General features: G+C 40.8%; 1 protein-coding gene across 1 annotated transcript; it reads right to left on the bottom strand.

Annotated features, from left to right (window-relative positions):
- Positions 1–312,677: 312,677 nt before the first annotated feature.
- LOC140211126 (metabotropic glutamate receptor 7-like) lies at positions 312,678–1,099,369 on the bottom strand. The gene is made up of 9 exons (XM_072280621.1): positions 1,099,079–1,099,369; positions 856,963–857,179; positions 715,613–715,748; positions 709,498–709,652; positions 648,499–648,636; positions 588,778–588,978; positions 564,915–565,054; positions 486,492–487,427; positions 312,678–312,932 (listed from the first exon to the last, which is right to left on the bottom strand). The coding sequence occupies exons 1-9, from the start codon at positions 1,099,352–1,099,354 to the stop codon at positions 312,678–312,680; spliced, it is 2,454 nt and encodes an 817-aa protein (XP_072136722.1). The 5' UTR covers positions 1,099,355–1,099,369.
- Positions 1,099,370–1,153,433: the final 54,064 nt, after the last annotated feature.

Raw genomic sequence — 1,153,433 nt, 5'->3', positions numbered from 1 at the left:
GGGAATACATTCAAGTTAAACTTGTGGTGCAACTCTTCAATTTCAAATTGATGTTAAATTATCCAGTTTACACCAAAGTTGTCATCAAATCACCTATCAGCCAAGACTTTAAATTAATATACCCTCACATCCATTCAAACTGCTTCTTCAATGATGGACCTTCTTGAAGTTGACTGTATTACAAAACTAGTATGAGCCCATACTGAAAGGAGTGAAGAATTTACTTGAGGTGGGGCAGGAAATGAAATGCAAAATTCATAATACAAATGTTTTTACTTTTTCATTGAATTTTTGAGGCATCATAAGTAGTTTTCTTGTATTTCATAAAATAATGATTTGTACTCTTTCTTATCTTGTTTCTTTGCATCTCAACAAATGTTGCCTGTACCTGCCTATAATATTTCAATATGAATTACCAATTATCCAATACTCAAACCAGCAAGAAGGACAGACAAACTCTAAATGTTAATTGCATGGAAAAGACTTTACTGGAAATTGATCCAAATAACTTCCACTGTAAGTTTCCTAATCTCTGCTTTCTACTGCATTGGAGACTTCTCACAAGCTTTTGTATCTGCAAAGAAAATTATTAAATTTACTTTGCTATTTTGAAGTACAAAAGGTATCTCAGGCGCAGTAAATTTGCCAACATCATTGGCTCCCCAAGGGCACGCTACACTCCTGTGCCTGTAAAAATTCTTCCTAATAGTCTACATGAAAGATTTTCACTCCCTCAGCACAGAAGATATGAGACTACCTAATAGAGAAACTACTCATGAAAGGAGATGCACAAAATATGGACAATCTTTGGGGTCTGGTTTTAAGTATAAATTACTCTATCATTTAAAAGTGGATTTTGGACAATCAGACTATTTTGTTTTCTTGATCCTAGAGCATGAGTGTTTGAAAATACCAAAAACAATTTCAATTCAACTAATGGGCATAAAAGATGGTATTTTTGCTGTTTGCTCCTTTTTGTATTATATGCAATAGCACATGTTTGAAATCAAAGTATTGTTGTGCTCTGGGGGGCTGGGGGGTTTGGTCGACACTCACTCCAGCATTCCTGGCGGCCTGCGCTATTTATTGTTATTGTTTGCCAAATGCACTTGTGGGATTATGGTGGGATGTTCAAGTTCATTTATTGTTACATTTTAGCTTGGGTTAGACACTTATTTGCTTATGTGTTTGTGAGTCACCCTGACTGTAACCGGGGTGTGTGTTAATCACCTTCCATGTCTGCATGGTGTGGGCACATAGTCAAGTGGTTAAGGCATTGGACTAGCGATCTGAAGGTCGTGAGTTCGAGCCCCAGCCGAGGTAGCGCGTTGCGTCCTTGAGCAAGGCACTTAAACACACAGTGCTCTGCGACGACACTGGTGCCAAGCTGTATCGGCCCTTGCCCTTCCCTTGGACAACATCGGTGTCGTGGAGAGGGGAGACTTGCAGCATGGGTAACTGCTGGTCTTCCATACAACCTTGCCCAGGCCGCCCTGGAGAGTGAAGACTTTCCAGGCGCAGATCCATGGTCTCGCAAGACTAACGGATGCCTTTATTTGACCGCATGGGACTGAGCAATTCTCTCCTCGGGTTATAGTGCCTGGTCCGTTATTGTGCTTATCGCAATAAAAACAGTAGTTGAGTTAAACGAGCTTTTCTCATCTGTCATCATGGACCAAATGCTTGCCACAGTATTCTTTTCCCTTTCTACTAGTAGTGGTGGTGGTGGCGGTGGCTGTACAATTGGTCAAGTCGAGTATAATGAACTCCCAAGGGTTATTCCCTTAATGGAAAATTCCTGTGCATGACTTTGTTTAACATAGAGAGTTACCACGTGGTCCTTGACAGATTGGAGTCAGAGTCCATGACATAGAACGCAAGACGGTTGGGGATCCTTCACTGCTGCAGCTTTCCTCTGCCTTCAATGTCATTGTGTGATCAACTTCCACCTGCTCCACCAGCAAAGTGTCGGTTGGGCCACTTTTTGTCTGCAAGCTCTCTTTTAACCTCACTGCCATGAGTGACCCTGCCAGGAGCTGAGCTCCAGAAGGCATCACTCACGGCACCTCAGGAACTCAGGAGTCTCTCCACCTCTCGACACGGTGATGATCCTCAGAGAAGATTTACTTCTGTCTCGATAGAAAATGGAGACACCACTGTCAACCACTTCACTTCTCCCCTAGGACTTCCTTAAACTGAAGATTTCTGGATTGTATTGCTTTCACTGCATTGCATTGACCTGCTCCGATATGGCAAGTAAACTTTGCAATCCAAGTTAGACCGAGAACAGTTTATGTAATATGTGCTGCTCTCCTCTTTGCTCTGCAAGACTGTACTTTGCCTGCCAACTCAGAAGTTGGCAATAATCTTCCAAATCGCATTAACTAACAAGTTGGTATCCTTATAGAAACATAGAAACATAGAAAATAGGTGCAGGAGTAGGCCATTCGGCCCTGCGAGCCTGCACCGCCATTTATTATGATTATGGCTGATCATCCAACTCAGAACCCCGCCCCAGCCTTCCCTCCATACCCCCTGCCCCCGTGGCCACAAGGGCCATATCTAACTCCCTCTTAAATATAGCCAATGAACTGGCCTCAACTGTTTCCTGTAGCAGAGAATTCCACAGATTCACCACTCTCTGTGTGAAGAAGTTTTTCCTAATCTCGGTCCTAAAAGGCTTCCCCTCTATCCTCAAACTGTAGCCCCTCGTTCTGGACTTCCCCAACATCGGGAACAATCTTCCTGCATCTAGCCTGTCCAATCCCTTTAGAATCTTATACGTTTCAATCAGATCCCCCCTCAATCTTCTAAATTCCAACGAGTACAAGCCCAGTTCATCCAGTCTTTCTTCATATGAAAGTCCTGCCATCCCAGGAATCAATCTGGTGAACCTTCTTTGTACTCCCTCTATGGCAAGGATGTCTTTCCTCAGATTAGGGGACCAAAACTGCACACAATACTCCAGGTGTGGTCTCACCAAGGCCTTGTACAACTGCAGTAGTACCTCCCTGCTCCTGTACTCGAATCCTCTCGCTATAAATGCCAGCATACCATTCGCCTTTTTCACCGCCTGCTGTACCTGCATGCCCACTTTCAATGACTGGTGTATAATGACACCCAGGTCTCGTTGCACCTCCCCTTTTCCTAATCGGCCACCATTCAGATAATAATCTGTTTTCCTGTTTTTGCCACCAAAGTGGATAACTTCACATTTATCCACATTAAATTGCATCTGCCATGAATTTTCCCACTCACCCAACCTATCCAAGTCACCCTGCATCCTCTTAGCATCCTCCTCACAGCTAACACTGCCACGCAGCTTCGTGTCATCCGCAAACTTGGAGATGCTGCATTTAATACCCTCATCCAAGTCATTAATATATATTGTAAACAACTTGGATCCCAGCACTGAGCCTTGCGGTACCCCACTAGTCACCGCCTGCCATTCTGAAAAGGTCCCGTTTATTCCCACTCTTTGCTTCCTGTCTGCTAACCAACTCTCCACCCACACCAATACCTTACCTCCAATACCGTGTGCTTTAAGTTTGCACACTAATCTCCTGTGTGGGACCTTGTCAAAAGCCTTCTGAAAATCCAAATATACCACATCCACTGGTTCTCCCCTATCCACTCTACTAGTTACATCCTCAAAAAATTCTATGAGATTCGTCAGACATAATTTTCCTTTCACAAATCCATGCTGACTTTGTCCGATCATTTCACCGCTTTCCAAATGTGCTGTTATCACATCCTTGATAACTGACTCCAGCAGTTTCCCCACCACCGACGTTAGGCTAACCAGTCTATAATTCCCCGGTTTCTCTCTCCCTCCTTTTTTAAAAAGTGGGGTTACATTAGCCACCCTCCAATCCTCAGGAACTAGTCCAGAATCTAACGAGTTTTGAAAAATTATCACTAATGCATCCACTATTTCTTGGGCTACTTCCTTAAGCACTCTGGGATGCAGACCATCTGGCCCTGGGGATTTATCTGCCTTCAATCCCTTCAATTTACCTAACACCACTTCCCTACTAACATGTATTTCGCTCAGTTCCTCCATCTCACTGAACCCTCTGTCCCCTACTATTTCTGGAAGATTATTTATGTCCTCCTTAGTGAAGACAGAACCAAAGTAATTATTTAATTGGTCTGCCATGTCCTTGCTCCCCATAATCAATTCATCTGTTTCTGTCTGCAGGGGACCTACATTTGTCTTTACCAGTCTTTTCCTTTTTACATATCTATAAAAGCTTTTACAGTCCGTTTTTATGTTCCCTGCCAATTTTCTCTCATAATCTTTTTTCCCCTTCCTAATTAAGCCCTTTGTCCTCCTCTGCTGAACTCTGAATTTCTCCCAGTCCTCAGATGAGCCACTTTCTCTGGCTAATTTGTATGCTTCTTCTTTGGAATTGATACTATCCCTAATTTCTCTTGTCAGCCACGGGTGCACTACCTTCCTTGATTTATTCTTTTGCCAAACTGGGATGAACAATTGTTGTAGTTCATCCATGCAACCTTTAAATGCTTGCCATTGCATATCCACCGTCAATCCTTTAAGTGTCATTTGCCTGTCTATCTTAGCTAATTCACGTCTCATACCTTCAAAGTTACCCCTCTTTAAGTTCAGAACCTTTGTTTCTGAATTAACTATGTCACTCTCCATCTTAATGAAGAATTCCACCATATTATGGTCACTCTTACCCAAGGGGCCTCTCAGGACAAGATTGCTAATTAACCCTTCCTCATTGCTCAAAACCCAGTCCAGAATAGCCTGCTCTCTAGTTGGTTCCTGGACATGTTGGTTCAAAAAACCATCCCGCATACATTCCAAGAAATCCTCTTCTTCAGCACCTTTACCAATTTGGTTCACCCAATCTACATGTAGATTGAAGTCACCCATTATAACTGCTGTTCCTTTATTGCACACATTTCTAATTTCCTGTTTAATACCATCTCCGACCTCACTACCACTGTTAGGTGGCCTGTACACAACTCCCACCAGCGTCTTCTGCCCCTTAGTGTTACGCAGCTCTACCCATATCGATTCCACATCTTCCCGGTTTATGTCCTTCCTTTCTATTGCATTAATCTCTTCTTTAACCAGCAACACCACCCCACCTCCCCTTCATTCATGTCTATCCCTCCTGAATATCGAATATCCCTGAACGTTGAGCTCCCATCCCTGGTCACCCTGGAGCCATGTCTCTGTGATCCCAACTATATCATAATCATTAATAACAATCTGCACTTTCAATTCATCCACCTTATTACGAATGCTCCTTGCATTGACACACAAAGCCTTCAGGCGCTCTTTTACAACTCTCTTAGCCCTTATACAATTATGCTGAAAAGTGGCCCTTTTTAATGCTTGCCCTGGATTTGTCGGCCTGCCACTTTTACTTTTCTCCATAGTACTTTTTGCTTCTACCCTCACTTTACACCCCTCTGTCTCTCTGCACTGTTTCCCATCCCCCTGTTGTGAACTAACCTCCTCACGCCTAGCCTCTTTAATTTGATTCCCACCCCCCAACCATTCTAGTTTAAAGTCACCTCAGTAGCCCCCACTATTTTGCCCAATTAAGGAACTCCACTTCTCCTCTGTAATTATGTTGCACATAACCAACTGTCTAATTATCATAGCAGAAACTTCTCTATTAAAAACCAGTGGACTGCATTTTCCATTTGGGAAGGTTTCCAAATGATTAATTGATCCATTGATTTCCAATGCATTTTTTGTTATTTTTGTTATTTTTAGTTAAGTTGTAATCCATTTGTATTAACCCTAACTATATATTGCAGAATGAAAGGCAATATGTGTACATTAAGCACTCACACACTGGGCATCAAAGATCAGAAAATGTACCCTACTGATTGATGAAACAAATAGTCATGTATTTATTTAAAGCCACCAATCTGCTCGTATTAGAGACTGAAACTGCATTTGTTTGCGATTTGCCTGAGCTAATCCAATACTTTAGAATCAGGTTTCATATCACTGACATATATTGTGAAATTAGTTGTTTTGCAACTGTACATCACGATACATAAAAACTGAAAGTTACAATAAGAAATATATATATATATATATATATATATATATATATAAACTATTAAATTAAATTAGTGCAGAAATAGTGAGTGTGTGTTTGTGTGTTGTTTCATTGTCTGCTCAGAAATCGGATGGTGGAGCAGAAGAAGCAGTTTCTAAGATGTTGAGTTTGTGTCTTCAGATTCCTGTACCTCCTCTATAATGGTCATTACTTTAGTGCAAAGAGAATATTCAAAGGGACCATCAAAAAATCAATTTATTGATTTGACATGAGGTGAGTTAGTGTTCCTATGCCAATAAGAGCCAGATTACTTCTTACATTTGTTCATTTTATCTGCAACTAAGATGATTGTGAGGGCAGAAATGAGAAAACAGGCTTTTTTTTATTATTGTAATGCAATTTCAGGAAGATATTTCTCAGTCAGAAAATTATTTCTGAAGTGTAATTGCTGCTGTGTAGACAAATGTGGGAGATAAGTTAGGGTGGAGCTTAGGAGACAATGGCGCCTAACGGCAACTCTTTTGCTTGCATCTTCGGAAACAGCTCTATTTCTATCTTTATTATCTCTATTTTTCCCTTTCAGGATTGTTTTCAAGACCCTGACCTGGAGTTGCCAACTGACTTTACTTCTTTGTGGGAATGGGACCCGCTCTCGGGGTCTCACGACCGGCCGTTACTTGATATACCAAGGATGCGGCCTAGAAGATTAGTACACCTTTGGAGTTTTGAGATTTCATGGCTCTGGAGGCAGGCAGACTCAAGATCAGTGTCCCTGCAGGAATTCAGTGTGTTGTGGGGGAATCGAAGATTGAAAGCAACAAGTTGGCTGCTGGCTGTGTGCCAAAAAGCCCGAGTTCTTTGGACACAGAGCTCAGAAAAAGCGACGCAACGGACTTCTAACATTGTAAATCAACGGGTTGTTTGTTATGTCTCCCCTTTAGTTGTGAAAGGGAGACACCTCTTTTTCCCTTATTAGGGAAAGAGAGAGAGAGAGAGCCTGTGGTATGTCCAGTTACCGGGTGAACAAGTAGTCTTCATGGTATTGCAAGTCTGTGTTTTTATTGATGCTTTGCTGCGCACTTGAATGATCCGTGGTGAGTGCTGATGCTTTTTATTCTCGTGTTGGGGAGGGGTGATCTGTTGCAACGGATGAGGAGAACCCAAACACAGGACACAGGCACGGAGATTGAGTTAGGATGCAGACGCAGGTGTGAGCGTCGAACAGCAAAGAGTAGGGAGTGCAGGAAAGCAGGAGGCAGGCAGAACTTATCTTGATACAGAGTGTAGAAAGGAAAGCGGCAGACAAAACTTTTCTTCGCACGGAGAGATGGAGTTACACAGGAAACCTCGGTGCTGAAGTAAAACTTAGAAAACTTATCGACACGGAGAGACTGAGATTCACAGGTAAACCTCGGAACTGGAGTAGAACTTAGAAAACGTATCTTGACACGGAGAGAATTAGTTTCACAGGTAAATCTCGGTTGTTATGTAACCAGCAACAATGAATATCAATCAAGACAGGTTATATAAAAACAACCAAACATTTATTAAACACGGATAAACGATAAGGAAAAAAAAAACAAACGAAAACTTTAACCGGAAGTTAACAGATATGCAGCCGTTCACCAACTCGCCACTCGGCTCTGGTTCTTAAAGCGTTAAATGCGAAAATGGTTCTTAAAGCGATATAGTCAGATATAGTTATTAAACCGATAACTTCAAATGTCCAACAGATTTATACGTTCAATTGGGAGAGACTTCTCTGGAGAAGGATTTCTTCACAGATGCACCTTTCCTGCTGGTTCTGTCCACAGGATTCACGATGCCAAAAATAACCAGTTTAAATCAACTGATCTTAAATTCATTTAGAGAGAGAGCACCTTTTTGCATGAACTCCTTGCTCTTTTTGGCAAGAGTTATCCTCGATGATTATCCTCGATGCAGGTAGCTACTCCTCCAACAAAGACTCAATAAGGTTATTAAACTGCCAAACAATGTCGACTTCTCTCAATCCTTCGGTCCTGTACTTCGATAAATTTTTCACTCTCCCTTCCACTGTTGGAATTGGGTAAGTCAACACATTTAGCAAAAATTTCCAGTAGAATAATACGGTACCTAGCAACAGAACACGCACTCGTTTGAAAAATGAAACTGCGTCACAGAAACAAACAAGCAACAGAAACGGAGATACAGCACATTCTACCTGGAAATCTACAAACTAAAAACCCCCTGCGTCACCTGGGTCGACCCTTATATAGTCACGGGGCACATGTCATCACATGACCTCACATCGGCGGGAAAATCACAATCAGGTGACCTCCAAAAGACCATTACATCATTCTCACAAAAAAAACACATCTCCTTGAGCATGTAACACCTCCCTCCAAAAAGAAAGAATTTTGGTCTCTTGAAGAACAAAATTTTAACAATTTATACAAAAAAATACAAAGGTATATAGAAACATAGAAACATAGAAAATAGGTGCAGGAGTAGGCCATTCAGCCCTGCGAGCCTGCACCGCCATTTATTATGATCATGGCTGATCATCCAACTCAGAACCCCGCCCCAGCCTTCCTTCCATACCCCTTAACCCCCGTAGCCACAAGGGCCATATCTAACTCCCTCTTAAATATAGCCAATGAACTGGCCTCAACTGTTTCCTGTGACAGAGAATTCCACAGATTCACCACTCTCTGTGTGAAGAAGTTTTTCCTAATCTCGGTCCTAAAAGGCTTCCCCTCTATTCTCAAACTGTGACCCCTCGTTCTGGACTTCCCCAACATCGGGAACAATCTTCCTGCATCTAGCCTGTCCAATCCCTTTAGGATCTTATACGTTTCAATCAGATCCCCCCTCAATCTTCTAAATTCCAATGAGTACAAGCCCAGTTCATCCAGTCTTTCTTCATATGAAAGTCCTGCCATCCCAGGAATCAATCTGGTGAACCTTCTCTGTACTCCCTCTATGGCAAGGATGTCTTTCCTCAGATTAGGGGACCAAAACTGCACACAATACTCCAGGTGTGGTCTCACCAAGGCCTTGTACAACTGCAGTAGTACCTCCCTGCTCCTGTACTCGAATCCTCTCGCTATAAATGCCAGCATACCATTCGCCTTTTTCACCGCCTGCTGTACCTGCATGCCCACTTTCAATGACTGGTGTATAATGACACCCAGGTCTCGTTGCACCTCCCCTTTTCCTAATCGGCCACCATTCAGATAATAATCTGTTTTCCTATTTTTGCTACCAAAGTGGATAACTTCACATTTATCCACATTAAATTGCATCTGCCATGAATTTGCCCACTCACCCAACCTATCCAAGTCACCCTGCATCCTCCTCACAGCTAACACTGCCACCCAGCTTCGTGTCATCCGCAAACTTGGAGATGCTGCATTTAATTCCCTCATCCAAGTCATTAATATATATTGTAAACAACTTGGGTCCCAGCACTGAGCCTTGCGGTACCCCACTAGTCACGGCCTGCCATTCTGAAAAGGTCCCGTTTATTCCCACTCTTTGCTTCCTGTCTGCAAACCAACTCTCCACCCACACCAATACCTTACCCGCAATACCGTGTGCTTTAAGTTTGCACACTAATCTCCTGTGTGGGACCTTGTCAAAAGCCTTCTGAAAATCCAAATATACCACATCCACTGGTTCTCCCCATCCACCCTACTAGTTACATCCTCAAAAAATTCTATGAGATTCGTCAGACATGATTTTCCTTTCACAAATCCATACTGACTTTGCCCAATCATTTCACCGCTTCCCAAATGTGCTGTTATCACATCCTTGATAACTGACTCCAGCAGTTTCCCCACCACCGACGTTAGGGTAACCGGTCTATAATTCCCCGGTATAGAATTTACAAAGTACACAATATATACAATCTTATCTTTCAGCCCTTTACAAACTACTGTACAATAGGAGTGTTACAAATGATAAAATATCACTCTTAAAAAAATAAATTTTCATTGTACATTTAACATCTAGACAATCAGCGATCACAATGTCTTTACCCTTAATATAAGTGATCAAAATATTGTACTCCTTTAACAGTAGACTCCAATTTAATAATCTTCTATTTTTGTTTATCATTTTACTCTAAAACACTAATGGATTGTGACCTGTATAAACTGTGAGTGGTTTATGAGTAGAACCAACATACACTTCAAAATGTTGCAAAGCTAAAACAAAAGATAAACATTCTTTTTCTATTGTTGAATAATTTCTTTGATGGGCATTACATTTCTTAGAAAAATGATCTATCGGGTGATCAACCTCATCACCATTATCTTTTTGAAGTAACACTGCTCCTGCAGCTTCATCACTAGCATCTACCGCTAATGAAAAGCGTTTTTCAAAGTCAGGAGATTTAAGTATGGGTTGACTACACATTATAGCTTTCAATTTATCAAATGCCTCCAGACAAGACTCTGTCCAAACAAATTTCTCACTTTTTCTTCAAGAGATTAGTTAATGGAAGAGCAATGTTTGCAAAATCTTTAAAAAATTTTCTGTAATATCCTACCATACCCAAGAATCTTCTGAGAGTTTTTCTACCAGTTGGAGTGGGTACTTCTAAAATTGCCTGAACTTTAGCTTGAACAGGAGCTAATTTTCCCCGACCCACAACATAACCAAGGTAAGTCACTGTGGCATGACCAAATTCACTTTTAACTAAGTTAATAGTTAAGTTAGCTTTTGAAAGTCTCTCAAATAATTTCTCCACTGCCGTAATATGTGCTTTCCATGTCTTATTCTCTATAACCAAATCATCAATATAGGCATCTGTATCTTTTATTCCCTGAATCACGCTATTAATCATCCTCTAAACAGTAGCTGGTGCATTCTTCATCCCAAATGGAAGAACATTATATTCATATAACCCAGATGGGGTTACAAATGCTGAAATCTCTATCACACCAATAACCTTTTAACAAATCAATTTTTGTAAGGAATTTGGCCTGTCCAACTTTATCCACACAATCATCTACCCTGGGGATTGGATACGCATCAGTTTTTGTCACAGCATTCACCTTTCTGTAATCTGTACAAAACCTAATACTATTGTCTGGCTTAGGCACCATAACACACGGTAAACTCCAATTCAAATTAGGATATCTAATAATATCATTCTCTAACATATACTTTATTTCTTGTTCAGCAAGTTCACATTTTTCCCTGTTCATTCGATATGGATGTTGTTTTATGGGTTTTGCATCTCCAAGATCTACATCATGCGTAGCTACTGTGGTTCTTCTAGAGACGCCTGGAAAATAAATCTCTATATTTAAAAATTAACTGTTTCATCTGCTCTCTCTTCTCTGACTGTAAATGAGCTAATTTTTCATCAATATTTTCCGGAATTTTTGAATTTGGTAACCTCGCTGAAATAATGTTGGGTTTAAAATGAGGTTCAGATGAATCCTCCAGTAAGTTTTCATCAAGATCAGACTCATTATTGACCACAACAGTCATAGTAGCATCTTCTCTCTCATAATACGGTTTTATCATATTTATGTGACACAGCTGTGTTGTCTTTCTTCGAACTGGGGTTAACCCATAATCCACATCATTTGCTTTAGATTTAATCTCATAAGGACAATGGAATTTTGCTTGTAATGGGTTCGTTTGCACTGGGAAAAGAACCAACACCTTATCTTCAGGCTAAAATGACCTCATCCTAGCTTCCTTATCATACCACGTCTTCATCTTCTCTTGAGCCAACTTTAAATTTTCCTTGGCCAAGCTACAAGCTTTGTACAATCTGTCTTTAAATTTCAAAACATAATCTAGCAAACTAGTGAGTACTTCTTTATTAATCCACTGTTCCTTCAACAAAGCCAAAGGTCCTCAAACTCTATGCCCAAATACAAGTTCAAAAGGACTAAAACCTAATGATTCCTGCACTGCCTATCTTACTGCAAAAAGTAGTAAATGTATACCTTCATCCCAGTCCTTTTCATTTTCCACACTATATGTCCTAATCATAGTTTTTAGTGTAGAATAAAATCTCTCCAAGGCTCCTTGTGATTCTGGATGATAGCCCGAGGCAATAATCTGTTTTGCGCCCAGTTTATAAACTATCTGCTGAAACAACCCAGCCATAAAATTACTACCTTGATCTGATTGTATTTCCTTAGGCAACCCAAAATAAGTAAAGAATTTTATAAGAGCCTTTGTCACAATTTTGGCTGTTATATTCGTAAGAGGTACTGCCTCTGGAAATCTAGACGCTTTGCACATAGCAGTTAATAAATATTGATGTCCAGTTTTAGTTTTTGGAAAAGGACCTACACAGTCTACAATGATTTTTGAGAACGACTCACCAAATACTGGAATTGGTTGCAGTGGGGCCACTGGAGTAACCTGATTAGGTTTACCAACAATTTGACACGTATGACACATTCTACAAAATGTTGCCACATCTTGTCTTAAACTAGGCCAATAAAAATGTTTAGAAACTTTGTTCATAGTTTTCTTTACCACTAAATGACCACCCAAAGGAATACTATGAGCCATAGTCAAAAGCTCATTTCGGTAAATTTGAGGAACTACTACCTGATGATTAACTTCCTCTTCCTCACTAGCAAGAATTGTAGGTGATCTCCACTTTCTCACTAATGCCCCTTTTTCAAAATAATATCCAATTGTTATTTTTTCAATTTCACTATCTGGAAGAGCTTGTTCTTTTAATTTAACTATCTCAGGATCTCTACCCTGCTCTGCTATCATCTCCTTCCGAGATAAAGACAAATCTTCCTGATCAGACTTACCATCAAAATCCTGTTCAAATAATGTGGCAAGAAAGTTTCTGATACATCCTCAAAATTCGAATCTTGATTTGAACTGTCAGGGGTGACAACCTCATCTTTTACTTCAGTCTTTTTAGCCATAGCTCTTGTTACAACACAGGAAGAATCTGTGGTTCCTCAGAATTTGAATTTAGTGTCAAATGCACTTCAGGAAAAACTTGTCCACCTGCTAAATCACTCCCTAACAAAAGAGAAACATCATTCACAGGTAAACTGGATTGTAGTCCTACTTTAACAACCCCTGTAACTAATCCTGACCTTAAATTTACTCTATGTAAATGTACTGGCATAAGGGCACTCCCTACTCCTCTTACATAATTTACTTCACCAATGTCAGACTCATCACTAAACCTTAGCACACTGTCTAACATTAGTGATTGTGAAGCTGCAGTATCTCTAAGTATCCTTATTGGTACTGCGTTGGCTCCTTCTTTCAAGGATACAAATCCTTCTGTTATAAGAGCCTCATATCCCTTCTTAACTTGGTCAGACTCTGACACATCTTCATTAATATTTCTAAACCATGTGGTTTTACAGGTTTTTCAGTATGCTGCACACAAGCATCTGGGACCACTTCTTTCTCTTTCTGTTTCAATCGGAAGCAACTAGCTATTACATGTCCAGGTTTCTTGTAATAATTACAAATAATACCAAAATGTCTTTCCTTCACATGTCTCCCTTCATCCTTACTTTTCTCACTAACTTCAGACTTAATGTCTGATTTACCTTGACTCTCTGTGCTAGTTTTCCTTTTAAAAATTTTACCTGGAGAAAATTTATTCTTGTGAATTAAAACATACTCATCAGCCAATTTAGCAATCTCCTGCAATGTAGCAGTGTCCCGTTCATTTAAGTATGTTCTCACTTCAACAGGAATGCTTCTTTTAAATTCCTCTTGCAAAATCAGCTCTTTTGATGTATTATACTCCCGATTCACATTTTTAGAGGAAACCCATCTCTCAAAACACACAGATTTCTCATAGGCAAATTCCACATAAGTTTTTTTCCACCGATTTCTTCAAACTTCTAAATCCTTCTCTATACGCTTCCGGAACCATCTCATATGCTTTTAATATTTGCTGCTTAACAATATCATAATCCAGTGCTTGCTCAGCATTTAAAGCTGTATAAACTTGTTGTGCCCTGCCTTTACACTTTGTAACATCACTGGCCATTGGTCTTTCGGCCACTTTAAACTCAGAGCAACTATTTTGAAATGTTGGAAATATGTGTCCACATCAGCTTCGTTAAATGGAGGAGCCAAAATAACCTCACGACTAGCAATAAACTGTTTCGAAGAACCAGAAGACTGACTCCCGGACTTTAATTTCTGCATCTCTAGCTCGAATTTCCTCTGGTTTTCAGCTTCTCTTTCTGCAAACTCCCTTTTTTTAAGGGCCTCTCTTTCTTCGAATTCTCTTATTTTATTAGCCTCTCTTTCCTCCATTTGCACTTTAAATCTTTCAAACTTTAACTGTTCAAGATGCAGCTGCATTTCCAGATGACTCATTGGAAACTTCTCTAACACCTCAGCATCAAACAATTCCAAATTAATATAATGTTCAGCAATTTTTCTTTGTATGAAAGCCTTGGTGGAATTTTTCATAATTCCTTTAATATCGAACTTCCTAGCAATCTCCAATACCTCAGGTTTTCTCGCATTCTCTAAAGATCCCAAGTCAGGCATCTTCAAAAACCCGTCAATATCCATTGTTGCCGAATACAACACACACACCAATCAAACCAAAAAAAAATCGGGTATCTCCCTTTTCCAAATCAAAATGGCAATTACCAGCACTTAATCTCAAAATCAGAACAGATCCTGGCCGAGCCCCCACAGTTTATGTTACGTAACCAGCAACAATGAATATCAATCGAGACAAGTTATATAAAAACAACCAAACATTTATTAAACACAGATAAAAAATAAAGAAAAAAAAAACGAACAAAAACTTTAACCGGAAGTTAACAGATATGCAGCTGTTCACCAACTCGCCACTCGGCTCTGGTTCTTAAAGCGTTAAATTGGAAAACAGTTCTTAAAGCGATACAGTCAGATATATTTCTTAAAGCGATAACTTCGAAAGTCCAACAGATTTACATGTTCAATTTGGAGAGACTTCTCTGGAGAAGGATTTCTTCACAGACACAACTTTCCTGCTGGTTCTGTCCACAGGATTCACGATGCCGAAAATAAACAGTTTAAATCAATGGAATTTAAACACCTTTAGAGAGAGAGCACCTTTTTGCATGAACTCTTTGCTCTTTTTGGCAAGAGTTATCCTCGATGCAGGTAGCTACTCCTCCAACGAAGACTCAATAAGGTCAATCCTTTATTAAACTGCCAAACGATGCCAACTTCTCTCGATCCTTCGGTTCTGTACTTCGATAAATTCTTCACTCACCCTTCCACTGTTGGAATTGGGTAAATCAACACATTTAGCAAAAATTTCCAGTCCAGTAACATGGTATCTCGCAACAGAACGTGCACTGCATTTTAAAAATGAAACTGTGTCACAAAAACAAACACGCAACTGAAACGGAGATACAGCATGTTCTACCTGGTGTGACGAGAATACACACAGATTAAGATGTTAGCTGGCCTGTGCTGGCACCAGTGGGATCAGCAGTTGGTCTGCCACCTGTCTTCAGGAGAAAGAGAGATATGGAAAACAATGGAGCAGCATTTGGAGATGTTAATTAAGGGACGGGAGAGTTTAACGGAAGGAGAGCTGTCAAGATCGGCTCCCCCTTTGAACCCTGAACTGTTTGAAGTGATGGACAGGCAATACCCCAGCAGGGGGATAAAAAGGGACAGGTTCGCTAAGGCAAGAGACACACGACACCACGAGGTAACGAGACCCTGGAAGCGGTTCGCCTCCCATAAGTCGGTGGGAAGTTTTGGAAGGGTGGTCGCGGGACCAAGCCATAGACGCACAGGGTGGAAAGGCACGATCAGCGGGAACCTGGTGTGTGTCCGCCCTTGCCCGGGTGCCAGGTTCACCACAGAGAAACGATCGTATCTGGAAACGGAGGGGTCACGGTCGGTGACCTCTGAAGACATCACAAAGGGCTCGCCCGAAAGCTGACTGCGAAGAATATCGAAGGTCTGTGTGGAAGCCGTTTGAATATTCATTCGTTTTGCTCTCTCTCTCCCTCCCCCCACTGTCCATCTCCCATGGCAGTGATTACCGCGAACTGAACTGAATTCCATTGAACTGAACTTTGCGTCACTTTGAAACTGGTCATTTACCCCTAGACGACGATAGAGCTTGATTGATCCTGTTATCCTAATTCTGTGTACATGTGTGTTTATCATTGCTGAACTGTTGCATTTATTATCCGTTTGATTAGAGTACTGTGTTGCTTGTTTCTTTAATAAAACTTTCTTAGTTCTAGTAATCCAGACTCCAACTGAGTGATCCATTTCTGCTGGTTTGGCAACCCAGTTACGGGGTACGTAACATAAGTGGGGTTCTCTTCCGCGATTTTGAATTGATTGGGTTAAAATTCCTGAAAGAAAGAAAAGACAAACAGCAGAAATGGAGGTTGAGGGATTTATAAAGGCACCGACCTTGGAGGCATTAGAGGATGCCAGGAAAGCGGAATTGGTAGCTGTGGCCAAACGGTTGAATCTTGCTAAGGGGAAGTGGACAATGAGGAGAGAGGAGATAGAGCTATCGTAGAGCACTATGTATCTAAACGTGTGTTTCCCCAAGGGGAGCTGGAGGTGGTGTCTATTGAAAAACCTGCTGGAGACACGGTACAGGTGCAGCTTGAAAAACTGAGACTCGAGCACGAGTTCCAGGTACGGCAGTTGGAGCGAGAAGAGAAAGAGAGGGACAGACAGTTGGAGAGAGAAGAGAAAGAGAGGCAATGGGAGCGAGAAGAGAGAGAGAGGCATTGGGAAAGGGAATTTGAGCTGGAGAAGTTAAAGATAAGGGCAGAGCAGGGGCTCGTGCCGAACCAAGGTGGAGGGTTCCGGGCAACCCAGGAGGTATTCTAGTTCCCCCATTTGATGATACCGACGTGGATCGGTACTTTCTCCATTTCGAAAAAGTTGCTACCAGTCAGGACTGGTCGAGGGATAAGTGGGCTGTTTTGCTTCAGAGTGTACTGAAAGGGAAAGCCCAACAAGCTTACTCAGTTTTGTCCACAGAAGATGCCCAGAGGTATGAGGTGGTGAAAGAGGCCATCCTCAGGATTTATGAGTTGGTCCCGGAGGCATACTGGCAGAGGTTCCGGAATGCGAGGAAGCAGTGGGACCGCACGTATTTAGAGTTTGCCCGTGAGATGCAGACATATTGTGAGCATTTGTGCGCCTCGAAGGGGGTAGAGGGGGATTATGACAGACTGCTACAGCTGATCCTGCCAGCGAAATGTTAATTACCACACAGGCAAAACCAGCGATCTGGCAACTAGTGGGTGCAAAGCCGGGGTTCTTATGCTGCACGTCTTGATGAAAGCCAGGTGTGTCGTCATCAAAGGAAATTAGGAGAAAAGGGGGGATTAATGACCGGAACCATGGCACAATCAAAGGGAATTAGGAGAAAATGGGGAATTAACGGTCGGGACTATGACATGATCATTGCTTTGCCGCTGCTTACGTATGGGAGGGGGAGCTGAGGGAGGGCTTTGGGGTTCTACATTTAACTGTCATTCATTCTTTGGGGCACTCCTATGTTTTCGTGGATGATTGTGAAGAGAAAGTATTTCAGGATGTATATTGTATACATTTCTCTGACATTAAATGTACCTTTGAAATCTTTGAAATGAATCTGATCAAGATCTCAAAAAGGAGTCTTCTGTGATTAACAGACAGGAATTTTCTCTCTTGTGTGTCTGACAGCGAGGTATTCGTGGGCTTTTGTTCAGCAGAAGATGGAGAGAGAAGATGCCAGAACAGAGAGATTGTAGACTGCAGGACAGAATGAACTTGGAATGTGGTCAGGAGTTGACATTGCCCAGGGGAAATCGATGGAGAACGAATGGACAGGAAAATCGTGAACTCTAGCAGGCACTTCAGACTGTTTCATTAAAATGGACCTTTTCCTTCTTGTTTTCTTTACTAACCCTATAGTCAAATAAAGAATTTCACTAGTTTGGTGGGGCTGGGGACTGCCTTCTCCTAGACTAATTCTGTCGGCCGAACCAAAGGTTTGCACTATTATCTTTCCAATGATGCCTTGAGTTCTTAACTTGTTAAGCAGCTTCATGTGCTGCATCTTGTCACAAGCCTTCTGAAAATCCAAGTACACAACATCCACCAATTCTTCTTTATCAATCCTGCTTGTTATTTGTTCAAAGAATTCCAATAGGTTTGTCAGGCAAGATCCTCCTTTAAGGAAACCATGCCAACTTCGGCCTATTTTATCATGTGACTCCAATACCACGAAACCACATCCTTAACATCCTTCCAACCACTGGCCACCTTCTCATCCTTTTGCCCATGTGTACCCTTAATTGCAGTCTGAATTTTTGAAATCACATTGATGAAATACTAAAATGCTAATGAACAAGAATTTGAAGTTGATTCCACAAGTCTATAAGGCATTTTTAAAAAATCATTCACTTGTAAGTGCATTTGAAAAACATCTCTCACCCATTCTGGAGAGGCGCCCTGCAGTGGTACACTCAGCGGGGATATTTTGGCAAAGACCAATCTTTGCATTATAAAAACAGAGGCACTCGATAACATTCTGATTTTCCTGAAACTTGAAAGCTGTCAAGTGAATATGCTCAGCAAAAGCAAAAAGTAAGATCACGAATATAAAATGGTACAGTCAGTACAGACCCTTCAACATGATGTTATGCTGACCTTGATCAAAAGAGCAGAATGCCATTTGCTATTAAATTAGATCGTTTAACTTGCTGACAGGAACGTTAATCTCCATTAGCATGGATATGGAAATGGGTACACCTTCTGCCCTCTTCCTTTTCTTCTTGTCAAGTAATGTAGCTGAGCCTCTTGCATCCACCCTCACCTGATTCACTGCTCAGTGAAAGTGTGGAGATGCATGCGTGAAGAGAGATTGGAGAAGGTGGGGAATGAAGGGAGAGTTGGGGTTTCTAGCTACCCTATGAAATGCAGATTAGAAACAACTGGCTTCATAAGTGTTCTGTGCTTAAGCTGTTGTAGAACACAAGACCCACCCACCATCACTATTTATTCAGTTTCCTCTTAAATCTGTCTCTGGTGTTTGGCAGCAGCAGAGTGGCACAACTCAAGCAGCCTCTGCCTCATGTTGACTTGGGTTCAACCCTGACCTCAGGTATTGCCCGTGTGGTCTTGTGCCCGTATTTATTTCCCTCATTTTCCAATAACTGACTGGTGTAAGTTGTACTGAGCATGTGGGTGAATGGTAGAATCTGGGGGTGGGTGAATTGATAAAAAAGTGGAGAGAAAAATTTGGGATTAGTGTGGGATTACTGTAAATGAGAGGTGAGTGGCCAGCATGGACTCTATAGCTTGACGAGTCTGTTTCTGCACCATGTGATTGTGCAACTCTATTTATCATAACTGCTCCATGAAAAGATAAAATCCATAGTCCAAATACTTTTGGGATGAAAAAGCTTTTGCTGAGATCCTGCCTGCATTTATTGATTGTCTGGTTATTTGTGAAATTATTTGAAATTATTTCTCATTATGTGAAAGAGACAATTCACCTGAAGGGGGCACTGGTGTTTGGAAATGTGTAAGATCTTCGGGCTTGTGCAGGGAGCTAGCCGGTGTCAGGCTCCAAGGTTTTTTAGACCATTTGAATTGGTTGATTATTGTTTAATGTGAATTGTTAATTATTTAGAGTTCCCTGTGTTTTTCCTCAAACAACTCGATCTTTATAATATGGTCTCCTGGTGCTTTCTGATTAAGCTAGTTCACTTTATTTCGATAGGCTTGGGGATTCCATGCAGGGTCTTAATTATAAGAATGTTACGTCTCGCGTTATCAGTCAGTCAAGCCACTGATGTTCTGTTGGAATTCCTATGAATACACGCTGGTCTCCATGTCCACATTGGAGACAGTCTTTCCTTCGCACTTGAGTTCCGACATTGCCAATGCCCATTATGATAGGAGAGGTATGTATAGGAGGTGTCAGTAGTTAACTATGGAGCACAGTTTCTGTGATGAGTGATTTAAGGGTAGCTCGTGAAAGCATAATTGCTGTAAGAATAAGACTCAATTCCACAATATTCAGTGTGGATTTTTTAACTGATATGAAATATTAGAGTAGACTGAAAGGAGGACACAGGACTAACAATAATGTTTGGCCTTAAAGCCTTTATTATGACGTCTGTGAGATCAGGCCAAGGTCAGACAACTATTAAGTCAATGTCAGGCTCAGGAACTACAATAATTGGAAGGTCAAATGATTTAGATTCAGATTCAGCTCAAATTATCACAAGTACATCACAACAAACAGTGAAATGCATGATTTATGTTAACAATCACCACCTCTAAGGATGTCACAAACAAGGGAAAATCTGCAGATGTTGGAAATCCAAGCAGCACACACAAAATGCTGAAGGAACTCAGCAGGCCAGGCAGCATCCATGGAAAAAGAGTGAACAGTCAATATTTCAGGCTGAGGCCTTTCGTCCGGATTAAGGAAAAAAGGTGAGAAGTCAGGGTAAGGTGAGGAGAAGGAAGGAAGAAACACAAGGTATTAAGTGACAGGTGAAACTGGGAGAGGGGGAGGGGTGAAATAAAGAGGTGGGTAGTTGACTGGTAAAAAGGATAAAGGGCCGGAGAAGGGAGAACCTGATCGAAGACACCAGAAGGCTATTGAAGAAAGGGAAGGGGGAGGTGATGGGCAAGTAAGGAGATAAGGTGAGAGAAGGAAATAGGAATGGGGAACAGTGAAGAAGATGGAGGGAGGACATTACTGGAAGTTCGAGGAATCAATGTCTATCCCATCAGTTTGGAGGCTGCCCAAATGGAATATAAGGTGCTGCTTCTCCAATCTGAGTGTGGTCTCATCATGGCAATAGAGGAGGCCATGGACTGACATGTCAGAATGAGAATGGGAAGTGGAGTTAAAATAGGTGGCCACTGGAAGATCTCACATTTTCTGGCAAACCCAATCTACGTCAAGTCTAACCAGTATACAAGAAGCCACACAAGAAGCACCAGACACAGTAGATGACCCCATCAGACTGACAGGTGAAAGGACTGTTTGGGGCCTTGAATGCTAGTGAGGGAGGAGGTGTAGAGGCATGCTTAAAACTTGTTCCGCTAGCAAGGATAAGTGTCAGGAGGGAGATAAGTGGGGAGGGACGAATGGACAAGGAAGTCATGTAGGGAGCGATCCCTGCAGTAAGCAGAAAATGGGAGACAAGGGAAAGATGTGCTTGGTGGTGGGATCCCATTGGACGTTGCAGAATTTTCAGAGAATTATGTGAAGGACACAGAGGCTGGTGGGGTGATAGCTGAGGACGAGGAACCCTATCTCTGGTGGGGTGGTGGGAGGATGGAGTAAGGGAGGAAGAGAAGACCCTTGCTTTGAAGAAGGAGGTCAGCTCCTTAGTTCTGGGATGAGAAACCTCATCCTGAGAGCAGATGTGGTGGAGAGGGAATTGAGAGAAAGGGATAGTATTTTAACAAGAAGAGGCTCCGCTTTAGGGCCCTCATCTAAGAAAGGATGTGCAAACATTGGACCACGTTTAGAGGAAGTTCACGAGCATGACTCTGAGAATGAAAGGGTTACCATATGAGGACCGTATGGCTCTGGGCTTGCGCTCACTGGAATTCAGAGGAATGAGAGGGCATCTCCCTGAAACCTATTGAATGTTGAAAGGCCAAGATGGAGTGGATGTTTCCAATGGTGGGGGAGTCTAGGGCCAGTAGGCACAGCCTCACAATGAAGGGATGTCCATTCAGAATGGAGTTGAGGAGAAATTTTTTTATCCAGATGGTGGGAAACTGTGGAATTTGTTGGCACAGATGGGTGTGGAGGCCAACTCATTATGTATATTTAAGGTAGAGTTTAATAGATTCTTGATTAGTCAGGGCATGAAGGGATATGTAGAGAATGCAGGAGATTGGACATGAGGGGGAAATGAATCTGCCATGATGAAATGGCAGAGCAGACTCCATGGGCCATTTAGCCTAATCCTGCCCCTATATCTTATGGTCTTATGGTCTAAGAGGTTTAAAGATCTTCCTTATGGAGCTAAGATTCAATGTAATATTGGAGGCAAAAGTGAAGATCATATTGTGAAGTTACTGGGTGAGGCTGCACCTGGGATATTGTGTTCACATCTTCTCTTGCTGCATAGAGAATGGAGTGCATGCAAGGTTCTCTATTTTGATTCTTAATGGATGGAGTATTTGTCTTGTAAGGAAAGCTGAAACAAAATGTGTGTTTACATATTCTGGTCAGTGGCACAAAACTTTTTTATACAGTAACTTTAATCATATCTCCTCTCTGTCTGAAATTCACTGCATTGGTTTTGCAGATTGGAGCAGGGTTTGGATTTCAGAAGAACAATAGAGCTCATCTAAATGCATGGTTCATTTAGCTCCACTTGTGTTCAATGACTTTTAGCCAAGTGTTTGAACATGGAGGACAAGCTAGATAGTGTTAGTTAACTGGCTCTGAGGTGAGTCCCTAGTTTGAATGTGAATGTCGGCTTATTTGATTCTCCATTGATTTTTTATTTTTTATTTTACCCGTTGGTGTTAAAAAGCAAAAAAAATATCAGGGATACCAAACAGATCAGGCAGCATCTATGGAGAAGGAAACAGATATTTCAGGTTAACAATAGAAAAGTGAGAAGATAGATGGCTTTGAAGGGTGGAGAGAATAAAGGAAGTGTGGAGATCAGGGATACTGTTACTTTCTGCGACATCTGAGAGGAGAAAAGAGTGTTGATTAGTCATAATCTGGAGGATGATAAATGAAGCAACAATGAATAATTCCAGCTGAGAAATAAAAGCCAACATTTTTGAACTGTGAAATAAAGGAACTGCAGAATGCTGTGCTTCAACCTTGCAGGTATCAACAACCCGAATTCAGTCCTAACATCTGATGCCAAATCTGCAGTCCCAGTGCCCATCATGCCAGAGATATGAGTTGCATGAGATAACTGAAAACATAGGAGAGAGAAAATAAAACAATACTGGAAATTTTCAAAGCAGCACACTAACATTTCTGAAATCAAAAGTAAGACAATAAACAATGGAAATACTCAGCAAACTAGACAGCACCTGTGGGGAAAGAACATAGTTAATGTTTCAGACTGATGATGTTTCACTAGAAAGTGAAATGCACTCCTGCCCATTAATCTCTTTCCTTGCCACCAACCAAGCTCCCAAGGATCAAATTTGTTTCACACCTGAAAGACTGATTATTTGAAGTTGTTGAAATGAGCATTAAGTTATGTGTGTTCTGGCATGCCTCATTGGTAGGTGAGTTGCAGTTCTTCCACATTACACTAAACTTTGCACCGGAAGCCAAAATGAAGAGACCAACTACTCCAAAAACTTCCGTATTTGTCTCTGCAACTTCTATCACCTTCATTAACTTATTCTTCCCTCCTCTTTTAATTTTCTGAAAGGACTTGCTTCCTCTGTGACAACCTGGTTTACGTTTCCATCTTCATACTGAAATTAAAAAGGTGCTGTCTGCTTGAACCCTAGGAAATCAGAGTTGTGTGAAGAGTTCAAAATTCAAAGTAAACTTATTATCAATGTATGTATATATTATCATATACTACATCAAAATTCATTTACTTACAGTCACTTACAGGAAAATAAGGAAATAAAATATAATATATGAAAAACTATATATAATCAAAGACTGACAAACAACTACAAAAGAAGACAAGTTGTGCAAATAAATACATAAACCATACTGAGAACACAAAAATGAGTGTGTAAGTAGTGGAATCTGTTTAGTGTTGAAGTGAGTGAAGTTATCCATGCTGATTCAGAAGCCTGATGGTTGTAGGGTAATAACTATTCCTGAGCCTGGTGATGGGTGACCTAATACCCCTGTACCTCCTGCCTGATGGTGGTGTTGAGAAGAGAGCATGGCTTAGCATAATATTAGATCATCTGGCAATGTGTGGCCCAAAGCCCTTTGGTCATTTATGAGACCTTTGTTGGAACTACAAGTCAGCCACAATTAATCACTGCCAACACACTCTTTTGAAGACTCTGGCTATGCTGTTTTAAGGATTGGTTCTATTTGTCTTCCACTGAAGTCTCGAAGAAAGTGACAACTGACTCACCAGGAGTTTTACAAATACAGAGTAAACAAATATTGCACACTCATCTGCAACATGGCAAGAATAATTGTGGTACAGCAGAAACAAATCTATGTCTTACACACTGCCAAACATCAATGGAAACATTTCATTGATAATGTACATATTTGAAGCCTTTGGATTCATTACAATATGTTTCTACCCTGGGATATGATAGTTTGCAAAGGCATTTATTACCATAATGCATTTTATCACTAAGCATACTTAGAAGATTAATGGAATGACCTCATTATGTACAGGAATGTATCTATCATTTATGAATAATACGTTTAAGAACTAAGCTCAAATTAATCTTCTAATGCACCTTAACTCATTACTTCACTGAGTGTAACATCTTAAAGTAATATAACCTGGAAGAGAAATTAAATGGAAAATATAAATTTTCAATAGAAATTTGACATGCTTCACCAGTGCTGCAGGGATATGTGAGGCATTTTTTTTGACGGGATTGAAAAATGGTCCAATTATTATCATTAATTTTTGCTTCAGGTTCAGTTCAAAAAAAGTAAAAAGATCAATAATTTATCACTCACTGCTCTCAAAACTATTGGAATCGTGGCTGCTGGGTCTGATTCTTCACCATATCAACTCTATTCACTGCCACACTGATAACATTTTGTATTTCAATTGCATTTAACTGATGAGTTTCGACCATGCACCTTTTAGCAAGGATTGCATGCATTTCCTAGGCTGTGGAGATAGCTCGGAAATAGACAGGGAATGAAAGGTACATAGAACATCGAACAGTACAGCACAGTACAGGCCATTCGGCCCACACTGTTGTTGCCATCCCTTAAACCCTGCCTCTCATATAACCGCCACCTTAAATTCCTCCATATACCTGTCTAGTAGTCTCTTAAACTTCACTAGTGTATCTGCCTCCACCACTGACTCAGGTAGTGCATTCCATGCACCAACCTCTCTCTGAGTAAAAGACCTTCCTTTAATATCCCCCTTGAACTTCCCACCCCTTACCTTAAATCCATGTCCTCTTGTATTCAGCAGTGGTGCCCTGGGGAAAAGGTGCTGGCTGTCCACTCTATCTATTCCTCTTAATATCTTGTATACCTCTATCACGTCTCCTCTCATCCTTCTTCTCTCCAAAGAGTAAAGCCCTATCTCCCTTATTCTCTGATCATAATATATACTCTCTAAACCAGGCAGCATCCTGGTAAAACTCCTCTGTACCTTTTCCAATGCTTCCACATCCTTCCTATAGTGAGGCGACCAGAACTAGACATAGTACTCCAAGTGTGGCCTAACCAGAATTTAATAGAGCTGCATCATTACCTCGCAACTCTTAAACTCTATCCCTCCACTTATGAATGCTAACACCCCATAAGCTTTCTTAACTACCCTATCTACCTGTGAGGCAACTTTCGGGGATCTGTGGACATGTACCCCCAGATCCCTCTGCTCCACTACACTACCAAGTATCCTGCCATTTACTTTGTACTCTGCCTTGGAGTTTGTCCTTCCAAAGTGTACCACCTCACACTTCTCTGGGTTGAACTCCATCTGCCACTTCTCAGCCCACTTCTGCATCCTATCAACGTCTCTCTGCAATCTACGACAATCCTTTACGCTATCCACAACACCACTAACCTTTGTGTTGTCTGCAAACTTGCCAACCCACCCTTCTACCCCCACATCCAGGTTGTTAATAAAAATCACGAAAAGTAGAGGTCCCAGAACAGATCCTTGTGGGACACCACTAGTCACAACCCTCCAATCCGAAAGTACTCCCTCCATCATGACACTCTGCCTTCTGCAGGCAAGCCAATTCTGAATCCACCTGGCCAAACTTCCCTGGATCCCATGCCTTCTGACTTTCTGAATAAGCCTACCGTGTGGAACCTTGTCAAATGCCTAACTAAAATCCATGTAGATCACATCCACTGCACTACCCTCATCTATATGCCTGGTCACCTCCTCAAAGAACTCTATCAGTCTTGTTAGACACGATCTGCCCTTCACAAAGCCATGCTGACTGTCCCTGATCAGACCATGATTCTCCACATGGCCATAAATCCTATCTCCAAGAATCTTTTCCAACAGCTTTCCCACCGCAGATGTAAGGCTCACTGGTCTATAATTACCCAGACTATCCCTACTACCTTCTTTTAACAAGGGAACAACTTTCGCCTCCTTCCAATCTTCTGGTACCATTCCTGTGGACGATGAGGACATAAAGATCCTAGCCAGAGGCTCAGCAGTCTCTTCCCCTGCCTCGTGGAGCAGCCTGGGGAATATTCCGTCAGGCCCCGGGGACTTATCCATCCTAATGAATTTTAACAACTCCAACACCTCCTCTCCCTTAATATCAACATGCTCCAGAACATCAAACTCACTAAGATTGTCCTCACCATCATCAAGGTAGGGTGGGAATGATGAGTGAGGTGCTTAGCCCCTGGAAGAATAAACTTGACTGAGTTAATATTAAATGTATTAAGGATCTCTCGAATTTTTGAATTATTTTCCACATTGCAACGATTCATAATGGAAAGCTTTTATATAGACACTGGACTACAGTAGGAAGTCAGACACTGGAAGGGAGGTGAGTTAAAGAGACATTAGACCCTCAGGTCAAGATTGTTTAGAGGGACTTTCCAGCAGGCATTGACAATTAAAGTATGGTGGATTCTTCTTGTAGGATAGAAGCAAGAAAACTCATTGAGCCCTGGGCCATTTCCCCTTGCACCTTCTGTTTCTTGAGCAGTGTTCCATCCTACCATTAATTTTAAACACAAAAGTCTCTGCAGATGCTGAAACCTTCTCTCCTCTCCTATTGGAGTCCATCTTCTTCAGCCCTTTACATTTCCACCCACCTGGCTTCACCTAGCACCTTCTAACTAGTCCCTTCCCTTCATCCATTTTTTTATTCTGGTGTTTTCCCCCATCCTTTCCAGTCACAAGGAAGGGTCTCAAACCAAAATGTTGACTGTTTATTCATTTCCATAAATGCTGCTTGACCTGCTGAGTACCTCCAGCATTTTATGTCACTTCAGTGCAGCGTCTCAACTTTCTGAAAAGGTTAAGGAGGTTTGACACATCACTGAATACTCTAACAAATTTCACTTGATGTACTATTGGAAGTATCCTGACTGGTTGCATTAGTGGATTAAACCCATAAACCCAGTGATTCTCATAGCTAACTGGACAATACCTCTTCACATCCTGTCACTTGTAAAAATGTCATCCCCTTCTCTCAGCTCCTTCGGCTCTGCCATATCTGCGCTTAGGGTAAGGATTTTTATTCCAGAACTAACGAGGTGTCTTTTTTCTTCAAAGGAAGGAGCTGCCCTTCCTCCATCATCAACCCTTCCCTCACCCGCATCTCTTCCATTTCACACACATCTGCTCTCACCCCATCCTCCCACAACCCTATCAGGGATAGGGTTCCTCTTGTCCTCTCCTACCACCCCACCTGCCTCTGCGTCCAGCACACAATTTTCTGAAACTTCCACCATCTCCAATGGGATCCCACCACCAAGCACACCTTTCTTCCCATGCCTCCTCCCCCACTAACTGCTTTCCACAGGGATCGCTGTCTATGCAACTCCCTTGTCCATTCATCCCTCCCCACTGATCTCCCTCCTGGCACTTATCCTTGCAGGTGGAACAAGTGCTACACCTGTTCCTACACCTCCTCCCTCACTACCATCCAGAGCCCTAAACAGTCCTTCTAGGTGAGGCGACACTTTACCTGTGAGTCTGTCTGGGTCATTTACTGTGTCTGGTGCTCCTGGTGTAGCTTCCTGTATGTTGGTGAGCCCTGATGTAGATTGAGACACCACTTCGCTGAGCATCTACGCTCCGCTGCCAGCAAAAGCGGGATTTCCCACCTGTTTTAATTCCTCTTCCCATTCCCACTCCAACATGTCTATCCTTGGCCTCCACCACTTTCATGATAAGGCCACACTCCTAGCCTCTGCATCCAACATATAACTCTCCATAACTTCTGCTATCTCCAACGGGATCTCACCATCAATCACATCTTTTCTTCCCAACCCCCTACTTTCTGCTTTGCATAAGGATCACTCCCTATGCGACTCCCTTGTCCACTTATCTCTCCCCACTAATCTCCCTCCTGGTACCTGACCTTGCAAGCAGAACAAGTGCCAAACCTGCCCCTACACCACCTCACTCCCTACCATTCACAGCCCCAAAGAGTCCTCGCAGGTGAGGTGATACTTCACCTGCGAGTCTGTTGGGGTCATCTACTGTACCTGGTGCTCCCGGTGTGGCTTCCTGTATATTGGTGAGACACAATGTAGATTGGGAGACCGCTATGCCGAGCACCTAATTCCATCCATCAGAAAAGGTGGGATCCCCTTGTAGCCAACCATTTTATACTTTATACTTTATACTTTATTGTCGCCAAACGATTGATGCTAAAACGTACAATCATCACAGCGATATTTGATTCTGCGCATCCCGCTCCCTGGATTACAAATATTAAATATTAAAAATTTAAATTATAATTCATAAATAGAAAATAGAAAAATGGAAGGTAAGGTAGTGCACAAAAACCGGAGGCAGTTCTGGATGTTTGGAGGGTACGGCCCAGATCTGGGTCAGGATCTTATCACAGTTGGAAAGAAGCTGTTCCCAAATCTGGCCGTACAAGTCTTCAAGCTCCTGAGCCTCCTCCCGGAGGGAAGAGGGACAAAAAGTGTGCTAGCTGGGTGGGTCGTGTCCTTGATTATCCTGGCAGCACTGCTCCAACAGCGTGCGGTGTAAAGTGAGTCCAAGGACGGGAGACTGGATTGTGTGATGTGTTGCGCCGTGTTCACGATCTTTTGCAGCTTCTTCCGGTCTTGGACAGTACAACTTCCATACCAGGTTAGCCCCTCAGATCCCCTTTAAGCATTTTCCCTTTTAAACATTATACTTTAAACCCATGTCCTCTAATTTTAGACACTTCAACTTTGGGAATTGGATATCGGCTATCTATCATATTTATGATTCTCATAATTTTCTATTACATTGCATTACCTATCACTTGCGTTGCTCCTTGGAAACAGATGCAGCTTTTCCAATCTGTCCTTACAACTCAAGTTCTCTGATTCAGGATCTGGGCCGTACCCTCCAAATATCCGGACCTGCATCTCGGTTTTTTTGCACTACCTTACTTCCCATTTTTCTACTTTCTATTTATGATTTATAATTTAAACTTTTAATATTTACTATCGAATTGTAATCCAGGGAGCAGGAAGCACAGAATCAAATATCGTTATGATGATTGTACATTCTAGTATCAATTGTTTGACAACAATAAAATATAATGTATAATTTTTCACTCAACATGTTGTTGCAATCCAGAATAAGAAGCCAGAGGAAGTGGAAACAGGAACAGTAACAATATTTTTGAGATATCTTGAAATATACTTGAACAAGTAAGGCATAGAAAGATATAGAATTAACACAGCAAAATAGGATTAATTTTGTTTGTATATTTGTTTGCAAGGACAAGGTGGGTCAAACAGACTGTTACTATACTGTACAACTCTACCATATACTTGCACTCAATTGCTTTGAAGCTTCTTTACATCCTCTTCAAAAGTCACAATTCTACTCTTTCTATTAGTGGAAATTTAGAATTATACACACTTGACTGATCCAAATCATTGATTTATTTGTGAACAGTTTGCGTCCATGTACTGAAACCTTTGGCACCCCACTTGCCATCATTGTCCAAAAGACCTATATATTCCTAGACAACAGGAATACCGACTTTATCCGCTCAGGGGATTTCCCATCCACTGCTACCTCACACCATCACCGACTTTATCCGCTCAGGGGATCTCCCACCAACTGCTACCAACCTTATAGATCCCACACCTCGCACTTCCCGTTTCTACCTCCTACCCAAGATCCACAAACCTGCCTGTCCTGGCAGACCTATTGTCTCAGCTTGCTCCTGCCCCACCGAACTCGTCTCTGCATACCTCGACACGGTTTTAACCCCCTTGTTCAATCCCTTCCTACCTATGTTCGTGACACTTCTCACGTTCTTAAACTTTTTGATAATTTTAAGTTCCCTGGCCCCCACCGCTTTATTTTCACCATGGATGTCCAGTCCCTATATACTTCCATCCCCCATCAGGAAGGTCTCAAAGCTCTACGCTTCTTTTTGGATTCCAGACCTAGTCAGTTCCCCCCTATGACCACTCTGCTCCGTCTAGCGGAATTAGTCCTTACTCTTAATAATTTCTGCTTTGGCTCCTCCCACTTCCTCCAAACTAAAGCTGTAGCTATGGGCACCCGTATGGGTCTTAGCTATGCCTGCTTTTTTGTTGGCTTTGTGGAACAATCTATGTTCCATGCCTATTCTGGTATCTGTCCCCCACTTTTCCTTCGCTACATCGATGACTGCATTGGCGCTGCTTCCTGCACGCATGCTGAGCTCGTTGACTTTATTAACTTTGCCTCCAACTTTCACCCTGCCCTCAAGTTTACCTGGTCCATTTCCGACACCTCCTTCCCCTTTCTAGATCTTTCTGTCTCTGTCTCTGGAGATAGCTTATCCACTGATGTCTACTGCAAGCCTACTGACTCTCACGGCTATCTGGACTATTCCTCTTCTCACCCTGTCTCTTGCAAAAACGCAATCCCCTTCTCGCAATTCCTCCGTCTTCGCCGCATCTGCTCTCAGGATGAGGCTTTTCATTCTAGGACGAGGGAGATGTCCTCCTTTTTTAAAGAAAGGGGCTTCCCTTCCTGCACTATCAACTCTGCTCTCAAACGCATCTCCCCCATTTCACTTACATCTGCTCTCACTCCATCCTCCTGCCACCCCACTAGGAAAAGGGTTCCCCTGGTCCTCACCTACCACCCCACCAGCCTCCGGGTCCAACATATTATTCTCCGTAACTTCTGCCACCTCCCACAGGATCCCACCACTAAGCACATCTTTTCCTCCCCGCCTCGCTCTGCTTTCCGCAGGGATCGCTCCTTACGCGACTCCCTTGTCCATTCATCCCCCCCATCCCTCCCCACTGATCTCCCTCCTGGCACTTATCCTTGTAAGCGGAACAAGTACTACACATGCCCTTACACTTCCTCCCTTACCACCATTCAGGACCCCAAACAGTCCTTCCAGCTGAGGAGACACTTCACCTGTGAGTCGGCTGGGGTGATATACTGCGTCCGGTGCTCCCGATGTGACCTTCTATATATTGGCGAGACCCGACGCAGACTGGGAGACCGCTTTGCTGAACATCTACGCTCTGTCCGCCAGAGAAAGCAGGATTTCCCAGTGGCCACACGTTTTGATTCCACATCCTATTCCCATTCTGACATGTCTATCCACGGCCTCCTCTACTGTAAAGATGAAGCTACACTCAGGTTGGAGGAACAACACCTTATATTCCGTCTGGGTAGCCTCCAACCTGATAGCATGAACATCAACTTCTCTAACTTCCGCTAATGCCCCACCTCCCCCTCGTACCCCATCTGATATTTATTTTCATTCACACATTCTTTCTCTCACCCTCCTTTTTCTCCCTCTGTCCCTCTGACTATACCCCTTGCCCATCCTCTGGGTTCCCCCCCGCCCCCGTTGTCTTTCTTCCCGGACCTCCTGTCCCATGATCCTCTCGTATCCCCTTTGCCAATCACCTGTCCAGCTCTTGGCTCCATCCCTCCCCCTCCTGTCTTCTCCTATCATTTTGGATCTCTCCCTCCCCCTCCAACTTTCAAATCCCTTACTCACTCTTCCTTCAGTTAGTCCTGACGAAGGGCCTCGGCCTGAAACGTCGACTGTACCTCTTCCTAGAGATGCTGCCTGGCCTGCTGCGTTCACCAGCAACTTTGATGTGTGTTGCTATATATTCCTAGTTGCTGTTACCAGTCCGCCAACCAAAGTCAACTAACCGAGTTATTGGAAGTAACAGAAGCAGGTGGGAAGTGGTGAAAGCAGGTATGCTGGCGTAGTTTAAGTAGACACATGAACAGGCAGATATTGGAGGGAGGTAGATCATATCCAGTTTAAATTGGTATATGAATGGTACAGATATCATCGGCCAAATGGTCTATTCTTGCTCCGTACTGTTCCATGTGATCATGTTATCCAGTATTAACCATTCGCCTTAATTGGCAGAGGGTACTGCTGTACTGTGGGATTAGGTTGTTATCCGGGATGTTTTACAGAGTTAGATTATTATGGATGACACCATCCAGGGATGAATTTCTAGGCAATGATGCTAATGATTTCAAATATACGAGTGGGGTGGAAGTTGTAATTCAATTGTGCTTCACTTCTACTGACACTCAATTCTTGGTCCTGCACTATTACCCCCAACAAGAAGAATTTTGAACAAAGACCGCAGGAATGAAATCAGGAAGTTAAAAATGAGGAATTCTCTCCCACAGATAGGCCTGGAATTGATGGGAGTTTGTTTGGTAAAAGAATTGGGGTTTGTTCAGGAGTGTAGGAGTGTAGAATTGAACCATTAACTCATTGAACAGTCTTGTTGTTGCAATGGTCTGTTTTTGTCCTGTTAATATGGCCTTTGCTGTAACTGAGACTGATATTTCCTAAATAATTAGATTATGAGAACACTCAGTCCTCTTTTATTGTCATTTGGAAATGCATACATGCATTAAGAAATGATATAATGTTTCTCCGGAGTGATATTACAGAAAAACAGGACAAACTGAAGACTAACACTGACAGAATCACATAATTATAACATATAGTTACAGCAGTGCAAAGCAATACCATAATTTGATGAAGAACAAACCATGGGCATGGTAAATAAAGTCTCAAAAGCCCCCGAGACGATTGACCCCCGAGTCCCCGATAGCGGTGGCAAGAGGGAGAAACTCCCTGCCATAAACCTCCAGGCACCATCAACTTGCCAATGCCTTGGAAGCAGCCGATCACAGCCAACACTGAGTCCATCCGTCAGAAAACTTCGAGCTTCTGACCAGCCTTCCAATACAGCCTCCCGAGCACCATCCTCTGCCGAGTGCCTTCGACCTCGCCCTGGCCACTGAAACACACAAAGGGGAGGATTTCGGGGCCTTCTGCTCCGGAGATTCCCGTTCCCACACAGTAGCAGCGACAGCAACGAGGGCATTTCAGAAGTTCCTCCAGATGTTCCTCTGTACTCCCACGTCTGTCTCCATCAAATCAGGATTGTGCACAGTTCCCTACTTGACAGATAACAGACATCACCACAGAAGTGGCTGCGCGCTCTGCCGTTGCGCCGCCATCTTCTCCTCCTCCATTAATTCACCCTCCTTTAAAAAAAATATGAAATACTTTAACTTAAAACTTTTAAGTCCACCTTCTTTTAATTTAGAAGAAGACTGAGTGTTCTTTGTCGGTGACCTATGCATGAGCAAGCCTGCTGGCAGTTGGGGAGATCAGCTAATTTCTCGGGCAATCCACAACGTGATCTTTTTAATTCCAAGTGGGACAACCTTCAGATTTATTTCATTCCACTTGGGCTTTGCTTCGGAGCAAATAAAAAGCTTCAAGTGCCAGGTCCAATTCCTCCGCTAGACCACAAGCACCTAGCTTTCTTCATAAAGCTGGATAACTTGACACTGCTAAAAGTTAATAGCAATATCTGATGTTCTCAAAATATCTAAGTGATATAAAATGTCTCCACATTTGCTCCACAGGGAATAATCAAAGTCCAAGCTTTCTTGTGTTATTTAAATGCTCTAAGTGCAATATTTGTCAATCAAAGCTTTACAGCAGTAGTACCAGAATGAAAAGCAAAGAATACAACACTTCATTAATCAGAGCTGCTTTCAGAAGAATGCAAATTTAGATCTCCCACCAACAATTTCATTTCACTATAATGTTATTCATTAAATTTTGTTATTCATTTTTGTTTGCAATCTACTGGAGAATTTTTGTTATTTTAAAAATTACGTTTGCTGAAACAAATGCATTCTGTGGCAATAATAAATGTTTTATAAACAAGTGTTCACATTTTGTATTTAATACTTCAGTAATATTGTAAATATATAGTTTAATTAAGCATTCTTTGTTGTTTACATAATTCATTAGGGAATATATATGAAAGTATGTGAATGGCATACATCATACACCTCCGTGTCATAAGGGTGTGCCTCATTTAAAGTAAAAGTGAAACTAAGAAGTTCACATTTTTCCTGGTCTCCCATGGTTTTCTTTTGATTAGTTTTGGAGTTCCAAAGTATACCAGCAGCAATGAGTAAGTTTTAAACAAAAACTCACAAAGGGCTTTATTGCAATAATAGGCTTTCTTTTGAAGTAGCGTCTGCACCCACACTTTGGCAGAAGGCTATGGACCCAGTGCTGCGAGGCACTCCAGGGACTCAGTATGACCTGGATGACATTAATGTTACCAGTAAGGATGACAAGGAACATCTCCAAAACTTCAAAAAAGAGTTAAAAAGGCTGGAAGATTATGGGCTCAGAGCATGACACAACAATTGTGAATTTGTTAATGCAAGCATCACTTACTATGGTTACACCATTGACGCACAAGTATTATACGAGCGTGCTGAGAAAATTCATAGATTGGTGGATGCCCCGAGGCAAAAGGATGTGTCACAGTTGTAGTCCATTTTAGGATCTGTCAATTACTATAACAGGTTCCTGACGAACCTGGCTATTGTGCTCCACCCCCTTGAACTCATTCCTACAGATCGGGAAGAAATGGCAATGGAGAAAACAGTGTCATGCACCTTTCCAAAAGACAGTGACTTCAGACACTGTATTCACACATTATGATCCACATCACCCAGTGAAGATTGCCTGTGATGCCTCACTTTATGAGTGATGGAAGTGAATGCCCATTAGCCTTTGCATAATGTTCCCTTACTGCTGCAGAGAAAATTTGCACACACATTGACAGAGAGGCCTTGAGTCTGGTTTGGGGAGTTAAACATTTCAGCCAGTACTTGTTTGCGACAAAGACAAACCTCATAGTCATAGTCATAGTCATAGCCATACTTAAATAGTAATAAAACCATAAATAATTAAATAGTAATATGTAACTTAAGCCAGGAAATATGTCCAGGACCAGCCTTTGGGCCTTGATGATCATTACTGATCATCAGCCACTAGTGTCCATCTTCAGTCCACAGAAGGGTGTTCCACTAACAGCAGCAGCATGAATGCCATGGTGAGCTCCATTTCTTGGAGGACACAATTACAAGATCAAATACAAGAGGATAATTAATCATAGAAATGTTTGATGGATTGTCCCATTTACCCTTGGAAAAGGAAATACTTGAACAATTTACAAAAGGGGACATCCCTCTTGACACATTCTCCCCAATGCCAATTATAAGTTTAAAGGATTTTGAAGCTATTGGTTTAAGCTCCAAACGGGACCATGTTGGCTTGACCTTTGAGAACATTGCATCCAATACAGCAAATATGGCAAGTAACCTTCCACTTTCAAAATGTGTTGTTAAAAGTTCCAAATTCCAAGTAAATTTAATATCAATGTGCATATATGTCACCATATTCTTCCCTGAGATTCATTTTCTTGTGGGCATTCACAGTAGAATAAAGAAATGCAATAGAATAAATGAAAAATTACACACAGACAATCAAACTATTTGCAAAAGAACACAATGTGCAAATATAAATATAGCAAATAATAATAAATACACAAGACTTACAGATCTTAGTAAGTGAAATATCTGAAATATGTTGAATTAAAAGAGGAAATTGAAAGACTATGGAACATGAACAGGTGATACATTGTCCTGATAGTAATATCTACAACTGGTATCATCCCAAATACACTACACAATGGCATTATACAATTAAAACTACACAGCAATATGTATGCAAATTTTTAGAAAGCCAAAATACTAAACACCACTAGAGAAGTCCAAAAGTTCCTAGCAATTGAGAAATTAGTATGATTGGCTCTGCTGCAACTTAGGTGTTGCCAGCTTGAGCTGAGAAAAAAAGTAACAATACACTGAGCAGCAGGATACAATACAATGGATGGATGAATGTGAAGCATAGAAGTACCTGGGGTTTCAATAGTGAAGAAAATAGATCACAGTGCGATAGAGGAAAACTTTTGACAGAACTTACATCAAGGCTGAAGAAAATCTGCCAAACAGAGCTAAAGAGTAAAAATATAACAAACCCAATAAACATATTTTGCTATACCCATTTTAACATATTGTTTTGGCATTGTATCTTGGTCTGAAACAGATCTGGAGATTTAACAAAGAAAAATAAGAACTGAAATGACAAATTTAAAAATAAACACTATTTACACTTGAACACGCTCTACCTAGGAGAGAGGAAGATGAATAACAAGTGCAAGTAATTTGCACACCAGTCAGATAAAACTTCTAAGGATATATTTTCATCAACAAGAACAGGATTCAGCGCTCCATGTGAGTATATGCAACTCAGAAAAGAGGAACACACCACTAAACTGAAATGAAAGCACAACCCAGAAAAATGAAGAAATTATCACTGCAGAAGAAAAAGTTAACCAAAGGAAGAGCATGACCCTCCATGGAAGACAACCCCATGATCTGGGCAGATCTAGATGTAGACAAAGAAGCATCAAATGCCTGGCTAAACAGTTGGAAACTTCTTTCCAGAAACAGAGGGGCTTCTTGTGGCAATGCAAGACCAGATGGTTAACACAAAAATGATCAAAAATACATAACAAAAGATCAACAAATACAATATTCTGCAATATTTCAAATACAAGATGATAAATGCAGAAAATACCAAGAGAAACCAGAAATAATCCAATGCATTACAGAAACCTGCAGCAGTTTAACTCAATCTGATTACTTACACATGCACAATCAAGTGGCAAACATCAGTCACCAAAACCCTGCTCTCAAATACAAATTCATAAAAAAAACATAACTTACTATAAATAAAGGACTGATCCAATTTTCGAGTTAGAATGCTACAAATTATTCTACAACCGACGCATTATTACAGAAAGAAGAATCCATAATAACTATTTGGATATAATATTACAGGATAATCAAGCAAGAACAACTTACTGAATAGATATAGCCATTCCAGACACACATAACATACAGAAATTAGTAAGTGAAAGACACCAAAAATATGCTGAATTAAAAGAGGAAGTTGAAAGACTATGGAACATGAACAGAGTATACATTGTCCGAAAAGTAGTAGCTACAACTGGTAGCACCCCAAAGTCACTACACAATAGTATTAAACAATTAGTCCTACACAGCAATATTTATGTAAATCCCCAGAAAGCTACAATAATTGTTACCACTAGAATAGTCCGAAAGTTCCAAATAATTGAGAAATGAGTGGCTGTCCATGGACCCCAGGTTTTTTTTTTTGCCAACTGGAGCTGAGGTATAAAAACAATACCCTTTCCTTTTAGAAATGGAGAGGCGTCTACAGAAAAGATTGATTCGGCTGCTGCTTGGAGATTGCCAGAGCATGCCTGGAGCTAGCGATGGGCTTGACAGTAAGCAAACCGCTAGTGGTGCACCGCTGAATAGGTGGGCAGGCACCAGTAAACCCTAAAAAGATACATCCTGCGTTCAAAGTAGGCCACCAACATCACACGCTGTGACTGATGCAGATGCTTCCCAGGGAAGCAGTCCACTTACAACTAGACCATTCAAGCAGTTAAGAGAAGAAAGACACAAAATGAAATGGTCATTAGTGTAAACACATTTGTAAAGCTTGTACAATATCGAGTAAGAGTACCTGAGACTGACATAATAGCATATAGGGACAAACTTCATCAACAGCTTAAAGCTCAATATTCCTCCATGCAAGTAAATGAAATACTGCCTGAACTTCTGACAGAAGGTAAAACACATCTCTTACCTACAGGAGAAGTTACAAAAGATCCATCAAAATATCATTGCATTACTTGTTAATTCTTTAACCAGAGGGTAGTGAACCTGTGGAATTCATTGACACAGCTGGCTGTGGAGGCCATGTTGTTGGGTATATTTAGAGTGGAAATTGATAGATTCTTGAAAATGGATCTAGTGCTTTCCAGGTGTATATGTTTGATGACAAACTCCACTATCATCCTGAGGGATAATGCCTAGCATGTCTAGTCCAGTAGTATATATAGTCAACTACCATTTTCCGTGCCCCCCCCCCCGGGTTAGTCCTCAACCAATCTGGTTTCCATTGTCTCACCTTGTTTATAAATTGTACTGCAGTTCTTACTTAGAGCCAGACCTTCAACTTTGTTGAAATTCTTATTCCCTAGTCTTATTCAATGACTTCCTTCACCAGGCAGTCCCAAGAACACAGTCATTCTGTACTGTCAAAGTCAATCCTGTGGTCATTGCATATGCATTGTTATGGTACTGCCGATTTCTCCTGGTAATCCAGATACACCTTCTAAGCTCCTTGATGTGTGTTTCTACCATGTGTCCCATCTGGCTTAAAAACGTTGCTCTGCATTCACAGGGAATCCTGTAAACACCAGCCATCCTGAGTCCCAGCTCACTTGTGACCCGCAGAAGCTGGAATTTGAGCTCCCTTATGGGTTTGTGGATGGTACTTATCCGGTATCTCTTCAAGATCCGCATGGCCCTTATGCCCCAAGTGCTTTGTCAGATACGTCGAAGACACCGTCATAGTGTGACCACATGGACTCCAGGCACTCCAACAATTCCACAACCATCTGAACAATATACATACAAACATTCAGGTTCCAATGGGGACAGCGAAGAATGGTCGCCTTCCGTTCTGTATATATGTGTATGTTTTTATATATATATATACACACATACCACTGGACTAGACATGCCTAGGCATCATCCTTGATGAAGATGGCAGAGTTTGTCATTAAAACATCAGTTAAAGTCGACACCTGGACCCAGCTGAAATCCAGAGAAGAGTTTATGCGTGATAGATTCTTCATTATTATCGCTGATATGTGTCATGGAATTTGTTAACTTAGCAGCAGCAGGTCATTGCAATATACAACATAAAAGAAGCATAAATAAATAAATAAATAGTAATAAATAAATAAATTGCACCATATGCATATTGAATAGATTAAAAATTGTGCAAAAGCAGAAATAACATATGTTAAAAAAAAATGAAGTGGTGTTCATGGGGTTGAATGTCCACTTAGGAATTGGATGTCAAAGAGAAGAAGCTGTTCGTGAATCGCTGAGTGTGTGCCTTCAGGCTTCTGTACCTCCTTCCTGATGGTAAAGGCGTCAAAGGATACAGGAGAAGAAGGTTCAAGAGGGATAATAAATCAACCATAGTGGAATATTGAAGCAGACTCAATGGACAAATGGCCTAATTCTGCTCCATTGTCTTATGGTTTTATGGCCATTCAGACCATTGAACCCATGCTGGCTCCAAGAAGAGCAAAATCATCAGCCCATCACTTCCCAACCCCTGAAGACATTCAGCTTATTTTCTTTCACAAGCCACCAACTTCCCCTTTTTGTGTCTTTTGACAACCCCTCGTAAATGAGGTTCATTGTTCTGGCTGCCAGAACTCTTCATCTTTCCATGGATGCACTGGTTCCATGTTTACTGAGAAGACGGTCCAGATATAAGAGAATTTTTGTCAGGCTTATCATATAAATGCAGAGTATAGAAGAGATTTTTAACCATTGTGTGTTTGGCTGCTGAGTGGAAGACTTCGTAGAAACAGTGAGTACTTCATGCAGATGGAATAAATGTTAGAATATGATGACCTTAGAATTTCTTTTATCTATTTAAGTTTGCCTTGGGGATTGGGGATGAATATATCTCCCATTTATTTCCATGGAAGCATCCTGTACTGAATATGACGAGAGTGAAGTTTACTTGATGAATGTGGCTCACTGACCATTCACATAAAAGCACATTCTTAAACATCAAGATAATTTGCTTCATTCGTGTTTTGCAAATGTTAATCTATTCACAGTATGGCTAAATGGTTCCCTCAAAAACCTCATTACTTATTGAGAACCAATCCAGTTCTCAATAAATCCATGTCTCAAAGTCCTGAATTGTTCCATTAACTACGAAATGAAATTTCCTCTCCTGTGCGCTGGGTTTCTGTGTGGTGACATCAGTGTTACCTAAAAAGAGCAGATTATGTGCAATGATGAATACCTGGGAGTGTGCCAGATGCAGAGAACTCAGCTTAAATTCATAATAACAGATATCCTGTAGTTAATCACAAACTGAACTCTTATTTGAGTACATTGGATAGATTCTGTCAAGGATAATGGATACCCGTGTATTATAATTTGTATTTCAGAATTTAGCAGCAGGTTTTAGACAATTTTCCATTTAAAAACTCTGTAAAATATAGTGCTAAGAAGCTGGATCAGAGCATCCAGTAAACGATTGACATCTTCAATCTATAGAAGTGACTGGAAAAAATGTCACTTGTCTGCATTACCTGAACCCAAGGTAAAATCATTTATATTTATGCTGCTTTACATATCAAGTTCTTTTTTTAAATAATTGAATGGTTTTACACTGTATAGTTTCTATCTTTTGAATGGCACGTGACCATGAGATCCCCATTTGAAGATCCTCCTTCTCCAAAAGAGTGTCAAAGGCTTGGACTGGCCAACCACAGTTTAATCCATAAAGTCTGCAAACTGATTGGCTTATGAATTTGACACATTCTCAATTACAAGCAAAAGAAATTCATTCAATCACATAAAACAATCATTAGCATGTAATGGAGACAGAAGGTTCTATGTTCTTCTATCATGGTACACACACCCAAGATAAACTGGAGAGGACAGGGAGCAAGGAAAAAGAATGTGAAGAGAGATGTAATGGGACAGAGAGCAGGGGGAGATAGGGAGGAAGATGAAGAGCAAGAAAACCAGTTAGAAAACTGGGAAGGAAAATCAGAGAGGAAAAAGTTAGAGAGCAGTGGAAAATGGGTGCTTGGATAATGAGACACACCTAGATGAGTTCCCCCAGAGGTTCCAACTGTCTGATTATAGTTATGTAGCTCCCCTGGTAAGCCTCAGGCTCGCTCAACTCACTGTCTAGGGAAAGCAGCCCTCGACCCGCCAAACTGGGTAATTACGTTTGTGTGGATGCTATGTGATTGTACCCCACCCTGCCAAAAAACAGACAAAACACCATATACGATTAATTGATTATAATTTATAGATATTACTGGAACTATATAATTAATAGAGATAAAATATAAAAGGAAAATAAGAGGAGACAAACTTATCAAAGTTCAATCTCTTCGTGCACAAACAGTTGGAGCTCTAGTAATGATTCTCTCTCCCCCATTCGATCCCCTCTGATCACTTCGACCCGCCGCCAGGGACCAACCATGTTGGTCGACCAGACACTCCACATGAGTCTGTCTTCATCTCTTCTCCTCGCCGAAGACCCTGGACCTCGCACTGCAGCTCGGGTCCGCCCCATCGGCCCGCTCACAACATCCCGTCTGCTCTCTCTCTCTCCATCGCGCCTCCTCCCCCAAAAACCCACTCATCACAATAACATACAGACACACTAGAAAGAATAACGTCTATCACGATTGGTTCATTTGCTCTCTTATTAATAATATAACCCAAACAAGCTGCTAGCGAGAGAACTTTCTCAGCAGTTGACATAACAAAGAAGCCATTTTATTTAGGCTACACAGTAATATAAAAGAAGAAACCCCTTACACTCTCCCCCCACCAAATAAAGTCATGTCCTTATGACTTCTAAATAACTTGCCAACCATTCCTGCAGACATAAAAACCCAATCCAAGTACAAACAGTGACATTGCTCCCCAAACAGTGGACCTTACGCCCGATCCCAAGGGCATTACATAGACCAACCTATCTGGAAGTTTCCTAATCCTCCGAGACCTCCGTATCCCCTCACCTAAACACCTAAGGCTCGGACACTACCGGGGATACCTCGGATCTGCTTGCCAACTCCTCCCTCAATCTCTCACTCATGCCCCCACTGCAACTCGGAGCCCCCTGTCCCATGTCCAGGGCCCCGCTTCTTTTCCTACTGGGTCCTGCAGTAACCCAGACTGCCCTCAGCTAGCCCTCCCCACTACACCTGACTCAGTGGGGGAAGGGCCAAAAGTCTCTTCCTCAATCAAGGGGAAGTTAGCGAAAGGCAGCATGTACCACACATCCAGCACATCATCCTTCGAATCCGTATTCTTCCTCATTTCCTCGATCGTTTGATTTTCTCGAAACTGAAGCACTTAGCCTGGGCTGCCTCTGCAGCCTCTTCAGCCTCCTGTAATCAAGACGTCAGCTTCTTCTCTCACTCCTCCAACTCTCAGCCCAGTCTCAGCGGTTCTGACCCACGCTTCATGTCCATCTCCATCTGGGACGCAATTATACCACCAGCTTCTTCTGATCTGTTCTGGATCCATCTCTTGAGCTTCTGCTGGTCCTTTCGAAGGTTTGTCATTGTTTCATCTGTCTGGATTAATTCATCAGTACATGACTGCAGTTTCGGCTCAGAATTCCGTTTCTCCATCTCCACTTTAACGAGCGTGAACTCCAAGTCTTCAATGGTTGTCCCGGGCTCCGGCACTAGCCTCACATCATCATCCCCCAAGGCGAATCCAAACTCTAGGTGATCATCTACATACGCCAAAACTCCAAACACCTCCACATCCCCCATGATCTTCCTCATGCCCAGCGGGAAGGTTGCAGGGCTCTGGATTTGCCCTATGGGCACCTTTTCGAATTGAAAGAATCCTAGGCAACCTATAACGGCTATCCTCTCCTCATCGGCCTCACTCATCGGGACCTGGTAACATCCACTCCTCAGATCCAGCACATTGAACCGCATCACACCACACAAAGAGACCATAGCGTCTTTGGCCCTCAGGGCCGTATTCTGGTCAATGACAGTACGCCTGTCAGAGTCCTATAATCCACACACACGCTGCCTACGTCTTCCACAGCTACAGGGTCCAATCGCCACGACCTCTCTCTCACCGAGGTGCCTTCAGTGGTCAACTCCCCTCCCTCGTGGTATTTCCGAGCGTCTACTAAGAGGGTCTCACCCTCAGATACTCCCCCCAGGCCGTTCCACAATTGGCTCTTGTTTAAATTTGGTACTAGCCCAAGGCTGCTACACATGTCATCACAAGCAGCTCGAAACGCAGGATGCCGAGACAATGCCCCTATGAACTCCAGGGTCACTAACCAATCATCGTCTTCTAGATAATTACTGGCACTTGTACCCCAAACCTTCAGTGCCCTCAATGTTGTCAAGGGTAAATGCTTCAGACACTGGTTGTAAAACGAACTGTACAACAACTTGACCTGCGCCCCGGTGTCGAGGATGGCTTTAGCATAGCTTCCATCTATCCGTAATGACACACTGGGGCGTGATCCCTCTAAGCCTTCAGGAATAGGGTTTTTTTCCTTTCGGAAATTCCTTGGTAGATTGCTGGGAACGTGCTCCCCCAGAGACCCCAAGCCATTCCCCCACCCGACCTCCACTAAGTTTCTCAACACCTCTCTGATCAGCCGAACAACTGAGGGAAGGGCTGATTCCTTCAAATGATCCCTCTGGCACTGCAAGCAATCTAGCTGCCCTCCTAGCCAGAGAAGTTACACTGAAAACTTTTCCCCCTCTTTCAGATAACTGGCAGCTGTCACTACGGTGTAATTGAACATGACAGTTCTAACCCCGTCAACAGCCCGCCTACTCAAACTTTCAACCAATCCCTATCGCTCTCCCTCAACTGAGCACTGTCACTCATCTAACAACTGAGAGACCCGCTCCGCCCAAGTCTCGCATGCTTCCGCCCCTTTAGGGGTGGAAAATATCCCAAAAGCCAGGTGTAGCCTGCCACATCTGGAACATTTATTCGCAGAAACTACCTCCGAATCAGACCACTCTTTCCTCTCTCTCCTTACAGTATGGACAGCCCCTAGTCCCACCACCAACTCATCAGTGCTAGTCTGCACTCACACAAAGACCTCACGCAACAGGCATGCAGCAATAACCAGCAAATGACCCACAGAGACACACATTGCTAACCGCAATCCCACAGAGACACAGCAGCGCCGATTTATCCCGGGGAATCATGCAGCACACCACTGAATCCAATTCCGGACGAGCCCCCAAATGTAGCCCCTGGTAAGCCTCAGGCTTGCTCAACTCGCTGTCTCAGGAAAGCAGCCCTCGGCCCCACCAAACTGGGTAATTAAGTTTGTGTGGATGCTGTGTGATTGTACCCCACCCCACCAAATTACAGACAAAACACCATATACGATTAATTGATTACAATTTATAGATATTACTGGAATTATATAATTAATAGAGATAAAATATAAAAGGAAAATAAAAGGCACAAAACTTATCAAAGTTCAATCTCTTCATGCACAAACAGTTGGAGCTCTAGTAATGATTCTCTGTCCCCCATTCGATCCCCTCTGACTACCTCGACCTGCCGCCAGGGACCGACCACGGTGGTCGACCAGACGCTCCACATGAGTCCGTCTTCATCTCCTCTCCTCGCCGAAGACCCTGGACCTCGGACTCCAGCTCGGGTCTGCCCTGTTGGCCCGCTCACAACATCCCCTCTGCTCTCTCTGTCTCCATCGTGGCTTCCCCAAAACCAGCGCATCACAATAGCTTACAGACACACTAGAAAGAATAAATCTATCACGATTGGTTCGTTCATTCTCTTATCAATAATATAACCCAAACAAGCTGCTAGCAAGAGAACTTTCTCAGTAGTTAACCTAACAAAGAAGCCATTTTAATTATAATGTAACAAAGAAGCCATTTTAATTAGCCTACACAGTAACATAAAAGAAGAAACCCCTTACAGTTAGAATCAATACTCTCCACACCATCCAAAGCCTTTGCGCATGATCACAATTTCATGAATAAATAACATTAGTTCAAGTTAGTTAAAGAGGATTAAAGCCAGTCTGCACCTTGCAAACAGGAGGATCTGTGAGTGGAACTAGGGGAGTAAATCTTTGCGAAGGTCACGAGGACTTTCTAGGAAATGTAGTTATGCATGGGAGAAATTGGACACAGGCTAGATGGAGAAGAGAAATAGTGTCCCTTCAACAGAGGGGCTTGAAAACCCTCCAAGTGCAAGTTAAAGTGGCAGAGAGAATAAACAATGAATGAAATTAGGATAGCACAAGTCCAATAGCAGGGAGAGGTCAGTAACAAACCTGGTCAGGGTCAAGGACAGGGAGTACAAACAGTATTCACATGTCTGCAGACATTTGAATATATATTCCCAGTTCTTGACCAGGTACTAAATGACCAGAAGCCTCACAACTTCTAATGCAATGCAAGCCCATCATTTACCTGTCAGTATTTTCTGTCAATCAAGCACTTATACTGCATGTTTATATGAAAGGGGAGTGATCTTTACATATGGAAAGAAGGGGAGAACATGAATGTACCGCAAGCAATGGGTTTCAACAAGGATTTTAAGGTAGGCATTCAAAAAAAATCCTTTGATAAAAGCGGTGAATTGATTAGAAACAAACTCCTTATACATGTAAATGCACATGGCAAAGAAGCAACTATACTGGTTGCAAGATGGTTTGCACAGTCACAGCAGCCACTCTGTCTCCAATCAACAATGAAATTTCTGGTCTATTTGGTCTTTCATATGACTGGAAAGCACTGCTGATCATAAATAACACTAAAACCTGCAAGTTTACCTTGCTTGTTAGTGGAATAACAAAGGTGCTGAGCAGTTACGGACTAACGTGGGGAGCGAGACCTTACTTCATGCTAATTACTGCTACCCGGGGAAGTGACTGTCAGAAGTGGTGTGCGAGAGTGCAAGAACACGGTAAGCACGCCGGTATTCAAGAGAGACTTAAAGTGGGACTCTGTAGGCCTGCGCTCCTGATGATTCTACTTGCTAATCGTTAGATCGCTAGAAAATAAACTTGATTACCTGCGTCTGCGTCTGAACCAGCAGGAGGTGAGAGATTGCTGCACACTTATCCTGTCAGAAGTGTGGCTCCAGGATACCAGGCTCAACCATCCAGCTAGAAATGCTGCAACTACTGGTAAGACCCATGGAGGAGGTTTGGATGTCTGCATCAAAAGGAACTGGGTATGAATGCCTAGGAAGGAATGCTTCACTGCTCACTGCAGATAGATTGTTTAATGGCTCTTTTCCTTACTGAAGGAGTTCACTGCCACTGTGATTATTGCTGTTTATATCCCACCCTGTGCTAGTGCTTGGGAAGCACTATGGCATTATGGCACTATGGCACCATAGTACTATAAGTGGCCTCAAACTCACTCACCCTGATGGTGTCTTCATTGTTGTTGGTAACTTCAATTATGCCACCTTAAAACAGGCCTACCAAAGTTGTACCAGCATGTGAGCTTCACAACCAGGGGAGAGAATATATTAGATCTGGTTTATACCAATATTCCTGGAGCCCACCAAGCTGCCCCCTACCCTCACCTCATATCTATTTTGCTAATCCCTGCATACAATCCATACTGGTTAAATGAGTCAAACCAGTTTAGAGGAAGACCAGGACCTGGCCAGAAGGTACCACCACAGCATTGCAAGACTGTTTCGAAAGCTCAGACTGGAGCTCATTCAAGGAAGTGGGTACCTATGACCTTCACGTCAACAGCGATGAATATGCAAGATCAGTAACTAGCTACATAGGAAAATGCATTGAAGATGTTACCATGGTTAATTCACTTTGTGATGTAGTGTGGAATAAGTCGCTCTGGCCGTTCTAGCAGAGCCACCCAGCAACTCCCAACAATCCGAATTTGTGATGAGGTGAGGTGAGTGCGTCCATCAGTCAGAGCTGACCATGGAAATTGTGCCCTACCTGTCTATGTATGCAAACCTGGGCTATACGATGTGGAGAGCAAGCTGTTGCCCATGTAGCAAGCTCCCCACTCTCCATGCATCTGATGACCACAAAGAAATAGCAGAGACCAATACATTTTGGTACTAACAGCATCATAGAAGTTACCGGTCTGTATTGAACTCGATGTAGGACTGCCTTAGGGGCTGCAGCTCCAGAATTTCCTTCTGGGTTTACTCCCAAAGCCTTCCCCATGAGTGGGTATAGCCACAAGGCAGCGGAAGTTAGCGATCAGAGTCTTCCTTCTCCCAGATGAGCAGCCAAGCACGGCTGACAAGCCCCATCTGCCTGAAAATCTAATGTAACCTCAACCTAATCAAGGGACAACTTATGATGACCAATTAACCTACTCTGGTTGTCACTGGACTGTGGGAGGAAATCAGAGCACCCGGAGAAAACCCATACATAATATACAATATATTAAATACTATATTACAGGAGCAAACCAGAAACCATGGCTGATTGCAGAGGCTCATGCACTGCATAAGAATCAGAATGCTGTCTTCAGACCAGGGGACAGGATGACTCTAAGGACAGCAAGAACCATGCTCTCCCATGCCATCAGGTGGGCAAAGCATCAGTACGTACAAAATATCCACAGACACTTTTGTGACACCAGGGACACATGGACAATGTGGTAAGGTATACAAACAATAACCAATTGCAAGCCCACCCTGTATGTCAACAACAGTGATGCCTCCTTTGCTGACAGGCTGAATGCCTTCTATGCATGACTTGGCATGTTGAAAGATGTGAGATAGAGGAAAACCTCCTCTTCCCCTGAAAAACAGGCACCTTGTCTGGCAGCAGCCAATCTGAGGAGGATCCTAGCCAGGGTAAACCCATGCAAAGCTGTGGGGTCAGACAACATACCTGGCTGGGTGCTAAGGGATTGTGGGGCTCAGCTAACAGAGGTCTTAATAGACATCTTTAATATCTCTTTGAAACATTCCACTGTCCCTGCAGGCTTCAAGGCAGCCACCATCATTCAGGTGCCCAAGAGAGTGACGGTAACTGGCCTGAACGATTACTGCCCAATGGCACTGACTTCAACAATCATGAAGTGCTTTGAGAGGCTGATAATGGATCAAGTAAAATCCCACCTTCCAGGTATATTGGACCCTTTCCAATTCGCCTACTGCTAAAACCAGTCCACTGATGATACCATAGCCTCGGCCCACCTGGAAAACAATACCTCATACTTCAGGATGTTGTTCATCGACATCAGCTCAGCATTTAACACATTCATTCTTTCTACACGGGCACAAATGATAGCATCCCGACTAGCTGCATCACTGGCTGGTATGGGAATGTAGAGAGTGGTGTGGACAGCCCAGCGCATCTGTAGTTGTAAACTTCCCATGATTCAGGATGTTTACGAAGACAGGTGTGAAAAAAGGGCCCAAAGGATCACTGGGGACCCGAGTCACCCCAACCACAATCTATTCCAGCTGCTACCATCTGGGAAACGGTTCCGCAGCATAAAAACCAGGACCAACAGGCTCCAAGACAGCTTCTTCCACCAGGTCATCCGACTGATAACTCACACTGATTTGAGTGTATTTCTATGTTACATTGACTGTTCTATTTATTATAAATTATTATGATTACTATGATTGTACATATGCATTTAGATGGAGATGTAACATAAAGATTTTTACTCCTCATGAATATGACGGATGTAAGAAATAAAGTTAATTCAATTCAATTCAGTTCCTCAGGGGCTGGTGGATAAACTGCCCTCATTGGAACCCAACACCCCGCTCTGTGACTGGACCATAGACTTCTTGATAGAAAGACCCCAGTCAGTCCAAGTTGGTAGCAACATCTCAAGCTGCATCATGCTGAGCACTGGTGCACCCCGCCCCCCCAGGGCTGCGTGCTCAGCCCATGGTTGTTCACACTGCTGACTCAGGACTGCACTGCAAGATCCAGCTCAAACCGTATCAACAAGTTCACTGATAATGCTAAAGTGTTGGCTTCATCAACAGCAATGATAAGTGGGCATACAGGAAGGAGGTAGAGAGCATTGTCAAATGGTGTGAGAACAGCAAAGCAAGTCTCAACATGAACAAGACAAAAAAGATGATTGCAAACTTCAGGAAGACACAGGTCAGCCACTGTCTATTGCACATCAATTGCTCTGCCATGGAGAGAGCAAAAAGCACAACTTTCATTGGTGTACACATAACAGATGACCAAACCTGGACCCACAGTACCTCTTTACTGGTTTAGAAGGCACAGCAGCATCTACATTTTCTGAGGAGGCTGAGGCATGCAAGGCTCCCCAGCCCAGCCCATTCTATTAACTTTCTATAGGAGCGCCTTTGAGAATGTCTGTCTGTCTGTGGTATGAATGCTGCAAGGCATCGGACTGCAAGACCCTACAGAAGAATGGCTGTGAGACGAATGAATACCCTGCCACCAACATGGTGTCATCACTGGAACAGTTTACTGTTCACTGTGCTGTGCACCACATGCACTTTGAAATATATTCTAGCAACTTATTTTTGGTAATATTTTGTTTTATGTGCTGTGCGTGATACCTGTTTTGTGGCTGCACCATGCTCCAGAGGATCGCTGTTTCATTTGGCTGTGTATATTTACAGTCAGATGACAATAAACTTGAACTTGAATAAGTAGATCCTTGATAATGAAGTTACTATTCCAATTAGTCAAATGACATGCAATGTTTCTACATTCTAGCAAAGGCTACTCTGGAGTGTTTTAAAGAGGAAACCCTGATAGCCCAAATATTCAAAGTCCCTTTTACTGAGCAATTATATTTAAATTCTTAACTAGCCTGTGCCTTGGGAGAGGTCACAATCAATGTTTGATGCATGCTGACTAAATTAGGAAATTATGGTTTTGAACATATCATCTTTTTTTTCAGTCACCAATCACCAGCATTCCCATCCACTCCTGCTATCCCTACCTATTCTGAGTTAACTCACTCCTTAAACTATTTGATTCTAGATGGTATCCAGATTAATTAAAAACTTCTTGCGGCAAATATGCTTGCTGGTAATTGTACAATTCTAGCCAATGGTCAGGTCATTGAATGGTTCATTTCATCAGTATAGCAGTAGAAAAAATGGCAATTGTCTATTTATTTGTACCATTGACAAAGAATAATTTGCCACTCTTAAGCCATCTAATTTCCAAAAATCTAGTAATAGTACAGATTGACACTCTTTTGAAACCCCACTCCTAAATTGGCAAACACTCTCCAAATAGATTTCACTGTAAACTGGCTAAGATCGCCACAGGGTAAAGACTTCCTCAGACAATGCACAAGTTCTCCGGGAAATGCACGGCAGAAATGCGGCAATTGATCAGAGAACATTTGAATGGCATTCAGCATAGGCATATTCCATTGCGGCAAGGAAAGGATGATAGGGTAAAAAATACCGTGGTGTACAAAAGTTGAAGAAAATCTAGTTGAGAAGAAGAGAAAAGTTTACAAAAGGTTCAAGAAACTAGGTACTGTTAGAACACTGGAAGATTACAAGGGTGCCAGGAAGGAGCTCAAGAATTAAATTAGGAGAGCTAGAAGGGGCCATGAGAAGGCCTTGATGAGCAGGATTAAGAAAAACTCCAAGGCATTCTACAAGTATGTGATGTGCAAGAGGGTGAGCTGTGTGAGACTAGGGCCAATCAGTTGCGATAGTGGAAATTTATGCGTGGAGCTGGAGAAGTTAGCGGAGGCACCTAATGAATATTTTGTTTCAGTATTCACCAGGGAAAAGGACCTTGGCAATTGTGGGGATGACTTACAGCGGACTGAAACACAAGTGTATTGACATTAAGAAAGAGGATATGCTGGAGCTGTTGAAAGGTATTAAGTTAGATAAGTCACCAGGACTGGATGAGATAAGACCCAGGTTACAGTGGGAAGCGAAAGAAGAGATTGCTGAGATTCTGGCAATGATCTTTGCATCATCAATAGGGACGGGAGAAGTGCTGGAGGATTGGAAAGTTGCAAATGTTGTTCCCTTCTTCAAGAAAGGCAGCAGAGGTAATCCAGGAAATTATAAACCAGTGTGTCTTACTTCAGTGGTAGGCAAGTTGTTGGAGAAGATCCTGAGAGGTAGGATTTATGAGTATTTGGAGAGACATAATCTGATTAGGGACAGTCAACATGGCTTTGTCAAGGGCAGGTGATGCCTTATGAGCCTAATTGAACTTTTTGAGGATGTTACAAAACAGTTTGATGAAGGTAGAGCAGAGGATGTAGTGTGTATGGATTTCAGTAAGGCACTTGATAAATATCCGCAAGCAAGGTTCATTCAGAAAGTAATGAGGAATGGGATCCAAGGAGACCTTGCTTTGTGGATCCAGAATTGGCTTGCCCACATAAGGCAGCGGATGGTTGTAGATGGGTCATATATATATACCAGGGACCCCTACTCTTTGTGACTTTTATAAATGATCTGGATGAGGAAGTAGAAGCATGGGTTAGTAAGTCTGCTGATGATACAAAGGTTGGGGGTGTGCAGATAGTCTGGAGGGTTGTCAGAGGTTACAGTGGAACATTGATAGGATGCAGAACTCGGCTGAGAAGTGGCAGATGGAATTTAACCCAGATAAATGTAAAGTGGTTCATTTCAGTATATAATATTAATGGTAAGATTTGTGGCAGTGTTTAGGATCAGCAAGATCTTGGGTCCATGTTCATAGGATACTCAAAGCTGCTGCGCAGGTTGACAATGTTGTTAAGAAGGTGTATGGTGTGATGGCCTTCATCAACCGTGGGATTGAGTTCAAGAGCCGTGAGAAAACGTTAAAGCTATTCCAGACCCTATTTAATCCCCACTTGGAGTACTGTGTTCAGTTCTGGTCACCTCACTACAGGATACTACAGAGAAAGCGCAGAGGAGATTTACAAGGATGTTACCTGGATTGGAGAGCATGCCTTATGAGAATAGGTTGAGTGAACTTGGCCTTTCCTCCTTGAGGCGACGGAGGATGAGAGGTGACCTGATAGAGGCGTATAAGATGATGAGGGACATTAATCATGTGGATAGTCAGAGGCTTTTTCCCAGGGCTGAAATGGCTATCATGAGGGGGCATAATTTTTAGTTGCTTGGAAGTAAGTACAGAGGGGATGTCAGAGGTATGTTTTTCACATTGAGAGTGGCGGGGGGGAGGGTCTTCCAGCAACAGTTGTAGAGACAGATACAATCATTTCTTTTACAAAACTCTTAGATAGCTACAAGGAGCTTAGAAAACTAGAGGGCTAAGCAGTAGGGAGTTGCTAGAGCAGGTTACATGGTCAGTACAACATTGTGGGCTGAAGAGCCTGTAATGTGCTGTAGATTTCTATGTTCTATGTTCTATTATTTATGTTCACCGTCAATGATGACTTTGCAATCTGTTGAACAAGATAATTGTGGATTGGAAAATTCCATAATGATAGATGACCTTGCCATGGATGAAGCACTATCATACTCCTTCCTTCTGCAAAAAGGAGGGTGAAACTCAGCTCACAAGTTTCAGCAGAGCCCAAGAAGACCTGGTCAAACAGACAAAAATTCCACATTGATAGCATAATTGCTTCAGAGGAAATGCTAAATCTCTAATTGCATTCTGATACTTCAATACCAAATGATCCAAGTTTAGATTATTTGTGATTTTGCATCTCAAGGATTTGTATCAGTTCAAACTGACTGTCAGTGCATTCCTTTTTAGGGAATGTACATTTCATGTTCATGTAGATGAAGAGCTTTCAAACTTAGCCTGTGTCTTTTTGGGATGCATCAGCTGTAAATTGATCATTAAGAGGCATCTGGCAGTGATGATGGTGCAGTGATTCAACTTTCTGACTAAAGCAGATTTCAGGTCCATAAGTTTGGGGTTACAAAGGGAATGGGGACTCATTATGAACTGTAACACTTTCTGACAAAATTAAACCTGATAAATGTCAGCCTGAACAATGAAGCAGAGGCAACGAAAAACTAAATTAGAGCACCACCGAGCTTCAAATACCTGCTATAAGTGTTATTTGGATTTGTGCCGGGGGCGGAGGGGAAGCTGAAGAATGAAAGGGTCAAGCCTTCTCTATTGTGAGCCTAGATCTGGCACAGATGGGTTCCATTTCTAAAGGTGTGAAGTGCTCACTGTAACAGATCTGCTGAGTACTTCACAGTGAAATAATTACCAGATGATTTTTATGCAAAGCCTGTCGCCAGTCTACAGCTGAATTTATTGTGCATTTTTGTATTTTTCCAGTGACTCATAAGCTTTGGTAGCTGAAGAGATTTGTGGACTCACATTTTTTTTCTACAACCCTGTTCACCATGGAAAAGAAAGTTATTGTAGGGCACAGCAATCAGTTGCACAATTTATTTGGCACTTGGTTTTCATAGACATGCTTGAACTCCAGGCCAGTGTCTATTTAGCTTGAAATTTACCTGGTATGACCCTACGTCAGGCAAGCAATGCTATGAAAGCCAAAGTGTGGAAGCATACCACAGCTAACTTATGAATGTTTCAATATTATCAGCAGCATCCAAAACAAATGGATGATTTTACTCATGGAAAGAGAATAGATTCACCAGCAAAACCTGATCAACCTGACTGGATCTATGACATATAGTAAAGAAATTTGGAGGTGGAGTGGAGTGATGATGGCACTAAACGGCATCTCCTTTGCCTGCATCTTCGGAAACAGCTCTATTTCCATCTTTAATATCTTTATTTTTCCCTTTCAGGGTTCTTTTGAAGACTCTGAGCTGGAGTTACACGCTGACTACAGTTCTTTGCGGGAATGGCACCCGCTCTCAGGGTTTCATAACCAGCCGTTGTTGTTCGGCACGCCAAGGGCTCAGCCTAAGATTCCGGCTCAGCTTTGGAGTCCTGGGGTCTTGGGGCTTTGGAGATGGGTGGATTGAAGATCAGTGTCACGGCAGGGGACCCGTATGTCGTTGGGGGAGTTGGAATATCTATGGCTGTGTGCCCAGATCTTTGGGTACAGAGCTCGATAAAAAGCGTCATAACAGACTTTTAACATCGTAAACCAGCAAATTGTTTGTTGTGTCTCCCTGTTCGCTGTGAAAACAGAGTCACCTCTTTCTCCCTTCTTAGGGAGAGGGAGAGCCTGTGGTATGTTGTATACTGGGTGAAACGCAAGATCTTTGGGGTAACTGGAAGTCTGTGTCTTTACTGTTTCTTTGCTCACGCTTGAGTACTCAGTGGTGGGTGCCGATGCTTTTTTGCCGGTGGGGGGAGGGGGGATTGTTGCTTGCTCACGTGCAGGATGGAAGGGAACTTGGGGGGACCTTGGGGTTCTAATATTTAACTGTCGTTCATTCTTTGGGGCACTCCTCTGTTTTCCTGGGTAGTTGCAAAGAAAAAGCATTTAAGGATCTGTATTGCATACATTTCTCTGACATTAAACGTACCTTTAAAACCTTTGAAATCAATCAAGAAAGTGCAGATGCTGGAAATATAAAATAGTCATAGAAATATACTGCATAGAAACAAGCTTTTTGGCTCACCAATTCCATGCCATCCTTTTTGCCCATCTATATTAATCTCATTTTGCCTACATTAGGACCATATCCTCCCATACTTCGCAGTTTAAGTGCCACCTAAATGTTGCGATTGCATCTGATCCCACAACCTCGTCTGGCAGGTATCAATCAAGCTCACCTCTTGTATCCTTTTAACACACCTTCCTCATGACTTAATCTCCTGCTTTCTTGTGTTGTACACAAAAGCAGAAAAAAATGCTACAATCAGCAGGTCGGGCAGCATCTGTGGAAGAAGGCAGAGTTAACTTTTCTGATTGTATGCACTTCATCAGAACTAGGAAAGGGAGAAGCAGAAGTTGCCATGAAGGTAGAGGGAGTGATGTATAGGAGAGAGGGAATATCTGTAGAGGGAGAGACAAGAGTTGCTTTGGGAATAAATAGTGCATGCAGGGTTAATGACAGCAGCTGGCATGTGTTAAAGGAATGTAAATTGTTATGAAAATCGAAGACATGAAATATGCTCGGTAGGAAGGAGCTCTGGCAAATATTTCTTACATCAGTGAGGCTTCACCTTAATTGTCATCAACTATTTACTAATCACACAGGTGATGTATTAAGTTACAGCTGTGGTACAAGTCATGGGCATGAAAGGAACAAAGCAAACTAACCTCGTCATTTTGCAGTTGAACTTAATTATTCAGTTTTAATACAGAACTAATTCAAAGTGAGTAGTACTAACACAAAAATCTGAGAGAAACTCAGCAGATCAAGTATTAACTGTGTCAAGAGAAATAGAGGTAACATTTCCAGCTGATGACCTTCATCAATAGAAGGACAAGTTAGAAACTAAAGAGATATTAAGTTGTAAAGAACAGGCAGGGTGTGGTGGGAGGTAGAGGACATAATGGGATGAGGGGATGAGGGTTACGGGGGTGTATGAACAGAGAATAAGAGACAAAAGGTGACGTTGTTGCCTGTGAGAGTTGCTGAGGCTACAGTTGATCTAGCTGGAGGAGTAAAATTAAGGAAGTAAGCAAAGACAGAAGAATTGGGGAGGGATATTTTGGAATAATGAAATATAATATACTGCAGTTGCTGAAAATCCAAAACTAAACACACCTTGAAGATCAGCTGGTGTCTGAAAAGAGCCAAAAAAAAAGCTGAGTTAACTTATGAGATGTTGTTCCTCAAGTGTACTTTGGTCTATGCTGGCCAAAGTCAGGGAGGTCATAGTGGAGCATTGAAGTGACAAGCAACTGAAACCTCAGTTTATGTAAAAATCAATCCCTGCACTGGACCTCTGCAAACTCAGATTCTGATTCAGAATTATTTATCACATGTAATTCAAAACACACAGTGAAATGTGTTGTTTGTGTTAATGAGCAACAGACACAAAGATGTGCTGGGGGAAGCCCACAAGTGTCACTACACATTATGATGCCAACATAGTAAGCCCAGCATGCTCAGCAGAATGCTACAGAACACAGCAAAACCGAATATACCAAGCAAGAAATCCACAACAGCAAATAAAGCCCATATACCAACGCACATGCACAGTCTTATAACCCCAGTACAGGCTGTCTTCTGTGACCTCCAGCATGTGGGCTCATGGATTCACAGATATTGTGCCTTTGACCTCCGTAAAAGACTCACAGAGATTCGCAGACTTGGAGCTCTGGCTATTGGGCCTCAAACTCTGGACCTCTGGTTGACCTTCAGGCTTCGATCTTTCACCTTAACCCAGGACTTACTGAAGAATGAGGACCACAGCTTCAGGCCTCATGCTCCAGACTTGCCAATGACAACAACCAGAACCTTGCCTCGAACTCCAGTCACACTGATTTGCATACCTATGTGGTCATTAGCCTTTATTTCTCCTGCCTGCATGGAAATCCAATCCTGAAATATGCTATTGACTCCTGGTCTGCTGGCTCAACATCTGACCACATCCATATCACTGACCTCTGAATCCAGGGCAAAGGCTTTGACTTCTCTGTAATCTAATTCTGCCACATTCCTGTCCCTAAACACTAACCTGATCGATAATTCCCCTTTTCTATCCCCAAAGCCATCCTTTTGAACATTAAAAAAACCTCAGGAGATCTCTGGACCTCTTCTATTCTTGTGAGTTTCCTGCAATCGATTCACAGAATAAAGTATTTTTTTGGGGCCACTCAGTTCATTTTGCCTATAGATTCATTAAACGTGCTTCAAGCTCTCCCCATATTTCCTTGTTACATTATCATTCCAATCGCACTTAGAATCATGGAGTCATCAAGAAGTACAGCTCAGAAACAAGCCCTTCAGCCCATCTAATCCATGCCAAAATCATTTAGACAGACTACTCCTACTGACCTGCACTGGGACCATAGCCCTCTATACCCTTACCATCCGTGTAACTAGCCAATCTTCTCTTAAACATTGAAATCGAGCTTGGCATGCACCACTTGTACTACCAACACATTCCACACTCTCACGACCCTCTGAGTGAAGAAGTTTCCCCTTGAGTTCCCCTAAACGTCTCAGCTTTCACCCTAACACATGACCTAGGATTGTAGTCCCACCCAACTTCAGTGGAAAAAGCCTGCTTGCATTTACCCTTCCTCTTTGCTCATAATTTTGTATACCTCTATCAAATGATAGAAATCGTATTTGTAAGTAGGACGCCATGTACATTTCTGATTTGATGGAGACAAATGTAAGAAGCACAGAGGAACATCTGGAGAAATTTCTGAAATGCCCGGTTCGCTGCTGCTGCTACTGTGCGATCGAGAATCTCCGGAGGGAAGGCCCCAAAATCCCTGGCTTTGCCTACTGCTGGCAACCGAGGCTGGGGCCGAAGTGTTTGGCAGAGATGGTGCTCGGTGCTCAGTGTCGGAGGGCTGGTCGGAGCTTGAAGTTTTCAGACGACTCAGAGTCGGACTGTGGTCGGGCATGGCAGGGAGAGTTTTCTTCCTTCTCCCGTCTGCGTGAGATGTGGGACTTTCGAGAGACTTTGAACTTTTTTACTGTGCCCATGGCCTGTTCTTCTTCAAGTTATGGTATTGTTGCACTGTTGTAACTATATGTTATAATTATGTGGTTTTTGTTAGTTTTTCAGTCTTGGTCTGTCCTGTGTTCCTGTGATATCACACCGGAGGAATATTGTATCATTTCTTAATGCATGCATTACTAAATGACAATAAAAGAGGACTGCGTGTCCTCATAATCTAATCTAAAAATCTCCTGTCAGTCTTTTACGTTCTAACAGTGTAGTGCTAACTTATTCAATCTTTTCTTATAACTCAGGTCCTCCGCTCCAGGCAACATCCTTGTAAATGTTCTCTTTACTCATTCAACCTTGTTTACATCATTTCTGTAAGTATATAACCAAAACTACAAACAATATTCCAAATTAGGCCTCATCAATATCTTATACAACTTCAACGCATCTCTAGTACTCAGTACATTGATTTATAAAGGCCAATATGCTAAAAGCATTTTTAATGACCCTATCCACCCTTGACACCACTTTCAATGAATGATGGACTTGTATTCCCAGATCCCTTTGCTTTACCACACTCCTCAGTACCCTATCATTCACTGGGTAAGACCTACCCTGGTTGGTCCGACTAAAGTAAAAACTTCACTCTTGTCAGCATTAAATTCCATCTGTCATTTTTCAGTCCATTTTTCCAACTGATGTAGATTTTTCTGCAAACCATGATAGCCCTCTTCACTGTCCACTACACCCCAATCTTGGTGTCATCCTCAAATACATCATAGAATATTTAATGCACAGAATGAGACCATTCCACTGATTTGCCTGCACCAGCTCTCTGTGGAGAAAATCCTTAGCTGCAACCCTTTTCCTACCTTCTCACTAATATCTCTTTACACAGTCATAGAAATCTGTCCTTGTGAAGGCCTCTACATCTGCAGCAAGTGTATTCCAGATTCCAGCCAGGTGCTGCTCTAAAGAACTCTGCCTCCAGTCATTCTTCATTCTCTTCTCCTTTACATTCTACCTGAGACAACGAGACCCCAGCTCCTTCACCAAAGGGATCAATCACCACTCTATCCAGACATTGAATTTTGCATACAGGTGGAGGATGAAATAGTTAGATCTAAAACTAGTGTATTATGCTTGAACAAGGGAGACTACAGTGGGATGAGGGAGGAGTTGGCTAATGTGGATTGGGAGCACAGGCTATTTGGTAGGACAGTTGAGGAACAGTGGAATACTTTCAAAGAGATTTTCCACAGGGCTCAACCAAAGTACATTCCAGTCAAAAGTAAGGACAGTAAGTGTGGGAGAGCCAGCTTTGGATAACTAAGGAAATAAAAGATAGTATCAAATTAAAAGTTCATGTGTACAAAATCGTAAAGAGTAGTGAGAGACTGGAGGATTGGAAAAACTTTAAAAAGCAACAACTAAACAAGAAATAAGGAAAGGGAAGATAGAGTATGAAAGTAAATTAGCACAAAATATAAAAACAGATAACAAAAGCTTGTATAAATATATAAAGTGAAAGAGGGTGGCTAAAGTTAACGTAGGTCCCTTGGAAGATGAGAAGGGGAAAACAATATTGAGTGATAAGGAAATAACTGAGGCACTGAACGACTATTTTGTGTCGGTCTTCACAGTGTCTAGTATGCCAAGGAATGATGTTATGGGCGAATTGGGAGGTGAGGACCTCGATAAAATGACTGTCACTAAAGAGATAGTGACGAGCAAACTAGAGGGCCTGAAGGTAGATAAGTCCCCTGGTCCTGATGGGATGCATCCCAGGGTGCTGAGGGAATTGGCGGAGTTTATAATAGATGCGTTGGTAATCATTTACCAAAACTCTCTAGACGCTGGGCAGGTCCCGGTAGATTGGAAGACAACAAATGGCATGCCACTTTTTAAAAAGGCTGTAGGCAAAAGACGGGCAACTATAGGCCAGTTAGCTTAACATCTGTAGTTGGGAAAATCCTTGAAGCTGTCATTAAGGAAGAAATAGTGAAACATTTAGAAAGAAGTGGTTCCATTGAACAGGTGCAGCATGGATTCAGAAAGGGCAGGTCCTGTTTGACAAGCTTACTGGAGTTCTTTGAGGACATAATGAGTGCAATGGATAGAGGGGAACAGGTGGATGTCATATACTTGGATTTCCAGAAGGCATTCAATAAGGTGCCTTACAAGAGACTTATAAATAAGATACAGATACATGGAGTCAGAGGAAGTGTATTGGCATAGATAGTGAATTGGTTAACCAATAGAAGACAGAGAGTTGGTATAAATGGGTGTTTCTCTGGTTGGCAGTCAGTAGTGAGTGGGGTGCAGCAGGGGTCGGTGCTGGGCCCGCAGCTGTTTACCATTTACATTGATGATTTCGAAGAGGGGACTGAGCGTAGCGTAGCAAAATTTGCTGATGACACTAAACTAAGTGGAAAAGCAATTGTACAGAGGATGTGGAGAGTCTACAGAGGGATATAGATAGGTTAAGTGAGTGGTCAGATAGAATACAACGTTGATAAATGTGAGATCATCCACTTTGGAAAGAATAATAGATGAGCAGATTATTATTTAAATAGTGAAAGATTGCAGCATGCTGTTGTGCAGAGGGACTTGGGAGTGCTTGTGCATGAATCGCAAAAAGTTGGCTTGCAGCTACAACAGGTTATTAAGAAGGCCAACGGAATGTTGGCCTTCATTGCTAGGGGGATTGAATTAAAGAGCAGGGAGGTCATGCTGCAACTATACAGGGTACTGGTGAGGCCACACCTGGAGTACTGTGTGCAGTTCTGGTCTCCATACTTGAGGAAGGATATGCTGGCTCTGGAAGCAGTGCAGAGGAGGTTCACCAGGTTGATTCCAGAGATAAAGGGGTTAACCCATGAGGACAGATTGAGTCGCCTGGGACTATACTCTCTGGAATGCAGAAGAATGAGTGGGGATCTTATAGAAACATACAAATTTTGAAAGTGATAGATAAGATAGAAGTAGGAAAGTTGTTTCCATTGGTAGGTGAGACTAGAACTAGGGGACATTGCCTCGAGATTCAGGGGAGAAAATTTAGGACAGAGATAAGGAGAAATTGTTTTTCCTAGAGAGTGGTGAATCTGTGGAATTCTCTACCCAGGGAAGCAGTTGAGGCTTCTTCACTAAATATATTTAAGATACAGTTAGATAGGTTTTTATATAGTAAGGGAATTAAGGGTTATGGGGAAAAGGCAGGTAGATGGAACTGAGTTTACGGACAGATCAGCCATGATCTTATTGAATGGCAGGGCAGGCTGGATGGGCCGCATGGCCTATTCCTGCTCCTATTTCTTATGTTCTTATGTTCTTATGACATATTTCTATCAGATTGCACTTCAATCTTCTCTTCTCTAACGAGAAGCGTTGTAAATTTCCCAATCCATCATTGTAATTGTAGTCACTCATCATGGAATCCATCCTCTCAACCCTCTCCAATACTTCAGCATCTTCTCTAGAATGAGACAAGAATTGAACACTAAAGGCCAGATCAGTATTTTATGAAGGCCCAGTTTGCCTTTTCTCCTTTTATATTCCATAGCTTTGTTGTTCGGAATTGTGCGTGCCTTATTAACTGTTTTCTTAACATCCCCTGCCACTTTTAATGATTCGTGCACCCATACCTCTAGGTCCTTCTTGTCTGCAGCCCTTTTAGAACTATATCTCTCATTCATTTCTTAAGGACAGATCACCAGATCTTTGTATTTCAGACTTATGAACTCAGTGTTCCAACAGATTAAGGCCATTCAGGGCCTACAATGTTCTTCGGAATGTGTTGTCTGCGAAGGGCACTTTCCATGGAGAGACGAGGGACACGTAGAGGCACCTGAACTCATTCTAGGGATCATACTGAACTACAACATTTTCTGCATAGGTATGCATATCAGTTTATCTTTAGAGTGGTAAATGACTATTGTGTGTCTGAGTGCTTGATGATATTTGCTAAAATATACATTATCATGAATGCACCTTCATTTCTCTGTCGCAATAGTTACATTAAATGGTGGAAAATGCAACTCTCTGTTGTGCCACATGTCATTAGCACTATCTCAACATCAATGAGTTGTATTTGATGAGTCTGAACGTGAGTGTATTGGTTGTGTAGGTGTGCTTTCATGTGTGAGTGTTGTGCGTGTGTGTGTGTGTGTGTGTGTGTGTGTGTGTGTGTGTGAGTGTTGTGCGTGCGTGTGTGTGCGTGTGTGTGTGTGTGTGTGCGTGTGTGTGTGTGTGTGTGTTTTGTATGTATGTTTGTATGTGTGTAGGGGTGTTTTGAAATAAGTGAGAAAGAGGAAATAAGTGGCAAGGTTGGTGTGTTAGAAAGAAAGAGTCTTTAGCAACGTTATGTTGCCATTCTTACTATGCCAATGCTTTGTTATCTTTTGACAAGATTGGTGAATCTACCCGAAATATGATTATTACCCTTGAGGTACGCCTGCATTGATTGCCAGTGAAAAAGAGTTGTTATTTCCCATTTGCACTGACTGTAGTCTCGTGATGAAAAAGCCAAGAATCCAGTTGCAGAAGAAGGTCAGAGGCAAGCCTTTGAAGCTTATTGACTAGTACAGAGGGGATAATGCTGTTGAACACTGGGCTGTAATCAATAAACATCAACCTGTTGTGAATTAACAAGGCAGAGTGGACAGCCAGCAAGATTGCATCCACTGCAGATCTGTTGTGTTGGTAGGTGAATTGTAGTGCGTCTTGGTCTTTGATTAGCTGAGAGCTCATTCTAGCAAAGACCATCTTCTCGAAGCACTTCATCACAGTAGATGTGAGTGTTACTATCCACTAGCCGTTGAGGCAGCTAACCCTACTCTTCTTTGAGTAGACGGGAAGCTTTGACAACAGCAGTGAGAGTCTGAAGATGTCTTTGAACACCCCAGGCAGCTGGTTAGCACCTGTTTTCAGTGCCCTGCCAGGTACACCTCGGGCCTAATGCAAGGGTTCATCCTCTTGAGAGATGTTCTGAGGTCGGCTTTTGAAACAGCTTTCACAGGGTGAACAAGTACTTTAAGGATTTGCACAGGTTTTATTCTCCATTTCTATGTGTACTTAACAGGTGTTGTTGAGCTCATCGGGAAGCGAGGCATCACATCCTTTCACGATGTTAGGTTTTGCAATATAGCAAATAATGGCCTGCAGATCCTGCTACAATTGACATTCATCCAACAACATCTCCAACTTCACTTGGAATTAATTTTCCATTTTTATGATAGTGTCTTGTAGGTCATATTTGAATTTCTAGAATTCTGATTCACTGTTCTTGAACACCACAGAGCTAGCCTTCAGTAGACAGTGAATCTCCTGGTTCATCCATAGCTTCTAATTTGGATATATCCAATATGTCCTCGAAGGCACACACTCATCCACATAGGTCATGATGAAGCTGAAGATGGCTGTGGCATGTTCATTCAGATCTAAAGATGAGTCCTTGAATATAGTCCTGTAAGTGCTCCTCCATCTTCCTTGACCAAACCTTCATGGTCCTCAACACTGGTGCTGCAATCCTCAAACTTTGCCTGTATGTCAGGAGCAGAATGACGTCCAGGTGATCAGACATGCCAACAAGTGGATGTAGGATGGCACGTTAAGTCTTCTGGATGGTGCTGTAACAATGGTCAAGTGTGCTGGCTCTTCTAGTTCCACAGATGACACGTTGGTGGTAGTTGGTCGGAGACTTCCTCAAGTTGACCTGGTTGAAGTTCTTGCAATGATTGAGAAGGTATCAGGGTGCATCACCTCATGACTGTTGATCATGATGTTCAGCTCCTCCGGTGCCAGCTTAACATTAACTAGGGGTGGAATGTCCATTGTAACCAGGACAACGATAGAAAACTCCCTTGGTAAATAGAATGGACGATATTTGACTGTCAAATGATTCAGGTCAAAAGAGCAGAGATGAGACAAAACCACTACACCAGGGAAACTGCACTCACTTTCTGGAAGGTCTGCAGTCTAGGGATTCTGATTTTAAAGATTGGTAGATTTTCTCCATGTCTTAAAACAATATTGCTTACTGAAGTACCTTCAATACTGTGTATTGAATTATTGAAGTACAGGTGTAGATTTCAGCTGTAGTATTTCTAAATGGGAATATTTGATTCTTCTCTTGGGAGTTGAATATTCATCATGCCTCCACTTTCTGGCACCACCTTGCAAATAAAATGATGGAAAGTTGGCTGGACCAAGGTAGAAGATCCAGTGTGCATCAGTGAATGAATTTCAGCTCCTGAACTACACAGAGTCAACTAGGTGTGGGGATTATAGAAAGCATAGGCCCATAACGTATTTCAATACATTCATACAATTCAAAAAAGTAAAAAGAAATGATTGTACAATAGGAATTTATTTGATGAAGAGATGAAAATACTTCATGAAAAATGCATGTATGGTCATGGCCTCTAGCTATTGGTTTAATTACAGTGGCTCTACATCTACTGACAGAAATGCTTAGACACATATTAGACAAGCAAAATGTCCAATAATATATTGCTGACTTCACTGTCTCTTTGTTTATCTTGATTGATTCCTAGGAACTTTCAACCAATCTGAAAATGCTTAGTGTCAGTGAGGAAAGTGATAGAGTGTTTCCTTTTGATTGCTTTGTGAAAAGTTTAAGCCTATTGATAAACTCATTTATTTCTTCATCTCCAGGGAGCATCTCTGAAAGACATTTCTTTTTGTAGAAATGGCTACATTTCCAAACAAAGAAAATTATTTTCAGCATTATATAAAATGATTTTGAAAGATAGCACAGAGGAACATTTGATAAACGTACCTGACAGGAGATTAGCAGAGATTCAAGCATTAACTAAGTCATTGGAGGTTCCACAGATACTGTCTTTACACAAAATAAACAGAAAAAAAATATAATAAACCCCATTTTTCAAAGAGTTCTGACATCTACAGTTCAGATTTTAAGATTAAAGTTAAAAGCCAAGGAATTAATAGCAAAATAAAACTTCAGATGCAAACTTGTCATAAAGATACCAATGGAAGATACAAAAGAGGATATTATTTACAAACTGGAAATGGCTTGGTTTGGGAAACCTTTTGCAGACTGTTTGGAGCTAATAGAGATATCCCTAGTGAACAAAACTTACCTGCCTCCATCTGTAGCCTAGTCTACAGAAGCATTTGTATAAGAATCTTTAGTTGCTGAGTGACAAGGATGAACATTGAACAACATCTGTGCAGATGTGGCCCACCAAACTGCAGGCCATATACTGAAAGACGGGATTAATGAAGGTAAATAGTTCATAGATTGACGATATTTAAAGGGGTTCCCCTCACCTTACCTGAGTTGAAATTAGGCTCCATTAAGAAAAAAAATATTTTTGAAGATATATTTTTTTAGTATTCATTCATAATGTTTACTATGTCCAATCCTGATTATTATCTCAACACTCTACCTTTGATAGGTCTCTAATCAATGCCTCCCTCAAATAATCTCCCTCATTATTTGCTCACCGACTTGCCCCCAAATTTTTCTATCTGAACACATTTAGTACTGCTCCCTCTACCCTCTGCAATGGCCTGAACAAACCCCTGCCTTCCCCCAGCCCTCAAATCTCACCAGCTTCCCCCGATCAATCCATAATCCCATGGAGGTCTACCATTAATCTGCACAATGCCATTTTTCCTTGTGAAATGAAAGGAGATACTTTGGCCCATCAAGTCTATGCCAGATCTCAAAAAAATTTCCATCAATCGCATTACCCCATTTATTTTTCTAACACCTATTCTCTCTCACCTGTCCGTCATACATCCCCTGCCCTGCCACTCCCAATTTTTCCTAAAGGCCCTTGCACTAGAGGCAACTTACAGTGAATAACCAACTGACCAATCAGCATGAATTTGAGATGGGAGAACCGGGAGGAAAGGCACCATGGTTATAGGCAGAACATGCACATTTTGAACAGACAGAATTGAAAGTCAAAATCAAATCCTAGTTCCTGGAGTGTGAGGCAGCTACACCGCCCACCACCAAAACTGTCTTATCTGACTTATTCAATAGTGGGTTCACCTACAATATATCAGGATCCCGGGAACTGTTTCTCTGTTGGTCATTTCATCTTACTGCTTGACAGGATGATTATTTTGGCTCTCAAGTCACGTCAAATTTATTGTCATGTGCACAAGTGTGGTGAAGTACAGCAACAAAGAAGAACATGCCTGCAGCTGCACAATATAGATTCAGACCACAGACAGAACACCAGGGGGCATAATTTTAAGGTGATTGGAGGAAAGTATAAGCGAATGTCAAGGTACAGTTTTTTACACACAGAATGGTGGAATGTTCTGCCAACGGTTGGTAGTAGATGCAGATACATTAGGGGCAATTAAGAAACTTAGGTAGAGATATAGATGATGAAAAATGAAGGCTTTGAAGGAAGGAAGAGTTATATTTAATTTAGAGTTGGTTAAAGGGTCACAAATTTCATAGGCTGAAGAGTCTGTACAGTGCTGTAATGTTGTACAATGGTTCAATGAATTGGTATGTTTTCAGAACCATTATATAACTGGATTTAAATTTGTAATAATTGCAGGCCACATAAGGATGCATTGCCCTTGGGAAGAATATGCCAGAGAATAGATGTCAGCTTGGGCACAGAAGCAGCAATATCAGGAGTGAGGTATATCATTTTACAAAGGACATTTATGAGAAAGTGGAGGATTGCAGTTAAGGGTGGGAGTGACACAGGCAACTAAAGTCTAATAAAACAGATCATGCCAGATAAATACATTCATTGGAAACTGATTTCAAAAGATAAACATCTTCATTAGAAGACAGAGTCCAAACCTGCAAGCACTAATACTCTGCTATGTGCCCACCAGTGAAGGATGTTAGCCCTTCAAGGCACACTCCCTGTGTTAGCTGGAATGCATTCTGATTGTCATGCAGGATACAGAAGCTGCTGTGGAGAAAGAGACCGCTCGCATCTTCCGTTAAAGGGATGGGCAGAAGACTCAGAGACCTGATAGAGGGGCAATCAGTGTGCCCTGGACTGGGGTCAGGATCGGGAGATTTACTAGCAAATGAAGAGCTGGGCGAAAGTGGCTATATGGAGTTTCCTCTAAGAAGCAGAACCCTCCCCCATGCAATGAAGGAATGCAGAACAAAAGTTCCTTCACTCCTCCGGATGTGTCGAGGAACCTGAACATTATTATCTGCACCTACAGGATGGAGATCCTTATAGAGAAGTATATATCATGTGGAGATTTGAGTTCTTTCAGTGAGAAAACACTTCTCAGTAAACACAGAGGTGTTATGGCAAGCCATCAAAGTGATTAAAGCAGGGATTCAGTTATTAATGTATCTGTATGGAAGGATGTGTATGGGTTTTTATGCATCATCTAGGCTCTTCTATCTGCCTAAGGCAAATAACAGAATCACATGATTAATCCTGTGGTGCTTTTCTCCAGCATCCGGTGGATAGCAAAATTCAAAAAGATAAGTAACTTTATTATCAAAGTACATATATATCATCATATACCACCCTGATGTTCATTTTTCTTGTGGGCATTCTTCACAAACTTTAAGAAATTAGAGGCACTGCAGTGCCTTCTTTGTTATGAAATTTACATGCTGGAGCTAGGACAGATCCTCAGAAGTAATAATGCCAAGGAATTTGAAGTTGCTGATCTTCTCCACCTCTGATCCCCTGATGAGGACTTGCTCATGGACCTCTGGTTTCTTCCATTTGTAGTCAATGATCAGTTCTTTGGTTTTGCTGGCATTGAGTGAGAGGTTATTGTAGTGGCATCATTCAACCAGATTTTCAGTCTCCTTACTATAGAGTATACTGATTCATCATCACCGTTGATTAAGTCAATGACAATGGTGTCATCAGCAAACTTAATACTGGCATTGAAGCCATGCTCAGCCTCAGAGTCATGAGTACAAATTGAGTAGAGCAGGCAGCTAATCATCCAGCCTACTGATGCACCTGTACTAATGATGGTTATGGACGAGGCATTTTTGCCAATCTGACAAACTGTGGTTCTTAAGTGAGGAAATCAAGGATTCACTTGCACAAGGAGGTATTGAGGCCTGGGTTTTGGAGCTTATTGATTAGCTTTGAGAGGATGATAGTATTGAGTGCACAGCTGTACCGAATGAAAAATATTCTGACGTACACATCTTACTGTCCAGATGGTCCAAGGGTGAGTGAAGAGGCAATGAAATGGCATCTGCTGTAGGCCTGTTGAGGTGTTAGGCAAATTGGAGCAAATCCAAGTCACTGCTCAGGCGGGAGTTGGTGTGGTTCATGACCAACCTGTCAAAGCACTTCAAGACTGTGGATGTAAATGCTATTGGATGATAGTCATTGAGAAAGGTTGCCACATTCTTCTTGGGCACTGATATAATTGAAGCTAGCTTGAAGCAAGTGGATATCCTATATTGCCAAGTAAGAGGTTAAAGATATTGATGAGGACTCCAGCCAGTTGACCAACACCGGTCTTTAGTCCTCAGCCAGATATATCGTCTGGGCCAAATGCTTGCTGTGGATTCACCCTCCTGAAGGATGCTCTCACATTGGCCTTAGAGACTGGAATCACAGGGTCGCTGGAGGCTGTGGGAATTCTTGAAGGTGCCTGCATGTTTTGTTGGTCAAAGTGGATATAAAAGGCATTAAGCTCATCTGGGAGTGAAACCTTGTCGTCACATAGGTCACTTGATTTTACTTTGTAGGAACTGATAGCATTCAAGCCCTACCACAACTGTCGAGCATCATTCGTGTTTCCAGTTTGGTTTGGAGTTGCTGCTTTGCATGTGAGGTGACTTGATCGCCAAAACTGAATGCCACTGATCTGGTTCTTAGCAGATTGAAAATCTCTTGGTTCATCCAGGACTTATAGTTGGGGAAGAGTTTAAATGATTTTGTGGGGACACACTTGTCCACTGACTTCATAAAGTGTGTGACAACTGCGACATATACGTTCAGATCCTCTGATGAGTCCTATAACATGGCACAGTCCATTGACTTGAAGCAGTCCCACAGCCGTTCTTCTGCCTCCCATGATCAGCTCCTTGTCGTCCTTACTTCTGGAACCTTGCTCTTTAGCCTCTGCCTATATGCATGCAAGAGGACAGCCAGATGATCAGATTCACAGAGGTGCAAACTAGGCATGGAACAGTAGGCATTCCTTATGATAGTACAGCAATGGGTGAGTGTGTTGGGCCACCTGGTGCTGCACGTGATATATTAATGATAATAATAAGATGTGAGGTATGTGGAGCAAGTATGAGAAGAGCAGGAGGATAAGACGTGACAGAATAGGACCAATCAAATGTGACAGTGTATGAAACCAGAGGGAATAGAAGAGGTACTTAATGAATACTTTGCTTCAGTATTCACTACGGAAAAGGATGTTGGTGATTGTAGGGATGACTTACAGCGGACAGAAAAGCTTGAGCATGTAGATATTAAGAAAGAGGATGTGCTGGAGCTTTTGGAAACCATCAAGTTGGTTAAGTCACTGGGTGAGATGTACCCCAGGCTACTGTGGGAGGCAAGGGAGGAGATTGCTGAGCCTCTGGCAATGATCTTTGCATCATCAATAGGATCGAGAGAGGTTCCGGAGGATTGGAGGGTTGCAGATGTTGTTCTCTTATTCAAGAAAGGGAGTAGAGATAGCCCAGGAAACTCTAGACCAGTGAGTCTTACTTCAGTGGTTGGTAAATTGATGTAGAAGATCCTGAGAGGCAGGATTTATGAACATTTGGAGATGCATAATATGATTAGGAATAGTCAGCCTGGTTTTGTCAAAGGCATGTCATGCCTTATAAGCCTGACTGAATTTTTTGAGGATGTGACTAAACACATTGATGAAGGTAGGGCAGTAGATGTAGTGTATATGGATTTCAGCAAGGCATTTGATAAGGTACCCCACGCAAAGCTTATTGAGAAAGTAAGGAGGCATGGGATCCAAGGGGACATTGCTTTGTGGATCCAGAATTGGCTTGCCCACAGAAGGCAAAGGGGTGGTTGTAGATGGGTCATATTCTGCACGGAAGATGGTCACCAGTGATGTGCCTCAGGGATCTGTTCTGGGACCCCTTCTCTTCATGATTTTTGCAAATAACCTGGATGAGGAAGTGAGGGGATGAGTTAGTAAATTTGCTGATGACACAAAGGTTAGGGGTGTTGTGGATAGTGTGGAGGGCTGTCAGAATTTACAGTGGGATGCAAAACTGGGCTGAGAAGTGGCAGATGGAGTTCAACCCAGATAGTGTGAGGTGGTTTAAATATGATGGAAGAATATAATATTAATGGTAAGACTCTTGGCAGTGTGGAGGATCAGAGGGATCTTGGGGTCCGAGTCCATAGGACACTCAAAGCTGCTATGCTGGTTGAGTCTGTGGTTAAGAAGGTATATGATGTATTGGCCTTCATCAATCGTGGAATTGAATTTTGGAGCTGAGAGATAATGTTGCAGCTATATAGGACCCTGATCAGACCCCACTTGGAGTACCCTGCTCGGTTCTGGGGGTCGCCACACTACAGGAAGGATGTGGAAATTATAGAAGAGGTGCAGAGGAGGTTTACAAAGACGTTGTCAGGATTGGGGAGGTTGCTTTATGAGAATAGGTTGAGTGAACTTGGCCTTTTCTCCTTGGAGCAATGGAAGATGAGACGTGACCTGATAGAGGTGTATAAGATGATGAGAGGCATTGATTGTGTGGATAGCCAGAGGCTTTTTCCCAGGGCTGAAATGGCTAACACAAGAGGGCAGTTTTAAGGTGCTTGGAAGCAGGTACAGAGGAGATGTCAGGGGTAAGTTTTTTACGCAGGAAGTGGTGAGTATGTGGAATGTGCTAGCGGCGACAGTGGTGGAGGCAGATATGATAGGGTCTTTTATGAGACTCCTGGATAGGTACATGGAACTTAGTAAAATACAGGACTATGGGTAACCCTAGGTAATTTCTAAAATAAGTAAATGTTCGGCACCGCACTGTGGGTCAAAGGGCCTGTATTGTGCTGTAGGTTTCTGAGGTTTTTATGTTTCTATATGTTGATTATAAGAAAGTGCAGATGCCAGAATTTGGAGGAACGAACAATCTTCTGAAGGAAATCTGCAAGTCAGGCAGGATCTGTGGAGGGAAATGGACTGTCAATGTTTCAAGTCAACACTATACACTCAGGCACAAGGCAACTAAATCAGTACGATACTTGTTAAGGTCAATATAAAGCATATGAAGAGATTCTGGCTTGTGGCTGGACTATGATCATATTTGGTGAAGGGAGTTAGGGAGGCAGGTGCATGGGGTGTGGAAGATTGGGGAGGGAGGAAGGAATGGAATGGGAAAATGAGGTTAGGATGGACAGTACTTATAAGCCTTGTAAAGGAAATTTGAGTTGGTAATGTTCATCTGCTTACGCAGATGATACCAGTAAACATTGGAGAGTACCGACTTTGCAAATCATATTCTAAGATCCCTCTCATTGCCACTCATCCCCCAGACAACATGCCAACCATAACATTACTCTTCAATCACTGAAGAATCTTCAAGATGAGGAAATATAGAAGAATTCTCTCTGAGTCATGCTGCAGCCCTTTTAAAAGCAACAAATGTCTCTGGAAGTCGTTGCTATTAAATGCCACCAACAGGAATGAGTACTGAAAATGGGTAAAGCAGCACAGTAATTAAGCTGCAAGATCAAGTCCCAGCATGGAAACAGTGGAGTTTAAAATCAAGAGATTACATTTTGTAAAATAAAAATTAAATCCCAGTAAAGTAACTAAAATCAGGTCAAGTATAGTCTCATAAACGAGTAAGAGGCAGAGAGCTGTTCTGTATTAATTCCTGCACAGGGGATGTGGAGATCATCCACAGCAGATCCATGGCCTCATTCTATCAGTGCTATAGACCCTGTTTGTGGCTGTTCGTGTCTGCAAAATCATTCCAGGCTGCCTTTGTGTCCTAGGAAGTTTGAGTCAATTGGCATATCGGTAAGGATTCATTTAATGCATCATGAATTCTACATGCAATACTTGGAACATTGAACACAAGATTGTACAGAACCTTCAGCACACAATGTTTTGCTGTCCTGTTAACTTACTCTAAGATCAATCTAGCCCTTTACTCCCACATAGCCCTCCATTTTTCTTTTATCCAAGTTTCTATCTAAGAATCACTTAAATGTCCCTTATGTATCCGACTTTACTACCTCACCTGGCAGTGGGTTAGTTGGTGGGTGGGTTAAGTCCTGGAGCCTGGAGGAACAGCTCCCAGGCCCTGGTTGGAGACAGTGTCCTTACAGGGAAAGAAGACCTGAGAGTCTGTCCAATATGACTGTTGATCAGATTGTAGAACTAATAAAGACAGGCTCAAGGTCTGACAAATGGCAGCCCCCATCGTTAGCACTGGTGACCCTCGGATGTACACTATAGCATTGTTAGGGGCCAGAATGCAATATATTAGTGGATGCAGGGGCAACAGTATTGAAAACTGACCTACCCTTGCCAACAACTGGAAAGGCTATTTATATTATGGATGTAGGGGGATAAACAGTGAACTCAGAAATAGGTGAATCACAGAAAATCAAAATCAACGAAGTGTAGCTTCCAGTGTATTTCTGAGCCTGTCCAAGTAACAAGGGTACTATCCTTGGAATAGACTGAGTGAAGGGGACAGGGACCGTTATGGACTTCGGAAAGGAAGAAATAACATGCACAAGTGAGTGGCAGCAAACAGCTAACAGAGTACCCAACTCAGCCAGCATAGCTGCAGATGCTTCAATCATCAGGGACTGAAGCCACCATGGTGTCTGTGGGTTAATTTGTCAGCAGTTCCTAGAGGTGTGGGCTAGACACAAGCAAGCTTGTGGTCACATGAAAATAAGCCCATTTAAGATAGAGGGGAATCTGCATAAAGCCCATAAGCAGTATCCCATAAAACAAGACGCACTGACAGCTGTCCAGAATATAATGACGGAACTAAAACACCAGGGGACACTGATAGAGACCTTGTCAACCACTAATACATCCACGTGTCCAGTAAAGTAACCAAGAAGATCTTATCAGATAACAATAGACTATATTACCCTCAATAAGACCGTAATGGGAAGGCATTCCATTACGGCCAGCCCTGCCACAATACGGGAAGGCTTTTCTTCAGAACATAAAATTTTCTTAGGCCTGGGCAATGCTAATGGATTTTGATGGCTCCCATTAGCACCCCAAGACCAATTTGCCTTCAGCCTGGGTAGGCAGCAGTATATGTGAATCAAGCTCCCCCAAGGATTCCACACTTGCCCAACAATTTTTCATAAGATCATGGCACAGACTGTAGGAAAGCTCAATTTAATGCCCCACCACTTGACCACCTTACAATATGTAGATCATTTACTAATTGCCTCGGAGGATGAAGCAGGTCATGTAGGGGTGATAGCAATACTGTGAGGCTGGGTTTTAAAATCAGGCTAAACAAGGCTCAGATAAGGAAACCATCTGTACAGTAATTAGGATACATGATTTTGCACCGGAGAAAGGACAAGTCAGGTGACAGACATTCGACGATCAGCTCCATACTCTGGCCACTCAATGTAAGGGGAGTGAGGAAGGTAATGGGTCTATTTGGTTGCTGCCATAATTTCACACTAGGGTTCTCATCACTCTAGTGGCTCCAATTCAGGCCTTAATCAAAGGTGGGAAGCACCCCTGCAATGGAAGTACAATGGGGGCAGATGAGGTAAAGGCTTTTAAAGATATCAAGAAAATCCTGGTCTTTGCATGTGCAACAGGGTTACCCGATGCAACTCGCCACTTTCACCATTACTGCAGCAATGCAGTGGTGGTGCAGGCCCACGGGATTACAAGAAGATCAGTGACATATTATTCAACAAAGCAGGCACCTGTTGTAGCAGGAATTCCCTGCTGTGTAGCAGCTTTAGACTGTGCAGAGTCAGCAGTGCGAGTGAGTAAATCCATTGCGATGATGGAACAACTCATAATAGACACACCACAAACCATCGTAGAGCTCCTGAACACAGGATGAGCCAGTTTGGAAATGATATGAAGAGCTGGAGGCCAAAGAGAAGGAGAAATGGAGAGGAGAGGGAACAAAGGAAGGATCACATGGGAGCTGGACTCATAGAGAGGCATGAGTCTCAGTAGCCCCACCAGGTACACTAGGTAGGTACTACTGAAGTTAGATCATTGGGCAGTGCCTCAGGGAAGGCACAGCATGATCATAATCCTCTGGTATATGTTTGTTTTGCCAGGAATCCTGATGAGATTGCAAGCAATCCCTAACCATATGCTGGGTCTGAGCCCTTACGAATTACTCACAGGGGAGGAATGGGCAGAAATATTGATAAATTCAGTCACCATTGTATCATTTGTGCCCAAAATTAATTTTAGGTGCCAGGTTCTATCGTCAAAAGGTTTTAAAATACTTGTGTTAATTGAATTCTCCCAAAGGTGTTTGGACCTTCAGAGGTGTCACACTAATTCCAGTGTGCCTCCACTATGGATCCCAAAGAAACCATTTGTCAACCCAAAGTATTGGTGTAAACAATGTCATTGAACTATTGAAATTGTATCGAATCTGTTGTGCATTTAATGTTTCAATAATATTTGAATAATATTATAAACACATTGTTTGATTAAGCATTCTTGCTCATTTAAATAATTAATTACGGTTTATACGCAAAAGTATGTGAATGGCACACATCATCATGATACCATGTCTTGTGTGCACCATGCTAAAGTAAAGAAACAAAACATGCATGTTCTCTTTGTTTCCCTGTGATTTTCTTTTAATTAGTTTTATGATTTGGAGTCACAAAACATTATAGTGGCGACGAGGGAGTTTCAAAGTAAATGAACCGAAGACAACTACCTCCCTGTTGAGATGCAGCGAGAAGTTCAATTTTTAAAAAAAGTACAGTGAGACTTTCAAGTTAAATAAAAGCCATAGAACAAGTTGAACAAAAATTGCAAATATGTCCTTCTTTGGAAAGGAAAGAGTTGTTCAAGTTAAAAAGAAAGGCAGAAAATGGGCAAATACAGAAGTTCATAAATAGAGAATACTGGGAGATAATAGTAATAAATTTTTGAAAAATCAGAAATGGATGACTATATCAGCATGATAGATGCATTAAATTGCACAACAGATAACTGAATTTTGTGTACTGACTAAATTGAACAGTATTTTGAAGCAAATGAAGTAGTGAATGAAAAGTGTGTGCCAGTGTTTCTATTGGGTTTAAAGGCATACAGTTCACTTAAAAGCTTAACTACCCCAATTAAACCAGCCAAAATTAGCTTTGTTGATATCATGAAAGTAATGCAAGAACATTTAGAACTGAGACCAGTGCTTTAGGTTTCACATGCAGAGTCAAGAGGAAGGGGAGTCCAGTTCGGCTTATGTGGCTGAATTGAAGAAGTTTAAGGGTTGTCAGTTCAGTGATTGCCTTAACACTGTGGAATCTTACAAGAAGACGTTCAAAAATGGCCCCTAACTGAAGCACAACTTACAATTAAAAGATTCAAACAACAGTTGTAATGCAGTAGCTGCATCAATGGAAACAACAGACAGACATGCAATTGAGTTGCAGTCAGGAACTAAAGTGAATGTAAACAAAAATGCAATGTCTAAAAAGAAACAATCCTGGCCAAACTAATTGTGTTAATGTTGTGGCAGTGGTTCACATACACCAGACTAATACAGGCTTAAAGGTGAAACTTGCAGAAAATGCATCAAATTAAGACACAAATAAGGAGCGTGTTGGACAAATAAATATAAATGGACTTCACAGGGAAGAGAAAAAGATAGAATGTCAAGTTGCATTTTCAAAAAGAGCACTAATCTGCATGCTGTTGATGAAAAAATTGATAATGATGGGAGTGACACAAGACTACATAACTTTGAGATTTAAATTAAAAACTAACAATACACAAGCAGTATGGCTTACACCAGAAATGAAGACCAAATTAATTAAAATGGAATTGGACACAGGCTTGGCTGTTTCAGTCATTCCACAAAACAAGTTTGAACCGCATTTCAGATACTAAACTGAAGCCTGTAGACATCCCGATAAGAACTTGTACTGGAGAAAAGTTAACTCATGTGGGAATGACATTTGCAGCAGTAATATACAGCAACCAACAAGCCACACTGGGCTTGTATGTGGTGAAAACAAGAGTGCCAGCATTGTGCGGATGTGATTGACGAGGACAATTACAACATGAATGGAGATCCATCCACCATTTGTATATCACAACCCCTGCAATAAAGTCAACTGAATGCAGATTAAGAAGGGTACCGGGTGATGCCACAGCAATATTCAGGGATGGAATTGGAAAACTCAAACATATCAAGAATAAGATAGTGTTATATGAAAATGCCACACTCAGGCTTTGCAAACTTATCCAGTTTTTTAATACTATCCGTGATAAAGTAAAGTAGTCAGTGAGTTAGATCACATGGTGATTGAAGTAATTCTTTCCAAGGCGGTGTGGAGTCAATGGGCAATGCCAGTGGTTCCAGCAGCCAAGAAGAATGGGGCTGTCAGGATCTGTGATAATTTTAAGGTGACTGTCAGCCCAGTACTGAATGCAGATCAATGCACTCTGCCCAGCATAGAGGATATTTTTGCAAATCTTTCAGGATGAAAACACTTCAGCAAAGTTGACTTAGCTGAGGCCTGCCTATAGATGGAGATAGAAGAGTCCAAAGTGTTTTTCACCAGAATCACTCACAAAGGGCTTTATCGCTATAATAGGCTTATCTTTAAAGTAGCATCTGACCTAAAGCTATGCACTAGGTGCTGCAGGGCTGCCCTGGCACTCTGTATTATATGGATGATACTATTGTTACTGGTAAAAATGACAGAGAACATCTCCAAAATCTCAAGGCAGTATTAAAATATTACAAGATTATGGGCTCAAAGCACAGTGCAACAAATGTGAATTCTTCAAACCAAATATCACTTAATGCATACAAGAAAATTTTCAAATGCTGGAGATCCAGAGCAAGACGTACAAAATGCTGGTGGAACTCACTCAGCAGGCCAGAGTAAATAGTCAACGATTCAGATTGAGACCATTCTTCAAAACTGTTTAACATATTCAGAATCACTTAATGTGATCACACCATTGGCACACAAGTGATCTGAGAACATTCAAGAGGTGAATGCCCCAAAAGAAAGGGTGAGTCACAGTCACGGTCCTCTTTAGGATTTGTCAATTAATATAACAGGTTCCTGTCAATCATATCTACTGTGTTGCAACCTTTAAACACATTACTACAGATGGGGAAGAAAAGGCAAAGGACAAAAAATGTGAGGGGGCCTTTTGAAATGTAAAGGAAATTGTGACATCAGACACTGTACTCACACACTACGATTCATATCATCCAGTGAAGCTTGCCTGTGACACCTTGCCTTATGGTATAAGTGCAGTCATATCACGAGTTATGAATCTGGAAGTGAATGCCCCATAGCCTTTGCATCATGTACCCTTACTGCTGCAGAGAAAAATTATGCACAGCTTAACGGCAAGTGGCTTGGGGTATAAAACATTTCGACTACTATTTGCATGGGAGAAAGTTTACCCTCATTGTTGATCGTCAACCACTAGTGCACGTTTTCATTCCACAGAAGTGTGTTCCCTAAATCAGCAATACAAATGCAGAAGCAATACAAAGGCAGAGATAGGCTCTTTTCCTTGGAGGACACAATTACAAAATCAAATTCAAGCCAACAACTAATCATGGAAATGCTGATGGTTTGTCTTCTTTACCCTTGGAAAAGGAAATACTTAAAAAAGATTATAAAAGAGGAAATTCCGCTTGATGTATTTTCCCTAATACAAATCAAAAGTCTTCCTCTTAGAGCAGAGATGATTCAAAGTGAAACAGAAAAGACCCCACACTGTCTTGGGTCTATGTGGCAACCCAAAATGGTTGCAACGTGCAGCAGAAATTCTAGTTCCCCCATTTTTACCGGCACTGGGATGAATTTTCCCTTGACGGTGGTTACCTTATGTGGGAATTGAGAGACGTTGTACTATCCAAGTTGGAAGCTAAAGTGCTGCAGGAGCTACATGCCGATCATCTAGGTAAGGTCAAAATCAAAACTTTGGCTCAAAGCTTTATCTGGTGGCCTGGGATGCATCAGCAGATCAAGTGCTTGCCATGTTACCAACATGTCCAGAAGAAGCCAAGAGCAGCACCTCTCCATCCCTGGGAATGGTCTGCATTGCCCCAGCAGAGGATTCATGTGGATTTTGTCGAACCATTTATGGGCACAAATTTCTTGGTAGTAGTGGCTGCAGCTACAAAGTGGCCAGAAGTGTTTCCAATAGCCTCCACTACAGCCTTGCACGCTGTTGATGTGATGAGAAGCCTCTTCACAAGCACTGTGGCCCCAGAACACAAAGTCAGTAATAATAGACCATGGTTTGTTGTGGAACAGTTTCTGTCATTCCTGAAAATAGAACATAGAACATACAAATTTACAGCACGTTACAGGCCTTTCAGCCCCCAATGTCGTGCCAACCATGTAACCTACTCTAGAAACTGCCTAGAATTTCCTTAGCACATAGCCCTCTATTTTTCTAAGCTCCATGTACTTATCTAAAAGGCTCTTAAAAGACCCTATTGTATCCACTTCCACTACCGCTGCCGGCAGTGCATCCCATGCACCACCACTCTCTGTGTGAAAAATTTACCCCCGGCACCCCCTCAGTACCTCATTCCAAACTCATTAAATCTATGACCCCTTGTGTTAGCCACTTCAGCCCTGGAAAACAGCCTCTGGTTATCCACATGATCAATGCCCCTCATCATCTTATACACCTCTATCAGGTCACCTCTCATCCTCCGTCGCTCCAAGCAGAGAAGACCAAGCTCATTCAATCTATTCTCGTAAGGTACTCCCTCCGATCCAGGCAACATCCTTGTAAATCTCCTCTGCACTCTCTCTATAGTAGCCACATCCTTCCTATAGTGAGGTGACCAGAACTGAATACAGTACTCCAAGGGGTCTGACCAAGGTCTTATATAACTGTAACATTACCTCACAGCTCTTGAACTCAACCCCACCGTTAATGAATGCCAACTCACCATACACCTTCCTAACAACACTGTCAACCTGCACAGCAGCTTTGAGTGTCCCATCGACATGGACCCCAAGATCTCTCAGATCCTCCACACTGCATGAATGGAATAAGGCATATTACATCTGCACTGTACCACCAAATGGCTTGGTGGAAAGGATTACAAGCTACAGTGATACTGAATCAGAAGCTTGCCAATTGCCTCCTTGCATATTATAATGCAGCACACTCCACAACCAACAAGTCACCAGCTATGCTATTATTGGTTTGTCCCTTGCACTTATGCTTGGATCACCTCAAAACCAGTCCCAAAAGGAGCATGCAGGACAAGCAGCTGTGACAAATTGAGGGTCCCTTAAACAAGAAGGTTTAACAATTCATTCTTAGACAAGCAGTCCTGGTACGGAACAGCGGAAGTGATCAAAACCAGGTGCTTGGCACTCCTTCACAGTGCAGATTGCGTCTGATGTCATCTGGAGATGACACATCGATCAGTTCAGGAAAGCTGAGTCAATTGTCAAAGAAGAAAGGAGACCAGAGCTGTCAGCAGCACTTGATGTAATGCCAGAGTCAACTCCTAAAACCACCACAGGGGAGGTCCCAGAACCTAACATTACTTCACCGTCACACGTTTCATCTGCCAAGTAGAGTGACCCCTCTTATCAAGAAAGATGTTATCCCACAAGAGTAAGAGCAGTGAAGAGGGCTGTGTATTTAATATTTCAGTAATATTTGTACAATATCATAAATGTATTGTTTGATACAGCATTCTTATTCATTTGAATAATTCATTACAGCTTATATGTAAAATTACATGAATGGCATACATCATCTTGCCGCCACGGTAGATGTGCTTGCTACACTTTAGTAAAGAAACAAACATACACATTCTCCCAGTCTACCCATATTTTTCTTTCTAATAATTCTATGTTTTGGAGTTACAAAAGATAAAAAAAATCACCTACTGTTTTCTTGGATCTTATTAAAATTAAGGATATTAAAATGTGATGCACCTTTGGGCTTGTGAACCTCTGTCGAGGATGTCTCCAGAATGATGCCTGCTTGTTGTGACGTAGAAAGGTTGCTATATCACCAGCTTCAGTGTCTTTCAGGTGACTTTGATCACAGTCGCAACAGCTCAATATGTTGGAACTCAATCCAATTGTAGGTGGGAATGACAGGTTAGAATTCCAAATGAGCATATACCATACAGAATAAATGGTTCCCTTTTTGGAAGCACAGGGCTATGAAGACTATACTTTCAATGCCTATCTTTTTTTCTTTGTAGGTGCCTTTCTGTCAAGTAACTAAGCAAGGGACATATAAACTACTAACGATAAAAACTGATGCTCGCTACCTTTCAGATTTGTGGATAGTTCATCTTGGCTTTGTACCATAGCACGTATCACAGAAGGGCTATCTACCACTGCTGATAATTTCCTTCTCATAGTTTTCCTGGGGTTCCCAAACCAGAATAGTATGCTGCAGAGAATGCACTTTAGACTGAACCTCTTCAGTCTGTTACAGTCTTCTAGTTAGTGCCCCTCACACCTGTTCTCTGAGTCCAGATGGACTCAAACCAGTCAAGCCTCATACAGCAGGACATATCTTGAAATCATTTAAATGTTTACTAAGACTGAACAGGTGCTAAAAGTGGAATATAATGAAAATAAATTCAGCACATAAATAACATAATATATTTCAAGAAATTACTGAGGAATATATATTCTATAACACACTACACATTAATACGTCCTTGCTGGAAGGGAGAAACAGTGCTTGTTTTGCTGTTCTTGCTTTGTCACTTGGTATATTTAGTTTTGTTGCACTTCGGGGTGTTCTGCTGAGCAGGATGGGCATGCTATGTTGATGTCAGAATGTGTGGCAACACTTGCTACCTGGCCCTAGCACTTCCGGGGAGTGTTGGTTGTTAACTCAAACAATGCATCTCACTGTATGTTTCGAGTACATGTGATAAGTATATCTGAATCTTCTCTTAGGGTTATGCCTATGTTGGTTTATCAGGATGATCCGTAATGATAAATTGTTTACAAAGGAAGCTTTGATATTCTGCTTACCTGTTTACTGCTGTTTATAAATAGTTTATATCATGGCTGAGTGGCATTGAACAATGCTATCATTAGCACTTAGCCAAACAATATGTAGGTGCAGGCATTATATTACAAATTCATTACCTTCTTCATAAATACCTATTTGGTTAATGAATGTTAATATCATGTTGAAAGAAGATCATTAGTGGAAGATTATCAATATTGAAGACAAATGCATTAAGCTGGCTCCAATCAACAAGCCTAAAGTAACTTTGGGCTATTAATACACTGTAGTTTCAATTCACCATTGTATTCCATTCTGTGTAACATTGTGTATGCAAAGCCAGCAAGAGTGAGATTCAAGCAGCTAATGGGATGATTCAATGGGGTTTATACATAAGGAAAGGTTTTACTCTGTCAATTGCTATATTGATATTTATTTGTTTATTTGTTTATTTGTTTCAGATCTGCAGAGACCAAAAATTAAAAACAAGAATTTCTTCTTGAAACATCATTTATTTCTTTGGTAACGATTTTTTTTACCAGACAACTAGAAGTCCATTGAACAGGCCACAAAATAGATTAACACAGTGAAATGTCATACCAAAATGTAATTAAAATTAACACAAATCATTATTGTATTGATTCTCTATATTGGTCTTCTTGGGTTAGAAATTTTATGATTTGCATTCCCATTTTAAAGGCAACTAAGTTTTCCGGGTTGATGCTTCCCTTTCCAAAACATTAGAGATGACCTCTTTCTTCAAAGTCAAGGTTTCCCTTCCTCCACCTTTGATGCTACCCTCACCTGTATCTCCTCCATTTCCCAGATATCTGCCCTCACTGCCTTAACAGGGATAGAGTTCCTCTGGACCTGCAAGCAGAAGTGTTACACCTGCCCATTCACATCTTCCCTCACCACCATTCAGGCTCCAAACAGTTCTTCTAGGTGAGGCAACACTTAACCTGTGAGTCTGTTGGGGTCATCTGTTGCATCCTGTGCTCCCGTTGCTACCTCCACTATATCATTGAGACCCGACGTAGAGGAGGAAGCACCTATTGGTAGATTGGGGGACCACTTTGGTGAGCACCTTCACTCCATCTGAAATAAGCAGGATCTCTTAGCAGCCACCATTTTAATTCCACTGCTCATTCCCATTTCGACATGTCAGTCAATGGCCTGCTTTAGTGCCACATGGATGCCACTATCAGTTTGGAGGAACAACTTCACATATTCCGACTGGGTAGCCTCCAATCTGACAGCATGAACATTGACTTCTATAACTTCCAAACATTTCCCCCACCTCTCCCACTTATCGTTTCCCATTCCCCACTTTTACACCTTTTCTTCTTCTCACACGCCTATCACCTCCTGCTGGTGCCCCTCCTCTTTCCCTTTCTCCCTTGGCCCACTCTCATGAACCAATTTATTTCTGTAATGATGACGATTTTATATGTTGGGGAGAAGAAAGGGATTGAATTTGCAGCAACACTATGTTGTACTTTGCTTTTGAAATCCAGAAAGCAGTGGTATTGGATTTCCCTGATGGAGTACACACGTTGCTATTGAGACCGTATGTGACATGCTCAGCCTCATCAGCATATATGTTTCATATTAATTTCAATAGACTAGTTATTTGTTCATTAAACTCAGTTTTTTTGCCGTTTTCTGCATTTCATATTCTATCATATCGGATGTACAGCATTTCAATCAACACAGTCTGACTTGTGAACTACATTTGGGTTTTAATGTGCAGCAAGATTAACAATCTAACCCAAGACGAAGCCAACACTAATAATCAGTCTGTTTTCTCACTCAGTGGTTTGAATTCTTATTCTACACATCACATCAAAAATATGTTTTGATTCTCCCAGGAGTAAGAAAGTGTAAACCTTTATGGATGCTTTAGCAAGCATTGTGATTATTCTCCAAAAAAAGTTTGCATTGATGTAGGTTGTTTAATCATGATAAAAGTCTCAAGCACCACTTAGGCAATACACGCTGAGCTAGGAAAGGAAAGATTATAAGGAGTGAGGTAAAGAGAGGGTTGGGATTACTCTAAATGGCACTTTAACTGTCAGGCTTCAGAAGCAGCATGGATAACTTTGCCCATCTCAACACTGAGCAACACACACAAAATGCTGGAGGAACTCAATCGGCCAAGCAGCATCTATGGAAAAATAAAGTGCCGTCCACATTAAATTTTGATATTTATACTGTGTGGCTTATTTTGTATATGGGTTGTTTGTCTGTTTTGGCGTGTAGTTTTTCATTGATTTTATAGTATTTCTTTGTTTCTTTAATAGATGGCAAGATGGCACCAGGGACAAACAGCAACGTTTTGCAGACAGCTTACAAAACTAGTAGATACTCCAGTAGATATGCTTCTTCTTCTGAACTGTGATCGTTGCAGTCCACGGACTGTAATTTATCTTTTAAGGGAGCACTTTTGAACTGACTAAATGATCTGGTGCTTTTGCATTCTCCTGGAGAATTCAGCATACTAAACTGTTGAGAGTGCAGGTACAGCTGGGGCGGCCATCACTGGGGGTGGATGCTGCATCGAGGCCTGACAGCAGAAGACGAACCCACGGTTGGCTCCATTACTTCATGCCAATTAAAGCACAGAGCGAGATTAAAATCATCGAGGACAACAGTGGAAACCTAACAGATGTTCAGTGATGTCTGCCCGCATTTGACCAGTATCCTTCCCTTCTCACTACTACTGTTGGGTGCAAGATGCAGGAGCCTTGAGTCTTATACAGCCAGATTTCGGAGTAATGGTTACCTTGCAGCCCTCGGGCTCCTGGACAGGCTTCACTTGCCTCAGTGCTAAACAGGCGCTGCAGCTGTGGACTCATTTTCGGGTACTCTGCCATTTATGTCCATGTGTTTCCATCTACTTTTTTTTATTATTTGTGCATTTTGTCCTGTTTTACAAATTGGATATGTGGCCATCCTGCTCTTGGTGTTTTTTGGTGAATTCAATTATGTTCTTTGTTCTTGTGTGTGTCTGCAAGAAGAATAATTTCAAGGTTGTATATGACACTTTCATAATAAATCTACTTTGAATTTTGAACTTTAAACTTAGAAATATAATACATTGATGCAATGAACTTAATAATGGAGGAGGAAGTATGTGCATAGTATAACTATTAGCCTAGCTCCCCTTACCTATTTTTGCACTTCAAATACTATATATTTCCATAGAATTCACTCAGGGACAGAAATGATTGCAAATTTAAGGAAGGTGTATATATATATATAAATCCTTCACCACCTCAAAAACTGTATTGTTGCTGACGTCCTTCTGAAATATAGTCACTGCTGAAATATAAAAAATAGCTAGAAGATTACGTTTGATATGTCTTTTAGATTACAGCTTTGTTAATGTAATCACAAGATTATTTCATACAAGCATGAAGTTGCTACTAAAATAACACGGTGACTGCCTCACTATTTATATGTGCTATATTTAATTATAGTTGCTGCCAGTGAGAAGCCTGCTCATTAAAATCAGGAACAACCTTTAAGTATGAGAGAGGATTTGAAATGTGCATTAAGATCAGATAAATGGATGAATAGGCACATAACAGATATTAAGATGACAGATGGATGTACAAAGATTTAACTGGAAATCAGCACAGCATGGGGAGCTGATGTGTTAAAAATAGGGGCCTAACTGGAGCAGGGAGCATGAAAGCGGTTTAAGAAATGCAACACAGACTTCGTCTACTTACATCCTTCTTCAGTTTTAACAAAGCTGTTACCAACCTGGGGGAATATACGCATCAGATCATATGTTAATGACGCAAATGCCTTATTTAATCACTTGGACCAAAAGTGTGAATATGGAAACGTGCTTCTTTTTACTGACCTTGGATAGAAGTAACAATAGAAACTACTAGAGCAGTCTGCAAACCCAAAGAATTACAATGCAAAGGGCGGTTCTTTCCACAAGTGCATCACCTGCATTAATTGCTCATGTATCTAGCATTCGAGAGCAAGAACACTTGAAATTAGGAGGAGTAAGTTATGAGACCCCCATGTCTGCTCAGGATTCAATATTTTCTTCTTGATCTCTTAGTTCCCAGTGGTGCTTAGGCCATTGATAGCCTCCCATCTCCATCACCCTTTGTTCTGAGCCAGTTTCTCGAGGGTGGACCAAGAGTGTCCCCATCGTCTAATTTCGGCCTCAACATCTCTCCTCCATGTCCACAGAATGACAGTTTGTACCTTTTCATCTCATTTGCTGTGATGGTGGATTTTGGTGCCTGCTAAACAGTTCTAAAATTCCAGGTACCCAAGGTAGATATGGAATTTGGCGACAAAAGAGTTGTTGGCTGTGCAAGATCTTGATGCTTGCCCTGCGCTGCGGCACCTGTTCATTCGGTGATGAGCCTCTTCTCACAAAACCAATAGTATGGTTGGAGTTCATCAATGATTCTGTAATCCATTTTATCCACTGGACAGGGGATTGGCCTATACAGTTGCTTTCAGTATAACATGGCAGATCTATGCTGGCTTCAATCCACCTTCTGTGCCAGTTCCCTACAATCCTCAATTGCTTGATCTTTTAAATATTTATTTGTCTCCACCTTAAATACATCCAATAATCTAGCAGAAAATTCCAGAGATTCACTAGCTTCTGGAGAAGAAATTTCTGTGCACCTCAGATTTAATTGACCACCCCCTTAATTTATAATTATGTCCTGTTTTTCATAGTTTTCTCATTAGTGAAAACATCTCAGTATTTACCCTGTCGAACTGACTTAGGCTCTTATATGTTTAAATAAAGATCACCCCTCATTCTTCGAAACTATGAGGAATACAGTCTCAAACTCTATAGCCTCCCTTGAATAGAACAAATGACTCTTGCAAGGAATCAGCCATATGAGTATACACTCCTGTTTCTTTTTCTGTAATGTTCAGTAATTCCCTTTGTAGATGTTCTGGTCAGCAGCTTTATAACAGGACAAGTGCATTTTATAAACAATGCAAATGCGATAGAATTACGATTTTGATTTTTCAAGAGATTAACTGGATCAATTTAGGACCAAGGTGCTGATTAATCCATCCACAGGCTTTACTCAAATTACACACACATGTACAGGTGGAAACCAGGTAATACTGTTTCCACTGAATGGTTTACCACCTCAAGCACATTCAAATGTCCCTCATCAATGGTAATTTGTAATGGATTTATATTTTAAGCAAATATATTATCTATAAACACAAAAAAATCAATGAATGCTTGCTCAGATTCAAGAGGTTTTTTTCTTTTTAATATTAGACTAGGTATTAAGAGCAAACCTAAAGCAGAAATTCAAGGAACAGCCAAGACAGCTGAAAGCTCTGACAAACATGCTTGCAGATTCACTGTCCGTATTGAGAGAGTTAAACTCAGCAGACTGGTTTTGTTCCTGTGCCACAGGACTAGAGAGGGCTTTTAGAATCTGTTTTGTTTCAAATTCCCCTTCAAATCATTCATGACTTGAATCCTATGTTCCACGTCTTCACATCTTAAGACATTGTCAGTTCAGAATACATGTCACTTTTGATCGGACCATCAGTAATCATACCGACCTCAGTGCCAATTTCAGGATGTCAATTTAATATGAGGCAGAAAATATTGTATTAATATATTAAGAGTTAGACTATCAAAAATTAGCATCATATCAAGTCAAGAGGTTTGTCCAGAAGGAGTGATAATTCACCTCCTGCTGAGCATCATGTGATATAACCCGGCAGCAGAGGGGAAGGCTTTAGACTTTGATATGAGGGAAAGTTAGGCTTCATAAAGCAGATAGCAGCTGTCTCAGGAGCAGTTCACAGGGGAGTTAGAAACAGTACACATTGAGCACTAAGAGACAGCAGGAGCCCAGGCTGTATAAGTTTATTTTATTACCACAATGGTCATTGGAATTTTGATGCTTGAGCTTTAACCATGATAAATTAAGTTTAATTAAGTTTAAAGAGTGTTTTTATTTCCTTATTTCCTTATGACATCAAAGGAGGTAAATCATCCCATCAAGTCTGTGCCACTTTCCAATCCCCAATTTTCTCTGCAATATATTCTCCCCACTTTCTCACCTACTCCACTACAGTCCTGCACTAGAGGCAATTTACAATTGGCAATTGGCTAACTAATCCCCCCAGCCTGCAAGCCTTAAGCACCTGGAAAGAAACCTGGACACCAAGGTAATCAGATGCTGGCTGAGTCAGGATGCGTAAACGCCAAGTGGACAACGCTGGAGGCTGCGATTGAGAAAGGATTTATGAAGTTACTGTTCTACCAGCAGAGCCACTGCACCACACTGAGAGTGTGAAAGTATTTTCTGAGCTTTAAAAAGATGAATGAGAAATGGTAACATTTTCTTTTCGAGTTACATGAGCCAGAATTAATGTGAAAAGTGCTTTAGGTGTTTGTTTGTAAGTACCCGAGATGCATTTTCTTACAGGCATTTACAAGAAAATGAAGAAATACAATAGAATTTATGCATAGACATGGGCTGACAAAAAGCAGTATGCAAAAGAAAATAAATCATGCAAAAAAAAAGTCCATTTTTATTTTTGATTTCCCGCATACTCAGTTCATTTTCACATCATTAGAGAATTTTAAAAATGTATTTGATGACTAGCAACTGGTCTAAAACAACCGAGATTTTTAAAAAAACCTTATACTTCTTAAAGTTTAGTTTTAACCAAGAATAATTTTGCCTCAAATAGTTCTGATTGATTCCAATTAGAATCATTGCTTATTTTTTTAACTGTTCTATTGGCTCCATAGACAGCTGTTTAAACTCACCTCTGCTTCAAAGGTCAAACCTCAAAACACATTGGAAGAGTCAAACATATAAATTTTGCTACAGTTATCAGAAAGAGATAATATCAATTGATGAAACCTATAGGTTTACACCAGAATAGGAGAAGTTTACTGATGGCAGTGTTTTGTACTTTGCAGGTAAGTAACCACAAGGAGATTCTTATGTGGCAAGTCTGTGTAGCTGAAAAAAACACAATAAATTAAAAATCATTTATTTAAGCATATATACTTAGTAACTCAGTAGTATAAATATTAAGAACATAATCTTTAGCAAATACTATGGTTAAAGATATAGTAATCAGGACTCTTTGTATAATATGTACCATGTGTCATGCATAAGCTAATATATAATTTGGGGATGTTACTTATTCAATGAACACAAGAGATAAAATAATTCTAGATGGGAGAGTAAAAGAAGGAATAGTATCAAGCACTCTATCAATAGGTGACAGATGTCATTGGGTCATGTGGTCCAACATGAAATCATTGTATCACCTGACACCATGAGGTGCGTGGGAAGCATAAGGAGGATCTAAGGAGCTAATTGTCTACAGGCAGAGGACATCTTTGAAGATGGATGCAGGCATTGAGGAAAAGGAGAAGTGCAGATGGGATCGGAAGTTCAGATAAATAATGAAATAACGACGTCATTGAACCCATTGCATGTATATACAAGTAAAATTACAGCTGATCGCATTTATAACACTTATTTGAGTCCCACTATACCCTGCTTGTTGTTGCAATTTATTGAGAAAGCTAATGGCAATTAAGTAAAAGCAGGAATTCAAATCAGCAGATGTCATGGTCCGGTCCATGAAGTCTGTATCCCGGTTCACGGTCCGGTCCATTGACCCTTGCTCCAGGTTTTCCTGTCTACCCTGTTTCTGTTCTTGTTGAGCTCTAATTGAGGCAGCTGATGCTCGTTGGGGCTGGCTGCATAAATACCTTCAGAGACCAGGGCGTGGCTGCTGGATTGTTCTTGTCTTTACTCCTTGTATCCCTTCCTCTGCCTCCTGTTTCCTCGCCTGAAGTTCTCGTCTCACCTTTCTTTGCCAGAAACCTTGCCTTGTCTTGCTGGTAACTCTTGCCTCATCTCACTTGCAGTCTTGCCCTGGAGCCACCCTGTACCTAGCTCCCTTCCTGTCCCTTGCCTCCATCGGATAAGCCAGGCTGTCTTGCTGTTACCTGCAGTTGGTTCTGTCCTTTACTGTTCAATGCCTCCGTCGGGTGGTGATCCGCGCCCTGCCCAGGTGAACCGTGCCCTGCCCAGGAGGAGCCTGCCTAGCCTCAAGCCTGAATACCTCCAGCCTCCTGCCTCCTGCCAAGCCTCGCCTCTAGCCTCTAGCCTCTAGCCTCAAGCCTGAAGACCTCCAGCCTCCTGCCTCCTGCCAAGCCTCGCCTCTAGCCTCAAGCCTCAAGCCTGAAGACTCCAGCCTCCTGCCTCCTCCCAAGCCTCACCTCTAGCCTCAAGCCTGAAGACTCCAGCCTCGTCCTGCCTGCCTGCCAAGCCTCGTCCTTGCCTAGTCCTGGGATCCAAGCCAGAGGTAAAACCCAGGTACTGGGTCCTTGTCCAGTCTCTGGCTCGGAGTCCAAGCCCGGGTTCCTAGCTCTCTTGTCCAGTCCTGTTCCGGGTTCCTGGTTTTCGTGTCCATGTCCTTGCCCTCAGCCTGTATCCTAGTCCTGTCCCTAGTACTTCAGTGTCTGGGTCTTGTACTTGGGTCATTCCTAGCCACATCCTTATGACAGCAGATCGGGTTTATTGTATTTGTAAATGGCTATACACCAAGAACGGGACTGCAAGTAGTCAGAAGCAATGAAGGAAAAGGATAATTTATCCTAACAGGCTGTATGACTATGAAGGATCTGCACATGCATTCTTTGGAGAGAGGATAAATTGTACCTGCCTTCTGCAGCAAGGACCAAAGGAGTGATTAAATCTGCCCAAAGCAAAAATAGAATGTTTTGCATAATCACTGCTCTAGAAACTTTTATATACAAAAATAATTTTAAAGAGATTTCTGAATGATTGGGGTCTCATCTGGGGAGGTATGACTTGTACCAAAACTGAACCTAAGGGCAACTAACATCCTTTCAGGCAGGTTTGCTAGAGCTGTTGGGGAGGGCTTATACGAAGTTAGCAAGGTGCGGGGAACCAAAGTGATAGGGCAGAGGATGGGGCAGTTGCTATACAAGTTGATGCAGTGTGTACTGAGACTGTGAGGATAGATAGGCAGATTATAGGGCAAAATTGCAGTCAGTGGGATGAGTTGGCATGTAACATGGGAGCAAAATCAAATGGTGAAGTATTCAGGACTGAAGGTGTAGTATACGGAACGCATGTCATATACAGAATAAGTTAGCCGATCTTGTGGCACAGTTAGAAATTGGCAGTGGGCATCTCTGAATCATGCTGAAAGAAGATTGTAGTTGGGAGCTTAACATCCAAGGATACACATTGCATTGAAAGAATAGTCATGTAGACAGAGGGGGTGGGGTGGCTTTGTTGGTGAAATTAAATCCTGAGAATGAGGAAACATAGGATGACAAGATGTAGAAACTTTGAGGGTAGAGTTAAGAAATTGCGAGGGTAAAAAGACCTCGATGGGATTTAGATACAGGACTATGGACAGTAGCCAGGATGTGGGAGATAAATTTCATGAGAAAAGCAATGCTACAATAGTCACGGGGATTTTCAATATGCAGGTCGATTGAGAAAATCAGGTTAATGCTGAATGTCAAGAGAGGGAATTTGTAGAATTCCTATGAGGTGGCTATGGTTGAACCCACTAAGAGAAAGACAATTCTGGATTGAGTGTTGTGCAAAAACCAGATTTGATTATGGAGCTAAAGGAAAAGAAATTTAAGGAGGCAATGATCATAATAATACAGAATTCACCCTGCAGTTTGAGAGGAAGAAGTCAGATGTATCAATTTTACAGTGGAGTAAAGTGAATTACAGAGGCATGAGAGAGGAGTTGGCCAAAGTTGATTGCAAGAGGAGACCAGCAGCAATATTGGCAGAACAGCAATGGCTGGAGTTTCTGGAGGCAATTAATAAAGTGCAGGAAAGATACATCCCAGAGATGAAGCAGCATTTTAAAGGGAGACCCGGCCACTGCGGGTGATAAGGGAAGTCAAAGACAGCATACAGGCAAAGAAAGGGCATATGATACAGCAAAAATTATTGGGAAGTTAGAGGGTTTTGCAGCTTTTAAAAACCAACAGAAGGTAACTTAAAAAAAGCCAAAGGAGTAAGCTGTAAGCTAGCCAAAAATTTTAAAGAGGATGCGAAAAGAGATTTCAGATATATAAAGAGTAAAGGAGATACGAGAGTGGATATTATACTACTAGAAAATGACGCTGGAGAAGTAGTAATGGGGGACACAGAAATGGCAGATAAGCTTAATAAATATTTTGTATCAGACCTTATTGTGGAAGATACTGGCAGTATGCCTGAAATTTGAGACTGTCGGAGGCAGAGGTGAGTGTAGTCAGTTACTAAGGAGAAGATGCTTGGGAAGCTGAAAGGTCTGAAAGTAGAAAAGTCAGTTGGACCAGATGAACTACACCTGGAGGTTCAGAAAGAGGTGGCTAATGAGATTGTGGATGCATGAGTACTGACCTTTCAAGAATCAATAGATCATGCGATGGTTATGGAAAACTGCAAACACCACTCTACACTTTAAGAAACAATGGAGACGGAATAAAGGAAAGTATAGACCAGCTAGTCTAACTTCAGTGTTTGGGAAGAAGTTGGAATCCATTATTAAGTTCAAGTTTTTCATTCAAATATGAATACAGCCAAATGAAACAGCTTACTCTGGAGCCAAGATGCAAATCAGAGTACCAACAGTCACACAGAGCACAAGGCAACTTAACACATATAAGACAACAATAAAACATAGTCACATAAAAAAATACACAGTATATAGGATGAGGTGTCGGAGTACTTGGAGGAGCATGATAAAGTAGGCCAAAGTCAACATCGTTTCGTTAAGGGGAAATGTTGCCTGAAAACCTGTTGGAATTCTTTGAAGATGTAACAGGCAGGACAGACAAAGGAGACTCATTGGATGTTGTTTATGTGAATTTTCAGAAGGCCTTTGACAGGGTGCCGTACATGAGGTTGCTTAACAAGATAAGAGCCCATAATATAATATAACTGTAGAGATACCAACATGGATAGAAGATTAGCTGACTGGCAGAAGACAAAGAGTCGAAATAAAGGGTGCCTATTATGGTTGGCTGCTGGGGACAAGTAGTGTTCTGCAGAGGTTGATATTGGTACCACTTCTTCTCATATTATATATCAATGATTTGGATGTCAGAATTGATGTCTTTATGGCCAAGTGTGCAGGTGATACACAGACAAGTGAAGGGGCAGGTAGTGTTGAGGTAGCAGGGTGCTTGCAGAAGGACTTGGACAGATTGGGAGAATAGGGAAAGAAGTGGAAGATTGAATATAGTGGAGGGAGGAAAGTGTATAGACATAGAATATGGTCTAATCAGGGAGAAAATTCAAGATTCCAAGGTACGAAGTGACTTGGAAGTCATCGTGCAAAATTCCTTGAAGGTTAATTTGCAGGCTGAGTCAGTGTTAAGGAAGGCAAATACAATGTAGGCATTCATTTTGAGAAGACAAGAATACAAAAGCAAGGATGTAACGCTAAAGCTTTATAAGGCATTGGTCAAACCAGACTTGAGTATTGTGAGCAGTTTTGGGCCCCATGTCTAAGAAAAGTTTTGCTGGCATTGGAGAGAGTCCAAAGGAGGTTCACAAGAATGATTCTAAGAATGAAAGGATTAACATATGAGGAGCATTTATGGTTATGGGTTTGTGCTCACTGGAGGTCAGAAGAACAAGGGGGGCTCTCATTGAAGCCTGTAAAATTTTGAAAGGCCCAGATAGAGTGGATGTTTCCTATAGTGGATGATGTTGTGATTTTAATATTTCATTAATATTTGAGTAATATTGTAAATATATAGTTTGATGAAACATTGCTTGTTTGTTTAAATAATTTAAATTCATTATGTTAAAGTATGTGTACGCATACGTCACAAAATTAAAACAAAATGAAGAGTACGCGAGTACTACCAGCTCTATGTTTTATCTACAAGTAGTTTTATGTTTTAGAGTTACAAAACATAACAGTGGTGACAAAATAGCTTTAAAGTTAATCCGAGGAGGAGAGAGAAAGATGTTTGAGTTTAGAAATATAACACAGCATGTGTTTTCTTCTTTGGAAGTACAGTGAGACATTCAAGTTTTTAAAAAAGTCAGAAAACGTTTGAAATTCATGGTTTCATAAACAGTGAGTATCAGGTGATAAGAATACTGAGAAATAAATAAAGAAAAAGTAGCTACATTGCAACACATAATAGGAATATATACAATGAGTGAATTGAGCAGTATTTTGAAGCAAATGAAATAGCCAATGCAAAACGAGTACCACTGTTAGTGAGTGTAATTTGTGGAAGTGTATAGAGTTACTTAGAAATTGGACTTTAATGACGCACTGAGAGATTGTTTAGTCTGCGAAGTCTTATTAAAAAGAACAGTTGAAATTGCTGTATCAATAGAAACAGTTACCAGAGTTTCAACTGAGTTGCAGTCAGGAATGAAAGTGAGCATGAACAAATTTGTAATGTCTACACAGAAAACATCCTGGCCAAACAAATTGTATTACTATTGAGGCAGAGGTTCGCATACACCAGACCAATGCAAATTTAAAGGCAAAACTTGCAGAAATTGCAACAAAGTAGGACACGTGCAAAGATCGTGTTGGGAAGACAAAACAAATGGACTGCACAGGGAAGAGAAAAGATAAAAAGTCAAGTGGCAGTTTCAAAAAGAGCACTAGCCTGCATGTTGTTGATGAAAATTCTGATAGTGACGAGAGTGACTCAGGACTGAGTAGCCTTGAGATTTAAAATGTGAAAACCAACAAGAGACAAGCAATATGCCTTGCATCAGAAGTGAGTGGCAAATTAATTAAAATGGAATTGGACACTGGTTCTGTTGACTCAGTCTTCCACAAAATAAGTTTGAATGGCATTTCAAAGATAGTGAACTGAAGCCTGCAGATATCCAACTAAGAACTTATACTGGAGAAAATATCATTCTTATGGGAATGACGCATGTAACAGTGAAGTACAACAACCAACAAGCCACATTGAGGTTGAACGTGGTAAAAGCAGGAAGGCTGCATTGTGGGGCAATGATTGGTAGAGACAACTAGAATTTGATTTGAGATCCATCTACTATTTGCATGCCATATCCCCTGCAAAAGCATCAACTGGATGCAAATTAAGAAAGGTACCGGATGATGTCACAGAAATGTTCAAGGATGCCATTAGAAAACTCAAACATATCAAAGGCAAAATAATATTAAATTAAAATGCCACAGCCAAGTTTTACAAAGCCTGTCTGATTTCTTATACCATCTGTAATAAAGTATTCAGTTTGCAACTATAGATTAGATAGAGATGGAAAGAATTATTTTCGAGGTTGAGAAGAGCCCATGGGAAACACGTGTGGTCCCAGTAGCAAAGAAGAATTGGTCTAACAGGATCTGTGGTGATTTTAAAGTCACCATCAACCCGGGAAAAATAGTAGATCAATACACTCTGCCCAGGATAGAAGATATCATTGCAAACCTTTCTGAAGGAAACACTTCAGCCAAGTGGACTTAGCTAATGCCTATTTACAGATCGAGATGGAAGAAGAGTCCAAAGTGTTTCTCAACATAAATAACTCACAAAAGGCTTTACTGCTACAATAGGCTTATCTTTGGATTAGCATCGGCACTTGCACTCTGGCAGAAAGCTACGGACCAGGTGCTACAAGGCCACTCGGGGATTCAGTGTTACCTGGATGACATCATTGTTATTAGTAAGGATGACAAGGTGACAATGAGAACTTCCAAAATTTCAAGACAGCATTAAAAAGATCAGAAGATTATGGACTCAGAGCATGACGTAAAATTTTTCAACCAAACTTTGCTTACTGTGGTCACACCATTGATACAGAAGGATGACAGAACTGTGCTGAGAAAATTCAAGCAGTGGTGGATGACCCAATCCCAAAGGACATGTCACAACTGTAAACACGAGGAATTCTGCAGATGCTGAAAATTCAAGCAACACACATCAAAGTTGTTGGTGAACGCAGCAGGCCAGGCAGCATCTCTAGGAAGAGGTACAGTCGACGTTTCGGGCTGAGAGGGTCTCGGCCCGAAACGTCCACTGTACCTCTTCCTAGAGATGCTGCCTGGCCTGCTGTGTTCACCAGCGACTTTGATGTGTGTTGTCACAACTGTAGTTATTTTTAGGAATTGTCAATTACTATAACAAGCTTTTGCTACAGATCAGAAAGAAATGACAATGTACAAAGTAATACTAAACGGTTTTCAAAAGAGTAAAGGAAATAGTGATGTTGGACATTGTACTGATGCATTATGAACAACATATCCAATGAAGCTTGCCTGTGACGCCTCATCTTATGGCATAGGTGCAATCATGTCACATGCAACACACACAAAATGCTGGAGGAACTCAACAGGCCAGGAGGCATGCATGGAAAAGAGCAAGCAGTTGACATTTCATGCTGAGACCCTTCATCAGGACAGATGAAGGGTTTCAGCCTGAAATGTTGACTGTTTGCTCTTTTCTATGGATGCTGCCTGGCCTGCTGAGCCCCTGCAGCATTCTGTGTGTGTTGCATTAGATTTCCAGCATCTGCAGATTTTCTCATGTTAGTCATGTCACACGTTATGAGTGATAACGGTGAATGCTCCATAGCCTCTGTATTATGTTGCTTTACAGCTGTAGAGAAAAAATTACATACAGATTGTCAGAGAAGCCATAAGTCTGGTTTGGGGTGTATAATATTTCAATCAATGCTTGTATGGGAGAGAGTTTACCTTTATTACTGATCATCAACAACTGATGTCCATTTTCAATCCACAGAAGGGAGTTCCACTAACAGCAGCAGCACAAATGCAGAAATGGGCTCTGTTCCTTGAAGGGCGCAATTGCCAGATTGAATTCAAGAGAACAACTAATCATGGAAATGCTGATGGTTTGTCCCATTTACCCATGGAAAAGGAAATGCCTTACAAATGAGAACACTCCTCTTGATACATTCTCCCTCATACAAATCAATGTTCTCTCTATTACAGCAGAGATGATGCAAAAAGAAGCCAGAAAAGGCCCCACGCTGTCGCAGGTCTACGTGGCCATCCAAAATGGCTGGAAATGTAAAGCAGAAATGCCAGTTGCTCCATTTTTACAAGCATCGGGATGAACTTGCCCATGATGGAGGTTGCCTTGTGTGGGGATTGAGAACTGTTATACTGGGAGCAAAGGTGCTTGAAGAACTACATGCCAGTTGTCGAGACACGGTTAAAATAAAAGCATTGGCTCAAGGCATTTTGGTGGCCTGGGATAGATGTGCAGATTGAGCAGCTTGCCATGCACTGTTCAGGATACCGACACATTCAGACGATGCCAGGAGCAGCACCCCTCAATCCCTTGGAATTGCCTGCATTGCCCTTGGCCCAGAATTCATATGGATTTTGCCGGGCACATCCATGAGCACAATTTTCCTGGTAGTAGTGGATGCAACTACAAAGCAGCCAGAAGCATTTCCAATAGCCTCCATTACTGCCTCGTACACTGTTGATGTGTTGAGATGTCTCTTCTGGTGTTCCAGAAGACTTAGTCAATGACAATAGACCATAGTTGTTGGGGAACAGTTTCAGTCCTTCGTGAAAATGAATGGAATAAGACATATTACATCTTCACCATAGCACTCAGCTACAAATGGCTTGGCAGAAAGGTTTGGTCAGAATCTAATGAACACACTGTGTGCAACATCACCAGAATTCACTACACCAACATTGAATCAGAACCGTGCCAACTTCCCCTTGCATATCACAATGCAACACACTCCACAACCAACAACTCATCAGCCATGCTGTTCCTGGGTTGTTCCTTGCACTCACACTTAGATCTCCTCAAACCCAATCTCAGAAAGAATATGCAGAACCATCAGCTGAGACAAACTGAGGTCTCCTCAAGCAAGGAGGTTCGATGTTTCACCTCTGGACAAGCAGGAGGTGATCAGAAGTGAGTACTTGCAAAGATTAAGGACAGAACTAGACCACTGCCCCACACTTTGGAGATTGCATCTGATGTCATTTAGAAAAGACACATCAATCAGTTGAAGAGAACAGAGTCAATTGTGAGAGAAGATCAGAGCTGCCAGAGTTAAAAAGTGTTTGGCAACAGGCTCCTGTCCCTTTAAGTGGCATCAAGTCAAATCAAGTTTAATTAACATGAAAAACCATAGATGGATACTGTCAAATGAGACAGCATTCCTCTTGGGCCCAGTTGCATAGTGTACATTCAAAATAACAAAAGAGAAAAAAGAGCACACACATCTTTATTCAAGAAAACACATATATAGTCCAAGTCCCTAAGTGACATGCAACTTGATGATACAGCTCCTGGCAATCCAGCTTGTCCTTCCACTAGTCGAACACTGGAGGGCAGCACTGACAGGAGAGGCCAGTACCGAACTGCGTACAGACTCCAGCATCCTCTTGCTTGGACTTCAGCAGCACAAACGCCCACTTGAGGTTTTGCCCTCTCTACAACCGAAGCCACGCTACTGCGTTGTCTCCTGCCTCACTACCAAAATAGAAACAAGCCTGTGGCATTTCACATTATCAATGTCCAACAGGGTCTTATGATTGCAAGAGAAACGTTCAAGACAGTCACTCACGGTTACACTGTCTGCTGCTTTCACGCACCAACTCCGATGTTTTAGAGTAGCAAGAAGCAGCACGATCTGCAGCCAGGTCACCTCCACCGAACACTCTCCGGCCCGTCTGTTGGCTTCTTCTCCCGGTTGACCACCAGCTTCTCCTCCTTCGACTCATGGACCAGCTTCATCTTCACCCGGCTGCCCATCAGCTTCGCCTTCTCTTGGTTGACTCCTGGTTTCTCCTTCTCCAGCTCATCCACCAGCTTCACCTTCTCTCAGTCAACTGCCGGCTTCTCCTTCTCTGATTCATCTACCAGCTTTTCCTTCACCCGCTCACCCGCCAGCTCTCCTTCTCTGACTCAGCCGCTGAATTCTTCTTCTCCCAGCCATCCACCAGCTTCTCCTTCTCCCACCCCGCAGGCTTCCACTTCTCCGACTCGGCCGCCTGGCCAGCAGCTCTGAACCACGAGCAGATCACTAATGCAGTAGACCTGTTGTACAGTACAGTCTTATGATCATAAAAATACCTTTTAAAAAGAAAAGTGCACCTTTTTGGCCCACAAGAGACCACTGCTTTCTGAAGTGCTGCCACCTTATCAGGGCATGGTGTTCTGATGAACCGATGGACCAATTAACCAGAATCCACTGCATTGTGAATCTTGGAATGCTATGGTATTGTAATGATATAAAGCTGTAATTACTAAACAAACCTCTTTTAATAAAGGAAAAAAAGAAAAAAAAGACATTACAGATCTCATAAATGTGTTGTATTAATTATGCATATGAATCTATAGACATTCATTTACATAATTACATAGCCGCACTGGAAACATAGACGGTACAGACAAATTCCTTTTATTAACTAAAAGTCAAATTATTGTATACACTGTTATTTCATCTTCAGAATACAAAGAATTATATAAAAAGAATGTTCACATTTTCCTTATAATTGTGGGAGAAAAAAGCAGTGCCATTCATAAACGGGATGTCCCTGAATGTAATCTCTCTGCACAATTAAGTGAATGGGACACTATAAAATTTCCACTCTCCAGATGGTAGAGTGATCACTGTCATCCCAGTTCAATGCCAGGTTAACCATGTCAGCTACGCACACTGGCTATTATCTACACTAGTGAGACATCCATAAGTGGGTTAATTAAATGAAGTTAGAGCCATAATGAAAAGATTTAATAAAATAAAACAATTGCTTGGGGAAATAAAAATGATTTTCGTAAAGGATCAAAAAGGATATCAGGTTTCTGGCTCCAGGACTTTTTTCTAAATGTTTCACTCTCCCACGCACATGTTTATATCAATGAATCAATTTCATCTGAATTTTGTAAATGTTTGTTGCCTGACAGACTCTTTGAGGTCTCAGAATAACTATGTTCTGGTCTGATTGCTATGGTCTTTATCAGCAATGAGACAAAGCAGATGTAACACTGGCCCTTATCCATTAAGGGTCACATTGCAGTTCAGCTGGAAAGTGAAGAATCTCATCACAATACTTGACTGAGCCACAGACACGTGAATAAGTGATCATAGCGTTAGTCGACACAGCCTGCAGCAGCAATTACTTAATCAAGTAATCAGCCATTGCATCTTAATCACAGATATAATTAATAGTTAATTGATTAAAAAAAATTACACTCCAAAGTCAATACACTGTTGGAGACATGACCTTTCTGTTAATCAGCAAGATACTCACATTGCATTGGATAACCCAGGCTTTCTGTATCAGTTAACACACACAAATTGCTGGAGGAGCCCAGCAGGCCAGGTAGCATCTATGAAAAAGAGTTGACAGTACATGTTTCAGGCTGAGACCCTTCATCAAAACTGGACTTTTCTGGCCTAGACCCTTCATCTGACTGATGTTGCCTGGCCTGCTGAGTTCATCCAGCAGTTTGTGTGTATTGCTTGGATTTCCAGCATCTACAGTTTTTCTCTTGTATCAGTTATGTTGTTTTGCCTATACTACAGTATATTGTGACTTCTCTTTGCATTGATTTCAAGTTGGAATTTTGATTATTTGAGTTTAACAGACACTGCTTTAAAATTTGTACAAACCTGTGTAGTTTTGGAAAATGATTTTATAACCTGACTTGAATAATGCATAATATTAACAGTAGAGAAAGAGACTATTTGACCTAATTCTCTATTTTATTAATATAGTGGATTCCAGTTAATTGTGCCATCGGTTAATCAGGGCAGCCACGTATTTGCAGCAACTCTTAAATTACAAAGGACAGTAAACAACTGCCAAACAGTTTCTAATTAGAGTCAGTTGCTTGCAGTTGTGCAGCTATTAGTGAACTGTTTTTAAATAACATCAGTTGCATGTATTTGTGTTCAAAAAGCAGAGATTTTTGCTACTGATAGTTGGCAAGAAATAAGCTGGAAGACAACTCAGAACCATTTTGCTCACTATAGTTTCAAGCATTCAGGATTGGAAATTCCAGAAAACACCAGTAGTGAAACAGACACAATTTCACTACTTCAACAAGTCAAGCACTATGAAGATTTTGAATGTTACAATGAAAATCAAGATTTGGAGGATGCAAGTATTGTATGAAGGCAGTCCATTATCTGCATTAGGTCTCTGTACTAATATTGTTTGTATACAGTCAATCAAAAGAACATGGTAGTGTACACTGGATGAATTCCTCCCACAATAATTATTAGGAACTAACATACAGTTTTATAGTTCTGTAGTTGTAATGTATTGTTCTATTTCTTTAAGGGCAATGGCTCGCCTTAACACTACGTATTGATCTGTTGTCTGTGCATGCACACTGCGCTCTCTCTCTCTCTCTCTCTTTTTCTTTCTCTCTCGCTGCAAGGTGAATACACCAGTTAAAGCCATCTCCTGCATGCACACATTTACTTTAATTGATATGTAGTTGCAATGACACAACAAATTGGTGATGAGTATGAATCTGAATGTCAAAATATTTCAGGGACTGCACTGACAGACATGGGATGAAGCAGCGAGAGTAGAGTTAAACAGTACAGAAGCTGTGGTGGACGCTAACAAAGGGATGCGTGAGTACGGCATAGTACACAGTGAAAAAAATGTAATGATGGCTTCAATCAGAAGGTTGATGAATTTGATAGTGCTAATGAAGGTCGGGTGTTGTGTATTGAAAGCGTAGAATTACATTGTAATGCGAACAATGTGGAGGACCAGAAGAAAGCCCCCATGCTTCTTAGCTCAAAGGGTGCCAGGACAAAGGGTCTCTTATGCAACCTGCTAACTCCTGAAAAGCCAGCAAGTAAGACATGCGATGAAATTCTTACAATTTTACAACATCATTTGAGCCCTAATACGTAGGCAATAGCTGAGAGATTTAGATTTTACAAAAAGAACCAGTCAAAGGATGAATGCATTTCTGAATACATTGCAGAAATGTGTAAACGTTTAAACTGCTGTGACTTTAGAGGTGGACTTTCTGATGCATGAAGGGATAGGCTTGTGTGTGGCTCAAAAGAGGTTACTGTCAGAAAGAGACCTAACCTTAGAGTGAGCATTGACCATTGCAATATTGTTAGAGACTGCAGCAAAGAATGCAGCAGAACTACAGAAAAAAAGATCCAGAGTGTGAACTGCACAAAATGTCCCTGAATGGTACAAAAAGTCAAAAATATTATCGATCTGGCAAATCCCCCCATGATGCAAATAACTATTGGTTCAAAGAAGAAGTTTACAAAAAGTGTCATAGGCAAGGTCACATAGAGAGAGTATGCGAGTCAGACAAAAAGCACAACCAAAGAGAAAACACAAACTGAGTGAAAAGTTTCAAACACAAAAACTAGCAAATGCATAAGGTGACTGAAGGTGAAACAGAGTCTGACAAAGGGGAGCGCTCATGCCTAGGGCTGCATAGCATTACTGAAGCAGATCACAATAAATGAGTCTGATGTAATACTGAAAATGTAGCTGGAAACAAGGTCAGTTTTGTCTATAATTCCAGAGGCTAACTACAACAGACTGTCTTTTTAAGATACCGTTAGAGAAGACCTCAGTAATGTTAAGGACCTACACAGGTGAAAAGGTGTCTCCCAAAGGCAAACTGAAGGAGAATGTGACATATGAAGGTCGAACACTACAGTTAGAGCTTTATGTATTCAAAGTGGAGGGCCAGCACTTTTCAGACGTGAATGGTTGAGGAAAATCCAACTAGACTGTCACTCAATCAAAACTCTCAGTGTGGCATTAACAGGCAATGCAAGCCCAAATGGTAGCACTAACCAGAGACACAGCCGCTCAATGCTAATCAGAAGGTGCTTGAGAAGGGAATAGATAAACAGATTGAAGCCAAAAGCAGTTTGGGATGCCAAAATATTCAAAATACACTCCCACAGGCACTGTTATACCTGTGGGAATAGCCATCTTCACCATGGCAAAGAGTACATATTGAGTTTGCTGGGCTATTCATGGATTCCATGTTTCTGATTGCTGTGGATGCTCATTCAAAGTGGCTGGAGGTTGTACCAATGAAGTCAACCACCTCAGACTGTGTCTTCCCTGACTACTACCTTTGCCAGAAATGGCTTACCAATGGTAAGTGACAACGGACCACAATACACATCAGAAGAATCCCGACTCTTCATGAAGAAGAATGACATCAGACATTTCAAAGTCATTTCCTCACCACCCAGCAACGAATGGGTTAGGTGAAAGGTTCATCCAAACATTCAGGAAGTCCATTAAAGTGATGGACAAGGAGAACATCTCTCTACAGCACAAGGCGGATTAATTCCTTTTTGAATCAGAGCTCTGTTCATGAGATGACAAATCAAACACCTGCAATGCTGTTTGTGAACAGGAATCTGAGATCTCACATAGACTTCCTGAAACCAGATCTACGGAGGGAAGTGCAGAATAAACAGTTCAACCAGTTGCCAAGTGAAGCAGCAAGGAGCTTCAAGATTGGACCTGTGATTACTGAGAAGACAAGTGGACACCCTTTATGATAGGTACAAGAACTAGACCACTGATGTACACAGTGGATGCTGGAGATCACATATGGAGACATCATGTGGACCAGATACTGAAAAACACACCTGAGTCAATTGCATCCAACAAGATGGACGCATTACAGCCACCGTACTTGCCTCTCAGTGATGACCATGTCGCTAACAGCAATGTGACGCTGGAAACTAAGAATGTTATCTTAGACAAGACACCTGCCCAACTTGATGCCACTCCACAGGTCCAGAGGCACTATCCTGAAAGAAACACCCAAAAGACTGAATCTTTACAACTGTGAAGTTAGTTATGGACTATTATTGTGAAAACATATTTATTTGAATATGGTTTATGAAAGAAAAATTGAATGTTTTGTAAAGATACAGTTTTATATTGCAATAATCTATAATGGGAGCAAGTGTAATAATGGATTTTTTTCTTTTACAGCAATGACTCCCCTTAGCATTACATATTGATCAGATGTCTTCGCATGAGTATTGATCTATTGTCTATGCATGCACATTGTTCTCTCTCTCTCTCTCTCACTGCAGTGTAAACAAGCCAGTTAAGGCCATCTCCCATTTGTGTGCTTTTATGTTGATTGACATGTAATTTCAAAGATGCAACAGTAACAGTGTTGGTAGTGTTCTAATTTGTTATGTATTTCATTCAAATATATTTTTTACCAGTTAAACAGTGGCCTTTTTCATACCTTTTAAAATATTTCCATGAAATTTTGGCTAACTGGGACAGCCACTTAATTGGGCCAAAATGGACTAGTCCTTATGTGCTCCAATGAACTGGAATCCATGGTTATATACCTTGACTCCTTTCTGTTAATTTCCCCTAAAATACTGTATATCATTACTGTTTGCTTTAAAAATGATAGTATTATCCACCCAAAACATTTTCTCTTTGTTCATTCTAATTGCTAGCATTGGAAATTGAAACATATCTAACAGATTACATCTCAGTTACCTCTTTTCTTTGTTCAATAACTTACTTAATTCTTCATTCATATATGATTCATACTCTGTATTAAGGTTGCTATTCTTTTCCACCTTCTCCAGTGCATCTATATGTTGTTTTTGTAACATGATGATCAGAGGTAAGCACAATTTTATAATGTAGTCCAACCAACATCCTAAATGCAGATTAACATACCTTCTCTCCCATTAATTATATTCCTTTATCAAGATGCATCATATTATATTAACCTACACTTTTTTTCCTATATACGTATCAGTTCAGCCACTGCTACCAGCATTGACTATATACCCACCCTACTAGTCCCCTGCCCCATCCTAAACAATCAGTTATCATTTTCAAATTTTAATATGGACTTTAATACGTTTCTGTAGAATGATAAATCAATCACACATCCAGAAAATAGCACATGGATTCAAAAAGCTCTGGGCAAATTCTCCATATACGCAAGAGAGACTACAGGTGCTGGAAAACCTGATCAACACACAAAAAAATGCTACAGGAACTCATCAGGTCAGACTGTATCTATGGATGGAATTAAATAGTTGATGTTCCAGGCCAAGATCCTTCATCAGGTCTCAGCCCAAAATATTGACTGGTTATTTTCCTCCATAGATGTGATCTGATATGGGAAACTTTGATCCCACACCACCAGGTTCAGGAACAGTTACTTCCACTCTGCTATCGGGCTTCTCAGCCAAAAGGGGATAACTTGACTCACTTCACTCATCGCAACACTGAGCTCTTCATGAGGGGTCTACAACTTATGTCCTCAATATCTACTGCTTAGTTATTCATTATTATAATCTTTTTTTCTCTTTTTGTTTGCCAGTTTGTTGTCTTTTGCATATTATTTATTTGTGTGTCCTTGTGTATGTTTTCATTGATTCTATTGTCCTTCTTGGTACTTATTGTGAATGCCCTCAAGAAAATCATTCTCAAAAAGGCCCAGGAGTGGCAGCTACTGAATCAGTTCAGATTAGCACTGTGTGGATGACTGCAAAACCAGTTCCATGCCGAAGCACCTCGATCAAATCGTGCAAATAGGAAAAAAAGAGTAACGAGAAGCACACGGAACATGAACTGAAGAGACCTCCAAAAGCAAATCCATGAAAGTGTATTCATCGCTGAGGTAATTAAACAACAAACCAGAGGGTTCCTCGATAAGGAGCCCAACAGCCGTGAGCCACACCACTGAGGCGACCGAAATAAGTCTCCTGCATCTTCCTCTGGCAGCAGAGCGAGGGAGACCAGTCAAGTACAGACAGTCAGCGCTGAATGCCCATAAGACCATATGACATAAAGGCAGACTTAGGCCATTCAATCTGTCAAGTCTACTCTGCCTTTTCATCATGGCTAATCCATTTCTTTCTTAACCCCATTCTGAATCAGAATCAGGTTTAACATCACCTGCAAATTTGTAAACTTAGTGCCAGTAGTACAATGCAAAACATGATAATATAGAAAAAAAGTAAAATAAATAAGTCAATTACAGTAAGTATCTATATGTATATTAAATGGCTAAATTAAAAGTAGTGCAAAAGTAGAAATAATATATAAAAAGGTGAGGTAGTGTTCATGGGTTCAATGTCCATTTAGGAATTGGATAGCAGAGGGGAAAAAGTTCTTCCTGAATCGCTGAGTGTGTACCTTCAGGCTTCTGTACCTCCTTCTTGATGAGAAGAGGGCATGTCCCGGGTGATGAGGATTCTTAATGATGGACGCCAACTTTCTGAGGGACCAATCCTTGAAGATGTCTTGGATACTATTGAAACTAGTACCCAAGACAGAGCTGACTATTTTAACAACTTTCGGTAGCTTCTTTTGATCCTGTACAGTAGCCCTTCATCCCCCCCACAACCAGACTCTGATACAGCCTGTCAGAATGCTCTCCACAGCATGGAGAGTTTTCAAGTGTTTTAGGCAACAAACCAAATCTCAGACTTCAAATGAAATATAGCCACTGTTTTGCCTTCTTCATAGCTGCATTGATATGTTGGGACCAGGTTAGATCCTCAGAGATCTTGACACCCAGGAACCTGAAATTGCTCACTCTTTCCACTTCTGATCCCTCTGTGAGGATTGGTTCATGTTCCCTTGTGTCATCCTTCCTGAAGTCCACAATCATCTATTTGGTCTTACTAACATTGAGTGCAAGGTTATTGCTGTGACACCACTCAACTAGCTGGTATATCTCACTCCTGTATGCCCGCAAGCCTCTATTTGAGATTCTGCCAATGGTTGCAATGTCAGCAACCTTATAGATGGTATTTGAGCTCTACCTAGCCAAACAATCATGTTTGCGGGTATAGAGGGAGTACAGCAGTGGGCAAAGCACACATCCCTGAGGTGTGCCAGTATTGATCGTCAGTGAGGAGGAGATATTATTACCAATCCACACAGATTGTGGTCTTCTGGTCAGAAAGTTAAGGATCCACTTGCAGAGGGAGGTACAGAGGCACAGGTTCTGTAGCTTATTGATCAGGACTGTGGAAATCATGTTGTTAAATGCTGAGCTATAGTCAGTGAACAGCATTCTTACATACAATAGGTGTTTGTTTTCTCCTACCATCTCCTCATAACCTTTCACACCCTGACAACTCAAGAACCTATCAACTTCCACCTAAGTGCATCCAGTGACCTGGTTTCCACGGCTGCCTATGGCAATGAATTCCACAGATTTACTGCCCTCTGGCAAAAGAAATTCCTCTTTATCTCGGTTCTAAATGGTTGACTTCCTATTTTGAGGCTGTTCCCTCTGGTCCTAACCTCCTCCACCAAAGAAAAGATCCTCTTCACATCCATTCTATCTCAGCCTTCCAACATTCAATAGGCGTCATTGAGATAATCTCTCGTTCTTTTACACTTCAGTGAGTACAAGCAGAGGGCTTTCAATTGCTGCTCATATTAGACCATAAGGCCATAAGACCATAAGACAAAGGAGCAGAAGTCAGCCATTCGGCCCATCACGTCTGCTCCGCCATTTTATCATGAGCTAATCCATTCTCCCATTTAGTCCCACTCCCCCGCTTTCTCACCATAACCTTTGATGCCCTGGCTACTCAGATACCTATCAATCTCTGCCTTAAATACATCCAATGACTTGGTTTCCACTGCTGCCCGTGGCAAAAAATTCCATAGATTCACCACCCTCTGACTAAAAAAATTTCTTCGATTTCTGTTCTGAATGGACGCCCTTCAATCCTTAAGTCATGCCCTCTCGTACTAGAATTCCCCATCATGGGAAACAACTTTGCCACATCCACTCCGTCCATGCCTTTCAACATTTGAAATGTTTCTATAACCTTTTTAATCTCAGAATCATTCTCGTGAACCTCCTTTGAACACTTTCCAATGTCAGAACATCCTTTCATAAATAAGGGGCCTAAAGCTGCTCACAATACTCCAAGTGTGGCCACAGTAACACATTGTTGCTTTTATATTCTAGTCCTCTCTAAATTAATGCTAACATTTCATTCAGCTTCCACACCACTGATTCAACCTGCAAGTTAACCGGTCAAGAATCGTACACGAGAATACCCAAATCAGTTCGCACATTGGATTCTTTAATTTTCTCCCTGTTAAAAAAATAGTCTATGTTTTTATTGTTTCTAACAAAGTACGCTTCCTGATACTGTCTTCCATTTGCCACCTCTTTGCCTATTCTTCAAATCTGTCTCAGTCTATCTGCAGCCCCCCACTTCCACAACACTACCAACCCCTCACCTATCTTTGTATTATCTGCAAACTTGGCCACAAGCCATTGATTCTGTCATCCAAATCAATGACATACAACATAAAAAGAAACGGTCCCAACACAAATCCTGGTGGAACACAATGTCACTGGCAGTCAATCTGAAAAGGATCCCTTTATTCCCACTCTTTGTCTCCTGACAATCAGCCAGTGCTCTATCCATGCTAATGTCCTTCCTGTAATACCATGGGTTCTTATCTTTTTTAGTAGCCTCATGTGTGGCACCTTGTCAAAGGCCTTCTGAAAATCCAAGTACACAATATCCTCCAATTCTGCTTTGCCTAACCTGCTTGTTAGTTCTTCAAAGAATTCCAACAGATTTGTCAGGTAAAATTTTTCCTTAAGGAAGCCATGCTAGTTTTGGCTTATTTGGTCATCTGCCCCCAGGTACCCTGAAACTACATCCTTAACAACTGCAACATCTTCCCAACCACTGAGGATAACCTAACTGGCCTATAATTTCCTTTATTCTGCTTCCCTCACATCTTGATGAGTGGAGTGACATCTGCAATTTTCCAGTCCTCCACAACCATGCCAAGATCTATTAATTCTTGAAAGATCATTACCAATGCCTCTATAATCTCTTCAGGTACCTCTATAAGAACACTAGGCTATAGTCCATCAGCACCAGGTGCCTTATCTGCCTTCAGACCTTTCAGTTTTTGAAGCACCATTCCCTGATAATCACAACTGTGCTCACTTTGCCCCCTTGGGACTCCAGAATTTCCACTGTATTACTAGTTTCTTCCACAGTGAAGACTGATGCAAAATACGTATACATTTCATCTGCTATTTCTTGGTTCCCTTTTACTGTCTCTCCAACAGAAATTTCTAGTAGCCCAATATCTATTGTCACCAACAAGAAAAAATCTGCAGGTGCTGGAAATCCAAGCAACACACGCAAATTGCTGGAGGAACTCAGCAGGTCAGGCAGCATCTATGAAAAAAAGTGCAGTCGAAGTTTCGAGCTGAAACCCTTTGGCAGGACTGGAGAAAAAATGCCAAGGAGTAGATTTAAAAGGTTGGTGGAGGGGAGAGAGAAATTCCAGGTGATAAGTGAATCTTGGACTGGGAGGGATGAAGTAAAGAGCTAGGAAGTTGATTGGTGAAAGAGACAGAAGGCCATGGAAGAAAGAAAAAGGGGTGAGGAGCACCAGAGAAAGGCGATGAGCGAGCAAGGAGATAAGGTGAGGGAAGAAAAAGGGGATGGGAAATGGTGAAGCGGGGTGGGGTGGGAGGCAATACTGCATGTTTGAGAAATTGATGTTCATGCCATCAGATTGGAGGCTACCGAAACAAAATATAAAGTGTTGTTCCTCCAACTAAGTGTGGCCTGATCGTGACAGTAGAGGAGGCCACAGATGGACATATTGGAATGGAAATGGGAAGTGGAATTAAAACAGGTGGGCGCTGGGAGATCCCACTTTTTCTGGTGGATGGAGAGTCGATGCAAGGCGGTCTCCCAATCTATGCCGGGGCTCACCAATATACAGGAGGCTACACCGGGAGCACCAGACACGGTAAATGACCCAGACAGACTCACAGGTAAAGTGTCGCCTTGCCTGGGAGGGCTGTTTAGGGCCCTGGATGGCAGTGAGGGAGGAGGTGTAGGAACAGGTGTAGCACTTGTTCCACCTGCAAGGATGAGTGCCAGGAGGGAGATCAGTGGGGAGGGATGAATGGACAAGGGAGTTGCATAGGCAGCGATCCCTGTGGAAACCAGCAAGTGGTGGGAGGGAGGGAAGGAAAGAAAGACGTGCTTGGTGGTGGGATCCCATTGGAGGTGGTGGAAGTTTCGGAGAATTATGTACTGGCTGCAGAGGCTGGTGGGGTGGTAGGTGAAGACAAGAGGAACTCTATCCCTGATAAGGTGGCGGGAGGTTGGAGAATGAGCAGACCTGTGTGAAATGGAAGAGATTCAGTTGAGGGCAACATTGATGGTGGAGGAAGGAAGTCCCCTTTCTTTGAAGAAGGAGGACAACTCCTTCCTTCTGGAATGAAAAGCCTCATCTTGAGAGAAGATATGGCTGAGACGAAGGAATTGAGAGAAGGAGATAGCATTTTTACAAGTAGCAGGGTGGGACGAGGTATAGTCCACGTAGCTGGGAGAATCCATGGGTTTGCAATAGACATTGGTAGTTAAGCTGTCTCCGGAGATAAAAGACAGTGAAATCGAGAAAGGGAAGGGAGGTGTTGCAAATGGACCAGGTGAATTTGAGGGCAGGGTGGAAGTTGCAGGCAAGAGAATGAAATTGACGAGTTCAGCACAAGCGCAGGAAGTAGCACCAATGCAGTCGTTGATCTAGCACAGGAAAAGTGCAAGACAGTCACCAGTGGGTAGACTTGGAGCATAAACTGTTCCACGTAGCCAACAAACGTGCAAGCATAGCTCGACCCATATGAGTGCCCATGGCTATACCTTTTGTTTGAAGGAAGTGGGAGGAGCTAAAGGAGAAATTATTTATAGTGAGGACAAATTTGCTACGTGGAGGTGAACTGGTTAGGTCTGGTGTCCAGAAAAAAAATGAAGAGATTTGAGGCCTTCCTGCTGGGGGACTGAGGTGTATAGGGACTGGACATCCATAGTAAAAATAAGATGATGGGGGCCAGGGAACCTGAAATCCTTGAAAAGGTCAAGAATGTGGGAGGTGTCACGGATGTAGGTAGGAAAGGGCTGTACCGGGGGGATAAAACAGAGTTGAGGTATGCTGATATGAGTGCAGTGGGCAGAAGCAAGCTGAAACAATGGGTCTACCTGGATAAGTGGGTTTCTGGATTTTGGGTAGGAGGTAGAAATGGGAGGTGCAGAGTGCGGGAGCTATGAGGTTGGTGACGGTGGATGGGAGATCCCCAAAATCATTAAGTTTGGTGGTGCTGTGGGAGACAATGGCCTGGTGTTTCTTAGTGGGGTCCTGTTTGAGGGGTAAGTAAGAGGAGGTGTCTAAGAGCTGATGCTGGGCCTCAGCAAGGTAGAGGTCAGTCTGCCAGACTACTACAGCACCCCACTTCTCTGTGGGTTTGATGGTGAGGTTCGGATTAGTGCAGAGGGAGTAGAGAGCTGAATGTTTGGATGGAGGGAGTGGAAAGCTGACTGTTTAGACGAAGGGAGAGGAGAGCCGAGCATTCGGAAGGACCTCCGGAAGGACCTCTCTTTTTATATATATATATATATATATGATAAACTTCTGATGTCATCTTTGATATATTGGCTAGTCTACCTTCATATTTCATTATTTCCCTCCTTATGGTTTTTTTGGTTGCCTTCGGTTAGTTTTTAAAAATTTTCCAATCCTCTAATTTCCCACTAATTTTTGCTCTTTTATATGCCCTCTCTTTTGCTTTTATGTTGGCATAAACTTCCCTTGTCAGCCTTGATTGCATCATCCTGCCTTTAGAATACCTTCTCTTCTTTGGGATGTATCTATCCTGCACCTTTCAAATTTCTTCCAGAAACTCCAGCTTTTGCTGCTTTGCCATCATCCCTGCTAGTGTTCCCTTCCAATCAAATTTAGCCAGCTTCCCTCTCATGCCTCTGTAACTGTCCATTAGTGGGGAAAGTGATTTTATTCCTTATCTACACTGCTTTTCCAAAAACTCATCAAACCTGTCTTTAGGATTTACTCCAGCAATTTCCCTACCATTGAATAGGGTTCCCCTGGTCCTCACCTACCAAATAGGGTTCCCCTGGTCCTCACCTACCACCCCACCAGCCTCCGGGTCCAACATATTATTCTCCGTAACTTCCGCCACCTCCAACGGGATCCCACCACTAAGCACATCTTTCCCTCCCACCCTCTTTCTGCATTCCACAGGGATCGCTCCCTACACAACTCCCTTGTCCATTCGTCCCCCCCATCCCTCCCCACTGATCTCCCTCCTGGCACTTATCCATGTAAGCGGAACAAGTGCTACACATGCCCTTACCACCATTCAGGGCCCCAAACAGTCCTTCCAGGTGAGGTAGCACTTCAACTGTGAGTTGACTGGGGTGATATACTGCGTCCGGTGCTCCCGATGTGGCCTTTTATATATTGGCGAGACCCGACGCAGACTGGGAGACCGCTTTGCTGAACATCTACGCTCTGTCCGCCAGAGATAGCAGGATCTCCCAGTGGCCACACGTTTTAATTCCACATCCCATTCCCATTCTGACATGTCTATCCACGGCCTTCTCTACTGTAAAGATGAAGCCACACTCAGGTTGGAGGAACAACACCTTATATTCCGTCTGGGTAGCCTCCAACCTGATGGCATGAACATCGACTTCTCTAGCTTCCACTAAGGCCCCACCTCCCCCTCGTACCCCATCTGTTACTTATTTTTATGCACACATTCTTTCTCTCACTCTCCTTTTTCTCCCTCTGTCCCTCTGAATATATCTCTTGCCCATCCTCTGGGTCCCCCCCCTTGTCTTTCTTCCCGGACCTCCTGTCCCATGATCCTCTCGTATCCCCTTTTGCCTATCACCTGTCCAGCTCTTGGCTCTATCCCTCCCCCTCCTGTCTTCTCCTATCATTTTGGATCTCCCCCTCCCCCTCCAACTTTCAAATCCCTTACTCACTCTTCCTTCAGTTAGTCCTGACGAAGGGTCTCGGCCTGAAACGTCGACTGTACCTTTTCCTATAGATGCTGCCTGGCCTGCTGCATTCACCAGTAACTTTGATGTGTGTTGCTTGAATTTCCAGCATCTGCAGAATTCCTGTTGTTCCCTACCATTGATGTAAGTTTCACTGGCCTATAGTACACTGCCTTAATTTTGCTGCCCTTCTTAAATGACATACAAGATTAGCTATCGTTCAGTCTTCAGCTGTGCCTATTAGAGTGCTGGGAATCACCTCTTTTGCTTTCCATCCAATCCAGGGATAGATTTCATCCAATCTTGTGTATTTATCCATTTTTCGGCATTAACGCTTCCACCTTCTCAAATGTGACATGCTCCAGATTATCTATGTATCTCCCCTGAACTTACTATTTCCCACATTCTTTTCCTTGGTGAATACAGATGAGAGCTATTCACCTTACCCACATCTCTTGGCTCCTCAGATTCCAACCACTTCTTCCCTACTGCCATCAAGTTTTTGAAGCAACCTGAATATATTGGACTATATTTCATTTTCTCCCTCTCTCAATCTTGCACTAGTGTCATCTTGAGAAAATCAGAAGATGCTGGAAATCCAAAGCAACACACACAAAATTCTGGAGGAACTCAGCAGGTCAGGCAGCATCTATTAAAAAGAGCAAACAGTCAACATCTCAGGCCGAAATGTCGAGTGTACTTTTTTCCATAGATACTGCCTCGCCTGCTGAGTTCCTCCAGCATTTGTGTGTGTTACAAAAGTTTTCAAGTGGCATTTTTCTACACAGTTTAAACAGAACATTGATCTGTTAACATTTTCCAAACAAAAAAAAATAATTCAAACAATGGGGTGACTTAAGTCAGACAAGGAGTACAGAGAATTCAAGAAATAAAAATAAGTGGTTGATTTGCTTGGTTTTTAAAATCTCATGGATTGCAAGAGTTGTGGATGGAGTTAGTGGGAAGCTGTGATGACAAAGTTTTCACCATGAGTGCAATAATTAGAAATATACAGGTCCTCCTCAATTCAAGCTTAAAGTTAAAAATAAATCTATTATCCACGTACACGTATGTTAACATATATTACTTTGTGACTCATTTTCCTGCAGGCAGTTTACAGAAAAACAAAGCAATACAATAGAACTTTTATGAAAAACTGCATAAAAAAGACTGACAAACAACCAATGTGCAAAACAAAATTACAGTAAATAAATAAAAACCCAAGACCATAAAAAGAGCAGAATTAGGACATTTGGCCCATCGAGTCTGCTCTGACATTTCATCATGGCTGATCCAATTTTCCTTCTCCCCATTTCCCTTCATGCCCTGACCAATCAAGAATCAATCAACCTCTGCCTTAAATATACATAAATGTTTGGCCTCCACAGCTGCCTGTGGCAACAAATTCCACAGATTCACCACTCTCTGGCTAAAGGAATTCCGCCTTGTCTCTGTTCTAAAAGGACACCCTTCTATTCTGAGGCTGTGTCTTATGGGGTCTTAGACTCTCCCACCATAGGAAACATCCTCTCCACAACCACTCTGTCAAGGCCTTTCACTATTCAATAGGTTTCAATAAAGTCACACCTCATTCTTCTGAATGCAGGCCCAGAGCCATTAAATGCTCTTCACGTGTCAAGCCATTCAAGCCTGGAATCATTTTTGTAAACCTCATTGAAAACTCTCCAGTTTCAGTGCATTCTTTTAAAAACTCACTCACAAAACTCTAAGTCAGGTCTCACCAATGCTTTATAAAGTTTCAACATTACGTCCTTGCTTTTATATTCTAGTCCTCTTGAAATGAATGCTAAGATTATATTTACCTTCCTCACCACAGAATCAAACTGCAAATCAATCTTTATGGAATCCTGCACAAGGACTCCCAAGTCCCTTTGTGTCTCAGTTTTTTTTTGTATTTTCTCTCTATTTATAAAACAGTCAACCCTTTCATTTCTTCCACCAAAGTGTATGACCATACACTTTCTGATAAAGTATTCCATCTGCCATTTCTTTGCCCATTCTACTAATCTGTCTAAATCCTTTTGTAGCTTCTCTATTCCTCAAAACTACCTACCCCTCCACTTATCTTCATATTGTTCACAAATATTTCATTGAATCCAGTAACTCCATCTTCCAAATCAATGACATATAACGTATAAAGAACTGGTCCCATCACAAACGCCTGTGGAATACCTGTAGACACCGGCAGCCAACCAGAAAAGGCTCCCTTTATCCGTTCTTTTTGCCCCCTGCCAATTAGCCATTGTCTTATTGATTCTAAAATCTTTCCTGTAATACCATAGGCTTGTAACTTGTTAAACAATCTCATGTGTAACACCTTGTCAAAGGCCTTCTGAAAATCCAAGTACACAACATCCGCCAATTTTCCTTTGCCCTATCCTGCCTGTTATTTATTCAAAGAATTCCAACAGATTTGTCAGGCAAGATGTTCCTTTAAGGAAACCATGATGACTTTGGCCTAAATGTTCATGTGTCCCCAAGTACCCTGAAACCACATCCTTAACTCCAACATCTTCCCAACCACTGAGTTCAACCTAACTGGCCTACAGTTTCCTTCATTCTACCTCCCTCACTTCTTGAGGAGTGGAGTGACATTTGCAATTTTCCAGTCCTCCGGAACCATGCCAGAAACTATTGATTCTTGAAAGATAATTACTAATGCCTCCACAATCTCTTCAGTTACCTCTTCAGCTACTTCAGTAGTCCATCAACACCAGGTTCCCTTAAGTACCTTCAGAGCTTTCTGTTCACTAAGCTCCATTCACTGGTATTCACAACTGCACTACTTCTACCTACAGACGCTCTTGAACTTCCAGTATACTACTAGTGTGTTCCACAGTGAAGACAGATGCAAAATACTTGTTCATTTCATCTGCCAGTTCCTTGTCAGACAAGATTTTCCCTTGAGGAAACGTGCTGAATATGGCCTATACTATCATGTGCCTCCAAGTATGCTGAGACCTCATCCTTAATAATCAACTCTGACATTTTTGCAACCACTGAGTTCAGAGTAACTGGACCATATTTTCCTTTCATCTGCTTCTCTTCTTTCTTGAAGAGTGGAGTGTCATTTGCAATTTTCCAGTCTTCCAGAACCATTCCTGCATCTAGTGATTCTTGAAAGATCATTACTATTGCCTCCACAATCTCCTCATTCACCACTTTCAGAACCCTGGGTTGTATGCCATCTGGTTTAGGTGACTCAGACATTTCAATTTGTCAAGAAACGTATCTCTAGTAATGGTAACTTCACAGTCTTCATGTTTGCTGACACCTGGAGCCTCCACCATACCGCTAGTGTCTTCCACAGTGACAGTAGATGTAAAATACTTATCAGTTCATCTGCCATTTCCTTGTCTTCATTACTACCTCTCCAGCATTGTTTTCCAGCAGTCTGATATCTAATCTCTTCTCTCTTTTACACTTTATGTATCTAAACAAACTCTTGGTATCTTCTTCAACATTATTTATTAGCTTAGTTTCATATTCTTCCTTTACCTTCTTAATAAAATTTTTAGCTGCCTTCTATTGGTTTTCAAATCTTCCCAGTCCTTTTACTTCCCACTAACTTTTGCTCTATTATATGCCTTCTCTTTTGCTTTTAATTTGATTTTGACTTCTCTTGTTAGCCATGATTGTGTCATCTTTCCTTTAAAATATTTCTTCTTCTTTGGAATGTATATAATTCTGAATTGCTTCCAGAAAGATCAGCCATTGCTGCTCTGCCATCATCCCTGTCAGTGTTCTTATCAAAACTATTCTGTCCAACTCCTCATATGCCTCTGTAATTCCCTTTACTCCACTGTAATACTGATACATCTGACTTTACCTTCTCCTTCTCAAATTTCAGGGTAAATTGAATCCCATTATGATCACTTTCTCCTCAGCGTTCGCATCCTTTGAGATTTCTAATCAATTCTGGTTCACTGCACAACACCTAATCTGGAATAGCTGATCCCCTAGTAGGCTCAAACATGAGCTGCTCTAAAAAAGCTATCTCATAGGCACTCTAGAAATCCCCACTCCTGAAATCTAGTATCAACCTGATTTTCCTAATCTACCAGCATATTGAAATCCTCCATGACTATTCTGACATTTCCCCTTTGTCCGGCATTTTTGATCTCCCATTGTAATTTGGAAGCCGCATCCATTTAACTTTGGTGGGGGGAGTCTACATACAATTCCCATTAGGGTCTTTGTACCCTTGCAGTTCCAATGATTCAACACCTTCTGACCCTATGTCACCTCTTTCTAGTGATTCGGTTTAATTTTTTACCAACAGAGCAACACCACCCCGTCTCCCTTCCTGCCTATCATTTTGATACAATGTGTATCCATAAGACCATAAGATAAAGGAGCAGAAATAGGCCATTCGGCCCATTGAGTCTGCTCCACCATTCAATCATGGGCAGATCTAATTCTTCCAGACACCCCACTCCCCTGCCTTCTTCCCATACCCTTTGATGTCCTAGCTAATCAAGAACCTATCTAACTCTGCCTTGAATGCACTCAATGACTTGGCCTCCACAGACGATTGTGGCAACAAATTCCACAGAATTATCGCCTTCTGAATAAAGTAATGTCTCCACAGCTCTGTTCTAAATGTACGTCCTGCAATCCTGAAGTCATGCCCTCTTGTCCTAGGCTCCCCTACCATGGGAAGTAACTTTGAAATATCTAATCTGTTCAGGTCTTTTAACATTCAGAATGTTTCTATGAGATCCCCCCTCAATCTCCAGAATACAGCCCAAGTGCTGACAGATATTCCTTATATGATAACCCTTTTATTCCTGGAATCATTCTCCTGAATCTCCTCTGAAACCGCTCCAATATTAGTATATCCTTTCTAAAATAAGGAGCTCAAAATTGCATTCAATACTCCAAGTGTGGTCTTACGGGTGCCTTATAAAGCCTCAACATCACATCCCTGCTCTTATATTCTATATCTCTGGAAAGGAATGCCAACATTACATTCGTCTTCTGCACCACCGACTCAATCTGGAGGTTAATCTTTAGGGTATCCTGCACTAGGACACGAAAGTCCCTGCATTTTGAATTCTCTCCCCACCTAAATAATATTCTGCCCGTTTATCTCTTCCACTGAAGTGCATGACCATACAATTTCCAACATTGTATTTCATTTGCTACTTCTTTCCCCATTCCCTCAAACTATCCAAATCTCTCCGTAGGATCTCTGTTTCCTCAACACTACCCGCTCCACCACCTATCTTTGTATCATCGGCATATTTAGCCACAAATGCATTAATCCCATATTCCAAATTATTGAAATACATCATAAAAAGCAGCGGTCCCAAAACCGACCCCTGTGGAACTCCACTGGTAACCGGCAGCCAGCCAGAATAGGATCCCTTTATTCCCACGCTTTGTTTTCTGCTGATCAGCCAATGCTCCACCCATGCTAGCAACTTCCCTGTAGTTCCATGGGCTCTTATCTTGCTAGGTAGCCTCATAGAACATAGAACATTACAGCACAGAAACAGGCCGTTTTAGCCCTTCTTGGCTGTGCCGAACCATTTTTCTGCCTAGTCTCATTGACCTGCACCTGGACCATATCCCTTCATACACCTCTCATCCATGTACCTGTCCAAGTTTTTCTTAAATGTTAAACATGAGCCCACATTTACCACTTCATCTGGCAGCTCATTCCACACTCCCACCACTCTCTGTGTGAAGAAGCACCCCCAAATGTTACCTTTAAACTTTTCCCCCTTCACCCTTAACCCATGTCTTCTGGTTTTTTTTCTCCCCTAGCCTCAGTGGAAAAAGCCTGCTCTCATTCACTCTATCTATACCCATCATAATTTTATATACCTCAATCAAATCTCCCCTCATTCTTCTACGCTCCAGGAAATAAAGTCCTAACTTATTCAACCTTTCTTTGTAACTAAGTTTCTCAAGTCCCAGCAACATCCTTGTAAACCTTCTCTGCACTCTTTCAAGATAATTAATATCCTTCCTGTAATTTGGTGACCAAAACTGTACACAATACTCCAAATTCGACCTCACCAATGCCTTATACAACCTCACCATAACATTCCAACTCTTATACTCAATACTTTGATTTATAAAGGCCAATGTACCAAAAGCTCTCTTTACGAACCTATCTACCTTTGACGCCACTTTTAGGGAATTTTGTATCTGTATTCCCAGATCCCTCTGTTCTACTGCACTCCTCAGTGCCCTACCATTTACCTTGCATGTTCTACCTTGGTTTGTCCTTCCAAAGTGCAATACCTCACACTTGTCTGTATTAAACTCCATCTGCCATTTTGTGGCACTTTGTCAAAGGCCTTCTGAAAATCCAAGTATACCACATCTACTGCATCTCTTTTGTCTACCCTGTTTGTAATTTTCTGAAAAATTGCAGTAGCCTTTCAGGAAACCGTGCTGGCTTTGGCCTATCTTGTCATGTACCTCCAGGTACTCCGTAATCTCATCCCTAACAGTCAATTCCAACAACTTTCCAACCACTGATGTTAGGCTATCAGGTCTGTGATTTCCTTCCTACTGCCTCCCACCCTTCTTAAATAGTGGAGTAACATTTACAATTTTCCAGTCATCCAGTACAATGCCAGAATCTATTGATTCTTGAAAGGTCATTGTTAATGTGTCCACAATCTCTCCAGTTACTTCCTTCAGAACCCAAGGATGCATTCTATCAGGTCCAGGAGATTTATCCACCCACAGACCATTAAGATTCTCGAGCACCTTCTCAGTCATAATTTTCACTGCACATACTTCACTTCCCTGTCACTCTTAATACCTGATATACTGCAGAAGTCTTCCACTGGGAATTCTGATGCAAAATACAAATTCACTTCCTCTGCCATCTCTGTGTCTCTCATTACAATATCTCTAGAGTCATTTTCTATTGGTCCTACATCTACTCTCAACATTCTTTTACCCTTTATATACTTAAAAAAGCTTTTGGTATCTTCTTTGATATCAGTTGCCAGCTTCCTTTCATAATTCATCTTTTCCTTCCTAACGACCTTCTTAGTTTCCTTCTGCAAGTTTTTAAAAGATTCCCAGTCCTCTATCTTCCCACTAGCTTTGGCTTCCTTGTATGCCCTCTCTTTTCCTTTTACTTTGGCTCTGACTTCACTTGTCAGTGATGATAGTATCCTTCTTCCATTCAAAAATTTCTTCTTATTTGAAATATATCTGTCTTGTACTTCCATCATTTTTTGCAGAAACTCCAGCCATTGCTGCTTTGTTGTCCTTCCTGCTAGTGTCCTTGTCCAGTCAACTTTGGCCAGTTCCTGTCTCATGCCACTGTAATTTCCTTTATTCCGCTGAAATACCAACACATTGGAAATCAGTTTCTGCTTCTCAAATTTCAAAGTGAACTCGATCATATAGTGATCACTGTTCCTTAACCTTAAACTCTCTTATCACCTCTGGATCATTGCACAACACCCAATCCAGCACAACCAATCCCCTAGTGGGCTCAACAATATGCTGTTGTAAAAAGCCATCCCTTAGACATTCTACAAATTCTCTCTCTTGAAGTCCAGTACTGGCCTGGTTTTCTCAATTCACTTTCATGTTAAAATCTCCAATGATTATCATGACTTTGCCCTTCTGACACTCTTTTTCTATCTCCTGCTGTAATTTGTAATCCACATCCCAGCTGCTGTTTGGAGGCCTGTATACAATGGCCATTAGGGTCTTTTTACGCTTGCCATTTCTTAACACAACCCATAGAGACTCTACACCTTCTGATCCTATGTCATCCCTTTCTAATGATTTAATATTACTTCTTATACACGGGACCACACCACGCCCACTGCCTACTAACTTTCCGATACACCATATATCCTTGGATGTTCAGCTCCCAATGTCAGCCATACTTCAGCCAAGTTTAAGAGATGGCCACAAAGTCATACTTGACAATCTGTAGCTGAATTTCAAGATCATCCATTTTATTTCTAATGCTGCATGCATTTGAATATAACACTTTCAGTCCAGTATTTGTTACTTTCTGTTTTAACTGCACCATGTTTCTATTGCCCTGTAAATCATTCCACTGGCTGTGATTATGCTTCATCTCCTGGGTGTCCTTTCTATCATCTTTGTTGCACGCTATCTTTGATTTATTTCTGTTTCCCCCTTCCTCAAACCTATCACTCTGGCTCCCATACCCCTGCCAAATTAGTTTAAACCCTCCCTAACAGCTCTATTAAACTTGCCTGCTAGGATATTGGACCCCTTTGGGTTCAGGTGTAACCCATCCTTTTTGTATAGGTCGTACCTCCCCCAGAAAAAGCCTTAGTGATCCTGGGCTCTGAAGCCCTGCCCCTGACACCAGTCCCTCAGCCACACATTAATACGCCTGATCATGCTATTCTTGTGCTCATTAGCACATGGCACAGGCAGCAATCCTGAGATTACTACCCTGGAGGTCCTGCTTTTCAGCTTCCTTTTCAACTCCTTGAATTCTCTCTTCAGGACCTCCTCCCTTTTTCTACCAATGTCATTGACACCAACGTGTACTAAGACTTCTGGCTGTTCACCCTCTCCCTTTAGAATACTCTGCACCTGATCCGAGACATCCTGTACCCTGGCAACTGGGAGGCAACACACCATGTGGGTATCTCTATTAGGCTGACCAAACCTCCTGTCTGTTCCCCTCACTATGGAATCCCCTATGAATACCACATTCCTCCTCTTCCTCTTTACCTTCTGCACCACAAAACCAGTCTCAGTGCTGGAGACCCGATCGCTGTGGTCATCGTTTGTCAGGTCAACTCCCCCCCCCCCCACCCCCAACAGCATCCAAATCAAGATAACGATTACTGAGGGGAATGGCCACAGGGTTGCTCTGTACTATCTGAGTTTTTCCCTTCCCTTTCCTGACAGTCTCCCACTTGTCTATCTCCTGCAGCCTCAGGGTGACTAACTACCTGTGGCTCCTATTTATCTCCTGCTCACTTTCCCTAATAAGCTGCAGGTCATCAAGCCTCAGCTCCAGATCCCTAACACACTGTCTCAGGAGCTGCATCTCGGTGCACCTGGCGTGGATGTGGCCATCTGGGAGGCTGGAAGATTCCCAGGACTCCCACATCTGACACCCAGAGCAAAGAACTAACTCTAGAGACATGTTCTCTACTCATCAAAAAATACAAGGAAAAAACAAAGTCCACTTACCCACTTACCTGACTGAAGCCCGAATAAGCCAAAGCCCTCCCACCTTGACTCAGATCCTCCATCAATGACCACTCCACGAGGCAGTGTCTTTCTTTTACGCCTGAAACTTCCCTGTTCACCAGCACATGATTGGTGCGTCAGTCATAGCCGAGTTCCCACGAAGCTTTTCCTTTTTAAACTTCGCTCCTGGACCTGTGCTCTGCCTCCTCCTTGGACATTAAGCTCACAACTATAATCTTCTTTCAGCCATGATTCAGTGATGCCTACAACATCATACCTGCCCATCTGCAACTGTGCTGCAAGTTCATCTAACTTATTCCGTACACTGCACACATTCAGATATAACAACTTTGATCCTGTTTTCCCCTTTTTCAATTTTGTCCATCTTTTACATTGCAACTCATCCTGTTGTCTGCAATTTTGCCCTATCACCAGCTTCTAATTGTGTCAGTTTGTAAACCATCTACCTCATTTACAGCACTCTTGTCTGCCTTTTCTCGATACTTCTTGAATTGAAATATAGGCAGCTTAGGACATTAATCACACCATGCTCAACTTTGTCTGAGGCCTTACCAACCTTTCAACTAACTTTTTTGACATTCTGGTTCCCATGCCCCTGCAAGTCCAGTTTAAACCTCACCATACAGCTTTAACAAACCTTTCCACTAGGATATTAGTGCCCTTCCAGTTCAGATGCAAACCGTCCCTTCTGTATAGGTCCTACCTTCTCTGGAAGAGAGCCCAATGATCCACGAATCTTATGCCCTCCCTCCTACATCAACTCCTTAGCCATGTGTTAAACAGTATAATCTTCCTAGCTCTGGCCTCACTACCCCATGGCACGGGTAGCAATCCTGAGATCACAGCCCTGGAGGTCTTGCCCTTTAACCTAACATCTAACTCCCTGAACTCCCTATACAGACCTTGTCACTCGTCGTACCCATGTCATAGGTATTGACATGGACCACGACTTCTGGCTATTCACCTTCCCACTTAAGAATGCTGAGGACTCGATTCCAGATATCTCAGGCCTTCGCACCCAGGATACAAAATACCATCCAGGAATCTCGTTCTTGCCCACAGAACCTCCTGTCCATTCCTCTAACTAACAAATCCCCTATCACCACAGCGTGCCTCTTCTCATGCCCTCCCCCCACCTTCCCTTCTGAGTTACAGAGGCAGACTCAGTGCCAGAGACCCGATCACCGTGACTTGTTTGGACAACCACCCCCCCCCCCGCCCCCCAACAGTATCCAAAGTGATATTCCTGTCATTGAGGGGGATGGGATCAGTGACTCCTTAACACCTTTCCCCTTCCTGACTGCCTGCCAGTTTCCTGTGTCCTGCACCTTGGGTGTAACTACCTCGCTATGTGTCTTAGCTATCACCCCCTCAACCTTCCAAATGATCCAGTGTGCCTCCCTTTCCAGCTCCAACTCCTTTAACTCAGATTGTTGGCTGCTGCAGCTGGATGCACTTTTTACATTTGTAGTTGTCAGGGATACTGGAGGTCTCGCTGCCTTCCTACATCCCAAAAGATGAGCATTCAACTATCCTGTCTGGCATCTCTACTGTCCTAGCTGAACAGATATAAAGAAGGGAAGGGAAAAAACCTAAGCTTGAGCTTTTCTTTTCTTTGCTTTCTCTGACTGAAGCCTCTCTTCACTGAAGCATCGAAGAGCTAAAGCCTCAAGATCACCACTCTTTTAACTCTGTCCATCTGACCACAGCCACTGCATTTGCCCCTGCCTTCCTTCAATTTGCTTATGGCTAATCAATCTCAAATGTCAATTGGGCACGGGTCAAAGCTCAATTTCATTGTAGTGACCCATTGCTGCCTTTTCTACTCTGGTAGAGGACCTGATTGAAATCCTCTCCACTCAAAACTTCCAATGTCCAGATTGATCTCTGGGAACATGAGTTGTAGAGCCCTTGGAAAGTGGGTCCGTAGTTTATGGAATAGATTCAGTGTTGAGGTGTATGAAGTTATCCATACTGGTCTGGGACCCTGATGGCTGTAGGGTAATAACGATTCCTAAACCCTGTGGTGTGGGACGTAGGCTCCTGTACCACCTTCTCAAAGAAAGTTGTGAGAAAATATCGTGGCCTGGGTGGTGAGGGTGCTTGATGATGGATGCTGTGTTCTTGTGTCAGCTCTTCTTGTAAGTGTGCTCAGAAGTTGAAACCCTTATTCCTGTGAATAGCTTGTTACTCAGATGGTTTGCAAATTGGAAAAACAGCCGTGAATCGACTTTCCACACTTCAGAAGATGCCTTCAGCCCTGCAGCAGCTGGCAAACCCATCTCACCACTCTCCCAAATGCTCAATCATATGTACAGACTGTGCAAAAGCAGGACATTCATAAACTGAGGAGGATATACTTCTAGAATGTACTGATACAATTCAGGTGGAATTAAATAAATGATAAAAAGGAACCTAAAATATTCCTAATTATATCTTTTTAATGGCAGTATATGTAATGCTTTTGAAAAGATAATCAGTTTTGCAAATGGTTGAGGTAGTCTTCTTCAATAAAATTATTTTTTCATTTAATTTTAATACATAGGGAAATTGCTTAATTGTAACGTGTTTAGAAATTCAAGCAGTTTTAGCAATGGGAAATGTTCAGAGATCCACTTTTTGTCAGTTTTATTAATCATAAAGGAATACCATTTATGGCTTCTACTTCAGACCAATTGCCTTAATAAAAACTGCCAGTCTGCTTCTCAAGATATGATAAAGCTGCATACTACACACTGCACTAATATGTTAAGAATTCTTTGATTCCAAATTTGTGGAGGTGCTTATAAAAACCTGAAGAGGTTCATTTCTTCATATCAGGTTTGTAAAGGTACAGTTAACTAAGGATCTGATAGATGCTTCCCCTCTAATACCAAAGAGAGCAACATCTAGCCACATTGGGACCAATTGATCACCAAAACAGCATGGTAATGCTTAGTTGCATGACCAGTGTTGTAGCTTGTTAACTGTCTGTCTAGGCAAGATTGTAAAACTCCAGACTGAAACAGTGCAAGGCTGTAATTATGAGATGGAAGGTCTTTATTCATGTCACTGATCTATAGAACACAGGAACTGTATGCACTTCTAGTTGCTTCATTACAGGAAGGTTTCGGAGGCTTTGGCGAGGGTACAGGTGAGGTTTACCAGGACTTTGCCTGGATTAGAAGGTGTAAGCTCTGAGGAAAGGTTAGACAAACTTGTGTTGTTTTCTGTGGAGCATCAGTGTCTGAGGGGAGAGCTGATGGAAGACTTCATAAAATTATGAGAGTCATTGATAAGGTAGGCAGAGTCTTTTTTATCCCAGGTCATAAACGTCACTTATGAGTGGACATGCATTTAAGGTGAGAGGGAGAAAGTTTAAAGACACGTGGGACAAGTTAGTTGCACAGAGTTAGGTGCCTGGAACAGGCTGCCAGGGGAAGTGCTGGTGGAAGTAGATATGAGAGAGGCATTTAAGAGACTTTTAGATAGTCACATAAGTACGTAGGACATGGAGGGATATGGGTCACAGAAACTAGATATTTATTTTAATTTGGTATCATGTTCGGCACTGACATTATGGGCCAAAGGGCTTGTTCCTGTGCTGTACTCTTCTATGTTCTAAAATAATGTTCATGCTGACCATTAAATACCCATCTACACTAACTGCATTTTGCCTTCCATGTATCTATCATCTCCTACCCCTGTACTCAGATTTTCCGCACATCTACTTACAGCTGGAATAACTAACTGTGGCCATTCTACCAGCCAGTAAGACAGAGGATGAAAGAGGTACTCATGCAATTAGAGGGGGAATATGTTACTCATTTGGTTAATTGGCCACCATAAATTGGCTTTCATCTGCAAATGAGCTGAAGAATCTGGAGGAAGTTAATGGAATGGTGGAGGATTGAAATGGGATGTGTCGTATTGGACTGCACTTGATTGGTGGCATACAAATCTACGTCAATAGTAAATACGTCCAATGTTCCTCTCCCTTTTGGGAGAGCAGATGCAACTAAGATTTCTCCTCTGGACCATTTTTGTTTTCTTAGTTTTGTATCATTATTTTTACTTTTAATTTATTTATGCTTGTAGTCTTGCATATACCCCAACTTTCCCTTTGCTCCACACCTTAAAGTCCTCTTTCCTGAATTTCTGAAAAGTTTGCTTCAATACTGTTTTTTTTTTACAGATATTGGTTGATTTATCAAGTTCTTCCAGAATTTTACAACTTCCCAAAGGGAGTCTTAGTTATACTTGGCCCTGGATTGAAAACTGCTTAAAAACCTTTTATAGGATTTGTTGCTCAATGTAACTTAATTCCAATGACCTTCATGCTTGAGTATGGTTCTTTTTAGGGTCTTTGATATAGCTTATACTTCACTGTTAGAAAGCAGAGTTGTGTAAAGGGTAGCACATTGCTTTACAGCACCAGAAGTCACCAACTGGGCTTCAATTTCCACCGCTGCCTGTAACCACTTTGCATTTTCTCCCCATGGCCATGTGGGTTTTCTCCAGGTGCTCCTGTTTTCTCCCAATTCCCAAAGACAATTCATGCTGGTACAGGCAATTCGTTTTACTGTATGTTTTGATGTTTCAATGTACATGTGACTAATAAAGCTAATTTTTATCTTTCTTTTCTATAATACTGAAGTAAAATAATTCTCTAATTGAGATTTATTTGTTCCAACTAGAGGACATGTAATTCAGATCAGAGAAAATGGCTTATACTGGCAATTTCCTCTTGAAGTCTTCTTATTTTTTAACTGCACAACTAGAGTTACAGCAGTAGGAGAGCCTGTGGATTCCTGATATGACCCTTTTCAATATATCCTCCACATATTCCGTGCGACACTAAGAAACTTGAAATTGACAAGAAACCTTTATTAAGAGATTTGCTTTGTATTCACTTGAGTGAATATTTTTCAATAGAATATTTTAATAAAAAGTCACCTGGCAGAAATATTTCAAATTTTAAAAATACTTTCATTCAAATGAGAACCAAGTGTGAGGTAAATCAGGATCAATCCTAGGGTTTGGATTATTGATGAGGAACGGTCTGTGTTAAAGATTCATTGATAGTTGAGATCTACGTAGATTCTCCCTTATTCTTTGTGCCCTGTAATTCAAATTTCCTGTAATGGGAATCCTATGAAATAATTCCTGACAGTTTTGTGGAGATATTCAGAGAAACCATAGTTGGTAAAATCAAAGGGATTCTCAGAGTCAATGTACAGGTAGTTTGATAGCACAATGTGTAACATAGCAGAGAAAATGCTAGGTGAGAGGGAAGTTAATCATGCTAGGGCAAAACCTTGGGTAGATTTCTATTTTGCCCCACCTAGACTGAAGTTAGAAGTAAATTTTGGGAACATTATGTAATGTGCTATCAATCCAAATTTCTGCTCCCCAAGAAGCAAATGGAAATGTGTCCCTCTACCACTTGCTATAAACTGTATAGTGATTCACACTGAGCCAATTTACATGTCTGCCATGGGATCAGTTTGAAATTAAACCACCTACTAATCCCCTGGTTATGATGCAGCAGAAAGCTTTTCCATTAACAGTGTGATGAATGTAAATCACCATATCAGTAAATTGTGCTGAGGTAATTCACACATTGTTTTAGAACTTCATTGTAATATTTCACGGCTGCCTCAAAAGGAGCTTCATAGGTTTGTGATGGGTAGACAGAATTAGTAGATTATCACAGAGATTCCACACAAAGTACCCACAAAACTGGGACTTGTCAGATGATTATCAAAGAGATGGCATTCGAAGAAATATTATCTGATCAATAAATAATGTAGGATGTTCATCGACAGGCTCAGCAAGAATTTTTAAGCAGTGAAATGCTTAATTTAGTAGCACTTCACTCAGTTTTATTTATTATTCACTTTGATTGCAAATGTTAAGCTTCATTACATAAATATCAAAGTCTTCACCATCCTGGCACTTGTTTCCTGGAAACGGTAGCTCGGTGGCTAGCTCGACAGTAGCATCAGAGGTAGGAGTTCACTCCCAGCGTCCTCTTACAGGAGATTGTAAGTCCTCCCTGTGGGTTTCCTCTGGGTGTTCCAATTTCCTCCCACAATCCAAAGATGTACTGATTAGTAGGTTAATTGGTCATTGTAAATTATCCTGAGATTAGGCTAGGGGTAAATTGGGGTGTTGATGGCGGTGCGGCTCGAAGGCCAGAAGGGCCTGTTCTGTGCTGTATCTGTCAATAAATAAAATAAATGCGGATATGTTTCAGTTTCAGCTTTGAAAGACAGCTAGCCACTGCATAACACATAGTTCATAACTACCATTTCCTAATATTCCCCTCATTCAACAATATATTTTGAGGTGTGATCAGAGAGTCATAGAACATTACAGCACAGAAACAGCTCCTTTGTCTCTGTTAGCCCATGGCAAACTATTATTCTGCAAAATCCCATTGATCTGCACCTCAACCATAGCCCTCCATACCCCTCCATTTATGTATCTATCCAAGTTCATCTTGTGTTGAATCTGAACCCACATCCACACTTCCACTGGCAGCTCATTCGACATTCTCACCACCCACTGTGTGAAGAAGTTCCCACTCATGTTTCTCTTAAACATTTCACCTTTCGCCCTTAACCCATGACCTCTAGTTCTAGTCTCACCCAACATCAGTGGAAAAAAGCCAGCTTGCGTTTACCCTATTTCATAACTTTATAATCCTTTATCAAGTCTCTCGATCATTTTCCCTTATTGTCTAAATCTAGTACTTTTTATTTACAGAACTTGGAAAATTAAAATAAATCATAATATTCACTCTGTGTAGTTAACTGTGTACTACTCCATGAAGATATGACATGATTAATAATTTTACTGCTTACTTTAAAATATAAATTACACAACAATCGTTCTTTAGAATTTAGTGCAACATTCAGTGAAAGAAACATTCTTCAGAGTTGGTGATTCTATTTTAAATGTTGTATTATTTGAGATATTTTTGGCAAAGCAAGAAGATGGTTCATTTCTCTTTACTGATACTCCTCAATTTGGTGGGAGTTTCAGTCATTATAGGTAATGTTACAGAAAGCGTAAGTCAGTACTGGTATCAGATTGTGTTAAAGAATCGTAAGTGTTAGCAGCACCAAAATGTGGCAGGAAATTGCTCAACCTATCATTATAGAATCAAAGACATATTAGAAAGAGAAAAAGAGAAAGTTTATGCTGTTTTCTAGCAGAGCAATACTACCAGTAATTTCCTCCAAAATTTCCCAATACCTCTGCAAATTGTCCTCCTCTGTGCCTTTCTAATTTCCGTTTGAATGTCGTGATTGACTCTAATTCCACCACCACCCTGAACTGCAGATCACAACAACTTTTCGTGTAAAAAAACATTTCCCATATCCTTCAGATATATTACGCTCAACTTTAAATCAAGGATTCATGGCCTTCAATCCTTCCTCTAAGAATACCTTTCCTCATCTTGCCCTAATCTGGTTGTATTCAATACCCCACTATCAAAACCCCTCTCAATTGTTTTTGCTCCTTGAGAAACAACTTCAGCACTTATAGTCTAACCTTGAAGATGACAGTTATACTGTATATATTCTATTTTCTGTTGTAGCATACTAACTTCACTAGAAATTTGATGAATTGGAATAACCTACTAGAAATAAATAGCCCAACTGATGCAATTCTTATTTGGGATGTGAAGGTTGGAAAGTCAAAGCAAATAGCAGACTGGTGGGAAGAGAAAATCATAAGATATTATATTCATGTCATTTTATGGATAACGATATATATAGTATAAAAAGAAATAAGGCTGTATTAGAAACTGATAATAGCTAGTCATCAGATATTAGTAGGGGAAACAAATAGAAATATATTTTAAAAGTTTCTTATCAATGAAGTTATATATAAATATTTGCATGTAATTGACACCAGCAGTCAATTTCATAGTGTGTAGTCCAAATATGCTGAGAGTCTCAATAAAGATTACAAAATAATAGAAAAAAGACTTACATCTAAATATGACACATCTCATTATTAGTCATACACTTCACTGCCAACAAAGTACCTTCCAACAGTCACTGCTCTAATATAGGAAACAAAGGAGCCAGTTGCATGCAGCAAATTTGTGATGATGATCACATAAACTGTTTTACTGTTGATGTTGAAGGGTTAACTATTGGGCAGGGAAGGTTTTGGAGTGAATCTGAGAATTTTGGTTCTCATCTTCAGACTCTATCACTGTAATTTATGCCAATTCCATTGACAATAGAAGCAAAACTGTCCAATGTGTATTGCAGCAAAATATAACTGAATCCACAATAGCTAATTGCACTGGGAATAAAGATGATCTACAAACCCATGTGCTTCCACTTTATTGTACCATCAAGTTATTTTGAAGTTCACAGTCTTCATTGCAATTTCAAGATGTATGCAGCACCTTCGCATCTACTCTGATTTGATGTGACAATGCAGGCTTCAATAAATGGGTCACAATTTTAGGAGAAGACTCATTCTTGGTGTAGAAAATTTTCCTCACATTTTTATTCCCAGGCCATTTAGGAACAACTAGGATCTCAGATTTTGTTATCTGTGGAAATTTCTGCAGAGTTGTTGAAGTGAAGTTCTCAACACTCACATTTTGATTAAGATGGTTTAAAATCTAGTCAGTGTGCTTGACTGTGAAGAAATTATGACTCCATACATTGCAACGTTATTCAGATCCATGCCTTTCACCCCACCTATTAGAGAAAGCTCTTCCAAGTTTTGTAATCTCTAAATGTTTCTAGCCAAACTGACATCTTTCACTTTGTACAAGCCTGTACTCCATTACACCTTCTTACATTAATGCTCACCTAATCCCACCATGGCTGTTTGGGCTATGTAAAATAAAATAATGAAATAAACCTTGAATATGAAAAGAAATGCTTATGAAATGAATAGATGAATATGGACCAATGTACATAAACGGGATTAACATGGAAAAATATCACAGTTGGCATGGATGAGGTTGACTGAAAGGATCCATTTCTGTGCTATCTTTCTATGTTTCTAATACCTGTCCAGCTCCTTTAGACAATTAAAGCTAATGTGGCAGGTCACTCTGATCCTGATTAGAGAGTTCATTGCCACCTTTTCTATGGGTTGATCTGTCCCAGAACCAAAACAAGTCCAACCCTCATCTGAAGGAGAAGAAAATCTGCTTCACACTGCTTCTCTCTTGAGATCCCAGCCCCAATCAGTGTTTGAGGGTATCTCAATAGTTAAAAGCTTTGTCTGCTACTCATGCAATTGGAGAAAAATATGAGCTATCAACATAAAATATTTATTCTATGACTTATTTTCCTAAAAAAAACTGAAATTGAAGCCTTATTGGGATAAATAAGAAAATTTCATCATAGAACTTTATCACTTTCCTTATTTTCAATGCCATAGCTCTATCATAGGTTTGCATAGTGGACAGATAAACTATAAATTACTTTCAAAGTAGAAAAGTGGGAGATGATTCATTTCATTAGGACTGAGATAGGGGTTGGTTATTATATGGAAGGTGAGACATTAAATTTGGCAGTGAAGCAAAAGAAATCTAGCACTGCAGATACATGATTTACTAAGGATGCAAATACAAGTTGATATGATGATCCGGTCAGTAAAAAATATTTCTTTTTTATTCCTAATGAAAAGAACATAAAAGCAAGGAACCAACATTGAATTCATACAGAACACTGCTTGTGTTGCGTTTGGAGCAGCACACGCAGAAGTGGACTCAATATTATTGCGGGGGCGGGGGGGGGGGATGTTGAAATTATGCAGAAAGTGTAACAAAGATTTGTGAATGTATTATCAGCACTGAGGGGCACACATGTCAACTCAATGAACACAGGAACAGCTGGTGAAGGTAGAAATGGAGAGATAACATAGCTGTAATAAGCTCCATTTTAATAATAGAGCAAGGGACTGAGTCACTTGCAGTTCATCTGGATGTAATAATGCGAGGTGCAATCAAACAAAACATGATTCAGTCACCAATATGCATTAATAGACTAGGCATTATTCCAGTATTGTGACTTTCTTTGCTTTAGTATGATGATTATAGCATGGTGTTCTTTAAAATCTTACCATGTAAAATTACGAGCTATCAAACCAGAACCTTGGTTAAATTTGGGATGGGCAGCAAGGGCTGGGGAAGAAAAAAAAATTACAAATTGCAGTCCAACAGCACACGTGCCGGCCAATGGTGTAGTGGCATCAGCACCAGACTTCGAGGTGGATCATCCCGGGTCTGAATCCAGCCGGCTTCTCGCACGCTTTCCTTCTATGCTGAGTTGAGTGTGGCACTAGCAACTCGACCTCTTAAAAAACAGGCAGATGCTAAAGAAATGGCAAACTAAAAATGCTGTCTGATGTGCCACAAAGCATGAAAAGGTACAACACAGCACATGTGGAAGTTGACAACAAGACTGGGTTTGAAATAAGACACTCTCGTAATTTTTTCATTCTACTGCTCACCCTAAAAGTTTACTCAAGCTTTAGACTAATGATGAGCAGCCCTGGATTCTACTTAATGCGATCAAGAGGATAAAATAAAGAGAATGACTTGAAAAAAGATAGACCTGCTATTGTTAGTTCATGATTCATCTTTATTAGGTCACCAAGATAAGGTCGGTCAGCCTGACACAAACCTTCCAATTTACCCTCTAAGCTGATGAACAGGTGAATTGAACAAAGGTGAATGTATTCATAGCAGAGTTGCATTCCAATTTTCACCAGTGTTCATACCTGATGGAGTTAACAGTACAGTGATTCTCAGGAGCTGACGTCTTCTCCGCCATTAACTGCGAGGGCGCAACTATTGTTGCCGGAATTTCCGATAGTGATGAAGAGGTGCACAGGAGCAAGATAGCTGAGCTGGTTCACTGCAGCAACAACCTTGCACTGAAAGTTGATTGTGGGCTTCAGGAAGGGGAAGTCGATGAAACACACACCAATCCTCATCGAGGGATCAGAAGTGGAAAGGGTGAGCAGTTTCAAGCTGCGAGGTGTCAGCATCACTGAGAATCTATCGTATTGACACAGTTACACAGAAAACATGATAGCGGCTATATTTCATTAGCAGTTTGAGGAGAACTGGTAGGTCACCAAAGACACTTGCAAAATTCTACCAGTGGAGTGCATTCTAACTGTGGTTGCATCACCATCCGGAATGCAGTGGCCACTGCACAGGAGCAGAAAAAGCTTCAGAAGCTCCATCATGGGGACCAGTCTCCCCAGCATCCAGGACACCTTCAAGACACGATGCCTCACAAAGGCAGCATCCATCATTAAGGACCCTCATAACCCAGCAAATGCCTTTGCCTCATTGCTACCATCAAGAAGGTACAAGAGCCTGAAGACACAAACTCAACATTTCAGGAACAGCTTCTTCCCCTCCACCATCAGATTTCTGAATGGACAACGAACCCTAAAACACTACCTCAGTATTTTTCCTCTCTTTTTTTCACTACTTATTTATTTAATTTCCTTTCTTATACACACATCTTAATGTAATTTATAGGTTTTATTATTATGTATTGCACTGTACAGCTGCAACTAAACAACAAATTTCATGACATCGGTCAATGGTTTTAAATCTGATTCTGATTCACATGGTGTTTCTTTATAAGGAGGAGATAATAAATAGGCAATAAATTGTAAACCGAGGTAAGATAAAATAGTAATGAGGCCACTTGTTGACTTAGTTGGACTAATGCCCTGCTTGTGTGTTTTTTTTTAAATCAATTTCTATGTAACCTGTCACGTTGGTGATGAATGGTTCAGACTTACTGAATTCCTACATGTTTTAAAACCAGCACAGTGATGCAACGAGAAGATCAACTGCCTCACAGCCTCAGTGCATTGGGTTCAATTTTGACCTCTGGCACTGTCTGTGTGGAGTTCCTTAAAATGCTAAAGATGTGAGAGTTGGTTGGTAAATTAACCACCATAAGGGTGTTGGTCTTGGATTGGCTGACCACAAAGTTCTAAACTCAAATGAAGACGTTAAGCCCTGTTGGATATACATAGCCAAAAGTCTCTCGCTAAAGGGAGACTTTACTGTAACTATCCTTCTCCGAAGATCAGTTCTCTTCCCCATTTATTCTCCACAGCGTGGTTAGCTGCCAATATCCACTAGTTAAGCAGTGGGTGCTTCCTCCCTATCAAGGAGAAGATACTTCCAGCTAACAAAGTAGTTTAAAACACAGTTCAATTATTTTCCCTGATACACATTTAAATCCAAAGCAACATTCTTAAAGCACATTCAAAACTCACAGAGGATTTATATCTTATAAACCATGTATAATTCCCAAAGGCTTTCCAAAACACAGGTACAATTCCTCTGAACAAAAAAAAAATATATCTATGATACAAGTGAAGGAATCAAAGCTGGAGGAATGGACTCTGGTTACCTCATCTTTTTATCATTCTCCTTGATGTTCTTTAACTATTCCAAATAAGCCTGAGCTGCTCTCTACATTTACACAGTTTCTTTTCCACTTGGGTGACTTCACACATATATGGTATTTCCTCATATACTCTTTTTACACAAATGGTTTAAAAGGTTTTTTGGAGATACAGAACCCAGCTACCCACAAGCTAACTTCCCTGAGTACATGGAACTCCCAACTTACTAAGAAATCAGTTATGCTAAATCATTTGTCTCCATTTGCTCTGCAAGCTTCCTTGAACTTAGCAACTTAGCCAATATTGTCTTATTTTGAAAAAAAAGCTGAATTACTTAACCCATTGTCTTACGCTGCACTCTTGAACAACAATAAACTAACATCCTACTTCTACAGGCGATGTATGTGCCATATACAAAGCTTGTTGCAAAGCTGCTCAATAGACTGTGCTTCATTTTAACTTTAAATTGATTACTGCTTACCATTTACATTTTATGAACTGAACACTGGCTCCTGTTTACAATCAGGAGCTAAACAAAGCATATAATTGGAAGTTTAACTTACACTGTTTGATGGTAGCTGTTATGTTTAGAAAGTCGAGCTTGGCAAAAACATAAGGTCTCCTGGCCCAGGAAGCAAATATCTATCGCACTCCACTCTCTCTAAGCGAAGATTTCTAACCCAGTTTCTTCCTAAGAATATCAGCTTCAAGATCAAGACTCAAACTAAGACTCCTCTTGGGAACATAGCTATCACTTCATCAACTGTTGCTGTAGGTTACCAATACTAGGAAGGATCTCTTCAATGCTAAAAGAACCCATTGAGCATGTCCCAAAGTATACTTTATACTTTTTTTTACTAGGGGCTTCTGTGTGATTTTCTCATTAGTGTACTTACTTCCTCAGTCTCAGCTGCACACACATCCAAAGCCTCAAAGCAATGTCACCATTATAATTTTCCATGAATGGCTGACAACGAAGCATCAATATCTACATTATCAGTCCTTACTAGTCCATCTTTCATATCTTCTTTTCCAATAACAGTTCTTGCCATTTACTTGATACAAGTTTGAATCATTGTCTCTGTTGCCATAGTTCATAAGGTCAGCTGGCAATGTCTTTCAATAAGCTGAAGACAGATCATTTCTTTCATGGGGTTTCTGCATCGCTTTTGTTGCGGTGCATGATTTTACTCAGATTTTCTGAAAAATATCTTGCAAATATGTTACTGATAGGGTACTGCTCTCTTCCTTTGCTTAAGGATAAGCAACCTCACATTTTAGAACAGTACAACATTAGAAAGTTTTGAGAACAACAGGCCATTCAGCCCAACAAAGCTTGCCAAATTCCTATTCACATAGTGTGTTGAAATAACTATCGAGTTTATATTTGAAAGTCTCTAAGTCTGAACTACACAACTAGGTAGCTTGTTCCATGTGTCCATAACTTGTTGTGTAAAGAAATGTTTCCTGATTTTAGTCTGAGATCTCCACTTATGGCCCCATGTTCTTGATGATGGATTAATTTTGAAGTAGCAGCTGGCATCCATCTTTCTTATACCCTTAATGATTTTGAACACCTCTTTTATGTCTCCTTCCATTCATGACTTGGCTAAAAAGATTTAATTCTTTCATCTTTCTTCATAGCTCATACTCCACAGACCTGGAATGAGACTAGCCGCCCTTTTCTGGGCTCTCTCCAGTGCCTTCGCATCCCTCACACAATATGGAGACCAAAATTGTACACAGTATTCAAGGTGTGGCCTCACAAATGGATTATACAGCTCAAGGAGAATGTCTCTTGACTTGAACTCCACTGAGTGCATTTTATAACCCAACATTCTATTAGTCTTCCTTATCACTTCTGTTTATTGTCTAGATGCTGATAGTGATGAGTCTACTAGGACGCCCAAATCCTTCTCATGCAGTTCGCTTTCTAATGCGAAACTCCCCCACTGTATATTTGTATCTAATTTTTCTACTTCCTATATGTAATACTTTATATTTATTTACATTAAATTTCATCTGCCATTTATCTGCCCATATCTGGATTTTATTTAGATCTAACTGTATTGATTCTGCTGCTTGAATGTTATCAGCCCATCCCGTTAATGTTGTGTCTTCAACAAACTTTACTAGCTTATTTGTTATGTACTTATCCAAATCATTAATGTAAATTAAAAACGGCAGCGGCCCCAGAACCGATTCCTCGGAACCCCACTTTTAACATCTAAGTGTGAAAATGATCCCCTCACCATGACTCATTGTTTTTGAGCCAATTCTGCACCCATTTGCAAACCTTACCCTGAATCCATACCTCCTGGTATGTGATTATTAACTTCTTGTGGGTACCTTGTGAAAGTCCAAGTAAATTATACCAACTAATCTTTTGTTATCATAAATTTTAGTTGCCTCTTCATAGAACTCCAGCATATTAATAAAACATGATTTCCCCTTTGTGAACCTATACTGGTCTTCTGCTATCATGCCTGTTCTTATCAGTTGCTTTTCAATCTTAATCTTTATCATTATTTCCATTATCTTGCCTGTGATACATGTTAAGCTTACAGGTCTGTAGTTACCTGGGTTAGTGCGGTCACCCTTCTTATATGCTGGGACAACGTTAGCCCATTTCCAGTCCTTAGGGATTTCACCAGTCTTAATGACTTTTGGAAAAATACATGTTAAGAGTTAAGGGGCTTAGTAGGAGATTGCAAACAAAATTTATAAAAGGAGGTGCCTCACTTGTCTGATTGTGTCAGATCAGTTATTCTCATAATGTATAGGGAAATGTTCTGACAATTTGATTGAGTTTATTCAAACACTTGTTGGTGAATATCAAGTCCTCCTAGAACATTCCTTGTGGCATCCATTATAAATCATTCTTTAAAACTGGACTTGTGTTTCTGCCTTAAGATACGCAACTTAGATTAAATAATTAAATTATTCCAACAGTCGTGTCCTCTATAACACTTAAAAAGTGTTTGATCCTCATATAGCAGCATGTTTGAACAACTTGTGTCATCAGAAATGTTCACCTTTTGAGTGAACCAAAGGATCACATCTATGCTACAGAGAGTGAGCATTGTGTAAGTGTGACTGTAAAGACAGCTTTACTCGAATATAGGTCGACCTTCACTGATCCGGCACCATTGGGACCTGAGGAGTGCCGGGTTAGTGAAAATGCCAAATTACAGAAGGATCACATTAAGCATAATCAGTGCCGGATTATCAAAGGAACCGGATTACAGGTAGCTGGATTAGTGAAGGTCGACCTGTATTATACTATTTTTAATTTTTTACTCTAATACTGTATATTTTTAAACCATTAAAAATGACTTAGGCCGAATCATTTTTTTTTTCTTTCTGTTGATGATAATACCATGTGTCACATGGTGTTACACAGAAATAACTGAAGGCTTGTCTGTGTATGTAACAATGTCTATTTAGGAGAAGTGTTATCTGTGTAACTCCAGAATTTAGCTCTATCAATAGTAACACACATCAAAGCTGCTGGTGAACGCAGCAGGCCAGGCAGCATCTGTAAGAAGAGGTGCAGTCGACGTTTCAGGCCGAGACCCTTCGTCAGGACTATTCATAATTGTTTAATTAAGGGTTGACAGGAAATCTGGGTAGATACAATAGTCTGTGAGACTAAAATCTCTAAAATGCTCTAAAATTATCAGTTTCACCTGACCAGGGAGGAAAACATTTTCATTTTATCTTAGCTTCTGTTTCAGTGTATCTTTCCATCTTGTCATCCTAGGCAAAAACCTGGATCAAGGGCTTCACTGAACCATTTATAACATAATCCTGAATTACAGAAAATTGTCATGTTACCATGACAGTTTACAATGGAGTGGAATAGTGGCCATAATTGGAGAAATAGAAACATATTTGTATTATATATGTTCATATACTTGTTGGCCACAAACAAAAAGTGCAATCAGATATCTGTCTAATGGAGAAATCCTCATTTAAAAATAGGGTTTTTCACAATGTTCTAGTCTACAATTTCAATATCATGTTCTCACGACAGTATCTGGGCTGAAATCTTTCAGTTTTGTTCAGGTGTTATTAATTGTTTCTGCAAGTGATTTTTTTTGCCATTCCATCTATCCATGGTCATTTCATCTGCTACGAAATCAGAGTAAATGTTTAAATGGACAAAGCAATCACTTTGTCAGAAGCAAGCATTAAGGGTTCCAGTGTATTAGTTTATATATAAGCAAGAGGTTAGGGCAAGTTAGTGATATTTAAATTAGAATCATCATTGCTTGCAGATCCCTTTAAACAAATATTATCTGAGTCATTAAGTCTTAGTGGTGTCCAAGCCAGATGAGACAATTTCCAGAGCAAAATCAAACTTCATCTGAGAAAAAGCAAATGGTAAGTAAGGCAGCACAGATCAGTTAGTGTCTTCTGATACAAACAAACAGTAAAATACTTGGCTAAACATCTAAGTCAAACAAATGCATGTCTAAGTCAATTCAAGTCACTTTTTATTGTCATTTCGACCATAACTGCTGGTACAGTACACAGTAAAAACGAGACAATGTTTTCCAGGACCATGGTGCTACTTGAAATAATACAAAAATTACACTGAACTATGAAAAACAACACAAAAGCTACAGTAGACTACAGACCTACCCAGGACTGCATAAAGTGCACAAAACAGTGCAGGCATTACAATAAATAATAAACAAGACAATAGGCACAGTAGAGGGTAGTAGGTTGGTGTCAGTCCACGCTCTGGTTATTGAGGAGTCTGTTGGCTTGGGGGAAGAATCTGTTACATAGTCTGTTCGTGAGAGCCTGAATGCTTCGGTGCCTTTTGCCAGATGGCAGGGGGGAGAAGAGTTTGTATGAGGGGTGCGTGGGGTCCTTCATAATGCTGTTTGCTCTACGGATGCAGCGTGTGGTGTAAATGTCTGTAATGGCAGGAAGACAGACCCCGATGATCTTCTCAGCTGACCTCACTATCCGCTGCAGGGTCTTGTGATCCAAGATGGTGCAATTTCTGAATCAGGCAGTGGTGCAGCTGCTCAGGATGCTCTCAATACAACCTCTGTAGAATGTGGTGAAGATGGCGGGTGGGTGATGAACTTCTCTCAGCCTTTGTAGAAAGTGGAGACGCTGCTGGGCTTTCTTTGCTATGGAGCTGGTGTGAGGGACAAGGTGAGATTCTCCACCAGGTGAACACCAAGAAATTTGGTGCTCCTAACAATCTCTATGGATGAGTCGTCGATGTTACCCTAAGTAACAAAACCAATGACACAAGATATTCGGTAACACTTCAAACTCAACAGGTTCTTCATTAAGTCTCCCCAAGTTACACAACTGCAAAACTAAACATTCAACAAATCTGGGAAGAGGTGCAGTCGACGTTTCAGGCCGAGATCCTTCGTCAGGACTAAATGAAGGAAGAGTGAGTAAGAGCCCTTACTCACTCTTCCTTCAGTTAGTCCTGACGAAGGGTCTCGGCCTGAAACGTCGACTGCACCTCTTCCTAGAGATGCTGCCTGGTCTGCTGCGTTCACCAGCAACTTTTATGTGTGTTGCTTGGATTTCCAGCGTCTGCAGAATTCCTGTTGTTTGCATTCAACAAATAGGTACTTAGTTAATTTTGTGCGTGGGCCTCCTATATCTCCAGCACTTTCCCAATGGTTCTTCAGCACTGGTTGTGACCTCAGTGTGAAATGACCCCTAGGAGACAAAGGAAAGAGTGTGAGTCTCTCACATGTGCTAGTGTTATAACCCTGTGGCACCCAGGACAGGAAGATGATGCTGTTGCACCCAAGTAACTAATGGGAAAGAGCTGCTGCATCCCTCAAATGTGCCAATCAAAAACTGGCACAGTAGAAGTGGCTTTTGCCAGCAAGTAAATTAATGCTTCACATTACATGGCATGGACTAGAAGGGCCAAGATGGCCTGTTTCCATGCTGTAATTGTTATATGGTTATATGGTTATTACACATAGCCAAACCTTACCTTCACCATTAGCTTCATATTTGTAACTGTAGGTTAGAAATCCTTTGGGTTTAACAGTGTCGCTTAAAGTAATTTTGAAAATATATTGGTTGATTAAGCATACTTCTTTGTTTGCATAATTCATACGTAATAGAATGTAAATAGCGTACATCATTACACCACCAGGTCATGTGTGCACTCCACACTAAAGTAAAACAAAACTAAACGTACAGGCATTATCCCCAGCTCTCTCATGTTTCTCTTTCAATTAGTTTTGAAGTTACAAAACATAACAGTGGCATCAAGTAAGTTTTGAAATGAACCTGAGATGACTATCTGCCTTTGAAAGTGCAGCACGTTCTTTCTTCACAAGGGGGATAGAGAGACCTTTGAATTTAGAAAAATAGCACAACACAACTGAGATGGAAAGGGGCTTGAGAGTACACGTGCAGAACACGGTAAAGGTTAACTTGCAGGTAGAGTCGGTAGTGAGGAAAGCAAATGCCATCTTAGCATTCATTTCAAGAGGTCTGGAATACAAGAGCAGAGTTGTAATGCTGAGGCTTTATAAGGTACTGGTGAGGTGTCACCTTGAGTATTGTGAACAGTTTTGGGCTCTCCATCTAAGAAACAATGTGCTGGCAGTGGAGAGGGTTTAGAGGTGGTTCGCAAGGGTGATTCCAGAAATGAAAGGGTTATCATACAAGGAACATTTGATGGCTCTGGGTCTGTACTCACTAGAATTTAGAAGGATGGGAGGGGGTTAGAATCTCATTGAAACCTTTCAAATATTGAAAGGCCCAGCCAGGGTAGTTGTGGAAAGGATGTTTCCCATGGTGGGGGAGTCTAGGCCAAGAGGGCACAGCGTCAGGACAGAGGAGCGTCCATTTAAAACAGAGCTGCAGAGAAAGCTCTTTAGCCAGAGGGTGGTGAATTTGTGGAATTTGTTGCCACAGGCAGTTGTAGAGGCCAGGTCATTGGATGTATTTAAGGCAAAGCTTGATAGGTTCTTGATTGGACACTACATCAGAGGTTACAGGGAAAAGGCTAGTGGGTGGGGCTAAAGAGATTGAATGGTGGAGCAGACTCGATGGGCCAAATGGCCTAATTCTGCTCCTACAGTGGCATGCAAAAGTTTGGGCACCCCTTGTCAAAATTTCTGTTACTATGAATAGCTAAGTGAGTCAAAGATGAACTGATTTCCAAAAAGCATAAAGATAAAGATGACAAATTTCTTTAATATTTTAACTTCAACAGTCCACAGGACTTGTTTCAAAAATGTATCAGGCTTGTTTAGATGTTCCTTTGAACCTTTTGAATAGAACTTTTTGGCCGCAATGAGCAAAGGTATGTTTGGAGAAAAAAAGGTGCAGAATTTCATGAAAAGAATCCCTCTCCAACTGTTAATCACAGGGCTAGATTGATCCTGCTTTGGGCTTGTGTTGCAACCAGTGGCACGGGGGAGTATTTACTGGTAGAGGGAAGAATGAATTCAATTAAATAAGCTGAAGATGAAAAGAGGATGGCTTCTACAATAGGATAATGAACCTAAACACGCCTAAAAATCCACAATGGATTACTTCAAGAGGCACAAGCTGAAAGTTTTGCCATGGCTCTCATAGTCCCCTGACCTAAACATCATCAAGAATCTGTGGGTAGACCTCAAAAGAGCAGTGCATGCAAGATGGCCTAAGAAGCTCACAGAACTAGAAGCCTTTTGCAAGGAAGAATGGGCAAAAATCCCCCAAACAAGAACTGGAAGATCTTAGCTGGTTACAAAAAGTGTTTACAAGCTGTGATACTTGCCAAAGGGAGTGTTACTAAGTACTGCCATGCAAGGTGCCCAAACTTTTGCTTCGGGCCCTTTTCCTTTTTTTCATTTTGAAACTGTAAAAGATGGAAATAAAAAAGTTTTCTTGCTTAAAATATTAAAGAAATGTGTCATCTTTAACTTTATGCCTTTTGGAAACCAGTTCATCTTTTACTCACTTAGCTATTCACAGTAACAGAAATTTTGACCAGGGCTGCCCAAACCTTTGCATGCCACTGTATGACTTATGTCCTTATGGTCCTATTTTTTTTAAATTTGGAAGCACAGTGAGACATTTGAGTTATAAAAAGGCAAAAAATGGATGAAATTTATGGGTTCATAAACAGTGAGTACCATGTGATAATAATAATAATAATAATAGTAATAATAACAATAAATGAAACAAAAGCAGAAATGGCTGGCCACATTGGAAAGATAGATGCCTTTGATTGCACCATTCAGAACTGGAATATATACTGTATACTGAGCAAATTGAGCAATATCTTGCAGCAATTGACATAGCCAATACAAAACGAGTGCCAGTGTTACTGAGTGTAATTGGTGGAAGAGCATACATACAGTTTGCTTAGATGTTTGACTGCTCCAGCCAAACCAGCTGAAATGAGCTTTGCCATATGAAAATAATGAAGGAACGTTTTGAACTGAAACCATTGCAAAATGCTTTAGTTTTCATAAGCAGAATCAAAAAGAATGCGAGTCCATTTCAATCTATGTGGCTGAATTGACTTTGTCAGCTCAATGATGGGCTTAATGATGCACTGAGAGATGGTTTATTTTGTGGAATCCCATAAGAAATCATTCAAAGCATCTCCAAAATGAAGCACAACTCATATTTAAAGGAGCAGTTGAAATCGTTGCATCAATGGAAACAACAGACAGAGATGCAAGTAAGTTGCAGTCAGGAATGAAAGTGAGCACTAACAAAATTGCAACATTTATACAAAAATCTGGCTGCCTGATCAACTTGTGCCAACATTGTGGCAGCACTCACATTCACCAGACTGATGCAGATTTAAAGACAGAACTTGCGGAAAATACAATTAAGTAGGATACATACAAAGAGCATGTGAGGAAGACAAAAATAAATGGACTGCACAGGAAAGAGAAAAAAATTAAAGTAACTTTGCAGTTTCAAATGGAATACTAATCTGCAGGCTTTTGAAGAAAAATCTGATAACAATGAGAGTGACACAGGACTAAAACTAACCTTGATATTTATAATGTGAAAACTAACAAGAGGCAAGCAATATGGTTAACAGCAGAAGAGAATGACAAATTAATTAAAATGAAATTCGATACTACCCCAACTGTTTAATTCATTTCACAAAATGTGTTTGAATGGCATTTCAAAGTTACTGAACTGAAGTCTGCGTGTATCCAACTAAGAACTTATACTGGAGAAAAGATAACAAAAGGGAATGACATTCATAACAGTGAAATACAACAACCAATTAGCTATATTGAGGTTGTATATGTTGAAAATTGTGGGGACAGGAGTAGCTGGCACAAGTACAACTTAATTGGAGATCTATCGACCGTATACTTACCACATCCCCTGCAGAAGAGTCAACTGAAAGTGAATTAAGAAAGTTACTGGATGATGCCATGGCAGTGTTCAAGGATGGCACTGGAAAGCTCAAACATATCATGGGTAAAACAGAGTTAATGAAAGTGCCCATCCAGTTACTTATACCATCTGTTTGATCTTACAAGAGGCAGGTGCTGTAGTTAGGAAACCGAGCTTAGCAAAAACATGAAGTCTCCCTGCTCAGGAAGTGAACAACCAGCGCATACGTTATCCACAAATGTAATGGAAAATGCTGGAATCACACAGCAGGTCAAGCAACAAATATAGAAGAAGAAACATTTAATGTTTATGGTCACAGAACATTTATCAGAAAACCTTTGTTTGAACGTCTGATAATGGCTCCCAGACCTGCACTGTTTCTCTTTCAACAGATGCTAGCTGATCTGCTGAGTGTTTCCAGCATTTCCTAGTTTTGTTTCAGATTTGCAGAATCTATATTTTTAAAAGTATTTCTTTTTACCATAAATTACCCTATGTGTGTGCTGAGTAGTGGAATCTGGAGCAAAATGTGAATTGTTGATTGTCATATGCACAAGTATGGTGAGGTACAGGTACAATGAAAGACAAAGTGGGAGGAATATGAAGGATTAACTAGGCTCATGTGGGTTTAATGTAGAGGGATGCATAATACTTGGTATGGACTTAGTAGACTGAATAACAAAGTTTCTATGCTGCATAACTCCATTAGTTTGGTGAATAACAAGACTGATTTGAGTCACTGATGAGAAATCAATGATGAAATTCAAAATCTGCAGGCTTGAATGTAGCCTGCAAATGCAAATAAAACTAATTATATTAATGCTAATGTGAATGAACATTCACTATTGGAGATTTCTCCCCAAAGATCTGACTTGTCTTCGGTCCGCAGTGAATGACCAGGAGTATATTGCAAAGGAAGATGAGAACCTGGCAATCTCTGGAAAATGGACACAGTGAAAAGCATATACTGCAAGTTTTTACATTGTGTTCATTTTCTAGAGATGGTAGAGGCTGAAAAGCTTCAGACATGGGCTTAGTTAAATAAATATGTGAACAAATTAAGTGGAAGAGATGAAATTATTCACCATCATTCTCTTTGTCATTCCTGGGGCAAGCTAAGTGTAATGATTTGCTTTCAGTTGCAGTGTAGACTAGTGATCTGATGCTTTAACAGAGCAAAATTTTAGCTTTAGTAGCACACACTGCAGTACAGTCAATCAATCCTATTATTAATTCTATTCGTTAACAGATGAGGTATAATCCTAACATACTTTAATATGTGTTATGTTAAGGCTTGTGAAGATACTGGCTAAAATGCACCTCCCTGAATAATGATATAACTTATGGATAATATTTTTCAGGCAATTTTTGTATTGTTACAGTATTTATATAGTTTTATATAAAGAGAAAAAAATAAAGAGATGAAAAAGACTTCGGTTTTTCAGGAAGTTATATTGCATACTCCTGGAACAAATTAATAGCATTATTCTCATTGGTTCAAGACCTTCTGATTGCCACACACCTTTATCAAACAATGAATGTAAACATACTCAATCTAACCTTGTGCTCACAGCCCCAAGATTGCTTTAACTTCTTGCAGCCCTGTTGGTCAAAACAAGCATGAAGGTTCCTCATCCTAGTCTGTTCCTTGAAGCAAACTAGTCTGCAAGCAGCATATAAGCCTCAAGTGGCAAATCCCAGAGCCCCGATCTCTGCCACATCTTGTTGCAGCCAAAGGTACGCCTAGCAACTAAATGTCTCCAATGCATGCAGGCACTTATGAAAAAGTTGAAAAGTATTATTATAAAACTAACAAAATGTAAGTATTTAACTTAATTTAATTGGTTCAAAGTAAGGACATTTAAATATGATGACTAATTTATCTTTTGGAACTAGGTCTGTACCAGTGGGTAGTACAAGAGTCAAACACAAAATGTGTGTAGCCCCACAGCTGGGTGGGAATAGGCTGCCAGACTCAGTGAAGAGGTGGAGAAGGAGGAGGAGGGAGAGGTTTGCAGAAGGGCGAAGGAAGAAAGAATAAGGGGTGACGAAGGAAAAGAAGGGAGAAGGAGGGTCATCAAGAAGTAAGGGGACCCAGAACAGGAGGGAGAAATGGAATCTCCCAGGCTCAGAGATGGATGGAGACCCTGATTTGGAGTGTGAGGAGGAGGATGAAGGAGAGTCGGAAGTGAGGTTAGAGGCAGAAAGAGACCTGGGGAAGCTAAGCCAGGGAGGCAACAGGTAGGGACTACGTGAAAAGAAAAATGACAACACCACCGCCCTGATCTCATGGCCTGTTGTTTTGGTAACTTGTCCGGTTGTAATGGAGTGTGATTTTCCTCCACCACCACCATTATCTCTGTCTAGTGACAGTTTTTACACAAGGTATTCTTTTCCTTTAACTTCTGTGTCTAGCGACTGGCATTTCATTAAGGAGTTATGAATTTTCATCAATCATAAAGCAAACCTCAGAACTCTCATGGGTTCATTCATTTCCCTGCTGCTTCCACTTAAATACAGAACTTACCAAAGAACGTCATCCAACATAATACAGAAGACATTTTAAGCCACTGGGACCAACTCCTAGGAAAAAGTTTTATTACATTTTGTACACTTGTACCCAACTCCATAGTGGTAATATACATTGAGATTGCCTTTTAATAAATTCCTTTTGCTTTGGCAGTAGTGCCAATCTTGCAGGCAAAATTCTTGGGTGTCAGGGTAATTTTCACAAAGCAAAACGTCATTTTAGTCCAGAGCTAATAAATGCCATATTAAAATGGGATATTAAAAGTTTTATTAATCATAAGGGAGAACCATGCAGTGATTGATTAAATTTCTATTGTACTTTATAATTTTGTAGATTTAATTTCAAGCAGGAGTTATGAACTTTTGAACATGAACTTAATAATGTATGTGCTTGTTCTTCTGCTGATTGCAGACATTTAGACAAATACAAAGTGATACTGTTTTCTAATAACATCTATAGAAAAACTAAAATTAGTAATGTTTGTATCAGTAATTCGAAGAATCTTATTAGCCACAGCCACAATAATTTTTCTTAATTCAATCACAAATGTTTATCTTAAGTCTGCTTTGCATAACACAGATATACTAATAAAATCTTATTTTTAACATCAGATATTATTCTACTGCTTATTTACTATGAAGAGCCTCTTAAATAAGTCTGAAAATCAGGAATCTGAGTATAAGAGACACAGTTTAAAAATATAAATATGCCTGTTACCAACACTTACTGCAGAATGTACTGGTGTAATATACAATATGTGGAACCTCAAATGCATTTTTTTCTGGTTTATCTAAACAGTCTTGATAGACTGCCTATCTCTAAAATTCTTCCAACTTTGTCACAATCAAGAGAGCATTCGGTTAAAGGCCACAATCCTTGAATTAATAATAACCTTGAAGTACCAATCATTATTAAACATTTTTACTTACACTACTTGATGAGTCTCAATGAAGCTCTTGCTGAACTACAGTTAAAAAATGATTGCAAAGTTATCCTTTCCTGAAATCTGTGTGTATTTTTCACCATCCATTATGTCTACTATCATTGCCTCTCCTAATATTTGATCAACATCCTATTTTTAATATTCATTCAAGGGATGTGGACTTCACAGGCTGACTGAGCAGTTTATCCAGTTGCCATTGAGAAGGTGGCGATGATCTGCCTTCTTGATCTGCTGCAGTCCTACAGGTGTAGGAATATCCACAATTTTTATATCTTTTTTTTTGTTTAGAGATACAGCACAGTAACAGGCCTTTCTGGTCTAATGACCAGAGGGGAGGGGAGGAGAAGATGGCGGTGTGACGCAGCGCGCGTGGCTGCTGCGAAATTATATCCGTATTTGTTAAGTAGGTACCATGCACAATCCTGATTTGATAGAGACAGATGTGAGAAGCACGGAGGAACACCTGGGGAAACTTCTGAAATGCCCACTTCGCTGCCGCTGCTACTGTGTGATCGAGAATCTCTGGACAGGAAGGCCCCAAATCCTTGGCTTTGCCTATTGCCTGTTGCCGGGGCCGGGGTCGAAGTGCTCTGCAGAGATGGTGCTCGGTTCTCGGTGTCGGAGGGCTAGTCGGAGGCTCGAAGTTTTCGGACAGATTCAAGAGTCGGCTGTGGTCAGGTGCTTCCAGGGTGCTGCATCAGCAAGTTTGTGGCGCTGGAGGTTCATGGCAGGGAGAGTTTTTCTTCCTTCTACCGTCTGAGGGAGATGATGGGACTTTCGAGAGACTTTGAGACTTTTTTTTTACCATGCCCATGGTCTGTTCTTTATCAAATTGCGGTTTTGCTTTGCACTGTTGTAACTATATGTTATAATTATGTGGTTTTTATCAGTTTTTCAGTCTTAGTTTGTCTTGTGTTTCTGTGATATAATTCTGGAGGAACATTGTATCATTTCTTAATGCATGCATTACTAAATAACAATAAAAGAGGACCGTGTGTCCTCATAATCTAATCTAATCTAATGAGCCTGCACTGCCTAATTGCACGTATGTGACCAATTAACCTACTAATCCGCACACCTTTGGAATATGAGGGAAAGCTGGAGCATCTGGAGGAAACTCATATGGTCCCAGGGAGAATGTCCAAACTCCTTACAGGCAGTAACAGAATTGAACCTGGGTCACTGGCATTATAGTGGAGCTATGCTAACCACTATGCTACCATGCCATCCAAGTGTTGTTAGAGAGGGTGGTTCCAGGATTTTGAAAGCAATGGTGAAGGAAGAGTTGTATACTTTCAGGTGAGGATGGTTTGTAGCATGGAGGACAAATTCCATGCGATGGTGTTCCCTGTTTTTGCTGCATCATGCGAATGATACAAACTGCTGCTAATGTGTATCAGTAGTGGAGTAAGTGAATCCTTGTGGATGAGGTCAAGTGGACTGCCATTTTCTGCATGCTGTCAAGGTACTTGAGTGTTGTTGAAATTGCTCATCCAGGCAAACGGACAGTATTCTAAACTGAACTTTGTAGGTGGTGGAAAACTTTGGGTTATTGGGGGCAATTTACTTACACAGTGTTCCCAGCTTCAGACATATTTTCTGTAGCCATACTGTGTTTGTGGTTAGTCCAGTTCTGCTCTGGTCAATGGTAATTCTCAAGCAGTTATGTTAACCCTCAGGATATTGACATAGGGGATTCAGTAACGTTAATCTTCAGGTTTTTGACTTGGGGGGATTCAGTAATGGTAACTCTCAGGATGTTAACAAGGGGGATTCAGGAATGTTAACCTTCACAAAGAGGGATTCTGTAATGATTATGTCAGGATACTGACAGAGGGAATTCAGTAATAGTTGCATCAGGATTTTGACAGAGGGTAATCATTATGTCAGGATATTAACAGAGGGGTTACAGTAAAGGTAACCCTCAAGATATTGACAGAAGGGGGTTTCAGTAATGGTATTATCAGGGGATGATAGCTAGATGTTCTCTTGTTGAGTAACATCATTACCTGCCACTTCTGTGATATGATTGTTGCTTGCCACGTTTAATATTTCAGAAATTATTTGGATGGAATATTCAAAATTCAAAGTTCAAAGCAAAATTTATTATCAGAGTACATACATGTCACCACATACAACCCTGGGATTCTTATTCTGCAGGCATACTTAGCAAATCTATGGAACAGTAACTGCAAGCAAGATCTATAAGCCGTAAACATCAAGAACTGTAAACAAGCTGCAAATGCAGATAATGAATAAATAACAATAAATAACAAGCATGGAATAACAAAATAAAGTGTCCTTAAATATGTAGTTATCTCATTTTGTTCAAGAGCCTGATAGCTGAGGGGTAGTAACTGTTCTTGAAGCTGGTGGTGCCAGTCCTGAAGCACCTGTGCCTTCTACCTGATGGCAGCAGTGAGAAAAGTGCACAGCCAGGATGGTGAGGATCTCTGATGGATGCTGCTTTTCTATGGCAATGTTTCATGAAGATGTGCTCAATGGTTGGGAGGGCTTTACCCATAGACTTACTGGGTCAAATCCACGACCTTTAGTAGGATTTTCTGCTAGAAGACATTGGTATTCTTATACCAGGCCAAAATGCAGCCAGTCAGCACACGTCCCACCACACATCTATAGATATTTGCCAAGGTTTTTGATATCATGCCATATCTCTGCAGACTCCCAAGGAAGTAGAGATGCTGTTGTGCTTTCTTTGTAATTATATTTATTTGATGGTCCAGGACAGGTTCTCTGAGATAGTGAAACCCAGGAATTTAAAGTTACTGACCCTCTCCACCTCTGATCCTCCGATGATTACTGGCTCACGGACCTCTGGTTTCCCTCTCCTGAAGTCTTATTGACATTGAGTGAGAGGTTGCTGTTATTACACCACTCAGTCAAATTTTCAATCTCCCTCCCGTATGTTGATTCATCACCACCATTTGATACGGCCTGCAACAGTTGTATCACCAGCAAACTTGCTTATGTCTTGGAGCTGTACTTAGCCACACAGTCACAGGTGTAAAGTGAATAGAGCAGGGGCTAAGTACATATCCCTGCTGTGTTGATGGAGATCGTGGAGGAGAAAATTTTGCCAATCCAAGCTGACTGGGATGTGCAAGTGAGGAAACCCAGCATAAATTTGGACAAGAAGGTCTTGAAGTTTACTGATTAGTTCTGAGGGGATGGTGGTGTTAAATGCCAAGCTGTAGTTGATAAAGTGCATCCTGATGCATGTATTTTTGCTGTCCAGATGCTCCAGGGTTGCGTGAAGAGTCAATGAGATAGCACCTGCTGTGGAACTATCACTTCAGAAAGTGAATTGGAGTGGATTCAAGTCGTCACTCAGACAGAAGTTGATATGCTTCAACACCAGCCTCTAAAAACACTTCATCACTGCGGATGTGAGTGCCACTGGGTGATAGTCATTTAGACGGCTTACCATGCTCTTCTTGGACACCGGTACGAATGAAGCCTGCTTGAAGCAGTTGGGTACTATACACTGCTGGAGCAAGAGGCTGAAGATATCTGTGAATACCCAGCCAGTTGGTCGGCACATGTTTTCAGTACTCAGCCACGTACTCCAGCTGAAATGGATGCTTTCCTTGGATTCAGTATCTTGAAGGCAGCCAGCACGTCATCTTCAGATACTGAGACCAAAGGATCTTCGGGAGACATGGGGGAGTGATGGTTCTTCCCTATTCTGGTGATCAAAGTGAACATAGAAAGCACTGAGCTCAATTGGAAGCGAAGCCCAGCTGTCTCCTATGTCGCAAGGTTTAACTTTGTAGGAAGTTATGACATTCAAACCCTGTCACAGCTGTCGAGCATCCCTCATTGATTCCAGTGTTGTTTCAGAATATCTGCTTTGCCTGAGAAAGGACTTTCTGAATGTAACGCTATGGGAAAGGTTTCATTGCTAATGTAATAGTTTCTCTGTGGCTGCAGTGTTTGGGTTATGACTAGTGATAATGGGGGTTTTAGAATGTGCGCTGGCCCATGAGGGGAGGTGCTTTTCTTTCTTATGTGCCTGAGAGAAGGGATTTTGCGGGCCTTGGACACAGATGGCAAGAGAAGATGCAAGAATAGGGAAGTCATAGACAGCGGGACTGAGCGGACTTGGAACGGGATCGGGAGTCAACGATGCCCAGGGGAAATCAAAGGAGAACAAACAGACGGGAAAGCAGTGAGCTCCAACATGAGCAACAGACTGTTTAATTAAAATGGGCCTTTTTTCTTTTTGTTTTCTTAACCAACCCTATAGTCAAATTAAGAATTATAAAGCTCAATTGTTTAATTGCATATTGTGTATTGCTTGTTATTTCGTGGTACTGATTTGTAACAGGGGAACACATCATGCAGTATCTACCCAAACAAGATTTCTCAAGAAGGGTCTCGGCCTGAAACGTCGACTGCACCTCTTCCTAGAGATGCTGCCTGGCCTGCTGCGTTCACCAGCAACTTTTATGTGTGTTGCTAAGATTTCTCAAGGCTGTCTCCTCCTAGATTAACGCGGCTAGCCGAAACTGAGGGTTGGAATTGTGGGGGTATCATTCGGGATTGATTTAGTTGTATACTGTGTGATTGCCCTGAGCATTGAACCCGTGGGTTGTGTATTTTAAGTCCGTGCTAGTATGGATGCTGCCGGGCTGGAGCACTGGTGTTCTTCCACTGGGGTTACTGGTAACTAACTCGTGCGTTTTGAATGGGGTAGATATTCATACTCCAGGTGAATTGTTAATTCACCCGTTAAGTACTGTTAAGATTGCAGGGCAAATGTTTGATAAAATGGTGGGCACAGACCTCGATTTACTGCAGACAAGCGCTGACATAACAGTAGCGGAGCGGGCTGAATCACAAGTTGAGTTTCCTGCACCTGGGGGTGGAGACTTCAAAGGAAGGGTTCTATAATTTCCGAGGAGTGAGGGGAAAGGAATGGTTGGATTTGGAACGTCCAGAGAAGAGTGAGAATTCGGAGGTAGTATCCACCCTTACCGCTCTGGCGAATTAATGGAAAAATGCCCAGATCCAAAGTCACAGATATGGTAGGCTCCACCTATTCTGTGGAATAACGCCCACCCTTAAAGGGGAAGAAGTGTATGAGACTTGGGCGGACCAGACCTCTCAGTTGTTAGATGAGTGGTAGTGCTCTGATGACGTAAAGCAGCAGTCCCCAACCACCAGGCCGCGGACCAGTACCGGGCCGCAAAGCATGTGCTACCGGGCCACAAGGAAACAATATGATTTGAGGATATGAAACAATATGAGTCAGCTGCACCTTTCCTCATTCCCTGTCACGCCCACTGTTGGAACTTGAACACACGTGAGGTCATTACCCATGCGTTCTCCATGTCAGCGCAGGAAGAAGATCAACTCCTCGAGCTTGCAAAAGACGGTGGACTGAAAAGTATGTTTGACATAACATCTCTGCTGGCCTTCTGGATCAAGTCAAGGCTAAATATCCTGAGATAGCCATGAAAGCACTGAAAATGTTCCTTCCATTTCCAACATCATATCTCTGCAAAGCGGGCTTTTCTGCAATGAGTGCAATGAAAACTAAATTGCGGAATAGACTGGACATAAGGAACCTCCTTCGAGTATCGCTGTCTCCCATCACCCCTCGATGGGACCGTCTTGTTGCAGTGAAACAAGCCCAGGCCTCCCACTGATTCAGCGATATTGGTGTGTTGCAATGATTTTATATGTTCATACGGGAAAAATATACGCTGTGTGTTTAATATTAAATTTGATAGATAAACCCTTTTAGAAACAAAATTGAGTGTATTAGCCACTTATAAGTGATTTAGTTGACTTATCACCTGTATTCCAGTCGTGATTAACACCTCCCCCCCACCTGTCGGCCGGTCCGCAAGAATATTGTCAATATTAAAACAGTCCGCGGTGCAAAAAAGGTTGGGGACATCTGATGTAAAGCGACAGAGATTGGTTAAGAGTTTGGGTGGGCGGGCTGCAGACGTGAGAGCCGTCAGGTCATGGTACCCCTAAAACTACGGGTGATTACACTGGAAAATGTCTTTGACATGACAGGAAGTACAATGGAGCTCATGGCAGGGTTTCAGAACATGCATCAGGAGTTGAGGGGAAGTTTTCTGCATACGTCTTTTGGCTAAAGACACAGCTAAATTGCTTGTGGTGCAGAGGGGCCATTCAAGAGGATGAGGTGGATCAGTTAAGAATGAAGCAGGTAGCAAAGGGCACCCAGTCCCAGGACTTGATCGCTTGGGGTCACCAACTGTCTCGTAAGACACATTCCCCTCCCTCATTTGTTGAACTGATGACAGAAGAACAAGAAGAGGAGAATGCATCGGAGGCGCGGGAGGCCTCTGTCAGGGTACAGTCCTCGGTCGTGATCCCCTGCAGTGAGGTAACCACGGATAGCCTGCCTCGGGGAGTGGTAAAGGAGTGGCAGAGTTGAGAACTGAGATGTCCTGGTTGTTATCAGCGAGTGTGACCTCTCCATATGATGGAGCTGATAGGGAGACAGATCTGCTAAGGGGACGAACAATGTGGAGGGCTGCTTTCAGCCGGTGTGACATGAGAAGGAGAGTGAGGCCCCGGGTACCTACGCAGAGAGAGTCATTGGGAAAACTTAGAGGAGACCCAGTGAGGGAACGGCATGGTGTCTTTGGGGCACATGTTCCCAGCAATATACCAAAGAGCCTCTGAAAGTGAAAGACACTATTCCTGAAGGCTTAGTAGAACCATGCTCCAGTGTATCACTACGGGTAGAGTGTATTTATGCTAAAGCCGTACTCGGCACCGGGTCGCAAGTCACATTGCTGTACCATTCGTTTTACAACCAGAATCTGATGCACTTACCATTGACACCATTCAGTGCACTGGAGATCTGGGGTCAAAGTGCGGCTGATTATCCATACAATGGTTACTTGACAGTGAAATTGGAGTTTTTGGAGGCTAATGTGGGAGTGGCTAAGGTCCTTGATACATTAGTGGTGGTTTGCCTGGATCTCACTGAGAAGGGCGGCGTTTCAAATCTGGTGGGGACCAACACCCCTCTTGTGAGGAGGCTCATGGAAGCCTGCAAGGAGAAGGCTGGGGAGAGCTTTCTGATAACATTGTCCGTGCACCTGGTGTTTCAAGCTGCTTTTGAGGTAGTGCGTGGCTGCATTGGGCCGGATACTGAATTTAGACGAGGGACTGTGTGGTTCACCCAGTCGTAGCCAATAGTGTTACAGCCTGGGGAAGTAGTGACAGTGATGGGAGCCACTAAATTTCCCGAAATGCCTGAGGGCGAGGCCCTCTTAGTGGATGCTCTGGAAGACCATGAGGGGGAGTCGGGATTTCCTGCTGGGGTACTGGTGAGGCTCAAACTGCCGAAGCCCTCGATTGTACAGGCGAGCAGGATGGTAGTGATTGTCAGGAACACTATGAAGAGGGAGGTCACCTTCAAGCGGGAGATGCCCCTGGTGCATTTGTTCCCAGTGACAGTAATGTCTGGGGTCCCTGCGAGACAAGCCAGGGAGAAACTATTGGAAAAGGGGGGAAAGTTGACTGCTGAGTCATTCAACTTCGAGGACTCACCGGTTCTTGCAAGTTGGAAGGGGAGGTTGGTAGAGAAGCTGTTGAAGCTGGAAGGTGTCTTCTCGACTGATGAGTTTGATGTCGGTTGTTCCAAGAGCACGTGTCACATTATCTGGGTGACTGAGGACATCCCATTTAGACTGGCCCCTGCAGAGGTGGAAGACATTCAGCAGCATTTGAAGGAAGCTGGGATCATCACCAAGTCCTGAAGCTCCTATGCGTCCCCCATAGTAGTAGCCCGAAAGAAGAATGGGAAGATACGGATGCTTGTGGACTATAGGACTCTGAACAGGCGCACTGTCTCTGACTAGTATACGGTCCCGAGGATCAAAGATGCACTGGCCTGTCTGAGTGGTGAGAAGTGTTTCAGCGCGCTGGACTTAAGAAGTGGATATTACCAGATCCCCATGAGTGAGGCTGACAAAGAGAAGACGCCATTTATATGTCCCCTGGGATTCTCCCAGTTCAAAAGGATGCCTCAGGGCATATTGGGAGCCCCTGCAACCTTCAAGCGGGTCATGGAGAAGATGGTGGGGGATATGAACTTGCTTGAGGTATTGGTGTATCTGAATGACCTCATAGTGTTTGGGTCCACCTTGGAAGAGCATGAAGTGAGGCTACTGAAGGTGCTGGGCCGCCTGAAAGCTGAAGAGTTAAAACTTTCCCTGGACAAGTGCCAGTTCTGCAAGACATCTGTTTGCTATTTTGGGTACATAGTCTCATGATATGGAGTAGCTACAGATCCGGCTAAGATAGAGGTGGTGCCCACCTGGCCAAGGCCCCAGACAGTGAGCGCTCTGCGGTCATTCCTTGAGTTCTGTGGTTACTGTCGGAGGTTCGCGAAGGACTACAGGAAAGTGAGTCACCCGTTGAATCAGTTCCTGTGTGGTTACTCTCCCTTGGGGAAGAAAGGTAGGGGGAGAAAAGGAGAGGAGGGTGAGAGTATCTTAGCCTGTCAGAGCCCTTTGGACTGAGATGGGATGCGAAATATCGCTGAAGGAGCTGCTGACCCAGGCGCCTGAGCTGGCTTTTGAGGACCCCTGATTGCCGTATGTACTGCATATAGATGCCAGCAGAGAGGACTCAGGGGGCATCCTGTATCAGGATTAGGACATCGGGTTGAAACCCATTGCGTATATCAGCCGGAGTCTGTCGCCCTCCGAGAAAAACTAAGCTACGCACAAGTTGGAGTTTGTGGCATTGAAATGGGCTGTGGTGGATAGCTGAGTGACTACCTCTATGGTGCCACGTTTGAGGTGAGGACGGACAACAATCACCTAACTTATGTCCTGACGTTGGCGAAATTAGGTGCCACAGGCCATCTGGTTGGCGGCGTTGTCTGTCTATGATTTTAGCCCGAAGTACTTGCCAGGAAGAAGGAACATTGATGCTGTTGCTTTGTCCCAATGTGCGCATGAGGGGCTGAAGAGGGACAAAGAGTGGGAGAGCATTCCTGCCCTGGGGGTGAAGGCCATGTGTCAGTTTGCCATCATGGTGAAGGTAGACGGAATGCAGGGACAGGATCTAGCAATAGATCAATTGGGAGCTTCCACAAGTTTATTGTAACCTGACTGCTCTGAAGACAAATCAATTGCCGGAATTGAGATCAGAGGAAGTGACAGCTGCTCAGCGAGACGACCTGAGCATCGGTACCATTTGGTCAGCGGTCAAAATGGGGGACATGGCTCAGGTGGAGAAGATGAAACACGCCATAGTGCCTCCTTTACTGAGAGAATGGCCCCATTTGGAGTTGCAGAATCAGATCCTATATCGGGTCACACCACCCCAGGACCAACCTCAGCATACACAGCTGGTTGGACCGGAGAAGTATTAGAGGATTGTGTTGAAGTCACTTCATGATGATTCTGGATATTTGGGGGTTGTAGAGACCTGTGGATTGCTCAGAGACCGATTTTACTGGCCCCGAATGAAATTGGAGGTCGAAGAATACTGCAAGTCGTGCATTCGATGTATACGGCGGAAGACGCTCCCTACACGGGCAGCTCCCTCGTCCCACTTGCAAAGTGTGGGACCACTGGACCTGGTGTGTATGGATTTCCTGTCAATAGAACCTGATGCCAGCAACATGGAGAATGTCTTAGTCATCACAGATCACTACACCAGATATGCGCAGGCTTTCCCTACCAAGGACCAGAGGGAATCTATGGTGGCCAAAGTGTTATGGGAGAAGTATTTTATTTATTTTCACCTCCCTAGGCAGATACATAGTGATCAGGGACAGGATTTCGAGAGCAGACTCGTCCATGAGTTACTGGGCATGCTTGGAGTCGAGAAGTCGCGGACCACTCCCTATTATCCGCAGGCTGAAGAGGTTTAATGGGGGCTTGCTCGACATGCTCAGGACCTTGGAGATCAGTAAGGAGACCAGGTGGAGTCAACATATTGGACATCTGGTTCACAGTTACAACTGTACCTGACATCAATCTACCGGGTACTCACCACACTATCTGATGTTTAGGTGTAAGGCCATTGACCTTTGTGTTGGGACTGATGAGGGCAACTTACCGCTGGAGACTTATCTAAAATATGTATCTGATATGAAAAGGGAGCTGAAAAGGGCTTATGAATTAGCTGGGGTTGCAGCTGCCAAACAGAATTAAGGAAATAAGAGGAGGTATGATTAAAAGGTGAGGTTCTCCCAGCTCCTGCTGGGAGACCAAGTCCTCATAAGGAACTTGGGGCTACTTGGGAAGTATAAGTTGGCTGACCACTGGGCGGGTACAACCTATGTGGTGGAAAGTCAGATGCCAAGCCTACCAGTTTTCTGGGTGAAACCGGAAGCTGGGAATGGGCCTGTCAAGATTCTCCATCGGAACCAGCTTCTGCCTCTGGGACGAGAGGTGCAGGTTGACCCAGAGCCCAACCTGGAGCCTACATCTAGTAAGAGGACTCTGCGGTGACTACAGGACCAACTGTTGGAGAGGTTAGGCTGGACCCCACCCCTGAGAGAGATACTGATTCGGAGGATGTGGACCTGGAGGTGTGGTATATGCTGCCTTTTACTAACTCCCCAATGATTGAGGAAGAGACTCCTGGCCCTTCTCCTGTTAAGTCAAGTGAAGTGGCGGGGTGTTATCTGTGAGCTGCCTGGGTTGCAGCGGGACCCTGCAAGGGATGAAGCAGGGCTTAGCCAAGACACAGAGGGGTCCGAGTTGCAGGTGGGCATGAGTGATAGTCTGGGGGAGGCTTTGCCAGGTAGACCGGAAGAATCCCCAGTAGTGTCGGAACATGAAGAGGTAGATGGAGTGGTACAGAGTTCTCACAGAATCAGGAGACTACCGGATAGGCTGGCCTATGTAGCACTGGGGGAACAGAGTGTGGTCCCTATGACTTTGGGGAGCTATGTCACTGTCTTTTTTCACCTGGTTTGGACTTTGTGTTTTGCAGGAAGGGTTGCCAAATTGTCTCAAAGTCATGAAGACATGACTAAATTTGTTGGGGTAAGAGTGTAACGGCCTGCGAAAGGGTTCACTGCTAGTGTAATGGTTTCTCTATAGCTGCAGTGTTTGGGTTATGACTAGAGATAATGGGGGCTTTGGAATGTGTGCTGGCCAATGAGAGGAGGTGTTTTTCTTTCTTTTGTGCCCAAGGGAAGGGATTTCCTGGGCTTTGGTTCGGGAGAAGATGGAGAGAGAAGATGCCAGAACAGGGAAGTCGTAGACTGCAGGACTGAACAAACTTGGAATGGGTTCAGGGGTTCATGTCATCCCGGGGAAATCGATGGAGAATGAACAGATGGAAAAACTGTGAGCTCCAGTGTGCACATTAGACTGTTTCATCAAAATACGCCTTTTTTTCTTTTTGTTTTCTTACTGACCCTATTGTCAAATTAAGAACTATAAAGCTCAATCATTTAACCTCATATTGTGTACTGTTTGTTATTTCGTGGTACTGATTTGTACCAGGGGAACACATGTCGCAGCATCCACACAAACAAGATTTCTCAAGTTTGGCCGGGCCGGAGGCTGTCTCCCCCTAGGTTAATACTGCTGGCCGAACCCGAGGGTTACACGAAGATCACACCTGCACTGCTCGTAGCATTCTTGATCTCCAGCCTTGAATGCATCTGATCAGGCTTGCAGCAGATTCTGGATTGTACTATTCATTGAAGGCTTCTGATTAGGGAAAACCCTGAATGATTTTGTTGGGACACAGTCATTCAGAGCAGTTTTGATAAAGTCTGTAATGACCTTGGTGTAGTTATTCAGGTCCTCAAATGAGTTCTTGGACCTAACCCATTCCTCCAACCCATGGTAATCCTATAACCATTTCTCTGCCTCACACAACCACCTCTTAGATGTATTGATCTCTGGAGCCTTGATCTTTCGGCTCTGTCCGTATGCAGGTAGTAGGAATACAGCTAAATGATCCAACTGGCCAAAATGCGGTCTTGGGAGAGAACAATAGGCGTTCCTTATCGTAGCGTAGTAGCAATCTAATGTGTTGGGGCCTCTGGTGACAAATGGGCAGGGTTTTCTTCAAACAAGCCTGGTTAAAGTAGCCAACTATAATTTTAAATGCATTGGGATGAGCTGTTTCTTGCTTATGTAAAACATTGTGCAGTCTCGCAAGTGCTTGCTTATAATCAGTCACTGGTGCTATGTAAACTGCAGACAGGATTACGAATGAGAACTCCCAAGGCAAACAGAATGGTCTACATTTAATCATCAGTTATTTTAAGTCAGGGTAACAAGAAGTCGACATAACCCCAACATTCATGCATGGACTAAGAAGCATACACTGCCGCCTCTTTCCTTACCGGAATTCACGGTTCAATCCATGCTGAAAATTGTAAACCCTTCTGGCCATAACACTGCGTTTGGTGTATTCACAATTAACCAAGATTCAATGCAACAAACAACCGAGACCCGACTCATCTATGTCTGATTCAACAACTTTGCCTTGAGATCATCAATCTTATTTTCCAGTGCCTGTACATCCGCTAACAAGATGCTGAGTAAGGGAGACTTCATCCCTCCATGCTTCACCCTGTTTTGAATTCCACCTCTCCTTCTGCATTTTCGGCCATGGTGTTGACCTTTAAAGGCACCGCACCTAACTGCTCCACATTTAACCATTGAACTTGAGGTCTGAAGATTATTGATGTAATTTCATAGTCCATTGTTGAGGAAATTTACATGCTGCAGACTGCAGCAAAAGTAGTTCAAATGAGTATATTTAAAAGGAAAACTGGTACAAATTCCTGCAGCCCACAGAGATTCACCAGTGTACACTTATACCATGATTAGAATATTCATTTCTTAGTCTGGCTTTGCCCCGTGTTTTTAGCTCATATCACTTTCTATGCCTCTGATAGATCCCAGTACTCGCTGGGTGACTTTTTGGCCACATTTCTCTTTGCTTCCACATTGACCTTCTCTTTTTATTTTATCAGTTATACATTTGCTTTGTTTCTTCTTGCAATTTGTTGCATTTAGCCTGGTTATCACACGATAATTTCATAGGATTGCATCACACAACTTTATCCCACTTTCATCATCATTAATACTGAAGCAACAGCTTCTTTGTTTTCTCCACGTTTCCCTCTTGCTGAAATGTACTTGGTCTATTTATGGAAAATGTCCTCCACAGAGATTACTCATTGATATGGTTCAATTTTGCTAAACAAATAGCAATTAACTCTTTTAAATTTACAGGTGTGCTTTAAACTTCTCATTTCCTTTCTTAATTATTTATCCAAATCCTATGTCAATATGATAACACTTGCCCAAATGATCCCCCTGCTGATATCTGATCTGCTTAGCCTACCTCCTTCCCCATTTGTAGCAATGGCTCCTTCGTAGTTGGAATAACAACATTTTGGCCAAGAAAGACAAAGGAAAAGGTCATTGACTTCAGGAGAACTCGTATCATTCACACCCTTCTTTACATCAGCGGCACAGCAGTGGAAACTGCGAGTAGCTGTAAACTCCCGGGAGTGCACATTTCTCACAAACTCTCAAGGTCCAAGAATGAAGCCTACATGATCTAGAAAGCTCAACAAAGTCTTTACTCTTTGAGAGGGCTGAAGAGAGGTGAACTTAGCGGATCTATACATCATAATTCTACAGATGCACAGTGGAGAGTGTCCTAACATGCTGCGTCACTGCAAGGTGTGGAAGTGCATTGTGGTGGACAGGAAGGCTATGGAACAGATAGTCAAAACTGCCCAACACATCACAGGCACCAGCCTATCTGCCACTAAGGACGTATATACAGGAAAGTGCCAGAAAATGGCCAGTAACATCACAAAGGATCCCACCACTCTGCTCATGGACTATTTGTTCCACTCCCTTCAGGGAGGAGGCTACATAGCGTCTACACCAGGACCACCAGAATCAAAACCAGTTATTTTCATCAGTAAGGTTAATGAAAACCTCCCCACTCACCCACTACCACTACTTTTTCATTTCCTGTCAGTCATCTGATATATGGACAATCCTGTGCCTAGACTCACTTTATGGATGTCCAATTAATCTAGGTATATAAGCTATCTTATGTATTTACATTTATTATGTATTTTTATTATTCTGTTCATTATCTGATTGTGCTTTTATGTGACATTTTATTAATTATTTTGTTCTCCTTTACACATATTTACTGGAAATGACTAAACAATCTTGAAGTTTGAATTCTAGAAATATTTCAGAAGGTCCTTTCTTTCCCTTCACTCTATACAAGACAACAAACATTTGCTTTCTGAATACTCTTGGATATGTCTTCTGGTTTTCGGACTGCAAATCATGAAAATCACCATGAAATTCCACTACTGCACCATTTTTTCAAAAGAAAATCACCTTTATTTGTTATTTCAATTCCTAATTCAAGTCAATTAAAATGTTGCCCACAATATAAGTTGAAAAGTTTTCTAACTTGTCCTGACAAGCCTGGGAATGCTTAGCCAGAGCAGATGCAGCATGGCAGGACAGGATTTAGAAAGGCTAAAAATTTCCATGAAGGATTTTGATATTTGAGACAGAATAACCAATGCCAAAGTCCACAAATCAACCAGATCATTGATGACAGGCAATTTGAAGAACTTCTAGTTGGACTGGAGAAATTACATAGAAGACATTTAAGGATGTTATTGAAAATTTTATTGGCAACTACAGAGCACCAAACTACATGTAACTGTTTGCCAACATGCTTTAACCATACAAAACCATGAAATGCAACATGTCACTAAAGATTCATATTCTGCATTCCCATTTAGAGTTCTTCCTGCAAATCTTGGTGCTGTCAGTGATGAGCATGATGAAAGGTTTCACCAGGACATTGCAGTCATGGAGAAACAGTATCAGGACAGCTGGAATCCATCAATTTTGCTGATTTTTGTTGAACATATAAGCAGGGCAAAAATCATCTACTAAACATTTTTATCTTAGTTGAACTATCGCAAAGCATCAGCACCATTATGCAATTAAGCACTTCATATTCAATAAAAGTTAATTTCTTGTTTCTCCAAATTCCTATGTGAAACAAGTAGTCTGCAATTATATTTGTGTTCAGCTTCAAATGGTCTATCATAAACAAGAAAATCTCTGAGGAAGCAACAGTTTTGAAAAACGTTGCTGCCTGCCTTTACCCAAACTACTAGTAACCTGTTAATATTACTCCATTGGATATCATTATAATTTCCCAAAAGGTTTGTACTTTCAAGTGCTGCTCAGTGTTCAGGAGCTTATAGAATAGAATCTCTGCATGATTATAAATAGCAAAGATCAAGTATGTTCATTCTGAACCACCTCTGTGTTACAACAGTTTAGCTAGTCCCATTTTCTCACTGCCTCTCTATACCATTCTTCACTTCAGTTGTGTGATCACACCCTTCTTGTTTCTCAATTCTAAGTGAAGCAATTCTGTCCTTGTCCTGTTAAGGTCATGCTCTTCGTCCAACATGATGATGTCTCCTCTGATAAGTGCTGTCAACCCAGTTACCTTTACTCATCCCCATTTTTCTTTCTTGGACACAGTAATTATGAACATTAGGTGCCCAATCCTCTGGTGTTTCAAACCACATTGCTGCATCAGTTTCTCATATGGCTATTTGTACTTGTAGCTAACCAAGTTAATTCAGCCTTGACTTTCAGTATCTAAGCTTTTCTTTGCATTATTTGTAGTTTTAGTCTACAAACCCCATTTCCAGAAAAGTTGGGATATTTTCCAAAGTGCAATAAAAACAAAAATATGTGATATGTTAATTCATGTGAACCTTCATTTAACTGACAAAAGTACAAATAAAAGATTTTCAATAGTTTTACTGACCAACTTAATTGTATTTTGTAAATATACACAAATTTAGAATTTGATGGCTGCAATACACTCAACAAAAGTTGGGACAGAGTTAAAATAAGATTGAAAAGTGCACAGAATATTCAAGTAACACCAGTTTGGAAGTCTCCACATTAAGCAGGCTAATTGATAGCAGGTGAGGTATCATGACTGGGTATAAAAGTAGCATCCATCAAAGGCTCAGTCTTTGCAAGTGAGGATGGGTTGTGGCTAACCCCTTTGTGCCAAAATTCGTGAGAGAATTGTTAGTCAGTTCAAATGGAACATTTCTCAATGCAAGATTGCAGAGAATTTAGGTCTTTCAACATCTACAGTAAATAATATTGTGAAAAGATTCAGAGAATTCAGAGCTATCTCAGTGCGTAAAGGGCAAGGTCGGAAACCACTGTTGAATGCGCATGATCTTTGAGCCCTCAGGCGGCACTGCCTAAGAAACCGTCATGCTACTGTGACAATTATAGCCACCTGGGCTCGGGAGTACTTTGGAAAACCATTGTCACTCAACACAGTCCGTCGCTGCATCCAGAAATGCAACTTGAAACTGTATTACGCTAGGAGGAAACCATACATCAACTCTATGCAGAAATGCCGGCGAGTTCTCTGGGCCCGAGTTCATCTCAGATCGACCAAAAGACTGTGGAACCATGTGCTGTGGTCAGATAAGTCCACATTTCAGCTAGTTTTCGGAAAAAACGGGTGCCGAGTTCTCCATGCCAAAGATGAAAACGACCATCCAGATTGTTATCAGCGAAAGGTGCAAAAGCCAGCATCTGTGATGGTATGGGGGTGCATCAGTGCCCACGGCATGGGTGAGTTGCATGTATGTGAAGGTACCATTGACTCTGAGGCATATATTAGGATTTTAGAGAGACATATGTTGCCATCAAGACGACGTCTCTTCCCGGGACATCCATGCTTATTTCAGCAGGACAATGCCAGACCACATTTTGCACAGGCTACAACAGCGTGACTTTGTGGACACAGAATGCGTGTGCTTGACCGGCCTGCTGCCAGTCCAGATCTATCTCCCATTGAAAATGTATGGCGCATCATGAAGAGGAGAGTCAGACAGCGGAGACCACAGACTGTTGAGCAGCCGAAGTCTTATATCAAGCAAGAATGGGCAAAATTTCCAATTGCAAATCTACTAAAATTAGTATCCTGAGTTCCAAAACAATTAAAAAGTGTTATTAAAAGGTGATGTAACACAATGGTAAACATGCCCCTGTCCCAACTTTTGTTGAGTGTGTTGCAGCTATCAAATTCTAAATTTGTGGATGTTTACAAAATACAATTAAGTTGGTCAGTAAAACTATTGAAAATCTTTTCTTTGTACTTCTGTCAGTTAAATAAAGGTTCACAGATTTTTGTTTTTATTGCATTTTGGAAAATATCCCAACTTTTCTGGAAATGGGGTTTGTACTTGGAGTTCTTGGTGTCTATAATAGTATGAGAAACATTATGTTGGGGGGTTGGGAATGGCAGGATCGTAATCCTAGAAAAAGGTTTCTATCAAAATGTTCTGTATTACAAAGCCATATCATCCGTACATGCACTAAGAAACATAAGTTTAAAACAATGTATCCCTATTTCCCATTCGATTAATTTAGGCTCTTTCTGAACATTGTAGTCATTAGTCCTCTTGAAGGATAATTTACACTTTTGAATAGGTGCCTTTTGCCCCCAAACTATTCCTAGTGTTCTGAAAAATCTAATGGCCTCTTTCCTGTACCAAATCAAAGGCACTAATCCTCCATACTTCTTTACTTCTACTCTGACTGACCTGTTGCTTGGGAATAAGCCAGAGATTGCAGCATTGGATAGCCTATTTTTTTAGCATCTTCCTTAGCTGACTGTAAAATCTTTATTCCCTGCCTGCATTGAGGGTACTCTAGTGTACCACAAGTTCTGACTCTATCCCATGTGGAATATTTTGCACCCTGTCTATGATGTCCTTCACCTAAGCACTAAGAAGGTAACACATCATTTGAAATTCTAAACGAGATTGTGGAAAAGCCTATATTATGCCCTGCTATGGAATTTCTGGTAATACTGGTAATTCTGTATGCTGTTTTTTCCTCTGTCTTTTCCCCACTGGTGCCCTTCTAAATTGTTATTCCTTGCACCTTACAATGCGCAGTACCAGAACATGTCCAAAGGATGCATTCCTTCCTGCCTCCTCTTTTACCAAGGCTCATTTATTTATTGTCTTGAACTCTCCCTGCTTGTGGAGTGAATGTTTCTTGGAACATCCAGGAAGCTCTCACACTCCCAGATGACCTGCAGTGAATCCTATGACCTCCTCAAGTCCAAAGATCTTGGGGTTGAGATCAAGCAGCTGAGTACACTTCCTACATAGGTCATGCTCCGGGACAGAAGAATTATTCTGAAGTTTGCGCGTGGCACTGGAGTTGTAAGCAACAGGTTTTGGCTGCTCATCCATGATCGAAAGCAAACCTCTAATCTGTCCTTTTGGTCAATCAATTAACTTTAATTGATGTCCCTGGACCATTACATAATTGAGCTGTAACTCAAAAGAGAAACAGTTGTCTTTGTTTCATCACCTGTGTTTCACAGTAAAATTTCCACTCTTCATGCTCCTTCAGACACTTAATATCCTTCATGCTATTTATCTTCAATTCTTCAATTTATTTATTCTGGTAATTAATTTATAAGTTATTTAAATGTCTAGTTATCATCTCCACTTAATTTAATATTTTGACTATTTATCTCAATTTTACTACAGGTTGACCTTCACTAATCCGACTTCGATAATCTGGCACTGATTACGCTTCATATGATCCTTCTGTAATTCGTCATTTTCACTAATCCAGCACTCCTCAGGTTCCAGTGGTGCTGGATTAGTGAAGGTCAACCTGTATTTTATTTTCAAAAGGTAATTTGGTCTAAATCTACAACTCTAGACAGGAAAAAAAAAATCACCACACTCATCGGTGAGTCAATACTGTCCAATTATATATTTTAGAGCATCTCTCTCCTGTGTCATTACTAGAGTCACAGCAGGGATGCAGGTCTTTTGGCCCAACTCAGTGATGCTGACCAACTTGCCCACCTGAAGGTTCTAATGTGCAAGATATTTGAAAACACAAATCTTATTTTTGCAGTATTTTTAAACTCCTGAAGTTAATATCTTCTTATCTTTTCCCTTATTATATGCGTTACATAATGACTCTTGAACAACATTTGCACTGCCTTTCGAAGCATTCTCAATCTTGCAATCATTTGCTAGGATTACATGGTCAACATGAGCATGAAGAAATTTCTCTGCAAATTCAACTCATTCATTCTGGCTTGCTGGGAAGTATCAATACAGTTTGTCATATAAGTTGTGATGCTTTCCCATGTTTTAATCATTTTTCCTTTATTCGTCCATTAAAATGGGTGGTATAAGATACAATTGTGTTCTTGGTTATTTATCAATCAATATTTCTGCTTTTGCCAAAGGAATGGTACCTGTCAGTGATTAATGGTGAAGCTCAATTGACCTTGTGTAGTCTGTTTCTTCAATACTTCTCACAAACTGACCTGGGGTTTCAGCTTTCCCATTTAAAGCTGGATCGTGAGGAGAAGTAAAGTGGTATTTTATCTCACTGTTGTTCATGAACCATTCAAACCGAAACAAGCTAAATCATGAACCATTATCTGGTGCGATCTCCTTTAGGGAATCTTTGTATAGCAGAAATATATTTTGCCTCCCCTATTGTTTGTTCCATGGTATGACATAGTCTTTCATGCTTCATCCCTAACACATCATACAACTGTTCATCAATAGAACGGCATGAGAGTGTTGCGGTTAGTGCCATGCTATTACAACTTCGGGTGTCGGAACTCGGAGTTCAATTACAGCGTCGGCTATAAGGAGTTTATACGTCCTCCCCGTGACTCTGTGGGTTTTCTCCAGGTGCTGAAGTTTCCTCCCATGGTCTGAAGATGTACCGGTTAGTGGGTTAATTAGTCATTGTAACTTGTCCTATGATTATTGACTATTGTTGCTTTCCACGGTTTGTGGTGCACTGGGCAGCAACCTTGCCGTTTTTTTTAGCACGATTGACATTCAACCCAGCACGAACGGAAAGTGTGCAAGGGGCCAACTAGATTCAAACCCAGAGCCACTCGCCTCGAAGTTCAGTGCAGATGCCACTACACCATCAGCCGGCTATCCTGTGATTAGGCTGCGGTTAAATAAGTGAGTTGATGGGTGGCGTGACTCATCAAGCTGGAAGGGTCTGTTCCACAAGAGATCTCCAAATAAATAAATACATACACAAACAAACAAACAAACAAATAAATAAATAGATAGATAGATGAATAAATACATAAATACTAAGAAGGTTTTTTTTCTTCTTTTACCATAACAAATGTGCACACACTGGAATGATTTTGTCAACCACTTCCACACCTTGACTGGAGTTTTATTTGAGTGCATTCCTTAGCCCGAACATATTGTAAATCTAGTGGCTCGATCCCCGATATCAGTAAGACCAATGATCCTCTGTATTGTTTATCCCTATGATGCCAAGTATTTTGCATGCAGCTCTTTCATAATTCTCTGATGTTTGCATGGAATAAAGACAAGGTTAATGGACTATCCAAATTGTTTAAACTTGAAATCAATTTGTGTCTGAGATCTGTTCATGAATCTGTCCTTTCACTTAGCATATATACTATTGCCTTAAAATACTCTGAGTACCTCTTACTATAGGGGAATCAATGTTGACAGCCTGCAGAATATACACTTTGAGTGTTTCTTGTGGTTACCCCTTGGGGTAGTCTCAATGAGGCTTCCTCCTTAGGATTTTGCTTAGATGCTCTGTGGAAAATGTCATTCCCCATCTCAAGGCAAAAATTGCCCACCTCTTTATCCTTAGAGGTGGTGTTGTGGGAATAGCAGCCTTTGGGTGTGAAAATGGTTCAACTGCTGCTTGTAGTTGTTTGTTGGTATAAGTGGTGTCCCAGCAATAAATTGTGAAAAGTTGCAACGCCAAGTATAATTGCCAGTCTCTATTTTGGGGTCTTTTTCACAGTAGCTTCCGGTGTCCACTGTCTATAATATGGGTGATCGTCACCTCAGCTCTGTAGGTAGAGGCAGGTTTTATCACTCATTTGATGCCTAAACACACAACAAACGACCTGCAGTTGAGACTTACAAAGGTCTGTTGATCCTGGTTATTGTGATATTATATCTTTTAATTGTTGGTGTTAATGCTAGCACATTTAAAAGCTGAAGTATTGAATCATTCCTAAAAGTGACCAGTTACAATAACATTTTGAGGTTTCTTGGGTCCAATGATCTCCTCACCTTTCTCTAATTCGCCATAGCTGTTTTCATCCAATCTAAATAAGTTACTTACTCTTGCACAGAAATGCATTTAGTCTTTAATCTACATTATGTTAGTTCAAACTCCAAAATACTTCCTTAATATTTTCTACTTCTGTGGCTGCTGTGCTGTAATAGTATCTTGACTGGAATTGGAATTGGAATTGACTTTATTACTTACATCTCTCATATACATGTGGAGTAAAAATCTTTACGTTACATCCCCGTCTAAATGTGCAATGTACAATTTAGAGTAATTTGTAATAAATTGTATGTACAACAAGACAGTCAATATTACATAGAAATACAATTGTATCAGTGTGAATTAATCAGTCTGATGGCCTGGTGGAAGAAGCTGCCCAGAGCCTGTTGGTGCTGGCTTTTATGCTGCGGTACCATTTCCCAGATGGTAGCAGCTGGAACAGTTTGTGGTCCCCAATGGTCCTTCAGGCCCCTTCTACATACGTGTCTTTGTAAAAGTCCTGAATAGTGGGAAGTTCACATCTACAGATGCACTAGGCTGTCTGCACCACTCTGCAGAGTCCTGCGATTGAGGGAAGTAATCTTCTCATACCAAGCAGTGAGGCAACTAGTTGGGTTGCTATCAATTGTGCCTCTGTAGAAAGTTCTTAGGATATGGGGGTCCATACCAAACTGCTTCAAAAGTCTGAGGTGAAAAATGTGCTGTTGTGCTTTTCTCACCACACAGTCAGTAAGTACAGACCGCGTGAGATCCTCAGTGATGTTTATACTGAGGAACTTAAAACTGTTCACCCTCTCAACCCCAGATCCATTGATGTCAAAAGGGGTTAGCCTGACTCCATTCTTCTTATAGTCCACAGCAATTCCTTTGTTTTTGCGATGTTGAGGGAGAGCTTGTTTTCTTGACACCACTATGTCAAGGTAATGACTTCTTCTCTGTAGGCTACCCCATTATTATTTGAGATTAGGCCAATCAATGCTGTTTTGTTAGCAAATTTAATTAGTAGATTGGAGATGTGGGTAGCAACACAGTCATGGGTATACAGAGAGTAAAGGAGGGGACTTAGGACACAGCCCTGAGGGACTACTGTGTTAAAGGTCAGAGGGGCAGAAGTGAGGGAGCCCACCCTTTTCACTTGCTGGCGATCTGACAGGAAGTCCAGGTTGCAGCTGCACAAGTCAGGGTGAAGGCCGAGGTTTCTGAGCCTCTTGTCGCACCTGAAGGGAATGATGGTGTTGAACACTGAATTGTAGTCCAAGAACAGCATTCTCACATAAGCATCCTTCTTCTTCAGATGTGTAAGGATGGTGTGTAGAGCTGCGGCTATTGTGTCATCTGTCGATCAGTTGTGTCGGTAGGCGAATTGTAGGGGTGAGTGGTAGCATGCTGCAGATGAGTCCTTGACCAGCCACTCAGAGTATGTGCTTATTATTGCGGTGAATGTGACAGGACACCGGCCATTCAGACATGTTACCTTGGACTTTTTGGGTACAGGGACAATGGTGGATGTTTTGAAGCAGGAGGGCACTCTACACTGGGAGAAGGAGAGATTAAAAATGTCTGTAAACACACCTGCTAGTTGTGCTGCGCAAATCCTGAGTACCCACCCAGGGATGCCGTTCGGTCCCACAGCCTTACGCCTGTCCACCCATTGGAAACACCTGCATACTTCAGCCTAAGAGATGACTAAGGTGTAGGTCACTTCAACGGCGCTCCTCGGGGGCTTAGTGTTGGTGACATTGAACCGAACATAATAAAGATTTAGCTCATCCGGGAGAGAGGCAGTGATGTTGGAAGTACTACTGCGTTAGTGTTGAAGTCTGCGATGGTGTTCAGACCTTGCCATAAGCTGCATGTGTTGTTGCTGGAGAATTGTGTATGGATCTTGTCCCTGTATTGTCATTTCACTGCCTTGCGCAGATCGTAGCTGCATTTCTTGAGTTTCTGTTGGTCACCAGCAGCGTAAGCTCTGTCTCACGCAATAAGCGCTGCTTGCACCGAATTATTGATCCAGGGCTTCTGCTTTGGATAGATTCTGACCAATTTTTGGGGGACAGCATCCCCGATACACTTCCAGACGAAGCTCATGATCCCTTCCATGAATTTGGAGACATCCTCTTCACAAAAGACATTCCAGTTGGTGTCGTCAAAGCAGTCCTGTAGCACGGAGGCTGATTGGATGGTCCAACAGTGGACAGGTTTAACTATGCTGCCTCTTGTTCCAGCTCTGCCTGTACCTAGGCAGCAGCAAGATGGAGGAGTGATCCCACTTTCCACACTTTGTAAGTGTTGCGGAAGGGCCAGTAGCAGTGGTCGAGTATGTTATCTCCCCGTGTGTTCACCTGGATGTGTTATTGCACAAATAATGCAGGACACCATGAAATTTCCCATCCACGATTGCTTGGCAGCTGACACTTTTACCTTAAACAGTGATTCGGTTTAGGAACACAACACCTTGTGGGTGTTAATAGTCAATTAACTTTGACTCACTATGTGACATTAGTCTGTGTATAAAGTATGGGATATATTGTCTTCTACCACGCAGCAACAAATGTTATTCATTATCTTTTTCTATTAATGATTACCTTATCATCTACATAACCTGATTTTCATACTGATAATAGGTACTACAACTATATACTGGATGTTGTCCAGTCACTATATAGTTCCTTTGTCCACACTCTAAACCAGCAGTTCCTAACCTTTTTATGCCATGGGCTAATTCCATTATGCAAGGGGACTGTGGACCAGTCCTCTAAACCCTTTTAAATTTGTTTGTGTCTCTTCTACTTGAGTATTCAATGCATCTCGTACTGGCCCAGATTTAAAGTGTACTTACAGTGACATGAATTTGTGCATGTATGAGCTTTTTCTCCCCTAATGCCTGTGTATGAGTCCTTAACTATCTCACCATAGCTCACAACAGGAATGTCGTTTTGGTGACTTCAACTTCCCCAAAGAGGAAGTTGTCTGGGATCTCCTTGGAGCTAGAGCAATAAATGGGACAGAAGAGGATTTCTTAAATAAGTATGTAGATAACTCTACAGAAGGTGGGGCCATACAGGACAGTGTTGAGAAATAAGCCTGACAAGATAATTAACCTTTCAGTGGGGGAAAATTTAGGGAACAGTGACCACAACTCTTTGACTCTTAAGATAGCTCTAGATAAGGATCTTGAAAGAGGGTGTCAGTTGGAACAGGATTGACTCCAAAACATTAATTACAAAAGTATTAGGCAGGAACTGGAGAGAGTCAATTGGGAACAGCAGTTTCTGGGCATGTTCACACATTACATGTTTAAAAGACAACTTACAGAGTACAAGGCAGGTGTATTTCAGTAAAAAGGGAGGATAACCATGACAAGATATGGGAATCTTAGATGTTGAGAGAGATGGTGAATTTAGTCAAGAAAAAAGGTGTATGTAAGCCTTGGGAAGCTAAAATGAAATGGAGCTCTTGAGGATTATACACAAACTAGAAAAGAACTCGAGTGGAATTAAGAGAGCCAGGAGGAACCATAAACGTTCTTGAAAAGTAGGATTAAAGGGAATCCCAAGAAATCCTGTACATAATCAGGAGAAAAATGATAACTAGAGAGAGAGTAGGGCCACTCAAGTATAAAGGAGAGAGTATGAATTTGGAAAGGGTGTATGTGGGTGAGAATCTAAATGAGTTTCTTGTATCAGTATGAGGTCCTGAAGTGTGAGTTCCGGGAACTAGGCAGAAGGCTGAAGAACAGGACCTCAAGGGTGACGTTCTCAGGACTGCTGCCAGTGCTACGTGACAGAGATGGTAAGAATTGGAGGAGATGGCAGTTGAATGCGTGGCTGAGGAGTTGGTGCAGGGAGCAGGGTTTTAGATTTTTAGATTATTGGGATCTCTTCTGGGGAAGGTGGGACCTGTACAGATTGGATGGCTTGCACCTGAACTCGAGGGGGAGCAATATCCTTGCAGGTAGGTTTGCTAGCATGGTTTGGGAGGGTATAAACTAATTTGTGAGGGGGATGGGACCCAGAGCGATAGAGCAGTGAAAGAAGTGCATGGAGTAAAGCCAGATATAACATACAGAGAGGCTTTGAGGAAGGAGAAGCAGAATAATTGGTGTAAAGACAATAAGGTAGAAGGGCTGAAATGTGTGTACCTCAATGCAAGAAGCATCAGGAACAAAGGTGATGAACTGAGAGCTTGGATACATACATGGAATTATGATGTAGTGGCCATTACAGAGACTTGGCTGGCACCAGGGCAGGAATGGATTCTCAATATTCCTGGATTTCCGTGCTTTAAAAGGGATAGAGAGGGTGGAAAAAAGAGGAGGAGGGGTGGCATTACTGGTCAGGGGTACTATTACAGCTACAGAAGGGGTGGGTAATGTAGCAGGATCCTCTTTTGAGTCAATATGGGTGGAAGTCAGGAACGGGAAGGGAGCAGTTACTCTACTAGGGGTATTCTATAGGCCCCCTGGTAGCAGCAGAGATACAGAGGAGCAGATTGGGAGGCAGATTTTGGAAAAGTGCAAAAATAGCAAGGTTGTTATCATGGGTGACTTTAACTTCCCTAATATTGATTGACACCTGATTAGTTCCAAGGGTTTAGATGGGGCAGAATTTGTTAAGTGTGTCCAGGATGGATTCCTGTCACAGTATGTGGACAGGCCGACCAGGGGGAATGCCATACTAGATCTAGTACTAGGTAATGAACCGGGTCAGGTCACAGATCTCTCAGTGGGTGAGCATCTGGGGGACAGTGACCACCGCTCCTTGGCCTTTATAATTATCATGGAAAAGAATAGAATCAAAGAGGACAGGAAAATTTTTAATTGGGAAAAAGCAAATTATGAGGCTATAAGGCTAGAACTTGCAGGTGTGAATTGGGATGATGTTTTTGCAGGGAAATGTACTATGGACTTGTGGTCGATGTTTAGAGATCTCTTGCAGGATGTAAGGGATAAATTTGTCCCAGTGAGGAAGGTAAAGAATGGTAGGGTGAAGGAACCATGGGTGACAAGTGAGGTGGAAAATCTAGTCAGGAGGAAGAAGGCAGCATACATGAGGTTTAGGAAGCAAGGATCAGATGGGTCTATTGAGGAATATAGGGAAGCAAGAAAGGAGCTGAAGAAGGGGCTGAGAAGAGCAAGAAGGGGGCATGAGAAGGCCTTGGCGAGTAGGGTAAAGGAAAACCCCAAGGCATTCTTCAATTATCTGAAGCAAAAAAGGATGACAGGAGTGAATGTAGGACCGATTAGCGATAAAGGTGGGAAGATGTGCCTGGAGGCTGTGGAAGTGAGCGAGGTCCTCAATGAATACTTCTCTTCGGTATTCACCAATGAGAGGGAACTTGATGATGGTGAGGACAATATGAGTGAGGTTGATGTTCTGGAGCATGCTGATATTAAGGGAGAGGAGGTGTTGGAGTTGTTAAAATACATTAGGACAGATAAGTTCTCGGGGCATGACGGAATATTCCCCAGGCTGCTCCACGAGGCGAGAGAAGAGATTGCTGAGCCTCTGGCTAGGATCTTTATGTCCTTGTTGTCCATGGGAATGGTACCGGAGGACTGGAGGGAGGCGAATGTTGTTCCCTTGTTCAAAAAAGGTATTAGGGATAGTCCAGGTAATTATAGACCAGTGAGCCTTACGTCTGTGGTGGGAAATCTGTTGGGAAAGATTCTTAGAGATAGGATCTATAGGCATTTAGAGAATCATGGTCTGATCAGGGACAATCAGCATGGCTTTGTGAAGGGCAGATCGTGTCTAACAAGCCTGATAAAGTTCTTTGAGGAGGTGACCAGGCATATAGATGAGGGTAGTGCAGTGGATGTGATCTATATGGATTTTAGTAAGGCATTTGACAAGGTTCCACACGGTAGGCTTATTCAGAAAGTTAGAAGGCATGGGATCCAGGGAAGTTTGACCAGGTGGATTCAGAATTGGCTTGCCTGCAGAAGGCAGATGGTGGTGATGGAGGGAGTACATTCAGATTGGAGGATTGTGACTAGTGGTGTCCCACAAGGATCTGTTCTGGGACCTCTACTTTTTGTGATTTTTATTAACGACCTGGATGTGGGGGTAGAAGGGTGGGTTGGCAAGTTTGCAGATGACACAAAGGTTGGTGGTGTTGCAGATAGTGTAGAGCATTGTCAAAGATTGCAGAGAGACATTGATAGGATGCAGAAGTGGGCTGAGAAGTGGCAGATGGAGTTCAACCCAGAGAAGTGTGAGGTGATACACTTTGAAAGGACAAACTCCAAGGCAGAGTACAAAGTAAATGGCAGGATACTTGGTAGTGTGGAGGAGCAGAGGGATCTGGGGGTACATGTCAACAGATCCCTGAAAGTTGCCTCACAGGTGGATAGGGTAGCTAAGAAAGCTTATGGGGTGTTAGCTTCCATAAGTCGAGGGATAGAGTTTAAGAGTCGTGATGTAATGATGCAGCTCTATAAAACTCTGGTTAGGCCACACTTGGAGTATTGTGTCCAGTTCTGGTCACCTCACTATAGGAAGGATGTGGAAGCATTGGAAAGGGTACAGAGGAGATTTACCAGGATGCTGCCTGGTTTAGAAAGTATGTATTTTGATCAGAGATTAAGGGAGCTAGGGCTTTATTCTTTGGAGAGAAGGAGGATGAGAGGAGACATGATAGAGGTGTACAAGATAATAAGAGGAATAGATAGAGTGGATAGCCAGCACCTCTTCCCCAGGGCACCACTGCTCAATACAAGAGGACATGGCTTTAAGGTAAGGGGTGGGAAGTTCAAGGGGGATATGAGAGGAAGGTTTTTTACTCAGAGAGTGGTTGGCGCGTGGAATGCACTGCCTGAGTCAGTGGTGGAGGCAGATACACTAGTGAAGTTTAAGAGACTACTAGACAGGTATATGGAGGAATCCAAGGTGGGGGCTTATATGGGAGGCAGGGTTTGAGGGTCGGCACAACATTGTGGGCTGAAAGGTCTGTAATGTGCTGTACTATTCTATGTTCTATGTTCAATGTATTTACCAATGACAAGGATATGAAGGATGGAGAGATTAACCTGGAAAGTCCTAATATGCTGAGTGTCTTAAAGAACATTAAAGTGGATAAGTCTTTGGAGCCTAATGGAATATACCTCAGGTTATTGAGAAAGGTAAGAAATAAATTGACCATGATCATTGTATCCTTTCTCGCTATAGGCGAGGTCCCTGAGGACGGGTGAGTTGTTAATGTTCCATTATCTGAAAAGAGAAATTGGGATAATCCTGGAAACTATATCCTTGTGAATCTCATGTTAGTGGTAGGGATAGGCTATATGATCACTTGGAAGTAGAGACAGTCATCATGAATTTGTGGAGGATAGGGCATCTTAATAAGTTTTATGAGGAAGTGATGTAGGTAGAGCTGTGGATGTTGTCTACATGAATTTTAACAAGTGTTTGGCAAGATCCCTCACAGGAGGCTCATCAGGAAGATTATGATGCATGGGATCCATGGTAACTTGGCCATTTGGATTCAGAACTGACTTACCCATAGAGATAAGTGGTTGATGGGACTTATCACACTGGAGGTACATGACTGGTGGTGTTCCAAAGGGATCCATATTGGGATTTCTGCTTATATGATTATATATAAATGACCTTAATAAAATAATAGTAGGTGAGCAGGTTGATAAATTCACAAACAACAAAAAGATTATCCTATCCACCGTGTATAGTATGGAGCAAGGAATCCCAGCTTGGAGTCCACAAACCCCTCAGTTAATGACAAGGCTCCATGGCATAACAAAGGTTTAGAACATCTGGTGTAGAGGCTTGCCAAAGGACACAGGGAATTAAGATCAGTTGCAGATATGGACAGATAAATGGGAAATGGCGTTTATCCCGGCCAACTGAAAAATGTTGCACTATAGCAGGTTATATACGATATATATGATAACAATGTACATTGTTATTGGCATGATCATTAACTGTGTTCATGTGCAGAGGGATTTGGACTCCAAGTCCATAGCTCTCTGAACAAGGCAATACAGGTTGGATTAGGCAGTAAAGAAGGCATATGACACGCTTACTTTTATTATTCTAGGCACCGAGTTCAAGAGCAGGGAAGTTATATTGCAGCTTTATAAAGCTCTGGTTGGGCCACATCTGGAGTATTGCATTCATTTCGGTTTCCCCATTATGAATAGGATGTGGAAGATCTGGAAAGTGTACAGAAGAGGTTTAACAGGGTGTTACCTGGATTAGAGGACATGTGCAATGAGGAGAGATTAAACAAACTTGGGTTCTTTTGTCTGTAGCAGAGGGGGCAGAGGGGAAATCTGATAGATGTATTTTTTTATTAACATTATAAGTGGCAAAGGCACACAGCTTGTATAACCATATATATATCCATATAACAATTACAGCATGGAAACAGGCCATCTCGGCCCTACTAGTCCGTGCTGAACTCTTACTCTCACCTAGTCCCACCGACCTGCACTCGGCCCATAACCCTCCATTCCTTTCCTGTCCACATATCTATCCAATTTAACTTTAAATGACAACACTTCAACCACTTCTGCTGGAAGCTCGTTCCACACAGCTACCACTCTCTGAGTGAAGAAGTTCCCCTCATGTTACCCCTAAACTTTTGCCCTTCAACTCTCAACTCTGTATCTTTCTCCCTAGCATTGAAATGCCTGATACTAGAGGGCATGAATTAAAGGTGAGATGGTGTAAGTTCAAAGGAGATGTGCAGGGCACAATTCTTTATAACACAGACTGGTACATGTCTGGTTTGTGCTGCCAGGGGTGGTTGGGGGTGGGGACCAATTACAACAGAGGATTTTAAAAGGCTGTTTGATAGTCATATATCAATGTACAGGGATTAGGCAATATGCTCATTGTGTAGACAGAAGGGATCAGTTTAGTCAGTCGTTTAACTACTAGTTTAATTAACTTGGCACCACATCATGGGCCGAAGGGCCTGTTCCTGTGCGGTACTCTTCTATGTACTATTGTTTCAGAGAGTTCTTGAATTTATTTGTGCTGCAAATGGTTTTTCTATCCATTCTCAAATCTCACAAGGATTTCTTCTTCCCAAATTTGGTCGTTGGCAATGTTGGCCTATCAAATCAGAAATGAGAAGTTGACCAAAAATTGTCAAGTTCTTGTTAGAGCATATTTTTGATTTTAACTTACATTAGACTGATGGATTTCTCTTAACTTTTACTATTTCTTTCTTTGTCACTCATATAGGGTATATGCTGTGTCATGTGCATTCCTTGCAAAGTTGATTTATCTCAAGGTTGTGAAATCTTTCATTCTGCTGTTTCTTTTCCAGAATTTTTTTTCTCTTTTTATTCCAGCATTGCTGAACAATCAATATTCAGTCTTACTGCATCTGTTCCGTTTTATATATAGCAATTTCGTGCCCTTGTTGCTAGTACCTAAAACACTTGCTATCTCTGAACTGATATACTGGACTTAATAATACCCATAGAAATGGAAGGTGGATTTCCCACCAGACCTGCACTTCACTTCCCTCATGTTCACATAAGCCAGACCCAGTGCAAGTGTTCCGGTAGTCTCTTCTGCTAATGCTCCATCTGCCATGTTTACACAAACTTTCTTAGGTTTTTGGAATCAAGTTCCCTCTCACAGTTCTTCTGACCCTTTGCTACAATGTCAGCAGAATATTGGCAAAGGTTTGTGAAATTACGTGAGGAGAGTCACAATTCTATCAGAAAGGTGCCCTTTAATAAGCAAGTGATGCATATTATGGTGCAATTAGTATCGACAAATATTTCAAGTAAGAGTTAGTTGCATATATCTGCAAGCTGTCCATGCCTTGATCACATAGAACATAGAACATCAGCACAGAACAAAACAGGCCCTTTAGCCCACAATGTTGCCACCCCAATGCACTCCATTTTTTTTATTCATGTACATTTAAGAATCTCTTAAATGTCCCTCATGTTTTTGGATCCACCAACACCCTGGCAGCACATTCTGTGCACTCCTCACTCTCTGACATTGCCCTAATAAATTCCTCCAGTCAGCTTCGAATTGGGTCCCTTCATATTAACATTTCAGTCCAGGGGAATAATCTCTGGCTGTCCAATCTACCTGTGCATCTTATCATCTTATACACCTCTATCTGTCAAAAGTGGCACTAGTGAGACACAGCAATGCTTTACAGGCAGCTAACAAAACTACTAACAATTCTACTAAATCTACTTCCTCTGGACTCTGTTCACTGCAATCTGCAGCTTGTAATTTTCTGCTGGGAGGTGAGCACATGAACCATTTGTACAGCCTGGCCTTTTTGTGGTATCATGAAATACTCAGAGAACTGGACTCTCGAGCATGCTGGTATGGCCATGACAGTCATTGCTGAAGAGGCTGGGCCCGGGCCTGAGCGGCAATAATGAACTGAAGTTTGACCCGTTTAAGCATCGAACCAGATTAAAAAGATCAAGACATCAAGGCCAAGGGAGGAGGATAAACTGCTGTTCAGCTCACTACTTCATGAACTTAATTTCAGGGACTTGGCAGTTCATGTTCCATGGATTGTTTATTTGATTTTTTAAATTTGTTTGCATAATTTGTTCTTTCTTTTTCGAACATTGGATGTATGACTTTGTGTTTTTTTGTGAATTCTAATTGTTTTTAAGCTACCTGTAAGAAAGTGTATCTCAAGAAGATGTATATGATGTACATACTTGGAAAATAAATGCATTTTGAACGTTGAATCAAGTTACCCTTCATCTTCCTTCACTCCAAACAGAATAGCCATGGTTTATTCAACCTGTCGTCATAAGACATGCTCTCTAATCCAGGCAGCATCCTGATAAATTTCCTTTGCACCCTCTCTAAAGCTTCCACATCTTTCCACTACTGAGGCCACCAGAATTGAACACGATACTCCAAATGTGGTCTAACCAGGGTTTTAGAGAGCTGCAAACTTACCTTGTGGCTTTTGAACCCAATTCACTGACTTACGGAGGCCAACACACCATACTCCTTCTTAAGAAGCTGATCATTTTCATGGCAACGTCAAGAGATCTATGGATGTGGATCCCAAGACCCCACAGTACCTCATACTATTAAGAATCCTGCCATTATATCCTGCCTTCAAGTTTGACTTCCCAATCCATATCACTTCACACTTCTCCAGGTTGAACTCCATCTGCCACTTCTCAGCTCAGTTTTGCATCCAATCAATATCTGTTGTAGTCTGCGACAATCTCTACCCTATCCACAAAATAACCAACCTTCATGTCATTCTCAAATTTATGAACATACACTTCCAATTCTTCATCCAAGTCATTTATTAAAAAAATCACAAAGAGCAGGGGTCCGAGATCAGATCCCTGTGAAGCACAACTAGGCACTGACCTCCAGGCAGAATACACGCCATCTACTATCACTTTCTGTCTTCAATGGGCAAACCAATTCTGAATCCATGCAACACACACAAAATGCTGGAGGAACTTAGCAGGCCTGGCAGCATCTATGGAAAAAAGTACAGTCAACGTTTTGGGCCTAAACTCTTGAATCCATGCAGTCAACTTTCCCTGGATCTCATGCCTCCTGACTTTCTGAGTGAGCCTACATGGGAAACACTGCCAAATGCCTTACTGAAATCCATATCATCACAGTTACTGCTCTGCCTTAATCAATTTATTTCATCACTTCCTTAAAGGAATTTAACAAGGCTCATGAGGCTAGACCTGCCCTTCACAAAGCCATGTTGACAATACTTATTTAGCCTATGCTTCTCTAAATTCTTGTATATTCTTTCTCTAGGTATCCTCTCCAATAGTTTGCCCACTACTGATATTAGTCTCACTGCTCTATAATTCCCAGGGTTATCCCTATTACCTTTCTTGAACAAAGGAATGACATTTGCCACTCTCTTATCTATACTCAAAAGCATTAACAATATTGACTTCCTGTTTCCTGCATCACACAAATAAATTGCTCACTTTCTACAGCCCTTTCTCTGTAATGTAACTGTAACATTATATACTGTTATTGTGCTTCCCTTCGTACTACCTCACTGTACATATGTTTGGGAATGATCTGTATGGATGGCATGCAAGTAAATTCTTTTTCACTGCATCTCAGTTCTTGTGATAAAATAATAATTTATTAATTATCAATTAAAACTTTTAAGTATCAGTTAGCAGTTGCTTCCCAGAACATATGCTGTCATGGCATAGCCTTTTTCCCAAGGGCAGAAACTTTTCAGTCATGCCTTTGCAAGGATGTTTCCAATCACACTGGCCATCAATATTTCTTGGCACATGTTGCAGATGGTTCCATCGTCTTTTGTTCTTGGTTTGTCTTATATGATTTTTATTTTCTCTTGTGGGAAATTATGTGGAACCAGGTACTGGCTTCTGTCAAGGTTTTTTCGGAGGAACACAGTAGAGTAAATATTCTGACCAACCAAACATCTACAGCACAAAAATACAATTAAAAAAAAACTACTTAGCTAGCCAATATGCTCCTGTACTCACAATTTCAGAAGCCATGGCTGTGCTGTAGGGAATTTTTAGAGAATGTGTCCCAAGGTACAGACCTGATCTGTGTAGAAGATTCTGATCTATCTTGAAAGTAGGAATCTTTATATTTTTTTTCTTTATTTGGAGATACAGCATAGTAACAGGCCCTTCTAGTCCAACAAGCCCACTCTGCCCAGTTACAACATGTGATCGTTAACATACTAACTTAAGCATCTTTGGAGTGTGGGAGGAAACTGAAGGAAACCCATGCAGTAACAGGGAGAACATATAGATTCCTTACAGACAACAAAGAGCATTGAACCTGAGTTGCTGGCACTGTAATAGGATTATGCTAACCACTACACTACTATGGTTTCCTTAGTGATGTGTAAGAGGAATCGAGGAGACTCTGATTGGATTTATTATAAGTGTTTGCTGATGTAAAAGCATCCTAATGAACACGCTGGTCCTCCCTATGCACTGAGCATTATGAAAAGTGCACTCTTCAACCAGCTTTCAGTGGCGTCAAATCTAAACCAAGCAGAAACTCTCAAAAATGACAGACTTTCAATAAATCATGCTTGGGAAAAGCAGCTAACTGTAGCCAGGTAAAGTAATTAAGGAGCTGCTGAAGAAAGCTTGCAGTAGGCATTCAAGTATTTCTCTGTGTCTACAGAGAAGAAAACCATTTGCTCCAGGCAAAATGCAAAGTTAATTATCACATACAAAGATAAATTGGAAAGTCCTGACTCTAATGATTTAACAATGGATATCTTCACTTGGTATCATCATAAAACTCCAAGCGTGATTCCTTAAAGATTATAGATTAGTTACATTTGTCACATGTACTATACATGGAATCATACAGTGAATTGATCTGTTTGCATCAAATCAATCACAGTCACAGCAAGGATTGTGCTGTGGGCAGCCTGCATTGTTGTCATGCTTCTGGCATCAACAGAGCGTGACCACAACTTACCAACCATGACTGTACATCTTTGGAATGTGGGAAGACACCAGAGTACCATGGCGTCACAGTGTGGACATGCAGAGTTCTTTACTGTCAGTGGTGGGTATCGAACCACAATCAGTGATCACTGGTGCTATAAAGCAACTGCACTAACTGCTACACAACCATGCCAACCTTACCATGGCTCCTGCTTAGAAGACTGAAAACCCTTGCTGAAAAAGTCTATCCGTGGAGCCAGGGACTGGATTTCAGCTTCTCAATGGCCATATCCTTTAAACTGTACTTTTCTTAAGAAAAAAACAATAAAGAAAACACGCTTCTTGATATGGCATACACTGATTAAGAAAAGTTAGTAGAAATTACATCAACATAGAAATTAAGTCCTTTCCACGACGGAAAGAACTTCACCATCCTGTATGATCAAGAAACATTATCCGAGCCTAGCACTGATACTGGTGTGAAGCAAGGCTGTGTCGTCATGCATGCAAGTTTTGGCATATTCTCCTCTATTCTGCTCAAGAAAACTTTTTGAGAGAATCAGACTGGTGCATTAATTAAGTCTACAATTGAAGGCAGCATGTTCAGCATGAGATGTTTTCAGATTCGAAGACATGTCAATCAGCCCACAATTTAGAATCTGCTCTTTACAGATCAAGTCATATTTTTTTGAACTCACTGGATTAGTTGCACATCATAATAGACAAGTTGTTTGATGCATATGCTGTTTGTCCATAGTGAACAGCAGTAAGGAAAAAGTTGTCATGGCACAGGCTCTCAACAACCTCTCAAGATCCACATCAGTAATGAAGCTCAGGGCATAGTGAATCATTCCTGCTATCTTGGCTTTACTTGAGCTTCATATAAAGTACAGCAAAACTCTTGTCATTTTTGGAAAAGGTGTTCATTTGTCTGGAATAAGCTGCTAATTGTCAATTGAAAGATTTACATGAATTGACCTTATTAATCTGTTCTGAACATTGTGGAAATCGGGTTCAGAGACTGAGTAATTTACTCTCAGAAATCCATGAATTTGAAGATATTTGGGACAAAATGATCAACGGTCATTAAGGGAACAATCCACACACAGTCAAGGACTCCAGGAAAACCATATGTCAAAGGCTGTACTCTATAATCAATTCAGTTACAACCTGAGATATGGGGGAAGATCCAAGTAGTGACATGGTCAGGAATTCACTACATCTGAGGGGAGTTTGCTCAATCACTCAAACAAAATGGTGGGTCAGTCCTGGTGCTGCCAAGAAGGAGGCAGTCCATATAACCTGGGCTGAGGTAGGCCAACTGGCTTGTCAGATGTGCTTCAGTCTCCATCTCACGAGTGGAGCTATGCCTATGGGCAAGGCTTACTGCTCACAGATTAGGCTTCTTGCTCGTAAGTGCAGATTGATCATCTTTTTCATGTCTCCTTCATTCTTGTTACTGTGTATGAAGTAGTATATGTGCACAATGAGGTTTCTCCAGAGTATTGGTTCAACTCCAAGATAAGACATCATTGTCCATTTCTTGAAATTTCCTGCCTCATGAAATGTTGAGTTTGGGTCGGTTCTCTATTTACATTGCCTATGGACTGATTAGTCAGCTCCAGATTTGAGTGATCAGAGAGATGCTTTATTAGGATTGGCTTCATGCACAGTTTGCCAATATTTGCATATCCAAACTTCTTAAATTTTTTGTTTAATATTTTGGGTTATCAGGATCATTGAATTTGAGTTTTGCAAGCCCTATCTTCTGATTAGTTCGGGCAGAATGAAGGAAAAGCAGGGTAAAGAAATCACATTTAGTGATCTCTAGGCCTCTTGATTGCTGCCTCTTGATAAGACAAAGCATAAGTGGGGAAATATTGAACAAATGTAAGAAGAGAATGCATTTATCCAATTGATTTTGTAAGGGGTTTCTTCTTTTATGTTACTGCATAGACTAATTAAAATGGCTTCTTTGTTATGTTATAATTGAAGTGGCTTCTTTGCTATGTTAACTGCTGAGAAAGTCCTCCCGCTAGCAGGTTGTTTGGATTATGTTATTGATAAGAGGATGAATGAACAAATTGGGATAGATGTTATTCTTTCTGTGTGTTTGTAAGTTATTGTGATGCGTGGGTTTTGGGGCAGAAGGCGAGAGAGAGAGAGTGAGGATGGACAAGGTGCTGTGAGTCGGCTAACGGGGTTAGACCCCAGAAAAGAGTCCGATGTCCAGGGTGTTTGGCGAGGAGAGGAGACGGAGACGGACTCCTGTGGAGCGTCTGGTCGACCACCAGTGTTGGTTCCAGGCAGCAGGTTGAGGTGGTCCGATGGGATCACAGGGTGAAGAAGGAGGGTCCCGAGCTCCAACTGTTTGTGCACGAAGAGATTGAACTTTGATAAGTGTGGCGCCTTTTATTTTCCATTTATATTTTATCTCTATTAATTATATAGTTCCAGTAATATCTATAAACTGTAATTCATTTAATCGTATCTGGTGTATTGTCTGTTATTTGGGCGAGGTGGGGTACATCACACAGCATCCACAGAAACTAATTACCCAGTTTGGCGGGGCCGAGGGCTGTTTCCCTAGATGACAGTGAGCTGAGTGACCCTGAGGCTTTCCAGGGGGGCTACAATTTTAATCTACATATTTAATCATACTCATCAAGCAATTTAAGGATTCCATGGAAGAGGAATTCTAGAGTGCAGTGAGGATGGTTTCTTAGAATTAGAGAACCGGCTAGTTTAGATTTGGTGTATGCAATGAGGTAGAACAAATGAGAAATCTTGTACTCATGATAGAGTACTCTTACTTGACTAGAAGAGGAAAGCTTCAGCAATAGTGAAGAATTTCGACATTAACAGAACATAGCAGCTAACCTGATAGGCACCACTTCCAAAAGCATTCACTCACTCCACCAACGAAGCACAGCAGAAGCAGACTGTACCACCTGAAGAATGTACTACATCAGCTTACCAAGTGTCCATAGACAGCAAGTTCCACACCTATGGACTGCCAGCTAGAAGGACAAGGGCAGCAAAAGCATAGGAGCACCATTACCTAGAGGCTGCCCTCATAGCCACACAACATCCTGACTTGTAAATATATATCACCCTTCTTTCACAGTTGCTGGGTCTTTCCCTGCCAATATCATGAGTATACCCATACCGCAAAGACTGCAGTGGAGCAATTAGAGCTGGGCAATTAAATGCTGCAGAGCCCACATCTCTTGGATGTTTTTTTTTTAAGTGAAGGATCCTCTAGGGACTAACACCACAATATAGAACACTGGGTACAGTTTCAGGCCAAACACATTGGATCAAAGCCAGGGCTGTCAGTTTAAATTAGGACAAATAGCAGTGATATGATGCAATGGATTAGATAATATACTAAAGGAAAGGTCAGGCGATGATGGTGGAAGATGTGAAACACTATGAGATGTTGCTCATGCAGCAGGCTCACCCTCTCCACAGAGCTGGTGAATTCAAAGGAATGGCAGAGCACCTAAAAGAACATAATTATAGGATAAGTGAGCAGTCTTTTAAAACAAAGGTGCAGACATGAATGATCACGGTAATGGGACAGGATTTAGGACTGGGTATCTACTGCTGCTCCTACTTTTTTGGATGTACGAAATAGAACACACTTCTATCAATGGTATCATCTAGTTGTGTCAGACCTCTCATGCCTTTGCTGACAGATTTAGTGCATTGGTCTTGTTATTCTGTCTCAAAATATACCTGAACTTAATGATAATACTGCTTACCATGCTGTTTCAATCTCACAAACCAGCTGGCTACATTGAAATATGGGCCAATTTGTGCATTTGGACTTGTATCAAGAGACAATGATTTCTATTACTTAGAAACAGCCAGTTTAATACCATAAACGCATGAGATTTTGCAGATGCTGGAAACTTTGAACGACGCACACAAAATGCTATCTCAATAAGTTGGGCAGCATTTTTAGAGGCCAATAAGCAGTCAGCCTTCCTGTTGACATTCATCTTGATGAAGGGTCTTGACCTGAAACATCAACTGTTTATTCTCCTCCATAGATGCTGCCTGACCTGTTGAGTTTCTCCAGAATTTTTAGTGTATTGCTCAGTCTACAACATATCTCTTGTTGAAATCCCTCCAGATGTCATCGTTGGTGGGCACTAAACTTGCTAATCCTATCTATACCAGTTACAATTGGATTATGTAGGAAGGAAACTTAACAAGGAATAAGACTTGTATTGTTATCTGCGAGACATCAGGTAAAACCTTCATTGGGTCTGACTTCCACCTGGTAGCTAATCGATTTAAGCTAATAGCTGGTATACGCTACTGGACTGGTGGCACTGCAGCTGTTTTGAAAAAAAATTAAAAAGTGCACGTTTTGTATTCGGGATAACATAGGGCACTTCAGGAAAGTTATTTCAGTGATTAGAACAAACAAGTCACTTGGATCAACTGATTGGTGTTTGTGTTCATGCTGCACATTAGTCACATCCCAGCCTTTTGCATCCGGCTCTATCAACCTTGGCTGTGGGTGCCACAGTAGCATAGCAGACAACATGATGCTATTAGAGCTGGGTCCATTGGAGTTCAGAGTTCAACTCTGACATCATCTGTAAGGAGACTGTACGTCCTCCCCTTGGAATGTGTGGGCATTTTCCAGGTGCTCTGCTTTCCTCCCACACACCAAAGACATACCAGTTAGCAGGTTAATTATTCATTTTAAATTGTTTTGTGATTAGGCTAGGGTTAAATTGGCGGATGGCAAGGCAGCATGGCTCAAGAGGCCAGAAGGGCCTATTACGCGCTGTGTCTCAATAAATAATAATATGCCTGTCCTAGTTCAACCCATGAGCTTTAATGTCAACAGATGATGCTTTTTGTTGCTGTTGTGCTAGAATTAATTTACTTACAGAAAGGCCAGTGAAAACTCAAAGCATTCAACAAAAACTCACAATTGAAGCTTTTCGTAAACAAGGGAAAATCTGCAGATGCTGGAAATCCAAGCATCACACACAAAATGCTGGAGGAACTCAGCTGGCCAGGCATTATCTATGGAAAAGAGTTCAGCCAACATTTTGGGCCGAGACCCTTTAGCAGGACTGGAGAAAAAAATCTGAGGGGTAGAGTTAAAAGCGTTTGTTTGAAGATCAGCACTTCTGGCATGGCTAATCAGTGATTTTCTGCAATCCTCCTGCCAGAGACTCTACAAGCATGAAAATCTGTACCAGTCCACCAAAAATGAAACTACAAAATTCTGAAATTGTATCCCTTCTATTTTGTTCATAATACATTCAAAGGAAAGGTATTAGTTTTTGTTTTGCCTACATCTATCATCTAGAAATTGTAGACTTTATCTCCACCGATTGCCCTCTGTGAGAATTTCCTTTTACTTATAGCTGAAGTCAGAGAAATTTGATTGCAATCCAAGAACCCTCTTAGCTCTACTCCTCTATTCCATTTCTATCAATTGCAATAGGTCTTGCAGACACATTATTTTGAATTAATATTATATCCTTGGATCTATACTCATGGTTTTTGCAGCTTTCAATCATTAATCATCATCTTGTACGACTGTGACATCTCAAGTCTGATACAAAACCTTTCCATAATGCATTCTGAACTCTGCAGTGCAAAAGTAAAAATATGAAATCTAATTGTTGTAACTGTGTTTTGTTGAAGTGTTTGTTTCACTTTATAACAAGGACTTGTATCACTGCCCATAATCTTCCAATATATGAATTTCACATTTTGTTTTGTCAAACACAAGTAAAGGCTCTTCCACATGAATTGTAAATCACAGTTTAGGGACAAGTAGTGGGATTGTGGGTTATCCTCTTTTTAGGACCCAGCCTGATTAATCACATTGAAATCTGGCAAGTCTGTTGCCTATAAGAATATAATGTGGAATGATTTGTTTAGTGGCAGACTAGTTTTGAACTGCAGAAGATGTGAGAACCTTGGCACAAGAGATTCTGTAGATGCTGGAAATTCAGAGCAACACACAAAGTGATCAGCAAGTCAGGCAGCATCTGTGGAGGGGAATAAGCATTTAAAGTTCAGGTCGAGACCCTTGCAAACACACTAAGCACATCTTCCCGTCCTCTCTTCTCTCCAATTTCTATAGGAATTGCTTTCTCATGACTTCTTTGCCACTCACCCCTCCCCACTGATGCCCCTCACTGCAATTGAAGCAAGAATACACCTGTCCCTTCATCGCCTCCCTCAACACCATTCAGGACCACAAACTGTCATTCCAGGTGAGGCAACACATCACTCATGTGCCTGTTGAGGGTCATCTGCTATATCCGGTGCCCCAAGTGTGGCCTTCCCTACATCAATATGATCCAATATAGATTGACCGGACAACTTCATCGAGCACCTTCACTCCATCTGCCACAACAATCAGGATTTCCCAGTGGCCACCCATTTTAACTTTACTTCCGATTCTCATTCCAACATGTCAGACCATGGCCTCCTCTGCTGCCATGAAGAGGCCACTCAGGTTGGAGGAGCAAAATCTCATATTCCATCTGGGTAGCTTCCAACCTGGCAGCATGAACATTGATCTCCCTACCTCTTCTCCTTTCCCTCTTTTCCAGTTCCCCATTCTGACTCCCCTCTTACTCCTTCCTTTCTATCCTGCCCATCACCTCTCTCTGGTGCCTTGCCCCCCTCCCTTTATCCTATAATCTACTTTCCTATTAGGTTCTTTTTTCTTCAATCCTTTACTTTTTCCACCTATCACCTTCCAGCGCTTCACTTCATTGCCTCTTTCCATCCAAGTACCTTCCCTCTCACCTGCCAGCCTGTATACCTACTCCTGCCTCCACTTTCTTACTTTGCTTCGTTCTCCCTTCCTTTCAAGTTCTGGTGAGGTGTCTCTGCGTGAAATGTCAACTGTTTATTCCCCCCGTAGATGCTGCCTGACCTGCTGAGTTCCTCCGTACTTCGTGTGTTGCGTGAGTTTATTGGCACTTTAAACGGAGAATCTTAACCTTAACCACTCCCACGAGAAGACCAAACTTGGCTGAGAGGTAAAAATGCTGACATTCTGAAATGGGAACCTAATGCACCTCAGCCCCATTCACCGTGGCAGTAACAGAGGCAAGTGCAATCATTTTTTAAAAAAGTGTTTGGATAAACACTTCAAGCATCATGACATAGGCTATGAAATGTGTGCTGGAAAATTCCATTAGTACAGATAGGTATTTAATGGCTGGTGCGGACATAGTGTCCTGATGCGTTTCCGTGCTGTGTGACTCCTCAACAAAGGCAGAGTAATCAGTCTTCTCTGTGGAAGCAGAACTGACATTGAACCAGTTTGAGAAGACTCTTTGTTGTCATTTTTAACAAGCTTTATTTATATTTTTAACATGCTTTGTTTGGTTTTCCAAGGCAACTTCGCAAAGAAGAATCCAAGATCCAAATTATAAGCAATACTATATTACAGCAATGCTACTGGGCCAGAAAGATAATTGCAATCTTTGATAAATCTTCACAATGAGTTAGCCTCCCTCATTTTTTTTGCATTTAAAACCCTCTGCGCTGTCTCCAAATCCCCCTTACTGAATTGAATGTGCTCACCCTGTACTGGGGTTGGGTTCAGTACCAACACACCTCTATCCACCTCACCTGTCCATAACAATAACCCTGTCCCACATAATAAATCTATCAAAATTGATCAACAAATCATTTTAAAGTTGCTCAAAAATATATTTTGCCTTCTATGCCATTTTGGAAAGCCTCAAATTCATCAAATAAAAATCTTGTTTTTCTTCTAAGTTGTAGCTATTTAGCAGCCCGAGAAATATAGAAACATAGAAAGCCTACAGCACAATACAGGCCCTTCAGCCCACAAAGCTGTGCCGAACATGTCCCTACCTTAGATCTACCTAGGCTTTACCCATAGCCCTCTATTTTTCTAAGCTCCATGTAGCCATCCAGGAGACTCTTAAAAGACCCTTTCGTTTCTGCCTCCACCACCGCTGCAGGCAGCCCATTCCACGCACTCACCATTCTCTGCATAAAAAACTTAATCCTGACCTCTCCTCTGTACCTACTTCCAAGCACAGTAAAACTATGCCTTTTCGTGCCAGCCATTTCAGCCCTGGGGAAAAGCCTCTGACTATCCACATGATCAATGCCTCTCATTAACTTGAGCACCTCTATCAGGTCACCTCTCATCCTCTGTCGCTCCAAGGAGAAAAGGCCGAGTTCTCTCAACCTATTCTCATAAGGCATACTCCCCAATCCAGGCAACATCCTTGTAATTCTCCTCTGCACCCTTTCTATGGTTTCCACATCCTTCCTGTAGTGAGGCGACCAGAATTGAGCACAGTATTTCAGGTGGGGTCTGACCAGGGTCCTATATAGTTGCAACATTACCTCACGGCTCTTAAACTCAATCCCACGATTGATGAAGGCCAATGCACGATATGCTTTCTTAACCACAGAGTCAACCTCAATGGCAGCTTTGAGTGTCCTATGGACTCGGACCTCTAAGATCTCTCTGATCTTCTACACTGCCAAGAGTCTTACCATTAATGCTATATTCTGCCATCATATTTGACCTACCAAAATGAACCACCTCATACTTATCTGGGTTAAACTCCATCTGCCACTTTTCAGCCCAGTTTTGCATCCTATCAATGTCCTGTTGTAACCTCTGACAGCCCTCCACACCATCCGTAACACCCCCAACCTTCGTGTCATCAGCAAATTTACTAACCCATCCCTCCATTTCCTCATCCAGATCATTTATAAAAATAACAAAGCCTCTCCTCTTGTAGGCTTATCTACATATTGTGCCAAGAAACTCTCCTGAACACACCTAACAAACTCTATCCCATCGAAACCCCTCACTCTCGGGAGATGTCAATCAATATTTGGGAAATTAAAATCTCCCACCACAACAACCCTGTTATTATTACTTCCTTTCCAGAATCTGTCTCCTTATCTGCTCCTCGATGTCCCTACTATTGGGTGGTCTATTAAAAAACACCCAGCAGAGTTATTGACCCCTTCCTATTCCTAACTTCCACCGACAGAGACTCTGTAGACAACTCCTCCATGTCTTCCTCCTTTTCTGCGGCAGTGACACTATCTCTGCTCAACAGTGCCATGCCCCCACCTCTCTTGCCTCACTCCCTGTCCTTTCTGAAACATCTAAATCCTGGCACTTGAAGTAGCCATTCCTGTCCCTGAGCCATCCAAATCTCTGTAACAGCCACAACATCATAGCTCTAAGTGCTAATCCACGCTCTAAGCTTATCCACTTTGTTCATAATACTCTTCACATTAAAATAAACTCATCTCAAACCATCGATTTGAGCGCATCCCTTCTCTATCACCTGCCTACCCTCCTTTTCGCACTGTCTCCAAGCTTTCTCTATTTGTGCACCAACCTCCCCTTCCTGTGTCACTTCAGTTCGGTTCCCACCCCCCCCCCCGGCAATTTTAGTTTAAACTCTCCCCAATAGCCTTAGCAAACCTTCCCTCCAGGATATTGGTCCCCCTGTGATTCAAGTTTAACTCATCCTTTTGTATAGGTCAAACCTGCCCCAGAAGATGTTGCAATAATCCAGAAATTTGAATCCCCACCCCTTGCTCCAATCCCTCAGCCACGCATTTATCCTCCACCTCATTCTATTCCTATGCTCACTGTCACGTGGTACAGACAGTAATCCCAAGATTACTACCTTTGAGGTCCTGCTTCGCAACATCTTTCCTAATTCCCTGTAGTCTGTTTTCAGAACCTCCTCTCTTTTCCTGCCTATGTTGTTGGTATCACTATGTACCACGAATCTGGCTGTTCTCCCTCCCATTTCAAGATATTGTGGATGCGATCAAAAACATCCTGGACCCTGGCACCTGGGAAGCAAACTACCATCCGTGCTTCTTTCTTGCATCCACAGAATCGCCTCTCTGACCCCCTAACTATAGAGTCCCCTATCACTGCTGCCATCCTCTTCCTTACCCTACCCTCTGAACCACAGGGCCAGACTCTGTGTCAGAGGTGCGACCACTGTTGCTTCCCCCAGGTAGGCCGTCCCCTCCAACAGTAATCAAACAGGAGTACTTATTGTTAATGGGGACAACCAATTGGGTACCTCCTAGCACCTGCTTCCTCCCCTTCCCTCTCCTGACTGTTACCCACTTCTCAGTCTCTTGTGGTCCCGGGGTAACTACCTGCCTATAGCTCCTCTGTATCACCTCCTCACTCTCCCTGACCAGACGAAGGTCATTGAGTTGCAGCTCCAGTTCCCAAACGCGGTCTCTAAGGATCTGCAGCTTGACACACCTGGTGCAGATGTGATGATCTGGGAGGACAGGAGTCTCCAGGACCTTCCACATTTGACACCGAGCACAGAAAAGCAGCCTCACACACATACCTTGTCTGTATTCTAAACAAATAACCTACCTGGCCTTAACCCTTTATCCCCTAAGCCCCGCTGAGTCAAAGCCTTCCTACTCTGTCTCCTGCTACTCTGATACCCGCTCTGTAAATCTGTCTTCTTTTTAAATTCTTCCCACTGTTCTCACTGGCCGACCTCCACACGCTTGTGCAGTCATACCCCGTTCAAACCGCTGAAGAAATGTAATGGATATATACACACAATAGACATTTTATATTAGGTACGCTTATACACCTTCTCATTAATGCAAATATCTAATCAGCCAATCATGTGGCTGTAACTTAATGCATAAAAGCATGTAGGCACGGTCAAGAGATTCAGTTGTTGTTCTGACCAAACAGCAGAATGAAGAAGAAATGTGATCTAAGTGACCTTGATCATGAAATGATTGTTAATGCCAGATGGGGTGGTTTGAGTATCTCCAAAATCACTGATCTCCTGGGTTTTTCATACACAATAGTCTTCAAAGTTTACAGAGAATGGTACAAGAAACAAAAGTATATCTAGTGAGCAGCAATTCGTGTTAACAGGAGAGATCAGAGGTGAACGACCAGACTGGTTCAAACTGACAGTAACTCAAATAACCATGCGCTACCACAGTAGTGTGCAGAAGAGCATCTCTGGACTGACTCACACATTTAACCTTGAAGTAGATGGACTACAGCAGCAGATGACCACACTACGTTCATCAGACGTACCCTATTAAAGTGGCCACTGAGTTACATTGATTTGTGATGGCAGAGTAAAATATTTAGAATGAAATAGTTGGCAATTAAGTTTCATTATCAAACAACTCATTTCTCTGACAAACCTTCATTTTATAAATTACAATAATATTAGAATCAGAATCAGGTTTAATATCAGTGCCATGCTGTAAAATGTGTTGCTTTGCTGCAGCAGTACAATGCAAGACATAAAGATTACTATATGTTGCACAAATAACTAATGCAAAAGAGGAATAATGAAGTAGCATTAATAGATCATTGAAAAATCTGATGGAAGCTTTTCTGAAAATGTTGAGTTTGAGTCTTCAAGCTCCTGTAGCTCTCCCTGATGGTAGCAATGAGAAGAGGGCAGATCCCAGATGGTGTCCATAATGATGGATACAGTCTTGAGTCACCAGCTCTTGAAGATGTTCTTCATAGTGGGAATTAATACTTAGATCACTTAAAGAATACGAGCATTCAACTAAGTCTTATGAGTCACAATGATCCTACATTTCACTTGCTGTTCTGGTTTGCTACTTGGTACTTTAAATCCAGTAACTCTCATCTTGTTCTCAGATCCATGTGATCATATAGGAAACATCCTCTCCACATCCACTCCGTCTACGCCCTTCAACATTCAATAGGTTTCAAAGAAATCCTCCTTCTTGCTTCTAAACCCCAGCAAGTACAGGCCCAGAGCCTTCAGGCATTCCTCATACATTAGCACTTTCATTCTCATGAACTACCTCCGGATTTCCACCATGTCAGCACATCATTTCTTAGATAAAGGGTCCAAAATTGCTCACTATATATTTGAAACATCCTGTGTCATTTGCCAACCTGTTACAAATTAATGGCACGAAACCACAGACAGTACACTGCATATGATTGAAGGAATTATATTTATGAATCTTAACTGAAGGGTTAGAAAAGAATAACAAAAAGAAAAGGGTCCATTCTAATTAAACAGTCAAATGGTCACAAGTTGGTGCTCATCTTGAACTTCTCTGTCACTCACGTGCTGGGCCCTTGGTCAACGTGAATGCACACACCACCTTCCGAGTGTCGCACTCAATCCATCCCGAACCAACAGGTCTCCCACCGATTGTATGCTATGACTGGTTCTCTCTTCATCTCATCTCAAACAAAAACCCCAAGCCCAACCTTATTGTCCCTCACCAGGAAAATCTTCCGCTAATTGGATGGCACACATTCCATATCATCCCTTATCTTCAACAATAACCCAAACAGGCTGAAAGCAGAACCAACTGCTCTTACAGAGCTGCTATATGAAATACCTACAGCATAACAGTAAAGATGTGAACCAGGGCATTACATATTCAATCTGCCAGTCCTTTGGCTATTCTCTTAATCTGTCTGTCCTGCAGACTTCTTGCTTCCTCAACACTACCTGCCCCTCTATTTTCTTGAGTTTGTCGTCTCTGAGTTCCAAACTAAGGTTGGTCCTCCTGTGGGAATTGTTCCTTGCCAAAGAAATTGTGTTTTATATGTTTTTGTACCAATTTTTCAGTTGGATCTCCAATTCCAACTGAACCAAGCAGACACAGGAGCATGGAATTCATTGCCCCTGACAATTCTCCATGTGGACCTCAGGAGCAACTCATTTCACATAGGTATTTCAATATTTTAATCTAGTCTTCTTGTTATCTCTTATTACTATGACAAAAGCGAGCTCTTCTACACACTGTTGAGGCTTTGGATACTATGGGAAATGTTTTAGAGTAAGTTCATTATTTATTTCTCTATACCTAGATGGCTGCTCTCCTGTTTTCAATTTTTAGACTAAGACCTTGAATCCATCAGCTTCTCAGTGATGATAATGAGTCTGAGAAGATGTTACTTTGCAGCTTTATTCCTTTGTCTCATGGAGGTCGAGTTTCCGTCCATTTTCCACAATTTAATTGGCACAGATGTCTTCTCTAAACATTTCCTGACTCATCATTTTGTGATCAGTCAATCAATGTCAGAGAACACTCTTCCAATTAAGTTGGCATTATTTTTATTGTCTGTATTCTCTTGGCATTCTGATTAAACATCAGGAACCAATAACTATCCTTAGGTGTGACTTCTTCAAACTGAAAACACTTCTAGCCTTCTATTACTCTTAACCCATTGCAAGCCATCTTCTGTTGTTCGTTTTCTCTCTCATCTTAACCTGTTGCTCATTAAAGTTGCCTTCCTTTCCCTATTGTGCTTTGTCAAGGTTTAGCTGCTAGTTACACAGTAGTGACTCTATTAAATCCATATAAGGGACATAGGCTAGTGTGTGTGTATATATGTAACCCCCCGGCCAGCCTCAGGGTCGCTCAGCTCGATGTCATCTAGGGAAACAGCCCTCGGCCCTGCCAAAATGGGTAATAGTTTGTGTGGATGCTGTGTGATGTACCCCACCCCACCCAAATAACAGGCAATACACCAGATACAATTAAATGATTTACAGTTTATAGATATTACTGGAACTATATAATTAAGAGACAATAAAATATAAAAGGAAAATAAAAGGCGCCACACTTATCAAAGTTCAATCTCTTCGTGCACAAACATTTGGAGCTCAGGACCCTTCTTCTTCACCCTGCAACCCCTCGGACCACCTCGACCGGCCGCCTGGGACCAACAACGGTGATCGACCAGATGCTCCACACGAGTCCGTCTCCGTCTCCTCTCCTCGCCGAACGCCCCGCTCGGGGTCTGACCCCGTTAGCAGACTCACAGCACCTGGTCCATCCTCTGTCTCTCTCTCCCACCTTCTGCCCCAAAACCCCCGTATACAATATCTTCAGATACACCAAAAACATAACAACTATTCCAATTGGTTTGTAACATCTTCTTATCACAGTCTAACCCAAAACAAGCTGCTAGCGCAAGAACTTTCTCAGCGTATAACATAACAAAGAAGCCATTTTAATTAGCCTACGCAGTAACACAAAAGACGAAACCCCCTAACATATATATATATATATATATATATATATATACATGCTTTCCACATCCACTCTGTCTATGCCATTCAATATTCAATAGGTTTCAAAGAAATTGTCCCTCATTCCTCTGAACTCCAATAGTATGCACCCAGAGCCTTCAAGCGTTCCTCATATATTAACCCTTTCATTCTCATGAACCTCCTCTGGATCTTCTCCAGTGCCAGCCCAACCTTTCTTAGATAAGGGGCCCAAAATTGCTTACTATATATTCAATCTGCCAGTTCTTTGCCTGATCTCTAAATCTGTCTGCAGACTCCTTGCTTCCTCAGCACCACCAGCCCCTCCACTTTCTTGGGTTAATGTCTTTACTGAGTTCCAAACTAGGGATGGTATTCCTGCAAGAGTTGTTCCTTGTCAAAGTAATTGTATTGTATTTGTTTTGCACCGATTTTTCAGTTGGAGCAACATACATATATCCACATTCAGATACTGTGTGACATGGAAGGGGACTGTGGATGGTGGTGTTCTCATGCCCTCTAGACAGTGCAGGTTGTGTTCTTAGTAAATGTTTTGGAATAGGTTTAGTGAGTTGTTATAATGATGTTACCTATTGCAGCCACGGTGAACCACTGCTGGATGTGGGGAGGATAAATGCTCAACATAATAATTCACTATTATTCTCACAGGGAGGGGAGAGCAAACTAAAGTTTGAAATATTGTCCTGGTTTAACTGCACGTGGACATGAGTTCCCTAAATGGCCTAGATCTCTAAATATTGAAAATAATTCATTTCTCATGAAACAGTAATTAGCTACAAGATTTACATATTATTTGCAAATCCCAGTGTTACAATCAGCTATTCATTGATACTTTATTCAATGTGCCTATATAAGTGAGAGAGTGACAAATTGCTGTTTTCTCCTCCTGACACTTACTCCATCCTGTCATGGTGAGTGTTTCACCATTCGCTTCAGCAAAAGGGAAATGGCTGTGAGGTGCTTGGGTAAGTGTTCAAAGAACCATGCTAGCATAAGGGTTAGTGTGATGCTATTGTAGCTTGGGCCATCAGAGCTTAGGGTTCAATTCTGGCACCCTCTGTTCTCCCCTGACCATGTGGATTTCCCTTGGATACTCTGGTTTCCTCCCACATTCCAAAGACGTACAGGATAGTAAGTTGTGGACATGCTATGTTGGTGCAGGAAGCATAGTAACACATGCAGTCGGCCTCCAGCACATCCTCAAACTGTGTTGGTCTTTGATGAAAATGATGCATTTCACGGTATGTTATGATGTACATATGACAAATAAGGCTACTGTTTCAGAATTATGCCACATTTTAATGTACTAAGTTCCTCTGCTTGTTCCCCCAACCCCTTTATATTGTACTGTCATCTACCAATATCTTCTTTGCTATTGTAAAGCCAGATCTGTTTCATTAGCATAGATTAAAAAAATAGTGGCACGAATCCATGTTACTGGAGAATGTACTACTTATCTTTCACCAGTCTGAGAAACCTCCGCCATGTTCACTGCTCTATTGCATTGTTGCATATCCAACCTTTTCTCCATGCTATCCATGCCTTTTTTTGTGCTTCACCTTGGACTTCTCAATAAAACATTTGAATTCTCTTAATTTTTGAATAGCTTTTTTAAAGTTTTATTTACTTGACTAGTTTTTGAAAGTCTCAGGATGTTCTGATAGTGTGAGAAATTGAAGTACTAATTCTGCCAATGTCAAGGATATGGTTAGATGATTGTCCTTTGTAGTATCAGGGCTTGTTCTGCCCCTGAAGCAATTTTATTATTTCACAGAGGGGATTCTGAAAGCCAGCTTCCTCTCACAAGCAGCCATTTTTTTTTGAAAAAAGAAATTCGATGCTTCATTCTGAGGTCAATGATAAGCATGGACTGATTGCAGCTGACAGTAAATTATAGGCCCTTCTGTAAAGAGTTCAAATGAAAATAGATGCAGTGCGATCTTCACTAAACATCTATACCCCTGGAACATCAAACAGCCATTCCTGCCCTTCTTATCATGAGTGTTGGAACAGATCCCTGCAAGACACCACTAGTCACTGACCTCCAGTCAGAATCTGTTCCATTCACTACCACCACCGGTGCAAGCCAATTCCAAATCCTCACTACCAACTTTATGTGGATCCCTTGCCTCATGACTTTCAGGATGAGGCTTCCACAGAGAACTTAGTCAAATGCCTTACTAAAACCTATATACACTGCATACACAGCTCTACCTTTGTCAATTTGTATTGTTAGGTACATGCAACCCTGGGGAAAGTACCGGTTACATGAACACAACACTGTAAAAGTATCAGCAGCAATAGAACACACCTGGAGTCTGTTTTTGATGTTAAAATCCACTATCTTTATTAGTAACTACTAAATATAGTAACTTAACCAGGTGATCAAAAGTTAGCAGTGTTATCCATATATAGGTGTATAGATAAAGTTCCCAAACTTATTCAAGCTCAGGTGGCTGGAGTTACAGTCTTACGATGGTATGTAAGAGAGTTCAGTTCAATCCTCAGGTTAATTAATGCGAGATATTTGTAATCCAAAGCCAAATGTTGTGAGAAGGCAATTACGTCAATATTCCACAGATTCCACAACAGCAATACAAAATAACAATAGCAGTTGGTTTTATCTTCGAAGTTGTTTCTCTCCACACGCGAAGTATCACCAACAGTAGCTTGTCGCAAAGGGGACCATCTTCAAGGGAACCACTACCCAGGCAAGGGTAGACACACCGGTAGATTCCACACAATTACACCAAACACACAACGTGATAGCTACTTATCCAGTTCCACAACATATGAAATAACTCCAACAGTGATTTGCCACAGGGGTGCCTCCTTCAGTGAACTATCACACCCAGACAAAGGGTAAACACACATGTGTATTCACAAAGGTCTCCCCTCACCAGAAAACCCACTCCTGTGGATTAACTATGTGACAATCACACTTTCGTATTCGAATGGAATCAAACTCACCCTTAGGGCTACTTGGAGAGAGTCCGAACAGTGACCCCTTTGTCGCTAGGTTTCTTCTGTTTCAAACCTTTCTCTCCCTTCCTCTCTGCAAACTTCTTCTAGTTGCAGTATTTTGTGAGAGTCCTTTATCAATACTCTGGATCGATCTCAACTCACCCCTTTTGGGCTACTGAAGGTTTAAACCAGTGACCCCACTTTCATTGATCAAAACCATCTTGACTCTGAGCATGTGTCCCTCTGTGTGTGTCTGTGAGAGGATCATCTGACCTTGCTTATTCAAAACAAGCCGCAAGAAACCATAAACATTCATTGTCCATCATATAACTCCAGCTGTCTCACCATTGTAACCAAGCAATTTTGTAGTCAGTAGAAATCCAACAGTGTCCAAAAGTCAGACTCATTCTCTCGGTGTTTTTTACACTCAGAGTTTGGTGGGTGCCTGGAATGCACAGCTTGGTGTGGTGGTAGAGGCAAATACGTTGAAGGCTTTTAGGAGATGCTTGGATAAGCACATGGATGTGAGGAAGATGGAGGGATGTGGACATTGTTTAGGTAGAAGGGATTAGATTCCGGGTGTTTGGTTTACTTTTTAGCTGGTTCGGTGCAACATTGTGGGCCAAATAGCCTGTTTCTGTGCTGTACTCTTCTATACCTCTCTTGAATAAAGGAACAACTTCTGCCATCCTCCATTCCTCTGGTACCAATCTTGTGGCCTGCGTGGATGTAACCATCATCTTCAACACCCCAGCATTCTCTTCCCTTGATACCATGCAAGTCAGGGGTATATCCTTTCTGGCTCCGGGAACTTGCCTATCCTAATATTCTTCTAAAGCTCCAACACTGCCCTTCCTTAACTTCAACACACTCTGGCACATTAGTCTGTCTACATTGAACCTCATCTTGGTTCCTTCTACTTGTGAACACTGAAGCAAATTATTTTCTTACCTCAACCAGCTCCAGGGACATGTATCCCCCTTTTTCCTCAGTGGTCCTACACTCATTCTAGTCATGCCCCTGTTCTTCACATTTGTAAAGAGCGCCTTGTGCTTTTCCTTACATCCACTCACCAAGTACCTTTCATGTTCCCTTCCAGCTCCCCTAAATCCTTTCTTAAACTCCTTTCTTGCTGCCTCATAACTCTCAAGAGTCCTGTCTGATTTTTGCTTCCTAAAGCTCAAGTGTCCTTCCTTCTTCCTCCTTCTGGACATGGGAACAGAATTAGGCCATTCAGCCCATCGAGCCTGCTCCACCATTCTATCATGGCTGATTTATTATCCCTCTTAACCTCATTCTCCTGCCTTCTCCCTGTAAACTCTGACTAACCAAGAACTTACCAACATCTGCTCTAAGTATACCCAATGGCTTAGGCTCCACAGATTGCAATAAATTCCACAGACACACCACTCTCTGGCTAAAGAAATTTCTCCTTATCTCTGTTCTAAGCAGACATCCCTTGATTCTAAGGCTGTACCCTTTGATCCTAACCTGAAATTCCTCCAATATCGGAGACATTCTCTCCACATCCACTCTCTCTATGCCTTTCAATATTCAATATGTTTCAATGAGATCCTGCCCTCATGGATGCTTTCAAGAAAGAATTAGAGCTCTTAAAGATAGTGGAGTCAAGGGATATGGTGAGAAGGCAAGAACCGGATACTGATTGTGGATGATCAGCCATGATCACAGTGAATGGCGGTGGTGGCTCGATGGGCCGAATGGCCTACTCCTGCACCTATTGACTATTGTCTATTGTCTATACTTCGAAACTCCAGCAGTGACAGGCCAGAACAATCAAACACTCCTCATATATTAACCTTCACCTGTGAGTTGGCTGGGGTGATATACTGCATCTGGTGCTCCCGATGCGGCCTTCTACATATTGGCAAGACCCAACGCAGACTGGGAGATCGGTTCGCTGAACACCTACGCTCTGTCCGCCAGAGAAAGCAGGATCTCCCAGTGGCCACACATTTCAATTCCACGTCCCATTCCCATTCTGACATGTCTATCCACAGCCTCCTCTACTGTAAAGATGAAGCCACACTCACGTTGCAGGAACAACACCTTATATTCCGTCCGGGTAGCCTCCAACCTGATGGCATGAACATTGACTCCTCTAACTTCCGTTAATGCCCCACCTCCCCCTTGTACCCCATCAGTTATTTATTTATATATATAATTTTTCTCTCTCTCCTTTTTCTCCCTCTGTCCCTCTCAGTATACCCCTTGCTCATCTGCCCATCCTCTAGGTTCCCCCCCCCCGTCTTTCTCCCTGGGCCTCCTGTCCCATGATCCTCTCATATCCCTTTTGCCGAACAACTGGCTCCATCCTTCCCCCTCCTGTCTTCGTCTATCATTTCAGATCTCCCCCTCCCCATCCCACTTTCAGATCTCTTACTAGTTCTTCTTTCAGTTAGACCCGAAACGTCGACTGTACCTATAGATGTTACCTGGCTTGCTGCGTTCACCAACAACTTTTATGTGTTTTGCTTGAAATTCCAGCATCTGCAGATTTCATCATGTTTGCCGTCATATATTAACCTGTTCATTCCTGGAAACACTCTCATGAACCTTCTCTGGTCCCTCTCCAATGCCAGCTCTTCTTTTCTTAGATAAGAGGCCCAAACCAGCTTACAATAATCCAAGTATAGTCTGACCAATGCCTTATAAAGCCTCACATTACTTTGTTGCTTTTATATTTTTGTTCTCTTTAAATGAATACTAACATTATATTTGTCTACCACCAATTCAGCTCCAAGTTAACCTTTAGTCCTAGGTCCCTTTGCACCTCTGATTTTTTTGAAATTTCTCCCCATTTAAAAAATAGTCTTCACCTTCATTTCTTCAACCAAAGCGCATGACCATCCACTTTCCTATACTATATTCCATCTGCCACTTATTTACCCATTCCCCTAATCTGTCTAGGTCCTTATGCAGACTTCCTACTTCCTCTAAACCAGGGGTCCCCAACCTTTCTCGTACTGCGGACCGGTTTCATATTGACAATATTCTTGCGGATCGGCCGACCGGTGGGGAGGGCTGGTAAGGTTGCCAACATACAAGAGTACCAGTCAAATACATTGGGTTTACCCCACGAAAGACTACTATGACCATGAAGCCTTGCGCGGGCACCAGTGCACATGTGTAACTTGCGCATGCGTTTACGTGCCGATTTCTTAAAAATTGTTTTTGCCGATTCTGTTGGCGGCGGCGGTGGGTGTTAATCACGACCAGAATATAGGTGATAAGTGGCTAATACACTCAATTTTGTTTCTAAAAGAGTTCATCTAATGAATTTAATATTAAACACACAGCGCATATTTTCCTCGCATGAATATAGCGATAAGACAATTATCAGGGCAGGACAAGGGAGCTTGAAGTGTTGAACGAACTTCCAGTAGAAGTGGTAGAGGCAGATTCGATATTATCATTTAAAGAAAAATTGGATGGGTATATGGACAGGAAAGGAATGGAGGGTTATGGGCTGAGTGCAGGTCAGTGGGACTAGGCAAGAGTAGCATTCGGCACGGACTAGAAGGGCCGAGATCGCCTGTTTCCATGCCGTAATTGTTACACGGTTATATAAGTCAATTATAATAGCATCATAACATTTTAAGTAACGTTTGGATATCAAACACACAGCGCATATTTTCCTCGTATGAACATATAAAATCATTGCAACGCACCAATATCACTGAACCAGTGGGAGCCCTGGGCTTGTTTTCCTGCAACAAGACGGTCCTATCGAGCGGTGACGGGAGACAGCGATACTCAAAGGGGGTTCCTTATGTCCAGTCTATTCAGCAATTTAGTTTTCGTTGCATTCATTGCAGAGATATGTTGGAAATGGAAGCAACGTTTTCGGTGCTTTCCTGACTATTTCAGGATATCGATCCGGAATGCCGGCAAAGATGTTATGTCAAACATACTTTTCAGCCCGCCGTCATTTGCAAGCTCGAGGAGTTGATCTCCTTCCTGCGCTGACATGGATGACGCACGGGTAATGACCTCGCGTGCATTCAAGCTCAACAGTGGGCGTGACAGGGAATGAGGAAAGGTGCGGCTGACTCCTATCACCAAATCATATCGTTTCCTCGCTGCCCAGTAGCGCATGCCTTGTGGCCCGGTACCGGTTCGCGGCCCGGTGGGTGGGGACCGCTGCTCTGAACTACCTGTCACACCACCTATCTTCATATTGTCCATCAGTTCTGTTATCCAAAAGAAGCCATGCTGACTTTGGCCTATTTTATCATGTCGCTCATGCAACCTAAAACCTCATCCTTAATAATGAGCTCCAGCATCTTGCCCGCCACTGGGACATTGAGGAACAGACAAACAGGCAGATTAAGGAAAAGTATAAAAACAATAGTGTTGTCATGGAGGACTTCAACTTCCCTAAAATAAACTGGAACCTTCTGAATGCAAGATATTTAGATGGGACAGAATTTGTTAGTTGCATCAAGGAGGGTTTCTTAAATCAGTATGTGGATAGTTCATGAAGAGCAGGGTTTATACTGGATCTGATGTGGATAGTAAATCCGGCTGGGTGACTGATCTTTCAGTGGATGAGCAGTTAGGAACAGTGACCACAGTTCCTTAAGTTTTAAGATCACTATTGGTAAATCTGGATCCTGTGCGAGACTATTAAATTGGAGCAGGGCAAATTACAAGAGACTTAGGCAGGAATAAAAAGGAGTTAATTGGGAACAGTTGTTTTTGGGCGTCCACATCTGAGGTGTGGAGGATGTTTAAAAAGCAACTGCACAGAGTACAGGTCAGCTACCTTGTGGTATGAAAGAATGACAAGGTTGGCAAGGTAAGAGAATCTTGGATGTTGAGATAAATGATGAATTTAGTCAAGAACAGAATAACTAAAGAGGGGATAGTACCTGGCAAGGATGAAGGTGGAAACATTTGCTTACTTTGTCACATGGTGTGAGCAGAATTATCTGCAGCTTAATGTGAAAAAGACTAAGGAGCTGGTGGTAGACCTGAGGAGGGCTAAGGTACCGGTGACCCCTGTTTCCATCCAGGGGGTCAGTGTGAACATGGTGGAGGATTACAAATACCTGGGGACATGAATTGACAATAAACTGGACTGGCCAAAGAACACTGAGGCTGTCTACAAGAAGGGTCAGAGCTGTCTCTATTTCCTGAGGAGACTGAGGCCCTTTAACATCTGCCAGACGATGCTGAGGATGTTCTGCGAGTCTGGGGTGGCCAGTGCTATCATGTTTGCTGTTGTGTGCTGGGGCAGCAGGCTGAGGATGGCAGACACCAACAGAATCAACAAACTCATTCGTAAGGCCAGTGATGTTGTGGGGATGGAACTGGACTCTCTCACGGTGGTGTCTGAAAAGAGGATGCTGTCTAAGTTGCATGCCATCTTGGTCAATGTCTCCCATCCACTACATAATGTACTGGGTGGGCACAGGAGTACATTCAGCCAGAGACTCATTCCACCGAGATGCAGCACTGAGCGTCATAGGAAGTCATTCCTGCCTGTGGCTATCAAACTTTACAACTCCTCCCTTGGAGGGTCAGACACCCTGAGCCAATATGCTGGTCCTGGACTTATTTCATAATTTACTGGCATAATTTACATATTACTACTTAACTATTTATGGTTCCATTACTATTTATTATTTATGGAGCAACTGTAACGAAAACCAATCTCCCCTGGGATTAATAAAGTATGACTATGACTATTTGAATGTGGAGGATGTAGCTGAGGTACATAATGAGTACTTACATCAGTACTTACCAAAGGGAAGGACGTGGAGGAAATGAAGATCATTTCTGAGCGTATTCATATGCAAGAACAGGGGTCACCAACCTTTCTTGCACTGCGGACTGGTTTAATATTGACAATATTCTTGCAGACTAGCCGACCCGGGGGGGGGAGGGTTGAAGGGTTGCCAACAAACAAAAGTAGCAGTCAAGTACGTTGTGTTTACCCCGAGAAAGACTACTATGACCATGAAACCTTGCGCGGGCACCTGTGTGCGCATGCGTGACTTGCTCATGCGTGTACGTGCCGATTTTTTCTACAAATCATTCTTGGCGATTCTGTTCGGAGGTGGCAGAGGTGTTAATCACGACCAGTATATAGGTGATAAGTAGCTAATACACTCAATATCGTTTCTAAAAGTGTTTATGTAATGAATTTAATATTAAACACACAGCGCATATTTTTCTCGCATGAATATAGTGATAAGTCAATTATCAGGGGAGGACAGGGGAGCTTGAAGTAAGTATTGAACGAACTTCCAGTAGAAATGGTAGAGGCAGGTTTGATATTATCATTTAAAGAAAAATTGAATAGGTATATGTACAGGAAAGGAATGGAGGGTTATGGGCTGAGTGCAGGTCAGTGGGACTAGGCGAGAGTAGCGTTTGGCATGGACTAGAAGGGCAGAGATGGCCTGTTTCCATGCTGTAATTGATATATGGTTATATAAGTCACTTATAAGTCAATAGCATCATAACATTTTAAGTAACGTTTCGATGTTAAATACACAGCACATATTTTTCCCATATGAACATATAAAATCATTGCAACATACCAATATCGCTGAATCAGTGGGAGCCCTGGGCTTGTTTTCCTGCAACAACATGGTCCTACCGAGGGGTGATGGGAGACAGCGATACCCGAAGGGGGTTCCTTATGTCCAGTCTATTCCGCAATTTAGTTTTTGTTGCATTCATTGCAGAGATACCTTGGAAATGGAAGCAACGTTTTCAGTGCTTTCATGGCTATCTCAGGATATTTAGCCTTGACTTTGATCCAGAATGCTGGCAGAGATTTTATATCAAACATACTTTTCAGCCCGCCGTCATTTGCAAGCTCGAGGAGTTGATCTCCTTTTCGCACTGACACGGATGACGCACGGGTAATGACCTCACGTGTGTTCAAGCTCAACAGTGGCCATGACAGGGAAAGAGGAAAGGTGCAGCTGACTCATATCGCCAAATCATATCGTTTCCTTGTGACCCGGTAGCACGTGCTTTGCGACCCGGCACCAGTCCACGGCCCGGTGGTTGGGGACCGCTGTGCTAGAACACTTCAAGGTAAAGGAGGAGGTAGTATTGGGTCTCTTAAGGAGCATTAAGGTGGATAATAGGATATACCTCAGGTTATTGAAGAGGTAAGAGAAGAGATTGCTGGGGCCATGACCAATTCCTCTGTATCCGCTCTAGCCACAGGAGAAGTCCCAGAGAGTTGTTAAGTAGCTCATGTTGTTCTATTATTCAAGAAGGGAACTAGTGATATTCTTGGAAACTATGGACCAGTAAGTCTCATACCAGTGGTAGAGAAGTTTCTTAAAGATAGGATTTATGATCATTTTGAAATCCAAGGCCAGATAAGGGAGAGACAGCAGGGCTTTGTGCAGGGAAGTCATGTCCTACTAACAACTTGAGTATCTTGATGAGCTGCCGAGGGTGATTAATGAAAGTAGAGCTGTGAATGTTGTCTATTAATGGAATTTAGTAAGACATTCAACAGAGTCCTTCATGAGAGGCTTAGCCAGAATATGAAGTTCAAATTTGAAAGTTCAATGTAGAATATATTATCAGAGTACATGCATGCCACCACATACAACCTTGAGATTCTTTTTCCTGCGGACATATTTAGCAAATCTATAGTAACTGTAAACAGGATCAATGAATAACAAACTGTGCTAATACAAATATAAAAAAGCAATAAATAACAAGTATGAAATAACTAGAAGCAAGCAGCTGAGAAGAAGGGAGTGAAGAAATTGGGTATAAAAAGTCTTTCTTTTTTAAACACTGCTCGGGGAGAAGGGTCTGATCTGCGCAGGTGTGTGATGTAGTGTGCCAAGGTTTAAAAACAGACCATCATGTACAGTGGGCAGCAGAGTGAGAGGGAGTCAGAGTGGGACGACTTTGGCTCAACAGGCTTCGGCGAGAACAGGCAGAGGCCAGGGTAGGTTCCGGTAAGTTTTTTGTTCAGATTGTTTTAGAGTAGAGAGAATGCCAGGCAGGATGTTGGAATGCTCCTCTTGCAGGATGTGGGAAGTCAGGGAGCCCTCTGGTGTCCCTGACAATGACACCTGCAAGAAGTGCATCCAGCTGCAGCTCCTAATAAACTGCGTTAGGGAACTGGAGGAGGAGCTGGATGACCTCCGGATCATTCGGGAAAATGAGGAGATTATAGATCGCAGCTACAGGGAGGTAGTTACACCAAAGGAGCAGAGCGCAGGAAATTGGGTCACTGTCAGGCGAGGGAAGGGGAAAGGGCAGGCAGAGCAGGGTTCCCCTGTGGCCATTCCCCTCAACAACAAGTATACCGCATTGGATACTGTTGGGGGGATGATTTACCTGGGACAAGCTGCAGCAGTCAGATCTCTGGCACTGAGTCTGGTTCTGCAGTGCAGAAGGGAGGGTGGAAAAAGAGGAGAGCGGTAGTGATATGGGACTCTATAGCTAGAGGTACAGATAGGAGGTTCTGTGGTCGTGACAGAGAACCCAGGTTGGTTTCTTGCCTCCTAGGTGCCAGGGTCAAGGATGTCTCTAATCGCTTGCATGACATTCTGAAGAGGGAGGGTGATCAGCCAGATGTCGTGGTGCACATCGGTACCAATGCCATAGCAAGGAAGAGTGAGGAGGTCCTGGAGAGTGAGTATAGAGAACTTAGTGGGAATTTGAAAAGAAGGACCTCGAGGGTGGTAATCTCAGGTTTGCTACCTGTGCTACGTGCCAGTGAGGGTAAGAATAGGATGCTCTGGAGGATGAACAAGTGGCTGAGGAACTGGTGTAGGGGGCAGGGTTTCAGGTTTCAGGATCATTGGGACCTCTTCTGGGGCAGGTGGGACCTGTACAAGTGAGACGGGTTACACTTGAACTACAAGGGGACCAATATCCTTTCAGAGAGGTTTGTTAGTGCTATTGGGGAGGTTTTAAACTAGATTTGCAGGGAGATGGGAACCAGAGTGCCAGAGCTGACAGTGTGGCTGGGGTGAAAATAAATGATGTTAAAAGTTCAAGCAAAGCCACAAATAGAAAGGTTGTGAGTGGTGGTAAAAATCTTCCGAGTTGTATATATTTCAATGCTAGAAGTATTGCGGGGAAGGCAGACGAGTTGAGGGCGTGGATTGACACGTGGAATTATGACATTATAGCAACTAGTGAAACTTGGCTACAAGAGGGGCAGGACTGGCAGCTTAATATTTCAGGGTTCCGATGTTTCAGATATGATAGAGGCAGAGAAGTGAAAGGTGGGGGGGGCGGGGGTAGCATTGCTTGTCAGGGAAAATGTTACAGCAGTGCTCAGGCAGGACAGATTAGAGGGCTTGTCTACTGAGTCCTTATGAGTGGAGCCGAGAAGCAGGAAAGGTATGGCTACATTAGTGGGCTTGTATTATAGATCACCCAATAGTCAGCGAGAATTGGAGGAGCAAATCTGCAGAGAGATAGCAGGCAACTGCAGGAAACATAAAGTTGTGGTGGTAGGGGAATTTAATTTTCTACATATTGATTGGGACTCCCATACTGTTAGGGGTCTAGATGGGTTAGAGTTTGTAAAATGTGTTCAGGAAAGTTTTTTAAATCAATATATAGAGGTACCGACTAGAGGGGATGAAATATTAGATCTCCTATTAGGAAACGAGTTAGGACAAGTGACGGAAGTGTGTGTAGGGGAGCACTTTGGTTCCAGTGATCGTAACACCATTAGTTCCAACTTGATCATGGTTAAAGGTAGATCTGGTCCTAGGGTTGAAGTTCTAAGCTGGAAGAAGGCCAAATTTGAAGAAATAAGAAAGGATCTAAAAAGCATGGATTGGGACAGGTTGTTCTCTGGCAAGGATGTGATCAGTAAGTGGGAGGCCTTCAAAAGAGAAATTTTAAGAGTGCAGAGCTTGTATGTTCCTGTCAGGATTAAAGGCAAAGTGAATAGGAATAAGGAACCTTGGTTCTCAAGGGATATTGCAACTCTGATAAAGAAGAAGAGAGAGTTGTATGACATGTATAGGAAACAGGTGGTAAATAAGGTGCTTGAGTATAAAAAGTGCAAGAAAATACTTAAGAAGGAAATCAGGAGGGCTAAAAGAAGACATGAGGTTGCCTTGGCAGTCAAAGTGAAGGATAATCCGAAGAGCTTTTACAGGTATATTAAGAGTAAAAGGATCGTAAGGGATAAAATTGGTCCTCTTGAAGATCAGAGTGGTCGACTATGTGCGGAACCAAAAGAAATGGGGTCCTGACGAAGGGTCTCGGCCCGAAATGTCGACTGTACCTCTTCTTAGAGATGCTGCCTGGCCTGCTGTGTTCACCAGCAACTTTGATGTGTGTTGCTTGAGATCTTAAATGGTTTTTTTGCGTCTGTTATTTACTAAGGAAACTGGCATGAAGTCTATGGAATTAAGGGAAACAAGTAGTGAGATCATGGAAACTGTACAGATTGAAAAGGAGGAGGTGCTTGCTGCCTTGAGGAAAATTAAAGTGGATAAATCCCTGGGACCTGACAGAGTGTTCCCTCAGACCTTGAAGGAGACTAATGTTGAAATTGCAGGGGCCCTGGCAGATATATTTAAAATGTCAGTGTTTACGGGTGAGGTGCCGGAGGATTGGAGAATGGCTCATGTTGTTCCGTTGTTTAAAAAAGGATTGAAAAGTAATCCGGGAAATTATAGGCCGGTAAGTTTGACATCAGTAGTGGATAAGTTATTGAAGGGAGTACTAAGAGACAGAATCTATAAACATTTGGATAGACAGGGACTTATTAGGGAGAGTCAACATGGCTTTGTGCGTGGTAGGTCATGCTTGACCAATCTATTGGAGTTTTTCAAGGAGGTTACCAGGAAAGTGGATGAAGGGAAGGCAGTGGATGTTGTCTACATGGACTTCAGTAAGGCCTTTGACAAGGTCTCGCATGGGACGTTAGTTAGAAAAATTCAGTCGCTAGGTATACATGGAGAGGTGGTAAATTGGATTAGACATTGGCTCAATGGCAGAAGCCAAAGAGTGGTAGTAGAAGATTACTTCTTAGAGTGGAGGCCTGTGACTAGTGGTGTGCCACAGGGATCAGTGCTGGGTCCACTGTTATTTGTCATCTATATCAATGATCTGGATGATAATGTGGTAAATTGGATCAGCAAATTTGCTGATGATACAAAATTGGAGGTGTAGTGGACAGTGAGGAAGGTTTTCAAAGCTTGCAGAGGGATTTGGAACAGCTGGAAAAATGGGCTGAAAAATGGCAGATGGAGTTTAATACCGACAAGTGTGAGGTATTGCACTTTGGAAGGACAAACCAAGGTAGAACATACAGGGTAAATGGTAAGGCACTGTGGAGTGCAGTAGAACAGAGGGATCTGGGAATACAGATACAAAATTCCCTAAAAGTGGCATCACAGGTAGATAGGGTCATAAAGAGAGCTTTTGGTACATTGGCCTTTATTAATCAAAGTATTGAGTATAAGAGCTGGCATGTTATGATGAGGTTGTATAAGGCATTGGTGAGGCCGAATCTGGAGTATTGTGTTCAGTTTTGGTCACCAAAATACAGGAAGGATATAAATAAGGTTGAAAGAGTGCAGAGAAGGTTTACAAGGATGTTGCCAGGACTTGAGAAACTCAGTTACAGAGAAAGGTTGAATAGGTTAGGACTTTATTCCCTGGAGCGTAGAAGAATGAGGGGAGATTTGATAGAGGTATATAAAATGATGATGGGTATAGATAGAGTGAATGCAAGCAGGCTTTTTCCACTGATGCAAGGGGAGAAAAAAACCAGAGGACGTGGGTTAAGGGTGAGGGGGGAAAAGTTTAAAGGGAACATTGGGGGGGGCTTCTTCACACAGAGAGTGGTGGAAGTGTGGAATGAGCTGCCAGACGAGGTGGTAAATGTGGGTTCTTTTTTAACATTTAAGAATAAATTGGACAGATACACGGATGGGAGGTGTATGAAGGGATATGGTCCGTGTGCAGGTCAGTGGGACTAGGCAGAAAATGGTTCGGCACAACCAAGAAGGGCCAAAAGGCCTGTTTCTGTGCTGTAGTTTTTCTATGGTTTCTATGGTTTCTAAGGTAAAGAATATTTAAAGTGAGACCATTGGTTGTGGGAACATCAGAAATAGAATGAGTGTAGTTATTTCCTTTTGTTCAAGCGATTGGTAGTTGACGGGTAGTAATTGTTCTTGAACCTGGTGGTGCAAGTCCTGAGGCACCTGTACCTTCTACCTGATGGCAGCAGCAAGAAAAGAGCATGGCCCGAGTTGTGAGGATCTTTGATGATGGGTGCTGCTTCTATATGACAAAGATTCATGTAGATATGCTCAGTGGTTGCGAAGGCTTTATCCCTGATGTACTGAGCCAAATCGACTACCTTTTGTAGGATTTTCTACTCAAAGGCATTGGTGTTCCCATAACAGGTAACAATGCAACCAATAGGCGCACCTTCCAACACACATCTATAGAAGTTTGTCAAGGTTTATGTGACATGCCGAACCTCCGCAGATTCCTGAGGAAGCAAAGATGATGTTGTGCTGTCTTTGCAATTATATTTATGTGATGGGTCCAGGCCAGGATCTCTGAGATAGTGATTCTCAGGAATTTAAGTTTACTGACTCTCACCATCTCCAATCCTCTGATGATTTTTCAAGTCTACAATTAGCTTCTTGGTCTTATTTACATTGAGCGAGAGATTGTTGTTTTTACCGCACTCAGCCATATTTTCAATCTCCCTCCTGTATGCTGATTTATCACCACCGTTGTTATGGCCCACAACAGTGGTATCATCAGCAGAAATGTATATGGTGTTGGAGCTCTACTTAGCCACTCAGTATTACGTGTAAAGCGAGTAGAGCAAGGAGTTAAGCACATCCCTGTGCTGCTCCTTTGCTGATGGAGATTGTGGAGAAGATGTTTTTGCCAATCCGAACTGAATGAGGCTTGCAAGTGAGGAAATCTGGTATCCAATTGCACAACGTGATGTAGAGGCTCAGGACTTGGAGTTTACTGACTAGTTTTGAGGGGGTGATGGTATTGAAAGCTGAGGTGTAATTGCTAAGGGGCATTTTGATGTATGCACCTTTGCTGTCCAGATGCTCCAGGGTTGTGTGAAGAGCCAATGAGAAGGCATCTGCTGTAGACTTCAGCAGGCAGATTGATGTATGGGATCTATGAATTGGCCAGTTGGATTCAGAACTTGCTTGCTCATGGAAGGCAGAGGGCAGTGGTAGAAGGCACTTACTCTGGAGGAAGGTCTGGAATAAGTGGTATTCCATAGGGAACTGTAACGGGACCTTTGATGTTTGTGATGTATATAGAGGACCTGGATTAAAATGTAAATGGGTAGATTAGTAAATTTGCAGATGGTATGAGGATTAGTGGTGTTGTGGATAGCATAGAAGACTGGTAAAGAATTCAATGAGATGTAGATCAGTTGTATATATGAGCGGAGCAATGGCAGATGGAGCTTAACCCAGCCAAATGTGAAGTGTTGCACTTGCTAGGTCAAATGCAAAGAGACAATACACTATTAAGGGGAAGATCCTCAACAGTGCTAATAAGCAGAGAGATCATGGAGTCCAAGTTCATAGCCACCTGAAAGTGGTTACTCAGTTTGACATGGTAGTTGATAAGGCATATGGCAAGTTGGCCTTTACTAATCAAGGCACTGAGCTCAAAAGTCAGGAAGTTATGTTGCATCTTTATAAAACTCTAATTAGGCTGCACCTGGGGTATTGCAAACAGTTCAGGTTGCCAGCATTATAAGAAGGAGAGGGTGCAGAAGAGTTATAACGGGTTGTTTTCTGGATTATAGGATATGTGCTATTAAGAAAGGCTGGACAAACTGTACTATTTTCTCTGGAGCAGTGCAGTCTGAGGAGAGATTTGATGAAGGTTTATAAGTTTATGAGTAGGTGAGGCATTGAGAAAGTAGGTGGGCAGTATCTTTTGCCAAGAATTAAACCAGTGATTGCAATATGGGTGTTTCTGCCCCTCCAAGGGGATGGTTACATATTTGGGGGGGGAGGGGCGTTAGTGGAAATAGAAGTATAGAAGTCGTGACGGGGTATTGAAGATTGCGGTAAGCAGCACTCTAACTTGAGGCGTGAGATATAACCAACCGTGTCAACTCACTGCAGTCGTCAGTATTCTCAGTTTGTGTTAATTTTTTATTTTAATTTAGCCCCATTAATGATGGATAAATATGTGTGCGTGTTCTCTATGAGTTTGAAGGCAGTGAAGCCTTGGATTAAATCCTGCTAAGAAACAGAAACTACAGAAAATGTGTCAGTACAATGTTACATACCTGGAGTATGGTTTTATTCTGATCCTGTCAGTTCAGCGATACCCCATGTGTCTCATTTGTAATACCATATTATCTAATGAAGCCATAAAAACATCATGATTGCAGGAACACTTCCATAAAAGGTACCCTGAAAAGGCTATTTATGGTATTACTCAGTTCCTGAAAATGAAAGAAACATTTGAAAAAATGTTGCACACTCAAGTCATTTGCCAAGAAAGCTAAAAATGACCTTGATAGTGGCCTCATTGCTTCTTATAACATTTCCAAAATGATAGCAAAGTGAAGAAAGTCTCATACAATTGGTGAAATATTAATAATACCTTCTGTACCAGAAGCACTTACCACTGTTCTCAAAATAGAGACCAGTATTTTAAAATCAATTCCCCTGACTGATAACTCTGTAGCTCATTGTATTGACAAAATGAGTGATGACATTGAGTATCAGCAATGCACAAAGTTACAAAAAACAGAATTTGGGATACAACTGGAAGAGTCAATTGTGAGAGACAACGAGGCATTGCTAATGGCATATGTAGTTTTCAAGTTTATGAAGAGATCCTCTTTTGTACAAAGTTAAAAGCAATTATCAAAGGAGAATCATTCTACAATGAGCTCAAAATATATATTGAGAATAAAAGTATTCTGATCAGGAACATGACTTCCTGTGCAACAGATGGAGCACCATTTATGACAGGTCACCATGCTGGTTTAGTGACATTTATGAATTAAAGCTCATTCATTAAATAGCAGAATATTTTGCCTGTTATGCCAAGATAACGATGAAGAATTTGAACGCTTACTTCTTCACACTGATGTGCATTGGCTGTCAAAAGGCTGCTGCTTTAAACATTTCTTTGATCTTTTCGTCATTGTGGTTAAATTCTTGCTCAAAGTTTACAAGAGTTTGGGCAGCAAGATTGAACTTTTAGGTGGTGATATGGCAGACATTGCCAGTCTGTATGACGCAATGAAAATTCTAAATACAAAACTGCAGGGTAAGAATTTCAATTTAAACCAGACAAAAAGTGCAATGTCCACTTTTATCAGAAAATTGGAAATATATAAGCAAAACATTGGAAGAATAACATTTTCATAGTTTCCTTGCATGGAAAGTATGGTACACTCTTTCATAGATGGTGATTTGCAAAAGTACTGATTATACCTGCAGTCAATGTAAAAGGATTTTCAGAATTGATTCAGAGATATGAGCAACCTGGAAATTGTGGACTGGGTTGTTTCTTCTGTGCAACTATATATCAATTAAATAAAAGCATGCACACAGTAGATGGCTTTAATTGATGTATTCACATTGCAGTGAGAGAGAGAGAGGGAGATCAATACACTTGCATAGACAATAGATCAATGCACATAGGTAAGTTATCAGTCAATAAGTAGTGCTAAGGGGAGTCATTGCTCTAAAAAAATTAGATCCATACATTATACTTCCTCCCCCATTAGCATAATGCAACATAAAACTGTTTGTGTACAAATCATTCAATTTCCATTTCACAACCCATGTTCCAAATAAACATGCTTTCATAATAACAGTCCAAAACGAACTTCATTAGTTTCAATTTTTTGGATAGAGCTCTGTTTCTTTCAGGATAGCCCCTCTTGTCCTGTGGAGTGGCATTAGGTCTGGCAGGTGACTTGTCAAAGACAACATCCTCAGTTGCGGTGTCATGTTGCTATCAATGACATGATCATCACTGAGAGGTACTGTAAGTCCAAAGTCTGTAAAAGTGTCCGTGTAGTTCGATGCAGTCAATTCAATTGTGTTCTTTGACTGAGCATCCAATATCTGATCCACATGTTATCTCCAGGTCTGATCTCCAAGAACCACTGTGTACATCAGTGGACCAGTTCTTGTAGCTTTCCTATCGAATGTCCACTTGTCTTCTTGGTAATCACGTGCTAGGATTTCCTGTCCAATCTCGAACCTCCTTGCTGATTCACTTGGCACTTGGTTGAACTGTTTATTCTGCACTGCCTTCTGTAGGTCTGGTTTCAGGAGGTCAATGCAAGATCTCAGATTCCTGCTCATGAACAACATTGCAGGTATTTGATTTGTCTTAGCATGAACAGAGTTATGATACACAAAACAGAAGTTGTCCAACTTGCTACAAAGAGAAATGTCATCCTTGTCATCACTTTAATAGACTTTATGAATGTTCGGATAAACTTTTCAGCTAATCCATTCATTGCTGAGTGGTGAGGAGCTGATTTGAAATGCCTGATGCCATTTTTCTGAGCGAATGGTCTGAATTCTTCTGATATGCATCGTGGTCCATTGTCAGTCACAATTTGGTCTGGTAAGACGTTTCTAATGATGATAGTCTTCAGACTGCAAGCAGTCTTTTCTGATATGGTTGATTTCATTGGTATGACCTCCAGCCACTTCAAGTAAGCATCCACAGCAACATGAATCCATGAATGGCCTGGCAAAGTCAACATGTATTCTTTGCCATGGTGAAGGCGGCTATTTCCATGTCTGCAACAGTACCTGTGGGGTGCACTTTGAACTTTTTTGCATCCTGAACAGCTTTTGGTCAAGTCTTCAATCTGTCTATCTATTTCTGGCCACCACACGTGGCTCCATGCAAGACTCTTCATCTTGACTGTACCCAGGTGTCCTTCTTGCAGATTCTCTACACTCTGCTGCACATTTTTGAGGGAACCACAACACAAGATCCACACATTAGCATTCTTTGATATACCGACAGTTGGTCCTGTCTGCAACAGTGCGTTCAATGAGTGCAGCACTCTAGCAATGTTTGGAAGAAAACAGTGGTCGTAGTTTACAATGCCCAAGTGTGATCTGAGTTATGACACATTTTCAGGTTTGGGCTCCTGCAACATTCTTTAATCGTCTCTTGTGACTTAAGTAAAGCATGCCAGTCAACATGTCCGCAGTATCAGATTTCATTCTGTAAGAACTCACATATCTCGCTCTTTGCATGCAGACCATACTCACTCAGCCTGGTAAGTACTTTACCGAGGGTCAATAGGTGCTCTTTATCATTCTTGCCAGTCATGATGATGTCATCAAGGTAACATAGTGTTCCTGGGATATCTTTGAGCACTTGGTCCATTGGTCTTTGCAAAATTGCTGGAGCTGATGCAATGCCAAAGACCAGATGATTATACTGGAACAGTCTCTTGTGAGTGTTGATTGTGAGGAAATTCCTGCTTGACTCTTCAGTCTCTATTTGCAGATAGGCTTGTGACAAGTCAACCTTTGAAAACCTCTCCCAGTTATAGATGAGAGCTACAGGGAGGTAGTCACACCTAGGCTGTCGGAAGCAGGTCGTTGGGTAACAGTCAGAGGGGGGAAAGCGAAGGTGAGCAGACAGGTCGTGCAGAGCACCCCTGTAGCCATTCCCCTGAATAATAAGTTTACCATCCTGGATACTGTTGGCGGGAACGACCGACCAGGTGTGAGCCACGGTGGCAGGGCCTCCAGCACTGAGTCTGACCCTGTGGTGCAGAAGGGTGGGACGGAGAAGAGGAGAGCTGTCGTCATTGGAGACTCTATGGTCAGGGGAGCAGACAGGAGACTTTGTGGACGTGAGAAGGACACCTGCGTGGTTTGTTGCCTCCCGGGTGCCAGGGTCCAGGATATCTCTGACCGGGTGCACGACATCCTGGTACGAGAGGGAAAGCAACCAGAAGTCGTGATACATGTTGGGACCAGCGACATAGGCAGGAAGAAGGATGAGGTCCTGAAGTATGAGTTTCCGGAATTAGGCAGAAGGCTGAAGAACAGGACCTCAAGGGTGGCGTTCTCAGGATTGCTGCCAGTGCTACGTGACAGTGATGGTAAGAATTGGAGGAGATGGCAGTTGAATGCGTGGCTGAGGAGTTGGTGCAGGGAGCAGGGTTTTAGATTTTTAGATCATTGGAATCTCTTCTGGGGAAGGTGGGACCTGTACAGATTGGATGGGTTGCACCTGAACTCGAGGGCGAGCAATATCCTTACAGGTAGGTTTGCTAGCATGGTTCAGGAGGGTTTAAACTAATTTGTGAGGGAGATGGGACCCAGAGCAATAGAGCAGTGAAAGAAGTGCATGGAGTAAAGCCAGATCTAACATACAGAGAGGCTTTGAGGAAAGAGAAGCAGAATAAACAGAGTAAAGACAGTAAGGTAGAAGGGCTGAAATGTGTGCACCTCAATGCAAAAAGCATCAGGAACAAAGGTGATGAACTGAGAGCTTGGATACATACATGGAATTATGATGTAGTGGCCATTACAGAGACTTGGCTGGCACCAGGGCAGGAATGGATTCTCAATATTCCTGGATTTCAGTGCTTTGAAAGGGAAAGAGAGGGTGGAAAAAGGGGAGGAGGGGTGGCATTACTGGTCAGGGATACTATTACAGCTACAGAAAGGGTAGATAATGTAGTAGGATCCTCTTTTGAGTCAATATGGGTGGAAGTCAGGAACAGGAAGGGAGCAGTTACTCTTCTGGGGGTATTCTATAGGCCCCCTGGTAGCAGCAGAGATACAGAGGAGCAGATTGGGAGGCAGATTTTGGAAAGGTGTAAAAATAGCAGGGTTGCTATCATGGGTGACTTTAACTTCCCTAATATTGATTGGCGCCTGATTAGTTCCAAGGGTTTAGATGGGGCAGAATTTGTTAAGTGTGTCCAGGATGGATTCCTCTCACAGTATGTGGACAGGCTGACCAGGGGGAATGCCATACTAGATCTAGTACTAGGTAATGAACCGGGTCAGGTCACAGATCTCTCAGTGGGTGAGCATCAGGGGGACAGTGACCACCGCTCTCTGGCCTTTATAATTATCATGGAAAAGGATAGAATCAAGAGAACAGGAAAATTTTTAATTGAGGAAAGGCAAATTATGAGGCTGTAAGGCTAGAACTTGCGGGTGTGAATTGGGATGATGTTTTTGCAGGGAAATGTACTATGGACATGTGGTTGATGTTTAGAGATCTCTTGCGGGATGTAAGGGATAAATTTGTCCCGGTGAGGAAGATAAAGAATGGTAGGGTGAAGGAACCATGGGTGACAAGTGAGGTGGAAAATCTAGTCAGGTGGAAGAAGGCAGCATACATGAGGTTTAGGAAGCAAGGATCAGATGGATCTATTGAGGAATATAGGGAAGCAAGAAAGGAACTTAAGAAGGGGCTGAGAAGAGCAAGAAGGGGGCATGAGAAGGCCTTGGGAAGTAGGGTAAAGGAAAACCCCAAGGCATTCTTCAATTATGTGAAGAAAAAAAAGATGACAGCAGTGAAGGTAGGACCAATTAGAGATAAAGGTGAGAAGATGTGTCTGGAGGCTGTGGAAGTGAGCGAGGTCCTCAATGAATACTTTTCTTCGGTATTCACCAATGAGAGGGAACTTGATGATGGTGAGGACAATATGAGTGAGGTTGATGTTCTGGAGCATGTTGATATTAAGGGAGAGGAGGTGTTGGAGTTGTTAAAATACATTAGGACAGATAAGTCCCCGGGGCGTGACGGAATATTCCCCAGGCTGCTCCACGAGGCGAGAGAAGAGATTGCTGAGCCTCTGGTTAGAATCTTTATGTCCTCGTTGTCAACGGGAGTGGTACCGGAGGATTGGAGGGAGGCGAATGTTGTTCCCTTGTTCAAAAAAGGTAGTAGAGATAGTCCGGGTAATTACAGACCAGTGAGCCTTATGTCTGTGGTGGGAAAGCTGTTGGAAAAGTTTCTTGGAGATAGGATCTATAGGCATTTAGAGAATCATGGTCTGATCAGGGACAGTCAGCATGGCTTTGTGAAGGGCAGATCATGTCTAACAAGCCTGATAGAGTTCTTTGAGGAGGTAACCAGGCATATAGATGAGGGTAGTGCAGTGGATGTGATCTATATGGATTTCAGTAAGGCATTTGACAAGGTTCCGCACGGTAAGCTTATTCAGAAAGTTAGAAGGCATGGGATCCAGGGAAGTTTGGCCAGGTGGATTCAGAATTGGCTTGCCTGCAGAAGGCAGAGGGTGGTGGTGGAGGAAGTACATTCAGATTGGAGGATTGTGACTAGTGGTGTCCTACACGGTTCTGCTCTGGGACCTCTACTTTTCGTGATTTTTATTAACGACCTGGATGTGGGGGTAGAAGGGTGCAGACGACACAAAGGTTGGTGGTGTTGTAGATAGTATAGAGGATTATCAAAGGTTGCAGACAGACATTGATAGGATACAGAAGTGGGCTGAGAAGTGGCAGATGGAGTTCAACCCGGAGAAGTGTGAGGTGGTACACTTTGGAAGGACAAACTCCAAGGCAGAGTACAAAGTAAATGGCAGGATACTTGGTAGTGTGGAGGAGCAGAGAGATCTCGGGGTACATGTCCACAGATCCCTGAAAGTTGTCTCACAGGTGGATAGGGTAGTTAAGAAAGCTTATGGAGTGTTAGCTTTCATAAGTCGATGGATAGAGTTTAAGAGTCGTGATGTAATGATGTAGCTCTATAAAACTCTGTTTAGGCCACACTTAGAGTACTGTGTCCAGTTCTGGTCACCTCACTATAGGAAGGATGTGGAAGCATTGGAAAGGATACAGAGGAGATTTACCAGGATGCTGCCTCGTTTAGAAAGTATGCATTATGATCAGAGATTAAGGGAGCTAGGGCTTTACTCTTTGGAGAGAAGGAGGATGAGGGGAGACATGATAGAGGTATACAAGATAATAAAAGGAATAGATAGAGTGGATAGCCAATGCCTCTTCCCCAGGGCACCACTGCTCAATACAAGAGGACATGGCTTTAAGGTAAGGGGTGGGAAGTTCAAGGGGGATATTAGAGGAAGATTTTTCACTCAGAGAGTGGTTGGCGCGTGGAATGCACTGCCTGAGTCAGTGGTGGAGGCAGATACACTAGTGAAGTTTAAGAGACTACTAGACAGGTATATGGAGGAATCTAAGGTGGGGGCTTATATGGGAGGCAGGGTTTGAGGGTCGGCACAACATTGTGGGCCAAAGGGCCTGTACTGTGCTGTAGTATTCTATGTTCTATGTTCTATGTACCTGCAAAAGATGCAAAATTGTTTTCTATTCATGGCAGGGGATATTACACAGTATGCAGCACCATGATGATGCTCTCTTTGAAATTCTCACATATGTAAATAGCTCTGGCCTTCCCTTTCTTAATCACTGGGCAATAGGCATCATCCAATCACTCCACTCAACCTTGGAGAGAATTCCAGACACCTCCAAGCTCTGAAGTTCAGGATGCAATTTAGGATGTAGTGCATAAGGCACTGGACATGCTTTATAGAATCTTAGTGTTGCAGCTACATTCAATTCAGATCTGGCCTTCATGCCTTTGAGTTTACCAATACTCTTTTCAAACACCTTCTCATCAGCATTAAGTAGCTGTGACAGTCTCTGGTTAGTGCTACCATTTGAGCTGCAGTTGCCTGTTGATGATTGAGAGCTTTGATTCTGTGCCAGTCTAGTTGGATTTTTCTCAACCATTCATGTTCAAAGAGAGCTGGCTCTTCACTTTTCAGCAGATAGAGCTCTAATTGCTGTGCTTGGCCTCCTTACATCGCATTCATTTTCAGTTTGACTTAGGGAGACACGTTTTCGCCTGTGTAAGTCTTTAGCATCACTGAGATCTTTTCTAATGGTAACTTTGAAAACAGTCTGTTGTAGCAGCCACTGAAATCATAGAGAAAGCTGACCCTGTATCCAGCTCCATTTTTAATTTTAGATCTATTGATTTTGTGATCTGCTTCAATTATTTTATGCAGTTCTAGACGTGACAGCTCACCTTTGTCAGAATCTGTGTTGTCTGATTCTGTTTCACATTCAGTCACTTTATGCATTTGCTTAGTTTTGTGTTTGAAATTTTTCACTTGGCTTGGTTTTTCTCTTCTGATGTTCTTTTAGTCTGTCTTGCACACTCTGTCCATATGACCTTGTCTGTGACACTTTCTGCAAACTTTTTCTTCGAAGCAGCATTCATTTGCATCATGGGAAGATTGCCACGTCAATAACATTTTTGGCTTTTTGCACCCTTCAGGGATATTTTGTGCATTTCACATTCTAGACTCTTTTTTTATAGTTCTGCTGTATCCTTTGCTGGAGGCTCTAATAATATTGCAATGGTCAATGCCCATTCTAAGGTTAGGTCTCCTTCTGACAGCAGCCTCTTTTGAGTGCATTGACTATACATGTCACTTACAAGCCTTCCCTTTAAAGCATCAGAAAGTCCATTTCTAAAGTCACAGTATTGGGAAAGTTTTCACAGTTCTACATAGTATTCAGAAATGCTTTCATCCTTTGACTGGTTCCTTTTGTAAAATCTAAATCTCTCAGCTATTACCAGTGGTTTAAGGCTCAAGTGATTTTGTAAATTTATAACAAATTCAATGAACATCTTGCTTGCTCGGTTTTCAGGATTTACTAAGTTCCATAAGAGACTATACGTTCTAGCATCCATTAAGCTAAGACGTGTGGAGACTTTCTATTCCTCATCCATGTCGTTCACCTTACAATACAGTTCAACATTCAATATATGACTCCCAGCCTTATTAGCACTATCAAATTTGTCAACTTTCCTGATTAAAGCCATCGTAATGTTACTTTCACTTTAACTTTGCTAGTTGTGAGTCTTTCACTGTGTAATATGCAGTTACTCATGCTTCCCTTTGTTAGTGTCTGACAATTTTCTCCATAGTGTTTTGCTATTTCCTCTCACTTTCATGTCCCACAATCATCCCATAACTGTCGGGGCAGTTGGTGATATTCTCCGACATTCAGAATCGTACTCATCACCAATTTGTTGTGTCTGTGCAACAACATATCAGTTAAGTAGAAGCACACATGTAGGAGATAGCTTTAACTGCTGTATTCACATTGCAGTGAGAGAGAGAGAGAGAGAGAGAGAGAGAGAGCGAGAGAGAGAGAGATCAATGCGCATATGTAGACAACAGATCAATAGTTAAAGACAGCGGAGTTTAGTTATGATGGCACTAAACGACAACCCCTTTGCTTGCATCTTCAGAAACAGCTGTATTTCAATCTTTAATGTCTCTATTTTTCCCTTTCAGGGTTCTTTTGAAGACCCTGACCTGGAGTTACATACTGACATTGATTCTTTGCAGGAATGGGACCCGCCTTCGGGGTTTCACAACTGACCTTTATTCAACATGCCAGGGATGCGGCCTAAGACGTTAACATGCTTTCAGAGACCTGGGATCTCATGGCTCTGGAGATGAATGGATCGAATGTCGGTATCCCAGCAGGAAATCGGTGTGTCATGGGACTCGGAAGATCTCTGGCTGTATACCCACAGACCCGAGATCTTTGGGCACAGAGCTCGGAAAATGCGACACAACGGACTTTTGATATCATAAACCAGTGAGTTGTTTGTTAAGCAACACACATAAAAATTGCTGGTGAATGCAGCAGGTCATGCAGCATCTATAGGAAGAGGTACAGTCAGCGTTTCGGGCCGAGGCCCCTCCGAAACGTCGACTGTACCTCTTCCTATAGATGCTGCCTGGCCTGCTGTGTTCACCAGCAATTTGGTATGTGTGTTGCTTGAAATTCCAGCATCTGCAGATTTCCTCGTGTTTGAGTTGTTTGTTATATCTCCCCTCTCGCTGTGACAAGGAGACATCTCTTTCTCCAGTATTAGCCTGAGAGAGAGCCTGTGATATGTCGAATACCAGGTGAACGAGTAGTCTCTGGGGTACTGCAAGTCGGTGTTTTGCTGCACACTTGAGTACTCGGTAGTGGGTGTCAACGCTTCTTTATGCTGGTGGGGGGAGGGGGATTGTTGCTTTGCTGCTGCTAACACGCTGGAGGGAGGGGAGCTGGGGGGACTTTGGGGTTCTAACATTTAACTGTTATTCATTCTTTAGGGGCACTTTTCTGTTTTCATAGATGGTTGGGAAGGAAAAGCATTTCGGAATGTATATTGTGTACATTTCTCTGACATTAAATGTACCTTTGAAACCTTTGAATGCGCATAGGTAAGCTAACAGTCCTTATGTAGTGCTAAGGGGAGTCATTGCTCTAAAAGAAATAGATCCATATATTATATGGGTAATTAACCCATTTATTTCCAAAGTGGAAGAACAGGAAGTGAGCTTTCATGAAGACATTATCAAAATTCAGAATGATGAAGAAGCAAAAATGCTTTTCAAAACTGTTGGATATTTAGGTACGTGGCTACACTGTAATACAAAGTTTTATGGTCAATGGAGAGGTGCCAAACTGCTCTTCATTGCATTTCTGTTATCCTACCTTGTTGAAAGAGACTTCAGTGCAGTGAACCACATATTCAGAAAAAACAGAAACCATTTGGACAATGTTATTCATAGGGCTTATGGCTTTTGATTTCACAAATTGAACCAGGTATTTCAACTCTTACTAAAAACCAGCAAGCTCAAGTATGACATTGACACTGAAGCTGCTGTACAGTGTAAGTTAGGTTTAAAGACAAATAAACATTTTAAGCAGAATCAATTTCTCATGTTACCATATGGTAGACATGTTTTTACACTATGGGGGCACCGGAAAGTATATTGTGCCTTAGAGGGGCGTTTTAAGTATGAAGGTGCTTTAGGACGGCATTGGGAAGTACTGGACTGTTGACGTATGCCTGAGATGTTGGAGCTCATACATGGAGACGTCATGTGGATCAGATACTGGATGCTCAACCAAAGAACACACCTGAATTGACTGCATCCAAGAAGACGGACCCAGTAACAGCCACCAGACTTACATCTCAGTTATGATCATGTCATGAACAGCAATGTGGCACCACAACCGAGGACTTTGTCTTTGGCAAGATACCTGCCAAACTTGAAGCTACCCCACAGGTCCAGAGGCGCTATCCTGAAAGTAACAAAGTGCCATCCAAAATACTGAATCTGTAGTATAATGAAGTCAGTTCTGGACCGTTATTTGAAAGCATGTTTATTTGGAACATGGTTTGTGAAAGGGAAATTGAATGTTTTGTACATAAACAGATTTATGTTGCATTAATCTAAAGGGGGAGGAAGTGTAATGTATGAATCCAATTCTTTTAGAGCAATGACACCACTTAGCACTATATAAGGACTGATAACTTACCTATGTACATTTATCTGTTGTCTACACATGCGTATTGATCTCTCTCGTCTTGCGCGCTGCAATGTGAATACACCAGTTAAAACCATCTCCATCATATGTACTTTTATTTAATTGATCTGTAGTTGCACAGACACAATAACCCAATCCAGAATTTTGAAGTTGTTCAAATCTGTAAATTGATTCTGAAAACCCTTCTTCAGTAACTGCAGGTGTAAGCAGTACTCTTGCAAATCACCGACTGTGAAACAGAGTGCCTTACTCTCCATGCAAGGAAACTGTGAAAATATTCTTGGCCCAATGTTTTGCTTCTATATTTCCAGTTTACTGATAAAAGTAGACACTGCACTTTTCGCCTGGATTAAAATGAATTTCTCATCCTGCAGTTTCATATTTAGAATGTTCATTTTGTCATACAGATTGGCTAGATATGCCATATCGCCACCTAATAGTTCAGTCTTGTTTCTCACGCTCTTGTCAAATTTCAGTAAAAATTCAAACACGGTGTTAAAAAGATCAAAGAAATGTTTTAAGCAGCTGCCTTTTGACAGCCAATACACTTCAGTGTGAAGAAGTAAACGTTCAAACTCTTCATCATTATTTTGGTATAACAGGTGAAATATTCTGCTGCTTGATGGATGAGCTTTAATTTTGTTGATAACAGACATTACAAGATTCATGCTTGAAGAAAGTCATTGGCTGAGGTTTTTGGCTGTGAGATGCTGTTGAATTACACAATGGATTGCAAAGTGACCTAGAATTTATTTTACCATAAATGTCACTAAACTAGCATGGCGACCTGTCATGTATGTTACTCAATCTGTTGCACAGGAAATCATGTTCCTCATCAGAATACCTTTGTCCTCAATATGCATTTTGAGCTCATCGTAGATTGATTCTCCATTGATATCTGTACAAAAGAGAATCTCTTCATAAACTTTTCCATTTTTGAAAAACTATACAAATGCCATTAGTAATGCTTCATTGTCTTGCACAATTGACTCATCCAATTGTATCCCAAATTCTGTTTTCTGTAGCTCTGTAGTTGATAACCAATGTCTTCACTTATTTTGTCAATATGCTGAGCTACAGAGATATTACTCAGAGGAATTGATTTTAAAATACTGATATCCATTTTGAGAACAGTGGTGGGCACTTCTGATGCAGCATTTATTATTAATCTTTAATCAATTGTATGATATTTTCCACACTTTGCTATCATTTTGCAAATGTTATAAGAAGCAATAAGACCACTATCAAGGTCATTTTTAGCTTTCTTGGCAAAGGATTCGAATGTGCAACATTCTTCAAATGCTTCTTTCATCTTCTGGAACTGAGTAATATCATACATTGCCTTTTCAGGCTGACTTTTATGGGAGTGTTACTGTAATCATGATGGTTTCATTAGACAGTACAGTACTGTAGTACAGTACAGTACAATACTACAAGTAAGACACATGGGGCATTGCTGATCTCAGGGGAACAGTATAAAGCCAAACTCCAGGTATATAACATTGTATTGACACACATTCTGTAGTTTCTGTTTCATAACAAGATTAGAATTCAAGGTTTCACTGTGTTCAGACTCATAGAGATTGCATCACACGTGTTTATCCATCATTAACGTAGCTAAATTAAGATACAATATTAATGCAAACTGAGAATGCCTATTGGATATTGATGACAGCAATGAGTTGACACAGCCGATCAGATCTTATGCCTCAAGTTATTGTGCTGCTTACCCCCTCACTCACCCAAAGAAACTTGAATACCCCCGCACCCCCATGGCTTCCAGTTCCTCTAGCACCCTCTTAAGACATGTATCCACCCCCTTGGGGAATGGTTCCCCCATCTTTGGGAGTTACTGCAGTAGACCTTCCATTATTTTACTGGTGATTCAGATTAGACTGATTCAGCAGTATTTAGCTAAAATTGAGTGACTTGTTTCTTGGACAGGATACAATTAGGCAATTTTCCAAGTCGCTTGATGGATGCCAGTATGTAGATGTACTTTGAAATACTTGGCTAGATGATTTTCTAGTTCTGGGGTCTTCATTACTGTAGCAGAGATTTTGACTGGTCCTCGGGTCTTTATTTCCAGTGCACTCTGTCATATCTATACATGAAATGGAGTTAATCTGGAGCCCTTTTCACTGACATTTGAAATCTCAGGAGCAGATGATCAACTTAATACTTCTGGTGGAAGTTTGTTGCAAGTATAATATCCCAGTCTTGTTGGCATGCTCATTTTGGGCCCCACTGTCCTTATGGCCTACCTTTTTCCCATATATTGTTTAATTGTCCATCACCATTGATTACTAGATGTGATCTGGATGTTTCACACCATTCTGCAGTCTTCTGCACTCCACATTGAACTAGAATTTATCACGTAGCGTGACTATGACAGTTGACTGAGAGATGTGTGTGGCCACAGTTCAATAAATGCTCAGAGGGTAATTGGAATAGCTTTGACAGCCTTGAAATTACACAGAAGCATAAACTATGTACAGAGTGCATCACCTCAGAAACTATAAGCCTTCTTCTTCGAAAGGCATATCTATGGCAAAATTTATGGATCCCACATAGGCCTTGTCAGCCACCTCAGAATCCAGAGAACAGGAGTGGAAATAAGTCATCCTTAACCCTGTTCAAAAAGAATCAGCTTTCACATTGCTGTTCGTTAGTAAGTTAGATCAACCGACAAAATATTTCAAATCCAAGAAAGTGTTGGACAAGATTTTTTAATGCTCATTTTCACATCAGTTTTAAGCAGGTCATAGCCATTCAATTTAATAGGCTTCAGTTATAACAACCTTGCAAGCATTTTCTTTAAAACTAAGAGAATTAGAAAAAAAACTGATATTATTCAGGAGGACTCTACTTGATCCCTCAAGGTTACTTGCCCTTCGTTGTGATCCTGGGTTATTATGACTGAATTCCACATTCTTCTATAGCAACGCACACAAAATGCTGGAGGAACTCAACAAGCCAGGCTGCATCTCTGGGAAACAGTACAATGGACATTTCAAGCCAAGACCCTTCATCAAGACTGGAGAAAGAAAGATGAGAAGCCAGATTAAGAAGTTGGGAGGGGGAGGGGAGGAAGAAACACAAGTAGATAGGTGAAACTGGGAGGGGAATAGGGGTGAAGGAAAGAGCTGGGAAGTTGATTGGTGAAAGAGATACAGGGCTGGAGAAGGGGGGATCTAATAGGAGAGGACAGAAAGCCATGAAAGATAATAAAGGGGGAAGAGTACCAAAAGGAGATGATGAGCAGGTAAGGAGGGAGATAAGGTGAGATAGGGAAATCGGAAAGGGAAATGAACTTTGGTTCACAGGAGTTCATTGATCTCAGATTTACAATTAATAACTCACTAAGCATCAAGTACCATTTGCGGAAGAGTGTTGTGGAATTCTTCTGTCCTTTGTGGAAAGAAGTGTTTCCTGACTGACTAATGTACTTCTACTGTGTCCTTAAATCATGACTCCAATGGAAATAATTATGTTTCTATTTGCTAGTGGTACTTTATATCACTCTTATTTCCCAGAATTTAAAAAAAACCTCATCCCTTTGCATAGTTTCACCTCCTGAAAACCAGATGTGCTCCAGTAAATCTATAACTGGACCCCAACATCTGTATATTCTTTCTAAGATATAGTTCTCACAGCACTCCGGCTGCAATGTAACCAGGCTTTGGTATCATTATAACATTATTCTAACCTTTTGAAATCCAGTCTTCTACATTTAGCAAAGGCCATTCAATTAACTTATGTACAATCTATCAGACTTTAAGCAAAGATCTTTGAAAATGGATACCCGGGTTCTGGCTTGGAAATACTCTTGTTCCAGTTTGGGTGACCATGCATTTACCAACATTGAAATTTTTTGGGCACAGTTATACTGATTTGGATAATCTGTTAGTGTCCCTATAATGGTCAGCTCCTACTTTCATTGTTTACATAGCTTTCTGTTTCTGTGTCATCTGCAAAACATATATGGAAACTTCTAACCCAACCTCTATATTTATAAATGTAATGAATAGTTAAAGACCCAACACGTATACAATGCTTCTTTATTTTCTTCTGTAAACATGAAGTGGTAAGCATAATTTTTTCATTCTAAAGGAGTGGTTTCCAAATTAGGATTAAAGTTAAAACATCTGCAGAGGTCTCTGTCCTTCATCTAATATCGCACCAGCACCATTATTATCTCCATTGCTGTTTATTCCTTGTGCTAATTTTTTGTATAAGACAGACTGTTTCAAAAGTACTTTCCATGAGATTTTTGGCATAGTAATGGCATTTTGGGATCTGAGCGATTTTCTTTTCTTTTGCACTAACTGTGGTTGATACCTGGAATTCCCTGCCAGAGAAGCTGTTGAAATTAGATACACTATGTTTAAGAGACTTTTAAACAAGCACAAAATTAGATAAAGTATTTAAAGATACAGTCTTAATGTGGGAAAATGGTTATTGTGTAGATAGGTAAAAATATAGGCTGATAGGCGGTTTCCCTGTTGTATTGACACAATAGGATGAGATGCTGAGGGTGGCTTTGTCTGCTGCTGTCAAATGTGGAACATTTCATAGCACTGTTTCAAGGAAAAACAGGAGTCTTGGACAACATCCGTCACCATCAGTATTTCTTGCTAAATTCTAGGTATACCGTTTCTCTCACTTGCTGAGTCTGGCATAATGCTAGTGAAGAATTGCAGAGTGGCATTACCCACAACTCACAAATTTATTCAAATTAAGTAAATTCAAACAACATATCATACAGTAGATGCAAGCATTATAAATAACATGCAATATAGCAAAAAAGTACAAAGTGTTATATGATATAAGTTACCACAGTATACAATGCACTGATGTGCCCATTGCATTTGAAATGTCTTTTTAGATTTAGCTTTTTATTGTAACTTAAATTGGAATGTACTGTTCTAGTCTCGAACTTTGACGCAGAAGCTGGCTCACTTTAGTACTCTTGTTTCTCTTTTCCATTTACACCTACAGAGGCGATGATCCCAATCTATAGCTCGCTTGCAAGTTCAAAATAAACTTACTACCAAAGTATATACAGGTATATGCTACTAAATATGACATTGAGATTCATTTTCTTGCATGCATTTCAGGAAAAAAAAACAAGTAAGTTTCCTAATTTGCCCCCAAGAATCCCTTTCATGAATTGGACTGATACACTTCATTATATTAGATCTTAAAGGTTGGCACAACATAATGGCTGAAGGGCCTGTTTTGTGCTGTAATGTTTTATGTTAATTTTGAATGTGTTATCTGTGGCCAGTGATCCCCATAACTTTACGAATGACTTGATTCAGTTAGCCCTCTTCATCAATTTTCCCAGGAAATATTTTGATGGGGAATAACTCTGAGCTTATCAATAGTTTCAAAGATTCCTGCTTCAGGAAATACTTACACTTGATGTAAAAATTCTGTGGACTATCACACTACGGGAAGCCTTGAAGGACACAAATTGTGTTCTTCAGTCTGCAGCCAGTTTTATTTAAAACAAACAATGATCTTAATATTCCTAAAGACATGCTGGTATCGAATACTTGGTCCATTTTATGTGTAAATGTGCCAATTGCCTTTAAATTTCACTTGCATGAACTTATTGATATTGGTTCACCTTAAGTGAAATGCATTCCAGTTGGCAATAAAAGTTTACTCCCAGTTGAATAAAGTGAATGAGTCATTTCTAAAACACTTACCTCCTGCCTACGGTAAACAAAGACCTTGCACAATTTACTTCCACTGCTGCTGATGATCTTGTCTTAATTTCTCTGTCACTACCAGATATCAATAATCAATTGCATGAAAATCAATGGAGGGGATGATTCTTTTTCAAGAATTTATATTTGTCAGTAATCTCCCAATTAATTCATTATTGCCAGTGTGGAATAAAGGTGATATTTTTTATCCGCCTTTCCCCATTTCTCATCTTGTATTTAATCCCCACAATGCAGGCTGAGCAATATGATGCTCAGTTATCCTCATTTTGAATTTAGGATCACAATAATTCATTGATTCTGTACTCGTTGAAGTTTAGAAGAATAAAGGGGAGGGGTGGGTGGGGGGAAGGTCTCAATAAAACCTATTAAATATTGGAAGGCCTCGATAGGGTAGATGTGGAGAGAATGTTTTCAGTCTAGGGCCAGAGGGCATAGGCTCAGAATACAAGAACATCCCTTTAGAACAGAGGTGAGGAGGAATTTCTTTAGCCAGAAGGTGATGGATATATGGAATTCATTTCCTGTGTCAGCTGCAGCGGCCAAGTCATAAGGAATATTTAAAATGGAGTTCGAAAGTTTCTTGATTAGTTAAGGCGTCAAGGGTTACGGGAAGAGGGAGGGAGAATAGGATTGAGTGGGAAAATAAGTTAACCGTGATCAAATGGTAGAGCGGACCCAGTGGGCTGAATAACCTAATATTGCTCTTATATCTAAGGTAGCATCAAATTTGCTAATGTGGATTACAGTTAATCGGGGCCAGCACATTTTGGCTCAATTAAGTGCCTCCTCCAAATAGCTGAGCTTTCACGGCAATAGTTAAAAAGGTATAAAAAAGACAAAACACCACTTAACTGAGTAGCAAATAATGTACTTAAATGAAATACAGTATAAATCAGAACACCGCCAATGTTATTTCAGTACTATAAAACTGTGTTGTATATGCTAATAGTTATCGATGGAGGAATTCATCTGGTTTATACTGCCATGTACAGGCTGTCTCCTCAGGAGAAAAGAATTTGGTGTAACCATTTGGGTTTCCTCTAGGTTCTCTGTTATCCTTCCATACTCCAAAGATATCGGGGTTAGTAAGTTACAGGTTTGTTACTATGGTACCAGAAGCATAGAAATAAATTGGCTGCCCCTAGCACATCCTTGGTAGTGCAAATAGCACAGTTCACTGTACGTTTCAATGTTTCATACATGTGACAAATAAAGCTTATCCTTAATTTGTATCAGGTGAGATTGCATAACCTGACAACTATGTTACACACAGAAGAGATTCTACAGATGCAGGAGATCTTGGGTAGCACACAAAATGCTGAAGAAATTCAGCATCTCATGGAGGAGAATAAACAGTTGAAGTTTTGGACCAAAATCTTATGTTCATTTCTATTACAATCAAATTGATATCAATTTTTCAGTTGCTTCACTTCGTGGTTGGTTTGCTCTATCAGCCAATATCTGAGCACCATACATGGATCAAACTGGGCTGCATAGAAGCTGATATTTTGATCCAAATGAGCAGATCCATTTGTCTGACAGTATAAAAAATATTCCCAATATATTTTACAAATAAACAATAATTATTAGGTCTCCATGTAGGCATATATCAGGGATTCTCAACCTTTTTAATGCCTTGGACCAATACCATTAACCAAGAGCTCTGAGGACGCCAAGTTGGGAAAGACTGGCAAAGAATAGGTAGAAAATTCAAAAATCTGAGGTACAAAGGAATTGGAGAGCCCTTGTGTAGGATTTGCTAAAGGTTAATTTGCAAGTTGAGTTGGTAGTAAGGAAGGCAAATGCAATGTTGGTATTAATTTTGAGGGGATCAGAATATAAAAGCAAAGGTGTAATGCTGAGCCTTGATAAGGCATTAGTCAGATTGGACTTGGACTATTGTAAACAATTTAGAACCTTGTGTAACCTTATCTAAGAAAAAGACGTGCTGGCATTGTAGAGGATCCAGAGGATGTTCACGAGAACGATTCTGGGAAAGAATGGGTTAACGTATGAGGAGTGTTTGATGGTTCTGCTCTGTCATCACTGGAGTTTAGAAGAATGAGGGGGGAATCTTATTAATATTGAATGGCCTAGATAGACTGGATGCGGAGATGATGTTTCCTATAGTAGAAGAATTTACAACCAGAGGGTACGGCATCAGAATGAACAAATGTCTATTTAAAACAAAGATGATGTCATGGTCCGGATCGGGGTCCCTTTAAATTTACCTTGTTTATGTTACGATCTGGACCGTTGATTCCCTGTCTTCCCATGTCCCTCGGCTTTGGTGATTAGAGGCAATTAACGCTCAGCTGAACCGGTAGTTTATAGTCTCCAGCTTTCAGCCGTTTGGCACGGGAGCGTCTGCAAAGTCACGACGTGCCAATGTCATCTGGCCGGAGCAAGCTTTGTCTCCGCCCAAAGCGAGTGCCGGTAATTCACCTTTCCTCACCGGAGCAACCCTGTCCAGTTACCTTGCCAAAGCAAGCCTGCAAAGTTTCCTCATCAAGGTGGGTCCGTCAGTTAACCTGCCGGAGAGAATCAAGAGCTGCTGTCTACTGTTCCTGGGCCGAGTCTAGAGCTCGGCACTACCCGACAGCATCGAAGTACCACGTCCTGGCTCCGACAGCATCCGAGTACCATGTCCTGGCCCCGGCGGCATCCGAGCACCAAGTCAAGTCCTGGTCCTGGCGGCATCTGAGTACTTACTCAAGTCCTGGCCCTGGCGGTCTGTGATTCCTGTCCTATCCCCCTGTCTGAATCCCTTCTCTGCCCCTCTCTCCTTTAGCCCTCGTCTGTAGCCCTCGCCTGCACCTCGGTCTAGTTCTATCGCTGGAGCTAGATAGGAATTGTGTTGTTCTTTGGTGTTTGTCTTGTCTTGTCCTCGCCTCCGTGGGGTAAGTCAGGCCGTCTTGCCGTTGCCCCGTGGGGGGGGGGGTGTGGTCTTGAGTCCCGGCCCTATGTCCCATACCCAAGGAGGGGTCCCGGCCCTGTGTTCTGTGTATGTGTCCATGGTTCCATGTATCTGCTCCCCGAGACCGAGGCTTTGTTTTCCATGTTCCTCCTCTCCCTAGCCCATGTCATGTCCTTGCCTGGTTCTGGGGTCCGAGCCCGAGGCAAGACCCAGGTACTGGGTCCTTGCCCAGTCTCTGGCTCGGAGTCCATACCCTCGCCTCTTCGTGTCTCCTCTAGTTCAGGGATCCAATTCCGAGTCCTAGCCCAAACCCCTAGTCTCAGCATAGTAGTAGTCCTGAGTCCTTGTCCAGTTCGCTACTCCTGCTCCTGCCTAGCTCTCCTGGTATCGAACAATAAACTAAATCTAAGTAACCTCACAAGATGTGTCTTGCATTTGGGTCCACCCTTGCTCCCAATGCCCCCGCCATTGTGACAGATGAGCAGGAATTTCTTTAGCTCATTGGCTTTGTCGGATAAATCGTTGAGTATTTCAAGTGGAGGTTGATAGGTTCTTGATTAGTAAGGGTATCAAATGCTATGGAGAGCATGGGTTTGAGAGGGATAGTAAATTAGCCATGATGAAATGATGGAGCAGACTCAATGGCCAAATTCTGCTCCTATGACTTATGTAGCTGTTGCTGCATTAAACTATTGGTTTGATTTACAAAATTCTTAATTTGCTATGTTTTCTTGAATTCACACTTTTTGTTATTGCATCTATCCTACTGTAAGTCTTTTCTGCCTTATTAATTCCTGTCATTATGCTATTAATCAAATTCCTCTTTTTTCCTAACTGACTTCGTGTCATAACCACCATGGTAGATGAGGTGTGCCATCTTTCCACATGAATCTCCAGTATTTTCCAAATAAAATTTGACAAAAAGTAGTTATTGATTGCCTATAAGCCTCAGGGGTACGTTTCCCCCTATTTTAGCCAGTTTAATCGAAGCTCAAAGTGCATTTATTACCAATATTACATACAACCTTGAGATCCATCTTCTTGCTGGTAGCCAATAGAAACACAATAATGTTCCCAAAAGATCGCAAAGTCAGAAAAAGGAAGAACAAATCATGCAAAGAATAAAAATACAAACAAACAATCCACGGGTCCAGAACCGCAGAGTCCTGAATAAGTTCACAGCCACAAAGCCAGTTCAGTGCTGAAGCCAGTCCAGGTATGGTTGCAGTTCATAGCCATAGGGCCGGGTGCCATGCTGAGGTGAGTGCTGATGGCTGCAGGCACAGCCGCGGAGTAAGTTCAGTGCTGAGGCAAGTAAATCCTCTCAGAGCAGTGAGCTGAACACTGGTCCATACTCCACCCTCAGCCTCAGTGTTTTAATCTTTTTAATCTGGTTTGGCACCTAAATTGGCCAAACATCGATTTGCTATCCACTTTCAGTCCTGAGTACTGCTGCTTAAACTCTGGCCTTCAAGTCTGCATACCCAAGTGTCCAGTTCGCTGAATATTTCAGGATACCGCAAGAACACCAGACTGCACAGACAGTTCAAAGCACACCTCTCAGCATTCCAATGATCATAGTCTCTATAAAGTATATTTAGTAGAATTCTTAGTAATTTCATTTGCAGCTAGCAAATGTCACCTTGTCTTTCCAGCACCATCTTCACAGTCACATTTAAAATAAATGGAGTCGCTTGATAACTTGCATCTCAATATGATAGTTAATTGGAAACAATATCAGGCAATTTCTAGGTCCTCACATCAGATTTAGACATTTCAAAAAACATTTTTGTTGATTTATTTTGTTTTTTTTTTAATCCATAAGTAGTTAATCTTGGTAATTTAATCACCCTTGTATTTATATTTTTTTCCAGGATGCATAATGGTATCTTTCATTGTTTCATTTATTCCAGTCTTGCTAACAGAACACTATATGATAAACACAAGAAAGTCTGCAGCTGTTGGAAATCCAAACCAACACACTCAAAATGCTGGAGCAACTCCACAGGTCAGGCAGTATCTACGGAAATGAACAAACAGTCGATGTTTCAGGTTGAGACCTTTCTTCGGTACACTATACTGCGCTGATAGAACAGTTGGTTGAGTTCAACCTCGTATGTTCTACATTTAACTTTTCCTCATGTAGTTTTCCAAGCACATACCGCAGTGTAATGGATAGTATTCTGTTGGTAGCCTTTTGTAATTTAGACACAATCCCTGGACACCTCGATTATGGGAAGGATTTCTGAAGCCCCTTATCATATCTCTCATAATTTTATACCTCAGTTATGACTTAACTTAACCACATCTGCTTTAGGGAAAACAGCTTTAGTCTCTCCAGTGTGTCCTCATAGCTTAAATGCTCCATTTTAGAGAATCGTCCTTTCAAACATTATCACATCTGTCCTACAATGTATTGACCGGAATGGCTTGCAGTTCTTCAGCTGAATTCTGATCAATATTTGACAAAGTTGGAGCATAACTTCCCTACTCATGTATTCTGTGACTAACTAATAATGAGTGTGTCCCATATACATTCTTAACTGCATTATTTATCTGTGTTCCCTCCTTCAAAGATCTTTGGAAATGAAAAACAACCCTCTTTGTTCTTTCATACTCCCTAGGACTTTAATTTTCACGGTCTCTTTCGTACTCCCAAAACACATCACCTAGCATTTATCAGAACTAAATTTGGTTGACCTTATCTCAGCCCATTTTTCCAACATATTGATATTACTCTCTAGTCTGATGTCCCTCTACACTGTTAACAACTTCACCAAGCTAGTCTGTACACAGCAGCTGTGTGGTGAAAAAGGCACAACAGTGTCTCTTTCACCTCAGACGGTTGAGGAAGTTTGGTATGGACTCCCAAATCCTAAGAACTTTCCACAGGGGCACAATTGAGAGCATCCTGACTGGCTGCATCACTGCCTGGTATGGGAACTGTACCATCCTGGATCACAGGACTCTGCAGAGAGTGGTGCGGACAGCCCACCGCATCTGTAGTTGTGAACTTCCCATGATTCAGGACATTTATAAAGACAAGTGTGTAAAAAGGGCCCGTAGGATCACTGGGGACCCGAGTCACCCCAACCACAATTTATTCCAGCTGCTACCATCTGGGAAACAGTACCGCTGCATAAAAATAAGGACCAATAGGCTCCGTGACAGCTTCTTCCACCAGGTTATCAGACTGATTAACTCACGCTGATTTGAGTGACTGCTACATTGACTTCTATTTATTATAAAATATTATAAATTACTGTGATTGCATATTGCACACTTAGACAAGTGTAACATAAAGATTTTTACTCCTCATGTATGTGCAGGCTCTAAGAAACAAAGTCAATTCAATTCAATTAGTGGAATTTGTTACCATAGACGCCAATGGAAAGCAAGTCATTGGGTATATTTGAAGTGGAGGTTGAACTTTCTTGATTAGATTGGATTAGATTAGATTAGATTCAACTTTATTGTCATCGTGCCGAGTACAGATACAAAGCCAATGAAATGCATTTAGCATCTGACCAGAAATGCAAAGAATAGTGTTATTTACAAAATAACTGCAAATAAAAAAGTGCTACAGCACACAAATATAAAAGTACTGAGACAGTACAATACGGATGCAATACTGCTTAGCACTGTGATGAGAGGTTCAGCAGTGTCACAGCCTCAGAGAAGAAGCTCTTCCTGTGCCTGCTGGTGTGGGAGTGGAGGCTCCTGTAGCGCCTACCGGATGGGAGGAGAGTAAAAAGTCCATGGTTAGGGTGAGATGCATCCTTGATAATGCTTTTCGCCCTGCCCAGGCAGCATTTATGGTAGATGTTCTCAATTGTGGGCAATTGGGTGCTGATAATCCACTGCGCAGTTTTCACTACACACTAGAGCGCTTTGCAGTCCGATACGGGGCAATTGCCATGCCATACTGAGATGCAGTTGGTGAGTATACTCTCAATGGTACAGCGGTAAAAGTCCGTCAGTATCCTGGGACAGAGGTGAGCTTTCTTCATGCTCCACATGATTAGTAAGAGGGTCAAAGGCTACAGGGAGAAGACAGAAGAATGGGGTTGAGAGAGATAATGAAGCAGACATGTTAGAATGGTGGAGCAGTCTTGATGAGCCAAATGGCCTAATTCTGCTCCTATGTCTTATGATTTTATGGTCTAAGCTTAACATCATATGCACACTTACTAACCTTGACATCTATATCCAAATCATTTGCTTTTATTTCAAACAGGAATGCATAAAACAACATGGACTCCTCTGTTGTTGCTGCAAAAAGCTAATTTTCAAGGCATTTCTGCCCTGACTCTGTATGACTATAATGATAAAGTTGAGCTTGGAACAATATTTGTCACAAGCATCCAATCACAAAAACAACTTTCTATCTGCACCCTCTGTCTCCTATTGCCAAGTCTGTTCTGCATTTATTTTCCAGCTTCTCCATGGGTCCTAACCTTTTGGACCGGACAGTCATGTGGGACTCTGTCGAAAGCTTCAGTGAAGTCCATGGAAACCACATCCATTGCACTGCCCTTGTCAACACACTTTGTTCTTCTTCACAAAATTAGTCAGTCAAGATATACCATGGACAAAGCCATAGTGTTTATCATGGGCTAGTTTCTGCTTTTCCAAGTAACTGTTGATCCTGTTTAGAAAGACTTTTGCTGTACCATAGTCATCTGGTTCCTCACCAATGGCCTTCCAAAATGGGAAAATCTCAGCCAGACCCCCAGTAATCCCTTCTCTTGAATTCCACCCATTCCCCTATAAATTTCATCCCTTTCTGAGGAATTATCCACCATCTATGCCCTTGAGATCCAGTGTTCCCTGTCCTTGTATCACTTTGCTTTCAGAAGCATAGCAGTCCTGAACTCTTATTATTTCTCCTCTGGATACTTCCAAGAGTGTAGATATAGGTTTACCTGTAAGAAGATGCCCCGATTTATCCACTGCCAGGTCTTGTCTAATTTTAGTGAAATTGGACTTTATCCCTACTCTATTCTCACTATCTTTACCATATTCACTTTGAAGCATGTAGAATTATGTCCAATTTCTCCAAAATGCTTCCCCACAGACACTCCATCCACCTGATCCTGGGTTTATTCCCCAAGACAAAATCCAGTAGTGTTTCTTCCTTTATTGGTTACTTACACACTATGTTAACAAGCTCTCATGGACACCTGAAAGATGTTGATCAGTCTGAGCCTTTTACACAGGCTTTTGCAGTTATTATTTGGGAGATTGAAGTTATCTAGTACCCTAGTACTATAAATCTATTTTTATCACATCTTTCTGGTATTTGTTCACATAAATCTGAGGCTTTATAAGATGTTGGTCAGAAAGGACTTGAGTATTGTGAGCAGTTTTATGCCCCATGTCTTAGAAAGCATGTGCTGGCATTGGAGAAGTTCCAGAGGAAGCCCGTGAGAATGATTCCAATAATGAAAGGGTTAATATATGAGGAGCATTTGATGTCTTTGGGCCTACACTCAATGGAGTTAAGAAAAATGAGGGGGTGATCTCATTGAAACCTATTGAATATTGAAGTCTGAGATGGAGTTGATGTGAAGAGGATATGGTGGGGGAGTCCAGGACTAGAGGGCTCAGCATCAAACCACAAGGATGTCCCTTTAGAACACAGATGAGGAGGAACTTTTTTAGCCAGAGTGTGGTGAATCTGTGGAATTCATTGTCACAGAATGTTGTGCAGGCCAAGTCATTGGGTATATTTAAAGAGGAGGTTAATAGTCCTTGATAAGTAAGGACATTGAAGGTTATGGGAAGAAGGCAGGAGCATGGGGCTGAGAAGGATAATCAGCCATGATGGAATGGCAGAGCAGATTTGATGTGCCGAACGTCCTAATTCTGCTTCTAAGACTTATGCGCTTGTATCTGTTCCTCTACCTCCTGTTGATTTTCATATTCTGCTCTTAATCTCTGCCCATTTAACTTCATTTGAAGGCTGTTTTATAATATCCTCTCTTAATACTGAAGACATGCATTACTTGACAAAGAGTGCGATGGCACTTTCTTTTACATCCCCTTCAGTCTAGTCTGTAAATTCAATTTCATAGGATACCCAACATTGCTATTCCTATCCATCCTTCAGCCATGTCTCATTTATAACAACAATATTGTGGTCCTGTGTGTTAGTTAAAGCTTTAAGTTCATCTAATCAGACGCCTTGCATTTAAATAGATGCAATTTAGCTTTGTATTCTACTCATTTACTCATTGTTCTGCTGATGGGATTTGATAACTTTTCTCCTCTGGGTGACTCCCCATCTGAATAAATACTCTGAGTTGTTTTCCCCAGACAATTCAGTTTAAACCCTTCCCTGTAGTACTAGCAAACCCTGCAGCTGGGATATTGGTCAGATTCTGATTTTAGTTGCAACCTATCCCTTTTACACAGTTACCACCTTCCCCTGAAATGGTTCCTATGACCCAAGAACCCAGAGCTTGCCTCACTTCACCATTCCTACAACCACACGTTAATTTGACCTATCCTTCTAATCCTATGCTTATACGCTTGTCACCTGAAGCAATCTAGAAATTACAGACTTAGAAGTCCTGATCTTTTAGTAAAATTACTTCAATGATCAAATTTTGTGGTTATCGGTAACTTCCATCTGGAAAATAATCTCTGAGCATTGTTAGGGTAGTAGGGACCTTTACTGATTTTAGCATGTTTTCCTGATCTAATGTTAACATTCTTCTCAATTCACAACTATCCTTAACCTTTGGGGAATACATGCTACAGTATTAGTTTTTTCACTACCCTCAAAATTTCTTTCCAATGTTGATTTTAAAAGCATTAATCATCAAACTATTCAATATAATTTATAATCTTAAAATAATCTTACTGTTTGTAAGAGGTACTGTACTTGTTTACTAAATTAAGTAATTTTGTAAATTTGTGATGGCTTTTCTATAACACAACATAGCTGCAGTCTAAAAATCCTCTGCAGCTTCATGAGGTCATTTGGCACCATTCCAGGTTGCTGCTGGTTGGACACAGTCAGAGCCCAGGGAAGTCCATTTGGAATCATCCCATCCAAAGCAAAAGCAAATACACTTCTTAAATGAAAACCCTGCATCAGAAGCAAAAGGGTGAACTTCTGATCTCAAAGCCAACTGAGGATTCCTCGATCTTACAGTTTTCGTCAATTGAGGGGGACTCTCCATCTCGCGTTATTCATATTTATTGTTTATTATTATTATCATTATTATTTTATTTTTGTTCTTTTGTTTTGGGGCTGAGAGCAAAAAATAGATCAGCCATGGTGGAATGATGGAGCAGACTCGATAGGCTAGATGACCAAATTCAGTTCCTGTATCTTATAGCTTTATGGTGTGACATTTGCACAACTTATCTTTTGCACACTGGTTGTCCACCCTGTTTGCACAACCCTCCATTGATTCTATTACCATTATTGTATATATTGAGTATGCCTGCAGGTAAATGAATCTCAGGGTTGTATATGGTGACACTTACAGTATGTACTTTGATAATAAATTTAATTTGAACTTTGAACTTTGCACAGCTATTCTTTTCTCCTAAACTTGTTTGGGATATGGTAAAGCTAATTAAAGGTCTCAGATCAACACAACCCAGAATTCATTTAAAAGTTTATTAAATTAATTAAACAATACAAATAAAATAATATAAATGCAAGCGCTACAAATAATATAACATAAAATCTTACAACAAACTACAAAAAATTATTTGATATAAAACACTACAAAATATCGTGCACTAAATGTGGCCTTTGTGTTTTAGCAACATCACACACTCATTTGACTGAAAATTAACTTCAACTCACATGTATTTCAGTCGGATTATGACTCTGAACATGACTCTCTCTAGAAATCACTTGAAAGAGCTTGTCCCCAGTCATACAGGTGATCACTCCTACCTGCAGTTTCTTTGCAAGTTGCCCAAGGACCTTCATTTTAAAACACACATCATACCCATGGCAATCTGGTTTCAATGCAAACCTCTTCCTTTCTATTGAAACATAGTACCAGAAATTCCTTTAAATTAATAAGTCCTTGTCACAGAAAAGCTTTGTTTTGGTGAAGTAAAGTTCCTACTCTAGTGAGCATTTGTCTGTTTGACAAATCTTTTGGAGAAAGCAGTTAAATGAGTTCTGAACTTGGATTAGTCATGTTGGAACCACTGAATGAATGACTCTTTATAGATTCTTCAAATCAGCATGCTTTTTTCAAGTTTCTTTGTTGCTCATGATATGCTAGGATAGGAACTCTGGTCGAATTTATTTGTGAAGTGAACAATTGTCTTTAGCTGCCTGATTGTCTTGCTGATTAAGTGTTTCCACAAAAGACTTCATAAATGTTTAATAGATTGTAATGTTTGTTGGGACATACTGAGGTTGTGAAAGAAGAAATGCAAATCTAATTGTTTTTTGGTAATGATTCAACATACTTATTTGATCACTTCACCATTTTGTTATCTGCAGTTGCAGTGTTACTTTCAGAATTCCAACTTTGTCTGCTCATTTTGTATTGAGGTAATATTGTCAAAAAAAACTCAACACACTAAGCAAATCCCGTACTTTTAGGCCTTGGGCTAATCTGATTATCTCAATCCTTATAATTTTTAAACTTAATTCCTCCATTAAAGCCAGTCTTGTCTTTGCTGCATGCTTATGTAATGCATGCTTTTATACATTCTATTTGTTACAGCTGCTTTTTGCTGTAACTGTTATTGTCATATCTATACACAACTCCTACAATTCTAAATTCTTTTCTATTTCTTAATTCCTCTTAGCTATTTCCATTTGTTACATACTCTAAGCTCCAATATTTCTTTTTACTTTAACAATTTTATCCTTACTTACTTTGCTTCTATCATTAGCTTCAGTAGGTCTTTTTAACCTGCTATACATGGTCCCAACTGTTCTGCACTTCATGTACTCTGCAGATGTAGGTGTTTCTCACATGTAATCCTTAGGGCTAGATTCTGACTGGATGAGAAATGTCACTGTTCCTGTGACAGCTATGTCTGTCAAAGTTCAAACACAATTTTTACTGTACCTTCATCACCGCTGGCTCATCCTACTCCCAAATATTAACTGCCCAGATGTTCAGGTCATATAATCATTCTGGCAAATAGCTTCTCGCAAAGCAGCAAACATATAAACAATATCTGTATGCATTAGAGTGCAGCTACTTAAACATTCGCTAATATCAACGCTTTTAATGTGTTGGCAGCAGTGCTGAAACTATTACCTAGACTAGACAAGGAAAGGTAAGATTATACTCTGCTTGTTTGTTGGAATCTTGAAGGACAAGGGGGAGTTTGATTATAACGTTACATTTTGAGAAAAGGAATATGGGGAAGATGTTTCCCTTGATGGAAAAACCTGGAACTAGGAAGTCAGTCCCTAAAAGTAAATGTTTTCCCATTGACAGGAGACTTCAGGAGGTTTTTTCTCTCTCTTTGGTGATGATGAGTCTATAGCATCCTCTCCCTCTCAGAGTAGTGGAGCAGAATCTGTGAATATTTTAAAGGTAGAAATGTATAGATATGTATAGGTAAGCAAGGTTTGTGGGGGTGAAAGGTACCATAACTAGACAGGAATACAGCCAGATCAGCTATGAAATCATTGAATGATAGAACATGCTTAGGTGGCCTGCTCTTGCTTCTAAAATCATTTGTTGGTACATCATCCTTTTATTTGTATTGAGTTCATCACAATAGAATAATACCAGAAAACACCTTTTGCATGAATAGAAAATTAATCCAAATGGTTTTATTTCTTGTGCTAATACATTCTTTGACAATAACACATCATTGTCCCAATTAACAAGTGACCATAAGAAAAAAAAATGTTTGAATGAAGGAATATTCCACAATATTGGCACATAAGCAGCAAGATTATTGTCAATACTTGTTACAAACAAACTGTAGAAAATGAACATGCTTTCATAGTCCTTTATCACACAGCTCCATAGGGGACATAACAAGACATGAACTGTTGACTAAACAGGGAATTCCAAGACCAATTAATAAGTGTGACTGCATTCAGGAAGCAACAGTGAAACAGAAGCAACAAAGATGCACCACGCAAAACTTCACAAACTATATTAGATGTTTTTTTTTCTCTTTGTCAAAAACTGCAGTCTGGAAGTACACTCAAAGACTTAATAGGCCCTGTGAGATCTCACTTGTTCATTGCAGTTTGTCCACAAGGAAAGATATATTGGTCTCAGCTCTGACTGATGCGTCAGGTCACGCAAATAACAATACAACAGTGGGTTGCAAGTCCAATGGTTGTTTGAAGAGAGTTGTTTGTCAAGGAGCTTATCAAACACTTGGGTCTTCCGTGTTCAATCTGAGGTAAAGCCTGGCTTACAGGCTCCTCCACCAGCAGGCAGTAGGGCATGTGGAGGCCTGTGCCAGATGAATGACCAGATGCCTGAAGAATTTGACCTCCTCTTCAGGTCAGTGCAGTTAAATTACAAGGTCATTGTAGCTCACGTATTTCTTTTTGGCTGCTGGGCCTACAAGGAAGTAATGGAAAAAAAAATTAGAGCTGGGACACGTATGCTGATTAGATAGCATTCATACTCAATAGCAATGACTCTGATTAATTACTGCAAAGAGCTTGTTGAAGTTTTGCAGATGATGAAATCTCAGCATCAGCGAACAAGAGATCAGTGTAGATAAAAACCTATGTTTATCAAAGTATTTTAAAAAATTGAATGCTGAGATTTCATGTTCAGAAATCCCATTCATCTTTTAAGCAAATATTTACCACAATGATCTCTTGCTTTATTGCGTTGTGAAAAATATTTTCAACATAATTTCATCACTGGGCTTAGATCTTAGTACTTAGGCCAAATGCATGCTCTGAATGCAGAGAAATTAGAGGCACTTCTATCATGTCGTTGCTTAGATCAGAGACAGCATGTCAACTCCAAGTCAGAACATCTTGACAAAACAAAATTCAATCAAACGGAAGAACGTTCAGGTACTGTACATTGACATGCATACCAGACAATGAGAGTTGGCAGATAGTTCACCTGTGGACTTGATTAAAACAAACTTCATCCATGGTATCATCCTGATCGCAAGGCTGATATCTTATTTGAATGTCCTTTCAACCCCATAAATGTTTGATCTTAAAAGACTGCTCACTGCCATCTCTAAAAATGTCATTCCATTTCTGAAATCTATTTGCATAAACCCCTAACTGTTCTGCTCCTGTTCCTCAAAGATTCTTTTTAACGTTCTTTTTGATTGGTTGCCTCACTAATCCTGAATCTCTTGAAGCATCTTTTAATATAAAATGTGAAGAGAATTAAAATAAATGCGAAGTGTTTATGACACAATTGTCCTGCTCTTGTCCCTAACTCATGTTCATTACAGTATGAATCAACGGTGAGCCATCCAGGTTCAGACTATTTTACTGGCCCCAGTTCCTTACACATTTGCATAACTTCCACCAAGGCTGAAAAATGATCCCATCAAAATGTGACCCATATTCTGCTAAAAGCAGTGGCACAATATATCCATAGCAGATAATTTTGTGATGCATACTCAGAACAATTATATCTATTTCTAGAACATAATTCATGCATGCCCTTGTGCTTTGTTTAATGTTGTTCTTTACTGCATGAACACCTTGCAAATATTTCTCACCAAAATGAACAATTCACAAGATGTGCAGTTCCATTGAACTAAGGAGGAATATCAGAGTAACACACACAAAATGTTGGTGGAACATATTAGGTCAGGCAGCATCTGTGGAGAGGAATAAACAAACATTGAAATTTAGGCTGAGGCCTTTCGCCAGGACCAGTCATCATTCATGAGTCCTGATGAAGGGTCTCAGCTTGAAATGTCGACTGTTTATTCCACTCTGTAGACGCTGCCTGACCTGCTGAGCTCCTCCAGTATTCTTGTGTCTTATTCTGGATTTCCAGCATCAGCAGAGTCTCTTGTGTTGAGGAATATCACATTCTTTGTTAGTGCAAATCATACTCATTTATTTTTCCTGCTGTTCAGTTCTCACAGTGCAGACTGAATGCACCTTTACGTAAAAGAGAACATTCAAACTGACATTGTATTTTATATTAAATAGAGTCCACAAAATCAAGCCTATTGTTCCAATGCAGATAAGTTCAAAGGCATGCCCTCACACTGTGCCAGCAACTAGCATGGTAGAGTCCAGTTAATTGGAAAGCCACTTTTATTTAGCATTAATTTTAAGAATGTTCCTGACTCTGTCTAAATTTAATTAGACTGTTAATCTCGGTTTGATAGAACTTAACCATTCTTCTGATTTAAAATATTTTCTATAACAAACAGCTTCCTGGATTATAAGCTAATGCACCATTTGTAGATTTTTGTCTCAATGGTGTTATAAAGACTTAAGACGATTTGAATACTTTATTGCTTCTCCCCTCTGCATGCACCGCTTCACAAGTCTGTCCCCCACACTCTCTTTTGAATAAAGCTCACAACTAACACAGGAGCAGACAAAATGAAACTGCATTATTTTTTCACACATGAAAGAACAGTCAGAAAACATGGGCATTTCCTGTGAAGATCAATTTGTTTCGTGACCAGCCTACAAAGTGGCTTGGGACACAAAATCAGTGCTGGTACACAGACTGTGAAGATGCTATCAGCGCCATGCAAATATATTTTACATATCCCATCTGGCCTTTTAACATTCTTTCAAATAGCTTCAAATACAGATTTCTGAACAGCTATATAAATTACAATTTCACTGACTGTATTTATTCTGTGGGTCTGAGACATTTCACACATTCTTCGCTAATTTGCAATTAAAAGTTTTCAAAGGATACATATTAAGATCCTACTTAAGTACTAATTGTATGCAATCCTCCAACTTAAGAGTGTTCCAATTTTTGCATCCTTTATGATCTTGATGCGGCCTGAGCACAAAATGTGGCATCTATTTAGGATGCAAAGAATGGGTGAAGCATGATTTTTTTTAGGCAAAAGCTGAAGTCAGCCAATCAAGGTGAAAAATGCCACTATAACTTTGTGGCATCTAAAAAGCTCTGACGTTGACTAAGTAACTTGCACACCCCCTCCCAGCTAGGTCAAGGTATCCTAAAAGGTTTAACTTCTGAGATAAGATGGGATCAGAAATTTACAGACTGGCACCAATAGGGAACCTTTTTGAATGGTTATGTTGCAGTTGTACAAGAAGTTGATGAGGCCACTCTTTGAGTATTGAGTACACTTTCGGTCACCCTTTTTATAGGAAGGGTGTCAATAAGCTGGAATGAGTGCAAAGAACAGGAGGTGGGACTTGAAATGAGAGATGTGTGGGTTTAAAAGAGGCAGGTCTTAGGACATTCTGGTGAACTATACCTCACAGGAGTTAGGACTTGAAATGGTTGTTAGTTAATATTTGCTTGGCTAATAAATCTATTTACAGAAACCAATGAAAAGTAGTTAAAGTCAAGTGGAATGGCCATGTTGGAGCAGCTTTTGGGATGTTGAGGAACAGATGTGCAGGCAAATTAGAGAAAGGTGTTAAAATAATAGGGTTGAAATAGTGAATAACTTCAACTTCTGTTATATGGCCTGGGACCTCATTAATGAAAGAGGTTTAGAGAGGAAAAAAAGTATTATGTGCTCCAGGATGGTGTCTTAAATTAATATGATGTAGATAGTCAACCAAGTGAGGTTGGTGTTTTGTAATGAGTCTGGCCAAGTCACTGACCTTTCCATGGAAGAACAGTTTGGAAGCAGTGACCACAACCTCTAAGTTTTATAATAGCTATATATAAGGCTTGGAAAGTCCTTGACAAGTAGGATTAAAGAAAATCCCAAGGCATTCTATTCATAAATTAGGTGAAAGAGGTGTAACTAGACACTGGGTAGGACCACTCAAGGATAAAGGAGCGAGGGCCATTTAACGATAAAGGAGGGAACATGTTCTCAGAGGCAGAGGGTGTGGATGAGGTCCAAAATTAGTACCTTGCTTCAGCATGTTAGGAGAAGGATATAGAGGATATGGAGATCATTGTGGATGCATGCTAATTTATTAGGGCATTTTGAGATAAGGGAAGTCTCTTAAAGAACAGTAAGGTGGATTCGTCCACAGGGTCTGAAGGGATATAACTCAGGTTATTGGGACAGGTAAGAGACGAGATTGCTGACAATATCTTCATGTCTTCTCCATCCACAGGCAAGGTCTTGCAGAGCTGGTGAGTAGCTATTATTGTTCCTTTATTCAAGAAGGTTAATAGGGATAATCCTGGAAACCATAGACTGTTCAGTGGTCGTAAAGTTACTGGAGGGATTTCTGGGATAGGATTTGTGAGTAATTGCAAAACTATGGTCTAACTTTGAAGAGTTTTGAGAATAAGGGGATTTGAAAGAAAAGTTATTTTACAGAGTGTGGTTGATATCTGGAACTCACTGCCAAAGGAGATAGTGGAATTTGATACACCCGTGTTCAGGCAGGGCATTGAATAGACAAGGCATTAATGCAGGCAGATAGCATTAGTGTAGATGCAAAATATTTGGTTAGAACATAGAACATAGAAATCTACAGTATATTACAGGCCCTTCGGCCCACAATGTTGTGCTGACCATGTAACCTACTCTAGAAACTGCCTAGAATTTCCCTACTGCATAGCCCTCTGTTTTTAAAAGCTCCATGTACCTCTCTAAGAGGCTCTTAAAGGACCCTATTGTAGCCACTTCCACCACCACAGCCGCCAGTGCATTCCACACACCCACCACTCTGTGTGAAAAACATACTCCTGACATCCCCTCGGTACCTATTTCTAAGCACCTTAAAACTATGCCCCCTCGTGTTAGCCATTTCAGCCCTGGGAAAAAGCCTCTGGCTGTCCACAAAATCAATGTCCCTCATCATCTTATACACCTCTATCAGATCACCTCTCATCCTCCGTTGCTCCAAGGAGAAAAGGCCAAGTTCACACAACCTATTCTCATAAGGTATACCCTCCAATCCAGGCAACATCCTTGTAAATTTCCTCTGTACTATCTCTATAAGACTTTTCTTATAACCTGAACAGTCATATTTGTCAAGCGATGTTGCAAAACCTTCATAGGTTACAAATGATATTCTCAAACATGATAGACTTCATAGCACTTCCTCTTATACACGTAGTGGGCTAAAAGGTATGTTTCTTTTTTATTGTATTACTGTACATGATATCTGTCAGAGAAGAACAATGATTCAGCGAAACTCCTTTAATCCACTGTGATAAGGAATTCAGTGATAATGAACTGGCAGATTTGTCATCTTATTGACATCCAAACACATTCTTAATTTACTTTAAAAAATGCAGTAGGATGGTAAATTTTCCAGTGAACCCGATAAGCTTAAAGGGAGTGCAGGAAACAGGATCCAGTTTCTGTACATCCTTTGAAAGCAGAACAAGAAAGATCACGTAATGAGCAAGATGGTAGCCACCGGAATTTTTGTATAAATGGACAGCAGATTATTAGAGATTTACTCTACTTCCTAAGCTTGATGTGCATTTGGTGAAGGGACTTTCACTGTAAATTCACAGACACACTGAATTCTTGGAAATTAATCCAGTTGAAATGGAAGAGGTAAAGGTACAAATAATGATGCATGGAAGCTGCTGAGTAACAAACTAGAAAAATCAGAAAATAGCTTTGACTTTCACAAATATTTTCAGTTACTCAGTGGGAAAGAAAATTTTCCTCATTCAGTCATCAGCTACCATTTTGCAATTTTCATCTGCACTAATCACACACAGTAGTTAAAATGAAGGCGAGAGAAGCCAATGAAGAGCAAGAAAACATTCTGAAAGTCGAATAAGGTAGACAATGCTAGAAATACATTACACATCAGACAGCATTAGTGGAGAGAGAACAAGTTAATGTTTTGGGTTTGCAACCATTCAAAATGTTCTCTCTGATGTGTTGGCAACACAAAAAATTATGGAGGAACTCAACAGGTCGGGCAGCATTCATAGAGAAAAATAAACTGTGAATAATTTAGATGAGACCCACCATCAGGCCTCAGGCCAAAATGTTGACTGTTGGCTTTCCTCCTTAGGTGCTGCCTGCCCCGCAGAGTTCCTTCAGCATTTTGTATCTGTTTATACAAACATCTGAAGTCCCTCTTGTCCCCTGAATTTTCTGTTTTTAATTTAAACAAAAACGTGATTCAACTGTTCCTGAAAGTAAACAGATCCCATCAGCCTGCTTGGCTACCAGGGAGAGATACCAACATGGATAGGAGAATCTAAGCATTATTCCCCTTGCCAAGTACAATTTAGATATCAGATATGCAGTATCTCCTCCCAAGTTTTTAAGATGTTATGTTAAAGTGAGTCCACACTCCGGTGACAGTATTTCAAACAGCTGCACAGGTGTTTTCTCCTTGTGTGCTGACTTGTATATACCTCTCAACCAACAGAGCTGACAGTACTTACGGTATATTAAGCCACTGTCACATCTTGCCTGCACATTGCAAAGGACATCTCATTAGCTCCGAGTCTTTAAGCCTACAGCATCTCAGACCTCCATGAATGCCGTGATATGTAGAAGTTTGCTGGTAGATCTAACCTCCAAATCCACTGCTGGTGTCCTTCAGTGAATCCAGCAGCAGAGTCCTGCATGCTAAAGAGAGTGTCTTCAACCATTTTGCAAATGGAACCTTAGTTTCACCTCAGTCACAGTAGTTCACAGGCAGTGACTCTTTCAACGGGACAGTCATTTGTTTAAAGTGATATTTTAGTATTTTAATGTATTATTAATTATTTCAATTCTTGTTTTCTTTTTCAGTCAGTAGATTTTAAAAGCCTGACTTAGAAGCATTTAAAAATTCTGCGAAGTCTTTCATAATGGCCAGCTATCAAAGGTCAACATGGTGATCTTGGGAGAGACCAAAATGGCATTCAACCCAAGGGACTATTTCATCATGTGGAGGCCTCTTCGACTCATGTGTAATCAGCTGATTTATCTCATGCGGAAGACACTAGCAGAGTGCCAGATATTTGAGAGTCAGGTGGCAGAGGTGAGTGTAGTTGCTATTAATAAGGAGAAGGTGCTTGGGAAGCCTAACTTCATTGATTGGAGAAACTGTTGGATCCATTGTTATGGATGATACTTAGGGGTATTTGGAGCAATATGATAAAGTAGGCCAAAGTCAGACTACTCTTTGAGGCAGGATACACACAGAAGAGTCAGTGATGTTGTTTACTTGGATTTTCAGAAGTCCTTTGACACAGTGCTACACATGAAGCTGCTTAAGAAGATAGGAGCCTATGGTATTACAGGAAAGATTCTAGCATGAATAGAAGATTGACTGACTGGTAGGAGGAAAAGTTTCAGAATAAAGGGGGCCTGTTCTGGTTGGCTACTGGTGACTAGTGGTGTTCTGCAGGAGTTGGTATTGGGACCACTTCTTTTCACATTGCATGTTAATGATTTGGATGATGGACTTCGTGGTCAAATTGTGGATGATACAAAGATAGGTGGAGGGGCAGATAGTGTTGAGGAAGAAGCGGTTCTGCAGAGGGACTTGGACAGATTGGGAGATTGGGCAAAGAATTGGCAGATGGAATAAAATGTAGGGAAGTATATGGTCATGTATTTTGACAGAAGGAATGAAAGCATAGACTATTTTTGAAATGGGAAGAAAATTCGAAAATCAGAGTTGCGAAAAGGGTTAGGAGTCTTTGTGAAGGGTTCCCTAAATGTTAACTTGCAGGTTGTGAGGAAGACAAATGTGATGTTAACATTCATCTTGAGAGGACTAGAATATAAGAGCAAGAATGTGATCCTGAGGCTTTATAAGACATTGGTCAGACTGCACTTGGAGTATTCTGAGCAGTTTGAGGCCCTCTATCTGAGAAACAATGTGCTGGCTTTAGAGAGAATCCAGAGGAGGTTCACAAGAGTGATCCCAGGAATGAAAGGGTTAACATATGAGGAGTGTTTGTTAGTTCTGGGCCTGTACTGCTTTGTGTTTAGGAGAATGAGTGGAGATCACATTGCAACCTCTAAAATATTGAAAGGTACGGATAAAGTGGAGTGTATCTATAATGCCGACCCTGAGGGCACAGCTTCAAAATTGAGGGACATCCATTTAGAACACTGATGAGTAAATATGTACTTCGCCAGAGGTTTGTGAATCTGAGGGTTCACTTCCACAGGTGGCTGTGGAGGCGATGTTATTGTGTAATTTTAAAGCGGAGGTTGATAAGCTTTTGGTTAGTCAGGGCATTAAAGAAGACCTCCAAGGAGTCAGAGGTCTGGCTCACCAGTGAGGTCAAGTCAGGCCCACCTGGCCAGTTCAAGGCCTGACTTTACCAGCATGGCATCCTCCCACGAATCCTTTGGCTAATGTCAATGGTAGAGGCTCTTGAAAGAAAGATCAATGGCTACCTTTGAAATGGCTGGGCCTCCCACGTAGCCTGAGCAGCATTGCTTTGTATGGGTAGAGAAATAAATAGCAGCTTCCCTTCAACAGCCCAAATGAGGGGTTCATGGTTTCCCACACAAGAGACTCACTGCTCTACAGAGATTCCAAGACCCCAAAGTCTCATCAGCAGGCATTGAGGTCTGGACAAGCAGGAGGACGAAGGCCCAGGATTCAGCGGATATGGCTGAGTCGTATCTGAGGCACAGAGATCTGGTAGGGACAGTGACGTCCGGTCATGCGGAGCTGGGCAGCTTCTATATAACGCACATCGACCTGCTTAGAGCAGGGACAGAAGCAAACTGGTCCAGGAAGAGGTGCAAGTAGCTGTTGAGGAAGTGTGTACCACCAGGATGGTAAGAATGGGGCATCAGGGAGCTTGGACAAGGTGGGAGGGTGCGCTGAAGCAGAATATCTCCTGGTCCAACTTCTGGCAGGCAGAACCCCAGCATATCAAGCGCATGATTGAGGCTGTGTATGAGGTCCTGTCCAGTCCAGTGAACATTTTGCTTGGGGCAAAAGTGAGGCACCATCATGTCCGCTCTGCCCTTGCAGAGGGACCCTGGAACACATGCTCAGCAGCTGCCCAAAACTGCTGAGAGAAAGCTGCTATCCCTGGCTACATGACAAGGTGCTGAAAGCACTGGTAGAAAGTATCTCCTCAGCCATTAACAACAGTAAGCGTCTCAACCAAACTAGAGAGCCCATTGCTTTTGTCAAAGCTGGAGACTAACCACAGCCTCAACCCAGATCCCCAGAATGCTTGCTCGCCACAACATCTGACTGGCACATAAAGCTGATCTTGGTAAGCAGTTAAAGTTCCCTGACTTCATCGCATCATCATTCCTGAGGCCTGACTTGGTCCTTCTGGCAGAAACCTCAGTCAGGTAGTCATGGTGGAACTGACAGTCACATGGGAAGACCGGATCGAGGAGCTGTTTGATCATCAGAAGGCCATATACCAGGAGCTAGTAGAGCCTTGCCAGGAAAGGGGGCTGGGGACATAATGTGAGCCTATCAAGGTTGAGTGTAAACATTTTGCTAGCTGCTCGCTCTGCAGAACCTACTCTCCCCTTAGCATTACAGGAGCTTCAAAGAGAAATACCGTCAGGACCATCACAGAGGCTTCAGAGCGTGCTTTCAGATGGCTATGGATCAAGAGGTGTGACCTGTGGACCAGTGCTGTTGGGACACAAGCCTTTGCCTGATTAGCTCTGGTTGTGTCACATGGGCGAAGGTGTCTGATGTTGAATAACCCAAAATACCAATTACATCACAGATGATGTGTCCCAGTGCATTCTAGAATGTATCTCAGCATTAAGAGTTGAGACAAAGTGCATTCTCATCAGGGCCCAATATAATTGTGGTAAGACATATTCTATCTTGTATATAAATCCTTCATGCAATAAGAACCATTATTCCATTGGTTTTCCCAATTCCTTGCTGTACTTGCACATAAGCTACTAATGACCTGAATACAGAGGGTGTTCAGCTGCCTGTAAATACAAGTGGTGCCACGGTAGCATAGTATGTAGCATAACACGATTACAGTGCCAGCAGCCCCGGTTCAATTCTGCTGCTGTTTGTAGAGAGGCTGCATGTTCTCCCTGTACCTGCTAGGTTTCTATTGGTTGCTCAGGTTTCCCCCCAATTCCAAAGACCTAGAAACATTGAAACATAGAAAATAGGTGCAGGAGTAGGCCATTTGGCCATTCAAGCCTGCACTGCCATTCAGTACGATCATGGCTGATCATCCAACTCAGAACCCTATACCTGCCTTCTCCCCATACCCCCGATCCCTTTAGCCACAAGGGCCTTATCTAACTCCCTCTTATATATAGCCAATGAACTGTCCTCAACTGTTTCCTGTGGCAGAGAATTCCACCGATTCACCACTCTCTGTGTGAAGAAGTTCTTCCTCATCTTGGTCCTAAAAGGCTTCCCCTTTATCCTTAAACTGTGACCCCTCGTTCTGGACTTCCCCAAAATCGGGAACAATCTTCCCGCATCTAGCCTGTCCAAACCCTTTAGAATTTTATACGTTTCAATCAGGTCCCCCCTCAATCTTCTAAATTGCAGAGAGTATAAGCCTAGTCGATCCAGTCTTTCATCATATGAAAGTCATGCCATCCCAGGAATCGATCTGGTGAACCTTCTTTGTACCCCCTCTATGGCAAGAATGTCTTTCCTCAGGTTAAGGGACCAAAACTGCACACAATACTCCAGGTGTGGTCTCACCAAGGCCTTGTACAACTGCAGCAGTACCTCCCTGCTCCTGTACTCGAATCCTCTTGCTATGAATGCCAGCATACCATTCGCCTTTTTCACCGCCTGCTGTACCTGCATGCCCACTTTCAATGACTGGTGTACAATGACACCCAGGTCTCGTTGCACCTCCGCTTTTCCTAATCGACCACCATTCAGGTAATAATCTGTTTTCCCGTTCTTGCCACCAAAGTGGATAACCTCACATTTATCCACATTAAATTGCATCTGCCATGAATTTGCCCACTCACCCAAACTACCTAAGTCACCCTGCATCCTCTTAGCATCCTCCTCACAGCTAACACTGCCGCCCAGCTTCGTATCATCCGCAAACTTGGAGATGCTGCATTTAATTCCCTCATCTAAGTCATTAATATATATTGTAAACAACTGGGGTCCCAGCACTGAGCCTTGCGGTATCCCACTAGTCACTGCTCGCCATTTTGAAAAGGTCCCATTTATTCCCACTCTTTTCTTCCTGTCTGCCAACCAATTCTCTATCCACATCAATACCTTACCCCAATACCGTGTGCTTTAAGTTTGCACACTAATCTCCTGTGTGGGACCTTGTCAAAAGCCTTTTGAAAATCCAAATATACCACATCAACTGGTTCTCCCCTATCCACTCTACTAGTTACATCCTCTAATATGAGTTAGTTGTTCAATTGGTCTGCATGGGTGTAATCAGGCTGCACAGGCTCATTGGACTGGTTACTATGCTGAATCTCTAAATAAAAACTAATACCACACAGTCTCTCACCATTTAGATTAGATTAGATTATGAGGACACTCAGTCCTCGTTATTTTGTCATTTAGAAATGCATCCATTAAAAAAATGATACAATGTTCCTCCAGGATGATATCACAAGAAACACAGGACAATCCAAGACTAAAACTGACAAAACCACATAATTATAATATATAGTTACAACAGTGCAGAGCAATACCGTTATTTGATAAAGAGCAGACTATGGGCTCAGTAAAAAAAAAGTCTCAAAGACCCGATAGCCTCATCATCTCACGCAGATGGCAGAAGGGAGGAATTCTTCCTGCCATGAACCTCCAAGCGCCGCAAACTTGCCGATGCAGCACCATTGGAAGCACCCGACCACAGTGGACTCTGAGTCTGTCCGAAAACTTCGAGCCTCCTACCAGCCCTCCAACACAGCCTCTCCAAGCACCATCCTTTGCCGAGAACTTCGACCCCACCCCAGCCGCCGAGCAACAAGCAAAGCCGAGGACTCAGGGCCTTCTCCTCCGGAGATTCTGGACCACACAATAGCAGCAGCAGCGAAGCAGACATTTCAGAAGTTTCTCCAGATTTTCCTCGGTGCTGTCACGTCCGTCTCCATCAAATCAGGATTGTGCACGGCACCCTACTTGACAAATAACAGACATCACCACTGGAGTGGCTGCTGCGAGCTGCGTCACACCACCATCTTCTCCCTCCCTCCGCCATTTAAAAATGTATATCCAGCTGACCGTTCTTCCACCAAAGTGGATTATCTCACAGTTTTGTGGAATATATTCCATTTACCATGTCGGCATCCATTCACATTGTCTGTCTAAATTTTCTTGAATCCTTTTGTGTCCTCATACAATTCACACTGCTCAGTATTATCAGCAAACCTATTTATACAGGGTCCTTTCAAAATAGATTTTGATTAGTGGGGGGTTCCTTACATTGATCCTTGGCCCACTAGTCCACTAGTCACAGTTCTTATCTTGGAAATGATCCATTTATTTCAACTCTTTCTTATCCATTAGTCAATCCTCAGGACATAGCAGTATATTATATACAATCATGTGTGCTCTAATCTTGCCTAATAATGTCTTAAGGTGCTTTATCAGTCCATCCAAAAATCCCAAACATCAACTGGTTTACCCATATCTATTCTGAAAAGTAGTCAAACATGATTCCCCCTTCACAAACCTACTTGACACTGCCCATTATTATGTTGAATGTTCTCTGTTGCCACTCCCTTAATATTTTAACATATTTTCTATTACTGATATCAAGCTGAGCAAGTTTCCTGATCTCTCTCTCACTTCCCCCCACTTCACATTTTATATTAGGATTGCATTTCTGTTGGAATCATAGTAGAGTGTATGGATTTTTTTGATGATGATCAGTATATTCACAATTTTTCTATTCATCTCTTTCCAACCCTTCTGATGAGGATCATGAGGCTTTGGGAATTTAATGGCTTTCAGTCCCATTATTTTCTCTGAATGATTTTTTGTTTTTCTACAAATGCAGTACCATTGTGAGACACTGCCACGGGCAAATTGACTGCATTGCTCTGTACATTAAAGCACTTTGACAGTGTTTGAATTGCTATAAAGAATTTAGAAGTTCATGAAATCATTAAAGGGTCTATATAAAAGTAAGTTATTCTGATATTTTTTATGTGTACTCTAAATGAAACAAGTGTCCATGTTGGGCCAGACTTGATGAGCTGATAGTTTATTTATCCTGTTAATGAGACCTGATAGTCCTTTGTGGAGCAGAGATGAGTATGTGATCAGGGTTACTCACATTTGCCACAGATATGGTCTGGAAATGTTTAGGAGTTTTTGAGAACGGTTGACATATGAAATTCAGTAGTAACACCGGTTATCACAGTAATGGCATCCTTTGTTTTAGCCACAACACCTTGGCTAAAGATGTAAAATTATATCAAACAATGTCTTTTATGCATGTACCAAAATACAATGTTTAACTAGTAAATATAAAATTTCTTCACATAGAATCTGAAAATAGTGTAAGGGGGACAGAGTTCGAGTGGGGAACTGAGTCTATGGCTCAAAAGATGTCAGTGAGTTGAAGCTGAGACAAGGTTGAGGGTTCTGTCAAGTATCTTTCTTTCTTGGTGCCCAGTTAGAGTAGTGTGAATGGAACCCAGGCCGGTGGTGTGATCTTCATGTCAGAGATCTGGGATGGGAGACCTAACGTCTGCCTGATTGCTGGAAGTGCATCTGGTGCAGCATCTTGCCTCTCGCATTAGTGAGCTGGAGCAGGAGCTGGATGACCTTCAGCTCATTCTGGAGAATAAGGAAGTGACAGATAAAGCTACAAGGAAGTAGGCATGCTTAAGTTGCAGGAGGTAGGTAGCTGAGTGACTGTGCCAGAGAGGGGAAGATTAGGATGATTTGGGAGAAAAATATATAGTTGAGGAATTAGTGCAGAGGGCAGGGATGCAGATTCATGGATCAGCGGAAAATCTTCTGGGTATGCAGACAAACAGTGAGGAAGAATAGGTAGTGGATTAGGCATAATTGCAATCAGTTGAGTGGTTTGAATTGTGTTTATTTTGATTCAATAAATAATCAGGATCAAGGGTAATGCACTTAGAGCATGGGTCAGTACATGGAACTACACTTTAGAGGCCATTATAGAGATTTGGCTATTAAAAGGGCAGGAATGGCTACTGTATGTTTTGGGGTTTAGATATTTAGAAGGGGACAGGGGAGGTAAGAGAGGTGGAGAAGTGACATTGCTAATCAGGGAGGTATCGCAGCTGCAGAAAGGAAGGACATCATGGGGCAATGTTCTACTGAGCTGGTGTGGGTGGAAGTCAGAAAAATGAAAGGAGCAATCACTCTGTTGGGAGTATTTTATGGAACCCCCAATAGCAACAGAGAAACCAGCTTGAACGACAGATTTTGGAAAAGTGGAAAAAGAACAGGGTACTTGTCATGGATTACTTCAGACTCTCTTATGTTGAATGGCACTTCCATAGTGCAAAAGGTTTAGATGGGGTGGAATTTATTAGATGTGTCCAGGAAGGATCCCTGGCTCCGTATGCAGACAGGCAACTGGATCTAGTACTAGGCAATGAACCTAGTCAGGTGAAAGATCTTTCAGTGGGTGAGCATCCGGGAGAGAGTGACTACAACTCGTTGATCTTTATTACGATCTTGGAAGGGAATAGGAGCAAATGGTATAGGGAAGTATTTAAATGGTGGTGGGCAAATTATGATGTTATTAGCCAGGAACTTGGGAGCATAAATTGAGAATAGATATACTCAGAGAAATGCACAATGCAAATGTGGAGTTTGCTTAGGTGAGCATTTGCAGTGGGTTTGGGATGGGTATGTTCCATTGAGACAGGGTTAGATTGATCTTAGTGTCGGTTAACATGTTGGTACAGTATCATAGCCTGAGGATCTTGTACTGCGCTGTAGTGTTCTAAAACAAATTGTTGGCGGTATTGACTATTTATCTGTGTTTCTACAACCTCGTTAAATAGAATAAACTCCTTACTCAAGGATCTGTCACTGAAATATTGTTGAGAACATTTCCCTTGCCATCATAATAAAACTATTCAGAGCAGTAGGTCATTTACTGCATCACAACCTTTATTCTTGTTTATTCATTCATGGGACATGAGTCTCTCTGACAGGCTAAGCATTTATTGCCCATTCCTGTTTGTCCTTGAGAAAGTAAGTTGCATTTTTAAACAAGCACATTGTGTGGAGTGAAGATACTCCTATTATGCTCGCCATCCAGGATGTCCCTCTTCTCATTATTACCATTAGGGAGGAGGTAGAGGAGTCTGAAGACCCACATTCAACATTACAGGAACTGCATCTTCCAATGCACCATCAGATTTCTGAATGGTCCAGAAACACTACTTTTTTTTTAGCACTACTTATTTACTTTACAATTTATTTGTGTGTTTGCCCTATACTGCTTGCAAAAATCAACAAATTTTATCTCCTGTAAGACAGTGAGAATAAACTTGATTCAGATTCTATTAGTTTCCAGTACTTTTAACCTGTTGGCGATGAAGGAATAATGATACATTTTCAAGATACAATGATGTCCAATATAGAGAGCAAACCAAAGACCTGCTTATTATTTCCTAGATGTTAGAAACCAGGTCTTGGAAGGTTTAGCGCTGGGATCTTGCACAACAGTCCTAATTCATTGTTTGTGGCAGTTCAGAGTAGTAGACAGGGTGCCAATAAAGCAGGCTGATTAATTCTAGATTATGTAAGTGTGACAACAGACCAAGTTATCAGATGATTGATGCCGATAAGAGAGATAAGAGAGAGACAAATGGGGGAAACATTCAAAATGCTAATAAGAGAGAGATGAGAGAAATTAGCGAAAAGAGACACCGTTCCAAGTATTGTCAGACCAGTTGCTTTGAACCTGAACTGTTTGAAGTTTGATGGACAGGCGATACCCCAGCAGGGGGATAAAAGGAACAGATTCGCTAAGGCAAGACACACCACGACACCACGAGATAACGAGACCCTGGAAGTGCGTTGTGCCCCCCCCCCCCCACAAGTTGGTGAAAGTTTTGGAGGTCTGGTTGCGGGACTGACCATAGACGCACAGGGTGGAAAGGTACGATCGGTGGGAACCTGGTGTGTGTGTCTGCCCTTGCCTGGGTGCAGGGTTCACCGCAGGGGAACGATTGTATCCGGAATGGAGGGGTCACAGTCAGTGACCTCAGAAGACATTACAAAGGGCTCGCCCGAAAGCTAACTGCGAGGAATATCAAAGGTCTGTTTGAATCCGATTTGAATATCATCATTCGCTCTCTCTCTCTCTCTCTCTCTCTCTTTCCCCCCAACAGCACAGCAGCGATTACTGCGAACTGAACTAAACGGAACTGAACTCTGCGTCACTTGAGACTGATCATTTTACCCCTAGACTGCGATAGAGCTTGATTGATCCTATTATCCTAGTTCTGTGTACATAGTGTGTTTTATCATTGCTAACCTGTGGCATTTATGTCCTTACTATTAGAGTACTGTGTTACTTATTTCTTTAATAAAACTTTCTTAGTTCCAGTAATCCAGACTCCAACTAAGTGGTCCATTTCTGTTGGTCTGGCAACCCAGTTACGGGGTACGTAACATAAGGCTTCTGGATTTTGGTTGCTATGGCAGATCGAATGTACATGAAAGTACGAAGCTGCAGAGCATTGTGGACTCTGCCTATTACATCATCGGCTCATCCCTCCCCACCACTGGTAGGATCTACAAGAGGTCCACCTCAAGAAGGCAACATCCATCATCAAAGGTACCTACCATCTAGGCTATGCCATCTCTTTGCATCTACCATAAAGCTGGAGGTACCTTAAGTACCACACCACCAGGTTCAAGAAAAGCTACTTCCCCTCAACCATTCAGTTCTTGAACCACCAGTAAAACCTTAATGACTACAGTCTAGCAACACTATGACCAATTTGATGACTATACACAGAAATTGATTTTATTCTATTTCCATTCTTTCTTGTAAAAATTGGGTATAACTTTAGGTTTAGTTTATGGTTTTCTTGTGAAGACAGTTTATAAAGTGCTAAGTGCCTGTGGTTATGCTGCTGCAAGCAGGTACTCTTATTGGTTTATATTTGTGACATGTACCAAGATACAGTGAAAAGCTTGTCAAGCATGTTTCTGCATATCAAATCATTACACAGTGAATTGAGTTAGAATAAGATTAAAAAAAAAACAATTACAATGCAGAATACCGTTTAAAAGCTACTGAAAGAGTGCAGTGCAGATTGTCTACACAATCACTAGTTCTTGAAGCCATAATAAGCTTGTTGCTAGATCGGTTAAGTTTCCATTCAGTTGTGATTTCAGGATATTGCTGATAGTGGAATCGACAATGTTGATACCATTGACTGTCTAAGGGAAGTGGTGGTTCTATTTCCTGTTGCTATGTTTGGCTTGGTCATTCCCTGGCATTTGTTTTATGTAACTTGTAATCTATCATGCCTGAATGTGATCATTGGCATGGATGGACTGCTTAATTAACTGAGTTATGATGCAATTGAAATTATCCTGTCATCATTGAACATTCCCACCTCTGCATGATGAAGTAGCTGAAGATGACTGAGCTAAGAATACTGCCCTGAGGAGACCTGGGATTGAGATGATTGTCAGTCAACTATCATAATAATCTACAATTATTATCAGGTATGGCTTTAAACTGTGCAGTTTTCTCTCTCTCATTTACCATGACTTCAGATTTACTCAGGATGTTTGAAACTGCACTCTGTGAAATGCTTTCTTCATGTCAAGGAAGTCTACTTCCCTTTGGAAAACAGTCCTGGTGCTTCTGTTAGTATTCACTTTGAAAGGAATAGTATATAAAAACAAGGAGGTACTGCTGAGGCTCTGTAAGGTATTGGTCAGACCCTACTTGGGTCCTGCTGAAGGGACTTGGCCCAAAGCATTGATTGTACTCTTTTCTATAGATGTTTCCTGGCCTGTTGAGTTCCTTTAGCATTTTGTGTGTGTTGCTTGGATTTCCATCAGCTGCAGATTTTCTCTTGTTTGTGATTGGAATATTATAAGTAGTTTTAGGCCCCTTATCAAAGAAGGGATGTGCTGGCACTGGATAGGGTCCAGAGGACATTCACGAGAATTATTCCAGAAATGAAAGGGTTAACATATGAGCAGCGTTTGATGGCTGTGGGCCAGTAAGTGCAAAGTTTTGAAGAATGAGGGGGATCTTAGTGAAACCTTTCAAATATTGAAAGGATTAGATAGAGTGGATGTGGAGAGGATGCTTCCTACAGTGGGGGAGTCCAGGACCAGAGACGCCACTTTAAAATATAAATTAAGATATATTACCTTAGCCAGAGGGCAGTGAATCTGTAAAATTTTTGCCACAGACAGATGTAAAGGCCCAGGTACTGGGTATATTTAAAATGGAGGTTGATATGTTTTTGATTAGTAGGATCATCAAAGGTTATGGGAAGAAGGCAGGAGAATGGGGTTGAGTGAGATAATATATCAGCTACGATGGAATGGTGAAGCAGACTGATAGGCCTATGGCCTAATTCTGCTCCTGTGTCTTATGATTTTATAGACCAAGGCTGTAATGTGGTCTTGAACCCAGTGATCACGACTGAACCAAAACTGATCGTCAATGTGTAGGTGTTATTTGACAACGCCATCCGTGACTTTCACTGATCAGTGGTATCTGCTGCATTTGGGTTGCATTATTATTAGATTTCTTCCACACTACGTTGAATTGATGCTTTCGTAAGAACAGCATAGTTAGGAGCACAGATAGTTCTGGAGCACAACTTTGCAATCCTATAGGCTGTATGATATAAGGGCTGATATAACTTTGGGAAGAATCCAGTAAATCTTGATATCACCAAGTGATTCATGATAGCAGGGATCTCAAGAAGATGCCAAAGTAGACCAACCATATTGTTGATTTGGTTGAAGATGGTTACAAGTACTTCAGTATTGTTATTAGCCATGACTGTATAAGATTCTATCATCATTGTGGAACATGTTCATTGAGTCATTGCTGTCCATTAGCCATGTTCTGTCCACCACCTGCCTTGAATGAATACGTTATGAGTGCAGAGCTTTGGCATGATTTGCATTTTGTAAGATAAATGTCTGCACCTGTAGTGTGGGAATCTCAATGGTCAAACAATCAATCTGTTGCTGTAGCTTCACCATACTAACAACTCACTCGGTCCCTTGGAATTATTGACCTCAATCAACATTTCAGGCAAAACTTATGTACTTACTCATAAATTCTCTTTTTGTTTCTGTTTATATTATTTTTGCAACAGTACAGAAGTAGAATTACCCCTTTCTTTACAGTAATAAGTGAGGTAAATAAAACGTTAGGTCACCAAATCACAAAATAGTTACAACCCGAATGGAGGTTTTATGTAAGTGATCCTGTTGGTTCCATTCCAGTCATACTCTCCATAAACCTCAGGATTTTTTTTTCTTCACTTTTAGACACATACCCTGAATTCATCTGAATGCTGCTGTTGAATCTACCACCCGTCCCATTCTTAAACTACTGACTAGGTTTTGAAAAGAAATGATAGCAAATGAACTTAAGTAAGGTTCTCAATATATTTTTCATTTTGGTCATGTTTTTCTACAACTACCAGAGGAAAAAAAATGACATATGGTCTACAACAGAAAAGAATAAACACTTGTCTGCTTTGAATCTTTAATAAATGTTGATGGCAGACAGGTTCCTGGTAACTGAAGGATGCAGTGAATGACTGACGGATCCAGGTGTTGATGGATGGCTGATATGAAGTGGTGACCATTTTATACATGACAGTTTAATTTATCTGTGTGGAATTCACTGAGGCATGAGATAAGGTGTAGGTTGACAAGAAGAAACAAAAATCAAATATTTGAGCCTCATTTAATTTCTGTTTAGTTGATGCTTATAACTTTCATTCTTTCTGTTTAATGTTTTTGGTCTCTCAGGTGCATCAACAGTAAAACATTAGTTACTCCTCCCTTCAACACCAGCTTTCTTCTTCCTTCCCCTGAAAGCACTTAACTCCTGTAGTGCCATCAATCTGCAAAGTTCTCTTTCAGTGTACACCCTAGGTGAGATTGCACAGCCAGCAAGAATGGTCTATTGGCCATTCAAATACAGGGAAAATCCCATGGAGAGTATTGTACTTGGTTACACACCAGGTGCAAAATTGACAGCAAGAAATTAGTTATTTCTCAGACCCAAAAGTGTTGAGAACTAGTCCACAATATGCAGAATTGCTTAACTATTATGACAAAATCTATTCGGTCCTTTGGGTTCATTCTCAAAAACATTTACAGATGTACCGTGGAGAGGATTCCGACAGCCTGCAAGACCGCCTGGCATGGAGGAGCTTCTGCATAGGATTGAAATCAGCTGCAGAGAGTTGTAAAGTTAATCAGCTCCATCATGGGTACTAGACTCCGTAGTATCCATGGCATCTTCAAGGAGCGGTGCCTCAGAAAGGTGGTATCTATTATGAAGGACCCCCACCACCCAGGACATGGCCCCTTCTCATTGTTACTGTCAGGAAGGAGGTACAGAAGCCAGAAGGCACACACTCAGTGATTCAGGAACTGCTTCTTCCCCTCTGCAATCTAATTTCTAAATGGGCATTGAACTCATGAAAACTACCTTACTTTTATTATTTCTGTTTTTGTACTACTATTCTTAATTGAACTATTTAGTATACTGTAATTCATGTTTTTCTATATTTATTTTGTATTGCATTGTATTGCTGCCACTAAGTTAACAAATGTCATGACATATGCCGGTGATATTAATCCTAATCCTGATTCTCATTCTTCTTCTGAGCTAGCACAGCAATCCTATCCATCCCATTCCCCTGAACCACTGCAACTTCTCTCTCTGATACCTTTAATTCTTTTAGAAAATAGGTGCAGGAGTAGGCCATTCGGCCCTTCGTGCCTGCACCGCCATTTATTATGATCATGGCTGATCATCCAACTCAGAACCCTGCACCAGCCTTCCATCCATACCCCCTGATCCCCGTAGTCACAAGGGCCATATCTAATTCCCTCTTAAATATAGCCAATGAACTGGCCTCAACTGTTTCCTGTGGCAGAGAATTCCACAGATTCACCACTCTCTGTGTGAAGAAGTTTTTCCTAATCTCAGTCCTAAAAGGCTTCCCCCTTATCCTCAAACTGTGACCCCTCGTTCTGGACTTCCCCAACATCGGGAACAATCTTCCTGCATCTAGCCTGTCCAATCCCTTTAGGATTTTATACGTTTCAATCAGATCCCCCCTCAATCTTCTAAATTCCAACAAGTACAAGCCTAGTTCAACCAGTCTTTCATCATATGAAAGTCCTGCCATCCCAGGAATCAATCTGGTGAACCTTCTTTGTACTCCCTCTATGGCAAGGATGTCTTTCCTCAGATTAGGGGACCAAAACTGCACACAATACTCCAGGTGTGGTCTCACCAAGGCCTTGTACAACTGCAGTAGTACCTCCCTGCTCCTGTACTCGAATCCTCTCGCTATAAATGCCAGCATACCATTCGCCTTTTTCACCACCTGCTGTACCTGCATGCCCACTTTCAATGACTTGTGTATAATGACACCCAGGTCTCGTTGCATCTCCCTTTTTCCTAATCGGCCACCATTCAGATAATAATCTGTTTTCCTATTTTTGCCACCAAAGTGGATAACTTCACATTTATCCACATTAAATTGCATCTGCCATGAATTTGCCCACTCACCCAACCTATCCAAGTCACTCTGCATCCTCTTAGCATCCTCCTCACAGCTAACACTGCCGCCCAGCTTCGTGTCATCCGCAAACTTGGAGATGCTGCATTTAATTCCCTCATCCAAGTCATTAATATATATTGTAAACAACTGGGGTCCCAGCACTGAGCCTTGCGGTACCCCACTAGTCACTGCCTGCCATTCTGAAAAGGTCCCGTTTATTCCCACTCTTTGCTTCCTGTCTGCTAACCAATTCTCTATTCACATCAATACCTTACCCCCAATACCGTGTGCTTTAAGTTTGCACACTAATCTCCTGTGTGGGACCTTGTCAAAAGCCTTTTGAAAATCCAAATATACCACATCCACTGGTTCTCCCCTATCCACTCTACTAGTTACATCCTCAAAAAATTCTATGAGATTCGTCAGACATGATTTTCCTTTCACAAATCCATGCTGACTTTGTCCGATGATTTCACCGCTTTCCAAATGTGCTGTTATCACATCTTTGATAACTGACCCCAGCAGTTTCCTCACCACCGACGTTAGGCTAACCGGTCTATAATTCCCCGGTTTCTCTCTCCCTCCTTTTTTAAAAAGTGGGGTTACATTAGCCACACTCCAATCCTCAGGAACTAGTCCAGAATCTAACAAGTTTTGAAAAATTATCACTAATGCATCCACTATTTCTTGGGCTACTTCCTTAAGCACTCTCGGATGCAGACCATCTGGCCCTGGGGATTTATCTGCCTTTAATCCCTTCAATTTACCTAACACCACTTCCCTACTAACATGTATTTCGCTCAGTTCCTCCATCTCACTGGACCCTCTGTCCCCTACTATTTCTGGAAGATTATTTATGTCCTCCTTAGTGAAGACAGAACCAAAGTAATTATTCAATTGGTCTGCCATGTCCTTGCTCCCCATAATCAATTCACCTGTTTCTGTCTGTAGGGGACCTACATTTGCCTTTACCAGTCTTTTCCTTTTTACATATCTATAAAAGCTTTTACAGTCAGTAAAAGGTATTTTGCCACTCACCAACTCAAAGGAGCAATTTATGGTCAGGGAATTACATACAAGCAGCTCTTTGAGATGTAAAAGGAAACTTCTGCTGTCTCAGAGAAAACATGATGTCTACCTGAGGTCAGGATCAAACCCAGGCAGCTGGAGGTGTGAGACGGCAGCACTATCTGCTGTGCTGATCCATTTATTGTGGCCTTATTATTGACTGTTGTCTTTAGGACTCTGTTTTGCCATACAATCTCCTGATAACATGCAAAAAAAAACCTGCTCCAACATTCAACTGCTGAGAGCTGAGCTAAATGACAAGATTATCAGTATGATATCAGTGAATATCTTTCCCAAATACCTTCTTTCCATGTGGATCCACTTCATTTCAACATCAGATTTGACAAAATGATAATAGGTTTATCATACCATTTTAGCATTTGTGTATGAATGGTTTAGTGCAATATTATTTCAAAGAGAAACAAGTGCAAAATAACTTGAGCTGTGTTCCATAAATGCAGGAGTGTAACTGGAAATTAAAATTCGATTCTTTAAATAGCGATCACAAGATGGATCTAGGAAAGATAGGCCAGTCTTTGAATTACTGTATTTTTGAAGTACCCTATAACTAAACATTAAATAACCATGTTTATTCTCTTTAGAGTCAAGAGAAAGGACAGATTTCAGAAACTTCCTTTACTTTTTGGGGTGCAGTACCTCACTGGGTGCTCTTCTCGCCAGTGGTGGGTACTAAGGATTTTTTTGGACCATAGGAGCCACATTCCCCCACTTTCTGGTCCCTCCAGCATTAGTGTGGGAACAGTTATTGTCTCTGTAGCAGCCTCCATTTCAAAGACCATTGACGTGACTGCTTAATTTCATTTTCCATATAAATTCCCAGAATACTTAACATCTAGAAATGTATTAAATTGAAATATTGTCACTAATTGGACCCAATTTAATGACATTTTCTGTTGTTATCTGTGAATGAACTGTATGGTTCCAGAAAACTACGAGGCATTGCCAGTCTGTGACTAATGATTGTAGCTGGCAAGACAAGGAGTGACTGTGTAGACAGAGATCTGATGTCTGATAAGATCTCCTTGAGTACAACAGAACTTAAAGTTTTTGAGTTGAAAAATAAACTAAAATCTGGAAGGTAAGCAGAATGCAGCCTTTATCCTCATTTCTTGCATTTGTTCCAATTCATCATCTTCACCCCGAGTAACATGCATGAAATCCAACAGCGCTGAGCTTCAAAAGGCAGCTAAAACAGTCAAATGACATCCTAGCCCTGCAGCCCTGGTGCTATCACAGTGCAATATAAAAAAAATCTGGCTAGTTGTTTGCCAGATGAAAATCCAGTCACATGAAGTGGATATTAGACTCCAACATTAAAAATTAATATAAGTTCTGTAAGGCAGCAGGACTTACTCCCCAGATACTCCAAACTTACAGCTGGGAGCTACTTTAGTTGTATGTTCAAAAAAAAGCACTCATTATCAATTAATCAAATTTAGTTCCTTCTTTCGATGAGCTGAAAAGATTTTGAAAATTGTCAGGTCAAAATTCCTATCCGTACCACACACGAGCTGGCATCCCACACTCATCATACAATCATCACCAAAATATTTTTGTAATGTTTATTGAGTTAGAATGAATATCGTGAACACCAGAGAAAAATATCTTTATTACAAAATGCAATTTCTTCAATAATTCAGTTATATACATGACCACCAACCTGTTCATGACTTACTTCATAAACTAAATCCTGAGACAAACTTTTAGTTAACTTGATGTTAAAAGAGAGAAGAAAGAAAATGGATTTCACTTATTAGGTGTTTCAAATGCTCTTGACCTCTGACTGAATCTGCCAGGGAGAAATGGTAGGGCAAACAGAACTACTCCTGTCAATATTCAGGGTCAAACCTGAAATTGGAAACCAACTCATGCATCCCACAGAAGATGAGGGCGATGATGGTGATGGAACACCGTGATAGATTTGATTATCTTTTTGAGATGTTCACTGGGATGAGAATTTGGTGAATCGGCGAGAATGAAAGTTCAAGATGGTGCTAGCAAAAAACATGATCTACGGTAACGTCCTGTAAGCAGTTCATGAAACTTTTGTTTCTTTTACTTATTCTTTTAAATATGATTCTATTATTAAGCTGCATGGGATTGGAACCTGTGACTTACGTTTTGATGGTGTGCTTTTGGGCCAATTGAGCGAACTGGTGCTTTGTCGTCTCCAAGGGCTTTCGGTGAGGTTGGAAGCAGAGGGCATGATCTGGTGGTCTGGAAGCAGTGTCTGAGCCCATATTCGACTCCATTGCTTCTCTCCAATTGAGAGAACGGAGTGCAGTCAGGTGTTTGGCGCCACTGCCAGTGTTTGACTGGTCTTGCTCTCCATCTTACTCGTTGCTGTCAGAGTAAAGTACAGGTGCCTTGTGTTCCATATTGAAAAGCAAGGCTTGTGGCTGTGGACTCACCTTGGGGACTTGAGGCTCATGTTGGATTCTGATTACTCTTTTTTGCTGCTTTTGAGCGGTTTGATCAGGGCGATTAGTGAAGATTGGGGCGCCTTGACCTAGACTGGCTCTGCGGCCTGTAGTCAGGTAGTAGTGTGCAGCTGAACTGAACTAAACTGAATACTCTTGGACTCCTGGTTTGATGTTGATATTCTATGGGTTATTCACTCGCTTTATACCATTTGCTCAATTTGTTCTTTTTTCGTATGTTGGGTGTTTGATGTTTTCTTTGAATGGGTTTGGTGGTGTTTCTTTGTTTCATGGCCGCCTGTGGGAGGACGAATCACAGAGCTGTATTCTGTATACATACTTTGATAATAAATATACTTTGAATATTTGAATGCAATTCTTCACAAGGATTTCTTCATCACCTTGAAAGTACTGAGGCTACTCCAGATAAGATCTTCATTGCACCGACTGTTATTCATCAGATGGCCACTAGGGAAAAGTGTGAATAGGGATGGACTAGGAATTTATGACCTGTTAATCCCAGGATTATTTACATTGGTTGCATGGCACAGAAATTGACCAGGAAAATTATTGCTGCCGACATCTTTATTTATTGCAAGATCCACCCAGTCTGATTTCATCTCCTTGTTTCACAATTAACTTTTGTTTCTTTCTCTCTAAGCATTTTGTTTGTTTCTCATCAATGGCATCATTTATATACAACACCTCGATGGTCAGCGTAGCTGTGTTGGGCTGAAAGAATTGCTTTGAAGCTGTATGACACCATTTTGGGTCAAGGAAGTAGATAAATGGGCTGTATTTGTGTTGATAGGGTTGGTAGCACTGACATTCATATCTCTGAGTTATTGAAAGGCTTCATGTTCAGTTTTTTCTTCCTATTTCTGCTCTTTTCAGTTGAGATACTACAGTAACATGCAGCATCAGGCAGGTTAACAACAAAAGATATTGGGCCATGGAGCTTATTGCCATTGTGTTTATCCCCATGTCCCATTCCATACTTGGAATAGCCTGGGAGAATGGCTTGAATGCTACCCAAGCCCTGCTCTGTGTACCAAAGTCATGGCAAAATTCAAAGGATTTTTAAAATGCCTGCACTCTGTGCTTAAAGTACTCTTTCACACCAAGATGAATACATGCTTTGTGCACAAAAACAGGCCTTTTGGCCCAAATCAGCCAGGCTGACCAATATACCTGTATAGGCTAGCCCTACTTTCTCACCTTTGACCCATGTCGCTCTAAACTTTTCCTATTCATATAACTCTCCAAATGTCTTTTACATGTTGCCATCTACCTTAACCACTTAAACTGACAGCTTGTTCTATGTACCAACTACTCTGTGTGTGGAAGAAGCTGCCCATTGGGGTCCTATTAAATCTCTCTCTTCTCATTGTATGTCTATGCCCTCTTGTTGTTGATTCCACAATCCTGTGAAAAAAGATGGAGTGCCCTCATGGCTATATGTACTCTCTATTCCTTGGAGCATAGGAGACTGAGGGTTGATCTAGCATGTCAAAATCATTCTTCACTATTCTGTTTACCTCAAACGCTACTTTCCAGAACACTCCTCAAGGCCATACCAATCACTGTGAATGTCCATCCCTGGTTTGACTTCCCAGAGTACAACACTTCACACTCATTTGAATTAAACTTCATTTGCCATTCCTCCGCCACTCTCCTAAATGAACGATATTCCACTACAATTCCAGGTAACCTTTTACAACTGTCAATGATACCAGTTATTTTAGTGTCATCTGCAAACCTACTGACTTTACTGTGATGGTATTGGGTTTGCTGTCCATGAAGTTCCTTCCTCATATGAAGATTTTATGCCGTATCCGATACAGGTGGCTACAGGCACCCTCACTAAAGGGAGGTGACACTGTAGCCACCTACCCTGCAAAGGCTAGATCACATCTATGTCTAACCTTCAGGATGAGCTTAGCTGCCAAAACCCACTATTTGAGTAAAGGAGGAGATACTGCCAGCTAATTGAGTAGTTTAAACAGTTCATTTAATTTTAATGATACACATTTAAATTTACATAAAATTCTTAAAAAACATTTAAAACTCAGAGGTTTTATATCTCGTAAAAAATTTCCAAATTACAAATGATTTTTAAACCACAAAGGATTTCCGAAACATTGGTACAATTCCTAAAATAAACTAAAAAGAATTGCCAATGAACAAGTTGCCCGTGAAAGAAATCAAAAGCAGAGGAAAGGATTCTAATCACCCCATTTTTCTGTCATTCTTGTTACTTTTCCTTGACCATTCCAAAGTGTACTACTCTCTTACACTTATATATATATTTTTGCCACTTGGTGACCACACACGTATATGCTACTCTTCCCAGATACCTTTTCACACAGATTGTCTAGAAGTTTCTGGCAACAGCAATCACACACACCCGAAAATAATACTGTGAAGGCTGATTTTGAGTACACAACTCTTCCAAATCTTGATAGATCAGCTATTTGATGTACTAAGTGATAGTATCAATCTGGGCTGCAAACTCTGATACAAGCAAATTAATATAACTCTATTGTCCTACACTGCATCTCTTGAGACATAAACCCCATGCTGTAGGCCAGCAGCCTATGCTCTATAGACTGTGCTCTTTGTTTGCAAAGCTGGCCTTGCAACCTCAGACTGATTCTTGCCTACAATTTACATTAAGAACTGAAGACTTTTTTGCTTATGACAAGAAGCTGAAAAAAGAATATTGGTTGGACATTTAACCTAAAAGCAATCTTTTGATCTCTTGAAATGCTGGACACTGGAATAGAAAGCTGAGGTTGATTCAAAGGCCCTGGACAGGGAATATCCATCACAATACCCTGCACATTCTTCTGCAGCCTGTTGATGTAGATTATAGACAATAATGGGCCCACCATCAATCCTAAGGCACATTACTCATCTCTGGCTTCTCATCTTAGAAACAACCTTCCACCATCACATTTTGCCTCCTACAATGAAGTTAATTCTTTATCCATTTAGTCAGCTACCTCTGGATTCCACGCAATCTAGCCCTCCCAAACATCCTAAAGTGCAGAACCTTAAGAAAGACCTTGATAAAGTCCATATAGAATACATCTACCACCTTGCGCGCATTAACCTTCTAGGACCCTTGTAGGAGCTATACATCTGTTGCCTATCCACATTGTATTCTGTGTTTATTATGGTAACTAGTCACATGAAAAGGGTGTGGTAAAAGTGAAGGGAATAAGTTACATCATCACACTTTGTTAATTGTAGTTTGTAGTACCTGGGGACTGGTGGATTTCCTAACTTTTGCTAAAACTCAATAATGCTCAGTCATACTCAACTTACTGTAAGGTACACTTTAGTTTGGTCACTACAACACTTCAAAAAAAAAAACTCAAATATATTTGCAAAACATTATTTCCCAAGAACGAAGTCATACTGACTCTGCCTAATCAGCCCTTGTCATTCCAAATGCATGTACGTACTATACATCTTATACAGCAGAATTCCCTCAAGTAACATTGCAATCACAGATATTAGGCTCAAAATCTATAATCCACAGGTTTTTCTTTGCATTCTTACTTGAAGGCGCAAGGCATAACATTAGCCACCATCCAGACTTCTGGCACCTCACCCAAATTAACAATGATGCAAATATCTTAGCAACAGCTACTGCATATTCTTCTCTAGTTTTACTCATTGAATTTGGACAAGTCTGTGAGGCACTGGAGATTTTTCTACCCTCATTTGGTCTTTGAAAGTCTTTATTCTCTCCCTAGTTACTCCTTTTCCCTTAATATACTTATAACATATCTTTGGATTCTTCTTCATCTTCCTTGCCAAGGGTACTTCATGGTTTTGTTTTGCCTAAGCAAATTCCTGCACCTTCTACACTCTTCCTTGGATTTTTGTGACCCCAGCTGCCTCTGCTTGACCTATGCCTCAATATCCTCGTCATCCAGGACTCCTTATTCCTGCCAGTTCTGCCCTTCACTCTAACAGCCTTGAACTCTCACTATCTCACTTTTAAATATCTTTCCACTTGCAAACAAGTCCCAGGGTGGTAACATCAAAATTTGCCTTGCTGCAATTCAGAAAGTCAACTTGTAAACCAGTTCTGTTCTTTTTCATACTTAATATAAAACTAACAATCCACCAAAGAAAGGAAGCTATTGACTCTACACGTTATCACAATCTGTATCTTGCTCAGATCATGGGAACTTTAAAAGATGGGAAATTTTATTATATACTTTTCACAATAATTGAATGAGTTGGACACCATTAATCCCATTTGCTTCTTGCACACAAAAGCTAGAATCGCTGGAAATGAGCTGAGCATTGATGGAGTGCCTTCTGCAGAACTCTGTCCCCTTCCACATCATTACAATGATATCCACTGAATAATATTGTAGCAGAGAAGGTAAACTGTATTGACATCACTAGTAGATAAACGTGAGGTTTTGTGCATGTTTTTGGGAACACTGAACAATTGTCCTCTCTGCCCTGATACAATTGTTATCTTACATCAAAATATAGGTATATTAAACTCAGGAAAAAGCTCAATATTCATGGGGCAAAGTATGATGAATGACTGCTGAGGATAAGTGATATCTCTTCCAGTTCATATTTTCTGCTTTCCTTGAGTGAGTCCTTTAGTATCCGTCTTCATCGGGATATAGTTACAAAGGTTCAAGACCCCAGCTGGGCTAAACCTAATGACAGTCCTCCTTTTAGCTCCATGTCCCACGCAGCATCTGGTGAAATGGACAGCTTGCCTATTAGATGGGCAGTACACAAGGAAGGCCCATCATAGTTGATAGATAGGAGGGCCATCATTGGGAAGGTGGTTGGGTGGCCAGCAATTGGTTGGGTTGGATAGATGGGCAAGGGGATAGAGGGAAATGGGCAACTGGAGCTTAGGGATGTGGCAGGGCTCATACTACTCTCATGCCTCCAATAGGCTTATTATGTGTAGAGCCATTAGCCCTCTTTTCCTGCTGGATTTCATCACATCGTACAGTGACAGTCCATTTACAATAGACCCACAATTAGACAACAAAATCCATCTTGCTTCAGGACAATTGATACCCTGATATCCATGCACTGGAGCAGTCTATTACATGGCAAATTGGATTGGAGTTCCTCATACTAAACCCTATAACTGCCCTAACCCGGTGATCTCTTGCCTGTTAAAGGAGGATAAACATCAACCCTTTTGCATTTACTTAATTGATTTGCTGTAAACTTGTTGTTCATAATCTATGATTTGTAACCTTACTGCTTATATACCTAAGAACAATAAATGTTCTGTTTTTCTACCGGATATAGGTGCTTCTTGTTAAAAAAATATTTTCTTAAACTGGCAAGCATTAAGGTGTAATATGCATTAATTCAGCTAAGCACCTCAAATAGTTGCCTGATTGTAGGAAGTTGACATCAAAAAGGGGTAGGTATTGAAGGCATTTGCAGGTGAAGGTAGAGATCAAATGCCAAATAAATTTATTAAGTTAATTTCAGAACATGGACCATTGACGGCCAGAAGTTTGGTCAGTGATGAGTAAAAGAGAAAGTTAAGGGAACAGAGTATTTCATAGGGTTGAGAGTTTACAGTGACAGGCAAACAAAGAACTTGGAACAATTTCAAACCAAGTAATAAAGGTTTTAAGTACAAAAGTCTTTATAAAAAAACTATAAAACAAAAGGAGAAGGCAATGAAAATTTGACAAGTTAACGGCAATAACTAGATAAAGTCAACAGCTGGGAGGAGGAAAAGGGTTTAGTCTATGAGCTTATGTGAAAATATATCTCATATACTGGGGAACATAGACCAAAGGTTCAACATAGATCAGAGGTGTGTTGTAACAGAGAAATATCTGGAAAATGCAGAAAAATATATTAGACATAACTGCATCAATTGTGATCAATTGAAGGACTGATTTGATGGAATTTTGTTTCACTGGCAGATCGTAAAATAAAAATTATAAAACAAATTGTCTGTTTCTTTTCGCAAACACCTGCTGTCGACGTGATCACTGTAACAAAACACATCAAATTTTTGGGCTGAGCAGGGTCACTTGAACTTTCAGTAAAATCAGTTTGATACCATAATTGTTCACTAAGAAACTTTCACATCAAAATTCCCACATTAAAGTTCAATTCTCACCATGGAAATTTTCATCTAATTTAATAAATCTGAGAGTATCAAAAAAGTTAGTGTTATTAAATGACACCATGGCACGCCAGCTACCACTCTAAATCTATCAAGCTCACAAATCAATTCCTTTTCCTAAATATTCTTTAGGAAAGGAAGCTGGTGTCTTTGGCCAATATGAGTTTTTGTTTGACTCCCAGTATACAACACTTCAGCAAGTTCAGTTCAGAGTAATTGAAGATGGGTAACAAATGTTGTCATGTTAATGACTGAAGAAAGGCCAATTAGTGAATTGATTTCCTGTAGCTTTTGTGTATTAAGTATTTTAATAAGACCGTATTTTTCACTATCATGTAATGCAGAATATGTAATCTGTGTGGTCTGAGTTGATGATTTTTTCTGTCGTTGGAGAATGACATATGATTCTGACATATGATGGAAGACACCATCTATTGTTGACAAGATTACCCTAGTGGTTGCAATGTGCATCTTGGTGCTACCATGTTAGGCAGATGTACGTGATTTTAATCTTTTGAAAGAAAGGTAGGGAATGGAATGGAAGAAAAAATACAGTAAAATATTTGCATCAATTATTTGCTTCATTATTGAATGTGATATATATTCAACCACTTGGTTGTGCTGATATATTACTTGCCTTGCTACACTTGGTGCATTTCGCATTAACCATCATTGCCCTTTACAGTAGGCAAAATTAGAAAAGGAAACCAAGAAGAGTTGTTCATCCTGGCCTCCCAAACCTACAACCTGTACCAGTAAGAAAGGAAACACTAGCACCTACAAACTTCCTCATAAAGTCACATAGCATTCCAACTGGAAACATCACCATCCCTTTGTTTATGCCGTATCAGTGTACAGCTGTCCAGGGAGGGGTACCACCACTGGTGAAGGACATGTCATGCCCATTCTGAGGAAGCTCACTTACCTTTCGTCCCCACTGGACACTCAGCTGTCACCTGCAGCTCCAAGTGGCTGTTTGCATGTAAAAGTGGCTCCACCCCGGTACCCCACTTCAGCAGACAAGCTAAACCAGGTGAGAGTGGCCGGCAGGCCTCCTAACTCAGTAAGATAGGGAAATGTCTGCCCTAGCATGTGAAGTCAACGCCAGTGGACCGGTTGGATGAGATCAACGGTGAGATTCAATAGCCAGGAAGGTGGTTCTGTAATGCTTCCTGGATAGTGAGGGGCATGACTAGGCATAGAAATATTCAAGGTCACCCACTGCAACTAATGAAGACTCCAGTTGTGAGAACCACTGGTAAAACTGGACCTAGACCTCTAATGTTGAGAGAGTGGAACTGCCATAGTGCAACAGCATTTCTCCTTTTATGAACTTCCCAAATAGGGTTCACTGTCGCTGTTGGACACAACGAATAATCAACCAATCATCTAAGTACTGAGAGTCCTCAACAAACAGCACCACAGGAGTGCCTCCACCACAAATACCACAGTGGTTAAGAAGCTAGCTGATACTGTGTTCTCAAGGGCACTTTGGTTTGAACAATAAATGCCAGTCTTGCTAGTAACATTCATATCACATAATAATTAAACAAAACAAAATAATTTTACTCATTAGTACAGTATTTTCATATTAACAATGATAATACGTCCATATCAATGCTAGAAAAGATGTGTCATATAGAATCACGAAAGCAAACAATAACAGTGACATAGATGCTACAGTTGTAGATGCAACATAGGTGAATCCCAGTGAAGGGGAGCATCTACAGAGCTTGAGATCTCGGGAGCCTTTGCTCATGGTCAGAAAGTGCCAGATTTAAAAAGTGAGCAGGGCTGTTGGGAATTTCTGCAGAGCTCAAGATCACTTGGAATATGAGGCACTTTGGCAAGGTTTTAGTGGAACAGCCATTGTGGGAGACGCTATTGTTGCAGTGGACAGAGTTAGAGTGGGGAACTAAGGTTTTGGCTCAAGAGGATTTAGTGAGAAGAGGATTTGGCAAGATTATCCCGGAGAAGTGTGTACCTCCTGCAAGATGTGTAAGAAAATGAGACACTTTCAGTCTCCCTGATTACTACATCTGTGAGAAGTGTTTCTGGGCTCAGTTCCTTGCAGACAGTGTTAGGGAGCTGGAGATGGATCACCATTAGCTCAATTAGATAAAGAGGAGGTGATAAATAAGAACTACAGGAAGGAATGGGGTGTCAGGGAGGGGTAGCATGTCTGGTGGGGGAACATGTCGTGTCCTTTTCAGGGTGGTTAGTCCACCTTTGGTCCCCACCTGGCACTCAGCTCTCACCTGTGGCTCCCCGTAGCTGTTTGCATGCGACAGCGGCCACACCCCAGGCAATGGCTTCAACAAGCCGGCTAAACCAGGTGAGGGTAGCCAACGGGTCTCAAGCCCTCGGTGAGATAGGGAGTTGTCTATCCCAGCATGTGAAGACAGACTCCAGCGGATTGAGTGGACGAGACCAATGGAAGTTCCAACGGTCAAGAAGGCGGTCTCTGCAAGAGTCGTGGAACGTGTAGAGCAGGACAAGACACAGAAGACGTCCTGGTCATCCACTGTGCCTAGTCCCATCTCCAGCCGTCTAGACTCTGTCTAGCCACTGGATCCAGATGGGAATTGGGAAGAGAGAGTGAGGCTGACGCTGCGCAACTCTCCCTCACTTAAATCCAAATCACGCGCTAGTCTCGACACCATCATAATGGTGTCGAGGTCTTCATCGACGTCAATGATGGACGAACAACCAACCACAGGAAGGTAGTCACACCTTAGCTCCAAGAGGCAGATAGCTCGGTGACAATCAGGAGAAAGAAAAAGAATGGGCAGATAGTTCAGAATACCCCTTTGTCTATTCCCCTCAATGAACAGTTAATCACTTTAGATACTGGTGGGGTAGGGGTGGAGGTGGAGGGGGTCAATATACCAGGAGAAAGCAGTAGCGACCAGATCTCGGGCACTGAGACCTGCTCTGTGACTAAGAAGGTAAGGGTGGAGAAGAGGAGATTGGTGGTGATAGGGGATTCAAACGTTAGAGGAGCAGGTAGGAGAGTCTATGGGTATGTATGAGACCCTAAGTGGAATGTTACCTCCCACATCAGAGACATCTCAGATCATGTCCACAGCCAGATGTTGTGGTACGTATCTGTACCAACAACATAGGTAGGAAAAGGGATGAAGTTCTGAAGAGAGAATGCAGTTGGTAAGGTAGGAAGCTGAAAAGAAGGACGTCATGGGAACTAATCACTGGATTATTGCCTGTGCCATGTGCCAGTGAGTTAAAGAATATGATGATATGACAGATGAATGCGTGGCTGAAAGATTGGTACAGAGTTTTTCGAGTTGTGAATCATTGGGATCTTTTCTGGCAAAGATATAACCAGTACTTGGGAGGGATCAATATTCCTCTGGTTAGGTTTGCTAGAGCTGTTGGGGAAGGTTTAAACCAACTTGACAGGAGGATGGGAACCAGAATGAAAGGTCAGAGTATAGGACAGTTGGTGTAAAGATAGATGCATTATAGAGACTGAGGAAGGATTGGCAGCAGGTAGAGCATAATTGCAATTATTTGGATGTTGAAATATGTCTATCTTAATACAAGAATTACCAGAAACAAGGGTGATGAACTTAGAGCATGGATTCAAATATGGAATTACAATGTTATGGCCATTACAGAGACTTAGCTGTTGCAAAGCATCCTGCATCCAAGGGTATGAATGATGGCAGGATGCTCTGGAGTTTAAATGTTTCAGAATGGACAGGGAGGGAGGTAAAAGAGATGGGGATGTGGCATTGCTAATCATGGTTAGTATCAGAGCTGTAGAAAAGGAGGACATCGTGAAGTGCTTGTCTACTAAATCAGTGTAGATAGATGTCAGAAACAGGGAGAAGGCAATCACTCTATTCAACAGACCCTGCAATAGCAACAAAGACAATGAAGACCAGATTGGGAGGCAAATTTTGGAAAGGTGCAAAATGAGCAATGTTGTTTCTGTGGGTGACTTCAATTTCCTGAATATTGGCACCTGCTTACTGCAAAAAAAAATAAAAATGGTGGGGTGGAACTTGTTAGGTGTGTCCAGAAAAAACTCCTGGCACAATATGTAAAAACCTGGCCAAGTGACAGAACTCCTGCTCTAAAACAGGGACGACAATTCAATTCTATGACCTTTGCTATAACCATGGACAGGGATAGGAATAGGCGGTATGGAGAAGTATTTAATTGAGGGAGAACAAACTAAACCGCTCTTAGGCAGGAACTTGAGTGCATAAATTGGGAACAGATTTCCTCAAGGAAATGCACAGTGGTAATAAGAAGGTTGTTTAGGGAGCACTTGAATGAGGTTCTGGATGTGTTAGTCCTGTTTGGACAGGAAATGATGGTAGGGTGAAGGAACCATATTTAACAAGAGCTCTGGAACATCTAGTCAGGAGGAAAAAAGAATCTTACTTAAGGTTTAGGAAATGAGAATTAGACAGGGCTCCAGAGGGCAATAAGGTAGCCAGAAAGTAGCTTAAGAATTGGCTTAGGAGAGCCATAAGGGACTTGATAAGGCCCTAGTGAGTAGGATTCAGGAAAAGACCAAGGCATTCTACCCATACATAAAGAACAGGAGGATGGCTATAGTGAGGGTAGGACAGATCAAGTATAAAAGAAGAAAGAATTAAGACCATAAGATATAGGAGAGGAATTGGGCCATTTGGCCCATTGAGACCACTCTGCCATTTCAATATGGATGATCCATTTTCCCTCTCAGCCTCAGTCTCCTGCCTTCTCCCCATATCCTTCATGCCCTGACCAATCAACAATCTATCAACCTCTGCCTTAAATCTATGTAAAGATTTGGACTCCACAGAATTTGTGCAACAAATTCCACAGATTCACCACTCTCCGGCTAAAAAAAAATCCTCCTCATCTCCTTTGTAAAAGAATGCCACTCTATTCTGAGGCTGTGTCCTCTGGTTCTAGACTCCACCACAACAGGAATCATCCTTCCCACATTCACTCCTTCAAGGCCTTTCACCATTCAGTAGGTTTCACTGAGGTCACCCCACCCCCCATTCTTCTGAATTCCAGTGAGTACAGGCATAGAGCCATAAAATGCTCTTCATATGACAAGATGCTCAATCCTGCATTTTCATGAACCTCCTTTGAACCCTCTCAGTGTTAGCCCATCCTATCTAAGATAAGGGGCCCAAACTGATCACACCAGTGAGGCCTCACCAGTGCTTTATGATCACTCGACATTATATCCTTGCTTTTATATTCTAGTTCAGGGGTCCCCAACCTTTTTTGCACTACGGACCGGTTTAAGATTGACAATATTCTTGCGGACCGGCCGACGGGCGGGGGTGGGGGGTGGGTAGGGTTGCCAACGGACAAGAGTATGTAGCAGTCAAATACATTGTGTTTACCCCGAGAAAGACTACAATGACCATGAAGCTTTGCGCGGGCACCAGTGCGCATGTGTGAACGTGCTGGTTTTTTTCTCTGCAAACCACTTTTGGCAATTCTGCTCAGAGTGGGGGGGGTGTTAATCACGACCCGAATATAGGTGATAAGTGGCTAATACACTCAATTTTGTTTCTAAAAGGGTTTGTCTGACGAATTTTATGTTAAACACACAGCGCATATTTTCCTCACATGAATATATTGATAAGTCAACTATCAGGGGAGCTTGATGTAAGTATTGAACGAACTTCCAGTCGAAGTGGTAGAGGCAGGTTCGATATTATCATTTAAAGAAAAATTGGATAGGTATATGGACAGGAAAGGAATGGAAGGTTATGGATCGAGTGCAGGTCGGTGGGACTAGGTGAGAGTAGCGTTCGGCACAGACTAGAAGGGCAGAGATGGCTTGTTTCCGTGCTGTAATTGCTATATGGTTATATAAGTCACTTAGAAGTCAATAACATCATAACATTTTAAGTAGCATTTGGATATTAAACACACAGCACATATTTTCCCCTTATGAACATATAAAATTATTGCAACACACCAATATCGCTGAATCAGTGGGAGCCCTGGGCTTGTTTTCCTGCAACAAGACGGTCCTATCGAGGGGTGAGGGGAGACAGCGATACTCGAAGGGGGTTCCTTACGTCCAGTCTCTTCTGCAATTTAGTTTTCATTGCATTCATTGCAGAAAACCTCGCTTTGCAGAGATATGTTGGAAATGGAAGCAACGTTTTCAGTGCTTTCGTGGCTATCTCAGGATATTTAGCCTTGACTTTGATCCGGAATGTCGGCAGAGATGTTATGTCAAACATACTTTTCAGTCCGCCGCACGCTGACATGGATGACGCGCGGGTAATGACCTCCCATGCGTAACAGCTCAATAGTAGGTGTGACAGGGAATGTGGAAAGGTTTCCTCGCGGCCCAGTAGCACATGCTTTGTGGCCCAGTTGCTGGGGACCGCTGTTCTAGTTCTCTTGAAATGAACGCTAACATCACATTTGCCTTCCACATCACCAACTCAACCTTCAAATTAACTTTTAGACGATCCCGCACAAGGACTCTCAAGTCTCTCCAATTAGAAAATAGTCAACCCTTTCAGTTCTTCTACCAACATGCATGACCATACACTTCCTGACATTGTATTCCATCTACCACTTCTTTTCCCATTCTCTTAATCTGTACAAGTCCTTCTGTAGCCTCTCTACTTCATCAAAACTAACTGCCCCTACACATATCTTCATATCATCCACAAACTTTGCAACAAAGTCATCAATTCCATCATCCAAATCCTTAACATAGAACATAAAAAGAAGTGGTACCAACATAGACCCCCGTGGAACACCACGAGTTACCAGCCAACCAGAAAAGGCCTCCGTCATTCCCACTCTTTTCCTCTTGCCAATCAGCTACTGCTTTATTCATGCTAGTATCTTTCCTGTAATACCATTTGCTATTGTCTTTGTAAGCAGCTCCATGTGTGGCACCTTGTCAAAAGCTTCTGAAAATCCAAGTACACAACATCCAACAATTCCCTTTCGTTTATCCTGTTTGTTATTTCTTCATAGAATTTCAATCAATTTGTCAGGCAAAATTATCTGTTAAGGAAACCATGCTGACAGTGGCCTATTTTATCATCTGCCTCCAAGTACTCCAAAGCCACATTAATAACAACCAACTCCAACATCTTCCCAACCACTGAGATCAGACTAACTGGCCTATAATTTCCCTTTTTCTGCCTCTCTCCCTTCTTGAAGTGTGGAGCGACATTTGCTATTTTGCAGTATTCCAGAATCTAGTGATTCTATTACTAATTACTATTACTATTACTAATGCCTCCACATTCTCTTCAGTCACCTCTTTCAGAACCCTGGTCCAGGTGACTTACCTACTGGCAGACCTTTCAGTTTCCCAAGAACCTTCTATGTAGTTATGGCAACTTCACCCACCTTTGACCCCTGACATTCTTGAACTTCCAAAATACTGCTAGTGTCTTCTAGAGTGAAGACTGATGCAAAATACTTATTCAGTTCATCCACTATTTCCTTGTCCCCATCATTTTCCAGTAATTTGTTATCTACTCTCGCTTCTCTTTTACACTTTATGTATCTGAAGAAACCTTTGGTATCCTCTTTAATATTATTGGCCAGCTTACTTTCATATACCATCTTTTCCTTCTTAATGGACAATTATTCAAAAATCATGGGGGATTTCAACACGTAGGTAGATTAAGAAAATTTGGGTGGTACTGAATCCCAAGAGAGGGAATTTGTAGAATGCCTACAAGATGGATTTTTAGAATAGCTTGTGGATGAGCCCACTAGGGGAACAGCAATTCTGCATTGGGTTTTATTATGAACTGACATAAATTTGATTGGGGAGCTTAAGGTAAAGGAACCCTTTGGAGGCAGTGATCATAATATTTTTTCACTGAGGAAGAAAAAGGGAAATTATATGCCAGTTAGCTGAATTACAGTGGTTGGAAATATGTTGGATTCTATTATTAAACATGAGGTTTCAGGGTACTGGATGGTACATGATAAAATAGGACAAAGTCAGCAGGGTTTTCTAAAAGGGAAATCTTTCCTAACATATCTGTTGGAATTCTTTGAGGAAATAACAAACAGGATAGACAAAGGAAAGTTGGCGGCTGTTGCTTATTTGGATTTTCTGGAGGCCTTTGACAACATGCCTCACATCAGGCTGCTTAAGATGATAAGAGCCCATGGTATTGCAGGGAAGATACTAGCATGGAAAAAACATTGGCTGATTGGCAGGAAGCAATGTATGGGAATAAATGTAGCCTTTTCTGGTTGTCTGCCGGTGACTAGTGGTGTGCCACATGGGTCAGTGTCAGGACCGCTTCTTTACACATTGTATGGCAATGATATCCATGAAGAAATGGATGGCTTTTTGGAAAATATTGCAGACAATATGAAGATAAGTGGAGGGGAAAGTTGTGTTGAGGAAGCAGGGTGTCTGCAGGATACCGTTGGAAAGATTGGGGGAATGGCAAATAAGTGGGAGGTGGAATATTATGTAGGGAAGTGCATGGTCATGCAATTCGGCAGAAGGAAATGGTGAGGACTATTTTCTAAATGGGGAGAAAATTCAAAAATCTAAGGTGCAAAGAGACTTGTGCAGGATTTCCTAAGATTCCAGAATGGAAGGCAGAGACTAGTGGGGTACCACAAGGCTTGGTGCTGGGACCACAGCTATTTACAATATACATTAATGATTTAGATGAAGGGATTAAAAGTAACATTAGCAAATTTGCAGATGACACAAAGCTGGGTGACAGTATGAAATGTGAGGAGATGTTATGAGAATACAGGGTGACTTGGACAGGTTGGGTGAGTGGGCAGATGCATGGCAGATGCAGTTTAATGTGGATAAATGTGAGGTTATCCACTTTGGTGGCAAGAACAGGAAGGCAGATTACTATTTGAATGGTGTCAAGTTAGGAAAAGGGGAAGTACAACGAGATCTGGGTGTCCTTGTTCATCAGTCACTGAAAGTAAGCATACAAGTACAGCAGGCAGTTAAGAAAGCTAATGGCACGTTGGCCTTCATAACAAGGGGAGTTGAGTACAGGAGCAAAGAGGTCCTTCTGCAGTTGTACAAGGCACTGGTGAGACCCCACCTGGAGTATTATGTGCAGTTTTGGTCTCCAAATTTGAGGAAGGACATTCTTGCTATGGAGGGAGTGCAGCATAGGTTCACAGGGTTAATTCCAGGGATGGTGGGAATGTCATATTTTGAAAGATTGGAGCGACTGGGCTTGTATACACTGGAATTTAGAAGGATGAGAGGGAATCTGATTGAAACATATAAGATTATTAAGGGATTGGACATGCTAGAGGCAGGAAACATGTTCCCACTGTTGGGGGAGTCCAGAACCAGAGGTCACAGTTTAAGAATAAGGGGGAGACCATTTAGAACGGAGTTGAGGAAAAACTTTTTCACACAGAGAGTTGTGGATCTGTGGAATGCTCTGCCTCAGAAGGCAGTGGAGGCCAATTCTCTGGATTCTTTCAAGAAAGAGTTAGATAGAGCTCTTAAAGATAGCAGAGTCAAGGGATATGGGAAGAAGGCAAGAACAGGGTACTGATTGCAGATGATCAGCCATGATCACAGTGAATGGTGGTGCTGGCTCGAAGGGCTGAATGGCCTACTCCTGCACCTATTGTCTATTGTCTATTATCTTACAGATTGAGTCAGGGTAAGGAAGGCAAATGCAATGTTAGCATTTATCTCAAAAGGACCAGAATACAAAAACAAGGATGTAATGCTGAGGCTTTATAAGGAACTGGTATATTGTGAGCAGTATTGGGCTCCTCACCTAAGAAAAGAAGTGCTGCCATTGGAGAGTGTCCTTAGGAGGTTCACGAGAGTGATCTCAGGAATGAAAGGATTCATACATGTGGAATGTTTGATGACTCTCAGTGTGTACTTGCTGGAGTTTAGAAGAACGAATGGGGATTTCATTTGAACCTATTGAATATTAAAAGGCCCAGATAGAGTGGATGAGGAGGATGTTTGCTATAGTGAGGGCATCTAGAATCTGACAGCAAAGCCTCAGACTTGACGAATGTCCATTTAGAACAGAGATGATTAATGATAGTTAGCATGTCTCCATGCGTGGTAGGTCATGTCTAACCAATCTTAATTTTTTTTTTAACCAGGAAAGTGGATGAAGGCAAGGCAGTATAGATGCTGTCCACATGGAATTTAGCATGGCATTTGACAAAGGTCCTGCATAGATGGTTTAGTCGCTCGGCATTAAAGATAAAGTAGTAAATTTCAACGTTTAAATGAAGTTTGGATAGGTACATGAATGGAAGGAATATGGGGGCTATGGTCCCAGTGCAGGTCAATGGGAGTAGGTAGTTTATTTGGTTTTGGCATTGACTAGATGGGCTGAAAGTCTTTTCCTGTGTTGTACTTCTTTATGACTATGAGTAAAAATTTATTTAGCCAAAGGGTGGTGAACTTTGGAATATATTGTTACAGACTTCTGTGGAGTTCAAAGTAAACACAAAATACTCTGCAGATGCTGGGGTCAAAGCAACACGCACAACATGCTGGAGGAACTCAGCAGGTCGGGCAGCATCCGTGGAAACGAACAGTCAACGTTTCGGGCCGAGACCCTTTTCATTCCGAAACGTTGACTGTTCATTTCCGCGGATGCTGCCCGACCTTGTGGAGTTCAAAACATTGGGTATATTTGAGGCAGTCGTTGATAAGCTCCTGATTAGTCAGGGTGTTAAAGGTTACAAGAAGAATGGCGTTGGGAGGGATAATAAATCGGACACGGTGGAATGGCAGAGGAGGTGCGATGGGCTGAACAGCCTCATTCTCCTCCTGTGTCTTATAGTCATGTGGTCTAATACAATGATTGGGTTTTCACTAGAGGGATGTTTGTACGAGTGAGGACAGCATGGAACAGGCTATTATGTTGTAATATGTTGACATTAAGAAAGGGGATGTGCTGGAACATTTGGAAACCACTGGGACAGATAATTCCCCCAGATCGGATGAAACATTCCACAGGTTACTATGGGAAATGAGGGAAGAAATTGCTGTGCATTTAGCGATGATCTTTATATCCTTACTGGTGACAGGAACAGTACCAGGGAGATAGGAGCATGGCAAATGTTATTCCTTTGTTCAAGAAAGACAATAGAGGTAATCCTGGGAATTACAGACTAGGTTTATGTCAGTGGTGAGGAAACTATTGAAGAGGATTCTCGAAGACAGGATTTACAAGCACTTGGAGGAGCATTGGCTGATTAGCTTATGACAGCAAGCTTTGTGAGGGGCAGGCCATGCCTTACAATTTTTTGGTAAAATGGCGGCATGTCCAGACACGGTGGCCTCTTGGAGGCAACTAGAGGTGATTTTGTCCTTAAATTGGCTTTTTCCTATGATTGCAAGACAATGGTGGACATTAAGACCTTCAAGTACTGCAGGTCCATCTCATCAGCAAGCTGCTCACCAGCGAAGGAACTGGAGGAGCTGGACTTTGTGCTCACTGTGTTACTGTCTGCTGCACGAAGGCATTGGAGTCAATGCGTGAAGGCGACGTGCAGTTTAACAATGAAGGACTGTCTTGGATGTTTCTCTTGTGTTCATGCGACCCTGTTAGACATTGATCATGTAAAATGCAGCAAGTCCGTTGACCTTGGTTATTGGCAGGACAGATGGCGAGCTATCTGCATGGCCTCAGTTGTAGCAAGGACCTTGCTGTGACCTTGCCTGTTGCTGTAGTCCAGGAACAGAAATGCCAGAGGCAGTGTAGAGCAGTGTCCATGCTGGGTTGGGGGTTGGCCCCTCGCATCAGTGCTGCCCTCTAGTGTTCAAAAAGTGGAATGACAAGCTGGATTGCATGTGGGCAAACATTTGGCTGTGGACTGATAAGAATCGATTTTTCTTGTTGATAACACCCATTCACCATCAATTTTTAGGATATGTTACTTGGTTTTGGTCTATATATATACTTATGCAAGGTTTATTGAGAAAGTAAGGAGACATGGGATCCAAGGGGACATTGCTTTGTGGATCCAGAACTGGCATGCCCACAGAAATCAAAGAGTGGTTGTAGACAGGTCATATTCTGCATCACGGTCGGTCACCAGTGGGGTGCCTCAGGGATCTGTTGTGGGAGCCTTCTCTTCATGATTTTTATAAATGACCTGGATGAGAAAGTGGAGGGATGGGTTAGTAAATTTACTGATGACACAAAGGTTGGAGGTGTTGTGGATAGTGTAGAGGGCTGTCAGAGGTTACAGCAGGTCATTGATAGGATGCAAAACTGGGCTGAGAAGTGGCAGATGGAGTTCAACACAGATAAGTGTGAGGTGGTTCATTTTGGTAGGTAAAATATGATGACAGAATATAGTATTAATGGTAAGACTCTCGGCAGTGTGGAGGATCAGAGGGATCTCAGGGTCCGAGTCCATTGGTTGACTCTGTGGTTAAGAAGGTATATGGTGTATTGGCCTTCATCAATCGTGGGATTGAGTTTAGGAACCGAGAGGTAATGTTGCAGCTATATCACAAGATCACAAGACAAATGAGCAGAAGTAGGCCATTCGGCCCATTGAGTCTGCTCCGCAGCTCCCCCATGAGCTAAACTATTCACCCATCTAGTTCCAATTTCCGGCTTTTTCCCCATATCCCTTGATACCCTGACTAATTAGATACCTGTCAATCTCCTCCTTAAACACCCTCAATGATCGGGCCTCCACAGTCATATGTGGCAACGAATTCCACAAATCCACAACCCTCTGGCTAAAAAAATTTCTCCTCATCTCTGTTTTAACTGGGTACCCTCTAATTCTAAGACTATGGCCTCTTGTCCTGGACTCACCCACCAAGGGAAACAACCTTTCCACATCTACTCTGTCCAACCCTTTCAACATTCGAAACGTTTCTATGAGATCCCCTCTCATTCTTCTATACTCTAATGAATACAATCCAAGAGCCGACAGACGCTCCTCATATGTTAGCCCCTGCATTCCAGGAATCATCCTCGTAAATCTTCTCTGAACTCTCTCCAACATCAGTATATCCTTTCTAAGATAGGGGCCCAAAACTGCACACAGTATTCTAAATGAGGTCTCACCAATGCCCCTCACTAATATCGGACCCTGGTCAGACCCCACTTGGAGTACTGTGCTCAGTTCTGGTCACCTCACTACAGGAAGGATGTGGAAACCATAGAAAGGGTGCAGAGGAGATTTACAAAGATGTTGCCTGGATTGGGGAGCATGCCTTATGAGGAGAGGTTGAGTGAACTCGGTCTTTTTTCTTTGGAGCGACGGAGGATGAGAGGTGACCTGATAGAGGTGTATAAGATGATGAGAGGCATTGATCATGTGGATAGTCAGAGGCTTTTTCCCAGGACTGAAATGGCTAGCACTAGAGGGCACAGGTTTAAGGTGCTTGGTAGGTACAGAGGAGATGTCAGGGGTAAGTATTTTTTTATATACACAGAGAGTGGTGAGTGCGTGGAATGAGCTGCTGGCGACATGGTGCTCAGAAAAATAGAAGGCTATGGGTAACCCTAGGTAATTTCTTAAGTAAAGACATGTTCGGCACAGCTTTGTGGGCCGAGGGGCCTGTATTGTTCTGTAGGATTTCTATGTTTCTATATATATTTTTTGTGTGACTGTATGTTTACTTGTTAAATAAAATGTGTGATATGTGCCGTGCCATTTCATTGTTTGTGCTGTGTGTTGCATCTTGCCCTAGAGGAACATTATTTTATTTGGCAGTATTCACAGGTATTCATGTGTGGTTGAATGATAATTAAACCTGAGTTTGAACAAGCCTGATTGACTTCCTAAAGGAGGTGACAAAATAAAGTGATGAGTGTTGACCAGTGCATGGAGTTTAGTTTATACAGATTTGAATAAGGAATTGGATAATGGTATCCTCATACAGAGGGTCAAGTGGCATGGGGTCCAGGGAAACCTGGCTACTTGGATTCAGTTCTAGTTGCCTCACTAGAGGAAGAAAGTGGGAGGTTTAGAAAAAGGTACAGAGGATACCAGGACGTTGCCTAAATTAGAGAGCATGTTTTATGAGGAATGTCAGAGCAAGCTAAGACTTTTCTGCATGGAGCGAAGGAGGATGAAATTCGACTTGATAGGTGTATAAAATGATGGGAGGTATTGAAAGAGTGGGCAGCCAGCACCTCTTTTCCCCAAAGTGGAAATAGCTGATATGATTGGGCATAATTTTACGTGATTAGGAGAAAGTATAAAAGCTAGAATTTTTACTCAGAGAGCGGTCATTACAGGGATAGTGCTCCCAGGTGTGGTGGTAAATGTAGACACTTTAGAAACATTTAACAGACTCCTAGTCAGGCGCATGGGGTGTCGGGGTGGGGTGGGGGGAATGGAGAGCAATAGGAGAAGTAAACATTTATTTTATCTTAGAGTAGGTTAAAATGTCAGTGCAATATCATGGGTTAAGGGACTTGTACAGTGTTGTACTTGTTATGTTCCATATATTGCAATTACTCTACATGCAGCCACTTGGGACAAGTGGCTAAGGTTACTCGTTGATGGTGCTAACCTCACTTTTGATAAAAATATTGCACTTTGCAGAAGGGATTTCCATGATCTGCCAATCCTGCATACAGAGGAAGTGCTCGAAAACTGGAAAATGTCAACTGCAATATCCCTGTTCAATGCCAGGGTAACTACAAGCCAGTCAGTTTAATTTCATTTGTGCTGAACCTCTTGGAAACTCTAATCAACAAAGGATCAATATGCAATTGGAGAAGCTTGAATAGATAAAAGAGGACCAGCATGAATCTGATAAAAGCAAATAGTACTTGATTCATGTGGTTGAATTTCTTGATGAGGGTATAGAGAAGGTTGTTGAAGGAATGAATGAGATGTTGTCAGTGTGGATTTTCAAGTATTAGACAAAATCCCACACAAGCCCTGAGACAGCAGAATTGAAATTCACAGAATTAAAGGATCAATAGCAGCATAGATTGCAAATTTATTTAGAGGTAGAAAGCAGGGAAAAGGAGTAAATGATTGCTTTTAAATCCAGAGCATGTTGGCAGGAGTGCTCGCTGGAATTTTGTGCTCAAAACATTGCTCTATACTAGGAGTCATTGCTTCATCTAAGATACACTCAAATATAGCCAGGATAAAATTTCCAGATCTACTGATGCATGAAACTTGAACGTTTAAATAATGCAGAAGATAGAACTAGACAGCAAAAAAAAATCACAAAGAAGTTACTGGAATGAGCTGAGATGGCAGTCCAAATATAATTCATGGATATGTGTAGAAACAGTAGGTCCTGGATAGATCTTGTATGTATATAACACCTAGAAAGCAGTATGGCCGATTGGGAGAGCCAAGTATAACTGATCTTGGGACACAAAAAGAGATATAAGGTATGAAAGCAAGTAAGTAATACTGACTTGTATAAACCACTGGCTCCGTCACTATTTAAGAGCTCCATCCAGTTCATGTCACTACATTTTAGCAAGAATGTTGTGATCCCAGAAACCGTGTAGGTAAAATATAATGTCATGCTTGCAGAGATGAGGGATTTTAGCTATAAAATTAGCCTAGAGAAAAACTAAGATTGTTCTCCAAGATAAAAATAATTCAAAAAAGGATAGGCAAAATGTTCAGACCTTGCTAGCAACAACCACAGGACTGAGGTACATGAGATCATGACTGATTTAGACTATTTAGAGAGAAGATACTTCTAATCACATAGTTCAAGGGCCATTTAAATAATTTGTCTGGAAGATAAAAAAAAAAGCAGGCATAAGAAAATACTTCCTTGAAACCTAGTATGATCTGCAAGTCAGTGCCGGCAAGGATGATGGCAATCCTTGCTTTCGAAAAGGGGGCTGGATGGGCACTTGAAAAATTACCACTTGAGGGTTGTGACTGAAGATTGGAAGGGATGGAACAAGCAGCTTGGCTGCCTTTGGAGCTGCCACATGCAAGCTGTCTACAAATTCATTGACCTGGCATTTAACACACAGCGTGAATCTGGCTTCTGCATTGCAAAAGTATAGTTCAATCGGTCACCCCTCAGCTTTCTTCAATCCAGAGAAAACAAACCCAGCCTATCCAATATCTCCCCACAACTAACTTACTCCAATCTAGACAATATTCTAGCAAATCACCTTTGCATTTTCTACGACATAACCACACCTTTCCTATACTGTGGGAATTTGAAATGCACAAAATATTCCATGTGCGGTATAGCCAGTGTTTTGTAAGTCTGCAATATAATATCCAACTCTTACATTTCATGCTTTAATCAATGAAGTCATGCAAGTTCAAAGTAAATTTATTATCAAAGTATCAATGTACAACCCTGAGATTTATTTTCTTGCAGGCATCCACAGCAGAACAGAAAAGCAATGGGATAAATGAAAAACTGTACACGAAGACTGACAAGCAACCAATGTGCAAAAGAAGGCAAATTGTTTAAATACAACAAAAAATCTTCATTTTGCTTAAGTGCCAGTGCTCAGTTCACCAGAGTAGTGGAGAAGGAATAAGCATGTAATATTCCTTCTTCGCTACTCTTTTAATCTAACCTTGTCTTATGTATTGGACCCCTAGGTCTCTCTGTTCATCAACATTCGTTGGTGTGCTACGATTTACATTTCATGTCCTACCTCTAACTTACTTCCCAACTTCTTGGGTTAAAGTTCCAACTGCTATTGGCCTGCCCAATATTCCTTCTGATCTATATCCTGTTGTAGTCTTAGACAATCTTTCTATGTCTACAACATCAATTTTATTGGCATCAAACTTATTTATTATACCTCCTGTAGTCACATCCGACTCATCAACAAATATCAAAGGTCCCATCACCAATCTATGCAATACACTGATTAGCCAGCTCACCTTGGATCCCATGTGCATTAACATTGTGCAATTATTTGAGTAAATGTTTTAAAGAATGTGTTGTTTGTATTTGTGGTAGTGTCTCACTAACAGGGGTTGATGTCTGCCACTTTGAAATGGATCATAAAGGGACAGGCCTTAAACATGGGATTTGTTTACAAGCATCATAAATGAGTGAAAAAAATAAGAAATGTGAAGACCGTGAATGAGGGCATTCCAAGGAAATTCAAGTGACTAAACGTATCTTCTTATTCATGTTGTAGAGTAATCTCAAAAGAAACAAACTGCACAGAATCCAAGCTGAAATGAAACATTACATACTTTATGAACCAGATCAAGGTATGATTTAATTCTTTTTACCAATAGGTTAGCAAAAGAACGAGGGCATTCTTGCTTGCTGTCACATCGTGGGGGGAAGATATGCGATAGAGTATGCCATCAAAAACAAACCACATTATGTTTTACTCATGTCCTTCCTTTAGCGAGTTTAATTTGGCAATAATGTGGAAGAGGAGCGGGGAATATGACAACAAGATTGAATGTGGTGTGTGAACATGTTGAGTATAAACCTATTATCCACAATCAATTAAAATGAAGCATGAACAAGTAGGCATACCGTAAACACAAGAGATTCTTCAGATGCTGGAAACCTAGAGTCACACACACAAAATACTGGAGGATCCCAGCAGGTCAGGCAGCAACTTTAGAAAAGAATAGAGTTGACGTTTTGGGCTAAGACCCTTCATCATGAGTCCTGATGAAGGGTCCAAGCTGAAATTTCAACTCTTTATTCCTTTCCACAGATGCTGCCTGATCTGCTAAGTTCTTCCAGCATTTTGTGTGAGTTACAAGTAGGCATACTTTACTGGATTAAGAGACATTAAATTAGTCTTGATTTGTCAGAACTTAGACAGAAATAGCAAAGTATAATTTTCTATTAGTTATATCTGATTTGATTTGCATGGATGACAGAAACAATCTCCCATATTTAAGTTATCTGAACACACAGATTTTTATATCAGGAGATAATTTGCGTAATATCATTGGTCATTATTTTTCCATGGATCAGAGCTATTATGTCAATATGTAATGTTTCTGAAATTAAACAATTACCATTGAAAATATAGCAGGTTTACAGTGATATATTTGATAGCTCATCACCCACTGTCAGCAAAGAAACAGCAATACAGCCAACTTCTGATAGTAAGGATGATAAATAAAAGATAGTGTGGATTTATTAAAGGAAAGACATGAGATTTTATGATCATATGCTTGTTAGTGATTGAAAGTTCTGCAGGTGACAAACTACACCTTGGTTTATCAGGCTTTTGATAAAATTGTTTATTCCCATCTCTTAAACCAAATGAAAGTCTTTGCAAAGAACAAGAATCAAATTGAATAGAAAGATGGCATTTCAAGGATAGTTACCTATGGTGAGTTAGCTTGCTGTTATAAATCAAAGACACATTAGCAGCAAAAATAAATCCAATAAACAGGTCACAGTGAAAAAGAACAGTAACAGGATGCAGAGCTGGGCTGAGGAGTGGCAGATGGAGTTCAACCTGGGAAAAATATGAAGTGATACATTTTAGAAGGTCAAATTTGAAGGCAGAATACAGGGTCACTAAGACGAAAGAGCTGATTGTGGTCTTCAGGAAGGGTAAGATGAAGGAACACATACCAATCCTCATAGAGGGATCAGAAGTGGAGAGAGTGAGCAGCTTCAAGTTCCTGGGTGTCAAGATCTCTGAGGATCTAACCTGGTCCCAACATATCGATGTAGTTATAAAGAACGCTCTGAGGATCTAACCTGGTCCCAACATATCGATGTAGTTATAAAGAACGCAAGACAGTGGTTATACTTTATTAGGAGTTTGAAGGGATTTGGCACGTCAACAATTACACTCAAAAACTTTTATAGTTGTACCATAGAGAGCATTCTGACAGGCTGCATCACTGTCTGGTATGGGCCGGTGGGGGAGGGGCGGTGGGTGCTACTGCACAGGACCAATAGAAGCTGCAGAGGCTGTAAGTTTAGTCAGCTACATCTTGGTTACTAGCCTACAAAGTATCCAAGGCATCTTCAAGGAGTGGTATCTCAGAAACGCAGCATCCATTATTAATGACCTCCAGCACCCAGGGCATGCCCTTTTCTCACTGTTACCATCAGGTAGGAGGTACAGAAACCTGAAGGCACACAGTTAGCGATTCAAGAACAGCTCCTTCCCCTCTGCCATCCGATTCCTAAATGGACATTGAATCTTTGGACACTACCTCACTTTTTAAAAAAATTATATATTATTTCTGTTTTTGCATATTTTAAAAAATCTATTCAATATATGTAATTGATTTGCTTGTTTATTTATTGTTATTTTTTCTCTGCTAGATTATGTATTGCATTGAACTGCTGCTGTTCAGTTAACAAATTTCACATTACATGCCAGTGATAATAAACCTACTTCTGATTTCTATCCTCCAATGAGAAGGCCTTAACGTTCTCTGCTTCTGTCTTGACAACAGACCTGACCTATTCACTTTTACAATCACCCTTTGTCTGGTGGAACTTGTCCTTACCATTAACAATTTCTCCTTCAGCTCCTGTCACTTTCTCCACATTCCATTTGTGCCTGCCTTTTCACTGGCTACATGGAACAGTCCATATTTCAAGTAGTGCTTGGTATTGCTCTCCAACTATTTCTGCCCTACATGGATTACTGCATTGGCGCTGCTTCATGCACCCATACTGATTTCATCAATTTTCTCAACTTTTCTTCCAACTTCCACCCTACCCTTAAATTCACTTGGTCATTTCTGACACCCTTCTTCCCTTTCTGATCTCTCTGTCTCCACCTGTGGAGACAAATTCTCTACAAATAACTTCTATTAAACCTATAGATTCCTGCAGCTATCTTGACTATACCTCTTCTCATCCAATCTCCTGTAAAAGTGCCATTCCCTTTTCTCAGTTCCTTCATCTCCACCACATCTGTTCCCAGGATGAGGTTTTCCTTTCTGGAATATCAGAGATGTCCTTCTCCTTCAAAGAACAGTGTTTTCCTTCCTCCACCATTGATGCTGCCCTTACTCACACCTCTTCTATTTCCTGGACACCCACACTCACCCCATCTCCCTGCCACCTTAACAGTTCTAGAGTTCCTCATGTTCTTAACTACCACCCCATAAGCCTCCACATTGAACACATCATTCTTTGCAACCTCCACTATCTTCAACAGCCTCCTTCCACCAAAATCATCTTTATGTCCCCCTCCCACTGCACTCTCTGCTTTCAACAGGGATGACTCCTCCATGATTCCCTTGTCCATTTATCCTTCACCGCTAATCTCCTTGCTAACACTTATCACTGCAAGTGGCAGAGGTGCTAGACCTACCCATTCATCTCCTCCCTCACTTCCATTCAGGGCCCCAAACTGTCCTTCCAGGTGAGGTAACACTTCTGCTGCGGATCTGTTGGGGTTGCCTACTGTACTTGGGACTACCAATGTGGGCTCCTCCACATCGGTGAGACTCAACATAAATTGGGGGACTGCTTTGTCAAGCATCTCCACACGATCCTCAAAACGTGGAATTTCCCGGTGGCCAACTACTTCAATTCCAATTCCCATTCCAACATGCTGGCCTACAACCTCCTTTTCTGCCACGATAAGGCACATAGTCCATCTAGGTAGCCTCTGACCTGATGGCGTGAACGTTAATTTCTCCTTCCGGTAATGTTCCCCTTCCCCCTTATTAATTTCTCCACTCCAGCCTCTTATCTTTTTTTTTCCTCAGCTGCATATCACCTCCCCTGGTGCCCCTCCTCCTTCCCTTTCTCCCATGATCCACTCTCCTCTCCAATCAGACTCCTTCTCCTGCCCTTTGCCTTCCCATCTATCATCTCCCAGCTTCTTTCTTCATCCCTCCTTCATCATCCACCTGGCTTCACTTAACACCTTCTAGCTTGCCCTCTTCCCCCCCCCCCCAACTTTTTTATTCTGGCATCTTCCCCCCCCCCCCCCCGTCTTACCTTTCTTTCCAGTCCTGATTAAGGGTTTCAGCCAGAAACAGTGACTGTTTACTCATTTCCATAAATGCTGCCTGACCCGCTGGGCTCCTCCAGTGTTTTGTGTTGCTGAGAGGTGACTGGAAAGAGGCGTGCAAGATGATAAGAAGTACAGATGGAGTGAAAAACCAGAAACTTTGGCTAATACAAGTAGGCATAATTTTAAGGTAATTGTTGGAAAGTATAAGGAAAATGACAGGCAAGTTTTTTACACAGAGAGTGCTAGGTTCATGGAGTGCCCTGTCAGCGGTGATAGTAGAGGCAGACAGATTAGGAACATTTAAGAAACTCATACATCGGTATGTGGATGATAGAAAAATGGATGGTTATTTATTTATTTAGAGATACAGTATGGAACAGCCTCTTCTAGACCAATGGCCACACTGCCCAGCAATTCACTTATTTAACCCTAGCCTAATCACAAGACAATTTACAATGACCATTTAACCTACTGACCCCACACGTTCATGGGAAGGATGTGCAAACTCCTTATAGGTGGTGTGGGAATTGAACTCTGACGCTCTGAGCTGTAATAGTTTCGCACTAACCACTGTGCTACCATGGAGGGAATGGTTAGACTGATCTTAGAATAGATTAAAAGGTCAACACAATATAGAGAGCCAAAGGGTCTGTATTGTGCTGTTATGCTCTATGTTCTAAATACTTTAAATGGCATAGTAAAGCAGGAACTCAGGGCCCAAACTGAATCCTGAGAAGTCTGAAGCTTCTCACACAAAATGTCTTCCAGCCATTGCTACTAAAGGGAACACTTATTCTTATGACTATTAGTAGCTAATATATATATATATATAGAGAGAGAGAGAGAGAGAGAGAGAGAGAGAGAGAGTAGGAAAATTAGATGTGAGCTATATGTGTAGCTTAACAGAAACTATAGAGATTCACTTTAGTCATGAAATAAATTGCGATTGTGATGTAGCATTGCAAAAGTCAAGGAAGGTAAATTGCAAGTTCTACTAGCGAATGGGGAAGACTCACTAACAGGACATTGCATTACAATGCAACAGTGTGAAACCAAACACAAACATAATGTCAAATTACATGATATCATCATCATTATGTGCCATGTTGTACGATGTGGGTGACCTTGGTCAGGATTGTTCTTAGCAATTTTTTCTGCAGAACTGGTTTGCCATTGCCTTCTTCTGAGCAGTGTCTTTACAAGATGGGTGACCCCAACCATTATCAATACTCTTCAGAGGTTGTCTGCCTGGAATCAGTGGTTGCTTACCCAGGGCTTGTGATATGCACCAGCTGCTCATACGACCATCCACAACCTGCTTCTGTGGCTTCACGTGACCCTGATCATGCTACACCTTGCCCAAGGGTGACATACAGGCTAGCAGAGGGAAGGAGCACCTTACACTTCCATTGATAGAGATGCATCTCCACCTTGCCATCCTATACATGGTATAACTATTTCATAAGGTACTTATAAAATCACTAAAGTGGTACTATGGAAAAAGAAATGTTTTTTAGATAGAATCAGATTTTTGGACTTAAGCAATTATTTCCATGGCTTTAAAAGTAAAACAGATTCCATGAATATTACACCTTTCATGTCTCTTTCAGAATCTTCAAGTGCCTTTCATTTTGCAAGAAATGTCTGGCAGCAAATTGTGGCATCCAGAAAAAGGCCTGTAATAGGGACTACAGAACAACACATGATATGCTGGAGGAAATCAGCAGGTGATGCAGCATCTATGGAGTGGAATGTGAAGTCAATATTTTGGGCCTTAGACCTTTCATCGAGACCTTAGGTAGGGTTCCAGCCAAGATTATTGACTGTTTATTCCCTTCCATAGAGGCTATCTGGCCTGCTGATTTCCTCCAGCATCTGCAAAATGACTGAATGTTAATGACCACGTAAACTGATCCTTCAGTAACATTTGCTGAGGGATAACTATTGACCAGATCACAAGGATAGTTCCACAGCTGCTCTTTCAAAAGGATGCCTTAAGAACTTTTAATGCTACCTGAAAGGAAAGACATGGCCTCGGCTTAGTCCCATTTATAGTTAACCCTGCATCAAAATTATTTTCAGAGCATTTCCCATTGCTGTATTTTGTACATTGTCCTTCTTCGGTTGCTCTTCAACATTGAGTTTGAGTTGGAGTTTCTACTCCACTTCTATGGGTTTTGAGTTGTCCGATGAGGATAATGTGGCACCTACAGACTTTGCAATAGGTAGAGCAGGAGCTATAAAGCAGAATAGATAGGTAGTCCCCTGTGTCGATGATCTGCTGCTCCATTGCAAAGTCTCCTGTATTCAATGGAAATTCAGAGAAACTCTCTGTTACTGCTCACCCCTCTGATCTCTTCATACTCTCATCTCCCCTCTCTTACTTCAACCACCCTCCCTCACTCACCCACCTACCCCCTCACTAGCCTTACCTATCACCTGCCAGCTTGCACACCTTACCCTCATGCTTCCTTCTTACTCTGGCTACTTCCCCCTTTGTTTTAGTCCCGATGAAGGGTTTTGGCTCAAAACACCGACATTTTATTCCCCTATATCGATGTTATCTGATGTAATGATTTCTTGCAGCATTTTGTATGTGTTGCTCAGATACCTTGTGTGGTGCCGCACTCCACCAAATGTTCACAAAACTTTGATGTAGGCATATACTCGAGGCTTTCAGTACTCTGTGAAGTGTTCCTTCATCATTGGGACCATGATTTTTTCACCCCTGTTTCTGTTGCTGTGACAGAGCTTACAGCATTATGTCTGCATTAGGAGTCCAGGGCTACCTAACAGGTTCTGATTTGTTTAGGTTGGGAGGGGACACTGAGATACATTCGCTTACTTTGCAAGCAGATACGGAGGATTTTGCTTAGACAGTGTTTGTTGTATTTCTTCAGTACTCTGAGATGTCTGCTGTAGGTAAGCACACAGGAAGGCTAAGGTTCCTGCTGCCCAGCAGACTGTGTTGTCCAGCTTTCAGTCAAAGACTCTTCACCTGAAGTTGCACTTAAGTATCTTCAACCTGACATATTAACTGATTTCTATTTCCACAGATGCTGCTTGATCAGCTGAGTCCTACAGGCACTTCTGTTTTTGTAGTATCTCCAGTTTTCCAGAAGGTCTGCTGGTGCATTGAAGGGAAAGGTGGTTCATTATTGGTGCCAGCCCTCACTAAAAGCTGGCTTCTGTGTGTATGGGAAACAGTCCACATTTTCAATGATTTCATTGTGACTCTTTGGATTACACTGGACAACAAAGATTTTGCTTCATGAATACTTTTGGGTGTATCTGCGCTTTGGGCTACAGATCATGAAAATCACCATGATATTTCACTATCACGCACCATGTTTTAACAATCACCTATATTTGTTATTTCCATTCATAATTCAAGTCAGATTAACTGATGCTAAGATTAAGGAAGGCAGTTTTGTTGGTCCACAAATCAAACGGGTCATCAATAACAGGCAATTCAGAGAACTTCTAGTGAGACAGGAGACAATTGCATGGATGTTGTTGAAAAGTTTCTTGGCAACTACAGAGTACTAAACTATGTGCAGCTGGTTAACAACATGCTTCAAGCATACAAAACCATGAAGCACAACGTGTCACTACAGATTAATATTCTGCATTCCCACTTAGATTTCTTCCCTGCAAACCTTGGTGCTGTCAGTGATAAGCATGGTGAAATTCTTCACCAGGAGATTGCAGTCACAGAGAGCAAATATCAGGGCAACTGGAATCCATCAATGTTGATTGATTATTGTTGGACGGTTAACCAAGAAGCCTCAGAGATTGAGTACAAATGAAAATCATCAACAAAACATTTTTAGCTTAGTTGAACTATTGCATAGCATCTGCATTGTTATGCCATTAAATGCAATATAATTAATAAAAGTTAATTTCTTGTTTCTCCAAATTCCTCTATGATGCAAGTAGTCTGAAATTATATTTGTGTTCAACTTCAAGTGGTCTGTCACAAACAAAAAATATCGTAAAAATATTGATGAAGCAACACTTTTTTAAAAAATGTTCAGTGTTATTAGAAAGCAACATTGTCAAAGTCAAGTTTATTGTAATATGGGAAAGTACATTTAAGTACAGGTGTGATGAGAAGCTTACTTCCAGTAGCATCATAGACACACAGCATCATTGTAAGGTAAAGATCAGGCGACATCTATTGAAGTAAATAAAATGTGGATGTTTGTGTAGGGATTGTGCAGATATTTGTTTGTTCTTCAAAGGGCTGAAGATCCTGTTTCCATGACATTATGACTCTCAAAGTCAGAGGTCCAGCAGAAAGTTGATGATGTAAAGAATGAATGGTAGCCAAAAATAAAATAGCAAGAGTTCCAGCAAATTATTGACAGTGATGATCCGAGTGGACTCTCCAGCAAAACCGTCTATGTCGCAAACACCCAAGGATTCACTCCACCTGGAGTTAAGAATAGATATCAGCTTATAAAGAGTAAACAGCAGTTATCATGTGCTCGAACGAACATTTTGAAGATCTCATTAATTGCTACATTGCCTTTGACATGCATGTTTTGATACCATCCCAGTGAAACCAGTTCACTGTTACTTCTGAGAAAGAAATTGAAAGATGTGTCCTGTAGTGGGGAAGTCGAAGACCAGAGGGTGCAGCTTCAGAATTGAGGGACATTCATTCAGAACAGGGATGAGGAAAAAAATTCTATAGCTGGAAGGAGATAAGTCTGTGGAATTCATTGCCACAGATGGCTGTGCAGGCCAAGTCATTGCCTATATCTAAGGCAGAGGTTAACAGGTTCTTGATTAGTCAGGGAGTCAAAGGTTATGGAGAGAAGATAGAAGAATGAGATTGAGAGGGATAATAAATCAGCCATGCTGGAATGGTGGAGCAAACTCAATGGCCTAATTCTGCTTGCATGCCTTATGGTTTTATGCAAAGGCTAGTTGTCAGCTCATAACCAACTTAGTCCAATGATTTAGTTGAAAACATGCGAGTGACAAGTCTTGGCCATAAATCTGCAGCATGACTACCCATGTCTGGGATGAGGAGGATGACTGGGGTCCTGAAACTGCTGTAATTGTGTTTGAATATGTAGACCTACTGCGCTATCCAATGCTAAAATCATTGACCTGTCACTGATCAAAATGGTACTCTGAATCTCGGAGTCTCTTTGTTGGGAATAGAGGGCAGCTCAGCAAAAAGTGGTGAAAGGAGAGCATAACTTCTCATCTCAGCCAATCAACCACACCCACTCACCCATCAAACTCATTCAGCCCCATCTATGACAGAGACTGCAGGCTCCATTTTGGCCCCATTAGTCACTGCAGAGCCCACAATAGTGGAATAACATCACACAGCCATTGCCCCAAGGGTCTGTCTAAAGAATGGGTTAAATTTAACACAGTAGTATGGACCTAAATCTATAGCTAAATAATGAGGATAAGCATACAACCCTTAAAAGTTTGTTTTCTGTAAGTTACAAAGTCACAAGTGAGTCATATTTGAATTCATAACTAATTCTCAAAATAATCATGTACATTATATGAAGTAAATAAATACAGGGCTAATTAGTTTTTATTGGAGACAATTAATAAGATTCCCATATATCATGAATAATAGATTGAGCAAGAATTCTCTTATTCTCGTTTTATCATCATGCTAACAGTCTGCCAAATTTATTTCTGATCTTAAAATGGCGTTACCAAATAGTAAAAGAAATTACATCTATGATGTGATACAAAAATCTTTGTTCCCAAACAGTAAATTATAATTACCAACTTCTTGTGATTATGGTTTCCAAATTTAATTCTGCAGTTGTTCAATGGAAATGATATTGTCTTGATATTATGATATGCTGGCTTGTAAATAAGAATTTGCTTCTCAGAGATTATCTCTCTTTCATATTTTAGCAGAGGCATTGAACCATTTGTTATCTGCCAAACTAGGAGATAAGGAACTTCAAATAATCCTTTTAAAAATTGAATACCTATGTCGTATAATGAGATTTTTGATGCCTGCAATGTTTGGAGCAATTCCTAGAGCTTTTAATCATGTGATCTTCCACCCAGTTAAACTGCCTTTTAATTCACTCTTTCAATGTATTTTGCAATAAGTGGAGCAGTTTAAATAAAAGGAAAAAAAATCAACTTTCTTTAATACCTTAAAGATGTTTACGCCTGCACTATGCATAGCGTAACCAGGATTTTGTATTAACCAGTATAAATGATCCTTTAAGACTGTTAACTGTTCCAGAATTTGGACCTGCACTATGCTGCATTTTTTACCATGTTACCATTTTTTAAACTTTTGGTCCTAAGCCTTTTACTGAGTTGCATTGCTTGATTGATTATAATAAAATTAAGCCATCAAAAGCAGATGCATGTCAACATTTTAAAAGCGATCACTTATTTCATAGTCTTGTTACAGTTGTAATTATATTAGACCATATGAGCAAAAGAAATAACAGCAGAATTAAGCCATTCGGCCCATCGAGTCTGCTCTGCCATTCCATCATGGCTTATTTATTATCCTTCTCAACCCTGTTTTCCTTCCCTCTCCCAATAACCTTTGACTCCCTGGTTAATCAAGAACCTATCGAACTCCACATTAAATATAACCAATGACCTGTCCTGCGCAGCCATCTGTGTCAATGAATTCTGCAGATGCACTACCCTCTGGCTAAATAAATATTTCCTCATCTTTGTTCTAAATGGATGTCCTCAATGCTGAGGCTGTGCCCTCTGGTCCTAGACCCCACCCCCATTATAGGTAACATCCTCTCCACATCCACTTCCTCCAGACCTTTCAGTATTTGATAGGTTGCAATGAGATCCTGCCCCCACCCCACACTGAACTCCAGTGAGAACAGATTCAAAGCTATCAACTGCTCCTCATATTTTAGCCTTTTCATTCCTGAGATCATTCTTGTGAACCTCCCCTGAAATGCCAGCATGTCTTTTCTTAGATAAGGGACACAAAACTGGTTACAATACTCCAAGTACGACCTGAGCAATGCCTTATAAAAACCTCAGCATTACATCCTTGCTTCTATATTCTAGTCCTCTCAAAATGAATGCTAACATTGTAATTGCCTTCCTGACCAGCAACTCTACCTGCAAGTTAAATTTTAGGATATCCTTCACAGCAACTCCCAAATCCCTCCGCACCTCTGAATTTTGAATTTTATCCCCACATTAAAAGTAGTCCATACCTTTATTCCTTCTGCCAAAGTGCATGACCATGCACTTCCCTGTACTATATTCCATCTGTCACTTCATTGCCCATTCCCCTAATCTGTTTAAGTTCTCCTGCTGACGACCCTGCTTCCTCAACACTACTTGGCCCTCCGCCTTGTAACATCCTCAAACTTGGCCACAAAGCCATCAATTCTTTTCATCCAAATCACAGACATACAACATGAGAAGAGGCAGTCCCAACACTGATCCCTAAGTCACTGACAGCCAACCAGAAAAGGCCCTCTTTATTCCCAATCTTTGCCTCCTATCAGTCAGCCAATCTTCTGTTCACGCTAGTACAGTTCCTGTAATACCATGGTCTGATATCATGTTAAGCAGCCTCATGTGCAGCATCTTGTCAAAGGCCTGTTGAAAATCCAAATGAACAACATCCACTGATGTTATTTCTCCTTTGTCTATCCTGTATGTTATTTCTCAAAGTATTCCCACAGGTCTGTCAGGCAAGGCTTCCCCTTTAAAAAAACCATACTGACTTTGTTTATTGTGTGCTTCCAAGTACCCTGAAACATCATCCTTAATAATAGACTCCAACATCTTACCAATAAATGAAGTCAGGCTAACTGATTTATAATTTCCTTTCTTCTCCCTCCCTCCCTTCTTAAAGAATGGAGTGATATTTGCAAATTTCCAGTCCTCAGGAACTATTCCAGAATCTAGTAATTCTTGGTCGGTTTTCTTTCTCTGGGAGGTGGGCGGGGGTATGTTTTTTTTCTCAGAAGGTGCTTTCGAATTTTTAGCCAACTTGTTGCTTGGTTACCATTTCTCAAGGTTTATGGCTTGGTTTTAACTCACATTTTAACCCTTCCTTTAAATAATGTTAAAAATGGACCGAACTATTAGTTTACTTAGTTTTGACATGAAAGGGATAAATCACCCTGTTAAACGTAATAAGATTTTTGCTTCTGTTAGGAAATTTAAGGTCCCTATTATTTTCTTACAAGAAACTTACATACGCAAATGTGATAATCCATGTTTTTATTAGCCGTTGGAACAGACTTTGTTTTCGTTCTTCTTTTCAGGCCATATCTAGAGGATAGAGGAGTTTCTATTCTTATAGATAATACGCCTTCCTTTGTCCAACATAAAGTAGTGTCTGATTCTAATGGACGTTTTGTTACAGTTTCAGGAAAATGACATAATAAATTAATAGTATTTGCCAATGTGTATGCCCCAAATGTAGATGATCCAGGATTCTCCGAGCGTTTTGTTTTTCATTTTTACCAGATCTGAAACTTTGTTCTTTGGTGATGGGAGGATATTTTAACTGTTGGCCAATTTTAGGTCGATCATCTTTTAAACCAGTGTCTCTTAATAAATCAGCTTTGTTTATTCAATCTTCTTTATTGAAGTGTGGCATTGTTGATCTTTGGTGCTTTTTACATCCTTTAGATAGGGTGTATTTGTTTTTTTCCCAAGTTCATCATACATATTCCAGGATTGATTTCTTTTATTGATAGTTAAATGATTTCATCAATTCGTTCCTGTGAATATGAAGAGATTGGTGTTTCAGATCATGCTCCTGTATTTCTATCTTTAAATCTCTCTGGTCTTCCTCAAACTAACAGATTTTGGTATTTCAACACAACTTTGTTATCTGATAAGGAATTTTTTAAATTACTAGAGAAGCATATTATTTTGTTTTTGAAGAGAATAAAAAGGAAAGGACTTCTAATCTTATTGTATGGGATACTTTTAAGGCCTATATTAGAGGATAATTTTTTTCTTATACTATCAGTGTTAAGAATAAAGCTAATAAAGAAAGAATTGAATTAGCCTATCAATTGAAACAATTAGATCAGAAATATGCTATAGCTTCAGTTCCTGTTTTATATAAAAGATGTGTTGAAGTTAAAACTAAATATGATCTTCTGTTAATATATCCAATTGAAACTCAACTTCTTAAAGATAAAACTCAATTTTACATTCACGGAGATAAATCAGGCAAAGTATTGGCCAACCAATTAAAAACTTCTGTAGTTAAACAACAAATTCAAGAAATTTGCAAAACTAATGTTGATAGAACAACTGATCACTCTGAAATAAATGATACCGTTAGAGAATTCTATTCTAAACTTTATAGTTCTGATTCCCCTAAAGATAATACTATAATGAATAATTTTTAGATCAATTAAATATTCCTGCACTTTCTGCAGATACTTGCAAACAGATGGATCAACCCATTTCTTATGAGGAAGTCGCCAAAGCTATACTTTCATTACACTCGGGGAAGGCTCCAGGTCCAGATGGATTTTCTGGAGAATTTTATAAGGCTTTTTCTTTATTAATTATACTGCAGTTACAATTAGTCTTTTTGGATTCTTTCAAATTGAGTAGTTTGCCTCAATCTTTTTATGAAGCTACTATTTCGCTTATCCTAAAAAAGAACAAGGACCCAACTGAATGTTCTTCATAAAGGTCAATTTCATTACTCAATGTTGATACTGAAATTCTTTCTAAAGTTCTGGCTTATAGGGTTGAAAATATTTTACCTTCTATTATTTCTGATGATCAGACAGGATTTATTAAAAACCAGCATTCCCGTTTTAATATACACCGTGTATTAAATGTTATTAACTCTCCTTCTCAGGAGATATCGGAATGTGTGATATCCTTAGATGCTGAGAAGACTTTCGATTGGGTTGAATGGAATTATTTATTTAAAACCTTAGAAAAAATTTAATTTCGGAACATATTTTACTCAATGGATTAAATTACTTTATCTATCTCCTTCTGCTAGGCTTCTTACTAATTTTCAAAATTCCAAACTATTTAAACTTAACCACAGAACTAGACAAGGCTGTTCGTTGAGTCCTTTGCTTTTTGATCTAGCTTTAGAACTCTTTGCCATTGCTTTTTAAGAATCTAATGATATCTGTGGTATTTTAAGGAGAGGTATCACCCACAAAATCTTGCTTTACACTCATCACATATTGCTTTTTATCGCTAATGTTGCGACCTCGCTACCTTGCATACTTTCTTTACTCTCCCGTTCTAGCCAGTTTTCAGGATATAAATTGAATCTACATAAGAGCGCATTATTTCCTTTAAATAATTTGGTATCAATTAATACTAATCTCCCTTTTAAAATTGTAAGGAATCAATTTACTTATTTGGGTGTAACAGTCATGGTTTAAAGAAAACTTTCTTACTTTACTGAACCATGTAAAAAGGATATCATTAAATTAGTCACAACATGCCTACAGTGTGTTGTGAGTGTTGCTTTGACCCCAGCATCTGCAGATTATTTTGTGTTTTCATTAAATTGGTCACCTTTTTCAATATCGTTGATTGGACAAATTAATTCTATTAAAATGAATATTCTACCTAAATTAATTTATCTTTTTCAAGCTTTGCCTGTTTTTATTCCTAGATCCTTTTTTGACTCTCTTGAACCTATTTTATCCTCCTATATATGGAAAAATAAACGTCCTTGTTTAAATAAAGTTCATATTCAAAAATCTAAAAAGTCTGGAGGTTTAGCCTTACCTAATCTTAGGTGTTATTACTGGGCAGTTAATATATGATATCTTGCATTTTGGCTATATTATATTAATCATGTAGACTGTCCGGTATGAGTTTCTTTAGAAGCTAACTCTGTAAATAAATTTTTTATTATTGCTCTTCTTGGATCCTCACTTCCTTTATTTGTAAGTAAACTAACTGATAATTTAATCTCTTACTAGCTCTTCCTTCAGTTAGTCCTGACGAAGGGTCTCGGCCCGAAACGTCGACTGTACCTCTTCCTAGAGATGCTGCCTGGCCTGCTGTGTTCACCAGCAACTTTGATGTGTATTGATAATTTAATAGTTAAACATACTGTGAGGATCTGGATACAATTTAGAAAACATTTTGGCCTGTTGAGATTTTCCCTTTCAAGTCCCACTTATTCTATTTTTTTAACCCTCCATGACTGATTTAGTTTTTAAAGAATGGGACAGGTTGGGTATTAAGTGCTTTTGGGATCTGTTTGTGGAGGAAATCTTTTTTCATTTGAGCAATTGTCAGCTAAATATAGCTTACCCAAAACTCACTTTTTTAGATATCTACAAATCAGAGACTTTCTAAGATCTCAATTATGCACACTTCCTATAAGCTCAGATAAGAACTTACTAAAGGTAATTTTTAATTTGCCACCTTTTCATAATGGTTCAATATCTAATATTTATGGTATGTTACTGGAGACAAGTAGCGTTCCTTTAGACAAAATTAAGAATCTCTGGGAACAAGATTTACAGACGTCAGTATCTGAGGAGACTTGGAATGAAATTTTTAAACTGGTTAATACTTAGTTCTCGCCATTCCCTTATACAATTTAAGGTGATACATAGTGTCCATATGACTAAAGATAAGCTTTCTCGTTTTTATTCAGCTATATCTCCCTGCTGTGACAGATGTAATAATGGAGAAGCTTCATTAATTCATATGTTTTGGACTTGTCCGAGTCCTGAAAAATATTGGAAGGAAGCTTTTTTAATCTTTTTCTTTACTTTTCAAAGTCAATTTTAAACCTAATCCTCTGACAGCCCTACCCGGTCTTGTTGCAGGACAAGATATCAAGCTGAATATATCTGGTTTATATATTTTGGCCTTTAGCTCTCTTATAGGTAGGAGGGCGCTTTTGTTTAAATGGAAAGATGTTTTTCCTCCTACTCATGCTCAATGGTTATGCGATGTTAAGTCGTGCTTAGAGTTAGAGAAGATTTATTGTTCAATCTCTGAATCTCGCCAAGACCTTCAAACATTGTGGGGACCTTTTCTGAATTATTTTCAAAACTTTCAAAACCTTCAATTTGTTGTTTAAATTCAGATGTTGCCTATTATTAATTTTTATTATATAAGAAGGTATTTTACCTTCTTTTCCCCTTAATAAACAGCTTGGGTCTTGGTAGGGGATTTTGTAATAAATTAATAAATTAGTATATTTCAATATCACTATTGATTAACTTACATGACTATGGGTTAATGAGATTGTTATTATGAATAGTTCTAATGTAATTGGTAGTTTTTTAAAATCCTTTTTGGCCTTTTATGTATTCGTGTATTCTGTATTCTTCTATGTAGAAACTAATAAAAATATTGGAAAGAAAGATCATTACTAATGCCGCCTTCAGATATCTCTTTCAGATCCATGACTTTTAGTCCATCTGTTCCCAGTGACTTTTCTACCTTCAGTTATTTCAGCTTCCCTAGCACTTTCTTCTTAGTAATAGCAAAGACAATTACATCTGCCCCCGGCACTCGCATTTCTAGAATTCTGCTAGTAACTTACATAACAAAGACTGATGCAAAATACTTATTAACTTCCTCGGCCACTTCTTTCCCCCAATTATTACCTCTCCAGCATCATTTTCCAGTGGTCCAATACTCACTTTCATCTCTCTTTTACTCTTTTTATATCTGAAAATACTTTTTGCAACCTCTTTTGTATTATTGTCTAGCTTCCCTTCATATTTCATCTTTTCTATTTATGTTTTTTTGTTGCCTTCTTTTGGTTTTTAGAAGTTTCCCAATTCCCTACCATCCCACTAAATTTTGCTATATTACACGTCCTCTCTTTGCATGTATGCTGTCTTTGACTTCCCTTGTCACCCACTTGCTCAGAATTGTCTCATCCTCCCTTTAGAATACTTCGTATTTGGGATGTATCTTCCCTGCACTTTTTGAATTTATCCCAGAAACACCAGCCATTGCTGTTCTGCCGTCTTCCCTGCTAATGTCCCTCCCAATCAACTTTGGCCATCTCCTCTCTCATGCATCTGTACTTCCCTTTATTCCACCATAATAATGATACATTTGAGTTTATCTTCTCCTCTTCCAACTGCAGTGTGAATTCTATAGAATTTTGTAATATATGATTACTGTCCCTTAAAGGTTCTATTACCTCATATTTCCTAACCAAATCTGGGTCATTACATAATACTTAATCAAGAATTGCCATTCCCTTGACAGACTCAACCACAAGCTGTTCTACACATCGTCTGTCTTGGGATCTGGCACCGACCAGATTTTCCATTTAAGTGTATATTGAAATCACCCATGATCATTGTAATATTGCTCTTTTGACATGTATTTTCTATCTCACGTTATAATTTGTAGCCCATATCCTGGCTACTGTTCAGAGCCCTGTGTATAACTCCCATCAGGGACTTTTTAACCTTGAAGTTTCCTAACTCTACCCACAAGGATTCGACATATTCTGATCCTATGTCATCTCTTTCTAAGGATTTGATTTCATTTTTTTTTTACAAACAGAGCCACCCCTCCTCCTGTGTATCCTTGTATGTTAAGCTCCCAACTAAGATCTTCTTTCAGTCATGACTCAGAGATACTTACAATGTCATATGAGCCAATCGCTAACTGTGCCACAAGATTATCTACCTTATTCCTTATATTGTATCAATTCAAATATAACACCATCAGTTCAGTATTTGTCACCCTTTTTGATTTTGATCCCCTATTGCACCACTTTAACCTATCCTATTGACTGCAATTTTGCCCTATTATCTGCCTGTCCTTCCTCATAGTGTCACTAACATTGCATCTACTTGTACATCAACTGCCCCATCATTCTGTTTCACATCTCCCTGCCAAATTAGTTTAATCCTTCCCCAACACCTCTATCAAACTTGCCTACAAAGATATTGGTCTCCCTTGGGTTCAAGTGTAACCTGTCATTTTTGGGCAGAACATGCTCTCTCCAGAAGAGGTCTCAATGAATTAGAAATATGAAATCCTGCCTGCTGCACCAATTCCACAGCCATGCATTCATCTGCCAAGTCATCTCCACACATTTTCACTGCAGGACCTCCTCCCTTTTCCTCTCTATGTCATCGGCACCAATATGTAGTATGATGTTCTCACTTTATAATGCCGTGGACCCAAAAGGAAACCTCCCTGATCCTGGCACCTGGGAGGCAACATACCATCCGGTTGTCTCTTAAACATGCACAGAATCTGCTTTCTGCTCCTCTAATTATCACTTGTGCATTCCTCTTTTCCCCCTTCCCTCTGAACCACAGAGCAAGACTCAATACCAGAGACTTGGACACTGCGGCTTCCCCTGGCAGGTCGTACCCCGCAACAGTCTTCAAAGTGATATACTTATTATTGAGCAAAATAGGCACAGGAGTACTCTCACCTGGCTGCCTATTCCTTTTCCCTCTCCTAACAGTCATCCAGGTACGCATCACCTGCAACTTTGAGGTGGCCTCATCTCTGTAGCTCTGTTATATTCTTATTTCCCGTATGAGCAAAAGGTCATCCAGCTGCAACTGCAGTTCTTTAACATGGTCTCTGAGGAGCTACAATTCAATGAACTTTGTGCAAACATAGTTATCGGGGAGACTGGAGGTGTCCCAATTTCTCACATCTCACACAAGCAACATACCACAATCTCTAGGTCCATTCTCAGAACACTAGCTATCTACTAAAAGAGAAAAAAAAAACTTACTAAAACCTTTCTTACTTACTAAGAAACTCTACCTGTGCATGCCCAAGCCTATTCTCGCTCAAGCCTGCTGAGTCAAAGCCAAACCACTCACACAATGGCTGCTCTACTTACACCTCCTTTCTTTTTTATTAGCCTCAAGTTCAGATATACCTTGGAAGTATTAATTTTAAATTGAATGTAGCCCTCTAAATAGTTTTACTTACATGATGACAAACCTAAGTTGTTTCTAAGACATGGCATTTAAATCAGTGTGACAAGTAGATAACAGTGAAAGATAGTTGGCATCATGTACATATACATTTAATGCATACCCAGCATCATTCACTTACAAACCAAGCTGATGGGCTTAGCAATTTAACAGAGAGGTGGTTTGAATAAAACAGAAATCAACTCATGCCATATAAAGAACATTCTGTGAGATTTGCAGCAAATTAGGTAGTTCATAAGCTGAAATATGGGATGATTTGAAAATGAACTTAAATTGAAGAAAGAAAATGAAATGATGTAACATTCGTTATTTTCATATTATGAAAAATCAATTTTACTTTGATGAAAGTAAATGATATTGGTCATTAGCAAATTTTATAGGCATCTAATTAATAAACAGAATCAATATTTTCTGCTTATCAGTTAGATGGCTTTATGTAACATGGACTACTGTTTGTTTTTATCTACGCGTTTACGTGAGACTTACAAAATTCTGGCTAGAGAGCCCAGAATTAGATGGAATAGTTTCAGGATAAGGATGAGCCACTTTGGACTGAGCCAAGAGAATTTTTTTCTTCTGCCAGATGATCATGGATAGTCAGTATACGAACTAACAAGTTCTGTACATTCAGAAGATCAAGGGTTTACAGTGAATGGTCAGGGGGGTTGGCAAGGTCTAGGACTGTCTTTGATCTTACTGAATGAGTAAATAGGTTTAAGGAGCCATGGTTTACTTCTAATGCGACCAGAGAAGTTCAGGTCCAAAAAACATGGAGATATACATTGGATCAAGGGGGTGTGGAAGCAGCAAGAGGTCATTATACACATTGCTACCAATAATGGGTAGTAAAAGTGACAAAGATCCTGTAAGTGAGTTCAGAGACTAAGGTGCTAAGTTAAACGACAGGAGCAGGAGTCCATGGTAGGACGTCAGGACTTCTCCCCATGCCATAGGCTAATAAGGCAAAAATAGGATAATAATGTGGTTTAACACATGTCTAAGCAGGTGGTGCAGGAGGGAGGGCTTCATATTTTTGGATCATAGAGCTCAGGACAGGTGCGATCTGTACAAATGGAATGGTTTGCACCTGAACTAAAGCGAGATCAATATCCTTGTGGGAGGTTTGCTAGTGGTTTAAACTAGGGATGCAGGGAGTGAGACAACCAGAATGGGAGGACAGCAAGTAAAGTGGCTGAATGTCTGCGGGGAAAGTATGTGTTCACACTATAAGCAGAGATGGAAACCAAAAGGTTGCGCATGGAAGGACTAATGCTCGGGGTGGTGTTTATTTCAATGCAAAGAGTATAATATGCAAGGCAAAAGAGTTTAAAGTACTGGTCCAAACATAGGATTATGATGTTTTTAGCCACTAGTAAGATTTGATTACAGGAGGAGCGGGACAGGCAACTCAATGTTCCAGGGTTCCTTTGTTTAAGACATGATAGAGGGAGAGGGATTAAAGAGTGAGGGATTAAAGCTGGAGTGATGACATTACCCATTAGGGAAAATGTCATGCAGTGCTCAGAGAAGATATATTGGAGGGCTCATCAACTGAGGCAATTTGGGAACTGAGGAGTTAAAAAAGGAATGACTATATTAAAGAGAATATATAATAGACCTCACAATAGTCATCAGGATTTAGAACAGTGAATTTTTAGAGAATTTCAGACAGTTGCAAGAAATATAAAGTTGAGATAGTAGTTGATTTTAACTTACCACATATTTATTGAGAGTCCCATACTGTAAAAGGGCTGAATGTCAAATGTGTTCAGGAAAGTTTCCTGAATTAATATATAGAGGTCTTAACAAGAGAGAGTGCAAAATTGCATCCCTTGTAGGGAATGAGACAGAGCAGGTGACTGAAGTGAGTGTAGGGGAACACCTAGGATCTAATAATTAAAATTCCTTTAGTTTCAATATAATTGTGGAGAAGGATAGGTCTAATCCTCCAGTTAAGATTGATTGGGTGAGAACAGAACTACAGCTCAAAGGTTTAGGGTGAAAAATGATACATTTAAAGGGCACCTGAAAGGGTGGTATTTCATTTAGAAGGTGGTGTGAGTGTGGAATGAGCTGCCAATGGAAGTGGGATGTACGAGTTCAATTGCAATATTTAAGAGAAGCTTAGATAGTTATGTAGATAAGAGAAGTATGGAGGACCATGGTCTGGGTGTAGGTGGATGGGATGAGGCAGAAAACCGGATCAGCATAGACTAGATGGGCCAAAAGCCCTTTTTCTGTGCTGTAGTGCTCTATGATTCTGTCACAGAATAAACTGATTTCTTGTATACCAGAGTCTTGTATATTGAGGCATCCAATGCAGAAACAGGCCCTTCAGTCCAACTTGTCCATGGTGACCAAGATGCATATCCCAACTAGTCCCATTTGCTTTTGTTTAGTCTATATCCTTCTAAAACTTTTCTATCCGTGTACTTATACCACCATGTTATAAAAGTTTGTTATCGTACCTGCCTCAACAAGTTCCTCTGATAGTTTATTCAATTTACGTACCACCATTTGTGTAAAAAAATGTTGCCCAGCTAGTTCTTATTAAATCCTTACCCTCTCATATTGAACCTGTACCGTCTCATTCTTAATTCTCCAACATCAGGAAAAAGACTGAGTAGATTCATTTTATCAATGCCCTTCATGATTTTATATAACTTTATTAGATCACCTCTCAGTCTCCTGCACTCCAAGGTAAAAACAGCCTACCCTGTCCAACCTCTTCCTATGACTCAGTTCCACAAGTTCACAGTTCCTGGTAACATCATTGTAAATCTTTTCTGCACTCTTTCCATTTCAGTTATATCTTTCCCATAGCATAACAATCAAAACTGAACACATTGCTCCAAATACAGCCTCACCAGTATCTTGTGCAACTGCAAAATAAATTCCCAACTTCTATGATGAATGCCCTGACTGGTGAAAGCCAGCATACCAAAAGCCTTCTTCACCATTCTGTCAACCTGTGACTCCAGTTTCAGGGAATCATATATGTACTTTTAGGCCTAGGTCCCTCTAATCTACAACACTCCACTTGACCCTACCACTTACTGTGAAAATCCAATATTGATTCAACTCTCTAAAATGCAACCTCACACTTATTTGAAGATACGATATTAAGATCAAGAAGATACAAGAGTTTGTGAAGCACTCTTATAAAAACAAAGCACCGATTGTTTACTGAAATGACCGACATTACTGAATCACAGGGCATTCTAAGATGGATCTAAGTTTTAACAAACCCATTCAACAGCTGACATCAAATAGAGAACTGTCAACTTTCTTTAGTCAAATCCTTGAATAAGGTACAAATATTTACAATACATTCAGCATCATTCAGCCATACACATGTATACCACCAAACAAAACAATATTCCTTCTGACCAAGGTACTCAGCACAGTACATATAACTCACACGCATAAACACATAAAGTAATATTGCCATGAGTATATTAACAAATCATAAGGTGCACTTACGACACAAGTTAAAAAGTGAATAATATAACACTACTGGCACTTCATGTGCGATGAGACCTGGGTGCTGGATTGCATGCTGGAAATCTGAAGTTGAAACAGAAAATGCTGGCAACTCTCTTTCGCTTTCCACAGATGTTGTCTGCTTGCTGAATGTCTCGAGCATTTTTTCTTTGTTTTCCTATGTTTTAATTCTCAATTGTACTCCAAGCAACTAATACTCAGTAAATATAATGATTTTTGGCTTAATTATATTGAACAAAACTCAATTTGTGTCATTGATACAGGTTAGTACAGATTGTTAGACATTACGGCTCATTAAAAACGCAATAGTTAATCAAGGTGGAATTCCCCTACAATGAATTCAATAGCTTTGAAAATGAAGATGATACTTGGTCCAGTGTTTAGAGACAAACTAAACTAAATACTAACGTTGCCCACATGTCTCATTTACTTACTGTTTGGATCTACATTTTCACACAACTCTGTTTTGGCTTCACCATTCGGCCTGTCTGAGGATTTGTGGGATAGTCGTGAAGACATCGTTGCTGCAGTAACCACTGCTTTAAAGCTACGCTTTCTCTTCTGAACGTTCTGCTCTGGGTGGAAGATAATGATGTAAACCTTCGGCATGTAGAGCATTCCTAAAGCTACCGAAGCACTTAGGTTCATGGAGATGGTGAGGGTGGTGGTCTGTATATACATCTGGAAAAGAAACAAAGGATTGGATGAAGATTGCTGCTTAATTTTTTAACCTGTTTTCCTATTTTTTTTCTCTAGAGATATAGAAAAAAACATCCAGCCCATTGAGTGTATGCCAACATCAGACTATAATATCATTTTAATCCCATACTTGTTTCCCTATTCCTACCTATTCTCCAACACATGCCTATCCACTGCTCCCAATTCACCTGTGACCCACCTACATAGGGATGATTGATAGTGGCTAATTAACCAATCCAATCAACACATCTTCAGAAAGTCATCAACAATGTCACCTAAAATCACTTTGATACTAAGCTAATGGCATCTTTATGAGATGGACTCATTTTCCAAAGGGCTAACACAAATATCCTCAAAGTCCATTTCTAATTACCGCAGAAAAAGACATTAACAATTGATGGGACAAAAATTTGCAATACCCAACATGAGGATTTACATATCAACCGTGAGATCACTGTGTACAGAAGGTTGTAATGTCTTGAAAGGACAGGAAACAGAGGCAATGTACTCAATGAGCAATATGGTGGAGGAATTCTTATGTGGAATGTTCCATTTTTACATTATAGCTAATTAATTATATTAAATTATTTGTTTTAAACTCATGCTGAAAAGTTTTGTGCTTTCTGAACTAGTTTTTGAACAATCAAGTTAATTCCTAATAAAAATCAAGATATTTGATTCACCTTTTCCAAATGGGTTATTTTTTAGAATAAATACATTACTCCATTAAATATTTACTATAAGTATTAACCCAACATCTGTTGAATTACTTTATAGTTGCTCACTGTGAGGTAATTCAAATAAAAGACTGCTTAAAGTCTTTCCCTCTTCCATTTTGGCCTGAGACGTTGACTGTTTATTTATTTCCATACGTATTTAGACCACCTAGACAACACAAACACCTAGGTCAGTATGCTGTTCATCGACTATTGCTCAGCACTTAATACCATCGTTCCCACAATCCTGATTGAGAAGTTGTTGAACCTGGGCCTCTGTAATTGGATCCTTGACTTCCTAACCGGAAGACCACAGTCTATGCGGCTTGGTGATAACATATCCTCTTCGCTGACGATCAACATTGGTGCACCTCAGGGGTGTGTGCTTAGCTCTACTATCTGTATACACAACTGTGTGGCTAGGCATAGCTCAAGTACCATCTACAAATTCGCTGAAGATACGACCATTGCTGGTAGAATCTCAGGTGGTGACCAGAGGGCGTACAGGAGTGAGATAGGTCAACTAGTGGAATGGTGCTGCAGCAACAACCTGGCACTCAACGTCAGTAAGACGAAAGAGCTGATTGTGGACTTCAGGAAGGGCAAGTCGAAGGAACACGTATAAATCCTCAAAGAGGGATCGGAAGTGGAGAGAGTGAGCAGCTTCAAGTTCCTGGGTGTCAAGATCTCTGAGGATCTAACCTGGTCCCAACATATTGAAGCAGTCATAAAGGAGGCAAGACAGCAGCCATACTTTATTAGTAGTTTGAAACGATTTGGCATGTCAACAAATACGCTCAAAAACTTCTATAGTTGTACTGTGGAGAGCATTCTGACAGGCTGCATCACTGTCTGGTATGGGGGGGCTACTGCACAGGACCGAAAGAAGCTGCAGAAGGTTGTAAATCTAGTCAGCATCATCTTGGGTGCTAGCCTAAACAGTACCCAGGACATCTTTAGGGAGTAGTGTCTCAGAAAGGCAGTGTCTTTCATTAAGGACCTCCAGCACCCAGAGCATGCATTTTTCTCACTGTTACCATCAGGTAGGAGATACAGAAGCCTGAAGGCACACACTCAGCGATTCAGGAACAGCTTCTTCCCCTCTGCCATCTGATTCCTGAATGGACTTTGAAGCTTTGGACACTACCTCACTTTTTTTAATATACAGTATTTCTGTTTTTGCACATTTTTTATAATCTATTTAATATACGTAATTGATTTACTTGTTTATTTATTATTATGTTTTTTCATTTATTATTATTATTATTTTTCTCTCTCTGCTAGATTATGTATTGCATTGAACTGCTGCTGCTAAGTTAACAAATTTCACATCACATGCCGGTGATAATAAACCTGATTCTGATTCTGAAGCTGAAAGAAACCATTATTTCTAAAACAAACATTGAAAAAAACTAAATCACTTACAAAATAATTCAGGAGATCAATGCAAATTGAAATAATTGAAAAATTGTGAATCACCCTAAGATATAAAACCAGAATTAATCTATTTGGCCCAATAATTCTGTTCTGCCATTCAAATATGGATGATTCTTTTCCCTTATTCTCCTGGCTCCACCTGCGTAATGATAAACATAGAAACATAGAAACATAGAAAATAGGTGCAGGAGTAGGCCATTCGGCCCTTCGAGCCTGCACCGCTATTTATTATGATCATGGCTGATCATCCAACTCAGAACCCCGCCCCAGCCTTCCGTCCATACCCCCTGATCCCCGTAGCCACAAGGGCCATATCTAACTCCCTCTTAAATATAGCCAATGAGCTGGCCTCAACTGTTTCCTGTGGCAGAGAATTCCACAGATTCACCACTCTCTGTGTGAAGAAGTTTTTCCTAATCTCGGTCCTAAAAGGCTTCCCCTTTATCCTCAAACTGTGGTCCCTTGTTATGGACTTCCCCAACATCGGGAACAATCTTCCTGCATCTGGTCTGCTCAATCCCTTTAGGATTTTATACGTTTCAATCAGATCCCCCCTCAATCTTCTAAATTCCAACAAGTACGAGCCCAGTTCATCCAGTCTTTCTTCATATGAAAGTCCTGCCATCCCAGGAATCAATCTGGTGAACCTTCTTTGTACTCCCTCTATGGCAAGGATGTCTTTCCTCAGATTAGGGGACCAAAACTGCACACAATATTCCAGGTGGTGTACCCTCTTACCAATCAAAAACTTATTTATCACTACCAAAAGTACACCCAATGACTTGGCCTCCACAGAGCCAGTGGCAACATATTCCAGACTCATCACTTTCTTGTGGAGGAAATTCCTCTTCATTGCTCTAAACATTCTTAAACTTGCTCTATTACCATTGCTCAGAGGTCCTCATTAGTACTTACATTCCGCTGCTACTCGCCGAGTTTTGTGATAGAGTATCACAAAAAGGTTTTGTGATAACCCTTTTGCTTTAATAGGATATTCATGTATTACCTGTTCCCTTTAATGTCTTCCCAAATGGATACTACTTAAGTTGAGCAGCAATTACCAATTTATTCCTAACTATTAATTCCCACTATATACTGTATGCATTTTAAAGTAACTGAATTTATCCATTCAACTTAGTAAGTAGAAGTTAATTGGCATTACCAAATCTGCTACTGGACTCCACGTAGGGTCCAGTGTTGGAGTGCAGCAGAGAAATTTTCAGCAGAGTCTGCACAGAAATCTCAGGAGTTCCACGTTTATGTGAGTGGCAAGGACGAAAAGGGTGGTTATTTACCGGCAGTTGGGTGCAAGCATAAGCATTGTCTAGGAGGTGCTCATCATAGGAAATAGGTGTCACTGACGACAGCAGCATTAATTGCCCACCCTGGTTTCTCTTAAAAAGACATTGATGATATTTGATGTTAATTTGCTACAGAAGTTGTGCTGGATGTACTTTTGGAATACAATTGAGTAGGATATTTGATGATTTCAACTCTCCAGCAAAGAGGCAGTGACAATAAGGCCAAATCAAGAAGACCATAAGAGAATAAAACACAGGAGCAGAATTAAGCTGTTCAGTCTATTGAGTTTATTCTGCCATTTTATCATGGCTGATTTATCATTTCTCTCAACCCCATTCTCCTGCCTTCTCCCCATAACATCTGAAGCCCTTACTAATCAAGAACTTATCAATCTCCACATTAAATATATTCAATGACCTAGCTTCCACAGCTATTTGTGGCAACTAATTCCACAGATTCACCATCCTCTCACTAAAGAAATTCTTCCTCGTCTCCCTTCTAAATGGACAGCTCTCTATTCTGCGGTTGCGCCCTCTGGTTCTAGACTCCCTTACTATAAGAAACGTCCTTTCCACATTCATTCTATCTAGCCTGTCAATATTCAATAGATTTTACTGAGATCTCCACTCATTTTTTTTCTAATCTCTGGTGAGTATAGGCTCATATGTTAACTCTTTCATTCCCAGGATCATTCTCATGAACCTCCTCTGGAGATTCTCCAATGCCAGCACATCCTTTCCTCAATAAGGGTCCAAAAACTGTTGTGCAGTCTAACCAATGCCTTACAAAGCCTCAGGAGAAGTATCAGCAAGGGTGCCCCCTATGCATTTGATACCTTTTCCCTCTTGTACTTGGTTTCAATGACTTTTGGACTGTTGATGAATTGCAATTCAGCACTGGGTGGATGGTTGAAATTTGGTGTCACTTCCTTCATCTGGAAAAGAGGATACTTTGATAATTCTGCTTGGAAGAAATGGAAAAATAGCACATGAGGATCATGCCACTATATGTTCAGCTACTGACCAGAACCATTAGATTCTGTTTATAAGACCATAAGACTATAAGATAAAGGAGCAGAAGTAGGCCATTCAGCCCATTGAGTCTGCTCTGCCATCCAATCATGGGTTGATCCAATTCTTCCAGTCATCCCCACTCCCCTGCTTTTACCCCATATCCTTTGATGCCCTGGCTAATCAAGAACCTATCTATCTCTGCCTTAAATACACCCAATGACTTGGCCTCCACAGCCACTCATTGCAACAAATTCCACAGATTTACCACACTCCACATCTTTAATTTCTCCACATCTCAGTTCAGAAAGGACATGCTTCAATCCTGAAGTTGTGCCCTTTTGTCTTCGAATCCCCTACCATGGGGAATAACTTTACCATATCTAATCTGTTCAGGCCTTTTAATATTCTGAATGTTTCTATGAGATCCCCACTCATTCTCCTGAGCTCCAGGGAATACAGCCTAAGAGCTGCCAGATGTTCCTCACATGATAACCTTTTCAATCCTAGAATTATTCTCGTATAGAATCATCCTCATTATGTACAGTAGCTAATGAGTTCTTGGTCAATATTGGCATTGCAGATATCAGTAGTGGGGGAATTTAGTAATTGTGATGCAATTGAAGACAAAAAGAAGTTGTTTGATTCTGCCTTATCAAAGGCTTTCATGTATCGCAAAAAAAAATCTTCTGAGGAATTTTAAATGGAGCTAATCAAGGCAAAAATCACTGAATAGCCCCGTGTCGTTTTACAATGGAGGAAAGTTTGCTGAGGAAACAGACAGTGGTTGGGGCATAGTACTGCGTGGAAAAACACCTGCAGTATTTTGCTGGGGCTGAGCTCAACAGCAACTCGCAATCACACACAGCCTTCCATTATCTTCTGGGTAACTCGAGTAATGATTTCCCACTGATCTTATTAACTTTACTGCTGGCCAGTACTGCGAATGAGTTCAAAACTTGAAAAGAACCAACTAAGTCAATTTCAATTTGTGATTTCCATCAATATGAAGTGTTCAGATATATATACGCACTGGATAATTACCAATATTGGGGCCTGTATATAATTCAATTGGACCTTGCCGAAGTCTATAGCATCCTTTACCAGTTTCCTGACTGACATTGGCAGATGTAAAGATCACTGATCAATATATTTAATGCAAGAGTAGGTATGCCATTTAGTGGACCAAAGTGAAGCAAGGTGTGATATATTATGTACCAAGTAGATTATGATCAACTCTGAATATACACTATGAATATTTTACATTTTAGTTAGCTTGAATATCTAAGGTAACCAACTTAACTTTTTTTATTACTTCCTGATCAAATCTGTGCCTAGATAAAGTTTGCTCTGAATTGTTAATACATCTTTTTTAAAAAATGCATGCCTAATAATAACAGACGAGCAAGGAGTTTTTCATTTAGAGATTGCAGCTCATTGCATTTCTAGAATGCCAACTGCACAATCTTTTCTGATTATTATTCGCTCCAAATCTCATTTAATGAGGTCCAGCTTTGAATGAATGACTAGTTAATCGGCTTTTGATGCTATTGGTTGATGAAGGGACATTTGTTGAGAAGATGTATTGCTCTTTAAGGACTGTAGTGGGATAATGTTCAACTGAACACTTTTGTTCAATATCGATGGTGCAGAGGAATAATAAGTATCTGTTGGCCAATTGCCTGTCTGTGATCCAGCTACAATACCCGACCATGCCAATGGGCCAGCACCAGTTGTAACTGATAAGTTTAAAGTTAGCCCAGCAGAAAGGTGCAGAAGGAATGGAGCACACTATCCTCCTGACTATCCCTGCTTCCATTCTTGTAGAACACAGTTTAAGTCAAAGTACAAATACCTGCTCAAACCTCCATAGAAAATATGAGGTAGTCAGGTTAATGGAGACGTATCACTATCTAGGGTAGAGGGGCCTCTGCACAGGATCAGAAAAAGCTGCAGAGGGTTGCAAACTGAACCATCTTCATCATGGACACTAGCCTCCCCAGCATCAAGGACATCTTCAAAAGGCCCAGGATGTGCTGTCTTCTTTTTACTGCAAGAGGAGAGTATAGGGGCCTGAAGACACACATTCAACTTTTTAGGATCAGCTTTTTCCCCTCCATCATCAGATTTCTGAACAGGCAATAAACCAACCCATTAAAACCTCCTCACTATTTTAAATCTCTTTTTGCACTACTTATCTCATTTAATTTTCTGTATACTGTATATTTCTTGTTGTGATTTATAGTATTTATATGTATTGCACTGTAATGCTGCCACAAAACAACAAATTTTGTGACATTTTGTATGTCAGTGATATTGAACCTGATTCTGAATTCTAAATTCTTCTGAATTCTGAAGGAACTACAAGCGATGGAATTGAATTGAATTGAATTGACTTGACTTTATTTCTTACATCCTCCATATAACAGAAAAGAGAAATTGCCTTAAAACTCAGAGAGCAGAGGCCATCAACTTTTTGCTGTTGATATTTCTGTAGCAGGCAATTCTTTTTTACGAGGCCGAGTTTCTAACTCGATGCCCAAGCCAGCACTGATGGAAAGCGTGCAAGAGAGCCGGCTGGATTCAAACTCGGGACCTTCTGCCCCAAAGTCCAGCGCTGATGCCACTACACCACCAGCCGGCACTCCTTCATATATGTAAGGGGGTTTCGTCTTTTATGTTACTGTGTAGCGAGCCGAGCGACCCCAAGGCTGGCTGAGGGGGCTACATATACATGAGGCGTAAAAATCTTTTATGCTGTGGTACAGTTTCCCGGATGGTAGCAGCTGGAACAGATTGTGGCTGGAGTGATCCTTTGGGCCCTCTTTCACACCTGTCTCTGTAAATGTCCTGAATCATGGGAAGTTCACAACTACAGATGCGCTGGGCTGTCTGCACCACTCTCAGCAGAGTCCTGCGATTAAGGCAGGTACAGTTCCCATCCCAGGCAGTGATGCAGCCAGTCAGGATGCTCTCAATTGTTCCCCTGTAGAAAGTTCTTAGGATCTGGGGGCCCATACCAAACTTCCTCAACCGTCTGTGGTGAAAGAGGCGCCGTTGTGCCATTTTCATCACACAGCTGGTTTGTACAGAATCTGGTACAACAAACAAAATGTTGGTCAGGCAGCATCTATGAAAGGAAATGGACAGGCAGAGTGGGGGAGGAAACACACACTTAATGTTTCAGGCCGAGGCACTTCATCAAATCCTTTCAGCAGTCCAGTTAGAACTCCTCGATCTGAAACGTCGACTGTTCATTTTTCTCCAAAGATACATTCTGACATATTGAGCTCTTCAAAATCTTTGTTTGCTGCATTCAGGTGAATAGTACGCAAATGAAAAAGTCTGGTATTAGCAGTGTCATCAGTAGACCTCACGGTCCTCAGTTATGGATTATCCATATGGATATGGATTATCTTTTGACTGACTTTTGCATATTGTTTTTTAAACCAAGGCAGTGCTGGAAGAGTTAATACGTAATGTGGTATTCAGGAATAACTACATTCCCACAGCCATCACGTTCTTGAACTAACCTCCAATCTCAGCAATGGAGCTCAGTTGCCCACATCTTGAACCTCTATCAATTTGTATCTGTCTTTTTCTGTACTAATATCACCATAGCCACCAGTTACTCTTTCCCACACTGCACCAAAATCTGTCAATCCCCGATCAGCATCGACAGCCATTCGAAGTTCCACCAATAAACAATCCCCCAGGAGAACATCATACCTGAGTCGAGTGATTGCACCTATTTCACACATTTTTTTCTTCACCATCTTGTACAATTTACATTTTCTGAGTTTGAAATATGCATGCATCTGAGCTGCTGCAAGCAAGCTTTTCACCGTACCTGTACTTTACTGTACCTGCGCACATGATATAAACTTAAATTGCTCCTATATTCTGAAATCAAGCACTGCACTTGTGCAAATGTTTAGTAAGGACCACAGGGCAGCAGGAAGTAAATCTGTCATTTAATACCTCAGAATCAGATCACCTGAAAGCTCAGTTCAACTTGCATTTCTACTTATTATGTAGTCATTGTCATTAGGCTTGGTGACAGGCAGCTGCAAACGAATAACGGAATTGGAGCTGGGAAGGAGAAATGGGATCATCAGACAGATTGTAGAGATTCTGACAAAAGCTAAACTGTTGACTTTGGTCTGGCTAATTTTATAAAACTGGAATAAAAGCATAGCATAAATATAATGATCACAAGATCACTCGATTGTTGTAAAAAGACATCTGGTTCACCAGCATCCTTCAGGGAAGAGAATCTTTCATTATTACCAGGCCTAATGACTCCTAACCTGCAACAATGTGGTTGGCTTCCAATTGCCCTCCAAAGCGGTCGAGCTTGTCATTCAGCCAGAGAGCAATTAAGGACAGATACCAAATGCTCAATTTCCCAGCAGCATCCAGCTGCTGTGTAAAAGAAAATTAAAGGTTCCCGCTGTGAATTCCAATCAGTCATTGCCTGACTCAACATTTAGCAACTTCAGATGTCTAGTGTGGGTGCTAGAAAGACTTTTATAAAATTAAATAGAGTTCTCAGATAAACATCTGCAATATATCATACTGGCAAATTAAAAGAGTTTAAGGTTTTTCATATCATGATGGTGACCATAGCAACAGTGCCACTTTTACTGTTAAAATGCATATCAAGGCTTATTGTGGCAGTGTGCACTGAAGGGACATCAAACAGCACATTAATTTCCAAATCACATTTTTTGATAGATTATTGTATTATTGCAATAGGAGCCCTTAGATTAAAATGGAACATTAATACACAATGACTTAGGAAATTGTAGACCATCATTTCAAGCACCCCGTTTGACTGGTGTAATGCACCAAAGACTGTTTTTGATTTTGGTCCCACTGATGCAAACTTCAACCACGACCATGACCTAACACATTGTGCATCCGCTTCCTTGCACACAGGGAATAATATCACTTGATATGGTCACATGATAATGTGTCACATTCTGATTTATAATTCACACTAGAGATTAGCCAGTCAAATTTAAGAGCTGGAGAAAATGACAAGGAAACAATCATGATCACATTTTGCTTTGTCCATGTATAGAGCTGCTCCATGTGATTGAGTTTCTAGGTCAATCTATCCCCACTCAAAACTTAGATGGGAAGGTGGTTTCACCACATATACAGAATCAATAATACTGAAGAAGATTGCTTACCCAATTGGTCTTTCATGGTTTCTGCATCACTGTCCCTTCCCACCACTCTCTTTCTACCTAAACCAGAATATCATTTATTCTTTCTTAGTGTGTTTTTCTATCCAGTGTCCCCTTAAAAAGTATCCATTTGACTGGTGTTCTTTGTGAGATGGATAAAATAATTTCTCCTAATTTCCCCTTCAGGTTATTCACAAATTACTAACATTTATTATCCCTGTTTGCCTGAAGAAATGTAATATCTGTGGAACGGCTAGCGGGAACAAGTCAAGGACAACGGACAAGTTGGTAACAAAATAAAGTCTCTGTTGTCAGCATGGGGTGGAAGAAATGGAGGCTGTCATTTTGTTATGACCACCATTTTGCAAACATTTTTTTGAACTAATCATTGCTGGATTAAGGTAATCGAAAGTGTACAGTACAATAATCTGCTAAATCAGAGATAATTTCCAATTAACTAATTAGTAGTAGGATGGTCTTTGATAAGGTAGAAGAGTCAATGCAGGCTTATAATGCAGGTTTGCTAGCATGGTTCGGGAAGGTTTAAACTAATTTGCGAGGGGGATGGGACCCAGAGCAATAGAGCAGTGAAAGAAGTGCATGGAGTAAAGCCAGATCTAACATACAGAGAGGCTTTGAGGAAAGAGAAGCAGAATAAACGGTGTAAAGACAGTAAGGTAGAAGGGCTGAAATGTGTGTACCTCAATGCAAGAAGCATTAGGAACAAAGGTGATGAACTGAGAGCTTGGATACATACATGGAATTATGATGTAGTGGCCATTATAGAGACTTGGCTGGCACCAGGGCAGGAATGGATTCTCAATATTCCTGGATTTCAGTGCTTTAAAAGGGATAGAGAGGGAGGAAAAAGGGGAGGAGGGGTGGCATTACTGGTCAGGGATACTATTACAGCTACAGAAAGGGTGGGTAATGTAGCAGGATCCTCTTTTGAGTCAATATGGGTGGAAGTCAGGAACAGGAAGGGAGCAGTTACTCTACTGGGGGTATTCTATAGGCCCCCTGGTAGCAGCAGGGATACAGAGGAGCAGATTGGGAGGCAGATTTTGGAAAGGTGCAAAAATAGCAGGGTTGTTATCATGGGTGACTTTAACTTCCCTAATGTTGATTGGCACCTGATTAGTTCCAAGGGTTTAGATGGGGCAGAATTTGTTAAGTGTGTCCAGGATGCATTCCTGTCACAGTATGTGGACAGGCCGACGGGGGAAATGCCATACTAGATCTAGTACTAGGTAATGAACCGGGTCAGGTCACAGATCTCTCAGTTGGTTAGCATCTGGGGGACAGTGACCACCACTCCCTGGCCTTCATAATTATCATGGAAAAGGATAGAATCAAAGAGGACAGGAAAATTTTTAATTGGGGAAAAGCAAATTATGAGGCTATAAGGCTAGAACTTGCGGGTGTGAATTGGGATGATGTTTTTGCAGGGAAATGTACTATGGACATGTGGTCGATGTTTAGAGATCTCTTGCAGGATGTAAGGGATAAATTTGTCCCAGTCAGGAAGATAAAGAATGGTAGGGTGAAGGAACCATGGGTGACAAGTGAGGTGGAAAATCTAGTCAGGTGGAAGAAGGCAGCATACATGAGGTTTAGGAAGCAAGGATCAGATGGGTCTATTGAGGAATATAGGGAAGCAAGAAAGGAGCTTAAGAAGGGGCTGAGAAGAGCAAGAAGGGGGCATGAGAAGGCCTTGGTGAGTAGGGTAAAGGAAAATCCCAAGGCATTTTGCAATTATGTGAAGAAAAAAAAGGTGACAGGAGTGAAGGTAGGACCGATTAGAGATAAAGGTGGGAAGATGTGCCTGGAGGCTGTGGAAGTGAGCGAGGTCCTCAATGAATACTTCTCTTCGGTATTCACCAATGAGAGGGAACAATGGTGAGGACAATATGAGTGAGGTTGATGTTCTGGAGCATGTTGATATTAAGGGAGAGGAGGTGTTGGAGTTGTTAAAATACATTAGGACAGATAAGTCCCTGGGGCATGACGGAATATTCCCCAGGCTGCTCCACGAGGCGAGAGAAGAGATTGCTGAGCCTCTGGCTAGGATCTTTATGTCCTCGTTGTCCACAGGAATGGTACCGGAGGATTGGAGGGAGGCGAATGTTTTTCGCTTGTTCAAAAAAGGTAGTAGGGATAGTCCGGATAATTATAGACCAGTGAGCCTTACGTCTGTGGTGGGAAAGCTGTTGGAAAAGATTCTTAGAGATAGGATCTATAGGCATTTAGAGAATCATGGTCTGATCAGGGACAGTCAACATGGCTTTGTGAAGGGCAGATCATGTCTAACAAGCCTGATAGAGTTCTTTGAGGAGGTGACCAGGCATATAGATGAGGGTAGTGCAGTGGATGTGATCTATATAGATTTTAGTAAGGCATTTGACAAGGCTCCACACGGTAGGCTTATTCAGAAAGTTAGAAGGCATGGGATCCAGGGAAGTTTGGCCAGGTGGATTCAGAATTGGCTTGCCTGCAGAAGGCAGAGGGTGGTGGTGAAGGGAGTACGTTCAGATTGGAGGATTGTGACTAGTGGTGTCCCACAAGGATCTGTTCTGGGACCTCTACTTTTTGTGGTTTTTATTAACGACCTGGATGTGGGGGTAGAAGGGTGGGCTGGAAAGTTTGCAGACGACACAAAGGTTGGTGGTGTTGTAGATAGTGTAGAGGATTGTCAAAGATTGCAGAGAGACATTGATAGGATGGAGAAGTGGGCTGAGAAGTGGCAGATGGAGTTCAACCCGGAGAAGTGTGAGGTGGTACATTTTGGAAGGACAAACTCCAAGGCAGAGTACAAAGTAAATGGCAGGATACTTGGTAGTGTGGAGGAGCAGAGGGATCTCGGGGTACATGTCCACAGATCTCTGAAAGATGCCTCACAGGTGGATAGGGTAGTTAAGAAAGCTTATGGGGTGTTAGCTTTCATAAGTCAAGGGATAGAATTTAAGAGTCGCAATGTAATGATGCAGCTCTATAAAACTCTGGTTAGGCTACACTTGGAGTACTGTGTCCAGTTTTGGTCACCTCACTATAGGAAGGATGTGGAAGCATTGGAAAGGATACAGAGGAGATTTACCAGGATGCTGCCTGGTTTAGGAAGTATGCATTATGTTCAGAGATTAAGGGAGCTAGGGCTTTACTCTTTGGAGAGAAGGAGGATGAGAGGAGACATGATAGAGGTGTACAAGATAATAAGAGGAATAGATAGAGTGGATAGCCAGTGCCTCTTCCCCAGGGCACCACTGCTCAATACAAGAGGACATGGCTTTAAGGTAAGGGGTGGGAAGTTCAAGGGGGATATTAGAGGAAGGTTTTTTACTCAGAGAGTGGTTGGTGCGTGGAATGCACTGCCTGAGTCAGTGGTGGAGGCAGATACACTAGTGAAGTTTAAGAGACTACTAGACAGGTATATGGAGGAATCTAAGGTGGGGGCTTATATGGGAGGCAGGGTTTGAGGGTCGGCACAACATTCTATGTTATAAGAAGAATAGTCTGTGCCCATGAACTGAAGTAAGCTGAGACCAGTATCTGAGCTGAACTGGCCATAACTGGTTTGAACGGTTGGAATCGGGGAGAAGCAAAGAAATAACATCACTGGCAAATCCTTACTTGGGCTAAGAATAATGAGTTAAATTATCTGTAGCCTTGGGCCAGAACCAATGGAAAGTGGACACAGGCTGACCAGTTAAGTCAGAATCAATGGAATCAAGGTATAATGGTTCAAAACTGATAGAAAAATAAGAATAGTAATGAAGGATTTTTATGTGCAGTGAGTGAGCACTTATCACAAGAAAGACCCCCATGTCAGGGCCAGAGAGAAGAAGGATCATTGTTTGGCCAACAGGAAATCCCCTACTTCAATCTTACAAGTTGGAGAAGTTAGAGCAAGGGTCTGGGTGAATATTAATACTGAAAGAACAACAGCATTCAATGACCTAAAGTATTGACCCTGTGTCAATCAGAACATGTTTACATGGAATATTTGCGTTGATACAATAAAGTGCGAGTTTGAATTAATCAAGATTTGAGTATTCATTTACCTAACCCGAGTTACTTAGCTGAAGTAAGGTCTTATGCCCACTACCAATATTTGTAGCATCCCTATCTTAAACAGCTCAGAGCAAGATGGTGCCTTTGTTCAGTCTTCAACTTGTCTGGGTCACAAGTGGCACAGAGGTGGACCAGAGAAGAACTTTATGTAGATGGGGAAAATAGTCTCACTCCTCCCTCTTCAACTTCAGAGAAGCCTTTAATGCGGAAGTACGCAAAGAAAATGCACTTTAACAATTGACTTACTTCCCACTGCTCAGCTTGGGAACAATACAGCAGCTGTGACCATAATTCGCTAAATGACCATTATCCTTAAATAACCTAGTAACACGTTGCCTCAGTTGGTCGGCAAAACCATTTTGCACATTTTTGTTCTCTCCAAATGAACCAGAAATCTGATTGTGAAATGATTGAGTTTAACTCCAAATACTTTCAATTTTTCTAGATGACAGTAAACTTCAAAACTTAGCATGAAAATCTAAAGGCTCATGTCAAGATTACTGGGTATTGGTATTGGTATTGGTTTATTACTGTCACATGTGTCAAGATAGAGTGGAAAGATTTTGTTTTATATGCATCGAGACAGATCATACCATACCGTTAAGTACTTACTTTGACATAGTAAAAAAAGACTGTGGTTCCCCTCATTTATCCTGTCAATAGACACATGTTTATAGGAATCCTCAACTGTTTATGCCTTGTGCTCAGATGTTACATCTAATCAGAATTTTGCTTTAGGGGGCCAGCATATGATTTTCCATAAATTTCCATAGAGCACAAAAATGCTTCATTTAATACGTCTGTAATTGTCGTGTAAAAAAGCTATACTATAAAACTTTGGCAACTGTGTATCCTGAGGGTGAGAACACGTCCAATGCATTGGTCACACATTCAGCTATTCTCTCAGTGCAGGTGTGTTAGTCTGAGGAGATGTGCAATCACAATATGTGTAATCTAGTAATTAACTTACATTAGGAATTAAGATGCCAGAAACAATTACCATAAGAAAATGTTCAGAAATATAACAAGGTAATAACAGAGTAATATATTTAAAATTTAGTGTTATCAGCAATGTATAATTTCCCCTTAAGTTTTGAGCAGCACACTGGAGCAATGGATATTTTTAAATCACATGTACTTTGTTCATCACACTGGTATTCAAATTATTTAATTGTCAAGGGAAATATGCAACCACCTGTGAAACTTTCTGAACACATGAATATTTTTAAAAAATTACGTAACTACATTGGCCTAGATTTGGCTATGAAAATAACAGTGTGACTGACAGCAATCATCCCATTTATATCATTATTACAAAGTACAATTTTAACAATACCCAAGTATTAATTAATGCCTCGCAACCTCTCAAGCACTGCAGATAAGCTTTATACAATGTCATCTCATGTCTCCGCTTTTCACTAAATTCACCAGTCTAATTGGTATTTCCAGTCCAGACCTGCACAGTCCACTATCAAGTGCCAATATGATTAACAGAACACATGTGGCACCCATGTCACATTATATGGGGCCCTGACCCCAGCACAGCCCTGATTATTTCCAATAGTTCGCTGCCGCCAAAGCACTTCTCACTCTTTAGCACTTGGAACATTTCAAAACCAACGGATGCTAAAGAAAACTCTATTCAAAGCTATTAAATTGTGAAGTTAGCTAAAGGCATGCTACAACTGTACATTATCTTAACAAATAAATGTAAAGTGAAATAAAGAAAAAAATCCTGGACATTTTTTGTGAAAGTCGGAGTCCCCTTTCACATGAATGGGATCACCACTTGCTAAGGTACAGAACACAACTTGCGGCAGTGCCCCCCTCAGCTCAGTGTATTTCAAAGCTGCACCAAGAGTTAAAGTCATAGAGAAATACAGCACAGAAACAGGCTCCCTAGCCCAACTTCTCCATGCCAATCAAAATGCCTATCTAAGCTTTTCTCTGTGTCTGTCCTTTATCCCTCTGAACATCTCCTATTTATGTTCCAGAACTGTCCAGGAGTCTTTTAATTGTGAAGTTAACCATGAGTCTAGCAAAATGGAGTAAGAGTCTAGGTGCTAATACTTCCGATTGCCAGCAGGTTACATGCTCCTGTGCTAAAGCGCACTGATGGAGATGTCACATATGCGATGAGTGGCAGTGGGTGGGCGGTTTCTGACAGAACTTCCATCTGCAATACAGCACAATCTGGCCTAGAGAACGTTTATTAGCAAGTTCATTTCTAATGAACAGTGAAGATTTTAGTTCATCACATATGGTACATCTGATGTCATTAGCCAACAGGTGTGCTTACCATTTGCAATTCCTTAACATTTATATTACTAAGAAAAGCTTCATCAGAAAGAAAAACTATGATTCACAACATCGTTAATAGCTAACATTTGAAATGACTGGAAGACTAACTTTAGGTTACTGCAGAGTGGGAAAGGCAGCTATTAATCCCAACTAATTTCAGTCTTGGGTTATGTTTTGTGTTAGAATGCCCACCAAATGCTGCTGGAAATGTCACATTGAAGATGATGTGGAGGTAATGAAGAAGGGAGAGATATGGAGAAGGAAAAGAGGGAAAGAGATATAAACAGAGAACTGTAAAAATATATTGAGCTGGTACTTAATCCTTAACACACTAATAAGTTAAAAGGAGCACAGGAGCAAAAGTCAAATAATGTATGTGGGAAAAGACTTTTATATTGTCTCCTACTTAATGACTCTATTTACATTTTTGAAATTAAATTATGTTTAAATATTTTGATTAACATGGAGAGTAAAAGAAAACAGATACACACTTTCATGGGTTTAGTTCAGCCTGCTATGATAAATGAGTGGCTAAGCAGAGCATCTCTGATCTACCTATATATGTATTAACATCATGTTTGTAGGAGGAAGTTCACTTCACTCTGCGTTGTCAGGACAAAGCTCTGTATCAATCATCACCTGCAGTGTCTGCAAGTCAAACAAATGACTGATGGATTACACAGCCAAGTTTCAGAAATAATGCAGTGACACTTGCTTCCTAGTCTTTTAAAATAAATTTTCTCTAAAACTGAAAGCAAAGAATGTAAGCTTGCTCCTGCAATATGCCTTAGCATACAGTACTGTGCAAAAGTCTTAGGCACCCGATGGTTTCAGATGGTATGGCCTCCATCGAGCCCTGGTCTCAATATCACTGAAGCTATCTGGGATTACCTGGACAGACAGAAGCAAACGAGATAGCCAAAGTTTACAGAAGAACTGTGGCAAGATCTGCAAGATGCTTGTCTTATAAAACTGCACGGCAATGAACCTAAGAGAATTGATGCAGTTTTATAGGCAAAGGGTGGTCACACCAAATATTGAATCAATTTACTTTTTTACTGTTCACTGCTCTTTATAGATTTCTTTTTGCTATTTATAAACTTTTCATTTCATTATTTTTGAAAGCATCTTCAATTTACAGTATTTTTTACATGAACCTAAGACTTTTACACGCTACTGTATGTTACTATGTGTCAGATGCTCTTTAGTGTTGTTGACGATATTATTGAAAACCTAACTCTGATCTTTGGGAGAAATATTTGGCATTTTCTTTTATTGTAAAAGCCATAGAAAACTGGCAAACTTTGTAAATATTCACTGTTGACTAGAATAAAAAGAAGCTGAAATGTTAAAGGAAGCTGCAAATTTCAGTAACAAAATCTCTAAGTATTTCCCCAGCTGGTTCCTAACCACCAGGTGAGAGCACCAAGAAATAAACAATTCATATAAATTGGATTTCCCATATTGGTTGGTTAACCTCTAAAATAATGTCACAGACAGTATTGTTCAGTGCTACTTCCAAATGAATCTTACCTTTAAGTGAAAAATGATACCACAACAGATCTGTCAGTAGGCTATCCGTAATACATTTCTAAGTAATCTGACTTCAATCAGTGGTAATTGGCCCTCAACAATGTTCCTGAAGCTGAACCCCTCCTGATTTATAGGAAATAAGGTCACTACCTTTGATATCCAATACCTGAGATCTACGTTAATTTGCCTCTCATCACTGATTATAATAATTACTTAGTAAGAGATAAGTATGTTTCTATTAGACTGACAGCTTCCCATCACATAATTACAGAAATTGCACAATATTAATTTTTTCACAGCAAGTATAGTGTAACAATAGAACTAGAAGTTTGGAAACTCAGTGTCTTAATTAAAATCAATACAATAGAAAAGACTTAAATTAATGCAGCATCTCCAGATGTTCTTAAGTGTTTTATGATCCATCACACCCTAACAAACTGTCCACAGTATTGTCACACAAGCAGCACTCTAACAGATAAATCTGATCATGAGGAAATCTGCAGATGCTGGAATTTTAAGCAACACACATAAAAATTGCTGGTGAACGCAGCAGGCCAGGCAGCATCTATAGGAAGAGATACAGTCGACGTTTCGGGCCGAGACCCTTCATCAGGACTAACAAAGGGTCCTGACAAATTCCTGATAAATTTGCAGAATCTCCAGTGTTTATAATAGATGATCTACATTGTTTGAACAAGAGACGTTGGCCATAGCAAGCAGACAAAGCAATACACACACAAGTGTTTGTATCCTCATCATTTTTTTTCCAGTCCTGATGAAGGGTCTCGGCCCAAAATGTCGACTGTACTCTTTTCCATAGATGTGACCTGGCCTGCTGAGATCCTCCAGCATTTTGTGTGCACTGCTTGGATTTCCAGTATCTGCATATTTTCTCTTGCTTGTGAAGCAGACAGAGAATGAGAGTGAGATTTCTTCTTAATTAGTGGTGCGGGATATTTTACATCTATTTCTGCAAATCTTGATTTTAACACCATATCCAGCAGTTATCACCTCGCATTACTCAGGACTGCCTGAACACCACATTAAATTGCCCTATACTCCATAAGTAAAGAGTCAAGAACAGGTCATTTTAACTCATAAGAAATTTATGCGGGTTATTTGGGAGTAAGCATAGATGCAGTGCACAGTTGACAGATTTTTGGAATGGTGGATAGAACTTTGTTTAAAAGTATGTTTACTTCAGTGACTTAATCAACAAGCTCTGTAAGATAACAGAAGCTCTGAAGTGGAAACAAACAGTTCTGTTGGGTGTGGATGAAGTGACAAATGGTTTAATTTTAATACTAAGACAAAAGCAACATCTTACACAGAGAATTCAGAATGAATAATGATACAACACACAGAATGCAATGACTTCAGGTATATTGCAACCGAACAGCACAGAGCTTCTAAACAAACATTTTTTTTATTAATGGCAACTAATGGCAGTGGTAAATAGAACAAGTGATTAATACTCATTGAATATATGCAATGAATGGATTAATGTGATTTGAAATGAATCTTTTCTTACAAACTCTCTGTAATTCTGCTGTTTAATATCTTACAAACCTTTCAATTGTTTATTTATCAAAATGGGGGCAGTGTGGTAGTATCACAGCTAGCTTAACACTATAGCAGTGTCAGCTGTAAGATCAGGGTTCAATTCTGCCGCTACCTGTAAGGAGATCGTATGTTCTCCCCATGACTGTGTGGGTTTCCTTGGAATGCTTGATTTTCCTCCCACATTCCAAAGACGTATGAGCTAGGGTTAGTAAAGGGCGTGCTATCTATGTTGGCAACAGAAGCATGGCAATACTTGTTGGCTGCACCCAGTACATCTCGGACTGCGTGTTGGTCACTGATGCAAAGAACACATTTTACTGTGTATTTCAATGTTTTGATGTACATGTGACAAATAAGCTTACTTAAAAAAAAATCAACCATCCTTTCCCTACTGTTGCAAATTCTAACATCCATCCTAACTTCATTGCTGTTCTGCATCAAAATTCACTTACATTTGTGACTGAGAACCTTATCTGCAATAAATCAGGCAATTGCCTTGGACGAATATGTTTTGTCCAGTTCTTTGTCCTAAGGTTGGACTTGACAGAAGCCCGGTCAGAGCTGTATCTGCTGCAGGTGGTGTGTGAGGAGAGCCTTGGAACTTCAGTCATTGGGGAAGAAATGAAACATCAGATTTACGGAGAGCTCCTATGAGCAGATTCATTTTAAACCACATTTATCCCTTTGTAGTATATACATAGTCAATGATTATTCACTTTACCACTATTAATACCTTGTTCTATTTGCCACTGCGATTAGTTGCAGAGGAGGAGGGCAACAGCCTGGCAGACCATGCAGTCAGGCAGTGAGTCTGGGTGGGAGACTTAAGGATAATGTATTTTACTTATCCACAAGCCTCCCAGTAATTACCTCTGAGGCCAGGTAATTACACCCTGGACACAATGTGGCTCCAATTTTCTTGTCCAATTTCTCATTTGGCATGACTTGATAGGTGAAAGTACTTTGCGTAAGATCAATTTTCAATTATGTTTTGCGGAATAAAGATGATGCTACGTAACCCCATTTCTAGACATTTTTCTGCTGGATATTGCAAACTGCACAAGTCAACTGAGGGAATGTGTGACCTAAAGGACCGCAGTTTAATAAAGAAGGGAAACATGTACTCAATCATCCTTCGATAGATGAAATCTGGTAAGATGAAATGTAATTCTGCCCCATCACAGGGTCATCAACTTGAAGCTAATCTCAACACCATGTATGTTCTTGGAATTGGGTAACATCCTTAACATATCACTGATTGCACACACTCTCAATGAGACACAGGGCTGACAGACCTGCACGTAAAACTGTTTGATTTTTGATGGAGAACCCAACAGCAAATCACCATAGGGCAACTCCCCAAAAAGAAATTAACTTGCTTGAAGAACGAAACAACACATTGTACATTAAAATGAGAAGGTTAGGGGTTTGAAGGAATACTAGAGAAAGAAAATCACAAACAAAATGCATCTCCATTTTGTTAAGAAGAAAGGTCCAAGAAACACAAAACAGTTAGATTAAAGATGCAATAATTTGCACTGACAGAAGAATTTTGGCCATGTTAGAATTGATCACTGGTTAAATAATTCTAGTGGGATTATTTTACATATGCATTCAAATGCTTTTGTTAAAGCTAATGCTTGGGAAGACTTTCAGAAGACAAAATTTCATTCCATTATGATATGAGTGATATGACTTTAAATAGAGCAGAATTTTTATTCAACAAGCACATTACAGTAATGATTAACCTGGATGGCTGCAGATATGGCAAGGAAAGGACACTATTTCAGTAAAAGACATACATCAGAAAGTTTTTGTGACATTTGAATTGAATATATATATACACATACATACATACATACATACATTCAGACACACACACACACACACACACACACACACACACACACACATTTGATTTGCTCATTAATTTGTGAATGGCAAAAACATTGTAACAGCTGGGTCAATGGTGGGAGCACAAGGTGAAGACTTTACCTCTATAAGTAGTGTGATAACAACAGCATAATTAGCAGTTAACCTGTATCACTGACTGGATTCTCCTACAGAAAAAACTGAAAATGCATCCGATTCCTGCATGGGTACTGGACTCCCTACCACTGAGGATATGTATAAAATGTAATGTCTCAGTTAAGGATCCCTACAGTCCGGCCATGTCTTCTTCTCATTGCTGCCTTCAGACAGGAGTTTAAAAAGCCTAAAGGCCTACATCTCAATGTTCAATCATTTCTTCCCCAGAACCATTAGATTCTTGGATCAATTTGAAAAACTTATATTCTAGCTCAGACTATATTTACTTTGCACAAATATTGCTATGTATATTTTGGTTTATTTTGTCATGTAAGTTATGTCTAATTTATAGTAATTGATGTCTGTAATATACTATACAGCTGCTGCAAAAAGCTTACTTTAATGGTATTTATACTTTTGGTATATACGCCCTTTAACAATAAAATTCAACATGAAGATTGGCCAACCTCAACCTCATGAATATCAATCAAATAGAAGGGGTGAAAACTTTCCTGACAACTGGATTGTCTCTTTTTACACGGTCTCAGCTGATCTACACCCTCCTGGGAAACAGTTACTAAAACAAACTTCCTGTAAATCCCTTGGAGTTGGACAGTAAGTCCACACCCATGCCATGCTCTACACTCACTACAACCATTGATCAGGAGGTACAGGTGCCTTAGATCACACACCACCAAGTCAAGAACAGTCAGTGCCATCATGAACCAGCTTGGATAATTTTATTCTCCTCATCTCTGAACTAATTCCACAACCTATAAACTCACCCAACCCTGTCTCTTGTAACAATGCCATTCTCAGTTCCTATTTCTTCGCTGCACCTGTACCCAGGATGAAGCTTTCCTTTCCAGGACATCAGAGATGTCCTCCTTCTTCAAAGAACAGGGTTTCTTTCCTCCACCATTGATGCTGCCCTCAACGGCATTTCCTCCATTTTCTGGACATCCGCTATCACGCTATCTTCTCTGTGGCTTAGCAGGGATAGAGTTCCTCCTGTCCTCACCTAGCACCCCATGAGCCTCTATATCCAGCACATTATTTTCTGCAACTTCAACCATCTTCAAAGGGATCCTACCACCAAATACATCTTTACTCCCCCCCCACCCCACCAACTCACCACTTTCTGCAGGGATCACTCCCTCTGTGTTTCCCTTGTCCATTCATCCCTCTTCATTAATGTCCCTCCTGGCACTTATCCCTACAAATGGCAAAAGTGTTACACCTGCACATTTTCCTCCTCCCTCACATCCATTCAGTGCCTGAAACAGTCCTTCTAGGTGAAGCAACACTTCATCTGTTAATCTGTTGGGGTTGTCTACCGTATCCAGTGCTCCCAATGTAGCCTCCTTTACATTAGTGAGACCTGACATAGATTGGGGACCGCTTTGTCGAGTACTTCAGCTCCAAATGCAAAAAGCAAAATTTCCCAGTGGCCAAACATTTCAATTCCTATCCTCATTCTACTTAGTCCATAGCCTCCATTTCTACTACGATAAGGCCACTCTCAGGCTGGAGGAGCAAGACCTAAAATTCCATTGAGGTCTTGCTCCAATTCGATGGTAGGAACAACAATTTCTCCGACTTCTGTAATTCTTTCCCTCCCTTTCCCTCTTCTTCATTTCACTACTCTGGCCTCTTGCCTCTTCTCCTCACCTGCCTATCATCTCCGCCTGTTGTCCCTTCTCCTTACCTTTCTCCCATGATCCACTCTCCTCTCTTATCAGATTCCTTCCTCTCTGGCCTTTGTCTTTTCCACTTATCACTTCTCAACTTCTTACTTCATATCCCCTGTCCCCCACCCACTTGGCTTTACCTATGACCTTCCATCTTGTCCTCCCTCCTTTCCTTCATCTTGTAAATCTGGCATTTCCCCCCTTCCTTTCCAGACCTGATGAAAGGTCGCAGTGCAAAACTTCACCTGTTTATTAATTCCCATAGATGCTACCTGACCTGCTGAGTTCCTCCACCATTTTGTGTGTGTTGCTCTGGATTTCCAGCTTCTGCAGAATCTCTTGTGCCTATAGACTCACTTTCAAGGAACCTATAAATCATGTTCTCAGTATTATTTATTTGTTAGTACAGTTTGTCGTCTTTTGACATCAGTTGTTAGTTTATGTATAGCTTTTTCATAAATTATGTTGCATTTCTTTATTTTCCTATAAACGCCTGCAAGAAAATGTATATCAAGGTAGTATATGGTGACATATATATGCTTTGATAATACATTTATTTTGATTTTAACCTTGAAGCTTAGGAGAGTCAATGGCACCTAACGACGACTCCTTTGCTTACATCTTCGAAACAGCTCTATTTCTATCTTTAATATCTCTATTTTCCCTTTCAGGGTTCCTTTGAAGACCCTGACCTGGAGTTACACATTGACTACGGTTCTTTGCGGGAATGGGACCTGCTCCCGGGGGTTTCACAACTAGCCATTATTTGACGTGCTAAGGGTGCGGCCTAAGAGCTTCACTTGCCTTTGAAGGTCCGAGACTTCATGGCTCTGGAGACAGGCAGATCAAAGATCAGTGTCACAGCAGGAGATCAGTGTGTCATGGGAGTTAGAATATCCTTGGCTGGGCACTCAGAAACCTGAGATCTTTGGGCACAGAGCTCGGGAAAAGTGACACAACGGACTTTTAACATCGTAAACCAGTGAGTTGTTTGTTATGTCTCCCCTCTCACTGTGAAACGGGGACACCTTTTTCTCCCATAATAGGGAGAGAGAGAATCAGTATGTTGAATACTGGGTGAATGAGTAGCCTTTGGAGTACTGCAAGTCTGTGTCTTTGCTGCATGCTTGAGTGCTCGGTGGTGAGTGCCAATGCTTTTTTTAGCTGGTGGGGGAGGGGGATCGTTGCTTGCTGCCACTTCCGCGCGGGAGGGAGGAGAGCTGGTGAGTACTTTGGGGTTCTAACATTTAACTGTCATTTATTCTTTGGGGGTGCTCCTCTGTTTTCATGGATAGTTGTGAAGAGAAAGCATTTCAGGATGTATATTTTATACATTTCTCTGACATTAAATGTACCTTTGAAATCTTTGAAATGAATCTGATCAAGATCTCAAAAGGAGTCTTCTGTGATTAACAGACAGGAATTGGGTCTCCCTCATGTTGACAGACTGTGACCTATGGGATAACTCAGGGGCAGGTGTCTGGCCAATGCTGTTCACCAGTTTTATCAACAATTTAGCTGAGGATCCAAAATGACCAAGTTCACGATGAAACCAAATCAGGGTGGGATTGTGACTTGGGAGGAAGGTGAAAAGAGTTCAAGGAGATAATGGACAAGCTAACTGAGTTGTGAGAACATGCCATGAAGAATATATGTGAAGAAATTGTGAAGGCATGTATTTTAGTGCAGGAAACAAATGTGGAATGATTTTAGAGTGACAGATTAGGAAAGGCAGATGTTCAAAGGGACCCAGATGTTCTAGTATACAAATCACTGAAAACTAATGTGTAGGGCTGACAAGTGAAAAGGAAGGTAGATGATATATTGGCTGTTGTTGTGAGAAGATTCAAATACAGAAATATCTTATTACAGTTATATGAGACTGCATTTGGAGTGCTCAGTTTTGGTCTCATTTAAAGTAGCACATACCTCCATTAAGGAAATATAACAAAGTTCCCCCTCCCACCCTCCTGTTTGATTATGGGATAATGGGAATGCCAAGAGATGGAAAAGTTTGAGCTGTGGTTTAAGGAATGAGTAACTTTGTTGAAGCTGGCAAAATTCTTACAGGGTTCAAATGTTTCCCTTGGCTGAAAAGTGCCTTGAGTCTTGGTAACAGAGAACACACTGGATGCAGCCATTGGATTAGATTTCAGTATGGATTGAACCGCAAACTCCAGTAAGGAAAAAGGCGGCAGTGTGTGATTTTTAGTCTAGTCCTTTTGGCGCTCAGACATGGGGGTTATGTCGACTTCTTGTTCTAGACTTACAGCACCTAACTATTAAATGTAGACCATTCTATTTGCCTCAGGATTTCTCGTCTGTGATCCTGACCGCAGTTTATATACCACCGAAGATTCAAAGGTTCAAAGGTTCATTTACTATCAAAGTATACAACTTTGAAATTCTTCATTCTACTTCTCCAGACAGCCATGAAACCAAGAAAGAAAAGAAAGGCAGCACGATCATCAACCCCAAAATCCCTCCTTCTTCCACAAAAAATGAACCCAAAAAAACTGGTATGTTGACCCCGAAATCTTCCTCCCCCACATACAAAGAAAGATCGGGTGAAAAGCACAGAATATAAAAAAAACATAAAAATGGTCCTCAGTCCAAGTCCACATCCAAAATGCAGAAAACCTGGGCAACATTCTCATTTTCTGTATCAGAGGGATCTCACCAGTGATGAAAGGCAGTCACCCCTCTCCAGCAGCAGAGCAATCTCACCAGCGATAAAAAGACTTCAATCGGCTAACAATGGAAGCTTTAATTGGTGAAATGGAGTCAAACATCAGCTCGCAGCCTTCTCATTATGAGGTTCCCGCATGCTGCCTCTGCCTCCCAGAATCCCCTTGGAGATTGCAGAGCACTGAAACATCCAAATGATTTCCAAACCTCAAATCACAGACTCCAGCAGTTCCAGAATCACATTCAAGATGAAAAACAAACATAAAAGAAGTGAAATATATCTTTCCATAATCTATCCAAAAGATGTCAAGGAACATTGGAGCAGGCGCCATCTTGACTGGAAGCCAATAAGCAAGCAACTGATTATAAGCAAACACTTGCAAAACTGTACAATGTCGCCTACAGGCAAGAAACAGCCCATCCTGACACATTTCAAATTATTGTCAATGACTTTAATCAGGCCTATTTGAAGAAATCCCTGCCCGATTATCACCAGCACGTAACTTGTTGCACTGAAGGTCCCAACACACTAGACCACTGCTACACAATGATAAGAAATGCCTATTGTTCCTTTCCAAGTGTACAATTTGGCAAATCAGACCATTTGGCTGTACTCCTACTACCTGCATACACAGAGAGCAAGGCTCCAGAGATCAAAACAACTAAGAGGTGGTCTTGGGAGTCAGAGGAATGGTTACAGATTGCCTTGAGTCACTGGACTGGCCTGTGTTCAAGCACTCATCTAAGGATCTAAATGACCACACCAGGGTCATAACAGACTTTATTAAAACAGCTTAAGTTGAGTGTATCCCCACAAAATTGTTCAGAGTTTATGCCAATCAGAAGCCCTCGATGAACCATGAAATCCGGAATTTGCTGAGGGTCAGATCAGAGGTATTCAAGTTTGGAAATCAAGAATGCTACAAGAGGTGCGGGTATGAACTCTGGAAAGTCATCTCACAGGTGAAGTGGAGATTCTGGATTGGACTGGAATCAACGAGGATGTCTGACAGCTGTGGCAGAGTTTGAGTGGCACAACCTCCGAAAAAAGTTAACTCTTGCGACATAGGGGAAAGCGGAGCTTCGCTTCCAGATGAGCTCAATGCCTTCTATGCTTGCATTGACCACCAGAATGGGGAGAAACCATCACACACCCCCATGTCTATCGATGATCCTTAGGTCTCGGTATCTGAAGATGACGTGCCAAGGAAAGCAACATGTCCAGATGGAGTATCTGGCTGAATATGGAAGACCTGTGCTGACCAACTGGCTGGTGTGCCCACGGATATTTTCATTGTCTCACTCCGGCAGTGTGTGGTACCCACCTGCCTCAAGTAGGCTTCAATCTCGTACCAGTGCCCAAGAAGAGCGTGGTAATCGGCACTATCACCCAGTGGCACTTACATCCACAGTGATGATGTGCTTTGAGAGGCTATTGTTGAAATATGTCAGCTCCTGTTTGAGTGGTGACTTAGATTTGCTCCAATTTGCCTACTGAAGCAACACGACCACAACAGATGCCATCTTATTGGCGCTTCACACAACCCTGGAACATCTGGACAGCAAAGATGCATACGTCAGGATGCTTTTTATCAATTACAACTCATCATTTAATACCATCGTCCACTCAAAACTAATTAGTAAACTCCAAGATCTGGGGCTCAATGCCCCCTTGTGCTATTGGGTCCTGAATTTCTTCTCTTGCAGATTTCAGACAGTTCAGATTGACAAAATCATGTCCTCCACAATTTCCATTAATACAGGAGCTCCAGAGGGATTTGTGGTTAGCCTCCTGCTCTACTTGCTTGACACCTATGACTGTGTGGCAAAGTACATCTCTAAAACCATACACAAGTTAGCTGACAGCACCACTGCCATATCAAAAGAGGTGATGAATCAGCATACAGGAGGGAGAATGGAAATTTGGCTGAAAACAGCATTGAGGGTTTAATTGGTACCACTGCCTGTAGGGAGTTTATACATTCTCCCCATGACCATGCAGGTTTCCTCTGGGTGTTTCAGTTTCCTCCCACATTTCAAAGACATCCGGGTTAGGGCTGGTATGGTGTGGGCTTGCTACGTTGATGCTGGAAGCATATCGACACCTGCAGGCTGCTCCCAGCACACCCTCAGACTGCACTCATCGTTGATGCAAACGACACAGTTCAATATATGTTTCGACGTTGCAATGTAGAAGTGACAAATAAATCTTTCATCTTAAAGCGGTGTTCGCTGAATATCTTTCTTGGACCACTCTACTTCTACTTCCACGTTCTGCCCCCAGATGTTGCCCATCTCTACTGAAGTGTCTCTGCAGAATGTGTTGTACTAACACATGGCCAGCATCCAGCCCTGGAGGAGATGGAAGATCATCTTTTTCTCCAATAATCACTTTAAACCCTATTAAGTATCACCAATTCCAGCCCAATTCAACCACTCTACAAGTCGACCATATTGATAGTAACCTTGACATTCTTTTTGAACCCCAGGTAGATTGTCAATTTTAAAATTATTTCCATCACAGTGATCACTTATGTCCCAGGCTTCACAAGCACCCCGTCAAGCCTGTACGTGCACTCTTTCTTCACCTGTTGTTCCAATGCTCGTCTGGAGAGAGGATCTTAATCTTCAGTCAAAGTCCTGCTCACCTATTGTCTTCCACTCCTTCCTACTTCCCCACTGTTTCCTTAAACAACTGACCTACAACAGGTTCCAGTCCAGTGATATTTTAATTTAAAATTTCTATCTCTATCCCTCCTGTCCGCATTCCTGTGACTCACTAAAAACTATGTCTGCTCCTCCTATACACATGTGCACCTAACTTAACTCATTAATGCTGTCTTGGTCTCAGATTGCAGAGTTCCCTCCTTAAAGTTTTCCACTAATTCACCCCTGTCCTCTTCTTCAGCAATCTTAAAGTAAAACTTCAGCCTTCTTTGGTACTGATTCATTTTTATCTGATTACCTCTTTACAGTGCCCAGGGAGATTTCCCTCAACATTAAGGGTGTTATGTAAACTCAAGCTGTTGCTGATGTTTTCCACACCATTTATTTCTATCTTTGCATCACCTCCCACAACCAATACCACTGCATTTCTTCTGCTGCTGAAATGCTTATCATTGATTGTCCTACTTTATTCCTTGCTGGCACCCCTCACAAATCACAACTGACCAGTTGCCCATTCCTTGTTCTGATCATTTTAGCCACTTTGATCCCTTGATTTCCAATATTACACTCTAAATTCACTTTCCAGTCCTGTTAAGGCTCCTGCCTCTGTAATCATCTATAATTTTACTTCCTATCCTTCAGGTCAGGTCCTTTAACGTTTCACAACCTATGCTCCAATATCAATGGCAAAGCCTTTCATCAACTTAATGTAAATGGTGCAGAAAAATCTTCATCCTCTTCCTCTGTAGTTATCTTTTAATTACATGTTAAAGGATAAGGAATAAATACCATACATCCTTTAACTATATGTAGGGAAGTGTATGGCCATGCATTTTGGTAGAATGAATAAAGGTATAGACTATTTTCTAAATGGGGAGAAAATTTAAAATCAGAGATAAAAAGGGAATTAAGAATCCTGGTTCAGGATTCGTTAAATATTAACTTTTAGGTAAGGAATCTAACGAGAATATAAAAGCAAGGACATGATGCTAAGGTTTTATAAGGCATTAGTCAGACTGCACTTGAGTATTGTGAACAGCATTGGCTCCTTATCTAAGAAGAGATGTGCTGTCACTGGAGAGGGTTCAGTGGAATTTTAAGAGAATGACCCTGGGAACAAAAGAGTTAATGCATGAGGAGCATTAGATGGCTCTGTGCCTGTACTCAGAAGAATAAGGGAAATCTCATTTAACCCTGTTGAATTTTGAAACGCCTAGATAGAGTGGATGTGGAGGAGATGTTTGCTGTAGTGGGGAAACTTAGGACCAGAGGGCACAGCATCAGAATAAAAAGAAATCGCTTTTGAACAGAGATGAGGAGGAATTTATTTAGTCAGAGGTTGGTGAATCTATGGAATTAATTGCCACAGACAGTTGTGGAGGCAAAGTCGTTGGGTATATTTAACGTGGAGGCTGATAAGTTCTTGATTAGTAAGGGCATCAAAGATAATGGGGAGAAGGCAAGAGAATGGGATTAAGAGGAGTAATAAATCAGCCTTGATGGTATGGCACAGCGGACTTGATTGGCCAAATATCCCAGTTCTGCTCCAATGTCTTACTCAAAACATATTAAAATTATAATTGTTGTATAATCATTGAGAGATGCAGCTTGAGCCATTGAGTCTGTACTGACCATCAGGTGCCCATTTTTACACTAACTGTCCCTGATACCATTTTATTTCATTCTTCCCACATTCCCATCAACCTACCTTCCCTCTCCCCAGGTTCTACCAGTCACCTACACACTTGGGCAACTTTCCATTTGCTAATTAACCGACTGAGTCGCATATTTTTGGGATGCAGTGGGAAACCACCACAGCCAAAGGAACCCACACATATTTACAGGAAGGACATGCAAATTCCACACAGACAGTACCGGAGGCCAGGACTCAACCTGGGTCACTGGAACTATGGGACAGCAGCTCTGCTATCTGTACAGCTATGCCCATCCTAAAGATACAACAAATTTATCAGTGACCTTCAAAGGGATGTTTCCTTGTAAGGTCTGCCCTACATTTGAATTACTGTCTCAGAAGCAATGATGACTCAAAATAACTAGAATAAACTGTAATAAGTTACAGTTAAGGCAAACAAGCACAAGAGCTTGCAGATGCTGTAATCTGAAGCAAGAAAGCAAAACTGATAGAGGAAATGAATGGGTCAGGCAGCATCTGCAGTGGGAAAGAAATAGGCAATATTTCAAATCGAGACCCTACATTAAGATTAAAAAAGATCACTATCTTTTTGACTGGCCTTTTGGTCACCTCTTCCAATTTGTCCCTGCCCAACTGTTTATTTGTCTCCTGCAGAAGTATATGTGTTCACTGCGATATTCCTCCCTGGTTCAGAGAAATGTTTTGGTTTCTCGGTGAGAAAGCTACTGCATATATAGTGATCTCAAAGACATTTGGTACTCTCTGTTTCATAACGAGTGTTGTGGGCACGTTACTTACATTGATGGGAATGTATTTAGATCTGGCAGAGGCCTGATGAATCATTTGGAATCCTTCTATGCAGTGAAAAGCAATGCAATATGAATAGACGCAAACACGAGGAAATCTACAGATGCTGGAATTTCAAGCAACACACATAAAAGTTGTTGGTGAACGCAACAGGCCAGGCAGCATCTCTAGGAAGAGGTACAGTCAACGTTTCAGGCCGAGACCCTTCATCAGGACTAACTGAAAGAAGGTTCACCAACAACTTTTATGTGTGTTGCAATATGAAAAGATATCAGTTCCTAACCCTCCCTCTTGGGATTCTAACCTCTGGACTCTAAACCAGAGGCCCAATTTGCCACCTCATGAATGATGGTTTGAACTTGAAATTCTTTCCATGTGAAGATCCAGAATGAAACCATTTTTGAGTCGAGCTGGGGATTGAAAGTTATTTTGTAAACATCAGTGAAAATGTTGATACCTTGACAGCCAAAGTGAAGGCAGCTTCTGACTTCATATTGCCAGAGTAACATCTTCAAATTATGGATTTAAAAAAAAAATATTAATTACAAAATTCTTTCTGATGTTCATTGAAGAAAGGGGAGGGGGCAGTGTACTTACATTTCATTTTAGGTTTTGCTGGCATTATTATTTTGTAGCTATTTGAAATGTGAAGGTCCATTGGGGAGGGTATATATGACCTGTCAATCAAACTCAGGTCTGTGTCGATGCCACTGAAGACATTATAGACATTATAATAGTATCAGTTATGCATTGTTTAGCTAACTCACATCAGTTCTTTGTAAATTTATTGCTTGCACATGATTTATGATGTGTAAATAATGAAATCGAGCACCAAAGAAGTATATGTATGTGTTTGGCTTTTCTAAGGGCATAAATAAGTCAAAACTCCATATTACTTCATGTCAAAAGTTGGACAATTATCAAACCCAAGCATGTAAAACTAATGGAAGTATACATGCCATTACAGAGAAATAGGTACACCCTACATGAATAATAATTTAAGTTCCAGCATTAAACCTCTGTTGCTTTCTCAAATGAAAGATATCTTACATTGTGAATGGGAAACTTCAACAAAATTATCAAAAGTATATTGCTTCTCTCTTTCACGATAAATTACTCTTTTGATGATACTATTGATAGAACATTCTTCAACCTGCCACATCGCATACTGCAACAGTTTATGCAAGTATGGGACTGCTTTACAATTTGTTACACCGTGTGAAAGGGGAAAAAAAAGGAAATTGCCTTTTTAAACTCACGGGGAGAATAGGCCATCAACTTTTTTTGTTGATGTTTCTGTAGCAGGCAATTTCCTTTTTACGAGGTCAAGTTGCTAGCTTGACACTCAATCCAGTACGAATGGAAACCATGCACGGGGAGCTGGCTGGGTTCAAACTTGGGAGCCTTTCCTCCGCAGTCCGGCGCTGATGCCAATACGCCACCAGCCGGCAACCATGTGAACGAGTGGCTGTCAATTGAGTTAGGATTCATGACATGTTTTGTGCTATGACTCTACAAGGTAAATATCACCCAGCTGCTCAGAAGGTCCACGTACATAAGTATTCATGTGGCCAATTAATTTCTGCCATTTATTTATTGTTGCAATCAATTCCTACAGTGAAACTTAATGATTGTCTCAAGAGCAGGAATTTTACTTCTGCTTCCCTAGTATGCCATTTGCCTGGACTGAATACAAATGGTGAACACTGCTGTTTTTAGAAAATTACAACATAATTCTGAACATCAAAGTGAAGGAACAGACTGTGATGCTTCATGTTCATTTAAATGACCAGTTATTAAGTTGACTCACTGGGGTTTAAAAAGAATATTGAAACTGCTTTAAAAATATGAATTGGGTGTATAATAAACACCAAAAATTTTGTTGCTTTAATAATTTGCATTAGTATTTCAAGAAAGGCAAAAATCTGTAGGTTAAATGCTCCCACAAGGAACATTTTATAGCCCCACCTTTCTAAAGCATCTGAGTGATCAAGATCCAAATTGCTATACTCACTTTTCACTTTTAACCCTATGTCAAGAGGTGGCTCTGTTTCTAAAAATCATAGTAAGATTGTGCGTGGTGATTTAGTCCTTTACTCTAGGAATGTTTACAAAATTTGTACAATAAAATATTACCTAAAGCCAAAGCTAGTGCATGAACGGTAACTGGCGGCAGTGAGCTCTGGCGTATGAGTGAGGGCAGCAGGCCTGGGAGGAAAGATCCTACAATCTCAGTGCTTTCCCACCAGGTTTTCCAGCCTCATTTCTGGTTCTGTGGAGACTAAATGATATACATTGATTGCCATGAGTAGTCAACAACTTCACTATGTTTGTGTTCTAAGACTGCTAAAAGTGTTAGAGCTTGGTCTAACGTGTGTAGCACCTACCAGCTTCCAACCATTGCACTAAAGCAACGACAAGCTGGACTTAATGTAGAGCTGAAGCTTCATTGCAAACATTCCATTCTATAGCTTTGGCAACCAAGTGCAACAGTGGAAAGAAAAATGTCAACAGAATTACTTCTTCATCCTAAGTTTAAACTGTTTGTCCTTTGGAGTCAGGCAACCAAACAATTTCCAAGCAGTCCCTGCATATGATTGATAATGTTTAGGCATGGACTTTTCTTTTTCTTTTAGGATATAAATATTCCAAAAGTCACCCACTACATGGTGCAGCAAGACCTAGAGCTTTTATACCTTTTATTTTTCTCAGTTAGCATTACATGGCATAAATGAACAAAGACGCCCTTCCTTGATGAGCCAGCTTGCTTTGCTGAGAGTTCTTGTATCAGCTGATCTGGAGGAGGACATTGTGTTTGCAAGTCTTGCCTGAGGATTGCTTTGTACAAACACCTCTAGGTTTTTTAAGTCACTGTCAATTTAAATAGTTTTCTCACAGCCAACCACTCATATGTCTGATCGCTTTATTGCGGATTGGGAAGCAGGGTCTGATAAAACATTGAGTCATAAGGCCAAATGAGTGTAGATTAACTATGAAGCACCCATCTGCATGAATCCCATTTCATTTTTCCCACGTTCTTGATAACTCCGTACTAGATATTACCGACAGAGCGAAGGCAATCTACAGTGGCTAATTAGCCAAACAGTCCACATGCCTTCGAGATGTGGGATGAAACGAGCACCCAGAGGAAACCCACAGGGATTATGTGCAACTGCATACATAGGAGCACCATTGGTCAGAACTGAACCCACAGCAGGAGAACTCTGAGGTGTCAACTGTATCAGCTACACCACAATACCACCACTAAACAGTTGTTTTTTTTAAATATCTCAGTTCTTGATTCAGATGCTTGCAGGTTTTATTCCAACTCCAAATTTAAGAGGAAACCTAGATTAAGACTCACAAAGCTGCACTGAGGATTGCATTACTATCAAGTGAAGCATTGAACCGGGCCTCTGTTTATTCACTATGTAGGTTTCCGCAAATAAAACAATGTGAGGCATTTTAGTTTAATGAAACCCATAACACATTTTATTGAACTCCAAAGCCTAAACACAAAAGTGCGCTCCAAATTCTTATGTCACCACATCAGACCAGCCTCTTAAAGCAAAGCCCTGACTCAATGTCAGTGGTTATGAATCATATACATTTCTCCCAGTTACGTTATCATACACAGGCCTCCCAGAATTCACTAAGATTGGCATTGTGAGCCCAGGTGAGCTGCCCGGCTTGAATCCTGTGTTCTATGGGTGGAGGAATGTCAGGTGCCCCTGGCTCATCCAGAGGTGTGTTGACATGTTCATGGTCATGTTGTGACACCAGAGGCATGGCAGCAGAATACTCCAAATCTTTGTGGGTCAGTTTAAGGCAATCTGCTGAAATACGTTCAGATTTACCTCTCTTGTCTGTGATAAAAGTCTTTTCTCCTCGTTCCAAAATGCAGAACAGGACATCAGGACATCGCAAGGGGGAGGGGGTCCTAAAGGGATGCTATTGTGCATCATGGTGGATGTAAACAAATGAGGGGGAACATAGGTCAACAGGAACTCAAGAGTGCTGTACGGATGACGGGAGATAGGAATAGTTGAAAAGAAACTGAATTTACTGAGAAGGGTGGAATGCCATTCAGGGGCCGACCAGGCAGTCGAGGCATTGGGAATGAAATCACCTGGGACTTGTAACGGCTGTGCATATACTAACTCTGCCACAGATGACTGCAAATCCTCTTTTGGAGCAGTTCTAAGCCCCAGCAGGACCCATGCGAGACAATCATGCCAACACTCATTGGTCAGAGACGCCTTCACAGCAGTCTTTAAGAAGCTGTGAAACCGCTCACATAGGCCAATGGTGAGTTGGGGACTGTGGTCAGAGGAAATATCAGGTGGGGGTACCAAACCGAGCAACCCAGGTGCTGATGAACACCCGAGCCACGTCTGCAGCCATCGTTGATGCTAAAGGGATGACCTCTAGCCAGCTGGTGGTAAAGTCCACCATAGTAAGAAGGTGCATGAACCTGTAGAAAGGGAGGAAGAGGACCAACAATGTCCACGTTCACATGGTTAAACCATCGCTCAAGGACCTCAAAAGTTGCCAATAGTGCCTGAACATGACTGTTAATTTTTGCTCGCTTGCACTCTACAAAAGCTGCAGTCCAATCACGCATGTCATTTCTGAGGTTGTGCCAAACAAACTTGAGTGAAACCAGTTTCTGTGAGACACTTCAGCCCAGATGCAAGAGGCCACGTATGGAGACAAAAACAGTCTGATCCCATTTTGCGGACACGATATGGCAAGTGTGACCAGTTGAGACATCTCATAGAAGAGAAACCGAAGCTCCCTTGAACTTAATGTCAGCCAAATGTAGGCCCATGACTGCTTTTGGGCAAGTATGGACCTCCGGATTAGTAGCTTGGTCAGCTGCCATGCCAATATAGGCATCCGTTAGTCTCATGAGATCATGGATTTGCGCCTTGGAAGGTTTCCAGGGTGCAGGCCTGGGCAAGGTTGTATGGAAGACCAGCAGTTGCCCATGCTGCAAGTCTCCACACCACTGATATTGTCCAAGGGAAGGGCACTAGGGTCGATACAGCTTAGCACTGGTGTCATCGCAGAGCAATGTGTGATTAAGTGCCTTGCTCAAGGACACAACACGCTGCCTCAGCTGAGGCTCGAACCAGCGAACTTCAGATCACTAGACCGACGCCTTAACCACTTGGCCACGCGCCAACATAGACAGCCCCTATATAGCTGGCCCTGAGAGGCAATTGGCCATGGAATTATTTTTCCCCTTGATATGCTGTATTATCAGTTAGGTGCTTGGATATGTCAGCCAGGTAGCATTGTTGCCGTAAAGGCCACGGGTCTGATATTTTGGCCTTTGTGTGCACGATGAGTTTGTGGTTAACAAATGCTGTGAAATGGCAACCCTCTAAAAGAAAAATGGCAGATGGCATGCTGTACTTTCTTTCAGTGGGCCGGAGCTGCTGGCTGAAGAAGGTAAGCAGCTACCCCATGCCTCTGACCAACTGTTCATGCACAGCATCCATAGCATAGTCTGAGGCATCAGTAGTAATGGCTATAGGCGTGTTGAGGAGTGGGTGAACTATTCGGGTCGATTTAAAGAGCTCATTTGGTATCACCTAGTGCCCTGACCAGACAAGCATGTGATTAGGGGTACCGCCTTTAAGCAAACTATACCATGGGAGCGTAAGTTCAGCAGCTCGAGGAATGAAGTGGTGATAGAAGTTTACCATACCTAAAAACTCCTGTAGTTCTTTAGTGGTGCGGAGAGTTGAAAAATCCATAATAGCATTTATAATAACAACTCACACTGGCATCTAGCAGGGTTAATAATCAACTCATGTTGGATTAAGCGCTCGAAAAGTGTGCAAAGATGAGATACTTGTTTGAATTTGTACATTGGTGACAAGTAGGTCATCTAGGTAAACAAGAAGAAAATCTAAGTCTTTAATACAGAGTCTGTCAACCATTAGAAAGTGTGCTGTATTTTTCAGTCCAAATGGCATGCGCAGAAACTCAAAAAGGCCAAACGGGGTTATCACAGCTGCTTTTGGAATGCCCTCTGAACACACTGGCACCTGATGGTAGCCCCTAACAGAATCGACTTTGGAAAAATTTAACTTTCTAGGAAACATGCCAAAAAGTCTTGGATGTGTGGGACCAGGTAACGATTGGGGGCAGTGGCCTCGTTTAGGCGTTGATAATCACCACATGGCGGAAACCTCCATCAGATTTAGGAACCATATGGAGGGGCAAAGCCCAGGTGCTACTCAATTAGCGCACAATGCCGAGTCTTTCCGTGTTGACAAACTTAGCCTTCATGGTTGCACACACATCCAAGTCTCCATAAGCTCCAAATGCCTAGCATCACCGAGACCGGGTAAAGGGAACAACTGTTGGTGAGCTCAGACTCCAATAGTCCAAAAGTCTGTAAAAAATGAGTTTTCAGTGATCAGTATTTATCGTGTTCAGGCGGGTGTTCAAGCAGACTCACCACCCCCGCAGTCGTAGATGTGCTGAGCGACATAACAACCGTATAATTTGGTGTCATCGGCAGTGATTTCTTGCATTGAGAACTGGGTCTCAGCTTGTCCAAACCAAGCAATTGCATTTTGCTTCCAAAATTCCCTAAGTTTCAAAGTGACTGTATTGGCTGACATGTTCAATTACTTTGGAAATGTCCTGGAACATTGGGATCACCAATGAGATATTTTGCAAATAAAATGATGGGAGATGCTTTATGTTTAATGAAACCCTTAACAGATTTTATGGAACTCCAAAACCTAAACACAAAAGTGTGCTTCAAATCCTTATGTAATCATGTCATCATATCAGGACAGCCTCTTAAAGCAAACCCACAACTCAATGTCAAAGGTTGTGAATTACATACATTTCTCCCAATTACATTACCCTACAACCAAACCATTGCTTTGACGGGAAATGAGAGAGGGTGTGTTAGCATCTCTTAGTGCCCTAACTAATATTTCTTTCTCTATTTGCATTCCTTTTCTACTTGCATTTAAGTTGTTTATAGGACATTCTGGTGCATAAAGTAGGCCGCTGAGTCTCCTACATTGCAACAGTAACCATATTTTAATCAGAAAGCACAAATTTAAGATCACAAGAATAGTAAGGGGAATGAAGTAACTGCTCAAGAGACTTAATATTTTTCAGTATTTGATTATTTCCATGAAGGTAGCAGTCACGTCTTGGCCATTTCTCATCAATCCGAAAATGTCACTAGGCAGTTTTTGTTGTTAGTCATTCCTACAGTTCCAATTTGTGCACCTGGGATGCATGGGTTAGTCATTCCCTATGCAGTTCTCGAATGTCCTAATGATTGAGCTTCCCACAAGACAAAATGACTTAATTTCCACAGTGCTTTATTGTAGCCGGTCTGTGGGATTTTCTGAAGTCATGTAGTACTGCACATAAATTCCAAAGTCTCTTCCTTTAATTTCAATAGATCAGCTTGATTTTTGTTTCTTAAGCTAAAGATAAGATTATTTTTATAATACAGTGAAATATATCGCTTGCATTAGGATGTGCTGGGACAGCCTACAAGTATCGCCATGCTTCTGGCACCAGTACAGCATGCCTACAACGTATTAACCCTAACCATACATCTTTGGAATGTGGGGGAAAACCAGAGGAAACCTATACAGTCACGGGACAACGTATAAACTCCTTACAGACAGCAGCGGGAATTGAACCCTGATCTTACAGTTGGCACCCATGTAAAATATTCCACTAACCACTACGCAACTGTGCAAACTCTCTCCTCAAAAAGTTCACTTAATCACTAAATATTCTACAGTCATTTTGCTTACCTAAGCTTGAATACTTCAATATGTTTTTGAAAGTTGCTCCACACATTATCTCTACTTCTAATTACTGTTTCAAATATCAAGCATATATGATCAAAAGAACCATATTATAAACTATAAAACATATCACACCAGACAATGCTTTTATCAGGTTTCAATTTTAATACACATTTTTAAAATGTTGCAACTGTGGTATTGCCAATGCCTATTAGGAGACTAGACTTCAAATCATCATCAGTCCCTTCATCAAAGCATCTGAGAAAATTGGTTTCACAAATCCAAACAAAGGTCCTTGAGCAATCTGCCCTAGAAACTACAGACCTCTTGCCATACCTGTGTAGTCACTCTCAATGAAGACAGATGTTGATAAAAAGAAATTTACATTGACTTCATTTTACCAGCAAAGTCTTTATTTGCCCGAGGAAGATGTTACACAGATCTAGACCTCAAGCCTAGCACAGAGCTTGTGATCCACGAGGTAGAAGTGATTTTGTCCTCCTAAATACTTCCAGACCTTAGAGTATCTACATTACCCACTAAGGTACTGGTGGAGATACCAAAAATGCTGTCTCCAAAACCTTCGACAGCCACTGGTAAGAGAAGTAATGTTAGTGTTCTTCTGTGGCAGTTAGTTCCAATGAGCTGGCCACATCAATTGCGTTCAGGAATCCTGGCACATAACCCCATAGCAACAATTTACAGGTGGATGATGGAAATATTCAAAGATATTTCAAAGCATCCTTGAAACAGTGTAATATCCCAAATAGCTCCTGGGAATCCGTAATCTGTAACTGGTCAAAATGGAATCAGAATCAGATTTATTTTCACTGGCATTTGTGATGAAATTAGTTGTTTTGCAGCAGCGTTACAGTGCAATACATTAAAATCACAATACAAGTTACAAATAAAACAAATACAAAATAAAAATCAATAAATAGTGCAAAGAGAGAGTAAAATAGTGAGATAGTGTTCACAGGTTCGTGAAACATTCAGAAATCCGATCGTGAAAGGGAAGAAGCTGTTCCTAAGAAATGCAATTTGGAATGACCTTTGAGAAACTCAAAAACATTTTTTTTTAAGAGCCCAGCATGAACGTTGGAAGAAGATACCACCTCCCAACCACCCTGTCAGGCATCTCCAATGCCACCCGGAGCAGAATCTGTAAGCTCCACATTGGCCCCATCAGCAGTATTGAACAAGAATGGTAGCTAGTCAGCTTTGACCTCTCAAATTAACGCAATGACTGCAAACAATCTGCTGGAGGGACAGTGGAATGAGCAGCATCTGTGGGAGGAAAGGAACAGTCAATGTTTCGGTCGAAACCCTGCATCAGGACTGAGAGAGGAGAGAGGAAATGGCCAGTATTAAGAGGCGAAGAGCAGAGTCAGATGCGATAGTGGGGGGAGGGATGGTTGTAAGATGACAAGTAAGTTGTGTCAGGAGGGGAGGGAAGTAGAATGGGGAGACAGTGGCAAGTGAATGACGGTAGACAAAGAGAGAGAGGGAAAAAAATGAGAGGCAGACCGAGGAAAATATGTGAGAGGAGTGTAAGGTTTGAACAAGGTGAAGGAAGGAGAAAAATAAGACCTGAAAGCTTTACCAGTGCTGAGCTCTGATAAGTAAAGGAGGTGATAACACTGGACAACAATTTTTTTCAGAAATGTTGCTTCCTCAGAGGTTTTTTTTTGTTTATGATAGACTGTTTGAAGATAAACACAACTATAATTTCAGACTACTTGTATCATGTAGGAATTTGGAAGAACAACTAATTAACTTTTATTGAATATGATGTGTTTAATTACATAATGGTGCTGATGCTTTGCAATAGTTCAACTAAGTTAAAAATATTTTGTTAATGATTTTCATTTGTACTCAGTGTCTGAGGCTTCTCACTTAAGTGTCCAACAATAATTCACCAGCATTGATGGATTCCAGTTGCCCTGGTATCTTTTCTCCATGACCACAATGTCATGGTGAAACCTTTCACCATGCTCGTCACTAACAGCACCAAGATTTGCAGGGAAGAAGTCTAAATGGGAATGCAGAAAATGAATCTTTAGTGACATGTTGCATTTCATGGTTTTATATGCTTGAAGCATGCTTTCAACCAGCTGCATGTAGTTTGGTGCTCTGTAGATACCGAGAAAAAATTCAACAACCTCCTTGAATGCCTTCCATGTGATTTTCTCTGGTCCAATCAGAAATCTTCAAATTGTCTGTCATTGATGACTTGTTTGATTTGTGGACCAACAAAAATGCTTTCCTTAATCATGGCATCAGTTATTCTGGGAAGCATCTGTCTTAAATATCAAATTCCTTCATAGAAATTTTTGTGCCTGGTGATAGCAAATTCTATCTTTACAGTCCTGAACCCAATAATTATTACTGAAACCTGTCCTGCCATGCAGCAACCATGCCACCTAAGCATGCTTGAACAAGATAGGAAACTTTCCAGCTTACATTTGTAGGCAACATTTTAATTGACTTGAATTATGAATTGAAATAATGAACATAAGTTTATTTAAAAAATGGTGCATGATAGGGAAATTTCATGGTGATTTTCATGATCAATGGCCCAAAATTTATAAGATACACCTAAAGGTATTCAGGAAGCAAAATCTTTGTTGTCCAGTGTAATTGGAACCCTGAGGGGAGAGTGGATGACAGATGGAACTACAGCTAATTAGTTTGGGCAGAAAACCTATGGGTGAACTGTGTGTGTGCTGGGTGAATGGGGGGAGGGATGGGTGATCAGGGTTCTGGAGGTGATGGGGAGTTATTGAGGGAAAGTGAGCAAAAATGGGAGGATGAGAAGATCAGAAGAAGGAGAGAAATAGAGGAGAGGTCTGGGTATGACTGAGGGAGAGAACTCCCCCCCCCCCAGAGGAAGGGTTACCTAAAATTGGAGAACTTGTTGTTTATATCACTCTATTGTAGCAGAATACTAATCTCTTTTGTCTCTATAATACAATAGGTACCCACCATGATCATAATTATTGATAAAGTAATTAGTTATGATTGCCAGAATAATTTTAATTCCCTTTCCACCTACAGAAATAAAAATTATTTAAATGCACCCTGAAACTAATTCACATTTTGCCGTTTCAAAAGATAAATATACAATAGGAACATAAAGTCATGAAATCGTGCATCAAGGATATAAATTCTTCAGCTAACTCTGTCCAGGTCCATCTTTACTCATTATTCACGTAGACGAAATGGCCAGAAAAGTGCGCCAGTGCCTCTAGTTTCTCAGAGCGCTAAGGAAATAGGGATATGTTCCCAATGAACCTCACTAATATTTACTACAGAAAACATCCCATCTGGATATGTCACAACTTGATATGGCAACTGCTCTGCCCAAGACTGCAAGAACCTGTAGAGAGTTGTGAACACAGTTTAATCCTGCCTATCTAGGACTAGGAGAGACAGTGAGAGGCAGGGAGAGGGTGAGAGAGATAGAGAGAGACAGTGAGTGAGAGTGAGAGAGAGAAAGAGAGAGAGAGAGAGTGAGAGAAAGAGTGAGAGAGTGAGTGAGTGAGTGAGAGAGTGCGTGAGAGAGAGTGAGAGTGAGAGAGAGAGAGTGAGCAAGAGAGAGAGAGGGAGGGAGGGAGAGAGAGAGAGAGCATTATATCATTTATTGCAGAGGTAATTATCCAGTTAAAATAGTAGCGACAACTTCAAAAATGCAGCAGCCCACACATTTTATCTCTATGCCTAGAGTTCTTAATCCATAGAAGGAGTATTTGAAAAATATCTTTTCACATTAAATTGAATAACCTTTATTCCAATAGTAACTGAACAATTTTTTATCAATTAAAGGTTAGATGTGGATCAGTATTAAAAAAGTCGAACAAAAAAAATTGCGGCATAAATTCATCAACTTGACAATCAAATTGAGGTAATCATGATAATTATAGTAATTACCATGCATTCTCACATCATCTCAGTTAAAATTGCATAAACATCTTTCTAGCTTCTAGTTGTTGGCTTTCAAATCTCCTATTTGAAAATTAAAACCATTGCTATTTACACAGCAAGGCTGAACCGACCACAACACAATTTTTTTAAAAGCAGCAGTATCATTTATACAGTATTTTATCACTTTTCCAAGCTTTTGCAACTGTAACCATTAAGCAAACAACCTGAACGAACTATTTTATTCTATTCATTGGTGCCTTTAAGATGGTAGTCACTCTTACTTAGTTGTGGTTCTATTTGGCCAAACTATTGATGCTCATGTTATTACCTATGGTGCAATCAAAATAGAAAGCAGCCCACCAATAGCTGATTTATAGCTGGGATCCACACAAGTTATTTTAAATCAGTTTCCATATCAAAAATTTCTGTCCTCAATTCTTCCATTTCCCCCAACCTCCATGATCCCAAGATAAACTGCATTTAAGAACACATTCAACTCACAAAGTTCAGTGCTTTATTTCCCAAAGGAATACAACATAAAGTGGTGTTAATATAAAAAGACACAAAACATTACTTTAATGATTCAACTGTCTGGCTGTCACTCATTTACAGCATAAAGGTTTGGATTTTCCTTTCATTGAAATATCTTCAGGGTATCTGATTTTCTCTTCCTTTGAAGATCTCTACCCAAGCCTAGTCAAAATTTTAGATTTTAACTTCACAACAATCTACCTCTAACCTTAATGAAATCTGGAAAATTGAAGAATTCATAAGAAGCTACAAAGATTGAACAAAAGACTTGGCTCAGAAGATTCCTGCCTTTGATCTTCTACGACTACTTTTTATCACCATAACTTTCATCAAATGCAATACCAATTAAAGATACTGACACTGGCTTATAAGTACTAGATTAAAAATTCTCCAGTGGATAAATGTGATTATCAATAAGAAACAAGATACTTTATCTGCTACACAAAAATTTCACAGTGATGTATTGGCCTGATACAGAATTATCTAGCTTAATGACCAGAATATAAAGTTGTAGTTGTTGTTCCACAGGAACATTAAGAAAAATGAAAAACAATTCTCCAATCAATATGATTTGCATTAAGAAATCCACATAGAACCATAGAACCATAGAAACTACAGCACAGAAACAGGCCTCTTGGCCCTTCTTGGCTGTGCCGAACCATTTTCTGCCTAGTCCCACTGACCTGCACACGGACCATATCCCTCCATACACCTCCCATCCATGTATCTGTCCAATTTATTCTTAAATGTTACAAAAGAACCCGCATTTACCACCTCGTCTGGCAGCTCATTCCATACTCCCACCACTCTCTGTGTGAAGAAGCCTCCCCTAATGTTCCCTTTAAACTTTTCCCTCCTCACCCTTAACCCATGTCCTCTGTTTTTTTTCTCCCCTTGCCTCAGTGGAAAAAGCCTGCTTGCCTTCACTCTATCTATACCCATCATAATTTTACATACCTCTATCAAATCTCCCCTCATTCTTCTACGCTCCAAGGAATAAAGTCCTAACCTATTCAACCTTTCTCTGTAACTGAGTTTCTCAAGTCCCGGCAACATCCTTGTAAACCTTCTCTGCACTCTTTCAACCTTATTTATATCCTTCCTGTAATTTGGTGACCAAAACTGAACACAATACTCCAGATTCGGCCTCACCAATGCCTTATATAACCTCATCATAACATTCCAGCTCTTATACTCAATACTTTGATTAATAAAGGCCAATGTACCAAAAGCTCTCTTTACGACCCTATCTACCTGTGACGCCACTTTTAGGGAATTTTGTATCTGTATTCCCAGATCCCTCTGTTCCACTGCACTCCTCAGTGCCTTACCATCAACCCTGTATGTTCTACGTTGGTTTGTCCTTCCAACGTGCAATACCTCACACTTGTCTGTATTAAACTCCATCTGCCATTTTTCAGCCCATTTTTCCAGATCTGCCCATTTTTCCAGATTTGCCCATTTTTCCAGATTTAATCACATCTGATTAAAAATCTCAAACTTACACCACAACTGCTTAAAAATTAAAAGAAGAGCCGATTTTTAAAGATAGCTTGTGTCCTATGATAAGATTTTGAAACCGATGAGGCAAGTTAAGAAGTTTGTGAAAAAAAAAAGAGATCTTTTTTAATAGTTGAGACGTTACGTACAAAAACAAGAGAAGTTTCCTAAAAGTCTGTAAATCATTTGCTAAGCCTCAGATTCTAGATCCAGGGACCACACTTTAGGCTGTTAAAAGTCTTACAGGGAGTCCAGAAGAGATATGCTGGTATTGTGCCAGGACTGGGAGTCCTTAGTTAAGTGAAGAAATCTGATCAGCTAGGATTGTTCTCTTTCCAGCAGGATTATATTCAGGGATGACTGAATATAATCAATGATTTTTATTAATGGCTTTTACATGACTAAATAGAGAGAAAATGTTTCAATCTTCCGTCCTTGGACTCACTTTACACCACACGCTGTCGGAGCAGTGCTGCCAGGATGATCAAGGACACGACCCACCCAGCCAACACAATTTTTGTCTCTTTTCCCTCCAGGAGAAGGCCCAGGAGCTTGAAGACTCGTACAGCCAGATTTGGGAACAGCTTCTTTCCAACTGTGATAAGACTGCTGAACTGATCCTGACCCAGACCTGGGCTGTACCCTCCAAATATTCGAAGCTGCCTCTCATTTTTTTTGCCCTACCTTACTTTCCATTTTTTCTATCTTCTATTTATGACTTATAATTTAAATTTTTAATATTTACTATTGATTTGTATTCCAGGGAGCGTGAAGCGCAGAATCAAATATCGCTGTGATGATTGTATGTTCTAGTATCAATTGTTTGGCGACAATAAAGTATAAAGTTTAAAGAAAATGTTTCAATTGGTGGAAGAATTGGTAACTCGAGGGCACAACCATGACAAATTTCAAGGAACAAAGATCAAGTGAGAAATTTTTTTGCAATGATACTAGTTATTGTGATTTGGAATGCAATGTGCCAAAGAAGGAAATCGATTCAACTGGAACTTTCACAACATAACTGAAGATCAGAATCAGATATAAAGGAAAAAGAATGGTAGAACTGTTGGAAAAGAACAGAAGAGTGGGACTAATTAGGATGCCTGTTTCAAATAGCTGGCATACACATTATAGGATGAAAGCCCCTCTCCACTTTCAAACTCTTGACAGAAGGTGACTATACATGCACAGAAACACAAGTTTCTGAAGGACTACACAATATGGCTACTTCACTTAATAAATGCCTAGGGAATACTTCACTGCCACTTCTGTATAAAGAATAAATCCATTTTGTCAGCTTAATTTCACATCTAATGTTTGGACTTAGTTTTGTAAAAGAATATTTACATTGAAAAGGAACATGGCGAGGTGATCTTTTAATCTAACTTTCATTTTCACATGGCATAGTATTCAGGAAAATGAAACAAATCAGAAATAAAAGCAGAAAATATTGGAAATATGTGGCAGATTTTAAATAGTCAGCATTATCTGCAGTTTAGATTTCCAGCACTTTTTGATTTTATTCCACCTAAAAATTGGGCTCATTTTTGTCAATCAGTTAAAATGATTTTTTTTCTTAAAAGTCACACAATTTTGAAAATGCTACATGGTCAGTACAGCTGAGCTGACAGACTTTGACAATAGCAGTATCTGTGAGGAGGTTAAACTCATTGTAAAGCATTCATTAGGTATTGAACTAATTGGTCTACATCCACATCAACACGCAAAGCAGCTAGCCATGACCTTCAATTGTACAAACTTGAGATGTTGGAATGACTAACGTGTCATTTTTACAGAAGTTTAAATAGGCTGCTTATCCTCACATGCCTTTCTGTTTTGCATTTTGTCAAAAGATGGACTGAAAATGCAACGCGATTTAGCAGTTTGCACTTCATATCAAGTGACAGCTTCAAGCTCTCCACATCAGATACAATTCCAGCAATGTTTTGATAGATTGTCTCAACTCCTTGTTCAGATTCACATTCCTTCTTACATTTACGCCTCACACTCCAAATGCGGCTATGGCCTCTCCAAAGCAGATGTCTGAGTTTATGGCAATCCACCTTCTTTTTAGGGAGTCTCTCACTGTTGAGGAGGACTTGCTCTCACTTCTGTTGGGGAAGTGGAAGAGGCCTGTGCACAAATTCTTTTAACCTGTGGTAACTATTAATTATTGTACATTAGTGGCTATGGAGTCAAAAGTGATTGGAGACCAGGTGAAGATAGAGTGTGTATGCACACACACACACACACACACAATGCTGGAGGAACTGAACGGGTCAGGCAGCATCTATGGAGGAAAATAAGTAGGGAATGTTTTGGGTTATGACTAGGACTGAAATGCCAACTGTTTATTTCCTTCTGTGGATGTTGCCTGAGCTGCTGAGTTACTCCAGCACATTGTGTGTCACACAAAATCCTCCTCTTATCTTCATCCTTGGCCTTTCTCCTTTGACCTCCCCTAATTCTTATCTCCTCCATGCTCTATTATGTTCAATTCGGTTCCAGATCAGTCCCTGTTGAGTGAATGCCTGTAGTGCAAAGTTGGCCTATTCTTCGAAGGCATTTGACAGACATAAGCTCTGTAGAATTAGGGATGTATTGGAATGAAGGTGCCAAGTGTTTAGATCAATGTGTGTGCTAAGTGATGAATCTTCCTGCTCCCACAAGGTGCATACACTTTCCTGATGTGGGAAATCACACAGCAATCCATGCATAAAGCAACATAAAACTGATATTGAGCAGCTTGGGCGGATGGCTGAAGATTTCCTTTGGATGATGGTCAGGAATTCTGGGCAAAAGAGTAGCCAGGTGGGTAATGTAGTGGCTGGGGCTCGGTGATCATCAATCAAGGAGTGAGAGAGCAGTGGTAGCCAGGAACAGTCTTCCACTAGACAGCATATGTACCTGGCAACTGGATAGTGGATGTGGTCAGGATTGAGTGGTGAGGGGTGGGAAAGAGTAGAATTGAAAGAGGGATTCGGAAGGAATAGTGGGGGTGGTAAGGAGGGGTAATAAAGCATGGAGGAGATTAGAATTAGGGAAGGTTAGAGGAGAAAGGCCAAGGAAGAAGATGAGAGCAGAATTCTGTGCGACATGCAATGTGCTAGAGTAACTCAGCAGCTTACGCAACATGCGCGGAGGGAAATAAACAGTAGGCATAGTCTTCTTTTCTTTCTTTTTAAATCTTTTTATTGAATAAGTATACAAAAAGGTAAGCCATATAGGCACTAATACACTGTTAGAATATAATAAAATTACAGAAGATATTAATATAGAAAAAAAAGTGATACAAACAATGTAATTTAAACATAACATACTAAGGTAACATAATAGTATACTAATTTTTATATATATATATCAATAGAGAAAAGGAAAAAAAAACCCACCGTGCAACTAACTAAAAGCAAAGCAAAGCAATGGGCTAACTTGGAACCAAGTAGAGTTAAAGAACTTAAAATCACGTCCTCAAACCCGACCTCCATTAAAAACAGTAAAAAAAACAAGAAGGGTATATAAATATGGAGCAAAAAAGAGAAGGGAAAAAAAATTACCTTAAATGAAAATATTGAATAAAAGATCTCTAGGTCTGTTCAAATTTAAGTGAGGAATCATAAAGATTGCTTCTAATTTTCTCCAAATGCAAGCATAATATCGTCTGAGAAAACCAAAAAAAGGTGGTTGGAGCATTAAGCTCTTTCCAATGTTGTAAGATACATCTTTTCGCCATTAAAGTAAGAAATGCAATCATTCTACACGCTGAAGGAGAAAGATTACTGGAAATTTTAGGTAGTCCAAAGATAGCAGTAATAGGATGGGGAGAGATATCTATATTCAATACCTTTGAGATAATATTAAAAATGTCTCTCCAAAATGTTTCCAGAGTAGGACAAGACCAAAACATATGAGTTAAAGAGGGTATCTGCCCCGGACATCTATCACAAAAAGGATTAATATGAGAATAAAATCGAGCTAATTTATCATTGGACATATGTGCTCTATGAACAACTTTAAATTGAATTAGGGAATGTTTAGCACAGATAGAGGTAGTATTGACTAATTGTAAAATCTGCCCCCAGTCATCCACAGAAATGATAGACCCCAATTCCTGTTCCCAATCTACCCTAATCTTATCAAATGGAGCTTTCCTAAGTTTCATAATAATATTATAAATCATAGCCGATGCACCTTTCTGACATGGATTAAGGTTAATTATAGTATCTAAAATGTATGTAGGAGGAAGCATTGGAAAAGAAGAAAGTATAGTACTTAGGAAATTTCTAATCTGTAGATATCTAAAAAAATGTATTCTTGATAAATTATATTTATTAGATAATTGTTCAAAAGACATAAGGGAACCATCTAAAAATAAATCCAAAAACCGTGAAATACCCTTAGTCTTCCAAATTTGAAAAGCACAGGCATAGTCTTAACCCAAATCACTCTCTATTTATTTTCCTTCATAGATGCTGCCTGTCCTGCTCAGTTCCTCCAGCATTGTTTGTGTGTGTGTATGTGTGTGTGTGTGTGTGTGTGTGTGTGTGTGTGTGTGTGTGTGTGTGTGTGTGTGTGTGTGTTTGTGTGTGTGTATACACACTCTATCTTCACCTGGTCTCCAATCACTTTTGATTCTATGGCCACTAATGTACAATAGTTAACAGTTACCACAGGTTAAAAGAATTTGTGCACAGGCCTCTTCCACTTCTCCAAACAGAAGTGAGAACAAGTCCTCCTCGACAGTGAGGGACTCCCTAAAAAGAAGACGAATTGCCATAAACTCAGACGTCTGCTTTGGAGAGGCCATAGCCGCATTTGGAGTATGAGGCGTAAATACAAAAAGGAATGAGAACCTGAACAAGGAATTGAGACAATCTATCAAAACATTGCGGGAATTGTATCTGATATGGAGAGCTTGAAGCTGTCACTTGATATGAAGTGGAAACTGTAAAATCAAGTTGCATTTTTAGTCCATCTTTTGACAAAATGCAAAACGGAAAGGCATGTGAGGATAAGCAGCCTATTTAAACTTCTGTAAAAATGACGTTAGTCATTCCAACATCTCCAGTTTGTACAATTGAAGGTAATGACTAGCTGCTTTGTATGTTGATGTGAATATAGACCAATCAGTTCAACACCTAATGAATGCTTTACAATTTCAATCTAATCTTCCAATCCTATATTGCCCATAATTCTCCATTTTTCTTTCATCCATATTCTCTAATCCAGGTTACATCACAATAAATCTCCTTTGCACCTTCCCTAAAGCTTTCAGATCCTTTCTATAATCAGGCAACCAGAAATATAAACAGTATGCCAAGCGTGGTCTAACAAGTTTTATGGAGCTGCAGCATTACCTCGTGACTCTTGAATTCAATCCTCCAACACTTCTTAACCAACTAGCGCGGCTACTTAGAGGAATCTATGGACTTTGACCTCAAGGCCCCTCTGTTGCTCCACACTGCTTAGAATCCTGCCACTAACCTTGCACTCTGCCTGAATTGAAGTCACTTATTCTAATATCCCAACATACTCATCAGCTTGGAATGGGGGCTCATTGACAAGCTTTTGATTTTAAGCATATTTCCAATTTTTTATCATCAGCAATCATAAGCTCTTTCCTGTCAATGGTTGTGAGTAGAATGAAATTGAGATTTTGGACTATAAGGAAGGACTTATTCCAAACATATTGCATGAGCTTGATAGGGCGGCACTGGGCTTGTGTGAAAGAAAAATAAGGCAGTGTGATAATACTGGGCCAGATGTCCTTCTGGTTCTAGTTACTAGCAAGTAAACAACCTGCTCACTGAAGCGTCTGTTTGTTCTAATGCTACAAAGGCCAAAGTGTCATGATTGTCCAAGTGACCCAAAAACTGAGTAAGGAATTTACAGTTCAGCAAGGGAAAGAATGCTCAAGACTCTTTGCACAGATGGTCTAGGATTATGTTCAGTATGGATTGTTATCACTTCCAATGATTAAAAAACACACACACACACTTCCTTTAAGCATGATTTTAATGCTTCAACTAATGAGAGTATGACAGAGTGAATATATCTTAAAACCATCCTTTACTACACTAGGCCAAAACTGAACAGAACATGATTTAAATTTCCTTTGAAGTCTACATAGTTAAATCTGTGTGGTCAGACTGAACTTTATTTTATAAAGCTTCATTCAGTCTCTGTCTATTGTATTGATATTTTGGCGACTTTCAAACACTTAGGTATCTTCACAACTAGTGCTGCTTTACCTTTACTATAGATATCCTACCGTGCCAGTTAAGCAGAATATCACGAGCACAGGTTTCAGTCTCCTGTTTATTATGTGGAGACTCATACTAGCATCCATCATGCTGTTCGTCTATTTCCAAGCAGCACTTGGTTTTGAGGAATTCTGGGATTCTGAGGCCCAAGTAGACACTGAAGAATGTTATCAGTATGGATTTTCTGTCCAACAGAACTACAATTATGTTCTCAAATATTTACAGCCAGTCATTCTCAAATGAACTGCAGTATAGTTGTTAAACCTTTTAAATTTTGATGGACCTTCAACTTGAAACAGCAAATCTCTACTCACAGATGTTGTCTGAGTTATTCAGAGTGTTTGATAGTATTTTCTATTTTTTTAATTTCAGATTTCAATATCAAAATCAAAGTCAAGTTTATAGTCACAGGGGCAAGCATATGCATGTATGGGTACAATAAAATCTTATTTGCAGCAGCATCACAGCCACATAGCATTAGAACTGATCTTTTATTCCGAGCTATGCCTTCTAGAACATAGAACATAGAATAGTACAGCACATTACAGGCCTTTCGGCCCACAATGTTGTGCCGACCCTCAAACCCTGCCTCCCATATAACCCCCCCACCTTAAGTTCCTCCATATACCTGTTTAGTAGTCTCTTAAACTTCACTAGTGTATCTGCCTCCACCACTGACTCAGGCAGTGCATTCCACACACCAACCACTCTCTGACTAAAAAACCTTCCTCTAATATCCTCCTTGAACTTCCCACCCCTTATCTTAAAGCCATGTCTTCTTGTATTGAGCAGTGGTGCCCTCGGGAAGAGGCGCTGGCTATCCACTCTATCTATTCCTCTTAATACCTTGTACACCTCTATCATGTCTCCTCTCATCCTCCTTCTCTCCAAAGAGTAAAGCCCTAGCTCCCTTAATCTCTGATCATAATCCATACTCTCTAAACCAGGCAAATTTCTGGTAAATCTCCTCTGTACCCTTTCCAATGCTTCCAGCATGTTGTGAGTGTTGCTTTGACCCCAGCATCTGCAGAGTATTTTGTGTTTACAATGCTTCCACATCGTTCCTATAGTGAGGCGACCAGAACTGGACACAGTACTCCAAGTGTGGCCTAACCAGAATTTTATAGAGCTGTATTATTACATCACGACTCTTAAACTCTATCCCTCGACTTATGAAAGCTAATACCACATGAGCTTTCTTAACTACCCTACCTACCTGTGAGGCAACTTTCAGTGATCTGTGGACATGTACCCCCAGATCCCTCTGCTCCTCCACACTACCAAGTATCCTGCCATTTACTTTGTACTCTGCCTTGGAGTTTGTCCTTCCAAAGTGTACCACCTCACACTTCTCCAGGTTGAACTCCATCTGCCACTTCTCAGCCCACTTCTGTATCCTATCAATATCTCTCTGCAATCTTCGACAATCCTCTACACTATCTACAACACTACCAACCTTTGTGTCCTCTGCATACTTGCCAATCCACCCTTCTACCCCCATATCCAGGTCGTTAATAAAAATCACAAAGAGATTCTAGGTCATGATTTGATCTAGAGGGAACATCTTCTCTACATCTAAGCTCCAGCTGAATTTGAATCAATAAGATCACTTCTCATTCCTCTGAACTCTCAGGTGTATAGACCAATTTGTCTTCATATGTCATCCCATTTATCTTATGAATCAGCTTAGCAAATTTCTCTGGACACACTCCAATAAACATTGAGCTCTCCTCAAATAAGGAGTCCAAAATTGATTGGCTGCATTCCATGTTGGTTTCAGAAGCACCTTGTACAATTGTAGGAAAACTTCCCTCCTGTTGAGTACTATCTCCTTTGCAATAAAGTCCAACATTCTATATGCTTTCCTGGCCTCTGTACCTTAGACTCACTTCCTGTGATTCTTGCGTGAGTGGAGATTTCTTTTGTCTGCAGCACTTTGTTGACTTTCTCCACGTTCTACTTTTCTGTTCTTCCCAGTAAAGTAGATAACATTTCCCCAAAGTATATTCTACAGTCTTTTTTTTTGCCACTCACTTTACCCATATTTATATATTTCAGCCCTAGTGTCCTTCTACACTGTTGTTTTCCCACCTTTCTTTGTACTTTCAACAAAATTGGTTACAATATTCTCAGTCCCTTCAACAATATGCTTAATTTTGATTATACACAATTGAGTCATTGTAGAACCATGAATATAGTGTCCTCAATTGAAAAAGTAAAAAAGTGATATGTTTCCAAACACTTTTCTTGAAATCAACTAATTCCTCTTTATCCACTTGCCCATTATATCAGGGGTCTCCAACCTTTTTCACACTGTGGACCGGTTTAATGTTGACAATATTCTTGCAGACTGGCCGACCGAGGGGTGGGGGCCTGTTCAAACATAGAAACATAGAAAATAGGTGCAGGAGTAGGCCGTTCGGCCCTTTGAACCTGCACCGCCATTCAGTATCATCATGGCTGATCATCCAACTCCGAACCCTGCACCAGCCTTCCCTCCATACCCCCTGATCCCTTTAGCCACAAGGGCCATATGAACTGGCCTCAACTGTTTCCTGTGGCAGAGAATTCCACAGATTCACCACTCTCTGTGTGAAGGAGTTTTTCCACATCTCGGTCCTAAAAGGCTTCCCCTTTATCCTCAAACTGTGACCCCTTGTTCTGGACTTCCCCAACATCGGGAACAATCTTCCTGTATCTAGCCTGTCCAATCCCTTTAGGATTTTATACGTTTCAATCAGATCCCCCCTCAATCTTCTAAATTCCAATGAGTATAAGCCTAGTTCATCCAGTCTTTCATCATATGAAAGTCCTGCCATCCCAGGAATCAATCTGGTGAACCTTCTTTGTACTCTCTCTATGGCAAGGATGTCTTTCCTCAGATTAGGGGACCAAAACTGCACACAATACTCCAGGTGTGGTCTCACCAAGGCCTTGTACAACTGCAGTAGTACCTCCCTGCTCCTGTACTCGAATCCTCTTGTTATAAATGCCAGCATACCATTCGCCTTTTTCACCGCCTGCTGTACCTGCATGCCCACTTTCAATGACTGGTGTATAATGACACCCTGGTCTCGTTGCACCTCCCCTTTTCCTAATCGGCCACCATTCAGATAATAATCTGTTTTCCTGTTTTTGCTACCAAAGTGGATAACTTCACATTTATCCACATTAAATTGCATCTGCCATGAATTTGCCCACTCACCCAACCTATCCAAGTCACCTTGCATCCTCTTAGCATCCTCCTCATAGCTAACACTGCCGCCCAGCTTCGTGTCATCCGCAAACTTGGAGATGCTGCATTTAATTCCCTCATCCAAGTCATTAATATATATTGTAAGCAACTGGGGTCCCAGCACTGAGCCTTGCGGTACCCCACTAGTCACTGCCTGCCATTCTGAAAAGGTCCCGTTTATTCCCACTCTTTGCTTCCTGTCTGCCAACTAACTCTCTATCCCCATCAATACCTTACCCCCAATACCGTGTGCTTTAAGTTTGCACACAAATCTCCTGTGTGGGACCTTGTCAAAAGCCTTTTGAAAATCCAAATATACCACATCCACTGGTTCTCCCCTATCCACTCTACTAGTTACATCCTCAAAAAATTCTATGAGACTCGTCAGACATGATTTTCCTTTCACAAATCCATGCTGACTTTGTCCGATGATATCACCGCTTTCTAAATGTGCTGTTATCACATCTTTGATAACTGACTCTAGCATTTTCCCCACCACCGATGTTAGGCTAACCGGTCTATAATTCCCTGGTTTCTCTCTCCCTCCTTTTTAAAAAAGTGGGGTTACATTAGCCACCCTCCAATCCTCAGAAACTAGTCCAGAATCTAAAGAGTTTTGAAAAATTATCACTAATGCATCCACTATTTCTTGGGCTACTTCCTTAAGCACTCTCGGATGCAAACCATCTGGCCCTGGGGATTTATCCGCCTTTAATCCCTTCAATTTACCTAACACCACTTCCCTACTAACATGTATTTCCCTCAGTTCTTCCATCTCACTGGACCCTCTGTCCCCTACTATTTCTGGAAGATTATTTATGTCCTCCTTAGTGAAGACAGAACCAAAGTAATTATTCAATTGGTCTGCTTGGTCAAGTAGTTCAACTCACCTCAACATGTCTATTACAGTTAAGGTTACCAACTTTCTCACTCCCAAATAAGGGACAAAAGTAGCAGTCAAATCCCGGGACACTTTACCCTGGGAAGGACTACCATGACCATGAAGCCTTGCGCAGGCACCTGTGTGCGCATGTGTGACCTGCGCATGTGATGTGCGCATGCGCGTACGTGCCGATTTTTTTCCCTACAAATCGGTTTCACATTCATCTTCCTGACTATACTGTACATACATTATTTCTACTTTATATAGGCTGTGTATTTATCATATCATTCCTGCTTTTACAATAGGTTAGTGTTACTTATTTTCGGTTTTATGTGTTATTTGGTATGATTTGGTAGGTTATTTTTTGGGTCTAGGAACGCTCAAAAATTTTTCCCATATAATTTAATGGTAATTGCTTCTTCACTTCACACCATTTCGGCACAGAAGGTTTCATAGGAATGCTCCAGCTTAGCGGGGGAAATACGGGACAAGGGCAGTCCCGTATGGGACAAACCAATTTAGCCCAATATACGGGATGTCCTGGCAAATACGGGGCAGTTGGCAACCCTGTGTTCAAGTTCAACAGTGCGTGACAGGGAACGAGGAAGGGTGCAGCTGACTCATATTGTTTCCTCACGGCCCAGTAGCACATGCTTTGCAGCCTGGTACCGGTCCGTAGTCCAGTGGTTGGGGACAACTGCACTAGATTTTTAACAAGTTGTATTAAATTTGCCAAAGTACATTTTTTTTTCATGAAACAACATTGATTGTGTTGATGGTGTTATGATTTTCTTCCACGAGAGCCACAGAGGCATACAACATGGAAATAGGCCCTTCCCTCCTCCTGGTCAATGCTCAACAAGATGCCCCATCCAAGCTAATCTTATTTGGCAGTTTGCCCCAGAACCCAACTAAACCTTTCCAATCCATGTACCAGTCCAACTATCTATTAAAAGCTGCTTTGTATTTGTCTCAACAACTTCCTTTGGCAGCTGATTCCACATAGTTACCATCCTTTGTGTAAAATAGTTGGCCCATGACATTGACTTAAACCTTTCTCCTTTTACCTTTAACATATGCCCTCTAGATTTTGATTCCTCAACTCTGGGGAAAAACACTGTGTGCACTCATGTTATCTATGCCCCTCAAAATTTTAAACACTTCTACAAGATCAGCTTTTAGACTTGTACATTCAAAGGAACAACATCCTGGCTTGTCCAACCTTTCCCTATAACTCAGTGCCTCAAGTCCTGTCAGTGACCTTGCAATGCTTTTCTGCACTTTTTACAGATTAATATCATTCTCCAAAGGTGAAAATACTGAATACAATACTCCAACTGCAACCTCACCAGTGCCCTTTATAACTACACCATGGCAACTCAACTTTTATACTTAATGCCCTGACTTATGAGAATCAGTATGGCACAAGCCTTCTTCACCATCCTGTCTACCTGAGACTCTACTTTTAATAAACCTGTGTATTTGTAAAGCAATATCAATCTACAACACTTCCCAGAGCCCTGCCATTCTCTCCTACCTAGATTTAATTTACCAAAATGCAACATCTCACGCATATCTGAATTACTCTCCATTTGCCATTCCTTAGCCCGCCCTTCTGAAAGTGAAGAATCACTTTTGTTCTTTTCTGATGCTTTGTGGCTTTACAAGAATGTTCACTACCTCAACTAGTGAATCCATTCCTCTACGAATACTATTTTAAGCACCTCAAAATGAAGTCTTTCTGGTCTAGAGCTTTTATTTTTATTTTTATTTTTAAACAGCAATGCCGCACATAGTAGACCCTTCTAGTCCTTCAAGCCACACCTCCCCAGCAACCCTTGATAAACCCGATTAACCCTAACCTAATCGCAGAGCAATTTACAATGACCAATTAACCTACTCTGTATGTCTTTGGACTGTGGGAGGAAACTGGAAGAGCCGGAGAAAATCCAGGCATTCCACAGGGAGAGCATATAGATTTCTTAATGAACTCTGGACTGCAGAATAGCCCAAGCTGTTATAGAGTCGCAGTAACCGCTACGCTACCGTGATGTCCAATTTGAGTTTTCTCAAATATTCTCATTTGCTTAGCAGTGCTGCTTCTTCCTTGGTTCTGATTATTTTAAGATTCCCTTGGTTTTATGTTGTCATTAAATTGTTTCTTGCATCTCCTAGCATGGTCAAAATCGCTGCCATTTCTTTACTGCCCAGTCTCATGCTCTGAAAGACTAGTATTTACATTAGCTGTTCTTTTATATATTTGTAGAAGTTATTTGTCTCCCTGTTTTATATTCTTGCAAAGCAAACTCTTCAAATCTATTTGATCCTTGTTAATTTCTTTACAGGAACCTTTGCTGATTTCTAAAACTTCCCTAAATCCTGGAATATCACTAGTAATATCATTAACACAACCCTGTGTGCTGTATTCTTTCAATTTGATAGTATCTTTAACTTTCTTAGTTAGCCAGTGATGGGTCATTTTCCTTTTCCTGTTTTTATTTCTCAATGGTATATATTTTCTCAAGCATTATGAAATATATCTTTAAATGTCCACCACTGCTTTTTCTAATTCATTTTCCCGGGTCTCTCTGACATTGTGCTTTTACTTAAATTTAATTTAGTTTAAACTTATTCAATTCTATCAATTTCCTCACTGATTCGTTTCTTTGGATTTTAGTTTTAAAGTGTGTTGCTTTACAACATCCCACTCACTGCGGAAAATTGTTTCAAAATTTGGGTAGATATTAACGTTCCTCCACTCTTGGATTCTCTCCCTAAACTTCTCCATCCATCTACTCTTTAAAGAGTTCCTTGAAATTGTCCTAAACTGATACTTAGCCCGATGTCATTTTCTCCAGGAAGTAACAAACATTTTTATTAAACGCACCTCCTAAATACAGGCTGTTGCTGTTAGAACACCAAACAACAGTCATCACAGAAACTTTATTACCCATTACTTTGTAAATCCACTTCTGTACCAGGATCATAGCTGAGACTTATTTATTGGACAAACATACTGAGGGACAGAAGTCAAAGTCAGAGTATTACTTTGAGATTAATTTCTTTGCAGCATTTACAGGAAAATAAAGAAATGCAATAGAATTTATGATGAACAAAGACTGACAAACAACCAATGTGTAAAGGAAGAATAATTGTGCAAATAAAACTAAATAATACTGGGAACATTAGAACTAAAAAGGGAAAGAGATTTGTCACTCACAGAATCATATAAACAATCCCAATTTACAATAGACCAGTGAAATGGCCTGCCCCTTGCTGAATCTGCTTACTTAGGGACTTTGATGTGCTTTTCTTTTGTTCAGTAAGGATGCACAGCTACAACTGGCAATTTTCCTGCTGCATGTCACTGGGTGAAGAGGTAATATTACTAAATAACACATATATAATGATCCCTCGGGACTGGCCGCTCCAATATTCTGATAAACAACTACCAAAAGCTCCACTAAGAGCCCATTTCTTTAAAAGCACCAGACAGGTCATAAACTAAAACTCAGACCACAGAAGCACTGGGACTTAAAGAGCCATTTCTGTTACTGACAAAGCTGTTCTAGTTTGCAGTCAGTGGGGATGCACCACCAATGACCAACACTTCAGCTTTAATAAAAGAGAAAATGATTGAAGATACTTGGTGGGTCCTCAGGGAAAGAAACAGAATTAACATTACAAATCAATCAACACAACTGCAAAGACATGTCCAGTGGAGAGTTAAATCATTCAAGCAGAAGAGCGGAGAGGAGGGAAGTGTGACAAATAGGGCTCACAGGCAAGGGACCTTGGTAGCTCTTGGGAGGCTGAACTTGCCAGCCCAGGCATTCTCTAAAAGGGGAATCATTCCCCCAAGTCATGACTTATACCGCACACATTCTCAGTGCCTTCATCCATACCCTAAGCTCCACTCTGGGTTCGGTGACTTACTACGTATTTTTCACCTCATGCGTCAGATTTCTACACACACGGTATTGGATTATTTGTCATCTATTCTGTAGCTGGTGTACATTAACAATGAGAAGATAACAAAGGAACACAGAAAAAAGTTGCAGGGATTTATACAGATGCAAAATCAAAAACCTCATGGGGTGACATTTATAGCAGGGGTCCCCAACATTTTTGCACCGCGGACTAGTTTAATGCTGACAAGCAACACACACAAAATACTGGTGGAATGCAGCAGGCCAGACAGCATCCATAGAAAGAAGCATAGTCGACATTTCGGGCTGAGACCCTGCGTCAGGACTAACTGAAAGAAGCGATAGTAAGAGATTTGAAAGCGGGAGGGGGAGGGGGAAATCCGAAATGATAGGAGAAGACAGGAGGGAGAGGAATAGAGCTAAAAGCTGAACAAGTGCTACACATGCCCTTACACTTCCTCCCTCACCACCATTCAGAGCCCCAGACAGTCCTTCCAGGTGAGGAAACACTTCACCTGTGAGTCGGCTGGGGTGATATACTGCGTCCGGTGCTCCTGGTGCGGCCTTCTATATATTGGTGAGACCCAACGCAGACTGGGAGACTGTTTCGCTGAACACCTACGCTCTGTCCACCGGAGAAAGTACTATCTCCCAGTGGCCACACATTTTAATCCCATTCCCATTCTGATATGTCTATCCATGGCCTCCTCTACTGTCAAGATGAAGCCGCACTCAGGTTGGAGGAACAACACCTTATATTCCGTCTGGGTAGCCTCCAACCTGATGGCATGAACACTGACTTCTCTAACTTCCGTTAATGCCCCTCCTCCCATTCTTACCCCATCTCTTACTTATTTATTCTCTCCCCCCCCCTTTTTTCCTCTCTCTCTTTTTCCCTCTCACAATAACTTCTTGCCTGCTCTCCATCCATCTTCTTCTGGTGCTCCCCTCCCCCTTTCTTTCTCCCTAGGCCTCCCGTCCCATGATCCTCTCCCTTCTCCAGCTTTGTATCCCTTTTGCCAATTAACTTTCCAGCTGTTAGCTCTATCCCTCCCCCTCCTGTCTTCTCCCATCATTTCGGATCTCCCCCTCCCTCTCCCACTTAATCTCTTACTATCTCTTCCTTCAGTTAGTCCTAACAAAGGGTCTCGGCCTGAAACGTCAACTGTGCTTCTTCCTATGGATGCTGTCTGGCCTGCTGTGTTCGACCAGCATTTTGTGTGTTTTGCTTGAATTTCCAGCATCGGCAGATTTCCTCGTGTTGGTGTTTTAATATTGACAATATACTTGTGGACCGGCCGACCGGTGGGGGGGGGGGGGGGGGGGAGGAGGGGTGGTGTTAGTCAACAGTGGGCGTGACAGGGGATGAGGAAAGGTGCAGCTGCCTCATATCATTCATATCGCCAAATCATATTGTTTCTTTGCAGCCTGGTAGCACATGCTTTGCGGCCCGATGGTTGGGGACCACTGATATACAGGATCAGAAGATATTTCGTTCTTATGAATTCTTCTGTTTTTATGTCCAGCCTTTGACGTTTTGGAATTTGTACTGGGGCTGCGTACCGATGACATTCATTATCTAGCACTGTGTTGGGAAGACACTGGGCCTGTGGCAATTAAAAGTGGTATGGATTTTCAGAGTAATGTAGGCTCCAACTACCTCATCCCAAGTCATTTAGTTACTGAGTTTCCCCTCAATGTTTTACAAGTGAGATAACAATCTAATGCTCCATTTGCTCCATGGTGCTCCATAGTAATACTCCTATTTTCTGGTAAGTATACAGAATCACACCCACTCCATAATTAACCAATACCATTAAAATCAAATTGACAGGACTTTTATTAAGCGGTAGCATGGTATCATTAGGGGCAGCACAGTAGTGAAGCCGGTGAGTGTAACACTGTTACAGTGCCAGTGACCCAAGTTCAATTCCACTGCTGTCTGTAAGGAATGTGTATGTTCTCCAAGTGAATGCTTGGGTTTCTTTCGGGTGTTCTGGTTCTCTCCCACAGTCCAAAGATGCCAGGGTTAGTAAGTGAATTTGTCACATGGGTGTGATTGGGTGGCACGGGTTCGGAAGGGCCTGTTACCATGCTGGCTCTAAATTTAAAAAAAATAAACCTCAGTTGCCATTTGCAGGACCTTGTCATGCACAAGTCAGTTGCCGTATTTCCCTACATGACAGTAGAAGTGTGGAATACTGTAGAATGTTCTGAATAACTGATTCTATCTTTTTTCATGGCTAATCATTAATATTAATACTGAAGACTTATCTGTGCAATAACCTAACTATTTTGGTTGAAACAATGAATCACATGTCAGTATTTTGCTTCTGGTCAAATTTAATTCCAAATTATTGTGTTATTCTCCTCCTACTGTTTGAGCTTAACAGGTCACGAAGTACGACTGATATTTATGGATTGAAATCTAACAATTGCAAGTGATAGTGAGAATGAAAAGTGTAATACTTCATTGCAATTTTAATACAAGCATTAACTTATTTATGATAAATTGGTTACCTTTGCAAAAAGGAAAGCAAAATGATACATAATAATCATTCACCCTTTGATACCATCAACTATTGTTGATCCTTTTTGCGTCTTGTGATGCATTCAGCGTCATTTTTGCCATTTCCACAGCATTTGACTGTTCACAAAGCCGAGTACAAGTTAGCTCAATGCTCAACCTAGCACGGATAGGAAGTGTACAAGGAGCCGATTGGACTTGAACTCGGGTCCACTTGCCTCGAAGTTCAGTGCTGATACCACTACACTACTGCCTGGCATCATCAACTATAATTCACGATTAAGCTTATTTACTTTAAATATAAAGACAATGAAATCAATTTTCTAAGCTGTTTAATTGGGGCTGCGAGGAATAATAGAAATTCTCAGCAATGTTACTGAAAATTACGGGTCAATCCACCCATTTTGAAATTATAATTAATCAAAGATTTTCAGTAAATTGTAAAGATATGTCTGCTATCTTATAAAAATTATCATAGGTTAAAGATATATCATCAGTAAAGTTAGAGCTTTAAGCAGAGTAACAGATACATACCGCTGGAGGAATTCAGTAAGTCAGGCTGAGTACAGGGCTACGGTAGGAAACTTTGTCACATGGTGTGAGCAGAATTATCTGCAGCTTAATGTGAAAAAGACTAAGGAGCTGGTGGTAGACCTGAGGAGAGCTAAGACCTGTTTCCACCCAGGGGTCAGTGTGGACATGGTGGAGGATGACAAATACCTGGGGATACGAATTAACAATAAACTGGACTGGTCAAAGAACACTGAGGCTGTCTACAAGAAGGGTCAGAGCCGTCTCTATTTCCTGAGGAGACTGAGGTCCTTTAACATCTGCCGGACGATGCTGAGGATGTTCTACGAGTCTGTGGTGGCCAGTCCTATCATGTTTGCCTTTGTGTGCTGGGGCAGCAGGCTGAGGGTAGCAGACACCAGCAGAATCAACAAAATCATTCGTAAGGCCAGTGATGCTGTGGGGATGGAACTGGACTCTCTCATGGTGGTGTCTGAAAAGAGGATGCTGTCCAAGTTGCATGCCATCTCGGTCAATGTCTCCCATACTACATATATATTGGTTGGGCACAGGAGTACATTCAGCCAGAGACTCATTCCACCGAGATGCAGCACAGAGCATCATAGGAAGTCATTCCTGCCTGTGGCCATCAAACTTTAAAACTCCTCCCTTGGTGGGTCAGACACCCTGAGCCGATAGGCTGGTCCTGGACTTATTTCATAATTTACTGGCATAATTTACATATTACTATTTAACTATTATGGTTCTATTACTATTTATTATTTATGGTGCAACTGTAACGAAAACCAATTCCCCCGGGATCAATAAAGTATGATTATGACTATGACTATGACTATCTATGGAAAGGAATCATCATTTCAAACCAAAACATCAGGTTCACTGAATACACAACAGTGGTTGGCCTCATCAACAATGATGATGTGACAGCATATAGAGAGGAGGTTGAAAGGCTGGTAGAATGGTGCAAGCACAACAACTTGAGTTTCAACATGGACAAGACCGAAGACGTGATTGTGGACTTTACGAATGTGAAGGCTAACCATTCCTCACTGCACAGAAACAGAGAGAGTTAGGAGCACCAAGTTCCTTTGAGTGTACGTAATGGACAATCTCACCTGGTCACCTGAACACCGCTTCTTTGGTCAAGAAAGCACAGCAGCATCTCCACTTCCTGAGGAAACTGAGGTGAGTGAGGCTCCAGCCCAACCCCCATTTAATATTTATAGCAGCATCATTGAGAACGTCCTGAGCAGCTGCATCCCATCTGGTATGGAAATTGCAAGGCATTTGACCACAGGTCCCTACAAAAGAATGTGTGGACTGCTGAGGAAATCATTGGAGGCTCACTTCCACCCATCAGAAATACCAATCCGGAGTGCTATGTACGCAAAGCCCTTAGCATTCTCAATAATCCCTCCCATCTGTCCAACGATCTCTTTGCCACCCTATTCTCATACTAGAGGTATTGTGGTATTAGGACATGAACTGTGAGGATGAGAAACAGCTTCTTCCCCCAGGCCTTGAACTACTTAACTCCTGGCAACCACTAGGGTCTCATCACAAATTAATAACATTCTACAGTACAGTATCTTTTAACTTCTGTCAGAAATTTATGATATGTTAATTTATTTGTGGTAATATTATTTTAGATGTTGTGTGTGTGAGTTATATGTACCATGTTGTGCACTTTGATCTGGAGGAACATTGTTTTTACATGTGTATGATTGAACAACAATAAACTGAGCTTGAGCTTGAACAAATAGTTGACATTGGGCTTTAAGCAGATTTCTTTTTTATGAAGACTCTTAATCAGTCTGTAATTTTAAACGTTAAAGCATTTCAAGACTTTTTGGCCAGTATTTACTGAATTTCTATCCTGTCATGTTTAATGTTCATTAAATTCAGCATTTCTTTTTGTAATCCAGTACACCAGTTTGGTCTATTCAAATAGAGTTGTCATACTAGCAGCTTATGACATTCACAGTGAACACAATATTGTCAAAACCCCTGGCACTGTGCTTATTATTCATCAGAATATTCTCGGAAGTTTAATAATGCAGCCCAGCACAAGTAAAGCAATATTTGTGGGCTGTCTCCAATCACCCTAAAATTAAGCTGCCTGGTATTAGTCATTTTCACCTGGGGAAAAAGTCTCTAGCTATCCACTTTATCTAGCCTCTTATCATCTAGTACACCTCTAAAAAGTCACCTCTCATATCCATCACTCCAAAGAGAAAAGCCTTAGCTTGCTCAACCTATCCTTAGAACACATACTCTCCAATCCAGGTACCATTTTAATAAGTCTCTTCCGCACCATCTCTAAAGCAGGAGGGATGAGAGCCGGTGACGTCCTGGGTACACGAGTCAGTACACAGGGTACAAGGCCTAATGCTCAGGGGTCTCATCATCAGCGAGCCTGGAGCTCAAGGCCTAGATTTCAGGGCCTTATTCATCATCATCAGTGACTCCTGGGTATACTTGGAAGACTGAAGACTAAAAGTTGATCAGAAGACAAGATCAAAGACTGAAAGGTGATGGTAAGTCCAGAAGTCTGGTCTGACAGCCAAAACTCTGAGCCTGTGAATTTCTGTGAGTCTGCTGGGGAAGCTGAAGGTGCAGTTCCTGTGAATCCGCAAGACCACTGCAGGCTGGGGGCTAAAGAAAACTGCCTGTCCTGGGATTAGAGAACAGCACATGTGCGTGGGTCGCTCTTTTGCCATATTTTCACACAAATTCTAGGGATATTTTTTATTCATGTCTCAGAATCAAGAATGGGTTAGAAAGCAGATGACATGATTAGTAAGTGATTAGATGCCAACAATGTTGGTAGTGTGGAGAACAGCAAAGAAGGTTGTCTAAGAACACAGCAAGCTCTAGATCAGGGGTCCCCAACCTTTTTTGCACTGCAGACCGGTTTAATATTGACAATACTCTTGCTGACTGGCCGACCTGGGGAGGGGGGGGCAGGGGGTGGGTAGGGTTGCCAACGGACAAGAGTAGCAGTCTAATACGTTGTGTTTACCCAGAGAAAGCCTACAATGACCGTGAAGCCTTGCGCAGGCACCAGTGCGCATGCGTGACCTGCCGATTTTTTTCCCCCTGCAAATACTTTTTAGCGATTCTGTTCAGTGGGGCGGGGGGTGTTAATCACGACTGGAATATAGGTGATAAGTGGCTAATACACTCAATTTCGTTTGTAAAAGGGTTTATCTAACGAATTTAATATTAAACACACAGCGCATATTTTCCTCGCATGAATATAGTGATAAGTCAATAATCAGGGGAGGACAGGGGAGCTTGAAGTAAGTGTTGAACGAACTTCCAGTAGAAGTGGCAGAAGCAGGTTCGAAATTATCATTTAAAGAAAAATTGAATAGGTATATGGACAGGAAAGGAATGGAGGGCTATGGGCTGAGTGCAGGTCGGTAGGACTAGGTGAGAATAGCGTTCGGCACGGACTAGAAGGGCCGAGATCGCCTGTTTCCGTGCTGTAATTGTTATATGGTTATATAAGTAAGTCAATAGCATCATAACATTTTACGTAAAGTTTGAATATTAAACACACAGCACATATGTTCCCCGTATGAACATATAAAATCATTGCAACACACCAATATCACTGAATCAGTGGGAGCCCTGGGCTTGGTTTCCTGCAGCCACACAGTCTTATCGAGGGGTGATGGGAGACAGTGATACTCGAAGGGGATTCCTTATGTCCAGTCTATTCCGCAATTTAGTTTTCGTCACATTCATTGCAGAAAACTCCGCTTCGCAGAAAAATGTTGGAAATGGAAGCAACCCTTTCAGTGCTTTCGTGGCTATCTCAGGATATTTAGCCTTGACTTTGATCCAGAATACCGACAGAGATGTTATGTCAAACATACTTTTCAGCCCGCCGCCATTTGCAAGCTCAAGAAGTTGATCTCCTTCCCGCACTGACATGGATAACGCGCGGGTAATGACCTCACATGCGTTCAAGATCAACAGTGGCTGTGATAGGGAAAGAGGAAAGGTGCAGCTGACTCATATCGCCAAATCACATCGTTTCCTCGCGGCCCGGTGGCACGTGCTTTGCAGCCCCGTACCGGTCCGCGGCCCGGTGGTTGGGGACCGCTGCTCTAGATCAACTGGGAAAGTGGCCAAATGAATGGCAGATGTGTTTTAACTCAGGCAAGTCTGAAATGATGCAATTTGGAAAATTAAACCAGGGCATGACATCCATAGTGAATGGCAGGCCCTAGGGAATATTGTTAAATGGAGGGACCTCAATACAGCAATATATTTCCTTGAAAGTGGAAACACTGATAGGGTGATGAAGAACATGTTTGGCATACTTACTTTCATTGTTTGGATACTGTAAAAGGCAGCTGGGATGTCTCATTAAGTCTTACAATGCATTGTTAAGACCACACTGGGAATATTGTGTGAGTTCTGATTGCCACGCTGTAGGAAGAAAGTAATTAAGATAGAAAGGATACAAAAAGCTTCACATGGATGATGGAGGCCTTGAGTTATAAGGAGAGGCTGGATAGTCTGGAACTTCGTTCCCTGGAATGAAGGAGGCTAAGAGGTGACCTTATATTGGATTAGAAATTAAAAAAACAAGGTCTTTTTCCCAGGATATGAGATTCTAAAACTGGAGAGCATAGACTTCAGATGAGAAAGGACAGATTTAAATGGGACCCAAGGAGAAAGATTTATTTTACATAGAGTGAGGTTAATATATTGAATGGTCTGCAAGAGGTACAGTAGTTTTCTTTTCTTCAGTATTCACTAAGGAGAAGGATATTGAATTGTGTAAGTTAAGGGAAACAGGTAGGGAAGTTATGGAAACTATGATGATTAAAGAAGAGGAAGTACTGGTGCTTTTAAGGAATATAAAGGTGGATAAGTCTCCAGGTCCTGACAGGATATTCCCTGGGACCTTGAGGGAAGTTAGTGTGGAAATAGTAGGGGCTCTGACAGAAATATTTCAAATGTCATTAGAAACGGGGGTGGTGCCGGAGGATTGGCATATTGCTTATGTTGTTCCATTGTTTAAAAAGGGTTCTAAGAGTAAACCTAGCAATTATCGGTCTGTGGATTTGACGTCAGTGGTGGGTAAATTGATGGAAAGTATTCTTAGAGATGATATATATAATTATCTGGATAGACAGGGTCTGATTAGGAACAGTCAACATGGATTTGTGCGTGGAAGGTCATGTTTGACAAATCTTATTTAATTTTTTTAAGGGGTTACGAGGAAAGTTGACGAGGGTAAAGTGGTGGATGTTGTCAATATGGACTTTAATAAGGCCTTTGAGAAGGTTCCACATGGGAAGTTAGTTAGGAAAGTTCAATTGTTAGGTATTAATATTGAAGTAGTAAAATGGATTTAGCAGTGGCTGGATGGGAGACGCCAGGGAGTGGTGGTGGATAACTGTGTGTCAGATTGGAGGCCAGTGACTATTGGTGTGCCTCAGGGATCTGTACTGGGTCCAATGTTGTTTGTCATATACGTTAATGATCTGGAAGATGGGGTGGTAAATTGGATGAATAAGTTTGCAGATGATACTAAGATAGGTAGAGTTGTGGACAATGAAGTATGTTTTCAAAGCTTGCAGAGAGATTTAGGCCAGTTAGAGGAGTGGGCTGAAAGATGGCAGAGGGAGTTTAATGCTGATAAATGTGAGGTGCTACATTTTGGTAGGACTAATCAAAATAGAACATACATGGTAAATGGTAGGGCATTGAAGAATGCAGTAGAACAGAGGGATCTAGCAATAATGGTGCATAGTTCTCTGAAGGTGGAATCTCATGTGGATAGGGTGGTGAAGGAAGTTTTTGGTATGCTGATCTTTATAAATCAGAGCATTGAGTATAGGAGTTGGGATGTAATGTTAAAATTGAACTAGGCATTGGTGAGGCCAAATTTGGAGTATTGTGTACAGTTCTGGTCACTGAATTATAGGAAAGATGTCAACAAAATAGAGAGAGTACAGGGAAGATTTACTAGAATGTTACCTGGGTTTCATCACCTAAGTTACAGAGAAAGGTTGAACAAGTTGGGTCTTTATTCTTTGGAACATAGAAGGTTGAGGGGGGGACTTGATAGAGGTATTTAAAATTATGAGGGGGATAGATAGAGTTGACATGGATAGGCTTTTTCCATTGAGAGCGGGGGAGATTCAAACAAGAGGACATGAGTTGAGAGTTAAAACAAAAGTTTAGAGGTAACATGAGGGGCAACTTCTTTACTCAGAGAGTGGTAGCTGTGTGTAACGAGCTTCCAGCAGAAGTGGTTGAGGCAGGTTCAATGTTGTTGTTTAAAGTTAAATTGGACAGCTATATGGACAGGAAAGGAATAGCGGGTTATGGGCTGAGTACAAGTCGGTGTGACTAGGCGAGAGTAAGAGTTCAGCATGGACTAGAAGGGCTGAGATGGCCTGTTTCCATGCTGTAATTCTTATAAGTTATATAGTTATAGAAGTAATACAATAACAACATTTAAAAGATAGTTGGTCAGACACATTGATAAGTAGGAAAGGTTTAGAGCAGGGGGTCCCAAACATCTTTATGCCATGGATCCCTATCACTAACCGAGCGGTCCATGGACCCTGGGGTGGGAACCCTCGGTTTAGAGGGTTATGGACAAATGCAGGCAAATGGCATTAGCTCAGTCAGGCAATTTGGTCAGAATGGACAAGCTAGACTGCTGAGCTTGTCTCAGTGTTGCATAAATTTATGACTAACCACACTGACGGAATTCATCCATGTTTGCTAATACTAAATAGGGATGCTTATTGTATTTTGTATGTGGAGGCGAAGTACCTCAGACAAACACTAGTATATTGTATCCAAACTGATGTAAATAAAATAGGCTGAAAATATTGGAAATAAACAGAATTTAGAGATAGACCTTAAACACATTAAGAAGCTGCCAGTCAAACATACTTACAATAAAATCCTTTGGATCTTGCACAAGGAATAAACAATTAGGTTCAGCTCCTGCACAATGGATCAGATATATCCATATACCAGTCCAAAGAAAACGGAGTCACTATTCTTAATTAACCCAATTTGTGTTCCCAACTATGGCCAAAGAGTCTATACCAAAAGACATGATCAAAGATTTGATAATGACTTGATAGAGGTGTACAAGACGATAAAGAGCCAACAACGTAGTGGCTGATCAAGTGGACAGCCAAAGACGTTCTCCCAGTGTGGAAATGGCTAACACAAAGGGGCTTAATTTTAAGGTGATTGGAAGAAAGTATGGGGGAGGATGTCAGAACTACGTTTTTTTATTACACAGAGAGTGGTGGCTGCATTGAACATCCTGCCTGGTAGAGGCAGGGATATTAAAGAAACTCTTGGATAGACAAATGGATGATAGAAAAATGTAGAGTTATCTAAGAGAGAGGATTAGATTGATTTTAGAGCAGGTTGAAAGGTTGGCACAACTTTGTGGGCTGAAGGGCCCATACTGTGCTGCAATGTTCAATGTACTATTGTAGTAACAGCTAGCTGATTGTTCAATAGAGAATTCTTGAGTAGCTAAAGAGTATGAGTCAGTTTGCATTGGACTTCTTTTCCTCGGGACTGCAGTGCAGAAGTACAAAGCATGCAGGAACTTAGATGGAGGTATATCTGACTTACCAGCTTGACCAAGATTACCACCAAGTGGTCACCATTTCCTCCCACAGACAACCTCCCAACACCAAGTCGGGGATTATTCATTGTTTTGGAAGCACCATCAGAGGACAGGGATATGCCCTAGGTTACCAGCAACAAGAATAATGCATCTTCCCCTCTACAAAGAATGCTGTGTTGACCCTTTTTAGCACTAATTCCCTTGCTTCTCTCATATATGGGAATGTAACAGAGTTCAAAGTGAGCAGCTGATACACTTTGCTTCATAATTATATTTTCACATCAGTTCAATATGTGAATTCATAGAATCAGAGTTGCAAACATAGACATGGCGCCTTTGGCCCAACACATTCATCCTGCACTTCTTGCACATCTATACTACTGCCACTTGTCTTCATCTAATCCTATTTTCATTCATTGGATCTTAAATGCCATCTTTTAATATTTATCAACTTTCTTTTGAAATTTTAATTTTGTTTCTAAATATCTATGATCATGAGAAAGATTAAGAGACAGTGAAAAAGTGAAAAGGATGTGGGCAGTGTGAGCTGTCACAAGAGCCACAGATCACTTCATAGACAAGAATCCAATTTCTGTTCTCTGTGCTTTGCTTCCTTCACTATCTATATCCCAACTCACTGAATGGCTGACGCAGTTGAATCGTGTTGGATTGATTGCTTGAATGTGGGAAGTGCACATATAGCCAATTGAGTGCAGTGAATTGATTGGGCTTCCTATACAGGAATGTCCTCTCTTTTGTTTGTGCTTTCTAGTATGCACGTTTTTTGCCTCAGTGTGTCTGGTTCAACGCTCCTACACTACAAGTTGCCCAGAGTGTATCGTGGCTAACATGACTCAGTGAAAAAGTTTAATCTTGCTTTTCTGTTGTCATTCTTGCTCTGCGCATACGTAACAGCAGTGACACCCACAGGCTGTTAGGGTGCATAATAGTCCGGACAGACGCTTACTATGAACTCCAGGTTTGGTCCAACATAATTCACTCAGATATTTTTGGAGAAGTTATCTCTACAGATAGTAAATATTCAGGATCCTGAAACAAATCTGCTTAACTCCCTGGTGGAGACTAGTCAACCCATTACAAGATCTTATTGGTGATATGTAGGATATTAGTGTTACAAGCATTAGCCCCATATATCATAGTCAAATGTATTATCATACTTTTGTATAAGATGAATGTGTTTATTGATTGTTTTGTACAAATTTAGGGCACCACATTGGGTAATGCTACTTTAACTGCTGCAAGAGTGTGTGACTGGAATAGCAAGCTCAGCAACAATGGGCGAAATTAGTCTTCTGAGTATATAATTTAAAACCAATTAAAGTATAATGCAATTAGAAATTAGCTGTCCATTTGCTTTCAAATCCACTTAAATGTTTAATGCCGTGAAAAAAATGAAAATGTGATTAAGCATTAATAAAGTTACCTTCCTGCAATCAGAATACTGACAAACAATTCATCTACACCACAGACAAAAATGATAAATATTCAAAAAATTATAAATCTTCAGTGCTACACTTGTTCGCTTAATTTCAAACCAACAAAGGTGGAATGATTTTGTAATTGTCTGTATATATTGCCTCAGCAACAATGAGAAGAGATTCATTTATCCCACATTCTTGGCTCGCAGCTGATGACAGGCATGATGAAGGGGTCTCAGGGAAAGGGGCAGATGGTGGGTTTGGAATATTGACGGAAATCAGGGCTGAATCATTGAACCCCCACAGAATTCTCATTTTCATGTGGATGAGACAACTCATTAGGGATGGTGCAGTGGCACAGCTAATAGGGACAGAATAAATTCTAGGCTGCACTGTGCAGCTATTGAAGAACAGAACACACTGATATCAATGGAGAACCTTGGCAGCCTTTCTTTCCCAAACCACCAGCAAAAGGTTCAGAGATAATGTTTTGCCCAATTCCATCCTTCTGCATTGTTACTGGGGTACAACGTTTACCTCATTCATATGTGCACGCAACACATGAACAAGTCCATCATGCCAATAAGACCATTCTGATCATCCATTGACACTAATCTCTCTTTATTCTTCCCCTAGTTTCTACCACTTTACCCAGCAGGGGTAAGTTATAGAGGCTACTTACCAATCCACACATCATTGGGATGTGTGAGGAACCTGAAAAAAAGCCTGAAGCTTGAGAAAAGGCAAACTGTATAATGACAATACCCAAGATCATGATAGAACCAGGTCAACGGAACTATGAGGTAGCAGCTCTACTAGCTATGATATTGCACCTTCCCTGCTTGTATCTATGACACACATCATCTTCATTAGCTTTTAAAACCTTCTCTAAATCCACCTTTTCTGTCACAAACTGAACTGCTTTTGCAATCTTGCCTCTAGCCCATGCTGCATGCCCAACTTTGTAGTATAATATTTGTGAGTGAGGAAGAATTTATAGACTGGTAATTCACTCTATAATTGTCACATATACTTGTTTTCCATGCCATGCATACAGATATAAGCACACAGAGGTAGCACAAAGGGAAAAACAAAAGCTGAACGTAGAATATATTGTAAATAATAAAGAAAAGAACAGTTGGCTCATCAAACCTATCGCACCAGCTTGTGGGTTCAGATATTACAATAAAGCACCTTGCCGGTGCAACGACATGAGTTACTTGATTTGCAGTAGCAAAACTTTAAATGTTGAGCTTTAGATCTACTAAATAGATAGACTATATCCCTAATTCTAACAACCTCAGTTTCCAGATTCTTTTAGGATAGTTTAACTTAAGCCTTAAATCCTTTCTTCTATAAACTGCATTTCATTGCAAAGAACACCAGAATAGACTACTTTGAGAAAATGTTATTTTCCATCTTTTTTTGTAATAGGTTTGTCTTGATCCTAGGTCACACAACATGGCTCTGTTGCTTCTGTTTTTGAACGTTACAAATTAGCTCCTATCTGGTTATCACAATGTGTTTATTGCGAGATTTACTGGGCACCATATCGTTAAGGCTATAGATATGTTACACAATAAATATACCAAAAGTATATCAAGTGGGAAAATCATGACTTCTGTTAATGTGTCATGCTGAGTAAATGCCAGCAGTATCAAACTGTAGCTCAATATTACAGTCAATGTCATCTTTAACCTCCCTTGTTGAACATCTCCCTACCAATATTGTTTAAAATTAATGTTAACTTCTTGCATGCTAGCTGCTGTTTGATTTAAAATGATTGAAAGCACTGAAAATTCACAATATAATCTGCACAGGGTCTAAATAACTTTTGACTTGATTTCAATCTTCAAGCAAACCAGTTGCCTCCAGGCACAAGTCCTTTGGTCACATTCGTCTTGGAGCAGAGCTTAAGTGGGAGAATCAACACAGGGAACAGAGTACAGGACAAACTGTGTGAGGACGGAGAAGATTTAGAGAACTCTCAGCAGAAGGCCGTGTCCATCTTACTGAAACTCAGTGATGAACAGTGTGCAAGGCTACTCTGTTTCAGCAAGGATAATCTGGTGTCCATTTCACCTGCAACTCCAAGCAAGAACTGCATTGTTAATGATGTCTAGGACTTAGTGCATCTATTATGCAACTAGGCAGCTTCTAGCTAGGATGAAGACATATGCGACATCATACACTTTGCCATCTGCTGTGGTTAGAAGTTTGCTGATGCCTTATTCTTTTACCCCCTGACAATATTTCAATTTTTGTTGATCAAAGAATATTATATGATGCAAATATTTGGCTTTGCAAAAAAGTCTGCAGGCATGCCCACGGCATAGTGAGTTATCCATTTCACTTTGGGGACTCCAGTAGGCAACTTGGAGATTCCTCTATGTAGGAGGGATAAAGCGAATCTCTGGTTTGCTAAAAATGGACAAAAAAATAGAACGGTACAATAGAGACCCTTTTAACCTACTCCAAAATCAATCTAACCCTTCCGTCACACATAGTATTCCATTTTACTTTCATCCTTGTACCTACTGAATCTCTCAAATGTCCCTAATCTCTACCAGCACCCCTACCATTCAATATACCTACCATTCTGTGTGTGAAAAAACTTAGCTCCTACATCCCACCTAAACCTTTCTCCAATCACCCTAAAATTAAGCTCCCTAGTATTAGTCATTTTCACCCAGGGAAAATGTCTCTAGCTGTCCACTTTATTTATCTAAGCCTCTTATCATCTTGTACACCTCTAAAAAGTCATCTCTCATCTCCATCACTTCAAAGAGAAAAGCCTTAGCTTGCTCAACCTATCCTCAAAACACATACTCTCCAATCCAGGTACCATCCTAATAAATCTCCTCTGCACCATCTCTAAAGCTCCCACAGCCTTCCTACAATGAAGCAACCAGAAATGAACACAATACCTTTTCATCTTTTTAAAATCAGAATCAGAATCTGGTTTATCATCACCAGCATGTGCCGTGAGATTTGTTAGGTTAGCAGCAGCAATTCAATGCAATACATAATATAGAAGAAAAAAGAGGAAAAATAAATAAGTAAATCAATTACAGTATATATTGAATATATTTAGAAATCATGCAAAAACAGAAATATTATATATTAAAAAAGTGAGGCAGTGTTCATGGGTTCAATGTCCATTTATGAATCAGATGGCAGATGGAAAGAAGCTAATCCTGAATCGCTGAGTGTCTGCCCATGGGGAACTTTGTCAAATGCATTACTTAAATTCATTAACATTATATTTGCTGTTCTACCTTCATCAATTTATTTAATCACTTCTTTGAAGAATTCAATCAGGCTCATGAGGCGTCCTACACAAAGCCATGCTGATTATCCCTCATCTGCCTATACTTCTCCAAATGCTCATATATCCAGTTTCTAAGAATTTTCTTCAGTTCTTTGTCCACCACTGACATAATATTCACAGGTCTATAATTCCCAGAGTTAAATGCATCAAATTTCTTGAACAAAGGAATAACCTTTGATACTCTCTAGTCTCCTAGTAATACTCCTGTGGTCAGTCTGGATGCAAAGATTATCACTAACAGCACGGTAATCTCCTTTCTCATTTCCCGCAGTAATCGGGTTGAATCCTATCTGGCCCTGGGCATTCTAATGTTTTTCAAATGTTCCAGCACATTCTCCTTCTCAATATGATCATGCTCTAGCACATTGGCCTGTTTTATCCTGTCCTCACTGTCATCCAGATCCTTTTTACTGATGAATACTGAAGTAAAGTATTCATTAAAGACCTCCTTACCTCTTCTGATAATAGGCTTGTGTAGAATATCTAGGGTTCTCCTCCATTCTACTCACTAAGGCTTTCTTTGTCACCTTCTAGCTCTCCTCAGTCTTCCTGACAGCAATGCGATGTCTTAGTGAACGCAAGGTGATCAGAATCAATAATTGATCTACCCTTGACCATGACAAGACAGGCGATTCACATTACCTGTGCAGGGCAGAGAGAAGTGAGCCTCAGGTACTTGAGACAGAGGGAGTGGAGGTGCCATCTCATGGTCCCAGGAAAAGGAGAAATAACATGGACAATTCTGGGACAATGAACAAATATGATCCACAGAACAGACAAAATGGCCCGGTGAAAGAGAGCAGCTCCAAACAAGGACAGGACATGGCACAATGTTTGTGAATCATGTCAGGGGTCCCAAAGGTTAAACACAGTCAAGAACTTTTAGAAGAACTGCAGCTTCCTGCAGACACACTAGAAAGGGGAGAGTAAGGTGAAAAAAGAGAATGATTGTGCGGATCATGGGAAAAAGAGAAAAAAGGTACACAAGTCATCAGAAATTGAAAATATACGGAAGGAAACTCATCATCATCATCATCATCATAAGGTGCCATGCCCAGTTTGAGCTTGGACTGCCATGGTCCACACACTCCTGTTTCGGGTCAAGTGGATCAATTCATTGGTATTCATTTCCAGTTCTCTGGCTGCTGTCTCCATCATCATTTGTCTTTCTTCCCTTCAATCTTTCCCATAATTACCGTGCATTCTAACTCCTCTTTCCCAATCACATGTCCAATGAAGTTACGTTGCCTTTTCATGATCTCATACATTATTTCTCTATTTGTGTTTGCTCTGTTCTTGACATCCTCGTTAGATATTTGTTTTGTCCATGAAGGAAACTACTGGAGCCAATTTAATAAGATTATATGGAGATGTGAAGGACCATTGTAACTGGCTTAAAATATTGAGGGACAGAGCAAACCAGCAGCAATATATTGCTGGTTTGAGAAAGTCAGAGAGAGAGTGAAGATAATCCTCCCTCAACTAAGTGACCAGGTCATTGTAAGGGAGCTATCCAAGAAGACAGCTTTCTGGTTTGCTCCCAGGTGGATAGGATCACAGGTGTTGCTTTTGAGAAATGTCACCAGTGTCTGTGTGCAGACCTGGTGAGGCAGTCAGTAGAAACACTGGAGTCAGATTAACCCGTATGGCTCACCTTCTTGTCGCCTTCACAGACAGAACAAGGCATCAAGTCCATCCAATGATAGTGTCATTACAGAGAATCTGAATGATAAACACCAGCATGCTGCTTCACACCTGATGAAAGTAGACCCGTGGATGAAAGAGAACGGAATGTGAATGAGAAGACACAGAAAGTCCGTGTCAACAAGTCACGAATAATGTGTTACAGTTTAATGATAATGGTACTTTGCAATGAAAACTGGTTCTGGAACGTAGATGGTTAGTTATATAGATCAGGATAGAAATATAATGGGAAATAGATGTGAAGGCATCTGAGCTACTCCGATGTTATCAAATTCCACAACCTTGATGGCAAGGCAGATTAAGAAAGAGAAGAAATTGCACACAACGTCGAAAGACAGCCACTCCAGCCTGGAAAGGGAGAGGACACAAATGTGCTCAGCCCTTTTAGGGGCTGGGCCAGCCATCAAAGGGACAGTCCAGGAGGGGTTGTCACTGGGGATGAGGTCCTTGCAGTCATTCCGACAAAGACCAACCCAAACCCTCCTGCAGATCGATTAAAGGGATTGAGAGACTTGTCAGATTATTCTGACAATCCTCTGTTATGGCACAGAACATGAACTGCTGCCTGTGAACCTAATACAATCACCCTGCCTACCCATTAACTACTGATAGCCACTGTTAAGTTTTAGCTATCAGATATTGAAGAGGTGAAGATAAAGATATGTATATTGCAATGGGACAGCAGGGAAGGAGACAATAAAGCTGCATTTAAAAGACTGGTTAATATTGAGAGGACAAAGTATTCAAGAAGAGGATGTGATCAACTTTCTGGAATATTTTATTGCCATCTCTGTTCAGTCTTGTGGATATCCAGTCAGGGATGATAGGGTAGATATAGGTGTATAGAGGGACATATTATGTTTGTATTTTTTTTTAGATTATGAGGACACGCGGTCCTCTTTTATTGTCATTTAGTAATGTATGCTTTAAAAAATGATACAATATTCCTCCGGTGTGATATCACAGAAGCACAGGACAGACCAAGACTGAAAAACTGACAAAAACCACATAATTATAACATATAGTTACAACAGTGCAAGCAATACCATAACTTGATGAAGAACAGGCCGTGGGCACGGTAAAAAAAGTTCAAAGTCTCTCGAAAGCCCCACATCTTACACAGACGGGAGAAGGAAGAAAACTCTCCTTGCCATGCCCGACCACAGCCCGACTCTGAGTCGTCCGAAAACTTCGAGCCTCCGACCAGCCCTCTGACACCAAGTACCGAGCACCATCTCCACTGAGCACTTCGACCCCAGCCCCCGGCCACCAGCAGCAGGCAAAGCTGAGGATTTTGGGGCTTTCCCTCCGGAGATTCTCGATCCCCAATAGCAAAGGCAGCAAACTGGGCATTTCAGAAGTTTCTCCAGATGTTCTTCCGTGCTTCTCACATCTGTCTCCATCAAATCAGAATTGTTCACGGCATCCTACTTACAAGTACGACATCATTTCACCAGAAAGCTGCACACGCTGCATCGCGTAGCCATCTTCTCCTCCCTCCCACTTTGGAAGGGATCCAAAGTGAAGGGGATTTTTGTTGCCCTACTTAATTAGATCCTCCTGAAAGTTTGGCCTTCCTGGTACAGACTTCTATCTAGGAGCCAAAAGGATGGTATGTTTGGGAGTATTCTGGACATATATATGGACATAGCAAATAATAATTCAAATGACAACCAGTTTTAAGTTTTTTATTATAAATTACAAGCAGTAAATTGAAGTTAAATGCACAGGCTGCCTCACAGGCTAAGAGATTTCATAAGCATCAGCCAAAATTAAGGTGATGGGGTTGGGTTAATTGGCCTGCAATCCATTCAATTATGGTTTTAAGTAAATTGTAAATAAGTACAGGGAAGTGTCCCAGTCAAATTATTTAAACATTGAGAGGTGTCTCCCACAGTAGAAGTGCAATTCAAAGGAAGCATTGTCAACCCGAAGTATAGAAGTAAACTATGTCATTGTAACTGTACTGAATCACATATTGTTATAAAAATGTGATGTACTTTGGGTTTATGAGCCTTTATCGAGAGTGTGTCCATCGGAAGGCATGCTTCTTGTGCTGAATAAAGACTTCTACATCATCAGCCTCAGTGTCTCTCCAGTGACTTTGATCAACATGACTGCTTGAACAACTTCTTTTGGTAGATTATAACATCAAGTATAACCAACATTTCGATGGCAAGCTCTGCCATCTTCCTCGGAGATGAGTCCTGGTTAAGTCTAGTGCAGTGGTATTGGTAAATCCTCACCAGTCAGGTTTCTGCTCTCCCACCTTGTTTACAATCAAATTCCAGTTCTTACTTCGAGTGAGACTTTCATTTTTGTTAAAATTCTTTTCCTCTAGCTTTATTTTAATGGCTTCCTTTACCAAGGGTTCCCCAAAGCCACTGGCGTGGCACAGCAGTTTTATGCCATCTAAGTCAATCCTATGGCCATTGCGAATTCAGTGTTTTGCTAGCACCAATTTCTCCGGGTAACCATTCGGGAGAGGTGGACCATGGGAGTATAACTACCACTGGACTAGAATTACACAGGCATCATCCTTGAAGAAGAAGGCTGAGTTTGTCATCATAATGTCAGTTCTAATCAATACCTGTATCCAATTAGAAGCCTGAGAAGAGTTTATTTATAAAGGGTGGATTGCTTGCTTGTTTCTTTACTTCCAGTAAAGTACTTTCTTTACCGGGTTGTTGGCTCAGAACTATTTCAGTGATCATAAGATCAGGGAGAAGACAAGCATCAATGCATATAATTATGTGCATTTTTATTCATCAGTAGAGTTAATTTTATTTTATATTTTGATGTATGAGAAATTATACATGCTGTTCGAGAGATTGACATGGAAGGCAAGAATGCAGATCAGTAAAAGTCTCACATATAAAGACATTTTGTAAGCATGATGCTTCAGTACTGTCACTGAATAATAATCAGAATCACAACCAGAATCAGAATCAGGTTTATTATTACTGGCATGTGACATGAAATTTGTTAACTTAGCAGCAGCAGTTCAGTGCAATACATAATCTAGCAGAGAGAAAAAACTAAAAATAACAAATAAACAAGTAAATCAATTAGAGTATTGAATAGATTAAAAAATGAAAAAAAAAACAGAAATACTACATATTTTAAAAAAGTGAGTTAGCGTCCAAAGATTCAATGTCCATTGAGGAATTGGAAGGCAGAGGGGAAGAAGCTGTTCCTGAATCGCTGAGTGTGTGCCTTTAGGTTTCTGTACCTCCTACCTGATGGTAACAGTGAGAAAAGGGCATGACCTGGCTGCTGGACGTCCTTAACAGTGGATACTGCCTTTCTGAGACACCACTCTCTAAAGATGTCCTGGGTACTTTGTAGGCTAGTATCCAAGATGGAGCTGACTAGATTTACAACCTTCTGCAGCTACTTCCGGCCCTGTGCGTAACCCCTCCATACCAGACAGTGATGCAGCCTGTCAGAATGCTCTCCACCATACAACTATAGAAGATTTTGAGTGCATTTGTTGACATGCCAAATCTCTTCAAACTCCTAATAAAGTATAGCCACTGTCTTGCCTTCTTCCTAACTATATCGATATGTTGGGACCAGGTTAAAGCCTCAGAGATCTTGACACCCAGGAACTTCAAGTTGCTCACTCTCTCCGCTTCTGATTCCTCTATGAGGATTGGTTTGTGTTCCTTCGTCTTACCCTTCCTGAAGTCCACAATCAGCTCTTTCATCTTACTGACGTTGAGTGCCAGGTTGTTGCTACGGCACCACTCCACTAGTTGGCATATCTCACTCTTGTATGCTCTCTCACCACCACCTGAGATTCCACCAACAATGGTTGTATCATCAGCAAATTTATAGATGGCACTTGGGCTATGCCTAGTCACACTGTCATATATATAGAGAGAGCAGAGCAGTGGGCTAAGCACACACCCATGAGGTGTGCCAGTGTTGATCGCCAGCGAGGAGGATATGTTATCACCAATCCGCACAGATTGTGGTCTTCCAGTTAGGAAGTCGAGGATCCAGTTACAGAGCGAGGTACAGAGGCCCTGGTTCTGCAACTTCTCAATCAGGATTGTGGGAATGATGGTATTAAATGCTGAGCTATAGTCGATGAACAGCATCCTGACGTAGGTGTTTAAGAGATATAAATATCCACTATTAAATATCAATGACCAAGTAGGGAAAAGCCTACCCCACATAGTAGATAAAGCCTAGTCCATAAAAAGCAAATCCCTACAGATTATTGAGCATACCTACAAGGAGCACTGCCACCAGAAAGCAGCATCCATCATCTAGGACCCTTGCAATCTAGGCCAGTCTCTTTTCTCGCTGCCGCTATCAGGTAGAAGATATAAATGCCTCAGGATTTGCCCCACCAAGTTCAAGAACAGTTACCACCCGTCAACTGTCAGTCTCTTGAATGAAAGAGGATCACATATAACTCTGGTATTCCCACAAGCAATGGTCTCATTTTAAGGTCTCCTTATCTTGCTATTTCACTCTCATTATTTTTTGCACAGTTTGTTGTTCATTAATCCTGTTTAAAGTTACTGTTCTATAGATTTGCTAAGTATGTTTGCAGGTAAAAAGAATCTCAGGGTTGTATGTGGTGACATGTATGTACACTGATAATAAATTTTACTTGGAAGTTTGAACGGATGTAATCTTGAACTGACTTCCAATCTGCTTGGGGAAGAATGTGGAGCATTGGTTGTTTGATGACTAAAAGCTTCTTCTGAATCTTATACCACACATCAGATGAGTTCAGTAAAACACCTCCTTTCAATGCAATTAATTTGAACTATGACTCTCCTTTGCACACCAGCTAGCTATTTTGCTTTTGGAGATGCAAAAGTCTATTTCTCTGAAATTCAGCAAGAGAGAATTAAGTTTTTCTTCCCCTTTCCACTGGATGACAGCACGAAGAATACCACAAAACACTCCATTAGGGTTGAATCAAATTTAAGGTTTTACAATTGCTCCAAAAATATACATTCCACAGGAACAAGCTGCTACCGCCACCCACATACCCAGTCTTATTGTATAGGAGATTGAGTCAGTTCAAGTCTATCAGGGGAATAAACAATTGGAACCTCATTATGGCTGTCAATTCCAAGCACCGTTCTGACCTTTAACATATCGACTGGGTGTGGGCAGGAAACCTTTACAAAGCTGTTCTCTTGCTTAATACTGCAATATTAACTACTTCAAATAAACACTTCCATTAGCTATGTAAACAGTAGATTAATTGACTTTATAAGGTAGCAGTCTGCTCACCCCTTTCATTCCTATATCATTCCACTGCAGTATCCTATTTCATTAAAAAGCCCTTTCAAATCTCATCCTTGAACTAGACAGATTGCCAAGTTTTGCCTCTTACTTTTTGTTTGTCTTCCTGTAGATCATAGCTCCCAAAAGTCAGTTTCTCCATTTTGAACAGTGGTGAAGTATTTGGAAGGAATTTTTCGGAAAGGTCAATCTGTTGGTGTTTGGGCAACGCTGACATGTCACTCTGAACATTCTTTCAGCTCAGTGAGGTAGTTTTTTAAATCTCAAGCTAAAATTTTAAGCTCTGATTTTAGATACAAAATGGCATTCCAGTAAGAGTGTGGAAAAACAATTAATTCAGACTGTGAAGCGGCTGCAGAACTGAGAGCACTTTCGCGTGTTTGTTGCTTAGCAAACACCATTGTAATGTTTTATGACTGGACATTCTGAGACCTGGAAGACATGTCTAAACATCCTTTAGACTGTAAGCCATTAATTCCCTCAGTGCATATATTTATTGCCTCTTTTAAAAGGCTGATGTTTCTATAACAACTCGAGCTCTTAAACCACTCCTCCGCCCGAGCTGTTTTCTCGCCCCTTCCACATGCCTCTGAAGTGTTCCTGCAGCTCTAAGTCATGAGCTGTCTGATCTCCTGCGTGTAAGCTGGCATTTGACATTTCTGGTTCAGGATGAGCAATTTTCTAACTTTATTTTCAAAGAACCTTCATGCTCATGTTCTCTTAAATACCAAAGCTGTACCTACATATCATTAGCCACTGCTGCACTTGCCTTGGCTTCTCTCCGTGCTTTTGTTACCAAAAACCTGATCCTTCCAATATCTTCCAGCATAGCCTCAAAGCTCCTGCCCTCTAATAACATTGACCAACATGCTGCTGCCTGTGTCTTGTCACATCATTTCCTTAATAACCTGCCATGGACTGCCCTATATTGTCTCACATTCACACTCAAGTTCAAACCCTTCTGTGCCTCCCACCCCCACCTTTATCTCTATAGCAGCTGCTAATGTCACAACTCTAGGAGAACACTGTGCTTATCCAGCACTTGCTTCTTCACTTAGCATTGGTTCTGAGCTTTGAACCATTTATTCCCCAAGCACTCTCTGATCTTCTCCACCTTGCTCTGATATAAGATGTGACTGAAAACTACCGGTTTGACAATCTTTTGTCACTTGGCCTTGTATCTATTGTTTGGCTCCTGCATTGTGTGTGAATTGTCTTGCAAAACAATTAGGCCATGCTCTTTTCTTGCTGCTGCCTTCAAGTAGAAGGTACAAGTGCCTCTGGACTCGCACCACCACGTTCAAGAACAGTTGCTACCCCTCAATTATCAGGCTCTTGAACAAAAACGGATAACTATACTTGCTTTACTTCTGGTGTTCCCATGACCGATGGTCTCACATTAACGACTCATTATCTGTTATTTCATGCTCATTATTTATTTCTATTTATTTATATTGCATTTGCACCGTTTGTTGTTCATTAACTCTGTTTACGGTTACTGTTCTATAGATTTACCAAGTATGCCCGCATGAAAAAGAATCTCAGGAAGTTGTTGAGGCAGGTATAGAAACATAGAAACATAGAAAATAGGTGCAGGAGTAGGCCATTCGGCCCTTCGAGCCTGCACCGCCATTTATTATGATCTTGGCTGATCATCCAACTCAGAACACCGCCCCAGCCTTCCCTCCATACCCCCTGACCCCTGTAGCCACAAGGGCCATATCTAACTCCCTCTTAAATATAGCCAATGAACTGGCCTCAACTGTTTCCTGTGGCAGAGAATTCCACAGATTCACCACTCTCAGAGTATAATAGTATCATTGAAGGAGTAGTTGGATAGGTACATGCAGTGGTGGGACTTAGAGCCAAATTAAGAAAAGTAGGACAAGCTAGGTCAACACCGTCATTGGCATGAATTGGTTAGGCTCAAAGGCTTGTAATCATGAGCTTTTGCTCTATGACGCGAATGAAAAATACTTGAAATACTCTGCACTTCAGTTAGCATCAATGGAAGGAGAAATTGTGCTGATGTTTCATGTTCAGGCAAAATCAAATGAAGGACCCTGCTGTGGTAATTTCTGTGTGATTTTTATCTCTTTTCAACTAACTTGTTTGTAGGCATTAAAAAAAAATGTACATTTAGATAGCTTTTTTCTAATCCTGAAAAAGTTAGAGTTGAGAAATTACTCTTCATGTATAGTCACTGTTGTTAGGTAGCATTTTGTGTTTACAGAGAGATGCAGTTCACAGTCTCCAAAGCAGAAAATAAGAGACAGCCTTTCCTGCTGGAGAAAAGAATGGCAATGAGGATAGCCAAAGGAGAAGGTCTGTCTTCTCTTTGAAAGGTGCAGTAAAATATCGTGTTGAGTAAGCAGGGCAAGTCTTGATTAAACTTAGCAATTCTGGCTGTGACAGAGGTATCTAATTTATAGGTCAGTCTGGATGGGCTTAATAAATGGTGATAGGGATGATTAGTACCTCAGAAGGTACTAATATCCTAGCGGAAACAACAGGAATTCTGCAGATGCTGGAAATTCAAGCAACACACATCAAAGTTGCTGGTGAACGCAGCAAGCCAGGCAGCATCTCTAGGAAGAGGTACAGTCTAGCGGGATTGTTTAATATAGCTGTTAGGGAGGGTTTAAACTAAGTTGGCAAGGGGAAGGAAACCAAGGTGTTAGGATCGAGGAAGAGGAAAATAGAAATAAGTCAAAAATACTGTGCAGCAAAGATGGTAAGAAGGACAGGCCGGTGAATATACAGGATAATTTGCTGCAAAATAGAAATATAGCACAAGTGGCAACAGGTACCGATCTAAATGTACTGTACTTAAATGCACGCAGCGTTAGAAATAAAGTGGATGACCTTGCTGCACAGCTGTAGGTTAAAAGGTATGACACCGAGTCATGGCTAAATGATGGATGTGATTGGGAGCTGAATATCCCAGGATACACAGTGTACAGGAAGGATAAGAAGGTAGGTAAAGGGGGTGACGTGGCTCTGATGGTAAGTAACGATATCAAATCAATAGAAAGAAGGGACATAGGATCAGAAGAGGTAGAATCCTTATGGGTAGAATTAAGAAATGGCAAGGGTAAAAAGACACTAATAGCAGTTATATACAGGCCTCCAAACAGCAGCCGGGATGTGGACTACAAGTTGCAGCTGGAAATAGAAAAAGTGTGTCAGAAGGACAATGTCAAGATAATTATGGTGGATTTTAATATGAAAGTGGATTGGGAAAGTCGGGAAGGTAATGGATCTCAGGAGAGGGAGTTTGTAGAATGCCTACAGGATGGCTTTTTGGAGCAGCTTGTCCAGAAGCCCACCAGGGGACCGGCTGTTTTGGATTGGGTGCTGTGTAACGAACCTGAGGCGATTAGGGAGCTGGAGGTAAAGGAACCCCTTGGAAGTAGTGATCATAATATGATTGAGTTCAGTTTCAAATTTGAAAAGGAGAAGCTGGTATCAGGTGTATCGATATTTCAGTGGAACAGGGGAAATTACAGTGGTATGAGAGAGGAACTGGCCCAAGTCAATTGGAAAAGTAAACTAAATGGAGGGACGGCAGAGCAGAATTGGATGAAGTTCCTACAAGAAATAAGGAAAATGCAGGAAAAATATATTCCAAGAAAAAAGAAAATCATGAATGGAAAAATGGCACAAATGTGGCTAACGAGAGAGGTTAAGGCAAAAATAAAAGCAAAAGAAATGGCGTACAAGGAAGCAAAAAATAGTGGGAAAAATGAGGACTGGAAGAAATTAAAAACTTACAGAAAGAAACTAAGAAAGTCATTAGGAAAGAAAAGATGAATTATGAAAGGAAGTTGGCGATTAACATAAAAAAGGATACTAAGAGTTTTTTTAAATATATGAAGAGTAAAAGAGTGACAAGGGTAGATATGGGTCTGATTGAAAATGATGCTGGAGTAATTATAATGGATAACAAAGAGATGGCGGAGGAACTGAATGAGTATTTTGCATCAGTCTTCACAGTGGAAGACGAGCAATATACCTGATAGCCAGAGGTATCAGGGAATAGAATTAGGTACAGTCAAGATAACTAGACAGAAAGTGCTTGGGAAGCTAAGTGGACTAAGAATAGATAAGTCTCCCGGCCCGGATGAGGTGCACCCAAGGGTTCTGAAGGAGGTGGCTTTGGAGATTGTGGAAGCACTGGAAATGATCTTCCAGGAATCAATAGCCTCTGGCATGGTTCCGGAGGACTGGAAGGTCGCAAATGTAGTTCCGCTATTTAAGAAAGGAAGAAGGCAGCAAAAAGAAAATTACAGACCTATTAGGTCATCGGTGGTTGGAAAGATATTGGAGTCAATCCTCAAGGACGAGGTTATGAAATACCTCGAGGTGCATGACAAGATAGGCCGAAGCCAGCATGGTTTCATGAAGGGGAGATCCTGCCTTACCAACTTATTGGAATTTTTTGAGGTAATCTCGAATAAGATTGACAAGGGAGAGGCTGTGGATGTTGTGTATTTGGATTTTCAAAAGGCCTTCGATAAGGTGCCGCATATGAGGCTGCTTAATAAGATGAGAGCCCATGGAATTACAGGAAAGATATTGAAATGGGTGGAGCATTGGCTGATAGGCAGAAAGCAAAGGGTGGGAATAAAGGGATCCTATTCTGATTGGTTGCCGGTTACTAGTGGTGTTCCGCAGGGGTTGGTGTTGGGGCCGCTTCTTTTTACGATGTATATCGATGATTTGGATGATGGATTAAATGGTTTTGTGGCTAAGTTTGTGGATGACACCAAGAAAGGTGGAGCAGTAGGAAATGTTGAAGAAACGGAAAGGTTGCAGAGAGACTTAGTCAGTTTAGGAGAATGGGCAAAGAAATGACAGATGAGATACAATGTTGACAAATGTACGGTTGTACATTTCAGAAGAAGAAATAATCGGGCAGAGTATTATTTAGATGGAGAGAAAATTCAAAAATCGGAAGTGCAAAGGGACTTGGGGGTTCTTGTGCAGGATACCCTAAAGGTTAACCACCAAGTTGGATTGGCGGTAAGGAAAGCGAATGCTATGTTGGCATTCATTTCAAGAGGAATAGTGTATAAGAGTAAGGAGGTGTTGATGAGGCTCTATGGGGCATTAGTGAGACCTCATTTGGAATACTGTGTGCAGTTTTGGGCCCCCTATCTTAGAAAGGATATACTGGTGTTGGAGAGAGTTCAGAGAAGATTTACGAGGATGATTCCTGGAATGCAGGGGCTAATATATGAGGAGTGTCTGTCGGCATTTGGATTGTATTCATTAGAGTATAGAAGAATGAGAGGGGATCTCATAGAAATGTTTCGAATGTTGAAAGGGTTGGACAGAGTAGATGTGGAAAGGTTTGTTTCCCTTGGTGGATGAGTCCAGGACAAGAGGCCATAGTCTTAGAATTAGAGGGTACCCAGTTAAAACAGAGACGAGGAGAAATTTTTTTAGCCAGAGGCTCGTGGATTTGTGGAATTCATTGCCACATATGGCTATGGAGGCCCCATCTTTGAGGGTGTTTAAGGAGGAGATTGACAGGTATCTAATTAGTCAGGGTATCAAGGGATATGGGGAAAAAGCCGGAAATTGGAACTAGATGGGTGAATAGTTTAGCTCATGGGGGAGCTGCGGAGCAGACTCGATGGGCCGAATGGCCTACTTCTGCTCCTTTGTCTTGTGATCTTGTGTGATCTTGTGATCTTGTGAATAGGCATGAGACATCCTTCTGGAGTTGAAGAGGTAACAGTTACTAATATAATCAAGAACCAATCTTCATGATGGCTGCTGGTGGAGGAAGATGCAGGAGTGTTGGGTCTTGAACAAGGTCTGATTGGCATGGTTTGTGGATTGGACTCATTTTAGAGGACTCTACAGTTCATGTTATATGTGAACTGCAGTCACCTGGACAAAAAAGACATGTACATTCAAATACAGCTCATAGTCTTCAGTTCAGCATTCAACACAATCATTCCTCAGAAACTGATTGGAAAGCTAAGCCTACTGGGCCTGAACACCTTCCTCTGCAACTGGATCCTAGACTTCCTGACTGGGAGACCTCAGTCAGTCTGGATCGGAAGCAGCATCTCCAACACCATCACACTGAGCACGGGGGCCCCCCAGAGCTGTGTGCTCAGTCCACTGCTGTTCACTCTGCTGACCCACGACCGTGCTGCAATACACAGCTCGAACCACATCATCGTTCGCCGATGACACGACCGTGGTGGGTTTCATCAGCAAGAACGATAAGTCAGCATACAGAGAGGAGGTGCAGTGGCTAACGGACTGATGCAGAGCCAACGACTTGTCTCTGAATGTGAACAACATAAAAGAGATGGTTGTTGACTTCAGGAGGAGACGGAGCGACCACTCTCCACTGAACATCGGCGACTACTCCGTAGAGATCGTTAAGAGCACCAAATTTCTTGGTGTTCACCTTGCGGAGAATCTCACCTAGTCCCTCAACACCAGCTACATAGCAAAGAAAGCCCAGCAGCATCTCTACTTTCTGCGAGGGCCGAGAAAAGTCCATCTCCCACCCCCCATCCTCACCACATTCTGCAGAGGTTGTATTGAGAGCACCTTCAGCTTACCCCATTGTGACTGAGATCAAGGAAGGTTCCTGACTGGTCATTTGTCACTTACCACATCAGAAGCATTTACACTTGGTCATCAATCAATCATCGGGAGAATTGTGTACCCAGAGTGTCAGTCCTTACAATAATGATTCTGAGTATCTGGAGTTTCTGTCTTCAGAAGTTTTCAAACCATTAACATGGATGTTTTTCTCCTGGCAAAGAAGTTTGCTTGGCTTGTGGATTATGATGAGCTTCTATTGTAATTATATAGTTCCTTTGTCTGCACTAAAAATACCGAAATAAACTATGTAATAATAACTTGTACTCAATAATCTACTGTTATTTTTGTGCTTAAAAATTTTTAAAATTAATGCAGTTTAAATTCAGGAGTATTCTAATAAAAAAGCATTTCAGAAAAGGTGTTGTAGCTGAATGCCAGTTTATATTGAAAAACAACCTGTTACATCTGCAACTCCAGTCTCTACGTAGCTCATTTCAAGTTGTAACAAAGGGATGCTGGGATCTTAAGTAAATGAAGTTCAGCCAAAATTCAGTCATGGTCTTACTAAATGGCAGAAAGTATTCAAAAACTTAATAGGTCTGTATCTGTTTCCAGGCACAGTACAGGACCAGAGCTCATTTGCTGACATTGAGTGAGAATATTGAAGGTTTCAGCTCTACTCCAGAGATGTGAGTACAACTGTCTAAGACTGTATTTTGTGCTGCTGGTGAGCACCGTTGGTGGTATTACCATATAGATGTATTAAATCAAGGCCTCTCTCAGGGAACTGCTAAAGATCACAAAATAGCATTCTGAAGGACAAGAGAGCAATGTCAATAAATATTCAACAATCAGCATGATTAAAATCTTCACTTGTTGTGGCAGATTTTCATATTTTCTCCTCCAATCTGTTTGCAAGTAACTAAAAAGGATTAAGAGTAAAAGGGTTGCAAGGAACAAAATTGGTCCACTGGAAGATTGGAGTGGTAATCTATGCGTGGAGCCAAAAGAGATGGGGGAGATCTTAAGTGGAATTTTTGCATCTGTATTTACTCGGGTGACGGACACATAAACTATAGAAGTGAGGCAAAGCAGCAGTGAGGTCATGGACCCTATAGAGATTACAGAGAGGGGGTGTTTGTGCTCTTGATACAAGTCAGAGTGGATAAATCTCCAAGGCTTTGGTGTTTCCTCGGACCCTGTGTGACCCAAGTGCAGAAATTGCAGGAGCCCTAGCAGAGATATTTAAATCATCCTTCGTGACAGGTGAGGGACTGGAAAATTGGAGGATAGCTAATGTTGTTCCGCTATTTAAGAAAGGCTCTAAAAATAAACCAAGAAATTATAGGCCAGTAAGCCTGATGTCAGCAGTTGGAAAGTTATTGGAAGGCATTCCAAGGGACTGGATATATGACTAATTAGATAGAGATGGACTGATTATGGTTAGTCAGCATGGCTTTATGCACGTGAGGACGTGTCTCACCAACCTTTTTCAAGGAAATTATCTGGAAAGTTGATGAAGGCAAGGCATTGGATATTGTCTACAAGGACTTTAGCAAGGCATTTGACAAGGTCCCAAATGAGAGGTTGGTCAAGAAGGTTCAGTTGCTTGGTGTTAAGGATGAGGTAATAAATTGGATTAGAGATTGGCTTTATGGGAGAAGCCAAAAAGTGACAGTAGATGGTTGACTCTCTGACTAAGTCTATGATTCGTGGAGTGCTGCAGGGATCAGTGCAGGGTCTGTTGTTGTTTATCATCTATATCAATGATCTGGATGATAATGTGGTTAACTGGATCAGCAAATTTGTGGGTGACACCAAGAATGGGAGTGTAGTGGTTTGTGAGTAAGATTATTAGAACTTGCGGCAGGGTCTGGACCAGCTGGAAAAATGGGTTGAAAAATGGTAGATGGGATTTAATACAGACGCGTGAGGCATTGCACTTTGGTAGTACCGTCCAGGATAGGTCTTACACAGTGAATGGTGGGACACTGAGGATGGCGGTACAACAAAGGGATCTGGGAATACATATCCATAATCCATTGAAAGTAGTGGCATAGGTAGGCAGGTTGCAAAGAAAGCTTTTGGCACATTTGCCTTCATAAATCAAAGTACTGAGTACAGGAGATGGGATGTTATGTTGAAATTGTATAAGACTTCGGTGAGGCATAATTTGGAGTATTGTGTGAAGCTTTGGTCACCTACCTACAGGAAAGATGTAATTAAATTTGAAAGAGTACAGAAAAAAATTACAGGGATGTTGCCAGAACTTGAGGATCTGAGTTATAAAGAAAGATTGAATAAATTAGGACATTATTCCTTGGAATGTAGAAGATTGAGGGGAGATTTGATAGAGGTGTACACAATTTTGAGCAGTATAGATAGGGTAAATACAAGCAAGCTTTTTCCGCTGAGGCTGCATTATAGGTTAAGGGTGGAAGGTGAAAAGTTTAATGGGTTCAAAGGGGCAAACTTCTTCACTCAGACAGTCCTGAGAGTGTGGACTGGGCTGCCAGCACAAGAGCTGCATGTGAACGTGACTTCAAAGTTTAAGAGAAGTTTGGATAAGTACATGGATAGTAGGGTTCTGGAGGGCTGTGGTCCCGGTGCAGGTCAATAGGAGTAGGTAGTTTAAATGGTTCAGCTCAAACTAGATGGGCCGAAGGGCCTGTTTCTCTGCTGTAATTTTCTGTGACTCTATGATTCCAAAAAGTGTATTTACATGGCTTGCTTTTAATCACGAAACTTGAAGATGTCCCAGGTGTTATATAAGCACAAATTCTCAAGTCAAAAATGAAATTCGACCTCCCTCAACTTTTGACTTTGAAGCAGTCTCTCAAGCATCTTTATATCACAGGACAAAATGTCACATTAGCCTTTAATATTTTGCCTGTTCTTTAATTTATTCAAAAAGGTTTTGGAATTTATAATCTGATGAAGCAAATGTACACAAACTATAAAATCCCTTTTCTCTGTTTGGATATTGGCTGGCCTAAAGTGTGCTTGAAACCAAACCTGAGACTGGATAGTCATTGCTTCTTATTTGGGTTTGTTCAACCAACACCAGCAGACATGGATTATGTTTCTTTTAACTTTAATCATGAGAATAATCTTTACTTATTTTGATTAATAAACTTGGTGAGTGGAATGTTGGGTGGAACCCAAGGATGTGAAAGGCAATAATTGAATGTAAGCTTGTTCTTTCATTTTACAGTTCCAGAATTTGAAAACAGTTTTTTCCGCTATCTGCAACCAGTTTGCAACTACTGCTGATTAATGTGCCATATTAATATAAAAATAGGAAGATTATATGCATCTAATGAATGTAAAATCTGGATTTTTGGCTTAAATGCAGTGGGAGACAGTAAAAATTCTTTATTCACCTTATGTTACAGTGTGTCATATCACTTCCTTTTTAACTACAGATACAAAGGCAACATTGCTTTATTTTGATTGACAGACATGTAAATTTGCTCTGGGGAATATCAACTCTATTTTGAGAGAACATGCCAATTTTCAATAAAATTAGTTCTTGGGAAGAAGTGCTAAACTATGAGATATGAAGTGAAAAAGAATAGGGAGAAGACTTAAGAGACTTTGTATTTGATGCATGCTGTATATGATTAATGGGGAAATTTCTAATTAACTTTCTGTCATTAATCTTCCACCTCATCAATAATGCTAAGATGCATCTGCTGATTAACCAGAATGAAATGCTAGCAATGACAAGCTGTAGTCTGTCAGGTCTGGAAGAAACAATGTGGCTCTAAAAGCAATCCACTGAGGTAGAACTATAGAATGAGTTTAGATTGTTATTTCTTGGTTTTGTAAGCTATGAGGTGTATTTTTTTTTGATCTCTTGTGGTTTGTTATTCCTGGAAGCCATCAATAAATTTTCAATATCACATGTTAATATTCTTTAAAAATATATCTTTGTACTTTGCCCTGGGGCTACACTTTATGAACAAACAGCTTTGAAAGAACTGAGCAAGGGCAATTTAATAGATATTCGACATCAGGTCAAGGATCTAATGTAACCACCCTTGCTGAGCTAGATAAAAGCAAATGTTATAAAATTGGTTATCCCTTGAAATGTCTGATTCTGTGAAATAATATTTAATTTATCCTTTTGAAGACTGACATGTGAATAATACATGGTGTTGAAGGATCCAAACCTAAAATAATTTTGTGTTTCAATAAGCTTCCATTGATCATTCATAAACATTGTGCAAAAGTTTACAGATTTTGTAAGATATGCATCAGTTCCATACGAGTTCCACAGGCAGTGAGGATGTACCCAGCGGAGGTATAATGAGCTCAGGTAGATTGAAAAGCCTTATGTTATAGAATAACTGAACCCTTATTGTATATGAACTGCTGCATTGCAACTCCTTTCCTTTCTAACCAGTATCTTAATAACTTAATCTGTATTCATCTATGCAAAAAAAGGACAGCTTTCAGTCATTGAACGATCCCCATGAGAACCAAATCATTCTGCCAAAACTTATTTTATGCTGGTTACTACCTGCTTTCAGATAGGATATATTCAGCTCTATCTTTTTCATTTACAATAATTTTATTATTAAGTATCTGAAGGTCTCTCTTTGAGATACCTTTAAAGCCATTTTCCCCATAGTTAATGAGCAGAATATGAATAACTGATACACTCATTTTAATTTCCAATGCATTTACCATTCTTAAAAGTTTTTTTTAATTGAGATAGGTCACTCTTCCTTAATAGTCCACATGTTTGATGATGGGCAATGAATGATAATGAGGATATAGAGATTAATATTAATATTGTAACACAATTGCTTTACACTACAGCAAAATGACTGTGCCAGGTTCAGAATTGGCGCCGCTAATTAGTAGAAATACAATTGAAAATCACGTCCCAAATCTGGGTAGATTAAAAGGTTAATTAGCCACTGTAAATTGTGCTTAATTTGTAGGTGAGCGTGAGGATTTATTTTTTTTTGCGGGAGGGAAGTTGATGCAAAAAATCAGGTTGAGTTTGGGTAAGATTAGTGTAAAAATAGGTGGTTAAAGGTTAACACAAGTTCCATGGAACAAAGGACTTCTTTCAGTGCTGTATGTCTCTATGGCTCTATAATCCATATAGGCACTGAGTGGGAGGAAGCAAACTCTAAATCGAACGGTTGCTGATTATTGCACCTGAAGATGTCCCTTTGGTTTTGTGATCTGGTAAGGAATGAGGGTGGTCATTGGAATTGGGAATTCATCTCTATTTCAGCCTCTGATATTAGTAACTAGTGTCATCAACTGAGATTGTCTTTTCACTATTAACCTTTCAAAAACATAAACACATAAGAAGAGAATGAACAGGTATCTTGGCCTTTGCTGCTGTTTAATATAATCATGGCTGATCTTTTATCGCAGTATCTTTTTTACCTTTTTTCCTGTAGGAACACTTACAACTTAATTCCAATAATATCTAAAAAGTTGCAGATCACCAATTTGAATATACTTAGCCACTGAGCCTCCACAGCTCTCTTGGAGAGATAATGTTAAAGATTCACAGATATTTTTGTGAAGATCCAATTCACCTCTGTCCTGAATAATTGGCACCTTTCTTGAGACTGCGAACTCTGGTCCTAGACACTCAAGCCAGGGCAAGTATTAACTCTGCATCTACCTTGTCAAGACCCATGAGAACTTTACAGATTTCAATTTGATCACCTCTTGTTCTTCTGTACTCCTGAATATGTAATCTAATCTGTTTATTAATATTTCGTAAACAGAACAGGTCCACCATGTCAGGAACCATTGTGGAACGCAAGTGCAGAAGAGGCCAACATGATGACAGTGATAACGCACCATCTTCATACCGGGAGCACCGGAGATAAGGATTGAGGTCACTAGGGTTATGAGGTAAGGTAACAACTTTATTAGTTATGCTGCTGTGTAATCTTCTTTGCAAGCTAGTGTCGTTACATTTGCTGTTTTCAACGAATGATAATTTTCCAGAATCTGTAGAAGCTTTGGGCTATACCAACTAGTCCATCTGCTGCTCCATAGCATCATCCTGCAAAACCCTAGGATGCAGGCCATTAGATCCTGTAGATTTATCCCCTATTAGGTTTTTAGATTTGCAATTGGTAATTCTGTCTGTTCCGCATTTAATCTAGATATGTGATCCTCAATTATTTCTAGATGACTTTGTTTCTTTTTCTGTCAGTATAAGAAGACATAAGACATAGGAGCAGAATTAGGTTATTCGGCCCATCAAGTCTTCCCCACCGTTCTATCATGGCTGATTTATTATCCCTCTCAACCCCATTTTGTTGCCTACTTCTTCTAACTTTGACACCCTGATTAATCAAGAACTTATCAGCCTCTGCCTTAAATAAACCCAATGGTTTGGCCTGCAAAGCAACCCGTGACAACGAATTCCACAGATTCAACACCCTCTGGCTAAAGAATATTTTCCTCAATTTGGAGTCTGTGCCCTATGGTCCTAGACTCCCTACTATAGGATACATTGTTTCCACAGCCACTTTAACTAGACTTTTCAATAAATTGCAATGAGATCCCCCCCTTATTCTTCTAAACTGCAGTGAGTACAGACCCAGAACCATCAAACACTCATCATATGTTAACCCTTTCATTCCTGGGATGATTCTTGTCTGGACTTTCTCCAATACCAGCACGCCTTTACATTTATAAGGGGCCCAAAACTGCCCGCAATGCTCAAAATGTAGTCAGACCAATGCCTTATAAAGCCTCAGCATTACATCCTTGCTTTTGTATTCCAGTCCTTTTGAAAAGAATGCTAACATTACATTTGCCTTGTTTAACACTGACTCAACCTGCAAGTTAATCTTGAGGGAATCCTGCAAGAGGACTCCCAAATTCCTCTGCACCTTGATTTTTGAATTTTCTCCCCATTTAGAAAAGAATTTACTTCCTTCTGCCAAAGTGCATGACAATGCAATTCCCTATATTATATTCCATTTTCCACTGCCTTGCTCATTCCACCAATCCGTCAAGCAATTCTGCAGAATCTCTGCTTCCTCAATACTATCTGACCCTCCACCTATCTTCATATCATCCACAAACTTGGTCATAATACTATAATTTCCAACATATAGATTATTGACATTAAAAGTGAAAAGGAGTGGCCCCAATGCCCACCCCTGCAGAATACCACTATTTACCGGCAGCCAACCAGAAAAGGCTCCCTTTATTACCATTCTTTGCCTCCTATCAGTCAGCCAATTTTCTATCCATGTTGTTAACTTTCCTGTAATACCATGGGCTCTTATCTTGTTAAACAGCCACATGTGTGTCAGCTTGTCAAAGGCCTACAGAAAATCTAAATAAACAACATCCCTTGACTCTCTTTTGTCTATCCTGGCTGTTATTTCCTCAAAGAATTCTAACAGATTAGTTAGGCAAGAATTCCCCTTTAGAAAACAGGCAACAATCCAGAGATTACGACCCTGGAGGTAAACTTTTTCAGCTCTTTGCCTAACTCCCTATGTTCTCCCTTCAGGACCTCCTCTCTTTTCTTACCTATGTCACTGGAACCAATATATAGCATGACTTCTGTCTGGTCTCCCTCTGTATTTAGAATGGCATGGATTGAATCTGAGACATCCATGACCCTGGCACCTGGGAGGCAACATATCATCTGGGTGTCTCTTAAATGTCCACAGAATCTGCTTTCTGCTCCTCTAATTATGGAATCACATTTCACTATTGCACTTCTCTTTCCCCACCATCTTCCCTACTGAGCCACAGAACCGGACTCAATGCCAGAGACCCAGTCACTGCGGCTACTCCTGGAAGGGCATCCCCACCAACAGAATCCAAAGATGCATACTTATTATTGAGGGGATCTGTGACAGTTGTACTCTGCACAGGCTGCCAATTCACTTTCCCTCTCCTGACAGCCACACAGGTACCTGCCTCCTGCAACTTAGGTGTGACTACCTCTCTGTAGCTCCTATCTATCACCTCCTCAGTTTCCCATATGAGCTGTAGGTCACGGAGCTGCAGCTCCAGTTCCTTAACACAGTTTCTAGGGAACTGCAGTTCAAAGCACTTCATGCAGATGTAGTTATAAAGGAGACTGGAAGTCTCCCAAATATCCCACATCTCACACAAGGAACATTCCACTCTCTCTGGATCCATTCTCAGCACACTAGCTATGTATTAACAGAGAGAGAAAAAAAAGGTTAATAGAAACTTTCTTACTTATCCACTTAGAACTGCTGCCTGTGCTTGCCCATGCCTGTTCTCATCCAAGCCTGTTGAGCCATTGCCAGACCACTCTAATACTGGCCCACTCACACAATAGCTGCTCCACTTACACCTCCTTTCTTTTTATTGGCCCCACACTGATTTTAGCCCACTGAAAGAAAGCTGAAAGGTCCAGAGCTCTTTTTAGACTTTGCACTGCGTCACTATCGAACGACCTCTACCGCCGATTTCAACCTGATGAAAGAAAGATGAAAGCTCCCAAGCTCTTTGTGCTGCATCATCAATGAATGACCTAATGATCCCTTGTTAAGAGTGGTAACTTAGTTTCTTTTGACTCACTATAAACTATGAATCACAGTTTCTTGGGATGGGTTTGTGAGTGCACAGACACATTTAAGGTTGTAGTCTCAGAAGAAATATAACCATTGATTTAGATGTGATTCAACTCCAGGCCCTGTAAGCCTAACCCACTGTGTCTCCAGATCTATTGTGACTAAGTGTTTTATAATTACCCCTTCAACAATTTTCAGTCGTCTCCTCAATGATCAGAAATTGTATACCAGTTATTGTAGCCACGTGTAGTATCACAGATGGAAATGTACCCATCCATCAGAATGACAGATGGATGCTCTGACAAATGGGTAACCTTCCATCTGCGCTCGTTATACACTTCAACTGTTCATTTTTGTTTTCAAATGATGAATCAAGACTGAAGTGACCATTAATCATACAACACTGGGAAGAGGGGAAAGAAAAATAAATGTCCCATTCCTCGTGAATACTGTGTGGTTACAGGATTGCAATGTTTTCAATGGATTGAATCAATAATCTCAAAGGAAGATTCCACTTCCATATATTTAGTGTGTGTATATCCTGTCGTAAGGAATTGGCTAGAAGTTGATTTTTCTTTTGGGATCTTCATGGGTCTATAACTTCCTTGAAGCTGCACTCAATCTTGCTGTGTAGTGAGATCCTCAACTCAAGCCTAAGATATGGCAGAGGAGCCAGGAGAACAGAGAATGGAATGGGTGGCATGTTAGCCAGCAAACCCCGCTGGGGTTTAATTCCCACCGCTGTAGGTTGTCTGTACGTTCTCTCAGCGGCCATGTGGGTCTCCTCCTTGAGCTCCAGTTTCCTTCCACGTGTACAGTCAGGATTAGTGAGCTGTGGCTCTGCCATGTTAGCTTTAGCAGTGTGACGGCACCTGAGGACTGCACAGCAAAATTCTCATTGATTTGCTTTGGCACAAATGATGCATCTCACTGTATGTTTTGATGCACATGTGACAAAAAATGTAATATTTATAATTTTTTATACATATTCAAAAACTTTGCTAACAATACTAATGCAGAATTTTGTGGTTAGCGTAATAAAACAAAATACCCACAAAACTGGCAGTGTCCAGAATGAAAATGCATGTCACAGTTATTTTCAAGAGGTAATATAAACATCAACATAAGATACATTGTTTTTAAATTAGAAGGCACTGGTGTTCAATGTCATTGGGAGGCCTTGAACACAAATTACTAAACATTAATATCCAGTTCCAACAAGCAATTCAAAAGGTAAATGGCATGTTAGCCAGTCAGGAAAGGGAAGAAGGGAAAACACACCAGTCCTCATTGAAGGGTCAGCAGTTTGAAGGAGTGAACAGCTTCGAGTTCCCGGATGTCAATATCTAGGCCCAACTCATTGATGCAATCATAAAGAAGGCATGCAAGTGGCTCTACTTCATTATGATTTGAGGAGATCTAGTATGTCACCTATGACCTTTGAAAATTTCTACAGGTGTACAGTGGAGAGCATTCTAATTGGTTGCATCACTGCCTAATATGCAGCGTCCAATGCACAGGATCACAAGAGGTCGCATAGAGTTGTAGACACAGCCAGATCCATCATGGCCACAATCCTCCCTATCAATGAGGACATCTTCAAAAGTTGGTGCCTCAAGTAGATGGCCTCATCCAAGATATGCCCTCTTCTCATTACTACCATCAAGGAGCCTAAAGGCCAATACTCAATTTTTTTAAAAAAACAGCTTCTTCCCCTCTGCCATCAGATTTCTGAATGGTCCATAAACCTGTGAACATTACCTCGTTATTAGTCTTTTGCACTGTTTGTTTATTTTATAACGTAGTAATGTTTATATCTTGCACTGTAGTACTGCCATAAAACAACAAATTTTGTGACACATTGGTGATAATGAACCTGATTCTGATCTTTGTGACAGAATTTCAGAACAAAGGTTCAGAGATTTTTCTCCAATTAAACAGAGCCCCAGTGAAACTACATCTGGAATTCTGTGTATAGGAGAAAAATATTTGGAATAGATGGAATGCAATAAAGGTTTACCAGATTGATTTTGAAATGGCTTGATTGACCAAAAGAAACTCTGCAGACCAGGAAACCCTTAGAGTTTAGCAGCATGAGAGTCAATTCAAATGAAAATTCAAAATAATGTAGGCCTTGATAGGGTGGACAGGAAGTTTGCACTTCCCCTGGTAGGAGAACGATCTCAAAATTTAGGGTCAACTGTCCACGACGGAGATGATAAGAAATTTCTCCAGGTAACAATGAACTCCTTGAAATTCACTGCTGAAGAAGATGATGGAGGCTCAGTTACTAAGTACATTTAAGTCAAAAGTTGATGGATTTTAGACACAATGCAAGTCAATGCTCAAGGAATTATTGCATAAAACTGACACTGAGGTGAAAGGTTACAGATAATCTATGTTTCCCTACAGCTATACAACAGTCTTTGATGCTCATTCGAGACTTAATGTTTAGCACCTTTGAGCACTTTGTACAACAAGCATCCCTCTAGTGTTATGTCCTTTTTTTTCTCCTTTTTGCTCACTTTATTTTCACACATGTCTGAGCTTATACGTTCTTGTTGATTTTATAGTTTTTTGAAAATTTTGTAAATAAAGCATTTTAAAAATAAGCCATGATCTTATTGAATGGTGAAGCAGGCACATATAGGTGAATGACCTTTTCCTGTCCTCTATTCATTATGTTGAAGTTTATTATATTATGAAAGGAATGGATAGAGTAGACAGACAATATATTTTTCAAGAGTTGAAATGTTTAATACCAGATGGCATGCATTTAAGGTGAGAGGGGATAATTTCAAAGGAGATATGAGGGGCAAGTTTTTTTTTACACAGAGAGTGGTGGGTGCCTGGAATGTGCTGGTGGAGACAGAAACATAGAGACTTTTAAGAACTGTTTAGACAGGGACATGAATGTAAGGAAAATGGAATGAAATGGGCATTGTGTAAGCAGAAGAGATTAGTTTAGTTAGCCATTTGATTACCAATATAATTGGTTTGGCACAACATTGTGGGCCAAAGGGCCCATTCCTGTGCCATATTGTTCCATGTTCTATGTTCTGTCAACACTATATCCATCAGAAAGAGGGGGCAAATGAGGAAGCAAGAGAAAATAGTGAGGAAAAATATAAGCAGAAAAAAACAAGAGCATGTTAAAGCACAGAGGAAGATTCTTTTTGACAGACATGTTCCAGGGCAACAACAAAGAAAATAAGCCGGTAACTGTTCACTAAATCCTACCATCATGCCTCCTTCTATCATTTGGAACTCCTTTCACTCACTCTGCAAAAGTGAATGGTTGTGGGTATCCAGCAAGAATACAAGATCCACGAGTCTGGCACTTAACAAAATGAACTACCATTCATTTGAGGGTGAGCACGAAAGACACTGATTGAGTCAGTGAACACAGATCTACAGGAGGCATGACCATCCAATTTGACACTTTTATGTAATGCTGGATTTGGAAATCATTTGTTGTTTTTCTTATAGTTTAACTTTCTTTATGCTTCCTTATATGTTTGTATAATCGTTTATCTGTAAATGTTCAGCAATTTGTAGTGTAACTGTTTCTGTACTTTTGTAGCTTCTTTGTCTGTAATCTAAGATGTCATGGCAGCATAAATCAAGACTGTTCTTGTTTTCTCACAGGCTGTTCTTATCAGAAAAGTCTACCCTATCTGTCCAGTTTAAACCCATTTTCAGCATAAAGATCTGTATCATATTCCTTCAGAATAGCCTTCCACCTGTTGCATAAGAATCAAGTTCTCTACGTTCCAGTTATTTCTCCCCCTTCCCCCTTCTCTCTTTTTCCCATTCACCATTCTGGCTTCCTTCTTACTTCTCTTCTCCTTAACTGTCCATCAACTCCAACTGGTGCCCTTCCTCCTTCTCTTTCTTCCATGGTTCACTCTCCTCTTCTATCAGATCCTTTCATCTTCAGCTTTTCCAAATATTATCTCCCTGCTTCTCACTCTCCCTTTCACCCCCACCTACCTACCTTCTCCCTCACCTGGTTTCAGCTATCACTTGCCAGCTTGTACTCCTTCTCATCCCCTACCTTCTTTTTCTGGCTGTTTCTTCTTTCCTTGCCCATCCTGATGAAGGCTCTTGGCCATAAACGCTGACTGTTTATTCCTCTCCGTAGATCCTATTTGACCTGCTGAGTTAATGCAACATTTTACGTTTGTTACCATGAGGCAGGATCATTGTTAACATCAACTGGTTACAGTTAGTCAGTTACCTGCTTCTATGTTACTTGCCAGAAATGTCAAGTAACTGTCATTTCTTTGTTAGGAACATCAAATAAAACAGCTTAACCACAAGATAAGCACCTCATTCTTGACTTACTCAGAACCATCTGGTCAAAATCATCTCCAGATCCAGCAGTACAGAGCTTCCTTCAGCTATAATTTATGACAGCAGTTCAGCATGTAGTTGTGGAATATTTTTAATCTAGCAGTTTAAAACTGATCGTGGTGGCAAGTCCAATGCTGTTCAATCCCAAGCAAACGTAAAGCCATTTGTTGGAAAACATTCCAAATTAAGAATCTTCAGGAGACAAAATGGATGCCAAGTCAAATAAGAAAGGCTGTTCATTGAGATGGATTTAGGAGATAACCTTTATATCAATACTACTCTTTTCATCAAAAATACTAAGAAATTCAAAACTAAAATAAATAAAAGGAAAATTTACAGCATCAAAACAGCATTCTTTTCACAGGTTTGTAACAATCGTACGTGTTTTACTTCAGAACAATGTTGTTCAGATATCTTGGTCAACGGACTGTCTTTCCAGATCCATTCCTAATTGATTATGATTCTGCTGGAACACAAATGTTCAAGTTCTGCAGAATTAGTAGAATGTTTTCTGGTATCCCTGCATGTGTTCCCATCAGGTTTTTCTCTTCAATGATGTAATGCCTATTCCACCATCTTGGGAAGCCTTCACCCATTGGGTTTTGGCCTACACCAACTCATTACTACCTCTGCCAAGTCTAACATCCATCTGATGTGGGCTACATCTTCATGATGCTTGTAAGTCTTAGTCACACCAGGTCTTTGGCACCTTTGTTGTAATAGTGTGTCTATTTTCTTTTCACCTCCTCCAGTTGTCCTCCTACACTGTTTTGCATCTCTGATTCTAGGATTTTACACGTTATCAACAGTTGGATTCCAGTCTCTCTGCCCACATGTCCCTGAATAGGTCTGCTTATCATCCCTTGACTTGGTGGTTTTGCGCGTGTCCATGATGATCAAACAGGGGCCAATTTTAATGATTTTAAACTCTTTTAGCAATTCCCTTCCTTTTATATTTGATGACTTCTTCATGGTGCACTATTTATATAAGCAAATTTCTATTCCACATTGTGCATAAAATCACCAGCTATTTTCTGGCATCTTGGTCATAGAATCAGAAAGGCAAACAGCAATGAAAATCTCCCTTCAGCTCATGGAGTTAGCACTAATCATCAACAACCTATTTTTATACTAAGTCTGCACTAAACCATTTTGTCTTCCTCATATTCACGTCTATTCCCCACAGCTTATACTACTTCTTAGTGCACAAGGAGCAATTCAGAATGGGAAAATTAACCTACCAATTGTTCATTTTTGGGATGTTGGAGAAACCAGAGAATTGGGAGTGAAACCCACAGATTCAAAGTATGAACAGACAGCATCAGAGATCAGGCTTGAACCTGGGCTGCTGGAGTTCTGAAACAGCTGCACCATCGCAGTGACAAAGCAAGTGAGAGAATATGGTGAGAGAGTATGAGTGAGGGAGTGAGAAAGCGAAAGACAGAGCAACTAAGGCATCATGTCAGAAATCCTAGACGTTAAGTGATGTGTTATGTTCAAATACTGTGTGTGATCCTTCCCAATCGAGATAGCACCTGAGAGAAAGCTATGTGATTCAGTTGAGAAAGGACACACTGGAACAAATAAAGACAGGCAAGCTGTTGGCTTTCTAAACAAATTACCTGTCTGGAGAATGCAGACAGGAGAGAAGAAACACCACTCTCTGTGACTTGCCAGAAGTTTAGATATTATAGTATCTCACAGAGAGAGAAGATTGTAGCTTGCTATAAAGCCTTGGGATGAGACCTCTAGAAAATGTGTTGGATGCATTCCAACCCAACTGTGGCCCAGCTAGAACTAAAATTAAATATCTTTACCCATACTTTACAAGCAAACTGTAACTAACAAATTGCCACAGGGTCTCTCAAAATCAGAGAGTTAAATGTGCCTTGAAGATTGGTCTGGTGGGAGAAATGAGTTTGAATTTGTGGGACATTGGTAGCAAGCTCTAGGGAAGGAAGAAGCTGTTCCAATGGGATTGGCTCCATCTGAACTACATTGAGACCAGGGTCCTGGTGAATTGGATAACTAGTGCTGTGGATAGAGCTTTAAATGAAATAGTCGAGGCATAGGTTCAACAACTTGGAAAAGTATGGTTAAACTAAAAGTGAGGGAGAGTGCAGGATAGGATACTGAAGTCTCCAGAATAAAGAATAAGACCTTCATTCAAAGATTCCTGGACAATAACTACAACATAGTTCCACTGGCAATGTGACAGGCATTGAAGAAAATATATATTTTCATGTTCAACTGGTTTGCCATCACATAATCTTTAACTAAAAGTGAGGATTCCAATCATGCTATTCAGAAATTTAAATCCACCAATACTATCACATGTCGCTAGATTATCAGTTCAAAAATCTCTACAATGTATAATTGAGTCTTCAGTAATGACAAGTAATGTTGTTGGGGAAAAGTCCGCATCACTCAGATACCTTATGTGATCCAATTATCTTATCTGATCTACCTTTTCAATGCAAGCAAGTTTAGATCCCTATCAACTGAGTTTTGCTATTGGCATTAATGAAATACAAGCACAATTATTAAAAGGTTATGGCCTGAATGTTGAAACTCTTATACTTATCCCTTGGTTAGCTGCATGTTGACTGCATCAAGGCTAGGTTCAAAAATACAGCATATTTTGAAGCACTTCAACAGTCGAATCAAGTGCATTAACACATTGTGCATAAGGACATACTGAAGTAGCAAAGAGATAAAACCCACAGAAAAACATCTTAAAGTTAAGGTGTTGGGCAACTGCAGCAATGAGAATGATGATGGGCAAGCAGAATTTGTTACCAGAATAGGTCTAGCAAGTTTGCAGAGAGGAGACAATGGCCAGGTCAATGTTGCAAAAGTTAAACCTGTAGGTTGAAGACCTGAATCAACAATGCAGCAGCAGAGGAGTTTATATAGAAGTATGTCTGGCAATAGGCCAACTTTGGAACTGAATGATAAAGGGCTGATATAATCAAACATGTGACAGTGGCTGGGAGCTGCAGCAGTGTGACAGCTTGTTAACTATTCTTTCTTGTCCTATTTCTTTTTCCACTATATCACACATAGAAGATATACAACAGACACCCACCCCACCCACCAGCTGGTAGATCCACTAAAATTTAAAACAAACTTATTATGATTCCAATTGAAATTTACGGAAGTTAATAAACTATCACATTCTACTACTCAATCAAGAATATAAACAATCTTAGACTGGTACGTTAGTAACATTAGTAGTGACTCTGAAACTGCTGGATTGCCAGAAAAAAATTTTCTGGCTGATAGTATTTTCAAGGGAAGGAAATCTTCTTTGGTAATGATAAAACTACATGTACTGCCAATTTTGTTACCTGACATCTAATATAGTCAAGCAAGCCACCCAGATGTATCAAATTGCTAAATAAAGTGTAAATAATAATTAAACCAGCTAGACAGTCTAGCATCGATCACAGCACAAAATGCCACAGAGGTTCTCAATCCAGCAGAGTTTTTCTCGTTAATCTCTCAAGGCTGCTCACACAGATCAATCATGCAACAACCTGACTGTCATACAAACAAAGCCACACATTTCAATCAGCACCCAGGACTTCTCCAGGGCTAGTGGTAGGATGTGCCCAGTTGCTGAGGCAGTAAAGTGATCATTAAATAGTCAGCAGAGTGACCACGAAAAACTTCAATACCAATTCCAAACCTCATGAAGTTATGTGATGACATATCAGTATTCTGCTCTTCCTCAAATGATGTATCAGTATTGTTCCCTGTTGAATACTTATTGGAACCACTGAAAGTATCAAGGGAAAAGAATGTGCTTTGTATGGGAATTTTATAACTAAGAGTGGTCCAACAACATCCATATAAACCTTACTGAGCTGTGGAGGATACAGCTGCCAATGGCAGATGCTGAAAGGATAGATCTATCTCATTTCATTCTCATTTATCTACTTGACACCGATGCATTTTTTTCCCCCCAGAAAATGCTGCCGACAACAATTTTGACGTTGTGGTTGCCTTCCAGGCTCTTTACACTAGAGAACACATCAACAAAGGAATATGAAAGCATTTTTCTCGGTCAAAACGCAAACCTAGAAATAATAGCTTCAATTTTACTACATTCTCTATTCTAGTAAGGGAATAGAAAGCAGTTCTTTCCTTTTCCCCATTCACCACCCACTCTCAACTCAATACTTGACTGAATTCTTTTGAAACTAACCTCCATCCAATTTTGGGAATTTCAAAGGATTGCTTTGAAGTTCCACTGGGACAGAAAGATAAGTCTCCTCTTGTAACTGTCTTAAAGCTCTTATAGGTTTGCTTATTGCCTATATAATTGACCTAATTCTAAAATAGAAGGTACACAATTGTCCAGCCTGGGAAGTTCATGTTCAGACACAAACCCTGAGCCTGGAAACACTGTGGATAATTTAAGATACATACTGTTTGTTTCTCAGGATGTAAAGTAAGAGATGTTCAAAACTAGCGCTGCATTCACAGAACTGCGGTATGAAATCCAACACACTACATCTACAGGTCCTATGAAAGTTGAGGGCATTGTGTTGATGCTTGGAGGCAGTACTGTAAGAATTCAGAATAGATAGAGTTCTGATAAGAACTAAGTGGGGCAGCATAGTAGTGTGGTGGTTACTACAACACTTTACAGTAACAGTGACTTGGGTTCAATTCCCACTGCTGTCTGAAAGGTGGCTGTACATTCTCACCATAAACATGTGGGTTTCTTCCAGGTGTTCCAGTTTCCTCCCACAGTTCAAAGATGTGTCAATCGGTTGGTTAATTAGTCATTGTAAACTGTCCCATGATTAGGCCAGGATTAAATCGGGCAATTGCTGGGCAGCATGGCTTTGAAAGGTCAGAAGGCCAACTCCGTGCTGTATGTCAATAAATAAATAAATAGATAGATAGATAGAAAAGTAAATAAACAAATAAATAAATAAGTGAACTTTTCCTGCTGCTGTGTCAGGAGCCATTTCAGAGACCTGTGGGTCCTACGCATGAGAAATTGCATGGAAATTGACCTAATTTCAAAATCTTCTAGCAATGAACACTCCTCCTTGAAAAAAAAGCCTGCACCTGTAATTAATCTTCAACTGGGATTTTTAGTTTGTTCAGTCGTAGGAAGTGGGCTTCAGAATCAAGATCAGCATTTGCTGCCCATCATTAATTACCTCTGCGATGGTACTGGTGAGCCACCTCTTTCAAGCTGTGCAATGAATGTGCCGTAGTTCCTGAGTGTTACTGGCTGAAGAGTTCAAGGAATTTGACCCATTGACAATGAATGAAAGATGACATATTTTCAAGTAACAGCAATGTGTAACTTGGAAGATAAATTGCAGAGGGTGGTATTCCTATATTCCTGTTGACTATATCAGTTCTAGAGGCATAACTCCTTGGAAAGTTTTTCTAGCAGATGTTAGCAAATCCAGATTTGAAATATCAATTTCAGTTTTGGTCACTTTGCTGTAGGAAAGATGCTATTTAGCTGGTACGAGTGCTGGGTTTCAACCAACTACACAACTTACTAACCCTAAGCTCTATGTCTTTGGATTGTGGGAGGAAAGCAGAAAACCCAGAGAAAACCCACGTCGTCACAGAGAGAACAAAAAGAAATCTTTACAGGCAGTGATAGGAATTGAACCCTGATTTCATGATTGCTGGGACTTTAAAGTTTTACACTAACCATTATCATGCCACCCCGTTAGAATAGTTATAATGAATGCAAACACATTTTTCTGAGGGGGGGGGTGGGATAGGCGGAAAGGGAGAGTGAGAGGGAGAGGGAGAAAGAGAATTTTATAGAAACCTATGGACAACCTTTTCACTCAGGGTGGTCTGTACATAGAATGAGCTCCTAGCGGAAATGATCGAGGCACTCTAAAAAATCTACTGAACAGGTACATGGATTGGAAAATTTTAGAGGGATATGGTCCAGAGCCATGCAAATGGAAATCTAGGTTGCCATGGTCAGTTGCAATGAAGGCCCTATTTTCATGCGGTACAACTCTGTGACTCTAAATGTAGATAAGATGCTACGGTGCATTGTATAATTTGTACATACTGAAAGCATGGTTTCTGGAAGCGAATATGTAGGTCTGGATGGTGCTATGTTTTCAGAGGTTTGCTGTAGCTACGGTGACCCAGGCGAGCCAGTCAGATTTATAACCAGCATCTTGTAGAGAGTGAAAGAATGAGGTGAATTGCTTTGCTGCAGGGTACATAGACTCTGCAGCCAGTGGCAAAGATGTGGATCATCAACATGCAGGCAGCCACATCTACCAAATACAGTAGCAAATCATTCTAAAATAATTATGTGAGAGCTAATACACAGAATATTTTCCGACCGACAATCGGAACAATAAAAAGCAAGTTTCAAGACAGAGGAGCCTATGAAGTTGCATTGACTAACGATGAACAATGATGCACCATTTATGCAATGCCATACACAATTTCAGAATGTCCCAAATCATACCACATGAATGTCCCACTTCATGACATACGTTTGAGATGCACATAATGTTGCAAAGCAGGGAAATTTATAAAGACCAGGAAATATAAATGAATGACTAGCTAGGCTGTCTGAGTGATGATTGTCAACAGCCAAATGGTGGTGGCCATGAAGTCAAAAAAAAATTAGCATCCTCCATGAAACGTACCATGGGATCTTCAGACAGCATAGTCACAGTTTAAAATCTTACCCAAAGGATATAATTACAAATGTACTACCCTTCTTAGTCCTCCAAGCGGATTAGCCTGTCATGGGAGTTGAAAGCTTACGTGCCTCGATGGCCCGGAGAGCTATGTTGGTTGGAGTCAGGGCCTTATGCTTTGGCTTTTGGTTGGGTTATCCATGCCAAACAGGTCAAATGGTAGAGGCCAGACTAAGAGTGGTTCACCACTCCTCCAGGTTCGGGGCTTCAGCTCAGGACTAACAACCCTGACTGGTCAAAAGAAATACTAACGGAAACTGCAATGAAGATTCCTATATCTGTGTGCGATGGTATGGATAAACGGAGATGGAGGACTTTCATTGCTGCCCTAAACGCCAGCGGCGTAACAGCAGTACGCAAGCAAGTACTTTCCTTAATACTGCTCTTCAGTCTGAAGAGAAGCAACATGCAGTAAGTATTTTAACGACAGTCTCCAGACTCAGTGAGGGTGATACTCACTGAGCCAAAACTGACACACATGACAGTCATCAGTTTTACTTACCTGTAATCAAAAAACAAATGCTGCAAATGAGACATTTGAAAAAAAACAGAAAATAGTATTTCCAGCACCATGTTGTTTAATTGTTCCAACTGCTTAACATTAATTGAAAGTACTTAATTAGATCTGGCTGGTCTCAAAGCATTCATACTACAGCGCTATTTAATTTTGATTAAAGAATTTGATTGCTGCAAAACTCATTCATTTCTCACACTAAATACTAAAACACCAATATCAGTAGATCTGGATGTCCCCTAATTATAAATACTTGAATAACTAATGTCAGTATAGTACATAAAACGGAGAAAGCCATTTTCCATTTGATTCAATACGAAAGGTAGTTTTAAAGCACGCATGCCCAGAATCTGTAGCAATGCCTGTGAGGGCTCATAAATATAGAGGTTCTAGCAGATTCCATCATGTAAGCTTTTCTAGGTCATCGCAGAAAGATTAAAAGGATTCACACATGATTAAGTATATTCAGTAATGATCCTGAATATGAACGTTTGAGAGGGATGTGCAAGGAATATACGAACAGTCAACAGGTTATTGATGATGATAACACATATTATATTTTACAGCTGCCTTCCATTAGAAACTAATTTTGCCTATTATTCCTTGGCACAGTCCAGATTTTCATCTAATTGAATAAATGACTTTAGCTAGCCAATTATTGTTCCTCCTAATGCATTACATTTAGAATGGATACTGACTGTGGAGACAGCTGGCTATATGTCATGGGATCATTTTCTCTCATCTATTAGCATTGCTGCTCATTCAACTTTCTCTAAACTTTCTCCCTTCTTATAATTGATTCTAATTAACTGCTTTACTACTTTCAGGTGACATTTGTGAATGTAAAATGTCAACATGGGATGATATAGCCTGTCTGTGATCTTCAATGTTTTAACACTAATAATACTCATTAAGGTCCTGGTTCTGCTTTTCACTGAGGGGTCTTAACAACACAGTAAAAAGCATTCAGTTACCATCATGTGAGTTCAAGAGATGATCATAAATCCCTATATCGTGATGACCACTTGCATGAACTGTATGTGCGTTTGTTTTAAAATAGAGCATCTATGCAGCAAAGCTCATCATTATTTTCTGCTCGAATTTGCCATGGATGATTGCCATAAGAGCTTTATTACTGGCAGTTGTCACAGCTGCATATCATCTCACAAGATACTCTGTCCTCACTGACTCAAAGTTCAAAATTTCAAAGTAAACGTATTACCAAACTATATATATGTCACTGTATACTGTACTACCTTGAGATTCATTCCCTTGCAGGCATTTACAATAGAATTTATGAAAAAACTATAATTAAGCAAAGACTGACAAACGGCCAATCTGTAAAAGAAGACAACTGGTGCACCTAACTTAAAAAAGTAATTCTGAGAACATGAGTTGTAGAGTCCTTGAAAGTGAGTCTATTCGTTATAGGGTCGGTTTGGTGTTGAAGTAAGTGACTTTATCCATGGGTTCAGGATGGTTGTAAGATATTAACTGTTCCTGAATCTGTTGGTGTGGGACCTAAGGCTCCGGTACCTGCTGCCCAGTGGTCGAGTATGGCCTGGATGATGGGGGTCCTTGACGACTGATGCTGCTTTCTTGTAGAGCACTGCTTGCAGATGTGCTCAATGGTGGGGAGGTCTTTACTTGTGATGGACTGGGCTGTGTCCATGAATTTTTGTAGACTTGTCCATTTCTGGGCATTGGTGTTTCCACACCAGGCCGTGGTGTATCCGTTCGGGATACTCTACACTGTGCCATCAAAAGAAGTTTGTCACAGTTTTAGATGAGATTCTGAATCTTTGCAAGGTTCCATGAAAGTAGAGGCACTGTTGTGTCTACTTTGTGATGGCATTTACTTGCTGGTTCCAGGGCAGATCCTCTGATATGCTTACTGAGCCCTCCCCACAACCAAACCTCATGAGGACTGGCTCAAGCCTAATGCATATCCCTCTTCGCTCATCTCAGAAACTGCACTGAAACACCCAAATGTTAAACGTCCTTAGAAATAAAAGGCTGCACACAGAATTGTTGAAAATACACAGATAGCTATTAAACAATCTTTCATTTCAGAGTAATATGGCAAATAAAATTTAAACAGAAAATATTTATGATAGCACCATTACATCTACCTGTACTAGAAATGCACCAATGCTGCTTGGATTACATTCCAAATCACGGAAACATTTTTCAAAGATGCCGGTCAGTTCTTTTGCTGTCTAAGTAAGATACTATGATCCTAGTGCCCATTTGGGGTAGAGATTCATTCCCCTCCACAGAGCATACACCATAAAATTAATGTTGAAATCATTTAACTTGCACCAGAATTGAATGAAATATTAAATGAATGTACTGCTTCAAAAAGAAAACAAATAATGGGTTCACTTTGGAAACAACGAAGCTTCGATGGGGAATGAAGCATTAAAAACTGTAAATATAATAATTGTATAAAATAATTGCTTTCTCTAACATTTATTGTGAAATACTTCAGTACATTAAACCATGAACACGGAGAATGAGTGATGAAGATACCACTACTCATCCCTCTATATCAAAGCAGGCTGACATAAAAGCTCAAGTGAAAGTGCTTGAACAAGGCATTACTGAATAATTAAATCTGCCTTGGGCAAATCCATTAGCAATCACAATGAAAAAAGAAGCAAAAAGAACAAGCCAAACCTTCCAGAATATAAAGATCATACTGATATTACATCATCAGATTAATTTTGTCATCTATACTATTAATAGATAGAAGGGTGATGGGCCTTGGAGCCAGATAGCAGAAGGGGGTTAACTGTCTAAACAATATTTTGTTGAAGGCATGTATTAATGTATTTAGTGGAAAGATTTCATGTAACTAGAACACTTAGTTCAAAACAAGATTCAAAACTCTGATAACTTCCAGACATTTTTAATTGATCACAGGCGAACAATAAGAAAGGATATTAGTAGATTTAGTTCCTATGCTATGCAAGGAATCAATTCAGTAAAGTGCCGTTGGATGTTATTCTCTATTAATAGCTCTTTATAAATGCTAATTTTTGTTATGTTTATTTGGAGCCCAATCACAAATAAACATTTTCATTTGTATGACAGCTTTCAGAATTCTTATTGCCATTTTACAAGAGATATTTTTGTTCTATTTTGAGAAGCAACCACTAATGCTTTGTTGATAGAAGTAACAACCAATCAGCACGTAACAGAAGCAATGAATGAATGAGAAGAGAGCCTGTCGAGGGAGAAATATTACCACAACAGCAAAATTACTCCTTACTCATCTCTGAATAGTGCTGTAGAGCCTATTGAGTCACCTACCCTGTCACAGAACTTTTAACATTTTCTCTAAAAGATTACACCTCCAAAATGTAGGCATCTCTTATAACTGAGCCTAAATATCAACTGAGATTATGCACTTAAATCCATGATGATTTTTCAATTCCTGACCATGATTTGTTGCTCAATCAAACTGCAGAAAGATGCTTGAATTGGAATTTAGTTTTTCTTAATGTACAATATAAGGAAAGAAAGTAAAAATAGCAAAATTAATATTTAGTTATTTGCAGCAATAGTTAAGAATTGAATGGTGTCATGAACTGTTAATCAATAATCACAAGATGCTATAACATGTTCACTCACGGGCTGGCACATTGAAGTAATTTCCAGAGCTGCTGCCTCACGGTGCCAAGGACACCTGGTGCTGTCTATGTGGAGTTTGCTCACACCTCTGTGACCACAAGGTTTTACGCAGGCTGTGGTGAGTGTGTGGAATGGGCTGCTGGCGACGGTGGTGGAGACAGATATGATAGGGTCTTTTAAGAGACTCCTGGATAGGTACATGGAGCTTAGAAAAATAGAGGGCTGTGGGTAGCCCCAGGTAATTTCTAAGGTAGGGACATGTTTGGCACAGCCTTGTGGGCCGAAGGGCCTGCATTGTGCTGTAGCTTTTCTATGTTTCTATCCCAAGGATGTGCAGGTCAGTAGGTCAATTTGTTTCCATAAATTGCAGCAAATGTATATGGGCGAGAGGTAGAATCTGAAGAGACTGATGACAGCATGGAGAGAATAACAGATGGGTTAATGTAGGATTAATATAAATGGGTGATAGATGACCAATTTGAGCTCAATAAGCTGAAGGAACTGTTTTGTGCTACATCACTCTGTGACTATGCCTCATGAATAATTCCAATATCGAATTACAATAAAAATAATCAAGACCACCGCCTTGCTGCTTGACCAGTTTAACATAGACTTTAGAGCCCACACTTGTTCTTATCTGATATCTAAACTGATATGTTGCTTTTGAAAGGCATCTGAGGACAGGAAAGGCCATGATGTAGGCAAATCCCAGAAATGCCTGGATCATATCAGGGGTTATATTGAAAAAGTATCTGGAACAACAGCTTAAATCCATCCACTTCTAGTTTTAAAAGAGAGAGGGTGAAAATGCAATTGCCATCAACTTGCAGACAGGCCATCTGATTAATCACAGTTCCTTTGTTTAAATTTGATGAGATCGCCTGACTTTATTTCAGCTATCACCAGCTTTAAAGGGCAAAGCAACAGTGATCACAGGAGACTCCATACCTACATGGCAGCAAGGTGGATAAATTGCGAGAAATTTTTGTTTTTAAAACACAACCCATTGCCTGGAAGGATCTGATGCATTTCTTTCAAGTCCACCAATCTTATTAATAAACCTTGATACTCATGCCCATAGCCTGACAATGCCACAGTCTCACAAGTGGACCCATATCAATAGCATCCAGTCTACCCACCCCCCATCCCAATTATCAGTGGTGTTGTAAAAGACACTGATTGTTGAACCACCTTCTTCCTGGTAGGTAGCTGTATATTTTAAGATTGACATTAATGGAAAAGAATGCTCTTAACTTTTGAAATATTTTGGTTTTATTAGTAGGAGGAAAGATGGGCACTGATAGTAATTATGCATCCAATGCACTACGATTATATTGGTAGTATTTACAATGAGCTGTTGCCTCAAAAAGCAACATTCATCATCAAAAATCCTCACCAGACAGGCCATGTTATATTTCTTCTAATGCATGAGGAAACTGGAGCACCTAGAGGAAGCACATGTGGTCAAAGCGAGAAAGTATTAATCGTACAAACAACAGCACAAACTGAACCCCAATTGCTGCCAATAGAGCAAAACTATGATCACTTTGTACAAAATGGATTTTTCTTGTTTCTTTTGTTCTGTGAGGATCATGTTTTTTTGATTTTTCTAGTGCTTCAATACCATACTGCCCTTATTGCTGGGGGAAAGCTCTGTTCAATACAGGTTGGAAATTCCATTGTATCCTGGATATTGGACTGCTTGTCTGGCGGAGCACAGTTTGTGCAGCTTCAGAGCTGTGTGTCAAATGTGGCTATAAACAGTACTAGAGCCCCACAGGGGACTGTATTCATTCCCCTCCTGTTTACTCTGTACACCTCGGACTTTAGGTACAACACTGAGCCATGTCATCTGCAGAAATTCTCTGATGACTCAGCACTAGTTAGGTGTATAAAGGGAGGGCAGGACGATGAATACAGGGCCCAGGTGGAGGACTTTGTCAAATGGTGCAGGCTGAATCATCTGCAGCTCAACATCAGTAAGACAAAGGAGATGGTGATGGACTTTAGGAAGACCATACCTGCACTGCTCCCTATTACTATTGATGGTGAGAATGTGGATGTGGTGAGGACCTACAAGTACCTGGGGGTGCACGTGGATGACAGACTTGAGTGGAGCCCCAACACAGAGGCTGTGTACAAGAAGGGCCAGAGTCGCCTCTACTTCCTGAGGAGACTGAGGTCCTTTGGAGTATAGCAGACCTCTCCTTCACACATTTTACCAGTCTGTTGTCACCAATACAATCATCTATGCAGTGGTGTGCTGGGGAAATAGCATTAACAATGGTAGTGCCAACAGGCTTAATAGACTGATTAGAAAGGCTGGCTCTATCATAGGAGTCAAACTGGACATAATGGAGACTGTGGTAGAACAAAGGACCCTCCGGAAAATCCTGGTGATTCTGGACAATGTTTCTCACCCCTTGCATGCCACCTTGACTGAACAGAGGAGCACCTTCAGTAGTAGACAAAGACAACTGCGCTGCTCCAAAGAGTGATATGTGAGGTCATTCTTACCCTTGGCCATTAGGGTCTATAATGAGTCAACCTATAGCCGGGGAAGTGATTTTGTAATCTTTGACTTGTAAGTATTCTACATCTTATTTTTAAGGTAACTTATTTTTATTCTATCTTATTTCTCTTCCAATATTTGTAAATCCGTGCACTTGAAATGCTACTGTGACACTGTTATTTCCTTTAGGATCAATAAAGTATCGATCTATCAATCTAATTGTATTCTCTCTTTTAAATAAAGTGCAATAATTCATGCTTTTCATGTAAACTATATATTTCTCTGATACTATTGTATGTTCCTATGATGCTGCTGCAATTAAGGTTTTCATTGTCCCCGCCCTTGCATACAAGTATTCTTGCATGTGACAATAAACTTGACTTTGGCTTTTGACTTTCACTTTATTTTTACAGAATCAACATCAGGTTTATTATCAACGGCATGTGTGGTGAAATTTGTTAACTGAGCAGAAGCAGTACAATACAATACATGATAATATAGCAGGAAAATAAATAAGTAACATTAAATATATATATGTTTGTACAAACTGTATATTAAATTGCTTAAAGTAGTGCAAAAACAGAAATAATATATAAAAAAGTGAGGTAGTATTCATGGGATGCCTTCTGATGATGTGAGTACTGTACCAAGACTGGAGGAATACTAGATTGCTTCAGAACTCCATTATTAACCAAATTTTCAAGCCGTGCCTCACTGAGTATCTCAATAAATAAAACAAAAACGCCATTGGGAGACAACTACAACAATTCAATGAGAAAGCAAACAAAGTGAACAGTTCTGCACAGGTTACATACTGGGAGCAACCCTCCCCACATCAGAAATTAGATCCAATGGATTTTCAAAATCATGATACAGCTTTCCAGACACTACAATCATGAGGAATTTTTATGGATTTTCAAGTAAAATAATCTTGGGTAAAATTCAATAATATAGGAAGTACTAAATCTCGTGATAAAATTAAATATGGAGTCATAGAAACACATAGCACAGAAACTGGCACTTCAGTCCTTTGAGTTTACTCCAACCATCAAGCACCCTATCCTATACTAATCCCATTTTATTCTGCCTACATAACCATTTACTGCCCATTCATTTCTACCACTCACTTATGCACCAAGGGCAAATAACAGTGCCAATTAACCCAGTCATATACAATATTTGAGATATGGAAGGAAACCCACACATTGAATGAACATACAGACTCCACACAACAATCGTGTGTTTAGGACTGAATCAAGGTTTCTGGATCAATGAGGCAGCAGCTCTAATTGCTGCCTCATTGTACTGTCAGGAATAGGTCTAAAGAGTCATAGAGTTTTTTGAGGTTTTAAGTTAAAATAGTGCTACTGTATATTTAATGAATTGAATTCCAGGTGGCATTAACCTAGATTCCAATTCTTTACAAATCTACATTTCAGAAACATTTTAAACTGAAGATTATTTTCCTTAATTAGAGTCATAAGAACCAATAGCTACTCCCTAGGAATTTCAATTATCTTCTGAATGTAATCATCAGCAATTTACAGTGATAAAGCAATTATGGTTTATGCTTCAGGTGCTGGGATTACGCACAATTTGCACATTTATACTGGGGAAAACCTGGATTGCTTTCAGCACTTCAATCAAGAGTACTTCCTGCCCATTTGGAGAAGTACAACAGTACAATTGGAGACTCTCTCAATTACTTGGCAGTACCAAATGAGACCACGGCAATTAAAATACCTTGCCAAAATTATGTTTTGCCGATGAAAAGAAATTCAGAAACGACAATGTGAAAACCATGTTCACATTGCATAGATAAAATCCCAATAGTTATAGTGTTTAAGCATTTAGTAGGCCAATGAATTTGATTGAACTATGACATAAAAAAAGTTTCATTTGGAAAATTATGCCTTCAAGGGCTTACGTTATTAATGGCCTTCCAAAGATGTTTACAATTCTAATGAGCTGCATAAGTCTTTGAGGCATTGTGCTAAGAATGCTTCTTGTTCTTTACTGAGAGATGAGATTTTGAGGTCATCTGTTATGCTCTTGCTTATTATGCCATATATTTTTCTGAACTGTCTATTGAAAATGGAGAGCTCATAGTTTGGCGGATGCTAATGTAGGAGGTGGCAGTCATTTATGACAGGTTAATAGCCACCCTACTTTGAATTATAAAGTGGCTTAGTAGGCAGCCAAAACCTTTCTTGCAGCAATGCACTAACCAAAGGAGATACCTGCAGGAGTTAGAGATCATTAAGCATTAAAGGTTAAAGATTAGCTTTATTTGTCAGATGTACATTGAAATATATGATGAAATGTGTTGTTTGTGTGAATGATGTGCTGGGATGGCTTGCAGGTGTTGCCATGCTTCTGACGCCAACATAGCATGCTCACAACATACCGCCCTTAAGAACATGTATGTCTTTAGAATCCTATACAGTCATAGGGAGAACATAAAAATTCCATACAGTCAGCAGTAGGAATTGAGCCACGAATGCAGATGCTGTAAGGCATCACACTAGACATTACGCTACAATGCTGCCCCTATTATGCTACATTGACACCCCAAAGAGCCTCAATTTAGATAGCATGGGAAAATCAACATAGGAGGTGGTCATTTGGCCTCTAGCACCTGGTCTGACATTCAGTCAATTCATAACCAATATTTTACCTCAGCAAAATTTTCTTACTCTATTTCGAAATCAATTGATATACAAACCTTACATAATTGTCAATGTGCTTTATATACGAACATTTTCTGTTCTTTGCATGCCTTAACTCCAGCCAAACTAATTCTAATTCTAGATTGTGAGCTAAGATCCTTTCCCTCTACTACTATATAGGTCAGTTAGCCCGATTTCAGTGGTTGCTAAGGTATTGGTGTCCGTATTAAGGATGAGAGGACCTTTTCTGGTTGACTGTTGGTGACTAGTGATATTTCACAGGGGTCAGTGTTGGGATCAATTCTTTTCACGTTATATATCAATTATTTAGATGACAGAATTGATGACTTTGTGGCTATGTTTCCGGATGATACGGAGATAGGTGCATAGGGTACATAGTGTTGAAGATGTAGGGAGTCTGCAGAAGGACCTAGTCAGATTAGAAGAATGGGCAAAAATAATGGCAGATGGAATAAAGTGCAAGAAAGTGTACAGTCATGCACTTTGGTAGAAAGAATAAAGGCACAGATTTTTTCAAAATGTGGAGAAAATTCAGAAATCTGAGTGGCAAAGTTCCTGTGATTCATTGTGCAGGTTTCCGTAAAGGTTAACTTGCAGGTTGAGTCAGTGGTAAAGACGACAAATGCAATGTTAGCATTCATTTCATGAGGATTAGAATATAAAAGCAAGTTATAATGCTGAGGCTTTATAAGGTATTGGTCAGACCGCACTTGGAGTATTGGACAAAGTTTAAGAGGCCATATTTAAGAAAGAATGTGCTGGACTTGGAGAGGATCTAGAGGAGGTTCACTAGAATGACCCCGAGAATGACAGGGTTAATGTAGGAAGAGTATTTGTTGTCTCTGGGCCTGCACTTGCTGGAGTTTAGAAGAATGTGTGGGAGCCCTATCGAATATTGAAAGGCCTAATTAGAGTGGATATGGAGAGGATGTATCCCATAGTGGGGGAGTCTCGGACCAGAGGAAACAATCTCAGAATAAAAAGTAAATTCCTTCAGAACAGAGATGAGGAAGAATTTCTTAAGCTAGAGGGTAGTGAATTGGTGGCATTCATTTGCACAGATGGCTGTGGAGACCAAGTCATTGGATAGATTTAAAGTGGAGGTCAATAGGTTTTTAATTAGTAAGGGTGTCAAAAAATTCCAGGGAAAAGGCAGGAGAATGGGGTATGAGAGGGATTACAAATCAGCCATGATGGAATGGCAGAGCAGTCAAGATAGGCCAAATAGTCTAATTCTGCTCCTATGCCTTACGGACTTATGATCTGCTGTTATCCTACTCATTGCTACCAAGCCTACCCATCCCACCTCATTTTTCATTTTGCTTCTCTCTTCTAATAGTACCTCGGAAGCTTTATCTCTCCACTTCGGTCACTATGTAACTACCCCACGCTGAAAGAATATAGTTCTATTTCATCAGTACTGATGCCAGTACTCCATGAAATGGAATCCATTTCTGCCATAACAATCATTTATTCATATGATCAACTCTGTAATCTTATTGACACTTTGTCAATGTGTGTGCATCTCAGATAGTAATCCAGAATTTGTAGGCTTTATTATTCTGCTGTTAAATTGGGCCCTAACAGAGAAAAGCATAGATTCCCTCCCCCCTCCACCTCCACCATTTTGAAAGAACCTCCTTCTTAGCCATATCAATATTGGTTCAGACATAGATCACAAAAACTAGCCCTTTCCCCGCTTCAGCCAAGGTGACCCAAGCATGGAGCAAGGAACACGCCCTTCAGGATTGATACACATGGTTACAAAGATACTGTTCTTTCATCTAACTGTACAGTTCTTATTCATTACAGCATTCCTTTTTACTCAGTATCATTGTGCTCTGTGTAGGTTATTCATCTTGTCCATTGACTCTCTCTCCCATCTACACAGGCAGATGGGACCTTGTAATTATTGAACAACTGTATGGGATAAGAAGCATCCAGAGCTACTTTCTGAATCCACAAATATGGAAGTACTCGAAAACCACTGATGTTCAGCACAAAGAACGTTGACAGCTGGCTAGCAAATGCTGCAGTTGAGGACCCCAACAAAGACAAAGGCTGGTCATGTCAGAAAATATCTCCAGTTTGGTGAACACCAGGATCAGATGTCCATGTCAGCAGGAGTCTGAGAGCTGGTATGCAAGACACCAAGTCCAGAGTTTGTGGCCTAGAGTTTGGGGTCCCATCATCAGCTAGCCCTGAGGACTGAAGCCTAAAGATAAATCGGAAGTCTGGAAGTCAAAAGCTCAATGGCTGAAGCCTGGGTTATGAGCCTGAAGTTCACTGGTGAAGTTGGAAGCCCATTGTCTGAAAGTCCACTGGAGGCTCAAAGGCCTTTCTGGTTTGTGCGTGTGTGTGTGTGTGTGTGTGTGTGTGTGTGTGTGTGTGTGTGTTTGTGCTTGTTTGTTTTCAGGGGCTTAATTTGCTTTTTTTTTGCTTCTCTTTAGTTGTGTTCTGTATTGTTCTGCCAAGTATTGTGGGCATGTTATATTGGCGCTGAAATGTGTGAAACACTTGCAGACTGTCCCCACCATGCTGGTTGTTAACGCAAATAACAATTTCGATGTACACGTGTTAAATAAGTGAATCTGAATCTGAATCAGAAACATGGTTTCACCTCCTGTTTCTCTTGACTGACCAAATATGCAGTACCAAATCTTGTGTTTGTGACTGCTCCTGGAATGTCGTGTCAATGCAGCAGTCCCCTTCTCCAATGCATCTCAGTGTCAAAATCTAAAAGTTCAGTTCATCAGCTCTGAGCAAACCCCCCACCCGCCCCAAACTGCAGACACACACTATTCACATAATTGCAATAGTTACATCCCACATACTTCAGCTACAATATCTTCCCTACTATGCCTATCTGAATTTAATTAATGGAATCAATTTAATTGATCATGTTTTTAAAAACATCATGTTGTGTTATTAGCGTTATCTGACTGAATTTAGTGAGCACTGTACATGATACCTTAGCAGAACCCACGGGTTTCTGTTTGCAGGTCTCGCACATAATGACTTGCTGGCAGGCTACATTTTGACATTGCGTGGCACCTGTTTACCACTGCAACTGAAACTCTGTAAGGTTAAGTAAACCTGACAAAAGCACAAATTAAACAAATATCTTAAATGATATCACCTTATTATTCAAGTTCACATTTTGTTACCACTATACTTAATGGCATTGTACACTTTACTACTACACACAGAGCTTCCATGTCAGAAACCTGCCTATTCAAGATGTATTCCAGATACCAGACTACAAAACTATTAGTGCAAACACAAGGAAATCTGCAGATGCTGGAATTTCAAGCAACACACACAAAATGCTGGTGGAACGGAGCAGATCAGGCAGCATCTATAGGAAGAGCTACAGTCGACGTTTCGGGCCGAGACCCAAGGGCGTTCCACCAGCATTTTGTGTGTGTTACAAAACTATTAGGTTATATTTTGGAAGCAGCAATATGACAACATAACCCATATGATTCTGACCACTCTCTGTGTTGGACATTTAAATTTTCCTGATACAAAACTGAAGAAATGAAGGGGAGTTATCCCTGGTGTTCTGTCTAATATAACTTAATCAAGGTTCTCTCTGGCTGGTCTTTTGGCTATTATAACTTAATCAAGGTTCGCTGGCTTTATTTCCTGATCAGTATGGAATTGATATTTGGGGATGCTATCTTTGTGCAAATTGGCTGTAGCAGTTTTCTTACATTGCAACATTTTGTATACCTCAAAAAGAATTACATTTATTGTAAAATGGTTTTGAACTGTCTGACCTTATGAAGCATGCTACAAAAAGTAATAGATAACACCCAGTCCATCCTGTGTAAAGCCAGTCCTACCATTGAGAACATCCACACTATTTGTTATTGCAGGAAAGAAGCATCTATCATCAGGGACCTGCACCACTGAGGACTTGCTATCTTCTCATTGCTGCCACCAGGAAGAAAGTATAGGGTCCTTAGGACTCACACCACCAGATTCAGGAACAGTTATTACCCTTCAACCATCAGGCTCTTAAACCAAAGAGGATAACTTCACTCAACTTCACGTTCCATTATTGAAATGCTCCCATGACCTATGGACTCACATTCATGGTCTCAATATTGAATGCTTATTTATTTATTATTCTTTCTTTAATTTTGTATTTGCACAGTGTTGAATGCCCACACTGGTGTGGTCTTTCATTGGTTATATTATTGTTATTATTATATTATGGATTTAATGAGTATCATTATCATCATCATCATCATGTGCCATGTCAGGTGATATGAACGATTATGGTCTCTCTCTCTCTATCTATGACCTTGATTGTTCCAGGCAAAGTTTATCTACAGAAGAGGTTTGCCATTGCCTTCTTCTGGGGAGAGTCTTTACAAGATGAGTGACCCCAGCCATTGTCAATACTGTTCAGAGATTGTCCTTCTGGCATCAGTGCCTGCATAACCAGGACTTACGATATGCACCTGCTGCTCATATAACCATCCATCTCCTACAGCCATGGCTTCATGTGACACTGATCAAGCGGGGGGTGGGGGGCTGATAAGCAGGTGCTACACATTGCCCAAAGATGAGGGAAAGAGCACATTACACCACCTTTGGTAGAGACATATCTCCACCCCATTCCCCTTTAAAAATTCAAAGTTCAAAGCAAATTTATTATCAAGTAGATATTCATGTCACCAGATACAACCCTGAGATTTGTTATCTTGTGGGCATACTGAATGAATCTATAAAGCAGTAACTATACAGAATCCGTTAAAGATCAACCAGAGTGCAGAAGGCAAGAAACTGTGCAAACGCAAATATAAATAAATTGCAATAAATAATGAGTACGTAAGATGAAGAGTCCTTGAAAGTGACTTCATGAGTTGTGGGAAAATTCCAATGATGGAGCAAGTGAAGTTAATCGCCTTTTGTTCAAGACTCTGATGGTTGAGGGGTAGTAACTGTTCTTGAACCTGGTGGTGTAAGTCCTATGGCTCTTGTACCTTCTACCCAATGGCAGCAGCAAAAAAGAGAGCATGACCTGGGTGGTGGAGATCCCTGTTGATTGATGCTGCTTTCCTATGGTAGTGTTTCATGTAGATGTGCCCAATGGTTGGGAGGCTTTACCCATGATGGATTGGGCAGAATCTATTCCCTTTTGTAGGATTTTCTGTCCAAAGGCATTAGTCATAGTCATAGTCATAGTCATACTTCATTGATCCCGGGGGAATTTGGTTTTCATTACAGTTGCACCATAGATAATTAAATAGTAATAAAACCATAAATAATTAAATAGTAACATGTAAATTATGCCAGGAAATAAGTCCAGGACCAGCCTATTGGCTCAGAGTGTCTGACCCTCCAAGAGAGGAGTTGTAAAGTTTGATGGCCACAGTCAGGAATGACTTCCTATGATGCTCTGTGTTGCATCTCGATGGAATGAGTCTCTGGCTGAATGTATTCCTGTGCCCAACCAGTACATTATGTAGTGGATGGGAGACATTGTCCAAGATGGCATGCAAATTGGACAGCATCCTCTTTTCAGACACCACCGTCAAAGAGTCCAGTTCCATCCCCACAACATCACTGGCCTTACGAATGAGTTTGTTGATTCTGTTGGTGTCTGCTACCCTCAGCCTGCTGCCCCAGCACACAACAGCAAACATGATCGCACTGGCCACCACAGACTCGTAGAACATCCTCAGCATTGTCCGACAGATGCTAAAGGACTTCAGTCTCCTCAGGAAATAGAGATGGCTCTGACCCTTCTTGTAGACAGCCTCCGTGTTCTTTGACCAGTCCAGTTTATTGTCAATTCGTATCCCCAGGTATTTGTAATCCTCCACCATGTCCACACTGACCCCCTGGATGGAAACAGGGGTCACCGGAACCTTAGCTCTCCTCAGGTCTACCGCCAGCTTCTTAGTCTTTTTTACATTAAGCTGCAGTTAATTCTGCTCGCACCATGTGACAAAGTTTCCTACTGTAGACCTGTACTCAGCCTCATCTCCCTTGCTGATGCATCCAACTATGGCAGAGTCATCAGAAAACTTCTGAAGATGACAAGACTCTGTGCAGTAGTTGAAGTCTGAGGTGTAAATGGTGAAGAGAAAGGGAGACAAGACAGTCCCCTGTGGAGCCCCAGTGCTGCTGATCACTCTGTCGGACACACAGTGTGGCAAGCACACGTACTGTGGTCTGCCAGTCAGGTAATCAAGAATCCATGACACCAGGAAAGCATCCACCTGCATTGCTATCAGCTTCTCCCCCAGCAGAGCAGGGCGGATGGTGTTGAATGCACTGGAGAAGTCAAAAAAACATGACACTCACAGTGCTCTCTGGCTTGTCCAGGTGCGCGGAGACACGGTTCAGCAGGTAGACAATGGCATCCTCAACTCCTAGTCGGGGCTGGTAGGCGAACTGGAGGGGATCTAAGTGTGGCTAAGTGTGAGGAGATTAGTGTTTCCATTGTGGGCTGTATTGCAGGCAGTCAATATACTCTCCACTACACAACTATAGAAGTTTGTCAGAGTTTTAGACATCATGCCAAACCTTTGCAAACTCCTAAGGAAGTAGATGCTTTCTTCATAATTGCACTTATGTACAGGGCCCAGAACAGGTCCTCTGAAACAGTAACACCTAAGAATTTAAAGTTCCTTACACTCTCTACCTCTGATCCTCCTATGAGGACTGCCTCATTGGTCTCTAGTTTTCCTCTCCTGAAGTCTATAATCAGTTCCTTGGTCTTGCTGACATTGAGTGGGAGGCTGTTGTTATGGCACCTCCCAGCTAGATTTCCATTGTCCTCCTATATGCTGATTCATCACCAACTTTGATTTTGCCTACGACAGTGAAGTTGTTAGAAGATGCTTCATAAGGGAAATGAGCCTGATAAACTCCAAGCACCTGAATAGTGTGAGCTGCAAACTGCTAACCATAGGTTGGCAATGGGCATTATACATTCAGTGGCTGCTTTATTAGGTACCTTCTCTTCTTAATAAAGTGGCTATTGAGTGTGTGTTTGTGGTCTTCTGCTGCTGTAGTCCAGTATTCAGAGATGCTCTTTTCCACACCACTGTTGAAATGTGTGGTTATCGGAGTTAATCTGCCTTCCTATCAGCTTGAACCAGCCTAGCCATTCTCCTCTGACCTCTCTCATTAAAAGGTATTTTTACCCACAGAACTTCCACTCAGTAGTAGTTTCATTTTTAGATTCCTGCACTATTCTCTGTAAACTCTAGACACTGTAGTGCATGAAAATACAAGGGGATAGAGAGTTTCTGAGATAATTAAACCACCCTAGTTGGCACCAACAATCATTCCAAAATCAAAGTCACTTAGATTACATTTCTTCCCCATTGAGATATTTGGTCCAAACAATAACTGAACCTCTTAACTATATCTGCAGGCTTTGTTGCCATGTGATTGACTGATTACATATTTACATTAAAAAGCAGCTGTACAGGTGTACCCAATAAAATGGCCAATGAGTATATACATGTCTCAAGTCTTCCATTAAATACTTGCTGCTCCCCTAATTTCATATAATCTGTGATAGTTATGAATATCTGAGCAACAAGGGAAGGAAAATACCATTCAGTTTTCTGTACATTAATAGCATTTATCCGGCTGGAGGTTCAGATGATAGCATAACATTTCATTAATTGAGTTAAAAGAAGAAAACCACTAATTTTGCGAGATTATTGCATTCTCAAACTTGCACACAATTGGCCCATTTGTCAATGAACCTTTGCCAGAAAGGACGTTTTTGTAGTTACTGAATGGTGACTTGTTTGAAGATGTAGATATAGATAACAATGCCAAGAGGAATTAGAGCTACAAAAAATACAATATGAGAAAGTGATTTTCTGACAAGACACCTTTGTGATTTTTTAGTGTTCTGCTGATGCAATAACAGCTTTGGTTATTATTGAAAAGATATAAAGATATATATTTGCAATGTAGAAAGCACCTGCATTCCTTCACCCTTGTGTATAGTTTATTTTGCTCGAGGACAATTCAAGACATTATATACTTTATGAAATTAGATCCGGTTTTTGATGCACATGAAGCTATTAAGCAAAGGCAATCAGGAAAAGCTAATAATTAAGGGCATGAGAAGATGCAAAGAATAGTCTGCACCAAACTCTATTTGATCTAAACCACTTAATAAATATAGACTGTGTGAACAGGTAATTGCAGTGAACTGTCTGGGCACAATATCAGCATTTAGAAAGGAATTAAAATCCCAATAACTGTGATTAACATGGTATGTTATGTTTAGAACGGAGACAGGAACAGACTATTTAACCTATTCATACCTGCTTGACTGTTCACTAAGAATCATAACTAATCTTTTACCTTAGAGCTATTTTCCTGTTCAACTAGCTTCCTCCCTTGATTCCCTTTAACATCCAAAAATCCATCAATACCTACTAGATACATTCAGTGACACTGCATCTTCACAGACATCTGGGATTGAGAATTACACAGGATGAACTCTGTCTTGGTGAAGACATTTTGTTATCTCAGTCCAGATTTGTCCACCCTTATTTGAGACGGTGTTTGCTGATTCAAAGTTCAAGGTAATTTTAGTAAAGTACATAAATGACACCATATACAACCTTGAGATTCATTCTCTTGCAGGCATACTCAATAAATCCATGATAGAATCAATGAAAGACCACACCAACTGGCGTTCAACCGGTGTGCAAAGGACAACCAACAGTGCAAATGCAACAAGAAAAGAAATAATAATAACAATAATAAAGCAATAAATATCAAGAACATGAGATGAAGAGTCCTTGAAAGTGAATCCATAGGTTATGGGGACATTTGAGTGATGCAGCAAGGGAAATTGAGTGAATTTATCTCCTTTGGTTCAAGAGCCTGATGGTTGGAGGGTAATAACTGTTCCTGAACCTCGTGGTGTGAATCCTGAGGCTACTTCACCACATTCCTGATGGCAGCTGCAAGAAGAGAGGATAACCTGGATGGTGGCCATCTCTGACAACGGATGCTGCTTTCCTGCAAAAATGCTTCATGTAGAAGTGCTCAGTGCTGGGGAGAGCTTTACCCCTGATGGACTGGGCTATGTTCACTACTTCTTGTATGATTTTCATTCCAGGGCATTGGTGTTTCAAGACAGGCCAGTCTGGGGAAATATCTTCCCTGTTTCTCCCCCTCCCCCCATCAGAATTTTGCATGATTCAAAAGTATTCTATTTGTTCATCACATCTTCTTCTAATGCTATTCAAGCTTGCACTGGGATCTGGAACAGCTGGAACAATTGGCTGAAAGTGGCAGATGGGATTTAATGCAGTCAAGTGTGAGGTGTTGCACTTTGGTAAGGCAAACCAGGGTAGGACTCACATGGTGAGCGGTAGGGCACTGAGAAGTGCGGTAGACCAGAAGGATCTGCAAATACAGACCCATAATTCCTTGAAAGTAGCATCACAGGTAGGTAGGGTTGTAATGAGAACTTTTGGCACATTGACTTTCATAAGTCAAAGCACTGAGTATAGGAGTTGGGATGTTATATTGAAGTCATATAAGATGTTGATAATGCCTAATATTGTGTGCAATTCTAGTCACTTACCTACAGGAAAGGTATCAATAAGATTGACAGAGTGTATAAAAATGTGCAAGGATGTTGATGAGACTTGAGGACCTGAGTTACAGGGAAAGGTTGAATGGGTTCAAACTTTCTTCCCTAGACTGTAACAAAATGAGTGGAAATTTGATAGAAGTATACAAAATTATGAGGGGTATATATAAGGTAAATGTAAGCAGAATTAATAAGAACATAAGAAATAGGAGCAGGAGTGGGCCATCCAGCGTGTCAAGCCTGTTCCACCATTCAATAAAATTATGGCTGACCTGGCCATGGACTCATCTCCACCTACCTGCCTTTTCCCCATAATTCTTAATTCTCCAACTTTGCAAAAATCTATCCAAATGGAATTTTTCCATTGAAGCTCAGTGAGACTAGGTTAAGGATGAAAGGTGGATGTTTAAGGGAAACATGAGGAGAAATGTTTTAATTCAGATGATGGAGAGAGTGTGGAATGAGCTACCAGTAGAAGCGGTGAATGTGGGTTCGATAACAAAATTTAAGAGAAATTTGAATAGGCACATTAATGGGAAGAGTATGAAAGGCTATGCTCCAGGTGCAGGTCAATGGGACTAGGCAGAATAATAATTTGGTATTGGCTAGATCGGCCAAAGGAACAGTTACTGTGCTATATTGTTCTATAATAACAAAATATACAAAAGCTCAATTTTCATTGGTATACTGTGTTTGTGCAGCATAAGCCTGGGGTAATAGATTGAGCTCTGGACATAATTTTACCTTAAGCTTCCAGCTGTGAAACAAATAGTCTAGTTTCTTAATCAAGGTAGGAGTACAGTCTCCAAAATTTAACTGTTGACAACATTCACTATCTAAAATAATCATTACAACAAAAGCATTAACACTAAGGGAATTGTGTCTAAATTATGTTAAATACAGTCAATTCCGATTGACTGGGACACATTGGGACCAGAACATTTTAGTCCAATTAAGCGACTGCACCAATTAGCCGAAGTTTCATGGAAATAATTCAAAATTTATAAAAAAAGACAAACTATCGTTTAACTGAGTAACAAATTGTGTATTAATATGAAATACAGAACAAATTAGAACACTACTAATCCTACCACATAGTTATAAAACTGGATATTAGTTCTTGATAGCTATTCATGAAAGAAATTATCTAGTGTATGATTCCAGGTTTAAACAGCTCGTCATATGAAGAGCGTTTGTTGGCTCTGGGTCTGTATTCACTGAAATTCAGAAGAACGAGGGGTGACCCAATCGAAAATGATCGAAAGGTGAAAGGCCTTGATAGAGTGGATGTGGAGAGGATGTTTCCTATAATAGGAGAGTCTAAGACCAGAGGACAGAGCCTCAGAATAGAGGTGAATCCATTTAGAATGATGAGGAGGATTTTTTTTTAGACAGAAAGCAGTGAATCTGTGGAATTCTTTGCCTCAGGCAGCTGTGGAGGCCAAGACTTTATGTATATTTAATCTAGAAGTTGATAGAGTTTTGATTTGTCTGGGCATAAAGAGATAATGGAGAAAAGGCAGGAGACTGAGGTTGAGAGGAAAATTAGATCAGCCATGATGAAATGGCAGAGCAGACTCAATGGGCCAAATGGCCTAATTCTGCTCCTATATCTTATGGTCTTATGGTATGCTGCTGTGTTCTTTTGATTGACTATAAATGAACAAAATCAGCGCAGATGTCTAGTGCAGATAATTGACTGCCTGCATGCAATGCTTTCAACTATTGCATCCTCCAAATATTCATTTTCATAGAAACATTCAAGATTATTGTTGATACCTTCAAATTCTTCATAGTTCTGAACTTGTTGAAGTTGTGAAATTGTTTCATTTTAATTCCTGACAACTTCAGCCTGAATGCTTGAAACCACAGTGAGCAAAACAATTGAATTGTCTTACCAACTATCAGTGTCACTGCTTTTGAGCATAAACACAAGCAAATGACACCCTTTAAAAACTGTTCACTCTAACAGTGCCTAACAACCACACAAGTGCACACGACTGACGTCACTTACAAACTGGCAACAGTCTCCTGTCCCAATTAAGTGGCATAATGTCACAAATAAACAAAGGGAATTCCAGTTATTTTCTTGATTAGCTTTTGTTTTTGAGAATGGTCCCAAATAAGTGGCTGGCCTGATTAACTGGCCTGAAATCCCATTACTACGAGTAAACAATGAACACTACTATGAAATTGTTAATTGCCTGATATAGAAAAGAACATTGACTACAATCTCCCAATTTTCATTTAAATTCAGGCATGTAAAGAATTCTTGAATATTAGAATAAAAGGGCAGAATAGTACTAAAGGGAGAGCAGTTGAGTCATTTTTGAAGCATAGATGGCCCACAAGAGCTGATATAGGGTGTGCTTTGAAATGTTTCTGTCCTTTAACATGATCCAGTTCAGACTATGTCTTCTGTGAACTGATAACTATGAACTGTAATCCAATGATGCTTCTGGTCAGGGGAGCTCAGGAAAAGTCACCCTTGGAAGATCCTCAATCTGGATTACCCCTCCCCCCCATATTCTCCCCAGCTCTATAATTTCCCTTCTTATCCCATCTGACCTCAACGGTGAGGAAAGGGGGACTGGGTCGTGACAACAGAGACTTATGGAGAAGAGGAGTTTGGTGGGTAATAAAATGGATGAGTTCACGGCGCTAGCCAGGCATCAGAGAACATTTTGGGAGTGCAGTGTTATGTGTTTTACTGGAACGGGGCTGCACAAGGACATACCCGATCAAACTTTTCCATGGACGGCTGTCAGACCGTTCAGGCTGACCAGAAGTGCACTGAGAGCGGTAAGCGTAAAGGAGTTGGGTGTTTACTGTTCTGGTTAACAACAGATGGTACATATTACGATCGCACTGACCCATTTTCCATGGGCCAACACGCAAATTCTGCGACTGAATTGTGAAGATCCAATTGTAATTTTTCTTACTGGAAGAAAACACACAAGGACTTCTCAAACATGAGGAAATCTGCAGATGCTGGAAATTCAAGCAGCACACACAAAATGCTGGTGAATGCAGCAGGTCAGGCAGCATCTATTGGAAGAGGTAGATTTGACGTTTCAGGCTGAAACCCTTTGTCAGGACTAACTGAAGGAGGAGATATTAAGAGATTTGGGAGAGGGAGGGGGAGATCCAAAATGATAGGAGAAGACAGGAGGGGGAGGAATGGAGCTAAGAGCTGGAATGTTGATTGGCAAAAGGGATACAAGGCTGGAGAAGGGAGAGGATCATGAGACAGGATGCCTAGGGAAAAAGAAAGGGGGAGGGGAGCCCAGAGGAAGATGGAGAGCAGGCAAGGAGTTATAGTGAGAGGGACAGAGGGAGAAAAGAGAGACAGAGAAAAAAAGGGAAAAAAATAATAAATAAATAAATAAGGGATGGGGTAAGAAGGGGAGGAGGGCCATTAACGGAAGTTAGAGAACTCAATGTTCATGCCATCAGGTTGGAGGCTACCCAGATGGAATATAAGGTGTTGTTCCTCCAACCTGAGTGTGGCTTCATCTTGACAGTAGAGGAGGCCGTGGATAAACATATCAGAATGGGAATGGGACGCGGAATTAAAATGTGTGGCCACTGGGAGATCCTGCTTTCTCTGGCGAACAGAGCGTAGGTGTTCAGCGAAACGGTCTCCCAGCCTGCGTTGGGTCTCGCAAATATATAGGACTTCTCAAAGAAAGCCTCGATTTCTCAAATATTTTTGGTTACTTTCACTTTATCTTTAGCACTACATATAGCAACAATTTAGCACCTTATAAATGGGAAAATGAACTTTATCAGCATAAGATTTGATACTTAGAAACATCTCAGGAGTGTCTTGCAGATGCTAATTTGTATATATCAAGAGAAAAGATAGAAATACCTCAACTCACTGAAGAGGTGGGAGGTAACTGTCCAGATTTTGACATCGAATTGATTGTTAATGGCACTCACTATAGTACACACAAGGTTCAGCAACTTCAAAGGATCCCCAAGCAAGCGGTTATATTCAAATACTTTCTAAGTTCAATTAAGATCCAAGTTCTAAGTAGAGGTTTTATGAGAACAATATTTTATTATTTGCCTCAGCATTCAAATAGGTCTAAAGTCCTTTATTTTCTGTATCTGTCTGAAAGATAAGAAGGGTAATTGTATTTTAAGCTTGTGACTCTTAATGAAAAATACTACATTATCATTCACTCTGGTATTAATTACCATAGCTTATATATTTGATTTTAAAATGAAAAGCAAATTTCTTAATGCGTTTTTCCCTTAACCTAGTATTTTTTTCTTCTTTTTGGACCTGATTTGCTACTAGATTAATTGATTTAAATGATACTTTATTTTACAGTTCCTCTGCTGTTTATTGTTCAGCCTTCAAGATGATTGATAAAGAAAAAGATGAGCCTAATCCTTTAGGCCTTCAATCATCTGTTCCCTATACACACATCTATTTACTTGTGATTTCAATGAATTAATAGAGTAAAATAGCTGAAGGCTAGGGGGCAAGCTGAACAAATAACAGACCCTCTGGTGTGGCAAAAGATGAATATTGACAGGACCCTCAACTTACATTGGGACCTCAAAATACACCTCAAGTGAACTTTGAAATCAAAGATTAGAGGTGGGGGTGGGTTTCCAAAGAAAAAAAACTGACACTACGAAACTTAATTCCTTCACTAAGAAGATGAACAAGATGGGTAGGGAAGAAGAGCGAAAGTGAAAAGGAGAGAGGATGGAAGACTGTGAGAAAAGGCAAAATGAAAGGAAGAACAAAATCAGAGAAGGAGGAGATAAAGGAAAGTGAGGGCATGAGGGAAGCACAGACAGTGACACAAAAACTGAGAAACAAATGGAACACAGCAAATACTACAGATAGGTTTCATTATAGGTTTTCTCTAAATAGGTGAGCTATTGGCATCTAGATTACAATTATCATTATAATTTGTGATAGAATCAACGCTAAAGAGGTAAAAGGCTGGGCAGCTTCCAGCTCTTTTACTAGAGTTGAATCCAATGGTTTCCAGAAACAAGTTCAGTTGCTAAGCAACCATTTGCTGGATTGTCTAAAGTGTCGTAATTTATGATACTTTATGTGCCATTGTGCAATACTTCTTTCAGATAAATGCACAGAATTTACATGACTGGACACCACATCTGAACCTCATTTGCTGAATGTCTATTACGCAGTATATTAAAGTATAATTATGATAGAACATAAAAAATTCAATAGTCAATTTCAATCATCCCAAATGGTTGGTGTGAGGAGCTTCCTTTCTGTTAGTATATACTGCAGGATCTCAGTGACTTTCTGTTTGTGAGTAGGTTCTTTATTGAATCCTTCCACGAGCTCAAAGAAAAATAATTTTCTTCCTCATTCTATTTTTTATTCACCAAACTTTCAAGAAAAATACAGCCTTTTAGAGAAAAAGAAGATGAGAGACAGTTCCTACTGAGAAGCATACTGCTTCTTTCTCTTTGACCAGGAGGCAAATGACTGTGGGAATTCATGAAGGAGGTTATGGCTGAAGAGAGAAAACAGTAAGCTCCTAAGTGAATAAGAGATTAAATAATGAAAAGAAATGAAGGCTTTGGTTAGAAAAGTGAAGATTAGAACAAGAGATGGAGAGGGAGTGGTATGTGGATGATGAAAAAGCATATGAATGATTGAGGAAAGATCCTTGACACATGTGGCTAAGCTAAGACAAGCTGAGCAAAGACAGGTGTAGATACTGTCTGCATCTCTGATGCACATCATTATCGGAGTGTTACTGACCAGAGTAGGAAATTGAGATGCCTATTCAGTCACAGAATCAAAGCCATAACACTTCTGTTGGGCCAGTCTTCATCGAAGGAAAGTTAGATTAAATACTCTGAACACTCTCCACATTGAATCTGGGCTACAAGCCAAAATCCTGTAGGGACTGAGGATAAGAATTCTGGAGAATGCTGCAAGTGGAAAGAATAATCTTCAGATGTCCATTTTGAGACTGTCCAGTGCAACATCTTCTTCCTCTACTCATGCACCCAGTCTTTCTTCCCTCTACCCAGCCTCTCCCTCTCTATGTTTGACACTGTTAAGCCCTACTCCACCTCTCCCACACCTTACTGCACCCAATCAACGTCTGACCTTCCATTATGTCATTCAGCCCCATCCCATCCAACCTTTCACTGTTCCTGCCTCTGTCTCCCCTTCTACATTCTCTCTCTGCCTTGCTGCACTCTATCCTGAACCCCAGACTTTCGCTCCCTATCCCATGCAGCTGCTTTCTTCCCTCAACATACCCAACTGGGTAACTGGTAATTGATCATTAATTGCTACATGTACCGAGATACAGGGAAAAGGTCTTGATCTGCATGCAATCCAAACAGACCATTTTACAATTCTATTACAAGGGATACAGAAATAACTGAATACAATATATAGTGTTACAGTAACAGAGAAAGTAATGCAGGCAGGCAATAAGATGCAAGGGCCATGGCATGGTAGATTGTGAGGGCAAGAGTTAGGCTTTATCATACAAGAAATCCAGCCAAGAGCGGGATAAAAGCTGATCTTGAGCTTGGTGCTGCATATTTTCAAGTTTTTGTATCATCTGCCCAATGGAAGGGGAGTGAAGGGAAAGGATCGAGGGCTTGCGGGATCATTGATTAAATTGGCTTTTTTCCTCAGCTAGGAAGAAGTGTAATCCATAGGGAGAAGGCTGGTTTTCATAATGGGATTGAGCTGTGTCCACAACTCTGTAATTTCTTGTGCTCTTGAGCAGAGCAGTTGCCAAACCAAGTTTTTCCTTCCCTGACTAAATGCTCCAGCTGACATCATCCCTACACTGGCTAACGTTGCTTTCATCTGTGCACAGCAGGGCTATACTATGGCTGCTCCTATGCTGTACTGTTCTATAAAGAAACTGCTTTTCATTAACAGCTTATTATTCTTTGCTTTGAGAACAGTTAGACATACTTCACCTGAATTAGCAGAAGTCAATAATGTATAAATATTTAAGGGCAAGCCAGATATATATATTTTGTTGTTACTCAAAATATATTATGAAAGGTTTTACTTATTGTTAGACTGCTAAAAATTGACTTTATTTTTTCTAGACGTAAACACAATATTGACAATTTCTGGGTCATTCAACATCACTGGAATATTTAGTAGGAACTTCCAGTCATCAGTCAGATGTGCAAAGTCAACATAATTTCAATATAATGGACTTTGGAGCAACATTTCTTCACACTATCATTTTTAGCCTTTCTGGGAACTTGGACCATGTTTTAATATAACCTTATAACAATTACAGCACGGAAACAGGCCACCTTGGCCCTTCTAGTCTATGCCGAACTCTTACTCTCACCTAGTCCCACCTACCTGCACTCAGCCCATAACCCTCCATTCCTTTCCTGTCCATATAGCTGTCCGATTTAACTTTAAACAACAACATCAAACCTTTCTCAGTGACAATGTTGTTTTAGCAGTATATGCAGATATGTCAGCTGATAGTTTACTGAGCAGTTGCTGTTCCATTGGCCTGTGCAGTCTGTGCAGCGTTTACCTCCATGACTACATGGGTTTCCCCTAGGTATTTGAATTTCCTTCCATGTCCCAAGGACATAGGGTAACTGACTTCTATAAAGTTGCCTCTAGTGTGTAGGTGAATGATAGAGCCTGGCAGAACCAATAGGAATGGGCAAGGATAAAATGAGCGGGAGAATGGGGTGAATGATCTATTTTTAAATTAGCAAGTTGTTACACAATGAATGCCTCAGAGGTCAGTGACCTAAACTTCTTAGAGTGTATATTAATGACCTAGAAACATCTTATTATAAAAGATTTCCAAATTACAGATGATTTCTAAAACACAAAGGATTTCTAAAACACAAGAACAATCTTACAACCTAAAAAGACATACCAATGAGCTACAGATGAACAAGCTGTCCATCACAGAAAACAAAGGCAGAGGAAAGGATTCTCATCACTCCATCTTTCTGTCATTCTTCTTATCGTTCCTTGACCATTCACAACATGCCTGATTGCTTTCTTACATTTTTCTTGCTACTTGGTAACGTCACACCGTGATATTTTTTTCAGATACATTTGCCGGGAAAATCACACAGATGATGTAAAAGCTGTGGGGTCAGAGATCCCAGACACCCAAAATTAATGCTGTATGGGCCGACTCAATGAGTATACAAATCTCCCAACTATTCATAGATCAGCTATTTGATGTGCTAAGTGATAGTATCTGTCTGGTCTGCAAGCTTCCTTGAACTAAATAACTTAGTCAATGTTGGCTGGTTTGATGCAGGCTCAATTAACATAACCCCATTGTCTTACACTGCATCTCTTGAGCAGACAGCTCATGCTGTTGCCCAGCAATCAGTGCTCTTATAGACTGTGCTGTTTATTTGAAAGGTAGTCATCTTAACTTTAGATTGATTATTGATTTCAATTTTCATTAACAACTGAAGATTGCTTTTTTGCTTACAACAAGAAGCTGACCAAAAATTGGGAGCTTAACTCACTCAAAAACTTCTCTTTGACCTCTAGAAGTGTCAGCTGCTGTGTTAGAAAGCCAGACTTGGTAAAAAGGCCTCCCAGGCCCTGGACAGTGAATATCCATCATAATTGCAAACATATTTGCTAATGCTTTGAGAACAGATAGGAAAGCAAGGTAGAAGAAGAATGCAAAATGCCTTCATGGGAATAAGGACGAGTAGACGAAATGGCAAAATATTGGTAGATGGAATATAACATGAGAAAATGTGAGGCTACTTACCTTGGTGGGAAGAATAGGAAAGCAAAATATGGGTTAAACGGAGCTAGATTACAGAATTCTACTTTATGTGGGAACTATATGTCCTTATTCACAAAGTACATAAAAAATAGAACGTGGGGACATCAACTAATTAAAAAGGCAAATAAAATGACAGTCTTCTTTGCTTTGGGGATTTAGTATAAAGAGAATAAACTTTTACTACAACTTAATAAGATTATTACGGGATTGGACACGCTGGAAGCAGGAAGTATGTTCCCACTGATGGGCAAGTCCAGAACCAAAGGCCACAGTTTAAGAATAAGGGGTAGGCCATTTAGAATGGAGTTGAGGAAAACCTTTTTCACCCAGAGAGTGGTGGATATATGGAATGCTTTGCCCCAGAGGTCAGTAGAGGCCAAGTCTCTGGATGCTTTCAAGAAAGAGATGAATAGAGCTCTTAAAGATAGCGGAATCAAAGGTTATGGGGATAAGGCAGGAACTGGATACTGATTGTGGATGATCAGCCATGATCACAGTGAATGGCGGTGCCTGCTCAAAGGGCCGAATGGCCTACTCCTGCACCTATTGTCTATTGTCTATTGTAAAAAGTATTTTTGAGACCATATCTGTAGTATCGGTCATAATTTTTGTATTTGTCAATAAGGTGTGATGCACATACAGTCGAGACAACTACAAGAAGATTCATGGGGTTGAATCTTGCTTTAGAGAGAGGGAATGCACATGCGGAATTCCTGAATGCACTGGGTTTGTACTCACTGAAGGATGGAAGAATCAATAGTGATTTTATTGAAAAATTTGATTCTGAGGGGGATGGGGCAGCTAAATCTGAAAGGATTTCCCTCGTTCCTGGTGAATCTAAAAGCAAGACCATGGATTCAGAATGTAAAGTCTTCCATTTAAGCTGGAAGACTTTCTTCCCTCGGACACTGATGATCATTGGAATACTTTTTCATCGAACAGCTGTGGAGATGGTCACTAAATATATTTGAAACCCTCATAGATTTTTAGCCTATCAGGGAATCAAGGGTTAAGGCAGAAAAATGGGCAAGATCAGATCAGTTCTCATGTTTTGAATGGAAAAGCACCCTAGAGTGTTCCTTTGGCTGATTCCTACTCATACTTCTTATATCTTTACAGGTCTCTTATAACAAACTTTATGTAATGTAATGGATAACCAAGGCAGGATTAAAGTAATCTGGATCTACAAAAAACAATAGCTGTTTACGGTATAATAGAAGCCCAACAATAGGGACAATGCTTCATATACAGTTTGTACTGTGTCCAACAGACAGGTTTACTTCCAGCAAAGAAGAAAAAAAGAACAAAATTATAACATTAATGGGTTGTCTATTATATTCACCTTCTTAAGAAATACAATTGATGCCATATGATCAAAAATGAAAAACCTTTATTTAAGTATGCTAAATTAAAGTAAACTTTCATTGTTAGACTGTGAGAGATCTAGAGTGAGAAGAGTTGCGTAGGTGTGATTCTGAATGAAGTAACCTGCAGTAAACCAAAATACATTTGGTTGTAAACAGAATGAGGGTGCTCGCTCTTAGCAGATTATACAGGCTAGGGCAAGGTTTCTTATGTAATGTAACCCACATCATCAGGCTAACTGAGAGTTGTACTGCTGTCTGAGCAATAAAGCTAGAACTTTTCCATTCTTCAAAAGAGAATAATCAGTCCATTGACTTGAAGCATACCAGCTGCAAGACTGCTGAGAATTACTGATGCCATCACCAATGAGCTAAGTAATAGCTGACAGTTAACATTAGTTTAAAGATTTAAAATGCAAAGTGGGTAGGTGTGTGCAAAGTTTGAGTCAGACAGTGAGCCAGTGATGAATCCATCATGGAATATGCTAAGAGTGATGGGGAATAAGCCAGGCGGAACTGCCTGAAAAGAAATGGTGATATTTACTAAACAAATAAAATCCAAGTATCATGACAGGGACCATGCCAAATTTTTCTCCCGTGAGAAAACTGAATGTTAAAAGGCATTAAATAAAGGTGCAGTAGATGAACACTTAAGACTGCAGACAAAGGAATTATAATATAATCAAATGTAAAATGATGCAGGGCACAGTCTCTGCCAACTTTATACAGCTACCTTTTGAAGGCTACTACTACATTTATTTTGGTTGATCTTTCCAACTGATATGAGCAGGTGCTAAAGACAGAAAAGTCTTCTCAAGATGTTTCCTGTAGACTCTTTCTTCCTGGCAATGGAAAGAGTTTCTTTCTGAGAATTTAACCAAATACCCTTCACCATCTTGGTTATTTGACTACAAACTGAGCTACCAGTTGTTCTGGGACTGGAGGCAGAAGACTTGCTGTGAGGCTTTCAGTGCCAGTATGCATCGAGGCTCCAGCAGAGCACCCAATAGAAACCGATGCTGTCACAGGGAAATCGTGCCAGCTCCACATGAACATCAAACAGGATCTGTGATGCAGCGTCTTCACCAGTTATGCCACTGTGCTGACTCAAATGACATTGGCATTTTGAAAAATGACAACGGTACATGAGACATGTTTTACACATACCACTGAAAAAAGGCTGTGGGATTCCAATCTGAAATGGAATAATAAAAATTTGCTTGTAAGAAGGATGAAGGCAATACACTTTTAGAGAAGGTAATGGATAACTTTGAAGGGCTTCTAAATATCATTGTCTACAATTCAATGCTGCTTGAAAAGATGCATTAAATTGATAGTGTGAGGCAAACCAATGAAGATTTTCTTCACAATTATGTAATGCAAAATTCCTTTTCTGAGGTATTTTAAAATTTTTAAATGAGGCCATCTTGATCAATTATTGAGAGTTTCTACTAACTGGGGATCTTCAAGGACCAATGTAAATATTCAGTTAGGATTTTTGGGAAGGATAGTAAAAAGGTTTTCAATGATTTCTATTATAAATTTATGGAGAAGCATAATTCTATGTGCCAATATTACTTGAAGATAGTTTTCATATTTTTTCAAACAAGTTATTACCTGTCATTTTAAATTGGGTCACTATGGGTCGTGGACTGACAATGTGACTCAAAGTGTTTTTTTCTTCTTTGAAAGCTTGTGTCTACTCAGAAATGCTATGCATGAGGAAAAAGTATGTCTTTTGTATTTTCATGTATTATTCTATTTCATGTCATTGATCCATACTTACAAGTAGAATGCTCTCTGTCAGTTGTGTTTGGGATTTAGAGTTCAATCTGACAGCAGGCAGGGTCAAGAATCCCTGATTATGGTCCAAATTTTAAAGGCACAGTAGTCAAATGGTTTACAGCAGGCTAAACTATCTGCTTGCAGGACCAGAGTTGGGGTATGGTGTAGACTTAATAATTGCAGAATGGACAAGATGATTCAAGCTACAATTGGAGTCAAGAAGTGGTGTGAATTAGTAGGCTTGTTGGGTGTTATTGTTCATTGATTGAAGAGGCTTCAGTTCAAATTAGATTGGTAGACTAATTTCAGTCCATAATCCCAATTGGTTGATTTCTTCAGTGGATGGATATTTGGCCAGAAAAAAAAAACTTGGCAATATGCAATAAGGTTTAGCAACTATTTGTGAGGTACAACACCTTTCAAAACAGATGTTCTCTGTTTCACAATTACCAGTACTAACAAAAATGGAAGCTTGGCTAACAAGATCCAGTCATAGCTTCCAAGTTCAAATTTCCAAATAATTCACTTAATGTAACCCAAACAGCATCCTTGAAGAGATATTGGGTGTCTTAAAGGGTTCTATATTACTTGAAAGAATGTGTATTTTTTCTATTTTGGAAGTTGTTTCCATGATTTTGTTTAATTGCCATTGTTGTTACAAGGGCTATTAAGTCATGATGAAGTTTTTGTCTCTCCTGTGGTTTTGATTAATATTTAACTTGGACCGAATGAATATTCATAAACTGTTTAAAGATATAATATGGTAGACAGAGACTGTTTATAGATGTGGAAAATTATCCACAATCTGGATTCCCCAGGTTTGCATCTTTACAATTGGATTACACTCAGCTCTACAATTTTCGGTCCCAACGATGGATTTAATTTGCTTTAAATTGGTTCAGTGATATGATTTTAAATAATGAAAGAAAATGCATAATATTTTTAATACATAAAACTTCTGACTAATTGAATCTGTCCAAAACAATAAATTTAAGGGGTTCGATATCTCACGATTTCTGATATGCATAGATACGATATAAGGACAAATCTATTCTATTAAGAGCCAAATCTCCTTACTATAGCCAAAGAATAAATAGCGGCCTGAAGCAATTGTTTTTGCAGTAAGTACAACAATAAAAACATGCTTTAGTAATTATTTTTTATTTATGTGTTCATTTTTGTTACCTGCTACTTCATATTGACATGGAATATTAACACAACTCGGTGACTTTAGGAACTTAGGAATAACAGACAACCAATGGAGCATGCAACTTCCAGGCAAGAAATTAAAAATATATATTTAGACACAGCTGTAAATCACTGCCTCATTGGTGCATCGAAGAAGCAGATTTTGTATACACTGTGTAGAACAGCAAAAACAATTTATGATTATAGAGCACCCACAATGTAACAAATGTCACAGCAAAAGAGTTTAACGCGAGTTCAAGCCGAGGAGGAAACATCAAGTTAGGTCACAGAGGCTAGATCAAAAGATGGATTTTTGTTAGCAACTTAAGAAAAGTGGAGATTCATTAAGGATATTCTGGAGTTAATCTCTTATTTTAAATACATTTGTGTTTCATCATCTTCAGGCCACAGTGACGAGGTTTCAGCGCAGGTCAGACACTTGTTTGAAAGGAGAACTTGCGGGCACTCAGGCTCATTCCAATGGCCCAATCAGCGGCAGGAGCAGGCTACAGTGATGAGGTTTCTTGCAAGTCAGCGATGCTTGTTTAAGGGAAGAGCTTTGCGGACGTTCAGGCTCATTCCAATGGCCTGATTAGCAGCAGGACCAGGCCACAGCGATGATGTTTCTCGCAGGTTGGCAATGCTTGTTTAAAAGTACAGATGGGCCATTGTTGGAAGCAGGCCAGTGGTGAGAGTAGGAGTGTCAGGCTTTGGCTCAAAGGAAGCTTTGGCTCGAAAGAAATGTTGGCTCTGGGTAAGCTTCCTTTTTTTCTCTCTCTTCCTGTACCTAGTGTACAAAATGGCTGTTGTGTGTTCTTCACGTTGGATGTTGGAGTCCTGGGAGACTCTAGGGTCTCCCAGGGAACTACATCTGTGTGAAATGCATCCAGCTGCAGCTCCTTGATCTGGATCAGCAGTTAGATAACCTTTGGCTTGTACGGGAGAGTGAGGAGATCATTGATCAGAGTTACATGGAAGTAGTCACCCCGAAGATGCAGGAGGTGAGTAGGTGGTTAACTGTCAGGAGAAAGGGAAGTATGAATAGGCAGTTAGCACAGAGCAGCCTTGTGGCTATTCCCCTCAATAATAAGTATACTGTTTTGGATACTGTTGTGGGGGATGACCTCCCAGGGAACGTCACAGAGACCGGGTTACTGGCACTGAGCATAGGTCTGTGCTGCAGAAGGGAAAGAGGGAGAAGAGAGAAGCGATAGTGATAGGGGATTCAATAGTTAGGGGAACAGATAGGAGATTCTGTGGACATAAACAGGACACCTTGATCAGAATCAGAATCAGGTTCATTATCACTGGCACGTGTCGTGAGATTTGTTAACTTAGTAGCAGCAATTCAATGCAATACATAATATAAAAGAAGAAAAAAATAAAATTAAAAATACTAATAAATAAATAAATTAGAGTATATGTATAATGAATAGATTAAAAATAGTGGAAACGTAAGTAATATTTATTTAAAAAGTGAGGTAGTGTTCGCGTAAATGTCCATTTACAAATTAGATGGCAGAGAGGAAGAAGCTGTTCGTGAATCGCTGAGTGTGAGCCTTCAGGATTTTGTATCTCTTTCCTGATGGGAACAGTGAGAAAATGGCATGTCCTAGGTACTGGGGGGTCCTTAATAATGGACGCTGCCTAACTGTGACGCCGCTCCTTAAAGACGTCCTGGGTACTTTGTAGGCTAGTACCCAAGATGGAGACGACTAAATTTACAACCCTCTGCAGCTTCTCTCAGTCCTGTGCAGTAGCCCCCCACCCCCATATCAGACAGTGATGCAGCCTGTCAGAATGCTCTCCATGGTACATCTATAGAAGTTTTTGAGTGTTTTTGTTGATGTACCAAATCGCTTCAAACTCCTAATGAAGTATAGTCACTGTCTTGCCTTCTTTATAGCTGCATTGATATGTTGGGATCAGGTTAGATCCTCAGAGATCTTGACAACCAGGAACTTGAAACTGCTCACTCTCTCCATTTGTGATCCCTCTATGAGGATTAGTCTGTGTTCCTTCATCTTAGCCTTCCTGAAGTCCACAATCAGTTCTTTCATCTTACTAAGATTGAGTGCTAGGTTGTTGCTGCAACACCACTCCACTAGTTGGCATATCTTGCTCCTGTCTGCCCTCATGTCTCCACCTGAGATTCTACCAACAATGGCTGTATCATCAGCAAATTTATAGATGGTATTTGAGCTATGCCTAGTCACACAGTCATGGGTATGTTGAGAGTAGAGCAGTGGGCTAAGTGCACAACTCTAAGATGCACCAGTGTTGGTCGTCAGCGAGGAGGAAATATTATCACCAATCCACAAAGATTGGGGTCTTCTGGTTCAGAAGTCAAGGACGGTATGTAACCTTCCAGGTGTCAGGGTCAGGGACATTTCAGATCGTGTCAATAACATTGGAGAGGGATGTGGAGCTGCCAGATGTCTTGGTACATATTGGTACCGATGACATAGGAAGGAAAAGCAACAGGGTTCTGAAAAGCAATGGGAAGTTAGAGAGCCAGATAAGAAGCTGAGGAACAGGACCTCCTAGGTAGCAATTTCTGGATTACTACATGTGCCACGCACCAGTGAGGATACGAACAGGATGATTTGGGAAATTAATGCATGGCTGAGAAGCTGGTGCAGGGGGCAGGGATTCAAGTTCTTGGATCATTGGGAGTTCTTCTGGGGGAGGTATGACCTGTTCAAAAGTGATGGGTTGCACCTGAAACCAAGGGGAACCAATACTCTCACGGGCAGGTTTGTTAGAGCTGTTGGGGAGGGTTTAAACTAATTTGGCAGGGTGAAGTGAACCAGAGTGAAGGGACTCAGGATAGGATGGTGGTAAAAAAGTAAGGACAGAGTGCAGTCAGACTGTCAGGAAGGGCAGGAAATGATAGGACAAACTTATAGCCAGCAGGGTGAGTATCAGTGCATTAGGAATGCAGAATCAAAAAGGATAGCGAATACAGTACACAAAGTGTTATATCTCAATGCACGGAATATAAGAAATAAGGTGGATGATCTTGTTGCTCTATTACAGATTGTCAGGTATAATGTTGCAGCCATCACTAATCATGCCTGAAGTATGGTTGTAGTAAGCAGCTAAATATCCAAAGTTACATGTTGTATCAGAGGGACAGGGAGGTAGGCAGAGGGTACAGCGTGGCTCTGCCAATAAAAAATGACATCAAATCAGTAGAAAGATGTGACATAGGATTAGAAGGCGTTGAATCCTTGTGGGTTGAGTTAAGAAACTGCAAGGGTAAAAGGACTCTGATGGTCTCCCAAAAGTAGTTAGGATGTGGACTACAGATTACAACAGGAAATAGAAAAAGCATGTCAAAAGGGCAATGTTAAGAGAGTCATGGGAGATTTCAACATGCAGGTTGATTGGGAAAATTAGGTTGGAAATGGATCTCAAGAGAGTGAGTTTGTTGAATGCTTACAAGATGACTCTTCAGAGCAGTTTGTCATTGAGCCTACGAGGGAATCAGCGATACTGGATTGGATATTATGAAATGAACTGCAAGTGATTAGGAAGTTTAAGGTAAGGGGATATTTAGGAGACAGTGATCACAATATGATTGAGTTCAACTTGAAATTTGATAGGGAGAAAGTAAAGTCTGATGTAGCAGTATTTCAATGGGGTAAAGGATATTACAGTGAGTCCTTGTGCAGAACAACCTAAAGGTCAGCTTGCGGGTAGACTCTGTGGTGAGGAAGGCAAATGCAATGTTGGCATTCATTTCAAGAGGTCTAGAATACAAGAGCAGGGATGTGATGTAGAGGCTTTATAAGACACTGGTGAGGCCTCATCTTGAGTATAGAAAAGTTCTGGGCTCCTCATCTAAGAAAAGATCTGCTGGAAATGGAGAAGGTTCAGAGGAAGTTCACAAGGATGCTTCAGGAATGAAAGGGTTATCAGACAAGGTGCGTTTGATAGCTCTGGGCCTGTATGCACTGGAATTTAGAAGGATGTGGGGGGATCTCAGTGACACTTTTGAATGTTGAAAGTGCTAGACAGAGTAGACGTGGAAAAGAAGTTTCCCATGACGGGGGTGTCTAGGACAAGAGGTCACAGCCTCAGGATAGAGAAGTATTCATTTAAAACAGAGATGCTGAGGAATTTCTTTAGCCAGAGGGTGGTGAATTTGTGGAATTTATTACCACAGGGAGTTGTGGAGGCCAGGTTGTTGCGTGCATTTAAGACAGAGCTTGATAGGTTCTTCACTTGACACAGCATCAAAGGTTATGGAGGGAGGACCAGGGAGTGAGGCTGAGGAGGGGAAAAAAAAGGATCAGCTATGACTAAATGGATGAGCATACTTGACAGGCCAAATGGCCGAATGCTGTTCGTTTGTCTTATGGACTTATGGTCTTATTTCAGATCAGGTATTATGATGGACTATTTTATGGAGCCATTTACAATAAAAAGTGCATGAATTAAATTCTTTCTGATTTGGGATGTGACTTGTAATAGTTCCAAGTGAATTGAGCTTGGATGTGAACGTTAAGTTGTTCTTTACGCAATGTTGGCATCAGCAGGCCCATCTTTGTTTTAGAGCCAAGGAATATTTGTCAGAGAAAATGGAGATGGTGTAATGCAGATGCTAGGAAAGGGGAGCCATGTTGTCAGCAGAACAGGGCTTCTCTTCTCTCCATCATAATCAAATTCAGTGCCATGTATTTGGGAGAAACTAACAGATTTACTGTTGTTACGTATATTGACCAAAGTTATGCATTTAAAAAGTATCATCTTCTTTATTTTGTTACTGGAGGTTATGATCTCTTCTCCCACAATGGGCTTTGCAATGTTTTTTGTCCAAGCTGCTTGGAGGGTCAAAGCCCCAATTCAGAGAATTCAGTTTTATTTAGTGAATGAGACAAGTAGTAACACAAAAGGTGCTAATTGTACCTGTGCTGTCCAATTGCTGACAAACCCCTGTTCTTTCCTCTGCTTCTAACATGTTCAGTTATTTATTCAATTCTTTTTTGAGCAAGCACCTTCATACATAGAAACATAGAAAATAGGCGCAGGAGTAGGCCATTCGGCCCTTCGAGCCTGCACCGCCATTCAGTATGATCATGGCTGATCATCCAACTCAGAACCCTGTACCTGCCTTCTCTCCATACCCCCTGATCCCTTTAGCCACAAGGGCCATATCTAACTCCCTCTTAAATATAGCCAATGAACTGGCCTCAACTGTTTCCTGTGGTAGAGAATTCCGCAGATTCACCACTCTGTGTGAAGAAGTTTTTCCTCATCTGGGTCCTAAAATGCTTCCCCTTTATCCTCAAACTATGACCCCTCATTCTGGACTTCCCCAACATTGGGAACAATCTTCCTACATCCAGCCTGTCCAATCTCTTTAGAATTTTATACGTTTCAATAAGATCCCCCTCCATCTGCAACAAGTAGGATTTCCCAGTAGTCAACTATTTTAATTCCAATCCCCATTCCTTTCTGACATATTGGTCTATACCCTCCTCTATTGCCACAATGAAACCACTCTCTGTTTGGAGGAGCAACACCTCATGTTTAGCTAGCCTCCACCTTGATGACATCAACAGTGATTTCTTTAACTTCTCACTTCTCTCTTCTTCCATTCCCCATTCTAGGTTCCCTCTTACCTCTTCCCGTCTCCTCATCTGCCCATCACCTACCTCTGGTACCCCTCCACATTCCTGTTCTCCTGTGGTCTATTTTCTCCTTCTATTCGGTTCCTTTTTCTTCAGCCCTTTACCACCTATCAACTCCTAGCTTCTCACTTCAATCTCCTATTTCCCCACACCGTCCACCTTCTCCTTCAACTGGCTTCACCTATCAGCTGCCAGCTTGTATTCCTTCTCACCCACACATCTGGATTCTTCCCCTTTCATTTTCAGTCCTGATGAAGGCCAAAACATTGACTTTTTATTCTTTTCCGTAGATGCTGCCAGGCCTCCTTAGTCATCTCTCCTTGATGCTGAACTTCCTATTTCTTTTAAAAGTCTTTTCTTACTTAGTCTATCAAAATCTCTTACAACAGTGAATTTTTCTCTCAGATATGTCTAACTTTCTTTGTTGTAGAAAGAAACCTAGTTTTTCCAACCTCTTCAGGTGAAAACAGAAGGACATAAACTGAGCTAAATAATGGTGCACTGCATTGCCAAATATATTGCTGTTCAGACATAATCTTAAAACAAATTATTCTCAAAGATGAATGTAAAATGGCTGATTGTGCAAAATGAAGGACTGAAGAGATTTCTCTTCACATCCTGATTAACATTCATCCCCCAAAACAATACAGTCCAAGAAAATGAAATCTGATCATTATTTTTTGGAGGACAACTCAGTGTGTGGATTGACTGCACAACCTCTGTCCAAAAAAAAAGCAGAGCTCCAAATGCTGCAAAGAGTTTGAAAAAGCTAAACAAATGGATGTTGTTGCAGTTTCCACATGCGTTGATCTATTTGCTTCCATTGCAAAACATCTTTGCATTTAGCTGCTAGGAAAGACCCAGCCACAGTGGTTTTCTAGATTTAGAAACACACTTGCATTTTAAGTGGAAGTGAAATGGAAAATTCAATTTTAAATACATGGCTATTTGATCCTTCTGATTTATGGACAAATCCAAACTAACTACCACAGAAACAGTTCACAGTTAAATAAAAGTGATAGAGGTATCACTGACATTGCCTAAAACCATGTAATCACTCACTGATGACCATTCCGAGTCACTGAGTTTGATACCTCAGCCTTGGTTGAGTCATGGACTGATGAGTTGCATTCTAGAGATGAGGTAAAACTGGCTGTTTTTGAAATTGAGGCAGCATTTAACCCAAAGTGGCATCAAGGCACCCTGGTTAAACTGAAGTCAATGGACATCAAGTGAGGCACTTGAAAGATTGGAATCATACCTCTCCCTAAAAGAAAATGGCTGTCAGCAATGGAGGTCAACAGTCTGGATCCAGAACATCAGTAGAGGAGATATTCAAGGCAAATCCTAGACCTATCACCTCTCAGGATGAGGCTTTTCATTCTAGGACGAGGGAGATGTCTTCCTTTTTTAAAGAAAGGGGCTTCCCTTCCTCCACTATCAACTCTGCTCTTAAACGCATCTCCCCCATTTCACGTACATCTGCTCTCACTCCATCCTCTCGCCACCCCACTAGGAATAGGGTTCCCCTGGTCCTCACCTACCACCCCACCAGCCTCCGGGTCCAACATATTATTCTCCGTAACTTCCGCCACCTCCAACGGGATCCCACCACTAAGCACATCTTTCCCTCCCCCCCCCTCTGCATTCCGCAGGGATCGCTCCCTACACAACTCCCTTGTCCATTCGTCCCCCCCATCCCTCCCCACTGATCTCCCTCCTGGCACTTATCCGTGTAAGCGGAACAAGTGCTACACATGCCCTTACACTTCCTCCCTTACCACCATTCAGGGCCCCAAACAGTCCTTCTAGGTGAGGCAACACTTCACCTGTGAGTCGACTGGGGTGATATACTGCGTCCGGTGCTCCCGATGTGGCCTTTTATGTATTGGCGAGACCCGACGCAGACTGGGAGACTGCTTTGCTGAACATCTACGCTCTGTCCGCCAGAGAAAGCAGGATCTCCCAGTGGCCACACATTTTAATTCCACATCCCATTCCCATTCTGACATGTCCATCCACGGCCTCCTCTACTGTAAAGATGAAGCCACACTCAGGTTGGAGGAACAACACCTTATATTCCGTCTGGGTAGCCTCCAACCTGATGGCATGAACATCGACTTCTCTAACTTCTGCTAAGGCCCCACCTCCCCCTTGTACCCCATCTGTTACTCATTTTTATGCACACATTCTTTCTCTCACTCTCCTTTTTCTCCCTCTGTCCCTCTGAATATACCTCTTGCCCATCCTCTGGGTACCCCCCCCCTTGTCTCTCTTCCCGGACCTCCTGTCCCATGATCCTCTCGTATCCCCTTTTGCCTATCACCTGTCCAGCTCTTGGCTCTATCCCTCCCCCTCCTGTCTTCTCCTATCATTTTGGATCTCCCCCTCCCCCTCCAACTTTCAAATTCCTTACTCACTCTTACTTCAGTTAGTCCTGACGAAGGGTCTCGGCCTGAAACGTCGACTGCACCTCTTCCTACAGATGCTGCCTGGCCTGCTGCGTTCACCAGCAACTTTGATGTGTGTTACCTTCATTATTGACCCTTCTTCCAACATAAGGTTAAGACTGGGGATGTTCGCTGTATAAAGTTTAATTCCATTTGCAGTTCCTCTGCAAATAAAGCAGCCAATACCTGAATACAGCAAGACTTAAACATTATTTAGGGATGTGCTCATAAGCAACAAGAGACATTCATAACAGCTCCAACAGAAGAAGGTCCAACCATGTACTCTTGCAATTTAATGGTGTTACCAACACCATATCAACCCTAAGAGTTACAACTGAGCAGAAACCCAACTTCATCTGCCACATCAATACTTTAGTATAAATACTGTAGCAGCAATGGCAGGTTAGAGGCTGGACTCTATCCTGCACTAAGTGACACACCACCTGACAGTCAGAAGTGTTTCTATAAGGTAATGAACAGAGACAGGATGAAACCTTCTCCACTTACTTGGATAAGACCATGAGATGATAAGACATAGGAGCAGAATTGGGCCATACAGTCCATCGAGTCTGCTCCACCATTCCATTATGGCAGATCCCTGATCTCACTCAACCCATACACCTGCCTTCTTGCCATATCCTTTGATGACCTGACCGATGAGGAAAAGGTCAACTTCCGCCTTAAATATACACATGGACTTGGCCTCCACCTCAGTCTATGGCAGAGTATTCCAGAGATTTCCTACTTTCTGGCTTAAAAAATTCCTCGTTACTTCTGTTCTAAAGGATTGCCCCTCAATTTTGAGGCTGTGCTGCCTTCTAGATCTGGATACCCCCACCACAGGAAACAACCTCTTCACATCCACCCTATCTGGTCCTTTCAACATTGGGTAAATTTCAATGAGTTCCCTTTGCATTTTTCAAAATTCCTGTGTGTACAGGCCCAAAGCTGTCAAGCGCTTCTCAAATGTAAAGCTCTTCATTCCCAGAATTATTGTCATGAAACTCCTCTGGACTCTCTCCAATGACAACACATCCTTTCTGAGATATGGGCCCAAAACTGTTGACAATACTCCAAGTGCAGCCTGACTAGTGTCATATAAAGCCTCAGCATTATCTCTTTGCTTTTATATTCTTTGAAACAAATGCCAACATTGTATTTGCCTTCTTTACCACAGACTCAACCTGTAAATTAACCTTCTGGGAGTCTTGCACAAGGACTCCTAAATCGCTCTGCACCTCTGATGTTTGAACCTTCTCCCCATTTAGATAATAATCTGCACTATTGTTCCTTTTACCAAAATGCATTATCATACATTTCTCAACAACATATTCCATCTGCCATATTTTTGCCCATTCTTCTAATTTGCCTAAGTCCTGCTGCAATCCTATTGCTTCCTCAGCACTACCTACCTCTCCAACTATCTTCCTATCATCTGCAAACTTTACTACAAAGCCATCAATTCCATTATCTAAATCATTGACAAACAATGTGAAAAGAAACGGTCCCAATATGACCACTAAGGAACACCACTAGTCACCAGCAGCCAACCAGAAAAGACCCCTTTTATTGCCATTCACTGTCTCCTGACTGTCACCCATTCCACTATCCATGCCAGTATCTTTTTCCCTTTAATGTCATAGGATTTTATCTTCTTAAGCAGCAACATGTGTAGTGCCTTATTAAGCACCTCCTAAAATCTAAGTAAGTGACATCCACTACCTCTCCTTTGACAACCCTGCTTGTAATTTCCTCGAAGAACTCTAACAAATTTGTCAGGCAAGATTTCCCTTTACAGAAACCGTACTGATTTTGACTTATTCTATTATTAGTCTCCAAGTACCTCAAAATCTCATCCATAATAATAGACACCAACACTTTCGCAACCACTGAAGTTAGGCTAACTGGCCTATAATTTCCTTTCTTTTGCTTTCCTCCCTTCTTAAAGAGTGGAGTGACATTTGCAATCTTCCAGTTCTCTGGGACCGTGCCAGAATCAAGTGATTCTTGAAAGATCGTGACCAATGCTTCCATTATCTCTTCAGCAACCTCTCTCAGGACTCTGGGATGTAGTCCATATGGCCCAGGTGACTTATCCACCTTAATACCTTTGAGTTTGCCTAGCAACTTTTCTTTTGTAATAGGAATGGCACTCACACCTGCTCTCTGACACTCACGGACCTCTAGCACACTGCCCGTCCTTGGACTCACTTTATACTGCACGCTGTCAGAGCAGTGCTGTCAGGATAATCAAGGACACAACCCACCCAGCCAACACACTTTTTGTCCTTCTTCCCTCTGGGAGAAGGCTCAGGAGCTTGAAGACTCGTACGGCCAGATTTGGGAACAGCTTCTTTCCAACTGTGATAAGACTGCTGAACAGATCCTGACCCGAATCTGGGCCATACCCTCCAAATATCCGGACCAGCATCTTGGTTTTTTTTCACTACCTAACTTTTCCTTTTCTATTTTCTATTTATGATTTATAATTTAAATTTTTATTATACTTACTATCGATTTGTACTCCAGGGAGTGCGAGGCGCAGAATCAAATATCGCAGTGATGATTGTACGCTCTGGTATCAATTGTTTGGCAACAATAAAGTAAAATAGTACCTCCCATAGCGAAAGCAGATGCAGAGTACCCATTAAGTTCACCTGCCATTTCTTTTTTCCCCCATTACTAACTCACCAGCATCATTTTCCAGTGGTCCTATATTAACTCTCACCTCCCTTTTACTCGTTATATAACTGAAAAAAAAATTGCACCAATTGCTCCGAAGAAGCTCAGCACCATTCAGGACAAAGAGCCTGCCAAACTGGCACCCCATCAACCACCTTAAACATTCATTTCCTCCCTCAATAGCCACGGTGTCTGCGATGTACACCATCTACAAAAACACAATAGTTACTCAAAGTGCTTTTCTGGCGGTTCATCCTAAACCCATGACATATGCACTCTAAAAGGTCACGGCAACAGGCACAAGAGAACACCACCAGGCCCAGTCTCTGGTCCTTCATTATCTCTTCTCCCGAACACTGGAGCTCCGGACTCAATAGTACTGTGGCATCACTTTCAGCTGAAAGCATGCAGCAGTTCAGAGAGGTAGCTCGCTGCTGACTTCACAAATTAAGGAAAGCTAGAAAATGCTGTCTTTGTCAAATTATCCAGTTTCCAAAATAACATATGAAACAAAGTCGCATAATTTTAAACAAATTCTACATCAGTCAGTATCCACTGATCACAGCAACTGCGGTATATTAATAGTGTACTCTAATTGTTTTACTGAAAAATAAAGCCTTGGCTTACCTGGGGATAAATCCTGTATCCACTTGCAAATTACCATTTATCTTTTGTTCACTCTAAGCATTTGCTTTAATTGAGAATACAAATCACCCGTTTAACAGGTTTTTAATAACATTTCATCATCTCTGACACACACTACAACAGATGTGTCATTAAATGTACAGTTATAATGCAGATACAAAGTCTTCTTCAGAATGCATCACACTCACAAGATATGAATAATAATTAACCAGAAACTGCAGCTCCTGAATTATTCTCTAATCGTGGTGCAGTACCCATGGGGGACATACTTTTATTTTAATTGCAACATACTCCAGGGAGTTATTGATTTGAGTTTTTATTACTGATCTTCCAACACTGCTGGCAGCCACCACTAGTTCATGCCATTTGCTTTGCTATTTTGCTAGAAAGAAATGACCTACATTTCTCTGAACAAGAACAAATTATTTCTAGATCTTCCCCTCTAAGTTGCAATAGAGGGGTCCCCCACTGAGACAATTTCACTGTTGGGGACGTTCAGGAGGATATCTTCCACAGGAAATAATGAAAGTCAGGACCCTGCTAATACACGATGTAGAGAAGCTCTATTTAAACTTTGCCCAGGTTTCAGATTTTCTGCAAGCATCTATCAATTTATTTTAAGCTTTCAATGCTGTTGCTCGCAAGACTGCAGGGTACCAGAGCGCAGATGCCAACAAGAAGAGGGCAAACAATTTATTATGTCGAGCGCTTTCAGATGTCAAACAGTGCTGTAACAAAGTAATGTTTTCATTTAGTTTAGTTCAATTAGTTAATTCCACTCACCCAGGACTTGGAGAACCGTTTGCAGGTTTTATACTTGTCCAGGAGTCAGTGCAATGTACACTTACTGGATTAAGTTATTTAAAATGAAGGGCAGCGCAGTGGTGTGGTTATTGAAGCTGCAATCTCACCATGCCAGAGGTCCAGGTTCAATGCTGATTCAGGTCCTGTCTGTGTGGAGTTTGGACTGTTTCCCTATGACTGCATGTGCTTCCCAAGGATATTCTGATTTCTTTCCAATCCCAATGACCAGTAGGTTGGTAGGTTAATTGGGCTCTGTAAATTGTCCCTGGTTTAGTTGAGCAGTTGGAGAATGTTGATTGCATTGTATGAAGGCAGTTCATTTTCTACACCAGGTGTCTGATTTAGCTCACTTACAGTCAATCAAAAGAACAGCAGCGTACACTGGATAAATTCCTCTACCAATAACTAGAATAATACACTGTTTTATAGTACTGTAGTAGTATTGGTAATGTTCTAATTTGTTCTTTATTTCATTTAAATACATAAATTGTTACTTAGTTAAATGGTAGTATGTCTTTTTTAATCCTTTTTAACTATTTCCGTGAAACTTCGGCTAATTAGGGCAGCCAACTTAATTGTGCAGAAATGTACTTGTCCCAATGTTCCCAATTAATCAGAATCCATTGAAAAAGGGGTCAACAGATGATGACAGGCTGTTTTCCTTGGCTGGAAACTCTAGAAAGCATGAGCGGAGTCTCAGGAGAAAGAGGCAGCCATTTAGGACAGAGATGACAGAGACATTTCCTTCATCAGAGGGGTACAAATGTTCAGGCAGTGAGTACATTTAAGTTTGACAGATGATTGGCATGGAAAAAGACAATATAGTGAACAGGGAACAGTATGCATAATGCTTTTGAATGATGGAACTGGATTGAAGTATTATATGGCTCTTTCTGCATTCATGTCTTTATTCTCTCCAGGCTGTTTCTGTTTACAACACAGCAAGCTTCAGATAGAAATAGCTTCAAATAAATCTGTAAGTGCTAATGTAATTAGTCCCTGGACTGTAAACAAAAGCTTTATTTTACAACAGTGAGTTGTTAATATCCAGAAAGTCAGCCTGAAAGCATTCTGTCACTGCTACATACTGGCTTCTTTCCCTCTACACACTCACTCCTTGTTCAAGGTCTCAACACATGCTCGTCATGCCCTTTGCCTCCACAGACACTGTTTGAGTCATGGAGATCTTCCAGCAGTTTGTATTTTTTCCCAGATTCCAGTGTCCACAGCCTCTTGTATCTGAAAGCATGGCAAAAATAACTATCTAAAGAGTACTTCCGACATTAATCGAAAAGGAATGAGCTTTATACTTGAATATGAATTTGCAATATGGCGGGAAGGACTAGGGAGGTGTGACTATTCAGAAAGCTCTTTCAAAGAGAAACCATGAAGCAAAGGACTACAAGGAAAATGTGAGTGTGCAGTTTTGCCACAGACCTGTTATTACATTAATTGGTGAAATATTCTTAGTTGCAGAATAACCAATACTTGTTCCAGAATCAGTGCTATACTCTCCTATTAATCTAATTTTGTTATTGCTCATCAAGATCGAGAACATGTGTGAAGGAAAACTGAAGACTATGCTTTTTAAGATAATCGTGATAAGAGAATGGAATTCATGTCTTTTTTAGGGGGATGGGGGTGATCCATGAATAATTAGTAAAATGTAAAACAGCATCTCAGATATATATCTGTGGGGTAACTCTGACTCTCACCTTCCTATCTACAAGGTGTTGACAAATTGCCACAGTAGACCTCCATCATTTCTCACAAATTTCTGTTCACTGTTTCAGCAGAGAGCTCACCCAGGCATTCAACTTGAGGAAAGGTGATTCCACCTCCTTTGCTTTCACTGAGGAACAGGTGGCTTTCAGGGCACTGGGATGTGCCAATGTTGCTGGATTCCAACAAGGGCAGATAGGAATTGGCTATTCTCATACCACACAGGCTTCCATTGCTGACCTGGACCTTCTGAGAAAGATTTCCACTGCTTCCATGAGCAACTTGTTGTGGGTTATCAACACATGCTCAATGACCTGATTCTGGGAAGCGGACACAAAGCACCGATGCTCAAGGAGACTTCATGGCTGAATATTCTCCACAGCCAGTGGAATACAATCTAATGGATGATGACGACTTTCTCCTTCCACAGTTCTCCATTTCAGCTGTCAGCAGCTCTAGAGTGCTATTACATTGAATGCCATGTAAGTATCAGAAGCAGTGTGGAAATACAGTGCCCGTCTTGGGAGTATGGTGTTGGATTTATGAGTGACAAGACCTGGCCAACATAGTTAACTAGGATCTCATTAATGGTGATGCTGGCCTGCAACGGGAAACTTACATTGGTTCACTTGTCTTTCCAGTGAATCTGGAGGAATTTGTGGAGACAGAATTCGTGATATCTTCCAAAGACAGCTATGGGTAAACCAGCTTTTGCATAACAGCATAAGTATCACTGTTGCCCTGTGGCTTATCGTTAGTTCATCGTACTTCCATTTCCTCAATCAATCAACAGTCGTGCTGGCTCAGTGCAGGCATTGGCAAAATTCAACGATGTCTGCTGTGGCTGAGAAGTTCCTCCCAATATATGGGATAGAATGTGGGCAGCGTCCATTATTAAGGACCTTCAGCCCCCAGGGCATGCCCTTTTCTCACTGTTACCATCAGGTAGGAGATACAGAAGCCTGAAGGCACACACTCAGTGATTCAGGAACAGCTTCTTCCCCTCTGCCATCTGATTCCTAAATAGATATTGAATCTTTTTGGACATTACCACACTTTTTTTTAATTACAGTATTTCTGTTTGCACATTTTAAAAAATATATTCAATATATGTAATTGATTTACTTGTTTTTTTTTACTTTATTTATTAGTATTGTTTTCTCTGCTAGATTATGTATTGCATTGAACTGCTGCTGCTAAGTTAACAAATTTTATGTCACATGCCAGTGATAATAAACCTGATTCTGATTGTGATTCTGAGAATCATTGCGTTCCAGACTCTTAATATGAATTTTTCACACTGTAGGACAGTACTGTATTGCTCAGACAACAGCAAATACCGGAGGCAAAGCAAAGAGACTCAAGAGAAATGGCATATTAATGCAGCCGTTAGCACATTACTTTACATCATTAGTGTTCACTGATTATGGTTCAATTCCTACTGCTGCCTATGAAGCGTCTGCACAGTTACCCCGTGACCATGGAGGTTTCCTCATGATGCTTCCATTTCCTCCCATATTCCAAAAGATGTATGGTTTGGGTGAGTGTGTTGTGGGTGTGTTATGTTGGAGCCAGAAGTGGGATAACGGCACTAGCAGAGGTGCATAACACTAGCAGGAATAACGGCAGAACAGCAATGACTGGAATTTCAGGTGCAATTTGGAAAGTACAGGCTCGATATATCCCAAAGGAAGAAATATTCCAAAAGGAAAATGAGAAAATTGTTGCTGACAAAGGAAGTCGAAGACAGCATAAAAGAAAAGGGAGGGCATATGAGGGGTGATTGATAAGTTCATGGCCTAAGGTAGAAGGAGTCAATTTTAGAAAACCTAGCACATTTATTTTTCAATATAGTTCCCTCCTACATTTACACACTTAGTCCAGTGGTCGTGGAGCATACGGATCTTGGACCTTCAGAAAGTGCCCACAGCAGGGGTGATTGATAAGTTCATGGCCTAAGGTGGAAGAAGATGAGTTATACAGCTCTCGTTAAATGGACGTGCAGTTCAACTCTTTGAGTGATTATGCAGAAAGTTTGAAGTTAATAACTCATCTGCTTCTACCTTAGGCCACAAACCTATCAATCACCCCTGATGAGTTACTAACTTCAAACTTTCTGTGTAATCACTCAAAGAGTTGAACTGCACGTGCATGTAATGAGAGCTGTATAACTCATCTTCTTCTACCGTAGGCCACAAACTTATCAATCACCCCCCGCTGTGGACACCTTTTGGAGATCCAAGATCCGTATGCTCCACGACCACTGGACTAAGTGTGTAAATGTAGGAGGGAACAATGCTGAAAGATAAATATACTAGGTTTTCTAAAGTTGACTCCTTCTACCTTAGGCCACAAACTTATCAATCACCCCTTGTATAATATAGCAAAAATCTGAGGGAAGTTAGAGAATTGGAAAGCTGTAAAAAAGCAATATAAAGCAACTAAAAAACCATAAAGAGAGAAAAAATGAAATACGAAGGACAGCTAGCCAATAAAATAAAAGAGGATACCAAAAGCTTTTTCAGATATATAAAGAATAAAAGAGGAGCAAGAATGGATATTGGAATACAGGAAAATGATGCTGGAGAAGTAGTAGTGCGGTACAAAGACATGGCAGATGAACTTAATGTAATTTGTATCAGTCTTCACTGTGGAAGACACTATCAGTATCTAATAAATTTAAGAGTGTCAGATGGCAGAAGTGAGTGTTGTTGCTATTACTAAGAAGAAGGTGCTTGAGAAGCTGAAAGGTCTGAAGATAGATAAGTCACTTTGTTCAGATAGATTACACCCCAGGATTCTGTACGAGGTGGCTAAAGAGATTGTGCAAGCATCATTAATGATCTTTCAAGGATCACCAAATTCTGGAATGTTTCCAGAGGACTGTAAAATCGCAAATGCCAATCCACTCTTCAAGAAGGCGGAGGCAAACGAAAGGAAATTATAGGTAGTTAACTTGACTTCAGTGGTTAGCTAGATGCTGAAGTCCATTACTAAGGATGAGGTTTCGGAGTACTCAGAGTCAGATGATATAATAGGCCAAAGTCAGCATGGTTTCTTTAAGGGGAAATCTTGTCTGATAAATCTGTTGGAATTATTTAAGGTCATAACAGGCAGGATAGACAAAGGAAAGTCAGCGGTTGTTGTTTACTTGGATTTTCAGAAGGTATTTGATAAGGTGCCACACATGAGGCTACTTAACAAACCAAGAGCCCATGATGTTACAGAAAAGAGACTAGCATGGATAGAAGACTGGCTGACTGGCAGGAGGCAGAGTTGGAATAAAAGGAGCCTTTTCTCATTGGCTGCAAGCTGCTAGTGGTGTTCTGCAGGGGTCAGTGTTGAGACAGCTTCATTTCATATTATATATCAGTGTTTTGAATGACTGAATTGATGGCTTTGTGGCCAAGTTAACAAAGCACTGAGGCTCCAGGAGGAATTACACAGATAGGGAGAGTGTGCAAAGTAATAACAAATAGAATGCAGAGTAGGGAAGTGTATGGTCATGCACTTTGGTAGAAGGACTATGGATGTAGAACTATTTTCTAAACATGGAGAAAATCAGAAGTGCAAAAGGACTTGGGAGTCCATGTGCAGTATTCCCTAAAGGTAACGTGCATGTTAAATCAATAGTAGCAAAGGCGAATGCAAAGTTAGCATTCATTTTGAGAGGACTAGAATATATACAAGCAAGGATGTGACTGAAGCTTTATAAGGCATTGGTCAGACCTCACTGAGAGAACTGTGAGTAGCTAAGGGCCTCTTATCTAAAAAGATCTGCTGGCATTGGAGAGGGTCCAGAGGAGGTTCACGAGAACGATTCCGGGAATGAGCGTTTAATGTGTGAAGAGCATTTGAAGGCCTTGGGCCTGCACTCATTGGAGTTTTGGAAAATGAGGAGGGTACCTCACTGAAACTTGTCCAATATTGAAAGGCCTAGTTAGAGTGGATGTGGAAAAGATAATTTCCTATAATGGGTGAGTCTAGGACCAGAGGGCAGAGCATCAGAATAGAGAGAACAGAGATGAGAAGGAATTTCTTTAGCGTGATAGAATGATGGAATGGCGGAGCAGACTTGATGGGCCAAATGTCATAATTCTGCTCCTATGTCTTATGTTTATAACACTTGCAGAGCTGCCCAGCACAATACGCGCTGATTTGATTTGATGAAAATGATGCATTTCACTGTATGTTTCGATGTATATATGACAAATAAAGCTAACCTTTATAAAAATTTTGAGGGAAAAGAGGCAGGCCAGAAAAATATCAATGCAGGTGCTGAGTGGAGCTAATGAGGGGGAAGGGTAGAAACCCCTGTGGAACACAACCAGACTCATCTCCCAGAAGAGGTAAGGAGAAAGCCATTGACTGCACAAGATAAGATTCCCTCAATGAGAGCCTGTGGAATCATAGTCCACTAATTAAAGAGATTCTCTCCAATCTTAAACATCTACATTGTGAAGGAGCAGAGACCAAATGGTGGATAACATGACAAATTCCCTAACCTATGTGCTGTCTGTCTTGCCTGCATTTATTGGCATTACTGGTAAAAAGCATGATGGATTTGTAGAGTAATACAGCAGTAAAACAGTCCTTTGGCCCAACACATGCATCCAAACAAGTTTCCCATTTAAGTGTAATGCCCTGGTAAAGATTTTACTGCTAATGTTGTAGGGTATTTCATATAATGGTTTTCTGTAGCAGCAGTGCGTTCTGCTGGTAGTATTTGGATAAGGGATGCTTAGGAATGTTGTGTCATCCAATCATGATGGTGGAACTGGGAGATGGCTCTAAAGAACGCTGGAGGAGCGGTTTTGTGATGGACACTGAGGTGGTTCGAGATCTTTTTCGGTGGGAGATGGAGAGAAAAGAAATTCGAGAGAACTAGTAGTAGGAATCTGGTGGGAGTGCCATTGTGTTCAATGGAGCCCAGGAGGGACAAGTCTACCGGGGATCGGTGAATAGGAGTTGGTGCCTTGAGTACATCGGACACAATGGCTTTTGGAAAATTTGAGCTCCAGCCTGTGCACATCTGACTGTCTAATTATTATGGGCCCTTTTGTTTTTATTTCTTTCTTTAATGACTGTGTGGTTAAGCAAACAATTCTTAAATATACTTTCTTTATAATTGTATGCAGTGTACGGTCTGTTGTTTCTTGCCAACGGGTGATTGAATGGGAGCAGTAAATTACATACAAAACCTGGGTTCAGCTGGGTGAGACATCCCAATCTTATGGGTTTGGCAGACCCAAGTCATATCTACCATAGACTTACAGAGTCTGGAAAAAGGTGATTTTCTGACTGCTAAGTCCAGTGGCTGTTAGCGAGGGGCTAACGAGCCGCATCTCTAGAGATGCCCAGTAAAAAGGGGTTTTGTAAACTAGTCTCATTTTCGCATGTTTGGCCCATGTCTCTCTTATTCATTTCTTAGTGTCTATGAAAAATTGCTATTGATCTGCCTCTGCTCCTGCTGCTGACAGTCTGTTCCATATATGTACGACCCTGTGGGTGAAGAAGTTAATTCTCAAATTGTTTTTAAATCTTCCCATCTGACTTTAAATCTATGCTTTCTAGCTTTTCATCCCCTTTCTCTTGAAAAGGGGAGTTAAAGGTTACTGGAGAAAGACATGTAGGTGGAGCTGAGTCCACAGCCACCGCAGCCAGGATCTTATTGAATGCAGAGCAAGCTTGATGGGCCAGATCGCTGAGTCCTGCTCCTATTTCTTATGTTCTTATGAAAAAGACTTGGTGCATTCACCCTATGTATGCCCCTCATGAATTTAAACATATCTAGAAACTCACCTCTTTGTCACCTATGCTCCAGCAGATAAAGTCTATAATAATTGCCAAACTGCTGACTTCTCCAGTCGTGGGCACGTGGCCAAGTGGTTAAAGCATTGGACTAGCGACCTGAAGGTCGTGAGTTCGAGCCCCAGCCGAGGGAATGTATTGTGTCCTTGAGCATTGCTCTGCGACGACACTGGTGCCAAGATGTATGCCAAGCTAATGCCTTTCCTTTGGACAACATTGGTGGCGTGGAGAGGGGAGACTTGCAGCATGGGCAACTGCTGGTCTTCCATACAACCTTGCCCCAGGCCTGCGCCCTGGAGAGTGAAGACTTTCCAGGCACAGATCCATGGTCTCGCAAGACTAACGGATGCCTTTACTTTGACCTCTCCAAAATCTGCTGACCAGTGACTCTCCAAGCCTATGCGTATACTTATTCCAGTGTTCCAGTACTCCTGCACTATCAAGCAATGAGATATCCCAACCTCATGGTTTTGGCGAGACCCAAGCATATCTATTCTATGATGAGTATCATAGAATGAGTGAGAACCCAGCAAGCAGCTCATTCGACCCTCAGTCTGAGACCTGGTTAAAGGGAAGTTGAAGGCTGTGAGGAATCTGAATTTTTCATTCATTTATGACAACAGCAAATAGATCTGATGGAGGAAAACAAGGCACTACTGTACCAAAATCAGCACAAAACTTCAAAATGTTGATACTGCATTAAACACATTGAAATTCAATGGCAATTCAATTATAAATAAATGAATCTGCACGGGAAATAGATGTGAAAGTAAATGATAGTTCCTCAATATTTTAGTGTTCATTTCATTCCTGTATTACAGTCATTGAATCAAAAAAGGCCATTCAAACCAATGTGCACCCTTCCATAATAATCTCATTGCCTAGCACTTGGTCTACAATCTTCTGGGATGGAATGGGAATTGTAAATGGTTTATTATTGTCCACGTACTGAGATGCAGTGAAACGATTGCCTTGCATACTGCTCGTGCAGATCAAATCATTATATAGTGTGTTGAGATAGAACAAGGTAAAACAATGATGCAGGATAAAATATATTGGCTACAGAGAAAGTGCCTTGCAGGTAAACAATCAGGTACAAGATCATAATGAGGTAAAGAGTCCATCATATTGTACCAGGGAAACTTATATATAGATAGACCTATAATAGTGGTGTAGAAGCTGTCTTTGAGCCTGGTGGTACGTGCTTTCAGGCTTTTTTATCTTCCGTCTGTTAGAAGAGGGGAGAAGAGAGAATGTCTGATATGGGTGGGGTCTTTGATTATGCTAGCTGAATTACTGAGCAAGCAAATTATGCATATTTTATTCCATCTCCATACAACTAACTTTATTTTTATATAATTCTTTATTCTTTATAATTATTGAATGTAGATTTGTCGCATGTCGCACTAACACACCACAGCAAATTCCTTAATACCTACATAAATCTGATCCTTAATCCTTGAGAAGTATATACAAATTCTGGAGAGAAGACCAGCTTCCATAATGTATTGAGCTGAGTACAAAATTCTTTGCAATTTCTTGTGGTCGCATGCATACCAAGCTATTATGCATCCAGGTAGGATTGTTTCTATGGTGCATTGATAAAAACTGATAAGGATTGATGGGGTCATGTCAAATTTTTTTAGCCTTCTGAAGAAGTAGAAGCATCACTGCACTCTCTCGGCTGAGGTTAGATCAGGACAAGCTACTGGTTTTGTTCAATCCTAGGAAATGAGCTCTAAACACTTGAAGTAGCAACATTGTTGAAGTAGATAGGAGCATGTGCACCTCCTCACTTCCTGAAGTCCACGATCGGCTCTTCTGTTCAACTGACACTAAAGGAAAAGCTCTTGTCATGACCTCATGTTACTAAGCTCCCTATCTCCTTCCTGAACTTCGACTGATTGTTATTTGATATTCAGCCCACTAAGGTGGTATCATCAGCAAACTTATAGAAGGAGTTAGGGCTAAATTTGTCCTTGTAGACTTAAGTGTAACCGGGAGTACAGTAGGGGACCAAGGACTCAAACTAAACTATACGTAAGCTATACAAATGTTTACTTCTTAAATGTTATCAGAGAACTGTTCAGTGCCTTCCAGGTACAGGTACGTATCACTATGTATGATTCAGAGGAAGTATGAGGGGGACCCTGAACAACTTTCCCCTCAAATCCCCTTTGAATCTCGTTCACTTAACTTGAAATCTATGCTGTCTTGCTTTATCTCCATCTGAGGTGAGGGGAAAAGTTTTCAGTAGTCTATGCTATTTGACAAGTGAATTTTATTCACCTCAATCATGTTTAAATCTCAAACATGTTCTATATTGTTTGCACCATCACAGAAAATGATTCCAAAATATACACCAAACGTGTTCTTGAGACAAGTGCGATGCATTTACAGGTCATTTCTACTTCAATACTCTTGATTGCACCAGGCACGACTGAGGTGATGTCCCTTTAGCTCAAAATTTTCAAGATGCTTTTCCTGTGGACATACATATTACTTTCAAGATTCATTATGACTATATAGACAAAGCAATATTTGAAAATAAAATTGTTCTGTGTACAACATTGATGTTTTCTCAATAGGTACATTTAATGTCAGAGAAATATATACACTATTTATCCTGAAATTCTTATTGAAAATATACCAAAATACTGAATTATTGCAGTTACTAAAGGTTATAATGTTATTAAACTCAAACATGGGCAATTTGTAAGTTAATGTTTGGCATTAGACACAGGACATGAAAAGAAACCAAAATTAGATGTTGGAAATCTGAAATAGAAATGAAGGCTCATTGACCTAAAAGGTTAACTCTATTGCTCTCTGCACAGCTGCCGCTTGAATGGCAGTGTGTCCAGCATGTTCCGTTGCTTTTCTCTGATGAAATTTTGTTCATTATTTTCAAAATGTTTCTGATCCTCGGTTGGTGAGAAACAATTAATTCTCCTTTATATTGTACCTTTCCTTTCAATGATCATTGATTGAAAATAACTTGTCAACACTGATCTTTTCTTTAGGGAGATATTTCTACTGTGTACCTTTGTTGTGAGAAGGGTGAAAGGTAGCATATGAGAGGGAGTTGATAAGAATAAAGGGAGAATAAATGGATTGGATTTAGATTAGTATAATGAGCGGTTAGTAGTCAATGTGGACTTGATGAGCCAAAGGAACTGTTTCTGTGTTGTCCCCCTCTGTGACACTAGGATGCTGTGTTTTAGATGGGAACCGCTAGGAAAGTTTTCAACCAGAATTGGGGTCACATTGAAACCACATTAGCAAAGAAGAAATTTCTTTCTCTAAATCATGTCAATGATGAAATGGTTGAGCTTAACCAAACCATCTGCTTTCACTTAATTTTCAAATTGCTCTTATAGGATATGAGCTGATATTTTCTTAATTATTAGTCCTTATCACTGGATTACGCAGCCCAGTAACATAAAGCACTATTTTTGAAGAAGACAGCAGAATCAGAGGAAAAATAACATTTAGGTCAATTTGCATATTTATAGTGCCTTTTATGTAGAAAATCACAATCCTCTAAAAAGATCTGAATTTATAATAGGAATGTTACTTACCTCCTACTTTACAACTAAAAATCACTGCTGTGTCCCCGACAGCTGCCTTTGCATATTTACTTATATAGTGATATGGGCAGTCAGGTGGGGTTTGGCTTTACTCCTGCCATTGCATTGAAATTATTTAAATATTGTTTAAATAAAGGAGCATGGCAAAATCTGAAGTAACCTAACCTTAACTTTAACCTGACCTATACAATAGCTTAAGTTATTTTTACAACAAATCTTGAAAGTGCATCTGTCAACTGGCATCTTAAAGACAGAAGTTCAATTAATGTGTAATCTTCACTTATACTTAGTGGCCACTTTATTAGCTAAACCTATACATCAATTCATAACTGCAAATATCTACTCAGCCAATTATGTGGCAGCAACTCAATGCATAAAAGCATGCAGGCAATGTCAAGAGGTTTAGTTGTTGTTCAAACCAAACATCAGAATGGGGAAGAAATGTAATTGAAGTGACCTTGACTGTGGATGGGATGGTTTGGTGGCAGATGGGTTGGTTTGAGTATCTCAGAAACTGCAGTTAGTAGGCCCTCCATTGATCAGGGTTGACCATGGATGTTGCATCCTAGTTGTCTATGCAAACTAGGGCAGTGTAATATGCAGAACAAGCTGCTTCCCATACAGCAGGCTCCCCCTCAGCATACAGCTGATAATTCCAAAGAAACAGCAGAGACCAGCAGTGTTGTAGGAGTTGCCAGTCAATGTTGAACTCATCGTAGAACTATCTTAGGGACTCTATCTCTGGATTCTTCCTGAAGGTTTACTCCCAAAGCCTTCCCCATGAGTGGGTATAGCCGCAAAGCAATAGAGGTTTGAAATTTGAATTTCCCTTCTCATTGATGAGCCGCTAAGCATGGATGATGAGCTCCATTTGCATGATGCGATAGTTTTAAGGCGCCCGTAACCCGCCTTTGTACCTTCTCTTGTCAGTAGAGACAGTTCCACCAGGCTTACTAATTAAACCACACGAGAAGGTCATGAGCTGGGTTGGTTGTCAGAGGCTACTTGAGATGCACACTACTGGGAGCATTAAATAGATTGTGGGAGCTTGCCCCCAGTGCTCCCCCAGAATATGACAGCCTTACAGACAAAAGTGCGAAAACACAGTACATCCAGCGAGAGAGAGGCAGTTCTGTGGACAAAATGCCTTGTTACTGAGTGAGGTCAGAGGAGAATAGCCAGGCTGGTTCAAGCTGACAGGAAGGTAACTGTAAATCAGGTAACCATGCATTACATCAGTGGTGTGCAGAAGATCATTGAAGTGGATGGGGTACAAAAGCATATGTCCATTAACAGACACTCAGTTGCTACATTACTCAGCACAGGACGTACGTAATACAGTGATCACTGAGAGTGTAGAGCTGCTAGTTCACCAAAGGCACAGTCCGTTACTTTTACATGTTGGAATTCTTTGGAGGATTTTCTTTCACACGCTTTAAGCTCTTTGCCTGACTTGCTGATTACTTCTAGAAGTTGCTCTTTGGCGCAATTACAGAGAAGGCTTCACTCTCCAAACCCCTCCTCACCCACTAAGGATTTCAAAGTTCACTGGGGCTGTAAGATATATAAATGTAATCCATTATCCTGGCCCTTGCAGATTAAGATCAGAGGTAAGCTGCAAAACATTTCCAGATATCTGGCAGATACAGCATCTATCTATCAATTATGTAAGAAAACTGAGTTGGGAGAATTTTCCATCTCAAAGGGATTTTGGCCACAAATCTGCAAATTCAAGCTCAAAGGAAAATCAGTTCAATAATTTCAGCCATCATCAGCATCTCTTAGTCAAGCTCTCATGTTGCCAACTGAGGAGAATCATCAGGGAGGAATGTGAATAAATTAAGGTATTTCACAGGACGTTTCAAGAGTTCTTTCCTACAACTGTTCTCAAACTGGGAAATCATAGAGAAAATGAAAATTAATGTTGTTTTAATGCAAATAAGTCTCATTCCTGGTCAGAAGAGAACACCAACAGAAAAATATAATGATGATACCTTAATGTTAAAATAACTAGAAATATCAATTCCTGGCATTTTAAATCCATGTTAACAATTGATATGCTATGATCATACCATTCAAATATATTTTCCTCCTTACATATGTTAATGATGCTTCCTCATATAAATAACCCCATTATTTCCAATAACCATGATGTTGTGAGTGTTTTATCTGCTGCACAGAATTAGAAGTAAAATTTGTATAAGTTGGAACTTTATTTATTTTGGTTAATGTTTTTCTTCCCTAACAAATCTCTCATGCTCCTCAGTCTCCTGGCTTCCCTCTGCTCTCTCTCTCTCAGTGTATCAGGAACATAGAACATTACAGCAAAGTACAGGACTTTCAGCTCACAGTATTGAACCAACCTTATAGCCTAATCTAAACCTTCTCTCCTACGTAGTCCTCCATTGTTCTATCATCCATGTGCCTATCTAAGAGTTTGTTAAATGTCCTTAATGTATCTGCCTCTATCATCACCCCCGGTAGGGCGTTCTACACACCTACCATTGTGTGTAAAGAACTTAACCTCTAATAATCTCCCCCATACTTTCCTCAAATCACCTTAAAATGATGCTTCCTGGTATTGCCTCTCAGTACCATCTGGTGTCCCCAAGTTATTTCCTCTGTACTTGAGTTCAAAGTTCACAGTAAATATATGTAAATGTCACCATGACCTAAGAATGAGATTCATTCTTAGTCCTCCCTTCTCCTCCTTCACCAAGACATTTTAAATTTATCCAACAAAACTTGGAAGCTACACGCACAAGGATTTTTTTATAATCTCAGCTCTCCATAAATGTGAGAGTACACAGGCTAACTCTCACAAGTCAGAGACTACACTAAGCATGAAGTTGCAAATTAAGAATCAGACCTATAGGAATATATTTATATCCTCTATTGTCTATTGAGAATAGAGAATATTCTTTCTTCTCACACTTTTCTAAAAAGTATTCGAGGATCGATTATATTATTATCAATCCCCACTTCTTGCCTAGTGTTAAAACCTGCGAATATGACGCTATTGCTATATCTGATCATGCGCCTCTGAGTTTGTCTTTTGAATTTGATGATGTCACTCTTGCCCGCCCACCTTGGCGCATGTCTCAGACATTATTGCAAAACTCTGATTTTGTCACTTTCATTGAAATCCAGATAAAGGAAATTTTTATTTTTAATGATATAGGGGGTATGTCTAAATTAGTTATATGGGATACATTTAAAGCATTTTTACGTGGTCACATTATTTCTTATTCAGATAAACTTAAAAAACAAACTAAAGCAGAATTAGACAGAATTTCAAAACAAATTAAAGATTTAGATACTATTTATGCAATTTCTCCCAATACTGATTTATTTAAACAAAGGGTGGAACTTCAATCACCTGTTATTAACTTATATACCTGTTATTAACTCATCCCATTGAAGGTTATTTGCTTAAGTTAAAGAGCCAATTTTATATGTCTGGAGATAAAAATAATAAACTGCTTGCATCTCAATTAAAAATGGCTGCAGCCAAAAGGCAAATCATGAAAATTCGTAGGAAAGATGGTACCTTAGTTCAGGAATATGAAGAAATTAATAAGGTTTTTCAAGATTTTTATGCTGAGCTATATAAATCTCAATGTCCATTAGACTCCTCTAAAATGAATGCTTTTTTTACGAAAGACTGTTTTCCCTAAAATCTCGGCTGAGGATCAAAAGATTCTCGATGCTCAAATTACTGAAGCCGAAATTCATAAAGCTATTTTTTCAGTGCAACCTGGTAAGTCCCCAGGACTTGATGGCTATCCTGTAGAATTTTATAAAAAATTTGGAAAGTTGCTCTCTCTGTCTATGTTGGAAATGTTTAAGGATTCTTTTGTGAAAGGTGACTTACCCTCTACTTTTTATGAGGCCTCTATTTCTTTAATTTTTAAAAAAGATAAAGATCCTACTGACTGTGCTTCATATAGACCTATTTCATTACTAAATGTTAACGCTAAGATTTTGTCAAACATAGTGGCCAATCGGTTGGAGAATATTTTGGGTAAAATTATTTGTAAAGATCAAACAGGCTTTATAAAGGGTCGCTATTCCTTTTCAAATGTTTGGAGACTACTTAACATTATATATTCATCCTCTTCTAAAATTCCACAATGCGTTGTATCTTTGGATGCTGAAAAAGCATTCGACCGAGTTGAATGGAAATATTTATTCAATGTTTTAGAGAAATTTGGCTTTGGTGTTAATTTTAATAATTGGATTAAAATGATATATAAAGGAATATATTTATATCATCCAGATATACAACACAGCCACAAAATCAAAATTCTGCTGTCTCTTTTCTGTTTGATCATTAACTAACATATTCTGGGCAATAGCAGAACATAGTCACAACAATCCTAAGACTTCACATTTTCGGCTTCTTTAAGTTCCTGAAAAGAAAACACTTTTCTCACTTCTCTGCATATAAACTTTGAAAGAGATAGGGTGAAGGTATGCATGTAGAAATGGGAGACTGTCTTTCAAGCAAAATATTCCTCACTGATGGAATTTATGAGGAAAGATACATTATTTACAAAGCCAAAAATCTGAATCAATGTGAATACTATGTACTGTAAATTAGAAGCTCATCAAAAGTCTAGGGAAACTATTATTGATGTGGCAATTATGAATGTAATGATCACCAAGTGATATTGTATTGATTGTCAAGTCAAATGCCACAAATCTTAAGAGTCCTTGCTTGTTTTTTATAATTCAGTCATTATGTTTTACAAAGTGGAGGAGATTGGGATCAAGGAGTTGTTTAATGTGATTTATGCAATATTGACAAGCAGTCTGTATAGAATTTCACTTTTGACATGTTAAAATTATATTTTTCATCCCTGATAATTAGGTGTGTTGGTAATACTGGTCTTCAAGGAGCTGATCTTGATCCCTAGGATCCTTATCCCCTTTGCTGTCAGTAAGCGTGATCTAAGATTTGGAACTAATGACAATGAAGAAACAGCAGTAGAATTCTGGGTCCTTTGTTGGTGCCACTTTGTTCTTCTAAATCAATGGAGTCCAGTATATAACTCAGGATCAAATTCTTGACTGCTCACTGATTTTTCCTGCAGGGAAAGGTCCAGCAACTCACCAGGCAGATGGACAAGAGCACGTTAATCATAATTTCCCAGCAATGGGGACAAACGGAGTCATAGTGGGAAGAAAGGGTAAGAATTCTCATGAAATGTTTATCCTACAGTAATAGCAGGAAGTCCTGTTGCCTTTGGAATTCAGCCTTGTGTCCATATTGGGAAAGGGAAGAATGTTTTCTGGAGCCATGATGCTTGTCTATCCCAGACCAATACTTTTGGGACATGCCACATGTTACGGTTATCTCTCTCCTTTCACCATAATGATGGTTAAGTGTAAGCAGGAGGTAAGACGTACATGCAAGGGACACTTCATTACATAAACCCTATACCCCTGCTCATTAATGCAAATATCTAATTGACCAATCATGTGGCAGCAACTCAATGCATTAAAGCATGTAGACATGGTCAAGAGGTTCAGTTGTCATTCAGAATAAACATCAGACTGGAAAAGAAATGTGACCTATTTGACTTTGATCATTAAATGATTTTTGGTGCCAGGTGAGGGAGGTTGACTATTTCAGAAACTGCTAAACACCAGGGATTTTCACACACAATGGTCTCTATAGTTTATAGAGAATGGTGTGAAAAACAAAAACAAAATAAAACACATCCTGTGAGCAACAGTTCTATGGGCAAAAATTGCCTTGTAATATGAGAGGTCAGAGGAGAATGGCCTGACTGAATCAAGCTGACGGAAAGGTGATAATAACTCAAATAACCATGTGTTACAACAGTGGTGTGTAGAAAAGCATCTCTGAACCTTGAAGTGGAAGGGCTACAACAGCAGAAGACCACAAAGGTACACTCAGAGACCACTTTATTAAGCACAGGAGATTCCTAATAATGTGGGCACTGACTGCATATAGACATTGGTCTTATTATGTGGATCACAAACAGTTTCTCTATAGGTGTCTGAAATGTTATGGCTTAAGCTGTCAGTTCAACAGTTGAGAGAATACAGAAAACACAAAAATAGGATCAATTGTCAAAATTCATTGCCTTTGGAAAAATTCAAGAGCAGATTCAAGGAATATACTTGAGGAAGAAATGGAAAAGTTTAAGCAGGGATCTCCAGACCATGAGCCTTGATAGCCAATGACATGTGCATATGTAAAAACAGCATATTTATTGCATGATCTCACACATTAATACACACACTTAGTTTTTACAACATACATACTAGAGCCTCTCTGTGTGGAAAACTGATAAAAGTAATAGTTACTATTTACATATTCTAAGCTAATTCAGAAGAATTGACATTTTCTCCTAGTTTTTGTTTCAAATGTGGAATATTGCAATGAGGTAAATCGAGGAAATTCCAAATCAAGCTGTTCATTCATTCACTAGCAATACCTCGAGGAGAGTACAAAATTCATGATGCTAAAATGCTATCTACCCAGCGCAATACATGCAGCAGAAAAAGACTCATAAGATAGTTTCAGGTCTATCTTTCAGGAGAGTGAAGTATATCTTTAAAAATATGGAAAATTCATACAAAGGCTAATTTTAAGATGAAATAATTGAAGTTCACTTGATTAATCTTAAGGAAATTTGAACAGTGGAATACATTGTAAACTATTTAAAGCTGTATATCTCAATATTTTCTCTTTTCACTAAAGATACATATCTTTCTTTCTTTTTCAATCTTTTTATTAATTTCAAAATATAGAAACAAAACATAGCAATAATACAGATAATATGAGATGTATTGTTACATTTAAAAAAAGAGTAATTGCAAAACCAAATAGTGGAAATTACCAAAACTCCCATACATGTAGAACTGATCACGGATAATATAAAGCAAAAAAAAAGGAAAAAGACAAAAAAAAGAAAAAAAAACCATCCCAAAAGAAAAAAAAACTAAACTAAACTAAAAGACTTGGGCAAAACTAACAACTTAAAAATGGAAAAGAAGAAAACCTCAGCGTCGACGCTTCCACTCCCCTCCAACAACAGTACAGAGAAATAAAACCAGTTTGGAAATGATCAAATTACATCAAATGAAAATGCTGAATAAATGGCCTCCAAATTTTTTCAAACTTAATAGAAGGGTCATAAACTGCACTTCTAATTTTCTCCAAATTCAGACACAGCATAGTTTGTGAAAACCAATGAAATACTGTAGGAGGGTTGATCTCTTTCCAATTCAACAAGATGGACCTTCTAGCTATTAAAGTAAGAAATGCAATCATCCTTCGTGATGAAGAGGTTAAATTATTTGAGTCTATCATTGGTAATCCAAAGATAGCAGTAATTGGATGAGGTTGTAAGTCTAGATTTAGGACCGTTGAAATAATATCAAAAATATCTTTCCAATATTTCTCCAACAAGGGACATGACCAAGACATGATCTTGATGTTGCTTTTAATTTTTTGTTGGCAAGTCTGTCATCATCTCCTCACACAACGTAATCAACAGAAGCAAGCTAATTTCAAACCAAAAATAAATGGACCCTGATTGCAGTTATATACAGAACTCTCAACAGTAGTTGGGAAGCAAATCACAGATTACAACGTGAAATATAAAAGGCGTGTCAAAAGGGCACACCTTTTATATTTCACGATATTATGATATCATGGGAGATTTCAACATGCAGGTCAATTGGGAAAATCAGGTTCTCAAGTTTGTTGACTGCCTACAAGATAGTTTTTTAAGGTGGATTGTTGTTCAGCTTACTAGGGGATCAGCTAGACTGGATTAGGTGCTATGTAATGCGGTGATTAGGGAGCCCTTAGGAGGAAGTGATCACAATATGATTGAATTCAACTTGAAATTTGATAGGGAGAAAGCAAAGTCTGACATAACAGTATTTCAATGGAGTAAAGTAAATTACAGTGATATGAAAGATGAGTTGGCCAAAGTAAATTGACAGCAGAGTAACAATAGCTTGAGTTGTTGGGAAAAATGAGGAAGGTGCAGGATAGATGTATTCCAAAAATGAAGATTCAACTGGCAAAATAGTACAACCGTGGCTGACAAAGGAAGTCAAAGCTAATGTAAAAGCAAAAGAGAGGGCATACAACAAGGCAAAAAATAGCCGGAAGATCAGGGATTGGGAAACCTACAGAGAGCACCTTAAAGAATCATCAGGAGGGAAAAGGAGAATTATGAAAGCAAGCTAGCAAACAATATCAACTGGATATTAAAAGCTCTTTCAACTATGTAAAAAATTAAAGAGAGATGAGAGTAGATATAGGACCACTAGAAAATGAGGTTGGAGAAATAATTAAGGTGGACAAGCAGACGGCAGATGAAATAAATGAGTATTTTGCATCAGTCTTTGCTGTGGAAGACAGTAACTGTGTGCCAGATGTTGAAGGGTGTGAGGGAAGAGAAGTGGGTGCAGTTACTATTACAAGGGAGAAGGTGCTCAAAAAGCTCAACGACCTAAGGGTACGTAAGTCAACTGGACCAGATGAGCTGCACCCTAGGGCTCTGAAAGGGATTGCGGTGGAGATTGTGGAGTGATTGGTAATGTTCTTTAAAAAATTACTGGAGTCTGGCGTAGTGCCAGAGGACTGGAAAATAGCAAATATCACTCCACTCTTTAAGAAAGGAGGAAGGCAGCAGAAAGAAAATTATAGACCACTTAGCCTGACCTTAGTGGTTGGAAAAATGTTGGAGTCAATTGTTAATGATGAGATTATGAAGCACTTGGTGACACTGGACAAAATATAACAAAGTCAGCATGGTTTCCTTAAGGGGAAATCTTTCCCGACAAACCTGATGGAATTCTTTGAGAAGATTACAAGTAGGACAGAGAAAGGGGATGCAGTGGATATTGTATAATTGGACTTTCAGAAGGACTTTGGTAAGGTGCCACACAAGAGGCTGTTTACCAAGTAACAGCACTTGGTATTACAAGAAAGTTACTGGCATGGTTAGAACTTTGGCTGATTGGTAGGAGGCAGTGAGTGGGAATAAAAGGATCCTCTTCTGGTTGGTTGCCAGTGACTAGTGGTGTTCCACAGGGGTCAGTGTTAGGGCTGCTTCTTTTTATGCTGTCTATCAATGATTTAGATGATGGAATAGATGGCTTTGTTGCCAAGTTTGCAGATGATATGAAGATTGGTAGAGGGACAGATCATGTTGAGGAAACAGGTAGGCTGCAGAAAGACTTGGGCAGATTAGGAGTATGGGCAAGAAAGTAGCAAATGAAATACAATGTTGGAAAATGCATGGTCATGCACTTTGGTAGAAAAAAATAAACATACAGACTACTTTCTAAATGGTAAGAAAATCCATAAATCTGAAATGCAAATGGATTAGGGAGTCCTTGTGCAAAACACCCTAAAGGTTAATGTGCAGATAAAGTCAGTGGTGAGGAAGGCAAATGCAATGTTAGCATTCACTTCAAGAAGTTTAGAATACAAGAGCAGGAATGTGATGCAGAGGTTTTATAAGACACTGGTGAGGCCTCACTTTGAGCATTGTGAATGGTTCTGGGCTCATCATCTGCTGGCATTGGAGAAGGTTCAGAGTAGGTTCACAAGGATGATTCTGGGAATGAAAGGGTTATCATACAAGGAACGTTTGATAGCTCTGGGTCTGTACTCCCTGGAATTTAGATGGATGAGGGAAATCTCATTGAAACCTTTCAAACATGGAAAGTCCTAGACAGAATAGATGCGGAAAGGAAGTTTCTATTCATGGGGGAGTCTTAGAGAAGAGGGTACAGCCCCAGGATTTAAAACAGAGCTTTGGAGTAATTTCTTTAGCCAGAGGATGGTGAATTTATGGATTTTGTTACCACAGGCAGCTGTGGAGGCCAGGTCATTTGGTGTATTTAAGGCAGGGATTGATAGGTTCTTGATCAAACAAGGCATCAAAGGTTCCAGGGAGAGGTTGGGGAGGAGGGCTGAGCAGGGGGGAAGAAAGAAGGATCAGCAATGATTGAATGGTGGAGCAGTCGCGATGGGCCAAAGGGCCAAATTCTGCTCCTATGTCAAATTGTCTTCTGGTCTAATTATATAGTTAATCATGGCTGCACTGTGAATGGCTAAGAACAAAGAAACAGCAGGCAAAATTCAGTATCTTCACACATCAATCAATTAGATCATGTCTCATCATATTTCACTTCAATTTTACCATCTTAGCTCAACTTCCCTTTGATATCTCGATATAACACAATGTGGCTATCTCAGTCTTGAATGCTCTGATTGTCCTCATATTTCTGAGCAGAAAAATTGAGACTTCTGGCCTGGGTCTGACAGTTACCTCTCAGTTTAGAGTCAGGGGCAATGTTTGAATTCTCATAGAGAGCTAGGGCTAGAAATCAGAGAGAATTTTTTGTTTCCCATTCTGCAATGAGAGTCTGCAAATTCTTAACCCCAAGGAGATGTGAGGCAATAAGCAAGCAAAAAAAAAACAAGGGTAGAATGAAGGGCAAGTTAATAATAACAGTTATTCACTGAGGAACAGAAATCAGGCCAAGCTATATTGATTTTCCAGGTTCATTACCAAGTTCATCTCTATTGTATCACAATTGGTACCTGTGTTTATCAAGTTCAATAATACCTAGTGCACCAAATGGCAACTAATACAACAAACATATCAAACTCAGTTTTTAATATATTCAAACAAAGACCAATGTGTTGCAACAACAACATTAAAAAAAAAAGTCCACTTACCTTTTCTGCTGATTTTGCAGTGCCAAAAAATATTGGAATAAAGGCAAGCCAAACTATACAGGTAGTGTACATAGTGAATCCAATAGGCTTAGCTTCATTGAAGTTCTCTGGGACGCCCCTTGTTTTGATGGCATAAACAGTACATGTCACCATTAGAAGAATACTGTATCCCAGGGAGCATATGATTTGCAAATCTGTAATGTCACATTTGAGGACACCTCTGGCAAGCTCAGGATTTAAGGTCTTCTGTTCATCGTAGTCTATAATTGTGTTTGGTGGGTCAACCCCAAACCAAATGAAAACTCCAAGGAGCTGGACTGAAATGAGACTAGATGTGATTGCCAGCTGAGAGGTTGGGCTAATGAGCCTGGGTGCTGTCACAGCCTTCTTCCCCTGCTCAAAGATGCGAAAAATCCGGTTCGTCTTAGTCAATAATGCAGCGTAGCTGATGCACATACCAAGGCCCAAGAAGATACGACGGAAGGAGCAGATTCCTGTGTTCGGTTTGGCTATCATCAGGAAGGTGATGATGTAACAAAGGAATATCCCAGTGAGGAGAACATAACTGAGCTCCCGGCCGGTGGCCCGCACGATGGGCGTGTCATTGTACCGTATAAAGGTGGCAATCACAAAAATCGTGGCGATAATCCCAAGCATAGCGAGAAAGACAGGGATAATGGCCCATGGTGAATGCCACTCGAGCTTGACAATTGGAATCTGGCTGCAGCCAGTCCGGTTTGCATTGGGCCTCATGTCATAGCTACACAGCGAGCATGTGAACTCATCTCTTTGATACTGATATCCATCGCAAAGCTCACAATGCCAGCAGCAGGACACGCCTTTCACCATTTTTTTGCGCTCTCCAGCTTTGCAAGGTAAACTGCAGACAGATGTAGGGGGCTGACGGCTGCCTCCAGCCCACCGCATGTCCTCCACCTGTGGAAAGAGAGAGAGGCAAGACACTTAGCACATACAATGAATGGGGAATCATGCTAGCTTCATATCTCTAGTGAAGGAGCCTAGTTGGTGAGACCATAATAGCCGTGTTTTGCCTAAAGTGATTTATGTTGAAGAGAAACTGTATGAATTCTCCTGTTAGATCAATTACAGCCCACAAATGTAAAGGTAGAGAGAGTCATGTTTCAGTTATATCAATTCAGGTTTTCAAGTGCATTTCTTCATTAACTCTGCATTTTCAACATATGTTCAAATCTGTTTCCCACCAACTTTTCCAGTACTGAACATGAGAATTTGATGCATCTGCACTCTCTGGAAAACCTCCAGCAATCCTATTATTGTGACAGATGAGAAACGCAGCGTATACAAAAAACTTCTAATCATTAGTATACTTCTCAAATGTTTCTTTGCACAATGAACCTGCTTCCAAGAAGCTCCTGCTAGCAGACCCTGCAAGCTCATTTTATCTAGAGGCAATCCCACTAACCCAACTGCAATCCAGCTGCTGAACCTATTCCATCGCCTGATTATGGTGAGGAAAAGAAACCTGTCATACTGCAGAGCAGAGAGGCTAAGAACATTGATGCAGTAGTGCAGAAAGGATAAAGGAATAGTATCGGTATTTGATAGGATAAGGTTTGTGTAGAGCTCCAATACCTCCAGGGACTAATCTGATCATAATGTCTTCCATCTTCAAATTCTGAACAATTCAACCCAAATTGTCCACTTAATCTGCTGCCTTTTGGCATAACTATTTAATCTGATTCTGATTCATCTTCCACCTCATATCCATTAAGGAATATCAATAATATTTTAAGCATCAAGAATATTTAAAGAAAATTATTGAGAATATACCCTTCTCATACCTGTTAAAAGATAATTGATTTAATCAATTAATTGACTTCTTTTTACTGTAAGCCTCCTATGTTAATTTAATTATTGAAGGGATAATATATCAATACTCTGAGCCATAGTTTTCACCTGTCTGAAATAATACAGCTTTACTGCCATCATTAGAATTGTTTGTGATATTATGTATTGCTTAATGATTTAACCTTTCTTCTACAATGTTGAAGAGTGGTGCAGGCTGATATTTTCTTGAAGTCCCACTGGTAGTTAAAGTTAAAAGTAAATTTGTTATCAAAGTACATACATGTTTCCTTATACTACCTTGAGATTAATTTTTCCTGTAGGCATTTATTGGAAAATAAAGAAATAATAGAATTTACAGAAAAATAAACATAAACTATGACCAACAAGCAACCACAGTGCAAAAGAAGATGAATTGTGCAAATAAAAAGAGAAAAAGTAAGACTAAGAACAGGAATTGTAAAGAGCTCATGAAAAAGTGTCATAAACACAAGAGATTCTGCAGATGCTGGAAATCCAGAGCAACACACAGAAAATGCTGAAGGAACTCAGCAGGTCAGGCAACATCTATGGAAATGAGCAAACAGTTGATATTTCAGGCTGAGATCCTTCATCAGGACTCATTAAGGGTCTCGGCCCGAAACATAGTCCGTTTACTCATTTCCATAGATACTGCCTGACCTGCTAAGTTGCTCCAGCATTTTGCGTGTGCTGCCACGAATATGAGTGTGTGTCATAAAATAGTTCAGAGTTGTGGTGAGTGAAGTTATCCATCCTGGTTGTAGAATAGTAACTGTTCCTGAACCTGATAGTGTGAAACTTAAGGCTTCTACATCTGTTGCCTGATGACAGTCACAAGAAGAGTATATGGTTTGGATAGTAGGGTTCTTTGATGTGTTGGGCACGTGGCCAAGTGGTTAAGGCGTTCATCTAGTAATCTGAAGGTTGCTAGTTCGAACCTCAGCTGTGGCAGCGTGTTTGGCACTTAACCACACATTGCTCTAGTGTCTGTGTGAGGAGTGGCGCCCCACATAGGCTTCCAATCTACGCCTTATAAGGCATGAAAATGCCCAGCACAGGCCTCTCATGAGTCTGAGTCCTGTCGATGTTCCCTTCTCTTCCCTTGATGATAGATGTGGCTTTCTTGTAACAGCGCTCTATGTAAATGTGCTCAGTGGTGGAGAGAACTTTGCCTGTGATGGACTGGGTTGTATCCACCATTTTCTGTAGACTTTTCCATTCCTGGGCATGGGTGTTTCCAAACCAGTCCATGATGCAACCAGATAGGATACTCTTCAATGTGCAACTATAGAAGTTTGTCAAAGTTTTTGGTCGCATGCCCAATCCACACAAAATTCTAAAAAGGTAGAGGCGCTGATGCACTTTCTTCATGATGGCGCTTACACGCTGGGCTCAGGACAGATCTTCTGATACGTTAACACCAAGAAATTTAAAACTACTGAGCCTCTCCAACTCTATTCCCATAATGAGGACTGGCTCATTGACCTCCAGCTTCTTCCCCCCCGGAGTCAATAGTCAGCTTTTTGATTTTACAATATTGAGTGAGAGGTTATTGTTGCACCGTTCGACCAAATTTTCAATCTCCCTCCCATATGCAAGTTGTCCGCACTGTTGATTCAGTCAACAACAGTGGTATTGTCAGCAGACTAAAATATGTGTGTTGGAGCTGTACTTAGCCACACAATAATAGGTATAAAGTGAGTAAAGCAAGGAACTATTCATACAGCATGGTGGTGTACCTGTGCTATTGGTGAGTGTGGAGGAGATTTTGTTGCCAATCTGTATTGACTGGGGTCTGCCAGTGAAGAAATAAAGGGTTCAGTTGCATGGAGAGATATTGAGGCACAACTCTTGGTGCTTAGGGATGAGTTTTGAGGGGATGATAGAGTTGAATGCAAAGCTGTAGTCAATGAAAAGCAACCTGATGTAAGCATCTTTATTTGTCCAGATGTTCCAGGGCTGAGTGAAAAGCCAATGAAATAGCACCCGCTGTTGACCTGTTGTAATGTTACACCAATTGGAATAGATCAGATCAATCCTCAGACAGGAGGTGACAGGCTTTAGGCTCAAGCTCTCAAAGCATTTAGTCATGGTGCATGTAAATGCCACAGGATGATGGTTATTGAAGCAGGTTACTATGTTCTTCTTGGGCACCGGCAACTTCCTTGAAGCAGATTGGTATTTTAGACTGTTGAAGCAAGTCTTTGAAGATGTTTGTAAGCACTCTAGCCAGTTAAATAGCACAGATCTTCATACTTGGCCATGTACTGCATCTGGGCCAGATGCCTTCTGTGGATTCACCCTCCTGAATAATGCTTTCACATGGACCTCTGAAACTGAGCTCCCTGGGTCATCAGGGACTGTGGGAGTTCATATAGGTGTCTCTATGTTCTGTCAGTCAAACTGAGAATAAAAGGAATTGAGCTCATCTAGGAGCTAAACCATTTCATCATTTTTGTTGCCTGTTTTTTCTTTGTACTAGGTGATGGCATTTAAGCCCTGCCACAGTTATCCAGCATTGCAAGGTGATTCAAGTTTTAGTCCAGAATTGCAGTTTGTTTGTGAGATGGCCTTCTGGAGGTCATTACTGGACTTGTACTTTCCTGGATCACCCGTTCTGAAAGCCATTGATCTAGCCCTCAGCAGATTTTGAATCTCTTGGTTTATCCACATTATATTTAATCCTCATCAAATCTTTCTCCTGTCAGTCGCCATTTTGGTACCTTTTGATGTGCTAAGTGAATTTTAGAATGCAGTTACAAACATTTTCTAAATGTCATTCTGAATGTACAGAAAGGGTGAAAACTTTGTCATTAATCTCCCAAACAGGCAAAGGTTTCAAGTAGCATAAATGTGAAATCAATGTCATAAAGAATGGGAGAGAAAGGATGAGTTGGAGGAAAACAACATTATTAATTTTATTAATTCTTTTTAATGTTTACTTTGCTTCTTGAGTTAATGTAGAGCAATAAATTGACCTGAATGGTTACTGGGAGAATGTTTGTGCTTCAGTATTAAACTTTGAAATTTCTTTCATAAGACTAACTACTATTTTACCTTCACCACCTCCCTTAAGACTCCTACGTGACTTGGTTTCAAAGTTTATTTGATAATCCTTCAGCGAAATAACTTGTATTATATAAATGCAGGTCTTAGTTGTAATGCAAGAACTAAAAACAAAATGGGTGAAGAGGCAATCTTTAATGTGACCCATAGACACACAATGAAATAACGTTGGTGAAATAGCCAATTTCATTGGAATGAATTTAATTTTACACGCAAAGTAGGCATGTTATACTCTTTATAGGAATTGCTTCGTGGCAAGTTCCTCCAATTGGCAGAAGCTTTAGCATAAATCAGGACATAAAACTAATAGGTTCTATAAAATTGATTTCAAATATAACATTTTGTCCAGCAGGTAAGCATGTTGTACAGATCTAGATCAATTTTATTATTTCTTTAAAAAGGTGTGTCAACGCTTAGTTTAGGTTTCGAGCTCCCAAAGGCTATTTAATGTCAATGTTAAAAATTGAATGTTATCCACTGATATTTTTTCCTGTGAGACTCCCTCCAGAGTTTGGGCAGTCACCTGTCCAATGCAAAACAAATAATTTGTAAAAGCAGATCAGAATCATTAAGAAATGGAAATTTCATCAATATGTTTGACTGGACAATGTAGCGCAGGATCTATAGGCAATTATGCATTAAAGATAATGTAGGCTGTGTACCAAGTTCCCTCCAATCAAAAAAAATAACACTTTTATTAAATCAGAAGGCCATAATGTCCAGGTTAACTTGGCAATTTGATTTGTAAGTTGATTACACAATGATATCTCATTTATTGCAAAGTGTCCCAAGATATTAAAGAAAATTTAATATCGAGACATGACAGGAAATATTTGGACAGATGGCCAAAAGCTTAGTGATAATTAGGAAACACATTTATTGCAAAATGAGTTTCTGTCAAACAGTTCAAAGGACCAGACTGATTTGTTGCATCATGTGGAATAACCTCAACTCAATCCAATTATGACACAGAGGAAGCTTCATTTGAAGATCAAAACAGGTTTTGCTCAATAACCTGGCATTCAAAGTATAAACTACTTCTGCCACTTGATGATAAGGTGAGAAAAAATGAGAAAAAATAATTGAAGTAAAAGAGGAATACAGCATTCCTCCGTTCTATCCTGCAGTTATTATACATGGATGATAATTATTTATTATACAATTACTTATAGAATACTAGCAACTGCACCTTGAAGAAACAAGATTGACAATGGAGGGGAACATCGACTCAGACCATGAGAGGCCTGCGTTGGGCATTTTCATGCCTTACAAGGCACAGATTAGAAGTCTGTGTGGGGTGCCACTCCTCGCACAGACACTGGAGAAATGTGTGGTTAAGTGCCTTGCTCAAGGATACAAACACGCTACCACAACTGAGGCTCGAATTAGCGACCTTCAGATCACTAGACGAACGCCTTAACCACTTGTCCACATGCCCAACACTAGCTAACACTAGTCTCCTGATTGACAATGTGGTGGTGGCATCCGTTAGTCTCACAAGACCATGGATCTGCGCCTGGAAAGTCTTGCTTCAGTCTGCGTTAGAGCAGCGTCTGTAGTGGCTGTAGAGTCCCACACGGGAGCGACAGTCTCGGCTGCAGTGACTGCACTTGAAGGCACTGTCCTCCAGTGTCGTCTCGGTGCTGTTTTTCCAACGAGTGCGCTTTTCTTCAGCAGCAAGCCTCAGCTTCTCTTCTCCTCTTTTTAGACCTCTGCGTAGTTCCAGCCTCCAGTGAGAGCGATCGCTTGCGATGTCCTCCCACCTCTCGACATTCATTTTCAGTGACTTCATGTCTCTCTTGCAAACGTCTTTGAAACGAAGATGGGGCTGCCCTTGTGCTCTCTTGCCGGAGGCCAGTTCCCCATACAGCAGGTCTTTCGGGATCCTCCCTTCTGACATGTGGTGTACGTGGCCCAGCCAGCGGGGATGGCGTTGTTGGAGAGAGGTGAAGAGGCTGGGTATCTGGGCGTGGGCCAGGACCTCATTGTTGGTGACTCGGTCAGTCCACGTGATGTCCAGGATGCGTCTCAGGCTGTGAAGGTGGAAGGTGTTGAGACACGGCTCTTGTCTGTAGTAGAGGCTCCAGGTCTAGCTGCGATAAAGCAGTGTGCTGAGGACGCAGGCCCTGTAGACTGCAACCTTGGTGTGCATCGTCAGCTTTCTGTTCTCCCAGACTCTCTTTGTCAGCCTGGTGAATGTTGAGGCTGTTTGTCTGATCCGTCTGTTGATCTCGGGGTCTAGGGAGAGGCTGTCTGTGATGGTGGAGCCAAGGTATGTAAACTCGTGAACTACCTCCAGCTCGTAGTTGTTGATGATAATGTCAGGGGGGTGCTCAACGCCTTGGCCCAACATGTTGGTTTTCTTCAGGTTGATGGTCAAGCTGAAGTCCTGGCAGGTTCTTGAGAAGCTGTCCATGGGGTGTTGCAGTTGCTCTTCAGAGTACTTTGCCAGTGCCGCATCGCCTGCAAACAACATGTCCCTGATGAGTACTTCATGAACCTTGGTTTTTCCCCTCAGCCGGGACAGACTGAACAGCCTCCCGTCCGATCTGGTGTGGAGGTAGACACCATCAGTTGATGTTCCAAAGGCGTGCTTCAGCATGACTGTGAAGAAGATGCTGAACAGGGTGGGGCAAGCACAAAGCCCTGCTTCACACCGCTGCGGATGTTGAAGGCCTCCGAAGAAGAGCCGTCGAACTGAACAACGCCCTTCCTGTCTGTGTGGAATGACTGAACTATCCTGAGGAGCCTCGGGGGACAACCAATCCCGGCAAGGATTTTGAACAGGCCGTCTCTGCTCACAAGGTCGAAGGCCTTCGTAAGGTCAATGAAAGTGACGTAGAGTGGTTGTCTTTGCTCTTTTGCCTTGGTTCCAAGATTGTCAAGCTGAGAAGTGGTAGTGGGGACAAGCTCCCACTACCTAAAAGTGCTCCTCACGGCATGCGCCTCAAATAGCCTCTGACAACTAAGTCCAACTCCTGGCCTTCTTGTGTGGCTTAGCCTCTAAACCCGGTGGAACTGTTTCTACTGACAGTAGAAGGAGTGAAGGCGGGTCCTGGTGCCTTAAAACCAGTGCTTCAGGTAGATGGAGCTCCTCAGCCTGGGAAGGCAGTCCATCTAAAAGAGCGAAACTTTGATTTCAAACCTCCGCTGTGTTGCAGCCATACCCACTGATGGGAAAGGCTCCGGGAGTAAACCCTGAGGACAAATCCAGAGCTGGAGTCCCTAAGGCAGTCCGATGTTGCCTTCAACCTCGTTCTGGCAGCTCCTGTGACAGCACTGGTGCCAAGCTGTATCGGCCCTTGCCCTTCCCTTGGACAGCATCGGTGTCGTGGAGAGGGGAGACTTGCAGCATGGGAACTGCAGGTCTTCCATACAACCTTGCCCAGGCCTACGCCCTGGAGAGGACACTCCAGCGTCACCTCACCGCGAAGGCACAACACAGAAAGCAGTAGTCTACAGGTTATAAGCCTGTGCTCGACTGGCGTAGAGCAAGGCGCCAGGGGTTGCTTTCGATGGAGGGAGAGGCCATTGCATCTCACTGGACAGCTACCGCCCACCTCAAGCTGGGCAGGCCCCAGCCAATTAGGTGCTGTGCCACCACAGTCCACCCGCTCCACTGGGTGTGTGGGGCTGAGGGATACAAGTAACCGGAACTGCGGACTGTAAACGCTGCACCAAGCACAACTAGATTGACAATGACTAGCTAACAAAAGTGTTGATCATCATTCCTTTGAATCCATGAGTAATATTCCAGCTATAGCTAATCCAAGCGAGATTATGAATTTATGCTTGTGAGTGTCTTGTGTATCCAAAATGATACTGAGTCATAGAGCAACACAACATGGATACAGGTCTCTTAGCGCAACCAGTCCATGTCAATCACAGTGTCCACCCAGTTAATCCCAACTTCTTGCTGCTGGACCATAACTATCTAAAGCCTGCATCTCCACATGCCTATCCAAAGACTTCTGCTGAGGCTGATATCCAAGCATTCTTCAAGAGGATGAACCAATGCAAAGCATCTATAACAGACATGGTAGATGGCCAAGTGTTAAAGGTCTGTGCGGATCAATAGGCTGGTTATTTAAGGTCATATTGAAACTCTCGCTTCTGTAGTCTAAAGATCCCACCTTCATTAAAAAGGCATCTATTGGACTGGCTGCCTATTGTACACTGCTGTTGTCAATGACACCTCTGCTGTTGGCAGAATATTAGATGGTAATGAGGAGCTGTACAGCAGTGAGATAGATTGGCTGGTTGAGTGTTGTCCCAACAACAATATTGCACTCAACATCAGCAAGGCCAAGGATTTGATTGTGAACTTCAGGAAGGGAAAGTCGGGAGAGCACAGACCAGTCGTCATCGAGTGGTCAGAGGTCGAAAGAGAAAGCAGCTTCAAGTTCCTGGGTATCAACGTCTCAGAGGACGTATCCTGGGCCCAACATATTGATGCAATTACTAAGAAGGCATGTCAGTGGCTATATTTCATTTGGAGTCTCAGGAGATTTGGTACAAAATCAAAGACTCTCATAGCTGTCTACAGATGTACCATGGAGAGCATCCTGACTGGTTGCATCACAACATGGTGTGGAGACTTCAAAGCACAGGATCAAAAGAGGCTTCAGTGGGTTGTAGACTCAGCAGGCTCCATCACAGGGATGAGCCTCCTCACCATCAACAGTATCATCAAAGGGTAGTTAAGCTCTCTTCTCATTGCTACAATTAGTGAGGAGGTACAAGGTCCTGAAGGTTTTAAGAACTGCTCAACATTTTAGGAATAACTTTTTCTCCTCCACCATCAGATTTCTGAAATATCCATACACCCATGAACACCACCTCAGTTCCCTGTTTCACTCTATTTAATTTTTGTTGTAATTTATGGTAATTTCTTTAATGTATCATGCATTGTTGTGCTGCCGTAAATCAACAAGTTTCATGACATGTATTGGTGATAATGAACTTGATTTTGATTCTGATGCCCAAGAGCATAGTGACTTGTCTCGTTGAAGAGTGTCTGGTGACACCTACATCAACCATAATGAAGTGCTATGAGAAGTTGGTTATGGCACAAATCAACTCCTTCCTCAGAGATGACCTGGATATGTTCCAATTTGCCTACTGCTAGAATAGGTCAACAGCAGGTGCTATTTCTCTTGGCCTGGATGATCTGAACAACAGCAACTCATAGGTCAGACGATCATTCATTGATTGCACCTCGCCATTCAATACTATCTTCAGATCCAAACTTAGTATCAAGCTTCTAGAACTGGAGCTACTTACCTTCCTCTATATGATTTCCTCATTCGCAGACCTTAAACACTTAGATTTAATATCAACACAGATGCACTACAAGCCCATGTGTTTATCCCCATGCTCTACTCTCTGCACTCACATGACCGTATGGCTAAGCACAGCTCCAATACTGCCTTCAATTTTGCTGATGACACTACAATTGCCGGATGAATCAGAGATGGTGATGAGTTAACTTAATGGAGTAAGATAGGACACTTCGTTGAGTGATGCTGCAAAAATTAGTGATGATTCAAAATTGGTGTATAAAACTGTCGTCATGATATGCTGGGTGTAGTACAAATGGGCATAGGTCTGCCAATTTTTAGTACTCGGTCACAGTGCGGGTTGGCATGGGTCTGTCAGTGCTTAACACAGCATCACAGTTTTGCTTGGCACAGATCACAGTGTTAGTGGGCACAGATCTATCGGTGTCATCAACTACAATTTTAAAGAGCTATTTCAAGGAGCTGATTCAAGCACAGTGTGCTATAAGTTTCTTAGAATTACCAACTCTGCCCTTAGCCTTCACCTCAGAGTTTCCTCTTGTCAGAGGCTGGTGTGTAAATAGGAACTTGATATGAAATGCAGTGGAGATTGGTTCTGATGAAAAGTTTTTTACCTGAAATGTCAACAGGTCTCTTTTTCCACAGACACTGCTTGACTGGCTTAATTTTACCAACATTTCTGTTCTCGTTTCAGAACCTAGCAACTTGGTTTTATTTGAATTCTGGTGGTCAATGGAATTGGGCAGGGAGGTTATAATCTGACTTGGGCAGTGAGGGCTTGGGGGTGCGAGAAATGTTTGCATTCTAAGAGACAGGTATGAACAACTTCCTAAAATATTGAAGTTTTTTGTACTTCTTTCTGAATAATATTGTCCTTACTGTTCACTAAATTCAATTTGAATTAAGAGCCATACTTACAGAACGGCAGAGCTTCTAACGGTTGGTAATAAAGTGCCTATAAAATGTATTCACCACCCTTCTGAGTTCTCATGTTTTATTGTTTTACAACATTGAATCACAAAGATTTAATTTGGCGTTTTTTTACACTGATCAGCAGAAAAGACTCTTTCATGTCCAAGTGAAAACAACGTGATCTAAATTAATTACAAATTTAAAAAACTAAATAATTGATTGCATAAGTATTCACCCCTTTAATATGGCTCACCAAATTAGCAATGCAGCATCCAATTTGTTTTAGAAGTCACATAATTAGTTAAGGTGTCCTAGCTATATACAAACCTGCGTGCAGTCAAGGTTTTTCAATTGATTGTAGTAAAAATACACCTGTCAGGAAGGTCCAAGTGCTGGTGAGTCAGTATCCTAGCAAAAACTACACTATGAAGATAAAAGAACACTCTAAGCAACTCTGTGAAAAGGTTATTGAAAAGCACAGTTCAGGAGATGGATACAAGAAAATTTCCAAGTCACTGAAAACTCCTTGGAGTACAGTTAAGTCAATTGTCAAGAAATGGAAAGAATATGGCACGGCTGTTAGTCTGCTTAGAGCAGGCCTTCCTCAAAAACGCAGTAATTGTGCAAGAAGGGGACTGGTGAGGGAGGCCACCAAGAGACCAAAGACAATTCTGGAGGAGTGACAAGCTTCAGTAGCTGTGATAGGAGAGACTGCGCATACAAAAACTGTTGCTTGGATCTTCACCAGTGGCAATTTTATGGGAGAGTGGCAAAGAGAAAGACACTGTTGAAAAAAACACAGATGAAATCTCAGCTGGAGTTTTTGGAGTTTGCCAGAAGGTATGTGGGAGACTCTGAAGTCAGCTGGAAGAAGGTTCTATGGTCTGATTGAACCAAAGTTGAGCTTTTTGTCCATTAGACTAGACGCTATGATTGGTGTAAGCCAAGCGCAGCACATCATCAAAAACTCACCATCCTTTTCGTGAAGCATGGTGGTGGCTGCATCATGCTGTGAGGATGCTTCAGTGAAGCTGGTCCTGGAAGGCATGTGAAGGTAGAGAGTAAAATGAATGCGGCGAAATACAGAGAAATCCTGGAAGAAACCTGATGCAGTCTGAAAGAGAACTGCAACATGGGAATGGCTAAGACAGAGTAGAATCCTCAGTCCAATTGAACATTTGTGGCTGGACTTGAAAGGGCTGTTCACTCACAATCCCTATGCAATCTGAAGAGCTTGACGAGTTTTGTAAAGAAGAATGAGGAAATATTGCAGTGTCCAACTATGCAAAGCTCATAGAGACCTATCCACACAGACTCAAGGCTGGAATTGCTACCAAAAATGCAGTTACTAAATAATGACTTGAAGGGGGTGAATAATTATGCAATCAATTAATTTGTGTTTAATAATTGTAATAAGGTTAAACCAATTTGTAGAAATTTGTTTTCACTTTGACATGAAGAATCTTTTCTGCTGATCAGTGTCAAAAAAGCTAATTTAAATCCATTGTGATTCAATGTTGTAAAACAATAAAACATGAAAACTTCCAAGGGGGATGAACACTTTTTATAGGGACTGTACTTCAGAAATGGGCAATTAGCAAATTCTGTATTATAATTTCCACTTTTTTTTCTCTCAATACTAGTTTTACCACACATCCATAGGAACAGAAGACAGTTTGCCCCCTTAACATGTGCCAGTGCTAGGACCTTCTCTCAACAGTGGAGGTTGTGTTAACCTTACCCACTAAAAAGATTCAAGGAGACTTCAATTTTATGTTTTCTCAAGATGCTGATAAATCTTAAACCACCATCTTTATTGCCACCTGTCAAAACTGTTGAAGTATTTGCAATAGTTTCTCTTCTTCAGGGATATCCAGAGATTTGATTTAGGAAAACCTCTGCAATACTGTGTACTCTAACGTTCTTGAGAAAAAGGAGAACTGTTTTGAGGTGCAGCATTTGTAGAAACTGCTTTCAGATTACGCAGAGCTGCAAATGGGATCCAAAGTATGGCAAAGTTGATTACTGTACTTGAGAAACAGTTTGATCAGTGGTTATTGTCAGACATTCTGTTACATATCTTTTGAAATTTGATTCAGAGTATACAGTTCAACCTTAAAAAACTGTAGCAGTTTTATATGAAACAGAAAACATATTGATCTCACTCTCTAGCCATAAGACTATCTGCCTTCATATAATTGAACTTTGCTTCCCAATGTCTCAAACAGTAGCAACAAGAATTTGAATTATCGGTTTGTTACACATCACAATAGTTAACATGCAACATTCTGTTCTCAGGTATGTTGGTCCAATATGAATGGTTCTAGTGAGAATGTGACATGTCTACCCAGAGGTAAGCATATTATTTGCATTGGTTAAAGGGTCATAGTACACCACATCTATCTTATGATATGTCTTCTCAATGGATTTCTGAGATCCAGCATCACATCTGCTGACTATCAATTGCACCGGTCAAATTACTGGTTGTTAACATGATTAAAAATTGCAATAGTGCAATTTAAATTCAACTCTCTGGATTGTCAGCCTAGAGCTCTGGATTGCTAGGGATACAAGAGAAGGCAGGTGCTGGAATCCAGAGCAACACACAAGATGCTGGAGGAAGTCAGGTCAGGCAGTATCTATGGTGGGAAATGTTCATGTCCCTCATAAATGCTGTCTAACCTAATGAATCCCTCCAGTATCTTGTGTTGTTCTGGATTACTAGTCAAGTTGCTTCATGCTTGAACCATCAACATAACCCTTAAGGTATTGTAAAATTAAAGAATGCTCATGGTAGGGAGCCTCTAAACTGCATCTTTATTTCCTGACATAATTCAGGTTTTTGCAGATAGAGACTTGTGAAACACTGCATTTAAATAGCACAAGAAAGCTTGTGTCATATTGAAGTTCTGATATTTGCAAGAATCAATTTGTATCATTCTGTGCCATGAGTGAGATTTGAGAAATGGCATTATATCCCAGCTGGGGAATAAGGGGAAAAAAAAACTCACATTGAGTGCTCAGACATAACTTGTGATGAATGAGTCTTTGAAGTTCACATAGGCCCAATGGAACTAGCATCACTTCATAGATGAACAACTTCATAGACATTTATCAACGGCTGGGATAAAACTGGATCATTAGGTTTCGAATCATAGAAGTGGGTTGGCATTTCAAGTGTTAATGAACCATGACTGAGTATAGCCAAGTTCAATGAATGCACATCTCCAGCAATATCTGCTAGTAAAAAAGAGAATGGATATGTTCTTTCAACATATGTCAATTTCATAATATCTTAAGGACTTAACCACCTTCATCTTGAAGGATTTTTTGCTGATGCGCTGATGTGGCGCATCAATCTATTTAAAAGAGTGATGATGCTGTCGCCGTCACTCTTTTCACTGTGGATATTGAGCATCTGATCCATCCAGAAGATGTTAACTGGCTTCATGATCTGGCTTTCTCTATAGATCCAATTTCATTCAACAACTTCAAAGTTTGGTTATAAGAAAAGAGGCAACTCATAGCTGACCTCAACAATTAAATTGCTTCTTTACGATCCTGCTCTCTCTATTGACCTCAGTATCCAGTTGAATAAATTAAGGAAACTAATGATACACAAATCAATTTTATACACAACTACAATGAAGTGATATCTATCTTTCTTCAACAACTCTTTTCTGTCACTTTTGTTCCTATTCTGAAGTTGGGAGGAAAATTCAATTTCATTTGACAAGAGATGCTTAAATTTTCACAGAAACACCAAGATTGCTTACAGACCCATTTCCAGTCATTCGCAAAGCAGTGTCATTGCACTTCAGCTGGAGCTAAGCAACCTGGAATGCAACACAATTTCTACAATTGCTTTGATTCAGAAAGTCCTAAACTGAATCAGAGAGCATATGTGTCTGTATTTCTTTTTGCCAGTATAAGCACCGGCATTCATTTTCATATTCATTCTCATATTCATTCTCATTCTCATACTCTCTCTCTATCTATCTATCTCTATCACCTTTCTTTCTTTTCAGTCCTGACAAAGGCTCTCAACTGAGTACTTTCCTCCACAGATGGTCCTTGACATGTTACGCTCCGCTGGCTTTTTGTGCTCCAAAAAAATCACTGGAGCTGCAATCCAGGTGAATATGAATTTATAACAGCCAGAGTTTAGAGACCAAGCCTCTAAACACCCCAGGGTGAAGGTAGCAGGAATAAGAAGACAGAGGTTAAAAATGAGGAAGATGAGCTTTAAAGGGAACCTAAGTATTAAGTTTTAATCCCCATACAGAGTGGTCAATATCTGGAATTGCTACCAGAGGTGATAGTGGAGTTACATACAATTACTACATTTAAGAGATATTTAGGGAAGGAGATACAGGAGCCCTATGTCCCATACCAGCAGGTTCAGGAACAGTTATTTTCCTTCAACCATCAGGTTCCTGAACCACCATGATTAACATTCACTCATCTCAACACTGAACTGATTCCACAACTTCTGGACTCACTTTCAATGACTTTACAACTCATGTCCTCAGTATTATTTATTTATTTGTTTATTATTTACGTTTGCACAGTTTGTCTTCTTTTGAACATCAGCTGTTTGCCTGTCTTTGTGTGTAGTTTTTCATTGATTCTATTGTTTTGTTTTAGTTCTGCTGGATATGTCCACAACAAAATGAATGTCAAGATAATATATGGTAATATATACAACTTTGACAATATAATTACTTTGAACTTTGAACATGGCCATGGTAGTTTGCATAGCTCATTTCTGTGCAGTACAACTCTTTAACAACTTTCCATGTCACAGCATAAGTCATCTTCGCAAAGTTTCTTCAGTATCAGATATAGGGTAAATAAAAAGCTTTAATCTGACTGCTTTAAATGATTACTAAAAAAGCACAATGTAATTCTGATATCCTTCCTCTTTAATCAGAACATCAAGTGAACTCAAACTGATGCCAAAACCTGGGACAATTTTATGAAAATGGAGCATTTTGTATCAATTCAATGGCAAATCTATCATGCATATCCTTTGCCTATTAAAATAAACCAGCGTGGAAATTTCTAATTACAAAATCAACCTTTGACAACATTTAGTTCTTGAGAGACAGCCAGTAGCATCTCAATTCAGAATTAATATCACTAATGACTCAGTGTGTATTCAGTATTCAAAAAATATGTGTTCAGTATTAAACATAAATTATTGCCACATCCCCCAACTTCCTGATAAAACTGCATAGCCACATGCTATCTCTTTTTTGACATTAATTTCACTACTAATTTCATTTCCTTGACGCAGTAATGTTTGTCTTGGAGGAAAAACTCGGAATGTAGAGCCAGCAATATATTTTTCATTGCATCGATGATGCTGAACTACTGCAGTTCATATATATATATAGTCAGTCCAGTAATCTGAAGGTCGCTAGTTCGAGCCTCAGCTGAGGCAGCGTGTTGTGCCCTTGAGCAAGGCACTTAACCACGCATTGCTCTGTGATGGCACCGGTGCCAAGCTGTATTGGCCCTAGTGCCCTAGTGCAGTTGTTAACTTAAAAGTGAATGATATATTATTAAATGCTTCTCTTTTAGAGTCACTGCCAAATGTCAGATTAAATGGTATCCAGTTGCCTGCTGGGACTACCACATGTATGATCCTTGTTTTAATTCATACTTTAACATGCAAAGCAATTGATCTGGTACTATTACTTCATAGTGCTGGAGATCGATCTTCAATCCTGACCTCTGGTGCTCTGTATGAGGAGTTTGTATGTTCTGCCTGAGTGAGCTTATTTCCTCTAGGTGCTCCGGTTTTATCCCACACCCCAAAGACACATCAACTGGGAGGTTACTTGACCACTGTAAACTACACAGTGTGTTTGCAGGTGAGTGGTCGAACCTGGGAAGAATTGATAACCAGGTAGACAGAACAGAATATAAGATTCATGTAGGATTAGCATAAGTGAGTTGTTTATGGCTCGCACAGAGTCAAAGTTCAAAGTTCAAAGTAAATTCATTATCAAAGTAGGTATATGTCTCTATGTACTACCCTAAGATTCATTTTCTTGCATGCATTCACAGTAGAACAAAGAAATATAATAGAATCAGCGAAAAACTACACACAAAGACTGACAAACAACCGATGTGCAAAAGAAGACAAACTGTGTAAATACAAAAAAAATCACAATAATAATAATAAGTAAATAAATAATACTGAGACCTTGAGTTGCAGAGTCCATGAAATGTTGTGGAATCAGTTCAGTGTTGAGGTGAGTATAGTCGTTCAAGCTGGTTCAAGAGCCTGATGGTTGAAGGGGTAATAACAATTCCCCACCAAGGTGGTAATGTCTGTTATCTGTCAAGTAGAGAACTGTGCACAATTCTGATTTGATGGAGACAGACGTGAGAGTATGGAGGAGCATCTGGAAAACTTCTGAAATGCCCATTTCGCTACTGCTGCTACTGTGTGGTAACTGGAATCTCTGGAGCAGAAGGCCCCGAAATCCTCGGCTTCGTGTGTTTCAGCGGCCGGGGCGAGGTCGAAGGCGCTTGGCAGAGGATGGCGCTCGGGAGGCTGTATCAGTGAGGCTGGTCGGAAGCTCGAAGTTTTCAGACAGATGGACTCAGTGTCGGCTGTGGTCGGCTGCTTCCAAGGCATTGGCAAATTGACGGTGTCTAGAGGTTTATGGCAGGGAGTTTCTCCCTTTTGCTGCCTACTATCCGGGACTCGGGAGTCGATCGACTCGGGGACTTTTGAGATTGTGGCGACCCACTTTCTAGCACACACGAACCGGCTCACGAAACAGCGCGTGCAGGCAGAGGGCCGGCCCCAAAAGGGGCGACAGGCCATCTTCACCAGCAGGGGGAAAATCCCGCGCGCGGAAAGGGTCTGGGAATATGCATTCCCCACAGCAGTCCCGCCCAGAGAGGGCGGGAACGAGAAGGATTTAAAGCAGGCTGTGAAGTTTGAATAAATCTCTTTCATCGCAACTCCAACTCACCAACTACGCGTGGTTATTTTAGCGCTGTGTGTAGCACACCGCTACAAGACTTTATTTACCGTGCCCATGGTTTGTTCTTCATCAAATTGTGCTATTGCTTTGCACTGCTGTCACTATATGTTATAATTATGTGGCTCTGTCAGTGGTAGTCTTTGGTTTGTCCTGTTTTCTGTGATATCACTCCAGAGAAACATTGTATCATTTCTTAATGCATGTATGCATTTCTAAATGACAATAAAAGAGGACTGAGTGTTCTCATCATCTTAAAAAAAATTCCTGAACTTGGTGCTGTGGGAACTAAGGCTCCTTTATCTCCTTCCTGATGGCAGCAGATGACCTAGGTGGTGGGGTCCTTGAAAATGGATGTTGCTTTCTTGTAACAGTGCTCATTGGAGATGTGCTCTATGGTGGGGATGCCTCTTCCTATGATGCCAGTATATCAGTGGGCAGAAGGGTCTGTTTCTGTGCTGGATTTTTCTATAACTCTGACTATTGGAATTTCTGATAGCCACCTGGAGCCCAGCAAACTATGGTCTTATGGTAAATTATATCTATTGAACTTTGGCCATTAAACAATAGTGTTTGCAGTGTCATGATATTGATATACTGTACAATGAAATTAAGCTCTCTTTACCATACTTAGCCAATTGCTTAATTGCCACATTTAAATTTATTTCCATGTTTTGTTGATATTCCAACCTGAATTCCATGGCATACAGAAACAGATATCACCAGAGTAATGTAATATCCCTATCATACCTCTATAATTCACCCGAGAATCAGAATCAGAATCAGGTTTCATAACACTGGCGTATGGTATGTCATGAAATTTTGCAGCAGCAGTACAGTGTAATACAGAATAATAAAACTATAAATAACAATAAAAATTAGGCATTAAAAATAATTAACTAAGTAGTGCAAAAAGTGTAGGGGGGGGGAATACAGAGGAAGTGTTCATGGGTTCATTACTCATGCAGAAATCTGATGGCGGAGGGGAAGAAGCTGCTCCTGAAATGGCTAACATGCAGTATTATGTTAGATAGCCAACCTTACATTTCAATGCAGATCCTTCCCTAACTACGCCCCCATTTTTGGAGTCAGTAATACCCACAGTGCGCCTAATTCCTTCAACTATCCTCATAATACATAATCTTACTCAGCTTCCTGTTAGGGATTCATTCTACGTTCCCAGTCTTTCAACTGCAATTGTTTGACTGTAGGGTAGTGATACTGCAGAAGGCACTGGATGCTCCCTGCTGTGACATGCTAACGTTGTTACGGTCACAAGACCACTGCTGTAGCAAAGTAGTGACATGAAAGTTGTTACTTTGCAACAGCAGTACAGTGCAAAGACATGAAAACTTATAACTTACAAAAATAGATAGAGCAAAAACAAAGGAGTAACAAAGTAGTATTCATCAGCCGTGACACTGTTTCTGAACTACCACAAGGAAATTTTTATAGACCTGGGCTGCTTTATCTGGACCATTAATCGCTAATGGAAGACCTGATGGTAGTTTATAAAATTAAAAGAGGTCTAGATAGAGGGATGTGAATCATGTGTAGGCAGCGGAGATTTAATTTAATTTGCCATCATGTTCACCATGGACTTTATAGACCAAATGTCTGGTCCTGGGCTGTACTGTTCAATGTTCAATATAAGGCAGCCACAAAGCAAATAAGAACAAGGCTGCATAGAGGTGAGGCAAATTAGAGGTGATCGAGATTAACCCTGTGTGAGTACTAACACCCTAGTGATTGACAGCTGGAAAAACTCCTGTGCTGAGCAGTTCCACACCACTGACAGAAACAAGGTAAATAGTGAAGCAGAGACTGCACCGTGTAGCACTGATACACATTTTCTCAGAAGGCAGAAATCAACAACAGATCAATCTGTGATCAGGCCTCCAGTCCCCTGACATTTGAAATCTGAGGTAGGCAGCCAAGTCAACGTGGATTTTTTTATATTCCCGTTTCAATTTTACTGCAATGTGCCCTAAGTTTCTTTGGTTATTTAACAAACGTCGCAAATTGAACCCAAGAATTCCTATTTATGTTGAAGGAGAAAATATGGTTTGTGTAACCCGGACATCATTTGATGCAAGACTGGACCTGGAAAAATTACAGAAGTAGTTAGGTGAACCACATCTGGAAATGGAACAGGCAGGGTTTTCCCCAGAAATGTTCTGCAGTACGGGTTTAATCACTTTGGTACATTAAACCAGGTACATAGGGATCCAACTTCTAGACTTATGCCTCTTCTGTAAAAGACAGAACCTTGCATGCTTTCTCATCCACTTTACCAACGTATGTATGAAAATATAATCCCAAATACAGACACAAGAGACTCTGCGGATGAAATAAATCTTCAACACACACAAAATTCTGGAGATTCTGGAGGAAATGAGCAGGTTGGGATGCATCTATGGAGGGGAAGAACAGTCAACGTTTTGGGCTCAGACTTTCCCAATACATCCTTTTTAGAATTCAGCCTCCTTCTTCATACTCTTCACATTCATCTTTTACATGTCCATTACATCTACAATTCCATCAATTGGCTTTTTCCTCCTGAAGTTCATTTACTACACCTCCAAGCTTTTTTGTCACCTTACCTGGACGTTATGCCTTGAACAGCAAAGACTAAAGAGAAAATCAGTGGTCCTAAGTTGGATCAACCTTCTGGAAAACACAACTATACACCTTCCTCTAGCCCACAAAAGACGTTCAGAACTGTTCACTGCTTCTAATTGTTGCTCAGATTATTACTTCCTCAATCAAGTGTTTTTGTCAGTGTGGCTCAATCCTCATTGTCCGATTTCCCACACCACCATCCTTTTTTCATCATATCATCTCTCTCATCTTCCACTCTATTAAAACCTTCCTTTTTCCCCCTTCCACTGTATTTTATTAAAGTGTTTTTTAAAATTTCTGTTCCCAGTTCTGATGAAAGGTTCTACAGCCTGAAATTGTTCTTCTTTCCTCTGATGCTCTCAAACCTGCCAATCATTTCAAACATTTTCTGTTTTATATTGTGTGCAATTATCCTGGATCAGTTAGCCATGACTATTAATACTCTTTCAAAAATGTTGGCTCTTTCAAACACCATTCTCTGAAAGAGAACAATAAAAAATTTCTTCATCATTCATCTCAAGTTTTGTCTTCTATCAGTAGCAATAAGCTATGCATCTCATTGCTGAATAGTCTGCCTTCTCTTCAGCCATTTATATATATCCTGCCCCACCAAACTTATTCCTGCATACCTCATCACTGTTTTATCCCCCCTGTTCAATCCCTTCCCACCTATATTTGTGACACTTCTCACACTCTGAATTTTTTCAATGATTTTAAATTCCCTGACCTCCACCGCTTTATTTTCACCATGGATGTCCAGTCCCTATATACTTCCATCCCCCACCAGGAAGGTCTCAAAACTCTCCGCTTCTTTTTGGATTCCAGACCTAACCAGTTCCCCTCTACCACTACTCTCCTCAGTCTAGCGGAACTCGTCCTTACTCTTAATAATTTCTCCTTTAGCTCCTCCCACTTCCTTCAAACTAAAGGTGTAGCCATGGGCACCCGTATGGGTCCCAGCTATGCCTGCCTTTCTGTTGTCTTTCTGGATCAATCTATGTTCCAAGCCTATACTGGTACCTGTCCCCCACTTTTCCTTCGCTACATCAACGATTGCATTGGCGCTACTTCCTGCACGCATGCTGAGCTCGTTGACTTCATTAACTTTGCCTCCAACTTTCACCCCGCCCTCAAGTTTACCTGGTCCATATCTGACACCTCCCTCCACTTTCTTGATCTCTGGAGACAGTTTATCTACTAATGTCTACTATAAGCCTACAAACTCTCACAGCTACCTGAACTATTCCTCTTCCAACCCTGTCTCTTGCAAAAATGTCATCCCCTTCACGAAATTCCTCCGTCAACGCTGCATCTGCTCTCAGGATGAGGCTTTTCATTTCAGGCCGAAGGAGATGTCCTCCTTTTTGAAAGAAAGGGGCTTCCCTTCCTCCACCATCAACTATGCTCTCAAACGCATCTCTCCCATTTCACGCACATCTGCTCTCATCCCATCCTCCTGCCACCCCACATTGGAATAGGGTTCCCTTGTACTCACCTACCACCCCACCAGTTTTGGGATCCGACATATAATTCTCCGTAACTTCTGCCACCTCCAACGGAATCCCACCACTAAGCACATCTTTCTCTCCCCTCCTTTCTGCTTTCCGCAGGTATTGTTCCCTACGCGACTCCCTTGTCCATTCGTCCCCCCGTCCCTTCCCACCGATCTCCCTCCCGGCACTTATCCTTGTAAGTGGAGCAAGTGCTACACATGCCCTTACACTTCCTCCCTCACCACCACTCAGGGCCCCAGACAGCCCTTCCAGATGAGGTGACACTTCACCTGTGAGTCGGCTGGGGTGATATACTGCGTCCGGTGCTCCCGATGTGGCCTTCTATATATTGGTGAGACCCAACGCAGGCTGGGAGACCATTTCACTGACCTACGCTCTGTCCACCACAGAAAGCAGGATCTCCCAGTGGCCACACATTTTAATTCCACGTCCCATTCCCATTCTGATATGTCTATCTACGGCCTCCTCTACTGTCAAGATGAAGCCACACTCAGGTTGGAGGAACAACACCTTATAAATCCATCTGGGTAGCCTCCAACCTGATGGCATGAACATTGACTTCTCTAACATCCGTTAATGCCCCTCCTCCACTTCATACCCCATCCTTTATTTATCTATTTATTTATTTATTTATTTTCCCTTTTTTTCTCTCTTTTTTCTATCTCTATCCCTCTCACTATAACTCCTTGCCCATCCTCTGGGCTTCCCCCCTCCCCCTTTCCTTCTCGCTAGGCCTCCTGTCGCATGATCCTCTCCCTTCTCGAGCCTCGTATCCCTTTTGTCAATCAACTGTCCAGCTCTTGGCTCCATCCCTCCCCCTCCTGTCTTCTCCTATCATTTCAGATCTTCCTCTCCCCCTCCCACTTTCAATTCTCTTACTAGCTCTTCTTTCAGTTCGTCCTGATGAAGGGTCTCGGCCCGAAACATCGACTGCACCTCTTTCTAGAGATGCTGCCTGGCCTGCTGCGTTCACCAGCAACTTTGATGTGTGTTGTTTATACGCTCATATTGTCTTGGTAAAGCAGACAACATTATCAAAGACCTCACCCACCCCAGATACACTCTCTCCTCCTTTCTCCAATCTGGCAGAAGATACAGAAACCTGAAAGGACATAAAATCTAGTGCAAGAACAGCTTCTATCCTATGGTTATAAGAACATTGAAGGGCCCTCTAGTAGAATAGGATGGACTCTTGCCCTCACAATCCATCTTGTTATGGCATTGCATCTCATCTGCCTGCAATGCTTTTTTTCTGTATCTGTAACACTTTATTCTCAATGTACTAATGTGATTAAATGGATTGTATGAATGGCATGCAAACCAAAGTTTTTCACTGTTATTTTGTAATATGTGACGATAACAATGCAATTCATAAGTCCTTGTCTTCCTTCGGTAGCAATCCCCAAGCTATTTTATTGCTCAATATCTGCCAACAAGATTTATGACAGCAATGATGCTGTCTACCACCAACACATCTTCCCAAGATAAAATCCTGCTACCCTTAGGGGGACAGGCTTACGCCTAACTCCAGGTCTGAATTGGTTAAGTCTCAGGAACAATGAAACTCTCTGAAATGTTTCAGTAAAATAGTTGTAGAATTGTATCGTACAATTTGGGTACTTTGGCTCAAAATATTGTGCCGACCAATATAAACTTGTTTCATGACCAATCTAACATTTCTCTCCTACACAGTCCATAACCTTTCATTTTCTTTCATTGATGTGCCTATCTAAGAGTATTTAAAATGACCCGAATGTATCACCCTCAAATACCAACGTAGCAGTGCTTTCCAGTCACCCACCACTCTAAGGAAAACTACCTTGGACATTTCCCTTAAACTTTCTTCTACGTACCATAATTGGATGTCCATTGCCATTGCCATCCTGGGATAAAGGTGCTGACTGTCCACTCTATCTATGCCTTTATAATCTTATATATTGTACCTCTATCAAGTCACCTCTCATCCTCTGTTACTCCAAAGAGAAAAGTCCTTACTTACCCAATGTTTCCTCATAAAACATCTTGATTAATCCAGGCAGCAACCTGGTAAATCTCCTCTGCACAATCTCTAAAACTTTCACATCCTTTCTGTAATGAGGCAACCAGAAATGAACTCAATAAGTGGAGTCTGACAACAGTTTTATAGAGCTGCAACATAACCTGTGGCTCATGAACGGAATTCGCTGACTTATGATGGCCAGCATCCCACATGACTTCTTAACAATGCTATCAACTTGCAAGGCAACTTAGAAGTATCAATGAACTTAGAGTCCAAGATCCCTCTGTTCCTCCATACTGCTAAGAAACTTTTCATTAACTCTCTACTCTGCCTTCACATTCAATCTTCTAAAGTGTATCACTTCACACTTTAAAAAACGCAAACACGAGGAAATCTGCAGATGCTGGAATTTCTCCTTTAATGCCCCACCTCCCCCTCATACCCCACCCATTATTTATTTATATACACACATTCTTTTTCTCTCTCTCCTTTTTCTCCCTCTGTCCTTCTCACTATACCCCTTGCCCAACCTTTGGGTTCCCCCCCTCCCCTTTTCTTTCTCCCTAGGCCTCTCGTCCTATGATCCTCTCATATCCCTTTTGCCAATCAACTGTCCAGCTCTTGGCTCCATTCCTCCCCCTCCTGTCTTCTCCTATCATTTCAGATCTCCCCTCCCCCTCCCACTTACAAATCTTTTACTAGCTCTTCTTTCAGTTAGTCCTGACGAAGGTTCTCGGCTCGAAACGTCGACTCTACCTCTTCCTAGAGATGCTGCCTGGCCTGTTGCTTTCACCAGCAACTTTTATGTGTGTCACTTCACACTTTTTTTGGGTTGAGCTCCATCTGCCACTTTTCTGCCCAACTGCATCCTTCCTTTATTCTGTTGTAACCTATGACGACTTTTTAAAATGCCTATGTATCATCTGCAAACTTTCTAATCCATTCCTCCACTTCTTGATCCTGGCTATTTATGAAAATCATAAAGAGCAGGGGGTCTCAGACAGATAATTGCTGAACACCATTAGTGACCTGCAGGCAGAATACAGTCCATCTACTTCCACCCTCTGCCTTCTGTGGGCAAGCCAATTCCAAATCAGTGCAGCCAGGTTTCCTTGGATCCCAAGCCTTATGGCATTTTGAAAGATCCTTACCAAGTGCCTTACTAAAATCCACCACATATGCCACTCTACCTCCATCGATCTGTTTTGCCGGCTCCCTAACAAAGCTGTATTAGGCTCATGAGGATTGACCTGTCTTTCACAAAGGCATGCTGGTTATTCCTGACTATGCTTCGCCAAATGTTCATAAATCTTGTCCCGAAGAATTCTCTCCAATAGTTTTCCCACCACTGATGTAAGAATCACTGGTTTATAATTCCTAGTAAAATCCTATTACTTTTCTTGAACGACAAAACAACATTTGCCATCCTCTTGTCTTCTGGTACCACTCTAGTGGCTAGGGAGGATGCAAAGTCCAAATTTAAACCCCCAACAATTTCTTCCCTCAATTCCTGTATTAACATTGGGCTGATACTGTCTGGCTCTGGAATTTATATATCTTAATATTTTTCAGAAGCTTCAACATGCTTTCTTAACTTGTTCTGCATTGATCTCACATTCATCAAAGTCCCTCTCCCTGGTGAACAATGAAGTATTTATAAAGGATTGTGTAGAACACCTTGGGGTTTTCCTAACTCCTACTTGTCAACGCCTTCTCATGTTGCCTTCTAGATTTCCTAAGTCTCTTATTAAGTTCCCTCCTTAGTACCTATAATTCTCAGAGCCCAGTCTGATTTTTTATTCCTAAACTTCTATACTTCCGTCTTCCTCTTTTGTCCTCTTAACTGAATGGTCCATCTTCTGTCAATCATAGGACCTTTAGCCTACCATCCTTTTCCTGTCTCAGTGAGACAATCTATCCAGAGCCCCGAAACAATCTTCACATTTCTACTTTGCATTTCCCTGAGAACATCTGTTCCCAATTTACACTCCCAGGTTCCTGCCTAATGCCATCATAATGCCCTCCCTCGATTAAATACTTTCCCATAACATCTGCTATAGTCATTGTCCACGGCTATGCAAAAGATCAGGGAGCTATGGTCCCTATCTCTGAAATGTAAACACATCAAGAGGTATATTACTTGACCAGTTCATTGCTCAATACTAGACCCTCTCTTCTAGTCCATATATTGTGTCAAGTATCCTTCCTGGAGATATCTAACAAAATCTACACTTTTTGCACTAAGAAGGTAGCAATCAATAGTAGGAAGTCAAAAACAGCTATGATAACAACACTGTTATTTTTGCATCTTTCCAAAATCTACCTTCTGATCTGTTCCTCGGTGTCCTGATGGCATTTTGGGGTGGTCTATAGAATACCCCCAAGAAAGTAATTGCTCTCTTCCTTTTTATGACTTCAACCCACATTGACTCAGCAGATGATCAGTATTTGCTGCAGTGATACTATCCTTCAGTAAAAATACCACTCCACCCTCACCTTTTACCTCCTTCCCTATCCCCTTTGAAACATTTAGACCCTAGAACATCAAGCAGCTTGTCCTGCATTTGCACCAGTCAATGTAAATGCCACAGGTGCATAAATTAGCTTAGTTCTTATTAAAATAGTTCCCTTGTTCATAGATATTTTAGTGTAATTGTCCATGTCCAACAATGGCCCAGCCTAAAATTTCCAATGGCATCACAGCCAGCCTATAAGCACTGACTGGCCAGAAAAGTCACAGCAGCTCCATTTGCTGTTTTTCAGTTGATTATCCATGCAGTGTTACACTTTATTTTGGATTCTTTGATCTTGGCTAAACACTACAAATGAAGAACTTTTCTAAGGTTTCGTAGAGGTGCAAATATTTAAATTCCACTCTGCTAATTTTGCCTACTATCAGTAGTGCATTGGGAACATTAAAGCTAGGTGAGTAAAGATGCTTACCCACATTTTCTGTATGATCTATAATGATGTCAAACAAAGCAAGGGTAGGAACAGTGGTAAGAAATTTATACTTGATTTTAACTACCAGACATGCAATGCACCTCAGAATTAAATTCTTTAACAGCCGGTAAAATGTACTCATGGGGAATCATGGAAAATAGTCTGTAAAGCAGGTACCTACAATCAGCAAAGTGTAAATAACCATTGTGTGAAAATCTAGAAGAGACTGTAGAAGCTGGAAAACTGAAGTACAAACCAAAATCATGGAAACAATGAACATGTCAGGTAGCATCTGTGGAATGAGAAACAAAGTCAATATTTTGAATGAAAGCCAATCGTGTGCAGGAACTTCTTTTCACAGATGTTGGTGAGTCTCTGGAATTTTCCACATCTCTCAGAAGGGGATGTTAAGAATTTCACGGCGCTTGACAAATGTAGGAAAAAGTGTTCACCCAATGACCAAAATTTATGTTGTAATTAATATCATAAACTGGAGTTAAAATCAGAAAATACCAGAAGCAGTCAACAGTCAGATAACATCTATAGAAAGAGGAACATAGTTAATGTTTGAAGTCAGAGATGTTTCACTTTGCCTCTCTTGCATTATTCAACCCCAGCAGTTAACAAGTGTTAATATTTTAAGTTAGTGACCCTTCAGTCTGCCTGTCTTGCATTATCTGCCCTCATAGTTTTGAAAGACACAAAAATACAGTGGTTTAAAAGAAAATTGGAATTGGTTTATTATTGTCACATGTACCAAGGTGGAGTGAAATATTTGTCTTACATACAGGTCACACAGATTAAATCATTACATAGGGCATGGCAAAGAGCAGAATGATTATAATAGCAGTGACTTGATCTGCAGGGAGCAGCTTGCAACGAGTTGCTATACTCCGCACTATCTTGCATCGGTCTTCTCTTCTTTTTAGTTTCCAAATACTGCCAATCTGTTATTTGGAGCAGATATAGTCCAGCTGCACCCTCCAGCCAGACCCATCAGTGATCATGGCTGACCTGCGTTGGCCTCATTTCCTCTTCTTTGCTTGTCCCTGCAGCCTCTTACTTCCCTGATGTCAACCAACACTATATGCCATCAATGAGCTACATAAACGACAGCTCAATCTAAGTAAAAGTAGATCTTGCTTTGAGTTATTAAATGATTCATAGACACTGCTAATTTAAAATTCTAACTACATCTAAGAAGACATTGAATTTTAATGTCCCAGTGATCAAATATAAACCAAATTTATGTGACATCGTATTCTACCCAATCTCAGTTACAAGACTGAGCAGTTTGCCTGTATTACGTTCATGCACTATCACTGGACTGAAAACTCGTAAGGGACAGGTTGAGATGTGCAATATAACTGAATGACAATATGAGAGACAGAGTTACGAAGCAAGGAAGTGGAATTAAATGGCTAGTGAAAATGGCTACCGATCAGAAAAACGCATCTATCTGTTGACCGTGAGAAAGAAGGTCAAAATACAGTCTTGCACACTAATCTCAAATTGAGTAAAAGGTTGTGATTTTTTTAATGTCTATGTTTGACCAAGAGCAAACTTTTCGTTATAAAATGCTCAAAACTGAAATTTCCCAGATGACCTATTTGATGTAATTATGGTTGTACAAGTTACAAAAATAAAACACAGATCTGTCAGATCTATTCATTTGCAATGGTTCCAAAGTAAATGGTGCTTCTTTTGTGACCCACATTTTATCATTACTGATTACTGATTTACAGATTACTGGAAAAGTCCATCGTAATCAAATCAGTCCAATTCTATAAGCAAATTAGATGAAAATTCTTAAGAGACTGCTGCTAAAAATTTATGCGCCCTGAAACAAGAATTTTTACTATCTCGCCTATAGGAATTGAAAGCAACACTTGAAAAGCATGAAGCAATTCTGTTTTATTGATCACATGAAATATCAAGTTAGCTTGAGTTATGTTCTTTTAAAAAGAAACAAAAGTACCTGAATAAATATAATGAGAAAACTGAATTTTATATCAAGCAGTCTTGATAAGCTTGTTACACTGTAGCCCAGTGATTTAATTATTCTGATAGAACCCATTAAAATATCTAAATGCAGACTAAATCCATTCCTAAAAGAGACCAGAAGCATTCTATTTTCATCAAGAAACAACAACAATAAGACAAGGCAGAATATCTTTGCTGTACTATGTCTTGTATATGTAATCAATAAAAAGGCCTAATGACATGTATTCAACATTGTGCACTGATAAAATAAAATTTAATACATTTATTATTCTATTTCGAATTTATGAGATAATGAAATGGGCTACAGAGAGGAGGTGGAAGAGCTCAAGGTCTATGGCAGGTTCTTCCTCAATGCCAACAAGACAAAGGAGATGGTTGTTGACTTCAAGAGAACTCACACCCCTCTTTACATTGATGGCATAGCTGTGGAAACTGCAAGTACATCTCACCCAACCACACCTGGGAGTGTGAATCTCATACAACCTCTCATGGCCCTAGAATACATCCTACACAATTCTGAAAGCTCACCAACACCTCTACTTTCCAAGGAGGCTGAAGAGAGCTCACCTACGCACATCTATACTCATGTCCTTCTGTAGATGCCCAGTAGAGAGCATCCTAACATGCTGCATCACCTCATGGTATGGAAACTGTGGCGGACAGGAGGCTCTACAACAGTTAGTCAAAACTGCCCAATGCATCACTGGCATCAGTCTATCTGCCATCATGGACATATACACAGAATGGTGCCAAAAAAGGGCAAATAACATCATGAAGGATCCCACCCACCCTCCTCATAGACAGTCTGACCCACTCTCATCAGGGTGGAGAGTATAGGGCATCCAAACCTGGATTACCAGAATCAAAAACAGTTACTTTCCCCAGGTAGTAAGGCTGATAAATACCGTCACCCACTATCCCACCCCCCCACACCCCTCAGCACCACTGCTTTATCATTTCCTATCTGAGTCACCTTATGTGCAGACAATCCTGTGCCTAACATCACTTTATGGGCATACAATTAATCTATGTATATAAGCTATCTTATGTATTTACATTTATTGTGTTTTATTTATTATTGTGTTCTTTATCTTATCATGTTTTTTGTGCTGCACCAGATCTGAAGTAACAATCATTTTGTTCTCTTTTACACTTGTGTACTGGAAATGATATTCAACAGGCTTGAATCTTGCATCTTGAAACGAAACTGACTCCACCAAAGAGAAATTAAAGACTGGTAGAATCTTTTTTTTAAATTGACTTTAGGATACTTTATTTTGTGAAAGCAGTGATTCTGAAGCTATCTAGATAAATCATCACCCAATATTACACCATTGCAATCATTTTGTGTTTTTCAGAATTGATTGTAACTGGTTTGAATCTCTTTTTACATATAAGCACACTAACTAATCCTGGGAGATTGCACAGAAATGTTGAGAGCAGGTTGATCTAATTTTTGCAGCTCACCTGAGCTTCTTAGCCATCAGCCAACAACAGCATTGAACTCAACATTTACTAAAGGGTAATTATTGGATTTGATAATAATCAATTATCATTAGTGCCTCAGTGGTAGTGTTGCTAACAATTATTAAACGACTCATCTGCATGTGACATGAGAACTGTCATCCGTTATGTCTAAAAATGGCTAATTATTCAGTGCTTGTAAGGGCTGGCTACTACTTTCAAAGAACAGTTTGAGATTATAAATTATGAAATCCAACACCTTATCCCAGATGTAACCGCCATTAACTCGTTGGGTCACAAAGAGGCTTGTGAGACTCCACACTTCATCCTCAAAATGACACAAGAATGCAAACCTGTCACAATGGCGGGGGGCATTGGGATCAAGGGTGGACCCAAATGCAAGACACATCTTGTGAGGTTACTTAGGTTTAGTTTATTGTACAATACCAGGAGAGCAAGACAGAAGCAGGAATAGCGAACAGGATAAGGACTCAGGGCTACAACTAGGCTGGGACCAAGAGTCTGGGCTTGGACTCGGAATCGGCTCCCAGAACTAGAAGAGACATGAAGAGGCTAGGGTATGGACTCTGAGCCCGAGACTGGGCAAGGACCCAGTACCTGGGTCTTGCCTCGGGCTCGGACCCCAGAACCAGGCATAGACATGACATGGGATAGGGAGAGGAGGAACATGGAACACAGAGCCTCGGTCTCAGGAGAGCAGGTACATGGAACCTTGGACACATACACAGAACAGAGAGCCGGGACCCCTCCTTGGGTACAGGACATAGGGCCGGGACTCACACACAGAACAGAGAGCCGGGACCCCTCCTTGGGTACAGGACATAGGGCCGGGATTCGCACACAGAACAGATAGCCGGGACGCCTCCTTGGGTACAGGACATAGGGCCGGGATTCGCACACAGAACAGATAGCCGGGACCCCTCCTTGGGTACAGGACATATGGCTGGGACTCATGACCCTCCGCGGGGCAACGGCAAGATGGCCTGACTTACCCCACGGAGGCGAGGACAAGGCAAGACAAGACCAACACGAATGAACATCAGACAGTACCTATCTAGCTCTGGTGATGGAACTAGACCGAAGTGCAGGCAGGGGCTGCAGACGAGGGCTAGAGGTGAGAGGGGCAGAGAAGGGTTTCAGACAAGGGGGTAGGACAGGAATCACAGATCGCCAGGGCCAGGACATGACTCAGAACTGGGAAGCCGCCAGGGCCAGGATTTGACATGGTGCTTGAACGCCGCCAGGGCCAGGACTTGACTTGGAACCTCCGGGTAGTGGCGAGCTCTTGATTCGGCCCGGGAACAGAAGACAGCGGTTCTTGATTCTCTCCGGTGGGTTAACTGACGGACCCAACTTGATGATGAAACTTTGCAGGCTCACGTCGGTGAGGTAACTGGACTGGATTGCTCCGGTGAGGAAAAGGCGAATTACCGGCACTCGCTTCGGCAGAGACTAGGCTTGCTCCGGCCAGATGACATTGGTGCGCCGTGACTTTGCAGACTTTGCAGACCCTCCCGCGCCGAACGGCTGAAAGCCGGAGACTATAAACTACCAGTTCAGCCGAGTGTTAATTGCCTCTAATCAGCAAAGTCGAGGGACACGGGAAAACAGGGAATCAACGGTCTGGATCGTAACATAAACAAGCTAAATTTAAAGGGACGCCAATCCGGACCATGACAAAATCACTCAGGCCTGCCCCATTATGCTGGCCTCAACTCTTCTTCTGTACCAGTTTCCCATCACTCAATTCCTCAATCTTTCATATATTTATCAATTACTGCTTCAAATATAAACATGAGAAAGTTTGCAGATGCTGAAAATCCAAAGCAATGCACGCAAAGTGCTGGAGGAACTCAACAGGTCAGGCAGCATCCATGGACATGAATGAACAGTCGACATTTCTGACCGAGACCTTCCTTCAGGACTTTAAATACATCAAATGGTCTGGCCTCCACCACCCTAGGGGACAGAGAATTCCAAGGATTTGCCACTCTGTGAAAGATTAAATTTTTATGTACTTCAGTATTAAATGACTGGCCCTTTATTTTATCGCTATATCCCCCTATTTGTGACTCCTTTACTGGTGAAAATATCTCAACATCTATCTTATCAAGCTTCCTTATGTTCTTATGTTTCAATAAAGTCACTCTTCATTCTTCTAAACCCCAAGGAATATTGGTCCAAATTCCCCAGCCTCTCTCAATAACTAGCCCGAATTCGCCCGAATTTATCTGCATTGCATATTTCAACAAAGTCATATTTGGAATTAAAGGAAAAGAACTAATCACTATCTCGAGCTCACAAAACTGATGTGTTCCTAGAGAGTGAATAGTAAGTTAAATTTTGTAACTCCAGTCTGATTGAAACGTGTTGTGAATATTTTGATACAGTGTATTTTTAAGAGCAGTGGGTGGTATGCTATTTGCTATAACAAGAAATTGATTTGTAAATTGGATGCATATATCCTCAAAGCATCAAAGTCTTTTAAGTGAAAATTATTCAATTGAATGTTTATAAGCCTGATTGTCCATACGTTAACCTGCAGTTCTTTTCTTATTTCTCCTGTGATCTAGGTGAAAAAAATTATGCAAAATGAAAGTTAGCACATCTTTTCCAATAATGATTACCATAAATCTACCATAGGATTTGATCCTTTCAAACAGTCCAACAAACTCTATATTAAAGTCAATAGAACCAGTTCTTGTCAATAAGGTATAATGTACTACGACCACTATGTGGAGCATGTCCTGCTATCGACCTGGGATGGATTTCTGGGGCCCAGGATTGGCTTTCATAAATTCATACTGCAGGTCAGAGTCTACATTGTGCCCTGAAGATGATGTGCTGCTAATTCCCTAAAAGGACGTTATCTTTTTGGGAAATTGGCAACACCTCGCCTTCCTCTACACATAACACCTCCTTCACTCTCAGGCATTGTTGGGAACAGTTGCCCCCAACAATATAATCTGCCCTGTTGATTAATTCATTTAATTTTAATGTTCCTCAAAAGCTACCACATTGCAGAAAGTTTCCTCAAAGCTACAGCATTTGTACAGTTTTGGTACGGTATTTTGGGTTGCATTTAAATAACAAAATCATTGACACTGCATCTGTAGTTGCGACACTTCCTAATTCCTAAAATTTATCCTTAGTACCAGATGATGACAGCAGAACTTCACGGTCAGGAGTGACATGCATGTCTCTGTTATTTTTACTTTGTTATCTCGATCTTTGTTATTTTAATAATGGATCTTCATCTGTGAACTTCTGGGAGAGAGCCAAGATATACCTTTGATCTGAAAGTTCACCCGTGGAACTTTAATTGTACTCTTTCACCACAGGCCTTTTGAAGACATTTCCAATCTAAGAATACTTCAGCGAAATTTGTAATTAATTAATGCATCACTGGAATTAGATTGGCACAATTAGCAAAGTTCTGCCTCACACCTTCGATGATCCAGGTTTTGGAGCTGTCTGTCCACAGTTTGCACGCTCCCTTTGTGACCACAACAATTTTCTCTGAGTACACTGATTTCCTCAAACAGCCCAAAACATGAGGGCTGGTAGGTTAATTGGTGCAGTGGAGAGTAGTGAAATGGCTCTGGAGCTCTGCAGTAGTGAACAAGGTCTTGTTACAGAGAGATTAAGGAGCACTCTGCAAGGTTGGTGTCAGTCAGGGATAGCTGGAAGTATCTCAAAGCGACCCAAACCACAAATTACATGCTGATATGAACTATAGCAAACCAAAGCCAGGTCAACAGCCGAGAAACTGTCCTATAAAACTCCAGGATGGAAGCTTGCAATTGTGCATTGAGGAGGAAGGGAGGACTGCACACATCTCATGTAGCACAGTGGGCACTAAAGGTTGATGACTCACATAGCACATAGGTACTGAAGCTTGACACAACAAATGGCTAACCCCACTATGTATATGCAAGGCATGAGGAATAGAGATGAAGATGGATAAGAAAGAATAATGGAAAGAATATTGAAAAGAATAATTGAAAATGGTTAGCACATCGCTTTCCACTGACATTTCATTCTGCCGCCTGTAAGGAGTTTGTAAATTTTCTCCATGACCAGGTGGGTTTGCTTCAGGTGCTCTGGTTTCCTTGCATATTCCAAAGTTGTACAGTTATGGTTAGTAAGTTGTGGACATATTATGATGGCACTGGAAGAGTGGTGTCTTCACAATTTGACTCCATTTGATGTAGAACAATGGATTTTACTGCATGTTTCAATGAATAAGTGACAACTAAAGTTAATCACAATCAAGAGAAAATCTGCAGATGCTGGAAATCTGAGCAACACACACAAAATGCTGGACGAACTCAGCAGGCCAGGCAGCATCTATGGAAAAAAGTACAGTTGACGTTTCAGGCCGTAGCCCTTAGGCAAGGCACGGGCTTGAATTCTGCTGAAGGCTTTCGGCCCGAAACGTCGACTGTACTTTTTTCCAAGTTAATATTTATCTTTATATAAATTTTGGATTGGCAGCATTCACTCCAAGATAAGTGGCTCTCCTGTTGATATCAATTTCAAGTAAAGAGCATTTGTTCATAAGGTGAACTTTGGAATCTATATGAATTCCTTGCATTTGCAGTTGGTCACTGTAAATTGTCTCTAATCTGAAGTTGTACAGTAGGATTATTGGAAATGTGGGGAGAATGGGTTTCAGGGAAAGTTAGGCAGGGAATGGGATTATTTTCTTATCTAGCATAGACTTGATGGGTGAAATGGCCTCCTATGTTCATGGCAATATATGGAAAATGTACTGTATGGATGACCATGCTTGTTGAGGGAGTTTTCTTTTGTAAACCATACCTAAGGCTTGCTCGCAAAGAAAATTGGGCTTCATACTGTGCCTCTCCCTAGCCTTGCTTTCGTGCCAAGATTGTGATTCATTGTTCTGAATTCTGTCTAACTGGTCACATCAGCACACTCCTTGGTATAACCATGTCCATTGCCATGCCTATTTGTATCTGTACGTGAAGGCTGTGATACTATATAGCAGGCTTCATCCTTGAACATTTTATTGTTATTCACTGAGCATCAAGTACTCCGTGCAGGAAAATAAAGGTGATTTATATATTGAGATAAGGTTCAGAATACATCCTGCTGTTATTTGATAATAGTTCACGCTGTACCAGAAGGAAATTAAAGCACATTCTGTTGATGCTGAAGGCAGTTTTTGGTTCAATACAGAAAAGGCTTCCTATACTATTCTTGATTAATACTTGTCAAGTCAAATAAAATCTATAACTTAGGAGTGGCAATGGGATAAAAGAAGCCTGAATTTAAGAGGGATTTACAGCAAGAACATACAAACAGTTTCCAGTACCGGAGGAGTCAGTAAATTAAAAGCATGAATTTTAGACAATCAACAAAATAATCAGAACTATGGAAAACATGTGTTTAAAAAACAAGCTGCTGTAGACCTGTACTGTGCTCCCTTAAAGCTACATGGAAGGAAATTCAGCTCTAATTATCAAAAAGAAACTGACAAATAATTGAAGAACACAATTGTTGCTATGGACAAAGAACTGAATGATTCTAACATCTCCTCATCATCCTCAACATGGATGCCCCCAGGGCTGGGTGCAGAGCCCACTGCTGTACAATCTGCTCACACATGACTACACAGCCAAACATCTGACTAAGCACATTGTCAAGTTTGCCAATGACCCAGAGGTGGTGTGGCTCATCACCAATTTCAATGAAATGGCCTACAGAGAGGAGGTGCATGACCTCAAAGGCTGGTGCCAGGCAAATAACCTCCTCGTCGATGTCAGCAAGACAATGGAGATGATAATCGACTTCAGGAGAACTCACACCACTTACACCCTCTTTACGTCAGTGTTACAGCAGTGGAAACTGCAAGCAGTTACAAACTTCTGGGAGTGCACATCTCGCAGAACCTCTCATGGTCCCAGACCGCATTCTACACAATCAGAAAAGCTTACCTACGCCTCTACATTCTGAGGAGGCCAAAGAGAGCTGGACTATGCACAACTACATTCACGTCAATCAACAGATGCGCAGTAAAGAGAATCCTTACAAGCTGCATCAATTCATCGGATGTAAACTGCACTGTGGCAGACAGGAAGGATCTACAATGGGTAATCAAAACCACCCAACCCATCACCGGCACCAATATATTTACCATCAAGGAGATATAGACAGAAAGGTGTTGGAAAAGGACAAGTAACATCGTAAGACCACTGTGGGTGTACCTACACCTCAGGGACTGCAGCAGTTCAAGAAGGCTGCTTATCTCCATCATTTCAAAGGCAACTTGGGGTGGGTAATAAATGCTGGATTACCTGGCGATGCCCACATCCCATAAATGAATAAATGAAAAAAAGGGTGTTAGAGCCCTGTTGAAGGGTCTCAGCCTGAAACATCAACTGTATTCTTTTCTATAGATGTTGCCTGGCCTGCTGGGTTCATCCAGCATACTTTGTGTGCATCTTGGATTTCCAGCATCTACAGATTTTCTCTTGATCATAAAGGATCTGTTATGTTTTGTAACTCCAGAAACTAATCAAATGAAAAACAAGGCAACCCAGGGGTAATGTGTGTATTTAATTTTACTTTAGTGCAGCACGCATATATGATGTGGTGGCATAATGACATATGCCATTCACAAAGTTTTACATATAACACATAATTAATTAATACTTAATCAAACAATATATTTACAACAATAATCAAATATTACTGAAGTATTAAACACACAGCATGCATCTGTTTATCTGTAAACTCTAATTCAACGTAGAATGCATCTAACTCAAATATATAATGTATTGCTCTCTGTTCTTATATATATTGTATACTGTATGTGAATGTGTATTTACTTGTGCACACAGACACACACACACACACACACACACACACACACACACACACACACACACACACACAGACACACACACACACACCCACACACATACATATATATACTACAAGAGACAACTAACACATAGAGATCCACAGTGTAAGAAATTTTAGATGATCCCATTCAGGCCTAAAACTTTAATCATTGTGGATGATTCCTTACTCTTGTGGGATAACTTCATTCCTGACAAAAGAAATTGTGGTGCTCGGCAAATGAGACTTGTGGCTATGAAACAGTCTCAGGTTCTGAGGCCTCCTCCATAGTGGTTGTAGGACTTGACTCCAGGGCTGCAGGAAGTGGTTCTGACATCTCTGGACACTTTCCAGGAATGGAGAGATAGTACTCTTGGCACCTTATAGACGTGTTGGCATCCCACGCAGGACATGGTGAGCTGTTTGATCTGCTGATCTAAACTCAGGCTACTTGACAAATCTTCCAGCTAATGCTTTTTGACCACACCTGGATGACCAGCATGTAGCTCCTCCAGCACTTTAGCTCTCAGCTTTAATGGTACAACAACTCTCAAACCCCAAATAAGGCAACACACATCTAGAGAAAGTTCATCTCAGCGCTGGTAAAAATGGAGGATCTGGAATGTCTACTGCATATTCCAGCCATTTTGGTTTGTCGTGTAGACCTGAGAAAGTGTGGGATATTTTGTGGTTTATCTCTTGATCATCACTGCTGTAATAGGAAACTTTCGATTTGCATTCGGGAGAATATGTCAAGAGGAGTATCCTCTTTTATAAATTTTTCATGTATTTCCTTGTCCAAGCATAAACAAAACAATCCAACAGCATTTCCACTTTAGCTGTTCTCTCGAATTTGATCTTGTAATTGTGTCCTACAAGAAACAGAGCCCATCTCTGCATTTATGCTGCTGCTTTTAGTGGAATACCCTCCGTGGTTTGAAAATGGACACTAGTGGTTGATGATCAGTAATGAGGGTAAACTCTTTCATATAAGTACTGGTAAAAACATTTTACACCCCAAACCAAATGCAAAGCCTCTCTGTCAATCTGTGAGGAATTTTTCTCTGCAGCAGTAAGGGAAAGTGATACAAAGGCAATGGGGCGTTCACATGTGACGTAACTGCACCTATATCATAAAGTGAGGCATCACTGGCAAGCCTCACTGAACAACGTGGATCATAATGTGTGAGTACAGTGTCTGACATAATCATTTATTTAATCTTTTAGAAAGCAACTTCACACTGTTTTGTCCATTGGCATTTCTTCCTGACCTGTAGCTATGAGTTCAAGGGTGGAGAACAGTAGCCAGGATTGGCAGGAAGCTGTTATAGCTATTAACAAATCCTAAGAAGATCTGGTACTGTGAATCATCTTTTGGCTTTGGGGCATCCATCACTGCTTGAACTTCCTCAGCACATTTGTGTAATCCTTGTGGGTCAATAGTGTGAACACAGTAAGTGATGCTTGGTTTAAAGAATTCACATTAGTGTTGTCTTCTGAGCCCATAATCTACTAATTTTGTTAACACTGCCTTGATATTTTAGAGGTGTTCTTGTCATTTTCACTAGTAACAATGAATGCCTGGGCAGCCTTGCAGCACTTGATCTATAGTTTTTTGCCAGAGTATAGGTGTAGATGCCACACCAAAAATAAGCCCATTATAGCAATACAGCCCTTTGTGAGTGTTTATTGTGATAAACACTCTGGACTCTTCTTCTATCTCCATCTATAGGTAGGCCTCAGCTAAGTCCACTTTGCTGAAGTGTTTCCCGCCAGGAAGGTTTGCAAAGATATCCTCTATCCTGGGAAGCGGATATTCATCTACTTTCATTACTGGGTTGATGGTGCCCTTAGAGTCACCAGAGATCCTGACAGACTTATTCTTCTTAGCTACTAGGACCACTGGCATTGCCCATGGAGGCCACTCCACCTTGGAAGGAATTCCTTCAACCTCCACATGATCCAGCTCATTGCCTACTTTATCAAGGATGCTATAAAGAACAGAATAGTCTTTGTAAAACTTCAGTGTGTCATTTTCATTTAATGCTATTTTACCCTTGATATGGTTGAGTTTCCCAATGCCATCCTTGAACACTGCCATGGCACTGTCTAGTACCTTTCTTAATTTGCTTTCAGTTAACTATTGCAGGGGATGTGGCATGCAAATGGTGGATGGATCTCTAAACAAGTTGCAGTTGTCTCTGCCAAACACAACCCCACAATTCTGGTCCTCCTGTTTTTACCACATACAAGCCCAATGTGACTTGTTGGTTGTTGTATTTTGCTGTTATGAATGTCATTCCCACATGAGTAATCTCTTTTCTAGTATAAGTTGGATATCTGCAGACTTCAGTTCAATATCTTTGAAATGCCATTCAAACTCAGTTTGTGTAATGACTTAAACAGCCAAGCCAGTATCCTATTCCACTTTAATTAATTTGCTGTTCACCTCTGGTGTAAGCCATATCTCTTGTCTCTTGATAGTTTTCACATTGTAAAGCTCAAGATGACTTAGTCCTGTGTCATTCTCATCAGTATTAGATTATTCATCTACAGTATGCAGTTTAGAAATATTCTTGAAACTGCAACTTGACTTCTGTCTTTATCTCTTTCCTGTGCAGTCCATTTATTTCTGACTGCTTGACATGCTCTTTGCTCTACTTTGTTGTATTTTCTGCAAGTTTCGTCTTTAAACCTGCAATAGTTTGGTGTATGTGAGCCACTCCCACAACGGTAACACAATTTGTTCATCTAGGCAGTTTTCTATTTAGACATTGAATTTTATCCACGCTCACTTTCATTCCTGAGTGCAACTCAATTGTGACTTTATCTGCTGCTTCCCCCATACAATAATTTCAACTGCTCTTTTAAATGCTAGTTGTGATTCAGTTAGGAGTTGTATTTGAATGTTTTCTTCTAAGATTACAGAAACTAAAGTATCTCTCAGTGCATAATTAAGCCTATTAATGAACTGACAATCTCTTTAAGTCTGTCACGTGCTATGAAATGAACTTTTCTTCCTTTTGATTCTGCTTATGAAACCTAAAGTGTTCTGCAATCAAGTCAATCCTCTCTCTTCTTTTCCAACAAAACTCTTGCTGTTCTAAATAGACGTCCCTTTATTCTGAGGCTGTGCCCTCTTGTCCTAGACGCCCCACTATAGAAAACATCCTCTCCATGTCCACTCTATCTAGGCTTTTCAATATTCAATATTTGTAATGAGATCCCCCCACCCCCCGCCATTCCTCTAAATTCCAGTACGTACAGGCCCAGAGCCATCAAATTTTCCTCATTAGTTAACCTTTTCATTCCTGGAATTATTATCATAAACCTCCTCTGGACCCTCTACAACGTAAGCACGTCTTTAATAAGGAGCCCAGAGCTGGTCACAATACTCCAAATGCGGTCTGACCAATGCCTTATACAACCTCAGCATTACATCTTGTTTTATGTACTAGTTCTGTTGAAATGAATGCTAATATTGCATTGGCCTTCCTTACCACTGATTCAACCTGCAAGTTAACCTTGAGGGAATCCTGCACAAGGACTCCCAATCACTGATTTTATAATTTTCTCCCCCTTAGAAAATAGTCTACACCTTTATTCCTTCTACCAATGTACATAGCCATGCAATTCCCTACATTGTATTCCACCTACCACTTCTTTGCCAATTCTCCCAATCTGTCTAGTTCGTTCTTAAAGACTTCCTGTGTCTTCAACACTACCCGCCCCTATCTTTGTATCATCCACAAACTGGCCACAAAGCAATCAATTCCACCATCCAGATCATTGGCATATAACATGAAAGGAAGTGGTCCCAACAACCACCCATGCAGAAAACTACTAGTCACTGGCAACCAACCAGAAAGGGTCCCCTTAATTCCCACTTTTTGCCTCCAGCCAGTCAGCCAATTTTCTGTCCAAGTTAGTAACATTCCTGTAGTATCATGGACTCTTTTCTTGTTACACAGCTTCATGTGCAGAATGTTGTTAAAGGCCCTCTGAAAATCCAATAACCCAACATCCACTGATCCTCCTTTGTCTATCTTGCTTGATAGTTCCTCAAGTAATTCCAACAGATCCGTCAGGCAAGATTTCCCCTTAAGGACACCTGGTACATAGCCCATCTGGTCCAGATGACTTATCTAACCATATCTTTTAGCTTTCCAGCCAACTTCTCCTTTGTAATAGCAACTATACTTACTTCTGCCCCGACACTCTCAAATTTCTGCATACTGCTAGTGTCTTCCATCATGAATACTGACACAAATTAGTTATTAAGTTCATCCACCATTGCTTTATTCTTCATTGCTACCTCTCCAGCATAATTTTCCAGTGGTTCAATATTCTGTCACTTCTTTTTTATTTTAGGTACCTCTTTTATATTATTGACTAGCTTAACTTCACATTTCATCTTTTCTCTTCTTGTTGTGTCGTGGTTGTTTTCTGTTGATTTTTAAAAGCTTCCCAGTCCTCAAATTTCCTGCTAGTTTTTGCAATATTATATGCTCTTTGTTTTGCTTTTATGTTGCCTTTGACTTCTCTTGTCAGCAACATTTGTGTTATCCTCCCCTTAGAATACTTCTTCAGAGTTGTGATGTATCTATCCTGCATGTTCCAAATTGCTCGCAGAAACTCTAGCCTTTGCTGTTCTGCCATCATCCCTGCTAGCGTCCCCTTCTAATCAACTTCGGCCAGCTCCTGTATCATGCATCTGTAATCCCCTTCATTCTACTGTCATACTGATACATTTGACTTTAGCTTTTCCCTCTCAAACTGCAATGTGAGTTCTACCATTCTATGATCACTGCCTCCGAAGGGTGTCTTTAGCCTTAGCTCCTAAATCAAGACTGGTTTGTTATACAATACCCTATCCATACTTGCCTTCCTACTAGTGGACTCAACTACAAGCTGCTCTAAAAATCCATCTCATAGGCATTCTACAAGTTCCATCTTCTGTGATCAGCACAAACAAGTTTTTCCCAGTCTGCATATTGAAATCCCCTATGATCATCGCAACATTGCCCTTAGTACATGCCATTTCTATTTCCTGTTTAGTTTGTAGTAGGCATCCTGGCTACTGTTCAGAGGTCTGTATATAATGCCCCATCAGGGTATTTTTCCCTTGCAGTTTCTTAACTCTACGCGCAACGATTCTACATCTTCTGATCCTATGTCACCCCTTTCTAAGGATTTGATTTCAATGTTTTTACCAACAGAGCCACTGCACCCTTTCTTCCTACCTGCTTGTCCTTTTGATACAATGTGTACCCTTGGATGTTAAGCTCCCGGTTATGATCTTGTTTCAGCCATGACTCAGTAATGTCCACAACATCATTCCTGCCAATTTCTAACTATGCTACAAGATCATCTACCTTATTCCATATACTGCATACATTCAAATATAACATCTTTGGTCCTATATTCATCACCTTTTATAATTTTGCTCCCATGGTACACTGTAATTCTTTCTACTGACTGAAATTTTGCCCTATCATCTTCCTGTCCTTCTTCTCAGTCTCACTACACATTGCACCTAGTCGTACGCCAACTGCCCCATCCTCAGCTCTATCACTTTGGTTCCTATTCCCCTGTCAAATTAATTTAAAGCCTTCCCAACAGTTCTAGCAATCCTGCCTACAAGCATATTGGTCTCCTTTGGATTTAGCTGTAACCCAATGATCAAAAATCCCTAGTGTGCAAAATTATAGGAGATTTTCTGCACAGCTAATCTTGTTTTTCTGTATGTAACTCCACCATAATTACTGTGTTAACCATGTTACATCTCCATCTAATTTACTCATTTTGTTTTACTAATTAGCATATCTGATTGGAGGAATCTTCTGACAACTCCATTTATGCTTTATGTTCATTGCTGTTTCTTATCTCCACCCAAATTAATTCTGCTTGATGTATTACACACAAAATACTGGAGGAACTCAGCAGGCAAGGCAGCATCTACGGGGAAGAGTAAACAGTCAACATTTTGGGCTGAGACCCTTCACCACGACTGGAAAAAGGGATGAGAAGTCAGAGTAAGAAGGTGGGGCAGGAGAGGAGCAAGTACAAGGTAGTAGGTGATAGGTGAAACTGGGAGGGGGAGGGGTGAAGAAAAGATCTGGGAAGTCGATTGGTGAAAGTGATAGAAGGCTGGGTAAGGGAGAAGCTGATAGGAGAGGGAAGAACACCATGGAAGAAAGGGAAGGGGGAGGAACACCAGAGGGAGGTAATAGGCAGATAAGTCGGTAAAGAAAATGGGAATGGGGTATGTGAAAGAGAAGGATTATTTCTTTTACATTTTCTGAGCTAATGTCCTTCCTCCCTACTAACTTCATTCCATTCATTGACAACAGGACTACTTTGCTTGTTTCTATTCTTGAAGTATTCTTGGAATATTTAAATCCCTGCCTTAGTCATTTCATAAGCATACCTCTGTAAAAGGTATTCACTCATACCCATTTTTTCAATTTCATCTTAATTGTCACAATGATATTTATACGTTCAGGGAAATAGTCTTCAGCTTTGAGTATTTATCTGCTTCACCTCCTCCTCATAGTTCCATGTCTTGCCTTTATTCAATTTTATAACCACAGATCCAAACAGCATGGAAACAAACCCATTAGCCAACAAGAGTTCACATCAAACATTATGTAACAGTAACACTATTCCCTGACATAACTCCCTCAGATTATCACTCACCTTCACAGCAGAAAAAAAATTTAAAGTACACGTACTAACATTTTTGAGATGTGGGAGAAAACGAGATCACCTATAGGAAATCCATGCAATCACAAGGAAAATGTCTAAATTCCTGTAGACAGTATTTGAGGTCAGAAATGAATGCAGTCTCTAGAACTGTGAAGCAGGAGCCTTACTAACTGCGACACCTTGTTCTAAAATAGAAAATCTCTTGACCTTAAACTATTCTGTACCAAATATTTCCATGCTATAAATGACTACTTTAACAAATTTCACTTTTCTCTCAAAATTCTCCTGGAGATTTTAAATTACTCTTTCCTCATCATCCATTCTTTTAACAATCAAAATATATTTCCATATTCCCTTAATCAGAATCTATCACCTTGAGAAACATATTTAAGTTCTCCTCATCTTTCTCTGCCACCACATTGACAGTTTCAATGTCTCATGTACCTTCACAATTAAACTTCCCTCCCCAATCTTATTGCTATCAAACACAGCTAAAGATTTAGCTTGGTTTCCTATTCCTGATCAACCACCTTCATCCAATATGAATAGGTCACATGAGGCAAGGACAAGGGTAAACATAATGGCCTTCCTTCTGTGGACAAACAGCTTAGTAGTACTCATTACTAAGACCCACACATGACTCATGGTCATTTGGGAATGTACTGCTGAATGTATTTGGAAACTGCACTGTGATGGACAGGAAGGCTCTCGAAGGGTTAGTCAAAATTGCCCAATGCATCACTGGCACCAGTCTACCCGCCCTGAAGGATGGACAGACGCAGCGCGCGCACATGTACACACACACACACACGCACACACACAGAAAGGTGCCGGGAATGGGCCAGTAACATCATAAATGATCCCTACCACCCTGCCCATGGACTGCTTGTCCCACTCCCATCAGGGAGGAAGCAATGTAGCATTCACACCAAAACCACCAGACTCAAAAACAGTCACTTTCCCCAAGTAAGACTGATCAACACCTCCACCCACTAATCCACACCTCCACATACCCCCAACAACTACTTTATCATTTCCTGAAGAATTGAGGCAATTTATTGTAGAATTTATTGGAAGCTTTGTAAATGGAACAAAGCCTTAGAAGTTTGACGAAAAAGAAACTGTTGGAAACGCACAACAGGTCAGGCAGCATCTGTGGAAAGAGAAACAGTTAACATTTCAGCCTGCCAGGTGAAGTGTCTCTGATGTGAAATGTTTCTCTTTTTACACATGCTTCCTGAGAGGCTGAGCCTCTTTGTTTTTATTTTTGGAATGAAAAATATATACAAACACTCCTGTGCCTTGTGAAATTTTCTCTGCATAAAATCTATTATGTTTTTATACTTATTGCTTTTTTTAATTGTGTTCTTTGTCTTATTTTTTTATGTTGCATCATATCTGAAGTAACGATTGTTCTGTTCTCCTTTACACTTGTGTACTGGAAATAATGTAAAACAATGTTGAATCTTCAATCTTTGTAGAGAATTAGAGCTGGCAGAACTGTATCCACAAGAGGGCCTATGTTAGTGTGGGTGAGGATAATGAGTTCAAGGAAAACCAAGATTGCTACCTGAACTAGGCAAAGTACAGGCCATACCAAGAACCCAGTGCTTGGCATATCCCTGTCTATATCATGCTAATCAAAATATTTCATAAAGTTTGTGAACATTCTTGTTCCACCACCATCACAAACTAGCAAGCAGTGTTTTCATAACTACGCACCCACAATGCTGGTGGAACTCAGCAGGACAGGCAGTATCTATGAAAAAGAGCACCGTCAACATTTCAGGTCGAGACCGAAGACCTGAAACGTCAGCTGTTCTCTTTTCCATAGATGCTGCCTGGCCTGCTGAGTTCCACCACTATTGTTTGTGTGTTGCTTGGATTTCCAGCATCTGCAGATTTTCTCTTGTTAATGTTTTCTTAGGTTGTCTTCATCTACAAATGGAATTCCATTTGTAGATGAAGACAACATGGACAAAGAAATGGCAGATGGAAAGTAATCTAGAAAAATATGTTGTGATGCATTTTAGGGGGTTTGATAGGATGCTGATAAAAACAATAACTGGGATATACAGTAACTAAGAAATATCATCCTGTCATGTTGCATTTTCTATAAGCTTCTATTCTCTCATTCCCATCTTTAGGGTATCAGCCCCGTCTGCTCAATCATCCTTCTGGGATAAAGTCTCTGTCCTGGAAATCAATCATCACTGGACTCCATTAACCACAAATGTTGTCACTCTTTTGGTAGGTATATCAAATATGTCCACAGTATTCCAGGTGTGAACCTACAAAAGGCCTTAATAACTGGAGCAAAACATAGTAAAATATTTACAATAAAACTAAAATCTTGCTTGCCTTCCTAACTGGAAAGAGTACAGAATGTCAAGGAATAATTTCAATAAATTGCCCTTAATTTAACATTGCATGCTAACAGATATGTTAACATTGTGAGCAATCATAAACACAAAAGATTCTGCAGCAGACAGAAGTTCAGGCCAACACATAAAATACTGGAGGATCTCAGCAGGTCAGACAGTATCCGTGGAAGGGAAAAAAGAACAAAAGAACAGGCAATGTTTTGGGCCGAGACCCTTTATCAGGATAACGTCTTGGCCCGAATCATCAACTATTTATTCCTATCCATAGATCCTCCCTGGCTTGCTGAGCTTCTCCAGTGTTTTGTGTGTTGCTAGTGAGCAACCTTCTAGAAGGAAATTAACAGTAGATGGTTTATTAATTGTAGACTCTATTCCAAAACCAAGATTCTTTAAATTACTATTGCTAGAGTGAAGGTCTTAATTTGCCCTCACTTTCTGAGACAATCTGATGTTTTTATATAATGTTAATATCTACAAATAACAAGGCACTATCAAAGCTTTTTTCCCCAGTCTCTTTCTTTCCTGCTCCACAAAATCTTTTGTTTAAAACCAAATTTGTTCCCTTTTCTTGGGTATGTGGGAAGGCAGAACTGTATTTTCCAAAATCCCAATTGTTTGGGAGAAATAAATGACCCTTATGAAAGTCAGTTCTTTAATATAACCCTGTATCCACCAAAGAACAAACCGCCTAGAACGGTAATTGATAGCCGCAAACACTAACTTAGCTTTATAATTGTCACATGCACCAAGGTACAACAGTGCATTCATTTAGTGCAAGGTAAAACAATAAAAGAATGCAGAATGAAGTGCTACAGTTACAGAGAAAGTATAAGGTCAAGGTCATAATGATGTAGATAGATTGAGGTTGAGAGTCCATCTTACTGTACTAAGATGTTATAGTCTCATAACGGAAGATATAAGTGGTCCTTCAGCTTGGTGGTGCATTCTTTCAGGCTTTTGTATCTTCTGCCCAATGGGAAGAAGGAGAAGAGAGAATTTCTGGGTTGATTGGGGGCATTTTGATAATATTGTCGGCTTTACCAAAGCAGTGAGAACTGTTGTTAGAGCTCATGAAAGAGTGCATACAATAGTGTAACAACATTACTTACTAGGTATAGCAAAGGATGAGTTTCTGGTTGTTTTGTCAAGGACATGTCCTTTGGTTCATTTATGTTAAATGAACAAATCTCTCTTCCCTAATCTATCAGAGACTGAAGTCTGTCCATAGAATCCCATTGTTAACCCAACTAGTCACTGAAGGAGTGGGGGCAGATAATGCATCTCCCACTCCATAAAGACGCTTAGGTAACACTGATGGAGTTGGCAAAAATTGCAATTAATGCAGATTGCAATTAAATTGTAGTCATGATTCTGCCTCAACCACTTGCTTTTCCAATTTGAAAAGGATGTTTACTATACAGTACTGTGAAATATAGGTACACAATAATTGAGCACCACCCACCCACTGCTGTTTAAAAAATACGGAGATGATTGCTTGTGTGGCGGTGCTAGATAAATCTCCCAGAAGTTTCCCTAAGGATGGGAAATATATGTAACACCCTGGTTAAGATTTTTACTGCTATGCTGTAGGTATTTAATTTTAGCAGTTCTGTAAGAGCAGTCTGTTCTGCTTTTAGCATGTTTGGGTCTGAGCAAAAGATAAGGGGCTATGTTGTTCAAATTAGGGATGTTGTGTCGGCTAATCAGGATGGTGGGATTGTGAGAAGGTTCTAGAGAACGCTGGGCGGAAAGGTTTTTGTGATGAATGCTGGTGTGGGTCAAGGTCTTTTTGGCAGGAGCTGGGAGAAGGCAGGAGGGATGATGGGTGAGGATGCTGACCCTGTTGCACAAGGTGCTTCATGTAGATGAATGGCTTCGAAGAGGAAGGGCCAGTACTCCCTTGGGGGAACCTGTTCGTTTGAGATGGCTTTTGAGCAACATTTGGAAGATGTTGTGTGCTTTCATGCAGACTGTGGGTCCAGCGCATGAGATAAAGACAACTTCGAGATGAGCTCCAACTGAAGTGCACATTTTGACTGAGTTAACTGTAATTGGCCTTTTTTGTTATTTTTTTCCTTTCTTTTTCCTACTAACTGTTCGATAAAGCTGAAATTTGTAAATATATTTTCTTTATAATTGCATGCAGTGTACCAGCTGTTATTTCTTAACAATAGCTAATTGCAAGGGGGTAGTACTTACACAGTATTCACACAGACCAGGCTTCGGATTGTCGAGACATCCCAACTTCTCAGTTTTGGTGGGACCCAAGTCATACCAACCCTAGACATATGGAGTTTGAGAAAGATGGTTTTCTCACCGCTGAGTCCAGTGGTTGTTAGTGAGGGGCCAACGGGCCACCTCTCTAGAAACACCCAGTAAAACGGCGTTGCATATAAATAGGAAATACTGGTTTTATTTCTAAACTGATGAGGTTCTTCTTTTAAAAATTCACTAAAGCTGAAATATCTGCATCAGTGAGTAATTGAGGAATATTTCAACTATATTTAATGCTTCCAGCTCAGACTATGTCCTCTTTGCCATTATAAATGGGTATTACATGTACTGCTATTGATTCTTCAGCTCCCTGAAGCTGCATATTGTAACATCATCTGTTCAAACTAGCATGGTTCAATTCTGGTAATTTATACTTATTGATATTTGAGAGGAATAAGATGATTATTGGTCAATATTAAAACCCATTCACTGACATTAATATCTGTGTGTATCTTTCTGCTAACTTTCTTTGAATAATATTTGAATCACCTATGTGAAGATTATGATGAGCAAAGTGTCAGCTGGAATGACTCCAAACCCGGCAAAGATGAATTAAACAATTATACCAGATTCTTATGACCCTCATGCTGTTTCAAATATGCACATGATCTTGATGCTCTCTATATTATAATCACACTCATCAATTTAATTCCCTTCCTCCAAGGTGTAATCACTTTAGAAGGTTTCATGCTGAGACCCACTCCAGAAGCACAGCTGTTGAGATCCGTTTCCACAGGAAGTCTGGTTACTGAGACAATTATTTGCTTCACAAGAACTGTGAAGGCAATATTGCATGATGAATCATCAGTCAATGTGAACTCACATCAACAGAAAATCAGGACCAGCACTAATGATTGGTGTAGTTCCTACGCTTGCTAATTGTTTTTTTGCTTTATGTCAATAGGGGTGAAATGGTTAATCATGAATTAGTTGAAGGAACGTAAATCAGGGTGCTAACATTGACTTTAAGAGCTTGCACTTAAACTTCTCTGTAGCTTTCAATCCGAATATAATGCAGTTTGTTTATTTCTGGTTTACCTGCTTCTCTTCATAATAATCTCCATTAACATCCCAAAGTTCTCAAGGAAAGAGTGCTTTTGGGGAAGGGCTAAAATTGTAAAATCATCTGTCCTGTGGACATCTGTAGGACAAAAAATAACTTCTTTTTTGAGTGAAAATATTCTTGGGTAAACTTCTTGATTACATCCTACTGTGGCTTAACTCTGACCTTAAATATCACCTCCATTTGTTCTGCTTGTGGAAGTGGTTGCCCTCTCTTGTTACCTGTCCTGGGTTATTTATGACCTGTGCATATGCTCAAAGAATGACTATGTGATTGAGGAAACATGGAGATCCTCATTCCATGAATAGATGTTACAGAGAAGATGAGAGCATTCAGAAAAGTTGGAGAAAAACTTGACTAAAACAAATTTAAAACTGCCATTATGAAACACCAAAGTAATAACACTCACTGTTGTGAGAAGATGGACATTCAATTAATTAGTTATGGTAGTCTATGCCTTGAGCATTTCGTAAGTGTGTACTGACAAATCTGATTAAGAGAAAACCTCCAGGGTTATTTTGTATTGGTGCAATTATCATGGATGATAACCATTTCTTTGACCCTAGGTTACAGTAAACTTTACATTACATTATCTCCTCAGCCAGCCTGTTTCTCAGAAATGCCAGCTCGCCATCTGTAACATGGAGAGTTGGATATTGTAACCTCAATGGACCTGTGGGAAAATTCAGCAGCTCAATTTTGCTGAAGAAAACATCTGGTAGCGCAACTTTAAATATGATAAATTGATAATTCTAGATTCTACTTGATACATTTCAATAGAAAATTGTGTAACTCCATCCATGAGTCATAGAGCCACAGAGCACCTTAGTACAGAAATAGGCCTTTTGAGCTGAACTGTTATTCTGCCTAGTCCCATCGACCCACAGCTAGACCACAACCCTCTTTACCACTCCCATCCATGTACTTGTCTAAATGTCTCTACAAATCTCCACTAATTCTCCTATCTTCAGGGAATAAAATGCTAACCTATTCAATCTTTCCCTATAATTCAAGCCCTGAAGTCCCAACATCTTTGTAAATTTTTTCAATACTCTTATATTTATCATGGGCACAGGCTTCTTCATCATTGAGGATGTCTTCAAGGGGGCAGTGCACCATCAGGACAGTATCCACCATCCGGGACGTGCCCTCTTCTTGTTACTACCATCAGTACAGGAGCTTGAATGCACACACTCAATGATTCAGAAATAGCTTCTTGTCCTCATCTATCAGATTGCTGCATGGTCCATAATCAGTACCTCAAAATCCGTTTTTTGCGCAACGTATTTAGCTTGTAATTTATAGCAATTTTATGCTTTTGTATTGTTCTGCTGCCACAAAACAACAAATTACACATCATATAATGAAAGAATCTGATTCTGGCAAATGTGAGGAAAAGACACAGAGTTTAATATTTCAGATCAATAACTTTTCACATGAGCCAAAAAGGACTAAAATTTAACTTAATCAATACTTTTCTATGTATCCAAACAAATGTGCTCTGTAAGATAATGTGATTCTTCTTGAACAGGAATTTGATTGCATGGTTGATGATGAACTTTGCAGACGATTTACCAATCAATTGTGTTGCAGAACTGGATATATCTTCTCTAATCTGCCTACACCTTATAGAAAGAGAGGAAGCCATATAATCCCTTGAAACAGTAGTATAATTTAATCGAATTATATTTTCATGTACCTTCATCTGTATCTCCTGATGTTTTTAATGTCACACTCTCAGTATTGAAAACTTCTATTGCTCCAAATCAATTTTGGATTGAAATTTCCTACACCAATAAGAATCTTTTACTTAAATCAACCCATCAAATTTGTTTGCGATTTGAACTGATTTAATTAAATCATTGAACTCCATGGAATTTTATGTTGCATTTATAACAACACAGGAGATTGTTCAACTGATCAGGTCTATGCCAGCTTCCAGGGGATAAATTCTATTAAGACCATGTGCCATATGCTCTTGTATTCCATCAACATATTTTCTTTTGCTTATGTTAATCAACTTTTCATTCTTCTTATCGTTAAGCTATGCAAAGTAGTAATTTAAAGTGGCCACTTAACATGCCTGCTCATCTTTGGGATATGGAAGAAAACCAGCAGCTTACACAAGTGGTACCTGAGCCTTGGATTGAAACTGGAGCTGAGACAGCATCACCAACTGCTGTAATACTGTGCTTCCTGAAATTATTTCTGTAACTTTACCCCGATGCTTCTGCAAGGGCAGTGCATACTTTCAAGAAGCCCAGAATGGAACCCAGTAGGTTTGAGCAATGTCTCTCCTTTAAGCCCCCATGTGATAGTTACATATTATCATAAATTCTATTAACATGGATTAGTCATTTCATAATTGTTTGTAGTTATCTGATTCTTATAAAGGAATAAAATCCTTTCCTCCTCTACTATTCCTGATACCTCAGCATTAGGAGCATATTCAATATGCTTGAATATATAGATTTAATATGTTATTAACCTACAAACATCAGGGTCCTGGACTGGCACGAATAACTTCAATCACCACTATTTTTAACTGATTCTTCTACTATATGCAGACTCATTTCAAGGATTCTTTGCAACACCTGTTCTCAGCGTTATTTTTATTTGTACATTTTGTCTTTTGCACACTGCTTTTTTGTCAGTCTTTGCCTTTTCGTAAATTCTATTTGCCTTTCTTGGTACCTGTAAATGCCTGCAAGAAAATGAATCTCATGGTAGTAAATGGTAACATAAACAAACTTTAATAATGTATTTACTTTGACTGTTGAACTTCAAAGGAATGATTCCATATTCATCACAACTGACAGAGATTTTTTCCAGTTACAATCAGTCCTTTTCACACCGTAGTAACCTTGTGGATGTTACAGTGCTGTCCAGTGCTATGAGTAATATAAATAATCACATCTAGTAAATAAGAACAAATGTTTTATTCCTCACCTTTTCTCTAAACTAAATTCCAAACAAATTCAGAAGTCTTTCTCCAACTCATTTTTGTGGAAATTCCTCATAACTTAATGTGAACAATGCCAGAAGAAGTTACATTATCCATTACACCAATAACTTTTCCAAAGACAACAAGCTGGATTAGCTGAACTCTTCCCAAATTCAAATTGATTCTCTTTAATCTACTAATACAGTGTTATCTAAATAAATAACTATTTTCAAGCACAAATTGCAGAACAATCTTAACAATTGAGGTTAAACTGACATTTCTATGGTTACCTAGTTTCTCCCTGCCTGAAATAATAGATTTTTTTTGCAGTTCGACCAGTTCTTCTGAAGAAGTTTGAAATACATGTTAACCCATGCTAATCCAGTGATGATTGTTGTCACAACTGTTTTATTTGGTTTGGACTTCACAAAGAAATGGCCAAACTATCCTTGAATCACACAATGTATTGTAAGCAAGCTGGGTACGAATTCTTTAAAAAAAAACAAGACAATTGCTTGATGGCATCACAAAGGGCTAATTAAATAGATAACATTAGGGGTAACTACAGCATTTTAATTCCATGCGGACTCTGTGAGCAGTCAGATTGTGCACAGAATAATCAATAACCACTTTTGAATAGATGACCTGAAGTTGAAAACTGTCCCACTGATGGAAGACAAATGTCATTTTCTCCATAGTTTTTGTGGTTATCTAACAACTGTTCTTTGCATGAATCACACTGCTATTCAAAGTAATACTGAGATGACAAGCAGTGAAGAATTAGTTTTCTGATGCCATGAGTTCTTTCTTGTTAATACATTAATCATGCTAATCCACCAATCACTTTCATATCTTGGATTCTGTTCACTTCAGGCTGTCCCACAGGGTTGAAAATGCTTGCTTCCACTAAACTGAATAACAAGGTGATCATTGCAACCACAGATAAATCACAGAGGGGCAGGTGTTGCTTGGCGAGAGGGCAGTTTGGGAGGTGGTGAACTACTTTTGAGATTTATCCAATACATGGTCTTGTGGTGCTCATTCTGATCCTTAATTCTCCATTTTGAATGGTCATTGACCATGGTATCCTTAGAGGCAGTGATGATTTTGATTACGAGAATGATCCTGGAATGAAAGTGTTAACATAAAAGGGGCGCTTGATGAATCTGGGCAGTACTTGCTAGAGTTTAGACGAATGAGGGCAGATCGCATTGAAACCAATTGAATATTGAAAGGCCAAAATCGAATGATCCTGGAGAGGATCTTTCCTACAGTGGGTGAGTCTAGGACCAGAGGACACAGCCTCAGAATACAATGACGTCCCTTCAGAATAGTGATGAAGAGAAGGAATTTCTTTAGCCAGAGGGTGGTGAATCTGTGAAGTCGTTTGCACAGATGGCTGTGGAGGCATGTTATTGAGTATACTTAAAGCAGAGGTTGATAGGTTCTTGGATGTTAAGAGTTCCAAGGGTTATGGGGACAAAGTAGGAAAATGTGATTGAGAGGGAAAATAAATCAGTCATGAACAAACTTGATAGGGCAATGTCCTAATTCTGCTCCTATATCTTACTGTTTTTTTTTGCATTATTTCAGGGAGGCTATAAGAACATCTTGAACATTTTCTAAGAAGCACACAGGAGAGCAAGGACTGACTGTAGGAACTTAGATATTTTTCCAACAGCCAATGTAGATAGATTGATGTAGATTTCCTTTGACTGATTTGTGGACAGGGACATCGTGCAAAAAATCTGCACAATATAAACTTAAAAGCCTTGTACTTTTTTTTTGGTTTGGTAGTGAGAATTCTTGGGTAATGATTTCAAATATCAGCTTAATAATTAAGGAAATGGAACTTTGTAGGAAAATATTCCTGATCACTGCAGGCTTCTTACCATAAAAATGCAACAGGTTCATTCATGCTACATTTGGTTCCAGTTTGCATTTTGTAGCTGACTCCTAATCTCTTCGAAACAACTAGGCATGGACAAACAACATAGCCATGATTGCATCACCGTCATTCTCAAGAACAAGTTTACATGACATTCCAATTTTTATGTAGTCCTCAAGGAAATGATAGCTATCATAGACCATTCAGCCACTCTCACCTGCCATTAATAAAGATGATGGCTGATAATGTAAGAAGGTCACAGAAGGGTGATGAAAGATTTGTTCATGTATTAAGTGGAACAAGAATGGATCTCCATGACTGAACTAGTGATGGATGCAGAAACTTAGTTCACACTTAAAAAGAAACATAGAAACATAGCAAATAAGTGCAGGAGTAGGCCATTCAGCCCTTTGAGCCTGCACCGCCATTTATTATGATCATGGCTGATCATCCAACTCAGAACCCCGCCCCAGCCTTCCCTCCATACCCCCTGACCCCCGTAGCCACAGGGGCCATATCTAACTCCCTCTTAAATATAGCCAATGAACCGGCCTCAACTGCTTCCTGTGGCAGAGAATTCCACAGATTCACCACTCTCTGTGTGAAGAAGTTTTTCCTAATCTCAGTCCTAAAAGGCTTCCCCTTTATCCTCAAACTGTGACCCCTCATAATTCAATGTTCAAAGTAAATTTATTATTAAAGAATGTATGAGTCACCATATACTATCTTGAGATTAATTTTCTTGCAGAATTCACAAGAAAGAGATAGAGGGCCTAGTGGCTTGGCACCTGTCCCTCAAGGTCAGCAAAACAAAAGAGCTGGTAAATATTGACTTCAGAACAGAACACAGACACTACCCTGTGGATCAATGGTGCTAAAGTAGAGATGCTGGGGAGCTTCAAATCAAGGTATAAACGTCACCAGGAATTTATCCTGGTCAAGCCACTTTGATGCCACAGCCACGAAAGCACACCAGTGCCTCTTCTTCCTCAGAAAGTTAAGGGAATTCCACATGCCACCGGAATCAAGAGTTGAGACCTACAATGCTACAGTATAGACTTGGTCATGTATGGTTGGGAATTACACTGAGAATCTGTCCTGCTTTATTGAGGAACTAGAGAAGCATTCAAATTACTCTTATAATCAGGTAATACAATTTTTGCAATTATTATCAATGGGACAGATAATCTTTTTGAAAAGGGTTTGTTCCTGGCACTGTGGATTCAGCAGAAGAAGTACAAGAGCCTTCTTTGTATAAAGAATAGTTCTGTTAGCAAAGGTGGCAATGTACAATTAAAGTACTGAAAAGAAATTGTAATGTATCTGAAAAGATGGAATAAATTGGTCGGCGTAGGCACAACAAGTGGCAATTTTGTGGGAGGATCCTAATAATGATACTACCAAATGATACTACCAAGGCATTGTATACATTAGAACTGAACTTGCACACGAAAATGCGAAGATAGATGAACTTTAATCTAATGAACGTGAGGTGATGCATTTTGTACAACACAGGAAGAGGCACTTTAGCCACAATATCTGTGCTGATCATACCAATCTCACTAGTCCCATCTACCTGCAAAAATCCTGTATCCCTCTATTCCCTGCCAGTTCATGTCCCTGTTCAAAAGCCACTTGTAAGTTAATATCATAATCGCTATCGATCTTGGCAGCTCCCAGTCTTGTGTAAAAAACCTACCTTGTAAATCTTCATTAAACCTCCCCCTCTCAGGGGGAGAGTTTAATTTCTTTAGCCAGGGAGTGGTGAATCGGTGGAATTCTTTGCCACTGACGGCTGTGCTGTCCGAGTCATTGGGTGTATCTTAGGGGGAAGTTGATAGGCTCTTGATTAATCAAGGCGTGAAAGGTTTTGGGAAGAAAGCAGAAGAATGGGGTTGAGAGGGATGATGGATCAGCAATCATGGATTGGCAAAGCAGATTCAATGGGTGAAATAGCCTAATTCTGCTCCTATGTCTTATCGCCTTATCTGTCAGTCACAGGCGAATGAAATGACTAAAACAGAAAGATGTGAGTGAGATGATAAGTGTGTTAGAGAGATGATTAATGAGATGAAGATGCAGTGGGGGCAAATTCATGGACTACTTTACTTTATTGTTGCCAAACAATTGATACTAGAGCATACAATAATCACAGCAATATTTGATTCTGTGCTTCGCACTCCCTGGATTACAAATCGATAGGAAATATTAAAAATTTAAATTATAAATCTTAAATAGAAAATAGAAAAGGGAAAGTAAGGTAGTGCAAAAAAAACCCGAGAGGCAAGTCCGGATATTTGGAGGTTATGGCCCAGATCCGGGTCAGGATCCATTCAGCAGTCTTATCACAGTTGGAAAGAGATAACCAAAGAAAACTCTGGGGGGGAAAACGGTAACCCTTGTACTCGCAGGAAGTCATGAATAAAGAACCTTCTAGGTGAATCCTATAACAGCAGCTCAGGTATCGCCAGGTTTCCTTTAAACAAAGAAATAAAAACTTTCTAATTAAATTCTTCCTCAGCATATATTCTGGACTTGTCTGCATTTTAATATTGGTACCAATGACATAGGTAGGAAAAGGGAAGAGGTCCTGAAAGAAGAGTACAGGGAGTTAGGAAGGAAGTTGAGAAGCAGGACCACAAAGGTAGTAATCTCGGGATTACTGCCTGTGCCATGCGACATTGAGAATAGGAATAGAATGAGGTGGAGGATAAATGTGTGGCTGAGGGATTAGAGCAGGGGGCAGGGATTCAGATTTCTGGATCATTGGGACCTCTTTTGGGGCAGGTGTGACCTTTATAAAAAGGACGGGTTGCACTTGAATCGCAGGGGGACCAATATCCTGGTGGGGAGGTTTGCTAAGGCTACTGGGGAGAGTTTAAACAAGAATTGTTGGCAACCAAACTAAAGAGACTGGGGAAGAGGAGGTTGGCTCACAAATAGAGAAAGCTTGTAGACAGTGCGAGAGGGAGGATAGGCAGGTGATAGAGAATGGATGCGCTCAGACTGAGGGTTTGAGATGCAGCTATTTTAACGCAAGGAGTGTTGTGAACAAAACTGATGAGCTTAGAGCCTGGATCAGTGCTTGGAGATATGATGTGGTGGCCATTACAGAGACTTGGATGGCTCAGGGACAGGAATGGTTACTTCAAGCGTCAGGTTTTAGATGCTTCAGAAAGGACAGGGTCAGAGGTAAAAGAAGTGGGATGTGGCACTGTTGATCAGAGATAGTGTTACAGCTGCAGAAAAGGAGGACGCCATGGAGGGATTGTCTACGGAGTCTCTGTGGGTGAAGGTTAGGAACAGGAAGGGGTCAATAACTTTACTGGGTGTTTTATATAGGCCGCCCAATAGTAACAGGGATATTGAGAAGCAGATAGAGAAACAGATCCTGGAAAGGTGTAATAATAACAGAGTTGTTGTGATGGGAGATTTCAATTTCCCAAATATTGATTGGCATCTCCCTAGAGCAAGGGATTTAGATGGGGTGGAGTTTGTTAGGTGTGTTCAGGAAAGTTTCTTGACACAATATGTAGATAAGCCTACAAGTGGAGAGGCTGTACTTGATTTGGTTTTGGGAAATGAACCCGGTCAGGTGTCAGATCTCACAGTGGGAGAGCATTTTGGAGAGAGTGATCATAATTCTATCTCCTTTACGATAGCATTAGAGAGAGACAGGAACAGACAAGTTAGAAAAGTGTTTAATTGGAGTAAGGGGAATTATGAGGCTATCAGGCAGGAAATTGGAAGCTTAAATTGGAAACAGATGTTCTCAGGGAAAAGTACGGAAGAAATGTGGCAAATGTTCAGGGGATATTTGTGTGGAATTCTGCATAGGTACGTTCCAATGACACAGGGAAGTTATGGTAGGGTGCAGGAACTGTGGTGTACAAAGGCTATAATAAATCTAGTCAAGAAGAAAAGAAAAGCTTACAAAAGGTTCAGAGAGCTAGGTAATGTTAGAGATCTAGAAGACTATGAGGCTAACAGGAAGGAGCTTAAGACGGAAATTAGGAGAGCCAGAAAGGGCCATGAGAAGGCCTTGGTGGGCAGGATTAAGGAAATCCCCAAGGCATTCTACAAGTATGTGAAGAGCAAGAGGATAAGATGTGAAAGAATAGGACCTATCAAGTGTGACAGTGGGAAAGTGTGGATGGAACTGGAGGAAATAGCGAAGGCACTTAATGAATACTTTACTTCAGTATTCACTATGGAAAAGGATCGTGGTGATTGTAGTAATAACTTGCAGCAGACTGAAAAGCTTGAGCATTTAGATATTAAGAAAGAGGATGTGCTGGAGCTTTTGGAAAGCATCAAGTTGGTTAAGTCACCAGGACTGGATAAGATGTACCCCAGGCTCCTGTGGGAAGCAAGGGAGGAGATTGCTGAGCTGCTCGTGACGATCTTTGCATCATTAATGGGGACAGGAGAGATTCCGAAAGATTGGAGGGTTGTGGATGTTGTTCCTTTATCCAAGAAAGGGAGTAGAGATAGCCCAGGAAATTTTAGACCAGTGAGTCTTACCTCAGTGGTTGGTAAGTTGATGGAAAAGATCCTGAGAGGCAGGATTTATGAACATTTGGAGAGGTATAATATGATTCGGAATAGTTAGCATGGCTTTGTCAAGGGCAGGTCATGTCTTACGAGCCTGGTTGAATTTTTTTTTTGTTTTAAATTTATTTTTATTGAAGGAATGACACAATACAGAAAATATAATGGATTACATTTTCCTCCATTCTGCTTTTGTATCGTACCCCCAAAACAAACCTCCCCCCACACGCCCTCCCCGAACATATCATGGCAGCTAATATATTTACAACACAACAGTTCACAAATACAAGTACGGATATTTCACAACCATACCCCCACCCTATTTCAAGATGATGGCTCATACACATCCGCAGCATGTCAGATGATCTAAAATACACTCATATTTACAATTCATCAACCACCCTGTGAGGTAAATTATAAGCGTATTAAATGGGACGCAACTTCCCAAGTACAATCAAATGCCCTCAACTAGTAGGTAATTCCTTAAGACTCCCAAAATATGATAAGAAAGGTCCCCATTTCAAATAGAACTTTTTCACAGACCCCCTCAAAGTGAATTTAATCTTTTCTAATTTCAGAAAAAAGCATTACATCTTCTAACCAAGCAGCAACAGTTGGGGGAGTGGCAGATTTCCAAACCAGCAAAATTCTCCTATGGGCCAATAGCGATGTAAGTGCAATGATATCCGACTGGCTTGCATTTAAACCCAAATCATCATCTGCCACACCAAATACAGCTATAAGCGGGCAAGGTCTCAGTGTCACCCCCAAAACCTCACTGATAATTTTAAAAACCAGCGCCCAATAGTCATCAAGCTGAGGGCATGACCAAAATGCATGTACTAAACCAGCCGGAGAGAAGGAATACCTGTCACAGCCAGCGTCTGTCCCAGGGTATATGTCCCAGAGGATGTGACTGAACAGATTGATGAAGGAAGAGCAGTAAATGTAGTGTATATGGATTTCAGCAAGGCATTTCATAAGGTACCCTGTGAAAGGCTTATTGAGAAATTAAGGAGGCATGGGATCCAAGGGGACATTGCTTTGTGGATCCAGAACTGGCTTGCCCACAGAAGGCAAAGAGTGGTTGCAGGCGAGTCATATTCTGCATGGAGGTCGGTCACCAGTGGAGTGCCTCAGGGATCTGTTCTGGGACTCTTACTCTTCGTGATTTTTATCGGTGACCTGGATGAGGAAGTGCAGGGATGGGTTAGTAAGTCTGCTGATGACACAAAGGTTGGAGATGTTGTGGATAGTGTGGAGGGCTATCAGAGGTCACAGTGGGACATTGATAGGACGCAAAACTGGGCTGAGAAGTGGCAGATGAAGTTCAACTCAGGTAAGTGTGAAGTGGTTCATTTTGGTAGGTCAAATATGATGGTAGAATATAGTATTAATGGTAAGACTCTTGGCAGTGTGGAGGATCAGAGGGATCCTGGAGTCTGAGTCCATAGGACGCTCAAAGCAGCTGCGCAGGTTGACTCTGTGGTTAAGAAGGCGTATGGTGTATTGGCCATCATCAATTGTGGTATTAAATTTGGGAGCCGAGAGGTAATGCTGCAGCTATATATACCCCGTCAGACCCCACTTGGAGTACTGTGCTTATTTCTGGTCGCCTCACTACAGGAAAGATGTGGAAGCCACAGAAAGGGTGCAGAGGAGATTTATAAGGATGTTGCCTGGACTGGGGAGCATGCCTTAAGAGAATAGGTTGAGTGAACTTGGCCTTTTCTCCTTGGAGCGACGGAGGATGAGAGGTGACCTGACAGAGTTGTATAAGATGATGAGAGGCTTTGATCATGTGGATAGTCAGAGGCTTTTTCCTAGGGCTGAAATAGTTGGCACAAGAGGACACAGGTTTAAGGTGCTGGGGAGTAGGTACAGAGGAGATGTCAGGGGTAGGTTTTTTACTCAGAAAGTGGTGAGTGCGTGGAATGGGCTGCTGGAAATGATTGTGGAGGCGGATACGATACGGTCTTTTAAGAGACTTTTGGATAGGTACATGGAGCTTCGAAAAATAGAGGGCTATAGGTAAGCCTAGTAATTTCTAAGTTAGGGACACATTCGGCACAACTTTGTGGGCCAAAGGACCTGTATTGAGCTGTATGTTTTCTATGTTTCTATTAATACATTGTGTATGTGCCATATAATGTTACAGCAATGCCAAGCAACTCTTGTGCCTTATTGTCATCATATGTACACACTAACATGGAATTTGTACCTGTGTTTTTGGTAGAATTCTATTTTTTGTGCATGGTGGATGTGAGGCAAATATTTAATCACATGTTGCAAAAATTTTCACAATGAGGGAATTACATATTGTGTGGAAACACTAATTGTTAGACAGTCAGGTCAAATACAGCAATGTCATCCACCTAGAAGAGATGTTGCTCGGGATTCACACCTTCCTGACTCAAAAGAAAATTCATGAGTTTCTGGACTGAATTGACAATCTAGTGTTGAGAAAGTGTAGAGTTACTATAAAGTTGACAATACCTGCAGTTTGCCACACATATTTGCATGTGGAACTGAAGTATTAATTTTCACTTGCCCCGTGAAGAAGTTTACAGAGCAACAAGTTTAGTTAATGAATTTGTAACCCTTTTGAACCTGTGACTGAGATTATACCGTAACTATGTGCTGTATGCATTGCTTGAATGAAAGTACACTGTGTTTTGCACCTTGGCCCTGGAGAAATGCTGTTTTGTTTAAGTTGTATACATTTGTATGGTTGAATGACAATTAAACTTGAACTTGAAATTCATGGAAGTAATCACAACTCTAGGGAAGAGCACCCTGAGCTCAGATGCTGCCTGACTTGTAGAGTTCCTCCAGCACTTTGCGGTATTCCAGCACCTACAGAATCTTTTGTTCTTGTGTATTCCCTTCTCATCTTACCAATTTATAGCCTTAGCTCTTTCTGATTTTCAGAAATGCAAAAGGTTAACTGGTTTTGGTCTGCTACCTACTGCAGAGAGCCAACACAGTGGAGAACAACCATCTGCACGACATTATACATTCTGGTAAACCAAATGGTAAAGGTATAATTGTGCCCTTCATCAAAACAATGCAGTTTAAGAAGAAGAGCACCAAAGCTGTGACCTGATAGAAGTCAGGAGAACTGTTCTAATAATCACACAATGTCATTAGAAAGAAATGATGAGTGCTTCATTACAACTGAAGCAATCTCCCACATAATAACGTTTTCTAAAAACATCTGAATCTTAAGATGCATTAACATGCAAAATTCTATTTTTTCATAAATTCAATGAACCTGTTAAAGATCTTGTATGATCTTTTATAGGTACAAACAAATTAACCCTTTGATTCACACTATGTTGCTTTTAAGCAAAGGTCTGGTTTTCTACTAAGTCCTAGTGATTTATTGTTCTGCGTTAAAAATTCCACCTTTAAATGTTGCCTCATCTTGTGATTATAAACATTTCACAATGACCTCTCAAAGCACCTTCTGAACCATATGCATGGTCCATTCTTGTTTAGAAATAAGTTTGTATATAATTTTTAGAATACGCTGTCATGTGATAATCTATATTATCAAATAACCTGATTAATAATAAATGATTTAGAGCGTTAAGAATTATGAGTTTATGTGTTCACTTTAGGTTCTCATGAATACCTAAGGATAAATGGTCTAAACAAAGTATTTAATGTGTTAAAAATATATCAAGAGAGTAGATGTTTTTGTTCAATTTACAGGATGTGGGCAGAATTCCCCTCCTCCCTTCATTGTTCAAAGGTTAGCATACATTACCTTTCCCTAATCACTTTCTTCCCCACAAGAAAATAGGAGTTAGCCAATTTTTTGAATTACTGCAGTCTGTCTGCTCAGAATGCACCCAAAGTGAAAAAGAGACAAATACCCTGGTGAAACAGTCCGGATGAGAGTCAGACAACTGAATTTTATTGCAATAGTAACAGTGAAAGTCGTCAATGCCTGTCATTACTGCTGGGTAATATAGTTAAAAATAACAGCAATATCTGACATCCAAACTTGCAATTGACTTTGGAATGCAGATGCTGCTACCTGAGCTGTCCTTCTAGTCCAGAGAGCTCTGCTGACAGCCCTCGATAATGGGAGGGTGGTGAATTTCAGAAAATTGTTATTTTTGCACTGAAGTCAGAAACAGAAACTCACAATAGTGGACTTGGGAAATTTTAAAAGATTGATACATGATAACTATTGAACAAGGCAATAGCAATGTAAAAGCAATTTTAAGCCAAGGATTTATACCCTCAAAAAAGTAATTTCATTATCCTTTTTTAAAAATTATATAGCCTTAGTCTCATCATTACTTTCAAATCATTATTATTTTTCGCTACCTAGTTCAAATCTGTTGCAAAGTGATGACACTTCAGACTGATTACTTAAGAACACTCCCTGTCACTGTCCTGCTCCCTGCTGTAAAGTTCAACACCTTGAAGCAGCTATCAAGAGAGCCAATATCACTACCATTAAAGCAACAACTAGTCAGGGCATCTATATTCTTGTATGGCTGTGTGGATTTTTTAATGTTTCTGAGCCTATTCTTTAAATCATTTAATTGAAAATAGACTTCAGTTTTTACAAAAGAACCGCACCTGAGCTTTAATTTATTTTGAATTAGGGAGGAACCTAGGAGGTCATGCATATAGTTCTCTGAAAGTGGTACCTCAGGTTGACGAGATGGCGAAGGTGACTTCCTGCATACTGGTCTTCATCAGCTAGGGACATTGAGATGTTTGGATGCAACTGTACAAGATTTTGGTGTGGCCACATTTTGAATATTGTGTTTAGTTTTGATCACCCTACTATAAAAAGGATGCCATTGACTATAAAGACAGTAGAGCAATGAGCCAAGAAATGCATTCTTGAGCTGCAGCAAGGAAGATATGTCATCCCTAAACCAAACTGTCTGTGGTCTCCTGATTAGCAAGTTAAGGACTCACTTACAGATGAAGCTAAAGAGGCCCAGATTTAGAAGCTTGGTGATTCACAATGAGGGGATGATGTTGTTGAATTCTGAGTTGTAATCAATAAACAGCAGCCTGATATAGGTATGGATTGGAAATATTTAGAAGGATATGGACCAAATAGGATAGGGCTAGATTGGAATTTAGGTGAGTATGAGCCAATGGTTTGAAGGGAAACTTTCTGTATTGTATTACTCCATGATTCTGTTTGTCTATCCTGATTACTTTTGTTACTTCCAACAATTGCAGTCTGAAAATTATACCTACACATATCTATACTTTATTGTTCATGTTAAATTTATATTCTTCAGATTAATTTCTCATAAATTAAATGTAGAGTGGTAAACAGATGGTTAGGAGATTAAGCAAAGCCTGTTCAAAACCTGAAGTTAATTAATATTGCATTTTAATTAAGTTTAGGATTTGAAGGGTGCCAAGGATTCAATGTTCAATAATTACTTTGATAAATGGATCTAGTGTTTTCCCAGCGTGTATGACAAATAAACTGTTCTCAGGCTTCCAGCCGGATACAGGTATCGATCACAACCGATGTTTCAGTGACAAACTTTGCCGCCTTCATCAGGGATGATGCCTAGTCCAGTGGTATTTAATCAACAGTCGAATTCTCAGGATTCCCTGTGAATGAGGAGCAGCGTATATCAGCCAGACGGGATGCACGGTGGAAACCTGCATCAAGGAGCACAGGAGCACATTCGTTTCGATTACCCAGAGAAATCGGTGATAGCAGAACACCGCATTCACAATGGCCACAGGATTGACTTTGACGGCACAAAACTACTGTGCTGTGCAAATGGCTTTTGGAATCATCTGGTAAAGTAAGCCATTGAAATAAAACTGAATGAAAAGAATTTTAACAAATTCAATGGTCTCACTCTAAGTAAGAACTGGAATCTGATTGTAAACAAGGTGGAAGAAGAAAAATCTGATTGGATGAGGACTAACCAATCAGGAAGGATGGACTACAGGTGTATAAATATCATCCCTGATGAAGATGGCAGAGTTTGTCATTGGAACGTCAGTTACAATCGAAACCTATATGAGGCTGGAAGCCCAAGAGGAGTTAATTCTCCTTTGATAAATGTTAGCAGCAAGTGACAGCAGACTTAACAACTACAGAAGGTCTTGTTGCTAATCAGTCTTCAACTGCCCACCTGCATCTGGCCCAGATGATGTACTTGGTCAAACACTGAACACCTGTGCTAATCAACTGGCTGGAGTAATTGCTTTAGCAGTCTAAGCAAGCTTCAGCTCAAGTAAAATATGGCAACCTGACTCAATGGCGATCGTCCAGTAGCACTTACATACACTGTGATTAAGTACATTGAGAGGTTGGTAATGAAACATATCAACTCCTGTCTGAGGAATGACTTGGATCTGCTCCTACTTACCTACCATCACAACAAGTCAACATCAGATGTCATTTCATAAGCTCCACTCAGCTCTGAAACATCTTGACAATGAAGACGAATGAGGATACCCTTGTTGATTATAACTCAGTATTGAATGCTATCATCCTCTTGGAAATAAATCAATAAGTTCACTTCAGAAAATTGGACTATCAGGCCGTACTCCTCCTCCCGGATTACAAACAGAAACTGAAGCGGGAGGTCATGGTGTCAAAAGTGGTGTCGCGTTGGACGGAGGGAACAGATGAGGTCCTCCATGACTGCTTTGAATTGATAGACTGGTTAGTATTCAAGGACTCAGCAGCTGACCTCGATGAATATGCCTCAGCTGTCACGGAATTTATCTGGAAATGCACAGAGGACTGTGTGTCTCGCAAGACATTCCGGGTATTCCCTAACGGAAACCTTGGATGAATTATGAGGTCCAGTCCCTTTTGAAGGCTAGGGCTGCGGCTTTTAGGTCCGGGGATACCAGTCGCTACACAGAATCCAGGCGTGAACTTCTGAAAGCCATTCAGGGCGCCAAGAGGCAATATCGAGCCAAGTTGGAAGCCCAGGCTAACCAGAGGGATGCCAGTAGACTATGGCAGGGTCTAATTGAGATCACTGGGCACAAAGAAAAGGCTGGGAATATCAATAACTGTGGCGCTTCTCTTCCTGACGAACTTAACGTATTCTACGCAAGATTCGAACAGAAGAGGAGCGTCCCACCCCCTCCGGATGAACCGGACCTGGTGACATCGAGATTCATCATCACCGAGGAGGAAGTTAGAAGGGCCTTCCTGAAGATAAATCCAAGGAAGGCGACGGGCCTAGATGGCATCCCAGGATGGGTTCTCCGGGCCTGTGCAAGCAAGCTAGCTGCTGACATCTTCAACTGCTCCTTGCATCAGTCTAAGATCCCCTCGTGTTTTAAGAAGGCAACGATAATCCCAGTGCCGAAGAAGAGCAAGGTGGCATGCCTGAATGTTTATCGACCTGTGGCTCTGACATCAATTGCTATGAAGTGCTTCGAGAGATTGGTTATGGCACACATCAACCACAGCCTACCGGTCAACCTCGACGCTTTGCAATATGCCTACTGGAGCAACAGGTCAATGGCAGATGCCACCTCTCTGGCCCTACGTTCCTCCTTAGAACACCTGGAGAATAAAGACGCATATGTAAGGCTCCTATTCATTGACTACAGCTCTGCCTTTAATACCATCATTCCAAATAAACTGATTCCTAAGCTCCAGAACCTGGGCCTTAGCACTCAGATCTGCAGCTAGATCTTCAACTTCCTCACAGACAGGACCCAGGCTGTAAAAACAGGCGATAAGCTCTCCTCTACAATCACTCTGAGCACCGGTGCCCCACAAGGCTGTGTACTCAGCCTCCTGCTGTACTCACTGTACACCCATGATAGTGTAGCCAAGTTTCCATCAAACTCAATATATAAGTTTGCTGATGACACCACAATTGTAGGCTGTATCTCGGATAATGACGAGTTTGAGTACAGAGAGGAAATTAAGAACCTGGTGGCACGGAGTGAAGACAATAACCTATCCCTCAACATCAGCAAGACGAAGGAATTGGTTGTTGACTTCAGAAGGAGTAGCGGACCGCACGACCCCATTTACATCAGTGGTGCGCAAGTGGAACAGGTCAGAAGCTTTAGGTTCCTTGGGGTCAATATCACAAATGACCTGACTTGGTCCAAACAAGCAGAGTCCACTGCCAAGAAGGCCCACCAGTGCCTTTACTTCCTGAGAAATCTAAAGAAATTTGGCCTGTCCCCTAAAACCCTCACTAATTTTTATAGATGCACCGTAGAAAGCATTTTTCTAGGGTGCCTCATAACCTGGTATGGAAGTTGTCCTGTCTAAGATCGGAAGAAGCTGCAGAAGATCGTGAGCACAGCCCAGCACATCACACAAACCAATCTTCCGTCTTTGGACTCACTTTACACTGCACACTGTTGGAGCAGTGCTGCCAGGAAAATCAAGGACACGACCCACCCAGCCAACACACTTTTCGTCCCTCTTCCCTCCGGGAGAAGGCTCAGGAGCTTGAAGACTCGTATGGCCAGATTTAGGAACAGTTTCTTTCCAACTGTGATAAGACTGCTGAACGGATCCTGACCCGGATCTGGGCCGTACCCTCCAAATATCAGGACCTGCCTCTCGGTTTTTTTGCACTACCTTACTTTCCATTTTCTATTTTCTATTTATGATTTATAATTTACATTTTTACTATATTTACTATCGATTTGTACTCCAGGGAGCGCAAAGCACAGAATCAAATATCGCTGTGATGATTGTATGGTCTAGTATCAATTGTTTGGTGACAATAAAGTAATAAAGTAAAGTAATGAAGTAAAGCTTCAAGACCGAGACGTTAATACCTCCTTGTGCAACTGGATACAAGATTCCTTCACTTGCATACTCCTATCAGTTTGGATCAGCAACAACATTTCTGCCACATTCACCATCAGCACAAGTGCACCACAAATCTGTGTGCTCAGCTCCCTCCTCTACTCACATTATATTTATGATTGTAATTATGCTCCAATGGAATATTTAGGTTTGCTGATGATACCACTGTTGTTGGCCAAATGAAAGGTGGAGATGAATCAGGATGTAGGAAGGAGATTGAAAATCTGTTCAAATGGTGCAACAACAACCTCACTCTCTGTGTCAGTAAAACCAAAGTGCTGATTATGGACTATAGGAGGAGAAAACAGGCTATCTATGAGACTGTCCTCATTAGGGGATCAGAGGTAAAGAGGGTCAGTAACTTAAATTCCTTGGTGTTAGCATTTCGAAAGATCTGTCCTGGGACCAGCTATTAAGTATCGTTACAAATAAAGCATGGCATCACCTTTATTTTCTTAGAAGTCTGTGCAGATTTGGCATGTCATTTAAAACACTGACAAACTTCTGTAGATTTACAGTGTGGAATATCTTGACTAGTTGCATAGATATACCCAGGTCCATCAAAGGACATTGAGAACATTGACAAGAAGGCAGCATCCATCATCAAGGACCCCCTCCATCCAGGCCATGCTCTTATCTCACTACTACTATCAGGAAAGAGGTACAGGAGCCTTAGATCTCACACTACCAGGTTCAGTGACAGTTATTAAGTCTTCAACAATCAGGCTCCTGTATGTGGATAACTTTACTCATCTCAACACTGAAATGATTCACCAATCTATCGACTCACTTTCAAGGACTCTGCAATTCATGTTCAGAATATTATTTATATACTTATTCTTTGTATTTGAACAATTTGTCTTCGTATGCACATTGTTGATCAGTCTTTGTGTATAGTTTCTCATTAATTCTATAATATTTCTTGGTTCTCCTGTGAATGCCTGCAAGAAAATTAATCTCAGGGGTGAATATGGTAACATATCTGAACTTTGATAGTAAATATACTTTGAACATCGAACTGCCATGCATAGAGAGAAACGTTGAGGGTAGAGAGTAGGTAAAATATCTACAATCAAATTTCTCTGTTCTATCCTGGAGATTCCAAATCAGTTGAACTATACTTGCTGTCATTTCAGCTGAGATTAGTTCATGCCTAAGACCGGAAATTGAACATGGAGCTCATAAGATCCCGTATCACAGATGGTGGGCATACAGCCCATTGTGTTATGCCAATTTTGAAAAGGCAATCAACTTAGTTCCACTTCTCTGCTCTTTCTCTATAGGCTTTGAATTATTTTACCCTTCAACTATTTATCTATTTGTTTCTTCAAAATCAGTATTTGGTCACTTTCACTAGCCTTTCAGATACCACATTCCAAATCATATTAACTTGCTAGGAAAGGAATTGCAATCTTCCTTTTCCTCATTCTGCTTTTCTGGATAACTTCAGATCTGTGACCTTGGTACTGACCTTCTTGTCAGTGAAAATAGCCACTAATTAATATATCAAATTCTTTACATTTTTGAATATGTCTGTCAAAATCATTCCATAACCTTGATCAAAGAGTGATAAGAACAATCTTAGTTTCTTTGGTACTTACGAGGAATTTGAGTGCTGTTATAAACAAATTTCTTCTACACCATGAGATCTTACCCCATAAGTTGTGGGTGTCCCCAAATGTATACAGTTTTCCAGCAAGATTCAAATTTATTTTACAAAATGATTGGCATGAGGTCCTTGCTATTACAGTCCTTGGGAATAGTCAGAAACTGAAGCTAGGCTCACAGTGATTAAGTCACTCTCTATTATCCTATGTAGTCTATGCATGAAATTCATGCAGTGTGCTGATTTTAACATTTAACGGCTGATAGCTTCATGGCTGTCTATCTTACACAAGATAACTTAATCCAGTTTTATGATTGGTGAGCAGCAAACATTCAGCTTTTAAAAGGGAGGGTCATCACAATGGCACTCATTGACAAGCTGCATGTAACCTGTGACATGAAATGGCAAAACATAAGAGAGATTAATGATTTTGGCTGGTGAAAATGCAGAGCAGATGACTGCCTGCCACTTTTTACGCTGTATTGCTACTGGTCTGTACCGAGATACAGCCAGGAAGATCATGCCATACATACAGTAATTACCAGGAAATAATAAAAAAGAAACAGAATACAGAACATAGTCAATAGCTGAAACATTAGCTGTTTATATCCTTCTGTAGGTGCTGCCTGACCTGCTAAGTTCCTCCAGCAGTTGTGTGTTGCTCAAGGTTTCCATCATCTCCACGATCTCTTGTGTCACTGAACATAGTGTTGCAGCTACAGAGAAATTGCAGAGCTGGTAGACAATACAAAGTGCACAGGCAAAAATAAGGTAGATTGGGAGATCAAGAGATCATCTTTAGCATATGAGAGATCTGTTCAAGAGTCTGATAACTGAGGTACAGAAGCTATTTTGAGCCAGTTGATACATACTTATACCTAGTTTTTCCATTGTAATAAAAGAGTTGTTCATTTATTTCAGGAAGTGGGGTGTTGCACACAATCCTTTTTTCATCAATGTACCGAGGTTAAGAGAGTTGAGAGCTTTAAATTCTTAGGAGTGGACACCAGCAAAAACCTCTCCTGGTCCATACAGACAGATGGTATTATCAAGAAAGTTCACCAGTGGTTCTGCTTCCTTGAGAGGCTGTAGAAATTCATATGTCCCCATTGACCACCACCAATTTTTTGTGCCATTGAAGCATCTTAACTGCATGCATCATGGCTTGGTGTAGTAACTGTTCTTCTCGGTATACTAAAGAAGCCACATGAGTAACATTGGTGCATTGTTGGTAATGAACGTAAAGATCGGTACATACTGATTGTATTTTACCTTCTGCATATATTTTTATGGATATAATTTTAGTCTGTGAAATGGTGAGTGGCAGAAATCTCCTCTGTTCAGGGGCTGTCAGCAGGATCTTTGGAAACACACTGAATAGGCAGCCAGAAGAGAGAACTGTAGAGATGATTATCAGGAGTGCAAGAGGCAATGCTACTAGAAATTCAATGACCCCATACTGTAAGTCTACTCAAAGTTAGGGAACTAAATATGTGTCTGCTATCTTATACGTGTCTTATACTGTGTATGAATATTGCTACTGTGTTTTGCACATTGGCCCTGGAATAATCATGCTTTGTTTGGCTGTTTCTATGAGTATTGATGTACGGTTGAATGACAATTAAATTTCAACTTGAAAGCTCCAAATGCTGAAGTAAAATACTGCATGCTATTGATCTTGCAGTTTTTTAATTCTCTATTGTCACTATTTTACAATATTATCAGCTAGAGTTACTAAAGGCTGATAAAAAATAAACTCTAGCTACAATTTGTTTGTGTTCAGTGTTCAGAAGCACGTCATTAATACAGATCGAGTTCTATATAGTCAGGTGGGCACACCCGCTGAGCTTCTCCAGCAGTTTGTTTCTTGTTGTAATCAAGTGGCACCTGCAGTTAACTAATGTGATAGTTTATATATTTTAATGATGACCATTTTTGGGTGAGTATTTAGCTGACGAACATTATTAAGCTATTTTTCTTGCATGGATGGCACTGAGATATGTTTTATATTTGCTCCTTGAAATATTTGAGTTTATTTATAGGAAGAAAGAGACATGCACTTTGCTCTTTTGCTATGATTTAATTTTTCTCACAAAAGACTCTTCCATTCCATCTCATTAGAATGAAAATTGCACCCAAATCAATGGACATCTTCATGGATTTCTCTGTTTAATTGCAAGGGTCAAAACTGAAAAAAAATCGACCTTAATAAATATCAGAAATGGTACTGCCATAAATTTCCAAGTATATCCTGATGGCAAAAGTTTATCTTTTTCCCTGACAACCCCTTTTATTTTCTGAAACTACACTAGCAATTATATATTGACATTAAGTGCAATCTTCCTTTTGCTTGTGCTGGCCAGAAATTCAAATACAAGTCATAAATCACATCAGCTGTCATAAGCAGTCTCCCACACAGGCAACTGCACTTTCTATAAGCCTGGTTGGTACTTATCGATGTTACCAGATAAATTCAGTTACTTCTGCTTCATTGTTTTACTAAAGCCAGAGGAGCTTGGAAATTCTCCCAAATATTTCAAAATAAATTATTGTTTTAAATCCAGGCACTTGATACACTGGCTGCTTTATTATTGGTGTTATTTCGACTTCTGCCTCCATTTACTCAAACCACTAGTGATGACTCAGTTGATTGCTTGGCAAAACATGTGCTTTCCTTTTAGAAAACAGTTTTGCGGTCTTTACAAGTGAAACCTTTAATAACTGTTGCATTGATGTATCCTATCATTGGCACAAAAGGCAATTTGCAGATTAAAATAGAATCCAATTACCACCACAACAAGGAAATTTGGAGTAGTGAAAACTGTTGAACGTTGTGAAGCCAATTATTTCCCTTGTAACTGAATTTAATGAAAAATTCTGAAATTCAATGTTGCAAAAAGATAAAGATTTGTCTCTACTTAAAAAGAATGCTTTTCATTCTGTTTCATTTTATGTTATTTCTATAGTTATAAAAGAAAATAACTGATTTTTTTGGAATGTAGTTAAAATTTTGTAATTAAGAAGAAGAAGATCTTTATTGTCATTGTTGTGGAGCAATGAAACACAGTTTAGCTGCTCAACGTTTTGCAGCATGACAAAGAATATATACATAAAATAAACTCTAAAACCTCAGGAGTGCAGTCCAATATTAATAATATATGGATGGGGGGCGGGGTAGGACTATTGCACACCTGCCATTCCTGGAAGTGTGATGCGTTTAGCTGCCGCTATCTTAGGAGGGGGGCAGGAGAAGGGAAGTGGGTGTTATACATTTCACTGCTTGTGGGTAGAAGCTGTTAAGGAGTCTCTTTGTTTTCGTCCTTAATGCTCTGTATCTCTTCCCAGAAGGTAGAGGGGAAAACGGCTGATGTCCAGGATGAGTGGGATCCTTTGAAATACAAGTAGACTTCTTTTGAAGTCTGCCAGTATAAACGTCTCTGAGGGAGGGTAATGTTGTGCCAATAACCCGCTCTGCTACCCTCACCACCCGCTTGCAAGTCCTTCCTGTTCTGTTCTGTGCAGCTGGCAAACCACACTGCACAGCAATACGTCAGGAGGCTCTCTATAGTTGTCTGATAGAAGTTGATCAGCAGGTGATGAGGGAGGAGAGCGGGCCTTAGCTTCCTTAGGAATTAGAGCCTCTGTTGGGCCTTCCCCACCTGGTAAGAGATATGAGCAGTCCAGGTGAGGTCAGCCGAGATGTGCACGCCGAGGAACTTGAAACTCTCTACTTTCTCCACCTCTTTCCCGTATATGTGCAGAGCAGAGTGCTCGACGTGCTTTGATTTCCTGAAGTCTACTATCAGCTCCTTGGTTTTTGTGATGTACAAGTCCAGGTTATTATGACAACACCATTCTGTCAAATGCTGTACCTCCTCCCTATAGGCTGTCTCATCACAGTCTGATATGATACCTATTATGGTGGTATCGTCAGCAAATTTGACAATGGTGTTGGTGGAGTGAGTGGTAGAGCAGTCATGGGTGAAAAGAGAATAGAGGATGGGGCTGAGAACACACCCCTGTGGTGTACCAGTGTTCAGTATAAGAGTAGATGATGTGTGTTCTCCCATCCTGACACTTTGGGGTCTGTTACTCAGAAAATCCAGTATCCACGAGCACAGTGAACTGCCAAGGCCCAGGTTGCTCAATTTCTGCACCAGTTTGTAGGGGATGACTGTATTAAAAGCTGAGCTGTAGTCCACAAACAGCATTCTTACATAGGTGTTATCCTGATCCAGGTTTGTAAGGGCTGTGTGGAGAGCTGTGATGACTGCATCCTCTGTCGATCTGTTTGCACGATACAACATAAAGTCAAAAGACCCAACTTTATCCTAAATTCTATCATTATGGACTTACTGAAAGATCTCTCCCTTTAATACTGTCATTACATTCTTTTTGATTAATTAGGCAATTTTCTCTTCTCCTTTAAATCAATTTCTATCACCTCTGAACTTTCTATACCTTTTTTTTATGCCATAGACCCCTTGGGCAGTCCTGTGAAGCCTATGGACCCCTTCTCAGATTAATGTATTTACAAACTGTATATAGAATATATAGGATTGCAAAAGAAACCAGTTATATTGAAATACACTTATCAAACATTTTTAAAAATGTGATATAGTAATATATGTGCTTCTTTATTAATGCATTTAATAACAAGACTATACATTTAAAATCTAGACAAGTTAAAATTAAATTTTATTTTTTAAATACATATCAGTGTGAAGGCTATTGTTGCTCAGCTTGAATAGGAACATTAAACTGTGGGGTGGTCTTTGACAAAGCAACATCCATGTCACATTGGCCATCCAATCGCAGGGCTGACCAAGAGTTGGCCAGTTATGTTGCACAAGCGTCTGCAGACAGGAAGACTGCCATCACGGTTGATCTAGCAGTGCTCCAGTAACCACCATAATTTCAAAGTAGTGATGAGTATGCAGTATACAGTATTTTGAGATATTTGTAATGTGATATGAAAACATCTGTGATTTCTATTGGTGACAAAGTCACAGGTTCTGCTAATACTACTGTGGCCACAAACACAAAATACTCTGCAGATGCTGGGGTCAAAGCAACATGCACAACACGCTGGAGGAACTCAGCAGATCAGGCAGCATCCGTGGAAATGAACAGTCAATATTTCGGGCCGAGACCCTTCATCAGGACTGAAGAGGGAGGGGGCAGGGGCCCTATAAAGAAGGTGGGGGGAGGGTGGGAAGGAGAAGGCTGGTAGGTGCCAGGTGAAAAACTAGTAAGGGGAAAGATCAAGGGGTGGGGGAGGGGAAGCAGGGAGGGGATAGGCAGGAAAGGTGAAGAAGGAATAGGGGAAAGCACAATGGGTAGTAGAAGGAGGTGGAACCATGAGGGAGGTGATAAGCAGCTGAAGGAGTGGGCAGAGTGAAACTGGGATAGGGGGAGGGAGGAGGAGTGAATTACTGGAAGTTGGAGAATTCAGTGTTCACGCCAAGGGGCTGGAGACTACCCAGATGGTATATGAGGTGTTACTCCTCCAACATGAGTTTGGCCTCATCATGGCAGTAGAGGAGGCCACGTATGGACATATCTAAATGGGAATGTGAAGCAGAGTTGAAGTGGGTGGCAACCGGGAGATCCTGCCTGTTGTGGCAGACGGAGCGGAGGTACTCGACGAAGCGGTCCCCCAATCTGTGTCGGGTCTCACCGATGTAAAGGAGGCCGCACCAGGAGCAATGGATGCAATAGATGGCCCTAACAGACTTACAAGTGAAGTGTTGCCTCACCTGGATGGACTTTTGGCGACCTGAATGTTGGTGAGAGAGGAGGTGTACAGACAGGTGTAGCACTAACGCTTGCAGAGATAAGTGCTGGGTGGGAGATCTCTGGGGAGGGACGTGTGGACCAGGGAGTCATGGAGGGAACAATCCCTGTGGAAAGCGGAGGAGGTAGAGAGGGAAAGATGTGCTTAGTGGTGGAATACTACTGTGGGTTGTTGCCAACATTCATAGTTGAAGAAAATGCTAAATTATAATTAGAGGTTAGTGAAAATAAAGATGTAATTTTTTTCCCCATCCAGTTCATGGATCCCAAGTGGTCTGTGGACCCCAGGTTTAGAACCCCTGTTCTATAATCTGGAACATAGAGTTACCAGTCCTGCCCTTCCCTGAATCATGTTTCCGTGTCTCCACTAATATCATAAATCTATGTACTGCTCCACACATCAAGCTCTATAGTTTTACTGTGAAGCCCCTTGCATTAAAGTGAAGACAGTTAAGTCTGTCAGTATGTCTACACTTCCTAACTGCTTCTGTTTTCTTCCCACAAGGCTTGTTTGATTTATCCTCTATGTTTAAGTTACTCTCACCACCTGCTGCATTGGTACTTCGTCTTTCTTCTCCCGTGCCAAATTAGTTTAAGCCCCCCCACCCCACCCCGAGTAGAGTCAGCAAATATCCCTGTAATTCTTTAGTCTCCCTCCAATTCAGGTTGCATTCTTCAATCATGGAATCTCTGCTGCCTTAGAAGAAATTCCAATAATCAAAGTACATAAAGCACCACCCCCCACCCCCCACAGCACACACCTTTGCACAAGAACTTCAGCGAAAGCCACAGATAATGTATCTTGAGGGTGATTATTTAGGCTTTAATTTGCTTTATTTTTTCAAGTTCTTTTTTGGCACTTGGTAGAAATCTTTTAGCCTTGTTTGAATTGTGTTGGAAGATGTCAGAATCATCTATCAGTATCCATAACTGACAGAAACTTCTGCTTACCCATTCATGAATCCAGAAGCATTAGTCGGTGAATTATTGACAGCAGTCCCATGGAGGGAGCTCCGTGTGCAAATAGAAAGTTATGGCCATTTTTAATGGAGGAAATTAAGACCAAAGGTCCTTCTCAAGTCAGAGAAAGGAAACAGATGGAACTTCCATGGATTTGAAAGAAGGGAATATTTCCAAGGGAATGATATTGAGTGTTTATTATTTTAGCTTTGTGTACTATGTTTTGTGTGCTTTAGAATATTTCACCATTTAAGTTTCTTGATGTTCTTTGATTAATTTTATAAAGGAAAACTTTCATCACTTTCTTCGATTTTTGAACATTTTCGGCGATCTGAAAAGCACTGTCTGCTTTCCATATTTGTCACCTGACTCAGTTTAGTTGACAGTCAAATGTTCTTACACTTTCTTTTTGAGGATGTCACTTGAATTTTCTATGTGATCTTTATTCTAAAGATCCCCAATCCAGGAGGATCCTGTCAGCAGCTGTTATTGTGCGTATGAAACACAGTCAGCAGCAAGACTTTGTAACATCACACAGATTTTAAATTCCAATTCAAAATTACAAAAACAAAATTACCAACGTCATTCGCCCAATAAGTGTCCATACTCACTAAGGAAACCGTAAACACAGCAGAGATTTAATGTTTTATTTCACTTGCAACACATTAATGATTGCTAGCAGGAAACAAGTATTGTGGATGTGATCAAAGCACCATGTCTCTGCAATCCCCCCTTGGATTTGGTGCCTTAAAGAGGAGCAAAGTACAAATGTCAGCGTCAGTCCCTTCACCTGCTGCTTCTCTATTCTGTATTCTGTTATTTCCTCTGCTATTTAGATCAGATAGGTACTTTAAAGGGATATCATTTTGCAGTTATATTAATTCCTATTTGTATTGGGGCAAATATGCTCTAATAATATGTAAATATAAATGATATGAAGCACTATGGTGACCACTCCCCCACCACAGTCAACAAGTTGGCTGCTCTGGAAGTTGAGACCTGATCTTCAGGGTTCTGTCATCGGCGTGTACTGGAGTTCATACTGAAGGCCAAAGACGAATCCGGAAGTCCAAAGCCGTGAATTTGTCAGACCACTTGGGAAGTTGATGGTCTGATGTTGCAAGTCTGCCATTCCACGGGAGCCTGGAGGTTCAGAGGCGATCTGTATTGGGGTATAAGGACTGTCCTACATATGCGAGTGGGTAAGTGGGTGGCCTTGTTCTGTTGTTGATATTGCTGCTTGTGTTGTTTGGTTGAACATTTGGAGCACTCTATGTAGGCGCAGGTAACACTTGCACAAACAACTCATTTCACTGTATGTTTCGATGTTCGTGTGATAAATCTGTATAAGCATATGCATAAACATGAAGTCGTCCCAAGTTTCTCTCCTAGAGTCATACAAGGTGAAAACAGGCCCTTTGCCCCACCAAGATGGATGCCAACGACCAAGCACCATTTACATTAATCCATTTTATTTTTCCCCACAATCCCATTGACTTCCTGCTGATTCTAGCAATCAGCTGCACACAAGAAGCAATTCACAGTTGTAAATTAATCAACCAACAAGCAGTATATGTGCTGTCTCAAATGATGTGTTGCTATTAGAAACAGCCTCAACTATTCAATAGTTTATTTGATACCTACAACTGCCTGAAGGCTCTAATGAAACACTTAGGCAACCAGCAATAAGGTAAGTCTAGTGCAGTTAGTAATTTATAGAGGGATAAAACATTGGCCAGAAAATTAAAGCAACAGTTCTCCAGCCCCATGTTACTGGCATGTTCCCTTCAAATAAGGTGGCCTCTTGGTTTCACCAGTTGCTGACTTGACATACGTGGCACTAATAGTCTAGCAGGGTGTGACTTACATTAAGATATAGTTGGTCTGTCCACTGCCCAATGATGCGGTAGTCCCAGGTGTTGTTGGCAATGAGCTGGTATTGGAAGATATCATAACGGCCTGGAGCATCACCTTTATCATTGAACATCACAGGATTTCCAGCACTACCTGAAGAGAGAAGGGAAAAGAACCAATAAAACTAAGTGGAGATTTGACAACACAGGCTCTCAGAGAGAGAAATTCTGGAAGGGTCGCAAATCAATTACGATCCTATCAGATTTATTAACAAAATTTAAAATGAACTGCTTTAAGGAATAACTGATTGAGCCAAACTAAAAGGAAAAGAAGGTTGCATGGCATAGATTATTAGAATTAAGCCCCAGGAGAATTCTTTAGGGGGAATCAGGACAGAGAATGAAGGCAGTAAATACTCTTTTTCTTCTTGCAATAGTGCTCCATCTTCCTGTGAGAGATAGTGTCACGAGAGGCCAGACTCAACTGGGAAATCTTAACTTGCACCCAAAAACAACTTCCCTTCACTTTCTTCTCTTTTAGCAAAAGGGAATGTTGTATGAGAAAATGATAAGAACTGCTTTGCTTTGATTCAGTTTGCAATTTCTTTCATCTAAACATGCCCTAAAATATATTGCATTTCTGTTCAGAATTATCTCCCATTGTGGCCAAAATTGCCTCTACAAATTATATCAAAATTACATTAAGCCTTATTGTTTATTCTTATAATTGCCCTATTGTCTAGTATCAATAGCTACAATGAAATAAATCAGTGTGCACTTCTACAACTCCATTAATGTTCTCAAGAAGTGACAGCAAGTTATTTTCTATTGAGTAATAGTAAATATGACAGCCAAAAAGAACACTGAGTAATGGCCATTATTTAAGGCTTTGTTTATCAAGGTAGTGATGTCTAGGACTCCATGAGAATATGCAAGTACATGAGTTAAGACCTTCAGCTGGATATCCACTGAAGGTCAAAATTTCCTGAAAATCTCTACCTCCCTCAAAGATACTCCCTAAACCCTTCCTCTTACTTGTGTTAATATCTATCTGTGGTTCTCTGTCGCTAATGAATATTTTACCGGGTTAATACAGTTATATTAATACAAATTGTTATAGTCACTTCTTAATAACACAGAAGGCAGTGATTTGGTCTATTGAGCAATTCCATCAGTCATATTCTCCTTCTCCTTATTTCTTTTACAGTGCAACTAATTCTATCCCACTTCACTGAAATAAGGGGCTAATATAGAGAAGCCAATTAATCTATAGATTGTGAGAGGAAATCAGAGAGGCTGACAGAAACCTGCTTGTCAAAGGGAGAATGTGCATACTGCACAGATACAATCCAGGGTTAAGTTTAAACTTGAGTCCCTGAAGTTGTGAGGTAGCAGTACTCACTGCTGGATCGTGATACCACTTCCTTTTAATTACATAGGTCTCAGAGAGGAGAACAACACCTTTAATGAATCGTTCAAAACCAACAATGTAGAATTATCCAAATTTACTAAACACAAGAGATTCAGCACATGCCGGAAATCCAGAGCAACACACATAAAATGCTGAAGGAACTCAGCAGATCAGGCAGCATCTGTGAAAGGGAATAAACAGTTGACATTTGGGCCGAGACCCTTCATCCAGACCAAAATTCCAAATTTGATAGTTGTCAATCTTGGTGGGGAGGGGTGCTGTTGCAAGTATAAAATTTGGGCAAAGATGAAATATTAGATTAGCTTTTTGAAACTTAGAAATGTCTTGTTAAGGTTATAAGCTTAGTTTATGAATTGCCAGTGAGCTGATTTGCACTGAGTGAAGTAGCACTGTAATCTCATTGTCCTCAGGAATGACAATAAATCTCTAAGCAGATGGTGAACCTTCTAAAACGAATCTGCGATCTCGTTGACACAGGGACTGTAGATGGTGGAATCAAGAACAACACTTAACATGCTGAAGGAATTTAAGCAGCTTATGCTGAGGGAAGTGGATGTGGTCAGTCGAAGAGTCTCAACCTGACCTGCTGAGTTCCACCAGCATTTTGTGTGTTGCTCCAGTGATTCTAAGATTAATAGAAAGGATTATTTGCATTTATTATACAGAAAATAGCAGAATGAGGATCCATCAAGGAGTTGAGAAAGAAATATTTAGTGGTATGATCCTGTGAAGATGGTGGGAGTTGTGGAGAATAATGTGATGGATGTAGAGGCTCATGTGGTGATAGATAAGGACAGGGGGAAGCTCTAGCCAGTCAATGCCAGATTCCAGGATTGCACCTGGCTCCCAGGAGCTGTCTCCATTTTCCACAAGGATTGCTCTCTACATAACTCACCTGTCCACTCATACCTTCCCACCGATTTCCCTCTGGGCTCATACTCCTGTAAGCAGGACAAGTGCCACTCCTGCCCCTACACCTCCACCCTTACCACCACTCAGAGACCCACACAGTCCTTCCAGTTAAGATGACACTTCACCTGCAAGTCTGTTGGGGGTCATCCATGGTCGTGAGCTCCCAGTACAGCCTCCTCTGTATCAGTGAGACCTGATATAGATTGTGGACTTCTTTGTCAAGCACCTTCGCTCTGTCCACCACAAAGGACGGGTTTTCCCAGTAGCGACCTATTTTAATTCTACTTCCCAATTGGACATGCCAGTCCGTGGTCTCCTCTATGGCCACGCAGAGGCCACTCTCCAGTTGGAGGAGCAACACTTCATATTCCATCTGAGTAGCCTCCAGTCTGATAGCATGAACATCGATTTCTCTAACTTTTGCTAATTTTCCCCCCTTCCCCTTCTCTCCTTTTCCATTCCACATTCTGGCTCCCTTCTTATTCACTCTCTTCTCATCTGCTCATCACCTCTCCCTGGTGCATCTCTCCTTCCCTTTCTCCCATGGTCTACACTCCTCTCCTGTCAGATTCCTTCTTATTCAGTCCTTTACCTTTTCCACCTATCACCTCTAAGCTTCTTAGTGCATTCCCCGCTTCCCCCAACCCACCCACCTTCCTTCCCCTCTGGTTTCATCTATCACCTACCAGCCTGTATACTTTCTCACACCCAGCTTCTTATTCTGGCTTCTTCCCTCTTCCTTTCCAGTCCTGATGAAGGGTATTGGCCAGAAACATTCACCGTTTATTCCATTCCATAGATGCTGCCTGGTCTGCTGAATCCTTCCAGCATTTTTGTGTGTGTCGATCCACTGCTGCCTGTTCAGGTTGTGCATGTTCTAGCAGAGAACGCGTGGATTTTCCCAGGAGCTCTGGTTTCCTCCCATATCTCAAAAGGTATGCTGATTTATCGATTGCTTACTTATTAAATTGCCCCTTGGTTTAGACTAATTTTGAAATACTTAAGAGTGGTTAATGAAAAGATCTTCATCATGTGAATAAGAAGAGAAGTTGAATTACTCTTCTGGGAGCTGGCATGATCCCTGTAGTCTGAATAACTGGAGTTACCTGAGAAAACTCTACTAATATCAGCTCTGATATATTTCATTGATAGCATCAAATGATGCCATCCATATTTGCTCTAAGCGATAGACAAGAAAATATGTGTAACCCTAATTTTAAGATTACCTCAAATGAGATAAAAATCTGCAGACAAATCAAAGCGACACACACAAAATACTGGAGGAACTCAACAGGCCAGGCTGCATCTATAGAAAAGAATAAACAGTCAACGTTTCAGACCGAGACCCTTTATCAGGACTGGAAAAAAAGATGAGAAATTAGAGTAAGAAAGCAGGGGGGAGGGGAGGAAGAACCACAAGGTGAACGGTGAAACCAGTAGGGAGGGGAATGGTGAAGTGAACAGCTGGGAAGTTGATTGGTGACAGGGATACAGGGCTGGAGAAGGGGAAATCTGATATGAGAAGACAGAATGCCATGGAAGAAAGAAATGGGGAGGAGCAGCAGAGGGAGTTGATAGGTCGGTAAGAAGATAAGTTGAGAGAGGGAAATGGGAATGGGGAATGGCAAAGAGAGGCATTGTTGGAAGTTCGAGAAATCAATGTTCATGCCATCAGGTTGGAGGCTACCCAGACGGAATATAAGGCGTTGCTCTTTCAAGCTGAGTGTGGACTCATTGCAACAGTAGTGGAGGCCGTGGACGGACATGTCGGAATGGGAATGGGAAGTGGAATTAAAATGGGAAGCTACTGGGAGATCCCACTTTTTCTGGCAGACAGAGCATAGGTGCTTGGTGAAGCAGTCTCTCAATCTACATCAGTCTCACCGATATACAGGAGGCCACACTCGGAGCACCGGATACAGTAGATGACCCCAACAGACTCACAGGTGAAGTGTCACCTCACCTGGAAGGACTGTTTGTGTCCCTGAATGGTAATGAGGCAGGAGGTGTAGGGGCAGGGTAGCATTTGTTCCGCTTTCAAAAGTAAGTGCCAGGAGGGAGATCAGTGGGGAGGGATAAACGGACATGGGAGTTATGTAGGGAGTGATCCCTATGGAAAGCTGAAAGTGGGGGAAGGGAATGATGTGCATGGTAGTGGGATTCCACTGGAGATGGTGGAAGTTATGGAAAATTATGTGCTGGACGTGGAGGCTGGTGGGGTGATAGGCGAGGACAAGAGGAACCCTATCCCTGATGCAGTGGAGAGAGAATGGGGTGAGGGCAGACATGCAAGAAATAGAAGAGATGCAGTTGAGGACAGTGCTGCTGGTGGAGAAAGTGAAGACCCATTCTTTGAGTTCCACTTTAATTCCTCTTCCCATTCCCATTCCGACATTTCAGTCCATGGCCTCTTCTGCTGTCGTGATGAGGCCACGTTCAGATTGGATGTCTGGTTAGCCTCCAAACTAATGGCATGAACATTGATTTCTCGAACTTCTGGTAATGCCACCCATACACCATTACCCATTCCCATTTCATTCTCATCTTATCTTCTTACTAGCCTATCATCTCCCTTCCTCTGGTGGTCGTCCCCCTTTTCATTCTCCCATGACCTTTGTCTTCTCCTATCAGATTCCTCCTTCTTCAGCCTTGTATTGCTTTCACCAATACTTCACGCATCCTCCCCTCCCAGTTTCACCTATCACCTTGTGGTTCTTCCTCCCCTCCTCCCACTTTCTTACTCTGACTCTTCATCAGTCCTGATGAAGAGTCTTGGCCCGAGACGTCGACTACACCCTTTTCCACAGATGCTGCCTGGCCTGCTGAGTTCCTCCAGCATTTTGTGTGTGTTGTTCAGATTATCTCCACTTGTTTTTCCATAATCCACTATATTGTTTTTTTGAACTTGCCTAACAAATCCTTTCTATAATGTTATATGTTATATCCATTGTCCATTATCTAAACTCATATAAGTAAAGGACAAGATTATCCAAACTGTTCTCATTGCCTAATGTGGTTAGAATGTGATTATGACAGTGGATCTGTGAAATGATTAACAAAGATTTCTTTCCTGCAAACAATAAGCCAGGAGTACTCTAATTAAAGTTTCTTATAAATGAAGAATTCTTTCTACTCTTTTTGAATTTTAAACCCCTCAAGATAAAGTGCTTTATTATGTTCTGTAACTAAGCTCTGGCTTTCACTAGACTCTAAAATCCTTTCATTTTCCCAACAGAATTTCTGTGTTCTAAATCCATCTTCCCAGCTGCAAATTTCCCCCCATTTCATCAGATTACATCTAATCCCACAATGTTTCTTTTTATCAAATGTTTTTTGAATCTCCATACAGACAACTCTCAAAACATTGCTCTATTAACAATATTTCTAACTTCCTCAAAATTCTCAATTAAAATACTTTACACAAATTTTGTATCTTCTATAAATGGATACTTGACCAAGCTGCTTGATGCCTCTGATTAATTCTATTCACTGCAACAGATGTTCCTTCAATGCTACCTTTCTAAATAACAGAGGGCAATTAGCAATTTCAAATTTAGGTTTCTGAATCTGGTGAAATTTGAAATTAAGAACATGTGCATTTACTTATCTCACAATGCATTGAAGTGCTTTACAGCCAATGGAATACCCCTGAGTTGCAGTTTAGTTTTTGTACAGCAGTATAACATTAGGACAATGAAATGAAAGAGTAGATAACCTACTGAATTATAACAAACAATGTACCCGTGATTTAACTACACCTCTAAAAATCTGCTCTAAGAATTATGCAGATATTGAAGCTTTGGTCACATTTGCACATTATAGCAGTCTCACAATATGCACAACATTATCACATTATATACACAAATCTATTATGGTTGACCACCGATTTTCCAGCACCCTCATTTCCTGAGCCTTGCCAGATTATCATTTTTGCTGGATTAAAAGAGGTCAGACAATAATAATAGCAAGAATGAACTGTAGAAGTTCAAAAAGGATTATTAATTATACAAAAAATTAAATGTAAAATTATTAATTACTGTGCTTACGAAGACCATTGCTTCTTGGTTAACTTTTTAAACATTTCATCTAGCCAAAGTTATTCCATGTGTTTTGATCTCTACTCTGTGCAATTTTTTAAGCTCTTGTTCTGTCATGAAGGCATGTTTCTCTAACCCTTTGATTAATTCACCCCACAACTCAATTAACTTGTCAATAGTAAATCTTTCAGATTCATCCATTTATCAACATTGCTGCCATCTTCATCACTTGGCAGTGTTTTTACCAGCATTCGGAACACTCTCTATTATTTCCGAGTCTGCAGGGTGTTGCATTGTTGACAATCATCCACTCACGTAAATTTTCTTCATTAAGACTACTTGCTATATCTTTGAAAGCAGGTCCTGTAACACCCCTTGCATACACAAGTAAATCACAAACAACTACTTCCTCCTTTGGACACGAAATCCTGTAAAATCATCATCAAGCTTTTCTTCAGGCACTTCATCAAACATCAAGGCAGGCGGCAACTTATGCCAGCCATTCTTTAGTGTTGAAGGTTCTACTTTCTCCCACCCTCGAGCAACGAACCAAAGAATGTCCTTCATGTTAAATTCTGTAATAAATGTTTGTACAAAATGGCCATTATTCACCTCATCTAACAGTTGTTTCATGAAAAGTGAGCAATACTTGGCTTTAGGGAGCATTGTATTCCTTTGTCTTGGGGTTGGGTAGGCGATGTACAGTTTGGTGGTAAATACACTGTAAAAATGTTATTCTTACACAGGAGTTCAACTTTGGGGTGAGCTGAACAGTTATCCAAAATAAGAAGAATTTTGCAATCATCGGGTAGCCCTACAGATGTACAATGTGCTCTGGCTTCTGGCACAAAATATTTTTCAAACCACTCTAACATAATATCAGAGGTAATTCAGCCATTTTAATTTGCTTAATATGTTACTGGGTAAACATTAACATTTTTGAAAACAATTTTTCGGATCACCAGTAGTACCTGTGAGTACCTGCTGCTTTGGAGCATCCTAAAATGGTAACTCTATCTTGAGATTGTTTAAGTCCTGTGGGGTCTTCTTCATCTTCTGTTGCCAATGTTTTCCTAGGTGTGCATTACCAGTACAATGCAGTTTCATCTGTGTTATACCCCTGCTCAGGACTGTGGTTTTCATCAGCTATGAGCTTCTCAAGTTCATCCATGTGCTAGGCAGCTCCTTCATGGTTTCCAGACCGTTTTCTACACACACTTTATGCATGGAAATCCCATGGCATTTCTTTAGGCTGATTTATACTTGTGCGTACAGGCTACACCGTAGACCTGATTTGTACTTTTGCGTAGTCCTACACCGTAGCCAGTGTTTAATCAAAGTGCCTGCGTCGCTCTGCAATTCACTGTCAAAATGCTAGTGGGCGGTGGGGTTTCTATGTCACTGTGTTGAGATTCTTCGTGAGAGACATGGACGAGGAAATGCATTTCAAATATTTTCAGATGTCGGCAGGTAGATTTGACAATTTGGTCATGGTCTCCAACCATTTATTTCACATCAGTGTACAGACATGGCAGAGAAAAGCAACCGGAAATGCGTATGAGCAAATGCGATGTTACCAAGTGGACCAATCACAGTTGTTGTCTGCGTTGCTGCGACGCGTGAGTTACATTTTTGGGGAGGTGCTCGTCACCCTATGATGTAGGGTATGGCGTTGAGTACACAGTACCTACAGCGTATATTTGACACACAAGTATAAATCAGCCTTTAAACCTTTGAAGCCATCTTTCACTACAGTTGCATGCGTGTTCTAATTGAAGTTCTTTATGGAACAACTTGGCTTGGTTCATTATCATACTTCCCGACAAGTCGACTCAATCACTCCAAGGCCGGTGAAACCATTCAATCATCACTTAATCATGCTCAGTGCTCTTACCAACTTTCATAGTTTTTTCTAATGTTCATTTGCTTTAGCGAATCACTGTTTGCATAGAATTTCATTTTTTTCCTCTTTGTGCGTTATATCATACACAATGGATGAACCAATGCCATATAAGTCAGACAGTTTACGCACAGAAGCACCTTGGTCCAGTTTTTTAAACACTTAAACCTTCTCTTGGATCGACGTGGACTGATGTTTACATTTGACACAGCACTGGTACTTGCATTTATCTTAGAAACCATAGCTTGGGTTAAATTTATGTAAAATAATCAAAAATAAACAGAAAATATTGGGACTACCACCAATAAGTGCAATGCAAATAATAAAAATAGCGTGCTTTTGTCAAAATTAGTCTCGGCACAGTTTGCGTTGCATGCGTTACAAATCGTGCCATCTGGTGGGCTGCTCAGTAAACTACTTCTCAGTTTCCGTAAAATCAATGGTCAACCTGCAACATTTCCCTTGTGTCTAACTATATCCCCCAAAAGTAAATCATTATAAAATACAGTAGTTGACCTGTCTTTTCATTGCACTAAGAAAATGTGCAGAGCCTGAGAAATTTGTTTGTGTAATGGAGTCTTCTGTTCAGAGCTCTTCCTTCAGTTGGACCAAAATTGGCCCAAAACTACAAACAAAGAATCAGATCATTTCTATTTTGAAAAGTACTAAAACGATTTTTCATGATCTTTTCCTGAGGTTTGAGGTCAAATTTACGTAATGGGCCCAAAAGGAAATTCAGTCTGATTCTGAACATAACTGAACCCAAAGAAAACAAACACTAATTTTGTTATTTTTGACACTATCTTCCTTCCATATGATAATGCCATCTAATGAAAAATGAGAGAGTAGGTATGATATGTAGCCCAATAAAGCAACAGAGAAATTCAAAGGAATACTTTAGTGTTTTTCTGAAGCACTGGCTGATAATTATTGCAATATTGAGAGAGCTTGTATTCATGGTGTGCCATGTCAGTTGAGATGTTAGACCATTCCCTCTCTAAAGCTCAATTTGAAATGGAAAGTATTGTCATGCCTCAAATAAGTTCTACCTACAACTCAGAAGTTAAAAACAAAATATTATTTTGTTTTCTCAGAATAGCAACTGGACAGTGGCTATGTAGTTGGCATCCGAGAACAGGCAATCCTTTGCCAAAACATTTGAATTCTGACCATCTCTCCCATTGTACAAGTATCTGCTGTACTGAAACTAAGATTCACTAAACATTGTAACTATAATATGACAAATAATTTAAATCTTGTGAGACTCAGTACTGCTCTGCAATTTGGTAATTAAGCTTATGACATGTTCCTTTCATGTTGGGTTCCATTCACAGCACCTCTAAGACTGAAGCAGTCCGTGCTTGCATCCAATAAGTCTAAGATAACCAGTAGGTTATGTTAAGAGATAAGTAACATTTATGCTTTCATGTGCCAGGGAATAACCTTCTCCAACAAGAGGGCATCCAAACATTTATCCCCTGACATTCAATGACATTTCCAGCAGCAACTTCCTAACCACTCCACTCCAACCACCACCCCCCCCCCCGCACCCCCCACTCCCCAACCACCAGCCATGTCCTGAAGGTCACCATTGACAAAAAACTCAACTGGACAAGTCAAATAAATAATGTAGCGAGAAGAGCCACTCAGATATTCTGCGGCTTGAGACTTACCTGCTGACAGCATCTGTAAGAGATGTCTGGAATTGTAATGGGATATCTTACACTAGCCTGAAGAGTGCAGCTCCAACAATACTTGGTTAGACAATAACCAGCCAGACTTGGAAACACAATTACTTTTGTCATTGCCACATCTAAATTCTGTAATGCCCCACTTAACAATAGAGTGGGAATGCCTACACTGGGAGGCATGTTATTCCTACCTTTCCTGAGACCAGTTACAGCTGGGCTTGAGCACTGGTCAGTGATAGCTGCATTTTGGCCCATGCAGCAAGATCTCATAATTCGGATTCAGATTAAGTTTGCTTATCACATGCACATGGAGTCACACAGTGAAATGCATCATTTGCATTAACAGCCAGCACACCAAAGGATCTGCTGGGGTCAGCCTTCAAGTGCCACCACACATTTTGGCACCAATACAGCGTGCCCACAATGCTCAGCCACACAACACAAGCAACAGCAACTAAAAACACAACAGCATCAGAATAAGACTCCTTTCCTCACTCCTCCCACCCACCCAAACACGTGGATAGTCTTCCAACTACAGGACAGGTTTTGGCCATTCAGGCTTAGACTTCCACACTTCTAATCTACCTTTGGGCTTTGATCTTCACTATCGACCTCTGGGTTAACTGTTGACAAGATTCCAAACTACAGACTCTAACTCTGGGCTTGCCAACTCACCAGCCCTTGTGCTCCCCCCTACCCCACCACCCCCGTGCCTCCAGCTCACATGGATATCCGATCCCAGGCCTCACCAACCTTGGAAAGCTATGGACGTCCTTCGTTGCCCGCTCACATCGCTGCCTTTCCAGAGTGGAGCAAAGGCCTAGGCTCCCAATGTCCTTCATCATTTTGAGCACAGAACTCTGCATGCCTTTCGCCACCTGTCTGTATCAGTGGACTTCACTTGCAGTACCTAGTGCAGATCTAACCTATTAACTTCTCCACAACAATATCCATGCACTCTAACCTGACTCCTAATTTCCTTTCTGTCCCATTTTGACCAGAAAGTTCATGACTGAAACAATTCCAGTCAATTCTTCCACAACTCATCAATCAATCAATTGTAAAGGAATAAACAAACTCAATGTAACAGAAGACTTTTTATTGGCTGGGCTGACTATTCCTTGTTTATTGATAGATCAATATCCAATATGACATGTAATGATTGATCCGTCAGACCTCCAGCACGTTGACAGGGTTCACGCAGCCTAATTTATGCTCTCAGCCAATCAGGGATATTGCTAGCTGGCAGGACTGACTTAGATAGGCAGAACAGAGTAGCCCACCTGCTCAGCCATGACATGGGAAAACTGTCACTCCTATGGATGTAAAAGTGGGAGCTGGAGGGCAAAAGCAGCAGAACTTGGGCATCAAGAGCTGGACTGGAGGGGCTGGAAAAAGAAGGACGGGGAGAGGATGATTGTGAGAGACGAACACCAAGAGGTGAAAAGACAAGGACTGTGCTCTTTGCCTCCAAATCTGTCACAGTCATCTTCTGATTCAACCTCCACATTGTGGAGTAGGATAAGACCCACACTCCTTCTTCCAAAGGTTCACAAGGGTGGTCTGCGACAGGACAGTTCAGTAACATCCTCATAGATAGATATACTGAGGATTTGCCAATCCTACTCTTCAGGATTGTATGACAGAAAGGCTATAGACAATACAGTTTCCCAGAAGTTCCATTACAGAGGTGTTAGGCAATAGCAAGTGAGAGAGCCTAGATCAGCCCCAAAGCCCCGAGGAGCTGCCTAGCCCCATCCATTCCCTTGGCACAAATAAAACTCCCAGAAGTGATACCCTTCTGGCAGGGTTATACTCAGTTCGATGGGACTGGGTGCACCCGGTGCTGCTGGAGTGTATAAAGTCATGCTTCTGGCTGGTGACGAGTCAGAATCCATGAGAAAGGGCACCATTACCTTCGTCAACACACAGAAGGGAGAGATAAAGACATCTGGAATTGGAGACCTACAGTGGTGCTAAAAAGGTTGTGAATCCTGTAGAACTTTCTCTATTTCTGCATAAATATGATCTAAAATGTGATCAGATCTTCACACAAGCCCTAAAACTATAGGGTTATAGCAGGGGTCCCCAACCTTTTCTGCTCTGAGGACTGGTTTAATATTGACAGTATTCTTGCAGACCGGCTGACCCAGGCAGGGTAGGGTTGCCAACAGACAAGAGTAGCAGTCAAATACATTGCATTTACCCTGAGAAAGACTACAATGATCATGAAGCCATGCGTGGGCACCAGTGCGCATGTGTGACTTGCGCATGTGTGTACCTGCCGATATTTTTCTTCTGCAAATCGTTTTTTCGCGATTCTGTTCGGGGGAGGGGTTAATCACGACCGGAATATAGGTGATAAGTGGCTAATACACTCAATTTCGTTTCTAAAAGGGTTTATCTAACGAATTTAATATTAAACACAGAGCGCATATTTTCCTCGCATGAATATAGTGATAAGTCAATTATCAGAGGAGGGCAGGGGAGCTTGAAGTAAGTGTTGAACGAACTTCCAGCAGAAGTGGTAGATGCAGGTTCGATATTATCATTTAACGAAAAATTGGATAGGTATATGGACAGGAAAGGAATGGAGGGTTATGGGCTGAGTGCAGGTCGGTGGGACTAGGTGAGAGTACCGTTCAGCATGGACTAGAAGGGGCGAGATTGCCTGTTTCCATGCTGTTATATGGTTATATAAGTAAGTCAATAGCATCATAACATTTTAAGTAACATTTGGATATTAAACACACAGCACATATTTTCCCCGTATGAACATATAAAATCATTGCAACACACCAATATCACTGAATCAGTGGGAGCCCTGGGCTTGTTTCCCTGCAACAAGACGGTGACATCGAGGGGTGATGGGATACAGCGATACTCGAAGGGGGTTCCTTATGTCCAGTCTATCCCGCAATTAAGTTTTCGTTGCATTCATTGCAGAGATATGCTGGAAATGGAAGCAACGCTTTCAGTGCTTTTGTGGCTATCTCAGGAGCCTTAACTTTGATCCGGAATGCTGGCAGAGATGTTATGTCAAACATACTTTTCAGTCCGCCGTCATTTACAAGCTCGAGGAGTTGATCTCCTTCCCGCGCTGAGATGGATGATGCGCGATTAATTGACCTTGCATGCGTAATAACCCCACGTGTGTTCAAGCACAATAGTGGGCGTGACAGGGAATGAGGAAAGGTGCAGCTGACTCATATCGCCAAATGATATCGTTTCCTCGCGGCCCGGTAGCACATGCTTTGCGGCCTGGTACCAGTCCGCGGCCCGGTGGTTGGGGACCGCTGGATTATAGGATAAAGAGAACCCAATTAAATAAATAACACAAAACCATTATTTTTTTTATCATTTATTTATTGAGAAAAATGATCCAATATAACATGCATGTGTTGGAAAAAAGTACGTGATCCTCCGGGGTAATGCCTTCTACTAAAGCTACTTGGAGTCAAGTGTTCCAATCAATGAGGTGAGGTTGGAGGTGTGGGTTGTAGAGGTGCCCTGCCCTATAAAAAAGTCAGGTTACTGACAGAGCCTGTTCTTCTCAAGAAAATTCTGTTTATGTGAACTATGCCTTGATCAAAACGACTTTCAGAGGACCTTAGAAGAAGAATTGTAGCTGAAGCTGGAAAAGGCTACAAAAGCATTTCTAAAGACTTGGGTGTTCACCAGTTCACAGTAAGAGAAATTGTCAACAAATGGAAAAAAATCCAGTACTATTGCCATTCTCTCTAGCAGTGGACATCCTGCAAAGATCACACCAAGAGCACAATGTGCAATGCTGAGGGACCTGAAAAAGAACCCAAGGGTAACAGTAAAGGACCTGCAGAAATCTAGATCTTACTAATGTCTCAGTTCATGTGTTCATGGAAGGACACCATGGAGGAAACCATTGCTCTCCAAAAAATAAATTGCTGCACATCTCAAGTTTGCAAAAGACCACTTTGATGTTCTACAATGCTTCTGGGACAATGTTCTGTGGACAGATGAGACAAAAGCTGAACTTTTGGCAGAAAAGCACATTGTTATGTTTGGAGGAAAAAGTGCACTGCCCACCAACACCAAAACCTCATCCCAACTGTGAAGCATGGTGGAAGGAACATCATGGTTTGGGGCTGCTTTGCTGCCTCAGTGCCTGCACAGCTTGCAACTGTTAAGGGAACAATTAATTCAAAGTTGTATCAAGATATTTTACAGGAGAATGTCAGGATAGCAGTCCATCACCTGAAGTTTAATAGAAGTTTAATGATGCAACAAGACAATGATCTGTAAAACAAGAATGGGCCCATTACAGAATGGGCTAAAAGAAAATTTTTTGTTTTGGAATGGCCAAGTTGAAGTCCTGACCTTACTCCTATAGAAATGTTGAGGAAGGCTGAAGCAAGCAGCTCATGCAAGGAAGCCCACAAACATCCCAGAGATGAGGCAGTTTTGAAAGATGCAATGGCCTAAGATTTATCCAAACCAATGTGCAGGACCGATCAACAGTTTGCAGAAACATTCGACTGAAGCTATTGCTGTACAAGGGGGTCACACCAGTTACTGAAAGCAAAGGTTCACATACTTTTTCCAACAAATGCATGTAATACTGAATCATTTTTTCCAATAAATAAATGAACAAGTATTATGTTTTTATATTTATTTAATTGCGTTCTCTATCTAGTTTTAGGACTTAGGTGAAGATCTGATCACATTTTAGATCACATTTATGCAGAAATAGAGAAAATTCTACAGTGTTCACAAACTTTCTAGAACCACTGTATTTCTCTGTTGAATGTGGACTATGAGATCCTATCCAAGGACAATGCCAACCAGTCAAGTCTGTGCTTTGTTTGTATTTTAAAACCATACAGTAAATCTGTTAAGCAGCCTTCATTTTATAAAAAACTTCCACAGAAACAGAGTGTTCCTTTCAGTGACCGCACTGTGTGTCCATTTTTACAATGCATCTTGACCATGGAATGCTAAGCACTGTTCACACTACAGCAAGTGTGTATAGACTAATTCAGCTTAACTATAAAAGTGGTGAAGTGAAGAACATGAATCAATCAGAGAAAATGCAAATAATTAGATTACTATAAAGTGCTGAATTGTATAAATGATTGAATGGTACAACATTTAACCCAACATGTGACCAATGTCAAGGTTTCTGTAAACCTAGGAGTTCAGAAATGATTTTATTCAAGGATCTTCAGAGTAATTGACTTCCTTTAACATGGATTACTTGGTGTTCTATTGTTACATCAACCCACTAGAAATAGGCAAGCAACTTATCTAATCTGTGATTCAAAAATTCAAGTGTAACTATCCATACAGTAAAGCTGAGAAAAATAGATTAATATTTCAAATTTTACAGATAATAAATAAAACACAGTATATTCTGGGAATATAGAATGATAATAGAAAATGCTGCAAAGTTTCAACCACTCAGACAGCAGTTGTAAAGGGAGAAAATAAAAGTGTTTAATATTTCAATTTGACGGCTTGTTATCGTAGGTGCTGCCTAGTCTGCTGAATGTTTCAACCTTCATTCCACGAGCAGTTCAGTTTTTCAGCAGATCTACCCATTATTTTCCCTATTGGATCTTTGCAATTATGTTAACCTAACCCCAAAGGTAATAAACAATAATATCATTCTATTCAATCTCACACCTTTATTGTGCAACCACTGCCCCAGTGGAATAACAACTGTCAGACTCTGTGCAGTATTTGATAATCTTCGTACTTATCATCAGAACCTTTAAACCTGTTCTTAATCAAATACTTATTCAGCCCTTTGAAAAACATGGCATTAACTGCTATTGCCTCTCATCTACTTCATGTATTCCCTGTTCAAAAGCAAGAAAAGATGCTAATACATCTCTGGCTTTTGAGGCTAGTTAAATTTAAACATTGTCTAAATTATGTCATCAACTGTCTATTGGTTTCAATGTCGCTCACTTCTGTTATTGGAAGGAGTTTGGACTATATTATTTTTATCGTCCCTCATCCCAATGAAATAAAAAACATTCATTATTTTGATAAGGAATATTTTAAAATGTCCTTAGTTTCTTGGATTCTGCCAACAGTCACAGTTGTCCACACAGGTACAGCAATTGATAAACTGAATCAAATGTCAAATTTATCTGATCTGGTGCCAACTTTGTCAAGAAGAACAAAATAATTTCCTATAAGGTTCAGTACACAGAGTTATTGATGCTGATGCACGTAACTCCAGAATTCTCTACCTTGATAAGAAAACTTTTATTTTATATTGACTTAAGCCTGGACCACAGCATTTCAAGGTTTGTCTTTGATACCTTTTTTTATCATCTTCCTTTATCTTTACCCTCTTGTGGAATATCTCTTTCTCAATAGATATTGGAGGAGGTGAAAATAATCCTTGGTGTCTGTTCAAGGGTGCAGTTTGACAGAATGAGTTCCTTTGATCCTGTACTTCTAGCACTTCGTTTCATGAATTAACTGCTGTGGATCCCCATGAACTCCTATCAAGTCATTCATACCAGGAAACTAAATCATAGGAAGCCCCATTGTGAGAATAGGGCTCAACTTTCCTCAACCATTCAGAGTCTGTAAATCCTGATAATTTATCTTGAGGATAGAATATGAAGCATTTTGATGGAACAACGAGGAATTATTTTGGAGACACAAGGGACTGAAGGTGCTGGAATCGGGCTAAATACACAATCGATTGAGGAACTGAACTGATAAGGCAGCATCTGTGGGAGGAAAGGAATTGTTGATGCTTCTGATTGAAACCCTATAGCACGACCTTTCTGCAAGTAACAAACTTACTTTGGTTCTGTTCAGAATTTTGATTAATCCAACCCTACTTTTTAATCAACCCATTTTCTTAATCATAGCGCCATTCAACATGGAAGGAGTTCTTGGACCAGGCTCACCACAGAAGACCTACTTACACTAATACCATTTTTCTCCCCACATTCCTAATATTGTCTTTCAGATGACACCTCTCTCATCTCCACACCAGGGTCAATTTACAGTGGCCAATTATTCTAACAACCCATAGATAAGTTATTAAGATGTGGGATGAAACTGGAGCATAGGAGCTTCACAGTGAAAGGGAGAACCAGTAGATTCCATCCAGTCAAAACTCAAAATCATGCTTGAACCCAGGTCCCTGATGCCATAAAACAGCAGCTGTACTGGCTTCACTACAGTGCTGCACAGGAAGCACTTCATCACTATCCTGTTATTTCACTATTTATTTATTTATATTTGATAACTTCTGGTAATATTCATGTCTTGCACTGTGCTGCTTCTTCAAAACAACAAAGTCTAGTTCTGTGTTGTGCTATTCCTGTAGCAAAGGTAATAAATGCTTCCTTACACTACAAAGTTTTCATTTCATGCTGAAACTAAAGTATCAGTTACCATTTATCCTAGCTCAGTCCTTAACACAGAAGCTGAAACAAATCCACCAAGTAAGATACAAGCATCCATCTTTAATTCTCACCGAAATGGTGGCTTTTTGAAGGGGTGGGGGGGTGTGACAGATCAATCCTTCTTCAAATTGTGAAATTTCTCGTGCCCTGTATTTCCCTTTTTGTTTTCAGCTGTGTCCAGTATTGATCAAATTGAAATGCCAACTCTCTTTGAAAGATTTTTCTGTTGTTTGGAGTTATCTCTCAGAGTGCCCTAGCCAAAATCACAATGGAATAAACAATAGTATGTTAGTGCCAGCATGGCACTATGAATGTGAAAAATCAGTCTCCATATCAGAGATGTGCAATGAACCTCAGTAACATAGTGACCATTTATTTATTGTGATACAGTGCAAAATACACCCTTCGAGCCACACCACCTAGTAAACCCCAATTTAATCCTAGCCTAATCACAGACGATTTACAATAACCAATTAACCTTCCAACTGGTATCTTTGGACTGTGACAGTAAACAAAAGCACCCACAGGAAATCCACATGATCATGGGAAGATTACAAGCTCCTTACAGGCAGTGGTGGGAATTGAACCTGAGTCATCAGTATGGTAACACATTGTGTTAAGCACTATGCTACCGTGCTGTTCCTGCTACATGAACAACTTGATGCAATGGTCAACCATTATGAAGAAGGCATATCAGTAATCATACTTCATTAGGAGTTTGAAGGAATTTGGTTTGACACCAATGACTTGTAAATTTTATATGGTGCACAGAATTGTGTCTAGTGTGTAATAGCCAGTTATGAAGGCTCCAGTGTACAGGATCGAAAGAGTCTGCAGATAGTCTAGACTCAGCCACATTGTTGAAGACACCTTCAAAAGGTGGGTGTCACCATTAAGATCCATCACCATCCAGATCATGCCCTCTTCTGTTTACACTATTGAGGAGCTGAAGAATAACGTACAATATTTTAGGAACAGCTTCTTCCCCACTGTTATCAGATTCCCAAGTGGTCCACGAGCAGTACATCGCTATTCCATTATTGAACTATTTAGTTATTTATATTTGATAACTTTTAGTAATATTTATGTCTTGCACTGTGCTGCTTCTGCAAGACAACAAATTTCATGCCATACATCAGCGATTATAAACCTGATTCAGATTCAAAATCCCTGTCACATTGAAGAATAGTCTGGCTTTTTTCATCAATTGCCATTTAATATTATTATGGTCATTAAAAATGTATGTGCCCTTAAAATACCATAATAATTAAGCACATTGCCAAATTAAACTTTGTGATCCAAAATCAAAACATTTGAACACTTGTTATTTTAAATGGCAAAGACTTCAAAATTTATCATTTTCATTTACTTTTAATATTTGTGTCATATTTACTTCTCTCTGTAGCTTTCCTACCCTTTATTTCCCTGCACTGATTTGACTTTACTCCCCACTCCTTACGGAGTGACCACAACCAGAATGTCATGGCATTGGGAGTTGATGTAGCAGTTGGCACACTTCATCACTATTCACCTCTACAGCTGCCAATGGAAGAATGGGCACCAGAGGAAAAAGACATGCAGACACACTCTGGCTCCTCCCTCAGTCACTAAATCTCAGCCATAAGGAGATGGACCACTGGCCTCTTCATTTCCAACTAATGTGGTCAATTCCATGTGGAATAGAAAATACTCTAAATACTTAGCATTCTTATTGTATGTCATTAAGTTAAAATATTAAAATTATTTTCTCTCTATACCAGAGCTGTCTTACTTGCTGCCTGGGATTCAACATCATTTGTTGTTGTTTTACATTTCCAACCATTGTAGTACTTCTGCTTCATATACAAATTGTATTAGAAGCGTACTTTACATTGTCCTTGCCATCATGTTATCAACTTATGTACCCAGCAGTGCTGAAACAGAAACTGTAAACTCAAAATATGCTGGAGAATGTCCAATTTCCTGAATTCACCAGGGGGAAGTCTTGTTCTAATAAGAGCTGAACTTTTGTTCCTCAAATTACTTTATAATGATAGAAAATTCAAATTATTGTAAGTAAATTAGATGAAGATTCCCTTGCCTCATTGTTTACACAACAACAAATCCTCATGGATTAGCAGAAAGCAAAACAAATGGTTCATTCTGCAAGCCCACCAGATGTCACTCCTTTAATCCATTTTTATCTCATCAAGGTATTGACTGCATGGATGAAAATTGAATGAATGAGAACCAGTGTTTAGTGAGAATTGCTAGGATTAAAGTAACCATCTTTATTTTTGAAACTGGATGCATATCCTAATGGTTCCTTAATTGACAATACATATGGAAACAGCCAATTACTATAGTCAAGTATGCTTAGCAAATGGAATGCATCTGGCCCGTTCCCTCCCTTCACAGCAGCTTACTCGAATGTTGGAAAGAAATCCGCTACCACAGTCCAATTCTGCTTCCTAACTTCAAAATTCTTTGTCTTTGTTCCTTTTGTTTTTACTCTTGAATGCATGTCAGAATCAGCATCAGGTTTATTCTCACTGATATATGTTGTGAAAGTTGTGTGCCATTTGGTTGCTGTATCTTCTCCATGATAGCGGTAATGAGAAGAGAGCATGTCCTTGGCGTTGGGGGTCCTTAATGATGGATGTCACTTTTTTCAGTCATTGCCATTTGAAGGTGACCTTTATGGTGGGAGGTGAGTGCCCGTGATGGAGATGGCTGGGATTACAATCCTCTGTAACATTTTGTGATTGTACGCATTGGCACCTCCATGATGCAACCAGTTAGAATGCTCACCGCAGTACATCTGTAGAAATTTGTTATAGAATTTCTTGTATCACTCCAAATCTCCTCAAACCCCTAATGAAATATGGCCACTGTCATGCCTTCTTCCTAATTACATCAATAATCTTGAGCCCACGATACACCTTCAAAGATGTTGACACCCAGGAACTTGAAACTGCTTACCCTTTCCACTGCTGATACATCGATGAGGTGTGTGTACTGAAGCATTCCAGGTATCTTTCAGTAGAGGTATGTACTCTAGCTCTTAGACCATAAGAGCACCAGACCATGAGACATAGGAGCAGTCAATGGGCCATTTGTCCCATTGAATTTGTTCCACCATTCCATCAAGGCTGATGCATTATCTCTCTTCATCTCATCTCCTGCCTTATCTCCTTAACTTTTGATGCCCTGACTAAGCAAGAACCTACTAACCTTCCTCTATAGCTATATGTAGTAATGAATTCCATAGATTAACAACCTTCTGTCTAAAGAAATTCCTCCTCATCTTTGTTCTACATAGATCTGCCCTCTAGTCATTGACTCATTCACTACAGGAAACATCTTCTCCATGTTTACTCTATCTAGGTCTTTTAATATTCGATAGGATTCAATGAGGTACCACCCTCATTGTTCTAAACTCCAGCGAGTACAAGCCGTGAGCCATCAACTGCTCCTCATGAGTTAATCATTTCATTCCTAGAATCATTCTCATGAACCTCTACTGGGGCCTCTCCAGTGACAGCAATGAAGAAAAAGAATTTCAGGATGTATAGTGTATACATTTCTCTGCATTAAATATACCTGTTGAACCTACTGAACCTTTTCGTAGATGAGGGGCCCAAAGTTGGTTACAATACTCCATGCAGTCTGATCAATGTCTTATTAAGCCACAGCATTACATCCTTGCTCATGTGTTCTAGTCCTCTCAAAATGAATGCTAAAATTGCATTTGCCTTTCCTAACATCAACTCAACCCTTTAAGTTAACCTTTAGGGATCCTGCACAAGGACTCCCAAGTCGCTCTGCACCTCTGAATTTTGAATTTTCTTCCTGTTTTGAAAATAGCATATGCCTTTATTACTTCTACCAATGTGCATGACCATACACTTCCATACACTATATTCCATCTGCCACTTCTTTGCTTGTTCTCCTAATCTAACTAAATCCTTCCTTAGACTTGTGCTCGCTTAACACTACCCGCCCATACACCTATCTTTGTATCATCTATAAACTTGGCCACAAAGCCTTCAATTCTATCATCCAAATCATTGACGTATAATATGAACTGAAGCAGTCCCAATATAGATCCCTGCAGAACACCATTAGTTACTGACAGCCAACCAGAAAAGGCCCTCTTTATTCCCACTCTTTGCCTACTGCAAAAAATGAATGCTCTATCCATGCTAGCATCTTTTCTGTAATACCATGGGCTCTTATTTTGTTAAGCAGCCTCATGTGTAGCACCTTGTCAAAGACTTTCTGAAAATCCAAGAAAGCAATATTCCCTGACACTCCTTTTTCTATCCTGCACATTATTTCTTCATTGAATTCCAATAAATTTGTCAGACAAGACTTCTCCTTAAGGAAACCAAGCTGACTTTGGCCTATTTTATCATGAGCTACCGAGTAGCCCTGAAACCTCATCCTTAGTATTGAACTCCAACATCTAGCCAAACACTGAAGTCAGGCTCACTGGCCTATCAATTTCCTTTATTTTGCCTTCCTTCCATCACAAAGAATGGAGTGAGATTTGCAATTTTCCAGTCCCCCAGAGCGAATCCAGAATCTAATGATTCTTGAAAGATCATGACTAATGCATCCACAAGTTCCTCTGCTACCTCTTTCAGAACACTGTGCGTAGTCCTTCTGGTTCAGTGACATATATATCTTCAGACCTTTCAGCTTTCCAAGCACCTTCTCCTTAGTAATAGCAACTGCACTCAATTCTGCCCCCTGACAAGCTTGAATTTCTGGCATACTATTAGTGTATTCCACAGTGAAGACTGATGCAAAATACTTATTAAGTTTGTCTGCCATTTGTTTGTCCCCCATTGCTACCTTTCTAGCATTGTCTTCCTGTGGTCCGATATCCATTCCCACTTCACTTTCACTCTTTATAAACCTGAGCAAGACGTTTGAAATCCGTTTGGATATTATTGGCTAGCTTACTTTCATGTTTCATCTTTACTCTCCTTGTGGCTTTTTATTATCTTCTGTTGTTTTTTTTAAATTTCCAAATGATCTAATTTCCCATTAATTTTGGTATATTGTATGTCCTCTCCTTTGCTTTTTATGCTATCTTTGACTTCCCTTGTCAGCAATAGTTGTTTCATCCTCCCTTTAAATTACTTCTTCATCTTTGTGATGTATCTATCCTGCGCCTTCCAAATTGTCCCAAGAAATGCCAGCCATTGCAGTTCTGCTGTCATCCCTGCAAGTGTCCCCTTCCAATCAACTTCGGCCAGCTCCTCTCTCATACAACTGTAATTCTATTTACTCCACAGTAACAATGACTTTAGTTTCTGCCTCTCAAACTGCAGGGGTGAATTCTATTATTTTATTATCACTAACTCCTGAGGGTTCCTTTACCTCAAGCTCCCTAATTAAATCTGCTTGATTACAGAATACCCAATCCAGAATTGCCTTTCCCCTAGTGAGCTCCACCACAACCTGCTCTAAAAAGTCATCTCATCGGCATTCTAAAAATTCCCTCTCTTGGGATCCAACAGAAACCAGATTTTCTTATCATAAACTTTTCCTTTTTTTATGTGCCTTTTCTATACATAGGATTATCACCCTTCCTTTTAATAAATATTTGATGGTGTCTTTTCAAGGTGACCTCATCACCTATGGTCACAGCAGCATGCTTGATTGCAGGTGTTTACTTTCAGCAGTTTCCATGGCAGTGACAGTATTTATATAGCAGATCTCCTAATCCCATGCTGTTATCCTCATTTTTCTCTTAACAATAACAAAAAGGTTACATGGCACCATATCAGCCTCTACTTCACAATAGGTGGCACACAGAAGTAAAAAATGAGACCAAGGTCTGGAAAATGTCAAAGAGATGATTAGAGAGACCCAAGTACTTAGAAGAAAAAGACATAAAAGCAAGAGAGTTTATTTGAGAATTCAGCCTTCAGGTTTACAATTCATTTGAATAGAACCTTCCATTTTCTAAAATTGGATTTCTTACCACCCTGGTATTAACAATTCCTTATCTGCAATGCAGTCTCTATTACGTTTGCACCAATTACTGGCATTCCCTATATTCAATGCCAAAATAGTCATGGAACACCTTGCAATTACTGCTACCTCACTGTACCCAGATTTGACATCAGTCTTTTGCTATTAATTTGATTTAAAATAACAAAGTCCAGATTTGCACCAACTGCATTTATTATTCAAAGTTATCTTATCTATGGTGCAATTTATTAAAAACTTAAGAAAGTGAAGCTGGTAACACAATCTCACATTTGTTGACCATTTGGACAATGACTACAGTTTACTTAAGACATACTTAATGTGACCAGGCTTAAAATGTTGCAGTCATTACTTATTAGATTGTTAAAATTGAATGAAAATCAGAACATTTGATTTTATCTTATGTGAAACACCTATGTAACTGAATAACAGCAAATACACAATGAATGCAAATGGGGTTGCATTTTCCTTTACTACTCCGACAATGTTAAATCAACACACTTACCATTGAAATGTATATTGCGGATGTACCGCAGGAGGTCTTCTCCACTAATTGGGTCCATTGCAGGACAGATGCCAATGTAGCCAGGGCACAAATTTTTGTGCATGTTCTGCAGTGCGTGGGCCATGGCATATACAGCGTCAATCACAAACTGAACTTTACCTTCCTGTTGGTATTGGGAGTGCAATCCAATCCTTTCTTCTCCTGTAGGAGGGGAAATTCAACAGTGAAAAATAATTGTCACAAAATGCTCATCCTATAGAGTACTATTTTTGTAAGCTAGAAGATCAAAGATATATCTTGACAAATAGTTAATAGGATTGCATTCTTCAGTCAGATAGTTTAGTATACAATTTTTAAAAATTAAAACACAATGGATATTCACTGTGAAATGAAACTATTAAACATAAGTATATTGTTATTGACACTATGATATAGAGCTCTATTAAGACTACGTTCTATCATGGAGTAAAATGTTTACAACATTTGTTCTAGGATATAATTGATGTACAAGTGTCTTCTAGCACATGATTTCAATAAGAAAGGTAATGGATGACACCATAAATCAGCAAGTTGTTCTGTTATGTCTCTCCTCTCACTGTGAAAGGAAACACCACTGTGAAAGGGAAGAGAGAGAGAGAGAGAGAGAACTATCAGGTCAACAATCAGTTTTTGTTGTACTGCAGATTAGGGTCTTTAATGGGGGCTTTGCTGTTGCTTGCTTGGTGGGTGGAGGGTTCAAATATTTTTTGTGGAAGTAGGTGGGGGTGGGGAGTCGGGGGTTTGGGTTTCTAAAGTCTTACAGGTAACTGTCACACATTCTTTGGAGCACTCTTCTGTTTTTGTGGATGTCTGCGAAGAACAAGAATATCAGAATGCGTATTGCACACATTTCTCTGATATTAAATAGAACTACAGAACTATTGAACTATTGTGATAAACAAGAATTTCTGCTGGAATTCAGCTCAGGGCATGAATGGCATTTAGCACTGTTTGCTAAACCCAAGGACTAATGGCTCAGATGTATTATCTCCATTGAAGGTAAAACCTGTCTAAAATTGTTTCCAGTCATTGAAGATTATAAGCTATATTATGGTGAAAAAGTAACATGATTGGATATAATGTTGTGCATCCTGACATGGCTGTTAATTTAGTACGTTTTGGAAGAGTATAGTAAGTGACAGATGAAGTATGCAGTATACATTCAACATCCACGTTATTAGGTAGATGTGTACACCTGCTCATTAGTGCACATAACTAATCAGTCAGTCATGTGGCAGCAACTCAATGCATTAAAGCCTGCAGAAATGGTCAAGTGGCCATCACAGTTGTTGTTCAGATCAAACATCAGAATGGGGAGGAACCATGATCTAAGGGACTCTGATCATGGAATGATTGTTGGTGCCAGACAGAGTTTTTTGAGTATCTCAGAAACTGCTCATCTCCTGGGATTTTCACACATATCAGTCTCTAGAGCTTACAGGAAAATGTGTCAAAAAAAACCAGCCAAAAAACAAAATCCAGTGAGTAGTAGTTCTGTGAGAAAAAAATGTCTTGTTAAGGCGATACCTAATAAAGTTGCCACCAACTGTATATTGGTCTATTATGGCTATAGGCGCAATAGCAGATTTGTTGCATACCTTTCTTTTAGTCTCAGATGCTATGTAGAGACAAACATTTCATGGTATTAAATACCTCCACTTTGTCTTTTTTCTGCTTAGAGAAGATCAAGTTTATTTATTCCAGCCTCAATGTATAAATCATTCCTACAAATTTCATTTGATTCCATGTTTGAGCCTTTATTTGAATAACATATATTCACTCTTATACAAGATTCCTAAATTCTCAGACATTCATCCAGAAAGGAAGAACTGACTGATTCTTCTGAACCAGGAAGATTTCTCCCTCGTTTAGTCTTTTCCCTGGGAATTAGCAAATACAGTCAGAAAAATGGAAGGTAAGTCCTCCTTCTTCAAGTGTGAACATTTCTTCAGTTTGAAAAATTTGAAGTGGCACTAGGCCATCATATTATGGAGCTGTGGTGGAATTACTTTCTCACCCAGAGATATTGGAAACTCCCAGTCTCCTAAGCATAATCAATGCTCCAGTTCTATTACCACCTACATTTTAAATCATTCTAAACCCCAGCAGAAACAAAACTCAATGCTGGCTGAAATTGTGTTCTTAATATGGGCTGACTTTAAGTGGCAGACAGGAAATGGAAAACGGTTACTATGCATCACTGACAGACAGCAGGACAGAATGCCATTGGACATGGCACTTGGTCTTAGCTGTGACATCAGACTGACAGGGTTATTTTGCAGTGCTTGCATCGCTGCCAGACTTCTTGATGGCTCCTCAGGCAAGGATGGATCCATTAACTTAGATTAGAATAGGCCATCATCCATCTATAATGTTCTGCTTTTGAAGTTTCTTCTGCAATAAAATGTTGCAGTAGCAACATTAACCATATATCATGTGATGATTAAGATCGATACTGGATGTTAAGCCATATCCATATAACATGGATACCATCCCATCCATTAAAAAGCCTAATCATTTCTAACAATTGATTTCCTGCAGTTAAAGTATAACATGGAGCAGTTGTGCCAGAATATCTCTTAAGCCCTTAAATCAGTAGCTCAGTAGCCATTACCACAAATATCCCGCCCCGCCCCCACCCATCAAGACAAATGGTCTCCAAGGTATTACTGTGCACTGTGATTATTGAGTGTAGCCAGTGAATAACTAATTTATGGGCAGTGACTAATATAATTCAATGATTATTGATTTGACACAACGAATTAGAAAGATAAGTCTGAAAGCCACACCTGTCACTTTAATTATTTAACAAAGGAAAAGAAAAACAATAAAATATACTGGCTTCAGCAAAACTCAAACTATTTCTTATTGAAGTGAAATCAAATATCTTGGTGAATACAAGCATCCTTTGACTTCCAACTTCGCAAACAATATGCAAAACTAAGAGTGCAGACAAATTGCAATAATCGTCATGGGCCAAAGCAAAGCAACAAGGTCTGTAGATTTTATAGGCTCCATAAGCCTATTAAACTGAGCAGCTCTTTTAGATTGACATGGATTTATCTCAAGGCCCGTGACTACTCCTGAGTGTAGGTTAAACAACTAAGCCAAAACTGGTGGTGCACGGAGCATTTTAAATGAATGCCCCTATACAGTTTAATTCCTGCATCTGTGATCATTCGCTGCATGCTGACTTGGAATGCTTGAGTTCCTTGATACAGTGTATGGAGACATCAAAGGCTGAGCATTCCTGCACTCATCTTAGACTTGGAAGTGTCCATGTGGATAATCAAGGTATTCAGATTTGACAAGGGCACTGTTACCCTACTCAGTATTTATCCTCGACCGACCTTGCAAATCTGCTGTACATGCAGCTCCAGCAACTTTGATGTCTAGTCAGTCTTACAGAGTATGGTCTTTCATTTAGAGCCATGATTTTAACCCATTAATTGTCAACCATTGAGACTCTCAACACAAATTTTAGCAGTTCCGCTCGTGATATCACAGTGATGCAAAGGGTTGAAATGTTGCCTCACAACTCCAGCCACTGAGCTTGGATTGTGACCTTTAGTGGTTTCTGTGTGGACTTTTATTGCTTGCTCTGTGACTGTGTGGGGACCCTTTGGTGCTCCCAAATCCCAAGTCCATTGCAATTGATAGATTACTTGGCAACTGTAAGTTAGCACAGTGCATGTGGATAATAAGAGAATCAGAGGGAAATTAATAGGCATTTGTGAATAGGTTACACGGAAATAAATATGGAACTGTAATCAATGGCAATGCTATGACAGCTGGAATGAACAATGGAATGAATGGCCATTTTCAGAATCAGAATCAGGTTTAAAATCACTGGCATATGCATGTCATGAAATTTGTCGCATTGCGGCAGCAGTACATTGCAATACATATTAATAAAAGCTATACATTATAATAAGTATATACAAAAAAGAAATTCAAATTAAATAAGTATTGCAAAAAGGAAGAAAATATACTTAAGTAGTGCTCATAAGTTCATTAACTATTTAAAAATCTGATGACAGAGAGAGAGAGAGAGAGAAGCTTTCTTGAAACATTGAATGTGTGTCTTGTGGCTCCTATACCACCTCCTTGACGGTAGAAATGAGAAGATGCTGTATCCTGGGTGATAGGGATCCTTTTTGAGGCATTGCCTTTCTAAGGTATCCTGGATGCCGGGCAGGCTAGTTTCCATGATAGAGCTGTCAGAGTTTACAATGTTCTGCAGCTTTTTATGATCTTATGCAGTGGCCCCACCATACCAGATAGTGATGTAACCAGTTAGAATGCTCTGCATGGTACATCAGTAGAGACTTGTGAGTGACTTTGGTGACATACCAATTCAAAGTAAATCAGGCTTAATTGTCATTTAAATCATACTTGGATATAGCTAAATGAGACAGCGTTCCTCAAACTCCTAATGAAATATAGCAACTGTGGTGCCTTTTTTGTAATTACATCAATATGTTGGGCCCAGGATAGATCCTCATAGATGTTGACACCCGGGAACTTGTAACTGCTCATCCTTCCCACTAAGAGGACTGATGTGTGTTTCCTCAACTTCTCCTTTCTGAAGTCCACAATCAATTCCTTGGTCATATTGATACTGAATGCAAGGTTGTTGCTGGTACACCACGCAACCAGCTGATCTATCTCGCTCTTGTACGCCTCCTGATCACCATCTGAAATTTTGCCAATAATAGTTGTGTCATCTGCAGAATTAGAGATGTAAAGAATCATTATGAGGAATGATACAAGAATCATTGTAAAGAATGGTACAGGATACAAATAATGTGCCGTTTGGCCCATTCTGGGAGATAGATGTAATAGGCTTTACGTGTTTACAGTATTTATATTTGGTATTATAGATAATTTAAGTGATTTTTGATGCAGTAACTGATGCAATAATATTTTAGAATCCAGATGGTTCCAATAGTACTTTGAACAGAACATAGCAATAAATACTAAATCACCATTGACTTATGGGGATTATATGATAATTTTTAAAAAGGTTACTCAAGCAGAGACAGCATAGTTCAAAAACCTCAATACAGACAACACTGTTTACCTGAGGAGTTGCAAAATATCATTGGCAATGTACCAAAGAAACTGGCAGCTATCCACTAGGCAGATAAATGAATCAATGTCAATGTTCTATTCCAGGCCAACATCCCTAACACAAAGGCTCTGATTACATTCAACCTGCGCTAAGGGGCAGACAACATAGCTTGTATGCCTCAAAACCAGATTAATGTGACAGAAGCTCTATTCCAAGTTCTATCATGGGAAGAGGTAGCACCGAGACAGAGAAAAGGATTCAATTATGTGCTGAAAACTTCCCCTCGAAACAGTAACATCCCTGTTGACTCTTCGGAATTTTAGCCCATTCTGCTTAAAGTGCAGAAGGACCATTTGGAATGGTACTGAGAAAATTGAATCCATGCATCAGCAACAAACAGAATCCTACTACAACTGGAGGAAGAAGGCACTACCACATCTACCCTGTCAGGAATCATGTGCAAATTTCTATGTCAGGATTCTGTTTATTGACTATAGCTCGCCACTTAACACATCATTCCTTGGGTCGTGATCAAAAAGCTATAGAACCTGAGCCTCTGTACATCCTGGTACAACTGGATTTCCTAACCAGAAGACTGCAACTGGATCCTCAACTTCCTAATCAGAAGACTACAACCTGTGTGAATTGGAAATAACATCTCCGGCTCACTGACAATCAACACTGGCACACTACAGGGACATGTGATTAGCCCACTGCTTTACTCTTTCTACACCCATGACTTTGGTTAGGTGTAGTTCAAATCACATATATAAATTTGTTGGTGATGCATCCACTATTGGCAGAATTTCAGATGGTGAGGAAACAGCAAGATGTAAGAGTTGGTTGAGTGGTTTCGTAGCATAAACCTTGCACTCAACATCAGCTAGACCAAAGAGTTGATTGTGGACTTTAGAAAGGGTAAGTCAAGGAAACACAAACCAATTCTCATAGCGGGATTGGAAGTAGAGAGAGTGAGCAATTTCAAGTCCCTGGGTGTCAATATCTCTGATGTCCTATCCTGGACGAAACATATTGATGCATCTATAAAGAAGGCAAGACAGCAGCTATATTTCATTAGAAGTTTGAGGAGACTTGGTTTGTCAATTGAAAACACTTGAAAACTTCTACAAATGTACCCTGGAGAACAATCTGACTGGCTGCATCACCATTTAGCTTGGGGATGGGGGGTGGGGGGGGGGGGCTACCGCAGAGACTGAAGTAAGTTGCAGAAATTTGTAAAATTAGTCAGCTCCATCATGGGTATTAGCCTCTGTCGCATTCAAGACACTTTCAAGGAGCGGTGCCACAGCAAGGCGGTGTCCATATTAAGGATCCCCACCACCCACGACATGCCCTCTGTAACTGTCAGGAAGGAGGTACAAAAGCTTGAAGGCACACACTGAGTGATTCAGGAACAGCTTCTTCCTCTCTGCCATCTGATGTCTATATGGACATTGAACCCATGAACACAGCCTCACTATTTTTTTATTTCTGTTTCTCGTTTGCAGCACTTATTTTAATTTAACTATTTAATAGAACTATTTACACTTAATGTAACTCAATTTTTTTCTATATTTATTTATTATGGATTTCATGTACTGCTGCTGTAAAGTTAACGAATTTCATGGTTAGTTCAACAAATTGCATGACATATGCCTGTGATATTAAACCTGATTCTGATTCGTCTCCGTAGTCAAATCTTCAATTTCTCTACTGGCTTCATTGCTCACCTTGGAACACACAGAACCAAAGTCGCAGTAAGTCATCGCAGTTCAAGGAGGCTGCCTAAGCTAAGGTTGTCCTTTCTACTTATTGCTCTGAGCGCAACATTTTCCTTGCCAAACAGTATTTCAGTGTGGTATCAATAATTAGATCTTTCAAGTCCGCCATTGGTTACACTGCATGTCTGACACTTGGAAAATTTTGCTTGCCTTTTCTAATATTGTGAAATTACTTTCCTGAATTGATCGTGCTGGAAGTAAAAAAAAATAAATCTGGGAATTTGCCATGTTAAGCAGGCATTGGAGCCAATGGATCAGAATCAGGTTTATCATCACGGACATGTGTTGTGAAATTTATTGTTTTGTGGCAGCAGTACAGTGGAATACATAAAAATGCTACAGGTTATAATAAAAAAATCCATAAAACAAATTAAATTAAATAAGTAGTGCAAAAAGAAAGCAAAAATAGTATTCATGGGTTCATTGTCTGTTCAGAAACCTAATAGTGGAGGGTAAGAAGATGTTCTTATGAAGTTGAGTGTGTGTCTTCAGGCTCCTGTACCTCCTCTCTGATGGTAGTAATGAGAAGAAGACATATCCTGGGTGGTAGAGGTCCTTAATGATAGTCTGCATGCTGTGTTATTTATATCTCCATGTTATTTCGCCCTTATTTTTTCAGAAAGCTTGAGCTATCCTTTTCTTTGAAGCGAACAGGGAATATTAAACCATCTTTAGTCATTTGCTTGCTCTTCCAGAATCTGCTTGGTGGCACTCCATTGGGCAACTTTCAATATTCAAGTTGGAACCATTTAATACTCTCACCTGGCTGAAAACAGTTCACCCCCAAAAGTTGGCTGCTATGCCTCTATCAACAACTTCTGGCAATAATGTCTATTTAATGTAGAAAAATATGAAAAATAAACCCCACAATAAGAAGAAAAAAGATCACAGTCAAACCTCATCATAAACACAAACTAATTCTAGAACCTCAGAAGGTTCAAACCTTATCATTGTGTGATCAATAAAATAAGATACTGGTCAAATTCTATTGGTACAAATTTGCATCAGATCGCCTTTGTGATGTCACACACAATTCAGGATTTAAGAAATTGTTTGCATTAACAATTTTTATTTTGCAGTTATAAATGATTGTAACTCAGATTAAATACATCAGATAAATTGGTTATATTGCATAATTTTGCAAGTCCAACTATACTTAATTTGTCAAATTAATATACAATGCATTTAATGACTTCTTATCCTAAGTAATTTTTAATGCTATTTTTTTGGAATTGGAATTAGTTAACAAGCTGGAAAGAGTACCTTCTGCCTGCAAGTAATCAATGGGTCTGTTAACTGTTTGCTTAATGAATTAATTTAATTCATGGATAAAAGGATTAGTCATTAAAAAATGTTTATAGGCTGTTCATTTGTCTTCGACTAATTTCTCAGAAAATAACAAATAATAAATTGCTAATAGTTTGAGAGGTAACTTAAAGAAACATTATTGAATTTTATTTTGAGTGTACTGTTCACATGATTAATGAAGTGTACGGTTTTATATTAACTTGACAAAAACAGCAGACTTAAAAAGCTGTTGGAACCTTCAACTGAACAGAAAGATATAACATTAAAGAATTCGGATGGTATTGGGAATGCTATCCAGCTATCCATGAAGTTCTGAACTCAAACGGATATTTTACGCCCTATCCCATATTGATTGTGATGGCTATCCTCACTAAAGTGAGGTTATACTGTAGCCACCTGTACTTTGATGGCTAGACCACCTCTCTGTTTATCCTCCATTGCTAATTTAGCTGCCAATCCCTTTATTTAGTGATGGGTCGTCCCTCTCTACGAATCAGAAGGTACTTCCAGCTAGCGAAGTACAAACTCCATTTCCAAAAAAGTTGGGATATTTTCTAAAATGCAATAAAAACAAAAATCTGTGATACTTTAATTCACATGAACCTTTATTTAACTGACAAAAGTACAAAGAAAAGATTTTCAATAGTTTCACTGACCAACTTAATTGTAAACATACACAAATTCAGTATTTGATGGCTGCAACACACTCAACAAAAATTGGGACAGAGGCATGTTTACCACTGTGTTACATCACCTTTCCTTTTAATAACACTTTTTGATCGCTTTGGAACTGAGGATACTAATTGTAGTAGATTTGCAATTGGAAATTTTGTCCATTCTTGCTTAACGTAAGACTTCAGCTGCTCAACAGTCCGTGGTCTCCGATGTCTGATTCTCCTCTTCATAATGCACCATACATTTTCAATAGGAGATAGATCTGGACTGGCAGCAGGTCAGTCAAGCACACGCACTCTGTGTCTACAAAGCCACGCTGCTGTAGCCCGTGCAGAATGTGGTCTGGCATTGTCTTGCTAAAATAAGCGTGGGCGTCCCAGGAAGAGACGTCGCCTTGATGGCAACATATGTCTCTCTAAAATCCTAATATATGCCTCAGAGTCAATGGTACCTTCACATACATGCAACTCACCCATGCCGTGGGCACTGATGCACCCCCATACCATCACGGATGCTGGCTTTTGCACCTTTTGCTGATAACAATCTGGATGGTCGTTTTCATCTTTGGCACGGAGAACTTGATGCCCGTTTTTTCCGAAAACTAGCTGAAATGTGGACTCATCTGACCACAGCACACGGTTTCACGGTCTTTCGGTCCATCTGAGATGAGCTCGGGCCCAGAGAACTCGCCGGCGTTTCTGCATAGAGTTGATATATGGCTTCCTCCTCGCGTAATACAGTTTCAAGTTGCATTTCTGGATGCAGCGACGGACTGAGTTGACTGACAATGGTTTTCCGAAGTATTCTCGAGCCCAGATGGCTATAATTGTCACAGTAGCATGACGGTTTCTTAGGCAGTGCCGCCTGAGGACTTGAAGATCACGCGCATTCAATAGTGGTTTCCGACCTTGCCCTTTACGCACTGAGATGTCTCTGAATTCTCTGAATCTTTTCACAATATTATGTACTGTAGATGTTGAAAGACCTAAATTCTCTGCAATCTTGAGAAATGTTCCTTTTGAACTGACTAACAATTCTCTCACGAATTTTGGCACAAAGGGGTGAGCTACAACCCATCCTTGCTTGCAAAGACTGAGCCTTTGATGGACGCTACTTTTATACCCAGTCATGATACCTCACCTGCTACCAATTAGCCTGCTTAATGTGGAGTCTTCCAAACCGGTGTTACTTGAATGTTCTGTGCACTTTTCAATCTTATTTTAACTCTGTCCCAACTTTTGTTGAGTGTGTTGCAACCATCAAATTCTAAATTTGTGTATGTTTACAAAATACATTTAAGTCGGTCAGTAAAACTATTGAAAATCTTTTCTTTGTACTTTTGTCAGTTAAATAAAGGTTCACGTGAATTAACATATCACAGATTTTTGTTTTTATTGCATTTTGGAAAATATCCCAACTTTTCTGGAAATGGGGATTGTAGATTTATTTTTTGTATTGCATATTTAAATTTAAATAAAATTCTTTAAACACTTTTAAAACTCACAGAGGATTTCTATCTAATAAAAGATTTTCAAATTACAAACCATTTCTAAAACAAAAGGATTTCCAAAACAAAGGTACATTTCTTATAAACTAAAAAGACATGCCAACAAGTTGTAGACTAATGAATCATCCATCACAGAAATCAAAGGCAGAGGAATGGGTTCTAATCACCCCATTTTGCTGTTATTCTTCTTGTCATTCCTTGAGCATTCCTGATAAGACTGACTGTCTCTAACATTTATACTATTTTTTGCTACTTGGTGACTTCACACACATTTCTTCAGATATCTTGGCTGGGAGATACACACAGATGGGGACAGAGATCCCAGACACCCAACATTAATGCTGTCAGGACTGATTCTCTGAGGGCACAAATCTCCCAGCTGTTGAAAGATCAACTACAGTATTTGGTGTGCCAGGTGATAATGTCAGTCTGGTTTGCAAACTTCCTTGAACTTAGCCAGTGTTGTCTTGCACTGTATCTCTTGAACAGGTATTCTGGTTTTGTGGGCCAGCAGACTGTGCTCTGTAGACAGCACTATTTGTTTGCAAAGCTGTCCTTTTAACTTCAGATTGATTCTTGCTTGCAATTCATATTAAGAACTGAAGACTGGTTCTTGTTTATGAGAAGAAGCTGAGCACAGAATATTGGTTTTGATCTCTAGAAGTGTCAGCTGATGTGTTAGAAAGCTGAGCTTGGCAAAAAGATCCCCTGGGGTTGAAACAATGAATATCTATCACAGGATGATGTTTGATCATTTAGTCTATCGAAACACAACATGGAAGAATATGAAATATAACATAAAGCACCCAGCAATATCACTGACACCGTGACTTCTTTCCTGATAGTCATCCTTATGTTTCAGGCATCCAAGGAAGGACCAGAATTAATTGGTCCGTTGTAGCAACCCATGAGAATGTGGTAATAAGTCAACTTAAAATGCTGTTGTCTATGTGCTGAAGATTCTAAAGGGTGGTAACGTGTCCAAGTGCCTTCACCCTTATCCTTCTTTCTTCCAAAAAATTGCAATTTAGTGATGTTGCAAGGTCTTCTGCAGATACACAGCCAGCCACCGAAAACACTGATCAAGTGAACTTCTTAAACCCGGATGACATTGAACTTCTTCAGAGTTGTTATCTCCAGTCTCTTGAATCATCATACATATTATTTCAGACTTACTAGTGGAGGTATTATCTGGATCAGAGTTGAAGACCAAAAACACTGCTGTATTTTTCCAGTAAAGCTTGATGCAACATCAAAGAAGAACACTCCATTTTCTGTCCAGGCAAATTGCATCCACCTGGGCACAAGGTTGAACTCAACACTTTCTGATTTGTTTCAGAACCCTCAAATGTGAAATACGGTCATCTACCTGCAGCTTTAATATAGATTTTCTTTTTTCACAGGTGATGACTGGATCTCCTATTTCCAGTATTCCCTTTAATTTCAGATTTCCTCTTCAGTTTGGCATTTCAGAATTTAGCATAGTTTTCGTTAGCTCTACAGGCTTTGTTCCCATCAGACTACTTACTCTCCTCCTGTGATCATCAAGACTCTTAAACAGCACCAATAGCATTTCTACCACCCTAGGTGTCTTTGTCTCTGCCTGGATCTGTCCAGCTTTGCCCCCTGTGCAAATTAAAACACGTTTCTTTTCGTAGTTTTCCCATTCTAATGAAAGTTCATTGACTGGAAATGCTAATTGGCTTCTTTCTCCACAGATGCTGCCAGAAATACTGAATATATGCTACATTTTTGTGCATCTTTCAGATTTAGAGGATATGTAGTATTTTGGATTATCAACAGTGTAAATTTTTCTTGGTCATTCCACAGTCTTCTGCTAGGAAGTCCTGGGAAAAGCCACATAATATTACCAACACACACAAAAAATGCTGGTGTTCACAGCAGGCCAGGCAGCATCTATAGGAAGAGGTACAGTCTAAGTTTCGGGCTGAGACCCTTCGTCAGGACTAACTGAAAGAAGAGATAGTAAGAGATTTGAAAGTGGGAGGGGGAGGGGCGATCCAAAATGATGGGAGAAGACAGGAGGGGGAGGAATGGAGTTAAGAGCTGGAAAGTTGATTGACAAAAGGGATACGAGGCTGGAGAAGGGAGAGGATCATGGCATAGGAGGCCTAGGGAGAAAGAAAGAGGGAGAGGGGGAAAAATCCCAGAGGATGGGCAAGGAGTTATAGTGAGAGGGACAGAGGGAGAAAAAAGAGAGAGAAAAAAGGGGGAAAGAATAGATAGATTGATAGATAAAGAAAGAAAGAAAGAAAGAAAGAAAGAGAGGGCAGGGTACCAAGGGGAGGTGAGGCATTAACAGAAGTTCGAGAAGTCAATGTTCATGCCATCAGGTTGGAGGCTACCCAGACGGAATATAAGGTGTTGTTCCTCCAACCTGAGTGTGGCTTCATCTTGACAGTAGAGGAGGCCATGGATAGACTTACCAGAATGGGAATGGGATGTGGAATTAAAATGTGTGGCCACTGGGAGATCCTGCTTTCTCTGGCAGACAGAGCGTAGGTGTTCAGCGAAACGGTCTGCGTCGGGTCTCGCCAATATATAGAAGGCCGCATCAGGAGCACCGGACGCAGTATATCACCCCGGCTGACTCACAGGTGAAGTGTGCCAATATGTTTTCATTCAAACCAAACTCTAGCCATCACTCCTGCTTGATACTAAATGAACAAAAACACAACAGTACTCCTACCAGTTTACCTTCATTACTTTTCCCATGCTTTGACCATAAAATCCTATAAAACGCTCTTACCAGACCTTTCTCTTATTCTCAATAGGCTCTTGCCAAACCGTCAAAGGTTATTCAGCATTCAGGGTGAACATTGGGTCATTTTTTTTCAATCATATGAAATGTTACTTCATAATGTCTGATAAGCAACTATTCCCAGATACTCGGCTTTCTGAACTCTGACAGTTTAATATCCTCGGTATAAGCGTAACCAGCTCAGACATTGCAGGATTGTTAGCAGTAGGTGCGTTTGCTGTAATTTGCAAGTCTGAAACCTTCTATGCATGTTTTGGAAACATTGTTCCAGAGCCTATTCATGAAACTGTACACATACCAAAATGAATTTATCACTACTGAGCATTTCCAAACTCATCAGGGTATGATATTTTGGCAACAGTTGTTGTCATCATTCAAGTTATTTGATGCACGTTCATCTATAGCCATCATTGACAAAGATGGCAGAATTTCTGTAGAGTACTGAAGTTTAAGGTAAAGATCACTGGCCCTAAATGATTCTGCTTAAGATGCCACAAGGTTGTAATCTTCATTGAGGCTCAGAATTAGTTGTCTTTTTAGGGTTTTTTTTTCGGTTTGTAGGGATTGATTTGGGGACAGCAAGGGAGCTAGGGGTCAAGTTAGGGTTCAGGGACAGTGATGTGGGAACATTACAGGTCAGGCTGGAATTTAAGCCTCTGCTTCATGTTTGAAGGCTGGTGATGCAAACATGGGATATCTGTGGTCAGATGTCGGGTTGGCCAAATAGTGAGGACGAGAGCTGGTGGACCCTCCCCAGTAAGCAAGTTATCGTTGCATTCCAGTATCGTGCAGGCAGGAGGCACAAGGGCTGGTGACTTCCTAGGAATGCGGAGTCGGCAAGTCCAGAGTCCAAGGCCTAGTCTTCGCGGTCCTCATTAGTGGGTTCTGGGGTCAATAGTGAAGACTGAGCCTGAAGGCCAATCAGCCTTGAGAAGCTGGTCAAGGACTACGTCTGCAGCATGCTGCCAGCCACGGTGGACCCCCTACAATTCACCTACCGACACAACCGATCAACAGACGATCCAATAGCCACAGCTCTACATATCGTCTTTACACATCTGGAGAAGAGGGATGCTTACGTGAGAATAATGTTCTTGGACTACAGTTCAGCATTCAACATTCCTTCCAGGCTTGACAAGAAGCTCAGAGACCTTGGCCTTCACCTTACCTTGTGCAGCTGGATCCTGGGCTTCCTGTCAGATCGCTGGCAGGTGGTAAGAGTGGGCTCCCTTACCTCTGCCTCTCTGACCCGCAACACAGGTGCCCCTCAGGGCTGTATACTAAGCCCCCTCCTTTATGCTCTGTATACCCACAACTGTGTCGCCACCCACAGCGCCAATCTGCTAATTAAGTTTGTTGACAACATTACACTAATTGGCCTAATCTCAAATAACAATGAGGCAGCCTACAGAGAGGAAGTCATCACCCTGAAACAGTGGTGTCAAGAAAACAATCTCTCCCTCAGTGTTGCAAAAACAAAGAAGTTGGTTGTGGCCTACAGGAGGGATGAAGACAGGCTAACCCTGTGGAGACATCAATGGATCTGGGGTTGAGAGGGTGAATAGCTTTATGTTCCTCGGCATAAACATCACCGAGGATCTCACATGGTCTATACCTACCGGCTGTGTGGTGAAAAAGGCACAACAGCGCCTCTTTCACTTCAGACGATTGAGGAAGTTTGGTATGGCCCCCCAAATTTTTTCTTTAGGGGCACGATTGAGAGCATCCTGACTGGCTGCATCACTGCCTGGTATGGGAACTGTACTTCCCTCAATCGGAGGACTCTGCAGAGAGTGGTGTGGACAGCTCAACGCATCTGTAGATGTGAACTTCCCACTATTCAGGACATTTACAAAGGCAGGTGTGTAAAAAGGGCCTGAAGGATCATTGGAGACCTGAGTCACCCTAACCGCAAACTGTTCCAGCTGCTATCATCCAGGAGATGGTATTCATGCTGACGCAACTGTATTTCTATGTTTTATTGACTATCGTGTTGTAGATAATGCACAATATTTATTATAAATTACTATAATCGCACATTGCACATTTAGACGGGGATGTAACGTAAAGATTTTTATTCCTCATGTATATGAAGGATGTAAGTAATAAAGTCAATTCAATTCAATTCAAAGTCCAGAAGGCTGGGTCAGTGAATCTTTGTGAGTCTGTGAAAGAAGTCAAAGACCAATATCTTCAAATCCATGAGCCTGCTGGAGGAAAAAGTCAGCCTGTCCTGGGTTTGGAGTACTGTGTATGTGCATAGGTGCAAGGGAGTAATAGGGCTTGTTTTGCTTTTGTTGTTTTGTTGCTTGTTGTGTTCTATGTTCCACCGAGCATTGTGGACATATTATGTTGCCACCTGAATGTGTGTCGACACTTGCGGGCTGGCCCATCACATCGTTAGGTTGTTTTGGCTGTTAATGCAAATGATGAACTTCACTGCATGCTTCAATATACACGATAAAATAAATGAATCAGAAACCGCACTGAAGCGCGATGGGGCAAATCACCGCATGGAGATTTCATGTACCTGTTGCACAGTTTGAATTTTATAAACATTATGAAGCTCCATTTCTCCTATCTATCTGCCTCCACCCGTTTAGTCCCTCCATCCATTTTTCACACATGTAGGCAGCCCTGCAGCTGCCATCATGAGGGTAACTTAAGAATCTGACTTCCATCCCTGAAGTCAGTGCAGTTCTGAGGTATGGTTACTCATCCAAAACATTGATTAGTTTCTCTTTCCACAGATAATGCTTGGCTGACCAAGTGCTCCCAGCATTTCTGTTTTTATTTCCCATTCCAGAATCTGCAGTTTTATTTGTTTTCTACGTGATGTCTGTTGCTTTTTGCTGTTGATCTTTATGGAATGGATTCTAAATATTTAACTGCTGCAAATTCTGATAATAACAATTTGGAAAGAAAATTCTCGGTAACAATGGATTGAAAATACAATCTAATATACAATCTAATGATCCTTATAAACCCAAGTTCATAAAATTTAAATCACAAGATTACTCAATTCATCAGCTTCCAGAGCTTGTGAAGTGTGGCTGGTATTAACTTTCTATTCAGAATTATGTATTTATATCAAATATTTATGAACTGCTTTAAGGAAAGTGGCTCTTTAACCAACTGTGACTGAAGAATGGTTCATCTTTCTATTTCAGTTAATTTAAGCATTCGGTGTATGTTGATTAAAAATGGCCCATTTATATTATGCCTTTAACATTTACAAGATCTGCAAATACCATGCGTTTCCATAGAAATCCATATGGCCCCAAGTTCTGCTGATCTTTTTTGGGCTGTGCAAACATATTTCAGTCTAACTCCAATTCCCTCTATTTACAGATAAAGTGATAGTGTTGGAGGTGCTATTTACTTCTCTTTTCCCTGAACTCGAAAAGTTATCACTTGTATTGCAAAGCCCCTCTGATCTTGACTTCACATGGTTCATCACCAACTCAAGGTCTTGCTGTGAGTTACTTGTGCATTCTTCAATGTGGGGGACTGCATGTACTGTTCATGTAGTTGTTCACAGGTAAACCGAGGAAACCAACTGCAGACTGCAGTTTGCACAATGCCTCTTTCATTCCTTAACTTCCTCCACTCTTCTAATGAAGCACAATGTAAGTTTGAGTAACAGCGCCTCATCATATGACCAGGCACATTACATCCTTCCCAACTCAACATGGAGTTCAACATTATCAACATTTCCAGATATTTTATTTCTTATTACCATCTACTTTTATCTTGCCACATCATCTCTTTAGTCCATTATTCTCTCTAGCCATTCAACCTATAACAGGTCATCCCTTCAGTCTCATCTTCCTCATTTTGTTTCTAAGATGGTACCGAGTTCCAGTATCCATCGAGGTTGTGGCTCAGATTTAGTTGTTCTTTTTCTTTTTTTTTGTAGGTGCCTAGGGATGTTGTTGGGGACAGAGAGGGGAGTTAGTGGTCAGGTCAGGGTTCAGCAATTTAGGGACAAGAACATGGGGGGAATTGAAAGTCATACTGGAGGCAGCCTCCAATCCACTTTCAAAGTCCAACATGCAGCCAAGGGACATCGTAGTTGGATGTGAGGCCAGCAGATCTGCCTGAACAAGAGCTGACAGCCACCCCTTCTCCCTGTATGTTTCAGTGCACAAGTGATAAATAACTTTGAATACTGAATCACCCTTCTCGATAAACTCACTTCATCACTAATTTCTCCTGATTTTGAAAAGTACTAAAAGAGTTGCTTTCTTTTCTCTCCCTCCAATTTCTGAGTATTTCCATTACTTTGATTTTATTTCAGATTTCTAGCAACTGTCTTGCGAGACCATGGATCTGCGCCTGGAAAGTCTTCACTCTTCAGGGCACAGGCCTGGGCAAGGTTGTAAGGAAGACCAGCAGCTGCCCATGCTGCAAGTCTCCCCTTTCCACGACACCGATGTTGTCCAAGGGAAGGGCATTAGGACCCATACAGCTTGGCACCAGTGTCATCGCAGAGAAATGTGTGATTAAGTGCCTTGCTCAAGGACACAACACGTTGCCTTGGCTGGGGCTTGAAATCACAACCTTCAGGTCACTGGTCCAATGCCTTAACCACTTGGCCATGTACAGCCGATGAAAATGTAATTGTTGTAATATAGGAGATATAGGAAGCTCCCTTAGACAACAAAGTTAAATGGTCATGAAAATCAGCTTTAATATCACAGGCATATGTCAGGAAATTTATTGTTCATAATTGATAAGCCATAAAACTGATTCTAATAATGTTACTTCAGGGTTAGAGATTTAGTCAAACAGTGGTTCCATAACTGAAAATTCAATAGAGGTGGACTGGAAACAGTGTTGACAGCAGACACAGAAGGCTTTGACAATATTGAGATAACATAGCTGGAAGATACTCAAAAAAAAGTAGAAATAAATGATAAACTGCCCAGCACACACAAATAAGGTTCCATCAATAATGTTGCAAAACCAGTGAGCTTGAATAATCCATCTTATTCAAGGTAGTATCATGGAATCTTTTACATCTATCTTATAGAACATATATTGCAATGCCTTTGTTACCACATTGGAGTTTCATCTTTACCTTGGGAAAAGGCTCAACCCTTCAACCCAAAGAACTGAATTGAATTGACCTTATTTCTTACATCTTTCACATACAGGAGGAGTAAAAATCTTTACGTTACGTCTCCGTCTAAATGTGCAATGTGCAATCATAGTAATTTATAATAATTTATAATAAATAGAACAGTCAATGTAACATAGAATACACTCAAATCCGCGTGAGTTAATCAGTCTGATGGCCTGGTGGCAGAAGCTGTTGGTCCTCGCTTTTATGCTGCGGTACCATTTCCTCGGAAAAAAAAGGTTTCCTGGATGGTAGCAGCTGGAATAGATTGTTTCTGGGGTGTCTCGGGTCCCCAATGATCCTATGGGCCCTTTTTACACGGATTTCTTTGTAAATATCCTGAATCATGGGATGTCCACAGATGCGCTGGGCTGTGCGTACCACTCTCTGCAGAGTCCTGCGATTAAGGGAGCTGCAGTTCCCATACCAGGAAGTGATGCAGCCAGTTTGGATGCTCTCAATTGTGCCCCTGTAGAAAGTTCTTAGGAATTGGGGGCCCATACCAAACTTCCTCAACAGTCTGAGGTGAAATAGGCGATTTTTCACCACACAGCTGGGGTGTACAGACCACATGAGGCCCTCTGTGATGTGGATGCCAAGGAATAGAAAGCTGTTAACCCTCTCAAGCCCAGATCCATTGATGTCAAGCGGGGTGAGCCCGTCTCCATTCTTCCTGTAATCCACAACCGGCTCCTTTGTTTTTGCGACATTGAGGGAGAGGTTGTTTTCTTGACACCACTGTGTCAGAGAGTTGACTTCTTCCCTGTAGACCACCTCGATATTGTTTAAGAATACAACCAACTGAGCTGTCTGTGATATAAAGTATAAAAGCAACTCTGAGTAATACTGGATAATTCTGAGCAATACACAGATGGAAGTCACATGATGAGAGGTGCTGATTTGATGTCTTGTCTTCTGTCAACTAATATGCTGCTGACAACAGTTGGACTAAGCTTCTTTATTCCCCAGCAGTTCAATATTCCTCAGAGATTCATGACTGAAACTTCTCAGCAATTTCTTTTTTTGTTGGATTTTGTATCCAAATAACAATAGCTAATGTGTTTAAAACCTCAAGCCCAGACTTATGAAAAAAAATGTCAATGTTAAGGTCTAGTGGTAGTGACATCAATGTGTCGAACACAGACACACACACACAAACAGGTGTGCCCTGACTGGCATCATATGTTTATGATCTCCTTGTCTATGAACATTAAGCATTTTGTTGTGTAAACCATATCAGTTCAATTGTGAGAAGGTGGGCATGTGGCCAATTGGTCGCACGCGATAAATTGCCTAGGAAGTTCTCTCCTTTCGAGTGCGCATGTTTTGGTCTCGGGTGTCCTGTCCATCACTTCCACACTGTAGTTTACCTAGCATGTACCATTAACGACATGACTCAGTAAAAATATTTAATCATATAACTTCATTGTTGTTCTTGCTCCATGTATATTGAACAGTGAGCTATTTTCCAATGTTCTTTACAAGACAGGAGCATTCTCGAAACATGGGATAACCTGATCCAGGAACAAGGAAGTTTGCAAGACAATTGCCCAGTTTTTAAACATCAGGGATTCCAGTCAAACACATTGTAAGCCAGCAGGCTTGTTCAGAGACATGTCTTGAGAACTCTTATGTCCATCCTATATATTTGATAATACAGAGCCCACCAATTTTTAGACACAAGCATGCAAATGCTGGAATCTGAAACAAAAAATCTACTGAGGGCTCAAGAAGCATCTGTGAAAGGAAAGGAATTAACAACATTTCAGGTCTAAATTCTGCAACAGGATTGAGGGTGGACAGCTGAGCGGACAGTATAAAGAGAAGAAGGGGAGTGGTGAGAACAGATTCTAAAATGATTGGTGGATTTAGGAGCACTGTCATATGGTTGACAGGATGCATCAGGTGGGGAAGGTAGCAGAGTGGAATTAGGAGGTAATGTGACAACTTTATAAACATAATTATCTATCAGAATCAGGTAATCTATCACCGACATTTGTTGTTTTCAGTAAAGTACAACTACTGCAAGTTACAAAAATAAATGAATAGTATAAAAGATGAATTAAAAGTTCATGGGTTCAGGAACTGTTCAGAAATCTGATAGTTGGGGGGAAGGAGCTGTTCCTGTATGTAGTAGTGAGTATGGATCTTCAGACTCACACATACTTTAAGAAGACTATCAGACATAGGGACATAATTAAGCCATTAGGCCTATCATGTCTACTCTGCAAGAAAAAGAAGGCACGTTTTAGATGGCGAGTGCCCTTAATGAAAGATGCTAACTCCTTAAGGCAACATCTGTTGAAGATGTCCTCAATGATGGGAAAGCCTGAGCCCATGATGGAGCTGGCCGAGTCTACAACCCTCAGCAGTTCCTTTGGAACGTCCACATCAAGTGGTGATGCAATTTGTCAGGATGCTCTCCACTGTACAAATGTAGACATTTGAAAGAGTCTTTGGTGACATTCCAAATCTCCTCAAACTCCTAATGAAGTAGAGCCACTGGTATGCCGTCTTTTTGATTATATTAGTGTGTTGTGTCCATAGGGCTTCTGACATGTTGATGCCCAGGAGCTTGAAACTGCTCACTCTTTCCACTGCTGACCTCTTGATGAGGACCACTGTGTATTCTCCTGACTCCTCTCCTTGAAGTCCACCATAAATTCCTTGTCTTGCTGATTTTCAGGTTAATCTTCAGTATATACAGTGGATTCCAGTTAATTGGGACACATCGGGACCAGTACATTCTGACTCAATTAATAATTCCTAAGTAGTGAAATCATTTCATTTTCATTTCTGGCCATTTCTGGCATCCCCAAGTCTGAATGCTTGAAACTGCAGTGAATATTCTTACTGCTTATTTCTCACCAACTATCAGTGACAAAATCATTGCTTTTCAAACACAAACACACACAAGTGACGTTATTTAAAAACTGATCACTCTAAGCACAGTGCAGTGTCTAACAGCCACACAACTGCACGTGTCTAACACTAGTTAAGAACCTATATGGCAACAGTCTCCTGTCCTAATTAAGTAGCATAGTTACCCAACTGAATGAAGGGAATCTCTTCTTAATTTAGTTTTTGTTCTTTAAGAGTTGTCTCAGATAAATAGCTCCCATGATTAACCAATGCCCAATTAATTGGAATCCACTGTATTAAACAATCAGTCCTCCCATGCTGTTGAAAAAAAGGTATCCCTTAGAAAGGATATTATTCCGTTACCAACTATTGCCAATAAAGAACAAAATCTTCCACATTAACTGAGAAAATAAACTTAGGCAAAACCTTCAGCATCCATGTGTGAAAAAAATGAGTTAGAAAATGCCATTGTATGTGTATGAGGGAGGAATGCAGTTATTGTTTTGTTGCTTGTTGTGTTCCATTCTGTTATGTCTGTGCTTTCCTGCTAAGTATTGAGAGCATGCTATTTTAGCTGCCGGAATGTGTGGTGACACTTGCAGGTTGGCCCCAGCACATCCCTGGGTATGTTGGTTGTTAACATAAATAATACATTTCACTGTATGTTTTCCCTGTAATAAATCTGAATCTACTTTTACTCCTCTCTAAGCAAGATATATCTGCAAATTTAATGATGCTTCCATGTTCTTGTGCCTTATTCTATGCGTACGCAGTATTGAAGTGTAGAACTGGAAGCGTATTGCAATCCATGAAGCAAATGTTAGCTTCCTGATTAACTGTCACACTGTCCCTCACAAGTCAGGCCTGCCACCACACAAACTATTCTGTTGAAGAAATCTATTCCTTTAATAAGCCATCTAGAAAATATAGAAAAAGAAACCTCAGTCCCAAAGACTCTGTGAGTGATAATGCAATTCACGTTATTACAAAACATGCTTAATGATTTTGTTATTTGGAAGCGTTTTCCAAGTGCATTGATGGAGAAAAACTGGGATCACTCACAAAGCACCAGATGATTTGAAGAGGAGGGATGATAAGTATCTTTAAAGTGGGCAGAAGGATCAAGTGGATTAAATGGATCCTGATTTGTACTTATATTTGTAGCAATTCAATGCAGAGCAAGTATAAATCCTTGACTTGTTGTATGTAGGATCAGTATCTATTTATGTAACATTGACAAGTTTATTAATCTAATATCTATGCAATCCATGTCTTTATAACATTTAAGTTTCTGAAACTGAACAGACAGTAAATAATAAATAAATTCCTACTTAGTCCGAGAGTGGTAGAAAATGACTTATCTTAATGGAATGCAATTCATTCTGGTGGTGGTCATTACTGTCAGGTTTGAAAGAGACAGTTATAGCCACAATTGAAGAGATTGAAGTGAGTTAACTTTAATGTCACATTAATCAGCTAGAAATTATGCTTTGAATCACACAATTACAATTCCAACTCAGCTTTTTCCTATGAGTATCAAAGGCATATTCCAGTGTTAATGCTCATATGTATAAGAGCCATTTTGCATGTATGTTTTGAGTTATTGGAAGACTAGTAACACACATATCAAAAAACCTCCAACAATCAGTCCAGTGGGAATTGCTACCAGTCACATTCATATTGGAATTGCCAACAATCATAGTGTTGTGGGAATTGCCACCAATTAGCTACAAAAGAATTGCCACCTATCACAGTCCTAACAGGTCACAGTCTCACCATTTTCAACTTCTTTGCTAAGCTCAGGACAGCTCTAACATCGACGTGGTGTACACATCTGTCCTGGACCAGGTACTTCCTCACATCCCCATTTGTCCATTTGCCACTGACAATACTTAGTAGTGCATGAGGTCATGTCTCCTATATTCTCTATTGCATCTAATAAATGTTAGCTTCCACTATTTAACAGAGCACAGGAGAGGGAAAGAGAACCAAAACCATGCCAGCAGCTTCTGAGTGGGCTGGATACTGTACTGGGGAACCAAGGCAAGCTTGGTCATTAGATCAGCTGCAGAAGTAAAAGTTTAAAGGAATGTGGGGTAGAAGATTATATAATGCAAACATGACATTAACAGTGAATGAAATGCATGTAACAATTACTAAAAATATTCTCAACTTCTTAGGTGTAGTTACACATCCACAGAGTAGTCATATTTCCTACAGGAGGGAGTGCAGGAAAATGCCTTTGGATTCTCCAAATTTCACCTTGCTTCTACAGCCAGTGGGAACCATGGCACAAGTACTAAACTGAGCTGTCAACCCAGGCACTGTCATTCTGTCTCTCAATGGCACAGCAAAATGCACATGGCTGCCATCTCTGGCGAAACAGACTGTAGCTTACCCACAGTGTGGGCTTGTAACCTCGATCCTCAGCATGCCTTTAACCACAGCTCTGAAAGAACAGATGAAGGGGAGCATAGTAATGATATTACCATGCCCGACTGATGAATGACTACTAATACTTTATACTTCATTGTCGCCAAACAATTGGTACTAGAACAATTGGTAATAGATGGCAGACGTTGAGTCAACCAGTCCACAAGCGACTTCAAACAACTGGCAGCATTTTCAAGCCAACTGAAACACTAGAGTCAATGTCCATGTCAGTTATTTTGATATTTCCTTATGACACAGTGAGAACATTTTAGCCCATCAAGCCTATACGTTTATAGAAAAATTCTGTCCCCGAATTAATTTCACTGTAACCTATTCTGCACACATTCCTAACAAATTTCCCTAAATTCTATATTTCACCTACCAACTAGGGGCAACTAACTGTCCAATTAACCTACCAACCTGCAGGTCTTTGTGACATGAGAGGAAACCCAGGCAATTACAAGGAAAATATACAAACTCCATACAGACAGCTTCCAAGGTCAGGATTGAGCAATAGGTCACTGCAGCTGTGAGAAAGTTGCTCTACTAGCTGAGCCATTCACCTGCTGACTGCTGCAATTCTTTCCTGATTCTCTTTATTTCCTGCATAGCCCCAGGTCTCTGAGAAGCAAGGAGCTTCAATGGCTTCTGACACTGATGAATTATCACCACCTGAGGCTGGTATATTTGCAGGAAAAGCAAATGGAAAATAAATGCTATTTTTACAGGGTGTGTTTTGCCATCAAAAACCATCAGGCCTAAGTTATCAGTAACTTTATGCTATCAGATAAAGTCCCATAATCCCTTAGTTCACTTGAGTGTGGAATTACGTGCTATGCTTCTCAACACATGCACCACAATCCTGGAGGCAATGGAGGAGGTCGAGGAGGATGTAATCCAACCATCTCATCTCATCACCTCATCTCTTCATCCCATGTTCTTGATATTTATTGCTTATTTATTTATTATTAATATTGTATTTTTTTCTCAGCTCAAGCTGATAAAACCTGAGGTACGGGCATAGCCAAGCACACTGATTTCTCAATTACTAGAAACTTTCGGACTATTTTAGTGGTGTTTAGTATTGTGGCTTTCTGGAGATTTACATAAATATTGCTGTATAGGCATATTTGTTTAAGGCTATTGTTTAGTGACTTTCCGGTGATACCAGTTGTAGGCATTACTATTGCGACAATGTATATGCTGTCTATGTTCCAAAGTCTTTCTGTTCCCTTTTTTAATTCAGAATAACTTTGGTGTTTTTCATTTATTGACTTCTGTAAGTCCTGACGAAGGGTCTCGGCCTGAAACGTCGACTGTACCTCTTCCTATAGATGCTGCCTGGCCTGCTGCATTCACCAGCAACTTTTATGTCTGTTGTTCTGTATGTTATGTATGTTTGGAATGGCTATATCTATTAAGTAAGTTGCTTTGCTTGTTTATGCTGTGATATTATATATGGAAAGTTAGTATGGATTGCTCTATAAGTAATAATGGATCTGTCGTAATATAACTTGTGGGACTCTGACTCTAAAACTCAAACATGCTTGAAGTTATAGTAAGGTATGGTGTCTTTTTGAGTTTCTTTTTAAAGCAAGATCTTGTTGAATGATGTTTGCCACTTGATTGTGCCTGTGTAAGTAATCAGATTGAGTTAAGCTGCTGTAGGATCCTGTAATGTGTTGGATTGCTTCTGGTTTCTCTTGGCACTTTCTGCATTTAACATCATTAATTTGTTGGTCTTTTACTATGTATTTTTGATAATTTTTTGTGTTCACCAGCTGGTCTTCTATTGACACAAGGAACACCTCTGTTTCTGGGAGAAGGTCTTCAACTGTGAGCCAGCCGATCGCTTCCTTGTCCACATCTAGTCTGCTCATGGATGTCTTCCATGGAGGGTCATGGTCTTCCATTGGTTAATTTTTTTCTTCTGTAGTGATACCATATTCAATTTTCTGGGTTGTGCTTTCATTAAGTTTGGTGGTGGATACTTAACAGAATTGTATATACTTGCACGGAGAGCTGAATCATTAATTTCATTCATGAAAATATATCCATAGAAGTTTAATCTGACTGTTGTGTAAATATTTTTGTATCTTATTCCTCTTCCTCTTTCTGTCCTAGATAGTGTTAATCTAAGTGTGCTCGAATGGATATGATTTTCTAAAATTTGTCATTTCAGTTCTCATTATTCTTCATAAAAATACTATTATTATTTATTTTTGGACTTGCATAGTTTGTGACCTTTTGGATATTGGTTGCTTGTCCATCTTGTTGGGTGCAGTCTTTCATTGATTTTATTGCATTTCTTGTGTTTACTGTGAATGTCCACAAGAAAATGAATCTCAGGGCTGTACTTGGTGACATATATGTACGTTGATAATACACTTACTTTGAGCTTTGATCAAAATAGATTAGTTCTGTGTCACATTAGTTCTGTGTCACAAAGAGAGATAACGTGACACTTGCAACAAAGGCTATTGTATTGGAAGTAAATCATCCTCAAAACTAAGGGGCTGAAGAGGAGATGTGAAGCCCAACGTAATTCATGATACAAAGCAGGCTTATGGGTCTGACAGACTGCATCTTGGGTGCACACATTTCCAAAGACTAAGATGCTGAGTTACATCCTAGGATGCACTGGGAAGCATCATCAGTGATGTAACCTGGGGTTATCGGGTGTTCTGTGTCTTTCAACATCAGGCACTCTTGCCCAAGTGACCCAGCCGGAGCTGATCGGGCCCTGGCTTGTATCCTAGCAGCACTGGTCCACAGGTCACTCCTCTTGATCCATAGCCATCTGAAGGCTTGTTCAGAAGTCTCTTTGATGGCCCTGGTCACTCTTTTCTTTGCTGCCCCCATACGAAATAACATTTCAGCATGCTATGGTCATTGGAGTTATGAAACAGCAGCCCCACTAGTCTCACAGATCTTGCCTCACACCTCTGGTAATGCAGAATCAATCTGGACCACTGGTTCTGTCTGTGTGGAATCAGCATGCTCTCCCTGCAACACTGCATGTTTCCTCCGGCTGCTCCTGTTTCTGTCCACACCCTGAAGACATGCGTGTTGGTAGATTTGTTGGGTATGGGCTTGGTGGTCCGAGCTACCTGTTTTGTGCGCTATAACTCAATGACTATGAACAAAAGTGGGAAAGTAAGCAACTGAGGTATCAGTAGTTACTGACATCATTGCCTGCTGTTTCTTCAGCTCTTCAGTTGGCTTGTGTTCTAGACTTGTTTTGACTGGAGAGATCCAGGAAACAAAGGAAATCCGTGGTCTCTCAGGTAAATTACAAAAGCCATATTAATGCCACCACAGTCGGGTGATTAACAGATGGCAATTGACAAGCTGCCTGTAAACAAGCAGCCGTTTGTATACAACCTGAACTACTCCAGTTAAGTACTGCGATCAGAGGTTTGGTACAAGTTTCCGGACATGCTGTCAATTTCTTTGGTCTTCACTTCCCAGCTGCTCCCAATTGAAAGCATTCTCCTGTATTGAAATTCAGCCCGATCTTTCAGAAAGGCTGCTTGAAAGCTGCATCAGAGAGGTAGTTTGACATATTTTCCGCATCATTTTGTGCTGTTCAAAAGGGAAAGAAATACACCATATTGTACCATAGCCTTTTCCACCACTTATTATCCTGGATTGTTCATGCTGGTTGTTGGTTTAAGAAGGGCGTCAAGGAAACGCCAGGTAGCTACAGGCCGGTAAACTACATCTTTAATAGGGAAATCTAGGGACAGGGTTTATGTACATTTTGAAAGGCGGGGGTTGATCAGAGATAGTCTGCAGGATTTTGTACAGGGATAGTCCTGTCTTATGTTTTTTTTATGCAGTATTGAGGAGATGACTGGGAAGATTGATGAAGGCACAACACTAAGCATTGTCCCTGTGGTTGTTAGTGAGGCATTTATCAACGTACCGCATGGTTGACAGGTCAAGTTGGGATCCTATGCAAGCTGTTTTATTGCAATCAGAATTGACCTGATAATCGGAGGCAGAAGTTAATAGAGGAGGGAGCCTTTTCTGATTCTGACTCAGTGTGCTACAATGGTGTGTATTGGGATTGTAGATATTTGTGCATTACATTAATATTATGGGTGTGAATTTGGAGCCATGATAAATAGTGTTGGTTTGCAGAACACACAGAAATTGATAGGATTATGGATAGCCAGGAAGGCTGTCTACAGCTATGGAAGAATATGGATCATATGAAAAGGTGGGCAGAGGAAAGGCAGATGGAATTTAATCCTGACATGTGCAAGGTGGTACATTTTGGGAGTCATATAGAGTTAGACATTAAAGAACATTATTTAATGCAGAAACACATCAGGGGTTCAAGTCCATAGTTTCCTGAAAGAGGCAACTGGTAGGTAGGGTTATAAAGGCACATGGCATGTTTTCCTTATGGAGCAGGGCATAAAATATAGGAGTTGTGACATAACCTTGCAGCTTTACAAACTACCTGTTAGGCCACACGGAGCACCATGTGCAGTTTGATTGTAACGCCAGAAGAAGGATGTGATTACACTGGAAATGATGCAGGGGGCATTCATCGGGATGTTGCCTGAAATAGAAGACTTCAGTGTTAAAGAGAGGTTGGATAGACTGAGTTAGGTTTCCCTGAAGCAATGGAGGCTGAGGGATAACCTAATAAAGATGAATAAAATTATGACAGGCATAGGCGGAGGAGAGCCTTTGTTTTAACTAATGATAGTGGTTACCAAAAACAAGAAGGGATAGGTTTAAGTAAAGGTAAGGAGTTTTAAAGGGTATCTGAGGGGATAGTTACTGAGGGGAAATGGGTGATATCTAGAATGCACTGAGAACAGAACTGAAGTATACAATCAATTTCTTTCCAAGGATACAATCATTCTTTTTTCCCCAGAGGTATTCAGATAGACAGGCTATAGATAGGGACATAATGCGGACGAAGAGGAATAACAGAGATGCACAAAATATTGGCATGGACACGGTGGGCTGAAGGCCTAATTTCTACACTGTACAACTCTATTACTCTAATGCTGACCTGCTACCTCAATCCACTTTCCCAGATCTCATCAAGCACTTCATGCTCACATAGTTATTAATCTCACAGTTGAATGGACTCAAAAGCTAGCTCTCACGAGTAGCTAATTTCAAAAATGTATAATTCTCGGAATATACAAATATTTCTACAATCTGGCCAGAGAGAAGTGATTGCTTATCCTGAAAAAGCTCCAGTGCATCTGGACTCATCATCAGAGTAGACAGCTTATATTTTTTTTAAGTTCCACAAAACATAGCCTACCTTTCTCAATATCTTATAAAATGATCTTCTAACCCCAGGGATAATTCTAATGAATCTACACTGCAAGTTTATCTTTCCTTGTGTACACGAACCAAAACTGCACAAATATTCTGGATGTGTTTTCACCAAGGCTTGCAACAATTACACATTGCTTCTTCTTCCTCATATACTGCAACCTGCTTTCTTGATGAAGACATATATATCAATTGCCTTCTTAATTGTTTGTACCTTCAAGTTGACCATTTGCATTTTATGAAGCAACTCCTGAAGATCCCATGTATGGGAATTTGATTAGAAATATTAACTCAGTATTTCTCTCTCTACCTGACCTCCTGAGTATTCTAAGCATTTTCTGTTGCATTTCCAATTTCCTTTGTCTACAGATTTTTAACTACTTTCTTATTTATTGAAACACTGATTTGTCTTATTAATCAGCTTCAATAAGCACAAGCAGAGGTACATGCTCTATTAGTAAGTTTTGAGTAAGATGTTTTCCCCCTCTTCCTTCGTCTGTTAGTACAAAGCTAGTGCAGTAAGAATAGGTCCAGGGTTATTGGTATAATCTTTATGTGAGATGTGGAAAGTCTGGGAGGCCTGTAGTCTCCCTGATAACTACATCTGCATGAAGTACATTGAGACACAGCTCCTTAGAGACTGAGTTAGGGAGCTGGAACTACAGCTGGATGACCTTCAGCGCATATGGGAGAATGAGGATGTGAGATAAGAGGTTCAAGGAGGCACTCACCCCTAAGTTTCAGGGTGCAGGTACCTGGCTGATTGTCAGCAGTGATAAAGTGAATAGGCAGATAGTACAGAGTACCCCAGTGGCCATTCCTTTGGATGCTGTTGGAAGGGATCGCCTCCTGGGAGAAGACACAGCAACAAGGTCTCTGGCACTGAATCTTGCTCCGAGGTTCAGAGGGGAAGGGGGAGATGAGGAATGCTGTACTGATAGGGGATTTGAAAGGACAGGCAAGTAGGCAGAGGGGCTGGGTTGGCGCTATTGGTAAAAAATGAAATCAAATCCTCAGAAAGATTGGAAGGTATAGAATCCTTTTGGGTGGAGGTAAGGGTAAAGAGACACTGATTGCAGCTGTATATAGATCTCCAAAAGGCAGCCAGGATGTAGAATACAAATTACAACAGAAAATTGAAAAGGCATGTAAAAAGGGAACTGCACAATTGTGATGCAGGATTTCAATATGCAGGTAGATTGGGAAAATCTTGGATTCCAAGAGAAGCAATTTGTAGAATACTTTTGAGATGGCATTTTAAACAACTTGTGGTTGAACCCACTAGGAGAAATGTAGTTCTGGATTGGGCATTGTATGATGAACCAGATTTGATTAGCGAGCTTATGGGAAAGGAATTGACTCAATGGGCCAAATGGCCTAATTCTGCTCTTATGTCATATGGTCTAAGCCTCAGGATGCAGGGATCATAATAAGAATTCACCCTGCAGTTTGAGAGGGCAGAGTTAAAGTCAAATGTATCAGTATTACAGAGTAAAAAGAATTACCGAGACATGAGAGAGAATCTGGTCAAATTTGATTGGAAGGAAACACGAGCAAGAATGATGGCAGAACAGCAACGGCTGGAATTTCTGAGAGAAATTCAAAAGGTGCAGGATAGATACATCCTAAAGATAACGCACTCTAAAAGGAGGATACGACAACCGTGGCTAACAATGGAAGTCAAAGACAGCATAAAAGGAAAAGAGAGGTCATATAACATAGCAAAAATTAGTGGGAAGTTAGAGAATTCAGAAGGTTTTAAAAACCAACGGATGGCAACTAAAAAAAGCCATGATGAAAAAAAAAGATGAAATATGAGGAAAGCTAGCTAATAATATAAAAGTGGATACAATTTTTTTCAGATGTATAAAGAGTAAAAGGGAGGCAAGATTGGATATTGTACTGCTGAGAAATGATGCTGTAGAGGTAGTAATTGGATGACAAAGAAACAAGGGGACTAACTTTATAGGCATTTTGTATCAGTCTTCACTGTGGAAGACACTAGCATTATGACAAATTTTCAAGAATGGCAGGGGGCTGAAGTGTGTGCTGTCGATATTACTAAAGAGAAGATGCTTGGGAAACTGAAAGGTCTGAAGGTAGATAATTCACCTGGACCAGATGAATTACACCCTAGCGTTCTAAAACAGGTAGCTAAAGAGATTGTGGAGGCATCAGTAATGATCCTTCAAGAAAGACTAGATTCTGGAGTGGGTCTGGAGGACTGGAAAATTGCAAATGTCACTCCACACTTTGAGAAGGAAGGGAGGCAGAAGCAAGGAAATTATAGTCCAGTTAGCCTGACTTCAGTGGTTGGGAATATGTTGGAGTCCATTATTAAAGAGGAGGTTTCGGAGTACTTGGAGGCACTTGATAAATAAGCCAAAGTCCTCATGGTTTCCTTCAGGGGAAACCTTGCCTGACAGATCTGTTGGGATTCTTAGAAGAAATAACAGGCTGAATAGACAAAGGAGATTCAGTGGATATTATTTACCTGAATTTTCAGGTGTCCTTTGACAAGGTGCTGCACACGAGGCTGCTTAACAAAATCAGTGCCCATGGTATTACAGGAAAGATACTCACATGGGTTGAAGATTGGTTGACTGGCCTGGAGTGGGAATAAACAGGGTCTTTTCTGGTTGGCAGCAGTGGGTTACTGGTGTTCCACAGATGTCAGTGTTGGGACCCCTTTTTTGATATTATACAGTATATCAATAATTTCAATGATGGAATAGATGACTTTGAGGACAAGTTTGTGGATGATATGAAGATAGGTGGATGGGCTGGTAGTATTGAGGAAGCTGGGAGTCTGCAGAAAGACTTAGATTGCGAGAATGGGCAAAGAAGCAGCAGATGGAATATATTGTAGGGAAGTGTATGGTCATGTACTTTGGTAGAAGGAATAAAGGCATAGACTATTTTCTAAGCAGGGCAAATACAATGTTAGCACTAATTTCAAGATGATTAAAATATAAAGGTATAGTGTAATGCAGAGGCTTCATAAGATATTTGTCAGACCACACTTAGAGTACTGTGGACAATTTTCCGCCCCTTATTTAAAAAAAAGATGATGGGCTGATATCGGAAGGGTTCACAAGAATGATTCCAGGAATGAAAGGGTTAATGCATGACGGTTCTGGGCCTGCACTCATTGGCATTTAGAAGAATGATGTGGGATCTCATTCAAGCCATTGCATGTTCAAAAGCCTAGATAGAGTGGATGTGCTGAGGGTGTTTCGTATAAGGGGTGAGTCTCGGACTGCAGGGTATAGCCTCAGAATAGAACCAAGTTCAAAGTTTAAAATAAATTTTATTATCAAAGTACACCTCATACAACCCTGAGATTAATTTTCCTGTGGGCATGCTCAGCAAATCTATAGAACAATAACTTAAACAGGATCAATGAAAGATCAACCAGAGTGCAGGAGACTGCAAACTGTGCAAATGCAAATATAAATAAATAGCAATATAAAATGAGAACATGAGATAATGAAATAACGAGTCCTTAAAGTGAAATCATTAGTTGTGGCAACATTTCAATGATGGGGCAATTGAGTGCAGTTATCCGCTTTTATTCAAGAACCTGATGAACTGAATTGAATTGACTTTATTACTTACATCCTTCATATATATACATGGGGAGTAAAAATATTTACATTACGTCTCTGCTTAAATGTGCAATGTGCAATTTATACCAATTTATAATAAATAATATGTACAACAGGACAGTCAATAAAACATAGAAATAAAATTGTATCATCCTGAATTAATCAGTTTGACTGAGGGATAATAACTGTTCTTGAACCTGGTGGAGCGAGTCCTAAGGCTTGTGTACCTTCTACCTGCATCAGTGAGAAAAGTGTATGGCCTGGGTGATGATGGACAGGGCTTTCCTACAACAACATTTCATGTAGATGTGCTCAATGGTTGGAAGAGCTGTACCCATGATATACTGGGCCGAATCCTCTATCTTTTGTAGGATTTTCCATTCAAAGTGATTGGTACTTCCATACCAGACCGTGATTCAGCCAGTCAATACACTTTCCACTACACATCTGTAGAAGTTTGTCAAAAGTTTTAGATATCATGCCAAATCTCTGCAAACTTCTTAGGAAGTCGAGGTGTTGCTGTGCTTCCTTCACAATTCACTTATGTGCTGACTACAGGACAGGTCCACTGAAATAGTAACACTAAGGAATTTAAAGTTGCAAACACTCTCCACCTTTGATCATCTGATGAAGACTGGCTCATGAACCTCTGGTTGCCCTCTCCTGAAGTCTAATATCAATTCTTTAGTCTTGCTGACATTAAATGACAGGTTGCTGTCATGATACCTTTCATCCAAACTGCCAGCTGTATATTAATTAATCACCACATTTTTTTTCCCCCACAACAGCTGTGTCATCTACCAAACTTGAATATGGCATTGGAGCTGTGCTTAGCCACACAGTCATGGGTGTGCAATGAGTAGAGTAGGGGGCTAAGCACACAGTCCAATGATGCACCTGAGCTGATGGAGATCATGGAAATGTTGTTGCCAATCCAAACTGATTGTAGTCTACAAGTGAGGAATCCAGGTTTCAATTCCACAGGGAGGTATTGAGGCTATGATCTTGGAACTTATTGATTACTTTTAAGGGGATGATGGTAATGAATGCTGAGCTGTAATTGATATCAAGCATCCTGATGTATGTTTCTTTGCTGCCCAGATGTTCCAGGTCTGAATGAAGAGCTCATGAGATAGCATCTGTTGTGGATCTGTTGCTCCAGTAGGCAAATTGGAGCAGATCCAAGTGGCCTTTCAGGCAGGAGCTGATATGTTTTATCACCAACCTCTCAAAACATTTCATCACTGTGGAAGTGAGAGGTAAAAGACCTCAGTGAACACAGCAGCCAGTTGGTCAGCACAGGTCTTTAGTAGCCCGACAGGTCTGGATGTTTTCCATGGATTTATCCACTGGAAGGCAGCCCACTTGTCAGCTTCAGAGACAGAGATCAGAGGATTATTGGGTGATGTGGGGTTCATGATGTTTCCTCCATGTTGTGGCAGTCAAAGCAAGCATGGAAGGCATGGAGTTCATCTGGAAGGAAGCCATGTTGTGCCCCATGTCACTTGATTTAACTTGATTGGATATCCATTTAGAACAGAGATAAGGACGAATTTCTTGAGCCAGAGTATAGTGAACTTGTGAAAATCATTGCGGAAGCCAAGTCTTTCAGTATATTTAAAATATTGATACATTTTTGATTAGTAAGGGTGTGAAAGGTTATTGTGTGAAGACAGTCGAATGAATTTGAAAAGGATAATAAATCTGTCATGATGGAATGGCAGAGAATGACAGGCTGAATGGTCTAATTCTGCTCCAATGTCTTATCGTCTACCAAACACAAGAGATTCTGCAGATGCTGAAGTTCAGATTAACACACACAAATGCTGGAGGAAATCAGCAGGTCAGGCAGCATCAATGGAGAGGAAACATCTGTCAACAGTTCGGGCTGAGTCCCTGCACTCAGGTCCTGATGAGAAGTCACGGCCCAAAACATTGAATGTTGATTACTTTCCATTGACGCTGCCTCGCCAGTGAGTTCCTCCATCATTTTGTGTTTGTCCTACCAAACAAACCTCATTTTATAGACTTTTTACTATTTTCTCACTTCCTCTGTCACCCACTTGCTAGAAACTTCCACCTTTCTTCTCACAAGCAAATGAAATAAGGTTTCTTGAACTAGAAGACCATCTATGAACACCAAAATAGAATATACTGGGACAACTCAGCAAACCGGTCAGCATCTGTAGAAAAAGTTAAGATTTCAGGTCCAGGCTCATCAGAAGGGTCACCGGCCTAAAATGTTAACTGACTTACTGATTTTCTTCCTGGCATTTTACATTTTCATTTCAGATTTCCAGCATCTGCATTAATTCAGTTCCAACAATTGAACAGTAAACATAGAGTAGAAATAAATATATATTTCAAGTTGGCAGGCTGTTACAAATAGAGTGACAAATGGATAAGCATTGGCCCTTTGGCTATTTCCCATTCATATAAATGACACAGATGTGTGACACATCCAAGTTTATTGCGGTTCATTATGTTCTCAGCCATTACCAAAATTCCCTGCTGATCACTCAGGCATTAAAATGACTCATCAGGTCAAATTTGGCACAGCTGTGGTATTTTCCTAACTGTGAATATTTTATTCTCCTGCTCTGAAACATCAATGGTTCTGAATTTGACAAGTAGAAGTGGCAATATCCAGAGAGATCCAAGCATCCCAATTCTTTCTGACACTCCTCAACAACATACGGAGTGTGGTGTAGGATATGAAAGATTGATAAGTAGGTCAAACATTTCTCCTTGGTGACAGAGAAAGCATTTTCACAAAATCTGTGGGTAAGTACTCCTATATCAGTGACATCATGTAGGCAGTCCAGACCATACTCATGGCAATTACACCCAATATAATATGCATATTCAATTTAATGTGCAAATGAAGAAAAAAATCATGGTACAGCACAGTGTGAATTGACTGAAGCAAATCCTTTATTATGTTGATAATTTAATATTCAAAACACATCTCTGGAGTAAGTAAATAGTGAAATACTATATGTTGTTACATTTCCAGTCTTCATTTGGCATGGTTCCAGATATTGATTCTCAATTGATAAAAAAAATTGTGTGGAATATTTACTACATGGAGTCTGCTAAGTTAAAATAGCCTGCTTCACAATTGGGGTAACTATTCAGTGATTGCAGCCACATTAAACACACTGACACTCTGATTTACATGGATGTCAGGCATCTGTAAGCCATGCATACTCAATGTCGGACAGATTTACACCAAGCATGTGGCTTTGGCAAGTGAATAACAGAGAAGCTCTCCATTCTTTAAGAATATGAGTTGTTTGCTTGGCTTGTCCAACAAATATCCATTCAGAGGTAGGAGATCATGTTCTATTGACCCATAGGAATATCATTTGTACTGAATGAGGTTGCGAACCACCCTAGAAAATCTACCTGATAATAACAAGAATTGTTACCTTAAAAATCTAGAAAATAATGGCATAAACAGATTCTTTTTTTTTGCTATTTTTATGTACTTATTTTCCTAGATTTGTATATCACTGACATGTTTGGCATTTATTGCATATCCCTATTTCCCTTGAGACAACATTGAGGATCCCTGGACCTCAGCCACTGTTGTCACTCTGGTGAAGATTCTCTGACAATTCCACTAAGTAGGGAGTCCCAAGGTCTAGACAGAGCAATGATGAAGGAACAGTGATACATTACCAAGGCGGGATGATGCATCACCCGAAGGTATTCCCACACATCCCCTGGTAAGCTGTGGGGATCACAAGGTTGGATGCTACTGTTGGAATAGGTTCGATAAATACCCGCACTGCATTTTATAGACAGTATACATCACAGCCACTGTCTACCCTTGGTGGATAGAATAAACATTTAGAATGATTGATTGGCTGTCAATCAAGCAGGCTTTTCTATTCCTCAATGTTGTTGAACTTCTTGAGTGTTGTTGCAACTGTACCCATCGAGACAAGTAAAGAGTATTCAATTGCAAATGCTGAGAAAAGCTTCAGGATTCAAGGAAGTTTATTAGCCACTGACCTGTGCTTGTAACTATTCTACATTGGACTGGTCCGGTTGAGTTTCTAGTTAATAATGGTGCCTAAAATATCAATGGTAGGGGAACTCATTGATGGTCATGCCATTAAATGACAAGGGTAAGTGGCTTGATTCCCTCTTGTCAGAGATAGTCATTATATTGCAAAAATATTTAATGCCATCTATCAATCCATGACTGACTGTCGATGAGGTCTAACTGCAGGCAGGCATGGGCTACTTTATTTGTTGAAGGCAAATGGTACTGAACATTGTGCAAATATTATCATTTCTCATTCTATGAAGGTCTTTGATGAAGCAGCTGAAGATGTCTGGGTCAATAACACATGTCAGCCACGAATTTGCTAACCCACTTTACCAAATTATCATATAATTCATTAATATAGATGATAAACAACAACGAACCTAGTACTGAACCGCGTGGTATACCATGAGCCATAGGTCTCTAATCAGAGAGGCATCTATCGACTATCAATAGTTTCTCCCACTAAGTCAAAGTCAGATGCAATTGCCTACTTCATCCTGATGTTAAGCAACTTAGCATTCTGGACTAACCTCCCATGTGGTACTTTGATGAAGACCTCGCTAAACTGCATGTAAAGAACATCAACAAACTTTTCCTTCAATAACCTTCTTGGTAACCTCTTCAGAAAGACTCTAAGATTGGTTCAACATGACCCACCATACACAGAACTGCGTTGACTATCTGTGATCAGGCCCACATTATAATAAATTCCTTCCTTATCAGACCTGAATTGGATGTGTCCTTTTTGTAGCGGAGCAACTTCGCCAAAGATGCACCTAGTTCTAGAGTGCCGTGCTTCATCTGGGATGTTGTCAGGCCTTAAAAGACTTTGCTGTATCCACTTCTGAACACAGACTAGAGCAGGGGTCCCCAGTTTTTTTTATGCCAAGGACCAATACCACTAAGTAAGGGGACCACGGACCCCAGGTTGGGAACCCCTGGATTAGTGACTGGATTCTGCGAAGGAAACTAAGATGGTTTATCCTTTTGCAGTTCTAGCTGAACATGGCTGTAAATGCTTCAAACTTGACTTTAGCATTCAAATACTGTGGCCAGTCATCATTCAAGTTGGGACTACTTTTTGAGCCTCCTACTCCTCTTAATTGTTGTTTAATAACTGAACAATATTTACAAATAGATGCGATAGGACTGTAGCGCTTTTGAAATGATCCATAGATTGTGCAATTACTTAGCTTATCGATTGCATGCTATTTTTGCTGTTTAACATTCATGTGGTACTGTATTGTAGCTCCCAGGTATTTTATTTTTAGGTATGGCAGATGCTGCCCTTTCTTTTCCCTCACTGAACTAGGGTTGAAAACCCAATTTGACAGTAATCGTACAGTAAGTAATGTGCTAGGCCATGAGGTATTGACTGTGCCAGTGGACATTTCTGTTGCTGCCAGTAGCCCGGGATAACTTATGAATGCCAGCAATAGGAAGCTGGAAGTTGTCCCCAGAAGGAATATGCAATGGTCACTTTAACCAAAGCTTTTCTGAGTAGATCAACATGCCACAAAACATGGTGATGCTGTAGATTTGTACCCCAAATACTTTCACTCACTACTGACTGTAGACCCAAACTGGCTGTTATGCCCTTCAGGACTCAGCCAGCTTGATTGGTAGCAATATGACCAAGCTCCATTTGCTGATATCATTGAAGTTATCCACAAAGTGGAATTTCTGCACCTTTGCCACTTGCAGAGATTTATCCATATGATTCCAGTGCTTCTCGACACATAATATTGGGTTTCACTTTCTCTTCAGAGGACTCATGAGATCCCAAGATAAAGTTCTGTCAATTACAAAATACTTCAATTGCTTACATACACAGCAATTAAACCTAACTTCAAAGAACCATGCACCAATCTTGCATTCCTCAAAAGCCAAATTCAGATCAAACTTGTTAAGAGATGAAACACCTCCTGCGTCAAATAGATTCTACGATTTTATATGAACTGATGTTGGTCATCGTTCATCCAGCACCAGTGCATGTGCACCATTTCACAATACTGCGTTTAACTTTAAGCTAATTGACAGGGTGTAGGTAAGAAGCCATAAGGGATGGTTGTTGTGGGAGGCACAAAACTGTCTTTGTTGGCTCAGAGTCGGGTGCCACACTTGCACTGGAATTGCACTTCTAGACTTGAGCAGTATTCTCCATTGAGCGGTCTCACCCACAGACCTCCTGTTGCCATGTTGGCATTTGCTCGTGTTTCTGTATGGAAATCCAAATTTCCAGCACTGGCAAGAACCTATGCCAGAGGCAGCATTTTCTACCTACCACAAGAGACCCACCAATGGATTCTTTGTGGAGTTATGACTGAGGGTGAGCAACACAGAACACTACAGAATTAGAACAGGCCCTTCAGCCCACAATGTTGTGCTGAAACAATTAAATTAGTCATCATATGGCCAACTAAACTGATCCCTTCTGCCTACACAATGTCCATATCCTTCCATTTTCCTTGCATTCTTGTGCCTATCTAAACATCTCTTAAAGGTCCCTAATGTGACTGCCTCTACCACCACAATCTAGCCCCCCCCCCCGCCCCCCCACCGGCCAGGCAGTGCATTCCAGGCACCCGCAAACTCTCTGTGTAAAAATCTTACCCTCACATCTCCTTTAAAGTTACCCCCCTTACCTTAAATGCATGCCCTCTGGCATTAAATGTTTCAACCCTGAGAAAAAGATACTGTCTACTCTATCTATGCCTCCACTGCTCCAGAGAAAACAACCCTACTTTTTCCACCTCTTGTTATAGCACATGCTTTCTAATTCTGGTAAACCTTTTCTGCAGCCTCTCCAGGGTCTCAACATCCTTCCTATAATAGGGTGACCAGAACTATATGCAATACTCCAGATGCAGCCTAACTAGTTTTTTTTTCATAAAGCTTCCTGACTTTTGAACTCAATGCCTCAACAGGGAGTAACAAACAAATTACAGAGTTGAATGACACAGAAACAGACACGTAAACACACTGTCCATGCCAACAAACAAGGTTTTAAGTCGTGTTTCAAAGTTTTATTTCCCTGTCAGATTCCAAGTTTCATTAAATTTTATTAAGCAGGTTGGGCAAACTCGGGTTGTGACCTCTGGAATGTCAAAGGCTGAGGGAAGACCTGACAGAGAGTTTATAAAATGATGAAAGGTATGAATAGGGTCGACAGTCAAATTCTTTTTTTTGCCCCAAGGTAGAAATGTCAAATTCTGGAGGACATGAATTAAAGATGGATGTAGTGTAAAGGAGATATGCAGGCTGACTTTTTTTGTACATAGGAAAAGATGGGTGCATAGAACGGACTGTCACATGTTGTGGTGAAAGCAGATATAAGAAAGGTGTTTAAGAGGCTGTTAGATGAACATAATTATATTCATATGCAGGGAATGGAGGGATATAGATCATGTAAAGGCAGAAAGATTTTGTTTAAGTTGGTGTCACGTTTGCTACACATGTTATGAGACAAAGGGCTTGTTCTCATGCTCTACTCTGCTATGGACATTTACAACTTTGGAAATGGGATATTTGGTTTAGGCAGGGGGTTTTGTCAGCTGCGCAATGAGTCCAGTAGCTGACCAATGTGGAATAGCCCTCCATCACACTTTGCCACATCAGAGTGTAAATGTAGAAGAAACACTTGGGCCTGCAACTGAAATCCATCATACAATCATCATAAGCATAAAGATAAAAGCTTTGATATTGTAATTCGATGATAACACATGTGGGAAGCAACTTGCTATAACTTGCATTGGATTACAAATTCTAAATATAGACATTATGCTCCAGGAGCAGAATTAATTCATTTGGCCCATCAGGTCTGCTTTGCCCTTTGATCATGGTTGATTTATTATCTCTCTCAACCCCATTCTCCTGTCTTCTCCCCATAACCATTGGCCCCCCTTACTAGTGAATAATTGATCACAATATGTTCCTACATTGTGACAGTTTAGGATCCAGATTGATGCTGATCTGAAATAATTATGAACAAATATAGATGTGATAACTGGATGACATACTTCAATGCAAGGGCATCCTGTGCCATGTTTAATTCTCAATTTTGAAATTTTAAAATACTCTATTTCTTTCATCTCCAATGCTCTAGGTAACATACATAAAAAAAACATATTCAGAGAAATTCATCACAGAATTGCTTGCTATATTCTAGTGCATCTTTAGCCACATTTCAGGTTACTTTCTATTGCTGAGAATAGTAATTGTGTCATTAATCAAAAGCAGCTACCTATTTTGTAGGTTCCCATAAAATAAAAGATCATAAATATTCAAAGTGTAATAAACTTAAAGCAACCGTACTGAGCATTTCATCAGACTTCGCAGTCTTCAAGATGGAGTGAAACAACAAAGACATTTGCCAAATGGTCTTGTTGGCAATGAGTACATTTACAACATACTTAAACTGTCAAAAGTAAAGCCTTGCTGTTTCTCTAAATGACTGGCTGGGCAAAATGATACCTTGAAGAAGCCTGTCCCAGTAATCAGATAGGCAAAGATACTATTTGTGATTCAAGAGACAGCACAGAAAATGTTTTCTAGATGATCTGGAATTTCTAGTGGAAATAGACATAGTTCCTTATCCATTACACTGAACAAATAGGCCATTTGCTCTATACAACCCCCAGGATTCTGTTTGAAGATATTGAGCCGGGTGTGCTTGTTTGATTTCACCCCATCCCCACTTCTCAAATTGCTTCTTGATCTTTTCCCTAAAATCCTCATTGAAAATAACAGCAAGAGGCAAAATGACAGATTGTGGGGCAATTAGGTCACCTCACATTTAGAATACATAAGGTTTAAAAAAGTTAGGTACGGTATATGTTAGTCACCATAATGCAAAGTGATTTCAGATCTGAAGGTTATTATGGTAATATTATGGGAGGCATAGATAGAGTAGACAGCTCATATCCTTACCCAGCGTCAAAATGTCTAATACTAGAGGGCATGCATTAAAGATGTGAGAGGGAAAATTCAAATCAGATGTCCACACCGTTGGTTTTAGAGTGGTGGGTTTGGAACACTCTGATGAGAGCATTGGGGGTGGTTTGGTTGGTGGTGGTGAAACAGATACAATATGATGTTTAAGCTACACTTAGATAGGCACATAAACAGATAATGGAGGGATATAAACCATGTACAAACAGAAGGGATTAGCTTAATTATTTTAGTACAGCATCATAGGGCAAAACACTTGTTCTGGTGCTTTACTCTTCTATATTCAATGTTAGTCTCTCTTCAGTTAGCTGAAAATATTTTAAACAATGCAGCGTGGCCTATATAAATATTCAGCATGAGCACAAATTCACAGGATTAGTAATATCTGAAGTGTTCAGAGGAGCCAGCAAGTTCATGCACAGGGTCGCTCCGAAGTGGAAAGCATGGGGCATGTATTTGACACTGTAATTCATCAAAGTGTTATTGTCAAAAACAGGCACTGACCAAAACAGTCATTAGTAAGACTGGATTAACAAGTTGTCAAAAGGGAAAATGACACGGTCAGTTATGTTCAGCTGCTTTGCTGAACTGGCCTGCCTGTTCCTTCATTCTTTCCCTTAGGCATCCTTTCTGTCTGATAGAAATGGGTATTAATATCGGCCCTCACGAACCAGCAATCAGTGAATAATTTGTTCTGTGTTTCTGTTGAAGTAGGATGGTTAATTCAAAGAAAAAACTGCAATTTGAGGATGTTAGAATGGTGATTACAGCAATACATTTAGTGAATATCAAGCTTACCGGAATTCTACTATGTGAAATAAACAGCAGCATCAATTTTGGAGGTGGAAGAATAAAGGAATTAATCCTCCCTGGAAAAATTGAAAATACCCAGGAAGCAAAGATATAGTATTGAACAGTCAGCAGGGACTTCAAAAAGGACAGTCTTGCTTGACTAGCTGTATTGAATTCTTTGAAGACTTATCAGAGGATGTAACAGGTGCAGATTTCCTGAAAGAGTTCCTCAATAGAATAAACAACTTCTGAGCATGCAAAATCAGGGAACAAAGAACAGAATAATTAGAAGGATAGAAGTCAGAAAGCAGAGACAAATAATAATTTTTCAGTATAGCTGAAGGTACAAAGATATACATAATCAGAATGAACAGTGAAGTGATTGCAATCTGTATTAAGAGTTTAGACTTTGGAAACAAAATCACTATTTATATTTTTCTAAATATATAATTCAGATCTGATAGGGAAGGGATTTATTATATGAGGAAGACTGTACACGATTTTGAGGTTGGCATTAATAAATTTACAGAATAGTTACAAAATTGGCAAATGAATATCACCACAGATAAGACAGAGATATGTTTTGCTAAAATATATATATAAGGAGGTCATAAATTATGTTTCAAGAGAAAGCTAAGCACCAGAAGTAAGAAAGTCAGATCATAAAGCCATAACTCAAGGCCAGGTGTTCATTCTAAAGGAATAAAATTGAAAAATGGAAGTTTTTGCTAGGTTTTAGTTCAGATCATACTAGTTCTGGTAGCCCATACTGAAACAAGGTAATGAGTCACATGGAAGGAGATGAACAATATTGACAAGAATAATGCTAAAGTTGTGAGATTATATCTGTCAATAAAGGATAAGGTCTGTAGGCTAGGGGTTTCTCTCTCAAAAGTCAAATGCTAAGGATTATCCAATTGGAGGTCAATTCAATTTAATTCAAATTTAATTGTCATTCAATCATACAGTGCATGAATACCCATGTATACAGCCAAACAAAGCAATATTACCCTGGGGCCAAGGTACAAAACACGGTGCTGACAGATATACACAGCGTAAGGCATGAGGTCTTTAAGACTGTGAAAACATTTGATTATCTCAATATAGATGATCTCTGACAAGGAAGAAAACAAGAAGCCATCAGTAGTAAGGTGGTCACCAAAAAAGAGCAGCACAATAGCAAGTGCATGTAGCTTGCCACAGTACAAGCAAGGCAGAAGTTTTGTCATTGTTTGTTTTCCTTTGGCTATCCTAGTTGGATTCTCCTAATGAATCGTACCCAGTGAAAACTGGTTTTACATCTCTTGGTCAACCTACGGATTTCACGGAAAAGTAGCCAGGAGAATGAACTTCTTATTCATTGAGGAACCATAGGCTATTTTTGCCGTGGACTTTTGCTGCCTGTGCTTTTGAGTTGACCAGTGGACCATGAAAGTGGATGGTCTCTGCAGAGACAAGGCAAGGGAAGTGAGACAGGACTGAAAATATTTCAAGAGGCATGGCTGCATCTTAAGAACCCCAGGGTCAGGAAAACATGTGGAACATGAAATGTCAAGAACTTCAAATGAAATGAACAAAATGCATCAACTATGATTTATCAAGACAATCTTCATCAAAGAAACTTCCACAATTATTCATCTCCTCAAAGTCTTAACAGATACCATGAAATTTACCTATTGAGAGAGACAATTCCTGAGTGTTTCCGATGTATTTTCAAACAGCTGTGAAAATGCAACCTACACTCAGTGGCCACTTTATTAAGTATCTCCAGTACCGAATAAAGTGGCCATTGAGTGTATGTCGGTAGTCCTCTGCTGTTGTAGCCCATCCCCTTCTAGGTTTGACGAGCTGTGCATTCAGATATGCTCTTCTACACACCACTGTTGTAACACATGACTATTTGAATTATTGTCACCTCCCTGTCAGCTTGAACCAGTTTAGCTAGTCTCCTTTGGACTCTCATCAACAAAGCAGTTTCACCTATGGAACTGCTGCTCCTAGACTGCTGTGCTTATTAAACCAATCTTTGCAAACTCTAGAGACTGTTGTTGGCCACAAAGATCTACAGTCTATAAATCAGTGAATTCAAAATAATCAAGGGCAATGGAAGTAGGAAAACCAATTGTCATTACCCTTGCCATGTGTCTGAAGGAATAGAGGCTGGCATTTTGTGAAGCTGCTCTTTAACCTTCATTTTGTGAACTGTTTGGGAACTGATACTTGCTCTGTGATAGTCTAGTCAGGGCAATTGATTGTGGATGCATGGAGTTTCTGCTATTCACCTGCTAAACCTGAAATAATTTTCAGATAAACTGTGTATTGTGTACAAAGGCAGGTTTGCAGAATCTTGTTATTTTTGCCCAGTGTCTGAGCGACCTGGTTTGACTGGTTTGAACCAGAATCAAAGTGAGCAAACGAAGTCACCTAAGGCATGAAGTTGTGCAGTCCTTGGAACACATCCAATGGGAAAGTGCTTTAGGTCAGTCAGATGACCCATAACCAATGATACAGAAATGCAACAATTGAACTGGTAAGGAAAGAATGTAAAAGCAGGGGCTTTGAGTACAACTCCAGAGAGTAACCATTGCAGATACAAGTGTGAGTGACCCTATGTGGAACACATGGAGAATGAATCAGGTCTACCAGGAATGCCTGGTCAGCATAGACTCCTTTGCCCAGGTATTGCTTTTTCTATTCTTTGACTTTTCGGGAGAGTCAGGGAAACCTAGTGGGTATGCACGTAGGTACTTAGTGTATGAATTCACCTGCTTGTTAGTTTAGACAGTAAAGGTACTTATTGGTAAATAAAGATTCTCACTGTTCCTCTTTTATCACTATTACTAAGGAGAGTGGTCCTTGTAACACAGTTGTGCATGAAAATCCGAGGAGGTCAGCAGTTTCTGCGATACTCAAAACACCCCATCTGGTACTGGCAATCATTCCACTGGCAAAGTCACATAGGTCACATTTCTTCCCTATTCTGCTGCTTGGTCTGAACAACAACTGAACTTCTTGACCATGTCTGCATGTTTTTTTTTTGCATTGAGTTTCTGCCACATGACTGGCTGATTAGATATTTGCATTAATGAGCAGATGTATATAGGTGTACTTAATAAAGTGGCCACTGAATGTAATCTAGATGTGTGTAATCATGAAAATTGAGACTCTCACTTAGTATATTAAGCAAGTGTAAAGTGACTTCTTGATTAGGTTAGGCAGAGTTCCATTTGGATTTCTTTCAGAATCAGTCCAACTGGAGTTGACTTTGGCCAAACCTGAGTTATGCAAGATAGATCCTCTTCAGGATCGATTCTAGCTGTTAACCTAATAATAGCTGCTAGCATTAATTTTAATTCCTCTGATCAATGTTTTTTTGGTTTTCCATCTGAATATTTGACTCATTATTGCTGTAAGTAAAAACCCAGCAAATGATCTTATCTAATTCATCATAAGAACCAGAAATTGAAAATCAATATGCCTTACGCATTGTACAGAATACCTTTTATTTCTACAGACCAACCAAAGAACTTTCATCGTCACCAAATTGTAGCTGAATGCACTCCCATTTGCTATATCAGTGAAGAATGGTAGTCAAATTGTACACAGTGAAGTCTCAAGCACAGCAAATGAGATAAATGTTCTCTTACTCTTCTGGGCAGAAAGATAAACCAAGAGGCAAGACAGAACAAAATCATGAGATTTAACTACATCCCATGCACCAGTAGAAACGAGAGAGAAGGGTGCAACAATAGACGGTGTTTATCAAACTTCCTAATTGCTATCATTAACAAGACAAATAGCTATCAGTGAATTAAAAAAAGGAAATTTACCAAAGCCTTAAATACACAGCAAAAATCCCTCTAGTTTTTTCCCCAATAATGCTGAACTAATAACTTAATATATAAGAAAACAGAATGCTAGAAAGCCATTCAGTCACCCAAGGCTATTTACCATTTCAAAAGATTGTGGCTTGTGTAAACTTAAGGCCCCAGTTTCACCTTCCTGTTTGTTATCCATAATCCCCTTTTCTCTTAAATCCATTACTCTATCCATATAATTTTTGAATATATGCAATGATTCAGACCGAGGGAGATTTGTCAGGATTTTCTCTCATTGTGTATCTAGTAATACCACTTAATTTAAGTTCCTCACTTTCTTTTGATACTCGGTAAAAGCAGACATAAAATACTCGCTTAATGTTTTTATCTTTTCTATATCCCCCATTTTTAAATTCCATGTCTTAGCATCTACATTTATTTTTACAATTTCTTCCTTTAATTCATTCTTATACAGGTTTCCCCCGCTATCTGAAGGTAGAGTGTTCCTATGAAACTGTTCATAAACTGAAATGGCATAAAGCGAAGAAGCAATTACCATTAATTTATATGGGAAATTTTTTTGAGCGTTTCCAGACCCAAAAAATAACCTACCAAATCATACCAAATAGCACATAAAACCGAAAATAACACTAATATATAGTAAAAGCAGGAATGATATGATATATACACAGCCTATGTAAGTAGAAATAATGTATGTACAGTGTAGTTTCACTTAACAGAATTGGGAGGGTTGAGCCAAATCGACTTGTCGAAAAAAATCAGCACATACACGCATGCGCAAGTCACACGTCACACATTCGCACATACACGCACGCGCACGTCACGCATGCACACGTACGCGCATGTGCACGTACACGCATGCACACACACCTGCCCGCGCAAGGCTTCATGGTCATCTTTCTTGGGGTAAACACAAGTTTAAAACGAGCGTCTTTTCTCGTAAAGGCGAAAAATCCTCTTTTGGTTAACGAAACCGGGTACTAATGTACGTCTTTCCTGAAAACGAAATGTCGTAAAGAGAACGTTCGGAAAGCGGGGAACACCTGTATATTTTATTGCTTCTAAGTTTCATCTTAGTTCATTTATTTCCCCTTCTTTAACTGTTTTCTACAATTCACTTAAATTCAGACGTACGTTTTCCAATTTAATACAATCTCTAACTCCTTTAGTTATGGCATAGGGAAAGAAGCTGTTCCTGAATCACTGAGTGTGTGCCTTCAGGCTTCTGTACCTCGTTCTTGATGCTAGCAATGAAAACAAAACATGACCTGGGTGATGGAGTTTCTTAATGTTGGATGCCACCTCTTTGAGGCATTGCTCCTTGTAGATGTCTTTGATACTATGGAGGCTAGTACCAGTGGTGGAACTGTCTAAGTTTACAACCCTCTGCAGCTTATTTCATTCATGTGCAGTACCTCCCCACCAATACCAGATGGTGATGCAGCCAGTTGGAATACTCTCCACGGGACATCTGTAGAAATTTGCAAGCTTCACTTCTTAGTGAATATATGAAATACTTATTTAAAAGATATGGAAGTAGGTAAGCAATGACTGGCATTTAAAAATGCCTTAACCAGTTCACCCCTCATATGTACTTAATTGTCTTTATCTCCCAATTTCATATTACTTGGGGCAGGAAGAGACAAAGTTATTAGTTTTGAAATAATTCTATATGTTTCAGCTGCCATTGTGATTTCCACCTCTGACACCATCATGGGTTGGGGCTTTGTGCTTACTTGGATAACTTTGGCCATTTCAGTGTGGACCAGCTAAACTGTACACATATATAGAACAGTATAGCACAGGAACAGGACCTTTGGCCCAGAGTCTTCACACATTCTTAAGCCTCTACACGCTGGTCTTATTTGTACTTATTTCAGGAAGAGTATCGTCCTACATTATTCACATTTCAATTGCATTTCTTGAATTTGTCCTCAAGACTATTTTTGCATATTTGATTTGTTCAATCAACATGAAAATTAATGTCCTCCATGATTTTTGCATTCTGCTTATTGTAACCTGCTGCTATTTCTTACAGGCAATTAGGGGGTCAAAACGATCAGACGTCCTTCAGACAACTCCCATCATTGTTTGCTATTTCAAGTTATTTTTCATGCTTTCTCACACTAATTCTACCTTATGCTTTTCTGAGCCTAGATTCTTTCTCATCACTGCACTGATATTCTTCATTATCCTTCTGCATGCCCTCCTTTTCCTCCCTGCAATCCTCTGAAATGTCACGTACCTTGCAATATGCAGCTTCGATAACCTTGGCTAACAGATTCAAATCGTTTCTACTATTTGAAACTCTGTTTCCCCTATCTTACTAAAAATAATTTGCATATTCCAGAAGACTGCAGTTCTGACTTTTCAACCACTAGTTGAAACTTGGACCCTCTTTACTGCTCCACACTACCATAAAGCATTCTGTCTATTCCTGCTTATAATCAACCATTTCACTACACTGGCTTATTATCTTTTTAAACTTCCCCTCATTTGAGTGAGATTAAAACAATAGTCATGTTCCTAGGTTGATCAAAGGCAATGCAACACGATACATTTACGTGCAGCTTCAATAAGGAATGTAAAATGATAGTAATGTGCACTGTTGATATGTCACACTCACATTCTATATCATGGATTAATTAAGCCCTCAATTCAGTAGACATCAGTTAATTAAGATTGGAAAAGCCTGAAGTTGAGACAAATTATTTATGCAGTAGAATTACTTTTTTATTCCTTTTGACTTAACACGTTACAACCTTCAGGACATGCATCAGTGAATAATAAGCCATTTCAGCATTCATTTTCCTCTCCTGGTATTTCCAGCTTACATCTTCCTCAAAGTTTCATCACCACCTTTCACCTGGCACCATTTGGATCAGTCACACTCTCCAGAACTGCATCCTATCACAGAACTTAGAATGCACTGCTCTTCTTAAAGTTTATTGTCATATATACAAGTACATCTATGCACAGGTGCAATGAGTTACTTGCAGAAGCATCTTAGGCACAGAGCATCATATAAGCAGCATTCACAAGAAAAATATAAACCATTATTTATATAAGCATAAATTATGGCAATTTTTAAATTAAAACCCATTGATAACAAAGAAAATGTCAATTTTATTCCAAAAATGGTCAAGATGGTCATAGTGTTACAAAACTATAGTGATAAGGGTTTAGCTGGCTGATTCAAGAACCAAATGGTTGAAAGGAAGTAGCTGTTCTTGAACCTGGTGGTGTGGAACTTCCTCACCCCAAATGCATTTCAAACTTTTCCCAGTTCCGACGGAAGATAATTAAACTGAAATATTCTCTCTGTTTTACAGTCTCCAACAGATGTTGTTTACTTTCAGTATTATCTGTGCTTTCACGTCTGTTGTACTTTACCTTTGGATTATCTATTCATTGTCTTTTTTATCAAGATTCAACTTCATTCAAGTTTATTTATCACATGTACGTTGAAACATATAGTGAAATGTATTGGTTGCACACCAGAGGATGTACTAGGAATAGTCTTCCAGCTTCACCACACATTCCTCTGCTGACATAGCATACACACAATGCTTGGCAGAACCACGCAGAATCCAACAAGCAACAAAACAACCCCATTCACATCACTTATGCATTCAGTACAAAGTATTTTGCTTAGTATTCAAGATTATTAGCGATCAACAGGTAGGAAGGAGGTTCTTGGCGTAAGCAGAACATACCTTCCCGAACTTTGGTCACTGATTTTGAGAGATGCAGGTCATCATTTCCTGACTGTGACTTGCTACATGATAACAAGTCAATGAGTCATGCCCCCAAAGAGTCTCACAATTATGTAAGTAACATTCAACTGGATTTATAGATGTTGCTCTAGGGAAGGAAGGAACTAATAGTCCCAGCCTTTCATTAGCTGTTAAGATTTTCAGTCTAGCCTCCCAGTGCACCACCAAGCACATCTTTCCCTCCCCTGACTTTCTGCTTTCCGTAGGGATCGTTCCCTACGTCACTCCCTTGTCCAATTGCCCCTCCCCAATGATCTCCCTCCTGGCACTTATCCTTGCAAGCCGAACAAGTGCTACACCTGTCCCTACACCTCCTTCCTCACTACCATTCAGGGCCCCAAACAGTCCTTCCAGGCGAAGCGACACTTCACCTGTGAGTCTGTTGGGGTCATATATTGTGGCCAGTGCTCCCTGTGTGGCCTTATGTATATCGATTAGACCCAAAGGAGATTGGGATACTGCTTCACCGAGCACCTACACTCAGTCCGCCAGAAAAAGCAGGATCTTCCAATGGCCACACATTTTAATTCCACTTCCCATTCCCATTCCGATACTTCTATCCATGGACTCCTCCACTGACACGACGAGACCACACTCAGGTTAGAGGAACAACATTTGGGTAGCCTCCAACCTGATGGCATGAACATCGATTTCTTGATACCCCCACCCCTCTTCACCATTCCCCATCCTCTTTTCCCTCTCTTGTCTTGCCTACCCATCACCTCCCTCTGGCGCTCCTCCCCACTTTCTGTTTTCCATGACCTCCTGTCCTTTCCTATCAGACTCCTCTTTGCCCAGCCCTGAATCTCTTTCACCAATCAATTTCCCAGCTCTTCACTTCATCCCTCCCCCTCCTGGTTTCATCTATCACCTTGTATTTCCTTTCTGTCCTCCCCCCACCTCTTAAATCTACTCATCTATTTTCTCCAGTCCTGCCAAAGAGTCTTGGCCCGAAACATCCATTCTACTTTTTTCCATAGATGCTGCCTGGATTGCTGTGTTCCTTCAGCATTTTGATGTGTGTTGTCCTAATGAGTGACTTGTTTTCCAACCCTCAACAGATAGAAACTCGGCAAACTGGGGAAGTACACTGTGTTAATTTCACTGCTACATGTTGAAACCCATATCTGACCCTTTGCAAACTTTTCATTCAAATCTTGATTTACTGAAAGCACTGATGCTCTTAATCAATGCATATCAGGGAACATTGCGATGCTAATGCCAACAATCTACTACACAGGAAATGAGGGAGTTTGAATGAGTCATATTAATAGAAATTATACATAACTCATATCAAATTCACTGATGTAGTCAATGAGAAAATATGTTGAGGATAAAATTGATATTGAGATCAAGACACAATTAGAAGAAATTGGGAAAAGTACTCCCATCATCCTCCAGAGAACATTGAGTTCACATCTTCATGAACAAATCCCAGAGAATCCCTTTGAACAAAGTAACTACTTTGGGTTGTTTATAAAATAATGAGGAACCTGGATTAGGATCTATTCCACTCAGCAAAATAGTAATTAACCAAGTAATTGATAAAAGGTTTATGGAGTCATTACATCACAGAAACAGGCCATTCGGCCCATCTAGTCCATGCCAAACCATTAATCTGCCAAGACCCATCTATCTGCAACCAGTCCAGAGCCCTCCATACCCCTCCCATCCATGTATCTATCTAAATTTCTCTTAAATGTTGAAATTGAACTTACATCTACCACTTGCGCTTACAGCTTTTTGAACACTCTCACCATCCTCGGAGTGAAGAAGTTCCCCTTAAACATTCCACCTTTCACCCTTAACCCATGACCTCTAGCTGTGGTCTCACCTAATCTCAGTGGGAAAAGCCTGCTTGCACTTACGCTATCCAGACCCCTCATAATTTTGTATACCTCTGTCAAATCCCCTCTCAATCTACTATGTTCTAAGGGATAAAGTCCTAAACTATTTAACTTTTCCCTATAACTCAGGTTCCCAAGTCCTGGCAACACCATTGAAAATATTTTCTATATTCTTTCAACGTTATTTTCATCTTCTCTGTAGGTAGGTACCCAAAACTACACACAATACTCCAAATTAGTCCTCATCAATGTCTTTTACAATTTCAACATCCCAACTGCTATACTCAGCATATTGATTTATGAAGGCCAGGGTGCCAAGTGTTTTCTTTATGACCTTATCAACTCATAACACCACTTTCAAGGAATTATGGATCTGTATTCCCAGATTCTTTTGTTCTACTTCGCTCCACAGTACCCTACTGCTCACCATGTAAGATCTACCCTGGTTAGTCCTCCCAAAGTGCAACACCCCATACTTGTCTGCATTAAATTTCATCTACCATTTTTTCAGCCCATTTTTCAAGTTGCCCCAGATCTAGCTGCAAACTTTGATAGTCTTCCTCATTGTCCACTTCGTGTCATCCACAAATTTGCAGATCCAGTTTACTACACATTATCATCCAAATCATTGATATAGATGACAAACAACGGATCAAGTACTGCTCCCTGTGGCACACCATTAGGCACAGGCCTCCAGTCAGAGAGGCAATCATATATGATCACTCTCTGGCTTCTCCTGCAAAACCAATGTCTAATCAAATTTACTACCTCATCTTGAATGCCAAGTGACTGAATCTTCTTGAACAATTTCGCATGTGAGACCTTATCATATGCCTTGGTCAAGTCCACGTAGACAACATCCACTGCCTTGCCTTTATCAACATTCCTCCTAACTTCCTTGAAAAACTCCATAAGGTTGGTTAGACGCAACCTACCATGCACAAATCCATCTTGAGTATCCCTAATCCATCCCTGTCTATCCAAATAATTATACTTCCTATCCTTTTGAATACCTATCAATAACTATCCCACGACTGAACCTATAATTTCCTGCCTTATTTCAAAGAGACTTTCTTAAACAATGGAACAACATTAGCCATCGTCCAATCCATTGGTACCTCACCTGTCGCTAAGGATTTAAATATCTTTGCTAGGACCCTGCAATTTCTGCACTTCTCTCCCGTAGGGTCCAAGGGAACATGCTGTCAGGCCCTGGGAATTTGTCCACCCTAATTCGCCTCAAGGCAGAAAACTCCTCCTCCTCCTCTGTAATCTGTACCAGCTCCATGACCTCACTGCTGCTTTGCCTCACTTCTATAGACCCTGTGTCCATTTCCCAAGTAAATACAAATGCAAAAAATACATTTATGGTCTCCCTCATTACTTTCAGCTTCATGCATGGATTACCAATTTGATTTTTGCAGAGAACTAATATGTCCCTGTAATGTATGGATCTATTTCTCTTAGAGAAATGTAAACCACCCCCCACCCTTAACAATACGTATTGATCTGTTGTCTGCGCATGCACTATTGTCTATGCATGCGCATTGCTCTCTCTCGCTCTTTCACTGCGATGTGAATACACCATTTCAAGCTATCTCCCACATGCGTGCTTTCATTTAATTGATATGTAGTTGCACAGACATAACAAATTGGTGATGAGTACGAAAGCTGACTGTCAGAAAATATCACAAACTGCACCGACAGCTACAGGACAAAACAGCACAAGAAAGCCGAAGGACCTGTGAGTAACAGTGAAAAATGCACTGAATTTAAAGTGAAAATAACGTGGTGATGGCTTCAGTCAGGAAAGTTGATGAATTTGATAGGGTAAATGAAAGCTGGGAGTTGTATATTGAGAGGGTTGAACTGTTTTGTAATGTGAACAACGTGGAGGAGAAAAAGAGAGCCCTGCTCTTCTTAGCTTAATGGGTGCAAGGATGAACAGTCTCTTACACAACTTGAAATTCAGCAGGCAAGACACTAGACAAAATCGTTACAATTTTATAAACTCACTTGAGCCCTAAAATGCTGTCAATAGCTGAGATTTAGATTTTACAAAAGAAACCAGTCAAAAGATGAAAGGATTTCCAAATACATTGCAGAACTGCGCAAACTATCCTACTGCAGCAACTTTTGAGATAGATTTTCTGATATATTAATGGACAGGCTTGTTTATGGCATGCATATTCAAGGCACTCAGAATGAGGCTCCTGTCTGAAAGAGACCTAACTTTGAGGCATTGTCCATCGCAATATCATTAGAGACTGCAGCAAAGGATGCAACAGAACTACAGAAAAGGAAGTTAGAATGCTAAATCCATGGAATGTCCCTGAATGGGTCAAAAAGCCATAATTGTTATTGATATGGCAAATGCTCTATTATGCAAATACTGTTGGTTCAAGGAAAAAGTACACAAAAAGGTTGCAGTCAAGGCCACATAAAGAGATTGTGCAAGGCAGACAAAAGCACAACCGAGTGAAGAGTCTCAAACACCGAACTAAACAAATGCATAAAGTTACTGATTGTAAAACAGAATCGGACAACATGGAGTCAGACAACAGTGAAATATCATGCCTAGACCTGCATTGTATAACTGAAACAGATCACAAACTCATCTGAATCACAATAAATGTGCATGGTGTAAAACAGAAAATGGAATTGGAAATAGGGTCAGCTTAGTCCATTATTCCTGGGTTTGACCACAACAGACTATTTTGTTAGATACCATTAGAGAAGACTTTAGTGATGCTAAAGGCTCACACAGATGAAAAAGGGTCTCTCAAGGGCAAACTGAAAATAAATGGAGGCCAAACACAAAAGTTAGAGCTTTATATATTGAAAAGTGGAGGGCCAGCACATTTTGCACATGAATGGTTGAGAAAAATCCAACGAGAATGGCACTCAAACAAAGCTCTCAGTGGGGCATCGACAGGCAACTGCAGCAGAAATGGTAGCACTAACCAGAGACTGTCATAGCTGTTTAATGCTAACGTGAAGGTGTTTGAGAAGGGAATAGATAAAAAATTGAATACTTGGCCAAAAGCTGTTCAACATGCCAAAAATTTCAAAATGTGCTCCCAGAGGCACAGTTACACCCATGGGAGTGGCCATCTTCACCATGGCAAAGAGTACATATTGAGTTTGCTGGATCATTCATGGATTTCACATTCCTAACTGCTGTGGATGGTCATGCAGAGAGGCCGGAGATTATACCAATGAAATCAACCACCTCAGCAAAGACTGTCTTCGCTTTGAGGACTATCTTTGCCAGAAATGGCTTACACAAACAAATTAAGAATGATGACAGATGACAATACACATTAGAAGAATTTTAATTGTTCATGAAAGAAAATGGCATCAGACATTTCAAGTTAGCTCCTCACCACCCAGCAATGAATGGGTTAACTGAAAGGTTTATGCAAACCTTCAAGAAGCCCATTAAAGTGATGGACAAGGATGACATTTCTCTACAGCACAAGGTGGAAAACTTCCTTTTTATATATCAGAACTCTGTTCATGAGATGACAAATCAAACACCTGCAATGCTGTTCATGAACATGAATCAAAGATCTCACATAGACCTCCTGATACGAGATCTGTGGAGGGAAGTGCTGAATAAACAGTTCAGCCAGTTGCCAAGTGAAGCAGCAAGGAGCTTCGAGATTGGACAGGAAGTCCTAGTGCATGATTACTGAGAAGACAAGTGGACACCCGGCAGTATAGCTACAAGAACTAGACCACTGATGTACAGAGTAGATGTTGCAGATCAGACATGGAGATGTCATGTGGACCAGCTACTGGATGCTCAACTGAAGAACACACCTGAGTCAACTACGTCCTACATGATGGACACATTACAATCACCGAACTTATCTCTCAGTGATGATGTCACTGACAGCAATGTGACACTAGAAACTGAGAAAATTGTCTTAGACAAGACACCTGCCAGCTCTGATGCCACTGCACAGATCCAGAGGCACGACAAGAACGTTATCATTGACAAACTACCTGCCAAATCGGATGCCACTCCACAGGTCCAGAGGGCTCACCTGAAAGAAACAGAGCGCTAACCAAAAGACTGAACCTTTAGAACTGTGAAGTTAGTTATGGACTGTTAACTGCGAAAGCATGTTTGTTGGGAATATGGGTTTATGAAAGAGAAATTGAATGTTTTGTTCATACATGATTTTATGTTGCATTAAATCAAGGGAGAGGAAGTGTAATGTATGGATCTATTTCTTTTAGAGCAATGACCCCCACCCCACCCCCCCTTAGCACTACGTATGGATCCATTGCCTGCGCATATGCATTGCTTTCTCACTCTCTGACTGCAATGTGAATATGCCAGTTAAAGCCATCTCCCACGTGAGTGTTTCATTTAATCGACATGTAGTTGTGCATTTGTAGTCATGTCTTCTTCTAACCCTTCTGATTTTCTTCTTAAGTATTTTCTTGCATTTCTTATAATCCTCAAGCACCTCATTTGTCCCTACCTGCCTATACTTGCTGTGCACCTCCTTCTTTTTATTAACCAGGGCCTCAAAATCTCTTGAAAACCAAGCTTCCCTAAACCTGTTTTCCTTGCCTTTTATTCTGGCAGGAACATACAAACTCTGTACTACCAAAATTTCACTTTTGAGTGTTTTCCCACTTACCAAGTACAAAGGTGCCAGAAAACAACCTGCCTTAATCCACACTTGCCAGATCCTCAACCCAGGGACCAGATCTATTCATAGTCATATTTTATTGATCCCGAGGGAAATTGGTTTTCGTTACAGTTGCACCATAAATAATTATATAGTAATAAAACCATAAATAATTAAATAGTAATATGTAAATTATGCCAGGAAATAAATTCTTTTCCATAATTATCTTAAAACTAGTGTCATTATGATCACTAATTTTCCCCTACACAAACCTCTGGAAAAGAGCCCAATGATCAAAAAATCTGAAACTCTTCTTCCTGCACAGTCTCCTTAGCTACATGTTAAACTGTATGATCTTCCTATTTCTGGCCTCATTAGCACATGGCACGGGTAGCGATCCAAAGATCACAATCCTGCAGTTCCTGTCTTTTAACTTAGCACCTAACTCTCTGAACTCGCTTTTCAGGACCTTATCACACCTCCTACCCATGTTAATGGAACCTCTGTGGACCATGACCTCTAGCTGCTCACTCTCCCTCTTAAGAGTGCTGTGGATGTGTTCAAAGATACCCTGACCTTGGCACCCAGCATGCAACACACCATCTGGAAATCTGGTTCTCGTCCACAGAACTTCCTTTCTGATCCCCTAACCGATAAACCTCCTATCACTACTGCTCCCCTCTTCTCCCCTACCCCCTTCACTTCTGAGCCATAGAGCCAGAGGCCTGATGGTGGTGATGATGATATTTTTTTCCATGAGTGGGATTATGGAATTTTCTGTCTGAAAGGGTGCTAGAGGCAGAAACCCTCATTGCATGTAAAATGTGCTTGTATGTTTTGTTTTTAATTTTGTTCTCTAGGGCTAAGGCTCAAGTTTTATGGTAGGATTAAATTTTACAGTGACATGAATATGATAAAACTCTTGGCCTCCTACTGTATTGTAAATGCTCTATGATTCTACACAAACAACATTGCTGCCACACGTTAACCAAACTGATCTTAAAAAAGCAAGCTCCGAATTCAAATATCGATTGCATCTTCGTATATTATCCATACATTACATTCATCAATGCTCAGAAAAAGGCCTCAGAAATAAGTGCAGAGAAAATCCAAATGTAAAATTACAGAACTAACTAATCAATGATTCAGTGAGGAATGCTATCATTATATCTATCTGTGCTTTAATGGGGCAAATATGGTTTCAGTTTAGCACCAGTATGAGAGAACACACATTCAGTTTAGTATTCATTACTAAAATGGATTACATGAACCCTCATTCTTCATCTCAGAGAAATCCCATAAAATTAACTTCTGGCTTCCTATATGAGAAATCACATAATCCAATAACTCAATCCAGCATTCATTACCAAAATGGATTATGGGAACTCTCATTCTTCATCTCAGAGATATTCCATATGCTTATCTTCAAAAACATAACACCCCCCCATGTGCTAAATCCTGGTTCCCAGTGAAGTTATGTGAAATTTCATTCACAGTTTGTGATTTCTGAATGGAATTATCGGAACTGATGAAGCAATTCTGCTTGCTATTCTTGTGTGAATTCTTTGAAAGAACAATCCAATTAACCTTATATCTCTTTACCCAAGCCTTGCAAATTTTGTTCAGGAAGTAGAACTTTATTAATAGAAAGATGTATGCTTCCTATACAAAGCTTTAATTATCCTCATTGACTTCTTGGGGTGAGGGGAGAAGAGAGAATAACACTAATCAGTTTTGTATAATATTATTTGTTTCAGTTGCTTTTACAATTTCCACGTCTAACCGGATTTGATCTGTCTCCCTCATGAGTTGAGGGTCTTTTTTTTTTGGACAACAGCCAATTCAGTGGGGCCCAGCTAATCTGCACATATGTGGTATTCCCAGGCTGCAATGACTATACATGCAGCTGTTCATTCGCACTTATTTCAAGAAATGTACACTCCTGCGTTATTCATATTGTGTACTATTTTCTGTATGTTTCCACCCTGGAAGCCCAGAATAGACAGCTCAGCACAGACAACACACACAAAATGCTGGAGGATCTCAGCAGAGCTCCTTTGCTTAGTTCCTCCAGCAATTTATGTGTGTTGCTTAGATTTCCAACATCTGTAGATTTTCTCTTGTTTGTGATCAGCATAAGCACTTGTGAGCAGACATACATGCAAACTATAATAAAATACCATGTTAATTAACTACAAAATTACTTTACAACATACTTTATTTTACCCATAAAAACTTGCCTTAGGGGTTACCAAATTAAACTGTGGCCTGATTAACAGAAGGGATAAAAAAGAATGGCTAAAGCTCAATGGATTAATGTGTTTACACACTGAAACAGAGAGGCAAGGGTATCTTAAGTTTCATTTCTCATCTATACTGTTGCCTAGATAAACGTAAGAGATTCTGCAGATGCTGGAAATCTAGAGTAGGATACACAAGATGCTTGAGGAACTCAGCAGGTAAGGTAGCATCTATGGAGAGGAATAGAGTTGACATTTTGAACCACGATCAGGACTATAATACTATTAATAATATGCTACTAGCTCATGTGAACATAACAGTTCTATGGGCATTCCATCACAAGAGAATCGTTTAGCCTTGAAGAGGGAAAATAAACAGGGGTGTTCCTGGTCCTGTTGTTGAATGGTGATATCCATTAGAAATAAAATGATAGATTCAGACTGAATTTCAGTGCCATCCCTGAACAAATAATCTGCCCACTTTCTACGCCCAGAAATATAGCCAGTGGAAACATAACCCCTGGTAAGCTAGCACTTCAGGAAGAGAATAAGAGAAAAGTGGTGGAAAAAAAATACCTTAAACCATATAGTTTCTGGTATGAAGATCAGTCAGTCCCATTAATGTGCACATTGTGATTTCTTTTAATCAATTCCAGAAAGAATACCTGATACCTAATCATCTGAGTCAGCTAAGACAAATGACTACTCTCACGTCAGTTCCAGAATAATGCATTCAGTTATGCAACCAATTTATTACATATCAGTGATAATGTTGTACCTATTGTATTAAAAGTCAGAATGAAAAGCACTTTTCCCCTTTTGTTAAAATATGCTAAACTCAAATCTGCAGTATATTTACATTATTGATATGTGAACTACAAACTGGAATATGTCATCTCATAAAATATGAAAGGATAAAGTCAGTGTGGCGGTTACATTACACCATACATTCTTTGGTCTGCATAACATGATCAAATTTCATTATAAAAATTGACTCTAAACTGTTGCATTCATGAGTCAGACTTCTGAAAATCGACAGTGAAACGGAAAGAAAGATCGATAACCTGTACACTTTTTGGCTGTGTCTTTTTTCGATCCAGTTCGTGTCACCTGACAGTCAAAGTTCTCTTCCCAGAACTCTGCAAACCAGACATTTCTTCGATTATTCTCCAAAGTCCGGCTTGTGAAGTAGGTATCAAAACCTGGCAAGGAAAGAGAATACACACTGTTTGCAGCAAATCCAAACACTTGGATAATGAAACATGACCAGTGAGAGAATTATCCAAAAATATAGGGTAGAAGGAAGTCAGTCAGCCCTTGAATCTGCTGTTATTTAACTTGATCATGGTTGATTTGACTGCAACCTCAATTCCACGTTATAGTCTTCTCCCCTGTAACTGGTTATCTCTTTGCTTAGCAAGAATCTACTGAAATAAATAACCAGAGATTCTGCCGTTGAGCAAAGAATGTCCCAAAGACACATCACCCTGAGAGAAATAATAACCTATTTTGACTTCAGCTAAGTCACTGGATAAAATGGTGGATAGGAAAGTCTTTAGGCATCACAATGAACAGACATTCTCTTGGTAACCCTCCTGATAAAGAGTCTCTCAAAGTCAAAATACATCAAGATTTAATACTCTTGAGGACAATTGTAACAGTAGGTGATTGAATCCAATTTCAAAAGCTACAATGACATTGCTTAATTCAATATTTTGTGTCTGACAAATAGTTACTAAGAAGTACATTTTCACAGTGGAAGAACATTATACTTGCTAAGACATGTCTGAAGGTTCAAACATCTTTACTTGTTGAACTAATTCACACAAATGGTCGAAAAACTTCTGAGGACTGAAAACCTGGACATTCAAGATTTAGTATTGTGAGGACTAACTCTCTGAAGACACAAACATCCCAAGTATTGATAGATTAGCTAACATAATCCCATCATCTAACATTTGGCTGATGCATATGAGAAAATCTCTTAGCAACCAGACCCCTGCTGTCGTCCAGCAGCTGTGCTCCGTAGACAGTGATGTTTGTTTGCAAAACTGTCCTTTTAACTTCAAACTGGTTACTGCTTGTAATTTACAGTAAAAACAGTAAAATGGTTCTCATTTGAATTGGTCCTGCTGAAGGGTCTTGGCCCGAAATGTTGACTATACTTTTTTCCATAGATGCTGACTGGCCTTTTGAGTTCCTCCAGCATTTTTGTGTGTTACTTGGATTTCCACCATCTGCAGATTTTCTCTTGTTTGTGATCTTATTTGAATCAATATCTGCTAAATTCACATAAATTCAAACGCCTGAATAATCCCTAGCACACTTACCTGTGCCTTAAATGGGTAATACCTTATTTTTGAACAAAGTTTTAGTTTCTCCCATAAGAGGGAAGAACCTCTTCCAATCTAATCTGCCAAGACCCTCAAGATTTTATATATTGAATCAAGTATTCAGCCACACTTCTAAACCCTAGTAGATACAGTTCTAAATTGATCAATCTTCACTTATAAGACAACCTGCCCATTCCAGGAAAATTCTATTAAACTGTCTCTGAGCTTTACATCCGTCTTTAAGTAAAACCAATGTTGTATACAGTGTTCCAAAAGTCTCACCAATGCCCTATAATACTGAAGCATTACTTCCTTACTTTTGTCTTCATTATCCAGCAAAATTCTGTTAGTTTCCCTCCTGTTAGTCATATTGCTCTACATCTCATCTCTCAGCATTTAGATAAAATGCTTTTCATTACTCCTACTGATATGGATGTTTAAATATCATACTCTATTCACCACATCTCTGCCCACTCACTCACACTATGTCTTTCTTATATCCTCTTCACAAGTTATTATCCTATCTTTGTCTCATCAGCAAGTTATTATCCTATATATGTATCTTCTGGAGTCTTCCTCCTTTTATATAAACAGGTACGAACCAGCCAACCAGAAACAAGTCCCAATTATGTTTATTACTCGTCTCATGTTCCCTAATTTTCTATGTTCTTCAACATTTTTCCTCCTACACTGTGAACTTCCAATTCTCCAAAAACCTTTTACGTTGCACAGAAGTAAACAATATAGGAAGAGCTTTGTATATATTCCCATTCCACAACAATTCTTCTAGCCTTAATAAATTGACTAAACATGATTTTCCTTTCAGAAACAATGTTGACTTTGCTTAATAAATTCTAACTTTTCTAAGTACCCTGCTACAACATCTTTCGTCATTGTTAACTTTTCTCCCATGGTAGGGGAAGAAAAAGGAAAAATAAGGAAGAAAGTTAAAATGAGAAAGGGAGGAAGAAAAGAATGGTGGCAAGAGAAAAATGAAGTAGAAAATACAGAAAGCAAAACAAACATAAATCTTTTGTTTTAATTTTGAAACAAAATTAAATTTTGCAAACTTTAATTTTGTTCTATGACACTATGGGTACAAGTTGATGAAACTAGGCAGATTAAAATTTAGCATGGAGTAGATGGGCTGAAAGGCCTATTTCTGTGTTGTGGTGCACTATGAATCTTTGACTCTCTCTTCTGAAGCGGGGGTCAAACAAAACATACAATGAGCATGGTAAATGATCTCGAAAATTTTGATCTATCCCATAACTTTACAAGTAAAGTAGAACATATTGCCACAATCATAACAGGAAGGACAAACACCAAGCCATGTTGAATATTTGCCCTGCAATTCTGCATTTAACGTCTCCTGAAGACTGTGACAACTGTGAGTATGTCCTTGTGTCTGATCCTGTATCTGTATCTATTAAGAGGGATGTAATGTCCTGCAAGTGGAAATACGGCTGAAAGAGGACCTCCAATAGGTTTAGATGCGCATTGATGGTAGGGTGAACAAGAAGAAACCTAACCCAAGGTAACATATAGACAAAATCCAGCAACAAAATTGATGGTTTTTATGTAGTTATACTGTATAATAAACATATAAGAAATAGAAACATGAGCAGACCCTTTGTCCCATTGTGCCTTTCCTCCACTCATCGTGATAATGGTTGATCTTTTACCTCAGCACCAGTTTTCTGCACTGAAAACATTTCACAGCTCCCTTAAGAATTCATTTATATCCATCCTAAATACACTCAGCAACTGAACATGCGCGATATTCCTGAGTAGAGAATTCCAAAGATTTTCTAACTACTGCAAGAAGAAATTTCTTCTCATCTCTGTCCTGAATTATTTTGGGACTGTACCAGACCCTGTAAGGTGTCCATATGTTTCAATAAGATCACCCCCTATTCTGCTAAACTCAAAAGCAGGTAGGCCAGGTAATTTATTCTATTTGCATCCAAGAAACCCAGCATGATAGGAATTAATCATAATTCGAGGTCACCTCTTCTCCTATCACATGGCAGCCTTTTTCATTTTGAAATATGCAGCATGATTGAGCTATGCAGTAGTATGTCAAGGTTTCCATGAAGGAATGCATATATTTTCAAAATGTTTTCTTCCCTGAGAACCTATTACTGACAGCTTCAAATTTTTGACTAGATATTTAAGCTGCATTTGAGCTGGTCACCTAAGTGACTGTAACAAGGAGGGTAATTTATTTTTACTGGTGAAGGAGGATAAACCATTCTATAATATTTTAAGATCAACAATATTACCTCAAGTAACTAGTATGATAAGGCCTTTGGACATGAGATATTACATCGCATCGATGCATTATTAATGGAAGACAAAATGCCTTGGAAAATGAAGAGAAATATTGCTTTAAGTATTTAATTTTTTGTGATTCCCTTCTGTGGGAATAAACTGCAGTCGAGGTGCATGTAATTGGAACAGAAGCTGCCTTTAAATGGCTTTTACAATCACGTACTAGGTGATTCTCCTAGTCCCACCTAAATAAGTAGCCCTACTCAACCAAAACATGGCATTCACTTTGGGCAACACAAAATGTTTAGGTAGGTGCCCATCTCATAGGCTTTGGGTGCATGAACTGGCCACATCTCCTGGCCTTCAATAGTTAGATAAAGGACCAACTCTCCAAGCCTTCATGAATTTTGGAAAAGATTGGTGGGGTGTGATTGAGTTGTTGGGAGTGGGAATAACTTCATTCAAAGTGAAAAATGGATTCAGATATACCTTTCTAAGATTTTAGCCAAAAGGTACCAATAGGACCACTGCAAACAATTCAATAATTTTGCTTCAGAACTACAATGTTTGTAGGACTGAACTTGGGGTCAGTGAAGCATGACCTTTGTAACATAGAGCTAGATCAGTGTCTCGTTGCAAGGCCATTGTTTGTGAGTTGTCTTTCTCTTTTGGCTTTCAGGTTGCCTACATAGATGTGATATATCAAGGCAACATCATTTCACATTCTCACAAGCAGGAATTTGTCCATTCAAATACACTTCAGCTGTTTAGTTTGTTGCTAGATTACACTTCAGTGCAAGCATTTCTACTTCAATCCAAACATTGTTAATGCTTATTTTGTTTCATATCTGCACCCAAGTATTCAGACAAAGACCTGTGCTTAAAATACCTCAAGGTTTTCTCAATCAATCCACTCTATAATCAACCGTGCAACTTTTTAAAATGTGTTTTTATTTAGGAGAGAACCACTTCCAAAAAGACAATGGGAAAGTTTATTACAATGGTAAACTCCGCTTAGCACAACGTAGTTTGTGCATTACATCCATGAAGTCAGAGTAAAGTCAAAACCTGAAGCAAAGTCTGTCTTTACTAACTCTACAATATTTGCTGTGAAGACAAATATTAATCTAATGATTAAGCAAATATGGGGAAGGGTACTAATTCTGTCTAACATTTAGAACCATTGAGCTCCATGGAAATGAATAATTGGCTTGACTTTCAGGATCTATCTCTATCTTGCTTTGCAAAGGGTCAGAAATTCAAACCTTTTTCACAAAACTGCACATAACAAAAAATAGACTTATGGACAGCTTCTATCCCAAAAATGCTTGAATTGACCTCTCATGCTACAAGATGAACACAGTCTCCCAATCTACCTCATTGTAGCTCTTGGATATTATTTGTCTACCTGTACTCTGCTTTCTCTGCAATAGTAACATTATATTCTACATTGTTTTCATTAGCGCAATGTAATTATGTACGGCGTGATCTGTCTGGAAAGCATGCAAATCAAAAGCTTTTTACTGTATCTTGGTATATAGTACATGACATTAATAAACCAATACAATAATGTATTTTCAATTACATGGCTAGCAACTAAATACAGCTGTTCTCTTTCAGATACTACTTTCATCCCAAAAAATGACTTACCCATGTGTTCAAATGAATATTCAAAATTAGTTCTTTCAAAAAACATGGTAATCTCATCCCAAACCAGGGAAAATCTGCAGATGCTGGAAATCCAAGCAACACACAGAAAATGCTGAAGGAACTCAGCAGGCCAGGCAGCACCAGGGAAAAAAAGTATAGTTGACATTTCGGTCTGAGACGCCTCCAAGGACAGTTTCCTTTCAGTGACCCATGTTCCAAACCAACACTGTAAACAGGAAACCAGAGGAGGACAGGAAGTAGCCTGGAAGGATTGTGCATGTCTTATTGAGGTGATCTCTCATTCTACTAGTCTTAGAAGATCTTAGGCCGAATTGGCATTAACATGGTCTAGAACAGAAGTCTACTTTAGAATCTACTTCTGTGTAGTATCATGAACTATTCCTGCAATGGTGATGGTAATATTTATTTCAAAACAACAGTACATCATCGCAGTTTCACACCAGAATCCACCATCACTCTTCATAATCATATATTTTTTTTAACTTTCCCATACACAAATTTATTTTCTTCATTTTATTTTATTTCTCTTGTGTTGTAATTGAATAATATTTTCATCAAAATCACTATTTATCTGAAGTAGTTGACTCCATCAGCTGCGTGTTGGCCTACTCTCCAACAGTTCCGTTTCACAATTCCAATGGGCTACTGCATAAGAAACGTGCAAAAATTACTGCGACACATAAATTGAGGATGAAGTAACCCAATTATTCCTGGATAACAGAAGTAACCATAAAACAGCGAGTGATCCAGGTCATATATCAGCACTTCCTCTTTGGATCAGTCCTTTTGACAATTTGATTCTTTGCATGATTTATCTGCTATTCAGTTCAGGAAAAATGTTGTCATCACTCTGCAGTAGTTTGAAATCACACCTCAGGTTCGTCAGCTGGGACTTCCCTATGTAGTGTTATGACAATTCAGGTCATGTTTGATACGGTTTAATGACAGCTTTGAGGAGATGAATCAGGCAGCTTCACTGAGGGTGACAAAGGGAGGATACATGTGTCGTGTTTCACGTATGAGTGTCATTGGCAATAGCGTTGACTTAATTCTCAAACGGAAAGTGATTGTCAACAAACATCAGCATTCCCTGGAGGCATGTGGGTAATAAGATAAACCAATGGAAACAAAACAGAACATTTAGTCTACATTATTCATATACTTCAAAATGTACACAGAGCTGTTGTCAACACCAAAATTACCATGTGCAAGAAGGAACTTTTATCTAACTGAATTTATTGTCAGTTTTTTTTCCCTTGCGTTATCATCTTTGGATGAACAATCAAAAATTTTCTGATGCAAAAGGAATAAGGGATATCGACCAGAACCTGAATTGAGTTTCTGCTGCGAATGTTAAAATTCAGAATATGCAAGTCTTTAAACTGTAAGGTGGCAGGTGTCTATAGTTAATAATAATCAGTCCAACTACAGGGACGGAGGGAATGTCAGGCAGGGACAGTGCAAATGTGTACTCTAAGTCCAAGTTAATTATGAGGGATTCGATCAAGGACAACACCGGATAGCAAAATATGTGGATAATACTTAAGTCACTAGCAATGCAGCTAAAGTTCGAATGATGTACTACGATTAACCATTTCATAGATGCAACTTCAATGGAAGTTTAGTTTGTGTGATTCAGCTTGTTAAAACATTGGACCTTGGTTCCTGCTGCAAATCTTCCCATTTTCCTGACTTGGTGCTCCCTATCTTGAGCTCAGCTCAAGTCATACATTTGACTCACTCACCACACCATGGCTCCAGCCATAACTCTATGCATATTTCTGGCTTCTGGTTTTCTTGAACCTAGTCCTAATTCTGACTGCCATTTAGTTTGCAGACCAGATCCCAGTAGTTGAAAATTAACTATAGATATTTCCCTTTTGGTCAGCACAATATCCCAGTAGCTGAAAATTAACTATAGATATTTCCCTTTTGGTCAGCACAAGTTTTTGCTCAGTAGAAGACAACCTGAATCGCATTTCTCTGCAGCTGCACTTGCGTGAGATGGCGAACTGCTGCGGGCAGGTTCTTGCAAAAGCATGGATCCATGCACCATCAGTCCACAGGCCATGATACTCATAGCCTTGATCTATACTTTAAAAAAATATTTTTTGTAAGTGAATGTTTTTCTGCTATCATGATTACAAGAGCTATATGTGCTGTGTGCCGTTGGTACTGTGTTTTCCACCTTGGCCCAGAAGGAACAATGTTTTGTTTGGCTGTATTCATATATATGGTTGAATGACAATTAAATGTGAATTTGAACTTTAAGACATCAGATACAATGAATCACACGGCAGACAGGATTGTCCATGTACAGCTGGAGAGAACATGATGCTTACCACCACTCCAAGCAATACTCAACTTGAGTGAGCAGTAAACCAGCAGATAATGAGGAATTGGTGTACATATATAGGGCCATAAATATGAGTGGCCATGATCAAGAAGTAGATCAACATCAGGCCAGGTTTGAGGGGGCATGTGAGAGACCAAGAAAATCAATTACATACTACCATATTTTTTTAAATCTTCATTTAGGAAAAAAAAAATAGCCAGCTAGGTCAGAAGCTTGGCCTTTCTTGTGAATGTAAGGTGGGCAACAAAAATTTAAAGTTTCAAAGTTTGCCAATGATCACAGGTGTTGTGATGAGGATATTGTGATCCTAACCAGACAGAAATAGAATGATTGAGTGCAAACCTGGCAAATGATGTTTAATGCTGGGAGGTGTGAGGACTTGCAATTTGATAAGTGGAATCAAAAGCTGGATTATTTCCCAAATGGAGAGGGAATGCAAACAAGTAAAGTTCAGGGGAATCCAGGTATTTTAGTGTGTGAATCATAAGGAGTTAGCAGGCAGGTCCAACAAGTAGTTCAGGCAGGAAACAGTACCTTAGCTTTTATTGTGAAGGGGTTAGACGTTGAAATTAGTGAGTTTTTCTTAAGTCATTAAGTCATTAAGTCATTAGGCAACACAGAAAAATACTGGAGGATCTGAACAATTCAGGCAGTATATGTAGGGAGGGGAATAAACAGTCTTGGTGTATTTCCCTCCTTAGAGGATGAGACCATTCATCTGGATTGAAAACGAAGGGAGAAGAAGCCAGAATAAGTTTGTGGAGGAGGAGGAGTACAAACTGGCAGGCAATAGAAGAGGCCAGCTGAGGGGATAGGTGTGTGGATGGGTAGGGGATAGATGGAAAAGTTAAAGAGCTGAAGTAGGAGGAATATGATAGAAGAGGAAAGTGGACCATGGAAGAAAGGAAAGGAGAAGAGGAATCAGAGGGAAATGATGAGCAGATGAGGAAAAGAGAAATATTGAGAGGAGAACCAGAATGGGGAATGGAAAAAGAAGGGGGAGAGAAATTATCATAAGTTAGAGATATTGATGCTCATGCTATCAGTTTGGAGGCCACCCAGATGGTATATGAAGTGTTGATCCTCCAGCCTGATTTTGACCTCATCATGGCAGTATACACCATAGACAGACATGTCAAAATTGGAATGTGAAGTCAAATTAAAATGGGTAGCCACTGGGAGGCCCTGCCTTTTGTGGTGGATGAAGATAGGGTACTGGACAAATTGGTCCCCCAATCTGCATTGAGTCTCACCGATATAGTATCTTGGGTAATCATGAGATTGAGTACTGAGAGGAAATTAAGAACCTGGCGGCATGGTGCGAAGATAATAACCTATCCCTCAACGTCAGCAAGACGAAGGAATTGGTTTTTGACTTCAGAAGGAGTAGCAGACCGCACGACCCAATTTACATCGGTGGTGCACAAGTGGAACAGGTCAAAAGCTTTAAGTTCCTCGAGGTCAATATCACAAATGACCTGACTTGGTCCAACCAAGCAGAGTCCACTGCCAAGAAGGCCCACCAATGCCTTTACCTCCTGAGAAAACTAAAGAAATTTGGCCTGTCCCCTAAAACCCTCACTAATTTTTATAGATGCACCGTAGAAAGCATTCTTCTAGGGTGCATCACAACTTGATATGGAAGTTGTCCTGTCGAAGACCGGAAGAAGCTGCAGAAGATCGTGAACACAGCACAACACATCACACAAACCAATCTTCCGTCCTTGGACTCACTTTACACAGACAATAAAGTATAAAGTATAAGTATATAGAGGAGGACACACCGGAAGCACAAGATACAATAGATAACCTGAACAGGCTCGTGAGAGAAGTATCATTCAATCTGCTTGGGACCCTGAGTGGTGGTGATGGAGGAGTTATAGGGGTAGATGCAGCACATGTAGCATTTGCAGGGATAAATGCCAGGAGGGAGATCAATGGGAAGGGATGAATGGACAAGAGAGCATTCCTGCAGAAAGCAGAAAGTGGCGGGAAAGAAAAGATGTGTTTAATGGTAGGATTCTGTTGGAGATGCTGGAAGTTACAGAGAATGATATACTGGATAAGAGACTGGTGGGGTGGTCGATAAGAACTGGTACAACCCTATCCTTGTTATGGGCCAGGGACAGGCGTGTGTGAAGTGGAGGAGATGTAGGTGAGAGCAGCATTGATAGTGGTGGAAGAGATCCCCATTTCTTTAAAAAAGGAGGACATCACAGATGTGCTAGAATGAACAGTTTCATTTTGAGAACAGATGTGGCAGAGACTGGGGAACTGAGTCAAGTGATGCTGGGAAGAGGTATACTCAAGACAACTGAGAGACTCAGTAAGTTTGTAAAGGTATCAGTGGAAAATCCATCTCCAAAGATGGAAACAGAGAGAGATTGAGAAAGAGGAGAGAAGTGTCCGATTTGGACCAAGGAAATTTGAGGGTAGGGTGAAAGTTGGAGCCAGAGTTGTTCAAATTAACGAGCTCAGCATGGGTGCAGGAAGCACCCAATGTACTGGAGAAAGAGTTGGGCAGTATTACCAGTATAGCTTGGAACATGGATTGCCCATGTAGTCGATGAATAGGCAGGCATTGCTAGGGCTCATGTGGGTGCCCATGTGGTTTGGTGAAAGTGGGAGGAGTCAAAAGAGAAATTCTTGAGGGTTAAGGATCAGTTCCATCAGATGGAAGAGGGTGGTGGTGGAGGGAAATTATTTAGGTCTTCTATTTGAATATAGATGGTACCATTAACAGGAAGGTGTTAGTGTCAATTGAATAGTGCTATTTGTTTTGTAAGAAAGAATGGCATACATTTCGTAACTGCCAAGGAAACTGAAGACAGGTTCACATTTCCACACTGAAACTAACTCCTCTGGGTTTAAGCATTCTGGTAAGAGAGTTGAACAAAATCTTCCCAGAGATCAACCAGATCTTGAATCACTGTATTACTTATGGGGAAGGTGATGGTGCTTTGATTAGAGATTTTTAGAGTATAGATACAAAAATGATGAAAAAAAAGCAATATCTTTCCCAAGACTAGATAGAGTGTGCATTGGTGGGGTACCAACAACCAGTGTTCCTGTGCATCTGCTGTCCTTTCCCTTCCTGGGGCCAGAGGTTAAATATCGCAAGGTTGGAGTAGTCTAGGCAAATAAAGGCATTATATTTTTAATGTGACATGCTACAAATACCAGAGGTAAGGGGGAGTGATTACTTTGGGTGGTGGACCATGTGCTAATTGAATAGGCGCCAATGTTCGGGATAGTATTAAGCATTGAATATTATTGGAGATGCGCTCATTCATGCAAATTTGGATGATTTTATGACACTGCTGACTCCATTCTATGTAGATAGTGATATCATATTGTGTATCAAGGACAGAGTTACTTGATGTATAATACCTAATTTTTCCCCTACACTTACAGTCCTGTGACTGATCCAGCTGAGTTTCTGGTCCCTCTGGTGATGAATGGAGAAAGTGTGGCAAAGGCCAGATATAACATATAACCATATAACAATTACAGCAAGGAAACAGGCCATCTCAGCCCTTCTAGTCCGTGTAGAACTCTTACCCTCACCTAGTCCCACCGACCCGTGCTCAGCCCATAACCCTCCATTCCTTTCCTGTCCATATACCTGTCCAATTTAACTTTAAACAACAACATCCAACCTGTCTCAACCACTTCTGCTGGAAGCTCGTTCCACACAGCTACCACTCCCTGAGTAAAGAAGCTCCCCCTTATGTTACCCCTAAACTTTTGCCCTTTAACTCTCAACTCATGTCCTCTTGTTTGAATCTCCCCCACTCTCAATGGAAAAAGCCTATCCATGTCAACTCTATCTATCCCCCTCATAATTTTAAATACCTCTATCAAGTCCCTCCCTCAACCTTCTACGTTCCAAAGAATAAAGACCCAACTTGTTCAACCTTTCTCTGTAACTTGGGTGATGAAACCCAGGTGACATTCTCGTAAATCTTCTCTGTACTCTATTTTGTTGATATCTTTTATAATTCGGTGATCAAAACTGTACGCAATACTCCAAATTTGGCCTCACCAATGCCTTGTACAATTTCAACATTACATTCCAACTCCTGTACTCAATGCTCTGAATTATAAAGGCTAGCATACCAAAAGCTTTCTTCACCACCCTATCCACATGAGATTCCAACTTCAGGGAACTATGCACCATTATTTCTGTTCTACTGCATTCTTCAATGCCCTACCACTTACCATGTATGTCCTATTTTGATTAGTCCTAAAATGTAGCACCTCACATTTATCAGCATTAAACTCCATCTGCCATCTTTCAGCCCACTCTTCTAACTGGCCTAAATCTCTCTGCAAGCTTTGAAAACCTACTTCACTATCCACAACTCCACCTACTTTAGTATCATTTGCATACTTACTCATCCAATTTACCACCCCATCATCCAGATCATTAATGTATATGACAAACAACATTGGACCCAGTACAGATCCCTGAGGCACACCAGTAGTCACCAGCCTCCAATCTGACAAACAGTTATCCACCACTACTCTCTGGCATCTCCCATCCAGCCACTGCTGATTCTATTTTACTACTTTGATATTAATACCTAACGATTGAACCTTCCTAACTAGCCTTCCATGTGGAACCCTGTCAAAGGCCTTACTGAAGTCCATATAGACAACATCCACCGCTTTACCCTTGTCAACTTTCCTAGTAACCTCTTCAAAAAATTCAAAAAGATTTGTCAAACATGACCTTCCACGCACATACATGTTGACTGTTCCTAATCAGACCCTGTCTATCCAGATAATTATATATACCATCTTGAAGAATACTTTCCATCAATTTACCCACCACTGATGTCAAACTCACAGGCCGATAATTGCTAGGCTTTCTCTTAGAACCCTTTTTAAACAATGGAACACCATGAGCAATACCCCAATCCTCCGGCACCATCCCTGTTAACATCAAGCATAAGTGGTTAGGCTTGTTGATGATTCTTCTAGTGTGGCCATTTCTAGTTACTTCTTGCTTCCTCAGTAAAGCAGCCAGCATAATGAAAAATCCCACCCACCCCAGACATCCTCTCTTCACCCCTCTCCCATTGGGCAGAAGATACAAAGGTCTGAAAGCATGTACCATCAGGCTTAAGAACAGCTTCTACCCCACTGTTATTGACTACTGACCGTTGACCTCACAGTCTACCTCATTATGATCATGCACCTTATCGTCTCTCTTTACTGCACCCCTCTGTAGCTGTAACACTTTATTCTGAATTCTGTTATTGTTTTGCTTGTACTACTTCAATGCACAGTATGAACAATATTCAAGACAAGTGTTACTGCTCCTCAGTACATGTGACAATAAAAAAAATTCCAATTCCACAGCAGTACACTCAAAATGCTGGAGGAACTCAGTAGGTCAGGCAGCATCTGTGGAAATTAATAAACAGTCAATGTGTCAGGCTGAGACCCTTCTTCAGGACTGAGAAGGAAGGGGGAAGATGGCAGAATAATAAGATGGGGGAGGGGAAGGAGGATGGCTAGGTGATAGTTGAAGCCAGGTGGGTAGAAAAGGCAGAAGACTGGGGAGGAAGGAATCTGATATGAGAGGAGAGTGAACCACAGGAGAAAGGGAGGGAGGAGGGGACCCAGGGGAAGTGATAGGCAGGTGCTGAGAAATAAGAGGCCAGACTGGGGAATGGAAGAAAAGAGGAGAGGAGGGAATTTCTTATTTCCAATTCCATGTTGTCTAGGTATTGCTGTATGCTGGTTACTTCGTTGACTAAAATGTTTAAGAAATAAGACAAGCAATGAGTAATTAAACAGTTAATGTTCTTCAGTCTTAAGATGGATTAAGGTTAACTTTGTTAGTGTACAACACTGACTGTTAAAGAGCTTCTGCTGAATGTGCAGGATATGTGACTTAGGCCTGTCAGCTTCACTTTGTAACAACTTTATGAAATAAGATACCATGTGTGCCTTGATAAGCTGATTATTTTCACCACCGACCACCAAGTATAGTTAATAGGATTAGTACATCTCTTTAGCTCCAAATTCTTATGCCATAGCACTTTCTTATTGTATTGGTTACTTTCCATCCAGGTGAATGTATTGAACATATCTCCATTATAAACTCCAATATTACCTCAGTTCTTGTGGACGTTCATTCTTATCTAGATTCAGCAACAGTTAGTTGGCATTGGCCCAGTCCGAGCATGCACAGAGGAAGCCATGTCTTTATCCAGCCTTTGAGCTCACACATGTTTTGGCAGTGTAGGGTAAGCTTCAATTCTTACCATTCAGGAGCATCCATTATGAATCTGATGTTCATCATAGGAAGCCATATAAAACACCACACTAATTCACTTGTCCAGTTAGTACAGTGAACGAGAGCAAGCAAGACAACACCGAAGTCTATTTTACTGTTATTTACTGTACACGTATATGTATGCACAGATGCAATGAAAAACATTAGATGCATTGCATTGTTAAAATAAAGCAGAATGACACCTTGCAGTTTGAAGCTGAAGTGAGAACACTCCATCAAGGAGGTGGGGCAAGGGGGATTCATATTGAATACAAAAACTGCGTGGTTATCTTGATGTAGGAGATGGAGAAGGGTATGACCTCCAGTGGGACTGAGCATGTTATAGGAAGAGACAGGAAAAGAGCTGAGAGCTATAATTTCCCTAGAATACCTCAGTGCAGAAGATAGCCTGCTGTTCTCAGCAATATCGTTCACACCTGTCACCTGAAAGCAAAGAAAAGAGTTCAGAAGGAGGAGAGACAGTAAGAGGGAAGTGGCATCCTAAAGTCTATTATGCCAACTCTGTCCTCATCCTAGGGGAAAAGGTTGAAGGATCTATTTTTACTGGGTACATGCTACAAGCATTGAAAATAATCAGTTCTTCTGTGATATGACTATCACTCATATGTCAATCAAGGAAGGAATCACCCAGTAAAGTGGTAGCGTGCTCTGCATCCAAACAAAGATGTAACTTTACATCTTTTTTAGCATTGCAAGACAATGCTGGATATGAAGAACATGAAGTACCACACAGGTCTACCCCATCAGTGAGTTGCTTGATTGTGGTTGGGCTGGATTTATTGTATACCATATTGCTATCTGCTACAGAAAACCAAGAAGGAAAGTGCCAGAGATAGTGCACAGTCCTCCAAATGGTGCACATGGTTGTGCCTTTTCTTGTGGATCTTTTACTTGACATCTACACTCTGTGCAAACTAGTTGCTCTCTGATATTGGTGCTTCGGTAATTCCCACCCTCATGAATGACAGAACAGGCAGAAGGAACTTAGAGGTTTCTGGATAAGGAGGAAGTTGAAAATGCCTCTCACCAAAAGGCATGTGATTCACTCAGCAATCATCATTCATTACAACCTCTCTAGCAACAATGTAACAAAGACTGCAGGAAGCCCCATGTACAACTTGATAGTGGCTAACACTTTCCTTTCATTGGACACTTCACGTCAATCCTGAAACATACCACATCCATGAGGAATGCTATTCTGTCAATAGTCAGCCGGTGGTGACCATTGGTTGAGAAATATCTGAGCCATTTTCACAGCTGCATCCTGATCCTAAAGCAATTTACTGTCCTATATGCATTTGAGAAACTACACAAACTGAAGGGCAGCCATTGGATGGAAAGTGCTTTTAGCTGATGACTTTACCTATAATTAAGTTGTGCAACCCACACATACAAGGCCATGAACAAACAATAAAGATCATGTTGCCATTGAAAGACAACAGTCAAAGCATTGAAAGAAAATATCCCCAGTCTTGCAGCTTCAGAACAATCTTGGGGGAACTCAGCAGAGCAGGAGTCAAAAAACACTGTGGTCTGTGGTATGCTGCCATCCTGAATGCTCATTCTTCATTACCAATGGCACAGTAAGATACTAAAATGAAGAGGAAGGGTAGGAGAACAAGGAGTGTAAGAGGAAGAAAGAAAAGATCCTACACAGCTGTTTTGCCTTGGCTATCGGTCAATAGCTTAGCTAAGTGCGCTACCAGTTAGCCCACCGTCAATCCCTCATTCACAAACCTCCAAGTTCCTTTGCTAAGCATAATGCTAAAATAGAAATCAACACAGAGTGAAAATTTGCAAGTAACTTTGTCAGAGAACTTTATCTTGTATTGCAAGGGAAGTTACGTTATCTAATTGTCTTGTGCATTCTGCTAATGCCTGACATTTGAGCATTTTCTTTGTCTATCACAGTCCTCCTAGGCAGTTTTAACCTATAGATTGCAGCTGAGTGGGAATGACTCATATATTGTAGAATGCTTGGTTTGGGCTTGGAAGACAATCTTCAGAACCTCTAGCTTCAGATTATTTTGTGGTGATAAGAGTAGCAGGAACGCATGTTGGTTGACAGACTGAAGTTACACGTGAGCTTGCAAAGCAGTGCTCATGCATTGGATTGTTTCTGGTCCTGCTGAATGGAAGGTGGACCATCATCAATGAAGATTAGAGCTGATCATGGCAAGCTCCATTGGTGGAATATTGCATTCCCATCACTTCTATATTGGGCAGTGTGTGCTTCAAGGTCAATGCCAGATTCCTTCATACATCTTGATACTGATGCAAGCTTCCTGGCAGCTTTCCTGATGCACCAAGCTTTTCATGGTGGATTTCCATTAGTCTGATTCACTAAATTTCCCTCAAATCTACATGTGAGTTCTCTGTAATCGCACTCAAATCTGATCTGATAGCATCTGGGTAGCTCGTTCCCCTGCCCTGACTGCAGCTCGACTTTTCCAGAGTCTCACCACGATCATATCCCGCTTCAAAGCTAAATCAGGTCTTTTCCAGAGTCTCACCACGATCATATCCCGCTTCAAAGCTAAATCGGGTCAACGGAACTGGGGCCGGTGAATATGAATTCACTCTGGAGTGTTCATTTTGTTACTTGTCCTTGCTGTTCAACTTCTGTCTTTCACCTGGCTATTTTAAATGCGAAAGGTGTCAAAGAAGGATTGTGGTGAGGGAGGTACATATTAGCATATTAGACAATGTACAGATTTTAAATGGGAAAACAGTGTGGGCTTAGATAAACTGGGAATGTGGGAAGGAATGCAGCTGGGAGAATATCATCATGGCCTAATAGTTTAACTCTATTACTGGTAAGAGCCTCTGAAATAGAAATATTGAAAATAGGAGCCATAGACCATTTGACATGATGACTCTGCTCAAGCAATCAATACGATCATGGCTGATCATTCACTTTGAATTCTTGTTTCAAATTTATCCCAACTCCATTAATCCCTCTAATCCTTAGAAAAAAATATTTAATGCCTTCTTGAATGTATTGAATGGTTTGGTTTAAAATGCTTCCATAGAAATGGAGGTCTTTGCACCTGCCTCTACTCATAAGTTCCTGCAACCTCTAGTTCTGTGCCACTTTGTCCTCTGCTTTGACCTGTGATATGGTGATGTAGTCATCATACTCGAACAGATGGCAGAAAGGGGGGTTGCTATTGTGCTGTATGTGAAGGAGAGATCGGGCACATGTGGTAATTGATGGAGACAGTGAGTAGCTAAATGATAGTGTGGGCTTTACCCCAGGCTGGTGGAGCAGATGCTGGGATAGCACATAGGGAAGATAATCAAAAGTGACAGGGCGGGGGGCCTTGACCAGTTAGGTAAGAGGTTGAAAACTGGCAAATGACTTTCCATTTGGATAAAGGAGGTACTGTGGTATAGTGACTAGTGCGATGCTTTACAATGCCAGCTTAAGATTGGAGTTTGCTGCCTGTAAGGAGTTTGCCCTTCTCCCTGTGCTGGGGTGGGTGTCCTCAGGATGCTCCAGTTTCCCTCCACATTCCAAAGCTGTACGATTAGGGTTAGTGAGTTGTGGGCATACTATGCTGGCGCTGGAAGCTTGGCAACACAATCCCACGATTTGATTTGATGCCAATGACACATTTCCCTCCATCTTTTAATGAACATGTGACAAATAGAGCCAATATTTATCATTAAGTATGGTATTGCATTTTGGGAAGTCACACCAGTATTGGACCTGTATAGTGAATAAGCAGGCCTTAGGGTATGTTGTGGAATAGAAGGACCAAATACATAGTTGACCTTCATAATGAGTGTGGCTCTGCATCAGATGCTAACACTCTGTCCTTAATCACCATAACTACCTCTTTCCTTCAAGTCCATGGGGCAAATTTAGAACATCCTGGAATGTATTCTCCATTGTGTTACACCTTTTCTTAATGTTTTGCAATGATGACCTCAGTGTCTCTCTGTACCAGCAACAGCCACAATGAACCTCCTCCTGCAAGGAGTACAGGTTGGCTTTGAGCAAGTTGTGCCACATGTTCACCCAACATCACTGGATGCCCCTCTGCCGAATTCTAAACGATCAAGCAGCGTAGAGTTGAAAACCATTAATTGGGCATTAATCATGAATCACATCTATGTTTTGGGGAGCTTTCCCTTTCAGTCCCCACAAAAATTCTGCTTAACTGAGCACTTTGCTTTAAATCCTGCTGAAACGGACTCCGAGATTCTTCGACACCCCCAGGAGCATCAAAATTCCATTTTTCTGAAATGTGACGGGGTTGGTGGAAGAAAACAGAAAAATATTGTTACTGAAGATTTAACAAAAAAAAAACAAATAGCAGGCATTCCAGCTCTGACAACAAAAAAAAATAATTCCCAAGAAGCGGGGGGATTATACTTCCATTCACAACTCACCGTCAAGCTTTCATCGCATTGCGATACTCGGCAGCCTACACATGCTCAGTGCTATTGTTTCCATTGCTGGTTCAGGTCATTTGAAACATTTTTTATTTCAAGCCACGCCTGTTTAAGTCAGTCCTTGGCTGCTGCCTTCCTGGCTTCACCTAAACTATTATTCCAGATATTCTCTAAACTATCTGCACCATTTAATATTTTATGTGCCTCAATGAAGTCCCTCTTGATATTTTTTTATGTTTGTAGCATTCTGTTTTTCATGTTCTTTCTCACAGCTCAATAAAATCTCCATTAAATTTCCAGTGGACTGGCTCATGGTAAAACTGTTCTAGCCTTTTCATAAGCGTGACTAATGTTTTCATAAATGAAATAGCAGGCAAAGCAAAATTGGGACTGAAACAGTGGTTATTTAGTTTCTTAATGAAAAAGAGCACAATGAGACCATGGCATTTTATAGATGGGGAGGTTACTGTAAGTAGCCAATTTATGGGCATGTGTAAACCAACATATTGCCTCTATATCCACATGACAAAAGATGCTTTTTGGCCAATCTGAGTACATGGAAGCTCATAGATTTATCATATTCCCCTACTAATTAACCTTCTAACCAATTCTCCTCACAAGTGAGCAATTTATGTTTAGTTGTCTAAATAATCTGAAATTAATAGATTGGATTAGATTATGAGGACGCACAGTCCTCTTTTATTGTCATTTAGTAATGCATGCATTAAGAAATGATACAATGTTCCTCCAGTATGATATCACAGAAACACAAGACAAACCAAGACTGAAAAACCGACAAAAAACACATAATTATAACATATAGTTACAACAGTGCAAAGCAATACCGTAATTTGATAAAGAACAGACCATGGGCATGGTAAAAAAAAAGTCTCTAAGTCTCTCAAAAGTCCCATCATCTCACGCAGATGGTAGAAGGAAGAAAAACTCTCCCTGCCATGAACCTCTAGCGCTGCAAACTTGCTGATGCAGCACCCTGGAAGCACCTGACCACAGCCGATTCTTGAGTCCGTCCGAAAACTTCGAGCCTCCGACACCGAGCACCGAGCACCATCTCTGCCGAGCGCTTCGACCCCGGCCCCGGCAACGGGCAATAGGCAAAGCCAAGGATTGGGGCCTTTCCCTCCGGAGATTCTGGATCGCACAGTAGCAGCGGCAGCGAAGCAGGCATTTCAGAAGTTTCTCCAGATGTTCCTCCATGCTTCTCACGTCTGTCACAATCAAATCAGGATTGTGCACAGTACCTACTTAACAAATACCGACATCATTTTGGAGCGGCCGCGCATGCTGCGTCGCGCCGCCATCTTCTCCTCCCCTCCTCTGCATATCAATACATATCAATCATGAAACTACTGGATGGTTGTAAATTCCCATTTGTGTCAGGAACGGAAGTTTGTTGTCCATAACCATTCTGCCCCAAATGTAACCAGAAATCTGCAGTCATTGTTGACTATTAACCACCTTTGGATCCATTGGAGGCTGTGGAAAGACCTGACAGAAGTCTAAACGTTTATGAGAGGCATTTGATACATTAGACAGTCAAAAACTTTTTCCAGGGTAGAAATGCTAAACACGAGAGGGCATAGCTCTAAGGTTTGAGGGGGAACATTTAATGAGAATAAGCACGTAAAGATTTTTTTTTGTTCCACAGAGAGCAGTAGGTGTCTGGAATGTGCTGCCAGGGATAGTGGTGGAAGCAGATATGGTTTAGATAAACATGAATACCTGGAATATGGAGGGATACGGTTCATGTAAAGGTAAGAGAGTTTAGTTCAATTCGGCATCATGCTCAAAACAGACATCATGTGCAGAACAGCCTGACCTGCACTGATCTACATTTAAAGTAGTCCTGAAAGCCAATCAGTAGCACACTTCCATGGAAACATGGCAGTAAAACCAGAGTGGTCTGGCATCAATGTATGGCATCACCATATTCAGACATAAAAAAAATCACTAGATTCACACCACAAATATCTGTGGATGTCCTTAATTTGGAGAATTGTGCTATGGACAGGTCAAAAATAAAAACTGTTTAACTTAATCACACTCAGAGGATCACATCTTTCAGCCAATGTCCTGGATCCATCCATTCCTATTGCTGGGTATATATAGTTTTACTAACAGGATAGACCCATTTGAGGTTATGTAGTCAGGAAGGAGCAGCTTTGCAAAGTATTTAATACTGACTCCAGAACAATGAAATCATATGGCAGGACTGTCAAACATGGGCAAGACATCAGCAAATTTCAGTACTGCATTTGCAAGCACAGAGTAGCTAGGTCACAAAATGAACACTCATAGGAAGGGATGGTGGTGATGGGGTTTAAAGTCCATCACTAGAAGTGGCTTAGTTATATTACTACAGATCACATTCATAGAGACCTAAAGATACAATTGACACAAGCCACAAGAGTGACATGAGAAAAATTATCTGAACTTGTTTCACCAACAGTCTAGTCAAAGGTGCATTTAACCAATGTATCAGCAACATACCAGAGGATCATGGGACAGGAGGTCCGGGAAGAAAGACAAGTGGTGGGGGGGGGGGGATCCCAGAGGATGAACATCGACTTCTCTAACTTCCGCTAGGCCCCACCTCCCCCTCGTACCCCATCTGTTACTTATTTTTATACACACATTCTTTCTCTCACTCTCCTTTTTCTCCCTCTGTCCCTCTGAATATACCCCTTGCCCATCCTCCGGGTTCACCCCCGCCCCCTTGTCTTGCTTCCCGGACCTCCCGTCCCATGATCCTCTCGTATCCCCTTTTGCCAATCACCTGTCCAGCTCTTGGCTCTATCCCTCCCCCTCCTGTCTTCTCCTATCATTTTGGATCTCCCCCTCCCCCTCCAACTTTCAAATCTCTTACTCACTCTTCCTTCAGTTAGTCCTGACGAAGGGTCTCGGCCTGAAATGTCGACTGTACCTCTTCCTACAGATGCTGCCTGGCCTGCTGCGTTCACCAGCAACTTTGATGTGTGTTGCTTCAATTTCCAGCACCTGCAGAATTCCTGTTGTTTGCGTTTAACCAATGTATCATTGGTATGAGTGACTTGCAAGTAGTCTTTTGATAGATGAGCTTCCAATACCACGTTGAGGATAATATTAGATTAGAATGCAGAATTGTATTTTTCTTTCAGTTTAATTTTCCTTTGCTTGCTTGTATTTTCTATTATCACATATAGATGTGATTGTTCAGTGAATTTTCAAGTAATTGCACTGTCGTTGCTTCTGTATTTTTCTAGAAGTTTCTTAGTTTTCAGTAGCAGGTGTCACATAACTTGAAATTGGTTATTTTATAGGTTAGTTGTTATCAGTGAAATTTTGTTTATCTCTGGTTTGATTATGAGAAGACCACAATAATTTTTTTTTCTTGACATTTTCTTTGCTCTTTCAGCTCCTTTCTTAATTGTTTTCTGCTCTTGTAATGCTTAATAAAATGATTGTAAGTAACAAGACTTATGCCTCATTTTTGACTTCCCAAGAAGCCTTGGATCATAAAAGCAGTGGAATCCAACAATACCCCCCACTGCATTCTATGGCACTACCATACTGGTAAGTGGGGGCAATTCAGGACAGAACTGATACTTCAAAACTGGGCATTCACAATTTATTGTGCACCATCAGCAACAGAGTTGTATTCTATCATTATTGATAAGCCTATGATAACTTGTATTCCACACTCTAGCCTTTCCATAAAGCCAGTGGATTAACCCAAGTTTAATAATAGCTACAGAAGGGCATGTGAAGGGCAGCACCAAGCCTAGAATGGTTTGCTAGCCAGGCAAAGCTGAAACAGAACAATGCACTAAACAATGGAAGGAGCATGCTCAATGTAGATGTGAGATGCCTTAACCAATGATGAGATTAGCATTTTGCAGTTTTGCCAGTTCCAATAATTTACATTTAAATGAGTTTGAGTACAGAGAGGAAACTAAGAACCTGGTGGCATGGTGCAAAGACAATAACCTATCCCTCAACGTCAGCAAGACGAAGGAATTGGTTGTTGACCTCAGAAGGAGTGGCGGACTGCACGACCTCATCTACATCAGTGGTGCGCAGGTGGAACAGGTCAAAAGCTTTAAGTTCCTCGGCGTCAATATCACAAATGATCTGAATTGGTCCAACCAAGCAGAGTCCATTGCCAAGAAGGCCTACCATAGAAACCATAGAAACTACAGCACAGAAACAGGCCTTTTGGCCCTTCTTGGCAGCGCCGAACCATTTTCTGCCTAATCCCACTGACCTGCACACGGACCATATCCCTCCATACACCTCCCATCCATGTATCTGTCCAATTTATTCTTAACTGTTAAAAAAGAACCCGCATTTACCACCTCATCTGGCAGCTCATTCCATACTCCCACCACTCTCTGTGTGAAGAAGCCCCTCCTAATGTTCCCTTTAAACTTTTCCCCCCTCACCCTTAACCCATGTCCTCTGGTTTTTTTCTCCCCTTGCTCAGTGGAAAAAGCCTGCTTGCATTCACTCTATCTATACCCATCATAATTTTATATACCTCTATCAAATCTCCCCTCATTCTTCTATGCTCCAGGGAATAAAGTCCTAACGTATTCAACCTTTCTCTGTAATTGAGTTTCTCAAGTCCTGGCAACATCCTTGTAAACCTTCTTTGCACTCTTTCAACCTTATTTATATCCTTCCTGTAATTTGGTGACCAAAACTGAACATAATACTCCAGATTCGGCCTCACTAATGCCTTATACAACCTCATCATAACATTCTAGCTCTTATACTCAATACTTTGATTAATAAAGGCCAATGTACCAAAAGCTCTCTTTACGACCCTATCTACTTGTGATGCCACTTTTAGGGAATTTTGTATCTGTATTCCCAGATCCCTCTGTTCTACTGCACTCCTCAGTGCCTTACCATTAACCCTGTATGTTCTACGTAGGTTTGTCCTTCCAACGTGCAATACCTCACGCTTGTCAGTATTAAACTCCATCTGCCATTTTTCAGCCCATTTTTCCAGCTGGTCCAAGTTCCTCTGCAGGCTCTGAAAACCTTCCTCACTGTCTACTACACCTCCAATCTTTGTATCATCAGCAAATTTGCTGATCCAATTTACCACATTATCATCCAGATCATTGATATAGATGACAAATAACAATGGACCCAGCACTGATCCTTGTGGCACACCACTAGTCACAGGCCTCCACTCAGAGAAGCAATTCTCTACCACCACTCTTTGGCTTCTTTCATTGAGCCAAAGTCTAACCCAATTTACCACCTCTCCATGTATACCTAGCGACTGAATTTTTCTAACTAACCTCCCATGCGGGACCTTGTCAAAGGCCTTACTGAAATCCATGTAGACAATTTCCACTGCCTTCCCTTCATCCACTTTCCTGGTAACCTCCTCGAAAAACTCCAATTGATTGGTCAAACATGACCTACCACGCACAAAGCCATGTTGACTCTCCCTAATAAGTCCCTGTCAATCCAAATGCTTGTAGATTCTGTCTCTTAGTACTCCCTCCAATAACTTACCCACTACCGACGTTAAACTCACCGGCCTATAATTTCCCGGATTACTTTTCGATCCTTTTTTAAACAATGGAACAACATGAGCCACTCTCCAATCCTCTGGCACCTCACCCGTAGACAGCGACGTTTTAAATGTTTCTGCCAGGGCCCCCGCAATTTCAACACTAGTCTCCTTCAAGGTCCAAGGGAACACTCCGTCAGGTCCCGGGGATTTATCCACTTTAATGTTCCTCAAGACAGCAAGCACCTCCTCCTTTTCAATCTGTACAGTTTCCATGATCTCACTGCTTGATTCCCTCAATTCCATAGACTTCATGCCAGCTTCCTTAGTAAATACAGACACAAAAAACCTATTTAAGATCGCCCCCATTTCCTTTGGTTCCACACATAGCTGACCACTCTGATCTTCAAGAGGACCAATTTTATCCCTTACAATCCTTTTGCTCTTAATATACCTGTAAAAGCTCTTTGGATTATCCTTTACTTTGACTGCAAAGGCAACCAGTGCCTTTACTTCCTGAGAAAGCTAAAGAAATTTGGCCTGTCCCCGAAAACCCTCACTAATTTTTATAGATGCACCGTAGAAAGCATTCTACTAGGGTGCATCACAAGCTGGTATGGAAGTTGTCCTATCCAAGACCGGAAGAAGCTGAAGAAGATCGTGAACACAGCCCAGCACATCGCACAAACCAATGTGAATAAAGTGAATGCTCGGACTCACTTTACACCGTATGCTGTCGGAGCAGTGCTGCCAGAATAATCAAGGACATGACCCACCCAGCCAACACACTTTTCGTCCCTCTTCCCTCCGGGAGAAGGCTCAGGAGCTTGAAGACTCCTACGGCCAGATTTGGGAACAGTTTCTTTCCAACTGTGATAAGACTGCTGAACAGATCTTGACCCGGATCTGGGCCGTACCCTCCAAATATCTGGACCTGCCTCTCGGTTTTTTTGCACTACTTTACTTTCCCTTTTCTATTTTCTACTTATGATTTATAATTTAATTTTTTATTATATTTACTATCGATTTATACTCCAGGGAGTGTGAAGCGCAGAATCAAATATCACTGTGATGATTGTACGCTGTAGTATCAATTGTTTGGCGACAATAAAGTAATAATACATTATCTACCATTGGTATGGAACTTTTGGCCAGTATCTTCCACCAGAAGTCACAAATGGCAACCCATCTTGGCCAGCTCTTGTGTTACTACTATCACCACAACTATTGCAGTGGGTTCAAGAACTGTCTGATTGCAAAGAATACACTAAAGACTGACTGCAACCAAGCTGAGACCCTGAAGATAATGTGTTAAATCAGCAGTCACATCTGCAGCTGAGCTGGTCTGTCATAATGATGATGATTGACAATTCCCATGCACATCTTGTCAACAAAATCCAACCCTTCTAATTACCTTCTTAGTAGTCTCTTCCCCAACACCAATAGAAAGTATCAGTTCCTATTAAGTTATTTCAAAGTCAACAACAGACTACAAAATAGAAGAAACATGATTTTCCCTTATCAGTCCACACTGTCCCACAATTCCTATGTAGGTCATAACTTGAAACTCATCTAGAACCTTGGAACCCAGAGCAATTTCGCCAACATAATTTTCAGCCAACAGCTTTCAGTGGGGAGGGAAGAGAAAAACTTTTAATAGACACAGCGATGGGTATAGTTTAGTATGTTCATGACTGTCACTTTTGCCCATGTGTATTAGCATATTCTATACTTGCTGTTACTTCACAAGGTAAATGCCAAGTGTTCCATTCAGTACTTAACAGCAAACTGTGGGCAAACTGAGAGTCATTTTTATTTTATTTAGAAATCTGTCTATCATGCTGAAAACTGGTATTACAGTAATCCCTTCTGATCCAAAGGTCTGGATAGTTATGGTACTTTTCAAAATATTTTGCTGCTGTTTGTATTCATTTCAGATTATTAATATTCATGATGTACATTGAGCACTGCACAACTTTTTGACGCATTATTGGATTCATTGCCTGATGAGAAAACATTATTCTTGTGATGCCGATGAAGGACAGCTTTTACATTCATCCAGCAAAACTAGCAATGTATTGCTGCACTGCCTGACTGCATTGCTGCTCTATATAGTTACACTGAATTAGGTTCTGCTATCAGACACACAAGATCTATCCACCTTTTGACTTTGTTAGCTCCAATGACCATCGGCCTTTGTAAAACAAAAATTGCCAACATTTCAAAAAATGTCCATCTCTTAACTACATTTAAAAATGAATTACAAATTTATATCCTTTCTGAATGAATTCAATGATTAATTTCCCATGATCCTCTGAGATACAGAATTTCACACATTTACCAGCCTCTACGTGAAGAAATTTGTCCTCATCTTCATCCTAACTTTCTATTCTGAAACAGTAATGCCTCATTTAGAGGAACAGCCTCTATGCATCTGCATGTTTCAGTGACCCATGTACAAGGACACCTAGATGCCTTTGAAAAATTAAGGGAGTTGTGGACAGTGAGAAAGATGTTAAAGGATTCAGCAGGATATAGAACAATTGGGTAGAGAAATAACAGATGGAATTTAACCTGGACAAGTCTGAGGTGGTCACACTTAGCAGGTCAAACGTAAGAGGGAAGAATACAGTAAATGGGAGGGCACTTTGTGGCATTAATGCATGGAGGCCACTTGGGGCCGAAGTCCATAACTCCCTGAAAGTAGCGACACAAGTAGATAGGATGATAAATCATTGGTTGGGGGGTTAAGCATAGAAGTTAGGAAGTCACTTAGCTGTATAAAACTTTGGTTAAGCCACATTTGGAGTATTGTGTATATACTGGTTGCTGTGTTACAGGAAGATTTTGGAGGAGTTGGAGAGGGTGCAGAAGATGTTCACCATAATGCTATCTGGATTGGAATGTATTAGTTGTAAGGAAAGGCTGGACAAACTTGGATTTGTTTCTTTGGAGTGTCGCAGGCCGAGGAGAAACCTGATAGAAATGCATAAAGTTACGAGAGGGTAAATAGGGTAGATATGCAAAATCATATCCCCAGGACATAGATGGCAAACATGACAGAAAATAGCTTTAAGGTGAGAGGGATTTAAGATTGTTTAATGGCGTTTCCAGTACACAAGTGTAAAAGAGAATAAAATAATTGTTATTCAGATCCAATGCAGCACAAAAGTAACATGGTAAGATAAAGAACACAATAATTTAAAAAAATGAATATTTATACATAAGATAGTTTATATACATAGATTGATCATATGTCCATAAAGTGACAGGAAGCACAGGAGTGCCTATAGGTAAGGTGACTCTGACAGGAAATGATTAAGTAGGGGTGGTGGGAGCTGGAGGTGTGGGTTAGTGGGTGGAGGAGCCGATCAGCCTTACTGCTTGGGGAAAGTGAATGTTTTTGAGCCTGGTGGTCCGGCTGTAGATGTTACGTAACCTCCTCCCTGATGGGAGACAAACAGGCCATGAGTATGGTGGGTGGGATCCTTCATGATGTTACTGGCCTTTTTCCAGTGTCTTTCTGTATCTATGTCTTTGATTATGGGAAGGCTGCTGTTAGTGATGTGTTGGGCAGTTTTGACTGCCCATTGTAGAGCGCTCCTGTCCACTGAAGTTCAATTTCCATACTATGGGGTGATGCAGCATGTCAGGATGATCTTCACTGTGCATCTTTAGAATGACCTGAATATGCAGTAGATATGCATAGTCCAGCTCTCTTCAGCATTGGTGAGCTTTCCTGATTGTGTTCTGGAACCATGAGAGGTTGGGGAAGTTTTACCATAACAGGAGTTTAAATGAGAGATGTGGAGTAAGGTTTATTTGTATTCAGAGAATGGTACAGGCCTGGAATTGGTTGTTAGGGGTAGAGGTACAGGAAAATATGAGGGTAGCATTTATGAGGTCTTCAGATAGGCATATGAACAGGCAAAGAATGGAGAAATATGGATCGATGAGCCAGCAGGTAGGATTGGTTTAAATTTGTATCACGGTCAGCATGGAGTTAGGGGAGAGAGACAATGCACCTGTGCTGTAGTGTTCTATATTTTATGTTCTATATTCTAGCACTGCGGGTCTTGTGGTATTTCATAGTTTGATAACAAACTCTTCAATCTGGCTTGCTTTGTGATGGAACTGGATTTGCAGAAGGTGAGGTTCTAAACTCGATGAAGACCTTAAGGCTTATCGAATATAAATAGCCACAAGTATTCTCTCAAGAGGGAAATTATACTGTGACTACCCAATCTTCAAAGAATAATTCCCTGTTTATTCTCCAACGTGAGTTTAGCTGCCAATGCCCACTATTCGAGTGGTGGGTCCTCGCTCTACACTAAGGAAAAGATACTTCCAGCTAACAAAGTAGTTTAATACACAGTTCATTTGTTTTCAACAACGCAAGGTTAAATCCAAGCATTTTTAAAACACACTTAAAACTCAGAGGATTTCCATCTCAAACATTTCCAAATTGCAATCCAGTTCTAAAGCACAAAACATTTCTAAAACACAAAGCTTTTCTAAATCACAAAGGATTTCTAAAACACAGGTACAATTCCTATAAACTAAAAAGACATACCACCGATGCTGACAAACAAACCATCCATCGCACAAATCAAAGCTAAAGGAATGGATTCTAGTTCACCCAGCCTTCCTTCCAAGTTTCTTGACGTTCCTTACCTCATCCCTACTAATCAGCCTGAATCAAAGCCATAAGATATAGGAGCAGAATTAAGCCATTTGGCCCATTGAGTATGCTCTGACATTTCATCATTGCTGATCTAATTTGCCTCTCAGCCCCAATCTCCTGCCTTCTCTCCTACCCTGACCAATCAAGAGTCTATCAATTTTTGCCTTAAATATACATAAAGACTTGGCCTCCACTGCTGACTGTGGCAAAGAACTCCACAGATTCACGACTCTCTGGTGAAAGAAATTCCTCCTCATCTCTGTTCTAAAGGGACACCCTCTGTTCTGAAGCTGTGCCCTCTAGTCCTAGACTCTCCCACCATAGGAAACATCCTCTCCATATCCACTCTATCAAGGACTTTCAGCATTCAATAGGCTTCAATGAGTTCACCTGAATTCTAGTGAATACAGGCCCAGAGCCATCAAACGCTCTTCATATAACAAGCTATTCAATCCTGGAATCATTTTCGTGAACTTCCTTTGAACCTTTTCCAGTTTCAGCACATCCTTTCTGAGATAAGGGGTCCCAATTTGCTCACAATACTCTAAGTGAGGCCTCCCCAGTGCTTTATAAAGTATCAACATTACATCCTTGCTTTTACATTAAATGAATGCTAATATTGCATTTCCCTTCCTCATCATAGACCCAATCTGCATGTTAACCTTTTAGAGAGTCCTGCACAAGGACACCCAGGTCCCTTTGTACCTCTTTTTTTTCGTATTTTCAACCATTTAGAAAATAGTCAAACTTTTCATTTCTTCTACCAAAGTGCATGGCCATACACTTTCCAAAACTGTATTCCATCTGTCAGGTCTTTGCCCATTCTCCTAATATGTCTGTAGCCTTCTGTAACATCTCTACCTCCTCTAAACTAATTGCCTCTCCACCTATCTTCATATCATCTGCAAACATTGCAACAAAGCCATCAATTCCATCATCCAAATCATTGACATATAATGTAAAAAGAATCAGTCCCAACACAGACCAGTGTGGAACACCACTAGTCACCGGCAGCCAGCGAGAAGAGGCTCCCTGTATTCCTATTCTTTGCCTCCTGCCAATCACCCACTGTTTTTTCCATACTATAATATTTTCTGTAATACCATGGGCCTGCAAGTTGTTAAGGAGACTCATGTGAGGCACCTTGTCAAAGGCCTTCTGAAAATCCAAGTACACATCAACTGATTCTCCTTTGACTATTTTGCTTCTTATTTCCTCAAAGGATTCCAACAGATTTGTCAAGAAAGATTTTCCCTTTGAGGAAACAGTGCTGACTATGGCCTATTTTGTCATGTGCCTCCAAGTACTCTGAAACCTCATCCTTAATAATCAACTCCAACATCTTCCCAACCACTGAGGTCAGACTACCTTGCCTATAGGTTTCTTTCTTCTGCCTCTATACCTTCTTGAAGAGTGGGGTGACATTTGCAAATTTCCAGCCTTCCGAAGCCATTCCAGATTCTGTTGATTCTTTTTACATTACTAATGCCTCACAAATGCCTCTCTACAGCCACTCCTCCAGGGTGTACACCATCTGGTCCAGGTGACTTACCTACTTTCAGAACTTTCAATTTCTCAAGAACATTCTCTCTAGTTACAGTAGCTTCACACACTTTATTGTATCTGACACCTGAAACTTCCACCGTACTGCTAGTGTCTTCCACCATGAACACTGATGCAAACACTTGTCTTCCTCTGGGTAGCCTCCAAACATGACATGAACATCAATTTCTTGAACTTCTGGTAAGGCCCATCCTACTCCTTCAGCGTTCCCCCTTCCCATTCCCTCTCTCACCTTATCTCCTTACCTGCCTATCACGTCCCTCTGGTGTGCCTCCACTTTTCTTTCTTCCGTGGCTTTCTGTCCTCTCCTACTAGATTCCCCCTTCCTCAGCCCTGTATCTCTTTCGCTAATCAGCTTTTTACTTCACTCTTCCCTCGCCCTCTCAGTTTCACTTACCACCTTGTGGTTCTTCCTCCGCTCCCCCTACTTTCTTACTCTGACTCCTCATCTTTTTTTTCTTGTCCTGATGAAGGGTCTCGGCCCAAAATGTTGATTGTACTCTTTTCCATAGATTCTACCTGGCCTGCGGAGTTCCTCTGGCATTTTGTCTGTTGCAAAATACTTGTTCAGTTCATCTGCCATTTCCTTGCCTCCCATTACTACCTCTCCAACATCACTTTCCAGAAGTCTGACATCCACTCTTACCTCTCTTTTACACTTTATGTATCTGAAGATACTATTGGTATCTTCTTTAATATTATTTGCTAGCTTACTTTCGATTCCATCTGTGCCTTCTTAATAATAGTTGCCTTCTGTTGCTTAAGAGCTTCCCAAATCCTCTAACTTCTCACTCATTTTTGCTCTATTATATGCCTTCCCTTTGGCTTTTACTTCTCTTGTTAGCCACATCTCTGTCATCTTTCCTTTAGAATACTTTTTCCCCTTTTGGGATGTACATCTTTTGTGCCTTCCTAACTGTATCCAGAAATTCCAGCCATTGTTGCTCTGTTGTCACCCCTGCCAGTGTTCTTTTCTCATGAATTCTGGCTAATTCCTCTCTCTCGCCTCTGTAATTCATTTTACATCACTGTAAAACTGAATTGTTCTCTACATTTATACTATTTCCTTGCCACTTGGTTGACTTCACACATGTATGATATTTCCTCAGGTACCATTTTTTACACAGTCTATTTTTTTTTGGTAAACACAGTTGCACAATTAATGCTGGAAAACCATCTTCCTTGAGTAAATACAACTCTGAACATTAATAGATCAGTTATTTGATAGCCATCTATTGTTATCCATCTACTCTGCGAACTTCCTTGAATTAAGCAACTTAGCCTTCTTGTCTGTTTTGAAACAAGCCAAATTAAACAACCCTTTGTCTTAAACTGCACCTCTGAACAACAAAATAAGAGCTATAAGCAGTGCTTGTCTGCAAAGCTCTGTTTGTAAATAAAAGCTGATTACTAATTTCCATATATATTTTAAGAACTGAAGATTAGCTTCTCTTTATGACCACAAGTTAATCAAAGGATACTAGTTAGAAGTTTACTTTAATTTGTTTGATCTCACAAGTGACACCTGCTATGTTTAGAAAGCAAGCGTTGCAAAATTTGCCCACTTAACCTTTTCCTCTTCATATGCTTATACATTGTTAATTTATGTTTTGCCTGAAGTAAACTTTACCAAATTATGATTTGAATATCTGCTCTTAGTAAAGAGGGGAAAAAGGGGGGAATCCTCTGTTGTTATAGCTATACCAGCAAGATTGCTGGAATCTATTATTAAGGTGACAGTAATGTTGGCTCAGAAAATAATAATTGGATTAGCCAGAATCATCATGAAATTATGAAAGAGAAACCATATTTGGCAAATGAGCTAGAAGTTTTTTTGGAGGTTTTAAAGCAAACCAGGTGATATAGTTTATTTGGACTTTTGTAAATATCTTTGACAATTTTCTGCATAAAAGATTATAAAATAAAATTAGAATGCACAATATTTCCAGTGAAACCAGGGCACCATGGTAGCATAGCGGTTGGTGTGACATTATTACAGCACTGGGTATTCTGGAGTTTGGAGTTCAACTGCAGCGCAAATCTGTAAGGACTCTCTGTATGTCTTCCCCGTGGAATGCGTGGGTCTTCTTTGGGTTCTCCAGTTTCCTCCCACAGTCCAAAGATGTACCGGTTGGGTTAATTGATCATTGTAGAATGTCCCGGAATTAGGTTAGTGTCAATCAGGTTTGTCAGGGGTTGCTGGGGCTGTGTGGCACAAAGGGCCTATTCTGCACTGCAGCACCAAATATATAAATAAATATACTGGCATGTTCTGAGGATTGGTTAACACAGGTAAAACAGTACAAGAATAAAAATAGAGAGCTATGTAGGAGAGAAGGGTTAAATTGATCCCAGAGTAGGTTAAAAGGCAGGCACGACTCTTCAAGCTGCCTCTGCCATTCAACATGATCCTAGCTGACTTGCTATCTCAATACTATATACTTAGTGAAAACCGAAGTAGGTAGGAGGGGCTGGATGGTTTCCTCCTGTTTCATTTACTTATGATCTTTCCCAACCTTAGCATGTCTCAAATCACTTTACAGTCATTCATGTTCTCTTTAAAGTACAGTCATAGATGTAATGCAAGACAATATGGACATATGACTTTGAGTAGGAGAAGATCACTCAGTCAAAAGGCATGCTTGTTCATTGAGAACATTGTGTTAAATCTGATTGGATCCTCAACTCTGAACTTTCACCTCCCCCAAGTAAACTATCACCCCCACATTCCAGAAGCAGCATGGGTAAAGGATGGTAAGTTCTGAGCATGCTACGTTGGTACCAGAAGCATGAAGACACTTGCTGCTGCCTCCAGTGCATCTTTGGGCAGTGTTTGTTGTTTACGCGCAACAACACGTTTCACTGTATGTTTCAATGTCATGTGATAAATAAAGCTAATTTTCTTTATCTTTAATCATAAAAATAGTCACCAAAGATTCTGCTTCCACTCAGGAGGACAGTTCCAAAAGCTCACAACCCTGAGGGAAAACATTTTGCCTCATCTATACCTTAAATTGGCACTTTGTTAACTATCCACTCTGTCAAGACACAACATGATTTCACATGTTTTAGTTGGCTTTTCTTTCACTCTAATAAACACAAATCTTTTCTGTCCAACCTTTCCTAGGACAATTGTCCGTTCTAGATATTAATCTTGTAAAACTTCTTTCAAACTTAGTAGAAGAATGTTTTTTTGTGTTTGAATCTCACATTGCATCCACTACCCTACAGGAGTTCTCACCAGTGCTTTGTGTCGTGATATATATTTGTGTATTAACTTCCTTTGCAAGAAACAGTAATATTATTGGATTTATTTGTTACTTACTCTTCTTGAATGCAGGATGTTTGTGAATCAAGCACTGGAGCACTCAGATTCCTTTGTATGTCATAACTCTCCAATCTCTCCCCACTGACGTTTCCTTTTTATTTTTCTTGCCAAAATAGACAATTTCACACATTACAACTTTATAATCCCATTTACCAGATCATTGCTCAGTCACTTAACCCATGTTTATCCTCCTGTAACCTCCATATGTGCTCTTCATGCTTTACTTTCCTAACTGTATTTGTGCCAGCAGCAAATTTAAGAACCATACCACTGGTCTTATCATTAAAGACATTTAAATAAATGGTAAAAAGTTGAATTCTCAGAACCGGTGCCTGTGGCACATGAGGACACAAAAGAATCTGAGCTGAAGTAAGCCATAAAAACCCACAAGTCTGCCCTGTTATCCGATATAATCATAGCTGATCTACACTTAGCTCAACTCCTTTTCTATGCCAGTACCCCGTAGCCTCATTTTTGAAATCATTCAAATATTTATCAAGATTTTCTTTCAAAATCATTCACAATCCAGCCTCCACATCCCTGCAGAGCAGACAATTCCAGAGATTCACCACATTCTACGGGAAGAAATTCCGATGCTTTGCCTCCTTGTCTGAGAACTATTACGCCTTGTTTATGGAAACCTCTAGTCAGTCACGTCCCCTTCGGATCTTAGGTATTTCAATAAAATCACACCACATTCTTCAAAATGTCAAAGAGTACCAATCCAATTTCTTAAGGCACTCAATATTCCTCTTATATCTGGAACTAGTCCTTCTAAACTGCCACATCAGTACTAAATCTTGCCACCCAGAAAAAGACACTTTTCCTATTGTTTCTTGTCCTTCTAGTCAGCTAATCTTCTCTCCTCACTGTTACCTCCTACACCATGTTCTTCTATTTTTATAATAACCTTTGAATTCACTGGTTGTTCTTTATTTGTACCACATTAATTTTTCAAGCAATTCTAATAATTTAGTGGAGGATGATTTCTCTCTCACAAAATCATGTTGATTTAGTCTGATTACCTTGGTTTTCACCAAACACTTTAATTATAGCTTCTAATATTTTCCAAATAACTTTTCTTAAGCTGAATGCTTCTGCCTCAGTCCTTTTTAAATTAAGGATTTTCACTTTCTATTTTCTAATTGAAATAGTCACTAAAACCTGAAGCCTTTTATCGAAACACAGTGGAGAATATCTTATCTGTTTGCATCACAGACTGGTATGGAAAGACTAATATCTAGGAATAGAAATGGTTATGAAAACTGATGAATACAGCCCAGCCCATCACATTTCCTGCAAACACCTTCAAGAAAATGAATCACAGGGCTGTATAAGATAGCGTATACATTCCTTGACAATTTATTTTGAACTTTGAAGAATCTTTCCCAAATGCAAAGAATTCTGGAAAAGTAAACACAACTAAACCACCGACTATTTCACTAGTCTCTTCATTTTAGGTTCCAGAATGGAGACAGTGCACTCAGAACAGCAGGAGCTTTTGCCGAAGTGTAACCTTCTACTCCAGCCCCTGTGATATCTGCACTGCACCAGTGGATGTCCTTACAGGCAGTGCAGACATCCACTGATCTCCCAACCTTGAACTTGGAAATCTACCCACCGACAGACTCTACCAAGTTAAAGGCGTGTGCAAACATTCAATTTCAGTGACAACTTCGACAGCAAGGTCACATTTTTCTGCTCCGTACAACACGATAATGGGTCTCTCTAATAAACTGGAAACCTTTCTGCAAGTTGAAAAGTGCATTCTGCAGCATCACTTTGAACTAGGGGCATCACACAAGGATAGCACATTACTTTCCATCCATGACATCTGCTGAATGCATGCATGTGATAAACCACTAAGAAGTCCTTATGAACAATTTATTTTATTATGTAAACTAGACAAATTGAAACACCTGAAGATGCTATAATAATGAGATAAAATACTACTAAGATGATTATTTAAATTAACAAGCAGGGGAGCTACAAGAATAAATTGGAACTCAAAAGAGAATATGAGATTCTGAGAAGGTTTTACAGGATTTTATATATGTATGAAATATATATATTTATTTGTTCAAGGGATTTGGACTTAATAGGCTAAGACAGCATTTAAATTCCCATCTTTAATTGCCCTCAAATACGTAATGGTGAGCTGCTTCTTCTGCTGTTGTTATCTTTCTTGAGTGGGTATATGCACAATGCTGCTAGAGAGGGAGTTCCAGAACTTTGACCAAGCTACAGTCATCGAACACTGATAATGTCCAAACAAGGATGTGCGTGGGTTGGAGGACAACTACTTTCCAAGACATTACTTCCTCCTCAGAAAGCAATATCAGATCTCAGACATTTTGGACTTATACGAGGATAATTTTATTAAATGTTTAAATTCCCCTTCAAGAAGGCTGTGCACTGTGCAGTTGTTGAGAAGATTCACAGTTGAGACCAGGGGGACAGAAGTTGGTGTCATTGGTTGTAGGTTGAGTTGGTGGTAAGAAAGACAAATGCAATGTTAGCATTCATTTCAAGAGGACTAGAATATAAAAGCAAGAATGTAATAAGTCATCGGTCAAACCACATTTGGAGTATTGAGAGAAGTTTGGGGCCCTTTACCTAAGAAAATATGTGCTGGCATTGGAAAGGGTCAGGAAGAGGTTCATGACAATGATTCAGGGAATGAAAGGGTTAACGTATGAGGAGCATTTAATGGCTCTAGACCTCTACTCACTGGGATTCAGAAGAATGAATAAAGATCACATTGAAATCTATCGAATATTGAAAGGCCAAAGTAGAATGGATGTGGAGAGGATGTTTCCTATGGTGGGTGAGTCTAGGTCCAGAGGTCAAAGCCTCAGAAGAAGGGGTTCCTAACTGTTTTTTAATGCCATAGACCTTTACGATTAAGCAAGGCGTCCTTGGACCCCAGGTAGAAGGTTATCCATTTAGAACAGAGATAAGGAGGAACTTCTTTAGCCAGAGGGTGGTGAATGTTTGGAATTTATTGACACAGACAGCTGTGGAGGTCAAGTCATTGGATATACTTAAAGTGAAGTTTGATAGATTCTTGATTAGCAAGGGCATCAAATGTTATGGAGAGAAGGCAAGAGAAGGGGTTAAGAGGGATGATAAATTTAGCCATGATGGAGTGGAGGGACAGACACAATGGAAGAATGGCCTAATTCTGCTCCTATGTCTTATGATCTTATGGAATCAGCATCATGAATCCTGGAAACAAACCTTTCACTCCACTGAGTCTATGACAAGCAGCAAGCACATATCTGCTCCAATCCTACATTCATCCCAGTTTTCCTCTTGCTTTCTCATCAAGATCCACTTTGCCAGGATTCTCCTGCCCCACCCATCTACACCAGGGCAGTTTACAGTAGCTAAGACACAACTATTTGGGTTATGAAGGAAAATGAAAGCACCTAAAGAAAATGCAAGCTCCTCACAGACTGCATGCAAGGTCCTGCTCAAACTTGGGCTTATGGAACTCTGAGCAGCAATACTAACCATGTGTCATGTTCTACCCTATCTGACTTGTTGATACATAAGGAATCACGAAAACACAATGAAATCTTCTTACAAATACTTACTAATTAATTGAAATGGGTATTATGTATTATTTTGTGTTTTAATTCAGAATTCCAATCCAGTTAGTCTGTTTCCTCCTCCACAATTGCTTCTGAGTGTTTCCTACATTTTCTGTTTTTATTTCAGGATTCCAAGATCTGTTGCCATTTTTTTTAATTTTCACTTCCTTGACTTCATAATCAGCCAAACACTGCCTTGATATCAAGATTTCCTTTTAAACAGTTTACCAAGGTTTGGTTACTGCACATTCTTGCATTTAAATATGCAATTTCTGTGCCATGAATTGAATATGTCTAAGATTTTGAGTTTTTTTTATTGTTTTGGTCATATTAAAAATTTTTAAAGCATTCTGTTCATCTGATATCATGGAATACATTTTTTGCAAGAGAAATTAAAATTATCTTACAGGTATTTCTGTTATTCTGCTGGCAATGATTTTCTCATCTTGACAGTGTTTAGCAACGGAATCAGTAAATGTCACCTTTATAACTACAGTAAGTTTATTCTGTGTGCTTATTCCTTCCTAGAACTCCCAGACAGTTAAAATTAAGCTGCTAGGACCGTTAATTTCAAGAAAGTATACTCCACCTCTGAAAAAAGGTATAATCAATAACAAATAAAGGTCATACTGAAACTAAGGAATTTTGCGTGCGCCATGTGACAAGTAATATAGCAAAGGGCACTTTGCTACTGTACTATTACTTATGGATAAATTATAGCACTGAAAGTCACTTGAGTGCTGAAGATGAAAGAGAATAATAAATATCCTTCAGTAGGTTGGACATGTACCAGCTCTACAGTAATTTAACTAGTTCCCTGGAACCTTTGCAAGGTTCTCTAAGAGAGCTGCCTGTAAAGAGAAGTCAATCTTCCTGATGAATGCAAACTTGAAGATAAAGATTAAGCACAATTCTGGGAAATATTTGGTAAAGTTAGCCCAATGGTAATAACACCAGATGTAGTTGAAAGAAACAACATTTGTTGATACATGACCCATCACAACATCTGATCAACCAAAAAGTTTTGGTTAAAAAATGAATATTTTGGAAATTCAGGATCTAGTGAAGAAATTTAAAGTAGAAGAGATCCAAGTCAGAATACACAATCAATATATTCACTGCTTCAAGAAAAGGGGAGGGGGGGGAGTCACAAGCATTTCTCTGGAAATGGGAAAGGAGAGGAGAATGGGAACATTTAAAAAATCATCAATCTGAAAGTGGCTGAAATGGCAGAGAACAATTAGTAGGTAATTGAGTCTGGAAGCTGGGCGATGCAAATAACAATAAGAGGTATCCTATTAATGCATTGTGAAGTGGTAAGCAAGGTGTGTAAGAGTGTGTGAAATAATAAAGTACTCAGTGGCATTGAAGGAGAAATACTCATGATCCCTGGGTTGAAATAGGGTATTGTCAAGAAAATATTGATTCTTAAAGACTGGTTGATTGGAATACTTCACGGGACACTGGGTGGGAGAATGTGTAGAGTACTGTGGAGGAGTCAATCAGGTAATGTGGACATACAGCGCCTTGTAAAAGTATTCAGTCCCCCAATGCCTCTGTTCACACAAATGAGTATTACAATAAGGGATTTTGATCAATTTAACTGAGAATTTCTATTTGTGAATCACAGAGCCCCAAAAAAACAGGGAACATTGTAAAGCATGAAAAACTAAAAATCAAAAACTAAAATGTCAGCAGTTCAAAAGTATTCATCTGCCTTTGCTTGGTACTTTGTTGAACCACCTCCCACAGCTATTACAGCCAGTATTCTTTTCAGATAACTCTCTATTAGCTTTGCACAACATGATGGAGCAAGATTTGCCCATTCCTCCCTGCAAAGTTACTCCAGCTGTGCCATGTGTTAGAGAGCTATGGTTTTATCCAGGATTTATCTGTATTTAGCAGCATTCATTTCCCATCAATCCTGACCATACTTCTAGTCCCTGCTGTTGACAAGCATTCCCACAGCATGATGTTACCTCCACCATACTTTACAGTAGGGATGAAATTACCTGGCTTATGCACAGTATCAGATTTACTGCTTAGCATTGAGGCTAAAAAGTTCCATTTTAGTCTCATCTGACTACAAGTCCTTCTTCCACATCTTTAAAGTATCTTTTAAGTGGTGCCTTCCAAAGTCTTTATGGGCAATGGTCTGTTTTTTTAAAGCCAGGGCTTTTTCCTTGTCACTCTTTCACAAATACCCAATTTTTGCAGGGCCTTACAGATTGTGGAGCCATGAACTTCATCTCCAGTGGCAGCAACTTCTTAAGCTCACTCAGAGTGACTGTTAGGGTCACAGTAGCTTCTTTTACAAGGACCATTCTTCTCCTGCAACTAAGTTAGAGGACCTCGTCAGTTGGCTGGGGTTTCATATGTTTTCCCCTTTTTCACAGTCAACTGCACTGAGGGGTATGTTCAGTGTCTTTGAGATGATCTTATACCCTCCCCAGATTGTGCTTCTCTATCATCATTTCCCTGACTTGTCTTGAATGCTCTTTTGTCTTCATTTTAGTTTGGTCTGTTGAATTTCTACCATACTGTTACAACTTCTAGACAGGGAAGTTATTTCCTTATATGAATCCAATAAAAACAGGAGATTCTCTAACCTTCTAGATCAACAAATTGGGTGAGTTGGTAAGGTAATATACAGTACAGACCCAAGAAAATCAATGTAGTAATTACAAAGTGGATGATTACTTCCTCAGCTTCAAAATTTGTGTGTGTGTTTTTTTTTGGTCAGCTTAACAAAACTTTCAAATTCCAGATACACTTACATTTACATTTCTTCCCCTCACAGATATCAGGTATACACTTCCATCAAAATAGACATCACCACATCATCCTATACAAAAGCCCTTATTAGTATAGCAGACAGGTTTACATCTATATACTGCAGAAAAGGTTGCCATGTTTTTTGAAAACTATTTGCTTTTGAGTGTACCATACATGTCAAAAAGTCCAAAGGAATGTATTCCAACTTTGGTTTTTAATTTCTTAGTAAATTGTTGGCAGGTTTGGAATTTTTCTTTTGATTTGACATGACGTACAATGTAGATTAGCTCAAAAATTAGACTTCAATATATTTTAAATTATGAAGATGAGACAGCAAAACATGAAAATAGTTGTGGGGGCTGAATACTTTTTCAAGGCACTGTATTTTGAGGACCCAACTAAAGAATTGAAGTCAGATTGTTGGGGGGGGGGGGTAAGTGGTTAAGGAAAGAATCAGAAATGAATTAATCTCAAATATTGCTATCAGTAAAACTGGTGGGATTTTCCGGCAGGATACAAGAAAATGGGAAAAGTTAAGTTTACAATGAAAAGGCACCGATGTACAATTGCCTGAGGAGGGAAGTGGCTGAGCTACAACTCAGAGACGGAGGGATGAAAAGACATTACGTAAGTTGCCATGAAACAATTTCATGGAGGGACTTTATTAAGAAAACCTCAACATATCACTGAAAGACTGGTTTGGTAAAATATCTTTTATACAGATATAAACCAATAGTACCACAAAGAAAGTAGGGATTTTGATCAATATTTTTCTTGAATTGGAAAAATAAGAGAAAGAAATACCAATTTGCTGCATTCCTGCTGAAACTACAAACTGATTTGTTTAGCCTCCTGCATGAATGTGAGTTTAAAACTTTTTCTATTGCTGCATGGAACCAGGCTCTTCATCACAGTTCAAGTTACGTTTATTATATGTCACCATATGCAACCCTGACATTCATTTTCTTGTGAGCATTCACAATAAATACAAGAAATATAGCAGAATCAACAAAAGCCTGCTCCCAAACAAGAGAAAATCTGCAGATGCTAGAAATCCAAGCAACACACACAAAATGCTGGAGGAACTCAGCAGACCAGGCAGCATCAATGGACAACAGTACAGTCAATGTTTCAGGCCAAGACCCTTCGGCAGGACTAGGGAAAATATCCTGAGGAGTAGAAACATTGAAAAGACGGCCCCCAACAGGACGGACAAAGAATCGATGTGCAAAAGACAATGAAGATATCAAACTGTGCAAATGTGAAAAGAAAAAAAAAAGAAATAATAGTAATAATAACAAATGAACAATAAATATCGAGAACATGAGATAAAGAGTCCTTGAAAGAGAGTCCATAGGTTGTGAGAACAGTTCAGTAATGGGTCAAGTGAAGTTGAGTGAATTTAATGCCTCTATTTCAAGAGCCAGATGGTTGAGGGCTGAGGACTGTTCCTGAACCTGGTGGTGTGGGTCCTGAGACTCCTGTAGCTTCTTTCTGATGGCGGTAGCGAGAAAAGAAAATGGCCTGGATGGTAAACAACAGGAATTCTGCAGATGCTGGAAATTCAAGCAACACACATCAAAGTTGCTGGTGGACGCAGCAGGCCAGGCAGCATCTCTAGGAAGAAGTGCAGTCGACGTTTCAGGCCGAGACCCTTCATTAGGACTAACTGAAGGAAGAGTGAGTAAGGGATTTGAAAGTTGGAGAGGGAGGGGGAGATCCAAAATGATAGGAGAAGACAGGAGGGGGAGGGATAGAGCCAAGAGCTGGACAGGTGATTGGCAAAAGGGGATACGAGAGGATCATGGGACAGGAGGCCCGGGGAGAAAGACAAGGAGGGGGGGAGACCCAGAGGATGGGCAAGAGGTATATTCAGAGGGACAGAGGGAGAAAAAGGAGCGTGAGAGAAAGAATGTGTGCATAAAAGTAAGTAACAGATGGGGTACGAGGGGGAGGTGGGGCCTAGCGGAAGTTAGAGAAGTCGATGTTCATGCCATCAGGTTGGAGGCTACCCAGACGGAATATAAGGTGTTGTGACAGAGCTCCATGTAGATGTGCTTAATGATAGGGAGGGCTTTACCTATGATGGACTAGGCCATATCCACGACTCTCATCAAATAATCTCATATGGCATTATGTGCTAGTTGATTACCAGCTCACTTCTTCATTGTGGAATGGCACTATGGCATCATGAGTTGGAAAAAAACAAATGTAGGTAGCAAACAGCAAATAATCTCTGAACTTCTAAGCACTATGCTAAAAACTTCAGAATGGAAAGGGTTTAAAACAAAGAGTCCAGTTTCAATTAAAAACGGTATCAATAATAGCTTGATTAATGATCTTATTGACTTAGCCTTCTTTTCCAAACAGAAGTCACAAGTGCTAGATCCAAATGACTTCCAACATTTTTCAGTTTTAGTTGTATGAGGTTTAGCAGCTTGGAAGATCAACACTTGAGCGTTTCACTTCACTGTCAAGGCATGGGAAAAAATGACTGAAGGTGCATTTGCTGTTGAAATTGTTTTCTGAGGCTCTGAAGACTTTACTCTTCAAAGCACAAGCTTTTGTTACTACCTGCCAGTGACTTTGGCAATTAGCTTTACGTACGTTTCTGGAATAACAGTCCAGAGAAAAGTTAACACTGCTTGTCATTTCCTTTTCATCACAATGAAAATACACAAGGCCATTTCTGCCTCCTTTAATGGGTCTAATTATTTTCTTCAATTACACTGGACATTCTGATCCAATTTACGCAGTTATCTTATCCTTACTTGTGGGAAAAAATTAACAGATGCAAATCTTTAAGTTTGTTATATTCCCTCTGAAATATCTATCAGCTGGTCTATTCTCTCCAGTCAATTGTTCTCTTCATTCAATTGTTTTCCAAACTTCCTCCTCTTCTCTGCTATTAATTCTGCTTGCTTTATTGTATGTGGTTCACCATTACACATCCTGAGAACACTATGTGGAAAACAAAATTCTCCAGATCTCTTTTTTTCTATTTTTAATCTTAAATATATCGGGTGTAATCTATTTACCATTGGATCTTTCTTTCTTTTTAAATCTTCTTATTAATTTTCAAAATTATAAACACAATAACAATGTTAATACAGAGACATTGGAATAATCTTATAATTAATAAACATATACAGAAAAAATTTCAAACTTAGGTATAATAAACTTCCAAACTCATGATGAAATTAGTCATATAAAAAAGTAAAAAAAAAGAAAAAAAATGTATATAAGCAAAGAAACCACACCCCCCAAAAGAAAAAAAAAACAAATACTAAACCCAAAAAAAGCAAACAGAACAAAACAGGGCTAGACCAATATCTTGAATTGAACACGTTCAATAATGTCGTCAACTCCGCTCCTCTATTTATATATTTTAAGTTAATAAAGAAGATTCAGAAAGGTCAAATTTACAGCATATGAAAATGTTGCATAAAAGGTTTCCAGGTTTCTTCAAATTTAACCGAAGGATCAAAAAAAATCACTTCTAATTTTTTCTAAGTTTAAACTTAATATAGTTTGGGAAAACCATTGGAATGTAGTAGGAGGATTTATTTCTTTCCAGTTCAATAAAACACATCTTCTGGCCATTAAAGCAGCAAATGCTATCATCCGACAGGCTGAAGAAGACAAACATCTATGTTCTACCATTGGCAATCCAAAAATTTACCATTGGATCTGCAACCCCCTAAAACTGTTTTTATTCATGCACCTGTTCAATTGTCTTTTAAGTTTTGTAATTGTTCCCACCTCTAACATCTCGTTTGACAGCTCACTCCAATCTATCCACAGCTCCCATTGTTGCCCTCTCATCGTAAACCTATGCCCTTTAGTTTTAGGCTTCCCTCCCCTGGGAAAATGGCTGTGATCTTTTATCCTACCTGTGCTCCTCATGACTTTAATACTTAGTCTACTTTACACCAGGGAAAAAAACACCCCCAGCCTTTCCAGTTTCTCCTTATAACTCAGTCCGGGCAACATCCTTGTGACTCATTTCTACAGCCACTCCCACTTTAGTATGGCAACTGGAGCTACACACAGTACTACCAAGTACGATAGCTATGATAGCCCAAGTTTTGTACTCAGCAACCTGACTGAAAAAGCATGTGTGCCCTATTCCTTCTCCACAACCCTTTTTACCTTTGTCACCAAATTCAGAAAATGATGTGCCTGTGCCACTAGCCCTCCATTTTACAATAGTACCCAGGGCTCTCCCATTCCTGGTAACTGATACAGTATTGTGAAAAAGTCTTAGATGCATATACATAGCAAGGGTGCATAAGAGTTTTGCACAGTACTGTATTTGTCAATGTGGAGCAGGGAGACAGTTTGTAAATCTGTGGGAGCAAAGAATTTTGGGAATGGTGAGGGTGGAGCGCCACAGGAGGGGTGTGGGGCAGGTGGCAGAGAAGGAGTGCCAAGGGCAGCAGATGGCATGGATGCAAACACACCCAATCCTGAGACAAGGTAATTTGATTCCAAATAATTGGTTTATTGATCATTACAGAATGTCTCTCTGATGCTTCCTGCTGCCTCCCCTCAACTTGCTCTCTTTCCATTCTCAGTCCACAATAGAGACCAATATCAGAATCAGGTTTATCGTCACTCACATACAGTATATCACGAAATTTGTTTTGTTTTGCACCAGCAGTATAGTGCAATACATAGGATTACTACAATACTGTGCAACAGTCTTAGGCACACTAGCTATTTATATGTACCCAAGACTTTTGCACAGTACTATAGACCCTCTCCCTCAGCATTCCTTCTAGTAAATTTCTGACCACTATGTTAGATTCACCTACTTGTAAGTTCCCTGCCTTGTCCTGTAGCCCTTCTCAAATAAAGACATAATGTTCATCTGCTACATCATCTGCTGCTAACAAAGAAACAATATTTCTGCCAGGCCCAAGCAATTTCTTCCCTTAATTCCCAAAACATCCTTTGATATACCTGGTCAGGTGCCAGGGCTTTAACCACATTTATGTACTTCAAGTCCACTGACATCTCCGTTTTCATAATGCCAGTATGTTTTAGGATATCACTATTCTCCTCCCTAATCTTACTAACTTCCATGTTTTGCTTCATGGTAAATAGAGTTTAAGGAGTATTAATTTAAGACCATCTCTGTCTTCTGTGACCACGTACAGAGATGAATACCATAAGACTATAAGACAAAGGAGCAGAAGTCGGCTATTCGGCCCATCGAGTCTGCTCTGCCATTTTATTATGAACTGATCCATTCTCCCATTTAGTCCCACTCCCCCGCCTTCTCACCATAACCCTTGATGCCCTGGCTACTCAGATATCTATCAATCTCTGCCTTAAATACACCCAATGACTTGGCCTCCACTGCTGCCCGTGGCAACAAATTCCATAGATTCACCACCCTCTGGATAAAAAAATTTCTTCACATCTCTGTTCTGAATGGGCGTCCTTCAATCCTTAAGTCATGTCTTCTTGTACTAGACTCCCCCAACATGGGAAACAATTTTGCCACATCCACTCTGTCCATGCCTTTCAACATTCAAAATGTTTCTATGAGGTCCCCCCTCATTCTTCTAAACTCCAAGGAATACAGTCCAAGAGCGGATAAACGTTCCTCATATGATAACCCTCTCCTTCCCGGAATCATTCCAGTGAATCTTCTCTGAACCCTCTCCAACGTCAGCACATCCTTTCTTAAATAAGGAGACCAAAACTGCCCACAGTACTCCAAGTGAGGTCTTACCAGTGCTTTATAGAGCCTCAACATCACATCCCTGCTCCTATCCTCTGTTCCTCTAGAAATAAATGCCAATATTGCATTCACCTTCTTCACCACTGACTCAACCTGGAGGTTAACCTTAAGGGTATCCTGCACAAGGACTTCCAAGTCCCGTTGCACCTCAGAACTTTGAATTCTCTCCCCATTTAAACAATAGTCCTCCTGGTTATTTCTTCTGCCAAAGTGCATAACCATACACTTTACAACATTGTATTTCATTTGCCACTTCTTTGCCCATTCTTGCAATCTATCCAAGTCTCTCTGCAGACTCTCTGTTTCCTCAGCACTACCAGCCCCTCCACCTATCTTTGTATCATCAGCAAACTTAGCCACAAAGCCATCTGTTCCATAATCCAAATCATTGATGTACAATGTAAAAAGCGGCCCCAACGAAACACCACCGGTAACCGGCAGCCAACCAGAATAAGATATAGACCATAAGATACAGGAGCAGAATTAGGCCATTTGGCTATTCAAGTTTGCTCTGCCATTTCAACATGTCTGATCCAATTTTCCTCTCAGCCCCAATCTCTTGCCTTCTCCCCATATCCCTTCATGCCCTGATCAATCAAGAATCTATCAACCTCTGCCATAATATAAATAGAGTCTTGGCCTCCACAGCTGCCTGTGGAAAAAAATTCCAGATTCACCACTCTAAAGCTAATGAAATTCTTCCTCATCTTTGTTCTAAAATGATATCCCTCTATTCTGAGGCTGTCTTCTGGTCTTAGACTCTCCTACCATTGGAAACATTCTCTCCAAATCCACTCTATCAAGGCCTTTGACCATTCAATAAGTTTCAATGAGGTCACCCCTCATTCTTCTGAATTCTAGTGAAAACAGGCTCAGAGCCAACAAACGCTGATCCTTTATGGGACCTATTCACTTCCTCATCATCTTTTGCTCTGGATACACTTTCCTCTTTACAAAGGCCTCTTTGTAAATCTTCAGGCCCAATCTTTGAGAATCTCTTCTGCCCCTTCAGTATCTTTGAGCTTCCCAACAAATGAAACCTTTGCACAGGAGTGAATAGCTGAAAAATATCTTTTTATTTTTACTCCATACCACTTTTGATTTAAAAAAAAATGTAGTCAGGTTCAGATTTATTTACTTATTTATCCATTACATGACATCAAAACATACAGTAAAATGTGCTATTTGCATTAACAATCAACACAGCCCAAGGATGTATTCAGGTAGTCTGCAAGTGTCACCACATTCTAGCACCAACATAGCATACCCACCATGTTCACAAAGCAACACAAACAACAACAGAACAACAGCAACAAAACAAAACAGCAGAGCAAGATGTTCCTTCCTCCTACCACCAACCACCACCCCGACAGACACACACACACACACACACACACACACACACACTCACACAGTCACACACACAGTCCTCCAACCACAGAACAGGTTGCCTTCAGCCTCCAGCGGACTTGGATCTCACAGACATTGGGCATTGGGCCTTCTACTTCCTGAAGGGACATTCAGACCCAGGTCTCCAGTATCGGGCCTCGATTTCCGATGGACCTTTGGGCTTTATCAGGTCATGGTGGCTGAAGGACATGTTCCTGCATTCTTCTACAATTTGAGTTAAATGTCCACCTCTAAATATTGTATCAGACAAATCAAATTTAATATCACCAGCATAGTTTGTGAATTTTGTTTTCTTTGCAGCAGCAGTACAATGTAATGCATAATAATAGAAGAAAAGAACTATGAATTAAGTAAGTACATATATTAAAAAGTTGAATTAAATAAGTAGGTTAAAAATTAGTGAGGTAGTGTTCATGGGTTCAATGTCCATTCAAGAATCAGATGGCAGAGGGGAAGAAGTTGTTCCTGAATCATTGAGTGTGTGTCTTCAGACTCCTGTACCTCCTCCCTGATGGTAGCAAGGAGAACAAGGAATGTCCTGGCTGATGGGGGGGGGGGGGGGTCTTTAATGATGGATGTTGCCTTTCTGAGGCATTTCTCCTTGAAGATGTCCTGGATGCTGGGTAGGCCAGTGCCTATGATGGAACTGACTGAGTTCACAACTACCTGCAGCTTCCTTCAATCCTGTGTACTAGTCTCCACTCCTCACCATACCAGACGGTGATGCAGCCACTTAGAATGCTCTCTATGGTACATCTGTAGAAATTTGTGAGTGTCTTTGGTGACATATCAAATTGGGGGAATACTTATATTCCCTCAAAGCTGGATGATGATTTATAACAGTGGAAATCAAAACACTGTCTTTGTAAATGACAAGATTCAAAGCTTGTCTCTTTTATTTTTCTCATTGAGCTGCTTGACTATTCAGCTTTTCTTTCCCAGCTGAAACCTTTGAACATAACCTTATTTACAAAGACATCTAACCCACACCATGCAAGATTAATGCAATGACACTTATGACAGCATCACACAATGATGTTATTATGATTGTATTTTCTGAGCAAACTGAAAAAGAACCTGCATCACCACATATTGTCACAGTAATCAAACCCTGGACAAAATAGCTTCCAGTTAGCTCTGAGAGATTCCTGCTTTAACTTTTAGTCTATGTTGCCTTCTTGCTCCCTTCTATTGTTGACACTGCCAGTTGGACCAATAGTTCTGCTTTGTGTTAACTTTAATAATAAAAAATTAAGATTAGCTCAAAACAGGGCCCTGTTTCTTGAGGTAGCACAGCTAAGGCAGGCCTTAACTTCAGCCAATCCTCATATACAAAATACTTTTCTAAAGCTGTGATGTCAAGGTCACTTGCAGCATGTTCAAATAGGGCAGGTTGAATGTGCAAAAAACATCATGATAACTCTCAGACAACTAGGAGTTATGTGCCAGCAAGCAGGAAATTTATCACAATAAATAATATCAGACGTGTCCTCAGCAAGGTCAGAAGCCAATCATCAGGATGCAGAGGTAATGTACATACAAACAGGCATCACCTCTTCAACCAGTTGCTATTGCATGTGTTTGACAAGTTGTGACTTCACATCTGATTCAATAACCTCTCTTGAACTGGCTATGTGTGCTGCTAGCCAAATCCAGCATGTTTAATATCGCAAACCTGTACCCATGTCTGCACCTCTCGGTGTTTGCCTTTGCAAGTGAATATAATGGATGTCAAAGTACAATGTGGAGATCCCATACACAGATGCCAACATTTTGCAGCTGCAAGAATAACAGCCCCTTGAGATCATCAAGATAATACTCGCAGTGTCACAACCCATGTCTTTTGATTTGTGCTCTCTGCTAGCTGACATGTTTCACTATTTAGTAGCCATTTTCAATTCATTTTCCGTATTTCTATAGGAATCACTGGAGAACCCTGTCACTAAGTGGGTTGCCTTTATATTATATAGAAAAAAATTCTGATTACAGGACAATGGGAAAAGCTCAATATTTGGAGCAGAATTCATTTACTGTCAGACAGTTGGTTACCCTGGGGAACAGAACACACTTGTTCACTTAGATCCTAATGTGGAGTTAAGGGAACAATAACTTTTGAGCATTTTTTACATCTGTTCAGTGGAACTGCAGAAGTCTGGTCCACAGTACTTAAACTTAACTCATTCTTTTCTTGTAAGTAAACCATCATCCTACTCTGTTTCTCCCTCACAGTGACATGCTATTTGCTGGAATGTTGCACACCGATGAAAAACGTGAACCGTGAGTGTACTCCCTGGCCACATTGGCGATTCCTGAATATGTCACAGTGATGCAGGATCTTAATTCTGCCACACAAAGAAAAATGGGTAGAATGGGAGGGGCTGGCATCCTGACCATTCCTGCATGGAGTGGTCAAAGTGTGCACGAGCCCACTGCTTCCTCAGTCTCAACAGAGCTTCTCATTTGCACGCAATGCCTGTAACACCACTATCTTCTGGAAGTAACTGACCACCTTAAGTTTATAGTTCTTTGGCCAAGGGCTCAGACGTCTGGACTTCAAATCCCAGCAAGGTGAGTTAGCATAAGGGACTGACATGATTCATTAGTGCTCCATCTGCTCTACACCCCACTATCACAGCTGCTCATGGTATTGACATAAAACCAAAGAACATCATCACCTTGACACCACAAACAACATCTGATACAGAAAGATAACAGAGGCCCAAACATTTTGTCAATGATGTTTCAGGAGACTCTTAGGTAGATACATGGAGTGTAGAAAACTAGAGGGCTATGTGGTAGGGAAATTCTAGGCAGCTTCTAGAGTAGGTTACATGGTCGGCACAATGTTGTGGGCCGAAATGCCTGTAATGTGCTGTAGATTTCTATGTTCGAAAAGTAAAGAGAAGCTGAGATGCAACAAGGATAAGAGAGAAAATTCGAGAGATTAGCCTCCAGTCAGCTCCAGGACAGTTGCCCATAACTGAGTTTACTCAAATCAGGGGAGCAGAATTGGAGATGCACAGAGGTCTTGAAGGGAAGTAGGACTGGTGGAGTCAACCTCACATGCATCAGCGAGGTCACACAGAGAGATTTGAAGGCAAGTTAGTGGATATTAAAAGTGAAGCTTAACATATTGGAGCCCCATCTGGTTGATAGATTTGGAGCAGGACTTGGTGCATTTTGGTTGTTTGTCCATCTTCCTGTGTAGTTTTTCATTCATTCAAATGTACAGTATTTTTTTTTGTATCTACTGTGAATGCCCAGAAGGAAATGAATCTCAAGGTAATATACGCTGACTTATACGTACTCTGATAATCAATTTATTTTGAAATTCAAACTTTACATATGGGCTACAGTTTTGGATAAGGTCAAATTACATATGCGGGAAAATAGGAGTCAATGCCAATGCACTGAAATAGTCAAAATGAGAGGCTTAGTTTTTTTTTTAACCCGTTAACTATATTTTACAGCTTAATTTTGGAGTTGTTAACATTGGTCTGAGGTAGTAGATCAAAAAACTGTGTTCAATTTGATCTTTAAGCCAAAGGTAATTGCCCTGAAGCCATTTAAATGTAGATTCACAAGGCTGATTCATGGGATAAAGGGTGACTGAAATCAGTCGAGTTTAGTTCAATGGAAAGTTAAATCAATGGAGGTTGCAAGAATCTGAAAAGCTTGGATAGGATAAGTGCCGCGGCATTGTTTCCTCTGGCTGGGGTGTATACAACTGGGGCCCATATCATTATCCTTTGGATAATAGTGTTTGCCTTTAGGTCTTGGATGAGGAGGTAATGCTTTTCTCTGAGATTCTGAGTTTCAGAATGCACTTCTCCAGACGACTATGATACTCAGTCATTCAATAATTTCAAGGCTGGAGGTAGATTTTGAGAAACCAAGGCAACTGAGAGTTATGGGAAACAGAAAGAAGTGTCAACTTTAAATTAACAGCCATAACCTCATTTTTGCGATCAGGTGAATTATTGCTTTTATTTCATATGTTCTTCATTTTTCCTTGTTATCCCCGTCTATTCTGCCTCACTTCAGATAGTGAATTATTCATTGTAACAGCAACAGCTTCAAGTTCTGTGATGACACCATTGACCCAAGGAGGCATCACTAGTATCAGTCCAGCTTCCACTCCAGTGCCCACCACAAGTAGACAACTACAGAAGACAGGACCAACCCAGGCATAAAATATTGGGTGTCACTTGACAGAACATCAGAAAACTTGGCTTCTCTGTGTGACACTGATTATGTGAGATATCTGAATAATATCAGGGTAAATGCTCAAACATTTGATAAAGAAAGTGAAATGACATTGTCTCTTCAGTTAGACGTCTACAAAGTCAAGGTGAAAAGGTGGTCACAGAACAGAACAGACCTAACAGGCAGAATCACTGGTGAGTGAAATGACACACAGGAGATTTCATTGATAGAATAAAGAGGGATGCAAATATTTGATTCAATTCAGATCAGACCAGGGGGATATCACTTCAGTTTTTGTAACCTGTTTCTTAGAGCACACCAGACACTATGACAACATCTCCTGAATATAAAGCAATCTGCACCCTGTGCAATATATTACAGATGCCAGCAATGAAAATCCTGCAATGGAATTCATTTCATTCAAAGCAACAATAAACTCAGTCCTGAAATCATTTAGAGTCATAGAGCACTACAGTATAGAAACAGAACATTTTGCCCATCTACGTCATGCTGTCTAGTTTCATCAACCTGCACCCAGACAAAGCTTTCCAAACATCCCCCCCCCCAGCTCCCATGTAGCTATCCAAATTCCACTTATGTGATAAAATTGAACCCGCATCCACCTCTTCCACTGGCAACTCTTTCCACATGCACTGCACACTGAGTGCACATCCCCATGTTCCCTTTAAATATCTCACCTTTCACCCTTAACCCATAACCTCTAGTATTTTTCCCAAGGTGCCTCACAGATGCATTAAACAGCACAATATGATAGGTCCACAGTGGGGAGAGTATCTTAAACTAAGAAAGAAAAGTAGAACAATTCAGGGAGTAAACTGAGTTTGGGCCTTTTATTACTGAAAAGTTGAGATTGAATTGAGAAGAATGCACAAAAGAGCAGCAAAAACATCGAAACCTGAGGCAGATGGGTTGATGTGGAAATTGGCTGCACCTGGGCACTCAATCCACCACATGTACAAAGGACGGAATAAACCAAGCCACATTTATATATTTCCAATCATTAATAAATTTCAAACAGATAACTTCAGTTCTAGGAATCAGTTCTCAACTCATATTGACAAACATGCAATATCTGAAGGTCTTTAGAATCATAGAGTCCGAGAGAAGTACAGCACATAAAAAGGGCCATTGGCCCATCTAGTCCATGCCAAAACCATTAAACTGCCTACACCCATTGATCTGCACCCAGACTATAGCCATCCATACCCCTACTGTCCATGTACCTATCCAAGCTTCTCTTAAATAATGAAATCAAGCTTGCATGCACAACTTGTGCAAGCAGCTTGTTGCATGTTCTCATGACCCTTTGAATGAAGAAGCTTAGCTCATTTTCAGTCCCCTTAAACTTTTCACCTTTCACCTTTAACCCATGACCTCTAGTTTTAGTCCCACTCACCCTCAGTGGAAAAAGCCTGCTTCCATTTACCCTATCTATACCCCTCATAATTTTGTATACCTCTATCAAATCTCCTCTCAATCTTCTACATTCTAAGGGATCTAGTCCTAACCTATTGAATCTTTCCTTATAACTCAGGTCTTCCAGAACCGGCAACATCCTTGTAAATTTTCTTTGTACTCTTTCAAACTTGTTTACATCTTTCCTGTAGGTAGGTGACCAAAACCGCATGCAATATTCAAAAATTAGGCCTCGCCAATGTCTTATACAACTTCAAAATAACATCCCATCTCCTGTACTCAATGTATGAAGGCAAATGTGCCCAAAGCTTTCATTATGACGAAATCTACCTGCAATGCCACCTTCAATGAATAATGGACCTCTACTCCCAGATCCCTTTGTTCTGTCATACTCCTCAGTACCCTATCATTCACTGTGTAAGACCTGGCTGGTCCTATCAAAGTGCAAAACCTTACACTTGTCTGCAGTAAATTCCATCTGCCATTTTATAACCCATTTTTCTAGCTGATGCAAGCCATGATAGCCTACCTCATGGTCCACTACACCCCCAATCTTGGTGTCATCCACAAACTTGCTGATGCAGTTAATCACATAATCATGCAGATCATTGATATAGATGACAAACACAAAGAACCCAGCACCAATCTCTGTGGCACACCACTAGTCGCAGGCCTCCAGTCAGAGAGGCAACCATCTACTACCACTCCCTAGCTTCTCCCACAAAGTCAGTATCTAATCAAATTTACTACCTTATCTTGAATGCTGAGCAGCTAAATCTTCCTGAGTAACCTTCCATGTGGGACCTTGTCAAGTGCCTTGCTAAAGTCCATGTAGACAACATCCACTGCCTTGCTTTCATCCATTTTCCTGGTAGCTTCATCGAAATACTCTATAAGATGGGTTAGACATGACTGACATGCAAGAAGCCATGCTGACTATCCTTAGTCAGTCCATGTCCATCCTCGGGAGCCAAAGAGTGGGACTGAGGAGAGGAAAAAAAAGGATCAGCCATGATTGAATGGCGGAGTATCTTCAATGGGCCCAATGGCCTAATTCTGCTTCTATGTCTAATAGTCAAATACTTATATATCCAGTCCCTAAGAATTACTTCCAATAACTCTTCCACAACTGATGTCAGACTCACTGGCCTATAACCTCCTGGTCTATCTTTAGAGCCTTTTTTAAACAGCAGAACATTGACTATCCTCCAATTCCCTGTTAACTCTTCTGTCACTATGGATGATTTAAATATCTCTGCTAGGGTGCCAGCAATTTCTGTACTTGTCTCACTTAGAGTTCAGGGAAACATCTTGTCGAGCCCTGGGGATTTATCCACCCTGATTTGCCTCAGAATAGTAAACACCTCTTTCTCTGTAATCTGAACAGGGTCCATGAAATTGACCCCACTTTGCTTCACTTTTGTAGACTCCATATCCATTTCCTGAGAAAATACAGCTGTAATAAATTTATTTAAGATCTCTCCCATCCGTTTTGGCTCCACACATGGATTACCATTCTGGTCTTCCAGAAGACTAATTTTGCCCCTTGCAATCCTTTTGCTCTTAAAATATCTATAGAATTGCTTAGAATTCTCCTTTATCTTTTCTGCTAGAGCAACTTCATGCCTTGTTTTAGCCTTCCTAATTTCATTCTCAAGTGTTCTTTTGCATTTCTTCTACTCCATAAGCACCTCATTTGTTCCTAATTGCCTTTTCCTGTTATGCACTTCCTTTTTTTTCTTAACCAGGTCCTCAATATTTATGAAAGCCTCCCACATTCCAAGTACACCTTTGCCAGAAAACAGCCTGTCCCATTCCACACTTGCCAGGTCATTTCTGATACCAACAAAATTGGCCTTTCCTCAATTTAGGATCTCAATCCACGGACCAGACCTATCTTTTTGCACATTTACTTGGAAGCTAATGGCATTGTGGTTACTAGATGCAAAATGTGCTCCTACATAATCTTCTGTCATTCTGCCACCTGTCCTGACTCATTCCCTAATAGCAGATCCAGTAATGCACATTTCCTCACTGGGACTTCTATGCTCTGATTAGGAAAAGTTTCCTGAACACATCTGACAAACTCAATCGCATCTAGTCCTTTTACATGATGGGATTCTCAGTCAATATGTGAAGAGAGGAGCTCACGTTTGCCACCAATGGAAGGACTGAGAGGAAAGAGTGGCTCCTTCAGCCAACTAAGTCTACTCAAATATTAAACACACATTTACACTATACCTATGTTAATCCCATTTTATTATGGGATCACCTGCATCCCCCCCCCCCATTGCAGTATACTGTTGACCTGCACAATAGGACCAATTTGCTGTTACCCATTAGCCTTCCACTCTGCATAATTTTGTAATGTGTGAGGAAAACAAAGCAGACAGAGGAAACCCAAACAGTCACATATAGTCCATGTAAACTCCATACACAGAGAACCAGAGGTCAGAACTGAACCTGGGGTCATGCGCTATGAGGCAGCAACTCCATAAACTGCACCCTCCATTTAAATCAAACCCAATGTGCAACTTGCCAGTAAAACTCAGACTGAAATGAGGAATCTATACACGGACAGGCAGAGAGTAAAGAATAATGGACAATGTAAGAAATACAATACAACATCAAACTACATCTAAGATGCAACTGATCATTCTTTTCAGACAGTGCAAAGTGCTGTTGTCTTTTCACTAAGCTGAAGAGGTCTCATACATTCTCACTATTAGTAACATATCCATTGTAAATTAGATTTTCCATTACTATTGGATCAGGTGTTGTGGACGGTCGACACTAACAGAAATAGGTCAGCCTTACTCTCGTCATTTCAGAGACAGTTAGAGGTTTTCCCAATACAGAAGAAGGCCAGTTGTCACATCAAGTCCATGTCAATTCTCAGTAAAGAAATGCTGATAGTTCCCATCCCCTCAAGCATTTCAAAATATTTTATCTCAAGCATCTACCTACTCCTCTTAAAAATTCTGATTGCTTCTGATTCTGTTAATCTTACAGAAACTTAACTATCCCTGGTTTTTCCCTCACATTCTTCTGTAGCTTTCTAAACTTTAAATCCATGTCTGGGTCATTGAGTCATCCACCAATGAGGATATTTTTACTCTTTTTTAACCTGTCGTGATATTGTTCGATTCTAGCCCAACTCCTGTTATTTTTTAAGAAGAATAACTCCAGTTTCACCTGATAAACTCTACAGCTGAAACCACTAAACCCTGCAACAAATCTACTTGTATCCTCCACAAGATCTTCATAAACTTCTTAAAGTTCAGTCACCAGGACAGAATGCCATCTGTATCTCCTTCTGCATTACATTTGCTCCACAACATCAGACATGCTGACCCAGAACACTATCTAAAGCTGGGTCAACAGCTTCAAAAAGATTTACAGTCTAGAAAACCAGGCAATCCTAATAAAAACTGTAATTTGAAATAAAACACAAATGATTATGGTATGGTCTGGTATTAAGATTGCGCTAACAGGAGGAACAGTGCTTCTCCAGTCTAATAGGGTAAGTACCTTTGGGTCAGCTCTATTGGCTCTGAGCTCAGTAGGTTACAAGCTGACCCAGCCTCCATTCCACAATATGCTGGCCATTAACACAAGATACAGACATAGCAACATTATAATTGAAAAGGAACTGGGCCTCTCAGTGGCTGTGAAGCAAGCATCAATTTTAAAAAAAACACAAATATGTATACGTGAGCACCCATGAGTGTTCAGCTAAGATTGTAAAATGAAGAGTCAGTCAGTGCTACTGCCTCTTTCCCTGTCAGTAACCATAATTCAGTTGCAATCAATTCTGGTGAAGTTCAGCCAATAACTTGAAAGGTAAATACAGGTTTAGGATCCCTCTGCTGGTTATTTGCATAATTGCATTATATAAACAAAACAATTTCAAGACAATAATGTGGATCTGAGCCAAAAGAGCATTGTGCAAGAGAAAACATTTCTCAAGTTGTTCATGTTTGGAGAATAATTTGCATATTTAGATTTAATAAAAAACTGCTTCACATCCGGTTGCTGTCAGTATTTTGGAGGCCAGTTTGCATATTAACATATCAATCGTGAAGAACAAAAATGAGTCATACAGTGTGGAACCAGTCCCCTTGGCTCATCATCCCCATGATGACCCCCTTGCTAATCTACACTCAATCCACTTTCTGTGTATTAGCATTTTTCTCTTTCTTGTCCTTTGCTATTTATGTGTCTCTCAAAATGTTACTTAAACATAGTGATTATATCTAGTTCCACCATCTCCTTTGACAGCAATTCCAGAAAACAACTGCACTCCAAAAATTTCTTCTCAGAGATCCCCTTTAAAATTCCTTCCACCCACCTGAAAGCTAGGCACTCTTGTTTTTGATAACCCTGCCACAGCAAAAAGATTTTGATTTCCAACCTCATTGATGCCTTTCATAATCTTATAAACTTGCATCAGACTGTTGAAAATGAATTAGAATGCTCTACCATGAAAATAGATCCACAGGGCTGTAGTTTCAATCAGATTAATGCATCAAACACTAATCGAAGGGTAACTGTATAATAAGATATGCCTATTATAAAATGCCCTCCCTGCAACTTTACTGAAATTGTTGACAACTGCACTTGCATTTAAAGTCAGAGTCACACAGACAGAAACAGCTCTCATTCAATCAACTGTTGACCAACGTGCCCATTTACACCATTTACACTAATCCCAATTCATTTCCTCTACAATCCCATGAACCAAACACTTCCCCTAATTCCACTTCCCACCTACACTCTAGGGACAATCTAAGACAACTAAGACAACTGCGCTGCTAAAAAGAGCGCTATATGACATCATTCTTACCTTTGGCCATCAGGCTCTATAATGAGTCAACCTATAGCCAGGGAAGTGATTACCCCCTCCTGTTAGACTGTTTGAGGTAACTTATTTTTTATTCTTTCCATTTATCTTCTAATATTATATATCCGTGCACTTGTAATGCTACTGTGACACTGCAATTTCCTTTGGGATCAATAAAGTATCTATCTACCTCTCACAGCCAATTTTCCTACGAATCCTGACCTTTAGGAGTGGAAGAGCCTGCAGCACCCAGGTGAATCCAATGCAAAGACAGGGGGAATGTGAAAACTCCACACAGGCAGCACTGGGAGTCAGGATAGCACCTGAGTCACTGGAGATGTGGGGCAGTGGCATTACTCCTTGAGTCAGCGAGATTTTGCAGCAATCAGTTCCACTGATATCATTATTAAATATAAAACAATATTATTTTAGCAGAGTCGTGATTTTTCAGCTAAGTGTAAATTTCAAAGCTGCCATGAAGAATTGTTTTTCTCCCAGTAACATTTTATCTTCAGCTCCAAGCCGAAAGGAGTTTTAAAATTGGGCCAAATGCAATTTACTTCCATGTATAAGGATAAAGTTTGCAATAAAACTGAACACACTTCCCCTCCTTCAACCTCATTCAATCTACAGAAACAAAACACCAATAAAAGCAAAAACATTTTCAGCTCAAGGGGGCCAGTAACCAAAGGAAATAGATACATGGTCATTGGCAGCAGGAGGAAAAGGACTTCTTTTTTAAACAAGATAAATTATTATGATCAAAATGCACTTCCTGAAATAGTAGAATTGAAAGGGATTTGGATAAAAAGGAGGCATAAAGCATGGTCAGGGGAGAGCTGGATTAAACAGCTGAGCTTTTGAGAAAGGACTAATCGAACAGTGTGTTAAAGTATTTTGTACACTGACAATGCTTCAAATAAAATCATTTTGAATCTGTGTGAAATGATTCAGGCTAAGTTCAGTACAACATATAAGCCAAAATTACTACAAAGAGAAGAATTCTCAGAACTCTTTGCAACAAAGGTCAAGGATACCAGGCAAAGATGACTTCTTGGAAGTGCCCTAGAACAGGAAAAAAGTGTCAGGGCAGAAGTTATGATTACCAGAGGGGATGGCATAACGGTTGTATGAAGGGTCAGGATGGCACTGAGCTGCAGTGTCGAATTTCATGGCTCAGATTTAATAGTGTTTTTCGGTTCATAAGGATGGTTTTGGGGAGAGAGAGGAGAGTCAGGAGTCAGCTTGGGGTTTAGAGACAGGGATGAGGGGGAGTTGGGGACAGCTGAGTCACAGGCTGGACATCCTGCTCACTAAAGGAAGGTGAAGCGTCTCCCATAGCCTCTCCTTTCTAGATGTGGTGATCGCCGCAGGACCACTGTTTACCTTGCCATGCAGGAGGTCACTCGCATAAGGCCTTTCCTACACTACTGTGCCCAACCCAACACCTTCATGAGGTGTCCCTGTCCTTACTGAGTTTGCTATGTCATAGCCCGATCGAGTGTCCAGTGGTATAACTGGGCGAGCAGGCTGGGCTCATCAGCTCTGGTTGGCAGCCAGCTTAGAAGAAGGACAACTCTGATTCCAAACCTGGGCAGATAGGACTCGTTAGCCTTGCCAGCCAGTCTGTCTAGGAGAAGGAAAACTCCAATACTCAACCTACAGGCTTGTGATCGCAGCAGCTCACTGCACCATTGCGGAACATCCCCCAGCCTAAAGAGTGGAATCGGTCCGCGCGCACCGATCCTCACTATAAACCTACATAGCGCAGGCGGGAAGGAAAATCCTACAGCGATGGAGTTCCCTCCTGATCTTCGCAAGCGAAGGACCAGCCATCACCATCATCAAGGGGGACTAAGAGGTCAGGGATAGTAAATGCAATGTCTGGGTAGGATTTAGAGTCCAGGTCGAAGTGCTCCATGGTCAAATGTCAGTGATCCCAGAAATCTTGTCACCTCACTGAGGAGACCAGCGATACCTAGGTCTGAGATTCGCTCTGGGTTAGATGTCTGTTTTGGTGGTGAGTCCCAGGTACAGTTGGAAGTCACAATGGCCAGTGACCTCCCCCACCCCAGGTCATCGGGGTCAAAATTCCATGTGAGTTCTAAATTAGAGGCCCAAAAGTCAAACCCAAATGTTTAAATCCTGAAGATCAAGGCCCAACAGAGTCACAAGAGACCAGTCCATCAGGGCCGGACCTCTGAACAAGTTCAGACAAGATGTCTAAGCCCAGTGGTCTAACAAATGATCAACATCCTGGGATGAGGTCCAAAATTGGAGGCAAAATTTCTAAGATTTTGGCAACAAGGACTGGAGGTCCAGAGGTAGCCTGTCCTGGATTTGGAGGCCAGGCTTAGTATGAGATTGGTGGTGGTGGGGGGGGGGGGGGGTGTTGCTATTAAAGAGGAGTGTTTTTGCTGTTGATGTTGTTCTGTGGAACCTTTTGGGAATGCTGTGTTGGCATCAAAATGTGTAGCTTCCCCCAGCAAAAATTTGTACAAACCATGTGTTTCATTGTACGTTTTGATATACATGTGATCAATAAATCTGAAATTGAATCTAAGGCAATGAAGTTCATGTGGCAGGAGTAAAAGTTGCACAAGGACATAAGGCAGAAAAAAAAAACTACCAATGCTCAGATGGGAAGTCATAATATGATCCACAGGGAGACATGTCAGTGAAACATGGGCAAGAATGGGGAGCACTATTGTTAAGCTTGACATATTTTATAAACACCATAAACAATCACACAATAGAATTATGAACTGTCACAGCTTTTCTTTTAAAAATAAGGCCTTCATCGAGTTCAAGTGTGTATGCACATTATGCATGCTCAAGCCGTAGCGATTTTTGGGGACTGTGGAATTTTACAGCACATTTGCAGGCCATTTGGCTGATCACATGACAGGCAGCTATTTAAAGGATTAATTCCATAACTTCAGTTCCACTGCTCCTCGTCCACTGTCTACAGGTTTGCCTTTAAGCCATTGTCCAATTCCCTTTCAACTGCTGTTGCAGAGCCTGATGCCACGGTCCCTTCAAAGGACATTTTTCTTTTACTTGAAACACCAGCAATACAGCTCAGATTCATTCATGAAATTGTATTTACAGTCACATGAAAGGCAAACAGCCTAACAGACCGTGAAAACAATTAGCAATCACCGATCATATAAAATGAGAGCATTTATCATAATTACATTAATAGGATTCCATTAGAGATTAAGGTTATGATGTAGACTGATCACAAACTGACCACCAGTTTGAATTTCAGAATGGTACACCTGCAGCCTTTAGATATGAACACGACATATACCACATCTGCATTTACTTCTCAGGAGGGTAGGCCAATTCAAAATCTACCAAAGTACCCATTTAACACAATTGAACCAGTGTTTAAGCTTGATGTACGCAAATATAGTCTGATCACAGCTTGGAGTCTTCATGACAATGTTACCAGTATTGTATGAATGATTCCTATCACAGGTATGCCAAGCAACCAATTGAAACACACAACAGATTGAGTAACCTCACCCCATTTGTCCAAAACAAAATTGCAAACACAGGAGATTGGTTTGCAAGGTACCAAGTTCTTACCTTCCACAGAGGCTCTTTTGGGCAGAATGGTCACTGCCCCCTCAGCCACTTCCCCGTGCTGTTTTACTGGAGAAGTCTTCGAGCCCCAGCTGTCGGAGCCGACCCAGACAAAATGGCCTGCTTTGTTTGCTCTTTTGGCAGCTGCAAGTACCTGCCTGCATAAAATAACCAATAGTTCCTTAGTCAGACGAGCTTGGGTTGAACACATCAAATGAAATGCTTAAATGGATGTGAAGATTAATGAACTACAGCGATGGTGTTCTAATGGGCTAATTTGATAGCACTCCTTTTCTTTCCCAAATGATGCCAGAATGAACTGACCTGTTACCTGCAACACTTTGGTCAGTGATGGGGACAAATGATACTAGTAATTGGAATGAATAATTAATCGGAATTCTTAGAGTCATGGAGAGACACAGTACAGAATGAGTCTGTGCTGAGTATCAACCACCCATTTATACTGATACTAAATAAATCCTTATTCTTTTAAATATTACCCCACATTCTTATCAATTTGTTCCAAATTCTATCACCCACCTGCATACTAGTGACAGTTTACAGTGGCCACTTAACCTGCACATCTCTGGGATGTAGCAGGAAACCTGAGCACCTGGGGGAAATCCATACAGTCACAGGGAGAAAGTGTAAACCCTACACAGACAGCACCCAAGATCAGGATCTCACTTTGGTCTCTGACACTGGAGGCAGATGCTCTACCGGCTGCTCCTCTTGGTGACCTGGCCTTAATGAAGTCAGCCTGATTTGGACTAACCAGGATCATTCATTATAAGCACTGAGTTAACCATTTTTTCCCGTAAAAAAATCTGTTCAATACCGAAACATTGTCCTCTAGGTATATGAGCCATGAACTATCATTTCTCTTCTCCACCCTGGGTTCTTGCTAGATAACCAATGGTAGGCTGTATTGTTAAAATCATAAGTTTCAACTTGTGTGAAATGCTTTTTGATGGTTCATTAATGGTGAGGCAACTGCTAATGGAAGTTGTTCAGTGGTCTAATATGAAATAACTTTTCCGGCATCTGATTCTTAGTAGTCAGAACTGAAGGTCTATTCTCTTCTGAGGTAAAATTTCAGGTTATACTATTGTTGGAAAGACCACTTTATGTTGCTCCTGTGGGGGATGGGGGGAAAGACAGAAATTCCATTAGCTCCACTCTCCTTAACTTCCTTGTACCCTTCAACATATTCTCTCTCATACAAGTCCATCAAGTCCCTTTTGATTCTTTTTGTCATTACCAACAGGAAGGGACAATTCACAGTTACTCGATAATCTCTTATTAAGTCTTTGTAACATTGCTGTGTCCTGGAGTGCTCAGAGGAACCCACTTGGGTGAAAAAAAAAGAGAGCAGATTGTGAAATTTATTGTTTGTAGAATTATGGCTTTGGAATTTTACTACCTGTGCAGCATATCACGGAGACAGTGTGGTGAAATAAGTGTTCAGAACACAGCCTTCATCAGCCATAACATTGAATATGAGAGTTGGGACATTATATTGCAGATGTATAAATTGTTGGTGAGGCCACATTTGGAGCGCTGTGTGCAATTTTGGTCACCCTGGTATTGGAAAGATGTAGTTAAACTGGAAAGAGTGCAGAGAGATATGAGAATTTTACCAGGACTAGAGGATCTAAGTTATGTCAAGAGGTTGACCAGGGTAGGTCTCTATTCCTTGGAACTTAGGAGAAAGAAGGACAACCTGACAGAAATGTTTAAAATTATGAGGGGCATAGATAAGGTGCATGGCAACAGCATTATCCCCAAGGCAGGAGAGATCAAAACTAGACTTTAAGTGAGAAGCAAAAGATTTAAATTGGACCTGAGGGGCAATTTTTTTTCACAGAGAGGGTGGTGAATATATGGAACAGACTGTCAGAGGAAGTGGTTGAGGCAGGTACTATAGTATCATCTAAGAAGCAATTTTACAGGTAAATGCAGGAAGAGCTTAGAGGGATATTTTCTGAATATGGAAGATTGGGACTAGCTGGACGAACACTGTGGTTGGCATAGGATGGTTTGGTCGAAGGGAATGTATCTGTGATATATTGATCTGTGACTCTATAAAACTGGTTTTAATATTGCAAGTGGACAGCACAGTAAAACAGCCAGTGGAGCTGCTACCTCCCCACTCCAGGAACCCAGTTTGATCCTGGCCTCCAGTGCTGAGTATACAAAGTTCACGTTTTCCCTGTGACGAGGAGGGTTTATCCTGAGTGCTTTAGTTTTCTCACATTTCCCAAGGACATGACAGTAATTATTTTGTCAGTCTAAGTGATCTCTTACTGCAGGTTAATGGGATAAAGATGTAACGGGAAGTTGATAGGCATGTGTGAGAGAAAATAAAGGGAGAGAGAATGGAATTGATAGGATTGTTTTCATGAGAGCTGGCATGGACATAATTGACCAAAAGGCTTCAGCGTGTCATCAAAAGAAAAATTGGGTTTCAAAGCTTAACTCAATCCAAATAGGAAACCAGAATGCACATAGTAGACAATAAAATCATTGGCTTCTAGCATTCCAACATGCTTAAGAATGTAAGGCTTCAGGCACTTAGAAATAAGTGCAGATCTATGATTTACATATTCACACTCAGACACCTCCCAAAATAAAGTTAATAAATGACTCTAGAATTATACTACTGGAAGGTGTCATATGTACGTATAATATCTTCAGATGTCACTATTTTAAGCAGTAACACATGGGAGGTATTTATTAGCTTAAGCAGATTGAGAGGATCATGCCTAATTTAGCGCATTGTTCCATCCTGAGGTTAGCATCCGCCAATGCATTCACTCCATTATCAAGTCCACACTTTTCATTTATGTTTTCACCCATTCATTGTGGACCAATATTGGCAAAGCCAGCAGATCTGATCCATCCCCAACTTCTCTTGGGAAGGTAGTCTTCTCAAACTGTGACAGTCTAGGTGGTGAATATACTTCCAGGATGTGGTCATAGGGATATTCAGTGTTTCAGCTCATCGATGGTGAAATGAACAAAATGAAAAGCATTCATTCATGGATATTGAGAATATTCCATTATACTGCTTGAGTGATTTGTAAAAAAATTGAAAGGTTTTGTGGAATTAGGAAAATTTGCTACCAATTTGTAAACAGTAAGCTCCTTTGAACAATGTGACAATGAGTAAATAATTGTTTTCCCTGTTATTGCTTGAAGGATTGTACACTACTCATAATTCTTGTTCTCCTTTGCCTTACAAGATCAATAACAGCACAGAATGCTTCACCTGAAATGCAAACATCTGGTTTTGTAGAATCCTGGGCACGGCACAAGAAGCTCAACCCTGAATCTCAGGGTCCAGGTCTCTGAGATACAGTGCTTTCAGATTCACAAATATGCCTTGGCTACTCCATGAGTTTATAAGTTAAACGTTCAGGGTATTTCTCATGAGGATGGAGATAATCAGTATTTGCATGGCTCAAGTATTACTTGCCACTATAGCTCAAACCAAAACGTTTATGAAGTCTTGCTACATACTGATATGGACTTTTTTTTAATCTTTGAGGATACAAATGGATCAGAACACTGAATACCATTGTTTATGACATTCTGAAAGTAAAAAATTAAGAAAACAGTAGATGACTGGGTCTACTAAACAACCAGGATGCATTCTTGTAGTGATATCCCTATCTAAGAGTTTCTTAACTATCCCTAATCGATTTGCCTCTACCAGCACTCTCTGTGTAAAAAATCTACCTCTGACGTACCCCCGATACTATGCTCCAAGGATATTAAAATTATGACTCTGGTGTTAGCCATTTCTGGCCTGTGAAAAAGCATCTGGCTATCTACTCAATCTATGCCTCTTTATCATCTTGTACACCTCTATCAAGTCACCTCTCATTTTTCATTCTCTTTTTCGCTGATGAAAGAAAAGACAAACATTTTCTTTTTCACTGATTCCTGTTGACTTAAATATTACAAAGCATTTCCTGATGACACACTCAGTTAAATTCCCCCCTTGGTGACAGAGGCAGTCACTCCAACCTCCACACTAGAATTCAGCTCATGTGTTCATACTTTGCACCAAGAATGTTAGGGAGTTCAGAGCCAAGTGTGCAGGACAAACAAAGTTGGACATTGACAATAAGTCATTGGAGTATTTTTGGAGTATTAGAGCACCATTATCAATGACACCTTCTATCTCTACATTGAAGAGTGCAGACAGCTGGTGTAATAATAAAAAGTGAGCAAGCCAGATATAATTGTGTTTTTGTGGGCAGTTTCCACGTAGTCGGGCAGCTATCAGTGCTGCTTCTACACTGATACCATCAGCAAGCAGAATTAATTCTGTATCCTAATCTTTCATCACTACATTGAAGCCCAGTGTCTCATTGTACCCAATGCTCCCAATCATTTCTTGAACTGAATGTACTGAATACAGTAATTGTGATGGAAGACACTTCATGAGTTGAAGAATGTTGAATCATTGACTTTACATTTCTAATTGATGGTTGCAAAAGTTTCAGCTTTGTCATACCAATATTCTAGGCTCTGAGAATTCATTATGACTGCAGGATCTGTTAATGGAGCTTCCCACGCTTAGTCATGGGTTAATTGACATTATGCAGTACGTTTAACATCAATATTTCATCAGACCTTATCTATGCAACACACACAAAATGCTGGAGGAAATTCCTCCAGCATTTTGTGCGTGTTGCTTGGATATCCAGCATCTGCAGATTTTCTCTTGTTTGTGATCAGATTTGATCTGTTGATTGTGGGACCATTAGCACTGACTTTTATTAATCAACACCCATACAATCCTACATTTTTAGCTTCACCACATTGAGACATCTTCAGGTACCTCTGCTGATGCTCTTGACAAGCTCTTGTACTTCTCTCTTTAAACCAGGGATTCCTTTCTCACCTAAGAAAAATGGCATAGAGCAGAATATGCTATGCCATGAGGTTCATGTCATGGCCAAAAGAAAGCAGGTATTGCTGATGGTTTGCAGCACCTCATGGACATGTGAGCTGCTAAGCTGGTTCTCAACTAAGCCATTTAGCATAAGTAAAGTGCCACACTAAGCAAAGGAAGCTGTCCTCACTGCAATGATGCAATATATGTTTGTACAAAGTATCTGGAAAAGGCATTCCAACCAATTGTTCTTGAACAAGAAGATTGATAAACATCAGGTCAAACAGGTTTGTGGCTTTATTTTTCTCATCTACCAGAGACCTAGTGTCCTTCAGTACACATCCATCTCGGTTAGTAATGGTGTTACTGAGCCTCCCATCGCATACACATATTTCATGCCTTGACAATCCTCACTGATTTTTCCATATTAATGTAGAGCCATACTGATTCATCAGTGGACAGAAGTTGTGATCAGCTGGAGGCTTTTGATATCTGAATACTCTGTGGGCTTCAAGTCACTGCTGAAGACTTTCAAGGCTATTCCAAGCCAAAAAGAAGTAACTGGCCCTCTGCCACAGCTCAGTCACAGGAGAAACTGAACTGCAGATAATTATTCAGAATTTCTTGATTGCTTGTCCAATTAAATGACCACTCTGCCACTATTTCCACCTCCATAACATTGTGTGTCTTCCATCTCCACTCCATAATCACCCCATTGAAACAGCAAGCCATTGCAATTTTATGGCACGTACAGATGAATTGAAATATATATATTTTTTACAGTAAACTATACATTGTAGATTATTACAAACCCTCCAAGCATGATTCCTTCACTTCAATGACCCACTACTCTAATTCTATCCTTACTCCCCTATTTCTATCCACCAACTTATCCAATATATTACTGCTCAATAACTCAGTCAGAAGTTTTACCTACCCATTATCCCTCTTGTTGATATCAATGCACCTACAATGACCCCAACCAAAGCCTAGTACAACATAGGAGAACATATGTGCAATCACCCTCCTATTCACCCCCTCTAACTTCAATGATAAATAGACCTCTATCTTTATTTTCTGAATAAATATGGAGTGAACTTTAATGCCACATGAAACATTTTGATATGGAGATTTTTATTAATACCTCATCAATTGTTCTATTGGAACCTGGTGGTGATGCTTACATTCAGATCAAAGATATGCCCTTCTCACCTGATATCATCCTCATTGGCAAAAGTGATTATGCCACGAACATCAGGTGTATCCAAAAGGCGTCTGATGACTTTATCATACTCTACTCTTCTTGACTCCATTGGTATTTTCAGAGACTGAGCAATGCAAATCCCACCTAGAGATGTGAGAAAACAGTTCACATGAATATAATAAAATTATGCAGCTGGAAAGAAACTGTCCTAATTTAATTCTAACAGGTTTAAACTTCTTGCTGTATTATGAAGTATCAGGGAACCACTTCTGTTCAGTTGAACTCTTCGTTTTCTTTTTACTCCAAAATTAAATACTGAAGCTCCTTAGTAAAGGATCTCGTTTCAATTCAATGCCCTTTTTAAAGAGGATCTCACAAACAAGAGCTACTTTCAGGAAGTCATTTCACAAATTCCTGATGGGATGAATGGAGAAAAAACTTTTAATAACTTTAGTTAAAAGAGAAATCAGCTACTCTGTTTAAGGCAGATGTCTGTTCTGGCAGACTCTATAGATCCCATGGTGCTTTTGCAGCATGGAGTCTAAAATTGGTTTTGCACTATCCTTTGATATTCCCTTCAAACTGAAGCATGTAACGTTAACAAGAACAGTTCGTGCATGTAAAGAAAACTGTCATGAAATACCATACAGTAGACGAAAGCGAATGTTGAGTAGTAAGGAATCTTGGCCAATACTGACACAGAGACAGGTTCGAGGACATTAGAAACATGAAGAACAAGAACAAGCCATTCAACCCAACTAGACAAGGCTTTGAAAGAACTCTAGTATTAATCCCTGTCTGCTGCTCTTTCTCCATAGTCCTGAACAATTCTTGTTTTCATGTACTTATTTATTTCCCTTACCAAAAAAAGAGACATTAAATATATATTTAATCCCAGCTACTAGCTCTGCAAATTTGACACCTAGAATCCAATAATAATATAGCTAAAGTCAGACCAATAGCCTGCTTCAGAAACCCAGCATTTATGTCTTCTTAGCTCTTACAGATTTGTAGTTCCAGTTTCAAAACATTGCAAAATAGAAATTCTAATCAAGTCCCTGGCCACCAGAACATAATTTATAAAATTCAATCAAAATAACTTGCACTCAGACAGCAGCTTTCTTGAATGCAAAAATAAGAGTGAACATCACAGTTACTAATACACAGTGACACCCATATATTACAGATATCTACGGGTGTCACTGTGCATTAATATTTGTGATGGTAACTAGAACATCATAAACATAAACATAAACTTTAATTCAAATATTAACTTCCAAAGTACTTCAATCCTAACAAACAAAACTTTGTTGCTATGACTTGCCACTTTCTGTTTTCATGCTCAAACTATTTTCCAGCACATTACTTTGACAGACAGCAGTACAGAAAAGAAATACTGAAGAAGTAAGCTTGACAGAAAATTAAATAGCTTTAAAAGGGCATTTAGACATCGCCTTTAAAATATTACAACATCACAGTGGCTATAATCAGAAATCAATGGAGACCAGCTACAAGAAAGCTTTGTCAAGGGGGCAATCTCTGCCATTCAGCATTTCGTAATACATATCCCTATTGCCACACATCATCACCATCAACTTAATGCATCCCTATCTCTTCGGCAGTCCTTTCTCCCAACTCTCTCCAGATTCAGAAAATTCCCTTCTTCTTCCACAATACAAACATGCCATCTCTTTCCCCAGCCACAGCATGCCATGGATTATTCTGGCATTGACTTAGGGATGGCAATCCTACCCTGATTAATTTTGCTTTTGTGACTCATAGAAATATCACTTTATATTTTAGAGTGTGGCGGGTATCAGTCTCAAAAAAGTCAAGAAAGGTGGCAGTAATGAAGAAAGTCTGTTCACTGAAGTCTAGAGGAAGGAAGGCACATATGCCACTGAGGGAAGCAACAGGAATAAGCCCTTATGACTACAATATCTAAATCAAACATAGTACCTAATTAAACTCCTTCCATCTGTGATCTATATCTCTCTATTCCCGGCCTATTCATGTGATCTAACAGCCTATTAAATGGTCACTATTGCATCTGCTTCCACCATTCCCCCAAGCAGCCCATGCTAGACATCTACCACTCCATGTAAACGAAAAAGCTTGCCCTGCTCATCTCCTTTAATTTTTCCCATTCCCACTAGAAATGGATGCCCTCTTGTATTTAATATTTCCACCCCAGAAAAAATAGATTATCACTATGTCCCAAATATTATAAACTTCCCTCAAGTCTGCCCTCAGACCAATGATCCAGAGAAAACATCCTGAACTTATCCAACATACAAGTCCAAAGTTAGAGAACCAAGATTAACAAACTTGAGAGAAAATTACACAAGGATGTTTGTTTAAAAGGCTGTCAAACCCAAAATCATTATCCATCCTAACCTTCCCTGATTTGCGATACATTGGTTTTAAAATTGAGAAGGAACAATTAACTTGGTCTCATCAGTCACTTCTGTCTCTAGAACCACTGTTGTGTCTGATCATCTCCTTCACACAGGATTAAATATTCACTGAACCTCATCTTCACTGTATCATCCAAGATGCCCTCTTGCCCAAATTCGTCCACTAATTGCGCTTGTGAATTTAATAAACAGCTTGGGCTTAGATATTGATAGTACAATTAAACTGATTTTCAAAAGAAAATGCAATTTCACAAACAAAAATATTGACAGAGAGCCAAGCTTGACTACAGTTGGCCGGGATTTATCTGAACCAGCCTGAGATTTTCAGGGAGCAACAAAGATACTTGGATTGTCATTCAGCCTCAAGGCCATAGCAGCGTCAGAACTTACAAGCTTTAACACATCTCTGCCAATTAAACATCTACATAAATCAACTGATGCCACTGTTACCATGGGAACTTATTGCTTTCAGGTCATCAAGAAACCATATGGTGAAATAATTCTCATTTTCTAATCTGATCCCATGCCCAAGCCCAAGGAGTAATTTAGAATACAGACATTATACATCCTGTGTAATGCAGGGAGTGGCTTTGATTAAGTAGACTAGTCAATAGACAATAGACAATAGGTGCAGGAGTAGGCCATTCGGCCCTATGAGCCAGCACTGCCATTCACTCTGATCATGGCTGATCATCCACAATTAGTACCCCGTTCCTGCCTTCTCCCCATATCCCTTGACTCCGCTATCTTTAAGAGCTCTATATTCAGAGACTCAGAACTTGATGAATATGTCACCACTATCACAGACTTATCAGCAAGCATATTGAGGACTGTGTAACAAACCAGAATCCATAGATGAACTTGAAGATCCGTTCCCTACTGAAGTCTAGGACTCTGACCTTCAAATTAGGTGACCCTGACTTTTACAAGAAATTGAGATATGATCTGCATAAAGCTAACAGCAATGCCAAAAGGCAATACCTGTCCAAACACGAGGAAATCTGCAGATGCTGGAATTTCAAGCAACACACATAAAAGTTGCTGGTGAACGCAGCAGGCCAGGCAGCATCTCTAGGAAGAGGTACAGTCCCCACCTCCCCCTTGTACCCCATCCGTTATATATTTATATACAGACATTCTTTTTCTCTCTCTCCTTTTTCTCCCTCTATCCCTCTCACTATACCCTTTGCCCATCCTCTGGGAATCCACCCCCCCTTTCTTTCTCCCTAGGCCTCCCGTCCCATGATCCTTTCATATCCCTTTTGCCTATCACCTGTCCAGCTCTTGGCTCCATCCCTCCCCCTCCTGTCTTCTCCTATCATTTTGGATCTCCCCCTCCCCCTCTCAAATCTCTTACTAGCTCTTCTTTCAGTTAGTCCTGACGAAGGGTCTCGGCCCGAAACTTCGACTGTACCTCTTCCTAGAGATGCTGCCTGGCCTGCTGTGAATACCGGTCCAATACTGAGTCCCAGGTCAGCCCGCAGTTGTGGCAGGGCTTATGTGCTATAACAGACTACAAAATGAAGTTAGTCTGCATCGCTGACAACAATACATCCCTTCCCTGCTCTACACTCATCTACAGAGCATCTAGGCAACAAAGGTGCCTATATTAGACTACCGTGTATTGACTACAGTTCTGCTTCCGCTGTTATTCCAAGCAAACTCACCACCAAACTCTAAAACTTGGGACTTGACACTCTGCAAATGGATTCTTGATTTTCTGACCAACTGACCAAAAACACAAGGCGCCATGATAGTGTAGCAGTTAGAGAGGGACTATTATAGCTCGGGGTGTCAGGACTTGAGCTCAATCTCATCATCCTCAGTAAGGAATCTGTATGTCCTCCCTGTGGAATGTGTGGGTTCACTTCAGATGCTCCTGTTTCCTCCCACAGTCCAAACTCACGCCGGTTGGTGGATTAACTGGTCATTGCAAATTGTCCCGTGATTTGGTTAGGGTTAAATCAGAGGGTTTCTGGCAGTGCAGGTCAAAAGGTCGGAAGGTCTGATTCTGTGCTGTATCTCTAAATGAGCAAATAAATAAAGAAATAATCAGTAAGGATAGGCAAGGACACCTCTGCCACAGTTAATCTAAACACAGTTGCCCCACAAGTCTGCTTCCTCGGTCCCCTACTCTACGTCCTGTACAATCATGACTGCGTGGTAGTTTGCAGATGAAGCCATCATCGTGAGCTGTATCTCAAATAACGATGAGCCAGTGCACAGGAAGGAGATAGGGAGCCTAATGATTTGGTGTCATGATATCATCTTTTTCTCAATGTCAGCAAAATAAACAGGCTAGTCAGTGACTTCAGGAAGAGGGTTGGTGCAAATGCTCCTGCTTACATGAAGAGTGCAGAGGTTGAGAGCTTCAGTAAGAGTGAACATCACCAATAGCTTGGCCTGTTCCAGCCAGTGAGATGCCATGGCTAGGAAAACTCACCAGTGGCTCTACTTCCTCAAGAGGCTAAACAAAACATGGCATGTCCCCATCAACACTCACCAATTTTTACCAATGGACACATTTCAGCACAGCACAAAAACCAGCCTTCCCTCACTGGACTCTGTCTATACATATCACTGCCTCGCTAGAGCAACCAGCATAATTAAAGATCCCGTCAAACTCAGACATTCTCTCACCTCCTCCCTCCCATGGAGCAGAAGATACAAATACCTGAAAGCACGTACCACCAAGCTACTATTTTATTGTTATAAGACTATTGAATTGCTCCCTGGTATGCTAAATAACAATCGAGGCCATTATGACCTTGCCTCTCACTACCTACCTGCACAGCACTTTCTCTGTACTGTAAACACTGGGACAGTGTTTATTCTGAACAGTGTCATTGCTTTACCTTGCACCACCTCAATGCACTGTTACAATGAGTTGATCTGCACGTATGGCATGCAAGACAAGTTTTTTTTACTGTACTTCAGTACATGCAACAATAAACAATTGACCTAACTGTGTTGTCCTTTGCACAACAAACATCATAATATTCTGTGGCTATAGATAAATTAAAGGACTTGCTGTTGGATAAAGTGCCACTGGCTTAAGTGTTTTAATGCTATCTTGCTTGTCATTACAAACTATTTTCTGTTGTATTTTTATTGTATTTCATATTACCAACACTAGGAATCTTTTGCTTTTGCTTCACTGACTGAAGAGCAATTACTTGTGTAACTGAAAAAGCCAGATACCTCATCAAGTCTGTGATACTCAGGAACAACAGAACATAGCAAGATACATGAGAGCTGAGCCTAGAAATGGATTCTTTGCAAATGACCGACAGCTGTTAAATGATGGGAAGGTTTGTAATCAGAGTTTAGTAATGGATAGGCTGTTGATGAGTCCATTCAGGCAACCCTTTGGCCAGATTTCCACATATAAAAATATGCCAACTACAAATGTACACTTCATTTCAGGAATGCACATCATCACAAAGCAAAGAGCATATAAACATTGATTTTACTGTACAATGTGACGAAAGTACACATAGACTAAGATATTGACTGTCCTGTGCTATCACCAGTGGGATCAACAATTGATCTGCCACCTGTCTCCAGGAGAGAGAGATAAGTAAAGACAATGGAGCAGCATTTGGAAATGTTAATGAAGAGACGGGAGAGTTTAACGGAAGGAGACAGTGGTCTGGGAATTGTCAAAGACCGGCTCCTCTTTGAACCCTGAACTGTTTGAAGTGATGGACAGGCGATACCCCAGCAGGGGGATAAAAAGGGACAGGTTCACTAAGGCAAGACACACACGACACCACGAGGTAACGAGACCCTGGAAGCGGTGCTCCTCCCACAAGTCGGTGGGAGTCTTTGGAGGGCTGTCGCGGGACCAAGCCAGAGACACACAGGGTGGAAAGATACGATCGGCGGGAACCTGGTGTGTGTCTGCCCTTGCCTGGGTGCCGGGTTCACCGCTGAGGAAAGATCGTATCTGGAAATGGAGGGGTCACAGTCGGTGACCTCAGAAGACATCACAAAGGGCTCGCCCGAAAGCTGACTGCGAGGAATATCGAAGGTCTGTGTGGAAGCCGTTTTTGAATATTCATTCGCTTTCTCTCTCTCTCTCCCACGGCAGTGATTACTGTGAACTGAACTGAACTCAATTGAACTGAACTTTGCGTCACTTTGAAACTGGTCATTCACCCCTAGACGACAATAGAGCTTGATTGATCCTATTATCCTAGTTTCTGTGTACATGTGTGTTTATCATTGCTGAACTGTTGCATTTATTATCCTTTTGATTAGAGTACTGTGTTGCTTACTTCTTTAATAAAACTTTCTTAGTTCCAGTAATCCAGACTCCAACTGAGTGATCCATTTCTGCTGGTTTGGCAACCCAGTTACGGGGTACGTAACATAAGTGGGGTTCTCGTCCGCGATTTTGAATGCTAAATTTGGGACGGAGTAAATTGATTGGGTTAAAATTCCTGAAAGAAAGAAAAGACAAACAGCAGAAATGGAGATAGAGGAATTTATAAAGACGCCGACCTTGGAGGCATTAGAGGATGCCAGGAAAGCGGAATTGGCAGCTGTGGCCAAATGGTTGAATCTTGTTAAGGGGAAGTCGACAATGAGGAGAGAGGAGATACACAGAGCTATCGTAGAGCACTATGTATCTAAAGGTGTGTTTCCCCAAGGGGAGCTGGAGGTGGTGTCTATTGAAAAACCTGCTGGAGACGCGGTACAGGTGCAGCTTGAAAAACTGAGACTCAGCACGAGTTCCGGGTACGGCAGTTAGAACACGAAGAGAAGCAGTTAGAAAGGCAGGAGAGAGAGAGACAGTTACAACAGCAAGAGAGAGAGAGACAGTTGGAGTGAGAAGAGAAACAGAGGGAAAGGGAATTTGAGCTGGAGAGGTTAAAGATAAGGGCAGAGCAGGGGCCCGTGCTGAACCAAGGTGGAGGGTTCCGGGCAACCCAGGAGGTTAGGCTGGCTCCCCCATTTGACGATACCAATGTGGATCGGTACTTTCTCCATTTCGAAAAAGTTGCTACAAGTCAGGACTGGCCGAGGGATAAGTGGGCTGTTTTGTTTCAGAGTGTACTGAAAGGGAAAGCCCAACGAGCTTACTCAGCTTTGTCCGCAGAAGATGCCCAGAGGTATGAGGTGGTGAAAGAGGCCATCCTTAGGATTTATGAGTTGGTCCTGGAGGCATACCGGCAGAGGTTCCGGAATGCGAGGAAGCAGTGGGACCGCACGTATTTAGAGTTTGCCCATGAGATGCAGACATATTGTGAGCGTTGGTGCGCCTCGAAGGGGGTAGAGCGGGATTATGACAGACTGCTACAGCTGATCCTGATTGAGCAGTTTAAAGGTGTGTCCCTGAGGGTATGAGACCCTACCTAGATGAGAAAGAGGCAGCCACGTTAACCGCAACTGCTAAGTTAGCGGATGAGTACGTGTTGACGCATAAAATGAAGTTTGTCCAGAGTAAAGGCTACCAGAAGGGTAGTCAGGACGGCAGGGAGAGTCCGCCAGAAAAGTCAGAAAATAAGCCGGGGACTAGTGAGAAGGATAAGGAAGACCGGGAGCAGTCTGGTAGGAAGTCTCTTGGGGTCGTCTGTTATAATTGTGGGAAAGTCGGACACTTTGCGTCCAGGTGCTTTGCCCCAAAGAAGGAGACGGGAAAAGGAAAAACGGTGATTTTGACTGGCTGTATCGAGCTGGTAAACGAACTGCTAGGAGAGGACAGGTCTGCCAAAGTTCAGGAAGGGCGCGAGAGGTTTATCTTGGCCGGGTTGGTGTCAGTGAAGGAAGGGTTAAACCCAGTTCCAGTGCGGATCTGGGGAGACACGGGAGCGTGTCAGTCATTGATATTGAAGAGTGTATTAGAGTTTAGCTCAGAGACCCAGACTGGGGAGGTCAAGGTAAAAGGTATTGGGGAAGGGACAGAGGCAGTCCCTTTGCACCAGATACACCTACAAAGCAACCTGGTCTCTGGACTAGTCACGATCGGGGTGAGGCCTGAATTACCGATGAAAGGCGTGGAAGTCTTGCTCGGTAATGACCTTGCCGGGGGAATCGTGTTCCCAGCCGTGAGATTGACAGGTCAGCCTGCCAGCATTGAGGCCTCGCCCATGGACTCACAGGTTCATCCCGGGACTGCCGAAGTAAATTTAGCTCAGATATACCAGGAGGAGGTAGAAAGGGAAAAGAAGGAGTGTAGTGAAACAAGAGGTAGTGAGGGAGCTGAGACAGACTTGGCATTAGCCAGGAAGGAATTTGTGCGGGCGCAGGACCGAGACGAGGAGCTGATGGTTTTGGTGGAGACAGCTCTCTCTGACGCAGAATTAAGAAGGGAGCCAGTAGGCTATTGTGTGGAGGAGGAAGTGCTAAGGAAGAAAGGGAGACCAAGTATCGTACCCGCAGATGAGGAATGGGGGGGTGGTGCAAAAGAGTTATGGGGATGAGATTTTTAACCTGGCCCACAAGGTACCCCTCGGTGGACATTTTGAGGTGCTGGAGGAAACAGTTGGTGGAATCATGAAAGAGGTTTACCGGCTGCACAGGAGGAAGGATGTTAGTGATTATAGCACACGCGAACTGAGACGGTCACAGGCTTTTAATATGCTAACGAACCTAGTCGGTGTTAGCGCGGAAATCAATGAAGCCAGGGTCCCCCTGAGAAGAAAAAAGAACCATCTTGGAAAGATGAGTATGGTATCGACCAGATGGGAGAAGGCTATTGTTTTGGCCAGCTCTGCTGATAAGGTCTCTCCCTTAATCCCCGAACAAAGCGACTCCTTAGGAGGGGTAATTAAATGGCTCGCACACGTGTGTTTGATTGTCCCGAGGTGATGCAAAGAACTGGGACGTTGGGTGGTGTTTGTTACGCTAGGTCAGCCTAGTGAGCAACAATCCTATAGAATGAGTAATTCAGTGATGAAAGGGCTGACGAACACAGAGGTGTGTATTGGTGATGTAATACGGTTGTCTGAAGCCAGCTTGATAGTGAACCTTGAAAAAAATGAGTTCGGCCACACGAAGGTCACTTATCTGGGAATTGTGGTGACACAGGGGCAGCTGGCAGCGATGCAAGCTAAGGTGCGGGCTATCTCTGACATCCCAACACCGACAGACAAGAGGGCCCTCAGAAGGCTCTTGGAGATGGTGGGGTACTGTAGGAAGTTTTGCAATAACTCTGTGGTTACTACCCCTCCCCCTCCTACTAAGCCCTTGCGAGAGAAAACTAAGTCAGAATGGGACGACCCTTGTTATTGTGGTCCGGGACGAAACCCAATGAGAGGTTACATTGATCGCAATTCATCAGTGTTTTTGGCCACTATGAAGATTGCTAAATTGGAGCCTGGTTTAAGGGATTATTAATAACACATATAAAAGGAACAGAAAATGTGATTGCTGACTGTCTGTCAGGTGTTGACAACTTAAAATTCGCTGTATTAGCCGAATAGCTGATAAAGATGTATATTTGTGTGTAGCAAATAACGTATTCATGTTTGTAATTTTTACCCCGGTAAAAATCCTTAAAGGTGAGGGGTGTGACGAAAGCACACATAGACTAAGATATTGACTGTCCTGTGCTATCACCAGTGGGATCAACAGTTGATCTGCCACCTGTCTCCAGGAGAGAGAGATAAGTAAAGACAATGGAGCAGCATTTGGAAATGTTAATGAAGAGACGGGAGAGTTTAACGGAAGGAGACAGTGGTCTGGGAATTGTCAAAGACCGGCTCCTCTTTGAACCCTGAACTGTTTGAAGTGATGGACAGACGATACCCCAGCAGGGGGATAAAAAGGGACAGGTTCGCTAAGGCAAGACACACACGACACCACAAGGTAACGAGACCCTGGAAGCGGTGCTCCTCCCACAAGTCGGTGGGAGTCTTTGGAGGGCTGTCGCGGGACCAAGCCAGAGACACACAGGGCGGAAAGATACGATCGGCAGGAACCTGGTGTGTGTCTGCCCTTGCCTGGGTGCCGGGTTCACCGCTGAGGAAAGATTGTATCTGGAAACGGAGGGGTCACAGTCGGTGACCTCAGAAGACATCACAAAGGGCTCGCCCGAAAGCTGACTGCGAGGAATATCGAAGGTCTGTGTGGAAACCGTTTTTGAATATTCATTCGCTTTCTCACTCTCTCTCCCACGGCAGTGATTACTGTGAACTGAACTGAACTCAACTGAACTGAACTTTGCGTCACTTTGAAACTGGTCATTCACCCCTAGAGGACAATAGAGCTTGATTGATCCTATTATCCTAGTTTCTGTGTACGTGTGTGTTTATCATTGCTGAACTGTTGTATTCATTATCCTTTTGATTAGAGTACTGTGTTGTTTATTTCTTTAATAAAACTTTTTTAGTTTCAGTAATCCAGACTCCAACTGGGTGATCCATTTCTGCTGGTTTGGCAACCCAGTTACGGGGTATGTAACAACAATTATAGAAGTAGGAACATGGTCTGTTTCTGGGCATGTGTACAACTATAAAAAAGGGAATAACAGATCACAAATGTCAGCAATTGTTGTAACTGAGTACAGCATCCAATGCCATGACAAAAAATGGTCAATCCCAAATGAACTGTGTGGCAATTTGCCAAAAAAACACTCCCACCCAGTTATTGATACGTTACTGCTATTGGAAGAATTGTGTTTTAAAATCCTAATTGAAGTAACTTGTTCCCACTTGACAAATAGAGCGTCTCCAATAAAAATAAACAGAGTTGTTCTCTTATCAGATATAATCAAGAACAGGAATGCCTATATTCTGTTTATATTCAAAACCACTTGAAAACATGCAAGTAATAAAAAAGAATGTGTTATATCATTAAAATGTATTCCTAATGCATTTAGCATTCTTAATGTTACTAAAGAATACAGTTTGAGATGTGTCTATTTTAACGCAAAGAGTATTGTTAACAAAGCAGATGAGCTTAGAGCATGGATCAGCACTTGGAGCTATGATGTGGTGGCCTTACAGAGACTTGGATGGCTCAGGGACAGGAATAGTTACTTCAAGTGCCGGATTTTAGATGTTACAGAAAGGATAGGGAGGGAGGCAAAACAGGTGGGGGCATGGCATGGTTGATCAGAGATAGTGTCATGGCTGCAGAAAAGGTGGACATTATGGAGGGATTGCCTACGGAGTCTCTTTGGGTGGGGATTAGGAACAGGAAGCGGTCAATAACTCAACTGAGTGTCTTTTATAGGCCGCCCAATAGTAACAGGGATATCGAGGAGCAGATGGGGAAACAGATCCTGGAAAGGTGTAATAATGACAGAGTTGACGTGGTGGGCGATTTTAATTTCCCAAATATTGATTGGTATCCCCCTAGAGCAAGGGGTTTGGATGGGTTGGAGTTTGTTAGGTGTGTTCAGGAAGGTTTCTTGACACAATATGTAGATAAGTCGGCAAGAGGAGAGACTGTACTTGATTTGGTTTTGGGAAATGAACCTGGTTAGGTGTCAGATCTCTCAGTGGGAGAGCATTTTGGAGATAGTGATCATAATTCTATTTCCTTTACAATAGTATTGGAGAGAGATAGGAACAGACAAGTTAGAAAAGTGATTAATTGGAGTAAGGGGAATTATGAGGCTATCAGGCAGGAACCTGGATGCTTAAATTGGGAACAGATGTTCTCAGGGAAAGGTACGAAAAAAATGTGGCAAATGTTCAGGGGATATTTGTGTGGAGTTCTGCATAGGTACATTCCAATGAGACAGGGAAGTGATGGTAGGGGACAGGAACCGTGGTGTACAAAGGCTGTAGTAAATCTAGTCAAGGAGAAAAGAAAAGCTTACGAAAGGTTCAGAGAGCTAGGTAATGTTGGAGATCTAGAAGATTATAAGGCTAACAGGAAGGAGCTTAAGAATGAGATTAGGAGAGCCAGAAGGGGCCATGAGAAGGCCTTAGTGGGCAGGATTAAGGAAAACCCCAAGACATTCTACAAGTATGTGAAGAGCAAGAGGATAAGACATGAAAGAATAGGACCGATCAAGTGCGACAGTGGGAAAGTGTGTATGGAACCAGAGGAAATAGCAAAGGTACTTAATGAATACTTTACTTCAGTGTTCACTGTGGAAAAGGATCTTGGTGATTGTACTGATGACTTTCAGCAGACTGAAAAGCTTGGACATGTAGATATTAAGAAAGAGGATGTGCTGGAGCTTTTGGAAAGCATCAAGTTGGATAAGTCACCAGGACTGGACAGGATGTACCCCAGTCTACTGTGGGAGGTAAGGGAGAAGATTGCTGAGCATCAGACAATGATCTTTGCATCATCAATGGGGACAGGAGAGGTTCTGGAGGATTGGACGGTTGTGGATGTTGTTCCTTTATTCAAGAAAGGGAGTAGAGATAGCCTAGGAAATTATAGACCAGTGAGTCTTACTTCAGTGGTTGGTAACTTGATGGAGAAGATCCTGAGAGGCAGGATTTATGAACATTTGGGGAGGTATAATATAATTAGGAATAGTCAGCATGGCTTTGTCAAGGGCAAATCATGCCTTGTGAGCCTGATTGAATTTTTTAAGGATGTGACTAAACATATTGGTGAAGGAAGAGCAGTAGATGTAGTGTATATGGATTTCAGCAAGGCATTTGATAAGGTACCACATACAAGGCTTATTGAGAAAGTAAGGAGGCATGGGATCCAAGGGGACATTGCTTTGTGGATCCAGAGCTGGCTTGCCCACAGAAGGCAAATAGTGATTGTAGACGGGTCATATTCTGAATGGAGGTCAGTGACCAGTGGTGTGCCTCAGGGATCTGTTATGGGACCCTTACTCTTTGTGATTTTTATAAATGACCTGGATGAGGAAGTGGAGAGATGGGTTAGTAAGTTTGCTGATGACACAAAGGTTGGGGGTGTTGTGAATAGTGTGGAGGGCTGTCAGAGTTTGCAGCCGGACATTGATAGGTTGCAAAACTGGGCTGAGAAGTGGCAGATGGAGTTTAACCCAGATAAGTGTGAAGTGGTTCATTTTGATAGGTCAAATATGATGGCAGAATATAGCATTAATGGTAAGACTCTTGGCAGCGTGGAGGATCAGAGGAATCTTGGGATCCGAGTCCATAGGACACTCAAAGCTGCTGCTCAGGTTGACTCTGTGGTTAAGAAGGCGTACGGTGTATTGGCCTTCATCAACTGTGGGACTGAATTCAAGAGCTAAGAGGTAATATTACAGTTATATAGGACCCTAGTCAGACCCCACTTGGAGTACTGCGCTCAGTTTTGGTCACCTCAGTACAGGAAGGATGTGGAAACTATAGAAAGGGTGCAGAGGAGATTTACAAGAATGTTGCCTGGATTGGGGAGCATGCCTTATGAAAACAGGTTGAGTGAACTCGTTCTTTTCTCCTTAGAGCGACGGCGAATGAGAGGTGACCTGCTAGAGGTGTATCAGATGATGAAAGGCATTGATTGTGTGGACAGTCAGAGGCTTTTTCCCATGGCTGAAGTGGCTGCCACAAGAGGGAACAGGTTTAAGGTGCTTGGGAGTAGGTACAGGGGAGATGTCAGGGGTAAGTTTTTTTACAGAGAGAGTGGTGAGTGCATGGAATGGGCTGCCAGCAATGGTGGTGGAGGTGGATATGATAGGGTCTTTTAAGAGACTTTTGTATAGGTATATACTTAAAAAAATAGAGAGTTACGGGTAACCCCAGTAATTTCTAAGGTAGGGACATTTTCGGCACAACTTTGTGGGCCAAAGGGCATGTATTGTGCTGTAGGTTTTCTATGTTTCTATGTTAATAATTTGAGAGCAAAAAACTTTGTGCATTTGCAGATTTTAAGTTACAGTCATATACTTCTAGCCAAATTTTTGAGCTTCAGATCTTTTCTCTCCTCTCAATGTTGTATCAGCCATAAGTTATTTTATTTAGAGGGCTGTTATTATCACTTAATCTTATCGCTGAAAGTTTTAAGTTTGGAGTTCTATATTCAGTGAGATCCTACAACACAATGTATACTACTACCATTGCAGAATCTATTGATTCCATTGCCATCAATTAAAAAAAAATCCAACAAACATTAGCAGAGGCTGTCACATTAGGCTTCATTCTCTTAACCTTGTTCATGCAATCTCCCACTGGGGATCCAGCAACCCTTATTCTTGGTCATTATGTACAAAGAATTGTCATAAAGCGTAAACTTTTGAAAGTTATAATTAACCAACCCACTGGCTCTCTAAAGTATAAGGTGCATTGCTTTGGAGTCATCGTATCTTTTATTTTTTTAATTGACTTAAAAAGCAAGTAAATAAATCCTCACCTATAAAGTGCTGGATGAATTTTGTTATGTCATTGTAACTTGACAAAGGGAAACACGAGGATACCCACTCACCCCCCCGCAAAAAAGATATGCAATTGTTCAGAATTCCAAACGTGAAAAAAAGCTTTTTGCATGCGATCTGATTCCCCAATCTGATATTATTTTGGTGTTCTAGTAATGTTGGCTGGTTGATCAAAGTATGCTGTAGCTTCTCCTAGGGCCTACCTAGTGGCCAAAGCAATGAAAGCATCAGCTAACAAACCATGGCTGCTAGCCCTACATTGGAAAGACAATGAATGTATGTTAATCATCACTGGCTAATAGGCTAGATATACCACGAGTAATCAGAATACTTGTAACATCATGTATGCTATACAGTACTGAGGATTAGCATTTCTATCATGTAGTCATGTAACCATCAGAGATGTTCTTCTGCACACCACTGTTGTAACCCATGGTTACTTGAAGTTACTATCACCTTCCTGTCGGCTTGAACCAGTCAGGCCACGCTCCTGTGACCTTACTCATTAACAAGACATTTTCATCCACAGAACTTCCACTCACTGGATGTTTTTTTGCTTAACACACCATTCTCTGTAAATATTTCAGACTACTGTGCCTGAAATTCCCAGAAGATCAGCAGTGTGAGTTACTCAAACACCCCGTCTGGCACCAACAATCACATAATACTCAAAAAAAAAGATTTTGCCAAAGCACTGTGCAACTTCAGGAAATATATTTTTACTTTTGTTCGCCAACCTATTTGAAGTAAGGACCATTTATTTTTCAAGTTCTTCATTTTACCTGCAAGTTCACATTCATTTGCATCTGATGAAAAAGCATACTAAAATCTTTAATGGGTCGTGCATAGGCCAGGTCGCAGTTTATAATTTTAAGGAGCTGAACAGCAATTTGCATTGCTGTCTTTCATTCACACTACGGATGATGTAATTACCTGAAAGACTGCACACTTAATGATCCTGGGACACATTATTTTGGGAAATTCATTAAACTTAATTGCTTTTCTGTCTTTGGTAGCTTGGAGTCTCACAGTGAAGAACTTTGCAGGCACAAGTTAACCATTACATCATGGAGAGCACAAGGAGAGGTAAACAAATTAGGCACTTTGCATACAAATTTAGTTCAGGGTTGCTACAGAAGCAACAACATTGTAACATAGAAAGATAGAAAGATAGAAAATAGGTGCAGGAGTAGGCCATTCAGCCCTTTGAGCCTGCACCACCATTCAGTATGATCATGGCTGATCATCCAACTCAGAACCCTGTACCTGCCTTCTCTCCATACCCACTGATCCCTTTAGCCACAAGGGCCATATCTAACTCCCTCTTAAATATAGCCAATGAACTGGCCTCAACTGTTTCCTGTGGCAGAGAATTCCACAGATTCACCACTCTCTGTGTGAAGAAGTTTTTCCTCATCTCAGTCCTAAAAGGCTTCCCCTTTATCCTCAAACTGTGACCCCTCGTTCTGGAATTCCCGAACATCAGGAACAACCTTCCTACATCTAGCCTGTCCAATCCCTTTAGAATTTTATACATTTCAATAAGATCCCCCCTCAATATTCTAAATTCCAGAGAGTATAAACCTAGTCGATCCAGTCTTTCATCATGTGATGAAAGTCCTGCCATCCCAGGAATCAATCTGGTGAACCTACTTTGTACTCCCTCTATGGCAAGGATGTCTTTCCTCAGATTAGGAGACCAAAACTGCACACAATACTCCAAGTGTGGTCTCACCAAAGCCTTGTACAACTGCAGTAGTACCTCCCTGCTCCTGTACTCGAATCCTCTTGCTATGAATGCCAACATACCATTCGCCTTTTTCACCGCCTGCTGTACCTGCATGCCCACTTTCAATGACTGGTGTATAATGACACCTAGGTCTCGTTGCACCTCCCCTTTTCCTAATCAGCCACCATTCAGATAATAATCTGTTTTCCTGTTCTTGCCACCAAAGTGGATAACCTCACATTTATCCACATTAAATTGCATCTGCCATGAATTTGCCCATCAGTTATAACCTGGTGCAAGTTGATTGGAATAAGTTGTTTAAACTGCACAGCACGGACTAGATGGGCCAAAAGGCCTGTTTCTGTGCTGTACTTTTCTATAATTCTAGTAGTGATTTTTTATTTAATTTGGTCTTGATTCTTGAGCATCAATTGCTAGTTTCTCTGTCAATACTTCAAAGTTTAAAGTAAGTTTATTATCAAAAAGTATGTGTGTCACCATATACAACCCATTACACCATATACAATTCATTATCTTGTAGATGTTCACAGTAGAACAAGGAAATGCTTTAGAATCAATACAAAAAACTACACACAAAAACTGGTAGCAACCAATGTGCAAATGACAAACTCTACAAAAAATAATAATAAACAAAAAAGTAAATGAATAATACTGAGAACGTGATTGTAGAGTCCATGAAAATGAGTCCGTAGGTTGTGTGCAGTGATCAGCACAGTGTTGAGGTGAGAGAAGTTATCCATATTCTATATGAAAGAAATTTGAGTCTGGAATCATGTTGACTTGAGGAAGTAGGGAATGACAGAAAAGAACTTGCTTTTAGTTAACTCTTCGCAACACACAAAATGCTGGGTGAGCTCAGCAGGTCAGGCAACATCTATGGGAATGTGAAACAGTTGATGTTTCGAGTCAGGACTATCAGGACTGGAAAAAAGGGAGTTGAAAAGTCAGAGTGAGAAGGTGGGAAGGAGAAGAAGTTGTTCAAGGTGGCAGGTGATAGGTGAAACTGGGAGGGGGGTGTGAGAGGTGAAGTGAAGAGCTAGGAAGTTGATTGGTGAAAGAGGTAAAGGACTTGAGAAAGGGGAATCTGATAGGTGGGGGGGTAGATGACTATGGAAGAAAGGGAAGGGGAGGGGCACCCAGAATGAGCTGATGGTCAGTTAAGGTGTTAAGTAAGAGAGGCAAGTGGGAAGGGGCAATGGTGAAGGGGGGGGAGTGCAAATAGCAGAAGTTCGAGAAATCAATGTTCATGCCATCAAGTTGAAGGCTACCCTGACGGAAAACAAGGTGTTGCTCCTCCAACTTGAGCGTGGCCACATCCAGCCAGCATCTGCAGATTTTCACCTGTTTATTTAACTCTTCTCAGGATCTCAAGATATGTCATACTGCTTTAGAGCTAATGAAGTAGCATTGGATAGTTGGACTGAAGATGTAGCAACCAATCTGAACACAGCAAGTTCCCATAAACAACATTGCAATAGCAATCAGATACAGGAATACTCCAATTATCTCTCATCCCCGCGACTAGTGGTACCAGACTGGCGGGCTTTATGAACTGGTGGAAGTTATTCCTAATTATATCGCACTTTTAATTAGACTGTTTTAAAGTCATATTACAGAGCGGAATTTCTCGGCGAATGCAGTGTGCTTAGAACAAGTGGGAAACAGAAGATGATGTGTTTAAAACAAGTGGAGAATGTAGCCAGTTATTTGGTAAGTGAAGATAGTTTTAAAAAAAATTGACAACGATTTTCACACTTAGCACTACAGAAAATAAATGATTGCACTTTAATGATACTAATGAATGAGTTTGTTACTAAGCAACTTGAACTTCAGAATAATTGGATATTGAGTTTTGTTCTCACTCTTTTTTGATGCTGAATGTTGATTAAATGATACATTTTCACGCGGACATCAGAGATATCTTTACTGTTCTTTTAGAAACACCGTATTTTATGCACAAGTTATTCATATTAAACCAGAACCTTGGGACTGAGAGACAAGAGATCTACAATAAGACCGCATCCCATCACAGAAGGGCAGGGGGTGAACCCATTGAATATTCACATGACAAGCTGCAGCTTTTGCAGTCATTTTTTTTTCCAAACACCAGGTTGTGCATCACTTTACAGCACCAGCGAGCCAGGTTCAGTTCCTATCACTGTCTGTAAGGAGTTTGTATGTTCTCCCTGTGACCATGTGGGTTTCCTCCACGGGCTCCAGTTTCCTCTCGTACAGGTAGGTAGGTTAATTGGCCACATGGGTGTAATTGGACCTGTTACCGTGCTTCATCGCTACATTAAAAGAAAAATTTCTCTGTGGTCAAATGCCCAAACACTGAATTTAGTGATTCACCTTTGCAAAGTTACATCACTGATCATTTTAATTGTTATTGGTGTAGGTCTATGTAACAGTGAATGGAGATTCATATTCTGTCTGGATGATCTGTAATTCGATTTTTTTAAAATCAGACCATGGTTTTCAAATGCATTATGGTGACAATTTGCTTTTTAAAATTAGCTTTTATTTAATCTCCAAAGAAGCATTTTATACCAATTAACACAAAGGCTTTCAAGCCATTACAGTATTTGCCCACAATAGGACTTGGACAGAAGTTGCCAAGCTCTTTCCCTTGAATCTTGGATGCAAAACTCTAGTCTAGTCTTTCAATGCGTATGAAAAGAATGTGCCATTTTTAAATTACACGATAAATGGAGTCTTTCACTGCTCTCGGAGGAGTAAGGAAAGTATTGTATCCCATAGTACAAGTTCAAAGAGCAGGAAAGTTATCCCTGCTATTCTGGCCATTATTTCTCCCTCAGTCAATTGCCCTAAACAATATGCCATCTTGACGTTGTTATATTGTTATTTGTGACAGCTAGCTATGGGCAAATTCCCTGCTACATTTCCTACATTGCAACAGTGGCTACACTTCAAAATTACTTCATCAACTTAAAATGCTTTGGGATGCCCAGGAGCTATGAAAACAGCTTCATAATAATGTATCTCTTCCTTGTATGGAGGATTGTGAAATTGACTGCATTATAATTCCCTGGGTCTCAATAGCTCTTTTCATACAAACCTTTTATAATGTATAACAGTAGTTAGTCGGCCTTGGAAATTCTCCACATTTTTCCCCATGACTCGAAGGTTTTACAAAGACTTGGAAGTGACATTAAACAAAAGCGTTTTAAAGATGGATCCTTCCATTCAGTGCATGTGGTTTCCATTCATTTAATCAAATGCATCAGACTGGACAATGACAGCAGTTATTCACAGAAAGAATACAGTAACAAGCATCACACACAGAGGTCTTTTATGATTTACAGGAAAATTTATGTCTGTTAGTAGAAGTCTGTGGTATTCATAGATGCGTATTCCTGGTACTGCCCAGTCACTTTAGTAAAATGGACAATAATCAATCTATGATCATAAATTAGCACATTCACATTTCACTTTGCAGCTCAGTGTTGATCTGGTAGCCCTCTAATATCCAGTTTTATAAAGTGTTTGCATAGCCCCTATGTACATAATGTCAAAAAGTGAGAATTTGTAGGTGAAATCCTCCATCTGCAGTATTTTGCAACGCAGTGCAGATTATTCAAAATAAAGCTGAAATATCCAGGTTTTCATCAAATACATTTTGAATCATATTGTTGAGGATCCCTACCACCTATCCCACAATCTCTTTGGCCCACTACTGTCAAGAAGGAATTTCAGGAACATCAGAACGAGGACTGCCAGACTGGGTAACAGCTTTTTCCCCTCAGGCTGTTAGACTAATAAATACAAATAAATACCCCGCTACCACCGAGGTCTTGTCAATAGGACAGTCAACTTTTTACTGTTTACTATACTGTTTACCATTTATCTGTGCTGTGTACTACAGGCATTTTTGAATTAACTTATTATGGTAATGTTTTTTTTTGTGCTGTGTGCGATATAAGTTTTGTGAGTGCACTGAGATCCGGAGGAACATTGTTTCATTGGCTGTATAAACGTACAGTCAGATGACAATAAACTTCAACTTAAACTCGAAATTGTTCATAATAAGCAGCTATTGAATCCAATTATACCTTAGTCCCCAGATTAATAACACAATTATGCCTCACATTCCTGCTAATGACCCATATATGCTACAGATATAACACAGCAGATAATGAGACAAAAACCCGATTACAATTCAGCACCCAATGACTTGTACCCGATTAATACCTCAAATAAACCGCAACAATGCCCAATTAATGAGCACAATTATTAATGACAAATTAATGACTACAATTGACATTAGTGGCCCATTACTGCACTGATAATTCTACTGAAATTAATGATCTCAATTATACCTTAATACTCAGATTGATCAAGTTATGTTTCATATTACTAGTCAGTGACATCATGCATAACTTATTATCCAGCTAATTACAAATGCACTTAAAGGTACATAGCCGATATCCTTTAACATTTCATAAGTGTTTAAACTGCAATGCAATTTATTCAAAGAACTTATTCTAATTCTGCTTCCCAACTGCCCTTACCTGACAACCCATTAATTCAACGCCACTTGACATGCATTCACCAAAACAGTAGCAACTGTTGATTCCTAATGGCCATCTCAAAAACCCCTCCTGGCCTCTTGACTCACACCACACTTACCAATCCAACAATTCTTGACCACCTGCTGACCGCACACCATCTTCCGATGCCCACGTTCTAACTCAGTGAAAAGGCCGACATTCCCGGTAACAGAAAGGCTGCCTTTTAGTTTCTTGGCACCATTTTCTCACTTTGGATGTGTGTTCAGGATGTATGTCCTTGAGTGTTGGAGTGCTACTTCATTCCACACTCACCCACACCCCCACACAATAGGTTACAGTTGTCATCCAGTCAAATTCCGTAATATAATAAACCAAAGTAAGAGTAAGCCAGTCAGCTGTTTGTGAGTGTTATCCCATGCAGTAAGATCTTGGTGGAACTTTGCTACTCATTGCTGCTTTCCTTCACCCCCTAAATAACAGTTGATGTTTTGGATTTAATACTCCCTCCTGTAGGTTAAGGTTGTAAACATTTAAAATCTCTTGCTGAACAAGTTTCTTCTCATGAATAGCATTTTATTTTAAAGTAATCCAGGCAGGTGAAACATCAATCCCACATCTACCCTGTAATCTCCAAAACAACTTACATCACAATGTTTTGAATGATGCAGTATAATACTAAGATTTGCATTCAAAACAGGCCTGAAACTGTTTCAAAAAGTTTCCTTCTTCTTCAGTCATTTACCTCTTCTACCTCTCACCTAGCAGCTTCTCACTTCACCTCACTCCCCCACTTAACCATCTTCCCCCTCACCTGGTCGCATGCATCACCTGCCAGTTTGTACTTCTTCCATCTGATCCCAAAGACACACTCCCTGCACCACCTTCTTATTCAGGCTTCTTTCCTTCTTCCTTTCCATTCCTGATGCCCAAAACCTTGACAGTTTATACCCCTCCACAGATGCTGCCTAACCTGCTGAGTTCCTCCAGCACTTTGTGCGTGTTGCTCTGGATTTCCAGCATCTGCGGAATTTCTTGTGTTTATGTTTCTGAAGGATATTGGGCACCTGATCCCAGCGTTAAACTATTGTTGTTAACAAAGTTAAGTAAAGGTAATTCAATTTTCAGGCAAAACATGTCATGACATCTGTGATAAACTCAGTGCATTAGGTTTCGATATGTTCCATTGCACCGACGCAGATTAGAACATTATATTTACATGAGCCATATCGAGTGCGCATGGGGCTATTCAACAGCAAGACTAAAAGGATGGCTAGTCACATACTTTGTTCATGATGATCCACCTCACAGTGAATCAAGATTTTGTATATCATCTGGGCTTACTTGGCTCAACTGCATGGTGCTACTTTGACAACAGATAGCTAGGATAAAGCCAGATATTTCTCTCAACAATAGGTTTCATGTACATTTAGCAAGATTTTTGCACGCTTTTAGCAAGATATTAGCATGAGGTGCAGCTTGCGGCCAAAGCACAGTTACTGACAACGCTGAGCCTGAGTCAAAGTACACACTTCGGTTATTTTTCAGTCTTTCTTTGTGTGTAGTTTTACATTTACTCTGCTGTTTTTCTCTGTTCTGCAGTGAACACCTGAAAGAAAACAAATCTCAAGGTAGTATCAGAATCAGCTTTAATATCACAAGCATATGCTTTGTAACTTATTAACTTTGCAGCAGCAGTACAATCAATACATAAGACCATAAGCCATAGGAGCAGAATTAGCCATTTGACCCATTGAGTCTGCTCCGCCAATCAATCATGGCCCAATTCTTTTCTCCCTTCCTCAGCCCCACTCACTGGTTTTCTCCCCATAACATTTGTTGCCATATCCAATCAAAAATATATCAATCTCTGCCTTAAATACACCCAACCACCTGGCCTCCACAGCTGCCTGGTGGTAACAAATTCCACAAATATAGCACTCACTGACAGAAGAAATTTCTCTGCATCTGTTTTAAATGGATGCCCTCTATGCTGAAGATGAGCCCTTTTGTCCTGGACTCCCTCAACATTGGAAACATCCTTTCCACACCTACTCTGTGTAGGCCTTTCAACATTCAAAAGGTTTCAGTTATATCCCCCTCATCCTTCTAAATTCCAGTGAGTACGGTCTCAGAACTATCAAATGTTCCTCGTATGATAATTCATTCATTCCTAGAATCATTCTTGAGAACCTCCTCTGAACCTTCTCCACTGCCAGCACATTGTTTCTTAGATGAAGAGCCCAAAACTGTTCACAATACTCAAGCTGAGGTCTCAGAAGTGCCTTATAAAACCTCTGCATCACATCTCTACTGTTGTGTTCTACACCTCTTGAAATAAATGCTAACATTGCACTTGTCTTCCTCACTACTGACTTAACCTGCAAGTTAACCTTTAGGGTGCTCTGCACAAGGACTCCCGAGTTCCTTTGCATGTCAGACTTTTGGATTTTCTCCCTGTTTAGAAAATAGTTTGCACACTTATTTCTACTACCAAAGTGCAGGACCATGCATTTTCCAACATTGTATTTCATTTGCCACTTTGTTGCCCATTTTCCTAATCTGCCTTTCTGCAACCCACCCCTTTCCTCAATACTACCTGCCCCTCCACCAATCTTCATATCATCGCCAAACTTCACAACAAAAGCATCTATTCCATCATCTAAATCATTGATATACAGCCTAAAAACCAGTCCCAACACTGACCCCTGTGGAACATCACTAGTCTCTGGCTGCCAACCAGAAAAGAATCCTTTTATTCCCACCCAGTGCCTTCTATCAATTAGCTAATGCTCTAACCATGCCAGCAACTTTGCTGTAATACTATGGACTCTTAACTTGGTAAGCAGCCTCATGTGTGGCACATTGTCAAAGGCCTTCTGAAAGTCCAAATATGCAACATCCACTAAACCTCTACCTATCCTACTTGTAATCTCCTTGAAGAATTCCAAAAGGCTTCTCAGGCAAGATTTTCCCTTAAGGAAACCATGCTGACTTTGTCCTATCTTGTCCTGTGTCACCAAATACTCCATAACCTCATCCTTAACAATTGACTCCAAAATCTTACCTACCACTGAGGTCAGGTTTATAATTTCCTTTCTGCTGTCTTCCTCCTTTCTTAAAGAGTGGAGGAACATTTGCAATTTTCCTGCCTTCTGGCACCATGCCAGAGGCCAATGATTTTTGAAAGATCATTACTAATTCCTCCACAATCTCTACAGGTACCTCTTTCAGAACCCTAGGGTCCAGTTCATCTGGCTTGTGTGACTTATGCACATTTAGGTCTTTCGGCTTTTTGAGCCTTTGCACTCACTTCTCTTTCCTCACACACTTCAACACCTGGCACATTGCTGGTGACTTCCACAGTAAAAACTGATGCAAAATACTCACTTTGTTCATCTGCTATCTCCTTGTCCCCCTTATTATTTCTCCGGCCTCATTTTCTAGTGGTCCCACATCCACTCTCTTCTCCCTTTTATTCTTTACATACTTGAAAAAGCTTTTACTATCCATTTTGATATTGTTTGCTAGCTTGTTTTCATATTTCATCATTTCCCTCCTAATGATTCTTTTAGTTGCTCTCTGTATGCTTTTAAAAGCTTCCCAATCTTCAATCTTCCGGCTAATTTTTGCTTTGTTTTATGCCCTCTCTTATGATTTTACATTAGTTTTGACTTCCCTTGTCAGTCACGGTTGTACTGTTTTGTCACTTGAGTATTTCTTTGTTTTTGGAATATATCTATCCGGCACCGTCCTCATTTCTCCCAGAAACACACACCTTGCTGGTTTGCTGCCATCCTTGCCAGTATCTCCTTCCAGTTTACTTTGGCCAGCTCCTCTCTCATAACACTATAATTTCCTTGACTCCACTGAAATACTGCTGCATCAGACTTTACTTTCTCCCTATCAAATTTCAGGTTGAACTCAATCATATCTCGATCACTGCCTCCTAAGGGTTTTTTTAAAATCTTAAGCTCCCTAATCACCTCTCATCATTACATAACAACCAATCCAGTGTAGCTGATCCCCTTGTATGCTCAATGACAAACTGCTCTAAAATACCCTCTTGTAGGCATTCAACAAACTCACTCTCTTGAGATCCATTTCCAGCCTGATATTCCCCAATCGACTTGACTGTTAAGTTCTCCCATGACTATCCTGTTACGGGAACTGCACCAACCTTGATAGCTGGGCACTGCAGAGAGTGGTACAGACAGCCCAGTGCATCTGTGGACATGAAATTCCCTCCATTGAGGTCATTTATAGCAGCAGGTGCAGAAAGAAGGCCTGGAAGATCATCGTGGACAGCAGAAGACCATCTGTTAAACGGTGGTTCATCCATCGTCGTCAATGAAGACCTCAACACCATTAGTCACTTTGAGACTGGATGCATTGTGTCCGAAGGTGACTGGTCAGGCCATTTGGGGTACAGAATATCCTGGCAAATGTTGGGCAGACATGTGTAAGCACTGCAGTTGTTGCACTGGTGGGTCTGGACTTGCGCAGCTCGCACTTATGTTCTGCTTCAGCACTGCGTCTTGCTTCGTAAGCTTGACAGCCCTTGTGGATAAAGCCACGCCAGGTAGGGTGGTTCTGTGCCAGCGTTTCCCAGGTGGTCGTGTCTATGTCAGGCGACTTCAGGGAGGCCTTTGGTGTGCCTTTGTAACGTTTCTTCTGCCCTCCATGTGAGCGTCTTCCAGCAGAGAGTTCCCCAAAAAGGAGCTGCTTGGGTCTGCGCTCATCGGCATGCGGATGACATGACCTGCCCACCGGGTCTGTGCTCTCATCAGCAGTGTGTGGACTGATGGCAGACTTGCTCTAGAGAGAACTTCAGTGTCTGGTACTTTATCTTGCCATCTAGACCAGCCAGGACCAGCAGGCTACGGGACAGCTTCTTTCTATGAGCCATTAAGCTTACAAATTCACATGTTTGTACAATGCAAAGATCTTTACCCCCTCACGTTGTAGGATGGATGTAAGATTTAAATAAATTAAAATTCAAAATTAAATTCGAATAACATTACCCTTTTGATGTATCTTTTCTACTTCCTGTTTTAATCTGTTGTCCACATCCCACCTACTGTTGGGAGGCCTGTATATAACTGCCAACAGGGTCCTTTTACCTTTGCAGTTTCTTAGCTCGACCCACAAAGTTTCAACATCTTCCGATTCTATGTCACACCTTCCTACTAATTTAATGCCATTCTTTACTAGCAGAGCCACGTCACCCTCTCTGTCTACCTTCCTATCCCTCTGATACAACGTGTAACCTTGGACATTCAGCTCCCAACGACAACCATCCTTCCCCCATGATTCAGTGATGGCCACAACATCAGAGCTGAAAATCTGTACTAGTGCAACAAGATCATCCAACTTATTTCTTATACTCTGTTCATCGAGATATATGATAATATTGTGAGACGTGATAACAAACGGAAAAAACCTGAAGTATCTCAGTTTCTTCAGCAAGTACTTGTGTATAAGATAGTTAAATTAAATAAGTAGTGCAAAAAAATAGAAATTTAAAAAAATAATGAGTTAGTATTCATGGGTTCAATGACCCACAGTATATGGCAACATCTACATACTTTGATAATAAATTTACTTTGAACTTTGAGGTATTGCAGGTACAAGTGAAACTCTCAGCCAGAAACATCCAACAGTCAAATGTGCAGTAGAAATCAGCACAGCCACCTTTGTGGATGTGAGCAACCATGGGCAGAGGGAAAACAGATCTTTTTCCCTCAAGTGGCATTCCAAGACTGCAGAGGTCTACCATGCTCTTTACTACCTTATAAATCTGACTTAAACATTTATGTTTTGCATCCTTCTAAGGAAAGTGTTAGAATTATTGAACAGCATATGCACGTTGAACACTATCAGATTGATTTTGAGAATTTGGCAAGTATGCATGCAGTCTATTGATAGCACGGAGAATCAATTGAGCATCCTACATGCAGACAGCACTCTCTTTTTGGCTGGGCTTTCATGTGCACATGTATTCATCTCAGCAGGCCCTATTTACAGTTCCCACACTTTCAGTTGCCCAAAGTGTACACTGGTTAACATGTCTCAGTAAAAACTTTTAATCCCACTGCTCCATTGTTGCTTGTACTTGTCCTAACATGTCCTACCCCTGCCCCATACTTCAAAAGTACAGGTTTAATAGTAGAAACCAGCATTCAGTTCAAACTTGCAAAATGGTGTCAAAGATATGAGACAGATGAATGAAATATATTCCGTCTGGGTAGCCTCCAACATGATGGTATGAATTTCGATCTCTCCTTTCAGTAAAAATAATTCCCTCCCCCTCCTCTCTTCTATTCCCCACTCTGGTCTCGTATCTCTTGACACCTGCCTATCATGTTCCCTTTGATCACCTCTTCCTTCCCTTTCTCCTATAGTCCACTCTCCTCCTCCTATCAGATTCCTTCCTGTACCTTTCCTACCCACCCGGCTGTACCTATCACCTTCTAGCTATCCTCCTTCCCCCGACTTTTTATTCTGTTATCTTCCCCCTTCCATTCCAGTCCTGAAGAAGGGTCTCAGCCTAAAATCTGACTGTTTATTCCTTTCCATGGATGCTGCCTGACCTGCTGAGTTCCTCCAGCATTTTGTAGCTGTTGAATTGAAATCAATAGCTGACAAGAAGCATGGAGACGCCCAGCATCAAGTCATGGAAGAGATTTATAGTGACAGGAGACCATCACTTCCTCTCTGGATAAAACTTGCACTATTGCATAAAAGCTAGATAACAAATCTATCACACAGAGCCTGTGGAGAAGGAGGCACAGTCAGAAGCTGCACATAGATAACCCACTTCACAGCAGTTTCATACTGATCCATCCGGATGTCTGATCCTCACCATATGGAAGTAACTTTGGAACTGTTAAACCCTCTAAAGGGATAATGGCATCCCAGGAGGGAGCAGCTCAATGACTTTGGAGAATAAAGAAATGCCATCCATGAGCAGACAATTGCTCACAGCTCCTGATAGGCAGTTGGACACCATCTATCAGCAGCTCATTAATCTCTGTGGAAAGGGATGAACACAGAGATGCCATGTTCTTTCTAGCAAAGAAGGGATATGGTACATGGGAACTCAATGTTCTGCAGGAGCAGAACCCTACCATCACAACCACCGCTAATCAATTCATAGCCCTTCTCTTCAGGTACAGGGTCCTAGCCCAATTGCAAGCGAGCCAACTCCAAGGAGGATAGTAAAAACAGCAGGGACAAAACACTATACCACAGGTCCATCAGCCACCTTAACTCCAGGTCTGGACACTGAGGCCAACTGGAGCTGTCTGGGTGCTATTTGATTGTCCCACCATTATTCACCTGGTTGCCTGGAATGTTGCTTGATGAGCAGGGTCAGATGCTGATGTCCCCACTCATAATGTCACAAAGTCACCTGTCACTCAGGTAGCACAGTTACAAGCCTCCAGAGCCAGCTATTCCAGACTATTTCTTCAAATGGCAGCGGACAGCAATCTGATACCTGCCCCCTCATGTGTCATAAGTACAGCTGTATGGAAATGAAAGGGAGGGCAGCTGCCCAGAAGCCAGTCTGCTGTTTCACAGGAGACAACTTTGACATAATTCTAGAACAGGGTTTCTCAACCTGGGGTCCACGGACCCCTTGGTTGATGTTAGGGTGTCACGGCATAAAAAAAATGTTGGGAACCCCTGCTCTACAACTTCTAAACCTATTCATAATTTTGCAAATGTGAGGTGAAGTAGAATATTTACATTTTAGAAAATTTACTTTCCATTTATATTCAATGTCATTTCCTATTGTTATAACACTTTGGAAATGTACCAACATTATTAAAAGATGATTTAATTTCATGCAAGTAATGTTTTTTAGATATGCAAAGAGTAGTCACACTGGTGAGGCAACTACTGGCATAGCTGTCACATTGTGTCTCACCTGGGAAGGATGCTAATAACATGAATGTCATAGGAACATGCTCAGTCTTATATAAAGCAATGCTTTTCTCCCTCAAGATTATAACCTCAACACTTGCTCACTTCAAATAGTCACTTCGTGCAAAACCTTAACAGAAACATTTACTGAAGTCTCTTGGAAGTATAGCTCCCTTTTAACTACTCATGAAGTTGATGGCAAAAAAAAATTACCCCTTCAATACATATCCCTCCAATATCCCTCTCTCCCACAAAATGACATTATAGACATTATTCTGCATTGCTGACCAACCACCACCAATCCTGAATAGCAGCCCAATACGTTTACAATTCAGCTCAAGGGTTAGATGAGCTGAGAGGAGCTAATTCAAGGAAGATGCAGTGAGAACATATTTTGATGCTTTTTAAAAAATCTATCAAGAAAACCAGAATCTGTAGCAAGATGTTTGCATCAGGATTTACTGATGTCCATTGATAAATGCTGGCAGACTTGCACGGGCATCAGAGATTACAATATATCATCCAGGATTGGCCTGAAGAAATTAAAATCTTGTGGAACAAGTCAACGATAGTGCACGAACAGACAAAAAGCATGTCTTAGTTCTCACCAGGTTATTCAATAACTGGAGGTTGTTGTTTTCTGAATTATCTCTTGCTGGATTGAAGTAATCAAAAGTGGACATAATGAAGGCCCTGTCAATAATCTGCTAAATTAAAGATCATTTCCAGATAAGAAATAATTTGTGGGAAGTAAGACAGAAGAGTCAACATGGGCTTATAAGGAGAATAGTCATTGTCCATAAAACAAAATAGCCTGCACCCATTTCCTGATTTGAAATGGATGTAACTGGTTTTAAATGGCATGATTCAGGAAAAAGCAAAGGCATGACACTACAGGCATATCATTACACTGGATAAGAGCAATGTGGCAATGCCACCTGTAGCCTTGGACCAGGGCTGATGAGAGGTGGACACAGGGTAACCTACCAAGTCAAATTTTGTGGAAATTAAGTATAACTAGGTAGAACTCATAAAGAAATGTCATAAAAATGAAGACGTCAGAGGTACAGCAATGAGGATTCTAAGGACACTAACAATTGCAAGGAGGACATCCATACCTGAGGCAGGGAGGAGGAAAATCAATCATTTGGCCAATGGAAGTTCCCCTATTTCAGTGCTGTAAGTGGGAAAAGTAGAGTGAGTATTGGTCTTAAAGGAATAAAAGCTTTTAAAAAGTTTTAACCCAGGGTTAAAATATTTGCATTGATATAATGAAGTTGATATCGTAAAGTTGTGAGCTAGGATTAAAAAAAACAAGAGAAAATCTGCAGATGCTGGAAATCCTGCTGAAGGGTCTCAGCTTAAAATGTTGACTGTACTCTTTTCTATAGGTGCTGCCTGGCCTGCTGAATTCCTCCAGCATTGTCTGTGTGTAGTGAGAATAAATCAGAATTTGTGGGATGTTTACTGAACCTAAGTTACTTGACCAAGTTTAGAATCAACATAATTGACATCCCTGGGTGGCTTGAAAAATACAGGGTCAGATGGAATTGAACTGCAACCTAGGTTAGGAGATTAGGAGAGCAAAAATGTGAAACTATTATTCCTTTGCTTTTTGCTGAAACAGGTCATTTCAAACCAGTTACTTCCATTTCAAGTCAAACAATGAGTTCAGGTTATATTGCTTCATGGACAATATTAACTTTGCAATGATGAGTTAGTGGAAAAAAGTAAAGAGCTGAAGAGGGAGAAAGAGAGGAAAGAAAATGGAATGCTGTGGGAGAAGAGGCAGGTATATTTAACACACGTCAGTCAAGCTTAGAGTGAATATGTGAGAAGAGGGAAGGAAAATAAGTGAATAGGAGTGTAAATAGGTAAATATGGAAGTAGAGAAACAGAAAAGTCAGTGCCAGGATTCAAGGACTGCTGACATGGGTGACTGGTGTCCAAGGTACTGAAGAAATCAGGGCAAAATAAGAGGAAAAGTAGTGCTGATTGCACCAAGTGTTTAAAACAGATAAGCTGCAAGGTCTGCTCTCAGATCAGAGAGAAGTGATGTGTGCATGTGAGGCAAAACTAACAATAGTAATGATGTAGTCTTGAAAGATCACTTCTCATCGGCTACCTCGTTCAGAACCCTGAAGTGTAGTCCATCTGGTCCAAATGACTTGTCTACCTGTAGACCTTTCGGCTTCATAAGAACCTTCTCCTCAGTAAAAATGACTACACTTAATTCTGCCCTTTGATTCTTTCAAACTTCTGGCATGCTCCTGCTGTTTTCCACAGTGAAACGTGAAGGAAAATGCTTATTATTTCATTTACCAGTTCTTTATTCTCCATTATTACTTCCTCAGCAGTCCAATATCCACATTTAACTTTCTTTTACTCTTTATGCTGCATATCAAAAAAATTTTTGAATCCTCTTTTATATTATTAGAAACCTTACCTTTATAGTCCGTTCTTTCTCCAATTAATGCTCTTTACTTGCTTTCTGTTGATCTTTAAAAATTCCCAAATGCTCTAGCTTCTCGCTAATTTTTGCAATATTTCTCTCTTTTGGTTTTCCTCTGATTTGATTTACGTTGCCTTTAACTTTCTTTGTTAGCCACAGTTACTTCATCCTCCCTTTGGGATTAAATGGTTCTGAATTTTCTGAAGTACTCCCAGAAACTCCACCATTGCTGCCCCACCATCATCCATCCTGATATTTCTTTCCAAACAACTTTGAGCAGTTTCTCTCTCATGCCTCTGGTGTTACATTTACTCAACTGCAATACCAATACATCCAACTTTAGCTTCTCCCTTTCAAGCTGCAGGGTGAATTCACATCATGACCTCTATCTCCCAACAGTACCTTTACCTGAATCACCCTATTTTCATTGCACAACACCAAATGCAGAATTGTCTTTTCTCTCATGAGCTTGACCACAGGATACTCTAAAAAGCCAACTCACAGACATACTACATTGTCCTTCCCTTGGGATTCAGTGTCAACCTAACTTTCTCTGTCCACCTGTGTATTGAAGAGCCCATGACCATCATAATAATGTCTTTTTTACATGCTTTTTCTACTACCTGTTACAATTTGTATCCCAAATTATGGATACTATTTGGAGGCTGCATACAACTCCCAACAGGAACTTGTTTTATTTTTGCACTTTCTTAACTCTACCCACAATAGTTCTCCATTCTATAATCCAATGTCACTTCATGCTAAGAACTTATTTTCATTTTTTTTTACCCAAATCCCTCTGCCAAACATCCTGCCTTTTTGATAAAATGCATATCTTTGTGTGTTTAGCTCCAAACTGTGACTATCATTCAGTCATGACTGTGGGCACAAAGTCGAGTCTTCCAATTTTTACCTGCACTATAGTTCAATCTATCTTGAAATGTATGGATCTATTTCTTTTAGAGCAATGACCCTCTCCACCCCGCTTAGTACTACTTATTGATCTGTTTTCTGCACATGTGCTGTTGTCTACACATGCACATTATTCTATCCCTCTCTCACTGCAATGTGAATACACCAGTTAGACCCACATCCAGCATCTATGCTTTCATTTAATGGATATGTAGTTTTGCACAGACATAATATATTAGCAACAAGTACGAATCTGGATATCAGAAAATAACACAAACTGCACCGACAGTTATGGGATGAAACAACGAGAGTTAAACAGCGTGAGAATGCTGTCACGGACAGTAACAAAAGGCGTGAGTACAGAATAGTTCACAGTGAAAGACACACTGAATTCACAGTGAAAATAACGTGGTAATGCCTTTGGTAGTGAAAGTTGATGAATTTGATAGTGCTAATGAAGGCTGGGAGTCATATATCGAGAGGGATGAACTGTATTGTAACATGAACAATGTGGAAGAGCAAAAGAAAGCCCCAGTATTTCTAGCATAATGGGCTCAAGTATGTATAGTCTCTTATGTAACTTGGTAACCCCTGTAAAGCCAACAAGCAAGATGTTCCACGAAATTGTTACAATTTTACAAATTCATTTGAACCCTAAACTGTTGGTAATAGCTGAGAGGATTGAATTTCACAAAAGGAACCATAGGATGAAAGCATTTCTGAACGCATTGCAGAAATGTGCAAACTTTCCCAGTACTGTGACTTTAGAGATGGACTTTCTTATACATTAAGGGATAGGCTTGTAGGTGGCATGCATAGTCAAAGCATTCAAAATAAGGCTACTGTCAGGAAGAGACCCAACCTTAGAAAAGGCATTGACCATTGCAATATCATAAGAGACTGCAGCAAAATATGCAGCAGAATTACAGAAAAGGAGGTTAGAATGGAAAATGCACAAAATGTCCCTGAATGGTGCAAAAAGTCAAAGATGCTATTGACGTGGCAAATCCTTCCATGATGCAAGTGACTGGGTTCAAAGAAAAAAGTCTGCAGAAAGTGTCACTGACAATCTCACAGAGAGAATGTGCAAGGCAGACAAAGATCTCAACCGAGTGAAAAGTCTCAAACACAAAAATAAGCAAATGAATGTAAAACAGAATCAGACAACATGGAGTCGACAAAGGTGAATTGTCATTAACACGCTGGAGGAACTCAGCAGGTCGGGCAGCATCTGTGGAAACGATCAGTCAAACGGTCGTCAGGACTCATGCCTAGAACTGCATAATATAACTGAAACAGATCAGAAAATCATCTGGATAACAATAGATGTGCCTGGTGTAAAACTGAAAATGGAGCTGAATATAGAGTCAGCTTTGTCCATAATTCCAGAGGCTGACTACGGCAGACTGTTTTCTTAGAAACCATTAGAGAAGACCTCAGTGAAGCTAAAAGGCAAAAGATTGTCTCCTAAAGGCAAACTGAAAGTAAATGTGACATATAGAGTCCAAACACAACAGTTAGAGTGTTAGAGCATTATTGAAAAGTAGAGGGCCAGCACATTTCCGATGTGAACGAAGGAGAAAAATGCAACTCGACTGGTACTCAATCAAAGCTCTCAGTGTGACAACAACAAGCAATGGCAGCCCAAATGGTAACATTAACCAGGGACTGACCCAACTGCTTAATGATAATGAGAAGATGTTTGAGAAGGGGATTGGTAAACTCAAAGGCAGGAAGGCCAGAATTGAACTGGAGGAAACAGCAACACTAGGATTCCATAAACCTGGCCCAGTGCCTTACACACTATGTCCTAAAGTGGATACTGAACTGCAGAGCTTGCAGGTATCTGGAGTTCTCTCCAAGGTTGAGTGGAGCAATTGGGCCATGCCCATTGTCCCAGTGATTAAGAAAGGGAAATCCAGACACATTTGCATATGTGGGGATTTCAAGGTGAGCATCAACCCGGTTGAGTGCGGTGCAGTATCCTCTGCCACAAAGAGAAGACATTTTTGCACCTTTAACAAACCGGGTGAGACTTTCCCTGTTTGTAAGTGGTGATTGAGGAGTAAAGGAGGAAGTTTCTCACAATCAAGGGACTGTTCCAGTATAACCTCCTCATCTTTGGCGTCGCATTAGGTCCAACAATTTGGCAAAGAGCAATGGACCAGCTGCTCTAAGATATCCTAGGAGCACAATGTTACCTTGATGACATCATTGTGACTGGCAAAAATGATTAAGAGCACCTCCAGAACCTTGGTAAAATGCTTGCCAAGCGGAGTGAGTATGGACTGTGCGCAAAGAGAGAGAAATGTGAGTTTTTCCAAGAATGAAATCTCATATTGTGGACATGTCATTGACAAGTCTGGCTTATGAAAGTCACAAGAGAAGATTGAAGCAAATCTGCAGGCACCCAAACCAGAAAATGTGTCACAGCTCAGGTCATACTTGGGTCTTGTAAACTACTACCACCGGTATCTCTCAAACATTGGTGCAGTGCTGCACCCATTCAATGCACTGTTACAGACAGGAGCAAAGTGGGAGTGGTCGGAAAGATGTGAAAAAACATTCAAGGAAACAAAGAGACCAAGAAGATCCAATGAACTACTCACCCATTATGACCTATCCCTGTCCATCAGACTGGCGTGCAAGGTGTCATCTCATGGCATTGGAGTCGTTTTGTGACACATTATGAAACATGGATCTGACCACCCGATTGTGTTTGCATCAAGATCACTGATGAGCACAGAACACAACTACGCACAAATTGATCGAGAGGCCCTTAGTCTAGCATGGGGAATAAAGAAGTTCCACCGCTGCCTCTATTGACAGAAGTTCACCCTAGTGACAGATCACCAGCCCATTGCGTCCATCTTCAGTCCCAGGAAAGGAATTCCAGTGATGACCATTACCAGTTACAACACTGGGCACTATTCCTAGAAGCCTACTCTTATGTCTGAGGTCAAGGGTACCAAACAACATAGCAATACTGATGGCTTGTCATGTCTTCTACAACTGGCAACTGAAGGAGAAAAATCATCATACTGTATCCCAGCAGAAGTGTTCCACACCACACTGGTGGACCAGTCGCCAGTAACAAATTCTGAAATACGAAAGGAGACACTGACTGACCTGACATTGTCAAAAGTCTATGAAATCACCATGCCAGGATGGCCAGCTCATTGTAACCCTATGTTTCCAGAGTTCTCAGCAAGACGAGACTGTAGGTATGTCAAAGTACACTGATGTGTGGATCTCGTGTTGTAGGTCCCTATAAACTGCCCATCAGAGTGCTAGGAAATCTGCATGATACGGGCAAGATGAAGAGTTTCTCCCGGAGCTATGCGTGGTGGCCAGGAATAGATAAACAGATGGAAAACTTGGCCAAAATCTGTTTGGGATGCCAAAAAGTTCAAAATGCAACCCGACAGGCATGATTATAGCTGTGAGGGTGGCCGTCATCACCACGGAAAAGAGTACATATTGACTTTGTTGGGCCATTCGTGGACTCCATGTTTCTGATTGCTGTGGATGGTCATTTGAGGTGTCCAGAGGTTATACCAATGAATTCAACCACCTCAGCAAAGACTCTCTCTGCTCTGAGGACTACCTTCGTCATAAATGGCTCACCCAAACAAATTGTGAGTGACAATGGACCAGAATACATGTCAGAAGAAATCTGGCTGCTCATAAAGAAAAATGTCGTCAGATATTTCAAGTCAGCTCCTCACCACCCAGCAATGAATGGGTGAGCTGAAAGGCTATCCAAACATTCAAGAAGTCAATTAAAACAATGGACAAGCAGAACCTTTCTCTACAGCATAAGGTGGACAAATTGATTTTTGTGTATCTGAACTCTAGTCATGCGATGACAAATCAAACACCTACAATGCTGTTCACGAGCAGAGATCTGAGATCTCGCATAGACCTCCAGAAACCAGACCTCTGGAGGGAAGTACAGAATAAATATTTTAGCCATTTGCCAAGTAAGGCAGCAACGAGATTGGACTGAAAGTCTAGCACGTGATTACTAAGACATGGACTCCTGGTAGGATAGTTACAAGAACTGGACCACTGACGTATACAGTTGACTCTGGAGATCAGACATGGAAACATCATGTGGACTAGATACTAGATGCTCAGCCGAAGAGCACACCTGAGTCAATTGCATCCAACAAGATGAACACATTACAGTCACTGGACTTACCTTTCAGTGACGATCATGTCACTGAAAGCAACATGATATTGGAAACCAAGAATATTGTCTTTGACAAGACCCCTATCAAACCCAATGCCACTCCACAGGTCCAGAGGCATGATGAGAATGTTATCGTTGACAAGACACCCGTCAAACCTGATTGCACTCCACAGGTCTGGAGGCACTTTCCAGAAAGAAACAGAGCACCACCCAAAAGACTGAACTGTAGAATTAGTTATGGACTGTAATTGTGAAAGCATGTTTATTTGCAATATGGGTTTATGAAAGAATAATTGAATGTTTTGTACGTATACAGTTTTATGTTACATTAATCTGAAAGGGGAGGAAGTGTAATGTATGGATCTATTCTTTTTAGAGCAGTGACCCCCCCTTAGCAGTACATATTGATCTGTTGTCTGCGTATGTGCTGCTGTCTACAGATGCACTTGTTCTCTCCCTCTCTCACTGCAATGTGAATGCACCAGTTAAGGCCATCTCCAGCATCCATGCTTTTATTTAATCAATATGTAGTTGAGCACAGACACAGCTTTCCTTGTTTCATATACCTTGATACCAGTATATTTCAGGTGGAGCTCATCCTATCAAAACAGCTACTAAATTCCATAACTCTAGGGCCAATTTCTCACAAATTCAAACCCACTTCTCCCATAGCTTTTTTGAGCCGCATATTTAACTCACTAATCTTATTGACCTTGTGCCAATTTGCATGTGACTTAAGTAGCAATTCAGATATTTTTACCTCGTTTGGTTCTGCCTCTTAATTTAATCCCCAGCTACTCATGTTCCCTCAGCAGAATCTCACTTTTTTTTAAACCTATGATCTTAGATCACAAGCACTGGATCTTCCCCTCCCTTCAAATTTCCTCTGCAGGTCAGAAGAGATGCCCTGAATTCAGGAAAAAGTCAGGCAAGACAGCCTTGGGGAGTCTCATTCCATGTACCAGAGGACAGTTTCTATTCTCCTAACCATAATATTCCCAAATACAACTAGTTTTCTCTTCCCACTGCACTCCCCTCCCCCCACCATCTTGAATGGGTCCCAGAACCACAGTGTGATAGTTACTTATCATTCCTACCACACAGAAAGCAAGAATGTCAAGCATCTTGGACAAGCTCAAGAGCCAACATCCCTGCAACACTACATCTTGGAAACCCCTAGCTGTCTCAATCACAGTTATATCTTCTTGTCCCTGACTACAGACCAAACCCAAAGCAATTAGTCTAATAGGTGTGCCAGCCTCCTGAAACAACAACTAGGTAACTCTCCCCCACCCCTGATGCATCTCAATGTTTGAAACTCAGATTCCAGGTCAACAACTTTGAGTCTAAGTTCCATGAACAACTAACACTTGCTACAGATGTGGTCATCAGGAACCGCAATGGGGCCACCAGCTCCCAGATCATGCAGCAGTTCCACATCACCTGATCAAGAATTTCAATTTCATTTAATTAGTTGTAATTTGGTATATTTTTATTGAATTACTCTGTTGTCAGTAATCTCATTTAAGTCTCAATTACAGGCCTACTAAGATATTTGGGTGTCTATCTGTTTGAAGACCAAACTCCAAGCCATCATCAACTTGTTCACTGCAGAGGACAGACTTTATTCATAATGACTACAAGACAAAGATCCTTGACCAACCTGCACCCCCTCCCCAAACTGTGTAACACTGCCCTCCAAAGGTGGGTGCATGCAAAACATGGAGGAATTCTTGAAACTGGCCACCTTTCAGCAGAGTCAGAGTGCAATGACAACATTCATCCAGTTCTTCAATGGCTTTGGCTGAATAGGAAAATGGCTATATAGAAAGCAAACTTTGTATAAAACTTAAAAAGTCTAACAGTCAGAAATGATTCCCTCTCAATCAATTCTCCCTGCTCCACTCAGCAGTGTGATGTGGCTGAGCACCAGGGTCTCCAGCCTTTCAGCCTTCGGAATTGTTCTCATCCATTTTCTCTTCTGGGTGCCCATATGCTGTGACTCTTTGACCAGCTTCTTTCAGCATTGTTGCTTTCCTTAATTGATAGGGTTGTGCGGCAAGCAACTCACAATGGTGACACCATCACACCTACTGAGCATTGAATGCAGAGAATCCCCAAACCGATACAGCAAACAGGAATTTATTTCTGAGTAATCAGATGTTGTATTATCAGAGATTTGTTGTAGCAGCAAACACAATCAAAGAACATTGAGTTAAAGGGCATTGATATTCCTTCACTCGGATAAGTTCCTAAATATGTGTTTGAAGAACTGGCGATCAAGGGAACTACAGGCAAAAGCTGTATTAATGTTGTGACAGGCAGTCATTCCACAGACTTAGGGAAAAAAAGCAAATGTTACTGCTGTCACTGTTACTAAGGCAATAAAAGCATGTAGATATGGTCAAGAGATTTAGTTGTTGATTAAACCAAACATCAGAATGTGGAAGAAATGTGACCTAAGTGACTTTGATCGTGGAATGATAGTTGGTGCCATACGGGGTGGTTTGAGTATCTCAGAAATTGCTCATCTTCTGGGATTTTCACGCAGAACAATCTCACAGAGAATGGTGAAAAGGTCAAAATGCATCCAGCGACTGGGCAAAAACAGCTTGTTAATAAGAGAGATCACAGGAGAGTGGCCAGACTGGTTCAAGCCGAGAGGACAGCAACAGCAACTCAAATAACCAGGCTTTGCAACAGTGGTGTGCAGAAGAGCATCTCTACACCATCAAACCTTGAAGTGGATGGCCTGCAGCAGCAGAAAACCATGAATATACAGTCAGTGGTCATTTTATAAGTTACAGGAGGTACCTAATAAAGTAGCAACTGATTGTATGGTCTCCAGTTACAGACAGCTTTGCTAAAGGAACATGTTCCTTATTATCTATTCTATTTTCATCATGATGTTGTTACCTCAATGAGATTCATCCTTCAGTTTCCTGTACTCCAAGAAAAACAAGCCCAGTTTATGTAGTCTCTCCTCATAACCAAAACACCCCGTCCCAGCTAACAAAATGTGAATCTCTTTTGCATCCTCCTCAGTGCAAGCACATACTTCCCATAATGTGAATTGCACACAGTACTCTGAAATTGTACATAATATTCCAGCTCCAGCTTAACCAAGATTTTATACAGCTGTATCATAATCTCGCTACTTTCATACGTCGTACTCAAGTTAATGAGGGCAGTTTTTTATCTACCTTCTTAGCCAGGTTACTTATCTGTGCTGCCAACTTCAGGGATACTTGGACTCCTACACCAAAATCCCACTGTTCCTCAATACACCCAAGAGCCCTGCCATTCGTTATGCTTTTCTTCGCCTCATTAATCCTCCCAAAATATATTACCTCTCACTTTTCAGGGTCAGTTCCATTTGCCATCTCTACTCAATATCATCTTGTAAACTAAGACCACCATCTGTAAATTTTCCAATTAAATTTCACATATTTGAATGCAAATGACAAACAATCAGAGTCCCAGCACAAACTCAGTGGTAGGCCACTAGTCACAGGTAACCAATCATAAATACATCCATCCTCTTCTGCCCATTACCAAGCCAATATTGAATTCCATTTCTTAACTTGTTCTTGATTCCATAGGTTACAACTTCTTGGATCTGTCTCCCATATAGGACAGATGAAAGATTCTAAAAAATAGTGTATGCAGACCACATCGATCTCTCTGAACTCATCAATATACTTTGCTAACTTTTTGAAAAATTGCACCAAAATCATCTGGCATGATGGCATGATCTCCTCAATAAATTCCAAGCTCACTACATCTGATTAATCTGTCTTTCCAAGTGTACATTAACCTTGTCACTCAGTACTTTTTTGCTAACAATTCCCATACTGATGTTAGATTCACTGGCTTGTAATTACACAGTTTATCCCTGTTATCCTTCTTGAATAAGGATGCCACATTTATTGTCCTTCTGTCAGCTAGAACCTCACACCTGCCAGGATTTTTAAAAAATCGATCGTTATCCCAGAAATCTCTTTTCTTGATTCCAAAGTGACCTTGGATCTGGGATACATCTCATCAGTCCCTGGGGATTTATTTGGATTTTACCTATGTGTCATCATTTACTCTTGGGTCTCTGAGTGGGTCTGAAAGACCAAGATTTTCTTCCCTCAATCTCACTCTCCTTTAACAATCTCTATTAAAACTTCACACACAAGACTTGGAGGAACTCAGCAGCTCGGACAGCATCAATGGAAAATAATAAACTGTCAACATTTCGAGCCAAGACCATTCTCTAGGACTGAAAAAGAAGGGGGAAGACATCAAAATAAAAAGGTGGAGGGAGGGGAAGGAGGATAGTTAGAAGGTAACAGGTCTCAGCCTGAAATGTCTATGCTTTATTCATTTCCATTTATGCTGCCTGACTTGCTGAGTTCCTCCAGTATCTTATGTGTGTTGCTTTGCGATTCCAGCATCTACAGACTTTCTCGTGTCTATGATTTTCTATTAAAACTTATTTTATATTTACCAAGGTTTTGGCCATCCAATCTAATATATTTTTGTAAGCTGAGTGCTAAATTGTAATTGATACCACAATATTGCTGAAGTTGCATCCAATTTGATTTGTTGTTCTACTGTATTAGACTTAATCATTTGCATTAATAAAGACCGCTGCAGCTAATTCTTCAGTAATCAAACTATTGTTTTCTTTTTTAGAGATGTTATGTTAATTACCCAGCTCTAGTATCTATAATTATAAAAGGAAGAACTTATTATATAATATTTCTTACTTTATAAGACTTCTTACTGCCCTACTTTGCATCAAAGCACTTAGCAGCCATTACCTTTGAGATATAATTACTGTTATAACATATTGGAAGAGAACAGCCTATTTGAAAAGTGATGCAATAAATAGCTGATCCATTTTTGAGAGATCGGTCAATGGATAATTTTGTTTCGAAGAAGATTTTCCCTTTCCAAGGTTCATGGGATTTTCTGTTCATCTCAGTATCATGTGATCACTATCGACAAAAACTCAACAAAATTGCATGATGTTATGTAAATCTATCACTGGAAGTGATAGAGACACCATTTGCTTATTCATTAGCCACATGGTTTAAAAAGCATTATGCTGAAATCAAAGCTCAAAAAGAAAAACACTGACGAATCAATGCCTGAAATAAAAAGGGAGTAGAACAACCAATACATTTTTGAAGGGCTTCCTGACCTACTAGAATCGAATCACGTGGACATACAAGGATCTATGTCTATGTACCTACAACATATAAAAGACTACTGATGAGATGACACTTCACATCTCACATGGTTCATTAAAGCAAAAATTTCTGACTGCTCAAATTTTACAAAAAAATGCTCTGCAACTTATTCAATAATATTTCAGTAATATAGACTAACTATCTAATGTTAATTATGTATCACTGTGGGTTCAATAAATTATTCAAATACAATACTTCAATGGTTTTCCATGTCCAGTAATGCACTGTATTATGCATATAAAATAATTGCCCGCTTGCCACAATTTGTTAACCAGCAGACATTAATCTATTTCACAATGAGGTATGAATCTTAAGTATTTATCTATAGAGTCTGGTTTTATGATCTGGATTAAGAATTCATATAAGAAAGGTTCCATTTGTTTCCAGTACCAGTAAACAACCATAGCTACCTTTCTCTACAGTGGGTATTTTTTTTTTGTGTAGAAGAGACACATAACCTAACAAAAAGCAAGTCCATTACTCTGTGCATTGATGCATGCATTTACGAAGTTTGGAACCCAGAGGGATAGCCAGGATGCAGTATGCAATTAAATATTTTAATAGGCTCCTTTCCACTTTCACTGTCGGGCTAAAAGAGTGGAACTTCCTGTTGAGAATATGCATCTAGTTAACCCTTGATCTCCCAAAACTACACCTGCAAAGAGAGTGAAAAGCACAAACAGAGAAGATGCTGGAAATCCAAGCAACACGCACAAAATGCTGGAGGAATTCAGCAGGCCATGCAGCATCTATAGAAAAAAGTACAGTCAATGCTTTGGGCCGAGTCCCTTCGGCAGGACTTACAGTCAATGTTTCAGGCCAAGACCTTTCTATAGATGCTGTCAGGCCTGCTGACTTGCTCCTGAATTTTTTGTGTGTTGAGTGATCACTGGAGTCCAAGCTCAGTATCTAATTATCACTAGACCACAACTAAAGTTAAGTGCAAACCTTTTAGTAGCAGCAGAATTTCTTAACTTTTGCAATAACACAGTGGAATAGAATGTTATGACCTCAGAAATGAAGGAAGAGTAGAGAAGTTAAGTGGGAGATAGATTAAGGAAGTCATGGGGAAATGAAGACTTGGAGAAGATTTTGGTTGCAGTAGGTAAGGAATGGGAACTGAGAAGGTAAAGGCAGTGAAGGTTAAGTTTGAGGAAGATCAGGGTAGAGGAAGAGGAGAGGGGAAGGAGGAGTAGGGGGAACGAAGAGTAGTGGATAAGACATCTGTTACGGGTTGAGGTAGCAGAGGAGAAGGATATTGAGGGCAAAGGGAGGTGGAGAGTAGAAAGGTAATGTTCATTAAATTAAACTGAAATTTGAACTGATGCACATTCCCATTTCCAGTGAGCTATGGATTATATCAACATCTCTTTACATTAAGAATGTTAATTAATATCCCTTTTATTATTCTACTCAATTTTTAAAGTTGCCAACCGTTTTATTATAAAATAAAAATCTCATCTTACAGTCATATCTGAAAGTGGAGCTCAAAATGTAGTTACAAAGGGAAAGGAGGACTCTTTTATGTTAATCTAATTTAATTTTATTTAATTTCAAGATACAGCATAGAACAGGCCCTTTTGGCCTAACAACCTACCTGGTTAATGCAAGCCTAATTATGGGACAATTTCCAATGACCAGTCAACCTACCAACTGCTATGTTTTTGGACTGCAGGAGGAAACGCACATGGTCATGGGGAGAACAATTTTAACCTCCTTGATACTTGCTAAATTTAACGGAGCCTCATTAAATTTGCTGAGAAGATAACTGGACACATGTAGTTCCCTTCAGTGTTTAGTAATGATAACCAGGTGCCAAATAGTATTAATAATTGGACAATAACTACTAAAATGACAACAAAACATCATTGCACTGACTTGTACTCTACCAGAATGATTGTTGTGCAATTATATTTTACTGACCTATACTTCTGAAGTCTAAAGTTCAAAGGTCAAAGTTGAAAGTAAATTTTATTATGAGAGGTCATATATGTCACCACACACAACCCTGGGATTCTTTTCCTGTGGCAAACTCAGCAAATCTATAGAATAGTAACTCTAACAAGATTCAATGAAAGATCAGGTTGAGTGCAGAAAACAACAAACTCTGCAGATGCAAATATATACAGTAAATAAATAGCAATAAATAATGAGAAAATGAGAAAACAAGATAAAGAGTCCTTAAAGTGAGATCATTCATTGTGGGTACATCTCAACAGTTGGGCAGGTGAGTAGAGTTATCCTCCTTTATTCAAGAGCCTGATTTTGAGGCCTTTGTACTTTCTACCTGATGACAGCAGTGAGAAAAGAACATAGCCTGGATGGTGAAGATCTTTAATAATGGCTGCTGCTTAGGAAAGACAGCGTTTCAGGTAGATGCGCTCAGTGGTTGGGAGGGCTTTATCCATGATGTATTGGACTGAATCCACTACTTTTTATATGCTTTTCCATTCAAAGGCAGTGGTGTTCCCATACCAGGACATGATGTAGCTTAGTTCTTTGACAGAAGACTACAATCAACAAATATTTCTCTGAAGTATACAACTGAATTTGTGCTGATTTAAATCCTGACACATGCTTAATTTCATTCACTAATGTGATTCAGCTTTCAAGTATATTGCCCATTGATAAGCCCAGAGCCTTGCTATAACCTGTCTTCATGTTACCCAGTTGGGTCATATAAGCAATTAGCTTGCAATTACATTTCATGGAGAGGTGAACAGGAAAGAAAAGCAATCTGACAGCAGGCAATATGGAAACTGGCATTAAATGTGAAGATCAGCCTTTGAAATAAAGTCAGTTCTGGATAAACTACAAATGTCTGAAACCAAAACAAAAAGATTGGTTCTGACACCCTCACTTGTAGCATTTCTGTAATTGACATCAGTAGGGCAATTCTAGAAGAGATTCCCTGACAATAGACCACAAGCCACACAGATGCTCATTTCCTCCTTTTATTGCACAGACAAAATACCTTGCATAACATAACAACCTTATGCACATTTGGCTGAAATATGTTAAACAGAAACAAGATAATGTTGGTTACCTACTTAGAAGAAACATTTTATGATACGTTGGTGGGAGGGGTGGGTTGAACTGTTGGATGGCTGCTGTCCAGTTGCCTACTACGGTGCTGGGTCACGAGTGTGTATTAGTGTGCGCCATATATTCCACAAAGTCTCTCAATCTGAAGCGTGGTGCATTTGACAGTCTTCATATTATGCAGTGAATAGCTCCAGGTATCATACACAAGTCAAGTCAAGTTTATTGTCATTTCGAGCATAAGCTGCTGGTACAGTACACGGTAAAAACGAAACAACGTTCCTCCAGGACCATGGTGCTACATGAGACAACACAAAACTACACTAGACTATGTGAGACAGCACAAGGCTACACTAGACTATGTAAAAACAACGTAAAAACTGCACTAGACTACAGACCTGCACAGGACTACATAAAATGCACAAAATAGTGCAGGGCAGTACAATAATTAATAAGCAAGACAATAGGCACAGTCCGGTCGTGAGAGCCCGAATGCTTCGGTACCTTTTGCCAGATGGCAGGAGGGAGAAGGAAAAGTCTGTGTGAGGGGTGTATGAGGTCCTTCACAATACTGTTAGCTTTGCGGGTGCAGTGTGTGGTGTAAATGTCTGTAAGAGTGGGAAGAGAGACCCCGATGATCTTCTCAGCTGACCTCACTATCCGCTGCAGGGTCTTGTGATCTGAGACGGTGCAATTCCCAAACCAAGCAGTGATGCAGCTGCTCAGGATGCTCTCGATACATCCTCTGTAGAATGTGGTGAGGATGGGTGGGGGGGTGTAGGAGACAGGCTTTTCTCAGACTTCGCAGAAAGTAGAGACACTGCTGGCTTTTCTGGGCTATGAAGCTGGTGTTGAGGGACCCGGTGAGATTCTCCGCCAGAGAATCTTGGATCAAGATAGGCATCAACAGTTCCAAGATTAGTATTAAGATAGTAGTCCAGTGGCCAATGTACAGTTACCTAGAACAGGGATAAAGACAGCCCTGAAGGAGCCTGAGCCAAATTCAGGCAGCTCATTACAAGAGGACATGTTTTGATTATACCGTGGGTAGCAATGTGTTGATGCAAAGCAGATGGAATTTGCTGACAACCTATTGTTTTAGGAATTTGAAGTTAGGGTTATCAAGAGACTCAAGTAGTGAGACATTAGAACTCCTGAGAAGAGATAACAGAGTAGATGTTGCATTTCAAAGGAATAGATGGAATGCTTTCTAATTTAGAGCCAAGGGCTGTGATAAACAGCATGATAGCAAATGAGTTATCTCCAGAAATGTGCTTCCAATGAAACTGGATCAAATTAACAAGAAATATACTTCAAGGGACAAAAATGAAATTTTGCGTGCTTTCTTCATGAGACATGAATTTGCCCTGGTTTCTTACAGGTGTGTCCACCATTTAGGGCTGGATATGTCTCTATTTCACTATGGGCCAACAAGTGAAGTAGGTAATAAATCAAGATGGCAATGAGGTAATGGGGCAGAACGGCTGTATAGCAGACTTGATGGTCAGAATAGCCTAATTCTGCTCCAATATCTATCTTATAAGAAGGATATAATTAGGGAAGCACCTGTGGAACCGATGGAGGCCACAATGAAGGCAAGGCACTGACCTGCAAAATAAACCAAAAATATCAGAGGTGTTGCAAAGGTCTCGGCCAGTAAAGGCTTCTCTAGTACAAGTGGCCAATGTCAAAGGCCCAACTGCATGATCAGCTGCTAACAGAAACCTTCAGATATAAAAGAGTTCAGAGAAAGATTCATAATCCAATACAGTCTGAGAGAGCCAACTCACAGAAGCTTCAGGGCAACAGGCAAATAATTAGAAGAGTTAATACACATGAGATACTAAAGCTGAATTATGAGATACTGCACTGAGATAAAACTGATCAACTGTATTATAAACTACTAATAGAGATGAGACAAGGCAAATTCTGAAGAACAGTTCAATGCTCAGAAGACTCCTGCCACTTATAGAATTGGTGAGTAACCTGAAACCAATACAGATTGAGTTGTATGCTTTAAGAGAGGATTAAATTGCAATGCAGAGGCAGTTCCAAAACCCTGAACATCTGAAGTGGGTTATTGCAACAAGTTTCCAGAGTGTACCAATGTAGTGTAACCAAAGTATGGCACAGCAGGTTAAGCACAATCATAGCACAGTTGAAAGCTTTGGAGTGGATTCAGAAAGCAGGCATCAATGGAAATGAATACGTGACTTCAAAGGGTCAGCAGGAAAAATGAAAAGTAAGTCATCCATAGGGATGCAAGTGGATTCAAGATGTAGGAAGGAGAAAAAGTAGTCGCAAAAGAAATGGGAGCCTTAAAAATCAACTGAAGAGAATGATTGAATTTAGTTCCCAGCATCCAACAATCTACCAAGTACAAACTTTCAATGTAAGTACAGTACTATAGTCCATAACCTACCACATCAGTAGCCCCCCAAGCTCTTTCTATGCTCTGAAAGTCAGTTTTAACATTAATTTGTCACAGTTCTGATGCAAGATCATAAACCTGAAATGGTAGCTCTATCTCACCCCCCCCATCCCACTCCCCCACAGGCACTGCCTGACCTACTGAATATTCTTAGTGTTTCTTTTGTTTTGCTTTTTATTTCAAAGTTCCCTTTATGTATGATTAAATTACATTTTCAAGGAAGCAACAAAATGGATTTTGAGAAAAATGGAAGTGCTACCTCAAACATGAAACTATACTTAAAGCTTTGCCAGATTTGCTAGTAGCTTGGGGAAGCTTTAGGGATGGGATATCGATAAGGTACTCTGGCTCAGAGCCCTGTAGTTGTTAGTCACTGTGTATTTTCAAGATCAAGATGATGGAGTTTTGGACACAAAGGAAGTGGAGCTGAAGAGCGAACCTAAGGTATAAGAAATGCCACAATATTAAAACTACAGCCCACTTCCACTACGCTCCTTTTCCCTGATTCTTTCCTCTCCATTTTGTTATAGAATGCTAGTATGGAATGTCTTTAATGCTGATGTTTGGCAAAAGGTGGATATATCATATTAATAAGCTCAAAGTGATATCATGTCACTTCATGGTCAATTTGTTTTTATTTCAATCTAATTTGTATTTTTCTCTGTCACACATATAAAGTAGGTTTCCAGCTTTCCCATGTATCACTAAACCTATGTGTCAAACTACAACTTTGAAGAAAATGGAAAAGAGAAGAAAAATATTGCAGCATTAACTTCTGCTGTTGAACTGCAACTCTAACTAGCTGAATTGGAAAATGCAAGTGCTTGATGGAAGGTAATTTATTTAATGTATGTAATTGTCTCGGCATGTGACAGGAATCAGTCACCAGCAATGAGCTGCAACATGCTGGCACGGTGGTGAAGCAAGGAGCAACTCTTCATTATTTTACGCTAATAACAATCCTATCATTTGCATTCTTCTTCATTGATTGTGAGGAACATGTTGTGACCCTTTAATTATTTCCCCCCCCCCGAGTCAGCCATAGTTAAATGATACAACTCTCACCTCCAAGATTGAGGGTTTCTGATGCATACTCATGATAACTGTGCACTAAGTTTAAGGCAGCAACAATTCTAAAGTAAATGCTGACATATCATTAGTTGCAGTAACTTTACAGTGCCAGCTGTAAGATTGGGGTTCAAGTTCAGCAGATGTCTGTAAGGAGCTTGTACATTCTCCCTGTCACCAAATGTGTTTCCTCTAGGTCCTCCAGATTTTTCTCACATTCCAAAGATATGCGGTTAGAGTTAGTAAATTGTGCGCATTCAGTGGTGGTGTCGGAGGTGTGGTGGCATTTGTGGGCTGCTGAGCACAATCCTCACTGATTTGACTTGATGCAAAAATAATGCATTTCACTGTAGGTTTTGATATACATGTGACAAAGTTAATCTTTATAACTCTGAAGTGCTCTGCAAAATCTGAAGGTCATAAAGACCATAATATAAACTATTTGTTTTCATTTTAGTTTAGGGCAGCAAAGAGAGGGAGAGCTAAATTGGAAGATCACATTGCTTGCATTTGAAATCCCTTCAAAGGCGGGTGTCTAAGAATTAATGGCCTCTCCCTTTTCCAACCTTCACTTGATCAAGTTCATTCTCTTTAAAGCAAGATTAATTTTTTCGGATTTAAAGATTTAAAATGGGCAGAACTGCATTGGTGTCAGTATTAGAACCATTCTCGTCATTTCTCCAACATTTTTAGTCTGAATGCTATCGGAATCCAATCTCTACACAATAAAATAAATGCCATTCTGGCACTTTAAGTTAATTTCCTTAATATGTCCTCTTTTAAACAAGTCAAAGAAAACTATTTAATACTCTGCATGGGTTGCTCTGTCTACAAGTTTTAATGAATAACCAATGATATTAAATACTGCTAAACATATATGCTATTCACAGAAAATGAGAAATTTATAATTATTATGCAACTTTCCCCTCCAGTATTCTCCTTCTCATTGTCATCCATTATGGTGAAAGTACAAATTACATTATGGTAGACAGGTTAATAGCATGAATCTGCTAACTTGTTTTACAGATATACTTTGACAAAATTTGGACAATGAGTAATGATTAGATTTGAAGAATTTTTCCTCCTCATCCAAAAAATCTGATGGCAAACAAAATCATTGTTGTTAATTTCAGAATAGTCAGCTATCTGTGCTTTCCTGTGTACATTAGAATACTTTACAGAACACTTCCATTGAATTCACAGGGGTGATTCTGCTCTTCCAGCTTCCTCTTACTTTAACTCTCCAATAAACTTCCACCTCCGTCATTAGCCTCTCAAACACTTCAAAAATCCACCTTAAATTTAAGAAGCAGCATCTCATTTTCTGCCATGAAAAATGAGAGCCTCAGTACTTTCCTCTGAATTTAACTATTTCAGATAAGCAGCCTTTCCAGTTTGGCCAGTTCGGATAAAAGAAAATCAACTTGTATCTCTACACAGTTGCTACCCAACATGCCAATTATTTACAGTATTTATTATTCCCTTCCCAACCTCCAATCCCCAACAGCTATGTACCCACACACACACACACACACACACACACACACACACACACACACACAGATTTCTGACACCTGCAATTCTTTATTCCCCCTGGAAGTTCTCAGAGAGCGAAACATGGAAGACTAATGAGATAACCATTAGAAATGTCTGAAAAGAGTTAACTCTGTTTCTTTCCATAAATGCTGCCTGCTATCCAACATTTTCTGTTTTTATATTAGAATAGTCAAATCTGAAGATGGGCAAATACAAATGTTTAAGTGGTTGTGCATAAAATGTATGCACATCTTTTATATATTTTTAAAATATTCAGAGCATAAATATCAAACAAAAACTTGAAGGATGGTTGAGGAAATCTTGAAGAAATACCAGAAATACACAAACAGGCATGAACACAGAAGGCATACATGAAAACTGAAATCATTTATACTTCATCTCGGAGAAGTGTATAAAAATTGATATGCTGCACAAATACAAACATGACATTAAAGAGAGAATGCAAACTTCAAATTTGTATAACATCTGAAGCTACAAGGACGTATTCAGAACTATACATGGACAAAATACAATCTCCTCCTGTCTGTGAGTCATTCACAGCCACAGTGGCTCTATTTACATTGATAGTTGTAACAGCTTTAGATTTTAATCTAAAGAGGACTGGGTCGAGACAACAGAGGCTTTTGGAGAAGAGGAGTTCAGTGGGTAATACCGTTCCAGCTGACCAGAAGTGCACTGAGAGCAGTAAGCGTAAAGGAGATGGGCGCTTACTGATCTGGTTAACAACGGATGGTGCAATCCGGGGTATATTACGATTGAGGAACGTGTTTGCAGACTGGATATTGAACTTTTTACTGTTGGACTTCGGCCACATTCCACCATGATACAACACTTGGCGGCACGGGAGGTCGTTCCTGCCTGTGGCCATCGAACGTGCAGCTCCTCCCATGGAGTGTCAGACACCCTGAGCCAATAGACTGGTCCTGGACTTATTTTTCATCTGGCATAGTTTGCATTTTGTTGTTTGATTGTTGGGGGGTTTTGTATTGCTATATTTACGCTATATTCTTGGTTGGTGCGGCTGTAACAAAACCAAATTTCCCTCGGGAATAATAAAGTATATCTATCTATCTACCTAATGGCTGCCAATCAAAATGGTTGGTCACAGCATTTTTGCCTAAATTAATTTTATGCACACATTGCATTTCAAAATTAGCGCTAGGAAGCTGGACATTCAAACTTTCCAGGTTTACACTCCCCATAGGCCTCTGTACCTCCCTCTGTAATTGGATCCTCAACTTCCTAATGGGAAGACCACAATTTGTGCAGTTAGATGATAACATCTCCTCCTCACTGACAATCAACACTGGTGCACCTCAGGGGTGTGTGGTTAGCCCACTGCTCTACTCGCTCTATACCTATGACTGTGTGGCTAGGCATAGCTCAAATACCATCTATAAATCTGTTGGTAGAATTTCAGTTGGAGACGATAGGGTGTACAGGAGCGAGATATGCCAACAAGTGGAGTGGTGTCATAGCAACAACCTTGCACTCAATGTCAGTTATACAAAAGAGCTGATTGTGGACTTCAGGAATGGTAAGATGAAGGAACACATACCAATCCTCATAGAGTGATCAGAAGTGGAGAGAGTGAGCAGCTTCAGGCTCCAGGGTGTCAAGATCTCTGAGGACCTAACCTGGTCCCAACATGTCGATGCAGTTATAAAGAAGGCAAAACATCAATAGAAGTTTGAAGAGATTTGATATATCATCAAATACACCCAAAACTTCTATAGATGTATGGTGGAGAGCATTTTGACAGGCTACATCACTGTCTGGTATGGGGGTGGGGGGTGGGGTGCTACTGCACAGGACCAAAAGAAGCTGCAGAGGGTTGTAAAGTTAGTCGGCTCCATCTTGGGTACTAGCCTACAAAGCATCCAGGACATTTTCAAGGAGCAATGTCTCAGAAAAGCAGCATCCATTATAAGGGACCTCCAGCACCCAGGGCATGCCTTTTTCTTACTGTTACCATCAGGTAGGAGATACAGAAGCCAGAAGGCACACACTCAGCAATTCAGGAACAGCTTCCTCCCCTCTGCCAGCCGATTCCTAAATGGACATTGAATCCGTGAACACTACCTCACTTTTTAGATATATATTATTTCTGTTTTGTACAAATTTTATCTATTCAATATACATATACTGTAATTGATTTATTTATTTATTATTATTATTATTACTTTTTCTTCCTCTGTATTATGTATTGCATTTTACTGCTGCTGCTAAGTTAACAAATTTCACAACGCATGCCGGTGATAATAAACCTGATTCTGATTCTGAAATCAGTAAGGGATCATTTATTTATATGTAACCTAGGTTAATTAAATCCAACAATGTAATGTTAGAAAGTTCTACCTGCGGAGGTATAAAAACAAGGTTTACTGATTTAAAATAAAGAGAACTTGAAGAAAAAATGTTATGCAAGGAGAGGCATGACTGACGCAGGTACAGACAAGGAGAGAAACGCAGGAACGACTAGAAACTGAAGACGTGAACTGTTAAGAGTGGAAGTAGTAGTATCTTTACCTTACTAACTTGAAAACCTCAGGGTGAAACCCCTGGAGGAGAGGCAATGGCGATAGAAGATTTATTGAAGCTACGACTATAACACGCAGCAGCTTGAATGAGACATTAATCGGCAGAGACCAGTGTCCAAAATCCCTACCCTGTAGTCATGAATTAGTTCTGCAAAATCATAACAAGGGGTTTGGTTGAGATTTTGTACAAGTTTGTGAATTGACTTGCCATGGATGATAAACCATTTCATTCCAATGAAACCAGAAACAAGATGGTGAGTCACCCAAGGTGATGAACCAACATGGGAATGAAATGTGTTAATGACGCAGAGGATTTAATATGGTTGGATGCATACTGTAAGTTTATTTTCATTTGAAGAATCCATATTTGATTTTCTGCAGAAACTGGTAATATCTGCAAAGACTTTGATAAGTTACTGAATGAGATTTGCTTTATTTAAAAGTTGTGATGTTGGAGAATTGTCATGAATGGAGTTAAACTGTATATATATAATTTTTGAATTTGACTTTAAACTTGTAGATATACTGCCTGGAACTGAACCTGAAGTTAACTATAATACTTAAGAACAGGAATTATATTTGGTTTTCTAACTAACTAGGAATATGTAAAAAGGAAAGTTTAGTCTGTAAACTTTTAAATAAGGAATAACACTAGATCTAATTAGTTAGAGAGATTAGAGTAATAAAGGAATCTCATTGATTCTAATTAAAAAGGAATTGTTGTAGTTTGATATCTAAGATTTGGAACCTAAACAGAATGTTGGAATTTTGAATTGTTCTCGTTCATGTAAGTATTTTGTACATATTGTTTTTTTCTTATAAACAAAGCATCTCTAAAGTGTGTGATTTCTTTTCACTGCCTCCTTCCGATACCTAGAATCTCCTGATGGCCTACTAACATCTAGTGTAGTACTATGTAATTTAATTTTCTCAAGGAGTGCAGCAACTAGTCGTATGTGATAAGATGGGTGCTACATAGGTGTTACATATAAGGGAGACATTTTATTATGCAGATGTTAGCTTTAATGAGCTCCACAACTTCATGATTTGTGAACATACTTTAAGTAATAACGCTTATGCATTTGTAAAACTGACTAAGCTTTGTGAAGAAGCAGAGTAGCCCCCAGTTAAGACAGACAATCCTGGCCAAACATTAATGAGGGCAACAAAAGACATTAATCAGATCAAGGAAGTAGAAAAAGTGATTCAAGAGTATTCATGACTTGGTAAAAAAAAAAGTAGATAAAGGAAGAATATGAGCCATTACGCATGAAGATATAGAGTATACTGTATGAATGGAACGAAGGATTTTAATAATAAAACAAAAACAAAGGCGGAGCTTAGGAGGGATAATGGTGCCTAATGGCAACACCTTTGCTTGCATCTTCGAAAACAGCTCTATTTCCACTTTTAATATCTTTATTTTTCCCTTTCAGGGTTCTTTTGAAGACCCTGACCTGGAGTTACATGCAGGCACTGGTTCTTTGTGGGAATGGGAGCTGTTCTCGGGGTTCCACGACTGGCCATTATTCGACATGCCAAGGGTCTCGCTCATGTTTGGAAGCCTATGATCTTGGGGCTCTGGAGATGGGCGGATCGAGGGTCAGTGTCATGGCAGGAGATCCATGTGTCATTGGGGAGGCCAGAAAATCTTTCGCTGTGGGCCTGAAGACCCGAGGTCTTTGCAATCTTCGGACACAGAGCTTGAAAAAGGTGACAAAATGGACTTCTAATGTCGTTAACCAGTGGGTTGTTGTTATGTTTTCCGCTCACTGTTAAAATGGGGGACACCTCCCTCTCTCTTGCCAGAGAGAGAGAGAGAACCTGTGGTTTCTCGAATGTCGGATGAAATGCAAAGCCTTTGGGGTAACTTTGGTCTGTGCCTTTGCTATTGCTTAGCACACGCTTGGGCTCAGTGACGGTACCGATGCACTTTTTTTTGCTGGTGGGGGGAGGGGGGATCGTTTCCTGCTGCCGCTTACGCGCAGGAGGGGGGAGCTGGGGAGGGACTTTGGGTTCTCACATTTAACTGTTGTTCATTCTTTGGGTCACTTCTCTGTTTTCGTGGATGTTTGCGAAGAAAAAAGCATTTCAGGATGTATATTGTATACATTTCTCTGACGTTAAATTTGACCTTTGAACCTTTGAAAAACATGCTCAATGAATTAAAATAATTTTAATTTCAAAATCATAAACTATACACTTCTAAGCACAAATATGGAAGGATTAAAACAGGAGAAGGGTCCTCCCAATGAAATTTAAGAAAAGCAATGGTTTTCTGCAGAGAATAGGAGGGTGTTGGGCATAATCAAAGTCACTGGAGAAAAGCAATTGACAAATCATAAGACAACAATTGCCAAGGCCCAACGCGACTAGTACGAGGTGTGATTGGTAACTTTGTGGCCTAAGGTAGGAGGAGTCAATTTTAGAAAACCTAGCACATTTATTTTTCCTACATTTGCACACTTAGTCCAGCGGTTGTGGAGCATACGGATCCCTTCTTTGTAGAAGTCGGCATCTTGAACTCCAGAAGGTGGTCCACAGCAGGGGTGATTGATGAGTTTGTGGCCTAAGGTAGAAGAAGATGAGTTATACAGCTCTCATTACATGCACATGCAGTTCAACTCTTTGAGTGATTATGGAGAAAGTTTGAAGTTATTAACCCATCTCCTTCGACCTTAAGCCACAAACTTATCAATCACCTCTGCTGTGGACCACTTTCTGGAGGTACAAGATGCCGACTTCTACAAAGAAGGGATCTGTATGCTCCACGACCGCTGGACTGAGTGTGTAAATGTAGGAGGGGACCATGTTGAAAAATAAATGTGCTAGGTTTTCTAAAATTGACTCTTTCTACCTTAGGCCACAAACTTATCAATCATCCCTCATATTTATAGCTGTGGCAATACCATTGGTTTACGTCTGGATCACTCACCAACAAGATATCGTAACTTATTGAACGAAACATTCCTTTACTCAGTAAAACCAAAGCCACATATCTTGGATTTTAAACACATTACATCACCATTTTACATTAGATTCCATTATAAAACTGTCTTCAGCTAAAGTAAAACAGAATTTCTTTAAGTTGCAAGACATGTATTTGTTACAGGTTACAGAAATGGGTTATTGTGTTCACAAAAGACTTGTCTAACATTTTTACATACCAGTCAAATGCCTTAAATCTAAAATATATCACTACCTGCTCATAACATGCTTGACCTACAGTCATGTAGCAAAACAGTGTTAACAAATGAATGGGCAGGGAGAACTAGAAAAAGCGGGTGCATTAATCATTTAAAGCGAGAGTGAGGAAAGAAATGGCTATAAAAGGTTTTCTACCTGAGAAACACTGAATTTGAAAGCAAAGCTTTGATCTTGAATTTGGGAAAGCAGGCTGCTTAGACAGCAAGTCATAAACACAAGAGATTTGACAGATTCTCAACATCCAGAGCAACACACACACACACACACACACACACACACACACACACACACACACACACACACAAAATGTGTGTTTTTATTGTCAGCAGTGAACTCCATGCTGAAACAAACAACGTCAGTTTTAGCACATCACTGGACAGGAAAACGCAACAGTTCTCTCCTACAAATCATGCAATGGAAATTCCTGACCTTTATGCAGCTTCCACAAAGTGAGTGGCTATCAGTGCTTGTGTTGAGGCAGGTACAATAACAACATTAAAAGGGCATATGGACAGGCACATTTTAGAAAGTTTCAGAGGCATTTGGGCCAAATGTGGGCAAATGGGACTATCTTAATTGGACATGGATCAATTGGGCTGAATAGCGTATTTCTGTGCTGTTTTACTCCATGACTCTGACTGTCACAGTAAAACTGGCACAACCAATCACTATCCTGAATATTTTCCCTGCTCGTCATCATTATGTACTATGTCATATGATAGAAACATTGAAAACCCACAGCACAATAATGGCTCTTCGGCCCACAATGCCGTGCCATACAGGTACTTACTTTAGAAATTACCTCGGGTTACCCATAGCCCTCTATTTTTCTAAGCTCCATGTACCTATACAACAGTCTCTTAAAAAACCCTATTGTATCCATCTCCACCACCATTGCCAGCAAACCATTCCACGCACTCACCACTGTCTGCATAAAAAACTTACCTCTGACATCTCCTCTGTACCTACACCCCAGCACCTTAAACCTGTGTCCTCTTGTGGCAACCATTTTAGCCCTGGGAAAAAGCCTCTGACTATCCACATGATCAATGCCTCTCATCATCTTATACACCTCTATCAGGTCACCACTCATCCTCCATTACTCCAAGGAGAAAAGACCAAGCTCACTCAACCTATTCTCATAAGACATGTTCCCCAATCAGGCAATGTCCTTGTAAATCTCCTCTGTACCCTTTCTATAGTTTCCACATCCTTCCTGTAGTGAGGTGACCAGAGCTGAGCACAGTACTCCCAAGTGGGGTGTGACCAGGGTCCTATATAGCCGTAACAGTACCTCTCGGCTCTTGAACTCAATTCCACAGTGAATGAAGACCAATACACCATATGCCTTCTTAACCACACAGTCAACCTGTGCAACAACTTTGAGTGTCCTATGGACTCAGACCCCAAGATCCCTCTGATCCTCCACACTGCCAAGAGTCTTCCCATTAATGCTATATTCTACCATCATATTTGACCTACCAAAATGAACCACCTCACACTTACCTGGGTTGAACTCCATCTGCCACTTCTCAGCCCAGTTTTGCATCTTATCAATGTCCGACTGTAACCTCTGACAGCCCTCCACACTATCCACCACACCCCCAACATTTGTGTAATCAAAATGCAAGTGATCATGGTCTCCATGACCATGATTGTTCTTGGCAGCATTTCTATAGCACTGCTTTGCCATTGCTTTCCTCTGGGTGTTGTCTTTACAAGACGGCCGACCCTAACCATTATCACTTTTGAGATTGTCTGCCTGGTTTCAGTGGTCGCATAACCAGGACAAGTGATGTGCACTGGCTGCTCATTCAACTATTCACTTCCTGCTCCCAGGGCTTCACATGATTCTGATCAGGGTCGACATAAGCACTGCTTCTTGCCCAAGTGTGCCCTGCAGGCTAGCGGAGGGGAGGTGTGCCATGCACTCCTTTGGTAGAGACGTACCTTCATAATTAAAAGCCAGGCTTCACAATAAATATCCAACATAAAAGAGAAAATTGTGGAAACACTCAGCAGTTCTGGCAGGATTCCTTCCTTTCCCGGCATTTTAAAATACATTGGATAAGAAAATACAGAACTAGGCAATTTTTAACCCATACTACAACAATCGCATTCACATTTTAGCATGTTTTAATGAAGTTAAGCCCATACTTTCTAGAAAGTCTTTTCCTTACACCTTTTTTTGCTTTTGAGTACAACAAAATGTCATTAACAATAATGTAATGCAACACCCAAAATCCAATCACCACAGTGTGATTTTCCCCCCACTAGTCTGAAAAATTTCTCATTTCCTCACAGGACAACAAAACTCTATTAACTCTGCTTCTCCTGGATCCAAGTTATTGCAAGAAAAATTGATTAAAGTCATAGAGGAATACAGCACTGGAACTGGCCCTTGGGGCAGCAACCATCAAACGCTCATTTTTATTCTAATGATAGACTTACTCATTAAATTTTCCTCAACCACCGCAGACCCTATATTCTACTACTCACTTGCGAACTAGGGGGCAACTTACAGTGGTGGGAATGATCTGGGAGAAAACCGCATCACCTGGAAGAAACCAACGTGTTCACTGGGAAAAAGTGTCAACTCCACACAGAGAGCACCAGAGGTAGGGATTGAACCCAAGTCGGTGGAGTTGTGAGACAGCAGCTCTTTCAGCTCTGCCACCAGTGAAAGACTTAATGGTTCAGTACATCTTCTGCTCTTACTAGGAGTTGCAAACTTCCCTCGATCTCCAACACGATGTCACATGTGTTTCGACCGCGATGGCCAAAATCAGCCTGACAGTTGCGCGTGACTTCCTAACCCAAGGAACTTTCTGGGCCATGTACGATCTCTGCTACACCACAGTCTGCAGTTACTGTACAAACACCAAAACTATCCTTACAATATACTCAAGGAGAAAAGAAGTCTGCCCTGGAAGCAGCTGAGTGTGCAGGAATGACTGCCTTTATCACAGAAATTTATAGACATCAATCACATAGTAACAGTTTTACAAAAACTTCCTCAGTATCTTCCTTCCTACCACAAACATTTGGCTATAGGGTACTTGTGTTTAGCTATGTGTATAAAAACACTCTCATCAATGGGTGTACTTCTCCACTTGCCACTCAGCTTCTTCTAAAATATTGGAAGAATATCTCTCTCCTGTTATTGTGCAATTTATTTATTTACAGTAGTAGCACAGCCTTCAGCTGGAAGAATGTTGCTTGCATCGTGACTTGGCCATTTAATAACTGTGTCATAGCCGGTATGTTACGTGTGCTGCCCTCAGATTGTTTGTTCAATCCCAAAAAGATCAAGATCTCCAACTGTGAAGTTCACAGTACAACAGTAATGGGTTTCCTAGCCGACTGCTCAAATTGTAGCTGCAAGGTGAAGTGCCAACAGCTGAAAGAAATTGTGACAGATCTACACATTTACAGAACATGTCATGCTAATAAACTGTTACAGCACAGCATTATGCAGGGAAACCCCACAATGTTGTTCGTTGAATCACCCATAGGAAAATCTTAACCATGTTGGACTTAAACAACCCAAGCGTAACATATAGTCTTTAAAATGTCATCAAATAGTTGGTTAACATTTTCTTGTTTCTACCTTTAACCAAACTTGATGGAATATCATGACCCAAATAGCTTCATCTCCACGGGTGCTGCCTGGCCTGCTGAGTACTTCCACTAGTCTGCTTTCTGGCCTCCATAAAATGTTTTTTCTCAAAGATGCAATAGTAAACTTCATGGAAGGAACAAATAAACATAAGCTGTGTTGACAACATTGGCAGGGAAGCTGAGTTGCTGCAGGTAACTACATATGCTGCAACCTTCAACAATTCATGGAGTTTATCACGTGGAAGCTTCAGTCAGGTAAAAAGCTACTTGAACGCTACTTTATTTCTCTCTCAATGAACACTACCTAACCTGCAGAATATTGTCAAGTTCTGGTTTTCGTTCCTCATGTTTCCAGGCTTCTGAAGTATTTTGCTCTTCAGAAGCTTCCGTCTGTTGACTTAACAAGGATCGAGTGCAGTAAGTGGCCTCAAAGGGAAATCAAAGCCAACATTAAAGCAAAAGATGGGGCATATAATTGAGCAAAAAATTGTGGAAAATTAGAGGATAAGGAAACTTTCAAAAACCAACAGAAGACAGCTAAAAAGCCATACGCGAGGGAAAAGATGAAATACAAAGGTAAGCAACACACATCAAAGTTGCTGGTGAACGCAGCAGGCCAGGCAGCATCTGTAGGAAGAGGTGCAGTCGACGTTTCAGGCCGAGACCCTTCATCAGGACTAACTGAAGGAAGAGTGAGTAAGGGATTTGAAAGTTGGAGGGGGAGGGGGAGATCCAAAATGATAGGAGAAGACAGTGGGGGGGGGGGATGGAGCCAAGAGCTGGACAGGTGATTGGCAAAAGGGATATGAGAGGATCATGGGACAGGAGGCCCAGGGAGAAGGAAAAGGTGGGGGGACCCAGAGGATGGGCAAGAGGTATATTCAGAGGAACAGAGGGAGAAAAAGGAGAGTGAGAGAAAGAATGTGTGCATAAAAAATAAGTAACAGATGGGGTACGAGGGGGAGGTGGGGCCTAGCGGAAGTTAGAGAAGTCGATGTTCATGCCATCAGGTTGGAGGCTACCCAGACGGAATATAAGGTGTTGTCCTCCAACCTGAGTGTGGCTTCATCTTTACAGTAGAGGAGGCCGTGGATAGACATGTCAGAAATGGGAATGGGATGTGGAATTAAAATGTGTGGCCACTGGGAGATCCTGCTTTCTCTGGCGGGCAGAGCGTAGATGTTCAGCAAAGCGGTCTCCCAGTCTGCGTCGGGTCTCGCCAATATATAAAAGGCCACATCGGGAGCACCGGACGCAGTATATCACCCCAGTCGACTCACAGGTGAAGTGTTGCCTCACCTGGAAGGGCTGTTTGGGGCCCTGAATGGTGGTAAGGGAGGAAGTGTAAGGGCATGTGTAGCACTTGTTCCGCTTACACGGATAAGTGCCAGGAGGGAGATCAGTGGGGAGGGATGGGGGGGACGAATGGACAAGGGAGTTGTGTAGGGAGCGATCCCTGCGGAATGCAGAGAGAGGGGTGGAGGGAAAGATGTGCTTAGTGGTGGGATCCCGTTGGAGGTGGCGGAAGTTACGGAGAATAATATGTAGGACCCGGAGGCTGGTGGGGTGGTAGGTGAGGACCAGGGGAACCCTATTCCTAGTGGGGTGGCGGGAGGATGGAGTGAGAGCAGATGTACGTGAAATGGGGGAGATGCGTTTAAGAGCAGAGTTGATAGTGGAGGAAGGGAAGCCCCTTTCTTTAAAAAATGAAGACCTCCCTCGTCCTAGAATGAAAAGCCTCATCCTGAGAGCAGATGTGGCGGAGACGGAGGAATTGCGAGAAGGGGATGGCGTTTTTGCAAGAGACAGGGTGAGAAGAGGAATAGTCCAGATAGCTGTGAGAGTCAGTAGGCTTATAGTAGACATCAGTGGATAAGCTGTCTCCAGAGACAGAGACAGAAAGATCTAGAAAGGGGAGGGAAGTGTCGGAAATGGACCAGGTAAACTTGAGGGCAAGGTGAAAGTTGGAGGCAAAGTTAATAAAGTCAACGAGTTCTGCATGCATGCAGGAAGCAGCGCCAATGCAGTCGTCGATGTAGCGAAGGAAAAGTGGGGGACAGATACCAGAATAGGCACGGAACATAGATTGTTCCACAAAGCCAACAAAAAGGCAGGCATAGCTCGGACCCATACGGGTGCCCATAGCTACACCTTTAGTTTGGAGGAAGTGGGAGGAGCCAAAGGAGAAATTATTAAGAGTAAGGACTAATTCCGCTAGACGGAGCAGAGTGGTGGTAGAGGGGAACTGATTAGGTCTTGTTAGTCCTGACGAAGGGTCTCGGCCTGAAACGTCGACTGCACCTCTTCCTATAGATGCTGCCTGGCCTGCTGCGTTCACCAGCAACTTTGATGTGTGTTGCTTGAATTTCCAGCATCTGCAGAATTCCTGTTGTTTGCGTTTAAATACAAAGGTAAGCTAGCCAACAATATCAAAGAGGATACTGAACCTGTTTCAGATATATAAAGAGTAAAAGAGAAACAAGAGTAGATATTGGACTACAGGAAAGGGACACTGGAGAGATAGTTGTGGGGACAAGGAAATGATGGATGAACTGAGTAATTATTTTGCATCAGTATTCACATGTGGGAGACTGTAGAAGTATCTTGAGAGTCTCAGGGGCAGAACTGAGTGCAGTTGCTATTACTAGAGAGAAGGTGCTTGGGAAGCTGAAAGGTCTGAAGGTAGATAATCACCTGGACCAAATAGACTATACACCAGGATTTTAAAAGAGATAGCTGAAGAGATTGTTAAGGCATTAGGACTTTCAAGAATCACTAGATTCTAGAATGATTCCAGAGGACTGGAAAATTGCAAACATCATTCCACCCTTCAAAAAGGGAGGAAGGCAGAAGAAAGAAAGTTGTAGGCCAGTTAGCCTGGCCTCAGTGATTGGCAGGATGTTGAAGTAGATTATTCAGAATGTGGTTTCGGGGTACTTGGAGGCACATGGTAAAATAGACCAAAGTCAGCATGGTTTCATTAAGGGAAAATCTTGCCTGTCAAATCTATTAGAATTCTTTGAGGAAACATCAAGCAGGATAGATAAAGGAGAATTAGTGGATGTTATATACTTGGAATATCAGAAGGCCTTTGACAAAGTGTCACACAAGAGGCTGCTTATCAAGATAGAAGTCCTCGTACAAAAAGGTTAATTTACAGGTTGAGTTAAACGAAAGATACAAGCATAGATAGAACATTGGCAGATTGGCAGGAGGCAAAGTGTGGGAATAAAGGGAGACTTTTCTGAGTGGCTGCCGGTGACTAATGATGTTCCACAGGAGTCAATGCTGGCACCACTTCTCTTTACATTGTATATCGGTGATTTGGATGATGGAGTTGATGGCTTTGTGGTCAAGTTTGTAGATGATACAAAAATAAATGGAAGAGCATGTGTGCTGCTGAGGAAACAGAGAGGCTGCAGGAGGACTTCGTCAGCTCAGGAAAATGGGCAAAGAAGTGGCAAATGGAATAGAGTTTCAAATTCAAGGTATCAAAGTACATTTATTATCAAAAAATGTATTAAAAACACTGAGGTTTGCTTGCTTAAAGGAAGTCTCAAAGTAAGAAACCTGAACGAACCCAATATAAAAAATAAATAAATAAATATATGCCAGCACCCGATCTGCAGAGAAAAGAAAAAAAAATCATGCGAACAATAGAAGCGAGCGAGAATATTCCGGACCAAAATGAGTCCTTCGATCCAAACCCTGGAGCAGCCTGGAGTAGGCCCAAGGCCTTTACATCAGCTCATCTTATTAGTGGGCAAGAGCACAGCAGCCAAGGCAATGTCGGGAATTGTATGGTCATGCAATATGGTAGAAGGAATAAAAGCATAGTCTATGTTTTAAATGGAGAGAAAATTCAAAAATCCCAGGTGCAAAGGGGACTTGGGAGCCCTGGTACAAAAAGGTTAATTTACAGGTTGAGTCAGTGGTGAGAAAGGCAAGTGCAATGTTAGCATTCATTTTGAGCGTACTAGAATATAAAAGCAAAGATAGAATGCTGAGACTTTATAAGGCACTGGTGAGGCCTCACTTGAAGTTTTGAGAGGAGTTTGGGCCCCTTACTTTAGAAAGGATGTGTGGATGATGGAGGGGGTTCAAAAGAGGTTCATAAAAATAACTTTGGGAAAGAATGGAGCGTTTGATGGCTCTGGGCCAGTTCTTCCTGAAATTTGGAAGAATGAGCCAGGATCTTATTGAAACCTATTAAGTGTTTAACTGGCTAGATGAAGTGGATGTGAAGAGGTTGTTTCCTATGGTGAGGGAGTCTAGGACCAGAGGGCACAGCCTCAGAATTGAGGGATGTTGCTTTAGAATGGAGATGAAGAGAAATTTCCTCAGCCAGAGGGTGGTTAAGTTGTGGAATTTGCTGCCACAGGTGGCTGTAGAGGCCAGGTCTTTGGGTGTATTTAAGGCGGAGGTTGATAGGTTTTTGATTAGTTAGGACATGAAAGGTTACAGGAAGAAGGCAGAAGAATGGGTTTGAGAGTGAACTGGATCAGCCATGATGTAATAGTGGAGCAGACTCAAAGAGCTAAATAGCCTAATTCTGCTGCTATTTCTTATGATCTTATGTCCTAAATGATTCAAGGTTTCCATGGGAGTAAAATGGCGCTTTCTTCAATTCTAGTAGCAGTAGTACAGTAAGTTTGTTGAAGTATAAACCTTTTTTATTGTGTATATTATTCTCAACTTTGTATGATGACCCAAATTCCGTTTGCTTCTATCAAAACATTAACTGTTCTCTGCTTGGAAATTCAATTCCATTCAGTTTGAGGCTTTACAGAAGTATAGATGAGCCTCAACTCAAACCCTTTAAAGCATGTGAAGGAGGAAGCTTGCCCAATTGCTTTCATTCTAACAAAATACCAGCTCAGTTACCTTCTATAATAGTAAGCTGCTGTGGCTTAGTTTCTCATGGGTGTTGAAGAATAACAATGTGATCCTTGTCAATTTGGAACCAGCTTTAGGACACTTCTTCTCTAGCAGTGCAGAAAGATTTGCTGAGATACAAATTTAATATCCAGCTCATATCTGATCAAAGCATGGCTAATCAAAAGCCAACTTGACTGGATCAGGAGGAATTTGCAGAAAATAAAAGGAAGAAAGGCTTGATACGTTGCACGTATATCATCAACGACACGACACAAACCGTAACAGTAAACAATTAAGCCTAACCTGAATATTGAGACGGGCAAGCTTGGCACAGCTCAACCAATGGAATCAAATTAGTACAGAAAATGAGTGCCGATATAATATATCTGACCTGTCCTTACTGAATGTTGGAGCAGGCACAAAGAAATGAATGGTCTTTTTCTGCTTCTGTTTCCAGTGTTCTTCATGTACAGTGCACTTGACCTGAACCTATTTACATGTCCTGCAGATCATGAATAGCAACGTGTGTGGAAGTTAAAACCCCAGAATTGCAATAGTATGTATGAAGAGATTTGTAAAATTATTTTAATAGGATCCGAGCATTAACTAGTAAAGTCAACATTTATTCCCCATCTCAAACGATCTTTGAATAAGGGGGAAACGTCCCCTCCCCCCCGCTCCTTTGAATAGGTAGGGGTTATTATTCATTGGATCTACAACCACATAATACTTTTAGCAATATGACATGTAAAATCTCTTCAATTCAAAATTCAAGATGGTTAATGGCATTTACAAGTGTAAAGGAGAACAAAGTAATAGCGGCTCTGGATTTTTTGCAGCACAAAACAAAGCAATAATATAAAAAGCACAATAATAAAAACATAATAAATATAAATACACAAGATAAAGTGTATGCATTGTATGTCCATAAAGTGGCATTAGGCGCAGGAGTATCTGTACACAAGGTGACTCTGACAGGCTATGAAAACGTTGTGGTGGTGAGGGGTCTGGTGCAGTGTGCTAGTTGGTGGAGGAGTCGATCAGCCTTACTGCTTGGAGAAAGTAACTGTTTTTTAGTCCGGTGGTCCTGGAGCAGTTGCTATGTAGCCTCCTCCCTGATGGGGAGTGGGAGAAACAATCCATAACCAAAGTGGGTGGGATCCTTTATGACGATACTGGCCTTTTGCTGGCACCTTTCTGTATACATGCCTTTGATGGCCAGTATTGCTTTGAGTAGTTTTTTTTAGATTAGATTATGAGGACATGCAGTCCTCTTTTATTGTCATTTAGTAATGCATGCATTAAGAAATGATACAATATTCCTCCGGTGTGATATCACAGAAACACAGGACAGACCAAGACTGAAAAACTGACAAAAACCACATAATTATAACATATAGATACAACAGTGTAAGCAATACCATAACTTGATGAAGAACAGGCTATAAGCATGGTAAAAAAGTTCAAAGTCTCCCAGAGTTCCCACATCTCATGCCGATGGGAGAAAGAAGAAAACTCTCCCTGCCATACCCGACCACAGTCCAACTCTGAGTCATCCGAAAACTTCGAGCTCTGACCAGCCCTCCGACACCAAGCACCGAGCACCATCTCTGCCGAACGCTTCGATCCCAGCCCCGGCCACCAGCAGAAGGCAAAACCGAGGATTTTGGGGCCTTCCTTCTGGAGATTCTCCGCAGCAGCGGCAGAGAACCGGGCTTTTCAGAAGTTACACCAGATGTTCCTCAGTGTTGTCACGGCTGTCTCCATCAAATCAGAATTGTGCACGGCCCTATTTAACAAATACGATATCATTTCACCGGAGAGGCTACACACGCTGCGTCATGCCACCATCTTCAAAAGTTTTAACTACCTTTTGAAGAGTCTTATTGTCCACTATAGTGCGGTTTCCGTAACTTTCAGAGATGCAGCATGTTAGGATGCTGTCTGTTACTCATCTGTTGTTGGAAGTGAGTTTTAAGGTTCAAAGGTTCATTTATTATCCAAGTATACAACTCTGAAATTCTTCATTTCTTCGGGTAGCCATGAACCAAGAAAGAAAAGAAAGACTGTATGATAATCAACCCCCAAACCCCTCCTCCTGCACAAAAAAAAACAATGAACAAGACAGGTCGGGCACAAATGAGAAAATTTGCAGATGCTGGAAATCCAAATAAGATACACAAAATACTAGATGAACTCAGCAGGCTAGGCAGCATCTATGGAAAAGAGTACAGTTGACGTTTCGGGGCAAGACCCTTCAGCAGAACTGGAGAAAAAAAAGGTGAGCAGTCAGAGTAAGAAGGGGCAGGGGGTGAAGTATAGAGTTAGGAAATTGATTGGTGAAAGAGATATAGGACTGGGGAAGGGAGAATCTAACAGGAGAGAAAATAGAAGAAAGAAAAAGGGGAAGGAGAACCAGAGGGAGGTGATGGACGGGCAAGGAGATAAGGTGAGAAAGGATGAAGGGGATGGGGAATAGAGAGGTGGGGGGGGGGGTAATTACCAGAAGTTTGAGAAATTGATATTTATGCCATCAGGTTGAAGGCTATACAGATGGAATATAAGGTGTTGCTCCTCCAACCTGAGTGTGGCCTCATTGCAACAGTAGAGGAGACCATGGATAGACGTGTCATTGACATAGTTAGACACGGGTCAGTCACATAGACCCCCAAGTTCGTCTTCCCGCATGAAAAAAACAACAAAACAGATCAGGCACATCGACTCCCAAATCCCCCTCCCTGCACAAAAAAAAAGCTGAAAAGATCTGGCAACAAAACACCGAATGTAAAAAGAATAAGACTGAAAGAAACAGTCTATAGTGCAAAGACCACATCCAAAACACAGAAAAAGCATGAGCAACACTCTCTGGGCACAGTGCCACGCTCTTCCCTCTCCAGTACAGAGCAACTGATCAAAAGGCAAACAGCTGGCACTCACCCTCTGCACTCGCTTCATTGCTTCAACCTCCCTCATCTCTTTAATCAGATAACAATGGAAGCTATAATCAATGAAATGGGGTCAGCCATCAGCTCGCTCACCATCCTGCAGCCTACTCGCCACGAGGTTCATTCACGCTGCCTCTGCCTCCCGGAATCCTCTCAGAGACTGCAAAGCACTGAAACACCCAAACGATCTCCAAACAGCAGAACTCGGGCTCCAACAGTTCCAGAATCACATTCAAGATTAAAAACAAACATAAAAGGCAAACCTTCAGTCAGACGAACACCTTTCCAACACTACCCTTTGAATTCTATGGCCGTGACAATTTGGAATCCAATCTACTAAGTCATTGTTGATCCCACACATTTTAACCTTCTGGATCAGCCTACCATGAGGCATCTTGTCGAATCTCTTACTGAAGAATGGATAAGAGATATTAACTTATTAAAGACCTTGTTCCAACCATATAGGATAAAAATCTATGAGAGAGATACATACTGGGTTATGCTGTTCTTGGTGTATATGATAGCCCCTCAGTTTAAGACAAGCAAAGCTATGGACTGAATTTATTAGGTATTCTGTGAAACTTAATTTTGTTTCACCATGATCGAGTAGGATCAGGTGAGAGGGAGATATGAGGGTGTGAATATGGAAGTCTGGATGCGGGTGTGAAACTGGATGAATATTATCAGGTTTTGTTAATTGAAGATCAAATGATGTTTAGTTGGAACTGTTCGACAGGGAACTAACTCGACTAGGTGGATCTTATAATGGCACAGACTGATCATGCTCTGGAGAATTGATCCACTATACAGTCTCTTTTACTCTGCTTTTGTTCTGTTACAAATATATATTTAGCAGTTACAAGTTTGTTTAATCATGTGTGACTGTGAAAGCAGGAGTTTTAAAAAAAGTTTCAAGCTATCAAGTTTTGTGATGCTCCTTAAGCACTTTCTGGGAAAGTACCTTTAGCATAATATAGTAATGAATTCAATATATTAAGGCTGCATGTTTTCAATGTGTAATTATCAGAGATGATATTTTTCATTTTCGTATTCCTGACCATTTTGGTATTCATACTGTGAGGAACAAAAAAAACAATTGTAAGACTTATTGTTGAATAACTTTTTATTTTGGTTTAGTGAGATTTGTTTATTGATGTGGTGAGGTAGACTGAGCTGGCATCTCATAATGATACCTAGGAGACATGAAACTGAGCTCCAAGGTTATGCTGTTGAATTACTGAAGTGTTCTGTGAGACAGATGATGGGGCAGATCAGCTGTTGATTCACAAGGTGCTGGCTGTTGCACCTGGGCCACAATGTTAGTTCCAAATTGTCTTCTGTTGCAGTATATGATGGTGGTTGGCTCTCATCACTTCAGTGTGTCCCTAAGCAGTCTCTATGGAGATTGCTGGCTGCTCTCACAGAATTGACTTGACGGCAGGTACAACCTTTTCTGGGACTTGGAAACCATCAACAATGTCATGTGAGCAGTTCATTGAATGTTTGTCACACTCAAAAACTCTGAAACATTTAGTAACATGCAAGAAATGCAAATAAAAAAATAAAGCCATAAACATAATTTTCATGTAAAGTCAAAGTCCAGTTTATTGTAATTTGGTCAAGTACACATGAAACCACCTGGTTTCCTTGGCTGTGTACTAGGGAATACACACCTTGGTCCCACCAAACCCATGAGATTGAGAGACTCTCCCACCCCAAACTCCAGTTTGTGTGAATGCTGAGTAATTTACTACTGAAGCACCTTCAATAACTCCAAAAGACTGAGGTTTGGTAAAATACTGAAAGGCTTTTATTTGCTGTACAATACGACCTCCACGGTGAGTGTCTGCCCCCGGACTGAGGGGGAGGGGCAAGGCGAAACACCTTTATACAGGACTCTGTGGGAGGAACCACAGGGGCAGTCAGCAGAGGGGCATGTCCAGACAGTTAACTCACTTACAACATATATATATGGTTTACCACAACTACCCTGTTACAACTCAGTGCCAAGAAATAACAGACAGCACACTGCATACGATTAAAGGAATTATATTTATGAATCTTGCTTAACTAAAGGGTTAGTAATGAAAAGGAATTAAAAAAACAAAAGCAGTCCATTATAATTAAACAGTCAAATGTGCACATGTTGAAGCTCATCTTGAACTTGCCTGTCACTCATGCACAGGGTCCTCGATCAGTGTGAAAGCACACCTACCAAACATTGCTTGCAATCCAAGGCTCTAAGGTTGTCAAGCCGAGGAGTGGTAGTAGGGACAAGCTCCCACTACCTAAAAGTGCTCGTCACCTTAAATAGCCTCTGACAACTAAGTCCAACTCCTGGCCTTCTCGTGTGGCTTAGCCTCTAAACCCAGCGGAACTGTGTCTACTGACAGGAGAAGGAGCAAAGGCGGGTCCTGGTGCCTTAAAACCAGTGCTTCAGGTAGATGGAGCTCGTCAGCCTGGGAAGGCAGTCCATCTAAGAGAGGGAAAACTCTGATTTCAAACCTCCATTGCCTTGCAGCCATACCCACTGATGGGGAAGGCTTCAGGAGAAAATCCTGAGTACAAATCCGGAGCTGGAGTCCCTAAGGCAGTCCGACTTTGCCTTCAACCTCGTTCTGGCAACTCCTGCGATGACACCGGTGCCAGTCTGTATCGCCGCCTTGCCCTTCCCTTGGACAACATCGGTGTCATGGAGGGGGGAGACATGCTGCATAGGCAACTGCCGGTCTTCCATACAAACTTGCCCAGGCCTGCGCCCTAGAGAGGACACCCCAGCCAACACAGACTGAAGCAAGGCTTTCCAGGCACAGATCCATGGTCTCACGAGACTAACAGATGCCACCACTATTGTGAGAAAAGACTATCCAAAACATATTGGTAAAACCAATGAATGCTGTTGTGAGATCCCAATATAAGCTATGATATTGGTAGAGAAAAATATATGAAATGGAATAATACAATCACAAATGAACAACAGGTCATGTTAGAACACTATCAGCTTGCATATTGTAGCTTGCTACTAAGGTGTACAATACACTATTTCAATATGCCTCCAGATCAAGATGCATGGTTTTCATTTATATTCGATGATGAAATGTCTTGGATCCACATCAGCATCTTATTGAGTTGTTTTGAAGAGGCCTGGCTGATCCACTGAAATGCTCATGGTGGCGTATTAATAAGCTAGTTCTGATACACTCCAGTAATTCTCTGCTCTTATAAGAACTTCAGAGCAAGAAATATTGGATGTTGGATCTTGCACTTCTTTTTTCCACTAATCTTCTCATACACATGATAGAATTGACCCCTTTCTGATTTTATATGGCTTGTGCTAGAAGTGTATCTCACTATTAGCGGTGGTTCCTCGCAAACCTGGTGATGTCCAGGCACTGAAATACTATTGAATCCTGGATGCTTCTGCAGGCATCGTCAAAGGTAAATACTTGAGATTTTCTGTCAGATTTGGAAAACCAAATTTCTTTCTGATGTTGTTAATCAAGCATAGCAACTGCTTCACTGATCCTACACCAGTGCAGACAGTGCAGAAGCTGCAGCCCTATTAATCCTGGACCAAAGGCTCAAATGGTCAGCCTATGCCATTACGAGATCCACCTAATCCAGTTAGCTCCCTGCCGAACAGCTCCAACTAAACATCTTTTGATCTTCAATTAACAAAACCTGATAATATTCATCCAGTTTCACACCTGCAACTAGACTTTCATGTCCAAACCCTCATACTTACCCTAACTACCCTGAAACAACAAAATTAAGTTTCATTGAATACCTCATGAATTCATTCCATAGCTTTGCGGCTCTAAAATTGAGGGGCTATCATATACACTAAAGAACAGCACAACCCAGTATGTATCTCTCTCATACATTTTTATCCTGTATGTTTGGAACAAGGTCTTTAATAAGTTAATATTCCTTATCCATTCTTCAGTAAGAGATTTGACAAGATGCCTCGTGGTAGGCTGATCCAGAAGATTAAGATGCGTGGGATCAACAATGATTTATTCGATTGGATTCAAAATTGCCTTGGCTATAGAATTCAAAGAGTTGTAACTGGAAGGGTATTATTATGACTGAAGGTTTGTAACCAGTAATGATCCACAGGAGGCGGTGCAGGGAACTCTACTATTTCTGATTATTGTTAGCTTGAATGAAAATGCAGATGGGCTGATTAGTGGGTTTGCAGATGACACAAAAATTGGTGGAGTTGCAGAGTAGAGCTTGTCAAAAGATACAGCAGGATATAGATCAGTTACAAATATGTTGGAGAATTGGCAGATGGAGTTTAACCTGGGCAAGTATGAGCTATGCATTTTGGGAGGTCAGAATCAGAATCAGGTCTATTATCACCGGCATGTGATGTGAAATTTATTAACTTAGCAGCAGTTCAAAGGATACATAATCTAGCAGAGGGAAGAAAACAGAATCAGATATCATCAGCATATATCATGAAATGTAGCAGCAATACAATGCAATACATGATAAATATAGAAATAAATAAATTATAGTAAGTATATATATAGGCATCCGTTAGTCTCGTGAGACCATGGATTTGTGCCTTGGAAGGTTTCCAGGGCGCAGGCCTGGTCAAGGTTGTATGAAAGACCAGCAGCTGCCCATGCTGCAAGTCTCCCTCCTCCACACCACCGATGTTGTCCAAGGGAAGGGGATTAGGACCCATACAGCTTGGCACCGGTGTCGTCGCAGAGCAACGTGTGGTTAAGTGCCTTGCTCAAGGACACACATGCTACCTCAGCCAAGGCTCGAACTAGCGACCTTCAAATCACTAGACAAATGCCTTAACCAGCTGGCCACCTGCCAACACAGTAAGTATATGTTTATATATTAAATATTTAAATTAAGCATAGTAGTGCAAAAACAGAAATAATTTATTAAAACTGTGGTAGTGTTCATGGGGTCAATGTCCATTTAGAAATTGGATAGCAGAGGAGAAGAAGTTGTTTCTGAATTTGTGCCTTCAAGTTTCTGCACCTCCCGCCTGATGGTAAGGATGAGAAGAGCACATGTCTTGGGTGATGGGGGTCCTTACTAATGAATGCCACCTTCCTGAGAAATGGCTCCTTCAAGATGTCTTGGATACTATGGAAGCTAGTGCTCATGATGGAGATGACTAGTTTTACAACTTTCTGGAGCTTCTTTCGATCCCGTGTAGTAGCCACACCACCCCCATACCAGATGGTGATGCAGCCTGTCAGAATACTCTCCAAGATATAACTGTAGAAGTTTGAGAGTTTTAGATGATATTGAGTTGATTTGGTCATCTTCTCAAACTCTTCTCAAAGGCTGCTGTCTTGCCTTTGTTATAGCTGCTTCGTTATGATGGGATCAGGTTAGATCCTCAGAGATCTTGACACCCAGGAACTTAAAATCACTCACTTTCTGCACTTCTGATCTCTCTATAAGGTTTGGTTCATGTTCCCTCATCTTACACTTTCTGAAGTCCATGATCATCTCTTTGGTCTTACTGACATTGAGTGCGAGGTTGTTGCTGTAACACCACTCAACTAGCTTGTATATTTCACTCCTGATTGCCCCCTTGACTCCATCTGAGATTCTGCCAGCAATGGTTGTATCATCAGCAAATTTATAAGTGGCACTGAGCTGTGCCTAGCCACACAGTCAAGAGTATAGAGAGAGTAGATCAGTGGGCCGCACACACCCCTGAGTTGCACCAGTGTTGATTGTCAGCGAGGAGGAGATGTTATTACCAATCCACACATATTATGGTGTTATGGTCAGGAAATCGAGGATCCAATTGCAGAGGGTGGTACAGAAGCCCAGGTTCTGTAGCTTTTTGATCAGGGCTGTGGGAATGATGGTGTTAAACATGGAGCTATAGTCAATGAACAGCATCCTAGCATAGATGTTTGTATTTTCCAGATGATCTAAGGCTGTATGAAGAGCCATTGAGATTGCATCTGCCATACACCTATTGTGGTGATGGGCAAATTGCTTTGGGTCCAGGTCCTTGCTGAGACAAGAGTTAATTTTAGCCATAACCAACCTCCAACAGCATTTCATCACTGTAGATGTGAACACTACTGGATAATCATAAGGCAGTTCACCCTACTCTTCTTGGGCACTGATATAATTGTTAGCCTTTTGAAGCAGGTAGGAACTTCTGATCATGGCAGTGGGAGGTTGAAAGTGTCTTGAAATACACCTACCAGTTGATTGGGACAAATTTTCAGAGCCTTACCAGGTACTCCATTGGGACCTGTCACCTTGCAAGGGTTCCTGAAAGACCGCCTGATGTCGGCCTCTGAGAAAGAGGTCAAATGTAATAGGAACGTATAATGTAAATGATAGGACCCTTACAACCATCGATCTACAGAGGAATTTTGGTGTCCAAGACCAGAGCTCTTGGCATCACAAGCAGATAGGGTCATTAAGGTGGCATCTGGCATGCTTGCATCTCCAGTCAGGCCATTGCATATGAATCAGAATGGCATGTTGCAGCTGACTAAAAGGTTTTGTTAGGCAGTATTTGGAGTTGTGTGTACATTTTTGGTTGCACCATTATAAGGAGGATGTGGAGGCTTTGGAAAAGTGACGGGGAGGCTCACCGGGATGCTACATGGATTGGAGAGGATTAGCTATTAGGAGAGTTAGGAGAGACTTGGAATGTTTTCTCTGGAAGACGAGGCTGAAGGAAGTCTTTATCGATGTTTCTAAAATTGTCAGATGCATGGATAGAGTAGCTGGTCAGAATCTCTTGCCATGGTAGAAACGTTCAAGATGGAGGGGTGAAAATTTAAGGAAATCTGAGGAGCAGTTTTATGTTTTTTGTATACAGATTATGGTAGATCACTGGAATGTGCTGTTAATGATGGTGAAGAAAACAGATGCAGTAGTGCTTAAGAGACATATCCACTGATACAGGAACATGCATGGAATGAGGGGATATAGTTCATGTGCAGGAAGATGAGATTATTTTCATTTGGCATCATATTCAGCACAGACGTTGAGGGCAAAAGGACATGTTCCTGTGCTGTACTGTCCATTTATTATGTGCCGCGTCATATGACGTGGGATATCGTGGCCTTTCCATGACCATGATTGTTCTTGGCAAATTTTGTTACTGAAGTGGTTTGCCATTGCTTTCTTCTGGGCAGTGTCTTCTGGGCTGTAGTATAATGGCTAAACTTTCCAAATAGTTAGAGCTTTCAGCATAGCAAGGTTATAGAGTTGTTGACTCTCTGCTCGTGACTCAGGTTCAATCCTGATATTGAGCAAGGAACTTTCACATTCTCTTTGCAACCATTTGGATTTCCTTCCATATCCCAAAGACATTCTGGTTAGTAGGCAATTTGGCCTTTGTAAATTGTGCTAATGCATGGGTGAGTGATACAATCTGGGGTGGAGGAAAAACAGTTACTGATAGGAATATGGAGAGAACAGGTTTCAGGGTAAATTAGTGGTGAATAAGATTTTAGGACAGATGTGATGGGCCAAAATGACCTCTGTTGTCAGAAGGACAAATGGAAATAAGGAAAAGGTATTTTCAGATATTATTCAAATTACAGCTCTCATCCATATAGATTCAGCTCACTGTTTTCTGAAACTTACAAAACATTAATATCACTAAGATTGCAGTACAATCCTGTGCTTACTTGTTCTGAGCTGTGATACAGGGTGAATTTTCAGAATTTTTTTTTACAAGCCACCTTCAGTAAGGGAAGGAGCAAACTTGAGTGTTGGCTTAATTATTTGCTTCAAAATGTTTCCTTTGAACAAAAACAGAATACCATTTGTTCTGGAAAATAACTTTAATGTCATCCTCATGAATGCAGCTACACTTTGCTAGAGGGCTTCAAGGCAGCTTCTTGAAATCGCCTTGCATCCATTCATCAGTAGGGCAGCTCCTTAATTATCTGCATGTGATTTCCTCATATAGCCAGAATTTTCAATAAATCACACTGAAGGAGTATACTTCCTTTCACAAATAACTGACTCATGAAGGTTATACATTCAGGATTTTGCTTCAGTGTCATAAGTTATGAAACATAGCTAAGATTTACCAAACCTCACTGACACTCAGGGGAGTCACTGAACAATCCAAGCTGCCAATGCCTTTTGTGGTGCAACAGGTTGTTAACAACTATCCACAGACAAATACTGGCTAACAGTTGAAGTACAGTAAAGAATGCAAACTTCTGTCATAAAACTTTAGGGGGTGGGAGGTTGAGAATTAAGACTGGGAGAGGCGGAATGTCACACACATTCCAATGGATTTAAGGAAAAGTACTTCAATATGTTTTCTCTCTGAAGTATTCTACATATACTTTATATGTTAGACCTACAGGGCTTGAAAGGATAGATGGCAGAGCAAATGCTTCCCCTGGCTGATGAGTCCATTATCAAGGTGACCATCTCAAAATAAGAGACAGGGATGAGAAGCAACTGGGCCTCCATGGCCTGCCGACCTGGAGAATTCCAAAGACAAATATCAATAGCTTTTTAGGTCTTGAAGAAATACAAGGTTAATTCAAGAAAGAGGTATCATACCTCTTTCCAAAAGTTCAAGAAAGAGGTATCATCATTCTGTCCAAGAGCAGAATGGGCTGCCTCAATAGCTATTGTCCATTTGCACTCACATCTGGTGTGAAGGAGTGGTCACAGCCAGAATCAACTGATGCCTAAACAAGGATCTGGACCCACTGCAATGTGTAGGCCTACAATAGGATGCAATAGGTCTACAGTGGATGCAATCTCACTAGCTTTCCACTCAGCCGTGAATCACCTGGACAATTGCAATACCTACAGTTGAAGTCAGAAGTTTACATACACCTCAGCCAAATACATTTAAACTCAGTTTTTCACAATTCCTGACATTTAATCCCAGAAAACATTCCCTGTCTTAGGTCAGTTAGGATCACTACTTTATTTTAAGAATGTGAAATGTCAGAATAATAATAGAGAGAATGATTTATTTCAGCTTTCATTTCTTTCATCACTTTCCCAGTGGGTCAGAATTTTACATACACTTTGTTAGTATTTGGTAGCATTGCCTTTGTTTAACTTGGGTCAAACTTTTTGGATAACCTTCCACAAGCTTCTCACGGTAAGTTGCTGGAATTTTTTTTCATTCCTCCAGACAGAATTGGTGTAACTGAGTCAGGTTTGAAGGCCTCCTTGCTCACACATGCTTTTTCAGTTCTGCCCACAAATCTTCTATCGGATTGAGGTCAGAAAACGATGTTCATCCTTGGCAGCAATTTCCAAACACCTGAAGGTACTACGTTCATCTGTACAAACAATAGCACACAAGTATAAACACCAAGGGACCATGCAGCCATCATACCGCTCAGAAAGGAGAGGCATTCTGTCTCCTAGAGATGAACGTACTTTGGCGCGAAAAGTGCAGATCAATCCCAGAACAACAGCAAAGGACCTTGTGAAGATGCTGGAGGAAACAGGTAGACAAGTACCTATATCCACAGTAGAACGAGTTCTATATCGACATAACCTGAAAGGCTGCTCAGCGAGGAAGAAGCCACTGCTCCATAAAAAAAGCAAGTGCACATGGGGACAAAGATCTTACTTTTTGGAGAAATGTCCTTTGGTCTGATGAAAACAAAAAATATTAACTGTTTGGCTATAATGACCATTGTTATGTTTGGAGGGAAAAGGGTGAGGCTTGCAAGCCGAAGAACACCATCCCAACTGTGAAGCATGGGGGTGGCAGCATCAGGTTGTGGGGGTGCTTTGCTGCAGGAGGGGCTGGTGCACTTCACAAAATAGATGGCATCATCATGAGGAAGGAAAATTATGTGGATATATTGAAGCAACACCTCAAGACATCAACCAGGAAGTTAAAGCTCGGTCGCAAATGGGTCTTCCAAATGGACAATGACCCCAAGCATACCTCCAAAGTTGTGGCAAAATTGCTTAAGGCCAACAAAGTCAAGGTATTGGAGTGGGCATCACAAAGCCCTGACCTTAATCCGATAGAAAATTTGTGGGCAGAACTGGAAAAAGAATGTGCGAGCAAGGAGGCCTACAAACCTGACTCAGTTACACCTGTTCTGTTTGGAGGAATGGAACAAAATTCCAGCAACTTACTGTGAGAAGCTTGTGGAAGGCTATCCAAAGCATTTGACCCAAGTTAAACAATATGAAGGCAATGTTACCAAGTACTAACAAAGTGTATGTAAACTTCTGACCCATTGGGAAAGTGATGAAAGAAATAAAAGCTGAGATAAATCATTCTCTCTACTATTATTCTGACATTTCACATTCTTAAAATAAAGTAGTGATCCTAACTGACCCAAGACAGGGAATGTTTCCTAGGATTAAATGTCAGGAATTGTGAAAAACTGAGTTTAAATGTATTTGGCTAAGGTGTATGTAAACTTCCGACTTCAGCTGTATGCTAGGCTTTTTTTTATTGATTACAGATCAGCGTTTAACACCATCATACCCTCAGCACTAATTAGCAAACTCGAAAACTTGGGCCTCACTACCTTCCTCTGCACCTGGGTCCTTGACTTCCTCATTAGGAGACTACAGTCAGTGCAGATCAGAAATAACAATCTCCTCCTCACGGACAATCAACACTGGCATGCCTCAAGAACGTGTGCTTAGCTCACTGCTCTACTCTCTCTACGCCCACACCTGCGTGGCTAGGCACAGCTCAAACACCATCTATAAATTTGCCGATGACACAACTATTGTTAGAAGAATTTCAGATGGTGAAGAGGAGGTGTACAGCTGATTGAGTGGTGTTGCAACAACACCCTTGACTCAATGTCAGTAAGACAAAAGAAAATTGGTTGTGGACCAGGAAAGGAAAGTTGAGGAAACACGCACCAGTCCTCATCGAGGGATCAGCAGTGAAAAGGGTGAGCAGTTTTAAATTGTTGGGTGTCAGCATCTCTGAAGATCTATTCTGGGCCCAACATACTGATGCAATTACAGCAACTATAGTTCATTAGGAGTTTTAGAAGACTTGATATGTCATCAGAGATTCTCAAATTTCTACAAAGGTACCATGGAGAGAACTTTAACTGAGTAAAACAAAATCAGCCATGATCTTATTGAAAGGCAGACCAGCAATGAAATGCTGAATTATTTACTCCTGTTTTCTTTTCTTTGACTCAGGACACCAATCGTAAATCCAGTTTAAGGTCAATTAACCAGTCTTATGTGCTTGACCTGAGTTAAGGGACCACATACCTGACTCTTTTCTACACTGCTGACATCGTTTAGTAAAGCAAGCTTGACTAAGAACAATAACAGAGTTGAATTAATATTTGTTATAAAAACAGAAACATTGGGAATTCTTGACATTTTGAGAAAGATCTGTGGAGAAGAAATAGGAATTGTGCAGAAGATTTCTCATTGAATTTATATTGGAAATACTTGGGCAAATCTCCATCAGAAGATGTGACTGGTAAACAGTTTTTAAAGAAGGTTTTGAAAAGTGTTGACCTCTTATTAGGTAGTGCATTGGATCTCAGCAATATTTATTATCCGATATAAACGGGAACAGAATCAACGTCCAGAAAAAAATTATCCAGTCTCCAAAACAATAGTTAAACAGTCTGGTTATGACTTCCTGAATAACATGGGATGGCTGTAGATCCGAATAGCATGTGGTTCCTTTAGTCACTTAATACCAAAATAGCATCTTGGGAACACACATAAAATACGAGAGGAACTCAGTAGGGCAGACAGCAATGATGGAAATGAATAAACAGTTAACGTTTCAGACAGAGACCCTTTCTCAGGACATCTTTTTGGAGCTTTACAGAATATGACAATGGCAGCCCTCAGTAAACTCTGCCCTCTATGCAGATTTGATTGAGATTTAAACAAGAATCCTTCAAAAGTTTCAGAAAGGAGCTTTTAGTAATTGGTTTATGCTAAACATTTTGAGAATGCACCATTTATCTTTGGATAATTAGAGAGGAAAAGAAGAAACAAAAATACAGCGGTGAACCATTGCAAATTGTACACCCATTCATCAACATTAAGGCTACAGCAGAAAGCGCTGATAGATTACAGGCCCAAACAAAAACTGAAAAGTCAAATCTTTCATATTTCTTTTTGCTCCACCAGTTACAAGTATGCTGGTGACAGAAGGCTGTCACTAGCCTTGGGCAGTACTGCAAAAATTTTATAACCTCAAAGTAACACACACAGACATATACAGGGAATAACTGTTAAGCTTATTAATAAATAAACATTCATTTGTCTTATGTTTGTTGAGCCCTACATTGGTCTGTTTTTCTGTTCATTTATTTATGGTTCAGTAGTTCCAAGTACGTCTTAGAAAAACTGAGGCACTGCTTCTGAGCTAGCATTACTTGTGAGAAACAGCACGTACACAATGTGCAGAAAGGACCAGAAAATGCCCCTACAAGCATCTGATGTCAGAAGTGGGATGGCCAACTGCAAGAAAGTGCACCCCTTTTTTGTGGAAGAGTACCAGCCTTTGATCTCAGGGCAGTAAACTGGGAGTAAAAGAGGAAGAGGATGCATCATTCAGAGGCATCAAAGGTGTTGGAACAAGAGCATAGTGGGCTCATGCAACAGGAGGCATGTCTGAAGACCAGTGCCAGAAGAGATGACCCTTTCTCAAAAACTCCAGCCACTGAACTGGACCTAGTTACACCATGCAAAAACTTTCTTTCTGCCCAGGTGAAGCAGGACAAGGCTCTGAGAGAGGAGCTTCAAGGTCTGTGGAACTCCACTTCAGCCAGTCAGCTAGAGGTAGCTGAGGACCAGTGTGCAGCAGGGTGCTCCAATACCTCAGGTGAGGAGAGCATGCTGCCCACATCAACGTCCCAAAGACAACCGTTCACTCCAGCAAACTAGCCTCGCACTTCCAGTTGGGGGCAGGATTTTGACTATCCTTCGATCCGGCCCCAGTTTCAAGGCAGCTTCCAATCACCACATCGGAGAACCGAACTATAGATGCTCGTTTACCCGCATACGGAAGACCTTAGAACTGCCTGTGTATTTTGAGCACATGGCAAGGACATGGAAATTGTCAAAGGAGAAGTAGGCATGTAGACTTGTGATTTTGCTCACAGGCAAAGCACTGAAGGCTTACAGTGCAATGGATGAGGACCAGTCTGATACCTACGATGCCTTGAAGGAGACACTACTTTTGATAGCTCACCACAGTCCTATCGCAACACTTCAGAGCAACCACAACTCCACCTGAAGAGACACCCACTTAAAAGACTACACCATTGTGAAATGGACTAGTGGAGTGCACCAAGGAGCAGATTACAGAGGTGATCATCTTGGCACAGCTACATAGTGTCCTACCTCATGACACCCGGACTTGGGTCAGAGAACTTGAACAAGACAATGGGCTGACAGTGATGAAACTGGTCCTGCACCGCATCAACGCCTGCCACAGGGGCCCAGAATGACCCACTCATCAGCCCACAGGGGTACCGGAGACCAGGATGACAGACAGGACACTGAGGTAATCCTGTTGGGCGGGGGGGGGAGTGATAGCAGTTGGCAAGCGACTGGTGTGTTTTTACTGCCAGCAGCCAACCAGTAAGGTGTTAGTGTGTCTGGTAAGGAGCCGAAGTTGACAGGGTTTCGTTATGTGCCATGAGAAGGTGATTATCCTGGGCAGGGATAGGGAGTTGGCAGTGAAGTAACTGCAATTGGACAACAAAGACAGGTACATTATTTTTGGGGAAGAATCTGTCTGTGCTGAATGAACTTTTAATAGTTACAAAATGCTTTGAATCATGTCCTACTATCAATGTGTCATGTCCGGTGGTCACTCAAGCCCAAGTGAAAGCCACAATGCAGTCACGGCCAGACTTGTGTGATAGTCTGTGTGAGGGCAGAACTAAGGGGCCTTGAAAATCACACAGACAATAATGTTTTTGGTTCTCTTGTTCCTGATACAGTATTAGGGTGTTGGGTTTAGATGTCAGTGAATGGAAGGTGCCTGGTAATATTGCTGCCTTGCAAGCTGTCGCTGCAGCTCTGAAACTATTATTTGACAAGACAAGGCATATGTGGGAGAGGACAAGTCTGATCATTGTGGGGAGGAACACGTTGTAGAGAATGGCATTCTGTATGTACACAGGAGGGACTGATGGAACCAATTAGCATTTGGCTGTCCCAACACAATGCAGACCAGTAGTTTTACACATGGCTCACACTATTCCATAAGTAGGCCACCTAGCTCACCAGAAACCATACATATGCTTCTGAGCCCTTTTTTTTTTGGCCAGAAATGTACACTGATGTTCAATCATATTGTCCCACATGCCATACCTGTCAGAAAATGACTGCTGTCCGCAGGTCTGATAGATCCCCTCTGCATCCATTGCTGGCTATCAACACCCCATTCTAGAGCATCGCCATGGACATATGGGGCCTTTGGAGTACAGCAGTGCAGGGGACCTGCATATCTTGGTCATCTGTGACTATGCCACAGAATATCCTTTGGCGTTCCTACTGCAAGCCATCACAACATCCAAGGTGATCTGCGCACTGGGTCAGCAGTTCTCCAGAAAAGGGATCACAGAGGAGATACTCACATGGACCAAAGCATCAATTTCGCCTCCCACCTGATGAAGCAGATAAGTCAGCAGCTGGGCATTACTCCCCCAAATACCAGCTCCTATCATCTACAGACTGATGGACTTTTGAGTGCTTTAACTAAACCCTCAAGAATCTGCAGAGGAAATTTGTAGCAGATACTGGCAAGGACAGGGACAAGTGGCCATAATTTTGATCATTTGCCTACCGGGAGGTGCCACAAGTATCAACTGGATTTTTACTTTTTGAATTGACACTTGCTGGGAGGCACCAACCTCAAAGTCCTCTGGAGAAGGAGAATGTGCAACATGTACTACAGATGCAAGAACACCAGGAGCAGTACAGAGAAACCTCTAGAAAGCCCAACAGAAACAGAAGAGGCAATATGACCAGCACACCCGCCATAGAGAGTACCAGTCTGGTCACAAGATTCTGCTGCTCTTAACATCTAATTCCAGGCTAAGTGTCAAGAACCTGACACCATCATCCACAATATGGACCTCGCCACTTATGAAATCCATCATTCAGACAAGGGAAAGGACAAGCAGATGTACAATGTAAACCTCATCAAAGAATGGAAACAGAGAGGCGACCACTACAGAGATGGCACTGATGGTTGGGAAGGTGGACGAAGATGAATAAGTTGGGCGTGACATGGAGACATAGCAACATCCTCGAATTTAGAGCAACATCCTGAAGGAAGGTCAAATTGCTGAGCTGCAAGGGATGTTCCAGGAGAATCCAGCCCTATTCCACAGAGGTCTGGAAAAGCTCATATACTACAGCAAGTCATCCATTTGAAAGACCCCACTCCAATCTGTCAGAAACCATACCGGGTGCCTGAATAACTATTTGACCCATTAAAGAGGGAGATTACAACTATGAGGGGAATGGGGAACCTTCTAAAAGTGAGTGAAGCAGCCCAATAGTTATCATTCCCAAAAAGGATAACTCACCGCAAGTCTGCCTAGATTTCAGGAAGCTCAATGCAGCCTCCCAGTTTGATGCCTACTCTACGCCTTGTACTGAAAACTTGTTGGAGAGAATCAGAAGAGCCAGGTACATTACAACATTAGATCTCTGCGAGGAGTACTGGCATGTTCCCCTGGAAGAGAAGACCAGGAAGTACACAATTTTAAAACACTGACAGGCTTGTACCAGTTCACCGTCATGCTTTTTGGGCTGTGTGGAGCACCTGCAACATTTCAGCAACTGATGATCCAGGTGCTGCAGGGCTGTGAAGACTGCTGTGTGGAATATTTAAATGATGTGCTCATCTACACTAACACCTGAAGTGACCATCGCCAGCATCTGAGCCAGGTCCTGAGACTCATCCATGAAGTGTGCTTAACACTACTCCTGCAAAAATGAAAGAGGCACCCTTCCTAGGCGACTAACTGGGTAACGGGAAAGTGCAGCCACAGATGGGTAAAGTCAAGGCCATACAAAACTGTCTGAAGCCATGAAAAAAAAAACAAGGGTGATCATTCTTGGGTAGTACAGGTGGTTCATTCCCCAGTATGCCATCATTGCAGTACCCCTATAAACCCAACCACCAGGTCTGCAAAAAATCTGGTGGATTGGAGTGAAGACTGAAAAGATTTTCTCCACCTTCAGGGCCCACCATTCATCTTCCATCTTGTAAAGCCCAAATTTTAACAAGTGACTCCTGGTGCAGATGCACGCCTCAGCTTTGGGTACTGGAGCCGTGCTGGCATAGTCTATCCTCTATCTCAGCTGATAACTTCTGTCTAGGGAGCAGAGACACTCGACCATAGAAAAGGAGCGTCTTACCATCAAGTGGGCACATGCCAGCCTACAGTACTACCTACTTGGGCAAGAGTTTGACCCGGACTCTGACCTTCGGGCATTTATGCTGATCCAGATGATGAAAGACCTCAATGCCAGAGTGACCTGATGGTATTTGGCTCTGCAGCCCGTCCAATTCAACACTCGCCACAACGCAGGAAGACAAGACATTATAGCTGGCTCTGTCCAGATTGCTGAGCAATTCTGGAGAGGACGGTGATAACATGACACTGGCCTTTGGCAGCACTGCAATAGTTTTGCAACCTCGAAGTAACACACACGAACACAGACAAGGAATAGCAATTAAGTTTATTAATACATAAATATTTATTTGTTTTACATTGTTGTTTGTCAAGCAATCCATTAGTCTGATTGCCTATTCATTTTTGTGTGGTTTGGCAGCTCTGGGTACATCACGGCAAAACCGAGGTGATGCTTCTAGGCCAGTATTCTTCCTGAGAAACTGCACATCGTAGTGTGCCATAAGATCCTATGCAATGCCCCAACATAACACCGTTGCTTTAAGATAGTCTATTGAATACAATCATGTAAACTTCTCGGACCGTTCATTTCTGCTGCCAGTTAAAAGTGTAATGAAACCCTTATTTCTCTCAACACCAGTTGAAGACAAAATAGCGTACATTAGAGATGGAAAGCATGATGTACTGCCTGCTGATTACATATTATCTAAATCAAAGCCCATCAATTCCCTCCTGGGTCAATTTACTGTTAATTTTCATCTTTCCTGGACTCAGTTCTCATACTTGTAAATTAGAATGAATTGTATAGTCAGGCAACAATTACAAAATCATGCTGTGTAATTAGTTTGGTGAACCTGAGTCAATAACACATCCTTTTCCAGCAACGTTTAATGTCCTACCCATTTCTAACATACTTTAAGTACAAAAAGCAGGATGCTGCAGAATTTAGATCAGCAATCCTTAATGGTGTTGTTAAAAAGTACTAAGTGAATGTCTGAACAAGATTTGCAATTAGAGTAATAAAACAATATTGTGCATTGTGTTGGTTCATGGTAACTGATGGATAGTTAAACTGGTATCAGTAGACGTCAGTAACCTGTGCACAATTTAAAAGAGACATTAAAAATACATGGTAGTAGGTAAAAAAAAAACATGGTATACCAAAAACCAAAAAAACAACATACTGAAAGCAGTGAAATTGACTGAAATATGTAACAAAATATTTAGATTTGTAGAAGGTACAGGAGGAGTTCACACAACTTGCTCAGCCCTGCGCTGCCACTCAGTCCTGATCTCAGCCTGAACTGCTTTATTGCCATTAACTTGTATTTCCTTATGATCCAAACATCTCTCTCAGCCTTGAACATATTCAACGACTTGGCCTTACATCTCCATGGTTAGAAAATTCCGAAGTCTATATTCTGAAACAACACCCCTTCTACTATTTTCTCTCACTAAAACGACCCTCTCAGCTTCCTTATGAAATTCACTCAGAATCTTTAAAGTCTTATTCTTCCAAACTCCCATGGGAAACTGGCTTACCTACACAATCATTATTTACAGGATGGTCCTCTTTTTCCAATGGAGTCATTACATGCACTGTCTCTGAATTTTCACCAATGCAAGCATCTACTTCTCAAACAAATAGACACAGAACATAAGAAACAGGAGCAGGAATAGGATATCTAGCCCATCAAGCCTACACTGCCACTCAATGAGTTCATGATTTATCTGGCTGTGGACTCATATCCACCTATCTGGCTTTTGCAAATAACCTTTAATTCCACTACAATGCAGAAATCAAACAGTGTCTTAAAATATCTAATCAGGGAGCTTTTACAGCTTCCCTGGGCAGACAATTCCACAGATTCACCACTGTCTGAGGAAAAAAAGATCCCTCTCATCTCTGTCCTAAATCTCATCTTACAAATCTTGAGACCAGGTTCCCTAGTTCTACTCTTACCTGCAAGTGGGTGCCACTTTCCTTCCTTTATCTTATTTACCACTTTGATAAATTTGTAAGTTTTTGTAAGATCCCCTCTTATCCTTCTGAATTCCAGCAGGTATAGTCCCAGTCTCTCCCCATAGGCTAAACTCTCATAGTCATAGTCATACTTTATTGATCCCGGGGGAAATTGGTTTTCATTACAGTTGCACCATAAATAATTAAATAGTAATAAAACCAAAAATAATTAAATAGTAATATGTAAATTATGCCAGGAAATGTCCAGGATCAGGGTGTCTGACACTCCAAGAGAGGAGTTGTAAAGTTTGATGACCACAGGCAGGAATGACCTCCTATGACGCTCTGTGTTGCATCTCGGTGGAATGAGTCTCTGGCTGAAATGTACTCCTGTGCCTAACCAGTACATTATGTAGTGGATAGGAGACATTGTCCAAGATGGCATGCAACTTGGACAGCATCCTCTTTTCAGACACCACCGTCGGAGAGTCCAGTTCCATCCCCACAACATCACTGGCCTTACGAATGAGTTTGTTGATTTTGTTGGTGTCTGCTACCCTCAGCCTGCTGCCCCAGCACACAACAGCAAACATGATCGCACTGGCCACCACAGACTCATAGAACATCCTCAGCATCGTCCGGCAGATGTTAAAGGACCTCAGTCTCCTCAGGAAATAGAGACGGCTCTGACCCTTCTTGTAGACAGGCTCAATGTTCTTTGACCAGTCCAGTTTATTGTCAATTCGTATCCCCAGGTATTTGTAATCCTCCACCATGTCCACACTGACCCCCTGGATGGAAACAGGGGTCGCCGGTACCTCAGGTATACCACCAGCTCCTTAGTCTTTTTCACATTAAGCTGCAGATATTTCGCTCACACCATGTGACAAAGTTTCCTACCATAGCCCTGTACTCAGCCTCATCTCCCTTGCTGATGCATCCAACTATGGCAGAGTCATCAGAAAACTTCTGAAGATGACAAGACTCTGTGCAGTAGTTGAAGTCCGAGGTGTAAATGGTGAAGAGAAAGGGAGACAAGATATTGTCCAAAATTAAACCTGTGAACCTCCTCTGTAACACTTCCAAAACCATTATATCTTTTCTTAAGTACGGAGACACAAAATGCTCACAGTACTCCAAGTGTGCCTTTACTAGTAACCTGTACAGTTGCAGTATAACCTCCCTACTCTTAAGTTCTTTAGTAATGAAGGCCAACATTCCATTTGCCTTCTTGATAACCTGTTGTACCTGCAAACCAACCTTTTGCCATTCAAAGGTTCAAAGATTCATTTTATTGTCAAAGTATGCATGTACAATGCAATTCTGATATTCATCTTCTCCAGATAGCCATGAAAAACAAAACAACTATGGGAGTTGTTTAAAGAAAAGACATTAACCCTCCCTCGCACTAAATCTAACAGATCGCCCACACAGTTAAAACACCAACAAGAACATCAGTCCTCAAATCCCCAAAGCCTCCCTCACACAAAAAGTAACATATCACCCACCCACCAATCAGCAACAAGAAAGAAAACACAGAAAACTGAAGGAGACCAATATACTCTACCTTCATACAGAAATACTCCCAAGACCCTCTGCACAAGAGCATGCTGCAATTTTTCACTATTTAAATAATAATAATATTCTAATCTGTTTCCTTCCCAAGTGGATTACCTCACATTTACCAACTTAATTATCACAGACCCCTGGCCACTCACTTAACTTAACTATATCTTTCTGCAGACTTTCCACATCCTCTGTACAATCCACTCTTCCACTTAATTTAGAACTCTCAGCCCTCCATGCATCCATGCTGTGCCCGCCCGATAAGACCATTTCTGTTCAGATATCTAACTATTCCTTCATTAAAGATTGTTTCATGTATTTTCCTCAAACACAGATGTTAGGCTAACTGGCTTAGAGTTTCATGCCTCAGGTCTACATCATTTTCTTAAACAGTCGCATGATATTTGCTGTCTTCCAATCTGCGAGGACCTGTCCAGAGTCCCGAGAATTAAAGAAAATTATCACAAAATGTCTCTACTATGTTTCTATGTTTACTATAATATTTATTTCTTTCAACACCCTGGAATGCATTCCATCAGGACCAGGCGATTTATCAACCTTTAGGTTCACCGGTTTACTAAGCACTACCACATTAGTAATAGTGAACGTATCAAGGTCCTCTCCTCCCAACACATCCATAACATACCTCCTTGGTCTGTTAGATGTGTCCTCCACCACGAAGAGTGGCAAAAAATAGTAATTCAAAGCCTCAGCCATTTCCACATTACCCAATATTAATTCCCTCTTCTCATTTCCAAGGGTCCTATATTCACTTTGGCTACCTTTTTCCCACATTATATGATTATAAAAACTATCTTGTACTTTGGGCAAGCTTATTTTCATAATCAATATTCTTTATGCTTATTGCCGCACATACAACATGCTGGAGGTAATCATCAGGTCACCAGCATCTATGGAGGGGGGGAATAACCAGTCAGCTTGAGACTCTTCTCAGGACTGGAAAGAAAGGGGGAATGGGCAGAATGAGAATGTGGGGGGGGGGGGTGGAGGATTGGGGAAGGACTGCAAGCTGCCAGGTGATGTGTGAAACCAGGTGAGGGGTCAGTGGGTGGGGCTGGGGGAATAAAGTACAAAGCTGGGCGATAATAAATGCAAGAGGTAAAGGTCAAAAAAAAGGAGTGTGATAGGAGAGGGCAGTGAACCATGAAAGAAAGGGAAGAAGGAGGGGAATGAGAGTTAATGTGAGAAGAAGAGGTGAAAGGGGAACCAGAACGGGGAATAGAGAAAGAGAGAATGGGGAGGGAGAGAAATGACCAGAAAATAGAGAAATCAATGCTGGAGGCTACCAAGATCGAAGATGAAGTGTTGCTCCTTCAACATAGTGTAGCATCATTGTACCAGAAAAGGAAGCCATGAAAAATCATGTCAGAACAGGAATGAGGTGTCCAATCGAAATGGGTGGCCACTGAGAAATCCCACTTTTTGCAACAGTTGGAACAATGGTGCTTGACCAAGTCTCCGTCATTTGCTAATTGCTTACTTCTTGAAGTTTTCCTAATCTTCCTGTTTCCCACTTCCCAAAGTCCAGGTACTGTATTGGCTCATCAAAAGTGCAGTACAATTAACACAAGCCAAATCCACCACTGATTCAAATACTCAGCTTTGCCATGGAATTTATAATATCATAGAACAGACATTATTAACCACTTCAAGGTGAGTTAGCTAACTTCGTCATAAGAATAAAATGATGTGCTATAAAATCTAAACTTTTAACTTGTAAACAAATTTAGTTTTTTCAAGAGATGAAATGATAATTAGTAACTAACTCATTAATCAGATAATGAAGAAATGTGTTTGGACCAACCGCTTCTGGAAGAGTAAGATAGTAAATATGCAGTGAAAATTCTCCAACAGTCTAATGAAATACAATGTTGAACAAAACCAAAGGATGTGGGTTCAGATTCTCCACAAAGGTGAAATTGGAGGCAAATACACTTCAATTAGACTTTGTGTAAACTAGGATGAAGGGGCTTGGCCTGAAACATCGACTGATTATTCCTTTTCATAGGTGCTGTTTCACCTGCTGATTTCCTCCAGCATTTTATATATGTTACTCTGGATTTCCAGCATCTGCAGAATCTCTTGTGCAAACAAGATCCCCTGTTTTCTTAACTCTGGATGTAATGCCTGTACTGTATCCATCTCCAAATGACAAATTGCTGAAATGTCTGAAGGAAAAATAGCAAAGCGTAGTCAAGCTAAGGGATTGGTTTCATCCTCAATTTGCGATGCATATTCACTTGGTCATATTTTGAATTAATTCATGCCTGATGTTATTTCAACTTCCCTCTATTACTCGCTCACCTTGCTTTCCCTTCACAAAGTGCACTGTTTTTGTTCATCAAGACAGCTCCGACAGAACCTCCTGATCCTTGGGTAGGCCATAGTACATGGAACAGTACAGGACAGGAACAAGCCCTTTCGCCGCACCGAACACGATGCCAAATTAAGCTTCCTTCCCCGTATATAATCCAGTGCTCCATAAATACGGCAAAGCCAGCTTGGCTACTTGCTGACCAATGATTCAATTCTCAGTTGAAAAATGATAGAAGGGGGCATTGGCAGTGTTGTCAAGGGATAGTTATACTCCAAAAGCATGCTCACCCAGATCCAATTTGGTCCAAATGTGGACCAAAGCCAAGATACAGAGGTGAGGTGAGACTGACCACATATGATATCATACTATCATTTAACTGATTGCAGCATCAACACAGCTTGCTAAAAGTGAAATCCCCAAGAGTAAGGGTACACTCTCCAATGGTTACAATACTAACCATCATTTCCGAGGCCCTGTCCTGCACCCAGTTCAGTTCCATTATGAGGAAAGCACAGCAGCACCTCTACTTTCTTAAAAGTTTGCGAAGATTCGGCATGTCATCTAAAACCTTGACAAACTAGAGAAGTACAGTGGAGCATGCATGGACTGGTTGTATTGTGGCCAAGTATGGAAGCACCAATGCCCTTAAACAGACAGGTCAACAAAAGGTAGTGGATAAGGGCCAGTCCATCACAAGTGAAGCCCTCCCCACCATTGATCATATGTACACAGAGCACTGATGCAGGAAAGCAGCATCCATTATCAAGGGCCTCCACCATTCAGGCCACGCCTTCTTCTTGTTACTGCCATCAGAAAGGTGGTACAGGAGCCTCAGGACCCACACACCAGGTTCAGGAACAGTTATAGCCCCTCAACCATCAGCCTCTTGAACCCAGTGGGAATAACCTCACTCACCTTCACTCGCTCCATCACTGAACTGCTCCCACAACCTATGGACTTACTTTCAATAACTCTTCGTCTCACATTCTTGATATTTATTGCTTATTAATTTATTCTTTTTTTTCCTTTTGTATTTGCACAGTTTCTTGTGTTTTGCACACTGGTTGTTTGTCCATCCTGTTGGGTACGGTCTTTCATTGATTCTTTTGTGTATCTTGTGTTTACTGTGAATGCCTGCAAGAAAATGAACTCAAGGTTGTATATGGTGGCATATTTTGTCAATTAATTTACTTTGAAGTTTAAACTTGAACATTGAAACCTATCAAATATTGAAAGGCCTGGATAGAGTGGACATGGTTAGGATGTTTCCTATAGTGGAGGAAACTTGGATCAGAGGGCACAGCCTCAGATTACAAGGACATTCCTTTAGAACAGAGATGAGAAGGAATTTCTTTAGCCAGCGGGTGGTGGAATTCATTGCCACAGATGGCTGTGGATGTCAAGACACTGGGCACATTTAAAGCTGAGTTTGATAGGGTGTCAGAGGTTATGGGGGAGGCAGGAGGATGGAGTGAAGAGGGATAATAAATAAGCCATGATGGAATTGAGGAGTAGGCTCGATGGGCCAAATGGCCTAATTCCACTCCTATGTCCCTTGGTCAAGTGTTGTGCATGCGGGGCATCAGGGGCTAGGAGTATGCATCCAGTGAATCACTATCTGGCAGCCTAAAATGTATCGGCTATGTGTAAAGGCACAGGTACAAGGCACTGTGGAACGTTCCACACTTCCCCAAATGAGTTCAGCTCTTACCATGGAAGAGAAAGCACCACACCTTGAATTGGCGCTCCATTCCTAAGCTTTGGCATTCCCTCCTCCATTGTTGCTCATGGCAGAGACATGTTATCTACACTTACTTCCCTGGATCAGTCTAACAGCAACCCCTAAACTCACATCATTACCAACAAGAAGGGCAATGTTAAGGATTATTAGGTATGAGACATTTTTGAGAGCCATAGGATAGGCAACAGCAGGTAAATAATTTAAAGGAGAACCAGTCCACAGTATAACATCCATGTATACTTTAAAGCCAACAAAACTACTGAAAGGATGAGGGACATTCCTATTAAGTATGATTGGAACCAAGCAGGGCAAGACAATAAACAATTGCTCATGTTTATCACCCTCACTGAAAGCTCCTACGGTAAGATCAGGGGGGGTGCTAAGCAGCCAGCTCCTGCATAGGCTCATTGTTTATGACATGTCCAAGCTACTGATAACAAAATTTGGGGCATATTTGTTTTGTCAGTTATTATTCAGGAGGCTTGTACATCTGGGGAGTCATCCCTCCGCACTGTAACAGAAGCAGTATATTTTGAGTATCTGGGCCTTTGTGCTCATACCCCCTGAGACAGCCACTAGCACTTGAATATTTTCGAAGGGATTATGCCAGTAGAGATATGCTCACACAATAAATAAATTAAAATAAAAACTTTGAGGTTTCTTGTTTACAATCAAAATATAAATTTAAGCAATTAGATTAATTGAAATTAGAGTTAATCACTTATTATTATCCTTACATTTGAGTATAAAATATTACTGTACAGTTGAACACCTTTACAAGAGTAATATATTTTTCAGAAGATTTGCTTGTCTTGAATAAGAGCCTTTCATATTTACTAGCTTCTGTCTCCAGTGGCTTAGTCACAGTCACAACAAACCATATAACATCATTATCCTCACAATATACACACCATCCTGACTTGGAAATGCATTGCCTGTCCAAAATTGTCACTGTGTCTGAATCCAAGATCTTTCTGCCCGGAGGCAATGTGGAAGTGCCTTCATCAGATGTTCTGCCACAGTTCAGGAAGGTAGCTCAGCACTATTTTCTCAAGGACAGTTAGGGATAGGCAACAAGCATTGCCCTTACAAGCAATGCTTCCATCCACAAGTCCACAAAAGAAGCTATAAAGTCCTTCGAGCACAAATTGACCAATGAAACACAATATGTAAATTTTACAACAAGTCTTAAGCTTAAGGATATATATAACAATTTATTTATTTATTTATTTGCTTACTTATTTATTTCCCCTTTTAGACTGGTTTTATGAAGATAGAGAACCAGGATTTAGAATTGAAGATCAAATGGCAATCTGCACCGATGGCTGGATTGAAGTCTCACCTTCCGAGGCTCCATTACATTTTAAAGTGGTGTCAGAGAGAGAAATGCACACACATAAAATCTGCATGAAGGAAAATGACCTCCAAAGACATGAGCCTGTCAGGATTTGATGCAAATGTACTCTTGTGATAAAATTGATACACAATCTCCCCTTCCCTCCTCCCCATGACTTAAACCAATGTACAAGTACTTCTGCAATATGTTTTTTTTTCTTTTGTTGCATTACTTCTTTCAACATCAGGGTTGTTCACTAACCAATTCTGCCAGTGTTTGACATCTAATCACTGTATACTCATCCCAAAATGCAGAAGCTTTTGACAACAGCAATATCCTTTGATGAATGACAAGGCACATTTAAAACCCCTTGGCTGCAAACTACTACAGTACAACTGCCAGCACTTGAGGACAAGTGCTTGATAGCATGCCTGCCTGGTGTCTTCAAAGTACTATTCATCCTTGCCAAAAAAAAAATGCAGGGCGTTAATGTCAAATATTTAGAGACCAATAAAAACAGCAGGATCTAAACATTACAGAAACTCTGCTGTCACCAGAGACTAGTGAAAAACATTAAATCAGAGAAATATTGGCTCAAAATGAAAGTGTGCATTTGTACACATCTTTTCAATATAATACAATATTTTTTAGTGTAACATGTAATTAGATTGCTGTAAGCAAACAATATGCCAGGAAGGCATGGCATCATGCTGTTGCTGATCATTCATTGTGTTGTTGCAAGATCAAAGAGCCAGTCATTAATGTTCCATCTGCAAACTATACACAAGCCTCTTAATGTAACAATGTTTATATTACAGCACTGTCACGATTTCTTTTTGGCAGATTGTCTGGGACTACCTCCAAGACTATGGTCATTTAGTTATCAGTTAACTCAGTACCATAGGTTGTCATGGTTTTGGGTTTGCTGACCATGATGTTCTAAACTCAAAGAAGACCTTAAACCCCATCAGATATATATAACGAGTATCCTCACTAAAGGGAGGTTATACTGTAACTACCCAATCTCAAAGACTAGTTCATTCTGTTTATTCTCTATAGCATGTTTAGATGCCAATACCTACTATTCGAGAGGTGGGTCCCCTCTCTCTACCAAGGAGAAGATACTTCCAGTTAACAAAGCAATTTAAAACACGGTTTGTTCATTTTAAGTGATACTCATTTAAATCTAAAGAACATTCTTAAACTACTTTAAAAACTCAAGAGGATTTTTATCTTATTAATCATTTCCAAATTACAAACCATTTCTAAAACAGAAAGAATTTCCAAAACACAGGTATAATTGCTACAAACTAAAAAGACATACCAACGATGCATACGAATAGATCATCCGTCACAGAAATCGAAGCCAGGAGGAACAGATTCTAGTTCACCCCAGGTTTCCTTCATGCTTCTTGATGTTCATTACCCCACTTCTAGTAATCCTGAACAGCTCTCTATATTTATATAGTTTCTTTACCTCCTGGGTGACTTTACATGTATGTATATATTTCCTCAGATACCCTTTTTAATCAGTCTTAAAGCTCCTTGGAGCCACAGTTCCCAGATACTCACAATTAATGCAGTAAAGCTAATGTCTCCGAGTAAATAAAATTCCTTATTTATTAATAAACCAGTTATTGATATGCTAAGTGCTTGCTCTTTTTGGTCTGTGAACTTCCTTGAATTAAACAACCTAGTAAGCATTGTCTGTTAGAAACAAGCCAAATTAAATAACCTATTCCCTTATACTGCTCCTCTTGAGCAGCAATAAATTAAGTGCAGTGAAGTACATCCTAGTTTCTACAGACAATGCATCTGTTATATACAGAGCTTGTTTGCAAAGCTGATGTATAGACAGTGCTTCATTGTAACTTCAAACTGCATGCTATTTTCATTTTAAGAACTGAAGACTGTCTCCCATTTATGACCAGAAGTTAGACAAAGGATGTATTTGGAAGTTTAACTTACACTATTTGATCTTACAAGTGGTAGCTGCTATATTTCGAAAGTCGAGCTTGGTCCACTGGTCCAGAACTCGAATATCCATTACAAGGTTTCCAAAAATAGGAAAACAGATTATTATCTGAATGGTGGCCGATTAGGAAAAGGGGAGGTGCAACGAGACCTGGGTGTCATTATACACCAGTCATTGAAAGTGGGCATGGAGGTACAGCAGGCGGTGAAAAAGGCGAATGGTATGCTGGCATTTATAGCGAGAGGATTCGAGTACAGGAGCAGGGAGGTACTACTGCAGTTGTACAAGGCCTTGGTGAGACCACACCTGGAGTATTGTGTGCAGTTTTGGTCCCCTAATCTGAGGAAAGACATCCTTGCCATAGAGGGAGTACAAAGAAGTTCACCAGATTGATTCCTGGGATGGCAGGACTTTCATATGAAGAAAGACTGGATGAACTGGGCTTGTACTTGTTGGAATTTAGAAGATTGTGGGGGGATCTGATTGAAACGTATAAAATCCTAAAGGGATTGGACAGGCTAGATGCAGGAAGATTGTTCCCGATGTTGGGGAAGTCCAGAACGAGGGGCCACAGTTTGAGGATAGAGGGGAAGCCTTTTAGGACCGAGATTAGGAAAAACTTCTTCACACAGAGAGTGGTGAATCTGTGGAATTCTCTGCCACAGGAAACAGTTGAGGCCAGTTCATTGGCTATATTTAAGAGGGAGTTAGATATGGCCCTTGTGGCTATGGGGGTCAGGGGGTATGGAGGGAAGGAAGGGACGGGGTTCTGAGTTGGATGATCAGCCATGATCATAATAAATGGCGGTGCAGGCTCGAAGGGCCGAATGGCCTACTCCTGCACCTATTTTCTATGTTTCTATGTTTCTATGTTTTCATTCCTGACATTTCCAGTCACTATTATCTTATATATGTAGTGTGACCTATTGTATGTGCTGAGTGATGAGTCAGCAATAAAAACACTTAATCATGAGTGAAGAGGTCGTAAATTTTGTTAATTTATGCCTCAGAATTACACTTCTATCCATGTTTCTGATTGCATAATTGGGCAATTCAGTTTAACTCCAGATCTTTCTGGTAAATGACAAAGGCATCAAAATTCACCTCCTTTTACTCATTTAAGCTAATAAATTAAGCTGTAATTACAGAGTATGAATTCTGCTTTTGTGCCAATCCGCCAGTTCACTCCGCCACAAGACTTGATGTGGCTCCAGTAGCAAGGCTTTCTGAGATCCAGCATTACTTATACCAAGTAGCTACCTCACACATCCTATGGCAAGTTTGGCCTGTGCAAGTCTAATGGGATAGTGGGGAAGTAGATACAAGGCTAAGGAAAAGGAGAAGGTTAGCTTCCTTTTGCATTACTCCTGAAGGTGTCTTTTGTAAAATAAAGTGCTTGTTCAGTTTGAGGAGTTTGATTATGTGTTATTTCATTATTGTGAAGTATTGAAGTATCAGAATGAGGTTTACTATCAATAATGTATGTCATTAAATTCATTATTTTGCAGCGATAGTATGGTATAATATATAAAAATTACTGTTAAATAAAAGTGATAAATAAAACAGAAATGTATTTAATAATTGATTGATTATGGAAGGCACATTAAAATCTATTAATTAATAATCCTGCCATTTAGACCATAAGACGTAGGAGCAGTATTCAGTCATCAGCCCACCATTCGATTATTGTCGATTTATTTTCCCTCTCAACCCCATTCTTCAGCCTTCACCCCATAACCTTTGACAATCCTACTAATCAAAAATATATCAACCTCTGCTTTAAATTCACTCAATGATTTGGCCTCTACGATGCTCTGCGGCAATAATTTCCACGGATTCAACTTCCTCTTGTTAAAGAAATTCCTCCTCCTCTTCTCTGCTATAAAAGGACAGCCTTTTATTCTAAGGCTGTATTCTCTGGTCCTAAACTCTATCCACTATTGGAAACACCCGCTTAATTTCCTCGTTATCCTGGCTTTCAATATTGGATATATTTCAATGAGATCCCCACCTCACCCTTCTAAACTCCAGGGAATACAAGACAAGCTCCATCAAATGCTTCTCATACATTAACTCTTTCAGCCCTGAGTTCATTCTTGTAAATCTCCTCTGGACCCTCTCCAATAACAGCACATCCATCTTTAGATACAGATTCAAAAACTGAACACAATACTCCAAATATCATCTGACGAATGCCTTAAAACAGCGGTCCCCAACCACCGGGCCGCGAGGAAACGATATGATTTGGTGATATGAGTCAGCTGCACCTATCTTCATTTCCTGTCACGCCCACTGTTGAGCTCGAACGCATGCGAGCTCATTATGCATGCATCATCCATGTCAGAGCGGGAAGGAGATCAACTCCTTGAGCTTGCAAATGACAGCAGGCTAAAAATTATGTTTGACATAACATCTCTGCCGGCATTCTGGATCAACGTCAAGGCTAAATATCCTGAGATAGCCATGAAAGCACTGAAAACGATGCTTCCATTTCCAACATATCTCTGCAGTGAATGCAATGAAAACTAAATTGCAGAATAGACTAAACATAAGGAACCCATTCGAGTATCGCTGTCTCCCATCACCCCTCGATAGGACCATCTTGTTGCAGGAAAACAAACTTGTGGCCATCAAACTTTACAACTCTTTCCTTGGAGGGTCAGACACCCTGAGCCGATAGGCTGGTCCTGGACATTTCATAATTTACTGGCATAATTTACATATTACTACTTAACTATGTATTACTATTTTTCTATTACTATTCTATTACTATTTATTATTTCTATATTTCTATTTACTAATAGTAGTATTACTATTACTATTTCTATCACTATTTATTATTTATGGTGCAACTGTAACAAAAACCAATTTCCCCCGGGATCAATAAAGTATGACTGTGACTATGACTATAACTATTCAGCCCAGGGCTCCCACTGATTCAGCAATGTTGGTGCGTTGCAATGATTTTATATGTTCATACAAGGAAAATATGCGCTGTATGTTTAATATCGAAATGTTACTTAAAATGTTATGATGCTATTGACTTATAAGTGACTTATATAACCATATAACAATTACAGCATAGATACAGGACATCTCTGCCCTTCTAGTCCGTGCTGAACACTACTCTCACCTCGTCCCACCGACCTGCACTCAGCCCATAACCCTCCATTCCTTTCCTGTCCATATAGCTGTCCAGTTTAACTGGTGCCCGCGCAAGGCTTCATGGTCATTGTAGTCTTTCTTGGGGTCAACACAATGTATTTGACTGCTACTCTTGTCCATTGGTAACCCCCCCCCTCCCACTGGTCGGCCGGTCCGCAAGAATATTGTCAATATCAAACCGGTCCGCAGTGCAGAAAAGGTTGGGGACCCCTGCCTTAAAAAGTCTCAGCATCACATCATTATCATTTTATTCTGTTGTTCTCAGAATGGATGCTAACATTGTAATTGCCATCCTTACACCTTGCACAACCTGCAAATTAATCTTTAAGGAATCCTGCACTTGGACCATAACTTCCCTATGCTCTATTTCTGAAGTCACTTGTTGGCCTCTTCGCCCAACCTATCCAAGACATTCTGCAGACTTCCTGCTTCCTCAGCACTACGACGTATTTAATCGCGTGTTTCCAAGGACCCAAAACCCTATCCACCCTCTGCCTCTCCACCTATGTTTGCATCATAAACAGACTTAGCCACAAAGTCATCAAATCTGAATTCCTGATCATTAACATACAACATGGAAAGTAGTGAACTCAACACCAACCCTTGAAGAATCATTAGTTATTGGCAGCCAGACGGAAAAGGCCTTCTTTATTCCCACACTTTGCTTCCTGCCAGTCAACCAGTCCTCTTTCCATGATTTTCCTGTACTAACACTTTTCTAATGATACCATGGGCTCCTATCTTGTTTAGCAGCCTCATGCGCGGCACCTTGTCAAAATCCTTCTGAAAATCCAAGTAAACAATATCCATTGACTCTCCTTTGTCTATCCTACCTGTTACTACTTCAGAGAGTTCCAATGGATTTGTCAGTCAAGATTTCCCCTGAAGGAAATCATGCTTACTTCAATGTTTTTAAGTATGTGTTTCCAAGGAACCGAAACCCCAACCATACACTAAGAATGCATTCTAAAATCTTACCAACCAGCGAAGTCAGGATAATTAGCCTATAATTTCCTGTCTTTTGCCTCCCTCCCAACTTTCAGAGAGAAGTGACATTTGCGATTTTCCGGTCATCTGGATTCATTCCTGACTCTAGTGATTCCTCAAAGATCACGACTAATACCTCCACAATCTCTTCCACTGCCTCCTCTGTACTTTGATGTGTAGTCTATCTGGTCTAGTTGATTTAACAACCTTCGGACCTTTCACCTTTGCCTTAGTAACAGCATATAGTCTCGCTTCTGCCTCACAACTCTCTTGATTTTTCAGCATGTTGCTGTTATCTTCCACAGTGAAAATAATTACTAATTTTTTTGCTCACTATTACTACTTCTCCAGTGTCATTTTCCAATGATCTGTTGGGCACCCTTGCCTCTCTTTTACTCTTTCCTGATGTGTCATTGTTTGAAACTCAAACTCCAGGTCATCTACTTTGAGCCCAAGTTCCTCGAGCAACCAACACTTGCTGCAGGTGGTAACAAGTAACAAAAATAAGATCCACCAAGTCCCACATCTTGCAAATACAACACAACACTTGATCTGCACTTGATCAGCAAGGGAGATGAGGCTGAGTACAGGGCTACGGTAGGAAACTTTGTCACATGGTGTGATCTGAATTATCTGCGGCTTAATGTGAAAAAGACTAAAGAGCTGGTGGTAGACCTGAGGAGAGCTAAGGTACTGGTGATCCTGTCTGAAAAGAGGATGCTGTCCAAGTTGCATACCATCTTGGACAATCTCTCCCATCCACTACATAATGGACTGGTTGGGCACAGGAGTACATTCAGCCAGAGACTCATTCCTCCCAGATGCAACACTGAGCGTCATAGGAAGTCATTCCTGCCTGTGGCCATCAAACTTTACAACTCTTCCCTTGGAGGGTCAGACACCCTGAGCCAATAGGCTGGTCCTGGACTTATTTCCTGGCATAATTTACATATTACTATTTAATTATTTTTGGTTCTATTACTATTTAATTATTTATTGTGCAACTGTAACGAAAACCAATTTCCCTCGGGATCAATAAAGTATGACTATGACGATTTTATTTAATTAGTTGCAAATTGGTGTTCTATTTATTTAACTATAAAAAAATTCTTACCCTATTCTTTCCTGTTACTCACCTCTGTCTCCTCACTGAAACTTCTTGAGCAAAAACATAAGCTAAATCCAGCCCAGTCAATCCCAGCCCCGCTCACTCCTACACTGGGCCATTCACATAATAGTCACTCTCCATTACCCTACTTTGCTTTCAATGGTTCAATTGCTGCACACTCAGTCAATCAGACGCAAGTTAAACAAAAGCTGCTGGCTCCACCCCTCTGCTGAAACTGATGAAAGCTACATAGTTCTCAACTGAAAAAAGACTTTACACCTAGCAAAGCTGGGAGTGGAAGCTTTACCAATGTCAAAGCTTTCAGTAGTATTGCAGAGACAGGACCACCTCAATACCCAATAGATGGCAACCAGTGGGCCAAGCCACTAGAATCTGGAGCTTATTTGGCTTGTAAGGCAAATCTTCGAACTAAGGAACTAGCAACTGCAGTGATTCCAGGCCACAAGCCTAAGTCAATAGGTTGCAGCTCAATATAAAAGACTGAAGATTATCTTTTGAACATTTTCAAATTTTTTCAATGATCTTTCCATTTTTAGTAAGTGAGAAAGGTGAGATCAATGAAAATGCTATTATGTGAGAAAAGGGATAGATCAAAAGACCTTCAATTACACTCAATGGAAAAAGATTTTGGAAAATGTCTGTTACAGATAACAGGCAATAGAAGTATAAATGTTATTGGTTAGAAATACATAGGTATCTGATCAGAAGTTTTATTTTCATTGCTACAAAAGCAGTGGAGATCAGAAATAAACATGTGGTATCATGAGCACAAAATAATGGAAATGGAATCAGAGGACAAGTTATTAGCGTCTCAGGACATTACATCCAAGCAACAATCTCCTGTGAACAAATCACAGACTCGTTCTTTTGCAGTCTCTCATTCCAGGAAGAAATGACCATGTGCAGAAATTCAACAGGCAACATAACTCCCCTCTGCAGAAAGCCTGCAGTGTGGAGAGAATATAAAGAGATTTCTTGCCCTTAAGCGTTTTGGTCTACAAGGAAAGTTGAACATGAATAATGAAATTCTAAGACAAAAATAAATTGGAAGCTTTATACAGCTTAAAATGTTTAACTGGAAAACTGTCACTTGTGCTGTACCCCTGGGATTCTTCAGGCCAATGGTTACTAATTAGGAGTAGGAACAGGGCATCTTCAGCAAATAGAATTTTCAAAGAAGTTTGCAAGTTGCAAGAGAACACAAGTTAGTGTGCTCCAATGTTAACAATCCAAAAATGTCCAAAGACTGTTGATGCCCCGGAACATAATTACCTTTGGCAGCAGCACAATAAGACAGGCAGAGTATCTGAGGTGAATGTCAACATTTTATTTAAGTTAACCATGGGGCATTTTCTGGGTTCAGCTAAAGGCATTGCAAGCCAACTTATGAGTACTTTTGCAATGCAGATTTACAGCGGTTAAAATTACATTTGTAGCCCCCCTTGGCCACCCTCAGGGTCGCTCGGCTCACTGTCATCTAGGGAAACAGCCTCGGCCCCGGCAAACTGGGTAATTCGTTTGTGTGGATGCTGTGTGAGGTACCCCACCCCGCCCAAATAACAGACAATACACCAGATACAATTAAATGATTTACAGTTTATAGATATTACTGGAACTACATAATTAAAAGAGAATAAAATATAAAAGGAAAATAAAAGGCGCCACACTTATCGAAGTTCAATCTCTTCGTGCACAAAAACCGTTGGAGCTCAAGGACCTTCTTCTTCACCTTGCGACCCCCTTGGACCACCTCGACCGGCCGCCTGGGACCAACAACGGTGGTCGACCAGACGCTCCACACGAGTCCGTCTCCGTCTCCTCGCCGAGCATCCTGCTCGGGTCCGACCCCGTTAGCAGACTCACAGCACCTGGTCCATCCTCTGTCTCGCTCTCCCCCCTTCTGCCCCAAAACCCAGCGCATACAGTATCTTCAAATACACCAAAACCATAACAACTATCCCAATTGGTTAATAGAACCCTCTTATCACACTCTAAACAAAAACAAGCTGCTAGCGCAAACTTTCTCAACGTTTAACACAACAAAGCCGCATTCCCCAGATTAACATAACAAAGACACCATTTTAATTAGCCTCCGCAGTAACGTAAAAGTCGAAACCCCCTTACACATTTTTCAGTGATGCTAACATTTGAAAATCCTTCCGAAACTCTCACATCCATTAATTTAGCAATGTTCCAAATGCATTACATTTTAATAGGTGAGGCCAACATGTCAAAGACCACTGTGAGAATGTTCAGACTTATTTCACAGGTGCTCTCTGAAAAAAGATTTCATTCTCCCTGTCTGAGCCAGGTCCTGAGGCAAAAAACGGATTATAACAATATGCACGATCCATCCCCAAATCGAGTTACATACATGCTGTCACAAAATCTTGGCATCTAAAATGCCTGATTAACTGCATTTCACACGTACAATATTCAATGCTGCAGTGTCTCCAGGCAGAATTGTACACACAATCTGATTAATGTGGTGCCCATATTCCGATTAGGCATATTGTGTGTCATGCAATGAAATATACAGGTTGAGTTGCTTGTTTAACAGAACCTCATTCTAGCCACATCCAACATATCCTGCTTCTTGCTACAGGTGAAGTGGTAGGAAGAGAAGGGATTGAGGATCATCTTTATTTGCCTTTTACATTTACATTTGGGAATTTTCTGTGATGTGTTGGCACAACATGCAATATAACAACATTCAACAATTATGTTAATAATGAAATATATAAAAATAATCTTAGAGGTTACAGTACAGATATGGAACATAAAATGCATTAATACAGTGGAATCTGGTTAATTGGGGCAGCCGCTTTCTTGGGACAACACTTAAAGAAGAAAAACTAATCAAGAAAATAGCCGGGATTCCCTTTGTTTACTTGGGACACTGTGCTACTTAATTGGGCCAAAATGTATTGGTCCCGATGTGTCCTAATTAATCGGAATCCACTGTATTTAAATATCATTATGTAAAGATGTCCAGATATCAATGTTATATCACTGTTTGCCAAATGTGCAAAAGCACATCCCAAGAATATGTAATATGGAGAGAATTTCCAGTCGCCATAATTGAACAAAAAAATACAAACACAGGACAAGAAGCACCATTGAGAAAAATAAATTTGGTTGCATTGTATTTTAACTAAACACCATGGATTCTGGTTAATTGGGCCATTAGTTAATCCGGGCAGCCATTTATTTGACACAATTCCTGAAGAATAAAATTAAATCCAGGAAATAGCTGGGATTACCTTTGTTTATTTGGGATGCTATGACACTTAATTGGGACAGGAGAACTTGCTGAATAGTTACTAACTAGCTTCAGTGCATTCAGGCTTGGAGAAGGCAGAAACAGCCAGGAGTGAAAAAAAAATAATTTCACTTCTTCAACAAGTTAGGACCTACGAAGAATTTGAAAGTATCGATAATCATCTTGAATGTTAGAATGAAAATGAATAATTGGAGGATGCAATCATCAAAAAAAATGTTGGAAGGCAATCCATTATCTATGCTCAGAGTCTGTGCTGATTTTGTTCTTTTACCGTTAATCAAAAGAACATGCCAGCATAAACTAGATTAATTCATTTATCAATAACTATTAAGAACCAGTTTTATAGTACTGTAGTAATATTGGTAGTGCTCCAATTTTTTCTGTGCTTAATTTAAATACATAATTCGCTACTAAGTTAAACAGTAGTTTATATTTTTTATACCTTTTAATCTATTTCCATGGCTAAATTGGGGCAACAGCTTAATTGTCTCAAAATGTACTGATTCCGATGTGCCCCTATTGACTGTATTTGGGTCCTAGCATCAATTTAAACTTTACTCAATTTCATTATTGCTGGAGCATTTAGTATGACAATTCCACATCATGAATTCAACAATTAATTAAACCATTTAATTTAAATAGTTAGGCAAGTTTGCAGAAACTGATTTGGGAATGTTCCAAGTTCATTTCAAAGGTTCTTTCCGAAGGAGTCATGGTCTGGCTAAACAAGATTATACATGGTAAAATACTGGAAGATACGGATCCTTTGGAATGACTAGTTTTATTGCTTGGCCAATGGTCAAGTGGTTTGACTATAATATATTGAGAATGAGGGTTCATGTCTCATGACAAAAATTTGAAAGTTGAATGCAAATATGATTTCCCATGCATTTAATGATGATACAGACTTGTCAAAGTCTATCTACACTGCTATCTTCCTAAGGAGACCTTTGTGCACTATATATATCACTCATGAGTGACAAATAGCTGCAATGGTGCAATGAACCAAGAAGGTGGTGGTCCACCAATCTTCCAAGGCAACTTGGGGCAGACAATTTCCAACAACTGAACAAATTACATATAGAGATTGAATTAAATATCTGGCAAATTGTAAGCAGAAGTATTGCTGCTTCAGACCCTCCTCACTCAAGTTGAAGTTCGACCATACATAAATAAAGCCAAATGAAACAGTAATCCTGTGGAGCCAAAGTACAAAACACAGTACCAACAGTCATACACAGCACATAGTACATATAATTATGATGGCAGTAAACACCATCACAAAAAATTTCCTGAATGTTATTTCCTGAAGATTGATGGTGCATGGGGTGTTGTTGGCAAGAATAAATCCGCAGCAGTTCATTTATTGCACGCTGGTGCAGCCACAGATTAATGCAATCCAGTTTCTCTTCCACCGAGCAAACACTGGAGAGCAGCACTGATGGAAGGGGCTAGTTCCCAACCCAGTATGAAGACCTGCTGAGCTACACTACTTCTAGGGCTTACTTCCTGTGTGGCTGCAGCAGGTGACCCTGCAGCATGAGGTCCTGATCCGTGCAGCTACCAAGCTACATAGCTCCCCTGCCATCGGTCTCACCAATGAGCCAGTGAACCAGAATTCCACTATTCTACATTACCAATGTCTAATGGGGTTTTGCAATGACTGACCGATGGCTCTGATGGTAATTGCAGAGTGCAAATGATGTAGAGATTTGGGAGGTCCTTGATTCGATAAATGTTCTGAGCTGAGTTTGTGTGTCTTCATCTCAAGGCAGAAGCATGTGTACCTCAAATAAACTCAGTAATCCTGAAAGAAGACAAAAGCGCTTAGATTTCCCCCATTTAAAATCAGGTGAATCCTAGCTGGAGTGTGCAAGTAAATCTCAAAATCAGATTTATTATTACTGACATATGTCGTAAAATGTGTTGTTTTATCGCAGCAGTACAGAGCTAGTATACATAAAAATACTACTATTTTCAAAAATAAACAAACATTGCAAAAGAGGAATAGTGAAATGGTTTTCATAGACTGTTCAGAAATCTGATGGTGCAGGAAAAGAAGCTGGTCCTTAAGTAATGAGTGTGGGTCTTCGGGCTTCTGGCTCTCCTCCCTGATACCACAAATGAGAAAAAGGCATATCCCAGATGGTGAGGGTCCTTGGTGATTGAGGCCATCTTCTTAAGGTAGCTCCTTGTGAAGATATGGTGGGGACAATAACCCCCACAGAAGAATGGTGTGCATTTATATAGCAAAGTTGCAAGGCTTCAGTGCTTATGAAGCATTTTGTAACCAAAGAACAGACATCAAAGTTGCTGGTGAACGCAGCAGGCCAGGTAGCATCCCTAGGAAGAGGTACAGTCGACGTTTCGGGCTGAGACCCTTCGTCAGGACGGAGTTGTGTTCCTTGAATTTCCAGCATCTGGAGAATTCCTCGTGTTTGCGTTGTAACCAAAGAAATGCTTTTGAGGTGTGGTACAGCATATATACTGGTCAGCTCAATTAATTTCAGACCTGAATCATTATTGGAATTGGAACAACACTAAAGGCAGGCTTATTTCCTCTAAGCATTCTAAACAGTAACTGGTACATCTGGCAGATGCTGCATTCCATTTGTATATTTTAATATACAAATGTGGGGTGAAATTAAACTGTAAGTATCTCAATACGTTGGAGATATACCACCAATACTGCCTCTGTGGAATACTCCATCATCAGCATAAGATAATGAATGCCACCATCCTACCAAAGCCAACATGTCCAGCAAAGAGACTGCTTACATTTGATCAGATTCAGTGGTTGGACTGCATCATCTACTGTATGTACATGCCTGACAACAGGTTCCTCAAGAACACCCTCCATTCCAAGCCTTATCCCGAGAAGAGATTTCCAGAAGGATAGAGAAAATGCTCAAAGGGCAATTACAAACTATCTTTGAAAAAAAAATCTAATGTCCTCACCAACTCACAGGCTTCCTAGAAATAACTGTTCAAAATGGAAAATAGCAGAAAGGAAGGCACAATGCATCTCTGATCTTTCCAAAAGTAAAAGTCAGTGGAAAAAGTACACAATATTCAAATCAAATACCCAATCATCTTAAGGTCTTCTTCTTCTGTTGTCCATTGAAATCCGATGGCAACGTCCACTCCTTTAATGGTGAGATCTTTGATGACTATACAGTCCTATCCTGGACCCACAAACTCTATTGCAGGTGGGACATGTATATGTGGTAGTGGTGGCAACCATGGCTGCATTTCTCCTGGCTCTCTTCTGCTGTCTTCTCACCTACCCTGCCCACCCTGCCCTATGACAGTGTGGAACTCACTCATGGGACACGTCTGACCCTTCAGAGTCAACAGTAAGGAACAGAAGACATCCTCAACCCTAAGTAACTGCTTAAGAAATAATAGTTGTTTCAGTGGTGAAGAGAAAATCTAACATTCACACAGCAGAGGATACAAAGTACATTTCAAAAGAAGAAAGGATTAGGTGCTGTGTCATCTCATTAATTTAGGACTATGTAATTCCGATCTGCAGCTACAAAACACTACTCTCTAACTTAACTGTATTCAGAGAAGTCTTGCTCAAATAGCAGCCATGAGTGCCATGAGGAATCATGATGTAATCATGCACATTATATTGAGCCTGTGGCAATAAGAATATTTTTACTGATTACTCTGTGTGGTAATTTATGTGATCTTAGAAGCACTCAATATACCATGAGTTCCCTGATGCATCTCCTGCGAGAGTAACCATTACATTTCTGTTTAGCCTAGCTATGAGATCTTTAACCACGCAATAATGTACTCATCTACTTGCTTTAATGTTGCCGCATTACAATAAATGAACATAAATCATTCATTCGGACATTGATATCATTGATCTGCCAGTTCCTTCAGGGTTCAGGCAGTATTCTACAGAGTAATCCATATGAAGGAATATTGTCTGCAATTGCGGTATACGGGCAGATGAAGCAGCATTTTGATGGCAGTCACTATACTTCCAGCTCTTTGTAGAGGGTTGCCTCATTGCAAATACCTTCCGTTTGTAAGCTTTAGTATACAGTTTGAAATAAGGCGACATATAATAATTATCATCTGCAGGATTGGCAATTGTAAATGTAATCTTCTCACCATAAGCTTGTAATGAATTAACTAATACTGTGATGCAAACTAACAGTAACATAACTCTACAATGCATGTTGAAAAATAATGAAGAGGCCATTTCCAAGAAATAAACACATCTAGGGTAAATATTGTTCAGGTAAACACAGAACATAATAGTTTGAATGCTCTTTAAGGGTAAAAGTAGGACTGTGGCTTGTACGAATACTGACACATCCATCCAAATTTACTGTTCACCAGGAAGCAATGAGTTTAACTCACACCAGTATAAACTTAAATTGAAATTGTATTGACAAAATATTTTAAATTATAAGAAACAAAATAAAAAAGGGGGCCCTTACATATATATTACCCTACAGTGTGCACACAGTCATTGGAGCTCATTGCTGCATAATTAATCTGATTTAGTTTACTTCGTTTACTCACAGTACCGAACAATTCTGCTTGAAAACACAGTCCAAGTGAAGCATAAATAAATATCCATCTAAGTACAACGTGTTGAATGTTCTCCAAGGTCGTGTGATAACTAGCTCAGTAAAAGTTATCTGCCCATTCTCTGTGAGACCAAAGCCTATACAGTATAAGGATTTTCCGACAGCAGTACCTGTCCTTTCAAATAAGTTCATGTTCTTCTGTTATGTTTGTTGTCCAGTTCTATTTTCCATCTTTCCCCAAAACTCCTGCACTCTCTTCAGAAAATGGCTACCCTCCAATCCCTCTAGAATGTTCCAGGGAATGATATTGAACAAAATGTTAACAAGACAAATCCAATTGGCTATTACAACAAGCCTAATTTAATCAAATGAATTATTATTCTAAACAGCAAAAAATGAAATGCCCAATTGTATAATGTAAATTAAAAGAACACATTGCATTTTCTGAAAATCTGCACAAAATAAAATACTCAACAGCATAATTGTATTAATACAATAAAGCATGGGCTTAAACCAGGGTATTACATTCTCTCCCACCAAAATAGGCATGTCTTCATAACTTTTTAAATCTTTGGAACTTTTCAAATCCATTATTAATAACACATCACATACTCAGTAACAGTAACAGTTGTGTTCACACTTACTCAGGCATATGGCTTACAGCATTCAAATGAATTAAGTGATTACGTGACCTCCAATCCATTTGTAAATGGAAGTAACTTATTTCACCATTGGGACTGACACAACACTCTGATTTCCAGGTGCATCATATACCAGCCTATCTGGAGGTGTCCCGGCTCTCTGAGATCTTCTTATCTCAGTTTCAGTTTCTTCAGTTTGTCTTTCCTTGTGACATTTCATGTCTACTTTGAGAAGTCTCATCCTGTCTATCATTCGTACTTCCCTGCAACTCAATTCCTCCTGCCACCTGACTAAACTCAGGTTCATCTTCAATTAGATTTGAGTCCAGTTCCCTTTCATTATCTAATATCACTTGTTGTCTTCCCCACTATATCCAGGTCTAGACTGACCGGTTCTGATATCTCTTCATCAACTCATTTTGGGAAGCTTACATAAGGCAAGTCATATCACATTCCAATTTCCTCATCTTCTGTGTCTGTACAGTATTCAAAGGATTCATCAGGTTTCTCTTCATGTCCTTCCACTGAAGTCACACTATTGTCTGGCTTATCTTCAGTTTGTTTCTTGTCTTTTTTTCTTCTCCTTTGCAGAGTTCTTTTACAAGGTGTACACCCTGCCCTAGAGGCAAAAGATGATTCCAATGAAGAATTTTTACAGGACCAATTCCACCTTCTGGTTTCCACTGAAAAACTGTCAAGGTGTATGAATCTACTGTCTTTCTATGAGTACAACAAATGCATGACTTACAGTAATCTTCATCTTTAGGCTTCATTCATGGCCAATAGAAACAATCTCTGACTAATTCAAAAGTTTTGACAAACCCCAGATGACCTGAGATATCACGAAGTAACCACAGAACAATCTTCCTGTACATTTCAGGCAAAATCTACTGAGAATGTCAAGTTCTATTTGGAGGAGAAGTAACCCTGTATAAGACTTTGTTCTTCAACTCCAGTTCATTCCATTCTCTCATTAGTAGGGGTATAGTAGGATGTTTTGTCTTCTCACTATTTGAACTATCTCCCTTGAAAACGCTGACCAAATTTCAACTATACAAGGGTCATCTTGCTGTGCTGCTGACAATTCAGCAGGGGTCAAGGCAGGCAACTGTTTCAATGTAGTAAGGAGATTGATTCTAACAAAAAAAGCACATTTCTTCAGATGAACGTTTAAATCAGGATTCTGTTTACAGTCTGCAATTGATCATAAAAGGCGCCATAAATAGTTTTTAAACTCAGGAGTTTAGTCTAATTTCTGACTTAATATCACTGAAACAAAAGTGTGTGGGAGCAATAATTGGCTACTATCATTGCCTACAACAGTGATTACTTGTTAAAGTTACTTCACACATTTAGGGATGTCTTGAGACCTTAAGGTGCAGGATCAAAATAAGTCATTCCTTCTTATCAATAATATATGGAAACCACCCAGTTTGGGAAGGATGAAAGGTTGGCCATGAACTTGCTATATATTCAGCAAAAGAAGATTATACATTTTAAATAATGTCAAGTATAAATGCAATTAGTGATCTGACAATTACTGTAATGAGTGTGCTGCACCCAGTAAGCACAGGCAGGGAAAACTGGTACCTGTAATCATAGACATTCCTTTTTCCTAATAAATGAACTGAAATTTTGAGTTTACAGAGCTATTGATTGCCTGAGAGTGTACCAGTCCAACATGGTCTATCATCCGCCAAGAACCATTACATTTGAGCTATTCAAACTTACAGCCACCATGCAAGCCAAAAACTACATCACAGCAGGATATTATAACTAGTTTATTGAGATCACAAATGAGATCTCATTCTGTCCCTTCCCCCGCCTCCAACACATCCCTAAATGATTTACAGTGGACATCTTCCCTAAGTCTAGGGCATACACTACAAGACAGGAGAAACAACTTATCTTCTTCTCTGGGTATCAGCTGAACACAAGCCCCTGATCCAAATCACTGCCATTTCAAGTTATCTCTCAAGGTGCTGAATCCAAATCAGGTTAGCTCATTCCAAAAATCATAACATTGTAAACTGTACAGATTCTTCCTTTCAATAAAGTCTTTGGATAGAGAGGTCAGGTGTGTGGCTGCATGGAAAGGAAATGAGAGGAGAATGGATCCCAGATTAAATCGGTCCTAGGCCGGATAGTTAAGGTTGGCACACATATCATTGACCAAGGTCCAAATATCAGAGTTCAAAGAGAAGGTAACAGACACATATATATACCCATACAGAAGGATATGAATATCATATAGATTTAGATATGCAAAGTCAGATAAAACGTCAGAATTTGAGGCTGGGAGCAAGAGATGACGTGGTGGGATTAAGATCATATGTCATTTAATGATATAGAAATGTGTAGAAAAAAAGAGAAACACAAAAATAGGAGAAGATATTACCCTTAATGCTGATACTCAGGAGCCAAAATAATTAGCAATTTTACTGGGCTGCCTTTTGGCAGCCAAATGGCCTGGGGGGGGGGGTGGACAAGGAAAGAGGGGGGAAAAGGGTTAGGTTGAATAGGTTTAAATATGTTCAATGTTTTCAAGAGGAGATATGAGAGATCTGGAAAATACACTTGAACTGAGGCCAGCCAATGTGAAAACATATTAAACCTTACAGATCTACAACAGCAAGAGGAGACAGTAGAATAATAAGAGGCCCCGTGGAAGGTAGAATACAATGAACAGCACAGTAGCTTAATGGCAAGCGTAAAGCTATTTACAGCAACAGTTTCAGTTCAAGTCTACAGCTATAAGGAGTTTGTATGTTTTTTCAGTGACAACAAGAGTTTCCTCTGGGTCCTTCATTTTCCTTCCACATTTTAAAGATGTATAGATTAATAAATTCCTTGGTGCTGTGGGAATAATTGGGCAGTGTGGACTTGTTAGGCCAGAAGATACTGTGCTGCACTTCTAAATAAATACATAAATAAAATGCATCTGAAAAAGATGAAAACTTGTTCAAGATGCATCGTGTAGATCATCGACATAAGCAGGGCAATCAATCCCAAGAGTGAATAGGAAGGATGTGAGAACAAGCATGCTATTTTAGTGGGAAACATTAATTAATTTAACTTAAACTGGGAAAACCTGAGTGGCGAAGAGACAGAGACAGCAGATATAGTGCCTTGTATTTCAAATCATCAAACAATTCCTGAAAGAAAATTCTCAGTTTCATCTGGTCTCCTTTAACAAATTCAAAATAAACAGAAGCCAGTGACCAAAAATACATAAGGTTCTTCCAGAGTTAGAAAAATGCAGGAGCAAGAACTGCAAACAAAATTTAACAGGGAACCGATTAAATGAATTGAGCAGTCTGATAACAAAAGTGCAAAAGGTTGATTCATCAATAGTTGAAAGCAAGTGTTAAAAGTTTAATGTGGTGCTTGCAAGATAAATCAGTAAATACAGTCCAGAATGCTGCACTTCATGGATTAACAAACTATAAGTGAGATCAGTAGGTAATGCGACTACAGAATTCATACAAGAATAGAAGAGAAAGGTTTCAATTGAATAAATACAAACTAGATATAGGTATCGTGAAAAGGCAAAGAGTGACTTGTGGAAATGCACATCATTGAGGTTAACCAAGTTGGTAGATAGTGAAGGGTAGAGACTGCAGACTATTGAAATGGAAGATTAGTGCACACAACAATAAATATTCTGAATGAATACTTTCACAAGGGAAGAAATCAGCACGCACCCTTTCAAAACACATATCGCTCAGTAAAATCAATGCTATAATTGAAAAGGGTATCATGAGCAGACTTTAAAAAAATTAGAAACCAATAAATCCACAAGGATAATTAAAATCCATTACAGAGAGCAGACAAGGAAGGAGATTTGTGACATGCTGGCTATCATTTTCAGGGAGGGCTGAGAAGGCAACTGTGAATCTGAAACATAGATATGGTGCCCATATTAAAACAGAAAATCAGAACTGACAGAAACAATTATGGACATTATTAATTTTAATTCAATGGCGCGTAAAGTAATGGAATTGATTACTTAAACTCAAAAGTACTCCATCCATCAGTATTCTCATTAAAACGATCTGCATGGATTTTGAAGGGAGGGAGTTCCTAACCCATCAATTCTCTCAATGTCTTCTGAAGTTTTGGCAACTCATGTAGACTATGAGAAGCCTACCAAGACATGCTTTGACTCCTAAAGGCTTTTGATGCGATTAGGATATTAGGAATTCCAAAAGGTATGCTTATGGACACATGATATTGATAGAGTGATATGTTTATGGAAAATCCTAATAAATAAATGAGATGGAGGGGATGGTGGGAAGTTAGGCAAGGGGAATTAAAATGGGAGGAGACACAATTTGAGGATAAACATTGATATTGATGCATTGAACTGAATGATATATTACAGCAAGCATTCACAAATGCAGGCATGGATTATTCAACCACAGTGGTCTATAGTAATATTTATGTTCCACCATGGCATTCTCCCACTTTACGTCATCTCTTCTTATCACACAGCCCCTCACTCTACTGATCATACATTCCTTTAAATAGACCTAGTGTTTGAGTTAATTTTAACATGTAACTTTCACATCTGTATCACAGGCTCCAAGTAACATCAGCAGCTTGGTCTTGTCCTTCCCTTTTCATTGTCATTGCAATGGGAAGAGCATTAAGAGAATAAACGTCATGAGTTGATGACAAGATGACAGGATGCATGGATGGTTAAATCTGCCAGTTATTTCCTCCTTGAAATTTCCATTCACACCCTATTAACACAATGTTTCCCCCATTTATTGATAAGAACAGCTACATACAGGGAGAAGATACGAATCCCCTCTCTTCCCCCATAGCTTGTCAAATTAGAGCAGTCATTTCAAAGCCATTCTGCTTTTTAGTGCCCAAACAAAACATACATCAGGCTACTGTTTATCTATTACAGCTTGCCATTCAAAATTATCACCCCCTCAGCACAAATAGCCCAGCTTCAAACCTGGGCCTCTTACCTCCCTCTGCTACTGGATCATTGAGTTCCTTATTTGGGAAACAGCTAGAGCGGATCAATAACATATCCTCCTTGCTGACTGTCAACACAGGCAGATGTGTGCTTCGTCCCACTGTTCTACTTTCTCTGCACTCATGACTGTAGATAAGCACAGCTCATACACCAATTGCCAATGGCAGAGTCTCTCATGGCAACAAGGAAGCTTAGAGGAGTCAGATAGATCCGGTGGTTGAGTATTGTCACAGCAACAACATCACACTCAGTGTTAGCAAGATCCATACCTAACCATTTAGGAACAGATTCTTTCTCTGTGCTGTTAAATCTCTGAACAGTCCATGAACACATGAACACTACCTTATTACATTTTTTGCAGCATTTATTTTTGTAATTCATAGATTTTTATGTGTTTGTATGCAACACAACAAATCTCTACAAACTATATTAGAGAGTTATGGAGGTGGGAGTGTGGAAGCCCGACTTTGGGTTGATCACAGAGGGAGCAATGCAAATTGCAATACATTAGCTGCTGCAGAGAAGCATTCAGAATCAGAATTAGGTTTAATATCACTGGCGTACATTGTAAAATTTTTTGTTCTGTAGCAGCAGTACAGTGTAATATATAGAAAGTACAACAGATTAGATTATAAGGACACACAGTCCTCTTTTATTGTCATTTAGTAATGCATGCATTAAGAAATGATACAATATTCATCCGGTGTGATATCACAGAAACACAGGACAGACCAGGACTGAAAAACTGACAAAAACCACATAATTATAACATATAGTTACAACAGTGCAAGCAATACCGTAACTTGATGAAGAACAGGTCATTAGCACAGTAAAAAGTTCGAAGTCTCTCAAAAGTCACACATCTGACGCAGACGGGAGAAGGAAGAAAACTCCCCTTGCCATACCTGACCACAGTCCGACTCTGAGTCGTCCGAAAAATTCGAGCTCCGACCAGCCCTCTGACACCGAGCACCATCTCTGCCGAATGCTTCAACCCCAGCCCTGGCTGCCAACAGCAGGCAAAGCCGAGGATTTTAGGGCCTTCCCTCCAGAGATTCTCGATCGCACAGTAGCAGCGGCAACGAACCAGGCATTTGAGAAGTTAATCCAGATGTTCCTCCGTGCTCTCACAGCTGTCTCCATCAAATCAGAATTGTGCACGGCCCCTATTTAACAATACAATATCATTTCACCGGAGAGGCTATGCGTGCTGCGTCGCGCTGCCATCTTCTCCTCCCGCAATAAATTACAATTAAAAATAAAAACATAAAAATTAAATTAAATAAGTAGTGCAAAAACATGGGCTGGCTCATTGTCAGCTCAGAAATGTAATGGTGGAGGGGGAAGAAGCTGTTCTCAAAACATTGAATGTGCCTTCAGGCTCCTGTACCTCTGCTGTAATGGTAGTAATGAGAAGAGGGCATGTCCTGTGTGATGGGGATCCTTAATGATGGATGCTGCCTTTCTGAGGCATCACCTTTTGAAGATGCTGGGGTGGTCAGTGCCCATGATGAAGCTGGCTGAGTTTGTAAATCTTTATATGATCTTGTTGAGCATCCTCTTCATACCAGTTGGTGATGCAACCAGTTAGAATGCCCTCCATGGTACATTTTGTAGAAATTTATGAGTCTAAGTATTGTAGGATGGGTGACATTTCTAGTTTCCAACATTCTGCATATCTGCAATTGCCAAAACAAGCAAAAATACTGAACAGCCTTCATGAAGTAGACGCTGTGGTGCCTGTTGACAGCATGGGGTGAGAATCAAACTTCAAAGAATGCAGCTAATCAGGACAGATAAGGGATGGGCTGTTCCAGTATCCTGTGAACCACATCAAAGGAACCAGCCTCCACTCCATGGACTGGGTCTATAATCTTTGCTACTTCAGTAAAGCAACCAGCATAATCAAAGGCTCCAGCATCCCCAGACGTTATTGGTCAGATTCCAGCGAGGCAGTTGCACCAATATTGAGGAGACTTTCAGATCATTGTACTTTGGAAAAACTGCAAACAGCATTGTTTCATGGATGTGACAGGGGACTGTTCAAAGCATACAATATTCAATGGAAAAGCTATAAAAATATATCACTGTTTTAGACATCATGAAACACTGCAGGATAAATAGGAGCCCAGAACCAGTCTTCCTTCTTTCCAAGCAATGACCTATGTTGTGTCTCACACTTCCTTAAGACTACTTGGCTGAGGTATTGAAATTGGATTTGATTACTGACTGAAGTTCGAATGAAATGCCATTGACCTACAGTATTGACTCCTTCCACAACTGGTGCCTCGCCTGCTGGGCGTTTTCAGTTTTTTCTACTTGTATTTCAGATTTCCATCATCTGAAGGTCCCCTCATCAAGAGACCACTGTCAGTACAGATGGATAATAACATCACCCTCCCTCTACACTCACGACCGTGCAGCTGAGCACAGCTCAGACACCATCTATAAGTTCACCAATGACACAGCTGGTATTGGCAGAGTCTCAGATGGTGATGAGGAGGCGTAAAGGCGTAAAGGAGTGAGATAGATCAGCTGATTGAGTGGTGTCAAAATAACAATCTTGCACGCAACATCAGTAGGACCAAGGAATGGATTGTGAATTTCAGGAAGTGAAAGTTAAGAGGATATACACCAACCCTCATCAGGGGGTCAGCAGTTGAAAGGGTGAACAGCTTCAGGTTCATGTTATATGAGAAACAAACCAGAAAATCTGCAGATTCTGGAAAGCCAAGCAGCACACACAAAATGCTAGAGGAACTAACAGGCCAGGCATCATCTATGGAAAAGAGTATAGTCAATGTTTCAGGCTGAGACCCTTCATCAGGACTGAAGAGAAATAGACGGGGAGTCTCAGTTAGAAGGTGGGGGGAGGGGAGGAAGAAACACAGATGATAGGTGGAACTTGGAGCGGGGAGGGGTGAAGTATAGAGCTAGGGAGTTGATTGGTGAAAGAGATACAGGGCCGGAGAAGGGGGAATCAAAAAGAAGAGGACAGAAGGCCAGGGGAAAAGGGGAGGAGCACTAGAGGGAGGTGATGGGCAGGTAAGGTGAGAGAGGGAAATGGGAAAAGGGAATGGGGAATGGTGAAGGAGAGGGCATTACCAGAAGTTTGAAAAGTCGATGTTCATGCCTTCGGGTTGCAGGCTACTCAGACGGAATATAAGGTGCTGCTCCTCCAACCTGAGTGTGGCCTTATCGCAACAGTAGAGGAGGTCATGCAATGACGTGCTGGAATGGGAATTAGGAGTGGAATTAAAATGGATGGCCACTGGGAGATCCTGCTTTAACCCCACCTTCTAACTCCTACTCCTCATCTTTTCTTCTCAAATCCTGATGAAGGATCTCATCCCAAAACATTGACTATACTCTTCTTCACAGATTCTCCCTGGCCTGTCGAGTCCCTGCAGCGTTCTGTGTGTGTTGTATGTTATATAAGACGTTTCTGATGTCTCCCCCTTTACCAGACTGTAGGGAACACCCTCTGTGATCGAATTGGTCTCATGTTTTAAGATATCCATGATTGCAGCACGGTTTGGGGGTTGAGTTGTACTTACACAGAATGTGCTTAATCTGTTACCCAATGTTTTATTGACAGAATTTTTGCTAATAAAACATTGCAGCAGTGGAAGGTATTCCGTTCACTGAATCTCATGTCCTTTCTCCTCAGGAAATTAAATTTCTCTTTACTCCAAGCACATCTCGTAAGAATTTCTCTTTGACACATTTACATAAATCCAAATAGGCTCAGACATAAATTATGTTAATGTTGCTTTAATAGTTCACTGAATGGGAACTGAATTTCTAATGGCATATTCTAGGATGCTGCAAAATCAGTCTGAAGTAACTAAGGCTTCAAAATCCAAAACATTTGGTAGGTATCGTCAGGGGAAAAGAAGTAAGGGTTAAGAGTAATAACCAAGCAATGGTTCCATTTGTCCATTTGCCTTTCCCCACTAATCTCCTTCTCAGCACATCTCTGCAAGTGGCTAAGATGCTACGCCTGCCCTTTCACTTCCTCCCTCATTCAGGGCCCCAAACAGTCCTTTCAGGTGCAGCAACACTTCACCTGCAAATCTATTGAGGTGGCTTATTCTGTCCTGTGCTCTTGATGTGGCCTCCTCAGGACTGGTCCCAAGACAGCATGGATTTACGAAGGGGAAATCGTGCTTGACTAATCTGCTGGAATTTATTGAGGATGTAACTATGAAAATGGACAAGGGAGAGCCAGTGGCTGTAGTGTACCTGGACTTTCAGAAAGCCTTTGATAAAGTCCCACATAGGAGATTAGTGGGCAAAATTAGGGCACATAGTATTGGGGGCAGAGTACTGACATGGATTGAAAATTGGCTGGCTGACAGAAAACAAAGAGTAGCGATTAACGGGTCCCTTTCGGAATGGCAGGCGGTGACCAGTGGGGTACCGTAGGGTTCAGTGCTGGGACCGCAGCTGTTTACAATATATATTAACGATTTAGATGAGGGAATTAAAAGTAACATTAGCAAATTTGCCAAAGACACAAAACTGGGTGGCAGTGTGAAATGTGAGGAGGATGTTACGAGAATGCAGGGTGACTTAGTCTGGCTGGGTGAGTGGGCAGATGCATGGCAGATGCAGTTTAATGTGGATAAATGTGAGGTTATCCACTTTGGTGGTAAGAACGGGAAGGCAGATTATTATCTAAATGGAGTCAAGGTAGGAAAAGGAGAAGCACAACAAGATCTAGGTGTTCTTGTACATCAGTCACTGAAAGCAAGCATGTAAGTACAGCAGGCATTGAAGAAAACTAATGGCATGCTGGCCTTCATAACAAGGGGAATTGAGTATAAGAGCAAGGAGGTCTTTCTGCAGCTGTACAGGGCCCTGGTGAGACCACATCTGGAGTACTGTGTACAGTTTTGGTCTCCAAATTTGAGGAAGGACATTCTTCCTATTGAGGAAGTGCAGCGTAGGTTCACAAGGTTAATTCCTGGGATGGCGGGACTGTCATATGTCGAAAGATTGGAGCGACTGGGCTTGTATATTCTGGAATTTAGAAGGCTGAGGGGGGATCTTATTGAAACATATAAGATTATTAAGGGATTGGACACGCTGGAGGCAGGAAGCATGTTCCTGCTGATGGGTGAGTCCAGAACCAGAGGCCACAGTTTAGGAATAAGAGGTAGGCCATTTAGAACGGAGTTGAGGCAAAACTTTTTCACCCAGAGAGTCGTGGATATATGGAATACTGTGCCCCAGAAGGCTGTGGAGGCCAAGTCTCTGGATGCTTTCAAGAAAGAGATGGATAGACTCTTAAAGATAGCGGAATCAAAGGTTATGGGAATAAAGCAGGAACTGGATACTGATTGTGGATGATCAGCCATGATCACAGTGAATGGTGGTGCTGGTTCGAAGGGCTGAATGGCCTACTCCTGCACCTATTGTCTATTGTCTATATTGGTGAGATCTGTCATAAATTGAGGGACCAGTTCATTGAGCACCTCTGCTCCATCCATCAAAAGCGGAATGGCCCAGTGGCCAAACATTTTAATTCTGATTCCTATTCTTAATTTGACATGTCAGTTATGACCTCCTCTTATGCCAAGATGAGGCCACCCTCAAGGTGGAGGAGTAACATCTTATATTCCATCTGGGTAGGCTCCAATCTGATGGTATGAATATCTACTTCCCCTTCCAGTAAAAAAAACTTCTCTGCCCCTCCCCTCTTCTTCTATTCCCCACTCTGGCCTCTTACCTTTTCTCGCCTAACACCTCCGTCTGGGTCCCTCCTCCTTTCCTTTCTCCTATGGTCCACTCTCCTTTCCTATCAGATACCTTCCTTTCCAGCCTGTTATCTTTCCTACTCACTTGGATTCACTGAACAGCTTGGAGATATTCACCTTTCCCTGTCCCAATACTCTCACACAGGCATTTCCCCCCTTCCTCTCCAGTCCAGAAGAAGGGTGTCAGCCTGAAATGTTGACTGTTTAATTATTTCTGTAGATCTGCCTGACCTGCTTAGTTCCTCCAGCATTTTGTGTCTGATGCAGTGAACTGATCAAGATCAATAAGTTCATCTGTCAAGAACTGTGAAATGTTACTGCAGATGTGCAGTTCTGCTGACTACTACTATAGTGTTCACTCAAGCAATCACATCACAACTTTGGAATACTTACCCAGGATGGATCCTAGCTTAAATATTTCCCATATGAAGGATTGAATTGAGGATTGTACTATGGTGCTGTTGGCTGGTGCCAGCTGCTGCAATGAAATTGTGTGGTCAATCTGCTTCCACATTGCAAGAAGTAAATAACCCAAGGAGAAATACAAGAAACATATTGAACGGGGCAATTGGTGTAAATGACTGACAATAAAATCTCAATGATTGATCACCATCAATGCAGGCTACAGTATTCAGGAAGCTTTAAACATGCCATATTTCAATGCAAAAAATAATGAAGATGGGCCCAGCTTTGGCTATTAAATATCAGGAGGACAAAAAGGACTTTGAAAGATTTGAATAACCTCTATGAATAAAATTGATCTTTTTCCCATCACAAATAAGTCAATAGCTAATATTTCCATGGAGTTTCCTGAAGACCAAGCTACAGGATGAAGAAAGACTTTCAACAACGCGCCAGCAGAATAGTGCAGGTGGTAGAGCCACTGATTCACAGCACCAGAGACCCAGGTTCAATCCGGACCTTGGGTATTGTCTCTGTAGAACTTGAACTTCCTCCCCATCTCAAACACGCGTGAGTGGGGCAATTGATCACTGAAAATTGTCCTTAGTGTACAGGTGAGTTGAGGAGAATATGGGAAGGTTACCAAATTGGATTAATGTAGGATTAGAGTAAATGGGTGGCTGACAATCACTGCAGACTTAGTGGGTCAAGTTCTGTACTGCATCCCATTATGGCGTTATGACTGTTGTACACCGTTGACCTCACTACACTGACATGGATAATACAAGCCAGTTAAATGATTTCTGCATCTTAATCCCTTGGAAGCCGAATACACGGGCAAAGTAGCAGCCACTCATGCCTGCTCTTCTCATCTGTTAACCTGAAATCTCCTGCTTCTCTTGTGCAGATCACCAACAAAAACTGAACTCCAGACTTGCTATCTCCACCTCTTTATCAATCAAAGATTGTCTACCTTTCCATCAGCCTCACAGGCAGCAAGCTCCAGATCATTATCACTTACTGCATAAAGAAGGATTTCATTCACATCACCTCTCAGCCTCTTGCTTGATACTATGGCTACGTCCATACTAGACCAGATAAATCTATAACCAAAGCTTTTTCTCTTCGTTTTGACCCTCCGCCCACACTGAAACTGTGTTTTCCTCCCCCAAAAACGGAGCTTTTCTAACACGCTCTCCAGAGTGTTTAAACCTGAAAACGCTGGTTGGGCGTTGTGTGTACAGGGTAACCGGAGGTTTTAAAAAACCTGTCGTCCCTTTCATCGGTGAAGAGACTATGGCTGTAGGAAATGTTTCCAGGGTGACCCTTCTGTGGGAGTGGGGAAGATGTTGGTGGGGCCACCCGGGGGTCTGTGTGTCCATATGTGTAGCTATTGTAGTGGCTGTGAGACTGGTATTGTGGCGGTGAAAAGTACTGGGGGGGCGGGAGCCATCATATTCCTCATCATTGCAAATCCCTCTGCAACAGAATTAGTCAGTTTTTCAATGTTCGTCGTCAGCTGGGTCATACTGTCCATGAACTCCCTGTCAGATGCCTCCATACGCTCCAGTATGGATTTTTTCAGTTTTATGTCCTCTTGCACGAGAGCCAACAGCTGTCCATCATTTGGCAATTTCCTTTTTAAGTTTTTCTAGTCTGTAACTGGACAAACACACACCAAGTATACCGTTTCCTCTTCGCTTGTTTTCTGTAGATGTGTCCTGTGCATGCCCAGTAGGAGGAGATTCGCCCAAATACCCGTTTTAATGTGGATGCAGGTATTTTCAAAAATACCTGGTGTGGATGCCTATCGTTTTTACGTGAAATCGGAGTTTTCAAAATTATCCAGTCTAGTGTAGACGTAGCCTATGTCCTTGACTGATCAGTTAATGGGAAAGCATTTTATTTAAAGCTAACTTAACTAAACCTCTTACAATCTTCTACATTTTTGTTAAATGAGCTTTCAATCTCCTTTAGTCCAAGGAAAAGAATTCCAATTTGTCTAATATAACGACAGTCTGCAGTCATCACAAGTAGTTGGGTGATTGGCTGAGACGTTACAAGATTTTTAAAAAATTCAGTGTATTTTGGAACTTTTTAGCAGGCTGCAATCATAACGAATGCTTGGGCACTTGGCAAAGGCCAATAAAAAGAAGCAAGATGTAAGTGGAGCAGCCATCGTAGGAGTGGACAATGTTAGAGTGTTCAAGCTTTGGCTCAACATGATTCTACGAGAACAGCTTGAGCAAACACAAGCAGAGGCTCTATTAAGTCTCTTTTTCTCTTCCTTTGCCAATTAGCACATAGCTAATGTGCTGAGAATGAGTCCAGAGTTAGTAGTATGTTCTTTACGCGAGATGTGGGAACTTCTGAAGACCTTCATTCTCCCTGATAATTACACGTGCTTGGAGTGCATCGAACTGCACGTGTTAAGGAAGAGGAGCTGCATCTCATAAGGGGAAATGAGAATGTGATAGATAAAAGCTACAAGGAGGTAGTCACCCCTACATTGCAGAAGGCATGTACCTGGTGACTGTCAGAGGTGGGAAAGGAAGTAGGCCACCAGAACAGAGTACCCCTGTGGCTGTTTCTCTTAATGATATGCCTATCACTTTGAATACCATTGGCCAACCAAGGAGAAGCCACAGTGACCATCGCTGGCACTGAGTCTGGCTCTATGGCTCAGAAGAGAAGTGGGGAGAGAGAAGTGCAGTAGTGATAGGGGATTTCATAGTTAGCGGAGCAAACAAGAGATGTTGTGAATGCAAAAGAGACACCCAGATGGTATGTTGTTTCTCAGGTGTCAGGGTCAAGGATGTCTTGGATTCTAAAGAGGGAGGGGGAGCAGTCATAATTCATGATGCAAAGATATAGGTAGGAAAAGGGAGGAGGCTGAGAGATAAAGATTAGGAACATCAGAATAGTAATCTCTGGATTGCTGGCTGTGCAACTCACCAGTGAGGGTAAGAATAGGATGATTTAGCAGATGAATATGCGGCTGAGGAATTGGTGCAGGGGGATTCGGGATTATTGGGATTTCTTCAGGGGAACATATGGCCTATTCAAAAAGGACGGGACAGAACTGAACATGAGGCGGACTAATATCTTTGTCAGCCGGTTTGCTAGAGCTGCTGAAGAGAGTTTAAGGCCGAGGATGGGGAAGTTGACATACAAGTAGAAGCAGTATGTAGTGAGACTGTGAGAAAAGACAGTCAGATGATAAGAGGAAAATTGCAGTCAGGGTGATGAATACAGGACTGGAGGTGTTACATTTGAATGCACACATTATACTGAATACTGTAGATGATCTTGCAGCACAGCTAGAGATTGGCAGGTATGATATTGCAAGGATCACTGAGTTGTCACTGAAAGAAGATCATAGTTAGGAGCTTAATATCCACAGATATGTATTGTATGGAAAGGACAGGCAGGTAGGCAGAGGGGGCGAGGTGGCTCTGTTGGTAATCAAATCCTTAGAAAAAGGTGACATAGGATGAAATGATGTAGAATCCTTCTGGGAAAGAAACTGCAAGTGTAAAAAGACCCTGATGGGAGTTATATACAGGTCTCCGAACAGTAGCCGGGATGTGGGATACAAATGACCACGGGAGATAGAAAAGGCAGTTAAAACGGGCAATGTTATGACACTCATAGTGGATTTCAATATGCAGGTAGATTGGAAAAATCAGGTTGGTGTTGCATCCCAGGAGAGGAGATTTATAGAAAGCTTATTAGATGACCTTTTAGAGCAGCTTGTGGTTGAGCCCATTAGGATAAGTCAGTTCTGGATTAGATATTATCTCTGAACTAGATTTGATCAAGAATTTAAGGTAAAAGAACCCTTCAGAGATAGTGATCATAATCTGATAGAATTCACACTGCAATTTGAGAAGGAAAAGCTAAAATGAGGTGTATAGTATTAGACTGGGGTAAAGGGAGTTATAGAGATATCAGAGAGTAGCCAGCAAAAATTGATTGGAAGAGGACGCCGTCAGGGATGACGACAAAGCAGCAATGGCTGGAGTTTCTGAGGGTAATTCCGCAGGCACAGGTTAGACACAGTACTGTGCAAAAGTCTTAAATATATATATATAGCATTTTTGCAAAGTACTGAAGTAATTTTATGTATTGCTCTGTACTGCTGCTGCGAAAAGGTAACAAATTTCATGACATGTGAGTGATGATAAATCTGATTATGATATGGGTCTCTGTTATGGACTGAAAGTGAGAAGGGGTCACGGAGCAGGAAGTATGAGAGGGACATTCTGTAATGATCAATAAACTAATTACTTAGAATGAAATGACCTTGCCTGATGTCCTGATGTCTCAGGACTGGGTACGTCTGCACCCGCACCATCTCTGTCCCTGGCACTTCTTTGCTGCTACCTGTCCCATACACCTCCCGCAGTGCTCCACCTTCACCGTTCCCAAAATTCTTTGCTCCCACCAGATTTACAAACTCATTCTCCGCTTCATGTTGACAAATACAGTACTGTGTAAAAGTATTGAGCACCCTAGTCTAAGACTTTAGCACAGTACTGTACTTCCGAAAGGTGAAGAAGCATTCTAAAGGGAGAATAGCAAGGGAAGTCAATCACAACATAAAAGGGAAAGACGGGACATATAATATCACAAAAATTAGTGGGAAGTTGGAGGACTGAGAAGCTTTTTAAAAAAACGGTAGAAATCAAGTAAAAATGCTATCAGGAGAGAAATGATGAAATATGAAGGTATGCTAGCCAATAATAAAAGAAAATACCCTTACTTTTTCAGATATAGGAAGAGTAAAAGACAGGTGAGAGTGGAGATCAGACCACCGAAAAATGATGCTGGAGAGGAAAGGTAGGTGGTAGAGAAATGACGGATGAATTTAAGAAACACACACGAAGGGTCTCGGCCTGAAACGTCGACTGCACCTCTTCCTAGAGATGCTGCCTGGCCTGCTGCGTTCACCAGCAACTTTTATGTGTGTTGCTTGAATTTCCAGCATCTGCAGAATTCCTGTTGTTTGCGGATGAATTTAAGAGGTATTTTGCATCAGTATTCACAGTGGAAGACACCAGCATTATGCCAGATTCTCCAGAGTGTCAGGGCAGAAGTAAGTGTAGTTACTATTACTAAGGAGAAGTTGCTTAGGAAGCTGAAATGTCTGAAGGTAGGTAAGTCACCTGGACCAGAAGAACTATAACTTTACATTCTGAAAGAGTTAACTCTAGAGATTGTGAAGGCATTAGTCAGGATCTTTCAAGATGCATCCAGAGGACTGTAGGATTGCAAATGTCAGTCTACTGTTCAAGAAGAGAGGGAGGCAGAAGGAAGGAAATTATATGCTTGACTTCAGTGGTTGGGAAAATGTTGGAGTCCATTGTTAGGGATGAGGTTTCAAGGTGTGGTATTACAGGAAAGATACTGGCATGGATAGAAGATTGGCTGACTGACAGGAAGCAAAGAGTGAGAATAAAGGGGATCTTTTCTGGTTAACTAGTGATGTTCCACAGGGGTCAGAGTTGAAACTGCACCTTTCTCTGTGATATGATAATAATTTTGAAGATGCAATCATTAGTTTTGTGCTCAAGTTTGTGTATGATATGAGGATAGGTGGAGGGGCAGGTAATGTTGAGGAAGCAGAGAGTCTAAAGAAGGACCTAGTAAGATTGGGAGAATAGGCAAAGAAGTAACAAATATAATATAATGTAGGGAAGTGTATGGTCATGCACATTGATTGAAGGAATAAAGACATAGACTATTTTCTAAAACATGAGGAAATTCAAAAATCAGAGGTGCAAAGGGACTTGGGAGTTCTTGTGCAGAATCTCCTTGCAAGTTGTATCGGTAGTAAAGAAAGTACATGTAAAGTTAACATTCTTTTCGAAAGGACGAGAATATAGAAGCAAGGATGTAATGCTGAAGCTTTATGAGGCATTGGTCAGACCACAGTTGAAGTATTAGGCCTTTTATCTAAGTATTGGGCATCTTATCTTGAAGTGGTTCAAGAGGAAGTTCGTAAGAAAGATTCTGAGAATAAAAGGATTAATATATGAAGAGCATTTGATAACTCTAGGCCTGTACTAGCTGGAGTTTAGAAGAATGAGTAGGGATTTCATTGAAACCTATTGAACACTGAAAGGCCTATATAGAGTGGATGTACAGAGGATGTCTCCTGTAATGGATTATTCTAGGATCAGAGGGTACAGCCTCAGAATAAGAGGGACATTCATTTAGAGCAGATTTGAGGAGGAATTTCTTTTGCCAGATGGTAGAAAATCTGTGGAATACATTGCCACATGCTGTACAGCTGTGGTTGCCACGTCACCAAAACTGGAGGTTGATAGGTTCTTGATTAGTCAGGGCTTTAAAGGTTATGGGGAAAAAGCAGGAGAATAGGGTTGAGAGGGATAGTAAATCTGTTATGGTTGACTCAATGGGTCAATGGCCTAGTGAGCTTCCTATGTCTTATAGTCTTATTGTCTAACCTTAGAAATATTGACGCTCATTCCAGGAATCATTGTAAATTTCCCTTGTACCCTCTCATGAACCCTTATATTCTTCCCCATGTTTCTTGTCCAGAACCGGACACGATACGTCATTTCTAGCATAACATGAGTTTCATAAATATTCAACACTAATTCCATAATTTTGTACTGAATGTCTCTATTAATGCCGTACAAATAATTTGATAATTATTCTTTCAAAATATCCTGCCTCTTGCAAAGATCCATACACATGAACACCACACTGGACAGACCATTTTGAAATCTACATTTAAGTATGCATCACCACTCCTTGTTCCCTCACACTTAAGATTTTTTGACAGCATTTTCAAAGACAAGTTAAGGGCCCTGTTTTGTGGAGTATAAATGCATTTGTACATTTTAATTCTGAGAGCAAATACTTCACAGGTTTCCAGTGGCCCTTCCACCAGAGAGGTGGTCATGTGTGCATCAAAGTGAAACAAAGTGATTAAGTTGTGCTGCCATCTGTGAGCAACCAGCCTGCAGACTGTCACATGTTGGCATATAATTAATGGGCACCAAGAAAAGATACTTGAGGTTGACCTTGAAGCTGTTTTGCCGCAAGGGAGGAGGGTGGTCAATGAGATCAGGAATATTGCAAGCTCCATTCACTTGGTAATGCAAAGACAGCTCACCTGAGGAAACTTCTGTTTCTTGTATCTTATTGCTAATAGTATGCCAATGCAAATACTGTTAGGATCTAATTATCAAGGAAAGAGTACCACAAAATAAGGAGGAGCACACAGATTATATTTGTGTCATCATACCTATGGTGCCTTTTCTTTGATACACAGCATGTCTTGCACAGGATTTAACATCTCTAAATATGATATTGTATATTTAGCTTTCCATTTTTTTTAAATCTGTGAAAAAACACAGAATAATATAAATTATATAGGACAGAACATCATCATTTGGCCCATTGTGCTTTTAATTTGAATGATCACTATAATTAATCCCAATCCCTTGCTTTTTTCCCTTATCATCTAAATGGTGTTGGCGCGTGGCCAAGTGGATAAGGCATCGGTCTAGTGATCTGAAGGTCGCTAGTTCGAGCCTCAGCTGAGGCAGCATGTTGCGTCCTTGAGCAAGGCACTTAACCACACATTGCTCTGCGACTCACTGGTGCCAAGCTGTATTGGCCCTCGTGCCCTTCCCTTGGACAACATCGGTGGCGCGGAGCATGGGCAACTGCCAGTCTTCCATACAACCTTGCACAGGCCTGCGCCCTGGAAACGTTCCAAGGCGCAAATCCATGGTCTCACGAGACTAACGGATGCCAATAAATCTAAACTCATTGCATTTTCAAGTATATATCAAATACGCTTTCAAATATCACTATTTAAACTATGTTCACAATCCTTCAGTCACTGAATTCCTGCTCACAACAATCTGATTAGATGTTAAAATGGAATGTTAAATGTTAAGTACAGTATCACTCAGAATAAATTGGAAAAGATTCTATTTAAGTCTTGGTCAAACTTGATTGCAAACCCCTCTGACACCATGTTAGGAGAGGATTGTCATAAAAAGCAGACACTGCACAGAGTCCAGTTACAAGCAGGATTTCACATTAATCAAGAAAGTAAAAGCAGATAAAAAAAAAATAAACCCAAATTTTTAAATTATTGCTGATGTTTCATTTCTACATGGGTACTCATTGTGTTCATCTATTTTTGGTCATTGTAGTAAAATTGCAAATTAGTTCTTGATATAATGGATAAAGAAATGCAAAACAGTAGAACTCATTCCCATCGTTGTCTTATTACCAAAATAACAACCAATAGACTGATCCTTTTACCTAAAGTACTGATGTACATCATGAAGACTAATCACTGTTGAACTCCCTTTATAACTAGTATCCACACAAAACCACTTCCATTAATAGAAGTCCTCTGTCGGCAGTCAATCCCATATCCAACATGGGTTTTTTCCCATCAATCTACCTCTTATTTGTAAATACACTAGGTCCCAGAATAATGATGATTGATGTAAACTTTCTTGAGGTGAATAGAAAACTGGAAGAGTTAAGGAAAATGTTAAGTATAATCAATACAAATGGTTTGTATTTCATTTGCTTCTACATGGATATCAATTATCCTTTCCGCTGGTTCCCTAACCCTAATTATTGTGCTCACCATTTGTGCTGCTTAGTTATGTAACCAACACAAATATGCTGTCACACACATAAAAGTTGCTGGTGAACGCAGCAGGCCAGGCAGTATTTCTAGGAAGAGGTGCAGTCGACGTTTCAAGCTGAGACCCTTTGTCAGGACTAACTGAAGGAAGAGTGAGTAAGGGATTTGAAAGTTGGAGGGGGAGGGGGAGATCCAAAATGATAGGAGAAGACAGGAGGGGGAGGGATGGAGCCAAGAGCTGGACAGGTGATAGGCAAAAGGGATACGAGAGGATCATGGGACAGGAGGTCCGGGAAGAAATACAGTGGGGGGGACCCAGAGGATGGGCAAGGAGTATATTCAGAGGGACAGAGGGAGAAAAAGGAGAGTGAGAGAAAGAATGTGTGTATAAAAATAAGTAACAGATGGGGTACGAGGGGGATGTGGGGCACTAGCCGAAGTTAGAGAAGTCGATGTTCATGCCATCAGGTTGGAGGCTACCCAAACGGAATATAAGGTGTTGTTCCTCCAACCTGAGTGTGGCTTCATCTTTACAGTAGAGGAGGCCGTGGATAGACATGTCAGAATGGGAATGGGATGTGGAATTAAAATGTGTGGCCACTGGAAGATCCTGCTTCCTCTGGCGGACAGAGCCTAGGTGTTCAGCAAAGCGGTCTCCCAGTCTGTGTCGTGTCTCGCCAATATATAAAAGGCCACATCGGGAGCACCGGATGCAGTATATCGCCCCAGCCAACTCACAAGTGAAGTGTTGCCTCACCTGGAAGGACTGTTTGGGGCCCTGAATAGTGGTAAGGGAGGAGGTGTAAGGGCATGTGTCGCACTTTTTCTGCTTACACAGATAAGTGCCAGGAGGGAGATCAGTGGGGAGGGATGGGGGGGACGAATAGACAAGGGAGTTGCATAGGGAGCGATCCCTGCGGAATGCAGAGAGAGGGCGGGAGGGAAAGATGTGCTTAGTGGTGGGATCCCATTGGAGGTGGCGGAAGTTACGGAGAATAATATGTTGGACCCGGAGGCTGATGGGGTGGTAGGTGAGGACCAGGGGAACCCTATTCCTAGTGGGGTGGTGGGAGGATGGAGTGAGAGCAGATGTACGTGAAATGGGGGAGATGCGTTTAAGAGCAGAGTTGATAGTGGAGGAAGGGAAGCCCCTTTCTTTAAAAAAGGAAGACATCTCCCTCGTCCTAGAATGAAAAGCCTCATCCTGAGAGCAGATGCGGCGGAGATGGAGGAATTGCGAGAAGAGGATGGCGTTTTTGCAAGAGACAGGGTGAGAAGAGGAATAGTCCAGATAGCTGTGAGAGACAGTAGGCTTATAGTAGACATCAGTGGATAAGCTGTCTCCAGAGACAGAGACAGAAAGATCTAGAAAGGGGAGGGAGGTGTCGGAAATGGGCCAGGTAAACTTGAGGGCAGGGTGAAAGTTGGAGGCAAAGTTAATAAAGTCAACGAGCTCTGCATGCATGCAGGAAGCAGCACCAATGCAGTCGTCGATGTAGCGAAGGAAAAGTGGGGGACAGATACCAGAATAGGCACGGAACATAGATTGTTCCACAAAGTCAACAAAAAGGCAGGCATAGCTAGGACCCATACGGGTGCCCGTAGCTACACTTTTAGTTTGGAGGAAGTGGGAGGAGCTAAAGGAGAAATTATTAAGAGTAAGGACTAATTCCGCTAGACGGAGCAGAGTGGTGGTAGAGGGGAACTGATTAGGTCTGGAATCCAAAAAGAAGCGTAGAGCTTTGAGACCTTTCTGATGGGGGATAGAAGTATATAGGGACTGGACATCCATGGTGAAAATATAGCGGTGGGGGCCAGGGAACTTAAAATCATCGAAAAGTTTAAGAGCGTGAGAAGTGTCACGAACATAGGTAGGAATGGATTGAACAAGGGGGGGTAAAACCGTGTCGAGGTATGCAGAAACGAGTTCGGTGGGGCAGGAGTAAGCTGAGACAATAGGTCGGCCAGGACAGGCAGGTTTGTGGATCTTGGGTAGGAGGTAGAAACGGGAAGTGCGAGGTGTGGAAACTATAAGGTTGGTAGCAGTGGATGGGAGATCCCCTGAGCGGATAAAGTCGGTGATGGTGTGGGAGACAATGGCCTGGTGCTCCTTAGTGGGGTCATGATCGAGGGATAAATAAGAGGAGGTATCCGCGAGTTGTCGCTGTGCCTCAGCAAGGTAGAGGTCAGTACACCAGACTACAACAGCACCCCACTTATTGGCGGGTTTAATAAAAAGGTTAGGATTAGTGTGGAGGGAGTGGAGAGCAGAGCGTTCCAAAGGAGTGAGGTTGGAATGGGGACAAGGTGTGGTGAAGTCGAGACGGTTGATGTCCCGTCGACAGTTAGCGATAAAGAGATCCAGAGCAGGCAGAAGACCAGAGCGGGGTGTCCATGAAGAAGAGGAAGGTTGAAGATGGGAGAAGGGGTCATTGGTGGGGGTGGAAGAGTCCTTGCCGAAGAAGTAGGCTCGGAGACGGAGACGGCGGAAGAAAAGTTCCGCATCATGGCGAACACGGAACTCACTGAGGTGTGGGCGAAGGGGGACAAAGGTGAGGCCCTTACTGAGGACAGAGCGCTCTGCCTCCGACAGTTGAAGGTCGTAGGGGATGGTAAAGACCCGGCACAAGTGAGAGCTGGGATCAGAAGGGGGAGTGGGGAGGCTGGGGGTGTCAATTTTTGAGGGGAGGGTTGGGGTGAGAGGAAGATGGATCCTCTGAGGACCCAGGAGCTGACAATGAGATCTGAAGGAGATGGAATTGCAGAGTATTGGTGGGGTAAGGGGAGACGGGAGTCACAATAGCAGGACATAAAGACCCGGCCTGGAGTTCAAGGCTGGAGTCGCAGTTGGTGGTTGACATGGACACATTCAAAGTGATTGCGACTCCAGCAACAAATATGCTGTTATTGCTTGCACTGGAATGGCAGAAGATAATTGGGATAACTGGCAGAAGATAACGAAGCTCAATAATTTTGATTAAACTGATACTTTTTAAAGGTAGCAAAGTGCAATTCTAAGAGACTTAAACTCAGCATTGATTAAGCATTTTGGCTTTCACTCAGAAGTATCTAAGACTAATCAAAAGATTTCATTTAAACCATGATTTTAGGACATTTCTGGACAGTAAATTGACATCAGGCATTTGACAGAAATGCACAGTGATATATCACTTTCACTCTATTAAAACAAACTGGACAAATAGAGAAGCACAAACAAATCTTTGAAGTTGATAGATAGGATAGATAGGTTATTTTTATAACAAAGTTCATAATCTTATGTGATTCTCAAACAATTTACTGTGAATGAAATGCTTTTGAAGTGTAGGCATGGATGAATTGTAGGAAATGCAAGAGACATTTTGCACCAACCAAGACCCACAAACCTACAGATGATCTGTTTCAATGATACAGGTTGAAAGATGAATACAGGCCAGTATGCTGTCAAAATTTCCTTCCATCATCCAGGTGTTTCACTTGTCTGCTGCAGGAAGCAGACAATTCACCTTGATATCAGTTCGCTGGCATTGCACTGAATTGCCAGTCCTGAATAGGTGAAGCCACACAGATAGAATTTGAACTTTTAATATGCTTATCCAGAATGCCACCACAAAAGCAAAGTTATTCTGGAAGTCATTCTCAATGTGAATTTAAACACTCTTGCAGGATAATGTCCATCAATTGGTAAACCAATTAAGAAGTGTTTTGACAGTCATTTTAAGCTAACTCACCACAGCACACTAAGGCTGAATCATCAACAAAAGGTATTTTAAATGTTAAGAGGCAGCCTTATAATTTACTCTTCCAAATCATAGGGAACAAAAATGCTGCTTAGTGTTTACAAAAATCATGTGAGATCATCTTGGAAAATCTGACAAAGGGACAAGTTAGTGAGGCTGAGATCAACATGAAACCCATTTCCTTCGCACTTAGTTATTACAAGCCATATGCCACTGAAATAATTCAAAAAGAGCTATCTATAAAACAATTGGATCATAATGAGAGATTGAAATTTCCATAAAGGTTGAGGGATGAGCAATTGTTTAAGTTTTAAAAGCTATTTGAAACCTTGCACTGGAACTATACTCTAATGAGGGAAAAGATGAAAAGGGATTAAATGACAAGTAATGACCCAGATTTAGTTGACAATATGACAGCAGAAGATCATCTTACAAAGAGAAGCCCAACTCCACTCGATTTTATAAGCAGCTGGACGAAGAATAGAATGTTAGAACCTAAGTATAAATTTTGAAGTCCTTTCTAAAGAAAGTGCAAAGGAGATTGAAAAGGAAAAAAATGGCTCCTCCATTAATAGGTAAAGCTACAAAATGGGAAATGTTGAAGGGATTTTGTGACAGAATGTCATTCAGAGCAGTGTTGTCAGCAATCCAACTCAGGGCAGCATCAAGCAAAAACATAAAATTACTGAAATACAGGAAATGTAGCAGGACAACAATAAAAATTAATGAAGGCACACTGAAACCAATAGAGATGTAAAGAATTTCAAGGGATCTTCAACAAAAATATTTTGTGATTATGGTAAAATTACGGGATAGAGGAAATGTCAACCCTTTTATGATGAACACAAGCAAGGCTACAATCTAGAACAAGAAAAGGGCAGATGAAGTAAATATCTTTCACAGAAGCCGCAAAAACATTAACAGTATACATATGTCCAAATCTATTTAGAGATGTCATTTTGTGGGTTTACACACAAAAAAAAGTTACTTACAGAGAGATGATGAAGTAAAATGTGCAAATATTTATGGCCAAAAGTTGTGTTCAGAAAAATACTACAACAGACATGCAGGTTTAGCCATAATTTCCCAGTGTTCTCCGAATTTAGAAATAATGGATTTTCACTAGAGAATGAAAATACTACTCTAATGCTTAAGGGAACAGGGAAAGAGAACTTGGGTGACTGTAAATTTACTGGTGTTATATCAATTGTGGTGAAAATATCCCAAGCTACAGTCAGAAATAGTTTGGAGAGCATTTACGTAAGGATCTCTTCAGTGGTGGACACAGGTCATCTCTCGTTTGCAACCTGAAGCATGTAAATGAAAAGCAAATATTGAAATCAACGAAGATATACAGTCACTGTGAAGAAATGTCTTGACTTCTTTGCCTGAATATGGCTTGGTCCATGAAGATAGGGACCTCTGAACAGGTGTAGAGAAAAACATGCCAATGGGCAGGGCATAAGACCATAAGACCATAAGACAAAGGAGCAGAAGAAGGCCATTCGGCCCATCGAGTCTGCTCCGCAATTTTATCATGAGCTGATCCATTCTCCTATTTAGTCCCACTCCCCTGCCTTCTAACTATAACCTTTGATACCCTGGCTACTCAGATATCTATCAGTCTCTGCCTTAAATACACCCAATGACTTGGCCTCCACTGCTGCCCGTGGCAACAAATTCCATAGATTCACCACCCTCTGACTAAAAAAACTTCTTTGCATTTCTGTTCTGAATGGGCGCCCTTCAATCCTTAAGTCATGCCCTCTCGTACTAGACTCCACCATCATGGGAAACAACTTTGCCACATCCACTCTGTCCATGCCTTTTAACATTCGAAATGTTTCTATGAGGTCTCCCCTCATTCTTCTAAACTCCAAGGAATACAGTCCAAGGACAAACGTTCCTCATATGTTAACCCTCTCATTCCCGGAATCATTCTAGTGAATCTTCTCTGTACCCTCTCCAACATCAGCACATCCTTTCTTAAATAAGGAGACCAAAACTGCCCACAGTACTCCAAGTGAGGTCTCACCAGCGCCTTATAGAGCCTCAACATCACATCCCTGCTCCTATACTCTATTCCTCTAGAAATGAATGCCAACATTGCATTCGCCTTCTTCACTACTGACTCAACCTGGAGGTTAACTTTAAGGGTATCCTGTACGAGGACTCCCAAGTCTCGTTGCATCTCAGAACTTTGAATTCTTTCCCCATTTAAATAATAGTCTGCCCGTTTATTTTTTCTGCCAAAGTGCATAACCATACACTTTCCAACATTGTACTTCATTTGCCACTTCTCTGCCCATTCTTCCAATCTAGCCAAGTCTCTCTGCAGCCTCTCCGTTTCCTCAGCACTACCAGCCCCTCCACCTATCTTCATATCATCAGCAAACTTAGCCACAAAGCCATCTATTCCATAATCCAAATCATTGATGTACAATGTAAAAAGAAGTGGCCCCAACACTGATCCCTGTGGAAAACCACTGGTAACCGGCAGCCAACCAGAATAGGATCCCTTTATTCCCGCTCTCTATTTCCTGCCAATCAGCCAATGCTCTGTCCACGTATGTAACTTTCCAGTAATTCCATGGGCTCTTATCTTGTTAAGTAGCCTCATGTGTGGTACCTTGTCAAAGGCCTTCTGAAAATCCAAATATACAACATCCACTGCATCTCCCTTGTCTAGCCTACTGGTAACTTCCTCAAAAAATTGTAATAGGTTTGTCAGGCGGGATCTTCCTTTAAGGAATCCATGCTGAGTTCTGCCTATCTTGTCACCTGCCTCCAGGTACTCTGTAACCTCATCCTTGACAATCGACTCCAACAACCTCCCAACCACCGATGTCAAGCTAACAGGTCTATAATTTCCTTTTTGTTTCCTTGCCTTCTTCTTAAATAGCGGAGTGACATTTGCAATCTTCCAGTCTTCCGGAACCATGCCAGAATTTATCGACTTTTGAAAGATCATCGCTAATGCCTCCGCAATCTCCACAGCTACTTCCTTCAGGCTTTTCCTCCATGAACTGAATGAAGAAAATTTGATCAGGCTCCAGCCTGACTTGTCATATCCCCCCTCCCTGCAAACCATTCAAGAAATGCCTCTGGTCTGAGCAATAAAGCTAAGTCTATCACAATGTATCTTTATTGTTCAGTTTGAGGTATATATCAAGGCAAAATCTGCATGGTGAAAACTTCAAAACGGCTACAGAAAAGCGAGAGAAGTTTTAATTTTTTTTGTAATGTCGGCAGTTCTGTCCGAAAGGTAATGGAAATTTCTTTCTCAGATACAATTCCATCAGCAATCAAGTTGCCCAGAGGGAGGCCTCAGTGCATTAAGCATCTTGACCTGTCTGCAAAAAAATATCATTTCTAATACAGGACATTAACTCTGTCTTACAATGTACAAACAAATGGCAAATTACCCAAACTCATAGTATAATAAGCACATACTAAACTAACTACTATCACATGGATCCCTGCAGTGAACAATTTATTTACATATTTATCTTTTAGTTAGCTGATATCTTTTCCTCTCTACTGCAATAGAGAGGACAAAGTATCAGTACACTGCATTCCTGTCTTTTGAAAAGCATGTTGCGAATGGAGCTTGAAGGATTCTTTTTCATAACTCAAAAGCAGTTAGACACCTTGATTTCTTGACCAGAAGTATCTGTGGAATTAATGCAACACACTGCAGTTCATTTGACACAGAAAGCATACCAGATATAACATATAACCATATAACAATTACAGCACGGAAACAGGCCATCTCGGCCCTTCTAGTCCATGCCGAACTCTTACTCTCACAGTTGATGGCATTGTTTTTTTTAACATCACGCCTTGAAAGTGCACATGGTTATATCTGATCCGCAGCAGGAAACTGAAGGGAGAAAGGATCCTGTAGGGAACATAACCCTGTTTGCATGAGGGTGGTGAGTTGTCACCATATAGAGAACAGCAATTGGAAAACTGGGTAGTGCAGCAGACTTGATCAACACCAATTTGAAATTATTGATGTGAAATTCACTGGCTGTGAAATGCTTTGTGACAGCTCAAGTGTATGGGAAGTTTTCAGTTTGATATTTTCTCATTTTTTTCTTTTGAATATGGATCAATTAGTATTAATTCAACCATCAATCATGATGTTATCCAAATAACGACTACAGTGTTGTCCATAGTGTTACAGATCACAGTATTACTAAATCAAACACCACCAGCCACACTGACATCTCTACACAAAAACATTTATAACGAACATTCGCGTCTACCAAACTGAATACCAGCTACTTATTAGAAATGATTTGCTCAGCTTGGCAAAGAGAACCAGCACACTCCTGCCAAATGAAATGATCAAAATTTACACCAAACTAAACACACGGAATTACTAAACAGAAAAATTATTTTAAAATTACTCACAAATCCCACCATTGCAAACCCTTGTCACATCATTCCCAAGCTTAATAGCAACAGCACAATATTTACAATATTTAGCAAATTGACCAATAAATGCTCAACAAACTGATCAAAACACAATCACCACACTTCTACAATCACATTTTAAACAACCTGTGCGGAGCTTGGCTATCTGGGCTCTGGCAAATTCATATGTATCTCATTTACACCTGGTTAGGTTCAATGATCTGATAGAGCATTTGAGCCTAGATCAGCATTTAATCCAGACGGGCATTTAAATACAGCTGAATGGCATGTTTTCCCTTATAATACCTATGGCAATGAGGGACTAATTATAGAATAAGAGGCCCATGGTGGGTTTGAATTAGTCACAGTGAAGTTTTAATTTTGTATCTCAGTAGATGTTTGAATGTATTAGCATAATGTATATTAACTTTTATCCTAAATAACAGTTAATGTAATCAAGGATTTCAGGAGTAGATGGCTGTCCTCTCACCATTACTGGTTGATCAGATTTTTCAATATGAAATACCAACACTTGTATTAGACTTCATTATGTCGGTAAAATCTTCTCATTGTAACTTGCATCCATACATAGCAACAAGATTGCCAGGGATCACACCTTCTCCTGATCCTCCACACATCATGTATTATGGAATGCTGTATCACATTCATGGGAACTAAAATCTCATGCTAAGTTTATTGACCAACAGGGAAATAACCAAAATGAATTTCTCTCATTACTAGAAAATACCAATAATTGTATTAGACTTCATCACCTTCTTAAGTGAGTTTCTTTCTTTAATGACGACCATCATTCTGGTAAAGGTACACCCGCAGTGTTGATGGGAAAGACATCCCAGGATTTAGACCAATAAACAATAAAGGGCCAGTGATAGACTTCAGTTAAATGATCAAAAAGTCTGAAATCAAGGAAACCTTCTTTCTACTGTGAAAATGTTATGAAACTGCTGATGTTGGCAATCCAATAAAACATAAAATGCGGGTCAAGCAACAAAGAAAATAAGTATTTTTGTGCTGATTTTCTCTTCAGGTACATATATACCTTGGCAATTTCCACACAAAGCTACTTCGTAAAAAAAGCAGAGAGCAGGATAAAATAGTTAAAGTTGTATTAACCAACATTACTGGACCCAAGATTACATGAAACTATATATTTACTACATGGCAAAATCACTATCTGCAGGTTAACATTTGCTTAAACTTGAATAAAGATAATTACTTCAGTATCACAAATCAGAATTTTAGACCTCCCAATCAAATAATGCTCAGTCAGTACTTTTACATGAACTGCAGTGGTTCAAGATAGCAGGTCACCACTTCTTTAGGTAGTCATACCATATGCAATTAGTGTCTGCTTGTTAACTAAATTACACAATACTCACATTCTAGTTTAGTTTAGCTTTGCTACACCTGATATTTTAACTGAAAATTGATAGAAATGTAATTGACATGAAACGAAACCATGAACAATCCTCTCTACTCCTAAAGCAACTCACTCTGTGTTACAGATGAGAAACTCCGGTAAAATGTTGGCATTGGTTTGAGTTTGCTGAATGCTTCAGAAATTAGGATTAAAGAGCAAGCTTTCCAAGAATGCCATCTCTTATGCCATTGTAGTGGAATCTGATTATGATAGGCACTATGTATTCTCTGATTGTGTTAATATTTTCAACCTGTCCACTGTCTCCCAGCAAGTCAAGGCATTTCTAGACAAAGCACTCCATAAAGTCTGAGTGATGAATCAGATGATCTCAGCTAGGATGTTAACTTTTCTCTATATTGTCTGGGGTGGGATGCCTAAATTTCAAATACTGCATGATTACAGTGGCTGTTACTGCATTCAAGAGTGACGATTGAGTCCACCAAATGCTGGGTCACTAACTGAAGGGACTTGTATATGAGGGATCACCATACAAAACCATGCAGGAGTACCTTAATAGATCATTCCATTTGGAATAAGTTATGGAAAAAGCAAAAAATCTGCAGATTCAGAATATCTGAAATATAAACAGAAAGAGCAAGAAATATTCAGCAAGTCGGGCAGCATCTGTGGAAAGAGAAACAGAGTCAATGTTTCAGGTCAATGATCTTTCATTAGAATTAGGAAGAAATAACACTTCAAATTTTAGAGAAAGGGAAAAAGTGGAGAGAGCAAAGGACATACCTGTGCTAAGGTGAAGATCACGAGAGACTGACGAGCGTAAGTGGTTTTGCACATGTCTTGGTTTGCAGTCTTTCCACCACACCGCCCCCCCACAAACTTTTCTACAATTAATATATAATTTATATTCTTTGTGTCATCAGAATCTGTGTGCCTGTGATGCTGCTGAAAGCAAGTAACAGTAACTTTGTAACTGTACCTCATTGTACTTGTGCATATGGCAATAAAAGTAGCTTGACCTAGGGTGGCTGAGAGAGGATGTGAAGGTTTCTTAAGTTTCAGTTTACCTTTTCAGGGATGCAAATAAAAGAAGATAAATGAGAATAGATGCGAAGGAAGACATTGCTTTCCTCATTTACAGCGTTGAATTTTTACCTCCAGCTAGGTTTAGTCAAACGTCACCAACCTGAAACATAAACTGTTTTTTCTCTCCACTGATGCCACCCAGCTTGCTGGGAATTCCTGGCATCTTCGGTCGTGGGATAAGTTAATTTATTTCACTCATCCATGCAGAAATTCAAGGGAATCAATCACTTATTCGCACAAGTTCATTATCATTGACCTGGTTCATTGAAAGAGTTATCCATTTATTCACATTTCCTGGTTCTAATCCCAAGACCCATTAATTTTTCCTGCCTGCTTCAAGCACTTACCCAATTTCCCTTCTTGAATTTGAAGCTGCTCCACTACATTTTCAGGCCACGTTTTACACATAGATTCGAGTTGTGCCAGCAAATAGCTTTCTTCACCTCGTTATTTGCTGTGTCTGCCAATTTCCTTAGTCGTGCTTCTAACATTTCTTTCTTAAAAATGTTGAACTTCAATATCATATCTCCTCTTAAAACATTCTAGTCTTGGGAAAATATTGTAGTCTCTATTCATAACTTAAGTCCTTCAACAACATCAGCAATGTCATGTAAATTAATTAGCTGACCAATTTTTTCCAACTGTCATTTACTGTGAATATAATTACTAGATAGAAGGAATCATTCTTTTTCCTTGTTATGCAAAAATGAAAGTGAAGAGCTGAGTTTCAAATATTTCTTCAAATACAAATTCCTTTCAAAGTGTGTCTCTATTAAATAGATCATTAAGTGAAGTAAACTCATTGTAAATATCATACTGATTAAAGAGCAGATTTGAGGATCAATATGGAATGTTGTATTACGGATGACAGGTACATTTCATATCTAAGTTAATGAAATAGCAAAATTGATTCAAGAAGTAGACACTAGAAGGATCACTCATCACTTCCAGCTTGATCTAAACACACTCAATTCTCCTAGTTAATTATAGTTACTTAAGGTGATACAATGCTTTTCAAAGAGTTTTAAATTTTATAACAAATGCTTCTGATTTGACAAGACTGGGGCAAAATTGGCTTGTTGCGAATTACTGTAACAAATAGTGTTGATTGCTGCTTCAGTGTTGCATTGTCGTGTAAAAACTCTCAAGAGGCACAGGCAAAATCCTGAGCATCAAATTGTTGATGGCAATAGATTATTTGCCCTAATCACAATGGCAATAATTAATCTCATGGGAAAATAACTACACTCCTGAAAAGAAGTGGAGAAGCATTATTTTGGTCTATCTGTGTATAATCTCTCAAAATAAATTATTTCTAGAATCTATCTTATTGCACTGAGTCTTGTGATTGGAAACACATCCCGAGCCTTCTGACTCCTAGGAATTTCTGAGCAAGGTCTGAACTAATGTGCATCTTTATTCCTTAATATTGCCTTTCACTAGCCCCACCACTGGCAGCATTGTGTTCTGAATTTAACACACTTCTACCAGAATTTTGATTGTCACTATTTTACTCTGCAGTCATGCTCTGCTCTCCAAGGTATTTTCAATATTTTCTGACCATCTTCTGCTAGAGATTTGTTAGATTAAATATTATCTCTGTTTATCATTTGTACATATCAAAACATACAATGAAATGTATTGTTTGCATCAAATCAAATCGGTGAGGATTGTGCTGGGCAGCCCACAAATGTCACGACGCTTCCAACGCCAACATAGCATGTCCAAGACTTACTAACCCTAGTGGTACATCTTTGGATTGTATGAGGAAACTGGAGTACCCAGAGGAAACTAAGGCAGGCAGATCATACAAATTCCTTACAGACACAGCAGGAATCAAACCCAGGTCACAAGTGCTGTAAAGCAATGTGCTCACCACTAGGTTACCATTACACCCATTACCTCACTGTCATATCCAAGCGTTGACAGTCACCTGTCACGTTTTCCTCAGCAGTCATTGAATAAATCTCCAGATCTGAGCCTGGCATACTCCTCTAATAGGAGCTTGCCAACTGTTTGTCCTCTTCTTCTGCTCCATTATCTTCACACATGACATACACAGCAAGATGCTTAACCCCAAGACACCTCTGAGGATAGCCATGAACCTAATATCTATTGCTAGTGGACTGAGATCAGAGGAGAAATTGCACTTTCCAAAATTATCATGCATTGTTGTCTGAATAAAACACAACACCAATACTCAGCTCACAAACCAGATTCAAGAGAAGTGTTCTGCTGAATGTAATTATCAACCTGAAATGCTAACGATGTTGAATCTCAGAGACACTCTGCCAACCAGTACAGACAAGTTGTGACAGGGTAATGGCTGGACTGGGGTTTTGATAAATGGACAAAACCTACCACTAGACCATGGTGTGGGGATACAGATATTGCCCCCGGTGCATATGTAGCTGTGTGTTCAGTGCAAAGTAAATGGACAGGAATTAAACCAGGCACCACCTACATACTCATCTCCATACTACTCCCTAACTTCAGACACAATTCTAACCAACCCTTCGCTCAATCAAAATCTTGTGCTCCACTGAGATTGGATTACTTCAAGTGACAGGGGTATTGAGTTGGGTCTAAAAGGCAGCTTTGCAGTTGAGTCCGTCTGTTCCTGTTCAGTGGGTTAGAGTTAGAGTTTCATGTGAATAGCTATTGAGGAATTCAATAGTTTGATAATGTAAGCATTCACTTTTCTGTACCCATTTTACACCACCACTCAGTTCAGCTTTGTGCTATTATGTGAACTAAAGTGACAAAAGGCACAGAAATTTGATTAAGATTGAGCGGCACTCCGTAACCATAAGCAACATTTAATGAAATTAGATTGGTGCTCCACGGATGAATTAGTATTATGCGCTGAACTGCACTTGCATTGCTCTTACCAGCTTCCCTGGAGACCTGCACAAACGCCTCCACTCCACTCTCCCCGTAGCTCCCTTCTGAAGCTAAAGTAGACACATAATTCCACCCCATAGCTTTCACTATGTCCACCATGGCCTGAGTCTGGTAGGAGTCCGGAGGAACAACGCGTGAGAAGAAGGCATAGCTGCTGTTATCACTCAACTCGGGTGCAGTGGAGGCATAACTGATCTGTGGAATCTGAAGAAAAAGAAAGAAGAAAAAAAACTAATCATTCATTCAGCATGGAAAGTGCAATTGCTACTTTGCATCTTAATTTTCAGAAACTTCACTTTTAGGCAAGATAAATATGCACTGAAGGAGGAAGTGAAGTCAATCATGATAATCAAGTTATAATGATTCATGCAATTCATTTTTCTACTTGACTGAACATGAAGACAGACCATTGACTGTAAGAACTTATGCCATTCCCAAACAGAGGCAACTAACAGTGAAGAAATATGAAGGCCGGTATTTTAGTCAGTGGGAATGATGTGACTAAAGGAAAATTGGTTTGAACATACAGTATAAGACTCTGTTTCTTTTGAGAGAGAATAAACAGTATAGTCAGCTGCAATGGATGACTGCAACTCCAAAAGTTACTTTGGCTTGAAGACCTGCCATCAGTAAGGGAACAGCAGTGTTTCTGAATCTGGCCAGAAATCCATCCCTCAGCAAGACTGGAAAAGAATTTCCACCAATAGCAGACCCAAAACCAGAAAAGAAGTAAGTGTAGGCAGTGGTATTGTGCCATAAATAGTAACATTGCTAATTAAGAACCATGAGAATGTCAAAAATGGCAATTATTGGTTCTATCTCACAATAAAATGCAATGTTTTCAGAAATAATTCTGTTGAAATAGAAAACAAACCTACATTTTGCTTTTCATAATTTGTAATATTACTGAGGGAGTGAAGCACTTTTTCGATTTCTTCACAGAATATGGACAGGACAGGACCGGTGAATTCTACATCCCTATGATGAGGAAAGAATGAGTCAGCTGCACTGGTGGCTCTGGAGTCACATATAGATCAAATTACATTTCCTCCCCCAAGCCAATTAGTAAACCAAGTGTGGACTTTCTTTGACACAAGTGATTCTGAAGATGCTGGCAATCTTGAGCAACACACACAAAATGCTGGATGAACACAGCAGGCTAGCCAGCATCTATGCAGGGGAATAAATGGTCAACATTCCAGGCTGAGACCCTTCATCAGGACTGAATTTTCTTTGGATGAGATTGCCAGTTCAAAGTTATGCGCATCTTTTGTTGGATAAAACAGAAAGCCAGGAGTTCCATGCTTGTTCTATAGTCTTAAGTGGATATAAATTACCCTTAATAAATTCAAGTTTTCTTTACCAATTCACACATACCAGCCATTTGATCCCTGCTGTTTAGATGCCTTGTTGCAGACAAATTGGCAATAATCTCCACTATATGAATGTACACTTCTTTGAGACATGACTAAGGACATAGAAAGCACCCTTCACATTTGGCTGAAAGATTTGATAGTGAGCAGTGAAGAAACTTATGAAGCTTCAAGAATACCCGCCAGAGACAAATAAGATTTCAAATTTAATCTTCAGTCTGCACTAAATTTAGCAATGTTGACGTATTCGGATGTATATGTCTCAAAATGTGCAATAATTGCCCCCTTTAACCTGGGGTTGTTAAACATAGAAACATAGAAAATAGGTGCAGGAGTAGGCCATTTGGCCCTTCGAGCCTGCACCGCCATTCAGTATGATCATGGCTGATCATCCAACTCTGATCCCTGTACCAGCCTTCCCTCCATACCCCCTGAGCCCTTTAGCCAATAGGGCCATATCTAACTCCCTCTTAAATATAGCCAATGAACTGGCCTCAACTGTTTCCTGTGGCAGAGAATTCCACAGATTCACCACTCTCTGTGTGAAGAAGTTTTTCCTAATCTCGGTCCTAAAAGGCTTCCCCTTTATCCTCAAACTGTGACCCCTCGTACTGGACTTCCCCAACATCGGGAACAATCTTCCTGCATCTAGCCTGTCCAATCCCTTTAGGATTTTATACGTTTCAATAAGATCCCTCCTCAATCTTCTAAATTCCAATGAGTATAAGCCTAGCTCATCCAGTCTTTCATCATATGAAAGTCCTGCCGTCCCAGGAATCAATCTGGTGAACCTTCTTTGTACTCCCTCTGTGGCAAGGTTGTCCTTCCTCAGATTAGGGGACCAAAACTGCACACAATACTCCAGGTGTGGTATCACCAAGGCCTTGTACAACTGCAGTAGTACCTCCCTGCTCCTGTACTCGAATCCTCTTGCTATAAATGCCAGCATACCATTTGCCTTTTTCACCACCTGCTGTACCTGCATGCCCACTTTCAATGACTGGTGTATAATAACACCCAGGTCTCGTTGCACCTCCCCTTTTCCTAATCGGCCACCATTCAGATAATAATCTGTTTTCCTGTTCTTGCCACCAAAGTGGATAACCTCACATTTATCCACATTAAATTGCATCTGCCATGAATTTTCCCACTCACCTAACTTATCCAAATCACCCTGCATCCTCTTAGCATCCTCCTCACAGCTAACACTGCTGCCCAGCTTCGTGTCATCCGCAAACTTGGAGATGCTGCATTTGATTCCCTCATCCAAGTCATTAATATATATTGTAAACAACTGGGGTCCCAGCACTGAGCCTTGCGGTACCCCACTAGTCACTGCCTGCCATTCTGAAAAGGTCCCGTTTATTTCCACTCTTTGCTTCCTGTCTGCCAACCAACTTTCTATCCACATCAATACCTTACCCCCAATACCATGTGCTTTAAGTTTGCACACTAATCTCCTGTGTGGGATCTTGTCAAAAGCCTTTTGAAAATCCAAATATACCACATCCACTGGTTCTCCCCTATCCACTCTACTAGTTACATCCTCAGAAAATTCTATGAGATTCGTCAGACATGATTTTCCTTTCACAAATCCATGCTGACTTTGTCCGATCATTTCACCGCTTTCCAAATGTGCTGTTATCACATCTTTGATAACTGACTCTAGCAATTTCCCCACCACCGATGTTAGGCTAACCGGTCTATAATTCCCCGGTTTCCCTCTCCCTCCTTTTTTAAAAAGTGGGGTTACATTAGCCACCCTCCAATCCTCAGGAACTAGTCCAGAATCTAAAGAGTTTTGAAAAATTATCACTAATGCATCCACTATTTCTTGGGCTACTTCCTTAAGCACTCTGGGATGCAGACCATCTGGCCCTGGGGATTTATCTGCCTTTAAACCCTTCAATTTACCTAACACCACTTCCCTACCTACATGTATTTCCCTCAGTTCCTCCATCTCACTGGACCCTCTGTCCCCTACTATTTCCAGAAGATTATTTATGTCCTCCTTAGTGAAGACAGAACCAAAGTAATTATTCAATTGGTCTGCCATGTCCCTGCTCCCCATAATCAATTCACCTGTTTCTGTCTTCCATGCTTCTGACTGCCATTTCAAAGACAATATGATCAGTGACCATGAATAGAGGGGAGATGGATAGTAACCAGCCTGTAAGCTCCCTTTTAGTTAGACGATGACACACAGTTATAGCAAAGAAGCAGATTATGCCCTCAAAACACACTACCAGAGCAATTCACTCATTTCATACCTCAATCATTTCTTGCAACTTAGTTTATACTATACATTTACCCAATTGCCATTTGAAGGCCATAATAGCACCTGCCTCCACATCTCCAGGAAATAGTCGTAGTCATAGTCATACTTCATTGATCCTGGAGGGAATTGGTTTTCGTCATGTAATGCAGGTTTCAACCAATGTAAAACTACTTTCCTAATTCATTCTTAATTCTCTTCACTTTATTTTATAACTATGACCTTTACTTCTCAACATCAAAGTGAACAACTTCCTACAATCCATTTTATGTAGACTGTTCCTTTAATATACATACATCTGTCAAATCACCAGTCTTCTCCACTGAGTGTATCCCCAGTCTTTATCATCTGTCCTAGTGACTGTAGTCCCTTAGCCAGGAATCCGTCCCATAAATATTTTCTGGGTTCTCTAATATTTTTCCTGATAATGTAATAAACAGAATTGAAGATAATACTCTCACAGAAATCAAAACAGTATTTAGTGAAGGTTCATGATGATTTCTCTTTTATGCATGCTGCCTTTTATAATGAAATCACAGATGTACCTGTAACACAAGCTAGCACAGAACAGCCACTCAGTGAAATAGAAGAACAAGCCATTCACCCTTTTGTTTAATAACTCTGCATCATTGACTCCTTGTAGCTCCACATCCTTAACAAAAATATGTTATACCTTGAAGCAAGTAGTCAGGTTCTTCACAACACACACAAAATACTGGAGGAGTCCTGCTGAAGGGTCTCGGCCCAAAGCATCGACTGTACCCTTTTCCATAGATGCTGCCTGGCTTGCTAAGTTCCTCTAGCATTTTGTGTGTGTTGCTTGGATTTTCAGCATCTGCAAATTTTCTCTTGTTTGAGTCAGGTTCTTAAATTAGGATAATCCAAAAAGAAAAGAGTAGGGTGGCAGAAGGCGGGACATAGAGGACGTACTGAAGGCGAGTTTGTGAAAGTTGAAGTTTAACGTACACTGCACACAATCACCTCCAAACAAATACTTGTGAATTGCATTTTACAATTGGATCTTGCCAGTAAACGCTAGCGAAATTGTGATTTCCACATGCATGGTCAAAGGCAGAAGACACTAACTTGCTTTATAGTTTAGGCAGGGACATCTTTCACAATACTTCATTGCTGGACTCCTCAAGAAGCCCAGTGGCAGAGCTTGATAGCATCAAGATTGCTTAGCATTCACATTGGAGCATCAGCTCTCAGATCCTGCATAACGTTAGACATGTTGCAAGATCTATTGGCCAATTCATTACAGAGGTTTCAGCAGGGCTATGGAAAAGAAAATAAAGTGGTCAAGTTCCATTTGTTTTAGTAACTTCTATTTAGCTTATTGGTTGCAATTTTCTGTGTTTTTGGTTAATTATGATTTTAAAAAATAAACTATTTTTAGTAATTATTTACTCTATCTTTAACTGTTAGTGTCTGAATTTGCTGTTGTTCAGTCGTTGAGTCCGACTCTTTGTGGCCTCAGGAGCACCTGCGCACCAAGCCTTCTCGTTGGAAACTGCCTCTCTAAGATCCCCTAAGGTTGTACACATTGTCTGAGTAATATTATCTTTCCATCGTAGCCTCTGTCATCCGTTCCTTCTTTGTCTTCTCCTTTCCCTTTCAATGCGAGAGGTTCAAGCAAGGAGTGAAAATAGCTGGCAACCGCAGGCGGATACCAAGATGTACCTTTAACATCTGATGCATTTTTTCTGTTCTGCAAATACAATTGCATGACAGCAGTTGCAAATCTCACCAGCCTCAACAGTTCTAACACTCCAATTGTTGTTAATTGAACCAAAAATGCAACTTACTGCCTACCAAAGTTTTGAAAACAAAATAATGCCAGACACATTCAGGTTCAGGCAGCATCTATGGGGTGAGAAACAAGATTAGTGCTTCAGGTCAAAAACCCTTCAGCTTTGAAGAAGGTGAATCTGAACTCTCTCACTCCAGCAGCATTTCCACACAACAGAAGACAGTATCAAGATGAAAGTTGCGATTCAAATCAGAGAGTATTATAACATTATTGAACTGTTTATCCTGTTGAGATCAGGGATCTAACGGATGAATTTAGTTCCAATACAGCTAGATCAATATGGTTTAATTCAATCAACAAAAACACACAGGCTTGGGTCCTACTCTGACATTTTTAGCAAAATTGACTTGCAATCAGACAACTCCACATATATGAAGATGGTATTTCATGCACAAAGCAAATTATATGTTCTAAAAGTACATGTTATTTTAAGATCTGTGACCATGCTTCTGGATCAAATTAATCATGACGAACTTAAACCAATTGCACTCATGTCTCGGACCTTAAGCTTCATCCTTACTAGATACTAGGACTTCAACGGACAACTTTTAACTGATTTTAATTCTCTTTTGAAACTGACTACTCTACAATATAAACAAATAAATGCATTTTTATAGATGACGTTTCTAAACGTATTTTCAATTACCCAAATTCAGAGTACTGTTGAAAAGGAAATATTGATGTCTACCTAGTTTTAGCATTATTAAAAAATGTGCCAAAAAACTTTTCAATAAATTATTGAGAGCAAAAGTAATGTCATTGTAACATGGTCCCGATTCTACAGGTTATCCATTACATCTGACAATAACCAAAGATTTCATGAAAACTGAAAAGCTCAAAATTAAGGCAACATTCCAATGTTTTTTATTTATCAAGTTCAGTAACTGTAGCCAAAGCATAATCAACAGGGTAACTAACAACATCAGGAATTTACTAACTATTCAGTTCATGAAATAACATTTAATTATTATGAGTCTGTTGCTATGTCTGTCAGTAACTGAAAATATTTCCTGTTATGCATCATTTAAGTATGTTTTTAATTATTCATTATTTTCCTAATTAATTTAGGTATTATTTACAACAACAGTTTCTGCAGGGTTGACTCTATAGGAGACTTGATTATATTTCTTCTCACCCTATCATTTGTAAAAATGCTATTTCATTCTCTCATTTCCTCTATCTCATCTGTTCTCAGATGAGGATTTTCTTTCTGGAACATCTGATATGTCTTTGTTTCAATGAATGGGGTTTCCCTGCCGCCACCATCGATGCTGCCTCACTGGAATCTCCTCCATTTCCCTAGATATCTGCCCTCACTTCACCCTCTCGCAATCATAACAGAGTTAGGTTTCCCTTGTACTTGCCTACCACCCCATGAGCCTTCAGATCGAGCAGATCATTCACTGTAAAAACTGCCATCTCCTACCACTAAACACATCTTTCTGTCCCGCAACCCCCTGCTTTCCGTTGAGGTCACTCTCTATGTGACTCCCTGGTTCACACGTTCCTCCCTGCACATCCCTGCTGTCATGACAAGTGCTACACTTGCCCCATCGCTTACAACTGCAGCGCCACTCACAACCCCAAACAATCCTACTAGGTGAAGCAATTTCATTAACATTCAATAATTTATCCCTCCCTCCTCCTCTTTTTATCCCATTTCCCATTCTAGTTCCCCTTTCACTCTTCGTTTCACCTGCCCATCACCTCCCTCTGGTTTCCCTCCTCCTTCCCCTTCTTCCATGGTCCACTCTCCTCTCCTATCTGATTCCATCTTCGGACTTTTTAACTGTGACCTCTTGGCTTCTTGCTTCACCCACCCACCCACCTTACCTCAAACTTATTACCTGCTAACTTATATTTCTTTCCTTCCCTCCACTTTCTCATTCTGACTTCTTCCCCCTTCCTTTCCAGTCCTGATGAATGGTGTCGATCTGAAACATCGATTGTTTATTTCCTTCCATAGATTGCTGCTTAAGCTGCTGAGTGTCTCCAGCATTTGGTATGTTACTATATGAGAACAGGCTTGTTAACACTTGGGAATGCAGTTCTTTAATGAGAAGTGTGCAGATATTTTCTGTGAATTGCCATTATTTTAGAGAACGACAATGATGTCAGCTACCCAAATTTGGAGCATGAAAGCTTGGACAAAACACCAAACATCTGAGGGCACAAAAGGCTAAAAAAAAAGACAGAACACAAAAGCAATCATGAGTTCTCCTGATATTTTTATGCAATTAAAGATAACAGAGGATATGCGCGTAGGTGTTGACAGCAAGAGGATATTTTATAGCACAGACTTAATGAATGTGACATCAACAACTTCCCACATTTTCACAGCCTTTGCTATTCCAGAGAACTTTACAGCTTTCCACCAGTTCTACTCTGCTGGGAAGGAGAGGTTATCAGACTAGTGACAGTGGTAACTGATGGGAAGATTTACATTGTGTGAATATTACACTGTGAGTCTGATTCTGGGCTTTTAAACCATATATTTGCACCAACCCTCAGAGGCAGGACACTTCCACCTCATCTTTTACTTTACCAGACTGTGAATTCTGGCTAATGGAGCTGAAAATATGCATAATGGCAACATAAACCCCAAACTGTCTCCCTTTTATATCATACTGACAACCAGGTACAGCAATTGCAACAAGGAACACAAGACATAAAGTAAGTTAACAGGGATTTTGCTGTCTTCTGATATAACAATAACACAAAACTAATTTAACATACTGATAAATAAAGTAATTTTTTAATTATTCCTTTACAATCACCAATAGGAATTAAATTGTAAAGCAGTACAGTTATTTTGTGGAAAAGTAGTTTCGTGAAGTCCCAGCTAACCGGTTTTTGTTACTCCCCTTAAATATTCATTTTGGATTCAAAAAATGATAAGTAAGAGGAATATATATTTTTTGTATTTGGACAGTTCATCTTCTTTTCCACATTTGGTGTTTGTTAATCTTGGTGTGCAGTTTTTTATTGATTGAAATGTATTTATTTTTTCTACTGTGAATACCTGTAAAAAAATTAATTTCAGACTAGTATATGGTGACATATGTACTTTGATAACAAAAATTTACTTTGAAAGGGTGGAGCTTAAGAGAATGATTGCACCTAACGGCGACTCCTTTACTTGCATCTTCAGGAACAACTCCATTTCTATCTTTAATATCTCTATTTTCCCCTTTCAGTGTTTTTTTGAAGACCCTGACCTGGAGTCACATGCTGACTTTGGTTCTTTGTGGGAATGGGACCCACTCTCAGGGTCTCACGGCTGGCCGCTATTCAATATACCTAGGACGTGGCCTAGAAGACTAGCGCGCCTTCAGGGTTCCGGGGTTTTGTGGCTCTGGAGGCGGGCGGACTTAAGGTCGGTGCCCCTGCAGGAAATTGGTTTGTCGTGGGAGACGGAAGATCGAAAGCAGCTTGCTGGCTGCTGGCTGTGTGCTCAGGGACCCGAGTTCTTTGAGCACAGAACTCGGAAGAAGCAATACAACAGACTTTTAACATGTAAATCACTGAGTTGTTTGTTATGTCTTCCATCTCACTGTGAAATGGGGTCATCCCTTTTCCCCTTATTAGGGAGAGAGAGAGCCTGTGGTATGTCGAATTACCGGGTGAATGAATAGTCTTTGGGGAACTGCAAGTCTGTGTCTTTATTGATGCTGTGCTACACAGCTGAGTGCTCAGTGGGGGAGCCGATGCTTTATTTTGCTGGTGGGGGAGGGGGGATCATCGCTTTGCTGCTGCTTATGTGTGGGTGGTGGGAGCTGGGAGGGGCTTTGGGGTTCTAACATTTAATTGTCATACATTCTTTGGGGCACTCCTCTGTTTTCATGCATGTCTGCGAAGAAAAAGAATTTCAGGATGTATATTGTGTACATTTCTCTGACATTAAATGTACTTTTGAAACCTTTGAATTTTGAATAATGGAACAGCAAAAAACATGGGAGAAAGACCATTCAGTGCTTCGTAGAAGTATTCAGCTCCCAACCCCTTGTTCACATAAATGAGTATTCACATAAACCAGGGATTTTGTTCAATTTAACTGAGAATTTTCATCAGTGAATCACATGCTTCATTTTTTCATTGTAGAGCCCAATGAAAACAGAGAAAATTGTAAAGCATGAAAAACTAAACATTCAGAAGCTGAAATGTCAGCAGTCTTAAAGTCTTCAACCCCCTTTGCTCGGTACTTAGTTGAACCACATCTCACAGCTATTATAGCCAGTGGACTTTTTGGATAAGTTTCTGTTAGCTTTGCACAATGTGATGGAGCTAGATTTTCCCACTCCTTCTTGCAGAATTGCTCAAGTTGCACTAGGTTATTTGGGGAGCAGCAGTGGACAGAAATCTTGAGCTCTTGACAGAGACGTTCAATCTGATTAATGTTAGGGTTCTCTGCCACTCAACGGCATCAATTTTCTTCATTTGAAGCCACTCCATGGTTGTTCTGGCAGTGTGTTTTGGGTTGTTGTCTTGCTAAAAGACAAGCTTCGCCCCCAGTTTAAGCTTTTTGGCAGAGACTAGCAGGCTTTTATCCAAGATCTCTCTGTATTTAGCAGCATTCATCTTCCCATCTATCCTGACCATCTTTCTAGTCCCCGCTGCTGAAAAGCATCCCCATAGTACTCCACTATACTTACAGTGGGGATGGTGTTACAAGCTGATGCACAGTATTAGATTTATGCCACACGTACCACTTGGTGTTGAGGCCAAAATATTCCACTTTAGTCTCATCCGACCACAAGACCTTCTTCCACATCTTTACAGTATCTTCTAAGTGATTCTTTGCCAGTTCTGTATGGGCATGGACATGCTTTTTTCTTTAAGTCAGTGCTTCTTCCTTGCCACTCTTCCACAAATACCCTTTTTTGGCAAAGCCTTAGAGAGTGTGGAGGCATGAACTTCATCTCCAGTTGCAGCCATTGAATTCAGCAGCTCACTCAGAGTGACTGTTGGTATAACAGTAGCCTGTCTTACAAGTATCATTCTTCTCCAGTGATTAAGTTTAAGAGGAGCAACCTGACCTAGGTAGTATGACTGTGGTATCATATTTTTTCATTTTTTCCACAGTGGACTGCATTGAGCTCCAAGGAATGTTCGGTGCCTTTGAGATGGTCTTGTATCCTTCCCCAGATTGGTGCTTTTCTATTACCAGTTCCCTGATTTGCCGCCTTGTATGTTCTTTTGTCTTCATTTTGACATCGTCTGTTGAAAATCTACCATACTGTTGGGCCTCACAGAGAGAAGCGGTGTTTATTCTTATGAATTCATTGAAAACAGGTGATCCTCCAATTTTCTACATCAACAAATTGGGTGAATTGGAAAGGTATTACATTATATTGCACCTGAGGAAAGTTAGCATTGTAATTTAAAAGGGGACAAATACTCTTTCAACCTCACAATTCGGGTTTTTAATTTTTAGTAAATTGTTGACAGGTTTCAGAATTTTTCTTTTGATTTGACATGAAGCATAATGTTTTGTAGATTATGCTCAAAAATTCCTACTTCAATATATTTTAAATTTAGAAAATAAGACAGCAAAATGTGGAAAATAGTTGTGATGTCTGAATACTTTTGCAAGACAATGTAAATAATTAAGATCCGATAAAGGCTGATGCATTAATTTACCTCAGGGTAACTGCAACAGGGAGGGGAGCGGAGGGGCTGGAGGGAGAAGGGAATGTCGACTCAGACCATGAGAGGCCTGCGTCAGGCATTTTCATGCCTTACAAGGCGCAGTTTAGAAGTCTGCGTGGGGCACCACTCCTTGCACAGACACTAGAGCAATGTGTGGTTAAGTGCTTTGCTCCAGGACACAAACACGCTGCCACAGCTGAGGCTCGAACTAGAAACCGTCAGACCACTAGACGAACACCATAACCACTTGGCCACATGCAACAGTAGAAGACAATGTTTTGGCAGTGTGGAGCCTTCATCCGGAAACATTTTTTTCTAGTTACTACAGGAAGAATTTACTGTCCTCAGATGCATTATAACACAAAGTCACAAAAGTGATTTCAAGATTTAGAATTATTAAATTATGATTTTAAAAGATTGATTAAGAATCTAAGTGTATGCTTAAAACAAAGATTCGGTGGGCTGGTAATGGAGAAACTACTTTGTTCGAAGGACTTAATATGAAAATAATCAGTATCCTTTTATTAGGCAAAGTTGCTTGGAGTAGAAGTACATTCCAGTCTTGGTCTTACTAAATACTGGAAATGATTCGAAGGGCTGAATGGCCCATTTTCCTTTTGTCCTGTGATTAATAGTCTTACAAGCTGAATCATGCTGGTTAAGGTACATCACCAGGAATTACAATTTACCCATACCCTCCCCTACTTCGGACTGCATGTGGAGGGCCAGCCTTGTTTGACCTTTATCCACAACTCCAACAGCATGATCTGATAGGTGGCAGATTGGTGGATAGCACTGTAATCAGGCCCTACCACTAAAACAACCCTGAAAACTTTTTAAAGTGGAGATTAACATCTTTCTGGGTGCCAAAAATATGTTACAATAAGCTTATAATACACTTATAAGTGCACCCAAAATGGATTAAAATCAGGAAATATTCAATTTAGCTCAATGGTATGAAATAAATTAGCTTAAGACCCAAGATATAAAATCTCCCTTAAACCAGACTATATGTGGTTGTGATTTGCATCATGTTGGTGTGAATGAACACATAGAAACAGACATATTTGTTGCTATTGTTAGCTGTTTCAGAGCTTGGAATTGAACCAGAAATTCAATGCATGACTGCATTCCTGGTGCAAAGCATTTATAATGCAAAAGCTGCCTTCTTCCATTTCTTGAACTGATCAAGCATAACCAGGAATTCACAGGAGAAATATTCTAGTCTACAGTATGTGGCACCAACAGAAACAATCCAATACTTAATTTGAAAGGGCAAATTCGTTCACTGAGCAAATGCATAATACAAGAGATTTTCACTTTTATGCAGTAATGATGATCAGCACAACAATACTAGGTATTTGTTTTGTATACAGAAAAAACACTCAAATGTTAAAGTTTTATATATATTTTTATATTTTAATAAACAATCTTAGTAGTCAGGGAACTTCCACCAACACACCTGAACACAGTGAGTCATGTTCCATTTTTGATAATTCGATTTGGCGAGCAGATTCAAGAGGCCAAATGGCCTAATTCTACTCCTACGCCTTGTAGATGAATAAAACACATAATAAAATCACTCACTGTTTTCCCTGTGATAAGTACTACACTTAATTTATGACCAATGATGATCACACACATGAAGGTGCCTGGGTGTGGCTGGACCCTCTCTCCCACTCATACAATGCTGCAGTTTACGCTTTGGACTCTGTTGTTCACGTTATGATGTTCCTGGTTACTCCATTTTTATTACTATTTTGTGCAGCGTTATTTGAAGTGGACAGCCTTTGTGGTCTGCAGCCAATGAATGGCACAGCACTCAATTGAACTGAACTGAACTGAATTAAATTGTACGTTCCATGACTGCTTCAATGGCTTGTGATATGATGTTTTATATTCTGTGTTTTTGCATTCATTTTTTTACTGTTTGCATAAGTTGTTCTTCTTTTCCCCCTGTGCATTGAGGGTTCGATGTGTTTCTTTGAACGGGGTTCCAGGATTTTCTTTGTTTCATGACTGTCTGTGGTGAGACAAATCTCAGGGTAGTATGCTGCATACACCTTCTGATAATAAATGTACTTTGAATCTTTAAATCCCAGTATAGGAGGGAGATTGAAAATCTAGTTGATTGGTGCCAAAATTCTCACCCAATGCCAGCAAAACTGAAGAGCTGATCATTCACTAAAGGAGGAAGAAGCTGGAGGTCCATGAGTCAGTGCTCATTAAAGGAACATAGTTAGAGAGGGTCAGTGCCTTTAAACTCTTTGGTATTAACATATACAAGGTTCAGTCCCTGAATCAGCATACAAGTGGCATCACGGTAGCACCTCAACTTTCTTAAAAGTTTGTTTAGATTTGGCATGTCAGCTAAAGCTTTGACTTACTTCTATAGATGCACAGCAGGATTGGGAGTATCCTGACTGATTGCATCATGGCCTTGTGTAGAAACACCAATGCCCAGGAACAGAAAAGGCTACAGAAAGTGGTGGATAGCGCCCAGTTCTTCACAGGCAAAGCCCTCCCCACCAATGAGTACATTAACATGAAGTGCTGCTACCAGAAAGCAGCATCCATCATCAAATACCAGTACTATCCAGGCCAGTCCCTCTTCTCACTACTACCATCAGGAAGGAGGTAAAGACATCGTAACCCCCCACACCACCAGATTCAGGAACAGATATTACACCATAATCATCAGGCTCCTGAACCTAACCGGTGTGGATAATTCCACTCACCACAACTTTGAAATGATCCTACAATCTATAGACGCACCTTAAAGGACTCTTTACAAATCATGCATTCAATAATTATTTTTTGTATTTTCTTTTGCAGTCTTGGTCTGTTTATGTATGGTTTTTCATAATTTTTTATTGTATTTCTTTTTTCCTGTGAATGCCTGCAAGACAATAAATCTTAAGGTAGCGTATCATAACATATGTATGTTGATAGTAAATTTACTTTGATATTTGAAATATGTCCCCTCGAGAATGGGGTCCACAGGAGAATTTAAATATTGCTCCAATAAAGTCCTTCCTTCCTTCCTTGCGCCCTTTACTCCTGGCAGAGTCGTCGGGGCGCTGTCATGACAAGCTTTGCACCGGTCTGTTCCATCTGTCAATAAAGTGTAGCCTGGTAAATGATAATCAGCATTAAGCACTCCCACAGAGTGAATTTACTTTTGGGTTCTCATCAACCAGCCTCAGTTTTAACCTCACCATGAATGTTGGTCCTTTCCAAGTTATCAAGCATTTGATCATTTGTCCTAACAACATCATATTTTGCACAGTGTCACATGCAATTCAATTTTGTTTCTGTGAAAACCCTTTGATATGTTTTGCCATGTTCAAGGGCAGTTGTTCTTGTATATGAAATGATACGTGGGCTGGAAACTTGTCATGTTAGTCCCTTTCTGGAAGTCGTTCACTCCAGCAAAGATGAAGGATATTGCAAGTTCTCCAGGATCTGACTCATTCTGCATCAGTGACCTTGCCTGCTGTGCAGAATCAGAGATTCATAGAATGATACTACCCAGGAGGCCATTCAGTTCAGTAACCATGCTGATACTTTGAAAGAGTTATCCAATTAGTTTTACTCCTGTCTTTTTATTTCATTTCCTTTGAAATGCACATTCATATCCTTTCTGAATGTTGCTATTAAAGATGCATTCACCAAGCTTCAAGGCAGTTCATTGCAGCACATAACATCTCCATATGCAAAATGTGTTTTCCTCCTATTTTCAATTGCATTATATCTGTGACCTCTGTTTACATTCCCTCCTTCCACTGGAATCAATTTCTTCTGATTTTCTGTGTAAAACCTTTGACAATTCTGAAGAACACTTTAAATCTCCCTTTAATCTTCTGAGACAGAGAGCCACCCTAGTTCCTGTGACGTTGCCACACAATTTTATATCACGGGGAAAATTCAAGGAGATTAATTTTGCTCTGCCTAGGGTTTCAACTTCTAATGTATGGGCTAGCCCAATACTTTATTTGAGATTTACATGAATAATTCGTCTAAATTCTTCGGAAATGCATGCCACTATTTATAAAGCTATAAGGTCCTTTAATAGTGGATCATAAGATATTATAACTTCTTATCATTCTTCTTCCCAAACTCAATTGCACCATGAACATATAATTTTAACCCTCCAAACAGATTATTCACAGCCCACTGTTAAATTTGATCTGCCATTCATTTACCTATTTGAATCCTCAAGTCCAGTATTATCATCTTCATTATTCATTGAATATCTGAGTTACATTATATCTTCGAAGGCTGCAATAATATCCTGTGAACACAGGCTTCATTAAACTGGAAACAAACAAATGTCACTCTTTTATTGTAAAAAAAAAGGGAGAAATTATTGGCTAGTTAATTTAATGAGAAAATGTTGGAAACTGCTCTTAAATGAAGATATTTGGAAAAAGTTCAATGTAGTCAGGCAAAGTTAATATTGTTACTGAATGGGGAAATAGTTTCTTTAAAGAAAATGCATTGTCAAGAAAGGGAAGCTAGTGGATGTACATGAACAGGCTAAGATTCATTGAAAGTTAATGTCAACTCACTGATTTACTTTCAAGAATGAAAGCCAGTGCTTTTAACTATGGAGCAGACTCGATGGGCTGAATGGCCCAATTCTACTCTTATGTCTTGTTTCAAGGTTTGACTTCCACATAATTATCAAAATGAAGCCAAAAGTTTCACTGTACAACAGCTGATGATCTTTGTAGAATTTAAATCCCTTTTTATCGAATCATGTTCTCTAGTTGAATAATCCAAATACCAGTGATCTCTGCACTTAAGTGTTTCTGAAACATGAATAAGCTGCAGCAGTTTGGTCCGCAAAATGCCCTTGTGAAAATATCCCCATCTGCCAAATTTACAGGAAGCACAATATCAGTGTTCTCTCCCACTCCATCAACAGCAGCATTGAAGCCATAGTCACTCAGCCCCAGTGGGCAGTGGGTGGTACACCACGTGCAGAAGCCAACCTTTGAAACAAAAGAATTTAGTTACCTCTGTTACAGGAAGAAATTACCGAACAACAGAGGAAAAGATACAAGGATGTGCTCAAAGTTCCAGAGCACCTCAAGCCCATGTATCAGGAGCACACGTGGGCACTGGGTAAATAGTGGAAGGAGCAAATCATCTCACAAACCTTGCACTTACCTTCCCTGTAAAGCAGTGGCCCCCAACCTCCGGGCCGCGGACCGGTACATTGCCGCGAAGAATGCAGCGGTAGCCGGAACGCACCCAGCACATCTTTAAGAAAAAAGCCGAAATAAACAAGCTAATTAATTAGGTGCTGCCCGGCACGTAAATGTCAGTCCAGATCAGAGACAATTGCCGACTGCGTCATCTCTGATCTGGGCCGATATTTACATGCCGGGCGGCACCTAATTAGTTAGCTTGTTTATTTCAGCTTTTTTCTTAAAGATGTGCTGGGTGCATTCCGGCTACCACTGCACTCCTGCATTCTTCGCGGCAATGTATCGGTCTGTGGCCCGGAGGTTGGGGACCACTGCTGTAAAGCACCTCCCAACCCATCTCTGGAAGTCTGCCATTTCCACAATGTCAATGATATTAAACCTGATTCTCACCTAAACCATCATCTCAGAAGCCACAAAAGCTAGAGAAGATGCAAGTCAGTCTCCATCCCAAGAGACTGCATAAGCAGTAAAGAGTCTAAGAGCATAAATAGATCAAAATACTGCCCATATTTTGTTAGTTACACATTTGCCAGCCTAAAATATGACGTCTGAACATTTCAATGAATATTGAATGGGATGTTGTAAAGTGCAGATACAGTAAAAATGAATCACGCTGACTACAAAATTTAATAATGAAGATTTTCCAATGTTTTCAATGCAGATGTTGTGTCGCTGAACCTATTGGACAGAAATATGTGGTGTAATTTCAGTTTCAGGTTTGCAGTAGGAAGGAATTTTCTTTATCTTGGGCCTGAGATATTCTGGGGCATTGATATTTTTGATCATTTTCCCCTCCTGCTTCCCTTCCAACCCCACAAATGTGTTAAAACTGGAAAGCATGCTCATTTGAGGTATATCAAATTATGTAGTTCAAATGAAGTCTGAGATGGTTGCCATGGAAACAATCAAGTATGGCCACACCAATTACTTTCCACAGAGAAAAAATGGCCTTTATCTCATCTTTTTTTTTGCAAAGCAATCCAAACAGTTCAATAGAAAATAGGAAATATTTTCATTTTACCCATTTTGTTATTTAATATCAAATCTTCACCCATTGAGACTTCTGCCATATTGCTTTCTTTCTAGAATTCTCTATTCCCAAGTGGAATTCTTCTTCCCTTACCCTTAGCCTTCTACTTAATCTCTCATCTCAAATTCTTCTAGAACAATACACACAATGTGCTGGAGGAGTTCAGTTGGTCAGGCATCGTCTACGGATGGGAATAAACAGTCAATGTTTCAGCACAAGACCCTTCATCAGGAGAGTGCAATGTACCTTCTAGAAACAAGCACAAAATGCAGCAGGAACCTCGCAGGCCAGGCAGCATCTATGGAAAAGAGAAAACAGTCAACGTTTTGGGCTAAAACCCTTCATCAGGAGATGCTGTTTGGCCTGCTGAGTTCCTCAGAATTTTGTATGTGTTGCTTGTATTTCAAGCACCTGCAGATTTCCTTGTGTTTTTGTTATCTTTCTTCTAAAAGGTACTTCTCCCAAAATAATGGCTTGGAACCAATCCTGCTAGAAAACTGGATTCAAAGAACAAATTGGAAGAAGGATTTATTCCTGTTCTGTGCCGACACTGTTCCAGGTATTATCCTCTGTGGGAGTACATACCCTCTATGTACCTTGTTCCATTAGTTTTCAGACCAACAAGTTGGGGATAAAATTGATGCATTCCATTAATATCCAGTGCTCTCAATGCAACATCCTCTGCATTGGTGAGACCTGTCTTTATTGAGCACCCAACTCCATCTGCCAAAAGTGGAACTTCCCAGTGGCCAAATGTTTTAATTCTGATTCCTATTCTGACGTACCAGTCTATGGCATCCTTTTGTGCCACAATGAGGTCACCCTCAGAGTGGAAGAGCAACACCTTTTATTCTGTCTGGGGCCTCCAATCTGATGACACGAATATTGATTTCTCTTCTGGTAAAATACTTCTTCTATTCCCCATTCTTTCCTCTTGCCCCTTCTCACCTGTTTATCACTGACAGCTTAAATAAAGCAGTGACCCCGACCAGTTCAACAGCCCCAGCAGCAAATTTCATTAAGTTAGTTTTGTTGGTCAGGTCATGATCTGACCAAGACCAGAGTTGTACAAACTCTTCATTTGACATTCCCCCATGGTATGATGTTGCCAAGTATGTTTTTCACCAAGGTGGCAATGGATTATACAAGAGAGCATATATTTAGTTAGTGATTGGAGGAAAGTATAGAGGGGATGTCAGAATAGAGATATAGAGGCATAGAGCATTACAACACTATAACTGGCTCTTTGGCCCATCTAGTCCATGCCGAACTGCCTTGTCCCATTGACCTGCACTTGGTCCATAGCCCTCCATACTGCTCCCATCGATGTACTTAACTAAATTTCTCTTAAATGTTGAAATTGAATCCACATTCAACACTGCTGCTGGTATCTCATTCCACACTGGCATTATCCTTAATTATGTTGTTTCCCCCTCAAACATTACTCCTTTCACCCCAAACCTACGACCTCTAGTTCTCATCATTATTACTGTTTTACCTTTTACTACCAGGACACACCATGTAATAGTTTGATCTCTGTGTACAGAATGCAAGACAAGTTTTTCACTGTACCTTGATACATGTGACAGTAACAAACCAATCCATTCACTGTTCGTATCTTCACAACACGCTGGAGGAACTCAGCAGGTCGGGCAGCATCCATGGAAAAGATCAGTCGACGTTTCGGGCCAGAACCCTTCATCAGGACGGGCCCGAAACGTCGACCGATCTTTTCCACGGATGCTGCCCGACCTGCTGAGTGCCTCCAGCGTGTTGTGAGTGTTGCTTTGACCCCAGCATCTGCAGATTATTTTGTGTTTACTGTTCATATCTTACTTTCTGGGAAATTAAAGCAGGGCATCAGTTTGCACTTGCCCAAGTTAAACTCCATTTGCCTCTCCTCTTTCCACTTTCCCAGTTAGATGGACAGTATGGCATTTTTAAATAGTAATGATACACTCCTCAGTCAGTATGGATTATTTCTGCACATTTTGCCCAGTCTTTGCACCATAACCCTGCCATTCTTCTTTTTGGGGAAAGGGGAATCCTGGTACTATGTACGATGACCAGAATTTTGTTTATTTCATTCATTTAAAGATACAACATTGCAACAGGCCCCTCCAGCCCAATGAGCATACCACTCAACAACACTCATGTAGCTAATCAACCCACGTACCTGGAGCATGGGAGGAAACCAGAGCGCCTGAAGGAAATCCAAGCAGTCACAGCAAGGATGCATTAAATTCTTGGTGCACAGATGCCATTTCAGTGCTGAACTCAGCCTTCACAATTAGAACACTACATCCAGAGACTGTAACAAAATTGCATGTGCAAGCCTCCCATTTACTTTTAATAGCAGAACTTCAGATAGGAAAAAACTTTCTATTGGCAAAGCAATCAAACTCCACAGACATGGAAAGAAGATGAGTGGCGAAAACCTGATTCTTCATAGCTGTGGCTAGGATTTGGAATGTACTACTAAGGGTACTATTTGAAAGGGTATTCAATTCTAACATTGTCAAGAGGAAATGAATGATTACCAGCGAAGAACCTTTGTAGAGACATAAGGCAAGTCAGTAATACAAGACCGTCTTGGAGCAGGTACAGAGAAAGCTCCCCGTTCAACCTCAAGTACCTTGAATTCTTAACTGTTCAAATTCCTTTAAACCAAACCCTTATGTTGCCTTTAAACTACCCAATCCCCCCAAAAACATCTTAAAAGGATGCCCCAAGCAGTTTGATTTTTCAACCATGGAGAAAAGATTCTGACTGTCTACTCTGTCTATGCCTCATATTATTTTTTTTAAAAACTCTGTCCCTTAAAATCAAACCTTTATCCTGTCTTTGGACATCCTGACTTCGATCACTCTTATCACTAGCAACCAATTTCAGCTGGCGGGTTCCCCATTTCCCTGAATACAATCATTTTGTTCAAAAAAACCCTCCTCTGTCCAAGGTGGGCGAAACTCCTCTCAAAATATCAGAAAACAGGAGGCCATTCAGCCCACAAACAAGTCCTATCACTAAATAAGACTGTTGTTGAAGTTCTACCTCAGCACATCGTTCCTGCACTGATCCCATCCATTTGGGGAAAGGCTTACTTTGATTAATCTCAAACTGGAAACCCCATATGTTTTCTGCAATACAGAGTGATAAGTGCAGGGAGCACTGAAGGAATTGTTAGGTGCGGATACATTAGGGACATTTGTGAGATTCTGAGATAGGCACATGGATGAAAAGAAATGGAGGGCTAAGTAATTAGATTAATCTTGGAGTAGGTTAAAATGTTGGCACAACATTGTGGGCCAAAGGGCTGCACTATCCTCTTTTTCTTTTAGTTCCATGTCCTAAATAACACACAAAAAGCTTGATCCAGGAGGTCAGGCAGCATCTATGGAAAGAAATGGACAGTCAATATTTCAGGTCGCGACTTTTCATCTGGAGTGAAAGAGCGGTGAAGCCAGCAGAGAGGCAGAGGGAAGGGGTAGGGCAAGAGCCGGCAGGCAATGGGGAAATCCGGGTGAGGAGAGGAGGGGTGATGAGCAGATGGGAGGGATGTGCTGAAACAGGGCCAGAAGCTATTAAGTGATAAGTGGGTGCTACAAGGGACCAAAGGTGATGGAACGTAATGAGAGGATGGTGTATTGTTGAAACAAGGGAGGGAGGTGGGGAGGGAAGAAGAAGAAAGTTCAAAGGAGAGGCTCCAGGATGTTACACAGATTGTAGGATTTAAGCTATGATGGCGATTGGGTAGGACTGGCTTGCTTTCCTTGGAAAAGAGGCTGAGGAGTGACATAATAAACAGTCATTTTTTTTATATACAGTGTATCAGAAACAAAGGAGAGATAGGAGATGTAAATGAGATCTAGGATTTTTTTTATAAATGGAGAGCGGTTCATATCTAGAATGTGCTGGAAGAGGTGGTGGTGGAATAAGATGCAATTACTACAGTAAAGAAGCATTTGGACAGGTGCTTAAATAGGCAAATGAAAAATAGTATACACGGACAATAACTTAGCATGGATGTTGTGGGTCAAAAGGCACTTTCTGTGCTGTACAACTCTGACAAACACTAGGACTGGATTCATATCTTTATCCTGATTATTTTATTGTAGTTCATTTATTCAAAATCTCAACTATAATCTTTCTGTAAAAGAATCAAAAGATGTCAAGAAGATTTCTTCCTTTTTTGTAAGTGGCTGATTTATCAAGTTCATCCAACACTTCTAAGATTTTGTTGTTAACATCAAAAGCTACAGAGAATATTTAAGTGTTATACCACTGAAATTTTTATTCAAATGTTTTATCACTGGCAAGAGTGTATAGAAAGAAAGATTCCTCGCAGTATAAAGGCCCTTGAGTCGTAATCCATTTATAGAATTATATAAAGGGCAGTAATGTTTTACAGGTAGAATAGTTATTATTGAACCTCTCATGGAAAAGAATGGTGGTGGTTTGAATGCTGTATTGTTTAAAAGGATCATCTTTTTCTATGTAGAACATCAAGTGTGATACTGAAGCTAAAGTTGGAAATATTTCCAATCTCTTTTGCAAGCCAGAGAATAAAATTCATGTAAGTAAACACAGCCTAAGGTTAATCAGCAATGTCTGCTGTTTGGCAAGGCTAGTTTACATGTAGCAATTCACTTATGAACTGTCAGCTTCAAGAACTAAAAAACAGACGACTAACTCTTTTGGCACTGTGAAGTGTGACATTTGGATTCCAAGGGAGATCTCAAGCCTAAATTCTCTGCTTAACTGGTATTAGGCATGGTTATCTTTATTCTCTGAGTAGGGCCAGAGGAAGTCTAAGAGAGTAGTGAATATACAACACATACAAAACCATTACATTGCTAACAATATTACTTTTGGTAGTAATTTGCTTGATAACTTCTCAACTAAATTATTGGCCTGTGTTACATGTAAACTTTACCAAAATTATCCATTGTTGTACATAATTGTTTACGTTGGATTCATCTCCTTTTAAAAGTAAACATTGCCTCAAGACAAATTAAAATCTCTGACCTCCCATGAATAATTACATAATATAACCTGATACGATGAAATCTGATATACTGGGTTGCATTTTGGCTCTGCTAAGCTTCATTGTGTTATAGCATAGGAGCAAGCCTTTCAGCTCACCACATCAATACCAAGCATTCTGCCATTAGGACAAAGATATAAATTTGGCCCTAGTGTTAGCCATTAAATTGTACAGCACAGAAACTACATTTTGGCCCACAACATCTATGCCAACCTTTTATTTTAAATACCTGACTACATTAATTTCATTTTGCTGTATTAGTATCATATTCTATCCCTTTCCTTTATGTGTGTCTGCCCAAATATCTCGAATTATAATCTGATTCTGACTCCACCACTTCCCCTTACAGTGAGCTCCTTATGCTAACCACCCGCTGTGCAAAATCTTACCCCTCAGATCCCTTTGAATCACCTTCCTTTCTCCTGAAACGAATGTCCTCTTATCTTTGATATCCTTACGCAGCGAAGGTAATTCTGATCATCAGTTTTAGACAATTCAAATAGGTCACCATTTAGCCTCTGTCAAGCCAGGGAAAGCAAGAACAGCATCTCCAAACCATTCCCTTCAGCAAAGTTGTCCAATCCAAGAAAATTGGCTTACTCCAGCTTCTGAGCCTTGTATCTTGATGCTTGCATTACAATCATGAATTGATCACTAAGAAACGTCAGGTTTGAGCTTTACAAGGTGGAAAATCTTTTAAAAATGGACAGGCACATGGATAGGAATGGTTTAGAGATACAGTATATGGGCCAAATACAATCAGATGGGACCAGATTCAATGGGAATCTTTGTGGGCTTGAACCAAACAGGTGAAGGATCCATTCCTGTGCTGTATGACTCTAAGAAGAGATATATTGAGGAGACAAAACGAAATTAGATCCCCTGGAACAAGGCAAATTGCTGCCTCACTTCTCACAACTGCAGAAGCAAAAGGGGTTGCTGCAATTGGACATGCTGGTTGGTAGTTGAATTGGCTGTTGTAAATTGCTCTTCTTGTAGGTGGGTAGCAGGAAAATCTGGTGTGGCTGTTGGGGGAGGGATCCAAAGGATGGGTATTGATAAGCATGACAGAAAGGATAGGCTGTACTGAATTTAGAAAAGCAATAGGACTGACGGAAATGCTTTGAAACCTGGCATTGACACAATAGGCCAAATGGTTTCATTGTAAGAGAATATAATTAGCAAAACAGAGAGAAAGTCAACAGCACTGCATAAGAAAATGCTGGCACGCAGCAAACTGTGTACACATTGTGGATTAAATCATTCTTAAATGCATAGATATGTTTTTAATCAATGGAACATATACACAGAGTGAAGCATAAAAGTTTATTGAAACTGATTTCCTGCAATCTATATAACCTCAACATATATTAATGGGTGAATTCATATAATGCTTTTTCAGATTATAATTTTAGAGCACTTCATACAGGAAATGCCTTATTATTGCATGGGAAATATGCCAATACAATAAAACACAATGAGGTGAATGGTCAGTCAATATTAATACTAAGAAAATTTTTCCATTTCTCTGTGAACTTCCCGTCACTCTCGGAATCTGCAGCAAACAAAACTCCAGTTTAACGCCTCATGTCACAATGTTACAATGCAGCATTCCAGCAGAACAAAGCTATCAGTAAGCAAAAAGCATTCCTCCGAGCAGCAGCCATGTTCAATGTAAATCTATTATCAAAGTACATACTGTATATGTCACCATATACAACACTGAGATTAGTTTTCTTGCAGGCATACTCAACAAATCCAAGAAATATAATAGAATCAAATGAGAGGTTGCACTCAAAAGGGCAGATAAACAACTAATGTGCAAAAGACAGGTTGTGTAAATACAAAATAACAAAAATAAATAAGCAATAAATATTGAGAACATGACAGAGTCCTTGAAAACGAGTTCATAGGTTGTGGGAAGTTCCGTGATGGGATGAGTAAAGTTGGGTGATGTTATCCCTACTAGTTCAAGAGCCTGATGGTTGAGGGGTAGTAACTGTTCCTGATCCTGGTGGTGTGAGTCCAGGGGGTCCTGTACCTTCTTCCTGATGGCAAGAGTGAGAAAAGAGCATGACCTGGGTGGTGGGGGTCCCCGATGTTGGATGCAGCTTTCCTGCCACAACTCTGTGTAGATATGATCAATGGTGGGGAGAGCTTTACTCATGATGGACTGGGCCATATACAGTATATTTTGTAGGATTTTTTTGTTCAATGTTATTGGTGAACCCATTCCAGATTGTGATGCAGCCAGTCAATATACTCTCCGCTACACGTCTATGGAAGTCTGGCAAGGTATTAGATATCATGCCAAATATTTGCACCTTTCTAAGGAAGTCAAGGCACCGTCATGCTTTCTTCATAACTGCACTTATGTTGTGAGCCCTGGACCTATCTTCTGAAATAATAACACCAAGGAATTTCAAATATCTAACCCTTTCTACATCTGATCCCCTGATGAGGACTGGCTTTTGGATCTCCAGTTTCCTCCTCCTGAAGTTAATAATCAGCTCCTGGTCCTGCTGGAACTGAGTGAGAAGTTGTTGCTGTAACATCACTCAGCCAGATTTTCAATCTCCCTCCTATATGCTGACTCATCACCACCTTTAATTTTGTCAACAACCGTGGTGTCATAAGTAAACTTAAATTTGTGAGCCTGTCTATCACACTCCAGTACAAAATAAATGCTTTGCTGTTATCCTTGGCTTTAAGAGATTTTCTGTTAACACAATTCAATTACTTAGAGACCACAAAACTGTCTTTCTCAAATTTAACCTTGAGAAGCCACTTAGCCTAGGTCTGTAATCAATTGTCAGCTTGTGGAGAAACAGTTTTATAAAATCTAAAGTTCAACTAATTGCAAAAGTCTTTGCTTTGTAAACTAAATTTCATCAGCTCATGATAATATTTGCCCAAACCATTCTGTAAATTTGACAGTACGCACTATGAATACAATGTTTGCATTGCAAGCTCTGATTAGAGACTCCCAATGAATAAATTATTGATTCACTCCCACTAAACACAGAAATGTTTTTCAGAAAGGAATACAAAATGGCTCAAGGTCTAAATAGATATTGTCCAATATCAGGACCCTTGTTTGTCTCGTAATTTGTCTGGATCAAAAATGCTTTAGTTCAAAAACACCAAGACGCAAGAAAAAAATTGAAGCAAACTTTAAATACAGCTAGAAATCCTAATTCATAAATCTAGGTTTCATAGAATGTTTACCAATTTGGAAAATAATCGTCATAATTGAACAGGGAATATGAGAAGTAAATTCTTACAATTGCTAAAACAAGCAATTTGTCAAATTTGTAACTATAGACAACACTGACAACAATTTGCCACATTTATTATTTTGGAGACAACAATAACTTTTACATCATTTTTACAGAATTGTCTATGTCATAATTTACTATAACTTTGATTGATGTCTTACCCAAGTTTTAAAAATCAATAAATCATATAATCTGCTTTCTGTCATTTTGTAGTGTCTGTGCCATCAAAATGTTTTTCCAAACATTAGATGAAGTTTATACATTTAGTTGCAATGTATGTTAGACCACCACAATCATCTCCAGTACCTGCATCAAATTCCATGCCCCCATTCTTCTCACTAAAAATTGCCTTGTGAAACTATGTCTGCCTTTATTTGCACTCACAAGAATACAAATTAGGAGTGGTGGGCTATTTGGCCCCTCATGCTTGCTTCTTCATGCTTCAAGGCAATATTGTATCTGTCTATAAACTCAATTTTGTTTTATCTATGGTAATCTTTCACACTTCTGCTAATCAGACATTTCCACTTCTGTCTTAAATATATTCTACTTCTACCCCTCATTGGAGACTTCCAAGGATTCGTGACACTCTATGAAAGAAATTCACTTCACTAATTTAAATGAGCACCCCCTAATTTTTTAAACAATGATGCTGAGTTCTCAACTCTACCACAAAGGGAAACATTTCCTCCACGTTCTCATTGTCAAGACCTCTCAAGGTTTCATACATTTCAATCAGGTTACCTATTACTCTTAACTCTTCTTAGCTCCAGCATATCCTGCCTCTACACACTATCAGGCAACTCACCCGTGCCAGATTACAGCTCTTTTGTTACATCCAATACTCTCCACAATAAATAATATTTGTTTTCCTAACTTTTGATGTACCTACTCAACACCTTTAGTGCATCATGCGCTAAGGCACCCAAATTCCTCAACATCACAGTCTCTGACCATTTATATCATATGCTTTGTTCTAATTCTTTCTGCTAGATGGACAACTTCATATCATAGTACATTACTATTCATTTGCCAGATCTTTGATAAAAGGCCTTTAGAATCCTCTCATGTCTTCTTCATAATTTTCTTTGTTACCAATTTTTGTGCCATCATTAATCATCTCTTTGGTGCCTCAGGGTCTTGGGTTATATGTGTTTTGTGTGACTGTTTTCTGTTTTTTTTTGCTCACTAATTTGAATGTGTAGTGGAACACAGCTGTATCCATGTATGTTTTAATGATAATTAACCTTGAATTTGATTTGATAATTAGGAGCAGGTGTAGATCACTCAGCCCTTGATCATGTTCCAGTATTATAACCACAACTCTTCTTCCCCCTGTAACTTTTCACCTCCTTGCCTATCAATATTCCAGGACAGTGTAGTACTCTCCTTTGACTTCATATTTGAATTAATTGGTGAATCCTAATTCCAGATGGCCCCACAATAGAAATCATCTTCTCCACATCCATTCTGTCAATCCTCTCAGGATCTTACATGTTTCAAGTAAATCACCTCTCATTCTCACTGTCTCATTGCTTGTAATGCCCTCTGAAACAGCGTCTCAACCTCTGGGCTGTTTCCTGCAAGCTTCTCAGAATTCCTGATTCACCCGGACCCCTCTCTTGACTCTTACCACAAGCCCCCCCACCCCGTTGATTTATTGATTGTTCACTGTCACTGGAAAGGGTGATCATCTCAATCTTTCTGCTTCCCTCACTCAGAAACACGCAGTATTCTACTGCAATTTAACAACATCCTTATTACTCTTGCCAGCCAGTACCTTTGCAACCTTTCACAGTCTGAGTTTTTATCCTATCAGAGATACTCCATTTTGTACTTTTCAACCCTCCCACTTCTTTAACTTGATCCTTTTCTAATTATGACAGAAGGTCATTGAATTAAAAATGTCAAATGTTTCACACTCCACACATGCTGCCTGACCTATTGATTTCTTACAGCTTTTGCTCTTTTTTGTCTTGATCTCCATTCTCTGTAAACTTCAGTTCAAGCTGTGCATCATTCATAGACTCCTGCAGAAAACCCTCATCACTCATCTTCTCATCATATACTTTTATTTCCTCCATGGTCTCAAACTAAAAATGTTCTTGCTCAGAATCTAATCATTTATGACCTTCACTTTCCTTGAATCTCATGTAGCACTACAATTCTTCTCATTCATACAACACCACCTCAATAAATTAACACCCATCACACTATTTTAGCTTCCTATGCACCTCAGTTTTCAGTCTCACCTCCCCCCACAATTTGTTCCTGTGTCCGCAGCCTCTCTCTAAATTGCTTACCTCTCTCCAATTCCTCCTTCAACTTCATATTTCAGTTCATCCCTCCCAATTCATCCCAAGTCCCAGCATTCTTGGAAGTCAGAAAAAAAAACTATTCTTATTTAATGGTGCTAATACACAGAGCTGATGGTTAAAGTAGTGTTTCATACTCATGTCATTTATTTTTAATTAGTTTTCAGTTCTGGACCCAAGGGAGCTATCATGGAACAATATTGTATCTACAACATATCTATTTGAAATCTCAAATTATCTTATTCCCAATTATTTTACCATACAATATGGTTTTATGATCTAATAATATTTGAATGGATACAAGATCACCATATGGATCGCAGATTTCACTCATTAATGATGAGCATACTGTGTTGGTTATTGGAAAGCAATTATCTACAATGCTGCATCCTACCAAGGTTTTATGAGGAAAAGTAATATAATAAAAATGGAAATAGTGATTTTATAAAAACAAGCCTACATTTGAGGAGTAAAACGCAGCTCAGTTGGTAAGTGGCTCACTGATATAAAGTGCTGTAAACAAGTGACAGGAAGTTTAATTTAAACACAGCTTGATGTGGTGAAGGAGAGGGCATTGTGGTACAAGTGTAGACCTAGAGAAAAGGTGAGGGTGTTCAATACAGCAGTGATCATGAAGACAGTCCAGCATCTGCACAAGGAGCAGAACAATTTGTCATTCATCCCATTAGCGGCCTGTGGGAAATTCCTGACTGAAAAGTGTCAGTCATGTTTACCAGCTAAACTACAATATCTACACTTCAGAACAGTAACTCCTTAAACACATCCTAAGGGTATGACAGATGCAAGTAAATTCAAATTGCCTCCTGATTGTTTTAGAAATCCCAATTAACAGATCAATATGTTTTATTGAGGGCTTTTGAATGTTGCAAAGATATAATCGAAGATGTCGAATTTCTTGCATCTGCTGCTTTCAATGTAATAGCAATAAATTATGCAACAATGTAATGAATATTAGAAGGATGAAAATAGAAAATATTTTATTAGCTGTGAATTTCTCATGGTAATTGTGACCTCAGTGCTGACACAGATGTTGTGATAATTACTTGCTAGGAAAAGCTGATGACAATGTTAAAGAAAATTATTACTGCAAACCAATTTGAGTAAAAAGGCACTGAAAGTATCAGTAATAGAAGTAAAAGGTGGCATTGTGATGCTTGATCTTTTATTTATCAAACAAATTCAGAGTGATTGTTGTTTTATTAATCTGTCCCAATCATAGAAACATAGAAACATAGAAACATAGAAAATAGGTGCAGGAGTAGGCCATTCAGCCTTTTGAGCCTGCACCGCCATTTATTATGATCATGGCTGATCATCCAACTCAGAACCCCGCCCCAGCCTTCCCTCCATACCCCCTGACCCCCGTAGCCACAAGGGCCATATCTAACTCCCTCTTAAATATAGCCAATGAACTGGCCTCAACTGTTTCCTGTGGCAGAGAATTCCACAGATTCACCACTCTCTGTGTGAAGAAGTTTTTCCTAATCTCGGTCCTAAAAGGCTTCCCCTCTATCCTCAAACTGTGGCCCCTCGTTCTGGACTTCCCCAACATCGGGAACAACCTTCCTGCATCTAGCCCGTCCAATCCCTTTAGGATCTTATACGTTTCAATCAGATCCTCCCTTAATCTTCTAAATTCCAACGAGTACAAGCCCAGTTCATCCAGTCTTTCTTCATATGAAAGTCCTGCCATCCCAGGAATCAATCTGGTGAACCTTCTTTGTACTCCCTCTATGGCAAGGATGTCTTTCCTCAGATTAGGGGACCAAAACTGCACACAATACTCCAGGTGTGGTCTCACCAAGGCCTTGTACAACTGCAGTAGTACCTCCCTGCTCCTGTACTCGAATCCTCTCGCTATAAATGCCAGCATACCATTCGCCTTTTTCACCGCCTGCTGTACCTGCATGCCCACTTTCAATGACTGGTGTATAATGATACCCAGCTCTCGTTGCATGTCCCCTTTTCCTAATTGGCCACCATTCAGATAATAATCTGTTTTCCTATTTTTGCCACCAAAGTGGATAACTTCACATTTATCCACATTAAATTGCATCTGCCATGAATTTGCCCACTCACCCAACCTATCCAAGTCACCCTGCATCCTCTTAGCATTCTCCTCACAGCTAACACTGCCACCCAGCTTCGTGTCATCCGCAAACTTGGAGATGCTGCATTTAATTCCCTCATCCAAGTCATTAATATATATTGTAAACAACTGGGGTCCCAGCACTGAGCCTTGCGGTACCCCACTAGTCACCGCCTGCCATTCTGAAAAGGTCCCGTTTATTCCCACTCTTTGCTTCCTGTCTGCTAACCAACTCTCCACCCACACCAATACCTTACCCCCAATACCGTGTGCTTTAAGTTTGCACACTAATCTCCTGTGTGGGACCTTGTCAAAAGCTTCTGAAAATCCAAATATACCACATCCACTGGTTCTCCCCTATCCACTCTACTAGTTACATCCTCAAAAAATTCTATGAGATTCATCAGACATGATTTTCCTTTCACAAATCCATGCTGACTTTGTCCGATCATTTCACCGCTTTCCAAATGTGCTGTTATCACATCTTTGATAACTGACTCTAGCAATTTCCCCACCACCGATGTTAGGCTAACCGGTCTATAATTCCCCGGTTTCTCTCTCCCTCCTTCATACCTTCAACCTTTATTCTATTCTAAAGCCAATTGAGGCATTATATTTTTAATGCTAGATTTAGAAGACTGCAAAGTTTAGCTAACTGAAATGTGAGTTCCAAAATGTATTGGATAACAGTTTTGTTCAATATAACTTTAGAACTGCATTCTGCTGTATAACTGTGGGTGTAGTAGTTATAAAATACTACAATCTAACTATGAATGACAGGCACACAACACATTAATGCTATCCATTGTGTATCAGCTATAAACCATATGAAGTGACACACACTACCACAACAATATAATTAATTGAAAATGCCCATTGTCTACAACTGCTCAGTATTTCAGATTTCATAGAACGTAGAACAATAGAACAATGTTGTGCCAACCCTCAAACCCTGCCTCCCATATAACCCCCCACCTTAAATTCCTCCATATACCTGTCTAGTAGTCTCTTAAACTTCACTAGTGTATCTGCCTCCACCACTGGCTTAGGCAGTGCATTCCATGCACCAACCACTCTCTGAGTGAAAAACCTTCCTCTAATATCCCCCTTGAACTTCCCACCCCTTACCTTAAAGCCATGTCCTCTTGTATTGAGCAGTGGTGCCCCAGGAAAGAGGCGCTGGCTATCTACTCTATCTATTCCACTTATTATCTTGTACACCTCTACCATGTCTCCTCTCATCCTCCTTCTCTCCAAAGAGTGAAGCCCTAGTTCCCTTAAACTCTGATCATAATCCATACTCTCTAAACCAGGCAGCATCCTGGTAAATCTCTTCTGTACCCTTTCCAATGCTTCCACATCCTTCCTACAGTGAGGCGACCAGAACTGGACACAGTACTCTTAAGTGTGGCCTAACCAGATTTTTATAGAGCTGCATCATTACATCGTGACTCTTAAACTCTATCCCTCGACTTATGAAAGCTAACACCCCATAAACTTTCTTAACTACCCTATCTACCTATGAGGCAACTTTCAGGGATTTGTGAACATGTACCCCCAGATCCCTCTGCTCCTCCACACTACCAAGTATCCTGCCATTTACTTTCCAGTTATTCAGTTTTACTCTAGAGTCATAAAGCATTGCAGTGAAAAACAGGCCATTCAATCTGGCCTAATCTATGTCAAACTATTATTCTGCCTAGTGCCATTAACCTGTAGCTAGGTCATTGCCCTCCAGACTGCTCCCATCCATGTACTTATCCAAATTTCTCTTAAATGTCATAATTGAGTCCGCATTCACTGCTTCCACTGGAAGCTTGTTCCACATTCACACCATCCTCTGAATGAAGTAGTTTCCCCTCAGGTTCCCCTTAAAGTTTTGAACTTTCACACTGAACCTATGACCTCTAATCTCACCCAACCTGAGGAGAAAAAGCCTGCTTGCATTTACTCTATCTACTGTGTACCCCTCAATTTTGTATACTTCAGTCAAATCTTACTTCATTTTTCTATACTTCAAGGAATAAAGTACTGATCTAGTCAGCTTAGGTCCTGAATTCCCACAACATCGTTGTAAAGTTCCTCTATAAAATTTCTACATAATCACATGACACATGGTAATGCATTAAGTATGACTAGAGTGCATTGGGTGACTAGTCACTGTTACTACTAAGGGCTTTTGGATCCTGCAGGAAATCTGAACATATTTTTTTTACCTCTGCCTTTTAGATATACAAGGAGTTGACCTATGAAAAAGGAGAAAAGTAGGATCTTTCGAAATCTAAAAAATCTCACATGTTTATAAGGATTTTTTTCCAAATTATCACTATTATTCTCTGTATTATTCACCAGCAAATAGCAAATAGCTATTACTAATTGAAGATAAATAAATAAATAAAAATGGATAAAATACCAATATTTCTTGAATACAATCAAAAGCAGGTTAAATATTTTAATTTTAAAATGCTATGAAAAGTCAAGGATTATTTTACCATATTAAAATGTGCAATATTATTGCAAACTTCTGTTTAACAAAGGTAGAAGGACTTGCAGTGAACAGCCAAAATGGGAAGTCCACAGAGACAAAAAGAAAAATGTGGATTCTAGAAGAAATTCATGCTACATTCTGTACTGTTTCAGTCATTGCAACAATCTTAAAAATGTCAAAAGTGGCAGTATAATTCAGAGTAACAAATATATTTTAACCATAAATTTTCCAAAGAGGAAGCCCCAAATCAATGTGAGCTGCCAAAGATCTGAAATTCAGTATATCCTATTTATGAAAAGTTTCTTTATTTTTACTGCTTATATATTGAGGTGCATCGACCTCAGTTTTGCTGTCAATTGCAAAGCAACGTCACTTCCTAGTAACCCTAAAAAAAAATTATGCCCACTCTGACTTGCCACTTCTGGCATGGATTTCTTCTCCATCAGCCAAGTTCAAGGCAATCTCCAGCATCCAATAGCTGTGACCTTGTCAGGCTGGCAAAGCAGCCTAATCACCATCAAAGCTGCTCTCAGGTAAACAATCAAGAATGAAAAAGCACCATTTTTACACAAAATGTAAACTTTTCACACTGCACAAGGCTAAAAAACTAGAATATACTTAAAGTTGAGGTCAGAGCTTATAAATAATATAAACATAACACACAAAATCATGGGAGGAACTCAGCAGGTCAGGCAGCATCGATGGAAATGAATAAACAAGTTGTTTTTTTGGGCTGAGACCTTTCTTCAGAACTGGAAAGTGGTGGGAGGGGGGAGGAAGAACACACCAGAATAAAAAGATGGGGGGGGTGAGATAAGGATAGGCAGGTAGGGAGGAAAAGAAGGAATCTTGATAGGGAAGATGGGTGGACCATAGCAGAAAGGGAAGGAGGGGGACCTGGGAGGAGGTGATAGGCAGGCCAGAATGGGGAAAAGAAGACGAGGGACGGGGGAGGCACTCTTTAAAAAAAAAACAGAAAGAGAAAGCAACATTCATGCAATCAGCTTGGAGGGTAGCCAGATGGAACACAAGGTGCAACCCCTCCAGCCTGAGGGAGGTTTCATCTTGGCACACAAGGTGGCCATGGACCGACATGTCAGAACGGGAACAGATATCAGAATTAAAATGTTTGGCCACTGGGAGTTCGTCCTTTGGCAGATGGAGCAGAGGTGCTTGACAAAGCAGACCTCAATTTACAACAGATCTCACCAATGTGGAGGCTCCATCGGAAGCACCGGATTATTTTAGAATCCATTACTTTCTGAAACATTAATGAAGATACTACAATCTGTAACTATTCTTCTGCTTAGTTAAAAACTAAATTATAGTCAATACACATCCAGGATATTTGACACTGTGTTTATTTCATTCAAGCCTGAAAGTTTTCTATTTCATCTCTATCTCATGACTACACTGGAAAAGGCTACATTAATTGTGCATAATGTTTAGGGGCAGGGAATCAGTAATAGCACCTTCTAAATATACAGTACAGTGCATAAGTCAAGATATATATAGCTAGGGTGCCTAAGACTTATGCACAGTACTGCATTTGTCAATGTGGAGCAGAGAGCAAAGGTGGAGTGCCACGGGAGGGATGTGGGTAGAACAGGTGGCAGAGAAGGAGAGCCGGGGGGGGGGGGGGCTGGCGCAGAAAAACATACACACACACACACACACACACCCCTAAGACTTTTACACAGCATTGTAATCATACACGTGTGCACTCCTTAGGTTGTGGTCTGGTTTCCTGATGGTAAACAGTGACAGATTTGCCAACAATACAACCTTAAATTCAGGTCACAGTATCAAATATTAGTCTGCACATGATATTTATTTCCAGCTTAACATCACTGCCCTTTACTACAAGAAAATCCATAATCAGGAGAAAGTGCTTTTCGATGTCACTCCTGTTAGGCTTCACAAATCACTTTTTGCAATCTTGATGATAAGTTACCAGAAATGTACCACTCTATAATTACATGGTAGCTCTGCTAATCTTCCATCACAAGTCTGCCAGCTCACAGGAAGAATCCCAAGTTCTCAAACAATCTGCTAAAAATAGCAGATGGTACTATTTACCCCAAGGACTGCATCAGTCTGCAGTGTAGAACTCCTCAACTAAAGGGTTATGTTCGTATCATTCACAGGCGGTCAGGGGAGGGAAGAATGCATTTAGCTATTTTCACAATTTTCTTAATTCTGTAACGTGATGTTAATTGGAGACGAGAGACTGGAGATGCTGGACGTTGGTAACAAAGCAGCTAGCGTGACACTATTACAGCTTGGGGCATTAGAGTTCAGTTCCAACATCACCTGGAAGACTCTGTACATTCTCCCTGTGGAATTTCCATGATGTTCTAGTTTCCTCCCACAGTCCAAAGACATTTCAGTTAGTAGGTTAATTGGTCAACGTAAATTGGCCATGATTAGGCTAGGGTTAAATTGGGGATTGCTCAGTGGTGTGGCTTGAAAGACCAGAAGAGCTACTCCACAGTGTATCACCATAAATAAGTCAATAAATATACCCACCATGTTCTGTACTGAAAATTTGCTCCTCAGGTTCCCTATAAATCTTCTTCCCTGGGGCTTCCTCCACCCCAGGGGAAAAAGCCACTGCCAGTCTAGTCTCTCCTGATTACTCGATCATTATAATTTTATTCTGCATCTTTTCCAACCTAATGACATCATCCTTCCCATAGCTAGGCATACAGAGAGGCATATAATATGCCAAGAGCAGTCTCGCCAACATCTTGTCCAATTGTAACATGAACTCCAATTTCTTGTAGTTAATGCCTGATCAATGAAGGCAAGTGTGCTGAATGCCTTTTTCACCTTTGCTTGTTGCATTTTGCTGGTACTTTTCTGTGGCTTCCAGAGACGTTTATTTTAAATGAAACCTAATGTTGCTGAGCACTGAAATTTGGCTGTTTCCTGCAAAGTTATTTGAAACCACTTTAAGTAGAATGTTTCTTTACAAATTTATAAATATGAATTTCTCTGCAAAATACTGGATAGGTAGAACAATAAATCAATATCCATATTCAGTTACAACAGGAACAACAACTGAATCACTGAGAGAAACCAAATGACTTGCTATCTAGCAAAATATTGCTGATCTCCACAACCTTATTGCTAAAATAGTGCAATATTTTAAAATATTCCACAGTAACTTTCAACTTTTTACCTGTAAGGGTTGCTAATATATCTTACAATAATCTCAAGAGTTTGAACTCCTGATACATACAAGGTCTCAAATCAATATTTGCTCTTGGAGATGAGTGATTCCATGAAACCATTTGAAGAGCGGAGTTCCTTCAAGGTGCCTTAAACAGCATCACAAATTAGATCAATTATTTATACAAGACATTATCATTGAGTCATTGCATTTGCTCTGGCAGACTAGCTTGGCATCAAAGTAAGTTGGTATGTGAGTCACAGAGACACCATGGTGTTAGAGTCAAACAACTACATAGGGCAACTCTTGGCCCAACACTTCCAGAGTTAGTCCCATATACCTGTGTTTTGTCCATCTTCCTGTCCTATCAATGCTATGTCTGAATGGCGTAGAAATAAGGCTCATATGAACAGCTGTTTTTTTAAAAATTTCTTTTTATGCTCATTTAAAAACAACTGGTTTCTGCTTGGTTTGCAAAAGGGTGGAACTAAGGTTCCAAATGTCCAACGTCTAGGAATAAATCCACATTCTGTCTCTGATTGCTGCCCAGGGTTTTCTATTGGAATTTCCAAGGGGAAGAAATGGTTAATCTATTTTCCAGTGTCCTTCAGGATTGGGAATTATCAAAAAGAGAAACCATCAATGAGCTACCATTGACTTGCACTGGAAGTTTATATAGTGAGAATTCATACTTTACCCTGTCTGAATGCACTGCAGCCACAGCCTTCCAACCCAGGCATGCTCATCCTGCAATGGTCACTTTGTCTTTTATTGCTGCTGTTTTACATTTATACGGCTGCTTGTTTTATTAAAATATGCCAGTAACATTACACTTTCTTACATAAACTTCCTCCTCACACTTTATGTCAACCTGTCAATCTTCAGGCCATACCACACAGGTATTTGTGGGAATTATATTTTTTGACTGCAATGTGCTGGATTGTAACTACAATGTGCTGTGTATGATTATATGTACGATGATTTGCACCTTGGCCCTAGAGGGCTGATGTTTATTTACATGTGTAGAGTTGAGTGATAGAAAGTCTGAACTTGAATTTAAGTAGTGGTGACAGGAAGGTGCAAAGGCAGAAGCAAGTAGGTTGCTGGTTATTTTAGCAGAAGGAGCAAACTAAAGAACAAGTTGAAAATAAGTATGGTGTTTCAATTTATTGTAATTAAACTTAGTTTCCAACCTGTACAGCAGAAAGCAATATATGAACTTTCCATCGCTGCAGCTGTCCATAGTATAAATTATATCTTCAGCACCATTTCTCTTTTGTGCCCATTGGTCAACACCCTGCTCGTTACTTGAAGGCAGAAGACAGACTAAATACAAAACCCCTTCACAAAACAACCAGAACTGAAGAAATATAAAGAGCTGCTCAGTTAGTAAAAGTTTCAGAGTCAAGTGTATGTGAACAGAGAACAGGCTATGTTTATATTTGAATTGATTGATCTAGCCTCTTGGTTCAACATCCATCTCAGAACAGCCAGCTAATTATTAGAGCAAACATATCTAGGCTGTGTGGTACTTCAAAAATCTTTGGCAAAATCACAATGTTAAAAGAAGTGAATACCCCAGGCCAAATCTAAGATTAAAAATGTACATTTCTTTTAAATTACATTGCACCTCGAGCAATTTTCCATGCTTATAACAGTCTTGCTTTCATCATGTTCGGATGCTGGTAACAGAATGAAGCTTCATAAACTCCTGCTCAAGATGGCATTCAGGTTAGCCAAACTGATGATATTCCCATGAAAACTCCATTCAAGCAGTCTAGTGGAAGGTTATATTGAAATGAACTGCCACACCATCAAAAAACAAATCATTTGGCCCATTGAATCTGTGCTAGCTCATAAACCAAGCTGCTTCCCTTACTAAATTTATTTGTGATGTACGCATCCCACATTGACACCAGCTTTCCAGATTCTACTGCTCCCTGTATCATAGGGGTAAGTTACAGTAATCAATTGACATACTAATCTGCACATCTTTGATATGTGAAGAAAATTTCTGTAACTAGTCACAGAGCAAACATGTAAGCTTGTCACTGACAACCAACCAACCTCAGGATTTAACCTGCGTCACTGATGCAGCAAGGCAGAAGCTCTGCTAGTTGTACCACCCATCGAAGTTCACGTCCATCTCAACAAAGTATTTGGGATCAAATACATCTCAAAAAACTTTTTAATTAGGGCTTCCATTCAGAAGCATTCCAATTCAGAGACTACATGAACTGATATCTAGCTACAGCAAGTAATTCTTCATTAGTTATGATTTCCCAAGAGTCTGGCTGAGGACAAGATCATAATACTAAAATGAAAGCTAACTTGGAAAAGAGTTTCTCAGTTTGGCAAGGTCTCATAATTAAGATGCTGCCAGCATTCTGAGAGGCCAAATCCCTTTCTCGTTCTATGTCAAAACAACCTAACAAGGTTAAGTTTGTAGTCTGAAACCCAGCTGTTGTATGCATCACATTACATGGCAGAATTAGAGCACAGGCAACCCCAGTGATAACTAGCCATTGCAGTGATTAATGTGTGGAAAATCAGCTTGGAAAAGGATCCACCTTTTGGGAAGAGAATCCATTCCACCAAGCACTTCTGCTTCCTGCCTAAAAACTCGTTCAAATGATATCAACAGTAGTGCAAGACGCAAAACTCGCCTAGAGTGACCTCCCATATTTACTCACTGAAACCCAGTTATATTAGCTCCAATTCCATTTTGCTATTTAAAAGGACCAATACTCAGACTACATTCCTTCTCATCTCTGAGACCTGTTGTCTCCTACAATGTCAAATTCAGACTCACATGCATTAGCTGCTTTGCCTGTGGGGCAGGGGCTCATGGTCATTCTGCTCTGTATTGGAACAGACCTATTCTGCTACTAATCATCCATATGTCTTTTCCTCTTACCATGTATGTAGCCTGACCCACTTGGCTCATTCTCTGCTCTGCTTTTTCTGTATTATCTCCCTTTAATTGTCCTATTTGACCTGAAGATCTCCTGCATCCGATTCCCTTAGCAACAATAGCCTCAGCTTATCACAAAAACTATTATTGTCTAATTCATCCTTCTGTTCCTTCTCTGCAACTTAAGTGCACATTTTTTCACTTTGTCTAATGAGGGAATATTAAAGGAAAAATTGGCCCTCATTTCCACTGATGCTGCTTCACCTGCTGAATATTTCTACCCCTCACTTTAGTCTGCTGCTGATATCTGCCAGATCTTAGTCAGCTGCATAAAGGAAGGCACTCAAACAAGAAGACATCCCCCTCTTTTTAGTAACAGCTGGAAGAGTTTGTTGTATGGTGAATGTACCTTTAAAACTATACCTGTGAAAATTCCCAGACCATCTGGCAACCCTGTGACATCTGTTTCAGAGGCAGACATCAGTACATATCAGGAGGATGAACCCTCTCAAGGCATCGGGCCCCTGATTGTATACAAGCAGGGCAGTGAACACCTGTGCCAACCAGTTGGCACAAGTGTTCAAAATCATCTTTAACCTCTCACTGCTGTTGCTGGAGATTCTCACCTGCTTCAAAGGGTGTCAAACATACCAGTGCCCAAGAGGGCAGGGAGAGCTGCCTCAATGACTAACATCCGGTAGCACTCGCATTTACAGTGATGAAATGCTTTGAGAGATTAGCTACAGCTAGAACTAACTCCTGCCTGAGCAAGGACCTGGATCCACTCCAATTTACCTAGCTGCATAACAGGTCTACAGCGGTTGCAGTCTCATGGCTCTTCACTCAGCCATACATCACTTGAACATCACTGTTCACCGATTACAGATCAGCATTCAATACCATCATACCCTCAGTACTAATCAGCAAGCTTCAGAACCTAGGCCTCTGTACCTCCCTTTGCATCTGAATCTTTGATTTCCTCATTGGGAGACTATAGTCAATGTGGATCAGAAATAATATCGAACTAAACATAGAACAGTACAGCACAGGAACAGGCCATTCAGCTCACAATGTTGTCCCCAACCAGTTTTAAGACAAAATTTAAAAATCCCAAAAACTATTCCCTTGTACCACCTTACCTAGGCATTTATCATTTTTCATAAAAAACCTTACTACTTACATCCCCTTTGAACCTAATCCCTGTCATCTTCAATGCATGCCCTCTGGTACTAGACATTTCTACCCTGGGAAAAAGATAATTCCTGTCTTCTCTATCTATGTGTCTCATATTCTTATAAACATCTATCAGATCTCCCCTTGACCTCTGCTGCTCCAGAGAAAACAACTCAAGTTTCTCCAGTTTCTCATGATGGCACACGCCCTCTAAACCAGGCAGCATCCTGGTAAACTTTTCCTGCACCCTTTCCAAAGCCTCACCATCCTTCCTCTAGTGCTGCGACCAGTTACAACAGAACCTCCTGACTTTTGAACTCAACGCCTTAACTAATAAAAGCAAGCATTCCATAAGCCTTTTTAGTTACCCTACTGACCTGTTTTAGCCACTTTCAACTTGGACCTCAAGATCTCTCTGCTTGGCAACACTGTTAAGTGTCTTGCCCTTAACAATGTACTGTCTCCTTGCTTTTTCTCTACCAAGGTGCAACACTTCACACTTATCTGGGCTAAACTCTATCTGCCAATTCTCTGCCCATATCTGCAATTGATCTATACTGTGCTGTATACACCACCTCCTCATTGACAATCAACACAGGCACCCTCAAGGATGTGTGCTTGGTCCATTGCTCTGCTAGCTACACTCATGACTATGTGCCTACACACAACTCAATCACCACGTATAAATTCAGTGATGACACAGCTGTTGTTGACAGAATCTCAGATGGTGACAAGGCAGCATACAGGAGTAAGACAGAAGAGCTGGCTGAGTGGTGTCTCAACAACCTTGCATTGAACATCAGCAGTACAAATGAAGCGGTTGTAGACTTCATGAAGAGGAATTCAGTCAAACACTCACCAGTCCACCAAGGAATCAGCAGTGGAAAGACTGAGCAGCTTCAATTCCCTGGGAGTCAACATCTCGTGAAGTTCTATCCTGGGCCCAGCACATTGATGGATTTGTGAAGAAGACATGCCAACAGCTATATTTCATTAGCAGTTGGAGAGATCTGGTATGTCACCAAAGACTTGAGCAAATTTGTACAAGTACTCTGTGGACAGCATTCTGACTGGTTGCATCACCTCCTGGTTTGGAATTAACAAAGCGCAGGATCGGAAAAATATGCAGGGGATGCAAACTCAATCATCTCCATCATGGGCACTTGCCCCATCCCCCAACCCCCGTCGAGGCCGTCTTCAAAAGATGATCTCTTAAGGTGGTGACATCCATCAATAAGGACCCTCATCGCCCAGACAAGCCCTCTTCTCATTACTATCATCAGGGAGGAGGTACAAGAGCCTGAAGACACACAATGTTTTAGGAACAGCGTCTTTTCCCATGCCTTCAGGTTTCTGAATGGTCCACGAACACTACCTCTCTTTTTGCTATACCATTTTTACATTTCTTATTGCAGCTTAATATTTTTTAATGTATTGCACTGTATAGATGCTGCAAAACTACAACTTTCCTGAAATTGTGACAATAAACTTCATTCTAAATTGACTGCAAAGTCACAGCTGCTGAGTCACGGTATAACTGATGTGAGAACTTATTATGCAGCAGGAATATCTCAGTGGCACAGACTATTTTAGTTTCAGTACAGTGTTGCACAAGGAAACCCAACACCATTCTTCTGTTGATTGCACAAATCAAGTTTTCATTCCTATGTGACTTCCAAAAAACAGTATTAGAGTGACCCATGAGGCTGCTGTAACAACAAAAGAGCAGTCAGCAACAATCCGTAGGTCAGGGAATTCTTTAGTCATTACAGCGTAAATGCAGGCCTCTCAGCTCATTAGTTGCCAACAAAGCAATTCCATTAGCCCATTCACCTCGTATCACTGTAATGCTGCAGTTTAGGCAACATCCACACTAGACCGGATAAATCCATAACCGAAGATTTTTCTCTTTGTTTTGACTCTCTGTCCACACTGAAACTGTGTTTTCCTCCCCCGAAAATGGAGCTTTTCTAAAACACGTGTTTAAACCTGAAAACGCTAGTTGGGCGCTGTAGTGTGCACGGGGTAACCGGAGGTTTTAAAAAACCTGCCGTCCCTTTCATCAGTGAAGAGACTATGGCTGTAGGAAATGTTTCCATTGTGACTCCTCTGTGGGAGTGGGGAGGATGTTGGTGGGGCCACCTGGGGGACTGTGTGTCCGTTTGTGTAGCTATTGTAGTGGCAGTGAGGCTGGTATTGTGGCAGTGAAAAGTACTGGGGGGGGGGAGCCATCGTATTCCTCATCATTCCTCTGCAACAGAATTAGTCAGTTTTTTGATGTTTGTTGTCAGCCGAGTCATATTGTCCGTGAGCTCCCTGTCGGTTGGCTCCTTATGCTCCAGTATTTGTTTTTTCAACTTTAAGTCCTCCTGCGTGAGAGCCAACAGCTGTCCGTCATTTGGCAATTTCTTTTTAAGTTTTTCTAGTCTGTAACTGGACAAACGCGCACCAAGTATACCGATTCCTCTTCGCTTGTCTTCTGTAGATGTGTCCTGCGCAAGCCCAGTAGGAGGAGAATAGCCCAAATACCCATTTTAATGTGGATGGAGGTATTTTCAAAAACACCTATTGCTTTTATGTGAAACCAGTATTTTCAAAATTGTCTGGTCTAGTGTGGACGTAGCCTTAGTCTCAATCACATTTATCAATGATCCCTTTTGATCTTTTTGCTACTTACCTACGCCAGGGGGAATTTACAGCTGAACAATTAACATTAACACATATGTTGAGACATATGAAGAACATACAATGCCAGAAGTCTGGCTCAAACCCATGTCACAGGAACTTTGAGCTAGCAGATCTACTTACTGCATCATTGTCATCTCTCCCAAAATAAGTCGACACTGGGCAACTCCTCAAATGGGACAAACATTTTTCAATTGATCAAGTTCTTAGAGAAAGAAAACAAGGCAGAGAGAATACAAGGATAGAAATGGGTCCATGTATGAAACAATCCCAATTTCTCATCCTGACAATGGATGCCCATGTTTGCTGTCCTCTATTTTAGTTTATGTAACACTCTGGTAAAGGTTTCGCTGCTAATGCTGTAGGGTATTTCATGTAATGGTCTTTCTGTAGAAGTAGTGTTTGGGTTATTGCTAGAGATAATGGGTGCTTAGGAATGTGGGCCATCTAATCAGGAAGGAAGGCTGGGGAAGTATTTTTTTTGTGTCTGACTCCGGTGTCAGTTTGGTCTTTGTTCAGCAGGAGATTATGCTGGAGAAAACCAGTCATAGGATTTGATCCGGTAGGGACCATGTTTCAATGAAGCAAGGTGTAGGAGTCGACTAAAGATCAGTGAATATGACACTTGGAAGATCTGAGCTCCAACTTGTGCACATTTGACTGTTTAATTATAATTGGCCCTTTTGTTTTTATTCTTTATTTTCTTTACTAACTCTTTAGATAAGTTAATATTCATAAATATACTTCCTTTAATTGTATGCAGTGTGCGATCTGCTATTTCCTGCCGAACAGCTGTAAACGGGCAGCAAATCACACAGCATTCACACAAACCGGTGCTTGCATGGGAGAGACATCCCAATCTCATAGATATGGTGGGATCAGAGTGTGTATACTCTGGACATACGAGGCTGGACAACGATGGGTTTCTCAGTGCTGAGTTGAAAACTGCCAGCGAGGGCAATGCCTCATTGTTTGCTTTTTAACTACAGAAAACACAAATCAATAAAGCTACAGGTGTACATGAGCATCCACATGGCACAGCACACGACAAATTATCAACTACTGAGTTATCCTTGTTTTCTGCAGTTTAATACCAAGATGAGGAGTTTTCGAAGGAGTAAACAAAAGTTCAAAGTAATTATCAGAGTACATATGTCACCATGTACAATCTTGAAATTAATTTTGTTGTGGACATACTCAATAAACTTATAGAATAATATAAACTAACCATAAACAGAATCAATGAAAGACCACTAAACTTTTGCATTCAACCAGAGTTCAGAAAGGCCTTGCAAATACAAAAATGAAAGAAATAATAATAAATAAATAAATAAATAGTAACTATCAATAACATGAGATGAAGAGTCCTTGAAAGTGAGTCCATTGGTTGCAGTAACATTTCATTAATGAGACGAGTGAAGTTAAATGGAGTTATCCCTTTTGGTTCAATAGCCTGATGGTTGAGGGGTAATAACCTGGTGGTGTGAGTCCTGAGGTTCCTGTAATTTCCTGCTGATGGTAGCAGGGAGAAGACAGCATGCTCTGGGTGGTGGCGGTTCCTGATGATAAATGCTGCTTTCTTGCGATACCATTTCATGTAGATGTACCCAATGGTGGGGAGGGCTTTACCTGTGATGGACTGGACCATATGCACCCATGAGAAAGACAGCAAAGACAGGATACTATGCTAAATGAGGTTCGCAAGTACAGGTCATCGTGAAATGTGTAAGTAAATTTGAAGTGATTACATTCAAAACAAAAAGAATAAAGGGAATATATATGTGTAGATATATCAAATAAATGTCAAAATTGGTAGAAGACACAGGAAGAGAAGAGCCTGGGTTGTATGTATATAAATATTTGAAGGTGGCAGGACAAACTGCGAAGACTGCTAGAAAAACCATATGGGATTCTTGGCTTCTTGGATAGAGACATACAAACAAAAGTAAGAAATTCTTTAGTTGATAAGTTCCTTTCGAGTCACATCTGCCATTTAGCTATTCAACTATCCAGTAGCAACAAAAGACACCTCTCACCCAGGCCATGGTCCCTTCTCATTACTACCATTGGGCAAGAGGTACAGAAGCCTTAGGACTCCCACTATCAGGTTCAGGAATACTTATTACCCTACAATCATCAGGCTATTGAAACTGGATAACTTGATTCACCACTAGTCTTAAATGATTCTATGACCTACAGACTCATTTTTAGGCACTTTTCCCCCCACATCATGCGCTCAGTATTATTTTTATTTGCATGGTTTGTTGTCTTTTGCATATTGGCTGTTTATCAGTCTTTGTTTATGTCGAGCTTTTCGAAACATTCTATCATTTTTTTTTTTGGTAAATCTTTTCTAGAAACCAAATCTGAAAATAGTGAATTGCAGCATAGGCATATAATATTACCTGGATAATAAATTTTCTTTGAACCATATCTTGGGGAAAGATGTCAAGTCCTGAGAGCTCCAGTGCAGCATATAAAAGTAACTGCTGGGCTGGAAAAGTTATGTTTTTTTAAAAAAACATAGGCCTTCAAAATGAAGAGCGGTTTTGTTGGAAAAAGTAAAGAGAAACCTTCTAGTAGCAAATGGTCAGTTCTTGAAAAATACAAATTTAAGACAATTCACTTAGCAACTAGACTGGACATTAAGGAGAGGCTTTTGAAATACAGGGTTGTGATTGAGAAACATAACCTGAAACTGCGATGACACCATTTTTTTTTTAACCATAGTGACTTATGAAAGGGAATTGGATATTTACTTCAATTGGGAAACAAGAGCTATATGGTATAGCAGACTAGTGAATCACTCGACCAAACAGCCAGTGTAGGTACAATAGACTAAATGGTCTTCACTGTTGCTCTATTCTAGCTTTTTAACCAACGTCAGTCTGTGCAGCATGTTGTCAGAGATTTTTTAAAAAATAACTTGTCTGAACTTTAATGAACCATTGTATCTATCATTGCTGAATTTACTTAAGTGCAGATGTTCACATGTTATATGTATTGATTTGTTATCATGTTATATCAGTAGTTGCAGAAATCTTGCCGTTGAAAGACAAATAGATCTATACTTCCAATATAACCAAAACACCCTTTACTGTGTATCCCATTTTCCATCTAAGTTGTAATGAATATTTCACAACACTTATTTCTGTAGTAGCAGCACTCAATACTTACCTATCTAGGTCAGTTAAGTTTCTGAGATATGGGATCTGATACATTGGCTTTAATGACTTCTTCTGCTAAATACGCTCCAAATGCGTCTTTCCTATTGGATAGCTTAAGGAGGGAAACTCGGTGCAAGAAAAATTGTCCCAATATCACAGTGGGTAAAACTGAATTTGGGCACTCTCAGTGGAGCAAATACTGAGGCTCATTGGCTGCAGCTAATTCATTAGTAGCATAACTAATGCAAAAAAGACCATCTCACCATTTAAGAAACAACTTACTTCAGTGATGCAGTGCTGAATATCTAACAAGGATAATTTTTTTTTATCTTCATAGCCAATAAAATTTATAGGATGTATGCAACAATTAATATAAGGTGGCGGAATGCAAGTGCAGTGGAATGAGGTTTGGGTAAAGCTCTGCCAGCAGCAATAGAAGTTAAAATAATCTGCATCTATATTACTGTACATCATAGCAGTATAATTCAAGTTACTATGCATTGCGAGAGTTATTTTCCCATATTGATGGACATCCACATTCTCTGGAACCTTTCTAAAAGACATTCTTTTCTCCACTGGCTTCAGTTGATAGCATTCAAAGGAAACAGAAAATTATGGGTTCAAAGAATGTTTCAATGTGAACAGTCTATGTAATGCTCCAGAGATACCACAGATTCCCGTGCTTTCATTCATTTTGTATTCATTGTTAAGCTTAGCCACCAACTGCTTATTTTGGTAAAGCAGGTGAACTTTAAATATCAATCCTTGATGCTACTTGTTTATCCTGATGTTCTGACCAAAATTCATGCTCAACCAGCATCATTACTAGTAGCTCAACTGGTTCATTACAGTTGTTTGCTCTACAATTTTCGACAACAATAGATTACATTAAGTAAACTGAAGTGTATTCACTATTGTAACAGGAACAACTTTGGTATACAATAATATGTGAAGAATTATTTTAACAAGTTTTCAATCTATAATAGATTATAGGTGTAAAAATTAGAAAATGTTACATCTCACAGGCTATAAAGCAAGCAATTCATTCCTAATACAGAATGAAATATGCAATACAGACTTATCCAAGGTCTGGATAAAATGGAAAATGTTGATATTAGTCAGGACAGGCAGCATCTGTGGAAACAGAAACATTTAAGGCTGATGACCCTTTATCTAAGTAGGGGGTAATTAGCAGAATGCAAGGAAAAGTGTTTCACCAAGGATACAATAATCAGAAAACAGTCTATGATCAAGTTTCCTAATAAATTAGAAAAAAAATGAGAAGAAAAGCAGTGCAGACTTGATGGGCCAAATGGCCTATTTCTACTCAGAGGTCTTATCATCGGATGCCCAATTAAATCATATTGACAGATGTTACTTAATCTTCCAGCAAAAGTTATAGTAGCTGATTGTGACCAATTATAAGGAAATCTAATACTTTAGAATTCTTCTAAGAGATTCACCCTGAAATTTGAAATAGCTTGTGTTTTTTTCTTTTGTATGTAGCTATGATTCTCCTTTGGAAAAAAAATTTGTGTAATTCTCATAATTAAAACCATAGAAGAAGTGTAGTAACAAGATCTTGAATGAACAAGATAGGAAATGAAACTACAAATAAAAGCAGAATAAATCATGGCAAAAGATAAAATTGAACTCCTTTGATAGTAACAATAGTAGTTATGGAGGGAGGGGGTTACAATTTGAAGGAGCTGAGTAAGTTCAGGATCAATTCTGAATTAATCAAGAAATAAGAAAATATGCAGCAAAGATAGCATACTGCAGAGCATTTGGGGCTTGGGGATTTGATGTTTGTGTTGCTGATCACGCGATTTATTTTTGTTTGCGTGGGGGATGTTGGTGCTTGATGTTCCTGTTGCTGTTTGCATGTTTTTTTTAGAACATAGTACATAGAACATAGAATAGTACAGCACAGTACAGGCCCTTTGGCCCACAATGTTGTGCCGACGCTCAAACCCTGCCTCCCATAAAAGCCCCCAACTTAAATTCCTCCATATACCTGTCTAGTAGTCTCTTAAACTTCACTAGTGTATCTGCCTCCACCACTGACTCAGGCAGTGCATTCCACGCACCAACCACTCTCTGAGTTATAAACCTTCCTCTAATATCCCCCTTGAACTTCCCACCCCTTACCTTAATGCCACATCCTCTTGTATTGAGCAGAGGTGCCCTGGAGAAGAGGTGCTGGCTATCCACTCTATCTATTCATCTTATTATCTTGTACACCTCTATCATGTCTCCTGTCATCCTCCTTCTCTCCAAAGAATAAAGCCCTAGCTCCCTTAATCTCTGATCATAATGCATACTTTCTAAACCAGGCAGCATCCTGGTAAATCTCCTCTGTACCCTTTCCAATGCTTCCGCATCCTTCCTATAGTGAAGTGACAAGAACTGGACACAGTACTCCAAGTGTGGCCTAACCAGAGTTTTATCCAGCTGTGTCATTACATCGCAACTCTTAAACTCTATCCCTCGACTTATGAAAGCTAACAGCCCATAAGCTTTCTTAACTATTGTATCCACCTGTGAGGCAACTTTCAGGGATCCGTGGACATGTACCCTGAGATCCCTCTGCTCCTCCACACTACCAAGTATCCTGCCATTTACTTTGTACTCTGCCTTGGAGTTTGTCCTTCCAAAGTGTACCACCTCACACTTCTCCGGGTTGAACTCCATCTGCCACTTCTCAGCCCACTTCTGCATCCTATCAATGTCTCTCTGCAATCTTTGACAGTCCTCTACACTACCTACAGCACCACCAACCTTTGTGTCATCTGCAAACTTGCCAACCCACCCTTCTACCCCAACATCCGGGTCGCTAATAAAAATCACGAAAAGTAGAGGTCCCAGAACAGATCCTTGTGGGACACCACTAGTCACAATCCTCCAGTCTGCATGTACTCCCTCCACCACCACCCTCTGCCTTCTGCAGGCAAGCCAATTCTGAATCCACCTGGCCAAACTTCCCTGGATCTCATGCCTTCTCACTTTCTGAATAAGCCTACCGTGTGGAACGTTGTCAAATGCCTTACTAAAATCCATATAGATCACATCCACTGCACTACCCTTATCTATATGCCTGGTCACCTCCTCAAAGAACTCTATCAGGCTTGTTAGACACGATCTGCCCCTCACAAAGCCATGCTGACTGTCCCTGATCAGACCATGATTCTCTAAATACCTATAGATCCTATCTCTAAGAATCTTTTCCAACAGCTTTCCCACCACAGACGTAAGGCTCACTGGTCTATAATTACCCGGACTATCCCTACGACCTTTTTTGAACAACTGGACAACATTCGCCTCCCTCCAATCCTCCGGTACCATTCCCTTGGACAACGAGGACATAAAGATCCTAGCCAGAGGCTCAGCAATCTCTTCTCTCGCCTCGTGGAGCAGCTTGGGGGATATTCTATCAGGCCCCGGGGACTTATCTATCCTAATGTATTTTAACAACTCCAACACCTCCTCTCCTTTAATATCAACATGCTCCAGAATATCAACCTCACTCATATTGTCCTCACCATCATCAAGTTCCCTCTCGTTGGTGAATACCGAAGAGAAGTATTCATTGAGGACCTCGCTCACTTCCACAGCCTCCAGGCACATCTTCCCACCTTTATCTCTAATCGGTCCTACCTTCACTCCTGTCATCCTTTTTTTCTTCACATAATTGAAGAATGCCTTGGGGTTTTCCTTTACCCTACTCACCAAGGCCTTCTCATGCCCCCTTCTTGCTCTTCTCAGCCCCTTCTTAAGCTCCTTTCTTGCTGTCTTATATTCCTCAATAGACCCATCTGATCCTTGCTTCCTAAACCTCATGTATGCTGCCTTCTTCCACCTGACTATATATTCTACCTCACTTGTCACCCATGGTTCCTTCACCCTACTATTCTTTATCTTCCTCACCAGGACAAATTTATCCCTAAGATCCCGCAAGAGATCTCTAAACATCGACCACATGTCCATCATACATTTGCCTGCAAAAACATCATCCCAGTTCACACCCGCAAGTTCTAGCCTTATAGCCTCATAATTTGCCTTTCCCCAATTAAAAATTTTCCTGTCCTCTCGGATTCTATCCTTTTCCATGATAATGCTAAAGGCCAGGGAGCGGTGGTCACCATCCCCCAGATGCTCACCCACTGAGAGATCTGTGACCTGACCGGGTTCATTACCTAGTACTAGATCTAGTATGGCATTCCTCCTAGTTGGCCTGTCCACACACTGTGACAGGAATCCGTCCTGGACACACTTAACAAACTCTGCCTCATCTAAACCCTTGGAACTAATCAGGTGCCAATCAATATTAGGGAAGTTAAAGTCACCCATGATAACAACCCTGTTATTTTTGCACCTTTCCAAAATCTGCCTCCCAGTCTGCTTCTCTGTATCTCTACTGCTACCAGGGGGCCTATAGAATACCCCCAATAGAGTAACTGCTCCCTTCCTGTTCCTGATTTCCACACATATTGACTCAAAAGAGGATCCTGCTACATTACCCATCCTTTCTGTAGCTGTAATAGTATCCCTGACCAGTAATGCCACCCCTCCTCCCCTTTTTCCGCCCTCTCTATCCCTTTTAAAGCACTGAAATCCAGGAATATTGAGAATCCATTCCTGCCCTGGTACCAGCCAAGTCTCTGTAATGGCCACTACATCATAATTCCATGTATGTATCCAAGCTCTCAGTTCATCACCTTTGTTCCTGATGCTTCTTGCATTGAGGTACACACATTTCAGCCCTTCTACCTTACAGTCATTACACCGTTTATTCTGCTTCTCTTTCCTCAAAGCCTCTCTGTATGTTAGATCTGGCTTTACTCCATGCACTTCTTTCACTGCCCTATTGCTCTGGGTCCCATCCCCCTCGCAAATTAGTTTAAGCCCTCCCGAACCATGCCAGCAAACCTACCTGCAAGGATATTGCTCCCCCTCAAGTTCAGGTACAACCCATCCAATCTGTACAGGTCCCACCTTCCCCAGAAGAGATCCCAATGATCTAAAAATCTAAAACCCTGCTCCCTGCACCAACTCCTCAGCCACACATTCAGCTGTCATCGCCTCCAATTCTTACCATCTCTGTCACGTAGCACTGGCAGCAATCTTGAGAATGCCACCCTTGAGGTCCTTTTCATCAGCCTTCTACCTAGTTCCTGAAACTCACACTTCAGGACTTCATCCCTCTTCCTGCCTATGTCATTGGTCCCAACACGTATCACGACTTCTGGTTGCTTTCCCTCTCGTACCAGGATGTCGTGCACCCAGTCAGAGACATCCCGGACCCTGGCACCCGGGACGCAACAAACCATGCAGGTGTCCTTCTCACATCCACAAAATCTCCTGTCTGCTCCCCTGACTATAGAGTCTCCAATGACGACAGCTCTCCTCTTCTCCGTCCCACCCTTCTGCACCACAGGATCAGACTCAGTGCCGGAGGCCCTGCCACCGTGGCTCACACCTGGTCGGTCATCCCCTCCAACAGTATCCAGGACGTAGGGGGAGTCTGGGGTTTGGCGTTCTTGTTGCTGTCTGCATGATTTGCTTTTTGCACATGGGGAGAGTTGATGACCTTGTTGCTATTCACGCTACTTGTTTTTTTGTGCGTGGGGGTTTGAAGTTTTTCTTTGAATGGCTTCCATGGTTTTCTGTGTTTCTTGGCTGTCTATTGAGAAGACGAATCTCAGAGTTGTATACTGCATATATACTTTGATAATAAATGTACTTTGAACTTTAAGATTTTGATCTGCTTACAAAAATGGGGGCATTTCCAGGATCAAAGTAAAGAGATCAGAGCTCGCTTGAGACGCATCATAGAGTGAAGAAACAAATTAGAAGTGACAGGTGACATGGCCCTCTAGTACCTATTCATCAACTGACAAGATAGTTGACTCAATTTTCATCCTATTCCAATATGTTCATTGTAACTTTTAAACCCCTTGTTTATCAAATATCTCTTTCCCTCTGTCTTAAGAATATTGAAAAAAAACTTTGTTTCCACTGTATTTTGAGAAAAAGAGTTCCAAGGGCCGATCATCCACTGACAGAGAAATAAAATAGCTTCATATGTCTTAAATAGGAGACTTGTTGTTAAATAGTGAACTATATCTAGTTGCTGAGGAAATATGTTACTTTTGAGACAACGATAACTAGTAATATCAGAGTGAGCAGTCCTCCAGAGAAATGTGATGACAAGATAGAATTTGGATATGGTTCTGTTTGAGAACCTTGGATTTAAATAAGATAGTATGTATGTATGTGAGCTTACTTCACTGAGCTAGGTTAAGAAGTTAAATTTAAAAGTTTTGTAGAAAGTAATCAACTGCAAGTGCTTATAGAGATATTTCAAAAATCTCAATGAGAAATTCCGCTGAGAATTTATGACCATGAAGAGCAGCTACCAGAGCTGATTAAGATTTGATTAGATGAAAAGAAGAGGATTTTAACATTTTTAAAAATGGAAATTTGTAAGTGAATTTAGATGTTGCTTTGAACAAAACCACGTTTGATGCCCAATCCACTCCGAAATTTGAAATATCCTGTAGGAATTTGAGTCAGATTATCAGGCTTTTCGTAAATGGCTAAAATTTGATTAAGGGGGAAAGTCAAGAGAAAAAAAAAAGACCAAAAATGATTTTTAAAAATCGATATTCTGCAACGATGCAGATTGAGAAAATGTAATTTATAGGGTGACAGTGACAGGTGATGAATAAAAGTGGAAGAGTGGGTGAGAATAAAGAAATAGCCAAGATATTATATATGTCAATTCTTTCCTCACGATATGACATACTGTAAAATAAAACCGACAGCAATGGTGGGGAAATAATGGTGTTAAGATAGTGTGGAACTTTAAGGTAATTATCACTTAAGAAAATACAGAGTTGGGGAGGACTTAAACTAATATGGCAGAGGGATGGGAACCCACACAGAAAAGAAGAGGGAAGTGATGCAGAGACCAAAGCCAGAGTTAGTGAAGAAAAAAGTAAGAGTAGAGTACATAAAAGTAAAAAGCAAAATTCCAATAGGTCACTAGATTCGAAAAGGACAATGAGTATAAGGGCACTTTATCTAAATGCCCATAGTATTAGAAACAAGGTTAGTGAAATTGCGGCACAGATTAGTATCAAGGCATATGATTTAGAGGTCATTAAAGAAACCCGGTTGCAAGATGGAGGTGACTGGGAATTGAGTATCCAAGGCTATCAGGTAATACGGAAAGATAGGCAGGAAGGCAGAGGAGGTGGGGTTGCACTCTGATTAGAGATGAGATTAAGGCGATTGTGAGAGACAATACAAGTTCTGCAGAGCAGAATGTTGAGTCCATCTGGGTAGAGACTAAGAATAGTAAAGGGAAAAAAAATTATTGGTGGGTGTTGTCTATAGGCCACCTAATAAAAATATTGTAGTGGCAGAGGCAATTAAACAAGAAATAACTGAGGCTTGTAAGAACGGAACGGCAGTTGTCATGGGAGATTTTAACTTCCACATAGATTGGGTGAATCAGGTTGGTCAAGGAGGACTTGGGGAGGACTTCATAGAATGCAATCGTGATAGCTTTCTTGAGCAGCATGTTAGTGAACCTACAAGGGAAAATACTATCTTAGATCTAGTCCTGTGCAATGAGACAGATAAGATTAATGATCTTGTAGTCAGGGATCCTCTTGGAAAGAGTGATCATAGTATGACTGAATTTCGCATTCAGTTGCAGGATGAAATAGTTAGATCTAAAACTAGTGTATTATGCTTGAACAAGGTAGACTACAATGGGATGAGGGAGGAGTCGGCTAATGTGGTTTGGGAGCACAGGCTATTTGGTAGGACAGTTGAGGAACAGTGAAATACCTTCAAAGAGATTTTTCCACAGTGCTCAACAAAAGTATATTCCAGTCAAAAATAAGGATACTAAGTGTGGGGAAAGCCAGCCTTGGATAACTAAGGAAATAAAACATAGTATCAAATTAAAAGTTCACGTGTACAAAGTCACAAAGAGTAGTGGGAGGCTGGAGGATTGGGAAAACTTTAAAAAGCAACAAGGAACAACTAAACAAGAAATAAGGAAAGGGAAGATACAGTATGAAAGTAAATTAATACAAAATATAAAGACGGATAGCAAAAGTTATTATAAATATATAAAGCGGAAGAGGGTGGCTAAAGTCCCTTGGAAGACGAGAAGGGGAAAATTGATATTGGGTGATAAGGAAATGGCTGAGGCATTGAACGACTATTTAGTGTCGGTCTTCATGGTGGAGGACCCGTCTAATATGCCAAAGAAGGATGTTATGGACGAAATTTGAGGTGAGGACCTCAATAAAATCACTATCACTAAAGAGATAGTGATGAGCAAAAAAAAGGGCCTGAAGGTAGATAAGTCCCCTGGTCCTGATGGGATGCATCCCAGGGTGCTGAAGGAATTGACGGAGGTTATAGTAGTTGTCTTGGTAATCTTTATCAAAACTCTCTAGACTCTGGGCAGGTCCCGGTGGATTGGAAGACAGCAAATGTCACGCCACTTTTAAAAAGGGATGTAGGTAAAAGACGGGCAACTATAGGCCACTTAGCTTAACATCTGTAGTCGGGAAAATGCTTGAAGCTGTCATTAAGGAAGAAATAGCAAAACATTTAGAAAGGAGTGGTTCCATTAGACAGAATCAGCATGGATTCAGAAAAGGCAGGTCCTGTTTGACAAACTTACTGGAGTTCTTTGAGGACATAATGAGTGCAGTGGATAGAGGGGAACAGGTGGATGTCATATATCTGGATTTCCAGAAGGCGTTCGATAAGGTGCCGCACAAGAGACTTTTAAATAAGATACGGATGCAAGGAGTCGGAGGAAGTGTATTGGCATGGATAGTGGATTGGTTAACCAATAGAAGGCAGAGAGTTGGTATAAATGGGTGTTTCTCCAGTTGGCAGTCAGTGGTGAGTGGGGTGCTGCAGGGGTCGGTGCTGGGCCCGCAGCTGTTTACCATTTACATTGATGATTTGGAAGAGGGGAGTGAGTGTAGTGTAGCAAAATTTGCTGATGACACTAAACTGAGTGGAAAAGCAAATTGTACAGAGGATGTGGAGAGTCTGCAGAGGGATATAGAAAGGTTAAGTGAGTGGGCCAAGGTCTGGCAGAGGGAATACAATGTTGGTAAATGTGAGATTATCCACTTTGGAAGGAATAGTAGAAGAGCAGATTATTATTTAAATGGTGAAGGATTGCAGCAAGCTGTTGTGCAGAGGGACTTGGGAGTGCTTGTTTATGAACCGCAAAAAGTTGGCTTGCAGGTACAACAGGTTATTAAGAAGGCAGATGGAATGTTGGTCTTCATTGCTAGAGGGATTGAATTCAAGAGTAGGGAGGTCATGCTCCAACTATACAGGGTACTGGTGTGGCCGCATCTAGAGTACTGTGTGCAGTTCTGGTCTCCATACTTCAGGAAGGATATACTAGCTTTGGAGGCAGTGCAGAGGAGGTTCACCAGGTTGATTCCAGGGATGAAGGGATTAACCTATGAGGAGAGATTGAGTTGCCTGGGACTATATTCTCTGGAATTCAAAAATGAGAGGGGACCTTATAGAAACATACAAAATTTTGAAAGGGATAGATAAGATAGAAGTAGGAAAGTTGTTTCCATTGGTAGGTGAGACTAGAACTAGGGGACATTGCCTCAAGATTCAGGGAAGAAGATTTAGGATAGAGATGAGAAGAAACTGTTTCTCCCAGAGAGTGGTGAATCTGTAGAATTCTCTGCCCAGGGAAGCAGTTGAGGCTTCTTCATTAAGTATCTTTAAGATACCGTTAGATAGGTTTATACATAGTAAGGGAATTAAGGGTTTATGGAGAAAAGGCAGGTATATGGAGCTGAGTTTATGGACAGATCAGCCATGATCTTATTGAATGGCAGGGCAGGCTCGAGGGGCCGGATGGCCTACTCCTGCTCCTATTTCTTGTGGTCTTATGTCCTTAATTATAGAAAACTTAAACCTGATCAATCTGTGAATTTGAAAATTTATATCCAGGATTCCAAAAGAGGCACGGAAGTTTAAAGTGAAAAAATGAGCAGATATCATGCACTTAGCCCTCTAATATTCAACACGCGTGTGCATGTGCGTGTTTCGTATCTCCTGATCTACTCCTTAAATATACAGGTGAACCACACGCCATTGCCATTTAGGTAATCGAAATGCATCCTTTCAAACTTCATAAATCACTACCCAAAATTGAGATACAGAATAAAATCCACCTTTGCAGAATTTATGTGAAGTAACTAGGTAAACACATAATTTACTTTGTTTCCAAGTCATATTTCATGATGTATGTGCAGGCAACATGGATTAATTTTACAGAAAATGATAGGCTTGTTTCTTGGAATGAGCCATCACACCTCTATCCCACCCACTAACCACAAGGGGATAGCCTGTAATCAGTAGTTTGGCCTCCATAGCTTTCTGTGGTAAAGAACTGCGCAAGTTCACCATCAGCGTTTCAGTCCTACATGTCTTACCCCTTATCCAGTGATTGTGATTCCAGGTTCTAGATACCTCAGTCAGGGGTAAAATGCTGCCCATGCACCAATCCTTTTATGCCCTGTCAAAATTTTGTATTTCTCAATTAAATCTTTGAACATTCATCTAAATCGAAATGAATACAAGACTAGTTGACTCAATATCTCCACGTTCAATAGGAATTGGATTGTTGAAATTTAGCTGCACTCTCTAACAAACATCTCTCTCCTTATGATGCGAGATATGAAAATTATGTATAAAGCTCCAGATATAATCCCATTAAGACCCTATATACTAATTGTTCTTACATATCTTTGCTCAGGTAGTCAGAGGCAAGAAAAGTCTTTTTAACTGCCTGTTGTAACTGCATGTTTTCTTTCATTTACTGGTGGGAGAATGAAGGGAGATTTGGTAAAGGTATATAGAATTTTGAGGGATATAGATAGGGCTAATGCAAGCGAACTTTATCCACTAAAGTTGACTGAGATCTGAAGTAGAGGTCATAGGTTAAGTGGGAAAGCTAAAATAATTTAGGGGAAATGCCTTCATTCAGTAGCCAGTATGAGCATGGAACAAGTTGCCACAAAAGTGGTAGATCCAGTTCGATTGCATTTTAAGAGGAATTTGGATAAGTACATGGATGGGAGGGGTACGGAGGGTTATGGTCTAGGTTCAGGACAATGGGATGAGGCAGAACAGGAGTTTGGCATGGGCTAGATGGGTTGAAGGGCCTGTTTGTTGCTATAGTGCTTTATGACTCGGCTGTGTACAGGACATCCAAATCCCATCATCATCTCCCTATCTTGTGTTACTGAAATAATCATCTGCCTTTCTAGCTTTCCTACTGAAGTGGATAGCTTCACACTTACTCATGTTATACTGCACCTGCCATGCATTTGCCAACTCACTCATTCTCCCTAAATCACATTAGATTCATTTTGCATCCTCCTCACAACCCCATTAAACTGAAAATTACATTTGGTTCTCTTAGCCAAATCATTACGAATAGTTTGGACACAAACGCTCCATCACTATGTAACTCACCAGTCAAACACAATTTCCCTTTAATCAATGGCCCTTTGATATTTCAGTCCTTTCTCTTTAATTTGCTGACTGAAAACTGAATATTTGGTACATTCTGTTTTTTCATTCACACTTTGTCTAATCTCATTCTCAAGGTTTTTTAAAAATCTTATCTTTTATAATAGATTTAGGATTTTATGTACTTGTTTTTTTTAAACAATGGAGAAACATTTGACGTCCTCCAATCTGCAGGGATTGTCCCATCCTCTACTTTTACTGAAGTACGATTTACTTCAGTACACTGGCACACATTGCCCATTGTTGATTAAAAAGGATGGAAGATTTTCCTATTCACCCTGAAAACTGAGCCACTGGAAGCAAGGACCCAGGGTGAATGTTTATACTCTGCAGTGAGCAAGTATCTCATGCTATTACATAATACATTGGGCAGGCAATAGTACAGCAATTTGTGCTGGAACCAATTACAATGGCATTGAACCAAGCGAGAAAATGAATGAAAAAGTATTTAATAACATTACTTAAATTTGACCATTCTGGCTGCAGGTCAACATCTATTGATTCAGCTAAATGAGACAGGAAATCAGATTGATTTTAAGGCTATTTGGTGCATAATGGAATGAGATACTACTTTACCTTTTTACACCATGAAGAATCCTTCCTTCCTGAGCCTTTGTTAGCTGATTATTAAACATAAAATTTAAATGGGTTCATATATTATCTTCCACCTGTTCTCTTCCTTCTCTCAGAATAATAGGCACCATTAGGATATAAAATATTAATTATGTGCCAACAGTATAATGGCTCAACAATCAGTATGATCATGTACTAAAATATTTTGACTATTCTTTTGTCTTGGACCCATTCATAGAACATAAAATAGTTTTGCACAGGAACAAGCTCTATAGCACACAAGGTTATGCCAAACAAATTAGTAATCTCGTGCCAAAATAATTCTTTGAGCCCACGCAAAGTCCCTATCCATACAGTTAATGTACTTTCATATACCTGTCTCAGACCCTCTTGAATGTTCCCATCACATCTGCCTCCACCATTATCCCAGGCAGTGCATTCCAGGCACCCGCCATTCTACGTGGTCTTCAAAGCAATCTTTATTGAACTTATGCCCTCTCACTGTAGATGCATGTACTATGGTATTAGACATTTCAACCCTGGGGAAAAGATACTGCCACTCAATCTTATAAACTTCTATCAGATCTCCCCTCAGCCTGCGCCACTCCAAAGTAAACAATTCAAGTTTGCCTAACACCTTCTTATCGCACATGACCTCTAATCCAGGCAGCATCTTGGTAAACCTCTTCTGCCAACTCTCCAAATCCTCCACATCGTTCCTATAATGAAGCAACCAGAAATGAATATAATATGCCAGATGCATTTGAGAGCTGCAAATAACTTCCTGACTCTTGAACTCAAGCATTCCATATGCCTTATTAACCACCCCATCAACATGTTTTCACACTTTCAGGGAAATATGAACTTGGAGCACATGATCGCTCTGCCCATCAACACTGTCAAGGATCTTACCGACAGTGCATGGTCTCCTTACGTTTGATCTCTCAAAGTGCAACACTTCGCCTTTGGCGGGGTTAAACTCTATCTGCCATTTCTCCACCCATATCTGTACCTAATTCATATCTTTTTTCAGTCTTCTACGCTATCCAAAACACCACTAATTTTTGTATTATCGGCAAACATACTAGCCTACCCATCTATGCTTTCATCCAGGTTATTTATATATAATCAGCAGCAGCAGAGGTGCTAAAATAAACCCTTTTGGAGCACCATTATTCACAGACTTCCAGACAAAATAAGCCCCATTGACAATGAAGGAGGAGAAAATGGCATCGCGACAGCAGTGCACGCAGCCACTTCAGTGATGAATATCTGTTATCTGTCAAGTAGGGGACCGTGCACAATTCTGATTTGATGGAGATGGACGTGAGAGTATGGAGGAACATCTGGAAAACTTCTGAAATGCCCGCTTCGCTGCCGTTGTTACTGTGTGGTAACCGGAATCTCCGGAGCAGAAGGCCCCGAAATCCTCAGCTTTGCTTGTTTCAGCGGCCGGGGCGAGGTCGAAGGCGCTCGGCAGAGGATGGCACTCGGGAGGCTGCATCGGAGAGGCTGGTCAGAAGCTCAAAGTTTTCAGACAGATGGACTCAGTGTCGGCTGTGGTCAGCTGCTTCCAAGGCATTGACAAGTTGACGGTGCCTGGAAGTTTATGGCAGGAAGTTTCTCCCTTTTGCCGCCGCTATCGGGGACTCAGGAGTCGATCAACTCGAGGACATTTGAGACTTTATTTACTGTGCCCATGGTTTGTTCTTCTTCATTGCTTTGCACTGCTGTAACTATATGTTATAATTATGTGGTTCTGTCAGTGTTGGTCTTTGGTTTGTCCTGTTTTCTGTGATATCATTCCGGAGAAACATTGTATCATTTCTTAATACAAGTATGCATTTCCAAATGACAATAAAAGAGGACTGAGTGTTCTCATAATCTAAAAATAACTACCCTTTGTCTTCTATGGGGAAGCCAACTCTGAAGTCAAACAAGCAATTCATAATGGATCCCATGCATCTTAATTTTCTGGATGAACCTCCCATGAGGAACATTGTCAAATACTTTATTAAAATCCATGTAGACAACATCCACAGCAGTAGCTTCAACATTTACCTTCATCATCATCCTGAAAAACTCCAATTAGTAAAATGTGACTTACCCTGCACAAAACCATATTAACAGCCTTAATTAGACCATTGTTTTCCAATTGCTTTTAAATCATATCACTCAGAATCTTTTCCAGTAATTTCCGTACCAATGATGTGAGACTCACTGGCCTATAGTTTCCAGGATTATCCATTTCCCTTCATGAGTAGAAACATAGAAACATAGAAAATAGGTGCAGGAGTAGGCCACTCGGCCCTTCGAGCCTGCACCGCCATTTATTATGATCATGGCTGATCATCCAACTCAGAACCCCGCCCCAGCCTTCCCTCCATACCCCCTGACCCCCGTAGCCACAAGGGCCATATCTAACTTCCTCTTAAATATAGCCAATGAACTGGCCTCAACTGTTTCCTGTGGCAGAGAATTCCACAGATTCACCACTCTCTGTGTGAAGAAGTTTTTCCTAATCTCGGTCCTAAAAGGCTTCCCCTCTATCCTCAAACTGTGGCCCCTTGTTCTGGACTTCCCCAACATCGGGAACAATCTTCCTGTATCTAGCCTGTCCAATCCCTTTAGGATCTTATACATTTCAATCAGATCCCCCCTCAATCTTCTAAATTCCAACGAGTACAAGCCCAGTTCATCCAGTCTTTCTTCATATGAAAGTCCTGCCATCCCAGGAATCAATCTGGTGAACCTTCTTTGTACTCCCTCTATGGCAATATGGAATAATGGAACTACATCCGCAACTCAGTCCTCTGGGTCCACACTAATCTCCCCATCTTCCACATCCTTCTCCTTAGTAAATACTGATGCAAGGTACTTATTTAGGACCTCACACACATCCACCACCTCCAACCAGTTTCCTCCTTTATCCTTGAGCAGTCCTACCTCACCCCTAGTTATCCTCTTGCTGTGATGCAGGTACAGAAAGCCTTACAATTCTCTTTAATCTTACTTACTAAGGACTTTTTCAATATCCCTTCTAGCCTTCCTTATTTCCTACTTGCATTCTTTTCTGGCTTCTTTATACACCTCAAAGGCTCTGTTTGATTTTAGCTTCCATAATCTTACATACAATTTCATTTTCTTCTTACCTAATTTCACAACCTCTCTCTCAATATCCAAGGTTCTCTTACATTACCATCCTTGTCCTTCCTTCTTACTGGAACATACCTGTCCTGTACTCCGTGCAGTTGGTCTTTAAATGCCCTCCACATGTCAGGTGTGGACTTGCCCAAAAGCGGTTGTTCCCAATTATTTCTCCTTAGCTCCTGCCTAATGCTCCCGCAATTTGCCCTGTTCCAATTAGTACTCCCCTGAAAGGTCCATACTTATCCTTATCTATAGCTACCTTAAATCTTAATGAGTTGTGAGCACTGTTCCTTTACTCTTCTCCTGCTGAAAGGCCAGTCACCTGCCCAAGCTCATTACCCAACACCAGGTTCAATATGGCTGTTCATTTCATTGGATTAACTAGATGTTGTTTTATGAAACCTACTTGGATGCATATAACAAATTCTTCCCCATTTAAACCTATTGAATTAAAGAGGTCTCAGTCTGTATTAGGGCAGTTGAAGTCATCAATCTGTTTTTGCACTTTCCCCTAATGGCCTACATACCTTTGCCTCAATGTCCCATTGGCTATTGGGGCTTATGTAGTATAATTACATTGGACTGATTGCACTTCTCTTATTTTTGAGTTCCAAGTACATGGGCTCAGAGTAGCTATAATACTGTCTCTGATAAATAGTGCAATTGTCTCCCCCTTTTGCCACCCCTTCTTTCTTTCCTTAAGAAAAAAAAATGATGCCCTGGAACATTAAGTAACCAGTCCCATCTCTCTCTCAAGTTTCTGTTATGGCCACAACATCATAGCTGCATATACTGATCCATGTTTTATGTTCATTACATAGAACATAGAATAGTACAGCACAGTATAGGCTCTTCAGCCTACAATGTTGTGCTGACCCTCAAACCCTGCCTCCCATATAACCACCCACCTTAAATTCCTCCATATACCTGTCTAGTAGTCTCTTAAATTTCACTAGTGTATCTGCCTCCACCACTGACTCAGGCAGTGCATTCCACGCACCAACCACTCTCTGAGTAAAAAATTTTCCTCTAATATCCCCCTTGAACTTCCCACCCCTTACCTTAAAGCCATGTCCTCTCGTATTGAGCAAGGTGCCCTGGGGAAGAGGCGCTGGCTATCCACTCTATCTATTCCTCTTAATATCTTGTATACTTCTATCATGTCTTCTTTCATCCTCCTTCTCTCCAAAGAGTAAAGCCCTAGCTCCCTTAATCTCTGATCATAATCCGTACTCTCTAAACCAGGCAGCGTCCTGGTAAATCTCCTCTGTACTCTTTCCAATGCTTCCACATCCTTCCTATAGTGAGGCGACCAGAACTGGACACAATACTCCAAGTGTGGCCTAACCAGAGTTTTACAGAGCTGTATCATTACCCTTACCCATAATACTTCTCGCATTGAAATATACTTTAACCCATCCATCCTATTACTTTGCTGTTGCCTGTTCTTAGATCTAACTTCCTCACAGTCTCACCATATTCTAACCTTGTGGTCTGATTCCCATAATCCTGCCAAACCAGTTCAAACCACACTCCCCCTCCCCCTCGGTAGCTCTAACATTCCTCACGGTCAGGATACCTGTTCCCCTACAGTCATTGTGCAACCCTTCCCTCTTATACAGGTCATCCCTGCCCCAGAAGAGGTTCCAATACTCCATAAACTTGAAACCCTGCCTGCTGCACCAGTTCCTAAGCCACACTTTCATCTTTTCTATTTTTCTATTCTAGCACATGGCACTGGAAGGAATTCAGAGATTATTATCTTCGAGTTTCTGCTTTTCAGCTTCTTTCTTAACTTCCTATACTCACTCTGCAGGACCTCTTCCCACTTTCTACCCATCTCATTGCAATGTGCACCACAACATCTGGCTGTTCACCCTCCCTCTTTAATATTGTGCAGTCATTCTTAGACATCCTTGGCCCTGACACCCAGGAGTCTACACGCCTATTTAATTATACTTTCAAGAAAAAATATACTCCATAACTAAGGCTGCATAACCAGCACAATTCCTTCAGGTTCTATTGTGCAATCCTGACATAATCTCATTTTCCTCGTTCATTCGTTATTGATTGAGACTGGAGAATGAATTGCCTCCAGTCTAGTTCTGTGCTCCATGAAGTGACTGATGTGGGATTCAGAAATTTTGACCACAGAGGTTCTTGACAAAATGGGCAGTCGGGTAGCTTAGAAGAGACCGACTCCTCCAGCTGTCTCCACTAGGTTTGTCCTGACACATTAACTTTAGGTTCTTGATGACAAGCAGAATACCCGATGAACAGTTTCTGAGTTTGGACAATAACCTCCATGTTTATCAAATTTCATTAGATATCCTGAAGAAATCTTATTATGTACGACTATAAGAGGTATAGTGAGAGTCAACAGCCAATACTTTTTTCTCAGATGACAATGGCTAATATGAGGGGATATACTTTTAGGGTGATTGGAGGGAAGTGTAGGAGGGATGTCAGAGGTAAGCTTTATTTTACACAGATAGTGGTGACTGTATGGAATGCACTGTTGGGTGGTGGCAGAGGTAGATACATTAGGAACATTGTTGGATTGGGATGTGGAATTGGTATTTTTCTTGTAGTTTAACCTTTATGCTTGCTTGTATTTTTAAATGATTATGTATATACATGTAATTATTAAGTGAATTTTCCAGTAATTATGGTACCGTTACTTCTGCAGCTTTCTAGAAACGTATTATGTTGAGTAGTAGCTGTTACACTACTTGAATCTGTCTATTTTATTGGTTTATTGTTATCCATGGAATTTCACTTATCTCTCATCTGCTATGAAAAGACCACAAATACTTTTTAGTCTGTTCTTTGTTCTCTCAATGCTCCTTCTTTGCTCTTATAACAGTTAATGGAATTCGTCCATCGTCGACGTCTATGAGGAGCTTGACACCATTATGATGGTGTCGAGACTAGCGCATGATTTGGATTTAAGTGAGGGAGAGTTGCACAGCATCAGCCTCACTCTTTCTTCCCAGTTCCCATCTGGATCCAGTGGTAGGACATAGTCGAGACAGCTGGAGATGGGACTAGGTGCAATGGATGACCAGGACGTCTTCTGTGTCTTGTCCTGCTCTACATGTTCCACGACGCTTGCAGAGACCGCCTTCTTAACCGTTGGACTTTCCATTGGTCTCATCTGCTCAATCCACTGGAGTCTGTCTTCACATGCTGGGATAGACAACTCACTATCTCACTGAGGGTTTGAGACCCATCGGCTACCCTCACCTGGTTCAGCCAGCTTGTCGAAGCCATTGCCCGGTGTGTGGCCGCTGTCGCATGCAAACAGCTACAGGGGGCCACAGGTGAGAGCTGAGTTAATAAAACAGTCATAAGTAATAAGTTTTATGCCTCATTTTTGATTTCCAAAGAATCTTTGTATCTTAGAAGCATCAGGATCCAACATTTAAGAGACTCTTAGATAGGCACATGAAAACTGGAGGGCTATGAGGGAGTGAAGGGTTAGATTGACCTTGGAGTAGGTTAAAATGGCCTGTACTGTGCTAAAGTGATTAATATTCTATGATCCTAAAATTTATGAGTTATCGAACACTTGGAGCAAGAAACATGCGGAGGAAACATTGTGGTCAATTCTAGGGAGAAAGATGGAAATTAGGAACATCAGAAATATGCAGAAAAAGTAGAATATGCCAGATATTCAGTTTGCCCATCAGCAAATTAAACAGAAGCACAAATCAACCAGGACACTGGGAAAGAAGAGGAGATTACGTACATTGGCTATGATTTGTAGTAGTTAAGTAAAATCTTAGATCATCCACAGCTGTTCCTCTTAATGCCAATAATCTATAGAGCTATATTGAATCACTGATATGGTTCAGCTAGAGTGATAATTCCCTATTATGGTTCTATTCCATTTTGTGTTATCTTCATGATTCTGTTAATAATTAATCAACTAAAGAAAGATGCAATTGTGAATGACATTTTTACTCAAGTTTTCACTGGAATTTTAAAAACAAAAATCTTTGGCACTAATGGAAGTTTTCCAGAATCTCTGTTGTGTACTTTCAAGGTAGGCCCTAACACCCAGTTACACATGACTGAAGATGTGAAACTGTGGGATAAAGTCTCTCATCCATCCCAAACAACTGCAACCATATTCACCAATAATTTGAATTATGTCAGGTTTACTTCGATCAGTACACAACACTGGAAGTACACAATCTCAAACTTCAGAAGTTAATTTGACTACTGCCTGTCTGAAATATCCTGATGCCATGAAACTGAAGACATAATATTGGACAATCTCCCCAAGGTGTTGAGAGTTCAAGCGCTATAAAGCCATATTCAATAAACCCACATCTTTCGTATGTATTGGAGTAGCTATGTACTAATCCCCAATTAGAATTTTTTTTTGTCAAATTAATATTTTAGTCCTTTGCCAATGGGAGAACTTTACCTGTGAGGGAAGAAAAGCCTTGCATCTTTAACTTGTTTCTCCAGGTATCTGAACCCTTCACTGAACTGAAAAAATGGGCAGAATTAACTGCAGCAATACCTTTCAAGATATTGAAAATAATCATCAGATCATTTGAAATACCTTTTTAAAGAAGGAGGATTACATTTACTTAACCTTCCTTCAAAGCCTTTCAAACAGCATAAAATCCTACCATACCCATGCCTGAAATCAGGGTATCTATATATATAGAAATCCTGTTTTCCAGCGTGAGTCCTTTATAGTATGAGGGGTGATTGATAAGTTTGTGGCCTAAATTTCAGAAAACCTAGCACGTTTATTTTTCAACATAGTCCCCTCCTACATTTACACACTTAGTCCAGCGGTTGTGGAGCATACGGATCCCTTCTCTGTAGAAGTCGGCGTCTTGGACCTCCAGAAAGTGGTTCCCAGTAGGGATGATTGATACATTTGTGGCCTAAGGTAGAAGGAGATGAGTTATTAACTTCAAACTTTCTGCATAATCACTCAAAGAGTTGAGCTGCACGTGCATGTAACGAGAGCTGTATAACTCATCTCCTTCTACCTTAGGCCACAAATTTATCAATCACCCCTGCTGTGGAACACTTTCTGGAGGTCCAAGACACCAACTTCTACAGAGAAGGGATCCGTATGCTCCACGACCGCTGGACTAAGTGTGTAAATGTAGGAAGGGACTATGTTGAAAAATAAATGTGCTGGTTTTCTAAAACTGACTCCTTCTACCTTAGGCCATGGACTTATAAATCACCCGTTGTATATTGTTCACATTTGCTTCCACTAAACCTGCCAGAAGGCAATATTTATTTATTGAGGGAAAAAGCACGGAACAGGCCATTCCAACCCAAGCTGCGCCGCCCAGCAAGCTACTGTTTAACCCTAGACAATTAACCCACTAACCAGTATGTCTTCGGACTGGGAACACCCAGAGGAAACCCACACCGACACGGAAAAGACGTATGAACTCCTTACAGACAGTGTCGGACCTGAACTCTGAATTTCAACAGCCCAAGCTGTAATTGCATCATGCTAACCACTACGATAGTGTAGCGCCCCAATAATGCTCTTCTATAGTTCTTTTGACTGAAACTGTTCACTGTTTTGCTGATGGACGACTATAACAAGATTCAACCTGTTTTTCTGTATTTCTCCCTCTGTCTTCTGAAATAATAAAAACACATGGAAATTATTGGGAATGAATTTCACATTGATCTGTGCCTCATGATCAATGTAATGCCTCATGATCAATTCCTAAGTGCACAAATGTGTCAGCATTGTCCCAATTCTGCCTACTAGGCCTGGAATACCTCGCAATTAAGTGCTGTCCATTTTACCTGTCAAGGGAGATTTTTGCAATCATTTTGGTAGCAGTGTATGTTCCACCTCAGGCCAATGTAAATAAGGTTCTAGATGATACGAAACAATGGGTTCAACATGCACAAAACGGTACACCCTGACGCCTTCACCATTATTTTGGGGGATTTTAACCAGACCAGCTTGAAAAAGTCACTAAATGATTACCATCAACAAATCACTTGCAGCACCAGTTGAAACAACGCAGTGGACCGCTGTTACACCACCATCAAGAATGCCTACTGTGCTATTCCATGCCCTGTTGGTTCTGGTACTGAACTGCAATATTTAGTTCATTAATTTTTACAATGTAGTAATCAATTAATTTGGTCGTTTGCTGTTATGCACAAGAAATATTAGATTAAAACTCTTAAACACAACTCATTATGTCTGAAGAAAGGAATCTACCACACTCCCCATCCACCTAACATATAAGTACATGGACAAATATAAAACAATTATACAGACATAAGTTAAAGACAAATATCATTATCATCATTATGGGCCATGTTGTATGACATGGGCGATCTTGGTTTTTTGGCCATGATTGTTCTTCGCAATTTTTCCTACTCAAGTTGTTTGTCATTGACTTCTTTTGGGCAGTGTCTTTACAAGATGGGCGACCCCAGCCATTATCTGCCAGGCATCAGTGGTCACATAGCCAGGACTTGTGATATGCACCAGCTGCTCATCTGTCACCAAAGGCAAATATGGACAATATATGTTGGAGGAGGAGAAGATGGCGATGCGATGGCAGCGCGTGCGGCCTCTCCAATGAATAATATCTGTAATTTGACAAGTAGGGCACCATGCACAATTCTGATTTGATGGAGACCGACGTCAGAGTACAGAGGAACATTGGGAAAACCTCTGAAATGCCCGCTTTGCTGCCGCTGCTACTGTGTGGTAACCGGAATCTCCGGAGCTGAAGGCCCCGAATCCTTGGCTTTGCTTGTTTCAGCGGCCGGGGTTAGGTCGAAGGCGCTCGGCAGAGGATGGCACTTGGGGGGTTGTATCGGAGGGGCTGGTCGGAGGCTCAAAGTTTTTGGACAGACGGACTCAGTGTCGGCTGTGGTCAGCTGCTTCCAAGGCATCGGCAAGTTGACGGTGCCTGGAGGTTTATGGCAGGGAGCTTTTCCCTTTTGCCGCTGCTATCAGGAACTCGGGAGTCGATCGACTCGGGGATTTTGAGACTTTTTTTAACCGTGCCCATAGTTTGTTCTTCATCAAATTATGGTATTGCTTTGCACTGCTGTAACTATATGTTATAATTATGTGGTTCTGTCAGTGTTAGTCTTTAGTTTGTCCTGGTTTTTTTTGTGATATCACTCCAGAGAAACATTGCATCATTTCCTAATGAATATATGCATTTCTAAATGACAATAAAAGAGGACTGGGTGTTCTCATAATCTAATATGTTGCCTTGCTGAAGTCATCAATACTAGAAATGAAGATCAACGCATGGAAGAATATCAATGAGGTTGCCAAAGACCAATTAAAAACAGTGGTTTCTGTTGAATTTTATCTGTAACATTAAGAAGCACATGTGGAATTTAAAAATACAACGATCTCGTGAAAAATGTGTACAAGCTCCATGTAAGCATTTTGTCTACAAATTAGTGCACAAAGTGCAATTAACACAGCATCTGTTGGTTGCTGATGATGTAAACAGTAATTGTATGTGCTGTAAATATTAGATAATGGAGCATGAAAGATTGAAACAGTTCTAAATAGAAAAGCAATTTTTAATTACAGTCAACACACATTAAAGTTGCTGGTGAATGCAGCAGGCCAGGCAGCATCTCTAGGAAGAGGTACAGTCGACGTTTCAGGCCGAGACCCTTCGTCAGGACTAACTGTAAGAAGAGCTAGTAAGAGATTTGAAAGTGGGAGGGGGAGGGGGAGATCCAAAATGATAGGAGAACAAGAGGGGGAGGGATGGAGCCAAGAGCTGGACAGTTGATAGGCAAAAGGGATATGAGAGGATCATGGGACAGGGGGCCTAGGGAGAAAGAAAAGGGGGAAGGAGGGAAAAACCAGAGGATGGGCAAGAGGTATAGTGAAGGGGACAGAGGGAGAAAAAGGAGAGAGAGAAAAAGAATGTGTATATATAAATAAATAACGGATGGGGTACGAGGGGGAGGTGGGGCATTAGCAGAAGTTTGAGAAGTCAATGTTCATGCCATCAGGTTGGAGGCTATCCAAATGGAATATAAGGCGTTGTTCCTCCAACATGAGTGTGGCTTATATTTGGCTGAGTATTTGACGACTCTTAATTACAGTTACAGTATCTACTGGACAAGGAGCTCACTTGAGAAATTCCATTTCGTCACTGAGTTTTTGTCCAAAAACTGGAAAATCTAGACTTTTTAAGTTGCCAACTCTGCCACCCTTTGTTGTACATCTAAATTATGCAGCATAGAAAGGAAGGAAACAACACAAGGGATAAACCTACCTGAGGCTGTTATTTCCAGCATTCCTGTGGCAGCTGTGGAGAGAAAGTCTCATCCTCATATCAAGAATTACCTTCATGCATTTGTGTGGCACTACTAATGCACCAAGAGAACATACCTGGCAGCTCAAGAGTGGGTGTCCATGACTTGACCTGGACCATCAACAGCAGCAGCAACCTACACCACTGGAACCTCATAGTCCAGCAATTTCTCTCACTCCACCACTACCAGGGGAAAACTTTGGTTCAATGGGAAGTGCAGAATGCCATGCACTAAATGTCAATGCAGTAAAGCTTCAACATAAAACTAAACAGCGCACAACATGTGCAAAAGACAACTAAGCAATCTCACATCCAGCTCAAAACTCCAAAGAATGGTGGGTGAACAATTAAGCACGTAATTGGAAGAGGCAGCTTGAAATGCAAACCCGTCCCCAATGATAGATAAAGAGAAGACAGCTGAAGAAGCATTTGCAACTCTGCTCAGCCGGAATTGCTGCATAGATGACCTACCTCAGAAACGCCGAGTAGATGATTGATCTCAGATTCTTCCTGAGGTTCCAGTCATTGCAGCAGTCAGTCACAAGTCAATTCAATTCACTCCACACCCGCTCAAGAAATGGCTGACAGCATTAAACACAGCTAAATGTACAGAACTACACATAACAGGAACTGGTTCGTTGGCCCAACAAACCCCATGCTGAACATCAAACACCCTTTACACTAATTCCATTTTATTCCCCTCATGGTCTCATCAATGGGCAAAATCTCAGCTCTAATATTCAAAGCCTGCACCAATAAACTAGTTATGCCTCTGATGCAGCTATAATACAGATATAATGCTGGCTTCTATATGATGTGTAAACTTTACCAGTAATTGCCTGTCTATAAAAATACCTCTGGTAATTTAATTCAGGAAATCAATTAGCTGCAGTTTCAATCTACTTCAAGATGACCAGCATGCTCAGTACATTAAAATCAATATCACATTTAAGTTTTTTACTATCAAGTCACTCCAGAAACAGTAACGTCCATGCACAGTAAACTGCACTAAGAATGAGGGAGCTGCTCAAGATAGAAGTAAAGCTTCAATTGTATTCTTGGTTTCCTATTGCACAAACAATCGAGAATTGAGAGACTGGGAAATCTTGGCATCCTATAAGTAACCTTTTACACAGGCATCACCAAAACTCAATATGCAGATGCAATACCTGCAAAGAGGGAGGTCATTATGGACGGATCATCTCCTGAGTTAGTGTTGACAGAAGTCAGAATCAGGAAGGGAGCAATCATTCTATAGAGAGTACTCTACAGACACTCCAACAGCAACAAGCAAACTGAGAAGCAGATAGGTAGCAAATTTTGAAGAAGTGTAAAAATAACAGTGTTGGTGTCATGGATTACTTCAATTTCATGAATTGTGATTCAACAGCTCCTTGGAGTAAAAGTTTGATGGGACAGAATTTGTTAGTTGTGTCCAGAAAGGATTTCTGACACAATATGTGAACACAAGCCAACTAAGAGGACAGGCCATTCATGAACTAGTACTTGGCAATGAAGCTGGTCAAGTGGGCTAGCATTTCAAAGATAGTGACCACTAATCCCTCATGTAGGATTAGGGAAAACCATAAGGGGCTCTCCAAGTAAGTGAAGAACAGGTGGATGACAAGAATGAGGGATAAAGGAGGAAACATGAACCTGCAGTTGGAGAAGATAGGGGAGGTCTTTAATGAATATTTTGCTTCAGTATTCACCAGTGAGGAATTTGACGAATGTGAGTTTAGCATAGAGCAGGTTAGTGTGCCAGAAGTTGTCAAAGTTACGAAAGAGGCAGTGCTGGAACTCTTGAAAGACTTTAGAAAAGATAAGTGCTTGGGGCTGGCTGAGATATAGCCCATGTTACTACAAGAAGTGAGGAAAGAGATTGAAACAGGAGAAAATCTACAATGCTGGAAATCCATGCAACACACACAAAATGCTGAAGGAACTCAGCAGGCCGGGCAGCATCTATGGAAAAGAGTAAACAGTCGAAGCTTTGGGCCGAGATACTTCTTTACAAAGAGATTGATGTGTCTTTGGTGATGATCTTTGCATCCTCATTGGCTACCAGGATAATCCTGGGAATTATAGACCTGTGAGTATTAGATCAGTGGTGAGTAAACTATTGAAGAATATTCTTAGAGACAGAATTTACAATCATTTAGAGAAGCATTGTCCGATTAGGGATAGTCAGCATGGCTTTTTGGGGACAGGTCATGCCTCATGAGCCTGATTGACATTTTTGAGGAAGTGACAAAACAAACTGATGAAGCAAGAGTGTTGGATGTGGTGCATATGGATTTTTGTAAGGTGTTAGACAAGACTGCTCATGGTAGGCCCATGGGAGGCATGGGATCCCAAGAAATATGGCTGCATGGATTGGGAACTAGATTGCCCACCACAGAAGGCAGAGAGTGGTAGTAGATGAAGTGTATTCTGCCTGGAGTTCCACAACTAGTTGTGTTCTGCAAGGATCGGTTCTGCGACACCTGCTCTTTGTGGTTTTCATAAATGACTTAGATGAGAAAGTGAAAGGGTGGATGAGTAATGTTGCAGATGACACTAAGGTTGGTGATGTTGTGGATATTGTAGAATGTTGTTAGTAGTTACAACAGGACAATAACAGGGTGAAGAGCTCTGCTGAGAAGATCGAGTAGATAACCAATGCTTTTTTCCTAGGGTGGCAATGGTTAATATGACTTAATAGGATGGACTTTTAAGGTGATTGGAGGAAACTACAGGGGGAACGTGAGAGGTATTTTTTTTTAAAACAGAGTGTGTTAATAGCGTGAAATATACTGCTATGTGTGGTGATAGAGGCTGATACATTAAGCGCATTTAAAAGGCTCTTAGGTAGACAAATAGATGAAAGAAAACTGAACGGCTATGCAGGAGGGAAAGGTTAGATTGATTTTAGAATCAGTTAAAAGATTGGCACAACATCAAAAGCCAAAGAGCCTGTTCTGTGCTGTACTCTTCTATGTTCCAACAAATAGAGAGACACAATTCTACTAGCATGGTTGGCATGTATTTCAATGGAATGGAGGATGGGATGCATCTGCATATGTCAGATATTTGGCTCATATTAACAATAATGAGATGGTTAGGCCACTCTGAACCTGGAGAAGATGCTTCAACTACCTGCGCCACATTCCCTTGTCACAGGCTGCCCCTGTATAGCTTTCCATTCCAAAGTGCCTTTCCTTATCTCTGCCAATGACACTCCACAGATTGGTGCAGAAAAACTGTAGGTTGCCCTGCTGTCACATCTCTGCTTGCCAGTACTTTCCTCTCACTTATTCAAATTCATTTCACACTAGTGCTTCAGCTGCAGCTTTTCAAATCGCACATCAATCCCACCCCCCTCCCCCCATGCTGAAAAGCAAGTCAATTAGTGGGAAAACCATCAGAAGTCTAGGAGACTCACCTCGAGACTATGTCTCACATCCCAAAGATATCACTTTGGCACTGATGTGTATTATCCACTGATGAACTGTTAGAGAATAGCCTTGTTCTTTCTGTTGTGGCGGCACAGTGGCATAGTGTTTACTGTAATGCTATTACAGCGACCCAGGATCAGTTCCCCCTCTATCTTTAAGGACTTTCTTCATACTCCCCCATGACTGCATGGGTGTCCTCATGGTGCACCAATTTCCTCCCACATTTCAAAAACATACAGGTCAGTATGTTAATTATTCAGATGGGTCCAATTGGGCAGTACAGGCTTGTTGGGCTAGAAGGGCCTGTCACTATGCTGTAACTCAAAATAAATAGTAACTAAAAACCAAGGAAAGAATCTTCAATCAATCTTTTTAATCAGCCTTCCAACTCAGAGCTCCTGATGTTCCACAATAAGTTAAGTTCAATACCACATTGATGGAAACTCACATTTCCACAACAAAATCGACATTTATCACAATTGCACCATGATTGGATTAGATTAGATTAGATTATGAGGACATGCAGTCCTCTTTTATTGTCATTTAGTAATGCATGCATTACGAAATGATACAATATTCCTCCGGTGTGATATCTCAGAAACACAGGACAGACCAAGACTAAAAAACTAACAAAACCACATAATTATAACATATAGTTACAACAGTGCAACAATACCATAACTTGATGAAGAACAGGCCATGGCACAGTAAAAAAGTTCAAAGTCTCTTGAAAGTCCCACATCTCATACGGACGGGAGAAGGAAGAAAACTCTCCCTGCCATGCCCAACCACAGTCCGACTCTGAGTCGTCCGAAAACTTCGAGCTCAGATCAGCCCTCCGACACCGAGTACCGAGCACCATCTCTATCTGAACACTTCGACCTCAGCCTCGGTCGCCAGCAGCAGGCAAAGCCGGGGATTTTGGGGCCTTCCCTCCGGAGATTCTCGATCACACAGTAGCAGCAGCAGCGAACCAGGCACTGAACTAGTGGACACAACGCCACTTGAAAAAATAAAACAGCAAGTGCCCAAAGGCTGTGTCAAAGAGGTAGTTCACAAGGAATATCAAAGTGGTTGAATGAGACCTAACAAGACTGAGTGGGTTGGAAAGAGCCAGCTGAACATAACATTTTTATTGCTGAGCAAAGACAATAAGGGATATGCAAAAAATTATGACGGGAGCAGCAGATATATCCAGAGCATTTTTGGGGCAGGAGGTTCAAAAGATTATAAATGATTGTCAGAATTTAAAATTCAATGAGTTGCTTAATTAGGGGCCAAGGTAGTTTCCGGTCCCAGCATGACTAGAATTGAAGTGAGTGTTTGGCTTCCTCTGGGGAACCAGTTAATGGGGTATTGTAATATACCTGGCTTTGCATGCTGATAGCAGAGAAACAATAACAGAGACAGAATCAGGTACTATTTTGGATAAGCAAGATCATAAAGTACTTCTACTGCAGATCAGGCCTTTTATTTTATGGGATAAATAAAATCTCTGGTTTCTCAGTGTCTAATCTGCTTGTAGCATTCCCACTTTAGGCAACTGTCATATATCAAACCCCCAGAGCAGGCAGACAGAAGTGAAACAATTTGGGCTTTTAGTGCCCCAGCAAGGACACTTCCATACAATGTTGTTGAATTACTGACACTTAAAAAGGTCCCTGCTTAGTGTGAACAACCCTAAAAAAATTTACCATTCAGTCAAATGGTGCTAGACCATTTTCCTCTGTAATGGGTGTTATAAAAGCCTTCTTCTGACAAGTAGGACCATTATCTGCAGACGCATTAAACTCTGTAATCTGCTTTAACTGATGGATTGAAGTTAATACTCATTTACTCATGTAGCACCCTGTTACTTGTTCAATCTGTGCCTACAAAGATAGGCTGCAAGTATTTTGCTATTTCATCTACTCATCACCACAAATACCTAGAAGGCAAAGCTACATTTCTTTGTTATGGTCAGTGGAGGTTTTTCAGTGATACCACTTCACTTTTGTCTCATTTATTGCAGGTTTTCCTCGGCCATTTGAGCTTATTAGATCACAATATTCACTGGTGTTGAAAATTTAGAAAATTAACTCTTACTCAACTCCCATTTGAACTAGATACATGGCTTTTGAAATAATAACAGCTTCTTCACTTGATGCCTTTCACTAAGGATTAAAGGATCATTGCTACACATTGAGGATCTTTCTTTGACACCTTTGTTGGCTTATTGCTCCCACGTCTTTGCTGAAGTGGACACTCTGTACATCAAGTGTCAGAGTAAGTGCGCGTATTCTCAATCTATATTAGGTACAGGAGTGGAAACTGGTGTGTTCTTCTGCTATAGTAGCCAAAGTTCAGCATGCTGTGCATTCAGAGATGCTCTTCTGAGCACCACTGTTGTAATGCTTGGTTATTTGATTTATTTTTGTCTTCTTGTCAGCTTGAACCAGTCTGGCCATTCTCCTCTGACCTCTCTCACTAACAATGCAAGTTTGCCCATAGAACTATCACTCATTGGATTTTTAAAATTTGTTTTTCACACCATTCTCTGCAAACTCTAGAGACTGTTGTGTGAGAGAAACCCATGTCATTAACAGTTTCTGAGATACTCAAAGCACCCCTTCTGGCACCAATAACTATTCCACGGTCAAAGCTTCATAAAATATCCCCATTCTGATGTTACACCTGAACAACAATTGAACTTCTTCACCATGTTTGCATGCCTTTATGCATTGAGTTGCTGCCACATGATTGGTTGATTAAATATTTGCATTAACGAGCAGGTGTACAGGTGTACCTAATAAAGTGGCCACTGAGTATCAGGTACATCGAGTAAGAAATAGCCAATACAAAGTAAGCTAAGTTAATTACACAGTGAGTCACGGAGGAAGAGTTACGATAGGACTCAAGTCAAAGAATATATTTTACCTTTGAACAATCCAGCAAGCCATTTTGTTTTGTTCAATCAAAATAACCACCAACTATCCTTCCAAGCCCAAGTGCAATCACAGCATTTCTCAGCAACTTTGCTTAAATGCTGAATAATTTCAGTCTTTTTTGAAACTGTCTACAAGAATTTCTGACTCTCAGTTTCACAATTAGAAAAGACAGCCCATGAGGTAATGACTGTCTGAAACAATTTGCAACCCAATGAATGAAGTTTGATTATTTATTACCAAGATCAGCTAGTGAATAGCTTTTTATTATCATGATCAGAGAAGGCAATTAATGTTTGGCTTAAATTTAAAAACTTGTTTAAAATTTATTGTTTATTTTAAATTTAAAAATTTGTAATTTAGAACATAGAACATTAGAACAGAGTACAGGCCTTTTGGCCCACCATGTTGTGCCAACCTTTTAACATACCCAATCTAATCCTTCTCTCCTACACTGCCGTCTATTCTTAGGTGCTTTATGCATCAGGCAATTTGATGAAACTCAGTTTCCAAATTTGTTGCAGAAATGCCCAAACTATAACAATCATTCTTGTACTAAATATAAATTATGCCTTAAGAAATTTTGAAAAGAGAGTTTGCTTTGAGATTCCCCAGTGCAAAATGATTATCTTGGGCCTGAATGGCCAACTCTGTGAATCTGATCTCTGAAAATCTCTGTTCAAAAGGGCCATGGGTTGATAAGTCATTGAACATGACAGAGAACAACAGATTTTGGGTCTTGAGAAATTATCTATGGATACAGGCAAAGTGCAGGGAAATGGTGCTTAAAGCATGAGGAGCTAAGTAACCCATCTCCTGCTACAATTTAAAAAAAATTCTTATTAAGGATTTCTAAAATAGACAGACAATGCAACATGTTTCAATTTTGCCTCAAAGCTTATAATAGCCCATGGACCTAGTCATATGCTCTTCAATTATACTTCAAGGAAGTGGTCAATTATCAATCTCACTAGTGCTTCTGTTGACAGATCCTTATGACTTTGCAATTACTTTTGCAACTTACTGACACTTATATCAAGTGCAGAGTTGTTAATTGATGGAAAAGCCGTCTTGTATATTTCCGCCAACAAAATTTAACAGTGGAAGTTGCAAATACTTAAGCTCACTTGCTAAGCAGCTAAGAAGAAATTTTCACAACAGCTTGAGTTGAATTTCAAGGCTAATTTGCATCAGTAATCCAAATTGAATTTAGTTATTTTAATAAATTGTTTTATAAAAAATAATAAATGAAATTACATCCTGTCATTAGCAGAAGCAGCTATCATTTTTCTGCCAACTCTGACCCATAATTATTAACAAGCAGATTTATTCATAGACTTCTTTCCTGCAGTGTCATTTCATATTGAAATTGTTGGCAGTCTGATTCAATCAGTACAGCATACTTGTTCCTTCTTTCAACATAATTTGTACAGCACATGGCATATCAAGGTTTCGCCTTTGAATGGATAACTCTCAGCATTAACAATATCATCCATGATCTTATTGATTGTCGGAGCAAGAGTTAGATGTCTAATGGGTTACTCCAACTTCAACGGCATTTGTTGCTATTATTTCCAAAACTAGCTTCTCATCTCTGTTAAAAAGCCTGGTTAGCAGCTTCTCAAATTGTAGAGGAGAAAGACTTTCCTTAGATCTGTGGAAATCTTGATGAAAGGTCATTGCTAAGGTGCAGGATTTCACTTATTTTTGAAGCACTCGAACAGCATTATGATTGCCATTAACAGCTGAATGGGTTGCCCGAGTAAAACAACACAGAAAGTCTATATTATAGAATAGAATAGAAAAATATTGTCATCACTCAAGGCAACAAGATTGTAGTGCTAATCTAGTCCATGCAAAACGGTTAATAACAATACATATGGTGTGGCTTAATTTTAAAAAATTCCCATATTTACAATGAACAAGTGACTTCTTTAATCCATAACACTCAAAGGCCATTGGTAATCCAGGGTGTAACATTATTCAGCTCAAAAGTGTATGCATTTTCATTCAGTAAACATGTTGTACACCTTATAAAAGGCTATATAAAAGTCCCCATACATAGCATCAACTGGGTTGCCTTTATCAATAACCAATTACAACTTCACTAAATAGATTTGTCAAAAGTGATTTCCCTTTGACCTTGCCCAATCTGTTACTTTTGTAATGGCCCCAGACTCCACCAACAAACTTTCAACACTGAATGCCACAGTTGAAAGATACTTCCAGAAGGACAGAGAAAATTACTCAATGACTTTTTGAAAAATTCATTTGGGTAGGAAGCCCTGGGGACCAATCAAAATGGGGAAAGCAGATCCAAAATGGGCAGTGACACCCCAGGGCTCTCTAACAAGAGCATGTGTATATCAACCACACATGGCAGGAGCAACACATGATACAGTAAACAACCACGTAACTATCCTATCAAACCATGACATGTTCTACCTAGGGCAGAGCAAAGGATCCTGTATAGGACTGTTCAATCACTTCAGAAACCATGATATTGAAGCATGCAACTGATTCTTTACCAAAAGCGATGTCCAAGGGGGAAGAGGTGATACCTGACATGCCCTGTCCATAAATGTTGCAAATGGCATGTGCATTGTCACCTGGCTTTAGATAAACTATGAATGCAGGTAGATGTTGTATGAAGCATTGCCCTCAAGAGTATATTAGCTGGCTGCACCAATGGAAACACCAATGCCCTTGAATGGAAATCCTACAAGACGTAATGAATAAAGCCCAGTCCATCACTGGTAAAGTGCTCCCCACCACTGAGCACGTCTCCCTGAAATGTTGTCGCAGGAAAGCAACATCCATTATCAGGGACACCCACCATCCAGGTCATGCTCTCTTCTCGCTTCTAGGATCAGAAAGAAGGTATGGGAGCTTCAGGACTCTCACCTCTAAGTTCAGGAACAGCAATTACCCTTCAGACATCAGTCTATTGAACCAATGGGGATAACCTCTCAACGTCACTTGCCTATCATTAAAATGTTCCCACAATCTATGAACTCAATTTCAAGGACTCTTCATCTCATTTTCCTGATATATATTGTTTATCTATTATTATTATTATTGCACAATTTGTTGTCCTTTGCACGCAGGCTGAACACCTAAGTTGTTGCGGTCTTCCATTGATTCTGTTACGGTTATTATTCTTTTATGGATTTATTGAGTATGCCCACAACAAAATGAATCTCAGGGTTGCATAAGGTGACATCTATGTACTTTCATAACAAACTTACTTCGAACTTCAAAAGTGTATAGCTTTATTGTAGTAGGCACGCTGATTGTGAAATGTTCCTGAGAGGCAGAAAATAAAGTAAAAAAGGGAAGCATGGTGAAAAGCTCTGCTTTGTACTGCCCACTGTCTTAGAGATCTCCACCCTCCCACACACACACTTTATATAAGATATTAGGCATCCGTTAGTCTCGTGAGACTATGGATTTGCGCCTTGGAACTTTCCAGGGCGCAGGCCTGGTCAAGGTTGTATGGAAGACCAGCAGTTGCCCATGCTGCAAGTCTCCTCTCTCCATGCCACCAATGTTGTCCAAGGGAAGGGCATTAGGACCCATACAACTTGGCACCGGTGTCGTTGCAGGGCAATGTGTGGTTAAGTGCCTTGCTGAAGGACATGACATGCTGCCTCAGCTGAGGCTCGAACCGGCAACCTTCAGATCACTAGGTGACACCTTAACCATTTGGCTACGTGCCAAACATAAGATATTAGAAGTATTAAGAAAGAGAGCATTAATTAAAATGTAATGCCTTGTCTGTGAGCATTGATCAGATCCAAATATAGAGCAACAAACATGAAACTCTGCAGGAACTCAGCAGGTCAGGCTTTGGGCTGAGACCCTTCATTGGAAGGGAAGGGGAGAAGCCAGGAAAGATTTTTCTAGCCCGGATACTTCACCGGTTGAGCTCCAATGTGTTCCTTCAAATTGCCAATTGGCCACAAGGCAAACCTTTATTGGAGAACAGGTCACTGTGCATCTTTTTACTGAAATGTTATCTGTCAATGCATCAAATGATAATCTGTTCAGTATGCCAATATGTGCATTACGCTCAGCTTTTGCAGCACAGAGCAGCCATCGACAATGCTGAGCAGCAATCCAGCAAGTTCAAGACCTTGACTAATGTTTAAACAGGCAGATAAAAACTGCTCTGCGGAAACACGAAATTCTGCAGCTGCTGGAAATACAAAACAACGCACGCACACAATGCTGGAGGAACTCTGCAGGTCAGGCAGCATCTATAGAGCTTAATAAACAGTTGACATTGTGAGTGAAGATACTTGTTCAGGACTGGAAAGGAAGGGGGAAAATGCCAGACTAAAAGGTGGGTGGAGGGAAAGGAGGAAAGCTAGAATGTGATAGGTGAAACCAGGTGTGTGGTTAAGGTAAAGGGCTAGAGAGGAAGGTATTTAAAAGAAGAGGAGAGTGGGCCATGGGAGAAAGGGAAGATGGAGGGGCACCAGGGGAAAGTGATAGGCAGGTGAGTACCACCCTCCTCCATCTTGCAGAACTGACTCTCACCCTTAACAATTTCTCCTTCATCTCTTCCCGCTGTCTCCAGATTCAAAGGCAACTGCATGGGCCCCAGCTATGCCTGCCTTCTCATTGGCTATATAGAACAGTTCATGTTCCAAGCTTTCCCTGGTAACTCTTCCTTCACTACACTGACAACTGCATTGGTGTTGCTTCAAGCACCAATGCTGAGCTCGTCAACTTTGCCTCCAACTTCTACCTTGCCTTTATCTTCTCTGAACCTACCAATCCCCACAGCTATCTTCACTATACCTCTTCCCACCCTGTCTCCTGTAAAAATGCTATTCCCTTTTCTCAGTTCCTGCATCTCTGCCACATCTGTTCCCAGGAAGAGTATTTATTTTCCAGGACATCAGAGGTGTCCTTCTATTTCAGAGAATAGGATTTCCCTTCCGCCACCATTAATGGTGCCTTCATTCGCATCTCCTCCATTTCTGGACATCCGTGCTCACTCCATTCCCTTACTGTTTAACAGTGATAGAGTTCCTGTTGTCCTACAATCCCACGAGCCTCCACATCCAACACATCACTCTCCTCAACTTCTGCCACCTCCATAGGGACCCTACCACCAAACATCTTTACGTCCCCACCAACACCCACTTTCCACTTTCTGCAGGAATTGCTCGTTCCATGATTCCCTTGTCCATTCACCCCTCCCCACTAATCTCCCTCCTGGCACTTAACTCTGCAAGAAGCCAAAGTGCTACAACTGCCCATTCACCTCTTCCCTCAGTTCCATCAGGGCTCTAAACAGTCTTTCCAGATGAGGTGAATCTGTTTGGGTCGACTATTGTGTCCAATGTAGTCTCCTCTACATTGGAGAGATCTATCATAAATTGGATACCACTTTGTCAAGCACCTCCGCTCCATCCGCCAAAAGCAGAATTTTCCAGTAGCCAAACATTGTAATTCCGATTCCCATTCTTGTTCCTGCGTGTCTGTCCCTGGCCTCCTCTTATGCAATGACGAAACCACTCTCAGAGGAGGAGCAATGTCTCATATTCCGTCTGGGTAGCCTCTGACCAGGTGACATGAACATCGATTTCTCCTTCTGGTAAAAAAAATTCTCTCCTCCTTCTTTCTTCTTCTATTCCACACTCTGGCCTCTTACCTCCTCTCACCTGCCTATCACTTCCCCCTGGGTTGCCTCCTTCTTCTCTTTCTCCTACGGTCCACTCTCCTGTCCTAACAGATTCCTTCCAGCCCTCTACTTTTCCTACCCACCTGGCTTCACCTATCGCCTTCTAGCTGTCCTCCTTCCTCTCCCCCCAACTTCTTATTCTGGCGTCCTCCCCCTTCCTCTCCAGTCCTAAAGGGTCTCAGCCCAAAATGTTGACTGTTTAATCATTTCCATAGATGCCGTCTGACCTCCTGCATTTTGTGTGTGTTGATCTGAGGGAGGGTGTCTTTGACGTAGAGGCCCATTGTTTAACCACAGTGCCACAGACTTCGCTGCAAAATATTTGCATTCCAGCAGCAGGAACCATTGATTGAAGTATTATAGTCATTGCAGATGGACCTGTACAGCAAGATGTGAGAGGATTTCATGCATCATTTCAATTCACCGGGCTGATTACCAGGGACCTGCTATTAAGGATTGCTCAGAGTCAGAGTGACCTTGACTTTGGCAGAGGCAGCAGTCCAGGCACGAAAGCATTGGCCAAAAGTTTTCTCCAGAACGTTGTATGTTTTAATAATGAAGCTGCGGAAAACCTGAGCCTGTTCAGTGGAGAGTTGAATGCTTTGTTTTCGAAAACTTTATATGAGCAGGCTATATACTAATAGGCATGTCTGGGCTCCCTATCCCAAGATCCCTCCTAACTACAGCAGGACAGCCACGATGCCTGTTGATAAGGAGTGTGGCCAACAGCTTCACCACTGAGGCTTACATTAAATGCTTGATAAAATGCTGTGTCTATTGAAGCACACGTTGTCGTTATTGGAAGATGTTTGGGAAGAATGCACTCAGTTTTGAAATTGACCATTAAATCTTCAAAGTCATCAGCATATCTAGCAAGATTAACAACTAACTAATGTATTGAGCTCTAGTTCTGAGTCTGTTCTACAGATGTTGTTATCTGTAATGGGCATTGTATGACTAGCAATATCACAAGGCAGGGGATCCCAAACATTTTATGCCATGGATCCCTACCATTAACTGGTATCAGGTAAATCCTCACTGTAAGAATGGATGAAGCACTTCAGAACAGTCGGAGTATCCATACAGAAGGATATAGGTTTTCAGTGAGATTTATGAATTTTAAAAGAGGTTTGGGATAATTTTTTTTAACTCAAAGCAGGGTCAATATGGCAAATGGGCAGCCAAAGAAAGTGAGAGAATCAGATACAATCTGTGTTTAAGTGGACTTCAGACAAAATATAAAAAGATACAATCTAAATTCAGTCAAGTGGGATTAGTCTAGATGGGCAAAAGGGTCAACATAGTCAAGGAGCATGCTGAAAGGCACATTTCTATGTTGTACAATTCTAACAGTTGTAGTGTCCAGTCGAACTTTGCGATTGAAATAATTTAACCTGGAATCAATGCTTAACCTGCTGTATTCGTGGAAAAATAAATGGATCAATAATGCTGATAAAACGGTCTCTACAATTCAATCTATAGGCCGACATTTCCTAATTCAGTGCAAAATATGATATTTGATTTAGGAAGAAAGAGGGACGATTAACATTGGTCAGACAGCAGAGTCGTGAAACGCAACCTGACAGTCAAAGCCAGAGTGATTCTTTAAAAATACCAGTTGATGCCAGGTCAACAGTCAGTTCTAAATCAGAGATGGTTACATTAGTGCTAACCAAAGGCACTGTGGAAGATTGAGCCAACACCTCTAGAACAGAAACAGCTTGAGGGCTAACTGGGAATTACATTTTGAATTAATTTTTAAAACCAAGTTCTTATTTAAAGCAAACTGCTTTACATCAAAACAAATACTATTCTGTATCATAACAAAAACATGCTCTTTTTCCAGTACTTTCCAAGCCAAATAGCCAGAATGTACTGAAAATTCAAATGACATGCTCTATGTGTCTCCCTTGTCTACTCCTTCTTCAGATCTTTACCTCTTCCACCTATCACCTTCCCAGCTTCTCACTTCATACACATTCCCCACCCACATATTCCACCCCCCGACACCTCGTTTCACCTATCACTTGCCAGCTAGTACTCTTCCCCCACCTTATTTTGGATTTCTTCCCCCTTCCTTTCCAGTCTTAATGAACGGTCTCAACCCAAAACATTGACTGTTCATTCCTTTCTTTAGATGCTGCCTGGCCTGCTGAGTTCCTCCAGCACTTTGTGTTTATTGCTCAGGAATATCACATTTTTGTTTTTGACGGTGCATTGTCAAAGTGCCTTGTGAAAATGCAATGCCATCTCCAAGGATACAGATGAGTTTCTTTTTACTAAGCTGTCTTAAAAGCTGCACTAGGTTTAGTTGATTGGATATGTGCAAGAGCACAGGGTCATCTGAAATGAGCAGAACTAAAGATTACTACATGCACATGGTTGGAAATCCATGAGCAAATCAAAACAAAAATGGGGTGAATGATCTTAGACACATCTAGGTCCAAGTGAGCAACTGCACAAAACAAAATTCAATTTCCCTCATGTCAGTGCTGCAGCCATTGAATTTGGAATTGAAATTGATTTATTATTGTCACAAGTTCTGAGGTACAGTGAACAGCTTGTCTTGCATACCATTCGCCAAGATTAATTCAATACGCAGTGCATTGAGGTACCGCAAGATAAAACAATGACAGAACACAGAATAAAGAGTAAAAGCTATAGAGAAAAATACAGTGCAGGTAGTCAATAAGCTGATAGATTGTGAGGTCAAGAGTCCATATATCCTACTAGAGAGCCATTCAATATTCGCACAACAGTGGGCAGGAGCTGTCCTTGAACCTGCTGGCATGTACTTTCAGGCTTTTGTATCTTCTGCCTAATGGGAGAGAGGAGGAGAGAGAATGTCTGGGGCAGATTGGGTCTTTGATTATTTTGGCTGGTTTACTAAGACAGCAAGAAGTGACGACAGAAGGGAGGCTGGTATCCATGATGCACTGAGGTACATCCACAATTCTCACAGTTTCCTGCAGCCATGGGCAGAGCTGTTGCTCTACCAAGCCATGATGCATTCAGATATTTTGTTTTCTATGGTATATCAATAAAAATTATTAAAGATCAATGCCAACATGCCAAATTTCTTTAGACCCCTAAAGAATTAGAGGTGTTGGTGAACTTTCATGGCCATAGTGTCTATGAGATTGGACCAGGATAGACTGTTCATTATGTTCACCCCCAGGAATTTAAAGCACTTAATCTTGTCGACCTCAGCACCATTGACATAGATGGGCTCATGTGCATCAGTGGCCCCCTTCCTGAAGTCTAAAAGAAGCAATGGGATGCGATGTGTTGATCACATTCAAAACACCAGTGGGATCTTCAAATACACGGAACGAGCCAATGCTTCCAATTAGGATTATCTTTTAGCATATGTGAAAAAATTTTACTGAACAGTTTATTAAGATAAAATAATAATGAAAGATTACAAGCTTAGAGGAATATTTCTCCTTACAATATTTTATATTAAACTGAAGAGTAACATCCAGCACCTCTACAATACCTTGATCCATTTCTCTGAGATCTTCTCACCTTCCCATGGCCCTTTCACATGCAAACCACATCCTTCTGGACCAAAACATCACTTCCAAGTGGAACAGCCATTGACTTGTTCAGCTTGATATATTTATTTATCACCCTCCACATCTACCTTGAAGCTGGTGGCACTGCTGCAGTCTATCTATTGAAGGCATTCCACCATGCTGCTGGATGGGATGCTCCAACCATTAGAAATAGTGATGCTAAAAGGAACATCAGTTTATGCCCAAATAAGGATGCTTTGGGAGATTTGGGAGGCAAAATACGGGGGGAAGCTATCAGTGGTGTTTTTCTTGCCATACATTTTTGCAGTTGGAATCAGAATCAAGTTTGATATCACTGACATGTTGAAATATTTGTTTTGCAGCAGTACAGTGAGATACATTAGAAAACTATGATGTGCAATAAGAAATACACACACACAGACACACACACACACACACACACACACACACACACAAAAGCGAGCAAGCAAATAGAGAGGGAGTGTTCATGGGTTCATGGGCTGGTTCATTGTCCATTCAGAAATCTGATGGCAGAGAGAAAGGAGCCATTCCTACTACATTTAGTGCATTGAGTGAGTGTCCTCAGGCTCCTGTGCCTCCTTGCTCACGGTAGCAATGAGAAGAAAGCATGTCCTGTCTGATGGAGGTCCTTGATGATGGATGCTGCCTTTCCAAGGCATTACCATCTGCAGATGTCTTCGATACTGGGGAGACTAGTGCCCATGATGGAGCTGGCTAAGTCTGCACCCAAGTTCAAGCTGAAGTTATCTGACTGTACATATGTACAACAAACAGAGTTTTTTCAGATTCTTTGCAGTGGCCCCTCCATACCAGATGGTGATGCAGCCAGTTAGAATTCCCTGCATGGTACATCGGTAGAAATTTGCTTATGCCTTTGATGACATAGCAAATGTCCTCAAACTCCAAATGAAATGTAGCCACTGACATGCCTTCTTTGAAATTGCGTCAATATGCAGGGTCAAGGATAGATCTTCAGAGATGTTGACACCCAGGAACTTGAAACTGCTCACACTTTCCACTGCTGATCCCCTAATGAGGACTGGTGTGTATTCCCTCAACTTCCCCTTCCTGAACTCCAAAATCAATTCCTTGGTCTTACTGATGTTGAGTGTAAGGTTGTTGTGGTGACAGCACTCAACCAGTTGATTTATCTCACTCCTGTATGTCTCCTTGTCACCATTTGAGACTCTGCCAACACCAGCTATGTCATCAACAAATTTATTAATGTTTTTTTAATAAATGTACAGATGGCATTTGTGTCCTTTTCCTTCTGGGTGGTAGAGTATTGTTAAAGTGACCATGGTGAAGAATGGGGATGTATTTTGATAAGGATACACACAACAACCATTGAGCACAAAAGAAGCAAAGAGTTAATATTTCAGGTGCATGCAACCACGGGAGGGGGGGAAGAGGACCAATAAGGTCCACATTGAGCAGGTCAAACCATTGCTCAGGGACTTCAAAAGGAGCCAATGGCACCTGGTCATGACGGTTAATTTTTGCCCACTGGCACTCCACACAGGCTGAAGTCCAATCCTGCACGTCCTTTCTAAGGCAGTGCCACACAAGCTTGGTGTTAAGTTCAGGAAAGCCGGGCTTTCTCTCCTCTGCAATGTCTCAACTTCGCCGTCGCCACATCATGTCCACAAACTGGAGACAGACTGTTAATGACTCCATACAAGGTCTCTCACATCTGGGGCAGAAGGCCTCACTGAAACTGCCAACCACAGGTCCTGACTGCTGTTCCGCAAGCCAGCACCTCTGGATCGCCGTGTATGGCCTCAACAGCTGCCATGACAGGCAATCAGCCAAGGTGTTATTTTTCCTTTGATATCTGTTGAGAACACTGTTATGTAGGCCAGTTGGAGTTACTACAATGCAGACCAAACATCTGATATTTTGGCCATCAGCTGCACGAGGATTTTGTGGTCAATGAGTGCTGTGAAATGGCAAACTTCTAGTAGAAAACACAAATGGCGGGCAGCCAGATAGAGACCAAGAAGCTCGCAGTCAAATGTGCTGTACTTCCTTTCGGGGAGACGGAGTTGCTGGTTGAAGAAGGTGAATGGCTGCTTCAGGCCTCTACCCATCTGGTCTTGCACCCACAGCATAGTCTGATGCAACAGTAGTAATGACTATGGGTGCATTGAGAGGTGGGTGCGTCAGTAGGATTGCATTGGAAATAGCTCATTTGGTGCCATCAGATTCTCTAGTCATGTCCACTGACCGGTCAAGCATGTGATCAGGGTCAGGGCCATTGCCCTTAAGGACACGATACAATACAAGGGAAGGATAAGCTCGCAGAATGAATCAATGATAGAAATTCACCATACCTAGAAACTCCTGTAGCTTTTTTAGTAGGGTGGGGTGCTGGGAAATCCATAATAATGGTGACTTTCAATAGGAGTGCTTTCGCACCTTCTGGTGAGATGCAATGACCAAGAAAGTCAATGGTTCACGACACAAATTGGCATTCAGCAGGATTAATTATGAGCCCCCATTGGCATAAGTGCTTGAAAAATGTGCGGAGATATGATACTTGTTCAGAATTGCGTGCACTGGTGACAAGTACTGTATGTCATCCAGGTAAACAAAAAAAATCTAGGTTTTTTAATACAGAGTCCATCAGCCTTTGGAAAGCTTCTGCTGGCATTTTTCGGTTCAAACAGTATGTGCAGAACCTTAAAGAGGCCAAATGGGGTTATCACAGCTGTTTTGGGAATGTCCCCTGAGCACACAGGCACCTGATGGTAGCTCCTAAGTCAACCTTAGAAAAACAAACACAAAATGCGGGAGGAACTCAGCAGGAAAGGCAGCATTTATGGAAAAAGTACTGTCGACATGTCGTGCTGAAACCCTTCAGCAAGATTGGAGAAAACAAGCTGAGGAATAGATTTAAAAGGTGGAGGGAGGGGACAGAGAAACACCAGGTGGTAGGTGAAATCTGGAGGGAGAGGGATGAAATAAAGAGCTGGGAAGTTTATTGGTGAAAGAGACAGAAAGCCATGGAAGAAAGAAAAACGGGGAAGGAGCACCAGAGGGAGGCGATGAGCAGGCAATGAGAGTGAAAAGGGGATAGGAAATGGAGAAGGGAGAGGGATGGTTGCGGGTCATTACGGGAAGTAGGAGAAATCAATGTTCATGTCATCAGGTTGGAGACTACCCATACGGAATATAAGGAGTTGTTCCTCCAACCTAAGTGTGGCCTCATCACAACAGTAGAGGAAGCCATGGATGGACATATCGGAATGGGAATGGAAAGTGAAACTAAAATAGGTAGCCACTGGGAGGACCCAATTGTTCTGGAGGACAGACGGTAGATGCTTGGCAAATCGTTCTCTCAATCTATGCTGGGTCTCACTGATATACAGGAGGCCACACCGGGAGCATCTAACACAGTATATAATCCCAACAGGCCCACAGGTGAAGTGTCGCCTCACCTGGAAGGGCTGTTTAGGGCCCTGGATGGTAGAGAGGGAAGAGATGTTGGGGCAGGTGTAGCACTTGCTCCGCTTGCAAGGATAAGTGCCAGGAGGGAGATCAGTGGGGAGGGATGACTAGACAAGGGAGTTGTGTAGGAAATGATCCCTGTGGAAAGCAGAAAGTAGGGGGTGGAAGGGAAAGATGTGCTTGGTGGTGGGATCCCGTTGGAGGTGGTGGAAGTTTCGGAGGATTATGTGCTGGATGGGGAGATGGGGTGATAGGTGAGGACAAGAGGAACCGTATCTCTGGTGGGGTGGCGGGAGGATGGAGTAAGAGCAGACGTGCGTGAAATGGAAGAGATGCAGTTGAGGGCAACGTTGATGGTGGAGGAAGGGAAGCCCTTTTCTTTGAAAAAGGATGACATCTCCATTCTAGAATGAAAAGCCTCATCCTGAGAGCAGATGTGGTGGAGACAGAGGAATTGAGAAAAGGGGATGACATTTTTACAAGTAGCAGAGTTGGAAAAGGTGTCATCTGGGTAGCTGTGAGAGTCCGTAGGTTTGTAATAGACATCGGTGGATAAGCTGTTTCCAGAGATAGAGACAGTGAGATTGAGAAAGGGAAGGGAAGTGTCGGAAATGGACCAGGTGAATTTGAGGACAGGGTGGAAATTGGAGGCAAAGTGGATGAAGTCAACGAGATCAGCATGGGTGCAGGAAGCAGCACCAATACAATCATTGATGTAGCATAGGAAAAGTGCAGGATGGTCGCCAGTGTAGGCTTCAAACATAGACTGTTCCATGTAGCCAACAAACAGGCAAGCATAGCTGGAACTCATGCGAGTGTCCGTGGCTACCCCTTTTGTTTGAAAGAAGTGGGAGGAGCCAAAGGAGAAATTATTGAGATTGAGGACACCATAAAAATTAACTTTCCAGCTAAACGTGCCTAAAAATCTTGCATGTGTGAGAATGGGTAATGATCAGGGGTGGTGACCTAGTTAAGGTGTCGATAATCATCACATGGGCAGCAACCACCATTGGGCTGAGGGACCATGTGGAGGGGTGAAGCCCAGGGGCTATTCAACCGGCGCACAAAACCGGCCTTCACGTTTGCCAGCTTTTCTGGGTCCAATCTACGCACGCAAGCATAAATCGGCTGGCCAGTTGTGGAAATGGGGTGCTCAATCCCATGTTTTGAAACTGTAGTGGAGAATGTGGGCTTGGTGAGGCTTGGGAATTTGCCCAGCAGTCAAGTAAACTCACATGCAGTGGTGCATGTGCTTGACAGGGTTGTTTTGAGGAACTTACTGGGGGAGCAGGGTAATGATATAAGGTCCTTGAAATCCTCAAGCCAGCAGTTCTTAAGATCGACCAATAGTCCTTGGGCACACAGGTAGTCTGAGGTCTAGTTGCTTTAGCCAGGACAATGTCCCATGTGTAATGTTTTCCACTGAAACAGAGCATCACCTGTTGTGTCTGTAAATCTGGATCCTGCTGCCGTTGGCAGTCCTCAGTGAGGTTTTGTCACTCTTTACCTTCTGATGCTGGCAGCACATTCAGTTGAGCACCCGTATCACACAAGAAGCGTCGCCCTGATAGTGTGTCTGTAATGACCCTGGCAGCTAGAACCCACAGTGTTCACAGACCTCTGATGTCCTGATGTGCTGGCACTGTTGAAGCTACAAGGCAGTCAGCTTTTCCTGGCATTCATACCAAAGGAGGCATAACAAAAGCACAGACCCAGTATTGTCTGCTTCTCAGCTGCAGTCAGGCATGCTGACTGGGTTTATTGAGGCAGAGAATGAAGGAGGAATTATGCATTCCTGTCTGGCTGAGTGTAGACTATCAGCCACTTTAACAAGTCCTTCACGGGTGCATTAGTGAGGGATATGCAAACTTGCTCAAGCATTTGCTGCATAAAGGGTTCTTTAAAAATAAAACAAGAATGGTGATTTCCCAGGAGAGATGGTATAAGGTCCATTATCTCTGAAGGCCTAGCACCTCCCAGGCTGGGCAAAGAGAGCAACTGTTTGGCATGCTCAAGCACTGATAGTCCAGAAGTCTGTAATAGGTGAGTCTTCAGCATACAATACTTATCATGTTCAGGTGACTATTCAAGCAAACTCACCATTCCTGCCACTGAGAAACTATTAAGTGACACTACTATGTAGTAAAATCTGTTGTTGCCGCAGATCTTTCGGGGCATGAATGGGGCCTTGGCTCGTACAAATCAAGAAACAGAATTTTGCTCCCAAAACACCAGCAGTTTCAGAGTGACTGCATTGGCAGACATGTCAGATAACTCTGGAAACATCTTAGAGCACCGTGGTCAGTCGCAAATAAAATGTCAGAGGCATGTTAAGTATAAGGGAAAACATAACAACTCACTTTATTGTCAACCAAATGCAGAACATAGAGTGTGATAAAAAAAACTTCAGGTTGTTACATCATCACGTCAGACCGGCCTCGTAAAACGAACCCCAACTCAATGTGTTGGTGGTTGTGAATTATGTATATGCATCACCCTACAATTAGAACTTTGAATTTTGATTTTAGATTGACCAAACAGCTTAAGTCATCCTTGGGCAGAGCCTCAAGGATATACCTTAAATTCAATTTCAAATGAGCACTTCTACATTATTCCATTTCCCTATTTACTTGACAATAAGTAATTACAGAAAGCTTCAAATGATGATTAGTGAGAATAAATAATTTTCATAAGCATCAAATGTAATGCGCGATTAAGTCTGAGTGGCCTTTCATTTAATTTAATGAAATAAGGTTAGGAAATGAATTGTAATTTACTTCATATTTAATGGAATGTTATGTACAATAGTGACAAATCTTATCTTAAAACAATTACAAATCTCATTTAAAAAAAATCTTCCAAAGGGCTGGGAAGCGGTGTAATGAGGTGGGAAGATGAGAATGAATAAAGGACTATATGAAGAGCTTCCAAACACTTGTCTTGCTTTACTTTCTCCTGGTAACATTTTCCACAATATTTGCGTAACATTGTAAAAGGTGGTACGTAGATTTTTAAGTGCTCCATACAATCTGAATTATTACCCCACTGTGTTTCATTTGTACAACCTGTCGTTGGAGCTCATTCCACTCTAACAAAGAAGTTCCATCTTTATTGCCCAGTTTCATGGCCAAATAGTGACAATAATCTGTAAAATTCAGAATAACTTCAGGGTTTCAACACAAACACACAAGTTGCAAAGGAGTGTTTTAGCAGCCTTCGATCATTTTGCTAATTGCTCTGATGCCAAGTCCGTCGTGGGTTCTAACATGTAGAGTAAATACCTCTCACTTCTTCAGATCCTTATGATTAAGAACGACTTGCTTCCAGTCTGGTTTGCTAGGTGCTGAAGTGGCTGGTGAGGGCAATAAAGACTCTTCCATAGCTGGAGGAGGTAGTGGCTGGCAGGCTGGGCGAATGGGTACTTTGTAAGTAGCGTGATGCTCACACAGGGAATCAAGATTCTCAATACCATTCCAATGAGCTTCTGCTTCATTTTGGTAGTCATGGTCCAAAGGTTTCCAGGAGTTGGTGAGGATGCTACATTTCTTCAAGGAAGCATTGACTCTTCTGCTCTGTCAGGCTGCCAGTTCCTTCTGATGGTGGAACTCAGAATAGTGCATCTGCTTTTGGGAGACTAGTGACAGGAGTGTAGATAATATACTCTGGTCAATGTCGCCAACTGAGTCTAACTAGGGCTACAACAGAATCAATTTCAGGAAATACCATTGCCAAGCAAAGCTACATCACTACACCAACACTTTTTGCACTCTTTATCATCACAATATTGTGTCTCACTTCCAACAAACTTTGTTGAGAGAGGATGTTATCTTTAGATTAATCTACCACTTATAATATCTGTACAAAGTTATAGCATGACTGTACATATGTTAGAGTTGTTTTTCAATGCATGGAAATGTCTGGCTGATGAGAGCATAGAGGGGCCCTCCATGGATATTGCACCCGAGCTGTCTACATAGTCAATACTCAAGCCAGGGTACTGTGATATAGAGAGCAAGCAGTTGTCTATGCGGCCGGCTCCCCCTCTCCACACAACTGATGGATCCAAAGGAACAGCAGAAACACATATAGTTGGCCACTAGCAGCATCGCAGTAGCTACAGTCAGTGTCACACTCAATATAGGACTGCCTTAGGGACTCCAGCTCCAGATTTTTCCCTCAGGGATTACTCCCGAAGCCTTCTCCATGACTGGATATAGCTGCAAGGCAGCGAAGGTTTGAGATCAGAATTTTCCTTCTTCTAGATGAGTGCCAACCATAGCTGATGAGCCCCATCTGCCCAGAGGGAGAGCAGAAGTTAAACATGTATTGCTTTAAACTGTGAAACTATATTGTTTTAATTATTCAAGTGCTTTGCCTTTTAGGAATAGGTTATAAAACTCTAAACTAAAATGTAACATAGGTCGGTAGATGAGCCCAAACTTGCATTCAGAGTTAACTATCTAAACTTTTTGCCAACTTAAGTATTCACTTTTGCAAATCTATCTTTGTCATCTTGCTGCTGAACACTGAACTGATTCTCAATGGTAAGGTCATGCACGGCTGGTACAATCTAACCAGACGTTATTATTTAATGGAAATTGCATCATCTTCATTCTAACAAATACTTGCACTTTACTAACATGCATCTCAATATTTTCAATGTCATTTTGCTTCCTACAAATATTAATATTACAATCACAACATAACTATTCACATTTTGAAATAAACTAGTTAAAATTGCTCAGTGAAGTGTTGCTCAGAATATTGATAAAGGCAATTAACACATTTTAACCAAAATAAATTTTCTCTCACTTTAGCATTGAACTGATAGGCTATTCAATGATGTGGCTTCTAAAATGTGTAGAATGAGATTCTACCTTACTATAGTGAACTATGAAATGAGTTATTTCCCCTGTGTGTCACGTGTAACAGAGAAATGGAAACAGACTAAGCTACTTAAGGGCTCTCACTCCTATTTAACAATTTAACTCTCTCCATTAATTTGTGCTTCTTAAGCAGCCCAAGTCTTCCAATATGGAAAGTATGAGAGATGAAATGCAAACCAACCTGTGGAAATGGTAGTACAGAAAGGAGAGGGCAGTCTATGTGGGAGCAAATTTGCATGTGCATAAACAAGATCAAGAGAGACAGGAAAAAAGCTCAGTGTTTCTCCATCTCAATATAATTACATTTCTGTAGCATTTTTTTTCTCAAATCTGTAATGCTTTATATGTTTTAAGTACAGCACTATTATAATAAAATTGATATGGCCAATTAGGATTTAGTGAAGTCCATAAAACATAACAGAGAGATTATGAGCAGGTAATCTGCTAGTATATTAATCAGAACTGGGAAAAAAAATTCCACTACGCTGCTTTGACACAGTGCATTCTGTAATAAGGAAGGTGATGGAGAAGGCTTTAAATTTAATACTTTACCAGGAATCACTCCATGTGTCTCCTTTTCTCCATCTCTTCTGACTACACTCATATCCCAATTGCCTCCCCTTATCTATGCAGTCGTCTGTTCATCCCTGATACTTCAAAGAACTTGCATTTCTGACAGGCAACCTGCAAAGTACTTTTCTTTCAGAGACTCATTTGTCCATGTTTAAAAGCATGGAGTATTTTGACATATTACACTCCTAAAAATAAACATAGCACCATCTGTTTAAGTGAATCTATGCTCTGGCTCCTAACATTTCAAAAAAACTTGACAGCTCCATTAACTGGCAAAATAGCAGATGTGCTTTGGGAAGAACGCAGACAATCGGTGTTCTTTCTCCCAAGACTAATTTTAATCAGTGACTAAAGACTTCATTGATTTTTTTTTTGCTCCAAGTAGGTGTAGAAAGACCTCAAAGAATATCACTGAACCAATGTTTAAATTAATTGTTCACACTTAATAAATTATGGAATGCTGGTATGGTGAAGAGTGCCACTTTATAGAAAGGTCTATTCATCCAGTAGTACTTACATCCACTGTGAAGAAGTGCTTATGTATTTATGTTTAATCTATTGAGATACAGCGTGGAATAGGTCCTTCTGGCTCTTTTGAGCCATGCCACCCAGCAAACTCTGATTAAACCCTACCCTAATCTTGGGGCAATTTACAAGACCAGTTAACCTACCAATTTTGTTCCCATCTTTGGACAGTGGGAGCGCACAAAAGAAACTCACACAGTCACAGGGAGAATGTACAAACTTCTCACAGATAGCTGTGGGAATTGAACCAGGGTCACTGTTGCTGTCAAGCATTTTGCTAACCACTGCACCACCATGCCACCCTGAGAGGTAGGTGATGAAACACATTAACTCCTGACTGAGAAGTGACTTGGATCCGCCCCAATTTGCCCACTGTCACAACAGGTCCACTGTAGATTCCATTTCATTCACCTTGCACTTAAAGCTGGAACATCAAGAGTGAAAACCTGCATGCTGTTTATCGACCACAGTTCGGTATTCAATACATGATCAAAATACCCAAAGCATATTGTAGGAATGGAAGGGGATAAGGAACAGTAGATATGAACAGAAATATCTTCAAGAGCAAAGATATGTATAATTTATGACAGGGAAATGGATAATTTATTGCATCCAATCCATACACTTCTCAAACCTTTCCCATTCTTACTTCAACTCTATCAATTGTCATGTACCCCATGACGGGTTAAAGAACCAGCAGAAATGGAAAACACTTTGGAGTCCGGTATTGCTATTAACTAATGCTATTTATTAGCAACTGCGCAATACAGTAATATAAAATCAGATAAATTAAACAGGTTAACAGAGATTATATATATATAAGTGTGGAAATATATGTAAACCAAGCTTCTTCAAGTCTAGGGGTAAATGGATACAGTCTTACAGTGATGCGTAAAGTTCAGTTCAGTTTGTGGTATTGAGTTGAGTAGTGATAGAGAGAGAGAGGTGTTTGGTTCTTCAGGTGAGCTGATGCCGTCGATCTTCCCATTGTCCTCCAAAATCCTTTAGAAGTCTCCGAATGTGACCACAACAAAGGGGACTGTTCTTCTGTGGTGGAATTATCAACCCAGGTGATGGTTGGACACATGAATAACTCTTCACCGGTCACAACTTTTCCCCACTGCAAGAGCCACTGATCAATTCTCCTGATCGATCCTCCAAAAACTCATCCTTTCTGTGGGAACAACAAAGCTCATCCAGTATCCAAAATCATGTGTCTGTGAGTCTATCATCTGGCCTTCTATTTACCTCACCATGCTGAACACCAGCTGTCCATCAAGTAGCTCCTCTCTTCTCTGTCTGTAAGAACACAGAAGCTGCCAGTGTCCTTGCAGAAGTGTAAACACACTGCAGAGAAACTATAACACCATTTCCAAGCAGTCTTCACCTCTCTCTCTCTTAATAACAAGGTGTCTGTGTTGGACACCTCTCCCTCTCTTTTTCTCTTTTAAAAGCACAGTCAATAGGGATAATTCAGGATACCGTCACACCCCCTTCCTTTTAGAAAAAAATTCCGAAGAAGGCAAAGTTTTTAGTTCAACTGTAGATTACAAAGTTTAAAACAATACATGTATAATGATCAGATAACAAAGCAAAATGTGTACAATTTCTATCTTAACCCCTAGATAAACAATCAGCTATAATATTGTCAGTACCTATCACATGTTTGATTTTAGGTCATATTCTTGCAATATCAGACTCCAGTTTAATAACTTTCTATTCTTATCCTTCATCTTAGTTAGAAACACTAACGGGTTGTGATCCGTGTAAACCACAAGTGGTTTCTGAGCAGGACAAACATAGACTTCAAAATGTTGTAAAGCCAGAATAAGTGATAGCAACTCGTTTTCAACAGTAAAATAATTTTTCTGATGCACATTAAATTTCTTTGAGAAATAAGCTACTGGGTGTTCAATGTTATACACACCTTTCTGTAACAGTACTGCCTGAGCAGCTTCGCCATTAGTGTCTGTTGCTATAGAGAATGGTTTTGAAAAATCAGGTGCTTTGAGCACAGGATGATAACACAGGATGGTTTTCAGACATTCAAATGCCTCCTGGCAAAGCTCACTCCATACAAATCTTTCACTCTTCCCTAGAAGTTTTGCTAAGGGGACAACGATATCTGTGAAGTTCTTGCAAAACATACGATAATACTCCGCCATTCCTAAAACCCTTCTAAAAGCTTTCTTACCTGTTGGAACGGAAACGGGAACCTCAGCAATAGCTTGAACCTTGGCTTGTACGGGAGAGCCAGTTGGCCCTGGCCTACTACATAGCCCAGATATGTAACTGTGGCATGACCAAACTCACTTTTAACGAGGTTCACGGTAAGATTGGCCTTGGACAGCCTTTGAAACAGTTTTTCTACAGCCGCAATATGTTCTTCCCACATGTCATTCCAGATCGCTAAATCATCAATATAAACCCCTGTGTTTTCTAAACATCTAATCTCAGAATTGATTATCCTTTGAAATGTCCAGATAGTGTCACAAATGCTGTGATTTCTTTGGACCTCTCTGTTAAAAGTACACACCAATATCCTTTTAACAGGTCAACCTTTGTAAAGTATTTAGCCTTTCTCACTCTATCAATACAGTCATCCACTCTCTTTCCTTGTTCTTTCTTGTTTCCAATTTCTTATTCAACCATTTTACTTTCCCCTAAATTCATTCTGTAAAGATGCTCTTTGATCAGCTGGGCTGAATTTACAATGATGTCATGCACTGCAGCTGTACACCGTCTTGGAATATCAGGAAATAAATCTTTATGCTTGCTAATTAATTCTTTCAATTGTTTTTGCAGTGTAGGCTCTAACTGATGGACCTTGCCAGTAATATTTTACAAAGCAATAGTGCTTCCGAGCTTCGTGGAGACTACACTGAGTACATTAAAATTATCTGGTATCTCGGTACCAGCCTTCACGACTCTATTTGTTTTCATAACAGTACCCACAGGTGCTATCCTATCAAACCAATGTTTCATTTTAATTTGAACATCCTGCAAATTTTCCTTTGCAAGGTCACAAGCCTTGTTAAGTCTCTCCCAGAATTTCAAAACATAATCTAACACACTGACACATATTTTCAGATCAGACTACTGTTCTCTGAGCAAGGTCAAAGGTCCTTTGGGCCTATGACCAAAAAGAGGCTCAAACAGATTAAACCCCAATGTTTCTTGAATCGAATCCATAACAGCAAATAAGAGTAGGGGAACGCCCTCATCCCAATTTTTTTTTTCCATTTTCCACACAATATGTTTTAATCATGGTCTTAAGAGTGCAGTGGAGCCATTCCAAGGTTCCCTCAGACTCTGGGTGATATGCAGGTGACACAATGTGCTTGGATCCCAGTTCTCCAACTATCCCCTGGAATATTCTCGAAGTAAAGTTACTACCCTGGTCAAATTGAATTTCTTTGGACAGACCTACCAGTATGAAAAACTTGATGTGTGCTTTTACCACAGTCTTGGCCTGGATGTTCCTGAGAGGCACGACTTCAGGAAAACTAGACGCAGCACACATAATTATTAAAAAGTACTGATGACCAGCTGCATTGTTTGGCAATGGGCCTACACAATCTACTATGACCGTAGAAAAAAGTTCACCAAAAGCAGGTATCAGTTTAAGTGGTGCTACTGGAATAACCTGATTCGGTTTTCCCCCAACCTGGCAGGTACAGCAACCTCTGCAATAATTCACAGCATCCTTTCTTAAATTAGGCCAGTAGAATTCCTTCCTGTTCACTGTCTTTCTCACTCCAAAATGTCCACCTGAAGGCATACTGTGAGCCATGTTTAAAATTTCAGCCTTGTAAACTTTTGGAACCACTACCTGGTGCACAATAGCCCAATCTTCACTGGCAGGCATTGTAGTGGATCACCACCTCCTCATTAACACCCCATCTTTTAGGTAGTATCCCATTGAATCTCTCTGAACTTCCTCTTCTGTGAGAGCTGTCTCCTTTAAAGCCATAATTTTAGGATCTTTATTTTGTTCCTCTATAAATTCCTTCCTGGATAAGGACAAAGCTTTCTCATACACCTTACTCTCCAAATCCTGTTGTAACATGAAAGGTAGAAAAGTCTGTGACAGATCATCATGATTTAAACCCCTGGTTTTGTTATCATGGGCCTCAGCAGACTTTCTAAACATGCTTCAAGCTGCAGCGCATGTGGGATAAACTTCAGTATCTCTGTGTGATTCGTTAGCAGCAGCTTTGCTCGTTAGCTGAACTGCTGAATAAACATTACCTTGAATAGGTATCAACCTCCCCCCAATGTTTACTAAACTCAGCACTATTACCAGACTTACAAAAACCATGTGTATATTGTGAAAAATGCCAATCCATTTATTTTATTCCTACAACCTTTATCTCGATTTGTCTCCATAATAACTTCAAAACCATAACAATCTTTCTTCTTCTCCACATCACAATCCTGAACAACATCATCGCCTTGAAGGTGTTTATGTCCAAATGTAAAAACAAAATTCAACAGAGTGGCACATACTTCTTCAGTAGGCCCTTGTCCTGCAAGCAGGGTTAAAGGTTGCGAAATCAATCCAACCTTCGCAAGTACTTTATTCAAAAGTCCCGAAACGACACATTTTTCAATATCTTCAGCAACATTTACCTCACCAACTTTCATCCCATCACTAACTTTTAAAACACTGTCTAATACAAGTGACTGAGAATCTTCAGTTACCATTGGTACCAAGGTTAATCCTTTATTCACTGAACCAAGACCATCTGACACAAAAGAACTGCATTCCTTTCCAACCGAGTCAGACACCTCAGACCTTAACTGAGCTTCAACACAAGATTCAGTACCCTGTGAATCCACAGGTACTTCAAAAACCTGAACACAGGCAATCAGGACAGCTGCCCCTTCTAGCTTTTCATCAATTGTCCCAGTTTCAAATTCAAGGTCACCCCAAACCTCCCAGCTATTCTCTCGGAAATTCTCATCTGGAGTAAGCTCAACCTCGTGGGTTAAAACAATCTCATCTGCTGTCTTAGCAGACCCCCACAGGGTGGTGGCATCCTTTTCATCTAGATATGCCCTTACATCATCGGGCACACAACTTTTAAATTTCTCAATCAAAACCAGCTCTTCTGAGCTGTAAAAATCAGCAGGGTTCAACACTAAACCTCTTTGCTGCAATTTCTCCATCTTTTCCAGCTCAAACCGCCTTTGCTTGACTGCTTCATCAGCCTCGAGCTGTTTCACTCGTAACTCAAACTCGAGCTGTTCCTGTCTTCACTTCTCCTTAGCCTCGATCCTTAATCTTACCATCTGATACTGGTATTCAAACTCACTAGGTTTACTTTCAGGGAACAACTTCAACTCCTCCACTTTAAACACACCCTGAAATACATAATACTCAGCTATTATCCTCTGCATCTGCGACCCCCTCATGGTCAATTTCACCTCAGTAAGTTTCAACTTTTTAGCAATACTCAACAACTCAAACCTTCTGGCGTCCTCCAGTGCCTCAGAGGTTGCCGCTTCCAGAAATTTATCAACATCCATTTCTGCTGTTTTTCCACACAACCAAATCAAAAAGGATTTTTCCCCAATCAATTCAAACAAGCCCCAACACAATTTTTTCAAATCCCGGACGAGCCCCCAATTTTGTCACATACCCCGTGACGGGTTAAAGAACCAGCAGAAATGGAAAACACTTTGGAGTCCAGTATTGCTATTAATTAATGGTATTTATTAGTAACTACACAATACAGTAATATAAAATCAGATAAATTAAACAGGTTAACAGAGATTATATGTATACAAGTGTGGAAATATATAAAAGCTTCTTCAAGTCTAGGGGTAAATGGATATAGTCTTACAGTGATGAGCAAAGTTCAGTTCAGTTCATGGTATTGAGTTGAGAAGTGATAGAGAGAAAGAGGTGTTTGGTTCTTCAGGGTAGCTGATGCCGTCGATCTTCCCGTTGTCCTCCAAAATCCTTTAGAGGTCACCAAATGTGACCACAACAAAGGAGGCTGTTCTTCTGTGGTGGAATTAACAACCCAGGTGAGGGTTGGACACACGAATAACTCCCTACTGGTCACACCTTTTCCACACTGCGAGAGCCACTGATCAATTCTCCTGATCGATCCTCCAAAAACCCACCCTTTCTGTGGGAACAACAAAGCTCATCCAGTGTCCAAAATTATGTGTCTGTGAGTCTATCATCTGAACTTCTATTTATCTTACCTGCTGAACACTTGCTGTCCATCAAGTAGCTCCTGCTTTCTCTCTCTGTAAAAACTTAGAAGCTGCCAGTGTCCTTGCAGAAGTGTAAACATGCTGCAGAGAAACCATAACACCATCTCCAAACAGTCTTCGCCTCTTTCTCTCTTAATAACAAGGTGTCTGTGTTGGACACCTCTCTCTCTCTCTTGTTCTCTTTTAAAAGCACAGTCCATAGGGATAATTCAGGATCCCGTCACACAATCTATTCCCTTCTCCCAGTGTGCTTGAAGAGTTTAGTTTACGTGAGTTTGTGTTCATGCAACTCACTCCCTGTGAGGCTTAACTCATGGGATAAATGAAAGCACACTCTGCTTCTCTCAGTTGTCAACACAAATAGGCCACTTTTTCCAAAGATAGATTCATTCCTTCCAGGTATAATTTCATTGTCCTACTATCCCAGTGTTTTATTATTGCACTTACAATATTGCCACTAAAGCTATACAAACTATGTGGGGCCAACCAGATCTTGATTCAATTTGAGCCCAACTTCTTATTATTCATTTCTATCCTTTTGTGCTTGATTTACTTGGTTTACAAGCTATAAGATAAAATAAAACTGAAGTTATGACTGTTAGCGATTAGTATATTTGTACTTCCAGATCCCTTTGCTCTGTTACTAGATTTTGATTTTCTTTCCAAGTAGTGAGTGACCTTATTTTTGTACCAAAATACAAAATCTCACATCCAGGAAAAATTAATTTGCCCATTATTTGGTTTTTCCTAAAGTTTAATAAATACCATTTTATAATCTGACACAGCCCTCCCCAAGATTACTAATCCTTTCATACACACCACTCATTCAGCACAATCCACAAATTTAGAAACTGTTCTCTTTGTCAAATTGTTTATATAAATATGAAGAAAGGGCCCTAATTACTACCTTTGCATGACTCACTTTTCTAGCTCCTGCCTTTCTAAATATTTTATTTTCCACAACCATTTTTCATCTTGCAAACACTAACTTCACATTTTGACTGAACATATTCGAACCTTAATCATCGATGTTTTATACGACACTATATTGTTGACTTTTTTTGAAGTTTGGACAGATGAAATCTACTCAGAATCATCTTCCCAATGAATTTGGTCAAGTATGTAATTTCATTTTGAAATCCGTGTCAACAGCTCAGAGTTACATCTTTGATTTCTGTGTGTTCTATTACTTTCTTTTTGTAGTATCCTATTTGTGTATCCTACATTAAGTGTTCGGTTGAATAGTCCATCATTCTCTGGATACGTTCCTTCTATCTTCTACCACAACATTTTCTTTTGCAGGTTCTTTTAAAGTGCACAGATGGAACTCGCCCGAAGCAGGTGACATAAATTCTAGTTAATTGATTCATTCAATATTTGTTCTTTTATCTTCAATGTAGTTATGTTTTTTTCTGAAATCCTGTTTCTTACATCGCAATGATTTGATCAACTGCCTCTGGAAATACTGAACCAAATCATTTTTGGTTTGTGTTATTTCAAAAGTATTGGCAATACGCTTATCTCAATCATTCAAGTGTCCTTATTACCATATATTTTTAATGAAGTTGTCTTAAGCACAATCATGAATTTCTATTCTGTCTTCCAATTTTCTTTTTATTAATCTTTTGCAAATTCACCCCTTAGTTAATGTACAATGTGCACTGATAGTGATATCTGGGATGTATGCTTTTTATCACATCCGTAACTTTTCCTTTACTTGCACTTTAAGAGCATATTTTCTTTGGACGCTATCTTAGGAGTTGCCCAATACTTTCCTTGCGCTGTTCTGTAACATTGTGTCCATTCTATCATGCCCAGTTATACTTCAAGCTTCTCAAAAAATTAGTGTTTCTCCGGTTTTTTACTCCAGTCTGTATCAAGCTTGAGCCATTCTTTCACAGCTACTACCTTTGAGACTCTTACATAATATTATCTAGATGACATTTTCCTTATCTGCTCCGATGCATTCCCATTATCAGATCCAGTCACAAATCCTTCCTTGTTAAGGCTGATTTATACTTCTGCGTAGTAGCCTACGCTGTAGCCTACACAAGTGGCCTATGCCGCTGTGAGCATTTATACTTGTGCGTTGCTGTGTCTGCGTTGCTCTGCAATTCACCGCCAAAACGCTAGTTGGCGGTGGGGTTTCTATGCCACTGTGTTGAGTTTCTTCATGTTGAAACTCAACACGAAGAAACTCAAGCTTCAAACAATGACGACTGAAACTGAAGGAGGGTGAATTTTCTGTGCTTGTCCGGCCACTGAGAGACATGGACGAGGAAATACATTTCAAATATTTTCGGATGTTGGCAGGTGGATTTGATGATTTGGTTCATCGTCTCTAACCAATTATTTCGCATCAGTGTATGCACAGTATACTCAGAGACTGGCAATCACCATTTGAGTTTTAGCTTCAGGTGGAATTCAACAGGCTGTAGCAGCTAGCTACAAACTGGCGTCAAGCACAGGGTCCTCCATAATTTCGGAGGTCTGTAAAATCTTTATGGAAAGTATTGCAGCCAGAGTTCCTTCCCTGACCTTCAGTTGCCCAACGGGAAGCTATTGCAGTGTAAGAGGAAATGTGATGCTACCAAGCAGACCAATCACAGTTGTTGCGGTCTGCGTCACCGCGACGTGTAGTTACATTTTTGGGGAGGTGCGCGTCAGGCTATGGCGTAGGGTACGCAGCTACGTCATACCTACGGCGTAGATTTGATGCAAAAGTATAAATTGGCCTTTAGACCTTTTATATCGTATACCCTGTAGGAACTTCATTCCCTTATCCTAGTAATCCCATTGCTTTCCAAACTACTAATTTGGAGATTTTAAAAAAGTAAAGGTAGCTGTTATCAGTTCACCCATATCTGCAACTTGTTTATAAACACCTTTCCTTACTTTCCTTCCACTTTGAGGAATTCTATGTACACTGAGCACTGAGGCTGTCTACAAGAAGGGTCAGAGCCATCTCTATTTCCTGAGGAGACTGAGGTCCTTTAACATCTGCTGGACGATGCTGAGGATGTTCTACGAGTCTGTGGTGGCCAGTGCTATCATGTTTGCTGTTGTGTGCTGGGGCAGCAGGCTGAGGGTAGCAGACACCAACAGAATCAACAAACTCATTCATAAGGCCAGTGATGTTGTGGGGATGGAACTGGGCTCTCTGACGGTGGTGTCTGAAAAGAGGATGCTGTCTAAGATGCATGCCATCTTGGACAATGTCTCCCATCCACTACATAATGCACTGGGTGGGCACAGGAGTACATTCAGCCAGAGACTCATTCCACCGAGATGCAACACAGAGCGTCATAGGAAGTCATTCCTGCCTGTGGCCATCAAGCTTTACAACTCCTCCCTTGGAGAGTCAGACACCCTGAGCCAATAAGCTGGTCTTGGACTTATTTCCTGGCATAATTTACATATTACTATTTAACTATTTATGGTTTTATTACTATTTAATTATTTATGGTGCAACTGTAACAAAAAACAATTTCCCTCAGGATCAATAAAGTATGACTATGACTATGACTATGCCTATACTTGCACTGACTGGGCATTATCTTTTATCTTCACTTTCACAGACTACATCCCTGGCTTCCTGGTGTTTGGATCTCTTCTTCCCATTACCCAATGCCACCTCTCATGAGGTACAACTATGTCCTTCTCTTTCACTTCCCTTTCCAAATAACATTTTACTCTACAAAATCAAATGTTTAGTCTTGTTTATTCTCTAACCACATCACAATAATCTCAGTGTACCTGATTCAAAGTTCAAAGTACCTTTATGATCAAAGTATGTATACATATACAACCTTGAGATGCATCTCCTAACAGGAAACCATGAAACAAAGAAATCCAAAAGAACCCATAAAGAGAAGAAGACTGTCGAACACCAAGTGTCCACAGAAGACAAATAACACAGGCAATAAATGCAAGCAAATAGTGTTCTGAACTGAAGTCCACAGACAGTCTATCCTCAGACCCCGAGATCAGCACAGAGGTGAGTAAACCTCACAAAGCAGAGGGATGAACAGGCCCGTCCTTCACCTCGAGCCCTGACACCCCGGCCTTTTCCGTCTTCGTCCAAAATCTTTGTCCAAACATCTGGTTCAGTCACCTCGGTACACTGTGGGGCCTGAACCCTGCCGCCTCGATTCGGCTTGTACTCGACCTTTCCGATTCAGCCTGAGCTAAAGTTGAATGTACTTTGGGTGTTCCTTACACTTGGCAACGGGCCCTCTGTCTCGCCTCAGTTCTGCTGCATCGAATTGCCTCCAGGTCCAAAGGGAAGTAACAGACTGTTGCTTGTGATGATTGTTTCATTTAATTTCCACAATTTCCATTCCCTAGTTCATTATAGACGCAGCATACACAACTCCCGGAAAGATGGTGGTGCATAACCACAGCGGCCTCTCAGGGGCCAACCAAAGGTGCTTTTTATCTTTGTAAAATTTGATTTTTACGATCCAAAGACAAATCTGCTTCAAGGGCATTGGGTACTGCAGGACTACTCCTTCAGTGAGCTGCTCATTGATCGGAGTAGGAGGACTGGTGTCAGCAGCAGAGCCGGCTAAGGTGCCGAAGGGGCTGGCAGGGATGTTGGAGAAGGAGCCGGCTGAGGTAGTGAAGGGGCTGGCGGGGATGTTGGAGAAGGAGCCGGCTGAGGTAGTGAAGGGACTGGCTGGGATGTTGGAGAAGGAACCGGTCAGGATATTGGAAAAAGAGATTGTCAGGATATCCGAGGAGCCTGCTGGCATGTTGGAGGAACCAGTTTGAGTACAGAGGAGCAGACAGTGTTGCTGCCTGGTACTCAGAAGCATCGAAGTTGTGCAGTATATGCACAAGATTGTCTCAGACATTTCACCTGTGATCGCAAAACTCTGTTGGATAGCGATAATGTAAGTTGCCGCAGGCCTGTTACCCTTGTCTGGTGGAGGGACAGAGGACATGGGAGCTGTGTAGCATCAGTTGTAGCAAGGGCTAATCCTCAAGCCTTGGGCTTGCCTGCTGCTGTAGAGCAGGTGAGAAGATGCGGAAGTATTACAGCATGACGTCAGCGCTTGGCTGGGGCATGGCTTCTGCTGTCGGTGCTGCCCTCCCATGTTCAAACAATGGAATGACAGGCTGGATTGCCTGTGTCTGCACATTGCCGGAAGACTGCACCATCAATTGTTGGACATTATCGCTCAGGGTCTTGGACGATATGTATGTATTTTTCTGAGTGAATAAGCTTCTTTGCTTGCTATTTTGAATTATGCTACTTTGCTATTTTGAATGTTTTGCACCTTAGCCCCAGAGGAGCACTGTCTTGCTCAGCTGTAACTATGTATGGTTTGAATGATAATTAAACTTGATTTGATTTGACAATTTGACTAATTTTAAACAGCTCCATTTTTCCAAACCATGTCTTCATGGGCTTTTTTAGTGCATTTCATTTTGCTATATCTACTTTACAATCTTACCAGTCCGAGGAGAAACTCAAAAGCATAGATGAAGTACCACAAACACTCTCAAAGAAAATATTCTCTATCTTCACTAGGGAATACATGTGCCACTAAGAATGACCTCTCCCAGGCGAGTAACACCATCAGGAATGGTGTGATCATGTTCAAACATTGCCATTGGATGGAGGTATCAACTACATCGACGACACTGAATTCCAAGGAAATCATGTTATTCCAAACTCCACCATAACAGGAGATTCCCAGCACTGAAAAGCTTCTCATTGACTCGTAAAACTCACTTATGCAAGACTGCTCAAATTAGCAGAAGGACTTCTAGAAAAGAACTGGAATTTGAATACCAATAGGCACATTTAGAGGCAAAATACAATGAGTGGAAGGAATACTTCACACTAAAGCAATTACCAGCCTGCTCCATTCTCTACCTGTCTAACCGTGCTAAAAGCTGGAGACAATGCATCAGACTTATTAGCCTACAGTCACGGAAGTAAGTCATCCTTAACCTTGCCTAGAGCATCCTTGATGTCGTCTAAAATAATGACTACTTTAAAGCACCCCCATCTTTGGTCATTTCAGTAGCCCAGTCAGTGGCAGGAGCAGCACACAGAGAGGAGGTTTCTTGCAAAGAGTGGGTACAAGGAGATGGCAAATGAACTAATGAGTATTTTCCATCACTCTTTACTGTGGAAGTCACTAGCAGTGTGCCAGATGCTGAAGGGTGTGATGGAAGAGAAGTGAGTGCAGTTACTATTACAAAGGAGAAGATTCTCAAAAAGCTGAAAGACCTAAAGGTACATAAATCACGCAGAACGGATGATCTTAATTCAGTGGTTGGTAAGTTGATGGAAAAGATCCTGAGAAGCAGGATTTATGAACATTTGGAGAGGCATAATGTGATTAGGAATAGCCAGCATGGCTTTGTCAAAGGCAGGTCATGCCTTACAAGCCTGATTGAATTTTTTGAGAATGTAACTAAACACATTGATGAAGGTAGAGGAGTAGATGTAATGTATATGGATTCCAGCAAGGCATTTGTTAAGGTACCCCATGCAAGGCTTATTGAGAAGTAAGGAGGCATGGGATCCAAGTGGACCTTGGTTTGTGGATCCAGAATTGGCTTGCTCACAGAAGGCAAAGAGTGGTTGTAGATGGGTCATATTCTGCATGGAGGTCAGTGACCAGTGGTGTGCCTCAGGGATCTGTTCTGGGACCCCTTCTCTTTGTGATTTTTATAAATGACCTGGATGAGGAAGTGGAGGGATGGGTTAGTAAATCTGCTGATGACACAAAGGTTGGAGGTGTTGTGGATAGTGTGGAGGGCTGTCAGAGGTTACAGCAGGACATCAATAGGATGCAAAACTGGGCTGAGAAGTGGCAGATGGAGTTCAACCCAGATAAGTGTGAGGTGGTTAATTTTGGTAGGTCAAATATGATGGCAGAATATAGTATTAATGCTACGACTCTTGGCAGTGTGGAGGATCAGAGGGATCTTAGGGTCTGAGTCCATAGGACACTCAAAACTGATGCGCAGGTTGACTCTATGGTTAAGAAGGCATATGGTGCATTGGCCTTCATCAACTGTGGGATTGAGTTTAAGAGCCGAGAGATAATGCTACAGCTATATAGGACCCTAGTCCGACCCCACTTGGAGTACTGTGCTCAGTTCTGGCCACCTCACTACAGGAAGGATATAGAAACTATAGGGTGCAGAGGAGATTTACAAGGATGTTGCCTGGATTGGGGAACATGCCTTATGAGAATAGGTTGAGTGATCTCGGCCTTTTCTCTTTGGAGTTGCGTAGGATGAGAGATGACCTGCTGGAGGTGTATAAGATGATGAGAGGCATTGATCGTGTGGATAGTCAGAGGCTTTCTTCCAGGTCTGAAATGGCTAACATGAGGGGGCACAGTTTTAAGGTGCTTGGAAGTAGGTACAGAGGAGATGTCAGGAGTAAGTTTTTTTTTATGCAGAGAGTGGTGAGTGCGTGGAATGGGCTGCCGGCAACGGTGGTGGAGGCAGATATGATAGTGTCTTTTAAGAGACTCCTAGATAGGTACATGGAGCTTAGAAAAATAGAGGGCTATGGGTAACCCTAGGTAAGTTCTAAAGTATGTACATGTTTGGCAGAGCATTGTGGGCTGAAGGGCCTGTATTGTGCTGTAGGTTTTCTATGTTTTCTATGTTTCTCTGTTCTATGTTCTAACTGCACCTAGGGTTCTGAAAGAAGTAGCGGTAGAGAGTGTGGAGGCATTAGTAATGATCTTTCAAGAACCACTGGACTCTGGCATGGTTCCAGAGGACTGGAAAATTGCAAATGTTTTTTTTTAAGCTTCTGGGCCGTCTTGAGGTGACTTGTATGGCAGCAGAACCCTCAATGAATATGATTAAATATTCTCGTTTCAGCCTGATACAACTGAAAAGCTCAACTGCTTCCTTAGGTCAGTACAGTCCAACAAAGATGTCTTAATGTATTTAAACAAACTAATACTGCTTAGAACTGATGGAAACAATGCCGACTCTGGACAGATTACGCATAGGATTCCACACAGGAAATGAGGCTGCAGATCAGGTTGCTGGCAAACATGCAGTCTCTAGTGAATAAAATTGATGACCTCAGAGCTAGGGTGCAAAATCAGAGGGACATTAGGACCAAGTGTGTCCTTTGTGTCACGGAACCCTGGTTAACTCCTTCTGAACCGGATGCAGCGATTCAGAATGATGGGTTTACTATACACCGTCAGGATAGATCTATAGAGATTCTCAAAAGCAGAGGTGGAAGAGTAGGCTTCATAATCAACTCTTCTTGACGCACAAGTATATCAGTGCTGTCACAATTCTGCTTACCAGACCTGGAATATCTAGCAGTTAAGTGCCATCCATTTTACCTACCATGGGAGATTTCCAGGATCACTTTGGTAGCGGTATACATTCCACCTCAGGCCAATGTCAATCATGCTCTAGATGATCTGAGCACTGAGATCAACATGCACAAAACAGTGCACACTATTGCCTTCACCACCGTTTTGGGGGATTTTAGCCAGGCCAGTCCGAAAAAAATCACTCAGCAATTACCATCAACAGATCACTTCCAATACCAGAGGAAAGAACACACTGGACAACTGTTACACCAACATCAAGAATGCCTACCGTGCTATTTCACACCCTCACGTCGGGAAGTCTGAGCACCTGGCTGTACTTCTACTCACTAAGTATAAGCAGAGACTGAAGACTGCAGAACAAGTAGTGATGACCAAGAAGATATGGACAAGAGAAGCACAGGAGCCGTTGCAGGACTGGTTTGAATCGGTGGACTGGACTGTATTCAGGGATTCATCTTTGAATCTGGATGAGTATGTTGCAGTTGTTACTGACTTCATTAAAACCTGTGTGGATGAGTGTGTGCCTACAAAACTTACTTTACATTCCCAAACTAAAAGCCATGAATGAACTAGGAGGTACGTTGTCTGCTGAAGGCTAGATCTGTGGCATTTAAGTTTGATGACCCAGGTCTGTACCAGAAAACCAGGTATGATTTGTGGAGGGCTATTTCAAGGGAGAAGAGACAATTTCAAACAAGGTTGGAGGCGACATCAGATGTCTGACATCTCTGGCAGGGTTTGCAAGATATTACTTCCTAGAAAGCAAAACTGCATGAATGGCAGTGATGCTTCACTACCAGATTAACTCAACGCCTTCTTTGCCCGATTTGAAGGGAGAATATAACTACAGCTGTGAAGATCCCTACTGCACCTTGTGACCCTGTGTTGTCTGTCTCAGTGGCCGATATTAGGCTGTCTTTAAAGAGGATGAACCCTCGCAAGGTGGAAGGTCCTGATGGAGTACCTGGTAAGGCTCTGAAAACTTGTGCCAACAAACAGGCGGGAGTATTCATGGACATTTTCAACCTCTCACTGCAATGGGCAAAAGTACTCACTTGCTTCAAAAAGACAACAATTATACCAGTGCCTAAAAAGAATAATGTGAGCTGCCTTAATGACTATCGCCTGGTAGCACTCACATCAACAGTGATGAAATGCTTTGAGAGGTTGGTCATGACTAGACTGAACTCCTGCCTCAGCAAAGACCTGGACCCATTGCAATTTGCCTATCACACAATAGGTCGACGGCAGATGCAATCTCAATGGCTCTTCACAGGGCCTTAGACCACCTGGACAACATAAACACCGATGTCAGAATGCTGTTCATCGACTATAGCTCAGCATTTAACACCATCATTCTCACAATTCTCATTGAGAAGTTACAAAACCTGGGCCTCTGTACCTCTCTCTGCAATTGGATCCTTGACGTCCTAACTGGAAAACCACAATCTGTGCGGATTGGTGATAACATATCCTCCTCGCTGACCATCAACACTGGTGCACCACAGGGGTGTGTGATTAGTCCACTGTTCTACACTCTCTATACCCATGACTGTGTGGCTAGGCATAGCTCAAACACCATCTATAAATTTGCTGAAGATATAACCATTGTTGGTAGAATCTCAGATGGAGATGAGAGGGCGTACAGGAGCAAGAAATGCCAACTAGTGGAGTGGTGTTGTAGCAGCAATCTTGCACTCAACGTCAGTAAAACGAAAGAGCTGAACGTGAACTTCAGGAAGGGTAAGACGAAGGAACACACACCAATCCTCACAGAGGGATCAGAAGTGGAGAGAGTGAGCAGTTTCAAGTTCTTGGGTGTCAGGATCTCTGAGGATCTAATCTGGTCCCAACATATTTTGATGCAGGTATAAAGAAGGCAAGACAGCGACTGTACTTAATTAGGAGTTTGAAGCGATTTGGCATGTCAATAAAAACACTCAAAAACTTCTATAGATGTACCGTGGAGAGCATCCTGGCAGGTTGCATCACTGTCTGATATGGGGGGTGGGGGGCTACTGCACAGGACTGAAAGAAGCTGCAGAGGGTTGTAAAGTTAGTTGGCTCCATCTTAGGTACTAACCTATAAAGTACCCAGGACATCTTCAAGGGGTGGTATGTCAGAAAGGCAGCATTCATTATTAAGGACCCCCAGCACCCAGGACATGCCCTTTTCTCACTGTTACCATCAGATAGGAAGTACAGCAGCCTGAAGGCACACATTCAGCGATTCAGAAACAGCTTCTTCCCCTCTGCCATCCGATTCCTAAATGGACATTGAACCTGTGAACACCACCTCACTTTTTTAATATACAATTATTTCTGTTTCTGCACAATTTTAATCTATTCAATGGATGTATACTATAAATGTATTTATTTATTTATTTTTAACTACTTCTATGTTATGTATTGCATTGAACTGCTGCTGCTAAGTTAACAAATTTCATGACACATGCCGGTGATAATAAACCAGATTCTGATTCTGATTCTGACTCTCTAAAAAAGGAGGGAGGCAGCAGAAAGGAAATCATAAACAAGAGAAAATCTGCAGATGCTGGAAATCCGAGCAACACACACAAAATGCTGGAGGAACTCAGCAGGCCAGGCAGCATCTATGGAAGAAAGTACAGTCGATATTTTGGGCTGAAACCCTTCAGCAGGAGTTAGACTAACCTCAGTGGTTGGGAAGGTGTTGGAGTCAACACATGAGGAAGCTTATCAAGTTAAGTGCCGGTGATATACAAAAAAGTTATTAGCATGGTTAGAGCATTGGCTGATTGGTAGGAGGCAGTGAGTGGGAATGAAAGGTTTTCTGGTTGGCTGCCAGTGGTGTTCCACAGGGACAGGTGTTGGAGGCATTCGCAATGATCTTTCAGGAATCATTGGACTCTGGCATGGTTACAGAGGACTGGAAATTGTTATTTGCAGTAAATCAATGATTTACATGATGGAATAGATGTCTTTGTTGCCAAGTTTGCAGATGAGATGACGGTAGGTGGAGGGGCAGGTAGTGTTGAGGAAACAGGAAGGCTGCAGAATGACTTAGACAGATTAGGAGAATGGGCAAGAAAGAGGTAAATGAAATACAATGTTGGAAAATGCATGGTCATGCACTTTGGTAGTTGAAACAAATGTGAAAACTATTTTCTAAACAGGAAGAAAATCCGAAAATCTGATATGCAAAGTGGCTTGGGGGTCCCTGTACAGTACACCCTAAAGGTTAACTTGCAGGTTAAGTCAGTGGTGAGGAAAGCAAATGCAATGTTAGCATTAGTGATGTGATGCTGAGTCTTTATATGGAACTGATGTGGCCTCACCTTGAGTATTATGAACAATTTTGGGCTTATCTAAGAAAAGATGTGCTGGCATTGGAGAGGGTTCAGACGAGGTTCACAAGGATGATTCTGGGAATAAAGGGGTTATCAAATGAGGAACGTTTGATGGCTCTGGGCCTGTACTCGCTGGAATTTAGAAAGATGAGGGGGGTATCTCATTGAAACCTTTTCAATGTTGAAAGGCCTAGAAAGAGTAGATTTGGAAAGGGTGCTTCCCATGTTGGGGGAGTCTAGGACAAGAGGGCACAGCCTCAGGATAGAGTAGCGTCCATTTAAAACAGAGATGTGGAGAATTTTCTTTAGACAGAGGGTGGTGAATTTGTGGAATTTGTTACCACAGACAGCTGTGGAGGCCAGGTCGTTTGGGTGCATTTAAGACGGAGATTTATCAGTTCTTGATTGGCCACCACATTAAAGGTTACAGGGAGAAGGTTGGGGAGTGGGGCTGAAAAGGGGGAGAAAAAGGATCCGTCATGATTGAATGGCAGAGCAGACTTGATGGGCCAAATGGCCTAATTCTGCTCCTATGTTTTCTGGTCTTATGGTCTACCTTTGGTTTGTAATAAAACCCCAGTGCAAAGGATTGCAAGAGATTGTAGGCTCAACTGGCTTCATCATGGGCACAACCTTCCCCACTTTTGAGGGCATCTTCATGAAATGATACCTCAACAAAGCAGCATCCAGCACGAATGACCCTCGCCATCACAGGTATATCTTCTTCCGATTATTACCAATGGGAAGAAGATACAGGAGTTTAAAGACCCACACTCAGTGATTCAGTAGCAAATTCTTCCACTCTATCATCAGATTTCTGAACTGTCCATAAAGCTACCTTCTATTCTTTTTGCATGATTTACTTTGTATTTTACAGTAATTTTATCTTTGCACTTTACAACTATTGCTAAACAATAAAGTTCGCATTGTACTAGTCAGTGATAATACTCTTGATTTTGATTCCATCAATTAACTAACAGACCCCAATCAGTTAAGTTAGACAACCCCTCCTCCTCCACTCTCACCCTGAACACTGGCGTGCCTCAAGGCTGTGTGCTGAGCCCTCTTCTGTACTCCCTTTTCACCTATGACAGCGTTCCTGTACATGGTTCTAACTCCATAATCAAGTTCGCGGACGATACCATGGTGGTTGACCGGATCAGAAGGGATGACAAGACAGCCTACAGGGACGAGGTCCAGCACCTGGCAGCATGGTGCACCGACAACAACCTGGCCCATAACACCCGAAAGACCAGGAAATCATTGTGGACTTCAGGCATGCTAGGAGTCACACTCACGTCCCCATCTACATCAACGGAGCTGTAGTGGAGCGTGTATCAAGCTTCAAATTCCTTGGTGTCCACATTTTCGAGATCTCACCTGGCCCTGAACTCCTCCATCCTGATCAAAAAGGCGCAGCAGTGCCTTTATTTCCTGCGGAACATGAAGAAACTTCACCTCTGTCCCAGGATACTGACGGACTTCTACCGCTATACCATTAAGAGCATACTCACCAACTGCATCTCAGTGTGGTATGGAAATTGTCCCGCATCGGACTGCAAAGTACTCCAGCGTGTGGTGAAAACTGCCCAGCGGATTATCGGTACCCAGTTGCCCACCACTGAGAACATCTACCATAAACGCTGCCTGGGCAGGGCGAAAAGCATTATCAAGGATGCATCTCACCCTAACATAGACTTTTTACTCTCCTCCCATCCGGTAGGCACTACAGGAGCCCCCGCTCCCGCACCAGCAGGCACAGGAAGAGCTTCTTCCCTGAGGCTGTGACCCTGCTGAACCTCACATCACAGCGCTAAGCAGTATTGCTCCCATATTGTACTGTCTCAGTACTTTTATATTTGTGTACTGTAGCACTTACTTTTTATTCACAGTTATTTTGTAAATAACACTATTCTTTGCATTTCTGGTTAGATGCTAACTGCATTTCATTCGCTTTGTATCTGTACTCGGCACAATGACAATAAAGTTGAATCTAATCTAATCTAATACACCTTCTTCATGTTATCTGCTGCTACTAGTGTTCTATGAATAAAAACTTGTTGCCATCTTTTTTTGCTGCACAATCCACCTGATGCGTTTCTATGGCATCTTCCACATCAGTCAGGAATAAAGGCAGGGACTGTTGTCAAAAAACTGTTCATAAACAGACTCTCAACTTCTGGTACTCCAGTAGAATTCCAAACTCCGTAGAACATGTGTCTGATCAGGATGATAGTACCAATAGGAATAGAAAGCAGACTTGCAAGGGGCCAGAGTTTATATTGGATCTAGTTTATATAGGTTATATAGGGGGGGAAGAAGTGAAGTTATTGAAGGTTTTAAAGAACAGAAAGATCATTTTAAATCTGTGGATTTGAGAACTTGAAGTCAATGTAGAGTTGCAAGCACAATAAGTAGGAGGAATAGACTTACCTAGATCAGAAATCCTTCCGTTGTGAAAGCAAAAAAACATACAAACGATGGAAATTTGAAATTCAGTAATTAAATATTGAGTTTTTCATCCTGCAATGCACCCAGATAAAAGATGAGATATTGTTCTTTGAGCTTGCATTTGACGTTTTTTTGTAGTAGTAGTGCAGGAGGCAACAGATAGTTCAGACAGAGAGTGGGATGAAAAACTAAAGTAACAGGCAATTGGAAGCTCACATCACTCTTGCAGACTGAATGCTGGTGCTGAACAAAGCAATCACTAATCAGTGTTTGAGTTCTCCAATGCACGGTGAACTCTGAATGCAGTTTAATATATTGGAGCTCTCATTTTGCTTTCTATCTCGCTCATTGTTTTAATGTGTTCATCTGCTCAGCACTACAGCTGCCTTCAAGATTATTCCATGACTGAGAATTGGTCATGAACTTCAAACCTAAAAGTTCTAGAGGGCACATGTTCTCTGAGAGTAAATTATATCATCCTCCCATCACTCATCCTGGGGTTAGGGCCAGGCAATCTGGTCAAATTGAACAGGTGTCCTCTTATTAAATGTACAAAGGAATAGGAAGAATTTCCTACCAACCTGCAAGTGCTAGTTCCAGATCTACTATAGTTAAGGAGATTTTTTTTTAGCTATTCATATTTGGGATCTGTGTGTTACCTACAAGGGTAACATCTTATTGCCCACGCTTAACTGTCCTTGAGAAAATGCTGTTGAGTTGCCACCTTAAACCACTGCAGTCCTTTTGGTAAAGGCACGTGTACAGTGCTTTTTGGCAGAGAGCTCTAAGATGAAATTCAGTAGTCAACCAAAGAAAAGAGAGGGTTGAAAATTGGCTCCATGCCAGGTTCTTCCTCCAGGTCCCAAAACCACATTTCTGTTCTAGGTTTTAGTTAAAAGCATCTGGTGATCATCAATTAAGTGGCAAGCCTCATGGATAGAAATCAGAGATCCCTGTTTGCAACATTACTCAAGAATAATCCAAGTTTATAAACAGTACGCCCATGGTCTATGCAGTGATCAATGTGTATTCTATAAAATGTCTCAGAAAAAAAAAGATAAAACTTGTGGCAGATGCATTTCTCTTTCACTCAAATATCATATGCTTTAGTCTCCTGTTCAAAGATTAGGATTCTCATATTATTACAAGTATCAGTAGAAAAGGTCAAAGACATATTTAATTGAAATCTCCAATCCCATGAAAATCATTGATGACTAAGTAATGAGGAACTTATTTCTATTGATAAAATTGACAACTCAGGAAAAGCACAAACCCATTCAAAGCAAAAGAAAACTGCATTTGATGAGGCAGAAGCTGTAGCTTGTAGTAATTCTGAAATTATCAATACCAAGTCATTAAAGGCAAGTCTTGTGGAACATCCTGCACCTTTCATTTAGAGTTTTAACTATCAACAGCTTAAGCTATCGGAAGACGAAATTATGTAGACTGCACATTCTCCATACCCCAGTAGCAAAAAATGTGCATTTATTTTAAACTTCTACCTTTTCATTGTATTTACATGTCTGATACAAGATGAAATCCAGTGTTTCACAGTAACATATAAAATTACCATATTGATACAACTCATTGTGAATCTAGCTTGTAAAGAATTGTCAAACTCCTATTCATTTTATGCCTTCATGATGCAAGTCCTGAATTAAGTTTTAATGTGCTAGAGTTGGGAGATGTAATTGTTGAGGAATCATTTTAGTTTGGCCAGATGTTTTTCAAATTGATTATTTTATAATGGGAGCATATTTGTCCAGATGTCAAATTATCAAGATGAAGGAACATAATCATATTTTAACATAAAAACAGTAGATGTGTGGTTCTCCTATTAAACACTACAAATGCAATTTGTGATTTGTTTTCTGAGAAGATTTCTATTCATTGGTGCCTCATAGAAAATGAATTCTATAGAAAATGAATTTCTATTGATTGGTAATCATCACTCATACAAGCAACTAAACCGTTCAAAGTGATGTCAAACCATTGTTATTTCTTGGGTTACTGCTGTTCACAATCTGAAGTATATCCCATACTATCAGGAATATACAATAATAAAAAATGTACTCCATTAACTGTATTCTGCCTTTAGATAATTAAAAAACATTTAAAATGCTATATAAATGCAGTCCTGTTTATTCAAATAATTTCCTGTGGTATACCATCAAATTTGAAATGACTGAGTACACCAGATGATAATAGGCAGAATCCCAGCTAATTCTGCTCTCAGAAGATGAAGCATGTACGGTATTCTCTGGCTGACACGCTCTTCACTTCTTCATTAGCTGAAAGAATCTCCTCCTTGGTAGAGGGGGGTACCTACTCAAGGAGTGGGTATTGGCAGCTAGACCTCACTGCAGAGATTAGGCAGGGAAGGAAGCTAGTCCTTGGAGCACAGGTGGCTACAGTATAACCTCCTATAGTGACGGTATCCGGAGATATCTTTATCAGATGGGGCTAAAATTCTTCTTTTGAGTTTAGAGCTTTGCAGGTGGGGAACTCAACACCATCACAGTATTTCCAAGTACTTTGCAGAACATTTTTACAAGAGGGCTCACTACCTCGACCTATGGGATGTAAGAAGACAATGCTGAGAAATAACAACAATAAAAGCAATAAAGTGTTTAGCTTGAAACAGCAACCTCCGATTGTGCACTGACATCACTGGACAGTGCTGCTTCTTCCATACTGCATTGTCTGCTTCACAATGAGTGTGGACTCATCTGTACCAGAACTGACAGAGAATCACTGCACAGCCCAATCATAGCACTCTGTAAATCAGGCTTACTTAGAAATCGTCCGCTGGAAATCATCTTCTTTTGGAGCATCAATATACACACAGATCATGTAAAATACTTTGGTATTAATGTAAATGGGATCAGGGTTAATCTGTGACAGATAATCGATTTAGACCTGGTAGGCTGAATAGACTTTCATGGTGCATAATTCTCAGACTGTATCACAAAATGCTAACACTTACACAATGATAACTTGCAAAGTGAATCATCTGCCACAGTGGGACTGTGCCATCCGCCACCAGCAGTCATGTCCAAAGCTCACAGCTGCTGTACTGACAGAACTTATTACCATGGAGAGGCTGTTCAGTCCATCAACTATCTGCATCTGATCAGAACACATAGCACAGCAATCCCCTTTTTAGTTCCGAGTAACACTGTAACTTATTTTCTCTCACACACCCCTTCAAATAAATGGTAGTCAGACCTGAAAGAATCTTTCTCTGTGGTATCCAAAGAGCAAATACAGACAGTTGGAGGGAAGGGAAGATTTGGAGGAATAGGGTCAAGACAAAAGCAACAGCTTCCTCCTTGAGGCATCACCCGCAACAATGTGATCCAGTGCTTGAAAGACTCCCAATGCCAATGAGACGAAGGGACTTCGCACTTTGCGAGTCAGCACAGGAGCTTGCACCAAGGTCCAAAACATGGAAATGTACAGATCATTGAAGAAGTGCATTTGAGATGGGAAGGAGAAAGTTTAAAGGAGATGTGCTATGCAAGTTGCTTTCTTTTCCTCATAGAAAGTGGTAGGTGCTTGAAAATGGGCTGCCCATGTGGTGGTAGATGCAAATACAATAATGGTGTTTAAGAGCCTTTAGATAGACTTATGAATATGCAGGGAATGGAGAGATATGGATCATATACAGGCAGAAGAGGTGTAGCTTAATTTGACACCATGCTTGACACCGACATTCTGGGCTAAAGGATAAAATGTGTCCTGTTACAGTCTATGCTTGAAACGCAACAATACTTCAGCATGTGAATTGAAAAAAAACCCGCAGATTAAACAATAATGTTGTATACACAATACTTTAATTCGTGTTCCTATTGATCTGTTTTAGGGTTTCCTCCTCATTTTTGTCCCATAAACACAAGTCATAGATTGGACCTCAGTGCACCAGTTTAGTTCCGCTGTCTCAGAAACTCCTACTTCACTCATGAAGTCATCTGCATCACAGCTGACATTGTGCAAATGGCAGCCGCCCCAAGGCAAATTACAAATATAGTACCCATTCCAATTTCATAATGTGTACTGAATAACCTGGCAACGATTAAATCCAAGTAACAGAAAATCACTTCTGATATATGGGCCTAATTTCTGCATTACTATGTTTACACATAAACATAATGCAATGATTCTATCATTCTCTAAGAGTAATGTTGATAGCTATTAACATAAGCATAAATTGAAATGCAATTTCAGATCTTCACTTGAATAGCCACTGATTCTCAAGTAAGAGCTTGTAAATCAGACATCTAATTACAAGATCAGATTTATCGCCTTTCCAAGATCATCTGATGAGAGAGACAGCCTATGCACAGTTAAAAAGTGCTAAATATGTACAAGCTGTCCCTGGAATTTTTCATGAAACTGCATAAGACATTGGAGAGGTCAGTGTAGAAAATTCTTTCATCTTGGGTCAAAACAAAGGGAAAGCTGAAAGCCCTTCAGACTGTGCAAACTATCTGACCTTGGTTCCAACTACAAGGCAGGTCACAGGTTTGGGTCCCACCTTGTGGATGAGGGAACTGATTGGGGAGTGCAGCCTCACTTGGGTTTAATGCTCCATTTGGTATCATGATCTGAACTCATGAATGACCTTTGAAGTGAAACACACTGTGAAGACCTCTCCGTGAGAGGTCTTACTGTTAAGTGCCTCACTGCCGTCCCTTCTAGTTCAAATTAGCGGAAACTCAATCAAAACAAGTCATTCAGTCTGAATTCTGTTTACAGTGGGCGTAAGCCCATTCCTCAAAAACACGCAATAAATTGTCACCCTTGCGCTATGGGAATAGTAAAATTACAATGAGACAAAATTCAAGAAAACTAAAAATGCTGGAAACCTGAAATAAAAATAGTAGCTTTGGCATCTGGTTGGTAGGATGGAGAGATGGCTCTACCAAAGGCAGTGTAAGGTGCTCCTTCCCTCCACTAACCTGCGGGTCACCCTTGGGCAAGGCGTAGCATCTGTTTAGCTCCCCGATCGGTGTCATGTGAAGCCAAGGGAGCAGGAGGTGGATGGTCATATGTGCAGCTGGTACACATCACACTCCTGGTTATGCGGCCGTTGATGCCAGGCAGATAATCTCTGAAGAACATTGATAATGGCTGGGGTCACCTGTCCTGTAAAGACACTGCTCAGAAGAAGACAATGATAAACCACTTCCGAAGAAAAATTTGCCAAGAATTATCATGGTCACCATGATCACCTACATAGTATGACATGGCATGAAATGATGATGATGAGCATTGGCAAACGCTCATAGGTCAGGCAGCATCTGTGGAAAAAGAACTTTTCCCATTGTTCAAGGACCTGAATGGCCCCTTCGGGTGAAGCAGCAGTTCACTTGCATTTTTTCCAATGCAGCACATTATATTCAATGTTCATGATGGAGGTTCATGTACATCAGAGAAACCAAAAACACAAGAGAGTCTGCGGATGCTGGAAATCCAGAACAACACTACAAAATGCTGAAGGGATTCAGCAGATCAGGCAGCAGTTATGCAGAGGAATAAACAGTCAACATTTCGGGCTGAGACCCTTCATCAGAACTGGAGAGGAAGGGGAAAGAAGCTAGAATAAGAAGGTGGGGGGGAGGGGAAGGGGTGTAAGCTGGCAATGAAAGCTGAAGCCAGGTGATGTGGGAGGTAGGTAGGTGGGGGAGAAGATGAAGAGAGAAGCTTGGTGGAGAAAAGGTGCAGGGCTGAAGAAGAATTTGATAGGAGTGGAGAGTGGACCATGAGAGAAAGGGAAGCAAGAGGCCGACAGAGGGAGGCGACAGATGGGTGAGGGGAAGAGAGGGGTAGGAGGGGAGACAGAATTGGGAATGGAAGAAGAGATAAGGGGAGGGAGGGATAAGCTATCAGAGGTTAGAAAAATAGATGTTCATGCTGTCAGGTTGGAGGCTACCCAGACAGAATATAAAAGTGTTGCTCTTCAGCCTGACAGTAGCCTCATCATGGCAGCAGAGACAACCAAGGACCAACACATCGAAATGAGAGTGTCAGGCAACTAAATAGAGACCTGATGATCACATGCTACCTGATCTGCTGAGTATTGCAGCACTTTGTTTTTACTGAGTTTTTACCAGTTTGAGAAATAACTTCCTCTTCACACAGTAAATAATTTTTTAAAAAGTTCACTACTTTATCATCAGCCATAGACAAAAAGAGATGAAAGCCACAATTGTTGTTGCATTGAGCAGGAAACATTATTTTGCTGCTGATTTTCTCTATTTGAATGAATGAAGCTGAAAGTTTCTGTTGAACTTAAAGAGAAGTTAAGGAGTATTAAAAAGTTTTTTTTTCAGTTTGAAACTATTTTTGTAATCTAGTCATTGCTCGTTCTATTTAGCGTGCTCCTTTTTAAAGAAGCTTGTGGTTGAGCCCACTAGGGGAAAGGCAATTCAGGATCGGGCGCTGTGTAATGAACCAGATTTGATTAAGGAGCTTAAAATAAAGGAATCCTTAGGAGTCAGTACATGGTAGCGTTGTGACTAGCACAAAGCTTTAATTAACAGGTGACCCGTGTTCAATTCCCTCCACTGCTCGTAAAGAGGTTATACATTCTGCCTGTGACTCCCTGGGTTTCCTCCGGATGTTCTGGTTTCCTACTACAGACCAAAGACATAAGACATATTGATTGGTAGGTTAATTGGTCATTGTAAATTGTCCCATGATTATACTTGGATTAAACTGAAAGATTGCGGGGGAGCACATCACAAAGGGACGGAAGGGTCTGTTCTACACTATATGTCAATAAATAAATGATTTTACCGATGGAATATCAGCAGTTGCTACTTGACATGATAATTGATAAATAATATGAATTATTTTACCACAGACCCTTAAAGCAGCTCATATTTCAGCCAAGCCTTGCGCTGGCCACAGGCTCTCAATTTATATGGCTTTACCTGGTCTTATCTGGACAGTCCATGGCCAAGTGGTTAAGGCGTCAGTCTAGTGATCTGAAGGTCGCTAGTTCGAGCCTCAGCTGAGGTAGCATGTTGTGTCCTTGAGCAAGGCACTTAACCACACAATACTCTGCGATGACACCGGTGCCAAGCTGTATCGGCTCTAGTGCCCTTCCCTTAGACAACATTGGTGGTGTGGAGAGGGGAGACTTGCAGCATGGGCAGCTGCCGGTCTTCCATACAACCTTGCCCAGGCCTGCGCCCTGGAATCCTTCCAAGGCACAAATCCATGGTCTCACAAGACTAACGGATGCCTATCTAGACAGTATGTGCTCACACTAGCAATTATGCATACACATGTTTGATTATTGGATTTGGTCTAAACATTCTGAAATGTTCAATTGAATAGCCTGTCCCATACAATATCAGTGCTTATGTATGAAAGGTAATGATTAGGGTGAGGCACCTGAAAGAGCAGCAGAGCAAGAGAATGGAAAACAAAAATCTATCAGGATCAAGAAGCTGATCTTCCACCACCAGGAAGTTAACATGACAGTCTTAGTACAATGATCAGAAGACCTGGAACAGCAGTATCCAGTGCAAAAAAACATAAATTGTGAACTTCACTATTATTCATAATTTATTTCTCAATTTCTATTTGCTGGCTACATTTTATCAACTAGATACTATACCTATTATCCTAGTATTCCTGGCATTCCATTCCATCCAACTGGTAATAGAAAGGATTATCCACTGGGAAGGCTTGCGTGCAGTACATTCTGAACAGTTAGGTGTCCACTGGCCTTGACACTCTTACTACTCATTCAAAGTGATAGGAACCAGTCAGATTTAAATATCCGAGCTAGTGAGAAAGTTGCAGTAAGACAAAGAGAGCCTGGGGCACTTGTAGTCAAGAGAGACCGCCAGAGAAACTCCTGCCTACTACAAATGAGGTAGACTGTGGAAGTGTGTACTCAAAGTTCAAAGTACAATTTACAATCAGAGTATATACATGTCACCAAATACAACCCTCAGATTCTTTTAACAGAACACCAACAGACCATCAACCCCACCAAAAACCCTCCTCTCACACAACAAACAGAAAAAAAAGGCGATAAAAACACAAAATATAAAAACCATAAGCCTAGAAAAAGTCCACGGTCCATAAATGCAATAGTCTAATCCATAAGCACAGAACCTCGGTACCATCCTGTGATATCACCGACATTCATCAAAAGAGAGGAACACCACACGAGGCGGAGAGGCCTACCCACCTGCCACAGCGAGCCACACAGATCAAAAGGCACTGAAATTCTTACCTTCCTTCTGCCTAATAGTGTCTACGTTAGTGTTTGAAAAGAACCAGATAACACTGGAGTCTGAGGATGAACTGGATGCTGTACTACTGCCTTGTCCAGCCACGGTTTCAAAAAGGCCTCTGCCAAGTGATGCCTCCTGAGTACTCGGTGCAGCCAGCATCAGTTGGTGCCTTGACACAGGCGGGGGTTCCCAATAACAAGACGGGAAGTGCAGGGGTGCAGAGGGGATAAGTGAAACATTGACTTAAATGTACCTTGAACTGATCTAGTGAGACTTCTAAGAAAATGTTTTCCAAGCACTGTAGATTGGTGTTAAGTTTTGTAACTCCAGAAACTAACCAAAAGAAAAACACAGGAGCCAGGATATTTGGCTACTTAGTTTTATTTTAGTGAGGTGCTCACATATACCATGATAGCATAATAACATGTGTCATTCCCATTATCTCTTACATATAACCCTGCTTAGTGATAATCTCCAACTCAATATACAGTGGAGCTAGAAAGTTTGTGAACCATGTAGAATTTTCTGTTTCAGCAAAAATGTGGCCTAAACTAGATAAAGAGAACTCAAGTAAATAAATAACAGAAAAAAACATTATACTTGTTCATTTATTTAGTGAGAAAAACGATCCAGTATCACATGTATTTGTTCCACTGTGGAATGCATCTCAACTCAAGTTCTACTCTCTGGTATATAAAAAAATATACAAAAATACACACAGATTATACTATACTATACAAACATCCACAGCATAATAAATTTTAAATTGTCATATTTAAGCCTAAAGATTTAATCACTGTGGAAAATTTCTTATTCTTGTGGGATAAAGTCTTTTCTGATGTGGGTGGGTGGGGGGTGTGGGTCACTCTGCTCATCAGGTGAGACTTGCAGCTGTGAAGCAATCTCAGGTTTGAGGCCTCCTTTGTGGAGGTTGGCTGTTGGCCCTGGAACTGCAGGAAGTGGTTCTGACAGCTCTGGCCACCTTTTTTCTCTAACAATTGACTCTGCTGTCCTCAACTCATCAATGTGTCATCTCCAGATGGTATCAGACACATTCTCAACTGTGTAGGAGAGTAGTCCAGTTCTGTCCTTAATCTTGCCAAGTACCCACATTTGATCACCTCCGTAGTCCCTCGTCAGGATTACTTGTCCTGGAGAGAAACATCGAACCTCCTTGTTTGAGGAGCCCTCAATTCGTCTCACCTGTTCATCCTGCATACTCCATCTGAGATTGGTTTGAGGAGATCCAAGCATGAGTACAATGGACAACTGGTGCTTTCTAAGTAATTGGTTGTGGTGCGTGCTGCATCGCGATATACAGGGCCATACAAAAAGGAACTTAGCAAACTTCTGATTCAATGTAGCATGTTCTGCTGATGTTGCTTGCAATCTGTTATTTAGACTCTGGACACACCTTTCCACCTAGCTATTTGTAGCTGGGTGCAAAAGTGCAGATGTAATATGTCTTATTCTATTTTTTTTAGGAATGACTGAAACTGTTCTACAACAAACTGTGGTCCATTGTCACTGACCAAGTGTTCTGGAACACCAGTCCTAAGAGAAGAGGCTTCTCAACATATCAACAGTACGCGAGGCTGCAGTGGAGGCTATTGGGAGCACCTCTGGTCACTTTGTAGTTGCATCCACAAAAGAAATTTGTGCCCATGAGTGATCCAGCAAAATCCATATGACTCCTCTGCCAGGGAAATACAGGCCATTCCCGGGGATGGAGAGGCACTGATCTCGGCATCTTCTGGACATGTTGGAATCCTGAACACTACATGGCAACCTGCTCGACCTGCTGACCTATACCAGGCCACCAGACAAAGCATCAAGCCTACACTATCATTTTGATCATGCCTGAATGACCAGCATGAAGCTCCTCCAACACTTGGATGGTACAGCAACTCTCAATCCACATAAGGCAACTCCTGTTAAGGGTAAGTTCATGCTGGCGTAGGTAAAATTGGGGAATTATAATTTCTACTCTACATTCCAAACATTTTGGGTTGCCATGCAGATATGAGACAGTGTGGGGTCTATTTTGGTTTCCCTTTTGATCATCTCTGGCCTAATTCATAGACAGTTTGATTTGCATTAGGGTGAATATGTCAAGGGACGTGTCCTCTTTTGTAAATTTTTCAGATGTTTCCTTCTCCAAGAGTAAACAGGACAATCTATCAGCATTTTCATGATTAATTGTCCTCTTGTATTCGATTCTATGATTGTGTCCTCCAAGAAACAGAGCCCATCTTTGCATTCATGCTGCAGTTGTTAATGGAACACCCTTCTCTGATTGAAAATAGACACTAGTAGTTGATGATCATTAATGAGGGCAAACTCTCTTCTACACAGCTATTACTTTAAATGTTTTACACCCCAAACCAGACTCTCTGTCAGTGTGTGGGTAATATTTTTTTCTGCAGCAGTAAAGGAACGTGATGCAAAGACTATGGGGTGTGCATTTCCATTACTTATACTATGTGACATGACTGCGCCAAGGTTAAAGCAATTGAGAAAGAGCTCCACAAGTCTCTATCCTCACATTGACAACACTTTAACAGACTTTACTTTTTATATTTGGGAGCTGAGGCAACTCCATTGTGGGCAATGAGAGCCATATTCTTGTTAGTTGTCATATTCATTTTAGTGTTTGCCTAAGATTTGTATCAGCAAGGGAGATGAGGTTGAGTACAGGGCTACTGTAGGAAACTTTGTCACATGGTGTGAGTAGAATTATCTGCAGCTTAATGTGAAAAAGACTAAGGAGCTGCTGGTAGAGCTGAGGAGAGCTAAAGTACCGGTGACCCCTGTTTCCATCCAGGAGGTCAGTGTGGACGTGGTGGAGGATTACAAATACCTGGGGATACGAATTGACAATAAACTGGACTGGTCAAAGAACACTGAGGCTGTCTACAAGAAGGGTCAGAGCCGTCTCTACTTCCTGAGGAGACTGAGGTCCTTTAACATCTGCCGGACGATGCTGAGGATGTTCTACAAGTCTGTGGTGGCCAGTGCTATCATGTTTGCTGTTGTGCGCTGGGGCAGCAGGCTGAGGGTAGCAGACACCAACAGAATCAACAAACTTATTCGTAAGGCCAGTGATGTTGTGGGGATGGAACTGGACTCTCTCACGGTGGTGTCTGAAAAGAGGATGCTGTCTAAGTTGCATGCCATCTTGGTCAATGTCTCCCATCCACTACATAATGTACTGGATGGGCACAGGAGTACATTCAGCCAGAGACTCATTCCTCCAAGATGCAGCACAGAGCGCCATAGGATGTCATTCCTGCCTGTGGCCATCAAACTTTACAACTCCTCCCTTAGAGGGTCAGACACCCTGTGCCGATAGGCTGGTCCTGGACTTATTTCATAATTTACTGGCATAATTTACATATTACTATTTAACTATTTATGGTTCTATGACTATTATTATTTATGGTGCAACTGTAATGAAAACCAATTTCCCCCGGGATCAATAAAGTATGACTATGACTATGACTACTATAAGATTACTCTGTGGAATGTTAACCCATAGAACAGCCACCTCCATCATGATACAACAGCCAATCACCTCTGATGAAACTGTCACAGAGTTTCAGAGACTCTGTGCTATTGAAATTTAGTGAGATGAATGTATGTTGTCTTTTACAGGTCAAAGAGGAGGTAGCGTGGAAGTTGTAGTAAGGCAAAGGTAGTCTGGGGCTGTTGCAATTAAGAGAGACCTTTAAAGTGAGACCGTTAACATCTCTGCTTACTTTTGATGAGATAGACTGTAACAGTGTGCACTCAAGCCAAAAGAGTGAGGCCTCCATAGTGAGATTTCTCCAGAAAAAGTCTTTCTAACATATAGCAACCCTTTACTCAATAGGGGGTTCCAGAAACAGACGAGATGGGAGAAAGATGTGAAACATACACAACAACTAAGGCTTTACTAACTTCAAAATATCATCAGCTGTCTGCTTGAAGTTTCAATTGACTTTAACACCTCTATTGGGAAAGGAGATTGATTTTGCGAGTAAGGAATTCAAGCATATAAAATTTACAACGATCAATATCCGTAACTGATAAGCCAATCGTGCATAAAAACAGCAGCTTTCTGTTCATACTTCAGAACAGTGTGGGTGACGGGGGGCCATGCTGTTGTCTTTGTGCACAAAATAAAAAGAATGCTTGAGTTGGAAGAGTGTGTGCATTCTGGGCCTAGTTATCTTAGTTATTTTATTTTATTATTGGTGGTGATAGTAAATTTGCCACTACGTCCTCATCAAGTGAGACTGCTTTCTCTTCACACCCCCTCTCCTGGGATACCACCTCACCACCTGTCCTCATAGAACACGTGCCAAAAAAATCTCTGCTTTTGAACACACTTGCTCGATTTCTAAATTGGTTATAAATCCTGAGTCACTTTGTCCACAATCATTGATGAAAATTCTCAAAGAATTGATTTAACGTACAAGCCATTTCCTAGTTATTCATAACACACCCACTCAGCTTCTCCATAGAAGGATGTTTGCCATGTACCTTGTTTATGTACACTGAAAAAAAAATACATTAATCCTTCTTGTTGCTGCTGTTGGCTTCATTTCCTCTGTGATAGCAATTCTGATGTCCATTTCAAATTATCCTTGTGTAATTTCAAGTTTGGAAATTTGATAATTTCTTCTAAATGAAATCAAAGAATAGTGAGTCTTGTTTCCCCACAGCATTCTGTCTGTTTGCCTGTAACAGTGAGAATCTAATCATGCTCTTCTCATTCCTTTTCTATAAAGGAATTTAATCCTTACTTGATTCTATCCACAAACTTCTTAAGGCGAGATATCATCTTTGCTTTTTGGTATTTACAACTTTACATTGGTTATCATTTGTAATGATATTTTGCAATCAAAGGAAGAATATGAGACTTGGCAAAGGGAACACTTCTCATTAATCCAGCACTCACTAGTCTGAACTATGAAACATAGGTCCATTGGTACAATTTCATTGTTCTTAATTGTATTAGACGAACATTTTTCTGTCATTCTTACAAGCCAAATTATGACCTTCCAGGCATAGATATCAACAAAAAGTGAATTTTGTGTTGTACACACACAGCATTTATACTCAGAGGTCACTTTATTAGATACATCTGCTTGCTAATGCAAATATCTAATGCAAATTTGCAACTCATTGCATAAAAAGCATGCGGACATGGTCAAGAAGTTCAGTTGTTGTTCAGATCAAACAGCAGAATGGGGAAGAAATGTGATTCAAGTGACTTTGACCGTGGAATGATTGTTAATGTCAGAAGGGAAAGGTTGAGTATCTCAGAGACTACTGATCTCCTAGGATCTTCATGCACAACAGTAACTAGAGTTTACAGAGAATGGTGGAAAATAAAAAAAAACATCCAATGAGTGGCAGTTTTGTGGCTGAAAATGCCTTGTTAATGACAGAGGTCAGAGGGGAATGGCCAGATTGTTTCAAGCTGACAAGAAGGCAACAGAAATTCAAATAAAAAATGTTACAATAGTGGTGTGCAGAAGAGCATCTCTGAATGCACGGAGCATCACACCTTGAAGTGGATGGACTCCAGCAGTGGAAGACGACACTGAGTTCAAGTCCTATACCTAATAAAGTGGGCACTGAGTGTATGCTATACATAGCTTTATTGATCTCCTTCATGCGTGATTTGTTATTTCTCTGCTGCTTGCAAATTATGTCAATATATCAATGAGTTATGTACTCTACTTAATATGAGTAGCTTAATTCTCAAAGCCAAAATAATATCGGGTTATTTCTCAACAGGCCTCATGCTTCTTCTGTTCAGTAAACAATAACTATCTTCAAAGACTTTGTCTCTCTTCAGTAGTACATACCATAATCAAACTCTCTTTATCGTCTATGCATTATTCTTAGCCTTTACTTAATTTGTCATTCAGCAGTAGTGGTCAGTGAAGAATATGAGCAGAAATATATTTTACTTTTGTGCATGACCTCAGCGATCCTGAACACAGATCAAGGTGGATTATGATTTCAACTTCAAAGACCACCTTTGGCCTTGCTGGCGTACCATTTCCTATGGCAACCAGAGGAAAAAATACATAAATTCATCATCAAAGACCGCACCATCCAAGCCATGCTCTCTTCTCATTATTACTATTTGGCAGGAAGTACAGAAACCTTGGGTCCCACACCGCAGGTTTCAGGAACAGTTATTACCTCATAACCATCAGGCTCCTGAACCGGAATGGATAATTTCATCCACCATGTCTCTGAACTGATTCTATGATCTACAGACCCATTTTCAAGGTCTCTTTTCAGCTCATGTTCTAAATATTTATTTATACAGTTTGTCTTACCTTGCACAATGGCTGTTGTCAGACTTTGTCTATGTATAACCTTTTTTTTCTATAATTCTATTGCATTTCTTTTTCCTGTAAATACCCACAAGAAAATGAATCTCCACATAGTATATGGTAACATATTGTGCTTTGATAATAAATTTGCTTAAACTTTGACTGTCTGAGTTCATACAACATTTCTGCTTGTTATTTGGGGCTAGATGATGGTAGAGTTCATGAAAGGCAATACCACAGAAGGATGAAATTGAGACATTGAAAGTCAACCTGGGAACGATGGGTAAACGGTAACAAACTGTGCAAACTCGCAGCAAATTCTCGGGCAGATATTTGGCATTTGAGTGAACAATGCTACTTTGTAGATTCAGAATTGAAAATCAAATCAAAAAGAGCAATTAATAGAAGTTGGAAATAAAAACAGAAAATGCTGAAAAGACTGCACGGTGGACAGCATCTGTGGAAAGAGAAACAGGGACAATGTTTCAAGTCCTTAGTGGCCATCTAAAGTAGGAAAAAGAAAACGAACAGTTTTTATTCAATAGAAATCCCTATTAAGCCATGAGAGTTATGGTTCTAGTTTTTGTTAAAAACTGTTAAGAAAATACTGGTGTCTCATATGTATTTATGAACAAAATTACTGTCTATCTACCTACCCTGTCAAATTATTTTGCTATTTTAAAATCCTTATTCAATAACCTTTTAACCTTACCTCCAGGCAAGTTTCTTATCTCTTTATTGAACAACTCAACTAACATCGCAACACAAGTCAACCTTTGAACCATTGAACAATTGAAACCACGCTAGGTTTTCTGAAGACCTTCCCCAATACTAATACAAAATTCACTTTTATCTTCATAAATCAAGTATTGAGTACAGGAGTTGGGATGTCATGTTGAAGTTGTATAAGATGTTGGTGAGGCCTAATTTGGATTATTGTGTGCAGCTCTGATCACTTACCTCCAGGAAAGACATCAATAATGTTGGTAATGTTGTAATCAATAATAAGATGACAGTTGAATGCATGGCTGAGGAGTTGGTGCAGGGAGCAGGGTTTTAGATTTTTGGGTCATTGGGGTCTGTACTGGGGAAGGTGGGACATGTACAGATTGGATGGGTTGCACCTGAACTCAAGAGGAGCAATATCCTTGCAGGTAGGTTCGCTGGCATGGTTTGGGAGGGTTTAAACTAATTTGCAAGGGGGATGGGACCCAGAGCGATAGAGCAGCGAAAGAAGTGCATGGAATAAAGCCAGATCTAACATATAGAGAGGCTTTGAGGAAAGAGAAGCAGAATAAACGATGTAAAGACAGTAAGGTTGAAGGGCTGAAATGTGTGTACCTCAATGCAAGAAGCATCAGGAACAAAGGTGATGAACTGAGAGCTTGGATACATACATGGAATTATGATGTAGTGGCCATTACAGAGACTTGGCTGGTACCAGGACAGGAATGGATTCTCAATATTCCTGGATTTCAGTGCTTTAAAAGGGATAGAGAGGGTGGAAAAAGGGGAGGAGGGGTGGCATTACTGGTCAGGGATACTATTACAGCTACAGAAAGGGTGGGTAATGTAGCAAGGTCCTCTTTTGAGTCAATATGGGTGGAAGTCAGGAACAGGAAGGGAGCAGTTACTCTACTGGGGGTATTCTATAGGCCCCCTGGTAGCAGCAGAGATACAGAGGAGTAGATTGGGAGGCTGATTTTGGAAAGGTGCAGAAATAATAGGGTTGTTATCATGTGTGACTATAAATTCCCTAATATTGATTGGCAGCTGATTAGTTCCAAGGGTTTAGATGGGCAGAGTTTGTTAAGTGTGTCCAGGACAGATTCCTGTCACAGTATGTGGACAGGCCGACTAGGGGGAATGCCGAACTAGTTCTAGTACTAGGTAATGAACTGGGTCAGGTCACAGATCTCTCAGTGGGTGAGCATCTGGGGGACAGTGATCACCGCTCCCTGGCCCTTAGCATTATCATGGAAAAGGATAGAATCAGAGAGGGCAGGAAAATTTTTAATTGGGGAAGGGCAAATTATGAGGCTATAAGGCTAGAACTTGCGGGTGTAAATTGGGATGATGTTTTTGCAGGGAAATGTACTATGGACATGTGGTCGATGTTTAGAGATCTCTTACAGGATGTTAGGGATAAATTTGTCCCAGTGAGGAAGATAAAGAATGGTAGGGTGAAGGAACCATGGGTGACAAGTGAGGTGGAAAATCTAGTCAGGAGGAAGAAGGCAGCATACATGAGGTTTAGGAAGCAAGGATCAGCTGGGTCTATTGAGGAATATAGGGAAGCAAGAAAGGAGTTTAAGAAGGGGCTGAGAAGAGCAAGAAGGAGGCATGAGAAGGCCTTGGTGAGTAGGGTAAAGGAAAACCCCAAGGCATTCTTCAATTATGTGAAGAAAAAAAGGATGACGGGAGTGAAGGTAGGACCGATTAGAGATAAAGGTAGGAAGATGTGCCTGGAGGCTGTGGAAGTGAGCGAGGTCCTCAATGAATACTTCTCTTCAGTATTCACCAATGAGAGGGACCTTGATGATGGTGAGGACAATATGAGTGAGGTTGATGTTCTGGAGCACGTTGATATTAAGGGAGAGGAGGTGTTGGAGTTGTTAAAATACATTAGGACGGATAAGTCCCCAGGGCCTGACGGAATATTCCCCAGGCTGCTCTATGAGGCAAGGGAAGAGATTGCTGAGCCTCTGGCTAGGATCTTTATGTCCTTGTTGACCACGGGAATGGCACTGGAGGATTGGAGGGAGGCGAATGTTGTCCCCTTGTTCAAAAAAGGTAGTAGGGATAGTCCGGGTAATTAAAGACCAGTGAGCCTTATGTCTGTGGTGGGAAAGCTGTTGGAAAAGATTCTTAGAGATTGGATCTCTGGGCATTTAGAGAGTCATGGTCTGATCAGGGACAGTCAGCATGGCTTTCTGAAGGGTAGATCATGTCTAACAAGCCAGATAGTGTTCTTTGAGGAGGTGACCAGGCATATAGATAAGGGTAGTGCAGTGGATGTGATCTATATGGATTTTAGTAAGGCATTTGACAAGGTTCCACAGGGTAGGCTTATTCAGAAAGTTAGAAGGCATGGGATCCAGGGAAGTTTGGCCAGGTGGATTCAGAATTGGCTTGCCTGCAGAAGGCAGAGGGCCGTGGTGGAGGGAGTACATTCAGATTTGAGGATTGTGACTAGTGGTGTCCCAAAAAGATCTGTTCTGGGACCTCTACTTTTCGTGATTTTTATTAACGACCTGGATGTGGGGGTAGAAGGCTAGGTTGGCAAGATTTCAGACGACACAAGGGTTGGTGGTGTTGTAGATAGTGTAGAGGATTGTCAAAGATTGCAGAGAGACATTGATAGAATGCAGAAGTGGGCTGAGAAGTGGCAGATGGAGTTCAACCCGGAGAAGTGTGAGGTGGTACACTTTGGAAGGACAAACTCCAAGGCAGAGTACAAAGTAAATGGCAGGATACTTGGTAGTGTGGAGGAGCAGAGGTATCTGGGAGTACATGTCCACAGATCCCTGAAAGTTGCCTCACAGGTGCATAGGGTAGTTAATAAAGCTTATGGGGTGTTAGCTTTCATAAGTCGAGGGATAGAGATTAAGAGTTGCGATGTATTGATGCTCCCGATGTGGCCTTCTATATATTGGCGAGAGCCGACGCAGACTGGGAGACCGCTTTGCTGAACACCTACGCTCTGTCCGCCAGAGAAAGCAGAATCTCCCAGTGGCCACACATTTTAATTCCACATCACATTCCCAATCTGACATGTCTATCCACGGCCTCCTCTACTGTAAAGATGAAGCCACACTCAGGTTGGAGGAACAACACCTTATATTCCATCTGGGTAGCCTCCAACATGATGGCATGAACATCGACTTCTCTAACTTCCGCTAATGCCCCGCCTCCCCCTCATAGCCCATCCGTTTTTTATTTTTGTACACACATTTTTCTCTCTCTCTCCTTTTTCTCCCTCTGTCCCTCTGACTATACCCCTTGCCCATCCTCTGGTTCCTCCCCCCCTTCTCTTTCTCCCCGGACCTCCTGTCCCATGAACCTCTCATACGCCCTTTACCAATCACCTGTCCAGCTCTTGGCTCCATCCCTCCCCCTCCTGTCTTCTCCTATCATTTTGGATCTCCCCCTTCCCCTCCCACTTTCAAATCTCTTACTAACTCCTCCTTCAGTTAGTCCTGACGAAGGGTCTCGACCTGAAACGTCGACTGTACCTCTTCCTAGAGATGCTGCCTGGCTTGCTGCGTTCACCAGCAACTTTGATGTGTGTTGTTTGTTGTTTGTCAGCTCTATAAAACTCTGGCTAGGCCACACTTGGAGTACTGTGTCCAGTTCTGGTCACCTCACTATAGGAAGGATGTGGAAGCATTGGAAAGGGTACAGAGGAGATTTACCAGGATGCTGCCTGGTTTAGAGAATATTCATTATGATTAGAGATTAAGGGAGCTGGGCTTTACTCTTTGGAGAGAAGGAGGATGAGAGGAGACAGGATAGAGGTGTACAAGTTAATAAGAGGAACAGATAGAGTGGATAGCCAGCGCCTCTTCCCCAGGGCATCACTGCTCAATACAAGAGGACATGGCTTTAAGGTAAGGGGTGGGAAGTTCAAGGGGGATATTAGAGGAAGGTTTTCTACTTAGAGAGTGGTTGGTGCGTGGAATGTACTGCTTGAGTCAGTTGTGGAGGCATAGTCATAGTCATAATTTATTGATCCCGGGGGAAATTGGTTTTCGTTACAGTTGCACCATAAATAATTAAATAGTAATAAAACCATAAATAGTCAAATAGTTAAATAGTTAAATAGTAATATGTAAATTATGCCAGGAGATACACTAGTGAAGTTTAAGAGACTACTGGACAGGTATATGGAGGAATTTAAGTTGGGGGCTTATATGAGAGGCAGGGTTTGCGGGTCGGTACAACATTGTGGGCCGAAGGGCCTGTACTGTGCTGTACTATTCTATGTTCTATGTTCTAATTAATATTGAAAGAGTACGGAGACAATTCACAAGAACGTTGCCGGGAGTTGAGGACCTAAATTCTAGCGCAAGCTTGAATAGGTTAGGACTTTATTCTCTGGAGCATAGGAGAATGAGGGGAGATTTGATACAGGTATACTAAATTATGAGGGTTATAGATAGGATAAATTCATACAGGCTATTTCCATCGAGGTTGGGTGAAACTTGAACTCGAGGTCATGCACTAAGATTGAAAGATGAAATATTGAAGGGGAAGATGAGGGGAAACATCTTCATTCAGAAGGTGGTGAGGGTGTGGGACAAGCTCCCAGCACAAGTGGTGGATGCAGGATCAATTTCAGCATTTGAGGTAAGTTTAGTTAAGTACTGGATGGGAGAGTTATGGAAGACTATGATCTGGGTGTGGGTCCATGGAACTAGGCAGAATAATAGTTTGGCATGGACTAGATGGGCTGAAGGGCCTGTTACTGTGCTGTAGTACTCTATGACTATAACAGTGATGGTCTAACATGCATTACATTCAGATTTCAAAGTCGAAGAACCCACCATAAATGGAAGGAGAGAAACACACAATGAGGAAGACAGCGAGAGATCATGGATCCTCACTATGTGGTCTCAGGCCAGGCTATTATAACTCAGGGTGAAGATCACCATAAATAGACTACTAATTAGGGACCACAGTCTTCTCCTGAGTATATTTTTGTTCTCAGTTCACTTCAAAAATATGGATGTAATAACTGTTATGAACATTGAAGAAATACATCTGAAAGGTGAACTGTGCACTCCTCAGTCTCCAACCATTTGAGCTCATGTTACCAAGCTAGAAAACTTTGATTAATTTTTCCCACCGTATTCTGCCTTAAGACATTTCAAAGACATACATGTACAATTTGCACACTATCCCATATATCCATCTGCAACGACTTTATTGTTATTCTCATTGCTACAGATAGCTTTGTTGAATGGTTATTGAAAAAAAAAACATCCAGTACTTTGAGATATTACTCCCACGATAGGCTGGTAGATTTCCTGAAGTACGTTCAATCATTCGGAAGCAAAAATGGACTCGGGTCTGATTAAGTACTTTGCCATTCCATTGACAATACGTTGAATTAGAAAGATTTTTTAAGATATTGCACAGAGGTATACACATGCATTCAGAATACATTTTCATGGAAATGGATATATTGAATCAGTCTGTGATGTGGTTTGGCGAGTGCATTTTAAGTGTACACAGGAGCTAAACAGCTGAGGCAGCCTGCTACAGACAAAGCTAAATAATTCCATAAACAAAAGATTAAATTGACTTCTGCGGTCTTGACACACATATTCTAAGATTGGTGGAGAAATGAACTGTTAACAGGTGAAACTGCTCTGAAACCCTCCTCAGTGATGGCAGTCAATGCAAAAAACAAGGCTGATGCATTTGCAAACTCCTCCACCTTCCCGATCCTTGCCAATTACAGAAGGCAATCTGCAATAAATTTCTTTCCAACAGCATTAAGAAATCGATGAGTCCTGACAATGACCTGGCTGTTGTATTGAACACCTGCTCTGGAACTAGCTGTTCCTAAATCTAAGCTGACCTCAGACTGCCAAAGCAACAATATCCAAAATTTACCTAACAAAGTGGCAGACTGCCTGAAATCTCCATCTGTAAGATCCACTGTGGAGCAATCGTACCATTTTCCATAGCATTCACCCCAACCCACCAAACCAGCTTCCTTTCTATCACTTCCCCAATGACTCAGATTTTACAGATTCAGATTTATTTATCATATATACTTGGAAACACACAGAGAAGTGTGTTGTTTGTGTTAACAACCATCGCACCTGAGGATCTGCTGGGGGCAGCCCATAAAGTGTGGCCACACATTCTAGTGGTGCATAGCATGCCCATGATGCTCATCTGAACAACACAGAACACAAAAAGCAACAAAACAACCACAACAGAATAAGCCCCTCTCCTTCCTCCCAGCCATCCACACACATGGACAACCAACAGTCATCCAACTCCAGGCTGTAACCATCGGGCCTCGACCCAGGATTCCAATCAACCTTTGGGTTTCGATCTTAAATAATGACACCCAGAGAAACCGATGACGGGACCCCGACCTCCAAGTTCGAATGACAGACTGACCCTCGTGTCTCTTGCTTGGATGGATACCTGATCCTGGGACCAACCGACCTGGAACATCAATGGATGGTCAGTGTCACCCAGACACTTTGCTGGCCTTTGGGCACAGAGCAGAGGCCTCGACTCCTGATGCCTTTCTTCACTTGTCCACTGGACTAGCCTTTGAGGCCTGAACTCCATATTTCCCTTGTCACCCAACCACGTCGCTGGACTTCAAATGTGGAGCACAAGCCTGACCTCTAACTCCTCCATATCCCTGACCCTACCCTAACTTGACCTTGTAACCCCTCTCCCTGTCCACTATGAACTTAAAAAACAACTGCATCTGAGCTACAATCTTGACAGAAACCGCATCTTGATTGAAGGAAAGCCATCTTGATGGTATGATAGTCCCATATGTGCCAGGATGCTGCTCAGTGACACTTAGTTGACAAAAAACTGAACACATAGTGAGGAGGGTACACCTGCCCATTAGAGCTGATGGGGATCAGAAGGAAAATTCAGCAGGCAGACCTGGAACACTGAATATAAATCAAAACAACAGACTCTGGATGATACGGTGGCTGCTATAATTTGAGGCCAATCTCTCAATGTCAGGATGTAGCCAAGGAGTTCCTCAGATCAAAGTGCAAGGACAAAGCTTCTTCAGTTGCTTTGTCACTACAAGATTTAAACCAGAATTGTTTATCCAAGCTCCATTCATAATTCCTGAGGTAAATCAAATTTTCTGAAAATACTTCAGCCCCTGGAAATCAGACGTTACAGAAAGTGCTGAGAAAATACAGGAAGTCAGGCAAAATTTTCATTTTTGATCCTTACAGAAAGGAAGTTTTTCCTCCACAGAATGCAAACCCCAAATAACTTTCTTATATTATTTTGAAACACAGTGCCTATTTTGCATACAGATTAACCTATGGAGCAACTAATAATACAAAACCACCCTGCAACATATTATTTTGATAAATGTAACACATGCTTCAATTTTGGCGCAGTAGTAAAATAGGAACACCTCCTGGTGAGCCAAGTTCACTCGCAAACAACTTTGAACAATTTGATAAGACTCTGCCACATTGCTTAACAAACAGAAGTACATCAGTTTAAGGTATGTTTGATTTCCTCAACACCAGTGATTGGACGAAATAAATCAGTTGCTGAGAATGTGTATATCCATTTACAGTATATATTTTACAGACTTTATGTTGTTTGAACAACACCAAGTTGGTTCAAGGATGTCCCCTGCACTTCCTATTTGGTTAGCACTAGTAGTAAGCCATAATAAGCAGGGAGAAATCACATTTAATTCCCTCCCTCCCCCATCTCCGGCCCGAAACGTTGACTGATCATTTCCACAGACGCTGCCCGACCTGCTGAGTTCTTCCAGCGTGTTGTGAGTGTTTCTTTGACCCCAGCATCTGCAGATTATTTTGTGTTTACGAATCACATTTAAATCCTATCCTAAGCTAGCTTATATAGAATTTGAAGCAACAGCTACATAAGATAACACAATTTATTTTCCTGCATATAAGCATAGCATATGAGGAAAATACCAATCAAGGTTCCTACTCCATTTGCTGTTCAATAACTCCAGGCAGATCTCAGTAATATTTCCCTTTTGCAACTAGATTGAACTTTAACCGAGTGAGCATCTAGGAAAACTCTCATCTACAGACTCAATAGGAGATGAACTGAGACCCATAGTACATGGAATCACAGACTCAGATCATGGCTCACCTAAGGAAAATCAGCATTGCTTTGTTCAGGGTAGGTTCTGCCTTTCAAACTTGATCCTGTTCTCTGAGGAAGTGACAAAGGACTTTGATGAGGTTAAGGCAGTGGACGTTATCTACATGGACTTTTTGAGTAAAGCATTTGATGAGGCCCCTCATAGTAGGTTCATTCATAAGATAAAAGTGCAAGGGATCCAGGTATATTGCAAGTTTGGATTCAGAGCTGGATTGCACGTAGTGGAAGGCTGTTTTTACTCACTGGACATACATGACTAGTTGAATTCCACAAGGATTAGTGCAGGCACTTTTGTTGTTTGTGATATATATCAATGATTTTGAATAAAATGTAAATGAGTGGATTACTAAATTTACAGATGACACCAAAAGGATGGAGTTGTGGACAGTGTATGGGACTATGAAAGAATACAGAAGGATATAGATCAGTTATAGACCTGGGCAGAGTGTTTAATGCTGGCAACTGTGAGGTATTGTAATTTGGAAGATCAAATGAAAGGAAAAAGCATACAACTGATGGTAGACCCTTAAGAGCACAGAGATGCAGAAGTCCATAATTCAATGAAAGTGGCTACACAAGTGAAAATGCTGGTGAAGAAGGCAGATGGCCTTCGTTGTCAGAGTGATGAATACTAGAGTAAAAAGTTTTGTTGCAGCTATATAAAACTTTAGTCAGACCATAGTTCTATTTTTCCCCAGAAAGAGGATGTGCAGATTGTGGAGAAGATACAGAAGAGGCTTACCAGGGTGAAGCCTGGATTAGAGGTATGAGTAATAATGGTAGGTTGAACAAACTTCGGTTGTTCTCCCCTAGATCATCAAAGTCTAAGGGGAGAACTGATGGAAGTTTTTTTTTATAATTAGGAGAGGCATACATTAGGGAAGCCATTCAGAATCTTTTACCCAGGGTAGAAATGTCAAAAGTCAGAGAGGTTGGAGTGGTGGTGGGGCGGGTGGGGGAGGCGGTGTCACAGTTTAAAGGTGACATGAGGAGATTGTTTTCTTTTTTAAATGCAGAGAATAGTGCACACCTGGAATATTATTACTGGAGTAGTGGTGGAATCAGGCAGGCAGGGGAAGTTTAAGGGAATTTGAGTGTATGAATGATACAGAGGAGGAGATTATTTAATGTATATTGATACCAAGATCTGCACATGGTGGGCCAAATGGCCTGGCCAGTGCTATACTGCTCCATGTTCAACAGAGAAACAGGTTCTTCAGTCCACCATATCTGTACTGATCATTATGCCTATCTATAACAACCCCACCTGGCTGCATTAATTCCATATCCCTCTGTGCATGGCTCATGCAAGTACTTGACCGCACCTCTCCAAGGCTCTTTCCACATAACAGCTATAAAATTAACCTTTATATACCTTCAAGGTATATTGTTGGAGTTACGTACCCCGTAACTGGGTTGCCAAACCAGCAGAAATGGACCACTTAGTTGGAGTCTGGATTACTGGAACTAAGGAAGTTTTATTAAAGAAATAAGTAACACAGTACTCTAATAGTAAGGATATAAATGCAACAGTTTAGCAATGAATAAACACACATGTACACAGAACTAGGATAATAGGATCAATCAAGCTCTATCGCAGTCTAGGGGTAAAATGATCAGTCTCAAGTGACACAGAGTTCAGTTCAGTTTCAGTTCGCAGTAATCGCTGTCGTGCCGTTGGGGAGAGAGAGAGAGAGAGAGAGAGAGAGAGAGCAAATGCTGATATCCAAATCGGATTCAACAGACCGACCTTTGTTCTTCACAGTTAGCTATCAGCGCAAGCCCTTTTTAATGTCTTCTGAGGTCACTGACTGTGACCCCTCCGTTCCGGATACAATCGTGCTTCTGCGGTGAACCCGGCACCCAGGCAAGGGTGGACACACACACCAGGTTCCCGCCGACCGTACCTTCTCACCCTGTGCGTCTATGGTTGATCCCGCGACCAGACCTCCAAAACTCTCACCAACTTGTGGGGGCACACCGCTTTTCCAGGGTCTCATTATCTCGTGGTGTTGTGTGTGTTTTGCCTTAGCGAACCTGTTCCTTTTATTCCCCTTCTGGGGTATCACCTGTTCATCAAACTTCAGACAGTTCAGGTTCAAAGCAACCGGTCTCTGACAATACTCAGAACTGTGTCTCCTTTCCGTTAATCCCTCTCGTCTCTCTCTTATTAGCATTTTGAATGTTTCCCCCATTTGTCTCTCTCTTATCGGCATCAATCTTCTGATAACTTGGTCGCATTGGGCAGGGCAAGGCAATTGACAGGAACAGACAAAATGTATCAACAAGCAGTCCATTTGTTTACCTGCTTGTTAATTAAACTGAGCCGCAGTTAAACATCATCAGGAAGCTGGAGGTAGATGTGCATACTTTAAACAGACATTCCCTGAGAATTGGTAACACATTCATTCAGAAACTTCCAAAGAGGGGATAAAAATCTGAGCTTTTTCACCAGTGCTCAAGGACATAATTAAGATCAAGGCAGAAAGGGGTTAGCTAAGATTGTCAGCTAAGGAAGATGGTAACTACTGTGAAATTGATATGAGAAATGTCAAAAGCCATCAATTGTGACCTATAATAGCAAATGAGCAGTGATGCATGGACATCTAAAGGGAAGGCAGCCCTGCATTATACTTTTTTCCTAATCAATACCTCAGTATTAAATCTTCTTATGGATATTGCACTTTCCTAGCTTCAGCACAAACAGATCATATTAAATAAGAAATATTAACACAGATGGCAATCTCTACTATAGAAAGTCTATTAGTACCCTGGTTAAATAATGGTTTTCATTTATGCTGCACGTCCACCTTCAGTTTCTACAATAAACTTGACTTAACAGAAGATTTTAATGATTCAGGAGACAGCAGATGCTGGAATCTGAGCAAAAATACACTGCTAGAAGAACTCAATGGGTCAGGCAGCATTTCTGAAGTAAACAGGTAGCTGGCATTTTGGATGGTTGAGATCCTGTATCGGGTCTGAGAATGCTAAAGGAAGATAGCCCGTATACAGAAGTGAGAGGGAGGGGTAATTCCCATGCTGGTAAGTGATAGGTGGAATAGGTAAGGTGTGAGGTGGTTGGGGGAGGGGGTTAGATTGGGCAGATGGAACAAAGTGGGAGAGGGAAGTGAAAGAGAGGAGAGGCAAAGGTTGACAGTTGATAGATGGAATCAGATAATGGAGGGATCATGGGTAGATGAAGTCGGGTAAGTGGGAGAATAGGAAAGGTGAACAAAGGAGTTAGAAACCCAGATGGATAGGGATGTGGGGAAAAGGTTGATGGAACCACATTGGGGAGAGTAATGACTCTTGGTAAATGCAATGTATAGATCTATTTCTTTTGGAGAAATGACTCCCCTCGGCACAACTTATTGATCTGTTGTCTATGCATGCGCATTGACCTCTCTCTTCCTCTCTCGCTGCAATGTGAATACACCAGTTCAAGCCATCTCCTGTGCAAGTGCTTTTATTTGATCGATATATAGGCAGGTATATAGGTAGGACACAACAAATTGATGACGAGTATGAACCTGAATGTCAGAAAATATCATAAATTGCACCGAAAGTTATGGGACGAAACAGCAAGAGGAAAGAGTTAAACAGTACAGAGAAGACCTTCACAGTTGCTAAAAAGGGACATGTGAGTAATTAGCAAAGTTGAAGTGAAAATAATGTGGTGATGGCTTTAGTCGTGAAAGCTGATGAATTTAATAACGTTAATGAAGGCTGGGAGTCATACATCGAGACGGTTGAACTGTATTGTAATGCGAACAATTTGGATGAGGACAAGAAAGCCCTCATGCTTCTTAGCTTGATGGATGCAAAAAGGTTCAGTCTCTTAGACAACTTAGTAACTCCTGAAAGGCCAGCAAGCAAGGTGCTTGATGAAATTAGTATAATTCTAAAAAAGAACTTGAGCCCTAAACCACTGGTAATAGCTGAGAGATTTTGATTTTACCAAAGGAACCAAAGGATGAACGCATTTCTGAATACATTGCCAATCTGTGCAGACTTCCCTAGTACTGTGACTTTAGAGATGGACTCTCTGGTGCATTATGGGACAGGCTTGTATGTGGCATGCATAGTCAAAGCACTCAGAAGGGGCTACTGTCAGAAAGAGACTTAACCTTAGAACGGGCATTGACCATTGCAATATCATTAAGACTGCAGCAAAGGATTCAACCGAACTACAGGAAGGGAGGTTAGAATGTAAAATACCAAAATCATTAATGATATGGTAAATCCTTCTATGATGCAAATGACTGTTGGTTCAAAGAAAAAGTCTGCAGGAAGTGTCACAAACAAGGTCACATAGAAAGAGTGTGCAAGGCAAACAAAATGCACAACCGAGTAAAAAGTCTCAAACACAAAACTAAGCAAATGCATAAAGTTACTGAATAGGAAACAGAATCAAACAACACAGAGTCTGACAAAGGTGAGCTGTCACGCCTAGAATTACTGAAGCAGATCAGAAAATCATCTGGATCACAATAGATTTGTCTGGGGTAAAACTGAAAATGAAGCTGGATACAGGATCAGCTTTGTCTGTAATTTCAGAGGCTGACTGCAACAGACTGTTTTCTAAGGTATCTTTAGAGACGACCTTAGTGATGCCAAAGACATACACAGGAGAAAAAGGTGTCTCCCAAAGGTAAACTGAAATTGAATGGAGGCCAGAAACAGCAGTTAGAGCTTTATATACAGGTGTCCCCTGCTTTTCGAACGTTCCCTTTACGAAACCTCACTGTTACGAAAGACCTACATTAGTACCCTATTTTCGCTTTCAGAAGGTGTTTTCACTGTTACGAAGAAAGGCAGCGCCAGATAAAAAATCAGTGCGTGAAAAAATCAGTGCACGATAAAAGGCAGCGCGCGCCCCGAGCAGCTACTCTGCCCCGGATTCGGAACGGCATTGCTTAAACACGTTGCATTGAGCAGCCGTTAGCAAGATGAGTTCTAAGGTGTCGGAAAAGCCTGAAAGAGTAAGGGTGTTACACTTAGCGTAAAACTAGACATAATTAAGCGTTTCGATCGTGGTGAACGAAGTAAGGACAAAGTGAGTTTGGCTTGTGGAAGCTGACGAAGATGATGTTGAAGAGGTTTTGGCATCCCATGACCAAGAACTGATAGATGAAGAGCTGATGCAATTGGAGGAAAAGATAACAATCAAAACCGAATGCAGTAGCGAAATGGACGTGAAGCAACTACGTGAGATTTTCGCTGCAATGATAAAGTACGACTTTAATTTTGAAAGGGTACGTAGGTTTAGGGGATATTTTCAGGAAGGTTTGAGTCCTTACAAACAACTGTATGATAGAAGAATGCGCCAGGCTCAGCAGTCAAGCAAGCCTTCCACATCAAGGTTCAGTAGACGACGAACCTTGACCTTCGACATCGAGGCGGGCAGTCATAGGAGAAGGTGAGCTGCCTACCCTGAACGACGATGAGATGACACCCTCATGTCCCACCACCCCAACCCCCCGACAGATACTGTACCGATTCGTGGAGAATGCAACGGTAGCCGGGAGGCACACAGCACATCTTTAAGAAAAAAGCTGAAATAAACATGCTAATTAATTAGGTGCCGCCGACACATAATTGTTGGCCCAGATCAGTGCTGATTTCCGATTGCATCGCCTCTGATCTGGGCCGACAATTACGTGTCGGCGACACCTAATTAATTAGAATGTTTATTTTGGCTTTTTTCTTACAGATGTGCTGTGTGCCTCCTGGCTACTGCTGCGTTCTTCGCAGCAATGTATCGGGTCGGCAGCTTGGAGCGTGGGGGCCACTGCATCACCCAAACTGCGACAACTCAGTCTAACACACCATCATCAGTGTGCTCGGCAAGCTGTCTTCCCAATTCTGGTAAGTGATACTACACTGTACATACATTATTTCTACTTTATGTAGGCTGTGTATTTTTACGTGTTATTTGGTAGATTTGGCAGCCTCATAGCTTAAAGGTTACTGGAAAGCGCGTTTATGCCAACAGCGCTTGTGTGAGATTTTCTGCCAAGAGCGCTTGCGTGAGATTTTCTGCCAAGAGCGCTTGCGTGAGATCTTTGCTACGGAGATCTGTGCAGGCAATCGTTGTAGAGAAGTATTTCTACTTTATATAGGCTGTGTATTTATCATATCATTCCTGCTTTTACTATATGTTACTGTTATTTTAGGTTTTATGTGTTATTTGGCATGATTTGGTAGGTTATTTTTGGGTCTGCGAACACTCACAAAATTTTCCCATTTAACTAAATGGCAATTGCTTCTTCACTTTACGACATTTCGGCTTATGAACCGTTTCATAGGAATGCTCTACCTTCGGATGGCGGGGGAAACCTGTGTTGAAAAGTTGAGGGCCAACGCTTTTTTGGATGTGAATGGGTGAGAAAAATCCAACTAGATTGACACTCAATCAAAGCTCTTAATGTGGCATCAACAGGCATCTGCAGCCCAAATGGTAGCACTAACCAAAGACTGCTGCAATTGCCTAATGCTAATGAGAAGGTGCTTGAGAAGCGAATAGATAAACAGATTGAAGACTTAGCCAAAAGCTGTTTGGGATGCCTAAAAGTTCACGATGCACTCCCACAGCCATCGTTATACCCGTGGAAGTGGCCGTCGTCACCATGGCAAAGAGTACATATTGACTTTGTTGGGCCATTCATGGACTCCATCTTTCTGATTGCTGTGGATGCTCATTCAAAGTGGCCGGAGGTTACACCAATATAGTGAACCACCTCAGCAGAGACTGTCTCTACCCTGAGCACCATCTTCACCAGAAATAGCTTACCAGAACAATATGTGTGTGACAACGGACCACAATACACGTCAGAAGAATTATGGCTGTTCATGAAGAACATCAAGCATTTTAAGTCAGTTCCTCACCACCCAGCAACAAATGGGTTAGCTGAAAGATTATTCCAAACATTCGAGAAGTCCATTAAGGTAATTGACAAGGAGGACAATTTCTTTTTTGTGTATCAGAACTCTGTTCGTGCAACAACCAATCAAACACCTGCAATGCTGTTCATGTACAGGAATCTGAGAACTTGCATAGACATCCTGAAAAGAGACCTCTGGAGGGAAGTGCAGAATAAACAGTTTAACCAGTTACCAAGCGAAGCAGCAAGGAGCTTCGAGGTTGAATAGGAAGTCCTAGCACGTGATTAGTGAAAAGACAAGTAGATTGCTCTAAGAACTGGACCACTAATGTACACAGTGGATGTTGGAGATCAGACATGGAGGTGTCATGTGGTCGAGATACTGGATGCTCAACTGAAGAACACACCTGGGTTGATTGCATTCAACAAGACGGACATACTACAGCGACCGGAATTAACTCTCAGTGACGATCATGTCACTGACATCAACGTAACCGGCAACTGAGAACGTTGTCTTACACAAGACATCTACCAAACCTGATACCACTCCACTGGCCCAGAGGCACCACCCAAAAGAATAAATCTTTAGAACAGTGAACTTAGTTATGGACTATTATTGTAAAAGCTTGCTTATTTGAATATTGCTTGTGAAAGGGAATTTGAATATTTTGTATATGTACAGTTTTATGCTGCATTAATCTAAAGGTGGAGGATGTGCAATAGATCTACTTCTTTGGAGCAATGACTCCCCTGGGCACAACATATTGATATGTTGTCTATACACGTGCATAGTTCTCTCTCCCTCTCTTGCGGCAATGTGAAGCCATTTCTCGTGTGTGTGCATTTATTTAATTACGATATATTTACAAAGACACAACAGTAACATAGAGGGAGGAACAGTAAAGGTGAACAAAGAGAAAGAGAACTATGGTGGACAGCCAGAAATAAGCAAAAAACACAGCGGGTGTAAGTTGTGTGAAAATGAATTATAATTGAATTGTAGGCTATCTCAATGGAATATAAGGTGTTGTTCTTTTAGTTTGCATTTCACCTCACCTTTCCAATGGAGAAGGCTAAGGAAAGATAGCCTTAGGTGTGGAAAGGAAAGGGGATTCTAAGTGACATGCAACCTAAAGCTCAATATAGCTAATGCAGACGGAGTGCACGTGCTGTACAAGATGGTCACTTCTGCACTTGATCTTTCTGTCATGGTGCAAGCCACAGCTCAAGCACAGAACGCAACAAGCAGGTCAACAGGTGTGCACGTGAAGCTCTACCTCACCTACAAGATCTGTTTCAATCTCTCCGGATGATGACAAGAAAGAAGATAAAGGAGCAAATTTTATATCACCTACAGTTGCTGGGGAAAGTACTAGGGAGAGGCAAGGGAGGGTTGGAAGTGATAAGTGAAACAGAGTCACTGAGAGAGTAGTTCCTGCAGATAAAAGAAAGAAGAGTGAGAGGAAGGTGATGGAGCTCACTGGAGCCAGCAGAAAACGTTATGGATGATATCCTCATTGCATAAGCTAGTTGGGCAAAAGATGAGGACATCTGAGGGAAGGGACTGAGCTCAGATCAGTGGGAAATGAAGGAAATAGTAAAACTGTTTCCTCAGAAATAAAGCCACACTTCTCAAAGGACAAGGACATTTCGAAGTCCTCATGCAGGCCTCATTTTAAGACATATGGAGGAGAAGGAGAAACTAAGAAAAGGATTATTGCTCAGGATTATAACAGATATTGGTGGAAGTTGGTAAGATGAAGATAGAAAAATCCAGAAAAGAGAGTGAAGTGTAGAAATAATCTAGGTGAACTTGAGGGCAGAGTAGAAACTTGTGGTGAATGTGATAAAATTGAGAAGTTCTGACTGAGTGCTGAAAACAACACTAATGTAGTTATCAATGACTGAATTAGGAAGGAGTGCTGAGAGAATTTTGAAACAAAGAATGCCCCACATGATCAGCAAAAGGAGAGACATAGTTGGTGCCTAGGCAAATGCCCGAGTCTACACCTTTAATTTATTGAAAATAGGGAGGAATTGAAGAGAAGTTGTTGAGGGCAAGAACAAATTCTGCTAGGTGGATGAAAGCATTATTGGAGGGAAGAAGCTTAGGCTTTGTTCCAGAATGAGAAAAGGCCCCAAGAGCTTTTGATTGGTGTTGGAAATACATGGAGATTGGGTGTCCATGGTGAAGGTGGGAGGGCATGAGGGGTTTAATAAATGTTGGTGGAGGTGGGAAGTGAAGGCATGATGAGGTCAAAGTATGAGGGATGATTTTGGTGGGGCAAGAGCAGGCAGAAACAGTAAATCTATCAAGGCAATCCTGCTTGTGTATTCAAGTAAGAGATAAAGGTATGCAGCATGAGGTTGGTACACGATCATGTTATGGAGGGGAGATCTCCTCATGTGATGAGAACTGTAACAGTATGAGAGAGACACAGTGGCCTGCTTGTAATCAGGATGATGGTATGAAGAGATGTCTGGTAGCTGCCATCTGCTTCCTGGTCAATGTGCTAGGCTGCAGCAGAACTGTCCTTGTCTGCAGGTATCCAATTCCAAATAGCTTTAAAGTTTGGAAGAAGCAGATTATATCAAATAATATTTGCATCTCAAGTAGCAATAGATGGTTCTTGAAAACAAAAATCTAGAATTGTGTTGAGGGAAAAAGTATTGTGTATTTAATATTTCAGTAATATTTAAGTAATCTTGTATATATATATATATTTGTTCATTAAGCATTCTTGTTTGGTTAAATAATTCACTCCAGTTTATATGTAAAAGTACATGAATTGCTATGTGCCCGTCATGCTTAAAGCAAGCACAAAGTTAGACTCACGTTTTGGACTCCTACGTCTTCCTTTCAAATAGCTTATTGTTTTGAAGATACAAAATATAACAAAAGAATTTAATTTTGTCCAGAAATACTCAAGGCCTTTTTACGCAAAATCTGGTTTCATTTCACAAAAAGGGAAAGGACAAACTACCACAGTCATTTTCCACTTGTGAAGTTAAAGGCAGGACTGTCCCAAATTTACCGCATTGCCCAGAATCCCACCATGGTCACTGCTCACTGCCTACTTATAGTGTCTCATAATCAAGTTCTGCTTATAATCTGTTTACACAGATTTAAAAATTTAAAATAAAATAAAGTGTGCACTTTAAAGCCTTAAGAAATAATTAAAATCTTCAAGTATAATGACACATCAACATTTTTCCACAGGGTCAGCAGCTTTGTTAAAATAAGTGAAGGGTAGTAATGTAATCACATTCCTATGTCAATCCTGTCTGGTACAAAGGCAGGAATCAGATGTGTTCTATCCACCAGTTTCCTCCAAAAATCTGCTACTCCATTGCTATCACCAGCAGAGCAGTGAATCAGCTGAGCCAGTACTGCACTCTCAAATGCCTTGGAGCTGTGACCATGAACACACATATCTGAAACCTCAAAACCAGAACACCCAGACCTCTTCAGAACTACCAGCAGCTGAAATCCACAATTTGGACCAGCCTCCGTACTGCTTACATAACAAGAAATGTTGCTGGGATAGATTGAGATTAGCTTTATTTGTTTTTTTATTTATATATATTGAAACATACAGCGAAATGCATCATTTCCATCAAATCAAATCAGCGAGGATTGTGTTGGGCAGCCGAGTGTCGCCACACTTCTGGAGTCAGTATAGCGTGACCACAACTCACTAACAGTAAACTCTATGCCTTTGGACTGTGAGAAAATTGGAGCAGCTGGAGGAAATCCAAGTGGTCATGGGGAAAACGTACAAACTCCTTGCGCACAGTGTGAGAATTGAACTCCGATCTTCCAGTTGGCACTGTAATAGTGTTACACCAACCACTGCACAACATGCCACCCAGCTTTTAAAACCCAGCAGAAGCTAATGGCTGAAAACAACATCATGTCTTGCGAGACCATGGATCTGCGCCTGGAAAGTCTTCACTCTCCAGGGTGCAGGCCTGGGCAAGGTTGTATGGAAGATCAGCAGTTGCCCATGCTGCAAGCCTCCCCTCTCCATGACACCAATCTTGTCCAAGGGAAGGGCATTAGGACCCATACAGCTTGGCACCAGTGTCGTCGCAGAGCAATGTGTGATTAAGTGCCTTGCTCAAGGACATAACACGTTGCCTTGGCTGGGGTTCAAACTTACGATCTTCAGATCGCTAGTCCAATGCCTTAACCACTTGGCCACGTGCCCATGTGGCATCATGTACATCTACATTCATGAGAAATCAGCACTTGTTTCCCTAGATTTGTGCTCCCTGACACAATAAACAAAACTGAAGTACAATCTGAGTTCTGTGTATCTTCTCCAGATTCTGATTCCTACCTCTCAAGCCAAATATATTTGTAGTAATCAAGCAGGCAAATTTTGAGTCCAGAACTGATTTAACTTTTTACATAATTTATTTAGGGGAAGAGAGAGAACATGTGGTATGTCAAATGCCGGATGAAACGTGAAGTCTTTGGGGTAACTGCATGTCTGTATCTTTACTATTGCTTTGCTCATGTTTCAATGCTCGGTGGCGGTGCTGAGTATTTTTTTATGCCGGTGGAGCAGGAAGATTGTTGCTTGCTACCGCTTACGTGTGGGAAGTGGGAGCCGGGGGAGAACTTTGGGGTTCTCACGTTTAACTGTTGTTCATTATTTGGGGCACTTCTCTGTCTTTGTGGATGTTTGTGAAGAAAAAGCACTTCAAGATGTATATTGTATACATTTCTCTGACATTAAATTGGACCTTTGAACCTTTATTGAGACACAGTGTGGAGTAGGCCCTTCGGCCCACAAATTTAATGCTAGCCTGATCATGGGACAACTTAAACATACAGACTCCTCACAGGCAGCATCAGGAATTGAATCCGGGTCACTTGTACTGTAAAGCATTGTGCTAACCATTACGCCACCCAAAGCATGATCTAGCCTCCCCAAGAATTCACAGATAGTTTCAGTTTAATGGGCTGAGGATCCTACCAACTAACAAACAATTTTAGAAATGGTTTATAGTATAGGTCGACCTTCACTAATCCAGCTACCTGTAATCCGGTTCCTTCGATAATCCCGCACTGATTATGCTTAGTGTGATCCATCTGTAATTCGGCATTTTCACTAATCTGGCACTCCTCAGGTCCCAGTGGTGCCAAATTAGTGAAGGTCGACCTGTATTAGCTCACATTCATTCATTAGAGACAATACTCTAGACACCATACTTGTTTTCTACAATGGAAAATACTATGATAACCAGCCATGCTAATTCAAATTCTGCTTTAGCAAATTAATCCTCCATTATAAGAAGTTCAAAGTACTGGGGAAACCATGCTAAATTTCAGCACAATAAAGATTATTGTGTCAAATTTCATTCAAAATTTGTAGCACGTGAAAAGTTTTGAAGGGGTTTCAATTTCCCAAATACAAGGAACAAACACTTCCATTTGCATCAGAACTTCAAAATTGACTTCACAACTTCACCACTTCAAGTTGAGCTTGTTGCTGTTGTAGGATTGAGCGTACGCCTTCTGCTGAAATATAATACAGCACTTCATCACCAATTTGTTGTGTTTACTAGCCTATAACTACAACCGGTCCAGAACTTTGTCCACCGTGTGGAACTGAGAAATTCAGCTATGTCCAGATTTAGCTTCCATGGGTGAGGTCAGGAACTAAAGTGTTGCCTGGGTAATGGATGTCATCTTTTCTATTGTGTAAGCAAGCATATGCTGCAGATAGTTCCAACACCCAATCTGATCCCTCACAAAATTTTGAGAGAAATTTTCAGCTGTCATATTTTTGAAGAAGCAGCCGAACAGCTGTATTGCAATGGAGGCAAGTCAAAATGAATGGGGAAGAAGGGATCCCCAAGCTGTGCAGAGTCCCATGCTTCTGCAATGAGTTCGGATCTTCATGGTACTTAAAAAAAGTACTCCTGTTTTTGTGCCTACTCAACAAAGGTCATTGGTCATGTGTCAAAGGTCACAGGTTGCATCTAAAAGCTCCAGTGTATGCTGCAAATCAAAAGCTCTTTGCTATGTATTTTAGGGCACAGTCATGCCTGATGAGAGAAACACATCAAAACCACTAGATGGCTAGAAGATGCAGATCACACTAAGCTACCTGGTCTAATTTCCCAACTGGACATCATTTTCACTTGGAAATGACTGTTAAGATTCAACCCTAGTTACATTCTTTTATGCACAATTTCTTCATGAAAAATGTATGCTAGGGGATCCAAATTCTAGGCATGTTAATATTATTAAGTCACATGCAATGGCTGACAAATAATCCATGGCATTATATGCAAAAACCAGCAATACGTAATGAAGTCCACTGATGCATTATACATCTTGTCAAGACATTTTAAAGAACGGGAGTCCAAAGCCTCTTGATTTGAACAACTGTATTTGAAGGATTTAATCTTACAAGAGTTCTCCATGCATGGCATCCTTTCTGGAAAAGCACCAAAATCAGACATTGTCTGCTTGTCACAGAGGAAATGAAGTGGTTACCTCTCTTCCTTGTGCTCCTAATGTTAGGGTTTCTCTCCCTACCTCATATTAAAGTCAGGAATGTCATACACTTTCTGGCAGAGGAAATCTGCTGAAGAACCTATCTAGTATATTATTTAAAAATGATGCATTGTTTATTCCCAACTAAAGAATATTGCATAGTTTTATTGTATGGAAATAAGTGTAACTCAGAATTACGTCAATGATTAAGGCAGTCTGGACTTTGGTGTCATTTAGGGCAGTATGAAATTGTGCTTTCATTTTGTGACTGTGCTTTGTAATGATTGTACCTGCTAGCTTGTAATCCTCCCACCATTTTCTTATTCTAGCTTCTTTCCCCCTTCCTTTCCAGTCGCAATAAAGGGTATTGGCCCAAAATATCAACTTATTATTCGTTACCATAGATGCTGATAGACCTGCTGAGATCCCCTGCTGGATTACCAGCACCTGCAGAATCTCTTTATGTTGGTAATGACTGTGTTTGGCCTGCCTTTCACCTTACAGAAGAATACACCAGCATAGCATGGAGCATACACTGCCTCCTCTCAACATAGCAAGGGCCAATTGATACTTGAAAGATCAATGAAGTTTTAATTATCCTTAGAAATTACAAATCTATTATGTATGGATCGCACCTCTGTTATGCTCTATAGCGCAGGAAAGAGATTAGAAGTGTAGAACAGAACATTCCTCCTCACTGCCACAGTAAATTGGAATTCTGAGAACTTTGGTTACAATATGCTATCATCAGGGGCATCACTTTAACAGCAAGACCTTACATGGAGAACAAAGCTATATTCTTGCTGATCAGGTAATTGACAGAGGTGCTCAGTGCTCAGATTGCTTGAACTCAATTGTACTTTGATCTATTGTGGCTCCGTGTTCAAGTATCCACTGGGCTTTAAATAGACAGGTATCATTAATTGAAACTATTACACTTTGAACTGACCCCCAACGTACACCAAGAAAAAAAATGCAGGCTGTCTAGACTTCCCCCATGGTGATGGCTCATTAACAACCATCGGTCAATTTAACCAGCAGTTGTTCGACATGCAGCACTGTCCGTCAGATGTCCAAAGGCAAAATGAACCACTACTCGGACATCCAACAGCTTCTATGACAAATGCCACTCAGTCAGAACACTGAAGTGAGGACAAATAATATGTTCTGCATTTTCCCACATTTAAGACATAGTTCACATTTTCACCCAACTTCAAAGTTTGTGTGTGGTATCCTCAATAGAACATCTGATATGTCATTCTGCTTTGAGATTTGGTGCTCAAATACATAATCGTTCTGCAATAGGATTATCTGTCTTTGTGTCCTCATGTTACTACCACATATATCACAAATTATAGCAAATTCAATCCCCTAAATATCTTGAGGAAAAGAACAACCCAAGAACATCCAGTTCTTTCACATATTGCTAGGAAACTGCATATGGCATTTTCCCCACCTACATGCTGTCCTCATTCACACGTCCCTATTTTGAGCAACGACATGACTAGTGTAGACGGCTCCCATTGTTGTTTGTTTCCTATTTTTATAATTACAATGGCTCAGTTTTTCTTATCAAAGAGTCATAGAGCACTAGAGCACAGAAACAGACCCTATGAACAATCTAGTGCATGCTGAACTGTTATTCTGCCTAGTCCCATTGCACCTGGGCCATAGGCCTCCATCCCCCTCCCATCCACCTACTTATCTAAACTTATCTTAAGTGTTGCAATCCCACCGGTATACTAAACTTCCACTCAACCCATTCCTACACCATCCGCTGAGTGAAGCTTCCCTCACGTTCTTCATAAATATTTCATGTCTCACAACCTAACTAGCTCCCTGCATTTCCTGTCAATCTACCTCTGTTTGATTGGAAGGTCATCGAGTTCCTGTTCCGAAACATGGTCTGGAGGTCTCCCTAACTTCCCACATCCTGTACTACACTGTTCACTCCCACTGTTATAACCCATCATCATTATGTGCCATGCCATATGATATGGACGACCATGATTAAACTTGGCAAAGTTTCCTACAGAAGTGGTTTGCCATTGCCTTCTTCTGGGCAGTGTCTTTACAAGGTGGCTCACCCCAGCCATTATCAATACTCTTCAGAGATTGGCTCCCTGGCGTCAGTGGTAGCATAACCAGGACTTGTGATATGCACCAGCCGCTTCTCCAGCCAACCACCACCTGCCCTCATGGCTTCACATGACCTTGTTCAGTTGGCTGAGCAGGAGCTACACCTTGCCCAAGGATGACCTGCTGGCTAACTGATGGAAGGAACACCTTACACCTACTTCAGTGGAGACCTATCTTCACCCTGCCACATTATTGCATTATTACTTGCCAGAAACTTCCCTTAGCCTCTGTCTCTCCTCACCAAAACTTCTTGAGCCAAAGCCTCAGCTCCCTACTCTAACCTTGGCATACTTCAACAATGGCCACTCCACTTAAATCTACCTTCTTTTTATTGGCGCTTGCTAGGTGCCTAATTACATGCAAGGTCTCAAGCTCCACATAAACTCCCGATAAGCCCTGCTTACTTTTTTAATCTGGTACTTAAATTTCACAATGAACTGCTCGAGCAATCTCAGTCAAGCTCCTACTGGTTCAGTCAAGCCTATTGGCTGGTTCCATCACCTTACCATAAAGAATGCTTAACAGTATTCTTACGGTTAAGAATACCATGTAAATCAGTTTACTATGTCATTTCCACTTATCCTACACTGACAGTGTGACAACATTGGGTTCACTGACAGCAAAGCCCTGAACTCTAATGATTTTAATCCCAATCTGACATAGATCTCTATGGGTACCCTCACTACAGGGAGGTTATCCTAAATCGACCAACTCTTCAGGGACTAATTTACATCCCTATCTTGTCATTGTGGCAAGGTTTAGCTGCCAATACCTAGTTCTTGAGTGACGGGTCTCCTGTCTCCACCAAGGAGGAGAGACTTCGAGCTAACCAAGTAGTTTAAATACAGTTACTTTATTTTTAAAGACACACGTTTAAATTTAGACAATTATCATTATGTGCTGTGTCATAAATTTAGACAATTATTTCTTAACACACATTTAATGCTCACAGAGGATTTCTAATTTTTAGAAGATTTTCAACAAAATATTTACAAACCACAAAGGATTTCCAAGCATAGGTAAAACTCTTATGAAATAGAAGACCATACCAATAAGTTGCAGACAATCAAATCATCCATCACAGAAACCGAAGGTTCAGGTATGAATTCTAGTTCTTCTTTCTGTCACCTCATCTTTATGTTATTCTCCTTGCCATTCCTAACAATCCCCAATGCTCCTGATAATTATTTTGTGTTCTACAAGATGACATTATCTGCTTGTATTGTCTTCCAGATCCTTTTGCTGGGACGAAGTAACTCAGGCAGATGGCCTTAAAAGCTTCTGGTGACAGAAATCTAAAACATCCACAATTAATGCTGTGAGGGCTAACCCCTTGAGTGCACCAGCATCACAATTTTTAACTATGTTTGATGTACTAAGTGACATGACCCCATTGTCTTGTGTTTGGCTAATGTCGACAAGAAATCTTTTGGTCTTCCCCATTCCCATTCTGATATGTCACGTCCCATTCCCATTCTGATATGTCTATCTACGGCCTCCTCTACTGTAAAGGTGAAGCTACACTCAGGTTGGAGGATCAACACCTTATATTCCGTTTGGGTAGCCTCCAACCTGATGGCACGAACATTGACTTCTCAAATTTCTGTTACTGCCCCACCTCCCACTCGTACCCCATCCGTTATTCATTTAAATACACACATTCTTTTTGTCTCTCTCCTTTTTCTCCCTCTTTCCCTCTCACTATACCCCTTGCCCATCCCCTGGGCTTTTCCCCCCTCCCCCTTTGCCTCCAGTCCCATGATCCTCTCATATCCCTTTTGCCAATCAACTGTCCAGCTCTTGGCTCCATCCCTCCACCTCCCACTTTCAAATCTCTTACTAGCTCTTCTTTCAGTTAGACCTGACGAAGGGTCTCGGCCCGAAATATTGACTGTACCTCTTCCTAGAGATGCTGCCTGGCCTGCTGCGTTCACCAGCAACTTTCATGAGTGTTGCTTGAAATTCCAGCATCTGCAGATTTCCTCATGTTTGAGTCTTTTGGTCTGTTCACTTTACAAATTAGAACACTTAGCAGGCAGGCAGCTAGCTACCTTTGGTAGGCTAGCACCCTGTATTCTGTAACACTGTTTGCAAAGCTATGGATCCAACTTTATACCGATTGCAGCTTCAAATTTACATTAAGATCTGGGGATTGTTTCTTTAAAAAAAACTGAGCAAACAATATTTGTTAAAAGTTTGACTTCATCACCAATAACTCTGGTCCTTTGGAAAGGTTATGCCACTGTGCTAGTGTTTACCAACAAAGACTATCACGCTCCGGAAAGCGAATATCCATCACAATAGTCTCTTTGTTTAAGTACATAACTCCCCCACCATCTCTAACATTGAAAATCTGTGTCAGTCACTTTCCCAGTTCTGATGAAGGGCTGACTGCTACTTGCTCGCTGATGCTACCTGATTTGCTGAGAGAAAAGAGGACCAGTAAACAAAGCATTTTTGCACTTGTTCTCATACCAACTATTTCTACATGCTCAGTGTCAATTTTGGCCCAAACTGAACTCTCCATTTATTACGTATCACTACTCTGACCCCATTGATGCTTCCCTACTCTTTGACAACTGGCTGGGGACTTCCGGTAGAGCTAATGGAGTGAAGTCGTGTTCTTGACTCGCTCCATTACCTCTGAGTTTTTCTTCTTATGATCAGCTATATTTTAATTAACCATTAAGGCATCGACTTTTACAATATTTTGAAATAAATTGGGCTTTTTGATAATCGGATGCTTTTAAGGTCTGCTATGTCTAAGAATGGAAAAAACGGGAAGGACGGCAAACCTCCGGTTAGACCGAAAGGTACCGATTTTCCTCCGACTGAACCACCAGTGACTTTGAAAGCTATATCGGATCTAATTCAAAGGGAAATTTCAACCTCTGTTACGGAGCTGATTCGTGCAGAAATTTCAATTAATTTCCAGAAAATTGCCGATTCAATCGATAAGATTCAAACATCTATTACGGAACATCAGTCGGTTATATCTGATCTTCAAAAATCCACGCAACAAAATGAACTGAAGATGGAGAAAATCGAAGAAACGATTAAGGTAATGAAGAAGAAACTTGACTTTTTGACCTTTAAAAACTCTGACTTAGAATCCAGAATGCGACGGCAGAATCTTCGAATGATTGGGGTGCGTGAAGCTGTCGAATCTGATAACCCTATGAAGTACTTTTCTCAACTTTTAAAAGATGCATTTCCTACTGTATTTCCTGACCAACCACCGTTATTGGATCGTGTTCACAGAGTTCCATCATACTCGTCTAAGTCAGATAAACCTCGACATGTCATCTTACGTTTTCATTACTTTCAAGACAAGGAGAAACTGTTTCATTTCATTCGATCTAAAGGTTACATTGATTTTTTGGATCCTAAGTTCCGATTCGTGGAGGATTTCAGTAAACCAATTCGGGATCAACGGATTCGTTACAGATCTGTGATGTCGGAACTCTACAAGATGGATTTAAAACCAGCGCTGCTTTACCCAGCACGTCTAAGGATTCGTACGTTGGATGGAGCCCTTCATTTTTTTGAATCTCCATCGGATGCCCAGAGTTATCTGGATCAATTTTCACCTTCAACATCTTAATCGTAATTTTTAACTATCTCTGTTTGATCGGAGGTTGTGAATCTGTCGGCCTTAATTTTTTTTTGCCTTATATGGGCAGAAAAGTTTATTTTTGATTAATTAATATGGTTGCTAAACTTTCTTTCTATCTGCGTCATTCCTTTCTTTTTCCCAGGGGATTCTGGGTGGTTATTCCCTCAATGTCATTCTACGTATTTCCTTTGAGGCCTTAAATTTTGTAGTTTTTAAATCTACTTTTTTTGTAGGTTTTCATAACTAGTTTATGTTAATAATTTTATTTCTTTTTTTGTTTATTCATCTGGGTCTGGGATTTGTTGCGTTTTTTTTATATTTTCTGGCGTTTTCTCTGTTATATTAAGTGTTTGTTTTAATTGATTTACTTTTTTTATTCTTTTACTGTTTTATAACTAGCTGATCTTTTTTATATTTACACTTTTTTTTAGGGAGCGTCTATCAGAAGTCATGGGGGTAGTTTTAATGCTTGCTTCTTTCTGGCTGGTCTGTGTTAGATTTAGCCTTGGGGTCATGGGGTGGGGGGTGGTGGGAGGGGCTTCACATTTTAGTTTTTTTCTTCTTGGGCTATGTGCATTATTGAAGTATTGGTTGCGTTCTCCTTCCCGGTATCTCTTATTTGTTCTGTTCCCTTTCCGGGTTCGTGGGTCGAGCCTATTGTCAATCCTCCTTGTTGCGGATTGACTTTAGGGTTTATGGAGTCTATTATTAATTTCGTCTCCTGGAATACTAATGGTCTTAACCATCCTATTAAAAGGAAAAAAGTTTTTAAAGTGTTCCGGAGACTTAAAGCACAAATTTTATTTTTACAAGAGACCCACGTGCGGAGGGGGGACAGACTACGTTTTTTTAAATTCTGGAAGGGTCAACAGTTCCATTCGAACTCTAACGCTAAGATTCGAAGCGTCTCTATTTTTATAGACTCCTCAGTTACTTTTACACAACATGATATTATTTCTGATCCAAATGGTAGATTTCTACTGGTTAGTGGTCTACTATTTAATAAAAAGGTAGTTTTGGTTAATGTTTATGCTCCCAATATGGACTGTCCGGAATTTTATAAATCATTATTTAATCAGTTCCCGAATTTGAATGAGTTTTCATTGATCTGGGGAGGAGATCTTAATACCTGTTTATCTCCAGCTTCGGACCGTTTGGCTCCTCTACGGACCTTACCTAATAAATCTGCAACTTTGATTAATTCATTCCTCTCTGATTCTGGGTCGACGGACATTTGGCGTTTTCTGCATCCTCAGGAAAAAGATTTTTCTTTTTTTTCACATGTTCACCATTCCTATTCAAGAATTGATTATTTCTTTATTGACTCTCGTCTTATTTCTTCAGTGATTAAATGTGATTATGACTCTATAACCATTTCGGATCATGCTCCACTTAAGCTTTCTATTAAAATTCAGGCCAATACACAAAATAATGGACAATGGCGTCTTAATTCGCTGTTGCTTCAGGACTCGGACTTTGTTAACTTTATGAATGAACAGATTGATCTTTTTTTTTACAATCAACTATACAGAGGATATTTCTGTGAACATTCTTTGGGATACTTTTAAAGCTTATATTCGTGGTCAGATTATCTCGTATTCTGCTGCTTTGAGGAAGAAGCTGAAGCAGGAGAAGTTGGTAATTGTGGACAAGATTAAGGAAATTGATAAGAAATATGTTACAGCTCCCTCTGAGGAGTTATATAAACAAAGAACTGAACTTCAAATGGAACACAGTTTATTACTTTCGTCCTCGATTGTAAACCAATTAAAGAAAACAAGAAGTGAATTTTATGTACACAGTGACAAAATTGGCAAACTGTTAGCTAACCAATTGAAGTCTAATTATGCTAAATCTCAAATTAATCAGATTTATAATCAAAATGACGGACTGATACTTGATCATGCGGGGATTAATCAAACTTTCTTTGATTTTTATTCTTCCTTATATCAATCAGAGTCTCCTCGAGACTCTAAATATATGAATGATTTTTTAGATAACCTAGACTTCCCTGAGATTTCACAGGATATGTCTTCTATGCTAGATACTCCCATTACCACTGATGAGATTAAGAATGTTATTTCCTCTATGAACCTGGGGAAAGCTCCTGGCCCTGATGGGTTTACCGTAGAATTTTATAAATGTTTTGCACCTTCATTAATGCCTTGGTTCTGTAGGGTTTTCGAGGCTTCATTAAAACTTGGTAAACTTCCCGAATCTTTCAATAGAGCGTCAATCTCTCTAATATTAAAGAAGGATAAAGATCCTGCTCAATGTGCATCTTATAGACCAATATCCTTATTAAATGTTGACTCTAAAATTTTTTCTAAGTTACTAGCAAACAGATTAGAAAAAAGTACTTCCTTTTATTATTTTGGAAGACCAAACGGGTTTTATTAAAGGTCGTTACTCTTTTTATAACATTCGCACACTGTTAAATATTGTTTATACCCCCTCACAAAATGTTCCTGACTGTGTTATCTCTTTAGATGCTGAGAAAGCTTTTGATAGAGTAGAATGGCCTTACTTATTTAAGGTGCTTGAAATGTTTAATTTTAGCTCGAAATTTATATCCTGGATCAAACTGTTATATCATTCTCCTGTGGCCTCGGTCCATACTAACTCTCTAAGCTCACCTTTTTTTCCCTCTTTTTCGAGGTACTCGACAAGGTTGTCCTCTTAGTCCTTTATTATTTGATATTGCATTAGAACCTCTTGCAATTGCCATTCGAGAATCTCCAAATATTACCGGGATAACTCGGGGCTTAAAGTCCCATAAAATATCACTCTATGCTGATGACTTACTTTTATATATTTCTAATCCTCAAAAATCCATCCCTGCTGTTTTAGAGTTATTAGCACAACTTAGTCTCTTTTCAGGTTATGAATTAAATCTTAGTAAGAGTGAACTTTTCCCAATTAATAAACAACTTCCCTTATATCATAACTTTCCGTTTAAATTGATTAATAATTATTTTTCATATCTTGGGATTAAAATTACTTGTAAACACAAAGATTTATTTAAGATTATCTTTTTACCCTTAATTGACCATATTATTCAACTTTCATCTAAATGGTTTCCTTTATAGTTAACTTTGATTGGTTGTATTAATGCAGTTAAGATGTTTTTTCTGCCAAAACTTCTATATATATTTCAGGCATTACCGATTTTTGTTCCAAAATCTTTTTTTGATAAAGTTGACTCAAAAATTTCTTCATTTATTTGGCAAAATAAAAACCCGAGACTGGGTAAAATACATTTACAGAAAGCTAAGAGAGATGGAGGTTTAGCATCACCTAACTTTAGATTCTATTATTGGGCAATCAATATTCGACATATGAACTTTTGGTTACTTGACCAGGATATACTATCCATTCCTAAATGGGTAGCATTGGAATTACAATCTGTCCAGGGCTATACACTTGGCTCTATTTTAGGTTCCTCTCTTCCTTTTGATTTGAAACACCTTAAACTGGTATCTAACCCGATAGTTAAATATACCTTACGTATTTGGTTCCAATTCAGAAAATTTTTAACCAATTCTTAACCAATTTGGGCTAGCGATTCCTATTTTAGGTAACATATTTTTTCCTCCCTCTTTTACAGATCGTGCTTTTCAAATTTGGAAGACTAAGGGTATTTCACGGTTTTTGGATTTATTTTTAGATGGTTCCCTTATGTCTTTTGAACAATTATCTAATAAATATAATTTATCAAGAATACATTTTTTTAGATATCTACAAGTTAGAAATTTCCTACTTTCTTCTTTTCCAATGCTTCCTCCTACATACATTTTAGATACTATAATTAACCTTAATCCATGTCAGAAAGGTGCATCGGCTATGATTTATAGTATTATTATGAAACTTAGGAAAGCTCCATTTGATAAGATTAGGGTAGATTGAGAACAGGAATTGGGGTCTATCATTTCTGTGGATGACTGGGGGCAGATTTTACAATTAGTCAATACTTCCTCTATCTGTGCTAAGCATTTCCTAATTCAATTTAAAGTTGTTCATAGAGCACATATGTCCAAAGATAAATTAGCTCGCTTTTATTCTCATATTAATCCTTTTTGTGATAGATGTCCGGGGCAGATAGCCTCTTTAACTCATATGTTTTGGTCTTGTCCTACTCTGGAAACTTTTTGGAGAGACATTTTTAATATTATCTCAAAGGTATTGAATATAGATATCTCTCCTCACCCTATTACTGCTATCTTTGGACTACCTAAAATTTCCAGTAATCTTTCTCCTTCAGCCCGTAGAATGATTGCATTTCTTACTTTAATGGCGAAAAGATGTATCTTACAACATTGGAAAGAGCTTAACGCTCCAACCACCTTTTTTTGGTTTTCTCAGACGATATTATGCTTGAATTTGGAGAAAATTAGAAGCAATCTTTATGATTCCTCACTTAAATTTGAACAGACCTGGAGATCTTTTATTCAATATTTTCATTTAATGTAATTCTTTTTTTCTCTTTTTTGCTCCATATTTATATACCCTTCTTGTTTTTTTTTACTGTTTTTAATGGAGGTCGGTTTTGAGGACGTGATTTTAAGTTCTTTAACTCTACTTGGTTCCAAGTTAGCCCATTGCTTTGCTTTGCTTTTAGTTAGTTGCACGGTGGGTTTTTTTGGGGTTTTTTTTTTCCTTTTCTCTGTTGATATATATATATATAAAAATTAGTATACTATTATGTTACCTTAGTATGTTATGTTTAAATTACATTGTTTGTATCATTTTTTTTCTGTATTAATATCTCTTGTAATTTTATTATATTCTAACAGTGTATTAGTGCCTATATGGCTTACCTTTTTGTATACTTATTCAATAAAAAGATTTAAACAGAAAGAAAGACAACCGGCTGGCATAATGGTGGAATGGCTTCATTTCATTGGCAATACCCTGGTCAAATTATATACCTTCAAAGCAACACTCACAAAAAGCTGGAGGAATTCAGCAGGTCAGGCAGCTTCTACGGAAATGAATAAACTGTCAATATTTCGGGCCAAGACCCTTCTTCAGGACTGGAGAGGAAGGGGAAAATGCCAGAAAAGGAAGAGGGAGAGAAGAAGGATAGCTAGAAGCTAATAGGTGAAATCAGGTGAAAAGTAAAGGAATGGAAAGAAAGGAATCTGATAGGAGATGAGTAGCCATTGGAGAAAGGGAAGGAGGAAAGGACCCAGGAGGAAGTGATAGGCAGGTAAGAAGAGGTAAGAGGCCAGTGTGGGGGTTAGAAGAAGCAGGGATGGGGGGGGGGGAGTTTATTTCTCCAGAAGGAAAAATCAATATTCATGCCATCAGGTTGGAGGCTACCCAGATGGAATATAAGGTGTTACCCTGCCACCCCAAGGGTGGTCTCATCATGGCACAAGAGGAGATGATGGACTAACATGTCAGAATGGGAATGGGAATTAAAATATCTGGCCAATGGGAAGCTTGCTTTCGATGGATGGAACGGGGTGCTCCCTATGAAGTCATCCCCCAACATATGACATGCTCCACCAATGTAGAATAAGTCGCATCAGGAGCACAGGATACAATAGAGGACCCCAGCAGATTTGCAGGTGAAGTGTTACCTCCATGGAAAGGACTGTTTGGGGCCCTGAATGGAGGTGAGGGAGGAGGTAAATGGGCAGGTATCACACTTTGACAACTTTCAGGGATAAGTGCTGGGAGGGACAAATGGACGAAAGAATCATAAAGGGAGTGATCCCTATGGAAAGTGGAGAGAGGGGGAAGGTAAAGATATGTTTGGCGGGAGGATTCCTTTGGAGGTGGCGGAAGCTGCGGACAATGATATGTTGGTTCTGGAGGCTGAAGGGGTGGTAGGCAAGGACAAGAGGAACTGTATCCCTGTTAAAGTGGCAGGAAGATGGGGTGAGCGCAGATGTCCAGGAAATGAGGAGATGTGGGTGAGGGCAGCATCAATGGTGGAGGAAGGAAACCCCTGTTCTTTGAAGAAGGAGGACATCTCTGTTGTTCTGGAAAGAAAAGCTGCATCCTGGGAACAGATGTGGTGGAGTTGAAGGAACTGAAAACAATGGAATAGCATTATTACGGAGACAGGGTGGGAAGAGTCAAGATAACTGTGGAAATTGATAAATTTATAAAAGACCTTGGTGGGAGTTTATCTACAGAGATGGAGACACAGAGATCAAGAAAAGGGAGGGAGGAGTCAGAAATGGACCAAGTGAACTTAAGGGCAAGGTAGAAGTTGGAGACAAAGTTGATGAAATTGATGAGCTCAGCAAGCGTGCATGAAATAGTACCAATGCAGTCACCAACATAGCAGAGGAAGAGTTGGGGAGCATTACCAGGAAAGTTTTAGAACATGGACTGTTCTATGTAGCCAAAGAAATTGCAGCCATAGCTGGAGCATATGTGAGTGTCCCAGTACATTCAATGCCTGCTCATAGATACTTTTCAATGAATCCTTCTGAGTCTTCTCAACAGCTATAGCTGAAATTACAGACAAGCCCTCAATGCCAGCATTTCAGCCAACATTCACATTTTCATCCAACGTTTAAGCCTGTGTGCTGTACCCTCAACAGAATATATGATAGAGCATTCTGCTTTGTGATTTTGTGCTCAACTGCACAATTACACTGCAATAGAAGGATTATCCATCTTTGTATCCTGCAGATATCTTTGTACTGTATATATCACTGATCTGACACCTACTGGTACACTGTTGTAATCTGTTAATTAGGATGAAGCATCTGATTGAAAACCTTGGAAGCTAAAATTCCAGGCGCTTCCTTTTCATTCATATTGGTGCTCACTCGCAATGGTCCATGAAGCAAAAGCAATTAGTTTCACTTGCCCATCACGTGAAGGGAAATTGCCACGGATGACTGTGGACGCCAAGTCATTGGGTATATTTAAAGCGGAGGTTAGTGGATTCTTGGTGAGTAAGGGCATCAAAGGTTATGGGGTGAAGGCAGGAGTATGCGGTTGAGAGGGAAAATAAATCATCCGTGATAGAATGATGGAGCATTTAGAATGGGCTGAATGGCTTAATTCTGCTCCCACGTCTTGTGGCCTTAAGTCACTAACATAATAACTGGACTTATGCCAACTTCACCTTACACATATGGATGGGAGTTTCCCTTGTTGATCTTTGCTTACATTCATCTTTAGGACTTTGTTACTCCTCCCTCCATACTTTGTCTCATCTTTTTCCCACCGTGTGATGCAATGGTCTGAGCAACATGACAAATTCTGGAATGAATTACAAGATACAGTGCCATCACACTCTTCTCTGCCTCCATAGGCCAGGAGAAAATATGTATCAACTTTAAAAGCTGATATTGTAATTGCTAACTACTTGTCATGAAAGTAAAAACAGGATGCAATGTATTATTAAGTTTACATGTTGGTGAACCAGACACTACTTTTAGTTAAGAGTTGACTGCCCTCAATAATTACCGTTTTATTGAGAACTCCACCTCTATTATTTTCTTTATTAAGCAGGAACAAAGAGACTACACACTGCAAATCCAACAAAAAAATTCTCTAATAGAATAAGTGCAGAGAAATAAGGTGGAGTCATAATTTGTAAAAGAGACCATGTTAATCATTTTACTGAATTGTAATGAATTAATTATAGCCCATTATTTAACAGACACTTCTGTAGTATGACTATGATTGATTCCCTTCCAAATGCAATGTTAATAACCTGATTTATGAAGTCATCTTCCTCTGAAACTTAAGTGAAGATTAAATTATTTAATTTTATCACAATGGAATTTCATGACTTCCTTCTGTTTTGCTTTTTTATTTTTTTGTCCCATCTCTGTTTCTACAATAATCTTCTTGGCGGCTATTCTTTCCATTTCAGAGCTAAACTGAAAACTACCACAATTTTGAGCAGAGCTCTGCTATTATGGCTAATCTTCAAATACGGTGAAAAGAACTGCATTTTGCAAAAGCCGACTTCTCTTAACAGATGACTTCTGTATTAATATCTGACACTGAATGTGAAAAAGCCTGACATACATGTAAGACTCCAGAGCTCAACTAGAACAGTACAGGGAACTTCTAATATCAAGCTGGACTCAACTGAGCGACATCTTGCCCGTAAGTTAGATGGTCATGGATTGTACACTACTTAGATACTTGAAAATACTAGGCCAAGTCCAGTTGATAATTGTAGTCATTCCAGAATGGAGCGCAGTTTTTTTACTTCTGGAACAGACTGCAGAAGGAAGTCAAGTCATACGCATCCAAAAATGTATATACTGTAAGTCCCAGTGATTCCATATAAATTAATTCATTAGTACCAGCTTCTAAATAATTAAATATCTTCAAATTCTGTATTTTAATCTTCTTAAATTTTAATTTCATATCTCTTCAGTAACTGTCAAAAGCCATTCAAACACTTGATAACCTTGACTTTTTGTCATACCTGGGCAACTGGCTTTGACACCTGTCAGAAGTTTCCTCAGCAGAGTTGTGGGTGGGGCCTCATTCGCCACCCCCCATACACCTAATTGCGAGGACCCTGGAGGCTCTTGAGCAGCAGTTTTCAGGCTAACAGATCAACTTCTGGGCTCTCGTTTTTCCATTGCCCCCAAAGCACGTCTGGGGCAATGGGGAGATATGAGCAGTGTGATGAACCCCTCTCACTAACACTGGTGCTATTATCCAGGTTGCCACTATAGTGTAGCATTGAGTCAACACAGCACTTGGAGAAGTAATACCTTTCAAATGAGATTCTAACCCAAGAACAAGTGACATGATGATGTACTGGATGAACAAGTTATCTAGGGCTGCAACAAATTCCTCGCTCAGACACCACCAGAGATTAACTGGCAAAGTTTTCTTCTCTGCTTGTAAGATATTTGGCTCCAAGCCAATATTGCATTGTCAGAAGTAATGCTTTGGATTAGATGAGGTCATTGTACTGAGGCAAACTCTCTCATTCCCCTCATAATTTTCACAACATATCTCAGTGATGTTAAACCTAATTCTGATTCAATAGCTCCTGTGACTATGCATCTCAGATAAACTAACAATTAAGTGTTATGTGCAAGAAAGTGCTGAAGTAGCTCAGTAGAATGCAGCTATCAATAACCTACGATTCCACTTGGAATTATATGGCAAAGGCACACGCTCAATTAGGTATAGTGCACTGTTGAATTTGGGATGGAGATGTGGGGGTTGAGTCAGAATGGATCCCAAATAAGGAAAGCTAAGAGAAAGTGGAGCTTGCACTATGAAATACTCAACAAACAGACCTTCTAGTTTGTTGTTCCAGAGAGACGTTTCTGTCCAAGTACTCCCCCCCCCCCCCAAAGACTTTGCAGGGATTTCAGCATTAGTGGGTAGCAGAGGCTCTGGCTGATTATATTCACATATACCTATCTTTTCACTCCAAAAGCTACAAATTGCGAAGAGCATTGATTGTCCCTAGCCAATAATAATGAGCAGAGATCAATCCCAAGTCTTTCCAGTTGTTACTAATTCAGAATATTTAAAGTTTGCCAGTTCAAAGATAAAGAAGCTCTTTATTTATCACATGTACACTGAAACATCAAAACATACAGTGAAATGAATCACAGTCGGCCCTCCGTATCTGCGGGTTCTGCATCCACGGATTCAACCAACCGTGGATTGAAAATATTCGGAAAAAAAGGAACAAAGCCTCCACGTCACCCGAGGGATAACAACATGCCTACAACCACTGCAAGGTTTGTTTGATGATGCAAAGAGAAAGAAGAAACAGCTCCCGATAACAATGTTTCTAACTAAAACTTCTGCAATTGTGAAGCCTCGACCATCAACGCTTGAGGATCTTCAGCCCTTACCCTCCACAGATCCTGACATTAGTATTATTGCGCCTCCTCCAAAGCATCATTATTCCCTAAACAATACAGTATAACAACTATTTAGATAGCATTTACATTGTATTAGGTACTATAAGTAATCTAGAGATGATTTAAAGTATATGGGAGGATGTGCGTAGGTTATATGCAAATACTACACCACTTTATATAAGGGACCTGAGCATCCGCGGATCTTGGTATCCGCGGGGGGTCCTGGAACCTATCCCCCATGGCTACCAAGGGAAATAAATCACTTGAGTCAAATCAAGTCAGCGAGGGTTGCGCTGGAGGCAGCCTGCAAGTGTTGCCATGCTTCTGCTTAGAAGCAGTGGATTGGAATAAATTGCTGTGGGGATAGCAGTCATACCTTGTGTGTGGTAAAGGATAACTTGTTTCCATGGAAAAACAACCAACATCCACTGCAGGAGAAGCAGGTTCCTCTGTATGTTTTCTACCTTTAACAAAACTTACTGGTTCAAACTTGTTATTTGGCTCAGCAATGTCTGTGATTGATTGTGAACCACAATTGCTTAGCTGTTTCCCGAAAGTTGACGCAGCACATGCTGACAGACTGATGCTCATGAATTTGCCATTCTTTTCCATCAGTACATTCCAACTGGAGCCCAAAAGTTGGGCTGGATTGTTTTGGGATTCGCTAGCATTACTTTAGTTTGCAATTCTTCAATTCAACATCAAATGTAGCTGGTGAAGGTGTGATGGATATTCACTTCCCTTGATTTTAATTTTTGCAAATCTCACCTTTCCCAGAATCTGTAATTTATAAGATCGTAAACAGATGTAAACAAACTTACAACTAATATTGCTTTGTTTAGTCACAAATATGAATCAATCTTCTGTATTTAAAATGTAAATGGAAAGCAGTAATCAATTTGAAGTTAAAAAGTACTCTCTATAGAACATCTTTGCAAACAAGCTCTGCTTATAGCAGCCTGTCTTGCTGCTCGAGCGGCAGAGTATACAACAATGGATTTTTCATTTGACTTGTTTCAAACAGATAAAGCAAACTAGGTTGCTTAATGTAAAGAAGCTTGTAGACCAAATGGATTATATCATTTACATATCAAATAATTAATGTGTTTATAGCTGGGAGTTTTATGTACTTAAATAAGATAGCTTGCAGCATTAATTATGAACTGTGAACATTAAGCTAAGGTCAATGTCTCCAAAATGATTTGTTTTAGACTCTTTGGATGAAAAGGATATCTGAGGAAATATCACGTGTGTGAAGTCACCAAAGTGAAAGAAAAAAGGGTATAATTGTACAAAGCAGTTGAGGCCCTGTACAGGTTCAGGTAAAGAACTACAAGAGATACATGGAGTGAAATAGAATCCATTTTTCTGGCTTCAGTTTCTGCAACAGTTTAGATTATACTATTAGAGTATGAGGACACTCAGTCCTCATTTATTGTCATTTAGAAATGCATGCATTAAAAAATGATACAATGTTCCTCCAGAATGATATCACAAAAAAACACAAGACAACCCAAGACTAAACTGACAAAACCACATAATTATAACATATAGTTACAACAGTGCAAAACAATATCGTAATTTGATAAAGAGCAGACCATGGGCACGGTAAAAAAAAGTCCAAAGTTCCAATAGCCTCATCATCTCATGCAGACGGTAGAAGGGAGAAACTCTCCCTGCCATGAACCTCCAAGCGCCACAAACTTGCCGATGCTGCACCATTGGAAGCACCCGACTGCAGCAGACTCTGAGTCTGTCCGAAAACTTTGAGCCTCCGACCAGCCCTCCGACACCAAGCCCCAAGCACCATCCTCTGCCAAGCGTTTTAACCCTGCCCCGGCCGCCGAGAAACAAGCAAAGCCGAGGACTCGGGGCCTTCCCCTCCAGAGATTCTGGATCACACAGTTGATTTGTTTATCTGCATCATTGGTATGTCTTTTGTGTGTATAGGAATTGTACCTATGTTTTTGAAAATCCTTTGTGCTTTGTGATTTAGAAATGGTTAGTAATTTGGAAATGTTTTAAATAGAAATTCTCTGTGAGCTTTAAATGTGTTTTGAGAATATTGTTTGGATTTCAATGTGTAACATTGTAAATAAATGAACTATGTTTTAAACAACTTTGTTAGCTGTGAGGATCTTCTCCTTGGTAGGGAGATGGGACCTACCACTCAAATAGTGGGTATTGGCAGCTAAATTTGCTGTGTAGAATAGACTGGGAAGTGAACTAGTCTTTCAAGATTGGGTAGTTCAGCTGAGTTTTGAACTTCATGGTCAACAAGTCTAATACCATCAAAAAGGGCTGGAGATCCCATTCATTTGACTGGAGATGAGGTGAGAAAATGAGCATCTTAATCAATGTTTCATTATATATTTGTGCATCAGTGATTTAATCTTTCTCTAAAAATTTTCAATTATTTAAATCAACCTTAGTTTTTTTTTCAAAATCTTTTGAGTTATTAAGACCTAATGAGCCAACAGGAGGTTCTGAGCTATGTCCTATCAATGGCTGTCAGAGTACCTTGGGGAGCAGGAGCTCAGTAGTGTACCTCTTATCACCAACTTCTCATTCCCTCTAGGTATAACAGTCTACGCTTTCAGCCTTCTATGTGTGACCAAATTAAATGCAGACAGGCAGGGTTCCCAACACTTTTTCTCATCCTGCTTGATCTGCTCAAACGTTAGTATGTTAACCCTAGGTTTGGGCACAAGGCAAACATGTCCCTGGCAGGTCCTTCAAGATAATGGAGAACAAATAATGGCATTACCACTTTCCTCTCTCCTCTAAAAAAACAGATGCTGCAAGGAATGCTAGTGTTTACTGTCCATCTGTTGGCAAAAAGCGATTTAATTAAAATCATCTAAAGAAAACAACATGCATCAAGATTAATGAGCAACATAGTAATCACTGGTAAGGAGATTTCTCAGGTGCTTCAACACCAAACTCCTCAAACTCATGACAGATGAATAGAGATGAGGCAGAGGATTACAAAAATATTACAAAACTGAGATACACAGAGTTCATAGACCATAAGGCCTGAAATGTTACTTATACTCTTTTCCATAGATGCTGCCAGTTGTTGCTCGTTTACCAACCTTTCACAAGTGGACTTCAAACAATATGCTTCTTAGCAAGTCCAGATATCCCACCTCTCCCAGAAGTTCCAGGAGTCTCCTGCATATTAATAGTGGCTCCCTGATGCCCGTAAATTATATACAATATCACGGAAATCAATTTTTTTGAGAGCGAGTGAGCGAAAGCAAGAGAAAGCGCGAGAGCGACCACGAGAGAGAGAGCGCACGTGAGAGAGAGAGCAAGAGCGCGAGAGAGAAAGCAAGCAAGAACGCGAGCGAGAGAGAGCGTGAGAGAGCAAGAGGGAAAGCAAGCGAGAGTGCGAGAGAGCGAGCAAGCGAGAGAGGGCGCGAGGGAGAAAGCAAGCGAGAACGCGAGCGGGAGAGAGTGCGAGAGAGCAAGAGAGAAAGCAAGCGAGAGTGCGAGCGCGAGAGAGCAAGAGAGAAAGCAAGCAAGAGCGCACGAGCGACCACGAGAGAGATAGAGCGAGAGCGAGAGCACGCCATAGCAGAGTGTTCCAAAAAAAATATAAAACGTACGTCACCCCAGACTACACTAAGGTGTAACCCCTGCCTAATAGGGGTCAAGAATAATGACAGTGTTGCTCGCTGCACTGTTTGCAACTGTGACTTTTCTATTGCCCATGGTGGGTTAAGACTGTAAAAGACATGCTGAGGTGAGTTTAACAGGTGTCATTCATTCATTAGCATAGCTAACGTTATTTAAACTAGTTGGCTAGCTGCTAAGGAGCTACTCTATTGCAGACATCCTACCTCTCCCGGAAGTCTCCCGCAAATTGATGGTGCTACCTCCCTGATATGAGTTTTTGCAGGGTGGGATGTCTGCAAGTCCCCCACCTCCCATAAAAATTTGTTGTTAATTAACAGAATAGTACTTTATCTAGTTTGTTGCTGAAAGATTAAAAGAAATTGTAAACCATGCTAATCTATGATGAAAACAAAGTCTCTAAATCTTGTCAAACATACATGCATAATCAGTACCAACAGCATGTGCTGTTGCAAAAATGTTGTTTCTATGGTGACTATTAACACATGGCATTTCTCATCTGCATGAAAATATGTCTATATGTGCACACATACATTAAACAGCAGCATCCTGAATTTGCAAGGATTGGCAGTGAGTTTCCAGTTTAACTGCATAAACAGTTCCTTCCTGTAGCTTTTACAAAGGTTTCTATGACCAGGTAAATTATTTTAATCTAATGAGCTATTGGTTGGGGTGGGGTCAGTGAGCAAGAAGGATAGGTTTAGGTTCACAGTAATGGGAAGTTCCAATTCAAAGTCAAGCACAACATAGAGCTATCCCTTGTTGAATTAGAGCATTGAACATCATTCATGTGGCATTACTTGGCTCCTTTTGACAACCAGTTATTCAGCTGTGGAGGGAGGAGCAAGGACCAACTCAAACAAAGCCATGTGATTGAAGACACAAATACAAGAATCGTGAGTGACAAACAATCTCAATAAATCAAGCAGTATCTACTTAGGGAAAGAGGAACCAGGTCAAAACCCTGCATCAGGACTATCCACATTTGTCAAAATGTTGGAGAGCATGCATGGTCCCTCAGATGTAAGTGGGAAGGGACTGGACAAGGAGAGACAGGATAAAGTCAAGATAGAGGAGATAAGTTCAGCAGGTGGAAATAATGGACACACGAGCATGGTCCTGATGCAGGATTTCAACACAAAACATTTACATTTTCCTTCTCTCCACAGATACTGCTTGACCCATTGGGTTCCTCCCACAGATTGTTCGGCCATGCAATTGCTTTGGTTTGTATTTCATTTGATTCCTTTTCTATATCTTAGTTCTATGTCAACATATAAAGAGTTGTCACTTGCCCAAATCAAAAGTTATTGAAGTTGAAATGCTTAAATAGCTTAGACAGGTTGCAGATACTTTATTGGGATTTCAAAAGATTGAGGAGCTGATATAACTGAGCTATTTAAAATAATTGAGGAACCTGATAAAATGAATAAAAATTATTTGTTCCCAGTAGAAAATAGAGCACAACATGAGAGCTAAGTCACTTTGGAACAAAGTCCAATAGCTAATCTTCTCATAAAGAGTAGGAAACAACTGAAAATGATGTCCACAGAGAAAACACGGCTGAGTTATGGGATCAGTTAAAATTTTCAAGATAGCAATCAGAACGGGGAAATAGAGTTGGCATTGAAAGCAGCAATGAACTAACTGAATGAAGAGAGAGGATGATAGGCCTAATCTTGCCCTGTAAAAAACGATACCTGGACCTCAAATAAAGACCGAGCTTAAAACTACAAACACAAGAAAATCTGCGGATCCTGGAAATCCAAGCAACACACACAAAATGCTGGAGAAACTCAGCAGGCCAGGCAGCTTCTGTGAAAAGGAGTAAACAGTCGATGTTTCAGGCTGTTTCAGGCTGTTTCATGCCACATTTCGACACGAGTCCTGTTGAATGGTCTAGGCCTGAAATGTCAACTGTTTACTCTTTTCCATAGATGCTGCTTGGCTTGCTGAGTTCCTAAAGCATTTGGGGTGTGAAGCTTAAAAACATATTGGATTGTGCTTCTAATAGTGTCAAAATGTAAAATAATCTGTGGTAGGTTTAAGGAGGCACCTAAGGGTTAACAGAGATTTGTGACTATATTTTTACTGCTTCTCCACAAGACGGAGGAATTTATTTACATTAATGGCAAATTCCACAATCTGTTCTGAGGTCAAATAAAGAATGATTGAGTTTGCATAGTCTGCAAACAGTCAGAATCAGTTGACCCCAGAGTAAGAATGCAGGAGAAGCAGAAGAGCAGCATTTCACAAATCCCAAATCAATCTAGATGCTTGGCAAGAAGATGCTCAGTAACTCCAGCAAGATGTAAAAAATAGCCTGTAGCAAGTGTACTTTCGATGGGCTAATCCACTACTTATCAACAAGAGACTGTAATCAAAAGATTATCCTATGCACTGGATTTATATGGGCAAAAAATATTTCACAATAACTATACTGCTCGATTGAATCAGGAATGTTATTAAAGCAAACCGCCTGTCTTAATAAATTGCCCACTTTAGCAATTTAATCACAAAAGACTATTTTTATGTTATTCTTTTTATTGAACAGTTTTGCAGAGCCTTTCAAGCATTGGTGCATTAAATCATTTTCTCAATAGGTATATCACCACAATTTGCTTCCTTTGCATCATCAGTTCACAGAACTTCAGTGTTTACTGGAGGAGTGTGGGGAAATTAAAATAATATATATCTGAGGTGAAGGGAGAGGTCGATGGGATTTAATTGAAGCCATTTCGGAATATTTGATCCTGCCATTAGGCTTCCCAATGGAGCCCATTACCAGAGTAATGCACACAAAATGCTGGAGGAACTCAGTAGGTCAGGCATTATCTATGGAAAGGAATAAAGAGTTAACAATTCGGGTCAAGATCCTTCATCAGCAACCCATTGCATTTGGTTTTAACTCTCTCTCTCTCATGCACAATTAGTATCAAAAGAACATTTATTATGACAGAGTAAATCTTCCTTTCAGCTACACTCCTTGCAAGTGTCAAAGGAGCACTATGACATCCTCCATCCTCCAAAATCAAACATTTTTCTGCACTTAGAACCCATTATACTAATCAAAGTTCTCAAGTATTTTCCACTTCCTACTCAAGCCTGGGCTATATATAGCCAGGTTATGCAGAGGATCACACCAAAAGTTTTCAATCATTAAGCAACTATGTTGCCACAGTTTTTTTTTTGTTAGTTACTCATTTCTTGTGTGTGAGAATCATCGGCAAGGCCAATGTTGATTGGCTGGTCCACTGTCTTGAATCTCTATGGTCTTTCTAGTAATTGCACTCCTACCACATTGTTCAAAGTTCAAGATAATTTTATTATCTAAGTACACATATGTTACCATATACTACCTTGAGATTCACTTTCTTGCAGCTACAGGAAAATAAAGAAATACAATAGACTTTTATGAAAACATTGCAGGGAGTGATAACTAATGTGCAAAAGGAGACAAACTATGCAAGTAAAATTAATTCTGATTACACGAGTTGTAAAGTTCCTTGGAAGTGAGTCTACAGGTCACATTATCAGCTATTCATGCTACTTCAAGAGTTTGACGATTGTAGAATAACCCTTCCTGAACCTCGTGGTGTGGATCCTAAGGTTCCTGTACCTCCTACTTGATGGTAGTAATGAGAAGACTGCATGGCTGGGTGATGGGAGTCTTTGATGATAGATGATGCTTTCTTGTGGTGCGCTCCAGGCAAATGTATGCATTGGTGGGGAGGCTTTGCCAGTGATAGACTGGACTGCTTCAACCATGTTCTGTAGTCTGTTCCATTCCTGTATATTCATATTTCCATAGTAGGCCATGATGCAACCAATTAGAATACTCTCCACTGCACATCTGTGGAAGTTTGTCAAAGTTTTTAGTGACATGGTGAATCCACAGAAACTTCTAAAAATGTGGAGGCACTGCAATCCCTTCTTTGTGATGGTACTTACATGCTGGTACCAGGGCAGATCGTCTGATACTTTAACACTAAGAAACTTAAAGCTACTTTCCCCACCACCTCCGTTCCCCTAATAAGGACTGGCTCATGGACCTCTGGCTTCTTCCTCCTGTAATCAGCTCTTTGGTTTACTGATGTTGAGTGAGAGATTGTGTTGAGGTACACTGAACCAGATTTTCAATCTCTCTCCTATCTGCTGATTGATCATCACTTTTGATTTAGCCAACAACAACCGTATCATTAGCAAACTTAACTATGACTCTGGAGCTGTGCTTAGCCACTCAATCATAAGTCTCAAGTGAATAGAGCAGGGAGTTAAGCACACAGGCCTGTGGTTCACCTGTGCTGACGGTGATTGTGGAGGAGACGTTGTTGCCAATCCCCATTAACCAGGGTCTGCAAATGAGAAAATCGATCCAGTTGCACACAGAGTTGAGTGGGAGGTCCAGAGCAAGGAGACAGCAAAAAAGAATGGTGATATATTGACTCCTATTCATTTAGGTTGCCACATTCCGGACTGTGTCATGCTTCAATTGTTCTTCAAGCTACACACTCCTACAGAAGTAGAGAATATCCATCGTACTCTGGACTTGCATTCTGTAGCTGGGGGTGTGTCACTGCTACAGGTAAATTTCCAGTTAAATGCGTCCCTGACGGACATTAATGGTGGGAGGTTAGGTAATGACAACACAACTTAACAGAGTAGAGATGTTAGGTTCTTCCTCGTCAGGGATGATCACTGACTGGCAATCTGATGATATGAATACTCCATGACTGAATGATGTCTCCATCTTGCTGCATAGGGTACAGCGCTGTCTTATATCATTCACAAAGGCAGGATAATTAGAGAATTGCCAGAAATGTGGTTATTAGAGTAAAGTGCTACAGGGGTAAAAGATCTAACTGAGAGATAGAGCAATCACAAGGGGTTGAATAGCCAACTCCTGCTTCTATTTGTGTTGTTAACATAGCACAGAACAGCACAGGAACAGGCTCTTTGACTCATAATGTTGTACTGAAACAAATAGATTAGCAATCAAATGGCCATCTAAACTAATCTCATATCAAGTCCAAGTTCAGTTTATTGTCATTCAACTGTACACATGTATACCACCAAACGAAACAATGATCCTCCAGACCAAGGTGCATAGCACAGTACTTATAACTCATACACATAACACCACAGATATTATCACAAATAAGAAGTGGCATTGTATATACAATGCAAGTTTTAAAAATAATAAAGAGTATAATGCCACCGGTGCTTCATACGTGATGAGACCTGGGTGGTGGCAGTGAGGTCAGTAGTCTCACAGCCTGGGGGAAGAGGTTGATTCCCATCCTAATAGTCCTTGACCTAGTGCTACAGTACCTCTACCTACATAATGAAATATCCTTCCATTTTCCGTACATCCATGGGCCAACCTAACTGCCTCTTAAACATCCCTATTATATCTGCCCCTACCACCACCTCAGGCAGCGCATGCCAAGCATCCACCACTCTCAGAGTAAAAAACTTGCACCTCACTTCTCCTTTGAAATTACTCCTTCTCGTCTTAAATGCATGCCCTCTGGTATTAGACATTTCAAACCCTGGAAAAAAATATCTGTCTGCTCCTTCTACACCTCTCATAATCTTATAAACCTCTACCAGATCTCCCTTCAACCTCTGCCACTCTAGAGAAAACGACCCAAGATTGTCCAACCTCTCATTATAGCACCTGCCCTGTAATCCGGGCAGCATCCTTGTAAACCTCCTCTACACCCTCTTCATACTTTGACATCCTTCCTAAAATGTGGCAGCCAGCATTATATGCAATACTCCAGATGCAATCTAACTGGAGCTTTATAAGCTGCAACATAACTTTGTGACTTTTGAATTCAGTGCCTCAACTAATAAAGACAAGCATGCCATATGCCTTCTTTACCTCCATATCAATCTGTGTTGTCCCTTTCAGGGAGCTATGAACTTGGACCCCAAGATCCCTCTGTTCTGTTAAGGATCTGTCTCTTTACATTTCTCCTACAAAGGTGCAACACTTCACACTTGCATGGGTTAAACTCCATCTGCCATTTCTCAAACCATATCCGTAACCGATCTATATCTGACTGTATTCTTCGCTAGTCTTCTACGCTATCCACAACACCACCAATCTTCAAAGCATCTGCACACTTACTGACTTACCCCTCTGCATTCTCACCCAGGGCATTTGTTTTCACACAAACAGAAGAGGTCCCATTACAGACCCTACAGAACACCACTAATCATAGACTTTCAGCTGGAATAAGTCCTTCGACCACTAACCTCTATCTTCTATGGGCAAGACAGTTCTGAGTCCAATCTGACAATTCACCATTGATCCATGCGTCTTAATCTTTTGGATGAGCATTCCCAAGGAAACTTGTCAAATGTCTTCTTAAAATCTATGTAGATAACATACACAGCTCGAGCTTCATTAATCACCCACATCTTGTCAAAAAATTCCATCAAGTTGAAAATTCTCTGCAGTAACTTGCCTACCATTGACATAAGACCATTAGTGACAGGAACAGAATTCAGCCATTCGGCCCATCGATTCTACTCTGCCATTTCATCATGGCTATGCCATTCTCCTGCCTTCACGCCAAAACCTTTCATGATCTGACGAATCAAGATCCTATCAAATTCAACCTTAAATATACCTAATGACCTGGCCTCCAAACAATTTCCACAGATTCTCTATGCTCTGGCTAAAGGAATTTCTCCTCATCTCTTTTCTAAATGGACATACCTCTATTTAGAGGCTGTGTCTTAGACTTCCCCACTTTTGGAAACATCCTCTGCAAATCCACTCTATCTAGGCCTGTCAACGTTCGATAGGTTTCAATGAGATCCACCCCACTAAACTTCAGCAAGTGCAGGCACAAAGCCATCAAATGCTCCTCGTATGAAAACATTTTCATTCCCAGAATCATTCTCGTGAACTTCCTCTGAACCCTCTCCAATGTAATCACTTCTCTTTTTAGATAAGGAGCCCAAAACTGCTCACAATACGCCAAGTGAAGCCTCACTAGTGCCTTATAAAGCATTACATCCTTGCTTTTATATCCTAATTCTCTTGAAAAGAATACTAACATAGCATTTGCTTTCCTCACCATCGACTCAACCTGCAAGTTAATCCTTAAAAATTTCTGCACGAGGACTTCCAGATCTCTTTGCACCTTGGGTTTTGAATTTTCTTCCCATTTAGAAAATAGTCTATGGTCTTGTTCCTTTCACCAAAGTGCATCACCATACACTTCCCGACACTGTATTCCATCTGCCACTTCTTTGCACATTCTCCTAATCTGTCTAGGTCCTTCTAAAACCTCCCTGCTTCCTCAACACTACCTGTCCCTCCAAGTATCTTTGTATCATCTGCAAACTTGGCCACAAAGCCATCAATTCTATCATCAAATCATTGACATATAATGTAAAAGGAGACACTCTCAATTTTAAAAGCTTCCCAATCTTCTAACTTCCCAATAATTTTTACTCTATTATATGCCCTTTCCTTTACTTTTATGCTGTTTTTGACTTCTATTGTCATCTACATTTGCTATATCCTGCCTTTAGAATACTACTACTTCTTTGGAATGCATCTATCCTGTCCCTGTTGTGTATGAGTTGTGGTCACTGTTCTCTAACTGTTTATCCACTGAAAGGTTGGTCACCCAGCCAGGTTCATTACCCAGCACCAGTTCAGTACAGCTCCTCTTCATGTTGGGCTATCTAGATATTAATTTTAAAAACCCTCCTGAATGGATCTAACAAAATCTGCCCCATCTAAACCTCATACACCAAGAAGGTTCCAGTTTATAATAGGGAAGTTGAAGGCCCCTGTGACAACAACCCCATTGTTTTTACACCTTCCCTTAATCCTCAGTGTCCTGGTGGTTATTGGTGTGAATAAAAATTAACATCGCACAACCTTCAAGAAACTCCTCCAAGTCTGACTTCAGAAAAAAAAGATAGCCAATCATGAAGCAGCTGAATACAGCTGGGTCTAGGACTCTGCCCTGGATGAACTCAGATTTACTTATCACATTGTGCCAACATAGCATGCCCACAATGCTCGGAAGATCAACACAAAAGACAACAAAATGGAACACAACAAACAACAACAACAAAACACGCCCCTTCCCTCTCTCCCTTCCTTCCACCCACCCACACACACTTTCAGGTTTCCAGGCTGTGGCCATTGGACTACACTCTCCAGATTTCTGATCAAACTTTGGAATTCACCATCTAAAAGGTGGTGACTATATTACATTTCTGCAAAGCAAAATTGGCACAGGACAATTCTGATCAAATCAGAATCACAACACGGATATGCATGGACACAGAAAGAATACTGCCTTCAAATTTAAAGCTCGGCTGCAGTCACTTAAGACTTCAAGAAAAGCATCGTGTCCTGATAATTAGTGAATGCGACTTCGGTGGGAAACACTGTTACTGTAGTAAAAACGGAAAATACTGGAAATTCTGAGGAGGCTAGGCAGCATCTCAGTACATGAAACTGTAAACGGTTCAAGTTAAATATCTTTCTTTAGAACTGGGAAAGAAAGGCATTTCTTTTTCAGTGGAAGCTGCCCAACAGTGAGCGTTTGCAGCATTTTCTCACCGTTTTTTAATGATTTCCAACAAGTGCAGGTTTTTGATCTTCATTTTTGCTTCAATTTCTTTCCAGATCTTTTACATATTTCCAAGCCCTAAACATTTGCATCCTGCATTCCTGGGCCCATATAAGAAAGCTGAAGAAAGAGTTCTGATGCAGCGTCAATCATGGTGAATAATAAAGCCTTGTTGCTTTATGATAGATTAAGTTAGTATGTTGCAAAGAGGTCAAGAGCATGCATATGATATGCTGAGTAGAGCATTATCCATGAATAGGAAGATGCAGTGAAAATAGTGCCTCAAGGAGTGATGGGTACCGATGAACTTTCTTCTCTGTCACACACAGCTAATTTTGGTGTCGTACATAAAGCATACTGCCTATATTCTCATCAAAGTATGACAAACAACAGTGGAACCCGCACCACTCCTTCCACCACACCACTGTCTACAGGCCTTCAGCCTGATAAACACTCTCCACTACCACAACCTGACTCCTTAAACCAAACTAGTTTTGGTATCCAATAGGCCGGCTCATCCTGGAGCCCATGGAATCTGATCTTCTGACCAATTTACCATGTAGGACCTTGTCAAACTTCTTGTCAAAAGGTTCATGTAGACAATATGTACTACCCTACCCTAGTCAATCTTCCTCGACACTTCTCCAAATTTGTGAGACACAATTTCCCACACACCGGGGTATGCAGTCTGCTCCGTCAATAGCCTTTAACTATCTCTATCCAACCTGCTCACAAGCTCTCAATGAGGTGCCAGTAGAGTAATCTGGTACTGTGTGGTTTATGTGTTCTCTTTGGATCACCTAGGTTTCCACCCTGATGCTCTGACTTTCTATCATGTCCCAAAGACATGACGGCTATTTGTTTAATTTCTTCTGGCGCAGGTGGGTACTGGCAGAAATGTAGGGACTGCTTTTGAGGGATATGAGAAGACATAACAGTCAATGGGCTCCATCTAATCATCAATATAAACTCAATGAGACAAATTAACTCTATATTATGAAAGAAAATGGAAACCCCAGCTTCTTCAGACAGTCCACATAACTGAGCCCTTTATCCCTGAAATAAGTTTAGTAAATCAGTTGCAGCCACCCCAAATCTGCTAAAGCCTTTACACTCGTCCTAAATGGTGGCATCCAGAAGTGGACCCAATACTCCAAATGTGGCTGTGCCAGAATTTCTTTAAGTTTCATTAAGACACCCTAGTTCTCTCTTCATGTCTTTATGTGTGGACTATTATCCACTTCCTCACATTGTACTGCCACTGATCTATGCCATTGTTTGAACCTTGCAAGATCAGACAGGAATTGCTCTTATCAGATGACTAGAGGGGGTGACCACTAACACTGGACATGAATGATAAAAACTGGTTTTACCAGCAACGTTCACATCACAGGAATAAATTTCAAAACTGTCAGACAACATTTGTGAAAATCCATAACAAATGCTTGGAGTAACCAGGAATTATTCTAAAGCAGGGTTTCCCCACCTGGGGTGCACCTCAGCTAATGGTAGGAATCCATGGCATAAAAAGGCTGGGAACCCCTGTTCTAAAGGCATAACTACGAGAAAGGGAAGTTTTGTGACGGTAGAGAACCTGGGAATACAAACAAAATTTACAAACTCCGAGAGAAGGAACCATATCTAACCCATCCATTTACATTATGATAGAGATTAGAGAAAGGTTTCAAAAACAACTGTTCAAAAAAATAACAGGCTTAAATGGTGATGAGATATGCAGTGGTGGGGGCAACTTGGAATTTGAAAGTGATTTCTTGATCACATATGTTGTCACAATAAATGCCTTACTCTGTATCTATTGAAAGATAATACAGAGGCCTTGGAGGAAGAGATTCATTTGCAGCTCAAGGAGGCATGGCCATATTAACTTCTAGCACCTTCATTAAAAGAGTTACTTCACTATAGCTCGAAGAAAAGTATAATGACATAGACAACTCTGCAAGCCACTTAGGTGAAAGAATGAAGGCAGAGTTTGTGTGTTTACTAATAACAGCTACATTTCTTTATGTCATGAGCATCAAGTCCCTGATCTTTGACAATGAGCTTAGGATACAACTGAAGCAGGTCCAAAGGACATGAAACTTTAGGTAGAATACATTTCTGAACATTCAAGATAATTACAGAGCTGCTTGTTTCCACAAAGTATGCCAGTCCAATACTGAGGAAAGAATTGATACATATTTAGATCCAGACTTTCCTTCTTCCAGAAAAATAATGTCCCCATTTAATCAAAGATTGGAAAGTTGTATCTAACAGCCAGAAGATTCAATAAAATTCAGGGTGTGGTGCACATGGCAGATTTCTCCCTGAGAAAATGCTCCAAATTGCAACATTCACTGGTTTGGTGTTTTGTATCTTCAATTATAATTAATGCTATTAAGTAGATAATTACTGTAATGAAAGCTCACATATCACACAACAGTGTCTGCTATTAATTTTATTTTTAACATGCAGAACAAAATTTCTGCAGTGCATAGATTTACTACAGATCAATTAGTTCATGATTTTATTGGATGTTTCTATTTTATGGGTATCCAACACCATCCAAAAGTAATTATATCCAGCACAATTATATATAATGGGGTGTCCAGGGAAGGGTAGCATTTCTGTTGAAGGGGCTTGTCATGTCCATTCCCACAGATGGAAAGATGTTAGCAAGAATGTGTAACCCAGGTTAATTAAAGCCAAAGATGTAATGTTAGAAGTTTCCACCTGCGGAGGGATAAAAACAGGGTTTATCAATTTAAAAAAAAGAGAATTTGAACAAAAAAACACTATGCAAGTAGAGGCATGACTGACGCAGGTACGGACAAGGAGAGAAACGCAGCAACGATTGGAAGATGAAGACATGAACTGTCAAGGGTAGAATTAGTAGTGAGTATTTTTACCTTACTAACTAGAAAACCTCAGGGTGAAACCCCTGGAGGAGAGACAATCGTGATAAACGAGCGGGAGGAGAGAGTGCAGCGTGCTGCGCGTGTGCAGCCCTCTGGTGAAAAGTAATATCGTATCTGTTAAATAGGGGCCATGGACAATCCTGATTTGATGGAGACAGTTGTGAAAGCACAGAGGAATATCTGGAGAAATTTCTGAAACACCCGTTTGCTGCTGTCGTTACTGCGCGATTGTGAATCTTCCGGAGGGAAGGCCTCAAAATCCCCGGCTTTGCCTGCTGTTGCTGACCGAGATCGAGGTCGAATCACTTGGATAGAGATGGTGCTCAGAGAGCAGATCGGAGGCTCGAAGTTTTTGGATGACTCAGAATTGGACTGTGGTCGGCCATGGCAGGGAGAATTTTTCTTCCTTCTCCCGTCTGCGTGAGATGTGGGACGTTTGAGAGACTTTGAACTCTTTACTGTGCTCATGGACTGTTCTTCATCAAGTTATGGTATTGTTGCACTGTTGTAACTATATGTTATAATTATGTGGTTTTGTTAGTTTTTTCAGTCTTGCTCTGTCCTGTGTTTTGTGGTATCACACCAGAGGAAATTTGTATCATTTCTTTAATGCATGCATTACTAAATGACAATAAAAGAGGACTGCATGTCTTAATAATCATAAAGATTTAATGAAGCTACGGCTATAACAAGCAGGAGCTTTAATGAGACAATATCGGCAGAGGCGAGAGTCTAAAATCCCTACCGTGTAGTCGGGAATTAGTTCTGTAAAATTATACCAAGGGATTTCATCAAGTTTTGGTACAAGTTTGTGTATTGACTTGCCGTGGATGATCAACTATTTCATCCAACGAACCAAGAAGGCGAACCACCCAGATGAAGAACCAGCATGGGAAGAAAATGTGTAATGACGCAGAGGATTTAATATGGTTGGATTTACAAGTTATTTTCATTCGAGGAATCCAAATTTGATTTTCTGCAAGAACTGATTACTTTTGCAAAGACTTTGATAAGTTACTGAATGAGATTTGGTTTTTTTAAAGAGTTGTGATGTTGGAGAATTGTCATGAAAGAGATAAACTGTGTATATATAATTTTTGAATTTGAATTTATATTTGTAGACTTGCCTGGAACTGAAACTGAAGTTAACTATAATACTTAAGAAAAGTAATTATATTTGGTTTTCTAACTAACTAGGGATAAGTAAAAAGGAAAGTTTAGTCTGTAAACTTTTAAATAAGGAATAACATTAGACCTAGTTAGTTGGAGAAATTGAGTAACAAAGGTTATTCTAATGAATATCACTGAATCAAACTAAACAGGAGTTTGGCTTTTGTTGATATCTAAGAGTTGGAACCTAAACAGAATGTTATTTTTTTCTCCTATAACCAAACCTTATTTCCAGAAGTGTGTGGTTTCTATTCACTGCCTCCTTCCAATACCTAGAACTTTCTGATGGCCTATTAGCACCTAGTGTAACTTGATTTTCTCAAAGAGTGCAGTGACCAGTCACACGCAATAAGACTGGTGCTACACAGGTGTTACAAAAGGGATCATTTTAATGCGCATCTATGTGAACTAAGTTAGTCAACAGAAACATCTCTTGTAAGAGTGATTAGCATGTAACAGAAAGAAAGAAAACAGAAAGAGAAACCTTGTCAAAGATAGGAATAGAGATCCTTCAGGTGGAACATTCTTGAAAAATATATGGTTTTAAATATAACTAAATAATGCAAATGCTAGAAATCTGTCAAGAAAACCTGAAAACACAGAAGAACAGTTCTGAACTTCATATCAAAGCAGCAACTTTCAAGCACTGACCCAAAGAATAGGACGCATTGGGGATTGAATGGAACTTTGCAACAGATAATCAAGTTATTTGGTTCAACTGACCTGTGCTGGTTTTTATTGCCCCCGCCTGTGACCAGATTCTTTCCTCTACGCCAGTTAATGCAAATTCTAATTTCTAATTCTGCTAAAGAAAAATCCTTCTGAGTTCTTTATATATTCAGTGGTTTCCCCAGTTTTAACCTTCTTTGTAAATGGATACTTCCAGATTTACCCAACCAAATCTATTCTTTACAATTAAGATTTCAGTCAAGACCGTTTGGTTATTTTTTTCCATTAAAGTAGTTCCAAATTGATACTTTTATATTTTTGTCCTTCTCTAGTGCTTCTTTATCATTTGAACTTAGTAGACTGTACTTAGCATTCTCTATTACCTCAACATTAAAACAGTAGCAACAGACAGGAGGGTATAAACAGGTACTTGAGGCAGACATCCCACCTGTCCCGGAACTTCCAGGAGTCTCCCGCATATTAATAGTGGCTCCCTGATGCCCGCAAATTGTATACAATATCACGGAAATCAATTTTTTTGAGAGTGAGTGAGAGAAAAGCAAGAGAGAGCAGGAGAGAGACCACAAGAGAGAGAGAGCGAGAGAGCGAGCGAGCGAGAAAGCAAACCAGAGTGCGCGAGCGACCACGAGAGCAAGAAAGTGAGAGAGAGCGAGCGAGAAAGCAAACGAGAGCAATGAGAGCGTGCGAGTGACCTCGAGAGAAAGAGAGAGCGCGCCATGGCAGGGTGTTCCAAAAAAATATAAAACGTATGTCACCCCAGACTACCCTAAAGTGTACCCCTGCCTAATAGGGGTCAAAATAATGACAGTGTTGCTCGCTGCACTGTTCGCAACAGTGACTTTTCTATTGTCCATGGTGGGTTAAGACTGTAAAAGACATGTTGAGGTGAGTTTAACAGGTATCATTCATTCATTAGCATAGCTAATGTTATTTAAACTAGCTGGCCAGCTGCTAAGGAGCTTCTCTGTTGCAGACATCCCACCTCTCCCGGATGTCTCCCGCGAATTGATGGTGCCACCTCCCTGAAATGAGTTTTTGCAGGGTGGGATGTCTGTTGAGGACAAAGCTATCTGGATGACAAGATGGCAGGCTGCTACTAGAGGTAGCCAAATTGGGCCTCATACCTTAGTGAGAATCTGTGGTCATTGGAGAAGGGCCAGAGGAAGTTTATGACATGACCCTAACAATGAAAGAGTTAATGTATCAGGAGGGTTTGATGGCTCTGGGCCTGTACTCCTTAGAGTTTAGAAGAATAAAGTTTAGGGTGAATCTTATTGAAGCCTACTGACTATTGAATGGTCCAGATAGAGCGTACATGGAGAGGATGTTTCAAATAGTGGGAAAGTGTAGTAGCAGAGTGCACAGCCATGGAATAGAACAGGGGTACCCAACCAGGGGTCCACAGGTCTGTGGCATAAAAAAGGTTAGGGACATCTGGAGTAGAAGGATATCCCTTTAGAACAGAGATGAAAAGAAATATGTTTAGCCAGAGGGTGGTGAATCTGTGGAATTGATTGCCATAGTCAGCTGAGGAGGCCAAATCATTGCATATTCTTAAAGCAGAGGCTGATAGGTTCTTGATTAGGAACAATGTCAAATGTTTTGGGCAGAAGGCAGGAGAATGGTGTTGGAGAGGGAAAATAAATCAGCCATGATTGAATGGTGGAGTAGACGTGATGGGTCAAATGGCCTAATTCTGCTCATATGTTTTATGATCTAATTCACTTGCAATATGCTAATTATCAACTTGACATGTACATAATAAAAGGAATTTGCAAGTTTGCAAAATGTGAAAACAAGCAAATGTTTTACTGTTTCCTTTTGCACTGTATCAAGAAAGTTTAAGATAAACCCATTCGTTAAAGCCACACAATTGTACAATAGATTCCTGGGGATTCCTTCTTTATTCATCATGGACATTCAATTAGCTGGAGTTTGTAGTGGTTTTCTTATAACCCTTTTGGTATCATCCTAACCAAAAGCAAATGGAGTGCCACTACCTGATCTAGATTGTTAGATACACTTCCAACTTGAGCAAATCAGGAAGTCTCACTAGCATTCTTAAACTGAACTTCCAATTTTGTGCCCTTGGGTTCTTAGCTTTGAAACACAGATCCATTTTATAGAATGGATGAACAGTTCCATAACAACAATACCACCAAAGATTGTGACCTAATCAGTTTTTTTTTTGTTATTGCTTGTAAGACAATTCTACCAGGCAACATTTATATCAGTATAATGAATTGAACCTGTAGTGAAATTGACCTGACATTGATGAGACAGCTATTGGGAAAAAAAATCACTGTACATTAAACACAAAGGGAGTGCCAAAAACTATTGATGATATATTTCTTCTAAATGACCTCTTGCAGCTGACAGTTTCTCCTTAAATCATTATGAAACCATTGAAACATTCATTGATTTATTACATTCAGATATTCTATTGAAGACTAAATGAGAAAGACATTGAGCATTACTTCAGATCTCTCTGATAACTTATTAACCTAATTATCCATTGTAATGTTAATGGTGCCTGTGAGGAAAGAAATATTGGAAATCGAAATGTCAATTTGTTCACAAAATCCACCTGCTGGAAAGTGCAAGCTGAGACATTCTAAAGTCTTGAAGTTAGTCAAAGTGATTTGTTCATTGTGATGTCCTCCATCCTTCATCACCTAACACATCCCAACTAACATCCATTTTTCCAATGTTGATACAACTGGCTGTTAAAATTCTCAATGTTGAAGCCACTAATGTGCCACTTCAAATATTGGGTATAATCAAATGAGGGCGCAACTCAAATAGGAGCAGTATATTATGTTCTGTAAATTGACACCAGGAAGATACACATTCATACATACCATTCCAACAATCCATTAACTCCTACTCATTTCTTCACCAAGCTGGACATACAGTATAGTACATATTTAATCACTCCCTTAAGATCCTCTCAAATTCAGCTTGCCAGAAAAGAAAGAAGTTGATGAGGATATAAAAGAAATCCAAATACAGTATTCAACGAGCCCTGCTATATGCATAGCTTTCTCATCTTAGAATAAGCACAGCTTCACCTGGTAACACAGCCGATCCCAGGGAGTAGCCGTCCTTCCTTAAATATGGTGTCCTAAATTAAATCCAGAATTTGGGCTTGCCCAAAATTTCAGCATAGCCTTCTTGTGCCTCTCTGTATATGGACTTTCTCACAGTGATGCATACCAAGTCAAACATCACTTACTGCTGGAGGATCATCAGCTTGATGATAGGCATGCTTTGATCTCCCAATACACCAACATGCCCATTAGTGAATGCTGTAGCTTGGCAGATTCTAGTCTGCAGGATACACAGACACTTGATGCAGTCAATGCAATGTCTATAGGGAAGAATTGCAATCTAAGAACCTACTATTACTGAGAAGCAGTGTCCTCTGCAGCACTCCACCTCTCCCCAAAATATTTGGAGAACTTTTTGTGACATGGGTACTTCATATATTAAATATATCAATTTGGTAATATATCAATGACTTGACAAAACTATAAACGTAAAGTAAGCCATTATTCCGAGCATGAATCTTTAATGAACAAAGTTAATTTTTTGACATGAGAAAAACAGTTTCCTATGTGTGTTTTTTAAAGAGTTAATTAACTTGACTTGCCATTTTCAAGGATTTGTTTTGAGGGGAACAGTGGGTTTGCATTCAAGAAAATGGTCTGTATCACAATTTCCCATAATGTGAAGCTGCATCATCTGAGCACACTTCAGGTTATGAGAGTAGAAGATAAACTGTGTTTATTTACTTTAGTTTCTCCACATAAGATCCCCAAGAGTAAATTTTATTCTGTATCTCAAAATTTTACTTTGTGATTTTTGGGACTTTTGTAGAGGTGAATCTCCTTCAGCCAAGAGGTTGTAATGTGCGGATGCCTTTGTATTTATACTAAAGTCCAGAGGCTTCTGGACCTGCTTTTTAAACAGTACTATTTAGGTTATGGTATCTCACCCTAACTATCGTACCCAAAATGTATCCTTCTCATTAGTATAAAGTGTAAATTTAAAAATTGCACTTTTTTTTAAAGAACAAAAAGCTTGAGTCTACTAACGTGCATTTTACGGATGAAATAACTGTCCAGTAAATAAATGCAATATTAGACCTTTTAATAAGAGATAATTCAGAGTATGAACAGTCTTAAGAACCACCATAGGGAAAGGAAATTCAAAGAAAGTGCAGCACAAATCCACAGGGATGATGTCATAGGTGGAAAATGAGTTATGAGATGCTGAAATATTTGTCACTTAAGTGGATGATAAAGGATTTTCAGAAGATTTTAAATCATGAAAGGCTTTTTAAAGTTATATTAGTTGGGAAGTGAGTGACAAGGCAAGATTTAAAAACAATTTTTGCAAAGCAAATCTCAAGAGTCATATTACAAGAGCATCATAGACCTGATGGAATGAATAACTTTAACTATATTAATCTTTGGCATTCCAATTTCAGTAGAAAGGCTTTTGTTCAAACAGGAGGAGCTACTTGTTTTACTCCCACCCTCACCCCAACACACAAACAAGAAAATAAGTTGTTCCAGTACAGCGAAAAATCGATGAGGCACGTGCAGATATAAAGTGATTTCCTGGTATGGACTAGCCCAGTACATGTTGCTTATTTACACAAAGGCACATTTAGATAGATCATGGGATTGTGCCTAAAGATGCCCGTCACATCAAAGCTTAAGATCAGTAAATGAACAACTCAGCTGTGAATGATTTTTGAGAAAATATTTTAATTCATTGATTGATGCTAAATCTATTCTTTAAAATGTAAATAGCATTGTAGAAATCTCTGATGAAGCAAATTGCTTTGAAGATCTCCACGGGAACAAGTATAATTAAATCTCTGTAATGGAGATGGCGTTTCAAGTAATGCAGAAACTCATAACACAAGTATAATTGGAGGTCACATTTTGTAGCTGCCCCATGTGTGTGAGGGTTAGCTGAAAAACGGTGGAAGGGTGCAAAATCATAGCAAGTGAAAATGAAGTAAAAAAAAAATTCATTAATCTTTCCTGCTGTCTGTCAGCTTGCAATGATCAATTATGTAAATGCAACTTGAGTCAAGTACAAGCATTGTAGTCTCTAGATGTGCCATAATAGAAAACAGTTGCTGAACACTTAAATTGCTCAACTAAGTGCATATCAAGACACACCCCCCACTCTGCTGTAACCACACACTCAAGTATTTCATCACAACCTTATATATCCAAAAGCAATCAATTAGAATCAAGGATTCACATTTAAAGTGTAACATTTGTGGTTGCAGAAGAAAGTGTGGCAGATAATTTACATGTAGCAGGGGCCCGCAAACAGCCAATTAATGAATACAACCTCAGCCAACCCCACTGAATCCATGTGGTTCTGAAATCAGTCCAAGCAACTACTCACACTCTGTATACATCATGCTCTAAAAGATACCCAATATTGTGGCTTTCACTAAAATGTAAGCCAACATTGTATCCACAAGTCTAATGCTCTGAGAGACAGTAATGTTTGGGCAGGTTTTATATGGAGCAGAGTAAAACAAGATTTCATCAAAGTGTATGAAAAGCTGAACAAGAAAACAAAATTCTATTGGCAAAGTGAATTAACTGAGGGTGGGAGCTGGGGAAAGTGAAGCTAGAAGATATCACATACAAATTACTTGGCCAAAAATAAAGAAGATGGAGTTAAGGAAAAATCTATAAATCTACATATTTCCCTGAAAGTATGGTAGACCCTTGTGACATTTAAAATGAACCTGGACGAACACTTGAACTGCGTGGCTACAGAGCTGAAATGGAATAGCCGAAAACAGCTTTTTGTCTTCCATGGGTGCAATAAGCCAAATCATGTCCTTCTGTTCTGTAATTTTTTTAATGATTTTATGATAAGTAGTATGAACCAAGCCAAAGTGACATTTTGCATCTGCTGTCTAAAGTGAGCAACTTCAATCACATTCAGTGATCCTGACCACACCAGCATTGCCTAAACAATAGGATTATGTTCAAGCATATTAACTTGTAGCTATTGAATCTTATTACAGGTAGGACATGTGTAATTTCAAACTGATGAAGTATTGGAATTAATAAATTTAAAAACCAATGACTGAATTTTACTCATTTTAGACTCCTTGATGAGGGTCATTGCATCTCTTGTATCATATTGAAAGTCCTAGAAAGAGTGGGAGAAGATGGTTCCTATTGGGGGGGCATCTGGGAGAAGAAGCTACAACCTCAGAATAGAAGGACATGTCTTTAGAACAGAGATAACAAGGAATTTCTTTAACTAGATGGTAGTGAATCAGTAGAGTTCATTACAACAGATGGTTGTGGAAGCCAAATATTGGGTATATTTAAAGCGGAGGTTGGAAAGTGTTTGATTAGTAAGGGTGTCAAAGATTATGGAGAGAAGGCAGGAGAATGGGGTTGAGAGGGAAAATAAATCAGCCATGATGGAATGGTGGAGCAGACTCGATGGTCTGAACAGCCTATTGAAAATTTACCTCTTATGTTCACATCTCCAAACAGCTCTTCTTTATTTTTATTCACTTATGTCTCTGCAGATTATCTGAGATCTTCATCCACGTGGAAGGTGGTTTAATGAGGCGTTTTCATTTTGAAATTTGCATTTTACTAGAGGATAAAGAGTGGTCCTGATGAAGGGACTCGACCCAAAGTTTGACTTTCCATGTTCCTTCTCTGATACTCTCCCTGACCCACAAGGTTCCGACAGCTTTTTGTTTATTCAGACTCCAGCATCCACAGTCTCTTCCATTATAGTTTAATTTCTATTCTTCAACACAAGCCATTTGTTACTTGTCTCTTAACGTGTTTCGGTGAACAAGGTCCTGTAAAACGTCCCAGGGTGTTTTATAATAATTGAGTTCCCCTAGAAATTCAGTCAGTAGCTCTCAGTATGTACAACAACAATGCATAACACTCGAGTTCCTAATTAATTTAAAGGTAGAATGCAATGTGCTATGGCTATGTTAGAGGGAGTTTGGCACTTTGAATGAGAATGGATTTCTAGGCCACAATATAATTGTATTTATCTATGACAGCTTTTCTTTGAAACACCATTTGTTTCCAGTGAATGATTGTTAAATGCTACCTATTTTGAGACCTGCAAGTGTCTCCATAACTAGGAGCAATCAAATATTGTATTGATTTTCTTTTTTAGGTTTTGATGCCGATTATTGTGTAACTGGTTCTGTAGGTCATTTTGGTATTCAAAAATGGGGTATTAAGCAAGAACTTTTAAGTTATGATTCAAGATTCATTAACAACAAATTCAAAAGTTACTGGAGTATTATCGATCCGCTGTAAGGATTAGCATTGGATTGGTTTTGAAGTCAATTTTTCTTTTACCAATTCCATGCTGTAACTATGACACAGAAGAAAATATTCAAACAATGAGGATAAGTCACAAATATTAAGCTTCTCATTTGTGCTGTTCCTTGGAAGAACTAAATATATAGCAAGCACATTTTTTGATTGTAAAGCTTCCATCAATTAAGGTTTCCTATAGAAATCATAAAAAACATCAAAAAAATGTTTCTACCCCACTCAACCTATAGAAAAGATAGCAATAAGATTGAAATTGTACAAAGGGAATTTACATGATATTGCTGGGACTTGAGTTACAGGGAAAGGTTGGATAGGTTAGGGCCTTACTCTCTGGAGCATTGGAGAATGAGGGGAGATTTGACAAAGGTATACAAAATTATAAGCGGTATAGCTAGGGTTAATGCAAGCAGGCCTTCTTACAGAGGTTGAGTGAAACTGGAACTAGAGGTCATATGTTAATAGTGAGGGGTGAAATATTTCAGGGGAACCTGAGGGGTACTTCTTCACTCTGAGGTTAATGCGAACGTGGAACAAGTTGCCAGCTAAAGTCATGGATGCAAGTATAGAAAGCTATATGTGCCGGTCGATTAGACTCGGCAGTGTAACAGTTTGACATGAAATAGATGGGTCAAAGACATGTTTCTATGTTGTAGTGCTCTATGACTCTATGCTTTAGCTGCAGTATAAATCATCATACAGTCACCTTTACATGTAGGTCCAACCCACCAGTACCACATTAACCAATAAGCATTCACTTGTAATAATTATGTACCAATTACATTCAATTATCCCATCACCTGTCCCATTCCTGTACCAGGAACACTAGGAGTAATTTAGTGGCCAATTAAAAAAAAACCAAGTATCTTAGGGATTTAGGGAGTAATTGGAGCAGTCACAGGAAAAAGAATGTACAACCTCCATTCAAATAGCACTCAGGATTGAGCTTTAACTGCTCGAGCTTTGAGGCAGCACCTCTTCCAGCTGTGCCACTGTGCCATCTGGCTATAAAAATCAACCACGGCCAGCTCTAAAACCAACATCAACATGCGCAAATGTCTAGAGAAACAACTGAACAGGAGGCAGATGTGCATTTGAAACAAACCTTTCCATGCTCACCAGGTGCTGTGCATCTAGTGGCATATTATTAAAGTCTGGTCACTTCTGAAATGCAGGAAATGCAATATCCAAATTGCACAAAGCAAGGCCCGCAGACAGTGCTGTGATTGTAACTTTATGTTGTAAAACGACCTTGTTTGAAAGAGAAATGGCAAGCCTTAATTCTGCTTTAAAGTAGTATCTGAGAACAGAAAGGCACCTCACCTTGATTGCTCATTTGATGGACAATTCCCAGCCTCCCTTGAGGACACCCAGTACTCATTAGGTTATGATCATGCAAAATACCTTGGAATACCATAATGGGAGCACTATCAGCACAAAGAGAACAGTAGAACATCCATGGAACAATGAGACTGGAGAATACAGTCTTTGACACACTCCATTCACTTTTTCCATTGTTTTAATGATCTCAGTATTTTGTCTCTTTGCTTCCAACTTGTGAAAACTGTCCTTCCAAGTTTATAACAAAATTCTTCCATTCTGAACATCTCCATCAAATTTCCTTGCAGCCTTCGGTCCTAAAGGGTTCCAATTTTTCTACTTCTCACAACTTGAATCTCAATATCATCTCCCCTATCAACCCTTCACCCATTGAACTCTCCAACATTTTGCTTGTTTTTGCTTCATATCCCAGCATTGATAGTCTCTTGTGCCTCTTGTAAATATACATATATTTAGGGTGTTTAAGACTTTTGCACAGTACTGTATTTGTCAATCTGATCAACACGGAATGTCTCCCTTGTCCTTCCCACTCCCTCCCCTCTCCCTTCCCTTTTCCCAACCATGATTTCCTTCTCCCTGCCCCCTTCCCACTCTCAGTCCACAATAAAGACCCATATCAGTGAAGCATGACATAGGTTCCCCGCAGGCTTGAGGCTGTCTTTCTGCAAATGGAGTTGGTGATCTGGCTAGAATTACTGGAATCGTCTGTGCTGAGAAGTACAAATATATTCTCATCCATCACGCAATACCGTCAGGGTTCCAACTTCATTCTGCTGCAGGACAATGACCCCAAAACCATAAAGAACTATCCTCAATGTAAAGAAGAACAAGGGGCTCTGCAATAGATGGCCTGGCCTTCACAGAGCCTTGGACTCAACGTCATCGAGGCTATTTGGGATTATCTGAAGCAAACGAGACAGCCAAAGTCTGCAAAAGAACTGTGGCAAGTTCTTCAAGATGCTTGGATGAACCTACTAGATGATTTTCTTATAAAACTGCATGATTGTGTACCTAAGAGAATTGATGCTGTTTTAAAGGCAAAGGGTGATCACACCAAATATTGATATGATTTAGCTTTTAAACTGTATACTGCTTTTTTATTTTTTTATATTTAGATACTTTTAATTTCATTAGTTTTGAAAGCATCTTCACTTTATAGAATTTTTTTACATATGGCTAAGACCTTTGCACATATACACATATATACTTACATGTATTGCATTATACTGTTGCTGCAAAACAACAAATTTCATGAAATATGTCAGTGATATATAGATTCTGATTATATATATAAATTGGACAAACTCAACAGCAGAATTCTTTTCATTAATGTATCTATGAGAATGACTCAGTTATAAAACTTTCTGCTAATTTCCTTTACCAAATAATGGATTTCTAATGCATTGTCTCTTGATCTAATCTCTGTGTAATGGTGTGGCTATAGATAATAATTATAGTAGTTGATTTGTAATGAAGCAACTTTATACATTAAAAATGTGAACATGGAGCCAAAGAAATCAACGCTGTAAAGGGTGATCAGTATCTCGGCAGCAGATAGCATACAAAAAAAAAATGATTTCTGGGAATTGTTATGAAAGGACAGATTGGTAGAAGAGGCTTAGATAAGAAGAAGATCTTTTGTTGTAGAGGATGGTATTGTTGTGTTTGGATGCAAAATCTTACAATAAGAGAGAAAAGCATAAATGAAAGTGGATTAAAGCAGGGATCAAAATGTTTTGATCTCAGAGACTGAGATAATACAAATAAAGACCAGAGTGTATTTGGTGGTAGATTGGTGATAGATAGGATACAGGGAGAAGAGATTTGCATGAGCCAAAATTTTTTTGGAGGATCGAAGATGGGAAGCTGGCCTTGGGTTGAGTTTGAAGATGAGACAAAGATATGGGTGAGGTCTTCATTAAAAAATTAGCTCACATGGGGATGGCAATGAAGAATTGGGAGGAAGATTAAGGTTTTTGAGATAGAGAAGTCAATGGGTTCAGTGTCATTTGGGATGTGATGGTGTACAGTCTGTATGTGAGGAGTGTGCAATAAACAGAAATAGCTATGCAGGAATGGGCTCAAGAAATTGTCAATAATTTTGTGGTAGGGATCTGAATGTATACTGGACATAATTGTGATAATTTTCATTAGTTGTGGCGAAATCAACAACGGCGAAATAGAAAGGAATGGAATTGGAAGAGGACCATGTGTTTACATGGTAAAGGTTGCGTAGAGGTCATGAAGGAATAAAACTCTGAAACAACTTTCATGAAGAACGGTACTTAAGAGTTTTTGGAAGAAGATCAAGTATTCATTGAAATGGATTGAGATGGATTTACAATTATGGTATAACTTTAGGTCACCTTTTTAAAACAGGCATATATGTTAATTGATCTTGACATTTGAGCATGAAACTGAGTCTGATGTGAATGACTGCTGTACCGAGTGCGGCTGTGGCCTGTTCCTCATTCCTTTGTCTCAGTAATCTCCTGGAACTTCTTCCTGTTTAACTGGGGTCCAAGATGGACCAAATCCATTGGTTCACATCGTACAAGTCCACAGAGTATGGGGGCAAAGGTGCACTCAATGTTGCATTCATCCTGTTGACTATCTTTGTGTCTGGCTTTATCAGGCCAATGAGAACCAAACATATGTGGGCTCCAAATGTCACCACTTGCTAAGATTTCATCTGTTCCCAGTGTTGCAGAAGATAGGGCTGGCAGTCAGCTGGACATTGCCATGCTACTTGTCCTTTGTGCAAGAATACTTCCAATGAAACAGGCAGTGCTTACTTAGAAACATTCTTCCACAATGGACATCCATCAGGCAGTGGTCAGCACAATACATACTGTGGGACAGGGAGATGATGGATTCTGGATGTACTCCCTGAACAAACAGTCCAAACTACTGGCAGAATGCCTCCACTCCAGATCCGACCAGCATGCACCAAGCTCTCACTTGGCTGCCATTGAGAGGTGTCCTCCCTGTACATCTTCCTGTGCAAGTGACACATCACCCACAAAGTACACTACCTTTAGGACAACTGCGATGATGAAGAGATGGCCACCCATGACTGTGGATTTGCCTAGAGGGTGTGGAGAAAGATGCAAATGTATATGTCCTGGTCCTCTCAGATCTGTGAGCTGTTCTCAGGGACACACAGTGAGACGGACATCAGATGCTACTAGAAGGACATTAATTCAATGAAGGATGTCATTTTGGCTGCCTAAAACTTGTTGATCTTCCATCTGTAAGTCCAGTCTGCAGGAGTACATGGTGAGGGATGCACTGCAGCTCAGTACAATGAATGCTAAGACGCTGTGGAAGCAGACCACAGTCTAGAGTCATTCCACTACCACACACAGAGGGGCAGATCTGGGGGAGAAAGCCACTTAAACAATGAAAGGGGAAACCGGCTATCGTGCTGTTTGTGGATTTCTTTTTAGTAATTTCCATTACTAAATGTATTGGTCATCAATGCAGAAGGTTGCTTTGCATTGTTGCTTCCTTAGTATACACCTTTTATTATAAATCAAGTCTATTTTTGAAATTTATATTTAAAAAGTAAATTGAAACTTGCTACAAAAACATACCACTAAACGAAGGTCTTTTTAAGTTGCACGCTTAGAAGCAAACTTCAGCACAATATGAAGTACGTAAATAATCATCCTTGACAATGGCAAAATCCAAAATGATGACTTTGTGTGCAAGTGAAGTACAACACTGGAACTCTGATTGCTGAATAGTATGTTCTGAAATCTTTTCAACTTTTTTTTCCATCTTAATTTAAAAGCAGCATTGCTTCAAAGTGATGTTTTGGCATATAAATATTTTTTCTATTACTGGATTGCAATATCAATCCCCTAATTTAGAAAATGATTTGAGGCTTCAATTATAAGAGGTCAGTGATTAAGAGCCATTGGCTGTAAAATTATACTGTGCAAATATTAGTACATATATTTAACGTCTTTGCATCTAATCACTTATGGATAATAGGTTCAAGTCTCACTCCAGGACTTGAGTTTATTAATCTCAGCTGATACTTAAGGGGAAGAACAGCATAATTGGAGGGGGCAGAATTCTGTTGAATTGCAAATGGGCATAAAATATTCTGTAATTCAATTTCTCAATGGGCAAAAGTCTCCCACTGATTTCCAACATAATTATCCTTGCCACAATGCTGTTCAGAAATAAATGATATTGCCACTTATCTGTGGGACATGGCACGGTACACTTTGGATGCTATGATTGTTTCTAACATTACTGACTGCACTGGAAAAAATAGAGCATTGACTGTGAGCATGAGGTCTAGGTCCTTGTGAGAATATTGGAAAGACTATATGGATGTAGAAAGCATCTTTGAGGAAATGAAGTCTCTTAAGAAAGGAAATGAGGTGAATACTGTGCATCTAGTTTTCACAAAACTCTTTAATGAAAGATTTGGATTTTGGAGGCCTACTGGTAAGAAGCTGCTTGAGGAAAAGGACTGGAGAACGTACATTATGGAAGATTTTCGGGTTGAAATGAGGTTAATAGCAATGTCTTATGGGTCAGGATTAGATTTAATGGTCTGACTAAATACAAGAGTTAAACGGCAACATTTGTAGAGAACACAAAAATAACGCAGACTAAATGAAGGGTATATTAAAATATTTGAAGATGGTGTCACATTTGGGCAATTAGGTGTCAATTGAAATTTAATATGGAGATGTAATTGGAGAGGATGGAAAAGACTAAAGCATTAAATGTTAAAACTTCAGTGAGGTAAAACAGAGCCTGTAGTTCAGCAGAACACTTTTTTAACACAAGGCCAGGTTAGCAAAACTATAAAAGAATAACATTAGTTAGGATCCCTAAATTGTATGGTCTGTGCAAAAGTCTTAGGCACTTATATGTAGCTAGGGTGCCTAAGATTTTTTGCACAGTAATGCAGTAACTTTATGTTTTGCACCATACTGCTGCTGCTGCAAAAAAAAATCATAACATGTGAGTGGTGATAAACTTGATTCTGACATGGGTCTCTTTTGTGGACTGAGAGTGGGAGCAGGAAGAATCAGGGGATGACATTCTGTAATTATCAATAAACCAATTGTTTGAAATCAAATGATCTTGCCTGGTGGTCTTAGGACCTGTATGACTGCATTATGCTACCACCCCATCCCTGGCACTCTTTCTCTGCCACCTATCCCACACCCCTCCTGTGGTGCACCACCCTTGCCCTTCCCAACATCCTTTACTCCTGCCAGATTTACAAACTCGCTCTCCGCTCCATATTGACAAATATAGTAAACACATATACGTACACATGCAGGAATATTTACATATTTAAAAAAGTAGTGCAAGCAGAGAGCAAAAATTGTGAGGTAGTGTTCATGAGTTTGTTCATTGACCATTCAGAAATCTGATGACAGAGGGTGATCTAAAAATGATAATTATTCATTCTTGATCATCCGTAATTAACATAGCAATCTTATTCTAAGTTCATAGATAACGTATACATGCAACTAAACCAAAGATATTTACAGAAAAATCTAACTAATACTGACCCAATATAGCCAAAACCCAAGGGAAGAATGCATGAAACTGCTGACAATCTGATCAAATGCCCCTGATTGCATGAAACACTCATTTTGAGGGCAGGGTTTTCAATGGTCTTCTTGTAATCTGAATCAACCCTAATAACAAAGCACAATATTCTGGCATTTTGACCAAAAAGCATATTTCAATTTAACCATGAGATGAAATGCAAGGTGTCTCACAAAATAACATTGTCAGTGGAGCACTTGAGTTAAGGAGCTGAAGCTGAATCTTGTCTAGCAATAAATTGATCATGTAGGAAAACATTTGAAACTTTTAATACAAATCTGTCAAGACAGAATGAAATTGTATAAGCTGCCAGATTTATTACAGAGCCAGGATATTTTTCATTTAACAAGAATTAAAATCTCTGTCATTGCACATGTGGGCAAACTAGATGATGTATCGATGCTGATAACTAATACTAAGTTGTTGCCACCCGAAAAAAAAATCATTTGAAGAGAGTTAATCATGTCACAATTGCTGACGTAACCCTTCCTTGTCACTGGGTTGATTGGAAAAGCTGAACCTTTTGCCACTTCGAGGAACTTAGATCATTTGTGAGTCATCACATTGGACAAACTATCTATAGCAAATATACCTTTGCCACCAAGCTTACTTCTCATTATTGTTTAAGACCATGCTTTGCATTACTTCCATTATTTCTAGGCAAGGCAATTGGCTGTCTAGAGTGTAGATTTTGGGCCCTTAGCTTCCAACTATTTCCCATTCCCAATGCACAAAGGTGAATTTGGAAACAAAAGGACTGATCAATGTAAGACACCTTACATTGTCAATACCTCACAGGCAAAGCCCTCCCTCCCACTGAGCACATCTACAAGGGGAACTGCCTCAAGAAAGCAGCATCTTTCATGAAGGCCCCCCACCCCCACTCTTCTCACCCTCTTCTCGCTGCTTGTCATCAGGAAGGAGGTACACGAGCCTTCAGTCTCACATCACCAGGTTCAGGAACAGCTACTATCCTTACACTGTCAGGTTCCTGAACCTGGAACCAGCATGATTAACTTCACTTACCTCACTTCTGAATCGATTCCATAACTTTTGCACTCACTTTCAAGGACTTTACAGCTCATGCTCTCAGAATTATTTATTTACTTATTTATTCATTATGATTATTTTCTTTGCAGTGAGTCTTCTTTTGCACATTGGTTGTTTGTCAGTCATTGTGTGTAGTTTTTCTTTAACTCTATTATATTTCTTTGTTGACCTGTGAATGCTTGCAAGAAAATGAATCTCAAGGTAGTGTATAACGACATTAACTCAGTGGCCCTTAGTTAGGTACCTCCTTTCCCTCATAAAGTGACCACTGAGTGTGTGTTCTGCTGCTGTAGCTCATCCTCTGCAAGGTTCCACATGTTGTGCATTCAGACATGTTCTTCTGTACACCACTGATCCACGCATAGTTACTGTAGCCTTCCGGTCAGCTTGAACCAGTCTGGCCATTTTCCTCTGACCGCTCTCATTAACAAGGTATTTTTGCCCACAGTACTGCTGCTCACTGGATGTGTTTTGTCTTCTTTTTTTTGTTTGTTTTTGCACCATTCTCTGTAAACTCTAGAGATTGTTGTGCATGAAAATCCCAAGAGATCAGCAGTTTCTGAGGTACTCAAACCACCCTGTCTGACAACAACAATCATTCCACAATCAAAGTCCCTTGGATCACATTTCTTCCCCATTCTGATTTTTGGTCTGAACAACAATTTGGATGTTTTTATATATTGAATTTCTGCCACTTTATTAGCTGATTAGACATTTGCTTTAACAGGCAGCTGTATGAATGTATCTAATAAAGTGGCCACTGTGTATACATACTTTGATAATAAATTTACTTTGAACATATGTTGAACTTTGAACATTTGGAACATTTTAAATGGATTTTAAAGTGCTAAATCAAGTGAAACCTTGAGACCAATTTGGAATTGGTTTATCACAGTGAGTCTTCTGCCCTTAGTTATTTCTGCATCTCAGGAGATTTGAATTTGGACTTCACCAGGAATATTGGGGGAACATGAAGGTACTGAACAGAAACTTTGGGAGCCGGGTGCATGGGTTTCTATGGATTGATCATATGATGAGTATTGACATTTAACAGAAAATGTTGGAAACGCTCAGCATGTCTGGCAAAATCTGTGCAAAGACAAACAGTGTTAGCATTTGCTTTCCAGAAATGCTGCACAATCTGCTCTGTTTTCAATATTTGTTTCCTTTCAACATTTTGATTTTCATTTAATATTTATCATCTTGTGGATTCCAACAAAATACCAAATAGAAAGCTAGTTTAAAAACATGGAACTATCCCTAAGAGGTGGATGTTTTGTATTTATTTTCTTACTATTTGCACAGGCAAGGGTGGGACATCGCAACTGAGCAACTCTTCAGAAAACATGGTGCAATGGAAAGCTGAACAGAGGAGTCCTGATGGTTCTTTTGTGCTAGAGACAAACATTTTTGGCCAAGTGACAAAAATGAAAAAGTAGAAACAATGTAGAAAAGTATATTAGAACAGCTGTCCCAGTATATCCAAGAGACAATTTCCAAGCAAGACTGCATGATGATGAAAGAGAACAAACTCCTTTACTGCACCAAGGAATCGAATCAATTACACTTAATTGTATCCACTGCAGTCGTTTCCAAACTGCTGTAATTTCTAAAGCTGATATTGATTTTTTAAAGAGCATGCTAATACCTATCCAATCAACACTATGCAGGTAACAGGATTGAAAACTTAGCTTGCATTCATCAGTCTCTCTGTAATTTGCATCAGCTAGATCCAAAAATGGATAACACCATAAAGTAGCTCCAGATGTATCCCAGTATCAAATGCACTAGTGAAAGAACCATGTAACTCCCACATCTCTCATCCTATACCATCTGTCACCTTGATCTGTTATCTCAAGTGCAAGTTTGGTAGTGGGAATGAGCAAATGGCTTCACACATCTGCCTCAATGAGTTGAATCTATGAGCAGAATATTTAGTTTTGGCCAGAGCGCTTATTTTTTCACTAAGGTACAATTCCACATTTGAGGAGTTTGCCATTCAGTTCAGTGTTCCTGTAAGTTCTTTGAAGGAACTTTCCAATTAGTCCCACTCCTTGCACTTGTCCCTTAGCTGGGAGTTACTCCTTTGGATTATAATTGGATTTGACTTTTAGTACCATCGTTCTGAAAATTATTTAAAAGACAGGCTACAGTATAATCAAGTTACAATGGGCTTACTCCAGATTATGGAAAGATGAGTTGTTCAATTTTATTCATACTCTTAAGACTGAAAAATTCTTCATCGTGCAATTTGCCCAAATAGCGGTGTAAAGAACTTGTGTTCGTCAGATTGCAGATATGCCTAATTTGCAGGTTTGCCTATGCCTCATTTTCAGACATTTTTTTTTATAAACCTAAGTCTACTTAAGATGTGAAGGTAGGTGAAACTCCTTTTTCCAAATTTAATTAATTAATTTATTTATTAAGTGCAGAGTAGGCCTTTTGAGCCCATTGAGTCATGCTGCCCAGCAATCCCCCAATTTGATCCTAGCCTAATCATGGGACAATTTACAATGACCAACTAATCTACCAACCAGTACGTCTTTGGACTGTGGGATAAAACCAGAGCACCTGGAAGAAAGCCATACAGTCACAAGGGGAAGATGCAAGCTCTTTACAGTCATCGGCGGGAACTGAACCTGTGTCGCCTATTCTGTAAAGCGTTGTGCTAACCAATACACTACTATAATTTAATAACATTGAACTTATTGTATCCACAGGTTCAGTTTTTGTTGGCAGTGCACAATGATCAGTGATTAGCAAAAAAGTTTGTAGATTATCCCAGTCCTGATGGAGGCTTTTGACCAAACCTTTGATAATTCCTTTCCTCCCACAAATGCTGCTCAACCTGCTGCATTCTTCCATCAGATTGTTTGTATTTTGTTAGTATTTAACAGGCCATGCAATTTAGTAGGAACAGAAATAGAGTTGACTTCACAGTTCCTGGACCCTTACTAAAACTGGAAAAGTGAGAAGGTGAGTGTGGGCTAGAAAGGCACTACCAAGGTGAAGAGAACAAAGGGATTGTCTGTGATTTGGTGCGCAAAGTTGTCAAGCTAATAACTTTAAAGGTGGAACATAGTGAGACAGAAATTAATTGAAACCTAATAGATTGAAATAAAGGTAGAGAAGGGAGTTTTACCTCGAAATTGTTAAACAATATTAAGTCCTGAAGAGTCCTGGGTGGAAGATGAGATGCTGTTCCTTGAAATAATAATGGCTATCCCTGGAATACAATAGGAGGCCTAAGATAGAGGAGTCAGACTGGAAGGAGGATGGAGATCTGCATTTGATTTCCCTAGAATAATGGTGACTAATTCTGATGAAGGGTCCCGACTCAAAACTTTGGCTCTCTGGTTCTTCCCACAGATATAGTCTGACCTACTGAACACTTGTTACATTTTCTGTATCTCTTTTGGATTCAGCAGCATGTTTTTTTTTGTTCCAGTTGCTTGACATATCAAGAAAATTTGAGATAGACAACACAAGTAGTCAAATTACATTTTCAGCATGATTCTACGATGCTGTGCTTGCACCTCAGCTGAGCACAGATGGTGATCTTTCATTCTTGTATTGAATAGATTTATCATGTCTCAATACTGTAATTGGCCAAATTAAGCCCAGTGTAGAAGGTTTAATTTCCATATATTATCAATGATGTAACACTTTCAACTAACACAAAATACATGGTTTTAATAACTTACATTAACATGAATTATATTAAAGCATTATAATGTTATTTTTATACTTGAGACAATATTTCAAAAGTAAAGATATTTACCCAATTTTAAGTATGTATTTTTTTAAAAATATAATTATCAGTCCTGTAAATGAATATTCATTCCAAAATTTTGGTAATTTTCAAGATACAATAGCAATTGATGTAATATAGCTGTTAGGGTTTCCAACCATTTAATCAGCCTCACAAAAATGTGTATTGGGAGTTCTTAACTCAAATTACTTCATTTGTTGGGTGATTTAAATATAATATAATTGTACACAATTTAATTCAAAATACGTGAACATTTAAACTTCTGCATCATATTCCCAGTGATTCAAGTTCAACACTGACTTCTGATGCAGACTGTCTGGAGTTTGCTCCTTCACTTCATGTCCACATGGGCTTCCTCTGGGTGGTCCAAAACCTCAAAGGTGTGGGTTGGAGAATAACTGGGTACCATAAATTGACTCAAGTGTCATAATCTGGGTAAATTGTGTGAAGAAATTGGAGGTAAGAATTAGTGGTGAGAAATGAGATTGTTCTGTGAGCCTCTCTAAGAGGTAACCATTTGGTTCATCTAGTCCATAAGGAAATGTAAAATAAGTTCCATGCAAGGACAAATCTACATAGCACACGGACCATTTCCCCAAGAGCATTTAGCATTGTATCACATTTTGGACCACACTCAAATTGACGGCATACAAGTTAAAATCACAGGCTTGGGATATTCAGATTTGTACACAGGGTAGAATTTAGAAACAGATCATGAAACATCTGATGCTCATTAGACATCACAAATTTGTACCAATCAGCACAAATCACTAAACCACACTTTAATTTCTTATTTACATCTGAAACATAATTTTCGACTCATTAGCTCATTTAACCAGCTTTTTTGTGCACCAGGCACTGTACATTTAGAGATTTGCAGTATCCAAATTCAAAGTCATTCAGATGGGAAATAGGACCCTCAACCCATCAAAACTCACCAATCGGCAATTACAACAATCCCATTTTGTTCCCTCCAGATTCCCATCAAACCCTCCAGAATCTATCACTCATCTATGCTCTAGGGTCTATTTACAGTAGACAGTTTACTTCCACAACCCAGGATGTGGAAAAAACCAGAACACCCTTAAGAAAATCAAGCAGTTACAGAAAAACATGCAAACTTCACACAGAAAGCCATGGAGGTTAGCATCAAAACCAGGTCACTGAATCTGTGTGGCAACAACTGCACTGAAGAAAGGTCTCAGCCCAAAACGTCAACAGTTTATTCATTTCCATAGAAGCTGCATGACCTGCTGAGTTCCTCCGGCATTTTGGATTTCCACCATCTGCAGTTTATTAACAACAGTACTAGCTGCACCAAGGTGCTGCCTTAAATATTTCAGTTCATTTCAAAGTTCAAAGTAAATTTATTATCAATGTAGGTACATGTTACCATATACTACCTTATGATTCATCTTCTTGCAGGCATTCCCAGTAGAACAAAGAAATACAATAGAGTCAATGAAAACTACACACAAACAAAGACTGATAAACAACTAATGTGCAAGAGAAGACAAAAATGGTGCAAATACAAAAAATAAAAAATACATAAATTAATAGAACCAAGGACATGAGTTGCAAAGCCCTTGAAAATGAGTCCATAGATTGTGGATGCAGTTCAGATTGGAGGTTTTCACACTGGTTCGCGAGGCTGATGGTTGAAGGGAAATAACTACAGGTATTATCGGACCTCCTTTCCAATGGCAGCAGTGAGAAGAGAGCATGGGCTGCATGGTGGAGGTGCTTGATCTTTTATGATATTTTAGTCATATCGAAACTCAAAGCAAAGGAATATCCAAAGCAGAGGATGGGAAAAGGGAGGACACTGCCAAGATCCTAATTTTTTTTTTGCATCTTTGAAAGCTGCAGGTGAAGTGTCAAGAGACTAAATGATCGCTAATAATTAAGAAGGGCATCAAGGCTGTACCTCTCAATAATACACCTACTGCTTTGGATACTATTGAGAGGGATGATCTACCAGGGGGAACCACAGAGTCTGGTTATCTGGCTCAGAAGGGAAGTCGGGTGAAATGTCTGCAGTAGCGGTAGAGGATCTAAAATTGGAGCAGTAGAAATGATATTCTATGGACGTGATAGAGACACGCAGAGGGTATGTCGCCACCCAGGTGCTAGTGTTAGAGACATCTCGGTTCAAGTCCATGGCATTCTAAAGGGAGAGGATGGGAAGCTGGAAGTGTTGGAACATATTGGCACCAATAACATAGATAGGAAAAGGGAGGAAGTCTTGAAATGAGTATTTAGGGAGTTAAGTAGATAGCTGGAAAGTGGGACCCACTGGGTAGTTATCAATGGATAGCTGCCTATGCCACGTGCCCATGAGGGCAAGAATAGGATGAATTGGCAGATGAATGTGCGGCTGAGGAACTGGGGTAGGGGGCAGGGCTTCAGATTTCTGGATTATTGGGATTTCTTCTGGGGAATGTATGACCTTTACAGAAGGGACAAGTTACACCTGAACTCGAGGGGACGAATATTCTTGCTGGCAGGTGCCTTAGAGCTGTTGGAGAGGGGGATGGGAACCAGAATGATAGGGTTGAGGATGGGGCAGTTGGTATACAACTAGATGCAGTGTGCTGTGAGACTATCAGGAAGAACATGCAGATGATAGGGCCAAGTTGCTTGAAGTCGGATGAGTTGAAGTGTAACATGTGGAGAAAATCTAAAAGGGAGTCGGAATCAGAATCAGGTTTAATATCACTGGCAAATGTCATGAAATCTGTTGTCTTTGCAGCAGCATTGCAATGCAATACATAATAATAGCAAAAATGTGAATACAGTAAGTATATATATTTACTGTATTCACATTTTAATAAATAGTTAAATTGAATAAGTAGTGCTAACATAGAAGTAAAGAAGTAGTGAGAATGAGGTAGTGTTCATGGGATCTATGCTGATTCAGAAATCGGATGGCAGAGGAGAAAAAGCTATTTGTGAATTGTTGAGTATGTGCCTTCAAGCTTCTGTACCTCTTTCCTGATGATGGCAATGAGAAAAAGGCATGACCTAGGTGATGGGGATCCTTAATGGTGGGTGCCACCTTTTTGAGGCATTGCTCCTTGAAAATGTCCTGGATACTATGGAGGCTAGTGCTCATTATGGAGCTGACTGAGTTTACAACTCTCAGCAGCTTATTTCTATCCAGTACAGTAACTCCCCATCATACCAGATGGTGATACAACCAGTTAAAATGCTGTCCACGATACATCTGTAATTTGCAAGTGTCTTTGGTGACATACCAAATCCCCTCAAACTACTAATGAAATATAGCCGCTATCATGCCTTCTTCGTAGCTAATATGAAGGTAATCTAACCAATAGTATCAAAGAGGACACCAAAGTTTTTCAGATACAAAAAGAGTAAAAGAGAGGTAAGAGGAAATATTGGATCACTAGAAAATGGCACTGGAGGGATAGTAATTGGGGACAAGGAAATGGTGGATGATTTAATAAGTATTTTGCATCCATCTTCACTGTGGAAGACATTAGCAGTACAGAGGTTCAAGGGACTCAGGAGGCAGAAGTGAGTGCAAATGCTATTACTAGCAAGAAGGTGCTTGGAAAGCTGAAAGTTCTTAAGGTAGATAAGTCACCTGGACCAGATGAGCTACACCACAGAGATCTGAAAGGTGGCTGGGGTAGATTGTGGAGGCACTGGTAAAGATCTTTCAAGAATCACTAGATTCTGGCAAGGTTCAGGGGACTGGTAAACTGCAAATGTCACTTCACTCTTCAAGAAGGGAGCAAGGCAGAAGAAATGAAACTATAGTTCTGTTAGCCTGACCTCAGTGGTTGGGAAGATGTTGGAGTCAATTGTTAAGGATGAGGTCTCAGGGTACTTGGAGGCAAATGATAAAATAGGCCAAAATCAGCATGGTTTTCTCAAGGGAAAATCTTGCCTGACAAATCTGTAGGAATTATTTTGAGAAAATAGCAAGCAGGATGGACGAAGGAGAATTGGTGAATGTTGTGTATTCTTATTTTCAGAAAAACTTTGACAAGATGCCACACATAAGGCTGTCAACAAAATAAGAGCTCATGGTATCCCAGGAAATATGCTAGCATGGATAGACCATTGGCTGATTGGCAGAAGGCAAAGTGTGGGAATGAAAGGGAGAATTTTCTGGTTAGCTGCTGGCAACTAGTGGTGTTCCACAGGGCTCGGTGTTGGGACAACTTCTTTTTATGTTATATATCAATGATTTGGATGATAGGATTAATGATTTTGTAGTCACGTTTGTGGATGATATTAAGATAGGTGGAGGGGCAGATAGTGTTGAAGAAGCAGGGAGGCTGAAGAAACACTTAAACAGACTAGCAAAGAAGTGGCAGATAGAATAGAGGGTTGGGAAGTATACAGTCACATACTTTGATAGAAGGAATAAAAGCATAGACTATTTTCTAAATGGGCAAAAAATTCAGTATTCCGAGGTGCAAAGGGACTTGGGACTCCTTGTGCAGGATTCCCTAAAGGATAACTTGCAGGTTGAGTCAGTAGTGAGGAAGGCAAATGCAATATTAGAAATCATTTTGAGACGACTAGAATACAAAAGTAAAAATATAATGTTGATGCTTTATAAGGCACTAGCGAGGTCTCACTTGGAGTACTGTGAGCAGGTTTGGGACCCTAAGGATATGCTCACATTGGAGAGGGTTCAGAGCAGGTTCACAAGAATGACTCCAGCAGTGAAAGGGTTATCTGTGAGGCATGTTTGATAGCTCTGGGCCTGTACTCGCTGAAGTTTAGAAGAATGGGGGCGGGGGGCAGGATCTCATTGAAACCGATAGAAAGGTGCAGATAGAGTGGAAGTGGAGAAGATATTTCCTATACTGGGGGAATCTATGACCACAGGGCACAGTCTCACAATAGATGAACATCCATTTAGAATGGAGATGAGGAGGAATTTCTTTAGCCAAATGGTGGTGAATCTGTAGAATTAATTACCACAGGCGGCTGTGGAGGCCAAGTCATTGGGTGTACTTAAGTCCGAGTTTGATAAGTTCTTGATTAGTCAGGATGTGAAAGGTTACGGGGAGAAAGCAGCAGAATGAGTTGAGAGAGAAAATGGATCATCATGATGAAATGATGGAAGAGACATGATGGGCTGAATGGCCTAATTCTGTTCTTTTATTTTATGGTCTTCATGGTCTTAAGGATTTGCCAGGTAATTATAGGCCAATGAGTCTTATGTCAATGGTAAGGGTGGTGGCATCCATTAGTCTTGCGAGATCATGGATCTGCGCCTGGAAAGTCTACCGTATTGTGCCGTCGTGGTGAGGTGACGCTGGAGTGTCCTCTCCAGGGCGCAGGCCTGGGCAAGTTTATATGGAAGACTGGCAGTTGCTCATGCAGCAAGTCTCCCCTCTCCATGACACCGATGTTGTCCAAGGGAAGGGCAAGGGCCGATACAGCTTGGCACCAGTGTCGTCGCAGGAGTTGCCAGAATGAGGTTGAAGGCAACGTTGGACTGCCTTAGGGACTCCAGCTCCAGATTTGTCCTCAGGGTTCACTCCCGAAGCCATTCCCATGAGTGGGTAAGGCTACAAGGCAGCGGAGGTTTGAAATCAGAGTTTTTCTCTTAGATGGACTGCCTTCCCAGGCTGACAAGCTCCATCTACCTGAAGCACTGGTTTTAAGGCACCAGGACCCACCTTCGCCCCTTCTCCTGTCAGTAGAAACAGTTCCGCCCGGGAGTTGGACTTGGTTGTCAGAGGTTACTTGAGGTGCATGCCGTGAGGAGCACTTTTAGGTAGTGGGAGCTTCTCCCCACTACCACTCCTTGGCTTGACAACCTTGGAATGGTAAGGGTATTATTGGAGAATATCACAAGGGACAGTATTTGTGTGCACTTAGGAAGGCAGGGGCTGATCAAATAGGACCAGCATGGTTTTGTAAAGGGTAAATCCTACCTCACTATTTTCACAGAGTGTACTCCAGGAGATAGCTAACAAAAATGATAACAAGTGTGGAAACTCTTGTCTATATACACTTCAAGTCATTTTACGCAGTCCTTCATGGAAGCTGATCCAAGTTGAGTTGGATAATTGGATCTACAATTGTCCTGGTGATTGGAGGTAGAAGGTAAGATTAAGAGTGAAAGGATGTTTTTTTTTAGATTGGTCATTTGTGTCCAGTAGTGTATCACTGTTGTTTATGATATATATCAAAAACTTTGATGGAAGTCAGCAGATGGCACAGAATTTCTGATATTGTGGACAGTGCCTAAGGCAACAGCAGGATGTAAGTTTAGTTGGAGCATTAACAGATGAAATTTCATCCTTACAAGTGCAAGGTGATGTGTTTCGGAAAGCCCAAACCATAGAAACGTTGGTGAACTGAAAGACATTGGGGTTCAACTCCATAGTTTATTGAAAGTGACAACATACATAGAATTTGGCATACTTGCCCCCATTGTTCAGGATATAGAATACAAGAAATGGGACATTATATTACCTTTACAAATCACTTGTTACACCACACGGAGTATTGTGAGTAGTTTTGGTCACAATACATGAGGGAGGATATGCTTGTGATGGAGAGAGTGCAGAGGAGATTCACTAGGTTCTTGCATGGATTTGAGGACTTTAGTGAAAAGGAATGAATGTATATGCTGGGGTTATTTTTCCTGGAAAGACAGAAGCCAAGATACTCAAAGTATATTTATTATCAAAGTGTGTATACTATATACAACTTTGAGATTTATCTTACAGGCGACCACAAAACAAAACAAAAAAGAAGAAATGACATTCAGAACTAAAGTTCACAAAGTGGGTTCATAGCCATGAAGCTAGTCAACATGTAGCCGGTCCAGTAGCCTGCTAGTTGCAGGCCATAGTCTCAGTTCAGCACAGTGATGAATAAAACACACTGAGCAGCAAGCTGAACAATGGCCCATTCCTTACCTCTGGCCCTGACACCCAAAACTATATGAAATGAGAAGAGGCAAGGATTGGCTAGGCAATGAAAATTTGTTTTTTTATCATGGTAGGGTACCAAAAGGGATACCGGGCTGGGATATGGTTTATGTGGGAGGAAGATGTTTTAAATAGGATTTGATGGGAAAATTTTGCTGTAATTTTACACAGTGAGTGATCAATATCCTCATCACAATATCCCCTTTCACATACTTTTATATTAACAGCAAAATTGGAAGCCTTAAAATTTGTTCCTCCTCTCCGACATTTAATATAAGTAACAAATAATAGATGGCCAAGATCCCAAGGACATGCCACTGGTTACATCCTCCAGCTTGAAAAGCATCTACTTAATCCAATTCTTCAATTTCTATATGACAGCCAGTTTTCAAACATGCTAACACATTTCCTTCAAAACCTTAGGCTCCTAATTTATGCATCAGCCTCCTATGTGATGCCTTATCAAATGTCTTTTGCAATTCTAAATACATCACATTTATAGATTCCCCTCTGCCAAATCTCCATGTCACATCCTCAGAGAATTCAAAACAAGCTTTTTTTAAACATTTACTTTTACAAAATCATGTTGGTAAGTTTGATTATATTCAGCTTTCTTAAATGATTAGTCATTTTTTTCTTTGAATGACTCTGGCTCTATTGTTGGCAAGATGCTAAACTAATAGGCCTATAGATTTCCACCTTCTGTCTTCCTCCCCTTATAAAAAAGGGAATCGCAGTCACCATTTCCCAAAGACATGAGGGGTACAGATGGAAGTGAGCATAGACAAAGGGCACACAGGGAGAGAGAGGGAACGGGCATGAGAAATAGACAAGACAGGCACAGAAAATAAGCATGTGGTGGTGGGGAGAGAGGAGACATGGATGGGGGAACATGGAAAAGAAATACTTGTGAAGGACATGTGAAGAAAGAGGGAATACAGGCAAAGGTATCAGAGGGGAAAAGGGCGAACATAGATGAAAGGATACGGGGAAGGGAAAAATTAGAAGGGGGGGGGTCACAATAAGTACTAGGGAATGATGGCCTCAAAACATCCCAGTGTCCTTCAGAAATTTCACAGCTTTACTCACTCCAGACACTTCAAGTGAAGCAAGCCATAAAGTCCAAAGGTCAATGTATATTTGAGATCTGTTCAGGTATAAGGCCATAACATATTTTACATATATATATATATATATATATATATACACACACACACACACACACACACATATATATATATATATATTATCATACCCAGCTCAAACCTTACATATAATGGAATTCCATTGCACTCATATTGAGTTGCATGGTTCCGACTCATATACATATCTTAACCATTTCAAAAAGCACATCACCATGTTCTTAATCAAATTCAAGGATATCAGAAGGATTTTTTTTTAAAGAAAAGAAATCACACAGGCATGAAGAGATTATGATTGTGTTCTTGTGGCTAAGCCAAGATGAAAGTTAAAAGAAAACCTCTCAGTATATTTATTCTTCAATGACAAGAAAGCTTTGTAGCTCTGCTAATAAAAGGATTCATCAAATAGACTGGAACTTTGAAGATACAGCTACTGACACTACTTCTAGACAGAGTGCACCATGTTTCCAGTTGATTCTGCTAATTCACACTATTACGGGGTAGTAGCCATAGAGACCAAAGGAGTAAGGGGAAAACACAAATAAGGGAGACAAGGGGAGAGGAATAGAGAGTGGAAAGTGGAGGGAATATGCATTGACTCAAATCCAACCACCTTAATGAACATCCAATACGTACTCTGATGATTAATAAGACAACAATCTATTAACAGAGTGAATATCACTGAAGTTGACAACTATGCATCTGTAAATGAAGGATTTGGAAAAAAAAACTCTCCTTTAGCCAGCCATCATTCACATCAAGGATTTTCAAATCAGATGTACAAACACTACAAGAACAGACTTCTTCAATTGCCGACCATCAGTGGTGCTTGCAGAACTGTACTTCTAAACGCAAGGATCTAACATTCTCTAACATCTCCAATCTCTTTGTCAGAGATTGATATGTTTGTATGAAATTATTCTGAATTGGCACCTGAATGATGTTGTGACCTGCAGTTGTGTGTAACTGAAATAAGGTAGCTGAAAGTAATTATGTTTTCATTCTAATTGTACTGAGTATCACCTTCATTTCTTTTTCTATCCACTTAATATTTGCCCTTCGAACTTCTCCTTTCACACCATAAAAGCCACAACTGCATGTTCCAGCTGAAACAGTAATTTACTTAAAATGTTGCATTTAATTCATTGTATAGGCTGTTCACCACATGGTCTCCCTGTGGTGGAGATACCAAAAGCATACTGGGGAACTGCTGTGTGAAACATTCCCATTTCCTCTCTGATCCATATCTGATGCTTATCTGTTGTTTTCATTGCCCAGGACTCTTCCATCAGCCATCTACACCACTCAAACAGTTTAATTTTAATTGAAGGAAGAGTTTTAAGAGACATGTTACGTTGTGTATTCAAAATTTCAGTAAAATTTGAGTAATATTGTAAATATATTGTTTGATTAAACATTCTTTGCTTAACATTATGGGCTCTCTTTAAAAGTACGTGAATGGCATACGTTATCACACAACCACCAAGTGTGCACTCCACTTAAAGTAAAAACAAAACTAAGCACACACATCCCCCAGCTCTAATTGTTTTCTTTCAATTAGTGTTACGCTTTGGAGTTACAAAACATAACAGTGGCAACAAGGGAGTTTTAACTGAACCTGAGATGACTACCTACCTATTGAAATGCAACAAGAAGTTAGAATTCAAAAAAAAAGGCAGAAAATGGACAAATTCATGTGTTCATAAACAGTGAGTACTGGGAGGTAATAATCATAAATAAGCTTTTTAAATGAGCAGAAATGGCTGACTTCATCAGAAAGTTAGACACGCTCGAATGACATAAGATGTCTAGATATTGTACACTGAGTAAATTGGGCACTATTTTGAAGTAAATGAAATAGCCAATGAAAAGTAAGTCCCAGTTATGCTGAGTGCATTGAGTGGAAAATCATTCAGTTTGTTTAGGAGTTTGAAAGGTCCAACCAAACCAACCAAAACGAGCTTTGCTGATATCATGAAAGTAATGCAGGAACTTTTAGAATTGAAACCATTGTTTCAAAAGCAGAATCAAAATGAAGGTGAGCCCATTTCAGCATACGTGGCTGAACAGAATAGATTGTCTGAGCATTGGCAGTTTAGTGATGAGCTTAAGGATGCACGGAGAGATTGTTTCGTTTGTGGAATCTTACAAAAAAAGCATTCAAAAATGGTTCTTGACTGAAGCACAACTCACGGTTAAAGGAGCAGTTGAAATTGCTGTATCAATGGAAAAAGCAGATAAAGGTGCATTTGATTTGCAGACAGGAATGAAGGTAAGTGTGAACAAGGTTGCAACGTCCGTACAGAAACCTGCCTGGTCGAACAAATTGCACTACCTTTGAGGCAGGTGCTCACGTACACCAGACCAATGCTGATATAAAGACAAAACTTGCAGAAAATGCAACAAAGTAGGACACATACAAAAGCATGTCAGGCAGACAAAAATAAATAGACCGTACAGGGAATAGAAAAAGATAAAAAGTCGCATTGCAGTTTCAAAAAGGGCACTAATCTGCATGCTGTTTATGAAAAAATTGATACTGATGAGATTGACACAGTACTGTGTCTTGAGATTTACAATGTGAAACTGACAGGAGATAAACAATATGGCTTATACCAGAAGTGAATGGCAAATTAATTAAAATAGAATTGGATACAACTTCAGCTGTTTTGGTCACTCCACAAAAAAAGTTTGAATAGCATTTCAAAGATACTGAACTGAAGCCTGAAGATAATCAACTAAAAACTTGTACTGGAAAAAAGATAACTCCTGTGGGAACGACATTTGTTACAGTGAAATCCAGTGAGACCCAAAAATACCACCCATCTCAAAATACCTTTGCACATAAAGACATTCCAGACTGATCTCCCATTTCACCACATCCTTCTCCTTAGTCAATATAGATTCAAAGCTCATATTAGAACCCTACCCATATCCTCTGCTTCTAAGCAAATGTTCACTTCTTTATTCTTGATTGGTCTTACCACTACCTAAGTATCCTCTGGCTCTTGATGTATGTATAGATGCATTGGAGTTCTCTTTATTCCTTCTTGTCAAGGATTTCATGGCCCCTACTGGCTTTCTCAGTCCCCTTCTTAAGTTCTTTGCTGGCCTTTTTATCATCCTCAAGGGCTCTGTTTGATTTTACCTACCCAAACCTTACATCCATCTCTCGTATTCTTCCGACTAAATTCATCACGCCTATTAACATTCAAGGCTCCCTTACATTGCCAGCGTTGTCCTTCCCTCTTACTGAAACATACTTAACTTGTATTCAATAATCACCTTCTACATGTCAGATGTGGACTTACCTAAAAACAACTGTTCCCAATTAACTCTCTCAAGTTCTTCCCCAATATTTTTATAATTTGCTCTACTCCAAATTAATACTCCATCACAAAATTCGTATTTATGCTTATCAATAGTCATTTTAAAACTTAAGGAGTTGTGGTTACTGTTGCCTAACTGTTTTCCTACTGACAGATCAGTCACCGGGTCAGGCTTATGACACAACACAAGGTCCAGTATGCTTCCTCCTCTTGCTAGACTAACTACATGCAGATTTATGTAACCTTCCTGGATGCACCTAACAAATTCTGCCCCATCTAAGCTTCTTGCAATAAGGAAGTCCCAGTCTATCTTAGAGAAGATGAAAGCACCCACTATGATATCCTTGATTTTTTTTTCAACTTTCTGTAATCTGCCTACATACCTGTTCCTCAATGATCTGGAGGTTATTCTGGGAGGGGTATTCTGTAGTATAATGCCATCAGACTGAATACATCTTTCTTATTTAAGTTCTACCCATAAAGACTCAGTGGATGAGTCCTCCATTATGTCCCCTTTGAGTGCAACTGTGATATTTTCTGATTAATAGCACAACTGTCCCCCACCCCACCCACACTACCCTTTTACCTTCTTCTCCAATAGATCATAGAGAATGTGCCCTGATCTACTAGGGGCCGACTCTCCCCTGTATTAATAAGCATGTTTATTGTTGCTTAATAAAGTCATCTCAAACAGATTATCCTGATCCTCTTTATCCAGCTCTACTGATTGCACAGTGATCCAGCAGCACTGAAGTTAAAACTACACAAAATAAAATCATTATACAGTACATATTTTAGAAAAAGCCAACAACATTTAATAACCAATACAATTTTTAAATCTTTCTTAAAATCAAACTTTTTTTTAAAAAAAACCTCATTTAAGTTTTCATTGCTCAAATTACCACAAATTTTATGTAAATGTTCCCTGTCTCATCGTCATTGAGCTTGGTCAAGTTAGTTTCCATCTTTGGAAAAGTGCCTTTGTTTGCCTGCTCTCCGTGGTCTCCCATTTGTTAAGTCCATGACTTTATGAATGTGGACTGTTTGTACTGATACATGACAGCATAGCATGAGCTGTGCATAAAAATGCCTCACAGACATTCATCTTAAGATTTTGGAATGAAGCTCAGTGGCCTTAAGGAGTCGACTCATTCCAAATAACGTTGTACTGGACTCATTCCCACTGGGCGGCAAAAACTGCATTACACAAGAAAGGCAAGAAACATTCTCTTTTTTTGGTTTTGTTATTACATAATTGTTACTTCCAAACCAACACTTTGTAATTGTGGAAGAGAAAAAAGAATTCAACTGCCTACCTCCCTATTCAACTCTGATCTTCACACCACAAGAATTATAGATTGAGATATGGTTTAAAAAATATAGCATCAAAGATGCAGCTCCTAAACTCAAGCACAAAAGGTATTTTTAATTATCCATTTACAGAATATGACCAGCTTTTTTCAAAGCCAGGATTTGTGCTGCAAAGTGATAGTAGTGTACTGGCTCTTTTCAACTGCTGCTGTCTTTTAAATAGGTACAGCTCCACAGCATTGATGACTGGGGAGTTCCAGAAAAGTGATCTTGACATTTTTATTCATATTTTGTTCATGTGGGCATTTTGACATTGGATGGCTTGCCAATACATTTTAGGAAGCAGTTAAAAGTGAACCATACTTCTCTGGTTTTGCACAAGAGCAGCAGATCTATTTCCTTGCTTGACACTGGGGAATCTAATCACTCTTTGCAACATAGAGAATTAAGAAACTACATGTGCTGGAATCTGAATCTTTTCTTGATTTTAAGGAGAGACTGAAGAAGCTGGGGATTTTTCCATGGAGCAGAAGAGGCTGAGGGATGCTTATAGAGGTAGATGAAATCATGAAGTACGTAGATACGGATGACTTGGTAACATAGCAGTTAATGCAATTGCTTTATATCTCTGATCAGGGTTCGATTCCCACCAGTGTCTGTAAGCAGTTTGTACATTTTCCTCATGGCCACGTGGGTTGACTCTAGACATTCTGGCTTTCTCCCACATTGCCAAGGTTAAGCTTAGTGAGCTGCGGGCATACTATGTTGGCACTGGAAGCGTGGCAACACTTGCGAGCTGACCAGCACCCAATGGGATGCATTTCTCTGTATGCTCAGTGGCCACTTTATTAGGTACACCGGCTCATTAATGTAAATATCTAATCATCCAATCACGTGGCTGCAACTCAATACATTAAATCATGCAGACATGGTCAAGAGCTTCTGTTGTTGTTCAGACCAAACACATCAAAATGTGATCTAAATGACTTCACCTAGGGCGCCACAGTGGCACAGCAGTTAGTGCAACACCATTACAGCTCAGGGCAGTGGAGTTCAGAGTTAAATTCCAGTGTCCTCTGTAAGAAAGTTTGTGTGTCCTTCACATGTACAAAACTGGTAGAGAAGAGTTTCCTCCGGGTGCTCTGATTTCCTCCCACAGTCCAAAGACATACCAGGTAGTGGATTAATTGGTCATTATAAACTGTCCTATGACTAGACTAGGGTTAAATCGACGGGTTGCTGGGTGGCCTGGAAGGGCCTGTTCCACGCTATTTCTTTGAAATAAAAAAACAAAAAATAAAAAATAAAAATTGGTGCCAGACAGGATGGTTTATCTGAGAAACTGCTGATCTCCTGGGATTCTAAATAAGTTCAAAGTTAAGTTATTTTCAAAGTATTAGTACGCTCAGTGGCCACTTTATTAGGTACACCTGACATGCTCATTAAATGAAATGTCTAATCAACCAATCATGTGGCAACAACTCAATCCATAAAAGCATGCAGACATGATCAAAAGGTTCACGTTATTCAGATCAAACATCAGAATAGGGAATAAACGTGATCTTTGTGAATTTGACCATGGAATAGTCTCGAGTTTACGGAGAATAGTGCAAAAAACAAAAAAAATCCAGTGAGCAGTAGCTCTGTGGGAAAAAATGCCTCGTTAATGAGAGCAGTCAGAAGAAAATGGCCAGACTGGTTCAAGCTGACAGGAAGGCAACAGTAACTCAGATAACTGTGCGCTACCACAGTAGTGTGCAGAAGAGCATCTCTGAACGCACATGAAGATCCCTGAATTGGATGGGCTACAGCAGCAGAAGACCACGAGCATATGTTTAGTGACCACTTTATTATGTTATTAAGGTACCTAATGACGTGGACACTGAGTGCATGTTTCGATGTTAGCTTTGACAAATAAAGCTAATATTTAAGAAAACAGTCACAATCTTTTTCCGAGGATAGGGAAGTCTAAAACTTGAGGGTGTAGGTTTAAGAGGGGAGAGAAAAGAATTAAATGTGACCCAATAGGCTAAATTTTCCGCACGTAAGCTGGTAGATAAACGAAATGAGCTACGAGAGAAACTGGTAGAGAAGGGTACAATTACAATGTTCAAAAAACATTTAGGAATACACAGTTTTAAATGATCTTGAGCAAAAAGCAGACAAAAGAGACTATTTTCAGTAGAGAGATTTGTCAGCATGGCTGAGTGGGCCAATGGGCCTTTTTCTTTGTTGTATATGATGATATTCAAACCTTTATCGCCTGATCCAATAGCCCATGCTTCTGGATTGCTCATTCCATTCGTTAACTGCCAGCTCACCATTCCATACAGCCAAAAATCAACATCAGTGGTATTGAATATTATTTTTAAAATCTCAGTCTGGTCTTCGGCAGGAGGAAGATTTTTCACAGGAACTGCTAGCAGGACATGGCTGGTTTTCTCATTGCACAAGAGATAAGTGTACTGAATTACTGTCTAATTTTCATTCCTCCTAATTACTAGGTAGCCACTCTCCAAAATCAAGGTCAGCAACTACCTCACCCTCTCCCTACCCATCTTCCCATCACAAAGCACATTTACAAAGCCCTGTTAGTGTATATAGCACTAATATAACTCATCTGATTTTAGTATGCTGGCAATTAAGAGAACAGTGATTCAGCTTAAAAGATCACAGGATTTATGTTATTATACATCACCTACACACGGAAAGTCCTTGCATTGGAGAAACAGTAAGGCAACTGGCAGACTATACTAATTATTGTAATAAGGCAGATATTTACAGATTTTATGTATGATATATATACACACACATATACACACACGCATATATACATATACATACACACACTGCAAATATAAATCTAATTCAAAAATCTGAATTACTATGTTCAGATGGAGGGAGGAGAAGATGGCGGCACGAAGCAGCGCGTGTGGCCTCTCCGGTGAAATGGTATCGTATTTGTTAAATAGGGGCCGTGCACAATCCTGATTTGATGGAGACAGACATGAGAAGCACGGAGGAACATCTGGAAAAACTTCTGAAATGCCTGGTTCGCTGCTGCTGCTACTGTGCAATCGAGAATCAGCGGAGGGGAAGGCCTCAAATCCTCAGCTTTGCCTGTTGCTGGCGGCCAAAGTTGGGGTCGAAGCACTCGGCAGAGATGGTGTTCGGTGCTCGGTGTTGGAGGCTCGAAGTTTTCGGACGGACTGAGAGTCGGACTGTGGTCAGGTGCTTCCAGGATGCTGCATCGGCAAGTTTGCGGCGCTGGAAGCTCATCGCAGCGAGAGTTTTCTTCCTTCTACCATCTGCATGAGATGTTGGGACTTTCAAGAGACTTTGAGACATTTTTTACCGTCCCCATGGTCTGTTCTTCTATCAAATTATGGTATTGCTTGCACTGTTGTAACTATATGTTATAATTATGTGGTTTTTGTCAGTTTTTCAGTCTTGGTCTGTCTTGTGTTTCTGTGATATCACACCGGAGGAACATTGTATCATTTCTTAATGCATGCGTTACTAAATGACATTAAAAAAGGACTGTGTGTCCTCATAATCTAATCTAATCTAATCCTCTTTAAACAATACAATAAAATAGCTTATAAATTCAGTATTGAGATCAGTCTAAAGGTTGGGTGAGGGTCAACAGAACAGACAGATAGGGCTGAAGTTTATGTACCTGCCAACTAGACACACATGGTAATAAAATAAATAGGGCAGGTGATTTTGTACTCGTGAGTTCTTAAATGACGTAGTCTTCCAAAATTATTGCTCAAACAATCTCAAACTGAAAGTTTTAATTTTTCAGATTTGTAATCCCTTTGTTTCAGAATGTAATCAGTACTGAAAATTATAAAATTATTTTTTTTTGGTATTATTTCACGTTCCTTGTGAGGGAATGTACAGTGAAAAAGACATTCATTCTACCACTCTGTTTAAATTTTAGTACCTATTTGAGTTCGTTTTAAATTCCTCCTTTATTCTTCATGTGGCTGAGTAGACAACTATAATTTTAATTGGCAATCTGATTACCAAATTGAGTACTGTGAGCACAGTAGCACTCATTGATCATGTGTTGCACTATGAACTGCAGACATATAGAGACCACAAGGCAAATCCAGTGATGACAAAACGAGGTAAACACACAGATAGATCTCATGAATGACAGGCCGTCAATGCAGAGGCTTGTCCTAACTAGGGGTTTCTTGCTTCCCGTTTACAGAGACTCGGTCTGCAAGCGTAACAGTAAAAGATTCAGTTTTTGTTCTCTCACATTTCAGCCCCCTCTGACCTCTTCCACCGCATTGCTCTCCCACATCGTTGTGAGTGCTCTTTGCAGACATACTGTCTATTTTGACATGGATTTATACAGCCCTTTGGCCCAGCTCCTCCACACCAACCAAGATGCCCATCTAAGCTAGTTCCATTTGCTTGTATTTGGCCCATATCCGTCTAAACCTCTCCTATCCATCTATGCGTCCAAATAATGTGCGGGATTACAAATGTCAAGCATCAACCCTCCCCAGCCTTGTACCAAACTCCTATATAATGTTGCTACAATGTCTGAGAAATTTTCACCCATCTTTAAGGACTCTTCAACCTGATTGCTTGGAGAGCCTCATTTTGATAAAATCTTACTTGGACAGATGTATTGTGGCCCTCTGTTGGTCATGTTCGACCATGGATTTTGTATCCTAGCTATCCATGTTTTGTTGCAACACCATCTGTGCCTGACGGGACCAATACAAGAGGGGCGGTCTCTGTTGCAAAGGTCGTATCTATAAGTGCTCTAAGCTCTGCCAGAGATAGAACATAGAACATAGAAATCTACAGCACATTACAGGCCCTTCGGCCCACAATGTTGTGCTGACCATGTAACCTACTCTAGAAACTTCCTACAATTTCCCTATTGTATAGCCCTCTATTTTTCTAAGCTCCATGTACCTATCTAGGAAGCTCTTAAAAGGCTCAATAATGTCCACCTCCTCCACCACCAGCGGCAGTACATTCCACACACCTGCCAGTCTCTGTGTGAAAAACTTACCACTGACATCCCCTCGGTACCTATTTCTAAGCACCGTAAAACTATGCCCCCTCATGTTAGCCATTTCAGCCTTGGGGAAAAGCTTCTGGCTATCCACACGATCAATGCCCCTCATCATCTTATACACCTCTATCTGGTCACCACTAATCCTCTGTCGTTCCAAGAAGAAAGGCCAAGTTCACTTAACCTATTCTCATAAGGTATCCCTTCCCATCCAAGCAACATCCTTGTAAGATGCAGCATTCCCTTCTAAGGGCCCATTTGTCTTCTCCCACTTTCAACAAATTTTCCTCGGCTGACTTATGGTGTTGTTTCAGAGTGCTTCTCCATGTGGTGCGGTCGGCTACAAGTTCTTCCCAGGACTCAGTGTTGATGTCCAGCACCTTCATGTCCCACTTACAGGCAGGCAGCCAGTGGTTCTTTTGCCTGAAGCCAGCTCACCATAGAGGATGTCTTATGGGATACGGCCATTCTACATGCAGTAGACATGGCCTAGCCAGCTCAGCATGCACTGCCCTAGCAGGGAGTACACGCTAGGGAGGCCTGCTTGAGAGAGAACCTCAGCTTTGGGTACTCTGTCTCTCCACGAGATGCAGGCCTGTGAGAAGCAATTCATCAAGCTCTGTATATGCTGCAGGGTGTGGGTTGTGACTGCTGCATCATTGGTAACAGTAGGTCTCTAATCAAAGCCTTGTGCACTTTGCTTCTGGCTCTTAGGCAGATGAGGTTAAAAAACCTGCCATCTGATCTAGTGTGGAGGTAGATTCTCTCTGTTGCAATGCCAAATATGTGCTTCAGGAGAAGGGCAATGAGAACCCCGACAAGCGTTGGAGCAAGAACACAGTCACGCTAACCGCTGTTGATATGTCAAAGGTCTCCAAAAAACAGCCAATGCACTGTGCAGTTCCCTTCATGTTGTTGTGGAGGGGTTTGATCATGTCCTGTAGTCTTGGTGGGCAGCCTACTTTATTGAGGATCTGAAAGAGCCCATCCCTGCTGACCAAGTCAAATGCCTTGGTGAGATCAATAAATGCAAAGTGAAGGGAATTTTTTGCTCTCTATACTTCTCCTGGAGTTGGCAAAGAGAGAAAATCATGTCTACAGTTAACCTTAAAGCACGGAAGCCACTCTGTGTTTCCAGATAGACACAGTCAGCCAACTTTTGTAGGTAGATCAACACGACTTGGGCAAAGACTTTGCCAACAACATTTAACAGAGAAATGCCCTGTAGTTGTTACAGTCGATCCTCTCACCATTGATTTTTGCAGAGGAAAATGATCTTGGCATCTCTCATATCCTGTGGTACAGTTCCTTCCTGCCAGCACTGACAGAGGACTTTATGTAATGGGTGCAATAAGATAGTCATGCAGTCGTGCATGATCAGGTCTGAGGGAATCCCATCATTGCCTGGTGCCTTCTCTGAGGCCAAGCTGCTGATGGCCTTGCTGAGCCCCTCTAGCGTAGGCTCTGCAATCATTGTTGGCAGGCATTCAATGGCTTGGATAGACATAGAATCAGATAACCAGCAATAGGTCTTCACTCAAAAACATGCAAAATTTGGCAGGGAGCTCTCAAAACAATATTCCTTTGATTAAAAATTAAGAAAGTTAGCCCAAAACCTGGAGCCAAAATTTCAGCAAAGGAGTCTAGAGTAGTTAATCAAGTGAAGCCAAAGCTGCTTTCATCAAGCCTGCTTGGAATCACAAAGCACATCTCTTAGAATTAAGTGCTGTGGGAGCAGATATTCAATGGCTCCTGAATTCCTGGGAGTCTGCTGCTCACACTTACACCTGAAAGCTTCTGAGAAAGAAAAGGAACTTAAAGTCAATTCTTTCAACGTTTATACAATGTAGCTACATATAATGAGAAAAGAATTCTGTAACGATGGCCAAGTTACAGTTAAAATCCAGTAAAACTGCAGTTAAAGACCAAAGTACAAGTTGCTCAAACACAAAATGTTGGAGGAATTCAGCAGGTTAGGCAGCATCTATGGAAATGAATAAACGTTCGAAATTTCAGACTGAGACTCTTCTTAGGTCAGGAAAGGAAGTGCGTAGACAAGAGAATAAAAAGGTGGGGGGGCAAGGAAGGAGGATAGCTGGTGGGTGGTAGGTGAGGACAGGTGAAACCCTATCGCTGGTAGGATGGCGAGTGGATGGGGTAAGAGCAGACGTGTGTGAAGAGTAGCCATGGGCACTCGCATGGGTCCCAGCTATGACTGCCTATTTGTCAGCTACGTGGAACAGTCTATGTTCCAAGCCTAAACTGGTGACCATCCCACACTTTTCCTATGCTACATCGACAACTGCATTGGTGTTGCTTCCTGCACCATGCTGAACTCATTGATTTCATCCACTTTGCCTCTATCTTCCACCCTGCTCTCAAATTTACCTGGTCCATTTCTGAAACCTCCCTCTACTTTCGCTATCTTACTGTCTCTATCTCTGGAGACAGCTTATCCACCGATGTCTATTATAAACCCACTGACTCTCACAGCTACCTAGACTATACCTCTTCCCACCCTGTTACTTGTAAAAATGCCATCCCTTTCTCTCAATTCCCCTGTCTCTGCCGCATATGCTCTCAGCATGAGGCTTTTCATTCTAGAACAAGGGAGATGTCCTCCTTTTCAAAGAAAATGGTTTCCGTTCCTCCACCATCAACACTGCCCTCAACCGCATCTCTTCCATTTCATGCATGTCTGCTCTCAGCCCATCCTCCCTCTCACCACCCTACCAGGGATGGGGTTCTTCTTGTCCTCACCTACCACCCCACCAACCTCCGCATCCAGCACATAATTCTCTGAAACTTCCACCATCCCCAACGGGATCCCACCACCAAGCACATCTTCGCCCCACCCTCCACTTACTACTTTCTACAGGGATCGCTCCCTCCATGACTCCCTTGTTCATCCGTCCCTCCCCATTGATCTCCCCCCGGGCACTTATCCTTGCAAGTGGAACAAGTGCTACACCTGACCCTACACCTCCTCCCTCACTACCATTCAGGGCCCTAAACAGTCCTTCCAGGTAAGGTGGCATTTCACCTGTGAGTTTGTTGGGGTCATTTACTGTGTCTGGTGCTCCCCGTGTGGCCTCCTTTATATCGGCGGGACCCAATGTAGATTGGGAGACCGCTTTCATGAGCATCTATGCTCTGTCCGCCAGAAAAAGTGGGATCTACCCAGGGCCACCCATTTTAATTCCACTTCCCATTCTCATTCTGATATATCTATCCATGGCCTCCTCCACTATCAGGATGAGTCCACGCCTACCTTATGTTCGGTTTGGGGAGCCTCCAACCTGATGTCATGAATATTGATTTCTCGAATTTCCAGTAATGCCCCCACACACCCCCCTTTCCTTCACCATTTCCCATCCCTTTTTCCTCTCTCACCTCATCTCCTTGCCCACCCATCGACTCCCTCTGGTGCTCCTCCCTCCTTTTCTTTATTCCATGGCCTTCTATCTCTTTCACCTATAGTTCCCAGCTCTTTACTTCATCCCTCCCCACTTCAGGTTTCAGTGTTTCTCTCCCCCTCCCCCCCTCACTTTTCAAATCTACTCATCTTTTTTTCTCCAGTCCTGCCGAGGGGTTTCAGCCCAAAATGTCGACAATACCCTTTTCCATAGATGCTGCCTGACCTGCCAAGTTCCTCCAGTATTCTTTGTGTGTTGCTTGGTGTCTCATGCCTGGGCATGTCTGCATCCCCCCCCCCAAAACCCTGGCACTCCTGCTGTGCCACCTGTCCCTCACCGCTCCTGTGGCACTCAGGCCCAGCTACTCCCAACATCATTTGCTCCTACCAGGTTTACATACTCGCTCTCTGCTCCGCGTTGATAAATACAGTATTGTGCAAAAGTCTTAGGTGTCCTTGCTCTCTCTCTCTCTCTCTCATTCTCTCTCTCTCTCTATATATATATATATATATTCCTGGACTTATTTCATAAATTACTGGCATAATTTACATATTACTATTTAACTGTTTATTACTATTTTTCTATTACTATTTATTATTTATGGTGCAACTGTAACGAAAACCAATTTCCCCCGGGATCAATAAAGTGTGACTATGACTATCTCTATCTCTCTCTCTCTCTCTATATATATATATATATACACCTAAGACTTTTGCACAGTATCGTGTATTTTTTTAAACTGTAACCACTTTAAAAAGATAGTTACAGGGTTCCACTTCCCAAAGAAGCAAATTATCCAAAATATTTGGTTGAAGGATCAGTCAATTGCATCCCTTAAATCCCTTGAATTCCAAGTACAGAGCAAAATTCACCAGAACATTTGAAACATGACGTTCATTTCAATCACCTGAGGCATGCGTCATGACAATATCGTCCAGAAAATTAGGGTGGTATCTGCCTGGGGCTTAATCCGTACTGGAGTCAAATAAGCAACTCAAAACAATGTAAATTCACAATAAAGTTAATGGAAATAAAACTAATCCAATGACATCATTAGTGACAAATAAAGACTAATAGCATATTTAAAGTCAAAATATGCCATTCTGGGCATGCTGAAGTCCATGAAAACTCACTAAAGTCAGCAAATTAGAGGGGATTGAATCCATTTAAAAACCTCTCAACTTCTTCATTATAATTGAACTCAGAACTATTTTCTGGAGCCTTTCTCACTTCCCCTACCCTCATCCTGTCTATTACTAACTGTAGTTTATCCTTCATGGCATGCTGATGATCTGCAGAAGCTAATATGTTCCCTGGTAGCCCAGAAGATGCACGTCAGCATTTCCAAATACCAATGCTCATGTATGCAGGGAATACAGAACTCCTTGCCACTAAACCTTCTGTGATTTGGTGAAGATGCTCTCACAGTGTGTATCACAAAATATAACAACCACTAAAAAACCCGCAAGGAAGGTACCGTGTCACAGATCCAGTCCCTCAACCTGAAGCATGCTAGTTTTATGCATTCGTAATCAAAATGCTGAAGAAATGTTCATTCAATCTTCAGGCTTTGGGCAGGATGTCACCATTAGTAAGTGGCGAAGAAGATGGCTCTCAATGTAATGCCACTTGCCATTAAGTCTACACTACGCTAAAACAATCCCTGATATTCCTGAACCACTTGAGAAATCTTTGTTTTTGTTCCTCCTGCATGCTGTATTCTGCACTGTCACTAACATCAAATTTGCATACCTTCTGATCCAAATTGGGTTAATATACGAGTTACTCTTTGCCAATACTGAAGACTAGAATCAGAATTATTATCACTGACATCTGTTGTGAAATTTGTTGTTTTGTGGCAGCAGTACAATGTAATACATAAAATATACTATAAATAAGAAATACATTTTAATAATTAAATATGAATTGCATTACGAGAGCAAAAATAATGAGGTAGTATTTGTCGGTTAATTGATGCTGAAGGGAAAGAAGCTGCTCACAAAACATTGAGTGTGCATCTTCTTGTTCCTGCACGTCCTCTCTGATGGTGGGAATGAGAAAAGGCCATGTCCTGGGTGGTGGGGATTTGGAAGTCATGGTAAGGCAAGGATAGCCTGCAGCAGTTGTAGTTAAACAAGACCATTAAAGTGAGATCACCAGAGAAAGCTCTGCTTATTATAGACAAGGTAGACACAACAGTGTGTACTCAATTCAGATGAGTGAAGCCTCTACAGTGAGACTTCTCCAGAAAGTTCTTCCTGAAACATAGCAATCCTTTATACAATAGAGGGTTCCAGAGTACAAGGTAACAAATGGATGTGAAGCATACCCAACAACTAAGACTCTATTTCCTTTACTAACTTCAATATATCATCAGCTGTTCAATTGAAGTTTCGATTGACTTTAACACCTCTATCATGAATGGTGATTGATCTTGCAAGTAAGGAATTCAAACAATGATCAATATCCATAACTGATATGCTAATTCTGTATTAAATAGGAATTTTCTGTGCAGACTGCAGAACAGTGTGGGTGACAGTGGCTATCCTGTTCTCTTTGTGCACAAACAAATAAAAAGAATGTTTGAGTCATTGGAGTACATGTTTTCTGGACCCAGTTATTTAGTTACTTTATATCAGTAATGACAGTTACTTTTTTTATAAATGACACAGTGACAGAGATTTGGAAACATTTCTGAAGTACATTTCTGAAGTGTAAAGAAAATCCTGTTTACTTTCTTCCACCAAACACTTCAAAAGGAAAAAAAAAGGGCATTTCAGACATTTCCAATAACATTGAAGGATGAAATAACTGAACATTTTGAGAGGAAATATAGCATTAAACAGCATACATGGATTTATGAAAGGGAAAATCATGTTTCATTAATGATGGATGTCGCCATTTCGAAGCATTGCCTTTTGAAGATGTTCTCACTGACAAGGAGGCTGGTGCACATGCTGATTTTCACCTTGTGAAAAGTGACAAGACACATGGGTCAATGTTGGTGCCCCGAAAGAAGAGAGTATCTGAGGAGTCACTTTTTAACACCACTCCTTAGGATATCGCCTGGCAGGTGGCAAAACATCAGGTCATGGAATAATGGAGCAAACCCTCCTGATGCCAGTGTACCTGATCATACCTGAAAACCCTACGTCAGAATCCATTGTGGTAACTGGTTTGCTGACAGATTCATTTCTGATAAAATAAGCCTCTTATCCATCAGGAAAAATAATGGTAAATAACCCCTTTGGTTTTATTGTCTGCCAGTGTTTTTTTTTCCTTTTTCAATCAACCAGGTAGTGCATTCATGTTGGCCCATTGAACGCAGCACTCAGTTTGTCCCATTGCCCCATTCACAATATCCTGCAAAATTTTCCTGTGCGTGTATGTTCCTAAATCCTTTATGAAATTTACTCCTCGAGCTGTTGCACATCCTTCTACATCATTCCTTGCATTAACTTCTCATTTCCCCATGTTCTGTAGCAAATCATCTTTATCAAAACCATTATTTCAGAGCAGTTATATTAATCTTTCACTGACAGATTACAATATACGAGTCTCTTTGGATAATTAGTAAATCTCTCTATCCTCTCCAAACCTGTTCACCATGAGGTACAGTCAAAAGTCAAAAGTTAGCAAAGGCTTTTCAGTGCATTCCTCCATTTAAAACTGCTTTTGATCTGATATGCTACCTTTTCGCTATGCCCTATCACCTCTACAGCTTGTTTATAAATGATGTAGTGACAGAGATTTGGACACAAAGCTCAAGTACATTTCCAAAGTGGAAAGAAAATCTCATTCATCTTCTTCATCAACCAAAACCTTCAAAGAGAAAAAGAAGGCATTTCATACATTTCCAATAACTCTGAAGGACAAAATAACTGAACATTTTGAGACGAAATACAGCACTAAACAGAGCATATATGGATTAATGAGAGGGAAAATCATGTTTGATTAATCTGCTGCAGATGGAAGATGTGAGTGGAATAAATAAGCATGAAACAGGGATGTGGTGTACTTGGATTCTCAGAGGATGGTGAATGGGGCTGCTGAGAGACCCAGCAGAAACTTGATGGTACAAATGATCTCTTCCTGTGTCATTAAAGAAAGAACAGAAATTATGATGCCACTGTTGATGTGGACAAAAATGTAGCAGCAAATAGAACTGAGGGTTATCAGAAGAAAGCATAAAATGTGAATAAGTGGCGCCCTCTCAGAGTAACAGATTATGATGAGCTGGGAGCAGCAGGAACTGTGGCTGGGGCCCCAGGCATTCAACAGCTACATCACTGATTTGCCTGAGGGGAGGAATTGTCTATTTCCAAGATGGCTTTGATACTAAACTAGGTGGGATTGTGAGCAGGGAGGATACGAAGAGGATATCGAGTAGTTGAGAACATATAACAAATCACAATAAACTCGAAGAGGTATAAAGGATTTTTTAGGGCAGTGAACTTTAGCATTAGAGGTCCCCTAGCTGTATTTGAGGGGAGAAATTTATAGGAGGTCCAAGCATTAAATTTTTACATACAGAAGGGCGATGATTACCTGGAACAAACTACCAGAGATAGTAATAAAGGAAGACAAAATTACAATGTTTTAATGACACAAGATGATAGTGGAACTAAGCAGGTTGGACAGTGTCTGTGGAGAGATACAAAGAGTCAAAATTTTGGTCCGTGAATCTTCATCCCAAAAATTAGTTTGAAATATCAGCTCTTTTTTTCCTCTCCATAGATGCTGCCTGACCTGCTGAATTTTTCCAGCATTTTGTGTGCGCTACTCTGGATTACCAGCATCTGCAGAATCTCGTGCTTATAAGACATTTGATTAGGTACCTAGATAGGAAAAATTTGCAGGTAAATATGACTAAAACCGATAGGGGCCACACTTGACATGGATGAGGTGGGTCAAAGGATGCATTTCATTGCATGCACTGATATGATTCTATGACTGGTAAATAGACCACACTTTGAAAAATGCAAGGACATCTACTTTGGTGTACAAAACAAAATGTTTTATGTACAAAATTGGCGAGATTAGATGCTGCTAATTTCAAAGGTACTGTGCTATCCTTGTTCAAAAGTCATTGAAAGATGAGTTATATGTGTTGGAATGGTTTAGGAAGTCAAGTGGTATATTTGCTTTTATTTCATTCGAATGGTCTCTCCCTCCCTCAGTCCTGTCAGAGGTTGATTTGGAGATCCGGGTTTGCAATTTATGGATTGAACTACAGTTCAATTGGACTCCTGCAGTTTTATGTTTTTATATTATGTGTTTTCACCCTTCTTTCTTGTTACCATTTGCGCAGTTTGTATTTTGCTTGTGGGGGTCGGGTTGATGTTCTTGTTGCTATATGCATGATTTGTTTCTTTTGTGCGTAGGGGGGTGTTAATGTTCTTGTTGTCATTTGTGTTATTGTTATTTATTTGTTTTAAAATATTTATTTGTGCGTGGGGGGGGGGCTTGATGTTTTTCTTTGAACAGCTTCCATGGTTTTCTTTATTTCGTGGTTGTCTGGAGAAGACAAATCTCAGAGTTGTATTCTGCATACATACTTTGATAAAAAAAAAGTATCCTAAACGTTGGAACTATAATGTCTTATTTCAATTTACTTAAGACTTTAAAGAGACCACATCTGTTGTGTTGGTGTACAATTTTCGTCTCTTCCCTTCAAATATACAGAGAGTCAATATTTCCCCCTTCCTGGTTGATTTGTCTTGTCCAAACCAGAGCAATGGGTCCATCCTTTTGTGGTGTTCATTCTGAATGATGTGCATCAGCCAGTTATATATTCTAGGAAGAGATGAGCATAAACTTGCAAGCATGCACACACTTTTGAGCAGCAAAGTGCTGGAAAGAGATAAGGTACATGGAAACAGGCAAATTTAGTTCTTATTCTAGGTGAGGTGAGGGCCTCTGACAATCAGAGTTGATAATGGATATTATGTCTTAGCTGTCTAGATATGCAAGCCTGCATTGTACGATATGGAAAGCAAGCTGTTGCCCACGTAGCAACCTCCCCCTCTCCGTGCATCTGATAAACCCAAAGGAACGGCAGGGGCTGCTACAGTTTGGTAACAGCAGCGTCGCAAGGTTTGCCAGTCAGCATTGAATTCAATGTTGGACTGCCTTGGGGAATCCAGCTCTGGATTTTTCCCTTGGTGTTTACTCCTGAATTCTTCCCCATGAGTGGGTATAGCCATAAGGCAGCAGAGATTTGAGATCAGAGTTTTCCATCTCCTAGATAAGCTGCCAACCACAGCTGATAAGCTGCATCTGCCTGAAGTGACTGGTTTTAATCTGCCTTTGCCCCTTCTCCTGTCAGTAGAAACAGATCTGCAGGGCTTAGTAGCTAAGCTACACGTGAAGACCAGGAACTGGACTTGGTTGTCAGGCTATTTGAGGCGCACACCATTGGGAGCATTTAATAGGTAGTGGGAGCTTGTCCCCATTACCATCACTGCCTCTAACAACCTTAAGGAACAGAAAGTCTTGGGAAATAGATGCCAGCAGAAGCACCAGGCTAAATGACATGGCCAAGATCATCTAACTCAATACAAGCAAGTTACCGAAGCTTGTTGTTCTGTTGTGGCTTTTGCACCATTCTGACAGAAGTGAGTGATACCTTAAAATGGTCATTTGAAAACATTCCACATGTTTTGGAGAGCTATTGCCATTCAGAACCAGTTACATTGGGAATCGTATTTCATTTCAACCATCAAATCAGTTAGACAGATGGTTTATTACATTCAAACAAATCAAGGATACTTTTGAGTATTCCATTCCTCTGATAGAAAATGGTTAAAGCAGATGTATCCCAGTGTGAAATCACATTACTGTATTTCTTTCAGATTTTTTTCCTTCTAAATATTTAAACTGCCAACTTTTACACAAATTGTGTTCACAATTTCAGCTTTAATAGCCAGTCTAGGCTCTTTCACTAGATAGAGAAAATAACTTATATTACCACGAGAAAATGCCAGGACTTGCTTAAACTATACCAAATTATGACATTGTTGGAAGTGCCAAAAACACGAGGGAATAGTGCAAAATACTGAATGGATGAAGCTGAACTTTCTCTTCAGTTTCATGTCACTCAGAATCCTGTACTTTTAAGGGAGCTCTACCAATCTACATGCTAACAAATGGTTGAAAGGAAATATGGGATTGGCAGAGCAATTCCTTTCTATTCACCCTTGACTATAACTAGTATCTGTATATCAGATATCTAGCCTTACAAACCTGAGAAGCAAAAATAAAATTTAAGCCTATTACATTAAAAACTATTGCATAAAGCAGACACACAAGAAAAAGTGTCCTGACGAAGGGTCTCGGCCTGAAACGTCGACTGTACCTCTTCCTACAGATGCTGCCTGGCCTGCTGCGTTCACCAGCAACTTTGATGTGTGTTGCTTGAATTTCCAGCATCTGCAGAATTCCTGTTGTTTACACAAAAAAAAGGTCCATTCTCTCAAATTGGTCCATGCTGATTTTAAATACCACAGGTATCTTTCCATTCCAATTTCCACATGAATTTTCTATCTAACTTGTGATAGGGTTCTGTTTATGAGAATTGTTTGTAACCTGAATTTTTGATAAGTTGGAAATAAGTAAAACTATGAGTGGGAGAGGATCATGGAAACGACTGTGATGAGAGAGCATGCAGGTGCAGGAAGAACAACCACCAACCAGCCTCACTAAGTGAACAAGTGAGTCTCGTCTGCACTCATAGCTCTGCTTGGCTCAAACTAGCCAGCTGTTGCAGTTCTAGGGTAGAGAGAGAAGGCACATTCCCACAAACCAAAAAGATGTGTGCAACCCCACAGCAGCATGCAATTCCTCCTCATCCATCCTGGCAATCCCCCAAATACTTGTTCATATGCAGAGTATTTGGAAGTCCAGTGTTCATTTCTCAGAGAAGGCCTGTATTAGAAAATGATTCCCATCTTTTGGCAATCAAGTAAAGTTCCTGGAGACTAACCGATGATTAGCTTTATACATGAATGGAATGGGATCACCATAAGGCACCACCCTTTCAGACAGGGCTTACACTGCTCCACCTAACAGCAAGAATTAAATTTTTACTAAGTCAGCCATCCTTCTTGCCTTACCAAGCAAGATCATCACTGAACTAATTAGTACAGAATTTCTCAGGCTTTATGCAAACTGGTCTTATACTACCTATACATACCTAATTAAAAAATGCATTTATCCAAATTGTCTGAGCAGAAGTCCAACCACTCCACGGTGAGACAAACATTTCCTATTGTGCTGTGGATGCCAGCAGTTTCATCTCAAATATATAAATTATAGCAGAAAGTGAACTATTTCCTTACATAATGTGTCAAGGTCTTTGAGATGTACATTCCTGTGATTTTACCACTAGATTAATTGAAGTTTTCAAGTTATTAAGGACGCCACTCTAAAATATTAAAAACATGGCTTCATCAATCAAATATTATAGTTTGAAAGGCTTGAGAATGTAACATAAAATTGCTTACATTACCTAGGGGGAAAAAAAAACAATCTGGAAAGGAATTGGCTGGTGGAGAGGTGATAGGAGGAAGTGGATGAAAAGTAGCATGGTTGAAGCATAAGATTGTCCTGTGTAGTCATTTGTGCATGCATTTGGCCAATAATACTACAAGATGGATCCAATTCTATCAGTATAATGAGCATTCAATGTGGGCAGAAATGATCATTGACCTCAAAGTGAAATCAGCTCATTAAAATACTCAGCAAACTTTGCCAATGGCATCCAAAGCTAATGTAATCAATATTATTACCCTCTGTGTCTTAGCCTTTTGAAAGTAACACTGGACTTTCAAACAAGATATATCTTAAATTCCATATTAAAGAGTTCCCGAGACATAGTAATATTGTTTTCCGTATCTACATTCACACATAATTCCAATATCTAGGTTTAGCCTTATTTAGTTTCATGAATAAACCTAGATATTTGCTCATTAATCAGAGTCTCCAACAGGAATGCTGACCATAATCAATGATCACCAACAATAAATATCAGGTGACTGTAATGTATTTCATATGTAAGGAGAGTCTTTACTTGTGAAATGATTCAGACGTCCCTCGAGCAGCAATGACTCTGTACAATCAGATCTAAATCATCAGAACAGGTTTTGCAAAATTTATTCAGTCTTACTAGAATTAAACAACATCTTTATTATTTTCACCATGGTCTCCTTATGCATTATTCAAGTACTAATGACGCTGGAGACACTCAATAAATAGCAGTGAACTATGCTTACACTTGATGTAAGAGGAGGAATAATACAATATCTTGCTTTGTATTTTTGGAGGAAGGAGATAATAGTCTATATTTTCCACAATATCATTTCATTCAAATAAACTGTAGAAACAGAAAATTGCAGGAAACATTTAAAAGTTTAGGCAGCTTCTGTGAAAATAAAAACAGAGTTAATGTTTCAGGGACGAAAGGAATCTAACTTAAAGTTTTAGAGAATGCTGGGTGAGACGAATAGGTGAAACCGAGATTGCCTTGGGTTTAAGTTGTTGGTGAAGTTATTGGTTTGACAGGTTAATGGAGTCAATTAGAAATACAATGGAGCATAAAAACTGTGAAATACAGGTTGTAGTGGTCGTCCAGCAGGTTACAACATCTAAGTGGAGAGACAAAAAAGAACAGAGCCAAAATTATAGATGGATGATCAGCCATGATCATGGCTATTGTCTATATCTACTCTTAGCATTCATTGCTGCAGCCACTATGATTTCAACTCCAAGCACAGTTTAACAGCAGCTGGGAGATGAAAGTTCCAGGTTCTCTACTAACTCACACTGTTTGATCAGTAGTAAATACACTTTGTTTGTAGGGATGTTAGCGTTTCTGCCAGAGTACGAATCACTTTCATCTGGAGCACCTATGGGACACCATGGATGTGGCCCACAGCCACACGAGTTCTGGCCCTGCTAAGGATCTGCTGATGGTCGGTCTCCATGCTATTATCCCACAGTAGAACAGACCCAAGTTGAGCCAATTGACAGGGAAACTCAGAAAAGAGAAAGACACTTGATGAGGAGATGCATGGTCAGATGAGTGTTTCTGGTGGGATGGAGTGTGCTGGGAGTTGGGGTGGTGGAACCAGTGGAAAGTTCAAGGTGGATACAGACTATATTAGGCTCTGTGTTGCTGACCTCTCAGGCAACATTGGTGGCGCAATGGCATCAGCATCAAACTCCAGAGCAAAGGCTCCTAAGTTCAAATCCAAGTCAGGCCACCCCCGAGCACGCTTTCCATCCGTGCTGGGTTGAGCGTCGAGCTAGCCATTCGGCCTCGTAAAAAAAAAGGGTAGAGTCAGGAACGTTCATATTGTGACGCAATTAATCCGAAAGGAGACCAATCCTGACACCACGCGCCAGACAAAAATGGCTGACTGTCTGGTGCGACACGCTAAAATAAAAGGGAACCATTTGTACATACCTCTGTAAATTGATATTCAAACTGGGATGAGGAAATTTATATACATCAGCTCATCTTTAGAGAATATTTGGCTGGGACCACAGGCTAGTAGCTTATTGTAGCAGCTGCTTAACTAAAAAATTTGACAAGTCATCTTTTGCCAGTCTCCTTTGACCCCACACTTTCCCCTACTTCTGACAGACTGGATACAAACAATCTTTTGAATATCACCAGAAAAATCTGCAGTCAACTCTGAGAGGTCAGATTTGACAGAATGTTTGATGACTTAGATGCACAGACACCCGTTTTAATCTTACACATACTTGGTAGCAGCTGACATCATTCACCCCCAGCTACCTAAACCTCAAGTATAGTTTCCTCAATTGCTGCCCTGAGGATAAGTGATTCAACCCATTCAGGAACAGAAGTCATCCTATCTTCTGTGCATCTTGATACATTAGATAATATTTCAATTTTTAAAAATCCAACAGATATAGCTTTAAGAGCATTAGAACTTATTTTCAAAGTCACTACTGCAAAGATTCTTTTTTTTAAATATATATTTCAAAGTTGTAAGGTATTAAAATGTCTACTGTTCAAATCACTACAAAGCTCACACATTATGGGAGGCTAATCCCATCTACCATGATAGAGATCAGGATGTCTGATGAGCTAAATTTGCTGCTTGTAATTCTGTGCACAGAAGTGTAAGCACATGGAGGCACAGGACTTACACTATACAGCAAACATCATATGACATCTGTTTTCCCTGCAGATGTACTGTCGAAATTATCCTAACTAGTTGCATCATAGCCCGGTATGAAAATTGAAATGTGTAGAGAATTGCAGGCTCTGTCCAGTACTTCATGAGCACATCCCGCCCCCCCCCACCCCCACCTTTGGTAGTATCTGCAGGAGGCACAGCCTCAAAAAGGCAATAACCATCTTCATTTCCCCTTCCAGGTCATGCCATCTTTTTGCACCTACCACCAGGCAGGGAGTACAGAAGCCTAAAGTCCCATAACATCAGATTCAAGAACAGCTACTTCCTTTCAGCCATGAGCTACCTAGCAAGTCCTTAATCATCACTACAGTTCAACAATGCCATGACCATTTTGATCACTGTGCACTAAAATGAACTTTAATTTGTTCCAATTGCTTCTTTCTTGTAAAAAGTGTGCTTATTTTGTGAATGCTACTTGTATGAAGCTGTGCGCCTGTGATGTTGCTGCAAGGTTTTTCATTGCCCCTATTCATACTTGTAATAATACAATAAAATTGTTATTATTTTAGTATCACTTCCTCAAAACTCTGCTGCAGCATAGCTTGATGCAAGACTTAGTTGGAGGTCCAACACTTGCTGCTTCCATTGATGCTCAAGGGCTTTACTCCACCTTGTGCTTCCATCTTCTGACAGGCAGGAACATAAAGGCTCATCCGCAATCTCGTCCCACTAGCCCCCACACCCACTCCGATTCCAAACTGTCGCCTGGCCAAGTATTCTTCCAGCTTCACCTTGCATCACCTAGTTTTGCTACTTCCTCTCCTCACCCATCCCCCTCACGTTATTTGACTAGGTTGGTGCATCCAATGGGCAAGGGTAGGGGCTTGGAGGCTGGCGGTAGACGAATACTGGCAGTCCCTCAACAGGGCAGGTACACCAACCCTGTTCAGACACAAGTGATTAATACTCAGACAGTACCAAGAAGGGCTTTCACAACCAAGGGTAACTTCTGAATAAAACACATGTTGGATGCTTGTCAGGCAACCTTGTGTAAGAGGATGCACCAATGTGTACTCTCAGACTAGCATGATTACACTGTGTATGGGTAAGGTTTCATAAGTAGTATGAAGCATGGATATCTGTTTGTTCATGTACTCTCAGCTTGTCCACTGAGGAACCCATTAGGCATTCAGAAGGGAGTAGAGACAAAGAATTTGGACATGATGTGACTTCTCGAAATTTGTGGAGCTTGCCCAAGTTTCACATTGCAGGCACAAGTTTGATGAAAATGTGGTATTCGTTTTGGGGCAGCCCAGGCGAGCAGTTGGAAGAGCTGTTGGTTCACAGCTCTCGTGAGCCAAGTTCAGTCCTAACCCCCAGTGCTCTCTGTGTTGTTCACCTTTCTGCATGGCTTTCTTCTGGGTGCTGCTGCTACTTCCCACATCCCAAACAACTGTAAGTTGGTAAGTTTTTCAACCACTAAATGACCCCAAGTACATAGTTGAGTGGTGGAATCTGAGGAAAAGCTGACAAGAATGTAAGGAGAATAGAATGGAATTAGTGTAAGTGTGTGTTTGATGGGCAGCATGGGATTACTGGAGTGTAAGGTTTGTTTCTGGACTCTGGCTCCATTCACAAACCCATTTTTTGTTCCACAAATTTACTGTATTTTGACAGTGGGTGAACTAAACCAAACTATCATACTTACCCTGAAGTTAACTCTTCTGTACATATACGTGTATCTAAGAGTATAAAAGATAGTCTTATAAAAATACACTATATATACACTGTATATATCTTCTGCTTTATACCTTTGGATGGCTCATTAATGGGTAGAGTATGGCCCAGTAACATTCTCCTACAGGCTCTCAGAAGCTTGCATTTCACTATTGACATCCCTGAAGCACAAATTCACGTGCATTGCCAGATACTGCTTAACATTCATCAGTCATGGATAGATTCTCCTTCTAAAAAAAGCAGTTCAAATGGACCACAGGATGTCCAGGAGTAACTGATACCCTGCTGAGAACAGTAGTGCTCTGTGTTATGGAGTTGAATAAGAACAGCAGTCTCTCTCCACACCACTGTACAGACAGACAGGAAAACTTTCTCACTCCCAAGACAGCCTCGGGAGAAACTTGCAGTGGTGTTGAGGGTGGCTTTTACATCAAGTAACAGGAACGCTACTGTAGGCCTTTGTTCTCAGATGACCTGCACAGACAGGCAATGTGGAAGTTGCATTTTAGTCAGGACAAGTGCTCATATTTTTGATTCTACAATCAACTTGTGAAAACATTTGATCTGACAAAGCTAACAGCTGGTTACTGGTTCTACCAGTTACTTCTATCTTAGAGATTCTAATGCATCTAGAACAGCAATGCTGTTTGAACTACATGTCCATTCCACAGCCTCGGGAACCGGTTACCATCCCAGGGCAAAATGCAGGGTGATTTGACAATGTCAGAGGTGTCCTCTTGCAGTTCTACTTTTGAATCTGACCAACATTTATTGCTTAAAGCGCAGAATGGCTGCAGAGCCTGTGATGTTTCAACAGTGAATGTCCGTAGACAAGAAGGCACATTCACAGTAATTTGGGACAACCTGAAAGGGATATATGATGCACATGCTATGCCCTTCCTACAACCTAGTTACAATGTACAACTCTATATCCAGAAGTGGAGGAGGAGGAGAGGTGACTTGATAGGGGTATACAAGTTGATAAGAGGCATAGATTGAGTGAACAGCCAGGGACTTTTTCCCAGTTTGGAAATGACTAATACAAGGGCCTTTTTTAAGATGATAGGAGGAAAAAATAGGCAGGGCTGTCAGAGGCAAGGTCTTTACACAGAGAGTTGAGAGTCTGTGGAACATGCCGTCAATGGGTGGTGTTAGAAGCAGGCACATTAAGGTCATTTAAGAAACTCTTAGGCACATTGACGATAAGGGTTATGTAAGTAGGAAGGGTTAGATTGATCTTAGAGGAGGTTAAAATGTCAGCACAACATCGTGGGCCAAAGGGCTGTGGTGTTCTATTCTCTGTGTTCAATGATGCAAACATACATAGGAAGTAATGGTGGACATTCAGCTGCCCAAAACTGTTCCAACAATCAATCCACATGTTAATTCCATTATTTAATAGCCTGTCTAAAAAGAAAATAATGGATATAACAAAACATATTTTCATCCAGGGGCTGCGGTTTTATCTTCAATCATATCCACAAACATGTTGCATCCAAGATAACTCTGACACTCTTGTCAAAGTGCAGTTAGACCTTAGGAAAAGTGAATCTGTTCACCCTTAGGCTGGGAAAGTTAGTGAGCAGAAAATCAACAGAGCAATAAATTCAATTGCATCTTCTTGGAACTGCAGACTGCAATGGCAGACAGGGTCACCCAGCTTCCAAATTTCACACATTTTGCTTTACAATTTGTGTATTTTATTTCACAAGGATGTCCTAAACTGATCGCCACATCTCTATGTTCATTAGTATGCACCTCAAAGTCAACCAATCCTTTCCTCGGTAGGTAGGAGTTGCTAGTTAAATATTCTTTCACAATTTGGGGCGGCGGAAATCTCAAAGCTGCAAAACTAAATGAAGCATTCGTCCGATGTCCTATTATTGAATGTAAAAAAATACTTAAAATACGATCTCCGTCGAAATGTAATCGGACTGCTAAAAATATCTATCTCCATCCTACTCCATTACCGCGATTGGAAGTGAACTGTTCAACTTAATTAGTGCTATGTTGATGCTGCTCACTTAACCCACAAGCTACCAGTAGAGGCGAAACACTTGTAGCTATCGCGTTAGATTCAGAAAAAGGCCCCTGGCAAAAAGTGCAAGAGACCGATTAACGTCAAATTGCCACATTCAAATATAAAATAGGAAGGGATGGAATCACATAAACTAAACATATATGTACCTATCAGACCCTTTACAACACATGAAATTCTGAACTGAAGAAGGTTCAACTTCAAAAAAAATGAATGGGATTGAATTATTGTAAAGCTTTCGGTCATAAACCAATCAGAAAGAACAGGCGGTTACATTGAGAGAAAGCTCCGGTTACAGTATACACCGTAACCACTTGTGACAGGCTAGAAAGATACACAAGATTGCCTTCTCTCCCAGATACCATATTTTACTTCCTTCGCATGTTAAATAAAACCGTATCAAAACCAATTTGGATCCTAGCAACATACAATGACAAAAGAAAACAATATGCCAATTAAGAAAGCATTTTTGTTAATTCCAAAAGATTGCATCTCCCGTGGGAGGGCTGGGTGACAGATGGTTTGTAGGGTATGTAGAAGAGATGGCGAAACGGTTTGCTTAAAGCATATGAAATACAAATATATACTGTTTAAATAAAATCGTTCATGGCCACTCATTAATACTCTTTTCACTGAGAAGTTTCACGGCGAATTAAATTAGAATACTTTGTTTAGACAGATTGAAAGTTAATGCAAATCACACCATCGGCGTCATTACGCCAATTCAATCGGCAGCATGAGTGCTACCGTTAGAGCAAGCGTTTAATTCCGATCCAGCTAAAGGTTAACCCCTTGGATGTCGATATCCTTGCCACCAAGTGCAACGTCGCAATATTGAATATGCATTGGCTTTAGAGCAATGCATATCCGGATGCACAGATGATCGAGATTCTTGCAAATCACTATATTAACCGGGCAAACCACGATGTAATATGCATGCACTAAACCCGGGGGGGGGGGGATGTCGTGATTAGGTCATCTGTATGGAAATTGATTGGATTTGACGCAAACTGATTTGAAGGCAAGGACGAAGACTTGACCCACTGCCCACTGGTGCTCTCGGCATTAGAATGTAGCAAATCGGGAAAAAAAACATTAATGAAAACTCTCCGCCACAACTCGGAGCAAAAATGACTCACTGGATTCCAAATTGTCATTTATTTTGATGCAGGCGGTCTTAAAATCCCGCCCCCGTATGTTTAATCGGGGTTGCGATATCAGTTATGCCTCTGTTATTCCCGGCCACACATCTTCCCAGAGAGCCCCGTGCTGAAATGTACCTCAAACCCGACTCCCGTTGTGGCGATAAAGCTTAGTCACAACTAACGTGAGAAAGGGATAAGGGGTTCCGGGTGGGTTCAGAATTTACCCTCGCGATTGTCAAAGGATCCCCTCCGTTCACAGTATCCTGGCTTGGTGGTCATGGGCTGAACAGGTGTTCCCCTCTCGACTCCACCCCGCCCCCCCCCGCCCCGTAACTCAGCGGATTTGAGTTTGTGATGTTCCTCGGAGCAGTAATACATTAATAAAAAGATAATCATCTACTACACGTTGCCAGCATAACGTAACGTACACTTCTTCCATTTCTTAAAGACATTGCTTATAACAATTTGCAAAAAAAACAGAAAATCGCCAAACAAGGATGTTGTGGGGGAAGATGGTGCTCAGTTTCGGTAGAAATTGCTTTAGCGAGCTGATGTTGACTCAGAGCGCCACTAATCCTCTCCCTGTGGTACAGCCACACCAGCAGCCAGGTGTACCGTTACTAGATTGAACACATCTCATACCACTGGGCTGCGATAAATGAGGCGATGTTTAACGTTTTGCGGATCCACATCTGACAGAATGTACCTTTTATTACTTTCATCTCCATCAACTCCTGGCCATCGTCGCCCCTCCCCTTTCTACACACCGATGGTTCACAAGTCTCACTTGATAATTATTCCACTCAAAGTTAGCTGAAGCTCGGTCCTGCCTGAGTTAGCTGCCACGAGCGCGCGATCGGTCTGTCTCTCTCTCTCCCCGACCATTTAATCGCTAGCCTATTATAGCTGAACCGCCACGAATACCCAGCCTTCTGTAAGTGTGGCGGGAGAGGTGAAACACTTCGGCGCGACCTGCAACAAATTAGAAATCTACTTCTGTTGCTCCCCCGAGGGGATTTGACAAGCAGGAAGTGCTGCCGCGGATTAGAACAAGTGGAGGGCCATATTTTTCAAAATATATGGTAAAATACATCCTGGGTTCAAAATTAAGTATACGTAACCGCACTGCTCAGTAACATGTTCTACAATGGCAATCATGTGAACTGTACGCAGGAATCGCTAACACACGCACACACATATACCGCTTGCGGAAACCACAAATCCGCTCAGAGTATCAACAACAGTGGGAGCGTGCAGAGAGAGAGAAAAAATATTATAAACAAATCGTGGGACTAATGTCCACTCCCGCAAAAAGGGACAGTATTACCCTTGGTTACTTTTGTTCCATGATGCTGGCCTGTTCTGGAGCACGGAGTGTCCGCAGCCCAGATGCAGGGTCGCGCGGTGAGACAGGGCGATCAGTGATACATTCAAAACATTGTGAGGGGAAAAAAAAAGCAGTTTCTCCCTACCTTGAAGAGTCTCAATATTTTGGCCACCATGATGGACACAGAGCTGGACGATGCCCCAATCACTCCAACTATTCTCTCGGGTTTGACAAAGATCGGGGGCTCCCCGTTCGTGCATCTCACATCTGAAGAGTCCTTCTGAATGTGAGTCTGAACGAAAGTAAGAGATTGCTCCAACGCGTAGATGTCCTTGGAACAGGTGTCCAGGATGCGAGCTCCCAGAGTGATATTGGTCAAAAGATCGGGGTCGCTGTTAATCTGGTCCAAGGCGTAAAGCATCGCTTCCAAACGATGGATCCCCTTTTCCTTCTTGAGGTCCCCACAGGGTGTCCCTTTCGGTCCTCTGGCGTGCACTGGGAAAAGGCCACCCAAGGTGAGATCTCCGTCTGTCCTAATAGAATGAATCGCGAACGGTTCCTGGGCTAAACTCACTCCGCACACCACTGCTGCCCACCAAAGCAATCTCCACAAGGTGTGCAGCGCTCTCCTTGTACAGAACATCGTTAAACCTCCCAGCTGTTCTCGAGTTGCAATCAAACTAAGTTAAAAGGCACCTCTATTGGAGTCTGGTGGCAGTCATACTACACAAGGCAACATCTTGGTGAACAGCTTATCCCGCCTTCGCTTCAATGTTTAAATATGTACACGGAAATTTTCAATAATCTCGCGATCTCCGTTATTGTCTCCAATAAAAATAAAGCTAAGGGAAGTTGGACTAGTTGAATGAAGCGGAATCCATGCGTAGATTGGGAAGTGAGGAAATAATTATTTTTTTAAAAACGCCTTCAATGAAGGCACCCGGCGCCCAGCGGGACCATAGGAAATCTCCCTCCCGCTTAAGGAGCGTGTGGTGTCGACATGATTCTGAGCATGAGCCGTTCTCTGCAGCAGACCTTCATCCAGTCCCCGATCGCTTCGATTCGACCAGTGAAAAGGCACTCGCACAGCAGAGGAAGGAGTTGTTGGGGGGGGGGGGGTGTATAGATGGAAGAGATGGGGAAGGAAAAGATTTAGTGGCTTCAGCTGAGAGCAATGACGCTATGTCCCAACTCCACCCTGGATCACTGCAGTTAGCAAACCAGCGATTCGGTGCCGAGGGTTAGGAATCCGGTTCCTGGGGAAAACAGACACGGTAAACTAATATCCATGCACATATTGAGCTAAAAATAATACTCAAGTAAACTCTCAAGACATCAAAACATAGCCCGACCCGCGCCGAATTGTTGAACGCGCATCGTTAAGTTTAATTTAAAATACTGCATGATTATAAAATGCATTAGTTGCTCGCGCTCCTACCTTGTGGCTGTGCATTACGTTGCATTCTGTGGTGGGGTAAGTGAGAGACTCTCCAACATGTAGCAACTGATGGTGATCGCTTGGATTCGAGTCCCTCGGGTTAATGTCGGAGATGGGGTGGGCGGTAGAGGAGGGCTTTATTGCAATACTGCTGAATTCTTTAACAGCTTCTTACAGCTGAGGGGAGTATGTCATGCGGAATGCCTGCGAACTCCCAGTTCATTTGTTTTAGGAAATCTGATGCGGTGAATTGGATTTTATATATCAGAACAAATTTGGTCCTGTAAGAAAATCCCATCAAAATACCGGAGTGACACCCGATTGTTCATCGCAAGCCTGAATTTCGTTTAGGTTCTGTGGCAATATTGTATTGCTTTCAATTGATTCATTTCCATTATACACACTGTGTCTATTACTAAAAGTCATTTTCTGTTTCTGCCGCTTGCTTTTGCGTGAACAGTAATGGCTTTAAAAAAACGCTAACTTTCTCTTCCCAAACTTGCGGCATGTCTCCTCTATCCATCCAGCTATCGTTTTTCTAATCATTTTGGAAGTAGGAAGCGGTTGTCTTCAGCTGGCACCATCTGCCTTCACTGTAAAAACACTTTATTAAAAAGGAATCGGTAAACAAGAAGCAACAGGTGCCATTCTAAGCGTGCGGCCGAGCCAATTCAAAAAAAAATGGAACCCGTTTAAACCGACTGTCACCACTAATTTGAGCCGCTGGATATTGGTAATCCTCACAGCTGTGCAACGTGATTGGATAACGTCCCCCCTCAAAAAAAAACTGTTCAGCACCTGTCTTACGAGTCTTCTCAATTCATCGCCACTGTCCGATCTCACCCCCATACAAATATCGATTCAGATGATTAATTCATCGATGAGGAACAGTTGAACTATGTGGCTCCTTTTCAAAAAGGGGGACCTCGCAATAAATCCCAAACTGCAAAAACAATGAGACGCTTTACAAACTGCATTTTCCTCTCTGACTTCTCTGTAGCTCCGCTCTTCTGGCGTTATTTTTCTCTACCAGTGTCCAAATCTAACGAGAGTCATTAGCCTTTCCCAATCACCAGCAGCCACCCTACCCTTAGTGCACTCGCATTTCCCGCCTTTAGGTTACAGTATACCTGGTAGGTATCCCCTTGCTTTGAAGTGTTGGGGAGAATTTGAAATGCGGGATTTTATGTAATAATTCGCAAGGGCTGATATTGCTCTCGACTGTATCGGAAGAGTTGAAGCAGGGAATCCAGATTTATATACAGGTGGGACTGTGCAAGGAGCCCTATATTCTCGGGCTCACCAACGACACCTAGGACGTGGCAGAGTCAACCCTACCAGTGGACGGTTTGTTCATCGGGTAATTAATGGCTACATTGCATTGTTGCTGTTAAAGAGGTTAATTAAACTCTGAAACTGGGAATAAAATACCACCGGTTTAAAACGAGCGGTGACGTGGAATAAAGCCTTATTTTAATTCCCTTTATACATTGCCCAGTGAGCGAGCCTAAATGTAGTGAAGCAATTTTCATGACTGTAATTAAGATAATAACCTTTCAACCCCGCCGTTACTTACCGCGATTATGAAAGGGGAGCTGCTTAGATTTGCATTTACCGCTCTCTTCCACTGGTATAACCTGACCCCGACACGTGGCTAAAGACGGCAAATGTAATCAGAGCTGCGTCCGTTAGCTAAGCGATGGTAGCAGACAGATCCAATGGTGTTAATGCATCATATCTGAGCAGAGCGAGCTGGTTTGGAAACGCTGCGACTATCAAGACAATTTAAAACCTTATTCTAATCCTATTGGTGCTTGGATTGTAAGATTGAGGTGGGGAGTAACTAAAATTAAAATTAAGGCTGTCCCCTGAACTGTAGGAAGGTACACGCCACCTGCAAATATAAATTTGCGCAAAATGGCATTTCACAGTAGAAGGTATTGAATAATACCATGATTTCTGTCGCATCAACAACCCGACTCCCACAAAACTGTCTACTGGCTATTTAACAGATTGCATTGATCATAATATTTAATATGCTGCCAGTGGAAATGAATTCCAGATTGGAGTCTGCTGGTTTTACTTATTTTATCTTTCCAGAAGAGATTTGAAATGCCCTAATTTACCACCAACAAGGAGCTGGAATCGTGTGAGATGGAAGGGTTTCAGATTTTGCGCAGCATCTGAAGATTCCCGGGTCTAATCTGGAATGCAGCTCACAGCTGAACTGATTTGTTCTGAATTGAAAATAAAATCAGGAATCAAATTTCCAAGTGTTCAGACGCTGAACTGCTGTCTCGTCCGATCAAAGAATAATTAAACAGAAACAAGCCATGCCTTCTTAGAGGCATCGCCAACCCGGGAGGCGGTTTTAATTACCCATCAGAGCAGGTCGTTTTATCAATTTATCTAAGGGCCACTTAACATCGATTTTCAATGGATCTGATTTCATTTTTCTCTCCTGACTCTTCTTAATGTTCAATCATCAGGATTTGAAAGCACTTTACTTCGGTAACCATAAACAACGTTGTGCTATCTGATGAGGCAAGACTGCTTTCCGCCCGCCAACTGAAGGAGCGAACTTCCTATAGCGTTTTCACTGTAAACACCACATAAACTTAATATGTAACATATTTTCATTAGTTTCAGAGAAAGAGTGTGACGACTACTCCTAAGCGGACAAAAGTTAGTGTAAGTCAAATCATTTATAACTCATCTTAAATTATCAACTGCTATCTCTTCGGTAGAAATCATATTTTTTTTTGTCTATGATGCAAAATGTGACTTTAAAACAATACTCCGTAGTTTCTTAATAAACTAAGGAAGTAATACTGTTCTTTCTTTTTGGCCAGCCTTTTTGATGTCTTTTTATACTTACCTGACCGGAGAAAACGACACAAAAGCCACCTATTGGACAGCGATTTCGTGAAGTAAAAGCGGGCATATTTTATTCAGCAGCTCAATAATGATACCAGGATGCCCTCATGTGGCACAAAACAACCAGCTCAACTCAACCACACCGACAGAGTGAAACTCTGATTTTGGCTCAGTACAAGATAGATCAGCTTTGTCTGTCATGTGTACATCGAAACACAGTGAAATGTGTCATTTGCGTTGAAACCAATACTGTCCAGGGATGTGCTGGGCGCTGCCCGCGAGTGTCGCCGTCATTTGCTAAGGCGTCTTTTGAATGTGGGAGGAAATGTGGAGCACCTGGAGGAAACTCCTCATAGACAAGGGCGGGATTTCACCTTATTTTTACAGCGAGCACTGTAAAGCGTTAACCACTACGCTACTGTGCCGCCCTAATTTTTTTGCATTGAAACCTAAGTGTAAATTTCGAGATAACAGATGTCATGAAGTTGCTCTCCAAGTGCCGCCAATGGCCATGGATTCCAAAAACGGAATAGGAACTTGCTTTTATTCTCCTGCGTTTAGGAGTTCTATTGTCTTGTTAATTCTGGTGCAGAATCCGGGAGCCCATTTATTTGAGTCTGGATTGTCAGGCTGTGGAGCAGAAAGGGAAGAATTGAATAAATTGTATGTTAATTGTGTTTCCTTGATTTTTGTTTTAAGTTTGTGGTTTAGTTTATTTTTGTAAACAATACTTTTTGTTAAATTAGCATTTCACTTCATTTGAATAGGTTTAATTGTAAAACTTTGTCAGGGTGCAAAGTTTCCTTAGAGAGAAAAGTATCTGAAGAAAGCACACTTGTGAGAGTATGGAGGAAACTAAGGTGGTGAATATTGGCAATGGATCCCATAAGTGCAGATCTATCTATATTGTATGTTCTCAGCTATTTACGTTTTTGTGTCTTTAGATTGTACATAGATTGTTCTGTTGCTCAACAAAGGAATAGCTGTGAAAACTGGGCTGTAATTTTGCAAAAATAACAGATGATTTACCAAAAGCCTTCATCTCTGATATCGTAGAAAGTTTTGGGCAGACCCCAGAAAGCATTCCGAAAGTTATATTTGTGTTGGGATGTATTGATCTCGAAGCAAGTACATTACACTTTGCCAGATTAAATGGGGGCTAAAAGGGTTAAAAAGATCTTTGGTGAATGATCAAACAGAAGTGTTATAAGATTTCATTGTTTTTTTTTCTAATGGGTCTATTTGAGAACAGTTGACTTACTCAGGAATTTTTACTAAAAATATATTTTAAATCTGGAATTCTGTTACTAAAAAGTCTTTGCTGCAAGTTTTTGAGCTGCTTATGTTGGCCTTGTTAGTTTTTATTAGAAATGACTTGAAACGACTTTCAAGGGAGTTGCAAATTGGCCATTTTGTAATTGTGTGTTTGAACAGGTCAGATGAACTGAATGGCCTTCCTTTGTATTGGAATTCTTACTGTAGGTGTGTATTGTAAGTGTTCTAAATATGGGGACGTGAGTACAAGGCTCTGATCTAATTGGGGGTTTAGATCATGCTCTGAAACTGCGGTGGTTTCAAACCGACAATATAAATCACAAAATGAGATTATAGTTTTGCACAGTGGCAATGATTATCTTGTATTCCACAGATGTGAGACTGCTTATCTCTGTCATCTATTAAAATAAGTTGTGGCATCACATGATAATTTTTGTTGAATTACATCATTGCTAACAAGCCCTAAAAGTCAGTATCTTAGTAAAAATCATCCCCTCAGTATTGCTACCCAGATACAAGCTAGAAGTGAGTTGATTTTTATAAGGTATTGAGCTTTAATTATATATTTAGTCATCATGAAGATTTAGGTCTAACTTCTGTACAGCGTAAGTCATTGTTGACAAAAATGTACAACGATTACCAACAAACCAAAAGTAGCTTTTGCTAATATTACCTTTAACATCATAAATATGGGTATTGTCAATAGATAGTTGACATTTATATCAGTGCCTAAGAAGAATAATGTGAGCTGACTTAATGATTATCGCCCAGTAGCACTTATCTACAATGATGAACTGCTTTGAGAGGTTGGTCATGACTAGACTGAATTCCTGCCTCAGCAAGGACCTGGACCCACTGCAGTTTGCCTATCGCCACAATAGGTCAATGGTAGATGCAATCTCAATGGCTCTTCACACAGCCTTAGACCACCCAGACAACACAAACACCTATGTCAGTATGCTGTTCATCGACTATAGCTCAGCACTTAATACCATCATTCCCACAATCCTGATTGAGAAGTTGCAGAACCTGAGCCTCTGTACCTCCTTCTGCAATTGGATCCTCAACTTCCCAACAGGAAGACCACAATCTGTGCAGATTAGTGACAGTATATCCTCCTCGCTGATGATCAACACTGTTTCACCTCAGGGGTGTGTGCTTAGCCCATTGCTCTACTCTCTATAAGCATGACTGTGTGGCTAGGCACAGCTCAAATTCCATCTATAAATTTGCTGATGATACAACCATTGTTGGTAGAATCTTCGATGGAGACAAGAGGGCGTAGAGGAGTAAGATATACCAACTAGTGGAGTGGTGTCGCAGCAACAACCTTGCATTCAGTGTCAGTAAGACAAAAGAGCTGATTGTGGACTTCAGGAAGGGTAAGATGAAGGAACACATACCAATCCTCATAGAGGGATCAGAAGTGGAGAGAATGAGCAGTTTCAGGTTCCTGAGTGTCAAAATCTGAGGACCTAACCTGGTCCCAACATAGATGATACAGCTATAAAGAAGTCAAGAGAGCGACTATACTTCATTAGGGTTTGAAGAGATTTGGTATGTCAACAAAAACACTCAAGCTTCTATAGATATACCGTGGAGAGCATTCTGACAGGCTACATCACTATCTGATGTGGGGGGTGGGGGGTGGCTACTGCACAGGACCAAAAGAAGCTGCAAATCTAGTCGGCTCCATCTTGGGTACTAGCCTACAAAGTACCCAGGACATCTTCAAGGAGCAGTGCCTCAAAAAGGCAGTGTCCATTATTAAGGACCTCCAGCACCCAGTGCATGCCCTTTTCTCACTGTTATCATCAGGTAGGAGGTATAAAAGCCTGAAAGCACACACACAGCGATTCAGGAACAGCTTCTTCCTCTCTGCCATCTGGTTCCTAAACGAACATTGAACCCATGAGCACTACCTCACCTTTTTTAAGATATATTATTTCTGTTTTTTGCATGATTTTTAATTTATTTGATATATGTATACTATAATTTATTAATTATTTTTCTATTTTATGTATTGCATTGTACTGCTAAGTTAACAAATTCCATGACACATGCTGATTATAATAAATCTGATTTTGATACTAAAGAGATGATAAGGTACTCCATGCTGTGTTCTGTCATGTGAAAAGATTATCAAGCAGACAGTGGGGAAAAATGTGTTTGAAGGAGCATCCTCAATGAGTGTTGTTAACTTCAGGCCCACATTGCTCAAAGTGAAAAAGATACGTTTGAAATCGTTTGGAGAGTCTTAAATTGAGGTATGGGAGTATACAGAGGCACCCCATTGATCTGAAAAGCTAGGAATTTGTTTACCTTGTTTTAAGGCTTTAAATTAATTGATATTGATGCATCCTGATTTTTTTTTTCTGATTATTGCAATGTTTGCTTGAATTCCAGTAGGAAAATGAGAGCGGGTTGATAAACGAGATCTCAAATCTGTTCTCAGTACTCCAGAATCTCCAAGAGTTTTGCATTTATCTCATTAGGTTGTCCTGCAGAACTTGAGGTCTACATGGTTATTTATATGTTCCCATTGATTTGTGTGAATTACAGGATACTGATTTTGATTAATCTGAATAGCAAATGCAACGTTTGGCAATCACTGAGGCAAAAGCACTTTGTGTCCAAACTTCTAATATCAACAAAATTCAAAAAGGGGAAATAAATCAACAAGAGGACCAACCAAGTTAGTTATTCTTTTGTAACCATATGGAAAAATAGATGACTACACCATATTAAATCATAGATAATGTATGGCTCTTCCTTGGAATATGAATCAATAAAAGAACAGATCTGCATTTCTATTACAAATTTCTGAACTTTAGAATGTCCGAAAGTTGTTTTCACAGCTCATAAAGTAGAAAAGAGTTGGCACGTGGCCAAGTGGTTAAGGCGTTCGTCTAGTGATTTGAAGGTTGCTAGTTCAAGCCTTGGCTGGGGCAGTGTATGTGTCCTTGAGCAAAGCACTTAACAACACATTGCTCTGCAATGACACTGGTGCCAAGCTGTATGGGTCCTAATGCCCTTCCCTTGGACAACATCGATGGCGTGGAGAGGGGAGACTTGCAGCATAGGCAACTGCTGGTCTTCCATACAACCTTGCCCAGGCCTGCACCCTGGAAACCTTCCAAGGCACAAATCCATGGTCTCACGAGACTAACTGATGCCTATTAAAGTAGAAAATGAGTGTAGTCACTTTTATAATGTAGTAAACATAGAAACATAACAAAATCCCACCAAGGTAATATAATGACCAATCTATTTTTGATTTTAGCTATGGGTTTTGTGTTGCTCAGGGGAATGGGGAAAAATAATGATTTGAGACCAGTTCTGTCTGAGAAGATTCAGGAACCTTGGTCTGATTATTTTCATGATTAGTCAACATCAGACTGAGAGCTGCTGGAATTGTTTTAGTGCACAATTCATGAACCATGTGCTGTGTGTTAATGAATGATTGTAATTACTTTGATTTATGGGCTATTTCTAAAAACATGAAATGTTTCTTCAAACATTGAATACTAAAATCATAACCCCAAATTTTCAATGCAGAGGAGATGATGGACATTTGTGTCATCTTGAGTATTTCCAGTAGTTTTTTGGAGATTTTACCAGAAAACTTTAATTGTGCTGACATAATCTCAAGTGGATTCTAACAGACAGTTTCCAGTCAAAATATCTTGACAAGTGTGACTAAATTTTGAGTAAATATGTATTATATAATGGTTAGCCCAAACATATTCCTCATTGTTATTAGTGCAATGGCATAAATAAATCATGTCCATTGAGCTAGGAAAATGACACTTTCCAAACTCAGTGGCCTTCAAGTTTATCACAAATCTCCCAATGTGAAGACACATATTCAGACACACAAGCACAATAATGGGATACTCAAACTGTGTCCACCTTGGCTGCCTTTCAGTAGAATCATAGTATAGTGCAACACTGAAGGACATTCAATTCTCTTCAAAAAACAATATATCTGACACAGAAGAGGAACAGAGAAGGTTAGCACAGAATTTACAGAAAGGAGATGTTGAAGTCACTCAGGAGGTTAAGTAGAATCTGTGTGAGAGAAGCAGAGTTAACATTTTGGGCTAATGATGTTTCATCATTACACATGGAAAAATTATAGATAATTGATGGGTTCTGATATAAGGCAATAAGATATAGGAACAAATTAGGCATTCAGCCCATCAATTATGAATCACCATTTGATTATGCCCGATTTATTTCCCTTCTCTCTGTAACCTTTGCCCTTACTAATCAAGACCATGTCAACCTCTGCTTTAAACATACTCAATGACTTAGCCACAGTTGTCCGTGGAGGCCTTGAATTCAGCAGATTTATCACACTCTGGCTAAAATTCCTTTTCATCTCTATTCTTAAAGTACTGTGCTCTTTGGCCCAGACTCTCCCACTAATGGAAACATTCTCTCTATGTACATTCTATCCAGTCCTTTGAATATCCCATTGGTTTCAGTAAGATCCTTCCTTATTCATCTAAGCTCCCGGGAGTATAGGCCCAGAGCCACAAAAGGTTCCTCATACATTAACACTTACATTCCTAGGATCATTCTTGTAAACCACCTCTGACCAATGCTAGCACACCTTGCTTAGATATGGGGACTAAAACTGCTCACACTACTCCACATGTGATCTGATCAATACCTTATAAAGCCTCAGGATTACATCCTTGTTTTTATAATCTGGTCCTCTAAAAATAAATGCTATCATTGCACTTGGCTTCCTTCCAACTATTTCAACCTGCAAGTTAATGTTTAGGGACTCCTGCACTAAGACTCCCAAGTTCCTTTGCACTTTCTATTTTTGAATTCGCTCCCCATTTACAAGGTAGTCTATGCCTGTATTCCTTCTACCAAAGTGCATGACCATACACTTCCCAAAGCTGTATTCCTTCTGCTTCTTTTGCCATTCTCCTACTCTGTCCAAGTCTCTCTGTGATCTCCCTGCACCCTCAACACTATCTTTGTATTAATTCTGTCATCCAGATCATTAACAGATAACATAAAAGCAGTGGGCCCAAACCCCATCCTTACAGAAAATCACTAGAGACTGGCAACCAACCAGAAAAGGCCCCCTTTATCCCTTCTCTTTGCTTTCTACCAGTCAACTAATCTTCTGTCCATCATAGTATCTTTCCTATAATAGCATGGTCTCCTAACTTGTTTAACAGCCTCATGTATGTCACCTTGTTAAAGGACTTCTGAAAATCCAAGAAAACCATATCTACTGACTCTACATTATTTATCCCACTGGTTATTTCCTCAAAGAGTTCCAACAGATCTGTCAAGAAAGATTTCCCCTTAACAAAACTGTACTGACATCAGCCCATTATATTATGTCCATCCAAGTACCCTGAAACCTTATTCTGAATTCTGGTCAACTGGCCTATCATTTCCTGCCTGTTGCCACCTTCCTTTCTTAAAGAGTGGAGTGACGTTCACAATTTTCTAGTCCATCAGAACCATTCTGGAATTTAGTGATTCTTGAAAGATTGCTTCTAATGTCTCCACAATTTCTTCAGCTATTTCTTTCAGGTCCCCAGGGTGTAGTCCATCGCGACCAAGTGACTGATCTACCTGCAGATCTCTCAGCTTCCCAAGCACATTCTCTAATGTAATAATGGAATTTTTGTGGCCTGGCTCTCTCAAATTTCTTTCATGTTGTAGGTGTCTTCCACAGTGAAGACTGATGCAAAGTGCTTATTAAGTTCATCTGTCATTTCTTTGCTGCCCAATACTACTTCTCCAGTGTCATTTTCCACCGGTCCGATATACACTCATGCCTCTGTTTTTTTTCTCTTTATATATCTGAAAAAAACATTTGGTATCCTCTTTTATATTATTGGCTAACTTACATCCAGCATCTTCTCTCTTTATTGCTTATATAGATAGAAAAAAACTGAATCCCCTAGAAGGCAAAACAGTAAGCAAAGGGCACACATTTTAAATAATTCTAGGTCGAAATGGGGACTTCTTGAAGAAAAAGAAATATTGCAAGAATAATGTAGAGACAAGATATTGCAGATGCTGGAAATCTTGAACACGTGTATACACACACACACACACACACACACACACACACACACACACACACACACACACACCATGCTGGAGGAACTCAAGCAGGTCAGGCATGGAGGGACATTTGGGCAAGATCCTCTAAGACTGGAAAGGATGAGAGAAGAGTAGGAAGAGTAGGGGAAAGGGCTATTGCACAAGCTGGTGTGTGATAGTTAAGTCTTGGTGACAGGAGGAAGGTATATATATGGGCAAGGGGCATGAAAGGAAGTGCGTTCAGAAGCTATGAGACGATAGATAAGCAAGTCCAAGAGCTGAAGTCGAAGCAATCTGAGAGGAAAGGAATGATGGGAAGAAGATGGCGAACCAGAAGGAGGTGACGGTCAGGCCTCGAGTGTGGGGAAGGAGAAGAGAAGGTGTGAGGGGCATATAAATGAGAGAAAACAAGTCATGGAGGGGGAGTAAAGGAAAATGGGAGTAGATACCAGAAATCTGAGAAATTAATATTGATGTCATCAGGTCGGAGACTACTAAAATAGAACATGAGTTGTTCCTCCAACCTGTGTCTGGCATCAACATTGCACGAGAGGAGATGTGGGCAGACATGTCAGTGTGGCAATGGTGCGGTGTGACTGAAATGCGTGGTCAAACGAGATCCTGGCTCTTGTGGTGGACAGAGAGGTGTTCAACAAAATTGTCTCCCAATCCACACCAGGTCTTAACAATGCAGAGGAGGGCACACCAGGAAAACCAGATGCAATATATGACACTGACAGACTCAGAAGTAAAGTGCTGGCTCACCTGGAAGGACTGCTTATATTATAGGGTAAAAGAATTGGGAGGACAGTACATAATTCACAATCACATTGAGTTGGGGTTTTGCTTTAAAAGGCCGGTCTAACATGATGACGTTGTTACGTAAAGGTTTTGTAATGTGCTTTGAGTTTGGTTTTTTTGGTCTTCAATAAATGAGTTGCTAGGGCTTTTCTGAAACATAAAGTGCCTCTGCCGGCTTATTTGTGAAAACCTACATTGATGTCTCTGATGCTTTGGGACAATTACAGGGTTATTGAACATGTCGGCCAATGCAGATGCTTTGAAACTGCTGGAGTTTTGGGAGCAAAATGCTGTTGTTTGATACGTACACCCACCTGAAAACAATATATGCCTATTGTTGAAAACTCATCCATTACAGACATTTGGACTATCAGAGTCTGAGCACGCCAAAAAGTTGCTCTCCTTGCCTGTCCTCGGCGATGGTAAGCCTTCAAAGCTAATGAAAAACATGCTGTCTCTCCAGAGAAATCATCATCCTTGTTTTATTTTTAAAGAACTCTTCATGCAGCGAAGCCTGATTAAGTTTGCATAGCCCTCGCTAATGCACTCGTGGTGGACTATAGCGAGATAAAATGGCTGATAGTCTTCACTCAATCAGACAACGATGCATCATTCCTCCTCTTTTCCCTGCCTCAGTAAATCGGGTCAGCAGGGAATGCAATGCGTGCACACCGGCAGTTGTGAAAAAGACAACACCGGGTCTGTGCTTTTATCACGAACACTTTGGTATGAAGGCTAGGAAGTGATAACCGCCTTGCAGCTTCAACGGTGCCAGCGCTTCGGGACATCAGAGGACTGTGAACACTATGGGTTCCAGCTGCCAGGGTCATCTACTGTTCATTACAGACACCCATTCAGGGTGATACTTCCTGTGTGACACGTGCTCAAGTGAATGTGTTGCCAGCATCACCAATGGATGAGAAGACGAAGAGCAATGAAACCTCACTGGGGGCCGCCAATGACTGCAGGACCCAGACCTACAGGACATGATGGGTGGCATTCTGCTTCAGTGGACAACATTACACAGGGATTTTGTCCTGGCTAAAGTAGCTAGACCTCTGCTCAGTCCAGATTTCCTGTGTGCCCAAGGACTGTTAATCGACATGAAGAAATGCTGGCTTGTGCATGTCATTATCCTGCTGTCTCAGTATGTTCCACACAGCAACTCTGTCAAGTGCATACAGGACCACATGTGAGTTTACTTGACTGCTGGCTAAGTTCCCAAACCTCACCAAGCCCACATCTTCTGCTGCAGTCACACATCATGGGGCTGAGCACCAAATTCCCACAACTGGACCCTGAAAAGCTGAAGGCTGAGTTTGTCAACATGGAAAGACTGGGCATTGTACTCTGGTTGAACAGCTCCTTGGCTTCACCCCTCCATGTGGTCCCTCAGTCCAATGGTAGTTGCCGCCCATATGGTGAATACTGATACCTTAACAAAGCTACCACTCCTAATTATTATCCAGTTCCACACATCCAAGTTAATTTCTTCCAAAGTTGAGCTAGTTAGGGACTACCATCAGGTGACTGTGTGCCCGGAAGGCATTTCCAAAACTGTTTGGTCTTTTTTGAGTTTCTGCATATGCCATTTGGACTAAAAAAAATGCAGCAGAGACTTTCCAACAGCTGATGGACTCAGTGTTAAAAGACTCAGATTTTCTTCTTGTTTACCTAGATGACGTACTTGTCACTAGTGCAAACAAATCCAAACACATATCTCTTCTCTGCGTTTCAGCAAATATGGATTAATTACTAACCCTGCTATATGCCAGTTTGAGTTGTCAACCATTGACTTTCCCAGCCATCAGATCTCTGCAGAAGGTGTGAAACCCCTCCCGTCAAATGTAGCTGCTATTATGGATTTCCCACCACCTTGCCCTACTAAAAACCTACAGGACTTTTTAGCTATGGTGAATTTCTATCACCACTTCATTCCCTGAGCTGCCGATCTTCTGCTCCTCCTGTACAGTGTGCTTAAAGGCAATACACCTAATAAAGTGCTTGACTGGTCAGCAGACATGACCAGGGCATTTGATGTTACCAGACGAGCAGTTTCTAACATGACCCTACTGGTGCACCCATAGTCATACTACCGACGTCTCAGACTATGCTACTGGTGCTGTGCACAAACAGCTGGTCAGAGGCATGTGGCAGCTGATCACTTTCTTCAGCCAGCAGCTCCATCCCCCCCACCCCCAAAAGGAAGTACAGCATGTTTGACCGTGAGCTTCTCGGTCTCTAGCTGGCTGTCCGCCATTTTGTTTTCTTCTGGAAAGTTGCCATTTCACAGCATTCATTGAGTACAAACCCCTCGTGCATGCAATGGCCAAAATATCAGACGTTTTGTCTGCCCGGCAGCAGCACCACCTGGCCTACCTGTCTGTGTTCACAACTGATTTACAATATATCAAGGGGAAACATGCCATGGCTGATTGTCTCATGGCCAGCTGTTGCGGCCATACACATAGTGGTTGACTATGACCAGGTTACTGACCCAGAGGTCCAGGCTTACTGAACAGCAGTCATGGGCCTGCAACTGGCAGACATTAACTTCAGGGAAATTGGTGTTTCTCTCCTGTGCGATGTCTCAACTGGTTGCCCTCACCCCATTGTGTTTGCAAACTGGAGATGGACTGTTTTTGACTCCATAGCCTCTCGCATCTCGCATCCACAGAAGTTTGTTGCACAAAAGTTTGTTTGGAATGGCATCAAAAAAGTTGTGCGTGATTGGACTGCAGCTTGTGTGGGTTGCCATTAAGCAAAACTTAACCATCATGTTCAGATGCTATTGGCACCTTTTTATGGTCCCTAAGTAATGGTTAGACCACGGACTCCACACCCCCCGCCCTGCAGTTTCACACACCTTCCTACCAGTGGACCATGACACCAGGTGGCCGGTGGTTGTCTCTCTAGCTTCAACGATGGCTGTAGTCATGGCTTGGTTTGGAACTCTATCTAGTATTTCCTCTGATGGTGGTCCCCAATTCATTTCAGACCTCTGGGCTGTGGTGGCCCAGAACCTCAGCGTTAGGTTATATCACACCATGGCATATAATCCACAGTTCAATGGTCTACTTGAGCAGTTTCACCACTCATTAAAGGCTGCACTGAGGGCTTACTTGACCTCAGAGGAGCTCCAAAAGAGTACCTGCAGTCACCTGTGGCAGAGTTGGTATATAGACAGCCATTACGACTGCCAAGCAGCGTCCACTGCCAAGAAGGCCCACCAGTGCCTTTACTTCCTGAGAAAACTAAAGAAATTTGGCCTGTCCTCTAAAACCCTCACTAATTTTTATAGATGCACAGTAGAAAGCATTCTTCTAGGGTGCATCACAACCTGGTATGGATGTTGTCCTGTCCAAGGCCAAAAGAAGCTGCAGGAGATCGTGAACACGGCGTAGCACATCACACAAACCAATCTTCTGTCCTTGGACTCACTTAACATCGCACGCTGTCGGAGCAGTGCTGCCAGGATAATCAAGGACATGACCCACCCAGCCAACACACTTTTCGTCCCTCTTCCCACTGGGAGAAGGCTCAGGAGCTTGAAGATTCGTACGGCCAAATTTAGGAACAGCTTCTTCCCAACTGTGATAAGACTGCTGAACGGAACTTGACCCAGATCTGGGCCGTACCCTCCTAATATCCAGACCTGCCTCTCAGTTTTTTTTGCACTACCTTACTTTCCATTTTTCTATTTTCTATTTATGATTTATAATTTAAATTTTTTATATTTACTATCAATTCGTAATCCAGGGAGCGGGAAGTGCAGAATCAAGTATTGCTGTGACGATTGTACATTCTAGTTTCAATTGTTTGGCGACAATAAAGTATAAAGGTGATTTCATTCCCGATGCCACAACCGCCTGGTCAGCCTCTCAACAGCATTCAACCTTCCTCAGATTCAATCCCTTTTACCTATTCGTACCTGCCATCACATCATACCACACTCTTGGGTTGCTGTGGACTTACATCCCACCTCAATTGATTTTGTCTGTCATGACGCACGCCAACTTCCCCTTGGGCTCTCTTATTTTGATCTTCACATTGGAGTGGGGGAAAGACTTTTATCATAGATATGAGGGGTACACATGAATATATTTTAGTAAATCACCTTAAACTGGCCTACAAAGGTTTGGGGTATTCCGCTACTTATACCTCTGATGTGACAACATGACCATCAGTGTGTCAACGCATCTCTGGATGAGCCAGATGTATACGTTTCCTCCACGAATGGAACACAGGATCAAAGCCACACAGCTCTTCAGAGCTCCAGGCAGGCTCACAATGACGCTTTTAGTCAACTCTGGGCAGGAATATGTAGGGTAACATAAATGGGAGAAACGTACATAATTCGCAACCACCGACATTTTGCTTTAAGAGGCTGGTCTGGCCTGATGACATTGTTTCGTAAAGGGTTTTTAGCGCGCTTTGAGATCAGTTTTTTAATGTTCAATAAATGAGTTCCGACAGCTTTTCTGAAACATAAAATGCCTCTACCATTTCATTTGTGGAAAACCTCCCATATTATATGATGCTTAGATGTCTGGAGAAAGCAGATTAAACAGTGATATTTAAAAGCAAACTGATGGTGGGGAATTGTAGGGCTGTAATAAAAGCAAGGCAGTGGGACCATCTGCATACAGATAGAGTATTATTAGCCGTGAAAAAAATAGTGACTGGCATCCTAAGGAGCTTTCATTTATATATCTTCTCAGAGTTAAATGGCATTTCTTTATTCTACCTGTATGGAGTGCTTCAGAATAGATTTCTGCAGTGGCATCCTGATGTGTATGCATACTTTCATGAGCAAATTTCCTCAAGTACTTCCTCTTAATGGTCAGCTTTCTTGAAGTATATTATGCTCTTTCTCAGTGTACTGGCCCTCCAATTGTCTTTGCTTTTTGCTTGAGTGGAATAAAGAAAAAAATTTGCAATTTTGCATGCAGTAGAGAACTATTGTGTGTTTCAATGTGGTGCCAAATAATTTAATTTTCTAACAGGGCTCAGATGAGTAGACGTAGGAAGGACGTTTCCCTCCCTGGAAAGGGTTTAAGAGTACAGTCTCAAGTAAAGATCGAAAGAGTACAAAGACAATTTATAAGGATGTGCCAGGACTTGAGTTACAGATAGATGTTGAATAGTTTATGATTTTATTCCCTGGAGTGTAGGAGAATGAGGGGAGATTTGATAGAAGTATACAAATTATGAGTAGTGCAGATAGAGTGAATGAAAGCAGAATTGTTCTGCTGAGACTAGAACTAAAGATCATAGGTTAAAGGTGAAAACCTGAGGGTGAATTTTTTCACTGGTATTGGATGCAGGTTCAAATTCAACACTTAAGAGAAGTTTAGATAAGCACATTCTTGGGAGGAGGAAGGAGCACTATTGCCCAGGTGCAGGTCGATGGGACTGGGCAGAATAATAGTTTGGTACGGACTTGATGGGCTGAAGGGCCTGTTCCTGTGCTGTAGTGTGCTGTCACTCTAAAAGGTAAGTTTGTTTAAGACTGAAACAACGAGAAATTTCTTTACTGAGGGAATGGCATATTACTGGAATTCTCTACCACTCAGGACTCTGGATGGTGAGTCACTGATCATATTCCAAACTGACTGGGAGTTGGCAGAAGGCGGCGGCATTGAGGCAGAAGATGACCCATGATCTTGTTGAATCATGGAGCAAGAACAAGTGGCAAAATTGCCTGCCTCTTTTCCTATTTCTTCTTATGCTCTTAAATGAGGCCAAGAGATTCATTGTGTCTCTGCAACTCCTTGAAATATCTATCCGGTTATCTTATTCCATTATCTTGCCCTGCATGGCTCCAAATGTATTCCCTTCAAGTATTTATTCAGCATTCTGGCAAACAACTAATGAATCTGCTTTCACCATACATCTAGGCAATACACATTGAGATCATATTGTTTGAACAAAAAACTCTCCTTTTCTGCATCAGGTTCTTTTGCCAAGTATCTAAAATCTGTGCCCTCCAGTGACTGGGCATCCTGCTACTGAAATTTATGAGCAGAAGGCAGGGGAATGTGGTTGACTGGGCAATTCAATCAGCTATGATTGAATCATCAAGCAGACTTGTAGATGGAATGGCCTGAAATTGCTCCTTTGTCTTATTGTCTCCTTGTATACATTCTCAAAATCTTTCATATCCATCTGTAGTCCCCAGCAGTACTTAGTTCTGAAATACTCTCTAATTTACCTGGGGATATCATCATTATAGAACAAAATGAGTAATCTTGGATTACTAAGAAAACATGAAGCAAACTTAAAAATGTTAAGGAAGTTGTCTATATTTGTGAGCTGGTGCAAATCTGATAAGCTAAATGGCTTCCTGTTGCACTGTGCAGCCATTCTATGATTTAATGGTTTTCAAAACTAAAGGTCATTGATTATACTGGAGATATAACATGACTCAGACTGCCTGGATATGTGGAAATCTTGAAGCGCTTGCTTCTCTTTGGTTACTTAGTTAATCAACAAGCCGTGGAGAATAGCTTGCCTATGTTGTAGCATGTTTCTCCATTTAGGTGAACTTTGTGCCTCCATGAGCTTTGGGTAGGCTACATCATACTGTGTAATAGTATCATAATTGAACATAATATAAACAAAAATTGATGTATTTAATTATGCTAATTAATCAAATTGTTTAATAATGGTACATTAATACATCAGGACTATAAGGATTTTCCAGGCTGTATACAGAAATCAATGAAATGATTATAATGACAAAGCAAACGAACTACATCTGGCACATTTGCATTAGGCAGATGATACAGTGCATGTTGTTAACCATGTTAATGTAGTTATAGCACTAATTTCTTCAACAAGCTCCAGCAATATGACAGCTTGCCTGAATATTTGGACATTAATCTCTAATAGTAAAAAGAAACTCCCTCCCCAGTCCCAGCATTTACTTTTATGACGACAATAGCTGTGTTGCTGAATGGTTAGCAAGGCATTGCCTCAGATTTGCTTCTGTGATATTAACGATGCCTAATGAACTGATAAATTTGCTACATATTCCCATTCAAAAAGGAAATATTTGGGATAAAAAGCAAGTAGACCAAAAACATTGACAAGCAGCTGACATTAAAGAAATTAATCTACAATTTTACCAGAGAGGTGGTTAATATTTGGTAGTTGACCCATGTTAGCCAATGTAAGAACTGACAATGTTTAAAGCTTAAAGGTTAGGAACATAACATTTATTCAAATTTTTCTTTTATAATGATTAAATAGTAAAGGATATAAGAATATAGTTAAATATTAACATAAATTGAAGAGGAATAAAAAGCAAAATACCTCTAATTTTTACTTCTAAGTTTTAAGCCTGATACAAAGCTGCCAAACAAAGTTTTATGGAAGCCTGTTTCCTTGCAGTTGACCATTTCATGGGGTCATTCACTAAAGCATTTGGACTTGAGAATAGTTATTAGAGTGGGAAACATGATCAAAATGGAATGCCACAGACCTCTAACGTTACTTTACTAGGTCTTGAGTTTATGGGGATCCAGCACCTAATAGTGTCCACAGCAAAAGTGCCAGTTCCTTTTATGGTTTGAGAAGGGACAGATTCCAATTCCATAGAAAATACATATTTAAACATTAAGATCTGAGGTCCTAAATGCTACTCTTAAATCTTCCAGTTAGACCAGAGGTAGCTAGCTTGATGTCTTGAGTAAAGAGATTGATCCTTTAGTAGAATTAGAGGATTCCAAAAATGTTACAGTCTGGGATGAGGTTATTCAGTTCACCTAGGCTTTGTCAATTCTATATAAGAAAAACCCGTTTTCTTTACATTTTGCCCATAGACCTACAATATATTTTCCTTCTAAAAAGTTCCCATTGATGGAATCTGCCTCCACTACATCAGCATGCATTACCCTCAAAGTTCAAAGTGTGTATACCATATACAAACTTGAGATCTGCCTTCTTTTGGGCAATGATAAAATATAGAAACATAGAAAACCTGCAGCACAATCTAAGCCCTTCAGCCCACAAGGCTGTGCCAAACATGTCCTTACCTTAGAAATTACTGAGGGTTACCCATAGCCCTCTATTTTTCTGAGCTCCATGTACCTGTCCAGGAGTCTTTTAAAAGACCCTATCATATGAACCTCCACCACGATCGCTGGCAGCCCACTCCATGCACTCACTACTCTCTGCGTTTTTTAAAAAAAAACTTACCCCTGATATCTCCTCTGTACCTACTTCCAAGCACCTTAAAACTGTGCCCTCTCATGCTAGCCATTTCAGCCCTGGGAAAAAGCCTCTGACTATCCACACAATCAATGCCTGTCATCATCTTGTATACCTCTATCAGGTCACCTCTCACCCTCCAACGCTCCAAGGAAAATAGGCTGAGTTCACTCAACCTATTCTCATAAGGCATGCTCCCAGTCCAGGCAACATCCTTGTAAATCTCCTCTGCACCCTTTCTATGGTTTCCACATCCTTCCTATAGTGAGGCGACCAGAATTGAGCACAGTACTCTAAGTGGGGTCTAACCAGGGTCCTATATAGCTGCAACATTACCTCTCGGCTCCTAAACTCAATCCCACGATTGATGAAGGCCAATGCACCGTATGCCTTCTTAACCACAGAGTCAACCTGCGCAGCAGCTTTGAGTGTCCTATGGACTCGGACCCTAAGATCCCTCTGATCCTCCAAGAAACACAATAGAATCCACTAATAATTCCACACTCCACACTACAAAGACTATCAAACATTCAATGTACAAAAAAAGAACAAATCGTGCAGACAATAAGAAAACTAAGCAAATAGTACATAGAACATGAATCACAGAGTCTCCAAAAATGAGCCTCGACAGATCTGCACCACCACCTTCTTGGCAGTGCAATCCAGAACCTAACCATTTTGTTTCCTTTTCAATCTTTTAGAGAATTTTCATTCTTTTGCCTTTACCATTTCCAGTTTACAGCAGAAGGAACGATAAGAACTCACTATCTTCATTAACTTTAACTCATCCCAACGATCCTTATAAGCCAACGAGTTACTTTAGGAATTACCAACTTTTGCAATGTTGGAAATGTAGCCTAATTGCTCATAAGGTCCCTCAAAGGGCTTTGTGGACATGATAGATAATTAATTTTGATACTTACTGATGTTGATTGAGGCACAGTCTGAGCCAGGACATCAAGGATAACTCCATTATAGAAAATACTTCCATTTACCTTTGTGGTATTGGCTTTATGGATTTGTGTGGATAATCTAAGCACTGCTAATCATTTCAATTCCAATACTCATTTGCTCCACATTCAAATTTTATTTTTGATTTTGTTCAATGCAGACTGAAATCAAGTATGATGTTCAGCTGACTTGACATTCTTTCAGAATTCAGTTAACAACGACAGTCCCTTGCCTCAAACGTTCCCCTTCGTATCAGGACAATATTTGCATTTCCCTGCTTCCTTTCAGGATATGGGTATCGCTATCAAGGCTGGTGTTTATTACCCTTTACTAATTGCCTGTGGAAAGATGATAGTGAGCTACTTTGAACTGTGGAAGAATTGCTGAGGGGGAGCAAGTTCCAGCATTTTTCCCAGTGATAATGAAGGAACAGTGTTATGCTTCTAAGTTGGCATGGCAGACATCCCACCCTGCAAAAACTCATTTCAGGGAGGTAGCACCATCAATTTGTGGGAAACTTCCAGGAGAGGTGGGATGTCTGCAAAAGAGTAGCTCCTTAGCAGCTAGCCAGCTAGTTTAAATAACATTAGCTATGCTAATGAATGAATGACACCTGTTAAACTCACCACAACATGTCTTTTACAGTCTTAACCCACCATGGGCAATAGAAAAGTCACTGTTGCAAACAGTGCAGCGAGCAACACTGTCATTATTTTTGACCTCTATTAGGCAGGGGTACACTTTAGTGTAGTCTGGGGTGACGTATGTTTCATCTTTTCTTTTTTTGGAACACTCTTGCTCTTGCTCTTGCTCTCTTGCTCTCTCACTTGTGGTTGCTCTCACTCGCTCTCACTCTCTCATGCTTGCTTTCTTGCTTTTGCTCTCACTCTCTCTCGTGGTCGCTCTCACTCGCGCTTGCTTTCTTGCTCTCGCTCTCTCTCTCTCTCTCTCTCGCTCTCGCGCTTGCTGTCTCACGCTTGCTTTCTTGCTCTTGCGCTCGCTCTCTCACTCTTTCTCGCATGTTCTCTCACACTCCCTCTCAAACAAATCAGTTTCCGGGACATTGTATATAATTTGCGGACATCAGGGAGCCACTATTAATATGCGGGAGACTCCCGGAACTTCCGAGAGAGGTGGGATGTCTGGCATGGCGTGTGATCTGGAGGGTGGCTTCTGCCTTGGTCATTTTAGGTTGATGGTGTAGCCCTGTAGGCATGGTGTCCTGACAGTGGAGATAACAAATAGTTAGGGAAGTGGATAATCTAATCTTACTGGAGCTGTGACCTTTTTCAATAAGGTTGCCCATCTCTGCTGAACTATGGGAATTGTGTTGCAGCCTATAATGCATGCACTGAAATGGTTTGAGGTTACATACTTGCATCACAATCATGACTCCAGTTCAGCAAACTTTATTAGCTATAAAGTGCTTTGGAACAAGAAATATCTTGAATCATACTTTAGTATTTGCATTGGATACAGAGAGATGATGAGTCCCATTTGTTGTATTTGGATTGAGATGCAAGGATTTTTGACTACTATATGACTCTGGCCATGTTTCACCCTCCTCACAGCAATGCCAGTGAAGCCTTAAGGATGTCTGTATAAGATGCTCTGTGCAGTTGTGTATTCTTTTCTTTGTTTGCTGTTTCCATGAGAACTATGAAAGTGCTCCCTAGTGCTTAAGCTGAGTAAGAACATGAACTCACTTTATTTGTGAATGGTTTGGTATACAAATAAATCAACAAGCTTTTCAATAAGTGCAGGAAGACATTTATTTTCTATGAACTCACAGTCCCTGTTTGAAATAAAATCTAGTGGGAGGATGATGTCAGCACTAATGCTGCATGTGGTATGATACAAGTTTCAGTTAAATAAAAAAAATTGAGTGTCAAGGCAATTTAGCACCCACAGCTAACAGAGTTGAGTGGTATTTGTGGTTAATTTGCTAGGCTATGACATGCCTTTATGAGATTCTTTCTGAACAGTGTACAAAGCTGCAATTCTGCAAGTGACCTATCACTGTTCTAAAACCCCATAATCTTCCAATATTGGGCAAGTTTCTGTTGCCTCTTGTACTTGTTTGAATTTGCAACAAAACAGGAAAAACATGAGGAACTTAAACCATTGATTTCTTTACAAGAGCAATATTCCATGTCATATTGTTTATAGAATGAAAGCGATTATTCAGCCTCTATTCCACCACCCAATGAGGTCATGATCATCTGTACATGGACTTGATTTTCCTTCCTTGGCTCCATAAAGTTTGATATAAGAACTAATAGTTAATGTTAACATTTAAAGTGGAGGCAGTGACTTATACCATTATTATCTCTGCATTTTTCAGGAATATCTGGAGCTACATAATGGAATGTTCAAAGTAAATTTATTTTCAAAGTAGGAGCAGAATTAGGCTGTTTGGCCCATTGAGTCTGCTCTGCTATTTCATCATGGCTGATTGAATTGTTCTTTCAGCCTCACTCTCCTGCCTTCTCACCATATCGCATCATGCCTTGACCACTCAAGAATCTATCAACCTCTACCTTAAGTATACATAAAGACTTGGCCTCCACAGCTATCTGTGACAAAGAACTCCACAGATTCACCACTCTCTGGCTAAAGACATTCCTCCTAATCTCCCTTCTAAAATGATGTCCCTCTATTTTGAGGCTGTGTCCCCTGGTCTTAGACTCTCCCACCATAGGAAATGTCCCCTCCATATCCACTCTATCACCGCCTTTCACTATTTGATAGGTTTCAATGAGGTCTCCTTCATTCTTCTGAATTCTAGTGAATGCAGGCCCAGAACAATCAAACAATCTTCATATGACAAGCCATTCAACCCAGGAATCATTTTCGTGAACTCTGAGATTCACTTTCTTGAGGGCATACTCAATAAATCTATAGAATAATAGCCATAACAAAACCACTGAAAGACAGCCCAACTTGGGTGTTCAACCAGAGTGCAGAAGACGACAAACTGAGCAAGTACAAAAAGAAAGAAAGAATGATAATAAATAAATAAGCAATAACTATCAAGAACACAAGCTGAAGAGTCCTTGAAAGTGAGTCCATCGATTGGGGGAAATATTTCAATGATGGGGCTAGTGAAGTTGAGAGAAATTATCACCTTTGGTTCAAGGGCCTGATGGTTGAGAGGTAGTAACTTGTCCTGAACCTGGTACTGTGAGCTCTGAGACTCCTGTGCCACCTTCCTGATGGTAAAAGAGTAATTTTTGGGTTTAGCACATTTACATTCAGCAAATTACTTTGACCACCAGTCTTTGGGTATGTGCATAAATTGTGGATTGAATTTAGAGTGCCACTCTGAATAATGGGTTCCTAAAAGACATAAATCCCAAAACAAACAATGCTGATTTAAAATTCATCAAATTTTAAAATTAATCAGCATTGGTGCGAATCGGGAGGTGAGAAGTTTGTGTATAGTTTCAAAGAAAGTATTGCAGATACATTGTAAATCTGGAGCTGTCTTTTGATATTTAACACATAAAATATCAAGCCTTACACTGGGACAGCCAGACCTTTTGACTGAAAGCATCTCCGTATAATGCCTGCCATACCTTGTTTGGTCGAATAAAGAAGTTGCTTTATATCTACCAATACTTTTCTCAGATGACTTCATTCCACACAACAGCAGCAGCAGTGAGAAGAGAGCAAGTCCTGGGTGCTGGGGTCCTCGATTATGGATGCTGCTTTCCTGCAACCTTGTTTCATGTGGATGTGTTCAGTGGTAGGGAGGGCTTTACATGTGATGGACTATTTTTGTAGGATTTTGCACTCAAAGGCATTGGTGTTTGAGTACCAGGCTGTGATGCAACCAGTCCATATTATTTCCACTACACATCTATAGAAGTTTGTCTAACTTTTAGATTAGACAAACTAATCTAAAAGTTTAGGTTAGTTTAGAGGTCACGCCGAATCTCTGTAAACTCCTAAGTAAGTAGAGGCACTGCCATGCTTTCTTCGCAATTGCACTTGCATGCCTGGCCCAGGACAGGTCCTTCGAAATAATAACATTGAGGAATTTAAAGTTGCTAACCCTCTCCACCTCTGATCCTCCAAAGAGAACTGGCTCGTGGACCTCTGGTTTCCTTCTGAAGTGAATAATCAGCTCCTTGGCCTTGCTCACATTGAGAAAAAGGCTGTTGTTATGGCACCACTCGTACAGATTTTCAATCTCCCTGCCAATCGATGAACTGCCAGTTTTTTAGTAGTTTCAAGCTATCTTGTGTCATTTTGTTAGTGCTTCAAAGGAAAAGCTAGTCTTCATCACAATTAATCCTAGAGAAATAATATGAACCCAGTGAACCAAGTTAAAAAGCAGGATCTGAGTCCATTACACAAATCAAATTGGTTGAGTGGCAGAACTAGAATCCCTCTCAACCCTCAACCAGTCACGATGATTGAAGAGCAATTGTAGTGACTGCTAGAGACAAAGTGAAGAGGCAAGGCTTCAACTCTTTTATTTGAAAGCATAGAAAGCAATATAATTACATTTTTAAGTGTTCATTATATTCTCATCACCTGGGGTTACAACAAGCTCACTATCCCACTGGACTTTCAGTTCAACTCCTTGAAGCCAATATACAGCACTGTCAGTGAGTGATTAGCTCTTTTGGAAGTGTTAATCAGCTTTTGTCTGGGTTTGCCCATGCTCACTCATTTCTGAGCCCAGAATTGGTTAGGATCTGCACTCCATTTGAAATCTATTTAAAAAGCTATTTTATAAAGAGTGGTCTCTTGAAGATATGCATTTTGTATGATACACATATAAGTTGATAGTTTTTTAGTGAAGCACATCCACAGGCTGAGAAAAATATAATGAACGTCTATGTAATTAATTACTTAGTGCTTGGCCAGTCCTGTGGTTGAACTGATTCATAGTTATGATGGTTCAGTCACTTTATGAGGTCCAGACATAATTCCAGCAGAATGACTGGCTGAAAAACTGCTGTCTCCAACTATAACCAATTTGAGTGATAGGAGTTTAGAAACTCTGAATCAATATTGGCAAAGTCAAACTAATAATAGCTCAAAGGTTAGAAATAAATTTCCTGCTCAAAAATCAAATATTCAGCCCAATGGGTCAAACCTTATATCTATGGTCCACACAATTCACTTCCAGTGAAATTCTATATTTTATTTAGAACACATGGAATACTTAAACATTTCATTTAAAAATTCAACAACTATTGATACCTTTTTTGAAGTCTCTTCCTAATAAAAGCCCTCTGGTGAAAAATGATATCATATCCATTAAATTGGGGCCGTGGACAATTCTGATTTGATGGAGAGGGACGTGAAAGTACAGAGGAACATCTGGAGAAATTTCTGAAACGCTCGTTCACTGCTGTCGTTACTGTGTGGTTGGGAATCTTCCGGAGGGTAGGCCTCAAAATCCCCAGCTTTACCTGATGTTGGCGACCGAGATTGAGGTCGAATCGTTCAGACAGAGATGGCGCTCAGTACTCGGTGTCGGACAGCTGATCAGAGCTCGAAGTTTTCGGATGACTCAGAGTCGGACCGTGGTCGGCATGGCAAGGAGAGTTCTTCCTTCTCCCGTCTGTGTGAGATGTGGGACATTTGAGAGACTTTGAAGTTTTACTGTGCTCATGGACTTCTTCATCAAGTTATGGTATTGTTGCACTGTTGTAACTATACGTTATAATTATGTGGTTTTGTCAGTTTTTTCAGTCTTGGTCTGTCCTGTGTTTTGTGATATCACACTGGAGGAAATATTATATCATTTCTTAATGCATGCATTACTAAATGACAATAAAAGAGGACTGCGTGTCTTCATAATCTAAATCCTCCATAATATCTTACAAGCAAAACTATAAACCTTGAACCTTGGTTAACTCCAGCTGTTTCATGAGAAAGAATCTGATTTAGATCCTAAGCATAAGTATTTTAGCATTCATGTTTGATAATTTACAGAGGTCGCTGTCATTACTGAAAATGCATTGCTTCACTTACATCAATGTTCTTAATGCAGTGGATCTATCTAGCTACAATTTTGTTCACCTCTCAGCTTTGGAAATATGATTACAAAATCAGCCCAGTAGCCAGGCATGTTATTTTCAACCCTGAATTTTCAATTACTGATGTACCTCCTCCCCCCCCACCACCCCCGTGTTATATAGTTTCAGGTACTGCTAGTTTGCCTTTACTGAATTCAAAAGTTCACTATGAAGAAATTTGAGATGTCAAATAAAAAATCGCTCTTGCTGAATTTAAGTGGAAAAATGAATACAAAATGTATGCAGAGAACTTGACTAGTTTACAAAGAACAAAAATGCAGGGCTAATTCACAATGGAAGGACACTTAAGTGATTTACTTTGGAAATTGACATGGTTGTTTTTCTCTCTATTGGTACTTATACAACAATATTTTTATCAAACAATGCAATGTGCATTTCCAGTTAATTAAAAATACAGTCCTTTATCTGCTGCAACAATATAATTCAGAATTCCCTTGCCTATAGACTGCACACTCACAAGGCAATTATGATTGACTATAAAACTTACCATAGTAATGCATGGGATTCAATGACGGGATAAAAGGGTTCTCATTATGGAACATTATGACATGGGAAGTTTTATGGGAGTACAATCCTGTTGTACTATGGGGGTATAATAATTCAGGACAGGATATTATTTGCATCTACTCTGCTGTAAACTCCAAAAAATAACGATAACCAAGAAATGAGGGTCTTTGAACGCATCTTGGCAAGGAACAGGATTTTTCAGTATGGGACATAAGTTCAAGAAAGATCGCAGTAAAGCTGTTAATCATGTGTGGAATGTAAGAGGTAGGAGATTTGGAGGGAAATGTCACTCTATTGTGCCATTCAAGACCCTGGTGCCACTTCTCTCTAGGATGATCTGAATCAGTGAGATCACCCTTCTAGATCTGACAACAAGGTTTCTGAGGAGCAGTGACAGTGGAAGTCAGTTCACCCTCAGGAACACTCAGCTACCTGACCTCCAGCACTTTTGATGTGTTGTCTATGCAGGGTTTAAGGTCTGGTTCATGAAGTGTAAGTTCAAGAAATTGAAATGTACACTGCATAGTATGCCATACTAGTTCTGAAGCTATTGCAGAAAGAGGTAGAGTGGGAATAATATAGTTCATCGCAGGATGCCAAAAGATTTAGTTTGAAGTTTTAGTGAATGGAACAATTAAAGTGAGACTTCAATTGAATGATAAAACAGAGTTGTCCTCGGAACATAGACGTCTAGAGGGAGATGGAATAGTAATGTTTAAAATTATGATGGGTTTTTAAAATACTCTGTCCAGTGATGGAAGGATCAGCACCCAGTGGGAAGACATTTAGGTTTGTTGGCAAAAGAACCGGCAGTGAGTTGGAAAATTTCTACTTAAATGGTGTTTATGACTTGGAAGGGACCGTCTACAAAAGTGTGTTGGAAGCTGATTCAATAACATATTTCATATGAAAGTCAAGAATACTTTGCAGAGTTATGTCCAAAGGGCTAGTGAATAGGGCTAATAGGATAGTTCTTTCAAAGGGTTGGGTACAGTGAACATCTGACAACTTTGTGCTCCATCAGTCTCTATTTCAGAATCTAAGCTGAATTTGGGATGGTGAATCCCTATCAAATCTGTTGTGTTGGGGACTTGTATTTAAGAATAAGTGCTGAGTTTTTGTATCCCATATACATTGGGAAGCTCTGTGCTTCATCACTACAGGATAACAGAATCCTCCATAAAAAATGAATAGAAGGACAGATCAGTGTGGGTAAACAAATCTCAGTTTCTCAAGGCAGGAGAGATGCAAGTTTAAGTAATCTGCTGATTGTTGTCTAGATGCAAAGTGTATAGAATTTATGTCTTCCTACAAATTACAAGTGTCCTTAAGCAGTAAAATTTTGTTCTTTGCTTCTTCAGTTGTCGGTCGTTCATGGTAGCTGGAATCCTTTGTTTAATTATTTAAAAATATAGAGACTGATGTACTTTGGTAGAAGAAATGTTTTCTAAATGGAGAGAAAACACAAAATTGCTGAGGTACAATGGGGATTGGAAGTCTTTGTGCAAGATTCCCTAAAAGTTAATTTGTAGGTTGAGTCTGTGCAGAGGAAGGCAAATGTAATGTTAGCATTCATTTCAAGAGGACTAGAATATAAAAGCAAGGATGTAATGTTTATAAAGCACTGGTGAGGCCTCATTTAGAGTATTGTGAGCAGGTCTGGGCCCCTTTTCTTGGAAAAAATGTGCTGAAACGGGAGAGGGTTCGAAGGAGGTTCATGGAAATGATTCCAGGATTGGATGGCTTGTCATATGAAGAGGATTTGATAGCTCTGGGCCTGTATTCACTAAAATTCAGAAGAATGAGGGGTGACCTCATTGAAACCAATTGAATTGGAAAAGTCCTTGATAGAGTAGATGTGGAGAGGATGTTTCCTATGATGGGAAGAGTCTAAGATCAGAGGACACAGCCTCAGACTAGAGGGTGTCCTTTTAGAACGGAGATGAGGAGGAATTTCTTTAGCCAGAGAGTGCTGAATCTGTGAAATTCTTTGCCACAAGTAGCTGTGGAGGCCATGTCTTGATTTATTTTTAAGGCAAAGGTTAACAGAGTCTTGATTAGTCAGGGCTTGAAGGGATACGGGGAGAAGAAGGGAGAATGGGGCTGAGAGGAAAATTGGATCAGCTATGATGAAATGCCAGAACAGACTCGATGGGCCAGATAGCCTAATTCTGCTCTTATATCTTATGGTCTTAAACTTTAAATTAATCCTATTCCATCATATTCAAAGGAATTTCAATTACATTTGGGAAAATAGTTACTTGCAAACAAGTAACCTGTTTAAGTAGGTTAAAACAATAACTGTGACAAGGCCAGTGCTAACTTTAAATTTTCTTATGAGCCATAAATAAAGTGTAAAATCACGATCTATTCTTACGTTGCAATAAAGTTTTTGTTTTCTTTACAAAGAGTTCAGAGTTTCATTGTATGCCTATACAAATAAGAAATCAATCTAGAAATGCTTGGCAGACCAGGTAGCATCTGAAGTGAAAAAGGAACAAATAAAGAAAAGAATTGAGCAGGTTATTAAAATGGAAGCAGGTTGTTATTCTTCTGGAAGGAATGACTGGGATTTTGAGCAGCAGGAAAGGTAAGAAATAAAATTACAAATATGGCATTTTTCAGTGCTTACATTGGATGGCGCTCTGGAAGGCGAAGGGTGCTGGGCATAAATAAGAAATGAACTGGGACCTTGTGTTGGGAACGATCTGAAAATGATGGAAGGTGGATCAAAGTGGCAATGAATTGAGTAGTGATAGCATGCTGCAGTTGATAAAGTTTGTTGGCAAAAGAACCAGCAATGAGATGGAAAATTCCTATGTATGGTGTTAATGTCTTGGAATGGACTGTCTAAGTGAGGTGTTGGAAGCAGATTCAGTAACATTTCAAATGAAAGTTGTGGAATATCTTGCAGAGCTATGTCCAAAGGGCAAGTGAATAGGACTAATAGGATAGTCCTTTAAAAGGGTTGGGTACGGTGAACATCAGCCAACTTTGTGCTCCATCGGTTTTTCTTCCTGTAATCAAAGCTCAGTTTGGTATGATGGATCCTTATCAAATCTAGTGTGTTAGGGGCTTATATTTAAGAATAAATGTTGAGTTTCTCTGTCCCATACACACCAGACAGCTTTGTGTTTCATTGCTGCGGGATTACAGAATCCTACATGACAAATGAGAACAGAAGGACAAATCAGTGTGGGCAAACAAATCCCAATTTTTAAATCAGAGGAGCTTAGTTGAGGATGGAAACTGGTGGATTGGAAGCTAAAAGCAAGCAAACTCTGCTGTGGTTCAAGTAAAAGCAGAATTTCAGAAAATACTCTGGTTAAATACTCTGGAAAGCCATCTGGTTGAGAAGGAAGGAAACAGTATCAGCTGTTTCAGTGCAAGATGATGGACTAAACTTCGTCTTCTGAGAATGGAGCAGGAAAAAGGTGGAGCAAATTTATGCAGGTTGCTCTGGGAGTTTGTCGGTTATTGTGTATTCTGGGCTGGGTTGACAAAACAAGATAAAGAAGTTGAATACAGAAGGAACAAACTGGTTCATAAACACAAGCGATTCTGCAGATGTTTGTAATTTTAAAAAAAATGCAATTGCACTGGGAGCACCAGCTACAGTAGACCACCCCAATAGATTTGCAGGCAAATTGTTGCCTCACATGGAGGGACTGTTTGGGGCCCTGATTGGAGTTGAGGGAGGAGATAAATTGGCAGGTGTAGCATTTCATAGTCATAGTCAAAGTCATAGTCATACTTTATTGATCCCGGGGGGAATTGGTTTTCATTACAGTTGCACCATAAATAATTAAATAGTAATAAAACCATAAATAATTAAATAGTAATATGTAAATTATGCCAGGAAATAAGTTCAGGACCAGCCTATTAGCTCAGGATGTCTGACCCTCCAAGGGAGGAGTTGTAAAGTTTGATGGCCACAGGTAGGAATGACTTCCTATGACGCTCTGTGTTGCATCTCGGTGGAATGAGTCTCTGGCTGAATGTACTCCTGTGCCCAACCAATACATTATGTAGTGGATGGGAGACATTGTCCAAGATGGCATGCAACTTGGTCAGCATCCTCTTTTTGGACACCACCGTCAGAGAGTCCAGTTCCATCCCCACAACATCACTGGCCTTACGAATGAGTTTGTTGATTCTGTTGGTGTCTGCTACCCTCAGCCTGCTGCCTCAGCACACAACAGCAAACATGATCGCACTGGCCACCCCAGACTCATAGAACATCCTCAGCATCGTCTTTCTTCTGATTACAGCAGTAAGTGCCATGAGGAAAATTAGTGCAGAGGGATTAATGGATAATTGAATCACGTGTGAATGATCCCTGTTGAAAGCAAAGAGTCAAGGGGTGGAGGTAGATATAATGATGTGTTTGGTTGTTGGATCCTATCGAAGGTGGGAGAATTAGCAAAGAGTAATGTGCTTGATGTGGAAGCTCATGGTAAGGACAAGAGGAACTCTATTTCTGTTAAGGTGGCGGGAAAATGGGGTTAGGGTGTTTATTCTGGAAAAGATGTGGCTGGGGACAACATCAATGGATGAGGAAAGGAAGCGTATCCAGTTCTCCTAATGTGACCTCCTCTACACTGGGGAGACCCGACACAGATTGGAGAACCACATTGTTGAGTACCTTCGCTCCACCCACACCAGGGAATCACCATTCTGACATTTCAGTCCATGGCCTCCTCTACTGCCACAATGAGGCCACTCACAGTTTGGAGAAGAAAAAAAACTCATTCTACCAGGGTAACTTACATCCTAATGGCATGCACATTCATTTCTCTAACTTCGGATAAGTTTTCCCCTTCTGTCTTTCATTTCTCGCTCTGGCTCCCCTCTTACCTCTTAGTCTTCTCCTCACCTGCCTTTTGCCTCCCCCTGGTGCCCCTCCTCTTTTCCTTTCTCCCATGGTCCACTCTTCTCTCCTATCAGATTCCTTCTTCTTCAGCCCTTTTCATTTTCTACCTATTACTTCCCAGCTTCTCACTTCATTCCACACCCCCAACCTCCTGGCATCACCTATCATCTTCAAACTTGTACTCCTTCCCCTCTCCCCCCCCCCAACCTTCTTTTTCAGGCTTCTTCCCCCTTTCTTTCTAGCCATGATGAAAGATGCCTACCTGAAACGCCGACTGCTTCTTCCTTGCCATAGATGCTGCCTGACCTGCTGAGTTCCTCTAGCATTTTGTATATGTTACGCAGGAACAAGCTGGAAATGGATTATGTGAAGGATGGAAAGCTGAACCTTCCAGTTTAGAACAAGTACAAGAAAAGACCACAGAAAAGAGAAAAAATAATTGGGAGGAGATGAGAGTAGGACTGGACGAGAATGTTATTTATTAATTGCACTAAACAAATAGTGTAGCAAGCTTCCTTTTGTCTTTTTGATGGTACAACTTTTATGCAGTCGGAGAGAATGAAGGTGATTTACAAATGAGGAATACTTGGGGATGTGGTAGGAAGCAGTTGGTAATTATTGGTGTGGGCTGGAGGGAGCGTTGGGAGCAGATTGGAGGTGTAGTTTAATCCTTTATCCAGTAAAGCAGGCTCCTCTTAGCCTATTTTGGTGGAAGTTAGAGGTCCATATCATTTGGCCATCAATTGTGCAAAGATGACAGGGGCTTGAAAACAGGAGTGGAAGGATCACTGATATTGGTTGGAAAAGTGGACAAAGGAAGTTGAGATACAGTTTTAATGAGGTGAAAAGAGTTCTATGATGCAAGAACAGACTGAGATTGAACATCTATTTGAAGAGTCCTACATGTGGCTTTGTATTTTCTTGCCCCTTTCACATTGTTGTCTTCTCTTACATGTTATGCTTTATGTCTTTATTCCTTCATCTTATGACAGGTGTGACGAGAATACACATAGATTAAGATGTTAGCTGTCCTGTGCTGGCACCAGTGGGATCAGCAGTTGGTCTGCCACTTGTCTTCAGGAGAAAGAGAGATAAGGAAAACAATGGAGCAGCATTTGGAGATGTTAATGAAGGGACGGGAGAGTTTAACGGAAGGAGAGCTGTCAAGATCGGCTCCCCCTTTGAACCCTGAACTGTTTGAAGTAATGGACAGGCGATACCCCAGCAGGGGGATAAAAAGGGACAGGTTCGCTAAGGCAAGTCACACACGACACCCCGAGGTAACGAGACCCTGGAAGCGGTGCGTCTCCCACAAGTCGGTGGGAAGTTTTGGAAGGCTGGTCGCAGGACCAAACCATAGACACACAGGGTGGAAAAGCACGATCAGCGGGAACCTGGTGTGTGTCCGCCCTTGCCTGGGTGCCAGGTTCACCGCAGAGAAACGAGCGTATCTGGAAATGGAGGGGTCACGGTCGGTGACCTCAGAAGACATCAAAAAGGGCTCTCCCGAAAGCTGACTGCGAAGAATATCGAAGGTCTATGTGGAAGCCATTTGAATATTCATTCGTTTTGCTCTCTCTCTCCTTCCCCCCACTGTCCATCTCCCACGGCAGTGATTACTGCGAACTGAACTGAATTCAATTGAAATGAACTTTGCGTCATTTTGAAACCGGTCATTTACCCCTAGACGACAATAGAGCTTGATTGATCCTGTTATCCTAATTCTGTGTACATGTGTGTTTATCATTACTGAACTGTTGCATTTATTATCCTTTTGATTAGAGTACTGTGTTGCTTGTTTCTTTAATAAAACTTTCTTAGTTCTAGTAATCCAGACTCCAACTGAGTGATCCATTTCTGCTGGTTTGGCAACCCAGTTACGGGGTACGTAACACAGGACTCTCCCATTTGTTCTGTTTGTATCTCCCTCCCTCCACCGTCACTGCATACTGTATCCTTCTCTAATACCAACCTATCAGTCTAAAATGATAAATCTGCCCCCTGCTCAGATAATGCTTGATATGTTGAATATTTTAACTTTTACTTCCAGTAGCTGTGGTAATTAACTTCTGTTTCATCGTTATCAACAACTTCCAAAAAATATATATAAGAACACAATGTGCCAGCTGTTCACACGGTAATATCTTGATATTTCCCTGCTGGATGCACTGTGCCTCATTTACTTGAAAATTTTCTTGTCTTTGCATGAAGTGTTAGATGGGTAACAGTGTGCTATAAGCCAGGCGATTTGGGTCACATTGCATACCGTGACATTCCTCTTCATAAAGGAAGACAGACAGCCTTGCATTTAAATGTGCTAAATCTGAATGCAAAGTTACCAAAATATCTTCTTAATTCTCAGCATCATGTTAATGCATGCATATTAACACTTCATTTTGTTAAAGTACAATATAATATTCTGGTTGACCTCTGAAATGTCACCTATGGCTCCCGATGGTAGCACTCTTGATTCTGAATCAGTGGGTTTTAAGTTCAAGTCCCACTCCTGAGATCAGGCTGAGACACGAAGTGTAATACTGATGCTGAGCTGGTGTTGTACGGATGGAGCAGAAGCTTCTCAGATGGTTAAATAAATTGAGCCTTCATCTGACCCTTTAAGGGAGTGCAGTGATTTTATTTTATTTTAAAGAAGAGCAGTAGAGTTTTCCCAGGTGTCATGCCTAATATATTTTAGTGATCCAATATCTATAAAAGGAGATTCAGATCATTATTATACTGCTGCTTGTGGGAGCTGTCTCTGAACATATTGTCTGCAATGGTCCACACTACAGCCATTAAGGAACTTCTGCAGAACTTTTGTAAAGTTCTTAGGAACATTTTGTGAGGGAAGTGAAAGGTGATATTTAAAAGCAATCTCCACACCCTCTTTTTTGGACAAAATCATGCAGATGCTGGTAATCAAAGCTGAAAATGCTGGAAGCACTCAATAAGTCAAGCAGCAACTGTGGAGGTGGAAACTATAATATCTGAGGTTGATGACTTTCAATTTAGTGGAATATCATCGAACTGAAGAGTTAACCCCTCGGCCTTTACAGCTGCTGCTTGACTGCCGAGTATTTACAGCACTTTCTGCTTGTACTTCACTCTTGTGCTTATTTTAACGAAGGGGAGAGGAGAGAGTCCCAAGTTTGGTTTGGACTGAAGCCAACTCATCCTATTTCAACATCATTGGAGAAAACTTTGTATAATCCTGTTTGCACAGGATTGAAGTTCAAACCCAAATATTGAAATGCTGCTGATTCCTGCCAAGAAAAGTTTTGTTGCAGTTTGGAAAATATTAAAGTCTAAGTCACTCAGCTTCTTGGCACTGCATTAATATTTCATAAGGGTGTATGGGGTGCCTAGGGAGGGGTAGTACCTCTGAGGACAGCCTTGTTGTGCTCTGCCTAGGAGCAGCCAGTCCACCTTCAGTCCCCACCTTCCACACAGCTCTCACCTGTGGCTCCAAGTAACTGTTTGCATGCAACTATGACCACACCCTGGTACACCACTTTGACAGGCAAGCTAAACCAGGTGAAGGTAGCCGGGAACCTCCAACCCCAGTGAGATAGGAGTATGCCTGCGAAGCCAGTGCCGATCGGGTGGATGAAATCGTCTACAAGATCCAATGGCGAAGAAGGCGGTACTGCAACTCTTTGTGGAGAGTGAAGGACATGTCAGGGCTATCCACTGCTGCCGACGAAGTGTCCAGCCGTGACGATTTTTCCTACCGTGGGACCAAAATTTTTGAGGCCGGTATAGAGAAGCTGCCCCAGAGCAACAGGTTTTTCACCAAAAAAACTCCTTCTGCACAGGTACATCATCATCGGAAACGATGGACAACCAGCACAATATTTTATAAAAAGGTTGATTTGTATTTCAATTTCATTCACCCATCTTGGCATGAGTCTTCAATACTTACTGCCTGTTCTGGCCCTGACATTTAGGGCAGCAGTGAAAGTCCTCTATCTCTGTCTATCCTTGGCCATTTTCTCTGTTGTGCCCCAGATGTGGTTCAGCATCCTCAGTTAAACACAGTTACAGAAGGATTCGTCATTGCTGTTTCCATAACATTTTTTTTTTGACCAGTCAGGGTTGTTAGCCCTGAGATGAACTCTCGAACCTGGATGACTGGTAGACCACTCTTAGTCTGGCCTCTACCCTTTTTCCTGTGTGGCATGGGTGACCCTACCAAGTGCCAAAGCACAAGGCCCTGACTCCAGCAGCATAGTTCTCTGGGTCATTGAGGTACACAAGCTTCTGAACCCCATGACAAAGTTATGGCCCTCTTGGAGGGAGGTCTTCAATACTCCTCCCTAACCTGGTCATGGTGATCCAATTGTTCTAGCATCTACAGAGAGAGACTTTGAAATGCTGCCGATGTAATAGAGGCAGAGAGTGCAGACAAGAATAAAAAATGGCTATTTTGCTTCCTGAACAAAATATAACAATATCATTCAAATAATTAGGAAAAAGGTTTCTTTTAAAGTGAGGTAGCAGATGTTAGGAACGAATTGCCACACATTAAATAGTAGTAATAGACACTTGAGAGAGGTAGTGCAACCTAATGAAAGGGTATCGATGTTAATGACTAGTAGAAATTCAAGGGCATTTTTAGAACCCAGGTTAATTTGAGCTGTGTTTTCCATTCTTGGTGCTCACTAGTGCGGATACCACTGTCTGTAAGGAGTTTGTACGTTCTCCCTATGTGTTTCCTCTGGGTACTCCAGATTCCTCCCACATGTATGGTTAGGGTTAGTGAATTGTGGGCATGCTATGATGGTGCCAGACATGTGGAGACATTTGCAGACTGTCCAGCACTATACTCCCAGATTTGATTTAACATAAAAGGCTTTTAAGGAACGGTGGCTTTCAACTCTGAACACCAACCATCTTGCTGGCAAATGTAGAGTTTCTGGTAAATAAAATTGAAGATCTCAGAGCTATGGTGCTGTGCCAGAGGGACGTTAGGACTTTTGTTTCATGGAATCTCAGTTAAACCCTTCTAGTCCAGACGCAGCAATTCAGATTGATGCGTTCACAAAGCATAACAAAGATGGGAATTTCAAAGGCCTGGAAGTGTGCTTCATGATCAGCTCCTCATGGTGCACAAATGTCGTGGTGCTGTCCCAGTCCTGTTCACTAGACCTGGAACACCTCGTGACGAAGTGTCATCCATTTTACCTGCCGTGGGAGATTCCAGCGGTAGAGGTGTACATTCTACCTAAGGCTAGTGTAAACCAGGGTCTAGACGAACTGAGCGATGTAAGCAACAGGCGTGAAACAGCACATCCTGATGCCTTTTCCATCACTTTGGGGGATTTTAACCAGGCTAACTGAAAAAAAGCCTCAATAATTGTTGCCATCAAATCACTTGTAGTACTAGGGAAAGCAACATGCTGGACCACTATTACAACACCATCAAGTACGCTTACCATGCTCTCCCATGCCCACATTTCGGAAAGTCTGATCACCTGGCTGTACTTCTGCTCCCTGAGTATAAACAGAGACTGAAGACCGCTATAAATTCATCTATAAACTTGCTGACAATGCAACCTTTGTTGGTAGAATCTCAGACGGTGGCATGAGGGTACACCAGAGCAAGATATACCAGCTAGTTGAGTAGTGTTGCAGAAACAACCTTGTACTCAATGTCAGTAAGACCAACAAAATGATGGTGAACTTCAGAAGGGTAAGACGAGGGAACACACACCAATCCTCATAGGGGGATCAGAAGTGGAAAGAATGAGCAATCTCAAGACCTTGGGTGTCAATATATTTGAGGATCTATCCTGGGCGCAACATATTGATGCAGCTATGAAGAAGGCAAGTCAGCGGCTATATTTCATTAGATGTTTGAGGGGATTTGGTATGTCACCAAAGACACTGTCAACTTTCTATAGGTGTACCATGGAGAGCATTCTAACTGGCTGCAACACCATCTAGTATGGATGGGGGGGGGGGGGGGGGGGGAGGGGCTACTGCACAGGTTTGAAAGAAGCTGCAGAGAGTTGTAAACTTAGTCAGCTGTATAAAGGGCATTAGCCTCCGTAGTATCCAGGACATCCTCAAGGAGCGATGCCTCAAAAAGGCAGTATCCATCAATAAGAACTCCCATCAACCAGCTTATGCCTTGTTACCCTCAGGAAGGAGGTGCAGTGGCCTGAAGGCACACACTCACTGATTCAGGAACAGCTTCTTTCCCTCTGCCATCCAATTTCTGGCTGGACATTGAAGCCATGAACACTACCTCACCACTTTTTTTTACGGTTTTCAACGACTTACTTAATTTAACTATTTTATATATTTACTGTAATTCAGTTTTATTTACTTTTTCTGTCTATTATATATTGCATTTTGCTGCTGCCTCAAAATTAACAAATTTCACAACATGCACCAGTGATATTAATCCTGATACAGTTTCGATGTGCACGTGCCAAATAAAGCTAATTTTAATTTTTACTCCAACCCAAGTTTCTAGAGTGCATCCGAGTTCATTTCTTTATGCCAAAGCAGTTATTGCCATGGACTGTCTTTTAAATCACTTGACCATCTCCAATGATGTCAATGTCCCCCCTCAATACTGACACTGTTCCTCATATTTGCGACAAAGATATAATCTGCAGAATTCCAGGGACATTTGCCCTGCCATGTTTGTTTTAAGTAGAGGCTCCATGGAGAAACTCTGCCCATCCACCATCCATTGTCTTCAACTTCCAAGTCTTCCTACTTCAGCATAAATAGACAGTTCCCTCTAGTGGGCAGATGCTAAAGTATCCAGGCTTTTGGCTCAGAGATAGCTATAGCTGATGGTAAAATAACAGGCCCATCCATTAGAATGGGAGCTCAGACTTTTATTAAGAGGATAAAGTTAGTCAACTTTTGTTTTTATTTTTCCTCATTTCACAGTATATTTAGACTTTTAATGGTACTTTATTAAAATGTGATTATTTTTGTAGAATTTGTAATCCATTGCTTGTTTTAAAACCTTATCACCTGAGACATATGAAACAGTGAAACTGTTCGTCAAAGGAGTAGTGAGCTGTCAAAGAACATCAGGATGCTGTTGAAGGTGGACCCCAAGTTTTGTAGCCCTACATAACACGGACTCCTTCCTTACAGGATGGCTGGGATGTGGAGGCCACCAGCATGGCTCACTTCAAGGGCAATGCAACCTGTGAATGTATTGTGTGCACGGTGAGTCAGATCATTTATGTTGCAGCCCAGTGTAACTGGTTTGAGTGTAAACAAAGCGAAGCCTGCCAAAAGTTACTCCCCACTCCAGCCCACTCGACCATGCACACTTACAAAACCCCATCAGGAAATGATTGTGCATCAAGGGCTTAGCACTTTTAGTTTGTCTACAGACATATGGATGCTACAAGTGAGAGGGTAAATTGAGCTACTGGAACTCTATCCTGACATGAAATTGCCTTTGTGTGAAAATTAATGGAAAAAGAGAAATACCAATTTGATTAATTACTCTATCTTAATACTTACAATTCATTTTAGTTTGTTTACAACTTGAATGTTCCTGCATTATTCCAAAGAGGCAATAAGAGGAAGGCAATAAGAGGTTAGCAATGATTTGAACAAAAATAATTCTCAAGACATTCTCTGATCTATGACATAAAGAAATAATTTATCTCCTGTAGATGATTTAGAAATCAAATAGGTGAAGTGAACAATCTTGTTTTTGATACAGACTTGCTGATGCCAGAGTCCGGAATTAGAGCAGTGCTAGAATGTTCCACAGTACTGTGAAAAGAAGGAATTACATTTAATGCTCTAGTCCCAGACTGGCTGTGGTCTATTATCACTGCAGGACTTGTATGTGTCCAAGACAAAGAAATGGACAGAAAAATCACTGTGGGCACTACCCACCCTGCAAACTGCCTTTTCCAGCAGCTCTCTTCTGGAAGGTGCAATAGGGTTATTAAAACATGCCACCTTAAAAGTTTCTTTCCCCAGGCAGTTAGTTGGGTCAGTGATTCTAGTTTACCCCCCACTACCCCAGCCTGTCTATCTATTACCCCCATCTCTGCACTGTAAACACTTTAAACCACTTTTTATAATGCTGATTACATTGTAAATACATGCTGGTATTTATTTATTAAGCACATTTTATTCCATATCCATTCTTTAAACTCTAAGTTCATTAGCTTTTTATTTATATATAATTGCAATTTTATACGATTCTTTATTCTTTATAATTGTTAAAGGTTGTGTTTTTGTTGCATGTTGCACCCTGACAAGCACATCCCAGCAGATTCATAATACATGGAAATATATATTGCTAGTGAAGTTGATCCTTGATTGTCTGCACTGTGTGTAGATGGGGTTGATCAGTTACAGCAGTGGTGCAGTTGTTTTACATAGGCACCAAGGAGATGAAGTCTGATTGAAAGCAAACTACACCAGCGGTATTTTTCCTGGGCCTGAAAATTCTGCTCTGCAGCACAATGCACTTCACGATAGAAAATCTACCGATAAACAGCTTCTCCCCAATCTGAAAAAAGAGAGTGTGCTGTGTGGTGTGACATGTTACCTGCCAGAGGTGGCAGGGCATACATTATGCATTCAGTGATGTGTCATGCACACCTGGATGCCACTTCCATCAATTTTTCAGCCACTTTTTTCAGAAGCTAGGCTTCGCTAAAGAAGTGAGGATTTTTGTAAACAGAGAACCTGCCTACCCCAGAGGCCTGTGCTGGTGATAGGTAAGTGCCTTCAAGTTGAAAACTTACCCCTGGCTACAACTTGGCTCCCTCATTTAATTCCAACCCCAAAATAACTGCCATCCCTTCCACTACTTTACTTGTTTCAGACTTGACCACCCCGATCTAATTTGTGAATTCAACCATGTTTCCAACCTATGATCAATTGCATTCCGCTTTCTCCCCCATATCCAATGACTCAAAGCAACTCTGGGCATTCATAACTTGCCTCCCTTTCCCGTTCTCCCACCATGCATCTCACCTCAGCCCGCATCACTACAAATACTCCTGCCATTCTAAAACTGTGGCCAATTCAACAGAGCACACCATCACACTTTGCGTGCAATGATAACCTCAGACTTGTATGTTGTGACATGTATGTACTCTGATAATACTGTGAACTTAGAACCTTTGCAAATAATTGTGACCAAATCAGCTTTGGAATTAGTCCAGCAGCTCAGCAGTAACTTCAAACTCCACAACGGTTTACTGTTCGTTATCTTGAATCTTGACAGTCGAACCAGCTGCTCTGGGTAACTAGGTCAATTAGCTCTGTGCCAGTTGTTGGTGATGAAACTAAGTGAACAATTGGAGTTACTGTAGTCAGTCAAGTTGAACAAGTTGAACATTGCATGAACATTGACTTCTCTAACTTCCGCTCATGCCCCACCTCCCCCTCATACCCCATCTGTTACTTATTTTTATACACACATTCTTTCTCTCACTCTCCTTTTTCTCCCTCTGTCCCTCTGAATATACCCCTTGCCCATCCTCTGGGTCCCCCCCCCTTGTCTTTCTTCCTGGACCTCCTGTCCCATGATCCTCTCGTATCCCCTTTTGCCTATCACCTGTCCAGCTCTTGGCTCCATCCCTCCCCTCCTGTCTTCTCCTATCATTTTGGATCTCCCCCTCCCTCTCCAACTTTCAAATTCCTTACTCACTCTTCCTTCAGTTAGTCCTGACGAAGGGTCTCGGCCTGAAACGTCGACTGTACCTCTTCCTAGAGATGCTGCCTGGCCTGCTGCGTTCACCAGCAACTTTTATGTGTGTTGCTTGAATTTTCAGCATCTGCAGAATTCCTGTTGTTTCAGTCAAGTTGATCATGGTTAAAATAAGGGAGATTCTTGATGGGGGTTAAGTGACCACTCTGCATGTGTAGGAATAGTAGCTAGTACTGCTACTGCTACTCCAGTAACCCATGTGCAATCCTAACCTCTAGTGCTGTCTATGTGGCATTTGCAGGTTCTCCCTGTGAATGCATGGCTTTCCTCCAAGTGCCCTCATTTCCATGTACATCCCAAAGAAACGTTTTGTTCCCCATTCATGATAAACTCCCGTCAGTGCTCCAATGAAGTAGTTTTGTTGAGCTTATGTTCCCCTGACCTTGAACACCTAATGGTCAAATGTCATCCATTCTATTTACCAAGGGAGCTCTCCTCCATAATCCTGACTGTAGTTTACATACCACCAGCGACCAACTATAATCAAGTGCTTGAGACACTCTGACCATCAGAACATGGAGGAACCATCATGAACTCTGACAGTCCCTGATGATCCCATGATTTCAGTCACTAAGGCTGCTACGCGAGCATCCTTCAGGAGGATGAACCAATGAAAAGCATCCAGCCCAGAGAGGGTACCGCGCCAAGTACTAAAGACCTGTGCTGATCAACTGGCTGGAGTATTCACTGAGATCTTTAACCTCTCACTTCAGCAGTCTGAGGCACCCATCTGATTCAAGCAAACTTCATTTATACTGATACCCAAGAAGAACGTGGCGACCTACCTCAATGACTTACATCCTTAGTAAAACTTACATCCTCGGTGGTGAAGTGTTTTGAGAGGTTGATGATGAAGCATACCATCTCCTGCCCGAAAATTAACTTTGATCTGCTCCAACGGAACAACAGGTACACAGTACGGGTTATCTTATGGGTGCTTCACTCAACCCTGGGACACCTGGACAGCGAAGATGCATACATCAGTATTCTCATTGTTGACTACAGCTCAGCATTCAATACCATCATCCACTCAAATCGAATCAATCCCCACCACTAAGCACATCTTTCCCTCTCTACCCTTCTCTGCTTTCCGCAGGGATCGGTCCCTCCGCGACTCCCTGATCCACAAGTCCCTCCCCACGGATCTCCCGCCTGGCACTTATCCCTATAAGCGTAAGTGCTACACCTGTCCCTACACCTCCTCTCTTGCCACCATTCAGGGCCCCAAACAGTCCTTCCAGGTGAGGCAACACCTCACTTGTGAGTCTGTTGGAGTCATCTATTGCATCTGGAGCTCCCGGTGCGGCCTCCTCTACATCGGTGAAACCCGATGCAAGTTGGGGGACCGCTTCGTCGAGCACCTCCGCTCCGTCCACCACAACAGACAGGATCTCCCGGTTGCCACCCACTTCAACTCTGCTTCTCAATTCCATTTGGATATGTCCATACATGGCCTCCTCTACTGCCATGATGAGGCTAAACTCAGGTTGGAGGAGCAACACCTCCTATACCGTCTAGGTAGTCTCCAGCCCCTTGGTATGAACATAGAATTCTCCAACTTCCGGTAATTCCCTCCCCCTCCTTTCCCCTATCCCTATTTCACTCTGCCCCCTCCCCCAGCTGCCTATCACCTCCCTCATGGTTCCACCACCTTCTACTACCCACTGTGTTTTCCCCTATTCCTTCTTCACCTTTCCTGCCGATCACCTCCCTGCTTCCCCTCCCCCATCCCTTTATCTTTCCCCTTACTTGTTTTTCACCTGGAACCTACCAGCTTCTCCTTCCCACCCTCCCCCCACCTTCTTTATAGGGCCTCTGCCCCTTCCCTCTTCAGTCCTGATGAAGAGTTCCGGCCCGACACATTGACTGATCGTTTTCACGGATGCTGCCCGGCCTGCTGAGTTCCTCCAGCGTGTTGTGAGTGTTGCTTTGACCCCAGCATCTGCAGAGTATTTTGTGTTTACAATAACCTTCAAGACCTTGGCCTCAATACATTCTTGATTTCCTCACTTGCAGACTGCAGTTTGGATTGGCAACATCTCCTCCACAATCTCCATCAGCACAGGTGCACCACAAGGCTGTGTGTTTCGATCCCGCTCTACTCACTTTATACCTATGATTGTGCGACTGAGTAAATTTCATGTTTGCTGATGACACAATGGTCATAGACCAAATGAAAGGTGGTGACAAATCAGCATATAGGAGGGAGATTGAAAATCTAGCTGAATGGTGTCCTAACAACAACCTCTCACTCAATGGCAACAAGACCAAAGGGCTGATTATTGACTTCAGGAGGAGGAAACCAGAGATCCATGAGTCAGTACTCATAGGAGGATCAGATGTAGAGAGGGTAAGCAACTTTAGGTTCCTCTGTGTTATTATTTCAAAGGATCTCTCCTGTGCCCAGCATGTAAGTGCAATTACAAAGAAACCACAGCAGTGACTCTACTTACTTAGGAGTTTGTAAAGATTCGACATGACAGCTAAAACTTTGACGGACTTCTATAGATGTGTACTGGAGAGTATATTGTCTGGCTACATCACAACCTGGTATGGAAACACCAATGACCTTGAGCAGAACAATCTACAAAATGTAGTGGATATGGTCCAGTCCATCATGGAGAAAGCTCTCCCTACTTTTAAGCACATTTACACAGAATGCTGTCGCTGAAAAGCAGAATCCATCATCAAGGATCTCCACCATCCAAGCTTAGCTTCATTCTCACTGCTGCCATCAGGAAGAAGGCACAGGAGCCTCAGGACTCACACCACCCGGTTCAGGAACAATCATTACCCCTCAGCCATCATGCTCTTGAACCAAAAGAGATAATGTCACTCAATTTCATTAGCCTCATCATTAAAGTGTTCCCATAACCTAGGGACTTACTTTTAAGGACTCTTCATTTCATGTTCTCAATGTTTATTGCTTAATTATTATTATTATTTCTTTCTTTTTGTACTTGCACAGTGTGTTTTCTGCAAACTAGGTGAATGCCCAAGTTGGTGTGGTCATTCATTGATTATTTTAAAATTATTATTGTATTATGGATTTATTGATTATGTCTGCAAGAAAATGAATCTCTAGGTTGTAATAGTGACATAAAAGTACTTTGATAATAAATTTACTTTGTAAGTTGATTGTCACTGTAAATTTTCTCTCTCGTCTGTAGGTGAGTGGCATAAACTGAAGGGAGCTGATGGGAATGGGGGAGGGGAGGAAATGGGAAAAAAAAGGGTTAGTGAAAGTGTGTAGTTGGTGGTCAATAGAAACTCAATGAGCCAAAGGACTTGTTTATATGCTCTATGACTAAGGCCGAAGGAAAACGAAGAGTAATGGGAGACTGGATTTAACACCGATGAACAGATCACTCATCTGTGACTTGCATGCATAATAGGTTTGCAACTGCAGAAGTAGATGGTATTGAATTTATTGAAATATATAATGTACTGTAAACTTGACTTTGACTTGTTTGTTTTCCACACAAGGAGCCCAAACCTCATTGTGTAACAGCAGCCTTAAATTTGAGAATTGCCTAAACCCACCAAGCAGCCAGCAGGTCTGACAAGCTGCCCATTTTCCTTCACTGTTTCTGCCACTGGGGTGCAAGTAAAATTAATGAATAAGGCCAACTTAACTGAAGATGGCAAAATAAACCAAGTTCCCTAAAGGGGTTTAGAATGGCCTATAGAAAATAATTGATAGAAATGATCAGAAACCAAATATTCCTTTTTGTTTGAAGGTTATTCACTGTAGGGAAGCTCAAATCTAATTGAGAGTGAAAGTACTGGGCAAAGCAGGCAGCAACCTAATCCTTCTGTCTTAACAATTCACAACTGTTGATGTCTATGCTCCATGCTCAATGCTTAATGGATGAATTTACTATCTTGGAGCTGGAATGCAGATTTTCATTGATCTTTGCATAGAAGTATATTTCTTTTAACAGTAAGATTGAAACATTAAGTACAACCTAAAATATCTCAAAGTAAATCCTACAAGCCTTGTATATGCAACACACAAAAACTGCTGGTGGAACACAGCAGGCCAGACAGCATCTATAGGAAGAGGTACAGTCGACGTTTCGGGCCGAGATCCTTCGTCAGGACTCAAGCCTTGTACATCTAAGGATGACAGTACTGTGGATTATTATGTGGAGAGAATTTTTTTGTGCTTGATGGGAAGAAGTCACACACAACAGTCACATAAGCAAACATAACATTCTGCAAACTTAACTGAAGTTCAGTAAAATTAAATAAAAGATTGAATAAATGCAGTTTATGAATGTACATTCATTAAGCAATTCACCAAAACAAGAAAATAGTCATCTCTTTCAAAGGAGGAAAGGAATATTCAATTTTTAAAATAAATAAAATTAAAAATATTGTACTGGACGCAAACATGAGGAAATCTGCAGGTGCTGGAAATTCAAGCAACACGCATAAAAAATGCTGGTGAACGCAGCAGGCCAGACAGCATCTATAGGAAGAGGTACAGTCGACGTTTTGTACTAGATATTGTTTACCCTATATGCTGGGGTCCTTCATTTTACAATTAAAGCCATGGAGTATGAAACCATCCCTTATTAATCAATGGATTAGCCTCAGCTAGAATACTAGGCCGAGTTACATTTCCCAAGAGAATCATCTGTTTGCTTTGGTTCACCATGTCTTTGACTTCCGAGTTTGTGCACAGCAGTTCAGAAGTACAAGGACATTGAACCTGCAGTGCTGAAAAGACTCATCACTAAGTCCAGCAACAATTCTGGAATGCAACAAACTGACAGTCTAGATGTGCTTGGCATCTGGCTATCCAGCTGTATGCCAACCGTGGCTGAGTGTACAAATTTATCGGAATGGGGTTGCAGATCTGAATTGAATAGGCATATTCAGCTAGGTGCTGAACTTTTTCTTTATTTCATTGTATGGCTTTAATTAATAATAGAATAATGAGTCTTCAAGAAATTTTGCTTTTAATGTTTATAAATTGACTGCTTCTAAATGTTCTTGATCCTTAGAACCATTACATATCAGTGAGCTGTCAAGGGCCAAAATGGAAGCATTGCAGGATAGAGGCCCTTTAGCATTACCTACCCCATGGGTGCCTCCACAAGTAACCATGAAATTATTGTCTCCTGTTATGTGCAAACACAAGGGGACCCGGATTAATTTCTCATTAAAATATTAAGAGAAGATTTAACACAAAATTTAATGTCATATTATTGGTTAATGACACTGTTTCCATTATTAGAAAATTGGTAATACAAAATGCAGATTTAAGAACATTCACAAAGGCTAAGGATTAAAGAGTCATGTATTTCAAAAGGGACGGACCTGAATTAAAAAGAATTGCAGCACCACTGACTAAAAACAAAGGATTCAGTGCCCCAAACAGTCCTTCCAGCTGAGGTGACACTTCACCTACAAGGCTGTTAGCGTTATCTAATGTATCCGGTGCTCCTGGTGCAACCTCCTCCACATTAGTGAAAGCCCTCATTGGTTAGGAGACAGTTTCATCGAACACCTTTGCTCTCTCTACCGCAACAGGTTGGATCTCCTGGTGGCCACCATTTCCCTTTGACTTCCCATTCCCATTCTGACACGTCATCCTCTACTGCCACGATGAAGCCACTCTTGGTTTGGAGGAGCAATACCTTATTTCCGTAGCCTCAACCTAATAGCATGAACATGACTTTCCCCATTCTCTCCTCACATTCTCTTCTCCACATCAGTCCATTACCTCCTCTGGTGCCCCTCCTCTTTCCCTTTCTCCCATGGTCCACTTTCCTTTCCTATCAGATTCTTTCTTCTTCAGCCACTTACCTCTTCTGTTGATCACCTCCCAGCTTCTCACTTCATCACCCACCCACCTTCTCCCTCACCCAGATTCACCTATCAACTGCCATCTTGTACTTATTCCCTCCCCTTCCCCACCTTCTTATTCTGGCTTCTACCCCCTTTCTTTCCAGTCCTGATGACGGGCCTTGGCTCGAAATATTGACTATTTATTCCTCTCCACAGATGCGGTCTGACCTTCCGAATCCCTCCACCATTTTGTACGTGTTGCTCTGGATTTCCTGAATCTGCAGTACCTTTCACATTTGTGAAATGATTGGGGAAATCATTCACTGCTGACATAGATGTAGTAGGGGGCAAATTCTCCGGTGCTAAGCTGTGAATGTTCTACGACTCAATGATAATCAACATGTCAACATATTAAAGCCTGAACATAGGCCTTTTCTAGCTATTGAACATCTTTGAAGAAGCAGGTGTTCAAAACAAATGTGTTTTTCAAAAATATCCTTTGAAAAGCCATGGAGTATTCTCTGGGGGACTGTTTACTTGAAGCAAAATTAAGTAAATGCAAGATACCATGATAAAATCATCTCTGCTGTACCATCAATTCAAAGTGTACAGCTGTTAGTGGAAGAGTTTGTCGTAAGCCAGTATTTTCTTGTGTTCACTGCAGTGGAAGCCTGCTTCTAATAAGTACGCCATAAAACTGAGAGCTGCTGTTGAAGTGTATATTTTCTTTCTGCCTCTCCTGCTCTTCCTTTGCTAAATGTTCATCTGTCTGCAACAGTCTGTTCAGTGTAAATATCATGCTTCAATCTCTTATTCAAGTTATTTTGTTGTAAGTATCTATTAACAAATTTCCTAATGAAATTGCCTCTGTTTTCTTCTCTCCAAGCATGTATTTTCTGATTGACCCATCTAACACTGTACTTTGTGAAATGCTTTCTAGGTGAAATCGCTCATGTCCTGGTTATAAATCTTTCAAAAGACCTTTCTAGATGTTTGGTCACTCTTTAGAACCCTGGAGTACCAGAAAACACAAAATGTGGATTGCACTTCTGGGAAACTTGTCAGCTCTCCATAGGACAACGTGGAGAATCCAAGAAAGGTACTTTTGACACATTGTCCTTTAGAGAAACCAATAACCCATATACGCAGAGGTCAGAATATGAAAGAGAGGACTCTTGACCTAAGACTAAGGAGATGATTGGTATCAAAGAGGAGAAGATTGAGAAAACTCATGCAGGGGAAAATAAAACTAACCTTCAATTTATCTTTTAAGGGCAAAATATTGGTTATTTTCTGTGGGTGTTACTGACAGGCTTAAGTTTGGGTGTTGGTGAATTAAGTATTTTATTTTTTGTCTACGGTTGATTTTAGAATTATACATATCCATGACAGTAACAATAATGTAGTAGAATAACAGCAAATTATTTTCTACAGCTTAGTGAATATTATATGTTTTGTTGGGATTAATGCAAAAGCCCTTACTTGAATTGATATGCTGATTCCAATGCATATTACGCAATGGAATTTTACTTCCTTTCTGTTGCGGGTTGCTAAGCAGTATTTCACAATTACCTAATTTCTTTTAAGTCCATCTGGCTAAATTTCTTTTCTTTTTCAATCTTTTTATTAATTTCAAAATATAGAAACAAAACATAGCAATAATACAAATAATATGAGATGTATTGTTACATTTAAAAAAAGAGTAATTGCAAAACCAAATAGTGAAAATTACCAAAACTCCCATACATGTAAAACTGATCACGGATAATATAAAGCAAAAAAAAAGGAAAAAGACAAAAAAAGAAGAATTTCTTAAGTATATCAATAATTTCTGTTGGGAGTCATGAGCTATTGTTATGGTGTGCAGAACTGTGCAAGTCTTAGGCACATGTAAAAAAATGTATAAAGTGAAGATGCTTTCAAAAATAATGAAATGAAAAGTTTCTAAATATCAAAAAATTACTATAAAGAGTATATAGTAAAATATTAAATCAAATATTTGATGTGACCACCCTTTGCCTATAAAACTGCATGAATTCTCTTAGCTAGACTGTTCTGCAGTTTTATATGAAATGGGTTGCTCCAAGCATCTTGAAGAACCTAGGTGTTCTTGTACATCTGTCATTGAACACAAGCATGCAAGTACAGCAGGCAGTGAAGAAAGCTAATGGCATGCTGGCCTTCATAACAAGGGGAATTGAGTATAAGAGCAAAGAGATCCTTCTGCAGCTCTACAGGGCCCTGGTGAGACCACACCTGGAGTACTGTGTGCAGTTTTGGTCTCCAAGTTTGAGGAAGGACATTCTTGCTATTAAGAGAGTGCAGCGTAGGTTCATGAGGTTAATTCTTGGGATGGCGGGACTGTCATATGTCGAAAGATTGGAGCGACTGGGCTTGTATACTCTGGAATTTAGAAGGCTGAGAGGGGATCTTATTGAAACATATAAGATTATTAAGGGATTGGACATGCTGGAGGCAGGAAGCATGTTCCCGCTGATGGTTGAGTCCAGAACCAGAGGCCACAGTTTAAGAATAAGGGGTAGGCCATTTAGAACGGAGTTGAGGAAAAACTTTTTCACCCAGAGAGTGGTGGATATGTGGAATGCTCTGCCCCAGAAGGCTGTAGAGGCCAAGTCTCTGGATGCTTTCAAGAAAGAGATGGATAGAGTTCTTAAAGATAGCGGAATCAAAGGTTATGGGGATAAGGCAGGAACTGGAAACTGATTGTGGATGATCAGCCATGATCACAGTGAATGGCGGTGCTGGCTTGAAGGGCCGAATGGCCTACTCCTGCACCTATTGTCTATTGTCTATTGTTTGGGGTCATTGACCTGCTGCAGAGTGAAGTTGGGACTGATCAGATACTTCCTTGATGGATGAGGATCTGCTTGTACTCTGCAGCATTTGAGGATTCCATTAATTCTGACCAGATCACCAACAGCACTCACAAACCTCCGTCGTGCTTCACTGTTGGGTGCAGGCACTCATTCATCTAGTGCTCTCCAGCTCTTCTACAGACAAGTTGTCTCCTGTTTGAGCCAAAACTTTCAAATCTTGACTCAGTTCAGAGAACTTTCTGCCGTTGTTCAACAGCCCTGTCCCTGTGTTTTTGCGTATAGGTGAGTCCTTTGGCTTTGTTTCCACTTCAGAAGACTTTTTGGCACAATTCTCCCATGTAGACCACCTCATACAAGACTTCTCCGGCTGTAGAGGTGTGCACTTGGAGTGGTTTCTGTGAGTTCGGAGTTGATAGCTATGCTGGATTTCTTCCAATTTAAAAGGGATGTCTATTTGATGTAGTTCTCGTCTGCTGTACTCATTTTCCAAGGCCGGCCACTGCATTTCTTGTCCTCAACTTTGCCCATTTCTTTGTGCTTCTTCAGCATATCTTGAAACTACTGTCTGTGTAATGAGGGAGCTATTGATAGAGCAAACGCGAGTGCAGAATAAGGTCTAGAATAGACTCAGACTCAGACTAGAAATAAACAACACAACACAAACAAAATCCATAAGTGAAATCACAAACTGTAGTACTAGAAATTGAACTCCTACGATTGAGCACTGAGTGTTCAGAATGAGGCCTTTAAGTACAAACTTTCCATGAAGGAATGTGGCAGTTTAAGTCTTAAAGGGATAGTGGCAGTTGTCCATACTCCAGGGAAATGGAGCACCGAATCTTGGATTCAGTAAGGTTTTGTTGCTCTTTGCCTTCTCATCAATAGGTGATGCTGGCAGCACACTCACTTGAGCACCAATGTCACACAGGACGCGTTGCCTTGAAAGGGCATCTGCAATGAACAGTAGACACCCCTGGCACCTGGAACCCATGGTGTTCACAGACCTCTGATATTCCAATGCGTTGACACTGTCTAAGCTGCAAGGTGGCCAGCACTTCCTAGCATTCATACCAAGCGAGCATGATAAATCACAGACCCAGCGTAGTCTGTTTCACAGTATTAGTTAGTTGTCTGTTTCCTTTCCTTATGTTGGAGGCCTTGCTGACCGGGCCTATTGAGGTAGGTAATAGAGGACGAATTATGCACCGCTGCCTGGCTGAGTCAAGATGGCTGAATCAGCCATTTTAGCAAGGTCCCTATAGTCCTTAATGGGTGTATTATTGAGGGTGATACGAACATGATCAGGCATTTGTTGCATGAAGCATTCTTTAAAAATAAAACAAGGATGGTGCTTTCCCAGGAGAGATAGCATACGGTCCATTAGCTCCGATGACCTTGCATCGCCGAGGCTGGGCGACGAGTACAACTGGCGCGCTCAGATTCCGATAGTCCAAAGGTCTGTTAAAGCTGAGTTTTCAGCGATTGGCATTTATTGTTTTCAGGCAGGTGTTCATGTAGACTCACCACTCTGGCAGCCGTAGAGATTCTGAGTGACGCTGTCACGTTGAAATATTTGGTGTTGTCAGAGATTACTCGAAGCATGAAGCGGGTCTCAGCCTAGCAATGGCATTTTGCTCCCAAATCTCCAACAGTTTCGAAGCAACTGTGTTGGCCAACATGTTCAATAACACTGGAATCTTCCCAGAGCACCAATGTAGGTTTTTGCCAATAGAACTAAGTGAGGCATTTTATGCTTAGGAAAAGCTATAACAAATCATTTATTGTACTTCAAAACCTGAACACTAAGCGCGGTAACTGAACTTCACATCATATGTCATCGCATAAGAGCAGGCTCTTAAAGTGAAAACCAACTCAATGTGGTTGTTGTGAATTGTGCATGTTTCCACCAGTCACATTGCCCTATACTGGGAACAGCGGAGGACAATACCCAAATTGGCATTTGACCTGGGCATGCAGATAAATGAATGCTGAAGTTGTTGTGCGCAAGCACCACCTAAATCAGGTTGTCACTCCAGGTGGTAGGCTTCCCCAAGTCTAGACCCCTGAGTGTTCCCTCTCGGTCCTGGTTGACCCTTTCTGATGACTGACTGGCAGGCAGGAACCCCAATGACCTCACAAAAACACTTCCAAAGCCTAGAGGCAAACTGCGGGGCCGTGATCAGAGATGATACCCTCAGGGAATCCATGAATCCTGAAGACATGATGTAACATGAGCTTGGCACTCTCTGAAGCCGAGGGGAGTTTGGTAAGGCGTGCAAAGCAGCAGGTTTTTTTCTTGCTGAAGACCTCCAGCAGGTCTGAATATTCTAGAGGTATTCTAGACAAATCAGATGCACTAGGGTTAGAGGTGAAAGGTTCAGCAAGTAATTTGGGAGACAAGTTGGAAGTAGTCTCAGGAGCTGTCTTAGGCCCCTTATGGAGGCATTTCTTTTTGCACTGGTTTGAGCAGGCCAGAATAACGCCAGTAGTCCAATTAACTCCCAGGCTGTGGGATGACAGCCAGGGAAGCCCCAGATTGAGTGGTATTTCTGTGGAGTGAATTAGATGGAGCTGGATTGATTCCACTTGCTGGCCAGTCCTGAGCTTAAGCAGTGATGATTGGTGGTTGATCTACCCCGACACCAAAAGTCTCCCGTTCAGGGCCGTGGCAACAAGCTGCTGGTGGAGAAACACAAGAAGGGGAATTCCGGCTAGTCCGAGCTCCAAATAATTCCCCACTGCACCGGAGTCAATAAAGGCATCTAGGGAATGTTTTTGGTCTCCCCTTGAAGCCACGTGGGAGCACCACTCTGGAGGGAACTGAACCGTGAGTGAGGCCTACAACCATCACAGTAAATGGTCCCAGGAGTTTCCCAGCAGCTTGCGACGAGGTCCGATATTGGCGGCCTCTCCACAGTAAATTCTGCACCTCCCCCTCCTTTTCGCTCTCTTTCGGTTCAAGAGATCCTGATCCAGCCTATTTGTATAGGCTCCTTGGAGGCTGAAATCGGCGGCTGTCAAGGAGGAGTCCCGGGATAGTGCATAGTTAGGGGGTGAGTCTCTT

This window comes from Mobula birostris, chromosome 16 (assembly GCF_030028105.1).
Source record: "Mobula birostris isolate sMobBir1 chromosome 16, sMobBir1.hap1, whole genome shotgun sequence".
NCBI classification, from domain to species: domain Eukaryota; kingdom Metazoa; phylum Chordata; class Chondrichthyes; order Myliobatiformes; family Myliobatidae; genus Mobula; species Mobula birostris.
Note: the sequence above shows the minus strand (reverse complement) of the source record. Positions and strands in the feature narration are given on the sequence as shown.

Excerpts from the sequence above, each read along its gene's own strand:
- LOC140211126 (XM_072280621.1), bottom strand. The coding sequence starts at position 1,099,354 with ATGCTTTACGCCTTGGACCAGATTAACAGCGACCCCGATCTTTTGACC. Across the intron at positions 857,180-1,099,078 it reads AAATATTGAGACTCTTCAAG|ATTCCACAGATCAGTTATGC; the intron begins GTAGGGAGAAAC and ends CTTTTTCTTCAG. Across the intron at positions 648,637-709,497 it reads CAAAAGAGCCTCTGTGGAAG|GTTTTGATACCTACTTCACA; the intron begins GTAAGAACTTGG and ends TTTCCTTGCCAG.